Genomic DNA, 871771 nt, shown 5'->3' on the forward strand with positions numbered 1-871771 from the left:
ATGTGTGATTGAGGTTGTTGAGGATGAGTGAAGATGTAGTGTTGAGGTTTTTTTTAAAGTTTCTCTGTAGGGCAGGGAGTTAAAGAAGCGCGGACACAACACGTGTGTTTGGTTGTAGTGTTGAGGTTGAAGGATTAGACAAATACTTGGTGACTGGAGGTCGATGTGTGAGGTCGCAAAATCAGAAATAGAGGGAATAGAGGTAATTAGCAATACTCTAGCTGGAGGGAGATTGGTAATGAGTGGAGGACAGAGAGGGACCAGCGGAGAAGAATGCTGGTCTGAGTTAATGAGTTACAATTTATAGGTTGAATTGTGTAGGACACTATTCCCTGAGTAATGAGGGGAGATCTTACAGAGATATACAAAATTATGAGGGGTATAGATAGGGTAGTGGGTGGAGATACATCTCTACCAAAGGAAGTGTAAGGTGTTCCTTGCTTCCGCTAGCCTGCAGGTCACCCTACGGTGAGGTGTAGCACCTTCTTAGCACTCTCTGCGCGCCCCCCAATCAGGATCACGTAAAACCATGGGTGCAAGTGGTGTTTGGTTGTATGAACAGCCGGTGCAGATCACAAGTCTCGGTTGTGACCACTGGTGCCAGGCAGACAATCTCTGAAAAGTGTTGATAATGGCTGGGGTCACCCCTCTTGTAAAGTCACTGCCCAGAAGAAGGCAATGGCAAACCACTTCTGTAGAAAAATTTGCCAAAAACAATCATGATCGTCCACGTCATATGACGTGGCACATGATGATGATGATGATGATATAGGGTGATTGCAAGCAGACTTTCACCTCTAGCGGTCAGAAACTTAGGTTGAAAGGTGAAATGTTTAAAGGAATTTGAGGGGGAACTTCTTTACTCAGAGGGTGGTGCAAGTGTGGAATGAGAGGTGGTGGTTTGCAACGTTTAAGAGAAGTTTGGATATGGGTGAGAGTAGTATAGAGGGCAAAGGTCCAGGTAGATGGGACTAGGCTGAAAACCATGCCCACACAGACTAGAAGGACCAAAGGGCCTGTTTCTGTGCTGAAGTGCTCTACGACTGTGAAACACGAAAAACCAGTATGCCAATGCAGTAAGTAGTTATGGGGGCATAAGGGGTTAAGAGTTTAGAAGTAGAGAAATATTGATCTAATTGGACAGGTATTGGTAAGGCCACTTCTTGAGTATTAATACATTTTGGCCAGAGGGTGGTGAATCTATGGAATTCATTGTCATAGATAGCTGTGAAGGCTAAATCATTGGGTTTACTTAAAGCAGAGGTTGATAGGTTCTTGATTAGTCGGGGTGTCAATGATTATGGGGAGAAGGCACGAGAAAGGGGTTGAGAAGAATAATAAATCTGCCAAAAGGTCTAATTCTGCTCCTATGCCTTATTGTTTATGGTCTAATTGGGCAGCTGTTGGTGAGACCACATTTGGAGTATTGTGTGGTATTTTAGTCCCTTATTTCAGAAAGGTCATTGGGGAGATTGACTTGGTGGTTGCTGGGATGAGATGGTTGGTTGTATCACTGAGGCTTTATAATGAGTTGGTCAGACTACTTATAGAACATGGTGAGTAATTTGGGGCCCATTCCTAAGGCAGACGCGCTGGCCCTAGAGGGTTCACAAGAATGATCCTAGGAATAATGGGTTTAATGTATGAGGAGTGTTTGATGGTTCTGGCCCTGTGCTCAGTGAAGTTCACAAGGATTCTGGGAAAGGGATCTCATTAAACCCTACTGAGTACTGAAGGACCTGGATAGAGTGGACGCGCAGAGGATGTTCCCTCAGTATGAGAGAACAGAATCGCAGGGCAAAAAACTCAGTATAAATGGACATCCTTTTAGAACAGAGATGAAGAGGAATTTCAAAGTTCAAAGTAAATTTATTATCAAGTACATATATTTCACCATATATAGTGTTACCCTGTGATTCATTTTCTTGTGGGCATTCACAATAGATACCAAGAACTATAGAACACTTCAGCACAGTACAGGCCCTTCAGCCCTCCATGTTGCGCTGACCCATATAATCCTCAAAAAAATAAACCACGATAGAATCAATGAAAAACCACACACAACAATGTGGACAAGCAACTAATGTATAAAAGACAACAAACGGTGCAAATATGAAAAGAAAATAATAATAAATAAGTATTGAGAACATAAGCTTTAGCGTCCTTAAAAGTGGTTGTGGAATCAGTTCAATGTTGAGGTGAGTGAAGTTACCCCCTCTGGCTGAAGAGCCTGATGTTGAGGGATAATAACTATTTCTGAACCTGGCGGTGCAAATCCTGTCTGTACCTCCTTCCTGATGGCAGCAGCGAGCAGAGAACATGGCCTGTGTGGTAAGGGTGCCTGATGATTGACGCTGTTTTCCGCCGACAGTGCTCCGTGTAGGTGCGTTCAATGGTGGGGAGGGCTTTACCTGTGATGGATTGGGTCATAGCCGCTTTCCCGTTCAAGGACATTGGGGTTTCCATACCAGGCTGTGATATTCTCCACCACACAGAAGTTGGTCAAAGTTTAGGTGGCATGCCGAATCGTCACAAACTCCTCAGATAGCAGAGGTGCTGCTGCACCTTCTTAGTAATGGTAGATAATGCTGGACCCAGGACACATCTTTTGAACTGATAATGCTGAAGGACTTAAAGTTGCTGACCCTCTCCATCCCCAATCCCCTGACAAGGACTGGTTTGCTCCTCCTAATCAGCTCCTTGGTCTTGCTGACACTGAGTGAGAGGTTGTCACTGAGGCACCACTCAGCCAGATTTTCAATCTTCCCTCCTATATGCTTATTCATCACCACTTTTGATATGGCCTATGACAATGGAGTCGTCAGCAAACTTGAATATGGCATTGGAGCTGTGTTTAGCCTCACAGTCGTAAGCCTAAGGTTCCCTAATGTTGTCGTAGCCAGCATGTGTGTGGGGTGTGGGGACAAACTCCCACTACCTATGAAATGTTTCCAATGGCGTGTGTCTCAAATAGCCTCTGACAACCAAGTCCAGCTCCTGGCCTTCACGTGTGGCTTAGCCGCTAAGCTGGGTGAACTGTGTCTACCGACAGGAAAAGAGGCAAAGGCAGGTTACTAGCACCTTAAAACCAGTCACTCTGGGCAGATGGGGCTCATCTGCCACGCTTGGCAGCTCATCTAGGAGAAGGAAAACTCTGATCTCAAACCTCTGCTGCCTTGCGGCTATACCCACTCATGGGGAAGGCTTTGAGAGTAAGCCCTCAGGAAAGATCCGGAGCTGGAGTCCCGAAGGCAGTTCTATGTTGAGTTCAACGCTGACTGGCAACTCCCGCGATCACGCTGGTGCCAAACTGTCAGTCTCTGCCGTTCCTTTGGATCCATCAGCTGCGTGGAGAGGGGGAGCCTGCTCTCCGTATCTGGTACACCTCGATCAACGGAGGGCCTCGTAAGTGTAAAGTGGGGGGGGGGGGGGGTAAGCACAGGCTTGTGATGCACCTCACTGATGGTGATTGTGAAGGACGTGTTGCCAGTCTGAACACTCTGGGCTCTGCAAAGTGTGGAAATCAAGGACCAAGTTGCAGAAGAGGCTGAACTTCAGCTAGAAGGTGTCGAATCTGTGGAATTCGCTGCCGCAGAGATCAAATCAGTGAGTGCACTTAAGGCAGCAATTAGACAGGTTCCTGATCAGGAAGGGTGGGGGAGGAGAATGCAGGGCAATGGGGTGCTTGATGGGCTGAACAGCCTAATTGTGCTCCTATTGTACCATCACATGCACCTAAAGAAGTTTGACCCATATGCTTTAAGTTTAGAAGGAAGTTTGAACTTATTCAGACATACTGCAAGGCCCTGAGAAGATGTGACGTGGTACATTAGATGTCCTCACCAGTGGGAGAGTCTTGAAAGAGAGGACAAAGCTACGATTCAGGGATTGTAAAACTGAGGTGTATAGAACCTTTTTCATGTAGACAGAAGTGAATCTCTGGAATTCCCTACCCTGTAGGACTGTAAACTCTAGATCATTGGGGGTATTTTAAAGATGAATGTTATTTGTCACATATGCATCAAAACCTACGGTGAAATGCGTTGTTTACATCAATGACCAACGTAGTCTGAGGATGTGGGTGTAGAGTTTAGCACGACGCTTTACAGTACCAGTGACCCTGGTTCAATTCCTCCCGCTGCCTGTAGGGAGTTTGTATGTTCTCTCCATTTCTGTGAGGGCCAGCAACTTTAAACTCCTTCGTCATAAACAAGAGAAAATCTGCAGATGCTGGAAATCCAAGCAATACACACAGAATGCTGGAGGAACTCAGCAGGCCAGGCAGGGTCTCGGCCCAAAATGTCGACTGTACTTTTTTCCCATAGATGCTGCCTGGCCTGCTGAGTTCCTCCAGCATTTTGTGTGTGTTGCTTAAATTCCTCGGTGTTAGTATTTTGGAGGCCCTGTCCTGGGCCCAGCACTTAAGTGTAATTACGGTGAAAGCACGGCAGCGTCTCTACTTCCTTAGGAGTTTGCAAAGTGTTGGCATGGTATCTAAAACTTTGACAAACTTCTATAGATGTGCAGCGGAGAGTGTATTGCCTGGCTGCATCCTAGCCTGGTATGGAAACACCAATGCCCCTGAATAGAAAATCCTACAAAAAGTAGAGGTCATGGCCCAATCCATCATGGGTAAAGCCCTCCCCACCACTGTCGTGGGATAGCAGCATCCATCGGGGACCCCCACTACCCACAAAATACTCTCTTCTCACTGCCACCATCAGGTAGGAGGTTTAGAGGCCTCAGGACCCACAGCACCAAGTTCAGGAATAATTATTACCCCTCAACCATCAGGCTCTTGAACCAAAGGGGATAATTTCATTCAACCTCACTTGCCCCATCACTGAAATGTTCCCACAACCTACGGACTCACTTTCAGGGACTCTTCACCTCATGTTATCAATATTTATTGTTTGTTTATTTATTTTTATTATTTCTTTCTTTTTGTATTTGCACTGTTTGTTGTCTTTTGCACACTGGTTGAACGTCCAAGTTGGTGTGGTCTTTCATTGATTCTGTTCTGGTTAATATTCTAGAGATTTATTGAGTATACTCGCAAGAAAATGAACCTCAGGGTTGTGTATTGTAACAGATAAATACTTTGATAATAGGTTAACTTTGAGAATGCCCTGGGGGCATCCTGCAGGTATCGCCATGCTTCCAGCACCAACGTGGATTGTCCACAACTAAGCCTATCCTGTACGTCTTTGGAATGTGGGATGATACCCACACAGTCACGGTGTGAAGGTACAAGTTATTTACCGACAGTGGTGGGCATTGAACCCCGGGTCACTGGCACTGTAACGTGTGTCGCTAACCACCGCACTACTGTGCCAAGTTCTCTCAGCTTACTTAGTTACTGCCCGTTACGCCGCTAGTGTTTAGGGCAGCAAACAATGTCTTCCATCTCTGCGCGTCACCGGCCACTCAGATGTAGAAGGATTCTTCATTGCCCTTTCCATAACAGTTTTGTTTTACCAGTCAGGGATGTTAGCCCTGAGCTGAACCCCGAACCTGTAGGACTGGTGGACCACTCTTAGTTTGACCTCTGCCCTTTGACCTGATTAGCATGAGTGACCCTACCAAGAGCCCAAGTATAAAGCCTTGAGTCCAGCCAACGTTCCTTTCTGGGTCATTGAGGCACGCAAGCCTCCAAACCCTATGACAAGATTGTGGTTCTCTTGGAGTTCTTTCTTTTAAAAAAGAGGTTTTAAAAGATTGGGAAACGAGGCCTTTATAGGACTGCCACAGGAGGAACTGAGGCCTGGAACCACGGGTGATGTCCCAGAGGACTGGAGAACAGCCAATATCATTTCTCCGTATGAGAAGGGTACTAGAGACAAATCAGGGAATTGTAGACTGGGAACACACACAAAATGCTGGTGGAACGCAGCAGGCCAGGCAGCATCTATAGGGAGAAGCACTGTCGAGGTTTCGGCCCGAAACCTTGACAGTGCTTCTCCCTATAGATGCTGCCTGGCCTGCTGCGTTCCACCAGCATTTTGTGTCTGTTGCTTGAATTTCCAGCATCTGCAGATTTCCTCGTGTTTGCTTTTTAAATTGTAGACTGGGGACCCTTTCATCAGTGGTCAGGAAATATTGGAGAAGACTATTGGCATCCAATCTGGAAATGCGCAGACCAATCAGGGCTAGTCAGTGTGACTTTGTCTGGAGGAGGTCACATCTTACAAACTAAGGCATACGAGCAGAATTAGGCCATTCAGCCCATCGAGTCTGCTCCGCCATTCTCCCACGGCTGACTTATTTTCTCCCTCAGCCCCATTCTCCTGCCTTCTCTCCATAAACTTCGGTGCCCTGACTGATGAAGAAACCGATCAACTTGGGTTTTAAATATACCCGAAGGCTCCCCCTCCACAGCCGACTGTGGCAGTGAATTCCACAGATTCACCAGGCTCTTCAGCTCTGCTCTAAAGGGAGATCCTTCTATGCTGAGGCTGTGATAACCTGGTCACAGCTGGGGAAGGTACAGCAGCGGATGCTGTCTACATGGACTTTGGTAAAGCTTTCCACGAGGTTCTTCATGGTGGGCTGATCCAGGTAGAGAGGGTTCCGAGTGGCTTGGCCGTGGACGAGTTGGCAGCCTGTAGTCTCTCTCTGTGAGATGAGCTTTCGAACCGTCTGTACGACCTAGCGTTTTTGTGGTATTCTGAAGGATTCGATGAAGTGGACCTATTGAGAATGCCGCTATGGCCACGGCGGCTCTTGCTAGAGCGGACTTGGGGCCAAGTTGAAACTTTGAGCCGGATTGAAGCAATGTGGCTGAGGCTCGATAGCGGGGAACGACCTGACGTTTGGCTGATTTAAGAACTGAGCCGGATTTAAAAGATTAAGGCATCAAGGTCAAGGGTTAAGGACGAGCCGATGTTCGGTTTACTAATCTGTGAGGCTTTACTGGCCTCAACAGTGAGCTGGCTCGCTCTCAGGGACCCAGCGGTTCATGATCTGGCTACTTTTTGTTTCCTCTTTTACTGCTTGCCCAATTTGTTCTTTCTTTTTTCACATCTTGGGTATTTGTTAGGTGTTTACAGTGTGGGTTTTTCGTGAATTCTATTGCATTTCTTTGTTTTGTGGCTGCCTGCAAGAAAACAAATCTCAAATCTGTATCTATTGTACATTCTTTGATAATAAACTTTGACCTTTGAACTTCGGGGTCGTGGTGGAGGGATGCTATTCTGACTGGAGATCTGTGACCAGTGACGTTCCATCGGTGCTGTTTGCGAGATATATAAAATACTTGGACACAGATAAAAGCAGGCTGATTAGTAGGCGTACAGATTTTTATGCCAAAAATTAGTGAGTTGTGGATCACGAGGAAGGTTGTGAAAGATTCAGTGAGATATAGACCAAAGCAATGGCAGATCCCAGAGGGTCTTTCCTGGCCCCAACATATTGATGCAGTCATGAAAGAGGCAAGCCAGTGGCTATCTGCTGGAGATTTCTGAGACACCACATTGAAAATGGTGGAGGAACTCGGCAGGTCAGGCAGCATCTATGGAGAGGAATGAACAGTTAATGTTTTCAGGTTGAGACCCTTAATCAGGACTGGAAAAGAAGGGGGCAGAAGCCAGAATAAGAAGGAGGTGGGGGGGGGGGGGAGGAGGATGAATACAATCTGACAGGTGAGGGGCAAAGTGGTTGGTTGAAGTAAGAAGCCGGGATGTGATAGGTGGAAGAGGTAAAAGGCTGAAGAAGAAGGAATCTGATAGGAGAGGACATTGAACAATGGAAGAAAGAGAAGGAGGAGGGACAACAGAAGGAGGTGATGGGCAGGTGAGGAGAAGAGCAGGGATGAGAGGGGAACCAGAATGGAGAATGGAAAGAGATTCCCCTTCATTCTTCTGAACTCCAGCAAGTACAGGCCCAGAAACATCAAACACTCCTCGTGTTAGCCCTGTTATTCCCTGAATCATCCTTGTGAACCTCCTCTGGACTCTCTCCAATGCCAGCACATCTTTTCTAAGAGAAGGGGCCCAAAACTGCTCACAATACTCCCATACCATCATGGAGGAGGCACCAAAGCCTGAAGCCACACACTCAATACTTTAGGGACAGCTTCCTCCCCTCTGCCATCAGACTTCTGAATGGAGAATGAACCCCTGTACACTACCTCGCTAATTTTTTTTGCTCTCTTTTTGCACTACGTATTATATATAGGGTATTGTGCAAAAGTCTTAGGCACATGTATATAACTATTTTTACAGTATTTACAGTACTATAAAAAATTGTAAATATATATGTAGTTGATAGTTTTTAAAATAATGTACAGTATTGCAATGTACTGCTGCCACAAAACAACATATTTCATAACAAATGCCAGTGATATTAAACCTGATTCTGAGCTTCCCTCCACCATCAGATTTCTGAACGGATCATGAACCCATGAACACTAATTCATTTGTTCCTCTTTTATAAGTTATTTATTTTATAACACAATAATTACTCGTGTCTTGCGCTGTCCTGCTGACAAAGTACAACAAATTTCGTAGTATTTGTCAATGATAACAAACCTGATTCTGATCATGTGTAGGTGAGAGGCAGAGTTGATGTGTGGAGAACAGGTTATGATGAAAATTCCTCTTGGATTTAAGCAGCACAGGAAGATGCCATTCGAGCCATCCTGCTCCCATCAGTGGGAAACGGGATTTCTCTGTGTAATGGTACAAACTGATGTGCAACGTGGAACTTTGCTGAAGCCCAGCAGAGGGCGCTGTTGAACAATTGCAGTTTCTATGGGTAAAGGCTGCCACCTGGAGGAATAACGCGGCGGTGCAGGCTTCAACCTGTTTGCAAGTATTACTTCAGCTTCAGAACAAGAGATAGATAGATAGATAGATAGATAGATACTTTATTCATCCCCATGGGGAAATTCAACTTTTTTCCAATGTCCCATACACTTGTTGTAGCAAAAAAATAAAAAATATGATATGCATCTAAATCACTATCTCAAAAAGCATTAATAATAGCTTTTAAAAAGTTCTTAAGTCCTGGCAGTAGAATTGTAAAGCCTAATGGCGTTGGGGAGTATTGACCTCTTCATCCTGTCTGAGGAGCATTGCATCGATAGTAACCTGTCGCTGAAACTGCTTCTCTGTCTCTGGATGGTGCTATGTAGAGGATGTTCAGAGTTTTCCATAATTGACCGTAGCCTACTCAGCGCCCTTCACTCAGCTACCGATGTTAAACTCTCCAGTACTTTGCCCACGACAGAGCCCGCCTTCCTTACCAGCTTATTAAGACGTGAGGCGTCCCTCTTCTTAATGCTTCCTCCCCAACACGCCACCACAAAGAAGAGGGCGCTCTCCACAACTGACCTATAGAACATCTTCAGCATCTCACTACAGACATTGAATGACGCCAACCTTCTAAGGAAGTACAGTCGACTCTGTGCCTTCCTGCACAAGGCATCTGTGTTGGCAGTCCAGTCTAACTTCTCGTCTAACTGTACTCCCAGATACTTGTAGGTCTTAACCTGCTCCACACATTCTCCATTAATGATCACTGGCTTCATATGAGGCCTAGATCTCCTAAAGTCCACCACCATCTCCTTGGTCTTGGTGATATTGAGACGCAGGTAGTTTGAGTTGCACCATATCACAAAGTCCTGTATCAGTTTCCTATACTCCTCCTCCTGTCCATTCCTGACACACCCCACTATGGCCGTGTCATCAGCGAACTTCTGCACATGGCAGGACTCCGAGTTATATTGGAAGTCTGATGTGTACAGGGTGAACAGGACCGGAGAGAGTACGGTTCCCTGCGGCGCTCCTGTGCTGCTGACCACCGTGTCAGACCTACAGTCTCCCAACCGCACATACTGAGGTCTATCTGTCAAGTAGTCCACTATCCAATCCACCATGTGAGAGTCTACTCCCATCTCCGTTAGTTTGTGCCTTAAGATCTTGGGCTGGATGGTGTTAAAGGCACTAGAGAAGTCAAGGAATGTAATCCTCACAGCACAACTGACCCCATCTAGGTGAGAGAGTGATTTGTGCAGCAAATACGTGATAGCATCCTCCACTCCCACCTTCTCCTTATACGCAAACTGAAGAGGATCCTGGGCGTGCCTGGTTTGTGGCCTCAGATTCTGTATTATCAGCCGCTCCATGGTCTTCATCACGTGCGACGTCAAGGCAACAGGTCTGAAGTCGTTCAACTCCTTTGGTTGTGGTTTCTTCAGTACCGGGACAATACAGGATGTTTTCCACTGTCTGGGTACTCTTCTCTGCTCCAGGCTCATGTTGAAGATGCGCTGTAGTGGTTCTCCCAGCTCAGTCGCACAGGCCCTCAGTAATCGTGGGGAAACTCCATCCGGTCCAGCCGCCTTGCCGGTACAGATCTTCCTCAGTTGACCTTCCACCTGTGCAGCCGTAATCCTGGGTTAATATATAATCCTGATATGAAATGAACAACACAGATATCCCAGACGGGGGAAATCAGCCATTCGTGACAAATGCAATTGGATTCTCAAACCTATTTAACTTTAGCAATACAGCACGGAGTAGGCCCTTCTGGCATTCAAGTCAGAAACCCCACAAACCTGATTAAGCCTAACCCAATCACAGGAAAATTTACCAAGTAACTTACTAACCAGTATGTCTTTGGGGTGTTGGAGGAACCTGGAGAGGATGCACTAACTCCTAACAGAGGACGCTGGAACTGAACTCGGATCTCCAAGCTGTCATAGAGTCACTGCCACGCTACCACGATGCCCCAAGGAAAACACACTCATTCCACAGGGAGAACGTACAGAAACTCCGAACAAAACAGCGCTGGAACAGAACTCCAAAACGTGCCGCAGTGCCCGTATTTGAACATCTTGAAGAACACATCTCACGCTACTCCGAACGCTTCAAACGTGACGCAACCTGGGGTCATTGGGCGATTTGGGTCTTTCAACATCGGACACCCTCACCCAGGCGACCCGGACAGGGCTGATCAAGCTATGACTTGTGTTCGCTGCCTCAGTACAGAATGTTACAGCCACTTCACACTACCACGGACTTCCTTTCTTATAGAATTTATATTTAACGGATGTTCTTCTTGTACAGGCTGCTTACCTGCTGCTATGTGCCGCTAATGCCGTTGCAAATGAGTTTTTAATTGCGCACGTACTTGTGCAGAATACAATAAGCTCGAAGCTGAAAGTAAACTTATGATCAATGTACATACGGTATGTGTCAAAGTACATATATGTCACCAGATTCATTTTCTCGCGGGCATTCACTGTAAGTGCAAGAACCGTAATAGAATCCATGAAAGAAATAACTTAATGTGCAAAAAAACAACAAACTGTGCAAATACAAAAGAAAGAGAAATACTGATGATAAATGAATAAGCAATACGTGTCGAGAACGTGAGATGAAACTCGACATAGACTCAATTAACCAAGAGGTTTGTTCCACAACAATCTGAATTTGTCAGCTGTCTTCACTTTGGTAAGATCTCCCAAAGTACTTTGCAGATTTACCACAACTATTCCTGGACCTATCAGCCACTGGGATCAAAGGTTGGGGCAACATACAAAAAGCTGGAGGAACTCAGCAGATCAGGCATAATCCGTGGAGGGAAATGGACAGTTGGCATTTCATGCTGAGACCCTTCATTGGGAAGACATTGGAGTCGATTATTAAGGATGAAGTTTTGGAGTATTTGGAGGCACATCATAAAGTAGGACAAAGTCAGCATGGTTTCCTCAAGAGAAAACCTTACCTGACAAATCTGTTGGAATTCTTTGAGGTAACTCTAGGCAGGATAAGAACATAAGAAATAGGAGCAGGATTAGGCCATCTGGCCCATCGAGCCTGCTCCGCCATTCAATAAGATCATGGCTTATCTGGCCATGGACTCATTTCCACCTCCCTGCCTTTCCCCCATAACCCTTAACTCCCCTACTATGCAAAAACCTATCCAACCTTACCTTAAATATATTTACTAATATAGCTTCCTTATGTTGGCGCGTGGCCTAGTGGGCAAGGCATTAGACTAGTAACCTGAAGGTCACTGGTTCGAGCCTCAGCTGAGGCAGCGTGTTTGTGTCCTTGAGCAAAGCACTTAACAACACATTGCTCTGCTACGTCACCGGTGCCAGGCTGCATGGGTCCTAGGACAACATCGGTGACGTGGAGAGGGGAAGGCCTGCAGCTTGGGCAACTGCCGGTCTCCCATACAACCCTGCCCAGGCCTGTGCCCTGGAAACTCCAGGTGCAGATCCATGGTCTCTCGAGACCAATGGATGCCACCACCAATATAGCTTCCACTGCTTCATTGGGCAGACAATTCCAGGTTCACCACTCTCCGGGAAAAGCAGTTCCTCCTCATCTCTGTCTTAAATCTGCTCCTCCGAATCTTGAGGCTATATCCCCTAGTTCTAGTCTCACCTACCAGTGGAAACAACTTTCCTGCCTCTATCTTATCTATCCCTTTCATGATTTTTAAAAAGATCATTTAAAAAAATTAGATAGACAAAGGAAAGTCAGTGGATGTTATTTATTTGGATTTTCAGAAGGCCTTTGAACAAGGTGCCACACACGAGGCTGCTTAACAAGCTAATAGTTCATGGTATTACAGAAGAGATACTAGCATAGACAGAAGTTTGGCTGACTGGCTGGAGGGAGGCAAAGAGTGGGGATAAAGGGGACCTTTTTTGGTATGCTGCTGGTGACAAGTGGTGTTCTGCAGGAGTCAGTGTTGGGACTGCTTCTATTCACGTTATGTGTCAACGATTTGGTTGAAGGAATTGATGGTTTTGTGCTACGCCTGGGGATAATATGAAGATATGAATATGGTGGTGGACCTGAGGAGGGCTAAGGCACCGGTGACCCCTGTTTCCATCCAAGGGGTCAGTGTGGACATGTTGGAGGATTACAAGTACCTGGGGATACGAATTGACAATAAACTGGACTGGTCAAAGAACACTGAGGCTGTCTACAAGAAGAGTCAGAGCCATCTCTATTTCCTGAGGAGACTGAGGTCCTTTAACATCTGCCGGATGATGCTGAGGATGTTCTACGAGGCTGTGGTGGCCAGTGCTATCATGTTTGCTGTTGTGTGCTGGGGCAGCAGGCTGAGGGTAGCAGACATCAATAGAATAAACAAACTCATTCGTAAGGCCAGTGATGTTTGGGGGTGGAACTGGACTCTCTGACGGTGGTGTCTGAAAAGAGGATGCTGTCCAAGTTGCATGCCATCTTGGACAATGTCTCCCATCCACTCCATAATGTACTGGTTAGACACAGGAGTACATTCAGCCAGAGACTCATTCCACCGAGATGTAACACTGAGCGTCATAGGAAGTCATTCCTACCTGTGGCCATCAAACTTTACAACTCCTCCCTCGGAGTGTCAGACACCCTGAGCCAATAGGCTGGTCCTGGACTTATTTCCACTTGGCATAATTTACCTATTATCATTTAATTATTTCTGGTTTTATTTTGCTATATTTCTACTCTATTCTTGGTTGGTGCAACTGTAACGAAACCCAATTTCCCTCGGGATCAATAAAGTATGTCTGTCTGTAAATGGAGGGGGAGGTAGTGTTGAAGAAGCAGAGAGTCTACAGGGCTTAGACAGAATGGTCAGATAAGTGGCAGGCAGATGGAATACAGTGCAGGGTCTTGCATGTTGGTAGAAGGAATAAAGAAATGGATGGGGAGAAAATTCAAAAATCATGGTAGAGGTGGAGTTGAAAGTCTTTGAGCAGGATTCCTTAAGGATAACTTGCAGGTTGAGTCGGTGGTAAGGAAGGCAAATACCATGTTAGTATTCATTTACGGGGGACTAGAATATGAATGCAAGGATGTAATGCTGAGGCTTCAGAAGGCATTGGCCAGACGTACGTGTACTGTGGACACCTGGATGAGAAAGACTACAGGCCCCACAAGCCTTTGCGCAAAACACGGCCGTGTCGTCACCATCCACCTGAGCTCCGCCGAGGAACCTGGTTGGTCGGCTACGGGCCAACCGCACGGGTAGATGGTGCGGTTGCTGAGGCGTTGCCAAGAGCCCGGGAGCTGAAGCATCGGCAGGGATGGGTGCGAGCAGCAGCACTCGGCGCGTCTCCTTCGGCGTGGACGGACAGCAGCGGGTCACGGTGCTGCAGGGCCTGCGGGTGAGCGGGGGCGTGTTCCCTGGACTGGGCGGGGTCACGGGATGGGCGTGGCAAAGAGGAAGGGTCAGGCTTACGTGCGGACGGGGGTGCCCGGAGTTGGCGGGTGGTCAGCGGGGTGGCCGGGGCCGCGTGGGGGGTCACGTGCGAGGGGTTCACAGGGGAGGCGGTCGCACGTGAGGTTGATGGAGGCACGTGGGGCCCTGGGAGGAGTCACGCGAGGGCGGGTTCTCACAGGGGCGGGGTCACGTGAAGTATTGGCGGATCGTGAAGTGGGAGGAGTCACGAGGGAGGGGCGGGGCCACGTAGGGAGAAGAACCACGTGGCAATGGGACACCTGGGTAGGTGCCAGGTGAGGAGGTGCAAGGAACCAGGAGGGAGGGAAGGGAGTTGGGATGGTGGGTGCAGTGGATGGGGGAGCAGCTATTTGGAGAGGAAAAGCCAGGAGGGTGTGGGATAAGGGTCTTGTGGCAGGATAGGGAGGAGCTTTGTGTGAGAGGGTGGGGTGATGTGGGGAGGAGGAGTATTCTGGAGTGGGTGGGGCAGGGCTTGGAGGTAGAGTGGGAAGAGCCAGGTTTGAATGGTGAGTCCGTATGTTCAGATGCACTGGGATCAGCTATGAATTCTGGACTAAACAGAATTCTCAGTGGTCAGATAGAATGAGGCTAATTGGCAGAGATAATCTGGGCTCGGTGGAGATTGAGTCCAGTGGGGTGGAGATGAAAAGCAGTATGGTACACACTTCTAGTTCTATATTGGAGTCTTGCCATCTTCAGAAGTTTTCTGATGACTCTGCCATAGTTGGATGCATCAACAAGGGAAATGAGGCTGAGTACAGGACTACGGTGGGAAACTTTGTCACATGGTGCGAGCAGAATCATCTGCAGCTTAATGTGAAAAAGACTAAGGAGCTGGTGGTGGACCTGTGGAGGGCTAAGGCACTGGTGACCCCTGTTTCCATCCAAGGGGTCAGTGGGGACATGGTGGAGGATTACAAATACTTGGGGATACAAATGAACAATAAACTGGACTGGTCAAAGAACACTGAGGTTGTCTACAAGAAGGGTCAGAGCCGTCTCTATTTCCTGAGGAGACTGAGGTCCTTTAACATCTGCCGGATGATGCTGAGGATGTTCTACGAGTCTGTGGTGGCCAGTGCTATCATGTTTGCTGTTGTGTGCTGGGGCAGCAGGCTGAGGGTAGCAGACACCAACAGAATCAACAAACTCATTCGTAAGGCCAGTGATGTTGTGGGGGTGGAACTGGACTCTCTGACGGTGGTGTCTGAAAAGAGGATGCTGTCCCAGTTGCATGCCATCTTGGACAATGTCTCCCATCTACTCCATAATGTACTGGTTAGGCACAGGAGTACATTCAGCCAGGGACTCATTCCACCGAGATGTAACACTGAGCAGCATAGGAAGTCATTCCTGCCTGTGGCCATCAAACTTTACAACTCCTCCCTCGGAGTGTCAGACACCCTGAGCCAATAGGCTGGTCCTGGACTTATTTCCACTCGGCATGATTAACTTATTATTATTTAATTATTTATGGTTTTGTGTTACTATATTTCTTCACTATTCTTGGTGTGGCTGTAATGAAACCCAATTTCCCTCGGGATCAATAAAGTATGTCTGTTGGACGTTGCGTATAGAATTTTGAAGTTGTTCAGATGTTGGTGAGGCTGCGCTTGGAATGTTTTGTTCATTTTTGCTCACCTTGTTATAGCAAAGCTGGAGAGAGTGCGGGGGATCTACGAGGATGTTGCCTGAACTCGAACCATGCCACCCTAGTGGTTAGCGTGTCACTATTGTGTCTCGGGGCGCTTCAGAGTTCAATTCAGGAACTGCAAGGAGTTTGTATGTCCTCTCTGTGACTGGGTTTTCTCCAGGTGCTGTGGTTTCCTCCCACAGTCCTAAGATGTACCTGTTAGTAGGTTAATTAGTCATTGTAAATTGTCCTGTGATTCGGCTGCCTGCACTGGAAGGGCCTGCTCCATGCTCTATCTAAATGAATAAAATTTTGGAGAGAGGTTGAGTAGGTTGGGACTACTTTCACTGAAGCACAGGACAATGAGCGATGATCTTGTAGAGATGTACAAAATCATGAGGGGCATGGATCGGTTGAATGGGTACAGGATTTTTCCATGGGCTGCTAATCAAGACCTAGGGGACATAGACTTAAGCTGAGGGTGAGGGGGAGAGATTTAATAGGAACCTAGGGGACAGCAGAGGGTGCTCACTACATGAAATGAGCAGCTAGAGGAAGTGGTTGAGTCAAGTTTATAAGCAACATTTGAAGGGTACTTTAATGGGTATGTAGATAGGAAATGTTTTGAGGATACGGGCCAAATGTAGGAAAATGGGACTAGCTACTTGACATGGACCAGTTGAACTGTAGGTTCTGATTCTGTGCTGTCATTCTAGGTCACAACCGTCCAAAAGGGCATAAATCAGACTCGATGGGCCAAAAGACCTAAATCTGCTCCTGTGTGTTAAGGTCTTGTGTTGTTGAAGAAGTCACTAAGGGAACAGGCTATCTTGGTTCTGAGGCAGCTGGAATAAGTGATATACAGAATTATGAGGGATTTTGACAGCGTAGATGGAAGCAGCCTTTTTTTTCTGAGGTCGGGTGAGGCTACAGCTAGAGGTCATGGGTGAAGTGTTCCAGGGGATCCTGAGGGGAAACTACTTCACTCAGAGGGTGGATTGAGCTGTCAGCGGAAGTGGTGGGTGTGGGTTCGATTTCAACATTTAAGAGAAGCTTGGATAGCTATATGGATGGGAGGGGGTATAGAGCAGGGATTCCCAACCTATTTTATGCCATGCACCAATACCATTAAGCAAAAGATCCGTGTACCTCAGCTTGGGGACCCCTGGTATGGTCTGGGTGTAGATTGATGGGACTAAGCAGAATAATAGTTTAGCACACACTAGTTGGGCTGAAGGGCCTGTTTCTGTACTGTAATGTTCTATGAATTTGAATAAGAATAAAAATATCTTATAGACAGTGATACAATTTGTATTCATTCTGAGAGTGAATCAAAATGACTATGTTCAACTTAATAAACAATCATAATGGAATGCTGGGTGGAGGTACGTCTCTACCAAAGGAGGTGTAAGGTGTGCCTTCCTTCCGCTAGCCTGCAGGTTACTCTTGGGCAAGGTGTAGCACCTGCTTAGCCCTTCCGTCCCCCCGCCTCTGATCTGGGTCATACGAAGCCATGGGAGCAGGTGGTGCATGTCGCAAACTTCTTGTTGTCAACACTGTCCGCATCAGGAAATGGAAATGTGATTGTGTATGACCGTGAAATACACTTAACATGCCAATGGGGTAGAGGGAGACAACCTTTTGTGTGCTAGTGGCAACAGATGTGTATGCATAATGCACATGCGCACACGAGTATTGATAATGGCTAGTGTCACTTGAGAAAGCATTGTTCTGCAGCAGGCAAACCACTTCTATGGAAAAATTTGCCAAGAATAATCATGGTCATGAGATTATGATCACTTACATCACATGACACAGCACATGATGATGATGGAATGAGGGTGGATTTAGGTTAAAAAAAAAAGTCCAGATAGAGTTTAGACCATTAGACCAAAAAGGCATAGGAGCAGAATTTGGCTCGTCAAGTCTGCTGTGCTATTCGATCCTGGTGATTTATTCCTCTTCATCCTTCTATATGGTCGGCCCTCCTCATCCGCGGGTTCAACCAACTGCGGATCGGGAAAACCTGGAAGTTCTCTCTCCAGCACTTTGAGCATGTACAGACTATTTTTTCTTGTCATTATTCCCTAAACAATACAGTATAACAACTCTTTACATAGCATTTATATTGTGTAAGTAATCTAGAGATGATTTAAAAGTACAGGCAGTCCCTGGGTTATGAACGAGTTCCGTTCCTGTGTCCGTCTTTAAATCGGATTTGTAGTTGAAACAGGTACATCTGGTATTATTTAGCGTCAGTCAAAGGTTTTTCTTCATATATAGTATATATTTTACCTTTCTATGTATATAAAACACTTAAGAAACATGTATTTCAATAATTAAACCACTGTGTTGCTTAGTAATAATTGTAGCTTTCATTGGGGCAGTGCCTTTCACATGCTCCATTAAAATTGTTCTGATGGTTGACTGACTGTAACCTAACGCTTTTCCAAAGACAGATGGCGTTTCACCTCTTTCCGATCACTTTATTATTTCCACCTTATTTTCAATCGTGATCGTGATTATTTTTGTGAACAGAAATGCTGCAGATTCAGAGCTGCACCGCCGGGTCCTAATGTCCACCGCACTGAGACAGGTTAAATAAAGTCCGGGGTTCCATTGGGTCCTAAAGACCACCGCACAGAGCCAGGTTAAAGAAGGGACTTGTGCATCCACGTACTTTGGTATCCGCGGTGAGTCCCGGAACCATTCCTCCGCAGATAAGGAGGGCCAACTGTACTTTAGTGGCAAAGTTGTTTCCCATGGTGGAGGAGTCTGGTATGAGAGGGTATGACTTAAGGATTGAAGGGTGCCCATTCAGAACAGAGATGCGAAGAAATTTTTTTAGCCAGAGGGTGGTGAATCTGTAGAATTTGTTGCCACAGACAGCAGTGGAGGCCAAGTCATTGGGTGTATTTAAGGCAGAGATTGATAGGTATCTGAGTAGCCAGGGCATCCAAGGTTATGGTGAGAAGGCAGGGGAGTGGGACTAAATGGGAGAATGGATCAGCTCATGATAAAATGGCGGAGCAGACTCGGGCCGAATGGCCGATTTCTGCTCCTTTGTCTTATTAAAAAATTGCCTCATACAGTTTCGAAAGTTACACAATGAAGGTAGGCGAATGCGGTTGAGAAGGAAAGACAAATCATCCATGATCAAATGTGTAGCAGGGTTGATGGGCTGAATGGTGTAGTTATGCTTCTATGTCTTATGGACTTTGTATATTTATTGATCATCCCTGACCGTTTCAGTATACAAAGAATCAACTGCATTAGTTAATATGGAGTCAGATACAGGCCACGGGAAGGATGATAGAATTTCTTTATGATATCAGCGAACCAGGTGGGTTATTCAAACAGTCCTGAACTTTCATGCTTGCTGCTTGTTTCTAACTTGAGATTTATTCAGTAAATTGGTATTGCGCTCATTTCTGGTCACTTAATTATAAGAAGGATGTTGAAGCTTTAGAGAGGCTGCAGAGATTTACCAGGATGCTGTCTGGATTAGAAAACGTCTTATACCGATAGATTGAGTGAGCTAGGACTTTTTTCTTTGGAGAGGAGGAGGATGAGAGAAGCCTTGATAGAGGTGTATGAGATGATAGAGACATAGATAGAGTGGACTCCCAGAGATTTTTTTTCACAGGGCAGAAATGGCTAATATGAGGGAGTATAACTTTAAGGTGATTGGAGGAATGTATAGGGGGATGTCATGGGTAGGACATCAAGAGAGTGGTGGAATGCACTGTCAGGGCTAGTGAGAGAGGCAGATACATTAGGAACATTTAAGAAACTCTTAGATAGGCACATGGATGAGAGGATAATGAAGGGCCATATGGAGGGGAAAGGTTTTAATAATAGCAGCCTGATGTAAATGTTATTATTGTCTAGGTGATCCAAGTAGAGAGCCAGTGAAATTGCAACCACTATAGACCTATTGTAGTGATAGGCCAATTGTAGCAGGTCCTTGCTTAGCCATGGCAAACCTCTCAAAACACTTCATCACAGTAGGTGTGAGTGCCACTTCCCAATATTCGTTAGGCAGCTCACCCTGCTCTTCTTAGGCAGTAGTGTGATTGTCATCCTTTTGAAGCAGATGGGAACCTTCTACTCTTTTCTCAAAGAATTCCTATTGATTTGTCAGGCAAGTATTCCCTTTAAAGAAGCCATGCTGACTTTGGATTATTTTATCACATGCCTCCAAGTACCCCAAAACCTTATCCTTCATTACGGACTCCAACATCTTCCCAACCTCTGAAATCAAGCTAAAAGGCCTTTAATTTCCTTTCTTCTGCCTCCCTTCTTTCTTAAAGAGTGGAATGATGTTTGCAATTTTCCAGTCCTCTGGAATCATTCCAGAATCTAGTGATTCTTGAAAGATAATTTCTAATGCCTCCATAATCTCTTCAGCTACCACTTATTGAGAATCAGAATCAGGTTTAATATCTCCGGCATATGTTGTGAAATTTGTAAACTTTGTGGCAGCGGTACAATGCAATATGTAATAATAGAGGGGAAAAAACTGTACATTGCAGTAAATATGTATATATAATAATCAAATTAAATTAGTGCAAAAAAAAAAGAAATAAAAAAGTAGTGAGTTAGTGTTCATGAGTTTAATGTCCATTCAGAAACCAAATGGCAGAAGGGAAGAAACTGATCCTGAATCACTGAGTGTGTACCTTCAGGCTTCTGTACCTCTGTCCTGATGGTAGCAATGAGAAATGGGCATGTTCTGGGTGATGGGGTCTTTAATGATGAATGCTGCCTTTTTTGAGGCACCGCTCCTTGAAGATGTCCTGGATATTATGGAGGTGAGTGCCCATGATGGAGTGGACTGTTTAATACTCTGTGGTTTACTTCAACCTATGCAGTAGCTGCCCCCTACCAGACAGTGATGCAGCTAGTTAGAATGCTGTCCACAGACGTATGTAGAAATTTGCAAGTGCTTTTGGCGACATACTAAATCTCCTCAAACTCCTGATGAAATACTGTCTTTACTTTTTATGGCTGCATGGATGTGTTGGATCCAGGTCAGATACTCAGAGATACTGACACCTAGGAACATGAAATTGCTCTCTCTCTTCAATTGTGATCCCTCTATGAGGACTGGAGAGCGTGTTCTCTTGTCTTACCCTTCCTGAAGTCTGCAATCAGTTCTTTGGTCTTCATGACATTGAGTGCAAGGTTGTCGCTGCAACACCACTCAACTAGTTGGTATATCTCGCTCCTGTATGCCGCCTTATCACCATCTGAGAATGTGCCAATAATGGTATTGCAAATGGTACCAGCAAATTTATAGATGGTATTTGAGCTATGCCTAGCCACACAGTCATGGGTTTAGAGAGAGTAGAGCAGTGGGCTAAGCACACATTCCTGAGGTGCACCAAGGTTAATTGTCATTGAGGTGGAGTTGTTACTTCCAATCCGTGCAGATTGTAGTTTTCCAGTTACGAAGTCGAGGATCCATATGTAGAAGGAGGTACAGAGGCCCAGGTTCTAGATCTTTTCAGTCAGAGTTGTAGGAATGATGGTGTTAAACGCTGAGCTGTGGTCAATAAACAGCAGCCCTGACATGGTTATTTGTGTTCTCCAGGTGATCCAGGGCCACCTGGAGAGCCAATAAGATCGCATCCACTGTAGACCTTTTATGGCACTTGGCAAACTGCAGTGGGTTCAGGTGCTTGCTGAGGCAGATTTGATCCTAGCTCATGACCAACCTCTCAAAGCACTTCATCACTGTAGATGTAGTAGAACAGAGTGATCTAGGACTAATGGTGCATAGTTCCCTGAAGGTGGAATCTCATGTGGATAGGGTGGTGAAGAAAGCTTTTGGTATGCTGGCCTTTATAAATTAGAGCATTGAATATAGGAGTTGGGATATAATGTTAAAATTGTACAAGGCATTGGTAAGGCCAAATTTGGAGTATTGTGTACAGTTCTGGTCACCGAATTATAGGAAAGATATCAACAAAATAGAGAGAGTACAGAGAAGATTTACTAGAATGTTATCTGGGTTTCAGCACTTAAGTTACAGGGAAAGGTTGAACAAGTTAGGTCTTTATTCTTTGGAGCGTAGAAGGTTGAGGGGGGACTTGATAGAGGTATTTAAAATTATGAGGGGGATAGATAGAGTTGACGTGGATAGGTTTTTTCCATTGAGAGTAGGGGAGATTCAAACGAGGACATGATTTGAGAGTTAGGGGGCAAAAGTTTAAGGGTAACACGAGGGGGAATTTCTTTACTCGGAGTGGTAGCTGTGTGGAATGAGCTTCCAGTGGTAGAGGCAGGTTTGGTATTGTCATTTAAAGTAAAATTGGATAGGTATATGGATAGGAAAGGAATGGAGGGTTATGGGCAGAGTGCGGGCCAGTGGGACTAGGTGAGTGTAAGTGTCGGCATGGACTAGAAGGGCTGAGATGGCCTGTTTCTGTGCTGTAATTGTAATATGGTTATATGTGAGTTCTACTTGACGATAGTTGTTAAGGCAGCTCATGTTGCTCTTCATGTGCACCAGTATAATTGTTGCCCTTTTGAAGCAAGTGGGAACTTATGACTGTAGCAATGAGAGATTGAAAATATCTTTGAACACACCCACCAGTTGGTTGGCACAGATTTTCAGATCCTTAGCAGATACTCCATTGGGGCCTGTTGCCTTGCGAGTGTTCACCCCATTGAAGGACAGCCTGACATTGACCTGTGAGTTAGAGATTACAGGGTCACTGGGTGCTACAGGGATCTGCATAACTGAAGTTTCTCTTTCAAAGTGAGCATAAAAGACATTGAGCTCATCTGGGAATGAAGCATCACTGCCATTCATGATGTTGAGTTTCGCTTTGTAGGAAGTAATGGCCTGCAAACCCTGCCAGAGTTGATGTGCATCTGATGTTGCCTCCAACCTCGCATGGAATTGTTCCTTTGCTCTTGAAGTAGCCCTCCACAAGTCAGACCTGGTTTTCTTGTACAGACTGGGTCGCCAGACTTGAATGCCACCGATCTAGCCCTCAGCAGACAATGAATATCATTGTTCATCCTCGGCTTTTGGTTTGGGTATGTCTGGTAAATTCTCGTAGGGACACACTCATTCACACAGATTTTAATGAAGTCAGTGACAGCTGTGGCGTACTCATACAGAATCGAAGGTGAATCCCTGAATACAGTCCAGTCAACCAATTTAAAGCAGTCCTGTAAGCGTTCCTGTGCCTCCCTTGTCCATACCTTCTTGATCCTCACTACTGATGCTGCGGATTTCAGTTCTGCCTATACTCAGGGAGTAGAAGTACAGCTAGGTGATCAGATTTTTCAAAATGCAGCGTGGGAATAGCACGGTAGGCTTTCTTGACGGTGGCGTAACAGTGGTCCAGTCTGTTGCTTCCTCTGGTACTACAGTGATTTGTTGGTAATAATTATTTAGTGACTTTTTCAAGCTGGCCTGGGTAAAATCGTCCAAAATGATGGGGAAAGCATCAGTATGTGCTGTTTCTTGCTTGTTGGTTACATTGCTCAGTTCATCGACAACCTGTTTTTCACTAGCCTTTGGTGGAACGTACACCAACATCAAAATGATCGCAGAAGTCTCATGTGGCAGGTAAAATGGGGACGACACTTGATCGTGAGGTGTTCCAGATATGGTGAACAGGACTGGGACAACATTGCCACATTTGTGCACCACAAAGTGTTGATCATGAAGCACTCTTCACCTCCCCTGCCCTTGAAAGACTCGGAGGTCCTATCTTGGCGGTGTATTGTGAACCTATCAATCTGAATCACTGTGTCCAGAGCAACAGGGTTTAACCAAGATTCTGTGAAACAAAAGATGCAAGTGATCCTAATGTTCCTCTGGTACAGTACCTTAGCTTTGAGATCTTCAATCTTATTTACCAAAGACTGTACATTTACCAGTGAGATAGTTGCATTAGGAGTCGAAAACCACGCTTCTTTAAACCAACTGATGGTTCAGCTCAGCATCCCCTCTGCATCATCTTAAAGGTTGTTGCAGCCGGGGTGGTATTGGAGACAAGCTCCCACTACCTATTAAATGCTTCCAATGGCATGTGCCTCAAATATCCTCTGACAGCCAAGTCCAGCTCCTGGCCTTCATGTGTGGCTTAGCTACCAAGCCTGGCGGAACCATTTTTATTGACAGGAGAAGGGGCAAAAGCAGGTTACTGGCACCTTAAAACCAGTCAACCATGGTTGGCAGTTCATCTTGGAGAAAAAAACTGATTTCAAACCTTCGCTGCCTTGCAGCTATACCCATATATGGTGAAGGCTTCGGGAACAAATCCCGAAGGGAAAAATCCGGAGCTGGAATCCCTGAGGTAGTGCTATATTGAGTTCTACACTGACTGACAGCTCCTATGATGCTACTGGTGCCAAACTGTGTCAGTCTCTGCCGTTCATTAGCTGTGTGGAGAGGGGGAGCTTGCTACATGGGCAACAGCTTGCTCTCCATATTGTGCTGTCCTGGCCTGCATATCAAGATAGCTAGGATGCAGCATCCATAGTCGATCCTGACTGACGGAAGTCTCATCACCTTTTTCAGAACCCTGGAATGTAGTCCATTTGGTCCAGATGACTTATCTACCTTTAGACCTTTCAGTTTCCCAAGTACCTTCTCCTTAGTAATAGCAAATAAACTCACTTCTGCCCCCTTGAATCACTGGAATACTGTTAGTCTCTTCCTCAGTAAAGACTGACGCAAAATACTTATTCAGTCCGTCTGTCATTTCTTTGTCCACCATTAATACCTCCAATATAATTTTCCAGTGTTCCATTATCCACTGTGATATCTCTTTTACTCTATTTGACTTACAGCGGATTGAAAAGCTTGAGCATATAGACATGAAGAAAGAAGGCGTGTGGAAGCTTTAGAAAAGCAAGTTGGATAAGTCTCCGGGACCAGATGAAGTGTGCCCCAGGCTACTGTGGGAGGCGAGGGAAGAGATTGCTGAGCCTCTGACAATAATCTTTGCATCATCAATGGCGATGGGAGAGGTTCCAGAGGATTAGAGGGTGGCAGATGTTGTTCCCTTATTCAAGAAAGGGAGTAAAGATAGCCTAGGAAATTATAGACCAGTAAGCCTTACTTCAGTGGTTGGTAAGTTGATGGAAAAGATCCTGACAGGCAGGATTTATTAACATTTGGAGAGGTATAATATGATTAGGAATAGTGAGCATGGCTTTGTCAAAGGCAGGTCGTGCCTTACGAATCTGATTGAATTTTTTGAGAATGTGACTAAACACGTTGATGAAGGTAGAGCAGTAGATGTAGTGTATATGAATTTCAGCAAGGCATTTGATAAGGTACCCCATGCAAGGCTTATTGAGAAAGTAAGTAGGCATGGAATTCAAGGGAACCTTGCTTTGTGGATCCAGAATTGGCCTGCTTACAGAAGGCAAAGAGTGGTTGTAATCACAAAGTACACTGCAGATGCTGTGGTCAAATCAAGACCTACAAAAAAGCTGGATGAACTCAGCAGGTCGGGCAGCTCCTTTCAACGGATGCTGCCCGACCTGTTGAGTTCAAAGAGTGGTTGTAGACGGGTCATATTCTGCCTGGAGGTCAGTCACCAGTGGAGTGCCTCAGGGATCTGTTCTGGGACCCTTGCTCTTCGTGATTTTTATAAATGACCTGTATGAGGTAGTGGAGGGATGGGTTAGTAAATTTGCTGATGACACAAAGGTTGGAGGTGTTGTGGATAGTGTGGAGGGTTGTCAGAGGTTACAGCGGGACATCGATAGGTTGCAAAACTGGGCTGAGAAGTGGCAGATGGAGTTCAACCCAGATAAGTGTGAGGTGGTTCACTTCGGTAGGTCAAATATTATGTCAGAATATAGTATTAATGGTAAGACTCTTGGCAGAGTGGAGGATCAGAGGGATCTTGGGGTCCAAGTCCATAGGACACTCAAGTCTGCTGAGCAGGTTGATTATGTAGGTAAGAAGGCATATGGTGCATTGGCCTTCATCAACTGTGGGATTGAATTTAAGAGCCAAGAAGTAACGCTACAGCTATATATGATCCTCATCAGACCCCTCGTGGAATACTGTGCTCAGTTCTAGTCACTTCACTACAGGAAAGATGTGGAAACTATAGAAATGGTGCAGAGGAGATTTACAAGGATGTTGACTGGATTGGGACTAGGTTATGAGAATAGGTTGAGTGAACTCGGCCTTTTCTCCTTGGAGCGATGGAGGATGAGAGGTGTTCTGATAGAGGTGTATAAGATGATGAGAGGCATTGTTCTTGTGGATAATCAGAGGCTTTTTCCCAGGGCTGAAATGGGTAGCATGAGAGAGCACAGTTTTAAGGTGCTTGGAAGTAGGTACAGAGAAGATGTCAGGAGTAAGTCTTTTACGCAGAGAGTGGTGAGTGTGTGGAATGGGCTGCCGGTGACGGTGGTGAAGGTGGATATGATAGGGTCTTTTAAGAGACTCCTGGACAGGTACATGGAGCTCAGAAAAATAGAGGGCTATGGTAACCCCAGGCAATTTCTAAAGTAAGTACATGTTTGGCACAGCATTGTGTGCCGAAGGGCCTGTATTGTGCTGTAGGTTTTCCATGTTTTTATGTTTTGTATATCTGAAAAAATCTTATGGTATCATCTTTATAATATTTGCTAACTTACCTTCATATTTCATCTTTTCTCATAGAAAGGAACATAGAACAGTACAACACAGTAACAGGCCCTTCGGCCCACAATGTTGTGCCAAACCAATTAATTAATATTCACGTGTATATATCTGTATTGTCATAAGGACAAGATAAAGATCAAGATTAGCCTCAAACATTAAATACTGGTAGAACTCAACATTTCAGGTAGCAGCTGTGGAGAGGAATAAACAATTGACGTTTCAAGCTGAGCCCCTTCATCAGGACTGGAAAGGGAGGGGACAGAAAGCAGAAAAATAATTTTTATTTGTCACATGTACATTGAAACATCTAGTGAAGTACATTATTTTTGTCAATGATCAATGTGTTCTGAGGTTTGTGGTGGGAAGCCCACAAGTGTTTCCATTCTCCCAGCACCAGTATCGCATACCCACAACACACTAACCCTAAGACGTGTCATTCGAATGCAGGAGGAAACCATAGCACTTGGGGGAAACCCATATGGTCATGGAGAGAAAGTACAGACTCCTTACAGCCAACTCAATGTAACTCCCCACTGAACTCATTTCTGCCTATCTCGACTCTGTTTTATCTCCCCTTGTTCAATCCCTTCCCACCTATGTCTGTGATACTTCCCTTGCTTTACATCTCTTCAAAGATTTCAAGTTCCCTGGCCCCCACCGCCTCATTTTCACCATGGACGTCCAGTCCCTATATACCTCCATCCCCCACCAGGAAGGTCTCCAAGCTCTCCGTTTCTTCCTGGATTCCAGACCCAGCCAGTCACCTTCTACCATCACTCTTCTCCGCCTCGCGGAATTAGTCCTCACCCTTAACAATTTCTCCTTTGGCTCCTCCCACTTCCTCCAAACTAAAGGTGTAGCCATGGGCACCCGCAGCCATGGGCACCCGCAGCCATGGGCACCCGCATGGGTCCTAGCTACGCCTGCCTTTTTGTTGGCCATGTGGAGCAATCTATGTTCCAAGCCTACACCGGTATCTGTCCTCCTCTTTTCTTGTGTTATATCGACGACTGCATCCGTGCTGCTTCCTGCACGCATGCTGAGCTTGTTGACTTCATTAAATTCGCCTCCAACTTTCACCCCGTCCTCAAATTCACCTGGTCTATTTCCGACACCTCCCTCCCCTTTCTAGATCTTTCTGTTTCTATCTCTGGAGACAGCCTATCCACTGACGTCTACTACAAACCTACTAACTCCCACAGCTATCTAGACTATTCCTCCTCCCACCCTGTCTCCTGCAAAAATGCTATCCCTTTCTCTCAATTCCTCCGCCTCCGCCGCATCTGCTCTCAGGATGAGGCCTTTCATTCTAGGACAAAGGAGATGTCTTCCTTTTTTAAAGAAAGAGGCTTCCCTTCGTCCACTATCAACTCTGCCCTCCATCGCGTCTCCCGTATTTCACGCACCTCTGCCCTCACCCCATCCCCCCGCCAGCCCACCAGGAATAGAGTCCCCCTGGTCCTCGCCTATCACCCTACCAGCCTACAGATCCAACGTATAATCCTCCGTAACTTCCGCCACCTCCTACGTGATCCCACCACCAACCACATCTTCCCCTCCCCCCCCCACTCTCGGCTTTCCGCAGGGATTGCTCCCTACACGACTCCCTTGTCCATTCATCCCCCCCATCCCTCCCCATGGACCTCCCTCCGGGCACTCATCCCTGCAAACGGAAGAAGTGCTACACCTGCCCCCACACTTCTTCCCTCACCACCATCCCAGGCCCCAGACAGTCCTTTCAGGTGGGGCACCACTTCACCTGCGAGTCAACTGGGGTGATATACTGTATCTGGTGCTCCCGATGTGGCCATTTATACATTGGGGAGACCCGCCGCAGACTGTGAGACCGTTTCGCCGAACACCGGCGCTCGGTCCTCCAGCAATGGCGGGATCTCCCTGTGGCCACACACTTCAATTCCACAGACCACTCCCACTCCGACATGTCTGTCCATGGCCTCCTCTACCGTCAAGATGAGGCCACACGCATGTCGATGGAGCAATACCTTATCTCCCACCTAGGTAGCCTCCTTCCTGCCGGCATGAACATCCAACTCACTGACCTCCGTTGATACCCCTGACCCCCACCCTTACCCCCATCCCTATCTATTATTTTAGTCTGGTTCTCTTTCTCTCTCTTTTCCCCCCTCACTATAATCTCTCCCCCCAGCCCTACCTTTCTTTCTCTTTTATTTCCCATAATTCTCCACCTTCCCCCAGCCCATTTCCCTCCAGCCCATCACTTCCTAGCTCTCTACTTTATCCCTCCCCCCACTTCTTATCCCCCCTCGACCATCCCATGTTACTTCATTCCTGATGAAGGGTTTCGGCCCGAAACGTCGTTATTACCTCCTCCCATAGATGCTGTCTGGCTTGCTGAGTTCTGCCAGCATTTTGTGTTTTGTATCAATGTAAAAATTATTTGCAGCAGCATCACAGGCACATAACATCATATGCTGAATACGTATATGTTTGTAGTCTGCATCCATTTCAAGGTTCCACATGCTATGCATCAGTAATTCTCTTCTGCACATCATTCTGGTAGCACATAGTCATTTGAGTTACTCTCACCTTCCTGGTAGCTTGAACCAGTCTGGCTATTCTCCTCTGACCCCTCTCATTAACAAGGTGTTTTTGCCTACAGAACTGCTGCTCACTGAATGTTTCTTGTTTGTCACACCATTCTCTGTAAAGTCCAGAAGATGTTGTGAAAATCCCAGGAGAACAACAATTTTTGAGATACTCAACCCCCCCTCCATCTGGCACCAACAATTATTCCAAAGTCACTTACAGTCAGAATCAGGTTTAATATCACAGGCATATGTTGTGAAATTTGTTGTTTTTGTGGCAGCAGTACAATGCAATACATAGTAATAGAGAAAAAATTGTGTTAATTACATTATATATGTAATTTGTTGTTCATTGATCCTGCTTACAGTTACTGTTCTATAGACTTGCTAAGTATGCCTGCAGGAAAAAGAATCCCAGGGTTGTATGTGGTATTTACTTTGAACTTTGATCTTTTGATCTTTGAATAGAAATTTAAAAAAGTAGTCATATTTGTCACATTTCTTTCCCTTTCTGATGTGTGGTCTGAACAATGGAACCTCTTGACCATGTCTGCATCCTTTTATGCATTGCATTCCTGACACATAATTGGCTGATTAGATATTTGCATACTATGTGTACTGAATATAGTGGCCACTGAGTGTATAAGTATTGTAACCCTCAGGCTCGGCCAGCACGTGTTCGTCTAGGGGAAGACAACTTCTGGCCCCGCCAAACTGAGAAATCTTGTTTGTGTGAATGCTGCGTGATGTGTTGCCCGGTTACAAATCTGCACCGCAAAATATCAGACAGTACATCATATACAATTAACTGATTGAACTTTATAAATCTTAATCTGAGTATAGGGTTAGTAAAGAAAAGAAAAAGGGCCTGTTTCAAGAGAAAAGTCAAAAGTGCACGTTGGAGCTCACAAATATGGCCATTCATCAACCCTCGACCTCCTCCGAGCGTTGCCGGCCTTTGGACCTTTGCTCCCAGTCCACTCTGTCCGGTGGTCTCCCAGCTCTCTCTACACGCGTCTTCCTTCTCCTCTTGCCGACAAAAGACCGCGCAAATCTCTCTTCCAGACCCACAAGAAAGAACAATATTTCTCTCATTGGATAGCCCCCACATTCCAAGCCCCGTTATCTCCAGTCATAACCCAAACATTGCTGCTACAGTGAAACCATTACATTAGCAGTGAAACATTACAGAGAGGCCATTACATTAGCAGTGAAAGCTTTCAATGTGTTACAGGAGCATTCATTAAAAAAAAACTCCTTTCTTGCTCATTCTTATCTTGGTACCTCAGTGTAATCTTATCCAACTATCAGTTTATAGTGGAAGGGACTAAACTATATTGACTAATAGTTTCTGAAGAACATCGGCCAAAGGAACTGTTGAGAGTTTTCGGTCAGAACTGCAAAGCTTAATAAACTCAGTGTAATGAATGGTGAATGAGATGTTATACCATCTCACATAAAACTGACTATTACTTTCACAATCACTTCAATCTAATCCTTTGCTGGTGCTATTTAAAGCTCATTGTTTTTGACAGTTGTCAGGGAAAATTTACTCTTCGCTGCTGGTGGTGAGAATTTAATTGAATCACATGTTGTTTAGAAGTTTCCTAAAACCTGATGCTGAAACCTTTAAAATACAAAGCCTAAATAAATGTCACTTGCTGCAGATGCAGATGAACCTTGTCATTGCATTTACGTATATTTCTCTCCATTTCATTTGTGCTTTATTTTCTAGTTAGGATTGTGTCTGGATTTTGATCTGGTTGAACGGTTTTTGTCTGTTTGAACACCAGACCTGTCTCCTATTAATTGGACTGTGGACTGAATAGTAATTAGAAGCAAGGATTCGGGAGGCAATTTGTTGTCGCTGAACTCCACCTAGAAATGTGGCAGATTCTTGCCATATTTCACAGACATTAAACACCGGGAAAGAGAGATGTTGCAACTGTAAAGGATTTCAATTCTAAGCTGAGGCTGGACAAGGTCCTGACTGGTTTAATTAAGATAAAGGTGGGGGGAGATGGGGGAGAGACCCCGTCCTCATTAACTGATAGTTTAAAGACCAGGAGACAAAGATTTAAAGTAAAATGTAAAATACACTAAGTGGCCACTTTATTAGCTACCTCCTGTACCTGATAAAGTAGCTACTGAGTATATGTTCATGATCTTCTGCTGCTGTAGTCCATCCATTAAGGTTCAATGGGTTGTGCAGTCAGAGAGGCTCTTCTGCACACCACCTTTGTAATGTGTGTTATTTGAGTTGATATCGCCTTCCTGTCAGCTTGAATCAGTCCGGGCATTCTCTTCTGACCTCTGTTATTAACAAGGTGTTTTCAAAGATTCATTTTATAATCAAGTATACATGAAGAAGTCAACTCTGAGATTTGTCTTCTCTGAATTGCCACAAAGTACAGGTGTACCCCGCTTTTAGAACTTTTGTTTTACGACAGCTCGCTGTTACGAAAGACCTACATTGGTACCTGTTTTCGCTAACCAAAGAGGATTTTTGCTTTTACGAAACAAAGACGCCCGCTTTATATGTGTTTTTACCCCAAGAAAGACTACAATGACCGTGAAGCCTTGTGCGGGCAGTTGTTTGCGCATGCGTGGACGTGCATAGGTGTGTACATGTACGTGTGTGTACATGCGTGTACGTGCACATGCGTGTACATGCCGTGTTTTTTTTTGTTCTCCAGATCGATTTTGGCTCGCTGTCTTCCCAATTTTGATAAGTGAAACTACACTGTACCTACAATATTTCTACTTTATTTAGGGTGTATATTTATCATATCATTCCTGCTTTTACTATATGTTAGTGTTATTTTAGGTTTTATGTGTTATTTGGTATGATTTGGTAGGTTTTTCTTTGGGTCTGGGAATGCTCAAAAATTTTTCCCATATAAATTAATGGTAATTGCTTCTTCGCTTTACGACATTTCTGTTTACAAACGGTTTCATAGGAATGCTCTACCTTCGGATTGCGGGGGAAGCCTGTACAGAAAAACCAGAGTAGTTGAAAGAAAAGCCATCAATTCCCTCCCTATGAAATGAGAAAGAAACAAAAACATGCAAACCCCAACCCCTCCCTCACACAAAAACTAACAGATCACCCACAGGGAGAAACAGCAACAAGAACGTCAAGCCCCCAACCCTCCACAATCAGCAACAAGAAATAATGGATGAGAACACAAAAAAGACATAGAACTGAAAGAGGCCAATATGAACTACAGCTGAATCTGTAAATCTTGGAATTCGATAACATCTCCGAGAGCATTGGGGAGAGCAACTATTCAAACTGAGCTGCTTTTTCGAGGAGATCGGCTCAAACCCAGCCACAAAAATGTCAGTCACTGGATTCTCTAGAGACTGTTGTACGTGAAAATCCAAGGAGATCAGCAGTTTCTGAGATACTCAAACACCATCAATCATGGTCAAAGTCACTTAGATCACATTTTTTTTCCCATTCTGATGTTTAGTGTGAACAATAACTGAACCTCTTGACCATGTCTGCATCCTTTTATGTGTTGTTGCTGCCACATGATTGGCTGATTAGATATTTGCATTAACAAGCAGGTACCTAATAAAACGAACTTACTGCCCATTACACTGTTGGTCCTCCATCTCTGGTGGTGTTCAGGGCTTCTTTCATCATGTCAGTAGCTTCCTCGTGGTTTTCACCACTGTCGGTCATGCCAGTCCTGGGTGGGGTCTCAGGAGTATCATCACAATCAGATGTAGAAGGATTCTTCATTGCTGTTTCTGTAACAATTTTGTTTGACCAGTCATGTTTGCTATCCCTGAGCTGAATCCCCAAACCTGGTGGACCACTTAGTCTGGCATCTATCCTTTGACCTTCTTTTGGCGTGGGTGACCATAAAGTCCAGACTCTAGCCAACGTAGCTATCTGGGTCATTGAGGCACGCAAGCCTCCAAACCATGACAAGGTTGTGCTCCTCTTTGAGGACCTAATATAATGGCTACCTCTGTACACAAAGGCAGTCTGGGGGAAAACTTTAATGAGTGATGATCTGGAGTTCTCTGCCTTTGAGTGATGAATGCAAGAGTTAGTAAGGGCTTCTGAAAGGATAGGTGCAAGGGAAAATAATTTATGAGGAAGTAATGAAAGGACAGGGATTGACTGAATTGCTCTCTATGGAGCGGAATGGATGATAGTATCAAAATCTGACTTGTATGTAGTGGTCTTAAGAGCAGCAAAAGGATTATCTCTAGAACAGTACAGCACAGTACAGATCTTGTGGCCCACAATGTTGTGCAATAGGAATGGGTGGTCACCAAGAAATCCCGCCTGTTGTGGATGGAGCAAAGGTGCTTGACAACTTGATGCTGAAGCTTTATAGACCACAGTTGGACTATTGTGAGCAGTTTTGGGCCCCATATCTAAGAGCAGATGTGCTGACATCTGAGAGAAGGTCCAGAGGAGGTTCATGAGAATGATCCCGGGAATGAGAAAGTTAACGTATTAGGAGTGTTTGATGGCTCTGGTCCTGAATATTAAAAGTCCTAATAGAGTGGATGTGCAGAGGATGTTTCTAATAGTGGCAGAGTCTAGGACCAGAGGGCACAGCCTCAGAATAGAAGGCTGAACCTCATAGACTGAAGGGCCTGTACTGTGTTGTACAGTTATAATTGAATGAACATAATGATCTTGGGCGTTTGAAGAGTGAGTTTGAAGCAAGGATGAGAAGGAGAGGGCAGATGGTTAGATGATGGGATGGATAGTGAAATGGTGTTTTCATATTAATTTTAGACTTTAGTCAAGATGGTCTGTTTTGTTCCAGCAATAGCAGCTGCATTGTTTCTGGGGAAAGTATTATGAATGGAACATTGCTGCTTTAACTCTCTTTTGTGTTTTTGTAGCTCTCTGACAACCTTATCACAAGATTGAACGACCTGCCCCAGCCAATGTCAAAGTCATCAAGCTCCATCTCTGCAGGTAGGTGAAAGATTGGCAGAGGGATTTCAGTAAGAAGCTGGTGGCATTGATGTGAATAATCTTCATGTCATTATTAAGAGTGAAAGTGTATTACCGTAAAAGCCTCTGCATTTGCTTGAGCAGAAAATTAAAGATCTAACATACAATAATGAAAAGAAAGCACAGTGGCTGATTGTCTTTATAGCGATGTCCTTCATAGCAAACACTTAAACACATACACTTAGTGGCTGCTTTATTGGGCACATCTGTTAGATGCATCAACATCATCTGCTGCTGTAGCCTATCCATTTCAAGGTTTGAATGTGGTATGTTCATAAATGCTGTTCTGCACACTATAGCTGTAACCGAAGGTTATTTGTCACCTACCTGTCAGCTTGACCCAGTCTGATCTTTCTCCTCTGACCTCTCTTATTATCAAGGCACTTGTGCCCACAGAATTGCCACTTATTGGATGTTTTTTTTTTCTTGTTTATTGCACCATTCCTTATAAATTCTAGAGACTGTGGTTCATGAAAATTCCAGGAGATCAACAGTTACTGAGGTACTCAAACCGCCCCATCTGACACTAACAATCATTCCACGGTTAAAGTTATTAAGATCACATTTCTTCCCAATTTTGACATTTGATCTGAACAACAACTGAACCTCTTGACCATGCCTGCATGCTTTTATGCATTGAATTGCTGTCACATGATTGACTGATTAGATATTTGCATTAATAAGCAGGTGTACCTCATGAAATGACCACTAAGTATAACTTATTCATTTACTTGCTACTTGCATAGTCACAACATTTCTTTTGATGAGCTTTTGTTGTGCATAAATAGCCTCTATAATGATGTGAATAGTTACAGAATAATTCATTATAAACCAGGTGCTTTGAGATACAATAAAGTAGGAAATTGCACTTACACAACCTGCCCTTACAACCCCAGTCTGTCTCAAGGCTTTTTATAGCTGTTGAAGTATTTTTGGCAGTGTAGTTTCTCTTGTAATTAACTACAGTTACTTTATGAAACAAGATTCAAGATTCAAGTTTATTTATCACATTTACATGAAAACATACAATGAAATGCTATTTGCGCCAACAACCAATACACCAAGGGATGTGCTGGGGTTAGCCCACAAGTGTCAGCACACATTCCAGTGCCAATTTAGCATGCCCACTATGCATGGCAGAACAGCACAGAATGCAAAAAGCAACAGAACAATAGTAAAACAATCTGATGGCATGAATACGGATTTCTCCTTTTGGTAAAAATAATTTTTCGGTGAAAATAATTTTCACTCCCCCTCCTCTTTTCCTCTTCTCCACTGTGGCCTCTTACCTTTTCTTGCCTGCCTATCACTTCTCCCTGTGTCCCCCCCCTCCTTCCCTTTCTCTTGTGGTCCACTCTCCTCTCCTATCAGATTCCTTCTTCTCCAGCCCTTTCCCTTTCCCACCCATGTGGCTTCATCTATCACCTAGCTTAACTCCTTCCCCCCCTTTTTATTCTGGCAGCTTCCCCCTTCCTTTCCAGTCCTGAAGAAGGGTCTCAGCTGGAAACATCAACTGTTCGTCATTTCCATAGTTGTTGTCTGACCTGCTGAGTTCCTCCAGTATTTCAAATCCGTTGCTTTGGATTTCCAGTATGTGCAGAGTTTCTCTGTTAACAGTAAAATAAGCCCTGTTCCTTTCTCCCACTGGCGCTCGTACACAATCCTCCAACCACAGGACAGGCCATTTTGAGCCTCCAGCAGATGCAAAATTGGTAAATTGATTTATTATTGCCATGTACCAAAGTACAGTGAAAAATCTTGCATGCCCTCCACGCAGATCAATCCTGTAAACGATGAGATAATGATAAGATCAACTGATTTAATGAACTTTGGTTGAGTTTGGGGCTGAGAGGAAAACTGGATCAGCCATGATGAAATGGTGGAGCAGACTTGATGGGCCAAATCACTTAGCTCTGGCCCTAAATCTAATGGCCTAACCGTCCCCAACATCGAGGATATTTTCAAAAGGTGGTGCCTCAAGAGATGGGTATTCATCATTAAGGACCCTCACCACCCAGATCACGCCCTCTTCTTAGAACTACCATCAGGAAGGAGGAGCACAAAGAGCCACACTCAACATTTTAGGAGTAGTTTATTTCCCCACTGCCAACTGATTTCTGCTGCTGCCTGCAGGACTTTGTACATTCTCCCAAATAACCACTTGTATTTCCTATGGGTGCTCCGGTTTTTTTCCACTGACCAAAGACAAAGGTTGGTCATTATAAATTTTCCCATGATTAGGCTAGGGTTAAGTAGGGGGTTGCTGGGCAGCATAGCTCAGAGGGCCAGGAGGGCCAATTCTGTGCTATATCTCAATAGATCAATCAATCAATCAATCAATCAATATTTCTGAACTGTCCATAATCCCAAGAATACTATCTCACTATTCTTTTTTTGCACTACTTATTTATTATTATTGTAACTTGTATTAATTTGCTATGCTGTAGTGCTACACCAAAACTGTAGGTTTCAAGATATATGTCAATGCCAATAAACCTGAATTGCGTTTCTGAAACAAGCCTTTTGCTGTACCTCAATACATGTGACAATAATAAACCAACTTGCTAACTTAATGAGAGAGCAGCCAGTTGCCTACGCCTGCTCCTATTTTGTATGGTTATGTTTGGGACAGCACAGAGTGGTTAGCACAATGCTTTATAGTACGGGTGATCTGGTCTCAATTCCCACCACTTGTAAGGAGTTTGTACTTTCTCACCATGACCAAAAGGGTTTCTTCTGGATTTCATCCCACAGTCCAAAGACATACCAGTTGGTAGACTAATTGGTCATTGTAAATTGTGCCGTGATCAGGCTAGGATTAAATCAGGGATTGATGAGCAATGCAGTTTGAAGGCCAGAAGGACCTATTCCATGCTGTAACTCATTAAACAATAAAAATTTAAAAAAAGATGTCTGCCCATGTTGGAATCAGAAGGTTTTTCATTGTCACCCATAAGGGATATGCATACTTTCTGGATCTACACACGAGCAGCAATATGGAAATGCCAAACTCACCACAGTGCCACCTTTTTAGATAAATTGAGGCTTATCCTAAATCAACCAGTCTTGCACAAATGATATTGTAGCACTTTTAAGAGTGGGGAAATCTGTTGTACATCCCCAACATCCTAGCTAAAACTCCTGCCTAAATTCCCCATTTCCCTTCTTTACCTGACCAATCAAGAATCTTTTAACCTCTGTAAAGGTTAAAATATGTGTAAAGACTTGGCCTCCACAGCTGCCTGTGGCAATGAATTCCACAGATACACCACTCTTTGGCTAAAGAAACTCCTCATTTCCTTTCTAAAAGACGCCTCTCTATTCTGAGATGGTGTCCTCTGATCTTAGACTCTCCCTCCATAGGAAACAACTTCTCCACATTCACTGTATCAAGGTGTTTCACCATTTGATAGGTTTCAATGAGGTCACCCCTCATTCTTCTGAATTCCAGTGAATACAGGCGCAGAACCAACAAACACTATTCATTTGACAAGCTGTTCAATCCTGGAATCGGTTTCATGAATCTCATTTGAACCCTCTCCAGTTTCAGCACATCCTTTCCTAGATAAGGGGCCCAAACCAGCTCACAATACTCCAAGTGAGGCCTCACCAGTGCTTGATAAAGTTTCAAAATTACACCCTTCTAGTCCTCTTGAAATGAATGCTAATATTGCATTTGCCTTCCTCGCTATAGACTCAACCTGCAAATTAGCTTTTAGGGAATCCTGCACAAGGACTCCTAAGTGCCTTTGCACCTCAATTTTTTGTATTTTCTCTCCATTTAGAAAATAGTCAATCCTTTCATTTCTTCTACCCAAGTGCTTAACCATACACTTGTGTGTATGGAACCAGAGGAAATAGCAGAGGTACTTAATGAATACTTTGGTTCAGTATTCACTATGGAAAAGGATCTTAGTGATTGTAGTGATGACTTGCAGCATACTGAAAAGCTTGAGCATGTAGATATTAAGAAAGAGGATGTGCTGGAGTTTTTGGAAAGCATCAAGTTGGAAAAGTTGCCGGGACCGGACGAAATGTACCCCAGGCTACTGTGGGAGGCGAGGGAGGAGATTGCTGAGCCTCTGGTGGTGATCTTTGCATCATCAATGGGGACGGGAGAGGTTCCGGAGGATTGGAGGGTTGCGGATGTTGTTCCTTTATTCAAGAAAGGGAGTAGAGATAGCCAGGAAATTATAGACCAGTGAGTCTTACCTCAGTGGTTGGTAAGTTGATGGAGAGGATCACGAGAGGCAGGATTTATGAACATTTGGAGAGGTATAATATGATTAGGAGTAGTCAGCGTGGCTTTGAAAAGGGCAGGTCATGTCTTACGAACCTGATTGTATTTTTAGAGGATGTGACTAAACACATTGATGAAGGAAGAGCAGTAGATTTAGTGTATATGGATTTCAGATAGGCATTTGATAAGGTACCCCATGCAAGGTTTACTGAGAAAGTAAGGAGGCATGGGATCCAAGGGGATCCAGAACTGGTTTGCCCACAGAAGGCAAAGAGTGGTTGCAGACGGGTCATATTCTGCGTGGAGGTCAGTCACCAGTGGAGTGCCTCAGGGATCTGTTCTGGGACCCTTACTCTTTGTGATTTTTATAAATGACCTGGATGAGGAAGTGGAGGGATGGGTCAGTAAGTTTGCTGATGACACAAAGGTTGGAGGTGTTGTGGATAGTGTGGAGGGCTATTGATAGTGGGACATTGATAGGATGCAAAACTGGGCTGAGAAGTGGCAGATGGAGTTCAACCCAGATAAGTGTGAAGTGGTTCATTTTGGTAGGTCAAATATAATGGCAGAATATTGTATTAATGGTAAGAATCTTGGCAGTGCGGAGGATCAGAGGGATCTTGGGGTCCGAGCCCATAGAATACTCAAAGCAGCTGCGCAGGTTGACTTTGTGGTTAAGAAGGCGTATAGTGTATTGGCCTTCATCAATTGTGAAATTGAATTTAGGAGCCGAGAGGTAATGTTGCAGCTATATAGGACCCTGGTCAGACCCCACTTGGAGTACTGTGCTCAGTTCTGGTCACCTCACTACAGGAAGGATGTGGAAGCCATAGAAAGGGTGCAGAGGAGATTTACAAGGATGTTGCCTGGATTGGGGAGCATGCCTTATGAGAATAGGTTGAATGAACTCGACCTTTTCTCCTTGGAGCGAAGGAGGATGAGAGGTGACCTGATAGTGTACAAGATCATGAGAGGCATTGATCGTGTGGATAGTCAGAGACTTTTTCCCAGGGCTGAAATGGTTGCCGCAAGAGGACACAGGTTTAAGGTGCTGGGGAGTAGGTACAGAGGAAATGTCAGGGGTAAGTTTTTTTACTCAGAGTGGTGAGTGCATAGAATTGGCTACCGGCAATGGTGGTGGAGGCGGATACGATAGGGTCTTTTAAGAGACTTTTAGATAGGTACATGGAGCTTAGTAAAATAGAGGGCTATAGGTAAGCCTAGTAATTTCTAAGGTAGGGACGTGTTTGGCAGAAGTTTGTGGGCCAAAGTGCCTGTATTGTGATGTAGGTTTTCTATGTTTCATACGCTTCCCAACTCTGTATTCCATCTCACAAAGATGTTAAAATCTGCAGATGCTAGAAATCCAGCATCCAACAGCACACACAAAATGCTGGAGGCCAAGCATCATCTACAAAAAGTGTACAGTCGATGTTTCAGGCCAAAACCCTTCGGCAGGACTGATATTTAAATTGCATTCCATTTGCCATTTCTTTGCCCATTCTCCTAATTTGTCAAAGTCACTCTGTAGCACCTCTACTTCCTCAAAACTACCTGCCCCTCCACCTATCTTCATATCATCTGCAAACGTTTCTACAGAGCCATCAATTCCATCATCCAAATTATTGACGTATAACCTAAAAATAATTGGTCCAACACAGACCCCTGTGGACCACCACTAGTCACCAGCAGCCAGCCAACAAAGGCTCCCTTTATTCCCACTCTTAGCCTCCTGCCAATCAGTCATTGCTTTATCCATGCTAGAATCTTTCCTGTAACAGCATGGACTTGGAGCTTGTTAAACAGCCTCATGTGAGGCACCTTGTTAAAGGTCTTCTGAAAATCCAAGTACACAACATCAACTGATTCTCCTTTATCCATCCTGCTTGTTATTTCTTCAAATAATTCCAGCAGATTTTCCCTTGAGGAAACCATGCTGACTATAGCCTATTTTATCATGTGCCTCCAAGTACCCTGAGACCTGATCCTCAATAATTGACTCCAACATCTTCCCAACCACCGAGAAAAGACTAATTGGCCCATAGTTTCCTTTCTTCTGCCTCTCTTCCTTCTTGAAGATTGAGTGACATTTGCAATTTTCCACTCTTCCAGATCCATTCCAGAATCTAGTAATTCTTGGAAGATTATTGCTAATGCATCCACAATCTCTTCAGCCACCTCTTTCAGAACCATGGGGTGTACACCATCTGGTCCAGGTGACTCATCTACCTTCAGAACTTTTAGTTTCCCAAGAACCTTCTCTCTAGTTATGGTAGCTTCACACACTTCATAGCCCCTGAAACCTTGAAGTTCCACCGTATTGCTAGTGTCTCTACTAGCTGATGCAAAATGCTTTTTCAGTTTGTCAGCCATTTCATTGTCTCCTGTTACTACATCTCCAACATCATTTTTCAGCAGTCTGATATCCACTCTCACCTCTCTTTAACACATTATGTACCAGAAGAAAATTTTGTTATCCTCTTTAATATTATTGGCCAGCTTTCTTTCATATTCCATCTTTACCTTCTTGATGACATGTTTAGTTGTCTTCTGTTGGTATTTGAAAGCTTTCCAATACTCTAACTTCCCACTAATTTTTGCTCCACTTAATGCCCTCTCTTTGGCTTTTATGTTGGCTTTGACTTCTCCTCTTAAGTATGGTTGTGTCATCTTTCCTTTAGAGTACTACTTCTTCTTTGGGATGTATATATCAAGTGCCTTTTGAATTGCTTCCAGAAATTCTAGCCATTGCTGCTCTGCCATCATCCCTGTCAGTGTTGTTTTCCAATCAATTCTGGCCAGCTTCTCTCTCATGCCTCTGTAATTTCCTTTACTTCACTGTAATACTGATATATCTGACTTTAGCTTCTCAAATTTCAGGTTGAATTCAATGGATTTATGATCATTTGTTCCTCAGGGTTCTTTTACCTTAAGCTCTCACTTGGGTGCATTTGTACAGAGTGGGCTTGTTGGGTTGGAATCTCAAAACAAATAAATCAAGTGTTACAGTTACAGAGAAAGTGCAGTGCAGGTAGACAGTAATTTGCAAAGCCATAATGAGGTAAATTGTGAGGTTAGGAGGCCACGTACGTTATTGTATTATGGAACCGTTCAATAATCTTTTAACAGTGGGGTAGAAGCTGTTGTGCTTGGTGGTATGTCCTTTCAGACTTTTGTATCTTCTACTTGTTGGTTTTAATGGTCATGGTCTGATTTTAACCTTATTTCCACATCACCACACACACGTGGTGCCTTCAACCCCTTGGTTATCAAGAATGTATCTATCTCTGCTTGTCAAAGACTCCGCTTCCAAAGCAGTTTGAAGAAAAGACACTGTGTGAATAGCAAGCCATTATTACACAGGGTGATAATCGGTGCAGTATTAACAGAATTAAATTCAGCAGTTATGGACTAGAAGATAATGAAATTGCACCATGAAGTAGATGAGAGGCACAAAGATGATTTTGATCTGCACATTATTACTGTTCTGAATAGAATACTCACAATAGAGGGAAAAGCTTTCTTTGAGTGGGAAATGAAATGTTTCTGAGCTCCAAAGTACTGTCTCTTTAGTAATACATTTGAGCAGATAGTTTAAGTGTTTTGTCCAGTTCAAGTTCAATTGCCATTCAACCATACATGAATACCTATGAATATAGCCAAACGAAACAGTGTGAACTCCAGGCCAAGGTGCAAACCATAGTACCTGCAGTCACACCAGGCAAGCTCATACAAGATGTCAATGAAAACACAGTCACACAATAAAAATATAGTCCAAGACCCTGAGTGCGTGAATGTTGCAGCAGCCTACAGTTGAACAGTTTAGCTTGTTGTCTGCTGAGCAAACACTGGGGGCAGCACTGTGCTCCTGGAACTCTGGTGGAGCATGCTGACTCCAACACCTCTCCTGGGCAGCTAGAGGAGGTTACTCCTCAGAGCAGAGAAGATTAAGGTTTGATTAATGGCTTGATGTTGACTCCTGTGGCTGAAGGCTCAGTAATTGGAGAACTCAGATTTAAAGTATCTGGCAAAAGATATGGAGGTGATGTGAAAAACCACTTTTGTGCAAAAGATGTGGTGGTAATGGAAATCTTGCCTTGGAGAACTGTGGCCACGTTAAAAAGATTGCATCATGGCTTGGTATGGCCACTTGAATAACACACAAAATGCTGGAAAAACTCAGCAAGTCTATGGGGATGAATAAACAATCAATGTTTTGGGCCGAAACACTTCATCAGGTCTGGAAAGGAAGGGGTGCAGAGGCCAGAATGGAAAGGTGGTGGAAGGGGAAGGAACAAGCTGACTAGTGATCAGTAAGACCAGGTGGGGGAGAGGGATGAAGTAAGAAGCTAGGAGGTGAGAGGTGGGAGAGGTAAAGGGCTGAAGAAGGAATCTGATAGGAGAGTACAGTGAACCATGGAAGAAAGGGAAGGATGAGGGGAACCAGATGGAGGTAATGAGCAGATGAAGAGAAGCAAAAAGGTGAGTGGGTAACCAGAAAGGAGAATGGAAAAATGACAGAAGGATGGAGGGGTAGAAATTACTGGTATTTAAATAAATTGATATTCATGCCATCAAGCTGGAGGCTACCCAGAGAAATATGAAGTATTGCTCCACATACCTGAGTTTGGCCTCATCATGGCAGTAGAGGAGGCCATGGACTGACATGTCAGAATGAGAATGGGAAATCAAATTGAAATGCGTAGCTACTGGGAGATCTTGCATTTTGTGGTGGACAGAGGTATGGCAACTTCTGTGCCCAAGACTGTGTGAAAATGCAGAGGATTGTGGATATAGCCCGGTCCATTATGAAAACTGTGGACTCCATGGTTACCCTTTGCATTGCCACCCAGGTCAATCTCTTTTCTCTACCCAGTCTCCATAGGTTAGAAGATATCAAAATCTTGAGGATATGTCACAAGAACAATTCCCATCCTGCTGTTATAAGATTCTTGAACAGCTCCCTTATGAGATAAAGATGACCTCTTGGTCTCTCAATCTATCCATCAGGCCCCTTGCATCTTATTGTGTACCTGCACTGCACGTTCTCTGTAACCATCACACCATATTCTACATTGTACTTTTGTACCACCTCGATGTACTTGTGCAAGGAATGATCTGTCTTGTTGGCATGCAAACAAAAGATTTTCACAGTATCTTGGTACGTGTGACAATAATAAGCTAATTACCTACCAATTGCCAGTGTTTGAAGGAAGGAAAAAAAGGAGAGAGGGAAGATAATTGGATGGCACTCCAAAGAGCTGATATGCTAATAATAGATGTAATGGCTTTCTTCTGTGCAATATCATTCCAAATATTCAAGCCCAAGGCTTCAAGGGAAATATTTTTGTCTTTGATTTTGTATACTACCCACCCGGCAAACTTACTTTTTCAAAAGCTCCCTTCTGGTATGCACTGCAGAGCTATTAAAACAAAACTTCATGCAATCTTGGGGCATCATGGTTAGCGTGACGCATTACAGATAAGGGCGTTGGAGTTCGGAGTTCAATCCTGGTGTCCTCTGTAAGGAGTTTGTATGTTCTCTAAGTGGAATGCCTGGTTTCCTCCCCCAGTCCAAAGGCATACTGCTTAGTAGGTTGACCTGTGATTAGGCTATGGTTAAATTGGGGTTGTCAGGGGTTGAAAAGGACCAGAATGCCTTATATGTGCTGCATCTCTAAATAAAATAAAATCTCAAAAGTTTCTTCGACCTTTCTTAACTTAGTAGTTATTCTGATTAACCATTCTATTTAGCACCTCAGAAGACACAAGAGACCACATGCTAGAACCTGGAGCAACCAGCAATTTACTGAAAAGTGTTGGACACAGTTCAGACTATCACAGGCAAAGCCCTCCCAACCACTGAGCTTTGGGTCCCTCACCGTCAGGTTCAGGAACAGTTATTACCCTTCAACCATCAGGCACCTGAACCAGTGTGGATAATATCACTCACCCTAACACTGAACTGATTCCACAACCTATGGACTCACTTTTAATGACTCTACAACTCATATTCTCAGTATTATTTATCATCTACACATATTTAGTTATCTATCTACTTATCATTTTGTATTTGTCACAGTTTGTCATCTTTTGCACTTTGGTTGCTTGTTGGTCTTTGTGTGTAGTTTTTTTCATTGAGTATTGTATTTCTTTGTTGGATGAGAAAATGAATCTTACCTAAGTGTACTTTGATAATAAATTTACTTTGAGCTTTGAACTTTATGAGATTTTACCTACTGATAGTGGATTAATTCCGCTAACTACAATTATTGAAAACAGAAGATGGAGAATGGCTTTGAATTTAAAAATTTTATTCCTCCCATTGCTGCCTTTTTGTTGATAACTAAGTTACTTCATGTATCTGAGTCATATCAGTAGGGAGGAGTAATATTATTAATTAGATTCGCTTTATTTGTTATATGTATCTCGAAACTCAAAACATACAGTGAAATGCGTTGTTTGCGTCAAATCAAATCAGCAATAACCTGTAAGTGTCGACATGCCTCCAGCACCAACATAGCATGCCCACAGCTTACTAATTCTAACCCATATATATTTGGAATGTGAGGGGAATCTGGAGCACCCAGAAGAAACCTAGATGGTCACAAGATGAACATACAAACTCCTTACAAACAATCAGAGTCGGGTTTAATATCACCAGCATATGTCATGGAATTTGTTGCCTTTGTGGCAGCAGTACAATGCAATAGATAATAATAGAGAAAAACATGAATTACATTAAGTATATAATAATTAAATCAAATAAGTTGTGCAAAAATAGAAATAAAAAAGTAGTGAGGTAGTGTGGGTTCAATGTCCATTCAGAAATCGGATGGCAGTGGGGAAAAAAGCTGGCCCTATATCATTAAATGAGTGTCTTCAGGCTTCTGTACCTCCTCCCCGATGATAGCAATGAGACAGGAATTGAACCCCGGTCTTACAGTTGGCACTGTAATACATTGCATTAACCACTACACTACCATGCCGCCCTAATAGCATAAGGGTTTAAAAAAGGGTTGTAAAAAACTAAATTTGTACAAACGTATTTTTTAATCTGAAATTCTGAAATATTATTACAAAGCAAGAGTACTTGGACAGATACTTGGGTTCAAAATGCTTTCTAGGTTTTGTGATATGAACTTGAATTTAACTTGAAACCTTAAGTCATTACTGAGATAAATTACTGTCTCCTTCATATCTTAGGGACTGATGTACAATGGGAAGGTAGCATGGCACTGAGTTCTGGTACTAAGGAGGAACTGTACCAGAGGTAAGATTTTTATATTTTTGCTGAGGTGATCTTTGTGGAATATTGTATTGTTTTAAATTGACCCAGGAGGACTTCCTGGTGTTACATTCCTGTTGTATTACTCATGAACAGCATGGCAGATTATTAGAGGTATTCAGGCAGAAATCTTATTCATCATAATGGGGAATATAACTTAGAACTTAGAACGGTACAGCACAGGAACAGGCCCTTTGGCTCACAATGTTGTGCCAAACCTAATAAACTAGTGGTCAACTGGCCAACTAAACCAATCCCTTCTGCCTACACAATGTCCATATCCTTCCATTTTCATCATCTCCGCATGCCTGTGTAAGATTTTCTGAAATGCCCCTAATGTATTTGCCTCTACCACCACCCCAGGCAGCACATTACAGGCACCCACCACTCTCTGTTTAAAAAAAACTTGCCCCTCACATTTCCTTTAAAGTTACTCACTGTCACCTTACATGCATGCCCTCTGGTATTAGACAGTTCAAACCTGGGTAAAATACACTTTCTGACTCTATCTATCTATGCCTCTCGTAATCTTATAAACCTGTAACTGATCTTCCCTCAGATTCCACTACTCCAGAGAAAAAAAATCCAAGTTTGTCCAACCTTTCATTATAGCACATGCTTTCTAATCCAGACAGTGTCCTGGTAACCTCTCCTGCACTTTCCCCAAAGCCTCAACATCCTTTGTGTAATGGGGTGACAAGAACTGTTCGCAATACTCCAGATGAGGCCTAATTAGAGATTTATAAAGCTGCAGCATAACTTCCTGACTTTTAAACTCAGTGCCTCGACTAATAAAGGCAAGCATGTGATATGCCTTCATAACTACCTTATCAACCTGTGTAGCCACTTTCAGGGAGCTATGAACTTGGACCCGAGTTCCCTCTGTTCATCAACATTGTTAATGATTTTACCCTTAAAATTGTACTGTCTCTTTACATTTGACCTTCTAATATTTGGCCAGGATAAACTCCATCTGCCATTTCTCCACCTATATCTGCAACTGATCTACAGTATATTCCTCTGTATTCTTTGCTAATCATCTATGCTGTTCACAACACCACCATTCTTATTATCATCTGCAAACTTACTAATGCACCAAGTACATTTTCATCTAGGCCATTTATATACATCACAAATAGCAGAGGTCACAGTTTAGATCCCTTTGACCACCATCTTCTGTATTCTATCAGCAAACCAGTTCTGAATAGAAGCAGCCAATTCACCATTGATCCTATACATCTTAATCTTCTGGATGAGCCTTCCGTGAGAGACCTTGTCACGCACCTTTCTAAAATCCAAGTTCTACATTAATCAATCACCCTTGTCGCCTCATCAACAAAGTCAATCAAGTTTGTAAGATATGACTTGTCCCACACAAAGCCTTGCTGGCACTTCCTAATTCGGCTATGGTTTTACTAAATGTTCCTGAATCCTATTCCTAGTAATTCTCTCCAATAACTTCCCTACCACTGACCTAAGACTCACTATTTATAGTTTCCAGGATTATCCCTGGCTCCTTTTTGAAAAATAGAACAACATTAGCTACTTGCCAGTCCTCTGGACACCTCACCTGTGGCTAGAGAGGGCACAAAGATATTGGTTAAGACCCCACCAATCTCCTGACTTGTTTCTCTCAATAACCTGGGGTGTATTTCTGCAGGCCCTGGGGACTTGCCCACCTTAATGCTCTCTAAGACACCCAACACAATTTCCTCTACCTCAAAATACCCTAGCGTATTGATTCACTTGACACTAATGTCCCTATCGCCCACATCCTTCTCCTTGAAAATAGTGATGTAAGGTACTCATTAAAGACCACATCCTTAGTATCCAAGCAAATATTCTCCCTTTTATCATTGAGTGGTCATAAGCTCTTCCTAGTACGTATGTGTAGAAAGCTTTGGGATTCTCTTTAATCTTACTTGTCAAGGACTTTTCGTAGCACCTTCTGGCTTTCCTAATTTTGTGCTTGAGTTTTTTTTCTGCATTCTTCAAAATCCTCAAGGGCTCTATTTGATTCTAACTTCCTAAGCTTTATATACTTCATGTACTTTTCCTTCTTATTCTTGAGTAAATTCATCATGTCCCTCAACATCCAAGGTTCTCTTACCTTACCATCTTTGTTCTTTTTTCTGACTGTATAACATACCTGTCCTGCAGTTGGTCCTTACACACCCTCCAGATGTCAGGTGCGGACTTGTCCAAAAACAGTCGATCCCAATGAACTCTGCCTAGTTTTTACCAAATGCTCTTGTAAATTGCCCTGCTGCAATTAATACTCTCCTGCAAAGTCCATATTATCCTTATCTGTAGCTATCTTAAAACTTAAGGAGTTGCGGTCATTGTTCCCTGACTACTCTCCCACTGAAGCATTTATCGTCTGGCCAGGCTCATTAACCAACACTAGGTCCAGTACAGCCTCTGCTCTTGTTGAACTATCTACATATTGAATTAAAAAATCCTCTTGGATGCACCTAACAAATTCTGCCCCATCTAAACCTCTTGTACTCGGAAGATTCCAGTTTATATTAGGGAAGTTAAAGATCCCCCTTGACAACAACTTGAAGGTTTCAACCCTCTTGACCTCATCTTCTTCATTGTAAATGAAGGGTTGCTAAAATCCAGGTTAAATTTTGTTGTGTTTAAATGTCAGGGTCTGTATATTCAGTCTTCCTTATTTTTTGTTGTGAATTTGGCAGTTTAATTGTGGTTGTCATGCACTTGGTCATGCCATAATAACAACTTGCATTGGTATAGCCTGTGTGGTAAAGATTTACAGCAGGATTGGCTCTTCCATCACTGATGGCCATAGTATAGACACAGGCTGCTCTGGGAATCAGTACACTGCTGCTCTATGTCCACACTCCTCTGGAGGTGCTCCCACTCACTAATCAGAATCGCTGGTGCTGTAGTGGATCCATGAACTCTGCAGGCTCCCGAAGTGATGTAAAGAGATGCCCTATCAGCGTGCGGCAGGCCTTTTGAACTCTGGTGTTCACTCCAACCAAGGATGGCGTGGATGTTCCATGTTATGTTTGTTGTTAATAATTACATCTTATTACTGAACTGCAGCTCAACCCAGTGTGTGCACAATCAGGTCAGCATTGTAAGTTCTGGTTTCGGGTGCAGTCCTCATATTGCCCTTTGGGAAATGTTCTTTATTATATACATATAATTACACATCTTCCCCCTTGAAAGTGGGGGAAAAAAAACACAGTGCTATGTAACACAAACACAAAATGCTGGAGGGATTCAGCAGGCCAGGTAGCATCTGTGGAATAGAATAAACAGTTGAAGTTTCAGGCCAAGACTCTTCATTGTGACTGGATTAAAAAAATTAAGAAGTCCAAGTAATAAGGAGGGGAAAGGGGAGGAAGAAGTACAAGATATAGGTGATGGGTGAAACCGGGAGAGGGGAGTAAAGAGCTGGGAAGTTGATTGGTGGAAGAGATAAAGAGCTGGAGGAGGGGGAATGTGATAGGATAGAAGGCGGCCATGGAAGAAAGGAAGAGGGAGAAACACCAGATGAAGGTGATAGGCAGATAAGGAGATAGGTGAGAGAGGGAAATGGGAATGGTGAAGGAAAGGGGGAGAACAGTTACTGGAAGTTAGAGAAATTGATATTCATGCCATCAGGTTGGAGGCTATCCAGTTGGAATATAAGGTGTTCCTCCTCCAACCTGAGTGTGGCTTCATCACAGCAGTAGAGGAGGCGATGGACTGACATGTCAGAATGTGAAGTGTCACTTCACCTGGAAGAGCTGTTTGGGAGCCTGAATGGTAGACAAAATATTATGTCTTCATAATTACCTGCAAGGAACAATAATCCTGTCCAACAAAGATCTATGTTCCGTAGCTGGTCTCTTTACTTTTTTTTTTGAATTTTTAACTGTTCAGGATTCTGGGATACAATTTGTACTGTAATATTTTAATTTGAATAGATTTAGAAGGAGGAAGATACAGTATTCATACAATATTTTTTACACCTTTGTGTGTATAAGTGGGGGAGGTGTGAGGGTGGGTAAGAGGCTTGTTTTGCTGTTGTCTTGTTTTATTTTGTTGTTGTCCTGCCAAGTATGGTCATCATGCTATGTTTGTGCTGGAATGTGTGGTGACTCCTGTGGGCTGGCCCCAGTACGTCTTTAATAATAATAATAAACAGGATTCAGCACTCAACGCAGGCATATGCAATTCTGATAAGATGTATACACCACTAAACTTAAGTGAGACCACAACCCAGAAAAATGAAGACATTATTACTGTTGAACAAAAAGTCAGCCAATGGAAGAGCATGACACTCCATGCAAGACATCCCCGCGATAACGAGACGGGAGCGTGAAATGGAAGGTGGATAGGTGTGAGAAGAGCAATCAAAGCCTGAACAAGGAGAAGACAAAGGAAATCATTGTAGACTTCAGGAAGGTGCAGACAAACCACCCCCCTTTGCAAATACATGGCCCCTCTATAGAGAGAGTTAAATGCACGAGTATCTGGAAGTTCACATCACAGATGACCTCACCTGGTCCCTTAATATCATCTCCCTGAGCAAGAGGGCATAGCAGCACCTCTACTTCCTAAGAAGCTTGAGGCAAGTGAGGCTCCCCACCCACATCTTAACTGCATTTTACAGGAGCTCCATTGGGAGTATCTTGGTAAGTTGTATCTTCATCTGGTATGGGAGCAGTCAAGCATTGGACCTGAAGTCTCTACAAAGGTTGTGAGGACAGCTGAGAGGATCATCCACTGGGGACACTTATCAGGAGTGATGCATATGCAGTATAATTAAGGATCCCAGCCATCCATCCAGAATCCTCTGTGACTTTCTACCATCAAACTACAATGCATAAAAATAAGAATGGTTAGATTGAGAAACAGTTCCTTTCCCCAGGCCATTAGAATTCTGAACTCCTAGCCGCATGTATTTGAAGTGCCACTGGTTAATCTATTCCATGCCTTACAATATTTAATATTAATTCACTTTAGTTTGTTATTTTTGTGTGATTCATCTGTAGATTTTATCCTTACCTGTGTTAAGTGTGTTTTACAGATGTGTGTTAAATAGATGTGCTTTACACCCTGGTTCAAAGAAACTTTGTTTTCATTTCTGTATACATTATATACATGTATATAGTTAAATGACAATAAATATCATTTGACTTGTCTTGATCTGAGCAGACTAGATGTTGACAAGGAAGCATCGAACGCCTGGCTCAGAGTTGGAGACTTCCTCCCAGAACAGAAGGGTTCCTTGTGGCAATACAGGACCAGGTGGTTAACACAGAAAAAATTATCTTAAGTACATAATAAAAGACCAACAAATTGAAGGTGATAAATGTAGAAAAGGCAGAGAAAAACCAGAAACAATCCAACACATTACAAGATCCTGTAGCAGTTTAACACATATACAGGCACAATCAAGTGGCAAACATCATTCATGAAAATCTTGCTTTAAGTTACAAATTCATAAATGAAATCACACCTTACTATAAACACAAGTCTGACCCAGTTTTAGAGTCAGAATACCACAAATTATATTATGACTGATCAGTTATTACAGATAGGACAATCCATAATAACCGCCTGGATATGAAAATACAGGATAAACAAGCGAGAACAACTGATTTAACAGATATAGCCATTCCAAACACACACAACTTACAGAAATCAATAAATGAAAAACATCAGAAATGTGCTGAATTAAAAGAGGAAATTGAAAGACTTTGGAACATAAACAAGGTGTATATTATTCCAGTAGTAATAGCTGGTATCATTTCAAAGTCACTACACAATATCTATGTAAATCTTCAGAAAGCCACAATACTAAACACCACTAGAATAGTTTGAAAGTTCCTAGCAATTGACAAATGAGAGTGCTTGGCTATGTCCGTACCTCAGGTTTTACCAGCTTGAGCTGAGAAAAATAATAATAATAACTTTATATAGCACCTTTCATACACCAAGATGCAGGCTCAAAATCCTTTACATAGACTATAAAGATAAATCAATATAGTCATAGAAATATGAGACAAAATTAAAACTCTTTAGACAAACAATATATGGAATAAAATATAATTGAATATACTGTTATATAAATATAATCAACATCAGCGGTCATTAAGTAGTCATATAAGTAGGCCAAACTAGAAATGTAGGTTTTCAGAAGTGTCTTGTTGTTGCTGCTTGTGTTCTGCCGAGTATGGTGGGCATGCGGTCTGGTGTGGCGACTCCTGCTGCTACTGTGCAGGATGGAAATAAGTTGCAGAGGGTTGTGAACTTGGTCAGCTCCATCATGGATACTAGCCTCCGTAATATGTAATATCCAGGACATTTTACACACACACACCCCTCCCAATTCACAGAATTTTTGTATTCTAGTGTATTGCAACGCGCTGCTGCCGCAAAGATAACAAATTTCACAACATATGCCAGTGATATTAAACCTGATTTTGATTCTGATTCTGAAATGTCCCACAGCACTAGTTTGGCATATCTCATTTGGTAGAGTATTCTAGATTTTTGGTGCATAAGAACAAAGAAGCCGCCTCACCATTCTTATATGGTTGGCTCTAGTTGCATCAAGCAAACCAGTATTTGTGGATCTAAGTTTACAGTTAGGATGTAAGGGGATAGACACTCCAAAATATACAGAGGAGCTAGATTATTCAGAGCCTTATAAACAATTAAGAGTATTTAAAAATGTATCCTAAAGGACTCAGACAGCCGGTGTAATGATGTCAAAACTAGTGAAATGTGCTCAGATTTTCTTTCAGTGTTTCGGGTTAAGACCCTTCATCAGTCCCGATGAAGGGTCTTGGCCCAAAACGTTGACTGTTTATTCCCCTCCATAGATGCTGCTTGACCTGCTGAGTTCCTGCAGCATATTATGTGTGTTGCTTTGGATTTCCAGCAATTACATTTTTTTTGTGTTTATGGTTTTCTTCTTTTGGTTAAGATTCTTGCTGCTGCATTTTGAACAAACTGCAACCCATTTCTATTTTTTCTTAGGCAGTCCTGAAAAGAGTGTATTACAGTAGTCTAAACAGCTGAAAACAAAAACAGGCATCAATTTTTCTGTATTGTGAGATGTTATAAGAAATCGAACTCTTGCAATGTTCTTTAAATGAAAGAATGCTGTACTATGATTAATATGCAATTTGAAACTTGCTCAATAGTAATCAATAATAATGCCTAAATTCTTTACTTCTGGCTTGATTTGTAAGACCAAATGATCAAGTTTATTTTCAAGGTTCACACTTTTAAAAAAATCTTTTGGTGTGATTGTTGAAACAACATATTTCACTGTATATTTTGCTGCACAAGTGATAAGTAATTGTATCTGGATATGAATCCGGGTGGTCAAGACAGGAAAAGTGGAAGAAGATTAGAAATGATGGTTAAAAGCTTAGCAATAAATAAGTCGGTGAAGAAAGATTGTGAGATGCTTGCCTTTATTAGCCGATGCAGAATATAACATCATGATGGTTATGGAACTGTATGCAAATCTAGCCAACTGCAGTGGCAAAGGCAAGAGAATGTCGCAAAGGATGGAATGTTTCAATTCTGAGGAAGGATAAGGATGGTACGTTATCATAGTGGTTAGTGTAATGCCCCCCTGTTCAATTATACCGCTGTTGTATGTCCTCCCCGTGACCACGTGGGTTTCCTCTGGGTGATCCAGTTTCCTCCCACATTCTAAGGATGTACATGTTAGTTGGTACAACATCAGGACCGAAGCGCCTGTACTGTGCTGTACTGCTCAATGTTCTTTGATTCTAGTAATCAAGCTAACTCTTTCAGCTAATGCACTTCTATAAAAGAGGAAGAATTGGTTAAGGTGATGCTGGCAGCAAAATTGGAGACATTCTTGCAGTTAGGGAATGCAAATTAAAGATTATGTTTATTTGCCACATGTACATCAAAACATACAGTGAAATGTGTCGTTTGGATTGACAACCAGCACAGTCCAAGGATGTGCCACACTTCCGGCACCAACATGGCATTTATTTATTGAGATACAGCATGGAGTAGGCCCTTCTGGCCACGAGCACAGCAACCCCTGATTTACTGCTACCTTAATCACGTGACAGTTTATGATGAACAATTAACCTACCAACCGGTACATCTTTGGACTGTGGGAGGAAACCAGAGCACACAGAGGAAATGTACGAGGTCATGGGGAGAACATACAAACTCCTTACAAACAGGGCTGTGAATTGCATCTCATTTTCTGGCTCTGTAAAGTGTTACACTAACCACTACCCTATCATGTCATGCTAAAGGTGATACCTTTGTTGGTAGAAGTTTTGAGTTTGCAAACCACCGAGGGTCAAAGTTGGTTAGGTTGATGCAAGTATAGAAATTTCTTATGATTCCTGATTCAATCATTGCATTTTGTTGCCTGAGGCAGCAGAATTGACCTCTTCATCTCTCTGGTTAGGTATGCAAATGCCAATGAAGTTCATACTCCTGATTGCTGTCTTGGTGAGGCCAGCTGCAAAGTGCCTGTGGAATGCCCCAACAGAGATCGTAACTGTGGGACTAAAAGGCTTTGCTGTAACAGTCTTAGTGGTTGAATAGGCCGCCGGTACTTTCTTCCAAGAATCACATGATGAGTGTCTTTTGCCTGTAACTGAGAGAGGAGAAATGTAATGGAAGAGTTTGTTTTTTAAAGTAAGTGTTTCTATGTAGTAGCGAGACCCAAAGTGACTGCTCTCATTTAATCATGTGTAGTTATTTAATTTCACTGCTGACTACCTCCAACTTTGATTTTATAACATTGTCTGTCCGCTCCTTTGCCCCTTGAGGGCTGCAACTAAACCCTTAGTAGAAACAAGGTTTAAAACAATCAAATATGTACATACTTTCACTTTATTTGTTATTCCTTAATACATACCTCTTAGCAATTTAATTCTCATGTTTCATTGTATTAATAATGTGCAGTGAACAGAAGAAGCTTGCCAGAGAAATAGATTCCAAGGATCTTATCCCTCCAAAGAAAACAAATTCTATTTTTCTAAAGATTTTAGTTGCTTTTCTAACCTCTAGGAACAGAGAATCTGCAAGTCGGGATCAGAATCAGATCAAGTGTAATATCACTGACATATGTCATGAAATGTGTTGTTTTTCAACAGCAGTACAGTGCAATACATTTAGGAAACTACAAATTATAATAAGAAATATAAATATAAAAATAAATTTGATATGTAGTGCAAAAAGAGAGCAAAAATACTTAGCTGGTATCCATGGATTGGTTTTTAGTTCATTTAGAACTCTTAAGAGCAGAGGGGAAGAAGCTGCTCCTAAAGCATTATGTGTGTGTGTGTGTACCTCCTCCCTGATGGTAGTATTGAGAAGAGGGCATGTCCTGGATGGTGGGGTCCTTAATGATAGATGGTACCTCTTTGAGGTATTGTCTTTTGAAGATGTCCTCGATGCTGGTGAGGCTAGTGCCCATGATTGAGATGGCTGAGTTTACAACCCTCTGCAGGGTTGCGAATAGGGGTGTGGGTGGGTGTGTGTGTGTGTGTTTTTTTTTTTTTGCTGGCTTATAACCACTTTGGAATATACAACACTTGCTCCACCTTATCAGATTGTCACTGAGTATATGTTCGTGGTCTTCTGCTGCTGTAGCTCATCAAGGTTCAATGTGTTGTGCATTCAGAGATGCTCTTCTGCACACCAGTGTTGTAATGCAGGGCTGTTTGAGTTATTACCACCTTCCATTCAGCTTGAACTAGTCTGGACATTCTCATCTGACCTCTCTCATTTACATGGCATTTCCCCCCACAGAGTTGCTGTTCGTTGGATTTTGTTTTTTGGTTTTTTTTGTCTATAGAGCAGGGGGTTCCATTATTTTTTATGCCATGCACCAATACCATTAAGCAAGGGGTCCATGCACCCTAGGTTGTGAACCCCTAATCTAGTGACTGTAGTGTATGAAAAATCCCAGGAGATCAGTTTCTGAGTGTCTCAAACCACCAGCTATCATTCGCAGTCAAGGTCACTTAGATCCCCAATCTAATGATTGGTCTGAATATTAATTGGACTTCTGCACCATATCTGCATGTTTTTATGCATTGAAATGATGCCTCATGATTGGCTGATAGGAGATTTGCATTAATGAGTTAGTATATAGTTGTACCTAAAAAAAGTGGCCACTGAATATATTTGGCATTGTTAGCAATAGTTTGTATGGTATTGATTTTAAGGAGGGTTATTATGTTATATAGCACTTACATGAGATGTGGTGTGTGCTTAATGTAAGCTTGACGATACCGTAGACCTAGCATCTGTCTAATGGAACTTGCTCTTGCCTAATTTGTTCATGGCTGTTCAAAGTAAATGTTTTTCCAAATTAAAGAACCCAGATTTGTCATGCTTTTCTTTGCAACTAATAGACCTTAGTCTAAATTTAGTCAAAAGCTTTTCCTTCCGTTCTGTTCTAGGGCTACCAGTGAAGCCCCACATTTAATTGGAAGAAGTGGACGCAATAATATTCCAGATGTACTTGAAGCAAAACTTTGTTCAGGGGAGCATTTTACTCAAAGAGTTGACAAACTCATCGTCGTTTAGATACTGTGCTTTTGTGCTTTTGTGGGTAGGTTAACACTGATTGCTGTTGTCAGTGTTTCTCAAGTCTCTTGACAATAAATGACACAAGTCTTATTCGTGGGGACATTTTTCTTTGCAGAGGCCTAGATCCCCCACCAAGGCAAAGATACTGTATGTCTAATTATGCTCAATATACACTTAGTGGTACACCTGCTTATTAATGCAAATATCTATTCAGCCAAACATGGCAGGAACTCAGTGCAAAAAAGCACATGGACATGGTCAAGAGGTTCAGTTGTTCAGACCAAGCATCAGAATGGAAAAGAAATGTGATCTAAATGATTTTGACCAAAAACTGATTGTTGGTGCCAGATGAGGTGGTCTCATAAACTGCTGATCTCCTAGGAATTTTATGCACAATAGTCTCTAGAGTTTACAGAGAATGGCATTTAAAAAAAAGAATGGAAACGAAAAAAAATACAGTGAGCAGCAGTCCTGTTTGCGAAAATGACTTGTTATTGCAAGAGGTCAGAGGAGAATGGCCAGACTGGTTCAAGCTGACAGGAAGGCGACAATAACTAAAATAACCACATGTTAGAACAGTGGCGGATTCTGATTCTGACAGAAAGGCACACACTCAGCGATTCAGGAACAGCTTCTTCCCCTCTGCCATCTGATTCCTAAATGGACTTTGAAGCTTTGGACACTACCTCAATTTTTTTTAATATGCAGTATGTCTGTTTTTGCACATTTTAAAATAATCTATTCAATATATGTAATTGATTTACTTGTTTATTGTTATGTTTTTATTTTATTTATTATTATTTTCTCTCTCTGCTAGATTATGTATTGCATTGAACTGCTGCTGCTAAGTTAACAAATTTCACGTCACATGCCAATGATAATAAGCCTGATTCTGATTCTACTGAAGAGTATCTGAATGCACCACATGTCATACCTTGAAGTGGATGGGCTTTAGCATCAGAAGATCATATCATGTTCCATTCCTGTACTTAATAAAGTGGACACTGAGTGTATATTTTCAGTCTTCAGACAAGTTCCCTCATCTCTCCTCATCCATCTGTAGGTTATGATTTCTAATATAAGTGAACATTGTGGTGTTGGTTTACATGATAAGTAGTGATAATTGGATTGTTTGTCTGAAGGACTCATGAGATATGCATACTTATTATTAGCCAGAGAATGGTGGATCTGTGGAATTTGTTGCAGCTGTGGAGGCCAAGTCAGTGAGTATGTTTAAGACAGAGGTTGATGGATTCTTGATCAGTCATGGTATGAAGTGTTATGGGGAGAAGGCAGGAGATTGGGGCTGAGAGGGAAAATCACTCTTGCAAGATGAAATGGTGGAGTAGACTTGATGGGCCAAATGGTCTAAATCTGCTCCTATCTCTTATGGTCTTACTGACAGTACCGCTCCGAGTTACTCTGCTATTGTCACTTTACCTATTCTTTTTGCACTACTTCAGATTGCATTGCAAAGTTTACCCCATTCTGCTGTTTTGTGCTTATAGTTATATTTATTACTCTGCAGACTCTTTACTCTGAAAGCTTAATGCAAGCAAAGAACTTCATTGCACCCTGGGGTATATGACAGTAATCTGAATCTGAGTTACCTGCTAACGTCTGCACTTACATATTTTCTCTTTACGAATTTGGGTTATGACTATGGAGATTATTTGTGTCATAGATCATCATGAAGAAATACAGGTAGTTTTATGAGAGGTATTTCGAGATGATAACTTGATATGAATTGTGGGGTTAAAGTACGACCTTTCTTCTCCACTTGAAATTGATGTTAAAATTGCGTGGCACTGAATGAAATGCTTTTTGAAGTAATGAAAGTGAATTAAGAGTCTGGAATTTATTCTATTGTTATTGATAGCTATTGAAAATTCATGATGAAATTATGAAATTCTTAATTTTAAAAATGGTACAAATCTGGAAACATAGAACACTACAGCATAAAACAGGCAATTCAGCCCATCCAATCCATACTAAACAATTATTTTGCCTCAATCCATCCACCTGCACCTGAACAATAGCTCTCCATACCCCTCCTCTACATGTATCTATCCAAATTTCTCTTAAATGATGAAATCAAATCTGCATCCACCACTTCTGCTGGCAGCTCGTTTCACACTCACGCTACCCTCTGAGTGAAGAAGATCCCCCTTGTATTCCCACTAAGCATTTCACCTCTCTCCCTTAACCTATGACCCTCCGTTGTAGTCTCACCCAATCTCGGGGGGGGGGGGGGGGGGAGGTCTGCTTCCATTTACTCTTATCTATACCCCTCATAGTTTTGTATAAAGCAAAAGTTTTGAAAGTTTATTCAACAGAAACTAGTTATCAGAGTGTAATTTCCTTTTGTAACCTGTCATTTATCCTTATTTCCAGCAACATCCCCTTAGAACAGAGATAAAGAGGAATTTCTTTTGCCAGTGGGTGGCAAATCTGTGGAATTCATTGCCACAGGCAGATGTGGAGGCCAACTCATTGGATATATTTTTTGACAGGTTTTTGATTAGTCAGGGCATCAAAGGTGACTGGGAGAAGGCAGGAGAATGGGGTTGAGAGGGATAATAAATCATCTGTGATCAAATGGCAGAGTAGACTTGATAGGCTGAATGGCTTAAATCTTCTCCTATGACTTATCTTCTTATGGGTTTATACAATAATTAATTGTCTTTTATACCCTACTGTAACCATTGACATTTGGATAAATCTGGCAGGCATCCTATAGAAGTAATAGGGGAGAACTTGGTGTTAATAATTGAAATTAAAATATTAATTGCCACCCTAGATTTATAAAGTGACTTTATAAAGCTTCAAGATACTTCACAGGACTGTTTTCAGGTAAAACCAAATGATAAATGACTAAAACTATTTCAGAGTGCTGGGTTTTGAGGCGTATCAGAGGGAGCCAAACATTTTAGGTAAGGACTATCCTCTTCTCATTACTACTATCAGGGAGGAGGTACAGGAGTCTGAAGACACATACTCAATATTTTAGGATCAGCTTTCTCCCCTCTGACATCAGATTTCTGAACAGTACATGACCTCATGAACACTACCTCACTATTTTTGTTCTCTTTTTGCACTATATATTTATTTCTTATTGTAATCTATAGTGTTTTTAAAAATATTGCAATGCACTGCTGCCACAAACCAACCTATTTCACGACATACATCAGTGGTAATAAAGCTGATTCTGGTTCTGTACTTGAGTCGTAGATAGCTGAACAGGCTGATGGTATCTGTGCATCATCAATAGACCAAAGTTCAAAAGTTCAAAGTGAATTTTATTATCAAAGTACATACACAACGCTGAGAAGCACACTCAACAAATCTATAGAATAATAACTATAACAGAATCAATGAAAGACTGTCCAACTAAGGCTTTCAACCAGTGAAGAAGACAACTAACTGTGCAAATCAAAAAGAAAAAAACAATAATAATAAAAAATAAGCAATAAATATCAAGGACCTGAGATGAAGAGTCCTTGAGAGTGAGTCTATTGGTCAAGGGGACATTTTAATGATAGGGCAAGTGAAGTTAAATGAATAAAAACACAACATGCTGGCAGAACTCAGCAGGCCAGACAGCATCTGTGGGAGGGATACCTCCTCCCATAGATGCTGTCTGGCCTGCTGAGTTCTGCCGGCATTTTGTGTTTTTATTTATTTCCAGCATCTGCAGATTCACTTGTGTGCCTTTGAAGTTAAATGAAGTTATCCCATTTGATTCAAGAGCCAGAATTAGAAAGGAAAGATCTCGAATCAATATTCAGGGCTAATCTTCTCTTTAACACCTGATTGGACATAGATTGGCCTGTTACTGTGTCATATACTAAGATACAATGGAAAATGTTTTCTTTTGCATGCCACACAGAGAGATCACTTCAATACATGAGTACAACAAAGTAATACAAAGGGCAGAACAGTATTACGTTGATGTCACTGCCAAGGAAGCTCCACCAATCTTTATTTCCTTATCAGGCTGAAGAAATTTGGGATGTCCCTGCAGACCTTTACCCATTTTTATCAGTGCACCATAGAAAGCATTCTATCTGGATGCATAATGGTTTAGTCTAGCAACTGTCTGCATATGATCGCTAGAAACTATAGGCAGTTGTGGACACAGCTTGGCATATCAGTAGATGCAGTTTGCCCTCTATGGCTGTCTCTACTTATCACTACCTCTGTAAAGCAGCCAACATTTTTTTTAGGGATCTAGCCCAATGAGCCCATGGCAGCCAATTAACCTACTAACCTGTGCGATTTGGAATGTGAGAGAAAACCCACATGGTCACAGGGAGAATTATAAACTCCTTAGCAACAGCAGCGGGAATTGAATCCTGATTTGCGATCGCTGGTGTTGTAATAACGTTACACTAACCACTATGCAACCATGTCACCCAGCCTCCCATTTTGATCTTGTCTTTTGTTGTCTATCTGCTCTGCACTCTCACTGTAGCTGTTACACTTTATTCTGCCTTGTTATATGTCTATGAAGATTCTCAGTCATCCAGTTCATTGTATATCAAGCAGTAGTACTGTAAATCAAGGTAAATGTCTGCTAGACAGCACAGCAACTCCAGTTGCTTTGATTTACTACTGCTTGCCTGCTTTGTTATTGTTTTAGCTTGTTTCTCCTCAATGCACTGTGTAATGATCTGATCTGTATGAACAGTATGCAAGACAAGCTTTGCACTGTATCTTAGTACCTGTGACAATAATAAACCAATACAATACAAATAGACAACTGTTACAGTTACAGAGAAAGTGCAGTGCAGGTATAAGGGGCAAGTACATTGGATTATAGTTCTGATGTCATTTCAGTAACTTTTGAAATTGTCATTCATCATCTGGGCACTTTAGTTTTAAGACCAGAAGACCATAAGATATAGGAGCAGGGTTTGGCCATTTGTACCATCGAGACGGCTCTGCCATTTCATTATAGCTGATCCATCTCGCTCTCATGCCGTCTCCCCTTATCCCTCTGCTTCTGTCTTAAATATACCCAGATGACTTTGCCTCCACAGTCACCTGTGGCAAAGAATTCCACAGATTCGGTTTTGAGTGCCAGCAAGTTTTTCTTGTGTTGTGGAGAGGACGGACTGCACAGCAGTCAACAATCTTAATGGTCCTGTGTCGCAGCTCAACAAAGGATCAGCCTCAGATGGAAACTAGGGCCCATGTGTTCTGAAAGACTAGCTCCAACTCTCAGTAATAGAGCTAGAATCTGAATTTTATTTCTTACATCCATTCTCACAACGAGTGAGTAAAAATCTTTATGTTGCGTCTGTACAAGCAATAAGGAAGGGAAATGTGAGTGGGTATTGCCCAAACACTAAGATTGTATACATAATTGTTGTGTATACATGTATGTACAGTCAAATAATGCATTTATGGCTGAGCCATTGTAATAGCATTGCCTGAACTGTTTAATCATTTATGACTTAAAGCATTTGACTGAGCACTGCGGAAATAGAATTGAGAAGAAAGCCACTATTATCAGATTGCTGTTCTTGAGTATTGCTATTATGTATTCCTTGGCTTAAGAAGGAAACACTTAATTATCTTTATTTGTAGCATTTACATTGAAATATACAGTGATATGCGTCATTTGTGTCAAAGACCAACACAATCTGAATACATGTGCTGAGGGCAGCTCACAACTGTTGCCATGCTTCTGCACCAATGTAGCATGCCCACAACTTACTGATCCTAACTTGTACGTCTTTGGAATGTGGGAGGAAACTGGAGCACCCAGAGGAAGCCCATGAGGTCATGGGGGGAACATACAAACTCCTAACAGACAGTGATGGGAATTTAACCCCGGTCGTTTGCGCTGTGAATTGTTTAGTTAATGGAGGACATTATTTTTGAGTGTGGCATGAGGAAGATAACCAAAGAAAATGATTGCTTATAGTTCCTTTTTTTCCCTTTTGTAGGTACGAAAAGGAGAAGGTAATGATTGAAGACGAGCTGTCTAAGTTTGGTCAGCAAGAGCAAATGGAAACCATCACTGAATTCCGCGAGCGTGCAACCTCGGCAGCGGAACAACAGGACATCAAGCAGCTTGTGAGTTGAGTTGGGATAGAGCAAGCTACATGCTCAGGAACTGACAGGATAAGAGGACAGGGCTAGCATCATAGATAGTTTGTTTACCAATTAAGATCAATGGTATGAGGTTAATGTATGAGGAGCATTTAATGGCTCTGGGTCTGTACTTGCTGGAGTTTTGGAAAATAAGGGGGGGGATCTCTCTCAAACACTCGAAATATTGAAAGGCCAAGATAGAGTGGACGTGGAGAAGATGTTTCCAACAGTGGGAGAGCTTATAACCAGAGGACACAGCCCTAAAATAGAAGGACGTCCTTTTACAACAGAGATGGAATTTCTTTAGCTGGAGGACGGCGAATCTGTGGAGTTCATTGCACAGATGGCTGTGGCAGCCAAGTCATTGAATATATTAAAAGCAGAGGTTGAGTAAGTTTTTGATTAGTAAGGGCATCAAATGTTACGGGGAGAAGATAGGAAAATAGAGTTGAGAGAGTTGAGAAATCAGTCATGATCAAACGGTGGAGCAGACTCGATATGCCGATTGGCCTAATTTTGCTCCTATGTGTTATGGTGTTATAGTAATCGTTCCTTTAATGACTCCTAAAGGAATATATTGGTGCTTTAGCACTGGGCACATCTTATGAAGGAGAGTTCATTTTCTGTTGCAAGACATGCTTGTACTGTACTTGCATTGCATTATGTATTGGGTAATATTGTTAAGGACAGTGCTGAGGTCATCATGTTGTCATTACTCCCTGGGATTGTGAGATTGAGCGTGTATGGTATAGATTCATCATCATTGTCATCATTATGCGCCATGTTGTACGACATGGGCAATGACCACGTCTTTGACCATGATTGTTCTTGGCAAATTTGTCTGCAGAAGCTGTTTGCCATTGCCACCTCTACAAGATGGACAATCATACAGGTTCTTGAGCAGTATGGATGCTCAAGGTAATGTAAAGAGAAACAAGAGATTGGAATTTAGAGCAAGAAACAGATTGCTGGAGGAACTAAGCAGCTCGGGCAGCATCTATGGAGGTCTGAAGGACTTGATGAATGGTCATAGCCTAAATGTCGATTGTTTATTCTCCTCCATAGATACTGCCTGACCTGCTGGGTTCCTCCGGCACTTTGTGTGTGTTGCTCTGGATTTCCAGCATCTCAGGATCTCTTGTGCTTAAGGTTGTTGAAAGAACTCACTGGGAGGGGCAGCATCTTTGGAGGCTGAAGGTTGGGTTGCATCAGGACTGATACTATCAGGGAAAAGGGTGAGAGGGAAGAATGAGACGGGTGTCAGTAGGTGATCGGTAGAACCAAGTGAGATGGAGAATGATGGGCAGATGGGACCAGTTAGGGTGGGGCAAGGAGGAGTTTCAGGATAAGATGCTGGTGGGTGAAAGGAGGCACCAGAAAGGAGAAAAGATAGGTAGATAATGAGAGGGGAGTAGGAAGGTAGAGATGGTCTGGAAGATGACAAGTGGAACCAGATTGATGACGTGCAGATGGAACTAAATGGGGTAAGGGACAAGAAGGCCAGGCAAAAGGAGAATAATTTGTTTTAAATTTAGTAGACACTCAAGCTTAACTCTTAATAACTTTGCATTTTATGTCATGTTGTGGGTTGTTTGCACTGTTAATTATTGTACTTTGATTTTTTTGCGTGAAATATGGAAAAAACAGAGTAAGGCCTGACTGTCCATTGACAAATACAGAAATCTAGGGCAGTTGCTTGTTATCTCTTATTCTCGTTATTTATTGCTATTTATTTATATTTACATTTGCACAGTTTGTTGTTCATTGATCCTGTTTACAGTTACTGTTCTGTAGATTTGCTGAGTATACATGCAGGAAAAAGAATGTCAGGATTGTACTTGGTGACATGTATGTACTCTGATAGTAAATTTTACTTTGAAATTTGAACTTTGAGCTTTGGAAGGAGGAGGGGAACCAGATGGAGGTGATGGGCAGGTGAGAAGAGAAGGATTGAGAGGGGAGTCAGAATGGGGAATGGAAAAAGTGTGGGGGAGAGAAGAAATTACTGGAGATTAGAGAAATGGATCTTCATGCCATTAGGTTAGATGCTACCAGATGGAATAGGAGGTGTTTTTTTAAGCTGAGGAGAAATTGCTCCTTCTCCTCTACTGCTAGAGGAGACAGACATGTTGGAATGGGAATGGGAAGTTGATTTGAAATGGGTATCCACTGAGAGATCCTGCCTTTTGTGGCAGACAGAGCGAAGGTGCTCTACAAATTGGTCCCCCCAATCTGCATCAGGTTTCTCCAATGTAGAGGAGGGATCACTGGGAGCACTGGATACAGTAGATGACCCTGACAGACTGGAAGGTGAAGTTTTGCCTCACTGGAAGGATTCTATAGGGCCCTGAATGATGGTGAGGGAGGTGTGAGGAGCAGGTTAGCATTTGTCATGCCTGCAGGGATCAGTGCCAGGAGGGAGATTGGTGGGGAGGGATGAGTGGACAAGGGAGTCATATAGAGAGCAATTCCAACAGAATGTGGAGATGAGGAGGATGGAAAGATACGCTTAGTAATAGGATCCTGTTGAAGATGGTGAGAGTTATGGAGACTAAAGCCTGATTTGCTGAGTTCCTCCAATATTTTTTGTGTATTGCTTAAGATAATAAGGGATAGGTCAGACTGCATTTGGAGTACTGTGAGCTGCTTTAGGTCCCATTTCTAAGAAAAGATGTGCCTGCATTGGAGATGGTCAGAGGAGGTTCATGAGAATGATCCTGGGAATGACAGGGTTAACATTTGATGGCTCTAGGCCTGTACTCGCTGGCATTTAGAAGAATGGGGTGGGGGTGGATCTCATTAAAACCTACTGAATATTGAAAGATTAGAGTGGAGGTGGAGAGGATGTTTCCTATAGTGTGGGAATCTAGGACTAGAAGACACAGCCTCAGAATACAAGAATGTTCCTTCAGCACAAAGATGAGGAGGAATTTCTTTTGCCAGAGGGTGCAGATCTGTGGAACTTGTAAACGTCGTAAACCAGCGAGTTGTTTGTTATGTCTACCCACTCACTGTGAAACGGAGATATCTCTTTCTCCCTTATTAAGGAGAGAGAGAGAGAGCGCCTGTGGTATGTCGAAGGCCGGGTGAACAATGTAATCTTTGGAGTACTGCAAGTCTTTGTCTTTGCTGTTGCCTTGCTGACGCTTGAGTGCTTGGTGGCGGGTACCAACGCTTTTTTGTTGGTGGGGGGAGGGGGGATTGTTGCTTGCTGCCACTTACGCGCAGGAGGGAGGGGAGCTGGGGGAGACTTTGGGGTTCTAACGTTTAACTGTCATTCATTTTTGGGGCACTCTGTTTTCATGGGTGGTTGTAAAGAAAAGGCATTTCAGGATGTATATTGTATACATTTCTCTGACATTAAATGTACCTTTGAAACCTTTGAAATCTTTGAAACTCATTGCCACAAATGCCTGTGCAGGCCAAGTCATTGGGTATATTTAAAGCAGAGGCTGATAGTTTTTTGATTACTCAGAGTATCAAAGGTTATGGGGAGAAGGAAGGAGAATGGGGATGAGAGGATAATAAATCAGCCATGATAGATTGGTAGAGCAGACTTAATGGACCAAATGGCCTAATTCTTTTTCTATGTCTTGTAGTCCAAGACTTCCAGCATCTGTCGAATCTCATGTGTTTATGTACAGGGTGAATGTAGTGTTTCCGTAGTTGAAATTACAAGGCATCCCAACCTCCAATTAAGTTTCTGCAAAGCACTATAGTGCTGAAGAAATGCAAGTGGCTAAAAGACAAATAGAAATCCAATAAAATGTACATCTTGCACGCCTCCTTACCCCACCCACGCACTCTGTATGTATCTACTGAATTCGGCTTGTGTGCATATATTGACTTTCAATAATGTGAGATCTGGTGGTTAAGTAGTCATTTAATTTTCAGAATATCAGTATTTCACTGTGCGATGAGTGGCCATTGTTCTCTGTTTACTATGTTATCCCCTTCCCTCACTCTATTTTGAGTTTCAACTACATAGTGGAAAGTTAACAGAAAGAGAGTCTGCTGATTTATTTATTTATTTAACAATACCGCGAGCAGTTGGCCCTTCTGGCCCATCGAGCCACACCGCCCCGACAACCCTGGTTAACTCTAACCTAATCACGAGACAATTTACAATGACCAGTTAACCTGCCCAGTATGTCTTTGGATTGTGGAAGGAAACCATAGCACCCAGGAAAAAAAAAACCACGAATCCCACGGGGATAACGCACAGACTCCTTACAGATGATGCTGGAACTAAACTCCGAACTCCAAAGCCCTGAGCTGTAATAGTGTTACGTTAACTGCTATGCTGCTTTGGCACCCAGATGCTGGAAATCCGGAGTCACACGCACAGAATGCTGGAGGAACTCAGCAGGTCAGCGACTATGGAGAGGAATAAACAGTCAACATCTGCCGGACGATGCTGAGGATGTTCTACCAGTCTGTGGCGGCCAGTGCTATCATGTTTGCTGTTGTGTGCTGGGGCAGCAGGCTGAAGGTAGCAGACACCAACAGAACCAACAAACTCATTCGTAAGGCCAGTGATGATGTGGGGGTGGAACTGGACTCTCTGACGGTGGTGTCTGAAAAGAGGATGCTGTCCAAGTTGCATGCCATCTTGGACGATGTCTCCCATCCACTCCATTATAGAACATAGAATAGTACAGCACATTACAGGCCCTTTGGCCCACAATGTTGTGCCGACCCTCAAACCCTGCCTCCCATATAACTCCCCACCTTAAATTCCTCCATATACCTGTCTAGTAGTCTCTTAAACTTTTGTACTGGTTAGGCACAGGAGTACATTCAGCCAGACATTCATTCCACCAAGATGCAACACTGAGCGTCATAGGAAGTCATTCCTACCTGTGGCCATCAAACTTTACAACTCCTCCCTTGGAGTGTCAGACACCCTGAGCCAATAGGCTGGTCCTGGACTTATTTCCACTTGGCATAATTTCTTATTATTATTTAATTATTTATGGTTTTATATTGCTATATTTCCACACTATTCTTGGTTGGTGCAACTGTAATGAAACCCAGTTTCCCTCGCGATCAATAAGGTATGTCTGTCTGTCTGTCTGTTTTGGGCTGAGACCCTTCATCAGGACTTGGTCTGAAATGTTGACTTTATATTCCTTTCCAAAGATAGTGCCTGACCTGCTGAGTTCCTCCAGTGTTTTGTGTGTGTTATATGTAAATGAAAAGTTGTCAGTTATTACTGCTCTGAACTATTTATCATTATTCCAGTCCATTTCTCATTTAATCATGGTACTTTTTCCCATCTGATTCAATTTTGTGTGGTGTTCTCGACAATGGACTTGCATTAGTTTAAAACGAGTGATGCCTGTACCCATCATTTGCCTCATCAATGTCCAGAATGACCTTTTCTTTCCATGATACAGTGAATTATAGCCTTAAATGAAATAATTGAAGGAATAATGTTATACAGGAAGGTTAGAAGTCAAATCAAAGGATTCTGGTAATGCTGTCCCAGCTATCAACATTAAAATTTTATCTGTGCGACACTTCAGATTAATTGCTGAGTAGATTTGTGTGTAACTTCAGGATTTAATTGCTTAATCCAGACAGACATTACACTGAATGAGCAGTGCATTATTCTGAGTTGCCATTGATTGGATGAGTTATTAAAATTGAATTCCAGCCTGTTAGCTCTAGTTGCTCAGATGGATCTAAAAGATACCTGGGGACAAAACAAAGCACACTTTGTTCTCCTAGTTTACACCACTTTCACAGCAAAAGCCATCTAAAGGTGATTGTAATTGGTTATTCAGTCCACTTGCTTCAAAAGTTGAGATACAGAATGTCTGCTACGTATTCTTAACCAACAATGATTGTGTACACTACAGAAGGAATCCATGTCTGAAGTGGTTTTGAGTGGTTGAAAAATGAGAAGCAGCTCCTACAAAATGCTTGAGGAACTCAGCAGGCCAGGCAGCATCTATGGAAATGTGATGCATCCAGATAGGAAACTTTCTATGGTGCTTTTTTAAAAATTGCTGAGAATTCCAGTGGCATGTGGAATTTCCTTAACTTTCTGAGGAAGAAGAGGCACTGGTGTGCTTTCGTGGCTGTGGCATCAAAGTGGCTTGACCAGGATAAATTCTGGTGACATTTATACCTTGATTTGAAGCTCTCCAGCATCTCCACCTTAGCACCATTGATACACACAGTAGTGTCTGCTTTGCGTTCTGAAGTCAATAACCAGCTCTTTCATTTGCTGACCTTGAGGGACAGGTGCCAAGCCTCTATCTCTTTCTTATGAATTCTGCAAGAAAATTAATCTCAAGATAGTATATGATGACTCTACATTCTTTAATAATAAATTTACTTTGAACATTGAATTTTGAACTTTGTACTCCATTTTGTCATTTTCTGAGATGCAGCCCCCGCTATGGTAGTGTTGTCTGTAGACTTATAGTACTGTCCAAAAGTCTGAAGCACACATAAACAGCCAGGGTGCCCAAGTCTTTTCTACTGTATTTGTCCACATGGAGTGGAGAGTAAGTTTGTAAATCTGGTGGGAGCAAAGCATGTTGGGAATGGTGAGGATGGAACACTGTGGAAGGGGAGTGTGACAGGTGGCAGAGAAGGAGTGCCAGGGGGTGGCAAGGTTACAGACACATCCAGCCCTGAGACACCAGATAGAGTCATTTGATTCCAAACAATTGGTTTATTGATTACTCCAGAATGTCTCTCTGGTGCTTTCCACTCCCTCCTCTGTCCCTTCCCCTTCTCCCAACCATGATTCCCCTCTCCCTACCCCCTTCCCATTCTCAGTCCACAATAGAGACCCAGATCAGAATCAGGTTTATCATCACTCACATAAGTCATAAAGTTTTTTTTTGTGGCAGCAGTACAGTGCAATACATAAAATTACTTAAGTACAGTGCAAAAGTCTTAGGCACTCTAGCTATATATATGTACCTAAGGCAGGGTTGCCAAACTGGGGTCCAAGGATTCCCCCCCCCCCCCCCCCATCACCTGAGGAATTATAATCAATAAATTACAGTCTGACAGAGGTGATGTTGTTAACCTGGTTTTCCAGAATATAGGGAGACAGGAAAATGGGATCCAACAGATGCTGGAATCTGGAGCAAAAAAATTAAAGCTGAACGAACTCAGCAGGTGAGACAGCATCTGTAGAGGGAAATGGACAGTTGACATTTCAAATCAAGACCCAGACTTCAAATTGGACATTTCTGTCTGACCTGCTGTGTTCCCCCAGCAGCTTGTTCTTCAAAGTCCAAAGTTCAAAGTAAATTTTATTTTCAAAGTATGTACCGTATATGCCACCAAATACTGAGATTCATTTTGTGCCAGGGATTCACAGTAAAACAAAAAAAGTACAATAGAATCAATGAAAAACTACAGATAGGCAAAGACTGACAATTTGTGCAAATACACAATGAAGCAAGTGATGATAATAATAATAAATTTGAGAACATGAGTTGTAAAATCTTTGAAAGTGAGTCCTTAGGTTGTGGAATCAGTTCTGTGTTGAAGTGAGTGAAGTTTTCCACACTGTTTAGAATCCTGATGGTTGTAGGGTTAAAAATTGTTCCTGAACCTGGTGGTGTGGGATCTAAAGCTTGCTCCTCTATTGCCATATAAATGTGAGCTTTATTTCTTAAATTTATGTTATGTGGTTTCTGCTCAGTTAAGAGTTGCACTTCATGCTGTCAAGCATATTGTAAACAATATATTTTTACAATGATTTCACGTTCCTCACCACTCTTTCGGGAAAAAAAAACTATGAAAATAGAGAATAATTGTGAACTATAAACAAAAATGCTAAGAATGCAGAAAATCTGAAACAACTACAGAAATGGTGCAGTGGTTGACTCAGCATCTGTCTGAAGACAAACTGCAGGCTGGTGTTTTGGCTGGAGACAGTCTTTGCTGAATGATTTCTACTGGAAGCATCAAAAGATCATTACTTTCTACCTTTAAAGGGCAGGAAATGGTATTGCTCTTTGGAAAAAGTATGGATGAAAGCATTTTTACTATGCATAATATACCTGCTTTAATCTTAATCACTCAATTCATTGGATATATTTACTTATATTTTATTTCAGAAGTAATCTCAATTCATCAGATTGATTTCCTTTGTGGAGCAGACGTTGCTGTCCGAGGAAATTGTCAAAATGGACTTGCCTAGCTGGAAAATATTGCTCTCTTGTGCAGTACAATTAACTCGGTGTGTATCTTGATGCAGATTTATAGAATTATGTAGCACAGAAACAGGCCTTTCAGCTCAACTCTACTATGTTGGCCATGTTTGCCTACCTGAATAAGTCCCAGTCACGGAGCAATGTTGCAGGAAAGCACATCCATCATCAGGTACCCCCACCACCCAGGCAATGCTCTCTTATCATTGCTTCCATCAGGGGGAAGGCACAGGAGCCTTCTTCACACCACCAGGTTCAAGAACAGTTATTACCCCTTACCCATCAGGCTCTTGAACCAGAGGGAATAACTTCACTTGCCCATCACTGAATTATTCCCACAACCTATCGACACACTTTCAAGGTCTCTTCACCTCATGTTCTCAATATTTATTGCTTATTTATTTATTATTATTACTACTTTTCTTTTGTATTTTCAGTTTGGTTATTTTGTACACTAGTTGTCCGCCCTGTTGGGTGTTGTGTTTCGTTGATTCCATTATGGTTATTATATTTACTGTGAATGCCTGCAAGATAATGAATCTTGGGGTTGTATATAGTGACATAAATGTACTTCGATAATAAATTTATTTTCAACTTTGAATTTGCATTCATTTGGCCTATATCCCCCTAAACTCTTCCTATCCAACTACCTGTCTTTTAAACATAATTGGAACTTAAATGTTACAGTGGCATAATTCTATAAATCTTCGTATTACTATCATCAGTGAGGAGGTACAGGGGGTTGACGGTGCACACTCAACATGTTAGGGACAACTTCTTCCCCTCTGCTATCGGATTTCTAAACAGCCCATGAGTTCATGAACACTACCTCACTATTCTTCTCTCTTTTTTCAGTAAATGAATAAATTAGAGAGAGAGAGAGAGTGTATATAGTGGTAATTTTTATGTATTGCAATGTACTGCTGCCACAAAACATTTCACGACATATGTCAGCAATAATAACCTGATTCAGATTCTATATCCGCCTCTACTACTTCCTCTAGCAGCTTGTTCCACATACTCACCATACTCCGTGTGGAAAAGTTGCTCCTGATATCACTTTACCTTCTTACAATAAACCTATATCCTCTAATTTTAGACTCCCCTACCCTGGGAAAAAGACTTCATGAATCCCCCTCCTGATTTTATAAATCTATGTAAAATCACCCATCAATGTCCTGCACTCCAGGGGAAACAGTTCCAGACCTGCTAGTCTTTCCTTATAATGGATGTCCTTTTGTCCCAGTAAAATCTCTAACTGTACCATCTCTTCTCACATCTGCAATATCTATTTGTCATTGTTTGGATGAGAAGATACAAGGCATGGTTAGCAAGTTTACTGATGAAATGAAAATAGGTGATGTAATTAACACTGGCTATACAGAGGGATCTTGCAAGGACCAGTTGACCCATAAGGCCTGTTTCTGTGTTGTATACCACTGTATTACAGCAACACACACAAAATGCTGAAGGAACTCAGCAGGCCAGGCTGCATCTATGGAAAAGAATAAATAGTCAATGTTTAGGGTCGAGACTCTTCATCTGGACTGGAGAAAAAAGATGGGGGGGGGGGGGGGGAGTGTGGAGGGGACCTGATGGCACGAACATCAATTTCTCAGCTTCCGGTAATGGCCTTCCCCCTTCTCTATCACCATTCCCCATTCCCACTTCCCATTTCCCTCTCTCACCTCATCACCTTACATGCCCATCACCTCCCTCTCGTGCTCCTCCCCCTTCCCTTTCTTACATGGACTTCTGACCTTTCCTATCAGATTTTCCCTTCTCCAACCCTTTATCTCTTTCACCAATTAACTTCCCAGCTCTTTATTTCACACCTCACCCCCTTTCAGTTTCACCTATCATCTTCTACCCCCCACCTTCTTACTCTGAATTTTCATCTTTTTTTCTCCAGTCCTGATGAAGGGTCTTGGTCCAAAACATTGACTGTTTACTCTTTTCTTTTGGTGCTGCCTGGCCTGTTGAGTTCCTCCAGCATTTTGTGTGTGTTGCTAGCATTATCAGCATTTCAGACCATAAGACAAAGGAGCAGAAGTTGGCCATTTGGCCCGTCGAGTCTGCTCCACCATTTTATCATGAGCTGATCCATTCTCCATTTAGTCCCACTCCCCCGCCTTCTCACCATAACCTTTGATGCCCTGGCTACTCAGATACATATCAATCTCTGCCTTAAATACACCCAATGACTTGACCTCCACTGCCACCCGTGGCAACAAATTCCACAGATTCACCACGCTCTGGCTATAAAGTCTCTTTGCATCTCTGTTCTGAATGGGCACCTTTCAATCCTTAAGTCATGCCCTCTTGTACTAGACTCTCCCATCATGGGAAACAACTTTGCCACATCCACTCTGTCCATGCCTTTTGACATTCGAAATGTTTCTATGAGGTCCCCCCTCATTCTTCTAAACTCCAAGGAGTACAGTACAAGAGCGGTCAAACGTTCCTCATATGTTAACCCTCTCATTCCCGGAATCATTCCAGAGAATCTTCTCTGATCCCTCTCCAACGTCAGCACATCCTTTCTTAAATAAGGAGCCCAAAACTGCACACAGTACTCCAAGTAAGATCTTACTAGTGCCTTACAGAGCCTCAACATCACATCCCTGCTCCTATACTCTATTCCTCTAGAAATGAATGCCAACATTGCATTCGCCTTCTTCACAACCGACTCAACCTGGAGGTTAACCTTAAGGGTATCCTGCACGAGGACTCCCAAGTCCCGTTGCATCTCAGAACTTTGAATTCTCTCCCCATATAAATAATAGTCTGCCCGTTTATTTCTTCTACCAAAGTACATGACCATACACTTTCCAACATTGTATTTCACTTGTCACTTCTTCGCCCATTCTCCCAATCTATCCAAGTCTCTCTGCAGACTCTTTGTTTCCTCAGAACTGCCGGCCCCGCCATCTATCTTTGTATCATCAGCAAACTTAGCCATAAAGCCATCTATTGCATAATCCAAATCGTTGATATACAACATAAAAAGAAGCGGCCCCAACACGGACCCCTGTGGAACACCACTGTAACTGGCAGCCAGCCAGAATGGGATCCCTTTATTCCCACACTCTGTTTCCTGCCAATCAGCCAACGCTCTATCCATGTATGTAACTTTCCTGTAATTCCATGGGCTCTTATCTTTTTTAGCAGCCTCATGTGCGGCACCTTGTCAAAGGCCTTCTGAAAATCCAAATACACAACATCCACTGCATCTCCCTTGTCTAGCCTACTTGTAATTTCCTCAAAAAATTGCAAAAGGTTTGTCAGGCAGGATTTTCCTTTAAGGAAATCATGCTGAGTGTTGCCTATCTTGTCATATGCCTCCAGGTACTCCGTAACCTCATCCTTGAAAATCGACTCCAACAACTTCCCAACCACTGATGTCAAGCTAATAGGTCTATAATTTCCTTTTTGCTTCCTTGCCCCCTTCTTAAATAGCAGAGTGACATTTGCAATCTTCCAGTCCTCCGGAACCATTCCAAAATCTATTGACTTTTGAAAGATCATTGCTAATGCCTCCGCAATCTCCAAAGCTACTTCCTTCAAAACACAAGATTTATCTACCCTTAGACTATTCAGCTTCCTGAGTACTTCCTCTGTTGTAATTGTGACTGTGCACACTTCTCTTCCCTGACACCCTTGAGTGTCCGGTATACTGCTGATGTTCCTCAGTGAAGACTGATGCAAAAATACTCGTTCAGTTCCTCTGCCATCTCATTATCTCCCATTACAATTTCTCCAACATCATTTTCTATCAGTCCTATATCTACTCTCACCTGTCTTTTACTCATTATATACTTGAAAAAGCTTTTAGTATCCTCTTTGATATTATTTGCTTGCTTCCTTTCATAGTTCATCTTCTCCCTCTTAATGGCCTTCTTAGTTTCCTTTTGTAAGCTTTTAAAAACTTCCCAATCCTCTGTCTTCCCACTAATTTTTGCTTCCTTGTATGCCCTCTGCTTTGCTTTTACTTTGGCTTTGACTTCTCTTGTCAGCCATGGTTGCATCCTTCTTCCATTCGAAAATTTCTTCTTCTTTGGAATATATCTGTCTTGCACCTTCCTCACTTCTCGCATAAACTCCAGCCACTGCTGCTCTGCCGTCCTTCCCGCTAGTGTCTCTTTCCAGTCAACTTTGGCCAGTTCCTCTCTCATGCCACTGTAATTTCCTTTACTCCGCTGAAATACCGACACATTGGATTTTGGCTTCTCTTTCTCAAATTTCACAGTGAACTCAATCATGTTCTGATCACTGTCTCCTAAGGGTTCCTTCACCTCAATCTCTCTAATCACCTCTGGTTCATTACACAATACCCAATCCAGTATAGCCGATCCCCTAGTGGGCTCAACAACAAGCTGTTCTAAAAAGCTATCTAGTAGACATTTACAAATTCTCTCTATGGCGATCCAGTGCCGATCTGATTTTCCCAATCCACTCACATGTTAAAATCACCCACAATTCTCATAACACAGCCCTTCTGGCAAGCCTTTTCTATTTCCTTTTGTAATTTGTAGTCCACATCCCTGCAGCTATTAGGAGGCCTGTATATAACTGCCATCAGGGCCCATTTACCCTTGCGATTTCTTAGCTCAATCCATTAAGATTCTGCACCTTCCAATCCTGTGTCACCTCTTTCTAATGATTTAATATCATTTCTTAAGAATAAAGCCACGCCACCCTCTCTGCCTACCTGCCTATCCTTCTGATACACCGTGTATCCTTAGACGTTCAGCTCCCAGAGACATGCATCCTTTAGCCAGGTCTCAGTGATGGCCACAATATCATACCTGCCAATCTGTAGCTGTATGACAAGTTCATCCACTTTATCTCTTATGTTGCATGCATTTAAGTATAACACCTCGTCCAGTATTTGGTACTTTTTGCTTTGATTGCATTGCACCTCATCCCAATGGCTGCAAATTTGCCCCATCACCAGCTTGTCCTTCCTGACATCTTTACTGCTCACTATCTTAGATTTATTTCTGTTTTCCTCCTCCTCTGCTCTATCATTCCAGTTCCCATCCTCCTGCCAAATTATTTTAAACCCTCCCTAACAGTTCTATTAAACCTTCCTGCCAGGATATTGGTCCCCTTCGGGTTCAGGTGTAACCCGTCCTTTTTGAACAGGTCATACTTTCCCCAGAAGAGATCCCAGTGATCCAAGAATCTGAAGCCCTGCCCCCTGCACCAGTCTCTCAGTCATGCATTCATCTACCTGATCCTGCTATTCTTGCCCTCGCTAGCACGCGGCATAGGTAGCAATCCTGAGATTACTACCCTGGAGGTCCTGCTTCTCAGCTCCCTTCCTAACTCCCGGAAATCTCTCTTCAGGACCTCCTCCCTTTTCCTATCTATGTCATTGGTACCAACATGTACCAAGACAGCTGGCTGCTCACCCTCTCCCTTCAGAATATTCTGGACCCGATCCGAGACATCCCGTACCCTGGCACCTGGGAGGCAACACACCATGCGGGTATCTCTATCAGGCTTACAGAATCTCCTGAATGTTCCCTTGACTATGGAATCCTCTATGACTACCACATTCCTCTTCTCCCTCCTTCCCTCCTGCACAACAGCGCCAGGCTCAGTGCCAGAGACCCAGTCACCGTGGCCGTCCCCAATCAGGTCATCCCCCTCAACAACATCCAAAATGATATACTTGTTGCTGAGGGGTGCAGCCACAGGGGTGCTCTCCACTATCTGGGCATTTCCCTTCCCTCTCCTGACAGTCACCCAGTTTTCTGACCCCTGTAGCCTAGGGATGACTACCTCCCTGTAGCTCCTGTCTATCACCTCTTCACTTTCCCTAATAAGCAGTAGGTCATCAGGCTGCAGCTCCAGATCCCTAACACCCATATGCAAATTTTCTCTTGCTAGTGATTGGTCTACTGTATTATAAGCAATTCTTAATTTCACTTACTTTCCCCAAATCATTATTGGTCTTAAGTTATTTATTTATTTATGTGGCATTACAGTGCCAAACAGGCCCATCCGGTCCAATGAGACATACCGCACAGCAACCCATGTATTTAACCCGAGGCTAATCACAGCACAATTTACAATGACCAAATAACCTGTTAACCGGTATGTCTTTGGACTGTGAAAAGAAACCGGATCACCCAACAAAGCCCACACGATCATGGAGAGAACATACAAGCTCCTTGTAGACAGCACCTGAATTGAATTCTGAACTCCAGAATGCTCTGAGCTTTAATAATTTCTGTTAACCACAATGCTACTGTGGTTCTCCAAAAACTTCTTTGATCTTTGTTGTTACATCTCCAACTCCTTTACCTTTTATAAAATTATTGAACTTATCAATATATCTCAGTTTCCATTTTAACTCAAAGCCTGCTTGGCTCAGTTTCCATCCATTCCAGAGAACCAAATGACTCTGTTCAAACAACAGCACACACAAAATGCTGGTGGAACACAGCAGGCCAGGCAGGATCTGACGTACTTTGTATTGTGACAGAAGTAATCTATTCAACTTTCTTTCCTTGCTCCTCTGCAGTCTTTGATGCAGTTGACCACACTGTTGCCTCTCTATAATTGTTCAGCTGATAAAAACTGAAGTCGTCACTACCTCCTCCCATAGATGCTGTCTGGCCTGCTGAGTTCTGCCAGCATTTTGTGTTTTTAAAAACTGAACTTGTTGGGATTCAGTCTTATTGACTGAGTTGTATCTGGAGAATGACTATTAATATCTTTACTCTCTTTGCACCTGCCCTCCATTGAGCCCATTTACAAAGAGTGCAGCATCAAGAAAGCAGCATCCATCATTCAGGGGCCTTCACCATGCAGGCCATGCTCTCCTCTTGTTACTACCATCAGGAAGGAGATACAGAAACCTTGGGTCTCATACCACAAGGTTCAGAAACAGTTATAACCCGAAAACTCCTGAACTTCCACAACTCTGAACTGATTCCACAACCTAAGCTCACTTTCAAGGACTCTTTGCTACTTATGTTCTCAGTATTATTTTTTATTTGCACAATTTGTCTTTTTCACATTGCCCGTGTGTCAGTCTTTGTTTATGTAATGTATTTCTTTATTTTCTTGTAAATGCCTGCAAGACAATGAATCTCAAGTAGTTTATATTGACATACACAAGTATATGTTTTGAAAATAAATTTACTTTTACCTTTGACAAGTATTTGCTACTCCACCCTTGTTGTAGCTCACCTTCTGTTCAAACCTTCTGAAGTCCCTTTGTTACCCCTAGACAGTAGTGCAGTGGTTAGCAAACACTACAGTACAGGCGACCCGGGTTCAGTTCCTGGCGCGACCTGTAAGAAGTTTATACGTTCTCCCTGTAATCACATGGGTTTCCTCTGGGTGCTCTGGTTTCCACTCATGGTCCAAAGACCTACTGGTTGATAGGTTAATTGGTCATTGTAAATTGTCTCATGACTAGGCTAGGATTAAATCAGGGATTGCTGGGCAGTGTGGTTTGAAAGGTTGGAAGGACCTATTCCACAGTTTATCTCAATAAATAAGCATTCTAATGGACTCTGGCTGGTCTGCATCTTCTAGCTTTTGTAAGTTTGAGGTCAGCTGTAACTTCTTCTCTAGGTTATTTGAAGTTCTGTTCATCCATTGCCTCTGTGCTTGTTGATCTCTCCTGGTTCCTGGTTAAATAATACGTTAGTTAAAAATTCTTACTTTGATTTTAAATCTTTGTCTGACTTTATCCCTCTGGACCTCTGTAACTTTCTCAAGTTTAAAAAAGAATCTTCGAGGTATCTGTGCTGCTTCTGTGTTGTTGGCGTGAGCATCTCTATCCCACCATTGGCAGTGACAAAACTCTGAACTCTGGAACTCATTCTTAAAACCCTCTTACTTCAAATTTTGCTTTTAACCCTTTTGTCACAGTAGTATAGCAGTTAGCATAATGCTATTACATTGGAAGCAATCACTGACCAGGCTTCAGATTATGCTGCTGCCTGTACATTCTTGTGTGTTTCCTTTAGATGCTTCAGTTCTTCCTACATTCCATAGACACATGTTTAGGATTGGAGAGCTGTGGGCATGCCCAGTGCCTCCTTCCTAATTTGATTTGGCACAAATTACTCATTTGACTACATGTTTCAATTTACATGTGACAAATAAAGTTAATTTCTCTTTTGGCATTTGTCTGAATATGTACTTTAGTGGGTTAGCACCATTTTTAAAATTTGCTAGTGCTGATTTGAAGGGCCCTGCGATGCTTTTGATTTTGTTAAAAGCAGTTTGGTGTTGATAACTCATGTCTCGTTTTCATTGGTGAAGTATGGTGAAACAGTAGAGTATTTCATTTGCCATTGCACTAATGGACAAAGGCATAAACATTTCTGAATAAATGAGGCAGAGTTTCAACATAAAAGCGAGGTTTCACAGGGAATTGGATAAATATTTGAAGAGGAGGAAATGGCTGTGGTGTGAGAAGCGTCCTGACGAGTGGGATTGTTTTCAAATTGTTAGCACAGTCACAGTTGACCGAATGGTCTACTCCTGTGCAATGGCTGGAGCTCTCCTCGGAGGACAAAACATCATTTGTCTTCCTAAATGCTTGCTCTATCTGCGTGTTAACTTTGTCTTTAGTGTGCAATCACTCAGTTCCATCTGCCCAATACATCCCTCCCCGTCATTGGTAATATCTATAGGAGGCACTATAGAATGCAGCGTCCATCATCAAAAATCCCCGCCAATGAGACCAAGCCATCTTTTCACAGCTACCATTAGGCAGGTGCTTCAGAAACCTGAAGTGTAACACCACCAGGTTCAAGAATAGTTACTTCCTTTCAACTAGTTTGTACGTTCTCTCTGTGGCCACGTGGTTTTCCTCCAGGTTCCTCCCACTTTTCAAAGATGTGCCAGTTAGTAGATTAATTAGTTACACGCGTGTAATTGGATGGTACAGGTTCATTAGGCCCGAAGGGCCTGTTACTGTGCTGTATCTCTAAAATTAAAAAAAAATGATTCTTGAATCACTGGCACAACTCTAACTACTAGAGTTTAGCAAGACTGCTATGATTACTTTGCACTAAAATGGACTTTTTAGCGTCCTTCTCCTGCCTTTCCAGTCCAAAGTTCCTTGGAGTTGTCAAAACAGCTGACATGGACCACCAACACCTTGCTGCTGTAAAAAAAAGGCTCAACAAAGACTCTGCTTCCTCAGAAAGCTGAAACAGGCCAAACTCCCACAAAAGCTGTTGCTTAACTTCTATAGCAGCACAGTTGAAAACATCTTGACCAACAGCGCCACAGTGTGGTATGCTAGCTGCACAGCCGCTGAGTGACAAGACATGCATCGTGTGGTGAAGGTGGCCCAGCGAATTGTCAGGATGGAGCTCCCAGGACTGGACACCATCTAATCCAGCAGACTCAGGAGGAAAGCAGTCAGCATAACCAGAGACACCACACACCCTGGCCACTCCCTGTTTGACCTGCTGCCTTCCAGCAAAAGGTTCAGGACACTAAAAGCCAGAACAAATAGACTGAGGAACAGCTTCTACCCCAGAGCTGTGGCCTCCATCACACCACTCCCACAGAACAATGACTGAAACTGTGAGCACACACAGGGACTCAAATACTTGCACTAACAGCACTTTGTGCATTACTGTGATATTCTGGTGCTGCTGCAACTTATTTTCTGCTACTTATCTATTTAATGCTGTTTTTCTATTACTGTCTTGTTTTTATCTACCGCTTTGTTTGATTGCCTGAGAGGAAGCCAAACAGAGTTTCATTGTACCTATGTATAATGACAATAAAGATCATTCAATTCAATTCAGAAGAAGGGTCTCAGCCCGAAATATCAACTTGTTTATTCATTTCCATAGGTGCTGCCTGACCTGCTGTGTTCCTCCACCATTTTGTGTGGGTTGCTTCACCCTTTTTTGTTCTAATTCTGTTCTTTCTTCTAAAAAGTGTGTATAATTTCTGTTTGGTTTATGTTTTTCTCATGAATGCTGCTTATCTGATGTCATATCCCTGTGATGCTGCTGCAGGTACTGTAAGATTTTCATTGCATCTGTACGTACATGGATTTGTGCAGTTGGCAATAAATTTGACATTGACAGTTATTTTCTCGATCCTGCTTACGGAAATGCATAGCCTGACCTTTATCACCTTCTTGCCTATTGCCTTAATCTTTCTATATTCCTTTGCCAAATTTCTCATATCCTCCCTTGAAATTTAATTTTCTGCCAAGCTTTGAATCATAATCAAAGTTGCCTAAATTGTTTGACAAATTGCTTTATCTATCCCTGCAATTGGCTGTAAATATGAGGTCCCAGTGCTAATCTTTGTGGCACCCTCCCAACCTGAAAATGACCAATTGATTTCTATTGTTTTCAGTACATTAGCCAGTTCTCTATACATACTAATGTGTTCCTCCACTCCTCCGATTCCTTGTTCAGTGAGATGTTCTTTTCTGCTGCACCTTATTGAATGCCTTTTGAAAATCGATATAACATGTCCACAGGTTCCTCAGATTTACCTTGTTAATAATGTCCTCAACATACTCAAATTTGTCAAATCTGATTACTCTGTCTAATTACATAATTTTCGAAGGAGTCTGTTTCTGCTTTGTTAATAATTAACAGATTCTGGGCATTTTCCCAATTAACAGAGAACCGGTTTGTATAGTCCTTCCTTGGATTCCAGGATGTTCAGTTTACCTTACAACCAATTAAGTACATTCGGAAGAATGGTCATTCATGTAGGAATTGTGTAGGCAAGGTAGCACAGCGGCTAGCACAATACTTTACAGTGCCAGCAATCCAGGTTCAATTCCTTTTACTGTCTTCTCCCTGTGACCACTTGGGTTTCCTGTGGGTGCTCCGGATTCCTTTAACATTCCGAAGGTGTGTACGGGTTAGAGTTGTGGGCATGTTATGTTGGTGCTGGAAGTGCGGCGACACTTGCAGGCTGCCCCCCCCCCAGTACGAAGAGTCAGAGAACACAACAGCTCAGAAACAGGTCCATCTAGTCCATGCTGAACAATTATTCTGCCTAGTCTGATTGATCTGCACCCGAGCCTTAGCCCTACATATTCCTCCCATTAATGTACTTATCAACCTTTCTCTAAATGTAGTCAAACCTGCATCCACCACTTCTGCTGGCAGGTCCTTCCACATTGTCACTACCCTCTAGGTCAAAAAGTTCTTTTCATGTTCCTCTTAAAAAAAATCACCTTTCACCCCTAACTCATGAACTTTAGTTCTAGTGTCACCCAATCTCAATGGAAAAAGTTTGGTTGAACTTGCCCTATGTATACCTCACATAGCTTTTGTACACCTCCATTAAATCTCCCCTTATTCTCCTATGCTTCAGGAAAAAAAGTCCTTTACCTATATCTTAGGTTCTCAAGTCTTGCAAATATCCTTGTAAATTTTCTCTGTGCTTTTTCAGTCTTATTGGTATCTTTCCTGTAGGTAGGTGCCCAGAACTGCATGCAATACTTCAGATTTGGTGTTACCAACTTCTTATACAACTTCAACATAACATCCTAACTCCTGTACTCAATACTTTGATTTATGAAGGCCATTGTGTCAAAAGCTCTCTTTACGACCCTACCTACCTCCTCAGGGGCAGGCCCCTGGTGGGCAAAGGAAATGTTTCAAAGATAACATGTAAATTAGCTTGAAGAAATTCAACAGTACATCTAAAAATTGGGAAGACATTGTACTCTTTAGATGACCTGGAGGAAATCTATTCAAAGGAAACCGTGTTACATGAGAGAGACCTCCGCTGTGCCGCAGAGAACAAGAGGCAGCTGCAAAAGGAGAGAATGAACAACCAAAAGACCCAACCACTAACCACAGTAACTACTTACTCTTGCCCACACTGCACCAGAGTATGTGGATCCTGGATCGGCCTTTACAGCCACCCGAAGACCCACCAATAGACAACACCTTAGTGGAACATCATGTTCAACTTGAGTGATCACACTACTTTCTCCTTCAGACTGCTGGTTGTTGATGCAAATAATGAATGAGAAACATCTCTGATTCCACAGGCGCTACCTGAAAGGCAAAGGATCTTGGGGAATTGTGGGGCAAAATGCAAGAAGCAAGGGCCATTAGGAGTGACTTCTATTGAATGGTAGATGTTTTAATGGGCTGGAAAAATACATCAGAGGCTCCACACTGGACAGTTTAAAGAGATCAGGAGCCACTGACTGGAAATGGATGTTGTTATCCTTCTTCATTTTGCTCTCTGAAGTGGTCAGCTCCCAGTAAATGATATTTCTGAAAATTAGGTCAATTTTAGAGGATTGGTTCAAAATGTTTTCAGCTTTCTTTTTCTATAGCATGTTGGTAGTAAGTAGTTTTGAATAAAAGGTAATCTGGACTCTGTGTATCTGTGGTGAACTACGTATACCTGTCTGGACACGCCCCTCTGCTGACTGCTCCTGTGGCTCCTCCCACAGACCCCTGTATAAAGGCGGTTGGAGGCACTGCTCCCCCCTCAGTCTCCAGGATGTTGTGTGGTGGTCTCTTGCAGTTAATAAAAGCCTAACGTTCACCTCCCGTTTCCGAGAGTTATTGATGGTGCATCAGTATCAAAAGCATGTCAACTTTGTTTTTAGACTAAAACCTCCCTGTGGTTTGAGCTGGATGTGTGTTGGTAGCCAGTGAATCCTCCCACCTTCAATGCTGCCTGACCTGCTGAGTTCCTCCAGCATTTTGTGTGTGTTGCTCTGGATTTCCAGCATCTTCACACATTATGGGCTGAAGGGCCTGTTCCTGTGCTGTACTGTTCAATGTTCTTTCAGGATCAAAATCAGGTTTAATATCACTGGCAACAAATTTCTTGACACTCTTTTAATCTTACTGATATCTTTCTGATAGGTAGATGACAGCTCAATAGGTTTCAATAGGTATATTAAATGTTAGAGAAATGTATACAATATACATCCTGAAATTCTTTCTTCGCAAACATCCTCGAAAACAGAGGAGTGCCCCAAAGAATGAATGACAGTTAAATGTTAGAACCCCAAAGCTGCCTCCAGCTCCCCCTCCCATGCACAAGCGGCAGCAAGGCATCGACCCTCCACCCTCCCCCACCAGCAAAGCACTCAAGCGCCCCCCACCGAGCACTCAAGCATGCAGCAAAGCATCAATAAAGACACAGACTTGCAGTACCCCAAAGACTACTCGTTCACCCAGTATTCGACATAACCACAGGCCCTCTCTCTCCCTAGTATGATAGAAAGAGGTGACCCCGTTTCATAGCGAGAGAGCAGGCATAACAAAACAACGCTCAGATTTATGGTGTTAAAAGTCTGTTGCGTCGCTTTTTCTGAGCTCTTGAGCCTCTGGCCACACAGCCAGGAGCAAGCCTGCTGCTTCCAATCTTCCTTGTTCTCCTGCGACGCATCAGTTGTTGGTGGCGGCACCAACCTTGAATCAGCTCACCTCCAGAGCCAGGAAAATCCAGCACCCTGAAGGCGCACTGGTCTTCCAGACTGCGTCCTTGGCATATCGAAAAGCGGCCGGTCGTGAGGCCCTGAGAATGGGTCTCATTCCTGCAAAGAACCAAAGTCAGAGTGTAACTCCAGGTCAGGGGCTTCAAAAGAACCTTGAAAGGGAAAAGAAGAGATATCAAAGATAGAAATAAAGTTGTTTCCGAAGATGCAAGCAAAGGAGTCGCCATTTAGTGCTATCATCACTCAGCTCTGCCTCTTCAGGTGAAACCTGAAGGGAAAGGGAAAAGTTGAATAGATTAGGACATTTTTCCTTGGAACTGCACACAGTACTCCAAATTAGGCTTCATCAATGTCTTATACAACTCAAACGTAACATCCCAACTCCTTTATCCAATACTCCAAGTGTCTAAAATCAGATGCTTGTTATATTAGAATGGTGCTATTTAGAACCAGCAGGAGGTGGGAGAGATTTTATTATTTAGGTAACAGGCCCTTCTGGCTCTATGAGGATTTGCCACCCAATTACACCCATGTGACCTGTATGTCTTTGGGATGTGGGAGGAATCCAGAGCATCTGGAGGAAACACATGCAGTCATCAGGAGGGCTTACAGACTCCTTATAGAGTGTATCAGGAATTAAAGCCATGCCATTGGCAGTGTAAAGCGTTACACTAACTGCTACTCTACCGCGCTACTGTCATGGCTTGGGAAGGTGCTCACCTCCTGACGTTGCATGGTCTTCTGTATGATTATTTTTAAATGCAAGATGTTGATGGTCTTGGGTGCTATATTGAAGAGGCTTGCTGTGCAGATATGCCAAGTATCCAGAATCCATCACAACTCTACGATAGTTGACATAGCTGAATTGATCTGTAAATGTTTAATAGCAGTTTACAATGTTTCGCATATTGATACAGAATCCTGAGAATGGGGAGTAAGATTTATAGACAGGAAATGCATGCCTGACTGAGATACCTAATATAATTTATTGATTTTAACACTTGGCATGCAAGCAAAGCTTTGCTGGATCAATAAGGGATATAATAGCATTCTGGTAATTACTGTACATTTCTTAATTAAATATTGCTTGTTTCATATAATCTGTGCCTGATTTATTTTGAAGCACCACATTTATGGGCTGTCGTCCTAATGCTTGTGAGGGTTTGCTTCTTAACATCAGTGATGTTTTGCAGATTTGAGCTCTCATTCTTTATGTAGTGCCTCTCCTCCTTCCCTTTCTCCTATGGTCTCTTACTATTCGATTCCTTCTTCTTCAGTCCTTTAGCTCTTCCATCTGTCCCCTCCCGGCTTCTAACATCACACCCCTTCCACCTCCCCTTCACCTGGTTTCACTGATCACCTGCCAGCTTGTAGTCCTGTCCCTCCCCCAACCTTCTTTTTCTGGCTTCTTCCCCCTTCCTTTCCAGTCCTGCCTCCAAGTGAACCACAATTTTGTCATGGTTTGGATGCTTGCTTTTCTCAATGACCCACAGAGCTATGTTGACTAGAGTCAGGACTTTATGCTTTGGCTCTTGGTAGGGTCACCCATGCCAAACAGGTCAGAGGGTAGAGGCCAGACTAAGAGTGATCCAGGTTCGGGGGGGGGTGGGGGGGTTCAGCTCAGGGCTAACAACCTTGGCTGGTCAAAAAAATTGTTATGGAAACAACAATGTAGAATTCTTTATCTATGTGCGATGGTATGGACTGACAGTGATGGAGGATCCCTAAATGGCAGCGGTGTAACAGCCAGTAAGTTTCCAGTGCAGATTAAGGGTCTCGGCTCGAAATGTTGATTGCTTTGTTCCCCTCCATTGATGCTGCCTGACTTGCTGATTTCTTCCAGCAGTTTGTGTGTGTTGTGCCGGATTTCCAGCATCTGCTGAATCTCTGATGTTCATGGTCTTCCTAACTTATTTCACTTTCTTCCACTGCTGACCGCTCATGAATCCCATTACATCTGTGTTCGTCAACATGGGAGCAAAAGAGGATGAGACCTGACTCGATAAGAGGCATAGATAGAATGGATAGCCAGTACCTTTTTCACAGGATGGAAATGCCTAATCAAAGAGGACATCATTTTAAAATGATTGGAGGAAGGTATAGGGAAATGTCAGAGGTAGGTTTATAGAAAGAAAGCAGTGAGTGCTTGGAACACACTTCAGGTGTATTGCTAGAGGCAGATACATTAGGGGGATTTAAGGGACTCTTAGATGATAGGAAAATAGAGGGCTATGTGGAAAGAAAGAGTTAGATTGATCTTGGAGCAGGCTAAGAGGTTGGAACAACATCGTGAGCTAAAGTGCCTATACTGTGCAATACTGTTCTATGTTTGAATTTCTACCACACACAAAATGCTGGAGGAACTCAGCAGGTCAGGCAGCATCTATGGAGGGAAATGAACAGTTGATGTTTCAGGCCAAGATCCTTCATCAGGACTGGAAAGGAAGGGGGCAGAATCCAGAATTTAAGGGTAAGAAGCAGGACTGGCAAGTGATTGGCTAATTGAGGTGGCAGGTGGGTGGGAAAGGGGATAAGGGGAGAAGCTGCGAGGTGATAGGTGGGGCAGGCAAAGGGCTGAAGAAGAAGGAATCTAACAGCAGAGGACAGTAGACAGTGGAATAAGGGGAAGCAGAAGGGGAACCAGGGGGAGGAACGTGAAGGTGTTGGGGAGATCATAAAGTTGGGGGAGAGGAAAGAGAAGGGTTAACAAGAATCAAGGAAACAGAAGGGAGTGGTTACCAGAAGGTAGGGAAATCGATGTTTGTGCCATCAAATTGGAAGCTACCAAGATGGTTGTATGAGGTGTTGCTCCTTCAGTCTGCATCTGTCCTCAACATGGCATTGGAGGAGGCTGTGGACAGACTTGTCAGTCTGGGAATGGGAAGTGGAATTGAAATTTGGCCACCGGGAGACCCTGGTTGTTACGAAGGACAGATCAAAGGTGGCGGATGAAACAATGCCCCAATTTGTATCAGCTCTCACTGATGCAACCTCCACATTTGTTTTTGACACCCATGTGATCAAATCTGCAGAGCAGGAATCAAAGCAAAGTGTTAGAAGCTCCTGCTCCTGCTCAAATTCACTAACTCGAGAAAAGCAATTTTACTGAGGTTATCAGATTTGCCATTTGGAAATTTCTTCCAAGTCTGCGCTGTGTTAGAGCTGTGCTGTGACACGAGACCAGAGACAATTAAAGCCAGTCCTAGAATGTGATTTGGTCGGGAAATTGCAAGCTGCCCAGGGGAATAACATGATGTAAAGGTCTCCCTGTCCTGAATTCTGCCCATTTACTACAAACAGCTTTCTGTTGCTACTCGAGGCATTTCTTTAATGTCATTGGTTTCTGTGCTCTGCTTTATTACCCTGGTTCCTTGCTGTCCTGTCCAGTCCTGTTTGTTTAAGCTCTATTAATATAGCTATACACTGTGGAGTAAAATCAAATGTTTAATTTGAATAAATTATCAGTGCGAGCCGTTTGTGCTTAGAGTCTGTCCGTCCCTGGCACTCAGATCCACAGAGGCAAACAGCATGGAAACAGGTCCTTCAGCCCAACAGGGCCATGCTAACTAGTCCCGATATTTGGCCCATAGACCTCTAAACTTCTCCTTTCTATGTACTTACCTGGATGATTTTTACATGTTGCTAATGTGTAAAACCACATTTCTCAACCACTATTTCTGGCAGCTCATTCCAAATATGCAGCACCCTCCAGGACTGAAAATGAAGGGTCTCGACCAGAAATGTCAACTGTTTATTCCACTTCATGGTTGCTGCCTGACTTGCTGGGTTCCGCCAGTATTCTGTGTATGTGCTTAAGATTTCTAGCATCTGCAGAATCTGTGGTGGTTATTATCTGTGCTTTCATCCTGTCATTTCCCCTCATCTTATATACCTCTATCTGGTCACACCCTCAATCTTGCTATATAGTCTTAGTCTATGTAAGTCCAGGCAACATCCTAGTAAATCTTGTCTGCACTCTTTCTAATTTAATAATATCTCCTACAACATTATCATTATGTGCTATGTCATATGATGTGGGCGATCATCGTCTTATGACCATGATTATTCTTGGCAAATTGTTCCATAGAAATTATTTGTCATTGCCTTCTTCTGGGCAGTGTCTTTATAAGACGGATATCCCCAACCAATATCAATGCTCTTCAGAGATTGTCGGTCTGGCGTCAGTGGTCGCATAACCAGGACTTGTGATCTGCACCAGCTGCTCAAACGACCATCCACCACCTACTCCCATGGTTTCAAGTGACCCTGATTGGGGAGAGGGGGGCCAAACAGGTGCTACACCTTGCCAAGGGTGACCTGCAGAATTGCAGAGGGAAGCAGCACCTTACACCTCCTTTGGTAGAGATGTATCTCCACCCCACTAACTGATAACAGGAACCAAAACTATTCACAGTACTCCAAATGCCACTATTTCCCTGATGTCCCAGTACCTGGATGACATTGTCAGTTCCGCCAATCCTTCTTGTTTGTGTATCTTATCAGCGTTTGATAACCTAAAATATGATTACACTAGAGAGGCACAGAAGAGATTTATGAGGATGTCATCAGTAATTGAAAATACAGGTGCTAGAAATCTGAAATTTAACCAAAAAAAATTGCTGGATGTTTTCAGCAGGCCAGGCAGCATCCTGGCTGGCGGTGTGGTGATACTTCTCTACGAAAGGTGTTCCTTCCCCCTGTTAGCCTACCAGTCACCCTTGGGTAGGGTGTAGCATGTGCTCCCTCCCCCCCGCCCCAAATCAGGATCATGTGAAGCCATGGGACCAGGTGGTGGACGGTCGTTTGAGCAGCCGGTGCACATCACAAGTCCTGGTTATGCAACCACTGATGCAAGACAGGCAATCTCTGAAGAGGTAAACACGAGTAAATATGCAGATGCTGGAAATTCAAGCAACACACACAAAATGCTGGTGGAACGCAGTAGGCCAGGCAGCATCTATAGGAAGAGGTACAGTTGACGTTATGGGCCGAGACCCTTCGTCAGGGCTAACTGAAAGAAGAGATAGTAAGAGATTTGAAAGGGGGGGGGGGGGGGAGAGATCCGAAATGATCGGAGAAGACAGGAGGAGGAGGGGTGAAGCTAAGAACTGGAAAGTTGATTGGCAAAAGGGATACCAAGCTGGAGAAGGGAAAGGATCATGGGATGGGAGGCCTAGGGAGAAAGAAAGGGGGAGGGGAGCACCAGAAGGAGATGGAGAGCAGGCAAGGAGTGATCGTGAGAGGGACAGAGAGAGATGAAAAGAAAAAAAAGGAACATTAATAAATAAATAAACAAACAAGGGATGGGGTAAGAAGGGGAGGGGAGCATTAACAGAAGTTAGAGAAGTCAATGTTCATGCCATCAGGTTGGAGGCTACCCAGACGGAATATAAGGTGTTGTTCCTCCAACCTGAGTGTGGCTTCATCTTGACAGTAGAGGAGGCCATGGATAGACATATCAGAATGGGAATGGGACATGGAATTAAAATGTGTGGCCACTGGGAGATCCTGCTTTCTCTGGCGGACAGAGTTTAGGTGTTCAGCGAAATGGTCTCCCAGTCTGTGTCGGGTCTCACAGAAGACTGCACCAGGAGCACTGGACGCAGTTTACCACACCAGCCGACTCACAGATGAAATGTTGCCTCACCTGGAAGGACTGTCTGAGGCCCTGAATGGTGGTGAGGGAGGAAGTGTAAGGGCAGGTGTAGCACTTGTTCACGATCCTCTCCCTTCTCCAGCTGTGTATCCCTTTTGCCAATCAGCTTTCCAGCTCTTAACTTCATCCCTCTCCCTCCTGTCTGCTCCTATCATTTCAGATCTCCCCCTCCTCCCCTACTTTCAAATCTCTTACTATCTCTTCTTGTAGTTAGTCCTGATGGAGGGTCTCAGCCCGAAATGTCAACTGTACTTCTTTCTATAGATCATCTCTGAAGAATATTGATAATGGCTGAAGTCACCCGTCTTGTAAAGACACTACCCAGAAAAAGGTAATGGCAAGCCATTTCTGATTCCAATTGCCAAGAACAGTCATGGTCATGGAAAGTCTATGTCAGACAACCCCAAGAGGTGGACCGCAGGCCAGGTTTGGACTGCGAGAACCAAATGTCTGGACTGCGCCGACCCATTGGCACTTACCTGTCATAACATGTAAATAAAGCGCACGCTGCTCTAATTTATTTTAACCTCATCCCACACCGTACACTTGACCTATGCCCCTGTAGTGTGCGCGACCTACTTCTTTCCAGTCAAAGCTGAACCTTTTGGAGAGAGACATCCACGGGAGAAAGTTGCACTTTCCACGTCTGCAGGAGCATTGCGAGAAGAATGAAATGCGGGAGGATCCAGTGATGAAAGATTTTGTGACGAGCCTGGCTGAAAACTTCAGGGAACGATTTGAAAGCTCCTCTAAACTCTCAGGTGACATCCTCCTCTTCCTGGGACAGCCATTCTCCGTTTCGGTTGACGGCCAGTGGACTGCAGAGGCCAAAAGGCTGGTGCCTTCCATAGATGAGGCAACTCTTCAGATGGAGGTCTTGGAAATGGGAACATCTGATTTGCTCAAAGCACAACACAAGGACGTTGAACACAATTCCGAAACACAAGAGCTATTGCAATGCTCCTACTCATACTGTTCCCCTCCACGTACATATGTGAGTCATCGTTTTCTTCAATGAACTCTATCAAGAACCAGGACAGAAACAGACTCTCTGGTGCACATCTAGGCCAGTGCCTCAGGATTGCCACAACAGAATACAGGCCCGACATCAGAAGGATTGCCTCATCCTGTCGCTGTCACTTCTCTCACTGATTGGTGAGTGAATCAATTTATTTTTGTCCATTTGTCAATCTTATTGTGGTATAATAATATTACAACAACAATAATACTGATAATTTCATTTATAGCTACACTTCATGCTTCAGATACTACATAGCTTAATTAAAAAGAACAAATAGATTAAATGAGAGAACAGAAACAGTGGAAAAGGCAGTACTATTAAAACTCTTTGTGTGGAAGAGAAGTGGTGAAGACTACCATGTTTACAGTGTGTGTGTGCGCGCATGCGTGTATTTTAAGTCCCAGATGAGTTCTCAGTGTGACAGCTGACAGTTGCGATAGCTAGAGTCATAATTAAATGGTTGGTTTTGGACTTATTTTGTTTCAAGAGTGCATATTTTCTTCTCCTATGTGACCCACAACACAGGCTTTGAGAATCCCAGTCCCAGATTACTACTACTAATAATAATACCGTAGATTCCGGACTACAGAGCGCACCTGATTAAAAGCCGCTGGCTCTAATTTTAGAAATAAAATCAATTTTTTACTTGTAAAGGCCGCACCGGATTTTAGGCCGCACTGGATTTTCGGCCGCAGGTGTCCCACGTTGTAATATGAGATATTTACACAGAAAGATATTACACGTGAGGATTTTTTAACTTTTAATTAAATCCATATGGTAACAAAAACATACATATTGCAAATGCTTTTTTTCGAACCGTGCCCGTAACGCGGCTACTTTTAAATATACGTTGCGTATACTTCTTTACTGAACAACATTCCAATATCTCCTAACGACTGGTAAAAAATATATATACTGCAGCCTACCAGGAAAAGTTATTGATCGCCTTTAACTTAAAAGCAGCGTTTTCGCTCCGCCGCTTGACCCCCGCCGTCCCGTTTATCGCAAACTGGTATCCCACAAGACGCGGCGAAACCGGGTGTGACTTCATAGCATCCCGCGATGTAGTACAGAAAACAAATATAGTTAAAACTCTTCTAACTTTAACTAGAAAATGAATTACTAAGTGAAAATATTATAAACTAAATAACTGCCATAAAGGCAGCACAATGCTTTTCTTCGAGTGTTTTCCATGTTGATGAGGGTGAGTACAAATGACTGATTTACAATAATTTAATTGTGAAAGTGCGCTTGATTTATCGTACAATTTCATTGGACCTCTGTGAACTACTCATCAATTTTATTGGTCTACTGTTAAGAGGCAAAATGTTTACGAGGCGGCATGAAAAAAAATCATGCATTAGCCACTCTGGATTAAAGGCCGCAGAGTTCAAAGCTGTTCAAAATGTGGGAAAAAAGTAGCGGCTTAAAATCCGGAATCTACGGTAATAATAGTAATAGCAGCAACAACAACATCATCTGCCCATAAAACAACTTACTGGCGCAATGAAAAAAAAAACTTTGGACGTTTTGGCCCTTGACTTGGCATGCTTGACATAATTTGGCCCTTGTGGAAAACTAATTGGGGAACCCTGGTCTATGCCATATGACACGGCATGTAATGAACGAAGGCCACATCCATAGAAAGGGTAACATCTGATAAAGTATCTTTTGATCCGAAATGTTAACCCTGTTTCTGATTCCACAGATGTTGCCTAAACATTAACAATCCTTCTCCAATCCACTCCCCCCAACAAATGCTGCTTGACCTGCTGAATTCATCCAGCAGTATGTTTGTTGCTGCTGAAATTCAAAGTAATTTTATTATCAAAGTACATATATTTTACCATGTACTATCTTGAGATTCATTTTCCTAAAGGCAGTTTCAGGGAAAAATGAGATATAATCAAACTATATCAAAGACTATATAAATTATTCAACCTGGAGATTTGTCTGCTTATAGGCAGGCGCAAAGCAAGAAACCTGAAAGAACCAAATTTAAAGAAAAAAATAAGGATCAACCCCCAGTGCGCAGAGAAAGAGAGAAAAAAACACAAATTATCAAAACAACAGAAGCAACAACAATAGCATTCCAAACCAAATCGAGTCCTTAGATCCATATCACTGACGCAGCCTGGAATAGGCCCAAAGCCTCTGTATCAGTTTATCATATCACTGCAAAGTTTGTAGACATAATGCACAGCAACCTGGGTGGGGGGGGGGGGGGATGTTTGCGCAGTCTCACAGCCTCAGCGAATTGGACATTGTGAGAGAGCGAGCGAAATTGCCTGACACTCGACACTCTGCCTTTCCAGCCTATCTGGGCCTGTGTTTAAATTGTCCAAACAGCGGATCATACCTCGCATTAAGACCTGGGTTCTGCCACAGCAAATCACTCTGGGCCTAGAACACGCCACCCAGTGATTTGCTTCAGGCTTAGAATTTTCTGCTGAAGAGCTGTTCTTGACCACTCCAAATCAGCTCAGCACTTAGAGCGAACCAACTTCATACCTAGGTTAGTTTGACGGGCATTGAAACTCTGCCTCAATTTCTCCTCTTTGAATTGCTCACTCCAACTCTACCGGAGTTGATTTTGCAGTACACCAGCACGATTCATCTCTCGAATTTGCTTCACCTTCGCTCGCCTCTTCATTGTTAAGCAGTGATAGTTTATAATTTACTTCAAAAAAGTGTTATTAATTATGCTTTAGTCAAATTTCTTTGCTTTTGAGCTACCAGTAAGCTGTCGCATGCTTTCGGAAGTGCAATCTTAAACTGGAAGCCAATATTATTGGTCCATGGCATTAGGAACCCCTATCCTAAGGGATTCTTTATTGATGGATCCTCAGGTGGCCACAGACACTTATCCGGGATCCATGTGTTCTTGTGCAGTGGGGGCAAGAGTAAGCTGTGGCTGCGATTAGTGGTGGGTCTTATGTGAAAACTATACATCAACAAAGACTGACAAAAATACAATATGCCTATTCTAAAAAAAATCCTATTTCTAAAAAGAAAGTGTGGTTTGAAGGAAGATTGGATAAACTGGTTTATTTTGAGCTAGACGATGGGAGATGTCTGGAACTCATTGTGTGACAGAGTCAATAGAAATGGAATCCTTCATCACATTTAACAAGTACTTGGATATATTCTTGAAGGGTTGTGGAAGATACAATTAACATGAATTTTGACCAGCAGAGATGGAATAGGCATTATGAGTTTACGCTTTTAATTTTTCTGATTCTATGGGAACTAACCAATATGATAACACCTAGTCTAACTGATTAAATGAAACAATGATGTCATTTAAGTTTATTACTGTAATATTGTTGGGCACACTTTATGTGATGCTCTTAACTGATTGTTTCAGATTTGCATCACCACTCTGACAGAGCTAAAACTTGTTGTATTTTAACCCTATGTCAACTAAAGGCCATTGCTAGGTAATAAACAGATTCTGTTTTCTGTTTTTTTTGTCCATAAGTCAGAAAATACATAAGATATCAATCGGTGTGGTTACCATAGACATAAAAAACAGCCTCCTTTCCATGGACTCTGTCTGTAATTCCTGGTGCTTCAGAAGGCAGCCAACATCATCAAATACCCCACCCTGGATATTCTCCCTTCTCTCTTCAAGATGATGCTCGTGATATACAGCGACGTTTTGCAGAAAATTCACAAAACTACTAGATATACTTCTTTTGGACTACCAATGCTGTGATCCACAGCCTGTAATTTTCCATCAAGAGACATATTTTTAAACGAATTAACAATTTTAAGATCTCCTGATGGATTCAACTATCTTGATCTTCATGAATGCAGGTACGGCACTTTGTGGTGGACGAATGTCAGCCTTCGTTGGAAGAGGGAGCGCCAATTAAAGTGTCAAGGCTTGAGAGTGGAAATTGAACTACTTCATGCCAGCCAAGTTCCCATAATTGAGCTCATCCTGTCTGCCGGTTTCTCTCATTTCTTGTTATTGCTATCTGGTGGGAGATGCAGGACTGTTGGGTCCCACACTGCCAGGTTTGGAAGCATTTGTTGCCTTGTAGCCATCGGGCTCCTGGACTGGTTTGCATCAGCATTGAACTGTCTCCACGGCCTGGGCACTCACTTTCAGGGATTCTTCAGTTCATGTTCTGTGTATTATCTGTTTACCTATTATTTGCACAATTTGCAAACCTTTTGCACATTTGATGTTTGTTGGTGTTTGTTATGTGTGTTTTTCGTGGGTCCTGTTGTATTTCTTTGTTTTCCTTTGGATGCCTGAAAGAAAATGAATGTCAAAGTTGGATGTATATAGTATACTTACCTTTGATAATAAATTTTATTTGAACTTTACATTAATCTCTGAGCAGAAGATAAAAAAACCTGAAAGCATGGACCACCAGGCTCAAAGACAGCTTCTGTCCCGCTGCTATAAAACTATTGAATGGTTCCCTAGTGCAATATGATGGATTCTTGACCTCACAGTTGTTGGATCCTACTGTCCTTATGATCCAAAGGTCCTTCTGAAGTCAAAAGTGAAGCATAAAACTTGTTGCTTACTGCCATTTTATTAAGTATTACAAGATTGTGTACAAGATGGTGGTGCATGGATGTAGCAGCCGGTCTGGTTCCAACCAACAGTGAAATTTATTTCCCTGTTTGTCTTTTCCATGACTGAAAACACAGCTGAACATTAAGGGTACCAAAATCTGTAGGTCCACCCTGCTAGCAAGCAGAATCATGCAGTTGCTGCGTGTTACAGACCTGTATGGGGAGTGAGCTCTCACTCTGCGCCGTGATCTACTGCAGCTACTTGGGGAAGTGGCCTTCAGAGATGGTGTGCTCAAACGCAGAAGTGCAGTAAGTGCACCGGTATTAAAGCAGGTCTTAAAGCAGGCCTGCACTCCTGTCAGCTCTACTCGCTAACATCTGATTGCTGGGAAATAAACTGGATTACCTGTGTCTCCACCAAAACGTGATTTCAAGTGACTATTCCAGACTCAGCCATCTAGCGAGAAGACCTAATCTCTTTTCGAGCAGACAGAAATGCTGCAACCTCCGGCATGAACCGTGGAGGAGGTATGTGTGTTTAGCTCAATAAGAACTGGTGTGTGAATGTCTCGGTAGTAATGGCCCATTGCTCACCGCAGGTAAGAGTTTTTAATAGTGAAGTGCAGGTCCTTCTACTTATCGAGGGAATTCATTGCCTTCATTGTTGCTGGTAACTTCAATCATGCCAACATTGGGTGTTGATGGCCTTTTTATTTTAATGGCTTCTGTTTGGTTTCTTTGTTTTGTTTTGTGGCTGTCTGTAAGGTGACCTCAAGGTTGTATATAGTATACATAATTCAATAATAAACGTATTTTGAAGTTAACGTACAGTCACACCAAAACAATTGAGCCCAAGTCTCTGAATGATATGTCCTGTGGACTAATGTTGTATAGGTGTTATCGGCATTCTCAGCAGTTCACAGATGTTTGCACACATGCATGCAATCCATCTGGACACTGGATGGCAGCACTGATGGGAGACACCAGCCCCCCCAACCCAGTATGGACGTCATACTACACTGCTTCTGGCATTTCCTCTCCAGGACTGCTGGAAGAGGCAAGCCTGCAGCTTGAGGCTTAATTCTCACTACGACAGAGACCACATAGCTCTCTCGCCATCTCTCGCCACAATAAATAAGAAAAACGGACTTGTAGTCCAACCCAGTGTCCAACTGGGTCTTGTGATTTCTCTGGAGAAGCGTAAAAGGTGTTTGCTATTAGACTGCCCGCCACTTTCACATACTGACTCGCATACCTCTCTGTAGCAGGCAGGGACACAGTTGGCACCAAGTCCAGCTCCTCTGCCAACAAGTAGCTCACAGATGGGGTAGATCTGGAGTACTTGAAGTTCTTAATGTCTAGCATTGGCCTGTGATTGTAAAAAAAGACGCTTAAAAAGACAAAAGCACAAAAAAACCCAGAGAGGCCACTGTGTCTGAACATGCTGCCATAATACTGGAAAGGATATTAATATGAATATTAATAATTTCTCACTATACTCCTGACACTCCTTCACTGACACCTCATCCACACCCCTCCCACGACACTCCACCCTCACCATTTCCAAAATGCTTTGCTCCTGCCAGATTTACAAACTCACTGCATGCTCCACGTTCTCAAATCTAGAACAGTGCAAAAGTCTTAGGCATCCTGGCTATATATATGTGCCTGAGACTTTTGCATAGTACTATTATTGTTAAAGTTAAGTAGGTGATCATAGTAATTGGAAATGTTTTTACAGTATTTGTTTATTGTTATTTTTGTGTTGAAGCAGTATAAAACATTGTATCAGGAGGATGAGATTCTCCTGGACTCACTCTCTCCTGGAGGTTTGCTGTGTGAATAAAGACTTTTATATTACCCGTTACAGCTTCTGTGTGGCTCAGTTTAAGCCAGTCACAACAAGTATATGGGTAGCACTTGTCTTTGAGTTAGAGGTCTTTGAATAAATGGTGAAATGTGCAAAGAGCTAAAAGTACAAGGATACCTTGAAGTCAAAGTGGGGTTTTAGTGCTTTCACTACAAGTGGAAGAAATGAATATGAAAGTCAAGGGAAGTCAATCTTCAGCCCCGCCACACTTGTGGGATTGAGGCGCGATCCCACCCCAAACCCCGTTTGTGTGGATGCTGTGGAATTCGCTACCCTGTTACAAATTAGTGTCACAAAATAACAGACAGTACACTGCATACGATTAAAAGATTTATCTTTATAATTCTTAATTTGACTAAAGGGTTAGTAAAGAAAAGAACAATAAATGAAACTGTCTCATTTTAATGAAACAGTCTAATGTGCACAAGTTGGAGCTCACGGTTTCCCCAAGTCACTGATCCTCTATCGATCTCATCCTGGGTTTTGTTGAATCATGGCCCCGCTCTGGGTTGAATCCAGCATCTTCCTCCTTCATCTCCTCTTGAACAAAAAAAACACCAAGCCCAACATTAGTGTCCCTCACCAGAGAAACCTCGCCTTCAATTCGAGCATCCTAATTGGATGGCACACGTTTCTCCTCATCCCTTATCTTCAACAATAACCCAAACGTAAGCTGAAAACAAGCAGCTGTCACAGAACTGCCAAAATGAAATACTGAAGGGCATAACAGTAAAAATATGAACCAGGGCATTACATATACTGTATAAGTAGGATTGGTGTAGATAGACATTGTGGTCGAATAGATGAGATGAGTCATAAGGGCTTCTTTCTGTGCTGTATTTTTCTGTGAATCCATGAAAATAGGACAGACAAATCTCGGGAACTGTTTATGCAGCAGTACAGTAAAATAAATTGATGCATAATTTATTTCTGAAGTGCCTTAGATTTAGCAATGATGTCTTTCATTTGCAAAATTGTAAGTGTCACTCATTTGTTAAGAAAAAAAACAGGAAGATCATCCAGCAGCTTCGTATCAGTTTTGGGAAGGTTATTGGAACATATCATGGGGTTGAGGTCATTTGAACAACTAAAAGCTGATCAGGGTAGAACGAAGTTGGATAGCCCATGTCAGACACACCAATTTATTTATGTATTGAGGTACAGCACAGAACATGCCCTTCTGGCCTTTTGAGCCTTGCCACCGAGCTACCCTCGATTTAACTCGGCCCTAATTGAGGGACAATTTACAATGACCAATTAACCTACCAACTAGTATGTCTTTAGACTCGGAAGAAACCAGAACTCCTGGTGGAAACCCACGCAGTCATGGGGAGAGCATACAAGCTCTTTATAGACAATGGTGAGAAATGAACCCGGTTCACTGGTCTCTTCAGTTTTTGAAAAAATCTGTAGAAGGACATGTCTTTATCAAGTATTATTTATACGGCTTTCTAAGAGGTGTTTCAACTGGTGAAGAAATTATTTGCAGAAACATGTGGAGGTAGCCGTGGAACAAATATTAATATCATCTTGTGACAGCTAATAATGAACAAGGTTATTCTCTGGAGGGGATATCGTGTGTTACTCCCAGTGAATCTACTGGGATTTTGTTTATAAATATACTTGCGTCTTTGCATGTGTGTATGAATGCATGAATTAGGTAGATGAGTAGCAAACTATCTATTCAAGTTTGCAGATGAAACTTAAATTGGGAGGCACAGTAAATTGTTCAGAGAAAAAGCAAAGGGATTAGACTAAATGATTGGGCAAAGTGATGGCTACTGCAGTTATGTGTGGGGTAGTGTGAAATCATTGGGTGTGAGAAATGTAATTAAAATATTTTGTGAATGTAGAAAGTTAAGAAATTGAAGTTAAGAAAAGTCATTCACGCCCTTATATCTACGTCCTTATATCCTCCCGCTTGGACTACTCCAACTCCCTGTATACTGGGATTAGTCAGTCGTCCATGTCCCTTCTGCAACTGGTCCAGAATGCCGCAGCCGCAGACAGGTGCCTGGAAAAGGGACCATATCACTCCTATCCTGGCCTCCCTCCACCAGCTGCCAGTACGGTTCAGAATTGATTTTAAAATTCTCCTGTTTGTGTATAAAGCCCCAAATGGGCTGCCCCCCTTCTATCACAGACCTTCTAACCCCTTATTCTACTTCCAGGTCCCTCAGGTCAGCTGACTTGGGGCTCCTGGCTGTCCCGCAATTTAAGCTTAAGCTCAGGGGTTAATGCACCTTTGCTATTGTAGCCCCTAGACTGTGGAACAGCATTCCCCTCCCTATCAGATCTGTCCCCTCCATCAACTCTTAAATCCAGGCTCAAAACTTACTTTTATTCACTAGCATTTGAATCCTCCTGATGTGGCTGATTTTTGGCTTGTGCCTAGGCCCTTGTGTTTCTTTTGTGCCTTCAAGCAGTTTGCCCTGTTGGTTATGTCTGTGTTTCTTGTATTTGTGAATTTAGCTATCTGCTCTGATCTGTACAGCACTTTGGTCAACGTGGGTTGTTTTTAAATGTGCTATATAAATAAATTTGACTTGACTTGTTCAAGTTTATTGTCATTGAACTGTGAATGTGTATATCGCCAAATGAAACAACGTTGTGCATATATAACTCACACACAGCACGTAAAGTGATATTATCACAAGTAAGTTAATAAAATATATTCTGGAAGATTGACATTTAGCATAAGGTGCATTAAGTTAAAAAGTAAACAGTATAACACTGTTGATGCTTCATACGTGATGAAAACTGAGTGGAGGCAGGGAGTTCCGTAGACATACAACCTAGGAGAAGAAGCTGTTTCCTATCCTAACAGTTCTTGTCCTAATGTCTCGGTACCTCCTGACTGATGGTGGGGGGGAGGGGGTCAAAGAGATTGTGAGACAGATGTGAGAGATCATTGACAATGCTAAAGGCCCTGTGTGCACAGTGCTCCTGATAATTATTTTGGATTGTGGAGAAGGAAATAGATTTAAGATTACAACAAATACTTTTTTGGAAACTTGCTAAATGACACAAAAGAACAAAACAAAAAGATCACAAGTTTTTTTCAAATGGTGGTGTGCAGAGATGCGGTGGCTTCTATGGCTGCCAATAATGGTGCTAATTTTAAATACTTATTTAGTGTTCAATCATTACTTTCTCCCTTACGCTTGTGTACTGAGGAAACACAATAAACACACTTGAGGAGCTAGCCACCAGCCTTCAAGCTTGCCCTGGCATTCAATATGATTGCATCTGATCTACCCCAATCTTGAATCCCACAGTCCTCTATCCCCTGATCTTCTCCCATTCAGGTCGCGAGAAGAATTTTAAGCAGGAGAAGCAAAATTGATCTCAGTTTTGTTCTTAAGTATATTTTTCAACAAGAGCTGAACAATAACTTTTAAAAGATAAAAGATTAACTTTGTTCACCACATCAAAATATACGGTGAAATTTAACTTTTGCATCAACAACCAGGACAGTCTGAATGTGTGCTGGTGACAGCCTCCAAGTGTCGCCATGCTTTTGGCACCACCAACATAGCGTGCCCACAACCTGTACGTCTAACTCTAACCCAAACGTCTTTGGACTGTGGGAGGAATCATAAGATCACAAGGCAAAGGAGCAGAAGGAGGCCATTCGGCCCATTGAGTCTGCTCCTGATGAAGGATGTTGGCCCAAAACATTGACTGCTCTTTTCCATAGATGTTCCCTGGCCCACTAAATTCTTCCAGCATTTTGTGTGTGTCGCTCTGACTTTCCTACTCATGCAGAATCTCTTGTGTTTATGCAACCAGTCAGGATACTTTCAACAGTACGTCTGGAGAAGTTTATTGAGTGTTCAGTGACAAGCCGAACTTCCTTAACCTCCTAAGAAAGTAGAGAAGCATCACCGGATATAAAAAATTAATGCTGTTTGTTTCGGGGCATCCTGAAGTTATGAATAGTGCAATATATGTACAAGTTTATCTGTCATCTCTGAAGTTTGGTTATATTCTTGAGGAATTATTATTCCTTTTCCTCCAGTGTTCATTCAGATTTTTAAAAAATGGATCAAAATGGCAAATCGAAACAGCAAAATACAATATCTAAAACTATTTTAAAACACAATTCAATACCTTGAAGTAGTTTTACATAAGTATAACCTAATTAGATCTTTATGATCTATAGGTTAAGTCATTTCCAACTGCAGTTAAATCTGAAAAATGTACATTGTATATATACTAGTGTTTGGTGGAAAACAATCCATTCTGCTTGTTGGTTAGCTGGCTCCAATTTACTCGTCCTGAGCTGCTGGTAATTTTATTTTTATTTTCTGGTTCCATAACTCTTGCTGATTGATATCTGTGCTGTTAAAAGGAGAAAGAGGGTGAAAATGGTGTAGAGGGTTTACACAGGATTCAGCAGCAGGCAATGTTTTACACAGTGAAGCACTCTGTGGCTGACTGGCAGAACATATGTTGCTGTCTTATCTCCACCCTAACACATGCCGCACGTTAAATGAAAATTCATCGGCAGAAAACCGTGCAGGGAATTTGAATTACCTTGGACAGCTGCAACTTTGAAACAGTCCATTATGTGGGACAAATTGGAGTTTAACTCCAACTGAGTTTTTGTTGCTCCTTTCTGTGTCGAAGAGCCACCTCAGCTCATTTAAGGGGTAAAAAATCCTGTTTGTTGTATTATTTTTTCTTTCCTGTCCGTAAGATCTTGAATGTAGAACACAGTACATTACCCTTCAGTAGGACAGTACCCTTCAGCCCAAAATGTTGTGCCGACATGTATAAACTTATATAGGCTTACACTCAGTGGCCACTTCATTAGGAACTTCTTGTACTTTATTTCAGTGCAGATCAAGCCCTTCCGGCCCTTTGAACCATGCTGCCCAGCAATCCCCCGATTTAATCCTCGTCCAATCACGGGACTATTCAGAATGAGCAGTCACTTGCCTTTGGACTGTGGGAGAAAATCGGAGCACCTAGAGGAAATTCATGTGGTCATGAGGAGAATGTACAAACTCCTTATAGGCTGCAGCGGGAAGTAGCCACTGAGTGAATGTTCATGGTCTTCTGCAGCTGTAGACCATTAACTTCAAGGTTCAACCTGCTATGTATTCAGATATGTTCTCCTGCACACCACTGTTGCAATGCCTGGTTATTTGAGTTACTGTTGCCTTCCTGTCACTTTGAACCAATCTGCCCATTCTTCTCTGACCTTTCTCAATAACATGCAAACACGAGGAAATCTGCAGATGCTGGAAATTTAAGCAACACACACAAAATGCTGGTGGAATGCAGCAGGCCAGCCAGCTCAGGCAGCATCTATGGAAAACAAACAAACAAACAAACCTCTATGGAAAAGAGTATAGTCAACATTTTGGGTCAAGGCGCTTCAGGACCGGGGAAAAGAAGATGAAGAGTTAGAGTTAGAAGGTAGGGGGAGGGGAGGAAAGAACACAAGGTGATCGGTGGAACCGGGGGTGGGGAAGGGGTGAAGTAAAGAGCTGGGAAGCTGATAGGTGAGAAATACAGGGCTGGAGAAGAGGGAATCTGATAGGAGAGGGTAGAAGGCTATGGAAGGAAGAAAAGGGGTTGGAGCACCAGAGGGAGGTGATGGGCAGGTAAGGAGTTAAGATGAGAGAGGGAAATGGGAATGGTGAAAGGGAAGGGGGGGGGGTTCCCCCCTTCCAATACTGGAAGTTCGAGAAATCAGTGTTCATGCCATCAGGTTGGAGGCTACCCAGACAGAATATAAGGTACAAATAAGCTGGATCAACTCAGCAGATCGGGAAGCATCCGTTGAAATGAGCGGTCAACGTTTCGGGCGGAGACCCTTCATCAGAATATAAGGTGTTGGTCCTCCAACCTGAGTGTGGCCTCATCATGACAGTAGAGGAGGCTATGGACTTGCATGTCAAAATGGGAATGGGAAGTGGAATTAAAATGGTAGCCACTGGGAGATCCTCCTTTTCTTGGTGGACAGAACATAGGTGCTTGGTGAAGCAGTCTCCTAATCTACGTCAGGTCTCACTGATGTACTGGAGGTCACACCAGAAGCACCAGATACAGTAGATGACCTCAACAGACTGTCGCCTCACTTGGAAGGACTGTTTGGGACCCTGAATGGTAGTGAGGGAGGAGATGTAAGGGCAGGTGTAGCACTTGTTCCGCTTGCCAGGAGGGAGATCAGTGGGGAGGGACAAATAGACAAGGGAGTCACCTAGGGAGCGATTCCTGCGGAAAGCAGAAAGTGGGAAGTGGGGGAAGATGTGCTTGGTAGTGAGGTCCATTTGGTGATGACAGAAGTTACGGAGAATTATGTGCTGGATGCAGAGGCTGGTGAAACTGATCCTCTTGACGATGTCTGCATGCCTTTATGCATTGAGTTGCTGCCACATGATTGGCTGATCACATTTTTGCATTAATGAGCAAGTGTACTGATGTACCCAATAAAGTGGCCACTGAGTGTATGTCTGTGATATAAAAAAATCTGATTCTGATTCATTTGGCCCATCCAGTCTGCTGTATCATTCAATTTTTTCTCAACCCCATTCTCCCTCCTCTCTGTAACCTTGAAGCCTCCTTACCAATAATTAACCTATCACTCTCTGCCTTGAATACACCCAGTGACGTTGGTCTCCTTGGCCCCCTGTGATAACACATTCCACTGATGCACCACCCTCTTATCTCGTCCTACAATTCATCCACAATTAATTTTTAACTATCTATTGTGAAGGTGTCAATTAATTTTTTAACTTCCTATTGTGAAGGTGTCAGATTGTCATTTAGAAATCTTGTTTTACACTACACCACTCCACCCATTACCCAATGTTTGCCGACCTATATTGTGCTTCCAGTTAAGCAAGGTCTCATTTTAAAGTTTCTACATTTTGCAGATCCTTCTGTGGGCCAATAGACCTTTCCTTATTGATCTCTTCCAACCCTTCAATTTTATTTTGTCCCCAAATTTATTGGCTGCATCTTTAGGGGCCATACTTTCAGCTATGTAGGCGGCATGGTGCCAGTTCAATTTTGGCCGCTCTTTGTGAGGAGTTTGTGTGTTCACCCTGTGAAAAATCTGGGTTTCCTCCAATCCAATCATTGGTTTAGATTTTGCAAGGTGTTGCATGGAACTGTTTGCATTTCTTAGACTGCTGAATTTCAGAAGGTGCATGTAAATGCAGAAGTGCTGAGCTAACAGGCCAGATTCTGTTATTTCCTTTCTTTTCAAATCTTTTTATTATTATTATTCAAAAATAGCACAAGTACATCGAAGTAACAACACTTACAATGCCTCATAAAAGAAGAAATTATCTTAAGGATTGAAAATCTTTGTGAATAAAAAAAACCCCTACTAAGCAAGAAAAGTGAGGAAAAAAAAAGAAACCCATTGGAGGTACAACCCCGGAGCCATGCGTCATACACAAAGCTTCTAAAAATAAACATCAAACCGCCAACAAGAAAAAAAAGATATATCAAAAAAAATTTACATTTAGATCGTGGAGGAAATCTATCAGTTAACTGAAATGCTAATAATGAGCAAATGAGCCCCATCTCTTCTCGAAATCAAATAAAGGTTCAAAGGTTCGACTTCTAATTTTCTCCAAGCTAAGACACAGCATCACTTGAGAGAACCATTGTGACAAAGTAGGAGCTGATATATCCTTCCATTTCAACAAGATGGCCCCCCAGCTATCAATGTAACAAACGTAATAACATGTTGGTCAGACACAGAAATACCATGGATATTTTGAGGAATTATTCCAAAAAGCACAGTCAATTTATTAGGTTGTAAATTGATTCTGAGTGCTTTAGAAATTGTCGAAAAGACTGACTTACAAAACTTTTTCAATATAGAACATGACCAGAACATATGTGTCAGTGTAGCTATCTCAGTTTTACATCTATCACAATACTTGTCAACACTGGGAAATATTTTAGAAAGTCTCTCCTTCGTCAAATGGTAATGATGTACAATTTTAAATTGAATCAGTGAATGACTAGCACAGATTGAAGAAGAGTTAAAGATTCTGTTATTTCCTAGTTGCTCTCAGTTTCTAGACTTGTCTTGCAATCCCAACGCAGATCAACACAAAATGCTGGAGGAACTAAGCAGGTCAGGCAATATCTGTGGAGGGGAATAAACAGTCAACGTGTCTGAGCTGAGACCTTTCATAGGACTGGAAAGGAAGGGAGCAGAAACCAGAACAAGGAATTGGCAAGAGGGGAAGGAGCACAAGCTGTCAGGGGATAGGAGAGACCAGGTGAAGGGGAAAGTAAGTGGGTGGGGAAGAGGGATGAAATTAGAAGCTGGGATGTGATAGACTATGGGAGAAAAGGAAGGGGGAGGTCCACCAGAGGGAGGTGATCAGCAGGTGAGAAGAAGATAAGGGGTAAGAGGTGAGCCAGAATGATGAATGGAAAAAGAGAGGAGAGGGAAGTGGTGAAATTACCAGAAGTTAGAGAAATCAATGTTCGTGCCATGAGGTTGGGAACCACCCCTCCAACCTGAGAGTGGCTTCATCATGGCAATAGAGGTGGTCTTGGACTGACTTGTTGGAATGAGAATGTGTCGTGGAATTTAAATGGTTGGCTACCGGGGGGCACTGCTTGTTGCAGACAAAGTGAAGGTGATTGACAAAGCGTCCTCCAAGCCAGAGCCAGAGCTTTTGGAGATTCCAGAGAACTTGCAGCATCTACAGGCTTTTTCATTTCAGTCATTGATAGATTATGTTAATTATTTGTGTTTGGCTAACTTTTTTAGTTATTTAAGGGTGTTTAATGTTTTAAGCACTTCAAACTTTCCCATTTTTAGTTCATTTAACTTATAAAATTATTCTAATTTTGATATATTGAGCGCATTTGCCATCTCTCAAAGTAGAGTTGCTTGGCCTGTATCACTCCATGGTAAGGTAGTGGCTTGCATAGTGCTGTACAGTGGCAACAATCAGGGTTCAATTCCCGCCACTGTCAGTGAGGTATCTGTATGTTCTCCCTGTGACTGCGTGGGGTTCCTTGGGCAACTCCGGCTTTCACCCATGTTCCTTTGGGTTAGTAAATTGTGGGCATGCGGTTGACGGTGACACTTGCGGGTTGCCTCCATCACCTGCTCAGACTGTGTTGGTCAGTGACTCTTTTCACTGTTTGTTTCTTTGCTTCGATGAATATAAGACTTCATTTTATTTTTATAATGTTATGAAAGGCTCTGGTGACCTGGTTGTGAGACTGTTCTTCTGAGTTCAGAGGAGGTAAATCCTAGGTAGCAAAAAAAAACTCCTAGGTAACACAAATAACAAAATGTTGGAAGAAAGATTGTTGGCATTTTATTTACTTATTGTGATAGTCAAAATAGGCCTTTCCGGCCCTTCGAGCTGCACCCCCCAGCAATCCCCCAACTTAATCTTAGCTTGATGTGGACGATGCTGAGGATGTTCTTTGAGGCTGTGGCGGCCAGTGCTATCATGTATGCTGTTGTGTGCTGGGGCAGCAGGCTGAGGGTAGCAGACACCAACAGAATCAACAAACTCATTCGTAAGGCCAGTGATGTTGTGGGGGTGGAACCGGACTGTCTGACGGTGGTGTCTGAAAAGAGGCTGCTGTCCAAGTTGCATGCCATCTTGGACAATGACTCCCACCCACTCCATAATGTACTGGTTAGGCACAGGAGTACATTCAGCCAGAGACTCATTCCACCGAGATGTAACACTGAGTGTCATAGGAAGTCATTCCTACCTGTGGCCATCAAACTTTACAACTCCTCCCTCGGAGTGTCAGACACCCTGAGCCAATAGGCTGGTCCTGGACTTATTTCCACTTGGCATGATTAACTTATTATTTAATTATTTATGGTTTTATATTGCTATATTTCTTCACTATTCTTAGTTGGTGCGGCTGAAACGAAACCCAGTTTCCCTCGGGATCAATAAAGTATGTCTGTCTGTCTGATACCCTCCAAGAGGACCACAACTTGTCGTGGTTTGGAGGCTTTAAACCTGGAGAACTATGTTGATTGGATTCGGGGCATTATGCTTTGGTTCTTGGTAGGGTCACCTATGTCAAAGGCTGGAGGACAGACTTAAAAGTGGTCCAACAGTCTTCCAGGTTTGGGGGTTCAGTTCAGGGCTAACAACCCTGACTGATAGAACAAATTTGTTATGGAAGCAGCAGTGAAGTATCTGCCTCTGAGTGCAATGGTGTTCCACCCGGGACTTGCATGACTGACGGTAGTGAAAACCAAGAGGAAGCTACTGGCACATGAAGGAAGCTCTGAACTCTGCCAGAGATGGAGGACCTTCATTGCTACCCTAAATGCCAGTGGAAAAACTGTTAGTAAGTAAGTAATCATGGAACAACTTAAATTGATAATTAACCTTCCAACCAGTATATCTTTGGACTATGGGAGGAAACCCACGCAGTCAAGGGAGAACGTACAGACTCCTTACAGGCTGCGATGGGAATTGAACCTGAGTCGCTGGGACTGTAAAATGTTGAGCTAACCACTATGCGACTGTGCCGCTCTTTTGATCTCTTTATTTGATCTCTTTTTTGGTCTCTTTATGCTCCCATCTTGGCCTGAAGTGTTCACCCATGCTGCCCGAACCGCTGAGGTCCTCTGGGAGTTTATTTCTTTTGGTTTTTGTTTCTTCACTGGCAAAACCAAGCTGATTACAGGATGTGCAGTGGCATAGTCAGATTATTTTATTCCTCATTGTCTATCCCGTGAGAAGCCGTAACTATGTTAAGAACTTTAAATTTCTTTCCTTGTACTATATGAGTGAATTATTTGGGTTTAATTGTGGGAACCAATTGCAAGTGTAGTTTCAAAGCCCAGGATAATTCAACGATTCAAGGTACATTTATTATCAAAGTATGTGTGCCCTGAGCTTCATCTTCCCCATAGGCAGGCGCAAAACTAAGCAATCCTTTCAAAGGAAAACATCAACCCCCCCCAACCAAAAAAATCTAATTGCAATAAAATTTAAAAGAAAATCTTCCAAGTTAGATGGTGGAATTTAATTAGACTGGTATTAATCAGGTGGATATGTGGAGTGAGCTGCCAGCGAAAGTGATTGACTTGGGTACGGTTACAACATTTAAAGAACAGATTAAAGATTAGCTTTATTTTGTCACATGTACATCGAAACATACAGTGAAATGCATCGTTTGCATCAACAACCAACATGATCTGGATGTACTGAGGGCAGCCCACAAGTGTCGCCATGCTTCTGGTGCACCCCTCTCCCCACACCCCACACCCCACCACCACTACTTCATCATTTCCTGTCATAGTCAGCTTATATATAGACACTTCTGTACCTAGAATCACTTTATGGACATAAATTAATCTGTGTATTCAACTAATCTGTGTATATAATTAATTTGTGTATATAAGCTACTTTATGTACTTACATGTATTGTGTGTGTTATTATTATTGTGTTCTTTATCTTATGTGTTTTATTTACTTTCTGCTGCATTGGATCTGGAGTAACAGTTATTTTATTCTCCTCTACACTTGTGTACAGGAAATGACATTGAACAATCTCGAATCTTGGATCTTAAATCTTGAAAATAACATGCCCACAGCTCATTCTAACACATATTTCTTTGCAATATGGGTGGAAAGCAGAGCACCCAGAGGAAACCCATGTACAAATTCATAACCAACAACCTGGTTTGCTGGCACTGCAAAACATTACGCTATCCACTAAAAGGAACTTGGACAGATACACGGATAGAAAAGGTTCAGTGGGATATGGGCAGAATTCAGACAAATGGGACTAGCTCAGCTAGGCAAGTTGGCCAGCATTGACGTGTTGGGCTGAAGGGCCTGTTTCGGTGCTGAAAACCTCTATGACTCTATGCAGATGTGAATTTTTCCTAATGAAAAGCCATTAATTCAGTTTGTGATTCTGGATGTGTGTTTAATATACTTCCATTATTACCTTCTGCTTACTTTAATCATAGAACATTTCTGTGTCTGTGTATACCCATCCCAAGGCAATTGCACATTGGTAGGTCTGGTTATTAGGCGAGGAGTTTGAATAAGCAGTTCTGTGCATAAGTGTGGATGTGTGAAAAAATAATTGGCTGGGGTGGAGGGAGAAGTATAACATTTCTTAATGAGGAAAATAAGTAAAATCTTGCAAAATATTTTTCAGTTTATCTCCAAAAATTCTACAATCATATGATGATTTGAATACAATTGATCTTTAGGGAATAACTGGCAGAACATTTGAGATGGAGGACAGGTGGTGACTGAAGGGCACAGAAGAGCCAAAATGTCTGCTCAGGTGCATGACCATGTGATCGCATAGTGAATGTGACAATTTTACATAAGGGCATTAAATTCATAATTAGAAAAGTGTTACACTTTTCCCGACAAAATTCTGGCACACTGCCAGTCAAGTAATGCAGACAAGTGTAAGACAGCTTTTGATACATTACCAGTTTATCCTAGTTATAGTGCGACTCCAGCAGAAAGAATGACCTTGTCTCCTGTATGCACTCTCTGATGCTCACGAATATCTTCTTATGTGTCTGTTTGTCACTCTGTCTATGATCTTCATATCCTCGGGCTGTCTCCCCGCTCTACCTAATTGTTTACAATTAATCTTGTATCCACGGTCTCTTGTTCTGAATCCCTGAATTGCCTGAAGAGATTGACTGTTTTAACCTATTGCTCAAAAGCCTCATTTTCTGTTTCCTCTGAATGCATCTACACTGTATTGTCTTTAATGTCTCTGTACTCTTCCTATAGTACAGAATCTACAACTGCATACGCAATGGTTTATGTTTTATTTGTTGTTCCTCTCTGTGCCATTTGAGAGAGAAGACAGGTGGTGACTGAAGGGCACAGAGGAGTGAAAATGGCTGCTCAGGTGCATGGTCATGTGATTGTAGAGTGAGATGCTTTTACATAAGGGCATTAAATTCATAATTCAAAGTGTTGCTGGCTATAGTTTATGCAGTTGTTATTCATCATGTTTGTGATCAAAAGCTCTTGCGATTAACTTTTAGTATTCTAACAGCAACTTGATGTTCTGCCTTTAAATTGTTTTGAATTTGCACATTCAAATCCTTCTGCTTCAATGCAGAGCAGAGCCTGTGTTCATTTAGACTGCAATCATTTATGTGCTTTTTAAAAAACTCTCTATTGCCCATACATTTACAGATACTGAATTTCATTTTCCATACCTGTTAGCAATGGGCCATTACAGTTCAGAATCAGAATCAGGCTTATTATCACTGACCTATGTCATGAAATTTGTTGTTTTGCGGCAGCATTACAGTGCAGTAAATAAAAAATACTGTATTATGCTAAGAAATATATCAAAAGATAAAATAAATAAGTAGTGCAAAAATAGTGAGATAGTGTTCATGGGTTGGTTCATTGGCCATTCAGAAATCTGATGGCAGAGAGAAAGAGGCTGTTCTTAAACTGTTGACAGTGTGTTTACAAGCTCCTATACCTCCTAGCGTGTCTTGGGTGATGGGAGCCCTTAAAGACAGATGCTTTCTTTTTGAAACATTGTCCGTCATTTGAAGATGTTCTCAATGTTGAGGAGGGTGGTGTCTCTGATGTAGCTGGCTGAGCTTGCAACACTTTGCATATTTTAGCAGACAGTGATGCATCCAGTAAGTATGCTCTGATGGTAGCAGTTCCTTTCTCCGCTTCACAGACTTTAGCAGTGAAACCTATGTATCTGCTTCATGCTGCTGCATCTCTCAGTCGAGTTGCATAGATAGCAGAACAATACAGTCTGAACAGGCCATTCGGCCCACTGTGTTATGTTGACCTTGATGCCAATTTATACTAAATGTCATCTTCTTGTGTATCATCCTTATCCCTCCGCTTGCTTCATATTTATGTGACTACCAAAAGCCCCTTAAGTTCCACCAAACTGCCTCCTTCCATTGCTACTCTTAATAATTCATTCCAGGCACCCACTAGTCTGCTTAAAAAATCTGCCTCTTATGTCACCTTATTCCTATGAATTCTCAGTTATTGGACATATACAGTATAGCTCATGTTTAAAGATTTAAAAATTAGCTTTATTTGTCACATGTACATCGAAACATACAGTGAAATGTACCTTTTGCGTCAAATCAGATCAGCGGGGATTATACGGAGGATAGCCTGCAAGTGTTGCCATGCTTCTGGCAACAACACAGCATAGACACAACTTGCTAATACCGACCATACGTATTTGGAATGTGGGAGGAAACCAGAGCAGCTGGGGGAAACTCACATGGTCATGGAGAGAATGTATAAGATCCTTATAGACAGCAGCAGGAATCGACCCCGTTCTTTCAGCTGCTGCTGTAAATTGAGGTACTAGCCAGAAAATATATATTACCTCTGCATTTGTGTATGTCAACTTTCCCTGCCTGTTTTAATTTGAAGTTTTCTTTCTCGAGCAGTGTGAGCGGTGCCACAGGCTGTTTAGCAACGGAGGAGGTACAGCAAAGTAATGGATGTATTAACCAGACCACTTTGCATTTACTAGGTACTTAAGGTGAACATTTAGTAAAAGTTCTAGAAATACTCTCATTTCTGAATTCATTCCACCTCTCATTTCTTAATTGGCTTTGAATTAATCTACTAATACATGCATGTGGGCTAAAGACTGTGTTCTGACTGCCAATAATCGACAAGAATCTTTCCATCAGAGTTATCTCTTGAAATTCGAAATTCTGTAAGACGTTTCTGATTTGGAAAGAGTGGCATTCTGGTCCATCAGTGCACTTTCTGTAGATTACAAATCTGGATTTAAAACATTCCAAGTCATGATCGTGAAATCTGTGCAAGCAGAAACCAATAACAAATAAATCTGTGACCACAACTCTTCATTTCTGCAGCAGACAGTAATATGTGTTGGCCTGTCCAAATAAAACACTCATAAGCAAAGTACCACAAAGATGTTAAAGGTCACCCGCATAGTGTTATTAGTGTAAGAACAGCCTAGCTCTGTTAAAACCCACAAGCCAATGACTTCATCCTCCCTCCCCCACTCACCCATCTTCCTTCTCACCTGGTCTCACCTATCACCTGCCAGTTTGTACTTCTTCCCCTACCCCATCTTATTCAGGCTTCTGGCCCCTTCCTCTCCAGTCCTGAAGAGGGGTTTTGGCCCAAACTGTCAACTGTTTATTCCTTTCCACAGATGCTGCCTGACCTGCTGAGTTCCTCGAGCATTTTGTGTGTGTTGCTCAAGATGTTCGGCGTCTGCAGAATCTCTGGTGTCTGTGTTTCTGAACCATTTTCTTTTTACTCACTTACCTGACCAATCTGGATGGCATGCAAATATAAATACAAGAAACTCTGCAGATGTTGGCAATCCAGAGCAACACATACAAAATGCTGGAGGAACTCAGCCGGTTAGGCAGCATCTATGGAGCAGAATAAATAGTTGATATTCTGGGCCAAGACCCTTCATTGTGTGTAAAAAGGGCCCGTGGGATCACTGGGGACCGGAATCACCCCAACCACAATCTACTCCAGTTGCTACTATCTGGGAAACGGTACCGTAGCATAAAAGCCAGGACCAACAGGCTCCAGGACGGTTTCTTCCACCAGGCCATCAGACTGATGAACTCATGCTGATTTGAGTTTACTCTATGTCACATTGACTGTTCTATTTATTATAAATTATTATAAATTACACTTTTAGATGAAGATGTAACATAAAGATTTTTTCTCCTCATGTATGTGAAGGATGTAAGAAATAAAGTCAATTCAATTCAATGTCTGGAAAGGAAGGGGACATAAGCCAGAATAAGAAGATGGGAAGGAGAGGAATACAAGCTGGCAGGCGATAGGTAAGTCTAAGAGTATAGTGCTGCACTTACAGAGAATGTGCAGGGTAGGAAGGACCACAAGGAGGAAGGCTGGGAGATCAAGAGTTCTTATTTAGCGTATGAGAGGTCTGTTCAGGAGTTTGATTAATAGTGGGATAGAAGCTGACTTTGAGCTTGGTGGTATGTGCTTTCAAGCTTTTGTATCTTATTTATTTATTTAGAGATTCAGTGCAGAACAGGTCTTTCTGGCCCAACGAGCTGCCACCCAGCAACCCACCTATTTAACACTAGCTTAATCACAGGACAGTTCCCAATAACCAATTAAATTTCTAACCCACTTGTTTTTGGACTGTGGTTTTTTAAAATATAGATTCTGTTGTGTTTCTTTGTTTTGTGGCTGCCTATAACAAGATGAATCTCAAGGTTGGATATAGTATAGATACTCAGATAAAATATGTACTTAGATCTTTAAGCTTCGAACTGGAGCACCCAGAAGAAACCCACACATTCCACAGGGAGAACGTACAAACCCTTACAGATGGTGCCAGAATTGAACTCCGAACTGTAATAATGTCCTATCACTGAACAGTTCCCACAACCAATCGACTCATTTTTCATGACTCTTCATCTCATGATCTCGATACTTATTGCTTATTTATTTATTATTATTATTTCTTTTTCCTGTTGTATTTTCACAGTTTGTTGTCTTTTGCACACTGGTTGTTTGTCGTCCCTGTTGGGTATGGTCTTTCATTGGTCTTATTATTGTCCTTGAATTTACTGAGTGTGCCCACAAGAAAAGAAATCTCGGGGTTGTATCTGGTGACATATGTGTCCTTTGATAATACATTTACTTTGAATTTTTGAACAATACAGGCCCTTTGGTCCACAATGTTGTGCCAACCTTTTAACTTGCTCTAAGATCAATTTAATCCTTCCCTCCTATATAACTCTCCATTTTTCTTTCATCCATCCATGTGCCTGCCTAAGAGTCTCTTAAATGCTCCTATTATATCTGCCTCTACCACCACCCCCCATACTCTGTGTAAAAAAAATTATCCCTGATATCCTCCCTGTACTTTCTTCCGATCACTTTAAAATTATGGCCCCGGTATTAGTTTTATAGACAATGAGATACTTCTGAAACTTAGTTACTATTGTAGTATAGGAAACATAGTATAGATAACTATGCCCAGCATAGTTTTCACTCACTCTCCCAGGATGTTCGCACCTGTCTCCATGGCGCAGAGGCTGTGAGACTACTTCGGCTGCTACGTGCTTCGTATCTGTGAGCTTCGTGGCGATTATATAATGAACTGAGACCAAGATTTTTTGTGTACTGTAGCCGCTCTGGGGATTTGGATCTATGGACTCAATTTGGTTTGGAAGTTGAGTGCAGTTATCTCCTCTTGGTTCAAGAGACTGATGGTTGAGGGGTAATAGCTGTTCCTGAACCTGGTGGTGTGAGTCCTGATGGCAGCAGCAAGAAGAGAGCATGTCCTGGGTGGTAGGGAATCCCTGATGATGGATATGCTTTCTTGTGATAGTGCTCCATGTGGATGTGCTCAATGGTGGAGAGGGCTTTACCCTTAATGTACTGGGCCATATCTATTACTTTTTGAGGGATTTTCCATTCAAGGGCATTGGTGTTTCCATACCAGGCTGTGATACAGCCAGTCAATATACTCTCCACTCCACATCTATCGAAGTTCGACAAAGTTTCAGACATCATGCTCTATCTTTACAAACCTCTAAGGAAGTAGAGGTATGCTGTGCTTTCTTTGTAATTGAACTTACATGTTGGGTCCAGGACAAGACCTCTTAAATGATAACTGTGTGGCAGCCCGCACACATGGGACTCAAACCGTCGTTGAGAGCCGCAGGCAGAAGCGCGGTCCGCTTGGGGCAGACCTTCTGGGGACAATCTGACGTCACGTCCGCCCCGCGGGTCGCAGGGACCCATGGGAGGGGATAGTTAGGCGTGCAATTTTGAATCAGTAAAGTCATTCTGAGTTCAGCTCTCTCTGCCTCCGTGTGTTTTCTTTAGTAACGCTTTGCACACAACTGCAACTGAGGGATTTAAAATTGCTTACCTTCTCTACTTCTGATTCCCTCGATAAGGACTGCCTCATGGACCTTTGGTTTTCTCCTCTTGAAGTCAGTAATCAGAATCTTGGTCTTGCTGACATTGAGAGAGAGAGAGAGAGGCAGGCTGTTGTTGTGGCACCACTCAGTCAGATTTTCTATTTCCCTCCTATATGCTGATTTGTCACCACATTTGATTTGGCCAACAACAGTGGTGTTGTCAGCAAACTTAAATATGGCATTGGAGCTATGCTTAACCACATGTAAACTTAACTAAGTGTAAAGTGAGTAGAGCAGGGGGCTAAGCACACATCCTTGTGGTGCACCTGTGCTGATGGAGATTGTGGAGGAGAAATTGTTGCCAGTCCAAATTGGCTGGGGTCTGAAAGTGAGGAAATCAAGGATTCAATTGCACAAGGAGTATTGAGTCCAGGGTCTTGAAGCTTATTGATTATTTTTGAGGAGATGACAGTCTAAATGTTGTGCTGTAGTCAATAAGGAGCATCCTGATGTATCCATCTTTCCTGTCCAGATGTTCTAGGGTTGAGTGAAAAGCCAATGAAGTGGCATCTACCATGGACCTGTTGTGCTGGTAGGCAAATTGGAGTGGATCCAAGTTCCTTCTCAGGCAGGAATTGATGTACTTCATCAGCAACCTCACAAAACACTTCATTACAGTAGATATAAATGCTAATGGACGATAGTTATTGATGCATTTACTATACTGGTCTGTGTTTAACTTTGGGACGTACTGAGATTACAAAGAGAGTTATTTGCTCTGCAAGCATTTTATCTTTGGTCTGAACTGTGAAACTTGGCCCTTTGAACTGATTTATCAATTAAATAAAATATTGTGATGTTAAATTCATTTAAAAATATTCTTGTGGTTCACCAGGGAGAAACACCATGTGTGGCAGGATTACTGGTCAGGAATGTTTATACAACAACCCACTGCTCGGTGCAGATCTACATGATTCCACAGCACTGTATGAAAACACATTGAGCTATCCTATGAGGAATGAATTCTTAGATTTGATGCCTCACAGTCTTGCTTCTTGCTGACATTTCCTATCTGGGCCCATGTATGATGAATCGGCAAGGTGCAGTTGAGCCATTAACATTTAGAGATGAGATTTCTTTTCCACATCACTTTTGTAGAATGTCGGTAACCTCTGAGTTACTGTGAGCATGTAACATTGTAGTTCAGCTTGTTGACCCCTGTCACTATTTTGTAACAGCTAGTTGTGTATAGGAATGTGAAATTTTCTCTCTCATAAGAAGATAATTTCCAATGCTGTGCAAAAGTCTTTGGCGCACATATATATATTTAAATAAAACTAGGGTACATAAGACTCTTGTATATTACTGTATTTGTCATAATGGAATGGAGAACAAATTTACAAATCTGGCAGGAGCAAAGGATGTTGGGAATGGTGAGGGTGGAGCATCATGGGAGGGCTGTGGGTCAGATGGCAGAGAAGGAGTGCCAGAGTGGGTGGGGTGGGTTTGATGTGGCTGCAGACATACCCAGCCCTGAGACACTTGATTCCAAACAATCTCTACAGAAAATCTCTCTGGTGCTTCCCACTCCCTCCTCTCTCCCTTCCTCTTTTCCCAACCATGATTCCCCTCTCCCTGCCCCCTTCCCACCCTCAGTCCACAATAGAGACCCAGATCAAAATCAGGTTTATCACCACTCACATCTGTCATGAAATTTGTTTTTCTTTGTGGCAGCAGTACAGTGCAATACATAAAATTATTACAATACTGTAAAGATATACAGTAGCTTGCTAAAATATATGTGCCTGGATTTTGCATTGTACTGTATGCCTTTACTGATAATCTCAAGAATCCCATAGCACTTTTCAAAGAAGAGTTCTACCAGTTTTCAGTCCAGTATAAAAAAAATGATCTTCTCCCCCCTTTCCTTGTTAATTTAGTTAGAGTGTAAGAGGCATTTTCTTACCTTTACTAAATAGTACTCAGCGGCCACTTTATTTACACCGGTACACCTGCTCGTTAATGCAGATATCTAATCAACCAATCATGCGGCAGCAACTCAGTGCTTAAAATCATGCAGACATGGTCAAGAGATTCAGTTCAGTTCCAAAATAAGAATGGGGAAGCATAACCTTCCTCTTGACTAGGGTTTTTTTTCTTTTTTTTCTTCTTTTCGGTCCCTTGCTTTCAGCTCCCTTTTTTTTTTCTGGTAGTAGGCATTATTATCCTCTGTTGCTAAGTGTATTCACAGTCTGGGAGTTTGACTGTCCTGACTTATACTCTCTATATTGTGTGGTGGTTGGTCTGGAGTTGTTGTTTTTTTCTTGTGTTGTGGGGCTTGGGGAGGACACTAAGCTCACTTGTCTTTAATTTAGGTGCTTTTTTGTTAAATTCTCTTCCTTTGTAGCATATTGTTATTGTATGCTTGATTTTGCACTGTATTGATGCTCCTCGTTGGGATTTGGGGTTTTTAATTTTGTAAAATGTTTTGAAAAACTAATCAAAAAATTAAAAAAAAAGAATGGGGAAGGAATGTGTTCTGCAAGAAATATTTGGTATGTGCTATTCCAGTGGAATATTTGGTATGAGTTTACAAGAAGTTGGGCTGCTGTCAAATCATTTTCCAAAGCACTTCTATACAGTTGGCCCTCCTTACCCGCGGGTTCCGCATGCGCGGATTCAACCGACCATGGATCGGGAAAATCTGGAAGTTCTCTCTCCAGCACTCGTTGTTTGAGCATTGTTCGCCTCGAGTCTCGTTCGGTCGCTACTTTATTTCTGTGAAAAAATGGCTCCTAAAAAGCAATTAAGTGCTCAAAGCAATTCCTCAAAGGCTAAGAGGGAGTGTAAAGTGCTATCTCTCACTGAGAAAGTAGAAATCTTAGATCTTTTGAGAAGTGGCATGTTGCTTGCCAAAGTGGTCCTCAGTCCTCAACCTCCACAGATCCTGACTTTAGTATTATTGAGCCTCCTCCAAAGAGTCCTTATTCCCTAGACAATACAGTGTAGCAACTATTTACATAGCATTTCCATTGTATTAGGTATTATAAATAATTAGAGATGGTTAAAAGTATTACTCGTTGTTTGAGCATTGTTTGCCTCGCCTCTCGTTCGTTTGCTACTTGTATTGTGAGTGAGAGGAAGGAGTTTAAAGCTAGTAGGGGATGGCTGGTTAGCTATGTAAAGTCCTACAGCCTCAAGAACTTAAAGATCAAGGGAGAATCAGGATCGGCTGATGCCGAGGTCACATCCGCATTCCCAGAAGATGATGGTTGCGTCTGTACTGAATGTGTACAGACTTCTTTTTCTTGTCATTGTTCCCTAAACAATACAGTATAACAACTATTTACATAGCATTTCCATTGTATTAGGTATTATAAATAATCTAGAGATGATTTAAAGTATATCGGAGGATGTGCGTAGGTTATATGCAAATACTATGGCATTTAATATAAGGGACTTGAGCATCTGCGCTTTTTGGTCTTGGAACCAATCCCCTATGGATAAGGAGGGCCGACTGTATTTCAGAAAAGTCGGAATCGAGTTTAGAGTCATATGTGTTATGAATGTACCACAGCTCTGAGGGGCCGAAGGGTGCGGGGGTAGCCCCCTCCTTTTTGAGAATTGCAAGATCACTATTGAGTCAATTCAGGAGACACAGGAAATGAGAGAAAGACGTGCAGAATCCACAAAAGGGTTAGAATGTGTCCTGGCCTCCGAAAGGCGGACCCATTGATACCGGCTATTGTCTCTTGGAGATGGACTTGTGTATTGCATCCTGGACGATGCAATCAAAGCCCAGGCAATGAACCAAGGAGGAGGTTGGTGGAGGGATTGCATCATCCCCAACCTGATTGACACCTGCGACCCTGTGAGTCAGGATAAAAAGAGGGTCTGTGGGAATAGCCCCTCAGACGCACCAGAAGAAACGCTAGCGATCCCGTAATAGCGAAAGCTGGTGGAAGGCCACGTGCGTCCGCTTCCATTTGCCCAGAATCGGTGACCTTTGCCACGGAAAAACGGTTTTTAGCTAACAACGGGGAACTCAACTCTCAATGACTCTCGAAGGATTGACATCATAAACAGAATGGGCAAGTTTTAACCCGTCTCTCTCTCTCTCCAACAATTGCCACACAGGGTCCCTAACGGCTGCAGCCTGTATGAACTGAACAAACTATATATTTCCATCGGACAATTCATTATCCCCTAGACAACGATACAGCTTATTTCTTCTTGATTATTATTATACCCGCGCTTTTAGATTTAGTATTGACGACGTATATTATCTGTGTGTTTGCATTGATATTATTTTTGTGTATTTCTATCAATAAATACTGTTAAAAATAGTACCATCAGACTTCAATGGACCTCTCTATCTTTGCTGGTAAGTGACCCAGTTACGGGGTACGTAACATATGCATGAGTGCATGTATACACAAGTGCCATGAAAACTTAGTTGCAGCAGAATCACTGGTGCATCGCATCAGAAAAGCAGCAGTCATAAGAAAGCCATAAATTAAAATTTTTTACAAGAAAAAACACAATTAGACCATAAAAAACGAAGTTCATTTTAAGTAAAAAGTTTTCAAAGTGGTCATGGTTTTGCTAAACTCTAGTGACTAAGGTTGTGTCTTTTTTTGGCTTCAGCTCGAGTGACTTCAGTGAGGGTCCTCATGCTTTCCTCTTGAACCTCCTCAGATGGACTAATAGCTTAGTAAGCTTGTGGTTCAGTCATATGTGTTCCTCGTTTCTTGTTACTCCTTTCCTTATTGCAATTTTGTGCGATTTTGATTGAGGCGAGTTGGCTCTACAGCCTGCAGTCAACGAACAACACAGCAGTAAATTCAACCGAACTCAACAAAATCGAACATTTCTAGACTGTTTCAGTGACTATGTGGTTTGATGTTTTATATTCTGTGTTTTTTGCTTGATTTTTTGCCATTTGCATGATTTTTTGTGCGTTGAGTGTTTGATGTTTTCTTTGAGCAGGTTTCATGGTTTTTGTTTCGTGGCTGACTGTGGGAAGACAAATCTCAGGGCTATATACTGCATACATACTTTGATAATGTACTGTGAATGTTGAACTTTTGGCTGAGGTTTTGAAAGAAGGTGATGTGTTGTAGCTGCATGATGTGGGAGTTGGTGGTTCCTGGTGATCACATGAAGAACTGGGGCTCAAAGTAGAAGATATTCTCAAGATGTTTATAACTTATACACAAATTAGTGATAAATGGCAAATGGAAATCTAATGCTTGGTATTGTCAGCATATTTTTTAATTAAAAGTTTACGATTGCAATTGATATCGCTTTTCTTACCTTGGCATTCATCACTGGGTGGGGATATTGGGTTAATTTTCTCTTTTTTCAGTTCCTTCCCCCTTAAAGGTTAATGATAAAAATTTATTTTACACGGAAGCATACATTGAAACGCGTCGTTTGCTGGATTTGTGTTGCCCTGCTTCTGGCTCCAACATAGCATGCCCACACCCACTAACCCAATCCATACAACCTTAGAATGAGGGAGGAAACCATGCATTCACGGGCAGAACTTACAAACTCCTTACAGACAGTGGTGGGAATTGAACCTCAATGATATAGCCAGTATTGTAAATACACCACCCATTAAATGTAAGTTTTCTACTTGGCTTCAGTATGTTAAACTTGGCACAACAATGTAGCCCAGTAAACCACCAAGTACTACATCAGGTGTTGCCCCTTGCCTTCTAGGTTTTGCCCTGCAGGGAACTTGTAGAACTGCTTATTATTCTATTATGTTTTGGTCTACGCTGTATTGGGGATTTAGAAATGGCAGTTAAAGCTTTGCCTCTTCAGCAATTTGCAAACATTTCCATCAAAATGTGGTAATGGTCCCCAGTGAACTAGATAATGTTCCCATTTAAAATTGCTTTTGTTACAGACTTGGCATTCAGAAATAATTTCTGCTTATGTGTTACCAATTTCATTATTCCTCAACTTTGCAGCTGGTGCTAGGGTCTCCAATCCTACTGACATTCGATGATTAATAGTTTTGCTTTAGGGCTGGTGGTCACGTCATTTGCTCCTTGCGCCCGACTAGGAGTGAAAGGCAACAGACCTCCCTCACTAAATGGTTTAAACTATCCTCTGTGTTTTGTCATTCTATCACCGTGTGTAATATTAAACTATATAAACCAAGGGACACAGAATTGACTCCTGATCTGGGCTCATTTAGCAAATCTTAGATTAAATAGCAATGAGAGTATTATAAATAATTCTCATGTTCCCCAGAAAGAACCTGTGTTTATTGTGTTTCATTCACAATCACACAACATGCCGAAGCATTTTAATGCGTAGGCGCTGTTGTATTGAAGGGAAGTGCACCTGCTGTCTTGTACACCACACTGAGGTAAGCCTTTCCCCCTCTCCCCTCTCCCCTCTCCCCCCTTTCTCTCTCTTTCTCATCTCACCTAGCGAACTGCACTGCCCAGCAACCCACCTGTTTAACCCCAGCTGAATCACAGGACAATTTACAATGACCAATTGACTTACTAACTGTTGAGAGGAAACTAGAGCACCCAGAGGAAACCCACACTGTCACAGGGAGAACATACAAACTTCTTACAGAGGACGTCGGAATTGAACTCTGAACTCTTTAGCAATGTGCTAACTGCTATAATTGATCCTAGGAGAAAAATTAGCTGGGTGTCTGGCACCCTGTCACATCCAGTGACCATCAATGGATTTAAGGGAATGCTGAAGGTGAAAAAGGCTGGTTTGATGTTTGATTTTGCTTTAGTTTGGCAGAATTTATTTCAATTGTAAATAAAAATCAAATAATCTGTTGATGCTGGGAAATGAAATATAAGTAAAAGTTATCGGAAGCACTTATGAAGAAAAGTTTTCAACCTGAAGCATTATCCACTGAGTATTTCTGGCATTTTAATTTTGATGCTTGTGTCAAAGCACAGTTGATTCTGTATCCATCTACATTGGAGACATTTAATGTGACCTGCCAAATGGCTTTTGAGTGCTGCTTTTCTGGCCCTTGAACTGAGTTATGTCGTTCACAGGAATGGGGCAGTGTGCATGCTGCTATCTACATCAACAATGTAGAGAAAGCTAGCAGCAATCAACAGATCAGGCAATAATGACTGGAAAGACGAAAAGAGTCCATGTTTCTGATTAGGGACTCTGCATCAAAAGTGACAAGGAGAGTGTCTTAAGTGAAGAAGATTTTTTCCTCAAAATGTAGGCTCTCCAAGGGTTATGAACTTCGAACCTATGGAACTCCTGTATGAGTGTTTGAAAGATAGTGGGATGGATGGAGTTGGATTAGCTGGATTGTAGGCATCTTCTGCCTGGCCGGAATGGGTGAGTTTTGGCATGCCTTCTCTTCCCCCTTCCCTCACCATCCCTGAGCCACAGCACTGAAGGGCTGAGCAAAACTGAGGCTGCTGAGCAGACTCATTTGCTCACTCACCGAGTCAGAAAGGTCAACTGCGGCTGCTGCTACCACGCCTGCTTCACTGTCTCCTCTCCACTGGGTTATGACCATTTCTCAGAAACTGAAGCCTGTAGTTAACAGGGCGACACGGTAGTGCAGTAGTAGTGTATCGCTATTATGACGCCAATGACCCTGATTCTATTCCATGCTGTCTGTAAGGAGTTTGTATGTTCTCTCCATGACCACTTGGGTTTCTAACAGGTGCTTCGGTTTCCACCCACGGTCCTAAGACGTACAAGTTAGTAGGTTAATTGGTCACATAAGTAATTGGGCAGTGCGGGCTCTTTGGGGCAGAAGGGCTTTAAACAAATAAATAAAACCATGGGGGAACACTATCTGGGCACACAAAATGTGCTTACGGAATTCAACACTTTAACATGGAGCATTCAAATCTACTGTACGTTTACACAAAAAATTGTATTATTTTTATTGCTTAATATTAGCATATAATCAGTTACCATTCATTTACAACCTTGCAACAAATAGTTAATGGGAATACTAATTTGTGTGAAGCAGCAGGAAAACCCTAAACTGTGGACCGCAGAGTGCCTTTCATGCTCCAATTGTTTCCCAGTAGCAGCTGATACTTTTTGTAGTGTATGCCCCTGGGATTAGTTATGCAGCGCAAGGTCCTGTGTTCTGCATCTGTTCAGGATCAACCTTTTACATCTCATCGCAGACACTCCTGACGAAGGAGGTGGGCAACTGTGTCATTCCAGGGCAGCTATTGTGAGGGACACTTGCTTTCTGACCAACGTACTAGATTGCATGAGAGTTATGGTCATAGCGCAGCACATCGTTGAAACTACCCTCCCCTCTACACGTCTCACTATCTTGGTAAAGCAGCCAACACAATCAAAGACCCACCTACTCCAGACATTTTCTTTTATCCCATCAGGCAGAGGATATAAATGCCTGAAACCATGTAACACCAAGCTTAACAACAGCTTTTATTCTGCTGTTTAAAACTCTTGAATAGTCCACTAGTATGATGAGAATGGACTCCTGACATCACAGTTCACCTTATTATCACCTTGCATCTTATTGTCTGCCTTCACTGCACTTTCTCTGTAACTGAAACACTCTGCGCAACTGCACGCAAACTGCTGGAGGAGCAACAGGCCAGACAGCATCTATGGAAATGAGTAAACAGTTGATGTTTTGAGCTGAGACCCTTCATCAGGGCTGGGAAGTAAAGGGGAAAGAGGTCAGAATTAGAAGGTGAGGGGCGGAGAGAAAGAAGTACAAGGTATAGGTGATAGGTGAAATCGGGAGAGGGGGAGGGGTGAAGTAAAGAGCTAGGAAGTTGCTTGGTGAAAGAGATAAAGGGCTGGAGAAGGAGGAATCTGATAGGAGAGGAAAGAAGACTGTGGAAGAAAGAGAAGGGGGAGGAGCATCAGAGGGAGGTGATGGGTTGGTAAGAAGAGAAGGTGTGAGAGGGAAGTGAGAATGGGAAATAATGAAGGAGAGGACGGGGTGTAGTTACTGAAAGTTTGAGAAATGGATGTTCGTGCCATCAGGTTGGAAGCTACCCAGATAGAATAATTCTGCATTCTGTTATTGTTTTCCCTTGTATTAATTCAAGGCACTGTTGTAATGAAATGATCTGCACAGATGGCATGCAGTTTACCAATTTGCCAGTAGGAATGATCTGACAGGGAGGGCTTGTCTCACCAGCAGAAGTGGTGGATGCAAGTATGATTGCAGCATTTAAGGGAAGTTTGGATAGGTACATGGAAGGAAGGGGTAGGGAGGGCTGTGGTCCAGGTATGGGCTGATTGGACTAGACTGAGTAACAGTTTGGCTTAGACTAGATGGGCTGAAGGACCTGTTTCTGTGCTGTGGTGCTCTATAACTCTATGGCATGCTAAACGAGGTTTTGGTACTTACTTGACGAGACAGAGACACAAGAGGCACTGTGGATGCTGAAACCTAGAACAACTAAATGCTGGAGGAATGCAGCAGGACAGGCAGATTCTCTGGAAGAAAATGGATGGCTAGTGTTTTGGATTGAGACCTTCATTGGGGCTACTGAAAGACCTCAACCCAAAAAGTTAACTGTCCATTTCCCTTCTTAGAATCTGCCTGATCCACTGTGTTCCTCCAGCTCCTTGTGTGTTGCTGGGGGACAAGACATTCTACTGAAAGACAACCACATTACTTTGGAGTCACCACATTGATTCCACTTTCTACTTTTCCTGCCTCGTTCTGATAATATTTCATGTGGACCATCATCAGAATGTTTTAAGATCAATAAAACATTCAGACCATGGTCCACATGAACTCGCTGGAGTTTAGAAGAATGAGAGAGGAACTCATTGGAGCCTACTGAATATTGAAAGGCCTAGTTAGAGTGGGCATAGAGAGGATGCTTCCTTTAGTGGGGAGTCTAAGACCAGAGGACACAGCCTCAGAATGGAAGGATGTCCCTTTAGAACAGAGATGGGGAAGAATTTCTTTAGCTAAATGGTGAATGAAAAAAAAACCTCCTCGATTTTTTTTTTCTTTCTCTTCATTTCCCTGGACGTTTTTATTTATCAAGGTTATGCAAACTCATGCAAAGCGAAAGAAACTGCAGACGCTGGAGATTTGCTGCATCAGTGGGGAGAGAGATGGAGCTGATGTTTCAGGTCAAGCATTCACATTACTGCGAGTGGACCATGAAGGTCATTCTAGCAGTTTGAACAGGGGTGTCCTGCAAAGCAGTCACCCAGTCTTTGTGTGCGGTTTCTCCAGTATGGAGGAGACTACGTCATGGGAGGTGACAAATACAATGCGTGAAATTGGAGGTGTGCAATGGTGCTTGAAGGCTGCTCATTTTCAGCAAAACTCAAAAACCTGGCATCACCCATAGAGGGAAATGGACAGCAGACACTCTGCAACAATTTTGTTGCTGCTCTCCATGCCTTTGTGGTGTATTGGGCCGCAATCTTGCTGTTTCTTAGTGTTTGGCTGTTTTTTTTTGTTTATGAAGCTGAGTTGCTGGCTCGATGCTCAACCCAGCAGGGATGAAAAGTGTGTAAGGAGTCGACTGGATTGGAACCCAGGACCACTCACCTCAAAGTCCGGTGCAGATGGCACTACATCACCAGCTGGCTCTACAATAGGTGGTCAAAATTTCCCACGCATCACCAGCACCAGCCTACCCACCATTAAAGATGCATATACAGTAAAGTGCCCAGTAACATCATGAAGTCTCCCACCCATCCTGCTCATGTACTGTTTGTTCCACTCCCATCAGGGAGGAAGCTATGTAGTGTCGATGCCAAGTCCACCAGTCTCAAAAATAGTTCCTTTCACATCCCTCCACACCCACACCATCACTACTTTCTCATTTCCTGTCAGTCACCTTATGTACAGCCCAGCATCACTTTATGGGTAATAAAATAATGCATATAAGTTATTTTATGTACTTATTGTGTTTTTTTTTATCATGTTGTCTATTTTACTGGGTTTTTTTGCTGCAACGGATCTGGAGTAACAATTATTTCATTCTCCTTTACACTTAAGGAAATGACATTAAACAACCTTGAATCTTGGGTCAAGAACCTTCATCAGGCCCCTATCACTTCCCTGCCTCCATAGATGCTACTGAACCTGCTGAATTCCTCCAGCTTTCTGTGTACTGCTCCATCTGCACAATCTTTTGTGCATTCACTTGATTTGCAAGGATGATAGTGAATCAGTTACTTACCTCTTTAATTTTCCACCTCACTTCTGTTCTGCCCTCTCTGCCTTCAGCCTCCTCTAATGCTCCATTGATTCTCAGTGTAAGCTGTGATCCTGACCAGTATGTTCTAAGTCTCATGTCTTAATGAAAAGTTTAATCATTTCAAGTAAATTCCTCTTTTACATGTATGACTATACTTTTTTGATTTAATTTGTTATACAAATCTTGTTGTGAAGAGGATGGTGTCAGCAAGCAACACCACCAAAGGCGACGTCCTTCTGACAGTTTACAAAACTACTTCTTTTACTTCTACTTCTTTCAAATATGATTCTGCTACTATTGGAACCTGTGATTTACATTTTGATAGAGTGTTTTCAGGCTGATTGAGTGATCTGGTGCTTTGCTGTCTCTGAGGGAGTTTGGTGAAGTTTTGAGCAGAATGTGCGGCCTGGAGACGAGGTGTGAGCCCACGATTAACTCCATTTTGTGCTGATCTCACCGATTAAAGTGTTGAGCAAGATTGAAACCAACAAGGGTGAGAGTGGAATGTGCTCAGTGCTATCTGCATGTGTTTGACCCATCTCCCTTTTCCTATTGCTCACTGCTGCCAGCAGAAGGTGCCTGCATGTCAATGGTCTTTCTCTCACTCTTGCTTGCTGCTCCCAGAGGAAGATCCCTGCGTTTGATCAATCTCTGTCCCTCTTACTTAATGCTGCTGAAGTCTTGGGTCTCCAAGGTTTAATTGATGTGATTGTGGATTGGACTCTGCAGTTCATGTCACTTCACATTCCAGCATCTGCAGGCTCTTGTGTCTCCATTAAACCTATACCCACAAATTTTAGAGTCCCTTACTCAGACCTATCTATGCCCTTCATAATGTTATAAACTTCTGTGCTATAGCAAGTGAGTTGTGAGGTGGGAGATACACCTCTACCAAAGGAGAGGTAAGTTACTCCTTTCCTCCGCTGGCCTGCAGGTCACCCTTGGGCAAGGTATAGCACCTGCTTAGCCCCCAACTCGATCAGGGTCATGTCAAGCTGTGGGAGCCGGTGGTGGATGGTCGTATGAGCAGCTGGTGCATATCACAAGTCCTGGTTATGCGACCACTAAAGCCAGGCAGACAATCTCTGAGGAGTATTGATAATGGCTTTGGTCATCCATTTTGTAAACTCGCTACCCAGAAGAAGGCAATTGCAAACCACTTCAGTAGAAAAATTTGCCAAGAACAATCGTCGTCATGATCGCCCACATGATATGATATGGCACATAATGAATGAATGAACTGTAGTGTGATAGCCCTCTCATTGTTCTGTTCTGTTGAAGAGTTTGTGAGCTGAGAAGTTTAAATGAATTGTGCTAGGCATGCTTTTTTAACACATTTTTTAACACATAGGTACCAGGATCATACAATAATGACTTTTAAAATGTTTTTGTATAAAGGTAAGAAAGAATGAAGATTAGGTTTAAGTGTCATATGTACCTAGAAACATACATTGAAACCAACAGGTCCACGTGGGTTTTAAGCTCCAATTTCCTCCCACATTCCAAAGACTTAACAGGTTAGGATTAGTAAATTGTGGGCTCGCTAATCAGCAATACTTACAGGCTGCTCCCAGTACACCAGTACATCCTCGAACTGTGTTGATTGTTGACAGAAGCGACGCATTTCACTAAGTGTTTTGATGTATATGTGACAAATAACGCTAATTTTTTGTCTTCTATGGTTTGTCTCTTGTATATTTTAGAACATAGGAAAAAGATTTGGGTCACGATGTTATGCTAAACTAGTTCCACTGGTAATTAAACACCTAACCAAACTAATTCCTTCTGGCTACACTGTGTCAATATTCCCCCGTTCTCTACTCATGCTCATGCCTACTGAAGAACCTCTTAAACGTCTCATCATATTTTTCTCCTTCACCACCCCAGGGGCACATAACAGGCATTCACCACTGTCCGTGTAGAAGATATGCCCTGCATATCTCCTTTGAAATTACCCCCTCTCAGCTTAGATTTTAGTTTCTAAATAAAGAAATAAATGAGCCAAAGCTTTTGAGATGTTAGCTTTGGCGGGAACTCTTCCTTGTTGAATTATATTGAAATGGCAAATTGTGGTCAGTGGGACTAGACAGACTAACAGCATGGGCTAGATGGACTGAAGGGCCTCTTTCCCTGCTGTAGTGTTCCAGAACTCAATGACTCTATGAAAAGCTTCACGTTCAGTAGCATAGCCTAACGCATTACAATTCCCACCACTGCCTGGAGGAGTTTGTACATTCTCCTCGAGATTGCACGGGTTTCCTCCAGGTGCTCCAGTTTCCGCCCACAGTCCAAAGACATAATAATAATGATAATAGGAATAAGCACAGAAGGGCTCATTCCAAACTGTCTCTCAATAAATGAGTGAATGAATGTAGCACTTTGAGACGGAAGGTTCCGGGTTCAAGGCTCACTCCAGAGGCTTGACTGCAAAAATTCAGGCTGATGCTCTTGCACTATCGAGGAAATACCACACTGTTAGAGACACTATCTATTGGAGCAGATTTTTAAAAAGATTAAAAGATAAGGGAATCACTTTATTTGCCACATGGACATTGAAACATGCTCTGTAATTCATTGTTTACATCAAAGATCAGCATAGTCCGAGGGTATGCTGGGGCAGCTCACAAATGCTTCCAACATTAACACTTACTAACCCTAATCTGTACATCTTTGGAATGTGTGAGGAAATCAGAGCATCCAGAGGAAACTCAGATGGTTATGGGGAGAACTCTTTACAGATAGAGGTGGAATTGAACACCGATTGCTGGCCCTGTAAAGTGTTATACTCACCGCCTTTACCACTGTCATCCCATGGCACTTTATTGAAGATTTGTGGAGGTCTAGGAGCCTCCCTGCTTTTCATCAGTTAATGCTGCTAAAGCAAATTACCCAGTCATTTTTTGGGAGCTTACTTTCCACTAATTGACCTCTGTGTTTCCTAGATGACAACTGTACTTCCCAAGTACTACATTGATTATAAAAGTATGTCCAGATGTTTTGGGTCATGAAAGGGACTATATAATTGCAAGTCTTTCTCTTCTTGCTTGGAATGGCCAACAGAGGACCAGGCCATTTGGTCCATCTACTGTAGTCTTAAATTCCTTTCTTATTACGTACTTTCTTGCCTCTTCCTTTAATGTAACTGTGCTACCTGCTTCAGTTCCTTGTAATGGAGCGATTGATAATCTAATGCAGGGGTTCCCAACCTTTTTTATGCTATGGACCAATACTATTAAGCAAGGCCACTATGGTCCCCAGGTTGGGAACCCCTGGTCTAATGATTCACTCTGTACAGAAGTTTTTGTTTGAAATCTCTGTTGTATTTTATCTTGTTGGAGCCCTTTTAATTTCCCCATGAATGGAAGGCTGACATATCCCCTCTCTGTCCTTCTCCTCGCCTGCCCATCACCCGTGGTTCCCCTCCTCCTCCTTCCCTTTCTTCCCTGGTCCATTGTCCTCTCCTTTTCTTTTCCTTCTACCTATCAACTCCCAGCTTTTTTATTTCACCCCTCCTGCTTACCCACCCACCTTCCTCTTCACCTGGATTCACCTCTCATCTGCCAGCTTGTACTCCTTCCTCTCCCCCTGACCTTAATCTGGCTTCTTTCCCCTTCTTTTCCAGTCCTGATAAAAGGTTGACTGTTTATTTTACTTCAAGTTTATTCTATTCATACTAGATATTGCCTGACCTGCTGAGTTCCTTTAGCATTTTGTGTGTGTTGCTCTAGATTTCAAGCATACACAAAATTTAGGAAAGGTTTTTTCTTTATGAGTTCCTCCAAACAGAAGTGATTTTTATCGAATATGCACCCCTTTTTCACTTATCCACTTATATATCCAACCTTACAATTTGAACTGGTGTCTTTCCCCTTTCTCCGTTTTAAAATAAAGTTTCTCTGATTTGTTTTCTGAAGTATTTGAAGTGAGTCTTGTGCCTCTGTTTGCAATGGAACAGAGAGATGGAGAGAGAATGGGAAAGAGATTTATAATGACTAAATTCCATGGTGCTTATTCACCTGAGAACAAAGATTTTAATAGATTTTAGATGCGTACACTTGCATACATTTGACACTCATCTCTGATCTTTCACAAAAACAATACATAATGTGAATTCAAATCTACTGGTATGTGGTTCTTATGGAAGGGTAGCCGCTGTTGTAGAATGTTGTAGAATTGTGATTCAAAACAGGATTTGATTTATTTAACTCAAATGAAAGTTATTCATTCCTACTCACCCATGAATTGTTCAAATGAAAAAATACAGAGGTTGCTTGAAGTCTGATACATAAATATAGAATGCTGGAAATCCTCAACAGGTTAACTAGTACCTGTGGAGAGAGAAACAGACTTGATGTTTCAGGTTGATTGTTTTCTCTCTGTTTCTCTCTCTATCTCTCTCTCTCTTTTTGTCGATCTCTTTCTCTATCTCTTGCTTTGTTTATCTCTTTCTCTATCACTCTCTCTCTTTTTCTCTACCTATCTGTCTCACTATCTCTGTCTATCTTTATCTCTCTTTATCTCTTGCGATCTCTTTCTCTATCTCTCACTCTGTCTATCTTTCTCTATCTCTATCTATCTCTCGATCTCTCTATCTTTTGCTCTATCTCTACCTCTGTCTATCTCTCTTGATCTTTCTCACTTTCTCTCTCTCGGCTTCCCTTTCTATCTCTCTCGATCTCTTTATCTCTCTCACTATCTCTATATCTCTTTCTGTCTCTGATTCTCTCTCTCTATATTTTTATCTCCGTGAGAGGGTGGAAAAGGTTTTGTTTTGCTGTTGTGTTGCTCTGCTGAACATTTTGGGCATACTATGTTGGTGCCAGACTGTGTGGCCGCACTTAACGGCTGCCTCAATTGTATCCTTAGATTGTGTTGATTATCAAATTAAAACCACACATTTCACTGTATGTTTCAATGTACATGTGATAAATAAATGAATGTGAAGCTCTATCAAAATGATTGCCTGACTCACTGTTAGCCTGTAGATGGCACTGCAGCCATTTAGGTGTCTCTCTCAGAGGCCAGTTCACGGTCCGACTGACTTCTATAGGTATTTTAGCCTGTCTTCAGAAAATGATGCTTTATGTAAATGAAAGATTTGCTATATATTTTTAAGCGTCCAAGTAATTGTTGTAGTCACAGAACAATTGTGTGGATGGTTTCTTTTCGAATGTATTTGTAGGTGCACACTAAAGCAGATGTAAAATTTATTCTTACATGTGCCCAGGTTTTGCAGGGCCGTTTTGGCAGGTGTTCAATAATGTGTCCGTTCTCATTTATAAAGTAATATTTTTAGCCCATTTGGGAAATCCAGATCATTATCATTTTGGACCATTCGAAAGAAATGCTAGAAATTCAAAGAGCTTTAATATTCAGAGAAAAATCCATTTAATATGCCTTTTTATTTACCTTCTTTGCATCTCCTTTCATAAATCATTATTTATAAAATTAGGTAATAATAGAGATTCAGTGGGGACGGTTTATGTGGAGTTTCACAAAAATGAATCATCCAGTCCAAATGGTCTGCGCTGGTGTGAATATTTAACACGAGCCTCATATTTCTTTCATCCCATCCCAATCATGTATTGCATACTACTGTATGTTTTCATTATTTATTTGAGGCATAGTTGAGGCATCAGTGTAATCTTGCCTCAACTACTCCCTGTGGTAATGATTTCCATATCTTGCCATTGACTGGATAAAAAGTACCTGCTTAATTCATGTGATTTAATACTCATCACCTCGTATTTATGACCCTCAGTTTTTGTTTCTTTCACAAGCGCAACAACTTCTTGAAATCTTCCCCATTAGGCCCTCTCAACTAATAACCTCTCGTCAGGTCACCCCTCAACTTACTGCTTATAGGACCACGTTATTAATTATTGTGGCATGTTAGTGTAGCCAGCGATCATTGGTCGGGGTTCAATTCCTGCTGCTGTCTGTAAGAAGTACGTACATTCTCCTGTGATTGTGTGGATTTCCTCCGGGTGCTCCAGTTGCCTCCCACATTCCCAAGATGTACTACAGGTTAGGGGTAGTAAGTTGTGGACATGCTCTCCCATGTCTGGAATTTGAGGCCTGGGGGTCAGAGTCCTCGTCTAGGCTCCTCAGGAATATACTACAATTGCTGAAAATTCGCTGAACAATTACATGTATATAGATGATTATTGTAAGAGAGAACTAATAAAATGGCCACTGAGTGTATGTTCGTGACTTCTGCTGCTGTACCCCATCCACTTCAAGGTTCGATGTGTTCAGAGATGCTGTTCTGCACACCACTGTTGTGATGTGTCGTTATTTTAATTACTGTCGCCTTCCTGTCAGTCAGCTTGAACCAGTCTGCAGAGCTCTCTCATTAACAAAGTGATTTTTTCCCACAGAACTGCTGTTCACTGGATATTTTATTGTTTTTGCGCCGTTACCTGTAAACTCTAGAGACTACTGTGCGTGAAAATCACAGAAGATCCACAGTTTCTGAGATACTGAAACCACCGTGTTAGCACCAACAATCATTTCACAGTCAAAACAATTTAGATCACATTCCTTCCCCATTCTGCTGTTTGTTCTGAACAACAACTGAACCTCTAGACCGTGCCTGCATGCTTTTATGCATTGAGTTGCTGCCACATGGTTGGGTAATTAGATATTTGTATTAACGAGCAGGTATACAGGTGTACTTAATAAAGTAGGCACTGAGTGTATTAGAAAGGAAAATAACAATTCTACACCCTAATCCAACAGAACTAAATAGGTAGCTCTTCCAAAGAACAGACTGTTGGTCGGAGTGTCTGCATCCTTGCTGTAGTGCCCTGAGCCTGTTAATGACCTTCCAGTTGGAGATGCGGCTTTCAAGCTGGATCATTTGGCAAATGAAATGTGTGCTTAAGGTAACCAATGAGTTGGGCAGCTGTTTCTCTTTGCATGCTGGCCCCGTCGCTGCCCAAGGCACACACGTTAAGCCACGTCAAAATCAAAGAAGCTGTTAAACCAAAAGCAACACACTGTAGCTAATAACAAATAATAAAATTATAAAATCGTTGTTGTTAACAAGGCAACAAATCAATCAAAAAAGTACTGCAATTCAATAGTGCCATGGGCATTATTTTCCTTAATCTCTATGAGAGATGGCTTACTCGACTTTGTTTAAAAGATTTTGTCTTGCATTGATATGGAAAATGTATTTTTGTTAAGAGAAGGTGGAATTCTCTTTTTATGATATAGAGGTAAAAATTGATTGGTAATTTTAATCAGTATCTAAAAAACCACAGGAGGTCACCACCAGGTTCATGAACAGTTACTACCCCTCAACCATCAGGTTCTTGAACTAATGGGATAACTTCACTTGCCTCACCATTGAGATGTTCCCACAACTAATGGACTCACTTTCAAGGACTCTTCATCTGATGCTTCTGTTATTTATTTATATTTACTTTTACACAGTTTGATGTCTTTTGCATTCCAGTTCAACACCGTAGTTGGAAGGTCTTTTATTAATCTACTTATGATTATTTTGTAGGTTTATGGAGTATTCCCAGAATAAAATGAATCCCAGGGTTGTATATAGTGACATGTATGTACTTTGTAATAAAATTTACTTTGAACTTTTAACTTTGAATATATTCCTTTTCATTGCTAAAGATTTTATTGAGTTTTTTCCTTTAGTAATTCACCTTACCCTACTTTTGTGTCAAAGTTTTGGTTAGCCATCTTCCTATTTTATAGATTTCTTGGTAGACACAGTAGCATAGCGTTTAGTTCTGTGTCAGCATTCCCCAAATGGTTCAATTCCCGCCACTGTCTGTAAGGCGTTTGTACTTTCTACTAGTGGGTTTCCTCCTGTTTTCCAGTTTTCTCCCACAATCCAAACACGTGCAGGTTAGGGTAAGTAAGATGTGGGCACTGGAAGCATAATGGCACTTGAGGGCTGCCTCCCAGCTCATCTCAGACGGTGTTGGCCATTGAGGAAAATGGCACATTCCACTGTATGCTTTGGTGTTTCATTTGCTGATTACAGCAATGACAATGTTGAGAGAATGTAGAGAATTTCTGAACTACGTTCAGGAAAACGTTCTTGACCACCAGCTTAATGCTTCCAGCTCAATGAGGATGGAGGCAGTGTTGGATCTTGACAGCCAAATGGAAAAGATCTCAGTGGAGAGACATAAAGAGCACTGATCTTTCTGATGTAAGTTTAAATCAGATATAGCGATACGGTAGCCTAGTAGTTGGCACAATACATTACAGTACCAGTGACCTGGGTTCAATTCCACCGCTGCCCGTAAGGAGTTTGTATGTTCTCCCCATGATCACGTGGGTGCTCCAGTTTCCTCCCACAGTGCAAAGACAAACTGATTGGTAGGTTAATTAGTTGTATATTGTTCCATAACTAGGCTAGAGTTAAATTAGGGGATTTTAGCTGGCATGACTTGAAGGGCCAGAAGGACTTTTTCCGCACTGTGCCTCAATAAATAAATAAAAGTGGAAGGACAAGCAAATAGCACAAAATTGTTTTAGTGGATGGGCTAACTTCAACAAATTTTGGTCACCTGGTGCAGCTATTAATACCATAAGACCTGGGAGTAGAGTTAGTGCCTGGAAAGCCCTGCCAGGTGTGGTGGTAGAGGAAGTTCAAGCTCAAATTTATTGTCATTTGACTGTACATACATCCTACCAAACGGAACAGTGTTCCTCTAGACCACTGTGCACCCACAAAAGCATGTATCACACCCAGCACATAAAACAAAATAATATCATAAACAAGTTAATAAAATATAATTCAAAGTGTGTGTCAAGTATAGCACGGGTAAATAGTAAACAGCTCGCTGTCCTAGTGACAAATCCTAGTGACCAATAAGAAGCTCTTAGATAGACACATGGATGATAGAAATATGGAAATTCTTTATCCTTTCTTTAATTTTGTGTCTTTTGCTTGAGAAGTGTCAGATAAATGCAAGTTTTCAAGATTGAAGATTGTTAATGTAAGTTATAGTACACAAGTGTAAAGGAGAACAAAATATTTCTCCTTGTTGCCAAGTCTATCAGTATTAAAGGATGAGGCAGTTTTTTATGTTTTGGCATCCTGAAATCAGTTCTAACATGGTGTTACAGAGGGAAAAGCTCTTGTTAAAATACTCCCCATCCCCACAGCGGCAGTGTGAGTGACCTTACCCTGCTGTTGCTGAATGAGTGTCAGGTTGTGCAGTGAGCTATGGAGCTGGATAGAGATTGCTTCACTCACTCCCCTGCATATGTCCTTGGCGTTAATGGTACAACAAGGTTTTCAGCCTGGGGAGCATTTGAACCTTGATCCAACAGTTTTCAAAAGCCAATGAGGAAATCACTCAACTTGATTTAATTTCTTAGAAGAGACATTGCGATCCCACATAGCTGCCAGACTGCATCTCCAGCAGGCAGTGAGTGCATCAACATGAAATATAAATGTGCTGCAATGCTCCCACTTGTGATTAGGAATCCCTGGTCCATGAATGTTCAATGTACAGAAGGAGCCTTTGGAATGGCTTTGTGAACCTTGAGCCTCTTGCACTGGGACACACAGAAGTCCTCGATACAGAGGAAAATGACCACAGTAGCTCACAAACTACCAACTGTTCTGCTCCATCAGACACTACTTTGCTAATCTGTAATCAAGAGAGGGTGCAGAGGAGATTTGCCGAGACGATGCCTGGATTAGAGAGCATGTCTTATGAGGAAAGGTCAAGCAAGCTAGGGATTTTCTCTTTGGAGTGAAGGACGATGAGCAGTGACTTGATAGAGGTGTATAAGATAACGAGAGTTATAGATTGAATGCACAACCTGAGACTTTTTCCCCAGGATGAAAGTGGCTCATAAGATATAGGAGTAGAATTAGGCCATTTGGCCCATCAAGTCTGCTCCACCATTTCATCATGGCTGATCTATTTCCCTGTCAGCTCCAATGTCTTGCCTTCTCCCTGTATTCCTTCATACCTGGCTTATTAAGAATTTATTGACCTCTGCCTTAAATATACGTAAAGTCTTGGCTTCCACAGCTGCCTGTGGCAACAAATTCCACAGATTCTTCACTCGCTGGCTAAAGAAATTTCTCCTCATTTCCATTCTTTTGAGGCTGTGTCTTCTGGTCTTAGACTTCCTCACCATAGGAAACATCCTCTCCACATCCACTGTATGGAGACCTTTCAACATTTGATGAGTTTCAATGAAGTCACCTTTCATTCTTCAAAATTCCAGTGAGTAGAGACCCAGAGCCATCAATAATACAAGAGGGGGCATAATTTTAAGGCAATTGGAGGAAAGTAGGGGGCATGTCAGAGTTACATTTTTTTACACAGAGATAGGTGGGTACATGGAATACCCTGTCGATGTGGTGGTAGAGGCAGATACAATAGGGACATTTAAGATACAATAGGGACATGTATGTGGATGATAGGAAAATGGAGGACTATTGTAGGAGGAAAGGGTTAGATTAACTTCAGAGAAGTTTGAAAGCTTGGCACAACATTGTGGTCTGATGCTCATGTACTGTTCTGTGCTGTATTGACCTTATTCGTCACTTTCGAACCCTGAAAATTAGAGTGGAAGGAAGCCTTATTTGTAGCACAGGCATTCCCAACCTTTTTCATGCCATTGACCCCTACCGTTAACCGAAGGGTCCATGGACCCTAGGTTGGGAATCCCTGTTGTACTTAGAAAGGGGAACTTTAAAGCAGGGGTTCCCAACCTGGGGTCCACGGACCCCTCGGTTAATGGTAGGGATCCATGGCCTAAAAAAGGTTGAGAACCTCTGGTTTAGAGTGATATGGGCCAAATGCAAGCTAATGAGACTAGCTTAGATGGGCCTCTTGGTTGGTCTGGATTGTATAGGCCAAAGGGCCTGTTTCTTTGCTCTATGACTCTGTAAGTAGTAAGTAACATCTGTGTCACAAATATGCAAAGCTGTAATCATTTCCACCATGAAAGTGTCTAACTGCCTGCTGTAACATTTAATGGCGTTGCCGTTGTTGAAAAAATATTCTGGGAGTCAGTCCTGACCTTCGTATAAATCACAAACATGAGGAGACCTGCAGATGCTGAAAATCCACACAAACACACACAAAATGCAGCAGATCAGGCAGCAACTGTGGAAAAGAGTAATCAGTCGACATTTCGGGCTGAAACCTTTCTTCGGGACAGAAATACCTCGGTTATAAGAACAGGTCAGAGGGTGTTTTTCTGTGGAGCATTGTCTGACCTCCAGGCTTCCCAAAACCATTCCACTGTCTACAAAACACAATTCAGGAGCATGACAGAATGTGGTCCAGAATCAGAATAAATTTTATTAACACTGACATATGTGGTGAAACTTGTTGTTTGCAATAGTATAGTACAATACATTAACATTATTATATGTTTCAATAAGAAATATATAAAAATAAGTAGTGTAAAAAAGAACAACATAGTGAGGTACTGCTAATGGGTTTATGGTTCATTCAGAAATGTAGTGATGAAGGGGTAGAAGCTATAGTTTGGTATGTGACAACAGAACTCCAACATAAGCACAAGAGATTCTGCAGATGTTGAAAATCCAGAACAACATGTACACAAAATGCTGACGGAACTCAATAGGTCAGGCAGCATCTATGGGGGAAGAATAATAGTTGACATTTTGTGTTGAGACCCTTCATCAGGACTCGAAAAGAAGGGGGCAAAAGCCAGAATTAGAAGGTGGGGGAGGGGTAGGAGTATAAGCTAGCAAGTGATAGGTGAGACCAGGTGAGGAGGATGAAGTAGGAAGCTGGGAGGTGACAGGTGGAAGAGGTAAAGCACTGAAAGAAGAATGAATCTGATAGGAGAGGAAAGTGGACCATGGGAGAAAGTGAAAGAGGAGGGGCACCAGAGGGAGGTGATGGGTAGGTGAGGAGAAGAGAAAGGGTGTGAAGGGAACCAGAATGTGAAATGGAAACTAGAGAAGGGGGAGGGGGAAGTATTGGAAGTCGATGAGAAATTGATGTTCATACCGTCAGGTAAGTGGCTATCCAGACGGAATATGAGGCTCACCAATTTGCCTTCACTAGATAGATTGTAGTGAACTTGGAGGTGGGTAATAAACACATGAATTATCCAATACCAAGTAGTTACGGTGACAGAGTAAAACTTCAAACTATTTCAATAGATGTATACTAACTATTTGTAGACAAGCATAGTTTCAGATGATGTGAGATAATTTCACAGACAGATTATTGTTTTTATTTTAGACTTATTTAATTATCTGAATTTGAGTTTCCTTGTTGCCTTGGTGAGATTTGTACTATGTACTACCAATACAGCAACAATACCTTTACCCGTAATACCCGGCTTAGTCATCCTACTGTAGAAGGAATCAGAATGGCAGTGTTGTGGCCAAAATTATGTTTGCACAGCTGAAACTGTGATGAACATCGAGCTCTGCTCCTTTGCTGCTGACCACTGAATTCAGAACATGATCTTTTCTGTGTTTTCTTCATCTTTTCTGTCAATACATGGGAAAAGAAGGCCCCAAAGGTGTTTCTCTTTTTCACCAAGAACTAAACTGTAAGATTTATGTAGTGAGGCCTAACGTTGATTCTGATTAAAGATTAGCTTTATTTATCACACATACATTGAAACATCTAAATGTGCAGTGAAATGTGTCATTTGCATCATATTGTGGGCCGCCTGTAAGTGTCACCATGATTCTGGCGCCAACGTAGCATATGTACAAAACTTATTATTGTTAAATTGAGTGAAGTCAAGTTTATTGCCCTGTTCACAAGTATTTCATGACACATGCTGGTGATAATAAACTTGGTTCTGATTCTGACAAGTATAGTGAGGTACAGGCACCATGAAAAACTTGCTTGTAGCTGCATCACAAGCATGTAGGTACAGACAACACAGTCCAAGAATGGGATGGGGGTAGCACACAATATTGCCATACTTGCAGCGCCAACATAGCATGCCCACAACTCACTAACCAAATTTGTATGGCTCTGGAGTGCAGGAGGCAACCAGTGCATCTGGAGGAAACCCGGGTGGTCATGAAGAGATTATGCAGACTCCTTGAAGACAGCACTGGGAATTGAATTCCAGTTTTACTGTGGGCACTGTAAAGCGTTACGATAACCACCTTTCTCTATTCAAGTAACATCCTAATCAGAGCAGAAACGATCTATGATGATAATCTGCTTTTCTCATCTACAATATAAAATCATATTGGTTACTACAATGATCAGAGTTCAGTATTCTCTAGCTTTTTTCTTCGAGATACAGCATGGTAACAGGCTCTTTCAGCCCGATGAACTCATTAACACCAATGTAACTAATTAATGTATTAAACTGTACTTTGTTGGAATGTAGGAGGAAACCGGAACACCCGCAGAAAACCTACATGGTCACAGGGGGAATGTACAAACTTCTTACAGATAGCGGAGGAATTGAACTGGGTTGCTGGCACTGTAAAGTGTTAAGATAACCACCGCGCTACTGTGTCGCCCCCAAATTAACTCTTACAGGTTTCCCCCCGCTATCCGAAGGTGGAGCGTTCCTATGAAACTGTTTGTAAGCTGAAATGTCATAAAGCGAAAAAGCAATTACCATTCATTTATATGGGAAAAATTTTTGAGCGTTTTCAGACCCAAAAAAAACCTTCAAAATCATACCAAATAACACATAAAATCTAAAATAACACTAATGTATAGTAAAATCAGGGATGATATGATAAATATACAGCATATATAAAGTAGAAATATTGTATGTACAGTGTAGTTTTACTTATCAAAATTGGGAAGATAGCGAGCCAAAATCGACTTGGAGAAAAAAAATCGGCACGTACGCGCATGCGCACACAACTGCCTGCGCAAGGCTTCACATTCATGGTAGTCTTTCTTGGGGTAAACACACATATAAAGCGGGTGTCTTTTTTTCATAAAAGCGAAAATCCTCTGGTTAGCGAAAACAGGTACTAATATAGGTCTTTTGTAACAGCGAGCTGTCGTAAAGCGAACTTTCGAAAAATGGGGGCCACCTGTATTTGCTGTACTGAACTTTCGTATGCGTGTGAGAGAGAAGGGAATCTGATTCCGAATTCGCCCTCCTCCACCACTCCCCTCTTTATCTAGCGACAGTCTACCTTCCCTTTATGTCGTATTATGGTGGGTTTTAGGTCTTGTCTGCATTCACGGGGGATGCCAGTTTTAATCTGCTGCACATCTGTCAGCAAAAGTCAGTAGAAGCAGCATTTTCAGAATTAACCTGGCTGTGCAATTATAGACGTTGGAGAGGGCAAGTTTGTTGCTCGATGTAGGTCAGTCCCTTAAGAGGCTACTGCCCTCTATTAAACTGCAGCTGCTGTGAGAAGCATTAATTGCCTTTTTTCCAGATCTCTGCCTCACTTTACTGACACCTTTCCTGGATACAAGAGACACAAATACAGGTCTATATTCTGCGATGGCCAGATTGATCGTGTCCGAAGGTTTTCAGCTTCTATACACACAGTGAAATTGGAAAGAGAAGTCAAAAATTTATGTCTGGGAATTTTATTAATGTTAACTTATGAAATACTGTGATCTAATGAAGCACGGAATTGACAGAAGTACAGAGTCTCTGGCAACCAAACTAATAGGATCAAATTCTTCTGGAAATTGAAGATTAGCGTTCTTCATCATCGTCAGAAGGATGGTGAATACTATCTCGTCTCTCAGGTTGGCCTGTGCTTGCAGTGAAATCCTTTATGATTGTGTGTGATGCAATTTCCAATCTTTCTGCAAAGAAAAGGAAATATTTCCTTTATTTATATCCTACGTTCTGATATTACCAAAACATTCTGTGCGCATTTCGTGGGCAGTGAATGACTTTATTTGAACTTTTTGCAGTGTAGGCAATTCAGAGCAAGTTCTTAATTAAATTTTCATCGGAGACGGAATAGTGACTGTTCCAGCCCTGTTCCAGATGTTTCATTTGCTAAGTGTCCTGAAACCATCATATAGATGCAACCATGAAGATGGCACTACTTTCTTAGAATTTTAAGGAGATTTGTCATACATTTGAAGACTGACAAACTTCTACAGATGTACAGGGGAAAGCACGTTGACTGGTTGCATCACACCTGGTATGAAGACTTAATGCACAGAAATGCAAGAAGCTACTGAAAGAACTGGACTCAGCCAGTGTCATTATGAGTACAGCTCTCCCAACCACTGAGTACATCTACAGGAGGCGATATCTCAGGAAGGCAGTGTTCATCATCAGGGACCCCCAAAGCAAAACACACAAAATGCTGGAGGACACACGAGGAAATCTGCAGATGCTGGAAATTCAAGCAACACACACAAAATGCTGGTGGAACGCAGCAGGCCAAGTAGCATCTATAGGAAGAGGGACTGTTGATGTTTCGGGCCAAGACCCTTCGTCAGGACTAACTGAAAGAAAAGATAGTAAGAGATAGTAAAGAGGAACTCAGCAGGTCAGGCAGCATCAATGGAAATGAATAAACAGTTGACATTTTAGGCCAAAACCCTTCATCAGGACTGGAAAGGAAGAGGGAAGATGCCAGAATAAAAAGCTGGGGGGGGGGGGGGTGGGGTGGGAAGGAGGCTAGCTGGAAGGTGATTGGTGAAGCCATTCCAGTCATACCCTCTTTGTAATGCCGCCGTCAGTCAGAAGGTGGAGGAGCATAATGACCCACACTTCAAGGTTCATAAACAGGTTCTTCCCCACTCCCATCAGGTTCTTGAGCTGGCATGAAAAATCCTAATTCTACCTTTGTCTGTATTTCTTTTTCTCTTTCTCAATCCGGCGATAGGGTCATTATGTTTATTCTCTGTTGCACTCTGGAACAAGAGTGCCAGCTTGTTGGAACTGTTGCAGATGAATAGGACAAAGAGATGGCCTTTATGCTATGGGAAACATGGAGATGCAGCTGGTAGAGTGACTCTCCCATTGATCCAGCATACTGGGCTTAGTCCTGACTCTGGATGCTGTCTGTCCAGAGTTTGCAGGTTTTCCCTGGGACTTTGTGGGTTCCCTTCAGGTGCTTTTGTTTCCTTCTACGTGCCAAGGATGTTTGTAAAGCAGTAAGACATAGGAGCAGAAATAGGCTATTTGGCCCATTGAGTCTGCTCTGCCATTCCATCAACAATGATTTAATTAGAGTCAGGATTATTATCACTGGCATGTGACGTAAAATTTGTTAACTTAGCAGCAGCAGTTCAACACAATACATAATCTAGCAGAGAGAAAAAAATATAAAAAAATAAATAAACAGGTAAAACAATTACATGTATTGAATAGATTAAAAATGTGCAAAAACAGAAATACTGTATATTAAAAAAAAATGAGGTAGTGTCCAAAGATTCTATGTCCATTTAAGAATCAGATGGCAGAGGGGAAGAAGCTGTTCCTGAATCGCTGAGTGTGTGCCTTCAGGCTTCTGTATCTCCTCCCTGATGGTAACAGTGAGAAAAGGGCATGCCCTGGGCGCTGGGGGTCCTTAATAATGGACGCTGCCTTTCTGAGACACCGCACCCTAAAGATGTCCTGGCTACTTTGTAGGCTAGTACCCAAGATGGAGCTGACTAGATTCACAACCTTCTGCAGCTTCTTTCAGTCGTTTGCAGTAACCCCTCCATACCAGACAGTAATGCAGCCTGTCAGAATGCTCTCCACGGTACAACTGTAGAAGTTTTTGAGTGTATTTTTTGACATGCCAAATCTCTTCAAACGCCTCATAAAGTATAGCCGCTGTCTTGCCTTCTTTATAACTGCATCGATATGTTGGGACCAGGTTAGATCCTCAGAGATCTTGACACCCAGGAACTTGAAGCTGCTCACTCTCTTCACTTCTGATCCCTCTATGAGGATGGGTATGTGTTCCTTCATCTTACCCTTCCTGAAGTCCACAATCAGCTCTTTCATCTTACTGACGTTGAGTGCCAGGTTGTTGCTGTGGCACCACTCCACTAGTTGGCATATCTCACTCCTGGATGCCCTCTTCTCACCACCTGAGATTCTACCAACAATGCTTGTATTGTCAGCAAATTTATAGATGGTATTTGAGCTATGCCTAGCCACACAGTCATGGGTATATAGAGAGTAGAGCAGTGGGCTAAGCACACACCCCTGAGGTGCACCAGTGTTGATAGTCAGTGAGGAGGATATGTTATCAATACTCCGCACAGATTGTGGTCTTTCAGTTAGGAAGTCGAGGATCCAATTGTAGAGGGAGCTACAGAGGCCCAGGTTCTGCAACTTCTCAGTCACGATTGTGGGAATTATTATCCTTCTCAACCCCATTCTTCTGTTTTCTCCCTGTGACCTTTGACTTCTTTGCTAATCAAGACCTTGTCAATCGCCACTTTAAATATATCCAATGACTTGGCCTTGATGGCTGTCTCTGGCTAATAAAATTCCTTCTCATGTCTGTTCTAAAGGGACACCCTTCTATCCTGAGGCTGTGCCCTCTGGTTCTAGACTTGCCCATTATACAAAAAAAATCCTTTCCATGCCCACTCTATCTAGACCTTTCAATATATTGTGTAGTAGTTAGTGCAACACTATTACAGCTTGGGGCATTCTGGAGTTCAGAGCTCAATTCCTGTGCTGTCTGTATGGAGTTTATATGTTCTCCCTGGGAACACAAGGGTTTTTTTCAAGTGCTTCAGTTTCCTGTTACAGTCTGAAGACATATTAGTTATTAGGTTAATTGGTCATTGCAGATTGTCCTGTGATTAGGCTAGGGTTAAATAGGCGGGTTGCCTGGTGGGCAGCTCATTGGGCTGGAAGGGCCTGTTCCACGCTTTATATTTTAAAAAAAATGTTCGGTAGGTTTTATTGAGATTTGCTCTTATTCTTCTGAACTGTAATGAGCACAGGCCCAGAGCCATCAACCACTTCTCATATGTTAACCCTTTTATTCCCTGGATAATTCTTGTGAATCTCCTTTGGACCCTCTCCAATGCCAACTCATTCTTCCTTAGATATGGGGCCAAAAACTGCTCACTATACTCCAAATATGGCCTGACTAGTGTCTTATAAAGCCTCAGTTTTATGTTCGAATTCAAGTTCAGGTTTATTGTCATTGGGTATAACTGCCATGAAAATGAGCTTTTTACACTGGCAGCAAACTGGATTATGAACATAAATTAACGTAAATGATACAAAATTTACACATGCCATATTTCAAACCAAAGAAAATAGACCACCAGGTTCAAGGACAGCTTCTTCCCCACTGTTAAATGGTTCTCTAGTACAATAAGATTGATTCTTGACCTACCTTATTGTAATCATATACTTTGTTCTAGAAATTTATCATGTGTGGAAGAATTCTACTTTCATTGACTATCCCATTACCTCATTTCCTCTTTCAAGGCTCCTCGATCATGGGTACCTCTGAACAGCTACTCTGTCATGCCCCCTTGTGGTATGTTCTAATAACATCAGTAATGATTTGTTTCAACTCCAGAAGTCATATTGCCTGTGGACGATTTGTAAGTAGTCTTCATTTCTCAACCAAGCAGTTAACCCACTCTTGAATGGACCACTTGTACAATAAGATGGATCTTGGCCTCACATTCTTTAATCTTGCATTTTTTTACTTGTGGTTCACTTTCTTTGTGGCTGTTACACTTCATTCTGCATTGTTATTGTTTTTCCTTGTTCTACCTCACTGCACTCTGCAATGGTCTGTATGAACAGCATGCAAGACAAACTTTTCTCTGTACTTCGATGCATGTGGCAAAAATAGACTAATTCCAATTCAGGTTCCAAGCAGCTGGTGCACCTTGTTCAAGAATGGAACAAATAATAACTTAATGACTCTTGTGCCAGATTGAGAAAGAGAAAAAGAAACATATGGTAGAATTAGGGTTTTTAAAGGTTGGATCCAGAATGCGATGGCAGTGGAGAAAATCCTATTGTTGAACCTTGGGATGTTGGTCTTCAGGCTTCTGTACCTCCTGCCTAATGGCAGCATTGGGAAGAGGGCATGGCCAAGTGGTAGGGTTCCCTGATACTGGACGCCACCTTTCTGATTCATTGCTTCTTGTAGATGTCCTCAATTGTGTGGAGAGCTGTACCCATAATGGAACTGGCTGAATTCTTAACTCTTGTGTTCCTATGCATTGGAGTTTCCTGACCAGGCCATGATGCATCCATTTAGAATGCTTTTCACTGTGAAAGATAGTCAGTCTTTGTAACATGTCAAATCTCAATTATCTTCAAAAGTAGAGACACCGGCACACCTTCTTCATGGTTGCATCTATATGATGGCCTCAGGATAGGTCCTCCGAAACGTTGACATCTAGGAGCTTAAAGCCTCTCACCCTTTCTACTATACACCCTTCAGTGAGGACAGGAAATGATGTAGTTCATTGTGTGTTTCAATGTTTCTATGTAGATGTAACAAATAAAGTTAATCTTTAGTTGAATGAGTGGTTGATGGTGGATGCAGATTTGATGGGCCAAGCAGCCTGTCCCATCGCTGCATTACTTTATGACGTAGATGTACATAAAATCACGAGGGGTCCAGAGAAGATGTATGCAGACAGTCTTTTCACCATGGAAGGAGAATCAAAAGTATAAGTTGAACATGAAAAGGGAAAGATTTGAAAGGGTCCTGAGGGGCAACTTCTTCATGTAGAAGGAGGTGTGCCTATGGAATGAGCTGCCAGAGGAAGTGGTTAAGGCAGATGCAATAATAACACTTAAAAGGCACTTGGACAGGTACATGAATATGGGCCAAACACAGGCAAATGGGATGAGCTTAGCCGGATATCTTGGTCAGCATTGATTAAAGAAAGTAAGTTTAGCTTTATTTGTCAATGTATATTGAAATATTGAAACATACAGTGAAATACATAGGCAACATGAGTGAATCTGCAGATGCTGGAAATAAATAAAAACACAAAATGCTGGCAGAACTCAGCAGACCCTCCTGATGAAGGGTTTCGGCCCGAAACGTCGTCAATACCTCCTCCCATAGATGCTGTCTGGCCTGCTGAGTTCTGCCAGCATTTTGTGTTTTCAGTGAAATACATACTTTGTGTCAATGACCACCACTGTCCAAGATGTGCTGGGGACAGCTGTCAAGCGTCATCACGTTTCTGGCACCAAAATAACATTCTCACAACTTACTATCCCCAGCTCTAATCGTACGTCTTTGGAATGCCAGAGCACCCAGAGGAAACCCACACAGTCACGGGGAGAAAGTACAGAATCCTTGTAGACAGCAGTGGGAACTGAACCTTGATCAGTGATCGCTGACGCTGTAATCCACTACGCTACTCTGCTGTTTGTTGGGCTGAAGAGTCTGTTTTTGTGCTGTATTGCTCTAGAGCTCCACTATAGTATGACCAAGCAGGCAAGTTCTATACCAGTACCCTGGCTCAGGTAGAGTATTAATGAGTGGAATCTGGTTTGTGTCAGCCACAGCAAGCAGAGGTTGGAGCACTGGCTCAATGTACTGGATTGTCTGTCCAGAGAAGGGTAATCAAGGGTGTGGTTACTCTAGGACAGGGGGCTCCCTACCTTTTTTTATGCCATGGATCCCTGCCATTAATCAAGTGGTCCGTGGACCCCAGGTTGGGACCCCCTGCTTTAAAGGATAGTTACAGAGCAGAAAGAGTCATTTTAACTACTGTGTTAACAATAATCCAGCTCAAAAGTATGGAGCATTATTTAATAGATTGTAAATGTCTTTGCCATGGAGAGACATTTAAAAGCTTATTAAAATATGTGTAAATAATTAAGCAAATGTAAAATTGATTAAGCATATACTCCATTAGTCTCTACATCAACAGATCATCTTCTGTAGTTTCTACTCTTTTTCTGTGGGATTCCACCACTAGAGACATTCCACTTCTCTCAGCATTCTGAAAAGTCCATTCCCCTCAGAATCAGAATCACTTTGTTGCCAGTATGTGAATTGATTATGGTTCAGTGCCAAGCAAACAGGACAATACCACAGCAGACAACACAATAGCAACCGACAGAGAACAAGACAATAGTGCAAACAGCCATGAGCAATCAACAATTAGCAGAACAGTCACACGCAAAAACATTAATAATCAAACTTAAATAAACATGAACATATGAACAGACTCAGTAATTATAACAGAACAAGGAGAGCAGGAAAGGCCATTTAAGGAATGTTGTGCAGGGACAGTGAGGGTATTGCACTTGAGTGAGTTTTGCTGAGAAGCTCAATAACTACAGGAAAGAAGCTTCAGAGATGGCGTGTAGTCATCTAGTGGCGATGTACTTGTAGTCTGTCCCTGATGGCAACTTGCTAAGTAGGTGACTGCTGGGGTGGGTGGAGTCAACAGTAATCTTTCCAGCTCCTTTTCTCGCTCTGGCGATGAACAGGTCGTTTAATGTCAATCACCCAATGAAATTTTCATCTGCATGGACCACTTGCTGCAACTTGGACTTGGAGAAGGAGGAGATGGCAGTAAACCAAATGATGATAGAGGTGCTCACAATACCCTCAATGATTGCCGTGTACTAGGAAATGCCCTGAGGTGTTATGTCTCCTAAGGCAGCTTAGGAAGCTTAGGAAACTCCTGTCCTTATAAAGGAATTTTAACTCAATATGTGAACAATTCCTCCCCCCCCCATGCCCAAACAGATCCTGCTCAACCTGCTGAATTCTTCCAGCGGATCATTTAACCATCCTGACCCTTATTCATTCTTACATTTTCATCACCTACCTGTGTTTTCATGCGAGTGTAAAAGATGAAACATCTGCCCTTTCCACCATTCAGCCCCTAAAAATCCTTCCAGATTACTAAAAAGATTACAAAATGCATTCATCATTAAGGATCCCTCACTGCTCAGGACATGCTTTCTTCTCACTGCTACAATCAGAGGAGGTACAGGAGACTAACAACACACAATCAATACTTTAGGAACAGCTTCCCCTTCGCCAGCAGATTTATGAGTGGACTATGAGCACTACTCACTATTTTGCTCTCTTTTTGCACAATTTATTTATTTTCTTATATTCTTGTAATTTATAGTAATTTTTATATACACCATACTGTTGTAGGAAAACATCAAATTTCACAACATATGTCAATAATAATAAACCTGATTTTGATTCTGATCAGGATAGGAGGATGGGAGGGGTCCTTAATTATGCTGGCTGTTTTCCTGAGTCCCAACCTGCAGTAAGATGGTGGCATGCTCGGATGCAGCGGCCTCTCGGGGGCCAACCAACGGTGTTTTTATTTTTAAAAAATATTTTCCTTGTGAGTGTTGTTTATGTAATGTGATATACCTGTGATGCTGCTGCAAGTAAGTTTTTCACAGCCTCTGTGCACACATAGACTTGTGCAGGTGACAATAAACCCTGACTTTGACTAATCTCATTTCATTATTTTATTATACACTTGTTAGTATTCATCCTTCCAAAGAATCAATTAAATATTCTCATTATTGATATTTCATTTCTTTCTTTGCTCAGATGGTATCAGAGCAGTCCTTATTATGATAAACCATCCATGAAAGAGACCTTCATCCATTTTTTTCTGCCTGTACTACCAGTGGTAACTGTCTGTCTCTTCCCAATCAGTGGAACTGTCTGCAAACCAACGTACAGTATGAATTTAATGTATGATCAAGAATATCGCATCATTTCTTTCCCATTGGATTCATGCAGTACCCTAGTGCCTTTCCATTGGCCCTTTAAGAACCTGAAACAGATTTATTATCACTGACGTAGGGTATGTCGTAAAGTTTGTTGTTTTCCAGGAACAGTGCAATGCAATACATAAAATCTATTATAAATTACAATAAGAAATATTTGTCATTTTCATGTAACACAACTTCCTCGTGAACAGATTTCCTTCAGGTGTGTCTATTAATAGAGTGTAATGTTTTGCCAGTTTTTAGTTGTTACGTTGAATTTCTTCAGGTTGATTTTGATGTTATCTTTAATGCATTCCCTTTGTCCAGAAGGGGCTCACTGACATTCCTTCAACTGGAATATATATATTTATATTGTTCTTTTGTTATCTGCATGTTGTATGACCGTGATTGTCCTTGGCAAATTTTTCTACGGAAGTTTGCCATTGCCTTCTTCAGGGCAGTGTCTTTACGAGACAGGTGACCCCAACCATTATCAATACTCTACAGAGATTGTCTCCCTGGCGTTAGTGGTCGCATAACCAGGATTTGTGATGTGCACCAGCTGCTCATACGACCATCCACCACCTGCTCCCATGGCTTCATGTGACTCTGATCGGTGGGGGGTGGGGGAGGCTGAGCAAGTGCTACATCTTGCCCAAGGGTGACCTGCAGGTGAGCAGAGGGAAGGAGCACCTTACAACTCCATAGGTAGAGAGACGTATCTCCACCCCATCCCACACACACATGCGTATGTATGTACAGGTGGCCCCCGTTTTTCGAACGTTTGCTTTACGACAGCTCGCTGTTATGAAAGACCTTTATTAGTACCTGTTTTCGCTAACCAAAGAGGATTTTCGCTTTTACAAAAAAAAGACACCCGCTTTATACGTGTGTTTACCCCGAGAAAGGCTACAATGACCGTGAAGCCTTGTGCGGGCAGTTGTGTGCGCATGTGTGTACGTGTGTATGTGTGTACCTGCGTGGATGTGTACGTGCACATGCATGCACGTGCCTATTTTTTTTCTCCAAATCCATTTTGGCTCGCTGTCTTGCAGATTTTGATAAGTGAAACTACACCGTACATACAATATTTCTACTTTATATAGGCTGTATATTTATCATATCATTCCTGCTTTTACTATATGTTAGTGTTATTTTAGGTTTTATGAGTTATTTGGTTTGATTTGGTAGGTTTTTTTTGGGTCTGGGAACACTCAAAAATTTTTCCCATATAAATGAATGGTAATTGCTTCTTTGCTTTACAACATTTCGGCTTATGAACGGTTTCATAGGAAAGCTCTACCTTCGGATAGCGGGGGAAACCTGTATATACAGTATGAAATTAAGTAAGTAGCGGAAGTAGAGAATAAAAATAGTGAGGTAATGTTCAACCATCCAAAGATCCAAAGCACATTTATTAGCGATGTATCTAGTACTGAAATTCGCCTTCCCAGTCACAAAACAAAGAAAAACCATGCAACCAGCCCGTTCAAAGGCATCAAACATCAATACCCCCCAAAAAATCGTGCAAATGGCAACAAAAAAACAAATGAAAACAGAGAATATAAAACGCAAAATCAAAAGGCATATTTCAGTATAGTTCATGACTTCATGGACTGTTTGGAAATCTAATGGCAGAAGGGAAGAAGCTGTTTGTAAAGTGTTGGTTCTTCTGCTTACTGTGAGGATCTCGTGAATTAATCTTTCGAATGAGATCACGTGCCCTGTGAATGTCTCGAAAACCATGAGCTTGCACATATTCTTCAGCAAAGTGATTGGGTTTGAACAATGAAAGTTCCTTGCTTTCATCTAGTATTACTCTCTGATTCACAAATGAGCCACCAGAGACTGACCATCAAACCAAGAATGCCTGTGACCTACATGGCTGAATGTGAGCTCCATGGGAATACCTATTTCTAACATTTATTAGGGCTACTCTGAATAATTATCCACCAGTATACTGCTCTGACTGACTGGCTGCATTTCAGTTGAGAACAAAATAAACAAAGTAGCTCAGTTGGGAGAAGGTTAGGCTGAAGATATAAAGGCCCATGTTTCAACCCTGGGATTCAGCAGATGTGTAGAAAAATGAGGAGGGAATCTTATTGAACTCTATCAAATATTGAAATGTGTAGACAGAGTGGATGTGGAGAGGATGTTTTCTATAGTGGGAGAGTCTAGGACCAGAGGGCACATCCTCAGAATACAAGACTTCGCTTGAGAACAGAGATGAGGAGGAATTTCTTTAGTCAGGGGATGGCGAATCCGTGGAATTCATTGCCACATATAACTATGGATGCCAAGTCACTGGGCATATTTAAAGCAGAGGTTGATAGGTTCTTGATTAGTCAGAGCGTCAAAGGTTATAGGAAGAAGACAGGAGAATGGGGTTGAGAATGATAATAATTCAGCTATGATGGAATGGTGGAGCAGACTTGATGGGCTGAATGGCCTAATTCTGCTCACATGTATTAAGGTCTTATGGTCTAAAATAGAACGTAATCCTCTGCAACTTAAAGAGGAATCCTGCTGGCTAGCAGGGAGAGATGTTTAGTACAAGAGTTACTGTAGTGTGTGACATTTCACTTGATGCATTACAGAATGAAGAACACTATTCAGGGGAGACAAGGAGGTGTTGTAGCAAAGCACGACAAAGAGAATGGGGATTGTCGTTGTCAAGGAGGAAAGCAGCAAGGCAAGGGATTTGCAAAGGACAGCAGGGAGAAAGCTACTTGGTACAAGCCTTGAGACAGCTGATGAATTCAGATTAGAGCAGTTTGGATCTACTTGCATTCAGACGTCTCCTCCTTTGATGCATGTAGATGCATTAAAGGTCGCTGCATAGAATTTACAATGCCATTTTCCTAACAGCTGGCATTTAAGCATCACACAAGCCTCTTACCCGTTTGTTTCATCCAACCCTTTCAATATATTCTGCTCAGTGCACATACTAAATGCTGGAGGAGCTCAGTCAATCAGGCAGGCAGTAACAGGAAGGAAGAAGCAGACAACGTTTTTGGCCGAGACCCCTCATCAGGACTGGAAAGGAAGGGAGAAGAAGCTGGAATAAGGGGGTGGGGAGGAGTACACGCTAGATGATGATAGGTGAAGCCAGGTGAGGGAGAAGATTGTTTGGTGCAGAGAGGGGATGAAGTGAGAAGCTGGGAAGTGATAGGTGGAAAAGGTAAAGGGCTCAAGAAGGATAAATCTGACAGGAGAGGACAGTGGATCATAGGATGAAGGATAGGAGAAGTGGCACCAGAGGGATACGATGGGCAGGTGAGGAGGAAAAGTTCAAAGTACAAAGTCAATTTATCATCAAAGAACATAGGTATATGTTACCATATACAATCTAGAGATTCATTTTGTTGTGGCATGATCAATAAATTCAAAATTAGAGTAATATCCATAATAGAATCACTGAGACCACACTAACTGGGTGTTCAACCAGAGTGCAAAGGACAATAAACTGTACAAAAGGAAATAAATGATAATAATGAATAAATAAGCAATGGATAAAGAGAACATGAGATGAAGAGTCCTTGAAAGTGAGTCCATAGATTGTGGGAATATTTCAGTGATGGGACAAGTGGAGGTGAATGAAGTTATCCCCATGGTGACATATAAGTACTTTGATAATAAATTTACTTTGAACTTCTTTACTCAGAGGGTGGGTGTGAGTTCAGACGAGCTGCCAGTGGGAGTGGTGGATGTGGGTTCGATTTCTAACATTTAAAAGAAATTCGGATAGGTACATGGGGCACAGAGGGCTATGGTCTGTGTGCAGGTTGATAGGACTGTGCAGAATAATGGTTTGGCATGGATTAGATGAGCCAAAGGGCCTTTTTCTGTGCTGTTGTGTTTTATGACTATGAACCTTAATGTTGACACCAGGAGGTGGGACCCTTCGCTGCCTCACACAGTGAGCAGAAGATCCACAGGCTCCTGCAACAAGCAAAGGAAAAGCTAAAACTAGAATCAGGATCAGGTTTAATATCACTGGTATATGTCGTGAAATTTGTTGTCTTTGTGGCAGCAATATAATGAAATGGTAATAATAGAGAAAAAACTGAATTACAGTAAATATATATAAATAAAACAGTTAAATTAAGTAGTGAAAAAAATGTCATGAAGTAGTGTTCATAGGTTCAATGTCCATTCAGAAATCAGATGATAGAAGAGAAGAAGGGAAGAAGTGAGTTCATAGGCTGTGGGAACATTCAGTCATGCGACGAGAAGAGTTGAATGAAGTTATCCTCAAGGTGACATAAATTTACTTTGAACTTATTTACTCAGAGGGTGGTGCGAGTTTAGAACAAGCTGCCAGCGGAAGTGTGTGCCTTCAGGCTCCTGTATCTCCCCCTTGATGGTAGCAATGAGAAGGGGGCATGTCCTAATGATAGGAATCCTTGATGAGTCAAAGTCATGGGGTTGGCATGGTAATGTAACGTTATTACAGTGCTACTAACCCAGGTTCAATTCCCACCACTGTCTGTAAGGAGTTTGTACACTCTCCCCATGAACATGTGGGTTTCCTCCGGGTGCTCTGGTTTCCTCTCACAGTCCAAAGACATATGGGTTAGTAGATTAATTGGTCACATGGGGTGTTTGGCTGGAGTGTGCTTGTTATGCTGGAAGTACCTGGTACCTTGCTGTATCTCTTAAAAAAAATAGAGCAATTCAACATCTATACAGGTCCTTCGGCCAAATGAGTCCATGTTGATCATGATGCCCACTCGTCTAGTCCCAATTTTCTGTGTTCTGCCAATATCCCTCTAAGCCTCACTCCTCCATGTACCAATCCTAGAGCTTCTGAAATGATATTATTGTACTTGACTCAACCACTTCCTTTGGCAGCTTGTTCCATAGACTTACTAACATCTGTGTTATAAAGGTGCCCCTCAGATCCCTTTTAAATCTTTTCTCTCTCACCACTAAACCTATGCCTCTTAGTCTTGGACTCCCCTACCCTGGGGAAAAGACTGTTATCATCCACCTTATCTATCTCATAACTTTAAACATTATATTGAACATACAATGTTATTCACCTTATCTAAGCCTCTCGCAATTTTAAACATATCTCTAAGGCTATCCCTCATCCTCCTATATTCCAAGGGGATGAAGACCCAGCCATGCCAACTTCTCTGTATAATTCAGGCCCTTTAGTCCTGACAAACAAACTTTTCTGCACTCTTTCCAGTTTAACCACATCTTTCCTACAAAGAGTGACTGAAATTATACATGGTCCTCTAAGTCTGGCCTTATCAATTACTCATACAACTGAAGTATAATATCCTGACTCCGCATTCTCCTACGTTCCACGAGCATTTTGATTATGTTCTGATAAAGACCCTTAAGATTTCAGGAAGAGTCTACAGTGACAACATGACCCCCTTTCTTTTGCATATGCCAGCTGATCTAATGCTTCTTTTCTGCTCCTTTTGTAGATCTTCATTCTTTCCTTTGTACTTCACTTTCACTCCTTCTTAAGCTGAGGGCACTGAGAATAATTCATAAACAAAAGAGATTCTGCAGATGATGGAAATCTTGAGCAACACACACAAAGTGCTAGAGGAACTCAGCAGGTCCGGCAGCATCTATGGAGGGGAATGATGAAGGGTATCAGCCTGAAACATTGACTCTTCATTCCTCTTCATAGATGCTGTCTGACCTGCTGAGTTCTTGAGACTAATTGTTCATCAAACAGCAAACCTACAGGAATCTAGCCAGTAATATTAAAGAAGATACCAAAAGTTTCTTCAGATACATAAAGTGTAAAAGAGAGGTGAGAGTGGATATCGGGCTGCTGGAAAGTGATGCTGGAGAGATGGTATTGGGGGACAAGGAAATGGCGGACAAACTGAATAAGTCTTTTGCGTCAGTCTTCACTGTGGAAGTATAGTGCATGTTATAGGTGTCAGGGGTCATGAAGTGTGTGAAGTTACCAATACTAGGGAGAAGGTTCTTGGGGAAACTGAAAGGTCTGAAGGTAGATGTCACCTAGATGAGATGATCTATACCCCAGGATTCTGAAAGAGGTGGCTGAAGAGATCGTGGAGGCATTAGTAATGATCTTTCAAGAATCACTAGATTCTGGACTGGTTCTGGAAGACTGAAAAATTGTAAGTGTCGCTCCAGTTTTCAAGAAGGGAGAGAGGCAGAAGAAAGGAAACTACTGACCAGTTAGTCTGATGTCAGTGGTTGGAAAGATGTTGGAATCGATTATTGATGTTGAGATCTCAGGGTACTTGGAAGCACATGATAAAATAGGCCGTAGTTAGCATGGTTTCTTCAAGGGAAAATCTTGCCTGACAAATCTGTTGGAATTCTTTGAAGAAGTAACAAGCAGGATAGTCAAAAGAGAATTGATTGATGTTGCGTACGTGTATTTTCAGAAGGTCTTTGACAAGGTGCCACATATGTGGCTGCTTAACAAACTACGAGCCCATGATATTACAGGAAAGATTCTAGCATGGATAAAGCAGTGGTTGATTGGCAGGAGGCAAGGAGTAGGAATAAAGGGAATCTTTTATGGTTGGCTTGCCGGTGACTAGTGGTGTTCCTCAGTGGTCTGTGTTGAGACTGATTCTTTTTAAGTTATATGTCAATGATTTGGATGATGGAATTTATGGCTTTGTTGCAAAATTTGCAGACGATATTAAGATAGGTGAAGGGGCAAGTATTTTTGAGGAAGTAGAGAGGTAACAGAAGACTTAAACTGATTAGGAGAATGGGCAAAGAAGTGGCAGATGGAATACAGTGTCGGGGAGTGCACTTTGGTAAAAGAAATGAAAGGGAAAAGCTATTTTCTAAATGGAGTGAAAATACAAAAAAATAAACTGAGATGCAAAGGTACTGGGGAGACCTTGTGCAGGATTCCCTAAAGTTTACTTTGCAAGTTGAGTCTGTGGTAAGGAAGACAAAGGCAATGTTAGCATTCATTTCAAGAGGACTAGAATATAAAAGCAAGGATGTGATATTGAGATTTTATAAAGCACTGGTGAAGCCTCACTTGGAGTATTGTGAGCGGATTTGGGCCCCTTAGAAAGGATGTGCTGAAACTGGAGAGGGTTCAAAGGAGGTTGATGAAAGTGATTCCAGGTTTGAATGACATGTTATATGAAGATTGTTTGTTGGCTCTGGGCCTGTATACACTAGAATTCAGAAGAATGAGGGGCGACCTCATTGAAAGGTGAAATGCCTTGATAGAGTGGATGTAGAGAGGATGTTTCCTATGGTGGGGAGAGTTCAAGACCAGAGGACACTGCTTCAGAATAGAGAGGCGTCCTTTTAGAAAAGAGATGAGGAGGAATTTCTTCAGCCAGAGAGTGGTGAATCAGTGGAATTCATTACCATAGGCAGCTGTAAAGGCCAAGTATTTATGTATATTTAAGACAGAGGTTGTTAGATTCTTGATTGGTCAGGGCACAAAGGGATATGGAGAGATATGAAGGGATTTGGGGCTGAGAGGAAAATTGGATCAGCTATGATGAAATGCCAGATTAGACTTGATGGGCCAAATGGCCTAATTCTGCTCCTATATGTAATGGTCTTATGGAATCAGCAAATTTACTCTGTACCATGGATTAAACCCATGATTGTTTGATTTACATGGCATTTTCCTTACCTTGTGATCCAAACCAGCAGTTCTATATTTTGTATTGAATGGGTTGTCATTAGTATGAATGTGAGCAGTATTGGCTTGCAATGCAACATTAAGATAGATAGCTTACAGCGTATGAATGCTGTTGGTCTTATTTTCAAGACTTCAGTACTGACATAAGTTCAAATTCCACATGGCAGCTAGGGAGAATTAAAACAAGATTCAAGTTTATTTGTCGCATGTACATTGAAGTGTAGGGTGAAATGCAACATTTGCATTAACAACCAACAGGGCATGCTGTGGGCAGCCCACAAGCGTCATAAAAGGGTACAAATGATTCCATTTAATATCAGAGAACGTATTTAATATACAGCCTGAAATCTTTGCTCTTCACAGACATCCATGAAACCAGAAGAGAACCCCTAAGAGTAAGTGACAGTAAAAACGTTAGAACCCCAAAGCTCCTTGCACCCTCCTCCCATGCACAAACAGCAGCAAAGAATCAATCCACCCCCTTCCCCACATATTTTAGCAAAAAAAAAGCTTCAGCACCTACCATTTCACCAAGTAAGCAATAGCAAAGCTCCCAAAGAGAGACCATGATCTGCAGTAGAACAAATAATAATCATTCAACATGCCACAGGCTCTCACTCCCTAATAAAGGGCAGAGAGGTGTCACGCAGTGCGAGGGGAGACTTAACAAAATGGAAAAAAAACAATTCGCTGATAATGATGTTAAAGTCTGCTGCATCAGTTTTTCTCTGGGTTCTCTGACTCGAGAATCGGCAGCAATCTCTCCCCCATCATGGAGGTAAGGGAGAGAGACAATGATCTGAGTAGAGAGGCTCCAGAGAGCCAATTCACTGTCTGTGATGTTCCAATTTTTTCCACAACACCAGTTGGTGATATCGGCTTGGAATTGGCTTCTCTACTAAGCTGCAGGGCCTCACCCTGAAGGTGTGCATGTCTTCCAGGTCGCATCCTGGGGATATCGAAAAACAGCTGGTCGATGAACCCTGGGAGCAAGAACCATCGGTATAAAGAACCACATGGTTTGAGTGCAGCTGTAGATTGAGGACTCTGACAGAACCCCATGCACCTTGAAAAGAAAAAATAAAGGGACATTAAAGGAAGAAATTAAACTGTTTTAACAGATGAGCTTGAAGAAGCTGCCCTCTGGTGCTATCTTAGCTCAGCCACACATTCCGATGCCAACATAGCATTTCCATAATGCTCAACCAAATCATGTGCATATATGTCACCAAGCACTCACGGCCTGCTACAGAAACACCAATGAGTGACATGGTAGCGTGGTTTGCGCATTGCTTTACAGTGCCAGCAATCACAAACCGGTTCAATTCCCGCTGCTGCAGTTTGTATGTTCTCCCCATGACCGCGCAGGTTTCCTCGCACATTCCAAACACATAAGTGTGTGGATTAGTGAATTGTGGGTTTGCTACGTTGATGCCGGAAGCATGTTGACACTTCTGCGCTGCCCTCAGCACAATCCTCAATTGGATACAGACGATGCAGGGGGGCAGGTATGTGGAGCAGGCTGCCAGAGGAAGCAGTCGAGGCAGGTACAGTTATAATGTTTAAAAGACAGGTACATGGATAGGAAATGTTTAGAGGATATAAGCTAATTACAGGCAAATGAGTCTCACTCACATAGGCAACTTGGTCAGTATGGTTGAGTTGGGCTAGAGAGCCTGTTTCTGTGCTGTATCATTCTATGAATCTACACTCACTGGTCTCTTTATTAGGTACCTCCTGTACTTAATAAAGTGACCACTTGAGTGTCTTCTTCTGCTGTAGCTTATCCATTTCAAGGTTTGATATGTTGTCTTTTACAGGTGTTCTTCTGCATACCACTGTTGTAACATGTAGTTATTTGAGTTACTGTCGCCCTCCTGTCAGCTTGAACCAGTCTGGCCATTTTTTTTCTGACATCTATCATTAATAAGGTATTTTCACCTACCGAACTGCTGCTCACTGGATATTTTTTTGTTTTCCACACTATTCACTGTAAACTCTAGAGACTGTTGTGCATGAAAATCCCAGGAGATCAGCAGTTTCTGAAAAATCAAACCACCCTGTCTGGCACCAACAACCATTCCACGGTCAAAGTCACTTAGATCACATTTCTTCCCCATTCTGATGTTTGGTCTGAACAATAACTGAACCTCTTGACCATATCTGCTTGCTTTTATGCATTGAGTTGCTGCCACATGATTGGCTGATTAGATATTTGCATTAACAAGCAGGTGTATTGATGTACTAATAAAGTGGCCACTGAATGTATTTAGCCAACTTTCTGAGATGGATTCTAAATTTGTACTGAAGCTGAAATTAGCCCATAGATCCAAACATCTAGTGTAATAAATTGGCACATGGGAGGAGAAATGCCAATTATTTGCTTATTTGTTGAGTTATTAGTGTTGAAAGTCTGCAAAAATTGACTGGACTCTGAAGACACTTTCTAATAATTTTAAGGAAGGGGAAAGCCAATTTAATCTCTTTTAGATCTTATCACTGTACCCATACTGAATGAAAAATGATTTTATTTTAAGATATTTTTCAGGATTAACTTCTTACATTGAGTGCTATCAAATTGTATGTATTGCAATTTTGATTTTGATGGGGGAATTGTAGATTTAAATATAAATCTTCTGGATACGGAGTGATAAGGAAATATATATATGTTCTGTGAAGTGTCAGAAGCACTCACTATTGAAGAGCCGGAACAGTGATTTTGAGTGACAAGCTTGTAACTTGGTATAAGCTCTTAACAGTTCAGTTACTTGGAAGATTGTTGTTCATATCCCCTGATCTCATCCAAGTCAGCTGGACTCACTTTGCGCAGTAACAAATACAGAAAATGTTGGAAATACTCAGTTGGTCAGGCAACATCTATGGAGAGAGAAAAGAGTCAATGTTCAGATTGATGATGATTATTAGTATTATTGGCACATGCACTGAAGGTACGGTGAAAAATTTGTCTTGTATATTGTCCATACAGATCAGTTCTGTGCATTAAGCTATTATTACTGCCTGTTACACCACTGGCGTTTAGGACAGCCATGAAGGTCCTTCATCTTTGGTATCCAGGGCTTCCTTCATCATGTCAGTAGCTTCCTCTTGGTTTTCACTACTGCCAGTCATGCAAGTCCTGGATGGAGACTCAGGAATACCATTGCACTCGTGTAGAAGAACTCTTCATTGCTGTTTCCTTAACAATTTTGTTTTACCAGTCAGAATTGCTGAACTGAGCTGAATCTCCGAACCTGGGGGACTGGTGGACCACTCTTAGTTTGTCCTCTTCCTTTTGACCTGTATGACATGGGTGACCCTACCAAGAGCCAAAGCATAAAGCACTGACTCCAGCCAACATAGCTCTCTGGATCACAGGCTTCTGTACTTCCTTCCAGCTTCCAGCAAGCCTCCGAACCATGACAAGGTTGTGGTCCTTTTGAAGGTGTGAATTAAGGTAGTACAAGATAAAATAATTACCTTGCACAATTACAGAAACAGTTGTGGGTAGCAAGGTTGCATAGCGGTTAGTGCAATTGCTTCACAGTACCAGTGATCACTGATCGGGGTTCAATTCCTTCCGCTGCAGCTACGTTCTCCCCGTGGCTGCATGGGTTTTTTCTGGGTGCTCTGGTTTCCTCCCACATTACAAAGATGTATGGTTAGGGTTAGTGAGTTGTGAGCACGCCATGTTGGTGCTAGAAACATGGTAACACTTGTGAGCTGCCCCCAGCACAATCCTTGCTGATTTAGTCAGAATTCAAATCAGGTTTAATACCACTAGCATATGTCGTGAAATTTGTTGTCTTTGCGGCAGCAGTACAACGCAATACATAATAATAGGAATAAACATGAATTGCAGTAAACATATATATATAATAGTTAAATTTAGTGCAAAAATAGAAATAAAAAAGTAGTGAGGGTTCAATGTCCATTCAGAAATCAGTTGACAGAGGGGAAGAAGCTATTCCTGGATAACTGAGTGTGTGCCTTCAGGCTTATGTACCTACTTCCTGAGAACAAGGCATGACTGGGTGATGGGGGTCCTTAATAATGATGCCACACTTTTGAGGCAACGCTCCTTGAAGATGTCCTGGATACTACAGAAGTTGTAGTATGATGGAGCTGACTAAATTTACAACTCTCTGCAGCTTATTTCGATCCATGCAGTAGCCCCACCGTACCTAATAGCGATGCAGCCAGTTAGAATGCTCTCCACAGGACACATGTAGAAATTTGCGAGTGTTTTTGGTGACATACCAAATCTCCTCAAACTCCTAATGAAAGATAGCTGCTGTTGTGCCTTCTTTGTAGCTGCATTGATATGCTGGGTCTGGGATAGATCCTCAGAGATACTGACATCCAGGAACTTGAAATTGCTTACTTTTCTACTTCTGATCACTCTATGAGGACTGGTGTGTGCTTCCTTGTCTTATCTTTTTGAAGCCCACAATCAGTTATTTGGTGTTACTGACGTTGAGTGTTTGAGTGCAAAGTCGTTGTTGTGGCACCACTCAACTAGCTGATAAATCTTGCTCCTGTACGCCCATTCATTACCCTCTGAAATTCTGCCAACAATAGTTGTAATTTGACACAAATGACACATTTTACTGAATGTTTTGATGTTTCTATGTACATGTGACCAGTAAAGCTAATCTTTCTTATTTAACAATAATCTAGGGCTGATAGACAGTTAGGTGCAAGTTCGTAGTGAGGTAGAATGTGAGGTCAAGAGTCCATTTTTTAACAGCAGGATAGTAGCTGTCCTTGAGCCTGGTAGTATGTGTCTTCATACTATCTTCTGCCTGAAGGAAGAAGAGATGATCCAGGTGGGAGGGGTCTTTGAATATGTTGGCTGCTTTACTGAGGCAATGAGAAAGGTAGACAGATTTTTCGTCAGAGCTAGGTAAAGAAAGAAATCAGCCAGTTTCCTGCATTTGGCCCTTATCCCACCAAACCTCTCCAAGTCAAGTCAAGTCACTTTTTATTGTCATTTCAACCATAACTGCTGGTACAGTACACAGTAAAAACAAGACAACGTTTTTCAGGACCATGGTGCTACATGAAACAGTACAAAAACTACACTGAACTATGTGAAAAACAACAGAGAGAGAAAAAAAACCCACTAGACTACAGATCTACCCAAGACTGCATAAAGTGCACAAAACAATGCAGGCATTACAATAAATAATAGACAAGGCAATAGGCACAGTAGAGGGCAGTAAGTTGGTGTCAGTCCAGACTCTGGATATTGAGGAGTCTGATAGTTTGGGGGAAGAAACTGTTACATAGTCTGGTTGTAAAGGCTTGAATGCTCCGGTGCCTTTTCCCAGATGGCAGGAAGGAGAAGAGTTTGTATGGGAGGTGTGTGGGGTCCTTCATAATGCTGATTGCCTTGCAGATGCAGCGTGTAGTGTAAATGTTCGTAATGGCGGGAAGAGAGACCCCGATGATCTTCTCAGCTGACCTCATTATCCGTTGCAGGGTCTTGCGATCCGAGATGATGCAATTTCCGTACCAGGCAGTGATGCAGCTGCTCAGGATACTCTCAATACAACCCCTGTAGAATGTGATGGGGGGTGGGAGATGGACTCTCCTCAGCCTTCGCAGAAAGTAGAGATGCTGCTGGGCTTTCTTTGCTATGGAGTTGGTGTTGAGGGACCAGGTGAGGTTCTCTGCCAGGTGAACACCAATAAATTTGGTGCTCTTAACGATCTCTACCGGAAGTTGGAGAATTCAATATTAATTCTCCAACTTTCGGTAATTCACTCCTTCTCCCTTCCCCCATCCCTCTTCCACTCTGCCTCCTCTTTCAGCTGCCTATCACCTCTCTCATGATTCTGTTGTCTTCTACTACCCATAGTGCTTTCCCCTTACATTCCTTCTTCACCTTTCTTGCCTATCCCCTCCCTGCTTCCCCTCCCCCACCCCTTGATCTTTCCTCTGATTGATTTTTCACCTGGCATCTACCAGCCTTCTCCTTCTCACCCTACCCCCACCTTCTTTATGGGGCCCCTGCCCCCTTCCTCTTCAGTCCTGACGAAGGTTCTCGGCCCAAAAAGTTGACTGCTCGTTTCCACGGATGCTGCCTGACCTGCTGAGTTCCTCCAGCGTGTTTGTACGTGTTGATTTGACCACAGCATCTGCAGTGTACTTTGTGTGATAGCTAAAATGTGATAGGTGAAGGCAGGTGGGTAGGAAAGGTCAAGAGAAAGAAGAAGGAATTTGATAGGAGAAGAGAGTGGATCATAGGAGAAGAGAAATGAGGAGGGGCACCCAGTGGAGGTGATAGGCAGGTGAGAAGAGGTAAGAGTGAGGAAAAGAAGAGGGGAGGGAGAGGTGGACTTTTTTTAATCAGAAAAAGGAATTGATATTCATGACATCAGGTTGGTAGCTACCCACATGGAATATAAGGGGCTGCTCCTCTGCCCTGAGGGAGGTCTCATTGTGGCATGAGAGGAGACTATGGACTGACATTTTGGAACAGGAATGGAAATCCAATGAAAATGTTTAGCCACCGCAAAGCTCTGCTTATGGCGTATGGAGCAGAGGTGCCCAATGAAGCGATCCCTCAGTTTATGATGGGTTTCTCCAGTGTAGGGGAAGTCACATTAGGAGGACTGGATACAATAGACGACATCATCAGATTCACAGGTGAAGTATTGCCTCACCTGGAAGGACTATTTGTGGCTGAATGGAGGTGAGGGAGGAGGTGAATGGACAGTTATAGAGCTTTAACAGCATGAAGGGAGAAGACCTTAAGATATAGGAGCAGAGTTAGGGCATTTGCTCCATCGAATCTACTCTGCCATGTCATCATGACAATTCTAATTTTCCTCTCAGCCCCAAATCTCCTGCCTTCTCTCATTATCCCTCCATGCCCTGACCAATCAAGAATCTATCAATCTTTGCCTTAAATATACATAAAGACTTGGCCTCCAAAGCTGCCTGTGGCAAAGAATTCCACAGATTCACCTCTTCTTGACTAAAGAAATTCCTCCTCATCTCCATTGTAAAAGGATGCCCCTCTATTCTGAAGCTGTGTTCTCTCCCTCCATAGGAAACATCCTCTCCACATCCACTCTATCAAGGCCTTTCACTATTCAATAGGTTTCAATGAGGTCACCCTTCATTCTTCTGAACTCCAGCAAATAAGGCCCAGAGCCATCAAACACTCTTCATATGACAAGCCATTCAATCCTGGAATCATTTTTGTGAACCTCCTTTGAACCCTCTCCAGTTTCAGCACATCCTTTCCTAGATAATGTGCTCAAATCTATGCACAATACTTCAAGTGAGGCCTCACCCATGTTTATAAAGTTTCAACATTACATCCTTGCTTTTATATTCTAGTCCTCTTGAAATGAATGCTAACATTTCATTTGCCTTTCTCACCACAGACTCAACCTGCAAATTAACCTTTAGGGAATCCTGCACAAGGACCCCCAAGTCCCTTTACGCCTCGGTTGTTTTTGTATTTTCTCTTCATTTAGAAAATAGTCCTTCTGTAGTCTATCTACTTTCTCAGAAATACCTGTCCCTTCACTAATCTTCATATCATCTGCACACTTTACAACAAAGCCATCAATTCCATTATCCAAATCACTGACATGATGTAAAATGAATTGATCCCAACACAGACCACTGAGGAACACCACTAGTCACCGGCAGCCAACCATAAAAGATTCCCTTTATTCCCATTTTTTACCTCCTGCCAATCAGCCACTACGTTATCCATGCTAGAAGCTTTCCTGTATTACCATGGGCTCGTAGCTTGTTAAGCAGCCTCACATGTGGCACCTTGTCAAAGGCCTTCTGAAAATTCAAGTACACAACATCAATCAATTCTCCTTTGTCTACCCTGCTTGTTACTTCTTCAAAGAATTCCAATAGATTTGTCAGGCAAGATTTTCCCTTGAGGAAACCATGCTGACTACAGCCTATTTTATCATGTCTTCCAAGTACCCTGAGACCTCAACATTAATAATTGACTCCAACATCTTTCCAACCACTGATGTCAGACTAACTGGCCTATCATTTCCTTTCTTCTGCCTCTCTCCCCTCTTGAGATTGGAGTGACATTTGCAATTTTCCAGTCATCCAGAACCATTCCAAAATCCAGTGATTCTTGAAAGATCATTACTAATGCCAACAGGATCTCTTCAGCCACCTCTCTCAGAATCCTGGGGTATAGATCATCTCGTCCAGGTGACACCTACCTTCAGACCTTTCAGTTTCCAAAGAACCTTCTCTCTAGTTGTGCCCCCTGACTTCTGGAACTTCCATCATACTGCTGGTGTCTCCCACAGTGCAGACTGATGCAAAATACTTGTTCAGTTCATCCACTGTTGCTTTGTCCCCTATTACTACCTCTCCAGCATCATTTTCCAGTGATCCGGTATCCACTCTTTCCTCTCTTTTGCACTTTAGGCACCTGAAGAATCTTTTGGTATCCCCTTTAATGTGATTGTCTAGCTTAAATGCCGGGAGGGAAAGGTTAAGTGCAATTGTGTTAGCCTCTGAATGAATTACCATCTGTCACTCATTGCCAAGCTCAGAGCAATTGAGGTTCACTAAAAATTATATTCCACAAAGGTATAATTACTTTCAATTTTGTGGCCTTGATCAGGATATTTAGCAGTGACACCTCTTGAGAATTCAGCAGAAAGTTACTGATTGTTTTATTTGTTTTCTATATCTCTAGGGGATTAGGGTTGCTATAGGAACTAATTAAGAAGCTGGTTAAGTGTTTCCTAGAGATTTGTTGGATGTTAATTTAGTATTAATTATTTTAATATTATTTTAATATTATTTAATCGACATTTAGTATTATAATTTGTGGAATGAGCTGCCAGCGGAAGTGGTAGAAGCCGGTTCAAGTGCAGCATTTAAGAGAAGTTTGGATAAGTACATGGAGTGGTATGGAGAGCTATGGTCTGTGTGTATGTCAATGGGATCAGGTAGAATAATGGTTTGGCATGAACTAGATGGGGCAATAGGCCTGTTTTTCTGCTATGGTGCTCTGTGACTGTTATCTTCTTGATTTTTATATTTATATGTTAACTGAGGGAATTGCAAACTAAAAGTCACATCCAGACCCTAACCTTTCTCTTTTGAAATCCCTCTTGACATGATTAAGTATCTCTCTTGAACTAATGAAATAAAGTTTTGTTTGTGCTCTACCAAGCTTTCCTACTTATACACTTCCTTCTCTCTGTAGTCTCAAGAGTTGGACATCTGGAGATCAGGAAATCAGAATTCCAGGCTGATGATCTCATGCAGCCCTTCTTCCCTGGCTCATCAAAACATGATGAAATCTTGTGCATCAAAATCATGAGGGGCGTAGACGAGAATGCACACAATCTTTTCCCAACCAAGGTTGAGGAATCAAGAGAGAGACAGCAAAGGTTTAAAGTGAGAGGAAAAAGGTTTAGTAGGAGCTCGAGGGACAACCTCGAGAAGGTGGTCAGTACATGGAACAAACTGCCAGAGGAAGTGGTTGAGCTACATTCATTAGAAACATTTAATAGATATTTAGGTAGGTTTAGGATTGGAAATTAGAGGGATAGGGACCCAGGTTATTCAGTATCTCTGAAGGTGTTAATTTTCTTTCACAGTAACTAAACGTCCAGATTATTTTTAATGTGCCATTTGACTTGAGATTTAAAGATTTAAGATTTAAAAGAGATTTTAAAGGATCAAGATTCAACTTTATTCACCATATACATTTGCATATATTTGGAATTTGCTGTGGTGTATTGGTCAGGGCGCAATATGCAACAAAAAACAACATCCAACAATTATAAAGAATACAGAAATATATCAAATATAAAGATAGTGATTAAAGTTCGATTATGAAATAAAATTGCGTAGAATAAGCATGTATTGACAATGTAGATTCAAAGTTCAAAAGTAAATTTATTATCAACGTATGTATATGTCACGATATACTACACTGAATTTCATTTTCTTGCAAGCATTCTCAGAAGATACAAAGAAATACAATAAAATCAATGAAAAACTGTCTGGTAAAGACGGACAAACAACCAAGGTGCCAAAGGAAACAAACCATGTGAAAACAAAAAAAAAGCAACATATATTGAGAACACGAGTTATAAGATCATAAGACAAAGAAGTAGAATTAGGCCATTCAGCCCATCAAACCTGCTTCGCCATTCCATCATGATTGATTTACTATTCCTCTCTACCTTATTCTCTTGCCTTCCACAGGGTTTGGTGTCGAGACTGCTTCTTTTCACATTATATGCCAATGATTTGAATGATAGAATTCATTAAAGCCATTAATTCTGTCATCCAAATCATTGACATATAATGTGAAAAGATCCCTGCGGAACACTACTAGTCATTGGCAACCAACCAGAAAAGGCCTGCTTTATTCCCGCTCTTTGCCTTCTGCCAGTCGACCAATCTTTTATCCATGCTTGTATCATTCTTACAATACCATGAGCTCTTATCTTGTTAAGCAGACTCCTATGGCACCTTGTCGAAGGCCTTCTGAAAATCCAAGTAAACAGCATCCACTGACTCTCCTTTGTCTGTCTTTCCTGTTACTTCTTTAAAGAATTTCAACAGATTTATCAGGCAAACTTTCTCCTTAAGGAAACCATGCTATTTCATGATTTGCCTCCAAGTACCCTGAAACCTCATCCTTAATAATGGACTCCAACATCATTCCAACCACTGAAGTCAGACTAATTGGCCTATAATTTCCTTTCTTTTGCCTCTCTCCACTTTTGAAGAAGGAAGTGACATTTGCAATTTTCCAATCCTCTGGAACCATTCAAGAACCTAGTGATTCTTGAAGGATCATTACTGATACCTCCGCAGTCTCTTCAGCTACCTCTTTCAGAACCCTGGGGTGTAGTCCATCTGGTCCAGGTGACTTATCTGCCTTCAGACCTTTCAGCTGCCCAAGTGCCTTCTTTTAAGTAATAGCAAATGCACTCAATTCTGTCCCCTGACACTCTCGAATTTCTGGCATTCTGCTGGGGTCTTCCACAGTGAAGGCTGATGCAAAATACTTTGTAAGTTCATCCACCATTTCTTTGTCCTCCATTACTGCCTCTCCAGTGTCATTTTCCTGTAGTCCAATATCCACTCCCCTCTTGCCTCTCTTTCACTCTTTATATAACTGAAAAACTTCTGGTATCCACTTTCATATTTTGGCTAGCTTGCCTTCATATTTCATCTTTTTTCCTTTTATGGCTTGTTTTAGTTGCCTTCTATTGGTTTTTAAAAGCTTCTCAATCCTCTAACTTCCCAACAAGTTTTCACTATATTATATGCCTTCTCATTTGCTCTTATGCTGTTTTTGACTTCCCTCATCAGCGACAGTTGTGTCATCCTCCCTCTAGAATACTTCATCTTTGGAATGTATCTATCCTACATCTTCCGAATATCCTTCCAGAAATGCCAGCCATTGATGTTCTGCTGTCATCTCTGCTAGTGACCCATTCTTATCAACGGTGCCCAGCTCCTCTCTCATGCCTCTGTAATTCCTTTTACTCCACTTTAATACTGATATATCTGACTTTATCTTCTCACTCTCAAACTGCAGGGTGAATTCCATTATATTATGATATCTACTTTCTAAGGGTTCCTTTATCTTAAACTCCCTAATCAAATCTGATTCATTATGCTACACCCAATCCCAAATTACCTTAGAATGTCTAAGGGATGGGTTTTTAGAACAGCTTGTTGTTGAGCTCACTAGGGGATCAGCTGTGCTGGTTTGGGTGTTGTGCAGTGATCCGGAGGTGATAAGAGAGCTTAAGGCTAAGGACCCTAAGGAAACACTGATCACGATATGATCAAGTTCACTGAAATTTGAAAAGGAGAAACTAAATTCTAATGTGTCAGTATTTCAGTGGAATAAAGGAAATTACAATGGCATGGGAGGGGAACTGGCCAAGGTTGTATGGAAAGAGACACTAGCAGGAAGGACAGCAGAACAGCAATGGCTGGAGTTTCTGTGAAAAATAAGGGAAGTGCAAGGCAGATATATTCTAAATAGGAAGAAATTTTCGAATGGAAGAAGGACACTACCGTGGCTGACAAGTGAAATCAGAGCCATAGTAAAAGCAACCAAAAGAGCATAGAAGGAAGCCAGAGCTAGTGAGAAGATAAAGGATTGGGAAACTTACAAGAACTTGCAGGAAGAAATTAAGAAGGTCATTAGGATGGAAAAATGAATTATGAAAGAAAGCTGGTGACTAATATCAAAGAAGATACTAAAAGCTTTTTTTAAGTATATAAAGGGTAGAAGAGAATTGAGGGTAGATATAGGATCAATAGAAAATGACGCTGGAGATATTGTAATGAGAGACGCAGAGATGGCAGAGGAACTGAATGTGTATTTTGCATCAGTCTTCACAGTGGATAACATCTGCAGTATACCGGACATTCAAGAGTGTCAGGGAAGTGAAGTATGTACAGTGAAAATTATGACTGAAGGTGCTCAGAAAGCTTAATGGTCTGAGGGTGGATAAATCTCCTGGACCTGATGGAATGCACCCTCGGTTTGCGAAGGAAGTACCTGGAGAGACTGTGGAGGCATTAACATTGATCTTTCAAGAATCAGTAGATTCTAGCATTGTATCAGATGACTGGAAAATTGCAAATGTTACTTCGCTATTTAAGAAGGGTGGGAGGCAGCAGAAAGGAAACTATGAACCTGTTAGCCTGACATCAGTGGTTGGGAAGTTATTGGAATTGATCGTTAGGGATGAGAATACGGAGTACCTGGAGGCATATGACAACATAGGCCAAAGCCAGCATGGTTTCCTGAAAGGAAAATCCTGCCTGACTAACCTACTGCAATTTTTTGAGGAAATTGCAAGCAGGGTAGACAAAGGAGATGCAGTAGATGTGGTGTTTTTGGATTTTCAGAAGGCCTTTGACAAGGTGCCGCACATGAGGCTGTTTAGCAAGATAAGATCCCATGGAATTACAGGGGAGTTACTAGCATGGGTGGAGCATTGGCTGATTGGCAGAAAACAGGGAGTGGGAATAAAGGGATCTTATTTTGGCTGGCTGCCGGTTACCAGTGGAGTTCCACAGGGGTTAGTGTTGGGACCGCTGCTTTTTACAATGTATGTCAATGATTAGGACTATGGGATTAATGTATTTGTGGCTAAATTTGCCGATGATACAAAGATATGTGGAGGAGCGGGTAGTGTTGAGGAAACAGAGAGGCTGCAGAGAGACTTAGATAGTTTAGGGAAATGGGCAAAGAAGTGGCAATGTTGGTCATGTAGTTTGGTGGAATAAATAAATGGGCAGAATATTATTTAGATGGGGAGAGAATTCAAAATGCAGAGATGCAAAGGGACTTGGAAGTCCTTGTGTAGGATGCCCTAAAGGTTAACCTCCAGGTTGAGTCGGTGGTGAAGAAGGCAAGTGCAGTGTTGGCATTCATTTCTAGAGATATAGCATATAAGAGCAGGGATGTGATGTTGAGGCTCTATAAGGTAGTGGTCCCCAACCACTGGGCCGGAGACCACTGCTATAAGGCACTCGTGAAACCACACTTAGAGTATTGTGTGCAGTTTTGGGCTCCTTATTTTAGAAAGGATATACTGACATTGGAGAGGGTTCAGAGAAGATTCATGAAAATTATTTCAGGAATGAAAGGGTTACTGTATGAGGAAAATCTGGCAGCTCCCTGGAGTTCTTGGAGAATGAGGGGGGATCTCATAGAAACACTCTGAATGTTAAAAGGCCTGAACAGAATAGATATGGCAAAGTTACTTCCCATGGTAGGGGAGTTCAGGACAAGAGGGAACAACTTCAGGATTGAAGGATGTCCATTTAGAACAGAGATGCAGAGAGATTTCTTTAGTCGGAAGGTGATAAATTTGTGGAATTTGTTCCCACGAGTGCCTGTGGAGGCCAAGTCATTGGGTGCATTTAAGGTGGAGATAGATAGGTTCTTGATTAGCCAGGGCATCAAAGGGTATGGGGAGAAGGCAGGGGAGTGGGGACGACTGGAAGAATTAGATCAGCCCATGATTGAATGGCAGAGCAGACTCAATGGGCCAAATGGCCGACTTCTGCTCCTATATTTTATGGTCTTATGGTCTTATAATTTTGCCCTGACTACCATGTGCATGTCTTTCCTCACACTCTCACTACACACTGCATCTACTTGTATAGTGACTGCCCCGTTCTCAGCCCTATCACGCCAGTTCTCATCCCTCTACCAAATTAGCTTAAACTCTCCCCAAAAGTGAGGATGATGGTCCTCCTTGGGTTCTGGGGTAAGACTCCTTAAAAGTGAGTCCATAGATTGTGGAATCAGTTCAGTATTGAGGTAAGTGAAGTTATCATATCTGGTTCAAGAACCTTGTGGTTGAGGGGTAATAACTGTTCCTGAACTTGGTATTTCAAGGTATTACAGTGTAGTGTAAAAGAGACTTGAGAAGTAACTTTTTTTTTACACTTAAAACATCATTAAAGACCTTTCCTATCCTAGACACTGTCTGTTCAATCTCCTGCCATCTGGTAGGAGATACAGAAACATCTTAGCCAAGACAGTAAGACTGAAAAACAGCTTCTTTCCGAGGGCTGTTGTGCAGCTGAATAACGCTACACCCCGGCTTGCCAATGGCCTTTGAGTGTTATAGACTATCAAAGTCACTTATTGCAGATAAATAGAGGATTTAAAAAAATTTAGCCGTACTGTATGCATTGTAAATATCGGTTTTGCATGTACCGGAATAGCACCGCAATCTCATTGTTTTGAGCAATGGCAATAAAGTCCTATTTTATTCTATTTACACAGAGAGTCGAGGATACCTGGAATGAGCTGCTAGACAAAGTGGTTGAGGCTGATACAATTGCAACATCAAAGAGACATATAGATTGGTATAAGGAAGAGAGGAAATTGGAGGGTAATGGGATGAACTTGAACAGCTGGGAGTAGCAGGGAAGATGCTGTGGTTGGCATGGACCAGTTGGGATGAAGGGCCTGTTTCCTTATTGCTCTATAAATGTGACTTAAATCAGCTATCACCTTTTTGGCAGTTAAAGTAGAGCTTTGTTACATCCAACTTTGCTGAACTGTTTTAAATTTAGTTGTTGTGGCCTCTTTGCTGCGGTCCTAGGATAAGTAGTTTATTATACCTACGTAACATCCACTCTGCTCCACACACAAAATGCTGGAGGAGCTCAGCAGGTCAGGCAGCATCTGTGGAAATGAATAAACAGCCGACCCTTCTTCAGGAAAGTATGGGTGGAAGACTCCACTCTGTGTAGAAGAACTAGATGTGTTTACAAAAAGGGAAAGAGTTAGAAATGTGATTTTGCCTGACCCATCAGGCTCTTGAATAGAAGGGGATAACTGCACTCAGCTTCACTTGCCCTATCATTGAAATATTCCCACAACCAATGATCTCACTTTCAAGGACTTATTTTATCTCATTATTTCATGTTCTCATTCTTTATTGATATTTATATTTGCATTTGCACAGTTTGTTGTCTTCTGCATTCTGGTTGATCTTTGCTGTGTCTGCCCACAAGAAAATGACTCTCAGGGTTGTATATGGTGACACATTACTTATTTCTTAAGACACACTGCAGAATTGGCCCTTCCAGCCCTTCGCGCCGTGCCACCTACCAAGCCCCAATTTTACCCTAGCCTAATCACGGGACAATTTACAATGACCAATCATTGTGTGACAAACATACGTGGGAGGAAATCAGAACTCCTGGAGAAAACCCACGCAGTCACGGGAAGAACATACAAACTCCTTATAGGCAGCAACGGGAATTGAACCCGGGTCACTTGCACTGTAAAGCATTGTGCTAACCACCATGTTACTGTGCCACCTATGTACTTTGATAATAAAATTTATGTTGTAATTTGAACTTTGAACTGTAGGGGTTTTACATCCTTTCAAATAGAATCGGCTGAATGACTCGTGTTCTCTTTTATTCTCAAAACAATTGTGATCTACTCACTTTCTGAGTTTAAAATAGTTCTCTCTTCCATCACAAACTTTAATTAGCTCTGGGAATTTTCCTATTTTTATAAAATGGAAAATAATGCTTTCTCTTTATCTTCAAGGTTTTAAAATCTAGTTTATACTTACTGAATTACAAATTAAGATGAATGCTAGGAAAAAGATATTTTCCAATCAGAAGTTCAATATGTTTATAGCGGTATTGTTTTCCAATTTTTTCCCCTCTTAAATTGCAATTACCAAATCTGTTCAGCTTTATAAGCATCAATTTGTAATTTAATGCATGATTTAATAACTATTCTTATCTTCTCAATACCAAAACAGATCTGTATCGATGCTTGTTTAAACCAGTTACCTTTCCTGAAGTGATTCTAATAAATGAATATTTGACTGCTAGCAATTCTGCATGTGTTCAGGTTTGCCCTTTTAGAAGTTGAGCATCTCAGTAAGGGTCCATTTGAAAAATATTCTAATCAGCATGTTTTTATTCCTTTGGCTGCATATCTAATCTTGCTTCTTTTGCAACGAGAATATTGTTTTGGCTCTTGGTTTGAATATGTTGGGATGTACAGTCAGTAGCCACTTTATTAGGTACACCTGTATACCTGCTCGTTAATGCAAATATATAATCAGACATTGTATGGCAGTCACTCGACGCATAAAAGTATGCAGACATGGTCAAGAGGTTCATTTGTTGTTCAGACGAAACATCAGAACGGGGAAGAAATATGATCTGAGTGACTTTGACCGTGTAATAATTGCTGGTTCAAGATAGGGTTGTTTGAGTATCTCAGAAACTACTGATCTTTTGGGAATTTAAAAAAACCAGCGTGGGATAGTCCTTTTCGGCCCTTTGAGCCATGCCACCCAGCAACCTGCTGATTTAATTCTAGCCTAATCACAGGACCAATGACCAATTGCCCTACCCACATCTTTGGATTGTGGGAGAAGACTGGAGCACTTAAAGGAAACCCACGTGGTCATGGAGAGAACATACAAACTCCTTACAGATTTTACAGAGAATGGTGTGGAAAACAAAAAAAAAATACACCCTGTACATCAGTTCTGTGGGTGAAAATGCCTTGTTAATGAGAGAGGTTTGAGGAGAAAGGCCAAGTTGGTTCCAGTTGGCAGGAAGGTGACAGTAACTCAAGTAACCATGCATTACAACAGTGGTGTGCAGAAGAACATCTCTGAATGTGCAAAACATCGAACCTTGAAATTGGATGGGCTGCAGCAGCAGAAGACCACGAACATAAACTCGGTGGCCGATTGATTAAGTACAGGAGGTACCTAATAATGTAGCCACTTTGTGTAAAATGACTGTATTACCTCACCATTAGCCATGCCATTCAGCTTTCCCACCTCTAATTTGACGAAGGGTCTCAGCCCGAAACGTCGACAGTGCTTCTTCCTATAGATGCTGCCTGACCTGCTGCATTCCACCAGCATTTTGTGTGTGTTGCTCTAATTTTTCCACTTTTCTTTGGCTCATTAACTCATTCAGAATTTGTTTAGCCAAAGCAGATCCACATCAGTACTCATGTTTCAGTCATGCTTTTTCTGATTTGTTTAACCTTACCAACAAGACCTTCCATTCCATTCTCTGTTCTGTTTATCCAGTTTACTGGGGTATAGATACAGTCAATGCAAGCAGGCTTTTCCCACTGAGGTTAGGTAAGACTAGAACTAGAGCTCATGGGTTAAGGGTGAAAAGTAAAATGTTTAAAGGGAACCTGAGGGGGAACTTCACTCAGAGGGTGGTACGAGTGTGGAACGAGCTGTCAGCTCAAGTGGTGGATGCAGGTTTGATTTCAACATTTAAGAACAGTTTGGCTAAGTACTTGGATGGGAGGGTTATGGAGGGCTATGGTCCAGGTGCGGGTTGAAGGAACTAAGCAGAATAACAGTCTGGTATGGACTAGATGGGCTGAAAGGCCAGTTTCTATGCTATAGTGCTATATATTATGCAATATGACTCTAGGATTTTACATGGACACTACTGTAGTGTAGAAGTTAGGGTGACAATATTACAACCTGAGATGTCAGAGTTCCGAGTTCATTTCTGGCACCGTCTTTTAGGGGTTTGTATGTTCTCCCCGTGACCACTTAGGTTTTCTTTTTGACTAAACACATTGATGATGGTAGAGCAGTAAATGTAGTGTATATGGATTTTCTGCAAGGCATTTGACAAGGTACCCCATGCAAGGCTTATTGAGAAAGTAAGGAGGCATGGGATCCAAGGGGAAATTGCTTTGTGGATCCAGAACTGGCTTGCCCACAGAAGCCAAACAGTGGTTATAGAAGGGTCATATAATTTGTTCTGGGACCCCTACTCTTTGGGATTTTTATAAGTGACCTGGATGAAGAAGTGGAGGGATGGGTTGGTGAATTTGCTGATGACAGAAAGGTTGGAGGTGTTGTGGATAGTGGGGAGGGCTGTCAGAGGTTACAGTGGGACATTGATAGGATGCAAAACTGGGCTGAGAAGTGGCAGATGGAGTTCAACCCAGATAAGTGTGAGGTGGTTCATTTTGGTAGGTCAAATATGATGACAGAATATAATATTAATGGTAAGACTCTTGACAGTTTGGAGAATCAGAGGGATCTTAGGGTCCGAGTCCATAGGACACTCAAGGCTGTTGCGCAGGTTGACTCTGTGGTTAAGAAGGCATGTGGTGCATTGGCCTTCATTAATCGTGGTATTGATTTAAGAGCCGAGAGGTAATGTTGCAGCTGTATAGGACCCTGGTCAGACCCCACTTGGAGTACGGTGCTCAATTCTGGTCGCCTCACTATAGGAAGGATGTGGAAACCATAGAAAGAGTGCAGAGGAGATTTACAAGGATGTTGCCTGGATTGGGAAGCATGCCTTATGAGAATAGGTTGAGTGAACTTGGCCTTTTTTCCTTGGAGCGATGGAGGATGAGAGGTGACCTGATAGAGGTGTACAAGATGATGAGGCATTGATTGTGTGGATAGTCAGAGGCTTTTTCCCAGGGCTGAAATGGCTAGCACAAGAGGGCACAGTTTAAGGTGCTTGGAAGTAGGTACAGAAGAAATATCAGGGGTAAGAATTTTATGCAGAGTGGTGAGTGGTGAATGGGCTGCTGGCGATGGTGGTGGAGGCAGGTACAATAGGGCCTTTTAAGAGACTCCTGGACAGGAATATGGAGCTCAGAAAAATAGAGGGCTATGGATAACCCTAGGTAATTTCTCACGTAAGGACATGTTCAGCACAGCTTTGTGGGCCAAAGGGCCTGTATTGTGCTGTAGGTTTTCTATGTTTCTGTTTTTCTCCTTGTGCTCCAATTTCCTCCCACAGTCTAAAGATGTAACGGTTAATAGGTTAATTTGTCATTATAAATTGTCCTGTGATTAATCTGGAGTTAAATAGATGGGTTGCTGGGTGGTTTGGCTTGGTGGGTTGGAAAGGGTCTGTTCCATGCTGTATCTCTAAACAAGTAAGTAAGTAAATAAAATGAAAAAATGTATCTGTGCTATTTTTCTTTTTCACTCTGTCTTGGTGAGCTTCATGTCCTCACCGGTATCTGAGCAAAGAAATTTCCCTTGAACTCAATGGACATGTGAGTGATTATTTTAGATTAAAAACCTGTAATTCTTCACTTCCCGCAAGCAGATATATATCTCTCTATGTCCCTTCTGAAACCTTACATCATTTCAAAGGCCTCTATTAGATGATCTGTCAGCCTTTCTAGAGAAATAAATAAAAAGTTTTGCGGCTGTTGGATGAAGTTATTTGTGGGAGGTAATTGCTAATGGACAATGTATTTTTTACATATTGAGAGGGGTACTTGTGTCATCTTCCATCCTGAAATGTTTTCAAGCAAAGGCTAATATTTCTTGTTTGAAGCAAGGGACTCTCCCTCAATCCTTTTCCTGAGGTAAATGTTTTGGGCCTTCACCAGTGCCTAGTCAGAATAATGGGCTAGCTAGAATAATGGTTTGGCATGGCTCGGATGGGCTGAAGGGCCTGCTTCTGTGCTATAAAGCTCTATGACTGCTCTTGAAAGAGATGCTCAAATGGGTTTGGGACCCTTTAGTGATACTTGTACTCACAAAGTTAGATCTTCACATTGGTGACACCTGTTCGTTCTAAATTGGGGGTCTGCTTCGTCAAGCACCTCCACTCCATCCACCAAAAGCGGAACTTCCTGGTGCTCAAACAATTCAATTCTAAATCCCATTCCTGTTTTGACATGTTGGTCCAGGCCCCATCTTGTGCCGTGATGAGGCCACCCTTAAGATGGAGGAGCAACACCTTATATCCCACCTGGGTAGCCTCCAAACTGATGGCATGAATATTGATTTCCCTTCCGGTAAAAATAATTCCCTCCCCTTCCCCTCATCTTCTATTCCCCACTCTGGCCCATTACCTCTTCTCAACTGCCTCTCGCCTCCCCCTCCGGGTCCCCTCCTCGTTCCCTGCCTCCTATGGTTCACTCACCTTCTAGCTATCCTCCTCCTCCTTGCCCCACCTTATTCTGTTATCTTCCCCCTTCCTTTCCAGTCCTGAAGAAGGGTCTTAGCCAGAAACGCAACTGTTTCATTTCCATAGACCTGCTGAGTTCCTCCAGCATTTTGTGTGTGTTACTCTGGATTTCCAGCATCTGCAGATGATCTTGCCTATAAATTGCTTTTACATTTCCTGCAAAGAAAAACATAATTAACTTGCAATCTGATCCAGGAACTTTTCATTCATGGTCTGCTTGAGAGGCTGGAGCACTGAGGTATAATGCAGGAAGGCTTTCAGACTAGTAACTCAAAGAATTTATACTCTTATGATTTAAAACATATTGACTTTCACTGCACTGGGGGATGAAATGATAATATTGGAATGATTCTTCAGCTTTTACACAGATCAGCAAAAGTTAATGATGCTGTCTTCATTCCCATGGGAGCCAGTTGAAATCATTGGTAATTAGTCCATAGTTGGACAAAGATAAAGTTGAAAGCTTTAAGTGAGTTTTAGTTTTGCTGGTTTTCTATCTGTAATTAACTCTGTTTATAGAAGCCCAGGATACTCCATTTGGCTTCAGTTCCATAGTTGCTACCTTAGTTCTGCAAACGTCTGATTTAAGTAACAAGCAAACTAAAATAGAAAGATTATAAAGATTATGTTTTTTTTGCACATATACAGTACATCAAAACATACAGTGAAAAGTGTCATTTTGTAGCAAGGATTATGCTGGGGGCAGCCTGCAGTGTCTGGGCAGCATGATGGCGTAGTGGTTAGCACAATGCTTTACAGTACCAACGAACCAGGTTCAATTCCCACTGCTGTCTGTAAGGAGTTTATCCATTCTCCCCGTGACTGCATGGGCTTCCTCCAGGTGCCCTGCTTTCCTCTCACAGCCTAGAGACATACTGGTTGGTAGGTTAATTGGTCGTTGTAAATTGTCCCGTGATTAGTCTAATTAGTTAATCGGGGAATTGTTGGTCGTTATGGCTTGAAGGTCTGGAATGGCCAATTCTGCACTGTATCTCAAAAAATAAAAAAAGTGTTGCCACGCTTTAGGCATTCACACAGCATGCCCATAACTCACTAGCGCTAACCCATAGTTTTTGGAATATGGGAGGAAACTGCTGGAAGTCCACACAGGCATGAGGAGAATGTACAAACCCCATTCTTACAACCGGCTGCTGTAAAGTGTTGTGCTAACAGTACAACCCTATACTACACTCAGTGGCCACGCTATTAGGTACCTCTTGTGCCTAACAAAGTGGTCACTGAGAGTATGTTGGTGGTCTTCTGCTGCTGTATTCCAGCAACTTCAAGGTTCGATGTGTTGTGCATTCGGAGATGCTCCTCTGCACCCCACTGCTGTAACGCGTGGTGGTTTGAGTTACTGTCGCTTCCTTTTAGCTTGAACCACTTTGGCCATTCTCTTCTGACCTCTCTCAATAAAAAGGCATTTATGCTCACAGAATTGCCGCTCATTGGATATTTTTTGTTTTTCACATCATTGTCCATGAACTTTAGAGATCAGGAGATTGGCAGTTTCAAAGATTCTCAAACCATCTCATCTGGCAATAACAATCATTCCATGGTTAAAGTAGGTCAGATCACATTTCTTCCCTATTCTAATGTTTGGTATGAACAACAAATGAACCTCTTGACCACGTCTGCATGCTTTTATAAGACCATAAGATAGAGGAACAAAATTAAGCCCTTTGGCCCATCGAGACTGCTCCGCCATTCAATCATGGCTGATCCTTTTTTCCCCTCCTCAATCCATTTCTTGGCCTTCTCCCTGTAACCTTTGATGTTGTGTCCAATCAAGAACCTATCAATTTCTGCCTTAAATGCACCCAAAAACCTGGCCTCCCCAGCTGCCTGTGGTAACATATTCTACAAATTCATCACCTTCTGCCTTAAGAAATTTCTCCGCACCTCTGTTTTAAATGGACACCCCTCTATCTTGAGGCTGTGCTCTATTGTCCTAGACTCTCCCACCATGGGAAATATCCTTTCCACATCTACTCTGTCTAGGCCTTACAACATTCGAAAGGTTTCAATGAGATCCCTCCCTCATCCTTCTAAATTCCAGCAAGTACAGACCTAGAGCCATCAAGCGTTTCTTGTATGATGACCCTTTCATTCCCGGATTTCATCCTTGTGAATCACCTCTGGACCCTCTCCAATGCCAGCACATGTTTTCTCAGATGAGAAACCCAAAACTGTTCACAGTATTCAAGGTGAGGCCTTGCCAGAGCTGTATAAAGCCTCAGTATCACATCCCTGCTCTTAAATTTAAGACTTCTCAAAATGAATGCTAACATTGCATTTGCCTTCCTCACCACTGACTCAACCTGCAAGTTAACATTTAGGGTGTTCTGCACAAGGACTTCAAAGTCCCTTTGCATCTCAGACTTTTGGATTTTCTCCCCATTTAGAAAATAGTCTGCACATTTATTTGTACTACCAAAGTGCATAACTATGCATTTTCCAACATGCAATTCATTTGCCACTTTCTTGCCCATTCTCCTAATCTGTCTAAGTCCTTCTGCAGCCTACCTGTTTCCTCAATACTACCTGCCCCTCCACCAATCTTCGTATCATATGCAAATTTGGCAACAAAGCCATCTATTCCATCATCTAAATCATTGATATGCAGCATAAAAAGAAGTGGTCCCAATACTGACCCCTATGGAACACCACTAGTCATTGGCAGCCAACCAGACAAGGATCCTTTTATTCCCACTCGCTGCCTCCTACCAATCAGCCAATGCTCTAACCATGTTAGTAACTTTCCTGTAATACCATGAGTTCTTAACTTGGGAAACAGTCTTATGTGAGGCACCTTGTCAAAGGCCTTATGAAAATCCAAATATACAACAACCACTGCATCTCCTTTATCTATCCTACTTGTAATTTCCTCAAAGAATTCCAACACGTTTATCAGGCAAGATTTTCCTTTAAGGAAACCATGCTGACTTTGTCCTTTGATAAGGGAACTCAAGGTAAAAGAGCCATTAAGAGGTAGTGACCATAATATGGTAAGTTTTAATCTACAATTTGAGAAGGAGAAGGGAAAATCAGAAGTGTCAATATTACAGTTGAACAAAGGGGACTATGGAGCCATGAGGGAGGAGCTGGCCAAAGTTGACTGGAGAGATACCCCAGCAGAGATGACAGTGGAACAACAATGGCAGGTATTTCTGGGAATAATACAGAAGGTGCAGGATCAGTTCATTCCAAAGAGGAAGAAAGATTCTAAGGGGAGTAAGGGGCGACCGTGGCTGACAAGGGAAGTCAAGGACAGTATAAAAATAAAAGTATAATATAGCAAAGATGAGCGGGAAACCGGAGGACTGGGAAGCTTTTAAAGAGCAACAGAAGATAACTAAAAAGGCAATACGGGGAGAAAAGTTGAGGTACGAAGGTAAGCTAGCCAAGAATATAAAGGAGGATAGTAAAAGCTTCTTTAGGTATGTGAAGAGGAAAAAATTAGTTAAGACCAAAGTTGGGCCCTTGAAGACAGAAACGGGTGAATTTATTATGGGGAACAAGGAAATGGCAGACAAGTTGAACAGGTACTTTGGATCTGTCTTCACTAGGGAAGACACAAACAGTCTCCCAGATGTAATAGTGGTCAGAGGACCTAGGGTAACAGAGGAATTGAAGGAAATTCACATTAGGCTGAAATTGGTGTTGGGTAGACTGATGGGACTGAAGGCTGATAAATCCCCAGGGCCTGATGGTCTGCATCCCAGGGTACTTAAGGAGGTGGCTCTAGAAATCGTGACGCATTGGTAATCATTTTCCAATGTTCTATAGATTCAGGATCAGTTCCTGTGGATTGGAGGGTAGCTAATGTTATCCCACTTTTTAAGAAAGGAGGGAGAGAGAGAACAGGGAATTATAAGTCAGTTAGTCTGACATCAGTGGTGGGGAAGATGCTGGAGTCAATTATAAAAGAGGAAATTACGACACATTTGGATAGCAGTAACAGGATCGGTCCGAGTCAGCATGGATTTATGAAGGGGAAATCATGCTTGACTAATCTTCTGGAATTTTTTGAGGATGTAACTGAAAATGAACAAGGGAGAGCCAATGAATGTAATGTACCTGGACTTTCAGAAAGCCTTTGATAAGGTCCCATATAGGAGATTAGTGGGCAAAATTAGAGCACATGGTATTGGAGATAGGGTACTGACATGGGTTGAAAATTGGTTGACAGATAGGAAACAAAGAGTCGGAATTAACGGGTCTCTTTCAGAATGGCAGGCAGTGACTAATGGGGTACCACAAGGCTCAGTGCTAGGACTGCAGCTATTTACAATATACATTAATGATTTAGATGAAGGGATTAAAAGTAACATTAGCAAATTTGCAGATGACACAAAGCTGGGTGGCAGTGTGAAATGTGAGGAGGATGTTATGAGAATGCAGGGTGACTTGGACAGGTTGGGTGAGTGGGCAAATGTATGGCAGATGCAGTTTAATGTGGATAAATGTGAGGTTATCCACTTTGGTGGCAAGAACAGGAAGGCAGATTACTATCTGAATGGTGTCAGTTTAGGAAAAGGGGAAGTACAATGAGATCTAGGTGTTCTTGTTCATCAGTCACTGAAAGTAAGCATGTAGGTACAGCAGGCAGTGAAGAAAGCTAATGGCATGTTGGCTTTCATAACAAGAGGAATTGAGTATAGGAGCAAAGAGGTCCTTCTGTAGTTGTACAGGGCCCTGATGAGACCACACATGGAGTATTGTGTGCAGTTTTGGTCTCCAAATTTGAGGAAAGATATTCTTGCTATTGAGGGAGTGCAGCATAGGTTCACGAGGTTAATTCCCGGGATGGCGGGACTGTCCTATGTTGAAAGATTGGTGTGACTGGGCTTGTATACACTGGAATTTAGAAGGATGAGAGGGGATCTGATTGAAACATATAAGATTATTAAGGGATTGGACACGCTAGAACATGTTCCCGATTTTGGGAGAGTCCAGAGCCAGAGGCCACAGTTTAAGAATAAAGGGTAGGCCATTTAGAACAGAAAAAGGAAAAACTTTTTCACCCAGAGAGTTGTGGATCTGTGGAATGCTCTGCCTAAGAAGGCAGAGGAGACCAATTCTCTGGATGCTTTCAAGAGAGAGTTAGACAGATCTCTTAAAGATAGCGGAGTCAAGCGATATGGGGAGAGGGCAGGAACGGGGTACTGGTTGTGGATGATCAGCCATGATCACAGTGAATGGCGCTGCTGGCTCAAAGGGCCGAATGGCCTATTCCTGCACCTATTGTCTGTTGTCTATTATCTTGTCTTGTGTCATCAAGTAATCCATACCTAGCCTTAATAATTGACTCCCAACATCTTCCCTGCCACTGAGGTCAGGCTAACTGGTCTATAGTTTCCTTTCTGCTGCCTTCCTCCTTTCTTAAAGAGTGGAGTGACATTTGCAGTTTTCTAGTCCTCTGGTACCATTCCAGAGTGCAATGATTTTTGAAAGATCATTGCTAAGTGTCTCCACAATCTTTAATGCTACCTGTTTCTGAGCTCTAGGGTGCAGTTCATCTGGCCCAGGTAACATGTACCCTGAGGTCTTTCAGCTTTTGAGCACCTTTTTCCTTGCAATAGTAACTGCACTCACTTTTCTTCCTTCACGCACTATAACATCTGGCACACTGTTAGTGTCTTCCACAGTGAAGACTGATGCAAAATACTCATTTAGTTCATCTGCCATCTCCTTGTCCCCCATTATTATTTCTCTGGCTTCATTTTCTAGCATTCTTATCTGTCTTTTATATTATACATACTTGAAAAAGCTTTTACTATCCACTTTGATATTATTTGCTAGCTTGCTTTCATAATTCATCTTTTCTCCTAATGATTCTTTTAGTTGCTCTCTGTAGGTTTTTAAAAGCTTCCCACTCTTCTATCTTCTCGCTAATTGTTGCTTTGTTGTATGCCCTATCTTTTGTTTTTACGTTAGCTTTGACTAACCTTGTCAGCCACAGTTGTACTATTTTGCCATTTGAGTATTTCTTTGTTTATGGAATACATCTGTCCTGCACCTTCCTCATTTTTCCCAGATACTCACACTATTGCTGTTCTGCTGTCATCTCTGCCAGCACGTACAACATGCTGGAGGAACTCAGAAGGTCGGACAGCATCCATGGAAACGAGCAGTCAATGTTTCGGGCCGAGACCCTTCCTCAGGACTGAAGAGGGAGAGGGCAGGAGCCCTATAAAGAAGGTGGGGGGAGGGTGGAAGGTGCCAGGTGAAAAACCAATCAGAGGAAAGATCAAGGGTGGGGGAGGGGAAGCAGGGAGGGGATAGGCAAGAAAGGTGAAAAAGGAATGTAAGGGGAAAGCACTGTGTAGTAGAAGAAGGCAGAATCATGAGAGGTGATAGGTAGCTGGAAGAGGAGGCAGAGTGAAACTGGGATGGGGAAGGGAGAGGGAGTGAATTACTGGAAGTTGGAGAATTCAATGTTCATGCCAAGGGGCTGGAGACTACCTGGACGGTATATGAGGTTTTGCTCCTCCAACCGGAGTTTGACCTCATGGTGGTAGAGGAGGCCATGTATGGACATATCCAAATGGGAATGTGAAGCAGAGTTGAAGTGGGTGGCAATCGGGAGATCCTGTCTGTTGCGGCGGACGGAGCGGAGGTGCTTGACGAAGCTTGACCCAATCTGCGTCGGGTCTCACCGATGTAGAGGAGGCCGCACCGGGAACACCGGATGCAATAGGTGACCCCAACAGACTCAAAAGTGAAGTGTTGCCTCACCTGGAAGGACTGCTTGGAGCCCTGAATGGTGGTAAGAGAGGAGGTGTAGGGACAGGTGTAGCACTTACACTTGCAGGGGTAAGCACCAGGTGGGAGATCTGTGGGGAGGGACATGTGGACCAGGCAGTCGTGGAGGGAACGATCCCTGCGAAAAGCGGAGAGGGGTAGAGAGGGAAAGATGTGCTTAGTGGTGGGGTCCTGTTGAAGGTGGCAGAAGTTACGGAGGAAAGTATGCTGGATCTGGAGGCTGGTGAGGTGGTCTCTATTATATCCGGTTCTCCCGGTGCGGCCTCGTCTACATCGGCGAGACCCGATGCAGGTTGGGGGACCGCTTTGTCGAGCACCTCTGCTCTGTCCGCCACAACAGACAGGATCTCCCGGTTGCCACCCAGTTCAACTCTGCTTCACATTCCCATTTGGATATGTTCATACATGGCCTCCTCTACTGCCATGATGAGGCAAACTCGGGTTGGAGGAGCAACACCTCATATACCATCTGGGTAGCCTCCAGCCCCTTGACATGAACATTAAATTCTCCAACTTCCGCTAATTCCCTCCCTCTCCCTTCCCCCATCCCAATTTCACTCTGCCTCCTCCTACAGCTGCCTATCACCTCTCTCATGATTCTGCCTTCTACTACACAGTGCTTTCCCCTTACATTCCTTCTTCACCTTTCCTGCCTATCCCCTCTCTGCTTCACCTCCCCCACCCCTTGATCTTTCCTCTGAGAAGGCACGTACCAGCCTTCTCCTTCCCACTCTCCCCCCACCTTCTTTATAGGGCCCCTGACCCTCCCTCTTCAGTCCTGAGGAAGGGTCTCGGCCCGAAACGTTGACTGCTTGTTTCCACGGATGCTGCCCGACCTCCTGAGTTCCTCCAGCGTGTTGTACGTGTTGCTTTGACCACAGCATCTGCAGTGCACTTTGTGTTATCTCTGCCAGCAGCTCCTTCCAGTTTACTTTGGCTAACTCCTCTCTCATACCACTGTAATTTCCTTTGCTCCACTGAAATACTGCTACGTCAGACTTTACTTTCTCCCTATCAAATTTCAAATTGAACTCAGTCATATTGTAATCACTGGCTCCTAAGGGCTCTTTTACCTTTAGCTCCCTAATTGCCTCTGGTTCATTACATAACACCCAATTCAGTACAGTATAGCTGATCCCCAAGTAGGCTCAATGACAAACTGCTCTAAAAAGCCATCTAGTAGGCATTCAACAAATCCACTCTCTTGAGATCTATTACCAAGCCGATTTCCTAATCGACCTGCATGTTAAAATCTCCCCTGACTATCATAACATTGCCTTTTTGATACACCTTTTCTATTTCATGTTGTAACTTGTGGTCCACATCTCAGCTACTGTTGGGAGGCCTGTATATAACTGCCATCAGGGTCCTTTTACCCTTGCAGTTGCTTAACTCAACCCACAAGGATTCAACATCTTCCAATCCATCTTTGTACTGATTTGATGCCATTCTTTACCAGCAGAGCCACACCACCTCCTCTGCCCACCTTCCTATCCCTCCGATACAATGTGTAACCTTGGACGTTCAGCTCCTAGCTACAACCATCCTTCAGCCGTGAATCAGTGATGGCCACAACATCATACTTGACAATTTGTAATATTGCAACAAGATCATCAACCTTATTTCATATACTCCATGCATTGAGATAAACACTTTGAGTGCTGTATTTGATGCCCTTTTTCTATTCTGCATCCTTAATGCACCACTGATACTCACCCAGCTGGCTGCAAATTTGTCCCATCATCTGCCTGCCCTTCCTGACAATCTGACTGCACGTTATCTTTACTTTTTTTCCATCTGTCCTACTTCATTCCAGTTCTACGCCCCTGCCAAATTAGCTTAAACCCTCCCTAACAGCTCTAACAAACCTGCCTGCAAGAATATTGGTCCCCTCGGGTTCAGGTGCAACCCATCCCTCTTGTACAGATCATACCTGAAGCCCTGCCCCCTGCACCAGCTTTTCAGTCACGCATTTATCAGCTAAATCATCTTGTTTCTACCCTTAGTAGCACATGGCACAGGTAGCAATCCAGAAATTACTATCCTGGAGGTCCTGCTTCTCAGATTTCTGCTGAGGTCTCTAAATTCTCTCTTCAGGACCTCAATGCTTTTCCTTCCTATGTCATTGGGGTTGCTCCCTCCCTCTCTAAAATGCTGTGGACGCAATCCCAGATGTCCCTGACCCTGGTCCTGGGAGACAAATGAAGATTCATAAATATAATCTTATAATTGTATGCAGTGTACTGTGGGTTATTTTGTGGCACTAGTTTGCAACAGGGTAACAAATTACACAGCATCCACAAAAACAGGGGTGTGGGGTGGGAGAGTGCCTCAATCTCACGAGTTTGGTGGGGCTGGAGGTTGTCTTCCCTAGATTTATGCAGCCAAGGAAACCAGGGGTTTTCATATTTATAAATCACGATCGTTCCAGGATGTCCTTCATTTCTCTCACTGATACGCAAGCAAATTTTTATGATGTAAAGAGATAACTGTTCAGGTACTGGATGGAAATGTGGATTAGCCCATTCTTTCACAACTCTTCCTACACCTGATATTGATACTCAAAAGGGTGACCGCCAAACTTGCCAATACCTAAATCAAAGAATCCAGGTTAAGGATTTGCACAAAGCTCTGATTAGTCTTATTGGCTCAGTGGAATAGTTAATGGTGAATTACTTAGGTGATCATTGATCGCGGTTCAGTACCTACTGCTGCCTGTAAGGAGTGAGTGAGAGAGAGAGAGAGGGAGGGAGGGAGAGAGAGAGAGAGAGAGAGTGAGTGTGTGCGTGTTTGTGTGTTTCCTTCAAGTGCTCCAGTTTCTTTCCACATTCCAGACATGTATGGTTTAGGGTTAGTAAGTTATAGGCATGCTATGTTAGTGCTGGAAGCTTTCAACACTTGATGGCTGTCCTCACTGATTTGATTTGATGCAAAATGATGCACTTTACTGTATTTTTTGATGAAGAGGTCTCCATTGATCTGGGACAACCATGGATGTTGCACCCTTGCTGTCTAGATACACAAGGCTGGGCAGTACAATCTGGAGAGCAAACTGTTGCCCATGTAGCAGGCTCCCCTCTCAATGCATCTGATGAACCCCAAGGAAGGACAGAGACATCACAGGATTGCCAGTCAGCGTTGAACTCAATGTAGGACTGGCTTTGGGTCTTGAGGTCTGGATATTTTCCTCAGGGTTTAGTTCCGAGGCCTTTCCCATGAGTGGGTATAGCCACAAGGCAGTGGAGATTTGAGACCAGAGTTTTTCTTCTCCTAGATGAGCTGCCAGTATGGGCTGACGAGCCCCATCAGTCCAAAGCAACTGATTTTAAGGCACTAGTAACCCACCTTTGCCTCTTCTCCTGTCTGTAGAAATGGTTTCGCTGGGCTTAGTAGCTAAACCACAAGTGAAAGCCAAGAGCCAGACTTGGTTGTCAGAGGCTAATTGAAGCGCATGGCATTGGGACCATTTAATAGGTAGTGGGAGCTTGTCCCCACTATCATCCGTGGCTATAACAGCCTTAAGGAACCAAATGTACAAGTGACAAATAAACTAATCTTTATTTTTTAACTGGTTTATTTCTATTTAAAATATATTTCTGGATTGTGTTTTTCTGTCATGCATATAGGGTAGGAAGAAGAGGCTATATCTTGTTGAAACCTCTTTGCATTCTGCGCCTTCCTTACAATCCCACCTGACCTTAACAACGTCAGCAAATTTAAAGATATAACACTTGGTTCCCCTCAGCTAAGCTATTGATTTAGTTGCAAAAAAACTGGGCCCAAACTCCCATCCCGGTAGTACATCTCTAGACATGACCTGCCAACCTAAGTCTGATCTGATTATTCCCTCTCTTTGCTATGTGCCCAATAACCAATTCACAGTTCTTGTCAGGACATTACCTCCAATTCCATAGGGTAGTAGATTCATAGAGTAGTACAGTACAGAAGCAAGTTCTTCGGCTCAACCGGTTCATGCTAATAGCATCCTCCCTGCTAGTCTCAGTTGCTCGTGTTCGGCCCAGAAGCCTCCAAAGTTCAAAATACATTTATTATATCATATCACATACAACCTTGAGATCTGCCCTTACACGCAGCTACAAAAAAGAAGAAACCCAATAGAACCCATTAAAAAAGGAACAAGTTGTGCAAAGTAAATAAATAAAATTCAGAACTAAAGTTCACGAAAGTGAGTTCACAGCCATGAAGCCATTTTTAGCCAATCTGTAAGTCCAATATTTGCAAGCTTCTTCTCCTCCATATACCTATCCAATTGCCTTTTAAAGGTTACAATTATACCCATCTTGAATTGTACTCACTTCCTCTGGCATCTCTTTTAAATCTCTCTTCTCTTATCTTGTATCTGTGCCCTCTAGTTTTAGGTTCCCCAACCCTGAGGAAAAGACTGCGTCAGCCCCTCACCTTATCGAAACTTCAGCAAGGCCTTTGATAAGGTCTAGGATGAGGGGCTGGTCAAGATGGTTCAGTCTCTTGGCATTTAAGATGAGGTAGTAAATTGGATTAGACATTGGTTTTGTGGAAGAAATCGGGGAGTGGTGGTAGATGGTTGCCTCTACGACTGGAGGCCTGTGACTAATGGTGTGCCGCAGGGATTGGTGCTGGGTCCATTGTTGTTTGTCATCTATATCAACAATCTGAATGATAATGTAATAACCTGGATTAACAAATTTGTAGATGCACAAAGACTGGGGGCATAGAGGACATTGAAGAAGGCTATCAAAGCTTGCAGCGGGATCTGGTCCAGCTGGAAAAATTGGTTGATAAATAGTAGATGGAATTTAATGCAGACAAATGTGAGGTGTTGCACATTGGGAGGACAAAAGGGGTAGGACTTACACAATGAATGGTCTGGCACTAAGGAGTGTTGTAGAACAGAGGGATCTGGGAATACAGATCCTTAATTCATTGAAAGTGGCTTAACAGGTAGATAGGGTTGTAAAGAGAGCTTATGACACATTGGTCTTCATAAATCAAAATATTGAGTGCAGGAATTGAGATGTTATGTTGAAGTTGTATAAGACATCAATGAAGTCTAATTTGGAGTATTCTGTGCAATTCTGGTCACCAACCCACAGGAAAGATATCAATAAGGTTGAAAGAGTGCAAAGAAAATTTACAAGGATGCTGCTAGGACTGAGGGACCTGAGCTACAGGGAAAGATTGAATAGGTTAGGATGTTATTCCATGGAGCATAAAAGAATGAGGGGAGATTTGATATATAAAATTATGACAGGAGACTTTAATCTTCATGTAACTTGCATTAACAAATTCAGAAAGATAGCTACAAGAGCAACTTCATAGACAGCGCTCGGGTAAGTTTCCTTGAGTTATGGGCTAAGGGTGAAAGGTGAAAAGTTTAAGGAGAACATGAGGGGAAACTTCTCTGAGGGTGATGAGAGTTGCCAGCAGAAGTGGTGGATTTGGGTTTGATTTTAACATTTAAGAGAAATTTGGATAAGTAAATGGGTAGAAGGAGTATGGAGGGCTTACGGTCCAGGTGCAGGCTGATGGTACTAGGCAGATTATTAATTTGGCACAGACTAGATGGGCCAGAGTGCTTGTTCCTGCACTGTAGTGTTCTATGATTATATGACTCTATCCCTCATGATTTCATAAACCTGTACGAGCTCATGCTTCATTTTTCTGTGCTCCAGGGAATAAAGATCCAGTGTAGCCAACCACTCCCTATAAGTCAGGCCTTCGAGTCCAGGTAGCATCCTCGTAAATCTCTTTGCACCCTCTCCATCTTGACAGTGACTTTACTATAACAGGGTGACCAAAACTGTACACAATACTCCAAGTGCAGCCCCATCAAGGACTTCTGTTATGACAATGTATTCTGCTCATAGCTGATACTCTGAAGGTGGTTGGTGTTACCTTGAAAGCACTAAAATAGTGCAGACTTTGAGGAATCCTGGTGAAGAGAAAATTAGGTTAAGTGCTGAAAATGCACTAAACACAGTTTTTTTTTCAATAGTATTTACTATTTAATGTAAATGAACATTTATGCCTGTATCTGTGCTTACTAAATTAGTGTATATATATTTTATCCTGGATAGATTCTATTATCCTTTGACAGTCTCCTTGCATTAATTATCCCAAATTAATTAGTCTTTGTATCATCTGACAACTTTATTTTGATGGTAATGCTTAATTAATTAAAATTCTGATCGATGGGATATTTTTTCTATTTTATCATACTAATTAGATTTCTCTATTCTAATTTCGAATAATTCTGTTACCTTCTTTGTGTGGAAACATCAGCGTTCCAGATAAAACTTTAATACTTCAAACATTGCTCGTTCTTTAGCTCTCCTTATTTTTTAAACCTTGCGCATAGACAAGCAAAAGGACATTTAGAGTTCAAAGTGGGTGGACCTATGGTGCGCTAGACTATAATTCAGCATAAAAAAAATGCTGTAATTCATAAAAACGCTGTGAAAGCTCATTGTTTATGGCCTGATGTGTCAGCACATGCTAATCCATGGGGAGTTGTAGATGATTTATTCAGTGTTTAGACTGGGGAGAGTATTTTAGAAAGCTTATAAGACACTTCTTGTCCACATCTGTGCCTCTGAACAATGATAAGTGCTGCTATTGCAGGTTTGCAGTTAAGCAAACCCAAGTGCTCATTTTTTAAACAAATTATTCCTCTTTCTCTCCCTCTGTTCCTTTCCTTCCCCCACCCCACAGTTGGCGCAGCAAAAACAATAATTTGCATTTATATTGCACCTTTAATGCGGTAAACTATAAGATAAGCTAAGGCAGGCTTCTTGGGTTGTTGCTAAGAAAGCAGCATCATAAAACATCTGGCAAAGGGCCTTGATGTGTTTAAAATGGCTAGCGAAACCAGTCACTGAAGTGTAAAGTCGTTAATGTGTGTGAAGTACATGATAATCCGGTACAATATAAATGCAACACTTGTTCCTTTTTACAGCAAGATAAGTTTTTTCTAGTTTTCGTGAAATAAATACTCTAATGAATTTAAATTTTACCCTTGGCTGTAGCAGCTAGTAACATAAATTGTGAGATAATTAACGTAACCATCTACATTTGTAATCTTTACCCAATGTTTTCCATTAGGGGCTATTACAATGCAACAGTATTTCAGAATTGCTGACAACTTTTTCCACAGATCCCACTTCCAATGTTACCAGCAGTTTATACACTCAGTGGCCACTTTATTAGGTACATCTGTACACCTGCTCGTTAATGCAAATATCTAATCAGCCAATCATGCAACATCAACTCAATGCATAAAAGCACGCAAACATGGTCAAGAGGTTCATTTGTCATTCAGACCAAATGTCAGAATGGGGAAGAAATATGATCTAAGTAACTTTGACCATGGAATGATTATTGGTGGTTTGAGTATTTCCAAAACCTGCTGATCTTCTGATATTTTCACACAGAACATTTTCCAGAGTTTACAAAGAATGGTGTGAAAAACAAAAAAAAATCCAGTGAGTGGCAGTTCTCTGGATAAAAATGCCTCATTAATAAGAGAGGTCAAAGGAGAATGGCCAGACTAGTTCAATATGACGGGAAGGTGACAGTAACTCAAATAGTCACAGCAGAAGACCACAAGCATACACATTGTAGCCTCTTTATTAGGTTCACAAAGTACTTAATGAAGTAGCCATTGAGTGTACGTTCAAAGATAATTAAATTTATGTTGATCTTTGGTGGTCTCTGGAGGAATTGAATAATGATATATGTGTGGTTCATATCAAGTATTGAAAGTATCAAGTGTTCTTGATACTTTCTGGACTCTTTATTCCCCTCCATGTGTTGCTCTGGATTTTGAGTATCTACAGAATCTCTTGTGTTTATGATTGGGCAAATTGTGATCCAGTTTCCCTGTATCTCATTATATCCTATCAGATCTTCCTTTGTTCTGGTTATCTCTCACTGACACTGAGGGCAATTTGCTGTCATCATCATATCCTTTGGGTGTGGAAGTGTGGTGAGAGTATGGGATGAGCTGCCAGCGGAAATAGTGGATGTGGGTTCAATTTGAATATTCAAGATAACTGTGAATAGGGACATGGATGGACGGGGTATGATGGGCTATGGTCTGGGATGGCATTAGGCAGATTAATAATTTTGACACAAACTAGATGGTTTGAAGGGCCTGTTTCTGGGCTGGTGTGTTCCATGACTCGGAGGAAACTACATCACCCAAAGAATGTGAGGAAACTCATATAATCATGGAAAGAACATATAAGCTCCATAGAGACAGTCAGGATTGAACTGGGGTTCCCGGAAAACCTCTCTGTTGCATCATCCTGCAGAAATTCTTGTTCTTGATTGTCCTTTCATAACTTGACCAACTAGAACCAGTGTACTGGATTGAGAATTATTATCAACGCAATACATGGCACTCCAGGGGCTTGAAAGAAATGGAAGGGCCTCAGCCCAAAACATCAACTCTTTATTCCCCTCCATAGATGATGCCTGACCTGCTGATTTCCTCCTGCATTTTGTGTATGTTGCTCTGGATTTCCAGCATGTGCAGAATCTCTTGTTTAAAATTTAACGACCTTTGACTTGAGTCTTTCCTCTACAAGGCTACTGTATTGATCTTACCGATGAAAGAGTACCTGTGTGTCTCCAAAGCAAGCACTATGACAATTGCAGATCGGCTAAAAAATGGATCAGGTCTGAAGCTTCCTGGTGATGCTCATTTTTTGGTCTGGTTTACTGGAAATATTTGCTGTATGAACATTTCTGAAAACGTAATGTCTGACAGCCTCTTTGAGGTGAATTGTTCTGGTGACATCACAGGTCAAGAAGAGAGAGAGAGATAGAGAGGCCCATCTTGAGGATCTCCATACTGATTGGAATATTGATATAATTGGTTTTGGGGTTAAGATGAGCACTTTCTTAACTCAGATAATTGTGAATGACTGGAACTATCTTCTGTAGGGGACTATGGGGGCTATTCCAGATTTGTAGTTGTGGGAGCTGCCCATAAAAGTTTGCTGTGCATCGCGAATGCCATCATAGAAATTGGTGTTTATTGCTTGTCAGTCTTTGTGTGTGGTTTTTCATTGGTTCTATTGTATTTTATTATTCTACTGTGGATGCCTGCAAGAAAATGAATCTTAAGGCAGTATTAATCAATTAATTAATTAATTACTCATTGAGATACAGCGCAACATAGGCCCTTCTGGCCCTTTGAGTTGTGCCACCCAGCAACCATAGCCTTTTTTTTTTCTTTTTAAATCTTTTTATTAATTTTAAGAAAAACATAGATGAAATATGAATACAAAGCGTTTGAGAATACATAATTAATAGTTTAAATAGACAATCAGATATATAATAATCAATATATAAGACCTCCCAAACTCACAGTATTTATGTAAAAGAAACAGAAAAAGAGAAAAAAAACTAACCAACATGGGCCATTATATAATGTTAAATACATACAGTAGTGCCAATAACTCCGAACCTCCATCCAAATAATTAAGGATAATAAAAGTAAGGTTTAGGAAAAGACCATTTAACTCATATGAAAATGTTGAATAAATGGTCTCCAAGTTTCTTCAAATTTAACTGAAGAATCAAAAACCACGCTTCTAATTTTTTCTAAACTCAAACAAGAGATAGTTTGAGAAAACCACTGAAATACAGTTGGAGGATTAATTTCTTTCCAATTCTGTAAAATAGATCTTCTAGCCATTAATGTAACAAATGCAATCATTCGTTGAGATGAAGCGGATAAACGGTTATTATCCATCATTGGTAAACCGAAAATTGCAATAAAAGGATGCTGTTGGAAATTGATATTTAAAACTCTTGAAATAATATTAAAAATATCTTTCCAATAATTTTGTAAACAAGGACAAGACCAGAACATATGAGTCAATGAAGCAACATCAGAAATGACATCTGTCACAGGTTGAATTAACATGAGAATAAAATCGAGCAAGTTTATCCTTAGACATATGAGCTCTATGTACAACCTTAAATTGTATTAGGGCATGTTTAGCACAAATAGAGGATGAATTTACCAATAATAAAATTTTTTCCCATTGTTTAGTGGATATAGGACAATGCAATTCTTCTTGCCATTCCTTAATTTTTTCTGATACATCTGGCTGTAAATTCATAATCATATTATAAATGATAGCTACTAAACCCTTTTGACAAGGATTGAGGGCTAAAATTCTTTCTGTAATGTCCAATGGACATTCTTTCGAAAAAGACTTTAATTCATTATACAAGAAATTTCTGACTTGCAAATATCTAAAAAAATGGGTTTTAGGTAAATTATATTTATTAGATAGCTGTTCAAAGGACATAATGTTATCATCCAAAAACAGATCACGAAAACATGTTATACCTTTTGTTTTCCATAAAAGAAAAGCTTGATCCATAGATGAAGGCCGAAAGAAATAGTTAGATATTATAGGACATGATAAAATAAACTTATTCAAACCAAAAAATTTACAAAATTGAAACCAAATTTGTAATGTATATTTGACTATGGGATTAGTTATCTGTTTATTCAATTTGAATAAAGAAAAAGGAAGTGAAGATCCTAAGATTGAAATCAGTGAAAAATCTTGCACAGATTTACATTCCAAATTTACCCATTGTGGGCAAGCAGCTAAAGTCAATTCTTGTGTCCAAACCATAGTCTAACCATGGGACAATTTACAATGACCAAATAACCTACTGACTGGTGTATCTTGGGAATGTGGGAGGAAACCAGAACTTCTGGAAGAAACCCATGCGGTCACAGGGAGAATGTACAAAATCCTTACAGGCAGCAGCATGAACCCGGATTGGTACTGTTTCCATACCAGGCTGTGAGTATTTGGTGACAGTAGCGCACTTCAATAATAAATTTACTTTAAACTTTGACTGACATCAAATAATTTTTCAGTACTGAGAATTTGATTAGCTGATTGAGAAAGAAAATGGTCTTGAAGTACAGGATCACTAGGATTCTCTTGTTGCTTATCATCTTATGTTTACTTTGATCTACCCTCTGCACTACTTGGTTCAGTGCTTTCGACTGCTACTCTGGAGTCTCCTTATTCCCTGTGTTGCCTCATTATAGGAAGGATGTGGAAGCTTTAGAGAGACTGCTGAGGAGATTTACCAGGAAGCTTCCTGGATGAAGTTCAAAGTAATTTTATTATAAAAGTACACATACAGTACTGTGCAAAAGTCTTAGGCACATGTAAAAAAATCTGTAAAGTGAAGATGCTTTCAAAAATAATTAAATTAAAAGTTTCTAAATATCAGAAAAATTACTATAAAGAGCAGTAAAACCTAAATCAAATCAATATTTGGTATGACCGTCCTTTGCTTTTAAAACTGTATCAACTTTCTAAGGTTCACTGTCGTGCAGATTTATAAGAAAACCAGCATCTCGGTGAACTTGCCATAGTTCTTCTGCAGCCTTGATGATGTTGAGATCAGGGCCATACCATCTGAAACCATATAAAAATCTAAGTTGCCTAGGACTTTTGTACAGTTCTGTATGGCACCATATACAACTTTGAGATTCATTTTCTTGCGGGCATTCATAGTAAATACAAAGAAACACAGTAGAATCAATCAGAAACTGCACACAATAAATAACACCAAATGTGCAAAAAACAACAATCTGTGCAAATACAAAAAGAAAAAAAACAGCAATAATAAATAACGAGTTGAAGAAACCTTGGAAGTGAGTCCATAGGTTGTGGGATCAGTGTTGGGATGAGTGCAATTGAGTGAAGTTATCTGCTGTGGTTCAAAAACCTGATGATTGAGAGGTAATACCTGTTCCTGAACCTGGTGGTGTGGGACTTAAGACTCTTGTACCTCCTTCCTGATGGCAGCAGTGAGAAGAGAGCATGGCATGGATAGTTGGGGTCCTTGATGATAGATGCTGCTTTCCTGTGACTGCGCTCCTTGTAGATGTGCTCATTAGTGGGGAGGCTTTACCCGTGATGGTCTGTGCTCTGTCCACTACATTTTGTAGGGTGTTTCCATTCTAGGCTGTGATGCAACAGGTCAGTACATTCTCCATCGCTCATCTGTAGAAGTTTGTCAAAGTTTTAGATGACATGCTGAATCTTTGCAAACTTCTAAGAAAGTAGAAACTTCGAAGAAAGTAGAGGCATTGCCGTGTCTTCTTTGTAATGGCACTTACATGCTGGACCCATGACAGATCCTCTGATACGATAACGCTGAGGAATTTAAAGTTGCTGACCCACTACAGCTCTGATGTCTTTATGAGGACTGGCTTGTGGATCTCTGGTTTCTTTTCAGCCAGATTTTCAATCTCCTTCTTATAAGCTCCACCACCATTGATTTGGCCAAAAACAGTGGTGTCGTCAGCAAACTTACATATGACATTGGAGCTGTTTTTAGCTTCACAGTCATAAGTATAAAGCAAATAGAGCAAGAGGCCAAGCACACAGCCTTGTGGTGCACCGGTGCTGATGGAGGTTGTGGAGGAGATGTTGTTGCAAATCTGAACTGACTGGGCTCAATAAGTGAGGAAATCAAGGATCCAGTTGCACAAGGCTTTATGGAGCCGGAGGTCTTAGAGCTAATTGATTAGTTCTGAGGGGATGTTGAATGCAGAGCTGTAATCAATGAAGAGCAAACTGATATATGCACCTTCATTCTCCAGATGTTCCAGAGTTGAGTGAAGAGCCAATAAATTGGATCTTGCTGTTGACCTGTTGTGATGGTAGGCAAATTGGAATGGATCCAAGTCACTCCTCAGGCAGGAAGTCATACGTTTCATTACCAGCGTTTCAAAGCAGTTCATCACAATGATGTAAGTGCTACTGGACGATAATCTTTGAGGCAGGTTACCATGTTCTTCTTCGCACCTCTTCCATCTATCCCTTCCTAGATTCTTACTTCATCCCTACTTCCCACCCACCGACTCTTCCCCTAACCTGATCTTACCTACCACCTGCAAGCTTGTACTCCTTCTCCCCCACCTTCTTCTCTTGGCCTTTTCCCCCTTCCTTTCCAGTTGTGATGAAGGGTCTTGGCTCGAAATGTCGACTCTTTATTCCCTGCTTGACCTACTGAGTTTCTCCAGCATTTTGTAGGTGTTGAGAAAAGGCCAAGTAAGGGATGAATTACTACAAGGCATTTTCATGCACTGGTCTTCAGGTCTCAGATCACTGACGAAGGCATGGGGCCATCTCATTCACATGTTTGTCTATGCTCGTTCGTTTGTGCCAGGTGAACTAGAAAAACCTTATAAGAACAAAAAACATAATTAGGAGAACAGAAATGGCACAGGATCTTTCATTTTTCTTCACCATTTGGGGGCAGTTTCATGAGTCATTCATTACATTTCATCATTAAGTGGAGACTGAAATTCGTCTGAACGCCTTGAGTTTGTGCTGTCGGGCAAATGCTGTATGTGGCTGACTGCAGATTTTATTTGCCACACTTAATGGGTGGGCAGCTATTTTCTCATTTAATTAAATTCTGTTGTTCAAATTTCAGCTCCTGCCACTGTGTGGTATGTACCTGGTTGCCACAGGAAGGGGTATGTTGGTTAAGCCCCGTGAAAGATGATAGTAAACTCATTATTAATTTTCTTTTCTTGGTAACAAGATGACAGAATGTATAGGAGCCCTGCTGCTCTCTAGAATTGCAGTGTCACTTCTGCAGTGGCTGACACTCAGGTGTACTTACGAAGATCCGTAAGCATACCCATTTCCTTCAGGAGTTATCAATGAATGTTGTTATCACTAGTTTTGTGTGTGACGTTAGTAAGGAAAAATTGTGGAAATAGAGCAAAAGGAGTAAGTCAAGTCAAGTTAAGTTTGTCGTCATTTAACTATATATATGTATTCCACCAAATGAGACAACATTTCTCCGGACCAGGGTGTAAAACACAGTAGTACACTTAACACACATGAACTGAGGAAGGCAAGAACTAAATTTACAAATTAACTGTGCATAGATAAACAAATTAAAGTGCATAAATTAAATATTATAGGATACATTACTAATTATCCGATGACACTTCGAATGCGATGTGGCAGGGAGTTCAGAAGCCTTAATGCCTGAGGGAAGAAACTGTTTCTCATCCTGACCATTCTTGTTTTTATTCATTGGAGTCTCCTGCTTGATGGTAGAAAGTCAAAAAGGATGCTGGATGGATGGGTGGGATCCTTGATAATACTAAGGGCCCTGCGTATGCAGCACTCCTGATAAATGTCCTCAATGGATGGTAGGGAGACCTCTGTGATCCTCTTGGTCACTCTTACAGTCCTTTGTAGGGATTTCTGATCCAATGCTCTGTTGCTCCCATACCAGATGGTGATGCAGCTTGTCAGGATGCTCTCAATGGTGCTCCTGTAAAATTTAGTTATGATGGAGGGGAGAGGGGAGCCTTGCTTGCCTCAATCTCCTCAGGAAGTGGAGGTGCTGCTGTGACTTCTTATTCAGGGAGGTGATGTTGAGGGACTAAGTGAGGTTGCCCATGATATGAACTCTCAGGAACTTGGTGCATCTAACGCTCTCTTTGGAGGAGCCATGTATGGACAGAGGCGGATGGTTCATCTGAACCTTCCTAAAGCACAAGAGGTTCTGCAGACGCTGAAAAACCAGAACAATACACACAAAATTCTGAAGGAACTCAGCAGATCAGGTAGCATCTATGGAAAGGAATAAACAGTCAATGATTCGGGCTGAGACCCTTCTTCAGGACCTATATCAAATAGAGACCCGAATCAAAGGAAGGATATAGAGTTGTTTTTGAAATTTGGATTTATTTAAATCTTGCATCCATCCCACAATGTGAGGGATTAAAAAATCTTTGCATTATGACTCTGTCGCAAAATACAGGTGTGTGAATTTATAAGTATAATGGCTTGCAGAAAGAAGCTGTCCCATAGCCTTTTGGTCCTGGCTTTAATGCTGTAGTACCATTTTCCAGATGGAAGAAGCTGAAACAGTTTATGGTTGGGGTGTCTGTGATGATCTTCCAGGCCTTCTTTATGCACCTGCTGCTGTAAATGTCCTCAATAGAGGGAAAAGAGAATGTTCAGAGAACAAAAAAGGAGGACAAGAAGGAGAAGAAGAAGACGATTAGCTTTATTTGTCATATGTACATTGAAACTTAGAGTGAAATGCATTGCTTGTGTCAATGAGCAACATAATGCAGGGATGTGCTGGAGGCAACCCGCACTCAGTTTAGAGTGAGTAGTTTATGGGTTAACGCAGCATGCCCGTAACCTACTCACTCTAAACCGTACATCTTTGGAATGTGGGAGGAAACCAAAGCACCCAGAGGAAACCCAAAAAATCACAGAGACAATGTGCAAACTCCTTACAAACAGCGGCGGGAATTCAGCCTGGGGTTGCTGGCACTGTAGGCTAAGTGCCATCCTCATGGTGTTCCTTCATCAAGAGCCATAGAACAAAACTCAGTGAGTCAGATAGCATCTATGAAGGGAAACGGACGGTCAGCAGTTCAGATTGAAACCCTTCATTTTTTGTTTGTTCATTTCAAAGTCAAGTTTATTGTTATCTGCACAAATCCATTTATGCGCAGGTACAATGAAAATCTTTCTTGCAGCAGCATCACAGGTACATCACATCAGATAAGCAATATTCACAGGAAAAACTTAACTTATACACAATCTTTACAAGAAAGCAAGCAAGCAGAGCAGAACAACAAAGCCTATTTAGTGAAAGCTTATCAAAGTGGACACAGTGTTGCTAAACTGTAGTGATTAGGGTTGTGCCAGTTAGTTCAAGAACCAAATGGTTGAAGGAAAGTAGCTGTTCTTGAGCAATGCACACAAAATGCTGGAGGAGCTCAGCAGGCGAGGCAGCGTCTGTGAGAAAGAGTAAACAGTCAATGTTTTGGGTCGAGACCCTTTGTCAAGTGTGTGTTGCGAAGAGCGGATGAGTTTTCTTAAAGGAAATGTAAAGTTAAGATTTTGGCTCTCAAGTTCCATTAAAGTCAGCAAGACCCAAAATAATGAGAAACAAGAGGGGAAGTCTCAGAGGATGGTGTTCTGATAGTTGCTTTGGAAACCAATCTTTCTCGTCACCTGCTTCAAATCTTTTTCTGTGAACTTTGTGTCAAATTTGGTCTGATAAAGTTCCTGTGAAGTGCCTTGGGATGTTTAACAATAGCAAAGTTTATAAAATATTGGTAGGGTCACAGCTGGAGTACTGGATTACAACGCTTAACGAAAGGCATGATTGCATTGGAGAGTGTGCAGAGGAAATTCATCAGGATGTTGACTGTGATGGAGGAGAGGCTGAGTGGGTTGAACATCTTTTCCTTTGAGTGGAAGGAACTGGGGGTAGAGATATGAGGATCATAGAGAGGAGAGGTAGGAAGTTGGGATGAAAGTTACCTCAACATGCTACCATGGATAGGGTAGATAAACTTCTCTCCATTGCAGAGATATCTAAAATAAAGGGGCATAGGTTAGTGGAGCCACAAGGAACTGTAGGCTGTAGAATCTGGAGCAACACACAATATGCTGGAGGAACTGAGCAGCTTGAGCATCATCTGTATGGAGGAAAGAATTGTCGACATTTTAATCTGGGTGGACATTTGTTTGTGAAGTCTCTATCCTGATGGCAAGAATATTGATTTCTCCTTCTGATAAAACATTTTTCCTCTCCCTGTCCCCTCTTCTTCTCTAACCCATTCAGGCCTTTTACCTCTTCTCATCTGCTTAACACTTTCCCATTGGATCCCCTGCTCCTTTCATCTCTCCTACGGTTTACTCTTCTCTCCTATCAGATTCCTTCTTCTCCAGCCCTTTATCTTTCCCACCCACTTGGCTTCACTTATCACATTCCAGCTAGTCTCTTTCCCCTTCCTCCATTTTCTTATTCTGGCGTCTTCCCTTTTCCTTTCTAGTCCTGAAGAAAGGTCTTGGCCCAAAATATCAAATGCTTATTAATTTCCATAGAAGCTGCCTGACCTGCTGAGTTCCTCCAGCATTTTGTGTGAGTTGCTTTGGATTTCCAGCATCTGCAGCATGTTCTTGTGTGAATATTTTAGGTCAAAACTTTGCATTAACCCTGGATAGGTTTAGGGTAAGCAGGTTCAGAGAAGATAAGCAACACATACAAAATGCTAGAGGAGATCAGCAGCTCAGGTAGCATCTATAGAGGGGAATAAGCTGTCAACGTTTCAGACCCGATTAAGGACCTTAAGCCTGAAATGTTGACTATTTATTACGGTCACAGATATGCCCGACTTGCTGATTTTCCTTCAGCATTTTGCGTGTGTTGCTCAAAATTTACAGCATCTGCAGAATCTCTTGTGTCGGAGATAAAAGCAAGACCATTTTTTATCTAGGGTGATTGGAATCTAGAAAGTATTGTCTGTGCAGATGGTGGTGGCAGGTACCTTTACTTAAGTAATATACAGTGGCATGCAAAGGTTTGGGCACCCTGGTCAAAATTTCTGTTACTGTGAGTAGTTAAGTGAGTAGAAGATGAACTGATCTCCAAAAGTCATAAAGTTAAAGATGAAACATTCTTTTCAACATTTTAAGCAAGATTAGTGTATTATTTTGGTTTTGTACTTTTTTAGAGTGAAAAATTGGAAAGGAGCACCCCAAGAGATTTGAGCTCTCAGATAACTTTTACCAAGGTCTCAGACCTTAATTAGCTTGTTAGGGCTATGGCTTGTTCACAGTCATCGTTGGGAAAGGCCAAAATTTCAAAACTTTATAAATACCCTGACTCCTCAAACCTTGTCCCAACAATTAGCAGCCATGGGCTCCTCTAAGCAGCTGCCTAGCACTCTGAAAATTAAAATAAATGGTGCCCACAAAGCAGGAGAAGGCTATAAGAAGACTGCAAAGCATTTTCAGGTAGCCGTTTCCTCAGTTCGTACTGTAATTAAGGAATGGCAGTTTACAGGAATGGTGGAGGTCAAGTTGAGGTCTGGGAGACCAAGAAAACTTTCCGAGAGAACTGCTCATAGGATTGCTATAAAGGCAAATCAAAACCCCCGTTTAACTGCATAAGATCTTCAGGAAGATTTAGCAGACTCTGGAGTGGTGGTGTACTCTTCTACTGTGCAGCGACACCTGCACAAATATGGAAGAGTCATCAGAAGAAAACCTTTCCTGCATCCTCACCACAAAATTCAGCATCAGAAGTTTGCAAAGAAACATCTAAACAAGCCTGATGCATTTTGGAAACAAGTCCTGTGGACTGATGAAGTTAAAATAGAACTTTTTGGCTGCAATGAGCGAAGGTATGTTTGGAGAAAAAAGGGTGCAGAATTTCATGAAAAGAACACCTCTCCAACTGTTAAGCACAGGGGGTGGATTGATCATGCTTTGGGCTTGTGTTGCAGCCAGTGGCATGGGGAATATTTCACTGGTAGAGGGAAGAATTAATTCAATTAAATACCAGCAAATTCTGGAAGCAAACATCACACCGTCTGTAAAAAAGCTGAAGGTGAAAAGAGGATGGCTTGTACAACAGGATAATGATCCTAAACACACCTCAAAATCTACAATGGACTACCTCAAGATGTGCAAGCTGAAGGTTTTGCCATGGCCCTCACAGTCCCCCGACCTAAACATCATTGAAAATCTGTGGGTAGACCTCAAAAGAGCAGTGCATGCAAGACAGCCCAAGAATCTCACAGAACTAGATGCCCTTTGCAAGGAAAAATGGGTGAAAATCCCCCAAACAAGAATTGAAAGACTCTTAGCTGGCTACAGAAAGCGTTTTAAAAGCTGTGATACTTACTGACTATGCAGGGTGCCCAAACCTTTGCTTCGGGCTCTTTTCCTTTTCTGTTATTTTGAAACTGTAAAAGTGGAAACAAAAAAGTAATCTTGCTTAAAATATTAAAGAAATGTGTCATCTTTAACTTTATGCCTTTTGGAAATCAGGTCATCTTTTACTCGCTTAGTTATTCACAGTAACAGAAATTTTGACCAGGCTGCCTAAACTTTTGCATGCCACTGTATAGAAAAACACTTGAATTGCTGATACATGGAAGGCTGTGTATCAAGTGCTGGTAAGTGAAATGAATGTGCTGGGTGTCAACATCTCTGAGGATCTATGTCTGGCCCAGCCTACTGATGCAGTTACAAAGAAGGCGCACCAGCGGCTATATTTCATTGAGAGTTCGAGGAGATTTGGAATGTCACCAAAGGCACTTGCAAATTTCTACAGATGCACTGTGGAGAGCATTCTAACTGGCTGTTTCACTGTCTGGTATTGGGGGGGGGGCGCAGGCAGGGGCTACTGCACAGACTCGAAATAAGCTGCAGAAAGTTGTAAACTTAGTCAGCTCTATCATGGGCACTTAACTTTCCAGCATCCAGGACATCTTCAAGGAGCAATGCCTCAAAAGGCGGTGTCTATTATTAAGGACCCTCATAACCCAGGTCATGCCCTCTTCTCATTGCTACCATCAAGAAGAAGGTATGGAAGCCTGAAGATACACACTCAGTGTTTCAGAAACAGCTTATTTCCCTCTGCCATCAGATTTATGAATGGACATTGAACCCATGAGTTCTACCTCACTACTTTTTTTGCACATCTTACTTAATTCAGATTTTTTATTATTATACATGGTAATGTACTGCTGCTACATAACAACAAATTTCACAGCACATGCCAGTGATAATAAAACTGATTCTGACTCTGAGTTGGTTGTCATTCAGGATATGATGGGCTGAAATTCCTGTTTCTTTGCTAACACTTTATGACTAATGATACTGAATTTCTTGTTCTTGATGTAATCCAAGCTGTTTCCTAGTAGGGAGTGGCATTATGTAGAGACTGGATGACTAATCCAAATTCATTGTAACATAGAACATAGAGCATTGCTGCACAGTACAGGCCCTTCAGCCCATGATGTTGTGCTGACCTTTGAACCTACTCTGAGATCAATTTAACCCTTCCCTCCTATATAGCTCTCTATTTTTCTGTCATCCATGTGCCTGTCCAAGAGTTTCATTAATGTCCCTGATGTATCTTCCTCTACCTTGTCTTCCTTGTAAACCTTTATCCAACCAAGACCTCAACGGTGCAGCAGAAGATAATATCACAATGGCAGTGAAGCCAGAGAAAGGCTGCAGCAGTGAAAGCACTGATGCCATGCCACTGGACCCTGATACCGATCTATCAAGGAGAGTGAGGGGGTTGCCCGAGCATCAGCCACCCCACGTTAAACAAAGTCATGCATAGGTATTCTCCTGAGGGAATAACCCCTTGAGAGAACATCATACTTGATTTGAGTGATCATATCACTATTGCACCCTTATCAAGTCACCTCTCCTCCTCCTCTCCAAAGAGAAATAAATACATAAATTCATATTTACTTTCTTTGCAAAAATAATGCATGGAATTCTGTTTCTGAAACCAGATTCTGTTTCTGTTTCTTAGTGAATGTAAGAGTCTCACTTTGATGGAGAGAGCTGGTGAGATTTGTCCTCTAATGGTCAGAGCATAGAAAGGTATCATATTCTGTGCAGCAAAGCTTTTGTACATCCTTTAGCTGACACTGCATTACCAAGCAGGAAAATTTACTGAAATGAAGAATTTTAAATGAAAATTCAATCTCAGCGATGTTATTACAGACGCTTCTAGAAGGTGCGTTACAATTTTCCGAAGTTACTGGCATATGAAGATTCACAAATTATAACTGTGTGCAAGCTTGTCATGTGAACAAGGTCAGGTGAACATGTATTTCTGTGTTGAACTCAGCAAAAGACCTTCTGAGATCACCCAAGGTCTTCAAACCTTCATGTGTAAAGAAGGTCAGAAGCAGAATTCAATGATAAAGGTAATTAGTTTCCTCCATGAGAAACTGAGTCCCGAAAGCACACTCCGAGACTGTGCTACAAAAAGATTTTTTTTATATAAGCAAAGCATGTTTTGTATATCAAAGAAGTGTTTTACTTTGAATATTTTTTCAATGAAAAGCAAAGAGAGATGTCATTAAAGTTGCCACATTCCTTCCCATTCCAGTTCTGACATGTTGATCCATGGCCTCTTTTTGTGTCACAATGAAACTATATAAAGTGATTCACTTCTGAAGTTCGAATTTAGAGGCAGAATACGGTGTTAATGACAGGATTCTTAGCACTGTGGAGGAACAGAGGCATCTTGGGGTCCACCTCCATAGATTTTTTTTAAGAACAATACAGCACAGTACAGGCCTTTTGGCCCACAATGTTGTGCCAATCCTTAAGCCCTGCCTCCTATATAACCCTCCACCTTAAATTCCTCCATATACCTGTCTAGTAGTCTCTTAAATTTCTCTAGTGTATCTGCCTCCACCACTGACTCAGGCAGTGCATTCCATGCACCAACCACTCTCTGAGTAAAAAACCTTCCTCTAATATCTCCCTTGAACTTTCCACCCCTTACCTTAAAGCCATGTCCTCTTGTATTGAGCAGTGGTGCCCTGGGGAAGAGGCGCTGGCTGTCCACTCTATCTATTCCTCTTAATATCGTATACCTCTATCATGTCTCCTCTCATCTTCTCACAAGAGTAAAGCTCTAGCTCCCTTAATCTCTGATCATAATCCATACTCTCTAAACCAGGCAGCATCCTGGTAAATCTCCTCTGTACCCTTTTCAGTGCTTCCACGTCCTTCCTATAGTGAGATGTCTCAAAGTTGCCATGCAAGTTGATTAGGTTGCTAAGAAGGCGTGTGGTGTGTTGGCCTTCATTAGTCAGTGGATTGAGTTCAAGAGCCGCGAGATAATTTTGTGGCTCGAGAAACATTGTTAGACCACACTTAGAGTTGTGTTCAGTCCTGGTCACTTCATTGTAGGAAGGGTGTGGAACCTTTAGAGAGGATGTAGAGGAGATTTCCCAGGTTGCTGCCTGGATTAGAGAGCATGTTTTATGAGGATAGCATGAGTGAGCTAGGGCTTTTCTCTTTGGAGTGAAGGAGGATGAGAGGTGACTTGATAGAAACATATAGGATGATAAAAGAAGCATAGATCGAGTGGAGAGCTGGTTTTCTCAGGTTGGAGATGGCTTAAATCAAGTGGGCATAATTTTAAGGTAACGAGGGAAGTATGGGGGGAGTGTCAGAGGTAGGTTTTTTACATGGAGAATGGTGGGTATGTGGAACACATTGCCAGGGCTGGTGGTATAGGCAAATACATTAGGAGTATTTAAGAAACTCATAGATAGGTACATGGATGATAGAAAATGAAGGCTATATAGGAGGGAAAGATTAGACTGATCTTAGAAAAGCTTAAAGGTCAGCATAATATTGTGGGCCAAAGGGCATGTACTGTGCTGTGCTGTTCTATATTCTGTGTTCTAATTTAAAATGCTTTCCTTGCTCAGGTAGATTAATAAATATCGTTTCTCTGTAACCCCTTGTGCCTGGCTTGACCACAGCCAACCACCTCGACAATGTATCTCCATGTCTTCCATAGTCTATCCCTCGTTGTCACCACCCACAGGGGTTTGGCAATTTATTCAACACAAGATTTAACTTGCATTTCTGTTTATACATCATCTCCCAGTGCTCAATAATCCGTCTTGCTTCCCGGTATAGCAAACTTAAGATTTTAAAATTCTTGTCTTTATCTTGTTACTATGTTGTTATATCATGTTCTTGTTATTTATTGCTATTTATTTATATTTGCATTTGCACAGTTTGTTATCTTCTGCACTCTGGGTGATTGTTCATTGATCCTGTTATAGTTACTATTCTATGGATTTGCTGAGAATGCCCAGAGGAAAATGAATCTTAAGGTTGTATTTGGTGACATATGGAGTATGTACTTTGATAATAACATTGACTTTGACTTTGAATTTGACTTTATCTTCATTTCCTACAAGAGTCTTGCTCTTTTGTATCAGTGCATAATATCTTCTGTGGTCAGATTCTTAGATAATCTCACTTTCCATTGCCTTTTGCTGCACTTTTCTGGTTGTGCCCCTGGAATCTTCTTCCCAAAACCTTTCTGATACTGCCTCTATCATTCTCTTTCAAGTGTGATTTGTAAGTCAGCTGTGATTTTGAACACAAAGGATTCTGCAGAAGTTGGAAATCTTAGGCAACACACACAAAATGCTGGAGTAACTCAGCAGGTCAGGCAGAATCTATGGAGGGGAATAAGCATCCAAGACCCTTCATCAGGACAGGAAATGAAGGGGGAAGAGGCCAGAACAAAGGATAGGGGGGAAGGAGTACAAGCTGGCAGGTGATAGGTGAAACCAGGAGTTGCAGAAAGAGACATGAAATAAGAAGCTGGGAGAGGATTGGTGGAAGAAGTAAAGAGCTGAAGTAGAAGGAATTTGATAGGAGAGAATGGTGGACCATGGAAGAAAGAGAGAGAAACCAGAGGGAGGTGATGGGCAGCTGAGAAAAGAATGGGTGAGAGGGGTAATCAGAATGGAGAATGGAAAAGGGTGGGGGGAGAAATTATGGCAAGTTGGAGAAATTGATGTTCGTACCATTAGTTTGGAGGCTACCCAAATGGAATATGAAGTGTTGCTCTTCCAAGATGAGTTTGGCCTCATCATGGCAGTAGAGCAGGCCATGGAAAAACATATCAGAATGAAAATGAGAAATCAAATTGAAATAAGTAGGCACCAGGCGATTTTGCATCACCATCTGGTAGGGGGGCAGAGGAGTGGAGGCTACTGCAGAGGATCAAGTTAAGCTGGCCAGAGTTGTAAACTTAGTCAGCTTCATCATGGGCACTAGCTTCCATAGCATCCAGGACATTTTCAGGCAGCAATGCCTCAAAAAGACGACATCCATCAATATGGACCCCCATCACCCAGAACATACCCTCTTTTAATTCCTATCATCCAGAAGGAAGTACAGGAGCCTGAAGGCACACATTCTGTGATTCAGGAACAGCTTCTTCCCCTCTGCTGTCTGATTTCTAAATGGACATTGAACCACTCACAGTTTTTTTTTCTCTATTATCATGTATTGCATTGTGCTGCTGCTGCAAAGGCAATGAATTTCACAACATATGCTGGTGATGTTAACCTGATTCTGATTCTGATTCTGATTCTGGCTTTTTGCGGCTCACTAAGTGAAAGCACTTGACAAAGCAGTGTGTGGAATGAGCTGACAGCACAAGTGGTGCATGCGAGCTTGGTTTCAACATTTAGGAGAAGTTTGGATAGATACATGGATAGTAGGGGTATGAAGGACTGTGGTTTGGGAGCAGGTCGATGGGAGTAGGCAGCTAAAATGGTTTCAGCACATACTAGATGGGCCGAGCGGCCTGTTTCTGTGCTGTACTTTTCTATGACTCTATGGCTGTACTTGTACATGAAACTCTGGGCATACATACGAATGAAGACTGAAGTAATGAGACATGATTAAAGATTGCTAAATGCTTTCATATGAGATATCAGACCAATCTGACCTATCAAGTGAACTGAAAAAAGACCCTCTAACATTATTTTGAGCAAAGGCAGAAATCTTCTCTAGTATCTTGGTCGATATTTGTCTCTTAATTATCTGGTCATTGCCATTATATTGTTGTCTTTATTGGAGATGATTATTCAGATTGGCTGCTGTATTTTCAATATTACAACAATGCTTCCTTTCATTGTTTCATAAAAAATTCATCATCATGTGTAACATCTAAAAAAAACAATTAAGAGTGCTGTGGTATTATTATTTATTACTGCTGCTGGCGTATTGGGCAGCAATAAAGGTCCTCCATCTCTGGCAGTGTTCAGGGCATTCTTCATCATGTCAGTAACTTCCTCTCATTTTAAACTACTGCCAGTAATCCAAGTCCTGGGTGGAGTCTCAGGAATACCATTGCATTCAGAGTTAGAAGGATTCTTCATTGCTGTTTCTGTAACAATTTTTTTTTTACCAGTCAGGGTTGTTAGCCCTGAGCTGAACCCCCAAAACTGGATGACCAGTGGACCGCTTGTAGTCTGGCCTCTACCCTTTGACCTGTTTGGCATGGGGGACCCTACCAAGAGCTCTGACTCCAGCCATCATAGTTCTCCAGGTCATTGAGACATGCAAGCCTCCAAACCACAACAAGGTTGTGGTCTTCTTGGAAGAATATTGTGGTATTAACAGAAATAATTGCAGCCCAGAGTGAGTCAGGTTATTTTCAATTCACGGCATGGTAGTTTAGCGGTTACCGAACTGCAATTAGAACGCCACAATTGGGGTTCAATTTCCTGTCGGTATCTGTGAGGAGTTTATCCATTCTCCTGCTGACTGCATGAGTTTTCACCCACATTCGGCAGACATACTGGTTGTTGTCACGTGATGTTGGCGCCAGAAGCCTACAGCACAACCTCAGACTATATTGGTCGTTGATGCAAATGACATATTTCACTGTATATTTTGAGATTTCACTGTATATGTGACAAATAGATCTTTATATTTTAATCTTTTGTCATGAAGTTAAAGCTATACACTGAAATGTTGAAATCTAGAATGGCAAACAATGTGCTGGAGGAGCATTATGTGTCGGGCTGGAAATAAGTCTCTGCCAAAGGAGGTGTAAGTTATTCCTTCCCTCCGCTAGCCTGCAGGTCACCTTTGAGCAAAGTGTAGCACCTGCTAAGCCCCTGATCAGGGTCACATGAAGCCACAGGACAGGTGGTGGATTCACCTCCCCTTAGAAGTTTTCATGTTTTACAACATTGAATCATAGTGGATTTAATTTCGCCTTTTTGACACTGATCAATAGAAAAAGACTCTTTTGTGTCAAAGTGAAAACAGATCTCTACAAAGTGATCTGAATTAATTACAAATAAAAAGCACAAAATAATTGATTGCATAAAAATTCACCCCCTTCAAGTCAGTGTTTAGTAGATGCACCTTTATCAGCAATTACATCCTCGAGTCGCACACACAAAATGCTGGTGGAACGCAGCAGGCCAGGCAGCATCTACAGGGAGAAGCACTGTCGACGTTTCGGGCCGAGACCCTTCGTCAGGACTAACTGAAAGGAAAGATAGGAAGAGATTTGAAAGTAGGAGGGGGAGGGGAAAATGCAAAATGATAGGAGAAGACCGGAGGGGGTGGGGTGAAGCTGAGAGCCGGAAAGGTGATTGGCAAAAGGGATACAGAGCTAGAGAAGGGAAAGGATCATTGGACGGGAGGCCTAGGGAGAAAGAAAGGGGGAGGGGAGCACCAGAGGGAGATGGAGAACTGGCAGAGTTATGGGTGAAGAGGGGGGGAAGGGGGGGAGAGGGGGGGAAGGGGGGAAGAGGGGGGGAAAGAGGGGGAAAAAAACTAAATATATCAGAGATGGGGTAAGAAGGGGAGGAGGGGCAAAGTTAGAGAAGTCAATGTTCAGATAGATAGATAGATACTTTATTCATCCCCATGGGGAAATTCAACATTTTTTCCAATGTCCCATACACTTATTGTAGCAAAACTAATTACATACAATACTTAACTCAGTAAAAATATGATATGCATCTAAAATCACCCTCTCAAAAAGCATTAATAATAGCTTTTAAAAAGTTCTTAAGTAGTTTACTTAAATACATTGAGTTCTAACCCCGGCACTTTAACATATCTTACTCCTGGCGGTTGAATTGTAAAGCTGAATGGCATTGGGGAGTATTGATCTCTTCATCCTGTCTGAGGAGCATTGCATCGATAGCAACCTGTCGCTGAAACTGCTTCTCTGTCTCTGGATGGTGCTATGTAGAGGATGTTCAGGGTTTTTCATAATTGACCGTAGCCTACTCAGCGCCCTTCGCTCAGCTACCGATGTTATACTCTCCAGTACTTTGCCCACGACAGAGCCCGCCTTCCTTACCAGCTTATTAAGACGTGATGCGTCCCTCTTCTTAATGCTTCCTCCCCAACACGCCACCACAAAGAAGAGGGCGCTCTCCACAACTGACCTATAGAACATCTTCAGCATTTCACTACAAACATTGAATGACGCCAACCTTCTAAGGAAGTACAGTCGACTCTGTGCCTTCCTGCACAAGGCATTTGTGTTGGCAGTCCAGTCTAGCTTCTCGTCTAACTGTACTCCCAGATACTTGTTCATGCCATTCTTGAGTCTGTGTGGATTAGGTCTCTCTCAGCTTTGCATATTTGGACATTGCAATTTTTCCCCATTTTTTTACAAAACCGCTCAAGCTCTGTCAGATTACATGGGGATCGTGAGTGAGCAGCCCTTTTCAAGTCCAGCCAGAAATTCTCAATTGGATTGAGGTCTGGACTCTGACTTGGCCACTCCAGGATATTAATTTTGTTGTTTTTAAGCCATTCCTGTGTAGCTTTGACTTTAGGTTTGGGGGTCAGTGTCTTTCTTGAAAACAATTCTTCTCTTGCAGATTACATCAGGTTTTCCCTCAAGGATTTTGCTGCATTCATTTTACACTCTACCTTCACAATCCTTCTAGGGCCTGCTGCAGTGAAGCATCCCCCACAGCTTGTTGCAGCCACCGCCCTGCATCAGACGAGAGGTGTTGTATTTTTGATGTGCAGCGTTTGACTTGTCACGTACCCAGTGACAGGTTAAAGAACCAGCAGAAATGGAAAGCACATTGGAGTCTGGGATTGCTAATAACTAGTAGTGTTTATTAGTAACTACGCAATACAGTACTATAAATGCAGATATATTACACAGGTTAGCAATGATATATATGTACATAAGTGTGGAAATAGGAACAAAACTAGGCTCTTTCAAACCTAGGGGTGCATGGATATAGTCTTACGATGATGAAGAGAGTTCAGTTCAGTTCGAGGTAGTTAGTTGAGTAACATTGGAGAAAGAGAGAGGTGAGAGGTGAGCTGATGCTGTTGATCTTCCCGTTGTCTTCGGAAATCCCCGTTGTCCTCTGAAATCCCGTTGAAGTCACCGACTGTGACCGTAACATGTACAACCGTTCTTCAGTAATGGAGTTATCACCCAGGCGAGGGTGAACACACACATAATTCCCCACCGGTCGCACCTTTTCACATTGCGAGAGCCACTGATTGATTTCCCCGAATCGATCCTCCAAAAACCCCACCTTCCTGTGGGTACAACAAAGCTCTTCCAGTGTCCAAAACCGTGTGTGTCTGGGTCCAGCAGCTGACCTGGTATTTATTTCAGCAAGCTGAATACCAGCTGTATATCAAACTGCTCTGCCCTGTTCTCTCTGTAAGAACTTTACAAGCAGGCAAGTGTCCTTGTGGAAAGGTAAACAAACTTGTAGAGAAACCGTAACATTAATCTTTCAAGCATTCTTTACCTCTCTTTCTCTCTCTCGCTCACTAACAGCTCAGTGTCCAAGTGACAGTCCACAGAAAATATGAACCCTAGGGGTACATAACAGACTTATACCAAACATAGAGTTTAATCTGATGGCCATAAAGCTCAATTTTGGTTTAATCAGACCATAGAACCTCTTCCAGCTGACTTCAGAATCTTCCACATGCCTTCTGGCAAACTCCAGCTGTGATTTCGTGTGCGTCTATTTCAACAGTGGTTTTCTCTTTGCCACTCCATCATAAAGCTACAACTGGTGAAGCACCCAAGCATCTCAGCCACTGAAGCTTGTATCTCCTCCATAAGTCTCTTGGTGATCTCCTTCACTAGTCCCCTTCTTGCACGGTCACTCAGTCTTTGAGGACAGCTTGCTCGAGACAGATTTACAGCTATGCCATATTCTTTCTATTTCTTGATGGCTTACTTAACTGTATGCCAAGGGATATTCAGTGATTTGGAAATTCTCTTGTGTCCATCTCCTGACTTGTGCTTTTCAATAATCTTTTCATGGAGTTGCTTGGAGCGTTCTTTTGTCTTCGTGGTGTAGTTTTTGTCAGGATACTGACTCACCAGAAGCTGGACCTTCCAGACACAGGTGTATTTTTACTACACTCAATTGAAACATCTTGACTGCACACAGCTGATCTCCTTTTAACTAATTATGTGACTCTTAAAACCAATTGGCTGCACCAGTAATGATTTGGTGTGTCATACTAAAAGTAGTGAATAATTAAGCAGTCAATTATTTTTGTGTTTTATATTTGTAATTAATTTAGATCACTTTGTAGAGATCTGATTTCACTTTGACACAAGTCTTTTTCCATTGATCACTATCATAAAAAGCCAACTTAAATCCACTGTGATTCAATGTGGTAAAACAATAAAACATGAAAACTTCCACGGTGGGGGGGGGGAATACTTTTTATAGGCACTGTGTGTGTGTGTGTATATGATAAATACATAAGCAATAAATATTGACAACATGAGATTAAGTATCCTTGAATGCGAGTCCTTATGTTGTTGGAACAGTTCAGCGATGGGGTGAGTGAAGTTCAAGCTTTGATGGCTGCTTGCTCTGCTTTTCTCTCCTTTGTATTACGGGAGCTGTAAAGAGAGGAGCCATTAGGACCACAGAGGCTGCTGAACGGGCCTGCACATGGCTATGGATCAAGAGGTGTGACCTGTGGACCAATGCTGCTGGGACACAAGCCGGAGCCTGATCAACTCTGGTTGGGCTGCCCGGGTGAGGGTGTCTGGTGTTGAAAGGCCCAAAACTCCCGATGATCCCAGATTACATCACTGATGATGTATGTCAGCTCATCCTAGAATGTAACTTGATATGGGTAAAGTTATCCCCTCTGGTTCCAGAGCCTGATGTTTGAAGGGTAATATCTGTTCCTGAACAAGTGGAGTGCATCCTGAGGCTCCTGTACCTCCTTCCTGATGGCAGCAGCGAGCAGAGAGCATATCATGTATAGTGGGAGGAGGGGGCTAGAATTCCCATGGAACTGCCTTTGCGTTTTGTTAATATGCCACTACTAATTTGCACAAATCTACCCATCACTGTGGACATCTAGAAGTGATGCTACATGTAGGTGGCATCCATCACTGAGGACCCTCACCTGCTGGGACATGCTCTCCTCTCAATAGACCATCATGGAAGAGGTACAGGAGCCTGAAGACCCACACTTAATGGTTCAGAATGAGCTTCTTCCCCTCTGCCATCAGATTTCTGAAAGGTCCATGACCAATCGTTCTTTTTATTTTTATTTTGGCATTTATAGATTATTATTTTAGATCTTACCACCATTCCTTTTGTTGCAAAATGACACATTTTACACCATCTGATTCAGCGCTTATAAATGCTGGAGGAACTTGTAGGTTAGGCAGCATCTGTAGATTGGAATAAGAGGTTGATATTTTGGACTGAGATCCTTCACCAGGACTCAGCCTGAAATGTTTACTCTACATTCATCTTCATCAGGAGTTCCTGACCTGGGGTCCATGGACTCCTTAGTAAATGGTAAAGCTCCATGACACTAAAAAAAGGCTGGGAACCCCTGCTCTCCATAGATACTGCCAGACATGCTGAAATCCTCCAGTATTTGTTTCTCTGGATTTCCAGCATCTGCAGAACCTCTTGTCTTTATGGTTATAAATCTGATTCTGTTAACAATTCTGGCTAGTTTGGCATCTGGCTGTCAAGTTTAAAATCAGAATCAGGTTTATTATCACTGGCATATGTTGAGAAATTTGTTGTCTTTGCAGCGGTAGTACATAATAATGGAGAGAACAAACTATGAATTACAGTAAATATACTGTGTGTATGTTTGTGTGTGTATATATATATATATATATATATATATATATATATATATATATATACATATATATAAGCTAAATTAAATAAGTAGTGTAAAAAGAGATTAAAAAATTAAAGTGAGGTAGTATTCATGGGTTCAATGTCCATTCAGAAATTGGGTGGCGGATGGGAAGAAGCTCTTTCCTGAATCATTGAGTGTGTGCCTTCAGGCTCCTGAACCTCCTTCCTGATGGTAGCAATGAGAAGAAGGCATGACCTGGATGATGAGAGTCCTTATTGATGGACCACCTTTTTGAGGCATCATTCCTTGAAGATGTCCTGGCTACTACAGAGGCTAGTGCCCATGATGGAGCTGACTACGCTTACAACTCTTATTTCAATCATGTGTAGTAGACCCCCCCTCCCACCATACCAGACGGTGATGCAGTCAGTTAGAATGCTCTCCATGGTACATCCAGGGTAATATCTATCTGGCTCCCTTTCCGCTCACTGGAGCCCCAGTCCTCTGCTCTGACTCATACACCCTGGCCCTGGTTTCTGGATACCCTGTCATTGGGTTCATTGGGCTCCTGCACTTAGAGCACAGCAGGGTGCCAGATTTCACACACTCTGGTCTCAGCTCCTGTGCTTTACAGGGGTTCCCAACCTTTTTTATTCCATGGAGCCTTACCATTAACCAAGGGGTCCATGGACCCCCAGGTTGGGAACCCCTATCAGGGCCCAGGATCCAGAACTTATGCTTTCTATCTGGTCACTTGGTTCATAATGGGGGGCATTAAAAAAAGTATAGAGCAACACACACAATGTACCAGAGGAACTCAGCAGGCCAGGCTGCATTTCTGGAGGGGAATAAAACAGTTGAAGTTTCAGCACGAGACCCTTCATCAAGACGGGAAAGAAGAGTAAGAAGTGGGTTGGGGAGTAGTAAAAGCTGGCAGGTAGTAAGTGAAGCAAGGTGATAGGGAAGGTGGGTGGGTGGGTGAGGGAGTATGAGGTGGGAAGCTGGGAGGTGACAGGGTGAAGAGGTAATGGGCTGAAGAAAAAGGAATCTGATAGGAGAGAACAGGCACCCTACCCATCTACCTTCTTATTCTGACTTTGCCCCTCTCCCTGTGCAGTCCTGATGAAGGGTCTCGCATGGGAGAAGATAGGTGGAAAAGGAAAAGGGGTGAAAAGAAAGGAATCTGATAGGCGAGGAGAGTGAGACATAGATTCACTGGAATGGGGAGTTATCCAATGAGGTATGTCATAAAAGTATATGTGGTCTGGTAAGGCAGCATAGCGGTTAGTGTAATGCTTTTACAGTGCTAGCTATACAGAAGGTTTTATTCAAAAAGCAGAGTGAATTTGCCAGCTAAACCATGTACAGATCATGGTTTATCTTCATTCATAGTGGAAGTGGCAGATCAGATTCTTTTTTCCATCTCTGTGCTTCCAGTGTTTTCTATGAAAGGCATTTTGTGGGGTTGATCATCTATTAAAATCCATTTATCAGGGAGGGGATTTGCACTTCAATATCTGTACCCCAAATTGTATTTAAGTTTCAGAAGAATAATGTACGTGATTAATGTACATTTGATTCGGAATTATTTATTTCTGAGCAGCTCTCATTTCACGCTTCATTGCCAGAATGTGATATTAGTGTAAAATTTTAGCGCTGGCTGCCTCATAATCAGTAGAAGTTTACCCAATGAAGCGTGAAGCTGTAAAACTTTACGTGAAATGAGTGGCAACATGACTAGTATGTAAATGAAGATATACTTCTATATCTAAAAGCCAGGCAGGTGGATAAGCGCTGCAGAATCCTTGTCATTTCTTTCACCATTTGCCAGTCCTATTGTGTCTGACTTGGTTCAGTGGTAGTATTTTTATCTTTAAGGTGGTATTTGAACTCTCAGTCCAGGGTTTTTGAGGACAAAGTTGAGGCTAACTGCAGGGCAAGAGTGTGCTTAGATGGGCACATTGGTCAGGATGGACCAGTTGGACTGAAGGGCCTGTTTCTGTGCTGTATATAAATGTAAGTTTTACATTGGTGTAACACTCAGCAGGTCAGGCAGCATCTATGGAAAGAAATAAACACTTTCAGGTGGAATCCTTCATCAACCTGAAACATCGGCTGTTTATTCCTCTCCATGTGCTACTTCGGATTTCCAGCACCTGCCGAATCTCTTCTGTTTATTATTTTGTGCGTTTGTTGTGCTTCTGACTTCCTCAATGTATAAATGGCTCAGATGGAACTCGAAGTCAAATCCTGATGTGCTCTGGCACTTTTCAAAAAGGTACAGAGAGTGCTGGCCAATGTATATTTCTTGACTTGTACTACGAAAGACTGACACACTGAAATGGGTAGTTATCCAATAAGGTGAGTCATATAGTAATACTTGGGCGGCTCAATAGCTAAGACTAGCATGTAAGTCCCTAAGGCTCCCATACCTTCTTTCTAATGGCAGCAGTGATCCAGGTTCAATTCCCATCGTTGTCTGTAAAGAGTTTGTATGTTTTCCCCATGACCACATGGGCTTCCTCCGGGCTCCGGTTTCATCACACATTCCAAAGATGTACAGGTTGGCAGGTGAATTGGTCACAGAGGTGTAATTGAGCAACACCAAATTTTTGGGCTGGAAGGATCTGTTATTGTGCTGTATCTATAAATAAAAAAACTAAAAAGAAATGCAAGCTAGATCCAGAAAAGTTTAAATTTCGGGCAAAGATACAAACTGGTGGAAGAACTCAGCCAGTGAAAGAGTTTTTGTGTGGATGAAGACATGGTCTATTTTTTCGTCAAGACTGCATTAGGACTTTATGCAGTAGTTTGGTTTTCTTTGCTCCAGATTGCTGCATCTGCAGCCTCTAGTGTCTCTGAGGTCTAAGTTTCAGGTTCAAATTCAGATTTATTTGTCACATGTACATCAAAACATATAGTGAAATGTGTTATTTGCGTTAACAACCAACACACCCAAGGATGTGCTGGGGGTTGGCCCCTGCGTGTCACCATACCTCCGACAGCAACCTAGCATGTCCACAACTTACTTTTGTCAAGATGAGTCAAATCAAACTCATTGTCATGTGCACAGCTACTTGCTTATAGCTTGCAGGTACAGAGAGTACCCCGAGTATAGTTTATGCATAAAATTATGCCAAACAGTGAAAATTATTTTGTGCACAAACAAGATTTTAGTGCAAAAAATGTCTCAATTGAAGACAAGAGTGCAAGAGATGGTCTAGTGTTCCATTGAGAGTTATAGTGAGGGCTGTGCAGATAAAATTTAAGAACCTGATGTTTGTTGCAGCCTAATGAAGAAGCTTTGCCAAAATGTGGAGGCATTGCAGGCAGCCCCCCGTTACGTAAGGATTCTGTTTCTGTTCGCCAGTTGATTTCTCTGTAAGTCAGAATCATACACATACAATCGGCCCTCCTTATCCGCGGGTTCTGCACGCGTGGATTCAAGCAACCGCGGATCAGGAAAACCTGGAAGTTCTCTCTCCAGCACTCGTTTGAGTATGTACAGACTATTTTTTCTTCTCATTTTTCCCTAAACAATACGGTGTAACAACTATTTATGTAACATTTATATTGTATTAGGTATTATAAGTAATCTAGAGATGATTTTAAAGTACAGGTAGTCCCTGGGTTATGAACGAGTTTCATTCCTGAATCCATCTTTAGTCAGATTTGAAGTTGGAACAGGTACATCCGGTATTATGTAGCCTCAGTTAGTAAAACGTTTGTCTTAGTATATAGTATATATTTTACCTTTCTATGCATATAAAACACTTAAAAAACATATGTAGTTCAATAATTAAACCACTGCCTTGCTTGTAACTTCCATCGGGGCAGGGCCTTTCAAATACTCCATTAAAATTGTTCCGATCGTAGACTGACTAGTCTAACACTTTTCCAATGACCGATAGCGTTTCACCTCTTTCCAATCGCTTTAATACTTCCACTTTAGTTTCAATCATGATCGTAATTATTTTCGTGAACAAAAAAACTGTGGATTCAGAGCTGTACCAGGTCCTAAAGTCCACCGCACTGAAACAGGTTAAATAAGGTCCGGGGTTCTGCTGGGTCCTGAAGACCACCGTATTGAGACAGGTTAAATGAGGGACTTAAGCATCCGCATTGTTTGGTATCCGCAGGGGGTTCTGGAACCAATCCCCCGCGGATAAGGAGGGCCGACTGTATACTTTTCCAAATTGATCTTTTGTCAGTCTTGTTTGTGTGTAGCTTTACATTGATTCTATTATATTTCTTTGTTCCACTATGAATGCCTGCAAGAAAATGAATTGCGGTTAGTATATGGTGACATACATGTATTGGGGCAGCACGGTAGTGTAGTGGTTAGCCAGCACTTTATGTACCAGTGACCTGGGTTCAATTCCCATCATTGTCTGTAAGGAGTTTGTACATTCTCCCTGTGACCATGTGGGTTTCCTCTGGGTGCTCTAGTTTCCTCCCATAGTCCAAAGATGTACCAGTTGATAGGTTCATTGATCATTGTAAATTATCCTGTGATTAGGCTGGGATTAAATCGTGGGATTTCTGGGTGGCACCACTCTAAAGGCCGGAAGAGACCATTCCCTGCCGTATCTCAATGTATAAATTAATGTTTGAACTTTGAACATTGAGTTCCATAGCTGCTAATATCATATCGTGCCACATACACTTGCTGTAATCCTTTAATTTCATTGCGTAATCACCCTGTTGCTACCCATAATTGTACTAATGGAATATGTGCAGAATCCAGTCATTAACGAATACAAGAAAACATTATTATCTCGAAAAATTCTTTAAAAATGTATGTAAGAATCTGCATAAAATAAACTTCTGTAAGTGAGATCATTGATAACCCAGGGAACTCCTGTATTCAAGTTATGAAAATAGTTTTATGTTATGTTTGGTGGATCAAAAGCATGCATCACTGTTTCCACAAGTACAGGCTGCACCAGTAAGGCTACAGCCCATACCTAGATACAGCCACAAAGATCACAGGGTACTTTGGCAAGATTATTTACAAGACCCCATGACCATGTGTGTTTCCTCCAGGTGCTCCAGTTTCCTCTGGGAGCTCCAGTTTCCTTCGGGTGCTCCAGTTTCTTTCAGGTGCTCCATTTTCCGTCGTGTGCTCCAGTTTCCAGGCTAGTGGAGGGAAGAGGCACCTTACACCTCCTTTGTTAGAGATGTATCTCCATCCTGTCCCCACCCAGGATACCTCCATTACTTTAACTAAATCTACAATCCAAAAATTAATTACTTTTTACAAAATGAACTATCTGAAATTGGTTCTGAAGTTTTTTTTACTATATTGAGTCTGTATAATCTTGTCCTATTTCCACAGTTTAATTTGGTAGTAATTTTCTGATTAATTAATTAATTCCAATTCTGCTAATCATCTTATGTGTCGCTAGTGACACTCTGGACTCCAGTTTTCCACCGTCTTTCAGCAAGATGACAACTCAAACCACACTGCCAGAGTGACCATAGAGTGTCTTCAAATGAAGAAAATTGATATCCCAAGTGGCCAAGTCAGAGTCCTGACCTTAACCCGATTGAACATCTCTGGCAAGGCACCAAGATTGCTCTCTACCACTGCTCCCCAACTCACCTGGCACAGCTTGAGCAATTTTGCAAGGAGGATTAGGCAAATCTTGCATCATGCAAGCTAATAGAAACTTATCCAAAAAGACTACTGGCTGTAATAGCTGGGAGAACTGATTCAGCTAAGTACCAAGCAAAGCGGGATGAATACTCTTGAATAGATGATGTTTCAGTTTTTGAATTTTTAGTTTTTCATGCTTTACAATTTTCCCTGATTTTTGGGCTCTACTGTGAAAAAAAAAGGATGTGTGATTCACAAATAAAAATCCTCAGTTACGTTGATCAAAATCTCTGGTTGTAATACTCATTCATGTGAACAAAGGGTTGGGGCTGAATACTTTTACAAAGCACAGTATATATCTCTTAATAAAATTTACTGGTTTTTAATGTATTGCAATGTACTGCTGCCACAAAAGAAATTTCATGATAAATGCTGATTCTGCTAGAAGACATTGATAGAGTGGACAGTCAGCCCCTTTTTCCCCCAGGGTGGAACTGGCTTATATGAGAGGACATAATTTGAAGGTGATTAGAGGAAAGTATGGGGGATGATGTAGGGTGGATGTTAGAAACAGGTTTTTACACAGAGAGTGGTGGGTGTGTGGAACGCACTGCCAGGTGTGGTGGTAGACACAGATACATTAGGGGCATTTAAGAAACTCTTAGACAGGCACCTGGATAATAGAAAAATGGAGGGCTATGTAGGAGCGAAGGGTTAGATTGATCTTAGAGTTGGATAAGAGGTTGGCACAACATTGTGGGCTGAAGAATCAGGTTTATTATAACTCACATTTGTCATAAAATCTGTTGTTGTGCAGCAGTATTACAGGGCAGTGCAGGAAAATTACTGTAAATTGCAATAAAATATTATTATTCCTTTATTACAGGAAGGATGTAAATGTAGAGACGCTGCCAGCATTAGAGAGTGTTTCTTATGAGTAAAGGCTGAGTGAACTCAGGTTTTACCCTTTGAAATGAAGGAGAATGAGAGGTGACTTGATTGAGGTGTACAAGATGATAAGAGGCATAGATCGAAGTTTTTAAAATTAAGCCGTACCACATGCATTGTAAATACCTGTTTTGCATGGACCGCGGTAGCACCACAGTCTCGTTGCTTTGAGTAATGATAATAAATGTCTTTTCTATTCCATTGAGTGGACAGCTCAAGACATTTTCCCAGGGCAGACATGCCTAATACCAGGGGACATAATTTTAAAATGATTGGAGGAAAGTATAGGGGGGGGGGGGGTGATGCCAGAGGTAAGACTTTTACAGAGGGTTAGATTGAAGGGACTGTACTGTGTTGTAGTGTTGTATGGTCTTTATTTTAAAAAATGCAAAAAAAAGAGCAAAATAGTGAGGTGGTGAAGGGCTTGTACTGTACTGTGGTGTTCTACATTGACTGCTGCTGGATTAACAACAGTGAGTATTCATTCCCTTCTCAACAGGCACATTGTGACAACAGTGTGCTCTATTTGAACCTGAACCATTCACCCATAATTATTCATCTGGGCTGTTTCTTTAGGAATTCCCAATCCTGTGATAGTACCTCCAAAACTGGTAAAATGCAGAATGGGTGTGCAAGTTGCAGCAAGGAAAGGGTTAAAATGCTGTGCTGACAGAACAGAGTGCAGATACTGTATAGTCTCATGTTGAATAAAACCTTGAGAGCTTGACTCAACTTCGTACAGCCTTTTCTGTTTAAGCGTGGGAACCAAGGTTACCAAGCATACCAGACAAGATAAAGAGACAAATGAAGAATTGCAGGGCAACATTTACTAGTGGGCAGCTATTTTACTAATTCAGAAGTATTGTTGGCCTTTATTGCATTCATTTAATAATGACATGGGAACACCACCACCTCCAAGTTACCTACCAAGTCACACACTATCCCGCCTTACATAGCCTATAATTCTGGAGAACACATGCCAGTCCTCACTGAGGCATCAACATTGGAAAGGTTGAACAGCTTCTAGTTCATGGGCATCAATTACATGGAGGAGCTCTCCTGGACCCAACCATTGCTCGCTGAAAAAATGCGGGAGCCGAAGTGATGCCAAACAGAAGTCTTTGGTACCTGAACATTCCTTTGTGAGTAACTGCGGTCAACAGTTCATGTGACTCTGGCTCCACATGCATCTGCAAGTGTGTTTGGCACAGGTCAATCTTGCTAAATGTCTGTCCTCTGGCCAATTCAGATGAACTGAGGCTTTGGGCCTACTCCAGCTGCTACAGGGATTCAGGTCTTGGGGCTCAATTTGGTTCGGAATGCTGTTGCTTGCTTCTGTTGTTTGCACGATTTGTGCTTTTTTTTTCTTTCTCTGCACATTGGGTGTTGGTCTTCCTTTTTTAATTCTTTTTTTAATTGGGTTCTTTCAGGTTTCTTGCTTTGTGTCTGCCTGTAAGCAAACAGATCTCAAGATTGTATAATTTCTATATACTTTGATAATAAATGTACTTTGAAGCTTTGAAACTTTTAAGACTTTACTGTATCCTTATAAGGCTAATCACCAGGCTTAGCATGTTGCACTAGAATGTGTAATAAATGTTTTTGCACCAATTTTAAGAAAAATTGAAACACAAATATAATCTGAAATTTGATTTGTCAGTGCAAAATGTTCAAATCTTTCAGTATGTGAACTCAATTGGTCTGTCATTTTGTCAAATGGCCCCATACTTCCAAACATTGTCACCATTTTCAAACAATCATGTTCCAGAAAAGTTAATGAGTCTTATCTGTCTCTCTCTCTTACTCTCTTATTTTTTATATTTGAATGTCCCTTTCTTGTTCTCTCCCCTTGGGTTCTTCACTCACCGCACCTCCTGCAGCTGTCTTCACATGGCGTGCAGCATCTTCATTTTGCTCACCCACAATACACAGCAGTACACCATCAGCATTGCACACAGACTTTTTTTGCTGAAGGGAACAAGACAATAAATATCGTATGAGGACTTGTCACCTCGTCGCCAGTTGTTAGGTTTGTGGTACTGGGAAGCTGGGTGGCCATGTATAACAGGCATGAGAGATGGAGAGGCAAGGAGTAAATGTGCAGCTGTTCATTTTGCTTGTAAGTCATCTGCCCAGAATGCCCTCTGGGCAGTACGTGTGTTACGTACTGAACATTACGTTCAGTATGTAACACATGGGGAAGCTTGACAGCAACCTGCTAGGGTCAAAATATACATGAATACATTTGTGACACTTCCCTTGGTCAGAATCAACCACGGATGTTGCATCCTAGCTGTCTAGATACGCAAGCCAGGACAGTGCAATATGGAGAGCAAGCTCCCCACCTCCACACAGCAGGTGAACTCAAAGGAATGGCAGAGACTGGTACAGTTTGACACCAGCAGTGTTCCAGGAGTTGCCAGTGAGCATTGTACTCAACATAGGACTGCATTAGCGGCTTCAATTCTGGATTTTTCCCTCGGGATTTACTCCAGAAGCCTTCTCCGTGAGTGGGTATAGCTGCAAGGCAATGTCAGAGTTTCTCTTCTGGATGACCATGGCTGATGAGTGCATTTGTCCCAAGTGACTGGTTTTATGGTGCCAGTAATCTGCCTTTTCCCTTTCTCCTGTCATTAGAAACAGTTCTGCTGGGTTTTGTAGCTAAGCCACACGTGAAAGCCAGGAACTGGACTTGGTTGTCAGAGGCTATTTGAGGCACACGCCATTGTGAATATTTAGTAGGTAGTGGGAACTTATTCCTGGCTATAACAGGTGTGGCCGCCCTCAGGTATTGAATGGAGATGTTGAAAGTGAAGTTGTTTAAACAAAAGGAAAACATGTCCTTGTTATTTGGGCATTAACAGTGGTAGCAGAGGATGATAAGAGCAAGCCTTATGAAAACTGGGAAAATGAAATTGGAATATGGACTGGAGTTACAGAACTGGAGAAGATAAAGCAAGCCTTGGTTGTTGCGTTGTCACTTTCAGGAAGAGTGAGAGAGATCACAATGGGAATTTCGGTGGAAGACTTGAACAAAGATGACGGTATGAATATGCTAATAAATACACTTGACTATGTTTTTGAAGGAAGAAAAGGATCCGATTTATTAGGCATATTCATACTTTGACAAAATTTATAGAGATAATTCTAAAAATATGGCCGATTCTGTTATTGATTTTGAACAAAAGTACTGTCGCATACCTAAATACAAAATGGAACTTCCTGATGCTGGTTAGCTTTTAATTTGTTGGATACTGCATGTCTAGACATAAAGGATAGACAGCTAGCTTTACCTGCATGCACAGAACTTACATTTGTATCTATGAAATCAGCACCGAAGAGGATTTTTGGAGAAAAGGCTGCTAAGACAACAGTCGGAATTAGTTTGAGTCAGGAAATGGCATACTTCATTGAGCAGAAACAAGAGTATAGCAAGTGTAGATCTCAGAGGGACCAGATAAGGGTACCATTACCTGGAACAAATCCAATAAACAAGTACGGTAGGAGATCGAAATGTGTGGTATGTCAAAGTGTTTACCACTGAGTAAGAAACTGTCTGCACTGAACCAAACAGGTTAGGCTAACTGAAGAAAATAACAAATTTTAAGATGTAGAAGAGTCCCGTATCACATTGTTTGCAAAGGAATCCCTTACCAATGCAGAGATTTTGATGATAGAATGTCCAGGATCTGTTATTATTGATACAGTATGCACTCGCACAGTGTGTGGAGAAAAATGCCTTGAAAGCTATATAAGAGAACTAAACCAGAACGAAGTACATAAACTGGTGTACACAGACACACCTAGTAACAAAGTCTTCAAATTTAGAGATGGAAGGATTGTACATTTCACCAAAAGAGTGAAAATTCCCGCAAAAATAGGGCAGACAAAATGCTACATTGAAATGGAGGTGGCACCAGTGAACATTCCATTTCTCCTGAGTAAATCTTCCCTCAGAAAAGCAGAGCGGTATTGGATGTGGAGAATGATCTAGCAATGATGTTTCAACAGCTGCTGTCCCTTGAGCTCTCCAGCCCTGGACATTACTATGGGAACATTCTAGATAAAGACATTACTGAGAACCAGTGGGAGAATGAAGTACTAACTGTCACAAAAAAACATGACCGTAGATGAGAAATGCAAAGTGCTGCTCAAACTTCACAAGCAGTTTGGACATGCTTCAATTGATATATTTCAGAAACTACTCAGGAGTTCAGGAAACAAGGATGCAGACTACTTTCCCATTCTACAGCAGATAATTGACAGATGTGAGACGTGTCAGAAGTCTATAAAGTCTAAGTCCAAGCCTCTGGTTGGTCTGCCAGTAGAGTCTGAATACAATGAAACAGTAGCCGTAGACCTACGTGAACTGGAGCAAGGAGTATGGTATCTCCACATCATTGATGAGTTCACATGTTTCAGTGCTGGTAGCACTGTATATACAAAGAGACCCTTAGAGATAGTATTCCTGGATAAATGTGAATAGCCCACCTTGTAAAGTGATAATGGTGGTTGTTACGTACCCGTGACACGTGACAGTGGTACCCTTGTCCCGTGACTGGGGTTGAAGTTATACTGGACATGAGGTAATGGTGGAGTGATGTCATTTTCCCGCCAGTAGAGGTCATGTGACAGGTTTTTTCTACAGGGTATAAAAGGGAGACCCACCCTGTCAGGTGGGGCAGTTCGTGGCTGGATTTGCCAAGATGACTTCATGTTACTGTGTGATTTAATGCGATGACGCAGTTTAGTTAAAAATGAAGTTTTATATAATGCCTAAAGTTTAAAAGGTCAGAGCCAACGGTTTCTTTGCCAAGGGAGAGTGAAGCTTGGAAGACAAATTGAGAAGAATCGATTTTCGATGGATTGACTTCGACCTTGTGTGATCCTCATTCGGAAGGATTTCGTTTACTATTCTCACGATAGTCTCCGCTGGAAAAGCGGGAGATTGAGAATATTGTGGAAGGAAGGTCAGTCACTTTAAGTTGTTATATTTAATAAAATTCGACGTGGGAGTTCGACGCTGGGAATCGAAGGACATCGACGTGGAAGAGAATTTACATCGCTTTAAAAAGTCTCTCCTTTTAAAAGTACCGTGAGCTTTTGAACTGTCGGCATATCGTTCTTTGAACTGTTTTCTTTCGGCAATTCGCTTTAGAGAACTGAGTTCTTTTCAATACTGCTTTAAAGACTGTTTGGGACTGCAACGCTATTAAGAACTGTTTGATTCAGCTGCCAGCAGCTGGTTTCGGGTCATTGTTTGGGTTTGTTTACTTTTGAAGGGGGTTGTTATCAGTGTTTAATAAACGTGTTATTTGTTATAAAACCCTTCGTCTAACTCATCTATAATTATTGTTGCCTGAATACGTAACATGGTGAATTTAATAATGATGAATTCAGAGATATCGCAGAGAACTTTAACCTTGAAACAGACAACAGTGGCATATAGTCCTTTGAGTAATTGACTTCTGGAGCGACACAATCAAACACTTACTGAATTAATGCTGACAGTAGAGAAAAGCAATGACTGTGATTGGAACATAGCCCTGGACTGGGCCTTTATGGCGAAGAATACCTATGAACAATGTACATGGCTAAAGCCCGTATCAGTTGGTGTTTGGCCAGAATCCAAACCTTCCATCTGTAATGGTTGACAGACCACCTGCTCCAGAGGGCGCTACAAGGTGTGAATGGGTTGGGACTCATATTTCAGCACTGCATGGATCAAGGAAGGCTTTCACTGAAGCAGAGCATTCAGAGAGAGTTCGAGGAGCACTGAGGCCACAGGTCCATCCTACAAATGACAAATATGACATAGGGGACAAAGTGTATTACAAAAGAGCAGACTGTATAGAATGGAAAGGTCCTGGAGTTGTCATTGGTTAGGATGAAGTTGTGGTATTCGTGAGACATGGAGGTACAAATGACAAATATGACATAGGGGACAAAGTGTATTACAAAAGAGCAGACTGTATAGAATGGAAAGGTCCTGGAGTTGTCATTGGTTAGGATGAAGTTGTGGTATTCGTGAGACATGGAGGTACAAATGACAAATATGACATAGGGGACAAAGTGTATTACAAAAGAGCAGACTGTATAGAATGGAAAGGTCCTGGAGTTGTCATTGGTTAGGATGAAGTTGTGGTATTCGTGAGACATGGAGGTACAAATAACAAATATGACATAGGGGACAAAGTGTATTACAAAAGAGCAGGCTGTACAGAATCGAAAGGTCCTGGAGTTGTCATTGGTCAGGATGGAGTTGTGATATTTATGAGACTTGGAGGTACATATGTGAGAGTGCATCATTCCAGACTACATAAAGCATGAACTGAAGACTACAGAACTCCATGGAGAATAACACAAAAATGAAAAGCACTTACCGGGCACACGGTCACACAGCACAGACAGGGATGAGGAGAGTGCAGCTTGGGACTCAGTGGAGTTGCTTTACAGTGGCACAGTCAGTGCAGTTAGGAACTCAACAGACTTGCCTGAACAAAAATTATCACAAGTGCAAAGACAACATAGAAATTTCAGTCTTAAAACAGGACAAACTATGAGATTTGTTGATAAAGATACTGGAATCTCATACAAAGCTGAAGTCTTAGGATGAGCGGGCAAAGCCACTGGAAGAAACAGAAGTTGGTACAACTTGAATTACCTAGAACCAATCTTAATCACTGGCACTGCAGAGTCAGCTGACATGTCTTGTTTAGACAGACTTCATATTGAATCAAGAATAGATCAGGCTGGACTATCTGAGGAATGTCAAGATAAAGGTTCCTAAAGAAGGATGAAATCAGAAGTTGAGAAATAATGGAGTGTTTGAGGAAGTCAGAGACTTTGGCCAAAAGACAGTGTCTACAAGATGAAAGAAATCCCAACAGGAATTATACTAAAAGCACGTCGGGTGGCTGGAGGCTTTGAGGGACTGAACATAGAAGAGTTGTACAGGATATGTTGGCAGAAGAAACCCTTGCAATGTCTGAAGGTATTGACAATGTTCTGGCCACACTCTATTTTGAGCTGCCATGGTGACCCAAAGAAGAACAGTCTACAAATAACTTGTGTCACAGACAACTACTCTTTGGTTGATGCCATCAAATTCCCCAAGTCAGTAACAGAGAAGAGGCTTCGTCTAGAGATAGGCAGCATCAAAGAACTTGTCCAAGCACAGAAAATTCATCGTGTGCTATGGTCGCTACAAAGGAACAACTAGCTGACTGTCTCACAAAGAAGGGAGCTCCAGTTCTTGTGCTGTTAAAGGCACCTAGTGAATGCATTTGATACCTTAATAATTGTGTTAACTTAAAGGGTTACAACTAATTCCCAATCCTAATGGACATTTGAATTGTCTTTAATTTTTTCTTTCCAAATTTAATTTTTTAAAAATATATACATATAAAGGATGGGAGATTGTTGAGTTCTGTTCGTTTGGACTATGTAAGTTTTTAGTACCCATTTGCACTCTCCCTGTTAAGCACGTGCACGCAGGAGAAGGAGAGGGAATTGTGGGATGTAAGTGTGGCGGCCCTCAGGTATTGAACGGAGATGTTGAAAGTAAAGTTGCTCAAACAAAAAAAAAACGTGTCCTTGTTGTCTGGGCGTTAACAAAAGAGCCACATAACACCCACGTCCTGTAAAGTGAATTGAAAAAGCAATCTGACATTATCATAAATATAACTGAGCTCATGGTTGTATAATGATTCCTAATGCAGGAGCCTTTTGCAATCCAGATGCTTGCTGATTCAGTTTGGATACACTCGAGGTCTGGAAGCCTGAATTAAATGAGCGCTCTGTCAGACTATTGTTTTCTACCTGTCAGTCAGATCAGAATCAGAACCAGTTTTATTGTCACTGACATATGTTGTGAAATTTGCTGTTTACAGGCAGCAATTCAGTGCACTACATAAAAATTATAATAAGTTATAATAAGAAATATATAAATAGTGCAGTGTAGGCCTTTGTTGATCGGGGTCGACTATGAATGTTGAGTCCTAGCTGTATACCAAACCAGGGCAGTATGATATGGAGAGCAAGCTGTTGCCCATGCATCAAGCTTCCCTTTTTTTCACAACTGGTGAATCCAAAGGAACGGCAGAGACTGATACAGTTTGGCACCAGTGGCGTCACAGGATTTGCCAGTCAGCTTTGAGCTCAATGTAGGACTGCCTTAGGGACTCCAGCTCTAGATTTTTCACTCAAGGTTTACTCCTGAAGGTTTAGACCATAAGACCATAAGATGCAGGAGTAGAATTAGGCCATTTGGCCCATCAAATCTGCTGCACCATTCAATCATGGCTGATCCTTTTTCCTATCTCCTCCTCAACCCCAGTTCCCGCCTTCTCCCTGTAACCTTTGATGCCATATCCAATCAGGAACCTATCAATCTCTGCCTTAAATATACCCGGTGACCTGGTCTGCACAACTGCATGTGGCAACAAACTCCACAAATTCACCACCCTTTGGCTAAAAGAATTTCTCCACATCTCTGTTTTGAGAGGAAACCCCTCTATCCTGAGGCCGTGCCCTCTTGTTCTAGACTCTCCCACCATGGGAAACATCCTTTCCACATCTACTCTGTCTAGGCCTTTCTACATTTGAAAGTTTTCAATGAGATCCCCCCCTCATCCTTCTGAATTCCAGCGAATACAGACCCAGAGCCATCAAACATTCCTCATATGATAACCCTTTCATTCCTGGAATCATCCTTGTGAACTTCCTCTGGACCCTCTCCAATGCCGACAGATCTTTTCTAAGATGAGGGGCCCTAAACTGTTCACAATGCTCAAGGTGAGGCCTCACCATTATAAAGCCTCAGCATCACATCTTTGCTCTTATATTCTAGACCACTTGAAATGAATGCTAACATTGCATCTGCCTTCCTCACCACCAACTCAACCTGCAAGTTAACCTTCAGGGTGTTCTGCACAAGGACTCCCAAGTCCCTTTGCACCTCAGTTTATTGTATTTTCTCTTCTCTCCATTTAGAAAATGGTCAACCCTTTAATTTCTTCTACCAAAGTGCATGACCATACACTTCCTGGCACTGTATTCCATCTGTCATTTCTTTGCCCATTCTCCCAATCTGTCTGAGTCCTTCTGTAGTTTCACTACTATCTCAAAACTATCTGCCCCTTCACCTGTCTTCGTATCACCTGCAAACTTGGCAACAAAAGCATCAGTTTGATCATCCAAATCATTGGCATAAAACGTGAAAAGAATTGATCCCAACAGACTCCTTTGGAACACCACTAGTTACCAACAACCAGTCAGAAAAGGCACCCTTTATTTCCACTATTTGCCTCCTGCCAATCAGCCACTGCTAGAAACCTTGTCTATCCTGCTTGTTATTTCTTTGAAGAATTCCAACAGATTTGTCAGGCAGGGTTTTCCCTTGAGGAAACCATTCTGACTACCTATTTTATCATGTGCTTCCATGTACCTTGAGATCTCATCTTAATAATTGACTCCAACATCTTCCCAACCACTGAAATCAGAATAACTGGCCTATAGTTTCCTTTCTTCTGCCTCTCTCCCTTCTTGAAGACTGGAGTGACATTTGCAATTTTCCAGTCTTCCAGAACCATTCCAGAATCTAGTGATTCTTGAAAAATCATTACTAATGCCTCCCCAATCTCATCAGCCATCTCTTTCAGAACCCTGTGGTGCGCAGCATCTCGTCTACAGACAGATAGGCAGACAGACATATTTTATTGATCCCGAGGGAAATTGGGTTTTGTTACAGCCGCACCAACCAAGAATAGTGAAGAAATATAGCAATATAAAACCATAAATAATTAAATAATAATAAGTTAATCATGCCAAGTGGAAATAAGACTAACTTATCTACCTTCGGACCTTTCGGTTTTCTAAGAACCTTCTCACTAGTTATGGTAACTTCAAACACTTCCTGACCTCTGGAATTTCCACCATGCTGCTAGTGTGTCCTGCAATGAAAGCTGATGCAAAATACTTAGAGTTCATTTGCTTTTTCATTGTCCCCCATTACTACCTCTTCAGCATTGTTTTCCAGTGGTCTGATATCCACTCTTGCCTCCTTTTTACATTTTAAGTATTGAAAGTTCGGTATCCCCTTTAATATTATTTGCTAGCTTACTTTCATATTTCATGTTTAGCTTCTTAATGACATTTTTAGTTGCCTTCTGTTGGTTTTTAAATCTTCTCAATTCTCTAACTTCCCACTAATTTTTATTCTATTATATGCCTTCTCTTTGGCTTTGACTTCTCTTATTAACCATGGTTGTGTCATCTTTCCTTTAGAATACTTGTTCCTCTTTGGGATGTATATATCCTGTGCCTTCCAAATTGCTTCCAGAAATTCCAGCCATTGCTGCTCTGCTGTCATCCCTGGCAGTGTTCCTTTCCAATCAATTCTGACCAGTTCCTCTCTCATGCCTCTGTAATTCCCTTTACTCCACTGTAGTACTAATATATCTGCCTTTAGCTTCTCTTTCTCAAACTTAAGGTTGAATTTGATCATATTGTATTCACTTGCCGCTAAGGATTCTTTTACCTTCAGCTCTCTAATCAATTCTGGTTCATTGCACAACAGCCAATCCAGAATAGCAAATCCTCTAGTGGGCTCAACCATGAGCTGCTCTAAAAAACCTTTTAATAGGTAGTGGGAGCTTATCCGCAGTACTCTCCCTGGCTATAACAACCTTAAGGAACCATAAATAGTGCAAAGAGAGAGCAAAATAGTGAGGTAGTGTCCATGGGTTCACGGTCTGTTCAGAAGCCCAGTGGTGGTGTGTGGTGGGGTGTGGGAGAGGAAGCATTTCAGAATTGTTGAGTGTGAATCTTCAGGCTCTAACTCAGGGGTTCCTGACCTGGAGTCTATGGACCCATTGATTAATGGTAAGGCTTCATGGCATAAAAATGGTTGGGAACCCCTGATCTACCTGCTCCTGATGGTAACAATGAGAAGAAGGAAGATCCTGGATGACCATCCTTAGTGATGGATGCTGTCTTCTTGAGTCACTACCGCTGAAAGATGCCCTTGATACTGGGGAGGGTTGTGCCTGTGATGGAGCTGGCTGCGACTACAACATTGTGCAGATTTTTCTGATCCTGCGCGTTGGAGCCTCCATACCAGTCTGTTGTGCAACCAGTTATATTGCTCTCCACCTTACATCTGGTAGAGTCTTTGGTGAGTGCAATCTTACACTAGTGTCATTGTGTCTGTTCTGTTCTTTATTTTGCACACATGTAAGTTATGTATAATTTATGTTAATATAGTGTCCATGCACTGTGCAGTTGTTGCAAAATCTAACAAACATGGCATTTATACCCTGTGTATGTTTGCCTCTGAGCACAACAAATATGAACTTGAAATATTATCCTCAAACTGAGATATGGTGGGCTGTTAACCAATCCACTTACCACTCAGACATGGTGGGCTATTAACCAATCCAGTGACCTTCACTGACCCTTACTTAGAGGCCTTTCTGCCCACCATGCCTGCTGTACAAATCCTATTAATCTGCATTAAGCACACAGCCACTTAGGCCTTGCCAGTTGCTCTCCCATTATTTTGCTTTAACTGTTGCTTCTAAAAATACTCGTGCTTCTGTATATTCTGCTCGCACACAGTAATTGATATATCAACAAGTGTACATGCCTTTAAATAATTCCCAGGAATATAAATAACATGACCAACTCCTTTGGGCAAACAGGTGCGATTTACTTCTATATATGCACAATGGGCCATCGCTCCAGTTAGTTGTATGTTATTTCGCTGTTGCACCTTGTGCTTAGTGACATTTGTTCTGGCATCGAAGGTGAAGGGGAAGATTATGAATTTTGTTTGGTCAGGCTCATTTTGAAAAATAAATATGACCCATTATTACTCTTGACACTGTTTTTATATATCTATTTATCTGTCTGCCTATCTACCTACCTATCTATTTACCCATCTACTTGTCTGTCGATCTACCTATCTAGCTGTCTGTCTGCCTGTCTCTCTGCCTTTCTGTATTTATCTACCTATCTGTCTATCTGTTTGTCTGTCTATTTACGTGCCTATCTATACACCTATCTGTCTACCCAACTATCTACCTATCTGTCTACTTAACTATATATCTATCTCTCTCTATCTATCTGTCTGTCTGTCTGATGCTGTATATCATCAGATATTGCCTGACCTACAGAATTCCTCCAGCATTTTGTGCATTGCACTGGATTTCCAGCATATTGTATTTTTGACCTGTTCTTGCCATCTCAGTATTCAGTGATTGGGGTCTAGTTGACTTTCTGGCCAGAGGTGACTCTGAGGACAGCGTGGTAGTGTAGCAGTTAGCGCATTGCTTTACAGTGCCAGTGATCCGGGTTCAATTGCACTTCTCTTTGTATGTTCTCCCCTTGCCCGTGTGGGTTTCCTCCAGGTGCTCCAACTTCCTCCCTCATTCCAAAGATGTACAGTATGGGTTAGTGTTGATGAATTGTGGCCATGGTGCCAGAGGCATGATGGCACCTGCAGCCTGCCCCCAGCAACATCCCTGGACTCTGCTGGTCGTGCAAACAATGCATTTCACTCTATGTTTCAATATTTCATGTAGATGTGACAAATAAAACTACTATTTAATAATAATACAGTTTAATAATAAAAGATATTGTAGGCAACTTGACGATGTTTATGTCTTCGAAGATGATGCGGGTGATATTCAGGTTCTTGTTTATAAAGGTTATTCAAATTGCTTCAAAGTCTTATAAAGAAAAGCCAGATTGTTTGTATGGTTCAGCCCAGTAACAAGGGTTGAGACAGTTAATCTCCTTATTTATACCTTTTCTAAAGTCTTAATGTCCTTTCTGAAATAGGGAGACGAACAAATGTGTAATTGTAAAACTCTTAACTTAAGGCTAGCAGAATCACAAGGGCAAATCAGTGTGTACATCTTAGATCTCTGTTAGTCTTTAGTCCAGCTACAGTCACAATGATAATCATGAACTAAATTTTGACATTCTTGAAATAACTAATTGTGTCTTGCTTCATGATTGATTCAGAAAAAAAACATTCAGCTTCATTTATTTATCAAATTACATTGAAACATACAAGAAATGTATTATTTGTGTTAACAACTAACACACCAGGGGGTATGCAGGGGACAACCCACAAGTGTCACCACGCTTTCTGGTGACAACATAGTGGAACAACAAGAGCAATAACAACTACAGAGCAACAGCAAAGCAATTTCCTTTCCTCCCTACCACCCACACACAGTCCCCCAACCCTAGGAGAGGCTGCCTCTGGGCCTCCATCCTCCAGTGGACTCATGGTCTCACACGCATTAGACCTTCAACTTCCCCAGTTGACTCTCAGACGCAGATTATAAATATGAACTTAACTCAGATTCCTCTGACACAAGGATATTAGTATCTGTTTTAATCTGTTATTGACTTCATTAATGGGCACCATGGTACCGTGACTCTGTTATAGGTTGAGGCATTCCGGAGTTCAGAGTTACATTCCAGCGCCCTTCTGTAATGAGTTTGTATGCCCTCTCCATGGAATGTGTGGGTTTTCCTCAGGTGCTCCAGTTTCCTCGCTTCGTCATTGTAAATTGGCCCATGATTAGGTGAAGGTTAATTGGGGTTGTGGGCTTTTGGGTGCGGCGTGGCTTGGGCGTGCTGTATCACTAACTAACTAACTAATCCATCAGACACAGTTCATATTTGAACAGGCAAGGGGCAGATAAGGAAAACAAAGGGGAGAATAGAGGGACATTGTTATTTGAACACTCGATAATTATCCAAGAAGGAAAGCTTTGGTTATTATGAGATGATTAATTGATTTTGTGTATCGTTGTTTATCATAATCCTTTCAGATCCAATTGACTTTTTCAGGATTGAGGCTTCAATAAATGAACAAATTCAGGGGAAAATCAGGAGAAAGAGCTTGAACAGGATGGTGTGAGAGGGGGAAACGAAGGGCAAAATTATAAGGGTATAGATAGGGTAAATGCAAGGAGGCTTTTTCCTCTGAGGTTGGTTTAGACTTGAACTAGAAGCCATGGGTTAACGGTGAAAAGTGAAATGTTTAAGGGAAATATGAAGGGGAACTTCTTCACTGAGAGGGTGGTGAGTGTGTGGAACAAGCTGCCAGCGGAAGTGGTGGATATGGGTTCGATTTCAACATTTAACAGAAGATTGGATAGGTACATGGACGGGTATGGTCCAGGTGCAGGTTGATGGGGCTAGGAAGCATAATACTTCAGCATGGACTGGATGGGCCAAAGGGCCTGTTTCAGTGCTGTAGGTTTCCATGACTCTTTGGCAGCTAGTGCGATGAAAGAGCTCTTTAAGTATTGGCCGAGATGCTGTTTAAATGTCAGTTATTTGATTGCGACTTTGCTCAGGGGGATAAGCCAGAATAAAATGAGGTTTTAGGTAAAACGGTGTAAAAAAAAGCAGAATTCCTGAGAGCATGAATCTCTTCAGCCCTTGGAGACCTGCAGCAGAATATTTTAAGCTAAATGAATTGATCGCAATACAGTGAGGAACTGCTCTGTTTGCCCATATTCATCTTCCAGAGTAATTTTCAGGATTAGGAATTTGCATAAAATCACATCTGCTAAGGTTATTTGGTAGAATTTGTATTTTGTTTTGCGAGCTGCTGTGGGAGTTGGAGATTTAAACTCCCCTTCGACGCTTGAGGTCTGGTGCTGTTTGCCTTTTCAAAGCAACAACCATCTTTATATTTTTTTGTGGGGGAGATTTAGAGTTGTGAGAATTATAAATGTCTGTGCCAGATCCTACAAGATTTACCCTTCAAACTTCTATATGTGATCACCTTGAAAATGTATAATTTTTTTGAAGGTTATAATTTACTGGGCACTTCTTAGCAATTTCAATCAGTAAAGTTTAATTGAACAAAAATATGGCTTGCTCACTCACGCTCGAGTCCCTAGCTGAAGCCTGGGACAGGTGTTCAAAACTGAGTATATCTAATGAAGTGTAACATTGGTAAATTAAACTCAACATTAGATCTCCTACCCGGTACTTCCTGACTTGACCAGCCTTCTCTCTTTTTTTAAACCCTCGGTTTTGAGCTTTGACTCTTCTTGGCTTTATGTCCGGATTGTAACCGTTCACTGTTTCATCCACGCTCAAGGTGGATGCAGATGAATCTGTGAGGTGTTTCGTGTTAGCAGAGCGCTTCCCTTTTGTTGGTCAAATTGCTAATTAATTATGGGTTTTACACACAAGCCTAAACATCAACAAATTGGAAATATTAATAAATCTGATGTTACTCTCAAGAAGCACAGACATTGGATGAGCTGTCAAGGGATACTACCTCACAAGATAAGGTTTCTGTAGGCTGAGGTAAATTATCCAATCAAAGTTCAAAGTAAATTTATTATCCAAGGACGTATATGTCCCTGTATACTACGCTGAAAGCTTTCTCTCTTACTGCCCATTACACTGCTGGCATTTTGGGCAGCAACGAAGGTCCTCCATCTCTGTCTGTCCATACAGTCATACTCAGATGTAGAAGGATTCTTCATCACTGTTTCTGTAACAATTCTGTTTTACCGGTCAGGATTGTTAGCCCTGAGCTGCACTCCCAAACCTGGAGGACCAGTGGACTACTGGCCGTAACTCTTTGACCTGTTTGGCATGATTGGCCCTGACTCTAACCAAAATAGCGCTCTGGGTCATTGAGCCACACAAGCCTCCAAACCCTACGACAAGGCTGTGGTCTGTCTGGAGCTGAAAACTTTAAACCACCCTAAAATTTTGCAGAGCAATAGGGTGATATTTATTCTAATTTTATTTTGAGACTACAAGCCACGCTGCCCAATTACACACAGGTAATTAATTAACCGTATGTCTTTGGACTGTGGGAGGAAACCGGAGCATCTAGAGGAAACTTATGTGGTCACAAGGGGGAGCGTACACACTCTTTACAGACAGCGGTGGAAAATGAACCCAGATTGCTGGTGCTGTAATTGACCACATGGTTGTAATTGGGCAGCTGGGGTCATTGGCCTGTGATCTCTCAATGAAATTAAAATAAATATCACTCTATTGCTTTGCAAAATTTTAAGGTGTTTTGCAGTTTTCCCAGAGGACCACAACCTTGTCATAGGGCTTTGGAGGCTTGTGTGCCTCAATGACCTGGAGAGCTATGTTGGGCTGGAAGGGCCTGTTAATGTACTGTAGATGATATGTGGTTGTGTTTACAATTGATACTTTCTTCATGCAAATTGGGCATTATAACATCATGAAATATATTACTACACTACAGGAGAATGTGTGCTATGACCTGCACCATTAAGGCTGCAAGCTCTGCTTGTTATAGCTCAGCAGATCCCGAGGTCAGTTATCAAACTGATCATTCCCTGTATTTCATCAATAGTTAAGGCACAGGAGGCCAGCAATGGTTAGAATGCACAGTTCTTGGAGGGCTGTAACATTGGATGAGGTTACATAAAATTGTGCAGCCTCCTGGCATTTGGAATCACTTTTAAAATTTATATACAACATCAGTTTACTGGGCAAACAGACTGAGGAATTGCAATCATACTTAGCCCTTTAGCCGTCTGTGGCTTTGCACACATCTTCACAAAAATAAAGTGTGTGGACTTTTGTTGCAATACTCATAGGTTCTAAATGATGTTACATCAACATTTGCCTTTTGAATGCCGTGAGGTATGCTTAAGATCTAGTCACAGGCAAATTGTTAAATTGGTCTATTATTGCCACATGTACAGAGTGCAGTGAAGAACTTTGTTTTGCAAGCTGTCCATACAGATCATTTCAATACATAGTACATTGAGGTGGTATAAAGGAAAAACAAAAACAGAATGCAGAATAGAGTGTTATAATTACAGAGAATGTGTAGTGCAGGTAGATAATGAAGTGCAAGCACTGTAATAAAGTGAATTGTGAGATCAAGAGTCCATTTTATGAGGGGACTGTTCAATATTATAGCAGTGGGATAGAAGCTGTCCTTGAGTCTGCTGGTATGTGCTTTCAGGCCTTTGTATCTTCTGTCCAGTTGGGTGGGGAGGCTGTGGTGAGGAGTAGAGAGAATTTCTGGGGTGGGTGGGGTCTTTGATAATGATGACTCCTTTACTGAGAAGTACAATCGGATTCCATAGAGAGGTGGTTGGTTTCCATGATGTGCTTCTCCGCGTCACCACCATTGAGGACATCTTCAAAAGCCAGTGCCTCAGGAAGATGGCATCCATTATAAAGGACCTTCAGCATTCAGGACATGCCCTCTTCATGTTAATACCATCAGAGAAGAGGTAAAGAGCTTGCAGGCCAGAGTGATCAATGATCCAGAAACAGCTTCATCTACTTTGCCATCAGATTCCAGAACAATCTCTGAACCCATGACAAGAAAGTGCAGATGCTGGAAACACAAAGCAACACAAACTAAATGCTGGAGGAGCTCTGCAGGCCAGGCAGCACCTATGGAAACAACCAATGTTTCAGGCTGACATTCTTCTTCAGGACAGGAAAGTAAGGGGGAAAATACCAGAATAAAAAGGTAGGTTGAGGTGAAGGAGGTTAACTAGAAGGTGGTAGGTGAAGCCAGGTGAAAGGTAAAGGGCTGGAGAGGAAGGAATCTGACAGGAGAGGAGAGTGGACAATAGGAGAAAGGGAAGCAGGAGGGGACCCAGGAGGTGGTGGTAGGCAGGTGAGAAGAGGTAAGAGGCCAGACTGGGGAATAGGAGAAGAGGGTAGGGGGAGGGGATTTTTTTTTAACTGGATGGATGGAGAAATAGATGTTCATGCTCTCAGGTTGAAGACTACCCAGTTGGAATATAAGGCGTTGCTCCCCAACCTTGAGGGTGGCCTCATTGTGGCAGAAGAAAAAGCCATGAAGTCGGAACAGGAGTGGGAATTGGAAATAAAATGTTATTATTCCTTTATTTTTCAGTATTTATTTATTTTGTAATTTATAGTAATTTTGCCTTTACACTGAACTGTTGCTGAAAAAAAACCAAATTTCACATCATATAAGTCAGTAATAATAAATCTGATTCAGATTCTGGCTAATGCTAACACACACACCTCCAGACTATTCCAAAGGATTACGCAGTTCGCAAAGCCTTTTCAATGAGCATACATTCCAGTAATTTGTGTTTTCATATAAGTATATTCAGGCTGTGAGAAAGAGCCTTCTTGACACTGTTCTCTGATACTTGTTTATCTTCTCCCTTCTTTAACATTTCAGGGAGTTATAACATGATGAAGAGCCCCGGTTAAGGGTCTCGGCCCAAAATGTTGACTGTTCATTCCTCTCTGATCTGCTGAGTTTCTCCTGCATTTTGTGTCTATAAACCCAAGAGATCAGCAGATGCTGGAAATCTAGAGTAACACACACAAAATGCTAGAGGAACTCAATAGATCAGACAGCATCTATGGAAATGAATAAACATTTGACGTTTTTCTTCATCTTTAGAATCTCTAATGACGATAACATGGTTGCTTGGTCACCGAAGGAATGAGCCTGTACTTTGACCTGGTTTCCTTGTGTCTGTTAGGAATGAATCTATTTAAACATTTTGGAGTTACAGACTCATAATCTCAAAATCTTCATCTTTGTGGGTGGAGTGTTGTGATGATATTCTGGAAATCTCAGTATTAGGCAAATGATGTAAAGTTGTATTTATTTTATTTTGAGACACAGCATGGAGAAGGTCCTTCCAGCCCACTGAGCCTCACCACCCAGCAACCCAGGACAATTTGCAACGACCAACAAAACTACCATTGGCATGTCTTTGAACTGTAGAAGGAAACCCACGTGCACATGGGAAGAATGTACAAACTTACTTACAGAGGACTCCGGAATTGAACTCTGAACTTCAGAATGCCCTGAGCTGTAATAGTGTCCTGCTAACTGCTACACTATCAAGTTGGAATAAACTTAGTGGTCTTTTACCTTTTTTTATTTATTGTATCTTACAGATTTAATGAAATTTCTTGTTCACATTTTGAGTATAATTGATAATCTCATCATTAAATGTTTTGGATTATTCAAGCAACAAATTATATGTGTTGCCATGCTGGTTCTACTGACAATCAAAAACAGCTGGATTAGAGAGGGTAGTCAATGGTGTGAGGACAGGGAATGGTGGACTCATTCCGTATCTCTGTTGGTTAAATTCTCATATTCACGTTTCCCATATTTTTACTGATTTTTCTGTGCTGCAGGGATGCAAACATTTATTTGGTTATGTTTCTGTGATTGCTCTGACATCTAAGCAAATAGTAATTTTTTTTTCCCTTTCTATGTAGGGAGCGTTCTGTCGGAGTGCGGTTTGTTCCGATCTGGAGCTTTCAGTTTGAAAGAGAATCTCGGTGTAACAGAGAGCAGGCAGAAATTAACCTGACTGAGATCGACTCACACACCAACACTTCAACTTCCTCAGGAGGTTAAAGACACTCAGGATGTCCCTGTCAACTCTTACCAATTTTTATCAGTGCACCATAGAAAGCACTCTGCATAACGATTTGGAATGGCAACTGCTCTTCTCATGACCACAGGAAACTGCAGAGAGTTGTGGGCAGTTCAGCACATCACAGCGACCATCCTTCCCTCTGTGGACTCTACCTATACTTCTCTGTGCTCCAGTAAAGCAGGCAATATAATCAGATACCCTTCACACCCAGGGTATTCTCTGTTCTTCTTGGAGGGAAGGCCTGTTTCCATGATACAAAACTAGAACACTCAGAGGAGACCCACACAGCCATGGGGAGAATGTAAAAACTTGGGACAGCAGTGGGAACTGAATTCTGACTACTGGTGTTGTACAGTCGTTATGCTACCATGCCTGTGGTGAGAGCTATATCCACAACTGTCTGTAGTTTCATGGGGTGACCGACAGAGCAGTTGTCATACCAAACTGTGATAAATTGGAATAGGATGCTTTCTATGTTGTGTTAATAAAAATTGATGAGGGTCAATGCGAAGGTGCCAAATTTCTTTAGCCTCCTGAGGAAGTAGAGACACTGATCTTTGGCAAAATATGCCCTTGCTGACCACTTGAAGGCATTTCAGTGCTTGCTATCCATACTAACAAAGGACATTTGATTTAGGACTTTTTTCCCTGGAACGTAGGAGAGTGAGGGGAGATTTGATAGAGGTGTACAAAAATACGAGGGATGTAGATAGAATAAATGCAAACAGTGTTTTTCCACTGAGGTTGTGTGAGACTAGAGCTAGAGGTCATAGATTAAGGATGAAAGGTGAAATATTTAAGGGGAAACCTACATGGGAATTTCTCTCAGAGGTTGGTAAGACTACGGAATGAGTTGTGGGTGTGGGTTTGATTGCAACACTTCAGAGAAGTTTTGACAAGTACACGGATGGGAAGGATATGGCAGTCTCTGGTCCAGGTGTGGGTCAATGGACCAGGCAGGATAACAGTTTTTTTATAACTTTATTTATTACTTTATTTTTTTTTACTTTATACAGAACTGAAACTGGCCCTTCAGGCCCAATGAGACTGTGCTGTACAATTTAACCGGTTCATTCAAATGTCTTTGGAATGTGGAAGGAAATTGGAGCATCCAGAGGAAACACTAGTAGTCACAGGGAAAATGTACAAATGCCTTACAGACAGCAGCGGAACTGAACCCAGATTGCTGGTGCTGTAATAGTGTTATGCTAACTGCCAAGCTGCTGTGCCTCTCTGTGGCTTGGACTAGAGGGGCTAAAGGTCCTATTTCTGTGCTGTAATGCTCTATGACTCAATGACTGTATGAGCGAGACATAGGAAGGAGTCGTACCCCTGTATAGTTATTTGTAAGCAATGACTGTAATTATCCAGCCGGTGGTGTGTGAGTGGTCCTGGGTTCGAATCCAGCCGGCTCCTTGCACACTATCCATCCGTGCTGTGTTGAGCATTGAGCTAGCAACTCAGCCTTGTGAAAACAGACAAAAAATACTAAAGAAACGGCAAGGTGGCTGTCCGATGTGCCTCAAGGTGCAGAGAAGAATAACAAAAATTGTGAGAGATTAACTGGGAGAGATTAAACAAGGGGATGAACAGACTTACAATATTTTTACCTTCTCTGCAGGACTTGGAACAGGGAGGCTACACAAAATTTATTCTAATTTGCTGTATTACATTTTATTTTCCAGGCCAGTCAACTGGAAAAGAGGGAGGCAGAACTTCAAGAACTTGAAGTTTTTTATAAAGAACAGTTGGATCTCATTGAGAAGAAGGTTAGATTGAAAATATTAATTTATGGGTAAATGGGAGCTTGCACTGAATTGCTGACTGCAATTGGTTGCCTGTGATAAACTAAACCTTAGCAATTGCGATATTATCAAAAGGGTGTATAATGCAGTGAGATTATCATTGATTCCTTGTATGAGGCCTGTGTAGAATGTTATTGAACAGGAAATCAATAAGGATCCTTGTAATATTCTCCTGTACATTACAATATGCAGTGGCCAATTCCTATCAGAGCCATCAGATCTGAGCACAGATATTCCCATGTATTTTGCAGAGTTTAAAGTAAACATGTCGATCAGGCCTTTTGTGTGACAAGTACGTGAAAACAGCCTTAATTAACTTAAAATGAAAGAGAAGTATTTAAGGAGGTGCTGAGTCTTTCCAAAGGCAACTCTCAAAAACTATGCCTGTAGAATATAGAACATAGACCCTTCAGACCTCTGTGTGGTGCTGGCCTTTTAACCTACTTTAAAATTAATCTACCCTTTCCCTCCCCCATAGTCCTCCATTTTTTATTCATCCACGTGCCTACCTAAGAGCCTCCTAAATAAACCCATGTATCTGCTGCTACCAACACCCTGGTGGCATGTTCCACTCACTCACCACTCTTTGAGTGAATAAACTACTGACATTCCCCCCCCTTCCCACTTCTTCCAAACACCTACAGTTGAAGCTATGCTCTCCCTCATATCAATCATTAGGAAAAAAGTCTCTGGCTATCCACTTGATCTATGCCTCTTATAATTTTGTACACTTCTATCAAGTTATCTTTCATCCTCTTTTGCTCTGAAGAGAGAAGCCTCAGCTCATTGAACATAGAAACTTAGAAACATAGCACAAGCAGTTCAAACCACACGCCACCTGTCCAGCCACACATCATTGTCCTATCTCTGCAATAGAGACTGTGCATCATGCATAGGATTCATTAGCGACCTCGGGTTCTTGAGGGAAGAATTTGTATCTGGAAATTAGAAGTCAGAACGTAGAACATAGAACAAAGAACAATACATATTGTAAAGGCCCTTCAGCTCACATCGTTGTGCTGAACTTGATGTCAATTTATACGATGATGCCTCTTCCTGTGTATCATTCATATCTTTCCCATATTCAAGTGTCTATTGGAAAGGCTCTCAGCCTCCACCTTAGCTTCAACTACTGACAACCAATTCAGATTCATATTTATTTACCACATGTACATTGAAACATATTGTGATATATGTTGTTTGCGTTAACAACCACCCCAACCTAAGCATGTGCTGGAGGCAGCCCGCAAGTGTCGTTACACATTTTAAATCCAACATAGCATGGCCCCATGTTCTGCAGAGCAAGCAACAACACCAAAACCTCCCTCCCACCCACCCTCGCATACCCATAGACAGTCCTGTAATCCAGGACAGGCCGTCTCTGGGCCTTCAGCTTCCGGTGAACTCAGACTTGCAGACATTGGGCTGTCAGCTTCCCCAGTGGACTTGCAGGGACTCGCAGACACAGGCTTCAGCCATTGGGCTACGACTGCTGGCTGTTTGCCCAAAGGAGAACGCCTTTTAGTGAGAGATCCATTTTAAAAAATAACCTTCCTTGTAATTCATCCTTCTCAAAAATCTCTTCGTTACCCTTTACATCTACTAGTACTTGCAGTGACTATGACAGCAAAGTAGTAAAATAACCAGCGGAATAAAATGAAAAAAAAACTAAATATATTAGTTTTTAAATCTTGTCCATTGCCATGGTAGTTAGATTTACTTATGATACCGAGATACATCCTAGGATGCACCGGATCACATCATCAGGTGTTTCAGGTTGTTTAACATCAGACACCCTCACCCAGACGACCCAGCCATGGTTGATCAGACCCTAGCTTATGTCCCAGCAGCATTGGTCCACATGTCAAACTTCTGGATCCATAGCCATCTGGAGGCTCTTTTCTTTGTAGCCCCCATAATGCCAAGGAGAGAGTAGGTTCTGCACTGTGAAGAGCTGACGAACCTTCACACCCCACCTCTATAGGCTTGTAGTGTGCCTTCCACCCTTATCTCTGGCAGTGTTCTACCAACTCCAGGTGTTTGTCTTTCTTATGCTGAAACTCCTCCTCAATCCGATCTTCCCAAGCACTGTCAGTTCTACCATGACCACCTACTTCCAGGTTTCTGACAGAATGACCATGACAGGCCTCAGTGATGATGGGATAAAGTCAGGAAAGTGAAGAACAGGTAATTATTGATTGCATCTTACCCCAAAAAGGAGAGTAAGTTTTGGATGTCTAAATGAAGTTTAGAAAAATTATCATGGTTAATTGCATCACATCCCTTGGATTATGACTGAAACATTTAACCAGGTAGGTCGGTTATAAAATCAATTGCATTTCACAAACTGAAGAGATTTTGCAGATGCTGAAAATGCAGAGCAACACACACAAAATTTGGGAGGAATTTAGCAGGTCAGTCAGCATCTATGGAGAGGAATAAACAGTCAATATTTTGGGCTGAGGCCCTTCATTAGGACTTGCATCTATAATTAGTGTATTTAAATTACACGGACACTTACAGACTTGACTATTGAAACAAAGTTGAATTATATACAGAGGTATTAGGTGAGGAATCACAGAATCAGAATTAGATTTATTATTACTGACTTCTGCAAGGTGAGATTTGTTGTTTTGTGGCAGTAGTACTGTGCAAAGACAAACAATTACTATAAATTGCAAGAATAAATAAGACCATAAGATGTAAGAGCAGAATTAGGCCATTTGGCCCATTGAGCCTGCTCCACCATTTCATCATGGCTGATCCATTTTCCCTCTCAGTCCCAATCTCCTGCCTTCTTCTTGTATCCCTTCGTGCCCTGACTAACCAAGAATCTATTAACCTCTGCCCTAAATATATCCAATGACTTGGCCTCCACAGCTGTCTGTGGCAATGAATTCCACAGATTCACCATTTTCTGGCTAAAGAAATTCCTCCACATCTCTGTTCTAAAAGGATGCCCCTCAATTCTGAGGCTGTGTCCTCTGGTCTTAGACACCCCTACCATAGGAGACATCCTCTATTTGAAACATAAGGTCATGCAAAGAAGAAGGAGTAGGTTTATGGTCTGTTCAGAAACCTGATCAGAAAGGCAAAGAAGTTGTTTCTGAATCATTGAGTGTGATTCTTCAGACTCCTGTACCCGCTGCCCAGTGTAATAATTTGAAGAGGGCATGTCCTGGATGATGAGGATCCTTAATGATGGATGCCGCCTTTCTGAGGGAATGTCATTCCCTCAGTATTAATCACAAATCTTCTAAACTTGGGCCTCTGTACTACCCTCTGGATCCTCAACTTTCTCATCAGGAAACCACAACCAGTGCGAATTGGTGGTAACATCTCCTCCTTGCTGACAATGAACTCAGGCGTACCTTGAGGATGCACGTGCAGCCCGCTGCTCTACATTCTCTACACCCACGACTGTGTGGCTAAGCACAGCTCACGCACCATTTATAAATTTATGGTCGATGCCTTTGTTGTCCGTACAGTCTCAGACAAGAAGGCATACAGAAGTGAGGTATATCCGCTGGTTAAGTGGTGCTGCAACAGCAATCTCACATCACTGTCAACAAGACTAAGAAACTGATTGTCAACTTTAGGAAGTGGAAGTTGGGAGAATGTGCATCAGCTGTGTAAAGGGTGAGCAGCTTCAAGTACCTGGATGTCAATATCTCTAAGCATCTGTCCTGGTCCTAACACATTGATGCAATCACAAAGAAGGCACACCAGTGGCTATATTTCATTAGGAGATTGAGGAGATTTGGTATGTTAGAAACAAATCTGACTGGTTGCATCACAGGCTGGTACGCAGGCTCCAATATAGAGGATCGCAAGAGGATGCAGAGGATTGCAAACCCTACCAGCTCCATGATGGATAATGGACCCTCTTAATCATCAAAGGCATCTTGAAGAAGGGGGCCTCTATCATTAAGGACCCTCACCATCGGCACATGCCCTCTGCTCATTACTATTTTTGGAGAGGAGGTACAGGAGCCTGAAGACCCACATTCAACAATTCAGCTCCATTATCAGATGTCTGAACAGTCCATAAACCCATGAATACTGCCTTGTTATTTCTTAATTTTGCACTGTTTATTTTGTAATATATGGTAATTGAATGTCTTTGCTCTGTACTACTGCTGCAAAACAACGAATTTCACATTATATGTATCAGAGATAATAATTCTGATTCACTTGCAGTTAGATGGGATTAATTTAGGTTATTATTATGGTCTGTGTGGTCTTGAAATAAGAAGCAAGAAGGTACAGGAGCCTCAGGACTCAAATCACCAGGTTCAGGAACTGTTATTACCCCTCAACCATCAGGCTGTTGAACCAAAGGGGATAACTTCACTCCACGTGCCCTGTTATTGAGATATTCTCACAACCTGTGGACTCACTTTCAAGGACTCTTCATCTCATGATCTTGATATTTATTGCTTATTTATTTATTTACTGAGATACAGTGCAGAATAGGCCCTTCTGGCCCTTTGAACCGCACCACCAAGTATTCCTCTGAGGTAATCCTCGTTTAATCACGGGACAATTAATCTACCAACTGGTACGTCTTTGGACTGTGGGAGGAAACTGAAGCACTCAGAGGAAACCCCAGCGGTCACGGGAGAATGTAGAACTCCTTACAGGCAGCGGTGGGAATTGAATCCAGGTCATTGGTACTGTAACGTGTTGTGCTAACCACTACACTTTTGTGCTGTTACGAACCCCGTAACTGGGTCACTTACCAGCAAAGATAGAGAGGTCCGTTGAAGTCTGATGGTACTATTTTTAACAGTATTTATTAGTAAAAATACACAAAAATAATATCAATGCAAACATACAGATAATATACGTCATTAATACTAAATCTAAAAGTGCGGGTATAATAATAATCAATAAGAAATAGCTCTATCGTTGTCTAGGGGATAATGTATTGTCCGATGGAAATATAAAAGTCACTCAGTTCATTCAGGCTACCGCCTTTTGGTTTTCGCTGTGTTGCACTTTGTTGGAGAGAGAGAGAAATAGGAATAGAATGGGAACAGGTACTGCTACAGGTTTTCCAACCTTTATGATTTCGATCCTTCAGGAGTCCCGTTGGTGTGGCTGTCCACTTGTGGCCTCTCCTTTAGCTAAAGCCGTTCTTCCGTGGTGAGGCCGCCAATCCCAGTCAAAGGGAAAGGACGCACGCGAGCCCCCCACCGGCTGTCGCTATTAAACGCTGTCACGGGATGTCTAGCGTTTCTCCTGGTGCGTCTAAAGGGGTTGTTCCCCAGACCCTCTTTTATCCTTACTCACGGGGTCTCAGATGTCAATCAGGTTGGGATGATGCAATCCCTCAACCAGCCCACTCTGGTCATCCCCTGAGGGCTTCAATGAATAGTACAGTACTCAATACACAATTCCATCTCCAAGAGACAATGTCCGTTATCAGTGGCTTTGTTTCCGCTGAGGCCAGGACACATTCCAAAACCTTGTGGATTCTCTCTCATTTCCTGGGTCCCAGACCCGAATTAATAGCGATCTTGCGATTCTCAAGAAGGAGGGGGCTACTTTGTACCCTTCGGCCCCTCAGAGTTGTGGCACATTCGTAACAGTGCCACTTCCTTCTCTTTCTTTTTGTATTTGCACAGTTTGCTGTCTTTTGCACACTGGTTGAACACCCAAGTTGATGAGGTCTTTTACTGATTCTATTATGGATTTATTGAGTATGCCCAGAAGAAAACGAATCTCAGGGTTGTATATGGTGACATGTATATACATTGATAATAAATTTACTTTGCACTTTTGAGGGTCCGAAGGGCCCATTCCTATACATGTTCTATGTGCATTGTTACAAGCTTTGATGTTACGGTATGCCATGGTGAAACTTGTGGGTAATTTGAACTGGTCCCAAGAACTGTGCTTGTACAGAGTAACGTAGACAAAGGCTTTGCTCAGAATCATCGCAAGGCAATATCGTTCACTGTGGTGTAGTTGAACTTTCAAATCAATCCATTTCTGATCGTCTGCATGAGGGAAACTGACAACTGCTGAAAGCTGTGAAGGCCATTAGGTAAAATTGAGTTTTAGGCGTATTGGCCACAGTGGAACTGCATTCTACTGTTACTGAAGTGGCAAAAAAGGTGCTCTTAATTGGGCACTGAATTGACTGCTTCACATGAGCTCTCAGAATGGATGTGTTGCTGTGATGTTAGCAGTGAAGATAAGTTGTGCAGAGAGAGTAAAGGGTACTTTAAATTGGCTAAATGTTGTAAAATGCAGTTCAAGGCAATTTACCCATCTTCAGCGGCATTGAGAAATGAGAAATTACTCACTGACTGACGTACAATACTCTGCAAGTCTTAGGTGTGTATATATATAGCTTGGGTGCCTAAGACGTTTGCACAGTACTGTAGTAATTTTATGTATTGCATTGTACTGCTGCTGCAAAACAACATATTTCCCATTATCTACATTACTATACTGTACAAAAAACTTGGGCACATATATCTAGCTAGAGTGCCTAAGACTTGTGCACAGTACTGTAGTAATTGTATGTATTGCACTGTATTGCTGCCACAAAAAAAGTTTCATTACATATGTGAGTGATGATAAACCTGATTCTGATATGGGTCTCTATTATGGACTAGGAATGGGAGAGGGGGAATCAAGTTTGGGAAAAGGGGGAGAGGGGAAGGAGTGAGAAGCACCCGAGAGTAATTCTGCAATGTTCATTAAACCAATTGTTTGGAATCAAATGACCTTGCCTGGTGTCTCAGGGCTGGATGTGTCTGCACCTGCACCACCGCCTGCCCCTGGCACACCTTCTCTGCCACCTGTCCCACACCCCTCCCACGGCGCTCCCCTCTTGCCGCTCGCAACATCCTTTGCTCCCGCCAGATTTACAAACCCACTCTCCGCTCCAAATACCGTATTGTGCCAACGTCTTAGGCACCCTAGCTATTTATCTGTGCCTAAGACTTTTGCAGAGTACTGTAATAAAGTCAGAACATGTTGGAAATAGGTCAATCGGAGTCTGCAGAGTGAGGAACAGAGATAATATCTCAGATCAATGATGCTTCATCAGAGCTGTGGATAAATATCCTTTTAATTTCTCCTCTTTTTTTCAGTCTTGGTGAATGGACATTGATTTGCTGAAACGTTAATTGCATTTCTGTCTGACCAGAATACTTAAAGCAATTCCTGTTTTTATTTCTGATTTTTAGCAGCAACTGTCTTATGCTTTTACTCACTGAATCTGACTGCTCCAGAAGCATGTGGACACAATTTTCTTTGGGTGGGGAGACCCATGGTTCTAAATCTCATGAAGCCATAGTGTCATCGAATATTCGTAGTAGTGCGATCACTTGAGTTGAGTATGATGTTCTCCAAAGGGGTTGTCTATTGATGGGTCATCAGGTGGCTGATGTGGGATCCACATAACTGGGATGTTAGTGTGGATTCCCTTAATGCAGGGGTTCCCAACCTTTTTTTTTATGCCATTGACCAATACCATTAAGCAAGGGGTCTGTGGACCCCAGGTTAGGAACCTTTGCCTTAATGGAGAATGCCTGTTTGTGAATTTGTTTAATGTGAGGGGGCTGATGCAAGGCGTCCACCACATGGTCCTTGACAGATCGTGGTCAAGGTCCAGTGGCAAGGGTTGCAAGACAACTTAGAACTCATCACTGCTACAGCCTTCCTGTACCTTCACTGCCATTGTGATGAGTCATCATCTTCTGCCAGTTCCACCATTGAGATTTTGTTAAGGTTGCTCTTTGTCTGGAACCTTACTGCCATGGGTGACTCTGCCAGGAACTAAGCTCCAGACAGCATGGCTTTTGGAATCTCAGGAACTCATAAACTTCTCCACCATGACAAGGTGATGATCCTCGAAGGACACTGCCCACAAAAACAGGCCCTTCAGCCATCTTGTCCGTGTAAACGTGGCCTAAAACATTGACTGTTTACTCTTTTCCATAGATGCTGCCTGATCTGCTGAGTATCTGTAGCTTGGATTTCCAGCATCTGCAGATTTTCTCATTTTTGTGACTGTAATTGGGTACTGAGAAAATGGTCCAGTGCTCAAGCCGCTATATATTGGATGAGATGATAAACAGAATTCTTGTGTGCTCTCGTAGAGATGTGTAGAAGATCTCAGGGTGTTGTTTGGAAGTGCTCTCCCAGATATCTGGCCAATATAGTTCTAAGTTCAAAGTTAAAAGTTCAAAGTAGATTTATTATCAATGTATGTATACAATACGTCGCCATAAACTACTCTGAGGTTCATTTTCTTGACGGTTTTGACAATGGAACAAAAATACAGTAGAATCAGTGAAAAACTACACACAAAGACTGGTGAACAATCAATGTGCAAAAGAAGACAAACTGTGCAAATACAAATAATAATTATAATAGACAAATAAATAATACTAAGAACATGAGTTGTAGAGTCCTTGAAAGTGAGTCCATAAGTTGTGAAATCAGAGTTGAGTTGAGTGAAGTTATCCACAGTAGTTCAGGAATCCGATGGTTGAAGGGTAATAACTGTTCCTGAACCTGGTGGTGTGGGACCTAAGGCTCCTGTACCTCCTACCCGATGGTAGTAGTGAGAAAGGGTATGGCCTGCAAGGGTGGGGGTCCTCGATGATGGATGCTGCTTTCTTGTGACAACACTGCTTGTAGATGTGCTTAAATTTATGACAAATATTGGTACAGAAACCGATTTGCTGGTAAGTATCACTTTGCTGTGGGAGCTTACTGTGCATCTTGGCTATATTCTACAGTGATACACGTCTAAAATATTTACTTGACTATAAGAAGAATCTCAGACCTGACTCTCAGAAGAGCCCAAGCAGTTAGATCACTGATCCCAACAATAAGAGAAAGACAACTCGGATTCCTAGGACACATCATGCGGAAAGATGAACTAGAGAAACTCATACTCTCTGGAAAGATCGAGGGGAGCAAACCTAGAGGAAGACCTCGGCTTATGTACATCAAAAGCCCAGCCGGGTGGCTACACATCGAAGAAATGGAAGTCATCCAAAGAACGAGGGATAGATCCGTATGGAAAACCATGGTCACCAACGTCCGCATCGGATATGGTACTTAGACAGACAGACAGACTATAAAATTCTCCAGGATATGATGAAATTATGAACTTTATTACAAAGATACAGGATTTTAATTTTACCTGTTTTCAAAACCGTGTAATTAGTACACTTGTAAAGCTTTACTGGCAGCGACAGCTTTGTGCCGTTTCCTGGCTTGAACATCTTCTTGACAGTTCACAAAATGTGTTTAAAGAAAATAGTTCATAGTTAAACCTTCCCTTATCTTTCTCAGGCAGTTGTGGTTTGCATTGCTAAAACAAATTGTTCAATAGAAGCTCTCTGTGGGTTAAAGAGCTCTGAATTAAATTAAAGGTTCTTCATGGCTTTTCATGTTCTTCAATACTTATTTACCTCTGTCCCTTTGAGCATGCACTAGCTCCATGTTGTGAATGTGTCAGCACTAGCAAAACACCTTGTTAGAATTTCAAGTAACTATGTACAGAGTGAACAAGTGAGCCAGTGTCACTCTATGGACATAAAATCAATCTACGTATATGAAAAAGGGTTTTGGTCCGAAATGGCGACTGTTTACTCTTTTCCATAGGTGCTGCTTGACTTCCTGAGTTCCTCCAGCATTTTGTGTGTGTTGCTCTGTATTTCCAGCATCTGCAGATTTTCTCGTGTTTTATGTACCAAGCTGTCTTATGTATTTATACAGTACTGTGTGGATTGGAGATATATCCCTACCAAAAGAGGTGCAAGGCGCTTCTTCCCTCCACTAACCCGCAGGTCACCTTTGTTCAATGTGTAGCACCTACTTAATAAACCCACCCCCCCCCCCCCCCATCTACCCCAATCAGGGTTACATGAAACCATGGGAGCAGGTGGTGGATGGTCGAATGAGCACCTGGTGCATATCACAAGTCCTGGTTATGCGACCACTGACGCCAGGCAGACAATCTCTGAAGAGTACTGATAATGACTGAGGTCACCTGTCTTGTAAAGGCACTGCCTAGAAGGCAGCAATGGCAAACCACTTCTGTAGAAAATTTTGCCAAGAAAAATCATTTTCATGGAAGGACCATGATCACCCAAGTCATACAACATAGCACATAATGAATGAACGATATGCAAAAGTCTTAGGCACATATATATGTAGCAAGGCTGCCTAAGACGTTTGCAAAGTGCTGTATAGTGGTTAAAATCGGAAGATGGTTGGGAAACAGAAATAAGAGTACTGAGCTTTATATTAGCTCAGCAGTATTACGTGTTGGGTAAATGGAAAGACATAACATACAGTACAGTGCAAAAATCTTAGGCACCCGAGCTAAATTTATGTGCCTAAGATTTTTGCACAGTGCTGAATTTACTGAGTTTTTTAATTATTGTGTTCTTCATTGTGTCTTGTGCTGCATCGGACTGGGAGTAACAATTATTTTGTTTTCCTTTACACTTGTGTACTGGAAATGACATTAAACAATCTTGAATCTTGAAGTAAATGCAGTCGCAAAATTAGAATTATAGCCTACTCTCAAGACAGCAGTGAACTTTTACACCTGAACTTCAAACAAAATAGGAGATCAAATTAGTACTATTTATGCATTTTGAACAGATGGTGGCGTGTTCTTCAATCCCTGGAGTTTTTTATTTCTGAACCACTAAATTTCATAGATTGGCGATAGTTTGTTTCCCTTCAGAACTCTTCCCTCAGGTCACCCTGTAACCACCTGTGAAAATACTGTCTTACAATAGATTATATATAAATGGTATGAAAGCCCTGTCTAGCTTTTCAGTCTTCGTGTTAACAAAAGAACAGACCTTGAAAAGCTATTAAAAAATCTACCATTGTGCTGGTATGTGAATTTAGAAGGTTTTAAACCTGTCTCTATTTGTTGAAGAAAGCTTCTTGGGCGCTAGCTGAGAAATCCCTGTCTGAATGTGCTCCAGTTTCACTTCTGAGCAACTTCAATTTACAGTGAAGTTGTGTGGAGACCTTGACATTTTGTGTGCATGAAAGAAGCTTTACAGCATTAAATTTAATCTTTTACATAATAACGAGGGGTTCAAGGCGAGAAGTCCAATAGGTTATCCTTTTACATGCTGTTTTTAAGCTCTGTGCACGCGTGTGTGTGTGTTGGTCAAACACATTAATCTTATAGAATAATAACAAAATTTCACTATTTTTCTTGTTTATGGTGTTGTCTTCATTGTCCTTAACCAGAGATCTGTTAAAGACCAGATATTTATAACTGAAGAAGAAGGCATACATTTCCCTATTAGTAATTCCTGCACTGTACTGCATTGTCACAACGTACTTGCCTTTGTAAAGGCTAACAGCCATATCCCCTGTGAAAATTCTGTGCTGTTTTCTCTCTGCATTGTGTTCTATTGTTTCTCTTCTTTCATTGATTGGTGAGTTTTTAAAGAGATAACATTAGCTGTATTCTGTACTGTACATTGAAGCATCGAGACGTACAGTGAAATGCATTGTTCGTGTCAATAGTCAACAAAGTTTGAGGGTGTGCTGGGTGCAGCCCTCAAGAGTTGCCTTGCTAGCCCCTAAGCTACCGTCTCACCCTTCCAAACGCAAATAAATCCTGTGTCTCAGAATCTCTTCCAATATTACCACCACTGATGTTAGCTGTTAATATTGGAAGAGGTTCTGAGACACAGCCTGTAGTGTCCTCTGTTTGAAATACTTGTTCCTCAGGTCACCTTTCAATTTCTCCCCTCGCAGCTTAAATCTGTGTTCTGGGATAAAGACTGTGACCATCCACTTTATCTATGGCCCTCATGATTTTATAGATGTCCATAAGGTCACCCTTCAGCCTCCTTCACTTCAGGGTAACCAGTCCCAGCCTTCCCTTTTAACCCACATTCTTCATTCCGGGCAATATCCTTGTGAACCTTTTCTGCACCTTCTCTAGCTTAATCACATCCTTCCTACCATATGGCAGCCAGAACTGCACAAAGAAATCTCAGAGAGTATAGTTTCAGTGTAAATTTATTATCTAAGTATGTGTAAAGTATACAGTACAACCCTAAGATATGCCTTCCCACAGGTAGCCATGAAACAAACTTCAAAACATTAAATTACTGTAATTCAAAGGAAGACATGACAGTCCAAAATATGGGTGTAATTTTGTCTTTATGTGGTACTGTGATGATGTATGCAATCAACATCTTTACATAGAACCCATAATGAATTACTTAAATGGACAAGAATGCTGAATTCAACCAGTATATATCTATATATATATGTCTGTCTGTCTATCTATCTATCTACACACACTAAAATATTATTGAAGTATTAAATACACCATACCGTCTAAAGAAAAACCCTAAACAGCAAAGACCACCAAACACCAATGCATGAAAGAAAACAAATCATGCAAACAATTAAAACTGAACGAATAAGACACAGAGCATTAAACATCATCAAACCACAGAGAACCTGCATGCCACAGCCACAAAGCCAGTTCTGTGCTGAAGCACCTTGATCAAATCGCGCAAATCGTAAAAAGTGAGTAAACAAAACACAATGGAACATGTACTGCAGAGTATTAGATCATTTACAGACTCTTACATTAAGGGTACTCCAATTTTGAAGTGAAGTGCTCTTACACAGAGTGCTGGAGGAATTCAGTGGAGCAGGCAGCATCTATAGAGGGGAATAAACAGTTGACATTTTGGGCCGGGACCCTTCATTAGGACTGGAAAGGAATGGGGAAGAAGCTAGAATAAGAAGGTGGGGGGAGGGTAAGGGGATAGGTGAGAGCAGGTGAGGGGGAAGGTGGGTTGGTGGGGGAGAGAAGGATGAAAATAGAATTGGGAGTGATTGGTGGAAGAAATAAAAAGCTGAAGAAGGAGGAATATGATAGGACAGTGGACTATAGAAAGGGGTCATGTGAAGAGAAGAAAAGGGGTGAAGGGGAAATGTGTCTTATTCAGACTTTTCCACCCATCACTTCCCAGCTTCTCACATCATCACCGCCCCCTTCACTGCCAACCTACCTTCTCCCTCACATGGTCTCCCCTATTACCTGCCACATTGTACTCCTTCCCCTCACCCCACCTTCTTATTATGGCTTCTGCCCCCTTCCTTTCCGGTCCTGATGAAAGATCTTGGCCTGAACTGTCGACTGTTTATTCCTCTCCATCGATGCTGCTTGACCTGCTGAGTTCTTCAAGCAGTTTTTGTGTGTTGCTCCGGATTTCCAGCATCTGCAGAATCTCTTAAGTTTATGAAGTGAATTTAGATTTGAGTATCTATACGGTTGCAAATGTTCACAAGGTGATCCACCGGTGCTTACATTAGTGATTCTTGGCTATTTCCACAGTGGGTTCTTTGATGCCCTTTTGCCTCTATGAGTCAGAAATTAAAGGCTCAAATCTCACTCCGGAGACTTAAACCTAATAATACAGAATGATACTTAATTGCAGTTCTGTCAAAAATGCTGTCGTTTGGACAAAATGTTTAACCTAGATTCTGTCTGCTCTGTCAGATTGACATAAAAGATCCCATGACACAGTTTCAGAGGAAGAACAGGTTGCACTAAGGTCAAGGTATATTCCTCAGTCATGATCGGTGGAACTACACAGATTATATCGTCGTTATCACATTTGTAGGAGCCTGCTGTGTTCAGATTGTATTTACGTTGCAACAATGATGCCTACAGCTCAAAAATACGTACAGGTACTTGGTTTCAAAACATGTTGGAGTATTTTAATGCTCTGGGAGGTACTACAGTCGGCCCTCCTTATCTGCGGGGGATTGGTTCCAGGACCCCTTGCGGATACCAAAATTTGTGGATGCTCAAGTCCCTTATGCAACCTGTCTCAATGCTGTGGATCTTAGGACCCAGTGGCAGAGATCTGAATCTGCAGTGTTTCTGTTCACGAAAATAATCACGAACACGATTGAAAATAAGGTGGAAGTAATAAAGCGATCGGAAAGAGGTGAAATGCCATCGGTCATTGGAAAAGCGTTAGGCTACGTCGGTCAATGATCGGAACAATTTTAAAGGTTAAAGTAAGAAAGGCTCTGCCCCGATGAAAGCTGCAATTATTACTAAGCTACTCAGTGGTTTAATTATTGGGTTTTGGGTTTTTGATCCTCCACATCAACCCAGCACGGTGGAGAGCGCACTCGGGAGCGGTCTGTCCCAAGTCCCAAGAACTTCCGTTCCTGAGCCTGGCGCTGAAACATACGTACTTAAGTGTTTTATATGTATAGAAAGGTAAAATATATACTATATACTAAGACAAACATTTAACTAACTGACGCTAAATAATACCAGATGTACCTGTTCCGACTTACTTAGTAAGAGAACTTCCGATTTTTTTCGATCCCGATCCACAATAACCCACGCACATCCTCCCATATACTTGAAATCATCTCTAGATTACTTACAATACCTAATACAATGTAAATGCTATGTAAAATAGTTGTTATACTGCATTGTTTAGGGAATAATGACAAGAAAAAAAAGTCTGCCCATGCTGGAAAAACAAGTGCTGGAAGAGCACTCACTTCCGGGTGTTCGCGATTCGCGGCTGGTTGAATTCGCGCATGCGGAATTCGTGGATAAGGAGGGCCAACTGTATATTCTGTAAATACAAATCAGTTAGCTTAATCATCTGTACACCTGTATTGGTATTGGTATGGTGTAGGTTTACTGTCACATGTATCTAGGTCCAGTGAATACTTGCATACCATCTATACAGATAAAGTCAGAGAATGAGGGGGATCTCACTGAAACCTATTGAATTTTGAAAGGGCTAGATATGGAGAGGATGCTTCCAATAATGGGAGTGTCCAGGACCAAAGGGCACAGCCTCAGACTTCCCTTTAGGACAGAGGTGAGGAGAAATTTCTTTAGCTAGAGGCTGGTGAATCTGTGGAATTCAACACCACAGATGGCTGTGGAGGCCAAATCATTGAGTGGGTCTTTTAAAATTTTATTCAGAGATACAATGTGAAACAGGCCCTTTCTGCCCAACAAGTCACACCTGCCAGCAAACCACCTATTTAACCTTAGCCTAATCACAGGACAATGACTGATTACAAGACCAATTAATTTACTGACTAGTATGTCTTCGGACCGTGGTAGCATCTATTGAAATGAATAAACAGTTGACATTTCAGGCCAAGATCCTTCTCCAGGACTGGAAAGGAAGGGGGAAGGCGCCAGAGTAAGAAGTGTGGGGTGAGGGAAAGGAGGACAGCTGAAATGTGATAGGTGAAGGTAGGTGGGTTGGAAAAGCAAAAGGCTGGAGAGGAAGGAATCTTATAGGAGAGGAGATTGAATCATTGGAGAAAGAGAAGGAGGAGGGGCTCTAGGGGGAAGTGATAGGCAGATGAGAAGAGGTAAAAGGTCAGAGTGGGAATAGAGGAAAGGGGAGGGAAGGATTTTTTTTAAACCAAAAGGAAAAATCAATATTCATGCCATCAAGTTGGAGGCTACCCAGACAGAATGTAAGGTGTTACTCCTCCAACCTGAGGGAGGCCTCATTTTGGCACCAGAGGAGGCCATGGACTGATATGTTAGAATGGGAATTCAAATTGGAATCAAAATGTTTGGTCACCGGGTGGTTTTGTTTTTGGTGGATGGACTGGAGGTGCTCGACGAAGCAGCCTCCTAATGTACGATGAGTCTCACCAACATAGAGGAGGCCACATCGAGAGCACTGAGTACAATAGGTGACTCCAGCTGATTCGCCTTATCTGGTAGGAGTGTTTGGGGCCCTGAATGGAGGCGAGGGAGGAGGTGAATGGGAAAGTGTAGCACTTTGGCTCTTTGCAGGGATAAGTGCTGAGAGGGAGATTAGTGGTGAGAGATAAAGGAACAAGGGAATCACAGAAGGAACAATTCCAGCGTATAGTGAATAGTAGGGGAAAGTAAAGATGTGTTTGGCGACAGGATCCCTTTTGAGATGGCGTAAGTTGTGGAGAAGGATGATGTATTGGATGTGGAAGCTCATGGAGTGGTAGTTAAGAACAAAAGGAACTCTATCACTGTTAAGGCAGCAGGAAGATGGGGTGAGCGTGGATGTCAATTGAACCTCTTGACCATGTCAACATGCTTTTCTGCATTGAAATGCTGTCGCGTGATTGGCTGATTAGGTATTTGCATTAATGAGCAGGTGTATGTCAGTGATTCTGATTGGGAATCTGTGCTCTTCAGATCCTTCGCATTGAGCTCAGAAGAGTCACTGATGCAGCCAAGAACACAGGAAAAGCACTGTGCTATTGAAGAATGGGTGACAAGTTCTTATTAATTTCTGTTAAGGATTTTTAAAATGATCTGTCAACATACCCAGCTAGAAAGCAATCTGAAAATATTCGATTTGTTTGATGTTGCAAAGTTGGACAGTGTGTTTGCAAATTATGGCTGTGGCAGTCCCAGAATTCAATCTTGCTTAATATAATCTTTTAGCAGATTAAAAGGGAGGAAATCTTTGCATTTGAAGTCATCATCTGACAGTAATTTTGCCCTTTAATTGTTATTTTATCCAGCCTGCTCTGTCCACAGTACAAGGAATTAATACCACATAACAATTTATAACAGATTTGCAAAATGCAAACCCCTCTAAATTAGTAGGTGGGAGATGAGTTATTTAATCAGTCACTGAATTAAGATATTTAATAATGCGGCAGGAAATCCAACTAATATCATCTCAGCTTTGTCCAGAAAAAGGTTAATCCTAATGAAGCATGACGACTATCATTATGTCAGAATTAGATTAGATTGCAATGGAATATTGAATTTTTGCTTTCATGTTTCACAGTTAGTTGATGGAATTAATAATATTGTTAATGCAGGCATGCTGCCTTTGTGTTTTGTGAAAATTAAGTGTTAGTAATCAAGTACGGTTTTGTAAAGCTTTCCTCAAAGCCCCACAGACACTTAGTGCTAGTGGATACATGCATATTCTGTGTTGTATTTTACTGATATTCTGTATGTTCTTGCTGTCTGGTGTGTGTGAGGACTGGGCCTCAGGCTGTGATGTGGCTTAAGTGGGGTGGATGGTGTCAAACTCGGTGTGCCCCACTGGGGGTGGTGTAGTGTGGCAGCCAGGCTGGAGTCTGGGCCCTCACCCCCCCACCAGTGTTTGCTCAGCAGGAGTCATGCTCTATCATGGTCGACTGTGGATTGATAGCACGATTTTGGGACTCTTTTATTATGTGATTGTGATACCATTTGTGTTTGGTACCTTGTGTGTGCTTTGTGCTCTGTGTAACTGTTTGTGCTGTGTTTTGCACCTTGACCCCAGAGTAGCACTGTATGGCTGTATTGTTTGGCTATATTCATGTATGATTGAATGACGATTAAACTTGAATTGAATTGAATCACTTCTGAGTCAATAGTAAAGAAGGCAAATGGAATGTTAGCATTCATTTCAAGAGGACTAGTAAAAACTAGGATGTAATTGTTGGCCAAGGGACCTGTACTGACCTGTAACATTCTAAATAATGTTGAAGCTTTATAAGGCATTGGTCAGACCACACCTAGAGTATTTGAGTAGACTTGGGCCTGTTTTCTAAGAAAGAATGAGCTAGCATTGGAGAGGGTCCAGAGGAGGTTCATGAAAACAATCTCAGGAATGAAAGGGTTAACATCTGAGGAACGTTTGATAGCTCTGAGCTTGTACTCACTGGAGTTCAGAAGAATGAGGGGGATCTTATTGAAACTTATCAAATATTGGAAGTGTTACATAAAGGGGAAATGAAAAGGGTGTATATTGGGTGAGTCAAGGACCAGAGGACACAGCCTCTGAATAGAAGGATGTCCTTTTAGAACTGTGATGACAAGGAATCTCTTTAGCCAGAAGGTGATGACTCTGTGGAATTCATTGCCACAGATGGATGTGGAGGCCAAGTCTTTGGATATATTTAAAATGGAGGTTGATAGGTTGTTGATTAGTAAGAGTGTGAAAGGTTACAGAGAGAAGGCAGGACAGTAGGGTTAAGAACGATAATAAATCAGCTGTGATCGAATGGCAGAGCTGACTTGGTGGACCAATTGGCCAAATTCTGTTCCTATGTCTTCTGGCCTTGTGGAGTCAGAATATGTGAACTTTGAGTCCCATTGCAGCAACCTGGGTGCAGTGTTCCAGCTGGTGTGGCAGTGCTGTGCAGATGGAGTGCTGTACTGTTGTTTCATGGATGAGAAGCCAAACCCATTCTATCAAGTGTGTTTACTAGATTCCCTTGAAGGGCAGGAATCCCTATGTCCTGTTCAACAATTACTCCTCCAATCATTGCTGCAGAATGCAATCCAGTTCCCATTTGGAGGTCTGGTTTGTTGTAAATGACTATTGAATCTCCTGCATTGTAATGAAGAACACTGTTCAATAGCGCTTCATTGACTATAAAGCTCTTTGAAATGACCTGGGGCCAAAAGGTTTTTGTGTAAATATACATATTTCTTGCTTTCTTTTTAGAGATTTAAAAGTGATTAGCTTTATTTGTACATTGAAACATCAGAACATACAGTGAAATGCTTCACTTGCGCCAACGACCAACACCGTCCGAGGATGTGCTGGGGGCAGCCCACGAGTGTTGCTGTTTTTGGTGCCAACATAGTATGCCTACATCTTACTAACTCTAACCTGTACGTATGTCTTTGGAATGTGGAAGGAAACCGGAGAACCTGGGGAGAATGTACAAATGCCTTACAGACAGCGGAGGAAATTGAACCTTGATTACTGGTGCTGTAAAGCATAATGCTAATTGTTGTGCTACCGTATCAATGAGGTTGTAATGGATCTTCGTCTGATTCTTCAACATGTCACCGGGACCAGACGAGATGTACCCCAGTCTACTGTGGGAGGCGAGGGAGGAGATTGCTGAGCCTCTGGGGAGGTTCTGGAGGATTGGAGGGTTGCGGATGTTGTTCCATTATTCAAGAAAGGGAGTAGAGGTAGCCCAGGAAATTATAGACCGGTGAGTCTTACTTCAGTGGTTGGTAAGTTGATGGGGAAGATTCTGACAGACAGGATTTATAAACATTTAGAGAGGCATAATATGATAAGGAATAATCTGCATGGCTTTGTGAAAGGCAGGTCATGCCTCCTGAGCCTGATTGAATTTTTTGAAGATGTGACTAAACACATTGATGAAGGAAGAGCAGTAGATGTAGTGTATATAGATTTCAGCTAGGCATTTGACAAGGTACGCCATACAGGGCTTATTGAGAAAGTAAGGAGGCATGGGATCCAAGGGGAAATTGCTCTGTGGATCCAGAATTGGCTTGCCTACAGAAGGCAAAGAGTGGTTGTAGACGGGTCATATTCTTCATGGAGGTCGATCACCAGTGGTGTGCCTCAGGGATCTTGTTCTGGGATCCCTACTCTTTGTGATTTTTATAAATGACCTGGATGAGGAAGTGGAGGGATGGGTTAGTAAATTTGCTGATGACACAAAGGTTAGAGGTGTTGTGGATAGTGTGAAGAGCTGTCAGAGGTTACAGTGAGACATTGATAGGATGCAAAACTGGGCAGAAAAATGGCAGATGGGGTTCAACCCAGATAAGTGTGAGGTGGTTCATTTTGGTAGGCCAAATATGATGACAGAATATAGTATTAATGGTAAGACTCTTGGCAGTGTGGAGGATCAGAGGGATCTTGGGACCCAAGTCCACAGGACACTCAAGGCTGCTGCGCAGGTTGACTCTGTGGTTAAGAAAGCATACGGTGCATTGGCCTTCATCAATCTTGGGTTGATTTAGGAGCTGAGAGGTAATATTGCAGCTATATAGGACTCTGGTCAGACCCCACTTGGAGTACTGTGCTCAGTTCTGGTCGCCTCACTACAGGAAGGATGTGGAAACCATAGAAAGGGTGCAGAGGAGATTTACAAGGATGTTGCCTGGATTGAGGAGCATGCCTTATGAGAATAGGTTGAATGAACTCAGCTTTTATTCCTTGGAGTGACAGAGGATGAGAGGTGACTTGATAGAGGTGTATAAGATGATGAGAGGCATTGATCCTGTGGATAGTTAGAGGCTTTTTCCCAGAGCTGAAATGGCTAGTGTGAGAGGGCACAGTTTTAAGTTGCTTGGAAGTAGGTACAGAGGAGATATCAGGGGTAAGTTTTTTATGCAGAGAGTGATGAGCGCGTGGAATGGGCTGCCGGCAACGGTGGTGGAGGCGGATATGATAGGGTCTTTTAAGAGACTCCTGGATAGGTACATGGAGCTCAGAAAAATAGAGGGCTATGGGTAACCCTAGGTAATTTCTCAGGTAAGGACATGTTTGGCACAGCTTTGTGGACCGAAGGGCCTGTTTTGTGCTGTAGGTTTTCTATGTTTCTATGGTGAAGTTTATTAGGTTGCTCACTGGAAACATAAGAAGCTGCAGATGTTGGAATCTGGAGCAACGCACAAGATGTTGGAGGAACTCAGCGGGTTAGGCAGCATCTGTGGAGGGAAATAGACAGTCAGCATTGGGTTTGAGGCGTTTCTTCTGGACTGTTAGCGGGGACGTGGTTATGTTAAAGAGGTAAGGGAAATGGCTGAAGCAAGACCTACCAAGCGCGAGGTGGATCCAGCTGATGGGCAGATTGAGGAGGAAAGGATCAAGATTGTGGCAGATACTGGGAGGTGATGGTTTCAGTAATCACACCTGGAGAGAATATTGAAGATCTAACGGCATTACTTCAGAAAAGAAGAGAGTTTTGTTGTGTCCTTGCTCCTCTTTCAAACTAGCTTCCAAAAACAATTTGACGGACCATTGATCTCATTTGCCTGGATCATGTTTGATGAGAACCAGCTGTTCTGTTAGCCCACTCAACAGCTATCATATCTGAAAGTAAGTCAGTGTTTGTGCACAGCTTTAGGATATGAGCTTTATAAATACAATTTTTAAAAGAAGTTGTTACTCTTTGCTAATTGTTGTTTACCCCAAGACTCATTCCCCTTATTTCATTGGTAGCCGTTGACGTTGGTGCCTGAAGTAATTAAACAGACAAGCAGAGAGCTCTGAAGTTGTCAGGAGAGAAAAGCTGCTAATGACTCATGTTTTGAGCTACAGTCTTCCTGATACTTAGATATATATTGTGCCTTTCAGATTCCCTAGTTGTCTGAAGGCACTTTGAAAGCCACTGAGTAACGTTTGTAGTCACTCAAAAGTCGATGCTTCAAGATGGTGGTATTCCTCACGAAAGACCCTCAGCATTCCAGACGTTTACTACCATCATGAATGAGGTACAGGAGCCTGAAGATGCATACTTAACATGTTAAGAAAAGCTTCTTGCTGTCTACCATCAATTTTCTGATGGATTCATGGACTCTGTCTATACTTCTCGCTGCCTCGTAAAAGCAGTCAGCATTACCAAAGACTCCATCCACCCTGGATAATCTCTCTTCTCTCCACTCTCATTGGGAAGAAGATGCTAAAGCCTGAAGGCTCAAGGACAGTTTCTACCCCACAGTTAGACTGACTGACCCCCTCAGTCAGTCCAGATTGAAGGCAGCATCTCCAACACCATCACACTGAGCACGGGGGCCCCCCACGGCTCTGTGCTCAGTTCACTGTTGTTCACTCTGCTGACCCATGACTGTGCTGCAACACACAGCTCGAACCATATCATAGAAACATAGAAAATAGGTGCAGGAGTAGGTCATTCGGCTCTTCGAGCCTGCACCGCCATTCAGTATGATCATGGCTGATCATCCAACTCAGAACCCTGTACCTGCTTTCTCTCCATACCCCCTGATCCCTTTAGCCACAAGGGCCATATCTAACTTCCTCTTAAATATAGCCAATGAACCGTCCTCAACTATTTCCTGTGGCAGAGAATTCCACAGATTCACCACTCTCTGTGTGAAGAAGTTTTTCCTCATCTCGGTCCTAAAAGGCTTCCCCGTTATCCTTAAACTGTGACCCCTCATTCTGGACTTCCCCAACATCGGAAACAATCTTCCTGCATCTAGCCTGTCCAATCCCTTTAGAATTTTATACGTTTCAATAAGATCCCCCCTCAATCTTCTAAATCCCAGTGAGTTCATAAAGTTCGCCGATGACACGATCTTGGTGGGTCTCATCAGCAAGAATGACGAGTCAGCATACAGAGAGGAGGTGCAGTAGCTAATGGACTGGTGCAGAGCCAACAACCCTTCTCTGAATGTGAACAAAACAAAAGAGATGGTTGTTGACCAGGAGGGCACGGAGCGACCACTCCCTGCTGAACATCGACGGCTCCTTAGTAGAGATCATTAAGAGCACCAAATTTCTTGGTGTTCACCTGGCAGAGAATCTCACCTGGTCTGTCAACACCAGCTCCATAGCCAAGAAAGCCCAGCAGCATCTCTATTTTCTGCAAATGCTGAGGAAAGTCCATCTCCCACCCCCATCCTCATCACATTCTACAGGGGTTGTATTGAGAGCATCCTGAGCAGCTGCATCACTGCCTGGTTCGGAAATTGCACCATCTCGGATTGCAAGGCCCTGCAATGGATAGTGAGGTCAGCTGAGAAGATCATCGGGGTCTCTCTTCCCGCCATTACAGACATTTACACTACATGCTGCTTCCCAAAGCAAACAGCATTATGAAGGACCCTATGCATCCCTCACACAAACTCTTCTCTCTCTTGCCCTCTGAGAAAAGGCACTGAAGCATTCGGGCTCTCACGACCAGACTATATAACAGTTTCTTCCCCCAAACTATCAGACTCCTCAATATCCAGAGTCTGGACTGACACCAACTTACTCCCCTCTACTGTGCCTATTATCTTGTTTATTATTTATTGTAATGCCTGCACTATTCTGTGCACTTTATGCAGTCCAGGGTAGGTTTGTAGTCTAGTGTTTTTTTTTCTGTGTTGTTTTTATGTAGTTCAGTGTAGTTTTTGTACTGCTTCATGTAGCACCATGGTCCTGAAAAACGGTGTCTCGTTTTTACTATGTACTGTACCAGCAGTTATGGTCGAAATGACAATAAAAAGTGACTTGACTTGAGAAAACTATTGGACAGTCCCCTTGCACAATAAGATGGACATTTGACCTCACAATCTACCTCATATGGTCTCTCATTTTATTATCTGCCTGTACTGCACTTTCTCTGTAACTGCAACACTTTATTCTGCATTCTCTTATTGCTGTTTTGTGCTACCCTGAAATATTGATGTAATGAGTTATCTGTAAGGATGGCATACAGACAAACTTTTTCAGTGTAATACACTCAAAAACTTCTATAGGTGTACCGTGGAGAGCATTCTGTCAGGCTGCATCACTGTCAAGTATGGTGGGGCTACAGCACAGGTCTGAAAGAAGCTGCAGAGGGCTGTAAATCTAGTCAGCTCCCCCTTGGTACTAGCCTACAAAGTACCCAGGACATCTTCAGGAAGTGGTGTCTCAGAAAGGGAGTGTCCATTATTAAGGACCTCCAGCACACAGGGCATGCCCTTTTCTCCCTGTTACCATCAGGTAGGAGGTACAGAAGCCCAAAGGCACACACTGAGTGATTCAGGAACAGCTTCTTCCCCTCTGCCATCTGATTCCTGAATGGACAGCGAAACCTTGGGCACTACTTCACTTTTTTTAATACACACTATTTCTGTTTTATGCATGTTTTTTATAATCTATTCAAGATACGTATACTGTAATTTATTTTATTACTGTTATTTTTTCTCTTCTAGATTATGTATTGCATTGAACTGCTGCTGCTAAGTTAACAAATTTCACATCACATGCCGGTGACAATAAACCTGATTCTGATCAGTGAGGCCTAATTTGGAGAATTGTGTGTAGTTTTGGTTACTGACCTACAGGAAAGATGTAAATAAGGCTGTAAGAGTACAGAGAAAATTTATAAGGAGGTTCCCAGGTCTGGAGAACCTGAGTTATAAGGAAAGTTTGAATAGGTTAGGACTTTATTCCTTGGGACGTAGAAGATTGATAAGGGTATACAAAATTATGAGGGGTATAGATAGGGTAAATGCAGGCAGGCTTTTTTTGCAGAGTTTGGGTGGGACTGCAACTGGTGGTTATGGGTTAAGGGTGAAAGGTAAAAAGTTTAAGGGGAACATGAGGGGAAGCTTCTTCATTTAGAGGGCTGTGAAAGTGTGGAACAAGCTGCTAGCACAAGTGGTGCATGTGAGCTCAATTTCAACTTTTAAGAGAAATTTAGATAGGTGCATGGATGGTAGCAGTATGAAGGGCTATGGACCCAGTGCCATAGGATTGGACTAGACAGTTTTAAATGGTTTGGTATAAACTAGATGGGCAGAAGGGCCTGTTTCTGTTTTGTACTTTTCTATGACTCTATGTGACAGTAACAAACTAGTATACCAATTTACATGTACCTGATTATGTGGAAAATTGCCCAGACATGTACTACTCAGGAAAAAGACAACCCAGTCTGGGTAAGTATCACTGTGTTAGAACAGAATGCTATCATGAGGAAATTCCTGTTCACCAGTTTTTCACTTTGGATTTTATCAGAACCACTGAGCCCCAGTCTTCAGTCCATCCATGATCCAAAAGTGAACCAAGAGGACTAAGGTGAGAGTGACTGCTCTTGGTGTTGTTACTGCCGATTAATTCGATTCTGAAGACCCACACTCATTCTTCAAGCAAACTTTGTTTTACCTGTGCACCAGCATGACCTGTGTCACCACATATTGTTTTGTGTGTGTGTGTGTGTGTGTGTTGCTCTTGATTTCCAGCATCTGCAGAATCTCGTGAATTTATGGGCATGGGATAGCTGACATTTTGGGTTATGACCCTGCATTTTTTGGGGTAGCATGGTAGCATAGTGGTTAGTATAACACCATTACAGCACCAGCAACATGAATTTAGTTCCCGCCACTGTTTGTAAAGAGTTTGTATGTTCTCTCCTTGACCATGTAGGTTTCTTCCAGGTGCTGCAGTTTCCTCCCACATTCTAAAGATGTACAGGTTAGTAGGTTAATTGGTTATATTGGGTGGCACAAGCTTGTTGTGCTGGAAGGTCTTGTTAATATTCTGTATATCTAAATTAAACCAGGACTGGGAGTGTAGAATGGTGTAAAGAGTTCAGAGAGAGGATCTGACAAGTGATAGGTGGTCCACCTGAGGGCAAGACAATAAAGGGCTGAAGGTGATGGAATCTGAAAGAAGGGGAACGTAGTCAGAATTGGGGACCCTCAAAATTTCCATGCAAGTTGTTAGGGTTGTTAAGAAGGTGTATGGTGTGTTGGCCTTCATTATTTAGGGGTTTGAGTTCAAGAGCTGCAAGGTGATATTGCAGTCACAATGGCTTAATTCTGCTCCTGTGTCTTATAGTCAGGATAGTAAATCTGTGAAATTCATTGCCACAAAGAACTGTGGAGGCTAAGTTACTCAGTGTATTTAAAGCACTGGAGCTTTGAGATTTCAACTCTACTAGCTGTCTTATGTCTACAGTCAAAGTCAAGTTTATTGTCATTTGCAAGGTATGCACAGGTACAATGAAAATCTTGCAGCAGCATTGCAGACACATAAGCTGCATTCACAAAATTATTACAAGAATGAAAGAAAACATTTATTTTTGTGCAAAGTGATCGAGTTGGTCATAGTGTTGCTAAACTCTGGTGATTAGGGTTGTGCTGGTTGGTTCAAGAACTGAACAGTTGAAGGGAAATAGCCGTCTTGAACCTGGTGGTGTGGAGTTTCAGGCTTCTGTATTTCCTGCCTTTTGCTATCAGAATCAGGTTTATTATCACTGATGTGTCATGGAATTTGTTGTTTTGTGGTAGCAGTGCAAGACATAAAAAATTCCTCCACAGTTTAAAAAAAATATTAATAGTGCAAAAGAGAAGCTGCTTGACCCACTGAGAGGCTCCAGCAGATTGTTTGTTGCTGCACTCTGGGTTGGTTTGATCTCATTCAGTGCAATACAGAAACATCAAAAGTTAGTTTGATGTTTAGGCTGTTCCTTTGATCAAAAACAAAGTTCAAAGTAAATTTATTATCAAAGGAAATATACATCACCATATACAACCTTGAGTTTCTTTTTTTTTGTGGGTATACTCAATAAATGCAAGAGTATAATGGAATCAGTGAAAGACCACACCCAGCAGGGCAAACAAGCAACCAGTGTGCAAAAGACAACAAACTTTGCAAATACAAAAGAAAACAAGAAATAATAATAAATCAATAGGCAATAAGTATCAAGAACATGAGATGAAGAGTCCTTGAAAGTAAGTCCATAGGTTGTGGGAACAGTTCAGTGATGAGCAAGTAAAGTTATCCCTTCTGGTTGAAGAGTGTGATGGTTGATGGGTAATAACTGTTAGACTGTAATGCCTACACAAAGGACTTTGGGCACTAATTTCTTTGTCTCCCATTGTCTGCTTTTTATTTCATCCACATGTGAGGTGAAATCTTAGATTTTTAGATCACATGTGCGAGAAGGCAAGAGATTGGGGCTGAAAGGTTCAGCCATGATGAAATGGCGGAACAGACTCAATGCGCTAAATGGCCTAATTCTACTCTTGTATCTTATGGCCTTATGGTTTTGTAGATTTGCTTCACACATATGTGCCCTCTTCTCATTTCTACCATCAGATACGAGGTACTAGAGCCTGAAGACCCACACTCAATGATTTCAGAGTAACACACACACAGTGCTGGAGGAACCTAGCAAGTCAAGCAGCATAATACCATAAGACATGGGAGCAGAATTAGGCCATTTGGCCTAACAAGTCTGCCATTGCATCACGGCTGTTATATTGTTCCTCTCAACCCTATTCTCCTGCCTTCTCCCCAAAACCTTTGACTCCCTTACTAATCAACCTCCAACTTTAATGCACCCAAATGACTTGGCTTCCACAACCATCTGTGGCAATTAATTGCACATATTCACCACCCTCTAGCTAAAGAAATTCCTCTTTATCTCTGTTTGAATGCGACGTCTTAAATTGAGTGAATATAGATGAGAAATATTCAGTGAAGATCTCATGCACTTCATCTGCCCCTCTGATTACTAATCAACAACCTATCAGTCTCTGCTTTAAATATACTCAGTGAATTAGCCTCCACAGCCATGTGTGGCAATAAATTTCATCCAGCCTCTGGCTAAAGACATTTCTTTTCATCTCTGTTTTAAAGGGACATCCTTCAATTCTGAGGCTGTGACCACTTGTCCTATTCCCCCACTATAGCAAAGTGCAAATATGGACAGTTGACGTTTTGGGCCAAGACCCTTCATCTGGACTTTAATGTTTTAGGAACAGCATCTTCCCCTCTGCTGTCAGATTTCTGAATGGTCCATGAATCCATGAACTCTATCTTGCTATTCCTCTTTTGCAGTATTATTTTAACTTACAGTAATTTGTAGGTCTTGCACTGTACTGTTGCCATGGACAACAAATTTCTTGACATATGTCAGTGATAATAAACCAGATTTTGATTCTGATCCTGATTCCACTGCCCTCTGGAAGGTACTGTAAAGAGGCCATTGCTTCCCATAATAGTTAGAAACGTGTAGATTGTGGAACTTCAGTATTAATGTCAGTGCTGTGGAGCTTCACCTCTTTTCATACAGTATCATGCCGCTGGTGGTTTGATGCTGTGTCCTTGCATATAAAGATATCTAAAACTGAGAAAGAACCGGCAGAACTTGCAGATTTGGAAATATCTTGCAGAGTCATACGGAGATATTTCCTGGTTTACTCTTTGAACTTAATTTTATTTTATTTATACAACGTGGTACAAGCCCTACTGGCCCAACAGACCATGCTGCTCAGCAGTTCACCTATTTAACCCTAGTCTAATCACAGGACAATTTACAATGACCAAATAACCTATTAACTGTTATAACTTTAGACTGTGGGAGGAAATTGGAGCACCTGGAGGAGACCCACATGGTCATGGAGAGGACGTACAAAGTCCTGACAGAACGCGCCAGAATTGAGCTTAAAACTCTGGTCCCCCCCCCCCCCCCCATCTGTAATAGCATAAATCTGCAATCCACAGTACAGTTGAGGTAATCTGACCCTTTTCATGTAAAATAGATTCTCTGACCTCTAATGTGAGGTGACCATGCTACAGATTTTTACTTGATTGTTTCTAGACCAATCAAGAATAATAACCATAGTATTTCTTTTGTAAACCCACTTAACTTTAAAGTCAATGTAAGGGGCTTGTTTCTTTGACTCTGCTGTGATTTTTTTTTTCTCTCTCCAAAATTCACGAGATCATGAATAAATGATTGGCTGCAACAATCTACCTCATAGCTGTGGGGTTGATCTTATGAATATTAAAAAGGCTTGAAAGATTGATCCAATGTTCATTATCTGTTGACCATCTAATAGTGCAGGTAAGACTCAGACAGCAAGCACGTTATCATCTCCCTAAGCAACATGGAATCTGAATATCTGAAAGATGCAAATGATTTGTATAAAAATCGTTTTCATTTATTCCATCTCTCTTTTAGCTCCTCCACAACATAAAGCAAAGTGCTAATGGGAATCTGGTAGGAATTTTAAGAGGGAATTGAATAGCTGACCTTCGGGAATGTTGTATGAAGAAATCATCCGTATCTTGATTGATGCTATAAATCTATGCAACATCAAAGGTTGCTAGACCTGTCAAACGATGGATCTTTTTGGTCAAAGGAATTTTGTCTTCTCCTTTCTTTGCATAAATTTATTTTGCTACATTGACTACTCCCAGCTCAGCAAGAGCTAGGTAAACTTGAAAGATTTAATTTACTCCTGAACTATTTAAATAATATTGCGAATGCCTCTCTTTGATTATAATTTTCATTCCCTTCACTTAAAAAACACATCCTCTCCCCGCAGTTCCTTTTCTCTTATATCCTTCCCTTCCAGTCCAAGAATTTGTGTTCAGTATAGTAGTTAGAGTAATGCTATTTCAGTGCCAGTGCCCTGGATTCAATTCTATCGCTGTCTGAAAGGAATTTGTATGTTAAGACTGTAAAAAAAAAAAAAAAAAAAAAATAGGAGCAGAATTTAGCTAATTGGCCCATCGAATCTGCTCTGCTACTTTGTCATGGCTGATCCATTTCCCCCTCCGCCCAGTCTCCTACCTTCTCCCCGTATTCCTTCACACCCTGACTAATCAACCTCTGCCTTAAATATATCCAGTGAGTTGGCCTGCACAGCCTCCTGTGGCAATGAATTCCACAGATTCACCATTCTCTGGCTAAAGAAATTCCTCCTCCATTCTAAATGGATGTCCCTCTATTCTGAGGATGTGACTTCTAGTCTTTGACTCTCCAACAATAGGAAACATCCTCTCCACATCCACTCTATTGAGGCCTTTCTATGTTTGAAAGGTTGCAATGAGATCTCCCTTTATTCTTCTGAATTCCAATGAGTACAGGCCCAGAACTATTAAACAGTCCTCATATGATAAGCCTTTCAATCCTGGAAGCATTTTTGCGAACCTGCTTTGAACCCTCTCCACTGGCAGTGCATCTTTCTTAGATAAGGGGGCCAAAACTGCTCACAATATTCCAAGTGAGGCCTCACAAGTGCCATATGAAGCCTCAACATTACATCCTTGAGCCTTTTAAATGTTCTTCCTGTGACCTCATAGGTCTCCTCCGGGTGCTGCAGTGTCCTCCCACGTCCCAAAGGCATACAGGTTATTTGATTACTTGGTCACCTGGGTGTAATTGGGTGGTGTGGGCTTGTTGGGCCGAACGGCCTTTACCACGCTGTATCTCTAAATGATAATAATCTCTGCGAAGCATCACGCTGCTACACAAACGCCTGAGTAAAAAACATATTTCTCAGTGAGGAAAGTCTCACTGAGGTTGGGCAAGGCTATAACTAGAGGTCATAGGTTAAGGGTGAAAGGTGAAATATTTAAGGGGCATCTGAGGGTGAACTGCTTCACTTGGAGGGTAGCGTGAGTGTGGAATGAGCTGCCAGGTTTGATTTCAACACTTAAGAGAAGGACGTGGATGTGAGGGGTATGGAGGTGTTGGTCCATTTGTAGGTTGATGGGACTGGGAAAAGTAATATTTTGGCACAGACTGAATGGGCTGAAGGACTTGTTTCTGTGGTGTAGTGCTGTATAACCCTGTATTTCAAATTTTATAATAATTTAAATTTTGGTACAGTTAGAGATCTTTTGACTTCATGTTCTCCATTTCCTGTAAAAGCCTTGACCTGTGTTGACAGGAACTTGCAATTATATAATGTTAATGCAGTAAGCTGTACCAAGGCACTTCTCTGGATTACATTTGGCACCTAGCCAAAGGAGTGTTTTATTTTATTTTTTATTGAGATACAGTGTGGAATAGGCCCTTCTGGTCGTTTGAGCCGCACCACCCTGCTGTCCTCCGATTTAGCTCTAGTCTAATCATGGGACAATTTACAATGACCAATTAACTTTCCAGCTGGTACATCTTTGGACTGTGGGAGGAAACCAGAGCACCTGGAAGAAACCCACGCAGGTATGGGGAGAACATACAAACTCCTTACAGGCAGCAGCAGAAATTGAACTAACCACTACACTACCATGCATCAAAGGTTATGGAGAGAAGGCAGGAGAATAGGGTTGAGAAAGATAAGTCAGCCCTGATGGAATGGCAGAGCAAAACTTGATGGACAGAATGGCCTAACTCTGCACCTCTGTCCTATGGTCTTAGGGTCTAAAATAATGGTCCCTGGTTTAAGATTCTCCCACAAGATCCTGTCCACATGCAGTGATTTGATTGATTCTGCGGAGGAAATCCTACAAATTAGATTTCATCTATTCCTAGCTGAACTCCAGGCCAGTTTTTGTGGAATCCCAGTAGCAGATAAAATCACAGCTTCTCGTTATGATGTCGTATATGAAAACTAGAACATATGTACTTCTTCTAAAAAGATAGTTGTGAAAGAACAAAAATTTAGTAATCTCACACTTTGCAAAATATTTTTCTTTGCCATTCCCTGGAAGTTGAGGAAGACTTGTTCCATTCTAATTCTGTAGTTTCTGAGAGAAATGAAGAGCCCAATGCAGAATCTGCAGGCTTTAACAAATGGGGCAGGTAGCATTTGATGGAATGGTTAGTGGATCTGCTGTCTGCTCCTTCCATTGTTTACCCATTGTGTCCAGATGCTTCTGTTGGAGAGACTTGAGGGACTGAACCCCTTCCCATCTTTGTGCAATCATGGCTGAGGGATTCCCATAAAATGGGAGAGATGGTAATTTTTTTTTTCTTTGAATGTTTCCTTTGCTCTTCTGGACTATAAGGACTTTGCTAAGAGAATCTGAGATCGGCACATGGATAGAAAGTGGAGGAGTATGTAGGAGGGAAGAGTAGGTTGATCTTAGAGTAGGTGAAAAGTTCATCACAATATTGTGAGTCGAAGGGCCTGTTACTGTGCTGTAGTGTTGTATGTAATCTCATGCTGTTCATGGACTGGAGTAGAATGATTGCTCAGGGAGTTTGATACCTTGCCCCCCAATAATGTGATCAACAGACAAACTACTGGAAGAACTCATCAAGTCTGGCAGCATCTGTGGATGGAAACTTACAGTTGACGTTTCAGATCAAGACCTTCAACTGTTCTGAAGGGTAGAGGAGAGATAGCTAGTATAAAGAGGTGAGGGGAAGGGTTGGAGCAAGAGCTGGTAGTGATAGGTGGATCCAGGTGATGAGGGGTAATAGACGGATGCTGGAGGGGAGAGTAGAAAATAGTGACAAGAGTCTGGGAGGTGGTAGGTGTCGATGGTGCAAACCACTTCCGCTGGTAGCTCATTCCTTGCTCGCACCATCCTCTGAGTGAAGAAGTTCCTCTTCAAACTGCACTTAATTATTTCACTTTTCACCCTTAACCTATGATCTCTAGGCCTGATGAAGGGTCTTTGCCTGAAATACTGACTATTTATTCCCATCTATAGATGCTGCCTGGCCTGCTGAGCTCCTTCAGCCTATTGCGTGTATTGCTCTAGATTTCCAGCATCTGCAGTACCTTTTTTGTCTTTGACCTCTAGTTCTAGTCTCAGCCAAGCTCAGTGGAAAAAGCCTGCTTATTTATAGTGTGTGTGAGTGAGTGTGTGTGTGTATAGACATACCCCACATAATTTTGTATACTTTTATGAAATCTCCCCTCATTATCTATGTAGGTCCATTCAGAGTGTGAACAGATCTCAGTGCAATATGGCCTTTTACAAAATAGTGTCTGAAACTAGAAATATTTATTTATTGATTTTAATTTATTTGGACTCTAAAGACATATGGGATAGTAGGTTAATTGGTTACATGGGTATTATTGGCTGCTGTAAACTCATTTGCCCTGTTACCGGCTCCGTAATTGTCCTGTGATCAATTAACCCTCTAACCCGTACAACTTAGAATATGGGAGAAAACCGGAACACCTGGAGGAAACCCAATGTTGTTACAGGGAGAATTCACAAACTCCTTACAGACAGCAGCTGGAATTGAACGTGGGTCACTGGTATTGTAGTAGTGTCATGCTAACCGCTATGCTAATAGGTTGAGAATAGGATTGGAGAGTGTGCTTTATGAGAATAGGTTGAGTGAATTTGGCCTTTTCTCCTTGGAGTGATGGAGGATGAGCAGTGACCTGATAGAGGTGTATAAGATGATGGGAGGCATTGATCGTGTGGGTAGTCAGAGGCTTTTTCCCAGGGCTGAAATGGCTAACGTGAGGGGTCATAATTTCAAGGTGCTTGGAAGTAGTAGTTTTTCATCACCAAGAGAATGTTGGGTGCATGGAATGCATTACTGGCGATAGTGGTGGAGACAGATACAAGAGTGTCTTTTAAGAGACCCTTAGATAGGTACATGGAGGTTAGAAAAATAAAGGGCTATGCAGAATGGTAATTCTGTGCAGTTTTTAGAGTAAGTTACATGGTTGGCACAACATTGTGGGCCGAAGGGTCTGTAATGTGCTGTAGATTTCTATGTTCTACTGTGCCACCCATTTGGTGCCCCTGAAATAATGTCTTTTGCTGATGTGGGCTTGAAGACATCGTTATCAGTAACTTGCCCCCTGATGCGCCTGAGCTCCGATGTAGTGTCTGGCGATTGCTTCCTCATAGATGGGGGGTATTGCAACTGAGCCTGGATTCTCCACTCACCTCCTATCTACACACTTTCCAGAGACAGAATTAATAGTGGTGCTCCTGATGCCCTTTCAGTGGAGATCAGCTAACTCGGTACAGACAGGGAATGGCACCTCACATCTTCTTGTTTTCACATGGCTCAGTTCGGTGCTGGTCAGGGAACTAATTAACACAAAATCTACATGATAAATCCAGCGTAGGTCCATGTTCCTCCTAATGAGGACTGTGTACGGCTGTGCACTCTGGCTGTATCATTAGTCCTCGTCCGTCAGCCTGTCGACCAGTCCTCTGCTCCCTGATCTCTGTTTATGTATGAGTACTTAACACAATGCAGAATTTGAAGAATGGTCTCCATCAAGTATTAGTTCCTGGGATTTATGTGTTTGGAAGTGGTCCAAATAGACAGCAGTGCTATCTATGAAGTGTGTCTCATATGGATATAGCTAATCAAAGGTATTCTTTGAAACATTTGAACAGATAGCAGCCAGCTAGCCAGGTTCTTGGCAAGAATACTTGGATATCTGGTAAGATTCTGATTGTCACAAACACAGTAAAGATATAGACAAGTTAACAAAAGTAATGAAGAATGACTTGATTTTCTCACCAGTAGTTCTGTTGTTGGTGAAATGGAACAAGTGGCTGCTTTAGGCATTGATGCCTGAATTGCAGTATGAAACAGAACACATAACAATTTGTTTTCAAGATTCAAGATTCGAGATTGTTTAATGTCATTTCCAGTACACAAGTGTAAAGGAGAATGGAACATTTGTTACTCTGGATCCAATGCAGCACAAAAAAAACACAATAAGATAAGGAACACAATAATAACAATTGCAATAAATATACTGTAAGTAAATAAGATAACTTATATGCATAGATTGATGGTATGTACATAAACACACTAGGCACCACAGGAGTGTCTGTACATAAGGTGACTGACAAGAAATGATAAAGCAGTAGTGGCGGGGGTATGTAGAGGGGTGGGTTCATGAGCGGAGATGTTGATCAGCCTGATGGGTTGGTGAAAGTAACTGTTTTTGAGTCTGGTGGTCCTGGTGTGGATATTATTTAACCTCCTCCTTGAGGGGAGTGGGACAAACAGTCCGTGAGGAGGGTGGGTGGGATTCTTTGTGATATTGTTGGCCCTTTCCCAGCCCTTTCTGAATATATGTTCTTAGGGTGTAGGCTGGTGCAGGTGATGCATTGGGCAGTTTTAACCACCCGTTGACAATAGCTCAAACAACTATTTAAGTGGCTTTAAGTAGCTTGAGGATTAGAAAATCAATCACACAACACCAAAGAAAATGCAAAGAAGGAGAAAATCTGCAGATGCTAGAAAGCCAAAACAAGACTCACATGATGTTGGGGGAACTCAGCAGGCCAGGCAGCATCTATGGAAAAGCGGAAACAGTTGATGTTTTGGGCTGAGACCCTTCTTCAGGACTGGAAAAAAATGTGAGAAGTCAGAGTGAGACGTCACTCTTTTCCATAGATCCTGCTGAGTTCCTGTGGCATTTCTGTGTGTTTCAAAGATATTGGTTTTATTCTATTGAAAATTGGCTTAACCTGAAGCCGAGTATTGGCACGTGCAAAAGAAAAATAGTCTACATTTTTTGATGGAATTTTTATTCATTCTCAGATATTCTTCCAGTGTAAAACTTCCCCCAAGTGATGTTAACAGCAGTGCTGCATAAAGTGTTTGTCTGTGGTGAGATTTTAAACCTCAATGGTAACTGAAAAACAGTTTTCACCAACACTATTTTCACAAAATTACCATTTAATGGGTCAGCACTCAAAGTGGACTAGAATATAAAAGTAAGGATATAACACTGAAGCTTTATAAGGCATTGGTCAGTTCACGCTTGGATTATTGTAAGCAGTGCATAGGTAAGAAGTTTTTTTAGCGTGTCGCACCAGACAGTCTGCCATTCTTGTCTGGCATGTGGTGTCAGAATTGGTTTTCTTTCAGATTAACTGGGTCATGATATGAACATTCCTGACTCGACCCTTTTTTTTATGAGGCTGAGTGTCTAGCCCGACGCTGAACCCAGCATGGATGGAAGGCGTGCTCGGGGGTGGCCCGACTTGGATTCGGACTCGGGAGCCTTCGCTCCGGAGTCTGGCGCTGATGCCATTGCGCCACCAGCCGGCTGTCATGTGAGAAGTGATGCGCTGGCATTGGAGAGGGTGCAGAGGAGGTTCAGAAGCATAATCCCAGTAATGAAATGATTAACATATTAGGAGTGTTTGATGATGCTGAACCTGTACTTGCTGGAGGTCAGAAGAATTTGATAGGATCTCATTGAAACTGATCCAATATTAAAAGGCCTAGAGAGAGAGGATGTGGAGAAGATGTTTCCTATAGCGGGGGGAGGGGAGTCTAGGATGAGAGGATATTGCCTCAGAATAGGAGATAAGGAGATTTTCCTTAGCCAGAGCATGGTAAATTTATGGAATTCATTGTCGTAGATGGCTGTTGAGGCCGAGTTGTAAACTATATTTAAAGCAGAGGTTGATGCAAGGAGAATGCAGGAGAATGGGGTTGAGAAGGGTAATCAGCCATGATGGAATGGCAGAACATACTCAATGGGCCAAATGGCTTAATTCTGCTCCAATGTCTTATGATGCTATGGTGTTATGCATTGTTTGTTCTTGCTGAAACCCTGAAGATATCATTAAGAAGAGGGACGCCTCACGTCTTAATAAGCTGGTAAGGAAGGTGGGCTCTGTCGTGGGCAAAGTACTGGAGAGTTTAACATCGGTAGCTGAGCGAAGGGCGCTGAGTAGGCTACGGTCAATTATGGAAAACTCTGAACATCCCCTACATAGCACCATCCAGAGACAGAGAAGCAGTTTCAGCGACAGGTTACTATCGATGCAATGCTCCTCTGACAGGATGAAGAGGTCAATACTCCCCAATGCCATTAGGCTTTACAATTCAACCGCCAGGACTTAAGAACTTTTAAAAAGCTATTAGTAATGCTGTTTGAGATAGTGATTTAGATGCATATCATTTTTTTACTGAGTTAAGTATTGTATGTTATTAGTTTTGCTACAACAAGTGTATGGGACATTGGAAAAAAAGTTGAATTTCCCCATGGGGATGAATAAAGTATCTATCTATCTATCTATAACAATCTCACATATATGGACCTTGAGTACTTTGTTCTTGGAGTTCCGGATCTTGGTGACTCCCATCTTCTTAAACCCTGGAGCATCTTGGGTCACATCGCTGAGTTTGGTGGTGAGCTGCTGTATTCGGTGTGGTGGTTGGTAAAATTCTCAGAACACACTGGTGCAATTCTAAGCTATCATAGACGACATCCTCACATTAACCATCACTCTCTGGTCTGGTGCAGCTTCCTCTCACAATGTATGAAAACTACAGTGAACTGTCGGGTTAGCAGAAAAGAACATTGGCTGGGGTCTACCATCACTGCAGGACTTGCATGTTTCCAGGACAAAGACGCGAGCAGGAAAAATTATTGCAGACACTACCCACCCTGCAAACCGCCTTTTCCAAAAGCTCCCTTCTGGAGAGCACTATAGGGCTAGTAAAACAAAGACTTCACGCCATCTTAAAGTTTCTTCCTCCAGGCAGTTAATCTGATCAACCATACTAGTTAGCCTCCCCACCCCCCCACCATCTATCATCCCTGTCTCCACACTGCACTGCAAACACTTTAAACCACTGTTTATAATGATGTTACATTGTAAATACATGCTGGTGTTTATGTATTTATGCACATTTTATTCCCTGTGCATACTTTAACTTCTAACTTTATTTTTTGTATAATTCTTTATCCTTTATAATCGTTGAATGTTGATTTTCCCATTGCATGTTGCACCAATGCACCACAGCAAATTCCTAATACAGTACATGTAATTGTACAGTATATGATGAATAAAGTTGATCCTTGACTACTGACATCTCCCAATTTCCATTTTCAAGGAAAGAAGGCTTCTTCATCGATCTTTCCTCCAAGTCCACAGGAGCAGGCAGAGTAGCTCAAATATTTGCCTGCATTGCAGCCTTCCCCAATGTGCAAGACATTCAGTATCAGAATCAGGTTTAATATCACCAGCATATGTTGTGAAATTTTTTAACTTTGTGGCAGTACAATGGAATACATGCTAACAGAGAGATAAAGAAAACTGAATTACAGTAAGTATATAAAATAGTTAAATAAGTAGTGCAAAAAAATCAGAAATTAAAAAAAAAATAGTGAGGTCATGTTCATTAGTTCAGTGTCCATTCAGAAATTGGATGGTAGAGGGTAATTAGAAGCTGTTTCTGAATCACTGAGTGTATACCTTTAGGCTTCTGGACCTCCTTTCTGGTGGTAACAGTCAGAAGACAGCATGTCATGGTGATAAGGGTCCTGATTGATGGATGCCTCCTTTTTGAGATATCAGTCCTTGAAGATGACCTGGAAAGTATGAAGGCTAGTGTCCATGATGGAGCTGGCTAGTTTTACAATCTGCAGCTCACTTTAATCATGTACAGTAGCCACCCCATGCCAGAAGGTGATGCAGCCAGTTGGAATGCTCTCCATGGTATATCTGTAGATATTTACAAGTGTTTTCATAGATTCAAAGCAGTCCCAGCCAATTTTGATTACATAATTCAAGGAGACTCTGTCTTTCTCCAGCTCTCCAGGTCCCAAGGGAGCATTCTCTTACCCACCTCACATAATTGGAACATCCACTCATGAGTAGCAACGTCCTTACCTTGTGGCTGGAAGAGTGTTGTTTGTATTGTTGTATGATTTTTAGAGTTGGTTGCGCCTGCTAGGATTCAGAATCACCATCAGGTTTATTAACACTGATTTGTATTGTGTGAACTTTTTGTTTTGCAGCAGCAATGCAGTGCAAAGACATAACATTACTATAAATTACAAAACAAGTAAAAAGCGCAAAATAAATGAATACTGAATTAGTGTTCATTTTTGCATCCAGTGCTCCTGCTGTGGCCTTCTCTACATCTGTGAGATCTGGTACATATAGGGATATTGCTTTGTCAAGCACTTTTGTCAAACATCCTGCTCTCCCAGTGCCACCCTTTTCAATTCTGCTCTCCATTCCCAGACTGACGTGTCTGTCCACAGCCTTCTGCTGCTGCCATGTTGAGTCTAAATGGAGATTAGAGGAACAACACTCCATTTTCCCTGTTGGTTGTCTCCAACCTGATGGCATGAACATTAATTTCTCTAACTTCTGATAGCCTCTCCCCTCTGTTTTCTTTGTTTTTCTTCACTTCTGTAGCCTCTCTGCCCCTTCTCTTCCCCAATCCCACCCTAAGGAATGGCCTATCGTCTCCCTCTGGTTCCCACCTGTTTCCCTTTATTTCGTGGTTTTACAGTCCTCTCTTATCAGATTCATTCTTCTTCAGCCCTTTGCCTCTTCTACCTATCACCTTCAGTTTCTCACTTCATTCCCTTTCATCCCTCTCCCCCACCCACCCACCTTCCCCATCTTACCTGGACTCACCTACTATCTGCCAGCTTATGTGCGGCCCCCTCCTCTCATCCTATTATTCTGTCTTCTGTCCCCTCTTCCTTTCCAATCCTGATGAAAGATCTTGGCCCAAAATGTCAACTGTTAATTTCCCTCCATAGATGCTGCCTGACCTGCTGAGTTCCTCCATTCTGTGTGTGTTGCTAACATTTCTGTTCCATTCCCAACTTTTTCCTCTGCCTGAAGTCCACAATCAATTCCTTGGTCTTGCTGACATTGAGTGCGAGGGTATTGTTGGGACACTACTCAACCAGCTGAACCATCTCACTCCTGTACACAACCTCGTTGCCATCTGAGACTTTATTAGCAACAGTAGTGTGATCTGAAAAGATATAGATGGTGTCTGAGCTGTGCTTAGTCACACAGTCATGAGTGCGGAGAAAATAGAGCAGTGGGCTAAGCACACATTCATGAGGTGTGCCTGTGTTAATTGGCAACAAAGGTGGAGATTAGCTTAATTTTTCACATGTACTTGAAATATACAATGAAATGTGTTCTTATATCAAATCAGATCAGCGAAAATGGTGCTGGGGGCAGCCTGCAAGTCTCACCACGCTTCCAGTGCCAGCATAGGATGCCCACAACTCACTAACCCTAACCCATATGTCTTTGGACTGTGGGAGGAAACTGGGGCACCCAGAGGAGACCCACACAGTCTTAGAGAAAAGCTCTTTACAGAGTCTGGAATCAGACCCTGATCTCACAGCCAGTGCTGCACCAGTGTTAACGCTAACTGTAACATTGCCCTACTGATCCGCACCGTCTGTGGCCTCCCGATGAAGAAGTCAAGGATCCAGTTGCAAAGGGAGGTACAGAGGCCTAAGTTTGAAGTTTGATGGTTGACACTGGGGCAGTCAGTAATTTGCTAGACAGTTGTGGGAGCTGGCAGCATATCAATAGAATGCCATGCTAAACCAACAGTGTCAGTTCTGGAGTGGTGTTACACAGAGGAATCTGACAATACTGTTCTCTGAACCTCGTAATTGAAGCTCACGACCTTTCGCGTTTGGGTGACCCAGAGAGTTGTTTCAATATCAGACGAAAGGAGCACTGTGAAGTTTCTAGGCATATACTGTATGTAGTAATTAAGTTTTTTATTTACGAAGCACTAGCCTTATTTGACTAATTAGCAATGAGCGAGGCGAACCCAAGTGCAGGACACAGGCACGAGGATTTAGTTAGGATGCAGATGTGAACAGCAAACAGGCGGGAGAGCAGGAAGGCAGGAGACAGGCTGAATTTACCTTGACACGGAGCGTAGAAAGGGAAACGGCAGACAAAATTCTTCTCAACATGGAGAGACGGAGTTACACAGGTAAATCTCAAGTACTGAAGTAAAACTTTAGAAGACTTATCTTGACATGATGAGGCTGGGTCTCACAGGTAAACCTCAGAACTGGAGTAGAACTTAGAAAACTGATCTTGACACGAAGAGACTGAGTTTCACAGGTAATTCTCAGTGCTGGAGCAAAACTTAGAACACACAGTCCTAAGCGGCTGGGAAACGTTAATTACCACACAGGCAAAACTAACAAACTGGCAACCAGTGGTTGTAACGCCGGGGTTCTTATGCTGTGGGGCTTGATGGAAACCAGGTGTGCTGTCATCAAAGAGAATTAGGAGCAAATGGGAAATTAACATTCGGAACTGTGGCACAATCAAAGGAAGTTAGGAGAAAGTAGGGAATTAACGATCGGGCCCGTGACATATTCTGCCGTTTTATGCCTGTCGCTGTATTTATTGCTGTAAAGTTTAAAGATCAGCTTTATTTGTTACATGGACATCGAATCATATAGTGAAATGCATCGTTCGCATCAATGACCAACACTGTCTGAGAATTGTTCTGAGGGCAGCCCGCAATGTCGCCATCCTTCCAGTGCCAACATTGCATGGTCACCCTAATTCATACGTCTGTGGAATGTGAGAAGAGTGTGGTTGTTAATTCAAATGACCCATTTCTCTGCGTGCTTTGATGTACATGTGGTAAATGAACTTGAATCTTGAACCTTGAAACAGGAGTACCCGAAGGAAGCCCACACACTCACAGGGAGAACGTGCAAACTCCTTACAGACAGTGGTGGTCAATTGAACCCTGCTCAGAGATCTCTGGCGCTGTAAAGTTAATAAGTAGTATTTATTATGATCAGGTATACTGTTTACTCTGTGTGCACATGAAATTTCATCACTGTGGTATAGATGAGAATGAGCTAATCTAATTATAGTGGTCTTCAGGGCAAGCCAGGCGCTGGACAGTCTGGCTACTGTGTGTGAATATTGAGGAAACGGCTTGCCAACATAATCATTCATTCTCTCTGCTACTGGCGCACCATGGCTGCCCTGTGTACCATTTGTAAAATGCTGTGCAGTTACTCACCTAGGCTGCTCCAATAGCATCTCCCAGACCAGCAATCTCAGCCACCCAGGAGGACAAGAGCTGCAGTTATGTTTTGTATTCTAACACCAGGGCCACTTGCATTCATCTTGATAATATTGCCTGAATTCACCCCTGATTTAGATTGCTTGCTGCAGATACCTTCAGTGATAGTAATGACGGAACAGCATTGATGTAGGAGTGTATGCCTCCCTGAGAGATCTCAGAATAACTTACACACTGAGGATTATGATCAAGTACCATTTTGTTGTTGGACAACTGCATGATTAAATGGTCCATTTCTGACCTACATTCAAACATTTAAGGAAGCTACATTTGAACAAGGAGTCTCTTACCAAAGCAATGCATACAAAATGCTCAGCAGGTCAGGCAGCATCTATGGAAAGGAATAAACAGTTGATGTTTCAGGCTGAGACCCTTCTTCAGGACTGAGAAGGAAGGAGAAATGCATCAGAATAAAAAAGTGGGGGAGGGAAAGGAGGATCGCTGCAAGGTGATGTATGAAGACAGGTGGGTGGGAAAGGTAAAGGGCTGGAGAAGATCCCTTTTTCTCTGATGGGAGAGAAGAGTGGACCATAGGAGAAAGGGAAGGAGGAGAGGACCCAGGGGAAGTGATAGATGGGCGAAAAGAGGTAAAGGGTCAGAGTGGGAAGCAGAGGAAGGTGGGGAGTGCAAATCTTTTTTACTTAAAGGAGAATTCGATATCCATACCAACCAGTTGGAGGCTATCCAGGCAGAATGTAAGGTGTTGCTTCTGCATCCTGAGGATGACCTCTTCTTGGCATAAGACATAATCACATGTTACCGACATGTCACAATGGGAATGGGAATGCAAATTAAAATATTTATCCACTGGGAAGTTCTGCTTGTGGCTGATGAAGTGGAAGTGTTTGGTCCCACAATATTCTATGGGTCTCACCAATGTAGAGGAGGCTGCAACAAGAGCACCGGACACAATAGACAACTCCAGCAGATTCAAAGTCAAGGTAAATTTATTATTATCAAAGTACGTATATGTTACCACATGATACCTTGAGATTCATTTGCTTGTAGGCATTTACAGGACCATATCAAAATCTCCATTCCTGCCACACGGGACGCTCACCAATATACTTAGTGACAGATCTTGGTGAACAAACTCCTACTCCTTGGTCCAAATGCACCACTGCCAGTGGGTGTTGGACTTCCTAATGAACAGATCTCTGATAGTCAAGATGCACAACCACCCCTCCCTCCCCATCTTCCTTAGCACGGTGTGTGCTGAACCTATTGCTGTACACCCTGCTAACACGTGACTACACAGCCAAACACCTGAGTAATTGTCAAGCTTGCCAATGTGGTGGGGCTCATCACTACCAACTATGAGGCAGCTTACAGAGAGGAGGTGGAAGAGCTCGAGAGCTGATGCCCGGCAAATAGCCTCTTCCTCAATGTCAACAAGACAAAGGAGATGGTTATCGAATTCAGAAGAACTCACACCTCTCATACCCATTTTCACATCGGCGGCACAGCAGTGGAAACTCCAGTGCGAGCAGTTTTAAACTCCTGGGAGGGAGGGAGTCCTTCTACTTTTGAAGGAGACTTAAGCGAGCTGGACTATGCACGTTTATACTTAAGTCATTCTACAGATGCACAGAAGAGCTGCATGACATGCATGGTATGGAAACTTCTGCAGCAGAGAAGAACGCTCTACAACAGGTAGTCAGAACTGCACTAGCCTACCCACCGTCAAGGATATATATACAGAAAGGTGCCAGGAAAAGCCAGTAACATCATGATGGATCCTTGCTCATGGAAGTTTGACCTACTCCCATCAGGGAGGAGATTCCATAGCTCTCATGCCAGGGCCACCAGACCCAAAAACAGTTACCCTCCCCCAGGCAGTAAAGCTGATCAAAACCTGTACCTTCTAACCTACCCCTCCACAACCACTCCCCCCCACCACAACTACTTTATCACTTCCTGTCATGTCACCTTGTGTACAGACACTCCTGTGCCTAATGTCTCTTTATGGACAAACAATCAATCTATGTGTATAAGTTATCTTATGTATTTATATTTATTGTGTTTATTATTATTATTGTGTTCTTTATCTTATTGTGAATTTTTTATGCTGCATCACATCTAGAGTAACAATTATTATATTCTTCTTTACACTTGCGTACTTGAAATGATATTAAACAATTTTAAACAATCTTAAAAGTAAAGGAATTCAATAGAATTTATGTAAATAAACTATACACAAACAAAGAATGACAAACAGTCAATGTGTAGAAGAAATATAATACTGAGAACATGAGATGTAGAGGCATTGAAAGTGAGTTCAGAGTTGAGGTGAGTGTGAGTGAAGTTATCCATGCTGGTTCAGGAGCTTGATGGTTGTAGGGTAATAACTAGTCCTGAACCTGGTGGTGTGATTCTGAGGATCCAGTACCTCCTGGCTGATGACAGCAGTGGAGTCCTTGATGATGGATGCTGATTGCTTATGGCAGCATTCTTTGTAAATGATCTTTTCCTATGATAGACTGGGCTGTGTCCCTCACATTCTCTAGACTTTTTCATTCCTGGGTTTTGCTCTTTTCATAGCAGGCTGTGATGCAACCAGTTAGGATGCCATACCAGCTCATTACTGTGCTGTGAGGTATTTAAAGCCTCTGCAGCCTCTGCAGCCTTTAACATCTAATTGATGGATGACACCTTTAAGAGAGCAGTACCCCTTCAGATCTGCAATGAAGTATGTGGCCCTAAGTGATACACTCCACTGTGGAGTGGAGCTTCACCTTGTAGTCAGATTCAGGACTAAGAATTAGCATGGCTTAAAATCTTAGGTCTGTGTGAGCATGAATAATTAATCCTCTGATTAATAAAGAAAATAGAAATGGTAGTGTAGTGGTTAATGTAATGCTTTACAGCGCCAGCAATCGGGGTTCAGCTCCTGTCACTGTCTGTAAGGAGTTTATATGTTTTTCCATGATCACCTGGGTTTCCTCCAGGTGCTCTGGTTTCCTCCCACTTTCTAAAAATGTACAGTTAGGGTTAGTGAGTTGGGCAGGTTGTGTTGGTGCCAGAAACATGGAGCCACTTGTGGGCTGCCCTCAGCATATCCACGGACTGGGTTAGTTGATGTCGCAGAACAACACATTTTACTGTATTTTTCAATCTATATGTGACATATAAAGCTAATCTTTAAAATGCTGCAGGAGTTTCAAATCAGGTGTTCAAATAATGCAGCAACAGACACAAAATGCTTGAAGAACTGGGCAAGTCAGATATCACCTATGGAGGGGAATGGTCAGTCAATGTTTCGGACCGAGGCCTTTTCATCAGGACAGGCCTGAAACGTGACTGTTCCATAGATTCTGCCTGACCTGTTGAGCTTTTCCAGCATATTTTTTGTGTTGCTCTAGTTTTCCCAGAATCTCTTGTGTTTATTCAAATTTATTTCCTAAGTAAGGGGTGTGGTGAACTAGATATACCTGTCTGACTGCTCCTGTGGCTCCTCCCAGGACCCTGCTGACTGCCCCTGTGGCTCCTCCCACAGACCCCTGTATAAAGGCGACTGTGGCCTGCTGCTCTCCCTCATTTTCCCAGGATGTAGTTGTTCTTCAGTCAATAAAAGCCGATATCTCACTTCCTAAGTCTCGGCGTGAGTTATTGATGGTGCATCAAGGGGAAAACCCAGAGGAGAACCACCAATCTAATTCTTCAGTGAGGAGTCTGAACATATTCTGAATGTGTACTTCAATGTACAGTGCTATTATCTTTCTCCTGTTCCAATTAAAGGATGAGTAATACTTGATGTACACTTCACGGAAAATGACACACTCTACCCTCACAAAGTAGAGATATATTTTATTGATGGATTGCTTCAAGCCTTTTGAATATTGTGTCTTTAAACTTGCAATGTATCTGGTCCAGATATTCCCATCAGGTTAGTCCCTTACACAAGTACGTTAATCTTTCCTCAGGACACCACTTTTCCGGCTTTTCATTTGCTTCTGCACTTTAACTTTCAGCTCATTTCAGTCCCATTGTGTATCAATCGACCCATTAACTCAGTCCATTGTTCCTGGAATATACCTTTTTATTGCACCGCCTCTCTGGTGACCGTGCCTCCTTTCTGGCCTACTGTTGCAGGGATGTAAGGAGTTGTCTGCTACCTGGCCCTGAAAGAGGATGTGAACAGCAAGTCTTAGCAGGACTTTCAACTTCAGAGGACAAGGGAATGGGGTTTTTCAGAGGGATAATATATCAGCAATGATAGAATGGTGGAGCATACTCGAAGGCTGAATGGTCTAATTCTGCTCCTCTAACTTACAGACTTATGGTCTTACTATAGACTCACCTTTAATAAAATGGCGTGACAGACAATGATGTAGCTTTGAAGTATCGTCAATTTTGTAAAGCCTTCTGTCAATATGGGCATTAAAAAATCCTGCATAGAAGGTCACACACAGGCAATTTGCATTCATTTATGTGAAGTTCATGACCTTGAATGTTAGGACCTTCAAGGCAGCCCTTAGGGGGTTGACTTAGGGAGTCTTGGCATTCCTGATCATAAACGAACCCTGAATGTATCTCCAGAATTATAGCATAGAAGCTCAGACACTCTTCTTTTTTTGTACTATTACAGTGAAGAGTGTTTATTATGTGAACTTTGAATCTGTGAATCTCTGCCAGTCCCCTGAGGAAATTGAATGATCAGTGTCTGTGAATCCATGAGGCCACTGGAGGCTGAGGAAGATGGCCTGTTAGAGGATTGTGTATGTGTGCGGATGTGTGGCTGGGTGGTTGGAATGAGGCCTATTTTGCTGCTGGTGCTTTGTCACTCATTATGTTCTGTAAGTAAATAGTGCGAAAATAGAAATTAAAAAAGTACTGAGGTAATATTCATGGGTTCACTGTCCATTCAGAAACCGGACGGCAGAGCAGAAGAGGCTGTTTCTGCATCATATGCACGTGTATGTGGTAACCTGGAAGCCATGCTTGGGGCTGAGGAGGACTACTGCACCAACCATGAAAGAAAATCCCTAGCGTACATCCAAGAGGAACACACACTGATGCCAAATGCCAGAGAGTCTGCAGATGCTGGAAATCTTCAGTAACATGCAAAAATGCTGAAGGAACTCAAAGGGTCAGGCAGCATCTATGGAGAGGAATAAACAGTCGACATTTCAGGCTGAGATCCTTTATCAGAACCTTCTATGGGATTTATTATTATCCTAACTAAGTCATTAACTGAAACATTTATATTGATGTTGCCTTATAATAAAAAATAATCTAGCGAGCATACTAAATTTGGCGACGGATTTTGTATGCTAACAAAGACTTTTGCAAATTTCTACGAATGTAGCGTGGACAGCATTCTGACTGGCTGCATCAACATTTGGTATGGAGGGGTTGCTGCACAGGATCGGAAAAGGCTGCAGGAAGTTGTGAACTCGGCCAGCTTTATCAGGGGCACTAGCCTCCCCAGCATCGAGGACATCTTCAAAAGACAACACCTCAAAAAGGCAGCATCTGTCATTAAGGATTCCCCATCACCCAGGACATGCCCTGTTCTCATTGCTACCATGAAGGAGGAAGTACAGGAACCTGGAGGCACACACTCAGTGATTCAGCACCAGCTCCTTCCCCGCTGCCATCAGATTTTTGAATGGACAATGACCTCATGTATACTATTTCACTCTTACTTTTTTTTGTTCATATTTTGCACTAATTTAATTTTTATATAAATTTCTTATTGTATTTTGTTGTTTCATTGTTATTACCAAATTTACTGTGCAATGTACTCCTGCCGAAAAACAACAAATTTCACAACATATGTCGGTGATATTAAACCTGATTCAGATGAGGTATCTTGCATAGAACATGATTATAATTTACATTCCATACTGGCCCCCCTTGTCCCTTCTCTTTAATGAATTTATAAACTGTCTACAATCTCTTTTAGCTCTGAAAATATTCCAGTTTGAGACCCTTCATTTTTCTTCAGAGATACTGACCGATCTGCTGAATTCCTCCACTGCTTTGGGTGTTCTCCAGATTCCAGCATCTGTGCTCTCTTGTGCTGATGCCAAGATTAGAGGGAAGGTCTTATTAGAAAAGGTTGAGTAAGCTGGGCCTTTTTGAGCTCCCTCAAGAGTGAGAGGTGACATGACAGAGATGTACAAGATAAGAGGCATGAATCGAGTGGACTGGAGAGGCTTATTCTGAGGTTGGAAATGGCTAATACAATTGGACATAATTTTAAGGTGATTGAAGGAAAGTATAGGGGGATGTCAGAGGTAATTTTTTTCACACAGAGTATATGGAATGCACTGCTCAGGGTGGTGTTAAAGACATTGGGGCACTTACAAGACTCTTAGACAGGCACATGGATGAAAGAAAAATGGAGGGCTAATGTGAGAGGGAAGTGTTTGATCTTGGAGTAGGTTAGAAGTTTGGCACTGTGGGGCTGAAGGGCTTGTTCTGTTCTGTAATGTTCTTGTGCCTCCAGCTAATTTAATCTCAGGCATGTACCTGAGGCATGTAGAGACTGGGAAAGCACATTAAGTTCAGAGTTCAAAGTAAATTTACTATCAAAGTACATATATGTCACCAAATACAACCCTGAGATTAATTTTCCAGTGGGTGTTCACAGTAGAACAAAGAAATACAATATAATCAGTGAAAAACAGCTCACAAAGTCTGACAAACAACCAATGAGCAAAAGACAAACTGTACAAATACAAAAATACCTCAAAAATAATAATAAACAAGTAAATAAATTATACTGAGAACATGAGTTGTAGCGGTTTTGAAAGTGAGTACAGAGATTGTGGAATCAATTTGCTGTTGAGGTGAGTGAAATTATACAAGCTGGTTCAGGAGTGGCTTGAATTGGGGAGAAAAGGTTGAGTGAACTCAGCCTTTTCTCCTTGGAGTGGCAGAGGATGAGAGGTGACCTGATAGAGGTGTATAAGATGATGAGAGGCATTGATCATGTGGTTAGAGGCTTTTCCCAGGGCTGAAATAGCTAACACAAGAGGGCACAGTTTTAAGGTGCTTAGAAGTAGGTACAGAGGAGATTTTGGGTTAAGTTTTTTTACGCAGAGAGTGGTGAGTGCATGGAATGGGCTGTCGGCAACAGTGGTGGAGGCAGATTTAATAGGGTCTTTTAAGAGACTCCTGGATAGGTACATGAAGCTTAGAAAAATAGAGGGCTATGGGTAACTCTAGGTAATTTCGAAAGTAAGTACATGTTCGGCACAGCATTGTGGGCTGAAGGGCCTGTATTGTCCTGTAGGGTTTCTATGTTTCTGTTTCTATGAGTCTGATGGAGATAGGGTAAGAACTATTTCTGAACTGTTCCTGTGGGACCAAAGGCTCCAGTACTTCCTTCCCGATGGTAGCATCGAGAAGACAGCATGGCCCGGATGGTGGGGTCCTTGATGATGGATGCTGCTTTCCTGCGACAGTGCTCCTTGCAGAAGTGTTTAATGCAACACACACAGAATGCTGGAATAACTCACCAGACCAGGCAGCATCTATGGAAAAGAGTAAACAGTTGACTTTTCAGGCCGAGACCCCTCTTCAGAACTTCAAAGGAAGAGTAGAAGTTGGAGTAAGAAGATGGGGAGAAGAAAAGAAGAAGTGCAAGGTGGAAGTTGATAGATGAAACGGCGAGAGAGGGAGGAGTGAAATAAAGAGCTGGGAAGTTGATTGGTGAAAGAGATAAAGGGCAGGAGAAGGAGGAATATGATAGGAGAACGCAGAAAACCATGGAAAAAAGAAAACGGGGAGGAGCACCAGAGGGAAGTGAGGTTGAGTAAGGAGGTAATGTGAAAGAAGTAAATGGAATGTAAAGGGGGGCAATTACCAGAAGTTTGAGAAATTGATGTTCATGCCATCAGGTTAGAAGCTACCCAGATGAAATACAAGGTGTTGCTCCTCCAACCTGAGTGTGGCCTCATTGCAGCAGTAGGGGAGGCCATGCACTGACATGTTGGAATGGGGATGGTGTAGAGGGCTCTTCCTATGATGGAATTGTGGAGATGAACAAGTGTGTAGCACCATGATGGAGCAAAGCTCTGTGGTAAAAGATCTGGGACCTCAACTTCTCAGTCAAATTGATCAATCAGATGTTAAAATCTGAATGAGTGGGGAGGCCCTAGTTGAAAGTATATGCAGGCAATAGTTTCAAGTAATTCAGAGTAGAATAAGAGAAATAATGCAGATGTCTTGCAGGGGATAGAAATAAAAAATAAAAGATGCAAATAAATTAAATCAGGAACATTAAATGAAATGTGTGTGATAATCAACATTACTACTGCAAGACAATTTAAGACAGAGGAGCACTGAGTCCTAAATTGAATTGTAAATTCAATTTGGAGAGTGCATTGTGTTGCCATTTCTGAAGTACGGATACCAGAGAGTAGGGGTTGGAAAATGAACATGGCTACAAGGTTTACTACAAGGAGAAGGGATCGGGTAGGGGGAGGAGTAGCATTAATAATTAAGAATGAAATTACTTCCATGTTAATGGATGATAAGACAAGAAAGAGGGAGGCAGTTGAAACGTTATGGATAGATTTAAGAAATGAAAGTGGATTTAAGACTTCAACTAGTCTCCCCAGCACTGGCAGTGAGAAATGTATTTCTGCAAAGACCAGGCAAGCGTATAGTAAAGGCAGAAGAATTATTAATTGAAGTTTTAACAAACATATTGGTTAAATTAAGCAGAGCAAAAACCAAGAACTAGCAATAGTAGAAAGGCATTCAGTTCCTTGAGTCATTCAGTAAGGCATATTCTCCTTTCTCAAGTCCACTCTCCCCCTCAGTCCTCAAAATTTTTTATTCCAAAGATCTGTTGGTCTTAGTTCAGCAACTACTTCAAGACTGAGCAACAAAGATCTTCCTGTAAAAAGAATGAAGATTCACAAATCTTTGTAGAAGTTTCTTTGATCTCATTCCTAGAATGTAATAGTGTGATCAGTCCAGCTGAGTATGATATTCTCCTAAGGGGTTGTCTATTGGTGGGTCCTCAGGTGGTTGTAGAGGCCAATCCGGGGTGTTAAGGTGGAGTCCTGTAATGGAGAATGCCTGTACACGACGTTGTTTAACGTCATACAGTCCTTGACAGATCAGTGGCCGGGTCCAGTGAGTGCTGCAGCCTAACTCTGCCTTCACTGCCATTGTGATGTGTCATTAGCTTCTGTCGTCTGTTCTCTTAGACCATGTGGCTAAACTCCAGACAGCATCTTGGGACCTCTCCACCATGACAAGGTGACTATCCTCTGAGAATGACTGCCCAGTTAACCTGAGGTAATGGCATTCAGCTGTGGACTTTACAGCCATGCAATATCCCAACTCTATTAAACTCTCTCAGCATCTGTAATTCGAAACTCCTGTGCAGACCCAACAATGTTACTCATGCACTTCTTAAAACCAAAGATTAGCTTTATTAATGATTTAGCAATATGAAGCTATTAATGATGCTATAATAAATAAAAGTAAGGAAATTAATAACAGTATGAGTGGTTACAGTACAGGCAGAACATAATATTCTGAACATGCTGAAGAAAACCAATATTGAATTAGAATGGGTGCTCATTAAGTTAACATAAATAAATTAAAAGATAAAAAATCCCTTGGACCAGATGGTTTCTGTCTTGGGAAGTAGTTTGAATGATGCCAATACACTAATTATAATCTTAAAAGTTCTCTCAGCTTTGAAGCTGTTCCTTTAAGGCGGAAAATTCCACACTGTTATCTGCAGTTTAAAGCAGGTGAGAGAGGGAGGCAAAGTAATTGGATCCGTTGGCCTAACATCTCACTGGAAATCGGTGATTAAAAACGGAATCAGCGAATCACTTAATCAGCTTGAAAGTTTTTAACTGATCATCAAGAAGCAGAGTGGGGTATGCCTGGGCTAACTAAAGCAAGGGACAAGGATCTGTTCAAGACATTAGTTATCTGTATTTCCTAGTGATATTTGATAAAATTCTTCTTAAGAGAATGTTCACAAACTTTGAAGATTAAGGTATGTTTTTGGTAGGATTGGAGAATGGAATCAGGAAATTGAAAACATTGTGGGCAACATGCCATTTGTATCTTTTCCAATGGATTTATGTTAATACTTTATCTATTTACAACATAATGGTTAGTGCAATTATGATACAAGAGACTAGAGATTCTGGAAATCTGAAGTAATACACACAAGAAGCCAGAAGAATTCAGCAGGTCAGGCAGCGTCTTTGGAGGGAATTAGAGAACTGGCTCTCCTGGTTTCATTCAGTTCTGATGAAGGATCTGGACCTTAAACCCCGCCTGTCCATTCAAACACCATTATCATCATCATCATGTGCCGTGTTATATGATTTAGGTGTTCATGGTCTTTGACCATGATTATTCTGGGCAACTTTTTCTGCCGAAGTGGTTTGCCATTGCCTTCTTCTGGGCAGTGTCTTTACAAGACGGGTGACCCCAGCCATTATTAATACTCTTCAGAGATTGACTGCCTGGTGTTAGTGGCCGTATAACCACGATTTGTGAAATGCACCAGCTGCTCATATGACCATCCACCACCTGCTCCCATTGGAGGGCGGGGGTGGCTAAACAGATGCTACAACTTGACCAAGGGTGACCTTTAGGCTAGTGGAGAGAAGGAGTGGACTGCACTTCCTTTGGTAGAGACGTATCTCCACCCTGCCACTCCTGTGTTATGAATAAAAAAAACTATTCATCAAGTTTTAAAGATTCAAAGTACATGTATTATCAAAATATGTATACAGAATACGACTCTGAGATTCTTCCTTCCGCAGGCAGCCACGAAACAAAAGAAATACATGGAACCCGTTCAAAGAAAATATCAAACACCCAACACGTGAAAAAAAGACCAAATTGCGCAATCAGCAAAATTGAGCAAACAACTCATTGAATAACAAACATCAAACCAGTAGTATTCAGCATAGTTAAGGCCTCATTCCTTGACTTTCAAAGAACCTCTGAATCACAATATCATCAGATCCAGCAGGTCCAATCTCTGGATTGTCTGCAGTGCTGTGTGATAGTGAGTGGAAGAGTATGCGGATGAATCTGCTGGATGAGCTGGTACAGGTGTTGGGGATTTTCCGGTACTGGGTCTGGGAAAGGGGGCAGATGTAAGTCGGATTGGTTGTACCTGCGCCGGAAAGGGCCTAACCAACGTCCTACCAAGGGTGGTGTGGGATGGGGTTGCGGAGCTTGTTGGTGCTGTTGTGAGGGTTTAAGTTAATTTGACAGGGGAATAGGATACGATGTAGGGGCAGAAAGGGGGGGAGCAAAATCAGAATCAGAATCAAGTTTATCATCACTGTTTTAAGTGACATCAGATTTGTCTTGTGGTGGCAGTACAATGCAAAGGCATAAAATTAACAAATTACCAAGCCAAAGGGAGTGGTTTTAGCAGGTACTTGAACAACTTTCCAAAGACAGTTGGACAGGCATTTGGACAGGAAAAATTTAGAGGGACATGGACCAAGTGCAGGCAAATGGGATGAGCTTGGATGGCCACTTTGGTCAGCATGGATGAGGTGAGCTGATGGGTCTTTTTCCTTGCTGTATGACTCTATTTGTTGAAAGTTTACAAAATACTGATGAGGGCTAAATTCAGTGGCCACTTTATCAGGTACATCCTGGAACCTGTTGTGGTCTTCTGCTGCTGTAGCCCATCCACTTCAAAGCTTGACATGTTGTGGATTCAGAGATGCTCTTCTGCACACCACTTTTGCAATGTGTGGTTATTTGAGTTGCTGTAACCTTCCTGCCAACTTGAACCAGTCTGGCCATTCTCCTCTGACCGTTCTCATTTACAAGGTGTGTTCAGTCACTGAACTGCTGCTCACTGGGTGTTTATTTTAGTTTTTCACACCATTCTCTATAAACTCTAGAGACTGTTGTGCATAAAAATGCTAGGAAAATAGCATTTTCTGAGATGCTCATGCCACCCCATCAAACACCAACAATCATTCCACGGTCAAAGCCACTTAGGTCACATTTCTTCCCCATTCTGATGTTTGGTCTGAATAACAACTGACCTCTTGACCATGCTTTGAGTTGCTGCCACATGATTGGCTGATTAGATATTTGCATTAAGAGCAGGTGTACAGATGTACCTAATAAAGATGTAGGGTTACTAGTAATTTATAGGCAATTACTGTCATAGGAGTAAACCTCAAATCCCTTTTCCTTGCACAACAACAGTTTGCAATGACTCTGATTACTTTGTCCCTTTCTGAAAGAATTGGAATCAGATTTAATATCACTGGCATACAGTATGTTGTGAAATACTTTGTCCTGTGGCCGCAGTACATTGCAGTACTTACTAAAAACTATAATTTACAATACAAAGTATATTTCAAATACTAAATACGTGGTACAAACAAAGACAAAATAATGAGGTAGTGTACATGAGTTCATTGTCCATTCAGATACCTGATGGTGGAGGGGAAGAAGCTGTTCCTAAAACACCACTGAACCAGCAGATCCATCTCGCTCCTGTATGCCTCCTTGTCACCATCTGAAATTCTGCCAACAATAGTTGTGTCATTGGCAAATGTAAAGATGGTGAATGGGTTCTACACACAGACGTGGGTAGAGAGAGTAGAGTTGGCAGAGCTTTTGACCTGATGTGATTGCAGTGCAGTTCAGCAAGATTCCAGGGAAGAACCACTTAAAATCTAAATCAGGAAACGTATAGGCATTGAGTACCTTGAAACATTATAGCATTTTAAACTGTGCAGTTGTTGCCATTTAAGGAAAAAAGCAATATTTACAAGCCTGGCAGAACTCAAAGTAACCAATTAAATGCAATAAACCTTAAATAATCGGAACTAATGGTTTGGTGATGGAAAAAAAGCAGAAATCTTGTTTAAATTTCTCCTTTAATGTCCTTTAGATGGCCTGGACAAGAAAATGACAATTATGTGTGGATATGCTTCAGGAAGAATGCCATTATAGACATGAGTTTAGCAAACAGAATAGGTGACAATTAAAACAAAATGTCAGGGGAGGAATCTAATGTGGAATTGAAAATGATAATGTTGTGCACCCCACGATGTATTCCACAAAAATCAAATTTCATTAGGGTTTCGATTTCAAATTTAAGTTATTTAGTAATTTCATCCTGCATGAAAGGGGCGGGGAGGAGATGACAAAATCAGCTTCTGTTGCGTCTAATACTTTATTCGCACTCCAAAATTAGCTGCTATCGTTATCCTTCAATTACAGCTAATCTTATGTGTTTTTTTTAATCCAACTGCTTTCTTTCAGTTTTCATACATTTATAAACTGTTCCAATATTATTATTTTTTTATTCGAGTTATAGTGCAGTAACAGGCCCTTCTGGCCCTGTGAACTTATGCTGTCCAGTTCCACCCATGTGACCAATTAGCCTACCAATCTGTACGTTTTTGGACTGTGGGAGGAAGCAGGAGCACCCAAAGGAAACCCATGTGGTCACAGGGTGAACATACAAGCTCTGTACAAATAGTAATGGGAATTGAACCCGGGTCGTTGGCACGGTAGTAGTATTATACTACTGTGCCACCCCATTTCTTTGAATGTTGCCCTCTTTTTCAAACTGTTCCTCGATGTCAGAGGTTCCCAACCTGGTGTCAACGGACCCCTTGCTTAATGCTCTTGGTCCACGGCATAAAATAGGTTGGGAACTCTTGCTCCTAAAGATTCACTGTCTAACACTTCATTAGAATATTGGTTATAATATTCTTATGCTACCTTTTAAATTCCTGTTTAGCCTTGTCCTTTAGTTTCTCCATGTGTTGGGCCCTTCTACCCTGAACCCAACACACAGTAGCATAGTGCTATTTCTGCGCCAGCAACCTGGGTTCAGTTCCTGTCACTGTTTGTATGTTCAGCCCATGACTGCGTGGGTTTCCTCTGGGTGCTCTAGTTTCCTCCCACATTCCAAAGATGTATCAATCAGGAGGTTAATTGAACACTTGGCTGTAATTGGGCAGTACAGGATCATTGGGCTGGAAGGGCCTGATACTGTGCTGTATCTCTAAATAAATAAAAATAAACACATTGACATAGTCAGGTAGAAACTCCTGCTTCATATGGGGTTTCAGATGATTTGGTATGTTACTGAATGCTTTTACAAATTCCTATAGATGTATCGTGGAGAGCATTCTGACACCGCCTGATATGGAGGCAATGTGTAGGATTGCAAGAGGTTTTAGTTTCAACCAGTTCCACCATGGGCACAATCCTCCCAACACTGAGCATCATCAAGAGACAGTACCTCAAGAAGTTAGAACCCTCGCCATCTGGTACATGCCCTCTTCTTGTTCCTACCATGAGGAGGTGGTACAGGAGCCTGAAGACCCACACTCAACAATTCAGTAACAGCTTCTTCCCCTGCTCCATTAGATGTCTGAATGACCATGTACACTACCTCATTATTCTTTTTTGCACTATTTCTTTATTTATGTAATTTATAGTAATTGTATATCTTTGCACTGAATCAGAATTAGCTTTTCTATCATTGGCATTTGTTGTGAAATCTGTTGTCTTTGCGGCAGCAGTACAATGCAATATATAATAATAGATGAAAAGAACTGTGAATTGCAATAAGTATATAGATTAAGCAGTTAAAACATAGAAAACCCACAGCACAATACAGGCCCTTCGACCCACAGAATTGTGCCAAACATGTCCTTACCTTACAAATTACTAGGCTTACCCACAGCCCTCTATTTTTTTAAGCTCCATGTAACTATCCAGGAGTCTCTTAAAAGACCCTATCGTATCCACCTTCACCACCGTTGCTGGCAGCCCATTCCACACACTCACCATTCTCTGCATAAAAAAACTTAGCCCTGACATCTCCACTGTACCTTCTCCGCAGCACCTTAAACTTGTGTCCTCTTGTGGTAACCATTTCAGCCCTGGGAAAAAGCTTCTGACTATCCACATGATGAATACCTCTCATCATCTTATACACCTCTATCAGGTCAACTCTCATCCTCTGTTGCTTCAAGGAGAAAAGGCCGAGTTCACTCAACCTGTTCTCATAAGGCATGCTCCCCAATCCAGGCACAAAAATTAAATAAGTAATGCAAAAACAAAAATATAAAAAAGGAATGAGGTAGAGTTCATGGGTCCAATCTCCATTCAGAAATCTGATGGCAGAGGGGAAGGAGCTGTTCCTGAATAACAGAGTGTGAGCTTTCAGGCTCCTGTACCTCCTTCCTGATAAGAAGAGGGCATGGCCTGCATGATGGGGGTCCTTAATGATGTATTTCTTACCAATTCTGAGACATCGCTCCTTGAAGATGTCCTGGATTAATGGAGGCTAGTGCCTGTGATGGAGCTGACGAAGTCTACAAGTCTCTGCAGCTTATTTCAATCCTGTGCAGTAGCTCCCCCCGCCCCACCATACCAGGCGATGATGTAGCCAGTTAGAATGCTCTTCACAGTGAGTGAGTGAGCAAGGCCTCCATCGGGCAGGATCGACCATGGATGTTGCATCCTAGCTGTCTAGATATGCAAACCAGGCAGTACGATATGGAGAGCAAGCTGTTGTCCATGCTCAGCCTCCCCCTCTCCACATATCTGATGAATCCAAAGGAACAGCAGAGACCAATATAGTTCGGTACCAGCAGCAACACAGGAGTTGCTAGCTGGCGTTGAACTTAAAACGTAAAACTGCTTTATGGACTCCAGATCTGGAATTTTCCCTTGGGGTTTACTCCTGAAGTCTTCCTCATGAGCGGGTATAGCCGCAAGGCAGCGGAGGTTTGAGACCAGAGTTTTCCTTCTTAATGAACTGCTAACTATGGCTGACGAGCCCCACATGCCCAAAGTGATTGGTTTTAAGGGAGCAGTAACCCACCTTTGCCCCTTCTACTGTCAGTAGAAATGGTTCCGCCGTGCTTAGTAGCTAAGCCACACATGAAGGTCAAGAGCTGGACTTGGTTGTTAGAGGCTGTTTGAAATATATGCCTTTGGGAGCATTTAATAGGTAGTAGGAGCTTGTCCCCATTACCACCCTAGCTGTATCAACCTTAAGTCAAGTCAAGTCAAGTCACTTTTATTGTCATTTTGACCATAACTGCTGGTACAGTACATATTTAAAATGAGACAATGTTTTTCAGGACCATGGTTTACATGACACAGTACAAAAACTAGACTGAGCTACGTAAAAAAAAAAGCACAGAGAAAGCTACACTAGACTACAGACCTACACAGGACTGCAAAAAGTGCACAAAACAGTGCAGGCATTACAATAAATAATAAACAGGACAATAGGACAAGGTGTCAGTCCAGGCTTCGGGTATTGAGGAGTCTGATAGCTTGGGGGAAGAAACTGTTACATAGTCTGGTCATGAGAGCCCGAATGCTTCGGAGCCTTTTCCCAGATGGCAGGAGGGAGAAGAGATTGTATGAGGGATGCATGGGGTCCTTCATAATGCTGTTTCCTTTGCGGATGCAGCGTGTGGTGTAAATGTCCGTGATGGCGGTAAGAGAGACCCCCGACGATCTTCTCAGCTGACCTCACTATCTGCTGCAGGGCCTTGCGATCCAAAATGGTGCAATTTCCGAACCAGGCAGTGATGCAGCTGCTCAGGATGCTCTCAATACAACCCCTGTAGAATGTGATGAGGATGGGGTGTGGGAGATGGACTTAACTCAGCCTTCGCAGAAAGTAGAGACACTGCTGGAACCTTGATATATCTATAGAAATTTGCAAGTGTTTTGGTGACATACCAAATCTTCTCAAACTTCAAGTGCACTATAACCGCTATCTTGTCTTATTTGTAGCAAATTTCATGTCGTATAAGTCAGTGATAATGAACCTGATTCTGATTCTTTACGATCTCATCCAATGTACGCCCAAGAATATTGGAAAGGGGGGGGGGGTGAAGGGTGGGGAAAATGAGAGATGCTCCATTTAGCTGGAAAAATAACGAGGAATATATGATGTAAACAGCAAGTGATTGTTAACCTATGAGGTGCAGGGTATATGGAGGTCCTAATTAATGCATGTTTCACAGAACACTACTATGTTAGTACAGCAAATAATCAAGAAAGTTAATAGAATCCTATCATTTATTGCCAGGGGAATTGAATCCAAAAGTAGGGAGGTTATACTTCAGCTATAAAGGACATTGATGGGGTGGCATTTGTGTACACATGCACAGAGCTGTATTTGCTGCATTTACTGTAATAAGTTAGGGTTTCTGTCTGGGGTAGCCTCCAACCTGATGACGTGAACATCAATATCTCAAACTTACGGAAATTGACCCCCCCCTTCACCATTCCCCTTTCTTGTTTCCCTTTCACACCTTCCCCTTTTAACTGCTTCTCTGGTGCTCCCTTTCCCCTTCTTCCATGGTCTTTTGTCCTCTCCTATCATATTCCCCTTCTCCTGTTCTCACTTATCACCTGCCACCATGTACTTCTTCTTCCCCTCCCCCCACTTTCTTACTCTGACTTTTCTCCTTCCTTTCAGTCCTGATGAAGGGTCTTGGAATGAAACATTGACTGATCACTCTTTTCCATAGATGATACCTTGCCTGCTGAGTTCCTCCAGAATTTTGTGTGTGTTGCCTTAGAATATTAGAGTGGTTCAGAGAAGATCTATTGCGCAAATACCTGGAACAGGTGAACAGGCTAGTTTTGCGTCTGGTGTTGTTTAGATGAACAGGACAGTTCTTGATTAGGATGATGATCAAGACAAGATCATCATCCTTGGTGAGTCCAGGGATCGATACCAAAGATCGATCAGAAATCTAGAAACCTATGAAAGACTGGGCCTGCAAGTCTACTGGGGAAGTGGACCCCCAGTTTCTGTGAATCCATGTCCACTAGCAGCTGTAAAATGGCCTTACCTGGGATTGGAGGATGATTAGAGGTTTATATGATTATGAGAGGCATTGGTAGTGTGGACAAACAGTATTTTTCTCCCAGGGTTAAAACGTCTAATACCAGAGGGCATACATTTAAGGTGAGAGAGTCATTTCAAAGGTGTTGAGGGGCAAGTTTTTTACACAGAGAGTGGTGGGTGTCTGGAATACACTGCCTGGGGTGGTGGTAGAGGCAGATACATTAGGGATATTTAAGAGACCTTTACATAGGCATGTGGATGTGAGGGAAATGAAAGCATATGGACATTGTGTAGGAATAAGGTAATAGTTTAGTTGGCCATTTCATTACTAATTTAATTGGTTTGGCACTATACTGCTGGCAGAAGGGCCTGTTCTTGTGCAGTACTGTTAGTGTCATAGAGTCATAGAAAAGTACAGCACAGGAACAGGCACCTCAGTCCATCTTTGTTCTACTATTCTATGTTCGTTGCCAAGGGTAACTTACAGTTGTTCTCACACAAGGAATGCATATCCTTCCATTTTCTTCACATTCAAGTGCCTAACAAAATGTCCCTTAAAAGTCCCTAATGTATCTGCCTCTACCACCACCCTTGGCAGCACATTCCAGGCCCCCACCACTCTCTGTGTAAACTACTTGCCCCCCACATCTCCTTTGAATTTACCCCTTCTCACATTAAATGCAGAAATAAAGTTGAAAAAAATAGCTGTTGAATGATACTGAGAGCAGAGACAGGGTAACAATGCTTTGGGCAAAACTTAAGGTGAAAGTGGAGGAGATCGTGGATGAAATTCCAGAGGGTAGGAGAGCTGAGGGTATGGACACCAATCCTGTAGAAAAGCGTTGGAGGAAACGATAAGGGCTCAGCTTTCACAGTTAGGAGGATTGGGCCCCAGCTGGAGGAAGTGAACAGCTCAGGGAAGGATCAGAATTTGACATTTGAGTCAAGGCTGGCAATCAGAGTTAATCCAGGTCACTTAACAAGAGCTGATGGATAGCTGTATGGGAGTAGAGACTTTGACAGGCTGGCTGCCATAAGAACAGGCTCTATTTTGTTTTCACATTACTTGAGGCAGTGTCTCAAAAAGGTGGCATCTGTCACGAAGGACCCTTCATCATAGGAACATGCCCTCTTCTCATTACTACCATCAGGCTGCAGGTACAGAAGTTAAATGTTCAAAGTAAAATTATTATCAAAGTATGTATGTTGTATGTTACCATTTCTTTCCAGGTATTTACAGGAAAATAAAGAAAAACAGTAGAATTTACAAAAAACTTGATATAAACGTATACTGAAAAACAACCAATGTGCAAAAGAAGACAAATTATGCAGATAAAAAATAATACTGAGAACCCAAGTTGTAAGGAGTCCTTCAAAGTGAGTCTGTAGGTTGTAGAATCAGTTCAGAGTTGTGGTAAGTGAAGTTATCCACATTGGTTTAGGGGCCTGTAGGTGTAGAGCCTGAAGGCCTACAATCAACGAACAATATCTTCATGTCCGCCGTCAGATTTCTGAATGGTCCATGAACTCATGACCTTTACCTCATATTTCCCATTGTTGCCAAAATTTATTTCATCCTTTAATTTTTAGTAGTTTTATGTCTTTGCACTGTATTGCTACCACAAGATGCATGGTAGCATAGCAGTTACTGCAACGCTGTTCCAGCACTAGTGCCTTTGGTTTAATTTCCATCACTGTCTGTAAGAAGTTTGTTTGTTCTCCCCATGACTGTGTGGGCTTACTCTGTGTGCTCCAATTTCCACCCACATTCCAATGTACGTACAGTACTCTCAAAGGTCTTAGACATATACTGTGTATATATAGCTGGGGTGCCTAAGACTTCTGCACAGTCCTGTTGTATTTTTGTGTATTGCACTGTTCTGCTGCCGCCAAAAAAAAAAACAAATTTCATGACATATGTGAGTGATGATAAACCTGATTCTGGTCTGGGTCTCTATTGTGGACTGAGAATGGGAAGGGGGCATGGAGAGGGGGAATCATAGTTGGGAAAGGGGAAAGGGAGAGAGGAGGGAGTGGAAAGCACCAGAGAGACATTCTGTAACGACCAACAAGCCAGTTGTTTGGAATCAAATGACCTTGCCTGGTGTCTTAGAGCTGAGTGTGTCTACCTGTGGCCCTCCCCCCCTACCCCGGCACTCCTTCTCCGTCACCTGTCCCAGACACCTCCTGCAGCACTCCACCCTTGCCATTACTAACATCCTTTGCTCCCGCCAGAATTACAAACTCACTCTCCGCTCTATGTTGACAAATGTAGTATATATATATGTACCTAAGACATTTGCACTGCACTGTATGGTTAGTAGGTTAATTGGTCACATGGAGTGTGATTGGGTGGCGTGGACTTGTTGGGCTGGAAGGGGCCTGTTACCATGCTGTATCTCTAAATTAGAAAACAACAAATTACACATAAAATTAGTTATAATAAATCTGAGTTTGCTTCTGATTGACTTTCACAATTCAGATTCGAATTGAGGTTAGTTTATTGACTGATACACCAGAGTACAATACAATTCCTTCCTCATGTGAAGCATTCTGTCAGAAATCTCAAATCAGGTGGTCATGTAGAACAGTGTGCCTTTGGAAGACCAGATTGAGGAGACATTTGAGCATAGGAAAATCAAATACCAGAAACTGGCAGAGCAGTGCTAGAGACGGCTGGAGTGCACAATGCGAGCTTATAGAGGTGAGTGTAGAGGTTTTGCTGGCTACTTGCTCTGCGGAATCTACTCTCTCCTTGGTATTATGGGGATTGCAATGAAAAAAGCCATCGGGACCATCACAGAGGCTGCTGAGCGAATCTCCAGGTGGCCATGGATCAAGAAGTGCGACTCGTGGACCAATGCTGCTGGGCAAGGCTGTCCAATGTTGAAAGACTCAAAGCACCTGATGACCCCAGGTTACGTCACTGATGATGTGCCCCACCACACTTGATGTGCACTGGTGACCCCTATTTCCATCCAAGGGGTCAGTGTGGACATAGTGGCAGATTACAAATACCTGGGGATAGGAATAGACAATAAACTGGACTGGTCAAAGAACACTGAGGCTGTCTACAAGAAGGGTTAGAGCCATTTCTATTTCCTGAGGAGACTGAGGTCCATTAACATCTGTCGGATGATGCTGAGGATGTTCTACGAGGCTGTGGTGGCCAGTGCTATCATGTTTGCTGTTGTGCGCTGGGGCAGCAGGCTGAGGGTAGCGGACACCAACAGAATCAACAAACTCATTCGAAAGGCCAGTGATGTTGTGGGGGTGGAACCGGACTCTCTGACGGTGGTGTCTGAAAAGAGGATGCTGTCCAAGTTGCATACCATCTTGGACAATGACTCCCATCCACTCCATAATGTACTGGTTAGGCACAGGAGTACATTTAGCCAGAGACTCATTCCACCGAGATGTAACACTGAGCGTCATAGGAAGTCATTTCTACCTGTGGCCATCAAACTTTACAACTCCTCCCTCGGAGTGTCAGACACCCTGAGCCAATAGGCTGGTCCTGGACTTATTTCCACTTGGCATGATTAACTCATTATTATCTAATTATTTATGGTTTTATATTGCTATATTTCTTCACTATTCTTGGTTGGTGCAGCTGTAACGAAACCCAATTTCCTTCGGGATCAATAAAGTATATCTGTTATCTCAGCATCACAGTGTAAACAGTGTGCATGGTAACAATAACTGCAGCAACAAGCACAAGATAGCATCATAGTGCAAAGATGTTCGTACATTATTTGGAAGTGTGGGCATTGTTGATAAGGCCCACATCTCCCTCTTACTAGCTGCTGTCAGAGGGAGGAGTTTTGGGTTCCACGTTGCAGGGATTGATCAATGACGCTCATGGCTATGGACTCGTTTTGGGGGACTTTGCAGTTCATGTTACATGCATTTTTGGTTTCTAGTTACTCTTTTTTTAATGCTGTTTTTGAACGATTTGATCGGGACACTTTGAAGCGGACTGAGACGCTTCGGCGAAGAATGGCTCTGCGGCCTGCAATCTGCTAGCGGTGCGGCACTGCACAGAACTGAAATGAACTGTAATCTCCTGGACTCCTGCTTCGATGTTTGATATTCTATGTGTTGTTCGCTCTCTTTTTTGCTGACTGCATAATCTGTTCTTTTATCGTGCTTTGCTTGTTTGATGTTTTCTTTGAAAATGTTGTTTCTTTGGTTCATGGCTGCCTGCAGGAGGACAAATCTCAGGATTGTATACTACATATATACTTTGTTAATAAATGTACTTTGAACCTTTGAAGGTTCAGACCAGGGGTTCCCAACCTGTGGTCCACTCACCCCTCGGTTAACGGTATAAAAATGTTTGGAAAAGCCTAGAGGATATGGGCTAAGTGCTGGCAAATGGGACTGGCTTAGATGGGTATCTTGTATAGCATGAACAAGATGGTCCAAAAGGTCTGTTTCCTGGCTTCATTACTGTATCACTAAATAGAATTAAGGACCTAAGAATATGACAGCACCCCTGGGAAGGGGATGTGAAAGACCTGCCTGGATCAGGAGTCTCAGAGCAGTGGGGAAGAAACTGTTCTCGAGTCTGGTCATTTCTAACAAGGAGAATTGGGATTATTTTGTCCTGTTAGAACTCGTGGCATTTCATTCATCTGTGGATCTGTACAGAGTGTGAACTTGCTACATCCTTTATTGTGCCAATTATAGAGAACTAGAGAGACATTCACACAATTGAAACACTAACAGTCTATCTGCTGCTGGGATGTTGATCTATCAGAGCTGTAACCAACTTCCTTTTACTTTCAAGAAAAGGTGGATTAGATGCTTTTGTTACTTGTACATTGTGCTTTATAGGTTTGATTTTATTGTGTTCGTTATACTTACTGTGTTTTTTATGCTGTATCTGATCCAGAGTAACAATCATTTTGTTCTCCTTAACACTCGTAAACTGAAGAATGATTAATAAACAATGAATTTTTGAATCTTGATTCTTGAATATTCTCTCTGCCAGATTCAGATTGATTTCTTTATTTCTTTATTGAGATACAACATGGAATTGACCCTTTGGCCCTTCGAGCCATGCTGCTGAGAAATCTCCCAAGTTAATGCCAGCCTAATCACGAACAATTTACAATGACCAATTAACCTATCAACTGGTACGTCTTTGTACTGTGGGAGGAAACCGAAGCACCTGGAGGAAACCCACACACTCACATGGAAAACGTACAAACTCCTTACAGGTGACAGCAAGGAATTAAACCCGGGTTGCCTGTACTATAAAGCATTGTGCTAACCACTACGCTACTCGTCCTCAACGATGACGCCCAATGACACATATACATTGTAACATGCAGTGAAATGTGTCATTTGTGTTAACAACCAAGACGACCAAAGGATGTGCAGTGGGCAGCCCCCAGGTATCACCACACATTCTGGCACCAACGTAGCATGCCCGCAATGCTCAGCAGAACAACAAAAACAGAAGATACCAACCAATATACTGCAATTACACATATAACAAATGACAAATTTGGAAATCTGGAAACGAGAAAATCTACAGATGCTGGAAATCCGAGCAACACACACAAAGTGCTGGAGGAACTCAGCAGGCCAGGAAGCATCTATGGAAAAAAGTACAGTTGATGTTTTGGGCCGAAACCCTTCAGCAGGTCTGGAGAAAAAATGCTAAGGAGTAGATTTGAAAGTTGGGGGGAGGGGAGAGAAAAACACCAGGCAAAAGGTGAAACCTGGAGGGGGAGATTCTGGAAATCTCTTTTCTGGAATTGAAAGTGGGACAGTAACATGGCAATTACCGAAATCCCTTTACAGCGCCAGCTGACCTCATGGATTTCCTCCGGAGACATTTCAAAGATGTGTGCTAGAGTGAGTGAGTTGTGGAAGTGTGATGTTGGCCTCAGAAGTATAGTGACACTTGTGGGCTGTCCTCGGCTCACTTCTCACTGCTTGGGATGCAACCAAACCTCTCAATCCTGCCCTTTCCCCCCTTGCTGATCTCCACAGGACTTAATCCAGAATGTTAGGGTGGATTTACTTTGTTAATCACGGGCAAGCTGATTAACAGGCAGCCACCACATGGTCCTTCATTGATCGGGCTCAGAGACCAGTGACATGGCATGCAAGACAACTGAGGGACCTTCACTGTTGCAGTCTTGCTCCATCTTCACTGCCTTTGTGATGAGTCATCATCTTCTGCCGCTGTTGAGGTCTTGGTTGCTATTTGTCTGGAACCTTGACCTTACTGCCATGAGTGACCCTACCAGGAGCTAAGTACCAGATAGCATCCATCTGGGGATCTCAGGAGCTCTCTAGCCTCTCCACCATAACAAGGTGATTATTCCTGGAGAAGGTATGCACACAGACACACACGCGCACGCACATGCACACTCTCTCTCACACACACACACACACACACACACACACACACACACACACACACACACACACACACACACACACACACACACACACACACACACACACACACACACACACACACACACACACACACACACACACACTTTAATTCACCACCTCCCTCTTTGTTTCTCACCTGTTCATCCACCCTTCTGCTGAAATAAACCCTGGCAGTTTGACTATTTTGATTCGAATCAGAAGTTGAAATATTATAATTGTCTCACCCATCCTTTAAATAGCCTTTTTGAAATTTTAATCCAGCAGTAACTCCCATTGACTTATCCACAAAGCCACTGTCTCACAGAGTGAAAATGATCAATTTCCCTCTGGTTTTTTATTGCAAAGCCCGGGGAGGAGATGAGGAAGTTTCTTCTGACACAATAAGTTCTGAAAATGTCTGCTGCCTTGAAAAGATGGAGAAAGCATTTCAATTATAGCTTTCAAAAAGGAAGTTGACTAAATACTTGAGAGTATCATTGTATAGGGTTTTGGGGAAAGAGTGAGGGAAGGAGAATGGTCTCTATCTATGCTAAATGGCTGCCGAGATGTTGTGGAGTCATTTTGTGCAGGCGCCATTCTCAAATGGTATAGCATTTCAGCTACTGCTTTTGAACTCACCAGCTTTAGACTGTGGAAAGAATATATCGATTTCATCAGAGTACTAATGAAGGGTGTTGGCCAAAATGCTTATTCATTTCCATAGATGCTGCTTGACTTGCTGAGTTCCTCCCACATTTATTTATTGGGCTACAGTGCTGAACAGTCCCTTTTGGCCCTTTGAGCCGTGCCGCCCGACAGGCCCCGATTTAACCCGAGCTTAATCACGGGACAATTTACAGTGACCAATTAACCTGCCAGCTGGTATGACTTTGGACTGTGGGAGGAAACCAGAGAACCTGGAGGAAACTCCTTTACATTTGTGAACTGGTAGGGCACAAACACCTTACAGGCAGTGGTGGGAATTGAACCTGGGTTGCCTGTACTGTAAAGCATTGTGCCAACCATTATACTACTGTGCCACACACATTTTAAGATATTGCTATCTATTTGATGTTCTTGCACTTCATCTCTGTCCGGTCCTCCTTGCTGCTTGACTTGGGCCGTGAGATTGGGCCAAATAGGATGTACTGCATTCACCTGAAGGAAATCATTTTGGCCTTTTACCACTTTCTCTGGACCTACTGCAATAGTAGTACCTTCTTTCGTAGATAAGCAATGCTGACTTGCTCACAACACTCCAAATCTGGTTTTACCAGTGCTTTATAAAACCTCACCATTACATCCTTGCATTTACATTCTAGTCCTCTTGAAATGATTGTTAAAATTGCATTCACCTTCCTCACCACCAACTCAACCTGCAAGTTAATCTTTTGAGAATCCTGCACAAGGATTCCCAAAAAGCGAGAAACGAGAAATGTATAAGATGGCGTGAAATTTTTGTTTCAATGGTCCTTTTGGGCTTTCCAGATGGGAGCTTTTGGAAAAGGCTAATTGCTAGGTGGGTAGTGGCCACGATAATTTTTCCTGACTACTACTTTGTCCTGGATGTATACAAACCCCGCAGTGATGGTAGGCTGCAGCCAATTATTTTTACAGCTGACCTGACAGTTCACAGTAGTTTTCATATATTGTGGGAGGATTTAGCTGTCTCTACCATTGCCAGCTCCTACAGGACACGCAGTGTCCAGAACGCTCTATCTATGTTTAGGGGGCTCATTCACAGGGGTCGTACCCTATTCTCGCAGCTGTCATCAGGTGGGGGGAACAGAAGCCTGAAATCCAACACTGCCAGGTTCAGAAATAGCTACTTTCCTACAACCATCATGCTCTTGAACTGACCTACACATCCCCAACCCATCCCTCAGCAATGGAATGCCACAGACCTCCTCTTGCACTACCATGGACTTGTCTCTGACTGTTTTTTTTGCAGTAAGGTCTTATTTTTGCAGTCTTTTAGTTCTTTCTCTCTCCATTGTCTTGTATAATTTGTGTACAGCACTGTGTAATAAGTCTTACGTGTGTGTGTGTGTGTGTGTGTGTGTGTGTGTGTGTGTGTGTGTGTGTGTGTGTGTGTGTGTGTGTGTGTTATATATTGTATAGACCATGGATTTGCGCCTTGGAAAGTTTCCAGGGTGCAGACCTGGGTAGGGTTGTATGGGAGACCGGCAGTTGCCCAAGCTGCAGGCCTTCCCCTCTCCACGTCACTGATGTTGTCCAAGGGAAGGGCAAGGGCCGATACCGCTTGGCACCAGTGTTGTCGTAGAGCAATGTGTGGTTAAGTGCCTTGCTCAAGGACACAACACATTGTCGGACTAGTGACCTTCAGATCACTAGACCAACGCCTTAACCACTTGGCCACGTGCCAACACGTATGTGTGTCTGTGTGTGTGTGTATATATATATATATATATATATGTATAGTTGTCTCTCGGGGTCCAAGGAAGACTACATTGTGCAGGGTGGCAGTGTTTTTATCAGGTCGAGTTGCAAGCTCGACATCAACCCGGCACGAATGGAGAGCGCGCTCGGGGGCGGTCTGTCACTGGATTGAACTCGGGAAGCTCCGTTCTTGAGCCCGGCGCTGATCTCACTGCGCCATCAGCCGACTCTGTTGCACAGTGTAACCAGTGCGTGAAAGATATTACAGTGGAAAAGCATTGCACAGAGACGATCCCACTCTCTTGGCCTCAGAAGTCAGGATCCAGTGGCACGAAGAATCGTTACATCTGGAAACTTCCTTGGCTGCATTGGATGGCTGCGTCTTCCTAAGTGCTCTGCCGCGCCCTACGCACTCCACAAGAGCTGCTGCAACGCCTTCTCAGCCGCTGAACCCCCGGGGTTTCCTCCGCCTGATCCACCGAAGCAGCCTTCGCATGCTGGGATGAGCAAATTCCTATCTCACCAAGGGTTTCAGACCATTCGGCTACACTCACCTGGTTTAGCCGGCCTGTCAAAGCCGTTGCCCGGGGTGTGGCCGCTGTCACATGCAAACAGTTACGAGGAGCCACAGGTGAGAGCTGGACGATGGTGGGGTCCAATAGATGATGAGTCACTCCAAGGAGTGCGATAAGCCCCCCTCTAGAGGTGCTACCTCTCCCATGCACCCCTATAGATATATAGATATACACATACATATAGATAGATAGATAGCTAGGGTACCTAAGACTTCTGCACAGTATTGTATATGTCAACATAGAGCTGCAAGCAAGTTGTAAATCCAGCAAGTCCAAAGGATGTTGGGAATGGTGAGGGTGGTGCACGGTGAGAGGGGTGTGAGACAGGTGTCAGAGAAGGAATCCCAGAGGTGGGAGTTGGCGCAGGTGCAGACACACCTAGCCCTGAGACAACAGACAAGGTCATTTGATTCCAAACAATCGGTTTATTGATCATTATAGAATCTCTCCAGTGCTTCCTGTTCCTTTCCCTCTCTCTTCCCCTTTTCCTAAACATGATTCCCCTCTCTCTGCCCCTTCCCACTGTAGTCCACGGTAGAGCCATATCAGAATCAAGTTTATCGTCATTCAGGAAATTGTCAGGAAATTTATTATTTTTGTGGGACCCTAGATTTATATGTGTGTGTAAGATGTTTTCACAGTACTGTATATATTCTGTGTGTTATCTGTACATACAGTACGTGTCTATTCTGTGTGTTATCTGTACATACAGTACGTGCCTGTTCTGTGTGTTATCTGTACATACAGTACGTGCCTATTCTGTGTGTTATCTGTACGTACAGTACGTGCCTATTCTGTGTGTTATCTGTACGTACAGTACGTGCCTATTCTGTGTGTTATCTGTATGTACAGTACGTGCCTGTTCTGTGTGTTATCTGTACGTACGGTACGTGCCTATTCTGTGTGTTATCTGTACGTACGGTACGTGCCTATTCTGTGTGTTATCTGTACGTACGGTACGTGCCTATTCTGTGTGTTATCTGTACGTACAGTACGTGTCTATTCTGTGTGTTATCTGTACATACAGTACGTGCCTGTTCTGTGTGTTATCTGTACGTACGGTACGTGCCTATTCTGTGTGTTATCTGTACGTACGGTACGTGCCTATTCTGTGTGTTATCTGTACGTACGGTACGTGCCTATTCTGTGTGTTATCTGTACGTACAGTATGTGCCTATTCTGTGTGTTATCTGTACATACAGTATGTGCCTATTCTGTGTGTTATCTGTACGTACGGTACGTGCCTATTCTGTGTGTTATCTGTACATACAGTATGTGCCTATTGCTGTTGCAAGTTTTACGCTGCACAGGTATCTCAGTGTACTTGGAGACATGACAAGAAACTCAACTTGAGAATGAAGTGTTCAATGGGGTAAGTTCGGAAGAACTCTTTCTACTGACGTGAGGCCACAACCAGAGAGCACAAATCATATTTAATTGGTGATAAAGGCAGAGCAAATGTGAAGAGAGTTTTTTTTTTGCAGTGAGTTCTTAGTATAGGGATTGTCTGAGAGCAGGGAAGACCCTGACTCAATTGTGAGTAACTGGAGTCCATAAGATCATAAGATATAGGAGCATAATCAGGCCATTTGGCCCATCGAGTCTGCTCTGCCATCTGTCATGGCTGATTTATTATCCCTCTCAATTCCATTCTCCTAAACTCTTCCCGTATACTTTGATATCCTGACTAATCAAGAACCTATCAAACACCACTTTAAATATACTCAGTGACTTGGCCTCCACAGCTGTCTACGACAATGAATTCCACAGATTCACCACCTTCAAGCTAAAGAAATTCCTCCTCATCCCTGTTCTAAATGGACGTCCCTCCATTCTGAGGCTGTGCCCTCTGATCTTAGACTCATCCACTATAGGAAACATCCTCCCCACATCTATTCTATCTAGACCTCTTCAATGCCAGTACATCCTTTTTTTGATAAGGGGCCCAAAACCGCTCACAATACTCCGTGCAGTCTGACCAATGCCTTGTAAATGCCTTATATCCTTGTTTTTATAGTCTGGTCCTCTTGAAATGAATGTTAACATAGCAATTGCCTTCCTTACCACTGACTCAACCTGCAAATTGTGATGGCATCCGTTAGTCTCGCGAGACCATGGATCTGCGCCTGGAAAGTCTTGTGAGTGTCCTCTCCAGGGTGCAGGCCTGGGCAAGGTTTTATGGAAGACCAGCAGTTGCCCATGCAGCAAGTCTCCCCTCTCCACGCCACCGATGTTGTCCAAGGGAAGGGCAAGGGCTGATACAGCTTGGCACCAGTGACGTTGCAGGAGTTGCCAGAGCAAGGTTGAAGACAACGTCGGACTGCCGTAGGGACTCCCAGCTCCGGATTTGTCCTCAGGGTTTACTCCCGAAGCCTTTCCCATGAGTGGGTATGGCCGCAAGGCAGCGGAGGTTTGAAATCAGAGCTTTTCCTCTCTTAGATGGACTGCCTTCCCAGGCTGACGAGCTCCATCTACTCGAAGCACTGGTTTTAAAGTGCCAGAACCCGCCTTTGCCCCTTCTCCTGTCAGTAGAAACAGTTCCGCCGGGCTTAGAGCCTAAGCCACATGAGAAGGCCGGGAGTTGGACTTGGTTGTCAGAGGCTATTTGAGGCGATGCCGTGAGGACCACTTTTAGGTAGTGGGAGCTTGTCTCCACTACCGCCCCTCGGCTTGACAGCCTTGGAACCAACCTTTGGGAATCCTGCACTGGAACTCCCAAGTCCCTTTGCACCTCTAGTTTCTGAATTTTCTCACTGTTTAGAAATAGTCTCCACTTTTATTCCTTGCACTGAAGTGCATGGCTGTACACTTCCCTACACTGTATTCCATCTGCCATTCTTCATCCACTCTCATAATATATCTAAGTCTTTCTGCAGACTCCCTCCTTCTTCAACACCGCTTGACCCTCCACCTTCCTTGATATTGTCTGCAAACTTGGCCAAAAAGTCATAGAGTTATACATCATGGAAACAAGCCATTTGGCTGAACTGGTCCATGTCAAACAGGAGTCCTACCTAAGCTAGTCCCATTTGCCTGAATTTGCCCAATGCCCTCTAAACTTCTTATCCATGCACCTGTCCAAGTACCCTTTAAATTCAAATTCAAAGTAGTCAAGATAAAATTTGTTATCAAAGTACTTATATGTTACCATATACAATCTTAAGATACATCTTTTTGCAGCCATACTCAATAAATCTATAGATTAATAACCATAATAAAATCAGTGAAAGACTGCCTAACTTTGGTGTTCAACCAGATTGCAGAAGACAACAAACTAAGCAAATGCAAAAAGGAAGGAATGATAATATTACATAAATAAACAATAAATATCAAGAACGTGAAATGAAAAGTCCTTGAACATGAGTCCATAGGTTGTGGGAACAGTTTAGTTATGGGGCAAATGAAAGTGAGTGAAGTTGTCCCAGTGGTTCAGTAGCCTGATACTTGAGGGTTAATAATTGTTCCTGAACCTGGTGGTTTAAGTCCTGAGCTTCCTGTACCTTCTTTCTAATGGCAGCAGCAAGAAGTGAACATTACCTGGTTGATGGGGTCCCTGATAATGGATGCTGCTTTCTCGTGGCAGCGCTCCATGTAAACATGCTCAGTGGTGAGGAGGGCTTTACCTGTGATGTGCTGGGCTGGTACTCAGCACTTTCTGTAGACTTTTCCATTCCTGGACATGGGTGTTTCCATACCAGGTTGTGATGCATGTAGTTAGGATACTCTCATCTAGAGGTGCTATAATGCTTCATTGTGCTGGTCCCAGGACAGACCTTGTAATATGATAATAGCAAGGAATTTAAAGTTACTAACCCGCTCCACGTCTGATCCCCTAATGAAGACTGGCTCATTACATTAAAACTACTTAAAAAACAGACATCGTTCGCTGATGTAAGGGAAGAACAGGGTAACGGAATTACTTGGATTGATTGGACAAAGGATATGAGCCACAATGGGCTGAAAGGCCTTCTTCTGTTCTGTGATTGCCTGGCAACTATGATATTGGAACACACCCCACTCCTCATCAAGGCATCAAAAGTGGAAAGGGTGAGCGGTTTCAAGTTGCTGGGTGCCAATATCCTGGGTCCAACATATTGATACAGTTACAAAGATGGCAGCTATATTTCATTAGCAGTTTGAAGAGACTTCATACATCGACAGTAACTCGCACTGATTTCTATAAAGAGCATTCTAATTGGTTGCATTACTGTCTGGTATGGTGTGGCCACTGCACAGAATCAGAAAAAGCTATAGAAAGTTGTACACTCAGCCAGCTCCATCATGGGCACTAGCCTTTCCACCATCAAGGACTTCAAAAGATGATGCCTCAATGAGGACCACCAATCACCCAGGACAAAAACCCCCTTCTCATTGCCATCATCAAGAAGGAGGTACAGGAGCCTCAATGTTTTAGGAACAGCTTCTGCCCTCTGCCATCAGATTTCTGAATGGACAATGAACCCACGTACAGTACCCACATTATTTTTCTTTTATGCTCTCATTTTGCACTTACCATTTAATTTAATTTTATATATGTATTGTAATTCATAGCTTTTTATTGTGTATTGCAATGTACTGCTGTGGAAAAGCAACATATTTCATGACATTTTACAGTGATATTAAACTCGATTCTGAAATTGCGCTCTTGTTGGAGTTGATATCTGCAGGGAAGAGCATGAGGAAAGGTTAAGAATGTGTGCAATCCATCTGGTTCTCAGATAAATAAAAGGAAAATCTTCAGGTGATATCATTATAAATTGCTAACATCCTATCTACTATGGAGGCTACTTTAGTATAAATCATGCATGCTTTGCCTTACACCCTGCTGGTTATTGTATGTCAGTGCAAAAGGAATATAAATAAACATCTCACTGAAGTTTCTATATTATACTTCAAAACGGAAATATGTCTGAAATACTAAATTATGCATAAATTGCTATTGTTTTCATACATACTTAATGGGACTGAAATGACATTACAGCTGCCTGTATACCTTTCCATAGTGTCATTTTTTTTCTCTCTAACGGGCAGTTTGTTTTATTGATTAAGCCAAGAGAAAGGTCAAGGCCAAAGACCACCAACGCTGACAGGTAGCGGAGGGAGAAGATTCAGAAATGATAGCTGGATTAAAGGTGATCAAAGCTGTATATTTTTGCAACACTTATGAGAAGCTTGGAAGCTGCTTATTATTAAGACCATAAGATATAGGAGCAGAATTAGGCAGTTTGGCACATCAAGTCTACTCTGCCATTTCATCATGGCTGATCCATTTCCCTCTCAGCCCCAGTCTCCTGCCTTCTCCCTGTATCCTTTCATGCCCTGACTAATCAAGAACCTATCAACCTTTGCTTTAAACATACCCAATGACTTGGCCTCCACAGCCACCTGTGGCAACAGTGGCAACGAATTCCACAGATTCACCACTCTGCCTAAAGAAACTCCTCCTCATCTCTGCTCTAAAAGGATCTCCTTCTATTCTGAGGCTGTGTCCTCTGGTCTTAGACTTCCCCACCATAGGAAACATCCTCTCCACTTCCACTCTATTGAGGCCTTTCACTGGCAGGAGAAGGAGTGCAAGTCTTATGCAGTGGTTTTTAGCAGACTTAATGTTGATAGGTCTAGTGCTACCTTGTAGCAATCGATTATAATTGACCATAAACTGAAGCTATATCTAATGCAGAAAGTTGCTTTAAGATCATATGTACTACTAGGCTCAAGAACAGCTTCTTCCATATACATATGTGTATGTATATAGGAACCAGCCTTCCCTCTATGGATACGAGAAATATTGTAGATGCTGGAAATGCAAAGTAACACACAAAATGCCAGAGGAACTCAGCAAGTCAGACAGCAACTATTGAAATGTATAAGTAGTCAAATTTTCAGGCTGATACCCTTCTTCAGGACTGGAAGGGAAGGGGGAATTATGTCCCCTTTTATGGACTCCGTCTATACTTCTCGCTGCCTCATTAAAGCTGCCAGCCAGCATAATCAAAGATCTCACTTACCCCATGAGGTAACAATAAACAAGTCAATATTTATACCACTGTAGTTACATGCGCTGACCCCCTTAGATGCAAAGAAAGTAGAACAGTACACTCAAGACCATCATCCTTGTCATCAGCATTATGTGTCATGTCATATCATGTGAGTGATCGTGGTCTTTGACCATGATTGTTCTCGACAAGTTTTTCTACAGAAGTGGTTTGCCATTGCCTTTTTCAGGGCAGTGTCTTTACTAAACAGGTGACCCCAGCCATTATCAATACCGGTACTCTTCTGAGATTGTCTGCTGGTTGATTGCGGTCACATAACCAGGACTTAAGATATGTACCAGCTGCTCATACGACTATCCACCACCTGCTCCCACGGCTTCATGTGACCCTGATCAGGGGTCTAAGCAGGTGTATCACCTTACTCACCTTACCTTACACAGGCTAGCATTGGGAAGGCGTGCCTTACACCTCCTTTGATGAAGATGTATCTCCTCCCTGTATTTAACCCCATTGTTAGAATACTATTAAATAGCTCCCTAGTACAATACAATTGACTCTTGACCTCACAATCTACCTATCTTGCACTTTACTGATTACCTGCACTGTGCTTTCTCTGTAGCTGTTACACTTCATTCTGCATTGTTATTGTTTTACCTTGTTCTACCTCAATGTACTGTGTAATAATCTGACATGTATAAACAGTACAGTACGTAAGACAAGCTTTGCACTGTATCTTTGAACATGTGACAATAATCAACCTATACACAAGATAATGACCTCCTGGGGAGGAAGAACTTGCTAAAACCTGCTTTTTTAACATAACTATACCTTTCTCAGACACCATCGATCAACGGATTAAGGCAACCTTTTGTGTCTTGGTTTCTGAGATATAATTAAATCGCAGTATGCAGAGAATCCTGCTAATTTACGGAGCATATTAGTTGGCTTATTGCCCTTCACGGATTACCAGATGGGTTGCAGAGCTGGGATTGGTCAGCCGGGCAGCTTTTGCTGAATTGTTATTCAACCACATTCCAAAGGCATATGGGTTAATTGGTTAATTGGTCACATGGGTGTAATTGGTTGGCACGGGCTCATTGGGCTGGAAGGGCCTGTTACTACACTGCATCTCTAACTATAAAAAATAAACAAATATTTAAATAAGAGTAAGAGGTTTTTAGATGGGCACATGAATATGAAGGGAATGAGGGGATATGGATGATACACAAGGGGAGGGTATTTAGTATAAACTGGCATCAAGATTGATGCAATATTTTGAGCTGAATATCTTAATATTACTACATGCACAAGAGATTCCACAGCTGTTGGAAATGTGGTGTAACACACACTAAATGCTGGAGGAACTCAGCAGGTCAGGCAGCACCTATATACTTACTGCCTGTTACGCTGCTGACGTTTAGGACAGCAAAAAAGGTCCTCATCTCTCAACACACAAAAATACAACTGCCAGATGCAGTGGATCAAAGAATACGTACACGACGCTGGAAGAACTCAGTAGGTCAGGCAAGTTCTTCCAGCGTCGTGTACGTATTCTAAGGTCCTCATCTCTGTCTATCCTTGGGCAATATCGTCATACACAGATATAGAAGTAAGTTTCATTTCTGTTTCTGTAACAATTTATTTTTGACGAGTCAGGGTTGTTAGCCCTGAGCTGAACCCCCAAACATGGACAACTGGTGGACCACTCTTAGTCTGGCCTCTTTCCCTTGACCGGTTAGGTATGGGTGACCCTTCCAGGGTCAAATCATAAGGCCCTGACTCCAGCCAATATAGCTCTCCGTGTCATTGAGGCACGCAAGCCTCCAAACCCTGTGACAATGAATAAAAAGTTGATCTTTTGGGCTGAGACCTTTCATCAGCAGAACAGTATTTTACTCTTCTATTTTCTATTTTGTCTCTTAGTCTGCCATCAGGATGTGGAAAATAAGATTATGACAAGCATGTCTACCAGTTTGCATGCCAGTGGCAGAATCCATGTGAGGACAATGAAAGGAGAATCTGATGTGGTGGTTTACTTAGTTTTAGTGAGTCTTAATTGGCTAGAATTAATTGGAAAAGAACATTGGCAAGGATGATGACAGAGCAGCAATGGCTGAAATTTCTGGAAGCAATTCGGAAAGCACAGGATATTCTAAAGGTTAGATGACATAATTGTGGCTATCAAGAGAAGTCAAAGCCAACATAAAAGCCAGAGAAGGCATTTCATAGAGCAAATATTAATGGGAAGTTAGAGGATTGGGATGCTGTTAGAAGACAGAAGGCAACGAAAAATGTAATTAAGAAGGTAAAAATGGAATAAGAAAGTAAACAAGACAATAATATTCAAGAGGTTAGCAAAAGTTTCTTCAGATACATAACACGTAAAAGAGAAGCAAGAGTGGATATTGGACCACTGCAAAATGATACGGGAGAGGTAGTAATGGGGGACAAGGATATGGCCAATGAACTGAATAAGTATTTTGCATCAGTTTTCACTGTGGAAGACACTAGCAATATGGTGGAAGTTCCAGGTGTCGGTGGTCATGAAGTGTGTGAAGTTACCATTACTAGAAAAAAGGTTCTTGGGAAACTGAAAGGACCGAAAGTCTGAAAAACTAGGCCATCGTCAACATGGTTTCCTCAAGGGAAAATCTTGCCTGTCAAATCTGTTGGAATTCTTTGAAGAAATAACAAGCAGGATAGAATCGGTTGATGTTGTGTACTTGGATTTTCAGTAGACGTTTGACAAGGTGCCACACATGAGGCTGTTTAACAAGCTATGAGTCCATGGTATTACAGGAAAGATTCTAGCATGGATAAAGCACTGGCTAATTGGCAGGAGGCAAAGAATGGGAATAAAGGGTGCCTTTTCTAGTTGGATGCTGGTAACTGGTTTTGTTCCACAGGGATCTGTGTTAGGACGATTTCTTTTTACATTATATGTCAATGGTTTGGATGATGGGATTGATGGCTTTGTTGCAAAGTTTGCAGATGATATGAAGATAGGTGGAGGGGCAAGTAGTTTTGAGGAAGTAGAGAGGCTACAGAAGGACTTAGACAGATTAGGAGAATGGGCAAAGAAGTGGCAGATGGGATACAGCGTTGGGAACTCTATGGTCATGTACTTTGGTAGAATAAATGAAAAAGTTGACTATTTTCTAAATGGAGAGAAAATACAAAAAACTGAAGCACAAAGAGACTTGGAAGCCTCTGTGCAGGGTTCCCTGAAGGTTAATTTGTAGGTTGAGTCTGTGGTGAGGAAGGCAAATGCAATGTTAGCATTCATTTCAAGAGGACTAGAATATAAAAGCAAGGATGTAAAGTTGAAACTTAATAAAGCACTGGTGAGGCCTTACTTGGAGTATTGTGAGGAGGTTTGGGTCCTTTAGAAAGGATGTGCTGAAACTGGAGAGGGTTCAAAGGGGGTTCACGAAAATTATTCTAGGATTGAATGGCTTGTCATATGAAGAGTGTTTGATGGCTCTGGGCCTAATTGAAACCTATCGAATGGTGAAAGGCCTTGATAGAGTGGATGTGGAGAGGATGTTTCCTATGGTGGGAGAGTCTAAGACGAGAGGATACAGCTTTAGAATAGAGGGGCATCTTTTTAGAATTTAAATGAGGAGGAATTTCTTTAGCTAGAGAGTGGCGAATCTGTGGAATTCTTTGCCATGGGTGGCTGTGAAGGTGAAGTCTTTATGTATATTTAAGGCAGAGGTTGATAGATTCTTGATTGGGCAGGGCATGAAGATATATGGGGTTGGGGTGGGGTGGGGAGGCAGGCGATTGAGACTGAGAGGAAAATTGGATCGGGTATGATGAAGTGGCAGAGCCACTCGATGGGCCAAATGGCCTAATTCTGCTCCTGTATTTTATGGTCTTAATGGAAAATAGTAAATAAGGTTATTGGGCACAGTTTATAGCACAGCAAAGTTCAAAGTAAGTTTATTATCAAAGTACATAAATGTCACCATATTCTTGAGATTCATTTTTATGCAGGTATTCACAGTAATTATAAAGAAATGCCATAGAATTGTTGAAAACACACACCACAAATACAAACAAGCAACCAATGTGCAAAAGACACCAAACTGTACAAATACAAAAAAGAGAGAAAAAAGGGTAATAATAAACAAATAAATAAATAAGCAATAAATCCTGAGAACAAGAGTTTTAGAGCCTTTGAAAGGTTGTCTTAGGTTGTGAAATCAGTTTAGGGTTGAGGTAAGTGAAGCTACCTCAACCTTCTGGTTTAAGAGCCAGATGGCTGAAGGGTAATAACTGTCCCTGAACTTGGTGGTGTGGGTCCTCAGGCTCCTGAATCTCCTTCCTGATGGCAGCTGTGAGAAGAGGGTGGATGGTGGGGGTCCTTGATGCTAGATGATACTATACTGAGTCAGTGCTCCTTTTAAATGTGCTTAATGTTGGGGAGGGCGTTATCTGGAATGGACTTGACATGCAGCATGCAGACGAATCAAATTGTGGTAGGGTAGACCTACAGATTAGGTAGACCTACAGAATAGTACTAGAATAATACTAGATGATGTAAATGACCTGTGAAGAGCGACAATCTGGATAATGGAAGACTCAATGAAGCTCTAAAACCATTCACTCCACTAGAAGTGAGGCAATAAGTGGGCACAAGTGGTAGCAGAGCGGTGTATCACCATTACAGTGCCAACTATCTTGAGTTCTCCTGCTGCTGTCTGAAAAGTATTTGTATGTTCTCCCCGTCACTGCATGGGTTTCCTCCCACGTTTCAAAGATTTGTGGATAAGTAGGTTAATTGGGTATAATTGAATGGCGCAGGCTCATTGGGATGGAAGGGCCTGTGACCGTGCAGTATCTCAAAATTAATAAAGAAAAAAAGATCAATTTCATGTCATTTACAATTTTTTATTTTAATTGAGCCGACTTACATATATTTAGTAGTTTTCAAGTGCTTTCCTGTTTTTCATTTTGAGAATATAAAAAGTAAATGGTATGTTTGGTCATTTTTGAATTGAAGTTTTTGAGTCATAGGCTCATACAGCACAGAAACAGGCCCTTTGGCCCAACAGGTCAATGCAGACCAAGATACCCAACTAAGCTAGTCCCACCTGCTTGTGTTTGGCCCATGACCCTCTAAACCTTTCCTGTCCAACTGCCTTTTCCATGCTGTTAATGTAAATTTATTTGAATATTTGTGTAATGTCAGTCTCACTCTAGTTGATAGACAGCTTTGACACCTTTTTTAACTTCATGGAGTGGCTTAATTGACTGCCACGGGATGTTTGTGGGACTTAGGATTGGTAGGGTTGCTGATCAGGTCAGGGCCCATTTTGTTCAAGCGTTTCATGCCAGGGAACCACTTAAGGTAGGAATGTTGTTGGACAAATAGGGAGCATGGGACTTCGCCATGCCCAGGAAATACTCTGCCAATCAAGTTCAAGAGAAAATTTGTTGTTGAATAGATACAAGAGGTATTGCAGATGCTGGAAGTTCAGAGCGACATATACAATGGGCTGGGGGAGCTTAGCAGGTGAAGGCAGCATCCATAGATGGGAATAAACAGTTGTCATTTCAGGCTGAGACTCTTCATCATTTGATATTGAATGGTGGGCACAAGGGGAAAATGGTGATGAGGAGGTGTACAAGAGTGAGATGGATTCACTGGTTGAGCAGTGTTGCACTCAACATCAGTAAGACCAAGGAATTAGTTGCTTGTGGACTTCAGCAAGGGGAATTCAAGAGAACACACAACAGTCCTCATTGAGGAGCCATCAGTTTCAAGTTCCTGGGGGGGTCAACATCTCCAAGGGTCTATCCTGGGCCCAAAATATTGATGGAATTACAAAGAAGGCATGCCAATGGCTATTTTTCATTTGGTTTGTCACCAAAGACTCTAGCAAATATCTATAGATGTACTGTGGAGAGCATTCTAATTAGTTGCTTCACCATCTATTATGGAGGGACCACTACACAGGATTGGAAAAAGCTACAGAAAGTTGTAAACTCAGTCATTTTTATCATGGGCACCACCGTATCTACCATTAAGGAAATCTTCAAAAAGCGATGCCTCAAAGATTCAACATCCAACATTAAGGACACCCACACCCAGGACATTGCTACTATCAGAGAGGAGGTGTGGGAGCCTGAAGACACATACTCAATGTTTTCGGAACAGCTTCTTCTGCTCTGCCATCAGATTTCTGAATGGTCCATGAACCTGTGAACTGTACCTCACTATTTTGCTCTCTAATTGTAATTTGGATTCGGAAAGAAAAGATTAAAATGGAATTGAGAAGAAATTACTTCAAGTGTAAGGTGGTTAGATTTTGCATTACAAACACAAAATAGTTCAAAGTTCACTGTAAATTCTATTAACAGAATTCATATATTTCACCACATACAACCCTGAGGTTCTTTTTTGCTGAGGACATACGCAGCAAATCTGTACAATAGCTATAACTGAATCAATAAAAAATCAAGTAGAGTGCAGAAGAAAACAAAATGCAAATACAAATATAAATAAATAGCAATAAATAATGAGAGATGCAATACCAAGAGAAAGTGATGGGGCAAGCAAAGTTGAATGTAGTTATTCCCTTTTATTCAAGGTCCTGATGATTGAGGGGTAGTAACTGTTCTTGAACCTAGTCCTGAGGCTCTTGTACCTTCTATTGAAAGCAGCAGCGAGAGAAGAGCATGGCCTGGGTGGTGAGGATCTTTGATGATGGATGCAGCTTTCCTACAGCTGTGTTTCAAGTAGAAATGCTAAATGGTTGGGAGCGTTTAGTCGAAATCTACTGAGCCAAATCTGGACCTTTTGTAGGATTTTCCATTCAAAGGCATTGGTGTTCCCATAGCAGGCCATGATGCAGCCTGTCAATACACTTTCCACCACACATTTATAGAAGCTTGTCAAGCTTTTTGATGTCATGCTGAATCTTTGTGGACTCCTAAGAAAGTAGAAGCACTGTTGTGCTTTCTATGTAATTACATTTATATGATAGGGTCCAGGACAGGTCTTTTGAGATGGTAACACCCAGGAATTTAAGGAATTTGAATAGTGTGAAACACAATGTTACAGGTTAGCTACCTGCGATGTTAGTTTCCCCCTGTTTCCCCCGGGATCAATAAAGTATGTCTGTCTGTCTGTAATCATTTTTCTGTCTGCAGATGCTGCCTGACCTGCAGGATATTTTCAGCATTTTCATTTTAAATTTCAGATTCTGTAATTTAGCAGACAAGGTTATAGAGCAAGTTCTTTGAGTCTGTTAATGATTAAATTTGACAAATATGTTAAAGTTAAATGTACCTTCAATTAAATATCTCTCCTTCATCTCCTCTCCTATGAGAGAGGTTCCAATTTCATTAAGTTATCCTTTTATGTTATATCGAATGGTTTATTCACCTCTTATTATAGCAGCTCTCGATATTACCTCTATCAGGTCAGCTACATGCTTCTAGAGCGAGGTTATTGCAGTTCCATTAGCGACTTGGCAAGCCTGCTACACAGCAGTACAATTACCTTCAGTGTACTTAACAAGCAGGCTTACAGTCCAACCTGAGGTTCGGAATTGTTCTGATGTTGCTGTCATTGATGACTAGTGCATATCCCAACTGCAAAGCATTTCTTTCACTATTGAGGACACTGACTGTAAGATTTTTGATTATAGACCATAGAACGTTACAGCACAGTACAGGTCCATTGGCCCACAATGTTGTGTCAACCTTTTAACCTGCTCTGACATCAATCTCATACTTCTGTCTTATATAGTCCCATTTTTCTATCATCCATGTGCTTATCTTAAGACTTTTTTAAATGTCTCTAACGTATCTTCCTCAACTACCACCATGTCAAGGTGTCTCATGCAGCCACCAGTCAGTAAAAAGCTTCCTTTTGACATTCCCCCCATACTTTCCTCCAGTCACTTTAAAATTATGCTCCCTTGTATTAACCATTTTTGCCTCTTATCGTCTTGTACATCTCTAAGAACTTGCCTCTCATTCTCCTTCACTCAAAGAGAAAAGCTTTAGCTCTTTCAACCTATCTTCATAAGACATACTCTCCAATATAGGCAGCATTCTGGTAAATCTACTCTGCACCCTTTCTAAAGCTTCCACATCCTTCCCACAATGAGGTGACCAGACTGAACATCATACTCCAAGTGTGGTCTAACCAGGGTTTACAGAGCTGCAACATTACCTCATGGCTCTTGAACTCAATCCCCCAACTAATGAAGGCCAACACAGCATACACCTCCTTAACCACCCTGTCAAATTGCATGGGGGACCCCAAGATCCCTCCTGTCCTCCACACTGCTAAGAATTGTGCCATTAACTCTGTACTCTGCCTTCAAATTCGACCTCCAAAGGGAATCACTTCACTTCAATATCAGAATCAAAATCAGGATTATTATCACCGGCATGTGACATGAAATTTGTTAACTTAGCAGCAGCAGTTCAATGCAATACATAATCTAGCAGAGAAAAAAAATCAAAATAATAATAAACAAGTAAATCAATTACAGTATTCGTATATTGAATAGATTTTAAAAAACGTGCAAAAACAGAAATACTGTATATTAAAAAACAAGTGGGGTTGTTTCCAAAGATTTAATGTCCATTTAGGAATCAGATGGCAGAGGGGAAGAAGCTGTTCCTGAATCACTGACTATGTGCCTTCAGGCTTCTATACCTCCTACCTGATGGTAACAGTGAGAAAAAGGCATGCCCTGGGTGCTGGAGGTCCTTAATAATGGACGCTGCCTTTCTGAGACACCGCTCCCTAAAGATGTCCTGGGTACTTTGTAGGCTAGTACCCAAGATGGAGCTGACTAGATTTACAACCTTCTGCAGTTTCTTTCGGTCCTGTGCTGTAGCCCCTCCATACCAGACAATGATGCAGCCTGTCAGAATGCTCTCCACGGTACAACTGTAGAAGTTTTTGAGTGTATTTGTTAACATGCCAAATCTCTTCAAACTCCTAATGAAGTATAGCTGCTATCTTGCCTTCCTTATAACTACATCGATATCTTGGGACCAGGTTAGATCCTCAGAGATCTTGACACCCAGGAACTTGAAACTGCTCACTCTCTCCACTTCTGATCCCTCTTTGAGGATTGGTATGTGTTCCTTCGTCTTACCCTTCCTGCACCAAGGTCAAGTATTTTCATCTGCAGGGTTTTAACCTGAAACGTCGACAGTTCCTCTCTGACTACGGATCCTGCTGGACCCACTGAATTTTTCCAGCAGATTGTTTGTTGCTCCAGATTGCAGCATCTCTTGTGTCTCCACAGAACAGAGGCTGTTGCTCATTGGTGGGTCTCCAATGTGGTGGTTGAGAGGAGGATTTATTAATCAGAGTGGAAATTAAATGAATACTGATTTGATTTGGATACTGTGGACCTTTCCGATTGTTGGATTAGAGTAGTACTTAGGTAATCATAGGTGCCCTGATGACGTAGTGGTTTGCAGGAACACTTACAGCTCAGAGCGTCGGAGTTCGGAATTCAATTCCAGTACTGCCTGTAAGGAGTTTGTATGTTCTCCCCGTGAGCTGTGTGGGTTTCCTTCGGGTGCTCTGGTTTCCTTCCACAGTTCAAAGACATACCAGTTAGTAGGTTAATTGGCCATTGTAAATTGTCCTGTGATTTGGCTAGAGTTATATAGGTGGGTTGTTGGCCAGTGTGGTTCGTTGGGCTGGGAGAGCCTGTTCTGCACTGTATCTCTGAATAATAAATACAAGCTTTAGTATTTTGGGAAACAAGTGTTTAAGCTGGAAATAAGATGTTGGTTCTGATTTCAACACAATAGGAAAAGAGTCATGATGAAGGGACTTGGCCCAAGAGGTGGACTGTTTATTCCCCTCCATAGATGCTGCCTTATCTGCTGAGTTCCTGCAGCATTTTATGTATGGTGAACAGAATGAACTTTGGAAAGACATCCAAAGGAATGCTGCTTAAAATGGTATTGAGAAAATAGAGACAAAAATGTGACATAGAGAGAGAGGCTTGAGGCTATTTGAATGAATTAATTTGCTTAAATTAATTTAAATAAAATTGAGCTTAATTAAATCAATTTCATTAAATAGGGGCACTGAAATTAACCTGCTGTTTGGTATAAACTTAAAATAGAACTGCCGCAAGTTCACCGTATGCAGAGACTGACTGCCTGCTGATAGAAAGGGCAATGTCACCAGTATTTACTGATGAACCTAATACACTTCAGTCAGCTTAAATGTCACCCTTTGCTAGAACTTAAGCCATAGGGTCACAGGGTGTGAAATGAGTGTTTGAATGACTGTGTCTTTACTGCAACAACTGAAAATTATTTACTGTATATAATGAAGAATGCATTAAAATGTTTCAGTTCTTGATGTGGCTCAGTAAGAAGTGTTTAGTATTACATGAGTTACAGCTACAGTGGACTGGTAATATCCTTGCCTCTGCATCGTCGTGTAAACCTCACCTCTGGGCTGTCTGTAGCACTCTCTTTCAAAGTTCAAAGTAAATTTATTATCAAAGTACTTTGTATGTCACCATATACAACCCTGAATTTCATTTTCTTGCGGGCATTTGCAGTAGAACAAAGAAATACAATAGAATCAATGAAAAACTACACACAAGCAATGTGCAAAAGAAGAGGAATTGTGCAAATGCAAAAATAACAGTAATAATAAATAATACTGAGAACATGAGTGTAAGGAATCCTTGAAAGTTAGCCTCTAAGCCTCTAGGTTGTGGAATATGCTCAGAGTTGAGGTGAGTGAAGTTATCCCCACTACTTCAGGAGCCTTATGGTTGTAGGGTAATAACTGCTGCTGAACCTGGTGGTGTGCTTTCTGAGGGTAACAGCAAGAAGAGAGCATAGTCTGGATGGTAGGAGTCCTTGATAATGGATGCTGCTTTCTTTCGGTAGCGGTCAATGGTGGGCAGGGCTTTTCCTGTGATGGACTGGGCTGTATCCATTACTTTTCAGAAACAAGAGAAAATCTACCTGGAGAGAAAAAAGATGAGAGCTTTAAAAGGTAGGGGGACGGGAAAGAGAAATACAAGGTGATAGGTGAAACCAGGAGGGTGAGGGATTAAGTACAGAACTGGGAGTTTGATTGGTGAAAAACCTAAAAGGCTGGAGAAGAGAGAATCTAATAGGAGAAGACAGAAGGCCATGGAAGAAAGGGGAGAGGAGCACCAGAGGGTGACGATGAGCAGGCAAGAAGATAAGGTGAGAGAAGGAAAAGAAGATGGGAAATGGTGACAGAGGGGAAGGGCATTACCAGTTTGAGAAAATGATGTTCATTCCATCAGGTTGGTGGCTACCCAGACAGTATATAAGGTGTTGTTCCTCCAACCTGAGTGTGGCCTCATCTCAACAGTAGAGGAGGCCATGGATTGACATATCAGAATTGGGATGGGAAGTGGAATTAAACTGGGTGGCCACTGGGAGATCCCGCCTCTTATGGCGAATGGAATATAGGTGCTTGGTGAAGCAGTCTCCCAATCTACACGGGTCTCTCCGATATACAGGAGGCCACACTGTGAGCACTGGACACAGTATATGACCCCAACAGACAGACGGGTGAAGTGTCTCCTCAACTGGAAGGACTGTTTGAGGCCCTGAATGGTAGTGAGGGAGAAGGTGTAGGGGCAGGTGTAGCACTTGTTCCTCTTGACAGGAGGGAGATCATTGGGGAGGGAGGAATGGGCAAGGGAGTTGCGTAGGGAGAGATCCTTGCGGAAAGCAGAAAGTGGGGGGGGGGGGGGAAAGAAAGATGTGTTTGGTGGTGGGATTTTATTGGAGATGGTAGTTGTTCCAGAGAATTATGTGCTGGATCTGGAGGCTGGTAGGGTGGTAGGTGAGGACAAGAGGAACACTATCCCTGGTAGGGTGGTGGGAGGATGGGGTAAGAGCAGATGTGTGTGAAATGGAAGAGATGCAGTGAGGGCAGTGGTTGATGTTGGAGGAAGGGAAGCCCCTTTCTTTGAAAAAGGAGGACATCTTTATTCTGGAATGAAAAGCCACATCCTGAGAGCAGATGCGATGCAGACAGAGGAATTGAGAGAAGGGGATGGTGTTTTTACAAGTAATAGGGTGGGAAGAGGTATAGACCAGGTAGCCGTGAGTTCATGGGTTTATAATAGACATCAGTAGGTAAGCTGTCTCCAGAGCTTGAAATGGACCAGGTAAATTTGAGGGCAGGGTGGAAATTGGAGGCAAAGTTGATGATGTCGATGAGCTCCGCATGGGTGCAGGAAGTAACACCAATGCAGTATTCAGTATAATGTAGGAAAAGTGGGGGGCGAATGCCATTGTAGGTTTGGAACATAGAGTGTGGCTACTCCTTTTGTTTGAAGGAAGTGGAAGGAGACAAAGGAGAAATTATTGAGAGTGAGGACAAGTTCCACCGGAAGGAGGAGAGTGGTGGTGGAGGAGAACTGGTTGGGTCTGGTGTCCAGAAAGAAACAGAGCTTTGAGGTTTTCCTGGTGGGGGATGGAGGTGTATAGGGACTGGACATCCATGGTGAAAATAAGATAATGGGGGTAGGGAACTTAAAATCATCGAAAATATCTAGAGCATGTGAAGTGTCATGGAGGTAGGTAGGAAGGGACTGAACTAGTGGGGATAAAACAGAGTTGAGGTGTGCAGATATGAGTTCAGTGGGGCAGGAACAAGATGAAACAATGGGTCTACCTGGACAAGCGGGTTTGTGGATCTTGGGTAGGTGCGGTGTGCAGGAACTATGAGGCTGGTGTCAGTGTACATCAGTGACACCTGAGGTAGGTTGAGAGACTGCTTCGTTGAGCACCTACGCTCTGTCCCCCAGAAGAAACAGGATCTCCTAGTGCCACCCATTTTAATTCCACTTCCCATTCCCATTCCGATCATGGCCTCCTCTACTGTCGAGATGAGGCCACACTTAGGGTGAAGGAATAACACCTTATATTTGGACTGGATAGCCTCCAACCTAATGGCATGAACATCAATTTCTCAAACTCCCGGTAATGTCCCCCCACTTTGTCCACGTGTGTTGCATTCATGACTTTTTGTAGACTTTTCCGTTCTAGGGCATTGGTGTTTCCGTACCAGGAATACTCATTATCCATCAGAGCATCCGTCAGGTTACTCTCCACCGTGCATACGTGGAAGTTTGTCAAAGTTTCAGATGACATGCTGAATCTATGCAAACTTCTAAGAAAGTAGATGTGCGATTGTGTCATCTTTGTAACGGTGCTTATGTTGCAACTGAGACACTAAGCTAGATGTCTATCCTTCCAGCTGGATGCAAGAAATCACACGGCACAAATCAGAGGAACATAGAACACAGCACCGTCCAACCCATGATGTTGTGCTGACCTTTTAACTTACTCCAAGATCAATCTACAGAAATGCTGGAATAACTCAACAGATCAGGCAGAATCTATGGCAATGAAGAAACAGTTGATGTTTCGTGTAGAGACATCAGGAAGGGACTGGAAAAGAAGGAGAAAGATGTCAGAATCAGAAGGTGGGGGAGGGAAAGGACGACAAGTTAGAAAGTGATAGGTAAAGACAGTTAGGTGAGGGAGGGTGGATGAAGTAAGAAGCTCGGAGGTGATAGGTGGAAAAAGTAAATGGCTAGCAAAGAAGGAATGACTATTGGAGAAAGGGAAGGAAGAGGGGAACCAGGGGGAGGTGATAGACAGGTGAGGAGAATAAGTAGGAGGCCAGAATGGGGAATTGAAGAAGGGATGGGGGGTGGAATTGAATTACCAGAAATTGGAAAAATTGATGTTCATGCCATCAGGTTGGAGGCTACCGGAAAGTGGCCACAGCTTTCTCAGCATCTGCAGAATCTCTTGTGTCCAGGATCAGCCTAATCCTTTCCTCTCACATAGCCCTCTATTTTTCTTTCATCCATGTTCCTATTTAAGAGTCTCTTAAATTTTCCTAAAGTATCTGCCTCTACCATCACTTCGGCAGCGTGTTCCACTCACTCATCTCTTACTGTATGAAAAACCTACCATTGATATCTCCCTTGTACTTTCATCTCTTAGAGTTATGCCCCCTTATATTAACCATTTCTGCCCAGGAGAAGGGTCTCTGGCTGTCCACTTGATCTATGGCTCTTATCATCTTGTACACCTCTGCCAAGTCACCTCTCATTCTCCTTCACTCCAAAGAGAAAAGTCCTAGGAGTAAGGGAGTTTTTCTTGTTCTTTAAGCCAATACCTAAACTGGATGATCTGGTGATTTATTAGCGCAAGTTACTTCCTACATTATGACAGTGACTACATTTCAAAAGCCCTGGATAAGTTGGTCCACAGATAGAGATTAGCTTTATTTGTCACATGTGCGTTGAAACATACAATGAAATACATCTTTTGTGTCAACAACCATCTCAATCAGAATATATACTGGGGGCAGGCTGCAAGTGTTGCTGTGCTTCAGGCGCCCACATAGCATGCCCACGACACACTAAACCCAACCCATAGGTCTTTGGAATGTGAAGGAAACCGGAACAGCCAGAGGAAACCCTCATAGCCACAGGGAGAACGTACAGACTCCTTACAGTCATTGGCAGGATTTGAACCTGGGTCTCTGGTGCTATAAAGCATTATGATAGCTGCTACGCTACCGTGTATGTGATGTGGTGCGTCCACATCTCTCTGCATTTTCCTGGAGTCATGGGCAGGGCAGTTGCCATACCAAGCCTTTCAACGGATGCTGCCCGACCTGCTGAGTTCATCCAGCTTTTTTGTACGTCTTGATTTGACCACAGCATCTGCAGTGTACTTTGTGTTTGCCTTACCAAGGTGGTATGCAATCAGATCAGATGCTTCAGAATCAGGTTTAGTATCACCGACATGCCAGGAAATTCGTTGTTTTTGCAGCAGCAGTACAATGCAACACACAGTAGGAAAAACATGAATTACAATAGGAATACTGTATATATTAAATAGTTAAACAAGTAGTGCAAAAAAAGTAGTGAAGTAGTGTTTATGGTTTCATTGTCCATTCAGAAATCAGATGGCTGATGGGAAGTAAGCTGTTCCTGATTCATTGAATGTGTGCCTTCTGGCTCCTGTACCTCCTCCCTGATGGTAGCAATGAGAAGGAGGCATGTCCTGGGTGATGGGTGTCCTTAATGATGGATGCCGCCTTTTTGAGGCATCACTTCTTGAAGATGTCCTGGATACTATGGAGTGTAGTGCCCATGATGGAGCTGATTGAATTCACAACATTCTGCAGCTTCTTTCAATCCTGTGGAGTGGCCACTTCCATCCCCCCCCCCCCCCCCCCATACCAGATGGTGTGGTATATGGGTAAAAATTACTGAGGGTCAAAGGGGACATGCCATATTTCACTCATGCAATTATAGGGAGAATGCACAAACTCCTTAGAGACAGTGGCAGTAATTGAACCCCAAAAGCCTTATGCTTACCTTTACGCTGCCCTATCACCTATTGGGTGTTTAAGATAACCTTTAATCATTAAAGGTAGCGAACTTTCTTTGTCATTCTTGAGTGTGGATGATTGATGTACTAAGCTCAGGTAAAAATGTCTGCACCAACACAGATACAGCAATGTTTTGCCTTGGGTAAAGATGACAACAACATAATATGTCTCACAATTTAGACCAGGGTCCACTTACTAACTCTGCTGTCTTTATTAATATCCTTTAACCTTACAACTACACCATCACTCAAGGTCCAATCAACTTATGACCCATCAAACAGGCTTGACAGGCAGACAAGTTCTACCCTAAGCCACAACTAACATCCACAAAGTAAGCTTGCTCCCAGGGCAGCAATAAGATAAATGGTCTCTTTCAAAAAATTTTTTTTGGAGATTGAATAATGGCCAGGACACTATTAAAATTCCACAGGTTATTTTATATCCTTAACTTCCATTTAAAGTCTCATCTCAAAATCAACATTTCAGACACTGGGGTGCTTCTTTTGGGTTGAAGGTTAACCTAGTTTAGGATGCAAACTTAGAGACTTGTAATGTTGCCCTTAATCTGCTGATATCTCTGAGACGGTACATCATAGAGTCATCGACTAGTACAGCACAGAAACATAAATTCCAACAAGATCTATCCCACCTATATTGCCCCGTTTGCCCTTAACTTTCTAATCCTTTTCCATGTCAAAATGTTCAAAGTTCATGCTACAAAATTTTATGTAAATTGTATAACCAGAGTATGTATATGTCACCATATACAACCCTGAGATTCATTTTCTTATGGGCATGCTCAATAAATCTATAGAATAATAACCATAACAGAATCAGTGAAAGACTGCACCGACTTGGGTGTTCAACCAGAGTGCAGAAGACCACACACATTGCAAATACAAAAAGAAATAATAATAATAAATAAACAATAAATATCGAGTACATGAGATAAATGTGAAGACATCCAGTATTAGCAAAGTCAAATTCGAGTTCATTGTCAACTGCACAAATCCAGGTGCAATGAAAAGCTTAATTACAGCAGCATCACAGGCATATCGCATCAGGTAAGCAACTTTCACAAAAGAAGCATGAATTGTACACAACTTTTATAAGAAGGAACACAATTATAACTGTCTGTTTTAGTGCAAAGTGGTCATTGTGCATTGCTAAACTAGTGATCAGGATTGTGCTGTTTGCTTTGAGAAGTGAATGGTTGAAGGGAAGTAGCTGTTCTTTGCAAACACTGATTGCATTTGTAATAGGATATAGAACAAAGAACATAGAATAGTACAGTACAGGAATAAGCCCTTCAGTCCACAGTGTTGTGCTGAACCAAACAAATCAGTAATCAACAACATCCAAAGTGGTCATCGTTCGTTCATTATGTGCTGACGTGTAGGACGTGGGCAATCATGACCTTCCATGACTATGGCAAATTTTCCTACAGAAGTGGTTTGTAATTGCCTTCTCTGGGCAGTGTCCTTACAAGACAAGTGACTCCAGCCATTATCAATACTCTGCAGAGATTGTCTGCCTGGCGTCAGAGGTCGCATAACCAGGAGTTGTGATATGTACCAACTGCTCATATGACCATCCAGCCCCTGCTCCATTGCTTCACATGACCCTGATCAGGAGGAGGGAGGGGGCGAAGCAGGTGTTACACCCTTGACCTGTAGGTTATTGGAGGGAAGGAGCGCATTACACCTTCTTTGGTTGAGAGGTATCTCCACGCTGTGTCCCTAAAGTGCTAGTAGTGTTGCTAAACTGAGGTAGTATTAAGGATTGTGCAAGGTTGGCTCAGGAACTTGAATGGTTGAAGAGCAGTAGCTGTTCTTAAACTTGGACATCAGGCTTTTGTACTTCCTGACCGAAAATGGGCTAGAACAGTACACGTGGACTGAAAGGTAAAGCTGGAGTTTACTGTGTGTTATGGGAAAACCTGAAGAGCCTATAAAACAAATCCCCACTCAGCCTGTCCCATCCCCCAGCAGATTTGTACAGCCAGACATAAATAAGAATAAATGTGATATTTGTAAAATATGACACAGCTTTATGCATATTTACTATTGCCGTGTAATAATTTTTAAGTATTTGACATTCGCACTAACCTAAGCATTAACACATAGGCCAGCTCTCATTGTTCTAACAGTGTGTGAAGCCATGCAGTAAATTAGATTCATTTAATTAACAATTGTGATCTGACTACAGATGAAGAATTACAACCAAGCACTTACTATTTTTGCTTCCAAGATTATCCAGGCCTTTAGTCTGGCATAACTTTTAATTATTCACTCAAAAAATTAATGATTCTGAAAGTGAACTGAGTAATCTGTGTTATTTGATCGTCTTTTTTTCCCTTGAATTGTCCTGATCCATGGGAAGATCCATAAAGGTAGATATCCAAGTAGCCATTCTCATGTGTCTTCTGTGGAGGGTCAAACCAATTGTGCCCATCCTGTCCCCTCTCAAAGTCAAAAGATTTAATTTTCAGGCAGTATTCCATAGGGTGTGCAGGGACAGAGAGACCAACACTCCGTTCACTTTATTGGGTACCTCCTGTACCTAATAAAGTGGCCACTGAGTATGTCCATGGTCTTCTCTGCTGTAGCCCATCCACTTCAAGGTATAACGTGTTGTGTGTTCAGAGACCTTCCAAGAGAACCACAACCTTTTCATTGGGTTTGGAGGCTTGGTGCCTCAATGTCCCCGAGAGCTGTGTTGGCTGGAGTCAGGGCTTTATGCTTTGGCTCTTGGTAAGGTCACTCATGCCAAGCACATCAAAGGGTAGAGGCCAGACTAAGAGTAGTCCACCTGTCCTTGAGGTTTCAGAGTTCAGCTCAGAGCTAACAACCCTGGATGATAAAACAAAATTGTTACGGAAACAGCAATGAAGATATCTTCTACATCTGAATATGATGGTATTCCTGAGACTCCATCTGGGACTTGCATGACTGACAGCAGTGAAACCAAGAGAAAGCTACTGACATGATGAACACTGCCAGGGATGGAGGACTTTCACTGCTGTCTTAAACACCAGCAGCGTAATGGGTAGTAAGTAATTAAGTGTTCAGAGATGCTGTTCTGCACACCACTGTTGTAACATATGGTTATTTGAGTTACTGTGCCTTGCTGTCAGCTTGAACCATTCTCCTCTGATCTCTCTCATTAACAAGGCATCCTTAACCACAGAACTGCCATTCTCTGGAAACTCTAGGGATTGTTCATGAAATCTCAGAAGATCAAGCAGTTTCTGAGATACTCAAATCACCCTATCTGGCAACAACAATCATTTCATGGTCAAAGCCACTTAGGTCATATTACTTCTTCATTTTGATGCTTGGTTTGAACAACAATTGAAACTCTTGACCATGTTTGCATACTTTTATGCATTGAGTTGGTGCTACATGATTGGCTGATTAGGTATTTGCATTATCAAGCAGATATACAGATAGACTTAATAAAATTGCCACTGTGAGTGCAGGTGCATAGATCCTGGAAGAAACATGGCATGTTGAGAGGCTTGCGGCTTAAAAGCAAACGTTATGTACAGCTTGATTCTTATTTAGATATGCACTTGAATACATGGAAAATAGGAGGGTATGGACTTGTGTGGGCACAAGGGATTGGTTTAGTTGACCATTAAATCATTAATTTTTTTGTTTTGCCACAACATTGTGGGTCAAAAGGCCTGTCCTGTACTTTACTAGTTTATGTTCTATATTCTTCATAAGTCTGTCACCCCTACTGGGACATAGGTCGCCAACAGCAGCTCACCAGAGTCCTTTGTCCTGGGCCAGTCTCCAGGTTTAGCACATCTCCTTGGTGTATCCTTCCTCTCCCAAGGACGGGGTCTTTGGAGCTTCTGTTGCTGTTTCTGTAGCCTTAGGTTTTTACAGGTTGGGTTGCTAGCCACATGCCCAGCCCTGCTCTTTTCGCTGCCGGGCTTGGATTTCACAGCTCCATTAGTATGTCCAAATCTGGGCACCTAACTTAAGAAAGGATGTGAAGATCCAAAGGAGGATGTCCGTGCGAGTCCACAAGACAAGACTCGAAGGTCAGACCATGGTTGGCATCCTGGGGTGAAGTCCGAAGTCGGAGGCCTGATGTCTGCGAGTCTGAAGTTCTGGGGACAAGGACTGGAGCCACAGAGGCAATTGGCCCCGGGGTCGGAGTGTGATTCAGTGGGTGGGTGAGAGGCATGGGAAAGGAGCTTGTTATGCTGTTGTTGTTTTGTCTTGTTGCTGCTTGTGTTGTTCTGTGGGACATTGTGGACATGCTATGTTGGCATTGGAATGTCTGGTGGCACTTGCAGGCTGCCTTCAACACATCCTTGGATGTGTTGGTTGTTAGCGCAACTGTTGCATTTCACTGTACTTGCAATGCTCCTGTGATAAATAAACCTGAATCTGAAGCTCAGAAGTTTGAGGGATGAAAGATTTTATCTATAAGGCAAGGAGGTCGAGAGCAGCTCTGATAGAGGTGAAATAGACTGTGACTGCAGATAGGACTGGTAGAAGGAAACTGTTCCCATAGGCAGACGGGGAGCAAAGATTGAATATTTTGGGCAAAAGATACAAAAAGTAAATGAGGAATCCTATTTTGCTCAAATGGTAGTTACAGACCCACAATTCCTTAGAAGTGGCATTACAGATAGAAGGGGTCATAAAGAAAGCTTTTGAAAGCATTGGCCTTCGTAAATCAGAGCACTGAGTTCAGGAGTTGCAGTGTTATGTTGAAGTTGTCTTAAGATATTGATGAAGCCTAATTTGAAACATTGTGTGTAGGTCTGGTCACCTAACTACAGGAAAGATATCAATAAAATTGAATGAGTACAGAAGAAAATTTACAAAGATGTTGTCAGGACTTGATCTGAGTTTATAGGGAAAGATTAAATAGGTTAAGACTGTATTTCCTGGAGCTTAGGAGAATGAGGGGAGATTTGATAGAGGTATACAAAATTATGAGGGGTTTAGATAGGGTAAATACAAGAAGGCTTTTTCCACTGAGATTGGGTGAGACTAAAACTAGGGGTCATCAGTTAAGGGTTGAAGGTGAAATATTTAAAGGTAACCTGAAGGGCAACTTCTTTGCTCAGAAGGTGGTGCCAGTATGGAATGAGCTGCTAGTGGAAGTGGTAGATGCAGGTTCCATTTCAATATTTAAGGGAAGTTTGGATAACAACATGGATGGAAGAGTATGGAGGGCCATTATCATGGCGCAGGTCAATGGGACTAGGCATAATAACAGTTCGTCGTGGACTAGAAGGGACGAAGAGCCTGTTTCTGTCCTGTAGGATGCTTCCTTCCCCCACATTAACTTCCTCCACCTCTTCCCAGGTTCTACCTGTTAACCTAAGTGCTGGGGTCAACTTATATAGTGGACAATTGATCTACCAATCTGCACATCTTTGAGATGTAAAGCACAGGAGGAAACCCACGCGGTCACAGGGAGTACAGAAAACTCCACACAGGTCATGTCTGAGGTCACAATTAAACCCAGCTCTCTGGTGCTGTGAGGCATCTCCTCACTTTGTCGCTCACATCCCCAGCGATCACTGTTCAGTTACGTGACTGTGAATTTCCACACTGACTTTCACATTCTGTGTCACTCAGTCTTGGTGAATTCACACCACTTGTAGTGGGAGCAGTTGCAGTCATTTTGCAGTGAACTCCGTTTGCTGTTCGTAGTCTCTTATTAAACAGTAGACAAAAGAGATTGTGCAAATGCTGGAAATCCAAAGCAACACACACAAAATGCTGGAGGAACTCAGCAGGTCAGGCAGCATCCATGAAGAGATAACAACAGTCGCCATCTCAGGCAGACTGCTAATGAAGGATCTCAGCCTGAGGGGTCATGATGATGGGTATTTGCTCAAAATGTCCACTGTTTATTCCTCTCCACAGATGCTGAGAAGGACCTTTACAGGCAAGATTGGGATTCTGTGGTCCACTGTCTTTTCCTATCAGGTTCTTTCTTCTTTAGCTCTTTACGGGGCGGCATGGTAGCGTAATGGTTAGTACAATGCTTTACAATACCAGCAACCCAGGTTCAATTCCTACCGGTATCTGTAAGGAGTTTGTATGTTCTCCCTGTGACCATGTGGGTTTCCTCCTGATGCTGTGGTTACCTCCCAGAGTCCAAAGAAGTACTGGTTGGTAGGTTAATTGGTCATTGTAAATTTTCTTGTGATTAGACGAGGGTTAAATCAGAGGTTGCTGGGTGGTGCGGTTCGAAGGTTCAGAGGGGCCCATTCTGCACTGTAGCTTAATAAATAAATAAACTTATTCCATCCCTCCCGCACCCACCTTCTGCCTCACCAGGTCTCACTAATCATCTTTTAGCCCTGACTCTTCATTTCCTTTTTTCTCCAGCCCTGATGAAGGGTCTTGGCCTGAAACGTCAACCATACACTGTTCCATCAATGTTGCCTGGCCTGCTGAGTTCCTCCAGCATTTTGTGTGTTGCTTGGATGTTTTTCTTGTTTGTGACTCACCTATCATCTACCAGCTTGACACACAAAATGCTGGAGGAAATCAGCAGGCCAGGCAGCATCTATGGAAAGCCATCTACCAGCTTGTACTCCTCCCCTTCCCCCTCTTATTCTGGTTTCTTCCCCTTCCCTTCAGTCCTCATGAAGGGTCTCAGAACAACAACTGTTTATTCCTCTCCATAGCTGCTGCCTGACCTGATGACGTCCTCCTGCATTTTGTGTGTGTTGCTCTTATTAAATGATCTCTTTACTATCAAGCACTGCCAAAATTTGCTGTCTCCTCAGTAAATAGGCAGAGAGCTGCCATTGATTCTTCTCCAACCTTGGATGACTCTTCAATAAATATTCAATTTTCCAAAGTATTATCCTTAACTTCTTGTTGGAACCCCGCACGGCAGGACATTATATACAGTACTGTGCTTATAGATTATGCATGAGTCAGAGCTGGCACTGAAAGCTTGTATTTCCATTAAATAAAAGGCTGCTTGATATTTTTAATTGCTTTAAATGTATGGTTATCTTCCCCTTTCCACAACTGACATTCTTAGCTTGTGATCAATCCAAAGCAATTTTTTTTCTGCCCACTTTTGTAGAGTTTCTGCAGTTGACAAGATGGTTCATTTTAAAAATCAAGAGAGGCACTCTCTCAAACAGAATCACTTGTACTTCAATAAGTTGACACCTCAGTATCTATAAACATGTCCGTGTTGTCACGAAGATTAATGTATAGTGCTGGGGGGATTAATGAATGTTGTAAGGATTGCAGGAGATTTGTCCCGGTGATAGTGCTGACAGACAAAGCCAGCGTGCCTGACGGAAGTTTGCGGGATTAACCTGAGATGTCCTGCCTAATGCTTTGCAGCGCCCAGCACAAGTAATTATGAGTGGCTGATATCAGTGCACAGCAGAGGTACTCAATCACTGCACTGCTTAGGGTGAAAAGAAACTGGAAAAACATGGTCATAGTAAATTGGTTTCCCATACAATTGAGGGCAATGATGGGCCAGTGACAGCTTTTACCAAGAAGGTGATCATCAGAAATGCTACAGTACTCTGCAAAAGGCTTAGTTATGTATATATAGCTCAGATGCTTAAGACTTTGCACTACACTATATTTGTCAACCCGGAGCAGAGAGCAAGTTTGTAAATCTGGCGCAGGCAAAGGATGTTGAGGATGGTGAGTGTGGAGTGCTGAGGGAGGGGTGTGGGACAGATGGCAGAGAAGGGGTGCCAGAGGCAGCAGCAGGAGGAGAGTGTCATGGGTGCAGACACACCCAACCCTGACCAAGCAAGGTCATTTGATTCCAAACAATTGGTTTATTGATCATTTCAGAATTCTCTCTGGTGCTTCCTGCTCCTTCCCCTCTTCTTTCCCCTTTCCTTGTCCCCTTCCCACTTTCAGTCCATATAGAGACCCATACCAGAATGAGGTTTATCATCACCCATGTATGTCATGAAATTTGGTTTTTTTTGAAACAGTAGTATGGTGCCATACATAAAATTACTACAGTACTGTGCAAAAGTCTTAGGTAACCTAGCTATATATATATCTGTGTGCTTTCGACTTTTGCTTAGGCCTGTATTTCAAGAATACATGGTCGGCTTAATTTCTCACTGATCACGCTGATTAAAGTGCTGAAGAAGGTTGAAATCATTGAAGGAAGGTGAGCGGGTGTTCAATGCTGACATTCCCTCCTCTTGCTCGCTGATCCCGGAGGATGGGCCTGTGCTTGAAAGGGCTCTCCCTCCTCTTGCTCGATGCTGTCGGAGAATGGTGCTGGCATCCTGGGTCTTGGGGAAGGTCTGTGGGTTGGACTCTGTAGTTCACGTTGTGATGTGTTTCTGGCTTCTGGTCACTGCTTTTTTTTTGTTGCTATTTTGATTGGGGCAGCCTGTAGATAACGAACGACACAGCGCTAGATTGAACTAGAACTGAGCTGAACTGAATGTGCCTGGGCACTTTCGATTTTGCATTTTATATTCTGTATTTTTCACTCGTTTCTTGTGCCATTTGCATGCTTTTTTTTTGGGTATACGGGGGGAGGATGCTTGATGTTTTTGTTGGAATGGGTTCCATAGTTTTCTTTGCCCTATGACTGGCAGTGGGAAGATGAATCTCAGGGTTGTATACTGTATACATACTTCGAAAATAAATGTACTTTGAATCTTTGAATTTCTGTACGTGTAATAATGAATCTGAATCTGAAGTGATGCTGAGGTAAAAGCCCAGTCATGCTATCACTGACAAGTAGAGCTAACCTGAGGAGCCAGATGTCCTGTTGTTGCAGTGATTTATTACGTATTTATACTGTATATTAAAAAAAACTTCAGGCAGCTGTATCAGTTTAAAAGACATTAGAGCATTTTACCTTGTAATTTTGGCTGAGGTATCAGTATCAGCAATGCTGTCTTGAACTCAAGAACACGAGAAAGTAGCAGGATTAGGCCCCCAGGCCTCTCAAGCATGTCCCACCAGCTAACAGGTCAAGTCAAGCCAAGTCACTTTTTATTGCCATTTCAACCATAACTGCTGGTACAGTACACAGTAAAAATGAGACAACATTTTTCAGGACCATGGTGCTACATGAAACAATACAAAAACTACACTGAATTACATGAAAACAACATAGAAAAAAAACTACACTAGACTACAGACCTACCCAGGACTGCATAAAGTGTACAAAACAGTACAGGCATTACAATAAACAATAAACAAGACAATAGGCACAGTAGAGGGCAGTAAGCTGGTGTCAGTCCAGACTCTGGGTATTGAGGAGTCTGATGGCTTGAGGGAAGAAACTATTACGTGGTCTGGTCATGAGAGCCCAAATGCTTCGGTGTCTTTTCCCAGATGGCAGGAGGGAGAAGAGTTTGTATGACGGGTGCATGGGGTCCTTCATAATGCTGTTTGCTTTGCGGATGCAGCGTGTAGTATAAATGTCCGTATTGGTGGGAAGAGAGACTCCAATGATCTTCTCAGCTGACCTCACTATCTGCTGCAGGGTTTTGCGATCCGAGATGGTGCAATTTCCGAACCAGGCAGTGATGCAGCTGCTCAGGACGCTCTCAATACAACCCGTGTAGAATGTGATGAGGATGGGGGATGGGAGATGGACTTTCCTCAGTTTTTGCAGAAAGAGATGCTGCTGGGCTTTCTTTGCTATGGAGTTGGTGTTGACAGACCAGGTGAGATTCTCTGCCAGGTGAACACCAAGAAATTTGGTGTTCTTTACAATCTCTACCGAGGAGCCGTTGATGTTCAGCGGGGAGTGGTCGCTCCGTACCCTCCTGAAGTCAACAACCATCTCTTTTGTTTTGTTCACATTCAGAGACAGGTTGTTGGCTCTGCACCAGTCTGTTAGCTGCTGCACCTCCTCTCTGTAAGCTGACTCGTCGTTCTTGCTGATGAGACCCACCACGGTCGTGTCATCGGCGAACTTGATGATATGGAATGAGCTGTGTGTTGCAGCACAGTTGTGGGTCAGCAGAGTGAACAGCAGTGGACTGAGCACACAGCCCTGGGGGTCCCCTGTGCTCAGTGTGATGGTGTTGGAGATGCTGCTCCCGATCCGGACTGACTGAGGTCTCCCAGTCAGGAAGTCTAGGATCCAGAGGGAGGTGTTCAGGCCCAGTAGGCTCAGCTTTCCAATCAGTTTCTGAGGGATGATTGTGTTGAATGCTGAACTGAAGTCTATGAACGTACTTGTCTTTTTTGTCCAGGTGGAGGGTGATGGCAATGGCATCGTCTGTTGAACGGATGGGATGGTACGCAAACTACAGGGGGTCCAGTAAGGGGGGCAGCAGGGTCTTGATGTGCCTCATGAACAAGATCATAGGTGATCTATGTTGGCCTCAGTTCTTGTCCTCTGCCATTTCTGCATACCCTTTGTCAAACTGAAGTACTGTATTTCTGTTGAGGGATCTGGGAGTCCATCCAGCCTGTAGTTATCTTTTAAATGTGCTCTGTGCCCGTTAATATGATAAACTGATAAGTGAGGCTTTGGGCCTGCTCATGGGTTCAGATCTGAGGACTCATTTTGGTTCAGAATGTTGTTGTTCGCTTCAGATGTTTTCATGATTTATTTTTCCTTTCATTCATATTTGTCTTTTAGAACATAGAAACATAGAACATAGAAAACCTACAGCATAATGCAGGCTCTTTGCCCCACAAGACTGTGCTGAACATGTACTTACTTTAGAAATTACCTAGGGTTACCCATAGCCCTCTATTTTTCTAAGCTCTATGTACCTATCCAAGAGCCTCTTAAGGACCCTATTGTATCCGTGTCCACCAAAGCCTATTCCACGTACTCACCTCTCTCTGCATAAAAAACTTACCCCTGACATCTCCTCTATACCAAATTCTGAGCAGCTTAAAACTGTGCCCTCTTGTGGTAGCCATTTCAGCTCTGGGAGAAAGCTTCTGACTATCTACACTATTAATGCCTCTTAACAACCTGTCTCTGAATGTGAACAAAACAAAAGAGTTGGTTGTTGACTTCAGGAGGGCACGGAGCGACCACTCCCCGCTGAACATCGATGGTCCTCAGTAGAGATCGTTAAGAGCACCAAATTTCTTGGTGTTCACCTGGCAGAGAATCTCTCCTGGTCCCTCAACACCAGCACCATAGCAAAGAAAGGCCGGCAGCATCTCTACTTTCTGCGAAGGCCGAGGAAAGTCCATCTCCCACCCCCCATCCTCATCACATTCTACAGGGGTTGTATTGAGAGCATCCTGAGCAGCTGCATCACTGCCTGGTTCGGAAATTACACCATCTCAGATTGCAAAACCCTGCAACGGATAATGAGGTCAGCTGAGAAGATCATTGGGGTCTCTCTTCCCACCATCATGGACATTTACACTACACGCTGTATCCGCAAAGCAAACAGCATTATGCAGGACCCCACGCACCCCTCATACAAACTCTTCTCCCTCCTGCCGTCTGGGAAAAGGCACCGAAGCATTCGGGCTCTCACGACCAGACTATGTAACAGTTTCTTCCCCCAAGCTATCAGACTCCTCAATACCCAGAGCCTGGACTGACACCTTACTGCCCTAAGATTATATTCTGCCATCATATTTGACCTACCAAAATGAACCACCTCACACTTACTTGGGTTGAACTCCATCTGCCACTTCTCAGCTCAGTTTTGCATCCTATCAATGTCCCGGTGTAACCTCTGACAGCCCTCCACACTATCCACAATACCTCAACCTTTGTGCCATCAGCAAATTTACTAACCCATCCCTCCACTTTCTCATCCAGGTCATTATAAAAATCTTGAAGAGTAGGGATCTCAGAACAGATCCCTGGGGCACACCACTGGTGACCGACCTCCATGCAGAATATGACCTGTCTAAAACCACTCTTTGCCTTCTGTGGGCAAGCCAATTCTGGATCCACAAAGCAAGGTCCTGTTGGATCCTATGCCTCCTTATTTCTCAATAAGCCTTGCTGAAATCCATATACACTACATCTACTGCTCTACCTTCATCAATGTGTTTAGTCACATCCTCAAAAAATTCAATCAGGCTCGTAAGGCATGACCTGCCTTTGACAAAGCCATGCTGGCTATTCCTAATCATATTATGTCTCTCCAAATGTTCATAAATTCTGCCTCTCAGGATCATCTCCATCAATTTACCAACCATTTTTATTTTTATTTTTTTCTTTAACTGGGTTCTTTCAGGTTTCTTGCTTTGTGGCTATCTGTGAGCAAACAAATCTCAAGATTGTACAGATTCATGCAAAAGTTTGGGCACCCCGGTCAAAATTTCTGTTACTGTGAATAGTTAGTGAGTAGAAGATGAACTGATCTCCAAAAGTCATAAAGTTAAAGATGAAACATTCTTTGCAACATTTTAAGCAAGATTAGTGTATTATGGCTTGTTCACAATCATCCTTAGGAAAGGCCAGGTGATGCAAATTTCAAAGCTTTATAAATACCATGACTCCTCAAACCTTGTCCCAACAATCAGTAGCCATGGGCTCCTCTAAGCAGCTGTCCAGCACTCTGGCAATTAAAATAAATGATGCCCACAAAGCAAAAGAAGGGTATAAGAAGATAGCAGGTAGCCGTTGTCTCAGTTCATAATGTAATTAAGAAATGGCAGTTAACATGAACAGTGAAGGTCACATTGTGGACTGGAAGACCAAGGAATCTTTCCAAGAGAACTGCTCATAGGATTGCTAGAAAGGCAAATCAAAACCCCCATTTGACTGCCAAAGACCTTCAGGAAGACTTAGCAGACTCTGGAGTGATGGTGCACAGCGACACCTGCACAAATATGACCTTCATGGAAGAGTCATCAGAAGAAAACCTTTCCTGCATCCTCACCACAAAATTCAGTGTCAGAAGTTTGCAAAGAAACATCTAAACAAGCCTGATGCATTTTGGAAACAAGTCCTGTGGACTGATGAAGTTAAAATAGAACTTTCTGGCCACAATGAGCAAAGGTATGTTTGGAGAAAAAAAGGGTGTAGAATTTCATGAAAAGAACACCTCTCCAACTGTTAAGCATGGGGGTGGATCGATCATGCTTTGGGCTTGTGTTGCAGCCAGTGGCACAGGAAACATTTCACTGGTAGAGGGAAGAATTAATTCAATTAAATAGCAGCAAGTTCTGGAAGCAAACATCACACTGTCTGTAAAAAAGCTGAAGATGAAAAGAGGATGGCCTCTACAACAGGATAATGATCCTAAACACCCCTCAAAATCCACAATAGACTACCTCAAGAGGCGCAAGCTGAAGGTTTTGCCTTGGCCCTTACAGTCCCTCAAACTAAACATCATTGAAAATCTGTGGATAGGTCTCAAAAGAGCAGTGCATGCAAGACGGCCCAAGAATCTCACAGAACTAGAAGCCTTTTGCAAGGAAGAATGGGCAAAAATCCCCCAAACAAGAATTGAAAGACTCTTAGCTGGCTACAGAAAGTGTTTACAAGCTGTGATACTTGCCAAAGGGGGTGTTACAAAGTTCTGACCATGCAGGGTGCCCAAACTTTTGCTTCAGGCCCTTTTCCTTTTTTGTTATTTTGAAACTGTAAAAGATGGAAATAAAAAAAGTAAGCTTGCTTAAAATATTAAAGAAATGTGTCATCTTTAACTTTATACCTTTTGGAAATCAGGTCAACCTTTACTCGCTTAGCTATTCACAGTAACAGAAATTTTGACCAGGGGTGCCCAATCTTTTGCATACCACTGTATAATTTATACATTCTTTGATAATAAATGTACTTTGAATCTTTGAATAATGTAGATTCCTCTCTGCGCTGTTTGCGGCAACTTCTTGAGTTCTCTCTATCTGCTACATTTGCCTTATAACAGGTGACTACCTCTGGAAATAATTAATTGCTTGTGAAATAGTTTAGTTTGTCTTGATGTGATGAATGTTATACAAGTTACTTTATATCCAATGTCAGTGAGAAGAGATCGTTTATGAATGGTTGTCATAATAATAACCCATTTCAGTCACATTACTTCATATTTCTTCGCAAGCCAGCTTCTCCAATGTTTCCATGATATGTTCTTCCATATTTTTCAGCAAACTCTTTCTCTTCTCTCTGCTCCTAAAGAAGTTTAATCCATATTAGACTGCAGTCTGTTTTTGTTATATAAGCACACTGAAGCTGGATGAAAGGTGACTATGGAGGTGTACAAGATGATGAGGCATAGATTGAGCGGATAGCCAGCACTTTTTCCCAGGGTGGAAAAGGCTAATACAGAGGGCATATTTTAAGCTGATCAGAGGGAAGTATAGGGGGGATGTCAGAGCTAGGTTTTTTACACAGAGTTGTGGGTACGTGGAATGCCCTGCTAGGTGCGGCAGTAGAAACAGATTCATTGAGGATCTTTAAGAAATTTTTTGATAGACAGTTAATTGAATGAAAAGTGGAGGTCTGTGTGGGAGAGAAGGATTAGATTGATCTTGGAGCAGGTTATAGTTAGGCATACTATTGCGGCAGAAAGGCCTGTACTGTGCTGTACTATTTTGCAGTATTTATGACATGGTTTCCCTACTTCCCCTCCTCTCCTACCCTTCTTTCAACTTTTGATTCATCTTCAGTCTGGGGAGTCTTTATCCAGTTATCCATCTTCTTTTGGCTCTCCTGCCACAAATTGCCCGGTACATCACAGGCATAACCCTCCCCAGCATCTATTGTATCTTTAGGAAGTACCCTGTCTGAAGAAGGCAACGTCCATCATCAAAGATCCTGACCATTTGGGCCATGCCATCATCTCATAGGTACCATGGATCAAGTGGTACAAAAATCTGAAGACCCACATCACTAGGTTCAAGAACACACTGACCGGTTATAGTAGAGACTGATGCAACAGGGACTTTTAAAGAACTCCTATATAGGTGCATGGATGTAAGAAAAATGGAAGGTTAAGGGCTGTGTAGGAGGGAAGGGTCAGATTGATCATGGATTTAGTCGACACAACTGTACTGTGCTGTACTGCTCTATGTTCTACATTGTATGTTCTAATAGCTATTTCCTTTTAACCATTTGGTTCTTGAACCAATCAGCAAAATCCTAATTACTATATTTTTAGCAACAGTATGACCACTTTGATCACTTTGCACTAAAATCAACTTCATTTATTTCAAAATCAGGTTTATTATCACTGACATACGTATGTTGGGAAATTTGTTGTTTTGTGGCAGCAGTACAGCATAATACATAAAAATTTATTATAAATTACAATGAAAAATGTATATTGTAGCCGTTAACTTAAAACAAACCAAAACTGCTGAGAGAGTAAGCCAGAAGATTGACACTGTATGACAGGCTTCTGAATAATGGAGTTCCAAGGTTGAAAAAGGGATGTTCAATCATTTATTATGAAACCAAGGATCTTGTAGTGATGAAAAACTACCAAAACTAAATTAGTGATATAACAGTCTAATTAGTGGTCTAATAGCGATATTAAGCCTTCCAATTAGTGATCTAATGAAGTTAGCGTTCTGATTAGTGTAGTAAACGGTCAAACTAAATTAGCATTCTATACATATTTAAGCATATTAATAGCAATAAAAAACTAACGAAACTAAATTAGCGATATAGTGATCTTAATATTCAAAACAGCATAACTGAGCATTCTAATTAGCGATGTAAGAATCAGTGTTCTATACATATTTAAGTGATCTAGTTAGTGTTCCAATAACATCCCAATTAGTAACTTATTAGTGGGCAACAAAAAAACCATTATTCGTGGTTCAACCCCTATCCACCAAACTAAACTAACCAACTAACTAACCACAATCAAGAATACTATACTCATTTGCTTCTACCACGTCCCAACCTACGTGACAGATTACCATAATAAACGCACAGTAGAATAAAATACTGACAGAAAATAGATGCACGGCTCCAATGGACAGAAAATAGAAACGTGGCTCCTATATATAAAACATTAAATTAAATCAGAAGTGCAAAAAGAGCAAAAATATTGAGGTTGTGTTCATGGGTTGGTTTGTTATCCATTCAGAAATCTGATGGCAGAGGGGAAAAAGTTGTTCCTACAACATTGAGTGTATGTCCTCAGGCTCCAATATCTCCTCCCTGATGGTAGCAATGAGTAGAGGACACATCCTGGGTGATGAGGGTCCATAATAATGGATGCTGCCTTTGTGAGGTATCGCCATTTGAAGATGTGCTCGATGATGGGGAGGCTGGTGCCCACGATGGAGCTGGCTGCTCTAATTGTTTCAACTGTTCAAGTTTTGTTCTAATTTTGTTCTTGTAAAAATGAGGTATAACTTATGTTTAATTTGTGTTTTCTTGTGAATGCTGGTTATCCGATGGTCTGTGCTTGTGGTGTTGCTGCAAGTAAGTTGCACTTGTAAGTTGGACCTGTGCAGATGACAATAACTTGACTTTGACTCTGATGAGCACCCACTTCCTACATACAGTATCTGTTGTTTGAAGATACTGTAGCGGTGTGCTACATGCAGCGCTAAAATAACGACACGGAGTCGGTAAACTGCAATTAAAGAAGATTTTATTCGAACTTCACAGCCTTGCTTTAAAGCCTCCCTCATCCCGCCCTCCCCGGGCGTGGATGCTGTAAGGGGCACGTACTCACAAACCCCCGCAGGCTTTCCCTTTGTTGGTGAAGCAGACCTGGCCTTTGTGCCGACGCGCTGGCTATTTGTGAGCCGGTTCGAGTGCGCTAAGAAGTGGGTCGCCACATAACCCCCCCCCCCAGAACCGACGATACACCCCCCAATGTCCACAGTCTGGGCCGGACCCTGTTTGGCAGGTCGGCCTCTGCGCCGCGGTGCCGGAAACTTGACCGATTGCGCCAAGTCCACATGGGCCGGTTTGAGTCGGTCCACCATGAAAACCTCCTCTCTCCCCCCAAAGTCCATCACGAACGTGGACCCGTTGTTCCTGAGCACCGTAAACGGCCCCTCGTAGGGCCGTTGCAGCGGTGGCCGATGCCCGTCCCTTCGTACAAACACAAACTTACAGTTCTGCAGGCCTTTGGGTATGCAGGGCGGGTTCTGCCCATGCTATGAAGTGGGTATGGGGGCCAGGTTGCCAAGCCTCTCATGTAGTCTGCCCAGGACTGCTGCGGGTTCTTCATCGTGCCCCCTTGGGGCTGGTATGAACTCCCCGGGGATGACCAGGGGTGCGCCGTACACCAACTCGGCCGACGGGGTGTGCAGATCGTCTTTGGGCGCCGTGCGGATGCCGAGTAGGACTCAGGGAAGCTCGTCCACCCAGTTAGCTCCTCGCAGGCGGGCCATGAGAGCCGACTTCAGGTGATGGTGGAAACGCTCCACCAGGCCGTTCGACTGTGGGTGGTAGGCAGTGGTGTGGTGCAGCTGTGTCCCCAAAAGGCTGGCTATAGCTGACCACAGGCTGGAGGTGAACTGGGCACCTCTTTCGGAGGTAATGTGGGCCGGTACACCAAAGCGGGACACCCAGGTGGCCATCAGTGCCCGGGCGCAAGATTCGGAGGTGGTGTCGGTGAGTGGGACCGCCTCTGGCCATCTTGTGAACCGGTCCACGATAGTCAGGAGGTGCCGCGCTCTGCGCGACACTGGCAGGGGGCCCACGATATCCACATGAATGTGGTCAAAACGCCGGTGGGTGGGGTGGAACTGCTGTGGCAGAGCTTTGGTGTGCCGCTGCACCTTGGCCGTCTAGCAGTGCATGCACGTTCTGGCCCATTCACTGACCTGCTTGCGGAGTCCGTGCCAAATGAACCTGCTGGAGACCATCCGGACGGTTGTCCTGATGGAGGGGTGCGCCAAGTTATGAATGGAGTCGAAAACGCGTCGCCACCAAGGTGCCAGGATGACGGGACGGGGCTGGCCGGTGGCGACGTCACAGAGTAGGGTCCTCTCACCTGGGCCCACGGGGAGGTCCTGGAGCTGCAAACCGGAGACTGCGGTTCTGTAACTCGGGATCTCCTCGTCTGCCTGCTGCGCCTCTGCCAGCGCCTCAAAGTCTACCCCTTGGGAAAGGGCATGAATGTTAGGGCGAGAGAACGCGTCCACCACGACATTGTCCTTACCCGAGACGTGCCGGACATCCGTCGTGTATTCAGAGATGTAGGACAGATGGCGCTGCTGGCGGGACGACCAGGGATCGGACACCTTCGTGAACGTAAAGGTAAGCGGCTTGTGGTCCGTGAACGCGGTAAGGGCCTACCTTCTAAGAAGTACCTGAAATGCCGGATTGCCAGGTTTAGCGCCAACAGCTCCCGGTCGAAAGCACTGTATTTGAGCTCGGGTGGCCGCAGGTGTTTGCTGAAAAACGCCAGGTATTGCCAGCGACCTGCGATGAGTTGCTCCAGTACCCCACCGACTGCCGTGTTAGATGCGTCCACTGTGAGGGCGGTAGGGACGTCCATTCTGGGGTGCACTAGCATCGCGGCGTTCGCCAAGGTTTCCTTTGTTTGAATGAAAGCGGCGGTGGACTCCTCGTCCCAGGTAATGTCCTTGCCCGGACCCGACAGCAGGGTGAACAGGGGGCGCATGATTCGGGCAGCTGAAGGGAGGAAGTGGTGGTAGAAATTGACCATACCTACGAATTCCTGAAGGCCTTTGATCGTGGTGGGTCGGGGGAAATGGCGGACCGCGTCTACCTTAGCGGGCAGGGGGGTTGCCCCGTCTTTAGTAATCCTGTGGCCCAGGAAGTCAATGGTGTCGAGCCCGAACTGGCGTTTGGCCGGGTTGATTGTTAGACCGTATTCACTCAGTTGGGCATAGAGTTGACGGAGGTGGGACAGATGCTCCTGACAACTGCTGCTGGCTATGAGGATGTCGTCCAAATAGATGAATGCGAAGTCCAGGTCATGTCCCACCGCATCCATTAACCGCTGGAACATCTGTGCGGCATTCTTCAGGCCGAACGGCATGCGGAGGAACTCGAAAAGGCCGAACAGGGTGATGAGAGCCGTTTTGGGGACGTCATCCGGATGCATCGGGATTTGATGGTATCCTCGGACGAGGTCTACCTTGGAGAAGATCCGTGCGCCGTGCAGGTTTGCTGCGAAGTCCTGAATGTGTGGCACAGGGTAGCGGTCCGGTGTGGTAGCCTCGTTCAGCCTGCGGTAGTCGCCGCATGGTCTCCAGCCCCCTGTCGCTTTGGGCACCATGTGCAGCGGGGAGGCCCATGGGCTGTCGGACCGCCGGATGATCCCCAATTCCTCCATCCTCTTGAACTCCTCCTTCGCCAGTCGGAGCTTGTCCGGGGGAAGCCGCCGAGCACGGGCGTGGAGGGGCGGTCCCTGGGTCGGGAACTGTGGTGCCAGAACCGATGGGAAATCCGCCAGGACTCTGGTGAAGTCGTTGTCGGACAGCGTGATGGAGTCGAGGTGTGGGGCTGGCATCTGGGCTTCTCCCAGGGAGAACGTCTGAAAGGTCTCGGCATGGACCAGCCTCTGCTTCGGCAGGTCGACCAGCAGGCTGTGAGCCCGCAAAAAATCCGCACCCAGAATCGGTTGGGCTACGGCGGCCAGTGTGAAGTCCCATGTGAACCGGCTGGAGCCGAACTGTAGCTGCACCATATGGGTGCCGTAGGTCCTTACCGTGCTGCCGTTCACGGCCCTCGGGGGGACCCGGTGCCCTGCTGCGGGTGTCGTAACTCGTCAGAGGTAAGACACTGATCTCGGCACCGGTGTCGACCAAAAAACGGCGTCCCGACCTCTTGTCCCACACATACAGGAGGCTTTCCCTTTGTTGGTGAAGCAGACCTGGCCTTTGTGCCAGCGCGCTGGCTATTTGTGAGCCAGTTCAAGTGCGCTCGGAAGTGGGTCGCCACAATACTGTGTTTTTGATTTTCTTTGCTAATAAATAGTCCTCTGGAACTAACTTTTATGCAGCAACTCAGTCTAATTTGAGCTCTTCTGAACTCTACGATTAGTTTTGCTTGATCTGCAACCTTGGTTACTGAGTCAAATATTACCTGGAGCAATGCTGCATTGCCCTCAAGGGTATATAAGAAAAATGCTGGAAATATTTATGAGGTCAGAATTTAGATGGAATCAATTTAAAATAACAGTTATATGTTGTAGCCTGGGGAAAAGTACACACTCAGGATAACAACTACTTTTTTGGGTTTTAATTCCTTTATCTGTTTTAGATGTTTAAGTGCCAGAAGAGGGTCTTAAAACAATGAACGACTTTACAATCAGGCCCCGCCGTTACAATCTCCATTTAACCTTTGATCCACACACTTGTGTCTCGACCAATTGTGTATCCAGTATAAAAATACAAAGAAAACCGCACAAAACTACAAAGTAATACAGTACTAATACGTTAGTGGCAGTTCTGAAGAAACACAATACAAACAACATTAGAATCCCCCCAACCCTGGACCTTATACATCGCAGCGAAATATGTAAGCGAATACATCTCATCTAAGACGTCTACTACTTTTTAGTACACACGTGCTGAACCTCCAAACGGAGACTAAACATTCATGTGACGTGGTTACATGCACAATCAGTCATGATACAATAAAGTTAGATAAAAGGTACACTTCGGCACAACTTTTACAAGATATTGCCTGGTAGTTAAATTACAAGAAGACTGACCTACTTGGCCGGTGAGGAACTTTGCAAGCCACGCTATCCAGCGTCGAGTTCTTTACTCGTGAAAATCTAAAGCATCCACATGTAAAACATGTCAAATTACCGATATTCTCAATTCGCCAACAAGCATAAACGAATTCACATGGATATTGTAAATTAATGCTCACCTTTCCTCACCCAGCCCAGTACCTCTGGGGGAACTTGATTCCAATGCCCCACCAGCTCCTGCAGCAGAAAACAAAACTATCCCTCGCATGCGTAATGATGTCACCATCTCCACTTAAAGGCACAGACGTCTATTCTAGCATTACCCGGATGAATGCCTAAGTACACTTTTAACAATACTGAATAAGATTCGACGGTCACCCGGTTACATATAATTTATTGAAAATATTGTATTCCTGCAATGAATTGAAAATCTCCTTTAGAACTATAGGTCCATCTGTGCTAGCTGCAAAGCAATCTGCAGTTGACAGCTGCCATTGTGTCACAAACACCTTTTTCAGATTATCAGGTGTTTTACATCACTTCTTCCCCTGACGATTTCTTTTCCTCACTCTGAAGGAGTTGACTATATTGGTACAGCGTTGAACAGCAAGTGCCTATGACCCTTTAGTAGCTGACCAAGATGCAGCCAGTTCCCTCCCCTGAGGACCAGTGGGCCACATGAACATCAGAAGTCTGAGCCTGGTCTTGTCTCCATTTCAGTGCGTTCCACTTTCTAGCAGGATTCAGTGGACAGCAATTAAGGAGTTAGAATGCTTTATATTTCTTGATAATACACACTAAAAGATGAAGGAACTCAGCAGGTCAGACAGCATCTACATTGAGGGCCGAGACCCTTCATCAGGACTGGAAAGGAAGAGGGAAGAAGCCAGAATAAGAAGGTGGGGGTCGGGGGAGGGAAAGGAGTACAAGCTGGCTGGTGATAGGTTAAGCCAGATTGATGGGGGAAGAGAAGGGGATGAAGTGAGAAGCTGGGAGGTGATTGGTGGAAAAGGTAAAGGGCTGAAGAAGAAGGAATTTGATAGGACAGGTGAATGGACCATGGGAGAAAGGGAAGGAAGAGTCATCATAGGGAGGTGAGAGCAAGTGAAGAGAAAAGAAGGGGTAAGAAGGGGGCCTGGATGGGGAATGGAATGATAGAGAAGGGGGTGATGGGGGAATCGATGTTCATGTTATCAGGTTAGAGGCTGCTCATATGGCAGCGTCTGAGGAGCAATGAGGTGTTGCTCCTCCAACCTAAGAGTGGCTTCACAATGGCAGTAGAGGAGGCCATGGAGCAACATATTAGAGTGGGAACAGGAAGTAGCATTTCAATAGGTGGCCACTGGGAAAACCTGCCTTTTGTGGTGGACAATAGGATCACCGTATATGGTAGACAACCCTAAAAAACTTACAGGTGAAATGTCGCCTCACCTGGAAGGATCGTTTAGGGCCCTGAAAGGTCGTGAAGAAGGAAGTATAAGGGCAGATGTAGCACATATCCCACTTCCAGGGTAAGTGCCATAACCATATTTCTTGGTCATGTCACAAATACTAGGGGACGTAGAACATACTTATCATACTTCAAAGTTCAAAGTAAATTTCATTATAAAGAATATATATGTCACCATATACAACCATGAAGTTCATTTTCCTGTGGGCATACTCAGCAAATCTATAGAATAGAAACTCTAACAGGATAAATAAAAGATCAATAAGAATGCAGAGGACAACAAACTTTGTAAATGCAAATATAAATAAATAGCAATAAATAACAAGAACATGAGATAAAGAGATAAAGAGACCTTAAGGTGAGATCAGTGGTCGTTGGAACATCTCAGTAGATAGGCAAGTGATGTAGGTAGTTATTCCCTTTGTTCAAGAGCCTGATAGTTGTGGGGCAGTAACTGGTGATGCCATGTACTATGACTGTGTGGCTAGGCACAACTCCAGTACCATCTTCAAGTTTGCTGATAATTTAGAACTTCAACTAAATCACAACAGGTCAAAAACTAGGCTGGAACTTGTGGTCCAGACGATTACACCTGGTGAGGCAATTATCTAGAAGATTACAGAGTGACTTTTTTTCTCTTTAGAGAATGTGAAGTCATAAGTGTGAATGCATGCTGTGATTTTTTAAAATCACATGCAGAAGGCTGAGTCATTCACATCAGAGTAAGATTGCAAATGTGGTGTTACCTAAACACTGTTCTGTTATCACAGTATAAAGCAGGCAGTGTGTGCCTGCTTTATACTGTGTTTATGATCTGCTGCTCTGCTGTGAAGCCTCTCCGAGGAATGTCTACCCTGAAGAATTTGAAACCTTCTCTTTGACGGAGGTCAGTGAGACACTGCTCCCCATGTGATCTCTACTGCTTTCTGACTGAGTATGCGCTCACCCAGACTCACTACCCCAGTCACATGCCTTGTACTCCTTCCCCTCCCTCCACCTTCTTGTTCTCCCTTCTTTACCAGTCCTGATGAAGGGTCTCGGCTTGAAACGTCGATTCTTTATTCATTTCTGCTAACTGACCTGCTGAGTTCCTCCAGCATCTTGTGTGATTTACTCTAGATATCTACAGACCAGGATAGGATTTAGAGCTGGGCTGATGATAGAACTACCATTGGTAGGTGAAGGGCATATGAAACCATAATCATGAGAATGTCTCATTCTGAAATGCCAACTTTTTAAATCCCTTCCATAGATGCTGCCTGATCTGTTGAGTTCCTCCTGCAGTTTGTGTTAAACCAGGTACTTTTCATACCTTCAGAGTCTGGACGTATCACTGAATTGAGGTCCTCTGTTGGTCGGAGTGAACCATGAATGTTGCATCCTAGTTGTCATACTCAAGCAAGTATTGAAGCCAGGGTAGTTCAATATGGAGAGCAAGCTGTTGCCTGTGTTGCAGGCTTCGCCTCTCCACGCAGCTGATAAATCCAAAGGAATGGCAGTGACTGATGCAGTTTGGCACCAGCAGCTCCACAGGAGTTGCCAGTCAGCATTGAACTCATTGTAGGTCTGACTTAGGGACTCCAGCTCTGGAGTTTTCCTCAGGGTTTTCTCCCGAAGCCTTCCCCATGACTGGATATAGCCGCAAGGCAGTGCAAGTTTGACTTCAAAGTTTTCCTTCTCCTAGATGAGCTGCCAACCATGGCTGAAGACACTGGTTTCAAGGTGGCAGTAACTCGCCTTTGCTTCTGCTCCTGTCAGTAGAAATGGCTTAGTAGCTAAGCCAGATGTGAAGGCCAGGAGCTGGACTTGGTTGTCAGAGGCTATTTGAGATGCACACTGTTAGGAGCATTTAATAGGTAGTGGGAGCTGATCCCCTCTACCATCCGCCCTCCCCCACTTATGACAACCTGAAGGGACCATCCCTTAATAAGAGAGTGTATGTGCATTATTAAACAAAACATACAGAAAGTTGGAGGGACTCAGCAGGTCAGGCAGCATCTATGGAGAAGATAAACAGCATTTTGGGCTGAGACACATCTTCAGGATCTACTTGGCTCAAAACGTTGACTATTTATTCCTCTCCATGGATGCTGCCTGAGCTGCTGAGTTCCTCCAGCAATTTGTGTGTGTCGCTCTGGATTTCTAGCATCTGCACAATCTCTTGTATTTATTATTAAGCAAAGTCAATCCTTAAATTTTCCATCCGCTTAATCTATTAAACATTACTTAGTGTTCCCATCCACAAGATCATTGTTAGATGCATGTTATTACTTTAATTATCGCTGGCCACTAATGCTTTCCTGTCTTATGGTCTTATGGTCTTTGATGTGTACATTAATGTGGCTCTAAATGATGGGAAACGGATAAAATGCTAGACATTATTTATAATGTCACGGTACAAAGGCAAAGCAATTAAAAATACTGAACGCACCAAATTCCTAATTGCACCAGGTCATGTTTGAAGAGGGCAATTGAAGAACGATCTGTCCAGAGTTACTCTACACTTAGTGGCCACTTATTTAGGTACAGTTGTACAACTGCTTGTTAATGCAAATATTTAATCAGCCAATCATATGGCAGCAACTCGATGCATTAAAAACATTCAGATGCGGTCAAGAGGCTCAGTTGTTGTTCAGACCAAACATCAGAATTGGGGGAGAAATGCAACCTAAGTGACTTTCACTGTGGAATAATTGTTGGTTGCAGAGGGGTGGTTTGAGTATCTCAGAAACTGCCGATCTCCTAGGATTTTCATGCACCACAGTCTCTAGAGATGGGTTTCCCAACCTTTTTAATGCCATGGACCAACACCATTAAGCAAGGTGTCCGTGGAACCCAGGTTGGGATTCCTTGCTATAGAGTTTACAGATAATAGAGTAAAAAACATGAAAATATCCAGTGAGCGGCAGTTCTGTGGGTGAAAATGCCTTGTTAATGAGAGAGGTCAGAGGGGAATGGCTAGACTGGTTCAAACTGACAGAACAGTGACAGTAACTCAAATAACCATGCGTTACAACAGTGGTGTACAGAGGAGCATCTCTGAACACCACTGTTGAACTTTGAAGTGGATGGGCTACAGCAGCAGAAAACTTAATAAGATACACTCCTGTACGAGATAAAGTGGGCACTGAGTGTATATTGCTCCCTTGGACTGGGTGTAAAATACAGAATATCAACAAGAACCAAACAAGCATTAAGGATAATAATACCCCCCCATTCCCTACTCTTCCCTTTTACCTCTTCTTACTTGCCTAACACTTCTGCCCGTGTTACCTCCTCCTTCCCTTCCTCCTATGGTCCACTTTCCGTGCCTATTAGATTCCTTCTTCTTCAGTCCTTGACCTTTCCCGTCCACCTTGCTTCACCTATCACCTAGCCTCCTTCCCTCCCCACCCCCCCCCCCCCCCCGCTTTTTTATTCTGGCATCTTCCCCTTCCTTTTCAGACATGATGAAGGGTTGAAAGGTCTCGGCCTGAAATGTCAACTGTTTATTCACTTCCATAAGTGCTGCTGGACCTGCTGAGTTCCTCCAACATTCTGGATTTCCAGCATTTACAGACTTCCTTGTGTATATGATACTCATCATTTAGCTGTTGATGTAGATCCTGTTTATTGCTTTATTTTTCCATCTAAACATCCACTTGCAATTTGAGTTCACTCAATAATCATTGTACTTCCCATTTACTATCCGAGTTACAAATGCGTATCAGTCTCTAAACAAAGGATTACTCTCTTAATATTTCTGTTTCACATTTAAATATAATTTTACTGCCATCCATAGCATAACTTCATAGCATAACAGACAGGAGGTGCAGAAGTCTGAAGTCCCTCACCACCAGGTTCAAGAATGGTAGCGTAGTGGTTAGTACCAGTGACCTGGGTTCAATTCCTGCTTCTGTCTCTAAGGAGTTTATATATTCTCCCCATGACGGCGTGGGTTTCCCCTGGGTGCTCCAGTTTCCTCCCACAGTCCAAAGACAGTACTGATTGATAGGTGAATTGGTCATTGTAAATTGCCCCATTATTAGACTAGGGTTAAATCAGGGGTTGTTGGGTGATGCAGCTTGATGGGCTGGAAGAGCCTACTGCATGCTATATTTCAATAAAGAAATAAGTAACTAGGTAGATAAGCAAACAAATAAACAAATAAAGAACAGCTACTTCCCTTCAACCATTCCGTTTTTGACCCAGCTCATTCAACCCTAGTCATTACCTCAATATAACAACACGATGACCACCTTGATCACTCTGCGCTAAAATTGACCTTTTTTTGTTCTATTTGTGTTCTTTCTTGTAAAATATATGTTTATGCTTTTCTTGTGGATGCTGTTTATCTGATGCTCTTTGCCTGTGGTGCTGCTGCAAGTAAGTTTTTCATTGCACCAGTTGTATCCAGAGATACCGGCCACGTGACAGATGCACTGCCATCTGGCTGGTCGGAGGACACACCACATGCCAATCAACATTTGGTCCCTCCCAACTAATCAATGCACACCTAAATTATTGGTCATCTTAATTGGATTATCTCGCCCAGCCCCATGCTATAAAAGGTGAGACTTGTCCCTGGCTCGGTCTCTCTTACAGACCACCTCATTGAAGGTAAGTGCATTGATTTATGCTTGGGAAGGTCTATCGTTTGTCCTGGTAAGGGAGCCGTGGCTATCCAGGGTCAAGGGGGATAGCTGTTGTAGTGCTTTTCCCTTGTTCTTTGTATGTGTAACCGTACCCTGTCCCCACACCGCTTCCTGTGTATTGTAGTTGCTAGTGTTGACCCGACTTCCCCTTTAATAATAAATTCCTTATTATTAAAACTGTGTGTGTCCAGGCCTCTACTGTTGAGACTCAAAGAACCAGTTATTTCCATCACAACACCGGTGCACACATGGACCTGTGAATGTGGTAATAGAGTTGACGTTGACTTTGACATGAAGTTACTGGATGAGTGTCCAGACGCTTGACCTATTTTGAGTTCATACCCCAGCAAGGCTGTGGGAGATTTAAGTGATGATATTCAATTAAATCTGATTGCTGAGAAAATAACAACAAACATTAAATTATCATGTCGCAGTGAAAATCCATTTGGTTCACTGATGCTCTTTAAGACCATTAGACCACAAGATATAGAAGCAGAATTATGTCATTTGGCCCATCAAGTCTGTTCTGCTATTTCATCATGGCTGATCTATTTTCCATCTCAGCCCTATTCTCCTGTCTTATCCCCGTATCCCTTCATGCCCTGACCAATTAAGAATCTATCCACCTCTGCCTTAAGTATACATAAAGACTTGGCCTCCACGGCCTCTCGTGAGTTCCACTCTGGCTAAAAGAATCCCTCCTCATCTCCATTCTAAAAGGATGAGTTCTCTGGTCTTAGACTCCTCACCACAGGAAACACCCTCTCCGTATCCACTCCATCGAGTCCTTTCCATATTCAATAGGCTTCAGTGAGGTCACCCCTCATTCTTCTGAATTTCAGTCAGTAGAGAAGCAAACCTGGCATCCTTGTCCACTCCAGCCTCTTTGTAACTCCTAACCCAGCACTGTGGTTGAGCCTTGAACTATCCTTTGAAAGGATCAATGCATAGGAAACTGGAGAAATTCAGTGGGTCAGGCAGCATCTATGGAAGGAGATGTACAGTCGTCATTTCAGGTCAAGACCCTTTGAAGTGGCCTAGCAAGCCACTGATTGAATGTAAAACATTAAACAGAATAGATCTTCAGACGCCATTTAGTCTGTAATTTTGATGCCAATTTATACTAAATGCCCTCCTCCTGCATATCATCCATGTCCCTCCATTCCCATCATATTCACCAAAGTTCAAACTATGTACTGTATACCTTATACAATCTTGAGGTTCGTTTCCTTACAGGCAGCCACAAAACAAGAAACCCAAAGTAATCCGTTAAAAAGAAGACCAGCAAACACCTAATGGGCAGAGAGAGAAAAAACACACAAATCATGTAAATAGTAAAAGCCAGCAGCAGCATTTAGAATGAGAGTGAGTCCATAGACATGAAGCCCGGAACAGACGGAGCAGGCCCACAGCATCAGCCTCAGTGCAGAGAAGAGCGGAGTAAATGTCACGGAGCAGTGAGCAGAACTGGCCTGACCCATGCCTCTGGCCCCAGCACCCTGTCCAGTGTTTAAATTGTTCAAACATTGATTGTCCCTTGCACTAGACCTGGGCCCTGTCACATCAATACACCGAAAACCCGCCACCACGCTTTGGCCCTTACCTGACCTTTCCAAATCAGCCTGGTGTTTAGATCTATCAAACCTTGCTCTCAGTTTGGGTGGATGGGCCCCGGGTCTCCTCTGCTCGGACTTTACTCTGCTCTGTTCTGTCTCGAATGTGCCCCGATCTCACTCTGACTTTGCTTCGCTCTCCCATGCCTCAACCCTCAAGTCAACCTCACCTTCATTTGTCTCTTCATTGTTTGCAGTGATCATTTACCATAATGCTTAACAGAAAAAGTGTTATTAGTAAAGAATTTAGTTGTATTTCTTGCTTTATTAACCACCAGCAAGTTGTCGCTCACTCTCAGCAACGCCACCTTAAATCAGAAGAGCCTCTTAAACTCCACCACACTGCCTGCTTCCTATTTCAGTCATCTATCACTCAGTGCATAAAGAACTTACTCCTTATGTTGTCTTAAAATTCCCCCCCTCCCCTTGCATGTAACCTGAAAAGCATTACCTTTGGTGTTTGACATTTCTACCCTGGCAAAATGATTCTGGCTATCTATCAACAAACAACAGAAAATCTGCAGATGCTAGAAATCCAAGCAACTTACACAAAATGCTAGAGGAATTCAGCAGGCCAGGCAGCATCTATGGAAAAGAGTATAGTCGATGTTTCAGCCCAAAGTGTTTACTATACTCTTCCATAGATGCTGCCTGGCCTGCTGAGTTCCTCCAGCATTTTGTGTCTGATTATCTACCCATGATTTTAAATCCCTTGTCAGCCTCCGATGTTCTATGGAGAACAACCCAGGTTTGTTGAACCTTTCCTGATAGCTCATACCTATAAAGTATAAAAGAAGATGCAGAGGAGACTTACCTGGATGCAGCCTGGATTGGAGAGTGTGTCTTATAAGGAGAGGTTGAGCAAGTTAGGGCTCTTCTCTTTGGAGCAACGGAGGATGAGAGAGGGAGCTGTACAAGATATTAAGAGGCATAAATCAAGCGGACAGCCAGCGTGTTTCTTGTATTAGCGGAAGTGGCTACTACAAGAGGGCAGAATTTTAAGGTGATTGGAGGAAAGTATGATGGGTGTCGGAGGTAGGTTTTTCTACACAGAGAGTGACGGGGATGTGGAATGCCCTGCTGGGTCTGGTAGTCAAGACAGATACGTTTAAGAACAATATTTAAAACACACTTAGATAAAAGGAAAATGAAGGGCTGTGTAGGAGGGAAGTGCTAGAATGATCTTGGAGTAGATTGAAAAGTTAGCACAACATGGTGGGTCGAAGGGCCTGTAATATGTTGTAGTGTTCTATGTTCTATATTCTTTCATCTACTCTATGGTAATGAGGAATGGACAACAAATACTAGACTGATATATTAGTTTGGCATGGACTAGATGGGCTGAAGGGCTTATTTCTGAGTATTTTGGTGCTTTATAACTCCATAATTGTATGGCTTATGTACATGTCCTATGTACAATCAGCAATGAAATCCTCTAACTTGCCAGAATTAACATACCTGCTAGTGCAGTCTATTGAATAGCTGATGTTGCACTCCCTCCCTTGAGACTCTGGAACTCAAATCCTTTCTGCTCACATCTTCTTCACAATCAAAATAGTTTTGCCTCTTCTTAAAGCCCTTTCAGTTGATTGCTTCAACGCCATGGTGTTAACGCAGAATGGTTAGCCTTCACCAGTATAAAGCATTATTAGGGAAAAAAAAGAAATCTTTATCCTTGTATTCCACCGGTTGGACTATAAATCCAAGCAATTTCAGTTTTTTTAATTGCTTTGCCATGTTGGCTTGACATTATAAATAATGTTTCTACTATTATATTCACAATTCTCTCTCAGAGACCATGTGTTAATTTAGTACGATTTATTGCATACTTATAATGCACATTTTTTAACCTTTATGCAACACGTTGTACTGTATATATTAGTGTTAGATTTCATTTGCCATTTCTGATTCAATTGTAAAACCTGCACAAGTCTTGACAGGTTGTTAGTTGCATCTATTTTCTCCTTCTGCAGATTTAAAAATTGTTCTTCAATTTGGCAAGAGTGACTGACCATTTAGCATCTCAGTTTAAAATTGAAATATTTTATGTTAAAGCATTGTCAAGATCTTTACAGATCAATGATATTGTGAAAAGATCTAATAATTCTCTATAATGTCCTGATGTTGGATTGGTGTCCAAGTTATAATCAGGAGAGTGGATGACTGATTTTGAAGTTACCACGGAATAAAATATAAATGAGCATTAATACAGGATCGAAGTAAGCTGCAGAAAGCTGTAAACTTTGCCAGCTTCACCATGGGCACTAGCTTCCATAGTATCCAGGACATCTTCAAGGAGCGATGCCTCAAAAGGGGCCCCTACCACCCAGGTCATGCGTTATTCTCACTGTCAGCCTGGACTGACACCTTGCCCTATTGTCCTGTTTATTATTTATTGTAACGCCTGCACTGTTTTGTGCACTTTATGCAGTCCTGGGTAGGTCTGTAGTCTAGTGTAGTTTTTTTCTGTGTTGTTTTTTTATGTAGTTCAGTCTAGTTTTTGTACTGTGTCTTGTAACACCATGGTCCTGAAAAACGTTGTCTCATTTTTACTATGTACTGTACCAGCAGTTATGGTCAAAATGACAATAAAAGTGACTTGACTTGACTGTTACCATCTAACTATTTAATATACATACACTTACTTTAATTCATGTTTTTTTCTCTAATATTATGTATTGCATTGTGCTGCTACCACAAAGACAACAAAGTTCACAACTTATGCTGGTGATGTTAGACCTGATTTGATTCTGGATTCTGATTCTGATTCTGACAATACAGTATTTTGCAGAAAGGATCACAGGATTATTCCTTTAAGTACATGGTGCAGTTCCTTAAGAATACAGATCTTTTTATAAATTTGATACAAATGTAAATATACAGGATTTAGATATTCTGACCCACACTCTAGTTCAGAGGATGGTGGTAATGCACCTTAAAGCTGCTTGCCAACTGCCATAAAACCTCAGACAAAATTGAAGATGACATTGGATTATTTGGCCAGTTCTGTAATAGTTTGTGCCTTGTGTTTATTTTTATTTATTTATTCAGTGATGTCTCTAGTAAAGCCAGCATTTAGTGTACATGCCTAATTGCCCTCAAACTGAAAGGATTGAACTTCATTTCTGAAGCTATTAAAACTTGACCACATTGCAGTGAGCTTAGAATCAAGCCAACTAAAATCCTGCGCTCCACTGTCCTTTGCTCTGTTCACTGCAAAAGGCAAGATATCCCAGTGGCTCCCACTTCAATTTGACTTCCCATTCCCATTCTGACATGTCAGACCATGGCCTCCTCTAGTGCCGTCATGAGGACAAACTCAGGTTGGAAGAGCAACACCTCATATTATTTTTGGGTGGCCTCCAACTTGATGGCATGCATGAACATTGATTTTGCTAACCTAGTGATTTTTCCTACTCCCTGTCTTCTCTCCTGTTTCCCATTCTGGTTCTCCTATTACCCCATCTCTTCTAATCTGCCTAGCTCCTTCCATGGTGCACCTCCTCTTTTCCTTTCTCCTGTCATCCACTTTCCTCTCCTATCAGATCCCTTCTTCAGCCCGTTACCACTTACACCTATCATCTCACAGCTTCCTACTTCATTTTCCCTCCTCCCCCACCCCACCCAACTCACCTCACTTGCCCTCACCTATCACCAGCTGGCATGTACTTCTTCCCCCTTCTCCACCTTCTTATTCAGGCTTCTGCACGCTTTTCAGTCCAGATGAAGGGTTTCAGCCCAAAACGATGACTGCATACTCATATCTATCAATGCTGCCTGACCAGCTGAGTTCCTGCAGCATTTTGTGTGTGTTGCTCAAGTCAACAAAGTTCAAAGTAAATTTAGTATCAAAGTCACCAAATTCTATTAAGAAATTCATTTTTGCAGGCATTCACAGTAGAACAAAGAAGTACAATAGAACTAATGAAAAACTGCATACAAAGACAGAAATTAGGCAAATAAAAAAGAAGCAAGTAACAATGAATGAATAAATAAATAAATAAATAAATAAAACTCAGAACATGAGCTGTAAAGTCATTGGACATGAGGTGTAGAATCCTTGAAAGTGAGTCCATAGGTTGTGGAATTAGTTCAGTGTTGAGGTGAGTGAAGTTATCCTCTCCAGTTCAAGAGCCTCATGGTTAAGGGATAATAACTGTTCCTGAACCTGATGCTGTCGGTCCTGAGGCTCCAGTACCACCACCTTGATGGCAGCAGTGAAAGATACCATGGCCTGGATGCTAGGGGTCACTGTTGATGGATGCTGCTTTCCTATATAAAGTGGTTTCCTAAAGATTATTAGTGACCTCATTGTGATTTTATAATACAAATTCAAGTTCTAAGTTCAAAGTTGAAAGTCCAAAGTAAATTTATTATCAAAGTACATATATATTCTCATATACAACCCTGAGATTCATTTTCTTGCAGCATACACAGTACATAAATCCTTAAAACACTTTTCTGCCTCTAGAGGTGCTACTCGTTTTGTACAAACATCACTTCCTGTTTGTACGTTTTTTTTACATTATTTCCTGCGTAGGTCAATTTGGATTTTGAATTGGAGCAAACACGGTAGAAAGACATCCGTTTACATCCAGTCTTTATTTGCTCTTGAAGCAGCAATATCTTTTCACAAAGTTTTCTCATTAAAAGCCTTGAAGAAAGCTTCCGGCTTGGGTGATTTTTGCGAAAGTGTTTAATTCTGCACCTCGTTTTGTACACAATGCACTGTGTGGGCGGTAGACTGGAGAGACTTATGAATGCCGTATGCTACAATGTCAGCTTCCAACCTCTGGAAGTCAGGTCAGAATGTGACGCGTTGATCGCATTTTAGGCCATGACCACCAAGCAAAACCACGATCAGCATAGTTACAGTACGAACCCATGCCAGAGCTAAAGTGGCAAGCATGAGAGCAGTGTGCGTAAAGCGTGAAGTCGAAATGCTAATAGAAAAGGTTTGTTTAAACATGGAGAAAGAACACACAGACATGAAGGAAGCTCGCGTAGAAGCTGCCCTAGTAAACTCTGTCCCTTTCTTGACTTTGAGAGGCCACAGCGAATTGGAGGACATATTAAGAAGGTACAATTCACTTCAGAGGTACCTCACACAATTGAGCACTATGCCACCAGTCAATGATGACATAATCAAAGCTAGACGGTTAAAGGCTGTGCAGTAAGGCTGTTTCAAAAGTAGCTTCTGAGACTGTCCATTCTTTTGCCAAAGATGTAATGAAATGATCCTTTGACTTTTCATTTTAGTAGTCAAGTTTGACATCGTGTATGTCAGATCGGGAGTAATCTGTCTCTAGAAGCACTGTTCATTTTGTACAAACATAACTTCATGTTCATAAGCTGTTTTTTTACATGATTTCCTGTGTGAGTTAATACGGATTTCAACTTGAAGCACACATTCATCTCCATGCACTCTTTATTTGCCCTTGAAACTAACATCTTTTCACAAAGTTTTCTTATTAAAAACCCTGAAGAAAGCTTCAGGCTCTGCTGATTTTTGAGAAGGTAGATCTGTAATGTAGGGCCATATGAGATAAGAGCTGAATTAGGCCATCAAATCTGCTCCATATATCCAAGCCCTACTTCACAACATGATCTTGTACTTCTCATTGCCGTTATCCAAAGAAATTAGCTTCTCTATACAGTGTCTGTCAAATAATTTTCATATTTTAAGCAATTCAATCAGATTATCTTTCAGTCTTCTGCACAAAGGACCTTAAGTCAATTTTATGTGATGCTTACAGTCTCACTCTCGCATCGTTCTGTGGTTAAGAAATGAAAGTTACACTCAATTCCTTAAACACAATGCACAGTGCAGTAACATCCACATGATCCACTCTCCTCCTGGTTCTACTGATTATCAGAACCAGGTACAGCAGACACACCACTACATCCTCTGCTCAGCACTCATAACCAAAGGACAAAATTTCTGTCCCAATCTCCCTTGGCTGTTGTTTAACTCCCTGCCTAGCTTTGTACACGACACTCTGCAAGGACAGTAGAAACACAATAGACGCAAGGAAAGACCACTCCTAGCAGGTAGGACAACAATTTGTGCAAATAGAAAAGAAAAATAATAACAACAATAATTAACAACAATAACAGCAGAGCAGTGCAATGGCTCTAAATTAGAGGAACTCAAAAATAGCAACCTGAAGTTATGTGATGAAATGAGAGCACCAAAATGGCAGAAAAGATTAAGAAACAAAATTGAAACCTTAAGAGCTGAAATAGCTCGCCTAATGAATAACACGAGCAAGAAAGTTAAGAGAAAAACTAAGGAAATATAAGGTCCACACAAGATACAATCAACATAACAAAAATATTGTAGAATTTATGGAAACACTAATACAAAAGCTTTGTGCAAACAAAGCCAGACTAAGTAGTTACACGAAATACACCAGATGAAGAAAACAAAATTATCAGTTCAGGGACAATGGAAAGAATTTATGCAGGACATTGAAACTAAATTCAACAAACCAAGGTGTTACCAACCCTAGCACAGAATTACCAACAAGCACGGAGATAATGAACATTTGGTCTAATATCGTCAGGACTGGGGGAAAAATGAGAAGAAAGTGGGGGGAGGGGAAAAAGAAATACAAGGTGGGAGGTGAAAGGTGAAACCAGGAGATGGGAAGGGGTGAAGTAAAGAGCGGGAAAGAGATAAAGGGCTGGAGAAGGGGCAATCTGGGTAGGAGAGTGTAGAAGACCGTGGAAGAGAGGAAAGGGGGAGGAGCACCAGAGGGAGGTGATGGGTGGGTAAGGAGAAAAGATGAGAGAGGGGAATGGGGAATGATGAAGGAGATTGCACAGTTACCAGAAGTTTGAGAAATCAAGGTTCATGCCATCAGGTTGGAGGCTATTGAGATGGAATATAAAGCATTGCTCCTCCAACCTGAGTGTGACCTTATCACGGCAGTAGAGGAGGCCATGGACTGACACATCGGAATGGGAAAGAGAAGTAGAATTGAATTGAGTGGCTGTGAGGAGACGTGTAGGTGCTCAGAGAAGCGGGCTCCCAGTCTACGTAGGGTCTCGCTGATATACAGGAGGCTTGAAACTATACCTTGACACGTCTTATATACGTGGGCGATTTGAAATTAAGTGCTCCTTCATCAGTAGAGCTAAAGCAATTAATTCAAATTGAGCTATTTTCGAAAGATATAAGCATGAACTTTGGACTGGATAAATGCAGAGCATTAGAACATTAGAAAATGTGGAACATTCTTTGAACATAAAGAAAGGTTCAATAGAGCTAATAGAATACAAAACAGAGCAGCAGGATACAATACAACGGATAGATGAATATGAAACATATAAGTATCTGGGATATCAACAAGCAAAGAAAATTGACAGAATTTACATCACGGCTTGAGAAAATCTGCCAGCAGCTCAATAGTAAAAATATAACAAAGGCAACAAGTACTTTTGCTCTACTCATATTAATATATTCTTTTGGCATAATATCTTGAACCTCAACCAACGTGAAAATTTTACAATGAGAAACAAGAACTGAAATGACAAAGTTTAGAAAACACTATGTACACTTGAATGCACTTAGAATAATATTACCTAGGACAGAAGGATGAAGATGTATAATAGACATTAAAAACTTACACAACAGTTAGATAAAACTTCTAAGGATATATTTTCATCAACGACAACAGAATTCAGCACTTCACGTGAGCATGTGCAATCCCAATCAGTACATACCATTAAACTTAAATGAACACACAACTGAGAAAAATGAAGAAATTATCACTACAGGAAAAAAGTTAACCAAATGGAAGAACGTGACCCTCCATGGAAGACATCCCCACGATCTAAACAGATGTCAACAAAGAAGCGTTGGACGCCTGGCTCAGAGTTGAAGACTTCTCAGAAACCAAGGGGTTCCTTGTGGCTGTACAGGACCAGGTAGTTAACACAAAAAACTATCAAAAATACATAATAAAAGGCTAAACAAATCAAGACGATAAATACAAAAAATGTGGAGAGAAATCAGAAACAATCCAACTTATTACAGGATCCTGCAGCAGTTTAACTCAAACTGATTACTTAGACAGGCACAATCAAGTGGCAAACATTATTCACCAGAATCTGGTTTTGAAATACAAACTCATAAAAGACACTAGACCTTACTATAAATTCAATCCTGATCCAATTTTAGAGTCCTACAAATTATATTATGATCGATCCATTATTATAGATAGCACAATCCATAATAACTGTCTGGACATAATATTACAGGATGAACCAGCAAAAAGAACTTTCTTAATAAATATAGCCGTTCCAAACACACATAACATAATGAAAAATGTCTGAAATATACTGAATTAAAAGAGGAAATTGAAAGATTATGGAATATGAACAGGGCAGTTGTAATATCTACAACTTGAATCATTCCAAAGTCACCACACAATAGCATTAAACAATTAGGCCTACACAGCAATATCTATATAAATCTCCAGAAAGCCACAATATTAATCACCACTGGAATAGTCCGAAAGTTCCCATCAATTGACAAATGAGTGTGCTTGGCTGTGCCCATACATCAAGTTTTACCAGTGTGAGCTGAGAAAAAAAATAATAATAATAAAATAAGCAATAAATATTGAGCACATGAGGAGTAGAATCCTTGAAGTGAGCCCATAGGTTGTGGGAGCAGTTCAGAGATGGGGTGAGTGTAGTTATCCCTTCTGGTTCAAGAGCCTGATGGTGAGGGGTAACATCTGTTCTTGAATCTGGTAGTGTGAGTTCTAAGGCTCCTGTATCACCTTGTTGAGGGTAGCAGTGAGAAGAGTGCGTGGCCTGGATGGTGGGGATCCTGTTGATAGATGCTGCTTTCCTGCACGTTGCTTTGTGTAGATGTGCTGAATAGTGGGGAAGGCTTTACCCATGATGGACTAGGCCGTAGCCTCTATTTGTTGCAGATTTTCTATTCAAGGGCATTGATATTTCTGTACCAGGTTGTGATTTCTTACTTCTCTTCTGATATTTGTATATCTGTGCACTTGTAACACTCCTATGACACTGTAATTTCCCTTGGGATCAATAAAGTATCTATCAATCAATATACTCCACCACACACCAATTGAAGTTTGTTTCATGATCTCCAGTACCACAGATATTATTCTGTAATTCCAAATTAGTCTATTGATGGGTTTTGAATTCATGAGGTTGAATCATCAGTTGAGACCTTTTAATTATGAGCTTGGTGACATAACCATTATGTAACTTTAAACCAGGAAATTCTATTTGGTTAAGGTAGTTCTTAGCAGTGTGGAGGAACAGAGGAAACTTGGGGACTACACCCATAGATCCCTCAAAGTTGCCCTACAAGTTGATATGGCTGCTTAGAAGGGGTGTATGGTGCGTTGACCTTCATTAATCAGTGTATTGAGTTAAAGAGCCACAATATATTGTTGCAGCTCTATAAAACTTGGATCACACTTGGAATATTGTGTGCAGTTCTGGTCGCCTCATTATAAGAAGGATGTAGAGCTTTTAGAGAGGGTGCAGAGGAGATTCACCAGAATGCTGCCTGGATTGGAGAGCATGTCTGATGAAGATTCGTTAAGCTAGCTAGGGTTTTTCTCTTTGTAGCAAAGGAAGATAAGAGGTGACTTGGTAGAGCTATACAAGATGATAAGAGGCATAGAATGAATGGACAGCCAGAGACTTTGCCCCTGAGTGGAAGTGGCTAATATGAGGGAACCTAATTTTATGATGATTGGAGGAAAGCACAGGGAGGGTGCCAGACAAGATTTTACGCAGAGTATGGTGGGTGTGTGGAGTGTCCTGACAGGGGTATTTGAGAAACTCTTAGATAGATCTGTAGATGATAGAAAAATGGAGGACTAAGCAGGAAAGAAGAGTTTGATTGATTTTATAGTGGGTTAAAAAGTCAGCATAACATTATGAGCCTGTATTCTGTAGTGTTCTATGTTCTATGAGTGCTTTTTTCCTGTTTGAAATTCTTTTCTTTTGCACTTTTCACTGCTTTATTGGAATGAAGTATTAATCTAACCCCTTCTTCCCGTTCCTTAATATCTAAAATAATCACATTTGAAACTGAATAAAAGAGAGCATTAAAAATAAATCAAACTTAAAAGGGACAAACTAGGGTACAATTTCAGAGAAACCTTGGCAGTTGAATTTTCCCATGTGATGTTGAGTTTTTGTAAATTGCCTGAATGCTTTGTCTGTCCTTGACTATGAATGGTAGGATGTGTTCTTTTGCCAGGTTACGGGCTGGAGGAATTTCGAGCAGTGTGATATCTTGACCAAGTAACCTTTTACCTGTGACCTTGCTGTCTTGGCCTGTTTGATGTGAAAGGGGGATGGGAAAATTGTCAGAACTAAACCAATCCTGTCTGAATTACCACGCACATCACAGAATCCAGGTGTAAGACCGTATGAGACCAAATAACTTTTTCACAGTTCAGTGACTGCACCAGGGAACTTGAAACTGTTGGATTATGGAAATGGGGTATATTGTTCATGAGTAGCACAACACTTCACTGTGCAGGTGACCTGGGTTCAATTACTGCCGCGGTCTCTAAGGAGTTTGTACGTTCTCCCTGTGACCATGTGGATGTCCTGCAGGTGCTTTGGTTTCCTCCCACATCCAAAGACATACCGGTTGATAGGTTAATTGGTCATTGTAAATTGTCCCATGATTAGGTTAGTGTTAAGACAGGGGTTGCTGGTCAGTGCAGATTGAAGGGTTGGAAGAACCTATTGGGCACTGTATCTCAATTTTAAAAAATCACTGATTTCAATTTATTCCTTGGAGTGTAAGAGACTGAGAGATTATTGTATGAGAGGTAATGTTATGTCTTTGCGTTTTTCTGCTGCGGAATTGTGTTTGTTACTCTGGTTTTCAGCAACTGCAGAATCTTTTGCATTTATAATTTCACATCATGTAAGGCAGTAATAATAAACTTGATTCTGATTCAGATTTGGCATAAAGTCCTGAGCAGTACAGATAGGGTTGGGGAATCAAAGAACTAAATCAAGGCATAGGTTTGAGGTGAGAGGCGAGCCAGATGATTGCAAGATGCTGTTGGACAATAACAACAGAAAATACTGCCAGTTCATTGGTGAGACCGAAGACATTGGTGCTACGTGGCTTCAGTTGTTTCATAGGCCAGGCCCTCATGCCGCAGCATTGCCTGATACAGCCACCAGAGAAGGAGACACTGGCAACTGTGTGGGATAGAACAGAGGTGCTGAGGGTATGCTGGAATCCATGTTGGGTTGGGGGATAGCCCTTCCTGTTGGTGCTGCTCTCTGGTGTTCACTCCCTGGAAGACAAGCTGGATTGCCTGTGGCACAGCATGAGATAAGCTGACATGCCTTTACAGGTGATGCGAGATAAGGAACTGCTCTGTACTTGTTCTTGCAGAAACATGGCTCCAGGACAATATCCCATGCACCATCGATATTCAGACAATGCCACTTAGGGAAACATGCTGATATTATTTTTGTGACTGTACGTTTTATTGTTACTTTGTGCTGTGTGTGACTGTATGTGCTGTGCTTTGCACCTTAGCTTCGGAGGAATGCTGTTTCGTTTGGTTGTATTCCATGTGTGTGGTTGAATGACAATTAAACTTGAACTAATAGGAACCCTGCCTCAACCACATCCTCTGGCAGATCATACCATATACTGACCATCCTGTAGGTGGGCCTGGAGAGGATGTTTCCAAACATGGGACAGGCTAGGAACAAAGGGCACAGCCTCAGAGTATAGAACATAGAGCATAGACATCTACAGCACATTACAGGCCATATTGTGCCGACCATGTAACCTACTCTAGAAACTACCTAGAATTTCCCTAGCGCATAGCCCTCTATTTTTCTAGGCTCCATGTATCTATTTAAGAGGCTCTTAAAAGACCCTATTGTATCTGCTTCCACCACTGCTGCTGGCAGTGCATTCCATGCATTCACCACTCTCTGTGAGAAAAACTTAACCCTGATATCCCATCGGTACTTATTTCCAAGCACTTTAAAACTATGCCCTCTTGTGTTAGACATTTCAGCCCTGGGAAAAAGCCTCTGGCTATCCACACGATCAATGCCCCTCATCATCTTATACACCTCTATCAGGTCACCTCTCATCCTCCAACACTGCAAGGAAGAAAAGGCCAAGTTCACTCAACCTATTCTCATAAGGCATGCCCTCCAATCCAGACAACATCCTTGTAAATCTCCTCTGTACTCTCTCTATAGTATCCACATCCTTCCTGTATTGAGGTGACCAGAACTGAACACAGTACTCCAAGTGGGGTCTGACCAAGGTCTTATATAGCTGTAACATTACCTCATAGTTCTTGAACTCAGTCCCATGGTTGATTAATGCTAACACACCATACGCCTTCTTAACAACACTGTCAACTTGCGCAGCAGCTTTGAGTGTCCTACTGATACGGACTCCAAGATCTCTCAGATCCTTCACACTGCCAAGAGTCTTACCATTAATATTCTGACTTTAAATTTGACCGACCAAAATGAACCACTTCACACTTATCTGGGTTGAAGTCCATCTGCCGCTTCTCAGCCCAGTTCTGCATCCTATCAATGTCCCGCTGTAAAATCTTACAGCCCTCCATACTATCCACAACCCCCCCCCCCACCAAACTTTGTGTCATCAGCTAACTTACTAACCCACCCTTCTACTTCTTCATCCAGGTAACTTATAAAAAATCACAAAGAGGAGAGGTCCCAGAATACATCCCTGCGGAACTCCACTGGTCACTAACCTCCATGCAGAATGTGAACCATCTACAGCTCCCCTTTGACTTCTGTGGGCAAGCCAATTCTGAATCCATAAAGCAAGGTCTCCTTGGATCCCATGCCTCCTTACTTTCTGAAGGAGCCTTGCATGGGGAACCTTATCAAACCGTACCATAGAAGGATGTCCCTGTAGAACAGATGTGGAGGAATTTCTGTAGCTAGAGGATGGTGAATCTGTGGAATTCATTGTCACTGATAGCTGTAGAGATTGATAGGTTCTTGATTAGTCAGGGCATCAAAGGTTATAGGGAGAAGGCAGGAGAATGGGGTTGAGAGGAATAATAATTCAGCCATGATTGAATGGTGGAACAGACCCAATGGCTGAATGGCCTAGATCTGCTTGTGTTTTGATATGATTTATGCATACAGACTTGGCAATGCACTTATTGTGTAATGAAGGTCCTTGACGAGGATGATTTGGACCCAGACGCTGGGGTATCTGAAGCAGGATTCGAAACAGGATATCAAACTGGATCTGACACAAAACAATCACTAGATATCACTAGTAGGCTTATGATTGAGCACTGACCTGTGTTCAGGTGTTCCTTAAATACTCTCCTCTATGGCCAGCTCCTAACGGCTCTGGTTGCTCAGAGAGGCAGTGATGGTAATCGTGGATGAGGGTCAGATCCAGGATGTCTCTTTACGACACCTAGTACCTTTCCTCCAGTCTGAACCCATTCCAGTCCGCTAGGTATTGCCAAACACTTCGAACAGTACACGAGTCCAAAAGTCTTTTCATTGTGAAGACCTGTTCCCCTTCGATAAACTTGGGTGGCGGCGGGGTCAGTAGTGGTAAGGCTAAGGGGCTGATGCAGACAGGCTTTAATTTAGAGATGTTGAAGGTGGGGTTGATCTTTAGGGTCTTGGGGAACTGCAAGGTGTAAGCCATTGGGTTTACTTTCCTCAGGATCTTAAGGAACTGGTGAACTTAGATTCCACTTGGAGAGGAAAATCATTAGTAGACAGCCAGACTTGTTGCCCAGGCTGTAATAGGGGTCCCAGACTTCTTCGGTTTGCCTTGGTCTCTGCTGTCCAGGTAGAGGCCAGAAAAATCTCTCTTGCCCTCATCCATTTCTCCTTGCAGCTTTGGACAAGATCTTTTGCCACAGGAAACCTAACCTTGACTTCTTATTCTGGAAAGAGAGGTAGGGGATAACCAAACAGGCATTCTAGCGATGACATTCCATGCACTGAGTGCTGTGGGTGACGTCTGCCCACATTAAATGGTCACACCACTCATCAGATTTTTCCGAATCCAGGCATCTCAGGGTACGTTCTAAATCCTGGTTGGTCCGCTCTGCCATGGGTGTCGGACTGCCGATGAAACCCAGAGGAAAGACTTGGTGTTGCCCCTATCAGATTACAGAAGGCCTTCCAGAAATATAATGAGAATTATGGACCATGATCCGAGACGATGTCCACTGGGAGTCCATGGACCCTGAAGATCTGGTTCAGTACAGTCTCAGCTGTCTCCATCGTGGAAGTTAGCTTCTCCAAGGCAATGAACTTCAAAGCTTTCAGAAACCGTTGATGGCCAACTTCCCCTTGGATGGTGGGAGACCCATGACAAAGTCCATGGAGATGTGTGCCCAAGGTCTCTTTGGAATGGGTAGGGGTTGGAGGAGCACTTGAGGTTAAGTATAGGGTTCCTTGATCCATGTGCATGACCTCGCACGCCTGCACGTACTGCCAAACTTCGTTATCATTCCAGGCTACCAATACCTGTTCTAGATAAATTTGAAGGTCCTAGCAATCCCTGGGTGTCCCATTGTGTTCAGTTTTGGTCACCTCACTACAGGAAGAATGTGGATACTATAGAGAGAGTGGAGAGGAGATTTACAAGCATGTTGCCTGGATTGGAGATAATTACTTAGGAGAATAGGTTGAGTGAGCTTGGTCTTTTCTCCTTAGAGTGATGGAGGATGAGAGGTGGCCTGATAGAGGTGTATAAGATGGTGAAAGGCAGTGACTGTGTGGATAGCCAGAGGCTTTTTCCCCAGGGCTGAACTGGCTAGCACAAGGGAGCATAGTTTTAAGGTGCTTGGAAGTAGGTACAAGGGGGATGTCTGAGGTAAGTTTTTCACACAGAGTTGTGGGTGTGTGGAATGCACTGCCAGCGAAGGTGATAGAAGCGGATACAATAGGGTCTTTTAAGAGACTGTTAGATAGGTACATGAAGCTTAGAAAAATAGAGGGCTATGCAGTAGGGAAATTCTAGGCAGTTTCTAGAGTAAGTTACACGGTCAGCACAACATTGCGCACTGAAGGGCCTGTAATGTGCTGTAGATTTCTATGTTTCTATGTTTCTATTGCAGTACCTGGGACTGGATGGATTTTGGGATGAACAGCTGACCTGGAGGATAGTTTTCAGGAATCTCCCCTTGCACTTGAGCTTTGAGAACAATAGCGTTGATTTCTCCAGCGACTTAATTTATAAAGTATGCTGATATCTTTTTGCATGGATAAAATGTAATGCAGTTACATCAAACAATTCTTTTAACGTACCTGGTCAGTAAGAATAAAGATGGCAGAAGGAATCTGATCAGAGAGAACAGTGGACCATGGGAGAAAAGGAAAGGCACGGGGTACCAGGAAGAGGTGATAGGCAGGTGAGAAGAGGTAAGAAAGGAGCTCATCACCATTATGTGCTCTGTTGTATGATGTGGTTGATCATTGTCTATGACCATGATTGTTCTTGGCCAATTTATTCTACAAAAGTGTTTTGTCATTGCCTTCATCTGGGCAGTGTCTTTACAAGACAGGTGACCCCAGCTATTATCAATACTCTGGCATCAGTGGTCACAAAACCAGGACTTATGATATGCACCAGCTGCTCATAGGACCATCCACCACCTGCTCCCATAGCTTCACATGACTCTGATCGGGGGCTAAGCAGGTGCTACACCTTGCCCAAGGGTGATCTGCAGGCTAGTGGAGGGAAGGAGTGCCTTACACCTTCTTTGGTAAAGATATATCTGCACCCCGCCACCCAAAGAGGGGTGTTAGAGTGGTTAATTGCAGAAGAGGAAAGGAGGAAGGAGAAAAATTACTGGAAGTTGGAAAAATCAGTGTTTAATCCGTCGGGTTGGAGGCTACCCAGACAGAATATCAAGTCCAACATGTCAGAATGGAATGAGAATGGGGATAGGAATTAGATGGAAAATAACTAATTATGTCTGATGAAGTCTGGGGGATGGAGACTGGAATTACAGGGGAGACAGTCTGGTAGAGTTCACTAACAGTGATGTTCAATAAGTGTATTTATTTATTTAGAGATACAGCGTGGGACAGGCCATTCTGGCCCAAAAAGTCACCCTGCCCAGCAACCCATCTATTTAATCCTAGCCTAATCCCAGGATAATTTACAATGATGGAGTAACATGCTTATCAGCTAACCGGTACATCTTTGGAGTGTGGGTAGAAACCGGAGCACCTGGAGGAAACCCATGCGGACACAGGGAGAACGTACAGACAGCGGTGGAATTGACCTTTGAATGGCTGAATGCCCTGAGCTGTAACAGCATCACAGTAATCACTACACTTCTGTAGGTGATAACAAAGACAATGTAGGGATGTGGAGCTAGAGGGTACAAAATAAATATTAAGTGAAATGATACCAAACTAGGCTGCGCCTATACAGTATGTCTTTTCTACTGGGTCTGTATTTTATTACAAAGCTGTAGAAACAATTATGAGGGAGTTCGAGACGGACTTTGTATGATTTGCTAGAAAAAGGTTTTGAAGGGGGGATGATTGGGATAGGGTTTATAGAATGAGTAAGGCTCTTTGAAGGTTTTCAGGATACAGATACATTGGATACGGGAAAATTCTGTGAGTGAAGCATCTTGAAAACTTAAGGACGCCTCAAGAAAATAGAAAATTTACACCCAGTTCTCTTCAGTAAGCTTATGATGAAGTGTTTAACATCGCTAGACCATCATGATAGGGTTTGAAAATAACAGGATTAGTTATTGTTAGGAAAGGACCATCAGACATAATTAGGTCTGTCGGCCCATCAGGTCTGCTCCATGATTCGATCATGGGTGATTTATTTTCCCTCACAGCCCCATTCTCCTGTAACCTTTTATGCATTTACTAATCAAGAACTTATTCATCTCTGCTTTAAGTATACCCAGCGACTTGGCCTCCTCAACTGTCTGTGGCAATGAATTCCATATATTTGCCATCCTCGGGCTAAAGAAGGAGCCCTGGAATCACAGGAAGGAATTGAATGGGAGGTTCGGATGACCGAGCTAGTTTGACCAAATATATTGTTATGTTATGGTGAGAGAATTGTTATTGGAGATGCAGACTCCAAAATTGTTAGAGAGTGAAGTCACACACACAAAATGCTGGAGGCACTCAGCGGTCAGGAATAAAAAGTTGACGTTTTGGAGCTGGGAACCAGGTCTGAAAAGCAAGGGGGAAGAAGGTGAGGGGTGGGGGTTGCAGGAAAGAGTGCAAGCTGGCAGATGATAGGTGAAGCCAGGTGAGAGGGAGGTAGGAAAGTGGGGAAGGGTAAAGTCGACTGTTTATTCCCCTCCAAAGATGCAGCCTGACCTGCTGAGTTCCTTCAGCGTTTTGTGTGTTTTACTCTGGATTTTCAACATCTGTTGTGTTTATGAGAGAACTAAGTTGATCCTTTATGTGAAGTTGGTGTAATTTCAAATATAACCATATAACAATCACAGCACGGAAACAGGCCATTCCGGCCCTCCTAGTCCGTGCCGAACTCTTAATCTCACCTAGTCCCACCTACTCGCACTCAGCCCATAACCCTCCACTCCTTTCCTGTCCATATACCTATCCAATTTTACCTTAAATGACACAACTGAACTGGCTTCTACTACTTCTACAGGAAACTCATTCCACACAGCTATCACTCTCTGAGTAAAGAAATACCCCCTCGTGTTTCCCTTAAACTTTTGCCCCCTAACTCTCAAATCATGTCCTCTCGTTTGAATCTCCCCTACTCTCAATGGAAACAGCCTATTCACGTCAACTCTATCTATCCCTCTCAACATTTTAAATACCTCGATCAAATCCCCCCTCAACCTTCTACGCTCCAATGAATAGAGACCTAACTTGTTCAACCTTTCTCTGTAACTTAAGTGCTGAAACCCAGGTAACATCCTAGTAAATCGTCTCTGCACTCTCTCTAATTTATTGATATCTTTCCTATAATTTGGTGACCAGAACTGTACACAATATTCCAAATTTGGCCTTACCAATGCCTTGTACAATTTTAACATTACATCCCAACTTCTGTACTCAATGCTCTGATTTATAAAGGCCAGCGTTCCAAAAGCCTTCTTCACCACCCTATCTACATGAGACTCCACCTTCAGGGAACTATGCACTGTTATTCCTAGATCTCTCTGTTCCACTGCATTCCTCAATGCCCTACCATTTACCCTGTATGTTCTATTTGGATTATTCCTGCCAAAATGTAGAACCTCACACTTCTCAGCATTAAACTCCATCTGCCAACGTTCAGCCCATTCTTCTAACCGGCATAAATCTCCCTGCAAGCTTTGAAAACCCACCTCATTATCCACAACACCTCCTACCTTAGTATCATCAGCATACTTACTAATCCAATTTACCACCCCATCATCCAGATCATTTATGTATATTACAAACAACATTGGGCCCAAAACAGATCCCTGAGGCACCCCGCTAGTCACCGGCCTCCATCCCGATAAACAATTATCCACCACTACTCTCTGGCATCTCCCATCTAGCCACTGTTGAATCCATTTTATTACTCCAGCATTAATACCTAACGACTGAACCTTCTTAACTAACCTTCCATGTGGAACTTTGTCAAAGGCCTTGCTGAAGTCCATATAGACTACATCCACTGCCTTACCCTCGTCAACATTCCTCGTAACTACTTCAAAAATTCAATAAGGTTTGTCAAACATGACCTTCCACGCACAAATCCATGCTGGCTACTCCTAATCAGATCCTGTCTATCCAGATAATTATAAATACTATCTCTAAGAATACTTTCCATTAATTTACCCACCACTGATGTCAAACTGACAGGTCTATAATTGCCAGGCTTACTTCTAGAACCCTTTTTAAACAATGGAACCACATGAGCAATACGCCAATCCTCTGGCACAATCCCCATCTCTAATGACATCTGAAAGATCTCTGTCAGAGCTCCTGCTAACTCTACACAAACTTCCCTCAAGGTCCTGGGGAATATCCGGTCAGGACCCGGAGATTTATCCACTTTTAACTTTCTTAAAAGCGCCAGTACTTCCACCTCTTTAATTGTCATAGGTTCCATAACTTCCTTACTTGTTTCCCACACCTTACACCATTCAATATCCTTCTCCTTAGTGAATACCGAAGAGAAGAAATCGTTCAAAATCTCTCCCATCTCCCTCGGCTCCACACATAGCTGACCACCCTGATTCTCTAAGGGACCAATTTTATCCCTCACTATCCTCTTGCTTTTAATATAACTGTAGAAGCCTTTCGGATTTACTTCCACCTTATTTGCCAAACCAAACTCGTAACTTCTTTTAGCTTTTCTAATCTCTTTCTTAAATTTCCTTTTACATTCTTTATATTCCTCGAGCAATTCCTTTACTCCATGCTGCCTATATCTATTGTAGACATCCCTCTTTTTTCGAACCAAGTTTCTAATATCCCTTGAAAACCATGGCGCTTTCAAACCTTTAACCTTTCCTTTCAACCGAACAGGAACATAAAGATTCTGTACCCTCATAATTTCACCCTTAAATGACCTCCATTTCTCTATTACATCCTTCCCATAAAACAACTTGACCCAATCCACTCTCTCTAAATCCCTACGCATCTCCTCAAAGTTAGCCTTTCTCCAATCAAAAATCTCAACTCTAGGTCCAGTCCTGTCCTTCTTCATAATTGTATTGAAGCTAATGCTATTGTGATCACTGGACCCGAAGTGCTCCCCAACACATACATCTGTCAGCTGACCTATCGCATTCCCTAACAGGAGATCCAACACTGCCCCATCTCTAGTCGGTACTTCTATGTATTGTTGCAAAAAACTATCCTGCACACATTTCACAAACTCTAAACCATCCAGCCCTTTTACAGAATGAGCTTCCCAATCTATGTGTGGAAAATTAAAATCTCCCACAATCACAGTCATAAAATACTACTTTTATTCTTTTTTTGGGGGCTGAGCAGAATATTTTTGAGGTATCTTGCTGTGGCACAGTGGTTACAAACAATGAGTGTTTCATCTTCTTCTCTTTGTATGAATTCCCTCTACCAATTTCCATTAAAAAAAGAGACGAGTATTGATTGTGGTGCGCAGGTACAGCACAGCGGCAGCACGATAGTGTTGCGTTTAGCGCAGTTGCATTACAGCACCAGCAATCATCAATCCAGATTTGAATGTTCTCCGTATTATTTATTTGCTATTTATTATTATTATTTTTTGTATTTATACAGTTTGTCTCCTTTTGGACATTGGCGGTTTCTCAGTCTTTGTATGCAATTATTCATTGATTCTAATGTCTTTCTTTGTTCTACTGTGAATGCCTGCAAGAAAATGAATCTCAGGCTAGTATGTGGTGACATAAATGTACTTCGATAACAACTTTTCTTTGAACTTTGATTCCTACCACTGTCTGTAAGGAGTTTGTACGTTCTTCCTGTAACCACGTGGGTTTCCTCCAGGTGCTTCAGTTTTGTCCCACATTTCAAAGACATGCGTACAGTTGGGGTTAGCAAGTTATGGGCAAGCTATGTTGGCGAAGGAAACACGGCAACACTTGCAGACTGCCCCCAGCGCAACTCTCGGACCGTGTTGGTTGTTGACACAGAAAGATGCATTTCACTGCATGTTTCAATGTACATGTGACAAATTTACTCAATCTTTAGGTAGAATAACCGAGTGTTCCTTCTAATAAAGACTCTGAGGATGAAGCGTCTGCAGATGTGTCTTTCAAAGTTTGATGGCATACATTCTATGATTTATTTGACGAAGGAAAAATACATTAAAATGACTCAATCCAAACAAATCTCCTCTGCTAAATTCACCGTCCTCCCTGGCCATCCTTTTCAAATGCTAACATATTGACGAGAAGTGACCTAGAAACCCATACACTGTGTCTCTGGGTACAGAGGCAAGTGGCGGCTTTATTAATGAGCTTTCATTCCACAGCCTCACTAATGACACCTTGTGCTGGGAACCTTGATGCTCTAGTTGTTGAATCAGCAAAATGTATTATTATCCCGTTTCTCCGCTAAATATGGTGCATGGTTAAGGTTCAGGCTGCATATGCACCAGACTTCCTTTTAAAAATCAGTACTGCACAGATCCAGGAACCAAGTGATGTTACCATTTCGGTCAAGAGCAAAGAGCTGCTTTTCCTTTGAGAACTTCTGGAGCCTGCCTGGCCTAGTTATTTTTTTATCCGGAGAATTGATTGTTATCGATTCAGCTCTGGTGAATTAATAAACAATCTTTGGCTCCATTTGTTTCTCTCTTTTTGCTTTCAGAATCATCATTATAAATTGGCTGGAAAATTGCTATTGCTCCTGCTAAGCATCTCACCCATCAGTTCTTTCTTTGTCTGTCTCTTCCCTCTCTCCCTCAGCCTCTTTCTCTTTGTTTCTTCATCTCCCTCTCCTCTCTCCTCTCACTGTTTCTCTTCCTTGCACTCCTCTTTCTAATTTTTCTGTCTTTCTGTCCCTCTGCCTCTCTCCCTTCTTCCTTCTCTCTCTCTCTTCTCTCTTGCTGTCTCGCTGTCTGTTTCTGTTTCTCACCCACTTTTTCTCTCTCCCCTCTCTGTCTCTCTGTTCTTTTGTCTCCCTCCGTCCCTCTTTCTCTCTCTCCTCTCTTTCTGCACGCTTCTTTGTCTTTCTCCCTCCCTCTTTCTCTCTCTCTCCTGTCTCTGTCTTCCCCTCTCTCTCTATCTTCTCTCTTACGGTCTCCCTTTCCATTTCTCTGTCTGTCTCATTCCTCCTTCTTTCTCCCTCTCTCCTTAATATCAGAAATAAACAATGTTAGGGCAAGGGAATCTAGTATCCAAGGCCTTGCCATTAATGCCAATGGTGGATCAATCAAATGCTTAGAAGCTGAAGGCCAGAATGTGATGTATGTGCTTACCCCAGAGAGTTACATGATCAATCAGATAACAGAAGGAAAGGCAAGGCCATGAAGGATTTATAAACACGAGTGAGGGTATAATTGGTAAATTGGTTTATTACTGTCTTGTGTTCTGAAGTACAGTGAAAAACTTCATTTTGCATGTCATTTATTTAGATAATTTCATTACAACAGTGCGGTCAGGTAGTACAAGGGAAAACAATAACAGAATGCCGAATAAAATATAACAATTGCAGAGAAAGTGCATTGCAGGCAACCAATAAGATGCAAGGTCATAACAAGTTAGATTGTGAGGCCAGGAGTCCATCAGATTGCAGTAGTCTTACAACAGCAGGATAGAAGCCGTCCTTGAGCCTGGTGGTACGTGCTTTCCGGTTTTTGTGTCTTCTTCCTGATGGAAGGGGAAGAAGAGAGAATGCCCGGGGTGGGTGGGGTCTTTGATTATGCTTTACTGAGACAGAGAGAAGGGTAGATGGATTCCATGGAGGGGAGGCTGGTTTCTGTGATGTGCTGAGCTGTGTCCACAATTCTCTACAGTTCCTTGCGGTCTACTGCAGAACAGTTGCTTTACCAAGCTGTGATCCATCCGGGGAAGATGCTTTCTATTGTGTATCAATAGAAAATAGTGAGAGTGAAAAGAAATGTGCCAAATTTCTTTAACCTCCTGACAAAGTAGAGGCACTGGTGTGCTTTCTTGACTGTGACATTGACGTAGTTGGTCAGAGTTACTGTTTGAGTTTAGATCCCAGGTTCTCAGCAGTGGCTGTCCAGTGAAGCAGAACAGTAGTGGGGAGGAGCTGGCTGAGTCTACAGTCCTGTGCAGCCTCTTGTGATCCTGGCAAATTCAAAATACTGCAGATGCTGCAAGTATGGAATATGATCAAAGAGAGCATGCTGGCAACTCTTCAAAGTTCAAAGAACATTTATTATCACAGTATGTATACATTTTACAACCTTCAGGTTCGTCTCCTTGGAGGCAGTCACAAAACAAGAAACCCAAAAGAAACCATTAAAAAAGACCAACAAACATCCGATGTGTGGAGAGAATTTTTTAAAAATCGTATAAACAATAAAAGTAAGCAAATTGCATTTAGAGCGCAAGTGGGCCCTCAGACACAAAGCCCAGAGCAGGCTGAGCAGGCCGCTGCCTCAGTCTCAGTGTAGCGAAGAGCAGAGTAAACGTTGCGGAGCCGTGAGCAGGACCGGCCCGACCCTTGCTCCTGGTCCCGACATCCATCCAGGTCTGGCGGTTAAATCGTTCAAATGTCAAGCCGTTTCTCACACTAAGACCAAGGCTTTGTTGCATCGATACGCTCTGGGCCTGGACCCCACTGTCATGTTTCGGCTTGTACCCTTCCTTCCCAGATCGGCCAGTTACACAGCATCTGTGGAGGGGGAAATCGGGTTACTAAAGTTGGGACCTTCATGTTCTGGAGCAAAGACCAATCTGAAGAACTCAGCACGTGAAACAGCATCTGTGGTGGGGGGGGGGGGGGGGGGTGGTAAAGGAATTGTCGACTTTTTGATCTGAAACCTTAGATTAGAAGGCCTGGTGCAGCTGGACCCTCTGAGTTCCTCTAGCAGATTGCTTCCTTACTCCAGATTCCAGCATCTGTGGTCGCCTGCGTCTCTCACTTCCACATACTGCACAGTTCACATTTGTTAGTGCATTCACTAAATGTACTTGGCAAGGGTGTTATTCTCACGTACAAAATGCTGGTGGAACACAGCAGGCCAGGCAGCATCTATGGGGAGAAGCGCTGTCGACGTTTCGGGCCGTCAGGGTCTCGGCCCGAAACGTCGACAGTGCTTCTCCCTATAGATGCTGCCTGGCCTGCTGTGTTCCACCAGCATTTTGTGTGTTGTTGTTTGAATTTCCAGCATCTGCAGATTTCCTCGTGTTTGTTATTGTCACATAGCAGTTTTGGGTCTCTTATCTAAAAAAGGATGTGCTGGTGTTGGTCTGGAAAAGGTTCTCAAGACTGATTCTGGGAATGAAAACTTCAGCGTATGAGGAGCGTTTGATGGCTCAGGGCTGTACTTGCTGGCGTTTAAAAGAATGAGAGGGGATCTGATTGAAACCTATCAAATATTGAAAGGCCAAGATAAAGTGGATGTGGAGAGAATGTTTCCTGTGGTGGGGGAATCTAGGACCAGAAGGCACAGCCTCAGAATACAAGGGCATCCCTTTAGATCAGACATAAAGAGGAATTTCTTTAGCTAGAGGGTAGTGAGTCAGTGGAATTCATTGCCATATATTGGTGTGGAGGCCAAATCATTGGAATGAGGGCTGATAGGTTCATGATTAGTAAGGGTGTTAAAGGTTATGGGGAGAAGGCAGAAAAATGTGGATGAGAGGGATATTAAATCAGCCATAGTGGAATGGCAGAGTGAACCTGATGGGCTGAATGGCCTTGCTCTGTTCCTCTATCTTATGCCTCATCGTAACCTGGTTGTGAGCAATGCCAAAGGTTTGGCTGCATGCCTGTATGCCCTTCATTCGAATAAACCAAACTTAAAAGAAGGCAGAATTTCAACTGACTGGGGAAAGCTAATAAAGATGTTATGAGGCTATAATTCGATATGATGACCACTCCTCCATCAACGCAGTTGCCGTTCCCTAATACTCCATGCAGTTATAAATGTGGCTATCAATTGTTAATGCACATGTCTTTTTCAAAACTCAGCAATGTGCTGCATGATAAATGCACAAATTTCCTGCTAATTTCTGAAACCTGTGCTGTTGCCAAAGCTGGTATCAGATTCAATCGCCTTAAAACCTTTAGTAAACCATAAAAGCTTCTCAGTCCAAAGCGGCTTGAGCTCATTACTGTATACCTACCGTAATAGCGCTGGAATTAAGTTGTGGTGTCCTCCACAGTCATTCGTTCTTCGTCTCGTTGGGGATTCCCTTGGTCAGGAAGAAAGAAAATCACCCGTGAAGAATGATACAATTTGTAAGATTTGTAATACCTCACAAGACCTGACAACTATTCTTAATTTACTTGTCAAAAATAGATTCAATTAAGGAACCATCAGAACTCATTTCCAGCATTGTCCTGTGTACAGTGTGGGAGTAAGCTTGAGATGACAAGAGCCTACATGTTTTGTGCTGAGGACCACCTAAAGTTATTTCTGAATAATCTCGTTAAAAATCAAGCAACGTTTAGCCTTTCCATTGGTGAAGTGGGCCAATTGAATGGCAAGTCAGTCACCCAGCAAAATCTAAGTCAATGTGACTTTATTTCATTGCAAAACCACCCAAGAAACTGCTGTTTCATGCCTAACACACAGGAATTCAGAAGTGCGATCATCTGGCACAAGACTAGCTTTATTTGTCACATGTACATCGACACATTGAAGCATTCAGTGAAATGTCTTGTTTGGCTCAACAACCAATACAGTCCAAGTCAAGTCAAGTCAGGTCAAGTCGCTTTTTATTGTCATTTCAACCATAAACTGCTGGTACAGCACACAGTAAAAACAAAACAACATTCCTCCAGGACTGTAGTGCTACATGAAACAACACAAAACTACACTAGACTATGTGACACAACTCAAGGCTACACTAGACTACGTAAAACAACACAAAAACTACACTAGACTACAGACCTACACAGGATTACATAAAGTGTACAAAACAGTGTAGAGCAGCACAATAATTAATTAATTAATTGATAATAAACAAGACCATAGGCACAGTAGAGGACAAATTTCAATATAATAATAAATGATGTAGATGTCAGTCTAAACTCTGGGTATTGAGGAGTGTGATGGCTTGGGGGAAGAAACTGTTGCACAGTCTGGTCGTGAGAGCTCGAGTGCTTCGGTACCTTTTGCCAGATGGCAGGAGGGAGGAGAGTTTATATGAGGGGTGTGTGGAGTCCTTCACAATGCTGTTAGCTTTGCGGATGCAGCGTGTGGTGTAAATGTCTCTAATGGCAGGAAGAGAGACCACGCTGATCTTCTCAGCTGACCTCTATCCACAGCAGAGTTTTGCGATTTGAGACGGTGCAATTCCCAAACCAGGCAGTGATGCAGCTGCTCAGGATGCTCTCGATACATCCTCTGTAGAATGTGATGAGGATGAGGGGTGGGAGATGGACTTTTCTCAGCCTTCGCAGAAAGTAGAGACGCTGCTGGGCTTTCTTTGCTATGGAGCTGGTGTTGAGGGACCAGGTGAGATTCTCTGTCAGGTGAACACCAAGAAATTTGGTGCTCTTAACAATCTCAATGGAGGAGCCATCAATGTTCAGTGGAGAAGGTCACTCCATGCTCTCCTGAAGTCAACAACCATCTGTTTTGTTCACATTCAGATACAGGATGTTGGCTCTGCACCAGTCCGTTAGCCGCTGCACCTCCTCTCTGTATGCTGACTCATCGTTCTTGCTGATGAGACCCACCATGGTTGTGTCATCGGCGAACTTGATGGTGTGGTTAGAGCTGTGTATTGCTACACAGTTGTGGATCAGCAGAGTGAACAGCAATGGACTGAGCACACAGCCCTGGGGGGCCCCGTTCTCAGTGTGATGGTTTTGGAGATGCTGCTCCCGATCCGGACTAACTAAAGTCTCCCAGTCAGGAAGTCTAGGATCCAGTTGCAGAGGGAGGTGTTCAGGCCCAGTAGTTTCAGGTTTCCAATCAGGTGCTGAGGAATGATTGTGTTGAATGCTGAGCTGAAACCCAATTTCCCTTGGGATCAATAAATCTATGAACAGCGTTCAAATGTACGTGTTTTTTGTCTACGGAATTCCTGGGTGCAGCTCACAAGTGTCTTAATGCTTCCGGAGTGTCCACCACTTACTAAACTATTTGTACTCAGAATGTGCGGGACGAACCAGGAACATCTGGAAGAAACTCATATATTCATGGGAGAACATGCAAACTCCTCACAGACAGTGGCAGGAATTGAACCCTGGCACTGTGAAGCATTACTCTTACTGTTACCACAACAGTGAGAACTGTGACAGGGCCATTCAATACCTAATGTAAGAAGATGAATGGAAAATTACATAGGGTAAATGGGGAAATGACTGAAACAAAGTCACCCAGTTTACACCTTGCCTGAAGTTGAAACTTCCAACAGTTACAAACAAGCTGACACTAGGTGGAGCAGCTCACCAGTGATCTCACTTTGGTGGGAGAGGAGGAAGTGGTGGAGGGAATGGGAAGCTGAGATCAGCCACAGCAACCCATTTCCGCGGTGAGATCATTGAAGGGTTTTGGTATCAACAAAATGCACTGAACCAGGGCTGGAGAACCACATTAAAATGGTGTGGAAACCAAGATCTATACATCTGGCAATTGACAAGCATCATTACAGTCAAGATTAACCCTTCAGAAAAGTCAGACTGTACGCGTATTGTGGAAAATACACTTTCTGGCTTCTCCTGTTTCTTGAACCCTTGATGCTGCTTGAAAGCAATTCTTCATTCTCGTTATAGAAACATAGAAAACCTAGAGCACAATACAGGCCCTTTGGCCCACAATGTTGTGCTGAACATGTACTTACTTTAGAAATTACCTAGGGTTGCACATAGCCCTCTATTTTTCTAAGCTCCATGTACCTATCCAGAAGTCTCTTAAAAGACCCTATCGTATCCGCCTCCACCACCATTGCCGGCAGCCCATTCCACGAAACTTGCCCCTGACATCTCCTCTGTACCTACTCCCCAGCACCTTAAACCTGTGTCCTCTTGTGGCAACCATTTCAGCCCTGGGAAAAAGCCTCTGACTATCCACACAATCAATGCCTCTTATCATCTTATACACCTCTATCAGGTCACCTCTCATCCTCCGTCACTCCTAGGAGAAAAGGCCGGGTTCACTCAACCTATTCTTGTAAGGCATGCTCCCCAATCCGGACAACATCCTTGTAAATCTCCTCTGCACCCTTTCTATAGTTTGCACATCCTTTATGTAGTGAGGTGACCAGAACTGAGCACAGTACTTCAAGTGGGGCTCTGAGTAGGTCCTGTATAGCTGTAACATTACCTCTCAGCTCTTGAACTCAATCCCACAGTTGATGAAGGTCAAAGCATCGTATGCCTTCTAACCACACATCGAGTTAACAGTCAATGTCTCGGTCTGAGACCCTTCATTAGAGCCTGCTGAAGGGCCTCAACCTGAAATGTTGACTATTTCCCCCCCCTCCCCCCCCCCCCCCATAGATGCTGTCTGACCTGCTGGGTTTGACCAGCATTTTGTCTGTGCTACTCTGGATTTCCAGCATTTGCAGAATCTTGAGTCTTCATCTCATAGTTCAAAGTTCAAAAGTTCAAAATAAATGCATTATTAAAGTACACATATGTCACCGTATACACATTGAGATTCATTTTCTTGTGGGTATATTCAATAAACCTATAATAGTATAACAACCGTAGTGGAATCAATGAAAGACCACACCAATTTGAGTGTTCAACCGGTGTGCAAGACAACGAATTGTGCAAATACTAAAGTAAAGAAATAATAATAAAATATAAAGAAGCAAACAATATTAAGAACATGAGTCCTTAAAATGAGTCCATAGGTTGTGGAAACATTTCAACGATGGGGCAAGTAAAGTTGAGTGAAGTTCTTTCCGTTGGTTCAAGAGCCTGATGGTTGAAGAGTAATAACTGTTCCTGAATTTGGTGGTGTGAGTCCTGAGGCTCCTGTACCTTCTTCCTGATGGCAGCAGCGAGGAGAGAGCATGTCCTGGGTGGTGGGTGTCCCGGATGATAGATGCTGCTTTCATCTACATATGCTCAATGGTGGGGAGGGCTTTACCCCTGATGGATCTTTCACATGAAGAACATTTGGTGTCAGAACGAGCTGCCAGAGGAAGTGGTAAAGACAGGAACAGACACAGAATTTGAGGGCCGGATGGAAATTCCCTTGAAAGAGCAGAGCTATAGAGATAATGCTTGTAAGTGGGATCAGTATGGATTAGGCATGGAGGTCAGCATTGATGTGAAGGGATGAAAGGCTTGCTTCTGTGCTCTACTACTCATGATATCCAGTTAGTGGCTCCTTCTACAGTGTGTGAGTCACAAATGTCTGATGAGCTACAGTGCTACTGCTGAGTTGGTCCTCAAAGTTCAAAGTAAATTTATTAGCAAAGTATGTATATGTCACCATATTCAACCCTGAGATTATTTTTCTTGTGGGTATTTACAGGGAAAAATACAATAGAATTGATGAAAAACTATACATAAATAAAGTCTGACAAACAACCAATGTGCAAAAGATGACAAATTATGCAAATAAAATATACATTTATATTTATTTATATATTATATTAATATATAACACAACATATAATATATAATAATATATAGCATGATATAATATATAATCTATTACATTTTTAATTATATACATATATACATAAATATATAACATTGTGAATATGAGTTCTTGTAGAATCAGTTCAGAGTTGAAGTGAGTGAAGTTATCCACACAGTCTTGTGATTACCGAAGACCGCATACACATTCAGTGTATTGCAGAGTACTGGATCCAGGACAGAAACACTGGCAGGTGCTTTCTTTACATCCACACCTTAGCCCAAGGTTATTGTAGCTCACCGTGCCTCTATTACAGTGCTGGCTCAAGCTTATCTAACCTGAAACAAACCAGAACTGAAACCTGAACCATTTTGATTTAAACCGCATTGTACCACTCCTGGGCATTTATTGAGTAATGTACCCAGCAAGCCATGAGGCTGATAAATCATTTCTGTGAACATTGAAGAGACTTGGTGTCACCACCTTGCTTAGAACCCAGTGGTATGATCACTGACTGGATAGCCAGCGCATTCGTTGAACAATCATTGAGGAACTCATCAGGGTCCTGATGAAGTGCCTTGGTCCAAATTGTTGACTGTTATTCCTCTCCATAGTTCCTCCAGTATTTTAGACCATTAGACATAGGAGCAAAATTAGGCCATTCAGCCCAAGTCTACCCCACCATTCCAACATGGCTGATTTAGTATCCCTCTCAACTCCATTCTTCTGCCTTTGATGCCCTTAATAATTAAGAACCTGTCAACCTCCACTTTAAATATACCCAATGATTTGGCCTCCACACCTGCCTGTGGCAATGAATTCCATAGATTCATTACGCTCTGGCTAAAGAAATTCATCCTCACCTCTGTTCTAAAGGGATATCCTTGTATTCTGAAGCTGTGCCTCAGGTTCTATAGGAAATATTCTCCCTCACTATTGCAAAGATCCTTTCAGTGTTCACTCTATCTGGGCATTTAATATTCAATAGGTACAGGCCCAGAGCCATCAAATATTCCTCGTGCATTAACCAATTTTTTGTATGTTGCTCTGGATTTTCAGCATCTGCAGAATATCTGGTGTTTATTGAGAACACTGGTGTTATTAATATTCTGCAAGCATTAATACCTGGGATAATCTCTGCTCCTGATCTACATACATAACTTGGATAATGAAACCTATTGTATGCCTGTCAAGTTTAGTGATGCCACCAAAATTGGAACAGATTGGATTGAAAACACAGGTGATGAGTTGTAAAGGTATTTCCATAGAATTAGAGTGATAGGGCACTGAAAGTGAGCTAGCTCATTGTGTCTTTGAAAGAGCTATCCAGTAGTTCCACCTCTACTCTGCACCCTCACAACATTCCACATGTTTCTGCGTCAGGCACTTATTAGGTCTATTTTGGAATGTGTTGTTGAGAAATAACAAATTCTTCAATTACAACCAAAATTGGGGGTGTAATGGACAGTGAGGAAGGCCATCATGGTGTGCAGTGGGATCTGGACCAGCAGAAAAAATGGGCTGTGAAATAGCAGATGGAATTTAATGCGGACAATTGCAAGGTTTTGCTCTTTGGTTGGACCGACCAGTGTACTGTGGGTCCTACACAGTGAGCAGTAGGCCACTGAGGAGTTCGATAGACAGAGGGATCTGAGAATACAGATCTTTAATTCCTTGAAAGCGGCATCACAGAAAGTTTTTGGCACTGTGGCCTTCATATATCAATGTATTGAGTACAGGAGATGGGATGTTATGTTGAAATTGTATAAGACATTGGTGAGGCCTAATTCAGAGTATTGTGCAATTTTGGTCACAATACAGGACCGGTACGGGAAAGATGTAAATAAGATTGAAAGAGTGCAGGGAAAATTTACAAGGATGTTGTTGGGACTTGAAGACCTGAGTTACAGGGAAAGGTTGAATAGGTTAGGACTTAATTCCCCAAGAACGTAGAAGATTGAGGGGAGGTTTGATAGAGGTATACAAATTTCTGAGGGGTATAGATGGGATAAATACAAGCAGGCTTTTTCCATTGAGAAACAAGAGAAAATTAGCCGATGCTGGAAATATGAGCAACACACACATAAAGCTGGAGGAACTCAGCAGGCCAGGCAGCATCTATGAGAAAGGGTACAGTTGACGTTTCAGGCTGAGATCCTTCAGCAAGACTGCCACTGAGGTTAGGTGAGGCTACAACTCGAGGTCACAGGTTAAGGGTGAAAGGTGAAATTTTTAAGGGGGACCTTCGTCACTCAGAGAGTGACCAGAGTGTGAAACTAGCTGCCAGTTGAAGTGGTGAATGGGGGTTCTATTTCAACATTTAAGAGAAATTTAGATAGGTACGTGGATGGGAGAGGTATGGATGGTTATGGTCCAGGTGCAGGTTGATAGAATTAGGCAGATTAATGGTTCAGCACAGACTAGATAGGCCGAAGGGCCTGTTTCTGTGCTGTAGAGTTCTGTGACACTGAATGTATGTTGAAACATACAGTGAAATGAGTCATTTGCATCAAATTAAATTAGTAAGAATTGTGTAGAGAGAAACCAGCATGTGCTAACACTTTCAGTGCCAACACAGCACGTCCACAACTCACTGACCTTAACCCATAGTCTTTGGAAACTATGAGGTTACGGATAGAATGTACAAGCTCCTTAAAGACTGTGGAAGGAATCGAATCCCAGTTGGGAATTGCTGGCTGTAAAGTGGTTGCCTTAACCACCTATATTGAATGTTTGCTCGCCTTGCCTTATGCCAGTTCTCAGAAATCAATGCCCTTTATCAATGGAAGCAGTTTTTAATTTTCTCTATTAAAACACATCATTGAGATTTCCACTCAACCTTCCTGATTCCAAGAACAATGAAAGGTTTAGAATTCAAGAAAGAATTCAAAAGGTTCAGCAAACTTGATATTTCCACTTTGTAGCAAAGGAGAATAAGAGGTGACTTGATAGAAGTGTATAAGTCATGGATCGAGTGAACAGCCAGTACCTTTTTCTCAGGGCAGAAATGGCTAACGTGAGGGGGCATAATTTTCAGCTGATTGGAGGAAATTATGATGTCATAGGTAGGAGTTTTTACATAGAGAATGGTGGGTGCGTGGAACACTCTGCCGGTGGTGGTAGAGGCAGATACATTAGGAAAGTAGACCCTTGGGGGTAGGGTTAGCACAGTGCTTTACAGTTCAAGCGACTTGGGTTCAATTCCCGCCACTGCCTGTAAAGAGTTATGTTTTCTCCATGAGCTCATGAGTGTCCTGCGGGTGTCCCGGATTCCTCCCACAATCCAAAGCTGTACTAGTTGGACTACTAGTTAGTAGATGTACTACTAATTGCCCTGTGATTAGGCGAGGATTAAATCGAATGATTGCTGAGCAGCACGGCTTGAAGGGCCGGAAGGGCCTATTCTGTGCAATAAATAAAAATAGACCCATGGAAGAAAGAAAAATGGAGGGCTATGTGGGAGGGAAGGGTTAGATTAATCTTGGATTTGGTTAAAAGGTCGGCTTGATATGATGGCCCCTGAAGGGCCTGTACTGTGCTGTAATGACTTGAGTTATGTTTTTATACTAGTAGGTTAAAGTCTTGTCATTGTCATGGTAGATCCTTATTTCATTGTTGAAGTAATTAGAGGAAAACATAGCCAGAATGAAGCAGCTTGAGCTTCCTGTGCTGGTTTTGACCTTTATCATGTACTAAATCAGTCTTAGTCGCCATATTACAAAATGTAAAGTGTCTTCCTTGGGAAGGTATAAAGACATGAGTAATAATCTGATGTAAAGGGCCTAATCTATGAGGAAAGATTAGAGGGCTTTCAGTTCTACTGGGAAAGTATTTAAGAGAAAAAATTGTGTATGAAATATTAAGTAGTCTAGATAAGTTAAATCCAGAATATTACCAAAAAGCTATATCAGTATGATGAAAAGGTATCAATTAAGTTGGTGAAAATTAAATTCTGAACAGATATTAGGGGGATTTTTCTCAAAGTGGAAGGACGATAAATGCTTATATCACATTGGAAGCAATGAGACAAGTAGGACTTAATTCAGAAGCAGTGACATATTGAGATCTGAGTTCATAGTTTCGATTGACCGCTCTGTACTGGGCTAGTTTATTTGTCACATGTACATCGAACACGGTGAAACACCTCATTTGTTCCATCAATTATGATCTGCTGCAAGCAGCCTGCAAGTGTCACCATGCTTCCTGCACCAACCTAGCATTCCCCAAACTTCAAAGTTCAAAATAAATTTATTATCAAAGGACATACTGTATATGTCAGCATATACAACCCTGAGATAAATTTTCTTGTAGGCATTCACAGTAAATACAAAGAAACAAATAATAATAAATAAGCAATAAATATCAAGAACATGAGATGAAGAACCTTGAAAGCATTGTGGGAACATTTCAGTGATGGAGCAAGTGAAGTTGAGTGAATTTATCCCCTTTGATTCATGAGCCATTTGAGGGGTAATAACTGTTCCTGAACCTGGTGGTGTGAGTCCTGAGGTTCCTGTACTTTCTTCTTGATGGCAGCAGCAAAAAGAGAGCATGTTCTGGGTGGTGGGGGTACATATATGTCATGATATGCAACCCTGAGATTCATTTTCTCGTGGGTAAACTTAATAAATCCTTGATAGATTAATAACCATATAGAATCAATCAAAGGCAGCACCAACTTGGGCAGAAGGGACAACAGACTGTGCAAATACAATAGGAAAGAAAACATGATAATATATAACTCAACAATAAATACTGAGAACCTGAGATGAAGAGTCCTTGAAAGTCAGTCCAGAGGTTGTGGGAACAGTTCAGTGTTGGGGTGAACTCCAGCCCTGACCCATATGTCCTGTTGGAATGTGAGAGGGAACCAGAGCACCTGGAGGAAATTCATGTGGTCACAGGGAGAACGTGCAAACTCCCTGCAGACAGCAGCAGGAATTAAACATCAATCTTCTGATTGCTGGCACTGTAAAGTATTACACTAACTAGCAGTGAGGTTTTTCTTTCAGAGTGCTCTTCAGAAAAGCTGTATCTTCTTCCAGCAACCTAACCTCAATATCACTTTGCTTCTTATATTAATAAATGGCCTGAGTGCTTTGCTGGGAGAGTGTATGAAGTAAGAAGCTGGGAGGTGATGGTTGGAAGAGGTAAAGGGCTGAAGAAGAAGGAATCTAGTAGGAGTGGGCAGTAAGCATGCTAGCTATCCTCTTACCCCTTCTCTTCGCAGCAGCCCATCACCTCTAGGCCAGAAACATGCCAACACGTGCGGGCTGCCCCAGTACAATCCTCGCTGATATGATGTGACACATATGACGCATTTCTCTCTATATTGCAATGTTTCAATGTAACGCAATCTTATCTTTCCCCTCCTCTATGGGTGGCACGGTAGCGCAGTGTTTAGTGCAATGCTTCACAGTGCTGGTGACCCATGTTCAATTCTCGCTGCTGCCTGTGAGGAGTCCCCATGACCACATGGGTTTCCTCTGGGTGCCCTGGTTTCCTCCCTCAGTCCAAAGACATACTGGTTGGAAGGTTAATTGATAATTGTAAATGGTCCCATGGTAAGGCTAGGGATAGATCAGGGTTTGCTAGGCGACACAGCTTAAAGGGCCAGAATAGCCTAGTCCATGCTGTATCTGAATGAATTAATAAATTGAAATCCACTTCTAACATGGCCCACTGTTCCCTCCTATCAGATTCTTTCTTCAGCCCTGTATCTCTTCCACCTATCTCCTCTCAGCTTTTTACTTCAACCCTCTCCCTCATCCATCCACTTTCTCCCTTACTTGACCTTACCAATCACCTGCCAGCCTGTACTCCTTCCCCTTCCCCAGCCTGTTTATTCTGGCTTATGCCTTCTTCCTTTCAAGTCCAGATGAAGAGTTTTAGCCGAGAAAGTTAACTGTTTTTTCTCCTCCAAAGCTGCTGCCTGACCTGCTGAACTGCTACAGTATTTTATGTGTGACGCTCAAGATCTCCAGCATTTGCATCAACTCTTGTGTTTAGAATGCAAGTTTATTGACCTGAACTTTTGTTTTCCTATTCATGTTGCCCAAGGGGGAACCTGAGGGAGAACTTATTCAGTCAGAGGGTAGTGGAGGTGTGGAACAATCTACTAAAGACCCTGATCATCCAGGCCAAGTTATCTTCTTGCTACTACAGGAACCTCAGGTCCCCCTGCAACTATCAGCCTCCTAGACCAGTGTGGATAACTTCACTCACCTTAACTCTGAACTGATTCCACATCCTGCAGACCCACTTTCAAGGATTCTGAAACTCATGTTCTCAGTATTACTTATTTTTATTATTTACACGTATTCTTTTGCTCATTGGTTGTTTGTCAGTCTTTTTCATGTATAGTTTTTCATAATTTCTTTTGTACTTTTTATTTTCCTGTAAATGCCTGCAAGAAAATGAATCTGGTGACATATGCAAATCTTGATAGTAGATTTACTTTGATACTGACTTTACTGTATTTCTGGATTTTATAGGCAGTTTAAATGGTTTTGGCATGGTCTAGATGGGCTGAAGGGCCCATTTTTGTGCTGTACCTTTCTATGACTCCATGACTCTATTTCCAGTATCCATGATATTTTGCACAATCGAGTATCATCTCTGTGATGATGTGTTTAAATATAGGTTCCTGTTGATGTTAAATGACATATTTTTCCTGTTTTTTCTCAACATTTCTTTTAATGCTTAATATCACATGGTATTTCCCAAACCTCAATACCACTATGAGTATATGCTGATACTTTATTATTTTCCCACTGACCTATTTGAACTTCTGCTTTCATATGTACTTTCAAAATCAGCTGCCAGTTCAGATTTCGAACTCTGATCACATGTTGCAATGAAATGTAAATACTGCAGCTAAGGGGAAATGAGATTTTCACATCTGATGTATATTCCACGCCCAATATCAATGTCAAGTTGCACATTGGCACAAGGGATTCTGCAGATGCTCGAAATCTTGAGCGACTCACACAAAAAGCTGGAGAAACTCAGCTGGTCAGGTAGCATCTATAGAGGGGAATAAACGGCCGACGTTTTGGGTCGAGGCCCCGCAGTCAGATTGTTTGTTGTTCCAGGTTCCTGTAGATTGCTCAGGTTAATCATGTTGATGTCACTCATGGCCAAAAAAGCTCATCAATGCCTCTACTTCCATTGGGGCCTAAAGAAATTCAGCTTGTCCCCAAAATCTTTTATAGTTTTTATTGACGTCCATAGAAAGCAGGGTGGAGATGTGAGCCACTCCTTCCCTCCGCTAGCCTGCAGGTCACCCTTGGGCAGGGTGTAGCACCTGCTTATCTCACCCCCACTCCCCCTCCCACCACGATCAGAGTCACATGAAGCCATGGGAGCAGGTGATGGATGGTCGTATGAGCAGCTGGTATGTATCACAAGTCCTGGTTATGTGACCACTGATGCCAGGCAGACAATATCTGAAGAGTATTGATAATGGCTGGGGTCACCTGTCTTGTAAAGACACTGCCCAGAAGAAGGCAATGGCAAACCAATTCTGTAGAAAAATTTACCAAGAACAATCATGATCTTGGAAAGATGGTAATCTCCCATGTCATACGACACGGCACATACAAAGATAGAAAGCATTCTGTTTGGTTGCATAACAGTTTGGTATGGCAATTGCTCTGCCTGTAACCACAAGAAACTGCAGCTCAGCACATCACAGAAACCAGTCTCACCTCTGTGGACTCTGTCTACACTTGTGACTGCCTCATAAAGCGGTCAGCGTAATTAAAACTTCACCCACCCAAGATCCAAAAGCAAAGTGCGCAAGGCTATGATCAGAGACATGCTGTTTGCTGATGATGCAGCAATTGCACCAGAGCAGATTTCACTTCCCCCAGGCCTGCAAGGAACTTGGTCTGACTATCAGCCTGAGAAAGACAAACGTTTTGGGATGAGATGTGAAGACACCACCATTGATAGCTACCAACTGGATATTATTCGGCCTCTTTACTGGGAGCTCCTTTTCCTTTTTTGCTTTCTAAGATTGGTAGTCGAGACCTTAATCCTATTTGTGAACCTTATGCAGTCCTGGGTAGGTCTGTAGTCTAGTGTATTTTTTTTTCTGCTTTGTTTTTTACGTAGCTCTGTCTAGTTTTTGTACTGTGTCATGTAACACCATAGTCCTGAAAAACGTTGTCTCATTTTTACTATGTTCTGTACCAGCAGTTATGGTCAAAATGACAATAAAAGTGACTTGACTTGACTTGATTATTAAACATACATTAAGAATTTGGTTTCAGTTTCGTTGATTCTTTGACTTCAATAATTTTGTTCTTTTTAGTAAAATCCATCTCAATTATTTTTTTTAAACCATCAATTTCCGATTGGACCTTTTCAATTTGGAAAACCAAAGGAATAGTAACTTTTTTAGATTTGTTTATGGGGAATTGTTTAATGTCTTTTACTCAGTGGACAACTATGACTGATCTAATGCACACTTTTTTAGATATTTACAAATTAGGAATTTTCTACGTAGCTTACTTCCAAATTTTCCCTTGGCTTATTCACCCAATATAATAGATACTCTTTTTCAGGTTAAACCATTTTAAAAAGGACTGATAACTATAATTTATAAATGGTTATTGAATTTGTATATGTTATCTAATGATAAAATTAAAGCTGCGTGGAAATTGGAATTTCAGGAGTCACTTTCAGATAATCAATGGGATAAAATTTTTCATTTGGTAAATACTTCATCTATTTGTGCCCGTCATTCCTTGATACGGTTCAAGGTAGTGCATCGGACGCATATGTCAAAGGATAAATTAGCCCGTATCTTTTCCAATATTAATCCTATTTGTGACAGATGTAATATTGAGGTGGCTACTTTAACACATATGTTTTGGTCTTGTATCAAGATAGATAATTTTTGGAAAGAAGTCTTTAAAACTTTATCGAAAGTCTTGAATTTGGATCTACAACTGAATTTACTTACAGCAATTTTTGGGAGCATTCCATCGGAAGCAGGATATATTTCTGTTTCCGCTCAACGGATGATAACTTTTACAATTTTATTGGCTAGGAGAACCATTTTGCTTAAATGGAAAGATTCTAATCTACCTACTACTCTTTATTGGCTTACCTCCATTATGTCCTGTTTAAATTTAGAGAAAATAAGAAGTCGGACATTTGATACATCCTTTAAATTTGAGGAAACTTAGCGACCTTTTATTCAATATTTTCATATGCTTTGACTTATGGCTCTTCCAGTTATCTTCTCGAGTATGTACGACCAGGCTCAAGGACCGCTTCTATCCCATTCTTAAATTGAACTCTTGTATGATAAGATGGACACTTGGCCTCACAATCTACCTCATTATTATCTTGCTCTTTATTGCTTTCCCGCACTGCACTTTTTCTGTAACTGTTACACTTTATTCTGCATTGTTATTGTTTTACCTTGGTCTACCTCAATGTACTGTTGTAATGAATTGATCTGTATGACAAGTTTTTCATGGTATCTTGGTACATTTGACAATAATACACCATCACCAGTGTCAATACAAAGACTGTTGGTTGTTCCAGTTTTCAAAAGATAGTTTGTTACTCTAGATTCCAGCATCTTCAATCTTTTTCTTTGTTTCCATTGATGAACTATAGATTAGGTATTGTAGTGATTCATACTGAGAAGTCCAATTTAGTACACAAAGTACAGAAAGCTACCAAAATTTCTGTTTAATATCACTAGACAACAAAGATTTTCTTCCTAAATATTTTTGGATGTTATCTTATAGATTTTGGGCTGCTGATCATGGAAATCACAATGTAATTTCCCTATCATGTACCATTTTTACAAAAAATGCCTATATTTGATATTTCATTTCATCGTTCAAGTCAGAATAACTGATGCCAAGATTAAGGAAGAATTTCTGGTGGTCGACAAGTCAATTTCTGGTGGTCCATCAGTGACTGGCAATTCGAAACTTCTAGTGGGACTGGAAAATATCACATGGAAGACATTCAAAGATGATGTTGAAAATTGTCTTGGCAACTACAACATGCTGCACGTGTACAAAACCATGAAGTGCACCATGTCTCTAAAGATTCATTTTCTGCATTACCATTTAGACATCTTCCCTGCAATTCTTGGTGCTGTCAGTGACGAGCGTGATGAAAGGTTTCACCAGGACATTGCGGTCATGGAGAAGCGGTATCAGGACAACTGGAATCCATCAATGCTGGCTTGTTGGACAGTTAAACAAGGAGCCTCAGACACTGAGTACAAACAAAAATATTCAGCAAGACATTTTTAACTTAGTTGAACTATTGCAAAGCGTTAGCACCGTTATGCAATTAAGCACATTTTATTCAATTAAAGTTAATTTCTTGTTTCTCCTAATTCCTATGTAATACAAGTAATTTGAAATTATATTTGTGTTCAGCTTCAAGAAGAAAAAAACTTCTGAGGAAGCAACACTTTTGAAAAAAATAGTTGTCCAGTGTATTCATTTTCAGATTATGGGCGTTTCTTGCAAAACCAACATTTATTGCCTGTCCTGAACTGCTCTTAAAGTAAATGACATAGTCAGCCATTTTGATTAGAATGAACCACACTGAATTAGGCTTCGAGCACATTAATGTCACAAACAGGCCAGGCAATTTTCTTCCCTAAGGAAATTAGGGAAGGGGTCATAAAACAGTTATTATTACTGATGCTAGCATCTTATCTCAGATTTAAAAAGCATTTAAATTCTCTACTTGCATTGGTGATAACTGGATCATCAGTCCTGATTTCTGCCTGCTAGTTCAGTAAGCATAAGGAACCCTGCTGCCTCTCTCCAATTATTGAATAAATGGAACGTGTGGAAGGGAATTCAGATTCAGATTTATTTATTTATCACTTGTACATTGAAATATACAGTGAAATGAGTTGTTTTGTGTTAACAGTCAACGCAACTTATACAGTTGTTGAGACCCATCATGAATTGGGGTCAGCTTTTTCGAGCACCTCTGCTCCATTCGCCAGAACTCTCCGGTGGCCAAACATTTTAATATTGAATCACATTCCTTTTCCAACATGTCCATCTATAGCCTCCGCTCACACCATGATGAGGAATAAAAGCAACAGCTTATATTCCATCCGGGTAGCCTCCAACCTGATGGGATGAATATTCATTTCTGCTTCTGGTTAAAAAAAAAATTATTCCCTTCCCCTCCCCTCTTCAATTCCCCACTCTGGCCTCTTACCTCTTCTCATTTGCCTGAGTCACCTCCTCCTTCTCTTTCTCCTATGTTCCACTCTCCTCTCCTATCAGATTCTTTCCTCTCCAGCCTGCACCTTTCTACTGGGCTTCACCTATCACTTTCCAGCTAGCCTCTTTCCCCTCCCCTCACCTTCTTATTCTCACATCTTCTCCCTTCCCTTCCAGTTCTGATGAAGTGTCTCGGCCTGAAAAGTTGATTATTTATTCATTTCCATAGATGCTGCCTGCCTGCTGAGTTCCTCCTGCATTTTGTGTGTGTTGCCCTGGACTTCCAGCATCTGCAGAATGGATCTTATATGAGATGTGAGGCCAAATTTGGAGTTATGCTATGTGCATTGTTCTGGTCACTTGCCTACAAGAAAGATATCAATAAGATTAAAGAATAAAACACACAAAATGCTGGAGTTCAGGCAGCATCAATGGTAAGAAATAAACAGTCGATGTTTCCGGCTGAGACCCTTCATTAGGTGAAATATTAACCATATAACCATATAACAATCACAGCACGGAAACAGGCCATTCCGGCCCTCCTAGTCCGTGCCGAACTCTTAATCTCACCTAGTCCCACCTACCCGCACTCAGCCTATAATTCTCCACTCCTTTCCTGTCCATATACCTATCCAATTTTACCTTAAATGACACAACTGAACTGGCCTCTACTACTTCTACAGGAAGCTCATTCCACACAGCTATCACTCTCTGAGTAAAGAAATACCCCCTCGTGTTTCCCTTAAACTTTTGCCCCCTAACTCTCAAATCATGTCCTCTCGTTTGAATCTCCCCTACTCTCAATGGAAACAGCCTATTCACGTCAACTCTATCTATCCCTCTCAAAATTTTAAATACCTCGATCAAATCCCCCCTCAACCTTCTACGCTCCAATGAATAGAGACTTAACTTGTTCAACCTTTCTCTGTAACTTAAGTGCTGAAACCCAGGTAACATCCTAGTAAATCATCTCTGCACTCTCTCTAATTTATTGATATCTTTCCTATAATTCGGTGACCAGAACTTTACACAATATTCCAAATTTGGCCTTACCAATGCCTTGTACAATTTTAACATTACATCCCAACTTCTGTACTCAATGCTCTGATTTATAAAGGCCAGCGTTCCAAAAGCCTTCTTCACCACCCTATCTACATGAGACTCCACCTTCAGGGAACTATGCACTGTTATTCCTAGATCTCTCTGTTCCACTGCATTCCTCAATGCCCTACCATTTACCCTGTATGTTCTATTTGGATTATTCCTGCCAAAATGTAGAACCTCACACTTCTCAGCATTAAACTCCATCTGCCAATGTTCAGCCCATTCTTCTAACCGGCATAAATCTCCCTGCAAGCTTTGAAAACCCACCTCATTATCCACAACACCTCCTACCTTAGTATCATCGGCATACTTACTAATCCAATTTACCACCCCATCATCCAGATCATTTATGTATATTACAAACAACATTGGGCCCAAAACAGATCCCTGAGGCACCCTGCTAGTCACCGGCCTCCATCCCGATAAACAATTATCCACCACTACTCTCTGGCATCTCCCATCTAGCCACTGTTGAATCCATTTTATTACTCCAGCATTAATACCTAACGACTGAACCTTCTTAACTAACCTTCCATGTGGAACTTTGTCAACCTGAGGGGTTCACTCAAAGGGTGATGCGAGTGTGGAACGAGCTGCTGGTGTAAGTGGTGGATGTGGGTTTGATTTCAACATTTAAGAGAAGTTTGGTTAAGTACATGGATGTATGATCCAGGTGTGGGTCAGTGGGATTAGTCAAAATAACAGTTTGGCCCAGACTAGATGGGCTGAACTCCAGTTTACGATGACTCTACTGAAGTTAGGTAACAGCTTACTGCTGGTTCATAAAGCAAGACTTATGACTAAGTACTTTATTAATAGCACTTTGTCTGTGGTAAATTATGATTAACTAATCAAAAACAATGAAGAAGTCAGCGAAGACTGCTCCCCTTGCTCCAGGCTGTGCATCTGCGAGCTTTGCGATGATTTGTTCTGCTGTGTGTTGAACTGAGATTGACACTGTGGGCTGACTCCAGCTGATCGGGGCTTCAGGTCTATAGACTCAATTTTCTTCAATTGACTTCAGCCAATAGGCTGGTCCTGGACTTATTTCCACTTGGCATGATTAACTTGTTATTATTTAATTATTTATGGTTTTATATTGCTGTATTTCTACACTATTCTTGGTTGACGTGGCTGTAACGAAACCCAATTTCCCTCGGGATCAATAAAGTATGTCTGTCTGTCTTATTCTGAATGCTTTTGCTTTCTTTTATTGCTTGCATGATTTGTGTTTTTTTTTCTCTTTCTAGACATTGGGTGTTAGTCTTTTTTTAAATAGGGTTGTTTTGGATTTCTTGTTTTGTGGATGCCTGTAAGCAGATGAACCTGAAGGTTGTATAATTTATACATACTTTGATAATAAAAGTACTTTGAACTTTGGAGCTCAAAGGGACTATTTCTGTGCTGTCATGCTCTATGACTCTATAACCTCAGGATATACTGGGACCAAAATAGAAAAGGAAATAAATGTGGCTTTGAAAGTTCGTAGATTGTAGGAAGAAATAAAGTTCTTAGAATGAAGTGGCTACTGGATCTGGGTTCAATGAAGGAGATAGAAAATAAGCTGACAATTCCTTATGGATCATTATAAAACAATGATCGGTGAATATTGGATTAGCTTTTTTAAAGTTCTTACATTCTGCTGACATTGAGCATGTAATGTCACACACGACCAGTGTCTAGTTGAATGACAGATTGCATTTGTATTGTGTTTCTTTAATCTAGTAAAAACAATCCGGTGGTGACTTTCTCTCCAAAGTACTTTATTAGGTTTAAGGTATTGGCAGATATCCTAAAGAATATATTAAAGGTGTTTCCGTTCTTTCACACCCTCTTGCTTCATTCTTGCTTTTGCTAGTTTGCTCATTTGCCCCGAGGTGATTTAAGACCATAAGACATAGGAGTAGAATCTGGCTATTCAGCCCATCGAATCTGTTCTGCCACATCTTCATGGCTGATTCATCATCGCTCTCAACCCAATTCTCCTCCCTTCTCTCCATAGCCTTTGACATCCTGATTTTAAAAAGAGCCTTAAATATATCCAATGAATTGGCCTGCACAGCCATCTTTGGCAATGAATTCCATAGATTCATTACCCTCCAGCTAAAAAAGATTTTCCACATCTCTGTTCTAAATGGACGTCTCTCAATTCTGAGGCTGTTCCCTCTGGTCCTAGACTCTCCCCCCTCCCCCCATTGGAAACATCCTTTCCACACCCACTCTATCCAGACCTTTCAATACTCAATAGGTTTTATTGAGATACCTCTCATTCTTCTAAACACCACTGAGAAAACGGGTCCAGGGCCATCAAACACTCCTCCTACATTAACCCTTTAATTCCTGGATCATTCTTGTGAAACTCCTCTGGACCCTCTCCAACACCTGCACATCTCTTCTTAGAGAAGTGGCCCAAAGTTGCTCACAGTATTCCAAATGTGATCCGACCAATGCCTTATAAAGCCTCAGCGTTACATCCTTCCTTTAGTATTCTAGCCCTCTCAAAATGAATACTAGTGTTGCATTTGCCTTCCTTACCACCGACTCAACCTGCAAGTTAACCTGCACGAGGACTTCCAATTCCTTCTGCACTTCTAATTTTTTGAATTTTCTCCCCATTTAGAAAATAATCCATGCTTTTCTCCCTTGTGCCAAAGTGCATGACCATGCACTTCCATACATAATATTTCATCTTCCATTTCTTTGTCCATTCCCCCAATCTGTCTAAATTCTTCTGCAGACACCCAGCTTCTTCAAAACTTCCTGCTCCTCCATCTATCTTCACGTCACCTGCAAACTTGGCCACAATGTTATCAATTCCTTTATCCAAATCCTTGACATACAATATGAAAAGAAGCAGTTCCAACACTGACCTCTGCAGCACATCACTAGTCAATGGCAGCCAACCAGAAAAGGCCCCCTTTATTCCCACTTGTTGCCTCCTGCTAGTTAGCCAATCTTCCATCTATGCTAATACCTTTCCTGTAATACCATGGGCTCTTACTTGAGGGAGCATCGTGTTGTCATAGGTTACAATAGGACATTGATAGGATGCAGAGATGGGTGGAGAGATGTCTGCAGCCTCTTGTGATCCTGTGCATTGGCGCCTCCATACCAGTCTGGGATGCAACCAGTCAGAATGCTCTCCACAGTCAATCTGTAGAAATTTGCTAGAGTCCTTAGTGAACGTACAAAATCTCTTCAAACACCAAATGAAGTAGAGCCACTGGCATGTCTTCTTCACGAGGAATGTTAGATTGATGGTTGAGGGAGAACTTTACAAAGTGTGCAACAAGTGATAGCACAGGAGGACATTCCATGTCCAAAGTGTCTAAGCTAGCCAGAGTCTGGAGTGGGTAAGACCAGAAAAACATAAGACTTAAGAGCAGAATTAGGCTATTCGCCCCATCAAGTTTCCTCCATTCAATCATGGCTGATTTATTATCCCTCTCTACTCTATTTTCCTGCCTTCTCCCAATAAGCTTTGATGCCCTTACCTCTGCTTTAAATGACCTGGCCTCCACAGCCATCTGTGGCAATGAATTCCACAGATTCACCACCCTCTCGATGAAGAAATTCCATCTCATTTCTGTTCTAAAGGGATGTCCTTATATTCTGAATCTGCACCCTCTTGTCCTGGACTCTCCCACTTTTGGAAACATCCTCTCCTCATCCACTCTGTCTAGGTTGATCAACGTTTGGTCGAATTCAATAAGATATGATCTTTGATAATAGGTTGACCTTGAATTTGAGATACCCCTCATTCTTCTAAATTCCAGTCAGTTTAGGCCCAGAGCCATCAATGCTCTTCATAGTTGGCCCTTCCATTTCCTGGATCATTCTCATGAACCTCCTTAGGATTATCTCCAAAGTCAGCATGCTTTTTCTTAAAATGGCTCACAATACTCCCAGTGTGCTCTAACGAATGCCTTATAAAGCCTCAGCATTATATCCTTGCCTTTTTATTCTAGTCCTCTCAAAACAAATGCTAACATTGTATTTGTCATCCATAATACTGTCTCAACCTGCTGGTTAACCTTTAAGGAGTCCTGCACAAGGAGTTGTAAGTCCCTTTGCACCTCCGATCTTTGAGATAGGGAATGAAGTGAGGTAAGGTGAAGAGTGGACTCTCTTGTAGTACTTTTTGAACACTTAGAAAGAGATGAGTAGTGCTACACTGTCCCCAGCCTGGTGGCATGAACATTAGTTTCTGCAACTTCTGGTAAATTTTCCCACTCTCCCTTTCCAATTCTTCAATTCTCCACTGTGGCCTCTTCCCTCTCTCCTTGCCTGCCTATCACCTCCCCCTGATGTCCCTCATCTTTCCTTTTCTCCCATTATCCTCTCTCCTATCAGATCCCTTCTTCTCCAGCCCTTCACCTCTTCCACCTATTACCTCCCAGCTTCTTTTTTCACCATTCCCTCCCCCAACCACCTGACTTTACCTGTCACCTTCTACGTACTCCTTCTTCTACCCCCCACCCCAAGCTCCTTATTCTGGGATCTTGCCCCTTCCTTTCCAGTCCTGATGAAGGGTCTCATTCCTGAACAGCGGCTGCCTGACCTGCTGAGTCTCTCCAGCATTTTGTGTGTGCTGCACTGCCATTTGTTACAATTTGCATTATGCAGCCATTGTTTCCGCTGTGATGATGAAGTTTACAGAATAATCAAACAGCATTTTCCATCACTCACTTAGAATGTCTATGGACACCTCCCTTCTATTTGTCCTGTAGCGTATCACCACCGCCTTTCAGTTAGACAAAATCACCTTCACAGCAGCAATTAAAACTATGAGAGAATGACTTCCGCTGTGTATAATATCTGTGTCACGATCATCCCTGACATTTATCTTAGTAAAGATCGCTTCTTGACAGCAAAACCTTTCAAATCAGTATCATCAGGCTCTAAATAAACAACGCACTTCAGCAATTTAAATAGTATTACCTAAGTAACCACAAATGATGTTAGCCGATAGCTTCATGTCTAATTTTCCCATTTTTAAAAGTGTGCTCCATGTTTTCGAACCCCTGGGGGTTTCTTCCTTTAGGTGATGAAGCGCTTATCCCAGTTTAGAAGATGGTACTTCATCATCTGACAGAGGAAACCCCTAAGAAGCGTGAGAGTTCTGTGCTATTCACTAAGGATCAGGTTATGATTTATCGATGGCCTGATAATCAGTTTAAAAAAAAACGGGAAACAGTGGTGGTGCTTTATAAAAGAACCACTGATGTTATTTTAGTTGTGTTGAAGCTTCTTTGTCTAAAATGACCCCCAGATACTTACAAAAGATTTTGCAGATGCTGGAAATCCAGAGCAACATACACGAAATGCTGGGGAAATTCAGCAGGTCAGGCAGTATTGATGGGGAAGAATAAACATTTGATATTTTGGCCCTAGGCCCTTCATCGGGACTCCCAAAATGTCGACTCTTTATTCCTTTCCATAGATGCCGCCTGACTTGCTGAGTTCCTCCAGCGTTTTGTGTGTGTTGCTTCCCCCAGATATTCCTTCCTGTCATCAGTGTTGTGCCCCAGTGGAAGTTTCTCTGGCCTTAGAGTCATGGAGTCATGGAACATCAAAGTACAGAAGCAGACCCTTTGGCCCATTTAGTACATGCTGAACTATTTTTCTGCCTCATGCCATCAACCTGAACCTAGACCAAAGCCCTCCATACCCCTCCTATTCATGTACTTATTCAAATTTCTCTTCAATGGTGAAATCAAACTTGCATCCACTACTACCATTGTCAACTCGTTCTGAACACTCACCACCATGAGTGAAAAAGTTTCCCCTCAGCCCCCCCCCTAAACATTTCACCTTTCACCTTTAATCTATGAGCTCTGGTTTTAATCTCATCCAGCCTCAGTGGAAGAAACCTGCTTGCATTTACCCTGTTCATTATGTGCCCTGTCATATGACTTGGGTTATCATGATCTTCCCACGACCATGATTGTTCTTGGCAAACTTTTCTACAGAAGTGGTTGCCATTGCCTTCTTCTGGGCAGTGTCTTTACAAGGCGGGTGACCCCAGCCATTATCAATACTCTTCAGATATTGTCTGTCTGGCATCAGTGGTCACATAACCAGGACTTGTGATATGCACCGGCTGCTCAAACGACCATCCACCACCTGCTCCCATGGCTTCACTGGACCCTTACCGGGGTTGTGGAGGGGGGTAAGCAGGTGTTACACCATGAGCAAGACTAGTGGAGGAAAGGAATGTCTTACACCACCTCACATAAAGATGAGAAGTTCTCATTATCAGATGAACTGTGAAATAAGTTGGGTGCCATGGTAGCATAGTGATTAATGCAAAGCTATTACAGCTCAGATTGTCAGACTTCAGAGTTCAGTTCTAACGCCATCTGTAAAGAGTTTGTACATCCCTCCCCATGAATGTGTCAGTTTTCCGGCTTTCTGCAGGTGCTTTGGCTTCCTCCCACATTCCAAAGATGTACCGGCTAGTAGGTTAATTGATCATTGTAAATTTTCCTGTGATTAGCCGACTAGTTAAATAGGTAGCTTGATGTTGCTATGCGCTCATTGGGCCGGAAGACCCTGTTCTGCGCTTTATCTCTAAATAAAAACAAAGATAAATAAAATCTCTGTCTGCTGGACAAAATAGATCCAATAGCACTCTTGTAATGCATAGTACAGTACAGGAACAGGCCCTTTGTCTGTGCTGATCATGAAGCCAGTCTAAACTAATACTATCTGCCTGCACATGGTCCATATCTATCCATTTCCTACCAGTTTACATGTCTGTCTAAATGCCACTTAAACATCTTCTATCACCTCTCTGGCTGCACGTTCCAAGCACCTATCCCCTTCCGGGTAAAAAGTCTTTCTCGCTTTCCCCTCCCATCTTTAAGTCCTTCAGCCTCTGGTGCTCCAGAAGAAACAACCCAAGTCTATCTGACCTTTCCTTATACTAACACTACTTCAGCCTGTTCAGCCTGGAGACACAGGAGACTGCAGGTGCTGGAATCTGGAGCAACAAACAATTTGCTGGAGGAACTCAATGGAGTAGAATAAAGAGTCAACATCTCAAGGTTCCTGATGAAGGGTCTCGGCCTGAAACATGGACTGTTTATTCCTCTCCATAGCTGCTGCCTGACCTGCTGAGTTCCTCCAACACTTTGTATGTTATTCAACAGTGACAGTAGTAGAAATTCTGATTTCTTGCATTAATTGGCACAGAGCAACCATTTGGAAGTCCATAGTTGCTTAAGAAGAACATTTTCCTGTTGTTGGCAGCAACCCAAAGTGTCCTGAGAACAGGTATTATGCAATGCCTGGGGTTTTCTCTGACTACATATATATCTTGTTCAGCCTCGTTATGTTAATATCTTCACAGCAGATGTCTGAGGATAATGTATGTCAGTGGAATATCGATCAGTATTGTATTTCCAAGGTAAACTTGATGAAGTACTGCCCATCGGTACCGTGTATATTTGAAAAAATAACCATTGCATTTATTTTCTTTCAGAAAGCTGAGTACTACCGGCTGGCCTCAGCACAATTTAATGAAGCCGCCACGATTGCAGACACCCATGTCAAGTAAGTATCCAGAGTATGAGCTACAGCGCATGCTGGTGTCACGTGAGTACGAGACCAGAAATACTGCTCTGTCTCACAGGTACAGACTGACGGCTTTGTTGGGTGCAGCCTACTGGAGGCGATTAGTTAGCTTGGAGTTTTTTGCACGCTTGCTTTTTGGGTTTGTTGCTGTTAGCTTGAATGCTATAAATATTAATTGTCAAGGATGTTGGGTGAGGAAGGATGGCCATTGCAGTCTTGGCTGGTAGCTGCTCATCCTTCAGTGATGATAACAGTTTATGGTCACTGAATGTTACTTTGGTAATGATGGATCTGCAGATAATATTGTCCAGAAGGTTCGTCGGAAGCCAAGATTGAAGCGCAGATCTTGTGGTTACGACTATTTTATAAGTTGTTCATCACAAAGAAATGACAGCAAAGCACAGAAACAGGTAACAAACTAATTTTAACCATCTCACTCAAACAAAGCACAGAAACGTGTGACAAATTCTAACTATAACCAACTCACTTGAACAAAGCACAGAAACAGGGATCAAATCCTAACTGTAACCAACTCACTCAAACAAAGAACTGCCTCCTGGGCCTTTCTCTGTACTGAAAACTCTTTCAAGCTGGACAGAAAAGGGAATCTTCACGGATGAGAACAGCAGGTGAGACAACAAGGACAACCTTGATTTACACTGCCATGACACAGGCTTAGAGACAAAGAAAGTACTGAAGTTCTGAACTCGTTATAGTTTTTCAGATTCAGCTTCAGATTAGTTTATAAATCACACGTACATGGAAACGTCATTGAAGTCTGTTGTATACTGCAAATTCCTGAATATTTACAGACAAACAGGTGATCATAGAAACATATAAATAAGCATGGGGTGGTGGGGGTGGACATTCGTCAATACATAAGGAGGCATAAGGCTCTCTTTCCCTTCTCCAGCCTGCAAGTCACCCTTGGGCAAGGTGTAGCACTGCTTAGTCCCCCAGTCAAGGTCACGAGAAGCCATGGGAGCAGGTAATAGATGGTTGTATGAGCAGCTGGTGTATATCACAAGTTCTGGTTATGCAACCGTTGAAACCAGGCAGACAATCTCTGAAGAGTTTTGATAATGACTGGGGTCACCTGCCTTTTAAAGACACTGCCCAGAAGAAGGCAATGGCAAACCACTTCTGTAGAAAAATTTGCCAAGAACAATCACGGTCATGAGACCATGATAACCCACGTCATGTGACACGGCACATAATGATGATGATGATAAGCAAGCATGAAGAGAGGTAAATTACACAAAAAATAACAATTTAGCCCCTGATCCCCCTCCTACGCACAAGCAGCAGTTAGGCAACGACCCCCCCTCCCCACCAGCAAAAAAGTACTCTCCGCCAAGCACTCAAGCGTGCAGCAAAGCATCAACAAAAACACAGACTTGCAGTACCCCAAAAACTACTTGTTCACCTGGTAATTCGACATACCACAGGCTTCACAGTATTTTGTGTGTGTTGCTCTGGATTTCCTTGTTTAAAGTAAAAACAAACTAAGACGCATATCTCTTGGGCACCTGTCTTTTTCTTGCAATTAGTTGAAGTTTTTAAAGTTACAAAACATAACAGTGGCGATGAGGTATTTTTTTAAAAACAAACCTACCTGTTGAAGTGTAGCAAAATGTTTGAGCTTAAAAGAAGTGCAGCACACTTCTATTGCAAGAGAGAAATGATCGAATAACAAGAAGTAGCGCAGCTCGGTTTTTTTCTTCACAAGGGGAGAAAGTTGGTCAAGTTTTTAAAAAAGGCAGAAAGTGGAAGAATTCATAGGTTCATAAGCATTGATTAAAATCATAAAAAAGCATAAATGGCTGGCTACTTCAGAAAGATTGATGTGTTTGTTTACAGAAAAGACAACTAGAATATGTATACTGAATGGATTGAACAGTATTTTAAAACAAATGGAATAACCAATGAGAAACAAGTGTCAGTTTTGTGGAATGCATTGTATTTAAAGGCATATTGTTTGCTTTGAAATTTAATTGCTCCAACCAAACCGGGTGAAATGAGCTTTTGCAGATATTATGGAAGTAATGGAAGATCATTTAGTGCCAAAACCTTTGTTGATTGAGAAATGCTTTAGGTTTCATAAGCGGAATCAAAATGAAGGGGCGTTAATTTCAGTGTACATGGTTGAGTTGAAGTCTGAGCATCGCTAGTTCAGTAATGGGTTTCATGATGCACTGAGATATTGTTAGGATGTCGAATCTGACAGGGTAGCATTCAAGAATGACTCCTAACTGAAGCACAACTTACATTTAAAAGAGCAGCTGAAATCATTGTATCAAAGGAAATAGCAGACAGAGGCGCAGTTGAGTTGCAGTCAGGAATGAAAGTGAATGTGATTAAAGTCACAACATCTAAACAGAAAGCTGTTCAGCTGACAGGCCTGAGAGGAAATAGAAGAGGGGAGGGGAAGGGAATTTTTTTTTAACCAGATAGAGAAATCAATATACGTGCCATCAGGTTAGAGGTTAACCAGATGGAATATATGCATTTCTCCTCCACCCTGAGGGTGGCCTCATCGTGGCACAAGAGGAGGCCATGGACCAACATGTCAGAATGGGAATGAGAATTGGAAACAAAATGTTGGGCCACCTAGAAGTTCTGCCTTTGGCGGATGGAGTGGAAGTGCTTGATGAAGCAGTCCCCCAGGTTATGATAGGTCTCACCAATGTAGAGGAGACCACATTGGAAGCACAGGATACAACAGATGGCTCCAGCAGATTTGCAGGTGGAGTTTTGCCTCAGCTGGAAGGACTGCTTGGGGCCCTGAAAGGAAGTGAGAGAAGAGGTGAATGAGTAGGTGCAGCACTTTGGCTCCTTGCAGGGATAATTGCCGAGTGCAAGATTAGTAGGAAGGGACAAACGGACAAGGGGATCACAGAGAGAGGAATACCTGTGGAAAGCAGAGAGTGGGAGGATGTAAGTATATGTTTGGTGGTAGGATACCTTTGGCGATGGCAGATGTTGAGGAGAATGATGTGTTGGATGCGGGGGCTCATGAGGTGGTAGGTAAGGACTATCACTGTTAAGGTGGTGGCAGATGAGGTGAGCACAGATGTCAGGAAATGGAGGAGATGTGGGTAACGGCAGCATCGATGATAGAGCAAGAGAAGCTCTGGAGGAGAGTTTCATCCTGGGAACAGATACAGTAGAGACAAAGGAACTGAGAAAAGGAATAGCATTTTTACGGGAGACAGAGTGGAAAAAGTTACAATCAAGATATCTGTGGGATCAGTAGGTTCATAATAGATGTCCAGAGAAGGAGACAGAGAGATTGGGAAAGAGGATGGTGATGTCAGAGATGGACCAAGTGAATTTAAGGACAAGGTGGAAGTTGGAGGCAAAAATGATGAATTTGACGAGCTCAGCATGGGTGCATGAAGCAGCACCAATACAGTTGTAGCACCATTGGTGCAGTGCCAATGTAGCAGAGGAGGAGTTGTGGAGCATTACCAGGGAATGCTTGGAACATGGTCTGTTCTACTGAGTCAACAAAATAGAAGACATAGCTGAGGCCCATTCGAATGTCCATGGCTACCCCTCAAGTCTGAGAAAAGTGGCAGAAGCCGAAGGAGAAATTGTAGAGGAATGGGACCAGTTCTGCCAGATAGGGGAGGGTGGTAGTGGAGGGGAGCTAGTTGGTTCTTTTATTGAGAGAAAATTAGAGAGCTTTAGAATTAGAATTAGAAATGTAAAATTAGAGAGGCCAAGTTGATAGGGTATAGAAGTGTATAAGGTCTGGCAATCCATGGTGAAAGTTAAGCAGTCATATCCAGGGAATTGAAAGCTAGTGAGGAGATTGAGAGCAGGATATAAGTGGGAGGGACATTTCAAAGATACTGAACTGAAGCCTGCAGATATCCAACTAAGAACCAATACTGGAGAAAAGATCATTTCTGTGTAAGCGACAAGTCAGCTTACAGAGAGGAGGTGCAGCGGCTAACGGACTGGTGCAGAGCCAACAACTTGTCTCTTAATGTGAACAAAACAAAAGAGTTGGTTGTTGACTTCAGGATTGCACGGAGCGACCACTTCCCGCTGAACATCGGCTCCTTGGTAGAGATTGTAAACAGCACCAAATTTCTTGGTGTTCACTTGACGGAGAATCTCACCTGGTCCCTCAACACCAGCTCCATAGCAAAGAAAGCCCAGCAGCGTCTCTACTTTTTGCGAAGGCTGAGGAAAGTCCATCTCCCATCCCCCATCCTCATCACATTCTACAGGGGTTGTATTGAGAGTATCCTGAGCAGCTGCATCACTGCCTGGTTCGGAAATTGCACCATCTCGGATCGCAAGACCCTGCAGCGGATAGTGAGGTCAGCTGAGAAGATCATCGGGGTCTCTCTTCCCGCCATTACGGACATTTACACCACACGCTGCATCTGCAAAGGAAACAGCATTATGAAGGACCCCATGCACCCCTCATACAATCTCTTCTCCCAACTGCCGTATGGGAAAAGGCTCTGAAGCATTCGGGCTCTCACGGCCAGACTATGTAACAGTTTCTTCCCCCAAGCTATCAGAGTCCTCAATACCCGAAGCCTGAACTGACACCTTGCCCTACTGTCCTGTTTATTATTTATTGTAATGCCTGCACTGTTTTTGTGCACTTTATGCAGTCCAGTGTGGGTCTGTAGTCTAGTGTAGCTTTCTCTGTCTTTTTTTTATTACATAGTTCAGTCTAGTTTTTTGTTCTGTGTCATGTAACACCATAGTCCTGAAAAACGTTGTCTCATTTTTACTATGTACTGTACCAGCAGTTATGGTCAAAATGACAATAAAAGTTGACTTGAATGACATTTGTAACATTGAAATACGGCAACCAACAAGCCACTTTGGCCTTATATGTGGTTAAAAACAGGAGGGCCAGCATTGTGGGGTTATGAGTGGCAGAGACAACTACAACTTGATTGGAGATCCATCCACCACATCCCTTGTAAAAGAGACAACTGGAAACGAGTTAGGAAAGGTATTGGATGATGCCACAACTGGCTCCTTGCTGTACACCACGAACCATGGCCCAGCAGATGGCAAACAGGTGTTGGTGCCGACATCTGTGCCTCTGGTTGGAAAGTATATTGGACCAAAAAAGGATCATGCTTCTCATAAGAGCAGCGTGGTCCAACTGCAACAGATTTTATAGGCAACATATCTGTGAAAGCTTCTGAAATGTTAATTAGGCGGTTACTTGCAAATTATGGCTTGGTTTTAAGCTGGAAGAGAGTTCAAGGAGTTTCAGGAAAGTTGCGAGCTTTCGGCTTTTGTGAATGAAAAGAACCTATTCTGCATGCATTAAGGTTATTGCATGAACTTCAAGCGGGAGACAAAAGCTGCTTGTAAAAGTAGATGCAAAGACCAAAGCCCAACCAGATGAATGGAAGGCCAACAAGAAAGGAGTCAATGGAGATACAAAAGCAGAGGATTTGCCAGATTCACACTACATTTATTATCAAAGTATATTTACAGAATACAACTCTTAAGATTTTTTCCTCCTGTAGGCAGCCATGAAACAAAGAAACACCATGGAACCTGTTCAACAAAACATGAAACATCAGCATGTGAAAAAAAGAGCAATTGCGCAGATGGCAAAAGGCGAGTGAACAACTCATAAATGATCAAATATCAAACCAAAAGTCCAGTCATATTCAGTTTAGCATCACGCCACTAGCCAATGCAGGCCGCAGGGCCATTCTTTGCCAAAGCACCCCAGTCTGCGTCGATTGCCCCAATCAACCACTCAAAAACAGCAAAAAAAGTAACCAGAGTCCAGAAACACATGCAACATGAACCTCAAAGTCCCCAAAATAAATACACTGCCATGAGGCTCGCCGATCAATACTGGCAATGTGAATCCCAAGACCCCTGCACCTTTTTTCCATCAGCAGCTAGTGAGAGGGCAAGGAAGACCGGTCAAATACAGGTAGATGGCACCAAAAACCCATCTGTCCTCCGCTCTCGTCCTAATCAACTTCAACCTGACTCGATGCCTCAATCAGAGAGAAGCAATGGAGTCATTCATGGGCTCACATCCTATCTCCAGGCATCCAGGCTGCACACTCAGGACCAAACCTCACCAAACTCCTCAGAGACAGCAAGGTGCCAGATCGCTCAATCGGCCCCCAAAATATACCACCAAAGTGTAAATCACTGGTTCCAGTAACATGCAGCTTAGTAGTAGAATCATATTTGAAAGAAGTAAAAGAATTAGTTTTGTGAATTGTCAGCAGGATGCTTGCTAGCGCCATCTTGATAATGTTGTGGCTGAGGAATCAGGTCGTAAAGGGAGCAATAGAAGGATTAATAAAAGAATACTCCAGTGAACTAAATGCACCTTCCTGAGATCAAGATGCACATCCTAGAAAGAAGAAAAAGAAAAAGAATGAGGATCAACAGAGAGAAAGAAGCCAGGACTGGGAGATAAGCAAGGATCGAAGAAGATCCAGAGGGCAGTGCTAAGAAAAGGAGAAGAAAGGTGTTCAGAGCTGTCAGAACCACTTCTGCAGTCTCAGAGTCAACTTCTACACCCACCATGGAAGAGGCCCCAAAACCTGAGATTGTTTGTGCAGCCACTACTCTCACCTGCCAAGGAGAGTGACCTCCCTTATCAGGAAAGATGTTATCCTATGAGAATAAGAAAGCCTCCACAGCGATTAAATCTTTAGGCCTAAATGGGATCATTTAAAATTCCATGCCATGGATGGCTGTATAGTATTTGTATTATATAGTATATTATGCATATGCTATATACAACTATAGCATATAGTATATAGTTGAGATATATATATATATATAATTGAGTTGGAGTTTATTGCTAAGCAGGGAGGAGTGTTGTGTATTTAATATTTCAGTAATATTTGTGTAATATTGTAAATATATTGTTTGATTAAGCATTATTTGTTGTTTGCATAGTGCATGTGGGTTATCTGTAAAAGTATGTAAATGGCATACGTCATCACACCATCACATCATATGTGCGCGCTTCATAAAAATTGCAGTACACTAGTTATCCCTGGCTCTCCCTTATTTTTATTTTGATTAGCTTTATGTTTTAGAGTTACAAAGCATAACAGTATAGATATGTACATAGCATGTTGACATAGAGATGGTGAGCTTAAGGAGATATTTCTATCATTTAATACAATTTCAATAGTTGGCTGGGAGAATACAGATGCTAGAACTATATGCTCTCTGTGTGATGATATGTACCGTGTTTTTCACCTTGGCCCCAAAGGAACAATGTTTCACTTATATCTATGGTTGAATGACAATGAACTTGATCTTGAACTTGAATCTGGAACAACAAAGTACAAAGTACATTTTATTACCAAGATACTTATGAGATTCATTTTCCTGCGGGCATACTCAGTAAATATATTGAATAATAACTGTAACAGGATCAAGGAAAGATCAACTAGAGTGCAGAAAACAACAAACTGTGCAAATGCAAATATAAATAACCAGCAATAAATAATGAGAACATGAGATAATGAGATAAAGAGTCCTTAAAGTGAGATAATTAGTTATGGGAACATCTCAATGGATGGGCAAGTGAGTGTAGTTATCCCCTTTTATACAAGACTCTGATGGGTGTGGGGGGTAGTAACTATTCTTGAACCTGGTGGTGTGAGTCCTGAGGCTCCTGTACCTTCAGCGAGAAAAGACCATGGCTTGGGTGATGAGGATCTTTCATGACAGTGTTACATGTAGATGTGCTCAATGGTTGGGAGAGTTTTACATGTGATGTACTGGGCCAGAGTCTGTCAGAGGAACTCAGCAGGTCGACTTGCATCAGGGTGGGGAGGGGAGGGAATTGATGGTGTTCGATCAAAAATACCACATCAGGACTGTTGTGCTGAACAGTTTGTTCCAATACTTCAGAGAGGCAACTCATATTCAAGCCGTTCACAGTGACTGAAAGCAAGTGCAGATGGGACACACAGACAGCAGATATCATGCTTGAGAAATGCAAACCTTAAAGTGGTTATTTTCAGCTGACCACAGATGTGGTTAGATAAACTGATAAAACAATTCAGACCTCGAGAGAGGAAATGTTTCAAGCAGCATGGTGTCAGACTGAAGTTATAGTTATGTGCCCAGTTGGGAAAATACTACATTGAGCCAGCTGAATTTTTAACAACTGTGTAACAACCTCTTTCACTGATATAAGCTGTTTTAAAAATTTCCCTTCTTAAAAAGAAATGAGTTTGAATTCTCAAGCTGTACTGGGGGGATTTGAACTGATAGAGTTCTGTCACTAAGCTATAAAATCACTATATCCAGGGCAGATTATTTAAAACATTTGTTACTGACCCTTTCCTGTGCAGTGGCATGATGGAGATTGTGTGCATTCCAGATTGGAACTTCAGTCATTGCTTAAAGAAGCTGAAGTAGTGGAGCTTGGGGGGAATTGTACAAATGGATGGACCACCTTTGTCCTGGACAGAGGTGTGGGGAGAAATCTAGAGACATGAGGCTGCAGATGCTGGAATTTGGAGCAATAGCTAGTCTGCTGGAGGAACTCTGTGGATTGAGTAGCATTTGGTTGGCGTGTGTGCGGGGTCGGGGGTTAGGAATTGTCAACGTTTTGGGTTGAACCCTGAATAAGGATGGATGAAGGTCATGACCCAAAGCATTGACGATTCCTTCCCCCCCCCAACGAGATACTGTTTGACCTCAAGCAGATTGCTTGTTGCATGAGAGAAATTTCAAAGTAAGCTTATTATCAAAGTACATATATGTCACCGTATACAACCCTGAGATTCATTTTCTTTTGAAGTTTCGAAACACATTTAATATCAGAGTATGTATACAGTATACAACCTGCAATTCGTTCTCTTCACAGAGGTCCATGAAACACTGCGGGTATACTCAATAAACCATAACAGAATCAATGAAAGACTGCACCAACTTGACCGTTCAACCAGTGTGCAAAAGACAACAAACTATGCGAATATGAAAAGAAAGAAATAATAATAATAATAATAATAATAATAATAATAATAATAATAATAATAATAATAATAAAAATAAGCAATAAATATTGCGACCATGAGATGAAGAGTGGTTGAAAGTAAGTCCATTGGTTGTGGGAACAGTTCAGTGATGGGGCACATGAAGTTGATGGGTAAACCAGAGCATGATGAGAATTTTTAAGACCACTGTCACAAAAATATTGTGGTTAACATCATGGATGATAGAGAGTAAGGTAGACAAACGTGAAGTGAGAAATAAAGAGAGGGAGCTATTGACTCAGCCAGGTTGTGAAGATACCTTTGTGGAGACAATTACTTGACACAGGGTGAATGACTCATTAACATGCTTTAAATTCTGTGCCCTTCTGACTTGAAATTAAATGCCCTAATAATCCTTTTCATGAGCTCTGGTAGCTGAATATCGATGACACTCAGCTATGTAACTCAGTCAGATTCTGATTGATTGATTGGATCTATCTTTGAAACGTATGATGAAATATGTCCTTTGGTGTTAACAACCAATATTCGCTCTTTACATGGCCTGAAAACTGTGTGTACTTTAAATGTTTTTTTATATATGTTTTATGTTGCTGTTGTTCGTCCTTCGGAGTTGAATATATATACTATGAAGATAGGACATGGAACAATACCTCACAGGAACAAGCCCTTCGGCCCACACTGTTGTGCTGAACCAGCTAAAAAATAAATCTAAACCCCCCCCCAAAACTAATCCTTCCTACCTACAGAATGTCTATATCCCTCCATCTTTCTCGCATTCATGTGCCTATCCAAAAATTTAGAATGAAAGTTGAAAAATCGCATACTTTTGATTTTATTTATAAATTGAGGTGCAGAATGAAATTGAGTATACCAAAGAAAACCTTTCATGTTTCAAATACTTTTTCTAGTTGCATCCAGTTCCAGCTGTGGGACAAGAAAGGCTACGTGTGCAGGAACAATTCAGTTACTGCATGATTGTGCAGCTCAGAGGAAACTGTTAACAACTGACCCAACCTAAGGTTGCGCTGGGGGCAGCCCACAGGTGTCACCACGCATTCTGGCACCAGCACAATGTGCCCACCGTGTTCAGTAGAACAACACAAGCAACGACAACAACAAATAAGCCCTTTCCCCACTCACTCACCCACTTACACACACAGACAGGCTTCAAACCCTGGACAGGCTACCTCCAAGCCTACGACCGCCAATCCTTGGGCCTGGATTCTTTGACTCCCAGACATTGGACCTTCAGCACCCTTGTCTCTAGCCCGGACTGGAGCAAGCATTTTAAACATTAGCGTAGTCACGCATAGGCCATACAAGTACTACATTTCGGCCTTTGTTGTCTTCTCTTTTTGTGTGCATGCTTATCTTCAATAAAACATTACCTTTGTGCTATAATCTATCAATGAAGCATGTGTAAACCAGATGGAAATTTAAAACATTTGCATTTTTTAAGATCCTGATGAAAGAACAGCCGGTTTGCTAAATAACTTTACAGTCCTTAAGGGTTGTGAAAGGGCCTCTCAGTACGTACAGAGCTGGTTAATAATAAATGTGGCTCTCCTACTCCTCGAGTGCTTGTGTCTCCCACTACACCTTCCCTAGTCTGTCTGTCTGCTAACTGCCACCTTCCATTGGAATCAGGATGCCGATTCTCTCATCCCTTGTTCACTTCCCTCTTTGTTTTCAGTTACCATCCCATGTCCATTTCTGGTGGCCTAGCCTCACTAGAATGTCCCACTGTGTGTCTATCTGGTGGCCTAATCTTTGTAGAATGTCCCACTGTGTGTTTTTTTCCTCCTGTACTACCCATTTCTTATTTTAAGTTTCAGTCTTCTCCCTCTGTGCACCCATAGGGCGTCAGATGACACAGGAGCAGAAGTAGGCTATTTGGCCCATTGAGTCTGCTCCATCATGGCTGATTTATTATCTCCCTCAGTTCTCCTGCCTTCTCCCCATAACCTTTGTTACCCTTCCTAATCACCAACCTTTGACATCTTTATTAATCAAGAACCTACCAATCTGGCCTTTAAATATACCCACTGACTTGGCCTCCACAGCTGTCTGTGGCAATGAATTCCACAGATACACCATCCTCCGACTAAAGAAATTCCTCCTCATCTTTGTTCTAAAAGAATGTCTTTTTATTCTGAGGCTCTGCCCTCTGCTCCTAGGCTCCCCCACTCCATGTCCACTCTTTTGGGCATTCATTTAACCACTATTTCTGGAAAAGGAGAACAAGACCATGATCAGAGAGATGAAGAAGGCCCTCATCAAATACTTGTGCTTAAGAAGACTGAAGGAAAAAAAAAACTCCTAAACACAAGAGGTTCTGCCAATGCTGGAAATGTTGAGTAATACACACCAAGTGCAGAAGGAACTCCACACGCAGGCAGCATCTATGAAGGGGAATAAACAGTCGATGTTTCAGGCTAAGGCCCTTCATCAGGACTGGAAAAGAAGTGTGGGAGGGGTGGGGAAGCAGGATCACCTGCCAGCTTGTACTCCTTCCTCTCCACCTCTCCTTCTAATTCTGGCTTCTGCCCCTTTCCTTTATCAGTCTGTATGAAGGCTCTTGGCTCAAAATCTCAACTGTTTATTCCCTGCTATAGATGAGGTCTCATTTGCTGAGTTTCTGCAGCATTTTTCATGTGTAGCTCCAGAAGAATACCTCTGTTGGTCTCAAGCAGAAGCTGCACCTGAGCAGCACACTCAAGAGTTATGTTGATGAGGCAGCAAGGCCATTTGGCCCATTGTGACTCTGGCAGCCCCTTGGTGAAGCTGCAGTGCAAAAACAAAATTGTGACATGTAAATTAGATTAAAGAAGAGATTCTAAAGACTAGCTTTAGTTGTCATGTGCATTGCAACATACTGTGAAATGTGTCATTTATGTCTAATCAAATCAGCGAAGATTGTGGCAGGCAGCCCACAAGTATTGCTATACTTCCAGTGACAAGATGGCATGCCCAGAACTGACTAATCATAACCCACACGTCTTTGGAATACAGGGGGAGAGTGGAGCAGCTGAAGGAAACCCACAGTCACAGGAAGAATGTACAAAGTCCTTACAAAAAACGGTGAGGATTGAACTGGAATCTTATCTATCTATCTATCTATCTATTTATTTATTTATCTATTTATCTATCTATCTATCTATCTATCTATCTATCTATTGAAATACACTGCAGAATAGACCCTTTCAGCCCTTTGAGCCACGTCACTTAGCAATCCCCCTATTTAATCCTAGTCTAATCACTGGCCTCTTTACGATGATCAATTAACCTACCTACCAATATGACTTTGGGCTGTGGGAGGAAGTAAGAGCACCCGGAGGAAATCCACGCAGTCATGGGGAGAATGTACAAACTCCTTACAGAGAGCGGCGGGAAGTGAACACAAGTTGCTGGTACTGAAAAGCATTGTGCTAACCACTGTGCTACCATGCTGCCCCAATATGTCACCCATAATGGTGGATGCTGCCTTCTTGTGGCAGAGCCTCTTGAAAATGTCCTCGATGGTGGGGACGATTCGGTGAACTGGCTGAGTCCACAACCCTCTGGGGCCTCCTACAGTCCTGTGCATTGGAGCCTCCGTACCAGGAATAACACTCATTTGTCTTTGGAAAAGGATTGCATTTTCTTGTGTGCAGCAGAAAAATAAAGTCAAAATTATGGTGGCTGTGCACCACCGTAACATTAACATCATTAAAGACAAAAGACTTCAATGTTTCAGCTACAGATCTTTCAGCAGGAATGAAAGGCAGATGATCATTTTGGTCGACTGTTAATTGTCTTTTACTCAGGAGTGTTAAAGATTAATTTAAATTTAAATGTGTTGCATGCATTCTGGACATGACTTTGTACCCCGTTCTACTGAATACCTTATATCAAATTTGTCAGGACATGTAGTGGGCACAGGGAGTGAATTCAGAAAAGAGTTTACTCTCTCAGGATCACAGAAGGGATATGGCATGGAAAAAGGACATTCGGACCATCAAGTCTGTACTGACTCGTCATCATCGAGCCACACAGCACAATAACAAGCTCTTTAATTAAACTTGTTCATGCCCACCACGGTACTTATCAAAGCTTGTTCCCATTGCCTGTATTTGGCCCATGCGCCCCTGAACCCTTCCTTATCCATTTACCTGTCCAAATACCATATAAATGTTGTAAATGTACTGTGGGCAGCACAGTAGCGAGGAGATTAGTGTAATGCTTCACAGCACCAGTGACCCGGGTTCAACTCCACTGCCGTTTGTACGTTCTCCCTGGGACCACGTGGGTTTTCTCTGGGTGCTCTGTTTCCTCCCTCAATCCAATGACATCAGGGTTAGGGTTAGCGAGTTGTGCACGCACTAGGTTGGCACTGGAAGCATGGTGACACTTGCGGGTTGCTGGCAGCACGTCTGTGGACTGTGCTGGCTGTTTTACACAACTCATTTTGGAATCAGAATCAGGCTTTTTATCATTGACACATCTTGTGAAATTTGTGACTACTGTACAGTGTAATACATAAAATAGACTATAAATTACATTAAGGAATATATATATATATATATAAGCAGTACAAAAAAGAGAGCAAATAGAGAGGTTCATGGGTTCATTTTCAGAAGTATGATAGGGGAGGGGGTGAAGCTGTTGCTCAGGCAATCAGTATGTATCTTCAGGCCCCTGTACCTCCTCCCTGATGGTAGCAATGAGAAGAAGGCATGTCCTGGATGGAGAGGGTCCTTAATGATGGATGCCCCTTTCTCGAGGCATAGCCTATTGAACATGTGCTCGACAGTGGGGAAGCCAGTGCCCATGATGGAACTGACTGAGCTTTCAACCCTCTGCACCATTTTCCAACACATTGTGAGGGCTACATGTCACTGTATAATTCAATGTTTCAATGTGACAAATAAACCTTATCTTTAATCTCTCTCTTTATTTTTAATGTTACCCACTTCCATCACTTCCTCTGTAAGCTTGTTCCATGCACACACAGGATCCTCAGTGTTACAAGTTGCCCTTCAAGTCTCCTTTAGTTTTCACCTCTTACCTTAAGCCTATTCCATGTATTTTTGGATTTGACACCAGGACAACAAAACACTTTCTATTGTCCCATTCACCTATCTTTGCCCATACAATCCAGATAATCCCACTTCCCTGCCCTCTCCATTGCCCTACAGATATTTTTTTGTCTGGTTCTCCTTTGAACACCACAGTCAAATCTGCCTGCACCACTTCCCATCCTGTCTATCTGTTTCCGACTGCTGCACTAGAAAGATTTTCATCACCACAGTTCAGGCTATTTTGTTAGTTCCTTATCATTTTGTTCCTGACCTCTCTTCAAGCTCCCTGAAGACCCGGGATCTATCACAATATCAAATACCTTTCTCTATTCCCATCTTAATTACTTTGTTCCAAAGAAAATGACCCCAAAATTTTCCAACTTGATTAGAAAGATTTTTTTTAACTTTATTTCAATTAATGTTTTTAATTAAAACCAGACGACATAGGAACAGAGTTAAGTCATTTGGCCCATTGAGTCTACTTTGCCATTCCATCATGGCTGAATTATTTTCCCTCTCCACTCCATTCTCCTGCTAGTAAGGCAGTTTAAGTAATCAAATTGAACCAAATAACATTTTTAAAAAATAGTTTACATTCACTGAATGTGTTCCTAAATATAATTTTTATATAATTTTAGCTATTAGACAAAAGAAGCTAACAGAAGGTTATCAAAGTAAATTTATTATCGGAGTATGTATGTGTCACCGTATCTTTGCAGTTTGAAATAACATACATGTGTGCGCTGTTCCTTGGTTTCTGAAAGCTGGGACATGGTCACCACTTGCTGATTGCTCCGACTGTTTGGCTGCAGTAGAAAGGCTGGTTAGGGAGTGGCCACAGAAGTTAGCCCAGCTTATGAGAGAAAAATATCTGATGTAATCTATGTAGACAAGCACGAGATGTTGCACTTTGGACAGAATTAGGCCATTTGGCTCATCAAGTCCACTCCACCACTCCACCATGCCAGATCCATTTTCCCCTTTCAGTCAAAATCACCTGCCTTCTCCCTATATCCCTTCATGTCCTGACTAATCAAGAATCTATCTACCTTGGCCTCAAATATACCCAATGACTTGGCTACCACAGCCACCTGTGGCAGCAAACACCACATTGGCCACTGCCTGGTTAAAGAAATTCCTCTATTCTGAGGCTGTCCTCTAGTCTTAGACTTCCCCATTGTAGAAAACATCCTCTTCATGTCCATTCTATCAAGGGTTTTCAACATTCAATAGGTTTCAATGAGGTCACCGCTCATTCTTCTGAATTCCAGTGAGGTTAACTCATGCTGTATGTTATAGTTAACTTAGGCTGTAAGTATGTACTTTGATAATTACTTCGAACACACACTAAAGGAGTCTAGGTTAAATGTTTTGAAAATGTACCTATGTTTTCTTTAAATATCTATCAACTTTACTGTAGTATTTCTCTGCAATTAATTAAAACAGTATTTGATGTAATTTATTTAATTAAAAGGTGCAGTTAATAAATAAACATATGAATGTTTATCAAGCTTTTAAGCTGTTCCAGTATATGGGACCATGACAGCTACACCTGTCTCAGCAGGTGTAAAGTTAAGGGACCTGGTAGGAAGTGCATCCAACTACATACTGACGACCTGCAGGTTGAGACACTTAAACATATACCACATTTTTCTCTGGAAGCAACCTTGTAATTATAACATTTATCTGCTCATTGTAATTAAATAGTTGCATTTAGAGAAAAAATTCAATACGGTTTTTAAGTCTCTCAGCCTGCAGTTCTTCACGTGTGTGTGTAGGTGAAGTGTCCTGCTGATAGCATACCTACAGCAGCTGATCGGATTCCGTTGAGCTTGGGTCACTCTACCTAGGATATGGCCCAGTCCATCACGGGAAAATCCCTCCCCACCAGTGAGCACATCCACATGAAATGCTGTCGCAAGCATCCATCATCCTCACCACCTAGGACATGCTCTCTTCTCACTGCTACCATCAGGAAGTACAGGAGCCTCAGGATTCACACCACCAGGTTCGAGAACAGTAATTACCCCTCAACCATCAGGCTCTTGAATCAGTGGGGATAACTTCACTGACCCCATCACTGAAATGTCCACACAACCAATGGACTCACTTTCAAGGACGCTTCATTTCATGTTCTCGATATTTATTGCTGATTTACTTATTGTTATTATTTCTTTCTTTTTGTATTTGCATGGTTTGTTGTCTTTTGCACACTGGTTGTTTGTTCAACTTGTTTGGCACGATCTTTCATTGATTCTATTGTGTTTCTTTGTATTTACTGTGAATGCCTGCAAGGAAATGAATCTCAAGGTTGTATATGATGACATATATTTACTTTGAACTTTAAACTTTCTAGGACTTCTTTCCCAACCATTTTGTATCCATCACATTTTCTGTGTTCTTCCCACACGGAACAAAAGACCATTATCCGAGATTGAGCTGAATGTTTTGTGCCACACACTTGTTTCAGTTCCCAGTTTCTCGTTGCAGTGAATTTCCCCTCCCTCTCCTTTCCTGTTTCATCTGCATGATTTATGGCAGCCAGGCTTAAAAACTGAATAATAAGCAGAAAGGCATCTATGTTCACAGCTGGTGCCTCACCACCGACCACCCCCCTGCAGGTAGCTACAGAGGGCTGCTCGACTCCTCGAACTGTTCCTGTCACTTTATAAAGAACACCAGAACACCAGTCCCTTGGCCAGATGCAGTCTGCCAGTGACAATGTTTTGTCCCACTCTGCTGCCTTCCCTTCTGTCTCAGTTTGCAGAGAGGAAGATTTATGGAGAAGACTGGACTGTTTGACTCACGGCTCTGCATAATTCAGAGTCAGGAACAAGAATCACATTACTCTTTTTGGTTACATCCCGCCGTTCTCACACTACTACAGAAGCAGTGATTAAACCACATGAGCCTTCTCCCTGTCCCTCAGACTAGAGGAGAAAGAGAGGGTTAAATGGTACAAAAATCTCCATAAATTCTAAACACAGTAATATCAAAGTACTGAATGCACATCCCGCCATTGTCTGTAAAGAGTTTGTACATTCTTTCAGTGACCGCATGGGCTTCCTGTAACATCCCAAAGATGTACGGGGTTCGTAGGTTAATTGGACACATGGGTGTAATTGGGCAGAGTGGGCTCGTTGGGCTGGAAAGGCCTGTTACCTTGCTTTGTCTGTAAATAAAAAAAAGATAATAAACTCCGGTCACCTTCAAATTATGCACCCTTTTATTAGCCATTTCCACCCTGGGACTGAAGACTCCGGCTGTCCACTCCATATATGCTTCTTTCATATGTGCTTCCCATGACTGCGTGGGTTTGCTCCAGTTTTCTCTCACATTCCAAAGATGTACGGGTTAGCAGGTTAATTGGTCACATGGGTGTAATTGGGCAGTGCGGGCTCATTGGGCTGTGTCTCTAAATAAAATGGAGCATCACCTACATGCTATAATAAAGGGCAATGCATAATATACCTCTGCATAGGAGCTGCTTCCTGTCATGTTACACCCGTAGTCCCTGGAGAACTCGCCACTCTATGATTGATGGTGTAAATAGAGAGAAGCAGATGCCAGTGGCAGGAAGGCCAGTAACCAGAGGACATCGACTTAACTGTCAGACAATGCAGTGGGAAGATAAGAGTTTTAATAACACAGCGATTTGAAATGCACTGAATGAGCACAATGAGATCAGATTAAAAAGTAATCTTCAAAGTGAATTGGATAAATAGTCGAATGGGAAATAATTTGCAAGATTTAGGGGGAAGGGCAGAGAAGTACGACTAGTCGGACGGCCTTAACAAATAGCCAGCAAGGGCATATCGGGTCTGGTGTTGTTCTCCTCTGACTGCGATCCTTCGATTTTAAATGCAAGGGAATCCGCAGATCATAAACATGAGATTCTGCAGATGCAAGAACTCCTGAGCAACAGACGCAAAACGCTGGAAGAACTCAGCAGATGCCAGCCTGGTAGTGAAGTGGTTAGCATAAAGCTTTACAGTACAAGGGACCCGGGTTCAATTCCCGACGCTGCCTGTAAGGAGCTGGTACGTTCGCCTTGTGAACATGTGGGCTTCCTCCTGGTGCTTCAGTTTCCTCCCACAGTCCAAAAATGTGCTGGTTGGTAGGTTAATTGGCCATTGTAAATTCTCCTGTTATTAGGCTGGGGTTAAATCAGGGGATTGCTGGGCAGCACGGCTTGAGGGGCCAGAAGGGCCTATTTCGCTGTGCACCTCAATAATAAAAAAAAGGTCAGGCAGCATCTGTGGAATAGTTGTTTCAAGCTGAAACACTTCATGCATGCTGAAAATCTAAAGCAACATGAATCCTTGGATTTTGATTTTTTTGTCTGTGTAGCTGCTCTTTGATCTATGCATACAGAATCAGAATCAGGTTTAATATCACTGGCATACTGATCAACAGATGACGCAATAGCCACAGCTCTACACGCCATCCTTTCACACCAGGAGAAGAAGGATGCTTATGTGAGAATGCTGTTCTTGGACTACAGTTCAGCATTCAACAGCATAATTCCCTCCAGGTTTGACAAGAAACTTGGCCTTCACCCTGCCTTGTGTAGCTGGATCTGTTCTTCCTGTCAGATCGCCGGCAGGTGGTAAGAGTGGGCTCCCTCACCTCTTCCCCTCTGACCCTCAACACAGGAGCCACCCCAGGGCTGTGTCCTAAGCCTGCTCCTTTACTCTCTGTCTACCCATGACTGTGTCGCCACCCACAGCTCCAATCTGCTAATTAAATTTGCCGATGATACTACATTGATTAGCCTAATCTCAAATAATACCAAGGCAGCCTACAGAGGAATAGTCATCACCCTGACACTGGAGGAATGGAGACAGGCTCAGCCCTGTTGACATCAATGGATCTTGGGTTAAGAGAGTGAACACCTTTAAGTTTCTTGGTATATACAACACCGAGGATCTCACTTGGTCCGTATCTACTGGCTGTGTGGTGAAAAAGCACAACAGCGCCTCTTTCACCTCAGATGGTTGAGGAAGTTTGGTATGGGCCCCCAAATCCTAAGGACTTTCTACAGGGGCACAACTGAGAGCATCCTGACTGGCTGCATCACTGCCTGGTATGGGAACTGTACTTCCCTCAATCGCAAGACTCTGCAGAGAGTGGTGCGGACAGCCCAGCGCATCTGTAGTTGTGAACTTCCCACTATCCTGGACATTTACAGAGACAGGTGCATAAAAAGGGCCCAGAGGATCATTGGGGACCCGAGTCACCCCAATCACAAACTGCTCCAGCTGCTGCCATCTGGGAAACGGTACCACAGCATTAAAACCAGGACCAACAAGCTCCCGGACAGCTTCTTCCACCAGGCCATCAGACTGATTAACTCACGCTGACACAATTGTATTTCTAAGCTATATTGACTGTTCTATTGTATATCTTACTGTACATACTATTTATTACAAATTACTATAATTTGCACATGGCACATTCAGACGGAGGTGTAACATAAAGATGTTTACTCCTAATTTATGTGAAGGATGTAAGAAATAAGGTCAATTCAATTCAATTCATATGTCATGACTTGTGGCAGCAGTACAATGCAATACATAATTAAAAACTATAAATTATAGTAAGAAATAGATATATATATAAATTAAATTAAAGCAAATTATCATTATCTATTCAGAAATCTGATGGTGGAGGGAAAAAAGCTGTTCCTGAATCGTTGAGTGTCTGCCTGCAGGCTCTTGCACCTCCTTGACGGTAGCAATGAGAAGAGGGCATGTCCTGGGTGTTGGGGTCCCTTAATGATGGATGCCAACTTTTTGAGGCATAATGTTTCGAAGATGTCCTCAGTGCTGGGGAGTCTAGTGGCCATGATGGATCTGGCTGTCTCTGCAACTTTCTGCAGTTTTTTTCTGAACCCATGTAGTGACCCTTCCACACGATGCAAGCAGTACATTTACTTTTCATGGTACATCTAGAAATTTGCAAGAATATTTTGTGACGCAGTAAATCTCCTCAACCTCCTAATGAAATATAGCCAGTGCAGGGCCTTCTTTGTAATTGCATCAATATGCTGGGCCCACGATAGATCTTCAGAGATATTGACACCCAGGAACTTGAAACTGGCCCCATGTGCCACCTAGGCACTAAGGGTTCAGACGATGAGATGACGATGAACTTGAAACTGCTCAGCCTTTCCACTGCTAATCCTTGACTTTCCCTTCCTGAAGTCCACCACCAATTCCTTGATTTTGTAACAAGGTTGTTGTTACAACACCACTCAACCAACTGATCCAAATCACTCTAGTGGATTTTTCTGTGTGCTGCTCCAGTTAATGTTCGTTTTATTTATTTTTTAATTTAGAAATACAGCTCTGAAACAGACCCTTGTATGTCCAACTAACCTACTAACCTGTATGTCCTTGGAAATTAGGAGGAAACCGGAGCATCCACAAGAATCTCACGTGGTCACGGGGAGTGAGTACAAACTCCTATCAGTAGTGGCAGAATTGAACCTGGGTTGCTGACACTGTAACAGCGTCATGCTATCAGCCACGTTACTGCGTCACTCCACGGTCACAGAGAAGGTGGTGATAACAGAACAAATGCTTGTGAAAGAGTGGAGCAAGATCAGATGGGTAAGCGAGATAGTTAGAAGTGATTATGCTTCTACATCTGTGTTCTGTATTGCTGAGGGCTGTGTGACATGCCCAACAGGCTAGGCAATGTTTCCAAAATCTGCAAGTTCTGTTTGATTCTCAGTCAGCTTTATTGTAATCTGACTATACATATACAACCAAATGAAACAACATTCCTGTGGACCACAGTGCACCCACAAAGCATACTTAACACACAACACGTGCTGCAAAATATTACCATAAGTATGTAAACAAAATATAAATCAAAATTCATCTAGTGCGTAGAATAGGTATACAGTAAACGGGAAACAGTTTGTTCTAAGTTGTAGCCCTTGTTTAAGAGGTAAATGATTGAAAAAGCTGCTTGCCATCCTAACCCCACCTCCATGAGAAAAAAAACAAAGCACTCTCTCTCGTCAAGGGCAGGTGTAATTTCTCAGAACGCCCGAGGCATCAGACAATCGCAAGCCTGCATCAAAACTGTGCATTCAAGGTCTAGAATTATCAAGCCACTGGTTGGTTTGATGGTGGTTTTAATTCATTCCGCCTCCACGATCCAGCCTTGAACTTGAGGCAGTGCAGTGACCTAGTCTGTGGCATCGGGTTGATGGAATGAGTTCTGGACCATCTTCTACCATGATGAGGCCACTCTCAGGTTAGAGGAGCAACATCTCATATTCCGACAAGGTATCCTCCAACCTGATGGCATGAACACTGATTACTGCTATTTCCCTCCTCTTTAATTCTGCACTTTGACCTCTTACCTCTTCTCCTCAGCTGCCTGTTACTTTCCCCTGGTGCCCCTCATCTTCACTTTCTCCCATGGTTCACTCTGCTCTCCTATCAGATTCCTTCTTCAGCTCTTTACCTTTCCTACCTATCACCTCCCGGCTTCTTACTTCACCTTCTCCCCCACCCATGTGGCTCCACCTATCACCTTCCTTTCCTTCTTAAACTGGCATCCTCCCCTTCATTTCTAATCCTGATGAAGGGTGTCAGCCTGAAATGTCAACTGTTTATTTACTCCCTTAGATGCTGCCTGACCATCTGTGTTCCTTGAGCATTTTGTGTATGTTGCTCTGGACCGTCTAGCTGTACAGAAAAGTCAGCGACTGAACTTCACCAACTGCCTTGCACTCTATTACAGAACATCCTGTCAGTCAAAGCTCTATTGCAAGAGTAGTAGATCAGGTCAGACAACATATACAGTAATGAATCTCAACAGCGACTGTAGCCACAGTAACACTGACTCCCTCTGTGCAGGAGGTAATCAAGAAATATTTATTTTATTCACTAGATTACTATTTTACAGGGTATGTAAATAAACCTGGTTGTATCCTACGGGGTGACTTTTGACTTGTGCAGTACTGCTCACTCTTGATCTCTCAGAGATAGTTACGAGCTATTACAGTGCCAGCAATCACCAGTTGGAGTTCAGTTCCCACCGCTGTCTGTAAGGAGCTGACACATCAGCCCCTACAGAAAAAGAGAGTGGATTTACTTGTCACATGGACATTGAAACATGCAGTGAAATGCATTGTTTTTCATGTCATATCAGAAAGGATTGTGCTCAGAAGTCCGCAAGCGTTGCCACCATAGCACACCCATAACTCACTAGCCCTAACTGTACATCTTTGAATGTGGGATGAAACCGGTGCACATGAAGGAAACTCACGCGGTCACGGGGAGAACGTGCAAACTCCTTAGAGACAGTGGCAGGAACTGAACCCTGATTGGTGATCACTGGCACTGTAATAGCTAGCAATCATCTCTTAAGGTTTGTGCTAATTACATTTTTCCTTCCTCTTTCCCAGAAAAAAATATTTTTCTGGTTATTTAATGTAAATACATTGCACTTCCTCAATAATGATTTTTATTAAGTCAATTAAAGCTCTAGTTTTTTTAATGTTTATTTTATTTTTTCTTTTGTTATTATAGGGTGGCACAGAGTGTAGCAGTTAGCGTAACACTATTACATTGTGTTATGCCAGTGCACTGATGTGATGAAATGATCTGTATGAATGGCCGCAAAACATCTTTACTGTAGCTTGGTAAATGTGACAATATTTCAATTTTTATTTAGAGATAGAGCATGGTAACAGGCCCTTCTGGCTCAATGAACTTACGCCACCCAATTACACGTGACCGATTAACTTACTAACCTTTACATCTTTGGACTGTGGGAGGAAACTACAAACTCCTTACAGATAGCAGTGGGAATTGAACCCAGTAGCTGGCCACGGTTGAACATGTCACTTCAGAGAAATATAATTTAGCTCGCTGCTCGATGAGGTTTACTTGTCTCTGCGCTGAACTGAAGTTGTGGCCTGCAAATAATGGGCTCCTGAATTGTCTGCAATGATGACTGGATTCAAGGATGTGGACTCACTTTCATGAACTTCAGTTCCAAATGTTACTTGCTTACTTTTATTGTCTGCACTATTCGTTTCTGCATATTTGGTTTTCTTTATTCTTTTTTAATGGGTTCTTTTGGGTTTCTTTGTTTTGTGGCTGTCTATAAGGAGATTAATCTCAAGATTGCATAGTATGCGTACTTTGAAAATAAATGTACTTTGAATATAATTGAACGAAGAAACATACCGAGTTCAATAGTCCACAGACCTAATGCAGGTTAGTGGGTTCAGTGCAGATGGGTACAAAGGACAGTATCAATTTAGTGGGCCGAAGGGCTGTAGACCTCTGTAACTATTTGGGAGGAAGAGTCCAAAAGACTAAATTTGACTGACAGACTAGTTAAAGTTTAGCTTTCTTTGCCACATATAGTGAAATGCGCTAGTTACGTCAATATGCGTCAATATCCACAAGTGCCATGATGCTTCCAGCTCCAACATAGTGTACCCACAACTTACCAACCTTAAACCCTAGGTCTTTGTAATATGAGAGGAACCCAGAGCACCTGGAGGAAACCCATACAGTCATTAGGGAGAATATACAAAACCCTACAGACAGTGGTGACCCCGATTGTGCCGCTATAAAGCATTACGTTACCCGTGCCACCACCTGATATGTGTGATGGCCCATCCAACTAGCTTCATAAGTGCTGTTGCTAGTGGATCCGTCCTGGGGAGTGTTGAGCTTTATCCTGAGTCTTAGGGATGAAAGGAGGGCTCTGATGGGCACAGTAAGGGATCCTGTGTCCCACAGAACACCCATCCTCTGCCCTCCTCTTTACAGCGGTGTTGATTAGGAAGTTCTGACCCAAAATTCAATTATACACTTTGTCTAAATCCTGCTCAAAATTGGATGTTTTAGTCGTAATAATGGTCGTTTCCTATAAATTTTCCTAACTGTCACTGTTCTTTCAAAGCATACTTGTCACAGAAACCTCCATGGGCTCTGTCTGCACTTCTTGTTGCCTCAGTAAAGCAGCCAGCATAAAGACCCCATGCACCCTGAACACTCTCTCCTCTCCCCTATCCTATTGGGCAGAAGATACAAAGGTCTGAGAGCATGTACCAACAAGACATCTTCTGTCCTGCTGGTACAAATTATTGAATGGTTCTTGAGTACGATAAGATGGACTCTTGACTTCACAATCCACCTCATTGTGACCCTGCTCCTTATTGTTAATCTGTACTGCACTCTCTCTGTAACTGCACCACTTTATTCTACATTCTGTTGTTGTTTTTCCTTGTACTACCTCAACGGACTGATGTGATGAAATAAATCTGTATGGATATTGTTCAACATAGAATTTTTCTTTATACTTCAGAACATGTGACAATAATAAACCAATTTACCAGTTCCCAAATGTGGTTGTATTTCCCAACAGTTACCACTGTAGAATATCCTTGTGTTCTATGATTACAAGAAAGGAAAAAAAGACCGTTGTAAATCAGGGGACCGCTTCGTTGAGCACCTCCGCACCATCTACCACAAGCGGATCTTCCCAGTGGCCAAACATTTTAATTCTGATTCTCATTCCTGTTCCAACGAGTCAATCCATGACTGCCTCTTGTACCAAGATAAGGCCATCCACGGAGGAGCAACACCTCATATTCCACCTGGGTACCCTCCAAATTGATGGCATGAATATTGATTTCTCTTTGTAGTAAACAAATTTCATCCCTCCCCCCCATCCCCAATCCGACCTTTCACTTCTCATCTGCCTGTTACTTCCTCCTGAGGCCCCTCCTCCTTCCCTTTCTCCTACTGTCAATTTTCCTCTCCTAATGGATTCTTTCTTCTCTTGCTGTTGACCTTTCCCATCCACCTGGCTTCACCAATCATCTTCCAGCTAGCCTCCTTCCTTCCCCCCCCCCCCCCCACCTTTTTATTTGGGCTTCTTCCCCCTGACTTTTCAGTCCTGACGAAGGGTCTTGGCCCAAAACGTCCGACTGTTTACTCGTTTCCATAGATGCGGCCTGACCTGCTGAGCTCCTCCAGCATTTGTGTGTGTTGTGAGAGGTTAGCTTTATTTGTTGCATGTACATCGAAACATTTTGAGATGCATCGTTTTGCGTTAATGACCAACACAATCCTGAGGATGTTCTGCGGGAGGTCTGCAAGTGTCGCCACGCTTCTGATGCCAACACAGCATGCCCACAACTTACCAACCCTAACCTTTGGAATGTGGGAGAAAACTGGAGGAAACTCACACAGTCATGGGGCAAATGTACAAGCTCCTTACAGACAGCGGTGGGAATTGAACCTGATTAGTGATTGGTGGCACTGTAAAGCACTGTGGTAACCACAACATGAACATGCTGCCCTGTTCTTGCCTAGTAATAGGCAAAAAATAGACGCTTTCCTGTCGTGCCCACATCCTGAGGTTAGGTTTAATAAAAACACGAGCAGCCCTCCACATTTGTCAGATTTGATTTCCGATCAATATCATGAACCTGATTTTGCTGAGCTCTGTGCTGTGAGATGGATTAGAGGCACCGGAACCGCTCTATTTACTGTTGCTGCAATGCCACATTTATAATTCCACATTCCTGACTGTGGCTCTGCCTTTGAGATCAAAGAAAGGTCATCTGGGACCCATCGATCACGGAGCCCTCAGAGCTGGTCGTGGCTGAGTGAGGCACAGAGTCCACTCACAACCTGAATCAAATAATAGAACTACTGACTGCACGTACGACCACTTGTTAGGGATGGTTCTTCGTCTTAGCTGTTTCCTTCAAATGATATAAGAGTATTTGTGAGGCCCCCCCATTGGTTGGGGTTGACCATGGATATTGCATCTGATATCTACATCTGTGCAATTGATATGCAGGCAAGGGCAGTACAATATGGAAAGCGAGCTGTTGCCCATGTAGCATCTGATGAACCTAAAGGAGTGGCAGAGGTTGGTACAGTTTGGCACCAGTGGCATTGCAGGAGTTGCCATTCAGCATTGATCTCAGTGTAGGACTGCCTTAGAGACTCCAGTTCTGGATTTCCCCCATGAGCGAGTATAGTCGTAAGGGGGCTGAGGTTCGAGGTCAGAGTTTTCCTTCTCCTAGATGAGCTGCCAAACATAGCTGACAAGTCCCATCTGCTTGAAGGCAGAAGAGTATTTAGAAAGACCATTACCTGCTTCCTTAGGAGGCTAAAGAAATTTGACGTGTCCCAGTCGACCCTCACCAATTTTTTGTTGAGAAAGCATAAGGTGGGTCAGCACAGTAGTGTAGTGGCTAGTGCATTGCTTTACAGCAATCATGGATTATGGATCAATTCCTGCCACTATCTGTAAGGAGTTTCTATGTTCCCCCCGTAACCTCCGGGTGCTCCGGTTTCCTCCCACATTCCAAGGACATACAGGTTGGGGGTGAGTAAGCTGTGGGCAATCTGTGCTGGCACAGAGTTTGCAATACCTGCGGGCTGCCCCCAGCACACCCTCACTGATTTGATTTGACATACATAAATGACACATTTCACTGTATGTTTTGATATTTAATTGTTCATGTAACAAATAATGCTAATTTTTTCTTTTAATCATCACTTATTGGTATGGCAGCTGGTCTGCCAGTGACTGTAAGAAACCTTAGAGAATTGTGGACACAGCTCAGCACATCATGGAAACCAGACTCCCTTCCATGGATTCTGTCTACACTTCCCGCTGCCTCAGTACAGTAGCCAACACAATCAAAGCCTCCACCCAGCCAGGACATTCTCTCTTCTCCCCTCTACCATTAGGCAGGAGGTGCAAAAGCCCGAAAGCATGTACCACTAGGCTTAAGGACAGCTTCTACCCTGCTGTTATAAGACCATTGAACAGTCCTCTAGTACGATAAGATGGACCCTTGACCTCACAGTTTATCTCTGTGACCTTGAACATGGTTGTCTACCTGCATTGCACTTTCTCTGTAGTTGGTTTACCTTGTACTACCTGAATGGACTGTGTAATGATTTGATCTGTATAAACAGTGTGCAAGACAAGCTTTTCACTGTATCCTGGTACATGTGACAATAACAAACCAATTCTAATTCCCCTGATAAGAGTAGACCATTCAGCCAACTCTGCTGTTCAAAGTTCAAAGTAAATCTATTATGAAACTACATATACAATCATGAGATTCATTTTCTTGTGGGTATACTCAGCAAATGTATAGTATAGTAAGTATAACAGAATCATTGAAAGACCACCCAACTAGGGTGTTCAACCGGAGTGCAGAAGACAAAAAACTATGCAAATACAAAAAGAAGAAACAATAATATAAATAAATAAGCAATAAATAATGAGAACATGAGATGAAGTCCTTGAAAGTGAGCCCATTGGTTATGGGAACATTTCAAAGACGAGGCAAGTGAAGTTGAGTGAAGTTATCCTTTTTGGTTCAGGAATTTGATTGTTGAGGGGTAATAACTGTTCCTGAACCTGATGGTGTAAGTTCTGAGGCTCCCATGCCTTCTTCCTGATGGCATCAGTGGGAAGAGAGTGTGTCCTAGGTGGTGGGAGTCTCTGATGATGGATGCTTCTTTCCAGCCACAGCACTTCATGTAGGTGTGCTCAACGGTGGGGAGGGCTTTAGGTGTGATGGACTGGGCCATATCCACTCCTTTTTGTAGGATTTTCTGTTCAAGAGCATTGGTGTTTCCAGACCATGCTATGATGCAGCTAGTTAATGTACTCTTCACCACATATCTATGGAAGTTTGTCAAGGTTTCAGTAATATCATGGCTGAATTTTTTTTAACCTCAGCTGTTCTTTTGTGCCTCATCATACCCATTGGTCTATTGCAGGGATTCCCAGCCTTTTTCTATGCCTTAGACCCTTACAATTAACTGAGGTTAGGAACCCCGGGTCCATTGAAATCTGCTTTGAACTCAGTGACTGAGCCTCCAAAATGTACCAGAGTAATGATTCTTAAATATTCACCACTCAGTGAAGGAGTTTCTCTAATTTCAGTCCTAAGTGGACTAAAAAGTGGATTTTTGTTATTTTTTTAAAATTTAGTGATATATCATGGTAACAGTCCCTTACAGACCAACAAGGTCATGCCGACCACTACGCCCATGTGATCATTAACCTACTAACCCTTATATCTTTGGAATATGGGAGGAAACCAGCGCTCCCAGAGGAAATCCATGTGGTCACAGGGAGAACGTACAAACTCTTTACAGACAGCGTGTGGAATCGAACCCGGTCCACTGGCGCTGTAATGGCATTATGCTAACAGCTGCACTACAATGCCAGAAACAGGTCCTTCAGCGCAACATATCGATTCCAACCAACGTGGCATCCTAAGTTTCCTTTTGACTCATATCCTTTTAAACCTGCCGTATCACGTACCTGTTCAAATGTCTATTAAACATTGTTAATGTACACACCTCTGCCATCTCCTGTAGCAGCTTGTTCCATAAATCTACCATCTGTGTGAAAAAGTTAAAACATTGAACATTTAATGATACAGTATGGGCCCTTTGAGCCACAATGTTGTGTTGACATTTTAACGTACTCTAATCCTGCCCTCCATTTTTCTATCATCCATGTGTCTACCTGAGAGTTTTGCAAATGTTCCCAATATATCTGCTTGTACCTCCACCCTTGGCAGTGCATTCTAAGCAGCCACCACTCTCTGTGTAAAACTTACCTCAGACCTTCCCCCCCACCATACTTTCTTCCAATCACCTTAAAATTATGCCCCCTCATATTAGCCATTCACACCCTAGGAAAATGTCTCCATCTATCCACTCGATCTATGCCTCTTATCATCTTATGCACCTCTATCAAGTCACCTCTCATCCTCCTTCACTTCAAAGCTTCTTTGCTTATAAAGCTTGCTCTCTAATCCAACCAGTATCCTGGTAAATTGCCCCTTAGTTCCTCTTTAATTCTTTCCCCTTTGACCTGTGCCCTCTAGTTTTGGATTCCAACACTGGTAAAAAGACTGTGAGCACCCATCTCTCTGTGCCCGTCATGATTTTATATACCTCTATAGCGTCACCCTTCGTTCAGCCTCTCTTGCTCCAGGGAAACCAGTCCCAGTCCATTCAGAGTCTCTAGGTGGTGAATCTGTGGAATTCATTGCCATACACAGCGGTGCAGGCCAATTCATTGGGTATATGTATTTAAAATGGAGCTGATAGGTTCCTGATTAGTCAGGACATCAAAGGTTATGGGGAGGAAGCAGGAGAATGGGGTTGAAGGGATAATATATCAACTATAATGGAATAGTGGAGAAAACGATGGGCCAGATGGCCTAATTCTGCTCCTATGTCTTATGGTCTTAAATTATTTATAAAACCCTCCATTCCTGACAAGGTACTTAGAACATAAGACATTGAACACTACAACACAATACAGACCTTGTGGCCCACAATGTTGTGTTGACCTTTTAACCTACTTTAATATCAATCTAACCTTCCCTCCTACATAATTGTGGTAAACTATGTATACCTGTCTGGACATGCCTCCCCCTGCTGACTGCTCCTGTGGCTCCTCCCACAGACCCCTGTATAAAGACAATTGGGGGCACTGCTCCTCCCTCAGTCTTCAACATGGTCGTGATCCCTTTTCGCTGTTAATAGATAGATAGATAGATAGATAGATAGATACTTTATTCATCCCCATGGGGAAATTCAACATTTTTTTCCAATGTCCCATACACTTGTTGTAGCAAAAACTCATTACATACAATACTTAACTCAGTAATAATATGATATACATCTAAATCACTAACTCAAAAAGCATTAATAATAGCTTTAAAAAAAAGTTCTTAAGTCCTGGCAGTTGAATTGTAAAGCCTAATGGCATTGGGGAGTATTGACCTCTTCATCCTGTCTGAGGAGCATTGCATCGACAGTAACCTGTCGCTGAAACTGCTTCTCTGTCTCTGGATGGTGCTATGTAGAGGATGTTCAGGGTTTTCCATAATTGACCGTAGCCTACTCAGCGCCCTTCGCTCAGCTACCGATGTTAAACTCTCCAGTACTTTGCCCACGACAGAGCCCGCCTTCCTTATCAGCTTATTAAGACGTGAGGCGTCCTTCTTCTTAATGCTTCCTCCCCAACACGCCACCACAAAGAAGAGGGCGCTCTCAACAACTGACCTATAGAACATCTTCAGCATCTCACTGCAGACATTGAATGACGCCAACCTTCTAAGGAAGTACAGTCGACTCTGTGCCTTCCTGCACAAGGCATCTGTGTTGGCAGTCCAGTCTAGCTTCTCGTCCAACTGTACTCCCAAATACTTGTAGGTCTTAACCTGCTCCACACATTCTCCATTAATGATCACTGGCTCCATATGAGGCCTAGATCTCCTAAAGTCCACCACCATCTCCTTGGTCTTGGTGACATTGAGACGCAGGTAGTTTGAGTTGCACCATGTCACAAAGTCCTGTATCAGTTTCCTATACTCCTCCTCCTGTCCATTCCTGACACAACCCACTATGGCCGTGTCATCAGCGAACTTCTGCACATGGCAGGACTCCGAGTTATATTGGAAGTCAGATGTGTACAGGGTGAACAGGACCGGAGAGATAAAAGCCTATCGTTCACTTCCAGTCTCCTAGAGTTATTGATGGTGCATCAATAATCCTGCATTTTCTTTATCCATATTCCTATCTAAGAGTTTCTTAAGTGTCCCTAATGTATCTGCCTCCAGCACCAACCCCAGAAGCACCCTCATGCAATTACAACTCTGTGTAAATAACCTGCCTCTAGCATTCCCCTCCCCCCTGCCCCCAGATGTTCCTGCAATCACTTTACAACTATGCCCTCTTATATTAACCATTTCTATTAGCAATTTTGCTGAAAACATCCCTGGCTGTCAACACTATCTAAGCCTCTTATCATCTTCTATACCTCTATTAAGTCATCTCTCATCCTCCTTCACTTCAAAGAGAAAAGCCCTAGCTCACTCAACTTATCCTCTTAAGACATGTTCTCTAATCCAGTCTGCATCCTGGTAAATCTCCCCTGCACCCTCTCTAGAGCTGCACTTCCTCCCACTAATGGTGTGACAGGAACAGAACACAATATTCAAAGTGCGATGTAAATATTCAAAGTTGCCTTGCGGCTCCTGAACTCAATCCTTCCTACATCTGCAGCATTCAAGGAAAATCTGCACAAAAGGCTGGTGGGAATTTGCCTATCCCCTAAGCAACAATAGCACTAATGTTCCAAACTCTTGGGAAGAATCCTTATGAACTTTTTTGGCACCCTCTCTCTCCTTCCCCATCAGCAGCTCTTGAGGCTGGAGCCTGAATCAGGAAGCGGGGTGGGCTTGGAGGTTTGGTTAAAACCTGGAGTTGAAGCTTGTGTATGAGGGATGGGGTATCAAACTCCCAATGTTAATATCTTTAGTGCCTATATCAGAAATCTGAACTTCAAGGTAAACCAGGTCTTGAGGCCATGAACTATCATGCTCCTGAACCAGTGTGGATAACTTCCTTCACCTCAACTCTGAACTGATTCCACAATCTACAGACTCACTTTCAAGGGCTCTGCAACTTATGCTGTCAGTTTTATTTATTTATTGATTTTGTTTTTCATTTACTGTCATTCACCACATCAAATGTGACAGATCAGCATATAGGAGGAAGATTGAAAATCTGGCTGAGTGGTGCCTCAACAACAACATCTCACTCAGTGTCAGCAAGATCTAGGAGCTGATTATTGACTTCAAGAAGAGAAATCCGGAGGTCCATAAGCCAGACCTCATCGGGGGATCAGAGGTGGAGAGGGTCAGCAACTTTAAATTCCTTGGTGTTATCATTTCAGAGGACCATCCTAGGCTCAGTATGTAGGTGCAATTACGAAAAAGGCAGGACAGCACCTCTGCTTCCTTAGAAGTTTGCAAAGATTCGGCATGACATCTAAAACTTTGGTAAACCTCTATAGATGTGGGTGGAGAGTATATTGACAGATTGCAATACAGCCTGGTATTGAGACACCAGTGCCTTTGAACAGAAAATGCTGCAAAAAGTAGTGGGAATGGACCAATATCCTCCTCAACATTAAGCACATCCACAAGGAGTACTGTCACAGGAAAGCAGCATCCATCGTCAAGGGCACCAAGCAGCTTTCGTCTCGCTGCTGCCATCAGGAAGAAGGCACAGGACCCTCAGGGCTCACACAACCAGGTTCAGGAATAGTTATTACCCCTCAACCATCAGACTATGTGTCAGTCAAATGTCACTCCAATTCACTAGTCCCATCTTTGAAATGTTGCCACAACCAATGAACTCACTTTCAAGGACTCTTCATTTCATGTTTTCTATTATTTATTGTTTATTTATTTATTATTATTATTTCTTTTTTTCTTTTGTTTTTATGTAATTTGTTGTCTTTTGCACATCAGTTGTTTGTCCATCCTCTGGGGTGTTGTCTTTCAATGATTCTTTTATTGACTCTTGGATTTACTGAGTATGCCCACAAGAAGATGAAACTCAGGGTTGAATATGGTAACAAATATGTGCTTTCATACAGATTTTACTTTAAACTTCTGATACTTATTTGTTTGTATTAGTAGAGTTTGTCTTCTTTTGCAGGTTGGTTATTTGCTAATCTTTGTCATTTTTTCATTCACTCTATGGTATCTCATTGTTCTACTGTGAATGCCTGCAAGAAAACTGAATCTCAGGTGAATATATGGTGTCACGTCCATACTTGGATAATAAATTTACCTTGAACTTTGAACTCTTTTGAATTTTGATCTGTGCAGCTTGAAGCAGGAAATTAGATTAGCTCCTGGGATTGGGATCTGTCGTTTTGGACATAGTGGATTAAACCAGGTCCTTAGGACGGACCAGTGGGTTTCATGGACAAGACTCGATCCTTAAGGCTTTGGGGACTGAAGATTCGAAATGAGACCTGTTCTTGAATCTTGGGCCTGTGCCTCAGGGCTCAGTAATGCAAAAGGGGTGTTAATTAACATGTAGATTAACATGCAAAACAGTGAGGGCTCCACCCTGATGAGTTCAAGTAAGATCTCAATTTAATAATTGTCTTAATTATTTTTGCAGTCCAGCTGATCTAATTTAATACAGTATAACAGGAATTACTATCGACGTTTCATCAGTCCAGACAATGTTGCACTGCCCCTAATAAATAGGCAGCAATGTAGCTGCTCTGGTAATCATCAGTGAATTGTTCAGTCTGGGTCATGGTGGCCACGTACATAGAATACAGCAATGAAATGGGCACTTTGAACCACTGATTTACACCAGTAGATATACTGAACCTCGTGTGAACCTTTTCTCATTTGTCTTAATCCAAGGTTAGTAGCAAAACTTGTTTGTTTATCTGCTTTCTTGTTAAACGCATCTAAAATCTGTTACACTCAGTTCTTTGAATCACAATCAGGTTCATTATCACTGTCACATAAGACACTGGTGCAGATCAGGCCATTTGGCCCATTGGCTCTGTTCCACCATTCCATCATGGCTGATTACTAATCCCTCTTAACCCCATTCTTCTGCCTTCTCCCCATAATCTTTGATGGCCTTACTAATCTAAAAAATTATCAACCTCTGCTTTAAATATACCCAATGACTTGGCCTCACAGCCATCTGTGGCAATGAATTCCACAGATTCACCACCCTCTGGCTGAAGAAATCTTTCTTCATCTCCGTTCTAGAGGGATGACCTTGTATTCGGAGGATGTGCCCTACACATACTATAGCATCATCATTAAGGGCTATAGGAGACATCCTCTCCATGTCAAATGTTGTGAAATTTGCAGTTTTGTTGAAACAGTACAATGCAATACATAAAATATACTACAAATTACAATAAGATTGGTACAGGGATGGTAGGGGTATAGCCTTGCTGCAGGTCAACAGGAGTAGGCGTTTTAAGTGGTTTTGGCAAGGACTAGATGGGCTGAAGAGCCTCTTTATGCTGCACTTCTTTATGACTGTATGATTCTGTAAGAAAACTATATAAACAATGTATATATAAATATTAAATAAGTAGAGCAAAAAGAGAAAAAATACAGAAGTAATGTCCATTGGTTCATGGACTGTTCAGAAATCTGATGGTGGAGGGAAAGAATCTGTTCCTAAAACATAGAATGTGCATCTTCTGGCTCCTGTACCTCTGCCCTGATGGTAGTAATGAGAAGAGGGCATGTCCTGGGTGATGAGGGCCCTTAATGATGATGCTACCTTTTTGAAGCATCTCCTTTGAAGATGTTCTCAATGTTGGGGAGGTTAGTGCCCATGATGGAACAGGCTGAGTTTACAACCCACCATAACTTTTTTCAATCCTGTGCAGGGGCCTCTCCATACTATCGCAGATCAACTTTGTGGACTAATATGGGCAATTTACAGATGAACACACATCTGTAGGAACTCAGCAAGTCAGGCAGCATCTATGGAGAGGTTTCAGGCTGAGACCCTTAATCAGGGCTACAAAGGTATGGGGAGGACTCCAGAATAATCCTGAATCCCGAATGATTCAGAGGGCATCGGCCTGCAAAACCCTACAGAGGACAGTAAAAAACAGAGAGAAGGTCGTCAGGGTCTCCTTCCTCCCTGTTTGTGACATTTACTGGGAGCATTTAATACAAAGGGCCCGAAGCATTATTGAGGATCCTGACCACCCGTCCCATGATCTCTTTGACCCTACTGCCGTCAGGAAGGAGATGCGGGAATATGAGGACTGGGACTGTTAGACTGGGTAACAGCTTCTTCCCTCAGGCTGGGAACTGTTTACTGTTTACCTGTGCTGTGCACTACCTGCACCATGGATTATATTTTATTAACTTATTTGTGCTAATATTTTTTATGTGTTGTGTGTGAAATGCAGTACTGTGCAAAAGTCTTAGGCATATATATATATATATATATATATATATATATATATATATATATATATAGAGAGAGAGAGAGAGAGAGAGAGAGAGAGCTAGGGTGCTTAAGACCTTTTCACAGTACTGGTATTTGTCAACGAGGAGTGGACAGCATGTTTGTAATGTCTCTCTGGTGCTTTCCGTTCCCTCCCCTCTCCCTCCCACTTTTCCCATCCATGAATCCCCTCTCCCTGGTCCCTTCCCACTCTCAGTCCACAATAGAGACCTGTATCAGAATCAGGTTTATCATCACCCACATACGTCATGAAATTTCAGAGTCCTGATGAAGGGTCTTGTCCCAAAGCATCGACTGTTTACTCTTTTCCATAAATGCTGCCTGGCCTGCTGAGTTCCTCCAGCATTTTGAGTGTGTTATTTGAAATTTGTTTTTTTTTGTGGTAGTAGTACAACACAATGCATGTTGTTTCATTTGGTTGTGTATATATCCAGTCAGATGACAATAATCGTGAAAAGGAAGTTGAGAGAGGGGAAGGAGTACAAGCTGGGCATGAGGCTGTGGTAGCGAGTGCGAGTGAGTAAATGGTCGAAGAGTTGTAGAGCAGCAGAGATTAGAGTGGAGGTAGTGAGAGAGGGTCTCACTGAACTCTTGTTGAAGAGACGATTCAAACTTGCTCAGGGTAGGCATTCCTCAAAGAGACTTTGCAGTGGAGCAACAAATCATAAACACACGAGATCCTGCAGATGTTGGAAATCCAGAGCAACACGTACAAAATGCTGGAGGAACTCAGCAGGTCAGGCAGCGTCTATGGAGAGGAATAAACAGTTGACGTTTCATTCTAAGCCCTTCATCAGGATCAGAAGGTAAGGGGACACAAGCGAGAATAAGAGGTGGGTGGGGGAGTGGCTGTCGACTGGCTGTTTACAGATGAATTCTATAAGTGTTAAAAAGCAATACCAGAAAATACGAGGCAGGGATTCAAAAATAGTTTTACGTGGGACGAGTTAAGAAGATGTCACATGGGCAAAGAGAAGCAAAAAGGCATATGTGTCAGTCCTGCTGCTTTGGCAGATGAGATACCTTTTAATTCTGAGCTTTAGTAATATTGTTGGTTAGGGGATAAGCAAATTCCCACTAGGCTTTTGTGCAGATGTTTGCTGTTTCCTTGAATATTGTTGGTTCGTTAAATTTAGAGGAGGTATTGGGAGGATTAAGTGATGTTACGTTGTTGAATTTTGTAAATGAAGTTATAAGGTCATGCCGCAATATGATAAGGGGAATTTGTCATAAAAAGAAATTACTCACTGCATCGGGATTTATAGAGAAAGAAATTACAGCTAGGATGAGCTGATCTTGGTGGGTGATGTTCTTGGAATTCCATTGGAAGTCATGTGCAGCAGGAACCTTTCTTTCCCAAACACATACACTCTCTCTTTCTCTCTCTCACAAACACACACAGACACACACACACACACACACTCTCTCTTTCTCTCTCTCCCTCTCTCTCTTTCACACACATGCTCTCTCTCCTCTTTCTCTTTCACATACACTCTCTCTCTCTCTCACACTAACACATACTCTCTCTCCCTCTCTCTTTCTCTTTTTCTCTCTCTTTCACACACATTCTCGCTCACACACACATTCTCACTCTGTCTTTTCTCTGTAGTACAGACTCTCTTTCTAACACACACACTCACTCACACACTCTCACTGACACACTTTCTTTTTCTATCTTTCTGCCCCTCTCGCTCTTACTCACACACTTTGTCTCTGTCTCTCTCACACACACTTTCACTCTCTCTCTTTCTCTCTCACACACATGGACATAGACTCTCTCAATTTGTCATCCTGTTTCTCTCTGTCTCTCACAGGCACTATTCCTCTGTCTCTCTCACACATACTTTCTCACTCTTACACACACTTACTCTCTGTCTCTCTCTCTCACACACGTTCTCTCTTTCTCACACACACACGCACGCTTATTGTCTCTCTCTCTCCCACCTATGACAAATCCTGTAAGAAGATTATCTTCAAATCCAGAAAGAGGTTACGCATTACAAATGAACCAGTCAATAATCATGTTTGCCATATTTAGATTTTCTTAATTTTTTCAAACTCTTAATCCTACTAATATAGATCATGGAACAATACAACTCAGTACATGCCCTTCGACCCAAAATGTTGAGCCGACCTTTTAAAGTATTGGAAGATCAATCAAACCCTTCGGTCCCACATAGCTCGTCCATTTTTCTATCCATTGAAACTGGTCCCATGTCTTTATTTCTGTTGGCAATTAGATACTACTTTATTCAGAGCAACACACACAAAACACTGGAGGGACTCAGCAGGTCAGGCAGCATCTATGGAAATCACCAAACAATTGATGATTCAGGCTCAAATCTTTCATCAGGACTGGAAAGGAAGAGCGAAGATGTGTGAAAAAGGGTGGGGGAGGGGAAGGAGGCTAGCTTGGAGGGGATTGATGAAGGTAGGTGGATGGGAAAGGCAAAGGGCTGGAGAAGAAGGAATCTGATAGGAGAGGAGAGTGGTCTGTAAGAGGAAGGGAAGGAGGAGAGGCACCTGCGGGAGATGATAGGCAAGTGAGAAGAAGTAGGAGGTCAGAGTGGGGAATAGAGGGAGGGGGAGGAAAACATTTTTTTACCAGAAGGAGAAATCATGCCATCAGGTTGGAGGCTACCCAGACAGAATATAAGGTGTTGAGAGTGGCCTCATCATGGCACAAGAGGGGTCATGGACTGACATGTCTGAACAGGAATGGGAACGGCAATTGAAATGTTTGGGACTGGGAAGTTGCGCTTTTAGTAGATGAAACAGAGGTGCTTGACAAAGCAGTCCCCCAATTTATGAAAGGAAGCCGCATCGGAAGCACTGGATACAGTAAACAACCCTAGTAGACTTGTAGGAGAAGTGTTACTTCACCTGGTGGGGCTGTTTGGGGCAGTGAATGGAGGTGAGGGAAGTGAACGGGCAGGGATAGCAGTTTGCTGCTTGCAAGGCTAAGTACCGGGAGGCGCTGGTAATCCTTCTCGACCACCTGTGCCTCACCCCTCCTGCAGTACTCCATCTCGCTGTTTCCTTTGCTCCTGTCAGATTTACAGACACCCTCTCTGCTCCAGGTTGACAAATACAGTCATGTGCAAAAGCTTTAGGCTATATATATGTGCCAAAGACATTTGCAAAATATTGTACTTGCATAAATGAATAGGTGTATTTAATAAAGTGGCCACTGATTGTAAAAGTAACATTTTTGAGAGAATTTAACTATCTTATCAAAAAATGGCACTATTTCTTTCTTATAGTGTACAAAAATGCCCTATGTAGCTAGTTTCAAAGCAGACATTAGCATCTTCAGCTATTATACTAAAGGTACATTTATAATGCTGCTTGTTTCACAGGCAGCTTTAACCAGCCCTGCTCCCTCACAGTAATTAAGTGACAAGCTAATCACTGAGTTCCAAAGTCTTAAATATTTTACACTCAATGCCCCCTTTGTTAGGTATGCCTGCTCATTATTGCAAATGTCTAATCAACCAATCATGTGGCAGCATTTCAGTGCATAAAAGCATGTAGACATGGTCAAGAGGTTCAGTTGTTGCTCTGACCAAACATCAGAATGTGGAAGAAATGTGATCTAAGTGACTTTGATAATGGAATTATTGCTGGTGCCAGATGGGGTGGTTTGAGTATTTCAGAAACTGCTGATCTCCTGGGATTTCACTCACATCAGTGTTTAGAATTTACAGAGAATGGTGTGAAAAGCATATTACAAAAACATCCAGTGACCAGTGTGGATGAAAATGCCTTGTTGATGAGAGAGATTAGAGGAAAATGGTTAGACAGGTTCAAACTGACAGGAAGACAACAGCAGCTCAAATAACTACACATTCAAACCGTGGTGTGCAGAAGACCACAAACACACACCACAACAGCAGAAGACCACAAGCATACTCACAGTGGCCACTTTGTTAGGTATCTCTTGTATCTAATAAACTGGCCATATCTGGTGGAAATAACTTAGTAAACATGTAGCTCGGGTGGCTGATGGTTAAGTTGAGTTGTTCTCCGATCCTGGCAATCCATTTGCAGATGTTTCATCACCATACGAGGAGACATCATCTGTGCACTGTTCACTTGTGGTATGTCCTCTGAATGCTTGGCCTTTATATACTAATTAATCAGTTGATTGGTCATCATTACAGAAACTTAATTGTGACAGAGGGAGGGGTCTTGTCGCTAATTGGTCGTGTGGCGAACTCTGTCCGTTGTCTGGAATTTTGCCCTCTTAAATGGGATCGAGGTCTACATGTCTGTTTTTAGAATTGTTTGAAGAAAATCATGCTTGCAGGAATTCTCTCGCATGCCGCATATTTTCTTGTGCCATGACTTTCACTGATGCCCAGTCGAATTTCAAAGGTTCAAAGTCAAATTTAATGTCGGAGAAATGTATACAATATACGCCCTGAATTTGTGCTCCTCTTGATCTTCATGGGTAGAGACTAGAGGGAGTTGGTCATACCACTTTACAGCCAGTTGATGGTCACCAGTTTTCGCTCCTGTACCTAATAAAGAGGCCACTGAATGTAATGTACAAAAGAGTTCCTGTAAAGCTAGTTTCAAAGTTAGTATTGTTAGACATTATATTAAAGATACAATTTATAATGGTGCTTGGTTAATAGCCAGGTTTAGCCAACCCTGCTCCCTCAGAGTAATTAAGTGACAACCTAATTACTGAATTCTAAAGTCTTAAATATTTTATATTCTATTTGATGAGAGCTTGCAAAAGAGAGAACCTGAGCTAATCCCAATTTCATCATTGCTGTGACAAGCTTCACAATCTCAACTCTGTTCAGGAGGCAATGGCAGATGAGGAAGGACATTTTGTGTGTTCTGCTGCATCCATTTAGAAAGGGCCTTTGGTTTCCTGTCATGGCATCCTGCTGAACACTTAACAGTTCCAAGGCTCAGTTTACTTGGAATACTTGGAGTATTTAGTTCTGGTTTTCCTCATTTTAGGAAGGATGTTGAAGCTTTAGAGAGGGTGCAGAGGAGATTTACCAGAAACTGCCTGGATTAGAGAGCATGTCTCATGAGGATGGGTTGAGCAAGCTAGGGCTTTTCTCTGTGGAGTGAAGGAGGATGAGAGGTGACTTGTTAGAGGTATACAAGATGATAAGAAGCATAAATTGAATGGACAGTTAGAGACTTTTTCCCAGGGCAGAAACGGCTAATACAAGTGGGCATAACTTTAAGGTGATTGGAAGAATGTATAGGGGGCTTGTCAGAGGTAAATTTTTTTACACAAAGAGTGGTGGGCTCATGGAATGCCCTGCTGGGAGTGGTGGTAGAAACAGATACATTTGGGGCATTTAAGGATTCTTAGATAAGGAAGGATTGGATTGATCTTAGAGAAGGTTTAAAGGTCAGCACAACATCATGGGCCGAAGGGCCTTTACTGTGCTGTTGTATTCGACATTCTATGTTCTATGTTCCATCTTCTTCCTCTGTACCCAGGCAACCTTTACACTCATGATGTCAGCAGAAACTTCTGTCGTCAGTGTTGAACGTGTCTAGTGCCATTTTTAAACTGGTCTTCCCTTGTTTCCCTTGCCAGTCTTCACTTTGAAGGAATGTTGCAAATTGGCTTCCATCTGTGCTTTTTATTCCTTCTGCCTCAACGAATAACCCCCATCTTCATCCTAGGATTTTGCGATCTTCCTTCCTACCTTGTTTATATCATATATAAAAATGTTTATAAGTATATATATCATGTAAAGTATAAATATATAAATTCTTAATCCAAATTACATGTAAAGTTTCACATAGAAGCATATCTCAGAGCTTGAGTTAGTTTACTCCAAGAGGACCACAATCTTGTGGCAGAGTTTGGAGGTTTGTGTGCCTCAGTGACCAGGAAAGCTACACTGGCCCATTCTGAGCGACATTAGAAAGTTTTTCTTGACCTTAAAAAAAAAGTCATGATTAAGTGGAGGAGCAGACATTATGGGTTAAATGTTCTAATTCTGCTCTAATATTTTATGGTCTCCCATCTCCCTTCAACTAGCACTTAACGTCCTTCTCGGTATTATTTATTTATTTGTTTGGTTTTGTAATTGCAGGTTGTTTTCTTTTTGCTCATTAGTTGTCAGTCATTATGTGTGGTTTCTCATTGATCCTATTGTACTTCCTTGCTTCACTGTGAATGCCTGCAAAAAATGAGCCTCGGGGTAGTATATGGTGATGTATACATACTTTGATGATAAATTTACTTTGAACATCCAATTTCCCCCCCTCCAGGTAAAGTAAATATGAATTCCTGCCACTCTCTACCTGGTATTCCAGAACTTTTGCCTGCTTCAAAGTAATTTTCCCCTCTAAGGTGGAATGGTCTGTGACTCCGTCACTCCCTATAGCAATCCATTGCACGCACCAACAGTTCTCTTTATAATGTCATTTCTAATCTCTCTCTCCACTCTTGGTGGCAATTTTAAATTAACAAAACCCCTGGAGGAATCGGTCTTTCCCAAATCCCTCTTCAAACCATTCCTATTTGGCACTTATAATCTCATTATATTTTTAAAAAGTCCCTGAAATTGTAATGTTCTCTTTTTGTATTACTTATTTATTTTAAACACAAGAGATTCTGCAGATGCTCGAAATCCAGAGTAACACACACAAAATGGTGGAGGAACTCAGCAGGTCAAACAGCATCTATAGTATATACTCCTTTCCATAGATGCTGTCTGACCTGCTGAGCTCCTCCACCATTGTGTGTGTGTTATTTATTTTTAAAAACTTAAATATATTTCTTATTGTAATTTATAGTACGTCAGTGACAATATACCTGAATCTGATTCTGATTAAATGTTGAAGGAGAGGGTAAATCTGAATTTTGTTCTGCTTTCTCTGGCGGACAGAGCGCAGGTGTTCAGCGAAACGGTCTCCCAGTCTCACCAATATATAGAAGACCGTTTCGCTGAACACCTACGCTCTGTCCACCAGAGAAAGCAGGATCTCCCAGTGGCCACGCATTTTAATTCCACATCCCATTCCCATTCTGATATGTCTATCCATGGCTTCCTCTACTGTCAAGATGAGGCCACACTCAGGTTGGAGGAACAGCACCTTATATTCCGTCTCATTCTGTCCTTCTCACAATCACTCATTGCCTGTTCTCCATCTCCCTCTGGTGCTCCCCTCCCCCATTCTTTCTCCCTAAACCTCCCATCCCATGATCCTTTCTCTTCTCCAGCTCTGTATCCCTTTTGCCAATCAACTTTCCAGCTCTCAGCTTCACCCCTCCCCCTCCTGTCTTCTCCTATCATCTCAGATTTCCCCCTCCCCCTCCCACTTTCAAATCTCTTACTATCTTTCCTTTTAGTTAGTCCTGACGAAGGGTCTCAGCCTGAAACGTCGACTGTACTTCTTCCTATAGATGCTGCCTGGCCTGCTGCGTTCCACCAGCATTTTGTGTGTGTTGCTTGAATTTCCAGCATCTGCAGATTTCCTCGTTTTTGGTTAATTGTAGTGAATATGGCTCAGATCATCACAGACCATCCTCCTCTCTATTGAGCACATCTGCACAAAATGTTGCCACGGGAAAGCAGCATCCATGGTCAGGGAGCCCCACAGCCCAAGAGGGTCATGCTCTCTTCTTGCTGCTGCCATCAGGAAGAAGATATAGGAGCTTCAGGATTCACACCACCAGGTTCATGAACTCCTCAACCATCAAGCTCTTGAACAAAAGGGATAACTTCAATCAGCTTCACTTGCCCCATCATTAAAATGTTCCCACAACCAAATGGGCTTGCTTTCAAAGACTCTTCATCTCATGTTCTCAATATCTCTCCTGATGAAGGGTTTCAGTCCGAAACGTCGTCACTACCTCCTGCCATAGGTGCTGTCTGGCCTGCTGAGTTCTGCCAGCATTGTGTGTTTTTATTTATTTCCAGCATCTGCAGATTCACTCGTGTTGCCTTCTCAATATGTATTGTTTGTTTGTTTATTTATTATTTCTATTTGCACAGTTTGCTGTCTTTTACACACTGGTTGAACATTCAAGTTAGTGTGACCTTTCACCAATTCTATGATGATTATTGGATTTATTGAATATGCCCACAAGAAAATAAATCTCAGGGTTGTATATGTACTTTGAACCTTGAAATTTGAATTGCCTACTGCTTTGATCAAGACTGTATATAACTAATCCCCAACCCACAAAACAGATGCTCCTATGTTGTCCCCTTTCCTAAACCCTTCTCCAACCCCACATAACCCCTGTTCTTCCTTCTCTCTTCCCTTGTTCCAACCACCTACACTTTCCCCATCTGATTCTGGTTCCATCTGCCCCATGCCTCTCCCTTAATTTACTTTCTCCCTTAAGATCAAGACTGAAAATTCAAGTTTATTTATCACCTGTAGATTGAAACATATCGTGAAATGCATCATTTGTGTTAGCAATCTACACACACGAGGATGTGCTAGGGAGAGCCCACGAGTGTTGCCACACACTCCAGCACCAACATAGCTTGCCCCCAGTGCTCTGCAGAACAACAAACTGGACCACAACAAGCAGCAAAACAAGCCCTGTTCCTCCCTCTCACCCGTGTAGATACACAGTCATAGCGTCATAGATCACTACAGCACAGAAACAGATCCTTCGGGCCATCTGGTCCATACTACACTGTTACTGTATTCTGCTTAATCCCATCGACCCCACGCCCATACCATAGACCTCTATACCCCTTGCATCCATGTAGTTATCCAAACTTCTCTTAAGTATTCCAATCAACCATGCATTTACCACTTACACTGGCAACTTGTTCCACACTTGCACCACCCTTTGAATAATGAATTTACCCCTCAGGTTTCCCTTCAATATTTCACCTTTCAGCCCTAACCTATGACCTGCAGTTCTAGTTTCACCCAACCTCAGTGGAAAAGCTTGCTTTCATATATGTGACATACAGTATCATCATCAGCATGTGCCATGTTGTATGATGTAGGTGATTATGGTCTCATGATCATAATTGTTCTTGGCAAATTTTTCTACAGAAGTGTTTTGTCATTGCCTTCTTTTGGGCAGTGTCTTTACAAGTGACCCCAGCCATGGTCAATACTCTTCAAAAATTGTCTGCCTGGTGTTAGTAGTCACATAACCAGGACTTGTGATATGCACCAACTGCTCGTACGACCATCCACCACCTGTTCCCATGGCTTCACATGACCCTGATTAGGGGCTAAGCAAAGAGTGACCTGCAGGCTAGCGGAGGGAAGGAGCCCCTTACACCTCCTTTGGTGGAGACAAGTCTCCACCGTACCACCCAATCTACAGTGTACTCCTCATAATTTTGTATACCCCTATCAAATCTATCTTTTATCAGATCTCAACACCAATAGCCTCTGTATTCCGGCTTATCTTCATCTAGCAGCTGCCTCTACCTTCACCCTTCCCCAATCCACATTGCTCCATCTGTATTTTCTTTTATTTCCCTTCGTCTATCACCCACCCGCCTCTTGTCTCCCAACTCCACTCCTCCCCATCATGGGCACGCCCCTCCCTGCTATCGGAAGTATCTACCTTAAGAAGGCCACATCCATCATCAGAGTCCCCCACCATCTGGCCCATGCCATCTTCTCGCAGCTCCCATCAGGCAGGAAGTACAGAGACCAGAAATATTACACCACCAGGTTTAGGATCAACTACTTCTCCACAACTATCAGTTCTTGAACCGACTGGCACAACCCTAATCGTTACAATTTACCAACATTGTGGCCACTTTGATCAGTTTGCACTAAAAAGGACTTTGTTCTTTTTTACTGTTCTAATTTTTTTTCTTTGTAAAAATTGTCTTTATGTTTTCCTTGTGAAAGCTGCTGCTTATATTACACTAATTGCTTGTGGTGCTACTACAAGTAAGGTTTTCATTGCACCTGTGCATAAATGAACTTGTGCTGATGACAAAACATCTCGACTCCTGCCACTGCCTGCAAGGAGTTTGTACACTCTCCCCATAATCACACTGGTTTCCTCCCACATTCCAAAGGTGTACAGATTAGGGTTAGTACATGTTATGTTGATGCTGAAAGCATGGCAATGCATGGACACATGTCCCCAGCACATCCTCGGACTCTTTAGGCCAACGATGCAAACGGTGCATTTCACTGTACGCTTTGATGGACTAGTGACGAAAAAGCTAATTTTCATCTTTATTTTTATCTTTGACTTTGATTTTCCTTATTTGGCTCTGTCTACGCATCATCTTTTACCCCTTCCTTAGCCCACCAATCACCCATTTCCCCCTCTCTTACCACTTCCTATGTCCTGATGCACGCCATCTCTCCTCTCTACTTTGTCCTGACCTGAAGCTTCAACAGTTCTTTTTTCCCCAAGGAAGCTGCTGGATTGTTAAATTCCTCTAGTACATGGGTTCTCAACTTTTTTTATGCCATGGACCCCGACCATTAACCAAAGGGTGTGTTGACCCTATGTTTGTAACCCCTGCACTGGTAGATTGTTTATTGTACATAATAGTCACTGCTTGGGAGATGGACACTGTATCAATCAAACTGTACTCCATTATTGGAAGTCAGAGGCTGAGGAAGGACAGAAGGGAACTCAAATTTGCTTTAACATGAAGAATTAGTTGTCGGAATCTTCACTCCAGATCATTGGCAATGTTTCTGTGACTGGGTATATCAGCTTTTACCCTAGAACAATTCAGTTGGTTTAGCTAGAGAACTAAAACTTGGCGCTAACATCAGAGCCAACCCAGAGCTGCCTGACCCTTGGGCGGCAGTGGAACATGCAGTGCCAATGACCTGGGGTTCAATTCCCACCGAGTCTGTAAGGAATTTGTACATTCTCCCTGTGACTGCTTCATTCGGGTGCTCCAGTTTTCTCTCTCATTGCAAAGATGTACGGATTACTAGGTTAATTGTTCACATGGGTGTAATTGGCAATGCAAGCTCTTTGGACTGGAAGGGCCTGTTAACCATGCTACATCTCCACATGGTAGAATAAATAATAAAATGCACTACTGTCAAAGGAAATGAGAACTTTATTATTTCTGTGGTTACTTTTGATCTGAAATACACTTCAAAGATTTACCCACCCCAGCCATTCTCTCTTCTCTCCCTTTCCTTTGGACAGAAGATAGAAAATCCTGAAAGTAGTTCTGGTCCAGGACATCTACAAGGAACAATGCCTCAAAAAGACAGTATTCATCATTAAGGACCCCCAACACCCAGATCAGAACTACCATCAGGGAGGAGGTACAGGAGCCTGAAGGCACACACTCAATGATCCAGGAACAGCTTCTTCCCCTCTGCCATCCGATTTCTGAGTGGATATTGAACCCATGAACACTACCTCACTACTTCTTTATTTCTATGTTTGCACTACTTATTTAATTTATACACTGTACTTACTGTAATTCACATTTCTTGTTCTATTGTTATGTTTGCTGCAAAGACACCAATTTCATGACATATGCTGGTGATATTAAAGCTGATTCTGAAGCACATGTCACCAGTCTCAAGGGCAGATTACGTACTGCTGTTACGAGTGTACTGTACTTTCCCTTAGTACTTGACCTCACAAGCTACGTCGTTATGGCCTTGCACCACATTGTCTATCTGTACTTTCTTTGTACTGTAACTCTTCATTCTCAATGATTCAAAGTATGTTAATTATTAAAGTACGTATGGAACCAGTTCAAAGAAAACATCGAACAACCAGCATGCAAAAAAAGAATGAATTGCACAAATGGCAAAAAAATGAGTGAAAAACTCATGGAGTATAAAACATCAAACCACTGAATCCTTGAAACAGTCCAGGAATGTTCAGTTTAGTTCGGTTCAGTTCAACTAACAGTTGTGTCATTCATTGACTGCAGGCTACAGAGCCAGTCTGCCCTGACAAAATTGCACCAAATTGCAATACAAAAGGAATAATCAGAAATCAGAAACACATAGAACATGAATTGCAGAGACCATCCACAAACCATGTTGATTAAACATTGCCCAAGGCCCAAGACTCCAGCAGTAGCAAGCTTGCAGCAGGAGCTGGAATGGAATGAATTTTGGATCTTTCTGAGAGCTGGTATCATCGTGTGACACCATGTGGCATCCTCCTGAGTTCAGGTTCAAGTTCAGGTTTAATTGTCATTCAATATACACAGTTATACAGATAAATGAAACATTGTTCCTCTGGGGCCAAGGTGCAAAACACAGTACATTTAGCCACGCATAGCACCAAATAACATTAGCACAAGTTCCTGAGTGACATGACCGGAAAGTTGATTGTGCATGGGATGTTGTCTTGGAGCCACGTTTCTGCAAGAACGGGCTTGCAGCAGTTCCTCATCTCGAGCCATGTTCTTCTATCATTCTTCAATTTCAGCTCTCCTTCCCCTTTAAGCAAACTTACCAGCGCCATCCAGGAGCTTGTTAGAGTCTGATTGCGGGAACAGTAATCCGTTATGTCAGGTCACACGACCTGTTGACCCTGAGAAGGAAGAGCGGAACGAACGACTGAATGGAAGCCAGGGATTTATATTCATGAGTGCTCAGTGACGAGCGAAGAAAAGAATGAGGGGAGGCAACAGTTATAAATTGGAAACAGTAGATCGGGATTCGATACAATTAAACGGATGAAAAGATTGAGCTTTAGTTGAGAATCTGAACTAAACCATGCTTATGACTCAGGGTGAAATTTTCTATAGCTCCAGTGATCTGCTATTGGGTTGTCTGCCTGACCGCAAGCTGTAAATTGTAAATGTTTCCAGATTCACGCAGACCTGAAAGTGCTTACAATTTATTTTACACATGCACTCTTTGTTAATGATTCTAAATACACCCAGACCTCATTTTTTTCACACACACTCATTCTTTTGGGTTCTAATTCTTATTCTATGTTAACAAAGCCCATTCTCCCTGATTTACTGCTTCACCAATGCAATAATTGCCTCTCATTCTTGCCTCTGATCATCTGTCATTGTTCATGAATATGAATCAGCCACGGCGATCTATTTGTTTTCCTGCCTAGCTTTTCCTCAGGGGTCATGAGGTCATGTGACCTGACTTGTGGCTCATTATATCCCAGGACTCCCTCCAAGGTGTCAAGCTAGCTAAATTTATGTCATAGTATTGGAATAGTGGGGTGCATGATTACTCCCATAGCCTCACTTTTATACTTGCAGAGCAGTTTGCGCAAACCAGCTATGGCAAAGTGAGTTAACACGGGAGTTAGAACATTACAGCACTTGAACATTTACTTCCTTTCAGCCTTCAGACTCCTGAACCAGTGTTCATTCACCCCAACACGGAATTGAATTCACAACCAATGGACCCACTTTTAAGGATGCTACAGCTCATGTTTGTACTATTATTTATTTATTATTATTGTTGGGTTTTTTTCTCAGCTCAAGCTGGTAAAGCCTGAGGTATCAGTACAGCCAAGCACACTCATTTGTCAATTGCTAGTAACTTTTGGACTATTCTAGTGATGTTTAGTATTGTGGCCAACTGGAGATTTACATAAATAATGCTGTGTAGGCCTAATTGTTTAATGCTAATGTGTAGTGACTTTGGGATGACAGCAGTTGTAGATATTACTATTGGGAAAATGTATACCCTGTTCATGTTCCAAAGTCCTTCAATTCCCTCTTTTCGTCATTGTCGTTAGCTCACATCTGGAATTTACAGTTGGTGGACAATTTCCCTCCATGCCGCTCTGTTCTGACACTTGTCAACAACATCCCTAGTCTTGTCCAGCTTGGTCCAATCCTTAATGCAGATTCCAGGCATCCATCCACCTCTGTGCAAAAATTGCCCCACATATTATCGTCTTAAATCTCCTTAACCATTTTGCCATTTTAACCTTAGGAACATGATTCTTGGTGTCTATTCAATATAGTCTTCTCACAATCTCATATATTATTGTCAGGTCTTCCTTCAGCCTCCACAAATGCAGAGAAAGCACCTTAAATTTGTCTAACCTCTAAAAGTTGCCTGTTCAAGTTGATAGCATGGATAAGGGAGGTGTATGGCACGTTGTCTGTAATTAGTTGGGGACAATTCAGTTCAAGAGCCTCAAGGTAATGTTGCAGCTCTATAAAACTCTAGTTATATCACACTTGGAATATTGTGTTCAGTTGTGTATGTAATAGTTTTAGAAAGGGTGTAGAGGAGATTTATTAGAATCTGCCTGGATTAGAGAGCATGTCTTACGAGGATAGGTTGCATGAGCTAGCGCTTTTCTCTTTAGAGTGAAGGAGGATGAAATGTGACTTGATAGAGAAGTACAAGATGATAAGAGGCATAGATCGAGTGGATAGCCAGAGACTTTTTCCCAACCTCTGGCTGTACATATGGGCATAACTTTAAGATGATTGGACGAAAGTATGGGGGGGGGGGTTGTCATAGGTAGATTTTTTACAGAGTGTGTTAGGTGCATGGAATGGCAGAGGTAAAGACAGATACTTTAGGGGCATTTGAGAACTCTCAGATAGGCACATGGATGATAGAAAATGGAGGGTTACATAGGAGGGAATAGTTAGATTGATCTTAGAGTAGGTTAAAAGGTCAGCATAACATTGTGGGCCAAAAGCCCTGTACTGTGTTTCTCCTTTTAACACTCTAAATTTAATCCAGGTTTTATCCTGGTAAACCTCTTCTGCACCCTCTCCAAAGTCTCTATATCCTACTTTATAGGAGTGACCAGAACTGATTGCAATATTCCAGATGTGGCTAACCAGACTTTTCTAAAGCTTCAACTTAACTTCCTATCTCTTGACCTCAGTGCCTTGACTAATGAAGGCAAACATTCCATATGCTATGAATTCCTCTGTCTGCAGTTTCCTGTGTCTCCATACTTCACTGGCTCCTACCTCCAGAGACCTGAATTGTGAGAATATCAGGTAACATATTTATCCTTTCCATTCATTTTCTGACCATCAGATATAGGAGCAGAATTAGACGATTCAGCCCATTGAGTCTGATCAACCATTCCATCGTGGCTGATTTATTTTCCCTCTTAACCCCATTCTTCTGCCTTCTCCCCATAACCTTGTACACCCTTACTAATTAAGAATCTGTTAATCTTCATTTTAAATATACATAATTACTGGCCTTCACAGCCATCTGTGATAATGAATTCCACAGATTCACCTCCCTCTGGCTAAAGAAATTCCTCCACATTGCTGTTCTAAAGGGCCATCCTTCTACAGGTTTCCCCCGCTATCTGAAAGTAGAGCATTCCTGTGAAGCTTTCCGTAAGCCAAAATGGCGTAAAGCGAAGGAGCAATTGCCATTAATTTATATGGGAAAAATCTTCGAGCGTTCCCAGACCCAAAAAAAGCCTACCAAATCATACCAAATAGCACATAAAACCTAAAATAACACTAACATATACAGTAAAAGCAGGAATGATATGATAAATAGCCTATATAAAGTAGAAATAATGTATGTACAGTGAAGTTTCACTTATCACAATCAGGAAACTTTAGCCAAAACCGATATGTAGAAAAAAATTGGCACGTACATGCTTGAGCACACACCTGCCCGCGCAAGGCTTCATGGTCATGGTAGTCTTTCTTGGGGTAAATACAAATTTAAAGAAGGTGCCTTTGTTCGTAAAAGTGAAAATCCTCTTTGGATTTCTTTCAGTTAGCGAAAACAGTTACTAATGTGGGTCTTTCGTAAAAGCGAACTTTTGTAAAGTGGGGGACGCCCGTATTCCTGGAATATTCCTCTTGTACCACTTCGTGGCATCCTGAGAAATTTTCTGAGAAAGCTTTGCAGTCATTTACTTTGAAGCCTTCAGGTGATGTGTTCAAATTCCACACCAGAGATTTCAACAATCTTTAGACTGACGCAACAAACGAGGAGCTGGAGGAATTCAGCAGGTCAGGTTGAGAAGGAAAGGGACAGTTGACGTTTTAGGTCGAGACCTTCCATCAGCAGTGAAAGATAGAGGGGAGAAAACCAGTATCATGAGTTGGCACGTGATAGGTGGATTCAGGTGGTGACAGGCGAGTGGGAGTCCAGCTAGAAGCTGGCAGTGGTAGGTATCCTGACTGGTTGCATCGCGTCCTGGTGTGGATACACCAATGACCATGAATTGAACCCTAACCCTAAGCCAGGCCATGCCCTCTTCTTGCTACTACCATTGAGCAGGAGGTACAGGAGCCTTAGGTCCCTCACCACCAGGTTCAGGAGCAGTTATTGCCCTACAACCATTAGGCTCCTGTACCATCATGGATAACTTTACTTACCTCAACACTGAACTGATTCCACAGCATGTGGATTCACTTCCAAGGACTCTACAAGCCTGTTCTCAAATACATTTATTTATTTAGTTGTTTGCAAAATTTGTCTTCTTTTACACATTGGTAAATCAGTCATTGTAGTTTTTATTGTAGTTCTCTGTTCTACTGTGAATGCCTGCAAAAAATTAATCTTGAGGTAGTATATAGTGACACATACATTCTTTTACAATAAATGTATTTTAAACTTGGAACTTTGAACATATCACCTATCAGGTCTTAACCCATCCCTTTCCATCACCTTTCTATACTGGCTCTCCTCTGGATCCTTCAGTTCAGATTAAGAGTTTCGACCCAAAACACTAATTGTTTCTTTCCCTCTGGAAATGCTGCCTGACCCACTGAGTCCCTCTAACACTGTGTGTGTGTGTGTGTGTGTGTGTGTGTGTGTGTGTGTGTGTGTGTGTGTGTGTGTGTGTGTGTGTGTGTGTGTGTGTGTGTGTGTGTGTGTGTGTGTGTGTGTGTGTGTGTGTGTGTGTGTGCGCGCAGACCTAACCCTTGAGTCCATTCCTCTCCTGTGAGAGAACTCATCAGAATCACCTTTATTATCTTTGCCATGCATGGCCTGAAATTTGCTGTTTTGTGGCAGCAATACAGGGTAAAGACATAAAAATGCTGTAAATTACAAAATAAATTAATAGCATAGAAAAAAGGAATGATAAATTAGTGCAACACACACAAAATGCTGGAGGAACTCAGCAGGCCAGCAGCATCTATGGAAATGAGTGCAGTTGACATTTCAGGCGGAGACCCTTCATCAGGACTGGAGAAATAGGATGAGGTTGGGGGCGGGGAGGAAGCTGTGGGAAAGGGGAATCTGACAGGAGAGGACGGAAGGCCATGGAAGAAAGAAAAGGGGAAGGAGCACCAGAGGGAGGTGATGGGCAGGTAAGGAGAGGGGGATGGTAAAGGAGAGGTAGTGGGGCATTACTGGACTTTCGAGAAGTCAATGTTCATGCCATCAGGTTGGAGGCTGCCCAGGCGGAATATAAGGTGCTGCTTCTCCAAACTGAGGGTGGCCTCATCATTGCAGTGGAGGAGGCCATGGACTGACATGTCAGAATAGGAATGGGAAATAAAAGTAAAATGGGCGGCCACTGGGAGATCATGTTTTTTCTGCCAGATGGAGTGTAGGTGCTCGGCGAAACGGTCTCCCAATCTACATCGGGTCTCACCGATATACAGGAGACCACACTGGGAGCACCAGACACAGTATATAACCCCAACAGACTCACAGGTGACGTGTTCCCACACCTGGAAAGACTGTTTGGGACCCTGAATGATAGTGAGGAAGGAAATGCAGGGGCAAGTGTAGCACTTGTTCAGCTTGCAAGGATAAGTGGTAGGAGGGAGATCAAGTGGAGAGGGATGAATGGACAAGGGAATTGCGTAGGGAGCGATCCCTGCGGAAAACAGAAAGTGTGGGGGGTGGGGGGGAAGGGAAAGATGTGCTTGGTGTTGGGATCCCGTTGGTGATGGTGGAAGTTCCGGAGAATTATGTGCTGGACGCTGAGGCTGGTGGGGTGGAAGGTGAGGACAAGAGGAACCCTATCCCTGTTGAGGTGGCGGGAGGATGGGATGTGGGCAGAGGTGTGCGAAATTGTTTGTGAATAATGAAGTCGTGTTCTTGGCCCACTCATAAATCAGATGATGGAGGAGAAGAAGCTGTTCCTGAAACATTGAGTGTGGGTCTTTAGGCTCTTGTACCTCCTCTCTGATGTTAGCAATGAGAAGTAGGCATGTCCTTCATTGTAACAAGAAGAAGGCATGTCCTTAACAGTGTGGGTTCTTAGTGATATATGTTGCCTTCTTGAATCACTGCTTCTTAAACATGTCCTTGATGGTGGAGGGGGTTGTGCCCATGTTGGAGCTGGCTCAGAGTCTTGCAATCCTGTGCTTCGGAGCTCTGTACCTGGCTGCGATGTGACCAGTTAGAATACTCTCTGAAATTGGCAAGGGTCTCTGGTGACATGCCAGATAGTGTAACAAAAGGGAATAATGAGATGGTGCTTATGGGCCCGTGATCTGTTCAGAAATCTAATGGTGGAGGGGAAGAAGCTGTTCCTGAATCTTTGAGTGTGGGTCTCATGGCTCCTGTACCTCCTTCCTGAGGGTAGTGGCGCAAAGAGGACATGACCCAGGTGGTGAGAGTCTGGAGTGATGGGCCTTCACCCACCATCATCACTAAATCAGATAATCAGGACATGCACACAATGTTATTTGTGAGGATTTTGCATGTGCAAATTACGTTAACACAGTGACCACAATTAAACGATTGTTATTGATTCTGAAGAAGATATGAAAGGCACTATATAAATGCAGATATCCCCCTTTTAATCAATTATGCTGTGCAAAGTCACGAAATAATATTTTAATCCTTTTCAATTCCTGTCATACTGTTGGGAATTCTCTGCAAATGTTACCACAAACCTCGGGCTCTCCTGTAAACACTGCTACACTGCCAAGTTTTCTCTGAAAATACCACTTTCCCCAAAAAATGCAGCCACCTTTCCAGGAAATTGTGCCAAATGTTACAAAGCGTCTGCAATTAAGTGAGTGTGTGACTGTGTGTGTGATGAGGGTGGGTGGCAAGCAGTGAGTAAAGGGGCTGAGTGGGGATGGAGGAGGGGCAGCACTTCAAACTGACCTGGACAAAGTTTATCTGGATTCAGGATTCAAAGTTATTTGTCACGTGTACATCAAAACATACAGTGAAATGTATAACCGTGTTAACAATCGACACAACCGAGGGTGTGTTGAGGGCAGCCCACAAGTGTCACCACACTTTCCGGTGCCAACATAGTATGCCCACAATACTCAGCAGAACAGCACGGAACACAACAACAGCAGCAAAAACAGGCTCCATTCCTCCCTCCCACCCACACACATACACAGTTCCTTAACCCCAGAATCAGAATCAGGTTTAATATCACCAGAGTATGTCGTAAAATTTGTTAACTTTGTGGCAGCAGTTCGATGAAATACTAGATAATGAAGAGTTACAGTAAGTATATATATATACACACACAAAAATAGCTAAATTAAAAAAGTGGTGCAAAAATAAATAAAATGGAAAAAAATAGAAAATTAAAAAGTAGTGTGGTAGCGTTCATGGGTTCAATATCCATTCAGAAATTGGATGGTAGAGGGGAAGAAGCTGTTCCTGAATCATTTTGTGTGTCTTCAGGCCCCTGAACTTCCTTCCTGATGGTAGCAATTAGAAGAGGTGATGACCTGGGTGATGGGGGTCCTTAATAATGGCCGCCACTTTTCTGAGGCACTGCTCCTTGAAGATGTCCTGGATACTACAGAGCCTAGAACCCATGAAAGAGCTGACTAATTTTACAATGCTCTGCAGCTTACTTTGTCCGGTACAGTAGCCTCCCCATACCAGACAGTGATACAGCCAGAATCTCTCCACAGTACATCTATCGAAATTTGTGTGTGTTTTTGTTGACATATCAAATCTCCTCAAACTCCCAATGAAATATAGCCGCCAACATGGATTTGGACCAAATGACACTGGGCTCCCACCTCCCCAGTGGACTCTGAATTAACATTACACAGGTTGGTGACATAAGCACAATAATTTTTGCCGACATTAAAGATGAATGATCTTTAAAGATTCTTCATCATTATCATTAAGTGCTGTGTTGTATGACGTAGGCACTCATGTCTTTGACCATATGTACAACAAGCTGGAGGAACTCAGCAGGTCGGGCAGCATCCGTGGAAACGAACAGTCAATGTTTCGGGCCGAGACCCTTCGTCAGAACTGAAGAGAAGAGAGGGGGCAAGGGCCCTATAAAGAAGGCGGGGGGAGGGTGGGAAGGAGAAGGCTGGTACGTGCCAGGTGAAAACCAATCAGAGGAAAGATCAAGTGATGGGGGTGGGGAAGCAGGGAGGGGATAAGCAGGAAAGGTGAAGAAGGAATGTAAGGGGAAAGCACTATGGGTAGTAGAAGAAGGCAGAATCATGAGGGAGGTGAAAGGCAGCTGGAGGAGGAGGTAGAGTGAAACTGGGATGGGGGAAGGGAGGGGGAGGGTTTGACATACATCAAAGAGTTGCTGTGCATCTGATCTAGCCTCCAACCTCGTTCGAAATTGTCTCTTCGCCCATACAGTGAAATGCTTCATTTACGTCAACTGCCAGCACAGATCGTGAATGGTGCTGGGGGAAGCCCACAAGTATCACCACACATTCAACTGCCAGCAATCTATATTGTCATGGCTCATTGCTATAACACCCTAAACCCATATGGAGCAGAACTAGGCCATTCAGCCCATCGAGTCTGGTCCACCATTCGATAGTGGCTGATTTATTTTCCTTCTCAACACATTTTCTTGTCTTCTCCCCATAGTCACTTTCACAGACTCTTTATCTCACGTTCTCTTTATTTATTGCTATTTATTTATATTTGCATTTGCACAGTTTTTTGTCTTTTGTACTCAGGCTGAACGCACTAATTGGATGGTCTTTCATTGATTCTGTTATAGATATAATTGTATAGGTTTGTTGAGTATGCCCTCAAGAAAATGAATATCAGGGTTATATATAGTGACATATATGAACTTTAATAATAAAATTTACTTTGAAATTTGATAGTCAACCTCCACTTTAAGTATACCCAACAAATTGGCCTCCCCTGTTGTCTGAGGCAATGAATTCCACAGATTCACCACCCTCTGTCTAAAGAAATTCCTCCTCAACTCTATTTTAAAGGAATGTTCTTCTGTTCTGAGACTGTGTCCTCAAAATGGTGGAAACCCCTTTGCATTCATCGTTGTTAACATTCAGCATATGAACTTAAAAACATAACGTAGCACCATTGTCCCACATATGGGGCCCTGAGTTGATACCCCTTTCATTGTTTGAGGGGCTTCGCCATCCATCTCTGCCCTTCCATGTCTGGTAGCAGAAGCAGCTTAGACACATTGCCTTTAAAGTGTTAGCAGTCAGGGTTCAATTCCCAATGCTGTCTGTAAAGAGTTTATACGTTCTCCTGGTGACCACATGAGTTTCCTCCGGGTGCTCTGGTTTCCTCTCATATTTCAAAAACGTACAGGTTAGAGTTAATAAGTTGTGGGCGTGCTGCGTTGGTGCCAGTGGCTTCCCTCAGAACATCCTCGGACTGTGTTGGGTATTGATGCAAATGACACATTTTGCTGTATATTGCAATCTGTCGATGTACATGTGGCAAATAAAATTAATCTTATAATCTTGCATTTGGCCCCTTATCTAAGAAAGGATGTACTGAAACTGGAGAGGGTTCAAAGGAGATTCACAAAAATGATTCCAGGGTTGAAAGGCTTGTCATAAGAGCAACGTTTGGTGGTTCTGGGCCTGTACTCATTGGAATTCAGAAGAATGAGGGGTGATCTCATTGAAACTTATCGAATGTTGAAAGGCCTCGATTGAGTGGATGTAGAGAGGATGTTTCCTATGGTGGGGGAGTCTAAGAACAGAAGACACAGCCTCAGAATAGAGGGGTGTCCTTTTACAACAGAGATGAGGAGGAATTTCCTTCACTAGAGAATGGTGAATCTGTGGAATTCGTTCCAACAGATAGCTGTGAAGCCAGTTCGTTACATACATTTAAAGGCAGGGGTTGATAGATTCTTGATTGGTCAGGGCAAGAAGGGATACAGGGAGAAGGCAGAAGAATAGGACTGAGAGGGAAAATGGGTCAGCCATGATGAAATGGCGGAGCAGACTGGATGGGCCGAATGGCCTAATTCTGCTCCTACCTTGTCGTACAGTGAACAATTCAGTGATGCCTTGCAGCATGTCTCCGAGTGAATGCAAACGTAACTGTTGTCTGCGTACTGAAGCTTGATGATTTAAGTTGGCATAACCTTGGTTCTGGAAGCAGAGGAGGTTCAGCAGTTCCCCATTTGTAGATCAGCTCTGCTTGAGCAGAAGACTTGCTGGAGGTGCAGTAGAACCTTGAATTGAGCGATGAAAACATTAGATTAGGACTTGCTTGCTTGATCCTAGTCTGAATTGAAATGAGGTCTGTTGTAAATTTGTTGGCTAAGATTGCAGCTACGTAATATTTTGACACATTTCTGAAGGAAGCCAAATTTGATAATATTGGTCTTCACTTGCCTTCAAGAGGACCACCATCTTGTGAGTTTGGAGGCTTGTGTGCTTCAGTGACCCAGAGAGATATATTGGCTGGAGTCAGAGCTTTATGTTTTGGCTCTTAGTAGGGTCACCCATGCCAAACAGGTCAAAGTGTGGAGACCAGACTAAGAAAAGTCCACCAGTCCTCCAGTTTCGGGGGTTCAGCTCAAGGGCTAACAACCCTGACTGGTCAAACAAAGCTAATACAGAAACAGCAATGAAGAATCCTTCTAAATCTGAGTGTGAAGGTATTCTTGAGACTTCACCTGGGACTTGCATGACTGACAGTAGTGAAGCTGAGAGGAAGCTACTGGTGTGATGAAGGAAGTCTTGAACACCGCCAGAGATGGAGGACCTTTACAGACATCCCACCACTCCCAAAAGTCCCGGGAGTCTCCCGTATATTGATAGCGGCTCCCTGACGTCTGCAAATTATATGCAATATCCTGGAAATAAGTCTTTTTGAGAGCGAGCGAGCGAGAGGGAGAGACAGACAGACAAACAGAGAGAGCGAGTGAGAGATGTAGCAAGAGAGTGGCAGAGAGAGCATCCTGATTAGTCTTCCTTTGTGCTAAGTAGACCTATCAGTTTTCTCTATGGGCGGGCTTTACAGTCGACCTCTCTCTCTCTCTCTCTCTCGCTCTCTCTCTCGTCCATCAGTTCAGTTTAGTGTCCTGCAGTGCCATGGCAGACTGTTCCAAAAAAAGAAAATATAAAATATACTTCACCCCAGACTACACTAAAGTGTACTCCTGCCTAATAAGGGTCAAAAATAATGACAGTGTTGCTCGCTGCACTGTTTGCAACAGTGACTTATGTCTCAGCTAACCTTGAAGGACTGGTGCCACACTACAAAAGTTTGCCAGTTGGTGAGTTCTGGGGGAAGCTGTCCAAAGTAAAATCTGTGAGCACAGGGCAGTTGAGATTCAAAGAGCTCTGCCAGTTGATGAAGCTGCTTTTGGTGCTGCCAAATTCTAATTGTGATGTAGAAAGGGCATTCAGCATGGTACGTCACATTAAGACAGAATTCAGAAGTCAGCTGTCTCACAAAACACTTGTGAATCTGATGTCTTGCAAAATTAACAAATTCATTGACACAGACTGCTGTGAGGTTGAGACTTCCAGCAAAATGCTCAAATCTGCCAAGCAAGCTACATCACAGTACAAGGAAAGTTTGCAAAAGAAAGAGAAAAGCTATTTGCATTAGCATTTAGCTATTAGCATTGAGACTGCCAACAAAATACTGAACAAGGAACAAGTGTGTGTGTGTGTGTGTGTGTGTGTGTGTGTGTGTGTGTGTGTGTGTGTGTGTGTGTGTGTGTGTGTGTGTGTGTGTGTGTGTGTGTAAGTTTCAATATGTCATCAAATAAATTGTTGTGTTCCTTCATAATCAAATGTCCTGTATACATACACCCTTGGAGGTCGACCGTGGGGGGGGGGGGGGTGGTGCTACCTCCCTGAAATGAGTTTTTACAGGGTGGGATATCTGCCTTCATTGCTTTCCTAAATGCCAATGGTATAACAGGCAATACTGCTGGTCCTCAGTTGAAAGTTGGGTTTGCTGTCATATACACCTCAAATCAGTCTATGTTCAACCAGCCAGGGTACTTTCAACTGTACATCTGTAGACTCTCTCCTCTGCCAATCCATCAATAGAGTCCTTCCCCTTCCTGAAGTCAATTATCAGCTCTTTAGTTTTGCTGATGTTAAGCAGGATGTTTATTCATGACGCCACTTAAGCAGGTAATCTTCCTCGTTTCAGTAAACTGACTCATTGCCATTTGTAATTTGTCCAAAAACAGTCGTGTTGTCTGCAAATTTGTATACGACACTGGAGTTGTGCTTAGCTACACAGTCACGTATGTATAGAGAGTAGAGCAGGGGACTAAGTACACAGCCTTAAGGTGTACCTGTGATAATGGTCAACGAGCTGGAGATGTTGTTACTAATCCTCATTGACTGAGTCAATTCAAAGAGCCAAGGGAGCCATGAGTAGCGGTTGATGGTACTCCCTATACTAATGTTGAAGATTACAGTGCCTCTAGCTGGATGAAATCCACTCTATAGACACTCTATTAATACTGGTAATTCAGAAACAAATTTGTCAAAGTCAATATCAAGGTCAAATTTGTTGTCATCTGCACAAGTGCAATGAAAAACTTATTTGCAGCAGCATCCCAGGCACAGAGTATCACATAAGCAGCATTCACAAGAAATACATAAATTGAACTTAAATCCAGGACCTCTTCAAGGAGCAATGCCTCAAAAAGGCATAATTTCCCATCACCCAGGACATGCCACTTCTCATTGCCACCATTCGGGAGAAGCCTGAAGGCACAAACTCAATTATTCAGGAACAGCTTTCTCCCCTCTGCCATCAGATTTCTGAGTGGACATTGAATGCATGGACCCTACCTCACTACTTTTTTTTCTCTCTTTTGTACTACTCTTTAAATTTAACTTTAAAAAATATATATACTTACTGTAATTTCCAGTTTTTATTATTATGTATTACAATGTACTGCTGCAGCATAACAAATTTTGCAACATATGCCAGTGATATTAAACCTGATTCTGATTCTCATAGTTTCAAATGGTTCCATTTATTATCAGAGACTGTATACAGTATACAACCTGAAATACTTAGTCTTCTCAGACACCCACGAAAACAGAAGAGCCTTAAAAGAAAAAAACAACAGGAAAAATGTTAGGACTCCAAAGCCCCCTCTCCCCTTCTCCAGTGCAAGCAGCAGTAAAGCATTAACTCATCAACCTCCCCTCTCTCCCCCTCACCCATTTCTGCAAAAAAGCGTCAGCACCCACCACCCACAGAGCACCTATAGAGAGACCATGATCTGCAGTCAACAAATACTCCCAACAGTTTGACGTTCCACAGACACTCTCTCTCTCTCTCTCTCTCTCTCTCTCTCTCTTTTTTCTCCTCCCCCCCCCCCCCCCGAGATGTCACCTCCTTCAGAGTGAAAGGGGAGACTAACAGTCACTGTTTTGGTGTTACAGATTCAGAATTATATTTTACAAGAAAGAACACAATTAGAACCTTAAAAAGGTCCATTATAGTGATCACAGTGGAACACACACAAAATGCTGGAGGAAATCAGCAGGTCAGGCAACATCTAAAGAGAGGAATAGACAGTTGACATTTTTGTCCGAGACTCTTCCTCGGCACATTGTGTGTGTACATTGAGATTTCCAGCATTTGCAGATTTTTTTGTGTTTATATAGTGGTCCTTGTGCAGGTAAACTGTAGTGATTAGGGTTGTGACAGTTTGTTCAAGAACTAAATTGTTGAAGGAAAGTAGCTGTTCTCAAACATGGTCACAAGAAAAACATAAATTAAGTATAAATTATACACGATTTTACAAGAAAGAACCGAATTAGAACAGAAAATGTCTATTTTAGTGCAAAATGATTAAAGTGGTCATAGTGTCATTAAATATAGTCATTAGGTTTCTGTGCCTGGAAGAAGGACATCAACTGCAAAACAAAAAGAAAAGCCCACTCCAAAGCTAAGGTCGTAGTCCAGCATAAAGGAAATAAAGAACCATTGGTGGACTGCGAGGGCCCTAGAAATACAGCAACTTGCTGACTCCATTAATATTAGGGGTTTATTCGTTGTCACCAAGGCAGGTATGGCCCAAACCATAGTGGCCTAAACCCCCTTTGCACCAGAGATGAACAAAGGCTGCTAAAGGACAATGATGCCATCAATTCTCGATTGAAGCAACACTTCCAGGAGCTATTTAATTGTAACACCACTGTTGACATTGAAGTCATCAGTCGGCTTCCACAACGATCCATGAAGGAGGTCATGAGAAAGCCTTCTAGTATCAAAGAGGTGCAGATGGCTTGCAAGAAATTAAGGAACATCAAGGCCATTGGGCCTGATAGAATTACAGCAGAAATCCTTAAGGGAGGTAGCACAGAACTTTTAACTCATATTCATGACCTGCTTGTCAAGATCTGGGACCAGGAGAAGATTCCAGCTGAACTCAGGGATGCCCTGATTGTCACACTCTTCAAAAAGGGTGACAAAGTTGACTGCAGAAACAGAGTGGAGGCATCTCCCTTCTCTCTACAGCAGGAAAGGTACTCACCTGAATTTTATGTGACCAGCTTTCACCTCTGGCAGAAGATCTGCTGCCTGAGTCTCAGTGAGGCTTCTGCCAGCCAGAGGAACATTTGACATGCTTTTGAGGAGAAAGCCCAGGAACAAAATCTCCCACTTGATAGACCTTACAAAAGCATTTGACTCAGTAAATCGTTCGGCTCTTTGGCAGGTTCTATCCAAAATCAGGTGCTCGGAAAAATACCTCAAGATCCTACAGCTCTTACACAATGATATGAGTGCAACAGTCATCAGCAACAGCAGCTCTGAAACTGCACCTTTTAAGGTTGAGACTGGGGTCAAACGGGTGCATCATTGCCCTAACTCTGTTAGCCTTTTTCATTACAACTATTCTTCATCTCACAGGCCAAGACCTCCTACAAGGAGTCTAGATTCTCTAAAGGAGAGATGGGGGAGGTGCTCTTTAACCTTAACAGGTTCAAGGCAAAGAGCAAGGCGTCAATTACTACAATTGTGGAGCTCCAATATGTAAATGACAACTCCATTGTAGCTCACTCTGAGGAGGATGTGCAGTCCATACAAACTCCTGGAACTTGATCTAAACATCAAGAAAACCCAAGTCCTGCACCAATCTGCTCCAGATCAAGCTCCTAAACCTCCAGCCATCCAAGTTGACAACATCTCTCTGGAGAACACTGATCACTTCCCATATCTTGGCAGCTTTCTTTCTTCAAGAGCCAACATTGACTTTAAAATAAATCACAGAATAGGCTGTGTGAGTGGAGCTTTTGCCATGCTGAGAAAGAGGGCTTTTGAAGATTGGGATGTCAAGACCAACACTAAGCTCCTGGTCTATAAAGCTGTGGTCCTCCCCTCCTTGCTATATGGAGTGGAGTCATGGACAACATACAGCAAGCACATAATATCCCTCAAAACTTACCATCAAAGATGCCTCTGAAAGATTCTGAGCGATAGCTGGAAGAATCAGAATCAGGTATATTATCACCGGCATGTGTCGTGAAATTCGTTAACTTCATAGCAGCAGCAAGAACAGGCGTACTAACTCCAGCATCCTGGAGGAAGCTGACATTAACTCCATAGCCACAATCATGGCTCAACACCAGTTGTGATGGCTCAGCCACATCATCCATATGCCTGACTCCCGTCTTTCTAAACAACTCCTGTTCAACTCAAGGATGCAAAGTGCACTCCTGGAGGGCAGAAAAAGTGGTTCAAGGACAATATGAAGACCCACCTGAGGAAGTGCCACATCAACCTGAATGGAAGGGAGAAATAGCTCAGGATAGGAAAAGGACTGTCTATAAAGAGACTGCACAGCTCGAAGAATACCGCTGAGTGCTGCTGAGATGACACGGCTTCAACATGAAGAGAGACTGGGAAAGACCCAACCAGCTACACCCACCACACCTCAAAGACCTGCACCTGCCAACACTGCAATAGGACTTACGGATCATGGATCGGCCTCTTCGGTCATCTCAAGACCCACAAGTTACCAGATCAACCACCAGGAGAAGAATCATACTCGACTACGAGTGATCACTAACAAATGAATGAAAATCATCAGGGTTTTGCCCGTTGGTACAAAAACCAAATGGTTGAAGGGAAGTAGCTGTTCCTGAACCCGGAGGTATGAGACTTTGGGCTTCTGTACCTCCTGCACGATGGTAGACGTGAGAAGCTGGCATGGTCCAGATGGTGAGGATCTGTGATGATGGATGTTGCCTTCGTGAAGGAGCACGTCCTGTAGGTATCACTGATGAATGGGGAGCGACATACCTGTGATGTATTGGGCAGAGTTCACTACTTTCTGCAGCTTCTTATGTTCCTGAAGATTCAAGTACTTGCACCAGACCAGTCAGGGTACTTCCAGGAAACTTTTTTAAAAGTCTTTGTAAAACATCTGCTCTGGAAAACAACAATGTTTAGTAATTTAAAAAAAACAAACCACTGGAGGAACTCAGATGGTCTGAAGAGAGATCGACAGCTAATATTTCAGATCCAGACTCTTCCTCTGGACTGAACCTGAAACGTCGACTGTCTTTTCCCTTCACTGATGCTCCCTGAATGCCGAGTCTCATCTGCAGTCTCTTGTGCCTACGGTATTAAGAGATAAGATTTGGCTCAGGACGTCAGGAATAATCTTCTGATCTCCTTCTACATGTTTCTGGGATCCCTTGCACCCAGCCAACGAGGTCAATGGGGCCAGACATTTAACTTTGCATGCAGAACTTAAGCAAGTGATTGATTGATATTGTTGAAGAGAGTTTTGCATGGGCTTTCCTGAGGACCTCCAGTCAAATGGAGGTTAAATTGATTCATTTATGGATGAAGCCTTATTGGAATTCTTCCTGAAACTTAAAGTTAATTCACTTTAAAGAGATTGAACAGTGGTCTTTTACAAGAAAAAGCCCTAGTGGCTTCTATGTTTTGTTTTGTGAGAACTTGTTTGATGAAATGTTAACAGCTGGTTGTTTTCATCTGTGGTTACTGAGGTAATCAAAAGATGGAAATGTTGTTCTCTCTTGTGTGTTGGTTCTCTGATTCTTCCAACACATGACATCCAGGCAGAGATTACAGAAAAATGGAATTTTGGGATATGAAATGGTTTTAGCGGAAGGGTAAAGACTGACTAATTCCTTCGAGCCTGAGGAATTAATTATGTAAGAGCTTTGGAAAATAAGAGTATTTCTCTGTCTGGACTTTTAAGGAATTTTTGACTGTTTATTCACTACCATACTTACACTAGTTAAGGCAGAATATAGAACATTATAGCACAGTGCAATTCCTTTGGCTAATGATGCTGTGCCAATCTTTTAACCTACTCTGAGGTCAATCTACTCTTTTTTTCTACATCGCCCTATTTTTCTATCATTCATGGAGAGTAGGGGTATGGAGGGCTATGGACCTGGTGCAGGTCGATGGGAGTAGGAAGTTTGAATGAATCGGTATGGATTAAATGGACCAAAGGGCCTGTTTCTGAGTTGTACTTTTCTTTGCCTCTATGTCTCTATTGCCCTATCTAAGAATTTCTTACATGCCAATAATTTATCCACCTCTACCACCACCCCTGGGAGAGCATTCCACACACCCATCATTCTGTGTTATAAAAAAATTGCCTCTGACATCACCCCGCCCCAATACTGTCCTCCAATCACCTTAAAATTATTCCCCTCATATTTGCCATTTCTGCTTTGGGAAAAAGTCTTTGACTCTCCTTTTGATCTATGCCTCATATCATCTTGTACACATCCATCGAGTCACTTTTCACCCACGTTCGCTCCCGAGGGAAAAGCCCTCTCGCTCGACCTGTTCGTAAGACTTTGATCATTTGTAGTGGATCATCTGAATGACTGGAGAAACTCAGCACTTTCCTTGGACTCTCATATTGCAGATTGAGTCATTAAGAAGGAAGGGAAAGTCAAAAATGCAATGTTAGCGTTCATTTTGAGAGCACTGGATTATCAAAGCAAGGAAGCAATGTTGAAGATTTATTGGGCATTGGTCAGACCACATGTTCAAAATTCAAAGTTCAAAGTACATTTATTATCGATATATGTGTACATTATTCATTAGTCTTGAGATTCGTCTTCTTACAGGCGGCCACAAAACAAAGAAACCCAAAAGAACCCATAAAAAGACCAACAAGCACCCAGTGTGCAGAGAGAAAAAAAGACTAATTGTGCAAACAATAGAAGTAAGCAAATAGGATTCTGAACAGAAGTGTGTCCAAAGACACAAAGCCCGGAGCAGCTGGAGCAGGCCACAGTCTCAGTGACACGCATATTAGAGCAGACGTTGTGGAGCAGTGAGCAGTCTTGTGCCTCTTATCTAAGAAAGGATGTATTGGCATTGGAGAAGGTTCACAAGAATCATCCCAGGAATAAAAGGATTAACATATGACCATCTTTTGATGGCTCTGGGTCTGTACTCACTGGAGTTTAGAAGAATAGGGGAAGATCTCATTGAAACCGATCAAATGTTGGAAGGCCTAGATAGAGTGGATGTGGGGATAGAGTGGATGTGGGGATAGAGTGGATGTGGAGATAGAGTGGATGTGGAGATAGAGTGGATGTGGAGATAGAGTGGATGTGGAGATAGAGTGGATGTGGAGTGGGTGTAGATGTGATGAGGATCTCATTGAAACCTGTTGAATATTAAAAAGCCTAGATACATTGTGGAGACCATGTTTCTGATATCGGGAGAGTCTAGGACCAGAGAGCACATCCTTTTAGAACAGAGATGAGTAGGAATTTCTTTAGCCAGAAGGTAGTGAATCAGTGGAATTCATTGCCAAGTCATTTGGTATATTTAAAGCAAAGGTCAATAGGTTCTTGATTGGTAAAGGGCATCAAAGGTTACAGGCAGAAAACAAGAGAATGGGGTTGAGAGGGATATTTCAGCCATGATTGAAAAACGAAACAGATTTAATGTGCTGAATGGCTTGAGTCTGCTCCTGTGTTTTATGGTCTCACTGAGCCCAATTACTGATAAACCTGATCAACTTTGCATTACTGAATATTGGAGTCCGACTGCATTTCCACTGGAAGATGATCCCACTATTCAGCCATTACTGGTGGGATTTGCAGCCCCATCCCTCTGCATCTCTGCTCCTCCACTGTATAAAAGTGTTTAAAATGATGTGGGGAATAGATTGGGTAGATAGTAACAGGGTAAGGTAACCATCACTAGGGAGCATAGGTTTAGGGTAAGAACAGAAAGATTTAAAATTAATCTGTGGGGCAACTTTTTCATGCAGAGGGTGGTGAGTATCTGGAATGAACTGTCAGAGGAAGTGGTTGAGGAAAGTACAACAGGATCATTTAAGAAGCACTTGAATACATGGAGGGGTGGGGCTTGGTAGGATATGGAGTAAGTTGTAACTATGCTAGATGGACGGCATTATCAGAATGGGCTGTTTGGTCAGCATTGTTATATATCTGAATGCTTACCTCTTACCTTCGGAGACACAAAAGGTGCCACAGAAGGGATAAAGGTACTCAGTACTAGAGGGCATAGGTTTAAGGTGAGAGGGGAAAGGGTGAATGAGAGGCAACTGTTTTTACACAAAGAATGGTACATTTGTGGATTGAGCTGCCAGAAGTTGTAGAGACAGGTACAATAAGAACTTTTAAAAAACATTGGACAGGTGCATGTATTGGAAGTGTTCAGAAGGTTATGCGCACGAGAGGTTCTGCAGATGCTGGAAATTCAGAGCAATACACACAAAATGCTGGAGGAACCAGGCAAGTTAGGTAGCGTCTGTGAGAATGAACAAATAGTTGATTTTTAGGCTGAGACCCTTCTTCATGACTAGAAAGGAAGGGGGAAAAAGCCAGAATAAAAAGGTGGGGGAATGGGAAGGAGGATAGCTAGAACATGATAGGAGAAGCCAGGTGAGTAGGAGAGGTAAAATGCCAGAGAGGGTAGTAAATCATAGGAGAATGGAAAGGGGGAGGGGACCCAGGGGGAGGTGATAGGCAGGTGAGAAGGAGGCCAGAGTGGGAAATAGAAGAAAAGGGGAGGGGGAGGGATTTTATTTTACCATAAAGAGAAATCAATATTCGCGCCATCAGGTTGGAGGCTACCCAGACAGAATAAGATGTTACTCCTCCACCCTAAAGGTGGCGTCATCTTGGCATATGGACCAATGTGTTGGAATGGGAATGGGAATCAGAATTAAAATGTTCGGCCACGAGGCCAAATGCTGGCTAATGGGATTAGCCTGGTTGTGGTATCTTGGTGGTCATGGGCCATCTGGGTCAAAGGGCCTGTATGACAGAATTTCTATAAGAGATCATAGATTCTGAGGCTGTAAGAACAAGATATTCTCATATTCCACCTGGCTAGTTTACAACCCGAGGGAATGAATATTGATTTCTCCAATTTCAGGTGATGTGATCATTTCACCCTCCCCCCACCTTTCCATTTCAGTGGGACGTGCCTTCAGGCTTCTGCTTGATGGGAATGGGGATAGAATGTCCATGGTGGGTGGGGTCTTTGATCATGTTGGCTGCTTTAATGAGAAACCAGTGATTATTAGATTTTGACTCAATGTGGCCTAGTTGATTGTGATGCAATCGGTTATTCCCCTGGTTACATCTGGACGGAGGCATAGAGATCATCAAGGACGCCCATATTCCAGGCCATGCTCTCTTCTCACTGCTACCATTGGGCATGGGAGGTTCCACACTACCAGGGTCAAGAACAATTATCACCCCATAACCATCAGCCTCTTGCACCAGCGTGGATAACTTCATTCACCTCAGCTCTCAACTGATGACTGAGCACAACCTATGGACTCACCTTCAAGGACTCTGCAACTCATGTTCTCAATATTATTTATTTACCTATCTATGTATCTGATTATTTATTTGTGTACTTACTGATATTTAAGTGTTATTTGTTTTTGTTTGTTAGACTTTGTGTGATTCTGTTGTATTTCATTGCTCCTGTTGCATCTCTTTGTTCTACTGTGAATGCCTGCAAGGAACTGAATCTCAGGCTTTTGACATACTTTTGTTATGTCTTGTAACTTAACAACATTAAACTAATTCGAAAGAAGACATGGGAGTCCGAAATGTGAGTCTAACTTAGAGTTTAAGCGAGGTGAGCACATATCACGTGGTAGTGTGATGACATATGCAATTCACGTATTTATACATATAATCTGTAATAAGTTATTTAAATGAACAAGAATGCTTAATCAAGCAATATGTACACATGATTATTCAAAAATTACTGAAATATTAAATACATAACTTTGATAATAAATTTACTTTGAACATTGGTCAGAGCTTGTTATACAGCAGATACTTTTTCTCAGCGGGAGAGCTGTGGGTGAAGCAAAGTAAATACCCTGTGTTGTGACTTGTCCAGTCACTAGAGAAACTGGAGAAGTTGAAGATATGAAAGTCTTTATTTACCGTGACAAACAGACATTCTTTTGGTGACATATTTGGTAGAGTCTCAAAAGCACATCACATTTTTTACTTTAAGATCAAAGTTTTATTTATTGTCAAAGTGTACAACTCTGCAATTCTTCAAATCTCCGGGTAGCTATGAAACGAAGAAAGAAAAGAAAAGCAGCACGATCACCAACCCCCAAATCCCTCCTCCCATACTAAAACCGAGCAAAACAGATCAGGCATATCTATCCCCAAATCCCCCTCCCCACATGACCAAAGAAGCGTTGTATGCATTTGCCATCTTGACCAGAAATGTGGTTCAGTGCAAAGTTCAAAGTAAATTCATTATCAAAGTACAGATATGTCACGATATACAACCCTGAGATTTGTTTCTTGTGGGCATACTCAGTATATCCAAGAACCATAATAGAGTCAATGAAAGACTGCACCCAACAACCAAACAACTAATGTGCAAAAGCAGCAAACTGTGCAAATACAAAATTTTAAAAAAGAAGTAAATAAGCAATAAATATCGAGAACATAAGATGAAAAGCCCTTGAAAGTGAGTCCATAGGTTGTGGGAACAGTTCAGTGATGGGGTATATGAAGTTGAGTGAAGTTATCCCCTCTGGTTCAAGGTAGTTGAGGGGTAGTAACTGCTCCTGAACCTGGTGGGTCCTGAGGCTCCAATACCTTCTTCCTGAAGGCAACACCAAGAAGAGATCATGTCTTGGGTGGTGGTGGTCCCTGATGATGGATGTTGCTTTCCTAAGATGTGCTCTGTCTAGACATGCTCAATGGTGGGGAGGGCTCTACCTCTGATGTACTGGGCCGTATCCACTACTTTTTATAGAATTTTCCAGTGAATACAATTTCAATAGTTAAAATGATATTCTTTGGTTCAATACCTTGGGTTGTCAAATGGTTCATTTGAGGTATATGTTTGCATGGAAGCACCTTGTAATTGATAAGGTACCTTTGAAGGTTCAAAACACCTTTTCTGGGAACAACTAATTAACACAGATATTCTAGAAATGAGTGGCAGCGTGGAGACACATCTCTACTAAAGGAGGTGTGAAGTATTCCTTCCATCTGCTAGCCTGCACGTCATCCTTGTGAAGGTGTAGCACCTGCTTAACCCCGCTGACCAAGGCCCTGGGAGCAGTTTGTGGATGGTCGTATGAGTAGCTGTTGCATATCACAAGTCCTGGTTATGCAACCACTGACACCAGGCAGACAATCTCTGAAGAGTATTGATAATGGCTATGGAGACCCGTCTTGTAAAGACACTGCCCAGAAGAAGGCAAACCATTTCTGGAGAAAAATTTTTCTGTAGAAAAATATGCCAAGAACAATGATGGTGAAGACCATGATCGCCCATGTCATACTACGTGGCACATAATTATGATGATGACTGTAAAATCTTTTGATGACAGCGAATCAGATGCCCAACTATTGATAGATCAACTATCAACTAATGTGCTAAGTGATAGTATCAGTCCCGTTTGAAAGCTTCCTTGAACTTGTTTATGATGGTGCAAATTTCTTAATCCCATAGTTGCCTTGATTGATGCAAGAATCCTGGCAATGACTGAATTAACAACTATTATCTTAACGTCTGTTTGGTGCATATGCACATATCTCATGATCACCATTTTGCAAACGTGTGCTTTAAACTTCAGTTTACTGCTTTCAGTTTTCAACTTACATTAAGAACTGTTGTTGCTTGAATTAATATCTGCTATATTCACATTGTTTGTTCATTATTTGCCATGTCGTATAACGTGGGAGATCATGGTCTGTCCATGACCATGACTTTTCTTGGCAAATTTTTCTATAGAAGTGCTTTGCCATTGCCTTCTTCTGGGAAGTGTCTTTACATGATGGCTGGCCCCAGCCATTATCAATACTCTTTAGAAATTGTCTGCCTGGCGCCAGTGGGCGCATAATCAGGACTTGTGATACCCACCAGCTGCTCGTACGACCATCCACCACCATGACTTCACATAACACTAGTTGGTGGGGGGCTAAACAGGTGCTACACCTTGCCCAAGGGTGACCTACAGGCCAGCGGAGGGAAGGAGCACTTTACACCTCCTTTGGTAGAAATGTGTCTTCAACCCACCACCCAATATATTCGCATAGCTCCAGAATGCTCCCTAATGCTACATTGATAGAAACTTATCTTCTTCTTTCCTTTGAAACTGAGAAATTAAAAGATTTGGGACAAAAACAGCAATTCCAAGAACTGTTGAGATGGATGGTGAGGCATCTCACCCTGACCCGTTTATGTCGAAGAAGCTGAACTGCTGTTTGTCAGCTCCAGTGAATTCTGTTGCTGTGCTGCTCTTCAACAGACCAGGGAGAGTACGTCAGCACAGATAAACTTCCATCTCAATCATCAATCAACAGAATTGCTATTTTGACTTCATTGTACCAACGCTAACGTTTGCAAATAATCTCGCAGGTGTTAAGGTTTCTATTCAAAGATGATATCAGCTGATTCTTGAAGAACAAGTGTGTCAGATTAAAGATGGTCTTGAAAATAATTGCTGCATTCAGCTAGAGAGATGCTCTGCTTCCCCAGTACCATTGAAGCTGTATTGCAAAATTGCTCAGAGTGGCAGATAACAAACTGCTGATTATAAAGCACATATTTCATTATTGGCTTTATCTTTTAACTTAGAAGGACAACTTATGGGAACATATTTTGATCACAAAGTATCCCACACCACCAGGTTCAAGAACAATTATTGCCCTACAAACATCAGGGTCCTGAACCTATCTACCTATAATTTATTTATTTTGTATTTGCACAGTTTGTCTTATTTTCCACATTAGTTGTTTGTCAATTCTATGGTATTTCTTTGTTCTCCTGTGAATGTCTGTAAGAAAATGAAACTCAGGATGGTATACAGGGACATAGAGAGTCATAGGAAAGTACAGCACGGTAACAGTCCCCTCGGCCCATCTAGTCTGTGCCGAACCATTTAAACTACCTACTCCCATCGACCTGCTCTGGGAACATAGCCCTCCATACCCTTACCATCCATGTACCTATCCAAACTTCTTTTAAATGTTGAAATCGAGCTCACGTGGACCACTTGTGCTGGCAGCTCATTCCACACTCTCACAACCCTCTGAGTGAAGAAGTTTCCCCTCATGTTCCCCTTAGACTTTTCACCTTTCACCCTTAACCCATGACCTCTGGTTGTAGTCCCACCCAACCTCAGTGGAAAAAGCCTGCTTGCATTTACCCTATCTATACCCCTCATAATTGTGTATACCTCTATCAAATCTCCTGTCAATCTTCTAAGTTCCAAGGAATAAAGTCCTAGCCTATTCAATCTTTCCTTTTAACTCAGGTCCTCCAGACCTGGCGACATCCTTGTAAATTTTTTCTGTATTTTTTCAACCTTATTTACATCTGAGTGACCAAAACTGCACACAATACTCCAAATTAGGCCTCACCAATGTCTTATACAACTTCAATATAACATCCTATCTCCTGTACTCAATACTTTGATTTAAGAAGGCCTATTAGATAATAAATTTACTTTGAACTTTGGAATATACAACTTATAGGAATGTACTTTGATTGCACTTAGGAGTCTTGGAGCTCCACAAAGAATTATTTGCCCTCTGAAAATGTAAGAAAAGTTAACAGTTGAATGAAACACTTAACTAAAATTTCATTCCTAGTCCCCTAACTTGACTTTGACTTTGAACAATTCTGGGTTGTTTTCTCTGGAGCACTGGAGGCTGAGGGGAGATCTGACAGAAGTTGTATAGATAGGGTAGATGGAATGTTTTCTCCAGAACTGAAGTGTCAAATTCTAGAGGTCATACATTCAATGTGAGAGGAGGAAAATATTAAAGGAGATGTGTGGGGCAAATTTTTTATACAGGAGTAGTGGCTGCCTGGGATGAGGTGCTAGGGGTACTGGTGGAAGCAGATACGATAGTGGTGTTTAAGAAACAAGTAGATAGACGTGTGAATATGCAGGGTATGGTGGGACATGGATCTGATATGGGTAGAAGAGATTTGATTAAATCAGCATTGTGTTTGGAACAGACTTTATAGACCAAAGGGTTTGTTGCTAAGCTGCACTGTTGTAGATTCTATCATTATTTCTTCTGGAAAGGATAACTAAGGAAACAAACTGAGGTTGCAGCCCCCTATTTGGATTTCTGAAGGGAATCCTCCTCTAGTTCCAGCTGCTCTACGGCCCCATGCTAGTTCCTGATCTACGGTCACCCAGTGTGGAGAAGAGAGGCTTGCTTGGGGGATTTCTTGGTCAGTTTGCTTCTGGGCCTGGTCAAGCTGGGGCCATTCCCAGGTGCAGGAGTGAGCTGTTGAGAGTTGACTGCCTGCCCCTCTTCCAGAGTCGCTTCCAGGTGTCCTCGGAGAAGGAGAATGCCATCTCTGTGGGGGAGTTCCAAGAACAGAGGGCCCCACAGGGGCTTGAATGTTTTGTAGGTAATGCTAAGCATTATAATTCTACAGATTTATTGAGAATGCCCATAAGAAAATTAATCTCAGGGTTGTATAAGGTGACATATATGTACTTTGATAATAAATTTACTTTGAACTTTGACTGTATTTAATTTGAAATTGTAAGTAGTTTTGTGAACCTCTGAATATTGTGTGTATTTTTATTTTTTCAGTGAATGGACTTACGTATATAAAAAAACCAAGGAGACACAGGGTAGGGACAACAGGAAATGTAAACTACATTAATAGAAGCAAAGGAGGAGAGCACAGGAGAGAACAGAGTTTGAGAGAATATTGATGGCAAATGAACCGATGGAATAATAGTTCATGACTCTGAAAGGATGGTTAACCGTAATGTTAGCCATCACCAAACGACTTAAACCATCTGCATAACAGTATACTCAATGTCTGTAATAAGAAGCTCCCTCCAATCGCAGCCTGGGCTGATGGGAGAGGCAGATCAATTAGGGACTTTTATTTACATACTGTCCGTTATGCGACTGGCAGTTAGGGCAGCAGTGAAGGTCCTCCAGCTCTGGTCGTGTTCAGGGCTTCCTTCATTGTCTTAGTAGCTCCCTCTCGGTTTTCTCTACTGTCAGTCATGCAAGTCCCAGGTGGAGACTCAGGAATGCCGTCACACTCAGATGTAGAAGGATTCTTCATTGCTGTTTCTGTTTTGTTTTCAGTTTTGTTTGACCAGCCAGGATTGTTACCTTTGATCTGAACCCCTGAACTTGGAGGACCGGTGGGTCACTCTTAGTCGGCCTCTACCCTTTGACCTGTTTGGCATGGGTGACCTTACTAAGAGCCAAAGCATAAAGCCCAGACACCAGCCGACGTAGCTCTTTGGGTCACTAAGGCACGCAAGCCTCCAAACCACAACAAGGTTGTGGCCCTTGTGGAAGAGGGACTTTAAAGAGATGTTTAAATATGAATGTGAGGGAAGCGAAAAGGTGCCACGGTAGTGTAGGGTTAGCACAATGGTATTACAATTCAGGGCGTGCTGGAGTTCAGAGTTCAATTCTGGTGCTGTCTGTAAGGAATTTGTACGTTCTCCTCGTGAACTGCGTGGGTTTCCTCGGGTGCTCTGGTTTCCTCCCACAGTCCAAAGTCGTACCAGGTAGTAGGTTAATTGGTCATGGTAAATTGTCCTGTGATTAAGCTGGTGTTAAATAGGTGGCGGCTGAGCAGTGTGTCTCATTAGCCTGTTCCTTTACATAAATAAAAATAAAAATAATAAAGGTATTTATTTATTTATAAAGCACAGAATAGACCCTTTGACCCTTTAAGCCAGCAGCCCCCAATTTAATTCTAGCCTAATAATGGGACAAATTACAAAGGCCAATTAACCTGCTAACTGGTATGCTCTACGGACTGTGGGAGGAAACCGGAGCACCCAGAGAAAACCCACATATTCCATGGGGAGGACCTATAAACTCCCTACAGAAGACGGTGGGATTGCACTCCGAATTCTAAAGCCCCGAGCTGCACTAACCATTTCACTGCCATGGCACCCGTGGTAAGTATCTTTACTATTTAATTATAATTTAGTAATAAATATCTTTATTATTTTTATTTTATGGACAGTGCGTAGGTAGAAGGGATTAGTTTAGATGGCCATTTGATTACTAATAAAATTAGTTCAGCACAACATTGATTCAAAGATTCAAAGTCCATTTATTGTCAAAATATGTATGCAGTGTACAACCTGAGATTCGTATTCCCCACAGACAGCCACAAAACATAGAAACACCATGGAACCTACTCAAAGAAAATATCAAACACCCTGCGTGCAAATAAAAAGAACAAATTGTGCAACTGGCAAAAAACGTGTGGGAAAAAAACTCAGAATAGAAAGCATCAAACCACAGAGCCCTTGAAACAGTCCAGGAATGGAGAACTGTGGGCCAAAGGGTCTGTTCCTGTACTGACCTGTTCTATGTTTAATGTATGACAGGGAAGTGGAGGCAGAGGGCATTCAGACACAATAGGAATTACAGGGACATTGGCTGTGGAAAAGTCTAGATTGGAGACTGAAGAATGTAACATTCAGAAAAGGTCAATTTGAAGAAAATTCAGAGGTGGAGTAGATATTATTGATTATTATAAATTAGATATTATCTATTATAGATAGTATTGGCTCTCTATAGTGGATTTTATCTATTGACTGAAATGGAAGCAAATATGAGAAAGACTAAACAGAATCCATATGCATGTGAATATATGATGATAAAGGATCGATCATGATAATTAGTATGATATTAAGACTATAAAACCATAACACATAAGACTAGAATTAACCTTTTGGCCCATTGAGTCTGCTCTGCCATTCCATCATGGCTCCTGCCTTCACCCCATAACCTTTAATACCTTTATTAATCAAGAAATTATCAACTTCTGCTTTAACTATACCCAATGACTTGGTCTCCACGATCGAATGTGGCAGTGAATTCCACAGATTGACCACCGACTAGCTGAAGAAATTTCTCCTCATCTCTGCTCTAAAAGGTAGTTCTTGTGTTCTAAGGCTATGCCCTCTGGTCCTAGATTTCCCCAATATATTAAGAATTAGAAATTGTCTATTGAAGGTGGAAGACAGGTAGAGGAAAGAAATGTGCAATCAAATTGTCAGTAGTAAGGAAAGCAAATACAATGTTAGCATTCATTTTGAAAGGACTAGAATATAAAAGCAAGGATGTAGTGTTGAGGCTTCAGAAAGCAATGGTCAGATTGTACTTGGAATATTGTGAGCATTTCAGGGCCTCTTGTCTAAGAAAGGATTTGCTGGCATTGGAGAGGGTCCAGAGAAGGTTCATAAGAATGATCTTGGGAATGAAAGGGTTAACGTATGAGGAGTGTTTGATGGCTCTGGGCATACCTGCTGGAGTTGAGAAGAATGAGGGGGAATCTCATTGAAACCTATTGCACATTGAAAGGCATAGATAGAGTGGATATGGAAAGGATGTTTCCAATCGTGGAGGAGTCTAGGATCAGAGGACACTATCTCAGAATAGGAGGATATCCTTTTAGAATAGAGATGAGGCATATTTGAAGTGGAGGTTGATAGGGTCTTGATTAGTAAAGGGATCAAAGGTTACAAGGAAAAGGCATGAAAATGGGATTGAGAGGGACAATAAATCAGCCATGATCAAATGGCACAGCAGATGGGTCAAATGGCCTAATTCTGCTCCTATATCTTATGATCTAAGTTGGGGAAATGAGCAAAGAACTAAGTCAAATAATTATGGAGCTTTCAACTGCCCTGACACTGATTGGACAGTAGTTTTTTAAAAATTCAAAAAGACTGCATCCAACAGGATGGACAAACAACCAATGTGGAAAACACATCAAACTGTGTAAATACAAAAAGAAAGAGAACAAAAAAGAGAAATAATACTTAAGAAATAAGCAATAAATATCGAAAACATGAGATGAAGAAACTATAGGTTGTGGGAACAGTTCAATAATGGCAGTGAGTGAAGTTATCTCCTCTGGTTCAAGAGACTGATGGCTGAGGGGTATTAGCAGTTCCTGAACTTTGTGGTGTGAGTCCTGATGCCCCTGTATGTCCTTCCCGATGGTAACAGTGTGAGAAAGAGTGTGTAAACTGACAGACTCCATTCTAACCCATTATGTAAGAAGCTCAGCAAGGATGTTTTAGTGTCATAGAGAAGTACAACACAGAAACATGTACTCCGACCCATCTAGTCCATACCAAGCTATTTAAACTGCCTCAGACAAGAGAAACTCTGCAGATGCTGGAAATCCGAGCAACACACACAAAATGCTGGAGGAACTCAGCAGGCCAGGCAGCATCTGTGGAAAAAAGTACAGTTGACGTTTCGGGCCGTTCTACCAATGGGTTTTGGTCCGAAACGTTGACTGTACTTTTTTCTATTGATGCTGCCTGGTCTGCTGAGTTCCTCCAACATTTTGTGTGTGTGTGTTGCTCATTTGAACTGCCTGCTGCTATTGACCTGCACTGGGACCATAGCCCAGCATCCATGTACCTGTCTAAACTTCTCTTTAACGTTAAAATCGAGCTCATGTGCACCATTTGTGCTGGCAGCTTGGTTCACATTCTCACAATTATCTGGGTGAAAAAATTTTCCCTCATGTTCCCCTTAAACTTTTCACCATTCACTCTTAACTCCTGACCTCTAGTTGTAGTCCACCCAGGAAAAAGCCTGCTTCCTTTTACCTATCTGTACCCCCTCATAATTTTGTATACCTCTGTCAAATCTCCCCTCAATCTTTTACATTCTGAGGAACAAAGTCATAACCTATTCAATATTGAACATCCAGCCAATAATGATTTCAACTTTAAGATGATAATAGAAGAGGACATGAGTGTGATGAAAACCAGGTTGCTAGATTGGAGAAGAATCTATTTTGAGGACATGAAAATAGAATTTTAGAAGATAAAATGAGCAGCAATATCGGCAAACAAGCACAAGACATAATAGGCTAGAGACCGAGTGCTAGTAAATGGGATTGGTATAGATCGGTATTTTATGGTCGGCATGGATACAAAGAATCAAAATCAGAATCAGATTTATTATCACTGACTTGTATGACATGAAATCTGTTGTTCAGCAGCAGTGCATTGCAAAGACATAAAATTACTATAAGTTACAAAATAGAAAACAAAGAGGAATAATCAGGTATTATTCACAGCTTTATAGACCATTCAGAAATCTGATGGCGGAGCAGAAGAAGCTGTTCCGGAATTGTTGAATATGCATCTTCAGGCTCCTGTGCCTCCACCCTGATGGTAGTAACAAGAAGAGGACATGTCCCAGATGGTGAAGATCCTTAGGGATTGATGCCGCCTTCTTGAAGCACTGCCTCTTGAAGATGTGCTCAATGATGGAGAGGGTTAGATGGTGGCCATAGGATTGAGAAATCTAACGAAAGTGAGTCCTGTTAGCTCATTCCATTCCCGTCACCCTCTGTGTTCAAAAATTATCCCTCATATCCCTTGTAAGCAAGTCTTTTCCCTCTCACACATACATTGTGGACATTGAAGGGACTGTTGGATGGCCACATGGATGATACTGAGGTGTATGTAGGAGGGAAAGGTTAGCTTGATCTTAAAGCAGGTTAAGAGATCGACACAACATCATGAAGGGTGTGTAAACTCTTCTAGTAAGATGGCGGCATGCTCGGACACAGCAGCTTCCATGGGATCAACCAAAGGTGTTATTGTCTTTTTTAAACTTATTATTTTATGATCGTAAGACCCTGCTGGGCAATAAGAACTTTAAAGTACTGCAGATCTACCCCGTCAGCAAGTTAGTCATTGGCGGAGAGACTGAAGGAGCTGGACTTGGAGTGGACTGTGCTGCTGCCTGCGACAGAGTGGCACTGGTGTGCGAAGGAGGTGTGTGGTCTAACACTGACTGATCATCTTAGTCGCTTTCCTTGTGATTGCAGGACCCTGCTGTACAGTCGTGGTGTGGAATGTTGCAAGTCTAATTCATTGGTTTATTGGCAAACAGTGTGGCCTTTATCGTAGTGAGGACTAGGCCTCAGGCCGCGATGTCACCTATTTGCAGCTGCCCAGGCGGAGGTGGTATGGCGCAGTGTCCACGCTGGAGTCAGTGCTGCCACCCAGTGTTTGCTTGGCAGAAAAAAAGCAGTATTATGTTTAACTGCAGACTGCTGCACGTTCATGGACTCAGGGACTTGGACTGTATATATGTTTTCGTGTGACTGTATTTTACTGCTGTCTTATATTTGCTCTAGGTGCCTTGTGCTGTGTGTGACTGGTGGTATTGTGTTTTGTACCTTGGCCCTGTTGTAATGCAGTTTTGTTTGGCGTATTCATGGGTATTCATATACGGTTGAATGACAATTAAACTTGAAATGCCATGATAGACTGAAGGGCCTCCTTCCATACTACGTGACTGTACAACCTTAAACACTTCCATTTTGTTCTGACACCCCCTCCATGTCCTCCCTCACCTTTCTCCCACCCTTAGGCATCCTCCCTACCTTGCTGCTTGAAGATGAAAAAAATATATACTTTTCTCCTGATTTACTTTACTGCTGTTTCTTGAGCAACTTGCAAATTAAATACCAGAAGGTATAGCCTGAAATGGTTTGTTATCAGACCCTTGAACTGGCCTCTTGAATGATAAGGTGGACTCTTGGCTTCACAATCTATGTCATTATGATCTTGCATTTTATCGTTTACCTGCATTGCACTTTTTTGATAGCCTTTATACTTTATTCTGCATTGTTATTGTTTTACCCTATTTCAGATCAATACACTGTGTAATGATTTGATCTGTATCAGGATCAAGGGGCAATTTTATTTGCCATATGTATTTACATGTATTAGGAATTTGCTCTGGTGTGTTAGCACGACTTGCAACAAAAAAATCAACATTCAACGATTGTATAGAATAATGGATTATGTAAAATATAAAGTTAGAGTTGAAAGTATGGATATGGAGTAAAATGTTCATAAATCCATCAATACCAGCATGTAAACAACATTATAAAAAATGGGTTAAAGCATAGTACAATGTAGTACAGTGTAGTACAATCATGGGGGTAATAGAGGGGGTAGGGATGGAGTCTAACTAGAATGGTTGATCAGATTAACTGCCTTTGGAGGAAGAAACTTTGAAGATAGGTGTGAAAACTTTGTTTTAATATCCCCGTAGTGCTTTTCAAAAGAGAACTTTTGGAAAAGGCAGTTTGCTGGTTGGTTAGATGAGCTTTTCACTATTATTCTGGTATTTGTGAAAATTATAAACCAATACCTTCAGAGTGTCTCTGAGTGCCTCAGACTCTGTCAGGCACTTTGAGAATGGGGCTTCTTTGTAGTGCTGACATCACACAAGCGCAGCTTTGAAACAGAGACTGCAATGTGTTTGAAATGTCTCTCACTCAGTAGCTCTCAACAGTTCACTGCAAGTGAAGGACTTCTCTCTAGAGAAGAAAAAATGGATACTACTTACATTTCTGCAGTATAATTAATGTCATATTACTGAGTTATTAAGATGATAAACCGAGTTAGACAGAGAAAAGCTATTTATCCGGTGATGGAGTCCAAAACAAGGTGCAATCTTAAAATCAAAGCTAAGCCATTCAAGGGTGACTTCGGAAAATATTTCTTCATAGGAAGAGTTCTGAAGATTTGGGATTCTTCTTTACTGCTCCAGTTTTTCTCCCCCCCTCCCCCACCTCCAAAATAAACCAGGGAGCAGAATAACATAATGCTATTCCAGTGGCAGCAACCCAGGTTCAATTCCTGTCTCTGCCTGTAAGGTCTGCCCGGTCCCCCCTTGTTTTGTTACGTTCTCCCCGTGACTCTGTGGCTTTCCTTGGTGTGCTCCGGTTTCCTCCCACAGTCCAAAAACATATAGGTTAGTAGGTTAATTGGTCACATGGCTGTAATTGGGCTGTGCAAGCTTACTGGGCCAGAAGGTACTGTGTTGTATCTGTAAATAATAAATATATAGATAGATCAATGATTGATAGATTGATAGATAGGTAGGTAGATAGATAGATAGATGGACAGATAGAAAGACATAAAATAAAATGAAAAACACTGCAGGTCCTCCCCAGATTATAGCTGGGTTCTGTTCCTGAGAACTGTTTGTGACTGAACAGGTCGCAAAGTCAGAAATGCGGACGCATACTGAGCTTCCCCACGGTGGAAGATGCCTGCGGTCACACAAAAGCCAGTAAAACCATCTCACTGAGCTCCCAAATGCTCGTTCAGCTGTATGGAAGACCGGGGTTAGGGGCTGAAGGCCCACAGGTGACCTGTCCTGGGGTGGGGGACCTGACTGTGAGTGTGACAGGGTGGGTGGGACGGTGGGAAAGGGGTTGTTTTGCTGCTGTCTTTAATCGTGCTTTTGTTGACTTCTTGCTGTTGCTTGTGCTGCTGAACATTGTGAGCATGCTATGTTGGCACCAGAATGTGTGGTGACACTTGCAGGCAGCCTGCAGTACATCCTTAGTTGTGCTGGTTGTTAACACAAATGACACATTTCACTGTATGTTTCAATGTACTGTAAATGTTATAAATAAATCTGAATCTGATCTGTATGAGTTCTGGGATACATTGAGACTCAAAAGACCATTCTCAGGTTGGAGGAGCAACACCTCATACTTCATCTGTGTCGCCTACAACCTGACAGCATGAACATTGAATTCTTTAACTTCCAGTAATTCCTTCCCCCTCTGTTCTCTATTTTTCATTTCCTCTTTCTTGCTCCCTTTGTACCCCTTCTCTTTCCTCACCTGCTCATCACCTTCCTCTGGTGTGCTTCCTCATTCACTTTCTCCCATGGTCCACCCTTTTCTCCTATCAGACTCCTTCTTCTTCAGCCCTTTACCTTCTCTACCTATCATCTCCCAGCTTCTCAGTTCAACCCCTGCCCTCCCCCACCCACCTACCATCCCCAACACCTGGCTCCACCAATCATCTGCCGACTTGTACTCTTTCTCTTCTGCTGACCCACCCCCTTTTATTCTGGCTTCTTCCCTCTTCCTGATTACCTCAGCCCAAAATTTTGACTGCTTATTCCCCTCTATCGATGCTGTTTAACCTACTGAGTTCCTCCAGTAATTCATGTGTGTGTTGCTCTGGATTTTCAGCATCAGAATCTTTTGTGTCTTTGATAGATTTTGTTAAATAAGATTATTTCAGGTTGATGGAACCAAGGTAGGTCGATGAAGAAGATGTCTAATTGAATGTTGGAGCAGACTCAATTGTCCCTGTTCTTGCGTTACTTGACATTGATTATCTGGGTGATAGTTCACCTGGACAAGACACATTATTCTTTTTTTCACTCTGTTTAAATTTGGCCTGCATCGTCTTAACGAGAAAAGAGCTTCTGTACCTACAGACTGTGCTCCGCTCTCTGGGGAAGTGTCGACATATTGTCGAGTCACGGGATCAGATCTGACCACCCTGAACTGTTCTGGCAGCAGAAAAGAAACATTCATCAAAAGCGGTAATGCAAGAAGACAGAGACATCCCATTCCCATCATGTAAAATAAACACTATACTACCTGGCAGAACACAAGGTCACCTTAACTCAATGAAGCCCACTCATCAAAACCAGAGGGGTGCCAGCCAGAACACTGTTTGACACCAAGCCCATGCTGAAAATTACTTGATAAACTTAAGCCCAATATTTTTATTAAAGTCTTCGGTTTCAATTTTCGTCAATTGTAGAACAGCTCTAGAATGTAATTTTCTGCCTGTGCTCTGTTATTAAGCTGCCCACTATCTTCCCTCTCTCTGATGAATGGAGAGTTTATTTTAAATTAAAACAGAGTTCCTTATCTCCAGAGGAGAAAATTTGGATACTACTTTCAATTTTCCAGAATAATTAGATTGAGGAACTCTCTCTTTTTCTTGGTAGCACTAAAAATTAAAATCTGATACGAAAACACATTCCCGACATTTTAGTGGAAAAACAGACCTTATCCCATGGAATGAGCCTCAAATAAATAGTGCCTATAACATTGGCATAATTGCACTTGTAGATCAAAGATATATCTTTTATCTTGGAAAGGGTAATTTTGTGTTTTGTAGATGAGCTTTGTGGAATTGTATTGAGATACTAAGGTTAAAGACAAATATTGCATTACACAATCAAGTGTGAAGCCATGTTATTGCTTTCAAGACTAGCTGTACCTTGGAGAATTACATTTCTATTTGGTATTGTTCGGTTAAAGCTTTGTTATTCATAGTTCAATCAGTGGTGTTGTGCACTGCTGCATGGTGTATTTAGTACATTAGTATCAACAAACTACAGGAAAATCACACTTAATCCTTTTTTATGCGAGATCTCTGAATTCTTCACTGCTATCACTGTCAACAATGAACCCAACCATCCTAGTGTCTTGCAGCTCAAGGTGTTTTTAAAAAAGAAATCAGCAAGGCTAAAAAGAAGGCATGAGGTTGCTCTAGCAGACAAGGTAAAGGAGAATCCTAAGGCATTCTCCAGATATATTGGAGCAGAAGGATTGCAAGGGACAAAATTTGTCCTCTGAAAGATCAAAATGGAGCCAAAAGACATGGGGGAGAACTTTGCATCTGTATTACTCGGGAGACAGGCACAGAGACTATAGATGTGAGATCATGGACCCAATACAGATTACAGAGGAAGAGGTGTTTGCTGTCTTGAGGCAAGTTATCTACTGAATGTTTTGGCCTCCACTACCTTCTGTAGAGGAGGTTGCACTCAGTGACCAGACTATAAGGTACCTGCTATACCTAATGAAGTGGCCACTGAGTGTATGTGCATGGTCTTCTGCTGCTGTAGCCCGTCCATATCAAAGTTCAACGTGTTGTGCATTCAGAGATGCTCTTCTGCACATCACGTTGCAAAGCATGGTTATTTGAGTTACTGTCACCTTCCTGTCAGCTTGAACTAGTCTGGCCATTCTCCTCTGACCTCTCTCATTAATGAGGCACTTTTGCCCAAAGGACTGCTGCTCACTGGATCGCAACATTCTCTGTACACCATAGGGATTGTGCATGAAAATCCCAGGAGATCAGTTTCTGAGATATGCAAACCACCCCATCTGGCACCAAAAATCATTCTACAGTCAAAGTCATTTAGATAACATTTCTTCCCTATTCTATGTTTGGTCTGAACAGCAATTAAACCTCTTGACCATGTCTGCATGCTTTTATGCATTGAGTTACTGCCACATGATTGGCTGATTAGATAGTTGCATTAATGAGCAGTTGAATACGTATACCTAATAAAGTGGCTACTGAATATATAACCACATTCCAATGATATTCCTGAAGTTTATGAATTGAAGGTTCTGTTTTAACATCAGGAATGCAGCAGCCATTGTGAGCATTGTGGGGTGCCACAGGGAGTCATAGAGTGGTATAGCATTTCAGCCCATCTCACCCATGCCATTGCCTATTTTTTTACCAAAACTAAGTTTATTCATAATAAAAATTGCTTACAAAAATAAACTCTGCAATGCATTTACATTCTTATGTTCATAGTCAGTGCTTTAAATATTGTATGGTATGGGCCTCCATCGGTCAGGTTAAACCATGCATCCTGGCTGTCTAGATATGCAAAGCCAGGGTGGCACAATATGGAGAGCAAGCTGGTGTCCATGTAGCAAGCTTCCCCTTTCCACGCATCTGATGAATCCAAAGGAATGGCAGAGACCAATACGTTTTGGCACCAACGCATTGAACTCAATGTAGGACTGCTTTAGAGACTCCAGCTCGGGATTTTTCCCTCAGGGTTTTCCCCCAAAGCCTTCCCTATGAGTGGGTATAGCTGCAAGGCAGTGGAGGTTTGAGATCAGAGTTTTTCCTCCCCTAAATGAGCTGCCAACCAAGACAGACAAGCCCCATCTGCCCAAAGCGATTGGTTTTAAGGTGCCAGTAACCCATCGAGACATTGAATCATACAGTAAAGTGCGTCATTCGTGTCAAATCAAATCAGCTGGGCAACCTGCAAGAGTCACCATGCTTCTGGCATTAAAAAGTAAAATCATAGTTGGAATATTTGAGATGACATGGAATGAGGTCTTAATTGCTGTCAAGTAATCTATTAGCACTGAAAATTTAGTGTGGGGAGATTCCTTTAGATTTTAATTGGAGATGTAAAAAATACTGTTTCACCTCCCTTAAAAATATCAGCACATAACTTCTATTTTTCTTTAAAATATTTAAACGATCTTTTAAATTGATTAGCTTTATTTGTCACATGGACATCAAAACATACAGTGAAATGCATCATTTGCATCAAATCAAATCAGTGAGGGTTGTGCTGGGCAGCCCACAAGTGTTCCCACATATCTAATGCCAACGTTGGCTGCCCACAACTCACTAACCCTAACCTGTACACCTCTGGAATGTAGGAGGAAATCTGAGCACTCTGAGGAAACCCACGTGGTCAGAGGGAGAACGTACAAATTCCTCAGAAACAGTGGCGGAATTGAGCCCTGATTGCTGGTGCTGTAAAGCCCCAGGCCAATTGCTACACTGCTGTACTGCCCTGTTACTATGTTAGTGTGTTAGAATTACTGACTTCTGGTAAAATAGTGGCTTGCTAGGACACAGCAGCTTCTACAGGGCCAACCAAAGATGTTATTGTCTTTTTTAAACGTACTTTTTACGATCGCAAGACCTTGCTGGACATTAAGAACTTAAATGTATTGCAGGTCTATCCCATCAGTGAGTGACTTGTTGGTAGAGAGATGGAAGGACCTGGACTTGGTGTGGACTATGATGCTGCCTGCGTCAGAGAGGCATAGGAGTGGGTGCATGAAGGAGGTGTTTAGTCTAATAATGAGTCACTTAGTCACTTTTTTTGTGATCTCAAGACCCTGTTGGACATTATGAAATGCTGCCAGGCAGATTCACTGCTTTGTTGGTGAGTGGTGGGGGAGCTGTGTGGCCTCGGTTGTAGCAAGGACTGGGCCTCAAGCTGTGGTACCACCTGTTCGCAGCTGTCCAAGAGAGAGACGTCGGAGTTGGTGTTTTCCACCAGAGTGCCGAAAGTGGTGTAGAGTGATGTACGTGCTGGAATCAGATCTACTCTCCAGTGTTCACTTAGCAGAAGACAAGATGTATTGTGTTTGACTGCACACTGCTGCAACATTCATGAATCAGGGATTTGGACATTTTTTTGTGTGACTGTATTTTACTGCTGTGTTACATGTGCTATGTGTGTCTTGTGCTGTGAATGACTATTGGGAATGTGTTTTACACCTTGGCTGTAACACTGTTTCATCTGACTATATTGATAGATGTTCCTGCATGGTTGAATGACAGTTGAACTTGAACTGTGTACACGGTAAGAAAGGGATTTCATTGCATGCTGGCCTATATGACAATGAATTAATCTGAATGTGAGTGCAGATTTACCATGGTACTGCCTGGATTGGAGAACACGTGTAGAAAGGTTGACCAAGTGAGGGCTTTTCTCTTCAGAGCAAAGGAAGATGAGAGGTGACTTGATAGAGGCATAGAAGGTTATAAGATCGAGTGGCCATTTGGCACCTTTTTCCCAGAGTGAAAGTGGCCACTGCCAGAGGACGTGTTTTTAAGGTGAGTAGAGGAAAGTTCAGGGAAGATGTCAGAGCCAGGTTTTTCACACAGAGTGATAAGTGCCTATAATGCACAGCCAGGAGGCAGATACATTAGGGACGTTTAAGAACTCTTAGATAGGCACATGGATGAAAGAAAAATGGAGGGTTAAGGGCAGTGTAGGCAGAATGTGTATACTGCTGTGGGATTCACTTTCTTGCAGACATTCACAGTAAAACAAATAACTACAATAGAATTAAAGAAAAACTACACACAAAGACTGACAACCAATATGCAAAAGAAGTCAAACTGTACAAATACAGAATTAATTAATCAACCAGTAAATAAATAAACAAATGTGTTTTGTGTTAAATAATATTCAGAACGAGAGTAGAAGAGTCCTTGAGAGATTATATAGGTAGACACTACATTTCGGGCCCGTACTGTGCTGTACTATTCTATGTTCTACGAACCTAAGCATCTTGATTGCCATGAGTAGGCTTCAACACAGTGATTGCAGGGGATGTCACAGTCAAGTCCAGCTCCAGGCAAGCAGACTTCCCAGCAGCGGGTCAATGAATAGCACTCGGAAGCCTTGGTTAATTTTATCTTCCTGGCCCGGGGGTGCGGAGTATACAGGCAGTGAAATGGACTGGCTGAGCAAACACAGCATATCGTCCACGAGCTTTCCTTCTCTGCTTAGCTCAGCAGCTGCCTGGATAAACTCCTAGAGATCGCAGGCCGAGTGAAGCGGTTCCAGTGATCCTTTCTCATGCATGAAGTGCTTACCCCACACCCCCTTCAGGGAATTTCTGAAACTCAGATTGCCATGAAGAACATTCATATCTTTTAGACTTCTTTCTTGATTGTATCACAGTCCTTGTTTCAGCTGCTGTGTTCTGATGACATGATTGGGATACGCTATCTCGAAGGAGTTCCTGAACCTGACAGTTTGAGGAAGCTGATTTATGACTGTGACTCCAATATTAATGCATTTCCCTCATGTCCGAGCTCTTGCAACAGCAACAAGGCACTTAACGTATCAGAAAGGGTACGGGACAACACAGGTCATCTTCAACCTGAAGTAGACGACTTGTGAGGCAAGTTCAAGTTTTATGTCATCCAACTGAATACATGTATACAGAGAAATGAAACAACATTCTTCCAAACCAAGATGCACAACTTCTTCCTCTTCTTGGTGGAACATAGGCCATTGCTGACCTCCCATCTCCTTCGTTCTTTGTTCTGAGCCAGTTTCTCAAAAGTGGACCAGGAATAGCCTCTTCTCACAAAGTTGGAGTAGGTCAAGGTTTCTGTAATCCATTGAATCTACTGTACAAGGAACTGGCCTATGCAGCCTCACCAGAGCCCTGTTGGCCAGTCTTAACTGTTCCCATCTCTGACGGCAGGGACATAGGGTTGGACTTTGAGAGGTCAAAGTGCACAACACAATACATATATATCTCACACAAACAGCACATAAAGAAATATTACCACCAATAAATTAAAAAATAATAAAATATTTTCCAGAAGATTGACATTTAGGATAAGATGCATTTATGACACGTTATAAAGTAAACAGTATAATGTTATTGGTGCTCCATATGTGATGAGACCTGGGTGATGGCAGGGAGTTCAGCAGTCTCATGGCCTGGGGGAAGAAGCTACCTCCCATCCCAACAGTCCTTATCCTTATGTTCCGGTACTCCTGCCTGATGCTAGGGGGTCAACGAGATTGTTGGACGGATGGGAGTGATTATAAACAACACTAAGACAGAGGTACACTCTAGAATTAGCGGAGTGTTGCAAACTCAGCCAGCTCCATCATAAGCATCCACCTTCCCACCATCGAGGATGTCTTGAAAAAGTGATGCCTCAAAATGGCAGCATCCATCATTAAAGACCCCTACCATCCAGGACATGCCCTCTACTCATTAGTACCATTAAAGAGGAAGTACAGGAGCCTGAAGACTGCACACTCAATATTTTAGGAACAGCTTATTCCCTTCCACCATCAGGTTTCTGAATGACCCATGAACCCATCCTCCGAGAGGACCACAACCTTATCATTGGGTTTTGAGGCTTGTGTGCCTCAATGACCCGGAGAGCTGCAGTATGTTGGCTGGAGTCAAGGCTTTTTGCTTTGGCTCTTGATAGGGTCACCCACGCCAAAGAAATCAAAGTGGTGTAGAGGCCAGACTAAGAGTGGTCCACTGGTCCTCCAGGTTCGGGGGTTCAGCTCAGAGCTCACGGCCCTGACTAGTAAAACAAAATTGTAATGGAAATAGCAATGAAGAATCCTTCTGCATCTGAGCCTGACGGTATTCCTGAGTCTCCAGCTGGGACCTGTATGACAGACAGTAGTGAAAACGGAGAGGAAGCTCCTGTCATTGTAAAAGAAGCCCTGAACACTGCCAGAGATGGAGGACCTTCATTGCTGCCCTAAATACCAGTGGTGTAATGGGCAGTGGCAGCATGAACCCATGAACCCTACTTCACTATTTGCACAATTCATTTTTTATTTATACTTCATATTGTATCTTTTGGTAATTTAAGTCAAACTCTAACAATCTTCCCTCCATCATAAAATAGATATAGCCATATAACAATTACAGCATGGAAACAGGTCATCTCGGCCCTTCTAGTCCGTGCCGAACGTTTACTCTCACCTAGTCCCACCTACCTGCACTCAGCCCATAACCCTCCACTCCTTTCCTGTCCATATACCTATCCAATTTTTTTTTAAATGACAAAATCGAACCTGCCTCTACCACTTCTACTGGAAGCTTGTTCCACACAGCTACCACTCTCTGAGTAAAGAAGTTCCCTCTCATGTTACCCCTAAACTTTTGCCCCTTAACTCTCAACTCATGTCCTCTTGTTTGAATCTCCCCTACTCTCAATGGAAAAAGCCTATCTAAGCCTATAAAGCCTATCAACTCTATCTATCCCCCTCATAATTTTAAATACCTCTATCAAGTCCCTTCTACACTCCAAAGAATAAAGACCTAACTTGTTCAACCTTTCTCTGTAACTTAGGTGCTGAAACCCAGTTAACATTCTAGTAAATCTCCTCTGTACTCTCAACATTTTGTTGACAACTTTCCTATAATTCAGTGACCAGAACTGTACACAATATTCCAAATTTGGCCTCACCAATGCCTTGTACAATTTTAACATTACATCCCAACTCCTATACTCAATGCTCTGATTTATAAAGGCCAGCATACCAAAAGCTTTCTTCACCACCCTATCCACATGAGATTCCACCTTCAGGGAACTATGCACCATTATTCCTAGGCAACACAAGTGAATCTGCAGATGCTGGAAATAAATAAAAACTCAAAATACTGGCAGAACTCAGCAGGCCAGACAGCATCTATGGGAGGAGGTAGTGACGACACTACCATTCTTCAGTGCCCTACCATTGATGAAAGACAACAGGCCCAAAAACATTAGCAGATTCAATTAAGAAAGATTCATCTACATTATTCTATGATATTTACAGGACATCTTAAAAGGTGATGCCTCAAAATGACAGCACATTCACTAAGGACCCCCACCACCTAGGTCATGCTCTCTTCTCATTACTATATTCAGAGAAGAAGTATAAGAGCCATTAATTGTCCTTTCTGAAAGGACAACTGACCAAGCCATGAACACTACCTCAGTATTTATGATCTTTTTTCTCACTACTTATTTAATTTAATATTTTAATATATGTATGTATCTTACTGTAATTTATAGTTTTTTAATGTATTGTATTGCAATGTCTGGGTTGTGGGGTGGAGATACATTGCTACCAAAAGATGTGTAAGGAGTTCCTTCCCTCTGCTAACCTGCAGGCCACCCTTGGGCAAGGTGTAGCACCTTCTTACCCCCCCCCCCCCCACCCACCCGTTCAGGGTCACTTCAAGCCATGGAAGCAGGTGGTGAATGATCATATGAGCAGCTGGTATATATTACAAGTCCTGGTTATGCGATCACTGATGCCAGGCACACAATCTCAAGATTATTGATAATACAAGAGTATTGATAATGGCTGGGGTCACTCGTCTTGTAAAGACACTGCCCAGAAGAAGTCAATGGCAAACCACTTTGGTAGAAAAATTTGGCAAGGACAAATCACAGTCATGAGACCATTATCGGCTGCATCATATGACATGGCGTGTAGTGATGATGATTGCACTGTACTGTTGCTGAAAAACAATAAATTTCATGACCTATACCAGTGATATTTGGTCAGATTCTGATTCTGACTCTGAAAGATGCTGCTTAATAACAGCCTCATCAAAGTAGATCATATTAAATTGTATAAGAATAGCGAACCCAGGCAATTATTTTACAGCCTGACAAGATCTCAAGATTGGATGAGATAAAAGAGAAATTAGTGAAAGGTTGAGGCTATCAAATACTGATCAATGGTTGGAATAATGTACACAGCGGAGGAATAGAAGGCAAACAGCTGACAATTATCATTTAACAGTTGCATTTACCATAAGTGAGCGAGGTTATTGGTGCAGCAGGTTTCGGTGACCTTAGAGGTACAACCTTCAATGATTTTATTGGCATTCTGTTTCTTCTTTCTCTATCAATTATCACTCCTGAATGGATTGAAAGTTCTCAGTCTCAGACTACACAGGTGCTGGTTATCCTCCAGTAATTTAAGTCCAGTAATATTAATGATCTTCAGGTTAAAGCATGACCACTTGACGCTAGGAGGGGTGTCACAACTGAACTTAATTCAAACATATCTTTACTTCACCCCACCCCGCTCCCTCTGTGATTCCTTTGTCCATTTGTCCCTCCCAGCACTTAACCCTACAAGTGCCCAAAGTGCTACACCTGCCCATTCATCCCCTCCCTCACCTCCATTCAGGGCCCAATACAGCCCTTCCAGCTGAGGCAAAACTTCACCTACGAATCTGCTGGGGTTGTCTGTTATGTCCGGTGCTCCCGATGCAGCCTCCTCTACGTGGGTGAGACCTGTCGTAAATTGGGGATCACTTCATCGAGTGCCTCTGCTTTATCCACCAAAAACAAAACTTCCCAGTGGCCAAACATTTTAATTCCAATTCCCATTCCCACTCTGACATGTTGGTCCATGGCCTCCTCTTGTATCATAATGAGGCCACCCTCAGGGTGGAAGAGCATCACCATATATTACGTTTGAGTAGCCTCCAACCTGATGTCATGAATATTGATTTCTCCTTCTGGTAAGAAAAAATTTCCCCACTTCTCCCTCCCCCTCCCCCCACCTTTTAATTCGGGCGTCTTCCCCCTTCCTGTCCAGTCCTGATGAAGTGTCTTGGCCCTAAACATCAACTGTTTATTCATTTCCATAGATGCTGTCTGACCCGCTTAACAATCAAAGCTTCAGGCCTCTCCCAACCTGGGGTCCATAGCCCCCTTGCTTAATAGTATTGATACATGGCATAAAAAGGGTTGGGAACCCCTGCCATAGAAACGGCCTGATCTGCTGAGTTCCTTCAGCATTTTGTGTGTTTTGCTCTGAAATCCACACAGTATGTTCAGACAGGATGTCTGGAAAAGAGAGTGTGGTTCTTCTCGTTATTCTTCCTTTAGTAATTTCTAGTGGGCAGCATGGTAACGTAATGGTTAGTGTAATGCCATATCAGCACCGGTGACCCGGGTTCAATTCCCCCGCTGTTTATAAGGAGTTCATATATTCTCCCCATAACTGCATGGGTTTCCTCCCACATTCCAAGAATGTATGGATTGGAGTTAGTGAGTTGTGAATATGTTATTTTGGCTCTGGAAGTGTGGTAACACTCACAGTTTGGCCCCCAGCACATCCTAGGACTGTGTTGGTCATCGATGCAAACGATGCATTAGATGGTATTTTACAATGTATGTGTGACAAGTAAAACAAATCTTTAATTTTTAAATTTTACATCTTGCTCTGTACTGGTCCTACAAAACAACACATCACAATCAGAATCATAAACATGAGAAAGTGTATGGATGCTGTAAGTCCAGAGCAACACACACAAAATGCTGGAGGTACTCAGCAGGTCAGGCAGCATCTGTGGAAGTTAATAAACAGTTGATGTCTTGGGCCAAGACCTTGCGCCAGGACTGAGAAGGAAGGGGAAGATGCCAGAATAAAAAAGTTCGGAAGGGGAAGGAGGATAGCTGGAAGGTGATAGGTGAAGCCAGGTTGGAGGGAAAAGTCAAGGGCTGGAGAAGAAAGAATCTGATGGGGAAGGAGAGTGCACAATAGGAGAAAGGGAAAGAGGTAGGGAACCAGGGGAAGTAATATCAGGAGGTGAAAGGTCAAATTTGGGAATTGAGGAAGGGGGAGTCAAATTTGTTTACTGGAAGGAGAAATTGATATTCATGCCATCAAGTTGGAGGGAACTCAGATGGAATATAAGGTATTACTCCTCCACCCTGAGGATGGCCTCATCATGGCGCAAGAGGAGGCCATAGGCTAACAAGTCAGAACGAGAATAGGAATTGGAATCTAATCCTGGCCCCCCACAGTAGTGCTAGGGAGCACAGAACAGGACATACTGTAAATGGGGAGCAACACAGACAAAATGCTGGAAGAACAGAGCAGATCAGGCAGCATCTGTGGAGGGGAATAAACAGTTGCTGTTTTGAGCCATCAGGAAGAGGACAGAAGCCAGAAGAAGAAGGTTGAGGGGAGGAGAAGGAGTAAGGAAGGAAAGGGAGGAATTGCTAGAAGTTGGAGAAATCAATGTTCATGCCATCAGGTTGGAGGCTACCAGATGGAATATGAGGTGTTGCTCTTCCAACCTGAGTTTAGTGTCATCATGGCAGTGGAGGGGGCCATAGACAAACAGGTCTGAATGAGAATGGGTAGCCCGAGGGAGATCCTGGCTTTTGTGGGGAGACAGAGCGAAGGTCCTCGACTAAGTGGTCCCTCTATATGCGTTGAGTTTCACCGATGTAGAGGACTCCGCACCGGGTGCACCGGTTACAATAGATGACTCCTGACTGACTCACAGGTCAAGTGTCGGCTTACCTGGAATGACTTTCTGTGGCTCTGAATGGTGGCATAGGGGCAGGAGGGAAGAGGTGTAGGGGCAGGTGTAGCACTTGTCTCAACTGCCAGGAGGGAGGGGACAAATGGAGAAGGGAGTCACATAGAGTGATCCCTGTAGAAAGTGGAGAGAGGAGCGGGAGGTGGGAACTACGTGTCTAGTTGTAGGATCCCGATGGAGATGGCGGAAGTTATGGAGAATGATGTGCTGAATACAGAGGCTCATGGGGTGGTAGGTAAGGACAAGGAGAACCTTATCCCTGTTGGGCAGTGGATGATGGGGTGAGGGTAGATGTGCAGCAAGTAGATGAGATGCCCCATGGGGTTGTAGGAAAGGACATTAATGGAACCTTTATTCATCATTTATTTGCTTAAAATATGCTGGTTGAGTGACAGGCTGAGGTTGTGTGTTGACTGCAAAGGACTGCAGATGCTGAAACCCAGAGCAATAAACAATCTGCTGGAGAAGGTCGCACAGCAACTGTGGGAGGAAAGGAGTTGTCAATGTTTTGGGTTGTCACCCTGGTGCTGCTTGACTTGCTGAGTTCTTCCAGCAGATAGTTTGCTACCCTGGGTACCAGACACAAGCGAGTCTGCAGATGCCAGAAATCCAGAGTATCACACACAAAGTACTGGAGAAACTCAGCAGAGCAGTTCAGTATCTGTGAAGAGGAATAAACAGTTGATGTTTTGTGCCGAGACCCTGAAATGTCAACGGTTTATTCTTCTCCATAGGTGAGTTCCTCCGGCATTTTGTGTGTGCTAAAGTTTCAAATTGTTGTGAATGCAACTTGACTTATGAATTCAGGTGAGACCATGTAGACAGACACAGACTGACAGAAGCAACGTTCTGATTGAATTAACCTTAATAGTAATTGGGGTTGTACCTCTTCTTTGGGACTCCCATCATTGGGTCATGTGCATTTTGTAACATCAGCAATTGACCAAGAATTTTATGGTCAAAAGCACATTCTTCATCATTACCATCATCATCTCATCATCATCATCATCATTATGTGCCATGTTGTATGATGTGGGCGATCGTGGTCTTTCCATGACCATGATTGTTCTTGGCATATTTTTCCACAGAAGTGGTTTACCATTGCCTTCTTCTGGGTAGTGTCTTTACAAGATGGGTGACCCCAGCCATTATCAATGCTCTACAGAGGTTGTCTGCCTCAGTAGTCGCATAACCAGGACTTGCGATATGCATCAGCTGCTCATACGACCATCTACCGCCTGCTCCCATGGCTTCACGTGACCCTGATCGGGGGTTGGGGGAAGCAGGTGCTACATTTTGTCCAAGGGTGACCTGCAGGCTAGCGGAGGGAAGGAGTGCCTTACACCTCCTTTGGTTGAGACGTATCTCCACCCCACCACGAACAAAAGCCCATTATGCTTTTTTAAACTCAATAAGATTTAATCCACATTCACAGCAGACGATGGGCATCTGTTATCAGGGTTACCTCATTTCCATTAGCGAGTTATACTCTTCAAAACGAAAGAGATTCTACACATGCTGGAAATCCAGAGTAATAGATACAAAATGCTGGAGGAACTCACGGTCAGGCAGCATCGATGGAGAAGAATAAGCAGCTGACATTTGGGCTGAGTAAAGTAGTGGGAGGGGAAGGAGCACAAGCTGGCAGGTGAAAGGTGAGACCTGGTCAGGGGAAAGGTGGGTGGGTGGGGAAGTGGGGATGAGTAAAACACTGGGAGGTGATAAGTGGAAGGGGTAAAAAGCTGAAGAGGAGGGAATCAGACAGGAGAGGACAGTGGACCATGGGAGAAATAGAAGTAGCTGCACCAGAGGGGGATGATGGGCAGGTAAGGAGAATTCTTGGCACCCTCTTACCTTTCCCTCCTCCTCACCTGCCTGAAATGTTCACTGTTTATTCCTCTGCAGAGATGCTGCCTGACTTGTGAGTTCCTCCAGAATTTTGTGTGTAAACTCGCTAAGATTTGTTCTGGACACTCCTTGTATGTTAATAATTTATTGGATAAATGCACTCAGTGTCCAAGCAGAACAAAACAGGAGGATCTGTTCATTATTACCTTTATTAATATTCATCGTTATGCTTATTATATCATTTTTTATTTAAGATAAGTTATTTTGAAGTTCTTTAAAAAACCTATATATTAATATAATGTGAAAAGAGATAGCATTTCATTGAAAATGGTAGTCTTGAGAAATAGCTAATGGATAGTTTGAAGATGTTTCAAGTGGATGTTCTACAGATTAACTTCAAACGTTACATATAAAGACTGAAGCAAATTGCACACACCAGAAAGCTGCTGTTGTATAATATATTAATAATCTCACAGTTCTTGCTTTGCAATTGCAATCAGGCATTGTACTTCAAAATGCCAAACACTGTATATTGGAAAGAAGTTCCATTATTTTAATCTGTGGCCTCCTGTACTCTTGCAATGAGACACAACACCAGCTTGGAGTAGAGTATATTTCAGCCTTCTGGAGGAAATTCTTGTTCTTAAGGTAATTTGATTTCAAGTTCAAGTTTATTATCATCTGACTGTACATATATAAAACCAAACGAATACAGATACAAAATTCCCTAAAAGTTGCATCACAGGTAGATAGGGTAGTAAAGAGAGCTTTTGGTACATTGGCCTTTATAAATCAAAGTATTGAGTATAAGAGTTGGAATGTTATGGTGAGGTTGTATAAGACATTGGTGAGGTTGTATAAGACATTGGTGAGGCTGAATTTGGAGTATTGTGAACAGTTTTGGTCACCGAATTACAGGAAGGATATTAATAAGGTTGAAAGAGTGCAGAGAAGGTTTACAAGGATGTTGCCGGGACTTGAGAAACTGAGTTACAGAGAAAGGTTGAATAGGTTAGGACTTTACTCCCTGGAGCGTAGAAGAAAGAGGGGAGAATAGAGAAGAATAGAGGTATATAAAATTATGATGGGTATAGATAGAGTGAATACAAGCAGGCATTTTCCACTGAGGCTAGGGGAGGAAAAAAACCAGAGGACATGGGTTAAGGGTGAAGGGGGAAAAGTTTAAAGGGAACATTGGGGGGGGGGGCTTCTTCACACAGAGAATGGTGGGAGTGTGGAATGAGCTGCTAGATGAAGTGATAAATGAGGGCTCACTTTTAACATTTAAGAAAAACTTGGACAGGTACATGGATGAGAGGGGTATGGAGGGATATGGTCCAGGTGCAAGTCAGTGGGACTAGGCAGAAAAATGGTTCGGCACAGCCAAGAAGGGCCAAAAGGCCTGTTTCTGTGCTGTAATGTTCTATGGTTCTATTCCTGGTGAATAATCTTAGCCCTCAATGTCAACTGTTTATTCCTTTCCATAGATGCCGTCTGACATCTTAGTTTCTCCAGCATTTTTGTGTGTTACCAATTTTTTTCCTGATGGCTGTTTTGATCGTCATTATCTCCCAGAGCAGAACCCCTTTTCAACAGAAACTCTTTACTGATTATCTTCCAGTTAGCCTTAGGAATAATCGCTTTATAACAAAGAGAGCACCTGTAAATCCAGATAAAAAGAGCATGCTAGGTTAAACACAGATCTATCCTCCAAATCAGGTTTATTATCACTGACATATGTTGAGAAATTTGTTGTTTTGCAGCAGCAGTACATTGCAATACGTAAAAAAACTATAAATTACAGTAAATTTTATCTGTATATACAGATATATATATATATAGTTTTATATTTTATATATATATCATCATAATTATATGACATATCTGTCATATTACATGGGCGAACCTGGTCTTTCCGTGACCATGATTGTGCCTGGCAAATGTTTCTAAACAAATAGTTTGCCATTGCCTTCTTCTGGGCAGTGTCTTTACAAGACGGGTCTCCATAGCCATTATCAATACTCTTCAGAGATTGTCTGCCTGGTGTCAGTGGTCACATAACCAGGACTTGTGATATGCACCAGCTGCTCATTCGACCATCCACCACCTGCTCCCGTGGCTTCATGTGATCCTGATTCGGGGGGGGGGGAGGGGGTGCTAAGCAGGCGCTACACCTTGTCCAAGGATGACCTGCAGGCTAGCAGAGGGAATTGGAGAAAGCTGCAGCAAGTTGTAAACTCACCCAGATCCATCATGGTTACTAGCCTCCCCACCATCGATGACACCTTCAAAAAGTCCTGCTTCAGAAAGACAGCATCCATCATTAAGGACCCCCATCACCCAGGACTACCATCAGAGTGGGGGTACAGGAGTCTGAAGACACACACTCAATGTTTTAGGAGCAGCTTTTTCCCTTCTGCCATCAGATTTTTGATCAGGCAATGAACCCATGAACAGAACCTCACTGCTGTCTTTTTGAACTTATTATTTAATTTTTTAATATATATTTCTTATTGCAATGTACAACTTCCACAAAACATCAAATTTCACAACATATGGCAGTGATAACAAACCTGATTCTGATTCTCAAAATAAAGTTTGCAATTAGAAAAATGCATTTCACTGCCTCAGAACATCCCATAGGGTCTTAGTATCCACCTGGCAGCACAAAAGGGACCTTCCTTTAGTGGCTCAGGAGCAAAGTGGCGTCTCGGTACTGCACTCTGGGGATTTTGTGCTTGCATGCTGGAAATGTTTAAGGGGAATCTTATGGGCAATTTCTTCACTGAGAGGATGGTGAAAATGTGGAATGAGCTGTCAGTGGAAGTGGTGGATTGCAATAGTTAAGAGAAGTTTGGATAACTACATGGATAGGAGGAGTGCGGAGGGCCATGGTCCACGTGTGGGTTGATGAGACGAAGCAGAATAATAGTTTAGAAATGACTAGATGGGCCGAAGGGCTCTATTTCTCTGTGACTATAACTCGGGGGCCTAGATTTAGGGTGAGAGGGGGAAGGTGTACAAAGGACCTGAGGGTCAAGTTCTTCACACGAGGGTGGTAAGTATATGGAGTGAGCTGCCGGAGTAAGTGGTTAAGGCAAGTACAATATCATTTAAAAGAGATTAGGATGATGTTAGATACGTGGGTTATGTTTAAAGGGAAAAATCACTGGAGTTGCTTAGCACTTTAGTGCAAGAATGTTTATTAGGTACATCAAAAAAACAAAGTTACACAAAAGTGGCGAAAATAGTGAAAACTGCCAATATTGACAAAAAGATACTTACTAGAAAATACAAAACAGCTCTGTATTTTGTCCAGTGTGAACTTCTGGCAGCCCTGATCTCTCTCTAATCGAGAGCAAACAGCTCCTTTTTTACACATACCATCTTTAATTAGCAATGTAATTAACTTAAGACCAGCCATGAATTAGAAAATAATGTACCCCACAATGTAGTTACAATCATATTAGAAAATAAACAGAAGTATCTACCTTAAATACAGTATACCAATAACATATACATTTACACATCCCTATTACTAAAGAAATGGAATATTCCGCTGGGTACGGTGGGAAAGGCATCATAAAGCTAAGCCGTGCATCAGCTCGATTTAGGAACTATTATGAGAATAGGTCCAAAATTGAGCTGATGGGGTTGGAGAAGCGACTCAGGAGATTGTAACATTGGAACAGTGAGCTGCTAGTCTCCACTCTCGTTGTTGTAGAAGCATCCTCCTTCTCCGCCGCTGGAGAGAGAGCCTGTCTGAGATACCAAATTCGGTTTGTGAACTGTAGTTTGGTGGACTCTGGATTAATGGCTTCTGTTGCTGCTTGCATGGTGGGGATGGGGGGAGTGGGTTGGAGGTGGTTCAGTGCTTCTACTGGTGCAGGTAGGAGTGGGAGGGGGTTGATACTTTTTGATGTTGCTTGTGCAAAGAGACACGATAGACTGGTGTCCTATCCGGGGGGGGGGAGTCTCGTACTCTCAGTCGCTTCACGCCACGGAAACCAGCATAAGCACCGGCCCGATGAGCCTATAAGGCTCGGGACAGACTTTAACTTTAACTGTGCAAAGAGAGAGGGGAAGGAGGGCTTTGGGGCTTTGATGTTTCTATCGTTCCATGGGGTTTCTTTGTTTTGTGGCTGTCTGTGAAGAGGACGAATTTCAGGTTGTGCACATGATACATACTCTGATATTAGATGTACTTTGAACTTCTGTACTGGGGATATATATTCAAGTGTGCACACTCAGAATGACAAGGGAGTGTGTGTGTGTGTGTGTGTGTGTGTGTGTGTGTGTGTGTGTGTGTGTGTGTGTGTGTGTGTGTGTGTGTGTGTGTGTGTGTGTGTGTGTGTGTGTGTGTGTGTGTGTGTGTGTGTGTGTGTGTGTGTGTGTGTGTGTGTGTGTGTGTGTGTGTGTGTGTAAAAGGACTGCGTATACCAAGTTCTCTTTATCATAGATAGGAAAGGTTTAAAGAGATATGGGCTAAGTATGAGGAATTGGACCAGCTTAGGCGGCCACCCTGGTCAGTATGAATGGGTTGGGCCTAAGGGCCTGTTTCTGAGCTCTTTGAGTCAAGCACTCTCTGTGTACCGCCTTCACAACAGCAGACTCTCTAAAATACTCTGAAACAATCAAGTATTTTATTTATAATTACCCTTCTAATATAGAGAACAGGTCAGGAATTACTTTCACATTGACATCTCACAGACTATGATGTGGTAAACTGAGGAATTTATAAACCACGAACCTTTCCTTTCTGCTCTGATACGGCGCTGAGGGACCTTTTATGTCCACCTGAGAGAGCAGATAGGCCCGCGATTTAAGATCTCATCCAAAAGTCCCCAGCATCATTCCTTCAGCCATGAGGGAGTTTTGAAGCCACAGCTCTCTGAGTCAGAATCCAGTCCACTGCATCACAACAGAAGCAAAGGCTTTCAAAGCAAGTGTTTAATATAATTAGATCTCATTGCTTTTTTTGCTGTTGTAACGTTTGGCCACCTTGGACACAAATAAAACATGATTATCTAAGTGTTAATAATGAAACAAAATTAAATATCTCACATGCACTGTACAAACAGAATGTGCGTGCCAGGGCATGTCTAATTTATTCAGTTTGTGAAGGATTCTTTCATAAGTCAAGCCACGACCTTGTCACTCACAAGTTATCCAGTCTCTCTGCTGAATGCAGTTGGAATTTCTTTGCTCTTTTTTTACAACCAGATCTGCTGGTTTACAGTGACTACATAAATCAAATTCCATTCTTATTACATGCAACTCTTTCCAATACTTTTAAGACAGCATACTTGATTCCGTCTGCTCTGGTGGCTTTGACCTTTGTGTATAATCTAGCTGTTGTATTTGTGGCACTGACAAGCTAACAGATTAATTATAATAATTCTGAGAAGCAGTATGTACAGGGTACGTCTAGATTTCTGTATTTGCATTGTTGCGATATTTAAAACATTTTAATATGCTATTATCTCAGCTATGTTTAGCCTCATTTCCTGCAATGCAACAGTGACCACAGCTCAAGGTTTAAAAAGTGTTGCACTGCCAGAGAAAGTGATAAAATCAGATACAACTACTTATCTTAGGAAGCATTTAAGCAGCCATTTAAATAGGTAAGAGAGCACCGCTCAAAGCATTGAGGGAACTGTGGGTTGGGCAGCATCTGTGGAAGGAAATGGACGGTCAGTGTTTCGGGTCGACAAGGTAGCTCAGTCTTGAGTTCTACTAGTGCTTTGTATGTTGCTCCAGATTCCAGCATCTGCATTCTCTCACATCTCCAGGGCAGAGAAGGATATGGTTTCCTAATGGGATTAGCGTAGTGGGCAAAAAGGCTGGCATGGACGTTGTGGGCCGATGGGACTATTTCTGTACTATACAACCCAAATGCCTATGACGCATTTGTAATATATAATGTGAGTGGATTTTCATTCTTTAGCACTTTCTGTTCTCCCTGAAGTGTGAGATTCCTGTTCGGACAGAATGCTAACTTCTATTGGGTCTCACATCAGCCCCCACTGTTCCAGAGAAAATAGCCCAAGCTTGTCAGAATCAGAAACAGAAACAGGTTTATTATCACTGCCATACATTGTGAAATTTACATGATGATGCTGGCTGGTTCTTCGCTTGCGAAGATCAGAAGGGAAGAAGAGTCCTCAGGAGCAACAGCACAATCATTAGTGACTGTAGAGGTGCCCCTTCTCCATTGCTGTAGGACTTTCTTTCTTCCCGCCTCTGCTGCGTAGATTTATAGTGAGGACTGGTGTGCGTGGACGGATTCCACACTTTAGCCAGGGGACATACCACAATGACACAGCGAGCTGTGGCGACTGTGGCAACCACAGGGCTGTAGGTTGAGTATCGGAGTTCTCCTTCTCCTAGGCAGACTGCCTGGCAAGGCTAATCTGTCCCATCTACCCGGGCTTCAAATCGGAGTTGTTCTTCTCCCAGGCTGGCTGATGATCCCAGCCTGCCCACCCAGTTATTCAGCTGGACACTCAGTTGCACCTCAACATAGTAAACTCAGTAAGAACAGGGACACCACGTGAAGGCGTTGCTACGGGCGCAGTTGTGTAGGAGAGGCCATGTGTTCTTTGCAATTGCACTATGAGCTGGACTCAGGACAAGTCCTCTGAAACGATGACAACAAGGAATTTAAAGTTGCTGACTCTCTCCACCTTTGGTCTCCCAAAGAGGACTGGCTCATAGACCTCCATTTTCCTCTTCCAGAAGTCAGTGATCTTCTCCTTGGTCTTGCTGACACGGAGTAAGAGATTGGTGTTGCCAGATTTTCAATCTCCCTCCTATATGCTGATTTGTCACCAACTTTAATTTGGCCAACTACAGTGTTGTCATCAGCAAACTTAAATATGGCATTGGAGCTGAGTTAAGACTCACAGTCATAAGTATAAAGTGAGTAGAGCAGGGATCTAAGCACACAGTCTTGTGGTGCACCTGCACTGATGGTGATTGTGGGGGAGATGATGTTGCCAATCCAAAGTGACCATGGTCTGTAAGGAGGAAATTGAGGATCCAATTGCAGAAGGAGATTTTGAGGCCAAGGTTTTGAAGCTTATTGATCAGTTTTGAGGGGATGATAATATTGTATGCTGAACTGTATTCGATAAAGAACATCCTGACGTATGCATCTTTACTGCCTAGATGTTTCAGGGTTGAGTGAAGAGCCAATTAAATAGAATCTGCTGTGGAACTGTTGAGATGGTAGGCAAATTGGAGTGAATCCAAGTCACTTCTCAGGCAGGAGTTAATATGTTTCATCACCAACCTCTCAAAGCACTTCATCACAGTTGATGTACTGTAGGTGCTAATGGACGATAGTCATTGACACAGGTTATCACATTCTTCTACTTCTGGACTTGAGATAGTTTTCATGGATAATTTAGAAATCTGTTGCCAGAGGGGAAAAAGCTGTTGCTAAATTGTCGAGTGTGGATCTTCAGGCTTCTGTGCCTCCTCCCCCAATGTAGTAATGAGAAGAGGGCATGTCCCAGATGGTGAGGATCCGTACTGATGGATGCCGCCTTCTTGATGCAGCATCTCTTCAAGATGTCCTTCATGGTGGGTAGGAATGTGCTTGCGATGGAACTGGCTGAATCTGTGTTTGACTGGTGTTCAAAGCCTGCCTGCACGAGAAACGCATCGAACATATCACTTCAATCAAATTCTGACCCAAATTCAATGTGATGTCTTGAGCTCTCTATATAAATACCATTCATTGTAGTATGTCTCTATATAAACTCTCTATATAAATATACTCTGTATATAAATATCATTTGGTATCTGACACATCCAAGCCCAATGCTGATTTGTTAAGAGCAGGGTGAGAGCTGCAGCCTTGTTCTCCCACAGAGGCTTAGTGTCCATTCTATCTTTGTCTGCCATTTGCTCTGGGTTATTTTTAGAAGTTAGAAGTGTTAAGCAATGCATGTTATCATTTCCTAAATATTAATTTGGTATTTTGTTCCTCACTAAAGCAGAGTTCAATTTTTGAGGTGTTTATAGAAACACAACTATTTATGAAGCAGAATAGAAATAGTTGAGGCAACACTTCACCTGTGGGTCTGTTGGGGTCTTCTATTGTATCTGGTGCTCCCGGTGTGGCCTCCTGTATATCAGTGAGACCCCACATAGATTGGGAGACCGCTTCATTGAGCACCTATGCTCTGTCCATCAGAAAAAGCGGGATCTCCCAATGGCCACCCATTTCAATTCTACTTTCCATTCCCATTCTGAAATGTCAGTCCATGGCCTTCTCGATGAGGCCTCCTCGATGAGGCCACACTCAGGTTGGAGGAGCAATATCTTATATTCCGCCTGTGTACCCTCCAACCTGATGGAATGAATCTTGATCTCTTGAACTTATGGTAATTGCTGCCCTCCCCCTCACCATTCCCCATTCCTGCTTCCCTCTCTCACCTCATCTTCATCACCACCCTCCTGTGCTCCTCACCCTTCTCTTTCTTCCATGGTCTTCTGTCCTTTTCTATCAGAATCCCCCTCCTCCAGCCCTTTATCTCTTTCACAAATCAATTTCCCAGCTCTTTACTTAACCGGGTCTCACCTATCACTTACCACCTTGTACTTCTTCCTCCCCTGCCCCACCTTCTTCATCTGACTTCTCATCCTTTCCAGTCCTGATGAAGGGTCTCAACTCAAAACATTGACTGTTTACTCTTTCCCATAGACACTGCTGAGTTCCTCCAGCACTTTGTCTGTGTTACATTTGAATAAGAGCTGATATTATTATATCATGCAGAATTCTGATGCAGCTTATCAGGTTGGGTGTAAGGATGGTTCAAAGTTCAAGGTGAATTTAAAGTACACACAGTACTGTGCAATAGTCTTAGGCACATATATATAGTTAGGGTGCCCTAGAGTTTGCAGAGTACTGTATTTGTCAATGTGGAGCAGAGAATGAGTCTATAAATTTGGCGGGAGCAAAAAATGTTGGGAATGGCGAGGACAGAGCACCACGGCAGGGGTCAGGGTCAGGGGGCAGAGAAGGAGTACCAGAGGCAGAGGGTGGCATTGGTGCAGGCACACCTATCCCTAAGACACCAGGCAAAGTCATTTAATTTCAAACAATTGGTTTATTGATAATTAAAAATGTCTCTGCTGCTCCCCACTCCCTCCCCTCTCCTTTCCCCTTTTCCCGACCGTGATTCACCTCTCCCTACCACCCTTCCCATTCTCAGTCCACAAAACAGACACGTCAAAATCAGTTTATCATCTCTCACATATGTCATGAATTCTTTTTTGCTGTAGCAGTACAGTGCAATACATAAAATTACTACAGTACTGTACAAAAGTCTTAGGCACCCTAGCTATATATATGAGCCAAGTCTTTTGAAGAGGACTGTATATTTCACCATATGCTACCCTGAGATTTGTTCCTTGCAGGCATTTACAAAGAACAAAGAAATGCAATATAATCAATGTAGAACTAGGCACAAACAAGGACTGACAAACAAGCAATGTGCACATGGAGACAAACTGTGCAAATAGTTTCTGAGACACAATCTCAGAATAAGAGGTTGACTGTCCAGACAGATTAAAGAGATCTTTACTCAGGGAGGCGTGAATTCTCTTCCTTGCAGACGCTTTGTTATGGAGTATTGGAATTTGAATTGGTTTATTATTAATATATTTTCTGCAATACAGTAAAAAGCTTTTGTTTGCATGCCATACAGATGGATAATTCCACACATAAATACATCAAGATACAACATAGAACATAGACCAATACACCACAGTATAGGTCCTTCGACCCACGATGTTGTGCCGACCTTTTAATGTACCGGTAATCTAAAATCAATCTAACCTTTCTCTCCTGTAAAGCCCTCCATTTTTCTTTCATCCATGTACCTACATAAGAGTCTCTTAAATATCCCTAATGTGTCTACCTCTACCACTATCCATGCACCCACCACTCTGTAAAAAAACCTGCCTTGATATCCCCCTAGTATATTCCTCCATTCACCTTAAAATTGTGCCCTATTGTATTCGGTATTGTTGCCTGGGATAAAGTTGCTGTGTGTCCACTCTACCTATGTCTCTTATCATCTTCTACACCACTATCAAGTCACCTCTTATATTACTTCACTCCAGAAAGTAAATCCATAGCTTACTCATCTATCCTCATAAAACATGATCTCTAATATAATTTGGTAAATCTCTTATAACCATATAACAATTACAGCACGGGAACAGGCCATCTCGGCCCTTCTAGTCTGTGCCGAACACTTAGTCTCACCTAGTCCCACCTACCCGCACTCAGCCCATAACCCTCCATTCCTTCCCTGTCCATATACCTATCCAATTTTTTTTTAAATGACAAAATCGAACCTGCCTCTACCATTTCTACTGGAAGCTCGTTCCACACAGCTACCACTCTCTGAGTAAAGAAGTTCCCCCTCGTGTTACCCCTAAACTTTTGCCCCTTAACTCTCAACTCATGTCCTCTTGTTTGAATCTCCCCTACTCTCAATGGAAAAAGCATATCCACGTCAATTCTATCTATCCCCCTCATAATTTTAAATACCTCTATCAAGTCCCCCCTCAACATTCTATGCGACAAAAAATAAAGACCTAACTTGTTCAACCTTTCTCTGTAACTTAGGTGCTGAAACCCAGGTAACATTCTAGTAAATCTCCTCTGTACCCTCTCCATTTTGTTGACATCTTTCCTATAATTCGGTGACCAGAACTGTACACAATACTCCAAATTTGGCCTCACCAATGCCTTGTACAATTTTAACATTACATCCCAACTCCTATACTTCTTCTTCACCCTCTCTAAAGCTTTCACATCCTTCCTATAAGGAGGCAATCAGAACTGAACAGAATACTAACCTAAGTTTTATAGAGCTGCATCATTACCTCACGGCTCCTGAACTTAGTCCCCCAACTAATGAAGACCAACACACCATACGCCTTCTTAACTATCTTATCAATGGGTAGCACAGAAGCACAGCGATTAACGTAGCACTACTTTAACTTGGGGTGCTGGAGTTCAGAGTTCAATCCTGGCATCCTCTGTAAGGAGTCTGCACGTCCTCCCCGTGGAATGCGTGGGTTTTCTCTGTATGCTCTGGTTTCCTTCCACAGTCAAAAGACATACTGGTTAGTAGGTCAATTAGTCCTTGTAGATTGACCCGCGATTAAATTAGGGATAAATCGAGGGTTGTTGGTGTTTGCTGGGCATCGTGACTGAAGGGGCTGGAAAGGCCAATTCCACACTGTATCTCTAAATAAACAAATTTAAAAAATACACTTGCATGGCAACTTTGAGGAATCTATGAACATGGACTCCGATATCCCTCTGTTCCTCCACACTGCTAAGAATCCAGCATTAACCGTAAACTTTTCCTCCAAGTTCAACCTTCCAAGTGAAAAAAGAAAACATATAGTGTTCAGTTACAAAGAAAGTGCAGTGCAGGCAGACATATAAATGCATGGGCCTTGCCAAGTTAGATTGGATCATATTTTAGCATATGAAAGATCCTTTGAAGAGTCTGCGAGAGAGGGGTAAAAACTGGCCTCGAGTTTGGTGGTTCGTCTTGTCAATGTTCTTTATTGTCTACCAGACTGAAAGAGTGACTGGGGTGGGTTTTTGATTTTATTCACTGACTACTTGGGGCAGTGGGAAGTAAACAGTGCCAGTGGAGAGTACATCATTATCATTATGTGCCGCATTGTATGATGTGAGTGTGGGCCATTTCCCTGTACTTTGTTTCATGTGCCATCTATTCAGATTATTTCATCACATCAATGCATTGAGATAGTACAAGGGAAACAATAGTTGATTGTAGATAACTCTTTATTCTGCATTCAGTTATTGTTTTCCCTTATATTTTTATTAGAATCTTGGCCTGAAGTGTTGACTCAATTCTTTTCCATTGATTCTGCCTGACTTACTGAGTTCCTCCAGGATTTTGTCAGTGTTTTTCTGAATTTCCAGCGTCTGCAGAGTCTCTTGTGCTCAGCGATTTAGGGACAGCTTCTTCCCCTCTACCGTCGGATTTCTGAACAGTCCATGAATTCACGACACCACCTCACTTTTTGCTCTCTTTTTGCACTACTTATTTATTTTTTATATTTCCTATTGTAAGTAATTTTTATAGTAACTATTGCACAGTATTGCTATTGCAAAACAAGATATCTCATGATATATGTAAGTGATAATGAACCTGATTTTTATCTATGGGGTATAAGCGTTTTGCAGGAGAGCAACACAACATCTATCATCTGGCACGACCACTCCTAGGAGATGCTCACTTCTTGCTGCAGTAATCAGGAAGAAGGTACAGGAACCTCAAGACTCAGACCACCAGATTCAGGAGCAGTTATTACCCCTCAAGCATCAGGCTCTTGAACCAAAGGGGGGGAAGTTCACTCAGCTTCACTTGTCCCATCACTAAAATGTTCCCACAACCAATTGACTCACTTTCAAGGACTCTTCATCTCATGTTTTTGATGTTTATTGCTTTTTATTGATTATGATTATTACTTTCTTTTTGTATTTGTACACTTTGTTGTCTTTTGCATTCTGGTTGAACACCCAAGTTGGTGCGGTCTTTCATTGATTCTGTTGTGGTTATTATACTATGATGAATTTATCGAGTATGCCCACAAGAAAATAGAGTTGTATATGGTGACATATATGTACTTTGATAATTTACTTTGATCTTTCAGTTTTAATTAGATTCTAAATTTTGTTTCTGGCCTAGGTAAGCCCATGGGTGGACCCTGCTGGACTAGGTTACTTAATTGTCATTATCTTTGTAGTTCAACAATTTTATGTCCAGATAGTACTTTTTATAACTGCTTATATACATACAACTGTTTAATATGCTTCCTAGTGGTCAAAGCATATATATATAGTTGTTCAGTATGTCCGTTAGTAGTTGCAGTTCTTTCTATTATCCTGGAGAGGTTTGGAAGCCTCTCTGGTGTTGCATTATTTGAATAGGAGGTATCTGATAGGTTGACGCTTATCTATGAATTTGAAGGGAACGTTTCTATGTTTCTAATCTATGGGGTATAAAAAGTGCTGACCATGCATTTCCACTATCTTTGTGTCCTCCTGCTACTAGTTTCTGCCTCCATTATTGTCCGTTTCCAATTTTTCTAATTCTATTAGCATTTATTAAAATGATAGTGAAGCAACAAGTTTTAATCCAAAAAAAAAGCCTTGGATTAAAACCATTAGAATCCAACAAAAGAAATTTAAATATCCAAGAGGGACGCTGGATAACAGATGAGGGCTGGGATCCCTGTGGTTTGCTCTCCTTGCCCACTCCAAAAATGCTCAGCCTAATTAAAGTCAATGTGGATGTCAAGTTTATTATCGTCCACACACATACATATTCGCCAGGAACATTGAAAAATCTGCTTGCAGCAGTATCACAGGCACACAGCATCACAAGAAAACCACCATTCACAAGAAAAACATAGATTATACAGAATCTTTAAAACACAATTAGAACAAAAAAAGTAGTCATTTTTTTGTGCAGAGTGATCAAAGTGGTTCTTGTGTTACTAAACTGCAGTGATTGATATTTTGCCGGTTGGTTCAAGAACAGACTGTTGAAGGGAAGTAATTGCTCCTGAGCCTGGTGCTGTGTGACCTCAGGCTACTGTACCTCCTGCTTGATGGTAGTTGTGAGAAGATGGCATGGCCCAGATGGTGGGGATGTTTGATGATGATGAAGTTTTATAAGAAAGAACACAATTAGAACTTTAAAAAGGTCCATTTTAGCGATCAAAGTGGTCATTATGAAACACACACAAAATGCTGGAGGAACTCAGCAGGTCAGACGGGATCTATGGAGAGGAATAGACAGTTGTTGTTTCTGGTCAAGGCACTGGAAAGGAAGAGGGAAGAAGCCGGAATGAGGAGGTGGGGGAATGGCAGGAGATGGGTCAGTCCAGGTGAGAGGATGCTAGTGGAGGAGACGCAGCTTGGGGACCGCTTAGTTGAGCACCTTTGCTCTGACTGCCACAATTTCAATTGGATACCCAATTGAAACCCATTTCAATTTGACTTTCCATTCCCATTTGAGCATGTCAATCCATAGCCTCCTCTATTGCCACGATGACACCACTCTCAGGTTGCGAGAGCAACACCTCATATTCCGTTTGGATAGCTTCCAACCTGATGGCGTGAACATTAATTTCGCTAACATCCGGTAATCTCCCCATTTCTTTCTCTCTTTTTCCATTCTGCAATCAGGTTACCCTCTCATCCTTCTCTGCTCCTCACCTTCCCATCACCTCAAGATTTCCAGCATCTGCAGAATCTTTTGTGTTTATATAATGGTCATAGTGTTGGTAAATTGTAGTGATTGGAGTTGTACCAGTTGGTTCAAAAACTGAATGGTTGAGGTGATAAATTTGTTCCTGAACCTGGTCAGAATCAGATTTCTTATCACTGACATTCAACATGAAATTTATTGTTTTGCAGCAGCAGTACAGGGCAAAGACATAAAAATCTATAAATTTCAAAAATAAATAAACAGCGCAAAAATAAGGAATAACGGAGCAACGTTCGTGGTTTCTCAGACCATTCAGAAACTTGGCGGTGTGGGACTTGAGGCTCCCGCATTGTCGTATGTGCACTTTATGTCAACTTGTACTGCTATGGAATAGTTTTTATAAAAATCTGTTTGTGTTAGTACTATATGTGCTGTATGTGATATACTGTGTTTTGCACCTTGGTCCCAGAGGAATGTTGTTTCATTTAGCTGTATACATGTGTATGGTTGAATGACAACCAACCTGAGCTAACAACGTAGGCAAGAATATTTATGTGGATATACCAACACTTGAAATTGGTGAATGAAGTTCTGTGAACCCTCAGAGATTTTCAGCTTTGGTCTCCTCTGTCTCTGTACAGCCTGTTTGTGTTAGCACAGTAAATTTCACTAAAGTACTGAATCATTAGGGTAATGGTCAGAAATTAATTTCTCTGAAGTTTTCTGAACAATCAGAGATCTCATATAACTTGAGGTTCAGATCAATGTGCTTCCACAGTAATAACATTTGCCTTCAGAGGAATGATGCCTAATTTGACACCAGCGGTGATAATGTTTGAAGTAAAGTTTTGTAACAGCATGCTTATTAAATAGCATGTGGGTATTGCTAACAATACTGGAGGTGTAATGAATGAAATGTGTTGAGCCAGAAGACCTAATAGCCTGTATTAATAATGCCATTAATTGCTTAAGGGTATTAGAAAGTCTCAAGTGATATTTTGGCTTAGATTACTCCCCAAAATTCTGTAAAATGCTTTGTCTTTTTATAAAGCACGTTGACGTGCACACAGAATAAAGTGGTCACTGAGTGTATGTTCATGATCTTTTGTTGCTGTAACCTGTCCATTTCAAGGTTCAACGTGTTGTGCGTTCAGCAATACTCTTCATGCTCTCTCTTGTAACACATGGTTGAGTAGAAGACGTCTCCCTGTCTGCTTGACCCAGTCTGGCCATTCTCCTCTGACCTCTCTCATTAACAAGGTGTTTTGGCCACAGAACTGCCACTCACTGGATTTTTTTTTTGCACCATTCTCTGTAAATTCTAGAGACCGTTGTGCATGAAAATCCCGGGAGATCAGCAGTTTCTGAGATACTCAAACCAACAATCATTCCACAGTTAGTCACTTAGATCACATTTCTTTCCCATTCTGATATTTGGTCTGAACGACAACTGAACCTTCCAACTATGTCTGCATGCTTGTAAGCATCGAGTTGCTGCCACATGATTGGCTGATTAGATATTTTCATTAATGTGTAGGTTTATAGGTGTGCCTAATAAAGTGGCCACTGAGTGTAGTTGCAAAGCAAAATCAAGCAAAATCCATCAGACACTTCAGCCTCTTCCTGGGATGATTCAAGTAGTTCCTGGATTTTCTGATGTTCTTACGAGTTCTTGGACTTGGACAGCTTTTGCAGTAGAAAATAGTATTCAGAAGATAGAACATCACAGCACAGTGGGTGGTGGTTGTCCATTGTGTCCAATGATGACAAGAAACCTGTGCAGGAGAGTTTCTAAAATGGAAAAGCATTGCATTGGGGCAGTTCCACTCTCTTGGCTTCAGAAGTACGGGCCCAGTGGTACAAACAATTGTCACAAACTGGGGTCCTCCTTGGTTGCAGTGGGTGACTATGTCATTTTCTGTGCCGTGTCTTGCCCTTTGCTCTCCATGGAGCATTGCAGTACGGCCTTCCTAGCCTTTGAATCTCACAGTAGATCTCATCGGCCCAGTCTGCCAGAGCTGACTTTGCACGCAGGTACAAGCATGCCCCTATCTCACCATGGTATGAGGCTGCCGGCTACCCTCAGCACAGTCCAGGCCCTTCAGCCCACAATGTTGTGCTGACCTACTGTAAGATCAGTGTAACCCTTTCCTCCCATATAGCCCTTCGTTTGTCTAAGAGTTTCTTAAATGCCCCTATTGTATCTGTCTCTACCACCAACCCACTGCTCTCTAGGTGAAAATACACAACTCTGACATCTCCCCTATCCTTTCCTCCAATCACCTTAAAATTGGGCCACTTGTATGAGCCATTTCCACCCTGGGTAGATATCCAGGTTATTATTAATGGGTTGGAATGATAGGCCTGGTTCTGTGCTGTATAGCTCTATGTAAATCTGGAAAAAATGAGTACTTTTCAAGAATTTTAGCAACAGAGGAGCCATTAGGAAAGAGGAACTGAAAGTAGGATCAAAGACCCTTGCAAATTTCTGCAAGTGTACCGTGGAGCGCGTTCTGACTGGTTGCATCATAGCCTGGCTTTGTGGCGTAGGACTGCAGTCGGCTGCAGAGGGTCATAAGCACAACCCTCCCCACCATTGACATCTGAGGAAGGGGTGCCTCGGGAAGGCAGTATCCATCTCTAAAGACCAACCTTCCCTCTAATTTTATTGCAGCTGCTCGGACCAGCCACTGCTCTGAGCAGGAAATTTTTACATGGTCTGAAAACTGTGTGGCACTTTAAGTGTTTTTATAATATGCAAACTATGAATATTTAAAATGAAAATTGAACAAAACATACTTTTGATTGTATTTATTAATTGAAGGGTATAATGGAATACAGTACAATGAAGAAAACCTTTCATGTTTCATGAACTTTTTTTTGCCTGTCTTTATTCCAGCTGCACTGCAACAAAGGCGATGTGCACGGAACAATTCAGTTACTGCGCACATCTGCAGTGTAGAGGGAACTGTGCTAAAGACCCTCACCATCTGGGACATGCCCTCTTTTTGTTACTACCATTGGGGAGGAGGTTCAGGGACCTGAAGATGCATGCTTGATAATTCAAAACCAGTATCTTCCCTTTCTGTATGAACACAGCCTCATTATTCATTTTTTGCACTATTTATGTTGCAATCCATGGTAATTTTAGTTCTCTGCACTGTACACCTGCTGCAGAACAACAAATTTCTCAATAGTATAATAAACCTGATTCTGACTTTTACTGTATGTTTCCAACAGGCTGGTGAGGTACATCCTAGGATGCACTGGGTCACATCATCAGTGATGTAACCTGGGGTCATTGGGTGTTCCAAGTCTTTCAACGTCAGACACCCTCACCCAGGTGACCCAGCCAGGGTTGACCAAGCCCCAGCTTGTGTCCCAGCAGCATAGGTCCACAGGTCTTGATCCATAACCGTCTGGAATCTCGCTCACCAGTCTCTGTGATGGTCCTGATGGCTCTTTTCCTTCTGTAATGGAGAGGAGAGAGTAGATTGTGAAGAGCAAGCAGCCTGAAAAATTTCTACACCCCGCCTCTATAGGCTTTTGCATTGTGCCCTCCACCCTTGTCTGCTTAGTCCGCTCCATCTTGGGCACTAGTCTCTGTAGTATCCAGGACATCGTCAAGAAGCGATGCCTCAAAAGGCAACATCCATCATGAAAGACCCTCATCACCCAGGACATGCCCTCTTCTCATTGCTGCCATCAGGAACTTGAAGACACACTCAGTGATTCAGAAACAGCTTCTGCCCTCTGCCATCAGATTTCTGAATGGACATTGAACCCAGGAACACTACCTCACTGGTGTTAATTCCTTCTTTTAGTACTACTTATTTAATTATTTATATATATATATATACACACACACAAATGTTTTTTTTTCTATTATGTATTTATGTATTGTACTATACTACTGCAGCAAAGTTAAACAATTTCACGACATCTGGTGATATTAAACCTGATTCTGATTCGATTTTGATTTTGAACTATGTACAGTATATGCACAGGTGCAATGAAAAACTTACTTGCAGCAGCATCACAAGCAAATAGTATCAGATAAGCAATGTTCACAAGAAAAAACATAAATTGAGCACCGATTATGCAGAATTTTTATAACACAATTAAAAATCCATTTTAGTGCAGAACGATCAAAGTGGTTCCTGTGTTGCTCAGCACAAGATGATTAAGATTTTGCTGATTGGTTTAAGAACTGAATGGTTGAAGGGAAGTACAGTACTGTTCAGAAGTCCTGGTGTGTATGTATATATATAAAACTAGGGTGCCTCAGGCTTTTGTATAGTATTGTATATGTCAGTGCAGAGTGGAGAGCAAGTTTGTCAATCTAGCAGGAACAAAGGGTGTTGGGAATGGTGAGGGTGGAGCACCAGATTGGGTGTGGGACAGGTGACAGCGAAGGATTGCTAGGGGCAGGAGGTGGCACATGTCCAGACACACCTAGCCCTAAGACACTAGGCAAAGTTATTTGATTCTAATCAATTGGTTTGCTGTAAACACGAAAAAGTCTGCAGATGCTGGAAATCCAAAGACACACACACACACAAAATGCTGGAGAAACTCAGCAAGTCAGGCAGCATCTATGGAAATGAATAAACAGTCAACATTTTGGATCGAGACCCTTCCTCAGGACTTAGCAATAAACCAAACAATTGGTTTATTGATCATTGCAGAATAGCTGTCTGGTGCTTCCTGCACCCTCCCCTTTCCCAGCTGCTTGTTCCATCTATAATTCCCCTCTCCCTGCCCCTTTCCATTCTCAGTTGACAAGAGAGACCCATATCAGAATCAGGTTTATCATCACTTAGATATAGCACATCATGAGTATGGTTTTTTTCACAGCAGTAATATGCAAATATCTTTGGTACCCTAGCGATATATACGTGCCTAAGATTTTTGCTTAGTACTGTAGCTCTTCTGTAACTTGGTGGTGTGGGACTTCAGGCTCCAGTACCTTCTGCCTGATGTTAGCTGCGGGCAGCACAGTAGTGTAGTGGTTAGCGCAACACCTTACAGTACCAACGACCTGGGTTCAATTCCCGCCGCTGCCTGTAAGGAGTTTGTCCGTTCTCCCCAAGACTGCATGGCTTTTCTCCAGGTACTCTGGTTTCCTCCCACAGTACAAAGACATATCGGTCATTGTAAATTGTCCTCTGATTAGGCTCAGATTAAATCGGGGAATTGCTGGGTGGTGTGAATGATTGGGAGGGCCTATTTCACCCTGTATCTATTAGTATTATTATTGATGGACAGCGTGGAATAGGCCTGTCCTACCCTCCGAGCCGTGCTACCCAGCAATCCCCCAATTTAATGAGCCTTATAACGTGACACTTTACAATGACAAACCAGTACGTCTTTGACCTGTGGGAGGAAACCCAGGCAGTCATAGGGAGCACGTACAAACTCCTTATAGACAGACATACTTTATTGATCCCGAAGGAAACTGGGTTTCATTAGAGCTGCACCAACCAAGAATAGTAAAGAAATATAGCAATATAAAACCATAGATAATTAAATAATAAGTTAATCATGCCAAGTGGAAATAAGTCCAGGACCAGCCTATTGGCACAGGGTGTCTGACACTCCAAGGGAGGAGTTGTAAAGGTTGATGGCCACAGGTAGGAATGACTTCCTATGACGCTCAGTGTTACATCTCGGTGGAATGAGTCTCTGGCTGAATGTACTCCTGTGCCTAACCAGTACATTATGGAGTGGATGGGAGTCATTGTCCAAGATGGCATGCAACTTGGACAGCATCCTCTTTTCAGACACCACCATCGGAGAGTCCAGTTCCACCCCCACAACATCACCGGTCTTATGAATAAGTTTGTTGATTCTGTTGGTGTCTGCTACCCTCAGCCTGCTGCCCCAGCACACAACAGCAAACATGATAGCACTGGCCACCACAGCCTCGTAGAACATCCTCAGCATCGTTTGGCAGATGATAAAGGACCTCAGTCTCCTCAGGAAAGCGGGGGAATTGAACCCGGGTTGCTTGTATTGTAAGGCACTGTGCTAACCACCACTATCATGCCACCCTATCTATATAGATGGATAGATAGATAGATAAATACTTAGATAGATAGATAGCCCAGATAGTGAAGATGTTTGATTATGATGAAGAGTCAAATCAGGCCTTGTGTGCAGAGTAAGATTTCCAGATTACTGGTAGCATAGTGCCTGCCCTACCAACATTTTTTTTCAGTTTAAATAGCATGTGGAAGAATTAAAAGCCAGTTTAACATCATCAGTACTGGTGATTACTTAGCGGTAAGTAAGTTAACAATTAACAAAATTTGAATTCAATTGCCTAGCAGTAAAATGTAGAAACTTCAGACACTCCTTTTGTAGGGTGATTGGCACAGCCCCACCAAATGAGTCCAGGTTTTATGGAGTATGTTTATTTGGGCATTGATTTAGTACATACCCAGAGCAGAAAAGGGAAACAGGAAAGGTCTGTGTAGAGACGTTCATGAGTTTGCTCGTGATCAGCCATCTCATGACATAACTAAAGAAGAATGTCACAATTTAGAAATTTCAAGCACCAAGTCTGAAAGCAACAAGGTCCCACGAATGAAAGAAATCTTTTCGTTCATGGAGAGTATTCTTACCGGCTGCATTGCCGCCTGGTATTGGGGGAGGGGAGAGGGTGCTACAGCACAGGATCGATATAAACTGCAGAGGATTGTAAACTTAGTCAGCTCTGTCATGGGCACTAGCCTACATTGTATCCAGGATGTCTCCAGGGAGCGATGTGTCAAAAAGGTGGCATCCATCATTAAGAACCCCCATCACCCAGGACATGCCCACTTCTCATTGCTACCACTAGGGAGGAGATACAGGAGCCTGAAGACACACACTCAGCAATTTAGGAACAGCTTCTTCACATCTGCCACCTGAATGGATGTTGATCTCATGAATACTACCTCATAACTTTAAAAAATTTTATTTTAGCACTACTTATTTAATTTAACTATTTAATATATATACCTATACTTACTCTAATTCATATTTTTTCTTTTCTTCTATTATTATGCATTGCATTGTATTGCTGCTGCAAAGACCACAGATTTCATGACATATGCCAATGATATTAAACCTGATTCTGATTCTGCACTGTAAACACAAGAGGTTCTGTAGGTGCTAGAAATTTGAACAGTACACACACAAAATGCTGGAGGAACTCAGTGGGTCAGCCAGCATCTATGGAGAGGAATATATAGTTGATATTTCAACCAGAGACCCTCCATTAGGACTGGAAAGGAAGGGGGAAGAAGCCAGAATAAGAAGATGGGGGGAGTGGTAGGATTACAAGCTCACAGGAGATAGGGTCAGACCAGGTGAGGGGTAAGGTTGTGGGAGAGATGCACATTGGGGGACTGCTTTGTCGAGCACCTTCACTCTGTCCGCAACTAAAGGCAGGATCTCCTGGTGACTGCCTACTTCAATTCCACTTCCCATTTCCATTCCTTCATGTCAATCCGTGGCCTCTCTTCTGCTATGATGAGGCCACTCTCAGGGTGAAGGAGCAACACGTCATTTTCCGTTTGGGTAGTCTTCAACCTGCTGGCATGAAGATCAATTTCTCTAACTTCCAGTAATTTCTCCCCATTTCCTCCTCTTTTTCCATTCCACATTCTGTTTTCCCACTCACCCTTCTCTGTTTCTCACCCCCCCATCACTTCCCTCTGGTTTCCCTCCTCCCTCCCTTTCTCCATGACCCACAGTCCTCTCCTTCTTCTGCAGCCCTTTATCTCTGCCGCCGCTATCAGCAGAGCTTCTCATATGATCCACACCCCCCCGTCCACCCACCTTCCTTTTGGCTGGTCTCACACATCGACTGCCAACCTGTACTCCTTTCCCTCCCCACCTTCTTATTCTGGCTTAGAAACATAGAAAACCTACAGCACAATCCAGGCCCTTCGGCCCACAATGCTGTGCCGGACATGTACTTACTTTCGAAATTACCTAGGGTTATCCATAGCCCTCTGTTTTACTAAGCTCCTTGTACCTGTCCAAGAGTCTCTTAAAAGACCCTGTTGTATCCGCCTCCACCTATTATGCCCATTCCACGCACTCACCACTCTCTGCGTTAGTAACTTACCCCTGACATCTCCTCTGTACCTACTTCCAAGCACCTTAAAACTGTGCCCTCTTGTGTTAGCCATTTCAGCCCTGGGAAAAAGCCTCTGACTATCCACATGATCAATACTTCTCATCATCTTATACACCTTCATCTGCCCCCTTCCTTTCCAGTCTTGATGAAGAGTCTCAGCGAAAATGTCAACTGTTTATTCCTCTCCATAGATGGTGTCTTCTTCCAGCATTTTGTGTGTATGTGTAATTATATTTGATGTTAATAAATTAATTTAGTAAACATTATAAATTAGAAAATTATGAAATCACATTATCATGGAATTGCATGATATGAAAGAGGAAACAGAAGTTCCTGTTTGAAATGTGATTTAATGTTACTGCCACTTACTTACTTACTAAAGCCCATCACATCTGCTGGGGCATTCTCCTACATTCCAAGGAATAAAGAGCTAGCCTAGCCAACCTCTCTCTGCAGTCAAACCCCCCAGTTCTGGCAACATGCTCATAAATACTTATAGATTTATGAGAATGATTCTGAGAATGAAAGGGTTCATGTCTGAAAAGTGTTTGAGGGCTCTGGGCTTGAACTCGCAGGAGCTTAGAAGAATGAGAAGGGCTCTCACTGAAACCTATTGAATATTAAAACCCTAGATAGAGTGGACATGGAGAGGATATTTCCTGTAATGGGGGAGTCTAGAACCAGAGAGCCTCAGATTAGAGGGACATCCACTTAGCACAGAGATGAGAAGGAATTTCTTTAGCAAGAGGATGATGAATCTATGGAATTCATTGCTTCTGACTCCTGTGGAACTCAAATCATTGCTTATATTTAAAATGGAGATTGCTAATTTCTTGATTTCTAAGGTTATGGGGAGAAGGTAAGAAAATGGGGTCCAGAGAGAAAGTCACCTACGATCAAGTGGCAGAGCAGACTCGGTTGAACGAATGGCCTAATTCTGCTCCCACATTTTATAGTCTTACAGTTTAATCTTCACTGTATTCTTTCTAATTAAACCACATCGTTACTATAACAAGGTGACCAAAATTGTGCTCAGTACTCTAATCTGTCTAAACCTTATCTTTTCTTACCACTCTTTTCTATCACTGGATTTTCAGTCTGTATTCCCTCCATGATTCTATACTTTTCAATCATTGAGGGCAGCGTGGTAGTGTAGTGGTTAGCACCTTGCAGTACGAGTGACCAAGGTTCAATTCCTACTGCTGCCTGTAAGGTGTTTGTACGTTCTCACCATGATTACGTGGTTTCCTCTGGGTGCTCCAGTTTCTTCCTACAGTTCAAAAACCAACTGGTTGGTAGGTTAATTGGTCATTGTAAATTGGCCCCTGATTCAGCTAAGGTTACTGAGCGGCACATCTCAAAGGACCAGAATGGCCTATTCTGCACTATATCATAATATTAAAAATTAAAAAGTCATCATTCTTCAGGTACATGTTATCCCATATAAGGAAAACTGAGGAATTTCTTGCACCCGTACAGATCCCTGTCACATGGCCAATATTTGCCGACAGTACAGTAATGATTGTAATGGAGCAATTACTCACTAAAGCAGCGTTGACGATGTTTTAATGATAAACGCAAGCATCTTTTGAAACATCTTTCTAAAGTTTCCACTCGGTATGCTAATTTGAATTGCAGCTTGAGTTCTAATTGCTGAAAAAAAGGAATTGTGCCCAGGTGCACGATGCATAGGTTTCCCAGATACAAACATCATCAATTCTACCGAAGGAGAAAATCTGGTTCTTACGTTCACATGCACTAAACAGAAGCCTGACAATTGAATCCTGATTAACAGATAACTAGCTTGCCAAGAAATTTTATGCTTGGGTCAGGATATTTTGTTAGAGTGTAGCCAGAAATAGGCTGTTTGCAATCTTTCTAGCACACCTATTTAATCATTAGTTCGTGCGTTTCATACAAGGGATGGTAACTCAAAAAATTGCAAAAGGCATATCTGCTTTGTCTTGAATGCTATGTGGGGAGTTTCAACATCAGAAGCTGTAGAAACTTGGTTATCACTTATGATCCTTTACAGTTGTACTCCGTAAAACTGGGCTGATAGTATGAAAAAGATCAATCGGAAATTAGATATGATCGGTTGATCCCTGAAATGTTGTTCAGAAGCTACATGCAGTAGATGTACAATGAAACTTGAGCGTGAACTTGATATTACAGTGTCACTGATCATCAATTTGAGTTCAATTCCCACCGCTGTCTGTAAGGAGTTTTATGTTCTCTCCTTCGACTGCCTGGGTTTCCTCCAGGTGCTCCAGTTTTCTCCCATGTTGCAAAGAAAGTTAGGGTTAGTAAAGTTAGTGACCGTAGACTCACCTTCATTCCAAATACTATTTGCATACTTTATTGTTTGCACAATTTGGTTTTTTTTTCTTTCTACTCATGGTGTGTTTGATGGTCTTTTATTAATGGGTTGTTTGGGGTTTCTTCGTTTTGTGGCTGCCTGCGAGGAGACAAATCTCAAGGTTGTTTAATGCATACATACTTTGATAATAAATGTACTTTGAACTGGAGCTTTGAAGTTCTTGGCATGTTATATTGGTGTCTGAAGCATGGCAACACTTGCAAGTTGCCCCCAGCACAAGATCAGACTGTGTAGGTTGTTGAACCAAATAACGCATTTCACTGTATGTTTCACTGTTTCGATGTACATGTGAGTAATAAATTCATCTTTTAAAATTATTTTGTGCAAAAAGAAATGCTAATAGCAACATCCTTGTAATCTTATTGATATCTTTCCTGTCGGTAGGTGATCAGACCTACATATAATATTCCAAATTAGGATTCACCAATGTCTTCTACAACATCCCAACTCCTGTATCACTCAAATGCCATCTATAAATGATACAGCCATTGTTGGCAGAATCTCAGATGGAGATGAGAGGGTGTACCAGGAGTAAGATATGCCAGATAGTTGAGTGGTGTCGCAGCAACAACCAAGGAATTTATTGAGGACTTCAGAAAGGGAAGGATGAGGGAACATGAACCAATCCTCAATGAGGGATCAGAAGTGCAGAGAGTGAGCAATTTCAAGTTCCTGGGTGTCAAGATCACTAAGGATCTAACCTGGTCCCAACATATCGATGCAGCTATAAAGAAGGCAAGGGAATGGCTATATTTCATTAGGAGTTTGAGGCGATTTGGTTTGTCACCTAAAACACTTGAAAACTTCTACAGAAGTACTGTGGAGAGCATTCTGACAGGCTGCATCACTGTCTGGTATGGGGTGGGGGGGCTACTATACAGGATCAAAAGAAGCTACAGAAAGTTGTAAAATCAGTCAGCTCCATCTTGGGTACTAGCCTCCGTAGTATCCAGGACATCTTCAAGGAGTGGCACCTCAGAAAGGCAGCGTCCATTATTAAGGACCCCCATCACCCAGGACATGCCCTCTTCTCATTGGTACTGTCAGGAAGGAGGTACAGGAGCCTGAAGACACACACTCAGCAATTCAAGAACAGCTTTTTCCTCTCTGCCATTCGTTTCCTAAAAGGGCATTGAACCCATGAACACTACCTCACTTTTTTATTATTTCTGTTTTTGCACTATTTTTAATTTAGTTATTTAATATACATATATATACTTACAGTAATTGATTTACTTATTTTTTTCTATTTTATCGTGTACTGCATTGTACTGCTGCCGCAAAGTTAACAAACTTCATGACATATGCACGTGATATTAAACCTGATTCTGATTCTGAAGGCCAATGTGCCAAAAGCTATCTACCTGTGATGCCACTTTCAAGGAATTACGGATCTGTATTTCCAAATCCCCTGTTCTACTGCATTCCTCAGTGCCTTATCATTCATTCATAGTCAGTTAACCAATGCATATGACCATATAATGTATATAGAAACAAGACAATGTTTCTTTGAACCAGGGTGTAAAGCACAGTGATACTCATAACACACAATAACTTATGAAAATACAGATAAAATCTACAGCTGAATCACACATAAATAATACACTAAAGTGCATTAATTTTAAATATTGGAAGCTATGGAACAGATTAACCAATGACTCTTTGAATATGATGCGGTCGGTAGTTCAGAAGCCTAATGGTGTGGGGAGAAAACTGTTTCTCATCCTTTCCATTCTTGTTTTTCTGCATCGGAGTCTCCTGCCTGATGGTAGAAAGTCAAAGAGGATGCTGGAATGGTGGGTGGGATCTTTAATAATACTAAGGTCCCTGCATATGCAGTGCTCCTGATGGATGGTAGGGAGACACTTATGATCAGCTCAGCTGTTCTCACAGTCCTATGTAAGGACTTCTGGTCCAATGCTCAACTGCTCCCATACCAGATGGAGATGCAATTTGTCAGGACACTCTCAATGGTGCTCCTGTAAAATACAGTTAAGATGGGGAGTGGGGAGCCTTGCTTGCCTCAATTTCCTTAGGAAGTGGAGATCCTGCTGTGCCTTCTTGTGTGATATGATGTGATATTAAGGAACCAGGTGAGGTTATCCATGATGTGAACTTCCAGGAACTTGGTGCATTTAACTCTTTCTGTGGTGGAGACATGTATTCACAGAAGGGTATGGTTTGTCTGCACCTTCTTGAAGTCCACAATGATTTCATTTGTCTTTGCCACATTCAGGCTTTGGTTGTTCTTCTCCTCACACCAATCCACCAGCCGCTCCACTTCCTATCTATACTCCGTCTCATCATCGTTATTGATAAGGCCAGCCACTGTTGTGTTCTCTGCAAACTTGATGACACGGTTTGAGCTAAGCACACAGCTTTGGGGGGCACCAGTGCTCAGTGTAATGGGACAAGAAACGTTGCTGCCCACATGGATTAAATGTGGCCTTACTGTTAAGAAGTCTGGTATCCAATTGCAGAGGCATTGTGAGGTCCTACTCTGGTTTGTCCTCCCAAAGTGCAACACCTCATATTTGCCTGCATTAAATTCCTCTGTTGGTGAGACCCAACATAAATTGAAGGACTGCTTTGTAGAGCACTTCCATTCCATCTGCCAGAAGTGGTTTTGCCTGGGCAACAATTTTAATTCCTATTCCCATTCCCAACATGTCCTTCTTGGCCTCCTCTTCTGCCATGATAAGGTGGTGGAGCAACACCACATATTCCGGCTAGGTAACCTCCTACCTGAATGCTTGAATGTTGATTTCTCCTTCTCGTATTTTTTTTCTTCTTTTGCTCTTTCCCCTCCACTTCTCTCTCCTTCTGTTCTCCACTCTGGCTTCGTACCTTTTATCCTCACCTGCCTATCTCCACCCCCTAGTGCCCTTCCTTCTTCCTTTTCTCCCATGCTCCATCTCCTAAGAGATTCCTTCTTTTATGGCCCTTGACCTTTCCCACCAAACTGGCTTTTCACATCACCTTCTAGCTTGTCCTCCTTCCCCTCCTCCCACCTTTTTATTCTGGCGTCTTCCCCCTGCCTTTCCAGTCCTGTTGAAGGGTCTCGGCCTGAAACAGTGACTGTTTATTCATTTTCATAGATCCTGCCTAACCTGCTGAGTTCCTGTAGTAATTTTGTGTGTGTTTCAAATTCCATCTACTATTTATCAGCCCATTTTTCCAGCTGGTCTGGATCCTGCTGCAAGCTTTGTTAGTCTTTCTTACTGTCCACTAATGAGATCAGATCGAAAAAATTCTGCCTGCAACACTCTTCTTTATGTTAAAGATCATGTGAAATTGGAATGTGGGCCTGTTCAGTCAGTGGAAACCGAGTTGGAAATATGTGCAGTCACATAGCTGTCAACAGTGCCTCTTCTGAAGAATGCCATAGTGTCCATTTGAACAGACAGGCGTATTGGCCTGAGACCTGGGGATCTCTGTGGCATTTCACTTGCTGTTTTCAAACTCCAGCTGTTGTCAGGCATTAGTTGGAGTTGTCACTCACACTCTCAAACAGTGATATCGTCAAACTAGCTAGACAGTAAAATCATGTTGAAAAATTCTCAGAGAAGTCATTAACACTAGTTGGACGTTTTGCAGAGCAAAATAAAAATTTGAATGTACACACAAGATTAACCATACCGAAAAGATATTGGATCTGAATTAGGCCATTCAGTCCTCAATTCAATCATGATTAATTTTATCAAGAGGTGCTTTCTCTGATATTGCTTGGTGGCTCAGGATGGGGCATTTATACCACATATGAACGGCCTGTTTCTCTGCTGCAGCTTCAATATAATTTTATGTAACTTTTCTCACCAGCTTGGCCTAGAGACAATGATGTAAATCATTTTCTCCTGTGCATAGTAGTGTAGTGGTTAGTGTAACGCTTTACAGTGTGAACGTGAACAATTGGAAGATTAAGTTCAACTCACGCCACTCTCTGTAATATTCCCCCCAGTGACCACGTATCTTTCCTCAGGTGCTCTGGTATCCTCCCACATTCCAAACAACATACAGATCAGGGTTAGTAAGTTGTGAGCATGGTATGTTGTGTTCTTCAAAGTAATTTTTTTTTAATCAAAGTATGTATATGTCATGTACAAGATGTTAACCTTAAATTTATACCGTTGTTTGAAAATTCATAAAGGAGAACATAGAACATAGACCAGTACAGCAAAGTACAGGCCCTTTGGCCCACAATGTTGTGCCGGCCCTTAAACCCTGCCTCCCATATAACCCCCCACCTTAAATTCCTCCATATACCTGTCTAGTAGTCTCTTAAATTTCACTAGTGTATCTGTCTTCACCACAGACTCAGGCAGTGCATTCCACGCACCAACCACTCTCTGAGTGAAAAACCTTCCTCTAATATCAATCTTGAACTTCCCTCCCCTTACCTTAAAGCCATGTCCTCTTGTATTGAGCAGTGGTGCCCTGGGGAAGAGGCGCTGGCTGTCCACTCTATCTATTCCTCTTAATATCTTGTATACCTCTATCATGTCTCCTCTCATCGCCTTCTCTCCAAAGAGTAAAGCCCTAGCTCCCTTAATCTCTGCTTTAGTTACAAATGAATTATTTTATTACTAATCTTTATTTATCTTTTATTACTTGTGGGCATTCTACGTTGGGGCCAGAAGCATGGCGACACTTGTGGGCTGCCCCCTGCCCAATCCTCACTGATTTGATTTGATGCAAGTAATGCATTTCACTCTATCTTTCGATGTACATGTGACAAGTGTAATCTTTAATCTTGACAAATTACTAACTCATTATTTACAGTTTATTTGCAGTCTTGCTGAAGTAATGTTATGTTAAAACCTTGCATAGCTACAGAACAGAAAAAAAAGATATCAATAAGATTTTAAGAATGCGGGGAAAATGTACAAGAATGTTGCTGCGACTTGAGGATATAAGTTATAGGGAAAGTTAAATAGGTTAGGACTTTATTCCCTGGAGTGTAAGAGAATGAGAGGCAATTTGATAGAGGTAAACAATATTATGAGGGGTATAGTTAGGGTAACTGCAAGCAGGCTTTTTCCACTGAGGTTGGGTGAGACCTAAGCTAAAAGTCAGAGGTTCAGGATGAAGGGTGAACTTTGTCACTAAGAGGGTAGTGCAAGCTGCCAGCAGAAGTGGTGGGTGCAGGTTCAATTACTATATTTAAGAGAAATTTGGATAGGTATATGGATGGGAAAAATTTCGTGGCCTGTTGTCTGGGTCGATGAGACTAAGAAAAACAATAGTTTGGCACAGACTAGAAGGGCCAAAGGGCCTGTTTCTGTGCCATATTGCTCTGACTCAAAGTCTATACACTCAGCAAAATCTTGACTCCCACCTCTCCCACCCCTTTGCATCCCCATCCAACTCAAAACATTGATTATCCTTTTCCTTCCGCAAATGCTGCTTGATCCACAGAGTTCCTCCAACAGTCTGCTTTTTTATGCTCCAGATTCCAGTGTCTGCAGTGTCCTGTGTCAACACACTCCTGACTGACGCTGATGCGCTTTAAGAATGTACAGTAAGAAGCAGGAGCAGAACTTGGCCTTGTAGAACCGTCACAGCAGCTCCGCCATCTGAACTTCACTTCTTGATTAGCCCATATATCTGTTTCCTCTATGACAGGGGTGTCATTTTAGGTCACGGGCCGGATTGAGCAAAATGCAGCTTCATGCGGGCCGGATCAGTCGGACGCGTGCGAACGCAGCTTTCGTTGCCTCCGTTTTTTCAGCCTGCTCTCATGTGTCTCAGTCTCTGCTATAACTACAAAGTGTTTTACTTTACAAATTCCGTTTCTTATGAAGAAGACTGCCGAGCAAGACTGCCGAATAAACACTAAAAACCCTGAAAACCTGGTACCTGAATAAACTCAGCATTAGCCATATCATACGCCATAGGCGCTTCGATTACTGGGGCCAGCTTTAATAGTAATTAGATATTATCTCGCGGGCCAAATATAATTCCACCGCGGGCCGGATTTGGCCTGCGGGCCTTGAGTTTGACATATATGCTCTATGAGCTCCCAAAACTCCGTCAATCCTGGTTTTCACTGCACCAACTGAGCTCACAGATCTCTCAAGGAAATACTGAAACCTCACAATCCCAAATGAAAAGTTTTCCGTTCCACAATATTAATCAAGGCCAAAATGGGCAGATGCTTGCACAAGCGTAGTTTAATTGCTGCTCAGCTTGACAGGATTGCTAAGAAGACATATGGTGTGTTGGCCTGTATTAGTTGGCGTACTAAGTTCAAGATGGCACCAGCAAACAATGCTACCATAGGCAACATCCTCCAGATGGTCCACGAAACTGTTTCTTTCACTTCTTTTACATCTTCTCTTTCCTTCAAATGTGGTTCTGGTACTGCGGGGGCCTGTGATCTACAGTTGGATGGTGTGTTTTTGGGTTGATTGTCTCTAAGAGGGTTTCAGGTGAGTGGCCTCGAGGGTAAGAAGCTTAGAGACGGGGTGTGAGCCCATGACCAACTCCATTTCTAACCGATCTCGCCAATTAAAGTGTCAAGGAAGGTTGAAGTCTTTGGGGATGAGAGCAGAAGGCAGGTGGGTGTTCAATGTCATCTACCTGCCTCTTGCTCACTGCTGCCTGGAGGAAAGTGTCAGCATGAGATGGTCTCTCGCTCCTGTTCGGTTGCTGCATCCGAGGGAATGTCCCTGTGTTCAAATGGTCTCTCTCTCCTTCAGTGCTTTTGGAGGATGGTACCGAAGTTCTGGGTCTGTGGTTTGTGGCTTGGACTGTAGCTCCTAGTCACTTCTTTCTCTGCTGCTCTTTTGGGCGACTTCAGATGGGGGCAGCCTGCAAATAATCAAAACACTGAGCTGAACTGAATACAGACTCTTTCAATTTTGTGTTTTATATTCTGTGTTTTCACTCTTTCTTTCTTTTTGCTGTTTGCGTGATTTGGTTTTTTTTTGCATGTGGTGGGGGGTTGATACTCTTGTTGCTGTTTTTTCGATTTGTTTTTATGTGTGTGGAGGGCTTGATGTTTTTCTTTCAACAGGTTCCATGGTTTTCTTTGTTTTATGACTGTGGAGAGGACCAATCTAAGGGCTGTACACTGCATACATACTTTGATAATAAATATACTTTGAATTCTTTGAGGAACTGTGATGTAACATTGCAGCACTATAAAACTTTGGTGAGAACACACCTGGAGTATTGTGTTCAGTTCTGGTCACTTTATTATGGGAAGAATGTCCTGTCAAGCAAATCCACATTTTAATATCTTACAGCACAGGGGATTGGAGCCTGGGATTGGCTGTGGATTAAAAAAAATCAGCCCTAACCAGGACATACCTCTTTAAGTAAGGTATTTTCTAATACACATAGAAAATATGTTTTAAGGTATGCAGAGATGACCCTGAAGTGAAAAAGAAAATGGATCTCAGGGTAGTACATGGTGATATATACATTCAGTGGCCACTTTATTAGGTACACCTGTATACCTGCTTGTTAATGGAAATATCTAATTAGTTAATCATGTGACTGCAACTCAATGCTTAAAAGTATACAGATGTGGTCAAGAGCTTCAGTTGTTGGTCAGATCAAGCCTCAGAATGGGGAAGAAATGTGATCTAAGTGACTTTGACTGTTGAATATTGTTGGTGCCAGATAAGGGGGCTTGAGTATCTCAGAAACTGCTGATCTCCTGGGATTTTCACGCACAACACTCTCTAGAGTTTACAGAGACTGGTCTGATGAAAAAAAACATCCAGTGAGCTGTAGTTCTGTGAGCAAAACTGAGAGTGGTCCGAGAAGAACGGTCAAACTGGTTCAAGCTGGCAGGAAGGCGATAACCACGCATTACCACAGTGATGTGCTGAAGAGCATCAATGAATGCACAACACAGCAAACCTTGAAGTGGATGGGCCACAGCAGCAGAAGACTATGAACAATCACTCATTTGCCATTTCATTAAGTATAAGAGGTACCAAGCAAAGTGGCCACTGAGTGTATGTACATTGATAATACTTTAATACTTCGATAATAAATTTATTCTGAACTTTGATTTTTTTTATCCTTGGTTAATAGGAGGAGAAACTATGAGCCCCTCTGCATTGATCTGCAGTCCCAGATCCTTCACTGTTACCAGCAAAATCCACAGCTGACTCTGAAGTGCTCTGACTTCGCCAAGGAATACCAGCGTTGCATCAGAGAGGCACAAAAGGTATGGTCTGAAGATTTTTCCCTTCACATTTAAAGATGCTCTCCACGGTTCACATGCCTTGCTAATCTGTTAAACCTCCAGGTATTCAGTATTGGTGTGATATTCGTGTTATTGTCACATGTACTAAGATACAGTGATAAGCTTATCTTGCAGACTGTTTATACAGATGAAATCATTACACAGTGCGTTGAGATAGTGTAAGGTAAAACAATAACTAAGTGTAAAAGTGAAAAATAAGTGTGGTGCAGGCGAGCGATAAAATGCAAGATCATAATGAGGTAGATTGTGAGGCCAAGAGTCCATCATCTCCCACAAGAGGTCCATTCAAGAATCTGATAACAATGGGATAGAAGCTTGTACGTGCTTTCAGGCTTTTGTATCTGTGCCTAAGGGGAGAGGGGAGGCTCGGGAATTTGATCATGTGGGCTGCTTTACTGAGGAAGTGAGAAGTACAGACAGAGTCCATAAATGAGAGGCTAATTTCTCTGATATGCTGAGTTGTGTCCACAACTACTTTCTGCAATTTCTTGAGGTCATGTGCAGAACAGTTGTCATTCAAAGCTCTTATGCATTCAAACAGAATGCTTTCTGTGCATGAAAAAGAAACTTGGTTAGAGACAACAGGAACATGTTAACCTCTTGAGGAAGTAGAGGTTTTGGTGAGTTTTCTTGGCCGCGACATCAACAAGAATTGGAGTGCCTTTGCAGATAACTGGTGTAAATCGGCAACTTGGTGAATCAGTTCATTTTGTGACATGTACCAAGGTACATTGAAAAACTTGTGCAGAGATCAATTTGTTACAATACCACACTGAGGCAGTGCAAGGTAAAACAATAACAGTGCAGAAGGAAGTGTTACTGGTATTGGAATTGGTTTCCTATTGAACACGTACTGGGATACAGTGAAAAGCTAGTCTTATGTACTGTTCATACAGATCAAATCATTACAGTGCTTTGAGGTAGTCATCCTCATTATGTGGCGTGTCGTAGGTAATCTTGGTGATAATGATCGTTCTTCGGCAGAAGTGGCTTGCCATCGACTTCTTCTGGGCAGTGTCTTTACAAGACAGGTGACCCCAGCGATTATCAGTACTCTTCAGAGACTGTCTACTGGGCGTCAGTGGTCACATAACCAGGTGGTATGCACCAGCTGCTCATACAACCATCCACCACCTGCCTCCCATGGCTTCGCGTGACCCTGATCGGGGGACTAAGCAGGTGCTCCACCTTGCCCAAGGGTGACCTGCAGCTTACAGATGGAAGGAGCATCTTAAACCTTTGGTTGAGATGTACTGTATCTCTACCCTGCCACGCAATTGAGGTTGTACAAGGTAAAAACAATAACAGAATGCAAAATAAGTTAGAGAAAGTGCACTGCAGACTAACAATAAGGTGCAAGGCCACAACGTGGTAGATTGTGAGGTAAAGATTCCATTTGATTGTACTAGGGATCTGTCAATCTGTTACTAGATTAACTTCTTGCCACAAAAAATAGCACTGATAACCTTTATATTACAAACCTTTCAGGACTTAACTGAATATTTTACAGGAGGTAAAGTGGTTTTAAAAAGAATATTTTTGTGTAGGAAGCAGAAAAACCTGTTTGCAGACAACCCAGCCTTGTACACAATATGTGATCAATTTTTGGAAGGTCGATTGTGGGATTAATGTTTGCCAGGGATACCTTCTTACTCTTTGAACTGGTGCCATGGCATCTTTAATGTCCACTTGAGAGAGCAGATGATACCTGATTGAACCTCATTTGATAAATATTTCCTTTGATGATGCAGCATTTCATGAGTGTCAGATTATATACCCGGTGGCCACATTGTTAGGTACCTCTTGTACCTCCAGTTCCTAATAATGTGGCCACTGAGTAATGTTAATGATCTTCTGCAGCAGTAGCCCATCCTCTTTAGGGTTCAATGCGTTGTGTGTTCAGAGATGCTCTTCTGTACACCTCTGTTGTAACGTGTGATTAGTTAAGTTACTGTCACCTCCCTGTCAGCTTTAACCGTTTGGCCTTTCTCCTCTGACCTCTCATTAACATGTGGTTTTTGCCCACAGAACTGCTGCTCTTTGGATATTTTGTGGTTTTTGCACCATTCTCTGTAAACTCTAGAAACTGCTGTGTGGGAAAATCCCAGGAGATCCGCAGTTTCTCAGGTACTCAAACCACCCCATCTGGCACCGATCTTAGATCTAATTTTTTCCTCATTCTGAAATTTGTTCTGAACAACAACTGAACTTCTTGACCATGTCTACATGTTTTTATACAATGAGCTGCTGCTGCATGATTGGCTGATTAGATATTTGCATTAATGAGTAGGTGTACAGGTGTACCTAATAAAGCAGAAACTGAGTATACAGAGGACTGGTATTTTTTCTCCTGACCATAGCATCTCCAGTCTTGGTGTTTACTCCAGCAGTTCTCTTGGGGATTCTGTAAGTCTCAATGAAAACATCCTCATTCTTCTAAAGCACAAAATGCTGTGGAACTCAGCATGTCAAGTGGCATCCACAGAGGGAAATGGACGGTTCATGTTTAGGATTGAGATCCTTCATCTGGGAATTGATTAGACAGGGTGTCAAAGCTTATGTGGAGAAGGCAGGAGAATTGGGTTCAGAGGAATAATAAACCAGCCAAAATCGAGTGAGAGAACAGACTTGATAAGCCAGTTGGCCCAATTCTTCTCCTACATCATATGATTAACCTAAAAAATCTGGAATCTGGAGCAACAAACAATCTGCTGCTCCAGATGAAGAGTTTAGACCTGTAACATCAACTGTTTATTCCCCCTCGTAGATGCTACCTGACCTGCTGAGTTCCACCAGCACTTTGTGTGAGTTGCTCAAGATTTACAGCATCTGCAGAATTCCTTGTGCCAATGTGCAACTTGACATTGATACTGGGCGTAGAATATACATCAGATATGAAAATCTCATTTCCCCTTAGCTGCAGTATTTACATTTCATTGCAACATGTGATCTGAGTTCGAAACCTGAACTGGCAGCTGATTTTGAAAGTACATATGAAAGTAAAAGTTCAAATATGTCAATGGAAAAATAATAAAATACCAGAATGGTGTTCTGAGGGAAGAATAATCAGCCATGATCAAACAGCGGAGCAGAAATGATGTGCCAATGTCCTATGGTTCTATGGTTTCTTACAGTAGGTCAAAGATCGGCAGAACATTGTGCTGACCATGTAACCTACTCTAGACACTGCCTAGAATTTCCCTAGTGCATAGCCCTCTATTTTTCTAAGCTCCATCTACCTATCTAAGAGGCTCTTAAAAGATCCTATTGTATCCGCTTCTGACGCCACCACTGGCAGTGCATTCCACACACCCACCGCTGGCAGTGCATTCCACGCACCCACCGCTGGCAGTGCATTCCACGCACCCACCGCTGGCAATGCATTCCACGCACCCACCGCTGGCAATGCATTCCACGCACCCACCACTCTCTGTGTGGAAAAACTTACTCCTGACATCCCTTCAGTACCTATTTCCAAGCACCTTAAAACTATGCCCTCTCATGTTAGCCACTTCAGCCCTGGGAAAAAACCTTTGGCTATCCACACGATCAATGCCCCTCATCATTTTACACACCTCTATTAGGTCACCTCTCATCCTCTGTCACTCCAAGGAGAAAAGGCCAAGTACACTCAACCTATTCTCATAAAGTAGTATGCCCTCCAATCCAGGCAACATCCTTGTAAATCTCCTCTGCACTCTCTCTATAGAATCCACATCCTTCCTGTAGTGAGGTGACCAGAACTGACCACAGTACTCCAAGTGGGGTCTGACGACTGTCTTAAAAAACTGTAACATTACCTCACGGCTCTTGAACTCAATCCTGCAGTTGATGAATGCCAACACACCATACACCTTCTTAACAACACTGTCAACCTGCACAGCAGCTTTGAGTGTCCCATCAACACAGACCTCAAGATCTCTCAGATCTTCCATACTGCTCAGAGTCTTACCATTTATATTATATTCTGTTTTCAAATTGGATCTACCAAAATGAACCACTTCACATTTATCTGGGTTGAAGTCCATCTGCCACTTCTCAGCTCATTCCTGCTGTAACCTCTGACAACCCTCCAGACTATCCACAACAGCCCCAGCCTTTCTATGTTCAATGTTGTGTTCTGTGTTCCCCTTAAAGGAATGACACCACTCTTGTTGAAATGATGGTGATCCCCTGAATAACATGGCCCAACGTTGTCCAGCAGTTTTCATCCCATTGCTTTTTCTTTCTTCATTGTTCAGGGGATCTGGACATGATTGGCAAAGCAAGGATTTATTGACCAGTTTTATTTCAATGGAGTAGCTTGCTAGGCCATTTCAGAGTCCCAATCAGAATCAGATTCGGGTTTAATATCACCAGAATATGTTGTGAAATTTGTTGTTATGCAGCAGCAGTACAATGCAATACATAATAATATTCAATAAACTATTAATTATAGTGTGTTTATATATATATAAATTAAATAAATAGTGCAAAAAAATAGTAGTAAGGCAGTGTTCATGGGTTCGATGTCCATTCAGAAATAAGATGGAAGAAGGGAAGAAACTGTTCCTGAATTGCTGAGTGTGTGTCTTCAGGCTCCTGTACCTCCTTCCTGATGGTAGCGATGAGAACAAGACATGACCTGGGTGATGGGTCCTTATTGATGGATGCTGCCTTTTTGAGGCATTGCTCCTTGAAGATGTCCTGAATGTGGGGGAAGCTAGTGCTCATGATGGAGCTGACTGAGTTCACAACTTACTGCTATTTATTTTGATCCTGTGCGGCGCCCCACCATGGCAGGACAGTGATTCCGCCAGTTTGAATGCTTTCTGCGGTGCATCTGTAGAAAGTTGCGAGTGTCTTTGGTGACATACCAACTCTCCTCAAACTCCTATTGTGCTTTGTTGTTTACTTTCCAATTTACCAGACAGTTTAGGCTGATGTAACTGTGTTTCCCTCATGGAGTCACAGAAAACTACAGCACTGGAAAAGGATCTTCAGCCAATCCAGTCCGTGCAGATACAATCTATTAAAATGTTAGCAAGGTTAAGAGTTTTCAGTTAGTTAGAAGTTCAAAGCAAATTTATTATCAAAGTATATATATGTCTAGGTGGCAGGATGGAGATATGTCTCTACCAAAGGAGGTGTGAGGTGCTCCTTCCCTCTGCTAGCCTGCAGGTCACCCTTGGGCAAAGTGTAGCACTTGCTTATCCCCCCTGTCATGGTCAAGTGAAGCCATGGGAACAGGTTGGGTTGGTCACATGAATAGAATCTCAGGTCTTGATTATGCGACCACTGACATCAGGCTGACAATCTCTGAAGAATATTGATAAGGCAGGGGTCACCCTTCCTGTAACGACACTGCCCAGAAGAAGGCAATGGCATGCAACTTCTGCAGAACAAATTGCCAAGAACAGTCATGGTCACAGAAGGAGCATGAAGGGGGTCTTTCTCACAGGTGATGATCTCTCGCTTGGTAGGCAGATTAAAGGCAGGTGGAAGACCATGATAGCCCACGTCATATGACATGGCACATAATGATGATGATGACCCGTACGTCACCGAAGCAGAGTCCTGAAGATGAGTCTCAGCCTAAAACATTGACTGTTTATTCCTTTCCATAGATGCTGCCTGACCTGCTGAGTTCCTCCAGCATTTTATGTATGTTGCTTTGGACTTCCAGCATCTGTCCACTTTCTCCTGCTTGTTATATGTCACAATATACAACCCTGAGATGAACTTTCTTGCAGACGTCATCAATAAATACATCATAGAATAATAACCATAATAGAATCAATGAAAGATCGCACCAACTGGACGCTCAACCGGTGTGCAAAAGACAACCAACTTTGCAAATACAAAAATGAAAGAAATAATAATAATAATAATAAATAAATAAGCAATAAATATCAAGACCATGAGATGAAGAGTCCTTGAAAGTGAGTTAGGTGGCGAAAAATGAGAAAGTTGGATATCATTGTCTGACATACAGTGGCGTTGAGGGAGAAATTTGATTGAATATAGTTCAAAAACCATAAGGCAGTTTTGGTGGAGTTCAGCAGTTTCTACTGGCAGTATGACCATTAACCCCAAATACACAGACTGAAAATGATTGGTAAAGAACTAGAAAAGACAAAAGGAAACATCTTTCCTGCAGGGCAGACTGAATCAAAATCAGAATCAGGTTTATTATCACTGATAAATATCATGAAATGTGTTATTTTACAGTACCAGTACAGTGGAACACATCAAAAAAATACAATAAGGTACAAAATCAAATAAATAGTGTAAAAGACAAATAGTTCAGCGACCATTTGAAGTTCAAAAATGGGAACTGCCTGAAGACTTACATGCAACGATTTAGGAGCAACTTCTTCCTCTCTAGCGTCAAATTCATAAGCACTAAATCATTATTCCTTTTTCTTAAACTATTTATTTTTGTAATTTATTGATTTTTATGTCTTATTGACTTTTATGTCTGCTACCACAGAACAACAGATTTCACAATATACTCTGTGTGAGGGATAATAAACCTGATTCAGATCCTGATCCTTTACAGGGAATAATATGTCCAGTTTTCCTCTTCCCACCAAATGCGTGTGGGAGGAAACTGGAGCACCCAGTGGAAGCCCATGCAGTCATGGGGAATACGTAGAAACTCAATGTAGAAATTTCTAAATCTATCCCAAATTAGGTGTAATTTACAATGTTTTTTAGACTGGCACAGTAGCATAGTAGTTTGCATAATGCTTTACAGTGCCAGCGATCTGGGTTCATTTACCTAGACCGAATGCGAGTTTTGAACCTGAATCGCTGGTGCTGTAAAGCGTTACGCTAACTGTTATGCTACTGTGTCGCCCTAAAATAATAGGAACTCTCATCTAATTGAGGATAGAAGTTGAAATTCTATGCATTTAAAAGAAGAAGACTTTTTGTTTAAATTTAAGAATAAGGTATTGCTTATTTAAAACAGTTGTAAAGCAAAGAAGGCATTTCTTTAATCTCAAATGATGGTGAGTCTTTGATGCGATATTCCTCAAAGGGCAGTGTGAGCAGAGTCTGTTAAATTCAGCTTCAGATTCAGATTTGTCATAGGTGCATTAAAATAAACAGTGAAGTGTGTTGCTTGTGTTAACAACCAAAGGATATGCTGGGGGCAGACTGGAAGTGTTGCCACTCATGTTCAAACAGAATACAATCAGCAGCAACAAAAACAACAGAACAAATAAAACCAAAGTTCAAAGTAAATTTTATTATCTAAGCACATATATGTCATCATATACAACTCTGAGATTCATTTTCCTGTGGGTGTACTCAGCAAATCTATAGAATATAACCATAACAGCATCAATGAAAGATCAACCAGAGTGCAGAACAGCAAACCAAGCCACGTTTCTACACCTGGACACCCACGGTCAATCCTCCAGCCCCAGGACAGGCCGTCGCTGGGCTTCCAGCCTCCAGTGGAATTGTGGACTTGTACTGTTCTAAATGCAGAATTACTTTGGTGCTTGAGTAAGTGGACAGGAACTTGGAGTGAGGGATGTAGTCAGATCAAAGTTCAAAGTTGAAAGTAAATTTATTATCAAAGTACATATATGTCACCATACACAACCCTGAGATTAATTTTCTTGCGGGAATACTCAATAAATCCAATAACCATAATCGAACTAATGAAAGACTGCACCAACAGGGCGGCAAAAGACACAAACTGTGCAAGTACAAAAAGAAAGACAACAAAATAATAATAATATTAACCAGGTGGTTAACACAAAAAAAATCAAAAATACATAATAAAAGACCAACAAATTCAAGATGATAAATGTAGAAAATTCTGAGTAAAAAACAGAAACTATCCAACACATTGCAGGATCCTGTAGCAGTTTAACGCAATCTGATTACTGACACGGGCACAATCAAATGGCAAACATCATTCACCAAAATCTTGCTTTAAAATACAAACTCATAAATGAAACCACACTTTACTATAAACACAAGCCTGATTCAGTTTTAGAGTCAGAATACCACAAATTATATTATGACCGATCAGCTATTACAGATAGGACAATTCATAATATCTGTCCAGATTTAATAATACAGGATAAACAGGCAAGAACAACTGATTTAACCATTACAAACACACATAACTTGCAGAAATCAATAAGTGAAAAATACCAGAAATATACTGAATTAAAAGAGGAAAATTGAAAGACTGTGGAATGTACATTGTCCTGATAGTAATATCTACAACTGGTATCATCCCAAAGGCTTTGTTTGCGCCATAGCATTAAACAATTAGGGCCACACTGCAATATCTATGGAAAACTTCAGAAAGCCACGATACTAAACACCACTAGAGTGGTCCGAAAGTTCCCAGCAATTGAGAAGCGAGTGTGCTTGGCTATGCCCTTATCTCAGGTTTTATCAGCTTGAGCTGAGAAAAAAAATTAAATAATTAAGTCATTGAAAATGAGTCCATAGGTTGTGGGACAAGTTCAGTGATGGGCCAAGTGAATCTGAGTGAAGTTGAGTGAGTTTACTCCCTCTGGTTCACGAGCCCAATGGTTGAGGGGTAGTAACTGGTCCTGAACCTGGTGGTGTGGGTTCTGATGCTCCTGTACCTTCTTCCCAATTGCATATACGTACAAACCCCATTTCCAGAAAAGTTGGGATATTTTCCAAAACGCAATAAAACCAAAAATCTGTGATATGTTAATTCACGTGAACCTTTATTTAACTGACAAAAGTACAAAGAAAAGATTTTCAATAGTTTTACTGATCAACTTAATTGTATTTTGTAAATATACACAAATTTAGAATTTGATGGCTGCAACACACTCAACAAAAGTTGGGACAGAGTTAAAATAAGATTGAAAAGTGCACAGAATATTCAAGTAACACCGGTTTGGAAGACTCCACTAAGCAGGCTAATTGGTAGCAGGTGAGGTATCATGACTAGGTATAAAAGTAGCATCCATCAAAGGCTCAGTCTTTGCAAGCAAGGATGGGTTGTGGCTCACCCCTTTGTGCCAAAATTCGTGAGAGAATTGTTAGTCAATTCAAAAGGAACATTTCCCAACGCAAGATTGCAGAGAATTTAGGTCTTTCAACATCTACAGTACATAATATTGTGAAAAGATTCAGAGAATTCAGAGTCATCTCAGTGCGTAAAGGGCAAGGTCAGAAACCACTGTTGAATGCGCGTGATCTTCAAGCCCTCAGGCGGCACTCCCTAAGAAACTGTCATGCTACTGTGATAATTATAGCCACCTGGGCTCAGGAGTACTTCGGAAAACCATTGTCACTTAACACAGTCCGTCGCTGCATCCAGAAATGCAACTTGAAACTGTATTACGCAAGGAGGAAGCCATACATAAACTCTATGCTGAAACGCTGGCGAGTTCTCTGGGCCCAAGCTCATCTCAGATGGACTGAAAGACTGTGGAACCGTGTGCTGTGGTCAGATGAGTCCACATTTCAGCTAGTTTTCGGAAAAAACGGGTGTCGAGTTCTCCGTGCCAAAGATGAAAACGACCATCCTGATTGTTATCAGCGAAAGGTGCAAAAGCCAGCATCTGTGATGGTATGGGGGTACATCAGTGCCCACGACATGGGTGAGTTGCATGTATGTGAAGATACCATTGACTCTGAGGCGTATATTAGGATTTTAGAGAGACACATGTTGCCATCAAGGCGACGTCTCTTCCCGGGACGTCCATGCTTATTTCAGCAGGACAATGCCAGACCACTTTCTGCACGGGCTACAACAGCGTGGCTTTGTAGACACAGAGTGCGTGTGCTTGACTGGCCTGCTGCCAGTCCAGATCTATCTCCTATTGAAAATGTATGGCGCATCATGAAGAGGAGAATCAGACAACAGAGACCACGGACTGTTGTGCAGCTGAAGTTTTATATCAAGCAAGAATGGACAAAATTTCCAATTACAAATCTACTACAATTAGTATCCTCAGTTCTAAAACGATTAAAAAGTGTTATTAAAAGGAAAGGTGATGTAACACAATGGTAAACATGCCTCTGTCCCAACTTTTGTTGAGTGTGTTGCAACCATCAAATTCTACATTTGTGTATATTTACAAAATACAACTAAGTTGGTCAGTAAAACTATTGAAAATCTTTTCTTTGTACTTTTGTCAGTTAAATAAAGGTTCACATGAATTAACATATCACAGATTTTTGTTTTTATTGCATTTTGGAAAATATCCCAACTTTTCTGGAAATAGGGTTTGTACATTGGAGCATTGAGCCATTTAGTGAAATGTGGCATTTGCATTGAGGATGTGCTGGGGGCACGCCGCAAGCCACACCATGCTTCCAGCATCAACAAAGCATACCGAAAACTTACCAACCAAAATCTGTTCGTCTTTGGAATGTGGGAAGAAACGTACGCGGTCAGTGGAAGGACATAGAAACTCCTTACAGCAGCAAGGTGAGAGTGATGGCATTGTGGGGCTGAATATCCTTGGCCTGTTCTCTAATTTGTATGTTTGTGCGTACTTTAGAATTCATGGAATTTTGAAATATTTATATGAATGACTGTTAAATAAAATTGTCCTTTTATATCTAGAGTGGCGTAATAGTACATAATTAATAGCGCACCTCATGCATCAAGCATAATATTTTCAGTGCTTTTTTATATAATGAAAATTGTTCATAAATACCTGACATTCTTGTCAATTCCTTTTTTTCTGACTATTGTACTGTGGCAGGCTGCACACCATGGAAACATGGTAATTCATTGACTGTAGATTGTAGACACCTACGTCAAATGCACACGCGCACGGTGCAGAAGTTCCTGTCAGATTTCCTCTAGTGAGTTCTGATAGCTTTACAGTTACTCTGATCGCAAATTTGGGACATTGTTTTTAATTAGTGATTATAATGCCATATCTGAAGTAATTAACCATAACTGATTTTCTTGCTACAGCGTTAATCTTCATCATTTTCAATGTATCGGGGACTGTTAGTTTTTTTTTACCAACTGAATGATCTTAAGACATGGATTTGTGACTATCCCATTGCTGAGACTAGATGGGATTGAAATTTATGTTATAAAATAATTAGTGAACTTAAGTGTTTTATTGCACAACTGAGATGAGTCAGGCCTAAAAGAACTAATATAGGCAGAGTGATAAAACCAGCTAAGTGCAAAACTGAGTTCATTTCTGACATCAGTCTGCAGTTTCTTGGTATGTTTCTAATTAAAATCTATGGGATTTGTTTCCAGTCACTGCCTAATCCATTTGACTTCGTAGCAACAGTTCTGAAGTAAATGAGTGAAAATTATAAACTGGTTTAATCATAAGTCCTTTTGAAATGATTCAGATTCTAGAGAATCACTGCTAATTTTGCCTCTAATTTCCTGCCGGATATAGAGTCACTGTAACAGAGTTAAACAGCACAAAAGCAGGCCCTTCGGCCCAACTTGTCCATGCTGACTAAGGTGCCCAACTAAGCTAGTCCTGTTGCCTGCAGTTTGGTCAATTTAAACGCTGGTCCAGATAGATTGAAAAGGTAGGGTGTCAGAACTGGAGGTGAGGGTCAAGCCGGTTCTGTTTGTGGCGTTTACTCCACTCTCTGGGCTTCATGATTGTGAGCTTTGTGGCGATTTGCCCTACTGTGTCATGAACTGAGACTCAGGCTATGGACCTATTCCAGTTGCTCCAGGCTCCGGGTCTATGGACTCCATTTTGATCTGAGCGATGTTGCTTGCTTTTACTGTTTGCACGATTCATGTTTTCTTTCTCTCTTTGTGCATTGGATGTTTGTCTTTTAAAAATTGTTTTTTAGGTTTCTTGCTTTGTGGCCGCCTGTGAGGAGATGAATCTCAAGGTTGTGTAATTTATGCATACTTTGATAATAAATGTTGAACTTTGAACTGCATTTGGGTGAAACATGGGCAAGCTGAACTAGCTTAGATGTGTATCCCTTTTGCCAATCAACTTTCTAGCTCTTAGCTTCATCCCTCTCCCTCCTGTCTTCTCCTATCATTTTGGATCTCCCCCTCCCCCTCACACTTTCAAATCTCTTACTATCTCTTCTTTCAATTAGTCCTGACGAAGGGTCTCGGCCCGAAATGTCAACAGTGCTTCTCCCTATAGATGCTGCCTGGCCTGCTGTGTTCCACCAGCATTTTGTGTGTGTTGCTTGAATTTCCAGCATCTGCAGATTTCCTCGTGTTTGTAGACGTGCATCTTGGTCTGCAAGGAAGAGTTGTGCCAAAGAGCCTGGTTCTTAAAGAGATTAAATATTAGGGGTGCTATGGTACCGTACCAGTCAGTGCGATGCTATTACAGCTCGGGACATCGGAGTTCTGAGTTCAATTCCGGTCTCCTCTGTAAGAAGTTTGTATGTCCTTCCCGTGAGCACATGGATTTCCTCTGGGTGTGCTGGTTTCTTCACACGGTCCAAAGATGTACCACTTAGTAGGTTAAATGGTCATTGCAATTTGTCCTGTGATTAGGCTAGGGTTAAATAGATGGGTTGCTGGGCGGTGTGGCTCGTTAAATAATTAAATAAGATAAATTAGTTTTATTTCTCACATACACATTGAAACATTGAGATGTACAGTGAAATGTGTTGTTTGTGTCAAGGATGTGCTGGGGGCACACCACAATTTAATAATGACCATGAACATCCTAAGCCTGGCTGCAAAATGAGGAAGGCTGGGCATAGGGCTAGCAAGCCCATCCCATAAAGGATAAAGGGATCAGGGGGAATGGAGAGAAGGCAGGTACAGGGTTCTGAGTTGGATGATCAGCCATGATCATACTGAATGGCGGTGCAGGCTCGAAGGGCCAAATGGCCTACTCCTGCACCTATTTTCTATGTTTCTGTAAAAACCCAAAGCTTAAACCAAAGTTTTCTGTAAAATGGTTTATGGTTAGCATTAGTGAGTTACAGGCATGCTACGTAAGTGCAGGAAGCATGGCGACACATGTGGACTGATCAGCACAGTCCTCGCTGATTTGTCTTGGTGCAGGGTCTCATCATTATCTTGGTCAGAAAATTTGTCTTGGTAAAGTTAATCGGCCCTAAACATCAACTCTTTATTCCTTTCCATGGATGCTTCCTGACTTGAGTTCCTCCAGCATTTTGTGTGTTTTACCTTGTTGATTTGATTTGATGCATGCAATAGCTTTTGCTGTATGTTTTGATGAAGGCTGCCTGGTACGATGGCAGTGTGCTCGTTCGCAGTGTCCACTCCGGGTCTAATCAGAGGTGTATTCGTTTGTCTGCTCTGTCTTTTGTACGATTGCAAGTCACTGCTGGAAACTAAGAACAGTAAGTACTGCAGGTCTACCCTATCAGTGAGTTGCTCGATAGCGATGGAGCTGGACTTATTGCCTACCGTTGCTGTGTTGTCGCCTGGACTTGTGTACCGTTGGACAGTGTGCGCTCCAATAAAAAGTGCAAGTTATTGCCTTGGATATTTTTATTGTGATCACAAGACCCTGTTGGACAGGGGAGTTGTGTTGCCTCAGTTGCAGTGAGGGCTAAGCCTAGATCTGCTCAATTTGAATGACCACAGTTGCTTTATGGCCTTTAATATAGCTTCAGCGAAGACGAGATGAAATAATATAGCAGTAGGACTTACAGTAATCTGATTACACTGTGCTTATAGAGTAGTTGATGGCTGGGAGAGAATTGCACAAATGATAAATTATTTTTTAATGCATGATACAAGCCATAACATATTCATTGGGCTTAAATGACATCAGTCTGCAAGAGCACAATTTAAGAATATGAGTTTAAACTTTGAGAACTGGTTTATTACATCTTGATCATATCAGTAAACTTACTTTGATAATGCAAATAGCTTTTATTATTGGGCATGTCTGGGAGTTTGCCTTCCTAATGTCTGTACCAACTCTGCTGTTTGGTAGTTCGGGAGAAGATGTTTTACACTGGCTGAAATCAATGTTAAAGGCTTTAACCCAATCGTAAAACAATCCAATTGAAAGTTTAAGCAGGAACTTTCTAGGCAGATGAACAGCTCGGCACAGAGTAGGTAGGCTAAAGGGACCTGTTCTGCGCTGTAATTCTCTATAACTCTATGATTCGTTTCAAAGAAAAATGATCTGCTAGATCAGAAATATTGTTTCCTTTACTTGAAAATAAATCAACTTAACACCTGCTCTCTAAATAAATCTCTTATTTCTGGCACAAACTTGAGAAAATCTGCAGATGCTGAAAATCCAAAGCAACACACACAAAATGCTGGAGGAACTCAGCAGGCCAGGCAGCATCTAAGGAAAATAGTAGTTGTTGATTTTTCAGGCTGAGACCCTTCCTCAGGACTGGCTTATTTCTATATTCTTATTTCTATAGACGTTTTCCTAATTCTTCAATCATTTTCTCCTCCTGCAACGTATTCATCTACACAACCCCACAACTTCTCTTTCATCTGAAAGAGAGCATCCTACTTGATCCAGCCTCGCATTCACATCTTCCAAGTCTTCACATCTTGTCCGTTGTTACTTGCTCCCACTGTCACAATGAATAACCTCAACAGATGAAATGAAAAACAAACATGTTGGAAATAATTCGCAGATCAAGCAACGTATGTGAAGAAAGTGACAGACTAAACATTTCACATTTTGTCTTAACCCGAATCGTTAACTCTTTCTTTCTCCACAGTTTCAGTCTGACCTGCCATTTCAAGAATTATCATTATTTACCTCAGATTTCCAACATCTGCGGGTTTTCTTTTCCTTTTCAAGCTCCCCGTGTGATGGTATTGGGTTTGCTGACTGTGAAGTTCTAAGCTCAAACAAAGACCTTATGCTCTATTGGATATAAATAGCCACAAATGCTCTCACTAAAGGGAGATTATATTTAGCTACTGAATCTTCCAAGACCAGTTCACTTCCTTGTTGATGACCAGAAGTTAAGTAATGTTGGTTGGAACTGTTTGACCTTACAAGTTGCAGCTGCTGTGTTCAGAAAGTGAGCTTGGCAAAACATGAGATCCTTTCGAAGGCAACATGAGTGAATCTGCAGATGCTGGAGATAAATAAAAACACAAAATGCTGGCAGAACTCAGCAGGCCAGACAGCATCTATGGGAGGAGGTAGTGATGACGTTTCGGGCCGAAACCCTTCATCAGGAGATCCTTTCGCCTGGAAAGTGAATATCCCTCGCACCTACATGCATGTTCCCAGTTTTTTTGGAGTAGACATGGCTCCACATGATATCAATGACCTTTCAGAACATCGTGCAAACGATTGATTGTTCCATGGAACGTTGGGCAGTACAGCACAGATACAGGTCCTTTGGCCTGCAATGTCAAATTAAACTGAAGCTCTTCTGACTGTATGTGATTTATATCCCTGTATATTCATAGAGTCATAGAAAAATACAACACAGAAACAGGCCCTTCAGCCCTTCTAGTCCATGCCGAGTCATTTAATCTGCCTACTCCCGTCAACCTGCACCAGGACCATAGCCCTCCATAACCTCTACCATCCATGTACCTACCCAAACTTCTCTTAAATGTTGCAATCCAGCTTGCATGCACCACTTCTGCTGGCAGCTCATTCCACACTCTCACGACTCTCTTGAGTGTAGAAGTTCTCCCTCATGTTTCCCTTAAGCTTTTCACCTTTCACACTTAACCCATGGCCCACCCAGTTTCAGTGGGAAAAGCCTGCTTGCATTTACTCTATCTATGCCCATCTGTCTGTCCCACCATCTCCAGCAGCCCATTCTAGGCACCCACCAATCTCAGTGTAAATAAAAACTTTCCCTGCACATTTCCTTTATCTTTCCATCACCTTAAATGCATGATGTCTAAAATTTAACACTTGTACCCTTAGAAAAAGAATCTGACTGTTTACAATATGTGTCTACCCAGGATGATGGGGTAGAGATATGTCTTTGCCAAAGGAGGTGTAAGGCTTTCCTTTCCCTGCTGACCTGCTGGTCACCCTTGGGCAAGGTGTAGCACCTGCTTATCCCCCCGATCAGGGTCACGTGAAGCCAAGGGGGCAGGTGGTGGATGGTCATTAGAGCAGCTGGTGCACATCACAAATCTTGGTGATGCAACCAGTTAGAATGCTCTCCAGGATACATCTGTAGAAGCTTGCTGACATACAAAATCTCCTCAAATTCTTGAAGACATATAGCAGCTGATGTGCCTTCTGGGCCCAGGATAGATCTTCAACTCCACCATGAACAGTCTGAAGTGTGGCTGTGAAAAGAGAAGGGTTGGGCAATGGGCTAGCAACCCCATCCCATAAAAACCCAGAGCTACAGAAATGCCAAGGGAAGCTCCCTGAGAGAAGAAGGATTTTCAAAAATATGCTAAACCGGGGGGAAACTTGATAGAATGGCCGAGGACAGTGGAGTCTGGTGACCCAGTGTCTACAGACTATGTAGACAGCCTATGACCCAGTGGAGATGATGGGCTTAAGTAAATTAAGTTAGGATAGAACTTCAGAGATGTTGATACCCAGCACTTAAAGCTTCTTATGCTGTTCATTGCTGACCGCTTGATAAGGTCTAGCGCATGTTAGAACATAAGATATAGGTGCAGAATTAGGCCATTTGGCCTATCGAGTCTGCTCCGCCATTCCATCATGGCTGATCCATTTCCCTCTCAGCCCCAATCTCCTGCCTTCTCCCCGTATCCCTTCATACCCTGACTAATCAACCTCTGCCTTAAATATAGTCAGTCACTTGGCCTCCACAGCCACCTTTGGCAATGAATTCCAGACTCACTATTCTCTGGCTAAAGAAATTCCTCCTTATCTACGTTCTAAATGGATATTCCTCTATTCTGAGAGAATGTTCTCTTGACTTCCCCTTCCTGAAGTCCACAATCAATTCCTTGTCTTTACTGATGCTGAGTGCAAGGCTGTTGTTGAAACACCACTCAGTCTTTAGAATGTATTGTAATGTTTTTTCAGACAGCCCTATGTCTTCACTGATGATACACTCAAGCTCTTTCCTGTCCACACATCCAAGGCGGTGTTTTGACATTTACTCGCGCTGTCAGATGGTGAAGACTGGAGCACTTTTAATTTAGAATACCATGTGGAGAGAGTCCAGAGGGACTCCCTATTAGACGGATAGGATATCATCTTGTTTAGCAGCTGTACAGCCCTCAGGCCCCATTACATAGTCTGGCACTAAACCAGTTTGTTTGGTATCCCTCGATAACACTTCGGACAAGTCCCATGGGCTCTTCCCCATAAAAGAAGCAACAATTAACACATTTGCTTTAACTCCCTCTTAGCAAAATTACCTCAGCTGATGAACTAAGGGAAAAGAGGTCCAAAGGGAGCATTTCAAATGCAAAGCACTTCCACATCTGGAAGAATGTTGAAATAAGTTTGGAGTCTCTCTTCAGATTTAGATTCAGAACCTGAATCTGAAAAGAAATATTACAAAAATTTCAGATTCATGTACACCAAGTTACAGTGAAATGTGTCTTCTTCAGTCCCGTCGAAGGGTCTCGGCCCGAAATGTCAACTATACTTCTTCCATAGATGCTGCCTGGCCTGCTGAGTTCCTCCAGCATTTTGTGTGTGTTGCTCGGATTTCCAGCATCTGCTGATTTTCTCTTGTTTGTGAAGTGCGTCATTTTGTGTTTAGCAAATGGCACAACCTAGGTATGGGCTCAGGGCAGACCGCAAGTGGCATCACACATTCCAGCGCCAACACAGCGTGTCCGCATCCTCAGCAGAACAACTCAGTGCACAAGCAACAAAAACAACAGAAAAAACAAACCCAGTTCCTCCCACCTAACCCCTCACAAACACAGACAGCTCACCAACCACTACTAACTTAATTTAATTATTTATATACAGTACTGAGCAAAAGTATATATACATATACTGTATATATCTAGGCTGCTTAAGACTTTTGCAAAATATTGTAGTAATTTTATATTTTGCATTGTACTGCCGCTGCAAAAAGAAAACGAATTTCATGACACATGTGAGTGGTGTTAAACCTGATTCAGATATGGGTCTCTAATGTGGACTGAGAGTGGGAAGGGGGAATGGGCCAGGGAGATGGGAAATCATGATTGGGAAAAGGGGAAGGGAGCAGAAAGCACCAGAGAGATATTCTGTAATGATCTATAAACCAATTGTTTGGAATCAAGTGATGTTGCCTGGCGTTTCTGTGCCAGATATGTCTGCACCCGCAACACCCTCTCCCTGCCCCTGGCACTCCCTCTCTGCCACCTACCCCATACCCTTCCCGCAGCATTCCACCCTTGCCATTCCCAACATCCTCTGCTCCCACCAGATTTACAAGTTTGGTCTCTGCTCCGTGTTGACAAATACAGTACTGTGCAAAAGTCTTAGGCACTCTGACTATAAATATGTGCCTAGGAGTTTTGCGCAGTACAGTATATTACTTATATGTTTTATAGTAATTTTTTCTGTCTTGCATAGTACTGTTGCCACAAAACAACAAAGTTCACAACATATGTCAGTGATAATAATCACAAAGTACACTGCAGATGCTGTGGTCAGTGTTAATAAGCCTGACTCTGAACTGTAAGGGCCCATTGCTACCAGGTATGGAAGATGAAATTCAGTATCTGCAGGTAACAAAGATCTGGAGCGAAAATAACAATTTTATGACAAACATGAGAAAATCTGCAGATTCTGGAAATCCAAAGCAATGCACAGAAAATGCTGGAGGAACTCAGCAGGCCATATAGCATCTATGGAAAAGAATAAACAGTCAACATTTCAGAGCGAGACCCTTCTTCAGGACTGAGAGGTAAGGGGGGAGATGCCTGAATTAAAAGGTAGGTGGGAGGAGAAAGAAGCTGACTGGGAGGAGATAGGTGGGGCCAGGTAGGTGGGAAAGGTCAAGGGCTGGAGAGGAAGGAATCTGATAGGAGAGGAGAGTGGACCATAGGAGAAATGGGAAGAGGAGGGACACAGGGGGAAGTAATCGGCAGGTGAGAAATGGTAAAAGGTCAGGAGGTGGGAGGGATTTTTGTTCACTGGAAGGAGAAACATCGGGTTGGATGCTACCCAGATGAAATATAAGGCTTTGCTCCTCCACCCTGAGAGTGGCCTCATCTTGGCATAAGAGGAGGCCATGGACTGATGTGTTGGAATGGCAATGGAATTGGAATTAAAATGTTTGGCCACTGGGAAGTCCCACTTGTGATGGATATTAAACCTGATTCTGAGGTATAGAGTGGGGCTGCATCTGTCTATAAGCACACATATTCATGTTTCCAACAGGACCTGGTTAGTGGAGATTGTTTAGTTATCGATACTGTAACATTTTATATGGTAGATTGTTTATCCAGAACTACACATTTTAGTATTTAACTACACAGATAACTGTTTAGTTATCAAGATGGTAATAAATCACAGTCAGGAGAAAGGAAACTAATAACACACAAATCTTCAGATCTCTTATAGCCAGTGAAGCATTTCGGTGATTAACTCAGTCTGGTGAAATTTTATTGTGCATCCACTCAGCCAAATCAAAAGCAAGGTGCTGGGGTTATATGATAAGCCGTTTACTTATGGGCTGCGGCAAAGATAAAGTTTATAAAGCAGATGGACAGTTGTAACTGGACACAGCTGAAGCATTGTACAGAGGATAATCGGAAGGGCTTCAAGTTCATTGTCATTCAACCATACGCATGTATACAGCTAAACAAAACATTGTTCTTTTGGGACCAAGGTGCAAATCACGGTACATATATTCATGTACAGCACATATATCTGACTATACTGTATGTACATATATGTGACTATATGTGAGTGTGGAAGGCGAGGCGAGTTTGCAGCACTGTCTACCAGCCTCTTGCTTGCTGCTACCGGAGGAAGGTGTTTACATGTGACGGTCTCTCCCTTTCCCTCTTACTTGCTGCTCCTGAGGGAAGGCCCTGCATTCAAACGATCTCTCTCATTCCTCGATGCTGTCGGAAGACGGTGCCGGAGCAAATTTTGATGGACGCGGTTTATGGGTTTGATCTGTAATTCTCATTATGATGTGTTTTACTGGTTTATGGTTGCTCCTCTTTCTGTTGCTATTTTTGGGAGACCTTGAATCGGCAGCCTGCAGATAATGAACATAGAGCTGAACTAAATATGGACTCTGATTTTGTGCTTTATATTGTGTTTTTGCTCATTCTTTCTTGTGGTCGTTTGTGTGATTTGTTTTATGCATGGGCTGTTGATGTTCTGTTGCTGTTTGTGTGATTTGCTTTTTGCGTTGGGGGGGTTGAGGTTTTTTCTTTGAAAGGTTTTCATGGTTTTCTTTCTTGTTTTTCTTTGTTTTGTGGCTGTCTGTGGAGGAAACAAATGAATCTCAGAGCTGCATACTGCATACATACTTTGATAATAAATATACTTTGACTCCTTTGAATTTACATGAACTAGCATTTTCACAATCTTCTGAAGGACTCAGTGGACTTAGCTCTAAAGGCTGATTTATACTTGTGCGTCTCATCTACGCCGTAGGTACTATGCCATAAGGTGATGTGCACCTCCTCAAAAAAGTTACTCACACGTCGCGGCGACGCAGACGGCAACTAATGATTGGTCCGCTTGGCAGCTTTGCATTTCCTCCTACGCATTTCCGATTGCTTCTTCTCTGCCGTGTCTGTACACTGATATGTAATAGATGAACCAAATCGTCAAATCTACCTGCCGACATGTGAAAATGTTTGAAATGCATTCCCTCGTCCATGTCTCTCACGAAGAAACTCACCACAGTGGCATAGAAACCCCACCGCCAACTAGCGTTTTGGCGCACACCAACGCATACTCGCTACGGTGTAGAGCGATGCAGAAGTGAAAATCAGGGCTACAGTGTAGGCTGCGGCATAGCCCATACGCACAAGTATAAATCAGCCTTAAGGAATGCAGTTACGGCGCCTTTAAGCAGATGAAGGTACATTACTACAACTGGGTGGATGGGAGAACTCCAAGCCAGACTAAAACATTGGGGTTTGAAACTTCCTCTACCCATTATCTTGTCAGCAAGTGTACAGTCACTGAAGAATAAGATGATGGATCTAAGGACAAGAATACTGTACTGGAGGGAAATGTGGGATTGCTGCGTTCTGTGTTTCACAGAGACGTGGCTCACTCAAGACATGTCAGATACATCAGTAAGACTGGGGGTCTTTTTGATACACTGGATAGACAGGACTGCTAATTCGTAGAAGGCCAAAGGTAGGGGGTCTATGTTTCATGATAAACTCTTCGTGGTGCTTGGACATAGCGGTGTTGTTGAACTCTTGTACCCCCAACCTGGAACATCTAATCATTTAAGTACCAAGAGAGTTCATTTCCATGATACGTACTGCAGCTTACATACTGCCAAAGACCAATGTTAAGCAGGCACTCAAATTACTGAGTGCCGTGATCATCAAACAAGGAAAGGTTTACCCTAACGCCTTTCAAATCATTGCCAGGGACTTCAAACAGGTTTGTTTGATAATCGGCAAGAGATTCCTTGTTTGTCGAAATCTCTGCCCAATTATCTTCAATCTGTCATCTGCAGTACAAGGGATCCCAACACACTCAACCGTTGTTAATACTATGATTAGGAATGCCTGCCGTTTGATCCCTAGATCTCATTTCGGGATACCTGACTATCTGGCTGTCCTCCTCCTACCCGCATACAGATAGACGCTATGGGATTGCTTCAAGTCGGTGGACTGGGTTGTCTTCAAGAGCTCATCAAAGGATCTATGCCATGGTGGTCATGGACTTTATGAAAACAGTCGTAGACGACAGTGTCCCTGCAAAATCATTCGGAGTCTTCCCAACCAGAAGCCCTGGATAAACCATCTGCTGAGGGCCAGATCAGTGGTATTCAGATCTGGTGACCAGGGAAGTTACAAGATGTCCAGATACAGTCTCCAGAAAATCATCTCACGTGTGAAGTGGCAACTCTAGACCAACTGATTCATTGAAAGACACTTGATAGCTTTAGCAGGATTTGAATGCTATCACCTGCTACAAAATGAAAGCAAGTGACATAGGTGACAACAAGGTTTCACTCCCAGATGAGCTCAATGCCTTTTATGCTCGCGTTGACCGTCAAACCATGGAGGCACCTTCACAAACTCCCACAGTCCCCAGTGACCATGTGGTTTAATCTCACAGTGCATTTACAGTCTCACTGTTATGGAATGTTTTGAGAGATTGGTGAAGAAACTCCAGTGTGAAAGCATCCTTCATGAGTGTGAACACACGGAAAGCATCCGGATGGGGTACTTGACTGAGTACTAAAGACCTGTGCTGATCAACTGGCTGCAGTGTTCACTGAGATCTTTAGCCTCCTGCTTTGGTAGACTGAGGAACCCCCCCTGCTTCGAGCAGGCTTCAATTATACCAGTGCCTAAGAAGAATGGCAATGCCTCCGGTTGCATTTGCATCCACTGTGATGAAGTGCTTTGAAAGATTGGTGATGAAACACATCAACTGCTGCTTGAGTACTGACTTGGATCCACTCCAATTTGCCTACTGGCACAACAGGTCCAAAAAAGGTGCCATTTCATTGGCTTGTCACTCAACCCTGGAATATCTGGACAGTAAAGATGCATACATCAGGATGCTCTTTATTGATTATAGCTCGGCATTCTGTACCATCATCCCCTCAAAACTGATCAATAAACTCCAAGACCTTGGCCTCAATACCTCCCTGTGTAATTGGATCCTCAATTTCTTCACTTGCAGACTCTAGCCAGTTTGGGTTGGAAAAAACATTCCCTCCACAATCTCCATCAGCACAGGTGCACCACAAGGCTGTGTGCTTAGCCCCCTGCTCTACTTGCTTTATACTTATGACTGTGAGGCTAAGCACAGTTCCAATGTCATATTTAAGTTTGCTAATGACACCGGCATGGGCCAAATCAAAGATGACGATGAATCAATGTATAGGAGGGAGATTGAAAATCTAGCTGAGTGGTTCCACAACAACAACCTCTCACTCAATGTCAGCAAGACCAAGGAGCTGATTATTGACTTAAGGGGGAAACCGAGCATGTAGATATCACTACAAAGGAAGCATGGCAGCACCTCTATTTTCTTGGAAGCTTGCAAAGATTCAGCATGTCATCCAAAACTTTGGCAAAGTTCTACAGATGTGCCGTGGAGATTATATTGACTGGTTGCATCACAGCCTGGTATGGAAACACCAATGCCCTTGAAGGGAAAATCCTGCAAAAAGTAGTGGATGTAGACCAGGCCACCAATGGTATAGACCTCCCCAAGACTGCTTCCTCAGGAAATTAACATCCATCATCAAGGACCCCAATTTCCAGGCCCACCCTCTCTTCTTGATGCTGTCGTCAGGAAGGAGATACAGGAGCCTCAAGACCCTAACCACCAACTTTAAGAACAATTATTATCCCTCAACCATCAGGCTCTTGAAGCATTGGGAATAGCATCACTCAACTTCACTTGCCCCATCACTGAAATGTTCCCACAACCTATGGATTCACTTTCAAGGACTCTTCATCTCATGCTCCACATATTTATTGCTTTTTTTGTATTTCCACACTTTATTGTCTCTTGCATATTGTTTCTTGTCTGCCCTGTTGTGTGCAGTCTTTCATTAATTCTATTGTGTTTCTTTGTATTTATTGTGAATGCCTGCAAGAAAATGAATCTCAGGGTTGTATATGGTGATATATCTGCAGTTTGATAATAAACTTGTGCAAAAATCCCAAGAGATCAGCGGGTTCCGAGATACTCAAACCACCCCATCTGGCACCAAGAATCTGCCATGGTCAAAGTCACTTTGATCACATTTCTTCCCCATTTGGTCTGAACAACACCTGAACCTCTTGCCCATGTCTGCATGCTTTTATGCATTGAGTTGATGTTGCATGATTGGCTAATTAGATATTTGCATTAACGAGCAGGTGTACAGGTGTACTTAATAAAGTGGCCACTGAGTGTATCCTCTTTATGGAGAATTGCTACTCGTCTATATGTCTTGAAGTATTGATTCTTTTTTTTATCCTACGGTTATTGGTAATCAATACAAGAGGCACCTTTGGATAATGTTAAGTATTCATGGTCTGCATGGTAACGTTCAGTTTATGTGTCACTTGCAAAGCACTGTCAGCAATCAATTTTCAACTGATCTCTGACATACGCTGGGCATAATACAATTATGAAAGTGGAATATGTTTGTTGATAGATCTCTACATTCCCAGGGTATTTTTCTTTCCTTCTTTTATCTCTGTAAGGCGGAGAGAATCAGTCAGTCCCATTTCGTAGGGATGTTTCAGATTCTTACCACATTGCTTGCATTTTGACATACCTGATTAATAGGCATGAGGCACCCTTGACTCTTTAAGGTGATTGCTGTCAAGTTTCATGCAAGAGGAATTCCCCACACTGATTTGTATGCTTCCAGTCTCAAAGCCCTGCATTCCGAATTGTTCTGAATTCAGATTTACTCCCATACATTTAAAATCATGAAAAAGATGCCCAAATGTCAGATGTGTCATAAGATCATCGGTTAGGCAGGCATGACAGCGTAATGCTTAGTGCAGTCGCTTTACAGCGATCACTGATTAGGTTTTCATTCCTGCCACTGTCTGTAAGGAGTTTGTATATTCTCCCTGTGACCGCGTGTGTTTCCTCCCACAGTCCAAAGACATAATGTCATACAGCACAGAAAGAAAACCCTTGGCTCATCTAGTCCATGCCAAACTGTTAATCTGACTAGTCCCATCAACCTGCACCTGGACCATAGACCTTTTTAATTGGACTGCAAGCATCATGAAAGATTGTTCATTGGTGAAATAGCACAACATTTAAAAAGAGCGTGGATGCTTTCAGGGCTTCTTGGCAGCCTGCAATCAACACAAGAGATTGTTCGTTGGTGACAATATGCGAGATTTTAAAAGAACTTGGGTGCTTTCAGGACTTCTCAGCAGGTTGCAATCATGACGGATCTATTAGGCATTTGACAAGGCCTGTGCCACGTGCCAGTGAGGGTAAGATTTTTCAGATGGATGTGTGGCTGATGAATTGGTGCAGGGGGCAAATTTTCAGTTTTCTAGATCGTAGTGATTTCTACTGGGGAAGGTATGACCTGTACAAAAAAGACAGGGATGATGGCAGAACAGCAATGGCTGGAGCTTCTGGGAGCAATTCAGAAGACACAGGATAGATACATCCCAAATATAAAGTATTCTAAAGGGAGGATGAGGCAGCCGTGGCTGACAAGGGAAGTCAAACAGCATAAAAGTAAGAGAGAGCATTTAATACAATAAATATTAGAAGGAAGCTAGAGGATTGGGAAGCTTCTAAAAACCAACTGAAGGCAATTAAAAATCTATAAAAAGAGAAAAGATTAAATATAAAGGTAAGCTAGCCAATAGTATAAAAAAGGATACAAAAGGATTTTTCATATATTTAAAGAGTAAAGGAGAGACAAGAATGGATATCAGACCACTGGAAAATTACCTTGAGAGGAGGTGATGGGGGTCAAGGAAATGGCAGACGAACCTAAGTATTTTGCATCAGTCTTCCCTGTGGAAGACACTAGCAGAATGCCAGAAACGTAAGAGTGTCAGAGGATAGAAGTGAGTGCAGTTGCTATTTCTAAGGAGAAGGTGTTTGGGAAGCTGGAAAGTCTGATGATTGATAAGTCACCTGGGCTAAATGGAATAGACCCCAGGGGTTCTGAACCAGGAGCTGAAGAGTTTATGGAGGCATTTGTAATGATCTTTCAAGATTTACTGGATTCTGTAATGGTTTCGGAGAATTGAAAAATTGCAAACGTCACTCTACTCCTTAAGAAGGGAGGAAGGCAGAAGGAAGGAAGTTACAGGCCAGTTAGCCTGATTTCAGTGGTTGGGAAGATGTTGTTAGGGATGAGGTTTTGAGGTACTTGAAGGCTCATGACAAAATAGGCCAAAGTCAACATGGTTTCCTCAAGGGCAAATCTTGCCTGACAAATCTGTTGGAGTTCTTTGAGGAAATAACAGGCAGAATAGACAAAAACAGTCAGTGAATGTTGTCTACATGGATTTTCAGAAAGCCTTTGACAAGGTTCTTTTCACATTATGTGTTAATAATTTGCATGACAGAATTGATGGTTTTGTGGCCACTTTTGCAGACAATATGAAGGTAGGTGGAGGGGTAGGTAGTGGTGAGGAAGCAGGGTGTCTACATTAGGCAAAGAAATGGCAGATGGGATATAGTGTAGGGAAATGCATGGTCATGCACGCAGGTATAGGCTTCTTTCTAAATGGGGATAAAATTCAAAAATCTGAGGTGCAAAAGAACTTGGGAAATTCATGCAAGAATCCCAAAAGGCTAATTTGCAGGTTGAGTCAGTGGTGAGGAAGACAAATACAATGCTGACGTTAGTTTTGAAAGGACTAGAATATAAAGTCAAGAATGTAATGCTGAGGCTTTATAAGGCTCTGGTCAGACCGTGCTTGGACTATTGTGAGCAACTTTGGGTCCCTTATCTATGAAAAGATGTGCTGGCACTGGAGAGGCTGCAGAGGAGATTCATGAGAATGATCCCAGGAATAGAAGGGTTAATATATGAGGAGCTTGTGATGGCTCTGCACCTACACTTCCTGGAGTTTGGAGGAATGAAGGGGGAATCTCATTGATAGAATACTGAAAGACCAACTTAAAGTGGGTGTGGAGGGGATATATCCTATAGTGGGGGAGTCTTGAACCAAAGGGCACAGCCTCAGAAAACAAGTACATGCACTTAGAACGGAGATGAGGAGGTATTTCTTCAGCCAGAGGATGGTGAATCTGTGGAATTCATTGCCATGGATGGCTCTGCACACCAAGTCATTGGGTATATTTAAAGCAGAGGTTGTTGGGTTCTTGATTAATCAGGGCTACAAAGGTTACGGGGAGAAAGCAGGAGCATGAGGTTGAGAGGGATAATATCAGCCATGATGGAACGGCAAAGCTGACTTGATGGGCCAAATGGTGTAATTCTGTTCCTATGTCTTACGGACTTCTGGTCTTATTCCTCCAATCCAAACTTCTCTTCAATGTTGAAATCGAACCTGTATCCACCACTTACCAATGGCAGCTGATTTCACACTCACACCATCCTCTAAGTGAAAGGTTCCTTGAATATTTCACCTTTCGCCTTTAACCTATGACTATATTACGGTTAGAGTTACTGTGTTGTGGGCACACTATGTTGGTGCTGGAAGCTAAGCAACACGTGTTGCCGCCAGCATGTTCTCATTCTGTGTTGGTCATTAATGCGAACGATACCTTTCACTGCATGTTTCAATATTTCAGTGTACATGTGACAGATATAGCTAACCTTTAATCTCTCTTTGGGTTCCCGCCCCACTCAAGCACTGTAACATAACAAGAACTAGCTTTCTGTCTCTCTCCCCCTCTCCCTCTCTCACTCCCTTGCCCTCCCCCTCCTCCTCAACCCTTCCTCCTCTCCCTCTCCCCCCGTCTCAGAGTCAAGCCCCCACTCAAACACTGTGACATAGCAAGAACTAGCACTCTACCTGTCTCTCTTGCTCTGTCTTTCTGTCTCTGTTCGTTTGCTTGTCTCGCGCTTTGCCTCTGTCTCTGTCTGTCTGTCTGTCTCTCTCTCTGTCTGTCTGTCTCTCTCTTACTTTGTCTGGCTCCTTTTACCATGCACCTGCCACTGTCTCCCAAGCTCAATTCCCTCTCCCTCTCCCTCTCCCTACGTGGCACAAACTCCTCACTTCTTGCACCCCTTTTCAGTCAACCTATCTTCTCAGGCTCCTGTCTCACCACTGCCCTTTTCCTCTTTATACCAGACATCTCTGCTCTCCAGCCTCACTCTAAGCAGTGGCTCGACTGAAACACTGACAATTCCTCTCCTCCCAACAACTGGAGTGGCGGTGGCTGAGTGGAGAAGTAACAGATGTTTATAAGATTATGAGAAGTTCAGATAGACTAGACAGCTAGTATCTTTTTACAGTGCTGGAAATTTCTAATACTAAAGGGCATGTGATTACAATGATAGGGGATATGTGCAGAATCAGAATCCAAATTCGTTTTATTATCGCTAACATATGTTGTGAAATTTGTTGTTTTGTGACATTGGAGACTACCCAGACAGAATATAAGGTGTTGCTCCTCCACCCTGAGCGTGGCCCTCATCTTGGCACAAGGGCTAACACATTGGAATTGAATTAAAATGTTTGGCCACCAGGAGGTCCTACTTGTGTCGAATGGTGCAGAAGTGCACCATGAAGTGGTCCCTCAATTAATGACGGGTATTGCCAATGGAGAGGAGGCCGCATCGGGAACACCGGACGCAATAGGCGACCCAAGCTGGTTCGCAGGTGACGTGTTGTCTCTCCTGGAAGGACTGTTTGGGGTCCTGAATGCAGGTGAGGGAGGAGGTTCTGGACCACTCTGACTGGTTGCATCACCAGCCGGTATGGAAGCCACAATGGGGCTTTTTTTACACAGTGCTGGGTGCCTGGAATGCAATACCAGAATGGTGGTGGGGCAAATATATTAGAGGAATTTAAGAGGCTCTTAGAGAATGGAGGGATAGGGACATAGTGTGGGCAGGAGAGATTAATCTGCTGTAGCATTTAAAGACTAAGTTAATTAGTCTAGCACAAGATCAATAGCTGAAGGGCCTGATCTTCTGACATACTCTTCTATGTTCTAGATGCTAATAGCAGCAAAAAACTACATTTCTTTTCATGTATGAAGGGAGCAGCAGAGCCGCCAGAGACCAGTCAGTTTCATCCTGTTGATGTGGAAAGATTTCAACACAATAATCAGGATCAAAATCAGCAGACACTTGAACAAATGTGGGATAATTAGAGTAAGCTGGTATGGATTTGTTAAAGACAAATTGTGCCTAACTAACTTGATAAGAGTTTTTTTGATGAGGTAACATCAAGCCGATGCAGTTGATATGACATTGATGGACTTCTGAGAGCCATTTGATCAAGTGTCACATTGTAAGCTTGTCATGAAGATTGAAAGAATGGATTAGACAGGGCTGTAGCAGTTGGTATTGAAAACTGATGAATTCAAAAAGCTCCATACATAACTTCGCTAAATCACCATTGAGCACATGTACAAGGAGCATTGCAATGAAAAAGGACCTCCCAGGCCATGCTCTTTTCTCACTACTACCATAAGATATAGGAGCAGAATTAGGCTCTTTGCCCCATTGAGTCTGCTCCACCATTTCATCATGGCTGATCCATTTTTCTTCTCAGCCCCAATCTCCTGCCTTCTCCCCGTATCCCTTCATGCCCTAACTAATCAAGAATCTGTCAACCTCTGCCTTAAACATACCCAATGATTTGGCCTCCATAGCCACCTGTAGCAATGAATTCCACAGATTCACCAGCATCTGGCTAAAGAAATTCCACCTCATCTCCATTCTAAAAGGACACTCTTCTATTCTGAGGCTGTGTCCTCTGATCCTAGACTCCCCCACCACAAGGAACATCCTCTCCACATCCACTCTGTTGAAGCCTTTCAAAATTTGATACTCCACTGGGAAGAAGGTACAGGACTAAGCTACCAGGTTCAGGAACAGTTATTACCCTACAGCCATCAGACTCCTGAACCAGCACAGATAACTTCACCCATCTCAACTCTGAACTGATTTCACAACCTACAGATTCACTTTCAAGGACTCAACAACCCGTGTTCTCAATACTTACTTATGTGTTTATCTTTCTACAGTACTGTGCAGGAACCTTAGGCACATATATATATAGCTAGACTGCCTAAGACTTTTGCACAGTACTGCATTTGTCAACATGGAAGGGAAAGCTAGTCTGTAAATCTGGTGGGATGTTGGGGTTGGTGAGTATGGGGCACCATGGGAGGGTGTGGGACAGGTGGCAGAGGGGTGTTGGGGGCAGGGGGTGCACCGGTGCAGACACACCCAGCTGTAGACACCAGGCAAGGTCATTTGATTCTAAACAATTGGCTTATTGATCATTACACAATGTCTCTCTGGTGCTTCCTGCTCTCTTCCCTCTCCCTTCCCCTTTTCCAAACAATGATTCCCTCTGCCTGCATCCTTTCCACTCTCAGTCCACAAAAGAGTCCTTTATCAGAGTCAGGTTTATCATCACTCACATATGTCATGAAATTTGTTTTTTTTTGTGGCAGCAGTACAGTGCAATACATAAAATTCCTACAGTACTGTGCAAAAGTCTTAGGCACCCTAGCTTACATATGTGCCAAAGACTTTTGCATAGTAATGTATTTATTGATTGATTGATTGTATTTGCACAATTTGTCTTCTTTTGCACATTGGTTGTCAGTCTTTGTGTGTAATTTTTCATTGATTCTATTTTATTTCTTTGTTCTACTGTGAATGCCTGCAAATAAATGAATCTTGGAGTAGTACAGTACATTATGACATATAGGTACTTTGATTATAAATTTACTTTGAACTTTGAGGAGCGCAAGGTGTTCTCTGGTGTGCTGGCCAATACTTACCTATCTTTCAATATCGCACCTGGTAACAGGAGAATAAACCCCCTCATATGCATCACTTGAAAATACAGCTTTTACAGCGGAGTTAAGGCATCAGTTTAACATTGTAACCCATGAACGGCTCTTCAGACCATGCAGTGATCCTTCAGCATTACAGTAGAATTGGCTGGTAGGATGAGTGATGTTCCATCTATGAGCTGAGGTGACTTGATCTTCTCCAAGGATCATCACCTTGCCATCGTGGAGAGCCTTGAGATCAAGAGAGTGATGTGATCTAGCGCTTAACTCCTGGTAGGCTCACCCATGGTGGTGAGGTCAAGGGCAGGTTCTGGACAAAGAGCGATCCAACCAAGACCTTAGTGGTGGAGCTGGCAGAAGATGATGACACGTCACAATGGCAGTGAAGATGGAGGAAGGCTGCAGCAGTGAAGGGTCCCCAGTCATCTTGTATTCCCTGACTCTGATATGTCAGTCTCCCCACGTTAAACAAAGTCATGCACAGGTGTTCTCCATTAAGGGAATCCACCTTAACATCTCAGTTATGTGGATCCCGGATTAGCCTCTATAGCCACTTCAAGACCCATCAATAGACAATACCTTTGGGGAACATCATTCTCAAAGAGGGGAACATTCAAAGTTCAAAGTAAATGTATTAGCAAAGTACATAAATGAAACCATATACAATTCTGAGATTCATTTTCTTGTTAGCATACTCAATAAATCCACAGAATAATAACCATAACAGAATCAATGAAAGACTGCACCATCTTGGGTGTTCAAACAGTGTGCAAAAGATGATACCTGTGAAAATACAAAAAGAAAGTAATAATAATAAGTAATTAAGCGATAAATATCGAGAATGTGAGATGACGAGTCCTTGAAGCTGAGTCCATTGATTGTGCGAACATTTCAATGATGGGGCAAGTGAAGTTGAGTGAAGTTATCCCCTTTGGTTCAAGAGCCTGATGGTTGAGAGGTCTGGAATCAAAGAGGATAACTGACTGACCTCACAAGTCACAAGAAGCAGGATACTGTAGTTACCAGTGACATGTCTGCAAATCTTTGCGAGTACTCTGGGGAAGTCAGGGTCCAGTGTCTATAACTCAGCTGGAAACTGGAGGCTGAAGATGGCCTGTCTTGAAGTCAGAGGACTGTGTATACTGTATGTGTGGTTGAGAGGGAGGGGTGGAATAATGTGGCTTATTTCACTGTTAGTACTTTGTTGCCTGATATGTTTTGTTGTGTTGTGTTCTATGTTGATCTGCCACGCATTGTGGGCATGCTATTTTGGCACTGGAATGTGTGGTGACATTATGGGCTGCCCCCAGCACATCCTTGGGTGTGTTGGTTGTTAACACAAACGACAGATTTCACTCTATGTTTTGATGTACATGTGATAAATAAATCTGAATCTGAATCTAAGTACTTGGCTGGGTCTGAAAGAGCTTTTCAGCTCTTCTTGTACGTGCACAATTATTCTGTAGAGGTTCTGACGCAGGCAAACACAAGGCATGCATAATAATTTTTAGAAGCATGTTTCTCTTACGATATGTCGATAAACAAACATATCGAAATAGACAACATTTACGAACCCCTAAGAGCCAAAGAAACGTGAGCCAATAGAATTCAAAAGGGTAACACTCTGAAGGGGTAACTAATCAGGACCGAGGCAAGCAAAGGGAGGGGGGGGGGGGGGGGGTCTATATAAATGCGAGCGCTCCCAGAGTGAAACACCAACCACTGTGTATTGGGGATGTCATCTTGGCTCGTGATGAAACACTTACAAGCTAATTCCAAATTGGTGAACACTACAGCGTCAAATGCCTCGATGCGGGCTCCCAGTATTCACCACCATACTGTAAAAAGCTAAGTTTTAAAGTGTCCTGACAAGATCTCTGCTTCCAGCATCTGTTAAAATAGGTCCCAGGGTGTACTTGTCAAATTAAATGGGATGGTCAGGGGCTACATTAAAGAATTTTTACATCTCCCCACAGGTCTTAATGGTGGTATTTTATATTCTAGGTGTAGGGATGGAGGTTTATCGATCCCCAGCTGGAGACTCAGATTCCACTGCTGATTATAAAAAAAATATGGACTTTAAGGAATCAAAGGATTTCTTAATCAGCTGCTGAACATCACCGAGCACGCAACATACTGAATGATTATACAATCTCATAAAACATTATAAAATAAAACTGTCCGTAAAAACCCTGATAATATTGATCTTTGAAGGGCAACATAGGGGACCCATGAAATAAAATAGTCGTATTTATTGATGATGAGGAAGTCTAATACCTTCTTGTTTTCTGAAAATTAGGGGTTACAGTTTCATCCAGAGCCCAAGGAGACAGTAACATTAAGCTAGCTATGGGTTAGTAACAGAGTACTGTCAACGACTTGGGTCTTAATTCCTTTTTCTAACAAGTAGGTCATAGAGTCAAAGCGCCCGGAAGCAGGCCCTTCAGGCCTGTTGGTGCAGGTTGACGAGAAGCTTATTTAAGCTGGTCACATTTGTCATTTGCCCATATCCTTCCAAACCTGGGGTCCACTGACACTTAATGGTATCGGTCCATGGCATTAAAAAGGTTGGGAACCCCTGAACCAAACCTTTCCTATTCACGTACCCCTCCCCCCAACTGTCTTTCAGGTGTTGCTAACGTACCTGCTTCCACCACTTCCTTATTCCATTTATAGATCACCCTAGGTGAAGAAGGTGCCCCTCAGATTCCCATTAAATCTCTCCCCCTCACCGTAAACCTGTGCCCTCTTGGTCTAGTCGGTGGCACTGTAACATAGCAGTTAGCACCTCACTTTACAGCGTCAGCTGTAGGATTGGGTTTTGACTCCCGTGCTGTCTGTAAGGAGCTTGTTCGTTCTCCCTGTGACTGTGAGGGTTTTCTCCGGCTGTTACTGTTTCCTCCCACGCTCCAGAGACCAATGGTTAGGGTTGATGAGTCATGGGCATGTTTGCACCGGAACCATGGTGATAACTGAGGTCAGCTCAGCACAATCCTCGCTGATTTGATTGGATGGTTCGCACTGTATATTTTGATGTACATGTGACAAATAAAGCTAATCTTTAATCTAAGCACAAGAGATTCTGCAGGTGCTGGAAATCACACACACAGAGTAATACATACGAAGTGCTAGAGGAACTCAGCGGGTCAGGCAGCATCTGTGGAGGGGACTAAAGAGCTGATGTTTCAGGTTGAGATCCTTCATCAGCCCAAAATGTCGGCTCCTTATTCCCCTTTATAGATGGGCTGAGTTCCTCCAGCATTTTGTGTATGTTAATCTGTAATCTAATTATCTTGATTTCCCACCTCTGGGAAGTCTGTACATATTCACCCGATCTATGCCTCTCTTGATCTCTTGATTTTATACAGCCCTCATTCTCCTATGGTCCAATGAATAATGTCTGAAACTACTCATCCTCTCTCCATAACTTACTCAATATAACTTTGGTTTTAAAACTCCCCCTTTGATATCTGTTGTGATCACCTCAGTATAAACCACCCCTGATGGTTCATAGAGGAGTTGACTAACTGAATTAAATCCACCAATACGACGTTGTTTAAGGTCTTAATCCTCCACGTAGAGAGACCTTTCGTGTCAGTCTTCTGAAACACAATATTAAATTGAGCCTGTCTAAGTGGATACGATATTCTACTAATACCAAGACAAACATTATTATAGATTCATCAGGTCAGGAGGTCAGAAGAGATTGTTTCTCATCAGTTCAGTTTATAAAGCAGCATTGTGCTTGGGCTTTTAGTGGAGAGGGCTTAAATTGCACTTGAGCGTTGAAGGCTGCAGTTTATCTTGTGGCTGGCTAGCAGCTCTTAAAATAACATTTTAATAGAATAGCTATTTTCAAAACCCATTACTAATCTCTTATAAATCTAACAATTGCTCCCAGCCATTCCTTTTCTCTGCATCCATTCATGTTTAGATATTCCTTTTGCAATTCTCAAATCCCAGAGTTACAATGAGAAAATTCACAAATATTTAAGTGTTAAAGTTTTAAGTTGCAGCAGTCCATCAGATTTTTTTGACTGAACTGTCAGCACGGAGACCTGAGGGCAGGTTGGTGCAAGTTGTGAAGAATAGTCTGTTGTGAACAGCATGAAGAATACTCCTTTTTGCTGTTAGAGGAGGTGTCGCTTTTGCAGGTCAACATACAAAATGCTGGAGGGACTTAGCAGGTCAGGCAGCATCTATGGAGGGGAATAAGCAGTCGACATTTTGAGCCAAGACCTTTCATTACAAAGTGAAATGAAGGGGGAAGAAGCTAGAATAAGAAGGTAGTGGATGGAGGGGAAGGAGTACAAACCGACAGGTAATAGGTGAGACCAAGTGAAGGGGAAGGTGGATGGGTGGGTGGGAGGGGAAATGAAGTGAGAAGCAGGGCAGTCAAAGTCAAAAGTCAATGTAAATTATTATCAAGGTATATATATGCTATTGTAAAAATTAATTTTCTTGCAGGCATACTCAACAAATTCATAATAGAATAATAACCATTAGAACATGAGATCATGTTCATAAGGTATAGGAGCAGAATTAGGCTATTTAGCCCATCAAGTCTGCTCCACCATTTCATCATGGCATTCCAGTTTTTCTTTGAGCCCCAATCTCCTGCCTTCTCCCCATATCCCTTCATGCCCCGACCAATCAAGAATCTTATCAACCTTTGCATTAGACATTCATAAAGACTTGGCCCCCACAGCTGCCTGTGGCAAAGAATTCCACAGATTCACCATTCTCTGGCTAAATAAATTCCTCCTCATCTTCATTCTAAAAGGATGCTCCCTATTCTGAGGCTGTATCCCCTGGTCTTAAACTCTCCCACCATAGGAGACATCCTGTCCACACACACTCTATCAAGACCTTTCACCATTCGATAGGTTTCAATGAGGTCACCCCTCATTCTGTAATAGAATCAATGGAAGACCACACCAGCTTAGGCGATCAACCAGTGTGCAAAAGACACAAAAGAAGGGCTAGGTTCAAGAGGGGATGTGAGGGGTAAGCTTTTTACTCAGAGAATGGTGGATGTCTGGAATGCGTTGCCTGGTGTGGTGGTAGAGGCAAATACATTAGAGACTTTTAAGAGACATTTGGATAAGCACATGGATGAAAGGAAGATGGAGGAATATGGACAGGGTGTAGGTAGGAGGATTAGTTTGGGCGTTTTGATGTACTTTATAGCTGGTTTGGCACAACATTGTGGGCTGAATGGCCTGCTCCTGTGCTGTACTGTTTTATGTTCTATGTTCTGTGCAAATTCAAGGAGAAAGAAAGAATTGTACTAAATAACTAAACAATAAATAGTGAGAACATGACATGAGAAGTCCTTGAAAGTGAGCCCATTGGTTGAGGGAAGAATTCAGTGTTGGGGTGAGTGAAGTTGAGTGAAGTTATCCCCTTTGGTTCAAGAGGCTGATGATTGAGGAATATTAACTTATCTTGAACCTGGCAGTGTGAGTCATGAGGTTCCTGTACCTACTTCCTGATGGCAGGAGAGAGCATGACCTGGGTGGTGGGGGTCCCTGATGATGATGCTTTCCTGCGACAATGTGGTGACAACGAGGTGACAGGTAGAAGAGATAAAGGGCTAAAGATGCAAAAACCTGAAGGCATGTGCCACCTGGCTCAAGGAACCACTGTTATGACTATGAAATACTTCACTAGTATGATAAGATCGACTCTTGATCTCAGATGTCTCCTTGTTATCATAATCAGAATCAGGTAAGTCATGAAATTTCTCTTGTGTTCTTTTTGTCCTCACTTACCCACCCCATGAGCCTCCACAACCAACACATCATTTTCTACAACTCTTGCTATCTTCAATGGATCATATCACTAAACACATCTTTACCTCTCCTCCCCTACCACTTGGCACTTTTTGCAGGGATCATTCCCTCCGTTCGTCCATCCCCACTAATCTTTCTCCTGGCACTTAACCCTACAAGTGGATGAAGTGCTACCCTGCCCATTCACTTCCTCCCTCACCTTCATTCAGCGACACAAGTAGTGATTCCAGGTGAAGAAGCACTTCATCTGCGAATCTGTTGGGGTTGTCTACTGTATCTGGTGATCCCGATGTGGCCTCCTCGACATTGGTGAGACCAGGCACGAATTGGGAATCTGCTTTGTCGAGCACCTCCACTCCATCCACAAAACAGAAGGATTTCCTGGTGACCAACCATTTTAATTCCAATCCCCATTCCCATTACGATATGGCCTCCTCTTCTGACACGATGAGGGCACTCTCAGGTTGTAGGAGCAACAACTCATATTCTGTCTAGCTAGCCTCCAATCTGATGGCATGAACATCAATTTCTCCAGCTTCTGGAAATATTTTTCACCCTCCTCCTTCCCTCTTCTTCAATTTCCCATTCTGGCCTCTAACCTCTTCTCCTCACCTGCTGATCACCTCCCTCTGGTGCCAGTCTTCCTTCCCTTTCTCCTATGGTCCACTTTCCTCTCCTATCAGATTTCTTCCTCTCCAGCCCTTTGCCTTTTCCACCTATCACCTTGCAGCTTCTTACTTCAACACCCCCTCCCCACTCACCTGGTTTCACCTATCATCTGCCAGCTTGTCCTCCTTCCCCTCACTTCACTTTCTTATTCCAGAATCTTCCCCCGTCCTTTTCAGTCCTGATGAAGGGCCTCAACCTGAAACATCGAATCTTTATTAATTTCTGTGGATGCTACCTGACCTGCTGCGTTCCTCCAGCATTTTGTGTGGTGTAGGTTATGAAATTCATTGTTTTATAATCTTTCTCCTTAGTTTTTACCTGCACTGCCATTTCTCTGGAGCTGTTACACTTTATTCTGCGTTCTGTTATTTTTTTTTACCTTGTTCTAGTTCAATACACTGTAATTATTTGAAGAGTAGGCAAAGCAGGCTTTTCACTCTACCTCGGAACATGACCACAATAAACCAATTCCAATTCCAGAACTGGCTTGGAACCAACGAAGGCTTACTTGCTACACGTTGAATTCAGAATTGGAATTGTCAATTAGTTTCCCCTGCAACGACATTGAGGTGTGGAATTGTGCAGGCCCGTTTTGCTGGTTGCGGTATTGATGACCAGTCTGTGCATCAAGGCTGATGGAAAATTTCAGCACAGATGAGAAGTGACGGATGTCATAGCTGACCCCTCTTCGTAGTTTTGTGGAGTAGAAATGAGCATCTCTGCTCCATCCACAAAAAGCAGTATTTCCCAGTGGCCAAATATGTTAATTCCAACCCCATTCCCATTCTGACTATTTATTTATATCTGCATTTGCATAGCTTGTTGTCCATTGATCCTGTTAACAGTTGCTGTTCTGTAGATTTGCTAAGTATGCCAGCAGAAAAATATCTCGGGGCTGGATGTGGTGACATGTATGTACTCTGATAATAAATTTTACTTAGAACTTTGAACTTTTTTGACAAGATGAGGCCATTCTCAGGTTGGAGGAGCAACAACTCATATTCCGTCTCGGTAGACTCTAGCCTGCTAGCATGAACATCAATTTTAGTTTGATCAAGAATTTTCAAATTGTAATGCTACAAAAGGGGTCCCTTCAGCCTACTAGAACTGTGCTGGCTCCTGTTAGAGGTATTTTGTCAGTCGTATTCTTTCCCCCTTTAACTCTTTCCACACACCCATCACAATAACACACTCACTTAATGTTAGCAAGACCAAGGAGCTGATTATTGACTACAGGAGGGGAAAAAATGGAGGTCCATGAGCCAATCCTCATCGAGAACTTAGAGGTTGAGAGGGTCAGCAACTTTAACTTCTTACGTGTTAACATTTCAGAGGATCGGTCCTGGGTTCAGCATGTAAGTGCCATTAAAGCACAAAGTTTGGGAAGATTTGGCAACTCATTCAAAACTTTGACAAAGTTCTGTTGACAGGTGTATAAGACGTTGAGAGGCATTGATCGTGTGGATAGTCAGAGGCTTTTTCCCAGGACTGACTTGAGAGGGCAGTTTTAAGGTGCTTGGAAGTAGGTACGGGTTAGATGTCAAGGGTAAGTTTTTTAAGCAGAGTGGTGAGTGCATGGAATGGGCTTTTGGCGACAGTGGTGGAGGCGGATACAATAGGGCCTTTTAAGTGGCTCTTGGATAGGTACGTGGAGCTTAGAAAAGTAGAGGGCTATGGGTAACCCTAGGTAATTTCTAAAGTAAGTACATGTTCGATACAGCATTGTTTCTATGACATGCGATGGAGAGCATTTTGACTGATTGCATCAAGCCCTGGTATGGAAACACCAATGCTATTGACCAGAAAAGCCTATGAAAAGTAGTCGATATGGCCCAGACCATTATGGGTAAAACGTGTACTGTACATGGAGCATTGTCGCAGGAAAGCAGCATCCATCATCAAAGACCCCCACTAGCCAGGCCATGCTCTCTTCTCACTGCTGCCATTAGGAAGAAGGTACAGGAGCCTCAGGACCAACATCATCAGGTTCAGGATCAGTTATTACCCCTCAACCATCAGGCTCTTGAACCAGAGGGGATAATTTTACTCATCTTCACTTGCCCCATCACTGAAATGTTCCCACAACTTATGGACTCAATTTCAAGGACTCTTCATTTCATGTTCTTGATATTTATTGTTTATTTGTTCATTATTGTTATTTTGGGCTTTTTTTCTCTTTTTGTATTTGCACATTTTGTTGTCTTTTGCACATTGGTTGTTTGTCCATCTTGTGTGCAGTTTTTCATTGATACTATTGTGTTTCTTTGTATTTTCTGTGAATGCATGGAAGAAAATGAATCTCAGGGTTGTATAAGGTGTCATAGATACCAATGTGCTTTGATAATCATGTTATTTTGAACTTTGGAAATATTCCGTCTCACCTATCTGATTTCCTTTTGAAGGCCCTGATTGATACTGCTTCCAACAAATTTACACCCAGTGATCTTCAGGCCCTAATTGCTCGCTTTGAACAGAAAGGTTTTGTTCTTTTTGGCCCAGGTTTTAAATCTGTGTCAGCTGGAGCATAGACCATTAGCATTCCCCGGTTTACCCACACTCTAAATCACTCTATGACCTTATACACCCCCATCAAGTGTTCTCTCTACCCTCTTTGCTCCAAGAAGAAGGGGTGGTACAGTATCGTATCTGTTAGCATAACGCCATTACAGTGCCAGTGACCTGGATTCAATTCCACCACTCTCTGTAAGGAGTTTGTATGCTGTTCCCGTGGCTGCGTAGGTTTCCTCAGGGTGCTCCCATTTCCAGTTAGTAGGCTAATTGGTCACCGGAAGCCCTAATACTATATTGTATTCCTAAATAAGTGGATGAAGGACTGAATGAACCCAAATTTCTCCATTTTAATGTGCAGTGGAATAGAGCTATGCTGTTATTTATTAATTTAGAGATACAGCACAGTAACAAGCCCTTCTGGCCCTACAGCTACATGTTTAATCAACCTACCAACCTGTATGTCTTAATTAATGTGTTTGGAAACTGGAGCACCCAGAGGAAACGGGGAAAGTAACCAAACTCCTTACAGGAGGAACTCTGCAGATGCTGGAAATTCAAGCAACACACACAAAATGCTGGTGGAACGCAGCAGGCCAGGCAGCATCTATAGGAAGAAGTACAGTCGATGTTTCGGGCCGAGACCCTTCGTCAGGACTAAACTCCTTACAGACAGTGGCAGGAATGGAACTTGTGTCACTGGCACTGTAATAACGTTATGCTAATCGCCACGCACCATGTTGCCCCAGTGCAGTGACTTCTCCTATACAGTGGAGGTCAACTTACAAGCATCAAATACGGTAACTTAATTGGGGTAAGTACAGTCCCATATTTAGGTTCCAGACAGAAGCAGAATTGAAATCGGGTCACTGGTGATGTAATAGTGTTATACTATCCAGAGTCAGGTTTAATATCACTGACATATATAAATTAAATATGTAGTGCCAAAAGAGAGCAAAAAAATGGTAAGGTAGTGTACATGGACTTGGTAGATGTAATCTCAATGGCTTTCCACACGGCTTTAGACCACCTGGGCAACACAAACACCTACGTCAGGATGCTGTTCATCGACTATAGCTCAGCATTTAATACCATCATTCCCACAATCCTGATTGAGAAGTTGCAGAACCTGGACCTCTGTACCTCCCTCTGCAATTGGATCCTCGACTTCCTAACCGGAAGACCACAATCTGTGCAGATTGGTGATAACACATCCTCCTCGCTGACAATCAACACTGGTGCACCTCAGGGGTGTGTGCTTAGCCCACTGCTCTACTCTCTATATACCCATGACCGTGTGGCTAGGCATAGTTCAAATACCATTTATAAATTTGCTGATGATACAACCATTGTTGGTAGAATCTCAGGTGATGATGAGAGGGCATGCAGGAGTGAACTATGTCAACTAGTGGAGTGGTGCCACGGGAACAACCTGGCACTCAACGTCAGTAAGACAAAAGAGCTGATTGTGGACTTCAGGAAGGGTAAGATGAAGGAAGACATAGAGAGATCAGAAGTGGAGAGAGTGAACAGCTTCAAGTTCCTTGGTGTCAAGATCTCTGAGGATCTAACCTAGTCCCAACATATCAATGTAGTTATAAAGAAGGCAAGACAGCGGCTATACTTTATTAGGAGTTTGAAGAGATTTGGCATGTCAACACATACACTCAAAAATTTCTATAGTTGTACCGTGGAGAGCATTCTGACGGGCTGCATCACAGTCTGGTATGGAGGGGCGTCTGCACAGGACCGAAAGTAGCTGCAGAAGGTTGTAAATCTAGTCAGCTCCATCTTGGGTACTAGCCTACAAAGTACTCAGGACATCTTTAGGGAGTGGTGTCTCTGAAAGGCAGCATCCATTATTAAGGACCTCCAGCACCCAGGGCATGCTCTTTTCTCACTGTTACCATTAGGTAGGAGGTACAGGAGCCTGAAGGCACACACTCAGCGATTCAGCAACAGCTTCTTCCCCTCTGCCATCCCATTCCTAAATGGTCATTGAAGCTTTGGACACAACTCACTTTTTTTAATGTACAGTATTTCTGTTTTTGCATGTTTTTAAAAAATCTATTCAATATACGTAATCTATTTGTTTATTTATTTATTATTATTATTATGTTTTATTTTATTTATTACTATTATTATTTTTTCTCTACTAGATTATGTACTGCATTGAACTGCTGCTGCTAAGTTAACAAATTTCATGTCACATGCCGATGATAATAAACCTGATTCTGATTCTGATGGGTTCATCGTCCGTTCAGAAATCTGATGGCGGAGGGAAAGAAGCTGTCCCTAAAATATTGAGTGTGTGTCTTCAGGCTCCTGTACCTTCTCCTTGATGGTAGCAATGAGAAGAGGGCATGTCTTGGGCGATGGGAAGCTTTAATGATGGAGGCCACCTTTTTGAGGCATCACCTTTTGAAGCTGTTCTAGATGCTAGGGAAGCTAGTGCCCATGATGGAACTTGCTGTGTTTGCAACATTCTGTCTGCTTTCAGCTTCTTTCAGTCCTGTGCAGTGGCCCCTTCATGCCAGATGGTGATGCAGCCAGTTAGAACAGTTTCCACTGTCCATCTGTAGAAATTTGCACCGTCCGTCTTTGATGACATACCAATTCTTCTCAAACTCCTGATGAAATATGGCTGTTGTTATGCTTTCTTTGTAATTGCATCAGTATGGTGGGCCCAGGATGGACCTTCAGCAATGTTGACACCCAGGAGCTTGAAGCTGCTCACCCTTTCCACTGCTGATCCCTCGATGAGGACAGTTGTGTGTGTATGTTCCCAGGACTGGCCACCTCCGGGCCTCCAATGGACTCACAGAGATTGGGCCCCTGACATCCACAGTGGACTCACAGACTCAAGAGTTTCAGCCATTGGGTGCAACTTGCGGACTCGTTGATGCCTGTCTTTGACCTTCAGGCTTCGTTTTTTAATATCAACCCCAGGACTCGCCAATGTCGAAACCCTGAACTTCATGCCTCAAACTCTGGACTCTCTGGACTCAGAACTAGTGACACAAATGACTTAGACACTACACTGCTGTGCCATCTCAAAATGGTAGCGTGGAAATGCTGAGGGCAGAAAAGAGGAAGAATTCCTGGAGTGTGGGCAACAATATTGCCCATTCCTACTAGACGAAGTGGTGGTGATAAACTGTTCTCAGGTACTTCTATTGGTTAGATTGTTTCACGATTTAGCTGCAGCAATGATGAGAATCTGCAAAGTGTGTGACTTGGAAGGCGACATTCAGATGATAGCATTCCCAGATTCCCACTGTTTCTCTTTGTGCTCAGAGCTCCAGATTTTCAAGAACACTGCTGAGAGAACCGACACTAGTTAATAGATAAGAGCACTACAGCCAAGTGAGTGTTGAGAACTACAGCTCGCCTGCCAGTCAGACAGATTGCTTTGTTCTGGATGGTGTACAGCAATGGAGCTGTACATATCCAGGCAACTGGAGCGCATTCCAACATACTCTCATATTATGAGAAGATGACTCTTGACCTCACAATTTGCCTTGTACCTTACTGACTACCTATACCGTATGTTCCCTGTAACTGTAATACTTCATTCCTGATTTTAAATATAGACCTTAGAACACTACTGCACAATACAGGCTATTCGGCCCATAATATTGTGCCAAATTTTTTTATCTACTTTAAGATCAATCTAACTAGGTCCAATCTACTAGGTTGAGTAGATTGGGACTCTACTCATTGGAGTTCCGAAGAATAAGAGGCGATCTTATTGAAACATATAAGATTGTGAAGGGGCTTGATCGGGTGGATGCGGGGAGAATGTTCCCAATGATGGGTGAAACTAGGACTAGGGGGCATAATCTTAAAATAAGGGGATGCCGTTCCAGGACTGAGATGCGGAGAAATTTCTTCACTCAGAGGGTAGTGGGGCTGTGGAATTTACTGCCCCAGAGAGCTGTGGAAGCTACTACACTCAATAAATTCAAAACGGAGATAGACATTTTCCTGGATAAAAATGGCATTAGGGGATACGGTGAGCAAGCAGGTAAGTGGACAGGAGGCTAGGTTTAGATCAGCCATGTGATCTCCTGGACCAGTTTTCGATACCCTGGATGGGTCGGAGAGGAATTTTCCAGATTTTTTCTCCTCAATTGGCAACTCGGTTTTTTTTCCCCGGGTGATCACATGGGTTTGGGCGGGATGAATAATAAAATAAAATGGGCGGCATGGTGCCCTGTTGGTTGGCACTGTTGCCTTGTGGGATTCGGTGAAAACTAGAGTTAAGATTGGATCAGCCATGATCTTGTTGAATGGCGGAGCAGGCTTGAGGGGCCGATTGGCCTACTCCTGCTCCTATCTCTTATGTTCTTATGTTAACCCTTCCCTACTACAGAGCCCTCCAATTTTCAATTCATCCATGTACCTGTCTAAGAATTTCTTATATATCCCTAATGTATCTGCCTCTACTACCACCCCTGGCAGGGCATTCCACATACGCACCACCCTATGTGTAAAAAACTTAACTTTGACATTCGCCTATACTTTACTCCAATCGCCTTAAAATTATGCCGCTAGGTATTAGCCATTTCTGTGCTGGGAAAGAGTGTCTAGCTGTTTTCATGGCAAGATACAGAAGTAGATACTATTTTCTGCGCAGATACTGCTGCTGCCCAGGTTGGGAGCTGGCTGGGTTTGAACTCAGGACCATCTGCCTTGAAGTCCAGTGCTGATGCCACTACACCACCAGCCAGTCCATTATCATCTTATACACCTCTGTTAAGTCGCCTCTCATATACACCTCTATTAACTCACCTCTCATCCTCCTTGACTCGAAAGAGAAAAGTCACTCAAATTATCCTCATAAGGCATGTTTTCAAATTCAGGCAGCATCCTGGTAAATCTCCTCTGCACCGTCGTTAAAGCTTCTACATCCTTCCTATAATGAGGTAACTGGAACTGAACACAATATCCCAAGTGTATTCTAACCAGGAATGTCAAATTCAACCATATTTCCCATTTCACATTATCATATGCTCCAGGGAATAAAGTCCAATATTAAGTTAATCTGAAGGGAATCCTGAACGAGGACTGAAATAGGGTTGAACAAGGCCTTGACTAAGACTGAACTATGGTTGTCTTATCAGTAGAGGCTGGACAGTTTGGATCTGTATTCCGTGGAGTTTAAAAGAATGAGGGGCAGCCTTCATCAAGCATATAACATTATGAGGGGGATTGACACGGTTGTCACGGTGTGCACTGGCAATGTTGGAACCCAAGTGTGGAGAAAAGTCAGACTCTGATGTAGAGACAGTGACAAAAATTTAATCATAAAAATTCCAACAGTACATTGGTGGCTCGGCAATATGTAACATTGTCAAAACTAGGTTCCACAATTAGTGGTAATTGGGTCCGCCTAAACAATACAAGTATCATGGAATCCCCAAGTGTATTAAAATAAAATTAATAAGCTTAAACAGGAAGCACCAGGAGACTGCATTACAAAGAGTAAGTCGCTCAAGAAAAACATGAGGAAATCTCAACGATTATAACTCTTATTAAACAACAATTAACCAAAAACGAGGAAATCTGCAGATGCTGGAAATTCGAGCAACACACACAAAATGCTGGTGGAACGCAGCAGGCCAGGCAGCATCTATAGGAAGAAGCACTGTCGACGTTTCAGACCCTTCGTCAGGACATCTTGGAGCTAAAAACCTCGGAGCCCAGTGCTCTCTGGGGCCCCACACAGGCCTGAAGAGCATATTACAGTGGTAGATGTTAAGATATTTCCATTAGTGTGAGAATCATGAACAAGAGGATGCAGCTACAAAATAAGGTGCCAGTCATTTAACACTGAGAAAAGCAGTAATTTCTCCTTTGAGAACCCCTGGAGTTCTCAGCTCTGGTGGAGGGTGGATCATTGGATATATTTAAAGTGGAGATCGATAAATATTTGAAAGTTCGAGGAACTGGCACAGAGGAAGAGTTGAGGGTAGTGGTGATCAGCCATGATCACATTGAATGGTGAAGCAGGCTTGAGGGGCCAAATGGCCCACTCCTGCTTTCTTGAGCTGTTCTTTGGTCCCTGTTATGTAGGTGGGTTGTGGGATCTGGAGGGAGTTGATGAGAAAGTGGAGAGAATAAACTCGGATAGTGTAAGTGGATGGGATGGTTGATGATATGTGTGGACTCATTAGGACTTAGGACCTGTTTCCATGCTGTATGTCTGTAGGAAGCCATATACCTGTTCTAACCCGAGCTGCATACATTTTGTCAGGTCTCTCGGCTTGAGCTTCATAGAAAATAGACCATAGAACAATACAGCACAGTATGGGCCTTTTGGCTCACAATGTTGGGGAATGTATGGAAGCATACCCACAATCAATCTCAAACAAGAGAAAATCTGCAGATGTTGGAAATCCAAGCAACAACACAAAATGCTGGACGAACTCGGCAGGCCAGGCAGCATCTATGAAAAAGAGTAAACAGTCAACGTTTTGGGCCGAAACCCTTCGGCAGGACTGGAAAAAGCAAAATGAGACTCAGAGGAAGAAGATGGAGGAGGGTAAGAAGAAACACAAGGTAATAGATGATAGGTGAAACCGGGAGAGAGGGAAGGGGCAAAGTAAAGAGCTGGGAAGTCGATTGGTGAAAGAGATAAAGATCTAGAGAAGGGGCAATCTGACAGGAGAGTACAGATGCAGTGTCCAATCAAGAACCTATAAATTTCTGCCTTAAGCACACCCGATGACCTGGCCTCCACAGCTGACTATGGTAACAAATTCCACCAACTCACCACCCTCTGACTAAAGAAATTTCTCCGCATCTCAGTTTTGAAAGAGTGCCCCTCTATCCTGAGGCTGTGCCCTCTTGTCCTAGACTCTCCCACCATGGGAAACATCCTTTCAGCGTCTACTCTGTCTAGGCCTTTCAACACCTGAAAGGTTTCAATGAGATCCCCCTCATCCTTCTAAAATCCAGTGAGTACAGACCAAGAGCCATCAAATGTTCCTCATATGATAACCATTTCATTCCTGAATCATCCTTGTGAACCACTTCTGGAACCTCTCCAATGCCAGCACATCTTTTCTTAGATGAGAAGCCCAAACTGTTCACAATACTCAAGGTGAGGCCTCACCAGTGCCTTATAAAGCCTCAGCACCACATCCCTGCTCTTGTATTCTAGACCTCTTGGAATAAATGCTAACATTGCATTTGTCTTCCTCATCACCAACTCAACCTGCAAGTTAACCTTTAGGGTGTTCTGCAATAAATCCCTTTGCATCTCAGATATTTGGATTTCCTCTCCATTTAGAAAATAGTCTGCACATTTATTTCGACTACCAAAGTGCATGACCATGCATTTTTCAATATTGTATTTAATTTGCCACTTTCTTCCCACTGTCCTAATCTGCCTATCCTTAGCAGCCAACCTGTTTCCTCAATACTACCTACCCCTCCACTAAGCTTCGTATTATCTGCAAACTTGGCAACAAAGCAATCTATTCCATCATTGAAGAGGCTGTCCACTCTATCCACGTGCCAAACTAAGAGTCTGTTAAATGTTCCTAAAGTATCTGCCTTTACCACACACCTGGCAGAGCGTTCCACACATCCTGTGCTGTCTGTGTAAAAAACTACCTCTGACACCTCTGTTAATCTTTCCTCCATTCACCTTAAGCATATATTCTTAGCTATTTGTCATTTCTACACTGGCTGTCCACTCTATCTATGTTTCTTATCATCTTATGTACCTCTATCAAGTCATCTCTCATCCTCCATCGCTCTGAAGAGGAAAGCCTGAACTCGCTCAACCTCTCTTTGGTTTGTCAACTAAAACACTCAAAAACTTCCACGATTGTACTGTGGCTGTATCACTGTCTGGTATAAGGGGAGGGGGAGGCGGGTGTGAAGGGCAACTGTACAAGATTGAAGTAAGTTGCAGAAAGCTTGTAAAATTAGTCAGCTCCATCATGGATCTCACCCTCTGGAGTACCCAAGATATCTTCAAGTAATGGTTCCTTAGGGAGGTGGCGTCCATCATTAAAGACTCCCGTCACCAGGACATGCCCTCTTTTCATTGCTACCATCAGGGAGGAGAAACAGGAGCTTGAAGGAACACACTCAATGATTCAAGAGCATCTTCTTCTCCTCAGCCATCTGATTTCTAAATGGACGTTGACCCCATGAGCACTACCTCATTATTTTCTTATTTCTGTTGTTTTTGCATTACTTATTTTAACTTAACTATTTAATAGATGCATGTATACCTAATGTAATTCAGATTTTTTTTTGCCTATATTTATTTATCATGTATTTCATTATAGTGCCACCATAAAGTTGACAAATTTCACGACATATGCCGGTGATATTAAGCCTGATTCTGATTCTGATTCATCAGACGAGGTAGGAAGGATGGACTCCAGGCCGTGGCAGCTCACTATTTTCCTCATGGCCGCCAGGAGTGATCTATAACTTTCCGTCTGGCCTCTCACTGGAACCCTCTTCCCAAAGTCAAAATTTTAAAAAATCTGAAAATAGCATGCGAGATGACACAAACATTTTCCACAACAGCAGGGAGCTGGAGGAAGGGGCAGCAGCAGTTGTATGGGATTCTGTGGGAGTTGTACATGTGAGGTTATTCCTTGAGAAACACATACTTCAGTTGGAAATAGGCTGGATCGAGGCATGTCACAGCAGCCCCTGCTCACATGAAGAAAGCCCACATTCCTGAAGTAAGTGCACAGCCGGCGCACATTCCAACAACAGAGTGACTTGGCAGTGCTTAACGCTGCCACCTGTTCCTCATACCATAGTCGCTAATCATTTTTAACACGGCTGATTAACAAGTCCAGCAAGGCAGTTCAACACATCATTAATGTCAGGACAGGTGACGGTGCATCATGTTGATGCAATAAGTTCTGACATGAAATAGAAATATTTTAGTGATTCCTAAACAGCAATCTGTCATAATTACAGTAGGTGTAACTTCTTAATTTAACCTCCGCAGTGTTATTGCTTATTGCCAAAATCTTGGAATGGCCAACGCTGTTTGTCAATTGCTTTGCTCCAACGTCGTCATTTTCAGCAAATTATTGGCGTGCACGGTTCTGTGATTGCTGGTCGGATTTCTATTCCAAACAATGTCCTGCTGTAGAAAAATAAAAACGTTTTTCATACCAGGAATATTTGCAACAGGTACCGACAGTCCTGGGGTTGGAGGACTGTGTTATGTGCGTGAGTGGGTGGGATGGAGGGAGGAACGAGCTTGTTTCGCTGATGTGGCTTTGTCGCTCGGTATGTTCTGTTCTATCTTGTGGGCATGCTAGCTTGGCTCTGTAATGTGTGGGGCACTTGCAGGCTGCCCCAAGCACACCCTTGGTTGTTAAAGTAACTGACACGTTTCAATGTACATGCGATAAATAAATCTGAATCCATACATCTCTGCTCATTGCCCTGTGAATACTTCAAATTTGTTTCATGACCCCAGTGAAGCAGTTCATGAAAACATGGTTTTTATTAAGGTGATCTCTAAGGTTTCATTTCTTGGTAATTTATGAGAAAGGATTAGTGTCAACTTTCAAAGAAATTAAGATAAAGATTAGCTTTATTTGTCATATGTACTGTACATAGAAACCTACAGTGAAATGCATCGTTTACATCAACAATCAACACAGTCTGAATGTAATGAGAGAGCTATGGATGGTGGTGAACCCAAGTGCAGAGTAAGGTCCAGAGTTAATTCAGACTCAGACTCAAAGTTTGAAGTACACTTATTATCAAAGTGGTTGGTGACTGGCATCCTCCTCTCTTGAAGGACAATAGGCAATGATGATGATCATCACAAGCCTGGGCAGGATTTTTGGAGATCCTGAGATGTCCAGTCGTCAAGGTCCCCTTCTCAACCTCAGCAGTGCAGTCCAAAGGAAAGCTTATGAAGCAATCCGTTTGGCACCAGCTTGTCTGCAGGAGCTGCCAGAAGGATGTCCAGCTGCCTTAGGGGTTCCACTCCAGGTTTACTGTCTGGCTTTACTCCCATGGCCTTCGTCTCTCCCGAGGCTGCTCACAAGGCAGTGGGGCTATTTACCCATAGCTGGGTACAACCTTGAGATCTGTCTTCTTGCAGGCAGGCACAAAACAATGAAACAGTCAGAATCGGAATCAGGTTTAATATCACCAGCATAAATAAATACAGAGAAAAATACTGAATTAAGTATATATATAAATGTTTATTAGATAACTAAGTTAAAAATAAGAAGTACAAAAAAACACAGAAATAAAAAAAGTAGTGAAGTCGTGTTCATGGGTTGAATATCAATTCAGAAATCTGATGGCAGGGGGAAATAAGTTGTTCCTGAATCATTGAATGTGTGCCTTCAGTCTTCCGTACCTCCTTCCTGATGATAACAATGAGAAGCGGGCTTGACCTGGGTGCTGGGGTTCCTTAATGATGAACCCATTTTAAAAAAACACACATAACAAAGAACGTCAAATACCCAATGGGTGAAAAATAGAACAAATATTGCAAACAATAAAGAAGTAAGCAAATAACGCACAGAAAATGAACTGCTGAGTCCACAGCCACAAAGCCAGTTCAATGCTGAGGTGAGTGCCAGTGGTTGAAGGCCGCAGTTATAATGACAGTTCAGCGCTGAAGTGCCTTGATCAAATCATGCAAACAGTACACAAAAAGTAAACAAGAACACATGGAACAGGAACTACAGAGTCCCTGGTAGTGAATTCACAGCTGCGAAGCCGGTCCAGGAGCTCGATGGCTGCAGAGCAACAACTGCTCCTGAACCTGGCAACATGGCAGTGGTAGCAGTGAGAAGAAAGGGAGACTGGTCAACCACAGACAGGCGGTGCTGAACACCAAGCAACACACACAAAATGCCGGAGGAGCTCAAAAGGCCAGGCAGCATCTATGGAAAAGAGTAAAGAGTCAATGTTTCAGGCCAAGACCCTTCATCTGGACTGGAAAAAAGATGAGAAATTAGAGCAAGAAGGTGGAGGGAGGAGAGGAAGAAGTACAAGGTGGTAGGTGATTGGTGAAACTGGAAGAGGGGAGGGGTGAAGTAAAGAACTGGGAAGTTGATTGGTGAAAGAGATAAAGGGCTGGAGCAGGGGCAATCTGATAGGAGGGTAGAAGACCATGGAAGAAGGGGAAGGGGGAGGAGCAACAGTGGAAGGTGAGGGGCAGGTAGGGAGATAAGGAGAATTTGAGAAATGGAAATGGTGAGGGGTGGTGCAAATACCAGAAGTTCAAGAAATCAGTGTTCATGCCATCAGGTTGGAGGCTACCCAGATGGAATATAAGCTATTGCTCCTCCAACCTGAGCGTGGACTCATCACAACAGTAGAGGAGGCCATGGACTGACATGTCAGAATGGGAATGCGAAGTAGAATTGAAGTGGGTGGCCACAGGGAGATCCCACTTTTTCTGGCAGATGAAGCATAAGTGCTCGGCAAAGCGGTCTTCCAATCTATGTTGGGTCTCACCGATATACAGGAGGCTGCATTGTGAGCACCAGATATATTAGATGACCCTAACAGTCCTCACTTGAAAGGACTGTTTAGGGCCCTGAATGGTCGTGAAGAAGGAGATGTATGGGCAGGTATGGCACTTGTTTTGCTTCAAGGATAAGTGCCAGGAAGATCAGTGGGGAGGGATGAATGGAAAAGGGAGTTGCATAGGGAGTGATTCCTGCAGATAGTGGAAAGCGATGGGCTGTGGGGGCAGGGGCAAGATGTGCTGGTGATGGGATTCCATTGAAGATGGCGGAAGTTACGGAGAATTGTCTGCTGGATTTGGAGGCTACTGGGATGGTAGGTGAGGACAAGAGGAACCCTATTCCTAGTTAGGTGGTAAGAGGATGGGGTGAGGGCAGACGTGCGCAAAATGGAAGAGCTTCAGGTGAGGGCAGTGTTAATGGTAGAGGATGGAAAGCCCCTTTCTTTGATGAACAAGGGCATCTCCTTTGTTCTGAATGAAAAGCCTCGTTCTGAGAACAGATGTGACAGAGACGAAAGAACTGAGAGAAGGGGCTTTCCTTCCTCCACCATCAATGCAGAATTACTGAGGTTCTTGACTGAGTGGACAGGAACTTGGAGCAAGGGATGTGGTCAGATCAAAGGTCAAAAGGGTAAAAGTTCAAAGTAAATTTGTTATCAAGGTACATGTATGTCACCATGAGATTCATGTTCCTGCGGGCATACTCAACAGACTGATAGGATAGTAACTATAACAGGAACAATGAAAGATCAACCAGAGAGCAGAAGACAACAAACTCTGCAAATGCAAATATAAAGAAGTAGCAATAATTAATGGGAACATGAGATAATAAGATAAGAGTCCTTAAAGTGAGATCATTGGTTGTGGAAACATTTCAATGATGGGGCATGTGAATGTAGCTATCCCCTTTTATTTAAGAGCCTGATGGTTCAGGGATAATAATTGTCTTGAACTTAGTGATGCAAGCCCTGAGGATCTTTTACCTTCTATCTGATGGCAGCAGTGAGAAGGGAGCTTGGCCTGGGTAGTGGGGATCTCTGCTGATGGATGTTGCTTTCCTGCAATGGTGTTTCATGTAGAGGTGCTCAGTGCTTGGGAGGGCTTTACCCGTGATGTACTGGGCTGAATCCACTGCCTTCTGTAGGATTTTCTGTTCAGATAATCCTGTTTAGCTCACTGACACTGAACACTGAGATAATCCTGATCCTGTAGCTGGTGATTTAATGTGTTACTCTAACTGCTACACTACTCTTTTCAAACAATACTAGCTGCTAGGGGGAATAAAGGGTAAAGGGAGAAGTTTGGGACTCCCAAGAACAAGCTGGACATCAGCCTTCCCTCCGGATGAGTGCCAATCCCAGGGCAGCTGTACTCTGCCAGTGGAATTAAAACAGTATCCTGGATACACTTGGGAAAATCTTTGGGAAAAGTGAACTGAGAAATGACTTGATGCATTATTCTCTTTGGTTGAACCTGAAGCATTAAATCAATGAAAAAGTCAATAAGCTTGAAAGAGTAGAGAGAAAACTTACCAGGATGTTGCTGGGACTTGGGATCAGAATTATAGGGAAAGGTTGAATAGGGTAGGACTTTATTCCCTGGAGCAAAGAGGAACAAGAGGAGATTTGACAGAGGTATACAAAATATACCTCTATCAAAGCTGCTTGGCGGGGAGTTACGCTGTCTCCACAGAACTGCTCGTGGAGATTAGAGACAGGCGACCGAAAAGGACCGAGAACACGAGCTGACTAGTGGAAAAGACCAGAGACGACTCGTGGGGTCATGAATGACGCCATTTCAAAGCGACGAGGAAGACTGATGCATCGACATGAATGTGGAGGCTCCCGACAGATGCCACTGGGACGACGACGGTCAGCAGCCAGATTGCCGCATTCAGACCCAGTTGGCGGTCACTCTTTGCGGAAGGATTGAGTTCGTGTATCTGCTCTTGTATGTAGACCAGATGATGGTTTCAGTATTCTGTGATTATTGGACTGTATATTAGTTTCCTTCAGTTTTTCGGTGTTTTCTTTCTTGTTAGGGTCACGTGAAGCCATGGGTCCAGATGGTAGATGGTCATATGTCCTGGTTATTTGACCACTGATGCCAGGCAGACAATCTCTGAAGAGTATTGATAGAGACTGGGGTCACCCGTCTAGTAAAGACACTGCCCAGAAAAAGGCGATGGCAAAGCACTTTTATAGAAAAATTGCCAAGTACAATCATGGTTACCGTGATTTCCTACGTCATATGGCACGACATATAATGATGATGATATAAGATCATGAGGGGCATTGATAGGGTAAATACTTGTAATCTACTCTCCCTCAGGTTGGGTAGGACTAGAATTAGAGTTCATAGGTTTCGGGTGGAAGGTGAAAAACTTAAGGGGTATCTTCTTCACTCAGAGGGTGGTCCGAGTGTGGAGTGAGCTGCCAGCAGAAGTGGTAGCTGTGAGTTCAATCGCAACTTTTAAGAGAAGTTTGGATTTGGATAGTTATATGAGGTATGGCGAGCTGTGGTCTGAGTGCAAATCGATGAGACTAAGCAGAAAACCTATTGAGCGTTTCCGACAATTTCTGATTTTGTTTCCGATTTCCAGCCTCTGCTGTTCTATTTATTTCCATTTATGTACCTTCGAAAGGTCATTAAATTAGCACAGACCTCCCAGGCTCTTCAGCTGCAGTAAGCATGGCCTTTTTTATTACATTTAATTCAGCTAGTTGAAAGGTAGTTAATTGGCTTTAAGTGTACCTTTTAATATTCTACTTAAAAATGTTTGAATAATTTAAATTGCTTTTAATTTCTATTTATCTTTGCACTGTGTGCAGTTCCGGTTGGCCTGTTATGGAGGGTTGGGTGGGAAGTCTTAGGAAAGACTTCTGTCTGAAATTTGGCCTCACAATTTATCTATTTATTGAGATGCAATGCGATATTGGCCTTTCTGACCCTTCAAACCGCACTGCCTGGCAATCCCCCAGATTCATCCTGGCCTAATCATGGGATGATTTACCAATTAACCTATTAAGCGATACGTCTTTGGACTGTAGGATGAAACTGGAGCATCCGCATGAAACCCATGCGGACATGCGGAGAACATGAAAACTCCTTACAGGCAGCGGCAGGAATTGAACTACCTTCACCTGTATTGTAAGGCATTATGCTAAAAGCTGCACTATGGTGCCACCCCCAATATACCGTGTTATGATCTTAAACTTTATCATTTAACACTCTTTTGATAGGCTGTATTCTTTAACAAATGCACTTTACTCTGATTTATGATTTACTTTATTCTAGTGCAATGTACTATGTAATGGTTTCATCTGTATGAACAGTAGGCAAAACAAGCTTTTCACTGTATCAAAGTTCAAAGTACGTATGCAGTATACAACCCTGAGATTCATCTTCCCACAAACAGCCATGAAACAAAGAAACACCATGGAACCTGTTCAACAAAATATCAAACACCCAACAAGCAAAAAGAACGAATCACCTATCAGCAAACAATGAGCGAATAACCCTGAGTATATTAAACATCAAACCCCAGAGTCCTTGAAACAGTCCAGGAATTTTCAGTTTAGTTCAGTTCAGTTCAATTTAGCGCTGTGTTGTTTGTTCACTGGAAGCTGCAGAGCCAGTCCACCTTGATCACACTCACACAAAATAGCATTCAAAAATGAATAACCAGAAACACAAACAACATGAACTGCAGAGTCCTCTAAAAACAAGTCCAGTCCACAAACCATGCTGATCGAACCTTGCCCAGGATACAAGATTCCTGCAGCTTCCACTGGCAGCAGTGAGTGAGAGGGAGCTGGAGACCAGTCAAACGTAGGCAGACAGTGCTGAACACCATCGCTCGCCTTCTGCTCTTGTCTTCATTGATTTCAACCTTGCACAATGCTAAAATTGGTCAATGAGATCGGCAAGAAATGGAACCTATCGTAAGTTTGTGCTCTGCCATTAGGCCACTCACACCGGCCTCCACCACGCTAAATTCCCTCAGAGACAGCAAAAGTGCTAGATCAATCGGTTGGCCCAAAAACACATTATCAAAATGTAAATTACAGGCTGCATTCTTACACAGATTAGTAGTAAAATGTATTTAAACAAAGAAGAAGTAGTTTTGTGACCATGTAGTATCTTTGTACATGTGACAGTATATCCTATACAATACATATAAGGTGAGGTTGGAGAAACTTGGGTTGTTTTCTCAGATTGTCAGACCTACTGTAAGTTTATAAAACTCCGAGTGGCATAGACAGTAAACAGAATCTTTTTACGATTATAAATGCTAGAGGGCATGCATTTAAGATGAGTGGGGAAAGTTGATAAGAGATGTGGGTGCCACGGTAGTGTAGTGGTTAGTGCAACACTATTGCAGCTCAGGGCGTCGCAGTTTGGAGTTCAGTTCCAGTGCCATCTATAAGGAGTTCGTACACCTCAGTGTCACCAAGAGGACATGGCCATAGTCATCATCAGGAAATGTTGGAGATGGATTGGGCACATGGTGAGAAGAGAGGCTGTCTCCATCATCAAGACAGCACTTCACTGGACCCCCTGAAGAGTAGAGGAAATACGAGAGACCAAAGACAACTTGGTGTTGTAACGTAGAGGCAGAAATGAGGACTCTGAACCACACCTGGGTCACAGTGGAGGGATGCTCAAGAATAGACAGAGATCAAGGACCTTCGTTGCCCTCCTAAACGCCAGCGGCATAACAGGCAATAACTAATGTCCTTCCCGTGAACCTGTGGATTTCCTCCACGTGCTCCGGTTTCCTTCCACATTGATGACACAAAGGTTGGGGGTGTTGTGGATAGTGTGGAGGGCTGTCAGAGGTTACAGAAGGACATCGATAGGATGCAGAACTGGGCTGAGAAGTGGCAGATGGACTTAAACCCAGTTAAGTGTGAAGTGGTTCATTTTGGTAGGTCCATTTTGAAGACAGAGTATAATATAAATAGACTCTAGGCAATGTGGAGGATCTGAGAGATCTTGGGGTCGGTGTTGATAGGACACTCAAAAGCTGCTGCGCAGGTTGACAGTGTTGTTAAGAAGGTGTATGGTGTGTTGGCTTTCATCAACCATGGGATTGAGTTCAAGAGCCGTGAGGTAATGTTACAACTATATAAGACCTTGGTCAGAGCCCACTTGGAATACTGTGTTCAGTTCTGGTCACCTCACTACAGGAAGGATGTGGATACTATAGAGAGAGTGCAGAGGAGATTTACAAGGATGTTACCTGGATTTGAGGGTAGGTTGAGTGTACTTGGCCTTTTCTCCTTGGAGCGACAGAGGATGAGAGGTGACCTGATAGAGGTGTATAAGATGATGAGAGGCATTGATCGTGTAGATAGGCAGAAGCTTTTTCCCAGCGCTGAAATGGCTAACATGAGGGGGCATAGTTTTAATGTGCTTGGAAATCAGCACTGAGGGGATGTCAGGGGTAAGTTTTTCATACAGAGAGTGGTGGGTGTGTGGAATGCACTGCCGGTGGCGGTGGTGGAAGCAGATACAATAGGGTCTTTTAAGAGACTTTTAAATAGGTACAAAGTAGATGGAGCTTAGAAAAATAGAGGGCTATGTGCTAGGGAAATTTTAGGCAGTTTCTAGAGTAGATTACGTGGTTGGTACAGGGCCTGTAATGTGCTGTAAATTTCTATGTTCTATTTCAGAGACATACCAGTTAGTACGTTAATTGGTCATTGTAAATTGACCTGTGATTAAGCTAGTGATAAATAGGTGGCATGTTGGGCAGTGCAGCTCATTAAGTCATAAGGGCCTGTTCATGATGCACCTCTAAATAAAACAAATTAAATCTCCAGGGCAAGTTTTTGTTTTCCAGAGAGTGGTCGGTGCTTGGAATTGATGCCCAGGGTTGGTTGTGACAGCTGCATTTTAGAGTAGTTAGATGGTTACATCAGAAATAATAAAAGTGAGGTAGTGTTCATGGCTTCAATGTCCTTTTAGGAAATGGATGGCAGATGACAACTCTCTGCCGTTTCTTGTGGTCACGAGGAGAGCAGTTGACATACCAAGCTGTGGTGCATTCAGATAGGGTGCTTTCTGTGTTACATGGTGATGTTCAAAGAAGACATGCCAAATTTCTTTAGCCTTCTGATAAAGTGGAGGTGTTGGTGAGTTCTTGTTGCCTTGGTGTTTATGAGGTTGCATTAGGACAGGCAATTGGTGACGTTCATTTCTAGGAACTTGTCAACACCGTTGATGTAAACAGGAGTGTGTGCACCATCCCTCTTCCTGAAGTCAATGACCAGCGTAAGGTTTGGTAATAAGAGAAGAAAAAGCACCCACAGCCAGAGAGCAACTAACAGGAGGCAAAGATTAAATACAGTCCTGCTAAGAAACAAATAGGCATGGCATGACGTTTTACTAAATTAATAGAATTATATAAATACTTTGTTTTCATAGAGGTGGACTGATCTCCTGAGTAGAATAAAGGCAGCAAACACTGGGTTCCTGAAAATCAAATGGTTCAAAGTTCAAAGTAAATTTATTATCAAAGTACATATACAGTATGCCACTATATACTACCCTGAGATTAATTTTCTTGCTGTCATTTACAGGAAAAGTAAAAAATTATAATAAAATTTATGAAAAACTATACACAAACAAAGACTGAAAAATAAGAAATTTACAAAAGAAGACAAATTGTGGGAAAAAAAACAATAATGAGAAAATGAGTTATAAAGAGTCCTTGAAAATGAGTTAGTAGGTCGTAGAATCAGTTCAGGGTTAATGTGAGTGAAGTTATCCGCGTTGGTTCAGGAGCCTGATAGTTGTAGGGTAATAACTGTTCCTGAACCTGATGGTGTGGGACCTAAGGCTCCTGTACCTCCTGCCTGATGAGAAGAGAGCATGACCTGGATGGTGGGGGTCTTTGAAGATGGGGCTGCTTTCTTACTCATCTCAGGATGTTGGAGTCTGGAGTTCAAATCTGGTGTTGTCTATAAGGAATTTGTACATGTGGATTTCCTCTGGGTGCTCCGGTTTCCTCACACATTCCAAAGATGTATGGGTCAGCAGGCTAATTGGTCATTGCAAATTGTCCTGTGATTAAGCTAATGTTAGATAGGTTGGTGTTCTAGAGTGATATTTTAATTCTAGAGTGGTATAGCACAGAAACACATCACAAACATGTTAATGTTGTTGTTTCTCTTCAGCAGGGATTCCCAACCTTTTTTTATGCCATAAACCCCATCATTAACCGAAGGGTATGTGGACCCCAGGTTGGGAACCCCTGCTCTACAGTAAAAGGGTGTGCTACCTGGGCCAGATGATCAGCCATCTTCAAGTTCAAGTTTATTGTCATGGACATATCCAAAGTATAAATGTCATGAAAATTAGCCTTCTGCAGCAGCAGTATGGTACATTGCAAACTTGACAAATATAAACTATCATAAACTTTAATTAAAATAAGTTATTTCAACTTATATGGAAGAATAAACAAAATAAACATTACTGCAAGTTGAGGGGAAAATTTAAAGGAAACAGTCTGAGATAGTGTTTTCAGGTGTGTTCAAGAACATTACAGTGTGGGAGAAGCTGTTGTTGAACCATGAGGTATGGGTCTTCAGGGTCCTGTGACTGTGATACAGGTAGCAATGAGAAGTCAGGATGGCCTGGCTCATGGGAGTCCTTAATGATGGATGTTGCCTTCCTGAAACATTGCTGTCTTGTAGATGTCCTTGGTGGTGAGAGCAGTACCCATAATGGAATGAGCTTACTCCACCACTCTCGGTGGCCTCTTGTGTTCCTGTGCAGTGGAGTTTCCATACTGAACCGTAATGCATCAGTCAGAATGTGTCTCTCAGAGTCTTCAATAACATGTGGAAACTCCTTAAAATTCTAAAAAGAGATGCTGGCGTTCCTCCTTCATGATTGCATCAACGTGTTGGGTCCAGCATAGACCCTTTGAGGTGATGACACCCCGAAAGTTGCTCACCTTTTCCACCTCCGACCCTTCGGAGAGAGCTGGTGCTTGTTCACCTGACTTTACCTTCCCAAAGCCCATCGTGATCATGATCTTCCTTTTTGGTTCATTATTACTAATGCTACCAAGATTTCCTTTCCAAATACTCACCTGAGCTTCAGGTTGGTTGATAACCTTTCAAAGTTTCTAAAGGAGTACTTGAAGCAGAGATCCATTTTAGATTATCCAGCACAGTTCTGGGGTTTTCCCACTTGTCCCTTGCCACTTTGTTGGGCAAAGGAAACGCTTCAAAGATAGCATCACAATCATTCTGAAGAAATTCAACATGACATCTAAAAACTGGAAAGACTTTGCACTCAATGAATACACCTGGAGGAAATCTGTTCAACAGGGAGCTGGCATGCATATAAACGATCTCCAAATGGCAGTTGCGAAGGCAGAGACTAAACAGCCAAAAGACCCAGCTACTAACCACAGTCACCACTTACTCGTGCCCACACTGCCTCAGAATATGTGGATCCAGAATGGCATTGACAGTCACCTGTGGACCCACCAAGAGACAACCCCTAATGTATTTTGACCTTGTTTGGAGAAGAAGGTTGTACCAAGGGCCAGTATCTTCTTATTCACTGCTGTTGTCCAGTTTATGATCGACGTCCAGGGGATTGGCTAGCGTGACGGGCTGCTTCTAGCACATGGTTTTATCAGGAGCTGGTGACACCATTAGAGTGGGGTCAGCCAGAACCAATATCATGATTTCTATTTTTATATCAGATATTGTGAGCTGGAAATTTGAATACAAGCGCTGAAAGAGAGCGTTGCAATGTTGAAAATTGTACCACTGCAGACTGAGGCACTTTTGCGAGTGTCTGGATTTTTTAGCATCGTTCACTGACATTGCAATCTTACTTTTGGTTGACATTTTTGAATTCATTAGTGCTGCTTTCCTGGCATCAAACCCAGCCAAGTGACATCAACCATAGCACAATACCCTCCAAAGTCCATCGTCAGACAGATTTTCCACCGCATAAGCACAAGCGACAACAGCTGTTGTTCATTCACAAAAGAACAAATTTTTATAAACACTGCAAGTTCAAATCAATTTAAAGGGCCAATCACACCAAATCTGTACCCCAGTCATATGCTCTTCACCAATCTTCCCTTGCTGTATCATAAGATGATAAGAGGCATAGATCAGGTGTGCAGCTGGAGACTTTTTTCCCAGGGAGAAATGGCTAATACGAGGGAGCATAATTTGTCATGGTGCTTGCTGACAGGACTGGACCCAGGTGCAGAGGAATGGCAGACTCCCATGCAGAGATAGAAACCAGAGGTTACACACGGGAATACCAACAGAGCATCAAAAGTACCACCGAGCGACACCATGAGACAAATCATTCTCCACACAAACACAAGGATTCCGATGAACACTAAACGAGAGCCCCCTTTAGATAATCATAGAATGTGGGAAACCCATGCCAGTCACAATTAACTTGACAAGAAAGATTAAACCAAAAGTACAAGGGCTTAACAGCTCTAGTTAAGAAAACAATTAGTAATTATAGGTGGTTGAGAAACCTAGAAGCCCAACGTTTCACGGCATGTCGCAAAGGCCTGCAGGGCTTATGACGGTTTATAAAGATAAAAGGATAAATCGTCATAAGCCCTGCAGGCCTTTGCGACATGCCGTGAAACGTTGGGCTTCTAGGTTTCTCAACCACCTATAATTACTAAATCTTCTTTATAATATCCAAAACCGACCTCTCTCATCTTGAGCAGTCCTATCGAGGTGTCTACTAAGCTCCTGATAGTGATGTGGCTGTGACTGTAGCATCTGAGCATGTAACATGAGGATCCACATATTCTGCCCACAGTATGATATGATAGATTCTTGACCTCACGGCCTACCTTGTCATGACCCTGCACCTTATTGTCTATTTGCACTGCGCTTTCCCTGTATCTATATTCTGATTAGTGTACAGTTCCATGGCTGACTGCTCTTCATCCCCAAGTGCCCATTCTTCACCTGGGAGAGGCTTATGTCGAAGTGGAACATAGAACAGTGCAACACAGTACAGGACTTTGGCCCATGGCCTTTTAATCTATTTTAAGATTAGTCTAACCCTTCCCTCCCACATAACCCTCCATTTTCTTTCATCCATATGCCCATGAAGAGTCTCTTAAATATTGCTGATTCTACGACTACCTTTGGCAGGGCGTACCTTGCAACCACCACTCTCTACGTAAAAAGCCTACCTTTGTCAACCCCCCCCCCCCCCCAAAAAGAAGAGAAAATCTGCAGAGGCTGCAAATCTGAGCAACACACATAAAATGCTGGAGGAACTTAGCAAGCCAGGCAGCATCTACGGAAAAAGTACAATCGACATTTCAAGCCAAAACCCTAGAAAAATCTACTACTCCTGAGTCCTGTTGAAGGATTTCAGACTGAAAAGTGGACTACTTTTTTCCATGGATGTTGCCTGGCCTGCTGAGTTCCTCTGTCATCCCTCTCCCATGCTTTCTTTCAATCATCTTAAAATTATACTCCTTTATATTAGCCATTTCTGTCCTTGGAAAAAGTCTCTGGTAGTCCACATGTCAACAGTGCAGGTGCTTTACCAATGTCACCCACAGACAGTGCTCGTCTCCTTGAGCAGACACCATCCTCCTGAGGCTGATATAAAAGCCTTTCGATTTCCCTTTCACTAAACCTGGGAGTATACTTCCTGCCTTAGGAATCATGATGACGTAATCAGCACTCTTCAGTAGCTGGAAGAGTGCTGTTGGTGCTGTCAAAGTCATAGTCGAATTTATTGTCATTGACGTAAGTCCGTGTGTGCGCAAGTGCAATAAAAAACTTTCAGCACTATCACAAGCACTGAGTATCAGAAAAGTAGCATTTACATGAAAATGTGTGTAAATTGTACACATATTATACCATGAAAGAACACAATTAGAACAGAAGAAGTCCATTTTAGTGCAAAGTGATCATAGTGTTGTTATATTGAGGTGGTATTTAAGGTTGTACCGATTAGTTCAAGAACTGGATAGTTGAAGGGAATTAGCTTTTCCTTAACCTAGTGATGTGGAACTTCAGGCTTCTGTACCACCTGCCTATTAGTAACTGCAAGAGCCATTAAGGGCTAGCAGATGAGGCCTCAGATACATATCTGAGAAATTCAACTTGAAACAATGTGTTACATGAGGAAGCCTGGCAAAAAATTTATTAATAAATAAGAAATAAACTCTTTCAATAAATATTGCTGTGCAACATTGCAATCCTTTGATAGATTTTTAAAATTGTCATCATGAAACTTGGGTGCCTATTTAACATAGAACATAGAACACTACAGCACAATACATGCCCTTCAGCAATTCTTATCTCCTATGTAGCTCTCCATTTGTCTATTGTCCATATGCCATCTAAAAGTCTCATAAATGATCAAAATGTACAGTACTGTGCAAAAGTCTTAGGCACGTATATTTAACTAGCGTACCTAAGACTTTTGCACAGTACTCTATCTGACTCTACTAGGGTGTTCCACGCACTCACCACTCTGTGTAAAAATCTTATCTCTGGTGTTCCCCCCCCCCCCATACTTTCCTCCACCTTAAAGTTATACCCCTTTGTATTAGGCATTTCCACCCTGGGAAAAATTCCCTGGTACCACTCAATCTATCTCCCTATACTTTACTCTAATCACCTTAAAACTATGCCCCTTGTATTAGAATTCATAAACATCAAAAAGACACAGTATATGAATTTCTAGCCAATATCTTTTTGATCAGTCTGTGCTGATTGAAAGCTGGGAGATGAGCTGTTCAGCTCACTGCTTGTCTCTGTGTTGAACTGAGGCTGTGGCCAGTAACTAACGGGCGCCTGGATCGGCTGTGACTGGCTTGGTGGCTCTTTCGTGATCTTCGGTTTGCTTACTTTTATCCTTTACATGATTTGTTTCTTTTTTCTACACAGTGGGTGTTTGACAATCTTTTTAATGTGTTCTGGTAGATTTCTTAATTTTGTGGCTGCCCCTAAGCAGATAACTCTCAAGGCTGCATATAGTATACATACTTTGATAATAAATGTACTTTGAACTCTGAATTGGATGGGCCATTAGTTCCTATCAGTACTGGGAAATAGTAGAAAATTCCAATTGCTCGAGAGGATGATGCTTTGTGCCTTGTAATTGTTCTCTGAAGTGTCACCCAATCATTACGATCCATTACGGTTCAGAGTATCTCTATCGCCAGGGATCAGGCAGAGAGACAATCTCTGATGAAACTACATCTATCTTTGCTCGCTCTGCTCTGTGGTAGGTTTTAAATATTTTATTAAGTTGACTTCAGGAACCATTTTTACCCTGCACACTAATATAACAGAGTGCTGTGGTTATCACACAAGAGCAAATGGGTGTTTTTTTGTTACTTTTGTGCTGTGGTTTTATCAGTGCTTTCGAAGCATCATTTCTTGATTCGGTCCATCTTTTACACAGATGCAATAAGCCTGCGGCCTTACATACCGTGGGGTTGGGTCAGTAGTGTAGTGGTTAGCACAATGCTTTACAGTACCAGTGACCCAGGCTCAATTCCTGCCGCTGTCTGTAAGGAGTTTGTACGATCTCCCAGTCACCACGTGGGTTTCTTCCAGGTGCTCTGGTTTCCTCCCATGGTCCTAAGACCTGCCAGTTAGTAGGTTAATCAGATATTGTAAATTGTCCTGTGATTAGGCTAGTGTGAGGATGGGTGTATCCTGGGCTGGACATCCTGCTCACTTAAGGAAGGGGAAGCGTCTCCCATGGCCTCTCCTTTCCAGGTGTAGTGATTGGCACAGGACCACTATTTGGTTTACCATGCAGCAAGTCACTCGCATATGGCCTCTCCTTTACAACTGTCCCCATAGCAACACCTTCATATGGCTCCCTGTTCTTACTGAGTTTGCTATGCCATGTCGCGACTGAGTGTCCAGCAGTATAACTGGGCGGGCAGGCTGGGTTCATCAGCCTTGGCTGGCAGCCAGCCTGGGAGAAGGACAACTCCAATTCCAAACCCGGGTAGATGGGACTCGTTAACCTAACTAGGCAGAATGTCTAGGAGAGGGAAAGCTCTGCTCAACCTACAGCTTGCGGTTGCTGCAGTCATCGCAGCTCACTGTGCCATTGTGGAATGTCCCCTGGAACTGGTCTGCATGCACTGATCCTCACTATAAACCTACCCAGCGCAGGCGGGAAGTGCTACATGATGGAGAGGAGGCCAGAATTTTCTTCCTTTCTAACCTTCGCAAGGGAAGAACTAGCCATCACCATCTTCATCATCAGCAGGCTGGCGTTAAATCTGGCATTGAAGGACCAGAAGGGCCTGTTCCATGCCATATCTCGATAAATAAATAAATAAAACAAGCTCCTCCAAAGTTCAGAGATGCTTAATTTATTTGGAAGAAAGACAGATTGTATTGAAATTTCATTCAGAGTCTCTCCCTATGATTGCTTGAGTTTCATTTTTACCAAAGAAATTGCAATTTCTTCAGTTTAATCACAAGTACAATTGAAACACGGCATTAGTTCCACCGTTTGGATGTTTTAAAAAAAAAGCAATTTGTTACCTAAGAAGACTGCTTGTCTGTCACATTGCACATAAACTCAGGCGAAACTAGTCTTTCTGTTGCAAGATTTTAAAAAATTGGTGAAACAGTCATAGAGTCATAGAGCATTCCAGCACAGAAATAGGTACTTCAGCCCATCTAGTCCATGCCAAATTGTTATTCTGCCTCATCCCATCAACCCATGCCTTGCCCATCCAAGTAATCGTTAAAACTTCTCTTAAATATTGAAATTGAACCTATATCCACTACTTCCACTGATAGCTCATTCCATACTCGCACAACCCTCTGTGTAAAGATGTTCCTTTATATATTTCAACTGTCACCCTTAGCTTGTGACCTCTTGTTCTAGTCCCATCCAACCTCAGTGGGGAAACCCTGTTTGCATTTACCCTATCTATATTCCGCTATAGTTTCATACACCTCCATCCCATCCATAAGACCACAGAACCATAAAACATAGGAGCAGAATAAGGTCATTTGACCCATCATGGCTGATTTATTCATCTTCTCAACCCCTTTGTCCTGCCTTTTCTCCATAACTTTTGACGCCCTGACTAATCAAGAACCTATCAATTTCTGCTTTAAATATGATCGATGACTTGGCCTCCACAGCAGTCCACGGCAATCAATTCTACAGATTCACTACCTTCTGGTTGAAGAAATTCCTCCATATCTCTGTTTTAAATTGATTTCACTATATTCTGAGGCTGAGGCTGTGCCTGCTGGTCCAGACTCCCCCACTATAGGAACATAGGAACATCCTCTCCACATCCATTCTATCTAGGCCTTTCAATATTCAATAGGTTCCCCCACCCCTCAATTTTTCTAAATTCCAGTGAGTTGGGCTCAGAGCTATCAAATACTCTTCATTCCTAGAATCATTCTTGCGGACCTCCTCTGAACCCTCAGCAATTCAAGCTCATCTTTTCATAGATAACGGGCACCAAACTGCTCGCAATACTGCAAAAATGCTGTGGCCAATGTCTTATAAAGCCTCAGCATTACATCCTTGCTTTTATATCTTAGTCCTCTCAAAATGGATGCTAAGATTATATATACCTTCCTTACCACTGACTGAACTTGCCCATTCTCTCAATCAGTCCAAGTCCGTCTGCAGACTCCCCGCTTCCTCAACACTACCCACCTCTCCACCTAATTTCATATCGTCCGCAAACCTGGCCACAAAGCCATCAATTCCATTATCCAAATCACTGAAAAATAATCTGGAAAGAAGCGGTCCCAAACCCAGCCCCTGCAGAACAGCACAAGTCAGTGGCATCCATCCAGAAAATGCCTCCTTTATCCCACACTTTGCCTCATGCCAATCAGCTAATCTTGGGTTTGAACCAAAGATTCATGTGCCTAATCTTGTCAAAGGCATTCTGAAAATCCAAGTAAGCAGCATCTACTGACCCTCCTTTGTCTATCCTGCCTGTTAGTTCCTCAAAGTATTTCCAGAGATTTATCAGGCAAGATTTAGAAAAACTATGCTGACTCTTTAGAAAAAAATGTTGACTTCAGCCTACTTTATCATGTGCCTCCAAGTACTCCGAAACCTCATCCTTAATACTGTAATGAACTTCAACATCTTTCCTCATTTCCCTATGCTTCAGGGAATAAAGTTCAAAAGGATCTATGGAGGAAGAAACAGAGAAAATGCAAGACTGACGATTTAGATCCAAATTGCTATTTGGCAGGAAGATCATGATATAAATAAGGCATTGTATTTTAAACAGGATGCTGAATGGTTCTGTTTTGCACCACTGAACATCAAAATCATGTTGTTTTTGCTTTAGCTATTCTCACTCGGGGATTTGAAGTACATGGAGTACAAATTTATTCAAAGAACTTATAAATTCCTGCAAAGTTGGGTGATTTATCTTAATAAAGTAACAGCGTACAATAGTAGTTCTCTTGTCAAACATGTTGAGTGTGTACAATTAGAACGACGTGAGGCAGGGGAAGAGATAGGCAGCGGACAGCGGTGGCTCTTGGTTAATTGGTAATGGCCTTTTGTGCTCATGACAATAGCATAGTTAATTTAAGATCGGGGAGTGCGGCCAGGCCCGTGGGGAAGCCAATGCAAATGCTGAAGATAACCAGGAAAGCTAAAAGAACCTTGCAAGCACATTACCTATGATTTATCCTGTCTCCTTATTTTACTCTCTCAAATATTAATCTGTAGCACTGAAATCAATGAAGCATTTAATTTATACACCAGAGAAATGTTACCGCATTAGTTGTTGTCACACTAATAGAGTCAGAACTTTGCAACCTGTCTTGATTCCCCGGTGCTTTGATTAACAGCTGATTTTGACCCTTCTCTCTCCTCGCTCTCCTCCCCAAGGGAAACAATATTGGACAAGCAAATGTTTATTGATGGTGGCGGAAGCGTTGCGGAGGACAGTGCAGGGATAGATATGCCGGATGGCTCATTTCCTGCTAACTCCGATGAATTGAATATGTGCTCTGGGCCAACACTTTAGTCAAGAGTAATGAGAAAATATTGCATTCTAGGATGTGCCTTCTTCAGGTAAACGAGTCTCCATCGCCCTATTCAGGCGGCAGTAAAAATCACATGAATATTTTTTCTGAAGGAAAGCCTGAGTTTCTCATGAATTTTTATCCCGCATCTATCCCTCATTAGCACTACCTGGTCATTTACCTCACTTACATTTGTGAGGCCTTTTTGGATATACCCTTGGTGGCCACTTTATCTCCTGCGCCTAATGAAGTGGCCACTGATTGTATGTTCATGGTCTTTTGCTGTTGTAGCCTATCTGCTTCAAGCTTTGACATGTTGTGTGTTCAGAGATGTTCTTCTGCACACCACATGTGGTTACTTGAAGTATGACCTTTTACGTCTTCTCGCTTACCTATTACTTCTCCCTGGGTCCTCTCCTCCTTCCCTTTCTCCCATGGCCCACTCTTCTCTCCTATTAGATTCCTTCTACTCCAACCCTTGACCTTTCCCACCCACCTGATGTCTCCTATTGCCTTCCAGTTAGCCTTCTTCACCTCTTCCCCCCTTTTTATTCTGGCATCTTCCCCCTTCCTCTCACTCCTGAAGAATGGTCTCAGTCCAAAATATCGACTGCTTGTTCATTTCCATAGATGCTACCTGACTTGCTGAATTCCTGTAGCGTTTTGTGTATGTTACTTGAGTTATTGTGTTATTGAGTTATTGTTTCCTTCCTGTCAGCTTGACCAAAAACATTCCATGGTCAAAGATATTTTTCCCCATTCTGATGCTTAGTCTGAACAACAACTGAACCTCTTGACCATGTCTGCATGCTTTTATGCATTGAGTTGCTGCCACGTGATTGTCTGATTAGGTATTTACATTAACAAGCATCCATACTGGTGTTGCCCCCTGAATATACATTGTCTGTGGTCTTCCATAACATTGGAACTTACTTTGCACTTCAGGAGTATTTCATTAACTTTGGGGATCTTGGAGATAATTTGAAGGTATAAAATACATGAGTTTTAAGGGCTACGATTAGGATGGAGGTAGATGGGATGAGGCAGAAGACCATGTCATAGAGTCATAGACTACTACAACACAGAAGCAGGCCATTTGGCCCATTTAGTTTGTGATGAACTATTATTCTGCGTAGCCCCCTCGATCTGCCCCAGACCATATCCCACCCGTCCACATACCTATCCAATCTTCTTTTAAGTGTTGCAGTCAAACCCGGCACCCACCATTTCCGCTGGCAGCTTGTCCACATTTGCACCACCCTCTGAGTGAGGATGTTCCCCCTCAGGTGCAGAAGTGAAAGGTATTCCTGAGACCTCGTTGGATATAAATTGGCTGCTATTTTTGTACATTGGAACAGGGATTGTACTTTGGGAGTAATTCATTAGCTCTGGTGATCTTTGTGATGGTGGATGTCTGCCATGTCCGATGATGACAGGAAACCAGTGTAGGAGAGTTTTTAAAGTGGAAATTCTGTTGCATTGGAGCAGTTCCACTCTCTTGATCTCAGAAGCCCGGATCCAGTGGTGTGAACAAGTGTCACAAACCGTGGTCTTCCTGGTTGCAACGGATGACCATGACATCTTCTGTGCCTTGTCATGCCCTTTGCTCTCCACAGCGTTGTAGTACCACCTTTCTGGCTGTTGGATTTCACTGTAGATCTCATCTGTCCAGTCCCCTGGAGCTGACTTCACCTGCTAGGACAGGCAGGTCCCTATCTCACCGGGGTACGAGGCAGCCAGCTACCCTCACCTGGTTTAGCCCGCCTGTTGAAGCAGTGTACCGGGGTGTGGCTGTTGTCACATGCAAACAGCTACCTGGACCCACAGGTGAGAGCTGAGTGAGCTACCCCAGAGTGGAGGCGCGAACCCCTTCACTGAAGCTGCTGCCCCTCCCTGGACACCCCATATACCCATTATTGTGACAATGTAAAGACATAAGACACACAAAGGGAAGGAAATAAAACTATCTGTACATCTGTGCTTTGCATTCTGGTGAGTTAATTATCACAGCCCCATTGGTAACACTTCGGCTCTTGATTGTGAAGGTTATTCATCCACGTCCTTCTGAGTTCTCAGGATCTGAGCTGACAACACAGTGCATCAATAAATGTGCTCCAAATTGTCAATGAGATATTAACCACGATTTCGTCTGGTTTTCCAAACCATGAGACATAGGAGCAGAATTAAGCCATTTGGCTCATCGAGTCTGCTCTGCAATTCCATCGTGGCTGATTTATTTTCCCTCTCAATCCCATTCTCCTGCCTTCTACTTGTACTAGTGAAGAACCTATCAACCTCCGCTTTAAATATACCCAATGACTTGGCCTGCTGAGCCGTCTGTGGCGCCAAATTCCACAGATTCATCATTCTCTTGCTAAAGAAATTCCTCCTTATCTCCGTTCTAAAAGGATGTCCTTGTATGCTGAGTCTGTGTACTCTGGTTCTAGACTCCCCCACTATAGAAAACATCCTCTCCACATCCACTCTTTCAAAGCCTTGCAATATTCAGTAGGTTTCAATGAGATTGCCCCCCCCACCCCCACCATTTCATCTAAACTCCAATGAGTCCAGACCCAGAGCCATTAAATGGTCCTCATATGTTAATTCTTTCATTCCTGGGATCATTCTTGTGAATTTTCTCTGGACCCTCTCTAATGCCAGCGCATCCTTCCTTAGATAAGAGGCCAAAGCTGCTCACAATACTCCAAGTACAGCCAGACCAAAGCCTTATAATGCCTCAGCATTCCATCCAACATTTCAAACAGATTTTAAAGATTTCAAGACTCTTTAATGCCATTATTTGAGGAGAGTTTGCTTCTTTCCTTTGTGTATGTGGCTGGTTGCTGAGCTGTTTTACGGTGAGGGTTTTCATTGGTGTTGTCACCTGATGCACTGCGTCTCAAACTCACTGGAGGAGTCAGGCATGCAGCACGATCGCTTCTCATTTTCTGACCTCAGTGATGCTGAGGCCAACGATTTCTTAACAGCTGTCTGCATGGGATCAACCAGGTCACTAAAGTGAGAGGAAGAGGTCGGCCAGTCCCTGAGCCTACGTCCGCATTCAATCACCGCGTGTCTGAACTATGCCTTAACTTCACCTTGGTTCGGTAATCTTTAATGCCATTGCTTGGTGAAATCTGCACTGATGATACAGAGCCGTTTACACAGGGCTCTTGAAATTCATCCCAGCTGTTATACTCAACCCAAAGAAAATTGCTTTAATATATAGATAAAAATGTAGAACAATATATAGAGTAATGATACAGATAGCATAGTGGTTAGCACGACGCGATTACAGCTTGGAGCACTGGAGTTCAGAGTTCAGTTCCAATGCCATCTGTAAGAGGTCTGAACGTTCTTCCCGTGTGCGCGTAGGTTTCCTCCGGGAGCTCCAGTTTCCTGCCACATTCTAAAGACATACAGGTTAGTAGATTAATTGGGCATTGTAAATTGTCCTGTGATTAGGGCAAGATTTAATAGGTGGGTTGCTGCGTAGTGCATCTTGTTGGGCAAGAAAGTTCTGTTCTGCGCTGTATCTCTAAATAAATAAAAATACAACAATAGTAATATAGGTAATATTATTTAATAACAGAGATAATAATATATCCATTATTGTATCTATTGGTAATAATCTAATCATATATCTAAAATATATAAATATGTATTATTCTGCATGTTATTATCATATAATATATAATATTCAATATGTATTATTAAAATAAGGCATTCAGAATGTCAGAAAGTGGTTAAGGTGTTCATCTAGCGATCTGAAGGTCACTAATTCGAGCCTTGGCTGAGACTGCGAGTGTGTCCTTGAGCAAGGCACTTAACCACACATTGCTCTGCGACGACACCGGCGCCAAGCTGTATGGGTCCTAATGCCCTTTCCTTGGACAACGTCGGTGGCGTGGAGAGGGGAGACTTGCAGCTTGGGCAACTACTGGTCTTCCATAAAATAAAACCTTGCCGAGGCTTGCGCCCTGGAAACTTTCCAAGGCACAAATCCTTGGTCTATCGAGACTAACGGAGGCCTACACACACATTAAAAGAAAATAATGTAGACAAACTTTTATAAATGCAGAGTGGAGTGTATCCTGACTGGCTGCATCACGGTCTGGTATGGAAACACCAATACCCAGGAATGTAAAGGTCTACAGAAAATGATGGACACAACCAAGTCCATCACAGGCAAAGCCCTTCCCACCATTGTGCACATTTACACAGAACGCTGCCCCAAGAAAGTAGCATTCATCATCATGGACCTCCATCATCCAGGTCATGTCCTCTTCTCGCTGCTACTGTTGGGCAGGAGAGACAAAAGCCTTAGGTCCCACACCACTAGATTCAGGAAATTATTACCCTTCAGCCATCGGGCTCCTGAACCAGCATGGATAACTTCACTCACCCTGAATCTGAACTGATTCTGTGACATACATACTCACTTTCGAGGACTCTCTACAACTCATGTTTTCAGTATTACTTTTATTTGCACAGCTTGTCTTCTTTTGCACGTTCGTTATTTGTCAGTCTTTATTTATAGTTTTTCATCAAGTTCTATTGTATTTTCTATTTCTATTGTACGTCCTGTGAGAATAGATTGAGCGCGCTAGAGCTTTTCTTTCAGAAGAGTGAGAGGATGAGAGGTGACTTGATAGAGGTATACAAGGTGGTAAGAGACATAGATCGAGTGGACAGCCTGATACAGTGTTTGGTGATGGTTCAAGTGCAGAGAGAGAGGGACTTGGCAGCCGAATGAACAGTTCACTGAGTTTTAATTAGAACTGTACAGAACAAAGGAAGATAATGAACAGCAGCCAACAGGGCCACCAACTAAAACTCTCAAACTAAACTCTAACACTGTCACTGTGACTTGGAACCAGTAACTTAATACTAACTGAATACCGCTCCTTTGCAGCATCCATCTGATGTGTTATCTTCTTTCCCAGAATGTGAACTAAGGTAAGCAGAGAGCTGTGTTTTGGTCAAGACTTGACAAGACTGAAACAAAAGGAAAAGCATTAAATACAACAACAAATAACTCCTAATTTGGGGAATATACACAAGTGTGATTGCTGACCCCTTTCAGTTGCCCACCTGCGAGGGCATCCAGAATCCACGACAGGGTCTGATGTGACACAGCCAGCACCTTTTTCCAAGAGTAGAATTAGTTAATATGATGGGGCATAACTTAAAAGCTTTTGGAGGAATATAGGGGAGTGTCAGAAGTAGGAGTTTTACACAGAAAATGGTGGGTGCATTGAACATGCAATCAGAGGTGGTGGTAGAGGCAGAATTATTAGGAGCATTTAGAGACTTTTAGATAGGCACATGGGTGACAGAAAAATGGAGCAGTATGTAGGAGGAAAGGGTTAGATTCATATTGGAGTAGGTTAAAGGGCCAGCACAACATCATGGGCTGAAGGGCCTGTACTATTGCATGTTCTATGTTGTCTTTCTTTTTTCTGTAAATACCTGCAAGGAAATGAATCTCATGATGGTTTAGGGTGATTACTAAGTACTTGGCTAATAAAATTTACTTTGAACTCTAAACTTAATTGAGTTGAGTTATCTATAAATGCGGGAGAGGTATGTAGGAAAGGATGTTTCCTATAGTGGGGGAGTCTCAGACCAGAGGACACAGCCTCAGAATAGAAGGGTGTCCCTTTAGAACAGAAATGAGGAGGAATTTGTTTAACCTGGGGGAGTGAATCTGTGTAATTCACTGCTATCTGCGGCTGTGGATGCCCAGTCATTGGGTATACTTAAAATGGAGGTTGATGGGCTGCTGATTATTCAAGGTGTCAAAGATTACGGAGAGACGGCAGGAGATTGGGGTTGAGAGAGATAACACCGGACAATTTGTTTTAGAAGTATTGGTTATGATAGACTGCTTGAAACTGAACACAAATAAAATTTCAGACTACTTGTATCACGTAGGAAGTTGGAGAAACAAATTAACTTTTATTGAATATAATGCCTTTAATTGCATACTGGTGCTGATGCTTTGCAATTGTTCAACTATGCTAAAAATCTTTTGTTGATGAATTTTGTTTGTACTCAGTGTCTGAGGCTTCTCTCTTAAGTGTCCACGATAATCAGCCAGCATTGATGGACTTCAGTCGCCTGATACTTTTTTCCATGACTGCAATGTCCTGGTGAAACCTTTCACCATACTCGTCACTGACAGCACCAAAATTTGCAGAGAAGTTTAAATGGGAATGCAGAAAATTAATCTTTAGTGACATGTTGCACTTCATGGTTTTGTATGCTTGAAGCATGTTATTAACCTGCTGCATGTACTTTGGTGCTCTGCAGTTGCCAAGAAAATTTTCAACAATATCCTTGAATGATGACCATGCAATTTTCTCTGGTCCCACTAGAAGTTCTTCATTGATGACCTGTTTGATTTGTAGACCTATAAAAATGCCTTCCTTAATCTTGGCATCAGTTATTCTGACTTGAATTACGAATTGAAATAACAAATTCAGGTGATTTGAAATGGTGTGTGATAGGGAAATTTCACGGTGATCTTCAGGATCAGCAATCCAAAATCCGTAAGATACACCTAAAGTATTCAGGAAGCAAAATCTTTGTTGACCAGTGTAATACCTCAGCCATGAGAGAATGGTAAAACAGACATGAATGGCCAAATGGACGTTTTCTGCTCCTATGTTTTGAGCTCTAATTGTCTAGGTAACAGATCGAACTTTATCTGAAATGATAGTGCAAAACAGGTAAAAAGCCCAGTGATACAGAAGAAGAAATATCCACCACTGCATAGCATTTGTGAAGGGACTTACCTGATAAGAACTGTCCGTGGCTAGCAGTGTATCAATATGCTACTCTAATATCTCGCATTCCAGATACTGCAGCCATTTGCTTTAGTAACTGTTTGAGTGGTGGTAAATCGCAGATGGACAGAATAATGTTCAGTGATTATATTGCTGGGTTGGTATCTGGTGCTTAGAGTATTGATCTGGAAAAAGGAGTTTGAATACCAACTGGAGGGGTTTAAGATATAAAACTGCTGTCGTTAGCAGCAATGATTTTACTTCTGGATTGTCATAAAATTTAACTTACAGCTCTATAAAACCCTGGCTAGACCACACTTGTGTTCAGTTCTGGTCACCTCATTACAGGAAGGGTTTGGAAGCTTTAGCAAGGGTGCAGAGGAGATTTGTCAGGACTAGGCCTGGATCAGAGAGTGTGACTTATGAGCCAGCTGGATTTACCAGGATGCTGCCGAGATGGGGGCGGCACGGTAGCGTAGCTGTTAGCGCCATGCTCTATCGTGCCAGTGGTAAGATTAAGGTTCGACTCCAGATGCGATCTGTACCTGCTCCCTTTGATTGCATGGATTGCTCCGGGTGTTGCAGTTTCCTCCCACGTTCCAAAGATGTACGAGTTAGTGTTAGTAAGTTGTGGGCATGCTATGTAGGGGTTGACGCTTGCGGCTGATCAGTACAATCCTCGCTGATTTGATTTCAAATATTCAAAGCACATTTATTATTAAAGAATGTAAACAGAGTTTCGTCCTCCCACAGGCAGCCACAAAATAAAGAAACCCCTTAGAACCCGTTTAAGAAAACATCAAACACCCAATGTGCAAATTGTGCAGTCAGCAGAAAGTGAGGGAATAACGCATTAGGCTATCAAACATCAAACCAGTAGTATTCAGCGTAATTCAGTTCAGTGTTGTGCTCTAGCCAATGCACGCCGCAGGGCCATTATACACCGACGTACCCCAGTCCACATCAATCGCCCCGATCAAACTGCACAAAAACAGCAAAAAAAAGAGTAAGCATAATCCAAGAACACATGCAGCATGAACCTCAAAGTCCCCCCAAACAAGTCCAGAGCCTCGCCAATCAATGCTGGCAACATGGAGGCCAAGACTCCTTCGATTTCTTTCGACAGCAGCTCGTGAATGGGAGAAGAAGATCAGTCAGACAGCACCAAACACCCAACAGTCCTCTGCCCCCGTCTTTGTCAGCTTCTTCAAGCTTGCTTGATGCCTCAATCAGAGAGAAGCACTGGAGTCAATCATGGGTTCGCGGCCTGGATGCCTCAAGCAGAGCGAAGTAATGGACTCGATCATGGGCTTGCACCCCGCCTCCAGGCCACACACTCTGCTCCAAACCTCATCAAACTCCCCCGGAGACAGCACAGCATTTATGTCAAAAGCATCATTTAACGTAAGTGATGCATTTCACTCGATGTTTCAATATACATTTGACAAATAAAGCAAAACTTTAGAGAGCAGGTGCTATGAGGATAAGCTGAGTGAGCTAGGGCTTTTCTATTTGGAGTGAAGGAGGATGAGGGGTGACTTGATAGAGGCATAGATCAAGTGGGCAGCCAGCAAATTGTCGCTGGGCAGAAATGGCTAATGCAAGAGGGCTTTACTCTCTCGAGAGAGAGAAGGAGGATGAGAGGAGACATGGTAGAGGTATGCAAGATATTAAGAGTGGACAGCCAGTGGAGGGGACAGCCAGCGCCTCTTCCCCAGGGCACCACTGCTCAATACAAGAGGACATGGCTTTAAGGTAAGGGGAGGAAAGTTCAAGGGGGATATTACAGGAAGGTTTTTTACTCAGAGAGTGGTTGGTGCGTGGAATGCACTGCCTGAGTCTGTGGTGGAGGCAGATACACTCGTGAAATTTAAGAGACTACTAGACAGGTATATGGAGGAATTTAAGGTGGAGGGTTATATGGGAGGCAGGGTTTAAGGGTTGGCACAACATTGCAGGCCGAATGACCTGTACTGTGCTGTATTGTTCTATTCTAATTCTCAGATGATTGTAGGAAAGAATGGGGGGGTGTCAGAGGCAGCTTTTTTACACAGTGAATGGTAGAGGTGTGGATCGCACTGTTGGAGGTTGTGGGAGAGGCAGATACATAAAGGACATTCGGGAAACTGGAAATAATTTGGAAGATGTGTAGCTCGGGTGGTCAGTGCTCAGATCTTAAAGATCATCTCTTTGAAGTATTCACCTGAAACAGTAACCTGCGAAACTTCATATGAAGTCACCCTACGAGATTGACAATGCACCAACCAGGAAGCGACCAAGTGGATTATTCTTCCACGGATTCAAAATAACTTGGAAATGACGGCTTGACTGCTCCAAGAACATAGAATCTCAGTCGCACACCAGCCAACAGCAACGTTGAGGAGAGGACTTTCCATACCTAAAGAACAAACCAAGGTACTACACAAGACCAATGTGGTCTACAAAATCTAATGTGGGAACTGCAGCAAATATTACGTTGAGCAAACTGGGAGGAAACTATCCACAAGGATCCATGAACATCAACTGGCAGTGACCAACTCTCCTTAGTCTCTACTCATGAAGATCGAGAGGGGCACAAATTGGACTCGACATCGCCGAATGATGTGGCGCAAGCGAACATACAGTGTGAAAGAGAATTCCTAGAAGCGTGGTTTTCCGCAAACAATTCTGTAAACAAACACGTAGATCTTGATTCCATTTATGTGCCGACGTGGGCAAAATTCTAGATCATAACACACGAAGTTGGCTACACGGCCAAACAGCAACGAGATTTCCTCCCCACGTCAAAATTGAGTTTCCAAAATGACCTCCAATCAGAGATTGAAAAAGTATATAAAGGCCAAGCATTCGGAGGTCATGTCACAATCAACAGTGGACTGACAATGTCTCATTGCTGGGTGGCAAATCGTTTGCATGTCAGTTGCCACAATCGGAGAACAACTCAAACCAAGCTTCTCAAGACACATGGATGAAAGAAAACTGTTTCAGTTCACAATCCAGCGCAGCCAGCCCTTGGTCAAATGTCACTATATATGAAGGTCCTTTATTGGAAGATGAACAGATTAGATATCCCGATCGGTGTTCGGTGGGGGTGGTGGTGTGGGGAGGAAAGGATCCAAACTTAATATTGCGAGTCCCGTCAAGTGCATGACATTTTATTTTTAAATATTAGTCCTTTTTTATGGTCGGGTGAGTCACAGTAAAAGAAAAGATGTGAGACAGTATACCTGCTGCAGAAGCATTGCAAGAAGTATTGATTCTTACACTTCACTTAAACCAGAATCAGAAGGCATCATTTGACATAATGAATTCTGAGCTGAAGGTATAATGCAGCTTGTCACCATTATTTTAAAGATGATACATTGCCCTGGCCTGGCTGGCTACTCTTCAGCTCACAGCTTGCATGGTGCTGGGCCTTCAAACACTCCCTGCTCCCGCAGCGCTCCATTCTCATCTCTCAGCTTTGTTTTTCCATGAGGCGGATTAAAAACTGCCACGTCTGCCCAGCAGCAGCATGGGTAACTATCAGCGGTTGTCATTTTCAGTGAGATGTGCCTCCTTTTTAGCTCATTCACTCATTGGGTCCTGTCACATTGGAGCCAATCTGACATTACTAGCTTCCCAGTGTCACTAACCATCACTCCGTGATTCAGGAACAGCTTCTTTCCCTCTGCCATTCGATTTCTGAATGGACATTGAACCCATGAACGCTACCTCGCTACTTTTTTTTCTGTTTTTGCACTACATATTTTAATTTAGCTATTTAATATACATATATATACTCACTGTAATTCAATATTTTCCTCTATTATTATGTATTGCATTGTATTGCTGCCGCAAAGTTAACAAATTTCATGATATATGCCGTGATATTAAGGTAATACACACAAAATGCTGGAGGAACTCAGTAGGCCAGGCAGCATCTATGGAAAAGAGTTCAGGTCCGGAACATCAGCTGCTTACTCTTTTACATAGATGTTGCCTGGCCTGCTGAGTTCCTCCAGCATGTTATGTGTGTTGCTTTGAGCTCCAGCATCTGCAGGTTTTTGCTTGCCGGTGATATTAAACCTGCTTCAGATTCTGATTCTCCTCTGCTTGCCTGAGCGTTGGCATCCACCACTTTCTGGATTTACTCACTCCACCCTCCTGTATTTCATGCCTGGGATATTGGTAGAAGGCCATTGTTTGGGCTGCATGCTAGTAGAGTGGTTAGCGTAACACTATTACTGCACCAGCGACCCGGGTTCAATTCCTGCCACTGTCTGTAAAAAGCTAATACATTCTTCCCCTTTACACATGGGTTTCCTCTGGGTGCTCCAAGGATGTATGAGTCAATAGGTTAATTGGTCACATGGAGGTAATTGGACTCATTGGGAGAGAAAAGCATGTTCCTGTGCTGTACCTCTACTTAGAATTTAAAAATGATTAGTGTTATCTGTGAAATCAGCCCTTCACCACACCTGAATATTTCTTTTTCCCCTATAGACCAGCAAGCCCATCATAAGGAAAGATTGAATAGGTAAGGGCTTTATTCCTTAGATTTAGAAGATTGAGAGGAAATTTGACAGAGGTATACAAAATTATGAGGGGTATAGATAGGGTAAACGCAAGCAGATTTTTTCCACTGAGGTTGGGTGGAACTACAACCAGAGGCCAAGAGTTAAGGGTGAAAGGTGAAAAATTTAAGGGGAACATGAGGGGAAACTCCTTCATTCAGAGGGTCATGAGAGTGGAATGAACTGCCAGCGTAAGTGGTGCATGCAAGCTCGATTTCAATATTTAAGCAATGTTTGGTTAGGTACATGGATGGTAGGTGAATGGAGAGTTATGGTCCTGGCACAGGTTGATGGGACTAGGCAGTGTAATATTTTGGCACAGACTAGATGGGCCAAAGGGCCTGTTTCTGTGCTGTACTTTTCTATGACTCTGTGAGTTAATATTTCATTCTGTGCTCCTCACGGGACCAGTCTCATCACACATGCATTTATGAGTGAGTTCCCCATGTTGAACTACCGGCTGGTCTCTTCCTCAAGTGTCAATGACACCACCATTGTTGACCAGGTCATAGGTAGTGATCCTTCAGTATACTGGAGTGAGAAGGAACACCACATTGAGTGGTGCGGAAATAACAATCTCACATTCAACATCACTAACCAAGGAGCAGGTTGTTGAGTTCATTAGGGGGAAATCGGGAGACCACGTACCAGATCTCACTGGTGGGTCAGAGGTGGAGAGAGTTATTAACTACAAATTCCTTGCCGCTAACATCTCAGATGTCCTGACCTGGGCCCTGCATTTAAATACAATCACAAAGAAGGCAAGCCAGCACCTTAACTTTCTGTGAAGCTTCAGGAGATTTGGCATGCCACCAAACACTCCAACATAGCATCATGTAAGCAGTGTTCACAAGAAAAAGACAAGAAATTCAGAAGTCCCACGTCACCAGGTTCAGAAACAACTTCTTCCCTTCAATGACTTGGTTCCTGAACTAACCAGCAAAACCCATCTCACTACATTTTAACAACACTATGACCACTTTGCATCTTTGCACGAAATTAACAACTGTTGTTCTGAGTTTTTTCTTGTAAATAATTTTAAAATTTCTGTGAATTTTGCTTATCTGATGCTCTTTTCCTGTGATCCTGCTGCAAGTAAGTTTTTCATTGCACCTGTGCAGTCATGGACTTGTGCAGGTGACAATAAACTCCACTTTGACTTTTGCTTTAACCTGAGCCCAATCTTTTGTCAGCAAAAAGCCCACAACCTCAGACTTCCGAGCAAAATTCACCCAGCCAAGTTATACTTCAGTGGTAACCAAAGAAAAAAGATTGTTTATGCAAATAAAGTTAGATAGCGAAGAGTGTTATGTTTTGTTACTTCGGATCTTAATCGAAAGAAAAAACATGTGAGCCCAGGAAAATGTGCCTATTTATTTATTGGGATACAGCGCAGAACAAACCCGGCCCTTTGAGCTGTACCATCCATCAACCCCTGATTTAATGCCGGCCTAATCACAGAACAATTTACATTGACCAATTAACCTTACAACCAGTGCATCTTTGGATTGCGGGAGGAAACCGGAGCACCCAGAGGAAATCCACGGGGTCACAGGGAGAACAAACAAACTCCTTACAGGCAGTGGCGGGAATTGAACCTGGCTCACTGGTACTGTAAAGCGTTGTGTTAATCACTAGGCTGCCATGCCAACCTGCAGTCCCTTGTGTCTCTGTAGTGGAAGAAGATGTTTTGAAGGGCACACCTACTGAGATATCATCCAGGTTAAAATCCTCATAACTGACTAGCTGCATTGTGAAGTAAAATCTCTTCATCGGTGGATATAAGAATGAAACATATTTGCACCTAGTAAATAACAGAAGCAGGTTACCAGCATCAGTGACCTGTGAGATCCCTTCGTGGCTTAATTGTTGGGTAAGTCGAGCAAATGTAGCTTCTTAACGCCCACCATATTCAGAACTGATTTATTATAAATGTGAACTCCATCTGTAGAGCTACGTTTAAAAATAAACTCATGACAGCCTCGATCAAAATCCTGCTGAGGTTCTGAAACTTGAACCTGGTGGTTTGTTGTGAAGATGTATCACATCGGTTGTGGATAAAGGAGATGCTTTTTTTTGTCTTCTGTCAGAATTGTACAGTACAGAAGAATTAATGTGACTTAGTATAATGATGCTGCCTCTTTCTTTACAAAACTACAAAAGTGGCAAAATACACAAAAACGCAAATATCAGAGATTTACAAGATAGCAATTTCAAATTAAAATATAGTGACTACTATTGACAAAACAATTCCTGGTATGTGGGGCCACCGATCAACACCCCCATTGTGCCCATAGAGACTGCATGTTCCCTCCCTAAGAACACTCGGGCACGAACGTAACTCCAGAAGAGGAGCAGGCGGCTGGAAAAGCCAATGACACCTGTTAATCTCAGGCAGCCTTCCATCCAAGTACTAGTAGTGTAGTGGTTAGCACAAAGTTTTACAGTACCGGAGACCCAGGTTCAATTTCTGCCGCCGCCTGTAAGGAAGTTGTACATTCTCCCCGTGACTGCATAGGTTTCCACCAGGTATTCTGGTTTTCTCCCACAATCCTAAAACGTACTGATTAGTAGGTTGATTAGTCATTATGAATTGTCCCTTGATTAGGATTAAATCAAGGGGAATGCTGGATGGCGTGCCTTGAATAGCGGGAAGGGCCTATTCTGCACTGTATCTCAATCAATAAATAAATAAGCAACCAATCAGTTTAGCTTCCAAATTAGATAAGATCAGGTATTTTCACGCTACCATGATGCAGGTGCACCTTGGCTCTTTCTTCACAGCCTGTCAACTTTTTCCATTTCCATTGTTCATATGCTTTCAATTTCTGAAGACACTAATCGAGTCTACATCCTTTGTCCATTTGGGTAATACACACCAGTTTATCTCAGTTAACCGTGTTCTAAAAAGCTCCAACTGCTAGTTGTCTAGAATCAGAATCAGACTGTGGTGTAGCATCACTGGCATATGCTGAGAAATTTGTCAACTTTACAGCAGCAGAACATGATAAATTAATAACAAAGAACTGAATTATAGTAAGCATATACAGTATATGTATATTAAATAGTTAAATAAAGTTAATCAAAAAAAACAAATTAAAAAAGAGGTGAGGTAGTGTTCATGGGTTCAATGTACATTCAGAAATCAGATGGCAGAGGGAAAGAAGCTGTTCCTGACCCATTGAGTGTTTGCCTTCAGTACTTCCTTCCTGTTGATGAGAAGAGGGCATGTCCTGGGTCATGGAGTCCATGAATCCAAACCCCTCCTGCAATTGAAAAGGTTTTTGGTAAATTGGTTTATTACTGTCAGATGTATCAAGGTGAAAATCTTTGTTTTGCAAACCATCCAAAAATGCAGGTTCAAGAAAAGCTATTATCTTTCAGCCATTGGACTCCTAAACCAGCGTGGATAACTTCACTCACCTCAACACTGAATTGATTCCATAATCTGTGGGCTCACTTTCAAGGGTTCTATAACTCATGTTATCAGTCCTGCCGAAGGGTTTCGGCCGAAATGTCGACTGGTTTCTTTTCCTAGATGTTCCTCCAGCATCTTGTGTGTGTTGTTCGGATTTACAGCATCTGCAGATTTTCACTTGTTTGTTATCAGATAATTTATTTATTTGTTGTTTGTTTACTGATTGATTGTTTGATCTTCACAGTTTGTCTTTCACACATTGATTGTTTGTCAGTCTTTATCTGTAACTTTTCATTGATTCTATTCTATTTCTTGTTCTGCTGTGAATGCCTTACCTACTGCCCGCTAAACTGCTGGCGTTTAAGGCAGCAATGAAGGTCCTTCATCTCTATCTGTCCTTGGCAATCTTCTCTGTTGTGTCCCAGGTGTAGTTCAGGGTCCTCAGTCGCACTCACAAATAGAAGGATTCTCTGTTGCTGTTTCTATGACCATTTTTTTTGACTGGTCAGGTTCGTTAGCACTCAGCTGAAGCACCGGACCTGGAATACTGGTAAACCACTTTTAGTCTGACCTCTCCCCTTTGACCTGTTTGCATGGCTGACCCTCTCAAGAGCCAATGCATAAAGCCCTGATTCCAGCCAACATACAGTAGCTCTCCAGGTCATTGAGGCACACAAGCCTCCAACCCTACGACAAGGTTGTGGTCTTCTTAACCTCAGAAGTCTGGGTCGAGTGGTATGAGTAGTCATCACAACTGGTGTCTTCATTGGTTGGAAGACTGTGAATTCCTGCACGAAAATTAATCTCAACGTAGTATATGGTGACACATGGTTACTTGAACTATGAACTTTGATCCTTACAGATCACACCTCTCTCTCTTCTCTTCAGTTGTCCATCAGAATCTGATGATGACATCCACTCCTTTAACGGTGAGATATTTGATGACTATACAGTCCTATCCTGGACCCACAAGTTCTACTGCAGGTGGGACATGTATGTCACACCAGTACATCGAGGTAATACAAGGGAAAGCAGTAAGAGAATGTAGAATATAGAGTTACAGTTGCAGAGAATGTGTAGTGCAGGTAGACAACAAGAAACAAGACCATAGCAAGATAAATTGTCGTGTCTATCTATGTAATAGGGGACCATTCAGTAGTCTTATAACAGCAAGATACCGTAGAAGCTGCCCTTGAGCCTGGTGGGATGTGTTTTCAGGCTTGTTTTTATCTTCTACCTGATGGGAGGGGAGAGGAGGGAGAATGCCAGGAATGGTATACGGTCTTTGATTATGCTGGCTGCTGTACCGAGGCTTCAAGAAATGTAGACAGTGTTTATAGAGGGGAACTAGTTCCCATGGTGTTAATTTGTGAACTTTCCCTATCTATCTATAATCTGTACTTCTATATTAAATTTTCTTTAAAACAACTTTTGTTTATGCAGCTTCTACATTCTCTTCTGGTAACAGATGTCTTCTATATTGGAACTGTTGCAGTAAATGCAACACTGCGCCTGGATGTCGCAAAATGCAGAGCATTCCAACTGAGTCTGAATCAGTGATTTACTTGGCATGGGCGTTTGGGTTCTCACCTGCTATTTATTTTGTGTAGAATGATTGATTGGTTGCCCGTTGTAACCGTGACAGGGGTAAAACGTGTGCAGAAGAGTTTTTAAAGTGGAAGGCCATTCCACCGGGGCAGGGACACTCTCTCAATCTCGGAAATCCACGTCTAGTGGGACGAGTAGTCATCAAAACTTGAGTCTTCCTTGGTTGCAGTGAATGACCATGGATGATAGAAAGATGGAGGGCTATGTAAGAGTGCAGGGTTAGGTTGATCTTAGATCAGGTTGATAGGTTGGTACAATATTGTGAGCTGTAGTGTTTTATGTTCTGGGGGGACCTGAGTTATAAGGAAAGAGTGAATAGGTTAGGACTTTATTCCTTGGAACGTAGAAGATTGAGAGGAGATTTGAAAGAGGTGCAGTTTACAAAATTATGAGGGGTATAGATAGGGTAAGTGAATGCAGGCTTTTTCCACTGAGGTTGGATGGGACTACAACCAGAGGTCATGGGTTAAAGGTGAAAGGTGAAGAATTTGAGGGGAACATGGGGGGTAACTTCTTCATTCAAAGGGTCATGAGAGTGTGGAATGAGCTGCCAGCACAAGCGGTGCATACAAGCTGGAGTTCAACATTTAAGAGAAGTTTGGATAGGTACATGGATGGTAGGGGTATGGAGGGCTATGGTCCTGGTTCAGGTCCATGGGAGAAGGCAGTTTAAATGGTTTGGTACAGACTGGATGAGCTGAAGGGTCTGTTTCTGTGCTGTACTTTTCTATGACTGTAAAGCAGAGGCTGTGACCTGTCATGCAGTTGCAGTTAGAGAGGGGGAGATGTGAGGTTGTTGGTGGATGGTGGGGGAGGGGAGGCGGGTGTGAGGGGTGGTGCAGGGAAAGGCTGCAGACAGCAGAAATAAAGAGCTGTTTAACAGCGTGTCAGGGTTTTTACAGTAGCTCAAAACTATCAAAGGAACAGAGTGTCAGAAGTACAGGGTTTAGGACTGGATAGAAAACTATGGAGATTTGTTAGTCTTGGATCATGCAGGCTTCCAGATTGACTAGAATTGGATTCCGGGTGTCTTGGAGATTAAGTGCATCATACAATCTTTCATAACTCCTCACAGAGCAAAGCTAGTGCTGGCAGCACCTAATATGGTATTTGCCCGACTTCCAGTGATAGTCCTGAAACAGGGACCTGACTGGGTCTTTCCAGAATCAGAGTCAAAGACTCTCAGTATAATTTATTTGTTTTTGTTTCTTACTTGCACAATTTGCCTTCTTTTGCATATTGGTTGTTTGTCAGTCTTTGTTTATGTATAGTTGTTCCATAAATTCTATTGTAGTTCTTTGTTTTTCTGTACTTGCCTGCAAGAAAATCAATCTCAAGGTCATATATGATACTTTGATAATAAATTTACTTTGAACTTTAAATTTTGACAGTCAAGGTCAAGTTTATTGTCATAGAGCATAGGATATCAGACCGTAAGACCACAAGATGTTGGAGCAAAACTGGGCCATTCAGCCCATCAAGTCTGCTCTGCCATTCCATCATGGCTGATATATTTTCCCTCCCAACCCCATTCTCCTGCCTTCTCCCTATAATCGTTAATGCCTTGGCTAATCAAGAACCTACCAACCTTCACTTTAAATATATCCAGTAACTTGGCCTTCACAGCCACCTGTAGCAATAAATTCCACAGATTCACCACCCTCTGGCTAAAGAAATTCCTCCTCATCTCTGTTTTGTCTACTTTCTTTTCCTTTTTGCATTTAACTCCGAATAGAGTCATCGAGATGCTGTCATGGTGGCTTTTTTTTTAGCAGGCTTTCTTATTTTTATGAGGCCGAGTCGCTCGCTCGATGCTCAACCCAGCACGGTTGGAAAGTGTGCAAGGAAGCCAGTTGGATTCGAACTTGGGAGCCTTCGCTCCGAAGTCCAGCGCTGATGCCTCTACGGCACCAGCCAGCCTCTCCGTTCTGTAGGGATGTCCTATTCTGAGGCTGTGCCCCCTGGTCCTAGTATCTTCCACTACTGGGAACATCTTCTCCATACCCTCTCTTTCAATATTAATCATCTACACCTCAGTCAAGAGAATGGTCAATATTTACACCAGCTGTGCCAAATTATGCTTGCATAAAAGGCTTTAAACAAAAGGTGCCTGAAGCGTCCAGCCTAATCAATACTTGTTGGATGGTTGGATAGTGCTGTGGTAACATCAATAACCCGTAAGCCAGCTTTGCTTTCTGCTCGATGAAAAGCAGTGCAACTTGTTAAAGGAGGATTTCAGGACCTGCTGGTTGTGTCTTTCTGAACCACAGCTTAATCCTTCAGGTCAATTGGAAGAAAAAAATCTCTGCTTTTCATTTTCAGATTCAGAATCAGGTTTATTATACTGACATACCGTGAAGTATGTTGTTTTGTAGCAGCACCACAGTGCAAACAAACAAATATTATAAATTGCAAAATGAATTATATATAAAAAATGAATAAATTTCGAAGCTAGAAGTAAATTTATTATTGAAGTACAAATATGTTGTCACCATATACAACCCTGAGATTCATTTTCTTGTGGGCATTCATAGTAAATACAAAGAAACACAATAGAATCAATAAAAGAGCACGCACAAGATGTGACAAAGACAGCAAAGTGTGCCAATATAAAAAGTAAATAAATAAACACCAATCAATGAATATTGAGAAAATGAGATGAAGAGTCCTTGAAAGTGAGTCCTTAGGTTGTGGGAACAGTTTAGTGATGGGGTGAGTGAAGTTATCCCCTTGGGTTCAGGAGCCTGATGTTTGAGGGGTAATAACTATTTCTGAGCCTGGTGGTGTGGGTCTCTTTCCTGATGGCAGCAGCGAGAAGAGAGCATGACCCAGATTTTGGGGGTCCTTGATGATGGATGCTGCTTTCCTGCGACAATGCTTTGTGTAGGTGTGTACAATGGTGGAGAGGGCTTTACCTGTGTTGGACTGGGCAGTATCCACTACTTTTTGTAGGATTTTCCACCCAATACAATTTCAGTGTTTTCCATGAGATAACCCATGCAAATGTGGGGCAAATGTATGTGATGGATTTTCACATGAGCAACTTTGAAATGTCTAACTGAGGACCCTGAAACAATGCTATGAATGTTGTAAGTACAAACATAATTGGTTTCTAATACAAACTCTATTCTGTGGTGCACTTAAACAATGTTCTAAGTGATATTAATTCTCACCCCTGTATCTAGGGGTGAAGACAGTTTCTTAACATGAATCTAGTTCCTGTTTATTTTACTTTGATGGACATAGTTGGTGAAATATATCAATACACAAATTTCAAACTAACCAGCTCAATCTTTGAACTAGACCTCTAGGCAGAAGAGATTCGTTAGTCATTTGATTACTAATTTAATTGGTTAGGCACAACATTGTGGGCTGAAGGGCCCGTTCGTGTGCTGTACTCCTCTATGTTGTATGCGTGGGGCGGATGAGCCTTGTGATATGGAATGATGGCATAGGATTAAAGGGCCAAGTGGCCTACTCCTGCTCCTGATGGAGGGTCTCGGCCTGAAACGTTGACTGCTTGTTTCAACGGATGCTGCCCGACCTGCTGAATTAATCCAGTTTGTTTGTACGTCTTGATTTGACCACAGTATCTACAGTGTACTTTGTGTTTCCTATTTCCTCATGTTCTTTGGTTGAGGCTTCCTCTTATTTATCTTGTGATTTGGAGAAGCTAATTTGAACACTAGAATGTCTGTGAATCTATGCTGTGGGCGACACTTCATTCAGTCAGGGCATTAATCCGCTGCTTTGCCACTTAGAATTACTGCGATCATTAACACCTTTCATCTCTGCCTTGCGCAGTGCGTTAGACAGGAGTCAGTTCTTTGTGATCAAGACTGCATCATTTCTTTGAGAAAAGTCTTTATGCAATCTGAAGGAGGGCAATGCAATTGGAGGTGCTAATTGTTTCGACTTTATTTTAAATTGAATCCCTATTCACATCACCTAGACAGAGCCATGGAGTTATTATTGAGTAATGTGGTGAACAATTTGATTGAAAGTAAGTTTGAGAACCACTGGTTTATAAAGATCATAAAATTAGGCCTTTTGGTCCATCAAATCTGCTCTGCCATTTCATCACGACTGATTCATTTTCCCTCTCAGCCCCAAGTTCTTGCCTTCTCCCCATATCCCTTCATTCCCTAACTAATCAAGCATCTATCAATCTCTGCCTTAAATATACCCAATGACTTGGCCTCCACAGCCACCTGTGGTGAAGAAATTTAAGAAATTAAAGAAATTCCACCTCACCTCCATTCTAAAAAGACACCCCTCTATTCTGAGGCTGTGTCCTCTGGGCTTAGACTCCCCCACCCCAGCAACTATCCTTTCCCAATTCACTCTCTTGAGGCCTTTCAACATACCATAGGTAAAATGCCTAGGTTGATTTTGAGTTCGATAAAAGGTGCTATTGAGATGCAATTTTTTGTATTTTTGTTGACCCAGGACTAACATACAGCCACAGTAGAACGTAGAACAGTACAGGCCCTTCAGCCCATTATGTTGACCTGACCCTTTAACTTACTCCAAGATCAATCTAACCCTCTCCTCCCTCAAAACTCTCGATTTTTCTCTCAAACAAGTGACATTATACCTACATGCAAGCTTATCTGCGAGCTGTCCTTGTAAAAACATCACCATCACGTAGCAATAGTTTCAATGGCCCCAATACTTGAGGAATGCTGTCTTTGTAACTGTAACACTTTATTCTGTATTCTGTTGTTGTTATCCCTTGTTCTACTTCAATGCACTGTTGAGTTGGTGGTGAGGAAGGCAAATGCGATGTTAGCATTAATTTCGGGAGGACTAGAATATAAAAGCAAGGGTCTAATGTTGAGGCTTATGGTAAGGCCTCAGCTGGAGTATTGTGAGCAGTTTTGGGCCCTTTATTTAAGAAAGGATGTGTTGGCATTGGAGAGGGTTCAGAGGAGGTTTACGAGAATGATTCCTGGAATGAATGGGTTACCATATGAAGACCAATTGTTGGCTTTGGGCTTGTACTCACTGGAATTCAGGAGAATGAGGGAGGATCTCATTGAAACATCTCGAATGCTGAAAGAGCGGATATGGAGAGGGTACTTCCCATGCTGGGGAAGTCTAAGCCCAGAGGTCTCAGCCTTACAATAGAGAGACCACATCATTTAGAACGGAATGAGGAGGAATTTCTTTAACCAGAGAGTGGTGAATCTGTGGAATTCGTTGCCCCAGGCAGCTGAAGAGACCACATCATTGGGTATATTTAAGGCAGAGGTTGATAGGTTCTTGATTGGTCAGGGCATGAAGGGTTATGGAGAGAAGGCAGGAGTTTGGGGCTGAGAGAAAAACTGATCAGACATGAAATAGCGGAGCAGACAATGTACCACGTGGCCTAATTCTGCTTCTACAGTGGTTCTAGAAATGTTCTTCAAACGTTTGGTTGAAGTTTTTGCTGTACAAGGGATTCACGCCAGTTACTGAAAGCAAAGGTTCACCTTCTTTTTCCAAACAATATGTGTAATATTGGATCATTTTTCTCAATAAATAAATGAACAATTATAATGTTTTTTCTGTTATTTATTTAATAGGATTTTCTTTATCTAGTTTTAGGATCTGATCACATTTTAGGTCATATTTATGCAGAAATGGAGAAAATTCTACAGGGTTCACAAACTTCCTGGCACCTCTGTATACCTTACTGTCTCATGGTAATGACATTATCTGTATGAATGGCATGTAAACAAAATTTTTCACTGTACATGTGACAGTAATAAAGTAACTTACCAAATTGACCAAGTTACCAAGAAACAGCATGTTATGGAAATCTGAAGCAGAGTCAGTTGGCCAAGGTCAATGTCAAAGTGGAGTTTACTGTTATTTGCACAAGTGCACGTGTGCACTGGTGCAATGAAAAACTTATATCACAGACACAGAGTATCATATTTACAAGAAAAAGAACATATAAATTAAACATAAATTAAACAAACTTTAGTACAAGAAAGAACATCATTAGAACAGAACAAAGTCCATTTTAGTGTAAAGTGACCACAGTTTTGTGTTGCTGTGCTCTCGTGATCAGTGTTGTGCCAGCTTGTTCAAAAAGTCTTCGGTTGAGGGGAAGTCGCGGTTCTTTAAAACCACCAAGTTGGATTAGTAGTATAAGATTTGTAATCATATAAGCAGCATTCACCAGTAAAACATAAATAATGCACATTTTTACAAGAATAAAAGTACAAAGTGTGTTGCAGTGTAAAGTGCCTAAAATGGTTGTAGTGCTGCTAAACTCCCATGTTTGAATGTTGAGAGAAAAAAAGTGGATATTCATCCCAGGAATGAAAGGGTTAATGAATGAGGACTGTTTGATGGCTCTGGGCTTGTACTTGCTGGAATTGGGTAGAATGAGGGGGAATCCCTTTGAGACATATCGAATATTGAAAGGCCTGGATAGAGTGAACGTGGTGAGGATGTTTCCTGTAGTGGGGGAGTCTAGGACCAGAGGGCAGTGCCTCAGCATACAAGGACAGAGGTGAGGAAGAATTACTTCAGACAGAAGTTGATGAATCTGTGGAATTCATTGCCACAGACAGCTGTGGAGGCCTAGTTATTGAAAGCAGAGGTTGATAGCTTCTTGATTAGTGAGGGTGTCAAAGGTTATGGGGAGAAGGCAGGAGAGTGGGATTGAGAGGGATAATAAATCAGCCCTGATGTATTTATTGAGACACAGTGCAGAACAGGCACTTATGGCCTTTCAAGATGGACTGCCAGGCGTCCCCAAATTTAATTCTGGCCTAATCATGGCACAATTTACAGTGACCAATTAAGCTTCCACCCGATACATCTGTGCACCATGGGAGGAAACCCATGCAGTTACAGAGAGAATGTACAGCCTCCTTACTGGCAGCAGTAGGTAATGAACCCGGGTCATTGGCTCCTTTGTCTTATGCTCAATGGTGACAAGTTGAGGTTCCTCACAGATCTGTACACATTTGGTACATTCTGCGACTGAATTGTACAGTGTGATGTTTTGAGTAACAAGTGACTTGGAAGACTATGCAAAAACCAAGAGTGAGTTCATGTAAAGTTCTAATCCAGGAGAGTGAAGCAGAGGCAATTCATTAGCAACAGCCATGTAGTCCTTTAAAACTCCTGAAGCTGATAGCTATTTTCAAATTGATTGATTTCCTTCTGTCAGTTAAAAGGAAAAATTTGTGACCACTCCTTCCTTCTGCTGAGTATGAATTCCTAGCAGTGATGCCTACAGCATGTCTGTGGAAGGTGTTACAATGGAAGCACCTGGGACTGATGGAGTATCTCATGTCATGAAGGTCAGTGTGACAAAGATGTCACTTGTAATAGTGATAGTCTTGATCTTACACATATAATAACTGTTACTACTGCCTGTTACACCTGTTGGCATTTAGGGCAGCAATGCAGCTCCTCCATCCGTCTGCCCTTGGCCACTTAGATGTAGAAGGATTCTTCATTACTGTTTCTGGAACAATTTTATTTTACCAGTCAAAGTTGTTAGCCTTGAGCTGAACCCCCAAACCTGGAGGACTGGTGGACCATTCCTAGTCTGGCCTCTTTGAACTGTTTGGCATGGGTGACCTCACCAAGAGCCAAAGCATGAAGCCCTGACTTCAGCCAACAAAGCTCTCCGGGTCATTGAGGCACGCAAGCCTCCAAACCCTATGACAAGGTTGTGGTCCTCTTGGAGGATATCATAATGTAATGCCCTTCTATTGGAACACCTCCCTTAGGAATTTATTTAGAGCTAGAATACAACAAGGACAGTGGCTCTAAGCTGAGCTGATCAGGGAGCGGAGCCCAACTGCACACCATCTCTGGCTCTTGCTCCTAGACGAGGCTTTCAAGAACTTTCTTCTTTCCTCATCTACTTTCCAGTATGTAAGTGCTATCACAAAGAAGGCACGAAAATGCTTCTGCTGTCTTAGATAAACATGAGAAATTCTACAGGTGCTGGAAATCCAAAGTAACACACACAAGCTGCTGGAGGAGCTCAGCAGGTCAGGCAGCATCTATGGAAGTGAATAAACAATTGACATTTCAGGTGGAGACCCTTCCCCAGGACTGTCTTAGATGTTTGCTCAAATTTGGCATGTTTGATGAACCTCTATATCTGCACCATGCAGAGTATCCCAACCTTTGCATCATGGCGTGGTACACCACCAATGCCTATGAGTGGAAAAGTGTACAGGAAGTGGGTGAATACAGTCCAGCAATGCATCACATGCAAAGCCCTCACACCATTGAGTTTATCAACATGGAATGCTGCCACAAGAAAGCATTCTCCCACCCACCCACTTTCCCCCTCACCTGCTCTCACTTACCACTTGCCAGCTTGTACTCCTTCTTCTCCAGCCTCCACCTTCATATTCTGGCTTCTTCCCCCTTCCTTTCCAGTCCTGAGGAAGGGGCTCGGCCCAACATGTAAACTGTTTCTTTCCCTCTATAGATGTTCCCTGACCTGCTGAGTTCCTCCAGCATTTTGTCGAACAAGGCCATTTACTCTGTACAATCGACTGTAGGGATCTAAGACAAATTAGGACCAATCCAACCATCAAATATAATTCAGAAGATCATCATCATCATCACGCACTGTGTTGTATGACGTAGGCGATTATGGAGCTTGACCATGATTGTTCTTGGCAAACTTTTCCACGGTAGTGATTTGCCATTGCCTTTTTCTGGGCAGTGTCTCTACAAGATGGGTGACCCCAACCATTATCAATACTCTTCAGAGATTGTCTGCCTGGTGTCAGTGGTCACATAACCAGGACTTGTGATATGCACCACCTGCTCCCATGACTTCATGTGACCTTGATCGGGGATGCTAGGCACGCGCTACACTTTGTCCAAGGGTGGCCTGCAGGCTAGCGGAGGGAAGGACCACCCTATTACCTCTTTTGGTAGAGACGTATTTCCACCCCACTATCCAAACAAAAGATACCAAATTAAAAAACTGTGCAGTGCAGTGGTGAGTGGGGCTTCAAATAATAAAGCCTTTATCTGATGTCTGCCTTGCGTAAGAGGCAGGTAGTCACACGGCTGTCAACTTTGCACTTCACCTTAGGCTGAACCGGAGGCTGAGCACATGGAATCCACTTGCGCCAGTGTGCCAGCCTTGCCTGTTACGCACTGCCTTGACCTGCCATGAAAGCAATTTTGAAATTAAAAAAGATCTTTATATTAAACAAAAAAAAATACTGCCTGGATTGCACAATAGCTTCAACAGCTGCCAAGTAATTGCTCTGTCACCTGGACCGGCATTTAATTTTCCAGCAATGAATGACATTTGCAGGATATAATAAAGAAAGATTAAATAAAATTAAAGAAGGCTTTATCTCTAGTGCAGATACAGTGGCTTTTCATTTGCTGCTTTATTGAAGCTTTAGCACCGGGCAAGTAAGAAACAGATCAAAACACTGGAAGCACCGAATCATGTAAACTATGGGCATTATCTAACTGAAGTGTTTTAACTTGGTATCTTTACCCCAGTTTAATCCACCCTTTCATTTTGAATGCTTACTTTGAAAAACGCCATAACCTGAGTTATGTCACCGAGCCACCCAAATTCTCTTCCTGAGTATTAAATACTTCCTTGCTTTTCCAAAGTACTGCCTTGAGTTGGATCTCGTTCTAAGCACATATGATCATAAAGTTCAAGATTCACAGTTCAAAGTAAATTTATTATCAAAATACCTAAAGACCATAAGACCATAAGATAAAAGAGTGCGATTAGGCCATTTGGCCCATCAAGTCTGCTCTGCCATTTCATCATGGCTGATCCATTTTCCCTCTCAGCCCCAATCTCCTGCCTTCTCCCCGTATCCCTTCATGCCCTGACCAATTAAGAATCTATTATATTCTGCCTTAAATATACCTAAAAAACTTGGCCTCCACAGCTGCTTGTGGCAACAAATTCCACAGATTCACCATTCTCTGGCTAAAGAAATTCCTCATCTCTGTTCTAAAAAGAAGCCTCTCTATTCTGAGGCCTGTGTCCTCTGGTCTTAGACACACCCATCATAGGAAACATCCTCTCCAAATCCACCCTATCAAGGTCTTTCACTATTCAGTAGGTCTCAATGAGGTCACTCCCATTCTTCTGAATTCCAGTAAATACAGGCCCAGAGCCATCAAATGCTCTTCATATGACAAACTGCTCAATCCTGGAATCATTTTTGTGAACCTCCTTTGAACCTTCTCCAGTGTCAGCACATCCTTTCTAAGATAACGGGTCGAAAACTGCTCATGATATTCTAACTGAGGCTTCACCAGTGCCTTATACACATTACATCTTGCTTTTATATTCAAGTCCTCTTGAAATGAAAGCTAATATCACATTTACCTTCCTCACTATAGACACAACCTGCAAATTAACCTTTTAGGAATCCTGCACAAGGACTCCCAAGTTCCTCCGTACCTCAGATTCTTCAGTAATTTCTCTCCATTTAGAAAATAGTCAACCCTACCATTTCTTCTAGTAAAGTGCATGACCATACACTTCCCAACACTGTATTCCACTTCTTTGCCCATTCTCCTAATCTGTCTAAGTCCATGTGTAGCCTCTCTATTTCTTCAAAACTACCTGCCCCTCCACCTACCTTTGTATCATCTGCAAACTTTGCAACAAAGCCATCAATTCCATCATCCAAATCATTGACATATAACGTAAACAGAATCGATCCCAACACAGAGTGCTGTGGAACACCACTAGTCACCAGCAACCAGTCAGAAAAGGTTGCCTTTATTCCCACTCTTTGCCTCCTGCCAATCAGCCACTGCTTTATCCATGCTAGAATCTTTCCTGTAATACTATGGGCTTGTAGCTCATCCTTAGCAATCAACTCCAACACCTCCCAACCACTGATGTCAGACTAACTAGCCTATAATTTCCTTACTTCTGCTTCTCTCCCTTTTTGAAGAGTAGAGTGACATTTACAGTTTTCCAGTCCTGCAGGATCTAGTGATTCTTGAAAGATTATTACTAATGCCTCTACGATCTCTTCAGCCACTTCTTTCAGAACCCTGGGGTGTACACCATCTGGTCCAGGTGACTTATCTACCTTCAAACCTCTCAGTTTCCCGAGAACCTTCTCCCTAGTAATGATAACACACACTTCATGATCCTTGACACCTGGAACTTCTACCATATTGCTAATACCTTCCATAGTGAAGACTGATGCAAAATACTTATTCAGTTCATTTGCCATTTCCTTGTCCCCCATTACTACCTCTCTAGCATAATTTTCTAGTGGTCCAAATTCCACTAGAGTTCCTTAGCTCTATCCACAAGAATTCAATACCTCCTGACCTTATCTCACCTCTTTCTAATGATTTGACTTCATTTTTTACCAGCAGAACAACACCACCTGCCTTTCTTTTTGATACAGTGTGTAACCTTGGACATTAAGCTCCCAGCTATAATCTTCTTTCAGTGATGCTTACATCATACTTGCCAATCTGTAGCTGTGCCACAAGTTCATTGACCTCATTCAGCATACTATGTGCATTCAAATAAACCACCTTCAGTCCTGTATTCACTCTTTTCGATTTTGCTCACCTTTAATGTTGCAACTCATCCTGTTGACTGCAATTTTGCCCTAAAAAGGGTGGCTTCCTTTATTAAGGACTCACAATAAACAGGACATGTCCTCTTCTCATTGCTACCATCAGGGAGGAGGTACAGGAGCCTGAAGGCATACACTCAATTATTCAAGAATAGCTTCTTCCCCTCTGCCATCAGATTTCTGAATGGACAATGAAACCATGAACATTACCTGAGGAATTTTTTGCTCTCTTTTTGCACCACTTCATTCAATTTATATATACTTTCCTTACTGTAATTTGTAAATTTTTATTTTTATGCATTGCAATATACTGCTGCTGCAAAACAGCAAATTTGATAACAAATACCATTGATATTAAACCTTTTCTGATTCTGAGATGTTTATACTACTCCGGGATTCATTTTCTTGTGGGCATTCACAACAGAACCTAGAACTACAATAGAATCAATAAAAAACTACACATGAACAATGACGAACAAGCAACCATTGTGCAAAACTAGACAAACTGTAAAAATACAAAATAATAAATAAATAAATAGTCAATCAATCAATACTGAGAACATGAGTTGTAGAGTCCTTAAAAGTGATGCATACCGTAGGAGCAGAATCAGGCCCTTTGGCCCATTGAATTTGCTTTGCCATTTCATCTTGCCTGATATATTTTCCCTCTCAGCCCCATTCTCCTGCCTTCTGTCCATAACCTTTGAAGCCTTGACTAATCAAGAACCTATCAATCTCTGCTTTAAATATACCCAATGACTTGGCCTCCTCAGCTGTCTGTGGCAATAAAATTCCACAGGTTCACCACCCTCTGGCTGAAGAAATTCCACCTTATCTCTGCTCTAACTCAGTTTGTTAAGATTGGCAGAGAGTCAAGAGATGCCACATGCTGGAATCTGGTGGAGCAGACAGTCTTCTGGAGGAAAATCATCTCCTCATGACATATTAGAGAGATTCACCAGGATGCTGCCTGGACTAGAGAGCATGTCTTATGAAGGTCGGTTGAGTGAGCTAGGGCTTCTCTTTCTGGAGTGAAGGAGGATGAGAGGTGACCTGATAGAGGTGTACAAGGTGATGAGAGGCATAGATAGTGGACAGCCAGAAATGTTTTCTGAGGAAAGAAATGGCTAAAGTGAGAGGGCATGATTGGATGAAAGTATAGGGAGGATGTCGGCAGTAAATATTTCACACAGAAAGTGATGGGTGTATGGAACACGCTGCTGGGGTGGTGGTAGAGGCAGATATATTGGGGGCATTTAAGAAATTCTTATGTAACACTTACCCAACAGGCTGGTATATGTCTAGGGGAAAAAGAGATCCAGCCACACACCAACCCACCTCCCATACACGCAGGATCGCGTGAGAATCGCGTTTATGCCTCGCGCCCGCCAACAGTATCAAACCCACAACAAATACCGTTATGACATACACTTTAAAAAGTTTACTAAAATTAAAAGAGTATTAGGCAATACAATATATATATATACAAAAAAAAACAAAAGGCGCCAACTTATCAAAGTTCAGTCAGTTTAGTGCACATCGGTGGAGCTCATCCAGCAAACCATTCGACTCCTCGGTGGTCGTCCTCCCGAAACTCCCACTTCGGACTCCCCGGTGGTCATCCGAGCGCACGTCCTCCTTCCTCGGCGTCTCCCTCCGGACTCTCCTCACACCCCAAGCCTGCGCAACCCCTCCCCCAAGTTCCCAGCCTCACAAACACCATAACATTCCCCATTGATTAACAAATGAATACAATTACCATATCAGCCATTCTAAAGCGAAACAACGGCAAGAGAAACTTTTAACAGACAAAGAAGCATTCCTACTCGTAACAAACCAAAGAAGCCCTTTTTAGTAACATACACGGGACATTGTACATTCTCTCCCCACCAGCAAATGTCATGCCCTCATGGCATCACTAGAGTTCCCCAAAGCTTCTTGCAACACCCAAAACCCAACCCAGGTGCAGAAAGCAGTGACATAACTAACCAGAGCAGTAGAAATCACACTCGGTTCTCCTGGTACCACATATGTCAACCGCTCTGGGGGGCGCCTAATCCTCTGAGATCTCCATACCCTTTCTGCCCCCCTGGGCTCCCTCTCCACCTGCAAACCCACTGTCTCGGACACCCCAGGTCTTCCTGACAGACCCTCACCCCCTTCCTCACGGGGTCCTCCCTCACCTGAGATCTCTCCGGCTCACGCTCGGACTCCACCCTCTCTCCCACCACTGTTGGCTGCCTCTCCATCTGACCCTCAAGACCTTCCCTCCTCTCACCCAATTCAGTATGGGAAGGGCCAGGAGCCTCCTCTCCGGGTACTGGAGCACCAGCGAATGGGAACAGGGGCCACTCATCTGAGTCGTCCTCTTCCGAATCAGTAGCCATTTCCGGGCGAGGGACCCGTCCCCGCTCTTCAGCAGCGGTCTCTTCCCTTTCTCCGCGCCCTCGCAGAGTCCTTGTACTAGGCGTAACCTCCCACTCTGGCTCCGTATCCACCTGCACCGCTTGACCCAGCGGCAGCAGGTGATTCCGATGTAGTACCTTGATAGGCCCTTTCCCATCCTCAGGTTTCACCCGGTAAACTGGCAGGTTCGGCATCTGGCTCTCTATTACATAGGGGCTGGCCGCCCATCGGTCTGCCAACTTGTGCTTACCAGGGAGTCCCAAATTCTGTAAAAGGACCCGGTCGCCCGGCAATAATTGAACAAACTTCACCTTTCGATCATACCGCATCTTATTCCTCTGATTTTGTTTGGTAGCCGCCGCCTCGGCCAACTCGTACGCCCGCTGTAACTCCCTCTTCATGTCGGACACATACTTTAGATGGGACTTCCCGGGTAATTCACCCACTTCACCCCCAAAACACAAGTCAATGGGCAACCTCGCTTCCTGCTCGAACATCAGATAATAGGGCGAATATCCTGTAGCATCATTGCGAGTACAATTGTAACAGTGAACCAATTGTCCAATATGACGACTCCACCTGCTTTTCTGCCCAATCTCCAGTGTCCCGAGCATACCCAACAGGGTCCGGTTGAACCTCTCTGGCTGCGGATCTCCCTGTGGGTGATACGGGGTAGTCCTGGATTTCTCAACCCCAAGCATAGTCAGTAATTCATGGATAAGGCGGCTCTCAAAGTCCCACCCCTGATCGCTATGGATTCGCCTGGGAAGGCCGTAATGAACAAAATACTTCTCCCATAACACCTTCGCCACTGTCGTCGCCTTCTGATCCTTAGTGGGAAATGCCTGAGCATAGCGAGTGTAATGATCGGTGATGACTAAGACATTCGCGGTGTTGCTGGTGTCAGGTTCAATCGACAGAAAATCCATACATACCAGGTCCAGAGGTCCCGCACTCTGCAAGTGCGACAGTGGAGCCGCCAACGCGGGCAGGGTCTTCCTCCGGATGCAATGACTGCAGCCCCTACAGTATTCTTCGACTTCCCCCCTCATCCGGGGCCAGTAGAACCGGTCTTTGAGTAATCCATAGGTCTTTTCCACCCCCAAGTGTCTAGAATCATCATGTAGGGCCTGGAGTACAGCCTGCCGATACTCCTCCGGCAGGACCAGTTGCCAACAGTGGGGTTGGTCCGGAGGCGCCGTTACCCGGTACAAGATTTTGTTCTTTAACTTCAACCGAGATCACTCCTTCAACAACAGGGGCACGAATGGGTGTTTCGCCTTCTCAGCCAATGCCCCATCCCCCCTCTCGACCACTCTCCACACTGTGCTAATGCCCGGGTCATTTTGCTGAGCAGCTGCCACTTCCCCCGGACTCAGTTCCGGCAACTGTTTAGTCCGCAGTGCGGTGAGGTCACAGTAAACTAGGGGTATGGCGTCGTCACAACCCCCCAAATGGTCCACGGCTCGTTCCAGCCTCCCTCTTCCCTCGGCCTTCACGGTGATAGCAAACTGGCACATCGCCTTCACTCCAGGGGCAGGGACACTCTCCCACTCCTCATCCCTCTCCTGTTCCCCCGGCTTCCGACGAGACAAAGCATCTGCATCGACATTCTTGCTTCCGGGCTGGTACCTCAGGCTGAAATCATATACCGACAAGGCCGCAAGCCACCAATGTCCTGTGGCATCCAGCTTTGCCGAAGTCAAAATATAAGTGAGCGGATTGTTATCCGTTCGCACCTCAAACTTGGCTCCGTACAGGTAATCGCCCAACTTGTCCACCACCGCCCACTTCAGCGCCAGGAACTCCAACTTGTGAGTGGGATAGTTTCTCTCCGATGGCGACAAGCTTCGGCTGACAAAGGCTACCGGCCTCAATGCTTTGCCATGCTCCTGGTACAGAACAGCCCCGAGACCCTCTCGACTGGCATCCGTGTGCAGCACATATGGCTTCTGGGGATCGGCAAAAGCCAACACCAGGGCCTGGGTCAGTGCCCTTTTCAAAGATCGGAACGCCTCTTCACATTGATCATCCCATCTCGAGCCAAAAGGTTCTGCCGGGTTCCAGTATCCTCCAGCGTCCTGCCTCTGGTCCCCTGTCCTTTTCTTTCCCACCGGGGGATAGCCACACAACAGCTGAGTCAACGGGTGACACACTTTGGCGTATCCTTTCACAAATCGCCGGTAATACCCACAGAACCCCAAAAATGAGCGCAGAGTGCCCACTTTCTGGGGTCTCGGCCAGGTGGTCACGGCCTCTATCTTGGTTGAATCAGTAGCCACTCCCTCTTGCGAAATGATATGACCAACGTAGCTGACCGACGACTTGCAGAACTGGCATTTGTCCAGGGAAAGCTTCAACCCTTCTTCATTAAGCTGGCCCAACACCTTCAACAGCCTCTCCTCATGTTCCTCCAAAGTCGATCCAAACACTATCAAATCGTCCAGGTACACCAGCACCTCTAACAGATTCATATCCCCCACAGTTCTCTCCATGAGCCTCTGGAAGGTGGCTGGGGCTCCCGATATGCCTTGGGGCATTCGTTCGAACTGAAAGAACCCCAGCGGGCAGATAAAAACGGTCTTCTCTTTATCGCCCACACTCATTGGGATCTGGTAATACCCACTTCTTAAATCCAGCACACTGAACCACTTCACACCGCTCAGGCAGGCCAGCGCATCCTCGACTCTTGGGACAGTATATTGATCAGGGACAGTTCGCCGATTCAACGTCCTGTAGTCAACACACATACGCACTCGCCCATTCTTCTTCCGTGCCACCACTATTGGGGCTGCATAACGACTTCGGGACTCAGCTATGATTCCGGCCTCCTTCAACTTGCACAAGTGCTGCCGCACGTCCTCAACATCTGCCGGAGCCAGCCGCCGGGATCTCTCTCGGAACGGGGTGTCCTCCATCACCCGGACGGTGTGGCGAGTGCTTTTGGAGCAGCCAACATCAAACTCGCCCCGAGAAAAAACAGCTTCCATCTTCAGCATCTTCTCCACTAGCCTGTGTTTCCACTCCGGCGACACAGGGGAATCCCCGAAGTTAAAGACTTCAGCGGTCAGCTCCCTTTGATGCTCCGATCCCTCCCCGTTAGGGGTCCTCACTGGTGCGCTAGACATTACCGTCACCGGGAACAGATGCGCCAGTGGCATTCCCCTCTTAAAGGTGGTTTCTCTTGCCGTGGTGTTCCTGACACTTATAGCTATACGCCTTGCATGTACCACCCCTGGTCTCTGCACTTCGGGCCTCACCAGCGCCCCCGCCGGAAATCGTGTCTCCCCTTCAAGATCGTCCGGGACGTCTACTAACAGGGCTTTGCCCGTCAGCACTCCTGGGAATCTGGGGGTCCCCATCACTAGTGCTACCTCCCCGGGTCGGATCACCTTGGGCCTCGCCTGCGTACACCACACCGTCCCGCGTTTACACTCCGGGTCCAGTCCTAGTGAGGCAACCCCTTCTTCGAACACTGCTCGAAACACTGGATGCACCGAGAGGGTCTCCAGAAAGTCTTCCCCTGCTTTCTCCTTACAAGCTCCCAGGAGCCGTCGCACAACGGGGGAATTAGTCCCCACCAGGAGGGCAGCACCACCAGTTTCCACCGGGTCAGGACACTCCAACACCAACATCTCAATAGCTTCGGACACTCCCACATCGCCCTCCGAGAACTCCAATCTCACCGATAGGTACCCATCGTACGGGTAGTCACCCTCGCTCACACCCCAAATCTGCAGGGCGTCAAATGGGGTTACAGGCAAATGCTTTAGATATTGGTTGTAGAAAGACCGGTACAATAAGGTCACCTGCGATCCCGTATCCAGAATGGCTTTTGCGTAAACTCCCTCTATCCGTAGACCCACACTGGCACGGGGTCCTACCAGCCCATCTGGAATAGAGGGGTGGGCACCCGGTGGTCCCCTGGCTGATCTCTGGGAATGTGTTCCTCCAGAGGCTCCAGTCCGTTCCCTCACTGAGCCTCTCCTAAGTTTCCCGACACCTCCCCTTCTTAGTCGCAGGGGGGCTTGTCCTCCGCGGAACTCCTTGTCTCTCACAATCCCACCTAAAGTGTCCCTCCTCTCCACAGCTATAGCACACCCTCGGCCGCCCACAGTCCCGCCTGAAATGCCCCTCTTTCCCACAGTTAAAGCACACGCTGCCTGCCACCCCTCCTCTCCCAGGATGACTCCCACTCCCAGCCCACGGCACTGGTCGCCCCTGAGAGTGGGTACCTCCCCTGTCCCTCCCCTCCAGAGGGGATTCTCTACCCCTCGGTGGGTTGTCATTCCTCCACCCAGCCACCACTTCTTGTATCGCTGAGGATCGCTCCCGTAGGCCCACGCCCCTTTTCCGCCCCAACGCTCTCTCTTCCTCCCGCACCTCTCTAATCAGTTGCCCGAACGATGGAGGAGGGCCTTTCCTATAAGCCTGCAGGATAGTCCACGCCACCTTGTCCTCCTCCAGAGAGCCACTGAATAACTGACTCATCCTCACGCTAGCTACGTCCGGCGCCTTCACTACCCCCCGGCGCCGCAGCCCCGAGAGCATCCCCTCCATCCTAAATATGTACTCGGAGAGCTTTTCCCCTCTCCATTGTTCCAGGCATTGGAACTCTGCTAAAAGCAGCCAGGGTTCCCCTGACAACCCAAACGCTCCCTCCAAAACTTCTATACATTCCTCCACTGAGGCCCCAGACTTTTCAGCTTTCAACTCCCGAACTGTTTTGGCTGCTAAACCCCTCAAACTTCCCACCAATCGCTGCAGCTTCTCCTCCTCCGAGCCTTGCCACTCCTCTAACATCAAGGACGTATGCTCGATCCAGGTCTCATAGTCCACCTCCCCGTCCGGAGTAGGCTTGGCTCCGGAGAACACCCCCAGCTTCAACCATGGCCTCTCGGCCACTCCCACCAGGGAGTTAAGTGCAGCTGCCAGCTCGGAGGCTTCCACCCTACCTGGGGAGCGGGGCCTAGTCACGACTCCCTCCTCCCTCCTCCCTTTGCTAGTGCCTGCCACCTCTCCGGGGTTTTCCTCTAGCTCTAGCTCCTCCTCCGATGTCTCCTCAGCCTCATCCTCGGAGAGAGTGTGGAGTCCCCACAGCCCCTCCTCCCCCGGTACACTGACCGTCGCCGGCAGTTCCAACATCCTGACGTCAGCACTCGTACTAACCAACACCCAGCTAGACTCCATCTCTTTACCACACCGTCTAGCTACCAATTCTACCTGCCCCATACCCTTCACCAAACTTAACCCCTGCACTACCGCGTCTCCCAAAACTCGAAAATCCACTCTGCTCACTATGCATGCGTACTGTACCGGTACACCTTCAAATCGGCACCAGCGAACAATTTTCTCTCTCTCCATTTCTGCTCACTACCTGCGCGATTCCACAGCCCCCTGACAATCCAATCCCGGATGAGCCCCCACAAATGTAACACTTACCCAACAGGCTGGTATATGTCTAGGGGAAAAAGTGATCCAGCCACACACCAACCCACCTCCCGTACACGCAGGTGCTGTGAGAATCGCGTTTATGCCTCATGCACGCCAACAGTATCAAACCCACAACAAATACCGTTATGACATACACTTTAAAGAGTTTACTAAAATTAAAAGAGTATTAGGCAATACAATATATATATATATATATATATATACAAGAAAAAAACAAAAGGCGCCAACTTATCAAAGTTCAGTCAGTTTAGTGCACATCGGTGGAGCTCATCCAGCGAACCATTCGACTCCTCGGTGGTCGTCCTCCCAAAACTCCCACTTCGGACTCCCCGGTGGTCGTCCGAGCGCACGTCCTCCTTCCTTGGCGTCTCCCTCCGGACTCTCCTCACACCCCAAGCCCGCGCAACCCCTCCCCCAAGTTCCCAGCCTCACAAACACAATAACATTCCCCATTGATTAACAAATGAATACAATTACCATATCAGCCATTCTAAAGCGAAACAACGGCAAGAGAAACCTTTAACAGACAAAGAAGCATTCCTACTCGTAACAAACCAAAGAAGCCCTTTTTAGTAACATACACGGGACATTGTACACTTAAATAGAAACATGGATGATCAAAAAATGAAGGACTATGTAGAAGGTAAGGGTTAGATTGACAATAGGCTAAAAGGCCAGCACAACATTGTGGGCCAACGGCCTGTACTGCGCAGTAATGTTCCACGTTCATAGACACAGACACAAAATGTTGCCCAAATCTCTTTTAGATCTGATCCCCTCCATTGTTTAGCCAGTCTCCCTTCCTGTCAGAAGTTGTTGGTGAGGCCACACATCACATTCAGATTTATTTATCATGTGTACATTGAAGCATATAGTGAAATGCTCCATTTGTGTGAGCAAACTACATACCCAAGAATGTGCTGAGGGCTGCCCACAAAGAAGACAACAGCAAAACAAGCTGCTTTCCCACCCTCCCACCCCCTCACACACACAGGCCTCTTTCTTCAGAACAAGCCGCCTTCAGGCCCCCCCCAATCTCTGGCCCTGAACGCTCAACCCACAGACATGATACCATAATGGTATTATAGCTCGGAGCATTGGAGTTCAAAGTTCAATTCATGCACCGTCTTTTAGGAGTCTTTGTACACCCTCCCCGTGACCTCGTGGGTTTTTCCCGGATTCTCTGGTTTCTTCTCACAGTCGAAAGATGTGCCGGGTAAGTTAATTGGTCATTGTCAGTTGTCCCATGATGAGGTTAGGGTTAATTGGGTTTGTCCGGGGTTGCTGAGGTGACATGGCTTGAATGTCCGGAAGGGCCACCTCCTCGTTGTATTGCAAAAATAAAATATCAGGTGTCCAACCTCCATTCTCTGATCCAGACTCTCCCCCTACCTCTGGATTCTTGAGTACTGTCAAATCAGAATCAGGTTTTACATCACCGACATAAGTGGTGAAATTTGTTGTTTTGCGGTAGCAGCACATTGCAACACACAATACAAAAACTATAAATTACAATAAGTAACAAATATATAAATTAAATAAGTAGTGCAAAAGAGAGCAAAAATTTTTAAAAAGGATTAAAATTAGTGAGTTGGTATACATTGGTTGGTTCTTTGTCCATTCAGAATTTGATGGTGGAGGGGAAGAAGCTATTCCTGAAACATTGAGTGTGTGTCTTCAGGCTCCCTTTATTCTTCCTTGATGGTTGCAGTGAAGAGAGCGTGTCCTAGGTGATGGAGGTCCTTAATGATGGATGCTGCCTTTTTGAGGCATCATCTTTTGAAAGTGCCCTCGGTGCTGGAGAGGCTAGTGCCCATGACGGAGCTGGCTGAATTTGCAATTTTCTGCGACTTTTTCTGGTGCTGTGCAATAGCCCAGACAGTAATGCAGCCAGTCAGAATGCTCTCCACAGTTCATCTGGAGAAATTTGCGAGAATCTTTGGTGACATTCCATGCCTTTTCAAACTCCTAATGAAATATAGCTGCTGTCGTGCCTTCTTTTTAATTGCATCAATGTACTAGGCCCAGGATTGATCATCAGAGATGTTGACACCCAGGAACTAGAAACTGCTCACCCTTTCCATTGCTGATCTCTCAATGAGGACTGGTTCCCTTATCTCAATCAATTCCTGTCTTACTGATGTTGAGTGCAAGGTTGTTGTTGTGACACCACTCAATCAGCTGATCTATCTGACTCTACTCTTTTGTAGGAAAGATATGTTTAAACTGGAAAGAGCAAAAACGATTTATGTGGATGTTAGTGTAAGCTATTGGGGGAAGTTGGCAAGGCTAAGACTTTCTTTATCAATCATTTTATTGATATAAAAAGAGCGTATATACAAGCAAGAGGAGAATTATCTCAAATATATATATATCAATAACAATACATACAAAAGGTGAAATAAACATCATACATAGTATTAGGCTGATATAGAATGTATAATAAGGAAAAAGATAATTAATTCTCCTCTTATCAATTCATAAAAAGAAAAAGAGACTTTTTGAAATTTTTATATGAGAAAACCCCCACTATTCTCTACAAACAAAAACAAAAAGGAACAGAAAAAGGACTGGGCAGACCATCCTGAGAGTAAAACCAAGGAAAGAAAGACTTTCTGATCAAATCCAAAACTTCAGAAAAATAACTGGAAGAGAGTCAGTACAAACATCAATAAATCAAATCATATGAAAATATTGAATAAAAGGTCGCTAGATTTCTTCAAATTTGAAGGATGTACCAAATGTACGACTTCTTAGGCTAAGACTTAATTCCTTGCAACATAGGAGAATGAGGGGTAACCTCCAAGTTTTGAGATTCAAGACTCAAGACTGTTTAATGCCATTTCCAGTACACAGGTGTAAAGGAGAACAAAATAATTGTTACTCTGGATCCAATGTGGCAGAAAAAAATTGTCACTCAGGATCTGATGCAGCACAGAAAAAGACATAACAAGATAGAGAACATGATAATAATGAAAAAATAACACGGTCCTGGCACGAATGCATTGTACTCCCCTGAAGGGAGAAGAAATGCTTATAATTATGAGAGGCATAGATAAGATGGACGGTAAAAGTCTTTTCTCCAGGAGAGGGAAGTGTAAAACCAGAGCGCATAGAGTGCATTAAGGTGAGAGGGGAAAACTTTTAAAGTGATTTGAGGAACAACTTTTTCACATAGAAGGTGGTGCAGGTATGGGATGGGCTGCCAGCAAGCACAATGGTGCGATTTTGAGAGGTTTTTGGATAGGTATGTGGAGGGGCAGGAATTAGAAAGATATGCAGGAAATTAGGACTGTTCGGATGGGTACTCTAGTTGACATGGACTTATTGGGTTGAGGGGCCTGTATCCAAGCTATATCGCTCTCTGGCTCTATGCAAGAGTTGGAGAAAGGTGGGTTTTGCATTTAAGTGCCTTTTCCAGTTGCTTCCTCTAAACATGACCTGTCTTGGTTTGGAGTTCAGAGGGCGATTTGAGATCATGTCATCAGCGCAGACAGGGTGTTTGGCAAGGTTGCATCTTGAAATAGAATCCTAGAATCTGATACTCAGGCACAAAGATAATAGGTGCTTTAAAATGACTTTAAATGTCACTCTGAGCACGTACCATTATTGAGACATCTTCCTCTCATGGACGCCCCCCCCCCCACTGGTTCAAACAGAATTACTGTCACCATGGGAAACGGGGCTGTTCTCTGGGCACCTCTCCTGTATATCATACTATTTTGTGACTCCTGTTTGAAAATATGTCTTTTCCCAGGCTCTTCAAGCCAGTCCTCCCAGGTTGTTCATACATCAAGATGCAGCTCACACGAGACACAAGCCCTTCCCAAGACAGACAGAGTATCTGTGGCTGACATATTATCTTTCCACCTGGCCAGCAGCTGACAATTTTTGTCACGTTTATTATCCAGTGGAGCAAAGTGCTGTTCTACCTCTCTGCTGGGATTTCAACTCCTTGACCAGGAGTTCCTGACTCCAGTGTCAAAAGGCCAGCTGAAAATGGCAAGGCGAAAGCGGCTTAAGAGTTAGTGTCACAGAGCCAGAATTGTAGCATCATACAGTCACAGGTTCACAGAGTGACAGACTCACAGGGTGTCAGACTCACAGTCACAGGTTCACAGAGTGACAGACTCACAGGGTGTCAGACTCACAGTCACAGGTTCACAGAGTGACAGACTCACAGGGTGTCAGACTCATAGTCACAGTTTCACAGAGTGACAGACTCACAGTCTCAGGTTCACAGAGTGACAGACTCACAGGGTGTCAGACTCACAGTCACAGGTTCACAGAGTGACAGACTCACAGAGTGTCAGACTCACAGTCACAGGTTCACAGAGTGACAGACTCACAGGGTGTCAGACTCACAGTCTCAGGTTCACAGAGTGACAGACTCACAGGGTGTCAGACTCACAGTCACAGATTCACAGAGTGTCAGACTCACAGTCTCAGGTTCACAGAGTGACAGACTCACAGAGTGTCAGACTCACAGTCTCAGGTTCACAGAGTGACAGACTCACAGGGTGTCAGACTCACAGTCACAGGTTCACAGAGTGACAGACTCACAGGGTGTCAGACTCACAGTCTCAGGTTCACAGAGTGACAGACTCACAGGGTGTCAGACTCACAGTCACAGATTCACAGAGTGTCAGACTCACAGTCTCAGGTTCACAGAGTGACAGACTCAGAGTGTCAGACTCACAGTCTCAGGTTCACAGAGTGACAGACTCACAGGGTGTCAGACTCACAGTCACAGGTTCACAGAGTGACAGACTCACAGGGTGTCAGACTCACAGTCTCAGGCTCACAGAGTGTCAGACTCACAGTCACAAAGTCACTGGCTCAAGAGTCACAGGGAGTCAGACTCACAGTCACAGGTTCACAGAGTGACAGACTCACAGGGTGTCAGACTCACAGTCTCAGGTTCACAGAGTGACAGACTCACAGGGTGTCAGACTCACAGTCACAGATTCACAGAGTGTCAGACTCAACAGTCTCAGGTTCACAGAGTGACAGACTCACAGAGTGTCAGACTCACAGTCTCAGGTTCACAGAGTGACAGACTCACAGGGTGTCAGACTCACAGTCACAGGTTCACAGAGTGACAGACTCACAGGATGTCAGACTCACAGTCTCAGGCTCACAGAGTGTCAGACTCACAGTCACAAAGTCACTGGCTCAAGAGTCACAGAGTGACAGACTCACAGGGTGTCAGACTCACAGTCTCAGGCTCACAGAGTGTCAGACTCACAGTCACAAAGTCACTGGCTCAAGAGTCACAGAGTGACAGTCATAGACCCACAGTCACATAGTCACAAACTCAGAGACACAAGAGTCACAGAATCACAGAGTCAGGGGTACACAGTCACAGAATCAGAGTGGCAGAGTTGCAAACCCACAATCACATAGTCACAGAAACACATCGTTGACTGTTTATTCCTCTCCATAGATTCTGCCTGACCTGTTGAGTTTCTCCAGCATTTTGAGTGTGTTGTTTTGTATTTCTAGCATCTGCAGAATCTCTTGTGTTCGATGATGATATAATTTACCTTAGTGAACGCAAAGAGGAGGAAATCCAGCCAAGGTGCTCGTCGCAGATATCCTGATGCATGGTGATGTTTGTATGCTCTAAAGCAACATACACAAAATGCTGGAGGCCAAGACCCAAAGTGTCATCTGCTTATTCATTTTCATAGACAATGCCTGACCTGTTGAGTTCCTCCGGCATTTTGTGCATGTTGCTTTGGATTTCCAGCATCTGCAGAATCTCTTGTGTTTGAATGCTGTAGTCTGGAAGTTCGAATGGAGACATATTAGGGTGTGCAGCAGATGACTGGACGGATAGACCCAGTGTGAATGAAAGATGAAAGCTTCATTAGTAGATTAGCACTCAGTAGATGCCCTTAAGCATTTTTTTTGGAAATGTTGGAGCCAATCTTGTCCTCGTGGGTCTGTTTCCAAGGACTGTAAATCTTGCTAGCTCTGTCAATGTAACAGTGCCTTAAAAACCCCTTAGGCCATGCACGTGTAGAGATTCTGAATGGGTGCAGTCAGTCACTGGATCCACCATTCAGTACAGCCCGTTGGTTCACAGGCTGCATTAAACAGGCGCTGGAAACCACACTAAGTCTGAGTTCAAGTTTATTGCCATCTGAATACACATATATACAACCAAACAAGGCAACTTTCCTCTAGACCACAGTGTACCCACAAAAGATATATAACACACAGCACATAAAAGTCAAGGTTATTGTCATTTAGCTGCATACATGTATAATGTATATAACCATCTAATGTATATAGAAACGAAACAATATTTCTTTGAACCAGGGTATAAAGCACAATGGTACACATAACACATGATAACTAATGAAGGTAAAACAAAATATTACTACAAGTACTATATTACTACAAGTACAATTAAAATGCATTTGGAGCGCAGTACAGGTAAGTGGTAAATAGTCCACTGTCCTAGTGATGATACCTCAGTGGTGGCAGGGTATTCATTAGTCTCACAGTCTGAGGGAAGAAGCTGTTACCCAGAGTGGCAGCCCTAGTCCTGATGCTCCTGTACCTTCTTTCTGATGGTAGTGGATCAAAGAGATTGTGGGATGGGTGGCAGAGATCCTCCACAACGAGGGCCCTTCATTGACAATGCTCTCAGTAAATGTCACGAACACTGACTGGTAAAGAACATCTGCTTCCTCAAAGATTACATCAAAGCCTCAAGAGTCTTGCGTTTATCACCGAGAACTGCACCATGCAGTTGAATCTCTTGAACTGGGTTAAAAGTTTAGTTTCATTTGTCATGTGTATGAAAACATCGGAACATACAGTGATAAACACAAGAGATTCTGCAGATGCTGGAAATCCTGAATAATACACAAAAAATGCTGGAGGAACTCTGCAGATCAGGGACTGCCCGTGGAGAGGAATAAAGAGTCAACGTTTCAGGCCAAGACCCTTCATCAGGACTGTGAAATGTGTTGTTTGTGTCAACAACCAACACAGTCTGAGATTCAGCCCGCAAGTGTCGCCGCTCTTCTGGAGCCAGCCTAGCATGTCCACAATTTAGTAATCCTAACTAGTACACCTTTGGAATGTGGGAGGAAACCAGAGCACCCAGAGGAAACCCACACATACACAGGGAGAATGTGCAAACTCCTTACAGACAGTGGCAGAATCGTATCACTGGTGCTGTAAAGCATTATGCTAAAGGCTAAGCTACAATGCTGTCTCTAATGTGGTTAATTGTGCCTCTTGTCCATGTTTAAGTGAGGCTTTCTTGCTATGTTTAATTGAGATTTATCCTCATTAGTGTCTTTGGAACCCTTCTCTTTGTTTATCTGAGTCTCATTGTATACATATGTTCTTGTTGAAGTGCTTTTCAACATTGTAAGACTAAAAACCAGAAAAATGATAAACAGTAAACACATGAGATTCTACAGATGCTGGAAATCCAGAGCCCTTACCTTACTGCCTGATCTCTTCTTATTCCAGCTTTTCACAACATTGCCTCATTAGTTACTCCGTCCTTCCATGATATTTTCACCATTCTTCTCCAAAACCACATTTCCACAGCTTTGAGCCTTCCCTCATTTTGCTTTGCTATTGTTCAACATTCGCTTCCATATGTTAGCATGGAATAAGCATACCCCAGCAACACTGAGTTTCATACCCATAGAAGTTATTCTTTAGTATCTTGCTTTAAAGCTCAAATGTGCTTTTGGCGATCTGAGAGGTTTTATTTAAGTCCCTAATGTATCTGTCACTACCACCACCCCCATCAGGGCATTGTTGCACCCATCGCTCTGTAAAATATTTACCTTAGACATCCCCACCCCTTTATTTTCCTCGAATCACCTTAAAATTATGCCCTGGTATTATCCATATTAGCCAGAAAGGGTAGTGCAGACCTCCAGTAAGGTGCACGACTATAATGAGGTAGATTGTGAGGTCAAGAGTCCGTCTTATCATACCAGGTGACCATTCAATATTCCTAAACCGTGTTGTTCTGATTTCCATTCCCATTTCAACATGTTGGTCCATGACCTCCTCTTATGCCACAATGAGGCCACCCACTAGAAGAGCAACAACTTACGGTATATTCTGTCTGGGTAGCCTCCGACCTGATGACATGAATATTGATTTCTCCTTCTGGAAAACTAATTTCAACCCCTCCTCTATTCCCCTCTCTGACCTTTTACCTTGTCTCACCTGTCTGTCACTTCCCTCTGGGTTCCCTCCTCCTTCCCCTTTTCCTATTGTCCACTGTCCTCTCCTATTAGATTCCTTCTTCTCCAGTGCTTGACCTTTCCCACCCAACTGGCTTCACCTATTACCTTCCAGCTAGCCTCCTTCGCCTCCCACCACCTTGTTATTCTGGCATCTTCCATTCCTGTCCTAAAGGAGGGTCTCGGCCTGAAGCATTGACTGTCTATTCATCGTCATGGATGCCATCTGGCCTACTGAGTTCCTCCACCATCTTGTTTGTGTTGCTTAGACAGAAGCTGTCCTTGAGTCTGGTAGCACATACTTTCAGGATTTTATATATTCTGCTTCATAGAAGAGGAGAGCATGTTTTAGAATTTAGACAATTAACTTCTGGTACAGGATAACTTAATGACTACAGCATAGAAGGCCATTCAGCCCATTCTGTTGCCACTAACATTCTACCTGATTCACTCACTAAGTTTATGCAAGTGGTTGGAACTCTCTTCAAAAGGGCAACAGGATCTTTGAATAACTTTAAACTAGAGACAGGTAAATTGTTGGTAAACAAAGGGTGAAAGATTACCTTGACGGGAATGCGCAGTTGAAATTACAGTCAGATCCATCTGATATCATAGTAACTTGCAGGGCTTGTGGAGATAAGCAGTCTTGCCTTCCTTTTAAATCATACAATTGTATATCAGATATTGAAAGGTCTAGGATAGAGTGAATGTGGAAAGGATGTTTCCTATAGTGGGGGAGTCTAGGGCCTCAGAATAGAAGGATGTCATTTTTAGAACAGATGAGGGAAAATTTCTTTAGCCAGATGATGGTAAATCTGTGGAATTCATTGCCATAGGTGGCTGTGGAAGCCAAATCATTGGGTATATTTAAAGCAGAGGTTGATAGGGCATCAACATTGTGGAGAAGGCAGGAAAGTGTGGTTGGGGGAGATAATAAATCAGCTATGATGGAACAAAGGATCTGACTTGATGGGCTGAATGGCCTAATTTGCTCCTCTGTTTGATGGTCTTATGTACTCACATAACCATATTTGGATTTACTAAAGAGAATTAAGTGATACAAATTTGAGTTTAACACATTCTGAAACTAATTTAAGGCTGATTATGTAAAACTGTTCTTAATATACAGTTGAATCAGCTTAACTACAAATTGGACCTTAGTATGATCTGAGCTGCTGCATATACACTCGGTGACCACTTTATTATGTACCTCCTGTGCCTAATACAGTGGCCACTGAATGTATGTTCATGGTCTTCTGCTGCTGTAGCCCATCCACTTCAAGGTTCAACATGCTGTGTATTCAGAGATGCTGTGCCGCACACCATTGTTGTAACACGTGGTTATTTGTGTTACTGTCACCTTCCTGTCAGTTTGAATCGGCCTGGCCATCCTCCTCTGACTTCTGTCGTTAACAAGGCACTTTCACCCACAGAACTGCCACTCACTGGATGTTTTTGTTTTTCATCACATGCTTTGTAAATTCTACAGACTGTTGTGCATGACATCTGAGGAGACCAGCAGTTTCAGAGATACTCAAACCACCCTGTCTGGCACCAACAATCATTTCACAGTCAAAGTCACTTAGATCACATTTCTTCCCCATTCTAATATTTGGTCTGAATGACAACTGAACCTCTTGACTATGTCTGCATGCTTTTATGCAATAAGTTACTGCCACATGATTGGCTGATTAGATATTTGCATTAATGAATAGTTATACAGGTGTACCTAATATAGTGGCTAATATAATAACTTAAGGCTGATTATATAAAAATGTTTCTAATATGCACTTGAATCTGCTCAACCACAATCTGGATTTTAGCACGATCTTGCCTGCTGAATTTACTTCTTGACAAATTAATTCACTGGTATAGCTCCCCTGGATGATTTTAAAAGCCAACATACCACATGAAATCATGCTTGATTCTCCAGACTGTGTTGAATGATCCAGTCTCACTCTAGGCCACAGCTGGGCTCACTCACTTGCCTCTGTGTGCCCAGGCGACAGAGTCAATAACTAGCAGCCAAACATTGTTACTTCTGATCCTTATCCAATGATTGCTCCCTTTTGGTAAGTGTCAGTGTTTGGATGTGGAGTACCCTGCCAACAGTTGCTGGCACGCCTCGTGTGTAGGTTGTTTTCCAGCTCAGATACGCTCAGTGGCCACTTTGTTAGGTACATGCATACACCTGCTCGTTAATGCAAATATCTAATCAGCCAATCGTGTGGCAGTGACTCAATGTATAAAAACATGCAGACGTGGTTAAGAGTTCAGTTGTTGTTCAGTCATAACATCAAAATGGGGAAGAAATGCTATGTAAGTGACTTTGATTGAGGACTGATTCTTGAGTATCTCAAAACCTGCAGATTTCCTGGAATTTTCTCGCACAACAGTCTCTAGAGTTTACAGAGAAAGGTGCGAGAAACAAAGAACGCCCAGTGAGCGTCAGTTCTCTGGGCAAAAGCACCTTGTTAAGGAGAGAGATCAGAGGGGAATGGCCAGGCTGATTCAAGCTGACAGGAAGTTGACAGCAACTTAAGTAACCACGTGGTATAGCAGAAGGGTATCACCGAACCATTCAGTGGATGGGCTACAGTAGCAGAAGACAATGAACGTAATCTAGGTAGCCACTTTATTAGGTACAGGGAGCCATGGTAGGGCAGTGGTTAGTGTGACACTGTTTCAGCTTGGGACGTTCTGGAGTTCGGAGTTCAATTCCTGCACCAAGTGTAACGTGTTTGCACGTTCTTCCTGTTACCATGTGGGTTTTCTCTGGGTGCTCCAGTTTCCTCCCACAGTCTACGTATGTAACTAGTTAATAGGTTACAGGGAGACTATACAGGTAGATTGGGAAAATTATGATGGAGCTGGATCCCAAGAAAGGGAATTTGTAGGATCAAATGAGAAGCCTTTTTAGAGCAGCTTGTGGTTGATCCAGATTGAGGTGAAGGGCAATTTTGGACTGGGTGTTGTGCAATCAACCAGTTTTGATTAGGGAGCTTAAGATGAGGGAACCCTAAGAGGACAGTGATCGTAATATGGTAGAATTTACCCTGCAGTTTGAGAGGGAGAAGATAAGGTCAGCTGTACCGGTATTACAGTGAAGTAAAGGGAATTACAGAGGCACGAGAGAGGAACTGGCCAAAGTTAGTTGGAAGGGGTCACTAGCAGGGATGGCAGCAGAACAGCTATTGTTGGAGTTTCAGGGGGGGCAGTTCAGAAGGTGCAGGATAGATACATCCCAAAGATGACTAAGTATTCTAAAGGGAAGATGAGGTAACCATTGCTGACAAACAAAGTCTAAAAGGAAAAGAGAGGGCATGGATATATGAGAGGGCAATATGGCAAAAATTAATGGGAAGTTAGAAGATTGGGAAGCTTTTAAAAACCAACAGAAGGCAACCAAAAAAGTCATAAAGAAGGTAAAGATGGAATAAAAAGGTAAACTAGTAAGCTATTACAGAGGATACCAGAAGTTTTTTTCAGATACATAAAGTGTAAAAAAAGAGGGAAGTCAAGGCCAACATAAAAGCAGAAGAGAGGTCATACAGTAGAGTAAAAATTAGTGTAGAGGATTAGGAAGCTTTTACAAACCAACAGAAGGCAACTAAAAAGCCATAGGGAGAGAAAAGATGAAATATGAAGGTAATATAAAAGAGAGTATCAAATGTTTTTTTTCAGATATGTAAATAGTAATGGAGAGGTGAGAGTGGAGGTTGAACCGCTGGAAAGTGACTCTGCAGAGGTAGTAATGGGGGATGAATTTCATAAATATTTTGCAACTGTCTTCTCCGTGGAAGACACCAGCAAAATGCCAGAAATGCAAGAGTGTCAGGGGGCAGAAGGGAGTGCAGTTGCAATTACTGACGAGAAGATGCTTGGGAAGCTGAAAAGTCTTAAGGTAGATAAGTCACCTGCGCCAGATGGAATAGGCCCCAGGGTTCCGAAAGAGCTGGATGAAGAGATTGTGGAGGCATTAGTAATGATCTTTCAAGAATCACTAAATTCTGCACTGGTTCCAGTGGGCTGGAAAATTTCTAATGTCACTCCACTCTTTAAGAAGAGAAGGAGGCAGAAGGAAGGTAATTATAGGCCAGTTAGCCTGACTTCAGTGGTTTGAAAAATGTTGGACTGTTTTACAAAGGAAGAGGTTTCTGGGTATTTGGAGGCCCACGGTGAAAGAGGCCAAAGTCAGCATGGTTTCCTTAACAGGAAGTCTCACCTGACTAATCTGTTGGAATTCTTTGAGGACAGACGAAGGAGATTTGGATTTTCAGAAGGCCTTTGACATGGTGCCATACATGATGCTACTTAACAAAATAACAGGAAAGATACTAGCATGGATAGAGCATTGGCTGATTGACAGGAGACAGAGTGGGAATAAAGGGAGCCTTTTCTGGTTCACTGTCAGTCACTAATGGCATTCTGCAGGGGTTGGTGTTGGGACCACTTTTTCATGTAATATGTCATGTATTTGTGGCTAAGTTTGCGAATGATATGAAAATAGGTGGAGGGGTAGAGAGTGATGAAGAAACAGAAGGACCTAAACAGACTGGCAGAATGGGTAAAGAAGTGGCAGATTGAATATAGTGTGGGGGAATGTGTGGACATGCACTTTGGGAGGAGGAATAAAGGCATAGATTACTTTCTAAACAAGGAGAAAATTCAAATATCAGAGTTACAAAGGGACTTGAGAGTCTTTGTGCAAGATTCCTGAAAGATTAGCTTGCAGGCTGCATCAGTGGTGAGGAAGGCAAATGCAATGTTGGCATTCATTTCGAGAGGACTAGAATGCAAAGGCAAGGACGTAATGCTGAGGCCTGTAAAGTATTAGTCAGACCACACTTGGAGTATTGTGAGCAGTTTTGGGACCCCTATGTACGAAAAGATATTCTGGCACCGTAGAGGGTCCAGAGCAGGTTCACGAGAATGATTCTGGGAATTAAAGGGTTAACATGCGAGTGTTTGATTGCCTTGAGCCTGTACTCACTGGGGATCTCATTGAAACCTATTGATTATTGAATGGCATAAATAGAGTGGACATGGAGAAGATGTTTTGTATAGAGGGGGAGTCTAGCACCAGAGGCAACAGCCTCAGAATAGAGTCATCCATTTAGAACAGAGATGAAGAGGAATTTGTTTAGACAGAGGGTGGTAGTGAATCTGTGGAATTCATTGCCACAGATGGCTGTGGAGGCCAAGTCATTGAGTATATTTAAAGCAGAGATTGATAGCATCAAGATTAGTCAGGACGTCAACGGTTAAGGGGAGAAGGCAGAAGATTGGGATTGAGAGGGATAATAAATCAAACGTGATGGAATGGCGGAATAGACTCGATGGGCCGAATAGACTAATTCTGCTCTTACGGTTTTGTGGCTTGGCAGCTGAAGTTACAGTGTGCTGCTCACGATTTGCCGTGTACTTGGGCCTTCTGCAGAGCTGTCTACTGCACCAGGCGGCAGCTGCTGGCACTGCATGCCGCCTTTGTTGAAACAAGCTCCTGAGCAAGCACATGAATAAATAACGTGGGTTTTGATCTGGAGACAGACACAGAAACCTTAGCCTGCTCTCATTATCTTCTGGTAAGTTTAAAACCCTGCAGGCCGGTGAATGGGAAGCAATAGGCAGCCTGAAGAATACCCTCTAATTACTTTAGAAGCTCAGGCACAACTGGAAAAATAATTAGCAGGGACTGCTTGTCTGGAAAGTTACGTGGAAACGAGAGAAGTTTAATCTCGTAAAGCAAACAGGCTCACTTCTCCTTCCTACTGTTTGTATCTTGCCCCATTTCAACAATGCCTGGATTGGGGAGCATGCCTTATGAGAATAGGTTGAGTGAACTCAGCCTTTTCTCCTTGGAGCGACGGAGGGTGAGGGGTGACCTGATAGAAGTGTATAAGATGATGAGAGGCGTTGATCATGTGGATAGTCAGAGGCTCTTTCCCAGGACTAAAATGGCTAGCACGGGAGGGCCTAGTTTTAAAGTGCTTGGAAGTAGGTACAGAGGAAATGTCAGGGGTAAGTTTTTTACTCAGAGAGTGGTGAGTGCATGGGATGGGCTGTTGGCAACGGTGGTGGAGGCAGATACGATAGGGTCTTTTAAGAGACTCCTGGATAGATACATGGAGCTTAGAAAAATAGAGGGCAATGGGTAACTCTAGGTAGTTCTAAGGTAAGGACATGTTTGGCACAGCTGTGTGGGCCGAAGGGCCTGTAGTGTGCTGTAGGTTTTCTGTGTTGCTAATGTACGAAACTTGCCAGTGGCGAGGGCGGCACAGCAGAGTAGAGGTTAATGTGATGCTTTACAGTGCCAGCGATCAGAAGGTCGGAGTTCGGTTCCTCCTGCTACTGTCTCTGTAAGGAGTTTGCACGTTCTCCCAGTCACCACATGGTTTTCTCCTGTTTCCTCCCTCATTCCAAGGACGTATGGGTCAGGGTAGCAACCTGTGGGCACACTATGTTATTTATTCATGGGCTTGTTTCAGCAAAGGCTGGAGGCATACCGATACCTTTGTGCTAACTCTAGCATATCCGTGGACTGTAATGGTCGTTGATGGAAAACGATGCTTGTCACTGCATGTTTCGAAGTTTCGATGCACCTGTGACAAGTAAATCTAATCTTCATCTCTCTCATTCAAAGATTGGTGTACACGGCTGCTGCCGAGTGTGTGGCTACCTTTGACTGGAAGGTCAGTGACAAAGGGATGAACAAAGAACAAGCAGGCAGATCTATGTACTGCTGGATGGCTGGGCCATGCAGCATAGCCCATAGGGATAAATGCGTTCTTAATGGCTGTGTGGGGACTGTTAAGCATACAATCGGAAACCACACCAAATGTCCTCCATCCAAGCTACTTAGTGCAAAAATTTATCAGTTTTTCAAGGAGATTACCGAGAAAGTTGATCAATGAAAGGCATTGGATATTGTCTACATGAACAATATGAACTAAATGACGAGATCTTGCATGGGAGATTGGTTAAGAAGGTTCAGTCATCTGGTATTCAAGATGAGGTAGTAAATTGGTTTAGACGTTGTCTTCGCAGGACTACCCAAAGAGTGGTAGTAGATGGTTTGCGTCTCTTACTGGAGGCCTGTGACTTGTGGTGTACCGCAGGGAATGGTGCCGGGTCCATTGTTGTTTGTCATCTATAGCAATGATCTGGATGATAATGTGGTGAACTGGATCAGCAAATCTGCAGATGACACCAAAACTGGGGGTGTCGCGGACAGAAAAGTCAAACCTAGTCCATCAAACGCACAGAGCATCATGTAAACATTATTCACAAGAAAAACAAATTAAATGTAAATTATAGCAACACACACAAAATGCTGGTGGAATGCAGCAGGCCAGGCAGCATCTATAGGAAGAAGCACTGTCGACGTTTCGGGTTGAGACCATTCGTCAGAATTTCCAGCATCTGCAGATTTCCTCGTGTTTGTGAAATGTAAATTATACATTGATTTTTACAAGAAAGAACACAATAACAACAAAACAAAGTCTATTTTAGTGCAAAGTGATCAAAGTTTAATGTTGCTAAACTGTAGTGGTTAGGTCTTTGCTCGTTGGTTCAAGAACTGAATGTTTGAGGGGGGAAGTATCTATTCTTTATCTAATGCCTGGTTAAGATTTCCACTGCTGTGCTGTGAGGTATTTTATTTTCGCAGTTATTTTGTAAAAGTGGTGTGCCCTGCTGGTAAGAGTGTTTTGGCTTCGGCTTAAGATAGGGAGCCATATTGTCCAATTTAGGATTGTTGTGTCAGCCAATCATAACTTTCTGCCCAGTGGAGGATTTGAGTGAGCTGGGCGAGATCATATTTCTGAAGGACAGTAGGTAGTCTGGTTTGGGGTCTTTTGGCGGGAGCTGCTGAGCGGGGCACAAGGGAAGATGCTGCAGAATGTCATTCGACAGGAGGACCCGAGTGTAAGAAGAGCTTTGTGCAGATAAATGTCTCTGCAGAATCTCTGAAGGTTATTTAAAGAATCAGAATATGGTTTATTGTCACTGGCATGTGACGTGAAATTAGCTTTACTTGTCATGCAGTGAAATATGCCATTCTGTATCAACGATCATCGCGGTCCAAGGATGTGCTGGGAGCAGCGTGCAAATGTTGCCGGGCTTCTAGTGCCAACATAGATGCCCACCCTGTCTTTGGAATGTGGGAGGAAACCGGAGCATGTGAAGGAAACTCGTGTAGTCATGGAGACAACATACAAACACCTTACAGACAGCGGCAGAAATTGGACCTGTGTCATTGGTGCAGTAATAGCGCAAAGACCATAAGATGGGACCATAAAAATCTGTTGACTGAGGGATCGATATTTGCCGAGAAACTGGGGGATTCCTGCCCTGCTCCTTTCTGATGTGATACTGTGGAATCATTTATGTACACTGGGTCTGAAAGACAGCATCTCAGACTGTGCAGCACTCTCTTGACACTGCTGTCTTCAGGAAGGAGGTACAGGAGCCTCAGGTCCCACGCCTCAGGAACAGTCATTACCCTTCAACCATTAGGCTTCTGAACCAGTGGGGATAACTTCACTCACTTCAACTCAGAACTGATTCCACAACCTATAAACTTACTTTCAAGTACTTTAAGCTCATATTCTCAGTATTATTTATTTGTTTGTTTGTTCATTTATTTGTATTGTTTTCTTTTGCACATTCGTTGCTTGTCAATCCTTGTGTGGGGTTTTTCGTTGACTCTATTTTATTTCTTTGTTCTACTGTGAATGCCTGCAAGGAAATGAATCTCAGGGTAGTATATAGCAACATAGACACACTTTAATAATAAATTAACTTTGAACTTTCAAACTTAGTGTGCATCGCAGTATCAACGTGGAGATTTGTATTCAAGTTCTTTCTACCTATTGGGACAGACAGTTGGTGTGGGAATGGGGAGGGGAATTAAAATTGCTTGCAACGAGAAACTTCACATGGCACTGGTGGGCAGAGAGCATGCCCTCAGTGAAGTGGTCACCCAGTGTGCTCCTGGTCTCACCTACGTAGAGGAGGCTGCATCGGGAGCACAGGGGTAATAAGTACGGTTGGAGGGTAGCCCCACCTGGAAGGGCTGTTTAGGCTGTGAGACTGTATTGTTTGATTTCACTGGCATTGGCCTTCAGTGAGGGCTCGTTTGCCCAAGGAGTCAAGGGATCCACCCCTGACCTCACTGACTTGCACTTTTTAAGAACCTATGATCAGAGTCTTCTGCTGATTCTTAGAGTGGATTAAAATCTGGATCTGCTTATTGGAACACATCAAAAGTAAATCCTTGCTACTCAAGTTAAACATCAAAAGTGAACGCCTCATCACACAGGGATGCCTACTGTGGCATACGCGTTATAGAGAATCAGTATTCAGACGATCCCTAAATTTATAGATGAGGAATTCTTTCAAGTTTTTTTATTGCTTCATCTCAAATGTTTTGCTGCAGGAGCAGCCCCTCTTGTGTTGTAGTATAGTTTCTATAGCAACTGGATCAACTTTAAAAGGCAGGCTGAGTTTTGAAATTCTTAATCCAAGGTTATTTCAGTGCTCCGGTGCTGAGGGAGAATGTGTCGGTGGCTGTATCCTCGAGGTTATTTCAGTGCTGTGCTGCAAAGGATGTGTGGGTGGCCATATCCTTGGCTGCAGAGGTGCAGTGAGCCTCTCACCAGTAGGTCTGGCTCGTCATTTGGGGAGGAACCATCAGAGTGTTGCTTTGGATGGAGTATTTCAGATGCAAGAAAATACCTCACCTCCCCATCACATCCCTCTAGTTCCCCTCCTCCTACTCTTTCTCCCATCAGATTCCTTTTCCAGTCCTTCATCTCGTCCACCTATCAACTCCTAGATTCTTACTTCATAGCTCCTCACTCCCCCACCTTCACCCTCACCTGTTCTCCCTGTCACCGGCCGCATTGTACTCCTTCCCCTCTTCACCACCTTCTTATTCTGCCCCCTGCCTTTCCAGTCCCGTTGAAGGGTTTTGGTCCAAAACATCGATGGTTTATTCCTTCCATAGGTGCTGCCTAACCTCCTCAATTCCTCCAGCATTTTGTGTGTTGCTCTGGACTTCCAACATCTGCAGAATCTCTTGTGTTACTGATAGACTGGGTTGTTTTTGATGAATTGGAGATTGCTAAGGAATAGTTTGGGATAGAATTAGTATGAAATTGTGGGCTTGGTATTCCAACTCACTATCTTCATCCCAGAAATCAGAATCAGAATCAGGTTTAATATCACCAGCATAATGTATGTAATGAAATCTGTTGTTATGCCGCAGCAGTGCTTTGCAAAGCATATTAATAAAGCAGTAAATTATAGTATGAGGTATATATATATAAAATATTTTTAAAAGTTAGATTTTAGACATTCCCCCTCACCTTCATTCACCTCTAATTCAGAATCAGATTTAATATCACTGGCATGTGTCACAAGATGTGCTGTTATTCAGCAGCAGTACAATGCAATACATAATAATGAAAACTAAATTAGAGTGAGAAGTATATATATTTTTAAAAAGTTAAATTTTACACGTTCTCTCCCCCCCACCCCACCACCCTTACCTTCATTCCCCTCTAATTCCGAATCAGAATCTGATTTAATTTCACTGGCATATGTTGTAAAACTTCTTGTTATGCAGCAGCAGTACATTGCAATACATAATAAAATTGTGAATTACAGTAAGTATATATGCATAGTTGTCTATATATATATTATGAAAATTCTTTTTCTCACCCCTTATGGGTGGTGCGTTTGTGTATTTTTCCCTCCATCTTGGGTCCTTTACCAGAGGCCTGAGAGCTCGAGGGCTCGGCGCAGTATCCTTGCTGTTCCTAGTAGTGTGCACTTCTAGACCGAGATCGCAGATGTTGTTCCCGGGATCTGTTGGAGCCACTCTCCCAGTCCAGGTGTCACAGCTCCAAGTGCTCCTACCACCACCAGGATTACTCTGGCTTTAACCTTACACATCCTCTCTATCTGCTCTTTCAAACCCTGGTATTTCTCCAGCCTCTCATATTCTTTCTTCCTGATGTTACTGTCAGTCAGAATTGCCACATCTATTACTATTGCTTTCTTCTGTTCCTTGTTCACTATTACTATGTCTGGTTGGTTGGCCAGTACCTGCTTATCAGTCTGGATTTGGAAGTCCCATGGGATCTTAGCTGTGTCATTTGCCACTACCTTCTCAGGTCTTCCCCATTTGGACTTGGGAGTGTACAATCCATACTCAGCGCAGATGTTCCTGTACACAATTCCTGCAACTCGGTTGTACTGTTCAGTGTGTGCTGTCCCTGCCTGCATCTTGCACCCTGCTACTATGTGCTGGGTGGTTTCAGCAGATTCCTTGCACAGTCTGACTCAGGTAGTGTCCAAGATATTCATCTCTATTCAGAAATATGATGCCAGAGGGGAAGCAGCTGTTCCTGAATCATTGAGCGTGTGTCTTCAGGCTCCTGTACCTGCTTCCTGATGGTAGCAGTGAGAGAGGGCGTGTCCTGTGTGATGGACACTGCCTTCTTGAGGCATTGCTCCTTGAAGGTGTCCAGGATGCTGGATAATATCAATTCATACTGTCATACCTTTGTAGAGATCTCTGTGTAGCAACTTGCAAGGTGTGTCTGAGAAATAGGAAAAGAGAGAAAGAATTGCATACTGTATATATAAAACCTATCACAACCTCAGGATGAGCCAACCTTTCTTTTGTAATATAGACAACAATCTCTCACAACCAGATCACCAGCCCCTGTCCTCATCGGTCTGCTGGCCTGACATCCAACCACATCTGTGTCGCTGGCCTTCAAACGTGGAGCAGAGGCTTAGACTCTGGCCTGTCCTCTAATTCCTCCGCATCCCTGTCCCTAAACACACACCTATCTGACCCCAGAACCATCCCTACAAACTAAAAAAAAATGTAATGAATAAACTAAGTCTGAGCCATATCCAAATTTCTTGGTGTTCACCTGGCAGAGAATCTCACCTGGTCCCTCAGCACCAGCTCCATAGCAAAGAAAGCCCAGCAGCATCTCTACTTTCTGCGAAGGCTGAGGAAAGTCCATCTCCCACCCCTCATCCTCATCATATTCTACAGGGGTTGTATTGAGAGCATCCCGAGCAGCTGCATCACTGCCTGGTTTGGAAACTGCACCATCTTGAATCTCAAGACCCTGCAGCGGATAGTGAGGTCAGCTGAGAAGATCATCGGGGTCTCTCTTCCTGCCATTATGAACATTTACACTACACGCTGCATCCGCAAAGCAAACAACATTATGAAGAACCCCACGCACACCTCAAAAATAACTTCTCCCTTCTGCTATCTGGGAAAAGGCACCGAAGCATTCGGACTCTCACGACCAGACTATGTAACAGTTTCTTCCCCCAAGCTATCAGACTCCTCAATACCCAGAGCCTGGACTGACACCAACTTACTGCCCTCTACTGTGCCTATTGTCTTGTTTATTATTTATTGTAATGCCTGCACTGTTTAGTGCACTTTATGCAGTCCTGGGTAGGTATGTAGTCCAGTGTAGTTTTTACGTAGTTCAGTGCAGTTTTAGTATTGTTTCATGGAGCACCATGGTCCTGAAAAATGTTGTCTCATTTTTACTGTGTACTGTACCAGCAGTTATGGTTGAAATGACAATAAAAAGTGACTTGACTTATCCTCGATGGGGACAGCAGTTCTGCACAATCTTCATCAATCTTAATTCCTTTGCTCCACAGATACTGCTGGACCTATTGAGTTCCTCCAGTGTATAGTTGCTCCAGATTTCAGCCTCTTGTGTCTTGGTATCATAAGATCTTCTGCTCCATCCATGAGACTTAACTTCTCATTTGACATAAAGTATATCCAACAGCAGTCCTTTGGAACATCACTTTCGATTTCTGAGCTCAAGGTTCAACAGTTAGATTTGATCACACAACAAGCTGAAATAGAGACAAGTGTGCAGCCAGCTACACTCCAACAAACAGAGATATTTTCCAATGTTCATTCTTTTGGGAGCTGTTAGTGGTAATACTCTAATCTAGGCTGATGCTCCAGTTCAATACTGAGGGTGACATTAGCTGTCTCAAGTGGAGATAAAAAGATTTCTTGGAACTTTTTCAAAAAAGATAGGGGAGTCAGCCCTACTGATTTGGCTGATGTCCCTGAACCAGCTTCAGCAAAACAGATTTCCAATAATTATGAACAACACAAGAGATTCTACAGATGCTGGCAATCTAGAGCAACACATACAGAGTGCTGGAGGAACTCAGCAGGTCAGGGTGCATCTATAGAGGGGAAATAAACATTTGACATTTTGGGCTGAGTCCCTTCATCAGAATGGGAAAGGAAAGGGGCAGATGCCAGTAAAAAGAAGACAGAGGAAGGGGACGGAGTCCGGGTGGGGGGGGGGGGGTTGTTGTGGGTGGAGGAGGAGAAATTAAGTTCAAGTTTGTCATTCAACCCTACATGAATATCCTTAAATACAGACGATCGAAGCAGCGTTACTTACTCCAGGGCTACTATGCAAAACAAAGTACGAACAATCATACACAGCTCAAGCAATGTATAGCCCGTGTAAAGCAGCAGTAGAATACAGTCAGATGAGAAAAAGAGAGTTCAAGTCCCTGAGTCCATGAATTTTGCAGCAGTCTGCAGTCAAACACAATACAGTTTCTCTTCTGCCAAGTGAACTGACTTCAGCATAGATGCCATGCCACACTGCCACCGGAACTCTGGTGGAGTCCTAGCTCCATTGCCCCACTCCCCCACCCCACTGGGCAGCTACAAACAGGCAACCTTTTCTTACGAGAAGTTAGAGAAACTTACGCCATCAGTTTGGAGTCTACCCACATGAAATGCACTCCTCAAACATGGCCTCATTATGGCAGTAGAGGTGGCCGTGAACTGACCTGTCGGAATGGTAATGGGAAGTCGAATTGAAATGGGAATGCAGTAGTGGATCCTGGCTCTTGTAGCGGACAGAGCAGAAGTGCTCAACAAGTAGTCTCCCAATCTGTGTCAGGTCTCTCCAATGTAGCGAAGGACTCTCCAACTCTTCTCCTGCGAGTCTGTCAGGGTCAATGGTTGGTGTATACAGTGTTCCCATATGCCAACAAGATCGGCATCTTCTTCCAAGCTGACATCACCGACATTGAGGGCCTGTGTTGGTTCTCCTGAATCAGGCCCTGTCAGGGCTAGAGATGGTGGAAACAGTTCAAAGACATTCTCACAATTCCCTTGAAACTCTGTACTATCCTTTTATTACACTAGTCGCTGTGATAGAGCCCTCCATCACAGGTACAACATTCACCACCCCACCATCAAAGTGCCTTCAAAAGGTACAGCCTCAAGAAGATGCTGTCCATTACTATAGGCCTTCACCATCTGGAACGTGCCCCCTGCTCATTACTACCGTAAGGGAGGAGGTACAGGGCTTGAAGACCCACACTCAAAGTTTTAGGAGCAGCTCCTTCTCTCCCCCTTCAGATTTCTGAACAGTCCATGAACTGTTAGTCCTGACGAAGGGTCTCGGCCCGAAACGTCGACAGTGCTTCTTCCTATAGATGCTGCCTGGCCTGCTGCGTTCCACCAGCATTTCGTGTGTGCTCCATGAACACTATCTTGCTTTTCCACAACTTTTTTCAGTGATAATTTACCTGATTTTAGATTTCTCATCAATTTTTGGGAATCCCAGGCCCATGGCTGAACACATGGGAGATCGATGATCCAGGATGGTATCGAGAGCCTTGAGTCTGTAGATTAGAACCACACCTATGCTGCATTAAGAGTGCAGCCCTCCCCGTCTACCTCATTGAAGCATTCAGTGCTCCCAACTGTGGTAAAGTGTGCATGTCCCACCTCGGCCTCATGACTCACCTCAGGAACTGGAGTGGAAGCAAGGAATCTTCAATCTCAAGCGCAGCCTCATCATTATGTGCATACCAAATGATGTGGGCAATCATGGTCTTTGACCTACAAGGAGGAATAGCCCTACAAGTGTATCTTTTCAAGAACATCGAACATAGAACGGTAGAGCACAATGCAGACACCTCAGCAAACAATGTTCTGCAGACCTTTTAACCTGCTGTCCAATATTGCTCTAACTCTTCCCTCCTACATCGCCTTCCTTTGTTCTATCATTCATGTGCCTATTTAAAACTCCCTTAAATGTCCCTAATATACCTACATTTATGACCACCCGGCAGGACATACCATGCACCCGCCATTCTCTGCGTAAAAAACATGCATCTATAGCTTTCATTTAAAGAGTGCTTTGAATGTTGGAAAAGATTCCAAGACAATTTTACAGGAATCTTATCAAAGCAAGAGAATTGACACAGAAGAATATGACTTTGTGTCAAGGGAGCTGGGAACCTGTGTAAGACAGTGGCTTTGAGAAGCAGCAAGACACTGAGCTTAGAGGAGCAGTTTGTGCAGAAGGTCAAAGTCAAGTTAAACTTATTATCAAAGTACATACATGTCAGCATATACTACCTTGATACTCATTTTGTTGCAGGCATTTACAGGAAATACGATAGAATTTATGAAATAAACTATACACAAAAAAGACTGACAAACGACCAACGTACAAAGGAAGACAAACTGCCAATAAAAGCATAAATATGTGTGTGTGTATATGTGTATGTATGTGTGTATACTCACACATACATACTGTATATAAATAAAAAAATACTGAGAATTTGAGTTGTAGAATCCTTGAAAGTGAGTCTGTAGGTTGTGGAATAAGTAATCAGCTGAGAGTTTAGGTGAGTGAAGTTATCGCCACTGATTTAAGAGCCTGATGGTTGAGGGGTAATAACTGTTCCTGAACCTGGTGGTGTGGGACCTGATGGTTGAGGGGTAATAACTGTTCCTGAACCTGGTGGTGTGGGACCTGATGGTTGAGGGGTAATAACTGTTCCTGAACCTGGTGGTGTGGGGCCTAAGGCTCCTGTACCTCTTGCCCAATGGTAGTAGTGAGAAGAGAGCAAGCCCTGGCTGGTAGGGTCCTTAATGATGGATTCTGCTTTCTTGTGGCAGTGCTCCATGTAAGTGTGCTCAATAGTGGGGAGAGCTTTGCCTGTGATGGACTGGGCTGTGTCCACCACTTTCTGTCGCTTTTTCTATTCCTTGGCATTGGTGTTTCCATACCAAGCTATGATATACCTTCCTTGTGATGGCATTTGTGTACTGTTCCCAGGACATATCCTCTGAAGGAATTTAAAGTTACTGACCCTCAACACCTCCTGAAACATCAGGTGGCTGATGTTTGCCTGCTGGGGCACAGGTTGTCAGGAGTGTTCCCAGGGGAAGAATTAAAGGAATGCAGAGATCTGAGGTTTTCAAACCTATACAAGGGAACACGTGGTTCTAGTGCTTCTCAGCAGGATGTCTCACCTTTGACCTCTGCCTCCCTCGCCGATCAGAGCTATGCTTATTTAGTACTTGATCCACACCTCAGAAGTTGTTTAGAAACAACGAACCTGCCTTCAAGCTGTGGTTCTGTTTTTATACGTCCTTTGAGTATGTGATTATGTTCACAATGCCTCCTTTGTTTCTCTGTTTTCTCCAACCCTTCGACTGGATGCCACGCTGCACAAGGTTAATTAGCCAACACAAGAAAGGTGTGTTTAAGTCAGATTTTGTTTGCCGACACTGTGCTGTCAACCTATTGAAGTTCTGTTATTGGGTAAATATTGTAACAGGGGAATTGCCTCTAATCCTCAGGACTTGTCTCTCAAGTTACTGTTTACAGTCAGTATGTGGAGGAGGCTGCTCTTCGCCTGTGGAAACAGCAATACAGTGAAAATCTGTGTAAGACAAGATGCGGCAAATTTTGGCTGGTTGAACGCGGATCTCAAGTATTACTGTAGTATCAGGAACATAGAAAGAGCTTACTCAACTCATCTGTGTGTACATTTGGGAGAGCAACAGAGGTCATATTGTTTGACCTTGTATTATCTCAACGCAGTGTTGTAATGTATCAATCTGTATGGAAGGTTCGTTCATTATGTGCCGTGTCATATGACATGGGCTATGATAATCTTTCCATGACCATGATTGTTCTTGGCAAATTTTCCTACAGAAATGGTTTGCTATTGCCTTCTTCTAGGCAGTGTCTTTACAAGATGGGTGACTCTAGCCATTATCATTATCAATGATCACCCACCACCTGCTCCCATGGTTTCATGTGACCCTGACTGTGGGGGGTGCTAATCAGGTGCTACATCTTGCCCGAGGATGACCTGCAGGCTAGTGGAGGGAAGGAGTGTCTTACACTTCCTTTGATGGAGACATATCTCTACCCCACCACCCAATATGGAGGGTGGTGTTGTTCCTCTCCGTGCCCTGTGCTACCTTGGGCGACAACCTTGCTGTTTCCTTAGCATTTGTCTGTTTTTTGCAAGGCTGAGTTGCTAGTTCGATGCTCAACCCAGAAAGCAAAGAACTGACGGGATTCGAACCCAGGACATTCGTGTCGAACTCCAGTGTGGATGCCACTACACCACCTTAATATGGAGATATGCAAGATAAATTTTAATTGTACCTTGGTATATGTGGTAGTAGTGCAGTCACTGGAGTTAAGTGTGAAGTTGTCCTGAGGGGTTATCTAATCCAGGATTTTATTGTGGATTCCCTAAATGGAGAATGGCTGTGTGTGACTTTAACCCAGGTGGTTAATATTCACCTGGGCACCAGAGTAGTGTATCAGTTAGCGTGATGCTGCTAGGGTGGTCAGGGTGTTGGAGTTCAAAGTTTGTTTCTGGCATCTTCTTGTGAGCAAGTTTGAGAGTTTCTTCCCATGTGTGCATGGGTTTCCTCCTGGTGCTCTGGTTTCCTCCCACAATCCAAAGATGTGCTGATTAGTTGGTCTCCGTAAATAGTCCAGTGTTTAGGTAATTTGGTAGTTTGCTGGGTGGCGTGGCTGGAAGGGCCTGTTCTGTGCTGTATCCCTAAATAAGTACTGTAAATAAATATAATAATATTTAGAATGCAATGGTGTTGGGTGCTGGAGAAGTGTCCTGTGTTCTACAAGTATCAATGAACACAACTTGAAATGCCTTGGCATTGAAGGCTGTGGAAAATGGGATGAGCAGAGAGAATATGATCTCACCATGGAAAGTAGAACCTCAAGGTAGTATATGTTAGTATACAGTCAGTAGCCACTTTATTAGTACACGCACATACCTGCTCATTAATACAAATATCTAATCAGCCAATCATGCGACAGCAACTCAATGCATAAAAGCATGCAGATGTGGTCAGGAGGTTCAGTTGTTGTTCAGACCAAACATTAGAATGGGGAAGAAATGTGATCTAAGTGACTTTGATTGTGGAGTGATTGAACTTTGAACTCTGTACTTTGTCTAAGCTAGCCCTCCTTTATTAAAGTTGAACAGTTGACATAGTTTACTACAAGGAGTTATACATCCATCTCTTTTACTAAACAGTGTACTCATCTGCAGTAATGCATGTGATCATTGCTAGAAACCAGAGATTCTGCAGATGCTGGAATTCTTGAGCAACACACATTAAATAAGACCATAAGACATAGGAGCACGAATGGGCCATTCAGCCCATTGAGTCCACTCACCTTTCTATCATGGCTGATTTATTTTCTCTCAACCCCATTCTTCTGCCTTCTCCCCATAACCTTTGATGCCCTGACTAATCAGGCACCTATCAACCTCTGTTTTAAGTATATTCAATGACTTCGCCTCCACAGACATCTGTGGCAGTGTATTTCACAGATTCACTATCCTCTGGCGAAAGAAATTCCTTCTCATCTCTATTCTAAAGGGATATACTTGTATTCCAAGGCTGAGTCCTCTTGTCTTAGACTTCTCCACTATAGGAAACATCCTCTGCACTTTGACTTTATCTGGGCTTTTCAGTATTCAATGAGACCACCCTCCTCTCACTCATCTAAACCCAATTTAGTATAGGCCTAGAGCCATCAAACCCTAATTATGCCTTAACGCTTTCATTCGGACTGAGATGGCGTCCAAGATGGCGGCACTACGCAGCTTGCAGCAGCCACTCCGGAGCTGATATCTGTTATTTGTTAACCGGGGTGCCGTGCGCAATCCTAATCTGATGAAAAACGGACGTGAGAGCACGGAGGAACATCTGGAAATCTCCAGGAAGGCCTTCTTCATTGCTGCTGCTGCTGTGAGGTCCGGGTCTCTGCTGAGAAGACCAGGTCCCCAGTCCTCGGGGTCGCGTTGCCGGTGGCGGGGGCATCGTAGTGCGCTTGGCGGAGGACGGTGCTCAGAGAAGCTGTGCCGGAGGGGATGGTTGGAGGCTTGGAGGTTCGACAGACTCGGAGTCCGCTGCGGTCGGGGCACTTTCATTGTGTGCTGCGTCTGTGAGGCTGGGTCCGACAGAGCTTTCATTGTGTGCTGCGTCTGCGAGGCTGAGTCTGGCGGCGCCGTGGAAGTCCATAACGGGGGTATTCCCTTCTGCCGCCTGCGTGGGATGACGAGTCTATCAGGACCCTGAGGACTTGTGGAAACTGTGTGGTGGTTTCTTTCGAACTTATAGTCTTTTAACATCTTTGGACTATTTTTACTGTGCCCATGGTCTATTTTTTAATCAATTATGCTATTGTTTGCACTGTTGTAACTATATGTTGTAACTATGTGGTTTTGTGCAGGTCTTGTAGCTTTAGTTTTGGTTTGTTGGGTGCTAGAGTTGGTCTCCTGACTTGGTGTGTCTGGGTGGTCTTGCTTGTCTGGTGGATTTGGAGCTCCTTTCCGGGGAATGTGCTAAGATGGTAGCGTGATATTAATACGCCCCAGCCTCTCTGGACTCTGGTTTGGGGATTGCCAAACGTTATGTGGATTTTCTGGTGTAGTCTGTTTTGTCATATGCTTTTGTGATATCATTCTGGAGGAACGTTGTCTCATTTTTTAACTGCATTGCATTTGTGGTTTCTAAATGACAATAAACTGAAACTGAACTGAACTGATTCCCAGGATCATTCTCGTGAATCTCCTCTGCACATTCTTCAATGCCTGCACACCTTTTCTTAGATAGGGACCTAAAGGTACTCGCAATACTCTAAGTGCCATCAGACATATGCCTTCAGTGCTGGAGGAATTCAGCAGGGCAGGCAGCATCTATGCAAATGAATAAACAGTCGATGGTTCGGACCAAATTACTTCATTAGGACCATGCCAAAGCAGGCTCTCAGTCGAAAAGTATCTTCCACCAATTCTTTATGGGTTAACATGGAAAAGCTGGTGACTTGTATCATTACTGAACAGTCTGCAGCAGTATCAATTTGCATGTCAGTGCAGTAGCTGTTAATCTACACTTCTACTCAGAAGTACGTCTAATTATTGCAATTACTCTTTGTAGTCTAGATACTGCCATTTCTACAGGCTGCCAAACTCTGAGGTCTGCCTTTCTGTTGCTATTTCACAGCGCAAAGAAATTGTATTTGTTTAGAAATATTTGAAAGCTCTTTTCTTGTGACAAGGAGAGGCGGCAAGCCTGCTTTCTCCCACATTCCAAAGACATGCTAGTTAATAGGTTAATTGTCATTGTGTCATTAGGCAAGGGTTAATAAGTAGATTGCTGGGCAACATGGCTTGTTGAGCCGAATAGGCCAGTCGGCGCTGAATCTCTAAATAAAAATAAATGTTGGGGCTAGATTTTTTCCAAAGGGCGTGGTAGGCACCTGGTGGTGGTGGAAGCAAATATGATAGTAGCATTTATGAGTATTTTAGATAGACACATATATATGGAGCAGCATGGTGGTGTAGTGGTTAGCACAAAGCTTTATGGTACAGGAGACCTGTGTTCAATTCCTGCCGCTCCCCGTAACCGTATGGGTTTCTCTGACTGCGTCAGTTTCCTCCCACAGTCCAAAGACGTACTGGTTAGCAGGTTAATTGGTCATTGTAAATTGTCCCGTGATTAGGCTTGGGTTAAATCGGAGGTTGCTGGGCGGCATGGCTTAAAGGGACAGAAGAGTCTGTTAGCTCTGTATCTCAATAAATAAATAAATTGGCAGGAAATGGAGGGATGTGCATCATGTGTAAACAGAAGAGATTTAGTTCTATTTGATATTTGGTTCAGACATTGTTGGCTGAAGGCCCTGTTTCTTAGGTATACAATCCTGTGTATGGTTGTGTTCTGGTCTGTTTGTGATCCACAGGTTCTTTGGAAGTCATGAATGAGGCATAAAGCTTATTGCTTACAAGAACAAAACACAATGAATAGGTTAGTTGGTCACTGTAAGATTGTCCTGTGATTAGGCTAGGGCGAAATAGCGGGGTTGCTGGGTGGCGTGGCTCGTTAGGCCAGAAGGATCTGTTCAGCACTGCACCTCTAAATTAAAAGTAAAATAAGATATTTGCTTGTGACAAGAAACAGGCAGCAAGCGAGCCAGGTAATGAGTTCCTCCTTGCAGTGCAAACTCGGCTCCATTTTGATCACACTTAATAAAAGAGATTTGTGTGTTGTTTAGAATTAAGAACATAGAAATCAAAATAAAATGTCTACAGGCCCTGAAGGCTCTTTGTAACCTTCCCACTACCCATAATCCCACCCAGTTTTGCACCATTAGCACGCTTGGACACATACAATCTCCTCATCAAAATCACTGATACTGGTTACAAACAGCCGGGGCCCCAACTCTGATCCCAGAAGCACTCCAGCTAAAAGTGTCCCAACCCAAAACATTTTAGATTTATTGCTCTTTTGTTCCTGAATCCATAAGACATAGGTAGGGAAGCACTGGTTAGCGTGACGCTATTACAGCTCGGGGAATCGAAGTTAGGAGTTCACTTCCAGCGATGTCTGTAAGGAGTTTGTATGTCCTTACAATGAACGTGTGGGTTTCCTCTAGATGCACCAGTTTGCACCCACATTCCAAAGATGTACAGTTAGTAGGTTAATTGGTCATTGTAAATTGTCCTGTGATTAGGCTAGGATTCAAAAGTTGGGTTGTAGATCTGTGTGGTTCATTGGGCTGGAAGGGCCCGTTTGTTCTGAGCTCTATCTCTAAATAACTATAAATTAGACCATAGACATAGTAGCAACATTAGATCATTCCAAAATGACTGATTTATACTCTTGCTTTCTCCCCATAACGTTTGACACATTTACTAATCAAGAACCTATCAACCTCTGCTTTAAATATACCCAGTGATCTGATCTCCACAGCTGTCTGTGGCAATGAATTCCACAGATTCACCACCCCCTAGCTGAAGAAATTCCCCCTCTTCTCTGTTCCAAAGGGACATCCTCCAATTCTGAGGCTGTGTCCCTCTGATCCTAGACTCCTCCACTATCGGAGACATCCTTTCCACATCCACACTGTCTAGGCATTTCAATACTCGAATAGGTTTCAGTAAGATTCCACCCCCCCCCCCCTCCATTCATCAAAACTCCAGCATGTACAGGCCCAGAACCATCAAACACTCCTCATAAATTAACCCTTTCATTCCTCAGATTATTTTCGTAAACCTCCCCTGGAGTCTCTCCAATGCCAGCACACTCTTTCTTAGATAAGCAGCCCAAAACTGTTCATAATACTCCAAGTGCAGTCTGACCAATGCCTCATAAAGCCATCCATGTTGGTATATACTGGTCATTTATATTTTGTACTGTAACCTCTTACAGCAGCTTATGAAAACCTTTCAAAAGTGCAAATGCGCCACATTTGCTGATTTCCCCCTTGTGCATTCCGTTAGCTACAATCTCAAAGAAATTTATTTTTATTTTATTGTGTTTATTGATACAGCACAGTAACAGGCCCTTCTGGTCCAAATGAGCCCATACTGCTCAATTACACCCACGTGACCAATTAACCCACAAATGCAACGTCTTTGGACCATGGGAGGAAACCGGAGCACCTGGAGGAAACCCATGCAGTCACGGGGAGAATGCACAAACTCCTTACAAGCAGGGGCAAAATTGAATTCGGTTGTTACGCTAACACGGCACCACCCTTTCTCCAGCATTTTGTGTGGGTTGCACAAGATTTCCAGCATCTGCAGAATCTCTTGTGTTCATGTTTTGGTAAATTTGTAAATTAATAAATTAATCTATATTTATCACATTTGCTCGATTGCTACCCTGTCCCCTCCCCTTCTCCTGGTTTTACCTATCACCTGCCTCCCCTCCCCCACTTCTTATTCAAAGTTCAAAGGAAAATTTATAGAGTAGTAACTATAACAGGATCAATGAAGGATCAACCAGAGTGCAGGAGACAACCAACTGTGCCAACACAAATATAAATAAATAGCAATAAATAACAAGAGCATAAAATAACAAAATGAAGAGTCTTTAAAGTGGGATTATTGGTTGTGAGAACATCTTAATAGATGAATGTAGTTATCTCCTTCTGTTCAAGAGCCGGATGGTTGAGGGATAGTAAAAGTACCTGAACCTGGTGGTGCGATTCCCGAGGCTTCCTGATGACAGCAGTGAGAAAAGAGCACGGCCTGGGTGGTGAGGATCTTTGATGATGGATGCTGCTTTCCTATGACAGTGTTTCATGTGGATGTTGAGCCACACAGCCCAGCAACCCCTGATCTGATCTGAGCCTAATCATGGGAGATTAACCTACCACCTGGTACATCTTTGGACTTGGGGAAGAAACCGGAGCACCCAGATGAAACCCACTCATTCACAGGGAGAACATACCAACTCCTTACAGGCAATGGCAGGAATTGAACCTGGTCTCCCGTAGAGTAAAGCACTATGCTAATCACTACATAGGCTCTTCAACTCACCAACTTGACTATCCAGAATGCATTGTCCCTAATGCCAAATTACCCCACCACCCCCATATGATCTACAAGCTAGGGGTAATGTACTGCAGGCTGTTAACCTGCCAATCCACAATGCTTTGTGAACACCTCAGGAGAGTTCACGTGGTCACAGTATTAAGGTGCAAACTGCAGACAGATGGAGCCAGGGGTCAGGAGACACACTGGGGTCGCTGGAGCCATGAGCTGTTTTAGCTGCTCCACTACCTTGTGGTCCTGCTCGGTGAAATTATACCCCAGCTGCTTGGCTCAGCAGAAGCTCCGTCAGTTCCTGGATGAACCACAACAGCTGGAGCTTTCTCTTCTCACACGGTTCCCCTTCAGCCAGAAGGAAATGATCTCAACCTCAGGACATGCTGGCAGCTGTAGAGAACAGTATCACCATTTTTCTTCTCCATGTCTAATGTGAATACACCCCTCCTCCATCACCCTGTATTACAGTGCTACGGTGCACTGGGAGTCATCGAGTCATAGAAACAGGCCCTTCGGCCCATCTAGTCCATGCCAACCTGTTATTCTGCCAAGTCCCATCAACCTGCACTTGGACCAAAGACCTCCATAACCCTTAGCCTACAAAGAAATGGTCAAGTTCACTAGGAAACCCTGTGAATCTGACAAGCAAACATGCAGAAGTGCCTATGGCTGTGTTATGCCATCCAAAAGTACAAAAAGCATTTTTACAGCCCTTTCTCATCTATGTATGCATAGTCTGCTTGGGAGCTGATGCCATTTTTCATTCTGCTTCTGTTCCCGGTAGCTTCACAGAACAGTGGTGCCATGGGTAGAGACAGCAGTAAAGAAAGCTTTTGGCACATTGGCCTTCATAAAGCGGAGTTCTGAATACAGGAGTTGGGATGTTTTGTTGAAGCAGTATAAGACATTGTTGAGGCCTAATTTGGAATATTGTATGCAGTTCTTGTCACCTATCGACAGTAAGGATATCAATAAGATTGAAAGAGTTTAGAGAAAATTTACAAGGATCTTGCAAGGACTTGAGGACCCAAGTTATAGGCAAAGGTTGAATAGGTTAGGATGTTATTCCCTGAATCATAGGAAAACGAGGAGAGATGCGATAGAGGTATACAAAATTATGTGGCGTAAGCCCCACTGTTGCCACGCTTCTGATGCCAACATAAAATACTCTCAAATCCCAAATCCTAACAGTACATCTTTGGAATGTGGGAGGAAACCAGAGCACACTGAGGAAACCACATCAAGTCAAGTCAAGTCACTTTTTATTGTCATTTCAACCATAACTGCTGGTACAGTACACAGTAAAAATGAGACATTGTTTTTCAGGACCATGGTGCTACATGAAACAGTAGAAAAACTACACTGAACTATGTGAAAACAACACAGAAAAAATACTACACTAGACTACAAACCTACCCAGGTCTACATAAAGTGCACAAAACAGTGCAGGCATTGCAATAAATAATAAACAAGACAATAGGCACAGTAGAGGGCAGTAAGTTGGTGTTAATCCAGACTCTGGGTATTGAGGAGTCTGATAGCTTGGGGGAAGAAACTGTTACATAGTCTGGTCGTGAGAGCCCGATTGCTGGGTATATGCACGCTTTGCCTCTCTGATGGCCCGGGACAGTTTGGCCCTTGCTGTTGTTAGGGCTGCCTTGTCGCCTGCTCCGAAGGTGGAGTCACGTGTCCTCAGCAGCGCACACACCTCCGCTGTCATCCTGTCATCCATGGTCATGGTGAGAAGATACTAACTCCTTAGAGACAGTGGCGGGAATTGAACCTGCGTAGCTAGCGCTGTAATAGCATTCCGCTTCCGTGCTGCCCAGTTTTTATGCGTTTGCACTATGCTGTTGGCACACAACGACAAGTTACACATCATACAAATCAGTGATAATAAATCTGATTATGATTTTGATTCTGCTTTCAAATACCAATTCAAATGCTCTGCTTCCCCATATTCGTCCTCATAATTTCTGTTGCTGATTAGCTCTGCAGTATTTAATGTAAGAAAGCATAAATTTTGGGGTATAAACAATTTAACTATAAACGCAAGAGATTGTGCAGATGCTGGAAATCCAGAGCAATATATGCAAAATGCTGGAGGAATTCAGCAGGTCGGATAGCATCTACAGAGAGGAATACAGAGTTGACATTTTGGACCAAGACCCTTGATCAGGACTGGGAAGGAGCAGGGCAGAAGCCGGAGTAAGAAGCTGATCGGTGAGAGCAGATGAGGGAGAAGGTAGGTGGATGAGGGACTGATATGAAGTAAGAAGCTGGGAGGTGATTGGTGAAAGAGGTAAAGGGCTGAAGATTTGCTGCAGCGAGGCTCGGGTCCTAACGCACCTCTCATCCTCCATTGCTTCAAGGAGAAAAGGCTAAGTACAGTCAATCTATTCTCATAAGGCACACTCTCCAATCCAGGCAACATCCTCAGTTTAGAAATTGTTTTTTCCCGGCAGCAGTACAGTGCAATACTTAAAATGTACTATATACCCTATATCAAAGATTTTTTCTCTCTGCACAGTGGGTGTTTAACAGCCATTTTTAATAAGTTCTATTGGGTTTCTTTGTTTGGTGGCTGCCTCTTAAGAACCAAATCTCAAGGTTATATGTTGTATACATACTTTGATAATAAACGTACTTTGAACTTCGAACTGTATGTATATAATTAAGTAAGTAGTACAACAAGAGGTTGTGATCATGGTTTGGTTGGTTGTCCATTCAGAAATCTGATGGTGGGGAGAGAAAGATGGTGGATTAAGATTGTACGTTGATGGTCTGCTGTTCAAAGAGGTATTTTATTTAGACTGGGTTGTTTCTCATTGATGGACCAGAGGGAGTATGGAGCTGCATAGAACTTATTCAGACAGGCCAGTTGGCTCAGTTAGTCTATGTTGGCTTCTTTACCCCAAGTACCAGTCGACTTTATTTAACCATGATGACACGTGTTTAATTGAAAGCTCCAGTTTTTGGATGCAGTCAGAACTGTTTGTAGAAAGTGTTTGGGAAGAAGGCAAATATTTGTTCTTTGGAGCTCTACCTCACCGCATCTGTTTCACAGCTGAGTGCCTTCTCAACTGGAGGCCATTTAACCCCAAAACTTTGGATCTATTTTGGAGCTAACATTTACTCGATAACAAACCTCCAGAAATTAACAGTATCAGGGATCTAGGGAGGGTAGGGGTTGTGTGTAAGCACACTCTCTGCAGATGCAGGAAATCCAGAGCAACACACACAGATTGCTGGAGGAACTCTGCAGGTCAGGCAGCATCTATGGAAAAGAGTAGACAGCTGACATTTTGGACCAAGACCCATCTTCAGGACTAATGAAGGGTCTCAGGCAGAAACATGACTGTCTACTCTTTTTCAGGGATGAGGTCTGATAGAACTCAGAGTGTCAAGAAGCATCAATGGGGGGAGGGGTGTGGAGTTGGGCGGGAGGAAGGAATTGTCCACACCTTGGGTCGAAACCCTGCATCAGAACAGGACAGATTGGTGCATGATGGATTGAAGGCCCTGTTTATGTTCTCTCTGTCATTTTGACTCCATAAAAGTCTAACTCCTTATCCAAATGATGGCACTTCTGCCATATCCTGAAATAGGCCAGTCAAGGATTTGTGCTCTGTTGTGTGCTGCAGCTACTAGGGTCTCACTCAGAGACATGGAGCCAGCGTCTGAGTCATGGACAACATAAAAGCAATATGCAGAAGGAAGCTGTTTTGCTTTGTCATTGATGACACTGGCATTTACGTATTCCAAACATTAATTTTACCTCGAAGAAGAGATAAAATTTAATATCAGACTTAATTAAATAACAGAACAGAAGCAACTATATACTGACAAATCTTTGCCCAGCATTTTAAAGAACCTTTTCCTTTAGATACATTTCTTTCAGAAACAGCTTCTTCAATCAGATTTCCAAGCAGATAATGAACCAACCCATGAACACTACCTCATTAGTTTTGCTCTCTATTTGTACTACTTAATTAATTTAATATATATATTTCTTAATTGTAATTTATAATTTGTTTTCATCTACTGTACTGTACTGTTGCTGGAAAACATCAAATTTCATGACATTCACTTTGTGGCCACTTAATTAGGTACACCTGCACACCTGCTCATTAATGCAAATATCTAATCAGCCAATCATGTTGCAACAATTCAATGCATAACAGCATGCAGCCACAGTCACAAGGTTCTGTTGTTATTTAGACCAAACATCAGAAAGGGGAAGAAATGCAATCTAAGTGACTTTGACAGTGGAATTATTGCTGGTGCCGGATGGGGTGGTTTGAGTATCTCAGAAACTGCTGATCTCCTGGGATTCTCACACACAACAGTCTCTAGAGTTTACGGAGAATGCTGTGAAAAACAATGAGCCACAGTTCCCTGTACAAAATCACCTTGTTAATGAGAAAGGTCAGAGGAAAATAGCCAGACTGGTTCATGCTGACAGGAAGGTGACAGTTCTTTGAGTTACACTGGAGCTATTTTCATGCTCGTTTTATCTCCCTTTCAGTGTTCTGATTATACCATTCCTCCCCAGCTCCCCTTTGGTATTTTATTTCTCACTCTTTTTATTTACTTGTAATGAGGTATTGAAGTTTTTTCGTTTCAACCATTGCCTTGCAGCCCCAGAGTTGTGGGTTCAATCCTGACCTTGGGTGTTGTCTATGTCCCTGGGACCTGTGTGGCATGGGTGACCTGACAAAGAGTCAAAGCATAAAGCCCTGTCTCCAGCCAACAGAACTCTGCAGGTCATTGAGGTATGCAACCCTCCAAACCATGTCAAGGCTGTGGTCCTCCTGGAGGATTTCCACGTGCTGGTAATTGATAATTATTTTTGACCATAAGAATAGGAGCAGAATCAGGCTATTCAGCCCATTGGATGTACACCACCATTCACACATGGCTGATTTATCATCCCTCTCAACTCCATTCTCTTACCTTCTCCCTGTGATCTTTCATGTCCTTAATAATTAAATACTGTCACCTTCCACTCTAAATGTACCCCATGACATCTGTGACTCTTGTCACATGTACTGAGATACAGTGAAAAGCTTTTGACTGTGTGCCATCCTGACAGATCGTTTCATACATAACTACATAAAGGACGAACAACTGAATGATGAATTTGGAAGGCAAGTGCAACGTTAGCATTTATTTCTAGAGGGTTAGAAAATCAAATCAAAAATGTAATGCATAGGCTTTATAATGTATTGATCAGACCACATTTAGGCGTATTGTGGGCAGTTTTGGGCTCTGTATCTCTGTAAGAATGTCACTGGAGAGATAATAATCAGGGACAAAGAAATGGGGGACTGCTTCTGTTATTTAATAAGCAATTTGCATCAGTCTTCACTGTGGAAGACGCCAACAGTTATGCCAGTAATTCGAGAGTGTCAGGGGGCAGAAATGAGTGCAGTTGCTATTTCTAAGGAGAAGATGGTTGGGAAGGCGAGAGGTCTGAAGGTAGATAAGTCACCTGGACCAGATGGACTAGACACCACGGTTCCAATAGAGATAGCAGAAGAAATTGTGAAGGCATTAGTATTGATCTTTCTAGAATCACTAGATCCTGGAACGGTTCCAGAGGACTGGAATATTGTAAGTGTCACTCCATTCTTTAAGAAGGGATGGAGGCAGACAAAAGGAAATTATTGGCCAGTTCACATGACTTCAGTGGTTGGGAAGATGTTGGAATCCATTATTAAGGATGAAGTTTCCGGGTACTTGGAGGCACATGGTAAAATAGGTCAAAGTCAGCATGGTAGGGGAAATCTTGCCTGACACATCTATTGGAATCTTTGAGGAAATAACTGGTAGGATAGACTAAGGAGAGCCAGTGGATGTTGTTAACTTGAATTTTCGGAAGGCCTTTGACAAGGTGCTGCATATGAGGCTGCTTAACAAGCTAAGAGCCCATGGTATTACAGGAAAGTTACTAGCATGGATAGAGCATTGGCTGATTGGCAGGAGGCAAAGAGTGGGAATACAGTGGGCCTATTTTGATTGGCTGCCAGTGACTAGTGGTGTTCCACAGGGGTCGGTACTGGGACTGCTACTTTTCAAGTTATATATCAATGACAATGGAATTGATGGTTTTATTGCCAAGTTTGCAGATGAAGTAAAGGTAGTTGGAGGGACAGGCAGTGTTAATGAAGCAGAGAATCTGTAGAAGAACTTGGACAGGTTGGGAGAACGGACAAAGAAGTGTCAGAGGGAGTATATCAGAATCAGGTTTCTTATCACTGGCATGTGTCATGAAATTTGTTAACTTACCAGCAGCTGTTCAATGCAATACATAATATAGAATAAAATAAATAAATAATAATATAATAGTAATAATAAATAAGTAAATCAATTACAGTATATGTATATTGAATAGATTAAAAATTGTGCAAAAAACAAATAATATGTATTTTAAAAAGTGAGGAAGTGTCCAAGGGGTCAATGTCCATTTAGGAATCAGATGGCAGAAGGGAAGAAGCTGTTCCTGAATTGCTGACTGTGTGCCTTCAGACTTCTGTACCTCCTACCTGATGGTAACAGTGAGAAAAGGGCATGCCCTGGGTGCTGGAGGTCCTTAATAATGGACGCTGCCTTTCTGAGACACCGCTCCCTAAAGATGCCTCGGGTACTTTGTAGGCTAGTACCCAAGATGGAGCTGACTAGATTTACAACCTTCTGCAGCTTCTTGCAGTCCTGTGCTGTAGACCACCCCCCCCCCCCCACCATACCAGACAGTGATGCAGCCTGTCAGAATGCTCTCCACAGTACATCTTTAGAAGTTTTTGAGTTTATTTGTTGACATGCCAAATCTCTTCAAACTCCTAATGAAATATAGTTGCTGTCTTGCCTTCTTTATAACTACATCGATATGTTGGGACCAGGTTAGATCCTCAGAGATCTTGACACCCAAGAACTTGAAACTGCTCACTCTCTCCACTTCTGATCCCTCTATGAGGATTGGTATGTGTTCCTTCATCTTTCCCTTCCTGAAGTCCACAATCAGCTCTTTCATCTTACTGACATTGAGTGCCAGGTTGTTGCTGTGGCACCACTTCACTAGTTGGCATATCTCATTCCTGTATGCCCTCTCATCACCATCTGAGATTCTGCCAACAATGGTTGTATCATCAGCAAATTTATAGATGGTTTTTGAGCTATGCCTAACCACACAGTCATGGGTATATAGAGAGTAGAGCAGTGGGCTAAGCACCAGTGCACCAGTGTTGATCGTCAGCAAGGAGGAGATATTATCACCAGTCTGCACCGATTGTGGTCTTCCGGTTAGGAAGTCAAGGATCCAATTGCAGAGTGAGGTACAGAGGCCCAGGTTCTGCATCTTCTCAATCAGGATTGTGGGAATGATGGTATTAAATGCTGAGCTATAGTCGGTGAACAGCATCCTGACATAGGTGTTTGTGTAGTCCAGGTGGTCTAAAGCCATGTGAAGAGCCATTGATATTGCATCTGCTGTTGACCTATTGTGGCGATAGGGAAATTGCAATGGGTCCAGGTCCTTGTTTAGGCAGGAGTTCAGTCTAGTCCTGACCAGCTTCTCAAAGCATTTCATCACTGTAGATGTGAGTGCTACCAGGCAACGGTCATTAAGGCAGCTCACATTATTCTTCTTAGGCACTGGTATAATTGTTGCCTTTTTGAAGCAAGTGGGAAATTCCGCCCATAGCAGTGAGAGGTTGAAAATGTCCTTGAATACTCCTGCCAGTTGGTTGGCACAGGTTTTCAGAGCCTTACCAGGTACTCCATCAGGACCTTCAGCCTCGTGAGGGTTCACTGTCTTTAAGGACAGCCTAATATCAGCCTCTGAGACCGAGATCACAGGGTCATCAGGTGAGCAGGGATCTTCACAGCTGTAGTTATAATCTCCCTTTCAATATAGTGTAAGGAAGTTGATGGTCATGCACTTTGGTAGAAGGAATAAAGTCAGTATACAGGGAGAAAATTCAAAAATCTCAGGGGCAGTCCTTGTGCAGGATTCCCTTTTGGGTTGGGTTGGTGGTAAGGAAGGCAAATGCACTGTTAACATTCATTTTGAGAGGATTAGAATATAAGAGCAAGAATGTAATACTGAGGCTTTAAAAGGCATTGGTCAGCAGCAGTTGGTGTATTGTGAGTATTTTGGGCCCCTTATCTAAGAAAAGATGTGCTTGCATTGGAGAGAGTTCAGCGGAGATTCACAAGAATGACTCTGGGAATGGACGGGTTGAAGTATGAGGTGCATTTGATGGCTTTGGGCCTGAACTCATTGGAGTTTGGAAGAATGAGGGGGATCTCATTGAAAGTTATCAAATATTGAAAGATCTAGATAGAGTGGACGAGGAGAGTACGTTTCCTATAGTGGGGTAGTCTAGACCAGAGGGAACAACCTCACAAGGAAAGGACATCCATTTAGAACAGAGTTGAGGAGGAATTTCTTTAGCCAGAGGGTGATGAATCTGTGGAATTCATTGTCTAAGACAGCTGTGGAGGTCAAGTCATTGAATATATTTAAAGTGGAGGTTGATATCTTTTTGATTAGTAAGGGTGTCAAAGATTACAGGGAGAAAGCAGAAGAATGGGGTTGAGGGGGATAATAAATAAGCCATGATGGAATGGTGAAGCAGACGATGAGCTGAATGGCCTAATTTACTCCTATGTCTTATGGAATTTAGTGTCACTGTTGCTAAAAAGCGCAGAGCAGGTAGGTGAATAAAGTGCAAAGGCAATGATAAAGTTGACTGGGAGATGAACAATTCATCTTTAACATACAAGAGGTCCATAAGATCCTTACAACAGTAGCATGGAAACCATGCATATGCCTGGTGGTGCATGGTCTCAAGCTCTTGTATCTTCTGCCTGATGGGAGAAAGAAGAAAGAATGCCTGGGATGGGAAGGATCATTGATTATGTTGACTTCTTTCCTGGTGTAGCAGGATGTAAAGATGATAAAAGTAGTTTTTGTTGTGGTAAATGATATGGAAGGATAAGAATAATAAGACAGTAAAAGATAAGGATATGGAAGCATTGGAAAGAGTGCAGGGGAGATTTACCAGGATGTGGCCTGGCTTAGAGAGAATATCTTATGAGGAAAGATTCAGTGAGCTAGGGCTTTTCTCTTTGGAGCAAAGGAGGATGAGAGGTGACTTGATAGAGGTGTACAAGACAATAAGAGGCTTAGATCGAGTGGACAGTCAGAGACTTCTTCCTAAGCGGAAATGGAATATCTGATGGGGCATAATTTTATAAAGAAGCAAAGATTTAGAGTAGAAGGCTCGAGATGAATTAAAGAGAAAATGTATAATGGATGGAGAAAGTGAAAGAATGAAACATAAGAACAAAAGGAGTAACTCAGCATTGATGGAGAGATTAAATCCCGATGAAGATGTTGATGAAGGGTCTTGGCCCGAAACATTGACTTTTTAAAGGTTAGAGATTAGCTTTATTTGTCACGTGTACATCCAAGCATTGAAACATACAGTGAAATATATCATTTGTGTATAGAATACGCTGGGGGCAGCCAGCAACTGTAGTCATTCTCCCGACACCAACAAAGTTTATTATCAAAATACATTGTACAGCCTTGAAATTTGTCTCCTTACAGGCAGTCACAAAACAAGAAACCCATTCAAAAAAGACCAGCAAACACCCAATGTGCAGAGAGAGGAAAAAACACAAATCATACAAACAATAAAAGTAAGCAAATAGCATTTGGAATGAAAGTGAGTCCTTTGACACGAAGCCCGGAGCAGGTCCACAGCCTCAGCTTCAGTTCATCACATAGCAGAGTTGATGCCATGGAGCCGGCAGAAAACTTACTAACCCTAACTTTTGTGTCTTTGGAATGTGGGAGGAAACTGGAGCACCAGGAGGGAACACACACAGTCACAGGGAAAATGTACAAACTCTTTAAAGGCAAAAGCGGGAATTGAACCCTGATCTTACCGCCGGCAGTGAAAGGCATTACACTAACTGTTATAATACCATGATGCCCATTGTCAATTGTTAAGTATTATTGATCCTGATGAAGGGTCTCGGTCCAAAATGTCGACTGTTAATTCCTTTTCAAAGATACTGCCTGACGTATGGAGTTCCTCCCTCGTTATATGTTTGTTGCTCAAGATTTCCAGCATCTGCAGAAACTCTCGTATCTAAATAACAGCCATGCCAAATTTAAACAGGGAGAGATGTACTTCTACTGTGGTGTGAAATCAGCCTGACTCCAATCTGGATCTCAGTGGGATTGGTGAATGAGGTAAACAGAATTTGTGTCACTATAATTGGGATATTTAATGCTGTGAAACCTGGTTAGAACTAACAAGGATGAGGGAGGTGATTTGGAAAGTCAGTGAAGGATGCAATCGCAACAAATAGAGGGGGAGAGGCATTGCAATCAATAAGTGACCAGTACCTTTCACAGGGCCTGCCTGAGCTGATTGTCCATTTGGCTTCTAAATGGGTGTACCAAAGTGTTAGATCATGTTTAAAAAAGCAAACTGAAGTCTTCCTGGCATCAGGAGGAGAAACGTACAGGGTTGAGTCTACAAAACATACATAGAATGCAAAGTAACACACACATGCTGGAGGAACTCAGCATGTCAGGCAGCATCTGTGGAAATGTGCAAACAGTCGATATTCCGGGATGAGACCTCTCAAAGGGACTGCGAAAGAAGTGGGAAGAAGCCAGAATATAAGGAGGTAGGGGAGGATGGAACACAAGCTAGAAGGTGATAGGTGAAGCCAGGTGGGTGGGGGAAGGAGGGAATGATGTAAGAAACTAGGAGGTGATAGCTGGAAAATCTATTACCTGCCAGTGTGTACTCCTTCCCAACCCCCACCTTATTCTGGCTTCTTCCCATTCCTTTCTAGTCCTGATGAAGGGTCACAGCTTGAAACATCGACTGTTTATTCATTTCCATAGATGCTGCCTGAGCTGCTGAGTTCCTCCAGCACTTAGTGTGTGTTGCTCTGGATTTCCAACATCTGCAGAATCTCTGTGTTCATAGTTCGCACGATGACTTGCTATTGTATTGTGCTTGTGGCTAGATTTATTGTGGTATTTATTATGATAATAAATAATGATTCTGATTCTGAGTAAGAATCAGAATCTGGTTTATTATCACTGACATGTATCATGAAATTTGTTGTTTTGTGGCAGCAGTACAGTGCAAAGCATAAAAAGTTGTTGCAACTGTAAGTTACAAGAACTACGGTATATAAAAAATAAAAATAATGCAGAAAGAGACCGACAGGTAAGGTAGTCTTCATGGGATCATGCACCATTCTGAAACCTGATGCTAGAGGGAAAGAAGCTGTTTCTAAAAAGTTGAGTGTGCTTGTTCAGGCTTTTGTGCCTCCTCCCTGATCGTCCATTTCCTTTCCAGTTTTGATGAAGGGTGTCAACTCGAAATGTCAACTGTTTATTCCTCTCCATAGATGCTCCCTGACCTGATGAGTTCCTCCAGCATCTTGTGTGATGCATTGAGAGGATGGCATGCCCTTGGGAAGTGAGGGTATGTCCTGGGGGGTGAGGGCATGTCCTATGTGTGAGGGTATATCCTGAACGGTGAGGGTATGTCCTGGGGGGTGAGGGCATGTCCTATGTGTGAGGGTATGTCCTGGGGGTGAGGGTATGTCCTGCGAATGAGGGTATGTCCTGGGGGGTGAGGGCATGTCCTATGTGTGAGGGTATGTCCTGGGGGGTGAGGGTATGTCCTGGGGGTGAGGGTATGTCCTGCGAATGAGGGTATGTCCTGGGGGGTGAGGGCATGTCCTATGTGTGAGGGTATATCCTGAACTGTGAGGGTTTGTCCTGGGGGGTGAGGGTATGTCCTGGGGGTGAGGGTATGTCCTGCGAATGAGGGTATGTCCTGGGGGGTGAGGGCATGTCCTATGTGTGAGGGTATATCCTGAACGGTGAGGGTATGTCCTGGGGGGTGAGGGTATGTCCTGGGGGTGAGGGTATGTCCTGCGAATGAGGGTATGTCCTGGGGGGTGAGGGCATGTCCTATGTGTGAGGGTATATCCTGAACTGTGAGGGTATGTTCTGGATGGTGAGGGCATGTCCTATGTGTGAGGGTATATCCTGAACGGTGAGGGTATGTCCTGCGAATGAGGGTATGTCCTGGGGGGTGAGGGCATGTCCTATGTGTGAGGGTATATCCTGAACTGTGAGGGTATGTTCTGGATGGTGAGGGTATGTGCTGGACAGTGAAGGTATGTCCTTGGGGGAGGGGGAGGTGAGGACTTGTCCTGGATGGTGTAGTTATGCAGTTTTACTTTGTGAAGTTCATGGAAGCAAGTGCCTGGCCAGTTCAGCTTGCTGCTCCACGAGGTTTGATTGTCTCCATGCTGAACTGTGGCTGTGGCCTGAAACTAATAGGCTCCTGAATCGTCTGCAGTGATAAACTGGCGTTGTGGCTGTGGACTCACTTTCCTAAGCATTAGTTCTGAGTGCTGTTTGTTTACTTTGTATTGTTTGCACGATTTGTTCTTTTTCACGCATTGAACATTTGTCTTTTTTTTATAATGGGTTCTATTGGATTTCTTTGTTTTGTGGCTGTGTATAAGGAGACAAATCTCCTTTGATAATAAATGTACTTTGAATGCAAGACATTTTATTGCATAGAATCATAGAAGCATAGAAAATTTCACCGCCTGCTGTACCTGCATGCCCACTTTCAATGGCTGGTGTACAATGACACCCAGGTCTCGTTGCATCTCCCCTTTCAGTCACCATTCAGATTTGTTTTCCTGTTCTTGCAACCAAAGTGGATAACCTCACATTTATCCACATTAAATTGCATCTGCCATGAATTTGCCCACTCACCTAACCTATCCAAGTCACCCTGCATCCTCTTAGCATCCTCCTCACAGCTAACACCGCCGCCCAGCTTCGTGTCATCCGCAAATTTGGAGATGCTGCATTTAATTCCCTCGTCTAAATCATTAATATATATTGTAAACAACTGGGGTCCCAGCACTGAGCCTTGCGGTACCCCACTAGTCACAGCCTGCCAATCTGAAAAGGTCCCGTTTATTCCCACTCTTTGCTTCCTGTCTGTCAACCAATTCTCTATCCACATCAATACCATAGCCCCAATACTGTGTGCTTTAAGTTTGCACACTAATCTCCTGTGTGGAACCGTCAAAAACCTTTTGAAAATCCAAATATACCACATCCACTGGTTCTCCCCTATCCACTCTACTAGGTACATCCTCAAAAAATTCTGTAAGATTCGTCAGACATGATTTTCCTTTCACAAATCCATGCTGATTTTTTCCGATGATTTCATCAGTCTATATGACAACAAACTCTGCTGAATCTACACTGTAGAGTCCAATCCAATCCCACCGTATTCTGACCCTTCAACATGCACTGTGTCAGGTCCAGAGCTGTCGCAGACATGATGAAGGAATGGCCAGCCTCGTGTTGGACCTCTGGAAAGGGCGGAAGGTGGTACCGGTAGAGCCATGTCGAGGGTCGATGATGGTGGAACAGCGCCGAGCCACAACTCAAGCACAGGAGGGTGGAAGGAAAGGAAGGATTTGAGGATATGTCATAGGGTTGGAAGAAAAGAGCAAGAGGCTTGATAAATCCAGCAAGTTTCTGTTGCCCCCCCCCCCACTCCACTTCCAGGTTAAACTTGGGAGAGGACTGCTGATATCCTTACATGGTTTCATTCACCCATTCCTTCCCCCCCCCCCCCGCCCACTCTAATGCCCCAATTTTAACATCCCTATCAAAATCTTAGGCAGTAACTTTAAATTCCTTGGCGTTATCATGTCAGGAGATCTGTCCTGGGACCAGCGCATATGTGCTATTTTGTAGAAGGCAAGGCAGGGCTCAGCACATCATCTAAAACTTTGACAAATCTCTGCAGATGCAGAGTGGAGAGTATCCTAACAGGGTGCACCTTGGCCTGTTTCAGAAACACCAACGCTCAGGAATAGAAAAGTCTACAAGAAGTGGTGGATACAGCCCAGTCCGTCACAAGAAAAGCCCTCCTCAGCATCCAGGGAATGCTCTCTTCTCGCTACTAACATTGGGCAGGAGGTACAGAAGCCTTAGGTCCCACACCACCAGGTTCAGAATGGTTATTACCCCACAGTCACGTGGCTGCTGAACCAACTCCACTCAGCTCCACTCTGAACTTTTACAACCTAGAGACTCACTTTTAAGGACTGTCCAACTCACGTTCTCAGTATTATTTAGTTAATTATTATTATTATTATTATTATTTGTGTATTTTTTGTACTTGCACAGTCTCTCATCTTTTGCATGTTGGTTGCTTGTCTGTCTTTGGGTGTAGCTTTTCTTTGGTTCTGTTGTATTTCTCTGTTCTACTGTGAATGCCTGCAGGAAAATGAACCTCAGCCTTGTATAGGGTGACGATATGTGCTTTGAGAGTAAATTTAATTGGAACTTCAAAAACTTCTTCTTCTTCTCTCTGTGTTTCTTTCAAGCAGTTACTGTTATTTCCATATGCCTGTCTGGTGGTGGATTCTCAGCCGCTGGTGTTATGCTGTCTCTCGCCAGTGCTCTAGTCTCTGTGATGTTTTCCCAAAATCTCTGCACTTATCTATCTTTCTTCCTTTAAAACACTTCTCCAAATCTTTTTTAAGTTCTAGGTCAAACTTTTAAAGGGATTTGAATAAGAAAGGTCGAGAGGGATATGGGCCAAACTCAGGCAGCGGGGACAAGTACAGTACCGTCACTGTTAGTATAGTGCTTTTTACAGTGCCAGGATTAGGTGTTCAATTCCCAATACTGTCTGTCAGGATTTTTTATGCTCTCTGTGTGACCATCTGTGTCTCCTCCGGGTGCTCCAGTTTCCTTCCACATTCCAAAGACGTACGGTTAGTAAGTTGCGGGCATGCTATGTTGGCGTCGGAAGATTGGCAACACTTACGGATTGCCTCCAACACATCCTCATGTGCAGGCCATTGATACAAGTGAATCATTTAATGTATTTTTTGATGTATCATCTACAGTGCTATGCAGAGGTCATACGCAAGTCTATAACTAGGGTTTTTGGCTTTTGCACAGAACTGTATTTGTCACAGTGGAGCAGAGAACAAGTTTGTAAATCTGGTGAGAGCAAAGGATGTTGGGAATGGTGAGGGTGGAGCACCATGGGAGGGGTGTGGGACGGGTGGCAGAGAAGGAGTGCTGGGACTGGGGGTGGTGTGGGTGCAGACATACCCAGCCCTGAGGCACCAGGCAAGGTCATTTGATTGGTTTATTGATCATTACAGAATGTCTCTCTGGAGCTTCCCGCTCCCTGTCCTCTCCCTTTCCCTTTTCCCAACCATGATTGCCCTCTCTCATATCAGAATCAGGTTTATCAGTGCTAACATATGTCATGATTTTTTTGTGTCAGCAGTACGTGCAATAAATAAAATTACTACAGTACTGTGCAAAAGTCTTGGGCAACCTAGCTATATATATATGCCTAAGACTTTCGCACAGTACAGTACATGTGACAATTGAAGGTAATTTTAGATGGGCACCTTAGGTCAAAGTAAATTTATTATCAATGAATGTACAGTATATGTCACCAAATGCTACTCTGAAATTCATTTTCTTGCAGGCTTTCATGGTAGAACAAATCGATGAAAAACTGTGCAAATTAAAAATAAGTAAATAAATACATACATACATACCTACGTATTGAGAGCATGAGTTGTAAAGTCCTTGAGAATGAGCCCATAGGTTGCAGAGTCATAGAGTTGAGGTGAATGAAGTTATCCACTCTGGTTCAGGAACTTGATGGTTAAGGGGTAATAATTGTTCTGAAGCTGGTGGTTTGGGTCCTGAGGCTCCTGTACCTTTTACCTGATGACAGCAGTGAAAAGAGAGCATGGTCTGGATGGTGGGGTCCTTGATAACGGATGCTGCTTTCCAGCAAATGCCCTACTTTTAGATGTGTTCCATGGTGGTAAGGATTTTTCCTGTGATGGACTGGGCTGTGTTCAAAGTTCAAAATAGATATATATTTAATACATATATGTCACCATATACAACCCTGAGATTCATTTTCCTGTGGGCATACTCAAAAAAAATACAATAATCATAATAAAATCAATGAAAGACTGAACCAACAGGGCGGGCAACCAGTATGCAAAAAAACCGATCAATTGCAAATACAAAAAGAAACAAAAATAATAAATAATAATGTTAATAATAATCTTGAACCAGAGGGGATACCTTCACTCAATTTCATTTGCACTGGCATTGAAAAGTTCCCCCAACCAATGGACTCACATTTAAGGACCCTTCATCTCATGTACTCAATATTTATTGCTTATTTATTGATTATTATCATTTCTTTTTGTTTTGCAGTTTGTTGTCTTCTACACTCTGGTTGAACGCCCTAGTTGGGCAGTCTTTCATTGACTCTACGCACTTAACAAATCCATAGATTTGTTAAGTATGCTCACGGGAAAATGAATTTCAGTGTTGTACATTTTGACGGATAGGTAGTTTGATAATAAAACTTGCTGTACCCAACAATAATAGTAAATAAATAAATAAATAAATAAATATTGAGAAAGTGACATGAAGAGTCTTTGAAAGTGAGTCCATAGGTTGTGGGAATAGTTTAGTGATGGGGCCAGTGAAGTTAAGATAAGTCGTGGCATAGACAAGTTGGCTGACTCAATGACTTTACATCTATCTTAATATCTCCACGGATCGCTGAAGTTCAGAGTAAAACTTTCTTTAGTAATGATCCACTTTGCTGTTCTGGGTTTCCTGCTTTGTTACAGAGGTTGTACGCATACGTAGAACAAAAAATTGCAAAGGTCGGCTATGTGCCTCTTGCTTCGCCATTCAATAAAACCACAGCTGTTATCGTTTCCAATATGAAGCCTAAACGCTCTCATTGACCAGTTACCCTGGATAGCCGTCACTACGTGGTTTATACTAATTCTGTGTAGTACCGAAGGGCAGTGCCATTGGGGATCAATTTTTCCCGCAGTAAGATTGATGATCAGAAAGTAATTTGTGTAATTGTCTTATTCCACTCATTTGCGTTCCCAATATGCATATGTATGGGGAGCCAATCTTTCAATGTGCAGACTCCCTGCTGCTTAAGTAGTCACATGAAGATGTTTAGCGTTGCCTCGAAATGGTTCGTGTAATCAAAATCTCCATCAGATTACCGCTTCGTTCGCTGTAAATAGCAACGTTTCATTATTGCTGCTTTTGTAATTGAGAGGTTGATCTCTAAGCAGGGCTGTTTTCAAAGCTTTTACTTCTTCATTTTGTAACTCATAATTCTAGAATTTTAATTTCGCATTGCCTGTGCTGTGTAAGACCCATTACATCTGTCTACCTAGATCTAATGCGTACAGAGTCAGTACTTTGAATTCATAATGAAATCTGGCAATGATTCGTTAACACTCAGTGGCCACTTTATTAGGTACTTCCTGTTCCTGTAGAATAGCCACTGAGTGTATGTTTGTGGCCTTCTGCTGCTGTAGCCGATCCACTTCAACCTAGAGTCTGTGGACCCATGAGAGCATAAGACATAGAAGCACAATTAGGCCATTTGGCCCATCGAGTCTGCACTGCCATTCAATCATGGCTGATCTTTTTACTTCCCCCTCCTCAGCCCACTCCTGGCGTTCTCCCCATAACCTTTGATGTTGTGGACAATCAGAACCTATCAATCTCTGCCTGAAATACACCCAACGACGTGGCCTCCACAGCTGCTTCCTGGAGTCATCTTCTGAACCCTCTCCAATGCCAGCACACCTCCTCTTAGATGAGGAGCCCAAACTGTTTACAATACTCATGGTGAGGTCTCATCAATGCCTTATAAAGCTGCAGCATCACATTCCTGCTCTTGTTTTCAAGGTCTCTTGAAATAAATGCTAACATGCATTTGCCTTCCTCACCATCGTCTCAACCTGCAAGTTAACCTTTAGGGTGTTCTGCACAAGGACTTCCAAGTCCCTTTGTATCTCAGGTTTTTGGGTTTTGTCCCCATTAAGAAAATAGTCTGCACATTTATTTCCACTAACGAAGTGCATGACCATGCATTTTCCAACATTATATTTCATTTGCCACTTTCTTGCCCATTCTCCTAATCTGTCTATGTTCTTCTGCATCCTACCTGTTTCTTCAGCGCTACCTTCCCCTCCACCAATCTTTGTATCATTTGCAAACTTGGCAACAAAACTATCTATTCTATCATCTAAATCATTGATATACAGCATAAAAAGCTGTCCCAATGCCAGCCCCTGTGGAACACCACTAGTCACTGGCAGCCAACCAGGAAAGGGTCCTTTTATAGATGGGGCTATTCTGATATGTCTATCCATGGCCTCCTCTACTGTCAAGATGAATCCACACTTAAGTTGGAGGAACAACACCTTATATACTGGCTGGGTAGCCTCCAACCTGATGGCATGAACATTGACTTCTCTAACTTCCATTAATGCCCCTCCTCCCCTTCTTACTCCATCCCTGACATAATTTAGTTGTTTTTTTTTCTCTCTCTCTGCCCATCACCCTGCCTGTTCTCCATCTCCCTCTGGTGCTCCCCCCTCCCCCTTCCTTTCTCCCCAGGCCTCCCGTCTCATGATCCTTTCCCTTCTCCAGCTCTGTATCACTTTTGCCAATCACCTTTCCAGCTGTTAGCTTCATCCCACCCCCTCCGGTCTTCTCCTATCATTTCGCATTTCTCCCTCCCCCCGCTACTTTCAAATCTCTTAGTATCTCTCCTTTCAGTTAGTCCTGACAAAGGGTCTCGGCCTGAAACGTCGACAGTGCTTCTCCCTGTAGATGCTGCCTGGCCTGCTGTGTTCCACTAGCATTTTGTGTGTGTTGTTTTAAGGATCCATTTATTCCCACTCGCTGCCTCCTACCAATCAGCCAATGCTCTGACCATGCTAATAACTTTCCTGTAATACTATGGACTCTTAACTTGGTAAGCAGCCTCATGTGTGGCACCTTGTCAAAGGCCTTCCAAAAATCCAATTATACAACATCCACTGCATCTCCTTTATCCATCCTACTTTTAACTACCTCAAAGAATGCCAACAGATTTCTCAGGCAAGATATTCCTTCAGGAAATCATGCCGAGTTTTTCCTATCTTGTCCTGTGTCACCAAGTACTCCAAAACCTCATCTTTAACTATTGACTCCAACATCTTCCCAACCACTGAGGTCAAGCTAACTGGTCTATAATTTCCTTTCTGCTGCCTCCCTTCTTTCTTCTTGCAAATTTCCCATCCTCCAGAACCATGCCAGGCTCCAGTGATTCTCGAAAGATCATTACTAATGCCTCCACAATCTCTATCACTACCTCTTTCAGAACATGTGGTGCAGTTCATCTGGTCTGGGTGGCTTATGTACCTTTAGGTCTTTCAGTTTTTTGAGCACACTGCACCCACTTCTCTTCCCTCACAACCTTCAACACCTGAAATACTGCTAGTGTCTTCTAGTGAAGACTGATGCAAAATACTCATTTAGTTCAGCTGCCAGCTCCTTGTCCCACATTGTTATTTCTCTGGCCTTATTTTCTAGCGGTCCTATACCCACCCTCATCTCTCTTTTATTTTTATATACTTGAAAAAGCTTTTTCTAACCACCGTGATTTTGTTTGGTCATATGCTTTTCCTATTCATCTTTTCCCTCCAAATGATTCTTATTGTTGCTCTCAAACACAAAATGCTGGTAGAACACAGCAGGCTAGGCAGCATCTATAGGGAGAAGTGATGTTGACGTTTTGGGCCGAGACCCTCTTCCTATCTTTCCTTTCAGTTAGTCCTGACGAAGGGACTCGGCCCGAAACATCGACATCGCTTCTCCCTATAGATGCTGCCTAGCCTGCTGTGTTCTACCAGCATTTTGTGTGTGTTGTTGTTTGAATTTCCAGCATCTGCAGATTTCCTCGTGTTTGCTTATTGTTGCTCTCTGTAGGTTTTTTAAAGTTTCCCAATCCTCTTATCCTCCCACTAATTTTTGCTTTATACTATGCCCTCCCTTCTGCTTTTACATTAGCTTTGACTTCCCTTGTCAGCCACTGTTTTACTATTTTGCCATTTGAGTATTTCTTTGTTTTTGGAATACATCTATCCTGCAGCTTCCTCATTTTTCCCAGAAACTGAAGCTGTTGCTCCTCTGCTGACATCCCTGCCAGCATTTCTTCAAATTTACTTTGGCCAGCTCCTCTCTCATGCCACTGTAATTTCCTTTACTCCACTGAAATACTGCTACATCAGACTGTACTTTCTCCCTATCAAATTTCAAGTTGAACTCAATCATATTGTGATCACTGTTTCCTATGGGTTCCTTTACCTTAAGCTCCCTAATCGCCTCTTGTTCATTACATAACACCCAAACCAATATAGCTAAACCACTAGTAAGCTCAACAACAAACTGCTCTAAAAAAACTCTCATAGGCATTCGACAAATTCACCCTCTTGAGATCTATTATCAACCTGATTTTCCCAATCTACCTGCATGTTAAAATCTCTCATCACTATCATTGCATTGCCCTTTTAACATACCTTTTCTAATTCCCATTAATGTTTGGAGGCCTCTATATAACTGCCATCAGGGTCCTTATACCCTTGCAGTTTCTTAACGTAACCCACAAGGTTTCAATATCTTCCGATCCTATGTCACATCTTTCTAATAATTTGATGCCATTGTTTGCCAGGAGAGGCACACTTTCCCATCTGCCTACCTTCCTATCACTCCAATACAGCGTGTAACCTTGGACATTTATCTCCCAACTACAACCGTCCTTCAGCCACGATTCAGTGACGGCCACAACATTATACCCGACAATCTGTAAAAGTGCAACAAGATCATCCACCTTATTTCTTATACTTCGTGCATTGAGATCTAACACTTTGAGTACTGTATTTGCTACCCTTTTTGATTCTGTGTCCCTAATGCACTGATACTCACCCTTTTAGCTGCAATTATGTCCTGTCACCTGTCTCTCCTTCCTGACAGTCTGATGTTATCTGCGCTTTTTTTACCATCTGTCCTACACTAAGTCCCTTCCCTCCGGTTCCTACCTCCCTGCCAAATTAGTTTAAACCCTCCCAAACAGCACTCACAAACCTGCCTGTAAGAATATTGCTCCCCCTCGGGTTCAGGTGCAACCTGCCCCTTTTGTAAAGATCATACCTCCCCCACAAGAGATCCCAATGATCCAAGAAACTGAATCCCTGCCCCCTGCACCAGCTTCCCAACCACTTATTTATCTGCCAAATCATACAGTTTCTCCCCTCAGTGGCGCATGGCAGAGGAAGCAATCCAGAAGTTATACTCTGGAGGTCTTGCTTCTCAGCTTTCTGCCTAACACTCTAAATTCTCTCTTCACAACCTCTTTGCTTTTCCTTCCTATGTCATTGGTACCAATATGTACCAAGACACCTGGCTGCTCTCCCACCCTCTCCAAAATGCTGTGGACGCAATCCGAGACGTCCCTGACCCTGACCCTGACCCTTCGGTTAATAGTAAGGCTCCATGGCATAACAGAGGTTGCGAACCCCTGCTTTAGAAACATCCAGTGAGTGGCAGTTCTGTGGGTGTATTGAGAGAGGTGTGAGGAGAATGACCAGATTGGTTCCAGCTGACAGGAAGGTAACAGTAACTCAAGTAATCTTGTATTACAACGGTGGTGTGCAGAAGAGCATCTGTGAATGCACAACACGTCAAACCTTGAAGTGTTTGTGCCTTCACAGCAGAAGGCCACGTGCCTACACGCAGTGGCTACTTTATTTGGTACAGGAGATACAGGACATGTACTGAGAGTATTGCTTCACACTTTCTGAAGGCAGTAGCCAGGAATAGTAACTCAAAGATCCTTTCAAACCCTTTGATTTCTGAGAATAAAGGGCATAGGTTCCAAGACTAGGCAGCTGGTGTTCGTTCTTGGCAACCGCCAAGTATTCTGTCTCCTATAAAGTTCTGTGTCAGCAACAGCTTTAATCCTATGCTGACGGTTTTGCACATCAGTAAAAGGCCACAGGACCAAGCAAGTAACTGACTTATCATCAGCCAGTCCCAGCTTCCTAGTGCCCACCTAAGCCTTCAAACACTTCCCTCTCTAGAAATTGCAACTAAATTGTCTCTTATGAGACAATTTACGAGAAAGTCTGTGGATACTGGAAATCCAAAGCAACACACACCAAATGCTGGAGCAACTCAGCAGGTCAGGCAGCATCTATGGAGGGGAATAAACCATTCTTCAGGACTGAGGAATAGTCGATGGTTCAGAGAGAGACTTCTTCAGGACTGAGGTTCAGTGCTGAAGAAGGTTCTCAGCCCGAAACGTCGACTGTGTACTCTTTTCCAGAAATGCTGTCTGGCCTGCTGAGTTCCTCCAGCATTTTATGTAAATTGTCTCTTGCAGCCACTGATACCAATCACTGTTAAATTAATCCCCATCTTTTGACTAGAGAACTTACACCAGAATTGTTTGGAACTTCTAATTCATGCATTTGTTACTGAAGTAATGAACAGCAAAAAAAGCAATTAAGCTACCTGGACATGCTCGTCTCCACCCTCTCACAGACATTACTTCACTCCTTGTCTCCTTTCTGCATCTTAAAGCACACTTGCTTTCTACCTTTCCAGTCCTTGATTTGAAAGCTGGTCTGAGTTCCTCTCTTCACAGGTGCTGACTGGTCTGCTAAGTGTTCCTGTTATCAAAAGAGATTCAGCAGATGCTGAAAATCCAAAGCAACACACACACACACACACACACACACACACACACACACACACACGAAAAAACTCAGCAGGTTAGACAGCCTCTGTGGAGAGGAACAAAGAGTTGACCTTTTGGACCAAGATCTTTCATCAGATCCTGAAGCAGGATCTTGGCCCAAAATGGTGGCTCTTTATACTATTCTATAGATCTTTCCTCACTTGCTGAGTTCCTCCAGCATTTGTGTGTGTTACTCTGAATGTTTCTCTTATTGGTTCCTACTTTAGAAAGTTCTGTCCTTGATCATTTTCCAATGTGGTTTCTTAGACACCTCTATTATTGACCTTTATGTCATACAATTCCATTTTCCACATGAGCAACAAGGGATGTTAGAGGCATAGAACTGGAGACTGAGTTTTCAATTTTTTTTGTTTACAAAAACTTGTACAGTACCGTGCAAAAGTCTCAGGCACCCTGGATTTTTTAAAAATATAGTTTTAGATAGTACGACCTCCATAGAGCCCTGATCTCAACATCATCGATGCTGTCTGGGATTACCTGGAGAGACAGAAATCAAAATCTGCAGAAAAACTCTGCCAAGTTTTCCAAGATGTTTAGAACAACCTACCAGCCAATTTTCTTAGAGAACTGCATGGCAGTGTACCTAAGAGAGCTGATGCATTTTTAAAGACAAAGGGTGGTCACACTAAATATTGACTTGCTTTAGTACTTTTTTGTTTACTGCTCTTTATAGTATGTTTCTGATACTTAGAAATTTTTTATTTCATTATCTTTGAAAGCATCTTCAATTCACAGAAATTTTTTGCACTGTACATATGCACTGCACCATTAATCATTGAGTCACATACAGTGATACAACACACAGAAAGATCCTCAGTTCTCTGAGTCTGCACCAATTATCAGCCGTTCATTTACATTCATCTTACGAGGGGTGATTGATAAGTTCATGGCCTAAGGTAGAAGGAGTCAATTTTAGAAAACCTAGCACATTTATTTTTCTACATAGTCCCCTCCTACCTTAACACACTTAGTCCAGCAGTCTTTGGAGCATACGGATATTGGACCCCCAGAAAGTGTCCACAGCAGGGGTGATTGATAAGTTCATGGCCTAAGGTAGAAGGAGATGAGTTATTAACTTCTTCTAAGTTCCAGTAAGAGCCATTAACAGCAACTCATATGTGAACCCTTTAATTCCCAGAAACATTCTTGGGACAACTTTTCCCCCTCCACCAACAGATTTTCGAATGGTCCATGGACCTGTGAACACTACTCTGTTATTTTTTTTGCAGTATTTCCTTAATTTTGTAAGTTACAGTAACTTTATGTCTTCAGACTAACTGTACTGCTGTTGCAAAATAACAAATTATGTGTCATACAAGTCAGATTTAATAAATCTGATTTGTCAGATTTGTCAATTTGTCAGATTTAATAAATCTGATTCTGATACCGATGTGGGAAGAATAGAGAATTTTATCCCCTGTAGAGTACAGGGGGTGTACGGGGTGTGGCCACTGTCATATGCAAACCGCTTTTTGGAGCCACAAGTGAGAGCTGAATGTCCTGTGGGGACCAAAAGTGAGTGAGCTGCCCCAAGTGTAATGGGGTATCCAGGGAGCAGGGAGAAGGAGAATAATTCACAATACCATCTCCCTCTCATCTCACTTAAATGGGTCATCAAATATTTCTTCATATAACTCATGAAAACTTACTTGTTTTTGATTTTTGATTTAGATTTGATATGTCCCCAAAGGATCCTTCAAATGCAGATGTGCAGCGGCGAGCATGCTGACTGGTTGCATCACAGCCTGGTATGTAAGCCTCAATGCAGCAGATTGCTAAAGGCTGCAAGAGGCTTAAGGGTTAGCTTGAGTAGGTTTAAAACTGGGCACAACATCATGGGTCGAAGGGCCTCGACTGTGCTTTATCATTGTAAACTCAGTCAGCTCCATCATGGGCACGAGCCTCCCCTGCATCCAGGGCATCTTCAAAAAATGATGCCTCAAAAAGGCACCTGTCAATAAGGACCCCATCCAGGACCTGCCCTCTTCTCATTGCTACCATCAGGAAGGAGACATACAGGAGCCTGAACACACACAGTCAACGTTTCAGGAATGGCTTCTTGCCCTCTACCATCCGATTTCTGAATGGACATTGAACCCATGAACACAACCTCACTACTTTTTTTGCAGTACTTAAACTGGAAGCTCATCTAGGAGAAGGAAGACTCTGATCTCAAACCTTGGCTCGTTGCGGCTATACCCACTCGTGGGGAAAGCTTCGGGAGTAAACCCTGAGGGAAAAGCCCAGAGCTATTGTCCCTAAGGCAATACTACTTTAAGTTCAATGCTGACTGGCAACTCCTACGACGCTGCTGGTCCCAAAATGTATCAGTCTCTTCCATTCCTCTGTGTTCATCAGGTGTGTGGCGAGGGGGAGTTTGCTAACTCTCCATATTGTACAGTTCAGGCTTGAAAATCTGGACAGCTAGGATGCAGCATCTATGGTCAACTCTGACAGACGGAGGCCTTAGCAATTCACAGTTTCTGTTATTATGTATTGCAATGTACTGCTGCTGTTTAACAAATTTCATGACATATGCTGCTGATATTAAACCTGATTCAAAGTATATTATACGACCTTGAGATTCGTCGCCTTACAGGAAACCACAAAGCAAGAAACACAAAAGAACCATTAAAAAAAGACTGACAAACACCCAATGATTTTGATTCTGATTGTTCTACATTCTAAAGGTACCAACATGCCAGGTCATCTGAGAAATTAACGCCCAGGAACTTAAAGCTGTGGTCTAAGGACCTGTTTCTGTACTGTGTCTCTCTGTGACTCACAGGGAAGTCATTATTAATATGCTAAATGTAATTCTGTATGCACTGCAGGTCTCTATATTAAGAAGTGATATCAGAGATGATGCAGCAAAAAGATTTACCTGGATGATATCAGATCTGCAAGTTTATAACCATTTGTAGTGGGTGTAGTAAAAAGATGCTTCCACTAATTGAAAAGTCCAAAATTATTAGATAATGAGTGGGAAAATTAGAATGGGCTGGAAATGTTCAGCAGGTCAATCAGCATCTGTGGAGTTTGTTTCAGAGCAATGACTTGTATTTGAACTTTGGAATGATGTTAATTATACCAGACTGTCAGTCCAGATTATGGTTTAATATTGTCACATGTACTGAGATACAGTGAAAACCTTTTGTTTGTATGCCATCCAGGCAGATCTTTCTATACACAAGTACATCAAGGTTCGTTCATTACATGCTGTGTTGTGTGATGTAGACGATCATGGACTTTCCACGAGCATGGTTGTTCTTTGCAAATCTTTTTACAGAAGTGGTTTGCCATGGCCTTCTTCTGGGTAGTGTCTTTGTAATGTCCAGTTTCCTCCCACAGTCCAAAGACATACCAGTTGGTAGGTTAATTGGTTAGTGTAAATTGTGCCATGATTAGCCTTGGGTTAAATCAGGGGATTGCTGGGCAGCATGGCTCAAAGGGCTGAAAGGGTTTATTCTGCACTGTATCTCAGTAAATAAAATAAATAACATGAAGACAGGTGACCCCATGAATTACCGACACTCTTCAGAGATTGCCTGCCTGGTGTCAGTGGTCACATAACCAGGACTTGTGATATGCACCAGCTGCTCATACGACCATCCACCACCTACTCCCATGGCTTCACGTGACCCTGATCTGTGCTACACCTTGCCCAAGGGTGACCTGCAGGTTAGCGGAGGGAAGGAGCACCTTACACCTCCTTTGGTGTGGATGTGTCTCCACCCACCACCTCACATCAAAGTAGGACAGAAGAAAAGAAAATCAAAATGCAGAATGTAGTGTTGTAGTTACGGAGAAAGTACAGTGCAGGTAGACAAATAAAATTCAGAATCAGGTTTATTATCACTGGCATATATCATTAAAATCTGTTATTTCGCGGCTGCAGTAGAGTGCGTCATGTATAAAAGTGATGTCCTGATGAAGGATCTCAGCCAGAAACACCGACTGTTTATTCCCCTCCACAGATGCTGCCTGACCTGCTGAGTTCCTCCAGCATTTTGTGTGTGTTGCTCTGGATCTCCAGCATTGGCAGAAGTTCTTGTGTACAGATAAAAATCACTAAATAAATTTCAATTATAAATATAATAAACAAATACAAAACAGATGGATATTGCGAGGACCCATGATAACCTCTTAGTATATAAGAAGTCTGTTCAAAAGTTTGATAACAGCAGGGTAGAAGCTGTCCTTGAGCCTGGTGGTACGTGCTCTCAAGCCCGAAGTGTGAAGAGAAGAGAGAATGTCTGGGTGGGTAGGGTCTTTGGTTAGGTTCGTTGCTTTCCTCAGAAGAAGTTAATGGAAGGAAGACTAGTTTACGCAACAGTCTGCAATTTCTTGCAGTCTTGTGCAATGCAGATTCCATACCAGGTTCAGCTGTATTTATTTTTCACACATGCATCGAAATGTACAAATGTGCCGCTTGTGTTAACAACCAACACAAGCTCAGGGTGTTCTGGGGGCAGCCCACATGTGTCGCCACACATTCCATCGCCTATACAGCAGGCCCACAATGATTTGGCCAGAACAACACAGAACTCAACAAGCAACCAAACAACAAAAGCAAAACGAGCCCCTTTCCTCTCTCCCTCCCACCCACCCACTCAACTGGTCCTCAACCCCAGGAGAGGTCTCAGGGCCTCCAGCAAACTTGCGGACAACAGACCTCCGACTTCTCCAGTGGTCTTCAAATCCAGGGCTTCAAATTCCAGAATTCCAATTTAACTTCAGGCTTTGATCTTTGGCATCAACCCCAGAACTAGCCACGGATACCAAGTCATGATGCGTCCGGATTGGATGCTCTCCATTGGTGCATCTGTAAAAGTTGGTGAGAGTCATCAGGATGTGTCCGGAGTGGGACATGTCACAACCTTATAACATGGTGACCGAGGTTACATGGCCTTTTCACTGACCACCTCCTCTGCCCCGGCTCCTCATTTCCACAAGGGACTTCCTGTATATATCTCAGACTGACAGAGTCATGAGGTAATGTCAGAATCAGAATCAGGTTTACTATCCCTGGCATATGTCATGAAATTTGTTGTTTTGTGGCAGCAGTACAGTGCAAGCTATGAATTATTGTAAGAAATATATATGTCATTTTTAATTAAATAAGTTGTGCAAAAAGAGAGCAGAAAAAAAAGAAAATAAAAATAGTGAGTTAGCGTTCATGGGTTCAATGTCATTCAGAAATGTGATAGCGGAGGGGAACAAGCTGTTCCTGAATCGGTGAGAGTGTGCCTTCTGGCTCCTGCACCTCCTCCCTGATGGTATCGTTGAGAAGAGGGCATGTCCTGGGTGATGGGAGTCCTTAATGATGGATGCCACCTTTTTGGGTCGTCGCTCCTTGAAGAAATCCTCGATGCAGGGGAGGCTTGTGCCCATGATGGAACTGGCTGAATTTACAACTTTTTGCAGCTTTTTTTGATCCAAGGCAGTGGCTTCTCCATAGCAGACAGTGATTCAACCAGCTAGAATGCTCTCCGTGGAACATCTGTAGAAATTTGTGACCAGACATCAGAATGGGAAAGAAGTGTGACTTTGACCGTAGAACGATTACTGGTGCCAGACGGAGTGGTTTGAGTAGCTCCAAGACTGCTGATCTGGAATTTCCACACACAACCGTCTCGAGAGTTTATAGAGAATGGTGCGAAAATCAAACAACACCCAGTAAGCAGCAGTTTTGTGGGTGAAAACGCCTTGTTAATGAGAGAGGTCAGAGGAGAATGGCTGGACTGATTCAAACCGACAGGAATCAGAATCAGATTTAATATCACCGGCATATATTGTGAAACTTGTTAACTTTACGTCAGCCGGACAATGAGATACATGATAAATAAATATAGAGGGAAAAACTGAATTAAATAGTTAAGTTAAAATAAGTAGTGTAAAAAAAACAGAAATAAAAAAGTAGTTCATGGGTTCAATATCCATTTAGAAATCCGATGGCAGACATGGTTCCTGAATCATTGAGTGTGTGCCTTCAGGCTTCTGTACCTCCTTCCCAGTGGTAACAGTGTGAAGAGAGCATGTCCTAGGTGGTGGGGTTCCTTAATGATGGGCGCCACTTTCCTAAGGCACCGTACCTAGAAGAGGTCTTGGCTACTACAGTGGGTGGTATCCATGATAGATCTGAATAATTTTACAAGTTTCGGTAACTTATTTCAATTTTGTGCAGGAGCCCCACCCCCTCCCCACGTACCAGTCAGTGTTGCAGCCAGAATGCTCTCCACGGTACATTTGTAGAATTTTTCGAGGGTTTTAGTTGACAAACCAAATCTCAAACTGCTAATGAAATATAGCCTCTGTTTGGCCTTCTTTATAACTGCATCGATACGTTGCGACAGTAGCTCAAGTAACCACACGTTACGACAGTGCTGAGTAGGAGAGCATCTCTGAACACACAACACGTCGAACCATGAAGTGGATGGACAACAGCAGCAGAAGGCCACGCTGTGCTCCACTCCTGTACCTAATAAAGTGGCCACTGAGTGTATATCTGAAACTGACGGACTAAACTGCTTCATCATCCACCAAGTCAAATCATGTGCGCATAATTATTTTAAAATTACTTCTGAAACAGAAAATGATGGTGTTCATTTTGCACTGCTACAGATACACTGTAAGAGCATTGTGCACTGCAATCATCTTCTGCATACGCTGTACAACGCACTAGTAATTAATTTTCGGAAACCCTTAAGCGAAAGACCACCAAGAGTTCAGGAACTGTAATAGGTTGTAGTTGCCAGTAAGCGATTCCTCAGTTATAAGCTTGTGAAGGAGAGAGCTTTACAACAGTGAGGAACTGGCATTGCTACTTAATTTACTCTGCTCACTGCCTATGGATACTCGAGAGGGCAATTGGAAGCAATCGTCCTGCCTTTGTATTGTATTACATCCGCGCACACACTCACACACTTACAAGGAGTATTTACAGAATACTAATTAAGGAAAGTGCCGGCTTCCAATCTGATTCCTATTCACATCACAGGGCAGATTTATACATTCTTCTGAAGCCACAATGGAATGCTCTTGGCGTGCTGGAGCTTCTTTTGCAGCGAGCCCATGAGTTTAATATTCTGTGGGGCAGGCTAATGCTGCTCTTGGGCTGGGAGCCATTTCTGTGGAGATGATTCTCCTACCAACGCTTATGGGGAAGACGAGGTCACTTCCAGGCCTGACTATAGAAGCATAAAGCCAGGGTTGTAGACTAGAAGAGTCACAGTAGAGTGGGAGAGAATGGGAAGGGCTGGGGTCCATTGGGAGTGTGGAGGGTGGGAGTGAATGGGAAGAGGTGGGGTCCATTGGGAGTGTGGAGGGTGGGAGTGAATGGGAAGAGGTGGGGTCCATTGGGAGTGTGGAGGGTGGGAGAGAATGGGAAGAGGTGGGGTCCATTGGGAGTGTGGAGGGTGGGAGTGAATGGGAAGAGGTGGGGTCCATTGGGAGTGTGGAGGGTGGGAGTGAATGGGAAGAGGTGGGGTCCATTGGGAGTGTGGAGGGTGGGAGAGAATGGGAAGGGCTGGGGTCCATTGGGAGTGTGGAGGGTGGGAGAGAATGGGAAGGGCTGGGGTCCATTGGGAATGCGGAGGGTGGGAGTGAAGGGGTGGGGTCCATTGGGAGTGTACAGAGAAAGTGAATGGGAAGCAGTGGGGTCCATTGACAGTGAGCCAGTGGGAATGACTAGGAAGGTGTGAGGTCCATTGGGAGTGTGGACGATGATAGTGAACGGGAAGGGATGGGGTCCCACTGGGAGTATGTATAGTTGGACTGAGTGGGAAGGGGTGGGGTCCTGTTGGGAATATGTATGGTAGGAGTGAATGGGAAGTGGATGAGGTCCCATTGGGAGTGTAGACAGTGGGTGTAAGTAGGGAGTGGTGGGATCCACTTAGGAGAGTAGATGGAGGGAGTGAATGAGAAGGAGGGATGTCTCATTGGGAGTATGTATGGTGGGAGTGAATTGGAAGGGGGGGTGGGGTCCCATTGGGAGTGTAGACAGTGGGTGTAAGTAGGGAGTGGTGGGATCCACTTAGGAGAGTAGATGGAGGGAGTGAATGAGAAGGAGGGATGTCTCATTGGGAGTATGTATGGTGGGAGTGAATTGGAAGGGGGGTGGGGTCCCATTGGGAGTGTAGACAGTGGGTGTAAGTAGGGAGTGGTGGGATCCACTTAGGAGTGTAGATGGAGGGAGTGAATGGGAAGGAGTAGTGTCCCCTTGGGAATGCAGACAGTGGGAGTGAATGGGAAGGGATGGAGTCCCACTGGGAATGTGGATGGTGGGAGTGAATGGCAAGAGTGGGGTCCATTAGGAATGTGGATGGAGAGCTTGAATGGGAAGGGATGGTGTCCCGTTGGGAGTGCGGAGAGTGGGAGTGAACAGGAAGGGGTGGGTTCTCACTGGGAGTGCAGATGGTGGGAGTGAATGAGAAGGAGCGAGGTCCCACTGGGAGTGAATGGGAAGAGGTGGGGTACATTGGGAGTGCAGATGATGGGAGGCAAATACATCGGGGACATTTAAGAGACTCTTAGATAGATGCATGGATGAAAGAAACTGGAGGGCTGTGTGGGAGAGATGCATTAGATTGACCTCAGAGTTGGTTAAAAGATCAGCACAACATCATGGACCAAAGGGCCTGTATTAAGCTGTAATGTTCTATGTTCATGGCAGACCCCCTGAACAGCACTGAGATACAGAGTGATCTTGGTAAAGAAGGCATATACTTTGCTTGGTTTCATCACTCAGAGCTTTGAGTATCAGAGTCAGGAGGTCATTTGCAGCTTGGAGTAGGTTAAAAGGTCAGCAGAACATTGTGGGCTGAAGGGTCTTAACTGTGCTGTAATATTCTATGTTCTGTCCTCCCCTCACATGAATCATACAGCTCCTGTTGAAGTGATGGCGATGTCCTTCATAACGACCGAATATTGTCCAGCAGTTTTGATCTCATTGTTTTTTACTTTCTTCATTGTTCAGACTGTCTGGATATGATTGGCAAAGCAAGGATTTATTGACCAGTTTCATTTCCATGGAGAGGCTTGCTAGGCCATTTCAGAGTCAGAATCAGAATCAGGTTTAATATCACCAGAAAATGTTGCGAAATTTGTTGTACAGCAGCAGTACATTGCAATGTATAATAATAAAAACTATGAATTACAGTAAGATGTATATAATATAGATATACTTAAAAGATAAATTTAAAAATTAGTGCAAAAAATGTGATCATGGGCTTCAGGCTCCTGTACCTCCTCCCTGAGGGTAGCAATGTGAAGAGGGCCTGTTCTGGGTGGTTGGGTCCTTAATGATGAACGTCCCCTTTTTAAGTCATCACCTTTTGAAGATGTGCTGGATACTGGGGAGGTGGTGCCCATGATGGAGCTGGCTGAGTTTACAACTCTCTACAGCTTATTTTGATCCTGTGCAGTGGCCTCTCCCCTCATACCAGCTGGTGATGCGGCCAGTTAGAATGTTCCCCCCAGTACATCTGTAGAAATTTGTGAGTGTTGTTGATGACGTACTAAATCTCTTCAAGCTCCTAATGAAATGTAGCTGCTGTCATGTCTTCTTTGTAACTGTAAGGATATGTTGGGCCCAGGATGGATCCTCAGATGTTAGCACCAAGGAGCTTGAAATGACTCCCCTTTCCACTGCTGATCCCTCAATGAGGTATGCATTCCCTTGCCTTACCCTTTCTGAAGTCCACAATCAATTCTTTGGTCTTACTGATGTTGAGTGCAAGGTTGTTGCTGTGACATTCAACCCTAAAGTTGTTGTTTCCCAGTTCCTGATTTATTAACCGATTTGAAATTCCACATCAGCTTTGGTCGGATTTGAACTCGGGTTTCAGGATTACTAGCCTGATAACTTAGCTGCAACACTACATCACCAGACTCTCCTCCTGGGAATCGACTTCAGGAGAAAGATAAAAAAACAGAAGAAAATATATAAACTCTCTTCTGAAATAACAGAGGGAAAAGATTTTTAAAGAATTTTTCATAACCTCAAATCCTCTTAGAGCATTTTACAATACAATTCTTTTCAAGCGCAGGTATTGTTTTAATGTACAAAGTGCAGGAACCAATTTTCAGACAGCAAACTCTTGCAAACAGAAATGTGGTAACAACCAAATAATTAGTCTATTTATGATGCTGTCTGAGGAATAGATAGATCAGTCAAAAAATATCAGTGAAAACATCACTACTGACCTTTGAAGAGATTCCATGGTATCTTTTACTTCTGTCTGAGGAAGCCTCTTAATGTCTCATCTGAAAGATAACTCGTTGGACAACGCCACACATTCCTAACTACCTCACTGCACCTTCAGCTGTTCTTTCCTTCTCCGGAGGAAGATACCATTTGTCCATCATATATACTCAGTGAGGTAAATCTGTATACCTGCTCATTAATGCAAATATCTAATCAGCCAATCTTGTAGCAACAACTCAAAGCATGTAGATGTGGTCAAGAGGTTCAGTTGTTGTTCAGATCAAACATCAGAATGGGGGAAGGAATGTGATCTCAGTGACTTTGACTGCTGAATGATTGTTGGTGCCAGATGGGGTGGTTTGAGTATCTCAGAAACTGCTGATCCCCTGGGATTTTCACGCACAACAGTCCCTAGAGTTTGAATGGTGCGAGAAACAAACACACATCCAGTGAGGGGCAGATTTGAGGGTGAATACACCTTGTTAATGAGAGAGTCAGAGGAGAATGGCCAGACCAGTTCAAGCTGACAGGAAGGTGACAGTAACTCAAGTAACTACGTGTTACAACAGTGGTGTGCAGAAGAGCATCTCTGAATACACAACATGTTGAACCTTGAGATGGATATGCTACAGCAGCAGAAGACCACAAGCATACACTCAGTGGCCACTTTATTAGGTATAGGAGGTACATAATAAAGTGGCTACGGAGTTTATATGGGTAGATCTGAGAATAACGCATCTTTTCAAACACTTGCTGTGGCATTTTTAATTGCGCCATTTTTTTCAAATTGAAGCAATGTTAGACCATAAGACCCAAAGTCCATAAGACATAGGAGCAGAATTAGGCCATTCAGCCCATCAAGTCTGATCTGGCTGATTTATTATACCCATCAACCCCATTCTCCTGCCTTCTCTCTGGAGACTTTGACATCTTTACTAATCAAGAACCTATCATCCTCCGTTTAAATATACCCAATGACTTGGCCCCCACAGCCATCCGTGGCAACTAATTCCACAGATTCACCACCTTCTAGTGAAGGAAACTCCTCCTTATCCCTGCTCCAAGTGGACATCTCTCAATTCTGAAGCTGTGCCCCTCTGGTCATAGATTCCTCCACTATAGGAAACATCCTCTCCATATCAACTCCATCTAGGCCTTTCAATATCCGATATATTTCACTGTGCAATTTGTTGTTTACTTGTGATGGTGAAATATCTTCATAATTTGAGACAATTGGATTGAAGCTGAATTTTGCTCTGTAGTTAATTTCCTGTTTATTTTATTTCTTGATCCCAGAGGGAGCTACATGGATTCAGTTTGTCAGTTAATGATTCATCAAAGACGGTCAAAAGTCGCGGAGATGTATCGAGTTCAAATTCAGATTCCTTTATTGCCTATGAATCCAACAAATTGTGTCCTTGTGATATGTTTCTGCTTCTGTGTAATTATCTTGCCTGCAAAGAAATCGGTGTGTTGGATTAACACGTTAACCATGTTATAGGCTGTCACTGAATTGCATACTGCTGTTTTAAAATAGGCCAAACATTGTGGGCAGCCCATTGCTAAATTCCATGGTAATGTTAGCCGGAGAATGGCGAATCTGTGGAATTTGTTGCCACAGATGGCTGTGAAGGCAAAGTCATTGGGTATATTTAAGGCAGAGGCTGATGGATTCTTGAACAGTCAGGATATGAAGGGATACAGGGAGAAGGCAGAGGAACGGGGCTGAGAGGGAAAATGGGTCAGCCATGATGAAATGGTGGAGCAGACTCGATGAGCCAAATGGCCTAATTCTGCTCCTATATCTTATGGTCTAATGGTTTATGTTAGTGGTGTGTAAAGCACTTTGGCCACGGTAGTGTAGTAGTTGGTACGACACTATTACAGCACAGGGCGTCGGAATTTGGAGTTCAGTTCCGACATCGTCTGTAAGGAGTGTGTACGTCCTCCCTATGGAATGCATGGGTTTACTCCGGGTTCTCCGGTTTCCTTCCAGAGTCCAAAGACTTGCTGGTTAGTTGGTTAATTGATCATTGTAAATTGTCCCATGATTATGTTAGGGTTAAATCAGGGTTTGCTGGGCAGTGCAGCTTGAAGGACCAGAAGGGCCGTTCCGTGCTGCATCTCAATAAATAAGTAGGACAGATCCCCAAAGTGAACCTGCTGTGTTGCTTGCATGCAGACTGAGAATGTTGGAACCCATCATTGTCTGGTATTGAGCGTCTGCTGCCCAGGATTGGTAAAACTAGCCTCCCCAGCACTGAGGACATCTTCAAAAGATGATGCCTGGAAAAAGCAGCAAGCGCCATTAAGGACCCCCTCCACTTAGGACATGTTCTCTTCTCATTACAGTCATCAGAGAGTAGGTACAGGAACCTTAAAACTCAACATTTTAGGAACAGTTTCCATCATCAGATTTTTGAATGGTCAAGGAACTCATGAACTCACTATGTTTACTCTCTTTTTGCCTTATTTACTTAATTTTTCATATATATGATTCTAATTTATAGTATATTTTATGTACTGCACTGTACTGCTAACGTAGAACAACAAATTTCATGACTGATATCAGTGATAAAAAACCTGATTCTGGTTCTGATTCCATACAGAAAAGTGCCAGCACGCTTAGCAAGGTGAGCATTTCTATACACACAGGCTGTTCGTGAAAGTGCCCTGCTGCTTACTGAAGCAAATAAAATACGCTTGTCTTCTTCTTTTCAGACTTTGTTGGTGAATCAAGGCTGAAGTGCAGGAAGGCTTTGTTCGGGGCCTGTTGCCATGGAAACCACATTCTACTCTTCTCAACCACGACGGGAAGGGCTTGTCCAGAATTCTGTTTTCAATAAACACACACTGAACAAACTTCGTTTCTCTCCGTCCCTTCTAGACAAATGCAAATTTGACCCAGTCTTGATTCAAGTTGCCCGAACATTATTATCCTGATGTAGCTTGGAATGATCCTTTGTGTAGTAACTCTATGCTGGAATTCCAGTTTCGTGTTATGTTGCTGGTTCTTGTGTTATTTTACTGGATGGTTCTGTATATGCTGTTCTCACTTAAATAAAGATTTTTTTTTGAAAATGTACTTAATTTCAGCTGACAAATGATTAAAAGAACATAAGACATAGGAGAAGAATTGGGCCAACTTGTCCCATCGAGTCTACTCTGCCATTCCATCATGGCTGATGTATTTATTTTATTTTGAGATATGGTGTGCAACAGGCTGTTCCAGCCCAACGAGCTGCACCCACAGCAACCCAGCTATTTAATTCTAGCCTAATCACAGGACAATTTACAATGGCCAATTAAGACTATAAGATATAGGAGCAGAATTTAACCATTTGGCCCAACATGTTTGCTCTGCTATTTACCCTCTCAGCCCCAATTGCCTGCCTTCTCTCCATATCCCATCATGCCCTGACCAATCAAGGGTCTATCAACCTCTACCTTGACTATGCCCAATGACTTGGTGTCCAACAAAATTCCACAGATTCACCTCTCTCTGGCTAAAGAAATTCTTCCTCATCTCTGTTCTAAATGGACGTCCTTCTCTCCTGCAGCTGTGCCCTCTTGTCCTAGACTTCTCCACTATAGGAAAGCCTCCTCTTTACATCCAATCTTCATAAGACTATAAAATACAGGAGCAGAATTTGGCCATATTGGTCCATCGAGTCTGGTCCACCATTTAATCATAGCTGATCCAATTTTCCTCTCAGCCCCAATCTCCTGCCTTCTCCCCATATCCCTTCATTCCTTGACCAATCAAAAATCTATCAACCTCTGCCCTAAATATACATAAAGACTTGGCCTCCACAGCTGCCTATGGCAAAGAATTCCACAGATTCACCACTCTCTGGCTAAAGAAATTCCTCCTCACCTCCATTCTAAAAGGACACCCCTCTATTCTGAGGCAGTGTCCTCTGGTCTTAGACTCTCACACCATAGGAAACATCCTCTCCACATCCACTCTATCATGGCCTATCACCATTTAATAGTTTTCCATGAGATCACTTTTCTTCTGAATTCTCGCGAATACAGGCCCAGAGCCATCAAATGCTCTCATACTTTAACCCTTTCATGTTTTAATGTCTTTAATGTCTTTCTAGTTTATATTTCCAGAGTGTCATTAGAAGGTTGAAGGCAAAGCTTTAATACTAATTTGCCCTGTCGCACTTGTCCTTGTGAGAGCAGCTATAGGGAACACTAGAGTAAAAGGGCAGATTCAGAATCAGATTTATTTATCACATGTATATCAAAACATGCAGTTAAATGCACAACCAACACAACCTAAGGATGTTCGGAACATAGAATACTATAGCACAATACAGGTCCTTCAGCCCACAATGTTGTACTGATATTTTAACCCACTCCATGATCAATCTAACCCTTCCCTCTCACATAGCTCTCCATTTTTCTATCTTCCATGTGTCTAACTAAGAGTCTTTTAAATGTCGTTAATGTTTCTGCCTCTACCACCATCCCTGATAGGGCTTTCCATGCACCCACTACTCTCTGAGTAAAATACTTACCTCTAACATCACCCCCATACTTTCCTCCTTTCACCTTAAAATTATGCCCCATAATTAGCTATTTCATCCTCAAAAAAGTCTCTGGCTGCCCGCTTGATCTCTCTTTTCATCTTGTCCACCTCTATCAAGACTCCTGTCATCCTCCTTCACTCAAGGATGTCTATAAGACCATAAAGCACAGGAGCAGAATAGAACGGAATAGAACTTTATTGTCATTGCTCAAGACAATGCGATTGCGCAGCTACTCTGGTCTGTGCAAGACAGGTATTTACAATGCATGCAGTATGGCTTAATTTTTAAAGAGTCCCATATTTAAATGCAACGTGACTTTTATAGTCCATAACATTGAAAGGCCATTGGCAAGCCGGGGTGTAGCATTATTCAGCTGCACAACAGCCCTCGGGAAGAAGCTGTTTTTCATCTTACTGTCTTGGCTAAGATATTTCTGTATCTCCTACCAGATAGCAGGAGATTGAACAGACAGTGTCCGGGATGGGATGGGTCTTCAATGATGTTACTGGTGCGCCATAATTAGATCATTCGGCCCATTGAGTCTGCCTTGCCTTTCCATTGTGGCTGATTAATTATCGTTCTTAACCACATTGCCCTGCCTTCTCCCCGTAACCTTTGACATCCTTACTAATCAACCTCCACTTTAAATATACGCAACAACTTGGCCTCCACAGGCGTCTGTGGCAATGAATTCTGCAGAATCAAGAGGACCGTCAGAGTTTATTTTTGATTAATGTACGACTGAGATCATGGAGGGATTTTAACACAATAAGATGAGACTTTTAACTTGCTGACATCGGAAAGAGGCATCGCCTGAATTACTGGGGAAGTAATAAATAATTTGGTCAATAAATCCAACACAAGGCTCAGCAGAAAGTTGTACTCAAGAGAATGGTGAAATTGTAGAACTCACTACCAAAGGGAGCAGTTGAGACGAATACCAACGATGCATTAATAATGAGGCAGGATAAACAAGAGAGAAAATGGAACAAAAGGAATGGTTAAAAGTTAAAAGTCAAGTTTACCATCATAAGCACAAATACATGGGTGCAATGAAAAACTTACATGTGTCTGCAACAGAGGCAGCATCAGATAAGCAGCGTTCACAAGAAAAACAAATTAAACAAATTCAAAGTTCAAAAGTTCAAAGTAAAATTTATTATCAGAGTACATACATGTCACCACATACAACCCTGAGATGCTTTTTCTGTGAGCAAATCTGTAAAGAGGGTCAATGGAAAAGAAACTGTGAAAATGCAAATATGTATAAATAGTAATAAATAATGAGAGCGTGAAATAGCAAGAGTCCTTAAAGTGAGACCATCGATTGGGAGAACATCAGAAATAGAATGAGTGTAGTTAATTGAATTGAATTGACTTTATTTCTTACATCCTTCACATACATGAGGAGTAAAAATCTTTATGTTACGTCTCCTCTAAGTGTGCAATGTGCAACCATTCTAATTTATAATAAATACAACAGTCAGTGTAATATCTATCTATCTATCTATAGAGTAAACTCAAATCAGCGTGAGTTAATCAGACTGATGGCCTGGTGGAAGAAGCTGTCCTGGAGCCTGTTGGTCCTGGCTTTTGTGCTGCGGTACTGTTTCCCAGATGGTAGCAGCTGGAACAGTTTGTGGTTGGGGTGACTCAGGTCCCCAATGATCCTACGGGCCCTTTTTTCACACCTGTCCTTGTGAATGTCCTGAATAGTGGGAAGTTCACAACTACAGATGCGCTGGGCTGTCCGCACCACTCTCTGCAGAGTCCTGTGATTAAGGGAGGTACAGTTCCCGTACCAGGCAGTGATGCAGCCAGTCAGGATGTCCTCAATTGTGCCCCTGTAGAAAGTTCTTAGGATTTGGGGGCCCATACCAAACTTCCTCAACCATCTGAGGTGAAAGAGGCGCCGTTGTGCCTTTTTCACCACCCAGCTGGTATGTACAGACCACGTGAGATCTTCGATGATGTGGATGCAGATGAACTTAAAGCTGTTTACCCTCTCAACCCCAGATCCATTGATGTCAATAAGGGTTAGCCCGTCTCCATTCCTCCTGTAATCCACAACCAGCTCCTTTGTTTTCGCGACATTAAGGGAGAGGTTGTTTTCTTGACGCCACTGTGTCAGGGTGATGACCTCTTCTCTGTAGTCTGCCTTGTTATTGTTTGAGACAAGGCCAATCAATGTAGTTATCCCCTTTTGATCAAGAGCCTGATGGTTGAGGGGTAGTAACTGTTCTTGAAGCAAGTGGTGCGAATCCTGAGGCTTTTGTACCATCTACCTGATGGCAGCGGTGAGTAGGGCATAGCCTGGGTGGTGAAGATCTTTGATGATGGATTCTGCCTTTCTACGGCAGCATTTCATATAGATATGCTCAATGGTTGGGAGGGCTTTATCCATAATGTAAGAATTTTCCTCTTCAATATACTTCTGAACTGAAATTCACACTGGACAACAAAGATTTTGCTTCCTGAATACTTTTGTGTGCACCTTATGGATTCTGAGTTGCTGATCATGAAAATCACCATGAAATTTCCCTATCACGCACCACTTTTAAAAATTGCTTATGTTTGTTATTTCAATTCATAACTCAAGTCAGAATAACCGATGCCAAGATTAAGGAAGGCATTTTTGTTGGTCCACAAATTAAACAGGTCATCGATGACAGGCAGTTCAAAGAACTTCTAGTGGGACCAGAGAAAACCACATGGAAGATATTCATGGATGTTGTTGAAAATTTTCTTGGCAGCTACAGAGCACCAAACTATGTGTAGCTGGTTGGCAACATGCTTCAAGCATACAAAACCATGAAGTGGAACATGTCAGTAAAGATTCATTTTCTGCATTCCCTTCTAGACTTCTTCCCTGCAAATCTTGGCTCTATCTGTGACGAGCAGTTTTTACAAGAAAGAGCACAATTGGGACATTGCAGTGCTGAGTTGTCATCGTGTTGCTAAGCTACTGTGATTAAGATTGTACGGGTAGGTTTAAGAACCGAATGGTGGAAGGGAAGTAGCTGTTCTTGAACTTTGTGGTGGGGGACTTCAGGCTTCTGTACCTCCTGCCCAGATGGTGGAGATCTTTGATGATAGATGTTCCCTTCTTGAGGCAGCACCTCCTATAGATACCACCACTATTGTCTGCGGCTTTTTATGTTCCTGCTCATTCAAATTGCTGTACCAGACCATGATGCAACCAATCAGGAGACAGGATAAGGCTTTGTAGATTAGTTTAATTTGTTTCAATAGAGTGAATTGTGCCATTTTGCGTCAATGATGAACACAATCCAAAGATGTACTGAGGACAGCCTGCAAGTGTCACCATTCTTCTAGCGCTAACATAACATGTCCACAACTTACTGACCCTTACTGGTGTATCTCTGGAATGTGGGTGGAAACTGGAGTACCCGGAGGAGACCCACATGGTCACAGAGAGAACATACCAGCTCCTTACCAATAGTAGCAGGAATGGAATCCAGGTCACTGGACTCTTGTGCTTCCCATTAGCATCGCAGGCACTTTGCATCATAAACGCAGCATCATTAAACATGTATACAGTTCCTAAAAGAAAAAGAAACACAATTAGATTAGAGAAAAACAAATCCATTTTAGTGCAAAGCGATTAGACTGATCATAGTTTTGATAAACCGTAGTGGTGATTGATGTTTTTCTGGTTGGTTGAAGAACTGAATGGCTGAAACTTGGTGCTGTGGGACTGTGTACCTCCTGCCCAGAGTCCACTCACTACTTCCTGCAGCTTCTTTCGTCTGTGTCTGCCGGAATACTTCCAGGTTTTATGTACTAACTTTACCCTTATGTGAAGTAGAACAGATAGATACTTGTGTAGGGAGTAAGTTATGGATTACTTGGCCATTCTGACAAACTCCACCCTTGTGTCCTGCGCTTTACTGGCCTGAGTAAGGATGGAAGATTTCCTTTGCTGACTAAGTTTGGTCTTTTCGAGCACTGTAACTTGCTAATGTTACAGTGACCTGATTTTTCTTTCAATACTAGTTTTTTTTCACTTAATTACTTGAATTTCAAATCCCCAGCTGCTGTGGTGGGATTTGAACTTGTGTGTCTGGATCAATGGTCCAGAACTCGGGTTGTTAGTCCAGTAACTTAACCACTATACCACTAACAGTTCTGTACCATACATGTGGGACTTTTAATAGGATATCTTTCCTGAGGCGCCTGCATTAAAAACAGTTTTTAAAGCTACACAGGTCAACATCTGAAGCAGAACAAAAGATATTTGTACTGTTGTGTTCAATGTTCCTCTGAATTTGTAGTCTGATTCATTCTAAGCTCCCAATGCCCAGATCTGCTTCACCTACTCCCTTACAGAGTTGCCCAGTTTTTAAACCTATATATTCATAACCCTTTCAGATCTTTAGTCCTCTTGATGTTTGCCCTTTGTCACTGACATTGTTTGCAGGATGCAGAAGAGGTTCACGAGAATGTTTTCGGGAATGAAAGGGTTAATACAGGAGGAGCGTTTGATGGTTCTGGCCCTGTCCTTGCTGATTGGAGGGGGTGGGGGGGGGGGGGGATCTTATTCAAATCTACCAAATTTGTAAGGCCTAGATGGAGTGGACTTGGAGAGGATGTTTTCAAAAGTGGAGGAGCCTAGAATCAGAATCAGGTTTAGTATCACCAGCATACATCGTGAAATTTGTTAACTTTATGGCAGCAGTACAGTGCATCATTAACAAATATAGAGGAAAAAAACTGAATTACAGTAAGCATACATGTGACTATGAAATAGTTGAGTGAAAATAAATAGTTCAATAAAATGTAAAATTAAAAAATAGTGAGGTAGTGTTCATGGATTCAATGTCCATTTAGAAATCGGTTGACAGAGGGGAAGAAGCTGTTCCTGAATAGTTGAGTATGTGCCTTCAAGCTTCTGTGCCTCCTTCCTGACAGTAACAATGAGAAGAGGACATGTCCTGGGTGGTAAGATCCTTAATGATGAATGCTGCTTTCCTAATGCACCGCTTCTTGAAGATGTTGGTAATCAGAATCTGCAGATTTTCTTATCCTTGTGCTCCTTGAAGATGTCTTAGATACTTCAGAGGCTGGTGCCCATGATGGAGCTGACTAGTTTTACAAGTTTCTGCAACTTACTTTGATCTTGTGCAGAAGTCCCCCCCCCACCACCACCACCACCCTCCCCATATCAGGTTGCTGTGGAGGCCAAGTCATTGTATAGATTTGAAGTGGGGGCTGATAGGTTCTTGATTAGTAGGGGGATCAAAGGTTACAGGAAGAAGGCAGCAGAATGGAGTTGTAAGGGATAATAAATCAGCTATGATGGAATGGTGGAGCAGACTTGATGGGCTGAATGGCCTAATTCTGCTCCTATGCTTTATGGTCTTATAATAAAACTACAAGAGAGACCCTTCTTTTTCTCCCCTGTTCCCTTGTCACCCCTTCTCATCTGCCATCACCTCACTCTGGTTACCAACCTCCTTCCCTTTCTTCCATCATCCATCAACCTCTCTTCTCAGATTCTCTCCTTTACCTCTTCCACCTATCACACCCCTGCAGCTTCTTACTTTACCCCCCCCCCCCCATCTCATCTCACCTGGTCTCAACTATTACCTGCCAGCTTGTGCCCCTTCCCTTCCTCCTCTCTTCGTATGCTGACTTCAGTCTCTTCCAGCTTAACGGATGCCTCCTGGCCTCCAGCGTTTTGTGAATGTTGCTCTGGATTTCCAACACCTGCAGAATCCCTTGTGTTTAAGAGAGTCACCAGAGATTATGCGTGTTAGAATCTGGAGCAACAATCTGCTAGGAAAACTTAGAGTCCGTGGGAGGAAAAATTGTGTCAACATTTTGAGTCGAAACCCTGCATCAGGACTGTGAGTGGAGAGATGAGATGTTTGGAATGGAGAGGGGAGGGAAGTGATGAGGATTTGTGGACTGAGATGACAGGCAGGTAGTTCAGATTCAGCATTAGGTTTATTATCGCTGACATATGTTGTGAAATGTTTTGTTTAGTAGCAACAATACAGTGCAAGACACAAAATATATTATAAATTACAATATGACATATACAGTGTATAACAAAATTAAACCAGTCGTGCAAAAAGAGAGCAAAATATGAAATAGTGTTTATGGGTTCATGGACCAAATACCATCTGTAAATTTGCTGACGATACGACCATTGTTGGTAGAATCTCAGGTGGTGACGAGAGGGCATACAGGAGTGAGATATGCCAACTAGTGAAGTGGTGCCACAGCACCAACCTGGCACTCAATGTCAGTAAGACGAAAAAGCTGATTGTGAACTTCAGGAAGGGTAAGATGAAGGAACACATAGAGATATTAGAAGTGGAGAGAGTGAGCAGCTTTAAGTTCCTGGGTGTCAAGATCTCCGAGGATCTAACCTGGTCCCAACATATCGATGTAGTTATAAAGAAGGCAAGACAGCAGCTATACTTTATTAGGAGTTTGAAGAGATTTGGCATGTCAACAAATACACTCAAAAACTTCTATAGTTGTACCGTGGAGAGCATTCTGAAAGGCTGCATCACTGTCTGGTATGGAGGGGCTCCTGCACAGGACTGAAAGAAGCTGCAGAGGGTTGTAAATCTAGTCAGCTCCATCTTGGGTACTAGCCTACAAAGTACCCAGGATATCTTTAGGGTGCGGTGTCTCAGAAAGGCAGCGTCCATTATTAAGTACCTCCAGCACCCAAGGCATGCCCTTTTCTCACTGTTACCATCAGGCAGGAGGTACAGAAACCTGAAGACACACACTCAGTAATTCAGCAACAGCTTCTTCTCCTCTGCCATGTGTTTACTAAATGAACATTGAATCTTTGGATACTACCTCATTTTTAAAAAATATATACAGTATTTCTGTTTTTGCATGTTTTAAAATCTATTCAATATATGTAATTGATTTACTTTTTATTTATTATTATTATTATTATTATTTTCTCTCTCTCTGCTAGATTATGTATTGCATTGAACTGTTGCTGCCAAGTTAACAAATTTCACGTCACATGCTGGTGATAATAAACCTGATTCTGATTCTGACCATTCAGAAATCTGATGGCGGAGGGTAAGAAACTGTTCCTAAAACATTGAGTGTATATCTTCAGGGACCTATACCTCCTCTCTGATGGTAGTAATGAGAGGAGGGTGTTCCTGGATAGTGAGGGTCCTTCCTGAGGCATCTCCATTTGCGGGTATCCGGGATGCTGGGGAGGCTGGTACCCATGATGGAGCTGACTGAATTTACAACGTACAGCAGCTTTTACAAATCCTGTGCAGTGGCCCCATAACAGCTGGTGATGCAACCAGTTAGAATGCCAATTAGGTAGTGCCTGGCGGGAGAGGTGAGCTGGGGTGGAATTGGGAAAATATATCTGGGAAACAAACGGCCCAGTCAATCACTGGTAAAACCCTGTCTACCACTGAACACACCTATATGTAATGCTGTCGCAGGAAAGCAGCATCCATCATCAAGGACCCCCATCATCCAGGTCATGCTCTCTTCTTGTTGCTGCCATCAGGAGGTAGGTACAAGAGCCTCAGGTCCTACACCACCAGGTTCAGGAACAGTTACTATCCCTCAGCCATCAGGCTCTTGAACCAAAGAGGATAACTTCACCTCAAATTAGCCCACCCCATCAGTGAAATGCTCCCACAACCAATAGACTCACTTTCAAGGACTCTTCATCTCATGTTCTCAATATTTATTGTTTATTGTTTTCTTTTATATTTGTAGTTTGTTGTCTTTCATACATTAGTTTTTTGTCTGTCCTGTTGGGTGCAGTCTTTCATTGATTCTGTTATGTTTCTTGGACTTACTGTGTGCCCCCAAGATAATGAATCTCAGGGTTGTATATGATAACATATATCTAATTTGATAATAAATTTACTTTTAACTTTGAATCTTCAAAAGGTGATACTCCAGAAAGGCAGCATCCATCAATACGGACCCCCATCACCCAGGACATGCCCTCTTCTCATTGCTACCATCAGGGAGGAAGTACAGGAGCCTGAAGACACATACTCAAAGATTCAGGAACAGCTTCTTCCCCTCTGCCATCAGATCTCTGAATGGACAATATCCGCATGAACTCTACCTCATTATATTTTTTTCTCTCTTTTTGCACTACTTACTTACTTAATTTAATCTCATACTTATTTCTTATTGTAATCTATAGGTTTTTTAAAGATGATTATGCTCATTCAAAGCATATCAATAGTTCAAAGTTTAAAGTAAAATAATTCTCAAAGTATGTATATGGCATGTTACTATATTCTATCTTGAGAATATTTTCTTGCAGGCATTTACAGGAAACAGAAAAGACAATGAAATTTGATGAAAACTGTACATAAACAGACAAAAACTGACAGGCAATGAGCAAAAAAAGACAAAATGTGCAAATAAAAAAATACTGAAAACAAGTCATAAAGAGTCATTGAAACTGAGTCTGTAGGTTGTAGAACCAGTTCAGAGTCGTGATGATTGAAGTTATCCACTTCTTCAGACTGTGATGTCCGTTGGCAAAATGACACAGTTCACTGTATGTTTTGATTATTTGTGACAAATAAAGCTAATCTTCAAAATCTTTAATCTTTAAATCATTAACAATTGACCCTGTTCCTGTGTTGTGTGAAGGAGAGTTCTTAGTGTTTCCACCCACCTGGAATGAGATTCCGAGCTTCATTCTTGAAAGATCTGGCTCTCGTTCAGAGCCACAGTTTCACTGACCAGCTGGAAGAGATTTTCTTTTATTTGCCTTAATAGTTTCTCTGAATGCCTTAAACTTTAAACAGTCCCTCAAGAAGGCAGTGTTCATCATGAGAGACCCTCACCATCCAGGACATGCCCTCTTCTCATTACCTCCATCAGGGTGGAGATAGAGGAGCCTGAAGACACACATTCAGTGTATTAGGAACAACTTCTTCCCCTCTGCCATCTGATTTCTGAACGGTCCATGAACCCATGAACACTACCTCACTATGTTGCTCTCTTTTGCACTACTTAATTATTTTTTTATTATTTCTTACTGTAGCAGTAATTTTTATGTGTTTCATGGCACTGCTGCCACAAAATAACAAATTTCTCAACATAAACAGAAGAGATTCTGCAGATGCTGGAAACCCTGAGCAACACACACAAAATGCTGGAGCAGGTCAGGCAGCATCTTTAGAAATGAATCAACAGTCGACGTTTCGGGCCAAGACCCTTCTTCAGGACTGGAAAGGAAGGGGGAAGATACCAGAATAAGAAGGTGGGGTGACAAGCCAGAAGGTGATAGGTGAGGCCAGATGGGTGAGAGAGGGGGAAGAAGTAGGAAGCTGAGAGGGGATAGGTGGGAAAGGTAAAGAGCTAGAGAAGAAGGAATCTGATAGGAGAGGATAGCAGGAGAAAGAGAGGGAGAATGGGCACCAGAGAGAGGTGATAGGCAGGCAAGGAGAAGAGACAAGAGGCCAGAGTGAGGAATTGAGGAAGAGCGAAGGAGGAGAGGGATTAATTACCCAAAGATGGAGGTTGGGGACTACCAGGATGGAATATGAAGTGTTGCCCTTCCAACCAGAGAATGACCTCTCGTGGCAGAGAAGGAGGCCATGGATCGACATGTCAGAGCGGGAAAGAAGATAGGTATTAAAACAACTAGGTTGGCCACCAGGAAATCCCACATTTTGTGGATGAAGTGGAGGCGCTTGACAAAACAGTCCCCAAATCTACGCTGGGTCTCACCAATGTAGAGGAGTCTGCATCAAGAGCACCCAATACAGTAGATGACCCCAACAGATTTTATGACAACTGTATGTTAATGATAATAAATCTGATTCTGATTTATACCGAAGGTGATGAGAGTGCAGGAGTTGATTTAATAATCAATACTTAATCATTTCTGGACTTAAAACCGTTCTCTCACAGAATTCACAGCAAAAGCTCACACAGAGGAATGGCAATACACCTATTTAAAGTCTCAGAGACAGTGACATTGAGACAGCTTGCTGTTTGAATTTATCTCTTCTCTCTCCATGTAGTGAGATACTGTGAGATTGTATGAAATATTTGCTAATGGTATTCAGTGTTCTATTTACCTGGTTATTAAAAATGTGATGGAAATACTTTCACTGTATTTTGCAAGCAATCTTTCAACAATTAACCCTTCCTTTGGCATGTACCACAAGGCTCAAAGGCAGCGTCTGTCACAACGTTATCAGACGCTTGAAAGAACTTCTCAATCTTCGCACGGCAGCATGGTAATGTAACACTTTACAGTGCTGGCTGTAGTATCGAGGTTCAATTCCCAGTGCTGACTGTAAGGGGTCTGGACATTATCCCTGTGCTTTCGTCTCGCTGCTCTGGTTTCCTCCCACATAACAAAGGCACAGGGGTTAGGGTTAGTGAGCTGGGTACATACTACGTTAGCATCAGAACTGTGGCGTCACTTGCGGGCTGCCCCAGCACAATCCTCAGAACGTGTTGTCGTTTTTACATGTGATAAATAAACAAAGCTAATCTATCTTCTTCAGTACGCTGAAAGGTGAACTCGATCTCCCAGTCTACCTTGTCATAGCCTTTACACTTCACTAGTGCTCTGCTCTCCTCTTTAACTTCAAACTACATATTCTGCATTCTGTTCTTTTTTTTCATTTGTACTATCTTGAAGTACTTATGTATGCCTCGCAAACAGAAGTTTTCAGACCAGAAGACCATAAAACCATAAAACACAGGAGCAGAATTAGGCTATTCAGCCTATCGAGTCTGCTCTATCACTTCATCATGGCTGATCCAATTTTCCTCTTGATCCCATTCTCCTGCATTCTCCCCTTACAACCTTTCATGCCCTGAATAATCAACAACTGATCAACCTCCACCTTTAAAATGCCCAATGGCTTGGCCTACTCAGCCACCTGTGGCAACAAGTTCTACAGGGTCACCACGCTCTGGCTAAAGAAATTCCTCCTCATCTCCATTCTAATTGGACATCCCTCTACTCTGAGGCTGTGCTCTCTGGTTCTAGACTCCCCCACCTCTCCACGTTCACTCTACCTAGGCCTTTCAATATTTGATAGGTTTCAATGAGATCCTCCTCATTCTTCTAAACTCCAGCAAGTAGAAGTTTAGAGCCATCAGTCACTCCTCATATGATAAGCCTTTCTTTCCAGGGATCATTTCTGTGAACCTCCTCTGAACCCTCCCCAATGTCAGCACATCCTTTCTTAAATAAGGGGCACAAAACTGCTCACAGTACTCCAGGTGAAGATTCATCATTGGCTTTTACAGCCTCAGCATTACATCCGTGCTTTTAACTTCTAGCCCTCTCGAAATGAATGCTAACATTGCATTTGCCTTCCTCATGCCTAACAACATGCACAAGGACTCCCAAGTCCATTTGCACCTGGGAGTTTTGAATTTTCTCCCCATTTAGAAAATAATCCGTACTTGTATTCCTTCTACCATACACTTGACCACACACTTCCTGACACAATGTTCCATTTGCCACTTCTTTGCCCAGTCTCCTAATCTGCTTCCTCAAGACTACTGCCTCTCCACCTATCTTTCTATCATCCTCAAACTTGGCCATAAAGCCATTAATAACATCGTCCGAATTACTGACATGCAATGAGATGTACCCAAACTACTGTGGGAGGCGAGGGAGGAGATTGCTGAGCCTCTGGCAATGATCTTTGCATCATCAATGGGGACGGGAGAGGTTCCGGAGGATTGGAAGGTTGCAGATGTTGTTCCTTTATTCAAGAAAGGGAGTAGAGGTAGCCCAGGAATTTATAGACAAATGAGTCTTATCTCAGTGGTTGGTAAGTTGACGGAGAAGATCCTGACAGGCAGGATTTATGAACATTTGGAGAGGTATAATACGATTAGGAATAGTCAGCATGGCTTTGTCAAGGGCAGGTCGTGCCTTATGAACCTGATTGAATTTTTTGAGGATGTGACTAAACACATTGATGAAGGAAGAGCAGTAGATGTTGTGTAAATGGATTTCAGCAAGGCATTTGATAAGGTACCCCATGCAAGGCTTATTGAGAAACTAAGGAGGCATGGGATCTAAGGGGACATTGTTTTGTGGATCCAGAACTGGCTTGCCCACAGAAGGAAAAGTGTGGTTGTAGACAGATCATATTCTATATGGAGGTCAGTCACCAGTGGAGTGCCTCAGGGATCTGTTCTGGGACCCTTACTCTTTGTGAGTTTTATAAGTGACCAGGATGAGGAAGTGGAGGGATGGGTTAGTAAGTTTGCTGATGACACAAAGGTTGGAGATGTTGTGGATAGTGTGGAGGGCTGTCAGAGGTTACAGCGGGACCTTGATAGGATGCAAAACTGGACTGAGAAGTGGCAGATGGAGTTCAGCCCAGGTAAGTGTGAAGTGGTTCATTTTGGTAGGTCAAATATGATGGAAGAATATAGTATTAATGGTAAGACTCTTAGCACTGTGGAGGATCAGAGGGATCTTGGGGTCCGAGTCCATAGGATGCTCAAAGCAGTTGCACAGGTTGACTCTGTGGTTAAGAAGGCATATGGTGTATTGGCCTTCATCAATCCTGGAATTGAATTAAGGAGCTGAGAGGCAATGTTGCAGCTATATAGGACCCTGGTCAGACCCCACTTGGAGTACTGTGCTCAGTTCTGGTCGCCTCACTACGCGAAGGATGTGGAAGCCATAGAAAGGGTGCAGAGGAGATTTACAAGGACGTTGCCTGGATTGGGGAGCATGCCTTATGAGAATAGGTTGAATGAACTCGGCCTTTTCTCCTTGGAGCAAAGGAAGATGAGAGGTGACCTGATAGAGGTGTATAAGATGATGAGAGGCATTGATCGTGTGGATAGTCAGAGGCTTTTTCCCAGGGCTGAAATGGCTAGCATGAGAGGACACAGGTTTAAGGTGCTGGGGAGTAGGTACAGAGGAGATGTTAGGGGTAAGTATTTTACTCAGAGAGTGGTGAGTACATGGAATGGGCTGCCAGCAAAGGTGGTGGAGGCGAATACGATAGGGTCTTTTAAGAGACTTTTGGACAGGTACATGGAGCTTAGAAAAATAGAGGGCTATGGGTAAGCCTAGTAATTTCTAAGGTAAGGACATGTTGGGCACAACTTTGTAGGCTGAAGGGCCTGTACTGTTCTGTAGGTTTTCTACGTTTCTATGTAATGTGTCCCAACAGCGACCCCTGTGGAACACCACTAGTCAGCAGCAGCCAATCAGAAAAGGCTCCCTTTATTCCCACTCTTTGCCTCCTGCCAATCAGCCACTGCTTTATCCATGCTAGAATTTTTCCTGTAAAATTCTACCATGGGATCTTATCTGGTGATGCACCATCAATAACTCACTCTGAGACATAAGAAGCGAGGTATCGGCTTTTATTGACTGGAAGAATGAACAACACTACATCCTGTAGAATGAGGCCGGGCATCAGGCCTCAATCGCCTTTATACAGGGGTCTGTGGGAGGAGCCACAGAAGCAGTCAGCAGGGGTCTGTGGGAGGAGCCACAGGAGCAGTCCAGACAGGTATATGTAGCTCACCACATCTGGTTAAGTAGCCTCATGTGCAGCATCTTGTCAAAGGCCTTCTGAAAATCCAAATACATAACATACACCAATTTTCCTTTGTCTACATTGCTTGTTATTTCCTCAAAAGATTCCAACAGATCTGTCAGCAATATTTTCCCTTAAGGAAACTGTCCTGACTATAGCTCATTTTATCTTGTGCCTCCTAATTCCCAGGGACCTCCTCCTTAACAATCGACTCCTACCTCTTCCCAGCATATACACTGCATCTTGGTAAACGTTACAATAATAAACCAATTACCAGTTCCCACTACCACTTCCCCATTCCCCTTGATTCCTTTAATATCCAGAGCATATTTAAGTTTGCTGACGTTGTTGGCCAAATCAAAAGTGGTGACAAATTGGCATACAACCTCTCACTCAACGCTCATCAGGCAAACGAGGTGAGAGAGAGAGTCAGCAATTTTAAATTAATTTATGTCTACATATCAGCGGGTCTGATTTGGGACCAGCACGTAAGCATAATTATGAAGAAAGCACAACGCCACCTCCACTTCCTTTGGAGCTTGCAAAGATTCGGCATGACATCTAAAGGTCTGACAAACTTCTATAGAGGTGTGATGGAAAGTGTATTGACTGGTTGCATCACAGCCTGGTATAGAAACAGCAATGAAGTAGAAGTGCCTCTACTTTCTTAGATATTTGACAAACTTCTATAGAGTCACAGTGGAGAATATTCTCTGAACAGTCCATGAACCCATGAACACTACCTCATTATTCCCCTTCTGGTAGCATTTATTTATTTTGAAATTTATATTGATTTCATGTCTTTGTACTGAACTGTTCTTACAGAACAAGTTTCAGGTCAGGTACGATAGCGATACTAAGCCTGAATCTAACTGTGAACTTCTACATTGTAAAGGTTACAACCCTAGTTTTGCGGGAGCTCAGAGAGAGAGGTTCTTGGTGTCCACCATGTTGAATGTGTACATTTTTGAAGGTAAGTAGCTGTTCTTGAACCTGGTGATGTGAGAGTCCAGGCTTCTGCTTGATGAGAAGACGTAAATGGCTTAGATGGTGGGGAGGGATGTGCCAGTGATGTGTTAGGTTGAGTTTTCACGACTCTCTGAAGCTTCTCACGTTCCTGTGCACACAAATTGCTGCATGAGACCACGATGTGACCAGTCAGGATATCTTTCTGATAGAGAGGGGCATCAGCCAAATACAGTCAAATGGGACTAGCTACCCATGGCCTACTCCTACTCCTATTTCTTATGTTCTGGCTCAGATAGGCAACTTGATTCCTGTAGATGACTTGGACCAAAGGGCCTGTTTCTGCGCTGTACAAATATATAACTATAAGAAATAGGAGCAGGAGTCGGCTATCTGGCCTTTCAAGCCTGCTCCACATTCAATAAGATCATGGCTGATCTGGCCATGGGCTCATCTCCACCTACCTGCCTTTTCCCCATAACCCTTAATTCCCCTACTATGCAAAAATCTATCCAACTTTGTCTTGAATATATTTACTGAGGTATCCGCTACTGCTTCATTGGGCAGAGAATTCCACAGATTCTCCAATCTTTGGGAAAAGCAGTTCCACCTCATCTCCATCCTAAATCTACTCCCCTGAATCTTGAGGCTATGTCCCCTAGTTCTAGGTTCACCTACCAGTGGAAACAACTTTCCTCCCTCTATCTTATGTATCTTACCCTTTATCTTACCCTTTCGTAATTTTATATGTTTCTATAGATCTCCTCTCATTCTTCTGAATTCCAGCAAGTACAGCCCCAGGCGACTGAATCATAGTCTAACCCCTTCACCTCTGGAATCAAGCTGGTGAACCTCCTCTGCACTGCTTCCAAAGCCAGAATATCCTTCTTCAAATAAGCAGACCAGAACTGCACACAGTACTCCAGATGTGGCCTCACTAGTGCCCTGTACAGTTGCAGCATAGCCTCCCAGCTCTTAAATTCATTTCCTCTAGCAATGAAGGCCAACATTCCATTTGCTTTCTTGACAGCCTGCTGCCCCTGCAAACCAACCTTTTGTGATTCATGCACAAGCACTCCCAAGTCCCCCTGCACAGCAGCATGCTGCAACTATGCCCTCAATCCCAATGAACCATTTAAGACAAGAAAGATCAGAGACTTCCTTTCCCCCTCATCTGGTTCCTTCCCTTCTCCTGGCTTCTGCCCCCTTCCTTTCCAATCCTGATGAAGGATCTCAGCCCGAAACGTTGACTGTTTGTTTATTTGTTTAGAGATACAGCTTATAACAGGCTCCCCGGGCACAATGAGTGGCACTGCCAGCAGCCCACATTTTTAACACTAGCCTAATCACATGACAATTTACAATGACCAATTAACCTACAAGCCGATACATCTTTGGACTGTGGGAGGAAACCGGAGCACCCGGAGGAAACCCACACGACCAAGAGAACAACCTACAAACTCCGTATAGATGGAGCTGGAATTGAACTCCAAACTCCAGAAGGCCCCAATCTGTGATAATGTCGCATCAACCACCTTGCTGCCTAGCCTGCGCTTCCCCTCCATTGATGCCTCCTGACCCGCTGAGCTCCCCCAGCATTTTGGGTGTGTTTCTCGGAGACAGTCACATGGGCCTCAGCAGATGGATGAAATGAATGAAGACAGGTGGCTATAATATCTGAGGCTTCTGTCTGCATCGCTCTCAAGGGATATAGGTTTAATTTATACTCTGATTTGCTGTGTAGTTCATGTAGGGTTCAGAGAATCTTAGCTTAATGCAGGCACTTTCATGGGAAAGAGAGAATTTAGCTATAACATTTATCAGGGCAAATTAGCTCGAGAACCAAATGGCTGAATTGGTGTGTTCTCATCAGCTAGATTAGATTGGGACAGTTGGGAATTGTTCGGCAGAGAAGTTCACCCCTTTAACTAATCTTATTCAGAGATGTACAGTGGGGCACTCAACTAAACAGGCACATCTTTTGCTATGACATGTACAGGCATTAATGGAAACACTTTAAAGTTTGAAGTAAATATATTATCAAAGGACATGCAGTACTATACAGAAGTCTTAGGCACATATATAAAGTTAGGGTGTGGTGAACTACATATACCTGTCTGGACACGCCCCCCTGCTGACTGCTCCTGTGGCTCCTCCCACAGACCCCTGTATAAAGTTGATTGGAGGCACTGCTCCTCCCTCAGTCTCCAGGATGTTGTGTGGTGGTCTCTTGCTACTAATCGTGGTCTCTTGCAGCTAATAAAAGCCTATCGTTCACCTCCTGTCTCCGAGAGTTATTGATGGTGCATCATAGGGTGCCTAAGACTTTTGCACAAAACTCTATTTGGCAACTGGAGAGCAAGTTTGAATACCTGGGGGGAGCAAAGGATGTTGGGAATGGTGAGCGTGGAGCACTCAAGGAAGGGTGTGGGACAGGTGGCAGAGAAGGGGTGCTAGGGCAGAGGGTGGTGTGGGTGCAGACACACCCAGCCCTGAGACACTAGGTAAGGTCATTTGATTACAAATAATTGGTTTATTAATGATTACAAAATGTCTGTCTCGTGCTTTCCACTTCCTTCCCTCTCCCTTCCCCTTTTCCTAACCATAATTCCCCTCTCCCTGCCCCCTTCCCACTCTCAGCCTACAATAGAGACCCAGATCAGAGTCAGGTTTGTTATCACTAACATACGTTGTTGTTTCATTGTGGCAGCAGTACAGTGCAATACATACAATTACTACAGTGCTGTGCAAAAGTCTTAGGCACCCTGACTATCTATCTATATATATATATATATATATATATGCCTAAGACTTTTGCATAGTGCCATATACGTCACCATATACTACCCTGGGATTGATCTTCTTGTGGGCATTCACAATAGATACAAAGAAACACAACAGAATCAATGAAAAACTGCATACAGAGACAGACAAAAGACAAAAAAAGCCATCTGTGTAATTACAAAAAGCAAATAATCATACTTATAAATGTATAAATAAATAAATAAAATTAAGAACAAGAGCTGTAAAGTCCTTGAAAGTGAGTCTATAGGTTGTGGAATCATTCCAGTGTTGAGGTGACTGAAGTTATCCACACTGGTTCAGGAACCTGATGGTTGAGGGTAATAACTTTTCCTGAACCTGGTGGAGTGGGTCCTATCCTATAGCTCCTGCCCAGTGGAAGTGGCGAGAAGAGGGCATAGTCTGGATGGTGGGCATCCTTGATGATGGCAATGCTTCATGTAGATGTGCTCAGTTTCCGGGCTGAATCCACAACTTGCTGTAGAGTTTTACATTCCTGGGCTTTGGTGTTGCCATACCAAGCCGTGATACTGTTCAATGTGCATCCACAGAAGTTTGTCAATATTTTAGGTGACATGCTGAATCTGCACAAACTTCTAAGAAAATAGAATCGTTGTCATGTCTTCTGTGTTCACTTCTGGTCACCTCATTATAAGCTTTAGCGAGGGTGCAGAGGAGGTTTATCAGAATGTTCTCTGGATTAGGAAGCATATCTTATGAAGATAGGTTGAGCAAGCTGGGGCTTTTCTCTTTGGAGTGAAGGAGGATGAGAGGTGACTTGATAGGAATGTACAAGATGATAAGAAGCATAGATCGAGTGGACAGCCATTGACTCTTTCCAAGGGCAGAAATAACTAATACAATGGGGCATAATTTTAAAGTGATTGGAGGAAAGTGTAGGGGGATATCAGAAGTTAATTTTTTTTCACAGCGGTTGGTGGGTGTGTGGAATGCCCCGCCAGGGGTAGTGGCAGAGGCAGATACATTAGGCTCTGTAAGGCACTCATGAGACCATACTTGAGTATTGTGTGCAGTCTTGGGCTCCTTATTTTAGAAAGGATATACTGACATTGGAGAAGGTTCAGAGAAGATTCACGAGAATGATTCCAGGAATGAAAGGGTTACTGTATGAGGAACGTCTGGCAGCTCTTGGGCTGTATTCCCTGGGGTTCAGGAGAATGACGGGGGGGATCTCATAGAAACATTCTGAATGTTAAAAGGCCTGAACAGATTAGATATAGCAAAGTTATTTCCCATGGTAGAGGAATCTAGGACAAGAGGGCACGACTTCAGGATTGAAGGATGTCCATTTAGAACTGCGATGTTGAGAAAATTACTTAAGTCAGAGGGTGGTAAATCTGTGGAATTTGTTGCCACGAGCGGCTGTGGAGGCCAAGTCATTGGGTGTATTTAAGGCAGAGATAGATAGGTTCTTGATTAGCCAGGGCATCAAAGGGTATGGGGTGAAGGCAGGGGAGTGGGGATGACTGGAAGAATTGGATCAGCCCATGATTGAATGGCAGAACAGACTTGATAGGCCGAATGGCCTACTTCTGCTTCTATATCTTATGGTCTTATGGTCATTAGGGACATTTAAGAATTTAAAAAACTCTTAAGTAGATGGTAGATGGTACATGGATGGTAGAAAAATGAAGGGCTATGTGGGAGGGAGGGGTTAGTTTGATCTTAGATTAGGTTAAAATATTGGCACAACATCATGGTCTGAAGGGCCTGTACTGTTCTGTAATGTTCTATATTCTGTGTTCCGTGTTCTATGTACCTTTGAGAAGGGTTGGTGGGCTATGAAAGGTTGCACCCAACTTCCCTTCCAAGAGCTTGTGCTGGGCTGGTCTGTGCTGCCATCCCTTTCACACCTCGCCAACCTTTGATCTGCAGCTCTTGATGCTATCAATGCTGTAGAGACACAGGAAATTCTGCAAATCTTGATCAACAGACACAAAATGCTTAAAACCCTCTGCATTATCGAAGGCAAATCTCTCAGAATGCTGAGCCGTGGGCTGCCTGTTTCCCTTCTGCAGCATACTCGCTTACTACAGGCCGACCACGAGCATGGCAGCAAGTTACGCTGCACAAACTTAATACTGATTAAAGCGCAGGCATTTTGACCTCAGTTTATTCTCTACGATGAGACGATGGAAATCTGTGTTTCACTTACCAGCCACTCACCACGTACACAATGGTCAAGAACATTCCCATGGAGGGGGAGTCTAGGACAAGAGGGCACAGCCTCAGGATAGAGGGGCGTCCATTTAAAACAGAGATGTGGAGAAGTTTCTTTCGCCAGAGGGTGGTGAATTTGTGAAATTTGTTACCAAAGGCAGCTCATTTGGTGTATTTAAGGCAGAGATTGATAGGTTCTTGATTGGACACGGCATCAAAGGCTGGGGAGTGGGTCTGAGGAGGGGGAGAAAAGGATCAGCTATGATTGAATGGTGGAGCAGATTTGAGGGGCTTCTATACCTTATCTATGGTCTATTAGAGAGTCATAAAACCACAAGAGATAAGAGCAGAGCCAGGCCATTTGGCCTGTCAAATCTGCTCCACCATTCTATCATGGCTGATTTATTGTCAATCTCAACATCACACATTCATTGCCACAGATGACTGTGAAGGCCAAGCACTGGGTATACTTAAAGTGGAGGATAATAGATTCCTGATTAGTAATGGTGTCAAAGGTTAAGGGGAGGATGCAGGAGAATGGGATCGAGAGGGTCCTTTAACTGCCCCCCCCCCCAGCCCCTCTCACAGCCATTGGAATTCCTCTGTAATCAGGAGACCTTCATGAGATTTATTGCTCTGAGCCGCAAGCAATCCTGTTAAAACAATGTAACCACAATGGAAATCCACCAAATTGATGGATGTTCTCAAAAATTCCCAGTACAAGTGTAAGATTCTGGGAAGCCCTGGTCCCTTGGTCACTTCAAGCCAAGCCCAGTTTATTGTTGTGTGCACAAGGTTGGTGAGGTCCCGGTGGAATGAAAGACTTGCAGCAGCATCACCAGCATGTAGACTCTGACAATACACACACAATGTAAATTATTCAAAGGCAGTGAAGAAAATAACCGCGCAAAACCAGCCCTCAGAGCAAAAAGCCACAGTTAGAAGCAGGTCCTCGTGCAGGACTTCCGAAAGGTTGATGAGTCGGTGGTGAGGAAGGCAAATGTGATGTTAGCATTCATTTCAAGAGGACTAGAATACTAAAGCAAGGATGTAATGTTGGGGGTTAATTAGGCACTCACTCGGAGTATTGTGATTCTTGATTAGTCAAGGTGTGAAAGGATGTGGGGAGGAGGCAGGAGATTGGGGCTGAGAGGGAAATGGATCAGCCATGTTGAAAACGGCCTACTTCAGCTCCGAAATCTTATTGTCTTATCTTGTATAGTCCATTCAAGATGCAAGATGTGGTCCATAGTGTTCTTCGTTAAGGTACAATTCGGGTTATGCAGGTTGGTTTAAGAACCTGAAATTTGTGGGAAAGTTGCTGGTCCTGAACCTGGCAGTGTGACCCTTCAGGCTTCTGAGATAGGCACGTGGATGAAATAAAAATGGAGGGCTACGTAGGAGGGAAGAGTTCGATTGATTTTGGAGTAGATTATAAGGTCAGCACAACATTGTGGGTCAAAGAACCCGTGTCGTGCTGCAGTGTTCTAAGTTCTGTGCTCTGTGGAATTCATTGCTGCAGGTGGTTGTGGAGGCCAAATTGTTGAGTATATTTAAGGTAGGGGCTGATAGATTCTTGATTAGTCATGGCATGAAGGGATACAGGGGACGGCAGGAGATTGGGGCTGAGAGGGAAATGGATCAGCTGTGATGAAATGGCGGAGCAGACTCAATGGGCTAAAAGGCCCAATTCTGCTCCTATATGTTATGGTCTTAAGTCCTTCTATGTTCTGTTTTCTGTACTTCCTGCCTGACAGTAACAACAACATTTCATGGTTTGGATGGTGGAAATACAATGATAGATGCCATCTTCTTGAGGCAGCATCTCACGAGGATGTTTTCAGTGGTGGAGAGGGATGGACCAAGATCTGTCCATGACTCTCTGCAATCTCTTGTGTTGTCTTGGAATTGCCGTACCACACCAGTCAGCATGCTCTCTGCCCTCCTGACTAATCTGATACCAGACTGGGCAATGAGAGGTGTTAATAGTGGGAACTTTTACAAAGAGTTCTCACTTCCACCATACACTACCCCTCAGACAAGGCAATGTTTTCCTAGGACTGAGTTACTATCTCCTCAAGTCCTGCACTGGAGTATTATCCATGGTCTTTTTGGACTATTGGCAAGAATTCAACTTACTGAGCCAATCTGGCAGCCATGTCGGCTTGAAGGTCCTAATCAGAAGATTAGCTTCAGCTTAAGCGCGTTTGAGAATGAAAGAGCTAACCAATCTGGAGGAATTTATATGCAGCTGCTGTGACACAAGCTGCATTTTTATCTTGCCTGCTCTTTGACAGCTTTGTCTTCCGAGCAGTGTGCAGAAATTTCAGCTCGTCCAAATTCTGCCCCATCGATCATAGTGACATCAGCCTTAGTCAGTGAGGGAAGCAGCAATGAACTCACAATTTAAACACTTGCTGACACCAGTTTTCCATTCACAACGCTCTGCGCCAGGATGTCTGTACTGAGTACAGATGGACAAGGGGGCCTGTGGGTTTTGATTGTTACTTTATTGCCTTGGTCCTGGGGGCTTATCATTTGAGATATTTTGAAAAAGGCTATATTATCACTGATAAATAATCATCAGTAAATGTTAAAGCCTGGCCATCTCAGGACAACAGTTGTGGTGGTATCATCATCTCTGGTGGGCTGGTTGATTTTACCCACTTTCCCTTGGCTCCTGATAGGAGGTTCTTGATGAAGAAACAAAGACCAATCAACATGTCAGACTGAGAATTGGAAGTCGAATTAAAATGGGCAGCCACCCGGAGATGTGGCTACCTCAGGAAATGTATTTATGACAGAGTACAATCAATTTTTCCATAGTGGGGGGATTAAGAGTTAGAGGGAAACGACAGGCAGGTGCATTTAAAGCAGAGATTAATTTCTTATTTGGCGCCACAGTAGCGTCATGGTTAATACTTACTTCCTTACTGCCCGTTATGCTGCTGGTGTTTGGGGCAGCAATGAAGGTCCTCCATCTCTGGTGGTGCTCAGGGCTTCCTTCATCATGTCAGTAGCTTCCTCTTAGTTTTCACTACTGTAAGTCATATAGGTCCTGGGTGGAGACTCAGGAATACCGGCGCACTCAGATGTAGAAGGATTCTTCATTGCTGTTTCCCTAACCATTTTGTTTGACCAGTCAGGGTTGTTGGCCCTGAGCTGAACCCCCAAACCTGGAGGACTGGTGGACCACTATTAGTCTGGCCTCTACCCTTTGACCTGTTTGGCATGGTGACCCTACCAAGAGCCAAAGCAGAAAGCCCTGACTCCAGCCAAATGGCTCTCTGGGTCATTGAGGCACACAGGCCTCCAAACCATGACAAGGTTGTGGTTCCCTTGGAGGAGCATCGTGGTCAGCACTTCGCTGTTACAGCTCGGGGAACCTCCACATTTGAGTTCAATTCCGACACCATCTCTAAGGAGTTTGTACGTTCTCCCCATGAATATGTGGGTTTCCACCGGGCGCTCCAGTTTCTGCAACAGTCTGAAGACATACCAGTTGGTAGGTTAATCGGTCATTGTAAATTGTCCTGTGATTAGGCTAGAGCTAAAACAGGTGGGTTTCTGGGTACTGGGCCAGAAAGGCCGGTTGCCTTTCTACATAAATAAATAAATGAATAAATGGTTAAGGAATTAATGGCTATGTCAGAAGGTTGGGGCGGGGTGGGGGGGGAATCAGCCATGATTGAATGGTAGAACAGATTTGATGGGATGAATGGCCTGATTTTGCTCTTGTAACTTAGGGTCCAGAACACAGAGGACAGAGCAGTCCATTCAGCCCACAGTGTTGCACCAAACAGCTAAAAAGCAAATAAAACACCCTAAACATTAATCTCTCCTACCTACACCATGTCCACAGCCCTCCATCTTTCTCAAATCCATGTCCCTATCCAAACATCTCTCAGAAGCCTCTAATGAATTTGCCTCTACCACCGTACCAGGCATCCACCACTCTCTGATTTAACAAAAACTTTGTCTTGTAATCTTAGCTAAGGCTAAACCAATGTAGGATTGTCTAACCGTGTGACCACCAGTTTTGGTTTCTATCAGTGTTGGATCTCAATGCTGGCTTGCTGTGCTGATCCCTCATCAGTACTGAAATTAGATTAATTTTAATTTCAAGTTTATTGTCATTCAACTGTACACATGTATACAGACAAATGAAGTAACATTCCTCTGGGACCAAGGTGCAAAACGGATTACATATATATCACGTACAGCACATTAGATAATATTAAACAGATAAAAAGAATTCTGTAGATGTACATGTAGAGATAAAATGCATAAACAACATAATGCAGGACTCCGCAATAGATAGCTAGGGTGTCTGAGACTTCTGCACAGTCAACATGGAGCTGGGAGCAAAGGAGGTTGGAAATGGTGAGGGTGGAGCGCTGTGGGAGGGGTGTGGGACAGGTGGCAGAGAAGGAGTGACGGGGCAGACACACCCAGCCCTGAGAAACCAGGCAAGGCCATTTGATTCCAAACAATTAGTTTATTGATCATTACAGAATATCTCTCTGGTGCTTCCTGATCCCTCCCTTTTTCCTTAACCATGATTCCCCTCTCCCTGCCCCCTTTCCCACTCTCAGTCCACATAGTGTGCTTGCACAGTACTGTAGTTAAATAAGCAAAACGATAATGCTACTGACTCTGTCATAAACAATGTGTACGGGGTGGTTTCAGGGCGTCCAGACGTCTCACAGCCTGGGGGAAGAAGCTGTTACCCAGAGTGACAGTCCTTGTTCGACCACAGTACCTTCTGCCCTGATGGTAGGAGGTCAAACCAATGTGGGTTTGGTGAACTTAGCTTCTCAATTTCCAGAGTTTCAAAATCACAGCCCTGAGAGATGTCAAAGATTCTGAGGCATTTCTGAACTCTTCCTGATTACCTCTTTCGTTTCATCTGTTGAAATTCTGAGTTGATCTTTCTTTCCTTCCCCACCACTTCCTTCCATTTTATTTCTCAATGGGAATTTCCATATCTGAGCTGTGTTACAGGTCAGGGGAATTTAACTCACACATGCTTATGAGTGGTTCAGTAGTTTTTTTTAGTGACAAATAATTGTAAAATCAATGCTACAGTTCAAGTTGCATTTTTGCAGTGGGCTTAACCGCAAAGTCAGGGCCACGAATGACTCATGAGGTGGTGAAAGAATCTGGCTTCCTTTTAGGTAAACATAATCCCTCCATTGTGTTTCATAGACTCATAGAGTCACAAGACCGCAAGACAAAGAGGAGCAGGATTAGGCCATTTGGCCCATCGAGTCTGCTCTGTCATTCCATCATGCCTGATTTACTTCCTTTCTCAACCCTGCTCTCTTGCCTTCTCCCTGTAACCTTTAACTCCCTTACTAATCAAGAACCTATCAACCTCTGCTTTAAATATACCCAAAGACTTGCCCTCAATTGCAGTAAATTCCCCAGATTCATCACCCTCTGGCTAAAGAAATTCCTTCTGGTCTCCATTTTAAAGAGACATCCCTCTATTCTGAGGCTGTGCTGTCTGGTCCTAGACTCCCCCACTATCGGAAACATCTTCTGTACATCCACTCTGTTTAGGCCTTTCAATACTTGATAGGTTTCAGTGAGATTCCGCTCATTATAATGATCCTTCTTTTGTTACTAGCGCACAAAGGAATTTAAACTGCGCACAAAAGCTTGTCACCCTCTACCTCATTGGCTTATTAAATACATTTCATGATCGTACACAATCACATTTTCTTTTTTGGTTTCTGATGCGGATGGTGTTGACAACATGTGTTGACAACAGTGTTGGGCTGATTTGTCTGCAGATTTTAGAACTGGCTGATTTATTCTGTTTTTATTGAAGAAATTATTCAGTGAGCACGTTGTCACTGGGCAAAAAAACTGCACAGCACAAGAATTTTGTGCACAAATTAGATTGACATTTTGTCATTACAAATTGGAGGGAAGGTTGCCTCATTCTTCTAAACTCCAGCGAGTACAGGCCCAGAGCCATCTAATTCCCCCTCACATGTTAACCCATTCATTCCTGGAATCATTCTCAAGCCATAGAGCAATACTACACTGATTCCTGATGAATGGTCTCTTCCCAAAACATCAACCCTTTATTTCTCTCCATAGATGCTGTCTGACCTCCAGCATTTTATGTGTGTTACTACATATATAGACCCTTTGTCCCAACTAGTCCATGCTGACCATGGTGCCCACCCAGCTAGTCCCAAATTCTAGAGTTGGTCCCATATCCTCTAAGGCTGGCCTCTCCATGAACCAAGTGCTTCTTAAATGATACTATTGTACCAACCTCAACCATTTCCTCTGGCAGCTTATTCCATATACTCTCCACTCTCTGGGTGACAGGTCCAAATCTTTCTCCCCTCACCTTTAATCTATGCACTCCCCCCCCCCCCCCCATTTGGGTTTCTACTACCTGGGGAAAAGAATGTTACTGTCCACCATATATATCCCTCACATAATTTTAAACATACCTATTAGTAACATCTTCTGCTTCTGTGGCCCATCCATTTCAAGGTTCAACGTGTTGTGCATTTAGAGATGCTCTTCTGCACACCACTGTTATCTGAGTTGCTGTTGCCTTCCTGTCAGCTTGAACCAGTCTGGCCATTCTCCTCTGACCTCTCTCATTAACAAGACATTTTCACCCACAGAACTACCACTCACTGGATTTTTTTGTTTGTTTTTTTGCACCATTCTCTGTAAACTCTCAAGGCTGTTGTGCGTGAACATCTCAGGAGATCATGTTTCTGAGATACTCAAGCCACCCCATCTAGCACCAGCAATCAATCCACAGTCAAGGTCACTTAGGCCACATTTCTCCTCCATTCTGATGTTTGATCTGAACAACAATCAGAGCAACTGAACCTCTTGACCATGCCTGTATGCTTTTCTGCATTGAGTTACTGCCACATAATTGGCTGATTAAATATTTGCATTAATGAGCGGGTGTGTCACATACCTAATAAAGTGGCCACTGAGTGTAAATGCCCCCTCTCATGTGGATTCTATGACTCTGGGGAACAGACAGCTACTGTAATAAATAATATTGCAAAAAGAGAGCAAACTAGCAAGGTAACGTTCATGGGTTCATGGTCTGTTCATAAATCTGATAGCAGAGGGGAAGAATTTTTTTCTAAAATACTGAGTGCGGGTCTTCAGTCTCTGTTACCTCTTCCCTGATGGTAGAATGAGATTAGGGCATTTATCTTCTTATGTAGTGAGGTAGTGTTCATAATGGCCATAAGGAATAAAGACTGAGCCTGGCCAGCCTCTCTCTATAACTTAGGCCCTCTAGTCCCGGCAAAATCTTCATAAAAGATGGTGCTCACTTCGTTCCTGTTGGGATCCTTGCAGCTCACCTGGGCTTGTATATCAGTCTCTACCAGCACATGGAATCCCTAGGTTGGTGAGTTGGATTGCCCCGAGTTTAAGAGTTCACTGACATTGAACTCAAGGCCTCGACCTCTGGACTCGCGATCGCTAAGGTCAATACTGAAGATTGAAGTCTGAAGGACGAAGATTGAAGTGAGTGAGTCGGGAAGTCAGGGCCTGATCCGTGAGTTCGTGTGTCCGCTGGAGGCTGGAGGACCTGGGGCGGCCTGTCCCGGGGTTGTAGGCCTGTCCCGGGGTTGCAGGCCTGTCCCGGGGTTGCAGGCCTGTCTGTGTGTGTGAGTCAGTGGATGGACAGGAGGAAGGAAAGGGGTTTGTTTTGCTGTTGTTCTGTTGTTGTTACTGTTGCTTCTGTTGCTCTGCCGAGCATTGTGGCCATGGAGTGTGCAGTGACACTTATGGAGTGTCTCCAGCACACCCTTAGGTAGTGTTGGCTGTTAACGCAAACAACGCATTTCATGATATGTTTCAATATATATGTGGCAAATAAATTTGAGTCTAACTACACTGTTTCAACACTTCAAGGCATTTTCACCAACAGAACTTGTCTTTATACGAGTAAAACTGTTCTAAAGGCAACTTCCAAACCCTTAGTTTCTTCATGCAAGTAAGACTTGGAGTAGCCAGTGCATAGTAACCCCCTCCGTCTCACACCTCACACTCTCAGAAACATATCACTGTTCCTTTATTGCTGCTGGATTTAATTCCTGGAATTGTCTGCCCATTGTGGGAGCATCTTCACCACACTGGTTACACCACACCTTCTCAAGGGTAACCACAGGTGCACCATAAATGCGGGCTTTGCGAACCATTGCCCATATCCCACAGGCAATTGGATCCATGTTCGGGAAGGAACACTCCCAATAAACTTCTGTCCTATCGTGGAATCAAAACTTTTCAGTCTTTAGTCATTGAGTCATACAGCACAGAGACTGGATCAACAACAGAACTGGTTCACGCTGACCAAGATGTAAGCCAAGTCCAGTTGCTCACATTTGGCCCATATCCCTCTTACCCAGGGGGTTCCCAACCTTTTTTATGCCATGGGCCCCTATCTTTAACCAAGGAGTCTGTGGACCCCTTGTTGGGAACTCCGGCTCTACGCATTTCCCAGCTGTCCACATACCTCTTAAATATTGTTCATGTCCCCATCATAACCATTTCCACTGTCATCTCATTCCACATACTAACCACTCACTGGATGAAGCAATTGCCCCTCAGGTTTCCATTAAATCTTTCCCCACTCACCTTAAACCTATGCCCTTAGTTTCTGATTCCTCAACCCTGCAAAAAATTCAACCCATCTGTGCCCCTCATAACTTTCTACACCTCTGTGAGATCTAGGTGGGCAGGGTGGAGATACGTCTCTACCAAAGGAGGTGTAAGGTGCTCCTTCCTTCTGCTAGCCTGCAGGTCACCCTTGGCAAGGTGTAGCACCTGCTTAGCTCCTGATCAGGGTCATGTGAAGCCATGGGAGCAGGTGGTTGATGGTCATATGAGCAGCTGGTGCAGATCGCAAGATCACTGACGCAAGGCAGACAATCACTGAAGAGTATTGATAATGGTTGGGGTCACCCATCTTGTAAAGACAGTGTCCAGAAGAAGGCAATGGCAAACCACTTCTGAAGGAAAATTTGCCAAGAACAATCATGCTCATGGAAAGACCATGTCTGCCCACGTCATATGACACAGTACATAATGATGATGTCATATGACACAGTACATAATGATGATGTCATATGACGCGGCACATAATGAATGAGTGAACGATGAGATCACCAGTCAGTCCCCTGCACTCCACTGAATAAATTCATGCTGTCCTTTCCAAAGCACACTGATCAAAACTGACCTCAATATCCTAACTGTGGCCTCACCAACGTTTTGTACAACTTCAACATAACATTGGCCAGCGTGTCAAAAGTTCAAAGTTCAAAGTGCATTTATCATCGAAGAACGTGTGGTATATACAACCTGAGATCCGTCTCTTTAAAGCAAAGAAGCTCAAAAGAACCCATTGAGAAGAAGACCGTCAAACACCCCAATGTGCAGAGAGGGAAAAACAAATCATGCAACCGATGAACACAGGCACATAGCGTTCTGAATTGAGCTCCAGTGAGATCATCTGCCCACAGACTCTTAGTTCAGTGCAAAGCCGAGTAGATGTCACAGAGCTGCGAGCTGAACTGTTCCGTCCCTCACCTCGAGCCCCGACACTCTGACCTTTTCAGTCTGGCCCAGTGCCTAAATGTTCACACAAACATCAGGTTCAGTTGCCTCGATACGCTCTGGAGCCTGGATGCCGCTGCCTCGATTCGGCCTGGCGCTTAAATCAATCGAACCTCGGGCCTTCCCTTGCTCTCAGCGAAGGGCCCACGGCCCCTCCTGGGTTCTACCACATCGAGTTGCCTCCAACTGGAAAGGGAAGTTATTGTTTGCGATGATTGTTGACCACAAAATACAAAAGCAATTCACAAAGTATTTAGTAGCTTTCTTTTTCCCATTGGCCACCAGCCAGAATTCACTGAGACTCACCAGCGCCATCTTAAACCGGAAAAACCTCATCACCACAGTGTTAACCTACGATGCCACTTTCAGGGAACAATGTACTTGTATTCTGCTGTTCAACATTCCTCATACTTGTCTATATAGGTTCCTTTGTTCTGATTCAGATTTATCTATCACACGTACCTCTAAACATACAATGAAATGCATTGCCAATCTCTGGATTTCAACCTTCGCTTTGCCCTCCAGATTCCACTGACCTCTGCAACACTCCCTAGGATGTGGAAGTCCTACTCTCATTTCTCTTCCCAAAATGAAACATACTGTACTTATCCACATTCGCCAATCACCTGAGTATTTATCCAGCTGATCAAAATTCCTCTGAGAGTCCTGTTCCTTGCTGTCCTGCGCAGATTTGAGATGTTGTCATCATCGGGGTTTTCCCAATCTCTCTTCATACTGCGCGTTAACAAAAACAAAACACCAGGCGTAAAACAGAAACTTTTCAGAATTTCTCCTACCCTGTGCACACAGTGATTATGCAGTACTGATAAACTAAAGTATAGATCACATCAGGATACAGATCACACTCTGGTACGGAACAAAGTAACCACAGATTATACTGAGATTCTTAATGTCATCAGATCACATTAAGTTACAAATAACACGCTATTAATCACAAAACAATAAACTTCATTTGTGAAAAGCCTGACTCTAACTTCAGCCCTTACCATCAGTTCTCCAGAAAATCAGTGAATTGTTCTGTATCTCTCGGCCCTCTTGTGAAGTTCACCTTGGTGTGATCTGTATTTTGAGATACTGGATGATCTGTGCTACAGTATTGATGTAAACTGTAGTGTGAGCTGAACAATTAAACAATAGTTACAATGGCATGCAAATGTTTGGGCACCCCAGTCAAAATTTCTGTTACTGTGAAGAGCTAAGCGTGTAATAGATGACCTGATTTCCAAAAGGCATAAAGTTAAAGATGACACATTTCTTTAATATTTTAAGCAAGATTATTTTTTTAAATTTCCATCTTTTACAGTTTCAAAGTAACAAAAATAGAAAAGGGCCCAAAGCATAAGTTTGGGCACCCTGCATGGTCAGTACTCAGTAACACCCCCTTTGGCAAGTATCACAGCTTGTAAACACTTTCTGTAGCCAGCTAAGAGTCTTTCAATTCTTGTTTGGGGGATTTTCACCCATTCTTCCTTGCAAAAGGCTTCTAGTTCTGTGAGATTATTGGGCCGTCTTGCATGCACTGCTCTTTTGATGTCTATTCACAGATTTTCGATGATGTTTAGGCCGGGGGACTGTGAGGGCCATAGCAAAACCTTCAGCTGGCGCCTCTTGAAGTAGTCCATTGTGGATTTTGAGGTGTGTGGTGTGATAATGATCATTATCCTGTTGTAGAAGCCATCCTCTTTTCATTTTCAGCTTTTTTACAGATGGTGTGATGTTTGCTTCCAGAATTTGCCGGTACTTAATTGAATTCATTCTTCCCTCTACCAGTGAAATGTTCCCCGTGCCACTGACTGCAACACAAGCCCAAAGCATGATCGATCCACCCCCGTGCTTAACAGTTGGAGAGGTGTTCTTTTCATGAAATTCTGCACCCTTTTTTCTCCAAACATACCTTCGCTCATTGCGGCCAAAAAGTTCTATTTTAACTTCATCAGTCCACAGGACTTGTTTCCAAAATGCATCAGGCTTGTTTAGATGTTCCTTTGCAAACTTCTGACACTGAATTTTGTGGTAAGGATGCAGGAAAGGTTTTCTTCTGATAACTCTTCCATGAAGGTCATATTTGTGCAGGTGTCACTGCACAGTAGAACAGTGCACCACCACTCCAGAGTCTGCTAAATCTTCCTGAAGGTCTTTTGCAGTCAAACAGGGGTTTGGACTTGCCTTTCTAGCAATCCTACAAGCAATTCTCTCAGAAAGTTTTCTTGGCCTTCCAGACCTCAACTTGACTTCTACCAGTCCTGTTAACTGCCATTTCTTAATGACATTACGAACTGAGGAAACAGCTACCTGAAAACACTTTGCTATCTTCTTATCGCCTTCTCTGCTTTGTGGGCATCATTTATTTTAATTTTCAGAGTGCTAGGCAGCTGCTTAGAGAAGCCCACGGCTGCTGATTGTTGGGACAAGGTTTGAGGAGTTGGGGTATTTATAAAGCTTTGAAATTTGCATCACCTGGCCTTTCCTAACAATGACTGTGAACAAGCCATAGCCCTAACAAGCTAATTAAGGTCTGAGACCTTGGTAAAAGTTATCTGAGAGCTCAAATCTCTTGGGGTGCCCAAACTTTTGCACGATGCTCCTTTCCTTTTTTTTCACTCTAAAATTGTACAAAACAAAAATAATACACTAATCTTGCTTAAGTTGTTGAAAAGAATGTTTCATCTTTAACTTTACGACTTTTGGAGATCAATTCATCTTCTACTCACTTAACTATTCACAGCAACAGAAATTTTGACCGGGGTACCCAAACTTTTGCATGCCATTGTACCTTCCATACTAGAGTATAGACTGCACTGTAACACTATCTGTATTGTAGTCTGATCTTTAAAGAAAGATTTTGAAGATTAGTTTTATCTGTCACGTGTTTTTTGAAAAATAGAAACATACAGTGAAGTGAATTGTTTGCATCAACGACCCACAGTAGCTACTGTCATGCCTTCTTCATAATGAAATCAATATGTTGGACCTAGGATAGACCTTCAGAGATGTTGTCTCCCAGGAACTTGAAACTGCTCACTCTTTTCACTGCTGCTCCCTCGAAGAGTACTGGTGTGAATTCCCTCGACTTCCCCTTCCTGAAGTCCACACTCAATTCCTTGGTCTTAGTGATGATGAGTGCAATATTTTTGTTGTGATGCCACCCAACCAGCTGATATATGTTACTCCTGTACGCCTTCTTGTCACCATCTTTACATTGCATTGAGTGACTAGGACAAACACGGGATAGAACCAGGCCAATCAGCCCATTGAGTCTGTGCTGGCCATTAACCATCTACATCTACAAAAGACTAATTCAACATAGTCCCATTTATTCTCCCACTACCACATCAACTTCCCCCCTGTTTCTACTGCTCATCTACACACTTGAGGCTGCTTACAACATCTGGTTAAACTACTGTCTTGCATTTCTTTTGGACCAATTATCAAGTCTTTGGCTTTGGGTGGAAACCAGAGACTTGATAATCGGTCCATCAATTAGTAATTTGTTTATTGTTGTCACATGTACCAAAATATAGTGGAAAGTGTTTGTTTACGTAGCAGCTGGACAGAAGATTCCGTACATTGATACATCGAAGTAGTACCAAAGGAAGAATAAAAACAAAATGCATAAAATAGACACAGGAGATCCTGCAGATGCTGGAAATCTTGAGCAACACACACAAAATGCTGGAGGAATTCAGCAAGTCAGGCAACGTCTACGGAGAGAAATAAACAGTTGATGTTTCAGCCTGAGATCCCTCGTCAGGACTGGAATGGAAGCTAGAATAAGGTATGGGGAGGGGAAGGAGGACAAACTGGCAGGTGCAGTTCAGACCAAGTGAGGGGTGAGGCAGGAGGGTGGGGAGAGGGAGTGATGTTAGAAGTTAGGAGTGATAAAGTGATAAGCTGAAGTGATAAAGGGCTGAAGAAGAAAGAGTCAAATAGGAGAGGACAGTGGACCATAGAAGAAAGGGGAACCAGAGGGAGGTGATGGGCAGGTACGGAGCAGAGAAGGGGTGTGAGGGAAAGCAGAATGGGGAATAGAAAAGAGAGAAGAGAATGGGGTGGAGGGGAATAGAAGGGAATGATTACCGGAACTTCAAGAAATCGATGTTCATGCCATCACGTTGGAGGCTGCCCAGATAGAATATGAGGTGCTGCTCCTCCAACCTGAGTTCGGCCCTGTGCACGATATTGAATACGTGATAGAGTGTTGCCGTTACAGAGTAAGTGCTGTGAAGGTAGTTGGATCAATGCAAGTGTCACGACAAGACACTGTAGACGAAGAGTCCAAGAGTTCACTTTTAGAATATTAACTCACACAGTCACATGGGAAACTTCCAAGAAGGTCACAACCTTGTCGTAGGGATTGGAGGCTTGCATGCCTCAATAACCTGGAGAGCTGCGGTGGCTGGAGTCCGGGACTTGTGCTTCTGCTCTTACTAGGGTCATCCATGCCAAGCAGGTCAAAGGGCAGAGGCCAGACTAAGAGTTGTCCACCGGTCCACCAGATTTGAGGGTTCAGCTCACAATCCTGACTGGCCTACGGAGACAGCAGTGAGGAATCGTTCTACATCTCTGTGCCACTGAGGACCCTGAACCACAGCTGGGGCACAATAGAGAAGATGGCCAAGGCCAGACAGCGATGGAGGACCGTCACTGCTGCCCTAAATGCAGTAAGTAAGTAAGTAAGGTCACACGGGAAATATGCAAATTCCACACAGACTGCAGTACTGCTGTTGCAAAGCAACAGATTTCACATCCTGTACAAGAGTGTTAATAAAACCCAGCTCTGGTTCTGACAGCACTTGGGTCTCCAGCTCTGCGAGGAAGTGGTTCTACCAGTTAAACCACTGTGTCTCCTGGCAGTCTCTTTCTCATAGAGTGAGCCGTAGGTTAGTACAAACTAGAGGCGATCTATATCCCAAAAACCAAAAAGAAGACCTGCAGATGCTGGAGATCTCAAACAAGAACAGAAAATACTGGAAACGGTCAGCAGGTCAAGCCTTTGGGGAGAGAAACAGTTAATGTTTCAGCTCAAAGGTTGTTCATAAGAATTGGGAAGGGTCTCTGATTTGCTTCCCCTCCTCTCCTTCACATTCCCCATTCTTGTTTCCCTCTCTCACCTTATCTTCTTACCTGCCCATCACCTCCCCCGGGTGCTCCAACCCCTTCCCTTTCTTCCATGCTCTTCAACCCTCTCCTATCAAATTCCCCCTTCTCCAGCTCTTTATCTCTTCCACTAATCAACTTTCCAGCTCTTTACTTCACCCCCTCCCCTTCTCCCAGTTTCACCTATCACCTCCCACCTTGTACTTCTTCCTCCCCTCCCCCACCTTCTCACTCTGACTACTCTCCTTCCCTCTCAGTCCTGATGAAGGCTCTTGACCCGAAACATCGACCGTTTACTCTTTTCCATAGCTGCTTCCAGACCTGCTGAGATCCTCCAGCATTTTGTGTGTAGCTTCTGACTGCTAAGTATGTAGAGCGTCTTGTTTTGTACTTTATTGAATATTATACCGTATTATGTATTTTATCCCAGTGAGATCTGTACCCATAACATGGTCTGTACTGAAATATGTTTGAACTGCAGTGAGAATTATCATATAGAAAAGATTATATCTTAATGTGATTTGTGCCATGAGAAACTATGCCTCTGTTAAAACTATAGCCTCACGACTTGTGGTGTGCCCCAAGAATCAGTGATGGCCCATTAAAATTTGTCACCTGTATCGATGAGTTGGATGAGAAGTAGAATGTAAATGTTATTAACTTTGTAGATGACACTTATATAAATGTATTTTCAACCGTGAAGATGGTTATAAAACTTACAGGGGACCTTGATGAGCTGAGTATCCAACTAGTTGCATCGGTCTGGTATGGAAACGCCAATGGCCAAGAATGGAAATGTCTACAGACCCCAGTCCATCACAGAAGAAGACCTCTCCGCCATTGAGCACGTCTGCACGGAGCACTGCTACAAGAAGGCAGCATCCGTCATCATGGACACCCACCATCCAGGCCATGCTCTCTTCTTGCTGCTGCCATCAGGAAGAAGATGCAGGAGCTTTAGGTCCCACAGCACCAGGTTTTGGAACAGTTATCCATCAGGCTCCTGAACCAATGTGGATAACTTCATTCACGGGCTCACCGATTCCACAACCTAGAGATTCACTTTCAAGAACTCTACAACTCATTTTCTTATTTATTTATTTATTCTGTTTGTCTGTCTCTTTGCACATTATTTGCACAGTTGTCTTCTACAGGTATTTGTTTCTTGAGATGCAGCGTGAAATACGAGGGGTGATTGATAAGTTTGTGGCCTAAGGTCACAAGTGGTGGGTAAATTAATGGAAAGTATTCTTAGAGATAGTATTTATAATTATCTGGATAGACAGGATCTGATTAGGAGTAGCCAGCATGGATTTGTGCGTGGAAGGTCATGTTTGACAAACCTTATTGAATTTTTTGAAGTAGTTACGAGGAATGTTGACGAGGGTAAGGCAGTGGATGTAGTCTATATGGACTTCAGCAAGGCCTTTGACAAAGTTCCACATGGAAGGTTAGTTAAGAAGGTTCAGTCGTTAGGTATTAGTGCTGGAGTAATAAAATGGATTCAACAGTGGCTAGGTGGGAGATGCCAGAGAGTAGTGGTGGATAATTGTTTATCGGGATGGAGGCCGGTGACTAGCGGGGTGCCTCAGGGATCTGTTTTGGGCCCAATGTTGTTTGTAATATACATAAATGATCTGGATGATGGGGTGGTAAATTGGATTAGTAAGTATGCTGATGATACTAAGGTAGGAGGTGTTGTGGATAATGAGGTGGGTTTTCAAAGCTTGCAGGGAGATTTATGCCGGTTAGAAGAATGGGCTGAACGTTGGCAGATGGAGTTTAATGCTGAGAAGTGTGAGGTTCTACATTTTGGCAGGAATAATCCAAATAGAACATACAGGGTAAATGGTAGGGCATTGAGGAATGCAGTGGAACAGAGAGATCTAGGAATAACAGTGCATAGTTCCCTGAAGGTGGAGTCTCATGTAGATAGGGTGGTGAAGAAGGCTTTTGGAACGCTGGCCTTTATAAATCAGAGCATTGAGTACAGAAGTTGGGATGTAATGTTAAAATTGTACAAGGCATTGGTAAGGCCAAATTTGGAATATTGTGTACAGTTCTGGTCACCGAATTATAGGAAAGATATCAATAAATTAGAGAGAGTGCAGAGACGATTTACTAGGATGTTACCAGGGTTTCAGCACTTAAGTTACAGAGAAAGGTTGAACAAGTTAGGTCTCTATTCATTGGAGCGTAGAAGGTTGAGGGGGGATTTGATCGAGGTATTTAAAATGTTGAGAGGGATAGATAGAGTTGACGTGAATAGGCTGTTTCCATTGAGAGTAGGGGAGATTCAAACGAGAGGACATGATTTGAGAGTTAGGGGGCAAAAGTTTAAGGGAAACACGAGGGGGTATTTCTTTACTCAGAGAGTGATAGCTGTGTGGAATGAGCTTCCTGTAGAAGTAGTAGAGGCCAGATCAGTTGTGTCATTTAAGGTAAAATTGGATAGGTATATGGATAGGAAAGGAGTGGAGGGTTATGGGCTGAGTGCGGGTAGGTGGGACTAGGTGAGATTAAGAGTTCGGCACGGACTAGGAGGGCCGGAATGGCCTGTTTCCGTGCTGTGATTGTTATATGGTTATATGTTATAAGGTCGAAGGAGTCAATTTTAGAAAACCTAGTACAGTTACTTTTCAACATAGTCCCCTCCTACATTTACACACTTAGTCCAGCTGTCGTGGAGCACACGGATCTTAGACCTCCAGAAAGTGTCCCCAGCAGGGGTGATTGATAAGTTTGTGTCCTAAGGTAGAAGGAGATGAGTTATACAGCTCTTGTTACATGCACGGGCAGTTCAACTCTTTGAGTGATTATGTGGAAAGTTTGAAATTAAAAACTCATCAGTTAATAATTCATCAGGGGTGATTGATAAGTTTGTGTCCTAAGGTAGAAGGAGATGAGTTATTAACTTCAAACTTGCACAACAAGTGCTTCTGAAGCTGGTGGTGTGGGACCCAAGACTCCTGCACCTCTTGCTTGATGGTAGTACTGAGAAGAGAGGGAAATGGGTCAAATGCAGGCAGACGAGATGGGCTCAGGTGGGAGATCTTGGCCAGCACGAAGTAGTGGGGCTGAACGCTGGTTTGTTTTTCGCACTTAATCTGGCGTGGTCAACCCCGGCGATGGTTGACCTTTGCCTTCAAGATACCGTTACCCACGTTCCTGGGAGTCAGGTTTGCCGAATCCTTCAGGAGATCACAAAATCGCTAGTTTGCTTTGACAGTTCAAATGGCGCAGCACCTCAGGATTTGAACGCAAACGTGAAGATAGGGCTGGTTGATCATTGTCAGAGCGGACTTGGCAAACGGACAAAGGATGGCTGTGGTTCCAACCAGTGAGTGAAGGTGTGGCATCAACTGTGTGGAGTCATGTGGCTTCTCTCCACTCCTAACCACAAAGCCTATTAAACTGCGGATGTGGGAACTCCATTTTCGTGTCCATTCTATGTGTTGCTCACTCACTATTATCCATTTGCATAATTTGTTCTTTCTTCACGGGTTGGCTGTTTGATGTTTTTCTTGAATGGGTTCCATAGTGTCTCTTTGTTTCGTGACTGCCTGTGGGAGGACAAATCTCACAGCTGTATTCTGTGTACATACTTCGATAATAAATGTACTTTGAATCTTGAATCTTTGAATTAATATCTTGCTGACTCTTCAACGTCTCAAATTTCAGCTTGCATGTCTAATGATCAAAAGTTCGAAGTATATTTATTATCTGAGAATGTACATATTATACAGTCTTGAGATTCATCTCCTTACAGGCAGCCACAAAATAAATAAATTCAATAGAACTCGTTTAAAGAAGAGACTGTCAAGCACCCAATGTGCAGACAGAAAAAAAACAAATCACACAAACAATAAAGTAACTGGTTTTACGAAAATGAGAATGCAGACGCCACTCCAGCCGATTCTGGAACAGACCCCAGCCTCGGTTCAGTGCAGAGTCAAGTAAACGTCGTGTCCTCTTCCCTAAATGTCATAAATGTATTACGGTTCACATGAAGGTACAGATCACACTAAGTTTTCTCTGTGGCATAGTTAGAGTCACAGCACCATAAAACAAACCATCAAGTCCATCTGGTCGATATTGACTGAGCTAACTCTACTTGTCAGCATTTGGCCCATATTTGTTGAATAGGTTTAGGACTTTATTCCCTAGAACAGAGAAGACTGAAGGGAGATTTGATAGAGGTATACAAAATCATGAGGGGTATAGATAGGATAAGTACAAGTAGGTTTTTTCCCACGGAGGTTGAAGGGAAGTTCCTGCACCTGGGAGTGAGTATCGGAGTTTCAAGCTTCTGTATTTCCTGCCTGATTGTGGACCCTTCAGCTAAAGAGTTTGCAACTGGGATGAATTCTGTTGTTTTCCCTCTGCATGTAAATGGTGAAATAACCACAAGCATTTCAGACAGGGGTTCGCAGCACCCCTGGCATTGACCAGAAGAACATTTTAAATGTGACCATTTAGAAAATCCCTCTGCATTTTCAGAGTTATAGGGAAAGGTTGAAGAGGTTAGGACTTTATTCCCTAGAGTACAGGAGAATGAGGGGAGACTTGATAGAGGCATACAAAATTATGAAGGGTACAGATGGGGTAAATGCAGGCTTTTCCTCTGAGGTTGGGTGAGACTAGAACTAGAGGTCATGGGTTAAGTGTGAAAGGTGAAATGTTTAAGGGGAACATGAGGGGGAAATTCTTTGAGAGGCTGGTCAAGGGCTACACCTGCAGCATGCTACCACCCACACTGGACCCCCTACAATTCATCTACCGACACAACAGATCAACAGATGACGCAATAGCCACAGCTCTACACACCGTCCTTACACATCTGGAGAAGGATGCTTATGTGAGAATGCTGTTCTTGGACTACAGTTCAGCATTTAACACCATAATTCCCTCCAGACTCAACAAGAAACTCAGAGACCTCGGCCTTCACCCTGCCTTGTGCAGCTGGATCCTGGACTTCCTGTTAGATTGCTGGCAGGTGGTAAGAGTGGGCTCCCTCACCTCTGCCCCTCTGACCCTCAACAAAGGTGCCCCTCAGGGCTGTGTATTCAGCCCTCTCCTTTACTCTCTGTGTACCCATGACTGTGTCGCCACCCACAGCTCCAGTCTGCTAATTAAATTTGCTGACAATACTACATTGATTGGCCAAATCTCAAATAATAATGAGGCTGCCTACAGAGAGGAAGTCATCACCCTGACACAGTGGTGTCAAGAAAACAACCTCTCCCTCAATGTCGCAAAAACAAAGGAGCTGGTTGTGGACTACAGGAGGAATGGAGACAGGGTGACTCCTATTGACATCAATGGATCTGGGGTTGAGAGGGTGAACAGCTTTAAGTTCCTCGGCATAAACATCACCGAGGATCTCACGTGGTCTGTACATACCGGCTGTGGTGAAAAGGGCACAACAGTACCTCCATCACCTCAGATGGTTGAAGAAGTTTGGTATGGCCCCCCATATTCTAAGAACTTTCTATAGGGGCACAATTGAGAGCATCCCGACTGGCTGCATCACTGCCTGGTATGGGAACTGTACTTCCCTCGATCACAGGACTCTGCAGAGAGTGGTGCGGACAGCCCAGCGCATCTGTAGATGTGAACTTCCCATAATTCAGGACATTTACCAAGACAGGTGTGTAAAAAGGGCCCGAAGGATTATTGGAGACCCGAGTCACCTCAACCACAAACTACCATCCAGGAAAAAAAGCCAGGACCAACAGGCTCCGGGACAGCTTCTTCCACCAGGCCATCAGACTGATTAACGCATGCTGACGTTACTGTATTTCTATGTTATATTGACCATCCTGTTGTACATTTATTATAAATTATTATAAATTACTATGACTGCACATTGCACAATTGAATGGAGAAGTAATGTAAAGGTTCTTACTCCTCATGTATTTGAAGGATGTAAGTAATAATGTCAATTCAGTTCACTCAGAGAATGGTGAGACTGTGGAAAGAGCGATCAGTGAGATGTGGGGTTGAGTTCAACATGTAAGAGAAATTTGGATAGGTACATGGACGGGAGAGATATAGGGGCTGTGGTCCAGGAGCAGATCAATGGGACTAGGCTGGTTAGTGGTTCGGCATGGACTAGATGGGCTGAAGGGCCTGTTTCTGTGCTGTAGTGTTCCATGACTCTATGACTCTTAAACCTTTCCTATCCATATACCCGTCCAAGTGGTATTAATGTACTCGCCTCAACCACCTCCTCTGGCAGCTCAGCTCATGTACTGACCACCCCCTTGGTGAAAAGGTTGCCCCTATTAAATCTCTCTCCTCTCACGTTAAACCTATACCTTCTTGTTCTTTATTCCCCAACCCAAGGGAAAAGACTGAGTGCATTCATTCTATCCCTAATTAATAATCCCTAATAATCCCTAATTACTTAACTTTCAAAGAAAGCAGTCGTAATCTCCCCAACCTCAATCCATTCTGGCAGCATCCTCTCTGCTCTTTCCACCTTAATGATATCGTTCTTAAAACAGCTTCTTGATGATCAGCAGCTCTCCAGTCACCTCAACTCCTACACACATTACTCAAAGTTCAAAAAAGTTTGAGCTAAGTTTATTATCAAAGTATGTAGATGTCGCCACATACAACCCTAAGGTTCATTTTCTTGAGGGCATACAACGGAATCAATGAAAAACTACACACACACGAAGACTGACAAACTTAGCACGATGCTTTATAGAACCGGCGACTCGGGTTCAATTCCGCCACTGTCTGTAAGGAGTTTGTATGCTCTCCCTGTGACCGCATGAGTTTTCCCCAAGAGACCCATTTTCTTCCCACAGTCCGAAGGCGTACCAGATAGGTTAATCAGCCATTGTAGATTGTCCCATGATTAGGTCAGGGTTAAATCAGTGGTTGCTGGGCGGACTGGCTTGAGGGGCCAGAAGGATCTGTCCCATGCTATATCTCAATAAATAAATAAAACAAACTGAGCAAATACAAAAATAAAAAGATGTAAATAATTAACACTGATAACCCGAGTTGCAGAGTCCTTTGTGAGTCTGTAGGTTGTGGAATCAGTTCAGAGTTGAGGTGAGTGAAATTATTCTCACTGGTTCAGGAGCCTGACGGCTGAGGGTAATAACTGTGCCTGAACCTGGTGGTGTGGGACCTGAGGCTCCTGTCTCTCCCAGATGGTGGGGATCCTTGGTGATGGATCCTTGGTGATGGATCCTTGGTGATGGATGCTTGGTGATGGATCCTTGGTGATGGATCCTTGGTGATGGATGCTTGGTGATGGATCCTTGGTGATGGATCCTTGGTGATGGATCCTTGGTGATGGATGCTTGGTGATGGATCCTTGGTGATGGATCCTTGGTGATGGATGCTTGGTGATGGATCCTTGGTGATGGATCCTTGGTGATGGATCCTTGGTGATGGATCCTTGGTGATGGATGCTTGGTGATGGATCCTTGGTGATGGATCCTTGGTGATGGATGCTTGGTGATGGATCCTTGGTGATGGATCCTTGGTGATGGATCCTTGGTGATGGATCCTTGGTGATGGATGCTTGGTGATGGATCCTTGGTGATGGATCCTTGGTGATGGATGCTTGGTGATGGATCCTTGGTGATGGATGCTTGGTGATGGATGCTTGGTGATGGATCCTTGGTGATGGATCCTTGGTGATGGATCCTTGGTGATGGATCCTTGGTGATGGATGCTTGGTGATGGATCCTTGGTGATGGATGCTTGGTGATGGATCCTTGGTGATGGATCCTTGGTGATGGATCCTTGGTGATGGATCCTTGGTGATGGATCCTTGGTGATGGATCCTTGGTGATGGATGCTTGGTGATGGATCCTTGGTGATGGATCCTTGGTGATGGATGCTTGGTGATGGATGCTTGGTGATGGATCCTTGGTGATGGATCCTTGGTGATGGATGCTTGGTGATGGATCCTTGGTGATGGATCCTTGGTGATGGATGCTTGGTGATGGATCCTTGGTGATGGATCCTTGGTGATGGATCCTTGGTGATGGATCCTTGGTGATGGATGCTTGGTGATGGATCCTTGGTGATGGATCCTTGGTGATGGATCCTTGGTGATGGATCCTTGGTGATGGATGCTTGGTGATGGATGCTGCTTTCCTGTGATAGTGCTCCTTGAGGATGTGCTCAGTGGTGGGGAGGGCTTTGTCTGTGATGGACAGAGCTGTATCCAACACTTTCCTTGTCTGCACTACCTCGTTTTTAACTCAACTTGCTGTTTTCCTTTCAATCTTATGGACTGATCTTTCTTGGTCAATTTGTTAAAAGCCTGGCTAAATCGCAAATACACCCCAGCAATTGGTGAGGAATATCTCCTATTCCGTCTGGCTAGTCTCCAACCTGTCACAAGATGCAAGGCAAGGCCAACAGTGGGCCTGTCGCCCAGAGCGAGGAAGACCCCAGGTCTTAACTTTTATAAATGCCAGGCCGAATCGGAAAGGTGGGGTACAGGCTAGTTTGAGGTGGTGGGGTCCAGACCCCAGAGAACATTGAAGCAACTAAACCCGACATTTGTATGATGATTTAGGTGGCGGGCCAGATTGAAAAGGTCAGGGTATCAGGGCCCGAGGGGAGGATCCGGCCCGTTCAGCTGACTGCTCCGCTCTGTACTCAACTAAGGGTCCGTGGATGGACCCCCCTTCTAGGGCTTCAGTTCAGAATGCGATTTGTTTGCCTTTATTGCTTGCATGACTTGTTTGTTTTTTCTCTCTCTACACGTTGGGTGTCTGACAGTCATCTTTTTTTAAATTGGTTCTTTTGGGTTTCTTTGTTTCCTGGCTGCCTGTTTGGAGACGAATCTCAAGGTTGTACAAAGTAAACATACTTTGATAATAAATGTGCTTTGAACTTTGAACCTGATGGCATGGAGATCGATTTCTCTAACATCTGGTAAATTTTCCCCCTCCTACCTTTCCTCTTTCTGCATTCCTCATTCTGGTTCCCCTCTCACCTCTTTACTCATTGTCACCCGTCCACCACCTCCCTCTGCTGCCCCTTCTCCCCTTTCAGCCGTGGCCCACTCCTCAGGTTCACATTATTTATCACACGCACGTCGAAACACACAGAGGAGTGTGTCATCTGCGTGAACAGCCAGCTGAACCTAAGCAAGCCTCGCCACGCGTTCCAGCGCCGACGCAGAACGCTCACCGTGTTCAGCAGAACTACACAAGCCACAACAGCGACAACGAAACAGAAAATAACAGTGAAACAGAGCAACACACGCAAAATACCGGAGTAACTCAGCCGGTCAGGTGGCATCTGTGGAGAGGAATAAACAGTTGACATTTCTGCCTGCAACCCTTCGTCAGGACTGGAAAGGAAGGAGGAAGAAACCAGAGTAAGAAGGTGGGGGTTGGGAAAGGAGGCTAGTTGGAAGGTGATAGGTGCCCTCACCACCAGCTCCATAGCAAGGAAAGCCCAGCAGCGTCTCTACTTTCTGCGAAGGCTGAGGAAAGTCCATCTCCCATCCCCCATCCTCATCACATTCTACAGGGGTTGTATTGAGAGCATCCCAAGCAGCTGCATCACTGCCTGGTTCGGAAATTGCACCATCTCGGATCGCAAGACCCTGCAACGGATAATGAGGTCAGCTGAGAAGATCATCGGGGTCTCTCTTCCCACCATCACGGACATTTACACCACACGCTGCATCCACAAAGGAAACTGCATTATGAAGGACCCCACGCACCCCTCATACAATCTCTTCTCCCTCCTGCCGTCTGGGAAAAGGCACCGAAGCATTCGGGCTCTCACGACCAGACTATGTAACAGTTTCTTCCCCCAAGCTATCAGAGTCCTCAATACCCAGAGCCTGGACTGACACCTTACTGCCCTATTGTCCTGTTTATTATTTATTGTAATGCCTGCACTATTTTGTGCACTTTATGCAGTCCTGGGTAGGTCTGTAGTCTAGTGTAGTTTTTTTCTGTGTTTTTTTTTACGTAGTTCAGTGTAGGGTTTGTATTGTTTCACGTAAGCACCATGGTCCTGAAAAACGTTGTCTCATTTTTACTATGCACTGTACCAGCAGTTATGGTCAAAATGACAATAAAAAGTGACTTGACTTGACTTGACTTCTGAAGCCAGACAGTGGGAAGGATAAAGAGTTGGAGAAGAAAGCACCTGATAGGAGAGGAGAGTGGACCATAGGAGAAAGGGAAGGAGGAGGGGCACCAGGGGGAGGTGATAGGCAGGTGAGAAGAGGTAAAAAGGTCAGAATGGGAAACAGAGGAAGGGGCAGGAGAATTTGCTTACCAAAGGGAGAGATCAATATTTATGCCGTCAGGTTGGAGGCTACCCAGACAGAATCTAAGGTGTTGCTCCTCCACCCTGAGAGTGGCCTCATCTTGGCACATGAGGAGGCCATAGATTGTCATGTCTGAACAGGAATGGGAATCGGAATTAAAATATTCGGCCAACAGGAAGTCCAGCTTGTGGCAGATCAAGCGGAAGTGCTTGATGAAGCAGCCCCCCCCCCCCAATTTATGGCGGGTTTCACCAACATAGAGGAGGCCGTATTGCTTCGGGAGCACCGGACACAATAGATGACCCCAGCAGGTTCGCAGGTGAAGTGTTACCTCACCTGGAAGGCCTGTTTGGGTCCCGGAATGGAGGACAGCAAAATAAGCCCCTATCCACTCACCCAGGCAGGCTACCAACCCCAGGACAGGCAGCTTATCAGATTCCTTCTGTCATTAACCCTGTTGGTGCCTTATCTAGAGTCATTAAACCCTTGTGTAATCTTGTCAAGTTTATTTTGACTGGCATGGGTTTCCACAGACTCTGATTATCTAAAGGGAACTCCCAGTTAGTGCTTATCGTAGGAACATAGAAAACCTACAGCACAATACAGGCCCCTCGTCCCACAAAGTTGTGCTAAACATATCCCTAGCTTAGAAATTACTAGGCTTACACATAGCCCTCTATTTTTCAAAGCTCCATGTAACTATCTAAAATGTTTCTTAAACGACCCTATCGTATCCGCCTCCACCACCGTTGTCGGCAGTCCATTCCACACACTCACCACTCTCTGAGTAAAACACTTAGCCCTGACATCTCCTCTGTACCTACTCCCCAGCACCTTAAACCTGTGTCCTCTTGTGACAATCATTTCAGCCCTGGGAAAAAGCCTCTGACTATCGTGGGGTCCTTATGTGTTTTGAGAATGAGTTGTCTTGCGGCATCACTTGGTCAACCCTCCAAAGTTCAGTTGGAATGCCGATGAATAAACCCAACATGGTGGTCTGCCCCCACCCACCCACCTTCCCCCATCACCTCGTCTCACCCATCACCTCGTCTCACCCATCACCCTGCCAGCTTACATTTCTCCCTTTCCTTCCCCCAGCCCCAACCTTCTTCTTATTCTGCCTTCTGTCTCCTTCCTTTCCGGTCGTGACGAAGGGCCTCAGCTGAACCATCAACTGTTTATTCTTCTCCACAGATCCTGCCTGACCTGCTGAGTTCGCCCAGCATTTTGTGTGTGTTGCTCAATCTCTTGTGTTTGCCCTTTCACATTCCTGACAAACCTCAAAAATTTCAGGTAATTCTCAGATATGACCATCCCTTACCAGATCCAGGCTGAGCAAACTGCTTTCCAAAACACATGAGGTATGGAATGTAAAGGTATTTCGAAGTGGCCTGGCCTGCTGATTTCCTCCAGCATTTTGTGTGTGTTTCTAAGTTTTAGTTCAGTTATACTTTTGCTCACTTCCCATAGTGTTTAGCTAATACAAAATACCCCGTTTACCTATCAATTTCAGCCACCATGGTCGTGATATCATCTTCATAAACAGCTGAACCTAAAGCCTCTTTCCCTTTGGGTTGGGCAGGTCACCCGTCTGGTTTTCGAACGGATTGTCTTGTTCTTGAACCGGTGCTAATTTATTACCGAGGTGTCATTTGGAAATACATTGTCAGACTTTTACGCCCCTGAGTATGAATACCAGAACTCCCTCCCTAACAGTGCAGTGGGAGTGCCTCCAGAGGAACGCAGGCATCGAAGAAGACACATCATCACCACCTTCCCGAGGGCATTTAGGGAGGGGCAAGTCACAAACACGAGGAAGGCTGCCGATGCTAGATATCCAAGGCAACACAGACAAAACGTTGGAGGAGTCAGCATCCGTGGAAAAGCGTAAACAGTCGACGTTTCGGGCCGAGACCCTTCTTCAAGACTTAATTAGGAAGGGGCAAAAAAACGCTGAGGGACACATTGAAGCTTGGCGCAGCCGCAGCAAAGGCTTGGTGGGCAGAGAGAGGGAGGGGCTGTGTTTGATGAGGAAGCCCTCAATTATTGTAGGAGTGTATCACCCCAGGGGGCCAACAAGAGTGGCAACAGTCCGATTGGCTTCCAACAATGTATTAGAACATGACTGAAAACATTGTCTATAAAATTAAGAACGTAAAGGCATTGCATGGTTTATTTTAGTAATTTTTTATTATTTTTGATTTATCATAAATAAATGCTATTCTTACCAATAATGTCCGGATTCCAATGCCAAAAAAAGCATTGTGCTTCTGCTTTTTTTATTTGAATCAGAGACAGAGCATGGTAACAGGCCTTTCCGGCCCAGCGAGTTCCCAACCTTTACACACATGGCCGAGTAACCTACTGACCTGTCTTTGGAATGTGGGAGGAAACCAGAGCACCCGGAAGAAACCTATGAGGTCTCAGGGAAAGCGTAGGAACTTCTTACAGACAGCAGCGGGAACCGAACCGAGGTCGCTGGCCATGTCAGAGGATTAAACTAATCACTACGCAGCGGTGCCACTACAGCTTTATAGATCCATCCGAAAACTGTGGTCAAAGGATGTTGCACGGTACGGTACGGTAGCGTCGTGGTTAGCACGACGTTTTACAACACCGGCAACCTGGGTTCAATTCCCACCGTTGCCTGTAAGGAGTTTGTACGTTCTCCCTGTGTCCGTGTGGGTTTCCTCCACGTGCTCCGGTTTCCTCCCACAGTCCAAAGGTGTACCAGTTGGTGGGTTAATTGGTCATTGTAAACCGTCCAGTGATTAGGCCAGGATTAAATCAGAGGATTGCTGGGTGGAGTAGCTTGAAGGAATGGAAGAGTCTATTCCACGCTGTATCTCAATAAAATAAAAAACAAAGTAAGTTGTGTAGAGGGTTGCTGCTGGCTGACACCATCTGAGGAAGCTTGGTTCCACTACCGCAGGGACTTGATAGGTAAGGACCACAGCAATGGGTTCTTCTGCTACTGGAGAGGGAGGGGCCAGGTTTGGTGCAGAAACCCCTTAGTTCCTACCCCAGGGGGCCACATGAGTGGCGGCAGGCTTATTAGAGAATAGCAATGTAATGGAACTATGCTGAAAGCATTGACTAGGAATGTAAAAAATGAAAAGGCATTAGATCACAAAACCATAAGACCATAAGATATAGGAGCCGTTTGGCCCATCGACTTTGTTCCGCCATTTCATCGTGGCTGATCCATTTCTCTCCTAGCCCCATTCTCCTGTCTTCTCCCCGTATCCCTTCATGTCCTGACTAATCAAGAATCTATCAACCTCTGCCTGAAATATACCCAATGACTTGGCCTCCACAGCTGCCTGTGGTGAGTTCTGTAGATTCACCATTCTCTGGATAAAAAAATTCCTCCTCACCTCTGTTCGAAAAGGATGCCCTTCTATTCTGAGGCTGCATCTTCTGGTCCTAGACTCCCCCACCACAGGAAACTTCCTCTCCATATCCATTCTATCAAGGCCTTTCAACATTCGCCAAGTTTTAATAAGATCCCATCCTCATTCTTCTGAATTTTAGTGAGTGTGGGCCCAGAGCTATCAAATACTCTTGAACTATGAATTGAAATAATAAATATAGGCAATTTCAAAAACATGGTGCATGTTAGGGAAATTTCACGGTGACTTTCATGATCAGCAGCCCAAAGTCGATAAGATACACCCAAAAGTATTCAGGAAGCAACATCTTTGTTGTCCGGTGTAAATAGCACAAAAGAGGACTGGGCTCGAGGACTGTTCAGAAATTTGATGGCAGAAGGTCAAAAACTGTTCCTAAAGTGTTGACTGTGGATCTTCAGGCTCCCATATCTCCTCCCCAATGATAGTCATGAACAGAGGCATGTCCTCCGGGGGAATTCCCTGTCACAGAGGACTGAAAGGCTGCATTTCCAGACACATGGACAGGTTTTAATTTTAAAAATGTTTTATTGTAACGTTTAGTAATTTTCGATTGTCTTCCACTGATGTCATTATCAGAATCAGGTTTATTATCACCAGCATGTGACATGAAATTTGTTAAATTAGCAGCAGCAGTTCAATGCAATACATAATCTAGCAGAGAGAGAAAAGTAATAACAATAAATAAAATAATAATAATAATAAACAAGTAAATCAATTACATATATTGAATAGATTTTAAAAAGTGCAAAAACAGAAATGAGGTAAAAAAGTGAGGTAGTGTCCAAAGCTTCAATGCCCATTTAGGAATTGGATGGCAGAGGGGAAGAAGCTGTTCCTGAATCACTGAGTGTGTGCCTTCAGGCTTCTGTACCTCCTACCTGACAGTAACAGTGAGAAAAGAGCATGTCCTGGGTGCTGGAGGTCCTTAATAATGGACGCTGCCTTTCTGAGACACCGCTCCCTAAAGACGTCCTGGGTACTTTGTAGGCTAGTACCCAAGATGGAGCTGACTAGGTTTACAACCCTCTGCAGCTTCTTTCGGTCCTGTGCTGTAGCCCCTCCATACCAGACAGTGATGCAGCCTGTCAGAATGCTCTCCACGGTACAACTATAGAAGTTTTTGATTGTATTTGTTGACATGCCAAATCTCTTCAAACTCCAAATAAAGTACAGCCGCTGTCTTGCCTTCTTTATAACTACATCAAAATGTTGGGACCAGGTTAGATCCTCAGAGATCTTGAAACCCAGGAACTTGAAACTGCTCACTCTCTCCACTTCTGATCCCTCAATGAGGATTGGTATGTGTTCCTTCATCTTACCCTTCCTGAAGTCCACAATCAGCTCTTTCATTTTACTGAAGTTGAGTGCCAGGTTGTTGCTGCAGCACCACTCCACTAATTGGCATATCTCACTCCTGTACACCCTCTCGTCACCACCTGAGATTCTACCAACAATGGTCGTATCGTCAGCAAATTTATAGATGGTATTTGAGCTATGCCTAGCCACACAGTCAATTGTATACAGAGGGTAGAGCAGTGGGCTAAGCACAAACCCCTGAGGTGCACCAGTATTGATCGTCAGTGAGGAGGAGATGTGTGGTGAACGACATATACCTGTCTGGACACGCCCCCCCCACTGACTGCTCCTGTGGCTCCTCCCACTGACCGTGGCTCCTCCCACTGACCCCGGTATAAAGGCGATTGGAACCTGGGCCCTGCCCTCAGTCTCCAGGATGTAGCATGGTGGTCAATTGCTGCTTGTTCTTTCTTCCAGCCAATAAAAGCCTATCTCTCGCCTCACGTCTCGGAGAGTTATTGATGGTGCATCAAGATGTTGTCACCAATCCAAACAGATTGTGGTCTACTGGTTAGGAAGTTGAGGATCCAATTGCAGAGGGAGGTACAGAGGCCCGGGTTCTGCAACTTCTCAATCAGGATTGTTGGTATGATGGTATTAAATGCTGAGCTATAGTCGATGAGCAGCATCCTGACGTAGGTGCTTGTGTTGTCTAGGTGGTCTAAAGCCGTGTGGAGAGCCACTGAGATTGTGTCTGCCGTTGACCTATTGTGGCGATAGACAAATTGCTATGCATTTATTGATTAATTGGTGACAACTTGTAGTGACTTCTATGTCTTGCACTGTAGTGCTTCCTTAAAACAACAGATCTCACAGCAAACGTCATCGATAATGAACCTGATTCTGACTCACCACTGTGCGCTATCAGCAAAAACAGTTCGGAACTTTTGGGACTGTGTGAAAAAATTCTAGCTGATTCATTCATGGAAGCAAACTTCCTGTTCTTAACTGAGGTCAAGGTCAAATTCCTGCTTGCACTGGCAGGGTTGACCTGCGGTTGGCTTCTCGTACTAAACCACAATAAGAGTGGAAGTGGAACTTGTCCACCAGCCTCCTCCCTATACCTCATTGACAGGCCTCAGTAGAGTGGATGTGAGGATGGTGTTTCCTATAGTGGGGGAGTCTCGGACCAGAGGGCATAGCCTTGGAATAGAGGGACGTCCCTTTAGAACAGAAGAGTGGAGGAACTTCTTTGGCCAGTGGGTGGTGAATCCGTGGAACTTGCTGCTGCAGGTGTGTGTGTGTGTGTGTGTGTGTGTGTGTGTGTGTGTGTGTGTGTGTGTGTGTGTGTGTGTGTGTGTGTGTGTGTGTGTGTGTGTGTGTGTGTGTGTGTGTGAGTGTGAGTGTGTGTGTGTGTGTGTGTGTGCGCGTGTGTGTGTGTGTGTGTGAGTGTGAGTGTGTGTGTGTGTGTGTGTGTTGTGTGTGTGTGTGTGTGTGTGTGTGTGTGTGTGTGTGTGTTTGTGTGCGCGCGTGTGAGCGAGTGGGGTGGGGAGGAACGGGGCTTAACTTGCTGTTGTTGCATGCATTACTCTGCTGAACACGGTGGACATGCTATGTTAGTGCTGGAATGTGTGGCGACACTTGCGTGCTGCTCCCATCACATCCTTGACACAAACGACACTTTTCACTGTATGTTTCCATGTACAGTACTATGCAAAGGTCTTAGGCGCTTACTGCATATATATCCAGGGCGCCTAAGACTTTTGCACAGTACTATATCTATCAATGTGGAGTGGAGAGCGAGTTTGAAAATCTGACAGGTGCAGAGTATGTTGGGAATGGTGAGGTGGAGCTCCGCAGGAGGGAGTGTCAGGGGCGGGTGCAGACACAGCCAGCCCTGAGACACCAGGCAAGGTCAATTGATTCCTAACAATTGGTTTATTGATCATTACAGAATGTCTCTCTGGTGCTTCCCACTCCCTCCTCTCTCCCTTTCCCCTTTCCCAACTATGATTCCCCCTCTCCATGCCCTCTTCCCACTCTCAGTCCACAATAGAGACCCAGATCAGAGTCAGGTTTATCATCACTCACATACGTCATGAAATTGTTTTTCTTTGTGGCAGCAGTACAGTGCGATACATAAAATTACTATAGTACTGAGCACCCTAGCTGTATATATGTGCCTAAAACTTTTGCACAGTGCTGTACCTGTGATTGATAAATCAGAATCGGAATGTCTCCAGTGGAGCTGGAGCCAGGAACAGTTCACATGAATGACTCAAGGAGCAGCCCCCCCTCCCGAGAGGAGGGACAACCCTGAGCTCACTCAGACTGCTCCCCCTACTGCCCCAGCAAGCGGTGCCAACATACGACACCCAGAAACACTTGGCATGGGAACAGGCCTTTCGGCCCAACTGGTGCAAGCCAGCCGGGCTGCCTCAAACCTTGGCAAATAATCTTCTGACATGTTCTGTCCCCGGCTTAGGACAGAGTCTGTGGATCAGAAATGCCATCACTGATGTAAAGTGTCTTGTGCAGAGAGGTGATGTGGAAGTGGGAAACAGGGCGATATCACATATTTATGTTGTGTTCCTCCCCGCACCTTGTGATGCATCGGGCGGCAACCTTGCCGTTTGTCTGTTTTCTTTTGGAGTCTGGGGTGCTAGCTCGATGCTCAACCCAGCGCTGATGGAAAGCGTGCAAGGAGCTGGCCGGATTTGAACCTGGGACCATTCACTTCGAAGTCCGTTGTGGATGCCACTACACCACCAGTCAGCAATTACAATGGGCAAAGGATGGCCTTGATCGGTCCAGACTCCATCCAATGTTGTGTCCTGACTCCTACTGATGACAATCTTAGACAACATGGAAACAGGTCGTTAAGCTGTCCCCTCCCAACTTCTGATCACACCCCTCCTGTACCCACCCAGCATCCCCCTCACCTGGTCTCACCTATCACCTGCCAGCTTGTACCCCTCCCACTCCACCCGCCTTCCGCCCCCTTCCTTTCCAGTCCTGATGAAAGGTCTCTTATTTGCACCCCCTCTCCCCGCCACCCATAGATGCTGCCTGACCTGCTGATACCCTGCAGGCGGCACAGTCGTGTGGCGGTCAGCACAATGCTCTACCGTACAGGTGACCCAGGTTCAATTCCTGCTGCTGCCTGTAAGGAGTTTGTACGTTCTCCCGGTGATCGCGTGGGTTTCCTCCACAGTCCAAAGACGGACAAGTTGGTAGGTTAATTGGTCATTTAAGTTGTCCTGTGATTAGGCTGGGGTCAAATCGGGGATTACTGGGGGACATGGCCTATTCAGAATCAGAATCAGATTTAATATCACCAGCATATATCATAAAATTGTTAATTTAGCAGCCACAGTACAATGCAATACTTAAAAAATATCAAAAAAATATCAAAAAATAAAAAGATTTTGTCTATGTTACTCCACTGACAGCATGAACTAGATAGACTGAATGGCCTGGTTCAGCCCTGAATCTATGTGATATCTACGCGATTCACTCCTTAAATAGATAATACACTTGTTTAATAAAAATAGCCATTTGTTGAGAATGTGCTTAAACAGAGCTGACTGCTATAAGACTGTGAAGGGCTAGCTTTGCAAAGTTTTGACAGAGGTGATAGAACATAAAAGATAAGCACCTCATTCTTTAAACATGCCACCGTTATCAAATTCATGTCTTGTACCATAATCAGATTGAAGCAATGTTGTCGCTTATCCCTCTCTCCTTTGTGATGATGGTGTAACGAGCCAAAATCTGCTTTAACTGTTTACAGAGGCAGACAATAGTGTTTGACAGATAGTAGTCCCACTGTAATCTGATGGTAAATTAGATAGAACTCCAAATGTATGAGCCTCTTAATATCCCAGGAGAATGGATGTTCCTCGAGTGTGGATCTGTTGCGTGGCAGCTGCTTCAGAGCTGGGATATGAAGCTGAGAAATGGTGACGATTTGTTTTTGTGTGTTTATTGAGGTGAAGCGGTACAATGGGTTCAAAGTTCAAAGTTCAAAGTTAACTCCTTATCAAAGTACGTCTGTATGTCACCATGAGATTCATTTTCTTGCAGGCATTCACAGTAGAAAAGAGAGACAAAATACAATGAATGAAAAACTGCACACAAAGACTGAGAAACCACCAATGTGCAAAAGAATTTAGAATGTGTAAATAATAAATATATAAATGGATGGATGGATGGATGGATAGATTGTTAAATAATACCAAGAACAGAAACGGAGGAGGGAGCTGGAGTCTTGGACCTTGGGCCAGGTTTAATCGATGGGGTTTGTGGAATGGACTCTGTTATGATGTGTTCATTGTTTCTGGTTCTCCTGGAATGCAGGAGCTCTGCGGCCTGCATTCAACGTACAATGCGGCGCTAAATTGAGCTGAACCGAACTAACCTGAGCACTCGCAGACAGTTTCAAGGACTCTGTGGTTTGATGTTTTATATCCCAGTGTTATTCGCTCAGTTTTGCCATTTGCGCGATTTGCCCCCTTTTTTTTGGTGCTTCGGGTAACTGACTCCTGAAGAAAGGTCTTGGCCTGAAATGTCGACTGTTTATTCACTTCCATAGATGCTGCCTGACCTGCTGAGTTCCTCCAGCGTTTTGTGTGTGTTGCCTTAGGTGTTTGGTGTTTTCTTTGAACAGATTCTTTGGTGTGTCTTTGTTCTGTGGCTGTCTGTGAGGAAGACGAAGTTCAGGGTTGAATGCTGCACACATATTTTTTTAATAAATGTATTTTGAATCTTTGAACTTTGAAATAAATAAATAAATAATACTGAGAACATTTGTATGACACCTTTGACAGGGTAGAACTTCACTGGTGTGACATTTAGGGTAGTTCTTGGATAAATTATGAGGAATTAGTTGGCCAATATTAGAGTCATAGAATCACAGAGTAATAGGGCACTCTATTACTCTTCAGCCCTTCAGCCCATCTTGTTCCTGCCAACCAAGATGCCAATCTAAGGAGGTCCAATTCAGAAGAAGGAACATAGAAAACTACAGCATAGTACCGTTCCTTTGGTCCACAATGTTGTACCAACCCTATGACCTACTCCACCAAAACATTAGCTTTGCAAAGCCAACCCTTCACAATGATATAGCCATGTGTTGGTCTTCATTAGTCAAGTGACTGAATTCAAGAGCCACAAAGTAATGTTACAGTCTATAAAACTCCGGTTAGACTGCACTTGGATTATTGTGTTCAGTTCTGGTTACCTCATTATAGGAGGGATTCAGAGAGAGTCCAGGGGAAATTTACCAGGATGGTGCCTGGACTAGACAGTATGTCTTATGGGGAGAGGTTGAGTGAACTATGGGCTTTTCACTTTGGAGGGAGGATGAGTGGTGACTTGATAGAGGTGTACAAGATGAAAAGAGGCAATGCGAGGGGGCATAATTTAAGGTGATTTGAGGAATGCATAGGAGGATGTCAGAGTTTTTTTTACACACAGTGGTGGGTGCATGGAATGCATTGCCGGGGTGGTGATATAGGCAGATACATTAGAGATGTTTAAGAGACTTTTAGATAGGCAGATGGATGATAGAAAATTGGAGGGCAACTGTATGTGGGTGGGAAGAATTAGATTGACCTTAGAGTAGGTTAAAATCATGTGTGCTGTAGTCCATGATGACCTGGTCTTCTGCCTAGTTCCGTCAACCTGCACCCAGACCATGTCCCTCCAAATCCCTCCTTTCCATGTACCTCTCCAAACTTGGGTTGTGCCCATGATGGAGCTGGCTGAGTTTACACTCTTCTGCCGCTCCTCGCGAGCCTGTGCATTGGAGCTTCAATACCAGGCTCCGATGCCTCCGTACATCTGTAGAAAATTATTTTGGTGACAAAGTGAATCTCCTCAAGCTCATAGTGAAGTAGATGCTGCTTGTAGAGTCATGGAGCGCTACAGCACAGAAACAGCCATTTGACCCATCTAATTCTTGTTGAACTATTTTTCTGCCTGGTCCCATGGACCATAGCCCTCCATAACCCACCCTTCCATGTACCTATCCAAACTTCTCTCAAACATTGTAATCAAACCCATACCCATGACTTCTGCTGGCAGCTCATTCCACACTTTCACCACTTTCTGAGTGAAAAGGTCCCCTTCAGATTCCCGTTCAATAGTTTAGTTTTCACCATTAAAGTTCAAAATGAATGTATTACTAAAGTACATCTATGTCACCATATACAACCCTGAGATTCATTTTCCTGTGGGCAGGCTCAGTAAATGTGTACGATAGTAACCCTAACAGAATCAGGGAAAGGCTTGGGTGCAGAAGATAACAAACTGTGCAAATACAAAAAGAAAGAAATTATAATTTAATAAATAAATAAATAGATAGATAGATAGATAGATAGATAGATAGATAGATAGATAGATAGATAGATAGATAGATAGATAGATAAATAAATAAATAAACAGGTAGATAGATAGATAGATAGATAAGCAATAAATGTCAAAAATGTGAGATGAAGAGTCCTTGAAAGTGAGTCCATGGGTTGTGGGAAGGATTAGAAGGATGTTTTTTAGAATAAAGTTGAAGTGGAGTTTCTTCAGGCAGTGGGTGGTGAATCTGTGGAATTCTTTGGCACAGACAATGAGAGGCCAAGTGATAGGGTACATTTCATTTGGAGGTCAATAGGTTCTTGATTATCAGGGCATCAAAGGTTATGGGGGGAAGGCAGGAGAATGGGATTGAGAGGGATAATAAATCAGCCATGATGGAATGGTGGAGAAGACACAATGGGCCAAATGGCCTAATTCTCCTCCTATGTCTTACGGTCTTTTTATGGTTTATGGTGATGGTGGTGACAAAGATCCAAGAAAATATCAGCAAAGGGTAAAGCAACTGAAATAGAGGCTGATCACCTGAGAACAAAGGAAGGTCTAGGTCTATGACTGGAGGTAATAGGTGCAGGAGCCTCTGGACCCACACCACCAGGTTCAGGAACAGTTATTACTCCTCAACCATCAGGAAGGAGGTACAGGTACTTCTAAAACGGTATGCCCTCTGGTCATAGACTCCCCCATTATTGAAAATATCCACTCCACATCCACTCTATCTTGGCCTGTCAATTATCAGTTGGTGTCAATAGGATTTGTGCAGATGGGGCTCATCAGTTGTGGTTGGCAGCCCATCAAGGAGAAGGAAAACTCTGATCTCAAACCTCCGCTGCCTTGCAGATATACCCCTTCATGGGGAAGGCTTTGGGAGTAAACCCTGAGGAAATGTAGAGTCAGAGAGTCATAGAAAAGTACAGTACAGAAACAGTCCCTTCAACCCATCCAGTCCATGCCAAACCATTTAAGCTGCCGAGTCTCATCGACCTGCACCTGTACTATAGCCCTTCATACCTCTCCCATCCATGTACCTATCCAAACTTCTCAAAAATATTGACATCGAGATTGCGTGCACCACTTCTGCTGGCAGCTCATTCCTCACTCTCACGACCCTCTGAGTGAAGAAGGTTTCCCTCATGCTCCCCTTAAACATTTTACCTTTCACCCTTGACCCATGACCTCTAGTTGTAGTCCCACCCAACCTCAGTGGAAAAAGCCTGCTTGCATTTACCCTATCTATACCCAGAGCAGGAGGCCCTAAGACAGCCCAACGTTGAGTTCCAATTTGTATAGGTCTCTGCCGTTCCTTTGGATTCATTAGCTGCTGGAGACGGGGAACAGCTTGCTCTCCACATCATACTGCCCTGGCTTGCTCATCACGTTGACAGCTGGGATGTAACATCCATGGCCGACCTCAACCAACAGAGGCCATCAGGCAATGAAATCCCTCTCATTCTTTTGAACTCAAGTGAGCAAGGCCTACAGATATCAAACGCTCCTCATCGATTAAACCTTTCGTTCCTGTGATACAGCCGACAACAAATGGCACTCATGGGTGGTTCAAATGCAGGTTTTAAAAGCCAAGTGTAGCCTCCTAGAGCAAAATATAGATGCTGCCTGCTTCCCCTGTTTTGTTTTGCCAATAGGGAGATTTATCTGTGTAGAAAATAAGAAAAAAGAGATTTTTCTATTTGGCCCCTGGAGTGCTGTCCTCATTTCTTAGTGGTTAAACCTGAAAAAATTCCAGTCAGTGCAGAAATATCTTTGTCTGTGAATGAGAAAATGTGTAGCTAGGACACAGCCAAAGGATGTTGGTAGACATCTATTTTTTAAAGATTACCTTTATTTGTCAGAATCAGAATGAGAATCAGGTTTAATATCACTGGAATATGTGGTGAAATTTGTCGCTTTACGACAGCACTACATTGCAATATATAATAATAAAAACCATAAATTATGCTAAGAAGAATTTATTTTAGAAAGAACATTAAATTAAATAAGTAGTGCAAAAAGCGAGGGAAAAAACTGAGGTAGTGTTCATGGGTTCATTGTCCATTCAGGAATCGAATGGCAGAGGGGAAGAAGCTATTCCTGAATCATTGAGTGTGTGTTTTTGGGCTCCTGTACCTCCTCCCTGATGGTAGCAATGAGAAGACGGCATGTCCTGGGTGACAGGGAGTGCTTAGTGATGGATGCTGCCTTTTTGAGGCATCGCTCCTTGAAGTTTCCTGGATTCTGGGGAGGAGTGCACCCATGACGGAGCTGACTGAGCTTACAATATTCTGCCACTTCTTCCGATTCTGTGTGGTGACCCCTCCATACCAGACGGTGATGCAGCCGGTTAGAACGTTCTCCATGGTACATCTGTAGAAAGTTGCAAGGGTCTTCAGTGACATACCAAATCTCCTCAAGCTCCTAACGAAATATAGCCACTGTCACGCCTTCTTCCCAGGATAGACCCTCTGAGATGTTGACACCCAGGACCTCATAACTGCTCACCCTCTCCACTGCTGATCCCTCATTGTGTTCCCTCGACTTCCCCTTCCTGAAGTCCATAATCAGTTCCTTGGTCTTAGTGGCACTGAGTGCAAGGTTATTGCTGCAATACCACTCAACTGTTTCTATGATACATTGACTATCCTGTTGTACATAATATTTATTATAAATGACTATAATTGCACATTACACATTTGAACGGAGACGTAAGGTAAAGATTTTTACTCCTCATGTATATGAAGGATGTAAGTAATAAAATCAATTCAATTCCATTCAACCAGCTGATCTATCTCACTCCTGTGTGCATCGTGACACCATCTGCAATACTGCAGACAATAGTTAAGTCATCGGCAAATTTTTAGATGGTGTTTGTGCTGTGTCTAGCCATGCAGTCATTGGTGTAGAGAGAGGAGAGCAGTGGGCTAAGCACACACCCCTGAAGTGTCACGTGGAGATTGAGACATGCAGTGAAATGCGTCGTTTGTGTCAATGACCAAGACTGTCCGAGGATGTGCTGGGGGTGCACACAAGTGTCGCCATGAGTTCAGGGTCAACATAGCATGCCAGAATCTACTAAAGCTAACGAAGCGCTGGGAGGAAACCCATGTAGCTACTGGGAAAACTTGCAAACTCCTCACAGGAATTAAACCCTGATTGCTGACATTGTAAATCATTATGGTCACAGTTTCCTACCGTGCAGCCCGAAAAATACCCTGGATTATTATTTACAAAAAATAATACCCTGAATATCTATAGCACTTTACATATTTTACAGCCTATTGTATGTTCGAGTGGTAAAGACAAGAGAGGTTGTGGTTGCTGGAATCTGGAGCGACAATCAAACTGTTGGAGGAAGGCGGTATTGTGGGGTGGACATAGATGGTCAAAGGTTCAGGTTGGGACCCTTCAGCTGCTCCGAACAATAGAGGAGAGAGAGACAGTGTGAGGAGGTGGAGGGAAGGGTGTTGGCCAATAGTTGGATCTGGGGATGAGGAGGAGTGATAGGAAGATGAAGGAGGAGAGAGTGACAGAGAGGTGATAGATGGATCTAGGGAAAAGGAGGAGTGACAAGCAGATGGAGGAAGGGACTGTGTTAGAGGCTGGGAGGTGATAGGTGGATCCAGGGGTGAGGAGGAGCAATCAGATGAGATGGTGTTTCACTGTGTGTATGTGTGGATGAGGGTCGGGTTTCACGTGTGTGTGTGTGTGTGTGTGTGTGTGTGTGTGTGTGTGTGTGTGTGTGTGTGTGTGTGTGTGTGTGTATATGAGGGTCAGGTTTCACGTTGTGTGTGTGTATGTGTGGATGAGGGTCATGTTTCTGTGTGTTTGTGTTCATGAGGGTCGTGTTTCTCAGTGTGTACATGTGAATGAGGGATGTGTTTGTGTGTGTACATGTGGAGGAGGGTCGTGTTTCTGTGTGTGTGTGTTCATGAGGGTCGTGTTTTTCTGTGTGTTCGTGTGGATGAGGGTCGTGTTTCTGTGTGTACATGTGGAGGAGGGTCGTGTTTCTGTGTGTGTATGTGTGGATGAGGGTCGTGTTTCTGTGTGTGCATGAGGGGGGTGTTGCTCTGTGTGTACGTGTGGAGGAGGGTCGTGTTTCTGTGTGTGTATGTGTGCATGAGGGTTGTGTTTCTGTGTGTGTACGTGTGGAGGAGGGTCGTGTTTCTGTGTATGTACGTCTGTTTGAGGGGTGTATTCCTCTGGGTGTATATTTGGATGAGGTTTGGTTGTGGGAGTGAAAACATTAGCAGGTTCTGAAAATGAGCTGGAATTTCTGATTATAAAACTCCATCAGTGCAGTTTATTTATCCCTGTTCAATGACGAAGCGACTAATCTTGCTGTATTGTTGGATCTTTTGAAGATAATTTTCCTGTAGTTTCAGCCTGGTGGACAGTGATTAGTGAACATTTGCTTTAAAAATGAGGGAATTTAAATGCATTAAAAGATGATTTGAAAGCGGCGGAGGTGAAAAAAAAGAAATGAATTATTTTTCCTCAAAATAATATTTCTCTGAAGGTATTTGTGAATGATCTTTCGCTGCCGCCCTCTCGCTGTCAATTTCTCTTTTTATCTCCCCCAAACATGTCTGCCTGACCTTGAGGTAGAGCTCCACTAGTTTAAAAGCTTAACCCCGCACGCTTAATCCTAGCACACTGTGAATTAGTCCTTGCGAGGTTGAAATCGCGTTCCGGCTGCATACAGTTAGAGGCAGGTGGGGGGCTAATGGAGCGCTGGTTATATGACAAGATTAACTCAAAATCCTGAATAAATCATCCAGATGATCCTGGGTTTGAATCCGCCTGGGAATGCATTACAAATAAAACCTGTTTGTTTCGTTTTATGAAGGAGTTCAGGAAATGGGACCGGGTAGGGTTATTCTGCTACTGGATAGGGAAGGTGAGGAAGCCCCTCAGTTATTACCACCCCAGGGGGTACATGAGTGGTAGAAGTCCTAATGGTTTTTGGAATGTAGTAGAACAGTGCTGAGCAATGTTCCCTCTAAGGTGTGTCCTCACGCCTTTTGCTCCTAGCGCCCAAAGGAATTTAAACTACGCACTAAAGGTTGTCACCCTCTACCTCATTGGCATGTTAAGTGTATTTCACGATGGTGCACAATCACAGAGCTCTAAGTACTGATCCACGCTCTAAGCTCATCCACTCTCTGGGAAAAACAGTTTCTCATCTCCGTCCTAAATCTTCTCCCCTGAATCTTGAGGCAATGTCCCCTCGTTCTAGTCTCACCTACCAATGGAAGCAACATTCCTACTTCTATCTTATCTATCCCTTGCAAAATTCTGTATGTTTCTGTCTCTCCTCATAGGTTAACCCCTTCATCCCTGGAATCAACCTGGTGAACGTCCTCTGCACTGCCTCCAAAGCCGGTATATCCTTCCTCAAGCACCACTCAGGATATGCCTTTTTCTCATTCCTCCCACAACGAGGGGGTCCAGGAGCCTGAAGACACACACTCAATGATTCAGGGCCAGCTTCTTCCCCTCTGCCATCCGATTTCTGAATGGACATTGAACCCATGAACGCTATGTCACATTTTAAATTATTTCCTATTTTTGTACTACTTATTTAATCTAACTATTTAATATAATGTTGTATTTACTGTAATTCACATTTTTTCTATTACTGTGTATTGCGTTATGTTGCTGCCACAAAGGTAACAAATTTCACAACATATCTTTGTGATATTAAACCTGATTCTGATTCTGATGCCTGTCCAAATGTCACTTAAGCATTGTAAATGTCCCTGCCTCTCCCACTTCCTCTGGCGGCTCGTTCCGTATACTCACCAGCAAAACATGCCCATCAAGTCCCTTTTAAACCTTAACTCCCCTATAATTCAGAACCAGAATCAGGTTTATTATCACTGGCATGTGTTGTGAAATTTGTTGTTTTGCGGCAGCAGTACAGCAAACCAAAATAATAAAAACTGTGAATTACAGAAAGAGGTGTATGTACATTAAAAACGTTAAATAATTAAATCAGTACAAAAGAGAAGAGAAAGTATTGAGGTTAGTGTTGTGTATGGATCTGCTTCTTTTAGAACAATGACCACCTTCCCTTAGCACTATGTATTGATCTGTTGTCTGTGCATGTGCATTGTTCCCTCTCTCTCGCTGCAATGTGAATACACCAGTTAAAGCCATCTCCCGCGTGTGTGCTTTCATTTAATTTGCAAGTAGTTGTGCACAGACACAACAAATTGGCGATGAATACGAACCTGAATGACAGAGAATATCGCCGATTGCACCGACAGTTACGGGATGAAACAGCATGAGATGGCCAACACAGACGCTAGCAGGCGCATGAGTATAGTGCATAGTAATGGTGAAAGACGTGCTGAATTTAAAGTGACAACGTGGTGATGGCTTCAATTGGGAGAGTGACAAATTTGATAGCGCTAATGAAGACTGGGAGTTGTATATCGAGAGGATGGAACTGTATTGTAAGCCAACAATGTGGAGGAGCAAAATAAAGCCCCTACACTTCTTAGCTTAGTGGGCCCAAGAACATACAGTCCCTTATGCAACCTAGTAGCCCCTGAAAAACCAGCAAGCAAGATGTTTGATGAAATTGTTACTATTTTACAAACTCACTTGAGCCCCAAACCGCTTACAATAGCTGAGAGATTTAGATTTTACATAAGTACCAGTCAAAAGATGAAAGCCTTTCTGAATACATTGCAGAACTGCGCAAACTTCCCCGGTACTGTGACTTTAGAGATGGACTTGCCGATCGTTAAGGGACAGGCTTGTACGTGGCATGCAGAGTCAAAGCACTCAAATGAGGCTACTGACAAAAAGAGACCTAACCTTAGAACGGGCATTGACCATTGCGACATCTTTGGCGACTGCAGCAACGGGTGTGGCAGACATCAGAAAAGGAGGTTAGAATGTGGAATGCTCAAAGTGACCCTGAACGGTGCAAAAAGCCAAAGGTGTTACTGATTTGGCAAATCCTCCCGTGATGCAAATGACTGTTGGTTCAAAGAAAAGGTGTGCAGGAAGTGTGTAGGCAAGGTGGCATAGAGAGAGTGAGACAAAAAGCACAACCGAGTGCAAAGTCTCAAACACAGAACTGAGCATAGCGTCTGACAAAGGTGAACTGTCTGCCTGGAACTACACAGTATTACTGAAGAAGGTCACAATGGATGTGTCTGGTGTAAAAATAAAAATGGAGCTGGATGTGGGGTCAGCTTTGTCCACAATTCCAGAGGCTGACAACAACACTCTTTCCTAAGATACCATTAGAGAAGACCTCAGTGATGCTAAGACCCACACAGGTGAAAAAGTGTCTCCCAAAAGTAAACTGAAGGTGACTGTGATGTATGGAGGACAAACACAGCAGTTAGAGTTGAGAGGTGGGGGGGGGGGGGGGGGCAGCACTTTTCGGATGTGAATGGTTGTCAAGAACCCAACTGGACTGGCACTCAATCAAAGCTCTCAGTGTGGCATCAACAGGCAAGGGCAAGCCCAGAGGCTTTCACAGCCGCTTAATGCTAATAAGAAGGTGTTTGAGAAGGGAATAGACAAACATATCGGAAACTTAGCCAAAAGCTGTTCGGGATGCCAGAAAGTTCAGAATGCACCCCCACGGACACCGTTACACCCATGGGAGTGGCTGTCATCGCCACGGCCAAGAGTACCTATTGACTTTGCTGGGCCAGTCATGGACTCCACGCTTCTGATTGCTGTGGACGCTCATTCGAAGTGGCTGGAAGTCACCCACCTCAGCAAAGACTGTCCCCTCTCTGAGGATTACCTTTGCCAGAAGCGGCTTACCAGAACAAATCGTGAGTGGCAACAGAGCATAATACATGTTCATGAAGAAAAATGGCATCAGACATTTCAAGTCAGCTCCTCACCACCCAGCAACGAATGGGTTAGCTGAAAGGCTTATCCAAACCTTCAAGATGTCCATTAAAGCGAAGGACAAGGAGGACAACTTCCTTTTTGCGTATCGGAACTCTGTTCACATGACGACAAACCGAACACCTGTAACGCTGTTAACGAGCAGGAATCTGAGTTCCCACATGGACCTCCTGAAACCAGAACTCTGGAGGGAAATGCAGAATAAGCAGTTCAGCCAGTTGCCAAGTGAAACAGCAAGGAGCTTCGAGATTGGACAGGAAGTCCTAGTGCGTGATTACCGAGAAGACAAGTGGACACCCGGTAGGACTGGACCACTGATGGTGGAGATCAGACATGGAGGTGTCATGTGGACCAGGTACTGGACGCTCAACTAAACAACACACCTGAGTTGACTGCACCCAACAAGATGGACACAATACAGTCATCAGACTTACCTCTCAATGATGATGTCACTGAAAGCAACGTGACACTGGAAACCGAGAAGGTTGTCTCAGACAAGACATCCGCCAAAGCTGATGCCACACCACAGGTCCAGAGGTGTGACGAGAACATTACAGTCGATAAAACACCTGCCAAAGCTGATGCCACTCCATAGGCCCCGAGTGGGCCAGATTTTGTGTGTGTTGTGTGGAGTTTTGTGCGCAATTCGGGTCACCTATCTACAAGAAATCAGCAGTAAGATTGAAAGAGTACAAAGAAAGTTTACAAGGATGTTGCTGAGGCTTGAGGACCAGAGTCAAATGGAAAGGTTGAATTCGTTTTGTCTTTATTCCCTGGAGCGTGGGAGATTGAGGGGAGATTTGATAAAAGTGCACACATTATGAGGAGCATACATAAACAGGGTAAATGCAAGCAGGTTTTCCCACTAAGGTTAGGTGGGATAATATCTAGAGGTCATAGGTTAAGGGAGAAAGGTGAACTATTTAAGGGGTATCTGAGGGTGAACTTCTTCACTTAGAGGGTGTTGCAAGCGTGGAATGAGTTGTCAGCAGAAATGGTGGACACGTGTTTGATTACAACATTTAAGAGAAGTTGGGATAAATACATGGAAGGGAGGGGTAGATAGGCTATGGTCTGCACACAGATCAATGGGAGTAGGCAATTCGGCATGGATTAGATGGGCCAAAGGACCAAGTTCTGTGCTGCAGTACTCTGTGACTCTGTGGCTCAGGGGAAGTCAATTCGACTGGAACTTTTGAACAGAGCTGACTGCCAATCAGGAAAAGAATTATGCAGGGCCATGGGGAAAGATCAGGATATTTGCACTAATTGAATAATTCCATCAAAGAGCTGGCACAAACTATGATAAGACCATAAGACCATAGATGTAGGAGCAGAATTAGGCCATTCAGCCCATCAAGATGCTCTTTGTAATGTTGGAGGACACAAGAGCACCTGGCGGAAACCAGCGTGGTCACGGGGAGAACGTACAAACTCCTTTCAGGCACTGGCAGGAATTGACTGGCCAGTGAGAGAGAGCCTGTCTGAGATGTCACAGTGTTGTGATCGACAGTAGTTTTTTGAAAGACTCCAGATCATGGTCTCTTTGGGGGCTTTCTTATTGCTTTAATGGTGGGTGGTGCTTTTGCAGGAGCAAGAGGGCAATGATTTCAATGATTTTTCTGTTGCTTGTGCATGGGAGGGAGGGGGGCTTCGGGGTTCTAACATTTTCTGTCATTCATTCTTTGGGTTTTTCTTATTTTGTGGATGTCTGTGATGAGTAAGAATTTCAGGTTGTATACCGTATACATTTTCAGATATTAAATTAAAGTATTTGAACCATTGAACCATTTGATCGGTGATTGTTGGCGCTGTAAAGTGTTTGCACTAACCACTACGCTACCGTATCACCACTAATCCCAAAGAACTCTCTCCCTTTCTTTCGGTTTTTCATCTAATTACTTCAATTCAAAAGGGACACAAAATTAAAACCTTTTGACTGAATTCTCCAGAAGATGTTCTGCATTAGCCTTTTCTGCCATTATTAACAGCTTATCACAAAATGCAAATGTGGCTATTCATGTATTCTTAAGTATTTGTTGCAATTTATTGCCTGGAACCTGGCCACATCGGTTTGCAATTGTTCTATTTCTATCTAACTGGTCCTGCGGTTAATTAAGGTAAAGGAAACAATTCACCTCTCCTTTTCTGAACCTGCTGATTCCCGAAAGTTGCCAGGCAGGTTCCTGCTCTTCTTCAATCTCAGCGTACTCAGAAATTCCACTAACATGCTGAAGGGAATATGTGAAAGAGTAAAATTGAATATTGGTGTGGAGGTAATGAGAGTCTTATGTAATGATCAATTTTCAGGCAAGGTCACCATCGTTTTTACATGCGTAATGGTTGTAATCTTCACAAGAAGTGTGAACGGAATGGAAAAGCCTTGGTCTTGTTCTCACGTAAATTTCCTTTTCGCATTTCTTTTAAGGGGTCTAATTAATTGCCTGGTGCTGTATTTGACATCAGGTACAGAAGGGAGGGTGTGGCTTGACTGAAGAAAAGCAAAAACATGAGAGATTCTGTGATGCTGCACATGCAAAGCATCACTCAAAAAGTGCTGGAGGAACTCAGCAGGTCAGGCAGCACCTATGGAGAGGAATAAACAGTCAAATACCTTCATCACAACTGGAAAAGAAGGGGGAAGAAGCCAGAATCACTCCTCACTTGTGGAGACGAATAAACAGTCAAAGCCCTTCATCATGACTAGAAAGGAAGGTAGAAGGGGTCTCTCTCTTTCGGTGATATCAGAGGATGTTGCCGAGGTTTTGCATTTATGCATTGGAATATTATGTTTCCAGTCTTAAAGTTTCTGCCTGTTCTTTCTCATTCTTCTTTTTTGTGTGAGGAGAGGGGGTTTAGGGGTTAATGTTCTTGTTGTGTTTTCTGTGGGGGGTGGGGTATTGGGGGTTGATTGTGTTGCTGTTTGGGGGGGGTGGATTTACTGTTTTCGATTCATTGCTATCTGGCAAAGATGAATCTCAGAGTTGTATATTGCATACACACTTTGATAGTAAATGAACTTTTGAACCTTTGAAGAAGCCAGAACCTCACTTGGCTTCGCCTGTCACCTTCCAGCTTGTACCCCTTCCCTCCCCATCTTGTTCTGGCTTCTTCCCCCTTCTTTTCCAGTCCTGATGAAGAGTCTCAGCTCGAAACGTCAACTGTTTATTCCCCTTCATAGATGCTGCCTGACATGCTGAGTTCCTCCAGAATTTTGTGTGTGTGTTCTGAAATAAAACATGCCTTCAACAACAGTGACTTCCACTTATCCTTGCAAGTGGAACAAGTGCTACACCGGCCCCAACACCTCCTCCCTCACTACCATTCAGGGCCCCAAACAGTCCTTCCAGGTGAGGCAACACTTCGCCTGTGAGTCTGTTGGGGTCATATACTGTGTCTGGTGCTCCCGGTGCGGCCTCCTGTATATCGGTGAGACCCGGCCTAGATTGGGAGATGGCTTCACCGAGCACCTATGCTCCATCCACCAGAAGATGCGGTATCTTCCAGTGTCAAGTCAAGTCACTTTTATTGTCATTTCGACCATAACTGCTGGTACAGTACATAGCAAAAACGAGACAACGTTTTTCAGGACCATGGTGTTACGTGACACAATACAAAAACTAAACTAAACTACGTTAAAAACAACACAGAAAAAAACTACACTAGACTACAGACCTACCCAGGACTGTATAAAGTGCACAAAACAGTTCAGGCTTTACAATAAATAATAAACAAGACACCGGGCAGTAAGGTGTCAGTCCAGGCTCTGGGTATTGAGGAGTCTGATAGCTTGGGGGAAGAAACTGTTACATAGTTTGGTCATGAGAGCCCGAATGCTTCGGTGCCTTTTCCCAGACGGCAGGAGGGAGAAGAGTTTGTATGAGGGGTGCGCGAGGTCCTTCATAATGCTGTTTGCTTTGCGGATGCAGCGTGTAGTGTAAATGTCCGTAATGGCGTGAAGAGGGACCCCGATGATCTTCTCAGCTGACCTCACTATTTAATGACCACCCATTTTAATTCCACTTCCCATTCCCATTCTGATATGTCAATCCATGGCCTCCTCTACTGCCACGATGAGGCCACACTCAGGTTGGAGGAACAACACCTTATATTTCGTCTGGGTAGCCTCCAACCTGATGGCATGAACATCGATTTCTTGAACTTCCGATAATGCCCCCCTCCTCACCATTCCCCATCCCCTTCTCCCTCTCTCACTTTATCTCCTTGCCTGCCCACCGTCTCCCTCTGGTGCTCCTTCTCCCGCCTTCTCTTTCTTCCATGGCCTTCTGTCCTCCCCTATTGGACTCTCACTTCTCCAACCCTGTATCTCTTTCACCCATCATCTTCCCAGCTCTTTACTTCATCCCACCCTCTTCAGGTTTCACCTATTAACTTCTGTTTCTCCTCTCCTCCTGCCCCCACCACTCCTCATCCTTTTTCTCTCCAGTCCTGCCGAAGGGATTCCGCCCGAAACGTCGACTGTACTCTTTCCTCAGATGCTGCCTGGCCTGCTGAGCTCCTCCAGTATTTTGTGTGTGTTGTCCGGGTTGTATATGGTGACGTATATGTACTTTGATAATAGATTTATTTTGGAACATGTCAACATTAAGAGGAAGTGCAGGAACTTGTGTAAAACTTTAGCACAGATGCGTTAAGTCCCTGGGGCTAGTTAGGATATAACTCCGGTTACCACAGATATTGCAGCACCTTTGGTGATATTCTTTGCTTCCTTGCTGGCCAGGAGTAGTGCTAGAAGCTTAAAGGGTGGCAAATGCTATTCCATTGTTCAAGAAAGGTAGTAGGGATAATGCTGGGAATTATAGACCGGTCTCCTCAAAATGCTCCATTCCTCCCACATTCCAAAGCCGTATAGGGTGTATGAGGGGTATAGATAGGGTAAATACAAGATGGCTTTTACCACTGAGGTTGAGTGAGCCTAGGGCTAGAGCTCATAAGGTGAAAGGTGAAATATTTAAGGGGAACTCAGAGGGGACACTACCTCACTTTATTAATATACAGTATTTCTGCTTTTGCACAGTTTTTAATAATGTACTCAATATATGTGATTGATTTACTTGTTTATTATGTTTTATTTTATTTATTATTATTATTATTATTATTATTATTTCTCTCTGCTAGATTATGTACTGCATTGAACTGCTGCTGCTAAGTTAACAAATTTCATGTCACAAGCCGGTGATAATAAACCTGATTCTGATTCTGATGTGAGTGTGGAATTAGCTGCCAGAAGAAGTGCTGAATGAAGGTTCAATTTCAGCATTTCAGAGAAGCTTGGATAAGAACATGGAGGGGAGGGGTGTACAGGGCTCTGGTCCAGCTGTGTGTCAATGGGATTGAGGCAGAATAACAGTTCAGCATGGACTAGATGGGCTGAAGGGCCTTTTTCTGTGCTGTGACTCTATGACTCTACAGGCCAGTGAATCTTACGCTGATGGTGGGCAAACTGTGGTGGTGGATGAGGCAGATACATTAGGGGCATTCAAGAGGCTCTTAACTAGACACGGGGATGAATGAAAAGTAGAGGGCTATGTGGAAGGGAAGGGTTAGATTGATGTTAGAGGAGGTTAAACGATCGGCGCGATATTGTGGCTGAACGGCCTATACCAGCTGCAGTGTTCTATAGTGGGCTGAAGGGTCTGTACACAGTGTTCTATATTGTTTTAAATTTTATTTTGTTTAGCGATACAGTGAGTCACACCACCCAGCAACTCACATATGTAACCCAAGCTAGTCTATTACAGGACCATTTACAGTGAGTAATTGACCTACTAGCCCGTACGGTTTTGGAATGTGGGAGGAAACTGGATCTCCTGGAGGAGACCGGTCAGTGGGATGAGTTGCAATGTAAAAGGGGGACAAAACTGAAAAAGGGTGATGGATACAGGACTGAAGGGGTTATATTTCAATGCACGCAGTATACAAAATAAGGTAAATGATCTTGTAGTGCAGTTAAGAGATTGGCAGGTATGTCACTGAGGGCATCACTGACTTGCAGCTGAAAGAGAATTATAGCTGGGAGCTTAACGTCCAAGAATACACATTGTATGGAAAGGACAGGTCGGTAGGCAGAGGAGATCGTGTGGTTCTGTTGGGGAAAAATAAAATTAATTAGAAAGAGGTGGTATAATGTCAGAAGATATAGAATCGTTGTGGGTAGAGTTAAAGGAACTGTATGAATATAAAGAACCTGAAGGGAGTTACAGGCCTCTGAACAATGGCAAAGTTGTGGTCTGCAAATTACAATGGGAGACAGAAAATGCATGTCAAAAGGGCAATGTTACAATAGTCCTGGGGGGTTTTAATGTGCAGGTAGATTGGGAAAATCAGGTTGGTGCCAGATCCAAAGAGAGAGAAGTTGTCGTTTGCCCACGAGATGGCTTTTTAGAGCAGCTTCTGGCTGAGCCCCCTAGGGGACCAGCTATTCTGGATTGGGGAATGTGTAATGAACTGGATTTGTTTAGGGAGCTTAAAGTAAAGGACCCCCTAGGAGGCGGTGATCTTAATATGATAAAGTTCACCGTGCAATTTGAGGGCGAGAAGCTAAAGTCAAGATGTATCAGGATTACAGTGCAGTAAAGGGAATTACAGAGGCTTGAGAGAGGAGATGGCTGAAGCGGATTGCAAGGGAACACTAGCAGAGATGATGGTAGAATGGCAATCACTGGAGTTTATAGGAGTAAGTTGGAAGGCGCAGAACAGATACATCCCAAAGAAGAAGTATTTTCAAGGGAGAGTGATGCAGCTGTGGCTGACGAGGGAAGTCAAGGACATCATGAAAGCAAAAGAGAGGGTATATAATAGAGTTAAGTGAGATGATTGGAAAATGTTAAAAACCAACAAAAGGCAACTAAAAAAGCCACGGGGGTGAGGGTGGAGAAGATTAAATATGAAGGTAAATGAGCCAACAATACCAAAGGATTTTTCAGATATATAAAGAGTAAAGAAGAATGGATATCGGACCACTGGAAGCTGACGCTGGAGAAGTAGTAATGGCAGATGAACTGAATACGTATTTTGCACCAGTCTTCTCTGTGGAAGACACTAGCAGTACATTGGAAATTCGAAAGTGTTAGAGTGTGACAGAGTGTCAGAGTTGGGATTAATAGGGAGAAGGTGCTTGGGAACCTGCAAGGTCTGAAGCTAGACAAGTGACCTGGGCCAGATGGACTACTCCCCGGAGTTCTGAAAGAGGTAACTGAAGAGATTGCAGGGGCATTAGTAATGATCATTCAGAAATCACTAGTTTCTGGAATGGTTCCGGAGGATTGGAAAATTGCAAATGTCACTCCACTCTTCAAGAAGGGAGGGAGTTAGAAGAAAGGAAATGATAGGCCGGTTAGCCTGAGCTGAGTGGTTAGGAAAATGTGGGGATGTATTTTTGGGGCACTTGGAGGCACATGATATAATAGGTTAAAGTCAGCATGGTTTCCTTCAAGGAAAATCTTGCTAGACAACTGTTAAAATTCTATGAGGAGATAACAGGCAAGATAGACAAGGGAGAATCAGAGAATGTTGTGTACTTAGATTTTCAAAAAGCCTTTGACAAGGTGCCACACGTGAGGCTGCTTAACAAGTTATGAGCCCATGGCATTACAGGGAAGATACCAGCTGTGGTGAACTACATATACCTGTCTGGACACGCCCCCTGCTGACTGCTCCTGTGGCTCCTCCCACAGACCCCCTGCTGACTGCTCCTGTGGCTCCTCCCACAGACCCCCTGCTGACAGCTCCTGTGGCTCCTCCCACAGACCCCCTGCTGACTCCTCCTGTGGCTCCTCCCACAGACCCCCCTGCTGACAGCTCCTGTGGCTCCTCCCACAGACCCCCGCTGACTCCTCCTGTGGCTCCTCCCACAGACCCCCTGCTGACAGCTCCTGTGGCTCCTCCCACAGACCCCCTGCTGAAAGCTCCTGTGGCTCCTCCCACAGACCCCTGTATAAAGGTGATGGAGGTCTGAGCCCGGCCTCTCTGTCTCCAGGATGTAGTATAGTGGTCAACCACTGCTCGTTCCTTCTTCCAGTCAATAAAAGCCGATATCTCGCCTTTACGTCTCAGAGAGAGTTATTGATGGTGCATCACCAGCATGGATAAAGCAGTGGCTGACTGGCAGGAGGCAAAGGGTGAGAATAAAGGGAGCCTGTTCTAATTGGCTGCCTGCGACTAGCAGTGTGCATCATTTCATGTTGTTTGTCAATGATTTGGACGATGGAATTGAAGGATTTGTGGTCAAGTTTGCATATGAGGGGCAGGTAGTGTTGAGGAAGCAGGGTGTCTGCAGAAGTACTTGGATTAGGAGAATTGCAAAGAAATGGCAGGTGGAGTATAGTGTTGGGAAGTTCATGGTTAAGCACTTTGGTATCAGGAATGAAAACACAGACTATTTTCTAAATGGGAAGAAAGTTCAAAAATCCAAAATGCAAAGGGACTTGGAGTCCTCTTGCAGGACTCCCTAAAGATTAACTTACAGGTTGAGTCGGTGGTGAAGAAGGAAAATGCGATGTTAGGAGTTCTTTTTGAGAGGATCAGAATTTAAAAACAAGGGTGTAATGCTGAGGCTTCATAAGGCATTAGTGAATCTTCACTTGGAGTATTCCGAACAGTTCTGGGCCCCTTGTTTAAGAACAGATGTGCTTGTATTGGAGAGGATACAGAGAAGGTCAACAAGGATGATTCCAGGAATGAAAGGGTTAATGCATGAGGAGCATTTGATATTTCTAGGGCTGTACTCACTGGAATTTAGAGCAATGAGGGAGGATCTCATTGATACCTATCAAATGCAGAAAGGCCTAGATGGAGTGGATATGGTGAAGATGTTTCCAATGGTGGGGAAGTTTAGGACCAGAAGGCACAGTCTCAGAACAAAGGGACGTGCATTTGGAATGAAGGTGAGCAGGGATTTCTTTGGTCAGAGGGTGGTGAAACTGTGGAATTCATTGCCCCCTCCATAGGTGGCTGTGGAGACTAGGTTATTGGGTGCATTTAGGTTCTTGATTTAGTCAGGGTGTGAAAGGTGAAGTGGAGAAGGCAGGAGAACGAGATTGTGAGAGAAATGGTTCAGACAGGATGAAATGATGGAGCAGGCTCGATGGGCTAAAAAGGTTAATTCTGCTGCTATGTCATATGGTCTTGTGGTCTAAACCCTCGTGCTCACTGCGGGGGGAGGGGAGTGGAATGTACAGACTCTTTACCGATGGCGTTGGTATTGACCTCCAAACTCTGATGCCCTGAGCTATAATCACATTGCGCTAACCGCTACACTCCTGTGGTGCCCCCGTGTTCTGTGTTCCCTGTTCTGTGCTTGCCCCAGACAATAGAATGACTGAGTGTAAAAAAGCCTTAAGGATCTCTTGAAAAATAAAATTGCTTCAAAAGTATAATTCAACAAGTCACTCAAAACGATTTGTGGAGGTGAATGCATAATACGGACTAATGCAGTGATGGAAACCCTTGGAAGGTAAGGTGCAGCGACACAATAGGGAAGATTTCAACATTTTGTTTGGCTCTGAGACAAGTGACATGTTAATAACTGTACTGGGAGCCAATTTGCAACAACAGTCTGTTGCTGATGGGATAATGTGCTGCTGGAGTGGGTGTGTTGTAAACATCCCCGTCTGACAAGCTTCCCCCGGCTGTGACGGGTTCCCCTGCTGGTGCTCGCTGTGCTGTGGCGTGTTCCTCCACTCCGGAGTCTGGTCTGATGGTGTGGGGGGGGGGGGGGTTCGGGGGTGCTGAGGAGATGGTGGAGGGGGTGGGGTGACAAGCCACAAGCTTGCTGAAAGCCTCAGCCCACCCACCCCTAAGAAGTCACATGGACAGCAAGGTCCCACCTCACCAAACCCCTCTCTGTCTGATGGTTTTCATTGGGAAGAGTGTCAACGATCATGTGGAGAAGGCAGGTATGGAGAGGGATAAAAAATCATTGCACTTGATTGTGCTTTCATTTTTTTCCTGTTACTTTTACCCTTTATTCTGCATTGTTATTGTTTCACCTCAGTGAGTTTTGATCTTTATGAACAGTAAGCGAGAGAAGCTTTCCACTGTGTCAAGGACAACCTCTGTCCCACTTTATCTAGACTTCACGAGAAGACCCCACCCACCCCGGACATTCCCTCTTCTCCTCTCCCCCACAGGGCAGAAGATAGAAAAGCCAGAACCCACTTACCACCAGGCTCAAGGACTTTGAACTCTGAACTTCGACCTTTCGATATGCTTTGAATGAACGTGTCTGAACTTCCACAGTCCATTGGTGTTGAGAATTCCGGAGATTTGACACCCTCTGAATGAAGATATATCACTCATAACGTATCCACAGTATGAGGCTCCTCCATCAGGGAAGCACCTGACTCTAACCAACAAGAAACACTGAAGAGTAAGTTTCAAAGAGACCTCCTTTCATTTTCCTTAACTCTAGGAAATACTGTATTTTTCTATTTATTTAGTGATACAGCACAGAATAAGTCCTTCCAGCACTTCAAGCTGCAATGCCTAGCTACCCCTGAAATCTGTGATTTAACCCTAATGTAATCACAGGATGACTTACAATGACCATTTAACCTGCCCAGTACGTATTTGAACTGTGTGAGGAAACCGGAAGATCCAGAGAAAATTCGCCCTTTCCACGGGGACTCCTTACAGAGGATGCTGGGATTGAACTCCCAACTCCAAGGCCCCAAGCTGTAGCAGCATCGCACTAACCACTACACTACCATGACGCCCGACCTCACCCTGCTCCTGCATCGCTATAATCAGACTGTTGAACAGACCTGTTAAAATGGACTCTTGGCCTCGCAATCTTCCTTATTATGATCTTGCACTTTACCATTCCCCCGCACTGCACTTTTGCTGTAGCCGTTACACTTTATTAGACCATATTATTAGACTTTTATTAGACATTTATTTAGACATTTATTAGACTTTATTAGATATAGGAGCAGAATTAGGCCATTTGGCCCATCGGATCTGCTCTGCCATCTCATCATGGCTGATCCATTTTGACTCTCAGCCCCAATCTCCTGCCTTCTCCCTGTATCCCTTCATGCCCTGACTAATCAAGAACCTATCAACCTCTGCCTGAAATGTACCCAATGACTTGGCCTCGACAGCCGCCTGTGGCAGCAAATTCCACAGATTCACCACCCCCTGGCTAAAGAAATTCCTCCTCATCTCTGTTCTGTTCATCTCCCTCTATTTTGAGGCTGTGTTCCCTGCATTAGATTCCCCCACCATGGGAAACATCCTCTCCACATCCATTCTATCGAGGTCTTTCGGCATTCGATAGGTTTCAATGAAGCTCCCCCCTTATTCTTCTGAATTTCAGTGAGTACAGGCCCAGGGCCATCAAACACTCCTGAAATGATAAGCATTTCACTTTGCATTCTGTTGTTATTCTACCTTGTTCAACCTCAATACACTGTGTAATTATTTGATCTGCATGAATGGTATGCAAGATAAGCTTTTCACTGTAATTCAGTACACGTGACAAAATCAAACCAATAAATCAGCCGTGATGGAATGGCCCAGCAGACCAGGTGAGTTTTAGAGTCTCACTCCGCTCTGGTGTCTTACGTTCTTGTGCACAGCCAGGTCCCATACAAGGCTCTGTGATAATGCCAGGTATCTGATGTTAATTGAGGGTTAGATACTGCATACTGGTCAGGAACACTAGAGAGGTCCAGCAGTCTGAAGGCACACACTCAACAATTCAGGAACAGCTTCTTCCCCTCTGTCATCTGATTTCTGAATGGACATTAAATACATGAACACTACCTCACTCACAAAATGCTAGAGGAACTCAGCAGGTCAGGCAGCATCAATGGAAAAGTGTAGACAGTCAACGTTTCTGGGTGAGAACCTTCTTCAGTGCTCAGCCCTGAAACATTGATTGTTGTGTCCTCAAGAATGGTCTCGACCCGAAACGTCAACTGTTTATTCTTTTCCACGGAAGCTGCCTGAGCTCCTGAGTTCCTCCAGCATTTAAGACCATAAGATACAGGAGCGGGAGTAGGCCATTCAGCCCGTCGAGTCTGCTCTGCCATTCAATCATGGGCTGATCCAACTCTTCCAGTCATCCCCACTCCCCTGACTTCTCCCCATACCCTTTGTTGCCCTGGCAAAAATCAAGAACCTGTCAATCTCTGCCTTAAGTGCACCCAATGACTCGGCCTCCACAGCCGCTCGGGACAACAAATTCCACAGATTTACACATTCTGACTAAAGTAATTTCTCTGTATCTCTGTTCTACTTGGACATCCTTCAATCCGCAAGTCGTGTTCTCTTGTCCTAGACACTCCCCTACCATGGGAAATAACTTTGCCATATCTAATCTGTTCAGGCCTTTTAACATTCAGAATGTTTCTATGAGATCCTCCCTCATATAACCATATAACCATATAACAATTACAGCATTGAAACAGGCCATCTCGGCCCTTTTAGTCTGTGCCGAACGCTTACTCTCACTTTGCAATTATTATGTATTGCAATGTACTGTTGCCGTACAACATCAAATTTCACAACAGGAGCCGGTGATATTCATCCTGATTCTGATTCTGTTATGTTGTGGGACCACTGACCTCAGAGTCATGAAACTTATTATCTTGTGACAGCGGTACAGTGCAATGTGTAGAAAATTGCAACAGATATCAACCAATAAATAAATAAATAAATAGTGCGAAATAGGAAAGAGTTAATGTTCATGAGTTTGTGGCCCCTTTAGAAATTCGATAGCGGAAGGGAAGAAGCTCTTCCTACAATGTTGGGAGTATATTTTCAGGCTCCCCAGTGGTACTAACACAAAGAGGGCATGTCCCAGATAGTGAGAGTCCTTGGTGATGGATGACACTTTCTTGAGACAGTGCCTTTTGAAGACGTCCTCAATGCTGGGAAGAGAAGGAGCTGGCTGAGTCCTTATCCGTCTGCAGTCGCTTGTGATCCTGTGCATACTAGGCTGTGATGCAACCAGTTAGAATGCTCTCCACTGTACACCTGTAGAGTCCACAATGACATATAGAATATCCTCATACTAGGGTTCAGTTCCCACTGCTGCCTGTAAGGAGTTTGTACGTTCTCCCTGTGACCATGTGGGTTTCCTCCGGATGCTCCAGTTTCCTCCTGCAGTCCAAAGACGTACCAATTGGTAGGTAATTGGTCATTGTAAATCGTCCCATGATTAGGCCAGGATTAAATCAGGGATTGCTGGGCAGCGCAGCTTGAAAGGTCGGAAGGGTCTATTGTCCACTGTCTCAATAAATTAAAAAAATTACTTCCAATGCTGGTGTGTCTTCTTCGTGATTGCATCAGTTCATTTCTGATGCTCAGGAACTTGACGCCACTCTGCCTTCCGGTCACAGACCCCTCAACAGGTTGTGTTCTCCCGACTTCCCTTTGAGGTCTTGGTCCAACCTTACATCTAAGTGGCAGTGCCACATTCAACAACAGTTCAAAGTACATTTGCAATGGAAGTATGTACACGGTATGCCACGTCTACTACCTTGACATTTGTTTTCTTGCAGGCAATTACAGGAAAATAATGAAATACAATAGAATTTATGGAAAGTTATGCTTAAGCAAAGACTGGCAAGCAAACAACGTACAAAAGTAAACAAATTCTGATTGGTAGAGTCCTTGAAAATGAGTCCATAGGTTGTGGGAACAGTTCAAAGTTCAAAGTACATTTATTATCAAAGTATGTATACTATATACAACCTTGTGATTCGTCTCTTTACAGAACAAAGAAATCCAGAGGAACCTGTTAAAAAAAAGGCCATTAAACACCCGATGTCCAGAAAAAAAGCAAATTGTGCATGCGATTAACATTCAGAACCGAAGTTCACGTAAGTGAGTCCACAGGTGCAAAACCAGTTCGTCACTGCAGTCGATCCAGGAGTCCGTTAGTTACAAGCCACGGCCCCCGTTCAGCACAGAGACAAGTAAACCTCCGGCCCAAACCCCCTGACCTTTTCAATCAGGCCCAGAACCGTGTTGGGTTCAGCTGCCTGATGTTTGAGGGGCAATAACTCTTCCTGAACCTGGTGGAGTGGGTCCTGATGGCAGCAGTGAGAAAGGAGCATGGCCTGGGTGGTGGGGGTTCTTGATGGACGCTGCTTTCTTGTGGCAGCGCTCCTTGTAGATGTGCTCTCTGCTGGGGAGGGCTTTGCCCGTGATGGACTGGGCAGTATCCATCACGGTTTCAGTCAACAGTGCCCTGGAAACGCCAGTCTAGATTTTGTGCTGATGTGCTTGCGCTCACAACCTTCTGCCATTAATTAACACAGAAGCATTAAAAAGAGACCAGCTGGGGTTATTTACACTTCCTAAGTGATGCTGGAGGGTGTGATCTGCATGGATACCTGGAATATTTGCATTCCTGCCTTGCGTTAACAGCCGACTGAAGACAAAATGTTTTCTCAGCCGTGCTTTCACCGCACGTGCCTATGCTGGGGCTAAGGTCCCCTGCCGGACATTCGCTGTTGTCATCGTTAAAAATTACAGCACCTGTACTCTCCTCCATCTGTTCAAGCAAAGATGCTGCATTCTCCCAGCTTCTGACTTTATCTCCCCTCCTCCCCTCCCGCCTGGCTTCACCTATCACCTCCCAGCTATCCTCCTTCCCCTTGCCCCCACTTTCTTATTCTGGCATCTTCCCCCTTCCTTTCCAGCCCTGACGAAGGATCTCAGCCCAAAACATCACCTGTTTATTTACGTCCATCGATGTTGCCAGACCTGCTGAGTTCCTTTGGCGTTTTGTGTGTGTTGCTCTGGATTTCCAGCATCTGCACAATCTCGTGTCTGTACGATTTGCTGCATCCACATCCATTTTCTCTTGCAAGAGGCTGCTGGCTCTGATGCGGCACAGGAATCCTGGGAAAATCTGAAGCTTTTGTGTTGGTAATGTTGAGTGGGTCCACACGGCTACACGTGCAACAAGCTGAATTTGTGCATTACCTCTGATGTGTCTGACATGTTGTAAGGCGCCTCAGTGGGGAGTTGTGAGAGGAACTGACATCGAACTGCAGTGGGGTTGAGGGCTGGGGAACAGAGGCTTGGCCACAGAGATTGTAGCAGTGTCTTAGAGAAGGGGCAACGTCCCTGTCTCTGTGTCTGCCTGCCTGGCCCCTTTTTCTCTCTCCCCCTCTCTCTGCCCCTCTCTCTCTCTCCCCCTCTCTCTCTTTCTCTTTCTGCCTCTCTCTCTCCCCCTCCTCTCTGCCCTCTCTCTTTCTTCCCCCTCTCTCTCCCTCTCTCTCTCTCTTTCTGTCCCCCTCTCTCTCTCCCCCTCTCTCTCTCTCTGTCTCTCTCTCCCTCTCTCTCTGATGCACCATCAATAACTCAGAGACTGGAAGTGAACGATAGGCTTTTATTAGCAGCAAAAAGGGAGCACGACATCTCGGAGACTGAGGGAGGAGCAGTGCCCCAATCGCCTTTATACAGGGGTCTGTGGGAGGAGCCGCAGGAGCAGTCAGCAGAGGGGCGTGTCCAGACAGGTATACACATAGTTTACCACATTCTCCCTCTCTCTCTTTCTCCCCCCTCTCTCTCCCTCTCTCTTTCTCCCCCCTCTCTCTCCCTCTCTCTTTCTCTCTCTCCCCCTCTCTCATTCTCTCTCTCCCCCCCTCTCTCTCTGTCTCTCCCTCTCTCTCTCTTTCTCTCACTCTTTCTCTCTCTCCCTCTCTCTCTCTTCCCCTCTCTCTCTCCTTTTCTCTCCCTCTATCTGCCCCAGCTACGCCTGTCTTTTTGTTGACTACGTGGAGCAGTCTATGTTCCATGCCAACACTGGCACCCGTCCCCCACTGTTCCTATGCTACAACAATGAGTGTATTGGTGCTGCTTCCTGCACCCACGCAGACCTCGTCAACTTCATCAACTTTGACCTCCAGCTTCCACCCGACTTCAAATTTACCTGGTCCATTTCTGACCCTCCCTCCCCTTTCTCAATCTGTCTGTCTCGATCTCTGCAGACAGCTTATCTACTGATGTCTTATTGTAAACCCACGGACTCTCACAGCTACCTGGACTATTCCTCTTCCCACCCTATTACTTGTAAAAACACCATCCCCTTCTCTCAATTCCTCTGTCTCCACCGCATCTGCTCTCAGGATGAGACTTTTCATTCTAGGACGAAGGAGATGTCCTCCTTTTTTAAACAAAGGGGCTTCCCTTCCTCCACCATCAACTCTGCCCTCAAACGCATCTCTTCCATTTCGCGTGTCTGCTCTCACTCCATCCTCCCGCCACCCTACCAGGGATAGGGTTCCTCTTGTCCTCACCGACCACCCCACCAGCTGCAGTGTCCAGTGCATAATTCTCCATAACTTCCGCCACCTCCAACAGGATCCCACCACCAAGCACATCAATCCCCAACCCCCCACTTTCTACAGGGATCGCTCCCGACACAACTTCTTTGTCCATTCGTTCCCTCTTCCCCCCCCCCCCCCCCACTGATCTCCCTCCTGGCATTTATCCTTGCAAACAGAAAAAGTGCTCCATCTGCCCCAACACCTTCTCCCTCACTACCTCTCAGGGCCCCAAACAGTCCTTCCAGGTGAGGCGACACTTCACCTGTGAGTCTGTTGGGGTCACCTACTGCATCTGGTGCTCCCGGTGTGGCCTCGTGTATATCGGTGAGACTGCTTCACCAAGCACTTCCGCTTCATCCCTCAGAAGAAGTGGAATATCCCAGCGGCCACCCATTTCAATTCCACTTCCCATTCCCATTCCAATATGTCTATCCATGGCCTTCCCGACTGTTGCAATAAGGCCACACTCAGGTTGGAGGAACAACACTTTATATTACATATGGGTAGCCTCCAACCTGTTGGCATGAACATCAATTTCTCAAACTTCTGGTAACGTCCCCTGCGGTAAACTATGTGTATACCTGTCCGGACACACCCCTCTGCTGACTGCTCCTGTGGCTCCTCCCACAGACCCCTGGATAAAGGCGATTGGAGGCACTGCTCCTCCCTCAGTCTCCAAGATGTTGTGGTCACCTTTGCTGCTAATAAAAGCCTATCGTTCGCCTACCGTCTCCAAGAGTTATTGATGGTGCATCAATTTTATTAGCATCAATTTTAAACCATGGAGAGCATTTTACGACCCGACAGATTGGATATTGACCCTCAATCTCCGGAAGCCGGCATCGCTTTTGAACTCTGGCTTGCATGCTTCCAATCGTACCTGGAGGAGATTCGTGTGACCGAGCCTGCAACGATGCACAAAATTCTCCTCCCCAGGGTCAGTCCGCGGGTCTGCTCCCTGATCAGGGACCTGCCGACCTACCAAGGGGCACTGGATGCCCTCAAAAGACAGTACCTGCGACCGGTGAACACCGTCTACGCAAGACATCGCTTAGCGACACGGCAGCAGCGGGCCGGAGAGTCGAGCGCTGAGTTTGTCTGGGCCCTACAGACACTCATGTGGGCCTGTGGCTGCAGGGGACTGACGGCGGAGCAGCATGCGGAGCTGCTAGTAAGAGACGCCTTCGTTACGGGGATCAGGTCAGTGTACGTGCGCCAGCGGCTGCTGAAAAACGCCGATCTTAACTTACATTTGGCGATCAAGCTGGCCGACACGCTGGAGGCTGCTCTGCACAACGCTGACGCTGTCCAGGCGCGCGATCTCCCGCCGGCCCCGTGGACGCTGCAGACCTTGCAACCCGCCGGCGAATCGACCTCGGCTGCTGCCAGTCGCCAGTGTTACTTCTGCGGACTTGAAAAGCACCCCTGAAAACGCTGCCTGGCCCGAGCAGCTACCTGCTCCAGCTGCGGAAAGAAGGGCCATTTCGCCAATCCTGTAAGTCTAAACCACGAGCGGGGTTGAGCAGCGCCTCGTGCGAGGCATGGGGGTAGCCATCTTGGTCGCCACCATCTTACCTGCCCGCCGCGTGCGAGGCATGGGGGCGACTATCTTTGTCGGTGCCACCTCACCCAGCCCCCGACCCACGGGTGCTTACCAGGCACCAAGACAGCGATTCAACTCTGGCCTCCATAACCCTCGACCAAAGTGCTCCACACCAGCTCGCCAGGTCAATGATGGACATCCTGGTGGAGGGGCACAGGACTAGCTGCCTGCTTGACACGGGCAGCACTGAGAGTTTTATTCACCCGGACACGGTGCAACGCTGCGGACTCGTGATACGGCCGGTAAGTCAGAGGGTCACCTTGGCTTCTGGGTTGCATTCCACAGACATCCGGGGGGGGGGGGTTGTGTAGCGACATTGGTGGTGCAGGGCACAGAATATCGGGACTTTGTCTTACTGGTCATGCCTCAACTGTGTGCCCCTGTGCTATTGGGGCTGGACTTCCAGAGCCACCTGAAAAGTGTGACAATGGAGTATGACGGGCCCCTCCCACCAATCACTGTCAGAAATCCTCAGTTTTGTGGGGCTTCGTCATATACCCCGCTACTGACCACACACACACACCGACCCACACATCCCACCCAACACCATGCCAATGGCCGCGCTACTGACACCACTTGCAGCCTCTCCACCCTCAAGATCCCTCCCCCACCGCTGTTCACCAACCTGACCCCCGACTGTAAACCTGTGGCAACTAAAAGCAGGAGGTACAGCGCAGGGGACAGGGCCTTCATTCAGTCAGAGGTGCAGCGGCTGCTCAGGGAGGGGATCATTGAGCCAAGCACAAGTCCTTGGAGGGCCCAGGTGGTTGTTGTTCGGACCGGGCAGAAAAATAGGATGGTCGTGGACTATAGCCAGACCATCAATAGGTTCACGCAGCTTGACACATACCCCCTACCCCGCATCACGGATATGGTCAACCAGATAGCTCAGTACAAGGTGTACTCGACCATAGATCTGAAATCCGCTTACCACCAGCTCCCCATCCGCCCGGAGGACCGCCCCTACACCGCCTTCGAGGCGGGCGGCAGGCTCTAGCACTTCCTGCGCGTCCCCTTCTGTGTCACGAATGGTGTCTCTGTCTTCCAGAGGGAAATGGACCGGAAGGTGGACCAGTGCCAACTGAAGGCCACGTTCCCATATCTGGATAACATCACCATCTGCGGTCACGACTGGCAGGATCACAACACCAACCTCCAACGATTTTTCCAAGTGGCCAAAGCTCTTAACCTCACCTATAACAGGGACAAGTATGTGTTTGGAACCACCCGACTCGCTATCCTTGGGTATGTCGTGGAGAATGGGGTCATTGGTCCTGACCCCGACCGTATGCGTCCCCTGTTGGAACTCCCTCTTCCTCCCACCCTCAGAGCCCTCAAACAGTGCTTGGGCTTCTTTTCCTATTACGCCCAATGGGTCCCTCACTACGCAGACAAGGCCCGCCCCCTGGTCAAGTCCACCGCATTTCCCCTCTCAGCCGAGGCCTGCGCGGCCTTCAGCTACATTAAAGGGGACGTTGCCAAAGCAACGATGCATGCGGTGGACGAGACCATTCCCTTCCAAGTAGAGAGAGACGCCTCCGATTTCGCACTGGCTGCTACCCTCAATCAGGCAGGCAGGCCAATAGCATTCTTCTCTCGTACCCTTCAGGGCCCTGAAATTCGGCACGCCGCGGTGGAGAAAGAAGCCCAGACCATAGTGGAAGCTATTAGGCACTAGAGGCACTATCTCGCCGGCAAAAAGTTCACCTTGCTGACCGACCAGTGCTCAGTTGCGTTCATGTTCAGCAACCAACAGCGGGGCAAAATCAAAAGTGATAAAATTTTGAGGTGGAGAATAGAACTCTCCACCTACAACTATGATATCCTGTACCGGCCTGGAAGGCTCAATGAGGCCCCTGATGCCCTATCCCGGGGACCGTGTGCCAGCGCACAGCTCGACCAGCTATACGCCCTCCATGCCACCCGGGGGTCACCCGACTTTACCATTTCGTGAAAGCCCGGAACCTGCCTTAATCCCTTGAGGAAATCAGGACGATGACCAGGGACTGCCAAGTCTGCGCTGAGTGCAAACCACACTTCTACCGTCCTGAACAGGAACAACTTATCAAGACCACCCGCCCCTTTGAGCGACTGAGTGTCGACTTTAAGGGCTCCCTTCCCTCCACCGACCGCAATGTCTACTTTCTCAACATTATCGACGAGTACTCGCGGTTCCCCTTTGCCATCCCCTGCCCCGATACCACGGCCATGTCCGTCATAAAAGCCCTGCGCCAGCTCTTCACTCTGTTCGGATATCCCTGCTATATCCACAGTGATAGAGGGTCCTCCTTTATGAGTGACGAGCTGCGCCAGTACCTGCTGGCTAGGGGTATTGCTACTAGTAGGACCACGAGCTATAAACCCCGGGGGAATGGACAGGTGGAGAGGGAGAATGCCACTGTGTGGAAGGCCACACTCTTAGCCCTTAGGTCAAAGGGATTGCCGGTCTCTCGATGGCAGGAGGTCCTCCCCGAGGCACTCCACTCCATCTGCTCCCTGTTATGCACGTCCACCAATGCCACCCCTCACGAGCGACTCTTTTCTTTTCCCAGGAAGTCTGCCACTGAGACCACCCTACCGGCTTGGCTGACGTCCCCAGGGCCAGTGCTGCTCCGGAAACATGCGAGGAGCAATAAATACTCCCCGATGGTCGAGAGGGTTCACCTACTTCATGCGAACCCCCAGTATGCCTACGTGGTCTTACCTGATGGGCGGGAGGACACGGTCTCCGTCCGTGACCTGGTGCCCGCAGGAGCACCAGACCCCTACCCCGAACACTCCACGGTGACTATGAACCCCGTACCCACTGATGTATATACCCACGAGACACCGTGCACTCCAAGCCCTACACAGACACCTCACGACACTCCCATACCGGGCACCACGCACACGCATGAGGGGTTACTAACGCCTAACGGGCTGACACCTCAAGTCAGGCCGGAGCCAGCACAACCACCAGCACTGGTGTAATCACCACCGGTGCTACGTAAATCGCAGCAACAGACTCGACCACCTGATAGACTTAACCTGTAAGTATACTTGTAAGAAACTTTGCCCTGTGGGGACTCTCTTTTAAAACAATGGAGGGGGGGGGGTGAATGTGGTAAACTATGTGTATACCTGTCTGGATACACCCCTCTGCTGACTGCTCCTGTGGTTCCTCCCACAGACCCCTGTATAAAGGCGATTGGAGGCACTGCTCCTCCCTCAGTCTCCAAGATGTTGTGGTTACTTTTGCTGCTAATAAAAGCCTATCGTTCGCTTCCCGTCTCCAAGAGTTATTGATGGTGCATCATCCCCCCTTCTCCTTCACTATTCCCAATCCCCCTTTCCCTCTCTCACCTTATCTCCTTGCCTACCCATTGCCTCCCTCCGCTGCTCCTCACCTGTTTTCTTTCTTCCATGGTCTCTATCCTCTCCAATTAGATTGCCCCTTCTCTAGCCCTATAGCTCTTTCACCAATCAACTTCCCAGCTCTTTACTTCACGCCTTCCACACCTGGTTTCACCTATCACCTTGTCTTTCTCCTTCCCTTCCCCCCGCCTTTTAAATCTACTCCTCATCTTTTTTTCTCCAGTCCTGCTGATGGGTCTTGGCCTGAAACGTTGACTGTACTCTTTTCCATAGATGCTGCCTGGCCTGCTAAGTTCCTCCAGCAATTTGTGTGTGGTGGCTTCTATCTCTCTCTCTCTCTCTTTCTCTTTCTCTCTCCCCTTCTCTCACTTTCTCACACCCTTTCTCTCTCCCCCTCTCTATTTCTTTCTCTTTCTTTCCTCTTTCTTTTCTCTCTCCCCTCTCTTTCTCTCCCTCCCTCTGTCTCTCTCTGTTTCTCTCTCTCTCCACCCTCTCTCTCTGTCTCTCCCTGTCTCTCTCTCTCTCTCTCTCTCTCTCTCTCTCCCTCTCTCTTTCTGTCTCTCTCTGTCACTTGCTCCATACTGTTTGAAGGGGACTGGTGCCTTTGTGATCCATGCAGGACTGTCAGTACTGCTGTCTTTGAGATAAGATGTTTAAACTGAGACTTGATCTCAGATACATCCCGTGGAATTACTTGAAAGAACTGTGAGGAAACCCTTCCCTGTTGTTTATTTTGTAAATGTTGTTCTTTTCCTAACTCCGAAAGGTTTATGCAGTGATTGGATTGGAGGACCACATCTTTACAATACCACAGTATTCTGCAATGTCCATGAGCCAGGCTTCATCAGAAGATCAGAGGTGGAGAGGGTCAGCAACTTGAAATTCCTCAGTGTTAACATCTCAGATGACCTGTCCTGGGCCCAACATGTAGGTGCAATTACGAATAAGGCATGACAGCGCCTCTATTTCCTTAGGAGTTTGCAAAGATTCAGCAGGACATCTAAAGTTTTGACAAACTCCTATAGACATGTAGTGGAGAGTATATTGACTGGTTACATCGCAGACTGGTATGGAAACACCAATGCCCTTGAATGGAAAATCCTACAAAAAGTCATGGTTACAGCCCAGTATGTTACAGGTAAAGCCCTCCCAACCATTGAGCACATCTACATGGAGCATTGCAACATCCATCATCCATCCATCCAACATCAAGAACCACCAGCACCCAAGGCATGCTCTCTTCTTTCTGCTGCAATCAGGAAAAAGGTACAGGAGCCTCAGAACCTGCACCACCAGGTTCAGGAACAGTTTGTGCTCTTCAACCATCAGGCTCTTGAACGAAAGGGGATAACTTCACTCAACTTCACTCATCCCATCACTGAAATGTTCCCACATCCCGTGGACTCACTTTCAAGGATGCTTCATCACATGTTCTCGATAGCTATTGCTTACTAATTTATTATTATTATTATTAATTTCTTTTTGTACTTGCACAGTTGTTGTCTTTTGCACACCAGTTGAACACCCAAGCTGGTGTGGTGTGGTCTGGAATTTAGAAGGATGAGAGGGGATCTGATTGAAATGTATAAGGTTATTAAGGGATTGGACATAATAGAGGCAGGAAACATGTTTCCGATGTTGGGGGAGTCCAGAACCAGAGGCCACAGTTTAAGAATAAGGGATAGGCCATTTAGAACGGAGCTGAGGAAAAACTTTTTCACCAGAGAGTTGTGGATCTATGGAATGCTCTGCCTCAGAGGGCAGTGGAGGCCAATTCTCTGGATGCTTTCAAGAAGGAGTTAGATAGAGCTCTTATAGATAGCAGAGTCTAGGGATATGGGGAGAGGGCAGGAACGGGGTACTGATTGTGTATGATCAGCCATGATCATGGTGAATGGCGGTGCTGGCTTGAGGGGCCGAATGACTTACTCCTGCACTTATTGTCTATTGTCTTTCATTGATTCTATTATGGTTATTATTATATTAGGGATTTACTGAGTATGCCTGCAAAAAATAAATCTCAGGATTGTACTCGGTGACATATATGTGCTCCGATAATGAATTTGCTTTGAATTTTGAACTTACATTGTTTACAGCCTGTAGTTTCAAATCAGAACACTGTCATATCTCGGTTCAGAGGGCACAGCCTCAGAATAAAGGTTAGCCCTTTAGAACAGAGATGAGGAGGAATTGCTTTAGCCAGCAGGTCTGTGGAATTCATTGCCAGAGGTGGCTGTGGAGCCCAAGTCATTGGGTATATTTAAAGCAGAGGTTGATAAGTTCTTGATTAGTAATGGTGTCAAAAGTTACGGGAAGTAGGCAGGAGAATGGGGTTGAGAGGGATATCAAATCAGCCACGATGGAGCGTCCTGCACCTCCTGTTGATACTACCAGAGACCCAGTCCAGATGAAGAAATTTCGACCCGAAACATCAACTGTCCATTTCCCTCCACAGATGCTGCTGGGCCTGTTGAGTTCCTCCAGCTTTTTGCATGTTGCTCCAGATTCCAGCATCTGCACAATCGCTTGTGTCTTCCTTTCTGTGTTCTCAGCTGGGCTCTCCCTGTGATTCTGGTCTGAGGTTTGGGTTAATGACGGTGGTTTTTCCGGGGTGTGGTAGGTCCAGGCCAACTGATATGTCTAAACACATGAGACTCTACAGATGCTAGAAATCTGGATTGACGCACAGAACACATGAAATGTCGGAGGAACTTGGTGTCACGGTCCCTTCTGGCAATCGCCCACCTGGCTGTTTTCCTCAGGAATTGGGCCTCAATCACCTCGTTTAGTTCCCAATCATTCTTAGGTTCCACTAACTACACACACCTGCTTTCCATCAGCAAATGCAGTATAAAAATCCTGTGACCACAACAAGGAGCTGTCAGTTTGTTGGCTGACTTGTGTATGAGTAATCTTGTTCCATGGTTCTTAGGGCTATCGGTTCTAGTTTAGCATTGTTCCTGAATTCTCTGCTAAAACCAAGACTCTGGGTAAAGACTCCCTTGGCACCAATTCTGCGCTCGCTACGACCGTAATGCCTCCCCATTTGGCCTCCGCGCCTGTGTTCAGCACCTGGGTTTGTTCCACTGCCACAGCCCTGTAACACTTAGCAAATCAGGCAGCATCTATGGAGGGAAAAGAACAGGAAACGTTTTGAGCTGACGCCTGTCATTAGGGCACAGTTGATCTGATAAAGTGTTTTGGCCCAAAACAATGTCTGTTCATTTACCTCCATAGATGCTGCCTGATCTATTCAATTCCTCTAGCATTTTACGTGTGTTGAAAACAGAAAATGCTGGGAAACTCAGCAGGTCAGGCAGCACTTATGAGGAGCAAAACAGTTAATCTTTCAGTTTGAAGACCCATCATGACAATAGGAAAGCGAGTCATTCTGGAAGCTCCAAGTTAAGGAGAAGTTGGAGAACAGGCAGGTAAGGTAAAGGAGATGTCTCTGATGGGGTTGCCGAAGTGGTTTGGAAGTCTACACAGCCATCTGGTTATTGATTAATGAAGACAGCCCCATTAAGTTAGCAAGCGAGGAAGCAGGGACTAAATCAAGTCAATAGCATCATAAAGCACAGAAACAGGCCCTTCGGCCTATCTAGTGTGTGCCAGCCTAGTTCCAGCTACCTGCACCCAGACCATGGCCCTCCATTACCACTTTCATCCCGTTTCCTATCTAAGCTTCTCTAAAATGTTACATTCAAACCTGCATCCACCACTTTGTCTGGCAGCTCGTCCACACTCGCACCACCCTCTGAGTGAAGAAGTTCCCCTTCAGATTCCTCTTAAATATTTCACCTTTCACCCATGACCTCTAGTTCCAGCCTCACCCAACCTCAATGGCAAAATCCTGCAAGCATTCACCCTACCTATACCTCTCTTACTTTTGTATACCTCTATAATGTCTTCTGTCATTCTCTTGTGCTACAGGAATAAAGTCCTAACATGGGAAATAACATATTCAGCCTTCCCTAAAACTCAGATACTTAAGTCCTAGCAATATCCTTGTAAATTTTCTTTGTACTCTCTCAATTCTATTAACATTTTTCCTGTAGGTAGTTGACCAGAACTGCACATAATACTCCAAATTCGGCCTCACCAATATCTTATACAACTTCAACATAAAACATCCCATCTCCTGTACTCAATACATTGATTTATGAAGGCCAATACGTCAAAAATTCTCTTTACCTGTGATGCCGCTTTCAAGCAATTATGGACCTGTCTTCCCAGATCCCTTTGTTCTACCGTGCACTTCATACCCTGGTTTGTCCTGCCAAAGTGCCACACCTCACACTTGTCTGCATGAAATTCCATCTTCCATTTTTCAGTCCATTTTCCCGACTGGTCCAGTTTGTGTCAGTGTTGGTGAAGTTCAGCTGCATTGTTACAAACCTGACATATTCCCTCAATTCTCACCTACCATCTCCTCAGTTTGAGTGAGAAAGAGAACAAGTTTAATAAGCTTCTTGACAACATTGGGATGTCAAACTGTTGGTAAACAATAGTTTTGTAGACTGCAGATCATGGTCTCTCTTTGGGGGCTTTGCTGTTGCTTGCTGGGTGGTGGGCGTTGACAATTTTTGCTGAAATGGGTGGGGGGGATGGGGGAGGTCAATGCATTGATGCTTTGCTGTTGCCCGTGTGAAGGAGGGGGAGAGGGGGCTTTGGGGTTGTAATGTTTTTCTGTCATTCATTCTTTTGGGTTCTTCCGTCTTCATGGATGTCTGCAAAGACAAGAATTTCAGGTTGTGTATTGTATACATTCTCTGATAATAAATGGAACTATTTGAATATCGCTGATCAGAGACCGAGACAGCTGAAGCTGCTTTCCTGCATTCTACACTTCGGCCGAGGGCGAGGGTGCGGCCCCAAAGTAAAAGGACTGAGATGAAGAGGAATTTCTTCGGACAGTTTGGTGGTGAATCTACGGGATTAGTTGCTTGTGGAGGCCACATCTTTGGGTAATACATACTATGTACTGGAGGAGTTCAGCAGGTCAGGCAGCACCTATGGATGGGAATAAACAGTCGATGTTTCAGGCTGAGACCCTTCAACAGGACTCTGAAAGGAAGGGGAAGAGGTCAGAATAAGAAGGTGGGGACGGGAGAAAGAAATACAAGGTGGGAGGTGATGGGTGAAACTGGGAGGGGGAGGGGGTGAAGTAAAGAGCTCGAAAGTTGATGGGTGAAAGAGATAAAGGGCTGGAGAAGGGGAATCTGATAGGAGAGGGCAGGAGACCATGGACAAAAGGGAAGGGAAAGGACCACCAGAGGGAGGTGATGGGGAGGTAAGAAAAGAAGGTGTGAAAGGGAAACAGGAATGGTGAAGGGGGGGAGGGGGGGTTATTTCCAGAAGTTCGAAAATTCAGTTCATACCATCAGGTTGGAGACTATTTTTTACTTATTTAAATTAGAGATGACAATTGTTCTTGATGCTAAGGGTATTAATGGTTGTGGGGAGTGTGGGTCTGAAAAGTTTCAGCCATGATTGAACGGTGGAGCAGACTCGATGGGCTAAAATGGTTAAGTTTTGTTCCTACAGATTTATGCTAAATCTGGTGGCTGAGGTGATGTTCAACAGCCGGACTTTCATGCTGAGCCATCAGTGACACTATCTGCAATCTCACCATTGTTCATCCAACACCTCAGTTGACCCTCGCTTGCTATCTGGCTTTACGAATTGTTTTGTCGTGTGTGTGTGTGTGTGTGTGTGTGTGTGTGTGTGTGTGTGTGTGTGTGTGTGTGTGTGTGTGTGTGTGTGTGTGTGTGTGTGTGTGTGTGTGTGTGTGTGTGTGTGTGTGTGTGTGTGTGTGTGTGTGTGTGTGTGTGTGTGTGTGTGTGTGTGTGTGTGTGTAATCTGCTTTACAGTTCAAAGGGTTTTGACATTGTAAAAACAAAGAAATTGTTTACACTGTTTGGGGCATTGGAAATATATTCAGGACAATTTGCCAAAAGAAGACTATAGAAGGGGAGGGGGTATATTTTAATGCAGAGAGTTTGCATTGGGAACACAAAATGATTCATATCACTGTATGATTTGATATACGTGTGACAGATAAAGTAATCTTTCAAATATTTCTTTCACTGTATGAGGAAGTGGTGGGAGCTGATTTGATAATAATATTGGAAAAGGAATCAAACACAATGTATATTATGATTGATGTTTTATGATGCTAGGGTGCGCTGGGATGTAACCTGGGGTCATCGGCTATTTCAGCTCTTTCAGCCTCAGACACTCTCACCCAGTCAGGGTTGAGTTGATCAGACTCCGGCTTATGCCCAGCAGCATTGGACCACGGGTCACACCTCTTCATCCATGGACATCTAGAGGCTCGCTCACCAGCCTCTGTGACGGTCCTGATGGCTCTCTTCTTTGCAGCGCCCACAACGCCAAGCAGAGTGAGTTCTTCAGAGCGAGCAACCAGCAAAACCTCTCCACCCCGCTTCTATAGGTTCATATCGTGCCCTCCACCCCGTCTCTGGCACTGCTCCTGGTATTTGACTTTCTTACGCTTAAATGCCTCCTCAATCTGATCTTCCCAAGGACCTGTCAGTTCCACCATGACCACCTGCTTCCAGGTTTCTGACAGAATGACCCATTAGTACCCAGCTATTACCCTTCAACCTTCAGGCTTCTGAACCAGTGTGGATAACTTCAGTCACCTCAACTCTGAACTGATTCCACAACCTACGGACAGTCTCATTTTCAACTCAATTTCCCATTGTTATTTATACAGTTATTTATTTATGTTTTTTATTTTTACTGATCACCATCTGATTTCTAAATAGACATTGAACCCATGAACACTACGTCACTACATTTTTATTTCTGGTTTTGCACTACTGATTTTAACTTAACAATTTTATATATATATATATATTTACTGTAATTCATATTTTTTCTATTTTTATCATATATTGCATTGTACTGCTGCTAAGTTAGCAAGTTGCTGGTGATATTAAACCTGATTCTGATTCTTTTGCACATACTTGCTTTTTTTTCAGTTTTTGTTCATTTCTTCTATTGTATTTCTCTGTCCCACAGTAAATGCCCACAATAAAATGAATCTCAGGGTAGTAGATAGTCGCATACACATACTTTGTTAATAAATGTAAATGCCTGCAAGAAAATGGATCCCAAGGTAGTATAGGGTCACTTCTATATACAAGCTTTGTTAATAAATTTACTTTGATCTTTGAACTTTAAAACAGATATTCTGGATATTTAATTCACTGCTGCCTGTACACAAATGATAACAGTGGCTTCTAAAGGACTTTGTTGATAGGAAAATACTCTAGGAACATCCTGAAACTCCTCATTACCTACCATCCACCAGTTCCTGGATGGAACATCTTGTAGGGATGATGCCTCATTGATCCAGCGACCCAAGTTCAATCCTGACCTCTGGCGCTCTCTGTGGGGAGCTTGCCCGTTCTCACTGTAACCAGGTGGATTTTTCCTTCAGGTCCTCCGATTTCCTTCCACATCCCAAAAGTGTGCAGGATGTCAGGTTAACTGGCCGCTGTAAATTGCCCCGAACGGGTGGGCGAGGGGTAGACTCTAGTGGCAGTTAATGGGAATGTGGGGAAAATAAACAAGATTCCTAAAAAGGTGCTGTTTTTTGTCAGCATGGACTCAATGGGCTGAAGGGCCTGTATCTCTTCTGCAAGTATCAAAGTCGGCAGGTAACAACATGAAGCAATGCAGGAAAGGAGAAGAGAAGTGGGGGGGGGGGGGGGAGTCAGACTGCAAAATGGAAGAAGAGAGAAGGGGTGAGGTGAGAAGAAATTACTGGGAGTTCGAGAAATCAATGTTCATGTCAGCAGGTTGGAGGCTACCCAGATGGAATATAAGGTAAATAACAAACACGAGAAAATCTGTAGGCGCTGGAAATCCAAAACAACACACACAAAATGCTGGAATGACATCTTTACAAATGACAGGATGAGAAGAGTTATAGTCTGTGACAGTCAGTGGGTTTTTAAAATATATCAGCAGATAGAATGTCTCCAGGGATGGAGACAGAGAGATTGAGAAAGGGGAGAGAAGTATCACAAATGGACCATCTCCCCATCATCCCACCACCACACCAGGCACAAGAATGATCAGCCATGATGAAATGTTGGAGCAGACTCGATGGGCCAAATGGCCTAATTCTGCTCCAATATCTTATAGTCTTATGATATGGAATGATCTGCTGGATGCCACACAAACAAGCTCCATTCCCAGAGCTGATTCTGATTCTGATTCTTTCCCTGTTTGACATCTTGGTATAAGACCATAGGACGTGGGAGCCGAATTAGGCCATTCAGCCTATCGAGTCTGTTCCACCATTCCATCATAGCTGATCCCAGATCCCATTCAACCCAATAAACCTGCTTTCTCACCATATCCTTTGATGCCCTGATGGATCAGGTATATGAGACTATAATGAACCAATTACGAATATTGAACCCAACAACCGACATACGCTAAGAGTACAATTAGGGTTCCGAAGGCTTATGTGCTAGGACATAGAATGTAGATATAGAACACGCAAACATAGTACAAGCCCTTAAGTCCATGATGTTGTTCTGACCTTTAACCTATTCCAATATCAATCTAACACTTCCCTCCCACATAGCCCTCTATCATTCATGTGCTTAAATGTCCCTAATGTATCTGGCTCCACCACCAACCCCTGGCAGAGTGTTTCAAGTACCCACTATTCTCTGTGTAAAAAGCTACCTTTGACTTTCCGTCTGTACTTACTCCTGATCACCTTAAAATCATGCCCCCTGTATTTCCATTAAAATTATGCCCCCTGTATGTCCCTAGATTTCCACCCTGGGGAAAAGTCTCTGGCTCTCCACTCGATTGGTGCCTCTTATCATCTCCTGTAGAACTCCAAGCCAAGTTGGCTGGGCCATTGGAGTTCCAGGGAGGTGGTCTGCACAGAGAACGGGGAGAGAGACTAGGACATCAATTCCAGCAATGATCGATAGAGCAGACGCGACCGGGATGAAGGTTTTATCGTGTTGTATTAGTCACAAGGAGGGAGAAGGTACCTCACCAGAAAACCCTCAAACGAGAGTCTGGAGAGCGTGCTCGATGCTTCAGATGAGCATCGCCACCTGCCCGGAAACAAAACAGCTGACAGTGAGAGGTTCCTCATGCGTCACCAGGAGCAGAAAGAGCCGCACGATTGTTAGCAGATAATTGCTCTTCACACACTTAAAGACTCACCGGATGAAAGATTCCTTGTGGCATCTGGGAGCTGATAGTAGGGAACGGTTGCCCTGAGAGACGGGGTTAACTCCAGAGAGGCTGCATCGATGGTTGGGTAGCAGTGAAGCCTGAAAATTAAATCAGGAGGGGAAAAGAAAGGACAGGGTGGAGAGATGTTTCAAACATTGTAGAATTGACCGCAGGAGGTCTTCGGGAGAAACCATGCACTCTTTATCCCAGGGATGGGTAATTAAGAACTAGAAGCCATAGGTTTAAGGTGAGAGAAGTAAGATTTGCCAGAGTCTTGAGGGATATGATTTAACACATTGGGTGGTGGGTATGTGGAATGAGGAAGTGGCTGAGGCAGCTATAATAACAGCCTTTAGAAGGCACCATAGACTGGTATATGGCTAGGAAAGGTTCCCAACCTGGGGTCCACAGACCCCTCGGTTAATGGTTTGGGTCAATGGCATAAAAAGAAGCTGGGAACCCTTGGTTTAGAGGGAAATGGAGCAAATACAGGCAAATGGGTCTAGCTTAAATGGGAATGCTGTACAGAAGAGCCTGCTTCAGTGCGTTGTGATTCTATGAGAATCTGAAGAAAGACCCAGCCATCTTCATTATGGGCATGACCTTCCCCAGCATCGAGGATATCTTCAAAAGGCAGTGCCCCAAGAAGGTGGCATCCATCACTAGGAGCCCTCATCAACCAGAAGATACTTCTCATTACTACCTGAAGCACCATCAATAACTCTCGGAGACTGGAAGTGAACGATAGGCTTTTATTAACAGCAAAAGGGAGCATGACATGTCGAAGACTGAGGGAGGAGCAGTGCCCCAATCGCCTTTATACAGGGGTCTGTGGGAGGAGCCACAGGAGCAGTCAGCAGGGGTCTGTGGGAGGAGCCACAGGAGCAGTCAGCAGGGGGTCTGTGGGAGGAGCCACAGGAGCAGTCAGCAGAGGGGCATGTCCAGACCGGTCCAGACCGGTATACATAGTTTACCACACTACCATCAGGGAGGAGGTACAAGAGCCTGAAGATTCACACTGAATGATTCTGAAACAGCTCCTGCCTTCTGCCATCAGTGTTGCGGTAAGCCATCCTCTAGGGTTTAGACAGTCCAATTCCCCAGAGTGTGGCTAGCTGCTGGGGTCTCTTTAAAGATACTGGCCCACTCTGCTGATTGGCGGCCATGTTTTGGCACCAAGATTTGGATATTTAAAGATTAGCTGAACTCAGGTTTGGGGCTCGGCTCAGCTTCGGTTAAGTCTGTGATTGAGTTTAGGTTTTCTCTCTCAGTTAGATTCTTGACTGGTCTTGTCAGGTTCTCTGCTAGCATCTAGTCAAGAACCCTGTTCTCGTCTCAGTCTCAAAACCATGCCTCGATTCTAGACTCAGATACTTCAGCACTGGGGTCCTGACCATCCTCACCTAGACCTCCTGTCACAATCAGATTGCTGAACAGCCCATGAACCCACAACGCTACCTCAATATTCCTTTTCCTTATTCATTATCTGTATATTCTTGTAATTTGTAGATAGCCAGATACTTTATTGATCCCAAAGGAAATTACAGTGTCATATTAGCATTACAAATTCACAGATATACAAATACTGTATTAGATAAGAAGTAAGAAGAATAAATAAAAGATAAATTACCTTAAACAGTTTAACAGGAGGGGTTATCACTTCCCCGGCTATAGGTTGTCTCATTATAGAGCCTAATGGCTGAGGGTAAGAATGACCTCATATAGCGCTCTTTGGAGCAGCACAGTTGTCTTAGTCTATTACTGAAGGTGCTCCTCTGTTCAACCAAGGTGGCAATGCAGAGTGTGAGAAACATTGTCCAGAATTGCCAGGATTTTCCGTAGGGTCCTTTGTTCTACCACAGCCTCCAGTGTGTCCAGTTTGACTCCTATAACCGAGCCAGCCTTTCTAATCAGTTTATTGAGCTGTTAGCATCATCCATGTTGATGCCATTGCCCCAGCAAACCACTGTGTAGAAGATTATACTGCTGCAGCAGACTGGTAGAACCTGTGAAGGAGAGGCCTGCATACTCCGAAGGACCTCAGTCTCCTCAGGAGGTAGAGGCGTCTCTGGCCCTTCTTGTACTCAGCCTCTCTATTGATGCTCCACTGAAGTCTGTCATCCAGGCGCACTCCGGGTACTTGTAGATCCTCACCACATCCACATCCTCACCATCTACAGTAACAGGGAGCAGTGCAGGCTTAGTCTTCCTAAAGTCCATCACCATCTCCTTTGTCTTACTGATGTTGAGCTGCAGATGATTCAGCTTGCATCATTTGACAAAGTCCTCCACCAGGGCCCTGTATTCATCCTCCCATCCTCCCTTTATACTCTCAACTATTGCTGAGTCATCAGAGAATTGCTGCAGATGACATGACTCAGTGTTGTATCTAAAGTCCGAAGTGTAGATGATAAACAGGAAAGGATCCAATACAGTCCCTATATTGTTATGTCTTTGTGTTGTACTGCTGCCACAAAGCAACAAATTTTACAGCATCTAAGTCAGTAAAAATAAATCTGACTGTAATTCTAATGTCGATACTAGCGAGGCTAGAAATCACACACGATCAGCCTTGGGGAGACAACTTTGCGTCTTCAAAAGCCAAAGGTCAAAGTTTAAATCTATGTTATCCTAAACTACCTTGAGATTCATTTTTGCAGGCATTTAGAGAAAAAAAGAAATACTATAGAATTTACAAAAAAACTGCACAAGAAGAGACCAAGACTGACAAACAACCAACGTGCAAGGCAAGACAGGCGACAATAAAGCTGAAAATGAGTTGTAGAGTCCTTGAAAGTGAGGCTGTAAGGTTGTGGAATCAGTAAGTGAAGTTATCCATGTTCAGGAGCCTGATGGTTATAGGGTAATAATTATCCCTGTGTTGTGTTAAATACAGTCATAGAAAAGTACAGCACAGAACAGGCCCTTCAGTCCATCTAGTCAGTGCTTACTCCCATCAACCTGCACTGGGACTATAGCCCTCCATACCCCTACCATCCATGCACCATTCCAGACTTTTCTTAAAAGTTGAAATTAAGCTCGCCTGCACCACTTACGCTGGCAGCTCATTCCACACTCTCACAATCCTCTGAGTGAAGAGCTTTCCACTCACTTTTCATCTTGCACCCTTAACCCATGGTTGTAGACCCACCCAACCTCGGTGGCAAAAAAACCTGCTTGCATTTACTCTATCTATACCCCTCATAATTTTGTATATTTCTATCAAATCTCCTCTCAGTCTTCCATGTTCCAAGGAATAAAGTCCTAACCTATATAATCTTCCCTTATTACTCTGGTCCTCCAACATCCTTGTAAATTTTCAATGTACCCCTTCAATCTTATTGACATCTTTCCTGCAGTTAGGTGACCAAAACTGCACACATGTTCCCCAACAGTTCTGTTCCTACACTGTGTTGTTCAGCACAGCGTGTTCCTTGGTGGCAATGTGAGCCGGGCAGAACTTACTGCCCACATTCCACCACAACTCTCTTCTCATCACTACCATCAGGAAGGAGGTACGGGACCCTTAGGTCCCAAACACTAGGTTCAGGAACCGTTACTACCCTTCAACCCTGACCTGTTGTGAATCAGTTCACTCGCCACAACCTACGGACTCACTTTCAAGAGCTCGACAATTCATGCTCTCAGGATTTTTTATTATTTTCACACATTGCACAGTGGCTATTTGACAGAGTTTATTTGAGTATGGTCTCTGGGAGAGACACGGAGCAGATATTGAAGTTGGGAGTGGGCATCCACATGGCATGGCAGGGATGGGAAGTAAATGCTGGCCTCATCTCCTTCCGGAAAAGTAAGTGACAATGGAAGCTGTGGGAGCCATCATCCTTCCCGCCCATCACAGATAAGAACCTGTGCAGAAGAATAATCCCTGCCGTGGTTATTTAAACGGCTTGCTCCAACATCTGTGTTTCCAAATGAGTGGCATCTTGCTTAACAAGCTCAGACCTTGGTATAACTGGCATTCTTCCTCGAGCCTCTGTTTGCTAGTGCTGTGATGTGGATCACCCTGACGTGCTGTACAAGGATGTGACATTTATTCCCACATTGCAGTGGAGTATGGTCACTCCAGTGGGGGGCTGGAATCAGCTCTGGTCCAGTGCTGATGCTGAGTGGCCAGTCAGCTCTCTGACCACTGATCTCTTCCTCAGGATCAGCAAGACTAAGGAGCTGAACATTGAGGAGGAGACCAGAGGTTCATGAGCCAGTCAGAGGATCAGAGGCGGAGACGATCAGCAACTTTAAATTCCTTGGTGTTATTATTTCAGAGGACCTGTCCTGGGCCCAGCACGTAGGTGCAGTTACAGATAAAGCATGGCAGCGCCTCTAATTCCTTCGGAGTTTTGCAAAGATTCGGCATGACATCTAAAACGTTGACAAACTTCTATAGATGTGCAGTGGAGAGTGTATTGACTGGTTGCACCACGGCCTGGTATGGAAACCCAACGCCGTTGAATAGAACATATTGCAAAAAGTAGTGGATACGGCCCAGCCCATCACAGGTAAAGCCCTCCCCACCACTGAGCACATCTACATGAAACGCTGCCGCAGGAAAGCAGCATCCATCATCCATCTATCCACCATTAGGGACCCCCACCACCCAGGACATGTTCTCTTCTCACTGCTGGCATCAGGACTCATGCCACCAGGGTCAGGAACAGTTATTACCCCTCAGATATCAGGCTCTTCCCTCTCTGTCCAGTTTAAATTGTCCAAGCTCTGGGCACGCTCCAGGACCTGGATCCTGGTGCCCCGATACACTTGGGGCCACCCAGCCTGAAGCCGTTCTCAATTTCACCAATTCGGCTTGGCGCTTGGAGCGATCCAACCTTGCACCCCGGTTAGGTGGACGGGCGCTGAAACTCTTCCGCATTGATTCCTCTCCAAATTGCTCTCTCTGCCTCCGGCCGCAATACCAAACCGTCTACTCCACCGGCTCGAACAGGTTATGCTTCATGATGCCCCAGTGCGGCTCATCCTCCAAACCAGCCTCACCTCCACCAGCGTCCTCGATGTCTGTGGTGATAGTTCACCCCAATTTTCTGCAGAAAAGGTGTTACTGGTAATGTTTTTAATCGGATATCTTGCCTTTTGATCTACCAGTACACTGTGCACGCCTACGGTATCTTAAACCAAAACATTGAGGTAAAAGTCGTCCTTGAACCCTGTGGTGCATGCTTTCAGGGGCAAGAAGAGAGAATATCTGGAGTAGGTTCTATAATTATGTTGGGAATATTGACAGGATGCTGGTTTCTGGGTGATGTGATAAGCTGTGTCCACAAGCCTTTAGTTTTTTTTCCATCAATGAGTTAAATTAGGTCAACTCTGACTGGGAGCCACAGAGGAGACATAGAAGACTGCAGATGGTAAAACCTGGAGCCAAAATTAACCTACTGGAGGAGCTCAGCAATTAGGCTGCATTTGCAGAGGGAAAGGGACATCCGATTTTTTGGGTTGAGAACCGTTATGTGGATTGAAGGCGAGAGACCTGATTGTCAGGAATGACAGCTGGGGGGAAGAAGGGGAGCTTCGGCTGGTAGGCGACAGGTGGACCCAGATGATAGGTAATGTTAGGGATCCAGAAGATTATAAGGCTACTAGGAAGGAGCTTAAGAATGAAATTAGGAGAGCCAGAAGGGGCCATGAGAAGGCCTTGGTGGGCGGGATTAAGGAAAACCCCGAGGCATTCTACAGGTATGTGAAGAGCAAGAGGATAAGACGTAAAAGAATAGGACCAATCAAGCCTGACAGTGGCAAAGTGTGTATGGAACCAGAGGAAATAACAGAGGTATTTAATGAATACTTGTTTCAGTATTCACTATGGAAAAGGATCTTAGTGATTGACTTACAGCAGACTGAAAAGCTTGAGCATGTAGATATTAAGAAAGAGGATGTGCTGGAGCTTTTGGAAAGCATCAAGTTGGATAAGTTGCCGGGACCAGACGAAATGTACCTCAGGCTACTGTGGGAGGCGAGGGAGGAGATTGCTGAGCCTCTGGCAATGATCTTTGCATCATCAATGGGGATGGAAGAGGTTCCCAAGGATTGGAGGGTTGTGGATGTTGTTCCTTTATTCAAGAAAGGGGGTAGAGATAGCCCAGGAAATTATTGACCAGTGAGTCTTACTTCAGTGGTTGGTAAGTTGATGGAGAAGATCCTGAAAAGCAGGATTTATGAACATTTGGAGAGGTATAATATGTTTAGGAGTAGCCAGCATAGCTTTGAAAAGGGCAGGTCATGTCTTATGAGCCTGATTGAATTTTTTGAGGACATGACTAAACACGTTGATGAAGGAAGAGTAGTAGATGTAGTGTATATGGATTTCAGACAGGCATTTGATAAGGTACCCCATGCAAGGTTTACTGAGAAAGTAAGGAGGCATGGGATCCAAGGGGATCCAGAACTGGCTTGCCCACAGAAGGCAAAGAGTGGTTGTAGACAGGTCATATTCTGCATGGAGGTCGGTCACCAGTGGAGTGCCTCAGGGATCTGTTCTGGGACCCTTACTCTTTGTGATTTTTATAAATGACCTGGATGAGGAAGTGGAGGGATGGGTCAGTAAGTTTGCTGATGACACAAAGGTTGGAGGTGTTGTGGATAGTGTGGAGGGCTGTCAGAGGTTACAGCAGGACATCGATAGGATGCAAAACTGGGCTGAGAAGTGACAGATGGAGTTCAACCCAGTTAAGTGTGAAGTGATTCATTTTGGTAGGTCAAATATGATGGCAGAATATCGTATTAATGGTAAGACTCGTGGCACTGTGGAGGATCAGAAGGATCTTGGAGTCCGAGTCCATAGGACACTCAAAGCAGCTGCGCAGGTTGACTCTGTGGTTAAGAAGGCATATGGAGCATTGGCCTTCATCAATCGTGGGACTGAGTTTAGGAGTCAAGAGGTAATGGTGTAGCTATATCGGACCCTGGTCAGACACCACTTGGAGTACTGTGCTCAGTTCTGTTCGCCTCACTACAGGAAGGATGTGGAAGTCATAGAAAGGGTGCAGAGGAGATTTACAAGGATGTTGCCTGGATTGGGGAGCATGCCTTATGAGAATAGGTTGAGTGAACTTGGCTTTTTCTCCTTGGAGCGAAGGAGGATGAGACGTGACCTGATAGAGGTGTACAAGATGATGAGAGGCATTGATCGTGTGGATAGTCAGAGGCTTTTTCCCCAGGGCTGAAATGGTTGCCACAAGACGACACAGGTTTAATGTGCTGAGGAGTAGGTACAGAGGAGATGTCAGGGGTAAGTTTTTTATTCAGAGAGTGGTGACTACATGGAATGGGCTGCCGGCAACGGTGGTGGAGGTGGATACGATAGGGTCTTTTAAAAGGCTTTTAGATAGGCACATGGAGCTTAGTAAAATGGAGGGCTGTAAGTAAGCCTAGTAATTTCTAAGGCAGGGACATGTTTGGCACAGCATTGTGGGCCAAAGGGCCTGTATTGTGCTGTAGGTTTTCTATGTTTCTATGAGGTGGGAGAGAAGGGTGTGGATAGCAACAGCGGCTGGAAGGTGATTGGCAGATGGAGGAAAGGAGGGCGTGGATAGCAACAGAGGCTGGAAGGTGATTGGCAGATGGAGGAAAGGAGGGTGTGGATAGCAACAGAGGCTGGAAGGTGATTGGCAGATGGAGGAAAGGAGGGTGTGGATAGCAACAGAGGCTGGAAGGTGATTGGCAGATGGAGGAAAGGAGGGCGTGGATAGCAACAGAGGCTGGAAGGTGATTGGCAGATGGAGGAAAGGAGGGCGTGGATAGCAACAAACAGCTGGAAGGTGATTGGCAGATGGAGAAAGGAAAGAAAAACAAAATGTTGGAGGAACTAAACTCCTTAGAGTTTTAGTTCTGTCACTTGACTCAGGGTGATGACATCCAAACAACAAGAACTGGATAATTGTTTGATTATTTGCATTTTATTCCCTTTTATATTGCATACTCCTTTGAAAATGAAAGATGTATGTGATGCTCCATCAATAACTCTCTCTGAGACGTAAAGGTGAGACATCGGCTTTTATTGACTGGAAGAAGGAACAAGCAGTGAGTGACCACCATACTACATCCTGGAGACAGAGAGGCCGGGCTCAGACCTCCATCACCTTTATACAGGGGTCTGTGGGAGGAGCCACAGGAGCAGTCAGCAAGGGGGGCGTGTCCAGACAGGTATATGTAGTTCACCACAGTATGTCAAATATAATCTCAGTCCATTGACAACAATTGTTTCTTTAATGACTATCCTCTTTGAAGGCTGATTTATTTAGAAAAATGTAGGCTGGTGCAGATTGGTAAATGAATTTATTAATGTCACACATTCAGTGAAGTCCTTTGTTTTGAATGCCATCTATACAGATCATTTCCTGATAGCAGTGCATTGAGGTAGAACAAGAGAAAACAATAACAGAATGCAGAATAAAATGCTGCAGTTACAGAGAAAGTGCAGGCAGACAATAAGGAGCAATAACCCATTGCTCTAGTCTCTGTACACCCACAAATAAGTGGCTAGACACAACTCAAACACCACCTATAAATTTGCTGATGACTCAACTATTGTTGGCAGAATGTCAGATGGTGATGAAAGGCCATACAAGTGCAACATATACCAGCTAGTTGAGTGATGTTATAGCAACAACCTTGCACAAAACGTCAGTAAGGCCTAAGAACTGATTGTGGACTTCAGAAAGGATAAGATGCGAGAACACACACCAATCCTCATAGAGGGATCAGAAGTGGAAAGAGTGAGCAATTTCAGGTGCCTGGGTGTCAAAATCTCTCAGGATCTATCCTGGGCTCAACAGATTGATGCAGCTACAAAGAAGTCATGACTGTGGTAATATTTCATTTGGTGTTCAAGGAGATTTGGTCTGTCACCAAAGACACTTGCAAATATCTACAGATGTACCGTGGAGAGCATTCTAACTGGCTGCATCACCGTCTGGTATGTGGGGCAGGGCTTCTGCACAGGATCGAAATAAGCTGCAGGAGTTTGTGAACTCAGTCAGCTTCATCATGGGTACTAGCCTCCATAGTACCCAGGACATTTACAAGGAGCATCAAAAAGGCAGCATCCATCATTAAAGACCCCCATCACCCAGGTCATGCTCTCTTCTCATTGCTATCATCAAGGAGCAGGTACAAGAGTCTGAAGGCACACACTCAATGATTCAGGAACAGCTTCTTCCCCTCTGCCATCCAATTTCTGAATGGACAATGAGCCCATGAATACTACTTTTGTCCCCTTTTGTTGTACTACTTATCTAGCTTAACTATTTAATAGATTTATATTTACCATAATTCACGTTTTCTCTCTATTATCACTGCTACCGCAAATACACCAAATTTCATGACACATGCCGGGGGTATTAAACCTGATTCTGATTGAAAAGTCCATTCTTATTGATGACTGTTCAACAGACTGATACCGGCGGGATGGGAGCAGTCCTCGAGCCGGTGGTACGTGTTTTCAGGCTTTTGTATCTCCAGCTGGTGAGAGAGAGAAGAGAGGTTATCTGAGGTGGCTGGGCTCTTTGATTCTGTTTCTCTCTTTCATGGCTCCGAGAGATGTAAACAGAGTTGATGGAGGGGAGGCTGGTTTCTGTGATTTGCTCAGCTGTGTCCGCTGTTCTGTCTCTGCAGTTTCTGGTAGATTTGGGCAGAGCGGTTAGAAACATAGAAACATAGAAAACCTACAGCACAATACAGGCCATTCGGCCCAAAATGCTGTGCCGAACATGTCCTTACCTTAGAAATTACCTAAGCTTACCCATAGCCCTTTATTTTTCTAAGCTCCATGTACCTGTCCAGAAGTCTCTTAAAAGACCTTATTGTATCCACCTCCACCACCGTCACCAGCAGCCCATTCCATGCACTCACCACTCTCTGTGTAAAAAACTTACCCCTGACATCTCCTCTGTACCTACTTCCAAGCACCTTAAATCTGTGCCCTCTCATGCTAACCATTTCAGCCCTGGGAAAAAGCCTCTGACTATCCACAAGATCAATGCCTCTCATACCGTACCAAGACATGATGCATCACGGTTTTAGAACATAGTTCACAGCACAGTACAGGCCCTTCGCCCTCGATGTTCTGTCAATTTTATAATCTAGTCTAACCCTTCCCTCCCACATAGCCCTCCATTTTTCTGTCATCCATGTACCTATCTAAGAGTCTCTTAAACATCACTAATGTATTTGACTCTCCTTATAGTAGCCTGACAGTGCCAGAGACCCAGGTTGAATCCTGACCTCGGCTGCTGTCTGTGTGGAGTTTGCCTGCTCCTCCTGCAACCACATGGGTTTCCTCCTGTTTCCTCCCATGGCATGCTTGCTGGTGCATTAAGTGGTCACTATAAATCTTCCCAAGACGATAAGACCGTAAGATGCAGGAGCAGAATTAGGCCGTTCAGCCCATTAAGTCTCATCCACCATTTCATTGGGGCTGATTCATTTTCCCTCTCAGCCCCAATCTGCAGTCTTCTCCCCTTATCACTTCAGGCTCTGACCAATCAAGAATCTATCAACCTCTGCCTTAAATATATGTACAGGCTTGGCCTCCACAAATGTCTGTTGCAAAGAATTCCAGTTTCATCACTCTCTGGCCAAAGAAATTCCTCTTCATCTCCATTCCAAAAGGACACCCTGCTATTCTGAGACGGGGTCCTCTGGTCCTAGACTCTCCCACCATAGGAAACATCCTCTCCACATCCACTTTACGGAGGCTTTTCAACATTCAATTGCTTGCTATTAGGTCACACCTAATTCTTTGGAACTCCAGTGAATACAGGCCCAGAGCAATCAAATACTATTCTTATGACAAGCCATTCAATCCTGGAATTATTTTCATGAACCTCCTCTCCAGAGTCAGCACATCCTTTCTTAGATAAAAGTCTCAAAAGTGCTCACAATGCTCCAAGTGAGTCCCCACCAGTGCTTTATAAACCCAAGGGTGTGAGAGAGTCTCAGAGGAAGGAAGATGATTAGAAAGCGGGGAGAATAAATATTGGGATGAAAGGAGGATTGGTGCAAATGAGTCCTCAGTGGTTAGCATGGACTCAATGGACCGAAGGGCCTGTTTCTGTGCCGGGTCGCTCCACCACTCTATGACTAATACATGCTGCTACCAATAGGTGTCACCGTTACACCCACTGTGCTGGATCCTGAAGAGCAGGCCTTCAAAGCAGGACAACCAAATCACAATGTAATTGCATCACAATTGAAAGGCCTTGATAGTGTGGATGTGGAGGGGATGCTTAATAGTCAGGGAGTCCAGGTTCAGAGGGCACAGCCTCAGAATAGAATGACGTACCTTTAGAGCAGAGATGAGGAGGAATTTCTTTAGCCAGAGAATCCATGCAATTCATTGCCACAGACGCCTGTGGAGCACAAGTCATTGGGTATATTTAAAGTGAAGGTCTATCGGTTCGTGGTAGAAAGGGCATGAAAGGTTAAAGGGAGAAAGCATTAACTTGGGGTTGAGAGGGATAATACGTCAGCCATGATGGAATGGCGGACAGGAGTCGATGGCCCGATTGGCCTAAACCTGCTCCTATGTCTTATGGTCTTAGCATCAACTCTGATTTATATAATGCATTAATACAGCTGACATCTCCACAGTGACTTCAACAAGGAAAAATTGATGCCAAACTACATAAAACAGGTGACCAAAAGCTCAGTCAAAGGAGCGTCTGAAAGGATAGGCGGTTAATCTTTAGTCTCGTTCTCCTCACCCTGAAGCATCAAAGCAACAGCTCTAAAGAATTCAGACTCCACTATCCACACTAACGTTGATAGATTTTTCAGCAAGTCATTCTATCATCTTGGTGTCAAATGGTAGAAGGTTAAAGTGCTGCCCCAGAGAGCTGCAGACATAAACCAAGCCAATCAGTCCAGCTCTGCGCTGACACGCCGCGCTCCGAGCTCCTGATGGGAAGGGACGACTGGGCAGACGGGAAGCTTTAGGAATATGTTTGAAACCTCCTTGACGAAACAAATAGGAAAAGGTTTCAAGGGACATGGTTCAAACGTGGGCAGGTAGGACTAGCTTAGAAGGGCATCTAAGATGGGGCCAGGTCAGTAGCTTAGGGGTTAGTGTAACACTATTAAAGCACCAAAGACCCAGCTTCGACTTCTGCTGCTGTCTTTAAGGGGTTTGCACGTTCTCTCCGTGACCACACGTGTTTCCTCCAAATACTCTGGTTTCCTCCCACATTCCAAAGAGGTATTGTTCAGTAAATCAATTGATCACGGGGTGATATTGGCGGCATGAGCTTGTTAGGCCAGAAGAACCCGTTACCGTAATGTATTTCCAAACTTAAGAGAGAAGAATATTTATTTATTTAGTGATACAGTGCGGAGAAGACCCTTCTGGCCTTCTGAGCCACGCTGCCTTGCAACCCCACAATGCATATTAACCTCAACCTATTCACAGGACAGATTACAGTGACCACTTAAGGTACCTGGTGGGTCTTTGGACTGTGGGAGGAACCTGGAGCACCCGAGGAAAGCCCACACATTCCACTTGCAGGGCAGACAGTAGATTGGTGCCGGAATTGAACTCCAAGCTCTGGAACGCCCTGAGGTGTATTAGCGTTGTGCCAACCGCTACGTTAGTGTTTCTGTACTGTATGACTATGAGCAGTGTACACGGATGGTTGATGGTCAGTATAGACTCAGTGGGCCGAATGGTCTATTTCTGGGCTCTACCTCTCCATGATTCTAAAAGCCCAGGGCATTGAAGGTAACATGGCAAGGACAGAGGCTGTCTCATAGATAGAAAACAGAGCGCCAGGATGATTTCAAACACAAGCAAATCTGCAGATGCTGGAAATCCAAAGCAACACACACAAAATGCTGGAGGAACTCAGCAGGCCAGGCAGCATCCATGGAAAAGAGTCAACAGTCAATGTTTTGGACTGAGACCCGTCTTCAGGACTCTCTCCTTTCCTTTTTTCCATGGTCCACTCTCTTCCCCTATCAAATTCCTTCTCCCCCATCCCCTTACCTTCCCACCTATCACCTCCCATTTCATATTTTATTCCCCCTCCTCCATCCACCTGGCTTCCCCTGTCACATTCTAACTTGTCCTCCTTCCCCTCCCCTCATCTTTTTGTTCTGCCATCTTCCCCCTTCCTTTCCAGTCTTGGTGAAGGGCCGTAGCCCAAAACGTCGACCGTTTATTCCTCTCTATAGATGCTGCCTGACCCGTTGAGTTCCTTCAGCATCTTGTGTGCATTGGATGAAATGTACGGAGTGATATTAATTGGGAATAACATGCAATAATCCAGAAAACCTTCCTATCTGGCACTACCAGATTCCCAGATGTGCCAGATTATTAGAGCTTCACCAGACCTCTATTTTCAAGAGGGAGGCCATTCACCCATCAGATCCCTACTGAATCTCAGCAAAAAAAAACATCTTTCCACTTCTTGTTTTCCTGTATCCCTGAACTTTATTATCTCATGCGTGTTCCCATTATCTCCCCTTTGATTCTTTTGATAATTACCTATGCGCTAGAGTAGTTTACAGTAGTTTACATTAACCTGCCAGCACGTCTCTGGGATTTGGAAGGAAGCCAAAGCACCCAGTTGTATCCGTATGGTCATGGGGTGATTATACAAACTCTGGGCAGTATGATAGCGTCACCGATCACGGTTCAATTCCCACTACTACCTGTAAGGAGTTTGTACGTTCTTACTGTGACCACATGGGTTTCCTCCATGTGCTCCCGTTTCCTCCCACAGTCCAAAGGCTTACGAGTTAGGGTTGGTGAGTTGTGAGCGTTCTGTGTTGGCACCTAAAGGGTGGTCTACCCACTACAATCTTTGCTGGTTTGATTGATGCAAACAACACATTTCACAAAATGTTTCAATGTACATCTGAGAAATAAAGCTGATCTTAATCTTTATCTTTAATCTTTATTCCTGTCAGTCCTATCAGAGTCTGTGGTTTACAGCTGTACTCAAACTATGTAGTTCATGGTTTGGTGGGCGCTCGCTCTCAGAAATTGTCGAGTGGCCTGGCGTTTCGGTATCTCTAGGAGCGGGCTGAAAGATGTATGCCTTTGGGGTGAAGCCCTGTATCTCTCTCTCTCTCTCTCTCTCTCTCTCTCTCTGTTTGTCTGTCTGTCTGTCTCTCTCTCTCTCTCTCTCTCTCTGTTTGTCTGTCTGACTGTCTGTCTGTCTCCCTCTCTCTCTCTCTCTCTCGATGGTGAGTGAGAATCCACTGGCTCTCAAGTCGGGGGAACTCGAATAAGTGACTCTGCAGATTGTAATGCTGAAACAGCAGGCTGTTGGCCTCCACTCTCACTGTGGCTGGAGCGATATCTCTTTCTCTCTCTCGTTAGTGAGAGAGAGGGCCTGTTGAGATGTTGAAGTGCTGGGATGGGCAGAAGTTTTTGATGGACTCTAACTTTTGGTCTCTATGGGCTTTGCTATTGCTTGTATGGTGGGTGGTGGTGGGGGGGTTGATGCTTTTGCTGGTGCTTGTGTGTGTGGGAAGGGGAGGCGGCTTTGGGGTTCAAATGTTTTCTGTCATTCATTCTTTGGGGTTTTCTCTCTGTTTCGAGGATATCTGTGAAGAGTGGGAATTTCAGGTTGTATACTGTAAACATTCTCTGATATTAAATTGAACCATTCAACTATTAAAGTTTATCTTTATTTACCTAGATCCCTAAAGTTTCCTGGCAGCAGTACCAGCTACTATTCTGCTGTAGTCTCGCTAAGAGAGTAACAGAAGTTTAATAATCATCTCCAGTAAGGTCTCCTTGGAAGGAAACTGCAATCAGCCATGGTCTAGATGAATAGAGGAACAGAAATGAAGGTCTAAATGGGATCCTCCTGTTCCTTTAGACTTGGGGGCCTCTCCTATTATCAGGGACTGACATATGTGTGGAAGGTATAGGTTGGAAATGGGATCAGTTGCCTGGGGTCGATCCGCGGGCACTTACCGCAGCCCAGATGACATCAGCCGCATCAGTGTGTGACTAGAGGGTTGGCTTTCCTGCTCTTGACTGTCCCGCTCAGATTCTGATCCGTCACACGTCCACTGAAAACGCTAACGATGGACACAAGCTAAGGATGATCCGGGGGCAGCCCGCACGTGTCGTTACACATTCCGCCGCCAACATACCATGCCCACTGTCTTCAGCAGAACAACACAAGCAACGACAACAAAATGGACGCCTTGGTAGTGGAAGCGGAGCCAGTCAGCGCGAGATGTCAGAGTTCAGGAGTTCAATCCCAGTGATCTCTGTAAGGAGTCTGTAAGTCCTCCCCATAGAGTGCTCCAGTTCCCTCCCACGGTCCAAAGATGTACTGGGTAGGTCCTGTGATTAGGATGGGGGTAACCTGGGTTGTAGGATTGCTGGGCAGTGTGGCTATTCTGCGGCATATTGCTAAATAAATAATAAATAAAAGTGACAGTAACAGAACAAAACAACAACAGCAAAACGAGCCCCCTTCCCCACCATCACACTCACACACACAGGCAGGCCTCCCAATCCCAGGCCTCTGACCTCCAGTCCCTCTCAAGAGACCGACTTGAGCCTATCACTGTTCTTTGTGCCCTCCACTGAGCACTCAAGCATGCAGCAAATCATCAATAAAGACACAGACTTGCAGTTCCCCCAAGACTATTCATTCACCCGGTAATTCTACATACCACAGGCTCTCTCTCTCTCTTCCTAATAAGGAAAAAAGACGTGTCCCCATTACACATAACAAACAACTCACTGATTTATGGTGTTAAAAATCCGTTGCATCATCGAGCTCCGTGCCCAAAGAGCTCAGGGCTCTGGACAAACAGCCCACGGCAGCTAGGCCGCTGCTTCCGATCTTGCGTGTTCTCCCGTGATGCCTCAATTGGGGGCACCAGCCTTGAATCAGCCTGTCTCCAGAACCATGAAACTCCAGCACCCTGAAGGTGCGCTAGTCTTCCAGGCCACATCATTGGGATATGAAAAAGCGGCCGGTGGTGAGGCCCTGAGAATGGGTCTCATTCCCGCAAAGGACCAAAGTCAGAGTGTAACTCCAGGTCAGGGTCTTCAAAAGAACCTTGTAAGGGAAAAAAAAGAGATACCAAAGATAGAAATAGAGCCGTTTCCGAAAATGCAAGCAAAGGAATTGCCATTTAGCGCCATCTTGACTTTGCTCTGCCCTCTGACCTCTAATGCTTTTCTGTCATTCACCGTTTGGGGTTTTTCTCTCTGTTTTGTGGATGTTTGCAAAGGGTAAGAATTTCAGGTTGTAAAATTTATATATTCTCTGATATTAAGTTGAACTACTGAACCATTGAGAATATGTTGAATCGAGCCACAAATGGACTTCTACCTGTATGGAAGATGGGATCTGATTCAAGATGGCCTCCCCAGCCAGTTTCATGCTGAATTCAGGTGAGTCATCAAGTGAATCATTCTTTAGTTTATTTCTTCCTCATATTCCATTTTCATTCAGTTCCCTCAGATTATTCTTTGTGCAATTTTTTAATTTTTAAAATTTATTTAGAGGTCCAACCACTCCTGTCCTTCGAGCTGTGCCACCTAGCAACCCAATGACTTAACCCTAGTCCAATCAGGGGGCAATTTACAATGACCAATTAACCTAGTGGGTGACCCCACCCAGTTGTATCCTTATGGATCAATAACAGACCATTCTCCAATGTTGCCCTCATTTCATTCAAACTGGTTTCAGGAATGCCGTGTAACTGGGTTGGGCTGTGTTACTGAGTACCTGCCTGGTGTTCACCCAGTGGGAGCCATGAATCACTGCACACAGGGCAGGGTGCCCCTGAAGTGAGGGTGGCTCCTGATCACCCTGACCAACCGAGAGAAGAATCATCTTAGGAATTTGTCTCGTTATACAAGGGACATTCACGGAATGGGTAGGGGAGAGTCTGAAGGACACTCCTTCAGACAGAGAGGTATAGGGAGGTGCTTTGGTGGTGGGAGGAGGGCAAAATAGGATCTTCAACCCCAAATAATAAAGAAAAAGATAAATGTTGGCTTTATTTGTTACTTCTACATCAAAACATTAAGTGAAATTGAGCATACAGTGCAGCATTCTGACAGGCTGCATTTCTGTCAGGTATGGAGGGGGGCTACTGCATAAGACCGAAAGGAGCAAGAGAAAGTTGTAAAATTAGTCAGCTCCATCTTGGGCACTAGCCTCCATAGTATCCAAGACATCTTCAAGGAATGGTTCCTCACAAAGTCAGTGTCCATTATTAAGAACCCCCATCACCCAGGTCATGTCCCCTTTACATCGGTTAGGAGGTACAGACGCCTGAAGACACACACTCAGCAATTCAGGAACAGCTTCTTCCCCTCTGCCATCCGATTCCTAAATGGACATTAAACCGGTGAACACTACCTCACTTTTTACATATAGTATTTTTGTTTTCGCACTATTATTATTTTAATTATTTAAGATATATAAATATACTTACTGATTTAGTAATTTATTTTTTCTTCCTATGTTATCATGAACTGCTGCAGCTAAGTTAACGAATTTGATAACACATGCTGGTGATAATAAACCTGATTCTGAAATGAAGCATTTGTGTCAACGGCGATGTGCTGGGGGCAGCCCACAAGAGTCGCTACTCCGCCAGTGTCGACATAGCATGCCCACAACTCACTAACCCCAACCCGTACGTCTTTGGAAAGTGGGAGGGAACCCGAGCACCTGGAGGAAACCCGCACAGTCATGGGGAGGACATATACACCCCTTACAGGCAGTGGCAGCAATTGCAGCTGGGTCGCTGGTGTTGTAAAGCGTTATGCTGACCGCCACGTTGCCATGTCGCTGTGTAATTGGTTTATTATTATCACATGCACTGAGGTACAGTGAAAATCGTTGTTTCACATGCCTTCCATACAGTTCGTTCCATTACAACATTGCATCGAGGTTGTACAAGGGAAAAGAACAACAGAATGCAGAATAAAGTGTTGCAGTATTCAGGACATTTTCAGCAACAGGTGCATAAAAACGGTCCGAAGAATCACTGGGAACCCGAGTCACTCCAACCACAAACTGTTCCAGCTGCTACCATCCGGGAAACGGTACCGCAGCATAAAAGCCAGGACCAACAGGCTCCGGGACAGCTTCTTCCACCAGGCCATCAGTCTGATTAACTCACACTGATACAATTGTACTTCTAAGCTATATTGACTGTTCCGTTGTACATACTATATATTACAAATTACTATAAATTGCACATTTAGACGGAGACGTAATGTAAAGATTTTTACTCCTCGTGCATGTGAAGGATGTAAGAGATAAAGTCAATTTAATTCAATTCAGTAACAGAGAAAGTGCAGTGCAGGCAGACAATAAGGTGGAAGAAACAAGTCAGGGGAACAGTGACGAGGTTCTGCTGACACAATAGAGACACCTGGATGGTGTGTAGTCTCCCTGGTGTCAGGGATGTCCCAATCGGGTCCATGGCATTCTGAAAGGTGAGGGTGAGCAGCCAGAAGACTTGGTACATATTGGCACCCATGACTAGGTAGACAAGGAGAGGAGGTCTTGAAGAAAGCTGAGAAATGGGAACTCTAGGGTATTAATCTCTGGATGCTGCCTGTGCCACGTGCCAATGAGGGTAGGAATAGGGTGACTTGTCAGGTGAATGAACGGCTGAAGAATTAGTTTGGTGTTGGATTCCAAGAGAGGGAATATCTAGAATGCCTTAGAGGTAGTTTTTTAGAGCGGCTCATGGAGTCCACTAAAGGATCAGCTATTCTGGATTGGGTGTTGTGCAGTGAACCTGAATTAGTTAGAGAGCTTAAGGTAAAAGAATCCTGAGGGGAAATGATCATAATATGATCAAATTCACCCTGAAATTTGAGAAGTCAGATGTATCAGTATTACAGTGCAGTAAAGGAAATTACAGAGGCATGAGAGAAGAGTTGGCTAGAATTGATTGGAAAAGAACACTGGCAGGGCAGCAATGGCTGGAAGCAATTCGGAAGCACAGGATATATACATCCCAAAGAGTAAGAAGGCAAGATGACACAACCGTGGGTGACAAGAGAAGTCAAAACCGACATAAAAACCAAAGAGAGGTCATATAACAGAGCAAAAATTAACAAGAAGCTAGAGGATTGGGAAGCTTTTAAAAAAATTACAGGAGGCAACTAAAAAAGTCATTAAGAAGGTAAAGATGAAATACAAAAGTAAGCTAGCCAATAACATTAAAGATGCGGTAAGTTTCTTCTGATACATAGAGTGTAAAAGCGAGGTGAGAGTTGATATGGGATCACTGGGGAGGTAGTAATGGGGGACAAGGAAATGGTGGATGAACTGGTTAAGTAGTTTGAATCTGCCTTCACTGTGAAAGATAATAGAAGTATGGTGGAAGTTCCAGGTGTCAAGGGTCATGAAGTATGGAAAGTTACCAGAACTAGAGGGATGGTCCTTGGGAAACTGAAACGTCTGAAGGTAGATAAGTCACCTGGACCAGATATTCTACACCCCAGGGTTCTGAAAGAGGTGGCTGAAAAGATTGTGGAGGCATTAGTAATAATCTTTCAAGAATCACTAGGTCCTGGAATGTTTCTGGAAAATTGCAAATGTCATTCCACTCTTCAAGAAAGGAGAGAGGCAGAAGAAATTAAACTATAGGCCAGTTAGTCTGTTGTCAGTGGTTGGGAAGATGTTGGAATTGATTACTAAAGGTGTGGTCTCAGGATACTTCTTGGCACGTGATAAAACAGGCCGTAGTCAGCATGGTTTTCTCAAGGGAAAATCTCTCCTGACAAACCTGTTGGAATTCTTTGATGAAATCACAAGCAGGATAGACAAAGCAGAGTTGGTTGATGTTGTGTAATTGGATTTTCAGAAGGTCTTTGACAAGGTGTTGCACATGAGGCTGCTTAACAAGCTTTGAGCTCGTGGTATTACAGGAAAGATTCTGGCATGGATAAAATGGTGGCTGATTGGCAGGAAGTAGAGTTGGAATAAAGGGAGCCTTTTCTGGTTGGTTACCAGTGACTTGTGGTGTTCCACAGGGGACTGTGCTGGGACCGATTCTTTTACATTGTAAGTCAATGATTTGGATGATGGAATTGATGGCAATGTTGCAAAGTTTGCAGACAATATGAAGACAGGAGGAGGAGGAGCAGGTAGCTTTGAGGAAGTAGAGAGGCTACAGAAGGACTTAGATTAGGAGAAAGGGCAAAGAAGTGGCAGATGGAATACAGTGTCAGGAAGTGTGTGGTCATGCACTTTGGTAGAAGAAATGAAAGGGCTGATTTTTTTCTAAAAGGAGAGATGATACCAAGAAAACTGAGGCGCAAAGGGACTTGGGAGTCCTTGTGCAGGATGCCCTGAATTGCAGGTTGAGTCTGTGGTGAGGAAGGCAAATGCAATGCATTCCAAGAGGACTAAAATACAAAAGCAAGAATGTAATGTTGAAGCTTTATAAAGCACTGCTGAGGCCTTAGTTGTGAGCAGTCTTGGGCCCCTTATCTAAGAAAGGATGTGCTGAAACTGGAGAGGGTCCAAAGGAGGTTCACAAAAATGATTCCATGATTGAATGGCTTGTCATGTGAAGAACGTTTGATGGCTCTGGGCTTGTATTCACCGGAATTCGGAAGAATGAGGGGTGACCTCATTGAAATCTGTCGAATGGCTTTTTTAGAGTGGAGGTGGAGATGATGTTTCCTATGGTGGGAGAGACTAACACCAGAGGACACTGCTTCAGAATAGAGGGACGTCCTCTTAGAATGGAGACGAAGAAGAATTTCTTTAGCCAGAGAGTGGTGAAACTGTGGAATCCTTTGGCACAGGCAGCTGTGGAGACTAAATCTTTACATGTATTTAAGGCAGAGGTTGAGAGATTCTTGATTGTTCAGGGCATGAAGGGACACGGGGAGAAGACAGGAGACTGGGGCTGAGATGGAAATGGATCGGTCATGATGAAATGGTGGAGCAGACTCGATGGGCCAAATGGCCAAATTCCTCTCCTATACCTTGTGGTCTTATGGTGTAAGAGGAGGAGGTCAAGTGTTCATCTGTAAACACACACACACACACACACACACACACACACACACACACACACACACACACACACACACACACACACACACACACACACACACACACACACACACACACACACACACACACACACACACACACACACACACACACACTGCTTTATACAGGCCCTCTCACTCCTCCTGGGAACTTCCCTTACAGCCCGACACAGTGCAGTGACGTGTTTGTCAAAGCGCTATGCTCCTGTGTTACGAGGCAGAGCACCGAATCAGGGCGAGGAGGAAGAGCTGTCAGTCCTGGCTTGTGCAGTGTTCAAATTCAGGTTCAGGTACATAGGAAAGCCTTGCAGGTTTGGAGCTGAGGTCACATGATACTTGCCTTATGAGTCAGCACCTGCTTCTCCACTTCCACGCTGAGTGGTCTGGTTCCAATTACTAGGTCATGTTCTTTCAGGAAATAGGGTAGCTACCGCACCCACCTCTCACTTCACTGAGATCCTAACTGATAAAGGTGTTATACTGTTTACACAGGCCCACCCTCCACACTGTAGTCAATGAGGTGGCTGATAGAAAGATAGGAGAACAGCAGGGTGAAACCGAAGCTTATTACAGTCACAAGCATGGTTTAAATCAGGTTCAAGTTTAATTTTAATAAAAACACAAAATGCTGGCAGAACTCAGCAGGCCAGACAGCATCTACGGGAGGAGGTAGTGACAACGTTTCGGGCTGAAACCCTTCATCAGAACTGAGTTGACAAGTTTAATTTTATTGTCATTCAACGTATTCCACGCATTCTTCTTTTTAAGCCCATCACCCCTACTGGGGCATGGGCCGCCAACAGCAGCTCGCTGGAGCCCGCTGTCCTGGGTCAATAGAAGGTCGATCAACCCTGTGACTTCCACTTTCACCACGTGACTTCATACGTCTTCGAGGCGAAGACACTTCCTCTCCAAGGGGAGGAGGTCTTTGAAGCTTCTGTTGGCATTTCTGTTACGGTGGGTTTCTTACTGGATGGGATACCCAACCCTCCTCCTTTCATAGTGGGGCTTGGGACTGTCCATGGTGGAGTTCAACCATATCTATGTATCCCACCAGACGAAACAATGCTCCTCCAGAGCAAGATGTGCAGCACAATACATATAACTCACACACAACACGTTAAGCATTATTATCACAAATCAATTAGCGACTGATAAAATATATTCCGGAAGATTAACATTTTGCATAAGATGCATTTATGACACAAGTTAAAATGCTACTGACACTCCTTATGTGATGAGACCCAGAAGCTCAGTCGTCACACGGCCTGGGCGAAGAAGCTGTTTCTCACCTTAACAGTCCTTGTCCTAATGCTCTTGCACTCTGCCACGTAAATCAGGTGTTTACAGCAGCAGAACGGTGCATTCCAGACTGAGGACAAATATAAGTTCAAAGTTCCAATGCCATATTCAAGTTAGCTGACAACACATATAGTACTTTATGTCCACCCCCTGCCAAGGCTCCATGTTCCCCCCATCCTTACCCCAACATGTCCCCTCCGGAGAGCAGAGGTCCAAAGTCCCCACTCATTGTTTCCTATAGTTTCACTGCCGACAAACTTGAGCCTCCACACCCCCATCCCATTCATTCCATAAATGCTGTTTTTGTCCTGTTACGAGTTCTATTTGTTCAAAGGATCAAAGGCTCATTTTAATAACCACGAATGTTTACAGTATACAACCTGGAATTCTTACCCCTCGCAGACATCCATGAAACAAGAAACCCCATAGAATGAATGATAGAAACATCGAAATCTCAAAGCCCTCCTCCCCCTCCCTTTGCACAAGCGGCAGCAGAAAGCAATGACCCCCTCCTCCCCCTGACCCGCGCCAGCGAGGGAGAAAGAGATTGCTCCTGCAGCAATGAGAGTGGAGACCAGCAACTTGCTGGGTAGCTCAAAGCTAATTGTACCAGAGTCCTCTCTATTTCCTGACCTCACTTGCTCTTGATCTTCTGTATCCCCAAATTGTCAAAATGCTAGACCCTGCCCATTCCATTGGCTCTTTGGAGCCATGGTGTTTAACAACAACTGGAATTTGATCTTCTCTCAATGTCCTGAATCCTTGGAATGGAAAAGATCGACAGGAGTTTTCATAGAGGTATACACAATTATGAGGGGGTATGGATAGGGTAAATGCAAGCAGGCTTTTTCCACTGAGGTTGGGTGGGAATACAACTAGAGGTCATGGGTTAAGGGTGAGAAGTGAAATGTTTAAGGGGAATATGAGGGAAAACTTCTTGAAGGTGGTGGGAGCGTGAAATGAGCTAGCCAGTGCGTGTAATGCATGTGAGCTCAATTTCAGCTTTTAAGCGAAGTTTGGATATGTACATGGATGGTAGGGGTACCGAGGGCCGTGGTCCTGGTGCAAGTCAATGGGAGTAGACAAGTTAAATGGCTTGGAATGGACTAGATGGGCCGAAGGGCCGGTTCCCATGCTGTACTTTTCTATGACATTAATCCATTACAGGTAAATTCACCCTTCCCAGAATTGTTAGCTCCTTTATTCCAGTAATTAAGAAAGCAAACATTATTTTAACAACTTCTAATGAAGGCAAGTCTCTCCTTGATTTAAGTAGGGGAGATTAGGAGCAGGAGGAGCTGTTACACCATTGAATTGGAACATCCTTATCTCATAGAGTCATAAAGTCAGAGCGTATCACAACACAGAAAAAGGCCTTTTAAGCTCATTCAGTTGTGTTGACCTGTTTTTCTGTCCCTCCCATCCTTGTATTTTTCCAAGTTTCCCTTAAGTTTTGCAATGAAACCCACATCCACCAGCTCCACTGGTAGCTTGTTCCTTACTCTCACCACCTTCTGAGAGAAAAGTTCCTCCTCGGGTTCACCTTAAACGTTTCACCTTTCACCGTAAACAAAACTGTACTTGAAACTGAGTTGAGGCCTCACCAGTGCATCATACAGATGAAGCGAGATCTTCCATCGTTTCTGCTCTTTGCAGTGAAGGTAAACATTCCAATCCCATTCCTCAATACTTGCTGTACCTGCTTGATGACCTGCTGCATTTCCTGAACAAAGACACACAGATTTCTCTGTAAATCGCTTCCTGTGGCTTCCCTGCACCAGTACACCACACCTGCTGCCCGACACTCTGAGTTCTTCCAGCAGTTGTCTTTCAACTATCCTCACTGCTTCCTCTTTTGTTTTCTCTCATTTCCACTTCTGGCAAAGTGCCTTCAATAGCACATAGAACAATGAACAGTACAGTACAGGCCCTTCAGCCCACAATGTTGTGCCAGCCTTTTAACCTACTCCAAGAACGATCGAACACTTCTCTGTCACAGTGTGCGTCGGTAAGTGACTGAACCCAGGTGTGGAAGGGAGGAACGACAGACTCCCATGTAGAGACCGAAACAACTTACACGTAGGAATTCCTACGGGACATTGATGGCTCGACCAAGCCAGATTGCAATACAAATTATTCTCAAAACTAGGACCCTGAGATTAGCGTTAGTCGGGAATCCACTTAAATAATACGAGTAACACTGTGCCTATCAAAATAAACTTAACAAGCTTAAGCAGAAGGCACCAGGAGACTGCACTACAAAGAACTCCAAACGATTAAATATTCTCATTAAGCAACAATTAACCAATTGAGTGATCTAAAAATCTCGGTGCTCAGCGCTCTCTGGTGCCCCACTGGCCCAAAGAACTCATTACATAGCAGCCCATTTTTCTATCACCCACGTGCTTATGTCAGAGTCTCTAACGTATCCCTGGCAAAGTCATCCACATACCCACCGCTCTCCGCCTGATGGCAGTAGCCAGAAGAGAGCATGATCTGGATGATGGGGGTCTTTCACGATGGATGCTGCTTTCCTGTGCGGGCACTCTTTGTAAATGTGATCAGTGTGGGGTGGGCTTTGCCTGGAAGGTACTGGGCTATATGCACTAATTTATGAAGAATGAAATAAAGTCGAGGAGCCATTTGCAGGGGGAGGCGTTGATCCCCATGTCATACAACGTTGAAACAGTCTCTCAAGTCCATTAAGTCCACACCAACTCTCAATCACCATTCCGCATCTTCATCTACTGCACCCCACCCCAAGAATCTACCCCCTTACCCGCATACCGGGGGCAATGCACAATGGCTAGTGAAACCATCACTCTGTACGCTTATTCCTCCAAGGGAACCACAACCTTGTCTTGGTTTGGAGGCCTGTGTGCCTCAATGACCCGGAGAGCTATGCTGGCTGGGGTCAGGGCTTAATGCTTTGGCCCTTGGTAGGGCCACCCATGCCAAACAGGTCAAGCCAGACTAAGAGTGGCCCGCCTGTCATCAAGGTTCAGGGGTTCAGCTCGGCTTACAACCCTGACTGGTCAACACTGTAACAGAAACAGCAATGAAGATCCCCTTTACATCTGAGTGTGGCAGTATTCCTGAGTCTCCACCCTGGACTTGCACTACTGCCATTTGTGGAAATCGAGAGGAAGCTGCTGGCACGATGAAGGAACACCATCGGGATGGAGGACCTTCACTGCCGCGCTAAGCGCCAGTGGCGTAGCAAGAACACACCTGCGCACTTTTGGATATGAGAGGAAATCAGAGCAGGAGAGCATGCAGACTCCTCACAGACAGCAGTGGAGGTCAGGATTAAGCCTGGGTCTCTGGAGCGTTAGGGATCCATGAGCCATGCCGCTGTGTCCTTGTATTCACTCTTTTAAAGCTGGAAATCTGGGCTGTGGAATCTTTGATTAGTTTAAGAAGTTCAAAGTAAATGAGTCCTTTCAAAACAGAGATGTGGAGAAATTTCTTTAACCAATTTGTGGAACTCGTTGCCACATGCATCTGTGGAGGCCAGGTCACTGGGTGTATTTAAGGCAGAGACTGATAGTTCTTGGTTGGACATGGCATCAAAGGTTACGGGGACAAGGCCAGGAACTCGGATGGAGGAGGAGGAAGAAAAGGATCAGTGAGCAGTCTCAATGGGCCAAATGGCCTAATTCTGCTCCCTATGTCTTATGGTCTAGTGGTCTTAAATTTATAATCAATTTATAATCACAGTAAATACCAAGAAACACAATAGAATCAATGAAAATCTACAAAGATTGACTAGCAACCAATGTGCAAATACAAGAGGAAATAATAATAATAAATGGATAAGAAATAAATATTGAAAACATGAGATGAGGAGTCCTTGAAACTGAGTCCATAGTCTGTGGGAACTGTTCAGTGTTGGGTTTTCCTCTTTGGTTCAAGAGCCTAATGGTTGAAGTGTTATAACTGCTTCTGAACCCAGTGATGTGAGTCCTGAGGCTCCTGTACCTCCTTCCTGAAGGCAGTAGTGAGAAGACAGCGTGTCCTGGGTGGTGGGGGTCCCTGATGATGGATGCTGCTTCCTTATGTCAGCGCTTCTTGTAGATGTGGGAGGAAACCAGATCGGAAGAGCATGCAATCTCCTTATAGACACGATCCAGCCTGGGTCTCCAGACCGATGAGGTCACTATGGCGCTGTGTCCTTGTGTTAACTTTCTTAAAGGCTCTGAAATCTTTGATTAATTGTATGAATAGCCGGCTGTATTCTGCTTCAAAACATTAGCAATCACTTTCATTTTCAATCACTTCAGTAATCCTCAGCAGCAGGCTTGGACCTTGAATTTTATTTTCTCGCAAGCAAGGCTGAGTCTGGCTGTGACAGGCTCCACTAGCCTAATAACGGATCACCCTGCTGGTGTTAGGAGCAGGAGGAAGTGTTACACCTTTGAATCGGGGCGTCTTTATCTCATAGAGTCATAGAGCACCATGGCACACAAACTCAAAGGTTCTTCGGCCCTTCCAGTCCATGCCAATCTGTAATCTGTCTAGTCCAATCCTTGGCCAAACCCCTCCCATTCATGTACCTATCCAAACTTCTCTTAATTGTTGCAATCAAACCCATATCCACCACTTCCGAAGGCAGCTTCTTCCACACTCTCACCACCTTCTGAGCGTAGAAGTTTCCCCTCAGGTTCCCCTTAAATATTTCACCTTTCACCTTTGACCTATGACCCCTAGTTCTAGAGTAACACGCACAAAATGCAAGAGGGACTCAGCAGGTCGAGCAGTATCCAAGGAAAGGCATAAAGTTCCTTCCCTTTGAAAGAGAAAAGCTTTGGTGCTTTAGGACCAGACCCTTCATCAGGACTGAAGAGGATGGGGGAAGATGCCAGAATGAGTAGTGGGGTGGGAGGGGAGGGAAGAAGGTGATAGGTGAGACCAAGTGAGGGGGAATGTACATTAAGTGGGTGGGGGAAGGAAGTGGTGAAGTGAGAAGCTGGGAGATGATAGGTGGAAAAGGTAACGGGCTAAAGAAGGACTTCTAGTTCTGTGGCACCAAACCTCAGTGGAAAAAGCCTGCTTGCATTCACCTTACCTATTCACTTATCATTCTATATACGTCTATCAAATCTTCCATTTTCCTCCAGCAACATCCATCAACTGTGGTAGTGAATTTCTTTTTACTTTTGGACCTGTTCAGCAGGCAAGGATAACAGGAAAAGAACAAGGTCAGTCACCTAGCCTGCTCCACCTGATCTGGCCGGACTCAGCTCCACCTGATCTGGCCGGACTCAGCCCCACCTGATCTGGCCGTGGACTCAGCCCCACCTGATCTGGCCGGATTCAGCCCCACCTGATCTGGCCGGACTCAGCCCCACCTGATCTGGCCGGACTCAGCCCCACCTGATCTGGCCGTGGACTCAGCCCCACCTGATCTGGCCGTGGACTCAGCCCCACCTGATCTGGCCGGACTCAGCCCCACCTGATCTGGCCGGACTCAGCCCCACCTGATCTGGCCGGACTCAGCTCCACCTGATCTGGCCGGACTCAGCCCCACCTGATCTGGCCGGACTCAGCTCCACCTGATCTGGCCGGACTCAGCCCCACCTGATCTGGCCGGACTCAGCTCCACCTATCTGCCTTCCCCCATAATCCTTAATTCCCCTGTGTAAAAATCTGTAAATATATCTCAAATATATTTAAGGAGGTAGCCTCCTCTGCTTCCTTGGGCAAAGAATTGCACATATTCACTACTCTCTGGGGAAGTTCTAAGTTTTCCGTAACGTTCGAGAAAAGACCTCATTCCATCTGTCACCATCCAGGGTACCCTGCTCCCTCTCTGTCCCTTTTCTCTCTCCTCCTGATTCACTCAGTTCCTCCTCCACCCACCCCAGCTCCTCATCCCCCTTCTCTCGCTCCATAACCCACTCCATCTGCCCGTCACCTGCACACGAGGCGATTAGGCCTCTCTCGGTTTATATCCCAGGTAAGCACAACAGCACTCCTGTACTCAGTCTCTCTCCACCCGATCCAACCAATTCCTCCTACACCCACCACCCACTTTTTTTCTCCTCTCCCACCATCTATCCATTAGCGGCACACCCCTCCCACTGAGACTCACCCTCCCCGATCCTATCTGCCCTCCTTACCTCCCTGATATGGTTCAATACTCCACCTTCCTTCCCTAATATATTGCATCATCTGCAGCCCTTTGATGCCTCCACCTCTCAGCTCGCAGCCTCTGTCTCTCTTCCCTCCTCTATCTGTCCATCATTACTCCTCACCTCAATCCACCTGTCACCCTGAGAGCAGAATTAACCATTTGGCCCATTCAATCGTGACCGATGTATTATACTCCTCAACCATTCTCTTGCCTTCTCCCCATAATCCTGTGGCACCCTAACTAATCAAGAACCTATCAACCTCCACTTTAAATGTGCCACAGCTGCTCTTTGTGGCAATGAATTTCACAGATTCACTAAAGAAATTTCTCCTCCCCCCAATTCGGTTCTGAAGCTGTGCCCTTTGGTTCCAGACTCACCCACTTCAGGAAACGTTCTCCCTTTGTCCAACCTATCTCGGCCTTTCAATATTTGATCACCTGCCAAGTCTTGGTCGTCCCCTTCTTCTCAACTCTTTGCACTGGATATTTCCCCTCGACCTCTCAGTCCAGATGATGGGTAGGCTCTTTTGAAGATGAGGCAGGAGCTGTGTGGCAGGTTGTGAGGTGATTCTCCCCTTCTGCTTCTCATTAGGGTGTCTATGCTCCTGGTACAAAGCTTCTGAATCAGGACCAGAATCAGGTTTACTATAACTTACATGTGTCGTGAAATTTGTTGTTTTGCAGCAGCAGGAAAAGTTACAATAAGTTGCACAAAGTAAATAAATAGTGCAGAAGAAGAATAGTGAGGTAATGTTCATGGAACCTTTCAGAAATCTAATGGTGGAGGGGAAGAAGTTCTTCCTGTCATGGTCTGGTCCGTGAAATCTGCATTCCGGTTCACGGTCCGATCCACGTTCCTTATTCCAGGTTTTCCGGTTTTCCCCAGTTTCTGTTGAGGCAGCTGATTCTCGTTTGGGCTGGCTTCATAAATAGCTTCAGGAATCAGCCTCTAGCTGCTGGATTGTTCCTGTCAAAACCCCTGTCTGTATCCCTTCCCTTCACCTTCCTCCTGGAGCCTTGCCTCGCCTCGCCTCGCCTCGCCTGGAGCCTTGCCTCGCCTGGAGCCTTGCCTCACCTTGCCTGAGCCTTGCCTCGCCTTGCCTCGCCTCGCCTGGAGAAGTTCAACCACCGGAGCAAGATAAGGAACTGTCTTTCATTGTTTTGAACTGTCTCTGTGTCCACGCCTTCGCTAGGTAGGTCCAGCCATCTGCCGCTACCTTGTGTTGGGAACCCGCTCGTCATATTCTGCATTCTGTATATGAGTCCCAGCCCTACGTCCTGTACCCAAGGAGGGGTCCCGGCTCGGTGTTCTGTATATGAGTCCCAGCCCTACATCCTGTACCCAAGGAGGGGTCCCGGCTCGGTGTTCTGTGTAATGAGTCCCAGCCCTACGTCCTGTACCCAAGGAGGGGTCCCGGCTCTGTGTTCTGTGTAGTGAGTCCCAGCCCTATGTCCTGTACCCAAGGAGGGGTCCCGGCTCTGTGTTCTGTGTAATGAGTCCCAGCCCTACGTCCTGTACCCAAGGAGGGGTCCCGGCTCTGTGTTCTGTGTAATGAGTCCCAGCCCTACGTTCTGTACCCAAGGAGGGGTCCCGGCTCGGTGTTCTGTGTAATGAGTCCCAGCCCTACGTCCTGTACCCAAGGAGGGGTCCCGGCTCGGTGTTCTGTGTAATGAGTCCCAGCCCTACGTCCTGTACCCAAGGAAGGGTCCCGGCTCGGTGTTCTGTATATGAGTCCCAGCCCTACGTCCTGTACCCAAGGAGGGGTCCCGGCTCGGTGTTCCATGTTCCTGTCTTTTCCTTGACCAAGTCAAGGCTTCGGGGTCTCATCCAGTCCAAGCCACGGCTTTGTGTTCTCGTCTTGTCCATGTGCCTCGCCCAGCCCAGGAGTACCTTGCCCAGCCTGGTGCTGGGGTTCCCTTGTCCTGTGCTGGGGTTCCCTTGTCCTGTGCTGTGGTTCCCTTGTCCTGTCCAGGAGTCTCACGTCCAGTCCTGTTGTCTCTCCTCGTCCTGTAGCCACGTCTTGTCCTTGCCTGGTTCTGGAGTCTGAGCCCGAGTCAAGACCCAGGTTCTGGGTCCTCGTCCAGTCTCTGGCTCGGAGTCCAAGCCCAGGCTCCTAGTTCCCAGTTCCACGTCCTGGTTCCGCTATCCTTGTCAAGTCCTAGCCCAGGCCCAGAATCCTTGTCTCGTCCAGGGCCTGTGTCATGTCCAGCGTCTTTTCTTCCCCACTTTCCTTGCTTCCTTCTCACACCTAGTCCTGTTCCTGGTAGTTCAGTGTCTGTGTCTTGCTTTTGGGTCCACTCCCCACGCCCCCACCTATGACACTTCCTAAAATGTTAAATGTGTATCTTCAGGCTTCTCTACCTCTGTCCCGATGGTAGTAGTGAGAAGAGGGTGGTGAGGGACCTTGATGGTTGACGCTGCCTTCTTGAAACACCAGCTTTTGAAGATCTTCTTCATGGAGGGAAGGGTTGTACCCATGATGGAGCTGGCTGAGTCTATGACGCTCTCCAGCCTCTTGAGATAATGCACATTGGTGCCTTCATACATGGCAATGATACGTCCAGTCAGAATACTCATCATGATACATCAGTAGAAAGTTGCTCGACTCTTAGGTGACACGCCTGTTATGAGTGTCAGCCCTCGTAATAAAGCTCAGGGAGGCACAGAGCGAACCTGTAATTACTGACAAGTACCTTTATCATCTCACGGCAGAACATGTAAACTTACAGAACAGAATACCTGCGTGTACACCCACTAAGTTTTCCTGACCCTCCATGAAGAGTCGAAGAATAGGAAATATAGTAACAGTACAAAAGGAGTTTCTGCTGCTGGCCACATATTCCTTGTTGTTCGGTTTTGAACCTTCTCGTCTGTGGGGCACCTCACATCCACGATGGTGAATCTCCTACAGAGTCATCGCTGTCTTGTATGTGAAAACCTCTGCTTTTATACTCATTTCTTACCAATTCAATTATTGCATTCCAGTGTCATTGGCTGCAGGTCATGAGCCTGACTTATAACAACTTTTTACTGGCTAAGCTCCTGGCCAGCATCCATTTATTATCCTCTTCCCAACTAGTGACAATCAGTAATATATGGTTGTTTGTTCTCTATCAGCAACCAGTTTGAATCACACAGAACAGAGACAGACCCCAACAGACACAATCTGCATGTTACACCCAGCCAAAGAAAACCACACAAATACCTTCTTATTTTAGAAATGATATCTGGTCCAGCAGATTACCTGGGGTGTCATTGTGTCTACTTTAAAATGCTGATCAAGCCAAGCAACTTCATCTCTCAAAATGGAGAACATTGAGTCTCCTCATAAAATGGCAGCCTCCATCTTCTTCCTCATGGCAAGAACAAAGGCAGTTGGTCCGTCTGCTTCCTTTGTCCCTGATTCATTCAAATTCACTGATTTGTAGACCGTAGTTCTTTCTGGCCAACTCACTGAATCTCCTCACACTCATAATGAAGTACAGCCGCTGACTGCATCAATGTAATGGGCCTGGCTCAGAATGTCTGAGATGTTGATGCCCAGAAACTTGAAGCTTCTCCCCCTTTCCACCACTGACCCCTCAATGAGAGCTGGTATATGTTCTCCCATTTTTCCCCTCCTGAAGTTCTACATTGTGCTGGGGACCTCCAAGAGGTCCACAACCTTGCCATAGTGTTTGGAGGTTTGCATGCTTCAATGATCCCGAGAGCTATGTTGGCTGGTGCCAGGTTCTTCTGCTTTGACTCTTGGTAGGGTCACTCATGCCAAACAGGTCAAAGGGTAGAGGCCAGACTAAGAGTCCTCAGGCTTGGGGGGTTCATCTCAGGGCTAACAACCCTGATGGTCAAAAAAAATGTTGCAGAAACCACAAGCGTTGCTGCCCTAAATCCCAACAATGTAACAGGCAGAAACTAAATGAAGTTCACAACTAATTAATTCATCTTGCTGACGTTGAGTGTGAGTTTGTTATGAAACCACTCAACCAGCCAATCCATCTCTTTCATGTTCTCAATACTATCCTGTATATTCCTTCTCCACTTGAGTGATCAGGAGCCACAGATTCCTGGAAGTCAATATAAATATTCCAGTTCTGCGTCGTATGCACCCTTGAATCGTACCCAGTAATGTCTCCCCGTAACTGAACTTGGAATAGAGTGCCTGTTTGTGGATGACCCTTGCTATTCCCTCTTCCCCCATCCACCCCCACAACTTCTCCTCACTAAGAGACATGGCTGCCTTGAGGCGATGAAAACAGAAAGCACTTGCCTTTAAATGCCATCTCCTGTGTGCCTCAGGATGTGTTAAAATAGTTCACAGCCAATGAATTACATCTCCCAGTCTGTCAGAGCAAGTATAGATTCTATTACAATATGTTCTTCCTGTGTGAGGTTAGATCAATTGCATTGTGGTTGGTTTTGAGTTTCTCAATGAAAATAAGCAAGTTATAGAAAGGTTACAACTGTAAGATGACCCAAATTCTTAGGAAATTGTGGGTATTGGTGGAGATTGTGGGGAAACTCTCAATCTAAAATAGAAAGAGAATAAGCTGGAAAAGAGTGAAAGAATATTTCAAGTTGGGGGGGGGGCAATCTCAAAGAAGACATGAAGAGTGTGGTAGAACAGAGGGATCTGGGAATACAGATCCATAATTCTTTGAAGGTGCCATCACAGGTAGATGGGGTCATAAAGAGAATTTTTGGCACAGTGGCTGTCATAGATCAGAATATTGAGATGGGATGTTATGTTGAAGTTGTGTAACGTATTGCTGGGGCCAAATTTGGAGTATTGTGTGGAGTTCTGGTCACCCACCTACAGGAAAGATTGAAAGAGTGCAGAGAAAATTTATCAAGAAGGATTTGAGGACCTGAGTTATAGGGAAAGGTTGAATAGGTTAGGACCTTATTCCCTTAACAGTAAGAGAATGAGGGTAGATTTTGTAGAGGTATACAAAATTATGAAGGGTATAGACAGGGTAAATGAAAGCAGGAGTTTTTCACTGAGGTTGAGTAAGACTAGAACTGGGTTAAGGGTGAAACGTGAAATATCTAAGGAGAACTCAGAGGGTGGTGAGAGTGTGGAACAAGTTGCCAGTGGAAATGGTGGATATAGGGTCAATTTAAACCTTTATGAGAAATTTAAGTAAGTACATGGATGGGAGGGATATGGTGGGCTATGGTCCAGTTGTGGGTTGATGAGATGAGGAAGAATAATAGCTTAGCATGGACTAGATGGGCCAAAGGGCTTGCTTCTGTGCTTGTAGTGCTCTAAGACTCGAAGACTTTCCCACTGACTCTACTTCATAAGGAGATTGAGGAGATTCCATATGTCACTAAAAACTTGCAAAATTCTACAGATGTAAGGTGGACGGTGTTCCAACTTGGTTGCATTGTCATCTGGTGTGGAGGCTCCAGAGCACAGAACCGCAAGAGACTGCCGAAGGTGGTTCAGCCAGCTCCATCACGAGCACAATCTTCTCCCACCGTTGAGGGCATCTTCAACTGATCGCCGCTTTGACGAGTAGAACTCAGTGAGTTATAGAAACTGGACTTGTGGCCCATCGAGTCCATACTGGCCATCAAGCACCCTATAATGTAGATCCTGTTTTATTATGTACTTACTTAGAGACTGAGTGCAGAACAGGCCCTTCTGGACCAACAATCAGCACCATGCAGTAACCCACCTACACAATACTAGCCTAATCACAGGACAATTTACAATGACCAATTAACCTACTAATCATCTTGCCTTTGGACTGGAGTAGCACCTGTATTCTCGCCCACATTTCCCCCACTTCCTTTTACCCCTCACCTGGGCAACTTATATTGATTAACTAAGCAGGACGTAAGAACTCAGAACACTTTGCAGAAGCCCACAGTTTCAGGGGAGAATGTGCAGGCTCTGGATGAGTGGCACCCAGGGGTCAGCTTTGAACCTGAGTGATCGCACCTGTCAGGCAGCGACTCTACCCCCAATGCCACTGTACCACCTCGCTCACGCATACAAAACCCTTTCAAAGATTCAAGATTCAAAGTACAAACTACGTATCCAGTGTACAATCCTGAGATTCCTCTTCCCACAGACACGAAACAAAGAAAAACCAAGGAACCCATTCAAAGAAAACATCAAGCACTCAAAGTGCAATAAAGAAGAACAAATCATGCAAATGGCAGAAAAAAAAACCAAGCGAGAAACATAGAATATCAAACACTGAACCACAAAGTAATTGGACGAGTCCAGGCATATTCAATTCAGTTCAATCTAGCGTGTGTCGTTCGTTGACTGCAGGCCGCGGAGTCAGTCTGCCCCATTCAAAATTGCACAAAATAGGAGCACTGAAACACAAAAGGATGTGAGCTCTAATCCACAAACCTGGTCGATTAAACCTTGCCCAAGACCCAGGACTCCAGCATCATCCTCCAGTGGCATCAGCCAAGAGAGAGAGAGAGAGAGAGAGAGAGAGAGAGAGAGAGACCCTTCATCGGCAGGCATCCTCCTCCGGGAGCAGCGGGCAAGAGGGAGTGAGAGGCCAGTCACACACAGGTAGACGGTGTTGAACATACATTCACCCTCTGATCTCGACCTCATTGATTTCAATCTTCCTCGCTGCTTCAATCAGTGAGATCAGCAGGAAGTGGAGTCAATCGTGGGCTTGCAGGCACCGTGGCCTCCTGATCACACAATTTGCTCGAAACCTCACCGAGCTCCCTCGGAGACAGCAAAATGCCAGATCGCTCAATCAGCCCGAAAACACACCATCAAAATGTAGGTCACAGGCTCCAACGATAGCAGAACCACAGTTAAAAGAGAAAGCAGAAGTAAGTGAAGCGAAAAAAGTAGTTTTGTGAACCACCTGAAGGATGTTGCCCTTGATCGCATTGTTTACTGGCACCATCTTCTTGGGTCTTGAACCCTTGAACCAGAATGTCAGAGTATGCAATGTCACGCACTGCGTTTGGCAAATTAAGTGCCAGATTCCAACCTAACTGCAATGCCATGAAGTGAAGCCCAGAACATTTTCGATTATGAAATTTAATGAATTTCTAAAATTACAAGTACGGAATATCATAATGAAAAATGATAGAACAGGTTCCAGAGAGAATTTTGAAATGCTTTTCATGAATAAATCTTTAATCCCATTCCACAGAGGATCCTTCATTTTCTGCTAATTCCATTATTGCAATTTTATTTCCCGGATACCAGACATCAACCATCCACATTCCCTTCCCCACTCCTTATGGCGTTAAGCCGTATCGGTGGATGGAATCATGGATGGTTTCCAGAAATACCGTTCTCCATACTCTGTGCACCATGACCCAAAGGACCTTAAGCTGATCCTTATAAGATCATAAGATATCAGAATCAGGTTTAATATCACCAGCACATGTCATGAACTTTGTTAACCTTGTGTCAGTGGTACAATGCATTACATGATAATAGAGAGAAAACTGTGAATTACAGTTAGTATTTGTATATAAAATAGTTAAATCAAATAAATACGGCAAGAAAAAGCAGTGAGGTAGTGTTCATGTGTTCGATGTCCATTTAGAAATTGGTTGGATGACAGAGAGGAAGAAGCCATTCCTGAATCGCTGAGTGTGTGCCTGCAGGCTCCTGTACCTCCTCCCTGCTGGTAACAATGTGAAGAGGGCATGTCCTGGGTGATGGGGGTCCTTAATGATGGATGCTGCCTTTTTGAGGCTTCATTCCATGAAGATTTCCTGGATGCTATGGAGGTTAGTGCCCATGATGGAGCTGACCGAGTTCACAACATTCTGCAGCTTCTTTCAATCCTATGCAGAAGCCACCCCCATACCAGATGGTGACGTAGCCAATTAGTATGCTCTCCATGGTACGTCTGTAGAAATTTGTGAGCAGAAATTAGATCATTTGCCCCATCGAGTCGGCCCTGCCATTTCATCATGGCTGATCCATTTCCCTCTCAGCCCCGATCCCCAGCCTTCTCCCCGTATCTCTTCATGCCTTGACTAATCAAGAATCAGTGAGCCTATGCCTTAAATATACTCAACGGTTTGGCTCCACAGCTGCTTGTGGCAACAAATTCCACAAATTCACCATTCTGGCTAAAGAAATTCCTCCTCATCTCCATTCCAAAGGGACATCCCTCTATTCTGAGACAGTGTCCTCTGGTCTTAGACTCTCCCACCATAGGAAACATCCTCTCCACATCCACTCAAATGAGGCCTTTCAACACTCAATAGGTTTCAATGAGGTCACCCCTCATTCTTCTTCCCCTCTGCCATCGAATTTCTGAATGATCCATCAACCCATGAACAATACTTCACTATTTCGCTCACTTTCTTGTGCTATGTATATTTATTATTGTAATTTAGTGTATATTTATGTATTGCAGTAAACTGCTGCTGCAGAAGAATGGATTTTATGATGTATGTCAACGATAATAAGTCTGATTCTGGCTTGCTCTTTGTTAGACCTTCGTCTCATAAAGTCTCAATGTATAGAAACAGGACGATCGGCTCACAAGTCATCATTTATCATCAAGCATCCTATTATTTCTATACAAAGAAAGCAGGGCAGCACCTTTTTTACTTCCTTAGGAGTTTGTGGACATTTGGTATGACATCCAAAACTTTGACAAACTTCTATGGATGTGTGGTGGAGAGTATATTGACTGCCTGCATCACAGCCTGGTAAGGAAACACCAATGACCTTGAATGGAAAATCCTACAAAGAGTAGTGGATATGACCCACTCCATCACAGGTAAAGCCCTCCCCACCACTGAGCACATCTACACAAGGCACTGTTGCAAGAAAGCCCACGCCACCCACGACATGCTCTCTTTTCTCTGCTGCCATCAGACAAATGGTACGGAAGCCTCAGGACTCATACCACCAGGTTCAGGAATCGTTACCCCTCAACCATCAGGCTCTTGAACCAGAGGGGATAACTTCACTCAACTTCACTCACCCCATCATTGAAATGTTCCCACAACCAATGGACTCTCTTTCAAGGACTCTTCATCTCATGTTTTTGACATTTATTTATCTATCTATCTATCTATTTATTTATTTACCTGCCAATCCATTTATCTGTTTATTTATTTATTTGTTTGTATGCATTTATTATTTTTTGTATTTGCACAGTTTGCTGTCATCTGCACTTTGATGGAACACCCAAGTTGCTGCAGTCTTTCATTGATTCTATTGTTATTATTCTATAGATTTATTGAGCCTGCCCACAAGAAAATGAATCTCAGGGTTGTCTGTGGTGACATACATATACTTTGACAATAATTTTATCTTGATGTTTGAATTGTTGAACTGTACGTCCCACATCCTACACTCATCCCATCTTATTCCTCCGATGTTCCCCACAATGTCTCTAAATTCTACCAATCACCCACACACGAAGGGCAGCTCACAGTGGTAAATTAACCTACAACTTTGGGCTATGGGAGGGAAGTGGAGCACCTGGGGGAAACTCACATGGCCATGGGGAGAATGTGCAAACTCCACGCAGATACGCAGGAGGTCCAAATCGAACCGAGGACTCTGGAGCTATGAACTAATTTGCTTTGCTACCTCTGTGCACTATACAATGATCTAATCTGTATGAACAGTAGGCAAGACAACCTTTTCACTTGGTACATATGATAATATTAAACCAATATCAATAATAGTATTTCTTGAAAGACAGCAGGACACCTTCTGACATCCTGCTCCTAAATTTCTGACTGCTGCTGGGTGGTGGAGATTCTTTTTCAAGAGTTCAATGTCCCTTTGAACATATTTGGTGGCATGGCAGCGTAGTGGTTAGCACAATCGCTTTAGAGCGCAAAGACTCAGCGCCTTATCACGGTTGAGAGCCTTGTGAGGTCTGAGATCCCAAGGGTGATGTCGTCTGGAGCTTAGCTCCTGGTAAGGTGGTAAGGTCAAAGGGGAGGTTCTAGACAAAGAGCTTTCCATCCATCTCGAAAGTAGAGCTGGCGGAAGTAGATTACATATCTCAACGGCAGTGAAGATGGAGGAAGGCTGCAGCAGTGAAGGGTCTCCAACCTTCTTGCATTCCATGCCACTGGGCCCTGACCCCAATCTGTCAAGGACCGAGTGGTGGCTGCCCGTGTATCAGCTCCCCACATGAAACAAAGTCACGCACAGGCATTCACCATTAAGGGAATCCACCCTAACATCCCGATGGGTCCTCATGTGAAGATCACGCCTGAGGACCCACCAATAGACAAGGACTACAGTGTCAGAGATTGCCGATCGGGGTTCGATTCCCGCCGCTGTCTGTAAGAAGTTTGTACATTCTCCTCATGACCATTTGGGTTTCTTTTAGGTGCTCCAGTTTCCTCCCAATTTCCAAAGATGTACGGGTTAGGGTTAGTAAATTGTGGAGATGCTATGTTGGTGCCAGAAACGCGGTAACACTTGCAGTCCGAACTCAGTATGTCTTCGGACTGTGTTGGCCATTGATGCAAAACGATGCATTTCACTGCATTTCAATGCACACGTGACAAGTAGAGCTATTCTTTCATCTGAGAAAGTTGTTAAATTGGTAAATCGCTTTTCTGTTCTCATGCATCACCGAGATACCCCAATCGAACCAGCTCTGAGCGTCTTTTCCAGACTCTGATCCATTCTCCCGATAACAGCACTCACTCATTAAGAATCAGTTACCTCACAGAGAACACCCTAAAAAAAGGATGTGTTAGAAAGTCATTAACAGCCGGGGGCAACGCACTGACAGAGTCTACAGCAGTTTCACATCGTGCCTGAAAGAGAAGCAACACGGCATGGTGCCCACTTCGTGCAAATCTCATCTTAACTTTGTTTTTCCAAGCACTGGATTTCACTCCTTCCTCATTTTCTCTCTCTCCTCCTCCTCCTCCTCTGTCTAAGCCATGGAGGTAGATTTTCCTCTTCAGTCCGTTCGTTCATTGTATGATGTGGGTGATCATGGTCTTTCCGTGACCATGATTGTTCTTGGCAAATTTCTCTACTGAAGGGGTTTGCCATTGCTGCTTTCTGGGCAATGACCTTACAGGACGGGTGACCCCAGCCATTAGCAATACTTTTCAGAGATTGTCTGCCTGGTGTCAGTGGTTGCATATCCAGGACTTGTGATCTGCACCGGCTGCTCTTACAACCATCCACCACCTGCTCCCATGGCTTCACATGACCCTGATTTGGGGGGGGAGCAGGGGCTAAGCTGGTGCTGCACCTTGCCCATGGGTGACTTAAAGGAAGGGGCAGTGGACTGGAGGGGAGGTTTGTGATAGGAGAGCAAGCTTATTTTGAACTTATGCAGGGTTTAACACACACGCTATAGCCTTTCATCAGGGTCTCAGCCCAAACCATTGACTCTTTATTCCCCTTTAGCGATGCTGCCTGACCTACTGAGTTCAAAGATCAAAGTTCAACGTACATTTATTATCAAAGTATGTGTACTTTATACAACTTTGAGATTTGTCTCCTTAGAGCATCCGTGAAACAAAGAAACCCAACAGACCCATTAAAAACAGAAGACCATCAAACACCCAGTGTCCAGGGAGAGAGAGAGAGAGAAAAATAAATAATGCAAACACTGCAGCAAGCGAACAGCATTCAGAACTGAAGTTCACAACGCCAGGCATCACTGCAGCTGATTTAGAAGGCCTCAATCCTGCACTGTCGAGCAAACCCTGTGGGGCCGTGAGCCGAACCGGCCTGCCTCCTGCTCCCACCCCAACACAGCGACCATTCCAACCTAACCTGCTGCTTAAAGCGTCCAAATCTCAGGTCATTCCTCGCCCTCGGGTTGAGGCTCCATCGCCTCAACTAAGCCAGTCCCCGACCTTTCCAATTCAGCTCGGCTCTTAAGTCGATCAAAACCTCCGGCATTTTGTGTGCGTTGCTCAAGACTCCCAGCAACGGCAGAATCTCTTGCGATTGTGGAATTAAACCCTAACCCTAACTTGAGAGAGGGGAGAAGAGAGAATGTCCAGGAGGGGAGGGGTCTTTGATTATGTTGGCTGCAGGAGAATATGTAAGCAGAGGCTGGTTTCTGTGATGATCTGAGCTGTGTTTACAAGTTCATGACTTTCAGCAGCTCCCTGCAGATGTGCAGAGCTGTTGCCATCCCAAACCGGGTGCTTTCTATGCTGCAGCAAGAAAAATTGGTGAGGGTTAAAAGAAGAAGAAGAAGTAAACCCTTAACTCTGAGTGGAGTCATTGGGACGCCGTCGTGATGGTGTTTTTTTTAGCAGGCTTTCTTGTTTCTACGAGGCCGAGTTGCTAGCTCGATGCTGAACCCAGCGCGGATGGAAAGCGTGCAAGGGTGCCGGCTGGATTTGAACTCGCGAGCCTTCGCTCTGAAGTCCGGCGCTGATGCCACTACGCCACCAGCCAGCTAGGGGGTCAAAGGGGACATTCCTAATTTCTTTAGCCTCCTGAGGAAGTAGAGATGCTCGCGTGACGTTTTCATGGCCGCAGCAGGATACAGGGTTATGGGATTGATCCCAGCTTCCCCGTGGACTCCAGCCTCAGATAACTTTCTTTTTCCTGGGAGCCATTTGGATAACCAGCCAAAGCCTCGCTAAAGACGCCAGTCAAGTGGCTGAAGGTAAGAATTTCCATCAATTACAGATGCTCACCCCCACCTCCTCAATCCTATTTACGAGATGCTTTCAGTGCGCTTTTAAGGACCACAAGCTTAAACCACAGTACTAGATTCACAGCAGATCTGTCCGGATACAGCCCAATTCTGCGGGAGATTTCTCCATTTAAGGAATGCAGGCCAAGACATGGTGGTTACAAGGCACTGATTCAACTTCTGTTGAGATTCAGTCTGGGCCCCATTGGGGCTGCACCGTTTCAAGCAGCACTATGTTACACAGTTGAGGATGTACCACAAACAAGAAACCACCATTAAAACAGGGATGTGTGCTCCTGACTGGCTCAGCAGCAAGGGTGGGGGCAGGGAAGGGGTGTGGTGTGATCATCAACACGGTCACAACATCCTTCAGGACTTCTTTGCACATCATATATAAATAGACTGTATATTTCAGTCATTTCACACCTAGAGAATCAGGTGGCTTTGTGTCCAGATCCTACCACTCCTTCCTTGTGTTTCAGTCACTGAAAGCACTTTCAAACAAAGTAGGTGTGCATGTCTGTAGCTTGCTTCCTCTAGAATAACGTGTGTGCGTGTGTTTGCATGTGTGTTTGTGCGTGTCTGTGTGTGTGTGTGTGTGTGTGTGTGTGTGAGAGTGTGTGTGTGTGTTTGCATTGAAGCGTGTGTGAGTATGTGTGTGTGTGTGTGTTTGCATGTGCGTTTGTGTGTGTCTGTGTATTTAGTGTGTTTGCATGTGTTTCTAGTGTGTCTGTGCACATATCTAGTGTGTGTGGGAAGTACACAGAACTTAGACACACACACATACACACTCACTCACACTCACACACACACACACACTCTGTCTCTCACACACACACACACACTCTCTCTCTCTCTCACACACATACACACACACACACACACACACACACACACACACACACACACACACACACACACACACACACACACACACACACACACACACACACACGATACGCACCTGTAAACAGGGGGATACAAAACACTGACTACGCTCTGCCCAACACCACAAGGAAAAGCTGGTTTTTCGTCTGATGACTGCTGCTGCCTCGGGAAAACAGCCAGTATAAACAAGGACTTCTCCCACCCCGGGGTGCGCCTCTCTTCCCCCAGCCCCCACCCCCTCCCATCGGGCAGGGGACACAAAAGTCGAGGAGCACGCATCAACAGGCTCAGGGACAGCTTCTACCGCACTGTATGAGTTGACGTTGTCACGGTCCCTGCCCACCTACATGGCACTTTTCCTGCAGCCCTAAGGAATGATCTGTCTAGATGGCACACAAGGGTTTTTTGTTGTATCTCAGAGGAGAACAGGACGCAGCATACGATCGATGGGAGACCCGTTTGTTCGAGATGGATTGTGAGCGACGTTCGGAAGGTGGTGTGCGCTTTCACGTTGACCGAGGGCCTAGCGTGAGGACCGAGTGACAGAGAAGTTCAAGGTGAGTTCCAACTTGTGCACATTTGACTGTTTAATTAGAATGGGCCCTTATCTTTTTGTTACTCTTTACCACCCCTTCATTTAAGGTTCATAAATATAATTCCTTTAATTGTATGCAGTGTACTGTCTGTTATTTTGTGGCATTAATTAGTAACAGGGCAGCAAAGGACACAGCTTCCACACAAACAGGGGGTTTTGGGGTGAGATCGCGCCTCAATCTCACACGTTTGGCGGGGCCGGAGATTGACTTCCCTGGACTTACACAGCTGAGGAAACCGGAGTATTTCATTTGTTTATCTAATTATTGAGCTATAATACGGAATAGGCTCTTCTGGCCCTTTAAGTCTTGCTGCCCAGCAATCTCCCAATTTAATCCTAGCCTGATGACAGGACAGTTTACAGTTGACCAACTAACCCACCAAATGGTACGTCTCTGGACTGTGGAATGAAACCGGAGCACCCAGGGGAAAACGCATACAAACTCCTCACAGACAACGACGGGATGTGTGGCATCACTTGCGGGCTGCCCCCAGCACATCCTCAGGTTGTGTTGGTTGTTAACGCAAATGACACGTGTCACTGTATGTTTCCATGTACATGTGATAAATAAATCTGATTTACCAACTCCTTCCTTAGAAGGTTGGCGTCATTCAATGTCTGTAGTGAGATGCTGAAGATGTTCTATAGGTCAGTTGTGGAGAGCGCCCTCTTCTTTGTGGTGGCGTGTTGGGGAGGAAGCATTAAGAAGAGGGACGCCTCACGTCTTAATAAGCTGGTAAGGAAGGCGGGCTCTGTCGTGGGCAAAGTACTGGAGAGTTTAACATCGGTAGCTGAGCGAAGGGCGCTGAGTAGGCTACGGTCAATTATGGAAAACTCTGAACATCCTCTACATAGCACCATCCAGAGACAGAGAAGCAGTTTCAGCGACAGGTTACTATCGATGCAATGCTCCTCAGACAGGATGAAGAGGTCAATACTCCCCAATGCCATTAGGCTTTACAATTCTACCGCCAGGACTTAAGAACTTTTTAAAAGCTATTATTAATGCTTTTTGAGATAGTGATTTAGATGCATATCATATTTTTTTACTGAGTTAAGTATTGTATGTAATTAGTTTTGCTACAACAAGTGTATGGGACATTGGAAAAAAGTTGAATTTCCCCATGGGGATGAATAATGTATCTATCTATCTATCTATCTAACATGGTCCAACCCCAATAGAAAAGGCTCAAGTGGGGTGGAATAACCATCTCCCATCTGGGCATCTGAATACTCTATTCATCGCCAGTAACCCTTCCTACTGCTTACTTCTGTGGATTAAGATGCAGAAGTGCGATTTATTTTCTTGTATTTAATTGCAGTTTCCTAGGCTTGCTTGTATTTTTATACAATTACCCATATACACGTTCAGTGTATTTTCCAGCAGTTACGGTTCAGATGCTTCTGTATTTTTTTCTGTCAGCTTTTTAGTTTTCTATAGCAGGTGTCAGGCCCCTTGAATCTGGCTATTTTATAGGTTAATTGTTACCACTAGAGTTTTACTTGCCTCTGGTGTAGGGCTGCTATGCTGGAGCCGGAACGTGTGGTGATACTTGCGGGCTGCTCCCAGCACATCGCTGGGTGCGCTGACTGTTAACGCGTCACTGCACGTTTCGATATACATGTGATGAACATTGATGTCTGAGTATGAGAGACCGTGACTGATTTTCCCTTTGCAACGCACACAAAATGATGGAGGAGCTTGTCATGTTTTGCGACTTCGAAAGATTAAATCAATTCAAATGAGGATGGGAGTCCGGGAATACAGTCCTAGTTCGAGTTCACTTTAAGTGAGGTGCACACGTATCACATGGTACAATGATGACGTAGGCAATTAACTTATTTTTACATATAGCCTATAATTATTTAAATGAACAGGGGTTCTTAGTCAAACAATATATATGCAAGATGACTCAAATATTATTGAAATATTAAATACACAGCAGAATTCAGCAGGTCAGGCAGTATCTATGGAAATAAATAAGCAGTTGACGTTTCAGCCTAAGACCCTTTTTCAGGATTGAGAAAGAAGGGGGAAGATACCTGAATAAAGAAGTGGTGGGAGGTGAAGGAGGACAGTTGAAAGGTGACGGGTGAAGCCAAGTGGGTAGGAAGGGTAAAGGGCTGGAGAGGAAGGAATTTGATAGGAGAGGAGAGTGGACCCTAGGAAGAAGGGCACCAGGAGGACACGATAGGCAGGTGACAAGAGTTAAGCGGCCAGAGTGGGGAATAGAAGAAGAGGGAGGGGGAGGGAAATTGTTTTACTGGAAGGAGAAATCGATATTCATGCCATCAGGTTGGAGGCTACCAAGACGGAATATAAGGTTTTCCTCCTCCATCCTGAGGGTGACCTAATCTAGGTACAAGAGGGGGCCAAGTACCGGCATGTCGGAATGGGAGTGGGAATGGGAATTAAACTATTTGGCCACTGGGTCGTTCTGCTTTTGGTGGATGGAGCAGAGGTGCTCAACAAGGTGGTCCCCTGATTCATGACAGGTCTCACCAAAGTAGAGGAGGGCACATCAGAAGCACCGGACACAATAGACAACCCAGTAGGTTCGCAGGTGAAGTGTTGCCTCACCAGGAAGGTCCGTTTGGGGCCTTGAATGGAGGTGAATGGGCAGGTGTAGCACTTTGGCTGCTTGCTGGGATAAATGCTGGAAGGGAGATTAGCGGGAAGGGACAAATGGACAAGGGAATCACAGAGGGAACGATCACTGCATGAAGTGGAAGGAGGGAGGTAAGGACTTGTCATCTTTTCTTTGCTTTCTCGGTCTTCTTTCTTTGTTTGTGCAAAATTTAATAAAACTGCAGTATGTAGCAAGTTTTACGCCTCAATTCTTGACTTCCGAAGAATGTTAGGATCACAAGAACATCAGGATCCAACACTTCCTATTGGCGAAGACCAGCTGCATCAGGGACATCATAGACAAGCCAGATCCAGGTGGAACAAGACTGGTATAATGATCAAACAAGCTGTGTTTGTGGAATGCTTCTCAATGCATGGAAATTCACAGCTATTTACTGGATTGGGAAATCCAATTATCGGTTATTTTTAAAACATCTGTGCCTCAGTCTGTCAGTTGTAGCATCTAGAAAAGCAGGTAATCACTGGGTAAGCCTTCATTCTGTGTGACTTTCCCAACCAATGGGCACAAAAAAAGATTAGCTTTATTTGTCAAGTGTGCCTTGAAACACACAGTGAAATGTGCCATTTGTGTCAACGCCACCACGGTGCAAGGATGTGCCGGGAGCAGCCTACGCGTGCCGGCGTGCTTCTGGCTGCAGCATAGCAAGCCCACGACCCGTCGACCCTAACCCCTGCGTCTTTGGAGTGTGGGAGGAAACCGGAGCGTCCGGAGGGAACCCGTGCGGTCGCGGCGGGAATATATAAGCTCCTGAGAGACGATCGTGGGATTGAACCCCGACCGATGATCGCTGGCCATGCTCTCACTCCGCTGCCGTGCTGCCCGGGTAGAGTAAAACACTGGTCTCCACTGGTACTCTACCCTGAGGCTTGATCCGCATCTCCTTTGAGTCAACGGCGAACTGTCTAAGGACATCGCCAGTACTCACAATTGTTGCCGGTACCATTTGTCAGTCTCTTTGAAAGTCTCTCTCCGAAAGCCTCTGACACGATATGTCAGAATCTTGATGATTCTAGGAGAGTCATACAACGTGGAAACAGGCCTCTTGGCCTCTCAAGCCCATGCCAACCATCATCTTTTCATTTCCACTGTTCCCACATTTTGATTCTCCCCACACTCACATTAAAAAGTTCAAAGTACATTTATTATCAAAGTACACGTACTATATACAGCCTTCAGATTCATCCCCTTACAGGCAGCCATGAAACGAAGAAAGCCAATAGAATCCATTTAGGAAACGACCGTCAAGCACCCAGTTTGCAAAGAGAAGAAACAAATTTGGCAAACAGTAAAAGTAGGCAAATAGCGTTGAGAACTGAGGTTCAGGAAAGTGAGTCCACAGCTGATTCAGAAGTCCTTTAATTACAGTCCACAGCCTCAGTTCAGTGCAGGGATGAGTAAACCTCGTAAGCAGTGATGTGAAACAGCCTGACCTGTTCAATCTGCCCCGGTGCTTAAGTCCAAACCTCTGCTCGTTCCTTGCTCCTGGGCCTGGGTCCTGCTGCTTGGATACGCTCTCGGGTTTGACCCCCACCACCTCAATTTGGCTCTTACCTGACCGTTCCAATTCAGCTTGGCAATTAAATCGATCAAACCTCCGGTCTTTCCTCACTCTCCGGTCCAGACCACGCCACGCTGCAATCATCCTGCACCTTCAAGACTTCAGCTCACACTGCAAAAATGCCAGGTTGGACAGGCGGTTCAAAAGCTCAACTCCGAAAGGGAAGTTACGGACTATTGATTGCAGTGACCTTTTACCAGGAAAACTGCGATTAATAGTAGTTTTATTTGTTTTATTTGCCGCCGGAAAGTAGTTTCTGAGCTTCAGCAGCTCCATCTTAAATCAGAACCAGAATCAGGTTTATTATCACTGACGTAAAATATTTGGGACAGCAGGGTAGCATAGCGGTTAGTGTAACACCACTGTAGCACCAGCAACCTGTGTTCACTTCTGCCACTTTCTGTAAAGCTTTTGTGTGACCGTGACCGTGTGGATTAGCCCCCCCCCCCCCCGATCAGGGTCACGTGAAGCCACGGGGGCAGGTGGTGGATGGTCGTATGAGCAGCCGGTGCAGATCACAAGCCCTGGTTATGTGACAACCGATGCCAGGCAGACAATCTCTGAAGAGTGCCTGAAGACAATCCCTGGGGTCACCCGTCTTGTAAAGACACTGCCCAGAAGAAGGCAATGTCAAACCACTTCTGTAAAAAAAAAAGTTGCCAAGAGCAATCATGGTCACGGAAAGGCCAGGATCGCCATGTCACGTGACACGAGATACAATGATGATGATGATGACTTCAGTGTTCTAATGACTGGAATGATCTATCGGGGTGACATGCAGAACAAACACTTTCCACTGCCAACACTAAACCAGTTACCAAAGGAAGCCTTCTGTCTGGGTGCATAACGGCTTGGTAAGGCCACTGCTGTGCGTGTGACTGCAAGAAACCACAGAGTTGTGAATACAGAGCACATCAGAGCAACCAGCCTCCCCTCCGCAGACTCTTGTCTACACAGCAAAGACCTCACTCACCCTGGACAAGCTCTCTCTCTTCTCTCCTCTCCCATTGGGCAGCAGATGCAAAAGTCTGAAAGCATGTCCCACCCCGCTTCTACCCCGCTGTTCCTAGAATCATGAGCAGACTTTGCTAAGAACAATCACGGTCATAGACCATAATCACCTCTGTCATACAACATGGCGCATAACAATGATGTTGGTATCAAAGTTGAGTTGATTGTCATCTGTACAAGTCTATATTTGCACAGGAGCGATGCAAAACTTAGTTGCAACAGCATTGCAGGCACAGAGCATCAGATAACTAGCACTCATAGGAAATAAAAATATATTGTAAATTATACAACAACTTATAGAAGAAAACACAATTATAAGAGCAACACGAGTGAATATGCAGATGCTGGAAATGAATAAAAACACAAAATGCTGGCAGAACTCAGTTCTGATGAAGGGTTTCTGCCCGAAACGTCATCACTACCTCCTCCCATAGATGCTGTCTGGCCTGCTGAGTTCTGCCAGCATTTTGTGTTTTTACAATTATAAGAGGTTCATTTTAGTGCAAACTGATCGGAGTGCTCATACTGAGATAGTGATCAGGGTTGTGTCAGTTGGTTCAAGAATCAAATAGTTGAAAGAAATTAACTTGGACTTCTGGTTCCTATACCTCCTTCCCGATGGGTCCCATGAGGAGATGACATGGCCCAGATGGTGGGGGTCTTTGAGGATGGATATTGCCTTCGTGAGGCTGCACCTCCTGTAGAAATGACTGTGAGTGGGGAGGGATGTACCCATAATGCACTGGGCGGAGTGCACTATTCTCTGCAACTTCACGTATTCCTGCGCCTGTGCATTGATATTATTGTACCAGACTGCAAAGCGTCCAGGCGGGATACTTTCACCAGTACAGCTGCATGGAGTTGCAATGCGTGTTACGAGTTTAACAATAGCCTCACACACTGACCTTTGTCATCAGATATTAAATTGACAGCCAGAACTTTATTTTATGGTCTTGTAAAATACTCTCAAGTGAATGAAAATGCTAAATATGCAGCTCTAATGGTGCTTCTATATAAATCTTGCTCCAAGGGGCTGTACTATCAGATAGGAACGCAGGCGGTAAATAAAAATGTGGCCGTAAATCTGGCCTGAAGATTCCAACGGTATTGTTGGCCCACTTGGACTTCAGATTCAATAACCGATATATCCAGTCGGCCGCCACAGCCACACTGGGGACATCAGAATCAGATTTAATATCACGGGCGTACAGTGTGCACGGAGAAGGAGAACTCTGATTTGAAACCTCCGCTGCCTTGTGGCCATACCCAGCCACGGGAAAGGCTTCAGGAGTAAACCCCGAGGAAGAAATCCGGAGCCGGGGTCCCTGAGGCAGTTTGATGTTGTTTACAACTTCACTCTTGCAGCCTCTCTGACTGATGCACCATCAATAACTCTCGGAGACATGAGGCGAGAGATAGGCTTTTATTGGCTGGAAGAAAGAACAAGCAGCAAGTGACCACCACACTACATCCTGGAGACTGAGGCCGGGGCTGTGCCTCCAATCGCCTTTATACCGGGGTCCGTGGGAGGAGCCACAGGAGCAGTCAGCGGGGGGGGGGGGGGGGCATGTCCAGACAGGTATATGTGGTTCACCACAGTGACAACACTGGTGCCAAGCTGTGTCGGTGCTTGCCCTTCCCTTGGACCACATCAGTGACATGGAGAGGGGGAATCCCGCTGCATAGGCTTGTACCCCGGAGAGGACATAGTCTACCAGAGGCACAAACCTATCAAAACCAGGATCAATGGCTGCCTACTCTCTCACAGTATGTTGTAAAACCTGTTGTACATTGCAATACATAGTAACAAGAACACTATAATTAGAAGAAGAGCTACCGTACATACCACCTGCTCCTTGATGCTAGCGATGAGAAGAGGGCATGTCCTGGGTGATGAGAGTTCTTAATGACAGATGCTGCCTTTCTGAGATACTGCCTTCTGACGATGTCCTCAGTGCTGGGGAGGCTGGTCCCCATGATGGAGCTAGCCGAGTTTGCAACTTCCTGCTGCTTTTCCTGGTCCTGTGCAGTGGCCCCTCCATACCAAACAGTGATGCAACCATTTAGAAAGGTCTCCATGGTACATCCGGAGAAATTTGCTCGAGTCTTTAGTAACATATCAAATCTTCTCAGACTCCTAATGAAATATAGCCACTGTTGTGCCTTCATTGTAGTTACATCGATACTTTGAGCCAAGGATAGACCTTCAGAGATGTTGACACTCTGGAACGTGAAACTGCCCTCCCTTTGCCCTGCTGATCCCTCGATGAGGATGGGTGTACGTTCCCTTGACTTCCCCTGCCAGTCATGGCTCAGTGGGATGTGAAGTTCAGTGCCTCAGCCAGAATGTTTGGGATTTCAGCTTGCCAAAGGCAGCACACAACTTTTTCTGCCTCTTGATAATTGTTTTAATTTTTATAGAATTATTAATTCTTTGTAATTGCTGAATGTTGGCTTTGGTTGCATGTCGTGCCCTGACCATCACACCATAGTAAATTCCTAATACTTGTAAATATATATGACGATGAATGTTGATTCTTAGTTCCTGGCTGGAGGTTTGCTGGTTCCCTTCCCCACCTCTTCCTATGCCACCACTATCACCACTACCTCTGTAATCATAAACACAGATTCTGCAGATGTTGGAAACCACAAAATGCTGGAGGAACTCAGCAGGCCAGGCAGCATCTATGGAGAGGAATAAGCAGTCAACATTTTAGGCCAAGACAATTCACCCAGACTGGAACGGAAGGGGGAGGAAGCAAGATTAAGGTGGTGGGGGGGCAAGTGGAAAGGGTACAAGCTGGCAGGTTTTTTTTCATCCTTCCTATAATGAGGCAATTAGGACTGAATATAATACTCCAACTATGGTCCAACAAGTGTTTTATAGAGCTGCAACCTTACCTCGCAGCTCCTGGACTCAATCCCCTGAATAAAGAAGACCAACACACCATATGCCTTCTTACCACCTTATCAACTTGTGTGGTAACTTTGAGGGATCTATGGAGTTGGACCTCAAGATCCCTCTGTCCTCCGCACTGATAACAATCCTGCCATCAAGATTGACGATCCAAAGTGCATCACTTCACACTTTTCTGGGTTAAACACTATCTGCCACTTCACAGCCCAGCTCTGCATCCTGTCAATGTCCCATCATAAACTACGACCATGTTCCACAGCATCCACAACACCACCAACGCTCATAACATCTGCAAACTAACTCACCCACCCACTCACTTCCTCATCCAAGTCATTTACAAAAATCACAAAGAGCAGGGGTCCCAGAAAAGATCCCTGCAGAATACCATTGGTTAGTGACCTCCAGACAGAATACAGTCCTTCTACAACCACCCTTTGCCATCTGAAGTCAAGTCAATTCTAAATCAACGCACCCAAATTTCCCTCAATCCCAAGTCTTAGGACATGCTCACCAAATATAAAATCTCACTTTAATGCTCAGAATCAACCCTGGTTCTACAGATGTTCTAGGAAGCATATACAGACAGTTCTGTAATGTTAAAGTTTCTTTGTTAAGACTACACGTAAAGGCGCTGGGGGAACTCAGTAAGACAGATGAAATGAAGGATCTTGGCTCAAAATGATAACTGTCAATTTACCTCCGTAAGTGCTGTCTGACTCAAGTTCCAGCCCCTGCAGTCTCTTGTGTGTCTCGCTTTATCAGTGAAAGTTATTATTTTTGTTGTTTCTGCTTGTGAGACCAGAGGCCCAGTATACAAAAATGGCTACCGCTGTCATGGCAACAGCACTGACTGCAGAAGCAGTCCTTCATCCTTGGAGCACTGTCAGACACATTGAAAGTAAGGAAGACTTTGGGCACAGTTGTCTAGTTCCTCTGTATGTTTTGAAACATACTTGATTCTCTTATCTGTGTGTGGGAGTCCGCCACATCACAACATTTAATCAGCCCTGTGGAAATAAAATTCTCTGAAGTTTTGCTGTTTTCATAAAACATATCCTGTCCTTCATAGAAAAATAAACACCGTAGAGGTAATGTTGCAGCTCTACAAGCCCTGATTAGACCACACATGGAGTATTGTGTACAGTTCTGGTCATCATAGCAAGGATGTGGAAGCTTTAGAGAGGGTGCGGAGGAGATTTACCAGGATGCTGCCTGGACCAGAGAACATGTTTTATGGGGATAGGCTGAGTGAGCTGGGGTGATTCTCATGGAAGTGAAGGAGGATGAGAGGTGACTTGATAGAGGTGTCCAAGAATAAAAGTATACATGGAGTGGAGAGCCAGAAACTTTATCCCAGGGCAGAAATGGCTAATAAGGGGGGGGGGGGGGCATAATTTTAAGGCTATTGGAGGGAATCATCGGGGGGAATAGCAGAGGTAAGTTTTTTTTTACACAGAGTGCTGGGTTCATGGAATGCCCTACCAGGCATGGTGGTCGAGGCAGATACATTAGGGACATTTAAGAGATTATTAGATAGGCACATGGATGATAGAAAAATGGAGGTCTACATGGGAGGGAATGGTTGGGGTATTGGGTTCGGAAGTGAGAGATGGGCCGGCCTGGCTCGCTGTTCCATGGCGTTTGCTCGGCTTTGTGCTGGACTGAGGCTGTGGCCTGCTACTAGATTAGCCTGGATCGGCTGCCGTGAGGCCTGCCCTTGTGAACCAGTTCCGAATGTTGTTTCCATGTTTTGTTTTTCTCTCTCTCTGCCCACTGGGTGTTTGACAAACTTCTTTTGTTTTTAATGGGTTCCAGAGGCTTTCTTTGTTTTGTGGTTGCCTGCAAGGAGTTGAATCTCAAAGTTGTATAAAGTATACATACTTTGATAATAAATGTACTTTGAACTTTTGATTAGTCTTGGAGTAGGTTAAAATTTTGGCACAGCGCCATGGTTATTGTGATATACAGTATTGTTCTATGTCTGAACCCTAACTGCGAGTCATACAGAGACAGAGCATGAAAACAGACCCTTCAGCCCACAAGGCTTTTGCTGACCCACAAGCTATAGGAGCAGAATTAGGCCATTTGGCCCATTGTGTCTGCTTCACCATTTCATCATGGTTGATCCAAGTTTCCTCAGCTCCAATCTCCTGCCTTCTCCCCGTATCCCTTCATGCCCTGACCAATCAAGAACCCAACCACCTCTGCCTTAAATATACATAAAGACGGCCTCCACAGCTGCTTGTGGCAAAGAATTTCACAGATTCACCACTCTCTGGCTAAATAAATTCCTCTTCATCCCCATTCTAAAAGGTTGCCCCTCTCTTCTGAGGCTGTGTCCTCAGATTTTTGACTCTCCCACCATGGGAAACATCCTCTCCACACCCACTCTATCTGTGTCCTCTGGTCCTAGACTCCCCCACTATAGGAAACATCCTCTCCACATCCACTCTGTTAAGGCCTTTCACCATTCAATAGGTTTCAATGAGGTCACCCCTCACTCTTCTGAATGCTAGTGAATACAGGCCCAGAGCCATCAAACGCTCTTCATATGACCCATTCATTTTAATACTACAGTTTTTCTCCCCCACAATCCCATGAACTCCCTCTCGGATACCACAGCTCACCCCAACACTAGGGGCAGGTTACAACTGTCAATTAACTCGCCAGCCTGCAAGTCCTAGGAATGTGAGAGGAGACCGGAGCACCCAGATGAAACCCTCGCAGTTACAGGAGAGCATGCGATATCCACACAGACAGTACCGGAGGTCCCAGTGGAACCGGGATCTCTGGCAGTGCCCCTGCTTGCTGCATCCAACCCTGTCAGTGCCCTTTGTGAGGTTAACACTCCCAGTTTCCCTGATCAGGTGATGCTGAGTCACAGAGCAGGACTTCCAGAGGAGGACTTACGGAACAGCACAGTATGGGCCTTTTGGTCCATGGTGTGTATTTAACATTTCAATAATATTCGAGTAATCTTGTATATATATGTACATCAGTCAATGAAAGCAAGCGTGCAGGTACAGCAGGCAGTGAAGAAAGCTAATGGCATGCTGGCCTTTATAACAAGAGGAACTGAGTATAGGAGTAAAGAGGTCCTTCTGCAGCTGTACAGGGCCCTGGTGAGACCCCACCTGGAGTATTGTGTGCAGTTTTGGTCTCCAAATTTGAGGAAGGACATTCTTGCTATTGAGGGGGTGCAGCGTAGGTTCACAAGGTTAATTCCCGGAATGGCAGGACTGTCATATGTTGAAAGATTGGAGCGACTGGGCTTGTATACACTGGAATTTAGAAGGATGAGAGGGGATCTGATTGAAACATATATTATTAAGGGATTGGACACACTGGAGGCAGGAAGCATGTTCCCGCTGATGGGTGAGTCCAGAACTAGAGGCCACAGTTTAAGAATAAGGGGTAGGCCATTTAGAACAGAGATGCGGAAAAACTTTTTCACCCAGAGAGTGGTGGATATGTGGAATGCTCTGCCCCAGAAGGCAGTGGAGGCCAAGTCTCTGGATGCATTCAAGAGAGAGTTAGATAGAGCTCTTATAGATAGCGGGGTCAAGGGATATGGGGAGAGGGCAGGAACGGGGTACTGATTGTGTATGATCAGCCATGATCACAGTGAATGGCAGTGCTAGCTAGAAGGGCCAAATGGCCTACTCCTGCACCTACTGTCTATTGTCTATTGTCTATATATATATTGTTTGATTAAGCATATTTGTTTATTTAAATCATTAATTATGAGTTATAAGTAAAGATACATTAAATGCATACGCCATCACGGTGATATGATATGTGCTCACCTTGCGTAAAGTAAACACGAACTACACCCGTATTTTCAGACCCTCATCTTCATTTGAATTAATTTAATGTTTTGAAGTTACAAAACATAACAGTACTGACCTTTTGACCTGCTCTGAGATCAATGTAACCCTTCCTTCCAACATAGCCCTCCATTTCCCTAACATCCATGTGCTTATCTAAGAGTTTCTTAAAAATGTTCCTAATGTATCTGCTTCACCCCCGGCAGGGTGCTCCACCCACCATACTCTGTGTTAAACAACTACCTCTGACATCTCCCCTATATATTCCTCCAATCACCTTAAATTTATGCCCCCTCGTATAGTCATTTGGGAAAAAGTCTCTGGCTGCCCACTTGATTTATCCCTCTTATCATTTAGCAGACTTCTACCAAGTCACCTCTCATAGAATCATAGAAACCTACAGCACATTACAGGCCCTTCGGCCCACAATGCTGTGCCGACCAGGCAACCTACTCTAGAAACTGTCTACAGTTACCCTACTACGTTGCCCTCTATTTTTCTAAGCTCCATGTACCTATCTAAGCAACTCTTAAAAGATCTTATCGTATCCGCCTCTACCACCGCCGCCGGCAGTGCATTCCACGCACCCACCACTCTCTGTGTGGAAAAACTTACCTCTGGCATCCCCCTTGTACCTACTTCCAAGCACCTTAAAAATATGCCCTCTCGTGCTAGCCAATTCAGCCCTGGGAAAAAGCCTCTGACTATCCACACGATCAATGCCTCTCATCATCTTATACACCTCTATTAGGCCAACTCTCATCCTCCGTCGCTCCAAGGAGAAAAGGCTGAGTTGACTCAACCTATTCTCATAAGGCACACTCCCCAATCCAGGCAACATCCTTGTAAATCTCCTCTGCACTTTCTCTGTAGTATCCACATCCTTCCTGTAGTGAGGTGACGAGAACTGAACACAGTACTCCAAGTAGGGTCTAACTAAGGTCTTATATAGCTGTAACATTACCTCACGGCTTTTGAACTCAATCCCAAGGTTGATGAAGGCCAGTACACCATGAAGGCCTTCATTCTCATCCTCCTTCACTCCAAAGAGAAAAGCCCCAGCTCGCTCAACCTTTCCTCAAAGAAATGTTCTCTAATCAGGCACCCGCCCTCTCCCACGCACCCTCTCTAAAGTTTCCACATCCACACCCAGGACTGAACACAATACTCCAAGCGCGGTCTAACCAGGGTTATATAGAACTAAACAGATATGTGCCAAAGAAGCTACGACGTTTATTTTTCAGTGAAGGACGGGATATATTTCATGAAAAGAGCAAAACTTCAGCAGAGAATTTTGTTCCACAGAGCTGGTTAAATGTTGTGATGTGGCGGACTCCCACACACAGATAAGAGAATCAAGAATGTTTCAAAACATACAGAGGAATTAGACAACTGTGCCCAAAGTCTTCCTTACTTTCAATGTGTCTGACAGCGCTCCAAGGACGAAGGACTGCGTCTGCACAGTCAGTGCTGTTAACGTGACAGCCTCTTATCATCTTGTACACCTCTATCAAATCATCTCTCATTCTCCTTCGCTCCAAGAGAAAAGCCCTAGCCCACTCACCCCGTCCTCACAAGACATAAGCCAGGCAGCATCCTGGTAAACCTTCCCTGTACCCTCCCTAGAGCTTCCACGTCCATCCTGTTGTAGTTTGTAACTTAGAAACTAATCAAGGAGGAAAAGACAGGGGCTGGGATGAACTTGTCCACTTAGTTTCTCACATACGACATGGTGGTGTAATGACATACCATTCAGGTACTTCTTACATATAATCCATAATGAATTATGTGAACAAACAAAGAATGCTTAATCAAACAATAAGCTTACAATATTACTGAAATATTAAATACACTGCAATTCCTATAAAGAGGCAACCAGAACTGAACACAGTATTCCAAGTGTGGTCTAACCAGGACTTTATAGAGCTGCAACATTACCTTACGGTTCTTGAACTCAGTTCCCTGACTATTTAAGGCCAACACACCGTACGCATTTTTAATCACCCTACCAGCTATTAAGCTGAAAATACAACCTCCAGATCAGAGCAATGATACCATAAAGATAGCAATGTAATTGAAACTTACCATAATCTTTCAGTGTTGCCAATTCCTTCGCCACAATCCGCTCCCACTCTTAATTGTTTGTTAATTGGTAGTTGGTCTATTATTGTCGCGTGGACTGAGGTACAGTGAAACATGCCACCCATACAGATCAATTCATCACGTCAGTGCATTGAGGTTACGGCGGCCGGTGGTGCAGTAGCATCCACACTGGACTTCGAGGCAAATGGTCCCGGGTTCGAATCCGGCCCCTTGCATGCTTTCCACCCAAACTAGGCTGAGCTAAAAAAAAATCAAATGATAAAGAAACGGCAAGGTTGTTGCTCGATGTGCCATGAGGTGTGGAAAAGAATGACAACAACAATGCCTTGAGTAGTATAAGACAGACAGACAGACATACTTTATTGATCCCGAGGGAAATTGTAACAGTCGCACCAACCAAGAATAGTGTAGAAATATAGCAATATAAAACCATAAATAATTAAATAATAATAAGTAAATTATTCCAAGTGGAAATAAGTCCAGGACCAGCCTATTGGCTCAGGGTGTCTGACACTCCGAGGGAGGAGTTGTAAAGTTTGATGGCCACAGGCAGGAATGACTTCCTATGACGCTCAGTGTTGTGTCTCGGTGGAATGAGTCTCTGGCTGAATGTACTCCTGTGCCTAACCAGTACATTATGGAGTGGATGGGAGACATTGTCCAAGATGGCATGCAACTTGGACAGCATCCTCTTTTCAGACACCACCGTCAGAGAGTCCAGTTCCACCCCCACAACATCACTGGCCTTACGAATGAGTTTGTTGATTCTGTTGGTGTCTGCTACCCTCAGCCTGCTGCCCCGGCACACAACAGCAAACATGATAGCACTGGCCACCACAGCCTCGTAGAACATCCTTAGCATCGCCCGGCAGATGTTAAAGGACCTCAGTCTCCTCAGGAAGTAGAGACGGCTCTGACCCTTCTTGTAGACAAGGGACAAGCAATAACAGAATAGAGTGTTACATTTGGAGTGCAGCCAAACAGTGAGGTGAAAGGTCATAAGGAGGTAGATTGTCAGGTCAAGAGCCCATCTTATCATACTAGTAAACCATTCAACAGTCTTTTAAAAGTGACCTCGAAGCTGACCTTGAGCCTGGTGGTATGTGCTCCCAGGGTCCTGTATCTTCTACCCAATGGGAGAGGGAATGTCATGAGGCCTGCAGGGTTCCGTGCTGTGCCATCAAGCAGCGGGCTCCTAGCTTTCTTGAGCAACTGTATTTACTAATCCTGTCCTAATACTATTAATCAGACCCGAATTAAGGGTCTTGGCCCAAAATGGTGATTGTTTACTCTTTTCCATAGATGCTGCCTGACCTGCTGAGTTCCCACAGCATATTGCGTGTGTTGCTTTGTGTTTACTAATTGTTGTTTTCACTGGAGCCTTTAAGCTCCAGACTTTTCTGTTTAATCTAGCCAATCGTGACTGGCACGGGTTTTCCACATTCACTTAAAGCAGACTCTCAGTTTGTGCTGAAGCGAGGTCCTCGGTGTGTGGAGAATGATTTGTCTCACAGTGCGGCTTGTTTAAGCCACCGATACTCTGTTGGAGTTCCTATATACAGCCTCTTGATTCTGTCTCCACATGGGGCGTCTGCCGTTCCTTCACCTCTGGGTTCAGTCATTGCCAGCGCTCACCACTACAGGGGAGAAGAGAGAATGTCCATGACGGGTGAGGTCTTTGATTATATTGGCCACTTTCTCCTGAGGTAATGAGAAGTATAGGCAGAGTCCACGGAGGGGGTGTTGGATTCTGCATTGCACTGAGCTGTGTCTGCAGCTCTCTAAGGTTTCTTATGCCAACCTGTGATGCATGTAGGTTATGACTTGACATGGCAACTGCTCTGCCTGAAACTGAAACTGTCTTTCATGACTGCACTTTGAGCCAATCTCAACACAAACTCTTTCTACGCCATGCAGTAATACGGAGATACTTCGATGGTGATGAACCTATCTGGAAGATATACAACAAAAGTGGATCTTTCAACCTCTGTATCCCTTTGTTCAGGAGGGGTCCTGTTTCAAGAGGAGGCCCAGCATGTGCTAGATATTCCATCTGGGTATCTTCCAACCTGATGGCATGATAGTGATTTCTCTTTCTGGTGAATAACTTCCACCCTCTCTTCTATTTCCCACTCTGACCTTTCACTTTTTCTCACCTGCCTATTTTTCCACTGAGGTTGGGTGGGACTACAACCAGAGGTCATGGGTTAAGGGTGAAAGGTGAAAGGTTTAAGGGGAACATGAGGGGAAACTTCTTCACTCACAGGGTCATAAGTGTGTCAGTGCAAGAGGTGCATGCAAGCTTGATTTTAATGCTTAAGCAAAGTTTGGCTCGGTACATGCATGGTGGGGTATGGAGGGCTATGGTTCAGGTGCAGGTCGACGGGAGTAGGCAGTTTAAATGCTTTTAGCATGGAGTAGATGGGCCAAAGGGCCTGTTTCTTTGCTGTACTTTGACTTTATGACCCTCCTCCTTCCCTTTCTCCTACTGTCCGCTCTCCTCTCCTAACAGATTCTTTCTTCTCCAGCCCTAGACCTTTCCCACCCACCTGGCTTCACCTATCACCTTCCAGCTAGCCTCCTTCCCCTCCCCCCCATCTTTTTTATTCCGGCATCTTCTCCGTTCCTTTCTAATCCTGATGAAGGGTCTCGGCCCAAAACGTCAACTATACAACTATAGATGCTACCTGACCTACTGAGTTCCCCCAGGTGTGTGTGTGTGTGTGTGTGTGTGTGTGTGTGTGTGTGTGTGTGTGTGTGTGTGTGTGTGTGTGTGTGTGTGTGTGTGTGTGTGTGTGTGTGTGTGTGTGTGTGTGTGTGTGTGTGTGTGTGTGTGGTTTTTTTTACTGGATTTCCAGCATCTGAAGACTTTCTCATGTTTATACCTGACAATACCCCTGGAGGCGGAGGACCTACTGCTCAGAGGGGTCTTGAATCAAGGTGTCCCACTCTTTCACAAATTTACACAGTGTCCCTATTTAAAATCTCTTCTAATTAATCTCTCCGGCATTCTAATGTTTCAGCTGTGTCTCAGTAGACTGCACAGGTTATGATGCTCGAATAAAGAGAAGGCTGTATTTAATATAGGAATTCTATTCTTGTATTTAATTATAGTGTCTTCAGTGCCAGACCAGCCTATATGGCCAATCATTGAATGATTGTTGGCGGAATCTCGTTGCACCAGTGTTAGCTGGTGTCTGCTGCCTGGGAAATGATGATTACACCTCAGACGTGCTGAGCTGGTGGGGGAGACTTTCAAATGCATGCTCTATTTATTCATTCAGAGACTGTGAACTTTCCACGCTAGCATTCTGGAATATTATGTCCTGTTCCGGTCATCTCATTATAAGGGAGGATGTGGAAGCTTTAGAGGGGCTGCAAAGGAGATTTACCAGGATGCTGCCTGGATTAGAGAGCATGTCCTTTGAAGACTGGTTGGACAGGCTGGGGTGTTTTTCTTTGGAGTGAAGGAGAACGAGAGGTGACTTGATAGAGGTGTAAAAGATTATAAGAAGCATTGATAGAATGGATAGCTAGAGACATTTTCCCAGGGCAGGAATGGCTAATACAGTGAGGCATAATTTTAATGTGACTGGAGCAAGGTATAGTGGGGACGTCAGAGGTAAAGCTTTTACTCAGAGAGTGTGGAATGTGCTGCCGGGTGTCGGGTCCAGAGCTGAGGTTTGGGCCGGTTCTGCTCATCTACGCTGCTCTTTGCTACACTGAGGCTGAGGCTGTGGGTCTGCCCCGGGCTCCATGTCTGCGGGCTCTGCGCCATTTACTCCGCTACGTGCTGAGCCGAGGCTGAGGCTGGGGGCAGGTGCAGAAAGAAGGCCTGGAAGATCATCGGGGACACCAGTTACCCCAACCATAAACCGTTACAGCTGCTGCCATCCGGCAAATGATACCACAGCGTTAAAGCCAGGACCAACAGGCTACGAGACAGCTTCTTTCTACAAGCCATTAGACTTTTAAATTCACTTGTCTGTAGATTGCAACAGAGTCATTCGCAAAGATTTTTACTCCTTCATGCTGTGGGTTGGATGTAGGATTTTAAATAAATTCTAAATTCTAAAAGTGTTAAAGGTTGAAGGGTCTGTGGGTGTATCATTCTATCATTTCTGTTGTCTATCTTCAGCCGTGTCTTGTTCAGCCTGAAGTCACCATATCAGTCCAAATGGTGTAGACTAGAACACTAGATTACTACAGCACAGGACAGGCCCTTCAGCCCTAGATTGCTTTCCCCAAATGGTATTAATAAATTAGATGCACTATTTCACAGTGTCCCTACAATTTTGTGGTCACAATGAATCATCGAGTAAGAGACCATGGGTGTTGGAAATTTTACCAATAATCTGCCGGAGGAACTCAACAAGCCAGGCAGCATCAGATGAGGCAAATGGACAGATAACATTTCAGGTTAAGACCCTTCATCTGGATTGAGAGATAGAGGGGCAGGGGACCAGAATAAAGAGGTGAGGGGAAGGCATGGCCGTGAGCTGGCAAGTACATTTCCACAGAGATATCTCGGAGAGCATTCTAACTGCGTGCGTCATCGTCTGGTATGGAGGGGCCGCTGCACAAGATCAGAAAAAAGCTACAAAGGGCTGTAAACTCAGCCAGCTGGACACTAGCATCCCTAACATCATGGACATCTTCAAAAGGCGATGCCACAATAAGGCTACATGCATCAGTAAGGACCCCATCACCCAGGACATGCCCTCTTCTCATCGCTACCATCAGGGAGGACGTACAGGAGCCTGAAGACCCCCCTTCTCATCGCTACCATCAGGGAGGACGTACAGGAGCCTGAAGACCCCTCTTCTCATCGCTACCATCAGGGAGAACGTACAGGAGCCTGAAGACCCCTCTTCTCATCGCTACTATCAGGGAGGACGTACAGGAGCCTGAAGACCCCTCTTCTCATCGCTACCATCAGGGAGGACGTACAGGAGCCTGAAGACCCCTCTTCTCATCACTACCATCAGGGAGGACGTACAGGAGCCTGAAGACCCCTCTTCTCATCGCTACCATCAGGGAGGAGGCACAGGAGCCTGAAGACCCCTCTTCTCATCGCTACCATCAGGGAGGATGTACAGGAGCCTGAAGACCCACACTCAATATTTTAGGAACAGCTTCGATCCCCTCTACCATCAGATTTCGGAACAGTCCATGAAACTATGAACACTACCTCATTACTTTTCTCACTTTTTGCACTACTTTTAAAAAATATATTTCTTATTGTAACTTACAGTAATTTTTTAAGTATTGTAACGTACTACAGCATAAAAAGCAAATTCCATGACATACTTTGGTGATAATAAACATGATTCTGATCAGCCCATCCAGTCTATACTGACAAAAAAATCCTATCTAATTTGGTACTTTTTCTGCATTGGGCCCATATCTCTCCAAACCTTTCTTATCCATGTACCTGTCCAAGAGCCTTTTAAATGTTGCTCAAATTAGGTGGCGGGTTAGAGGTACGTCTCCGCCAAAGGAGGTTTAAGTCGCTCATTCCCTCTTCTAGCCTGCGGTCACCCTTGGGCAAGGTGCAGCACCAGCTTAGCCCCAGATCAGGGTCACGTGAAGCCATGGGAGCAGGTGGTGAACGGTTGTTTGAGCAGCTGGTGCGTATCACAAGTCCTGGTTATGTGACCACTGACGCCAGACAGACAATCTCTGAAGAGTATTGATAATGGCTGGGGTCACCCGTCTTGTAAAGACACTGCCCAGAAGAAGGCAATGGCAAACCGCTTCTGTAGAAAAAATTGCCAAGAACAATTATGGTCTTGGAAAGACCATGATCGCTCACATCATACAATATGGCACATCATGAATAGTCACATGACATGGCACATTATCGCCACGTCATATAACCATGTCTGTGATCGCCTGCATCATACAACATGATACATAATGATGATGACATGTACCAGCCTCAAACACTTCAGCTGGCAGCTCATACCATATACACCACCCTCTGGACGGAAAAGTTGCCCCTCAGCTTCCTACTAAATCTATAGTTAAAGCTATAAAGACAAGAGACGCTGGAAATCCAAAGCAACACACACAAAATGCTGGAGGAACTCAGCCGGTCAGGCAGGATCTATGGAGAAGAGAAACCAGACAACATTTCGGGGTGAGACTCTTCATAGATGCCGCCTGACCGGCAGAGTTCCTCCAGCATTTTGTGTCGCTTTGACCCTATGCCTTCTAGTTCTTGTATTCCCTGACGCTGGTGAAAATGTGGTGTGAATTCACTCTGATAGGACCCTTATGATTTTTATCCACCTTACCAGCTATGCAGGTGTTGGGCTCATCCACTGTGTATTTCGGAGGGTGCAGGTCCCTAGCTAACACAACAGTGCGTTCAGTGGCAACACGAGTGAGTCTGCTGAGTTCTGCCAGCATTTCGTGGGTTTTTTTTCAGTGCATTCAGTGCTCTTTTCCTCCCTGCCAACTCTTAGTGGAATTTAAGTGAAGATTTGCACCCAGTTCTGAAATTAAGCTGCCTCAACCCATTTTGCTGAGAAGCCTTAAGACGTGCCAGAGTGACATAGGCCAACGAACTCTCGGCGCCGTGCGTGGGGAGAGAATTTGAACTTGGAGTTTGAATGACAACAATATCCCCCCCCCATTTGGCAGTGAGTGTCGGCAGGCTCTTTGAGCCCAGTTTGTCAAGCGTACATTGTGCTCATTGACCTGTTCTGCCAGCCAAATGGGGCAGCACCTCAGGTTTAAAATGTTATCCATGTTTTCCTGTTCACCCAGGAGCTCACTTCCCTAACTCAGTAAACTCCTCTCTGCCCTCTGACATTACACTTCAAAGTAAATTTGTTATCAGATCCTTATGTCACCGTACACCACCCTGAGGTTCATTTTCATTCAGACATTCACCATAGAACAAAGTCAATGAAAAACTCCACACAAAGACCGACAAACAACCACTGTATAAGGCAAGCTGTAAAAATACAAAATAAGAAATGGATAATAATAATAAAAATAATAATAATAATAATTAAATGCATATGTAACGGGGGTTTCTCCTTTTTCTTTGTTACTGTGTATGTTAATCAAAATGGCTTCTTTGTTTTGTTAAAAGTAGGAATGCTTCTTTGTTGCGAGAGAGTGCTGGAAGCTTGTTTTTGGGTTAAAATTTACTGACAACAAGAATTGTATTCCTTTGTTAACCAATTGGGATTAATGTTGTTCTTTCTTCTGAGTGTGTAAACTATTGTTGGCGGGCTTTTGGGGAGATCGGCGCGAGGGGGTGAGAGAAAGAGGACGCGATGCTGTAAACTGGGCGAGGAACGGACCCCAAGCGGGGGTCCGAGGCCAGGAGGTACCCCGAGGAGAGGAGACGAAGATAGATGCGCTTGGTTGACCACTTCAGGTGGTCCTGAGCTGCGAGTCGAGGAGTTCGGAGGGGATCGAATGGTGGCCAGAAGACTTCAGTAATTGAGCTCCAACGGTTGTACACGAAGTGGTTTGGACTTTGATAAGTTTGGCGCCTTTTCTGTATTTTCTTATCCTGCATATATACTGTATCGGTATTAATCACTTAGTTATATTAATCTTTATAAATTGTAATCATTTAATCGCATATGGTGTACTGTCTGTTTTTGGGCGAGGCGGGGACATCACACAGCATCCACACCAGCTGTATCCAGTTTAGCGGGGCCGAAGGCTGCTCCCCCTAGACGAGAACGAGCTGAGCGAGCCTGAGGCGACCTGGGGGGGGGGGGTGCACATACATACATAACTAAAACTGAGGACATGAATTGTAGATTCCTAGAGTCCATAGGTTATGGAATCCATTCAGAGTTGAGGTGAGTGAAGTTGTCCACACTGGTTCAGGAGCCTGATGGTTGTAGGGCAAAACTGAAAACTGTTCCTGAACCTGGTGGTGTGGGACCCAAGGCTCCTGCACCTCCTGCCCGATGGCAGTAGTGAGAAGAGAGCATGGCCTGGGTGGTGAGGTCTTTAATGATGGATGCTGCTTTCTTGTGGGAGCACTCTTTGCAGAGGTGCTTGCTGGAGGGGAGGGTTTTGCCTGCGATCCACTGGGCAGTTTCCACCATTTTTTTGTAGGCTTTTCTGTTCTGGGGCATTGGATTTTCCATACAAAGCCGTGATGCAACCCCTGAACGGCACCCCTCCCCTATATATACCTTTGACACCGAGTAGTACAGGACAGGGGCCGGCTGGTGGTGAAGCGGTGTCAGCACTGGACGTCGAGGCGGAAGGTCCTGAGTTCGAATCCAGCCGGGTCCCAACCTGGGCAGCAGCAGTGTCTGTGCAGAAGAAAGGCTGGGCAATCTACTTCTGTATCTTGCCACGAAAACCCTACTGGCAACTACACGATCCACAGGGTCGCCATGAGTTGACAATGACTCGATGGGACTCAGCCACAACAATGCAGTACAGAAACAGGCCCTTTGGCCCATCTTGTCCAGGTTGACCATGGTCCTCACCAAGACAAAGTTTTGAAGACAAGCTTGTTACTGGAGGAGATCACTGCTAGACATAGACAAAGGTGTGGAATGCACACAAAGGTGACTTGCTGAGGTACTCGAGCATTTTGTGCGTGTTGTTTCAAACCATTGATGCTCACTTGAGTCCCACTTGCACACCCAGAGCAGGTGACAGACGCAATGGGCATCTCCATGGTGGGGTGATAGTTCCCTTTGCCTGGTCCAGTGTCCTGTATTCTGCTCACACAATGTGGTCTCCTCTGCACTGCAGAAACTGGACATAGATCAACTGCAGCAAGGAGGAAAGAGAGAGAAAGGGGAGGAGGGATGGAGGGAGAGGGAGAGAGGAGAGTTTGAGTGAATGAGTGTGAGCGAGAGAGGGATCCCTTTACGACTACTGGGTATTTGGAGGAAGATGGATAGATAAGAATTAGAGAGAGAGAGAGAGATCCCTTATTCCTTTACAACTGTTGGGTATTTGGAAGGAGCAGATTGTCTTTACTTTGCCCTTTTCAGATGGCTGACGCAGGAATTATGTGCCCTGCCCTGTCCCTTTAAGAAAACTAGCTACAGGGGAACATGAACAAGAGAAAATCTGCAGATACTGGAAATCCAAGCAACATACACAAACATACACAGAATTTTGGAGGGACTCAGCAGGCCAGGCTATGGAAAAAAGTACAGTTGACAAGACCCTTCACAGGACTGGAGAAAAAAAGACGAGGGGTAGATTTAAAAGATGGGGAGGGGAGAGAGAAACACAAGGTGATATGTGAAACCTGGAGGGGTAGGGATGAAGTAAAGGGCTGGGAAGGTAATTGGTGGAAGAGGTAACAGGACAGGAGAAGAGGGAATCTGATAGGAGAGGACAGTAGGCTATGGAAGAAAGAAAAGTGGGGAGGAACACCAGAGGGAGGCAATGGGCAGGCAAAGAGATAAGGTGAGAGAGGGAAAAGGGGACAGGGAATGGTGAAAGGGGGACATTACCGAAAGTTTGAGAAATTGATGTTCATGCCATCAGATTGGAGGCTACCCAGACGGACTATAAGGAGTTGTTCCTCCAACCCTTGTGTGGCCTCGTCACGACAGTAGAGGAGGCCATGGATTGACACATGGGAATGGTAAGTGGAATTAAAATGGGTGGGCACTGAAAGATCCTGCTTCTGCTCGGTGAAACAATCTCCCAATCTATGGCGTGCATTTCGTGTGTGCTATAGGGGAACATTCCTGCTTTAAGGCAGTTGGGTGCTGGACATAATGTTGGTTTAGAGCAGTCAGGAAGAAATGAATATATGCAATGCACTTTAAGACAGCTGGATTATATACCAACGATTTTGCCCCTTCAACACTGATGGGGCAGAAAGTACATTCTCTTTAAGACAACGAGGTATTGTTGAGAGTGACACACAAAGTGCTGGAGTAGTCCAGCAGGTCAGGCAGCATCTAAGAAAAGGAATGAACAGCTGACATTTAATAAGAAGGTGGAGGAGGGGAAAGTGTACAAGCAGGCAGGTGATAGGTGAAGCTAACTGAGGGGAAAGGTAGGTCAGCTCTTAATCTGGCTTCTGTCACTTTCCTTCCCAGTGCCGATGAAGAGTCTCACCCGGAAATGTTGACTGTTTATGCATCTCCAAAGCTGTTGCCTGACCTGCTGAGTTCCTTCAGCATTTTGTGTGAGTATTGCTTTGGATGTAGTTCAAGCTAAATTTATTATCAAAGTACACATACATCACCACAGTGTGTGCATTGCCCTTTTAAGATATCTGGGATGTATAAATAATACGTAAGAATCTCAGGCAGAGGGTGAATCAGAATTAGAATCGGGTTTAATATTACTGGCACATGTCGTGAAATTTGTTGCTTTGTGGCGGGAGTACAATGCAATACCTAATAATGAACAAAACCCATATATTACAAAAAGAAATATATTTTTAAAAATAGCAAATAAGTAGTGCAAAAAGAGAACAAAAACAAAGAAAAAACATAGAGAGGTAATGTACATTGGTTTACTATCCATTCAGAAATCTGATGGTGGCAGAAGCTGGTCCTAAAATGTTGAGAGTGTGTCTTCGGGCTCCAGTACCTCCTCCCTGATGGTTGCAATAGGAAGAGGGCATGTCCTGGGTGATGGAGATCCTAAATGAGGGATGCTGCCTTTCATTGGGGCATCACCTTTTGAAGATGTCCTCGATGCTGGGAGCCGAGTGCCCATGGTGGAGACGGCTGAGTTTGCCACTGTGTGCAGCCACTTCCAATCCTGTGCAGCTACCCGTGTATTGCCTTTTTAGGCTGGCCGAGAGTAATAGAGATTGTGCAGAACACCTGGGGCAGAGTGAGTACATTGTCAGCTTAAGGTCACAAAATGGCTGTATTGCTCCTTTAAGACAGCAGTGGAGGAGTAGGGCCATGGAGTGAACATATTTGTCCTTCTAGCCAGTCAATGCAGAGGTACTTGTACAATCCTTGTACCTGTTGGATATGGACAGTCCGTGCATTATAACCAGATCAGAAGGTGTGCATTGTAACACATCCAAAATGCTGGAGGAGTTAAGCAGGTCAGGGAACATCTATGGAAAGGAATAAACAGTCGATGTTTTGGGCCAAGACCCTTCATCAGGACTGGAAAGGAAGGGGGAAGAAGCCAGAATAAGAAGGTGGGAAAGAGTGGAGAGGACAAGCTAGAAAGTGTTGGGTGAAGCAGGGGGATGGGGTGGAAAATGAAGTAAGAAGCTGGGAGATGATAGGTGGAAAAGTTAAAGGGCTGGAGAAGAAGGAATCTGACAGGAGAGAACAGTGGGCCAATGGGAGAAAGGGAAGGAGCAGGGGCAACATGGGAGGTGAAGGGCAGGTGAGGAGAAAAGGTAAGAGGCCACTGAGGAAATGAAGAAGGGAAAGGGGAAGAAGAGGGAAGAAGGGGAGGGGGAAGGAGAGGGGAAAAAGGGAAGTGCAAGGGGAATGGGAAGAAGAGGGAGGGGGGAATGTATGTATAGCCCCTTTGGCACCTGGGGCAAAATCCATTATCTCTTAATGGAACAGAAGAACTAGGAACAGGAGTAAGCCAAGCGACTCATCTATATTGATCTTCGATTCAAAAAGATGATTTACCTCAGTAGCTCAATCACAAACAAGAGGGTTGTGATGAAAGGTCTTGCCCCAAATATCAACTGTATTCTTTCCATAGATGCCCCCTAGCCTGCTGAGTTCCTCCAGCATTTTGTGTGTGTTTACTTCCATAGTATATTCTTTCCGTTTCCATATCCATTGATTCCTGTAGCATCATGGCTCTGTAGGATAAATATATATTACGTTTATCACCTTAAAAGGGCAACTGGGCTAGAGTGTTCATTGCCACTTTAAGAACTGATGTAGCATGAATATGTTTTCTCCATTAAGATAGGATTAGAGGGAGCTTGTCACTTCCTCAGAACAACAGCTACAGGGAGTGGAATTGGAGCAATTGGAGGAAAATGAGTGTATTGCCTTTTTATGGTAACTGGGCTATAGTGTGTAAAGAATGAGCAATATGTGTATCCCTCGCAAATGGACGAGAGGATGCACGCCGTTTTAAAGCAATTGGGTTAGAGTAAGTGCATTACCCTTTTAAGATAGGTTTGAGAGGGTGCATTGCCTCCAAATAGGTTAAAGGGAGCGCATTGCCCCTTTAAGGTAATGGTGCATTTAAGGTGAGCTAGTCGGAGTGCATTGCCCCTTTAAGGTAACTGGACTAACGAGTGAATTGTGCCTTTGCGAGTGAATCATTGCCCCTTTAAGGTAGCAGTTAGACGGCGCACATTGACCCCCTCAAAGTAAGAGGGTTAGTCGGACG

At 43.2% G+C, this 871771-nt stretch overlaps 1 protein-coding gene across 3 annotated transcripts; it reads left to right on the forward strand.

Annotated features, from left to right (window-relative positions):
• Window positions 1-13974: 13974 nt before the first annotated feature.
• Window positions 13975-707392, forward strand: LOC140741719 (MICOS complex subunit mic25-b-like). 3 transcript variants are annotated; one of them, XM_073072022.1, is made up of 8 exons: window positions 13975-14128; window positions 33917-33992; window positions 45478-45544; window positions 62089-62218; window positions 241726-241809; window positions 408731-408801; window positions 536438-536573; window positions 707029-707392. In XM_073072022.1, exons 1-8 carry the CDS (start codon window positions 14048-14050, stop codon window positions 707050-707052), a joined length of 669 nt encoding a protein of 222 aa, XP_072928123.1. In that variant the 5' UTR covers window positions 13975-14047; the 3' UTR covers window positions 707053-707392. The 3 variants fall into 3 exon arrangements, with proteins under 3 accessions (XP_072928123.1, XP_072928120.1, XP_072928122.1); XM_073072019.1 differs by lacking the exon at window positions 707029-707392 and adding an exon at window positions 569057-570016; XM_073072021.1 differs by lacking the exon at window positions 241726-241809.
• Window positions 707393-871771: the final 164379 nt, after the last annotated feature.

The sequence above is a fragment of the Hemitrygon akajei genome, chromosome 19 (genome assembly GCF_048418815.1).
Source record: "Hemitrygon akajei chromosome 19, sHemAka1.3, whole genome shotgun sequence".
Classification (NCBI taxonomy): Eukaryota; Metazoa; Chordata; class Chondrichthyes; order Myliobatiformes; family Dasyatidae; genus Hemitrygon; species Hemitrygon akajei.

Excerpts from the sequence above, each read along its gene's own strand:
- LOC140741719 (XM_073072022.1), top strand. The coding sequence starts at position 14,048 with ATGGGTGCGAGCAGCAGCACTCGGCGCGTCTCCTTCGGCGTGGACGGA. Across the intron at positions 62,219-241,725 it reads AACAGGACATCAAGCAGCTT|GCCAGTCAACTGGAAAAGAG; the intron begins GTGAGTTGAGTT and ends TTTATTTTCCAG. Across the intron at positions 536,574-707,028 it reads GCATCAGAGAGGCACAAAAG|ACTTTGTTGGTGAATCAAGG; the intron begins GTATGGTCTGAA and ends TCTTCTTTTCAG.